General features: G+C 39.6%; 5 protein-coding genes and 1 long non-coding RNA gene across 10 annotated transcripts; 3 read left to right on the forward strand and 3 right to left on the reverse strand.

The window, feature by feature from the left end:
• Positions 1 to 12817: 12817 nt before the first annotated feature.
• Positions 12818 to 37579, reverse strand: LOC126182296 (eukaryotic translation initiation factor 3 subunit G-1-like). Its single transcript, XM_049924838.1, has 2 exons — positions 37428 to 37579; positions 12818 to 13995 (listed from the first exon to the last, which is right to left on the reverse strand). Exon 2 carries the CDS (start codon positions 13972 to 13974, stop codon positions 13141 to 13143), a length of 834 nt encoding a protein of 277 aa, XP_049780795.1. The 5' UTR covers positions 13975 to 13995; positions 37428 to 37579; the 3' UTR covers positions 12818 to 13140.
• Positions 37580 to 37776: 197 nt separating this feature from the next.
• LOC126182260 (calcium homeostasis endoplasmic reticulum protein) lies at positions 37777 to 344257 on the forward strand. 3 transcript variants are annotated; one of them, XM_049924835.1, is made up of 17 exons: positions 37777 to 37959; positions 38222 to 38392; positions 54891 to 55324; positions 86494 to 86726; positions 89252 to 89326; positions 133824 to 133935; positions 183018 to 183233; positions 197401 to 197488; positions 221388 to 221561; positions 230508 to 230656; positions 243781 to 243914; positions 252240 to 252425; positions 281969 to 282214; positions 303033 to 303155; positions 321483 to 321627; positions 336926 to 337072; positions 344013 to 344257. In XM_049924835.1, exons 1-16 carry the CDS (start codon positions 37935 to 37937, stop codon positions 337052 to 337054), a joined length of 2640 nt encoding a protein of 879 aa, XP_049780792.1. In that variant the 5' UTR covers positions 37777 to 37934; the 3' UTR covers positions 337055 to 337072; positions 344013 to 344257. The 3 variants fall into 3 exon arrangements, with proteins under 3 accessions (XP_049780792.1, XP_049780793.1, XP_049780794.1); XM_049924836.1 differs by having other exon boundaries at positions 252255 to 252425; XM_049924837.1 differs by lacking the exon at positions 38222 to 38392.
• A 33216-nt stretch (positions 344258 to 377473) lies between these two features.
• LOC126089603 (uncharacterized) lies at positions 377474 to 378400 on the forward strand. Its single transcript, XM_049906927.1, has one exon. It carries the CDS (start codon positions 377474 to 377476, stop codon positions 378398 to 378400), a length of 927 nt encoding a protein of 308 aa, XP_049762884.1.
• Positions 378401 to 379174: 774 nt separating this feature from the next.
• On the reverse strand, positions 379175 to 395168 carry LOC126161948 (uncharacterized). Its single transcript, XR_007534977.1, has 3 exons — positions 394886 to 395168; positions 391748 to 391826; positions 379175 to 379948 (listed from the first exon to the last, which is right to left on the reverse strand). It is a non-coding gene; the product is annotated as an uncharacterized LOC126161948 (long non-coding RNA).
• An 18207-nt stretch (positions 395169 to 413375) lies between these two features.
• LOC126182350 (DNA repair protein RAD51 homolog 4-like) lies at positions 413376 to 524314 on the reverse strand. Its single transcript, XM_049924842.1, has 5 exons — positions 523942 to 524314; positions 449044 to 449162; positions 448745 to 448955; positions 437807 to 437993; positions 413376 to 414154 (listed from the first exon to the last, which is right to left on the reverse strand). Exons 1-5 carry the CDS (start codon positions 524083 to 524085, stop codon positions 413823 to 413825), a joined length of 993 nt encoding a protein of 330 aa, XP_049780799.1. The 5' UTR covers positions 524086 to 524314; the 3' UTR covers positions 413376 to 413822.
• Positions 524315 to 524497: 183 nt separating this feature from the next.
• Positions 524498 to 950337, forward strand: LOC126182312 (helicase domino). 3 transcript variants are annotated; one of them, XM_049924839.1, is made up of 45 exons: positions 524498 to 524629; positions 525005 to 525195; positions 552720 to 553404; positions 565660 to 565904; positions 572531 to 572716; positions 582366 to 582506; positions 592294 to 592507; positions 606423 to 606625; positions 613348 to 613491; positions 629084 to 629243; positions 640234 to 640343; positions 651974 to 652069; positions 663928 to 664105; positions 666676 to 666813; positions 668381 to 668555; positions 671883 to 672069; positions 672260 to 672396; positions 684642 to 684828; positions 691386 to 691689; positions 691831 to 691914; positions 700400 to 700639; positions 703138 to 703556; positions 707334 to 707632; positions 713613 to 713815; positions 731552 to 731721; positions 743567 to 743763; positions 749418 to 749532; positions 749710 to 749826; positions 753489 to 753713; positions 756860 to 757084; positions 778368 to 778403; positions 782030 to 782201; positions 800618 to 800862; positions 800988 to 801124; positions 831977 to 832355; positions 839413 to 839790; positions 845470 to 845626; positions 850127 to 850341; positions 858402 to 858593; positions 872594 to 872839; positions 884211 to 884345; positions 900149 to 900292; positions 909072 to 909236; positions 936882 to 937055; positions 949102 to 950337. In XM_049924839.1, the coding sequence occupies exons 2-45, from the start codon at positions 525016 to 525018 to the stop codon at positions 949108 to 949110; spliced, it is 8748 nt and encodes a 2915-aa protein (XP_049780796.1). In that variant the 5' UTR covers positions 524498 to 524629; positions 525005 to 525015; the 3' UTR covers positions 949111 to 950337. The 3 variants fall into 3 exon arrangements, with proteins under 3 accessions (XP_049780796.1, XP_049780798.1, XP_049780797.1); XM_049924841.1 differs by lacking the exon at positions 524498 to 524629 and having other exon boundaries at positions 524872 to 525195; positions 909072 to 909140; XM_049924840.1 differs by lacking the exon at positions 524498 to 524629 and having other exon boundaries at positions 524872 to 525195; positions 858405 to 858593.
• The last annotated feature ends 68463 nt before the right edge of the window (positions 950338 to 1018800 follow it).

A 1018800-nucleotide genomic window follows, 5' to 3' on the forward strand; every position in this document is an offset into this window, starting at 1 on the left:
AAAATAATGGGAAAGTGCTGCACAGGATTATTCAGTAATTAATCCTTAAAACTATGTCAAATTTCAGGTTGTTAGCTTTTATAGTTCCTGAGAAAAGGTACATTATAGCTCAAAAAAGGCCTTTTATGGCAGTTTGCATTTAAAGTGTGTGTTTCAAGTTTTGAAAATATTGCTGTCTCTCTAGTGACTAATGCTGTCCATATTCATACTCTGTATTCTCTTCCTCATCTTCCTGGGGTAATATCTTCCTTTGCCTAGCCCACTTTTGTATTTTTTCTTCTGCTCCTTGAGATTTGCCCAGTAGTACCTTCATCAATGCTTCCGAGTATCTTCAGTGTGAATGCAACTGGGTGGATCTCTCTCTCTCTCTCTCTCTCTCTCTCTCTCTCTCTCTCTCTCTCTCTCTCACACACACACACACACAGACACACACACACACACACACACACACACACACACACACACACACACAAATAAAAAAAAATAAAAAATCCGAACTAATTGGGACTAGACCTCTTGTTCGGATTAGCCAGAATTACAGTGACAAGTTTCTAGAATGAAGTATATCAAGCAGATAAGTAGGTACACCATGGCAACAAGTGTGTGTGTGTGTGTGTGTGTGTGTGTGTGTGTGTGTGTGTGTGTGGGAACAAGAGTGTGTGTGTGTGTGTGGGAACAAGTGTGTGTGTGTGTGTGTGTGTGTGTGTGTGTGTGTGTGTGTGTGTGAACAATGGCTGACTTTCACTCCCTGCCCTTGTTGTTGTGCACTGTTGAGACATTTGTCGTGTCCGCCGCTCGTGGTCTCGCGGTAGCGTTCTCGCTTCCCGAGCACGGGGTCCCGGGTTCGATTCCCGGCGGGGTCAGGGATTTTCACCTGCCTCGAGATGACTGGGTGTTTGTGTTGTCCTCATCATTTCATCATCATCCAGGAAAGTGGCGAAATTGGACTGAGCAAAGGTTGAGAAATTGTACGGGCGCTGATAACCACGCAGTTGAGCGCCCCACAAACCAAACATCATCATCATCATCATCATCATCATCATCATCATCATCATCATCATCATCATCGTGTGAGGTCAGTGCACTGCCAGTTGGCTTGCAAAGCACTTTGTTACATTAGTTATCGATTGCTGGCACGCGTAACAGTTGGATTGTATTCGTTCAGGTGTAGTGGTGTACGTATTTTCATCATGAGTAAATGAGAACATACAACGTTAACTCTCAAAGAAAAACTGATGCTTTGGAGTGGATAGAAAATGGTGAGAAAGTATCTAAACTGGCAACAGAACTGGGTGTAGCTTGAACAGTCCTGTTCAATGTCTTCGGGAAAAACACTCGAAATTCGGCACTTTGAAAGAGTCCCAGTACGATAAAGATCTTTTCTTCCAGTTTATGCAGGAAAGAGAAAGGGGAATTCCTTTGAGTGGAGCACTGGTTCAGGAGAAGGCTGTGTACCTGAACAAATTAATGAATAGTGATGAGTATGGGTTGGTTGGACAGATTCAAAAAACGTCATGGAATGAGTCAGCTAACAATTCCTGGAGAGAAGTTTTCTTCTGACCATGATGCAACGAAGGAATACTTGGGAGAGTTTGAAAAAATGATAAGAGAAGGAAAGTATTCTCCCCAACAAATGTATAATGCTGACGAGACTGGCCTTAATTTTAGGGCATTGCCAACAAAAAGCCTGGCATCAAAAGCAGAAGACCATGCTCCTGGTTTTAAAATGTGCAAAGATCGTGTGACTTAGTGTGCAACAATGCTGCTGGTAATCACAAGCTGCCTTTAATGTTGATTGGCAAATCTGCTAGGCCCAGAGCTTTTAAAAACTGCAACATGGAGTCCCTTCCTGTATATTATTGCAACCAGAAAAAAACATGGATGGATGACAAGCTGTTCAAAGAATGGTTTCACAGTCAGTTTGATCCCTCTGAGTTTTCTACAGAAAACCATTGATCTCCCCGTGCAATTCTTTTGATTGATAACGCACCATCTCACTGCAGAACTGAGGAATTATCTGATGGAGAAATTGTGGCGAACTTTTTGCCGCTGAATGTTACAGCCGATAGACCAGGGCGTACTGCAAACATTAAAACTGATTTAGAGAAAACAATTTTTAAGAGTGTTGATCCAAGATGATAGCATTCCTTTAGTGGACAAAATAAAAAAAAGACCAATGTAAAGGAGAATGATTATTGGGTCGCTGAGGCATGGCAGATTATTTCAGAAAATACTCTGAGAAAATCGTGGAGAAAACTGTGGACACCTCTTGAATTTCAGGACAACCTAGTTGAAAATGAAGAGGAAAATCTACTATAAATGATACAGACAATCCCTGGATGTGAAGAAGCTAGTGAAGGAGACGTAGATGAGTGGATGGCAGCAGATGGGGCATGTGTGGAGAACCTTACTGACGCTGATTTAATTGCTGCTGTGACTCAAGACCAGGAAGAAGTGGACTGCTGTGATGCAAGTGACAATCAGCCTGAAAGCGACAAAGAAGAGCTGGAGCCACACAATGATGCAGCAGAAGCCTTTGGCCTTGTGCTACGTTATTTGGAGCAACAGCCCACCACTACACCTGCTGATTTGATGTTTATAAGATGATGGAGCAACTATGCATCGTATAACAGAACATCTTCATTATGCCAAAACACAATGACTGAGTTCTTGTCATCTAAAAAGTAGGGATAAAATTTTTGCTGTATTTTAGGAAGTTTCACGGCAATTAAAATAGTGTGTATGTACAGCAGTTTATTGCACAGTTTTCCATACTTAGACTAACATTTTTCACATTCGGATTACTGGGACACGTGTGTGTGTGTGTGTGTGTGTGTGTGTGTGTGTGTGTGTGTGTGTGCGCGTGACACAGAGAGAGAGAGAGAGAGAGAGAGAGAGAGAGAGAGAGAGAGAGATATCCTCCTCCACTGCTTGCACAATTTCCTCTTGCCTGCTCCGAACCTCCTGATGCAGGATATCTGCAGCGGGCAAAATGATGAACACACAGGGATGCACATCTCACATATGTGAATTAATTTTTAATAATTTTTTATGACAGTTTTAATGTACGGTTGAGATACACATTTTTTTAATAATGATGGTATGACGGATCCAAGCATACACCCACACACTACCCACTTATAGAAACAAACAGGTGAAGGTACAGGAATTACTAAATTGAAGAGCGTATTTATTATTATTTTTTTTCAGGGAGATTTATCAAAACAATATCCTTGCAACAAAACAACTTTTTAATTTACCTTCGCCATTGAGTACATCCCATTCAGTTTACATATAGCTTACATGTTGAATAGTGTTGGGGGGACTAGAAAAGTGATATATACTGGAAATCCTTATACATTCTGGCTGGTAATTGTTCAGGTATTGGAGTTATGGGTATGTTTACATTTTGCAATCTTCAAATGTCACTGGTATCTGCTGTGGGACTCTCGACAATTTGTGAATCGATACCAACAGGTTGTTAATTACGTGCGCATTTTGAGATACGGTAATATTTTCTTCTAGAAGATGTCAGCTTTTAGATTAATGTTTACTTTGTTCACGATTTCATTTCCTTTTTTCTGAATGGCCTTTTCTACTACATCTGTGTATAACTTACAATCTGTTACGAACTTCTCTGCAATGGTGTTACCTTTACCTAAAGTACCTGCTTCAGCTTGACTAATGATATCACTCAGATTTTCATTAATCTCTCTCCCCTCCTTAGCACATGCTAAGTCAACTTCTAATGTTGCTACCCTTAAAAGTCCTCTACAGCTAGAGGTATGTCTTCATAGTCTTTATTTAATTTGTTAATGACAGTGGTTACCTTTTTTACTGTCAAAACCAACTGGTTTTGTGTGGCTTCAACGTTTGTGTTGGCATCTGATTTTCTTTATCTGTTCGACTAGATTGGGATGGTCATTAAAACAATCTACCTTCTGTTTTACCTCTGTAATGTTACTGTTGACTTAAGAAAGTACTTCATGCTTTATCTGTGTTTTCATATCATTCAATTTTTTGTCTATTTCAGTGTGAAAATTTTTGGCTAAGTCATCGAATTTCTGCGAGACTGTCTCGCAAATCCTTCAATACTTGGTTTCATTCTTGTTTCATTGTATTTAGATCTTGTGTAACAGTGTTTTATTGCTGTTTTACCATGTTCATAGCTTGTATCAAATCACTGAAATTGGTATTTATATTGTGTTTCATATCATCAAATTTCACATTTATGTTAGATAGTAGCTGCCATAGCAGTGCTCCAGTTGTACTACTGTGGTTGGTATCTGCTGTACTGCCCAAGTTAATGTTTGTGTTGTGACCAAGTGGTGTTTGTAACTTGTTGTCAAGATTCATATTTAGATTGCTCTTCGACGTTTCATTCATGAGCGGTATGTCGCTCTGGGAGATGCATGACACTGTCTAATAAACTGTAAACATTGTGTCATCAAGGTTATTCTGTTGTGGGGCGTCGCTATCATTTGTTACTCCTGTGACACTCAGGTCTACTTTGGCAGTAGGCATGCATGGCACCTGAACTTCAATTGTTCGATCTCACATGGCGTGTAGTGAACGCAAGGACTTTCCCTTCCAGCTGCGGTTTGTGAGTGTGAAAGGCTGGGGGGTAATTCTCTGTTGCAGAGGCTCAAGCACAGTGCTCAGCAATCGTGTTTGCATCGGTAGATAACAAGCCATTTATGTTTACACCGAGAACACCTGTTGGGGTCTGGTACCCGAAAACACGTTTGATTTTTGCCCAGGCTTGAGAAGGTGATGTATGGCACCCAATGGTCGAGACATATCTCTCCCAACACTCCTGCTTCCATCATTTGATAAGTTGGTGAACATGGGCATGGAGCTGTTTAAAGGCTTTGGGGTGCTCCAGGAAAGGATGCCACTTATGCCGCTGTTGAGCTCGCTGATGCTCCTTAATTGCTTCAGCGACGACCAAGGTACCGACTTTCGCCAGGGGCACCCTTAAGAGCAAGGGATCATGTTTTCTGCCACAGAAACAATTGTTGTAGTCACCTGCTCAACTATGACATCGATGTTAATATGTGGGGAAGATTCCATGGTGACAGCAGAGGTGTGACAGTTTCCCAGTCCCCCTTGTTTAAATCCTATCTGGACAGGCGTCTGTTGGCCTGACACTGGGGCAGTGACAGGAAGATGGAGAAATGGTCAATACCACACAGGTCATTTGCTCTCCAGTGGACAGATGGGAGATCAACACCTGGATATGTGCCACGTGCCACACTGAAAAGTGTAGCGGCCCCAGTATTTAAGAGGCAGAGGTCGAACTGAGAAAGTAAAGTTTTGACATCTCTGCCTCGGCCAGTAAGCATGGTGCCACCCCTAAAGTAGGAAAGATTTTGGGAGTTGATTGATCAGTGCAGCCAATGCGTTCAGGGATACTGCACCATCTGGAGGAAGATATACGTTGCAGACAGTTATTTCCTGCATCGTCCTTATCCTCACAGCCACAGCTTCAAGAAGGGTTTGATGGAGCACAGGTTCACTACAGACTGAGTTTAGGACATAAACGCTAACTCCACTTGACACACTATTATAGTCGCTACGGTTCCTGTAGTATCCCACAGCCACAGAGGGCAGGTGTCCGCATTGCCAGCATCCAGGTTTCCTTGAGGGCAACACAGAAAGCAGGTGTAAAGCTTTACAGTTGCTGTAGCTCAGCCAGGCGGTGAAAAAAACCGCACCAATTCCACTGGAGGATGACATCATCATGAGACCAGGAAGGCATGGAACACACACCTGCTGCCACCGGCTTTTTGCTTGAGCAGTCTATATCCATTCCGTCTGAGGGTCCTGCGAGATCTAGGTCCTCAACGGATGCCAGAACCTCCAACTCATCCGCAGATGTGTAGGTTAGCAGTGGTGTAGGTGCCACCGCAGTTCCCTTAGTCTTCGGGACCTTGTTTTTCGATTTCTCTCACTGTTCCGTGGGTTTCCCTGGCTGGGAGGACTTTACTGATTCATTCTCTGGGACTGAGGATGAGCATGACGCCCTACGACCAGCTGCTTTTGGGCTCTTCAGCCACTGGCGGGTGCCACCTTCCACTAGCAGAAACCTGGGAATGGAGTGACTCAAGGGACCCCATCCTAGCGAGAGAATCTGAAGAAGACTTATGCTTCTCTGGCTCTGAAGTGGGGACTGATATCCCTGATGTTTGGGGGGGGGGGGGGGGGGGGGAAGAGATGTTGCTCCAGAAGTAGGTGGTGCAGGAGTAACAGGTAGGGACGTGTCCCCCACCTTCAAGAGGGCAGGTGTAGTCTTCTGGTTCTGAGAGGTGACAGGAATGCGAGGAACTGATGAGGCTACAACTGTTCTCGGTAGCAGCAGTACAAGAGGTGGTCGTAGCGACAGGATGGAGGTGCTCAAATTTCCTCTTAGCCTCAGTTTAGGTCAGTCTGTCCTGGGTCTTATATTCCAAGCTATTCCTCTCTCTCCGCAAAATCCTGCTGTCTGGTGAGCAAGGTGTATGATGCTCTCTTCAGTTGACACAGATGTGGGAGGCAGGGCACATGGAGAATTGGGATGTGATGGACGTCCACAATCTCGACATGTGACACTGGCAGTACAGTGGGACGACATATGGTCGAACTTCCAGCATTTAAAGCACCTCATCGGAAAGGGAGGTATGGCTTCATGTCACAGCGGGAGACCATCACCTTGACCTTCTCGGGCCATGTGTCACCCTTGAAGGGCAAGATGAAGGCACCGGTGGCAACCTGATTATACCTCAGACTCCAATGGACACGCCGGAGGAAGTAAACATCTCACCACTATAAATTGGCACATTGCTCATCGTCAGACTGCAAAAGAATGTCCCTGTGGAATGTAATACCCTGGACCATATTTAAGCTCTTATGGGGCGTGATACCAAACATCCCCCACTTGTCACAAGCAAGTAATGCCCGTGACTGGGCAGAGGATGCTGTTTTTATCAAGACTGACCCAAAGCGCATTTTCCACAACCCTCCACCTCCCAAAACTTGTCCCCCAAATGCTCCACAAAAATGAGGCTTCATGCACATGAAAAGATACCCCATCAACTCTAGTATATACAAGGTAGCAGGGCGAATAAGCTTCACTGCCATTCTTAGCCTGTCGTTCCTCCCATGGTGTGGCTAGGAAGGGGAACGATTTGAGATCATAGGTAGGTAGGTTGGTTTAAAACAGGGGGAAGGGACCAAACAGCTAGGTCATCGGACCCATGTTCCAAATAAAACAATGCCACAAGGGTGAGAATAAAACAAGCAAGACTGACAAAAGGAAATAGAGAGAAAGGAAAGATAACAAGAACTATGGAAAGGCAACAAACACCTAAATAGACAAAAGGGGAGAAGAAAACCAAAGAAACAGGTAGAAGAGATTAAAACGACAAAACAGATTACCATGGCTGGCTGATCATGAGAATAAAAAGGAGAAGGCACCCACTCTGCAACTCATTAAAACCTCCACCCTAAACGCACAAGGGTGAAGGACACAGAGGGACAAAGAACATGCACTAAAAGTTAGATCAAATGATGAAACCCACCCCTCACAAATACAACATAAAACTAAATCAGCCGATAAGGCGTTGTCAGATAAAATTAGCGGCAACGAGTCCGGTAACTGGAGATTTTGTCGCAGGGCTGTCAAAGTGGGACAGTGCACCAGAATACGGGCCACAGTCAACAGGGCACCGCATCGACACTGAGGGAGGTCCCTGCGAGAGGCCCGCGTGGATGACTGCCACACATTCGTAATCTCCTTCATGGCATGCAGTTTGTTCTGCAAACTGAGACTATGTCATTCAGACTCCCAAAGCCGGAAAACCTGGTGACCTAAAAACGAACACAGGTCAGTTATTGGAATGTCGATCTCCATAAGTAGTTTCCGTGTAGACTGTTTGGCCAGACTGTTAGCAAGTTCGTTGCCTGGGATTCCAATGTGTCCTGGGGTCCACACAAACACCACTGGATGACCGCACCATTCCAGGGCATAGATGGACTCCTGGACAGTCACTACCAAAGGACGATGAAGGTAGCACTGGTTGATAGCTTGTAGGCTGATCAATGAGTCAGTACACAGAAGAAACGACTCCCCAGGGCTTGAATGGATGTGCTCAAGAATAAGAGATATAGCCACCAGCTCGGCAGTGAAAACACTGCAGCCGTCGGGCAAGGGATGCTGTTCAATATGTCCCCCATGGACATACGTGAAGCCGATGTGACCATCAGCCATCGAGCCATCTGTGTAAATCGCTTCATGGCCTTGGTACATGTCAAGAATTGAGATGAAGTGACAGCGGAGAGCTTCGGGGTGAACAGAGGCCTTTGTGCCATGTGAAAGGACCACGTGAAGCTGTGGCCTAGGTGTACACCATGAAGATGTATGTGATTGAACCTTGAGTATAGGTGGTAAAGGCAAGGACTCCAGTTCAGATAGAAGGGATTGGACGCAAACTGCAATTATAAGACCTGACCTGGGCCACCAATGTGGGAGATGATCCGCGGTGGGTGGGAAAAAGAGATGGTAAATCGGATGCACAGGAGAACTACACGAACATGTGCAATGTAACTAGTGAGCAGTTATGCGTGCCTGACCAGCAATGGAGGAACTCCAGCCTCCACAAGAACGCTGGTCACCGGACTCATCCTAAAAGCTGCCATCACTAGTCGAACGCCACAGTGGTGCACTGGGTCGAGTAAACGTAATGCTGAGGGCACCGCCGAACCATAAACAACACTCACTTAGTCAAGGTGGGATTGAACAAGGGCTCTGTAGAGCTGCAGCAGTGTAGGACGAACGATACCCAAGTTGGTGTTACTCAGGCAGCAGAGGGCATTGAGGTACTGCCTGCACTTCCGCTTAAGCTAACGAAGGTGAGGAAGCCAAGTCAATCGGGCATCGAAAACCAGTCCTAGGAATCGCTATGTCTCCACTACAGTGAGTGGATCATCATTAAGGTGAATTTATGGTTCCGGATGAACAGTACGACACCAACGTAAGTGCAAAACACACGACTTTGCGGCCAAAAACTGGAAACTGAGGGCTAGAGCCAATGACTGCACTTGTGGATGGCTCCCTGTAGGTGCTGCTCAGTAACACCAGTACTGATGGAGCAGTACGAAATGCAGAAGTCGTCTGCATACAGAGAGGGTGAGACGGCCGGCCCTACAGCTGCTGCTACATCATTATGAGCCACTAAAAACAGAGATACATTCAATACGGAGCCCACCGGGACCCCATTCTCTTGGATATTGGGGGAACTATGAGAGGCGCCAACTTTGACACGGAAAGTATGGAGCGACAGGAAATTCTGGATAAAAATTGGGAGCGCGCCTCAGATACCCCACTCGTAATGTGGCAAGGATATGATGTTGCCAGGTGGTGTCATACACTTTTCGTAAATCAAAAAAGATGGCAACAAGATGCTGGCGTCTGTAAAAGGCTGTTCGGATGGCAGACTTTAGCGACACAAGATTATCAGTGGTAGAGCAACCCAGGCGGAAGCCGCCCTGGTGAGTAGGCCACATGACTCCAGGACCCAACCCAACCGCTGACACACCATACGTTCCAGCAGCTTACAAAGAATGTTGGTGAAGCTGATGGGCCGATAGCTATCTACATCAAGTGGGCTTTTGCCGGGTTTGAACACTGGTACGATGGTGCTCTCCCGCCACTGCGATGGGAAGACACCATCGTACCAGATCCGGTTGAAGATGATGAGGATGTGTCGCTTGTAGTCAGACGACAGATGTTTGATCATCTCACTGTGGATCCGATTGGGCCCAGGGGCTGTGTCAGGGCAATGTGCAAGGGCACTGAGAAGCTCCCACTCTGTAAATGTGGCATTATAGGGTTCACAATGGCATGTAGTGAACAAGAGGACTTTCTCTTCCATTCACCGTTTAAGAGTGCAAAAGGCTGGGGGTTAATTCTCAGATGCATAGGTGCGAGCATAGTGTTTGGCAATCGTCTTTGCGTCAGTAGATAACACGCTATTTATTTTAACACCAGGAACACCTGTTGGTGTCTGGTACCCAAAAACTCGTTTGATATTTGCCCAGGCTTAGGAAGGTGACATATGGCACCCAATGGTTGACACATACCTCTGCCAACACTCCTGTTTCCACCTTTTGATAAGCTGGCTAACGCAGGGACGGAGCCATTTAAAGGCTATGATGTGTTCCAGGGAAGGGTGCCACTTATGTAGCTGTAGAGCTCGCCGATGTCTCTCTCTCTCTGCCTCAGCCACTTCCGGCAACCTCCAAGGGACTGTCTTTTACCTGGGGCATCCTAAAGAACGAAGGATCACATTTTCTGCCATAGAAATGATCGTTTTAGTCACCTGCTCCAGGACCACATCAATGTTACTATGTAGGGGAGATTCAACGGTGACAGCAGAGGTTAAAGTTTCACAGTCCGCCTTGTTTAAAGCCCATCTGGACAGGTGTCTGTAGGCCTGACAACGAGGCAGTGACAGGAAGATGGGGAAGTGGTCACTACCACACAGATTGTCATGTGCTCTCCAGTGGATAGTTGGGAGAACGCCAGGACTGCAAATCGGGACATCAATGGCCAAATATGTGCCAATAGGCAGAGGTCGACTTGTGACAGTAAATTTTCAACATCTCTGCCTCAGCCAGTAACAACTGTGCCACCCCACAAGGGGTTATGAGTGTTAAGATCTCCCAGAAGTAGAAAAGATTTCGGGAGTTTATCAATCAGTGCAGGCAACGCGTTCAGGGGTACTGCACCATTTGATGGAAGGTTTATGTTGCAGACAGTTATTTCCTGCGTCGTCCTTATCCTGACAGCCACAGCTTCAAGAGGGGTTTGATGGGGCACAGGTTCACTGCATACTGAGTTCAGACATAGGCAAACTCCACCCGACACTCCTGTAATATGTTACAGCCACAGATAGCTTGGGGGTCCACATTGCCAGGAACCATGTTTCCTGGAGGGCATTGCAGAAAGCAGGTGTAAAGCTTAACAGTTGCTGTATCTCAGCCAGGTGGTGGAAGAAACCACCACAATTCCACTGAAAGATGATGTTATAGTGATGCTGGGAAGGCATGAAGAGGCAGGTTATGCCTCAGGGTCACCTGCTGCCTCCGAGTGAGTATTTGCAGCTATTTCTATGGTGGATGAGACATCAGTGAGATCCAGGTCTGCAGGGGATGCTAAGATCTCCAATGCATCCTCAGATAAAGAACTGATAGGGAGTGGTGGTGTTGGGGCCACCAGAGGGTCCTGTTTCTTAGCAGACTACTACTTAGTTTTCTTGCTCTCTTGCTTCTCCTTAGGGGCTTGCTAGGAAGATTTCTCCAAAGCAGCTTCAGGCATGGAGTAAGACCATGAAGCTCTTCAGTCCAGCAGTTTTTGGCCTCTTGAGCCACAGGCGAGTGTCCGCCGTGGCATTAGTGGAGACCTTGGGAGAGAGGGCCCAAAAGGACCCCTTCCGCATGAGATGATGCTGTTGCTTCTACGGCAGGGGGGAGGGACCAATGTCACCTGCATTTGGGGGGCCTTGCTCCGGAAGTATGTGCTTTGGCAGCAACGGAGGAATATTTGCCCCCTACCACCAAGGGGGCAGGTTTATTCTGGTGGCCCAGAGGTCCCACCGTTCGTGGCACAGAGTGAGGAACCACTGGCACTTGGGACGGCGATGGTGATGTGGCTTCAGCTTATGTCGACGTCAACCGAATGGCGTGTAATCTTTCAAACTTCTGTTTAGCGTTTGTGCAAGTCAACTGGTCCAGGGTCTTTTACTCCATAATTTTTCGCTCCTTTTGGAGTACTGGGCAGTCTGGCGAGCAGGGGGAATGGTGCTCTCCACAGCTGACACAAGTGGGAGGTGGCGCAGATGGAGTATCTGGGTGCAGTGGACGTCCGCAGTCTCGACATGTGGCGCAGGAAGTGAAGCGGGAAGACACGAGCCCTAATTTCCAGCACTTAAAGCACTGCATAGGGGGAGGGACGTATGGTTTAACGTCACAGCAGTAAACCATCGCCTTGACCTTTTCAGGCAATGAATCACCCTCAGAGGCCAAGATGAAGGCACCAGTAGCAACTCTGTTGTCTTTGGGTCCCCTGTACACGCGTCTGATGAAATGAACAACCCGCCAATCTAAGTTGGCGTGGAGCTCGTTGTCAGACTGCAAGAGGAGGTCATGATTGAAAGTAATCCCTTGGACCACGTTGAGGCTTTTACGGGAAGTGACGGAACAGGAATATCACCCAGCTTGTCACAGGCGAGTGACACTGGGATTGGGCTGGGGATGCTGTCAGAGGAAAACATGCCCAGGAAGGTGTCCTCGCCTGAGAGATGGGGATGAGCAGGACCGCAATGTCACAACAAGAAAGTGGGCTGAAGATCTCAATGCACAATGGACACCATGCACCACGTAAAGCGCCTTTCTCCAATTGGCTTGCTCTTCAGGTAAATTTTGAAAAATGGAGGTCAAACCCTACAGGGGACCATCACACACATAAAGGCCAAAAGGTGAGACACACTTTAGTCACCTCTTACAACAGGCAGGAATACCTCAGTCCTATTCTAATTCTAAGTCCTGAGCCCACCGGAGGAGGGGGAGGACCATGCTTTGTTTCCTGGCCATTAGAGGCAAAGCATAACTCTGATTTTACTGAAGGAACACTCCTGACTTGTTCAATAGCTTCATCAGTTTGCCACCTTACTCGATATTTCCCCTGTTCATGGGAATAATGTAGCCTTTGTCATCAAAAATGCTGAAATTCACTCCTGAGGAATGCCTAGAGATATATATAATAGGAAATTGCAGACTCTTTATATGTAAATTATTTATTTCAGTAAAGCAAGAAATTAACAATGGTTACAAATTATGCATATATGATATCTTAACCGGCCAACAAAAACTTCTCACAATGGCCCTACTGTGGACAATATTCATTATTACTACATAATAGTAAAAACTACTTCCACTGTTGTGCTACAAATAAATTTATTAACTATTTTGTTAGTACTTTAAAATGAATTTGACATTTCAGATTTCATACAATGTTGTTTGATGTTAATTATGTGACAAATCAAGCAGACATATGGCAAGGAAGCCTCGCACCAAAACCAGCAGTAAAATATATCTAAGATGTCAATTAGGATTAAGTGGCTTTGACCATTCTGCATTCAATATCAAATGATCATATCCATGCCCATTAAGAGATTTAATGGCCTTTTCAGCATCACTTCTGCTCTTGAAGTGTATGTAGGCAAAACCCTTGCACAAGTTTGTGTTCTTATCTTTTGCCAGATAGAGTTTTTGTATGGGACCAAACTGTTTAACCAAATCTTCCAAATCAACATCTGTAGTACTATCAGATAAGTTAGAAACTCTAATTGCAGCTTCATCACGTCCTCCACGGAGATCAAGTCGTTTTGCACCACCATCGCGAAAACCAGGAGCTACATATTTATTTCCTGGTTTCTTATCATCTGCTCCAATTCCTCCCAGACCTGGACCTTTATCAATAGACTTATCTAAATTTAGATTTGTTGTTCCATGTGGACACTTTGTTGTCCAATGGTCACCGGCACAGTTGCGGCATTTAACAGCCCCTTTGTCTTTAAGTTTCTCCAAAATATTTTCTTCTGGCTTATCTTCTTCCTTGCTTGATACAAACTGCATAATCACATCTTCAGCAACAGTTGTAGTAGCAGCATTGGGACCTGGCTTATCATTTTTGGATTCTCCAAATTTCTTCCAGGTTTTCCTCTGGGCAACTGACTTTGAAACTTTAATGCGTTCAATTTTGTAAGTGGTAATGACTTTCACTTTCCGATTATCTTCATCTACTTTGTAATCTGTGACAATTTTATAACCATTTTCAATCACTTCTGAAGTAGGTGGTAGGGCAGCAGATGATGCTGGTCCTTCTTCTTCAACATCATCAGCCCAACTGGATTTCACTTCTTCCAGAGCAGGCATTATTTAACTCTCGATGTACACCTAAAAACAACACATTATTTGAATAAGTGTTCAGTATGTAAAATGTACTTTATTTTATGTTGGCAGAAAAGCAGCAGATTTTATAAAGGTTATAAAACCTACCTCTACTATCATCTGGGATGGAGGGGGGGGGGGGGGAGGCTGAAGTTAGCTAATTCATAATACTGCACTCTTCATTAAATAAAGATTTACAAGCAAGCTAAATTTCATTTTATAAAGTCACAACTAACAAAACTAGTTTAATAAACTAATGGACATATGATATCTGACAAATATCAGATGTACCACGAGGCTGGACAACAGAAAGATGGAATAATGGACAGTATACAGCACCACCATATGCAAACCCTCTAATAATGCTTTCCAGATTGTCTCTGAAATCACTTATATAGATTAAGAACAGCAGAGGATGTACAACACTTCCCTGAAGAACCCTGGATATCACTCCTGTTTCACTCCACGACTTCCTGTCAATTACTGTGAATTGTGACATTTCTGGAAGGAAATCTTTAATCTAGTCACCCAACAGATGATACCACAGAGGCATGCAATTTGATTGTAAGCAGCTTGTGAGGAATGGTGTCAAATGTAGAAAGCTGGAATCAACTTGGAGAGCCCCTGTCTATAGCACTGATAATTTTGGGTGAACAAAGAGACACTGAGTTACACAAGAACCATATTTCTGAATGTGTTGGTTGTGTGCCAATAGATCATTTTCTTCAACATAATTCATGATGTCTGAACTCAGTATACATTCCATATTTCTTCTGCAAATCCACGCCAATGACATGGATCTGCAATTCAGTGGATTACTTCTATATCTTCTCTTATGTATTGGTGTGACCTGTATAACTTTCGAGTTTTTAGATATGATCCTTTATCGAGCAAGTGTCTGCGTACAACAGCTAAAAAAGGAGCTATTTCATACGCATATTCTGAAAGGAATCTAACTGGTATACAATTTGGACCAGGAGACCTGCCTTTACTAAGTGAGAAGTTCTTTTTACAAATATGGCACCTCTTCCAAATTACTTGTGTTGGCAGCTGTTTGAGTTTAATTCTGGAATATTTACTGCATCTTCTTTGGTGAAAACTTTGGGAAACTTTAGTAACTCCACTTTTGTGGCACTGCCAACAGTAATATTATCATTGCCATTGGGCATTCTGTCTTGCCACTGGCATACTTTAATAACACCTGAATCTCTTTGGATATTCTGGCAGGTTTAGAGAGTTATGTTGTGGAAATGACTAAATGCATCTCGCTTTGAAGTCAGTACCAAGTTCTGAGCATCTGGAAACTGTTGACTGTCAAGAGAGCACTGTGTAAGCCTTCAATGACCACAGTAGTAGAATAATGTCAAATTATCTTTCAGGAAACCCTAAGAAATTCTGGGTAAGTAAAGGCTGTTAGTGGCACCGAAGTTATTGCCCGGTCCCTAGCGAGTAAGAGACAAACTGAAATGGAGGGTAGCAAAGCAAAAGCTGAAATTTAATTCAGTTTTCAAATATTCCTTTACAAAGTAAAACCCATGAGAATTGCCCCAATTTAATCCTCGTATCACTGAAAAGATGAATGAAATGAGAAGCAGGTGAAATTGTTAAAACTGAACAAAGCTCCAGGGCCCAATGCAATCCCTATCAGATTCTATACTGAATTTCCAACGGAGTGAGCCCCTGTTCTAGCTATAATCTATTATAAAGTCCTCATAAAAACTGTGTCGAGTAGTTGGAAGGTCACACCTATCTACAAGAAGCATAGTAGGAGCAATCCACAAAACTACCATATCCTTCACACTGACTTGTCCTACAATTTTGGAACACATTCAGAGTTCGAACAAAATGAGATACCATGAAAAGAACAAACTGCTCCATGTCAACCAGCATGGACTCTGAAAACATCGATCACATGAAACCCAACTCACATTTTTTCTCCTTTTATGACATACTGAAAGCTTTGGATCAAGGCAGGGAGATAGCTGCAGTATTTCTTCTTGATTTCCAAAAAGCATTTCACTCAGTACCACACCTACACTTATTGTCATATGTACGATCACAAAGGGTATTGAGCGAAATTTGTGAATGGATTGGGCCTTTTTTATTGTTTTTTTTTAGGAAGGATGCAGCAAGTTATCTTGGATGGAGACTCGCCAACACATGTAGAAGTAACTTTTGGTGTGCTTCAGAGAAGTGTGTTGGTACCCTTGCTGTCCATGTTGTACATTAATAACCTTGCAGACAATATTAATAGTAACTTCAGGCTTTTTGCAGATGATGCAGTTATCTGTAATGACATACTGTCTGAAAGCAGCAGTATAAAAGTTCAAATAGATCTTGCTAAGATTTAAAAGTGGTGTAAAAATTGGCATCTTGCTTTAAATGTTCAAAACTGCAAAATTGTAGACTTCATAAAATGAAAAAAAAAGTATCCTATGACTAGAAAATCAATGAGTCATAGCTGGAATCAGCCAACTCATGCAAATTCATGGGTCTAACATTTTGTACGGATAAGAAATGGAATGATCACATGGACTCGGTTGTGAATAAAGCAGGTGGCAGACTGGTTTATTGGTAGAATACTGTGGAAATGCAGTCAGTCTACAAACGAGACAGCTTACAAATCACTCATGCGATCTTTAACGTATACAGAAAAGGGTAGCACGAATGGTCACAGGAGTATCTGACCCTTGGGAGAGTGTCACACAGATGCTGAAAAAACTGAACTGCAGACTCAAACATAGATGTAAACTCTCTCGAGAAACTCTACTAACAAAGTTTCAAGAACAGGCTTTCAATGACAACTAAGAATATACTACAATCCCTACGTATTTGCTCGCATAGGGATTGTGAAGACAAGATTAGAATTATTACAGCGCATACAGAGGCATTCAGTTATTCTTTCCATGCTCCATATGTGAGCGGAATGGGAATAAACCCTTATAACTGGTACAATGGGATTGCTTGATTAACAGAGAGTTTGGGACCAGATGGCAAGGTCATCCGTCCAGTGATTCCAAAGGGGGTTACATAACAAAGAATCTGGTAAAAGTGAATGGATTCAGCCACAGGAGTCAAATTATAAACAAATGAACATTAAACACACACAGTATAAGCATAAAACGTGAGATCAGATCTACAAACTGGAAAAAAGGGGGGAGGGGGAGGGCAGTCATGGGGTCACAGACCATGAAGACTGGAAAAGGAGTCCCAATCACGACCAACCCGCCCCTGCTCCAAGACGAAAAGAGAACCTTCTATCTGGAAATAAAAACTTTCACGGAGGAAACCGAGGATCAGGTCTACCATCTGTGGATTGTCAGCTAATATTAAATTTAAGGAAGCAGGAAGACTATACTCAGCATGAATGGGAGAAAGAAGAGGATATGCCACCAATATGCGAGATATTGTCATTCTGGTGCCACAACCACATTGTGGGGGTGGGTCGTTACATAGGAGGAAACAATGGGTGAGCTGGGTATGGCCAATGAGTAAACAACATAAAACAGTGGACTACTCCTGAGAGGGGCGGAAGGAAGTGCCCCAAACTGCAGTAGACTCCTTGATTGTGCGGAGTTTATTACTATGAGCAGTAGCACTCCAGATGGCATTCCACAGTTGGGCAAAGAGAGATTTGATGTAGATCCACATATCCACAGCTGGAATTGTGAAAGGAAAAGAGGGTAAGTATCTGCTCCCCTAGCCAAATGGTCAGCCAATTCATTCCCTGGGATTCCCACACGACTCGGGACCCAGAAAAAGACGACTGAACAGATGGCATACTCGAGGGCAGAGAGGAGGTCATGGATGGCAGACCAAGGGGTGACGAGAGTAGCATCGATTGATAGCCTGAAGGCTGCTCATGGAGTCTGAACAAATTAAAACACTATGGAGAGAGGCCTGAGAAACAAACAGGATGGCCCAGTAAATAGCTAGAAGCTCTGCTGTAAATACACTACATGATCCTGGCAACAAATGGTGCTCGAAGCTGGTAGGAGATGTGAAAGCGTGTCCCACCTTATCAGTAGTCTTAGAACCATTAGTGTAAAGGATGGTGACACCCTGGAACTCTGAAAGGATGGCACCTACAAGACGCCGGTAACCCACAAGAGCAACAGAGACCTTAGGACCCTGGAAGAGAGCGGTCCTAATCTGTGGTCTAGGCACCATCCGAGGGGGGCTACAGGAGGAAAGACACGAGGCGCAGTCCAGTGAGTGTAGATGGAGATCCCGGCAGACGGTAGTGAGGCGCATGCCAACTGGCAATCCCATCCGTGGGCAGGTGTTAGAAGGGAAACATCCCTAACAGGCGAAGAGCAGGGTACACAGAATGGTTAGGGAATTGGCAAAAGACGACTGCGTAAGAAACAAGGAGTTGGCTCCGTCGGATGTGTAGAGGGGGAATCCCTGTGCTTCTGTGAGGAGACTATCAACAGGACTAGTGCAAAAGGCACCAAAGCCAGACGCACCCCACAATGATGGACAGGGTCGAGGAGTTTCAACAAAGTGGAAGGAGCTGATGAGCCATAAACCTGACTACCATAATCGAGTCTGGACAAAACCAGAGCACGGTAAAGATGGAGAAGAATGGAACGGTCTGCATCCCAAGATGTATGGGCCAGGAGGCAGGGAGCATTGAGCTTCCGCATACATGTAGTCTTTAGGTGATGAATGTGGGGCAGCCACGTCAGCTTGTTCTCAAAAATAAGGCCCAAGAAATGGGGCTGTGTTCAACATAAAGGAGCTGGTTGCCTGAATAAATTTCTGGATCAGGGTGTACTGTGGGTCGACGACAAAAATGCGTAACTCGTGTTTTGGAGCAGGAAAACTGGAAGCCATGGGTGGTGGCCCACATAGAGGCTCGTCGGATGGCACCTTGGAGCTGGCGCTCAGCAGATGCCATTGAGTGGGAGCAGCACAAAACACAAAAATCTGTTAACATAAACACCAGGGTAACCAGAGGCTCAACAGAGGTCACAAACCCATTTATGGCAATGAGGAAGAGCGTGACACTTAGAGATTATGATGATGATGATGATGATGATGATGATGATGATGATGATGATGTTGTTTGGTTTGTGGGGCGCTCAACTGCGTGGTTATCAGCGCCCGTACAATTACCCAATCTTTGCTCAGTCCAATTTCGCCACTTTCCTGGATGATGATGAAATGATGAGGACAACACAAACACCCAGTCATCTCGAGGCAGGGAAAATCCCTGACCACGCCGGGAATCGAACCCGGGACCCCGTGCTCGGGAAGCGAGAACGCTACCGCGCGACCACGAGCGGCGGACTGCGTGACACTTAGCATAGAACCCTGTGGGATACCATTCTCCTGAATCTGAGGGGTGCTGAGTGAAGTGTCAACTCTAACCCAGAAGAGTCAGTAAGATAAAAACTCACTGATAAGAATCTGAAGGGGACCACTGGGGCCCCAGCCATGGAGAGTAACTAAAATATGATGGCGCCAAGCCATGTCGTACACCTTATGTAGGTCAAATAACACTGCAGCAAGGCGCCGGTGGCGAGTAAAAGCCTGTTGGATGGCTCATTCCAATCGGAGTAAATGGTCAGTTGGAGATTGCCCTGCCAGGAAGCCACACTGGTATGGTGACGAAAGGCCCAGAGATTCGAGTACCCAACAAAATCTGGAGTTGACCATCCTTTCAAGCAGTTTACAAAGCACATTTGTAAGGCTAATGGGGCAGTAACTGTCGAGAGACATTGCGATTTTCCTGGGCTTAAGGGCAGGGATAACTAAACTGTCTTACCATTGTGACGGTAAAGCACCCGTGAGCCAGATGTGACTGAAGACCCCGAGGAGCTGTTGCCTCTGGGGAATGTCCAAGTGTTGAATCATCTGATTGTCAATGGAGTCTGGCCCTGTGGCTGTGTCTCGTGAAGAGCTAAGAGCCTGCACCAATTCCCATTCTGTGAAAGGACATTGTAGGGCTGAAAGTGGTGCAGGATGAAATGGAGGGGGGTCTGTTCAACTCTGTGTTTCTGCTGGAGAAAAGCAGGAGCACAGGAAGCGGATGACGATGCCATCACAAAGTGTGTCGCAAGGTGTTCTGCAAGCACCAATGGATCAGTGCACAGAGCTCATTGTATGTTCAGACACTGGACAGTTGACTGTTGCTGGCAGCCCAGAACACTATGGACCATTGACCAAACCTGCGATAAAGAGGCACATGTCTCCAAGGAGGAAACATAGCACTCCCAGCATTCCTTTTTATTCCACTTAATAATGTAACGAGCCTTATCATGAAGATGCTTAAAAGTGAGGAGGTTGGTCTGGGAGAGATGTCACAAACTGCTGCAGCGCCCATTGGCAGTCCTGGACAGCGACTGCGATGTCCTTGGTCCACCAAAGTACCGGCCGATGATGAGGGGGCCCTGTGGATAGGAGGACAGCAGTGCAAGCAGCATGAAGAAGAGCGGCAGAGATGCCTTCCACAACTACATCATCAATTGAATTTGAGAGCGAGGTGTCAAAGCGGACAGCAGACATGTATAAAGGCCAACTGGCCTTGTGGAATGCCCAACGTGGGGGACTGTCTTCCTGGTGGCAGCAGGGGAACGATGGTGTCACTGGGAAGTGGTCACTGTCACAAAGGTCATCATGGGATGACCAACGTAGCAAAGCCACGAGGGCAGGGGAAAAGATTGAGAGATCGATAGCAGAGAAAGTGCCATGAGCGGCACTGAACGGTTTAGGGGAACCATCATTGAGGAGACACAAATCAAAGTCCGTGATAAGTTGGTCGATTAGAACACCCCCAGCCGTTGATGTAATACTCCCCCACAGTGGATGGTGGGCATTGAAATCCCCAAGGAGGAGAAACTGGGCGGGAGTTGCTCAAGTAAGGTAGACAGTGCAAATGGTGAGTGCTGGAGTCATTTGCACTCTAACCGCTATCACTTCCAAGGCAATACGTAGGGGGCTCCAGTCACTAAGGACATTGGAGCGAACCAAAGTGCAGACCCCCACCAGATGCTATCCCAGAGCCAGCACGGTTCCGACAGAGTGCCCGATAACCACGTAAAGTGGGTGAGTGGTCGTCACAGAAATGCGTTTCTTGGAGAACAAGACAGAATGCAGAATAAGAGGAGACAAGATGTTACATTTCCGGTAGGTGACAATAGTAGCCGCTGCAGTTCCACCGGATGATCGTGTGGTGCGAGTCCAAGGTAGGCTTGAACAAGCCGAGGAGGTCAGGTCACTTGGTCAGTAGTAGTCACCAACAAGGATGGGTGACATCCACAAATAAGATGTCAGACTCTGGTTGCGAGAGGGGAGTTGGCACCTCCAGGGGCACCAGAGATGCCTTCTCTTGGGATTTATGTATCATCTTCTTCTTCTCTTTCTGAGAAGGACACAGGGGGAGTACAGGCGTCTGCAAGAACGGGAACCGAAAGAGAGCAGGTGACCTTGGGGCCCACAGGAGGTGCACCTTGTGGCCGACTAGTGGTAACAGTCTTTTTGCCTGAGAGACGCTGGCGAGAGGGTTCCCGGGAGGGAGCCCGATCACCGGCAGATGCCGAAGAAGGGTGGGGTGGGGGGGGGGGGGGGCGGCACTTCTTTGGCTGGGGTGGGGGCAACTCCCTGACAGAAGGTCGTGGGATGGCATGGGAGGTGGAGGGGAGAGAGGGGCGGGGCTGGGGTAAGGACGAGGGGGGGGGGAGGAGGAGGAGGAGGAGGAGGAGGAAATAAAGGCAAAAGTTGAAGATAGTGACACCTGATGGAGTGTCTCATACTTTTGGTGAGTCTCAGTGTAAGACGGACGATCCAGGGACTTATATTCTTGTATCTTCTTTTCCCTCATGCACGCTGGGCAATCCGGTGAGTGAGGGGAGTGGTAGTCAGCACAATTAACACACACAGGCGGCGGAACACAAGGGGTTCCCTCATGGACAGGGTGGCCACAGTCACAAAAAAAATGTCTGCCATACAGCAGGAAAACATAGGCCCAAAACGAAAGCACTGCATAGGTGGAGTGATTTACAGCTTCACGTCACATCTGTAGCACATAACCTTTACCTCCTCTGGGAGGGTATCCCGCTTGAAAGCCAGGATGAAGGCGCCAGTACCTGTGCGGTTGTCTTTGCGACCCTTCTGCACATGTCGAACAAAATGAACATCACGCTGCTCCAGATTAGCCCGGAGTTCCTCATCAGTTTGCAGGGTGAGGTCCCTATGAAAAATGACTCACTGGATCATATTCAGAGATTGATGAGGAGGGAGACACTGGGACATTGCCAAGACAATCACAGGCATGAAGAGCTGCGGACTGGTTGATAGTTCCCATGAAAAACAATGGCTTTGTGGCGGTGAATGTGTCCACATCCGTCCTAGTACAGACGAGGTAACAGGGAAAAGGTTTTAGCCCAAGACAGCGAGCCTGGCCCTCCTCCCAAGGGGTAGCCAGGGAAGAGAAGGCTGCCGGGTCATACGAGACAGCATTTAAGGATCCTTCACCATTGAAGAGGTGGCCATGTGAGAAAGGACAGATTTTTGTAGCTTGATATGCTTTATGCGCCAGGCATCCGCCCTGATACCACCCACTCTGATCAGGGGCTCTCCCCATGGGCACCGCCCAGCCACAGCAACGGCCGTCTGGCACGGCAGCTGTTGCCGGGAGTTCTGATGTTCCAAGAAGACAAGCAACCACTTCTTGGCATACATGGGGCAGGAATAGCTCAAGTATCAGTAGTGTGATCCCTGTGTTGTCAGGGGGCTCAGACACATGGATACATAACAGTCCCACCACGCGGTCTGGTTACACATGCTGGTGACCTAGCACGGCGGAAGGGGGCCACAGTGGGGAAGGGAGAGGAATCCACACCGTAAATGCTAGGGAGGAAGTTCTTCCCCATATGGCTCACACTAAAAACAGGATATTTTGAAGTGGAGGCCAAATCTCAAGTGGGGACCGAAATGCCAAAAGGGAGAAAGAACCGGAAAAAGGAACAAAATTGCAACCAATACAGGAAATCAGAGAATAGCCAGGTCGACATAAAACAGAACACAGAGAGAGGAGAAGGAGGTGGCAACGGAGAAGGAGCAGGGATAGGGAGGGAGGGCTCAGGAAGAAGGAAAATCAGTGAGGGAATGAATGAGCTGCAATAGCTTGGGGCCCGTGTGCACCATGCACGAACTCTCAAAAGAACTGTGAGCCCCCTGGGGGATGGCACTATGGGACTTGCCCTCTGCCAAGCACTTCACTGTGGTTTACAGAGAATAGATGTAGATCCCTTAGGTACTGTGTTCTTTTAATCTGATACACTTCGCACTGATGCTTTTGTATCAATGTCGTGATAAACCTTGTGTAGTGTGGGGGATACATTCCATCCATTAACTGCCATCAACACTATTTATTTGGTCAGTTTGTACATACACTGACGGGGAGAAAAAATAATTGCAACACCAAGGAGATGTGCAACACAAACAAAAGTTGGTAGGTGTTTCTACATCTGGATGGTGATGTCTGTTAAAATTTTGCACCAATCTCTTAAGAGCGGCACTATTAGTGCTGCTATGAGACTGCATATCAAGTTTGTTATAAATACATGCTGTAACAGTTCTGGGCATTAGTTACTTTTGAAACCAGACAGGGTAAGTTGAAATTATTAAAGAATGTCTTGAAGGCGACAAAGATGCCTTCATCAATGTCTCACTGACTGGATTAGTAATTTACTAAAGCTACAAGAAGCCGGAAGTTCCTTCTGCCATATTGCAAAAAGACTTGGCAGGAATGTAGCAACTGTACATGACTGACTGCAGTGGTGGTCATGAGACTGTATGATCGCAAGATGACCAGGCTCAGGACAGCAAAGGGGCATTACCAAGAGGATGTTTAGCGTATGGTTCTAGCATGCTGTACTGCATCTGCAGCAGCAATTTGAGCACCACAGCGGTACAACGAACTGTTACAAATCATTTACCTCAAGGAGAGCTCCAAGCCAGAAGCATGCATTCCACTGGTCCCAAACTACCCCCATTTGCAACTTCAGTGGTGTCAATCGAAGGATGGACATATGGCAGCAGGAGCACTCTCCTCATTATCCCACACATTACAACTGCAAATTTGTCAATCTGGCTTTTTTTTCTGGGGGGCGGGAGGGGGGGGGGGGGCGGCACTAACAGTGAGGTCACCGGTCCCATGACCTACGATGGCAGAAATCAAGGAAGGAACAATACAAACAGCACAGTCCAGTATAGAGGAAGGGATAATGAGCAAACAAAGAGTGAAAATGAACTTCAGGGCAGCAGAAAGAGTAAAGAGCAAGAGTGGGGTGGGTAGAAATGGGCAGAACAGGGGTGTCCCAGAAACACTATGCGCAGTGCGTTACCAGGATTCCCGTGGACCTGTCCCGACACCCATATCATACCATTATTATGATACAATGTGGATAACACCAAGGGAAAAAGACAAAAGAAAAGGGAGAAAAATCAACAGACCACATGAAATGAAGGGAAAAGGTGGGGAGAATCTGATAGCTGTGGAAGCAAGTTCAAGGCCTTTAATTCCAGAGGAAAATTCAAGGTGTTAAACCTTAGAGCACAAATAACTTTCAGGAAGAAAACTGAGGATAGACGTAAACATGCGATGGTCATCTGCCAACACATGAGACAAGGAAGGTGGGAGCAGACATTTAGTGCTAAGGGCAAAACACAAAGGCAGTCCAGCAAAATATAGATCACTGTGAGGGGAGCCCCACATCTACAAAGGAGGGCCGGCTTATTGTGGAGTAAAAAACCATGGGTCAACCAGGTATGGGCAATATGAAGATGGCAGAGGATGGTAGATTACCACTGGGAAATGCAGAGGGAAGAACGCTGCGGTGGGAGTCTCCTTGATTGTATGAAGCAAAAAGGGATTTGATGTAAAGCCACAAATCCAACTCCAGAGTGGACATGGAGAACAAGGGGTGGGTGGACAACCACCCCCCCCCCCCCCCGCCCACTAACCGCAGGGTGATATGCAACGTTCATTACCTGGGATACCTACATGGTCAGGAACCCAAATGAAATCAACCAAACAAGCAGCATCACCAAGATGCTGGAGAAGGTTTTGGATGGCAGAGACTAAGGGGTGGCAGGAAAAACTCCGACCGATAGCCTGAAGGCCATTCACTGAGTCCGTACATAACAAAACTGGGATTAGTGAGGGCAGTCTAATGAATCAGAGGGCCCGATGATGGCCATCAATTCCACGATAACCCCCCACCCACATGTGGCAGGCAGGGGATGGTGTTCTGTGCCAACAGATCACTTTTAGGCATATCTCATATGATCAGAGGATTTAGAGCAATTGGTGTAAAACAGAATTGCATTGTCAAACTGCCATAAGAACATACAGAACAAACAACGGAAAATGACTGCAGCAGTGGAGGTTTTTGGAACCTGGAAGAGAGCCATCCCAATCCAGGGCTGGGGAACTAACAAAGGGGGGTTGGTACTGTAAGTGCCAGATAGTATGACACAGGCCTTTTGACTGGCCAACAACTTGAGAGCAACAGGATAAGACACTTTTTCCTTCACCCAGATCTCCTGGACAGCCCACTCATGGAGATACATGGGACACACTCGGGATGATGAGGCATGGTCACTATTACAATTGATACAGCAGGGAGGAGGAGGCAGGCGATCACCCTCGTGAGCATCCCTATGACAAGTATAACATTTGCCCTGTTACGACAAGACATTCGGAGTGGCTGTAATGTTGACAATGGTAACAGCACTTCACGTTTAGAATGTACAGTCAGACCATGATCATTTCACAGCCTGCTTTGATCTTTGATGGACGCACTACTCTATCAAATGTGAGGAAATGACTACATGTAGGCACTAAGGTTGCATCAAGCTTTTTCTTTACCCAATGGACTGCAGTGATACCCTGCTTGGAGAGGAGAGTTTGGATTTTGCCCTCAGTCAGAACCATCGAGCTGCCTAGTATAAATAACACCAGGTGAAGAATTCAATGTTTTGATGGGCCTCGACACAAATAGGATAGCTGTGGAGGAGATAAGCTGTAACAGTTGTTGGGCTCGAAAATCACACACTGGTCATCAAAAATAAAGTCTCGTTAAGTAGGCCTAAATGAGAGCAAGATTTCACAGACCCAACAACTGCATCAACATCTTTGTTAACAATAAATGGGTTAACCACAGCAAAGAACTGACCACCTTCCATACATTATACTGCAAGGACCTGTGGCGCAACTGCAACAGTGAGTCTAACCTCATGCTGCTTACATTCAGTAGACATGGACTGACATGTAGAGTGGCTCATGGTGTAAAAATCACCCGATTGCTAGCATCTCTGATTATGTGGTGCTCCTTCCAACCCTCTTCCCCCCCCCCCCCTCAAGTTCACATTTCCTGATCTTCGGACAGATGGAACAACTGACAATTTGTGAAGGAGACAGCTCAGGCAATCACCCATGCCTGGACCTAGCCTGTACCTGGGGGTAGGTGCGAACCCTACCTGTCAACCCAGGGATGGGAATTACACGTTACCCAGTCACCTGTTATGCGTAAGGTGCATGGGCCCCCTTCGGGTTTAGTTTTGTTTGGTTTAAGAGTGGGCAAGAGACCAAACTGCTTGGTCTTTGGTCCCTTGTTCCGAATAAAACAATGTCACAAGGGGGAGAATAAAACAAACGAGATGTACAACACAAAAAGGAAAGAAAGGAAAAACCACAAGAACAAAGGAAAGGTAACAATCAATAGAAGGAGCAAAAGAGGACAAAAAAACAGATGCAAAAAATAGAAGAGTGTAAAACAAGAAAGCAGACTACCGTGGCTAGCCAACCACGAGAATAAAAAGGAGAAGCCAATAAGAGGAGGTCATAGCCACAGGATGGAGGCACTCAAATTCCCTCTTAGCCTCAGTGTAGGGTCTTATATTCCATGATTTTTCTTTCTTGCTGTAAAATCCTGCAGTCTGGCGAGCAGGGCAAAAGGTGCTCTCCATAGTTCACACAGATGAGAGGCAGGGCACTTTGAGTATTGGCGTGTGAAGAATGTCCACAATCTTGACATGTGACGCTGGAAGTACAGCGGGACGACACATGGCCGAACTTCCATCACAAAGCACCACACTGGGGGAGGGATATATGGCTTGGCATCACAGCAGTAGACCATCACCTTGACCTATTCGGACAATGTGTCACCCTCGAAGGCCAAGATGAAGGCACCGGCGGCAACCTGATTATTCCTCGGAGTCATATGGATGCACTGGACAAAATGAACACCTTGGCGCTCTAAGTTAGCACGCAGCTCATCTCATCATGAGACTGCAAAAGATGGTCCCTGTGGAATATAATACCCTGGACCATATTTAAGCTCTTATGAGGTGTGATGGTAACGGAAACATCCCCCAGTGTATCACAAGCGAGTAATATGCCAGTGACTGGGCAGAGGATGCCATTTTTATCAATACTGACCCTGACTGCATTTTGGACAAGCTCTCCACCTCCCCAAATTTGTCCCCTAAATGCTCAATACGTATCTGAGGCTTCATTGAAACAAATGAGTCCCCATCAGCTCTCGTACATACGAGATATCGGGGCAAATAATCTTCACTGCCTTTCTTAGCCTGGTGTTCCTCCCAGGGTATGGCCAGGGAGGAGAATGATTTAGGGTCATACTTCATTGTGTTGTAGTGAGACTAACACTTAAGACTGCTGGTGTGTTATCACCAGCAAATGATCATGTGGTATGCTTCATTGTACATCATCCACCCTGATCCCACCCACTCTGACCAGGGGCCCTCCCCACCGTCACCACTCAACCGCAGCTAGGCCACCTGGCCACCTGGCAGTATGGCAATTGCCAGGAGTCCCGATGGCCCAAGGTGACGGGCATCTACTCCTTGGCATATGCAGGGAGTTAACAGCGCAGGCATCAGCAGAGCCATCCCTGTGTGGTCAGGGGGCTACAACCAACAGGGTACATGGCGGCCCCACCACAATGGACGGGCTACCATACTGGATGTCAGATGCAACCAAGCAAACAGGTTCATTACCATCGTCAGCGCAGAAAACGATACTGCACAGTGGATGGAGGAAAATGTGCACAGGAGGGTGACCTCACCCAACAGCTGGAGAATGAGCAAAAGTGCAGATCCATGTCGACAAAGGATGTGACAGGTCTCGGCGCATGATGGACATGGCGCACCATGTAAGGCTCTCTACCCCAACTGGCTTGCTCTTCGGGAAAATTTGGAAAAACGGAGGTCAAACTCAACAGGGGACCATCACATAAAGGCCAAAATGTGTGAGACTCCTTTTAGTTACCTCTTATGACAGGCAGGAATACCTCGGGCCTATTCTAAACCCCAGACCTGCAGGGTGTGACCCCCTTAAGGAGGGAGGAAGAAGAAACAAAGAGGAAGCCCCAACACTGAAGTGGAGGAAGGATAGGAGAAAAAAAGTGGAAGGGCTGTTCTGATGTCAGGCTACTGGAACTTCAGAACACACTGGCAATAATTCCCCAAAGAATAGGGAAAAAGAACAGGAGGAGGATAGACATGCAGCACGGAAAGGAAAACTGTGCTACAAAGGCTGCAGCCCCTTAGCAGCCAAGCACGAACTCACCAAAGAGTGGTGCGCCCGGGGGTGGGGGGTTGTTTCCAGACCACAGTGATGAACATTGGTAACAACCTCAAGCTACATGACAGAAGCCAGCACTAGTTGGAGCTGTGAGAGAAGGTATTCCAGTGCAGCTCAAACCCAAACACAACATTCACAGCCCCTATCCATGCTAAAAAAGTATAAATATGCACAACACAAACAAGAAGTTAAAGATTAAACTACAGAAGCATGAAGAGAAAGTTCAATTGTAACACATTTTCATTTAGAAGCTTGTGGTATACTGATCAAACAAATGATCTGGATGCCAGGTGCTGCTGTAATGGAGATAGGCACTTGGGATAGATGACATTCCTGTAGAATTATTGAGAGCTTTGGAAGAACATGTCATGACCAAACTATTCCATCTGGTATGCAAGGTACAACAGGCAAAATACATCAGACTTCAAGAAGAATTTAATAATTTAAATTCCAAAGAACACAAGTGCTGACTGTTGTTGACTAAAAGTTTAAAGGAACATTCTGAGCAATTAAGGAATTGTCCATTTAGTAACGGAAAGAACACTTTACTATGTTGAACAAATTTGCGTTTATAAAAGTTGCAGTAGTTATGGAGATCCGCCAAGGTTTGCATATGATATACTATGCAGAGAGCTGCATCAAACCAATCTTCACACAAAAAAATAAATTAACAGTTTCACTTATCAAAGGAAATTACTTTCAGACCATATTACTGCCATAGCAATAATTAAAAAGTAATGTGTTCCCACATGTGAGGACATCAAACGTGAAATTTCAATTTAAACAATGGAAACTCCGGGTTGGAACATGAACAATATAAGGAAATGGATCGATTGCTACTCACCATAAAGATGACACATTGTGCCTCTGCAACTCTGGAGATAGTTGTTCTCACTATTAAAATTTGTCATGTAGTGCAATAATTGATTTTACTTATTTATTCATGAAGCAATCACCTTACAATGACAAAGGATTTGTGATCATAACACAATGAAAATAAATAGCTTAGATAAACACAAATACAGAATATGTAAGGATGGTTTTAGAAGGGTATAACATATGGTAAACCATGGCTTCCACAAGAAACCATCCAGGCATTTGCCTGAAATGATTAAGAAAACCATAAAACACTAATTATGAACCCAGACAGAACAAACTCCATTCCACTGAATGAGGCCAATATTGCAACAATTACACTATCTCTCTCAGTTGGTACCTACTGTACAACACACTTGATTAAAGACAATTTGCACAAGGTAACTCATAAAAAGGAGTTTTGTGCTGTTTCTGTGCATATCTCTACACTATCACTGCACACCATAAGGGCATCCAGTGGTGAATCCTGGGCCAAAAACATGTTAGTATGTCCCTAGTTCTCCCTTCAGTCTGTCCACAAAACTGACTAGGCCCATAAGCATGCTACTTCGCCCCAAGCACATCTCCATGTCTTCCCTTAAGTCTGTACTTAAGACTTCTCAAAAATAATCCAATCATAGCAAACTCCACCATAACTGTCCCACTTTACGTAAATGTTATATCGCCAATGTGTTTCACCATTGCTTATGTATTGCCTTGAGACAGAAAAATGAGGAGAATCGCACAAGGAAAATTTTGAACAGTTGAGAAAGCTGTGGAATGGTCCACGCTAGAGTTTAAAAAGAGGGGAGTGGGGGCAAGTGATGTGATCTCATGAGTATCAGTGACACCTTGGAAAGGGCAGTTGGTTGGCAAGGTTACCAGAAGCAAAGTTGGAAAAATCTAGTGCTAGTATGGAGTCTCTCAAACCAAGAGCTAAAGAAACATCCACAGGAATTGCTTACACATCATTAAATGGTGGTTGTGGTGATGATGGAAACTACCCAAGTGAAATGTTTCAGAAGTGATTGAATTATTAAATGGTTCAAATGGCTCTGAGCACTATGGGACTTAACATCTTTGAATTATTAAACGGATCTCTTGGCAAGGACTGCTCTGGAGGATACAGTCAAATTAAAAGATAAATATGACTTTTTATGGGTTGGACTGCGGAACATTAGATCACTTAATCAGCTCACAGGTTAGGAAACTTTAAAAGCAAAATAGATTGAAGTTATATAAAAGGAACTGGTGAATTATCGTGACAGGAAGAACAGGATATCTGCTCAGGTGATTACAACTTAAACATAAAATTAAATAGGGATAACAAGAAAAATGCTGGTGAACAACACCAAGATAAATAAAAATCCACAACTCACCACATTAGTTCAAGCAAACACGCCTATTAACTCTGCAGATGAGAATAAAAGATGATGGGACAAAAAATATTCAGTATGTTTAGGGAGAAAAAAGTTTGTCATGTTATAACATTACAGGTCAGGACTGATCTATGAAGTCTTTAATATCTTATTTGTATATGTCAGTTGGTAGGGAGAAATTGAGATTTCGGGCATTTCTTTATATAGTTTTGCGTGTCCGGACACTATGCAAAGCTGTCATATAGTTGCATGCGATTTGCAATCTGTTATGTTTTATTTTCTGATAATAAATAATATTTTTTCTGATTAGCATTAAAATATAATGACGATAAATGTTTGAGGTCATTTGGAATAATATTTTAATAACTGTGTAGATGATGGGACGCCATTCTTTTACTCTTTGGAAAAAAAGTGTTAATTGTGCGTTTAAGTATGGTCAGTGTCGGGATCAGTGATTATGATTCGAGAAATAACTGATTTGACGAAGTTCAATTGTACACAAGCGCATGGGGCGAATTATGACCTTGGAATTAATTGTAGATGTATGCAGGTCAATTTCGTGACAGGCTAGTATGCGTCGTCAGTGTGTCACAGTATCAAGACAGCTTTCGCGCCGCTGATGGTTTGCCTTAAACTTGCAAGAATTTACACGAATTCTTAATTATCGCAAAAGGGTAGAATATTTGATGGTTATGCCACTGTTGATGGGTCATTGTGGAGGATGTAAGTTTGGATAGAAAGATAAATTTCAAAATCCAATATAAATCCTGTTGATCAAGGTAGCCTAGCAACCCAAAAGCTCATATGTGGTAACCAGCAGAAACAGTGTACTATTTTTCATGCACACATTTACACTCTACATCGAGGTGCGAATGATTTGTGGGTGCGAAATGAACATTAGAAAGCATTTGACTGAATAAAAGGCAAGATATAAAGAAGTTTATTTGTATATTTTGTTATTTCATGAACAGAGTCTTACGTATTATTAATATTGTGACAGACCGGTCGTAAGTGCTCTGTTGTAAGTGCTCTCATTACAAGTCGAGTTTTGGGCCTGATTAAGAGTAGCTGGTTCTTAGAGTCTGAAAGATTAAGTGAAGAATAAAATCACACTTAAATAATGCTGCATCGAAACCCATTATCTTTATACTATATTAAGCTAGTTATCCTGGAATCAGGTGGTATCATGGCCATGTAGTTGTGTGTTGTCAACAACAAATAGGTAAACACAAACAAACATTTCTCATGCTCTGATATCGACGAAGGAAAGAAGAGACGACAATGACGACATACACATATACATATACAAACGGTATATGTGGTGCCTTACAATACAACATGCCAACGTCACGGTATAATAGGACATGCAATCAATGCTGGGAAGATGAAAACAGTATGACAACATGGACTGCACGAAAGACTGAAAGAGGAGGCCACTTCACTTCATAGACTTTTGAAGAGTCTAATTCGGTCACTGCAGACACTAGATTAGATGCTAAAAAGAAAGAGTGTGTGTGTATTTTTTGGCAGAGGGTCAATACTTTGTGTTCCACTATCATAGCCTCTTATCTTGTTCCATTCACAAATGGGGCATAGCAATGGCAACTGACTCACTTCCCAAGATGTATGTGGAGGGAAGAGATGTACTACAATTAATAAAACATTCCAGGCTATTATGCCGTGGTCGAATGGATTTCACTTTACAACCCAATATTTCATCCCATCTGCGGAGGACATTTTCAACACGAACTGTAGCTTTGTTGAACGTCCGATTCACACCCAACCGATGAAGACATACTGTTGTTCTTAAGAAAATCCATATCACTTCTGTTAACACTGACTGGTGAAGAACCGAGACTTATGAGAAATACTTAATCAGTCACATGAGGTTTTGAAAGTCACTTCTTTCGTGGAAGACTTACATTTCCTTAGGATTCCTGCAATGAATTTGTGTGGCATCTGCTTACCCTACAACTAGTTTTTCTTGTTTCTCCACATAAGACAACAGATATTCTACTGTTGCTAATGCTTCCACTGATCACAAATTGTGTACTCTAACAATGTCACTGGAATGTTATGTCAATCTGCCTATTTAAGTATAATACAACTGATAGTTTTGCTCCACGCATCTATCCTCTACAGATCTTCCAGGAAATTTCTACAGCATTCTTCTGCTGAGACTTTCCTACCCACCAATACCACTGGAGGCAAATCTGGTCTTTTAAGATTTAAGAATATGGCACCTTTAATCTGCTTCCTACCATAGTTTCTGTTAAGGCTATATAAGTATGTAGCATATGGTATCAACATCTCAATTTTCTTTTAGGCAAAATCACACACTTGCGCCAAGGATCTCATATGTCAAGATGAATTTGAAACCACAAATGTTCCACTGTAATACTTAAGTCATTTTATCAGTGACATTTAAAAGGCAAAGTCCAGTGAAGGAGGCTAGAACAGAGTAAACTTGATAAGCTAAACAGTTCTCATACGCAGTTGCCCTAGTCCAAAGTTTCTGAATTTATCAGGTTGTTTCAGACTAGTTTTCTGCACATTTCAGCTTTTTGAGGTACAATTGTCCATTTGTGGTGCTTTCACTGCTGGGGATATTCAAATGTGTTTTACTTCAACGGATTGGTGGACATATCGTTTCTGTGCCCCACGTTTCTCATGTGGGTTTCCTGGAAGAAACTACAGGTTTAGAGGCAAATTCACCTTAGGACTTGCACATCTACAACAATTTATTTCAGCTAAGACTGCCATCATGTGAGAGACAGGCTTACAAAATGAAGCCAAAATCAGTGATTGCATTTATTAGGTTCTGGACAAGAAATCCACCTCTTTACATGGACTTCTTGTTCAAACATTATTTAAAAACTTTTCTTCCTCCTTATATGGTTACAAAGCAAACAACACACTCAGGCTATGATCACATCTGCCATTTTCCCAGCAGAATTCCATCTGGAGAAAACATGGCAGAAATTTCAGCAAGAGTTCTGGTCACACAGAGCAGGAAAAAAAGGGTCAACAGAAGCGTCCGATCCCACGCATTGGCTTTGACCCGTGACGTAAGGGTGTTGTCGTGTGTGACGTCATGACGGCGCGGAGTTTTGTTTGTGAGTGTGGCGTGTTTGTAGATGTCGGCGTGTTGTGGTTTGTTGTGCTCTCTGGTGGTATGTTCAGGGTTTTAGTTTGTGTGGTGTAATGGACTCAGTTTGCTTTTGCTCATTATCCAGAACTGTTCGAGTGTCGGCTGTGTTTGTAGTGGAATTCGTTTCAGTGAGTTTTAACGATGCTGTGTGAAGGTTAATTTAGTGTTGTGCGCTGCACATCGTGTGGTAATTTTAGTAAAATTTATCGGTTGTTATTTTTGTTCAGGAATGGATATGACGGATAAAATTAACAGTGCACAGGTCAAGGGAAGTGTTCGATCCCAATGTGTAGCTGTGTATGTTGGTATTGGTATCGGGAGATGTTTTTGAGCTATATAGGCCAAGGGAAGTGTTTGATCCTAATTTATGGGATCGGGAGCTGTTGTTGAGCTATATAGGTCAAGGGAAGTGTCCGATTCCAGATGATAAGTGGTATTTGGGGAGTTTTGTGATGTCTGTTTTTTTCGTCATCTTGTGTGGTTTTGTATGGGAGTGGGTGTCTAAATTTGTTTATATTTAGTTTGCCCCCACCCAAAAACACCCCATTTCCCGCACTTGTCCCGTTAGTGTCATTAGGCATTTTGTGGAAATTGTGTGTGTTTGTTTTTCGATGTATTTTGTATGTGTACGTAACGACTTTATATGCGCTATATTAGAATCGTGGTTTATGGTCGTTTCCACCATATTTGTGACGTCATGGGTCAAAGCAGACGGGCGGGATCGGACGCTTCCGTATTTCCGGAAAAAATGCCACGCATTGGCAGTGAGGCTTCCAGGTACACACACTGGAGAACCAATTTATTGTAAACAGCATTGACCAGTGTGTCATTACACAACAGTTCAGTTCTTGCATTAAATTTATTACTCACTCATTGTCAGAGTCAAAGCCAGCAGAGGAAATTGTTAAACCACCCTGTACTAGGTGACAGGGCAGACGAGGTGAAGTTCTTTCGACATCGGGAACTGAAGGCATATGCCAATACCATTCAAAGTATTATCGAATGTGTCAACTGATTTACTATAAAACTGATATTTCTGGGGGGGGGGGGGGGGGGGGGGGAATAATACAATGCTCAGGCACTGTTTACTCTGATTGTTCAAGTACTGTGGTACATGGCAATCCCTGTTTCAGATACACTGATGTGGTAAGCTGTGGCCACGAAGTAGATTTGAATTTGTTCGAAGCAACTGACTTGGGGAAAAAACTTTACACACAGACATTAAATTTGTCTCAATCAAAATCCTTTGTAAACTGGCCTACCCATACTTTCTTCATTTGCACTTGTGGCTAACAAGTCCTTTTCCCTATGTGAACACAAAAAGGAGGAAGTGAGAATGTTACCAATTTCTTGTTTCATCATGGATAACACTGTGTGATAAAAGGATGCCCCAAATTCAAAGGAATAATCCTAACATTTGGCTGGATGGTGCTGGGGACTAACTTGAATCTGTGGCCAAAGAGGTAGCTGAACCCTGCTCGTCCCAAATTAGAAATAATTTAAAGACTTATTATTCATTGTATCTAGGCTATCACTTTGTATGTGCTTACCACAAAAAAACAATTACATAAAAAATTTGAAAAATTTCAAAGGTAATGTATAGTTCATTACAATCCAGCGTCATAATGCAGGCACATAGTAGACAGCCAGTAAGGGCCAAAAAAGGACTTAAAAAGCAAGTGTGTTACTAACCACACTGTTTACAATCATGGTTAACTTGCAGGGCAATAAAAGTGGCATATAAGACAATAAAATGAACATGTACACATATTTCCACATCATCTGGTGAAAAATTAATGAAACAACCACAGTCACTGAATAAGGAAGAAAAATTAAGTGGTATTTGTGACAGTCCAAGAAAAACAACAAGCCTATAGTATTACACAACATTGTTTGAGACAGTTATAACTTTTGAAAAGTGAATACTGCTTTAACAATGGGTACAAATGAGAGAGAGAGAGAGAGAGAGAGAGAGAGAGAGAGAGAGAGAGAGAGAGACTGACTTACAGATATTTACCACGAAAGATTTTTCATTTCCACATTTTGAAAGTATTGTAACCCAAGTCTCATTAGTAACTGCAAAACTGATGCAAGCAGTAATTAGTTCATCATGGGTGAAGTGATCCAATATGGAAGACCATTTTCAATTTAAATACAATGTACCTAAAGAAAATAAATAAAAGTTTCAGTTGCATCTGTAACATTGTGATCACACTAGAACCGTGTTCACAAGGGCCATTTTCTTGGAAGCTGGAATTGTTTGAGGGGGGGGAAAAAAATCATGAAGATTTGCAAGCTTTTGTTGCTGAAGTAAGTGAGCTAGGATACTTCAACTTCGTCATGACATTTTTGTCTAGTAGACAGAAAGATCTTAATCTTCACCCAGCTGATAAGCTGCACGTGACTATAACTATGCGAACAGATCAAAGAATCTATATTACAAATCTAAACCAACTGACCGAATGAAACATATGAAATGATCCAGATGGTTTCATTCTTCATTATAATTACTGTGATCACAGTTCCGAGACATTTCTTCAATTATAAAATATAGTAAATTTAGTAGCTTCAGAGGCTGATAAAATAGTGAGTATAGTGGTGGGAAGCTTCATAATGCAAAAATTTTCTCACACGCGAGTACTCAACGCACTACCAAATTATCATGTTGGCGGTGCTTTCCACTAACTAATGGGAAAATTTGTTGAAACAAAATTTAGTTAGTGTGCCTGTTTCCAGGCATTGTTTCCTGATCGGTAGACCTACGGTTACTTAAGAACAAGTATTTGTAAGAAAGGCAAGTTCCGGGATCTTAGTTCTACGTATTTTCTAATTCTGAAGAGGGTGGGCATTGGAGAAATGAGTTTAGTATCTACGCAAAGAAAATGATGGATTATAAACTTTTAATTCATGCAGGTTCTTTGGTTAAGTACTATAAAATTTCAACATATCAGAAGTTGGTCGAGCTGAGATCCCACATCACTTGACACGGAATGATCCAATTGCTAGACTTACACGCACAGTAAAACACGCACAGTAAAATGAATGAAAATTACAAGCAGCAATACGGCAGACTTCAAACAATTTTTTGGGTAGACGACATGGGTATACACGGTGCTATAAGTGCTTGTCCATATGCTTTGTAGAATTCAAATCGAGGTAAACTGATAGTCATTTCAGTGGTTACGCTGGATCAAACTAATCTTCGTAAACGCCACGTTTTCTTAAAGTACGACAGCTGTCTACTTGTTAGTTTCCAAGTGTAACTGAGGTTCAATAAAAAAAGGGACAAAAACCTTTTTCAAAGACGAAGTATAATATCTCACTGCAGAAATCCACACAATGGTGCGGTGCTTGTACGTCAACAGATATGCCCCTATAACTATAACGAATTATGTCAACGTCAAAAAAAACATTCATGTAACATAAATATTACCTTCTGGCAAACGTTGTATAGCACTCACGGATGCAAAACTGATGATGAGACACGATTTAATATACAATATGGATTGAAGCCAATCACATTCACCTTCGTTGAAATGCTCGCACGTCTGAAATTCTCTATAGTCTATACACCGTAGTCAAAGATTACAGAACGAGCAGAGACGTAGTATTTCATTGAGCTACCGCCTATGGCTAACACTGGAGATAACCGGTTGTCACGTTTAAATTAATAGGAGAAATAGTGATAATTCAAAGAGACTGTATGCGATAAAGTATATTGAAGAAACAGAATATTTTGAAAATCGAATATAGGAGAGCGATAGTTGAAAATGTTTATTGTGTGATATTATCTTTGGAAAGAAGCTAACTGATCGTAGGAAAGAAGATGTTTTTGAAAGAGTGTGTTTGATAGCGTACTGTGTTATTGTGAAGTTTATATTTTGAGAAATAAACCTGTTTACGTGGAGCGATTGATTTTTGTCATTAGTTTGTTCGAAAAATGGAACTTCCGAAACCACCACAAGGTAGGGACGCTTAGCAGATCAACAAACATCTGAAGCGGCACTGTACCTACTTGCAAATACGGCAAACGTGATTCGGTAATGGTATTGTAACTCAAAGCGTTTGGCATTAGAGTATGGAGCGTACACTTAAGGATTTATACCAACATTGGTAGTAAATGTTGGTGCTCCCTAAATTTGTACCAATAGCAGGAAAAAATAAGACTTGTGTTGTGTAGCTAACCTCGTTAACATTTATTTATTGACTTTTTCATTTCTGTTTTAGAAATTGAGCAACGGAATATAATTGATAAACTAGCACAGTTTGTAGCACGAAATGGACCGGAGTTCGAGCAAATGACAAAGAACAAACAGAAAGGCAACCCTAAATTTGCATTTCTTTTTGGAGGAGAGCACTTTAATTATTACCAATATAAAGTCACAACAGAACAAGCTAGTAAGTACATGTCGTTTTGGAAGCTGCAAAATATTTAACCCCACTATTAGAAAAAGACAAATACATACACCATTTCAAACTGAATATTAGTTATTTCATTCTTTTCGCAAGTATTATTTTGAAAGTGGTTTTCCCATGTTAGATTTCACTGGTTCCTTAAGGCCCTCGTTTTCTGTACAGCGGCATATTTTCATGCACACAGCTTATCTTGGGACAGTTTGAAAATTGTGGATTGGCGCTTAAATTTAGCAGTTGATTGATGTGTGTGTGCATTAATACCTATTCGCTCACAACCTTTGATTGATTTTTGTTGTACGGAATTTTGTGTCTAGTGAAAATCTGTGATGAACTCCCTCTTACAGATGTATCACACCATCTAATGGTTCCGCATAAATATCCATTCATAGTGACAGTTTGTACTTGAGAAACGTGCTTGATTTTCTGCATTTCGATGGATTCTTACATAAATTGAAAGATTTGATGACAGATTGATCCACAGAAAAGCCCTAGGTTTGAATTGTGTAGGAAGGTGACATTTTGGTTGTGAGCTGATGAAGTCAATGAATATGAATATGTAATAAAGGTTCTGGTAACAGATTGATCTTTAGTGTCATCCAGTGTCTACATTTTCTCCATATTTTACACCTTTCATTACAAATGTTTTAAACTGTTAGTTAAATTCAGAAAACCTCTATCGTGTGGTACATATCAATCTGTGATGGACATTTTGGTGTGTATTATGTACACATATCTTTCATCAACTATGGAAAATTAGGGGGTTGGGGAGGGGAGTGGCAGCAAAGGGGCCTCTACCTAAAGATTTAACATGAACTCAGTCTGCAGTCAGTAAGTCTCTGAAAATTATCAGTTATATTGTAAATGCTGTTGGTTATTGGATGTGTCCTGTTCCACTCTTCTAATTTGACCTGTGACATAATGGTGGCAGTATGTGTAACATCATTGTGGCATGGTGTTAGTGACATGGTTTGTGTTTGTAGATGTCATGTAGTAACATTTTGTGGTGTGCTCTTTGGATGTCACTGTACTCTGATTATAATCATTGAATGAACTTTTGTTCAGAGGATTGTGTTTTGTCATAAGTGAGTTATGGTTATATATATATAGTGTTGTATATGTTCTATGGAATGAAATGTAACAGTGCTTTGTTTTGTGGTTAGTGTTACTGTGATAATATTTGGTGATTGAGTCAATGTGGAACCTTGTTCGAGAGAGATGGGTTGCCCTTGAGCCAGATTGTTTTGCTGACCTTTTATTTTTTGTAGTCGGTCCTCTTTAAGTTTTTGTGCATGAGACTGGAGTATGAGAAGTGTGTTTCATTGCAGGGGAATGTGTTCAGCGTATATTAAGTTCAGGAGGAGTTGGGCACTGGAGGGGGGGACTGGGTTGATAGAGGAAATTGACAGGTCTCAGTTTGGTAAGAGGATGTTTGGGATGGGTAGCTCGTGAGTTGGTTTGTGGGTGTAGGGGGCTATTATGTTGGGTGGTGGGTATGCAAATTGTGTTTTGTGTGGACATACTAAGAGGGAACTTGTGGGACTGATTGAAGAATACATCGAGGAGGAGAGTACAATGACACCAGATGCATTTTTGTCTTACATGGTTCTTGGCAATAGGAGGTATGGTGGTTAACCATAGTATTCAGTTAAAGGATTAAGACACAGGGTCTTGCACAACTAATGTAGAGGGTGAAACTCCTGGCAGATTAAAACTGTGTGCTGGACCAAGACTCAAACTCGTGGGCAAGTGCTCTACCTCTTCTCGTAAGAGCTCATGGAAAGTTTGGAAGATAGGAGACGAGTACTGGCAGATTAAAACTGTGTGCCGGACCAAGACTCGAATTCGGGATCCTTGTCTTTCATGGACAAGTGCTGTACGTCTTCTCATGAGAGCTTGTGGTAAATTTGGATGGTAGGAGACGAGTACTGGCAGAATTGAAGCTGTGGGGACAGGTCATGTGTCATGTTTGGGTAGTTCATAAGGCAAACGTCCCGAGTTTGAGTCTCTGTCCGGCACACAGTTTTAATCTGCCAGGAAGTTTCATATCAGCGCACATTCCACTGCAAAGTGGTTGTTTCATTCTACTATAGAGGGTTTTAGGGGAGGGGGCATTAAATTTGTGATAGGGAGGGGAAGAGGCACTCTGCCAATTTGCAATCTCGTTTAGATGAGTATTGCGGGCAGAGTGTGTCCCAGAGAATTTTTTTCTTTTAATGGGGCATGTTTTGTGGGGGTGGGTTATTTTTTTAATTGCCTTTTGTTTAGGAGTGGTATAGGGTGAGTTGGTGTTGGTTTAAGGCTGGGAAGCTGGGGCTCTAGGGTGTTCTTGGAATATTTATTTAGTGTGTGTGTGTGTGGGGGGGGGGGGCATAGGTGTATTTTTCGATGGCTTTAGTTGGTAAGTAATTTTTTGTTTTATTTTGAGGCATTTTTTATGTTGTGTTTGTTTTGGGTTCATTATTTGTGTTTTAATCAGTCTAGTGAATCTTGGAGTTTGGGTTTTTGATTAATGAATGAGGTTTTGGTATCATTGGTTGCATTTGAGCTATATGGGTGTATATATTATTCATACAAATTAAGTTAACACTCAGCACAGTGGCTGATGGGAATGGCTATAAATGGGAAATGCCTTTACAGTTGCTCCCACGAGCCACTGCACTGAGTGTGGACGTAGTTTGCACCTATAGTATGTAGACTGAAGTGACGAATGATGATTTCTACCGAAGCCAGGATTCGACAATGAGGCTTCTGATGTTCGTTAATGACTTCTGCCGGAATATATACATCATAGAGTTTTCAGATTTGAAAACTTATCTGGAACTGTGTAGTTTCATTCGAGCTGTATAGGTCATGTGAAATCTGCAGTACTGGGATTTTTTACTTGCGTTTGCGTTCTAGGTATCGGGTGTTCTGTTTGTGCCATATGGGTACAGTGAAATTCACAATAAACTACTTTGGAGTTCCATGTGTTGGTTTTTTGCTAGTAATGGCTTTGTTTGAGCTATGTGGGTTAAGTTTAATTTGCAGTACCTCGTTTTGTAGTTGCAGTTAATGTTTTCAGTATAAAGGGCCTTGTCTGAATGTATAGATCAAGCGAAATCTGCTAGTTCTGTGGTCTTTAATGTCTGTTGCATTATGTCATATTTTGCGAATTTTTCCAGTTTGATTTTGTGGATAATCTGTGTTTTCAGGTGGTGCTATTTTCCTATTACTATATTTTTCAATTGTACTCGCCCTAAACCCCGTACTTCCCTTGGTTGTCCCAATAGTTTTATTATTTTGCTTGAGTGATATGTTATGCGTGTGCTGTTATGAATGCCATATTGAATATGCTGGAAGTAGGGATGTCTGCCATGTTGTTGATGTCATGGGTCAAAGGACATGGGTGGAATTGGACGCTTCAGTTATACCAGTGTTAATGTTGTAATGTGTAAGTGACCTGCTGCTGAGAAATATCAAGAGTAATTTCAGTTTGTACAAAATATTTATCAAAATTCTCTCTTAGATTGAATGTGTTGCTGTTACTATTTTATTTTTGAACTTATTGAAATGTGTTGGCAACATAATTCCCTTGTATGAGCTTAAATCCTTCTTTGAGACCATAAGTTTGGCACAATATAGGAGATTGTCTGAGACTACATCAAATAAATCGGTACACTGATGATTAAAATCGGAATGACAATTATAGATTCTGGTAACATCAGTGCCCAAGAACATTTAAAGTCCGTGGACAGCAGGTGAGCTGTTATTGTTATGCTCTTTTCTGTCTAACGTGGACAATGAAATTCAATTAGGAAGTGTAGAATAACCGTGTAACTGTGTGGAAGTGCTCCGTCTTACTAAAAGGTGAAGTTGTTGTGCTCCTCTTTGTGTTACAGGGAACATTCATAATGTAGAGTTTCCTTGTATAGAAACTGTCCACTTGTTGCTCATATAAGTAATGTCTCTAAATCTCTGTGTCTACCGGTAAATGAATGTTCAGCACAGTACTATATTGTGTGTAGTTGAGGGTTAGAAAACACTTTGGAATCATGCCTATGATACATGGATTTGTGTAAATTCTGTAGTCAGCATGTTCATAATTTCTAATAGTTAACACTATGGATGAAAAATTCGCTTCATTGAAAGGGCAGAAAAATAAATTATTTTCACACATGATGCTATGCTGTGTGTGGCAAAAGAAGAGCCTTGACATCTAGCATCACTGATGCCAACTTTCAGCTGTGAAATGCAAAAGACTGTTGGTGGTGTTGAAGCTACGTAACTGAAAACGATAGTCGCGGAGTTGCGGAGACACTCAGGGATTGCTACACAGGTCTTTGGCAAAACTGCATTATATGATTCGTTATGATAGACATGTAAAGCAGACGTGCCAAACCTACGGTAATTGTCTGGGCTCTTTCTTTTGTTTTATAGTTGGTGCTTGGCTTTTCCATTGTTGCTCCAGAATGAAAGTTTCAGTTATCAGTATGCAAAATTGAGACAAATGACAGAATAAAACTGCATGATGGGGCATAGTTTGCTCACATGTAAGAACAGAAAACAATAATACAGGAAGGATAGATTGCTACTCAAGTGTATAGAGGAAGTGTTGAATTGCAGACAGGCATAATGAAAATATTGATATAATATTAAATCTATTAGATGGAGTCTTTCTCTTGCAGTAGAGACCCTCACAGTTGCACAACTCCAACAAACGCGGCCAATGCCTTTGGGTGCTAGAGTCCGACATAGGTAAGAGTACATAGTGACATACTCCCCAACTGTTTTTACATTTTCCATAGTTTTTGTGTGTGACATAAAAACATAATATGCACCACAATTCTCGCCAGAGATTTAACTTCTATTTAAGACAGCTTTTCTAAATTTGTATTTCCATTATAGTTTTTATACGCAATAGTACTTCAAAATTGCACTAGTTTAGAAAACAATTTATACTACAGATCAGTCTCCCGCAACCATTATTTTGCATTCACATTCTTTGGCTTAGTGCTCATTTACACATTCCATAAAGCATACACTAAAATGAAGGGGAAAAGTTGTGTATGGTTAGATGGGCCACAAGGTGCATGTCAGTACTGTACACACAGAAACAAGCTATCATTGTGTCAAATGCTAGCAGGAAATCAACAATTCTTGCTTTCTCTGTGGCTGCTGAGTAACATGAAAGTAAATGTGTCATTGTAGGTGTAAAAAGAGGATAAGCAGACTGGAGAAGAGGGAAGCTTGACACTTAATCAAATATTATTTCCTTTAGAGGATGGACACTCATTTAAAATGAAATGAGAAGGAGGTAGGATTATTATGGATTCCTACTGGATCTTGTGCAATAGAAATGAATGCAGCAGTACATTGTCATTAGCACAACAGTTACTTCTTCCGAGGCGTTACTGGCTGCTATAATATTCCACAGCTGGTGAATTGAAGTCTGTCAAAAACCCAGACTTACGATATGTAAGTGTCCTTACTGTCAACACCATTTGTCTTTGATGTCTGTGTGACACGCAGTTCTCAGCAGTATTCTGAACACAGTTTTCTTTCTTTTTTTTGTCCTCTACTGTTGTCTGTGGCCTATACCCTTTTTAACATAAAGTATGTTATGTTCAGTGCTGTAGCGTGTTTCTTACTGTTATTATAATCGTTACTTCTGCTGTCAAAAAGATGTAATATTGTCCAATTAAAATATGTTCTTTGCACCAACTTGTCATTTATACCTTCTTTCTTCTTGAAATCACTTTGTCAGCATGCTGTAGTAGGAGGTGCGAAGTTCACAGCACACTTCTATCAGCAGCATTTGTGTAACATACAACTTTCATGCATGGATACAGTTAGTTAGGTAGTTTCATGTTTCCATGGATCATTTTGCCCGATAAATTTTGGTGGTGTGGAATAACTCATTTTTCATTCACATTGCAAATTAATTTGAAAATTTGGCTACATGCTGACCATACAGATGTGCATCAGTAATTACTGCCCACCACCTTTCACGCATTAGAGTAATAGAAATTCTACGGAGTAGGGGGAGTTGTCAAGGAGGAACTTTTTCCGTTCATTTTCAAATTTTCTTTGCTGTCAGTCAGACATTTTATAACACTGGCTTAGTGATCAAAAATTTTTGTTACAGCGTTTTTCACCTCGTTTTTTCTAAAGACAACACAGAGTAATGAATGTCTTTTCTTCCTTCTGGCATTCTAATTATGTACATCATTGTTTCTTTTGAACTGTGGTGGATTATTTACAACTAACTTCTTTAGGATGTAAACATATTGTGAAGCAGTAATCTGAATGCCAACTTCGTAAAAAGATGCCTATAAGATGATTATGAGTGAGCACCACATATTATTCTTACAGCATGTTTTTGAACAATGACTACTTTCTTTCTTAAAGTTGGGTTACTCCAGAACATTATTGAATGAAATTTTTCAAAAATGTCAGTTTACTGATTTGTCTCTCTCCAAGATTTGCAATGATTATAAATTTAAAAGTGTCTGAACTAAGTTGTTTTAAGCATTCCAAAATGTGCTTTTTCCTTTTTAAATTCTCTTCAATATAGACATTTAAGAATTTTGAAGTTACCACCCTATTTATTACTTCCTCACCAGATGTTACACTTATCATTGGTGTAGTACCCCTAGATACACAGAACTATATATATTGTGTCTTTTTAAAATTGAGGCTGAAACCATTTGTAAAAAATTGTTAACTCTATTTACCATTTCTTCTGCTTCTGTTTGTATGCTTTGATTGATTACAATAGTAGTGTCATCTGCAAAAAAGATAACATAATTTGCTTGTTGCATATTAAATGGGAGACTGTTTGCATATGAGCGCTGCCCCCCCCCCCCCCCCCCAAAAAAAAAAAAAAAAAGGACTGGAGTAGAAATAATCACGAAACAACTGTGCAGACGGCATCAGTGTGTAGATGAACGTGTAAGTGTTGTGTTGTGTTTCTCTGTCCGTTGGCGTATTCTGCTTGTGAAGTCATTATGACAACTTTAAAGAACAAAGAGTGTGTGTGAAATTTCGTTTCCTGCTTAAAAAATCGATAATGGAGAATCACAAGGGCTTAAAGAGGCTTTTCAGGAGCATGCTATGTGTCACACACACAAGTTTTTGCCTGATTTGGGTGCTTTTGACAAGGTGAGATGAGTGTTGCAGACTACCGCATTCTAAATGCCCTGCGACATTGCAGAACAAGGAAAACATTGAAAACCTCACCAAAAAAATCAACGAGGATCATTGTTTCACAGTCAACCAAATTTCAGTAGAGACAGGCGTGAGTTGGAGCTCTTGCCAGCGGATTTTGAATGAGGATTTGTACATGCGACATAATGTCACTAAATTTGTTCCACACCTTCCCACAAAGAAGGAAAAAACCATGCTCATGAATGTGTGCTAGGATTTGAAAACAGAGATTGAAAGGGATCCAAACTTTTGAACGTAGTCATTACAAGTGATGACAGTTGCTGTTCCAGAACCAGAAACCAAGCAATGCCAAGCCAATGGATTGCCAACTCACCCAGACACTCCCCCCACCCCCCACCCCCACCAAAAAAAAAAGAAAAGAAAAAGGGGGGGGGCAAGTGAGGGCGAATGTGAAGAAGATGATCATTGCATTTTTTGGTAGTATTGGCCTAAAATACTAGAAAACTTCACCTGCAGCTGTTGCGAATTCAATAAGTAATTTTAAATTTATTTAATTTATCCTAAAATGAAAGTAGGAAAGATTTGAAAATTTCTGCACTTATGTAAAATTTCCTGCAGAATTCAAATATTGTACAAGATTTGTTGTAATCACATTATAAAGTGCCATTTGAGTGTTTAAAATAGAATTATTACATTTCTTTGAAATGTGCGCATCTTAAATTACATGTTACTGTGTGCGGACTATAGTTACAGTGTCCCATTATTCTGGCTGGTATCATTGGAAAGAGAAGAAAATTGCCTTTAAAACAGACTTTAAAAAATCTTTGGGAAAATGACAGTGAAAACTACTCTAGTAATAATAAAAAGCAATATTTAGGTCATATTAACAAATTATTCCATTTTTACACGCAGAAACAAAAATTTTTTCAAGATAATACCCACATTTACATGTGCAGGTATAGAAATTTATTCAGCTGATTATCTAAAACCACAGTTTAGAGTACAAAATGTCATTGGATAGATAAAAAAACCTACTCACTAAGCGACAGCAGGAGAACACGTACATAAAAAAATACAAAGTATTCTAAAAAATTAGTTAGCTACAAATTACTCCAGTCCTCATTTGTCAATTTTTTTCACCCTACTGAAAATTGATATTGCTCACCTGTCATTGTTGTTGATCGTTCTACCGTACATACTATATTTTGAAATGGGATCTGAGAAATACACACATCAAAAAAAGGTTTGCATCACCTCATTTCCGAGAGTTCCGGATTGCTATACATACCAATACCTCTAATATACAGTAGCACGTCGTCTTGCATTGATGCATTCCTGTATTTGTCATGGCATACTGGACTGTTGGTCCAGATTGTTCCACTCCTCAGTGGTGTTTCAGCATGGATCCCTCAGACTGGTTGGTAGTTCACGTTGCCCATAAACAGCTCTTCTCAGTCTATCCCAGGCATGTTCGATAGGGTTCATGTCTTGAGAACATGCTGGCCACTCTAGTCGAGCGATGTTGTTATCCTGTAGGAAGTCATTCACAAGACGTACACGATAGTGGCGCGAATTGCCATTCGTGAAGACGAATCCCTCGCAATATGTTGCCAATATGGTTGCACTATCGGTTGGAGGATGTCATTCATGTATCATACAGCCATTACGGCGTCTTCCATGACCGCCAGCGGCATACTTCGGCCCCACATAATGCCACCCCAAAACAGCAGGGAACCTTCACCTTGCTGCACCCACTGAACAGTGTGTCTAAGGCATTAAGCCTGACTGGGTTGCCTCCAAACACGTCACTGACGATTGTCTGCTTGAAGGCGTGTGCGACAATCATCTGTGATGAGAATGTAATGCCAATCCTGAGCGGTCCATTCGGCATGTTGGTGGGCCCATCTGTACCGCGCTGCATGCTGTCGTGGTTGCAAAGATGGACCTTGCCGTGGACATCGGGAGTGAAGGTGCGCATCATGCAGCCTATTGTGCACAGTTTTGAGTCGTAACGTGTGGCTGCACGAAAAACAGGAATTGCTGTCAGGATTCCTCTGAGCCATAATCCGTAGGTAGTGGCCATCCACTGCAGTAGTATCTCTTGGGCGGCCTGAGGGAGGCATGTCATTGACAGTTCCTATCTCTCTCTATTTCCTCCATGTCCGAACAACATCACTTTGGTTCACTCCTAGACGCCTGGACACATCCCTTGTTGAGAGCCCTTTCTGGCACAAAGTAACAATGTGGACGCGATCGAACTGCAATATTGACCATCTAGGCATGGTTGAACTACAGAGAACACAAGCCTGTATCTCCTTCCTGGTGGAATGACTGGAACTGATTTGCTGTTGGACCCCCTCTGTCTAATAGACGCTGCTTGTGCATGGTTGTTTACATCTTTAGGCAGGTTTAGTGACATTTCTGAACAGTCAAAGGGACTGTGTCTGTGATATAGTATCCACAGTCAACATCTGTCTTCAGGAGTTCTGGGAACCGGGGTGATGCAAAACTTTTTTTTCTGTGTGTATAACTTTTTTTTCTGTGTGTATAACCCTATCTGGCCAGCAAAAAGACACTGTTGGATCTGCTGGATGCATAAATCTAATGCTCTTGTCTCCCTGATCTAAATTTGTAATTTCAATAAGACCAATACATGAATTAGAATCATATTTACAGCAAACAAATGAATTAACTTTGAAGGACTCTGCACTATGTGTTTGCACATCAAAACAATTAAATTGCATAGAATAGTTGCTGCATTGTTAACTCTTTTTGCAGCCAGAGTATTAGTTCATAAAGGTACAAATTGGTAGAGATTTCTGGTGCATGCCTCAGTTTTTGATTTTATTAATTACTGTCGCAGATTAGTTCATGTAGAATTTACTTCTTTTTCTTTTAATTTCAAAAAATGGATATTAGAAAATTTTTCTCTGGAAAACTCGAGCTTTTTTTAGGATCAAAAATTTGCTCCTTATATGGCGTCTGTCAATTTGCCTCTGTCACCATCAATTTCATGCAGCCCCCAAGACCATCACAAAGTGATTTTCCGTGGCTTGTTGCAAAGAAAGAACACATGGCAGTGATTCAAAAATCAATCTCATGATCATTAAAAAGATTTTGCAATTTTTGTATTTATTGCTGCACCCATCCGTGAAGTACCCTATTTGATTAACAACATGACAGTGATACTTAACTGACTCTACAATTTTGGACTGAATGTTATAGACAAAAGCAGCATCATGATTTAAATAATCAGAAATGTAACAATACTTGCATCAGGATTTTTATAGTATATAACAGCAGGATGCAAGTGCATGACATATGAGTTCAGTGAGATTTTGTGATGCATCTCGTAGTATAAGATCATAATTTTCAGTGGAAGCCATTAATACTACTACCTCATTTTCATTCATTTTATTTTATTCTCTCTTTCAAAAATGCAGCTTGACTTTTTGCCATATAACTATGTGGAACTAAAGTTTCTAGTTTAGTTACTAAAATATCAGTAAATTCATAAAATGGTAGGATCGTATCAATAAGCTGAGTTCTGTCAACTGATGTCCACTAATAGAAAATTTTTCGTCGTCTTCCTCAAATTGAAATTTAGTTTCAGTGTAATCTGTTGAATTTCTTGAAGGAGGACATTTCTCACAAATTCTTAACATGCAATCCCAGTTTTCTTTACTATAAACAATTTTTTCTGTAAAAGAATTTACTTCATCTTTCGTATTTAAATTTAGACCTCATAAAAGCAAATCAACTTTCTGGTGTATGGTGCATACACAAACAGCATGTCTTCCTGATGAATCAGCAAGTACCCACCATTTAGTATGCATTTCACAAAATTTTGAATATCTCAATTTAATGTTAGGATGAATTTGCTTCAATGCTGCATATAGCTCATATAAATTACTAATTATTAAAAGTTTCTGAGCATGATCATTTCTTACAAGTAATACAGTTTCAACAGGTAACTGTCTTCTTTGTTTTGGGTCCAGTAGTGAGCAGATTTCTTTTGCATTATGATTGTCCCTAGATTCATGTATCGTTCTTTGTGACACACCAAAGGTTCCTTGAATTTTTTTCTCTTTTCGCAATTCAGGAGCATACAGATCTTTTCCTGCCTACTGACAATTGGTAAATTTTCTTTCATTAATTCAACCAGTCTGTCTAAATCATTAGCCTTTTGTTTTTTGTCATGTTTAGTCACTATACTTTCAGACTCAGAACTGCTGTCTTTGCATGATTTTTTTCTCGTACATTTCTTTCATAAATTTTACCTAGCTGCCTTTATTTTTCATTTCCAATAACTTTCTTTCTGGTGTGGAGGTAGAGAATGCATTTGCACTGGTAAGTCGTCTATACCTATTAAACTTGCATTAAGTTTATCCAGTTCCTCTGTATCTTCTGCTGCTTTGCCATCCGCCCAATCTTCATTGGATATAGTCTTCACTTTGCTGTCACTTTACAGACTGCTGTCTTCATTTGTCTTCTTTTGATCTGCACCTGAAATCTCACTTATGGCTTGCTTATGGCATGTTGAACGCATTTTCTGTCGTGGGATGACAGTGGGCCTAACATGTAATATCTCATGGAACTGCTCAGCAAGATCAAGTGAAACAACTCGCAAATCCTGCTTTATTGTTTTTTTGTGTTTTTTGAATGGATTGCAACAATGCACATGAGCATAACTTTCATCTGATTCAGGTACTCAATTTTTCGGTGTTTGCAAACATTCCTCAAATTATCGTGTTGCTCAATTCCTGTTTGCCAAGCAGCTGTTCTTTCTGTAAATCAGTAAATGTGGTAGCTGCGTTGTTCATTACAACATGTGAACAGATAGTCTAAAGGCACTCTGCTTGTAGGAAAGAAAGTACCAATGCTGCATGGTGGGTGATTTGTGAAATCTACAGGTCTACTTACCAAACTCCTCCACTCAAGTTAATTTTTTTACAAGGGATTTATTTCTCCTGTAAAATGCTTAACAGTGCATTAATCATGCTGCTTTATAAGTATTCAGTTTTAACTTACCAATGTAATTAAAGTATAATGTTCAGATTGTGGACAAACCACAATAGCTACAATTTCTCTTGGCAGCCATTTTGAAAGAGGCATAATAAGCAATGACACATGGTGTGGGAGAGAAATTTGAGAAGTTTTCTGTGATGCACTGATATTTTTTGTAATTTGCCATTTTTAGCTCTACCATAGGCCTAGCTGTCATTTCCCCAAAGACTTTTTAGTCTGATTTAAAGGAAAATTTCTCCTCTTTCCAGTTATACTAGCCATAATATTGAGACACTGTAACTGCAGTCCGTACACAGAATTTGTAGTTTAAGTTGTGAACATAATATTTCTATTTTCAAGGCTCAAATGACCTTTCACAATGTTATTACAACCTGATACAATACTTGAATTGTGCAGAAAAATTTATATAACTATGAAAAATCTCAACTCTTTCATACTTCAATTTTAGGATAAAACTACTTACTGAATTCACAAGCACTGTGAATGATTTTTATTTTTTTTAGGCTGAAGATCAGGTTGTTATCGTTGTGGAATGGCTAAAGATAGAGGCCTGAAATTTTAAACCAGTCATTATATATATAAACCAACCATGTGTACCAAATTTCATGAAAATCTGAGTTGGTGGATTGTGTGCCGTGATTCAGTTGGTATGGAATGACTCAAAAGGCATTCTCAGTAGGGCAACTCTTCTGAAGCCCGAATGGTGATTTGCTGAGGATATTATTGTTGCTAAGGTGAGATTCTATTCTAGAATACACCACCTTCTCAAAGATTTTGGAAAACATCAACAGTGAAACAGGTTGGAAGCTAATGACATCTTACTTTGATTTAGTGATGCATTACGATAAGACCAGAGTTATTATATGGGAACCGATCTTTAATACTCTATTGGAAGCAGCATTGAAACCAGGTGAGCTTTTATGCAACATGTAGGAGCAAGGTTGTGTGGCGAGTTTAGGCAGTCTGTAAACTTGACAGACTCTTGCACTCTAAAAGAAGTGTGTAAATGGGCTCTTAGACAACACTCAGCAAGGTTATCATATTTCAGCCTTGCCTGCTCTTTGGGTTATGCTACAGACCAGTCTGTCACCTCAATCAAGATTTCAGAGGGGCAGGGGAAGGCAGGTGCAGATTGGCACCATCACCTATTCAACCAAAATTCTAATGTTATAGGGAAGTTTAACATTGTTGCTTTCTTCACACTGTTTCCTTTGATCAGTGTGGCACTTGGAGAAATTCTATGCCGAACTCTCTCTTTACAGGCTCTGTTAGGCAAGAGATGTATTATGAAGAGTTTCAGATATGAATAGTTGTAAATAAAAATTTCATTAAAAATCTCCCCAATTTTCAGTAAATATAGCACTGCAGCTTCGATTATTTCAATGTCTTGTGTGAAATAAATCAATAAATGTTCCAAAACTGATCATGAGTGGAAAAAATTCATTAATTTCCAGTCACGTAAAATTATTTTTCAACGATCTCACATCCATCTTCAGTACTCTTTTTCACTCGTACGTTTATGAAGAGTACATGATTACTCGTGGGTATGGCCTTAGGGAATCCCTCTTGAAGTCCCCCTCCCCCTCCACTCCGCCCTCTCTCCACTACCCTCACCACTTCCTCCGCCATTTTCTTCCATTGGAGTAGAGATGTGCACGTTATCTGTGGAGGTCGCTTTTACTCTAGACTTCACACAGTATTTACCTGTACACTCGATAAGTCACCCTACAATATATGATGGAGAGTTCTTCGGGTGATATTGAGAACATTGTTCTAATTTTTAAAGAAATATATTTATAGACCTCACATTTTGATTTTGAGGTTGCCACTTCTTAACAGCACATAAAAGTACTGTCACCAAGAGCAGTGAGTGCTATTTGCACAGTCCAAGCTGACATTCGGCGCATTGATTAATGGGAGGCACTGTAATTGGCAAATTCTTTCATGGCCCCTCATATCAGCCACGGCACTGACTGTTGACTTGGGCTGTGTGAGCAGTATTTTATGTTGCAATGTTATAATTTATAGGGAGTAAACTGTACCTATCTGCTCCAATGTGTACAGTCCTAGTTTGTTTAAAGGTGTATGATTCATTCGTCTGCTATGCCAACATATTTAGATATAATAAATAAAAAACTTAAATGTGCTAAACCCTGAGGGAATTAGGATGATCATTGGGGCCTGTATAATTAGCCTTTTTCTCAACATCTGGGTTGAAGCTGGTGAGCCACCACTTAACGTCAGGTGGTAGCCTCTCATTGGGGAAAACCCATGAAATACTGTACGTATAACAAACATTTCATACCGCACTGTTCATTTTCACTTGTGAAAGGATCTTTTGTTTTTTAGAACTAACAATGGGAGCAAGTGGGGGGGGGGGGGGGTATTATTATTAAAATTTTCATTGTTTGTTTATTTTCAACCAAATTTGTCTCATAGCGTCTGAGCACTCGAGATGTGGTTATCATGTAGCTAAACAAACTACAGTAAGATATTTTAAGATGTTTTTCAAGCATACATAAGTGAACCACATGTTTAGAGAAAAACATCTTATGTGGGCAGCAAATTTTTTTGCCATAGTGTCTGTTTCTGTAAAAAGTAACTTAAATAATTATCTACATAAAAATGTTCCATTTATTATAAAAAGAAGTAAATGCAATATTATAATTAAAATTAATTTGACTAATGCATGTGAGGGGGTTAGAGACATGAGTGTTAAATGTTTTTAAAAAATGTAATGAAGTGTCACTGTTTCAGATTCTATGTGATTAAACTGACAGTTAATATAATCAGAGTATTCAATATTTTCTCCTTAAAACAGATCCTGACATTTTTTTGAGGGTGCAGGCTCTGATTTGTTCTATATTTTTAGCCAAAAGTGAGACGGACGTTGAGTGCTGTCTGTTGATTGTATGCTCAGATTATAATTTACAAACGTAAGAGGAATCTATGAAGAAAATGTCAACATTTGTACCCTTCCAGTATCACCAGTGATATTACACATTATATCTTGGGAATGTAGCTCTTCCCTTTCTCCCCTTCAGAACTAGCATACGTATGTCCACATAAGTGATGTTCATTTTGCAGAGTAGATACAGTAAGAGAACTTTATTCAGATGTCAGAGTAAAAATACTTTTTACCATGTATATGAGACTCCTCTGCTTCCTGGCTCTGAGTCAGCAAATCCTGCGAGACTGTGAGTGAATTATTTTTTCTGTGATTCATACTAATTTCTGCATTGGAAGACTACTGAATGGCCATTATGAAGATTGCTGAATGCTTTATTTAATTTTTATGTACTGTGATTGAATTCTTCGTGCTCAAGTGATTGCTGAAACCATTTCTGGTCCATTGTTGACTCTACCCAGCTTTATTCCTTGAAAAAGAAAGCATTAATCCACAGAGAGGGCCGAAAAATAGGAAATAGGAAAATCTTATGGAAAGACTGCAATGGAAAGCAAATCTTACATATCCTGCACTACTCCTCTCCCTGTCTGTCTCTATGTAGGGTGCAGTATCCTCTATATACTCCCCAATAAAAAGGATCAGAACAAGCATGTGCACTGTATTTAATTGACTTTGATTGACCTACTTTTAAGATTACAGAATTACTACCAGTGTTTCAACAAAAACATTTGGTGTTATGACCATTGATTTTCTTAATGCAATGGCTTCATTCATATTCATGTTGGTTAATACTGTTCGCCCTACAAGCTGCACTGTAGATTGTTTGCTTTGGTATTTCAATTTTTGGTATCAACTGCTTTGAACTCAGATTTATTTATTATGTGTGAGGCCGTGTATCATTGCCTGAACTATTTCAGATAAAGTTGTATGGTGTGGGAAGCGACTGTTGGCTCTGCGACTGAGGCTTATGTTGTCACGTGTCAGGATGATATTGATTCACTTTAATGACATTTCATTACACATATATACTGTTTTGCAATGCAACAGTATTATGAAAAGGAAAGTTGCTACTCACCAAATAGCGGAGATGCTGAGTCGCAGATAGGCACACAAAAAGACTGTCACAAATAAGATTGTGACCAGCAAGGCCTTTGTCAAAAATAGATCTCTCTCTCTCTCTCTCTCTCACACACACACACACACACACACACACACACACACACACACACACACACACACTAAATCACACAATCAGATGCAACTTGCTCAAACATGACTGCAGTCTCTGGCAACTGAAGCCAGTTGCTACAGCCATATGTGTGTGAGTTGCATCAAAATAAAGTAATGTGTATCTGATTTGGGACATTTGTATGCTCAAGAACTACTTTTTCTTTGCAGTTTTGAAACAGAAAGCTGCTAGAGGTGACAGCAACATTATCCCAGGAGGTGGTATGAATGTTTCGCAGCAACAGCAGCAGCAACAACAGCAGCAGCAGCAACAACAACAACAACAACAACAGGCACCACCTCCTCAGGCACAGCAGCAACAACAGCCCCAGCAAGTTCTAATGCCTGCTTCCACGGTTATTGCTGGCGGAGGGAACCCCCTTTCGCTGGCAGCTGCCACTCAGTGGCTTGTTGTGGCACAACAGCAGCAGCAGCAGCAACAACAGCAGCAGCAACAGCAGCAGCAGCAGCCATCACAGCAGACACAGCAGCAACAGCAACAACAAACACCAGCAACCATAACACTTGATGCATTATCTCTTCAACAGAACCAGTTACAAGAACAGATTGTCCAGAGTGAGCAAAATTTAGCTGCACAGCATACTGTAAGTACATTGTTCACTGAAACATGTAACTTCCTCTGTAATATGGCAGTATATTTTGCAACTGTTCTCCACACAGCGCTCTCACAGAACTGTTTCTTTAGTTCCTTTTGTAGTCACTTTCTGTAAGACAATTTCACATCCATGTCAATAGAACGGAAGATTTTTCAGAGTGATGGAAGACAAGAGTTTGTGCAGAGTCCCTTATCCTATCATCAGATTTCTCCCCTTATAATTCCCCTGTACATCAGTTACCATATGTTGAAATCAATATATTCCAGCTGCTGGAGAACAATTTTAGAGAATAATGAATGTGTATCATTGATGCACGTAAAGTTCTGGTTGAAAATTACTAAGTATTTAGGAATAAAGGAGACCACTGACCAAAAGGCACAAGTGCTGCTTCTTCGATAGGCACATATTTGTCTCCCTACATTGTGTTAGCTGGCAGTTGTCTGAGCAAAATGTAGGGAGACAAGTGTGTGTGTGTGTGTGTGTGTGTGTGTGTGTGTGTGTGTGTGTGTGAATCTGCATGCATGTTTTTCCTGCAGCTAGAAAAAAGAAATGCATCCCAAAAGCCAGTCAAGCTCCATACGTTTTGTTTGTGTGCCTGTCGAAGATGCAGCACTTCTGCGGCCTTCCAGTGAGTCGTCTGCTTTATTCCTGAAAGTTAATCATTCTTTTGTAAGCACTTTTCATTTTTATGTTCAGCACTCCTTTCTGGAAGGTGAATGTGTAACAGATTTTTCTTTTCTGTTTGAAATTGTAGACAAATGCTTGCCAGCTGATGTACATTCTGCTGTTAGGGTGGGTTGAATAGGGGCGAGGATACATGATTGTAAAGGTACTGTGTTATACAGTATTGAAGTAGATCTGTTGAAAACTGTTGTCGCAACTTATGTGTTGAAATAAAATATTTATCTACAGCAGTGACACACTTTAACCTCTACCACGTAATACCCTCTAATTTCTAATGATTAGTTATCAGTAGAATGCGGATTTTAGGTAAAAACCTGTTTTGTTCCTGAGTTCCTATTTGCATAAAAATTTGTACTTATGCGTTTCATGACTATTTACATTTAGTAGCGTTAATTCTATAGGACCTAAAAAAGCCTATTTCGATGTTAGTGCCTATTTTTGCCTATTTCGGCTTTAATATACTAAAAAGTGCCTATTTCATCATATAAGACAGTGGCTCCAAGTTTTTCCACACTATACGACAGATGGAAAAAAATATTTTCTGCCCAGCGTGCAGCAAGGTGGCTAGTTGATATGCGCTCATGCTTCGTATTTGCCTAAAATTTTGGTCTTTTTTTATTTTTTTATATTGCTATCCCTGTTAATACCAGATACTCCTTATAGGTGTTTTATTATTCATATGTAAAAAATAGATCACGGATCTTTAGGTTAAAACCTATTTTTTTTCCTAAGCCCAAATTTGCATATAAGTTGGTACTTATGCGTTTCATGACTAACTAAACTGAATACCGTTAGTTCTATAGGACCTAAAATTGCGTATTTCGACGTTGACGCCTAATTTTGCCTATTTCGTTAATCTGACATAGAGTTCTTCTGTTTTCAAAGATTAGAAAAAGGAGTAAACTTAGGGCTTTACGTCTCGTCGAAGGCTAAGGTCATTAGAGACTGTTTACAATTCCTTTGCTTGCCTTACTACCAACAGCGCTCGGCACGGTTGAATGGTCGTCCATCCAAGTACGCGCCGAGCGCAACAGTGCTTAACTTCGGTGAGCGAATGGGAACCCGTCAAAGATTTGAGTTACACATTAGAATCGAACGTGGGAGTACTAAATGTTATATTTGAAAATATTTCGTTCGTAGGATTCTGGCCAGCTGTGTATTTTCGCAAAGAAACGGTTTCATAGGCCTTAAGCTGAGCACGGATTAAAAAATAACAATGTTAATCGTAGATGCCCTCTATAGATAAATTACTGCCCTTCGCGCATATTCTAGGCTGCTGTCTACAGGCAGTCCTATCAAACTACTCTGTTTCGTGAAAGGTATTATACGTGAATTTTCCGGTTCGAAAAATAATTTGCCAGTAGTGAGATGTTTTCATCTGAAGCACCGGCAGATTCCATTCGCTTGTTCAGAAGGGGTGGCCATCTGTCAGGTGCCATATGTCCAGCAACGAGTACGGTACTTCCCCTACCGCTCCCATGCACCACAGTAAAAGGAAAAAAAAAAAAGAACTGGTCATCGTTCACTTTTTCCCAGCGAAAACAAATCAGTACATTGTGTAGCGACCGACATGTTAAGTGTTACTGACGTTCTAAGTGCAAAATAAATCCTAGTTTCTGTGTGAGAATACTACGCCATGCCGAAAACAGCTAGTTCAAAGTCTACTCATATAAGGCAGTGGCTGCAAGATTTTCCGCATTATACAACAGATGGGAAAATTATTTTCTGCCAAGCATGCAACAAGGAGGTTAGTTGATGTTTACTTGGACTTCTTATTTTCCTGTCACTTAGGATTCTTTTTTAACGCTATCCTTTAGTAATACGAAATACTCTTTATATGCGATTCTAAACTGAATTTCCATTTTCTCTCGTATTAGGTTTAGAGTGTTAAGAAATCTTACTTAACTCAGCATGCAGATGGAATCGCACATACAGCTAATGTTGAACGAAAGTCAAAATTGAAGCAAACACTTTTAACCAATAAATCTGGTTAATCCTCCGAAAAAAACTAGTTCTGCAGGGATTTGTGTCATGCACTTGTGGCAGCAAACATCCCCTTTCGGAACTAGAAAATCCTATTTTCAGAGGTTTTCTTGATAAGTACTGCCATCAGTCTATTCCTGCAGAGTCAACTTTACATAAGAATTATGTGGATTCGGCTTATAATGCTGCATTGCACAGAATCTGAGAAGATGTTGGAGAATCTTGTATATGGATTTCTGTGGATGAAACTACTGACAGTCTTGGCCGTTACATTGCAAACCTGATTATTGGCAAGCTAGATCCAGATGCTCCATCCAGGGCTCATTTGATTTACTCAAAACATCTTGCAAAAACTAACCAACAAACAATAGCACAGTTTGTGAACAATGGGCTTAAGGTGCTATACCCAAACGGAGTGGATGAGAATAAGGTGCTTATGGCCGTCTCTGATGCTGCTGAATATATGATAGCAGCGTTTCAATTATTAAAAGTATTCTACCCATTGATATTGCACATAACTTGTGTAGCACATGGGATCAACCGCACAGCAGAGCAAGTGAGGCTACAATTTCCTAAAGTAAATAAAGTAATATCTATGTTGAAGAAAATTTTTGTTAAGGCACCATCAAGAATACGGGCATTCAGAGAACAGCTTCCAGATGTCCCATTGCCGTCAGAGCCTGTTGTCACCCGCTGGGGCACGTGGCTGATAGCAGCAGAATACTATAGTACGCATCTCTCAGCTGTCCAGAAGGTGGTTGAAAATATACCGGAGGATGCTGCGTCCGTAACTGCAGCAATGGAGCTACTCAAAGGTTCTTCTTTAAAATGGGACTTATCTTGGCAAGAATAATTTCACAATTAGAAGGCTCAGGGAGACCTATCTACGACAATATTTCTTTGCTTGAAGAAGTCAAAATGAAAATTAATGAAGCGCCAGGTGAGGTAGGGGAAAAAGTATGGGCAAAAATGCAAACAGTTTTGCAGAAGAACACTGGCCTGAAGGAGTTATGTGCAGCTGCCGACATACTTAGTGGAAAATCCAGCACTCCTGACTGCAGCATTCCTGTCCAACATGTGCCGAAAATGAAGTACGCCCCTGTCACATTTGTTGATGTAGAACATTCTTTTTCAGCGTATAAATTGATTCTGACTGACAAGCGCCACAGTTTTTCACTAGAAAACCTAGAAAAGATTTTGGTTATTTATTGAGAAGCCAACTATGCCCAGAATTTGTGAAACTACGAATGCATTAATTAAACCATTGCCACATCTTTTTTACAGAGATCTTTATCTTGCAGGAACTCAAAAATTATTGGAGTTATGTTCAACATTAATATTGTAGATTGCTGTGCTCTGTATCGGTGTAAATATTCATTCTCCTTATTTTAATGACTAATAAGATGTTCATACTGTCAGCACCGTGTATTTTAAGTTATTTTTATTTTTTCTGCCTCATTTTTGTTAGAGCCTATTTTAGGTTTTATATAGCCTAAATGAACTACTGAAGGAGCCTATTTTAGGTGCCTAAAACACACTTTTTTACAACCTAAAAATCAGTGGTCTAGTTATCAGACTGGACACTTGTACTCACTAACCAACCAAGTAACAGACAACATTATGCAGTAGAATCAAAATCTTCGTGTTGGGCAACACTGTGACGATGAGATCTTTTGCAGTTCTGCTCTCATAAATAATTACTTAAATAAGAGATTAGAAGCTAATTTTAGAAGGAGTATCAACAGTTATGAAAAGGATGGATCGCTACTCACCATAAAGAGGACACATTGAGTTGCAGACAGGCACAGTGAAGAGACTGTTGCACACTGAGCTTTCAGCTGAAGCCCTTTTCAGGAAAGAAAGGAAAACACATGCATGTTCCCACACAGACATGTGCATGTGCCTGCTTGTGTGAATGTCTTTTCATTGTGCATGTGTGCAGCTCAATGTGCCCTCTTTGCAATTAGTAGCAATCTATCTTTTTCATAATTGCTGTTACACATGTAATTACATTAGTGTAAGTGTTAGTGTCATGTCAAAATAAGGTAAAATTGTGTAAAAAGTATATTTTCTTATTGTGCCTCCAACCATAATTTTAGACCTACATTTACACATGAGAATTGTATCAGAATAGTAACTTAAATTTCCTTGTAATTTGTTTCAGTGCATCTAGCATCAAAATCAACTAACTGTGTGAGATAAGTGTAGAAGTTGCCTAAGATCAATTAAACCAAGAGTGTTCTGTGAATCTTACAGGCTATTGTTTCATCAGGGTGGAAGCAGTGGGGAGAGAATGGGGTGACCAGTGGGACTCTCCTGTAGAATTGTAGCTTATGCCAGAAATACTGGAAAATCAATGAACAGGAGGTGAAGATATGTGGCTTTCAGTCAGAGTTAAAAAGTGTAAAATTTTAATATGACAGCTGTATGGGGAAAGGGTGTTAGGGAAAGGTGGCAAGCAGAGAGCAAATGAGAAAATTCTGTTACCAAATTTGAAATTCAGTTAAGCAGTCGATTTTGCTTGTTACCAGAACTGGAGAAGGAAGAGCATTGTACAGATGTAGAGAAATGAAAGGTGCAGTGGAACAATACTCAGGAACTTAGATTGGTTGGGTGAAACACAGAAAGAGTTCTGCTGCTAGGTAGCAGACATGGGAGGGCTGTAGGCCACCAGCTACAGGATAAATTTGATGCAGAGCACCAGATCACGAGTTTTCAATAACCAAGTGTGAGTCTTAGGCAGGTAATGGAAAACTCAAGACAAATTTGTAAGGATTTCAACAAAGATAATTAGTTGTTAGTAGTTGAGGGAGGTGGAAACAGTCTGGCTAAAAATGTAAAATACAGGCTAGTGGTAGCCTGGACAAAATAGGGACAGCTACTTAGCTCACAAATGTTGGTTTTGTCTGTGGCACCGTGACTAGCCCTGAGTTAACTGTGCTGTGAAGCAAGTAAACATGGAGATGAGGGGGTTACATTAGATGGATGCAAGGTCTCATATTGGTGCTGTTCCAGTAGCTGTTAGAAGAAGATGGGGAATACAGGGTGATTATAATTAAAGTTAAACTTTCGAACCACTGTAGAAAAAACACCACTGGTCAGAATGATGTCAAATTGCAATGGAATATTATCGGAGAAGGGGGAAAACATATGGCAGAAGAAAAATAAATAGTTACAAAATGTAACAATAGATGGTGGTGTACGTGTCATAATTTAATAGTGGTCGACTACAAATGACAAATGAATCATACAACAATGCCTAAGGTGTATGTTTGATGTTAAACGAACTGTACTACTCAGTGTGCATGGGTGTACAGGTGTGATACTGTTATTTACGTAAGCCCATCCACCATGGGAAGGTCATATCACATTGGATGGGAAAAATTGGTTTTTAATTGTCCTGAGGCCAAAAACTGCATAAAATGCGTCACTCACATCGGTTTTTAATTGTCCTGAGGCCAAAAACCACATAAAAACCATCAATCATGTCGGTTTTTAATTGTCATGAGACCAAAAACTGCTTAAAAAGAATCAATCGGATTATTAATTTCCATGTGACTGGTGCCAAGCATGTTCAATATGCTGTCCATCATTTTCTGCAACAAGGTGAAATCGAGAAACAGCATGTTCCACAACTGATCGAAGTTTTTCCGGGTCACATTCAGAATGTGTTGCGCAATGCGTGCCTTCACTGCAGCTAAGTTTGCAGTTGGTACACTGAACACATCATCTTTCAGGTAGCCCCACAGCTAGAAGTCACATGGATAAAGATCAGGTGATTGGGACGGCCAGGCTCTAGAGAAATGGCAGCTGATAATTCTAGCATTTCCAGTATGGCGCTTCAACAGCTGTTTAACTGGATCTGCGGAGGCAAGCCATCTTGCCTAAAAATGATCCCATCCACACATCAACACTGTGGGAGAGCTGGAATGATGTGGCTGCGCAAAAGACACTCATAGCACTTACCGTTGACGGTACAGGTAACAGGACTAGAAGCACGTGTCTCTTTGAAAAAATATGGCTGTATGATAAATGATGTCGCAAACCTGCCCAACACAGTCATTTTTCAGGATGAAGTGGCACTGGTTGACTTGCATGTGGATTTTCCATTGCCCATATTCAACAATTTTGTGTATTGACATATCCTGTCAGATGGAAGTGGGCTTCATCTGTCCACAAAATCTTCCACGGCCAATCGTTGCCCACTTCCATGCGAGCAAGAAATTCTCTTGCTGGCAGGTCAACAGGGTGCAACTCATGCACAGGGGTAATTTTGAATGGATAGCAAAGAAGGATGTTTCGTAGGATTTTACGCACCATGCTCTTTGGTATGTCCAATGTTCGGGCAATTCTCCATTCACTACATGTTTGCACACCACCATTCATCTCCTCCTGCATTTCTGTGGCCACTGCTTCCACTGACATTGAATAAATTTGTTTCCTCCCTCTACCAGGTTGCACACCAGAAGAACCTGTCTTCGATTTTCCAAATCATTTTCTTCAGACCCTTGGCAATCATCGGACCGTCGCCTTTTTTCAAACCCCTCATTGTCAGGACCTTCTGCAGAGCGTGCACAGTCGTCATTCTTGTAATACAGCTTTACAAGCAGAGCGTGATTATGCATTCAGAGTCATGACAAATGTCGCAGACCTGAAAGGAGGAAAAGTCGTGTACCCGACATGTTTATACCAACTTCAGTGGGTCATGTGCATGTCAGATGTTTTCATTTACGTATTCTGACACATACAGTGCCATCTATTGATCAATTTTCACACTATTTTTTTTATTCTGCCATACGTTTTCCTCCTCTTCCAATAACATTCCGTTGCAGTATGACGCCATTCTGACCAGTGGTGTTATTTCTATAGTGTTTTGAAAGTTTAGTTTTAATTGTAATCACCCTGCACTTCTCATGGTCTACATCTGAATATCAGTGGTAAGGACAAGTTAGCAGAAAACATAAGGGAGCCCACCAGCACACAATGACAAATACCTGTGGTTGGGGTAGGTGAGACACACATAGGTCAAATTAAAATCTCAGACTGATAGCGTAAGGAAAATTAAATTGGCCAAAACTCCCAGTTCATTTCATGATAATAGAGCAAAAGCCGACATCAACTTGCTTCATCAAAATATTAGGAGGGGAAAAATACAATAAATGAATTGTTAATTTGTTTGCAACATCTTAGTAGTTGGAAAGAAATTGATGCCTTCTGTCTGTCTGAACACAATAAAAGAAATAAAAGCCCAAGGGGAGGAATTTAAAAAGTTAAATGGCTTGTCTAATAGTATTACAGCCCAAGGGACAAGCATTGTCAGATTTAAAAAGACAAGGGGAGGAGGTAGCTACAGAAGTAGTCAGTATCTCTAATATAGAAGAGTCCTTATTAAATTTACATAAGGAGTTGCAGATTACAATTGTAAAACAGTGTGATTTAGTCAGGAAAGAGGTTCAAGAACAGTTTAAAGATGTAAACAATAAGAAGCTACAAATAGAGGAATTGTGTAATCATGAATTAGAAAGTGTACATAATCAAAACTCAGCTACACAAGGCTGAGTAAAGGCTTTAGTACGAAGTAGAGATTTTGGTGAAGTAATTGGTGCCCCAGATGCTTTCATTAGTCTGGAGGAGCACCTACAAGAATTAGTTGAACAAAAGGCACAAGAGAAAGTTGAATCCGCTGGTGCTACAACTAATTCTTTGGGCCATACTGTTGAACATTAGATAGTATACGATGATTGTAAATCTAACAAGGAACAAAGTCGGTGTGAGGTCACAAGTTCAATCTTTAGTAAGGCTCATTTGAATATGTTGTGTTAATAATTATGACAGGAAAACAATTAGCTTCTAATGACTCACCATGTGCATCAGGAGGATGACAGAAAATCAATGTCTGGGAGGTGCAAAGATCCACACTGTGGGATGTATGTATTGCACTTCACAAAATGGACATTGTTGACATTAAAGAAATTTTTGAAACAAACCATTTACATGTACCATAAGTACCACATGAAAATTAGCGTGGCACAGTGATCACAAAGGTTTGCATCATCAAGATAAAAGGCGAACTCCTTGGGAGTTACAAACTCTGCAGTACATTGAGCTAGGTATCCACTCTTAAGCAATGTGTACAGAATCATATTGGTGTAATGGGGTAATGAGAACTGATGGAATGTGATGCAATGCAACTGCCATTTTACCACTCTTGCTTGCTGTGGTGTAAATAATGCTTGCTGTCCTTGCAAGATCACGCACATGAGAAAAAGATCATATGGGGAAGAGCATCTCCAACTCCTTGCAGCACAATAAATAACTTTCCAGACAAATTACCATGCAGATTAACAGTCAGCATAATTGTGTGGGGATGAGTTAAAAGATTGATGTTAATTGATATTGGATACAACTCTCTTGGTTCCTACCTGCAATTTCCAGGGTTCTTTTCATATGCATTTTATTTTCAAATCCTGATTGGTCAGAGTTGAAAACAAATTCCTTACAAATGATAGGATAAGTTTGTTTATCTCATCTATAAATTTTCAGGGCAATTCTGGAGTTCGATATGCATCTTCAAGTTGATACTTTGTTTGAAATTTCGTTATTTTACGTCTTCCAATGCTGTATTGCTGTTTGAAATTATGCAACCATCTCCTGCTTACTTTGAAATCACTGTAATCTGTGTTGTGCACAAGATTTTTGCATAATTAGTTAGGTGACTATCATGCACACTTTGTAAACTGTATTGAGGTTCCTTGAAATGTGCAAACTCTAGTTTCTGAAACAAATGTCCGTTATCCTCCCTTGAATATCTGTAGTTTTTCTTGTGTACTACTTGGTCATATTGCTGTTGAAATCTGTTTACAATTTTTTTATTTTATTTTATCTATTTATTTTCTTTTTAGTATGCTGTGAATGATTTTCCATGTGCATAATTATGTTTAGTACCTGCTCCGTGGACAACAATTGTCCTTTACTATGTTTCACTGGAGATGAGAGATTTGTGGCTCCCTGACTGACAAGGATGATAGACTACGTGGCTCGACATCTCTTTCAATATCACTTTCACTTGTTAAGAATGTATCATCATCGAGGTACTCCTGAAGTACATTTTCCACACAATCAAGTGTATATGACACCACATGTTCCACTGACTCATCATCTGGAAATACTAACATTTCATCTGCCACTCCTCTCCCACTCTGAAAAAACCCTTGGTTTCCTTTCTGACAAAATATCAACTTTGGTAACCATTGTTGCAGATATAATGCAATGTTTGCTTTGTTTACTTTTGCCATTGCTCTGCTTTATATGAACACCACTGGCACTGTAGGGCTGTAGTGATTTACTCATTGCCTGTGCGGTTCAGCTACACTCCATAGCCTCGTGCTGTGCTCACTGTTGGACATCATCAGTACTGCCTCGTGTTGCCATTAGCAGTCAGTGTTGTGATTGTGTGGTAGACAGTACGTTGGGTGTCAAGTGCCGTAAACATCGTTGGTGTTTTGTGACTTGGACCCAAGGGGTTCTGTGTAAGTATGTTAAATATTTACCTTGTAAAGAATATGATGGTGACAATGATTTGATCTTTGAGAGCAGTGTATGTAAATAAAACATGAGCACAGCTGATGACACTAATACAATTTCTTATGTTAAGGGCCTTTGTGACAATTATGTGAGCATTAAGGACAATCGTAATGAAGTCTTTAAGTCCTAGATATTTAGTATGTAAGATACCAGGCCAAGTTTTGGCCTTGAAGGGAATAAAAATTGGTGGTAGTGGACAGTACAGTGTGTCACACTCACTACGTTTTGTAGATTCACCAGTTAAAAGAACATTGTTTATTAGAGAGGCTGATAGAAAAAATTTATGATGAATTTTCTCTCCTGATCCGGGAGGAGATTGTAAGTTTTAGGGCAGAGAACATTTGGAAGCAGTAGGGACGCAATGTCGCTGATGACCTGGTACTAGACTGTATGTTGTATTTACTTACTTCAGGAGAGTTGTATAAACGTTTTCTTAATGTTAAGCTAGGTTTATTACCAGTTGCCTGATGCAATATAGCAGTCTCAGATGATTCCTGAGTTCCAAATTATTTTGAATGAACTAACTCATATATCTCCAGGTTTGTCACCAGTAGAAATTATGAATAATGGTTTCGTTGATGAACCACCATTTAAGTTATTTAAATGGCCACCTTCAACAAAAATACTTTGAAAAAGTGATTACATTTGTGTTCCAGGTTGACAGTTTAGTTAAAGATTATAATCCTAGTTCTATCTTGCTGAAGGAAACAAACAATCTTTTTCCATGTCTTAGGGAAGTCTTCTAGATACTGGGCCTTCCTCCTCCAAAAGCAGTATACTCAGCAGATTTGGAGATAGATCAGGAAAAGGGATTATACAACATTGACATATTAAAGAAATTCAGACCCCCAGGAGAACTTGTGAGCTTTGCAGATTCGACAGGTTATCGATCATTTGGTGTCAGAGTTAACTGTTTTACTAGTACCCATTTAGTTTTCTCCAAAGCAATTTATCTTCCACTGTCATAGACCAACATTGCAGTTGCCTTTTTTTCCCCAAATCCCATTCTTGATTTTTCATTTTCTTACTTCTCTGACAGGAGTACCTATTCTATTATCCCTCTTTCCACATTCATATGTCTCTGTCGCTGAAACCCTTCTTTTCCGCAGACCACATAGTGGTAATCACGATCAACTAATGTATGGTAGCATGGGACAGTGACACACTTATGGCGACAAAAGAAAACACAGTTAATTGATGCAGACAGTATGTTTGGTGGCCATACAAACGTTAGTCACATCACAAAAACAGAGAGTGGATGGGAATAGGAATAACTGAAGGCAGTTATGACATGCTAACATGTAAGTAAAAGAAAAGAAGTAATTTGGCAAGCAAATTATCTTGCCGATATAGCCAAGCCTTTAATTATCTGTAGTGAAAGCGTGCTATGAATTGTTTAACAATTGATGCAACGGAAGTGATATGGAAGGCTCAAATTCTCTTAATGCAAAGTAGAGTGATTGGTTAGCTATTCAGTTGATGTGTCTTGTCTTATATGAACTAGATTGATTAAACAGACATTAAGAGCAAACTTAGAGAAGTATTTTCAATAGAAGTTGACAGGCTACCCGTTAATATATAATGAGTTCTTGTTTGAAAGGATGATGTAAAGATAGGCTCAGAGGCTGTGCATATGGTTGAGGAATTAGAGTGGGGTATACCAATTTTTATGTAGGCATTGGAAGAGAAAGATAGGTGAACCCAAGGAAGGGAAGGTCTGTTCCTTGGTCAAGTGAATCCATGTATGGAATGACAAGAACCATTTTTATGTATATAGGGATTAAAAATGCAGCCTCAACAACAAAATACAATAAGATATTTATACAATATCTTCCCATAGAAGAAGGTGTAAGTGCAGCTCTTACAGAGGTAGGAAGCTGGACAGTGATGGTTAGTCACACAATTGAAGCGTTCTCCAAAACAGTTAAAGGCTGAAAGACTTTCCTGGGCATTGATGATTCTATGAACTGACGTTTCCACTCTTAGTTGACTTACCCTAGATCTGAGATTTGAAATTGTGTAAAGTCGAATTGTAACTCATTATAGTAAAGATGGACCCAAACAAGTTTTGTCTCAATAAATTTGAGAAACATATGTGGTTGTGACCAGTGAATTAAAAGAAATCATAAATGTAATGATAGGCTGAGTAAACAAGGCAAGTATCTCTCATGTTCTGATCTACAGAAATGAAACAATGTACATGTAATATTATTACATGATTGTACAAAGGCAAGTCTCGTACACAAGAGAAATGAAAAGCGAAAGGGGAAAAACTGTTCGCCAGTTGATATTTTTAATGAGCGACAGTATCATGAATCGGGCATACACTCCTAACTTCAATGATGTTAAGTGTGAAAGAATCCTATTATAAAGACACTCTTATCTTTTAACTAAGCAACCTGAATTATGTAGTATATACATTTTCACTAATGGAAATGGAAAAGGGAAGAGGTAAGTTCTTGTAAAGTCCAAGATAAGGGAAAGAGATGGTGAGAAATGATGAGTCGATACATAAGTTACAAAGCAAAGGAATCGTGAAGGTGATGGAGATTTTGGAATATATATCATTAAGTAAGGAGCACTGTACAGGATAATGGTCAAGTTTATCATGGGCAGATAAATATTCTCTAATTATAAAGTATCAACAGAAATGAAATATATTTAAACATGTTTTGGTTGTTTTAAGAGGTATAAAGGGGTTTAGTCTTAAGGGACATTAAGGACTGACAATAATAATAAGAAAATCAATATGTAGTCAGCAAATATGTGGTTGATCTCTTATTTAATAAATTGGATGCTGAAAGTACTTTAGGTTGTTCAAGTAATACAAAGAAGTGTGCCACATCATCTGCGTGGGGAGAAACTACAATGATAGTCCTGCAGGGTTCAATCGTTGGCCCACTACCTTTTTTGCTTTATATTAATTATCTGCCATTTCATTTGAATCAGGAGGCAGAATTAGTCCTGTTTGGAGATGATACAAGCATTATTGTGAAGCCGAACAAAGGAACATCAACAGAGAAAATAGTAAATGAGGCTTTTGTGAAAGTTAGTGAATGGTTTTGCACAAATGGGCTAGCTTTATACTTAAATATGTAGTTCACTCAGTTTTGTTCTTTGGAAAATATCTCACATCCTTTTAATTGTGTGCACCAACCAGAAATAATAAACAGGATAGCAACTCGTAAGTTCTAAGCTGTATGTATTGTGGTTCAGCTACTTTTGTCATAAGAATTACTACCAACTTTAGGGATGTAGAAGTCAGTACATTAACATATGTTCACAGCTTGTGGTTTAGTGGCTAGCATCACTGTGGACTGGGTATTTGTGTTGTCTTAGTAATTTCATCTCATCTTCATTGATGCGCAAGTTGCTGAAATTGCATCACATATAAATATTTGCAACAGCTGGCCAAATAGCACAACAGGATCTCCTGGCCAGTAATGCCACACAATCATTTCATTTCAATTAACATATTTTGCATATTTTCATCCATTGATGTCTTGTAGGCTAATATTTTGGAGTCACTCATTGCTAAGGCAAAAAGTGTTCATTGCACAAAAACAGATACTTGGAATTATTCGTGGAATTTACACACATACATCTCTTTCAAATAAGCAGCTGGGAATATTAAACACAGCCTCACGCTACATTTATTCGGTTAAGAAATTTCTTGTCAGCTGTCCATCTAAGTTTAGGTTAACAGAGATAATCACCAGTACAACACTAGAAGGACAAAAATTACATGCATTACTCTTTCATAAGTGTAACTTTGACACAGAAAGGGGTGAAATATACAGCTATGAAACTCTGAAAATGTAAACATGGAAATAAGATGCCTGAAAGATCTCAGAAGTGTTTTCAAATATAGATAAAAAAGCCTTTTCAAAAACAACTCATATACCATACAGGAATTCTCGAGTAGAGGTAATCAGTCACTAAGAAAAACAGAAGAGTAAACCTGTAAATGTCCAGCATGCTGCTATATAAATGTTGTTTTTTATTTTTTCTTTAGTTGAACCACGAAACCGGGTGATTTCAGACTCAAGGGGGATTCTAGACAGCATGGTTTATTTGCTCCTCCATGCTCCATAGCAACAAATTGCCACTCATTTTCAATTCTGCACACCATTTATTTTAAACACAAGACTGTATTCTGAACAACAGTCTCATTGTGAAAAGTTCAAGCAGTACTGTCAAATTGAAATGTTCTGTTGTTGCAACTGATGAGAAAATATGATAACTGCAGTTGTCAATGAGCTAAGTAGCCTATGGCATTGAAACAATTCCTGTACAGGTTTTTCGAGTTTTTGTGTAAAGTTATAAATTAACGATGGTTTTACAAAACTGTGTACTATGTGGGGTGATTTCGATCAATGCTAAGAATGTATAAAAGCAGGAAAGGTCCTAAAGTATGGTATAATTACGATCTGGAACTAAGATAAAGCTGTTCGTGATATTCACTGTGGCACTCTATTGATTTGTATGGTGTACCTAGTACAACCCTATAAAATAAAGTGTGGGAAATTTACCCAAAAAATTGGGAAGACAACCAGTACTAAATGAGGAAGAAAAAAAAAATTTGAAGTGAAGTTCTTGAGGGCTGCACATTTGGGATTTCCATTCACTAAATTGGATATTGGATATTTAGCAAAAGGTTACCTTCATGGATCTGGCCAAAAACTGAAGAAATTTTCGAATAATTTAACAGATGAATGGGTGCATTTATTCCTCAAGCAGCATTCAGAAGATCTCTTCATTTTCTTAAGCTAGAATGCTAAGAAAACTCACACAGAAGGCAACAAAGAGACAATTTAGATATATTTCTCCAATATAAAGCCAACGCTGGAAAATCTCTTACCTAGCAACATAATCAACTTTGACAAAACCAACATGACAAATGATACGGGCAAGCAGGAGACACTTACAAAACAAAGGAGTAATCATGCTGATGACGTGACAGATTCATCGAAATCTAGTGTCTCGATAATGTTGGCAGCAAGTGCCATTGGTAAACTGCTTCTTCCAAATGTCCTTTATAAATCTGAGCATTTGTGGGACATGTGGCAAGAAGGTGGCCGGCAAGGAACCTGTTTCAATATAGATAAGAACAGATGGACTGATCTACTGATATTTGAAGACTGGTTCTTTACAATCACTTTGCTCTATTTGAAGAAGCAAAATGGGTCAACAGTGATGATCAGGGACAGCTTATCCAATACGTGTCTTTACGTGTTATTGAAGAGTGTGAGCAGAACAATATTTCGTTCACTTTCCTTCCCCGAGTAGCCCCCTTCTCCTCCAAATGCTGGATGTAAGTTTCTTCAGACCAATGAAAGCAGAGTGGCGAGGTGTATTAACTGAGAGGTGGAAGTACATTCGCAGGTCCATTTCCAAGGATGCTTTCCCATCTCTCCTGAAGCAGACACTGTCTAGGATTTCAGCAAGCATTTCATAAAACAGACCTAATCCCATTTGATCCATATCAGTCTTAAGGAAATTGCCTGATAATAAGGAGGGCTGGCAAAGCAACGCAGCAACATATCAGTTAGGGCCCATGACTTACAGGAAAATGAAAACAGTGTGGAAAGAAGTGATGGGTCTTCTAATGGCAGTGAAAGTGGAAACAACCTTTCATCCAATGAAGCTTTATTGCTGGAAGAAGTGGCTTTTCTTGTTACAAACTATAAATACACATCCAAAAACAAGGAGCATACACAGCAGTAGAGGGAAGTGTGTTTGCACTCATGTGGGTACAGTAGAAAAGTGTGTATATTTCCTATTGTCCCAGATGAAGACACAATACAAAAAGACTGAGATCCATGAGTACTTCCTATACCAGTTGAGAAGAGAGGGATGTTTATTTTTGAGAAGATATGCTTTATACTTGTTGGCCATTGTAACTTCATGGACAATGTTTGAAGCATTTGCAACTCGGGTGTGAATGCTCAGTAAGAAAACTGATTTTGATCTTTCAGTAGAATCTCTTTGTTTTGTTTTTATTTTTAATATTTTGATTTGGAACTTTTAAAATTTGCAGTTTAATTCATCCAAAAATAAAAAAAAATTATCTGCAGTATATAAAATTCATTATTTCCATCCATATTACTTATTTTTAATTGTCAACAACCTTAAAATGTGTTAAAAGTCACTAAAATTAAATAGAAATAATGTAGAATTTAAAAAAATAGTCAACTTTCGTCCGATTTCTGCTCATATACTTTGAAGTTTCTAACAGAGATTTAAAAAACACACAAGTCCGAGATCACGCCAATCCATGGGTTGATTTCAGACTTTTTGTTTGTCTGTCTTAGTATAATATAGGTACACACAGATAGGATATTTTATTTGTTACACATATACCCTATTATTATGTAACAAACATTGTAATCTAACAAAACCTGTAGAAGTTAGGTTGAAAATAACCACCAAACAGTCCGAAATCACACCATGATTGTAAGTACTCTATATTTCTTTTCTTGTCATATTCAACATGGTAACATTTATCATGAATTTTATCTTTGTGATGAGTAACTAACTATACATAAATGTAATCTTCCGTCATCATAAAACCAAAACATCTGAAACAATACATAAAAGTTTTCATGGACAAGGATGTATGACACGAACAACAACAACTTATATATTCTTGCATAATTCACACTCCCGCACACACGGCACTTAAAAAAATCCCATCATCAATCCATAAAAATTAAAAAGCGTTGTTAGTAACAGTAGTGCAGTGCTTTTATTACAGTCGCTATCTAAATAGCCCCTTGGTGTAATGCAGCATATAATTCAGTTCTTGTTAATTTGGCTGAATAAAATAATTTCTTTTTACCTAATACAGAATTTAACTATTTTTCAGGACAGAGGAATTATTTTGCTCTAGGCAAAGTGATTTTCACAAACACACCGTTAAGTTTTTGACATGTGCAGGGTTCCCGTTGTGAAAGAGTAGTTTTTGTAGAAGTTTGGCTTTTCTCTTGAATGATGATCGTTGGTTATAACTTGAGCTTGTCATTAAGCTTGATGGTTGATAAAGCTCGGCTTTGTCTTCAGATTCCGCAATTGCTGGAGGTATATAGAGTTTAGCATAAATGTAATTTCATAAATAAATATGACACTTTTCCAGTTAATGTGATGAGCATTCTTTCTCTCAGCTTTAAAAAAAAAAAAAAAAAAAAACTCTTCATCTTCACATTTTTTTCAGAAGAAACATTACCAATAATCAGTCAGTCTCAGTGTAAATGTCAAAATTGACAACTTGAGATACAACAACAGAATGCTCATAAATTTGACAGATAACGTCTCGTCTTAAGTTTTCAGCAGAATCTGCAGCATTGTCATGATGCACTCTTTAATCAATGGCGTGCCCTATTTCTCCATGCTGGGGCACTGAAGCACAGACTAACTCAGTGTCCAGTAGGTACCACAACATGTGTATATGCTGCAATCACCGTTCCAGCTTGAAGGCGTGTGGCATCAATCTGTATCAGTTGACACGGAAAAAAGTCACAAAACTTTCAAACTATTTTTGTCTCTATTTAGCTACTAAAAGTGGTTTCAGGTATCACAGTCATCATGCGTCAGTTAGGTAAACATTACACCACATCTGGTAATTCATATAGTACTCAGATTTCAGTGGAAATGATGCGAGTGGACATGTTCACAAGGAAAATATAGTCCCAATCATGTAGACGGTCCAGAGTTGACTTATTACCAGGAATTTGCAGTAATGAAACTGTGTGGTCCATGCTGCTGAACACTTGATTATGAATGTATTCCACTCATCTCCATCTAGCAGGATCTGTTTCTCAGACCATTGAGCAGTTTCACATGGCCATCACATTATTTTGTCCATGCCAAGCTTTGGCTCGCTCAGGATGAGTTCTATCACAATGTCTCGATCATCACAATCCTGCTTTACTGCTCAGTGTCTTGTGTCAAACAATGGAAAGTCCAGGCTGGATTGTAACAATATTATCGAAAGGATAATTGTTATTCACCATATAGCTGATATGCTGAGTCACAGATAGGCACGATATAAAGACTGTCACGCAATAAGCTTTCGGCCAACACACTCACACGTGATCACAGCCTCTGGCAGCTGATACCAGTCTGGCTTCAGCTGCCAGAGACTGTTGTGTGTGTGTGTGTGTGTGCGCGCGCGCGCGCGCTTGCGTGCATGCGTATGTTGTCTATATTTGATGAAGGCCTTCTTGGCCAATAGCTTATTGTCGGACAATTCTTGTTGTCCCTATCAGTGTCTTGTGTCTAACTGTTTGTTGTGCAGCACATTAACAATTACTTTTTCAGATCAATAGTATTTAACCACTTCTACAAATATTAGACATTCGTTTGTAGACCTTATTACAGTAAATTGGCATTTATAAAATTAATACTAACAGTTTTATTTTCTGCAACTAACTATTAAAGGGCATAATTAGTATCACTTCTGGTGGGAGGGGGTTTACCTTCATAGTCTCAGATGTTATTGAATTTAGCATATGTTAAAATTCAGGAGTAAAAAACATGTATTTTTTTGTTTTCTCCGAAAAAATTCTGCCCCGAGATACAGGCCTCCAAAGGTGACACTGCGAATGACATTTTGAAGACGCGAATTTTGGTTTTTTATTTATGCTGTATCTCTGTAATATTTCTAGATATGTTGTTAGAGTTTTTTATATTTGAAAGATAATTGCTTTATGATTAAAATGGTATCCTCCATTTGAACATATCTGTCAGAGTTCTTTTACTGCTGCCTTTTGAATTTTTTTATAATTTACAGAAAATTTTTTTTTTCAATAACGCCAATCCATAAAAGTTGGATTTTTTTTCTGTTGATTACTACCATTTAGTAATATATTCTCTGTCTGGGAGAGCTTCCTCTTTTAAGTTGGTCAAGTTTTATTTTAAAAAATCATTTTTTTAACGTTCAAGGGTAATGTATGTCTTCACTGAAGTTGTTTCTTACTAATTTCTTTGTTACAGTTTTTTTTTTATATAGTCTTTGTTGCAGTTATTTCTTATCACTTTCTTTGTTGCAGATGTTCCTTACACTTTGTTTTAGTTTCTTGTCGGTTTCTTTGTTGTGGTTGTTCATTGCAGGTTTCTGTATTGTAGTTGTTCAGTGCTAATTTGTTTACTGAAGAGGCTTCTAAGAAATCTGAGGTCATACAGTGAGTTCTGTGTTTTCGTGAGGAATTTGCCTTTTGACACAGTTGCAGTGTGTTTTGTGAAAAGGACTATTTGAAATGCCATCTGACTTTGGCCACAGTAGAGTGAAATGTGCTGACTATTTGCATATGTAAGATATATAAGACAAACAAAAAAACAGACTTTGTTCAGGTTGGGAATAAGTGTTCTCATTTGAAGACTCTGTTTCAAAGTGAAGATGTTTCCAGTGATGACCTTTTGTGTTCTAAATGTTTTGACAGAATAACAACAATGATAGTATCTGAAGAAGGTGAAGCCTCCCATGGTGCAGATGATGCAGATTTTGCATCAATAGAGGAAGAATTAAATACCCTGAATCAGTCAGCTACAGAGGTAGGTGTTAGTCCTGTTAAGAAACTGGTCAGTGAAGTCGAGTCATAAGCTCTATGCATCAAGAAAGTGCAGAGAAAGTACTAAAGCTATGGATGAATACACCGCAGCAAAACTGACCACACCCTTCAAAGCAGAAATTCCATCTTCAGAAGAAAATGAACCTAACAAGGGAACCTCCCCATCGCACCCCCCTCAGATTCAGTTATAAGTTGGCACAGTGGATAGGCCTTGAGAAACTGAACACATATCAATTGAGAAAACTGGAAGAAGTTGTATGGAACTATGAAAAAAATTAATAAAATATACAAACTGAGTAGTCCATGTGCAACATAGGCAACATTCAGGAGAATCTGAGCTCAGCAGCGTCGTGGTCCCGTGGTTAGCGTGAGTAGCTGCGGAGCGAGAGGTCCTTGGTTCAAGTCTTCCCCCGACTGAACATTTTACTTTCTTTATTTTCGCAAAGTTATGATCTGTCCGTTCGTTCATTGACGTCTCTGTTCACTGTAATAAGTTTAGTGTCTGTGTTTTCTGACCGCACCGCAAAACCGTGCGATTAGTAGACGAAAGGACATGCCTCTCCAATGGGAACCGAAAACATTTGATCGCAAAGTCATAGGTCAACCGATTCCTCCACAGGAAAACACGTCTGATATATTCTATACGACACTGGTGACGGCATGTGCGTCACATGACAGGAATATGTTGTCGGCCCACCTAACTTGTACACTTAGCGAATGGGTAAAAAGATTCTTCTACCTTGCCCGATTTAGGTTTTCTTGTGGATGTGATAATCACTCCCAAAAAAAGTGATGAAAACATAAGAGTTTGTCACATAAACAGAAAATAAAAAATTAAACTTTTCACTCGAGGGAAGACTTGAACCTAGGACCTCTCGTTCCGTAGCTGCTCTCGCTAATCATGGGACCACGGCGCTCCTTGACTCCCAGTCTCCTTGATGTTGCCTATCTTAAAATGGACTACGTAGTTTGTATGTTTTATTAATTTTTTTCATAGTTCCACACAACTCTTCCTGTTTTGTCGATTGATCTGTGTTCAGTTTTTCAAGGCCTATCTACTGTGCCAACTTATAACTAAATCTGAGGGGGGTGCAATGGGGAGGTTCCCTTGTAAGTAGTCTTGTACCTCTTGCCAGGAATTTTTCACAAATATCACTTCAGCTGTTGAATATTGTGAATCCTACAGTGAAAAGGTGCAAGTTTTAACTATTATTCCAGACACATTTTCAAAGAAAACAATTTTGAACTATGTTTCATCAGTATCACAGTAGGGCCTACATAGTAGACAAATCAAGAAATGTGAGGTCTGTAAAAGTAGTCTTTGGAAGACCGGATTCCTATTATGGTCATCTTATAGAAGCAGCTCAAGTTCGGATAGTGCAGTCATCTTATCAGGAAGATAAATGGGATTGTTCTCACTAGAGTGCCAACAAAAAATACACTATAACTGTAACAGGTCAAAAACTTGTGGAAGTGAAGAGATACATGACTCTCAGTATTAAATAAATTTTTGCAATTTATAAGAGCAACTATATAACTTCACCTATTGGAAGATGAAAACTTCATGCACTAAGACGTAAGTGGGTTGTTCCACACCCACCTAGAGATGTCTTTTTATGTGTGTACTGTGCGAATTTTGAACTTTGTGTGGTAACTTCGAATAACTTAATTGAGCACGTGACTTATGACACCTTGGTTGGGCGTGTGAAGTCATCAGTAGTCTGTTACGTCAAGTGGGAGACTTGTTTGTTTCAAGAATGTGGTGACTGCCCTGGAAAGGGAGGACTGTCTTTACAGACACTTGGCCTGGAAGGCGTAGCAGATAACTCTGCAGGAATTACATATGTGATGTGGGAGGAAAATAAACTAATTAAGAAAACTGTTGCCTTTGACAGTTTCATTGATGAACTTGGTAAATGGTCAATGAAAGCAGTAATACACCAGCATCTGAAGAAATTGCAACAAGATACTGGAGAAGTGAAAGGGTGTGTACATGCTGAAGAACTATGTTTAATGCTTCACGTGATTTTTCTGAGAACTACTCAGTAGTTCTCCCACAAGAAGTACAAGGGTATCATTGGAGTAATGACCAAGTTTATATTTTTACAGGGTTGACATATTTTCAAAACAAGACCACAAATGTTGCAGTTATGAGTGATGACACAGGACATGACTCAGCACATGCTTTGCTAGCAATGTGCAAAATTCTTGAACTGCAAACAGGAGCAGAGAAATGATCATTATTTCTGATGGTGCTCCTAGTCATTTTAAAAATTCTTACCAGCTGTTTGAATTGAGTAAGTCGCTTGTGCCAACTGACTGGGTATACAATGCTACTGGTCACGGGAAGGGGCCTTGTGATGGTGTAGGCGGCCTGCTGAAGCACCAGGCTACAAAACATAATCTTTCCAGACCAAGTACAGCTGCTGCAATTCAGAATACTGAGGATTTTATGAGAGTTGTGAAATCATACACACCCACAGCCCTCATTTTTCTGTCCATAGAGGAAATCGAAGTATTCCATGAGCAGGAAAATGAAGAATGGTCCAAACAAACTACTCCTGTGAAAGGAGTTGTTGTTGTTGTTGTTGTTGTTGCAGCAGCAGCTTTATTCATCCGTAGATCTCTTTACAAGGATATAGGACATGTCAAAGTATTTACAAGTTTAGACCAATTTAAAATAAGTTAATTCGTTACACATATATTTACAGACTTCTAGTTAGAGACACTCATTAGATTTACTCCTGGTATACAATACTTTTTTTACAAGTAACTTAATGCCACACTGTTCACTCATATGTTACACGCACACCTGGTGATCTCTGGGCCATTTTCTGTACCGCAACTTCCCATTTGCTATCCTGAAAAACTGAGTAAGCATCCCTCCATAATGAGTGAGATGTTGAGCTCAGAAAGAGGAAGAGGTGTTAGTATTGTGCTATGCATAGCTTGGGGATAAGTATTTCTAGAAAGGAAAAAAAAAAACAACATAAAGTGAAGGTGTTATGTGGAATGTTGGATGTTTTATAATCATTATTATTTTTCTTTCTTTCTTTTCTCAGACGTTATGTCTGGTCAAAAATGTAAAGTGATGCGGACCTTGATCAAGCGTGACTTCCTTTTAACTGTACGGTATATGTTATATTGCATTTAGGAACTTTTGGGTGATTGAACATGTATCAATAATTACGGATTTCTGTAGTTGTATATATAAGTTTGGATGTAGCTGTATTGCATTGATGTACTGGTGGATATTGTGTGGTATGACTCCTGTAGTTGGTAGTATAATTGGTATAATGTCAACTTTATCTGATGCCACATGTCCTTGACTTCCTCAGCCAGTTGGATGTATTTTTCAATTTTTTCTCCTGTTTTCTTTTGTATATTTGTTGTATTGAGTATGGATATTTCGATTAGTTGTGTTAATTTCTTCTTTTTATTGGTGAGTATGATGTCAGGCTTGTTATGTGGTGTTGTTTTATCTGTTATAATGGTTCTGTTCCAGTATAATTTGTATTCATAATTCTCCAGTACATTTTTTGGTGCGTACTTGTATGTGGGAACATGTTGTTTTATAAGTTTATGTTGTAAGGCAAGCTGTTGATGTATTATTTTTGCTACATTGTCATGTCTTCTGGGGTATTCTGTATTTGCTAGTATTGTACATCCACTTGTGATGTGATCTACTGTTTCTATTTGTTGTTTGCAAAGTCTGCATTTATCTGTTGTGGTATTGGGATCTTTAATAATATGCTTGCTGTAATATCTGGTGTTTATTGTTTGATCCTGTATTGCAATGATGAATCCTTCCGTCTCACTGTATATGTTGCCTTTTCGTAGCCATGTGTTGGATGCGTCTTGATCGATGTGTGGCTGTGTTAGATGATACGGGTGCTTGCCATGTAGTTTTTTCTTTTTCCAATTTACTTTCTTCGTATCTGTTGATGTTATGTGATCTAGAGGGTTGTAGAAGTGGTTATGAAATTGCAGTGGTGTAGCCGATGTATTTATATGAGTGATTGCTTTGTGTATTTTGCTAGTTTCTGCTCGTTCTAGAAAGAATTTTCTTAAATTGTCTACCTGTCCATAATGTAGGTTTTTTATGTCGATAAATCCCCTTCCTCCTTCCTTTCTGCTTAATGTGAATCTTTCTGTTGCTGAATGTAAATCACACTAAAAGGGGGGTTAGCCCTATCAGTGGTTTGTTCTTTTCATCGCCTTTTACGACTGGCAGAACATACCGGAGGCCTATTCTTTTCCCGGGCCTCCACAGAGTTTATTATTATTATTATTATTATTATTATTATTTATTTGTATAATATTTTTTTATCAAATCCCTACTCTGTATTATCTAAGTAATCCTTCAATGTATAAAATTTATTGCATAACTGGTACTTTTTAGGTGCCTTTTTAAATTAGTGTATTTTTGCAATTTTTTAAATTTCTTTTGGTAATTTATTGTACAGTTTTATTCCTTGGTAGAAAATGATGTTTTGAGTTTTATTTTTATTTTTTCTTGGTAAATGTAAGTTGAGTCTATCTCTTGTTACATGGTCATGGACAGAGCTGTTTGTGCAGTAATTACCAATGTTATTTTTGATGTTTACAACTGACAGGTAAATGTATTCACATGGAGCAGTTAAAATCCCCAGTGTTTTGAACAGATCTTTATAGTGAACTCGACTAGTATTTTTGGTTATTATTCTTATGGCTCTTTTCTAGAGTTTGAAAATTGTGTTCATATTTTGTGCATTTGTTCCCCAAAAAAGAACGCCATAGCCAAGAATTGAGCGTACATACGAATAATATGTAACTAAAAGACACTGCATGTTACACACTGATGATAGGATTCTAAGGGCATAACATGCTGAGACATTCTGTTTGCAAGTACCTTCCAGTGTTCACACCACTTCAACTGAGAATCAGTATTCATTCCTAGAAATTTTGTATTTGTTACACAGTCTATAGAGGTGCCATCTACATTTAATTTAACATTGTCATTTTTCCTCTTCAAACTGAAATTCATGGCATTAGTTTTCTTTATGTTCAGTGTCACTTTATTGCTTATTGACCAATCATAAACTTCCTTGAGAGTTTCATTTGCTTTCTCGGCAAGGAGTTCTCTTGTTTTCTCAGTGACTGTAATATTGCTGTCATCAGCAAAGAGAATTTTTTCACCATGAGTAATACTACTGGGAAAGTCATTGATGTATATCAGGAGTAGTATTGGTCCCAATGCGCTACCTTGCGGAACCCCTATATTAATGTATTTTGGTTCTGATAAGTGTTTAACTGATTGCTTAGATCTATTTTAAGTATATGTTATCTCTACTCTTTGTACCCTATCAGCTAGCAAGAAAGAAGAAATTTCTTTCGTTTGGCGAACACCTCAGAAACAGCAGGATCGTATTCAGATTCACAACTTGGGAAGGGGGATGTTAGTGGCGTGTGTGTATGACTGTGACTGGTAGATTGCAGAGATTATAGACACCAGTTGTGAGTTAACCAAAATTGTAGTGAACTTTATGCTACCACATGGGCCAGCTGCTGGATATAGGTTTCCAGCTGAAGGACAGCACCAGTGTGATGTGTGATCAGTGCTCACTTCCTGTTCACAATGTTTGGAAGAATGTAAGTGCTCCCTTTTCTATTGGTTCAACAGGAAGGCATCGCTTTACATCAAAGGAAGATACTGAAGCAGTGGAATACATTTTTAGTTAATTGACTGGCTAATTTCAGTTCAAAACAGAGTGCACAGAAGTTGCATAAATTGAAACCTTGAAGTCTCTGGACCCTTCACACACATTTAAAATGCTTCAAAAATGAGTCTCTTAATCATAATTCAAAACTAAAATTATGTTTAATAAGGCTAGGTTTTGATTTTTATGAACCTGTTATATGGTAATGTGGTGATAAAACAGGTTTTATGTATGGCAAAAATTTCAATTGTTTATAAAACCTGTTCAACCTAAAAGTGGAAGCTCTCTTTTTCAGGGAATGTAGAACTATATGGTAGTAATTAACAGAAAAAAATCAAAATTTTATGGATAGCATTTTTGAAAAAAAAAAGCTTTTTCCATAAATTATAAAAAAATTCAGAATGCTATAGTAAAAGAACTTTGACAGATAAGTCCAAATGGAGGTTTTTTTTGTAATCATAAAGCAATTATCCTTCAAATTAAAAAAAAAATGTAAAACTGTTCCAGAGCTACAGCCTTTTAAAATTTTTCCAAAATTCGCATCTTCAAAATGGTATGTGCATTGTCATCTTTGCAGGGCTGTATCTTGGGGCAGAAATTTTTTTGGAGGAAGCAAAGAAATACTTCTTCCTTACTTAGTCATTCATTTTAACATACGCTAAGTTCAATAACATCCAAGACTATGAAGGTAAGACTTTTTCTTAGCCTGCCTGAATTGATATAGAGTATGCCAAACAAAGAAAGTGATATTGTTCATGAAAGAAAATGATATACTGTTAAGAGCCTACTTTCTATGGATTTCGGTTCAAACATTATAATTTGGTACTATGAGAATCAACCATTTAAGACTATCAGACAACTTGATTGTTTTATCACCCTATGCTAATCTCTTCTGTTTTTGTTTACCTGTGTATGTGTTCCATAGTGTTCTTTCATGAGAAAATTATGGTGTATCTAATTTGGACCCAGGTCAGACTGTATAGGAAATCAACAGCTTCCTTCCTGTACAAACAGATTAATTTAACCTATTGCTAAATTACTGTATTCCTGTTGTCTGCATAATTGAAAACCACTGTTTAAATAATGTCAGTTACTTGAAATATTATTTGAATTGTAAATGCAAATGAGGTAGTTTCCACTGACACAGAAAACAAGAATTTGATAGCCAAATGAAGGGGATAAACCGAAGCAGATGTAATGCCCAAAGAATGTCAGCTTTGTCTTTGGTAATCAAGTTAAAGCTCCAAAAGAAGTCAGATTAGAGTAGGAGAGTAAAATATTGTGACTAAAGTTGGTATCCTTTCGATAAAAATATTTGTAACCAATGAAATTTTGTCTTTGTGATCGTGGTACATGTTTCCAAATAGTGTAATCAGATGCCAGCTTGATCTACTGAATGATTTTCTTTCAATGGCTTTTTAAAGTAATTGTTGTCCGTATATTTCATCTGATTCGCAAGCTGTAGTAGTGTGCCGTCATAAAATTCTCTGGATTGTTTATTGGCAACATAATTTCATGCAGGGTTGACCAAGTTTGAAGAGGAGTCTGCTTTTTCATTTCAAATGTTAATAAACGGACTGCAAAATTCAACATGGCTGTAATTATCATGAAGAGAATCCATAAAAAAAAAGACTTCTCAAAACTGCAACTTCAGATGAGAACTTGGGGAAGTACCCATCTGATGGAAGATGTATGAATTAGCTGGCACTTCTGTCATATCAGAAGATGAGATGGCATACTTTATTTACTGGAATTATTAACTGTGGGATTGCTTCATGTAAGGCGGATAACCATTTATTAAATGCTGAGCAAAATAAAATGGAAATTATTTTCTCAGGATTTTTATACCATTTAAAAAAATCTTCCCTGATATTCTAATTTTTTATTCCATCTTTCCTTTTACAATCTTTGGTACCCTTAAAAAATTTCCTTCTAGCACTTTGAATATGTCTTCCTTTCATGCGAAGATGTTCTGGGTTGTTGGGGCACATCACATTCCTCTTCAGACTTCATCAGTGCTTGACACTTTGGTCCTTCTGTTGGGACCATCTTAAAGATTCTACTGGTGGCCCTGGATGGCTGAGCACTTGAGGAATACCGAGTCACATTCAGTTAGAAAAGACTATCTTCCTGTACTTTTGTAAACAAGTGGAATTAATGGGTAAAAATCATTGGGCTGTCATTGTAGGACTGTTATCATTGGGTAAATACTGAAAGCAGATATTGAAAGAGAGAGGGAATCCAAAATATTATCATAGTTGTGCTGCCTTGTTTGCTTCACAGAAGGTGTTTGTGTTCATCATTTGCCACGTCTGAGTGTTTACTTCCTTAATAGAAGGTAGCTCCAAAGATGGAAGCCTGTAGCCATCATCTTTTCTGAAATTCCTCTTATTCTTCAATATTTCAACTGCTTACAGACTATCTTTTTATAAATATTACTCTTTCTAGCTAGTGCTTGTATGCTCTTAAAATCCTTAATTTGACTACATTCTTCACGGTGGTCTGCTACTGCTTATTTTACATTTTGTCTTAAACATGTGTGGCATTCATGCTCTTCAATGCATTTTCTTGTTGTCCTTCCAGTTTCACCCATAGATTCCTTGTCATAACCACATGTCACTTCATACATCCTTTTAGTGTGGATTTGGCCAGGCAATCTGTTGCAGCCTTCTATTTTTTGTTGGCTGGAAAATGTAGTCCTTCTAACATTCTTCCAAATGATCCTACCGAAGAGGACATTTATTCTAGTAACTAGTGGTAATCTTACAGAATGTGCAGGAGATTCCTCATTCTTCTTGTTTGCCTAATTATTACTACTACTGCTACTACTACTACTACTACTACTACTACTACTACTGTTTCATTTTAGGGCTCTATTTATGGAAAGATTATCATAGCCATTAGATAATAATGTTTCCTTCAGGAAAGCCAACTCTAATCACAAGGTCAAACTTTCACAGATATGGAATATTTATGGAAGGGAAGTCCAGGAAACAGATAAAATATCTAAGAATGAATGGAATTTCAATACAGATGATGGCTACGGGCTTCCATTTTCATGGTTATGGTTATCTGGTATCGAGCAAGTAAAAAACCAGCCACAGTAAGCAAGGAACAACTTCAAAGAAACATTTGAGATGGCACAATAACAAAAAGTATTTTGTATTCTGTGATGTCTCTGTTGAAAATATGATAAATTTACAGCAGTTCTCAAAATGAAATTTTCACACTGCAGCAGAGTATGCGCTGATATGAAACTTCCTCGCAGATTAAAACTGTGTGCCCGACCGAGACTCCAACTCGGGACCAATGCCTTTTGCGGGCAAGTGCTCTACCGTTAATTTCATTCTGGAAACATCACGCAGGCTGTGGCTAAGCCATGTCTCTGCAATATCTTTTCTTACAGGAGTGCTAGTTCTGCAGGGTCCGCAGGAGAGCTTCTGTGTAATTTGGAAGGTAGAAGACGAGGTACTGGCAGAATTGAAGCTGTGAGGACAGGTTGAGAGTTCTGCTCGGGTAGCTCAGGTGGTAGAGCACTTGCCCGCAAAAGGCAAAGGTCCCGAGTTTGAGTCTCAGTCCGGCATACAGTTTTAATCTGCCAGGAAGTTAAAATAGTTCTAGCTGTTGTACAGTGCACCTGTCCATCAAAACTAGGGAAAGCCTGTTAAAATAACTTTGTGACACTCTACGAAGTTTCTCTGAATTCTGGCTCTTGTAGTTAGACGTAAACCGCATATTAACACTCCCAGTGCAACATATGAAATCATGGTGCACTAGAATTTGCTTCAAACGTTTGGTCATGCCACGTGATCTTACTTTTTCACAGGTCACCTGTGCGGTGTCAAAAAGCTGACAGTACGTATTGTTCAACATTTACTACTAACTAGAAATTAGACTTTTCTTATAATTTTCACAGGTAAGTAAATAAAATAAGCGGAAGACATACTTTTTACACATTGTAATAAAATTTACAGTTAACTTCCTGTTCACATACAATATTTTCATTTGTTTCTAAAGTTGATTTTGATTTCTTTGCTAGAACCAGCGTACCTCTCTCCTCTATAAAATATCCTTCAGCCCATCGTTGTCTTGCATAAAGTCAAAAAAGCCACTTCCAAAATTAATTCTCTCTGGTTCAACTGCTGCTGTCTGCTTATGATTCCTATTAAATCCTCACCACATCGTCACATTTTTCATAGAGCACACTTGTCTTCTCTAGTAAAATCATCTTTCGACCAGCCATGCCCACACAGTTACGTATCGAAGAAAATAATAATGCGGTCTCTTGTTTATAATATTAAGATAATATTAGTATATTCATTCAGTGGCAGCCAGAAGATTTTTATCCAGTAACTCTACTTATTCGAAAAAGTGGGGAAAAATAACCTTTTGTTAGGTTGGTACATAAGTTCGTAGCATTTTTGTTTTGCATGTTGGTACTCTGATTGCTATCAGTTTATTTATTGACTGTCATTTTTGTAGTTCACTGTTGCTGTTTGAGTTTACGTATTGTCATTATGTCAAAAGGAGGTAGTGAATGGAGCTCTGGTCACTAGAAAATGGTGTGTCAAGGGGAGAAATCAGAACATTTCTGACAAAATTCTTGTGTTTGAGTTCAATAGAGGGGTGACAGCAGCGGAGCCAGCCAGGAACGAGTGCACCATGTACGTGGGGATAAAGTCGTTGCACAGAGCATAACAAGAAAATGGTTAATTCTTGTTTTAAGGAGGATCATTTTGACATTAGTGACTCTCCCTGTTCATGAAGACCTCCGAGGTCTGGATGTTGAGATGAAATGGTAGTATAAGTAATAGTATCACACAAGTTGTCCATAGAACCCATGAAATACCATCAGGTTGTCATCCTCCATCCCTTCTGCCTCCTCTTTGTGCTCAGTAAAGATGAGAGCCATAGACTTTTGGGGCTTTTATTAAGTGTTTGGTTGATTCTGTTTATGGAAAGAGGCACCACAGTCAGTTTTACAGTTACAGTGAGGAGTTAAAAAAATAATTGACATGTTGAGTTACAGAGTTCACTATCTGAAAATTTGAGTAGTTAGCAAGTTTGAAATGAGTATTGTTTGTTTATTTCACAAACAACCACAATTTGTTTACCAGTGATTACTACCTCTTCCCCAATGTGAAAAAATGGCATTCATTGCAGGGCTTTAAATGCAGTGGGTAGCTTTGGGATTCCATCAAATCATGGGTAAGGTTTCTGGACACAGAGATGTAATGTGCATGTATACAGAAGCTAGTTCACAACTGCTATACATGCCTTAATGTTGCATGATATTATGTTGAGAAGAAACTTAAGCTTATAACTTTAAAATATGTATAAGAAAGTTTGTTATATGTCCTATTGTTATCTTAATAACCACATGAAATTTATTTTCTTTAATGCTGTTATGTCTATCACACTTTCCAAAATACCAGCATAATTCAGTCATTACTCAGTATAGTGTAGTCTTTCAGGTATGACCATTAATTATTTCCAGTGAGTATGGGGCAGTATGGAGAATCTCGTATTTAATTGAATTTTCCTTTCTAGAAGCTATCTTATGGCCTATAGTTTTTAGATACATTTTTTGTCCTTAACATGCCATGCAGGTGATGTTTTATTCAGTATTTCTTTGCAGGTTCTAATGCAACAGCAACAGGGGCAGATTGAAGAAGCTTTACGAAAGGCACAACATGATTCACTGAACCAGGCAGCTGCAGAGGCCAATATCAACTTCTCTGAATTGGATGCAGTCCTTCAGCCTATTATTGACTCTTGCACCAAAGATTCAATTTCTTCGGGAAAAGGGTGGATTCTTCAGCACTCATCTCCCCATTCGGACCATGTACTCGCACAGTACTTGCTAAAGAAGTGAGTGGCAATGTACACTGTTGCTAGTTAGCTGCAAAATATAAATTATATGCCACATTTCAATAGGAGTTCTCTCTCTAGAGGTGGAGGTCAAGTGAAAGAGATGGCTTGTGAAAGAAAACATAATGTATGGAACTGAATGAATGATAAGTGCAAACACATTAGTGCAAATTTGGAGATTTTTAGAGCTGTGTGATTTTGGGCCTTTGTAACAGTTTGAGGAACAAACATGCAATTTTTGTTTTAATCCACTGCAGAAATTGCAACCTTCTGTGACTATTAAGGGGGCTGAGGAATCACCATTATCATATTGAGTTGGTATTAGATAAGGGATTAAAACGGAAGAATTTCTGTTTCATATCCCTACAAAGTGCTGCATTCAGGTATTTCTATGAGTTGAATGATTCCAGTCGTGACTTGTTGGTGCTGTATTCATAGAGTACTGTGTATTTTTGTTTATGTGAAGTGCATAATTTTAAATTTCTGAACATTTGAAGCAAGTTGCCTATTGTTACACCCCTTTGAAATCTTACAAGGTTCAGCTCAATAATTGTGCAACTTTTCTCAGCGAGTACTTCTTTACAGATAACTGTATCATCTGCAAAAAGCCTGAGTTTACTATTAATATCATCTGCAAGGTCTTTTATTAAAAACATGATAAAGTAAGGGTCCCAATGCACTTCCTAAGGACACAGTTGCAGTTACTTCTATATCCCTCGATGACTGTCTATCTCAGATAACACAATGTGTCTTCCCTACCAAGAAATCCTCAAGTCAGACACAAATTTCACTTTATACCCATTTGACAGTACTGTTGACAATAATTATAGGTGCTCTATGGAGGCGAATGCTTTTTGGAAATTGTGGAATACTGTCTGCTTAGATGTATGGCTTTTTGGGTGTCGTTTGAGAAAAGTGTAAGTTGAGTATTACATGATCGATATTTTCGGAATCCCTGCTGATAAGCATGGTGGAGGTCATTCTGTTCGAGGTACCTAATTATCTTTGAGCTCAAAATATATTCTAGGATTCTACAGCAGATGAATATCAAGTATACTGGATGGTAGATTTATGGATCACTTCTGCTACTTTTATTATAGATGAGTATGACCTCTGCTTTCTTCCAACTACTGGATACAGAGTTTTGTTCAAAGGATGCACGGTTGGTTAAAAGAGGGGCTAATTCAGTCACGTAATTGGTATAGAATCTATAAAGAGACCATTGGGACCTAGAGCTTGTTCAGTTTTTGCTGTGTCTGCTGTTTCTCATCACCACTGACACTAAAATCCATATTGCTCAATTTTGCAGTAGTGGAACAATTAAATTGGGGCCATAACACTAGATTTGCATCGGTAAAGGAACATTTGCAAATGCAGTTAAACACTTATGTTTTTGTTTTGCTACCCTCAATTTCAGTCCCTGTCTCATCTCTTGAGTGTCTGGGCACTATCTTTGGAGCCACTCATCCATTAACAGCCTTTAAATATGTAGATAGCTGGAAATTTAGACCTCAGTACACACACACACACACACACACACACACACACACACACACACAAATCATGCACACACACCGATCTCCCCCCCCCCCCCCCCCACACACACACACTTAATATATATGATACATTGTCTTTTATCAAAAAGTCAGTAACCTTGAAAGATGATAACAGGTTGTATAGTGGATATGCTGATAAAACCAGTGCACTGAATATGGTCAGTTTGTGTATACAAGAACAAAATAGAGGGCAAATGTGTTTTCTAACCTTTCTCACAGGGGAAGGAGCACATAAGAATAGCAGGACTTTTTAAATAAGGATAAAACTCGAACTAGTTTAAATTTGCCTAGTGTTAACTGTAAGGTGACAAATTATTATACATTTGACAATTGATTGTCATCATTTCAGCTCTAGATAAACCCTGGCCTAGACCTTTCATGTATTACAGACTTCAACATTATATATAGCCATGTGGGTCCTGAAAGTTTTCTAATGTTGTCTACACATCTTCTATAAGATCATAGTCCCAGTCATTTCTTATCTTTTTGAATTCAGCAGAGGACTTCCAACAACCACCCATTTTTTACTATGTTTTCTGCTCATCTCCATTTCGTTTTCAGCACCTTTATAGTTGTGTCTTCCATTCAATTTTTTTTTAATTTTCCTATCTGTCTTACTATTTCTCAAAATGTGTCTCTCCATTGCTCACTTAGTAACCTTTAGTTTTGGAATGGTTTTATCATTAAAAGTGCATGTCTCACAGTCATAGATTCAAAATTGCCAATATACTCTGATTGTAGATTTTCTGTTTCAGTACACTGTGATATTCAGTTTGAAAACTACATTTGGTTTACCAAACCCTCTCCAAGCCAATTTTACTCTTCCTTTTTTTCCCCACCTATCCTTTTTCAGCGAATAGTGTTTTGCAGATTATGTTTGACCATTTGCATTCTTGCACACTCAAAATAATTTATACTTTAGAAAGTAATGAATTTAAAGTGATTGAAATGTCTTTCTGTTGTTTCCAGAGTTATAAATCCTGCAGCTCAGTTCACTCAGAAACTACACATTATTTACTTAGTTAATGATGTGCTTCATCATTGGTGAGTATCTACTGTAAGATATTGTTACACTTGCTAATATCTAAATGTACTATATAAAACGTTATGTTTGTGTTGAATATGAGGGACATAATTTACTGCAAAAGATGGTTTATACTTCTAGAAAATGTGAATTTATATTATGCTTCCAAGTCACACAGGCTTGCATCCCCTTTGTTGCTAACAGCAAACTTTTAATTTCAAATGTTGTTCTCATATAATTTTGTCTTAGTTTATAACATATTTATACAGGGTGTAAATGTCAATTGTTTACAATTTACTACGTTGACCTAAATTACAGCTCATGCATGCTGCCTGAGATTTTCATTACCCTCTGCTCGCTTATTCCACCACCTATTTTGTTGACATTGTTAATTTAAACTGTCCTGAGAGGCTAATGAAAAAAAGACTTACGTTAACATCATGCAAAAACTAATTACGTTTACAGTTGAGTCTAAATTGATATTCGTACCTTATGAGCACAGTAGTTTTGTTGTAAAAAGGCCAGACAAACAAAGCGATTTAATTGTTAAATTTATGGTGTTATAATTTACAACATTTTGAGGTAAAATTTACACAAATATAAATTCTGCATTTAGTAAATGCAATAAGAAGAGGTTTTTAATATTCAAAGATCATTTATCCAAAGTCTTGCATGTGTGCATGTGCTGTAACTTAGGTGGCTTTTGTAGGCCAATTTGGAGCTGTTTCCTGGCTTACTATGCCACAAGTGTCCTGTGTCACTGTTGTATGTTGTAAACAGCTATTGCTTACACCCTCTCTACTGGGTTACTGGTTGCTTAGCTTTTGGAGAACATCCTTCTTTAAGTGTGTGTGTGTGTGTGTGTGTGTGTGTGTGTGTGTGTGTGAGAGAGCGAGAGAGAGAGAGAGAGAGAGAGAGAGAGAGAGTGAGCACACACATGCTTGTGTGAACTTGCTTATGTGGGAGTAGAACTCTCTCCGCAAGCTAAGTAATCGATTGTCATATTTAAGGGTAGTTGGAATGCCGTATCCCAACAATGTTAAATTTAGTGACTTGGCTACCGTGTATTTCAGGAACCACTGTAGCCATTGACATGAAATTTTTACAGGACATTAAATGGTATGTTCTGAGACTACTGAAGCACAATAATTGCATTTCAGCCACTGCTTTTGGAAATACAATTTTTTAAGTACACGGTTAAAATTTTGTGTACGGTACCCTAAATAATTTTAATTATACATAACATTATGTTCTTCTTTTAGTTCAGTACACTCAGGATATGTATGTTATTACTCCCTGAAAATTTGAATACTCTACTCGAAGTGGTTTCTGAGATTTACGGAAAAATGCAACAGAAAATGTAAATTTTCAGGAATGGTTTCTAAAGTTTCAAAAGATTGTAACACACTTAATATATGCTTAATTTTTTATTTGTAGTCACTCGGAATCAACCTGCACCATACTGTATATTATTCTCTTGAACTGTTCCCAAGTTGTTTCTTCTTTCTGGACACCTTAGTGGCCAACTATGCTGATTTGATTACCCTGCTTTATCAATGTGAACCTTGTCCAGCCGTTCAAGTTCTCAGATGCAGTTTGCTCCCGGATTAATTCCCATATACTGTAGCACTTTCACCCTACCAATGTTACCATCATTAAAAGCAATAACAGCATCACTGACCTCCCACTTTAGTGCCTTCATTCCAACAAAGACATTTTATAGTAGGCGAGTCCATATAAGATTATTGAATGACTCCTTGGGATTTTGAGTCTGACCATACAGACACTTCTTCAGCAATTCAGGATTTGCCAGGTCTCTGTAAATAGGTTTTATGATATCCATGACTGCTGCTGATATGTAATGTTTATGGCTGTATGAACTGTTTGAGTACTGGGCATTGCAGTAATTGCACCATGAATCAGGTCCAGGAGGGCAAAGGTGGTGTACTGGTTTTTCATCAGTTGACTGTCTGTGGAAGGAGGTAGCCCATACTGCCTGCTGCATTTTCAACAAATTGTCAGTATTATTTCTAATGTCCATCCCATAATACTGCTGTAGTTCATCAATCATTTTGTCTGTCAGCCTGTCTCTTATGGTTTTACCATAAGAAAGTTTATTGTCTCTCATACTTTGTTTCAGCTTCCTCAACCTGGTGCCCATCCTCTCTTGGACAGTACCAACAAATTCCAGTTTTGTGATATCTTCCCACCATAAGGCTGAGTGGCTACTACACTGTTATATGCTTTTGAGTCTCCATCTCCTAAGAACTTAGTGTAACACACTCCCCTTTTGTTCACAGATCAACTAAAAATTTCAGTAACTGCAGAGACCTCCATACCACCACTTGTACCTTCATGATTTCTGTCACAGATATGGCCTTCTTCATTTTCTGATTTACAATTATAACAATGTTTGGTTAAAATCTGGAAATCTATTACCTTTCCAGTATCCACACTGGTCACTGTACCAATAGAATTCTTAGAACTGTAGCTATGCTTCTGCCAAGTGCCATCAAAAGCTACTGGTATATCAGTCATACCATCATTTATTTCAACAGCTTCATTTGCAGCACCCTTCATTGTCTCACATGCAACAGATTTCACAGCAGCTCCAATAAATCCTGCATACTTCTCGATTTTACAAGGTGGGTGTGGCATATTCATCACAGCACACATTGTTTCTGCTGCAGTGTGTCCTTGCCAATAGCTCTCAATCCATAAAACCACCTAATATTTACTTCAAAATAATTATTTTTACACTTACCAGAATTTCAAAATGTATGAGTATATCGACAACTGGCACAATCAGTAATAAGTTTCCTGGCTAGTCCATTTGATACCTCACTATCTTCATGTAAACTAACAGCCCCTCCACAAATTTTACATCACACACATTCACCTAACACTCTTATTAGGATGTGTAAATCTATCAGAATGTAATGTAACCAACCATTTACATCACTTATGTTTTGAGAAAACTGTTTATCACAAGATTTTATTTTAATCTTCGAAGCACTAATGGTTTTTTCTCTAGATACTAACAAGTTTGCCTGTATTTCATTGTAACTTCACACGCCACATGTCGAACACAATGTTTCCCTTTATTCAAAAACCTGTTACTATAAAACCCACGTTTCTTAAAAACACTTCGTTTTGGCGTCATTTTTTTACATTTTGAGAGATTTGACAATTTATTCGTCACTTTTCCGGAAAAAACATTAGCACTTTGACAAACAACACGTGTTTATACTATGAAACGATACGATACTGTTTTTGACAGTGCTAGCAGTACAAACACATAATTTAACCTTTATTATACAGCAATCCACAGCCTTGTATATAAAAAATTACCGATTTCATTAGGTCTTGAAGTAATACACACAAAAATTTTAATGTTTTCAACTGGTGTAGATTATATTTAAAAAAATAAATAAATAAAGTACTTCCCATGTGAGTTTATAAGTGAAATATATATCATTTTATTCAAAAAATTGCAAATTTTATAATGAGATAAAAATCCGAAAATGTGAAAAAAAATTTTTTTTTCTGTTCTAACTCCCCTTAAATGTCTTTTCCCTGCACACTGTCTCTTTTTGTTTTTGAGAGCTGTGACCTATTCTCATGCAGATGTTGTTCGCCAGATTGAATTTTATGTTATCATGGAGGATAATTTGAAGTTCATGTTATTATTCATTTATAAATTGTAGCTATGTCACCATGCACTTTGCGTTAGAGACTCTGCAGTAGTACAAAATACTTGCCAGCTTAAGTTAATCCCCATTCATTAACTGTTGTCTTGCAATATGATGAGTGACTATGTCAGAAAATGTCCCTACACTGACAATTTCACCTGCAGTTACAGGGTCCCCAAAAAAACTGGACTGAGGTGTGAGACTGCGGTCTTCATATCACATTACTTGGAGGCACAAACATATCCTGTAGTTTAGATCCTTAGTTGGTGGAGAGTGATTGTTTACACTTGGGTCATGTTTGTCGAAATTCACACACTGCTCTAGTCACATACTTTGCTCTTCACACAATATCTGGTGGTTGTGACTACAGTGTGTAGGTCATGGGAATTAATGAGTATGTCACGGTATGTTCCATATTTGTGTCTGCTTCAGCAGTGTCGTATTCCATATAAAGACTTTCTTCGAGAAGCTTTGTAAAAAGTGCTGTTGCTGTCTCTAACTGTTGGCTGTACTTGAAAATGCCCGAGTAGCACACTGTGTCTTTCATTTAGTGGTTTATAAAAATAAACTAGTTGTATGTATCTTATTTTTCATCAAAGATAATTTTGTGATAGTATGTACAATCAAGGCTATTTTGCTCTTACTCATTGTCTAAGCTATCCACAATCACAACAAATGAAGATAATTGTTACTTGTAACTTCCCACTTATTTATTTTAGATCCATTCAACAAGATATGTGAATTACTGTCAACAACTTTTCAGTTTTGCTTTACACTGTTATTTTGAGCTCACTCTCTTCATAAGTGCTCAAGTTGTGTATTCTGTTTCTGTTTTTATGGATGTTTTCTTTGCCGTCTTCCTAGTTGAAAACAGTCAAATTTTGTTACTTGTCTTCTTATTTTTGATGATGGTGTTTACAGATATTTAAGATGTCTTATTTGATACTTGTTTTGTGTATGTTCATATTTTCAGTTTGGATACTACACAGTGCCCTTTATAAACCATTTATACAAGTGGTGGTAGATTTAATTTCTATACACGTAATTGCTGAAGCAATATTTGAGTTACACTATGCTAACTTTATGTAGTTTAATTCAGGAAATTATTCCTTTTACAAAGGACTATAGCTTCAATTCTTCCAAATTTTAAGTTGCTAAGTGACTATGTGACTGAAATTTTAAGGATTCTCATTATAAATGGAACACCCAAGAGGCAAGATCTCATCAGAGTAGACGTAGGTAGTCAACAGTAACATTGGCACTATCCTCACCTTTAACAACACCTTAGAGCCTCCTCTAATAATCATTGTGCCCATAGAGGCCAGATGTGTGTCCTGGATAGCACAACACTGCCACCACTATCGTATGGTGGTCCTGTAATGTAATTGTTCACCAGAAGTACTGGAAGCTGATGTATCCTGCATAACCATCACTGTTTTGAAACTGGTAACATGAGTAAGCAGACCATGTTCCTCAGCCAACCATTGTTGGTAACTGGTGGTTTCAGTTCCACAGAGGCACGTAAACAGATTGTCAGCCACAAAATAATAGGAGACTTGAACAGATTGTCCACTACAAACCCGGCATCAGGCTCATGGACGCCTGCCGAGATGAGCCTTAAATAAGGCGGACTGAGAAACTTTCACCTCTGCTGTCACCATTGAATCTCCTCCACGCGGGAACATCGATGTGAAGATTGAGCATTTGACTACAACAATCGTTTTTGCAGCAGAAAACAGAGTCCTTCGCTCTTTAGGGGGCTCCCGGTGAAAGGCAGTCCCTCTGTGGTCGCTGGAAGTTGCAGTAGCAATTAAGGAGCTTCGGCGAGCTCTACAGCGGCATAAGTGGCACCCTTTCCTGGAGCAACTCATAGCCTTTAAACAGCTCCATGCTTGTGTTTGCCAACTTGTCAAATGACAGAAGCAGGAGTGTTGAGGGAGATACGTCTCGACCATTGGGTTCCATATGTCACCTTCCCAAGTCTGGGCAAGGATCAAACGTTTTTTCGTGTACCAGAACCCAAAAGGTGTTCCCGGTGTTAACATAAATAGCGTGTTATCTACAGACGCAACTGCGATTGCCGAGCACTTTGAGCACTATGCTCGAGCCTCTTCATCAGAGAATTATCCTCCAGCTTTTCACACTCCCAAATGGTGGCTGGAAGGCAAAGTCTGCTTGTTCATTACATGATACAGTGAATCCTATAACGCCCCATTTATGGAGTGGGAGGTTCTTAGTGCCCTCGCACATTGCCCCTACACTGCCCCTGGGCCAGATTGGATCCACAGTCAGATGATTAAACATCTCTCATCTGACTACAAGCGACATCTCCCCGTCATCTTCAACCGGATCTGGTGCGATAGCATCTTTCCATCGCATTTACAGGATAGCACCATCATTCCGGTGCTCAAACCTGGTAAAAACCCGTTTCATGTTGATAGCTATCGGCCCAACAGCCTCACCAACATTCTTTGTAAGCTGCTGGAACATATGGTGTGTCAGCGGTTGGATTGGGTCGGGTCCTGGAGTCACGTGGCCTACTGGCTCCATGTCAGGGCGGCTTCCGTCAGGGTCACTCTACCACTGATAATCTTGTGTCCCTCGAGTCTGCCATCCAAACAGACTTTTCCAGAGGCCAACACCTGGTTACCGTCCTTTTTGATTTATGAAAAGCATATGATGACCTGGCAACATCATATCCTTGCCACATCATACAAGTGGGGTCTCCGAGGCCCGCTCCCGATTTTTATCCTGTCTTCGTACTTTCCATGTCCATTTTGGTGCCTCCCATGGTTCCCCCCAATATCCAGGAGAATGAGGTTCCCTAGGGCTCTGTATTGAATGTATCTCTATTTTTAGTGGCTCTTAACGGTCTAGCAGCAGCTGTAAGGCCATCCGTCTCACCCTTTCTGTATGCAGATGACTTCTGCATTTCGTACTGCTCCACCAGTGCTGGTGTTACTGAGCGGCACCTACAGGGAGCCATCCACAAGGCGCAGTCATGGGCTCTAGCCCATGGTTTCCAATTTTCGGCCGCAAAGTCATGTTTTACGTACTTACGTTGGTGTCGTACTGTTCATGCGGAACCAGAACTTTACCTAAATGACAATCCACTCAATATAGTCGAAGTGCTGGCAGCACCTCAATGCCCTCCACTGCCTGAGCAACACCAACTGGAGTGCAAATCACTCTACACTGCTGAAGCTCTACGGAGCCCTTGTTCAATCCCACTTTGTCTATGGGAGTGTGGTTTATAGTTCGGTGGCACCCTCAGCGTTGCGTTTACTTGACCCAGTGCACCACTGTGGCATCGCCTAGCGACAGGAGCTTTTAGGACGAGTCCGGTGACCAATGTCCTGGTGGAGGCCGAAGTCCTTCCAGTGCAGGTTAGGCATGCACAACTGCTGGCCAGTTACGTTGCACATGTTCATAGTTCTCCTGCGCATGCGAATTACCATCTCTTTTTCCCACTCACTGCGGTTCATCTCCCGCATCGGCGGCCCAAGTCAGGGCTTCCAATTGCAGTTTGTGTACGATCCCTTCTTTCTGAAGTGGAATCCTTGCCTTTTTCCACCTATACTTGAGGTCCATTCACATACACATTCATGGTGTACACCTAGGCCACGGCTTCGCCTGGACCTTCCACATGGCCCTAAGGACTCAGTTAACCCCCGCAGCTCTCTGCTGCCACTTGCTCTCAATTCTTGACAGGCACCGAGGCCATGAAGTGGTTTACACCAACAGCTCGATGGCTGATGATCACATCGGCTTTGCGTATGTCCATGGAGGACATATTGAGCAGCATTTCTTGCCCGATGGCTGCAGTGGTTTCACTGCCGAGCTAGTGGCTATATCTCGTGCTCTTGAGCACATCTGTTCATGCCCTGGTGAGTCGTTTCTTCTGTGTACTGACTCCTTGAGCAGCCTACAAGCTATCGACCTGTGCTACCCTCGTCATCCTTTGGTGGCGACCATCAGGAGTCCATTTAGTTTCTGGAACGGCCCAGTCGTTCAGTGGTGTTTGTCTGGAACCCCGGTCACGTCGTAATCCCAGGCAACAAACTTGTTGACAGGCTGGCCAAACAGGCTACGTGGAAACCGCTTATGGGGATTAGCTTCTCTGCAACTGACCTGTGTTCAGCACTACGCTGCAAGGTTTTGCGTCTTTGGGAGACAGAATGGCATAACCTCAGTACGCACAACAAACTGCATGCCATTAAGGAGACTACAAATGTGTGGAAGACCTCCACGGGGGCCTCACGCAGAGACTCTGTGGTTCTCTGTTGGCTCTGCATTGGCCACGCGTGGGTGGTACAAGGCTACCTCCTGCGCCGTGATGAGCCATCTCAGTGTCAGTGTGGTGCTCGGCTGACGGTGGCCCATATCTTGGTGAGCTGTCCTATTTTTGCTTCCCTGCAATGGACCTTCAGTTACCGAACTCGTTGCCATTAATTTTAGCTGACACCACCTCAACAGCTAATTTATTTTTATGTTTTATACATGACAGTGGGTTTTATTATTCTATTGAAGTTTTAGTGTATGTCCTTTGTCCCTTTGTGTTCTCCACTCTAATGCTTTTAGGCTGGTGTTTTAGTGTGTCGCAGAGTGGCTTTCTTTTCCATTTTATTCTCGAGCTTGACCAGCCACGGTCATCTGCTCTCTTGTTTTTACCCCTTCTACCTGTTTCTTGCTTCTCTCTGTGGTTTTCTTTTCCTGTTTTGTCCATAGTAGGATTTGTTGTCCTTCTGTCATTCATCTGGTTCTTCCATTCTCCTGTTATTGTGCTGTATGTCTCTTTCATTTCTTCTTTCCCTTGTTTAGTTATTTTACCGGGAACAAGGGACCTATGACCTTGCAGTTTGGTCTCTTCCACCCCTCCTTTACAACAATCAACCACTACAAACTTACATTTGCATATAAATGCTTCTGTGGGTGTAGTATTATTCTAAGCTTATCCTCATAATCCCTATGTGAGCTATACGTAGGGCATTCTAGTGTATCCCTAGAGTAAGCATTTAAAGCCGGTTCTTGAAACTTTGTTTATAGACTTTCTTGGTATGGTTTATGTCTGTCTTCAAGAGTCTGCCATTTCGGTTCTTAGACTTTCTTGGAATAGTTAGACTTTCTTGGAATAGTTAGACTTTCTTGGAATAGTTCATGTCTGTCATCAAGAGTCTGCCAGTTTGGTTTCTTCAGTGTCTCTGTGACACTCCCCCATGGATTAAACAAACCTGTGACCATTTGTGCTGCCCTTCTCTTATATATTCAATATCCCCTGTTAGATAAGGGTCCCCCACACCTGAGCAATATACTAGAACCTGTTGCATGAGGAGGCAAACTCTTCTGTAAACTGGCAGCATTTCCCCAGAAATCTACCAATAAACTGAAGTCTACCACCTGCTTTAGCCACGATTGAACCTATGTGATAATTCCTTTTCCTATCCCTACAAAGTGATACACCCAGTGATTTGAATGTCTATGTCCTCTGTACTTTACAATGTGACCTTGGTGCGCTCATCACAATGCTTTTTCAGACCAGTAAAGGTGGACATTGTCTTCAGAAAATGAGTGTGTGTTTATCTAGAAGAAATGTCTTCAGAAATTGTTTCTGTGCAGTTCTGTTAAAGTGTAACTTTATCTGCTTGCATACCAGAGCCCTTTAAATCCTTGATAATAATTTTGTGCTGCGTTCGCTGAAACTAAAAATGTAAAGTCCAGAATGGAATAAGAGCAGTATTATCAAAAGGATATATCAACGAAAATTATCCGTTTTTGAAAATAAAATATAATTTAATAGAAAAAAATATACTCACCAAGTTGTGAGAAGAGAACTCTCATATAAATGTATAGACGTTAGCAGGCTTTTGGAATGAGTGTCTCCTTCTTCTGCCAGAAGTTTTGAAGTTGTCCAGAACCGCGGGCTAGGGAAGACTTAATGGACGGGATGAGAAGGAAAGGCCGATTGATGGGGTCTTCACCATATGAAATATGAAAATCTGAGAGCTTAAAGATGGAAGATAGGGCAATAGCAATACTGAGGTTACTGAAACAACATTCAGCATGAAGAGCGGAAATCTAAGTGCATTGTGTGCATTAGAGGGGGGCAGGGAAAAATAGACAGGTCAGAAAATCAAACATATAGAAAACTGAAAGAGAGTGAATAAATGAATATGGAAACCAAAGAAATCAGTGTAAATTAAGGCCAGGAGGATGGAAAGGACCAAGGATGTGCTGTAATGTCAGTTCCCACCTGCAGAGGTCCGAGAACGTGCTTTCTGGGGGATAAATACAGATGGCACCTGTAGTGAAACATGTAACAAGACTATGACTGTCATGTTGCAGAGAATGCATACCAGCTCCATAAGTGATAAAAAATCTACTAGCAAAGGGAGAGCCACATGTGAAACGACACATATTGTACCAGCTGTTATGTAAACACCATTCACCTTTTTACATTTTCACAACTACCACCAAATTATCATTCAGGATGAATGGACATTGGGTGTATATGGGCAGCATGCAGTAACCTGTTGCAGAGCGTGCTGCACATGACAGTTATGACCTTAATGCCTGTTTCACCACACATGCTACCTGGATTCTTCCCCCAGACACCAGTTTCTCTGAACTCAGCAAGCAGGAATTGGCATTGCAACATGTCCTTGATTCTCGCCACCAACCTGGCTTTCATTAACACTAATTTCTTCAGACTTAGTATTCCTTTCTTCTCTTCCTTTAAGTCTCCAATATCTTCTATTTTCTGACCTGTCTATTTCCCCCCCCCCCCCCCCCCCCCCACCCCACCCCCACCCCTTTTCTACCACATACAAAGCATGTAACTTTCTGCTCTGATTAACTCATGCACAATTTTTTGTCAGAAATCTCTGTATTGCTATTATTCTATTTTCCACCTTTAAGCACTCAGGTTTTCAAATCTATCTGGTGCAGTCCCCAACAACCAGTCTTTCCTTGTCATACTGTGTGGTAAATCTCCCCTGACCAGGGGGATCTGGGCGACTTTTCTGAACTCTCACCACTTTCTAAACCTAACCAGTCCTTTTCCTTCACTCCTCTTCCTTCCCCTTCGGACCATCTGCCAGAAGTAGCCATCTGCTCCAAAAGCATGCAGATTTCTGTATAATTATATATGTATTCTCCTGCCACTGTTTGGTGAGACGATGTTTTGTCTGTCCAGTATCAAAAGGATAGATTGGTGTGCACCACATAGGGGGGGGGGGGGGGGGGGGGGGCTAAGTCACAGATAGGCACAATGAAAACACTGCTAAACATTTAAGCTTTCCAACAAAAAATTCTTTCTGTGGAAATAGAAAATGGACACACATTCGCACGAGCACAACTCACACCTACATGGCGACTCTCTCTGAGTCGGGCCACAGAGGCCGGAGACAGGGGCCATGTGTGTATGCAAGTTGTGTTTGTGTGGTTTTTATTTCTGAAGAAGGACTTTTTAGTCCAAAATCTGCGTCAGAACGCCTCCTCCATGTGGAGAGTAACAATCTATCCTTTTCATAATATTGAAATTAAAATTGTGTTTGTTCCATTATTGTTATGCATGTTTATATTTATCTGTGATATTAATTGGAGAACTTGTCAGGTATCACTTGTTAAACATGAGCTTCTGATTACCGTGCTATTGGTCAGCCATTAAACTCTATTACAATTTTTTTTGCCTTTAATGAATGCTGTTTGGCTTTTTAACAATATCACAATTCTGCCGGCAACTGAATTAGTTTTGGAATACAAGTAAGATATGCAGTACTGATTGTGAGTGTTGTATACATCTATATAAATAAAAATATAATTTTCTTTTTTCTTTCCTCCCAAAATCATGTATTCCGAAAATTCTTGACCAATTGCTTTGAAATTTTGGCATTTATGTATTTTGAGATATTTTGTAACAACATTTTGCTGTTATTAAATTGATTAAAAAATTATGTATTATATATATAATGGGTGTTCAAAAAGAAACAAGCTGGAGTCATAATTACAGAAACCAGTACCTGTATGTTAGAAGTGTTGACCCTGGCTGTTGAGACACTTGTCCCACTGTGACACAAGGCAGTGAATGGCTGTCTCATAAATTTCCCGGGTCTGCGATGTTAACCAGTGCCGCACATACAGCTGGACGTCGTCATCCGATGTGAATCGTTTGCCCCTCAGAGACTCTTTAAGGGGACCAAAAATGGCGTAACCACAGGGAGAGAGGTCCGGACTGTATGGAGGGCAGCCAAGAACCTTTTATTTGAATTTCTGCAAGAGCGCCGTGACTGTGTTGGCTGTATGAGGCATTGCATTGTCATGGAGCAGAATGACCCCATGGTTGAGATTGCCTGGTCATTTTGATTTGATCGCTTGGCGAAGGGTGGTCAAGGTCTGTGAGTAATGCTGGGCATTCACTGTTGTCCTGTGCTACATGAAGTGAATCAGATGATTACACCATTTTTGGTCCCTTTAAAAAGGCTCTAAGGGGCAAACGATTCACCTTGGATGATGACGTCCAGCTGTACGTGAGGAACTGGTTAATATCGCAGCCCCGGGAATTTTATGAGACAGCCATTCACTGTCTTGTGTCACAGTGGGACAAGTGTCTCAACAGCCAAGGTCAATACTTCTAACATACGGTTACTGGTTTCTGTAATTAGACCTCCAGCTTGTTTCTTTTTGAAAGCCCCTTGTATTAAGAGATTAGGTACGTAAAAATACATTCCAACGCAATAGTGTGACAAAATTTCAAAGCATTTGGTTTTTCGCAGATTGCTTTGAAATTTTGACACAACATTGCATTTGAATACTCATGTGTTTTTATATACCTATTGGAATGCTATATGGTATACATGTGATAAAAGGGAAAACGTAAATGTAGATGTTGGTTTGTTAAAAATCATTACTCTCTGAAAGTTTGTGACCTATTGCTTTGAAATTTTGACACAGTGAGGAATTCCAGTACAGATGTGTTATTAGGTACTTATTTTTTAACAAATGTATATTTTAATAGATATAACATATAAATATATATTTCTGATACTTCAAATTTTTCTATGTTACTGTAATAAATATTTAGACACATATAGCAAACACACACACACACACACACACACACACACACACACACACACACACACACACACACACACACAAAATAGTGAGATGTTAGCTAATACGCTGACAGGAAAGTTGTATTCATGGCTTATTGGTTTATGATTAGAATACTGATACAGAATCTGAATTTGCAGTAACAATAAACAAAGCTCAAGGTCAGAGAGAGGGGGAAGAGAAGATGGACAGAGGGGTGGGAGGAAAGGGACGTAGAAAATGGAAAGGAGGGCGTGGACAGAGAGGGGGGGCCAGGAGGAGATGGGCAGAAAGGGGGTGGAGGAGAAGACGGATAGAAAAAGAAGGGAGGAGGTGATGGACTGGGAGAGGAGGAGACAGAGAGAGGGGGAAAGGCAAGGAGACAGGTAAAGAAAGGGAGAGGGAGAGATTGACATAAGACAGGACAGAGAAGGAGTTTTGGACGTATGTCCTAATTCCCATACATATTACAAACATGTGCTTTCTCTTTTCTTTCTTTCACATTTAATCAGACTGAGCCTTGTTAATTTATAAAGAAGAATAAGCTGTATAGTCAGTTACTCTCACTGATGCTTTTTTGGTCACAATGAATTTTAGAAAATGGTCTCCATTCTTACTAGATGTAGTCGCATCTAAGTCTTGCTTTAGCTACATCAGTTTGGCAAAATTCAAAAACATTGAACATATTCCAGAATGAGATTTTCACTCTGCAGCAGAGTGTGCACTGATATGAAACTTCCTGGCAGATTAAAACTGTGTGCCCGACCGAGACTCGAACTCGGGACCTTTGCCTTCCGCGGGCAAGTGCTCTAAAGTGCTGTAAAGTTTGGAAGGTAGGAGACGAGGTACTGGCAGAAGTAAAGCTGTGAGTACCGGCCGTGAGTCGTGCTTCGGTAGCTCAGGTGGTAGAGCACTTGCCTGCGGAAGGCAAAGGTCCCGCGTTCGAGTCTCGGTCGGGCACACAGTTTTTATCTGCCAGGAAGTTTCATTGAACATATTCTTTACAAGGCATGACAAGTTCTTATGTGTGCTATGGCGATAACAGTTTTCTTAATATCTGGCATTTGATTTGTTATTTGCTGGTTGAGTTCTATTGAAATAACACTAAAAATGTTGGAATCATTTTTACTGAGGAAACTATGTCCAAAAATATTGTGTGTGCACCAATTTCAAAAGTCACATATCTTAACATTATTGCTTTATATTAATTGTGTTTTATAACTTTACGTGTAAGTGTATGGCCTCATGTTCCTACCTGAGTGAGGTAATGCAGTAGATAAGGTACTGGACTCATATTCAAGAGGTGTTGGTTTCAAATTTCTGCTAGATTTCATTTTCCCGTATTAGCCTTAAATCACTTCAGACAAATGTCGAGGTGATTCCTTGCACTAGACAAAAGCTAATGAACTTGCTATCAACAGTGTATTAAAAATGTAACCACTCTTCATTCACTGTATCAAAGACTTAGTCTTTTCAGCATTTTTGAAGTAAAGTCTTGTGCAGCTGTCTTTTCTGAAACAGTGCAAAACCAAATGAAATGAAAGACGTAAGAGTGTCCTCTTACTGGATGAAACAGACAGTGGCACAACAAAGGTTGATGAAACACTAGCTTGTGGAATTTAGGTTTATAAGGGAGAGATTTGGGCAAAATGAAATGATATGTGAATGAAATGGGAGATTCACCTAGGACCACTGTTCGAAAATTTGTATGTGTGTGACAGAGAAAAATTGTATGAGATGTATAATAAGGCAAGGTTTCTAAACTGCCAGCTTAAAGCTGGCAGATTGGACAGTCAGCCATTCAGAGATAGGTGAAGGATGGAATGGAATAGATAAATCAAAAGTGTGCAACAGTAGAGAAGGGAAATGTTATCTAATAGCATGCGAGAAGAAGTCACAGAAAAGAAGCAAGACAAGGTGCAAATTGTGTAAAGCAAATGAAAATTTAATTTTAGTTTGAAGAAAGAGGATGTGATGGCAAAAACAAAGGACTTAGATGAAAAGGCTCTAGCCATTGATTACGGTACATTAGTGTGGCCACGTGAACAGTAGGAATCAAGTAGTGTCATAGAATAAATTCCTTTGACCAATAAACTGAGGTACTCCTGCTCATGTGGTGATGTAGATGCATGATAATGATTGCTGTATTACAGAACATTGTCTACAAGAAGGCTTTGTGTCGTACTAGTTTAAGCATGTTGCCTCTATCCAGCCTCAGCTTCAGTATTTATCGACTGTAAAGTGACCCCCCTTTTTTTTGAAGCAGCTCCTTGGGAAATGTTTATTTTAAACATATTCTGACTATTAAAATTTACAAACTGTTTTATTGGTATACAGCATCGTACAATCTCTCTCAAAAGGTTAATATATCCTATTGCAAACAGTTGTGATGTTTTCTTACATAGTTTATGTGACAATGATGTGCAAGTAGTTTTCTGTCAAACAAAAAGTCACTGAGTTAGTGTTATTCTGCTTCTTAACATGAGTCTCACTCTCTCCATCATTGTCAAACACCAAGTCATACTAGCTTCGAATTCTGCAATGCATGCATTTGGTAAATTCTTCTTTACCTTCAGCACCTTCAGTGGATAATTTCTCGAGTAATTAGGAAGCCTTAATTGTTTCTCCCTTGCACATTTTGTACAATCTGTTGCTCCTAATTTGATCTCCTGAAAGTCTGTCATGCAGAACTGGCAATTTCTAATTTAGTCTCCATCTAACACCAAATACGAACATTCGCTTCTGTGACATCAAAATTTTTCTGTGGCTGACGTATTTGTCTCTAGAAAATCAGCAACTATATTGATATTTAAAGCAATTCTCATTTATGCTTCAGTCTCAGCTGCACATTTTTAATTACATGACATGTTTCAATCTCTCTGAATTGTCTTCAAATCTGAAACAAAACTACTTTGTTTTAGATCTATAAAGATGATCCAGAGAGATTAAAACATGTTGTGTAATTAAAAATACACAACATAGACTGAAGAATAAATGAGAATTTTTTAAGAATCAAATTTTCTCCCTGGTGCACAGTTGTTTGTGGTCCTTGCTTCATGAACAACTGTTAACTAAAAAACGATATTGCGTGGTCTGTGTGCACATAGATCGACATTTTTCATGGCTGTGATTTGCATTCATTATGAATTGCTGGAATTTACTGTTCTTACAACCCTGAGCAACCTGAATAACAGCAATATATTATCCTCTCGGCTCCCTAATACTGAACCCACTTTGGGTTAGCAGTTCATCTCATCATTTGTTGCCAACCTTGAGAATTAACACGCCTGTTGTGCAAAAACTGCTTTTGTACCATTGTCAAACCTTGTCTTTCAGTGTTGTGTTGCATTTAGAGTGTTCTGTGTGGACATACTTATATTAGAGTTGATTTGTCTCCTGTAGCAATGTATATTATTGTGGAGTATTTTTCGATTTGTGGTCAGTTCAGTTGCGCCTTTAAATTCAGGTGAACTGAAGTTTAGACATGCTAGATATTCATAAAAAAAACAAGGTATGTGGAATGCCTTCCCATAGTTGCCAGTATGATGAAATTTTCTGCACTGTCATCACTACCCTCCTCACATTTAGCCAAACTGTTGTCACAGCACCCTGTCCCACCTCTCTGAAATTATCAAATTAAGTCTGTGTGTGATCTCAGCTACCAAAGTGTCAACTGCGAATGTAAGACAGTCCTTATGTAAATCTAAAACACAATATATAGCCTTGACTTGATAATGGAAGCTTTATTTGCAAATGTAAGACAACCCTGTCCATCTCACATTTTTGAAAAATAAATTTGGGGAAAAAAACATTGTGTAATAGTCTGGTAAATATGGTAGGTAGTCGTCATGCTGACATTGAATATTGAAATGTGATTTTACATCTGCTGTTACAAGATGTTGATTGCTTCACATACAGCTCTCCCTTTGTTGAATTTGACCTTCTGGTTGTTGCCCCTGGAGCAGTTATTGACTGAAAATTTTAGGAAATAAATTTTGTAACCATAGATTCCACAAATATGTGAAATATGTGGCAAGTAAGTGAGCATAGGATGGACATAGGGCATTAGCAAGATGTTACAAAGATTGGAAAGATGAAATAGAACTGGTACAAGAAATATAATGTGAAAATAAAGGAACTCCATTTTGTCCCTACTTTACATTGCTGCTGACTCTTCTTGCTTCTCCTAGCACCATTGTCATATATAAGAAATTGCTTCACAGCAGATCATATTTTCCCCTGCCCCTCTTGCCTCTTTAGATTCTGATCTCTCTCCCTGTCGGTAGTTCATGTCCCTACCTCTCCCTCAAATCAGCCACTGTCATACCACTTGTTCACATTTATTTATTCCTTGTCTTTGAATTACAATCCCCCCCTCCCCGTGAACATACGTTTTCATTTTCTTTTTTTTATATGTGGCTTTTCAACTCTGCACTGTGAAAGACTGATTTTGGTATTTTCTATGCTCCGGCTTTTGTAAATGCATGTATCAACTAACAAGTAAATTTCCACAAGTTACTTACAGAAGCTACTTCTGCAAATTTCTTTGATATTGGAAACACCCCTGCATCAAGTCGACTTTCAAGTTTTGCCAACTTCCGCAGGCTAGGGGGAACAGTTTTTTGCATCTTGCTGCAAGTACTTACCAGTTGTTACAAGTTTTTCTCAGACTTAAAGAAGTTTTGATCTTCAGCACTAGTACAAAAATATCAGTGTTCAAAAGAACTTGGAAACTTGAAAAATGTGTAATTGGCAACCGTCAGTTGAGGGAGTGTGAAATGAATTTACAAATTGCATTGTTTCACCAGAAGGGGACTAGAATGGCAGCACAGACATCTAAATTTTATCGGTTTTTTAATGTTACCGTAAACATAAATGTATTACATTTGTAATAAAAGTAACAAATATCCTTTGCAAAAAAAGTGATTAAAATGTGATCTCTTGGTAGTATAGCTTGCCACATTTTTGTATTCTGTTTTTGGATATTTGATTGTTCAGTAGACTAGTGATGTTCAAAACTTGCACATGACATTCTCAGAAAATTTTTAATCAAGCCAAGTCTTCCAATTTTAGGCGATTGGAAAGTGTTTTGTGATAACTTAAATATGCATGCCTCTCTATCGACTTTTTTATTCAGACATTTCTCTTTTCCTAACTTTTTGGTTTATGTCACAATTTTTCTTCAGTAATAATAATATAACACTGTTAAGGGCTGCTGTGTTTTTTGAGCATCATGCCATAGACTGCCACTTGTTTTTGTCTATCTCACAGTGCGACTCTAGTCAAAACACTTCTATTAGTACTTGCAGCAAATTCCTGAAATTAACTTGCCCAAGTGACGTGTGAAAGTAAATTTATGCAAATTTTTGTACTATTGCAAACATCTCAGTAAGTGGTTGCAGAAGTTGCAGCTAGTGAACACACACCTTTTCATCAGAAAGCAAAACAATGAGTAGGTATTTGTAAAACTGTTTCATCCATTGTGTAAAAGTGTCTCCAATAACATCTAGTGCCAAAATCTGTAATGTATGTTTCACTTCGATCTCCCCCGAATTGAATAATTATTGCAACATTTTGCAGATTTTCTTCTGTTTTTGAGGTTAATGGACGTCCTTGATGTTGCTCGTCTTCTGCCGACTCACTTCCACTTTTAAATCAGATAGATACATACCCGGCAGAACAGTTCATAATGTGAAGGAACCTCCATGGAATACAGTCACTATGAAGAAACTTCTGAAGAAACAGTGATTACATAATAGGTGTAAAACAAAGCATAAGGCTATAGATAGAGAGATGCTGAATGAAATGTGTTTGACTCTCAAGAGAGCAATGCATGATGCCTTCAATAACTACTGTAGCAGAATATTGGCAAATGGTGTTTCACAGAACCCAAGGAAATTCTGAACCTGTATAGAGGCTGTTAGTGGCACCAAAGTTTGTGTCCAGTCCCTAGTGAATGAGATAGAAACTGAAATTGAGGGTAGCAAAGCAAAAGGTGAAATGATTAATTCCATTTTCAACTGCTACTTTACAAAGGAATACCCAGGAAAACTGCCCCAATTTAATCCTTGTACCACTGAAAAATGAATGAAATGAGTATTAGTGTTAGTGGTGTTGAGAAACAGTTGAAATTGTTAAAATTGAACAAAACTCAATGGCCCGATGCAGTCCTTGTCAGGTTCTACTGAATTTGCAAATGAGTTAGCCCCTCTTATAACTATAATTTGTTGTAGATCTCTCGAGCAAAAGAATTTGCCCATTTCTTGGAAAAAATCCCAGGTAACTCACGTCAACAAGAAGTGTAGTAGAACTGATGCACGAAACTACTGTCCAGTATCCTTGATATTGATTTTTTGTATAATCTTATAACATATTCTGAGTACAAATATAATGAGGTGTCTTGAACAGACTAATCTCTTCCATGTCAACCTGCATGGATCCTGAATATATCGATCATGTGAAACCCATACTTGTTTTGTAAATAAAACTACCTTTTCGTGGTGAACTGAATTTATTTTTCCCAGACGTGCTTCGCCTTTTTCTTACTCTAAGGCATCTTCAGTGGGATCTAGAACAATACAGTTTTGTTATTTTCGAACAGTTCACATCACATTTTTTTGTGTAAGTAAGTAATTACTTCCAGCTTTTTGGCATCTGCGTTTCATCTGGTCTGGAGGTTGCTCTACCACTTTATTTCCGAAACATAAGCAATTTTGTAATTGGAAGTTTTTCTTTCACACTGTTTACTGTGTTTCTCTTTGTTTTTCGTGGTGCACTATTGTTCTTTCGTCACTACTTCTAACTATTTGTTCGAACACTGATTTTAACAACGTAAATAGTGTGACTTCATTGTGTTTTCCTCCTGTTTGGTTTGTTTACCTATTTGTTGCCAACCTAACAAAGTATATGTTGAAAACTAACATCTATTCATGATGTTTATATCTGTGTGTGTGTGTGTGTGTGGGGGGGGGGGGGGGGGGGGTGTTTGAGTTTTGAGTTATAGAGTGTTGGATATGAATGTAACAGCTGTTAAAGAGTTAGAGTGAAATTGAAAGCTTTAGTGATCAGCTGATTTCAATTTTGATTTAAATGTTCTCTGCAGGGGTTCATGAACAAATGAGTGAAAAGGTGTTGGGTGGTATTATTATTATTATTATTATTATTATTATTATTATTAGCATCATCATCCACTTTTGGAGTGTTATTCCACGAGGGTTGACTGAAAAGTAATGCCTCCACCTTCGTAACTCTTCAGTATTTGGCAGCATTGGTATGCGACAGGTACTGGCTTGTTCCATATCCTCTTCTCTACAGCTCCAGTTGGTGGGAAGCCATAGCATTGAACGGTTCATATGTTACAGTGTAAAGTTTGGAACCCTGCACAGACGGTCGGTCAATGCAATTTAAACAATGTGTAGCCATTGAATTCTTGACAGCAGAAGGTATCACCCCAAAGGAGATTCATCAGAGAATGAAAGCAGGTTATGGAGATTGTGTTGATGGGAGTACTGTGCATCATTGGGCAAGTAAGTTTAAAGATGTTGAAGCGGGAACATCTGACCTGCGTGACAAACAAGAGAGTTGGGCGTCCTGTGATAGCAACCACTGAGTTTCATAAGCAAAATGTTGACAGATTGATTCAGGACAATCGTCGTATCACTCAGAGAGAAATTGCAAGCACAATTGGCATTTCACAAGAACATGTGGGTCACATTATTGCTTTGCTTGGCTATTGGAAGATCTGTGCACGGTGGGTACCCCCGGATGCTGACTCCTGAATTAAAAGCGCACAGACTTGAAATTTGCCAGGAACTCCTCTCGCATTACAAGAATGAAGATGAGGCCTTTCTCCATTAAATTGTGACAGGAGACGAAATGTGGGTACATCGTTACAACCCGGAGATGAAATGTCAGTCTATGGAATATCGATACAAAGACTCGCCCAGAAAAAGAAATTCAAGATGCAGCCCTCAGCTGGAAAAACCGTGGTCAGAATATTCTGGGACGCAGATGGTGTTATCCATGTTGATTTCCTTGGTCATGGAACAACAATAAATTCAGTGTGTTACATCACAACACTGCGAACTCTGAAATTATGGCTAACAAACCGAAAGGAAAAGGGAAACGTTTTCCTGCAGCATGACAGTGCCAAACTACTCGTTTTCCTGCAGCATGACAGTGCCAAACTACTCACTTCACGTGCCAATAGAGCAGAACTTTAGAGACTGAATCTCACCACCATACAGCATCCTCCAAACAGTCCAGATTTAGCACCATCTGACTTCCGTCTGTTCCCGATAATGAAAGATGATCTTCAGGGACATCATTATGCTTCTGATGAAGATGTTGAGACTGTGGTTGGGGAAACAGTGTGTCGACTTCTTCCGTGACGGCTTGAGAAAACTTGTTCATCGTTGGCAGAAATGTATCCAATTGGCTGGTGGTTATGTGGAAAAGTGAATATTGGTAATTTCTAAGGATTATTTCTGCATTTCATTTATTAAAATATTCCCATCCAAACCCAATTAACAAAGGTGGAGGCATTACTTTTCATTTGACCCTCATATTATGTATGTGTATTAGTGTAAACAGTGACTGGTTTGGCATGTGTACTTGGCCATTCAACAGGTTTTCCTATCTGCTTTGGATTTCTGTATGTGGTAATTTTCTTGCAGGGTTAGGAGGTGTTTTTTATTGTTGATTCTTATTATTGTCATGTCTTCCTCTCTAGTGCTTGGTTTGTGATTGTGTTCTCTTAGGTGTTCTGCAGATGTGGAGTGGTTTGTCCATTACTTCCAGGCTCTCATGTGTTCTTTGTATCTGACATCAAATGTTCTACCACTCAAACAAATTTGTTAAATGAAAAATAACTTGCCTTTTTCTCACATGACATACTGAAAGCTTTGGATCAAGGTAGGCAGGTAGATACAGCATTCTTTGATTTCTGAAAAGCATTTGACTCAGTACCACACCTATGCTTATTATCAAAAGTACAATCATTTGTGGTATCAAGTGAAACTTGCGACTCGTTTGAGTACTTTTGGTAGGTGAATACAGCCTATTATCTTGGGTGGAGAGTCATTAACACATGTAGAAGTATCTTTGGTTGTGCTCCGGTGTAGTGTGTTGTATATTAATGACCTTGCAGACAATGTTAATAGCAGCATATGGCTTTTTGCAGAGGATGCAGTTATCTACTATGAAATACTATCTAAAAGAAGGTACATAAACATTCAGCAGAACAGACACATAAAAGACGGTTGTAATTGGCAAGCTTCTAGGCAGAAGGGTTGAAGGAGAAGGAAGCAGGGTGACGGAAAAAGACTGGAGAGGTCTAGGAAAAGGGGTAGATTTCGGGAAAGTCACCAAAAACTGCGGCTCAGGGGAGACTTCCCATACGGGGTGAGAAGGAAAGACTGATTGTTGGGGACTGCATAGGTCAAGATTTTAAAACCTGAGAGCCTAAAAATAGAAGACAGGGTAATATGCAGGACAGAGATTACTACTAAAACGTCGTGGACAAGTTAATAAAAGTGAAAAGTTAAGTGCATAAAAGTAGAAGACAGGGTAATATGCAAGACAGAGATTACTACTAAAACATCGTTGAAAAGTTAATAAGAGTAAAAAACTAAGTGCATTGTACATAACAGAGATGGGAAGGGGGCGATGAAAAATAGATGGGAAAGACAATGAAAGATGTAGAAAACTAAAACAGAGTGAAGCAAAGAGTAGTTACAGTGAAGAAACACTATGGCAGAAGAAATTAACGCAAATTAAGCCCAGGTGGGTGGCAAGAACAAAGAACATGTTGTAGGGCTATTTCCCACCTACAAAGTTCTGAGAAACTGGTGTCTGGGGGAAGAATGCAGATGGCGCATGTGGTGAAGCAGATGCTGAGGTCACGAATGTCATGTTGTAGAGCATGCTCTGCAACAGGATATTGCGAATTGCCAGAATGCACCCTCTGCCTATGCCCGTCCATCCTAATTGGTAATTTGGTGGTAGTCATGCCGAAGTAGAAGGCCAAACAGTGTTCACATAATAGTTGGCATATGACGTGTCGTTTTGCAGGTGGCTCTCCCTTTGATAGTATATGTTTTGCCAGTTACAGGGCAGTTAGAAGTGGTTGTAGGAGGATACATAGGGCAAGTCTTGCAGTGGGGACAGTCACAGGGATAGGAGCCATAGGCTAGGGTTATCGGTACAGAAGGGGCATAGGGTCTGACAAGAATATTGTGGATATTAGGAGGGCAACGGAAAGCTATTCTAGGTGTGTTGGGCAAAATTTCACACAGAATGGATCTCATTTCAGAGCATGCTGGAAGTCGTGGCTCTGTCGAAGAAGCTGATTAACACATTCTAGAGCAAGATAATACTAAGTCACGAATGGTGTGCTCCAAAGCTGTTTCGTGGAGGGATCAGCAGTGCCAGGATTGGATGTGATGGTCCAGGAAATCAGCTTTTTAACTAGGTTGGTGCAGTAATTATGTGCAGTGAAGGCTGAGGTGAGAATGGTGGTGTATTGCTGTAAAGAGTCTGCATCCAATCAAATACGGTTGGCACAGATGCCAAGGCTGTATGGGAGGGAGTGTTTGACATGGAAAGGATGGCAGTGGTCAAAATGTAAGTATCTTGTTTGTTGGTATTTTTGATGTGGATGGAAGTGTGTAGCTGGCCTGAGGTGAGGACAAGATCAACATTAAAGAAAATGCCATGGGAATTGGAATAGAACCATGTGAAATTTAAATGGGGAATATATTGGGAGATTCCAGGAATTTTAGCAGGTCGGTGTCGCCATGAGTCCATGTGGTAAAGATGTCATCAATGTATCTAAACCAAATCAGGGGCTGAAGAGTTATGGATCCCAGGAAAGCCCCCCTCCAAGCAGCCCATGAAAAGGTTGGCATAGGAAGAAGCCATCCTCGTTCCCATGGCCGTACACCTGATCTGTTTGTATGTCTGCCTCTCAAAAGTGAAGTAGTTGCTGGTAAGCATAAAGTTGATTAAGATGAGTGGGAAGGATGTCATAGGTTTGGAATCTGGTGGGTGGTGACTTAGGAAATGTTTAGCAGCAGACAAAATATGTAGATGGCGGATGTTGGTGTAAAGGGAGGTGGCATCAATGGTGACAAGAAAGGTGTGTGGTGAGAGTGAGACAGGCACAGATTTCAGACGATATAGGAAATGATTGGTATTTTCGATGTAGGAGGAGAGCTTTTGTACTATGGGTTGCAGGTATTGATCAACTAAGGCAGATACACGTTTGGTGGGTGTTTCGAAGCCAGCAACTATAGGATGGCCAGGATGATTGGGTTTGTAGATCTTAGGAAGAAGGTAAAAGACGGGGCTGCATGGTTTGGGTAGGATGAGAAGGTCTATGGATTGAGGTGTTAATCCAAGTGAGGGGCCTGAGGTTTTAGGAGGGACTGCAGGTCAGTTTGAATCACAGGGATGGGATCTTGATAGCTGATGCTGTGACCATCCCCACTGCAAGACTTACCCTATGCACCCTCCTACCACCACCTATAACTGCCTTGCAACTGGCAAAACATATACTATTAAAGGGAGAGATACCTGCAAAACAACATGTCATACCAACTATTATGTGAACACTGTTTGGCCTTCTACATCAGCATGACTACCACCAAATTATCAATTACGATGAATGGGCATAGGCAGAGGGTGCATTCTGGCAACTTGCAATATCCTGTTACAGAGCATGCACCACAACATGACATTCATGACCTCAGCACCTGCTTCACCACACGCGTCATCTGCATTCTTCCCCCAGACTCCAGTTTCTCACAACTTCGTAGGTGGGAACTAGCCCTACAACATGTTCTTTGTTCTTGCCACCCACTTGGCCTTAATTTACATTAATTTCTTCTGTCACAGCATTTCATCACTGTAACTACTCTTTGCTTCACTCTGTTTTAGTTTTCTACATCTTTCAAATTCTTTCCCATCTATTTTTCATAACCCCCTTCCCACCTCTGTTATGTACAATGCACTTAGCTTATCACTCTTATTAAGTCTGCAGCTCATGGTCTCGCGGTCACTTTCTTGCTTTCCGAGCACGGGGTCCCGGGTTCGATTTCCGGTGGGGTCAGGGATTTTCATCTACCTCCAAGTGACTGGGTGTTGGTGTTGTCCTCATCATTTCATCATCATGCATGAAAGTGGTGAGATTGGACTGAGCAAAGGTTGGGAATTTGTACAGGCGCTGATAACAATGCAGTTGAGTGCCCCACAAACCAATCATCATCATCATCATCATCATCATCATCACCATCACCATCACCACCATCACCACTCTTATTAACCCATGCATGACGTTTAAGCAGTAATCTCTGTCTGCATATTACCCTGTTTTCTACTTTTATGCTCTCAGGTTTTCAAATCTTATCCGATGCAGTCCCCAACAATCAGTCTTTCCTTCTCATCCCTTATGGTAAGTCTCCCCTGACCTTCAGTTTTGGATGACTTTCCTGAAATCTACCCACTTTCCTATGCCTCTCCAGTCCTTTTCCTTCACCCTTCTTCCTTCTCTTTCAACCCATCTGTCTGAAGGAGGAGCCACTGGCTCCGAAAGCTAGCCAGTTATGTGCGTGTTCTGCCTGTGCTTCGTGAGTAGATTTTTTATCTATCCAATTAAATAATTTTGTCAGTAACTGATTGTTTTCGTTGTTACGTATAAATATTCAGTAAGATCTTGATAGGACTTCAAAGTCATTCAAAGATTGGCAACTCACTTTAAATGTCAGAAATGTAAAATTGTGCACTTCACAAAACAAAGAAACATAATATCCTGTGACTATAATATCAGTGAGTCACTCTTGGAATTGGCCATCTCATACTAATACCTGGGTATAACACCTTGTAGGGATATGATGTGGTATGGTTACATAGGCTCAGTTGTGGGCGAAGCAAATGGTAGACTTTGGTTTATTGGTAGAATACTTCAGAAGTATGGTCAGCCTACAAAAGAGATTGCTTACAAATCACTAGTGCGACCAATTCTAGAATATTACTCAAGTGTGTGGGACGCAAATAGGACTAAATCATCACAGTTTTGCGTAATCCATGGGAGAGTGTAACAGAGATATTGAAGGAACTGAACTATAAGACTCTTGAAGATAGATGTAAACTATCCCACAAAAGACTATTAACAAATTTTCAAGGACCGGCTTTAAATGATGACTCTAAGAATGCACAACAATCCCTTATGCATCACTCACATAGCAATCTTGATGACAAGATTAGAATAATTACTGCATGCACAGAGGCATTCAAACAATCATTCTTTCCATGCCCCATAAAATGGAATGGGAAGAAACCATGCTAACTGGTACAGTGTGTCTGCTGAGCATCTTGTGGTGGTTTGCAGAGTGTAGATTTAGATGCAAATGTAGATGTAAACAGCCTTCGGATCACAGCATTGTCACTGTACATCAATTTCAACATTTCATGAGTTTCTTTGGCACTTTTCTGTAACTCGAAACAGAACTTAGTGTTCATGAATTGTTCAAAATCCTCTATATCCAACAGACTTAATAAGCACAATCTCACTCTAGTGTCTCTGGATGCTGACTGACAAGTCTGAAACTGTTTCAACTTGATACTTATTGTCTCAACAGATCAGGCTGTCAGACAAATTCACCCGTTGGTTGTAGTAACAGCAGTTGCTGCTAAAAAAATTTGTTCACCATGTTTTCTAATCACACCTCATATGTTGAATAAGGGGGTGCAGCAGGAAGAATGTCATACTGTGGAAAGATTTATTCTCAAAATACGGATAAGAGTAGTTCAGGAATAAACAGGAAGATTTTGCAAAAAGGGGACAAATGCAAGAAATGATCCCTGACAGGATAAGGAGCAAATAAGGTCATACGCATATGTGGCCAGAAATACATTCTAAGAGAGATACTCCCACCTGAAAGTGGAGATAGATTTTAATGTGTATGTTTCAGTGACTGAAAGCACATGTGAGAACACACCGGGCAGGTGTGAATGTGCTGACTGTACTAGTGTTTTAGCTCCACATACAAGGGTAGTGACCTGAAGTATTATCATGTAGTAGCCACATTACCCTTCGTACTACGAGTATTAAAGGCCCATCTTCCTGCAGGGGAGGCAGGTCACCTGGAGGAAGTGCGTGTATGTCTCATGTGTGAGGCATTGTGGAAGTATGACTTGACCCATGAGTCACTTGCCAACTTGTGCTGATGAGTCACTGCCACTGTACCGTGGGGATTTTCCAAAGCCCACAGTTGGTACTGTGAATGTTGGCGATAACACCCTTCATTTGGTAGCTTCGTCTTTGAATAGGACGGACAACAGAAATCCCGGCACTATGGCAACCTGTGCAACAAACTAGTGACAAAATTTTTACTGTGGAGCCAAGTCTGTAGGTAACACAGGCTGCACATGTAAGTGATGTGCCCGGTAGTGGCAGTTGTCATGGAGAATGGCTTTCCTCCTGCTGGCAGACCATCTGCGTGACGCCGGTATCACAGCCACTGCCAAAGATCTTTTTTGTCCACCTTTGAGTGGCTCTACCTCTTTAAGAATGCATTTCTGGCTGTATGTCTGACTGACCTTTGTTTGCTCCATATTCTTGCTGGGATTGTTTCCTGCAGTTTGTCTCCATTTATCAAAATCACTCTGTATTACTATATCATTCATACATATCATGTAATGGCTATGCCGCAAATATATTAGGGCCTCTTGAAGTGAGGTATACTGGTAATCTGTCAATTTATAGACCATTTTAAGAAGTGGAATAGGGAAGACATATATTGTGCTGTGTGGAATGTAAAAGTAAGTGTAGGCCTCAGTTTGATTTTGCATCAAATAATACAAAAGTTTTTCAAGACATGTATCTCAAGTTGCTATATTTGATAACTTAGCACTACTTCAATGATAAAAAATTTCCTTGAGCATGTCATTATCACTAAAATCAGTTTTTTATGTATGTGTGATTACTGTTACCGTCACAGGAAGTTCTATACACTTTGCCTTTGAAGAAGTGACAGTATATCACTACTTGCAGTATAGCTTCCAGACTAGCAGTACTCTTCAGACAGCATTGAAACCCTTTCTGACCCCTCCCAACACCTCCCCCCCCCCACCCACTCACCCCCCCTCTCAATTGCCCCCCCCCCCTCCACACACAGAGAGAGAGAGAGAGAGAGAACTACAGTTCAGTTACGAAGCAGAAACACACTTGTGCTTTACACAACTTCTCCAAGTACTCTCCTTAAAACCACAGGTACTGGTTCATCTTGTCAAAGCAGTTATGTAGGTCTTCCCTACAGCATTGTAAGCAGTCCTCTGGTGCCAAGTCAGAAGAACATTTTAGTATGAAATTCTAGTTGGAAATCTCTCTAACAAATATTGTTATAATTACAACATTTTGTTAAAAAGCCTCACATTAACACTGTACATCATTTGAGTAGTAGTCGTCTCCTGCCCCACCTTTTCACCCCACACAGAGTAAATTGCTTGAAACAGTAAATAAGCCTGGGAAAATTTCGGCATTGTATTTCACATTAACAACATGCTACAGAATAAACAGATACTAATAAATACAGCAAATATTACTATCAAATGCATGGTGTCTCCTGTTCTTTCAGATGGGAAGTAAATTTGGGTTGGATGAGAAATACGGGGCTATTACAAATGATTGAAGCGATATCATAAGTTCACTGTAGCTCCATTCATTGACATATGGTCACAACACACTACAGATACGTAGAAAAACTCATAAAGTTTTGTTTGGCTGAAGCCGCACTTCAGGTTTCTGCCGTCAGAGTGCTCGAGAGCGCAGTGAGACAAAATAGCGACATAAGCCAAGAAAGCGTATGTCGTGCTTGAAATGCACTCACATCAGTCAGTCATAACAGTGCAACGACACTTCAGGACGAAGTTCAACAAAGATCCACCAACTGCTAACTCCATTCGCCGATGGTATGCGCAATTTAAAGCTTCTGGATGCCCCTGTAAGGGGAAATCAACGGGTCGGCTTGCAGTGAGCGAAGAAACGGTTGAACGCATGCGGGCAAGTTTCACGCGTAGCCCGCGGAAAATTGGCTCATGCCACAACTGGAGACCGACAGCGCCGACTTTATCTTTCAACAGAATGGTGCTCCACCGCACTTCCATCATGATGTTCGGCATTTCTTAAACAGGAGATTGGAAAACCGATGGATCGGTCGTGGTGGAGATCATGATCAGCAATTCATGTCATGGCCTCCACGCTCTCCCGACTTAACCCCATGCGATTTCTTTCTGTGGGGTTATGTGAAAGATTCAGTGTTTAAACCTCCTCTACCAAGAAACGTGCCAGAACTGCGAGCTCACATCAACGATGCTTTCGAACTCATTGATGGGGACATGCTGCGCCGAGTGTGGGAGGAACTTGATTATCGGCTTGATGTCTGCTGAATCACTAAAGGGTCACATATCGAACATTTGTGAATGCCTAAAAAAACTTTTTGAATTTTTGTACGTGTGTGCAAAGCATTTTGAAAATATCTCAAATAATAAAGTTATTGTAGAGTTGTGAAATCGCTTCAATCATTTGTAATAACCCTGTATGTTTGGATAGTGGTTATAAAGTGGAAAATCCCAGATTCGAGCTCCAGTCTGGTGCGAGTTCTTCACTCGTCACCATTGAATTATTTCAGTGCCCCAAGTGGCTGATGTTGGTACTTCTCTTTCATCAGATACAGCTAAGGTATAATATATGTCACTCGTGCACATGGATCATACCTGTAACAGGAGTACCTTAAAGGGGTTGGGGAAATTTTTATAACTCGGACAAAAATATACTTCCTATTAGCATAATCTTATTGCAAGGATACTGCCCTGGATTATAGTACAAATATTGAATGTAGATTTTTTAATGTGAAAATAATTTAGAGTAGTTTACATTTTTCTGTGTAGAGGAATCATTGAAAAAACAATGTGAATGAAAATTCATTGGTTTATTAATATTTTATGTGTTTGTATACTAGCTTAACAATCTGTATCAGTACACATTGTTTTGTTGGACATGCACCACAATCGTCAGGGATCTGCAACCAAATTCCATTTGATTGATGTGACATTGTAGTTATGGAAAATAATTGTTTTCTGAGAGTTTGTGTACAATTTTTATGAAAAAATGGATATTTGTCATTTTCTGAAAATACCTTATCAACATACTCTCTTTCAAGTTATAGGTACTGGTTCACCTGGTTAAAGCATTTTGTGACAATCTTCAGGAGTGCATTGTAATTAGAAATACATATTTCTGATATCACTCAAACTGCTGCTCATCAAGGGTTTCTTTCACTTCTTAGAAGGGATGGAAATCATTTGAGGATGTAAGGCAGAAGTGTAACTTAGAAGAAACCTCTTTAAATGACAGAAAATACTTGTATCAAATGGTATTGATGTTGCACATTTTTAGAGAGGCTCATCAATTTTGCCTCAGTTCTTTGGACAGTTTTGTGCCTGGAATGAAGTGGTCAGCTCACATTTCAACCACATTAAAAATCAGTAGGAGTTGTTGAAAGTGCTACGATTGTTAATTATTTCATATAAAATGAGGTACTCTTTATTTTTGCACCTTTAAATTACAGTACAGTATCACGTGGTGCAGTGTTTTGACAGTTTCTTCAGTGTATTATGTGGATAGTGAAAACAAAACTAGCGTCAGTGTGGCAGCTCGCACGCACACGCGCGCACACACACACACACACACACACACACACACACACACACACAAGACAGACAGATTCGAAGTTGTTAGCTTTCAGAATGAGGGTGCCTTCTTCTTGCAGAAAAGGAAAGGGTTTGTGCATGAGAGATTGATAACGCTTATGATTAAAGTCACACACAAAACCACACCCAAGAGAAATATACTGAGCTCCATGAGAAAGATAAACAGTTGGAATTGGATGAGATTTGAAAATCTGGTCCGGTAGATGTTACAGAGCATGTGGTCGACAAGTCACAAAAGAGCTGAAATACATCAGAAACAAGCTAAAAAGAGGGAATAAATGAAAGAAAAATGGTAGCAAAGGAGAAAAAAATAAATGAAAAGGTAAGACAAAAAATAGAAATGATAAAAGAAAGAAAGAGAAAATTACTGTAAATTGAGACAAAGTAGGCAACAAATACTGAGCATAATTTGTACAATAAATAAGCAGCTGCTAGGGCCCTTATTCACAACTTGGTGGCTGTTATATTGACGTAAAAGGCTGAAGGTAATTTTAGGAAGGTTTTGATGTGGTCAAGTAATTGAATATGCAATCAGAATGTTATATAATAATTATAACTCTTAGTCTTCATCACAAGGATGACAATGATCCTCACAATATGTTTCTTATAATCAGGAAGTGGAATGAGTGATCTATATTTAACTTAAAAAAACTTTTTATAGCCAAGATTGCAATAATTAATTCTATTACTGATAACTGGTTTTGCCAGTTGAAACTGTTATTTTCTAATCTTCAAAAAAGTTTTGATTATGAATGAGTTTATCATAATGATGATGTAGTGATAAACTCAATGTGATAAACTCATTATGGAACACAATTTATAACCAAAAAATTTTTGAAAATTAAAAGATGACAGTTCCAACTGTCAAAACTGCCTGTCAATAATAAATATTAATCAGTGTGATCTTGATTATAAAAAGATGTTTCAGGTTTCAATTGGTTACTATAACCTTCAAATCACTAAAAAAAAGCAAAAACATAATACATGGAATGTTTCCCTCTATTATTATCAAAAACATAATATCTTAGATTGTCACAATATAGAAAAATAATTTGAATTGAACACTAAAGATACAGAAATATCATATCTACAGTATTGTAATTACTGTAGGAAGATGATATAAGCATTATATACAGGTGAAGACTGTTTTGCCTGCCTCTGTGCTACACATTAAAAAGTGGAAAGATTTTAAGCCACTAAGGGAAAAAGAAGCAAACACTGTAACACCAAACAAAGATACGAAAGGCAAATTTAGTCTTTGTACTGTTACATATTACACATACTAGCAGTAAAAATAACTGAAGGACGCACTGAACTTAAGTGTTCATAAATTATACATAATAAGAAGGATGCGTTCCACAGGTCTTACTGCAGAGGCAGTCAAACGGATGAGAACAAGGCAAGGCATGGTCCAGTATGGCCATGGTATGCGATTAGGATCCTGTAATCCTTTTCTGGTTTTGAGATGATCTCTGCAATCTCAAAGTTTGTTGAGTTGACCTAGGATATTTATTTATGAACTAGATTTGTGGGGCGATTCCAGGCAGAGGTGAAACTGGTGGTGTATTTCTGTAAGCAGACAGTATCTGAGCAAACACGTTTGTGCTGAAGCCAAGGCTGATGGAAAGAGACAATTTCACATGGAAAGCGCGGTAACTGTCAAAGCGTAAGTACTGCTCCATGTTGGTCGATTTGATGCGTGCTGAAGTGTTAAAATGGTCTTCATTTATGTGGAATCCATCATCAAGGAAAATAGCAAAAGATTTGTAAAAGGACCATTTGAAATTTACGTTTTAAAATAGTTGCAGAGCTTCTAAGACTCCTACCATCTCCTCACAGTCACCTACACGAAACAGTCATACATTAGACAAAACTATCACATTTTGCATAAGAAATATATTCAGTGGGTGAAAATAAAGAACGCCTTCCCAGTTTAGGTAGGTGAATCACTGAATATTTTTTCACCCACCAGAGCCACAAAACATATTATTTTGGGGAGGTGATGATTTGTAGCCTCTAGAAGTTTTTGGAAAATCATGCTTTCAGCACATCTGTATCTTTATTAAACTACCAGTTTTTGTCAGAAACAGGCCATCCTTAGCTATAATGTGACTCATTTATCAGATGCATGACATATCATAACTATTAACAAGTGCCATGCCACAAATCATCGTATTTAATCCAGCTGTGATGCTGGCGTACGTACAATGCACAGTAAGTCGTGACTGAAGATCGCATGCCTCTCCAGTCTTGCAGTGTTTTTCTCCATTGTCAGCTGTGTGCTGTATGTATCCCAGCATTATAGTTGGGTATTACATGTTGGATTATGGTATAATACTTGTCAATAATTGTGATTTGTCATACATCTGATTAACAATATCACGTTATACCAGAGGATGGACTGTTTCTGATAGAAACAGGTTGTTTAATAAAGTGGTAATGTAACTGTGTGCAAATAACGATTTTCCGAAAATGCCATAAAACATTGACATTTTAGTCTCACCCTGGACCTATATGGTACGAATGTCATCATTTACTGAAACCCGCTAGTGATAGAAGGTCCATGACTTTCAAGAAAGCCCCATCCAATTGCCTGATGAAAAGGCAGGAGCCATCTCAGCTCCCATGACAATACCCTATCATATTAGAAATGCAGGCAAAGCATGTACATAATTTACAAATTTATGTAGTAGATCACTTACATCGGAGTCTACAAGAAGTCTGAGGGGTTTCCAGGGCTCGAATTCTATAGCACCTTTCAACAATATGTCAGACAGTCTGTCTTGGAAAGCTACAGGTGCACTTCACATTGCTTGTTGTTCCCATCTGTATAATAAGACACTGCATTTCCCATAGTTAGATCCTGTTAAGTGTCCTACTGAGCAGATCAAGTTTCCCTGATTTATTGTTGTCTTGGAGAAAGCTATGAAGCTGTGATGGACTATTATTATATACTTTTCTTGCGTCCAAGCTTCGCGGAGGTTGAAGTTTGCTATCTATTCTAAGTGGGAATGTGTGGAGTGAAGTCTGTTGGATCGTATAGCAAGTATGTCTTTATGGATAGGCAGCTGTTGATTGTTGCAAATTTTCGTTTATTCCCTCAGAGGATATTCTTTCTTCTCAAGTTAGATGGTGGAAAGCGGCTCAGAGCAGGTAACTAGAATACTGAAGTGGACTTACTTCTACTAGTAATAATGCGCATTGTTTGATGTAGTCGCCCGTGTAACAGTTTTGTGTGGCTGCTCTTTATCCAGGCAGGCAGCAGTGTTCTGCCAGTAAGTAGAAAAAGCCAACGGCAGATAATTGTAAGGTTGAAGCTACAGAACCCCATGTTATACCCCATATTTTTTGCAGAATATTATTTCTTGACCTCTATTTAGCTGTAGTCTTTGTTACATGCTGTTTAAATGACAGCATTCTGTCAAATATAATGCTAAATTAGTGGGTATTTGTTATGGGCTAGGTGATTACTTCAGAGTATATGTCCGGTTTGTGATTGGCCAGGATATTACTCTGATGAAAGCATGTGGATTCAGTTTTTTAGGGTTCGGTGGAAGTCGTCGTGTAAGAAAAAGTTGCCCCATTATACTTTTTTCTTTTGTAAATATATCATCAGTGACCCCAATTTGTTTGTGCAGTGTTGCTCACACCTAGTTATCAGAATAGCCAAACTCCCTGGACTGTGCATCTGACATTAGTGTAAAGGTTCACTGAGATGTGCACCTGTCTTTGAACTGTACAAAACAAGTTCTGTATGTCCACATGCCTTAGATTTCAGGGATGTATGAACACATCATTTATGTAAACAGTTGCAAGAAACCGTCTGAAATACTGAAGCTGTGCAGTTTGACTGGCATATGATCATTAACTTTCTGTGTGGATTTAGCATTTATCTTTTTTCCCTCTTTATATGGAAAGATTAAGGGTAGCTTGTGATATTTGATGCTGCATACCAAAACTTAAGTGTATTTGCAGTAGATGTATCGTTTTCTATCCTATCACCAGTGTGAGATACTTGCAAAATGAATGTAATGTTGGTTGCAGCTTGAAACATGTGAGTGAAGTATACATTTGGCAAGACAACAGAACTAAACAAGTAAACTAAATGATCAAACTAAAGAGTACCTGCAATTAGTTGTACACCATTTGACGATAGAACAAGTACAAGAAGGCACAGTTGTAGTTAATCACATGATTGAATTTATCTATGATCTCAGTTTTTTGTTATTATCCCAGAAATCTGGCTCAGTCTCAGGAAGCAAATTCAAATTACCAGAGCAGTGGATCTTTTGGCCGATGATGGGGGGGGGGGGGGGATGAGTGCTTAAGAAACAGCTGCAGTAGAAACTGTAAAAGTAATATTTGGCATTTTATGTCCTGAAAGTGATTCATCGAATTTTCTTCTAATTGCACGAGTAGTAGTGTTGTGTAATGCCTAGGATATCTAGAGGAAATCAGAACTGAATATATGTCCCATCTACCCATGCACTTCTCTCTCACTAAGTAAATGAATCTGCTCATGGGTCTGTAATTTCAGAGCTCAGTATTGTTAAATTGTGCTGCATGCTTATACTTCATACAGCATATTATCTACATTTAGCCATTTGTGAGTACGTTCTCTTCACGAAGATGTTAAAATCACAACAGAGAGATCATAGTCAAGATAAAAATAAACGTATGTTTTGTAGAGGTCAGATTTTTGTGGAGTTTTGTTGGAACACACTTATTGAACTAAAAGGAAAGTGTCTTTACAAATAATTGGATTTTAATAAGAATAACATTTTTAAGTTATTTGATGTCATTGACCCATAAAATTTCTTGCTGTAGGAATGAAATTAGGATGGTACAATATTAATCAAATGGTTAAATGAATCATGCAGGCTTCATATTCCAAGAGGAGAAACTCATTTATTACAATCTGAGAGTTGACTTTTGGTGAGACTGATAAATGTGAATGAGACAGTGGGAACAAACAAAACAAAGATGAGGGAGTGTCAAGAGTAATTGCTTTGCAAAACCAAAATTGAATAGATAGAAAGAAATGAAGTAATTAAGGAAGTCCCAAAATTTGATGGGTACAGAACATGGGATGTTACTAGAATGGTTGAAAAACAGTAGGGAGTAGGGAACAGAATTGAAGTGTTTGGTGCAGTGCAGTAGACTGTAAGATAGCCAGTCTTGAGCACAGAGCTTGTTTGGTGTTGCCAGGTATCAGTGTTACTTTTGTCACAAACAATGGTTTTGCTGCTGCTCTAATTAAACTTCCTGAAAGTGGTCAGTTCAGTGATATGCTGTCACTTAATAAGTCAGTTCAGTGATATGCTGTCACTTAATAAACAGAATGCAGCTGCAAGACATATCAGTTGATATGGAATTGTTCTGAGAACTTTATGAGATTTGCTATGTGGTATATTAACAATGATGAGGTATATTAACCATGATGAATAGCAATTAGCTGATGCAGAATACTTGACATTAGAGAAGAGTGATTGGCATTTTTTATGGTGTAGTTTCACATGGATGGCAGTGATCTGTGGCAGTTTGCAGTTGTAAGGAAGTCACTCAGATAAATAGATTGTTTTTAGTAGGACTGCAGCTTGAAAGAGTTAATTTATATTATAATGGAATATATGTTAGTGCTAGAAAGTGAATTTTCAAGTCACAGAATCAGAAATATCACTGCCAATAGCAATGTGTAATAATATAATCAAACAGATGCATTTGAAAGTTGAGTGTGTAGCATATTGTGGTACTGGGAAAACACAACTGATTTATGAAAGTGTTCTCAAACAGTTGGTACAGTCTGTCCTAGAGTACTGCTAGGTGTGTGCCATCTGAATGCAGTAGAGTGATAAGGTGATTTAGCTGTCTGTTGAGCAGGTTGGCTTGACTTACCATTTGTTTATTCTCTTGGCATTATAGAGCTGCAGAAAAGATCTAAATTATCAACTTTCATTGAGAAATAATAGAATATGCTTCAGTTCCTTGTGTCTTGCATATAGTCATTTCAAAGAGAAAATTAGATTAATAGAGATATATATGTGAAGGTCTTAATAATTTGTCTTGTCCTGGTGTTTTCACTATGCCTATGTACAGTTCAAAGTCACAATGTCATCAGATCTTCTGTTATTATGTAAGAACCTCAATTGCAATGTCAAAATGCCAGAAAGATGTACCAGTGAATTTTGTTGATTTCTTCTGTGTACAACATCACAGTGAAGTAACCTTCAAGTGTTCAATATTTTGAATGCCAAAATTTAACAAATATGTCCAAAAAGTGGTGATTTTTTATAAGTGGAAAAATTGCTAGGCTGGTGCCAAATATAAATGTAAAAATTTATTGTGAACACAACTATGTATTTGTTAGTTGACCACAATATTATTGCATTTGAGAATGAGGTTACTTCGATCGACTTGTGTGTTTTCCTGTGCAATTGAATGCCAGTAGAATGTGCTCTGCTGCTGTAAAGACCCGACAACTTGCTCATGAAGCTCTCTGGACTCCCATAGCATGCACAACGGTTGAAAAAACAGATAGGTTTTTGTTGCTTTAACTTTGCCACGTGTTTCCGATAACTGCCTTGGGAGGGCAAGTGCTGTAATATCGCAATTTGGTAACATAAAAGCCACTAAAACTAAAAACTCTGCCTGAACAGGCTGTGAAGATCCAACGGTACCAATGGGCTGCCATGTCATCCTCAGCCCACAGGCATCACTGGACACTGATATGGAGGGACATGTGGTCAGCATACCACTCTCATGGCCGTTTTGTCAGTTTACAAGACTGAATACAAAAGTCAGTGTATAGGAATTGTGACACATAAAACTCCTGAAATACATTCTAGAAAACTGTAACCTAATTCACTTATTGAGGAAACTCGTGAAACAAAATAACTTTAATTTTAAACTATATTTGTAATCACTCAGCAGACATTAAAACATAAAGCAGGAACAGTTTATATTTCTAAATTGTTAATTAGATTGTGATTTGTTGCAGTATCTATTTCATTGAGGATTTTGACTAATATATGATCCAGCTTCGTTACAATTTCTTCCTCACATCCTACCACTAATGTGCGTGTTTCTATGATTACTGGAGGAGTGTTCTTCTATGATATCAAGAGCCATTAATAAGATGTTTTTCTCCTGCTGAAGTTGTTAGGCAAATTATCTAAAACATTTTGTACAGCTTAAAAAATTGTGGCAAATTGTAGGATTTTTGAAGATTAGTTGTAAACTAAGTCTTTTAATTACTACATAGTTTAGTTTTCTGGCTGGGGATATTTTCAGTATTTTCTTTTTACTTCATAGGCCCCACTATAATATTTAACATGTATCTGTCATTACATTGTTACATTCCACCCTGGATTTTCCATTGTTTAATGCATATCTATTATGCATATCACTAGATAATGTAATAAAATAATGCGGCATTACCCGTTCATTTGTACTATTTTATTTTTGATGTGTTGATTACACATTTTTTACTCTAATTGTGCTTCATTCTTATGCCTACTTGCAGACTTGATCTATTCAGTTCTCTCGTTAGAACCATTTGATGAACTTTTGCGTTTTGGGGAGTTGAAGACAACTGTCGTATAGGCACAAAAGAAATAAACAATATGTAAAAATTACTTCAGTGCTTTGAGGTAAACTAAACAGTGTTTTCAAAATTAAACTTCCAGTGTGTCTGAAATGTAACATGTACAACCACTGTGTATTACTATTTTTTATGGCAGTTAGACATGGACTTAATACAAAGACAATTCGAAACCGAGGGTTACTCATAGTATCATGGGGAGAGGTATATTGTGAATCAGGAGAGGTGAAAACAAATAAATGGACCGTGGGGCAGACTGCAGTGTAATTATGACCTTAACCAAAATATAAGGGGCAATCAGAAAGTTTCCATTCAAAGGCAGTACAGTCGAGAATTGTATGGCAAAATCACTTTCAGCATTGAGGCAATCATCCCACCAACGTACCACATTGAACATACTCATTTGGAAAAACATTGTACCCTGCTGCGTGTGAAGACCATAACAGCTTGTTTCACATCCTCGTCCGATAGGAATCATCAACCCTTCAGTTCCTCGGGGAGAGATCAGGACTATAGTACGGGTGCCTGAGTGTCTCCCACTTGAGTTGGCATCATCTGTAATGGGTGAGGCTGGCCTCCCAGATCTAGCGGCATCCTGTGTCAAATCGCAACCAGCACGGAACTTGGCACAACATTCCACAATGGTGGTTTTTGACAGGCGTGTTACCCCATACACAATCTTCCTTCTCTGCTGAATGTCTACCAGTGTTTGTCCTTCAGTAGGCAAAGAAACAATAACAGCATGTTAGTCCTATTTGGATGCATTTGGCAGTTAATTGCTGTAGTTGATGTTTCCACATTTACCGCATGCACATTGGAAGGACAAGAATGCCACACTGATCCCTTGCCTACACATTGGTACTTACACCAGAGTTGTACTATGTTGCATATACACTGCTGCAACACCCTCAAACGCAAAGTTTTTGATCACCTCGTACAATAATTGTTGGTGGGAATTTTAGCCCGGTCAGTGAGTGGCACGTGGACTAAAGAAATTATTTGCTAGGTTCCATGAGAAAAGATATACCACCGTTACAACTTTATGGAAGGTGTAAGCTTGTTGGTAGAAAACTTGTAGTAACAGTGTCAATGCATGTAATTGAAGAACATAATGCACATCAAAATCTAAATGAGGCCTGTATCTATTAGTGAATGTCAAATGATTAGTGATAGTGATCAGCCACTAATCATCTAATCTGTGAAATTTCTATTTCTTGAAGAAATGATAAAGATTCTCTCACCGGAAATAAATTTTATAATAACAGTATTGATAAACTTAGAAAGGGGATCATTGTGTTTTCCAAATATCTCTTTTTTTGTGTTAAAAACTCATTTCTACCTCTTGGAACTTAACTGCCACCACATTATCAATAAATTGAAATTTTATCCCTCTTTTACGTAGGTGCAGTTCCCTTTCCTCAATGTGCTTTCCAAACTCTGCAGAATCTGATGCTGTTTGTATGTTTAACATCAATAGTAAATGAGACATCACAAAAACTTCACCTTGCAACTGTTCCATTACTCTGAATTCTGTCACCACTGAACTTTTTAACTGTGTGCAACATTCTTATTGGGCTCATATTATGTTTTGGCTTCTTTAATGGAGACAACAAAGAAAAATTATACAAAATACAGGAGTCATACAGAGGAAGAGCTGCACATGCCAACCCCAGTGATGTACTATCATCACAATTTGCACCTTAGCTACCAAATTCTTAATTAGCAGCAATTGTGACACTTGGTGTTCATAATTTGCCTCGTCGCTGCCAACCCTAGTTCTTTGGGTAAGCAGCAAGTCCGCATCAGTGTCTGCTAACCTTATGACTAAACGTTACTGCTCAGCAGTGCCATCAGAGTACTGTTGTTGAACAACTTTTTTGTTTCCTTGTTCTCAGTTTTGAGTATTTTGTGCAATAATTGGTCAATATCTACATCCTCTTCTCACAGCATCTGTCACCATGCAATCATGAAACTGGACAGTTTTATCCTCCCCATGTGAAAGTACCAAAGGAAGGGTGCACAGGTAATCTACCTACAACTATATCTACAACTATATTGTGCATATCGCCGTGAAGTGCATGGCAGAGGGTATGTCCCTTTGTACCAGTTATTAGGGTTTTTCCCTGTTGCATTCATGTGTGGAGCATAGGAAGAATGATTGTTTACACCTCTCCATGTGCGCTGTAATTAATGTAATCTTGTCCTCATGATCCCTACAGGAGTGATGTGTAAGAGGTTGTAGTATCTTCATAGGGATGTAATTTAAAACCTGTTCTTGAAATTTTGTGAGTAGTCTTTCTGAGGATAGTTAACTTCAGTCTTCAAGAGTTTGCCAGTTCAATTTCTTTGGCACCTCTGTAGTACTATCCTATGGATCAAACAGATGTATGACCACTCATGCTGTCCTTCTAATGCACATGCAGTATCGCCTGTTAATCCTGTATGATGCAGGTTCCTTGCACTTTTGCAGTATTCTAGAATAGGTCATACGAGTGTTTTGTAAGCAATCTCCATTGTAGACTGTCTGCATTTCCCCAGTATTTTACCTGTAAACTGAAGTTCATCACCTGCTTTACCCATGATGCCTGAGCCTTTGAGCAAAAAGTCTGCTGAATCCATTTCATGTCCCTACAAAGTGTTACACTAAGTTACTTGTATGAATTAACTGATTTCTCCTGTGACTCATTGGTATTACAGTCATAGAATACTATTTATTAAGTAATGGAATTTGTATAGGATTAAAAGGTTGAATTCCTATTGGAGGTCATAATATTCCAAGGTTTTATTGTTTTGTGAAGTGCACAGTTTTATATTTCTGAACATTTAAAACAAGTTGCCAAACTTTGCACCACTTTTAAATTTTATCAAGATCTGAGTGAATATTTTTGCAGCGTCTTTTAGACAGTACTTCATTATAGATAACTGCAAAAAGTCCTTCCTACAAAAAAAAAATCCACAGTCCATTCACAAATTTCACTTGATCCCCATAGGATAGTACTTTTGGTAATAAGCGTAGATTTGGTGCTGAGTCAAATCCATTTAGGAAATCAATAAGTACTACATCCGTCTCACTGCCTTGATCCAAATCTTTTAGTATGTCATATGAAACAAGTGAGAGTTGGGTTTCACTTGATGGATGGTTTTGGAATTCATTCTGATTGGCAAAAAGATCACTCTTATCGAGCTATCTCATTTTGTTTGAGCTCAGAATATGTTCTAAAATTCTAGAACAAGTTGATGTGAAGGCTGTTGGATGGTAGTTTTGTGGATCACATGTACTATCCTTCTTGTAAGTGGGTGTGATTTGTGATTTCCTCCAGCTACTGCGCACAGTTTTTTGTTTGGGAGATCTGTGATAGATAATAGTTTGAAGAGGGGCTAACTTGGCCACAAATTCCGTATAGAATCTGATAGGGATTCTGTCCGGCCCTGGAGCTTTGTTCAATTTTAATGATTTAGCTGTTTCTCAACACTACTGACACTAACACTTATTTCACCCATCTTTTCAGTGGTAAGTGGATTGCATTGGAGCTATTTTCCTGGTTTTCTTTGTGAAGGAATATTTGAAAATGCACATGAGGCATTTCAGCTTTTGCTTTGGTTTGCACCCTCATGTGTTATCTCTGAGTAACTGGATGCTATCTTCGGTGCTACTAACAGCCTTTACAAGTGCCCAGAATTTCTTTGGGTTTTGTGAAAGATCATTTGATAGTATTCTGCTATTGCTCTCTTAATTTCCTTCCATCTCATTTTGTTCAAAGACAAACAAAGAGACAGTTTTGTCAAGATATATGAGAATAAGTTGTCACAGTTGCTAGTCTGGGTGCTTATTTTTTGTGAATCCCGTTTCAGATTTTGTCCAGAGTAATAGTTCTGTACTTGTAGTTCAGCATCAGCGATGCTTCACCCAATCTTTTTGTTATTTTTCTTTTTGTGCTTTGCAGATAGTCTGACACATTTATTCACCTATTATCTTCTAATCAACAAATAGCAGAAACTGTACACTCTGTTTCACAATACACTCGATGCTTTGGTGTGTCCAATATAGAATGGCAGCTTTTGCTTGTACAAAAATAGTGTGAGCATAGTATGTCAGTGGTGGTGATAATACACTATAGCTTTTGGAGGATGAAATGAGGAGAGTGAACAAGAAGAAACTCTTTCTGTATGAAATGATAAAAATGGAAGTATTGAAGAAGAAAATGATGATAGTGCACTTGCAGTTGGATATAAAATTTACATATAAATCAAAATATTATTATTGAATGTAATGAACAATAGATGTGATGACCTTTGTATGCCTTAATAACTTAAAACTGCCAGATCATAAGGAACAATTTACTAACCTACTTTCTGCCCAAAATAAATGAAGCAGAGGATACGCATTTGGCAGAAAATTGTATTGTAAAGTATTAAAAGTGCACAGTACCTAAAATATGCAGCTCTGATAATCATTCTTCAATATTGCATCCACACATGGAATGAGATTATTGCATTGAGCTGTGTTCCTTTGCTAAATGTATTGCATATGAAATTGCAGAGAATGACCTTTAGTCATGGGTGCTGCAACTTCTTTGATTATTTGTGAAAAAATTGGGAGAAGAGGAAAGATCGTAAAGTTTCCTAACTAACAGAAATGCAAGTAGAGCAGGAAAACTGAAAACAGAGATCAGTTTTGTATGTCATATTCTGCTGCTTGGCTTCAGTTTTTTGCACCATGCCCATAGTGTGTTCCTAAAGTGTTTTCTTCTAAGAAACTGAGAAAGTCACTTCTAATTATGAAAGCATTTGATTTATTGCACTACTTGTGTTAAAGCTGTGAGCCACAGCATAGCTTTGCAGGAGTCTGCTGTGTAAATTACTTTTTATGTCAATATAGTTTTATGTTTTTATTTCTGGTAATTTTTGTGTGTTATACTTTCGAGTAACGGTGGAAAAATGGGTCAGTTGTCCACATACTTATTCTTAGCTGCAACTGTTTGGTCACCACAGTGAAACTGAATACTGTGGCAGTTGTGAGATGGTGCTGTGTGCTAAGATACTGTTTTACATCCAGGAAGAGTGGGGTTAAGTTCACTAAATTATTTAAGGTGAAAATTGGTATTGTTTCTTCATGAATGATGTAATTGACCTACTTCCTCATACTTGTCCAATCAGAGTTTATAGTCTCTCCACCTCCTCCTCTCAATAATTTCATTGCCAACAAAACCATGTACTCCTCTTTTCCTTCAATCTGGGTGACTTGTGGATTAGTTGTCTGTGTTCAAACTGCATAGTATGTTATGTAACATTAGTGGGAAGACGTGGTGCCTATTTTGTTCTTGAATGTTTAACAGTAATTTAGGGACTTAAAATGAGATTGCATTAGCACTATATTCTCCTTGATTGGTTCACATTTTGTAATACTTTTTGTTGTACATGAGCTATGGAATATACAATACTATCAGTGTTGTGCCATGAGACAGCAGCATACTTCAGTACCAAATTAGCCGCAATGTCAGGCATGTTACTTCCCAACTCCAATATTTTTGGTATCTTTGGCAGATTTGGCATGGGAAATAGAGAACAAAGGTACTGATATACAAAATTGAAAGCGTTCATAAAAATCTTCAAATACTGAACTCCTGTATTTACAACAAATAATGGATTTTTTTGCTTAGTTTACAGTAATAATATGTCGCGAGTTAAATTTGCTCTTCCTGCATATCTCTGTGTAGGAGATACTGATACAGATACATGTTTCAACCAGTCGTTAATCTGATCTGGAGAAGCTAAATCTTGTAGAATTCTGCCAAGAGGCATTCAGGACAAAAAAGAAACTATATAAATGTTGTATTAAGGATAGATGTACAAAATGTTGAAACCTTATGCATTACTTTGATATGGACAGATATTTCATAGCAGAAAGCCTTTGTATATTCAGGTTCTCTGCAGTTTTTATTGTTTCCAAGAGACTTTTCAACAGATGTTAATGACTTATGCAGTTTATGTTGAAAGAGTTCAATCTGAAGTTACATACTGTTTTAGCTTTTGATGTAACGTACCATCTGATTTTAAAGAATTATATGCTTTGATTTTCTGTTCATAGCGTAATGCTTTCATCTTAAGAATAGGAGTGTGATTAGTATGTCACCATAGTATTCTTCAGAATTTTTAGCAGAAGTTTTAAAAGGACCCTGTTATCGTTCTTGTAGTTTGTATAACCACGACTACTGTGGAATTTAATCACAGCTGGTCCAACAGAATCAAATATTATGTCCTTTTCTGCATTGCTCCATTTAGAATTTGTACTATACTAGAGCTCTTGTAACTCCAACTTTATAGAGGTGTAAGCTGAATTTTAAATGATATTTTTTTGTAATACAGTGCACGAAAGAATGCTGAAAACTTGAAAAAAGCAATGGAAAGTGTTGTGGTACCCATGTTTTGCAATACAGCTATTGGCATCACAGAGGACCAGCAAAACAAATTAAATAAGGTAATGTTCTTAATTGCTATGAATTATGGAGTTCCTGAAATTCCCTGACAGCGTAGTGTCATCTCTCATGCTGGATTAATTTATCGTTTCTGTCTTTTTATTTTGCATTCCAGAAGTGTCACTTGAAATAAGTGTGTGGGTTTGTCATTGCACTTACACAATAATACCTTTTCAGTATACGAGTAGGATAAAATCGTCTCTTACAAAGTGTTTTACTTTGTAGGGCCATTCTTTCACTTTTGTCATCCCAAGCTGTGATTTCTAGAAGATATTGAACATTAATGGGACACATGTTAGTGAAATTTTGGGACATAATGTCACTTTCTGTTTGTACTTAGGGATTTGTCAGCTGGAGAAAGTAGTTGTCATATCTAATTTTAGAGTTATGTGTTGATGCACAGGAATTTGGAAGCAAAAGTTCATGAGTATCCTCTGTTCCATTTCATGTTACAGCTATGCATGAAAGAAATTTAACTACCTTACTCATTTCACTTTGTAGTGTTTTCTTGCTCAGTTCTTGTGTTTCTTTGTTTATTAGGCTTTAAATTGACATAACACATGCAATTATGTCTTAATTTGTGAGCCCAGCAAAAAAATTCCATTCTAAGATTTTTTCTTTTACGATGTTACTATTTGCGTTAATCAACTCTCAGTTGTCAGGTTCAGGCCACCACTACAGTGCTGCATTGTGGTTTCTTATTTTTCAAAAGTGCCATATCTCATGGTAAATTTTTTGAGTTTTGTGTTTCCGGTAATATTTGGTGTGTCAATAGATCTCAAAATTACATTATTCAAAAATGGTTCAAATGGCTCTAAACACTGGGACTTAACATCTGAGGTCATAAGTCCCCTAGGCGTACACCCGCTTAAACCTAACTAACCTAAGGACAGCACACACAGCCCTGCCCGAGGCAGGATTCGAACCTGTGACCATAGCAGCAGTGCGGTTCCAGACTGAAGCACTTAGAACCACTCGGCCACAGCAGCCGGCAATTACATAATTGTTTACCATATCCACACATCTTTTTGATACAGTGTGTGGAATGGTGTTACTCCATAAATAACAAAGCAGGCAAAGTAGTGTTGGAAGCAACAGTTATACTGGGATATGTTAAACTGTTGGAACTGGTTACAATGTAACAGGACAACTAACGTACAGATCTTTCCCCATGAATGTCTCCAGAACTAATAATCTACAACACTTTCAGGGGTGGTGATGGCGATCATTGTGGACTAAAGGAATCAGACACATAAACACACAGGGTTTTTTGAATCTTGAGTCCTCATCTCTGTGATGAACTAAAAACATCATAAATCTTATTGCAATTGATTTTTGGTCTTAACAGTGCACCTGAAATAAAATTTTTGGCAGTCATACCAGTACATCGTCTCAAAACATGCAGTGCTGTAGGAGAACGTAAACTGATGAGCAAATTCAAGTTTGGTAGCTGTTGTAAATTGTTGAAATTGCTGATTATCGGTAAACAGCAATGTGTCATTGGCTGTATGTGCTTGCTTTTAGTACATGTCTCACTCTGAACTTTAAAAAATAATATATTACTCCACTGTCTCAATGAGATACAGCAATAAAATCTCCCAGTCTTCCAGCTGTGTCATGCAGTTACACACTCACCTCCTACTTTCAGCTAATTGCTCCCGGGCCATTGTCAAATTGTAACTGACTGCCGTGTGGCTGCTAGACTCATCCTTAACTAGCTTTGTTACCTGCTGTGAAGTTGCTGGTGCACAATTCACTGCTGTTTAAGGCAATGTTTTGTTTTCATACCATGCCTACTGTAACATCACAATGCCCAAGTTTTGTGCTGCACTCAGCTGCAAATTGCTGTTTTTATTGATGGTGTTAGTAGATATGTGATCTCTACAGGTCCTTTAATTAATTTATTTGAGAAACAAACAGATATTGCAAGCATTTTAGCAAGTGTCATCAAGCAGGATCATCAAGCAGAACAACATCAAAGAGAAGAATAAAAAAAGCTTGCATTTTTGGCATTATGTGGTTCAGTGACAGGGGAAGTTATCTATTTCCTGAAGAGACATAACATCTACTCAGTTTTCAGTTAAAATACTTCAACTCATGAGACCTGTGAAAGACAATGCAGGGCTCAGAACTTCTTGTGTTTACAAAATACAGTGCAATTGCAGTATTAATTTCAGTGGGCCGTGTGTATGATAGAACAATGTCGGGTTGAACACAAGAGGTGTCTTTGACTGTGATATGAAGAGAAATTGGAGATAGCTGAAAATGGGGTAGAAATTGAATTTAAAATTTCTTCCAACAACATTTTTGTCATCACACAGACTAATGGTTCCTGGGGTGGTATCATAATTGAAATAGCTTTAAGGATCAAAATTGCTAATGATATTATGAATAAATATCATGGTTTGCAGCACAACATGGAAGCCAAGCATTGTGAGGTTAAAGCAGGTGCTGCAGACACAGAACTAAAACATTGCTTCACGCAGTTATGAACTGAACACAAATAACATCACAGTACATGCCGCAGCTACATAAGGATGAGATCAGCAACCATATGGTAGTCAGTTACCAGTAGACAGTGCATGAGGTGCAATCAGCTGAAAGCTCATGGACATATAATTACTTCATGTGGCCCAAGGCCTGAGAGTATTTTATTAAAAATAATAATTTGACAAATATGTTAGATATTACTGATAGAATGTGTTACATGTAGTGATACATAACAATATATATTGACATTCCACTTATTTTTGTTGATGTTCCATTTATTTTTGTTGATAATTGTTTACATACCACTCACATCATTGACGAATAATGAACTGTTTGTTTGTCTTTGGTGCTGCTGGTACGTCCTCACAATAATTGTAACCATAGGTGGTATATAAACATATTACCATTCTCTGTGGATTCAGTCCCATTGTTTGTGTCCTTTATCCTCTCCAAAGTGTTTTCACTGTGGTTTCTATCTATCATTATCACCTGTTCATCCCCCATTGCCTGTTTTTTTAATATGTAACATGCCACTATCTGTGCTTTTGATTGGATGAGTTCTTTATTATTATATAGCTATTCTCTAGCTCTGCTGACCCTTCCTGTCTCTTTCCTATATGCCTTCCACATTTTCAGTATCTGCTCCAATCGAAACCAAAACTCAGCAAAATTGAACCATGTTGAACCATAGAGAGAATCCCCCCTCCCCTGCACCCTCTCCTTTCGTTTCCTCTCCTCTCCCTCCCCTTCTACTTCTCCCTGTCTCCCCCTCTCCCCCACCCCCTCTCCCCCCTCTGCCCTCCCCCTCTCCCCACCCCCTCTCCCCTCCCCCTCTCTCATCCCCCCTCTCTCATTACCCCTCTCCCTCCTCCCCCTCTGTCTACCCTCTCTATCTCTTGCCTCCCTGTGTTGTGTGTGTGTGTGTGTGTGTGTGTGTGTGTGTGTGTGTGTGTGTGTGTGTGTGTTATGCAGCTTTGGAAGTTGAAAAATAGTGCTCAACATGTCTTTTATGTGGCCATCTACTGCCCAACACGTTTTGTATACTAATTGGTATTCATTCGTCATAGTACTTTTCTAGTTACTTTATTCATGCTGAAACAGTTATTTTTTTGTTGTAGCTGTGTATACTTGTGTAAGCTATATACAATAAAATGTCCTTGTCTAGTCATCCAAATTTAGGTTTCCTGTGATTTCTCTACATTGCTCCAGGCAAATGGTAGATTGGTTTCTTAGAAAAGGGCCTGGCGATTTCCTTCCCCAGCCTTTCATAACCTGAGCTCATGCTGCATTTCTAATGATGGTGCTGTTGATAGGACTTTAATCTTCTTACTTTTCAGTTAAAATATTGATCCTGTTGTGTTAGTGTATCAGTTAAAGACAGTAATACTTCAGTTATGTTGTAAACTAATCAGTGTTCAATACAGAGTACTAGCACAAAGCACCTCCTTCCATACTCAACTGTATTGCATATTCGTACATGATTAGCATTTATTAGGTACAAAATGCAGTTTATTAACCAAAGACTGAAATTACAGTTCAACAGGCACTCTCAAAATACAAATTCTATGGACAAAACGAACACACAGGGCATTTTATGTGTTGAAGTATATGCACAGACATAGTATATTTTCCTATTATTTCTTGATTTGGGACATCATTTGTTCAGTGATATCTTTAACATGCAGTGATGTTCATGGGCTGTTTTTCTTCTCAAGCATTGATTTTATATTTTTGTACAGATTCAAACTTGGACGCTGCTGTATGATTTTGAGAGGTAGGTGGTGTCTCATGTACAAGTAAGATTTGTTTCCCAGTAGGCTGTTCATGGATTGTGCATAAGAACAGAAGTTGCATTTACATCTCTGTGCTTTTTATTCTTCTGTAATTTTACTGTTTTGTATGTGTTACGTAGTAACATGGATAGGTTAAAGTTAGATATAGTGGGAATTAGTGAAGCTATGTAGCATGAGGAACAAGACTTCTGGTCAGGTGAATACAGGGTTATAAATACAAAATCAAATGGGGATAATGTAAGAGTAGGTTTAACAATGAATAAAAAAAATAGGAATGCGGGTAAGCTATTACGAACAGCACAGTGAACGGATTATTGTAGCCAAGATAGACACAAAGCCTACGCCTACCACAGTAGTACAAGTTTATATGCCAAGTAGCTCTGCAGATGATGAAGAGATTGAAGAAATGTATGATGAGATAAAATAAATTATTCAGATAGTGAAGGGAGACAAAAATTGAATTGTCGTGGAGGACTGGAATTCGATAGTAGGAAAGGAAGAGAAGGAAAAGTAGTTGGTGAATATGGAATGGGGGTAAGGAATGTCAGAGGAAGCCACCTGCTAGAATTTTCCACATAGAATAATTTAATCATAACTAACACTTAGTTTAAGAATCATGAAAGAAGGTTGTATACATGGAAGAGGCCTGGAGATACTGGAAGGTTTCAGATAGATTATGTAATGGTAAGACATATATTTAGGAACCAAGTTTTAAATTGTAAGACATTTCTAGGGGCAGATATGGACTGTGGCCACAATCTATTGGTTATGAACTGTAAATTAAAACTGAAGAAACTGCGAAAAGATGGGAATTTAGGAAGATGGGGCCTGGATAAACTGAAAGAACCAGAAGTTGTAGATTGTTTCAGAGAGAGCATTAGGGAACAATTGACAAGAATAGGGGAAAGAAATGTAGTAGAAGAAGAATGGGTAGCTTTAAGAGATGGAATAGTGAAGACAGCCTCAAGATCAGGTAGGTAAAAATATGAGGGCTTGTAGAAATCCTTGGGTAACAGAAGAGATACTGAATTTAATTGATGAAAGGACATAATATAAAAATGCAGTAAATTAAGCAGGTAAAAAGGAATACAAAAGTCTCAAAATGAGATTGACAGGAAGTGTAAAATGGCTAAGCAGGGTTGGTTAGAGGACAGATGTAAGGATGTAGAGGCATTTATCACTAGGGTAAGATAAATACTGCCTCCAGGAAATTTAAGGATACCTATTGAGAAAAGAGAACCACTTGTATGAATATCAAGAGCTCAGATGGAAAACCTGTTCCAGGCAAAGAAGGGAAAGCAGAAAAGTAGAAGGATTATACAGAGGGTCTATACAAGGGCGATGTACTTGAGGGCAATATTATGGAAATGGAAAGAGACATAGATGAAGATGAAGTGAAAGACCTAATTCGAAACAGGGCACCGGGAGTAGACAACATTCCATTAGAACTACTGATAACCTTGGGAGAGCCACCCCTGACAAAACTCTACCATCTGGTGAGCAAGATGTGTGAGACAGGCGAAATACCCTCAGACTTCAAGAAGAATGTAATAATTCCAATCCCTAAGAAAGCAGGTATTGACAGGTGTGAAAATTACCGAACTATCGGTTTAATAAGTCATGGCTGCAAAGTACTAACACAAATTCTTTACAGACAAATGAAAAAAACTGGTAGAAGCTGACCTCGGGGAAGGCCAGTTTGGATTCCGTAGAAATGTTGGAACATGTGAGGCAATACTGACCCTATGAATTATCTTAGAAGATAGTATAAGGAAAGGCAAACCTATGCTTCTAGCATTTGTAGACTTAGAGAAAGCTTTTGACAATGTTGACTGGAATACTCTCTTCCAAATTCTGAAGGTAATTTACAATTTGTACAGAAACCAGATGGCAGTTATAAGTGTCATAAGGGCATGAAAGGGAAGCAATGGTTGGGAAGGGAGTGAGACAGGGTTGTAACCTATCCCCGATGTTGTTCAATCTGTATATTGAGCAGGCAGTGAAGGAAACAAAAGAAGAATTCGGAGTAAGAATTAAAATCCATGGAGAAGAAATAAAAACTTTGAGGTTTGCCGATGACACTGTAATTCTGTCAGAGACATCAAAGGACCTGGAAGAGTAGTTGAACGGATTGGACAGTGTCTTGAAAGGAGAATATAGGATGAACAAAAGCAAAACAAGAATAATGGAATGTCGTTGAATTAAATCAGGTGATGCTGAGGGAATTAGATAAAGAAATGAGACACTTAAAGTAGTAAATGAGTTTTCCTATTTGGGAAGTAATTGATGATGGTCGAAGTAGAGAGGATGTAAAATGTAGACTGGAAATAGCAAGGAAAGCATTTCTGAAGAAGAGAATTTTGTTAACATCGAGTATAGATTTAAGTGTCAAGAAGCCTTTTCTGAAAGTATTTGTAGGAGTGTAGCCTTGTATGGAAGTGAAACATGGGTAAGGTAATGGTATTTTATTACTGACAGCATGTTTCATTATTCTGCTGATGGTATCTATTATAATTGTTTTTGAGCCCTTGCTCAGCATATTTATACCCAAATATAACATTTTTCAAAGAGCCCACCAAGGTATTCGATAAATCAGTTACGTAGGTCAGGAACAAGAGTGGGCCAAGTACCGATCTATTTGAGATTCCACACTTAATATGTCCCCACTCCAATTATAGTTTTCTTCTTACAGTATCATTTGCCAGTGTGACCTCCTATTTTTTTGAGATATGACTGCATCTATGCGAGAAGAATGGCTTTAACACCATAATGTTTTAGTTTCCATAGTAGAGTTTTGTGAACTCCACAAGTGAAGGTCATGGCGAGGCCATAGAAAATATCAACATGGTTATTTTTCTTATTTAGCTCTATCGGAAAAAGTTGTTCTTCTTCCAAAAGTTTAAGCCTGGTCTTTGCCACCTCAGCTTCCTCTCTTCAATAGTACTCTTCATCTCCATGTATGAGGGTTGCACCAAAAGTAAGGTTCCCATATTTTTTACAAATAGAAAACATTGTTTATTGTTATTTTGGCTAAATCTGGGCTGTACGGGGGATGGTGCATAAAAGTCCACCCAAATTTCTTCAAAAACTCTTGCATTTGACGAGTGACATGCGGTCAAGCATTGTCATGAAGAAGCACTACTCCCTCCTTCAGTTGTCCTCCCTGGCGATTCTCGATTGCTCGCCAGAATTTGGTCAATGTTTCACAATATCTGTCTGAGTTTATTGTCATCCCAGGTTGCATGAAATCAATGAGGAACACCCCCTTCTGATCACAAAACATAGTCGTCATAACCCTTCCTGCTGACTGCGTTTGTTAGAATTTCTTTGGTGGCTGTGAACCGGAGAGACGCCATTGACGATATTGTTGTTTTGTTTTGAGGGTGTAATGAAACACCCACGTTTCATCTCCTGTGATGATAGAGTCCAACAACTTCTCCTTGTTGCCTACCCCCTCACATTGTTGAAGAAACTTGCGAACACAGTCACGGCATTGCTCCATGTGTCCGTTAAGTCAGCATCTGGGGGACCCAGTGAGCACACACCTTGCGATAACTCGTTTCTGTTAAAGTTCTTTCAATTGTGCTGTGGGAAGCTTCAGGAATGCATTCAACAAGTTCACAGACAGTGACCCTCCAATCTTTGGGCAGCTCACTGTTGATCTTCTAGATAATCGCATCCGAAACCGACCTCCTTCCACTCCGTTCTTCATTGTGAACTTCTGTGCGACCCTCAGCAAAAGCCCTGCACCATTTGTGGACATGCTGAACAGACATGCACTCTTCACCACAAACCTCAGTCAGTTATCCATAAATCGCCATTGGTGGTAACTTCCTTGCATGGAGAAACCAGATTACTGCTCGAACCTCGCACTTGGCGGGAGCAGTGACCAATACTTCCATCTCTGATAGCTGCCAAGCCAACACTGAGTGACATAGCGAATTGCGGACGGTCATCCTTTCATTTTATTTCCTAGGATTCTTTGAAAATGTTTTGTAGAAGAACACCATGTCTGATTAAGTGTCCAGTGCATTTTGCTTTGTGTTGATCTATAATTTTCAGTAGTTTTTTTCTTCCCTCCTATTTCCTGCAGAGCCCTCTCATTCATTTTTATGGCAGTCCAGCTAGTTTTTGTAATTCACCTCCAGAATGACAATGCTGCAGCTTCAAGATGGGTTTTCTCTTGCTTTACTAATGTGTGGGTTTCATACCTGTATGTCAACACACTCCACATATGGGTTTCTACAAGTCTTTTCTCAGAGTGGAAGCTGTTGTGCTTGTTCAATAGAAGGTTCCTCTTATTTTGGAAGGCACTCTTGCCAGTGTTATTCTTCTCTTGATTTCCTTGAGGCATCTGTTGGTTTTCTCTGCAGTGCTACAGAGATGGTTTAACTTGGTTACTTCCTCATGTTCCACAGTGCCTATTTTGATGTAATTCTTACCTCCACCACCTATTCTTGGCATAACCATGACTTTTGTCTTATTGGGATTTAATTTTATTATCTCTTTATTTAAGACAATGAGCATTTTATTTAGTTCTTTCTGTGAGTTTGCCACTATTGCATCATCATCCGACAAATGTGATGCAGTGAATTTGAACACCATTAATTTTGATTCCACTCAGGCTTTCTTACTGTTGTTGCCTCCTCAGTGAACATTGTAAGTAAATAAGGTAAATATGGTCCACTACCCCCTCCCTGTCATACTCCCCTTCAGATTTTTGCTTCTTTCATGTCACTATTAATATTGAGTTCAGTATTTGACTTCCATATAACTGCAAAATTAATTGCTTGTCCTTACAGTCAAGTTCTACTTCACACATTTGCATGAAATAGTAACTTCCAATCAACATCATCTGATGCTCTTTATAGGTCAATAAATGCTCAGAATTTGACTTACTGCTAATATTGCTGTGGTCGTTACTTTCATTGTTCTAGAGTGAAATTGGTCTTTGCCTAAGTTTCAATCTATTTTCTTTTGTATCCTCTCTTTGCCTATTAACTGTTAACAAGTATTTATTGCTAACAAAAATGCATTAACCAAACATGGAAAGGAGGGTGATGTGTCTATAATTGATCATTTGTGTATCCCCACTTCCATAAATGGCTCTTATCTCCATATACTTCAGTAGTTTGGGGAAAAAAACCGCTTTAACTCATCAATTGATTACAAAGAGAATTCTATGGAAGTTATCAAGTTAGCACAGGCTTTTACTGCTTTAGTTGAAATAATATCAGAGCAGAAGAATTACTCCTTTTCAGTGACCTAATAATTTTATCGATCTCTTTTAAAGTTGATTTGGCAAAACACTTGTGTACTGGTGGAGTATTTTATCCCTTCTAAGGTTCCTGCAACATAAATATAATATATGTGCTTCCTGTGGGCCATTTTTCCTATGCTTTCAGCAATTAATAGGGACAATTCATTGTATTTGGTGCCCAGTAAACTAAATTTTCACATGTGCCTGGCTGCTAAAGTCATCAGGAAGTTGAATTATTCGTCCTGCTTAGTTGATTTGTTTCATACCTAATAATACTCCAAATTACAATTAATGTGTTCTTGAAGTTTTAATTTTTTGTGCATAATGCTCGGTTTCCACTTTCCTGATGACACAGTGAAAAATTTTGCAGTGTTGTTTGTAGTGCGTCTCTAAATCTTGGTTAAAACTAGTCCTGAGCATTGATCGAAAAGTTGTCTCTTCCAGACACAGGATAATTTTATCTCAAAAGCTAGCCATGTCTTGACTTGCACTGTGGTTATCCTGACCTGTAGTAAAGAAAAGCTGGATTGACAGTGTTGTAAAAATATTTTTGGGAAACATTAAATTTTTCATCTACTGCATAGCCTTGACAAACTTATTCTCACACTTAATCCAATAAATTTTCCCTAAATAATATGAGTGAGTTTGTATTTATAATTCTTGGGAGAACATGATTATGGAGGTGCTTTATTGCTGCCATTTGACCACCAATATCAGACTAACCATTTATTATGAGGCTCACAACTATTTGATGAAAGACAGTCGAATTTAGAAATAAATTATCATTGCTGTTGTGTTATGCCATCATACTTTTGTTGGAATGTTACTGTGGGGCACAAACGGAAGTTGTACATCAATAACTCTGGGTTCCCTTAATAAGTACTATCTGAGATTAAATAAATGCTCAGTTATTTTATTGAAGTCATATTAGTACTCTCCAATTGCCTGCCTTCTTGCAAGGGGTATGTATGCTGTCACAGCTGCCAACTTGTGTGTTTCCAAGTCTGTTATTAAAGCACTGCAATCAAGAGTGTTACAGTAAGCATAGATTTAGGCCGGTAATTTTATTTCACTTCTGTGTGTGTGTAGCTGTTCTTCTCTTATGTATTACGGCTACAGTAATGTGATGTCAAATTGTATCTAACTCGGTGCATCTTTTCAATTTCTGTAAATTCTAAAAGTTGATTTGTTTAACAATAGTTCATGTGGAGGCATACCTTTAGACTTTACAGATTTCTGTAATGATGACAGAAGCTCATGTTTTTCATTTAAAAGGCTGCTTATGTTTTAATGAAAAAAATCCAAATTTATTTCAGTTGCTACCTTCATGCTGTACAAGGTGCTGTTTGTTATTTCTCTTTGTTGTCACTCAACTGCTCTGTCTTATGTAAACAGTTATCACAAAAAAGGGAAGTGAAAATATTGACAGTCATAGGGGTTGGACAGACACTGCTCTAATTATATTAAATGCTGTGGGAGTTTAGTCTTCAGAGGTATTCAGATGTGGACCTTTTGTGTGGTATGTTCCTGTGAGGGGCCAATGCACCAGTGATACACATGAATAATTGCCTCACACTTTCAGCAACTCCTGAAGCTCTACATTTGCATACTTCGCATAATCCATCTTCTAGGGCTTTTCATGTTGCCAAAAGAGTGACGCAGTCTTCACATTAGTGTGAGGAGTGCTCTTAGCTATGTGCCTGATGTCGTCCTCAATTGTGTAGGTATGGTTACAGCTATGAATGGTCTAGCTGTGGATTTACCTAAAACATCGCCTCTCACTACTTTCTTTACTGCTTTCAGAAGGCACGACTGTAGATTATGTTTGAGTTTGGTCCAGCACTGGCTGTGCACTCTCTCTTTTGCCCCTCATATTGCTGGTACTCTCTGTTATCCTTTTTCATTCACTCAGGACGCCTTTCTGTGATACTGCTGCTCCTGTTTTTAACTGTCTCTAATTCACTTGCTTGCCACACACACACACACACACACACTTTTGTAGCATATGTTTTATCCATTGTCTCACAGATATAATTAAATTTGCACTCAGTTCCTTTCATAATCACTTATGCCTTAGCAGTTCATAGCTCTTGATACTTCACTTAAATGTTGTGAGGACTTTTAAGATGCTGAACAACATGGATCCCCACACCATCTCACAACTTCTTTATTCATGATTGTGTCATCTGCCTATTACCTTTTCATGCCTCTTACAACCCCAATGAATTATGTAACAACAAAAACAATCCATTTTTGACAAAATAATTTAATTGTATAGGTAAAAAATCTATTCACCAAGCGTTGGCAGAACACACAAAAAGAGGGTTGTAATTACGCAAGTTTTCGGAGCCAGTAGCTCCTTCTTCAGGGAGAAGGGTTGAAGAGGAATGAAGGGGGGGGGGGGGAGGAAAAGAACTGGAGAGGTCTAGGAAAAGGGGTAGATTTTGGGAAGCTCACCCAGAACTGCAGGTCAGGGTAGACTGACCACACGGGACAAGAAGGAAAGACTGATTGTTGGGGACTGCATCGGATGAGATTTGAAAACCGGAGAACTTAAAGGTGGAAGACAGGATAATATGCAAGTCAGAGATTACTGCTTAAACATAATGCATGAGCTAATAAGAGTGAAAAGCTACTGCTTAAACATAGTGCATGAGTTAATAAGAGTGAAAAGCTAAGTACATAATGTAGGCGGTGCAGAACAGAGGTGGAAGGGTGCCGGTGAAAAATAGAAGGGTAAGACAATTAAATATGTAGAAAACTAAAACGGGGTGAGGAAAAGAGTAGTTACTGTGAATAAATGCTGAGACAGAAGAAGTTAATTAAATTAAGGCCAGGTGGATGGCGAGATCCAAGGACATGTTGTAGTGCTAGTTCCCACCTGCGGAGTTCTGAGAAACTGTTGTCTGGGGGAAGAATCCAGATGGTGCGTGTGGTGAAACAGGCACTGAGGTCACAATTGTCATGTTATAGAGCGTGCTCTGCAACAGGATATTGCATGTTGCCAGTATACACCCTCTGCCTGTACCCATTCATCCTAATTGATAGTTTGGTGGTAGTCATGCCAATGTAAATGGCCAAACAGTGTTTACATTACAGCTTTTACATCGGCATTACTATCACCAAATTATCAATTAGGATCAATGGGCATAGGGAAATGGTGTATACTGGCAACACACAGTATCCTGTTGCAGGACATGCTTTACAACATGGCAATCATGACCTCGGTGCCTGTTTCACGACATGCACCATTTGGATTCTTCTGCCAGACACCAGTTTTCACTGCCCCTTCCTACCTTTGTTACGTACAATGCAGTTGGCTATGCACTCTTATTAACTCTTGCATGATGTTTAAGCTGTAATCTCTGTCTTGCATATTACTCTGTCTTCCATCTTTAAGCTCTGAGGTTTTCAAATCTTGTCCGATGCAGTCCCCAACAATCAGTCTTCACTTCTCATCCCGTGCAGTAAGTCTACCCTGCCCCGCAGTTCTGGGTGAGCTTCCCAAAATCTACTCCTTTTCCCATTCCTCTCCAGTCCTTTTCCTTCACCCCTCTTCCTTCCCCTTCAACCCTTCTGCCTGAAGGAGCCACTGACTCCAAAAGCTTGTCTAATTACAGGCCTCTTTTATGTGTGTTCTGCCATCGCTTGGTGAATTGATTTTTGATGTCTCAAATTAAATTATTTTGCCAATAAATTATGTGTTTTACAGCACATTTAAATTCTAGTCATAGGAGCTCTACATTCTCTGTCCTTGCAAGCAGTGTTCTCATCCAACTGCAGAGATATTTTCACTTTTTTTTGCAAACAAATCGAGATGTTTTGGTTGCTTTTCTTTTTTACCCTGTCTTTCCAGTGCAACTAATCTATAATACTAGAACTGGCTGTTGATCAGTGTTTCTTTGTTTCTTTCTGTCCAGTAATAGAGGACATAATACTGCAGATTCGGTGGAAGTTTGACTGTTATCTGTTCACTTGAAAATACTTAATTCATACTTTGCAATCATGTGTAACCAGACACCACTTCAGAAAAATGTTCATACATTCAGATTTCATTTATGCCTTCTATGAAACATGTTTGAGTGGCTTTCAATTATTTTCCACCACTCTTACCTTCATTCTCTACCAGTATCTTCTCAGTAACATTTTTGTTCTGCTCTTCTATGTAGGATCTATACTTATTCACCAAATCATTCTCAGTGTTCTGTAAACCTCTTTAATTGCACACCCAAGTCTATATTTAATTCTATTTATTGCATTCTCTATTTCTGTTCCTAATTTGGTAGGTCAGTTTTCCTTTTTTGTAATTCTTTTCAGCATTTTTTATTGATTTGTTGTCATGGATTCTTAATAAATGCCCATAAAGTTGTTGCCTTCTTTTCTTTATCAGTGCTACAACTCCTGTTTTCTGGTACACATTTCATGTTAAGGCACAAGATATTTCAGACCATTTTTCTCTTTTTCTGATTTCCTGTAGACGGCTCTTTCCAATCATGTTCAGTGTTTCCATTTGATGCATGCCTGAAAATTGTATCAATTTATTTTTAATTTAGACCCATCCAACAAATTTTTCTGATTATTTTATAAGCGATGTCCGTTTTCCTGAGATGCTCTTTAGTCTTAATTTTCTCCTGTCCATTCTCTTGTATTATTTCTCCTAGGTAGTTGAATCTTTAAACTGTCTTCATTTCCGCATTACCCATCTCCAGTGGGCATGGGACATCTTTGATATTGATCATAAACTCAATCTTACTGCATGTGATTTGTAGGGGTTGTGGGAAGAAAGTGGGGACACATGAGAGAGTATTTTATATTATTGCATGTTACGTGTGTGATGAAATTAAAAAACAAAAACATAAATACAATAAGACAAAGCAATTTATGTTGGAGACAGCATTTTCTAGTGCTACAAATGGAACTAATTGTCACCAGAATGTGGTTCATTTGAAAACACAGATTAAGTGATCAGGTTCATCCATATGAAACTGAGGATTAGCACTTTCTTTCAGCTGTAACTTTGCTCATCTGTTAGTCTACACTTGGAAGCTGCTCTGGCATTGAGTGTGGACGGTTCTTTCTGTTGTGAAAGTATCTGATGGACGTAAGTCAGATAATGTACATCACACTGCAATAATGAATATTCATTTCCTTCCTGTGTGTTTATAACCCGTGCCAATGTTTGATGCCAATGCCCTAGCCTTGTGAATACTGTTGGCTGCTTTCCCTTTGCCTTTACAGCAAAGGGAAGTGGGGGTGGTGATGTGTATTACCTGGTCACAAGGCTTTATGTCAGTGTCCTGAATTAAATTCCAAATCTCTGCGCAGCATGTCATGAAGTGGGCACATTTGACACTGTTGATGGAGATCCGTCTGTCGAATGGGCACATTAATTTCAGTAGCTCCCATAGTGTTATTCAAGAGGATCAGGCTGTGTGCTGACAGCAGGTTTAACCCCCCGCCCTGGCTCTCCCTGTCTCTCTCCCAACCCCCATCGCTCATCATCACCATCTGATACAAACACACCACCACGCACACAATCTTATAAAATTATACGTCACAAAGAAGAGGCGCCAGTGTAAGCTAAGGGTAGGGAAGACATTTCCAAATAGATGGCTGAACTTACCCTTCAAGGTCTCCTAGCCAACCATGCCATATGACTTCACTTTCTTTACTACTTGATGATCAGCATTGTTACAAGCAATAATTTCAGCATATAGGTGGGCAGTTACATTCCAAGACACTATAAGGTACAGTTTGCAAGTGGCAGCTTGATACATAGATTCACGCTATTTAGAGAAGAAATGCTCTTTTTTTTTCATAGCCTTGTCATTTACCTTTGAGACCATCTTGTTTCTGAGGCTCATTTGGGTACTGGGAGTAGTCTGTGTTCTCTGAGAGTTGGTTACCAGCCATCTGCTCAACCCCCTTGTAGGAGGACCAGGATTTTCTTTCGGGGTTATCTCCCTTAGCCGATGTGTTCCGGTTATTTAAAGGTGCTGGAAATAAGTTTGCCTTTCATCCTCTCCCATTGGCTTTGTAGTCTGTAGCCACTGTGTGTCATACATTGTCTAGGGATCTCACGACTCATGCCTTCTAGGATGTGGGAGCAGGGTCTGTTGGCAGAGCTGCAGTGAAATCCTGGAGGTCTGATTCATTTCTCAAATTTCAGTGGACATTTCCCAGAGTTTTGTTTCTGCAAACAGGTATCGGCAGCCTGAGCAGACTCCGAGGTCCTTTGCCAACCTTTGATTGTTGGAGAATAGAAAGGAGAACTGCAAATCTTTAGCCTCAATGATAAAATTTGAGATTACAGAAGAAAATGGAACAAACATCTACAGAGAATGGAGAGTGAGAGACTTCCCTTAAAGGCGAGACATTATAAGTGCCATGGGAGAAGAGACAGAGGAAGGCTCTGACAGAGATGGGTACCGTAACAGGCAATTCCTGCTGAATACCTGAAGAGAAGATGAAGATGAATGCTCATTTTTGGTGATTAAAGCACCACTTTGATAATTGAACACAAACCAAGTTACTGACAGCAATACATACATGGCCTGGTTGATTACAAGATGTTAACAAAATAATTGATACCCGCTGACTGACTAATAGTGACACAGGAACATTTACAGTTCAGCTGTTGGGCACTGACTCACATAAAGTAACTGTATATTTTGACAGCTAACCAAGGGCTGATTGACAGTGACACAGAAATGTTGATCATTTGACTATGGGCGCTAACTGACTTGGAGAAGTTTACATTTTGATTGCTGACCATGAACCATCTCAATAATTCTCCATCATGCATACTTATAGTTATGCATGAGATTAAAAATCAAAAGTCAAGTCTGTAGGGACAGAAAAAAATGCAAAATTTTATGTACTGTTTTATGAAAATGATTTCTACTTATGTGGGTTTCCACAAAGCCCACCAAAAAGTTTCTAGAAGATGAAATTTTCCAAATTGAGTAATTAACAAACTAATAAATTATTCTAGTGAAAGTAGGCATTTTTGGGATCAGGAAAATCTAGGCTCAAAACTGTGCTACTGACTTTTGAAAATAATTGTTATTTAAGATTCAAACATCCTGGAATATGAAAATTCTGAATATGAATATATTTTGAAAAAGAAATTTTTGGAAAAAGTTAAATATCTGTTGAAAAGAGAATGAGGGCTTTTAAATGAACAATATCAGTTTAGAAACAAACTGCTGGTTGCTCACTGAAAATTTCACCTCTGCGTTTTTTGTATGGATCTGATATCAACATTTTTTTAAATAAAGTATTTCCAGATGAACTGAATGTACTATTATCATTAGTAGTCCAAAAACTATAATAATAAAGTTCAATGAAAGAAAGAATGGATAGGGAATAAGCTATTTTGTGTAATTATGTACAATTGCTACTTTAAAAAAAATCAAGATTTACAATGGCCAGGAGTGGATGGACACTATGGTGAGTGGTAGAACTGGGTTTTCAGTGTCAGAAGGTACTAGTTAGTTCAGCACACCAGGCAGGGTAGCAATGGAGCAACATGTAGTTATTTGGGTGCAGTCCAGTGTATCACGGACAAATCATCAATTAAACATTATTTCATTGCTGATCATACAACAACAGCCTTAGTGATGCTCCTGTAGATGACATGTGCAGAGATGCTGAAGCAAGCAAGTGGCCTGCAGTCTCTGGTTAGCTCTCAGTGTCACATGCCAAGAGAAACGATGATGCTGGCAACTCACCCAGAGCACTAACATGAGGTGTGTTCAGCACCCTAGGCTGCCTGTGCACTGACTGGACGCAGCTTCACAGTTCAGGATAGGACATGCTGTAATGTGGAGAATCCTACCACAGACTCTGTGAGGAAGACAGTTCTGGGCAATAGTGCCTGCTCTTGCAAGCGGAGGAAGATGGTGACAGATGCCCACACGGGCAAAGGTGACCAAATGGCTGCCTGACTCTAGTCTTGAAGAGGACCCTCCCAGGTAAGAGGCTGACTGTGACTAGAAGTAGAGCCAGAGATGGCTCACAGGTTTGATGGCACAACATTCACAACATCGGACTCAGAGCCAGCAGTACACCTGCAGTTAGTGAAGGCCAAGCCTCGAGTGGCAGCTTGTAGGTTCATGTTAGTTTATAGATGGGCATAGACCTCCTCTTGTGGCTGACTGACCGCATCTATTTATCAAAGAATAAGGGTATTTATATGGGCTAGGGGCATACTTGTTTTGCCATGGCATTTGTTCTCATCATGTAAACTCAGACAGATCCCACGACTTGGACATGAGGCATTCAGGTTACAAACACTACAGAGGCTCTGACTTTCAGCTTTATCAATGGTATTGCAACTCTGCTCACATGTCTGCCCTGGAGATGTGGTAATTGCCCGGTGTCGTAGTGTCTGTTCTTGTTGTGTCGGCAGGCAACACTCATGTACAACATCTGTTTGACCTCGGCCTGACCCACTTCCATGGCATCTTCTATTAGCTGTGGCGGAGTCATTACTTTATAGTATAGTTGGGACAGTGCACAAGTCCCTTTTTCAGTAGATTCAGCCTCCACATGTCGGCTCATGGTAATTCTGCAAAGACTTGATGTACATCCTACAAATTGATAATTGTGTACAGTACATTCAGCTTTTTCTTTTCAGGAGTTAGCTTAAACCACAAGTTACACTGGATGTGTTCTTAGCCTAAATAACACACCCATGATTAGGCCACTGGTGTTTCTCCTTTCTACATGTAACCGGATTCTTTATTCTTGACTCATTCCCTAATAAGTACTTAAAAATAAATTGATTTACTCAATAAATTACTCATGTTTACCAGGCAGTATCTACACCAAATTACACTTAACTATTCCTTACTGACCATGTGTAATCCAGTCTTGTGTAGCCATATGTTCTCTAAACTTCCTTAATTTTTTTACCCATAAACATTACTCATTTGACCCAAATTGCAACAAATTAAAATTTACATTGGAAACCTCTTTTCCTCTTCACAAATTGTCTTTTCGCAGCAAATTGTTGTATTCAATTGATCTCTTACATTTGGCATTTCTTCCTGTCTGTCCAGCGGCTTCTTCACTTGCTGATATGGTACAGCTCTCAGAACTTTGCATACACTACAAAAGTTTCCTATGTTTTCTTGAAACCACACCCCTAAGAGTGTGCACAGGTAGTTCCACTTAATGCTCTCACTGTGTTGCTAATCACACACTGAATTCTGCTGGCAAAGTTAAGATTCCTTGCAGCTTGCAGTACTACAGTACACAAATTGGGTCTTATTGATTTCGCCTGCTGTTTAATTGGTTGGTCGTGCATGACAGACAAATGCTACAGCTTATCAATGCTGACAGTTTCCCCTATCTGAAAGAGTGGTCTGTGCTTCCACTCCTGTTTTACTGTAAGCTATATGCATGCTTCAGTAATTACCATCAGATCCATTGGTGAAATGGTATACCTTTGAAAGAAAGGTGTGAGGATTGTTGAAATCTATTAATTCCAAGCAGATCTTGGGACATTGGGACATCAACAGAATATAGGAGTGCCACAAGAGGAAGGGAAAGGGAGATTACACTGCCATTTGGTTTTTGTGCGAGACACTCCTCTGAGGGAGACAGCTCCAGGGAAATGTAAGAACATATTTAAAAAGTAGAACTGAGTTATATACCAGCAGAGTTATAGTTCTATCGTATAGTGATGATTGCATCATAGATGATACTGAAGTTAATATATCAATGAAAATAATCAGTTTTTGAAAATATAAATATAATTGGATAGATTAAAAAAATCTATACTCATCAAGTGGCAGTAGAAGAAAACTTGTAAAGGTTAAGCTACTGTGCACCGCCTCCTGGTAGAAGCCTTGAAGCGGAAGGAAAAGGACTGGTGAGGTTTTGGAAGTGGGGAGAATTTGGAAAAGCCACCAAGAGACAAGGCCAGGGGAGACTTACTAGATCTACATCTACATCCATACTCCGCAAGCCACCTGACGGTATGTGGCGGAGGGTACCCTGAGTACCTCTATCGGTTCTCCCTTCTATTCCAGTCTCGTATTGTTTGTGGGAAGAAGGATTGTCGGTATGCTTCTGTGTGGGCTCTAATCTCTCTGATTTTATCCTCATGGTCTCTTCGCGAGATATATGTAGGAGGGAGCAATATATTGCTTGACTCTTCGGTGAAGGTATGTTTTCGAAACTTCAACAAAAGCCCGTACCGAGCTACTGAGCGTCTCTCCTGCAGAGTCTTCCACTGGAGTTTATCTATCATCTCCGTAACGCTTTCGCGATTACTAAATGATCCTGTAACGAAGCGTGCTGCTCTCCATTGGATCTTCTCTATCTCTTCTATCAACCCTATCTGGTACGGATCCCACACTGCTGAGCAGTATTCAAGCAGTGGGCGAACAAGCATACTGTAACCTACTTCCTTTGTTTTCAGATTGCATTTCCTTAGGATTCTTCCAATGAATCTCAGTCTGGCATCTGCTTTACCGACGATCAACTTTATATGATCATTCCATTTTAAATCACTCCTAATGCGTACTCCCAGATAATTTATGGAATTAACTGCTTCCAGTTGCTGACCTGCTATTTTGTAGATAAATGATAAGGGATCTAGCTTTCTGTGTATTCGCAGCACACTACACTTGTGTACATTGAGATTCAATTGCCATTCCCTGCACCATGCATCAATTCGCTGCCAATCCTCCTGCATTTCAGTACAATTTTCCATTGTTACAACCTCTCAATACACCACAGCATCATCTGCAAAAAGCCTCAGTGAACTTCCGGTGTCATTCACAAGGTCATTTATGTATATTGTGAATAGCAACGGTCCTATGACACTCCCCTGCGGCACACCTGAAATCACTCTTACTTCGAAAGACTTCTCTCCATTGAGAATGATATGCTGCATTCTGTTATCTAGGAACTCTTCAATCCAATCACACAATTGGTCTGATAGTCCATATGCTCTTACATTGTTCATTAAATGACTGTGGGGAACTGTATCGAACGCCTTGCGGAAGTCAAGAAACATGGCATCTACCTGTGAACCCGTGTCTATGGCCCTCTGAGCCTCGTGGACGAATAGCGCGAGCTGGGTTTCACACGACTGTCTTTTTCGAAACCCATGCTGATTCCTACAGAGTAGATTTCTACTCTCCAGAAAAGACATTATACTCGAACATAATGTGTGTTCCAAAATTCTACAACTGATCGACGTTAGAGATATAGGTCTATAGTTCTCACATCTGTTCGACGTCCCTTCTTGAAAACGGGGATGACCTGTGCCCTTTTCCAATCCTTTGGTACGCTACGCTTTTCGAGAGACGTACGGTACACCGCTGCAAGAAGGGGGGCAAGTTCCTTCACATACTCTGTGTAAAATCGAACTGGTATCCCATCAGGTCCAGCGGCCTTTCCTCTTTTGAGCGATTTTAATTGTTTCTCTATCCCTCTGTCGTCTATTTCAATATCTACCATTTTGTCATCTGTACGACAATCTAGAGAAGGAACTACAGTGCAGTCTTCCTCTGTGAAACAGCTTTGGAAAAACACATTTAGTATTTTGGCCTTTAGTCTGTCATCCTCTGTTTCAGTACCATTTTGGTCACAGAGTGTCTGGACATTTTGTTTTGATCCACCTTCTGCTTTGACATAAGACCAAAATTTCTTAGGATTTTCTGCCAAGTCAGTACATAGAACTTTACTTTCGAATTCATTGAATGCCTCTCGCATAGCCCTCCTCACACTACATTTCACATCGCGTAATTTTTGTTTGTCTGCAAGGCTTTGGCTATGTTTATATTTGCTGTGAAGTTCCCTTTGCTTCTGCAGCAGTTTTCTAACTCGGTTGTTGTACCACGGTGGCTCTTTTCCATCTCTTATGATCTTGCTTGGCACATACTCGTCTAACGCATATTGTACGATGGTTTTGAACTTTGTCCACTGATCCTCAACACTATCTGTGCTTGAGACAAAACTTTTGTCTTGAGCCCTCAGGTACTGTGTAATCTGCTTTTTGTCATCACTTTTGGTAAACAGAAAAATCTTCCCACCTTTTTTAATATTTCTATTTACAGCTGAAATCATTGATGCCGTAACCGCTTTATGATCACTGATTCCCTGTTCTGCATTAACTGTTTCAAATAGTTCGGGTCTGTTTGTCATCAGAAGGTCTAATATGTTATCGCCACGATTCGGTTCTCTGTTTAACTGCTCAAGGTAGTTTTCAGATAAAGCACTTAAAAAAAAAAATGAGAAGGAAAGACTGGTTATTGGAAATTGCACCAGACGAGATTTGAAAAACCTGACAGCTTCAAGGTAGAGGCTAGGGTAGTAAGCAATATAGTGATTGTTGACAAAGAGTTAATAACAGGTGAAAGCTAAGTGCATTGCATATGATAGAGGTGGAGGGTGGGGAAAATGCATAGATCAGAAAACAAAAGATGTAGAAAACCAAAAGCAGCGATGAGAGGAATAGTTACTGAGAAGAAATGCTTGAGACCAAAGAAAATAATGCAAGTTAAATCGGGTGGGTTACAAGAACAAATGACTTATAAGGCCAGTTCTCACCCGCAGAGTTCTGAGAAACTGATGTTTGGGGGAAAACCCAGATGGCATATGTGGTGAAAGCGGCTCTAAGGTCATGACTTTCATGTAGTAGGGTCAATCCATATGAAGTTGTCCAGTTATGGTTGCTTGACCATTTTTTAAATATTTTAATTTTTTTATATGTGATTGCCCTATATTTGAGAAGTTCAAAACAATTTATTAAAATATTTTATCTTGCACCTTTACTGGATCGCGGCCATTTTTATTTGTTGGCGCGCGACGATTTTTCAGTCTGGAGACATTAGTGAAAATTTGAATATCTCTGCACTGGGTTAAGTTACAACATTACAATTGACATGATTGTTTTTAGAAAAGTGCCCTCTACAAAATTGTCTATTACACAAACTACCCAAATTCAAAAATAACCAGTCAAAATGACCTCCAAAGTCTGGTATCCAAATTTTCAAAAATCCACTTTTTAGGCCCAAAAATAACAAACAAGGAGTGATTTATGAGAGTCAATTTTTCCTATAGTTAGATATCATACACTACTAGCCTCATATAGAGCAAGAACACTTACAAATGTTTCCTTAATTTTTTATGAATTTTTGAAATTTGAAAATTTTCATTTTTTGTAAAGTTTGGGGTTAGTTATCTCAGGTAGGACTGAATATAAAAATATGATTTTTGCATAGTTTGTACACCTATATGATAGTACTGTAAAAATTTCAACATTGATATGTGTCTGTAAACAAAGATATGAATTTTGGAAAATGAGGAGATAATTCACATTACTCTACAACTGATCTTATGGCTGTTGCCTATTTAAATGGTTTATTATTTCATTGTAATAAAATTTAATTGTGACATATATTTAGTTAACACTATCACCCAATATTCATTTAGTTTATTTGTTTTTAGTAATGCAATATTAAACAGTAGGGGCTAGCCCGCATCTCGTGGTCGTGCGGTAGCGTTCTCGCTTCCCTCGCCCGGGTTCGATTCCCGGCGGTGTCAGGGATTTTCTCTGCCTCGTGATGGCTGGGTGTTGTGTGTTGTCCTTAGGTTAGTTAGGTTTAAGTAGTTCTAAGTTCTAGGGGACTGATGACCATAGATGTTAAGTCCCATGGTGCTCAGAGCCATTTGAACCAATAGGTGCTATTGCTTTTGTTCTCTGGTAATAAAAATGCCCTTTTACATTTAGGTTTATTGTCAATATTGAAGTACATTATTGCTGGGTGTGACTTTGTAGAAGTACATTATTGGTGGGTGTGGCATTGTTGTAGTCAGTCTGTTCTGAAACCTCTGTTAGAGTGGGTGTACATACTTTATCGAGAATGTAGAATGTGTTATGTGCTTTGTTCTGTGTGTAATTTGTAATTAATTTTGAGAGATTAACTGGAATGCAATAATATGGATGAACAGTGCTATGTTGGACATTTAGCATAGCAAGTGAAGTGTGTCACAAAACAGTTTATGGTTCAGTTTCAAAAAACTTGAAAAATGTCAATGACTTTGATGAAGCTAGACAAACTTTATTTAAATTTCAAGTAAGTTCTTCTGTAACAGCAGTGTGTGAGTATCATGAGAAGAAATATATTCTGAAGTACAACCACATATTTGGAAGAAAGTGCTGTGATGCACTTAAAAAGTTCATAAAAAGCCTATTACTAAAGGTTTGAGGGAGATAAAACTTGAACATTTGTACTTCTTATGTGAGAGTGAAACAGCTTCCCAAGTGAAACATAATGTGATTCCTGGAAATTCCCTGTGCCCAAATTGTTACTCAAAAATATTTGTTGTGAATCCGGAACCAGAATCGTGTAACCTTGTTAATGGCATTTATAGTCCTAATGAGGAAGCTGTTAGCATATTGGAGTTTGCTTGTTCTAAGTTAGACGTATCTCCTGCTTCGAAAATAATAAAATTAAGTTGCAGAAAAAGAAAAGCAGCTATTGAAAATAAGGTAGGCCTACAACAGGTTTCAGACAACGTTAGAAAGGACTTGGAATCGTGCTTTAATAATACATATACCAACATTATTTCTAAAGAAGAAGAAAACTTACCACCAGCATCATCTGACACTGAATATTTGAGCTTAATAGAGAAATTAAAAATTAAATGTTCAGTGACATCTAAAGAGGAAAAAGTTGAGATTTTAAGTTTGCTCCCTGACTCATGGTCAAGAGAAAAAATAGTTTATGAATTCAACATTTCTCATCATTTAAACTAACCCAAAAATTAGTAAAAAAGCAAGGCATTCTTCCAGTTTTAGGAAAGAAGAAAGGAGTAGGTATAAGTGAAGAAACAATTAAAAAGATGCAGCATTTTTTTGAAGATGATGAAAACAGTAGAATGTGCCTAGGTTGCAAGGATAGCAAAAGAGTTGCTATAAATGGAGTTAAAGTAACAATGTAGAAATGACTAGCACTGTCAAATTTAAATGAACTTTATGTAGCTTTCAAAAATTCTCATACTGAATGCAAAATTGGAAAGTCAAAATTTTGTGACCTCTGCCCTAAGTGGTGTATTTTGGCTGAATCCTCAGAGACACACTCCTTATGTGTTTGTTTATATCATCAAAATGTCAAACTGATGATTGCGGGTACAAAACTCAGTGATATTAATTACAAAGAGTTACTAGATTTAATCGTCTGTGACACTAACAGTTATGCCTGCATGATGATTTTGTGCAATAAATGCCCTCGTAAGGAAACCGTTATTGAATTGTTTCATGAATATGATGAATAAATGCCAGAAAGTATTACCTTCAAACAGTGGGTCACAACTGACAGGGAGAAATGATAACAGTGGTTAAGTCTCGGGAAGAGTACTTGGAATCTTTAATTGATAACTTACAAAAACTCAAAAGTCACCACTATGTTTCTAAAATCCAAAGTAAGTTTTTGAAGGACAAAAAGGCACAACTTCATGAAACTGAATGCATAATGCTAGCTGATTTTGCATAAAATTTACATTTGTGGTTCAGGATGCAATACAAGGGTACCACTGGGTCAATGACCAGGCAACTGTGCATCCATTTATTCTCTACTTTAAAAAATGAGAAAGATGAAGTTAACAGTTCTTCAATTTGCATTCTAGGTGACTACTTGGAGCACAACACTTTGGTTGTACATCTGTTTCAAAAGTATGTAATAAATTAAGTAAGAGAAAATTTTTGCGAGGTTGAGAAGCTGATATACTTTTCAGATGGAAGTGGTAGTCAATATAAGAATAAAAAGAATTTTTCAAATCTGTGCAACCACATAGTATACTTTGGACTTGAGGCTTAATGGCACTTGTTGCATCTTGCCATGGTAAAATTGCATGTGATGGAGTAGGAAGCACAACAAAATGTGAAGTAAGTAAAGCCAGCCTACAAAGACCAACTAAAGACCAAATTCTCACAGTACAGGACATGTCTTTTGCAAGGATAATATTAGAGGCATTACCTATTTTCTGATCACGAAAGAAGTGGTTCTACATATGAAAACAAAACTTCAAACCAAATTTGAAAACTGTATAGCAATAAAAGAAACAAGGCATTTCCACAAATTCCTTGGTTTTGCAGAAAACTTAATTTGATGCTATGTAACATCAGAAACCAAAATTTATGAGGATCATTGTGTCAGTAAAATTACATCTCTGTCTTAACCGTAGAATGACATAGTGACCTGTGTATGATGGACAGTGGTGGTTTGCAGAGGTTGAAAGAGTAAGTTTGGAAAACAATGACATTTTTGTGCATTTTTTACCACCCTGCTGGCATAAGAACATCATTCAAGAAATCTACTAGTCACAAGGTTTGGATACCAATGAAAAATGTTTTAAGGAAACTTTCAGTGCTTGAAAGTACCACAGCAACTGGGAGGTCTTAGTCTATATCACAGAAGCTGTCTGAAGAAATAGGTGTTCTTAACATTCACCACCAAGTTTAGGAACAGTCGCATCTCGAAGTATGTTCATTGAAAATATTTGTTTTAAGTGTGTCAAAATAATTTAAATGTTAATTTCAGTGATGTTTCCATTCTTTGTATATAATTCAGTACCTTACTTCAGTAATAATTGATTATATCGCACCAATATCACGCATGAATAGGCAACAGCATAAGATCAGTTGTAGAGTAATGCGAATTATCTCCTCATTTTCAAAAATTCATGTTTTTGTTTACAGTCAGATATCAATGTTGAAATTTTTACAGTACGTTGCTATCATATAGTTGTACAAAGTATGCAAAAATCATGTTTTTATATTCAGTCCCACCTGTGATAACTAAGCACAAACTTAACAAAAATGATAATTTTCAAATTTCAAAAATTAATAAAAAAAAATAAGGAAACATTTGTAAGTGTTCTTGCTCTATATTAGGCTAGTAGTGTATGATATCTAACTATAGGAAAAAATAGACTCTCATAAATCACTCTTTGTTTTCCATTTTTGGGCCTAAAAAGTGGATTTTTGAAAATTTGGATACCAAACTTTGGAGGTCATTTTTGACTGGTTATTTTTGAATTTAGGGTATTTTGTGTAATAGACAGTGTTGTAGAGGACGCTTTTCTAAAAACAATCATGTCAGTTGCAATGTTGTAAGTTAACCCAGTGCAGAGATATTCATATTTTTGCTAACGTCTCTAAACTGAAACATTGTTGCGCACCTACAAATAAAAATGGCCGCCATTCAGTAAATGAGAAAGTTAAATTTTTTTAAAAACTGTTAACTTCTCAAATATAGGGTAATCACATATAAAAAAATTAAAATATTTAAAAATGGTCAAGCAACCAACTTAATTTTATTGGACCACTTCAGTTGGATTGACCCAATAGTGTGTTCTCTGCAACAGGACATTGGTGTTGCTAGTATAAACTGTCCATCTATGTCTATTTACCCTAACTGACAAGTTGATGGTAGTCTTACCAATGTAAAAGGCCAAACAGTGTTTACATAACAGTTGGTACATGATGTGTAATTTCACTGGTGGATCTCTCTTTGATAGTATATGTTTTGCAATTTACGGACCTGGTATAGGTGGTGGAAGCAGGTTGCATAGGGCAAATCTTACAGTGGGAACGGTCACAGGGGTAGGAGCCACAGAGGACGGAAATGGGTACAGAAGGAGCATAGGGTCTGACCAGGATATTGGGGTGAGGGTCAGGGGAAGGGCGAAATGCTATTGTAGGTGTGGTGAGCAATGTGCCGGACAGAACACACCTCAGGGCATGATTTTAGCAAGTCATAGCTTTATCGAAGTAGCTTATTAATACATTGAAGACCAGAATGATATGAGTGACAAGAGGTGTACTCCTAAGCTATATTTGGAAGTATCAGCATTATCTGGATTGGGTGTGGTGGCTGAGGAAATCTGCTTTTGGACTAGGCTGGTGGGATATTATGTCCAGTAAATGCTGATATGAGAATGGTGGTGAACTGCTGTAAACAGTCTGCACCAGAACAAATATGTTTGCCACGAATGCTGAGGATGTATGGGAGGGAATGTTTGAAATGGAAAGGACAGCAACTGTCAGAAAGTATGTTGTTCGTTAGTAGCTTTAATGTGAATGAAAGTTATAACTGATGCTCAGTAAGGGTGAGGCCAACATCAAGAAAAGTAGCATGGTATTTGGAAGAGATCCATGTGAAATTTATTTGGGGGAGTGTAGTTAGAGATTCCAATAATTTGGTCAGTCTCACCATGGTAAAGATGTCATCAGTGTATCTTGACCAAATCAGTGGTTGAAGACATATGGATCTTGGGAAGTCCTTTTCATGGGTCGCTTGGAGGGCTCTGTCCCAGGATCCTTAAGCCTTCAGCCACTGGTTTGGTTTACATACATTGATGACACCTTTGCCAATGGATTCATGGTGAAGCTGACCTGTTAAAATTCTTGGACTTTAAATATATTCTCCCAATTAAATTCCACACGATTCTTTTCTAGATACCATTCCACTTTCTTAATGTTGACTTCATCCTTATCGAGGGTCAACTACACACTTCTGTTCATACGAGGGAAATCCCAAAAGTAAGGTCTCCTATTTTTTTATAAGTACATAGAACTGTTTATTTCTACAGTGGTTTACATCAGTTTACAGCTTGAACATTTAGCTATTTTTCAACATAATCACAATTTCTGTCGATGCAGTTTTGTAGACGGTGTGGCTGTTTTTGTATGCCCATGTCATACCAGCTCACCGCCTTGCTGTTCAGAAAGTTATGAACCTCTTCTTTCACCTCGTCGTCAGAGCTGAATCGCTTTCCGGCCAAATGTTCTTTTAACCCAGGAAACAGGTGGTAGTCACTGGGTGCCAAGTCAGAACTATAGGGTGGGTGGGTAATTATGTTCCACTGAAACTGTTGCAGGAGAGCAACTGTTTGCTGAGCGATGTGTGGGCGAGCGTTGTCATGGAGAGGGTGTACGCCCTTGCTCAGTGTTCCTCTTCTCTGGTTCTGAATTGCCCATTTGAGTTTTTTCAGAGTCTCACAGTACCTGTCAGCATTAATTATGGTCCCAGTGGGCATAAAGTAGACCAACAATACCCCTTTCCGATCCCAAAAAATGGTTGTCATGACATTACCGGCAGACTGTGTTCGTTTGGATTTCCGCGGCTTTGGCGAAGAAGGAAGTCGCTACTGGTGTGATTGTTGCTTGGTCTCAGGTGTAAAGTGGTATGCCCAGGTTTCGTCACCCATGACAATTGAGCCCAGTAAGTTGTCCTGTTTGGCTGCAAGGCGGTGAAGAAATGCGCAGGAAGCATCAACTTGTTGCTGCATGTGATCCTCAGTCAGCATGCGCGGCATCCTTCTTGCGCACACCTTCCGGTAGTTCAATGTTTCCGCCTAAATTCTGTGAGTGGTGCTTTGTGAAACCTCAGGAACCAATGTGCAGAGATCATACAGGGTGATCTGCTGATCTTCATGCATGCATTGCTCAACCTTCAACACTGTCTCCTCAAAAATTGACGGTCTCCCACTCCTTTGGTCATCATGAATTTCGGTCCGACCAGCTGCAAACTCTCTACACCACTTACGAATATTTTTGACATCCATGCACGACTCACCTTACACTTCTGTCAATTGACAATGGATTTCAATTGGCGCAGTGCCCTTTGCATTCAAAAACCGAATCACTGCATGCAATTCGCACTTGGCGGTAACATCCAATGGGAGCTTCATTCTCAACGGCTGCCAAGCCAAGACTGAGCGCCTCAGTGCAGCGTGCGCATGTTTACACACAGTGTGTGAAGCACTCTTCATAACAGTGTGACCAACTGCCACACAAACAGAGTTCTGTACTTATAAAAAAATAGGAGACCTTACTTTTGGGATTACTCTCATATTAAACCTACTAACAAACAACAATACTTACATTCTCACAGTTGCCGTCCTTTCTATGTCAAACGTTCCCTCCCGTACAGCCTTGGCGTTCAAGGCACACATAGTTGTTCTGATACATACTCAGTGCAGCAATACACCAGCATTTTCACCTCAGCAGTTACTGGACATTATTACCCCATCAGTCTAGTTCAAAAACAGGTATCCTTGACCATCACATCCAATCCAGGTACTGCTGACCTCTATAGCTTTTCGCCGCCCCCCCCCCCCCCCCCCTCCACTCCTCCAATCTCCACAGTATCCTGGTCTAACCCTGCTCTATCCATTTCCTTACTCTGTGGCTCCTACCCCTGTGACCGTACCCACTGTAAGATTTGCCCTATGCAGTCTGCTACCACCATCCATACAAGCCCTGTAACTTACAAAACATGTACTATCAAGGAGAGAGCCACCTGTTAAATGAAACGTTGTGTAGCAGCTGTTATGTAAACACTGTGTGGCCTTTTACATTGGTATGACTACCAAGAACTTACCAGTTAGGACGAATAGACATAGATGGAAGGTTTATACTGTCAACGCACAATGTCCTGTTGTCCAGCACACTTTATTACATGACAGTCCATAACCATGATGTTGCTTTCGACACATACACCATCTGGGTTCTTCCCCCGGACACCAGTTTCTCAGAACTCTGCAGGTGGAAATTGCCCTTATATGTCATTTGTTCTTACCACCTACTACCTTTAATTTACATTATTTTCTTTGGTCTCAGTATTTCTTCTCAGTAACTATTCCTTTCTTCACCGCTTTTAGTTTTCTACTTTTGTTTCATGATCTATGTATTTTCCTCCCTCCACCTCTACCATATACAATGCACTTAGCTTTCTGAACTTAGTAACTCTTTGTCCATAATCTCTGTATTGCTTATTACCCTATCTTCCACCTTGAAGCTGTTGTTAACACTTTGTCAGTAATCTCTGTATTGGTTATTATCCTGTCTTTCACCTTTCAACTGTCAGGTTTTTTGAATGTCATCTGATGCAGTTCCCAACTATCACTCATTCCTTTTCACTCCATCCAGTGGGTCTCAGATGACCCATAGCTCTGGACGACATTTCTAAACTCTCTCAATTTCCCAAACCTTGCTACAACTTTCAGTCCAGTTTTGCAGTACATAAGGAGATGGTGTTTAGTGGTTGGGAAACAATTTACGTTATAAAAGTCAGTTTGTGACTGCTTCAATCGAAAGTTTTTGCTGGAAACTAGACAGTGAATGTCTGAGACCTGCACTCATTGTGCCTGAAGAAGAAACCTATGCAAGCTGTCATAACATATTTTAAACAGACAATTTTAACTTAGCTGCAAACTCAAAAACCTGAATATCGTTGATTTGTCAATAAATCTTGAGATAAATAACATATAAATGTCAAGGCTGTAATGCTATAGTAACACCCGGCCCCCTGTGTGTGTCATCCAAGAAGTCTAGATGGAGATGCTCTCTTTTATTTCAGTTCACAACTCCTCCAACTATTATTACATGCAAGAAATTTAATGGATATAATTTGCTGTGGGATTTTGTACTCCAAGATTCTGCATATCTTGTTAATTGGTATATGTGCAGCAGTATGTGTACCTAATATGTTCCTAATATCCGCACAAAATACAGTAATCGGATTTTCCAGTGCTCATACCTTAGGTTCTATTGGTGATAAAAAAGGTAGGGTCAAGTGTTTTAGATAGCTCTTGGGCTGGGGATCATTTGCATACCCAACATAATAGATTGTCTTAGTGCCACTATCCTTCATACACTACAGCATCAAAATATGAATATTACACACTTGCTTCTGCTTAGGCAAGTGGAGCAAATTGGTTGGTTCTTTTTACATTTGATGTGGCCCGCAGTGGTCTTGATGGGATATGTTGAAGCATCTTTAATTCATGGGCAGTTCCTCAGAAAACTGCCAAAAAAGTCCTCCCCCCCCCCCATATTGTCAACCATTGACCAAAACTCAGCCAAGGATTCCAAGACAGCTATGCACAACAAATGGCTGAAGTTTTTTCGATATAGTCCTAAAAGCCCGATCTCGAACAATCTTGAAAATTTTCGTGATATATTTATTTGTTTGCCAGATACAGAGGTTCAAAGTTGTGCTACTTGTACTCCTAAAATCAGGTATGAAGCAAAATCTGCCATTGAAGATGGTTTAAGACTGAAACCAGTAGCAGAATAAATATCATTATCACAGACAGCACAGTGTAATGTATTTTCTAAAATTCGTACATGCTGTTGACTAACACCTAAACAAGATGTTCAAATAGTAAATAGTCAAATAACATATAAAATTTGCAACAACTTCATGAAAATGCATGTAGGATTTTTTCATGATATTATCTCTCAAATGTCATATAAATAAAACACTGAGAGCAGTGATGCAAAAAATAAAGATTAAAAAAAAAGTGTTACCAGAATTCAAACCATCGCCTCCTCCATGACCCACTTGCCATGCACGAACGCTAACCACATGACTACAATGAATTCTTACACTCAGCCCCATTGCACAGATACATGTTTTACATAATAGATGCATAAAACTTCTCTTGCGATTTTTCCGGAATTGTCTGAGTGGTGCACCTTACTACTTTCACATTCTGTTGTTTTAATGGCCTACTAAAAGTGTACAAAGTTTGAAGTAAATCTGTGATCCCAATGTCATGGCCTCCCCTTGTAAGTCATGAGAGGAATCTTCATTTATATCCCAACTGTGGAGATGTAGGGGATAGTAGGTGACTGTCAAACAAGGTGTGGGAGATTTGTTTCTGGACAAGTTTGGGAAGGTAATTTCGGTCTGTAAAGGCCTCAGCGAGACCCTTGGCATATTTGGGGAGGATCTGCCCATTACTACAGTATGATGACCATGGGTGTCTTGGCTGTGTGGAAGGGACTTCTTGATGTGAAACGAGTGGCAGCTGTCAAAGTGGAGGTATTGTTGCTGATAGGTAGATATGGTGTGGACAGAGCTACTGATGTAGCCTTCCTTGAGGTGGAGGTTGGCATTACTGAAGTAGACTGTTCAGGCTGAAGAAGACCACGTCATGTGACTGGGGGAGAAGGTGTTGAAGTTGTGGAGAAATGTGAAATCATCAAGATGTCATCAGTGGTTCTGAACCAGGTAAGGGGTGGTCATGAAGGATTCCTCTAGATGGTTCTTGAACCTTGAACAGGTAAGGATAGGATGGTGTCATATGGGTGCCCATTGCTGTACCACAGACGTGTTTGTAGGTGATGCCTTCGAATGAGAAATACGTGGGTAATCCCAAAAGTAAGCTCTCCTATTTTTTATAAGTATATAGACCTGTTTATTTCTACAATGGTTTATATCTGTTTACAGCGTGAAGATTTAGCTATTTTTCGACAATCACAATTTCTGTCGATGCATTTTTGTAAGCGCTGTGGCAGTTTTTGTATGCCGATGTCATACCAGCTCACTGCCATGCTGTTTAGAAAGTTGTGAACCTCTTCTTTCACCTTGTCGTCGGAGCTGAATCGCTTTCCAGCCAAATGTTCTTTTAACCTAGGGAACAGGTGATAGTCACCGAGTGCCAGGGACAGGACTATAGGGTGGATGAGTGATTATATTCTACTGAAACTGTTGGAGGAGAGCAACAGTTTGCTGAGCAATGTGTGGGCGAACGTTGTCATGGAGAATGTGCACGCGTTTGTTCAACATTCCTCTTCTCCGGTTCTGAATTGCCCGTTTGAGTTTCTTCAGAGTCTCACAGTACCTGTCAGCATTAATTGTGGTCCCAGTGGGCATAAAGTAGACCAACAATACCTCTTTGTGATCCCAAAAAACGGTTGATATGACTTTACGGCAGACTGTGTTTGTTTGAATTTCCGCGGCTTTGGCGAAGAAGGATTCCGCCACTGGAATGATCGTTGCTTGGTCTCAGGTGTAAAGTAGTATGCCCAGGTTTCGTCACCCATGACAATTGACTCCAGAAAGTTGTCCTGTGCGGGAAGCATCAACTCGTTGCTGCATGTGGTCCTCAGTCAGCATGCATGGCACCCTTCTTGCGCACACCTTCCGGTAGTTCAGTGTTTCCGTTAAAATTCTGTGAGCAGTGCTTCGGGAAACCTCAGGAACTAACGTGCAGAGATCATCCAGGGTGACCCGCCGATCTTCATGCATGGTTTGCTCAACCTTCAACACTGTCTCCTCAGAAATTGATGGTTTCCTGCGCCTTTATTTGTCGTGAATTTCATCCCGACCAGCTGCAAACTCTCTACACCAATTACGAACATTTTTGACATCCATGCATGACTCACCATACACTTCCGTCTTTTGGCGATGGATGTCAATTGGCGCAGTGCCCTTTGCATTCAAAAACCGAATAACTGCATGCAATTCACACTTGGCGGTAACATCCAATGGGAGATCCAGTCTCAATGGCTGCCAAGCCTCAGTGTGGTGTGCGCTTGTTTACACACAGTGCATGAAGCACTCTTCATAACAGTGTGACCAACTGCCACACAAACAGAGTTCTGTACTTATAGGAAAACTTACTTTTGGGATTACCCTCATAATTATGGGTGAGAATATTGTTGGTTATGTTGGCCAGGAAGAAAGTTGTAGATTTGGAGTGAGTCAATAGCCGCAAGGCCATGGGATGTTAATGCATAGGGAAGAGGTATCAACAGTGACGATCTGGGCACTGTGTTGTAAGGAACAGGAACTGTGGAGAATGTGGTAGGTGTATTTTATTTAGGAGGATAGGTTACAGGTAATAGGCAGAAGGTATTGGTCCATGAGAGCAGAGATTCTCTCGATGTGGGCACAGTAACTAGCCCAAAGGGGTATTCTGGGTGGTTGGGTTTAAGGACTTCAGGAAGCATGTAGAAGGTAGAGGAGGGCAGGTAGTGGTAGGTTGAGTAGAGAGACTCAGGGGAGAGGTTCCATGATGGACCTGAGGATAGGAGGAGGGATGAGATCCTATTTCAGGAATTGGGTCACTGTGGCAGGGCTAGTAGGTGGACGTATCTGATAGCTGTTGAAGTTCTTCCATCTTTTAATCTCTGCTGTTTATAACCATTGTGTTAGAGACTTTGTCAGCAAGTAGCAATATTATGTCGGGATCAGTTGTAGATTGTAGTTTGCAATTTTTTCTGTGGATGTGAGGTTGTTATTCCATCCTTTAGTTTCCATTGTTTCACTGAATATACATTTATATCTACTTAGATACTCTGCAAATCACACTTAAGTGCCTGGCAGAGGGTTCAGCGAACCACCATCTTAGTGATTCTCTGTTGTTACAGTCCCAAATAGTACATGGAAAAAAACGAACACCTATATCTTTTCGTGCGAGCTCTGATTTTCCTTATTTTATTATGACTGTTGTTTCTCCATATGTAGGTCGGCATCAACAAAATATTTTCGCATTTGAAGGTGTAAGTTCGTGATATAAACACAGCTAGCTGCCCCTATTTACTTATGATATATTTGTTTACTTCCATAAACCAGTTTTGGCACCTCTTCAGGCTCATTTTCAAATGGGGCATGCAGAAGTTACACATCTATTGTCATAGCACGATGCTGAGTACTTGGTCTTTGGCAAGGCGATATAAATCATTTTAATGTAGTGCCACGAGTGATAGTTATATGGCAAGTTGTATTGACAAATGAATCACTCTATGTAGTGTGGCAGTATAGGTGGTGATGTATTATTGATTCATTTTTCAACTCAACTTGCTAAATAACAATCATTCATGATGATATATTAATGAGTTTCCTTTCTTCTTGTCACAGAGCCAGTACCCAACATCACACTATAAAAATAAGTATATAACTACTGGAAGCACTAACTGAAGGCTCTAAAACCAATTTATGGTAATAAACAAATATATTGTAAATGACTGGTTGCACTTACCTGTGTTTCTGTTTAATTAATATACAGCCACATGTTCTAAATGATTCTTAATTGATAAGCATACCTCATTGGTTTGGCTTTTGTCTAATCCAGCCTTTGGAGAAGTAATTATTAAACATGTCAGGGTTATTGTGTGTATGAAATTTGGCAAACTATTTGCTAGATTACGTTCATTTTGTGGTTTTTGTCTTATTAGCATTGTAACAGTATTTGAATTTATTGGTAGGCTCATTGACCAGTAATGTTTCAGTCTCTTTGTTGACATCACCAATTTAGAGTACTACACTCCTGGAAATGGAAAAAAGAACACATTGACACCGGTGTGTCAGACCCACCATACTTGCTCCGGACACTGCGAGAGGGCTGTACAAGCAATGATCACACGCACGGCACAGCGGACACACCAGGAACCGCGGTGTTGGCCGTCGAATGGCGCTAGCTGCGCAGCATTTGTGCACCGCCGCCGTCAGTGTCAGCCAGTTTGCCGTGGCATACGGAGCTCCATCGCAGTCTTTAACACTGGTAGCATGCCGCGACAGCGTGGACGTGAACCGTATGTGCAGTTGACGGACTTTGAGCGAGGGCGTATAGTGGGCAAGCGGGAGGCCGGGTGGACGTACCGCCGAATTGCTCAACACGTGGGGCGTGAGGTCTCCACAGTACATCGATGTTGTCGCCAGTGGTCGGCGGAAGGTGCACGTGCCCGTCGACCTGGGACCGGACCGCAGCGACGCACGGATGCACGCCAAGACCGTAGGATCCTACGCAGTGCCGTAGGGGACCGCACCGCCACTTCCCAGCAAATTAGGGACACTGTTGCTCCTGGGGTATCGGCGAGGACCATTCGCAACCGTCTCCATGAAGCTGGGCTACGGTCCCGCACACCGTTAGGGCGTCTTCCGCTCACGCCCCAACATCGTGCAGCCCGCCTCCAGTGGTGTCGCGACAGGCGTGAATGGAGGGACGAATGGAGACGTGTCGTCTTCAGCGATGAGAGTCGCTTCTGCCTTGGTGCCAATGATGGTCGTATGCGTGTTTGGCGCCGTGCAGGTGAGCGCCACAATCAGGACTGCATACGACCGAGGCACACAGGGCCAACACCCGGCATCATGGTGTGGGGAGCGATCTCCTACACTGGCCGTACACCACTGGTGATCGTCGAGGGGACACTGAATAGTGCACGGTACATCCAAACCGTCATCGAACCCATCGTTCTACCATTCCTAGACCGGCAAGGGAACTTGCTGTTCCAACAGGACAATGCACGTTCGCATGTATCCCGTGCCACCCAACGTGCTCTAGAAGGTGTAAGTCAACTACCCTGGCCAGCAAGATCTCCGGATCTGTCCCCCATTGAGCATGTTTGGGACTGGATGAAGCGTCGTCTCACGCGGTCTGCACGTCCAGCACGAACGCTGGTCCAACTGAGGCGCCAGGTGGAAATGGCATGGCTAGCCATTCCACAGGATTACATCCAGCATCTCTACGATCGTCTCCATGGGAGAATAGCAGCCTGCATTGCTGCGAAAGGTGGATATACACTGTACTAGTGCCGACATTGTGCATGCTCTGTTGCCTGTGTCTATGTGCCTGTGGTTCTGTCAGTGTGATCATGTGATGTATCTGACCCCAGGAATGTGTCAATAAAGTTTCCCCTTCCTGGGACAACGAATTCACGGTGTTCTTATTTCAATTTCCAGGAGTGTATTATTCTTTTATTATTTTATTGTTCATTGTGTTGACAAATAAGTTTCATATATATTTTGCTAGGCTACATAGTTATTTATGAGTACTGTAGTATTTTTAACCTCAGATTATGATAATGGAATTGATTTTGTTAAACAATCTACTTTCTTTATTTACCATTATGCAACTATGTGATTTATTCATGCTGCTGTCATTCAGTGTGTAAACATCAATATGTACTACTGACTAGTTAATCTGTGGGTTGCAGATGCCCCCTTTTGTTATTCTTGCTACCACACTATGACTACTTTTTACAGCCGCATTTGTATTTTAACTTTCTCTAGAACTGGCACAAATGAAGTAATAAAAGTTATTTTTATTAGTGGTTGCAGCTATTGCCTCCATTATAAGTATTATTTCTGTCATTTGCAATGCCACCCTTCATACTCACTCATAATCTGAATTTGTGGCATTATACAAGATGAAACATCTAGGATGTTGTTTTCTGGAAGTGTTAGTTGGGCATGTTTCATGCCAGGATTGGACTGCTAAGCCATCCTGGGTATCTCCATACCTGAACTGTGACACAGTAATAACAATGCAGGAGAAAAATGAAAACTGGAGTACAAGTATCACTCGAAAAAGTTGGGAATTAACAGTGGTACAAAGCAATACTATGGATAGATTTACTGATGAAGAATTGGCTGATGTGCACCTCACATATGGGTTCACTTAATGCAGTAGAAGAGCAGCATGATGACAGTATGCTGAGCTGTTTCTGTACTGACGGCAGCCAAGGCACACTAGTTTTGTATATGTCTGAGGGTTGTTGCATGACTTTTTGTTGTACATTTTGGTTATTGCATGTTATAAGCTTTTTCACTGTTGTGAAGGTATTTTTACTGAAACGAGGGTGACTGTTGTAACTAACTGAATAAATCATATTTATATTACTCTGTATGAGCCCCTGGAGACTCTTGATCCCTTATACCAAAATACTCAGAAGATAACCCTGAACAACATCTGAAAGTTTGTCAGTGGAGTTCTTGTGTACCATTTATAAAATTCATGTATCTATGATTTGTTAACAGGTTGTGAAGTAAGACTACCATTATTTATAATGCATATCACTGCTGTGACACAGCATCAGTTATTTCTAAGGGTGTGTATATTACCACTGTTTAGAAATTTAAGTTCAAACTAGCTTAGCGCTCGCTGTGTTGCTTGCATAGACTGTATGACCTGCTGAGATTTTTTTTTTTATTTTTTTTATTTAATCGAATTTTTATGTTGTTCACAAATTGCAACACCTTCCAAGCTTTTCATGCTAATTACGGCCCTATAAGCATGGTCTTTCGCAAATGTACTTCTAACCAAAAAGCGATTCTGGTAGCTGGAGTCCAAAGCTTTTGTTAACCATGTCTTTTGTGTTCTTGTGGAGATACTTCCACAGCATCATCCATGCGATAACAAATATTTCTTTACATCTAACCAACAAGTGAAATACTTGCTTTCATAAATTTGCTTTAAATTTTTTTATATGTAACAAAATATTTTCTTAAAAATCTTTGACCCTTATTGCACTCCCTTAGGGGTTGAATCTCCAGAAACACTGCAACACACATTTTTTTTTTATTGCTAACAGAGAAGACAAATACCAATTGTCATAGATGTAGCCTAAAAAATTGATTAGTAGTTTTTTAGTAATTATTTATTTCCAAAAAAAGTTTCACACACTATTTTACGCTTAATGGTGAATTTCCAAAAATGCCGAAATATGTATTTTTCATTTTAGACTTGTTGTTGATGTTGTTGTTGCTGTTGCTGTTGCTGTTGTGGTCTTCAGTCCTGAGACTGGTTGATGCAGCTCTCCATGCTACTCTATCCTGTGCAAGCCTCTTCATCTCCCAGTACCTACTGCAACCTACATCGTTCTGAATCTGCTTAGTGTATTCATCTCTTGGTCTCCCTCCACGCCGCCCTCCAATACTAATTGGTGATCCCTTGATGCCTCAGAACATGTCCTACCTATCGATCCCTTCTAGTCATTTCAGACTAAGAAACCAAAAACCAGTTTTGTAGGTCTAGCTACAAAATTCCCTTAATAGAGACATACTTTCGGAAAGCCTTTCATCCCCTTACAAGTGGAATTTCAGACAATCTATTCTTAAATGGTGCCTTCAGTAGAAGATTCATACCCTCTCCAAATTTCAAGTTTCTACCCGTAGCAGTTTGGGCTGACCGATGGTGAGTCAGTGAATCAGTCTGACCATATTTCACTCCCTTAGGTGTTTCCAAAAACAGTGAAACATGTATTTTTTTCATCTCTAACTAAGAAGCCGAACACCAATTTTCAAAGATTTAGCTTTAAAAATGTTTTCACAATGAAATATTTTCATAAAATGTTTCACCGCCTTGTTCACCCCCTTAGGTTTGAAATTCCAGAAATAATGACATGCATATGTTTTATTTCTAGCAGAGCAGCCAAATACAAATTTTCATAGATGTAGCTTCAAAAATGCTTGCACAATGAAATATTCCTATAAAATCTTCCATTCCCCATTTCACCCCCAAAAGCTTTAAAAATGCTTCAATAATAAGATATTTTCATAATAAATATCATCCCCTATTTCTCCCCCTTAGGGGTTCAATTTCCAAAAACGCTGAAACATTTTTTATTTGGAGGAGGAGGAGGAGGAGGAGGGAGGAGGTTAGTGTTTAACGTCCTGTCGACAACGAGGTCATTAGAGACGGAGTGCATGCTCGGGTTAGGGAAGGATGGGAAAGGAAATCGGCCGTGCCCTTTCAAAGGAACCGTCCCAGCATTTGCCTGAAACGATTTAAGGAAATCACGGAAAACCTAAATCAGGATGGCTGGAGACGGGATTGAACCGTCGTCCTCCCGAATGCGAGTCCAGTGTGCTAATCACTGCGCCATTTTTGTACTTGTAACGAAGAAGTCAAATACCAGTGTTCATAGATGTGGCTTAAAAATACTTTAGTTGTTCATTAATAACGATATACTTTTAAAAAAGAGAGAGAGAGGGAGAGGAGGAGGAGGAGAAGAAGAAGAAGAAGAAGAAGAAGAAGCAGCTTTCATGCACTACTTCATTCCCATACTGTTAAATTTCCAAAAATGCTGAAACGTGTATTTCTTTATTTTGACCAATAAACCAAATACCAGTTTCCACAGGTCTAGCTTCAAAATTGTCTTAATAATGACATTTTTCCAAAAAAAACTTTCATCCTCTATTTTATGCCCTTAGGGTTGGAATTTCGCAAAATCTTTCCTTGCATGACACCTACAGTGTAATATCCACACCTTCTGGTTTTGTGTTGTAGCAGTTTAGGCTATATGATGATGAGTCAGTCAGTCAATCAGGACATAGTCTTTTATATATGGAAATTGTTTGAGTCTTCCCTTTATTTATGTCTTCCTGATACATGCTTGATAATGGCATAAACACTGAAATTGCAATAGCAAAAATAAAACAGTAAATTTATTTGTCTTGCACAAATTAATATGATATAAGTAGATGTATGCAGTTGTTATAATCTTAAACCTCAGCTGCTGCATAAATGAAAGAAATCCTGAAACCTTATTTCTTCTCAAAATTGTGGAATAGTTGTGTTTGATGAATGTAATTTACGCAGCACATACCACAGTGAAATAAGATGACAACAATAACAACTTGCCATACATTAAGAACTGTGTCTATAACTTTTAATAAACAGAATTTCTTTTCTTTTTACATTACATCAGAATTTGTATGCTCAGCAAGCATGCAGTATGCATTTGAAATGTCCATCTTGTTGATGTACCATGTCTTTGAGACAAATTGTGGTGTTTCTCACCACGCTATGACACAAGTCTTCTGTTGTTCCATGGAAAATTGTTGTGGTAATTGCTTGCAGTTGCATTAGATTACATGGTTTGTTGCAGTAGACTGTCTTCTTCAAAAATGTCCCACATGAGAAATAATCACAGTGACTAATACCCAGGCTGTGTGGCAGCCATATTATACCACCCTGAAAATATTCTGGATTTCAATGGGACATCACACAGTGTTTGAAATGCCCGTTTCAGAAATCTAGAATTATGTTTGCTGTGGGAGGATGAAATCCCTCTTGCATGAACCATTGTATCTCCATTGGTAACCCTGTTGCATTAAGTTCTGGAAGAAAATTATCCTGCAATATGTCCATGTAGCGTGCATTATTAACTGTGCTATTGAAAAAGATTGGTGCAGTGATTCCGTGGCTGGCAATGACACACCATATACTCACTTTTTCTCCACCATTTTCAATTTTGTGTACAGCAAAGGGAGCTTCTCATGCAAGAAATCTGATATTCCCTCTTGCTGCTGCCATTCAGGTGAATGTATACCTCATTAGAGAGCCATGTGCTATGAATCATTTCATCATTACCAAAAGTGAAAGCTGCAATTTATAATCGCCGTTCCATGTCATTTTCTGTCAGCATGTACAATTTTGTTATTTTCTATGGGAATAATTTCATGTCAACGTGAAGTATTCTCTGAAAAGAACAAGAAGATATGTCCAGTTTGCCTGAAGCTCACCTCATGGATTTCCTAGGACTTCCTTTCAAAGTCACTCTTAGAGCCTGAGTATTCTGTGGAGTATGGATTGTGTTGGCATGAGGTCACTTGTGCTTTAAAGTACTGCTATCAGTTTCAAATTTTGTGGTTAGTCTATACACTCTCTAGTCTGCAGGGGGCCCACCTCATATAAGAATGAACATGAAACATCACTGAGTGTCTGCTACACTCATTGTTTCCACATAAAACAACAGTCTTTACTTTCATTTTTAATGTCAACCAGCCATTGTTCATCATTTTACCAAACTAAAGCAGTGGCAACACACATGATTTATATTGACAAATCCTGTCTACTTGTGAGCCATGCACAAACTATGGCTACTTGTCACAACATTTCAACATTTGCCAACCTGCAAATAAAATATTTATTAGGAAATGTCAGAGTATGACATTTCATGTGCCACCCTGTACAATGCACTAATAACCAATATCCGTGCCAGAATTATTTCATGGTAGCAAATATGATCAATTTAGATGTGTTCCATAGTGATTTTATCAATTCAGTTTTGTCTGGTATTAACATATTCTTAGTGTCGATGTTCTTGGTGCAAGTCTCTGATTCAGTTTTGTTTTCTAAACTGATTGATTCCTTATTATCAGTTAGCTTGATAGAACTTGATTTGAGAGCTGGAGACATTTCTCTTATGAATTTTTGCGTCCATTAAGTATTTTGGAACCCTGAGGTCAATGCCATGTATTTTTCTTCCCTTTTAGAAGGACTATTCCTGGCCTCTTGCTGCTGTTCCTTGGGACTGCACCACCACTTGCCTTATAAAAATCAAGTTTAAGTTGCATTTGTTTTTGTTTCTGTTTCATATGGAATAGAATTCTCTTTGCTGCTTGGCATTGAGTGTCCCAGGGTTATTACAAAAAGTACGTGTCACATCATGCGCTAAATTATTATCTGCTCAGAGCTTTTTAGATTGATTACTCGTTAAAAAATTAATGAGAATATATGAAAAGTACACCTTTTTGTATCATTAATATAAATGTGGATTCCACCTTTCCGATTCAGTGAACTGGAATTTTATCTTCATATTATTTAGTCTAAGGTATCCAATGACTTATGAAATATAGCTAGCAAATATTCTCAAAAAAATTTACTCATATTCCAGTAAAGTTACTGATAAATTGAATTTCTAAAATTGAAAACAATCTGAACAGTTGACAAAATCCTAGCTGATACCAACAAAAAATGGCAGATTAAGATCCTTCGAAGCGGAGAAACAAGTCTGTTACACTAGCTCTGCCATATAAAAACACTACTTTGACTTTGATGGCATATATAACGTTTTGCTTGCTAAAAAAATTCATTTCTGATGAATATAAGGGATTTATTGCATTAGTTCCATGATTTATATTTTCTAATGGTGGCTGACCCAACAGAAGATGAATAAAATATGTTTTGGAAGCAACATTTTTTGGGACAGTTGGGTAAAGGGTAAGACAACTAGATGACTGAGGAAATATCCCAAACCCACCCTCAGATTGCCTGGTAGAATCAACTTTTAATAGCCTAGGAGTGAATCAAACTAGCCCCTGTCAATTCAGTTTTATCACCTTGTTGTGCAGCCATGCCAGTTAAACTGTATAATTTATAACTCTATGACTGTATGTGGCATTGTGTTTGCATCCCATAGAATTTGAGAAGGTCCCAATTCCTGGAGAGGAACCCAAGGACTCTCAACTTTGAAATTTCACACTACCGCCTGCTGCCCCCTCCCTTTCCTTCTTCTATTGCAGAAATAGTTTTTTCTTTCTACAGTATAGCACAGTCATGTTCTTCAGATTCTGTAACACTAGCTGTGCCATGTAAAGCTGAATGAATAATCAGTAAGCTATCACTGGGCTTCTCGGTACACAGATACACAGTAAATTACTGTTTTGAGGTCTTTGTGCAGCAAAGGGAGGTGGTGTCCTTGTTGAGGATATGTCTTGGCTTAGTGCATAAATTCATAACTTTTTTTCATAAGTCTAATAAGTACAACAGATACACACAACAGAGACTTAAGTCATCAAAAAAGTATACTCCACTTTTTACAACAGTCTGTCACTGCTGGGGTAACTTTGTGATTCCCAAGCCGTAGAAATCATGGTTTTGAGTTGAAAAACACGATGAGTCATGTTCAGGGTGCATTTTCTTCTGGAAAAGGTGGTCCTTGAAAGTTGTTCCATAGAGAGCAAAAAAGGTGAAATCTGAGGGTGCGAGGTTAGATGAATAAGGTGGATGCAGAATTGCTTCCCATCTAACCTCCTGCACAGTGTTTTTTGTCAGTCTAGCAGAATGCAGATGGGCGTTATTGTGGAGTAGCATCACTTCCTGTTTATTGTTCTCGGATTGCATCTGCAAGATGTCTCAGTTGTTGACAGTAAATGTCAGCAGCGATGGTTACATCTCAGAGAAGCAGTTCATAGTACATCACACAGTTGCTGTCCCATCAGATGTGTGACATTATCTTTTGCGGGTGCACGCTGGTCTATGCACAGCGTTGCTGCTTTGTTTAGTCTCAACCATTCCTGTCTTTTCCTTATGTTAGCGTAAAGACACCATGTCTTATCACCAGTAATGATACAAGACAGGAATGGTCAGTGTTGTTCATGATCCAATTGGTGATGAGGAGGTAGGGATACACATGTAACCACCCACTGATTTTTGTGATTTTGGCTTTTGAGTTTGCAGTACCGATACTCTAGATTTTTGAACCTTCCACATTGCATGCAAATGTCACACAATGGTAGAATGATCACAGTTCATCACATTTGCGAATTATCGGATACACTGATGTGGGTCATTGTGGATTAATGCATTTTTTATGATCTTCATTAAACCCTGAAGGTCTTCCTGAAAGGGGAGAGTCCTTAAAACAAGAAAACCATTTTGTTGCCATACTCTGTCCAATGGCATTATCCCCCATTTAAACAATCTTCATCAAACGCTTAAGGTCTTCCTGAACAGAAGGAGTTGCTAGTGTTAAAAGAATCGTCCTTAAAATGAGAAAACCATTTTCTTGCCAAACTATGCCCAGTGGCATTATCCCAGGAAAGATTCAGACATTTCTAGCTGCCTATGCTGCTGTCACCCCTCGGTTGAGCTCAGACGGACGAATATGTTGGAAATATTTTGATTTCTCCACTTACCACTCTGTTTTCTAGCATCCACAGCTCCACCCACCATCTTCAAATGACAAAATGGCAATATGTTAACTCAGATAGCAACAGTGAACTACAAATAAAAAATGACAATTGATAAATAAACCCATAGCAATCAGAAAAACAATATACAAAACAAAATTGCTATGAACTTATACACGAACCTAATATATATTAGGTGCTTCAGATGGGGTACAAACCTTCAAGAGAAAGAGAGTACACCTAGGTGATGGAAAATCACATAGCAAAGCATGGCTGGGAGCACTTTCCTGGTGGGCAAAGCACAAGGAAAGAATGACATGAGCAGGGTGAGAAACATGTTTATTATGCTTAGTTCTGGCGTATGGTTTCAGAATGATGCGGCCCTCTCACATTACAGTCTTGATGTGTATTACCACTTGATGTCAGCAACACTGGAGCTACCAGAGTGGTTGGGTTCATTGGCTTGTAAGATCACCAACCATCACTTTCCTTGATTACTTCCTCTGAGGTTATGTGAGGACACTGATGTATGAAACCTTCATTAACAATGCTGACAAGCTTGTTGCACACATTGTGGCAGGGGAAATTAGAAAATTAGATCTTTAGTGTGCCGGAAATGTGAGGCATCCCTCACTGTCTGGGGTTGTAATTTCAGATGCCTTCTTTGAGGACTGTCATTGGCTGTTTTTGTTCTTATTTGTTGGTTTCTGCAGTACTAAACATAAGAAAGATGTTTACTCCTCTTGTTTGTGTCCTTCCTTTCTTGTATTTTGGGTTGTCACTGCCACTCCAGGAAAACATATCCAACCATGCATTGCTATCTGATTTTCCAGTGTCCATGTCTTCTGAAAAAATTGTAACTGCTGTGCTGGAACACATTTGTGTGTGTGTGTGTGTGTGTGTGTGTGTGTCTGTAATCCCCAATGGTGTGATTGAAGGGACCAATGTGAAAAATGCATATAGAGAAGGCATAGGGAGGAGGGAAGGCCAATAGAAGAGGTGATAGGAGTATGAGAACAAACACCCCCAAATAAGATTCATGTGTGCACAGGGGGTGCGGAGGGGGGGGGGGGTTGCACGTTCAGGGGAGGTTGCACGTTCAGGGAAATGAATATAATTTAGGAAACGGAGCTGGTGTTCAGCACCTTGTTTGTTTGTGCCACCAAACAAAGTCATCCTTGCACAAAATTACAACTGAAGTTGTTAAGCTGGCATGGTGAACTTGTGTTGCCTAATGTGTGGAGGGTTGCAGATGCACAAATGTATCTCAAGTGCATATTTGTGTCAGCTAGTTGCAGATTTTGAATATTGCATGTTATGTGGCTGGGACATCCATTTCCAGAATTTGGAAGAGGACAAAGATGGTAATGTCATGTAAGAATATTGTAGGTATTGTTAACTGCTGTGGTGGGGTATTGTTAACTGCTGTGGTGGATTTGGTCCTATGTGCTAACTCTGATGAGTAAGAAATACATGAATAACAAAAGTGTCACTGCCCAACAAGATATCAGATTATAATGTGGGAACTGCAAGAGTCTGACAAGGTGGGCAGTTTTCCCTGTATTCTCCTGGCAATGTCACAGATCTTCCTTGTTATTGGTACCAGTATAACACTAGCAGTGAGCAGGAATGGTGGCATACCGCTTATTTTTAGGGTTTTAAAATGTGTGATAAATTTACAATCCTACCAGGTTTGAGGCTTGTAGTGTATGTAGTAAGTACAGTTTCCACATAGGGGAAAAATAACAACAACAACATTAATAATAATAATAATAATAATATTAATAATAATAATAATAATAATAATTATTATTATTATTAAATTTTATGGACATATAACTAAAGTTTATAGAAATGTGTGGACTGAAGCCTCAGTTCAAAAATGCCGCATCGTGTTTAATTGCAAAGGAATGAATAATATTCTTAATGAGCAACAGTCAGCCTGACTGTCAGTTACGACTGGTAAACTCTAATCAAGTACTGAGGGAAAAATTGAACAGGATAAATGTTTCACTAGTGAAGTATTGAGCTTGTGGTTTCCTGAAATTATGTTGTTAGTTCTTTATCAAACTGTTAGTGGTGATTTGGATTATAGAAAAGTATGTGCCAGGTGGTTTCCTCGACTTTTGAGAGATGAACAGAAAAAACAGTGAAAGGGAGCTGCATTGACTTTTCTCACAAGATGTGACAAAGACGGTGAAGAGTTTTGAACCACTTTGTTACAAGTGGTAAGAGATGAGTTTTCCACAAAAGTCCAGAATCAAAGCACCAATCAGTGAAATTGAGTCACTCATGGTCTCAAAATCTGAGCCCCAAGAATGTTATGGCCACAATGTTTTTGGGATTGAAAGGGTGTCCTGCTCACTGACATTAAGCTCGGAGGAGAGACCATAAATGTGTTGCCAAAAGATTTGCTTCAGCTTTTTATGTGGGAAGGTTTTGAATATTCACCTTATAGCTCAGCTGCTTAGCCCCAAATTGTTACCATCTTTTTCCCAAATTAAACAACTTTTTGGTTGGACATCCCTATAGAAATGACAACAAACTGAAAGTGACTAGCTCAACAACTTATAGGCAACTATGTATTGAGAGGGCATAGGAGAGCAGGAGTGCTGCAATAAATATTTAAATTTGAGTGGAGACAGCATAGAAAAACAGGTAAGATGTTAAAATATAAGGTAAGTTTTCTTTCATTATGTAATGTACAAAAATGAATATTTGTTTGTTTATTTTCTGTGCATTTTTGTACCATTCATCTGATTATGATGAAACTTTGATGAGTTGTGTGCACTCACATGAAGATTACAGAGAGGGTAAGAACCAACTACCACACACAGGGGTGGGGGTGAAAAGACTTAACTCAGAAACATCTGAAGCAATTTCAATCAAATGTTGTTTGTGTGTGTGTGTGTGTGTGTGTGTGTGTGTGTGTGTGTGTATGTGCACGTGCGTGTTTATATATGACTCACAATTTGTATAAAAATAATATGCTGGTAATTTACCTCAACCAACCCTGAGTGCTGGGTTTGAGAAGACATGGCGTAAGATGTTCAATAACGACTGATATTGGTATCAAATCAATAGTTTTTGAGGTTGTTGAGTTATTGGTCTCAAGAAATTTCAAAAACAATTGGCACATATGTGACTTTTAATAGCACAGTGACAGTGTTTACTGTGACAGTAAGACATCCTAGCTCCCATGTGGCAGAGGGTTTGGGGTGAAAAGGCATGACATGAAAGTATAACTCAGTTACACCTGGAGCAATTTCAAACAAATTTGGTATATCATGACTCATCATTTGTATAAAAATGCCCTGGTGGTGTTTCTATCGTGTAATTACTTGACTTAGAATACTTTAAAATTATATTGTGTCAGTCACGTTATGATCATGAGCAATACAGCGAGGCAAAAGTTTTTCAATGCGTTTTGGGGCCAAAGATCATGTCCCACAACTCAGTGATACAGAAACATTTAACATCCTCTCTAGAGTCACACGGTAAAGCGGCGGAGAATCAGACAGGTGTCAGTGACATCTTTTTTATTGGATAGCATTATTTTATTTCTTGTCTGGCAGGATTTTAAAACAACAATGTAAGAAAAATCTACAATGTTGGAAAAGACAGATTGCTACTGTAAGGACAGATTGATAATGTAAGAAAAAGATAATTGCTGCTTACCATAAAGATGACACATTAGGTAGCAGACAGGCACAACTAAAAGACACACATTGCACATAGTAAGTGTCTTTTAGTTGTACTTATCTGCAACTAAATGTATCATCCGTACAGTAAGTAGCAATCTGTCTTTTTCCTACATTTGTTGATATTCCAACTGAGAGTTTCCATTGTTTCAGTTTTCATTGAAATCTTGGAAACTGATGTTAATATTCAAATCATTTTAATAAAGTAAATGCCAGGATAACATTGAAATTAATTCTCAGGGCAAAATTTTCTAGTCCCTGAAATTAGTTTCTGCCACTTCCGTTTGGTTTGTGTGTTCTTTATTGCAAGTTTGACCGAATGTTAATAGACTGCCAGCATTTGATTTTAGAAGCTCTGTTGTTAATATTCAACATATGTACAGTTGGCACCTTTGTTTCACACATTTGGTTCATTTCTCTTCTATCAATTTTTGTGAATGAATTCTTTTAGCATCACAACTTTTTACATATATAAGGGAGGCCTGGCCGAAGCTGCTGCTGTAGTTGTTTATTAATGTTTTATTTAACAAGCATTTTTTCACTCTTTACAATGTCCCTTTCTTCAGTAACAATTCTAATTCATCTTTTTTTTTAATACAGTTGTTAAACCTGTGGGAGTCCAAGAATAACTATTTTGACTCTTCAGTTGTGGAGAAGTTACGAAACCCATCACGTTCTTGGTCTGAATATCAAGCAGCACTCATTACACAGCATGCTGCTGTCATTACCCCAATAATGGCTGCAACAAAACAGACCTATGAAGGTTACCAAGCACAGCACCAGGCATTTGTTCAGCATGCTTTACAGCAGATACAGGTATTGTTGGAATATCGTATTTTCGCACTATTGGCTGTTTAAATTAAATGATAAATTTGTTATTGTTAGTCATTAAGGTATTGTAACTTTTGTACTCCATGTGACTTTCTCGAACTGAGAAAAGTACAAGACAAGACGGTGAGCCAGATCTAGAACCAGTGTCAGTTTTAACAGCCGTTGCTCTGGTACACTGCCTCTCCTGAGTGGGGTTTTCACATTGTTTTCCAGAGATTAGCCTAGAGGTACTTTTCGTTCCAGTTGATCCATAGTGATGCAGTCCTCTGGGTTGTGGAATATGTCAGAAAACAAGAATACACAATAAATATTTATAATGATCACATTACTGCACAAAATTTGTGCAGAAGTTAGATTGTGCCCAATATTCACGTTTATGTGATATCACTATTAATATGCAAGCATCAGCTGGTTTTGCTTTGAAATTGATCACTGGAGTAGAAGGAGTTGGTCACCAATAAAATCTTTAGACTCTTCTCAAACTGAACTTTGTTATTAAACTTGTTTATGGCTGCTGGCATTTTATTGGTAATGTGTATTGCTGAAGAGTGGACATCTTTCTGGACCAAAGTAAGTGACTTTAAATCCTTGTGGAAGCTAGTTCTGTTTCTAGATTAATTCTATGAACTCAGCCATTGGTTTGGGAGGGAAAAAATGTATGTATGTTTTTAATGACAAATTTCACTAAGCAATCAATATATTGGGAAGCAGTAGTCAGTATCCTCAGTTCCTTAAACAGTCCTCTGCGGGATGTTCTTGAGTTGACACCACAAATAATTTGAATTGCATGGTTTTGGGCTTGGAAAATTTTAGCTTGGTTTGATGAGTTACCCCAGAAAATAATCCTGTATGATGTTATGAAATGAAAGTAAGCGTAAGTGTGCTAGCTCCTAATTTTTATATCATCTAGGTCTTACTACACTCGTGTAGCAGATAGAGATTTGTTTAGGCACTTCAGCAGTTCTGTGGTATGCTCCTCCCAGTTAAATTTATTATCAAGCTGTAATCCCAAGAATTTAACATTTTGAACTTCTTCTATCTACTTGTCATCATATAGCAGGAAACCTTTTATGAGTTCCGTACTGCATATATTATATTCTCTCTCTCTCTCTCTCTCTCTCTCTCTCTCTCTCTTTCTTTCTCTTTCTCTTTTTCTTTCTTTAAAAAGGTTTAGTTACAGAGAATGGACTTGGAACCATTTATTAATGTCCATGAAAATTTCATTAGCCAACCTTTCTAAGACTATACTTGATTTACTATTTATTACAACATTTTTATCATCTGCAAACAAAACAAACTTGGCATCTGGTAGTGTTACTGATAAAAGGTCATTGATATACACAAGGAAAAGTAATAGTCCTAAGATGGAACCTTGGAGGACACGTGTTACTGGTTCCTAGTTGAATGATACCTGATAGCTTAATGCACATCTATTTCCTATTGACTCACTTTGTTTTCTGTCAGAGAGACAGGATTTGAACCATTTTGCAGCATTTCCTGTTATATTGTACTATTCTGATTATTGAAAAGGTCATTGTGATTTACGTAGTCAAATGTGTCGGACAGACCACAACATGTACCAATAACGTATTGCCTAATGAATGGAGTACATTGGAACCCTTTGAATTTCGAATTGTGATGTGAATAATATTTTATTTATAGTCAGATGGTTAAGTTGAGGACTGTTTATTATCTTTTCTATATTTTTTGAGAATGTGGGCAAAAGTGAAATTGGATGGAAGTTTGATGGTATATATTTATCTTGTTTCTTACACAAAAGTTTAACTTTAGTGTACTTCAACCATTCAGGAAATGTGCCACTGATAAAAGATTGATTTCACAATAACTTCAGAGGTCACTAAACTCAGAGGCACACTGTTTAATCAACTTAGTTGATATATTATCTGAGCCACAAGAATTTCTTGATTTTAACGATTTTATGGTGGACATTACTTCTGCTGGTGTTGTGAGGGCCATATACATATTATTGTCCTTATTTCTAATGGCTGGTCTTAGTTATTCCATTGCAGCATCTACTGAACCTGACAACCTCATCTTTTCACAAACATTTATGAAGTGCTTATTGTAAATTTCAGCAACACTACACACACCTGTTATCCATAGGTTCTACCAGTCCCTTTCTTCACTTTATCCCATGTTGTCTGTATTTTGTTACCTAATGTGACTATCCTTTTCGGATAATGCATTTGTTTTGATGTCCGTATTACTTTCTTCAATATTTTGTGGTACGTAAGTGTTGTATTTCTCATTCATGCTATGAGCATTGTACACATCACTCCAATTCATGTCTTTGAGGAGTTTCCTAAAACAATCAATTTTTAGCTTACTAACTACCCTCTTGAACTGAGGTTTAGTAGGTTTTATATCCTGATCAGTATTAACATTTAGCAAGAGGAACTGCACATCATGGTCCAAGATGCTACTTATTATTGGTTTTATAATATAATTTTGTTCATTAGAAATTTCTGTAAAGATATTATCAATAGCCATGTTCGAACTCTTAGTTTTTCTAGTTGGAAAGTTAACATTATGAATTAAGTTGAATGACAATGCTACTGACTGCAAGTTCTTACTGGAAGGGTTTCTGAGAAAATCTACATTAAAATCACAAGCAACCACTAATTCTTTCTTTTTTGTTGTCAGATAGGCCAGTAGAGCTTCAAAGTGATTTATAAACTGATAAAAATTACCTGCTGATAATTGATATACACTCACTGTTATGAATGATTTATTGTGAAATTCTACTTCTGTTGCACATGCTTCCCTATGCTGCTCTAGGCAAAATTTATGAATGTCTGTGCTATTAAATTTATGACAATTCCTTATGCGTGTGGCAACTCCTCCATCCACCATTTCCACTCTGCAAAAGTGAGAAACCAATCTAAATCCTTGCAACACTTAACACATCTATACAGTTGGTCACTTGATGTTCAGAGAGGCAGATTATGATTATATCAAATGGGTTGGCTAACTCTAATTCATCAGTGTAGATAAGTAATTCATTAATTTTATTTCTTAGCCTCGAATATTGTGATGCACTCGAGATAGTTGGCATTTCATATTGACTGAGATAAAACTGGGTTGAAAGAAAGTTTCTGCTGATTTGTGAAAATTTGAAGCAACAGCTGTGTTTGCTGATACATCGTGCCAGAATTATGCTGTTTAGTTTATTTCTCAAACTGAAGGTTCATTTCAATCCTGATCTTTCGTAGGACTTGACTTGTTTCTGTCCTTTTTATCCTAAAAAAGCTGCTGCTCCAAGGCCTGTAGCCACTGGTGTTTTACCACTATGGCAGTGCCTCCCTACCTTAAATTATCTGTATTAGCCCAGCCAGTTTACCCTTCCCTTTCCTGTTGAGGTGTGTGCCATACCTAATATAATCCCACCTACTGAGGAAATCAACAGGAATCACACCAATATGTGACCCCCACATCCGACCCAAGCAGTCGTTCTGACTCCAAATTAACTTTCCTGACAGAAGAGTCCAAATGATGTCAGAGACACAAACTCCACTCTATTATGTCTTGATGCTGATGCAATCCTTATTAGTGTATATTTTGCACTCTATATTGTACCTATAACACAGTGAACCTACATCCTTTGTCACATGACAGAGCCCAGCATTAGGTTTAAAAAGATTGGTGACCTGGTTCTCTGATCCTTAGTCATCATGCAAAAGCTGGCCTACACTTCTGGCATGAGAACTACCTAACAACAGAACTTTCTTTCTATTTGCTGACTTCCCTACATTCTTACTCAGTTTTTAACTGGAAGTTTGTTCTGCACTGCGTACGTATAACTTCTGCATGAAGCTCATCAGTTTCTAACTGAAGCAACAGGTCATACTTATTTTTAACATTCACCATAAAGCTGTCTAACCCTGTTCATTCTCTTACCTGTTGCCACTTCCCACTCCACTTTACCATTCTCCCTCCTTAACATGCCCAGATCTTTCCTAGCCCAATCTAACCCCACCAGAAAGGCAGCAATTTTCCTTTCCTGTTCCACTTCCTTCCAATCTCTAGTACTTATCCTACAGAACCACTGATGAGTCTGATTCACTTCCCTAATTCCCATGCCACCACAGCCATCCCAGTGGAAAAAACTTACTGCATCATCACACCAAGCCCCAGAGCTAACAATTCTGTGGCAAGTCAGGCACTTTTCGCTTATGGCAAAAATAATACTTTGGTGAGGATAAATCAATTAAATTATAAGAAAACACGAAAACACATTTATGAAAATTATGTCTACTGGCAACTGTGTATAAAAAAAGCTACCATGTGCAAAGTTTGTAGATCCACAAAATTAAATTTATGCTGAGCTGCACAAAAAAGAATTAAAGCAGTAAAGGGATATGCTGTACTTAACTGGCCAGAAAGAAAAAAAAAAGTGCAATTAAATGAGAGTCTTTAAGTTTATTAGTCCAAAATGTAAAACAGAAGTAAAACTGTAACCGTACTTCATGATCTTCTCGTGTTTTCTACAAAAATACATAAAGAAAAGTGAAACCGTTAAAGGCAAGCTTGAAAAACACACTAACAGACGTATTTAATTAGTTATCAGTATAAAACTAAGTTTTATTTCGGTCTAAATCTCTTATCTATATGAGAGCACAAAACACCGTGTCTCATATGGCGCAGCTCTACCAGACTAGTCCCTCATCTCCACCTGTAAAACTCAGTGTCCATACAATTAAAACACCAAACCTTTTGATTGAATATAAATTGATGTACATACAGTTGTAAATAAGTTATTTTAATTATTAATTATTTGCTATTAGCTGCTTGTTGGTCTTTATTTTACCAGACTAGTTTCAGGCATTGGTCATTATCAGCAGTGTCCGTGTTACACAAAAACATGTATTTCTTATATGTTACTTACAGTTTTTGTTGTTGTTATGGTCTTCAGTCTGAAGACTGGTTTGATGCAGCTCTCCACTGTAAGCCTCTTCCTCTCCAAATAACTACTGCAACCTACATCCTTCTGAATCTGCTTACTGAATTCATCTCTCGGTCTCGCTCTCAGATTTTAACCCCCACAATTCTTTCCAGTACTAAACTGGTGACATGTTGATGTTTCTTAATGTGTCCTATCAACCGATCCCTTTTAGGCAAGTTGTACCTCAGTTTTCTTGTCTCCCAAGTTCTCTTCAGTACTTCCTTATTAGGTACATGTTCTAGATATCTAATCGTGAGCATTTTTCAATAAAATCACAAAGCAAAAGCTTCTATTCTCTTTGTGGCTGAAATGTTTTTTTGTTCATGTTTACCTTCCATACATTGCTACACTCCAAACAAATGCTTTTAGAAAAGACTTTCTAGCACTTTAATCCATATTCATTGTTAACAAACTTCTCTTCTTCAGAAGTGCTTTCCTTGCCATTACCAGTCTACATTTTATATCCTCTCTTCTTTGAGTGTCACCAGTTACTCTGCTGCCCAAATAACAAAACACATGTACTACTTCAAGTGTCCTGTTTCCTAATCTGATTTCCTCAGCATCATTGGATTGTATTTGACTACATTCCATTATCCTAGTTGTGCATTTGTTATCGTTCATCTTATATTTTCCGTACAAGACACTGTCCACTCCATTCAACTGCTCTTCCAAGTGCTTTACTGTCTCTGACAGAGTTGCAGTGTCATGAGCAAACCTCAAAGTTTTTATTTCTTCTCCCTGAACTTTAATTTCTTCGCCAATATTTTCATTGGTTTTGTTTACTGCTTGCTCAGTGTAAAGATTGAATAACATCGGGGACAGGCTACAACCCCATCCCAAGAGTATCCCAGTCAGCATTGTCAAAAGCTTACAGTGTATGTATATAGCAGTGTTTTATGCAAATGTGATTTTTCAACTCATTGTAATGTGACTTACTTTATAGTAATGTTCTCCAGCACATGTTGGTGTCAAAATTTCATAATATTCGTGTAATAATATGATTATTTGATTTATATATGCATATTGTAATCAGCATAAGGATTTTTACATGAAAATATGTCTCATTGTCATTGGCAGTTGCTATACAGATGAGGATTATCTTTTGTTGTACATCATGAAATGCATACAGGTTGGAGAAATATTGTGTCATGAAATTTTAATCCTGGATAGCTGATGCCAGTAGGAATCAAAATTATTAGTGTTGTGTAAGTCGCCAACACACCATTTTTAAACTCCGGAAAATTGGCGCCACACGCTCCAATTGGCCATGGGATTGCCCTGTTGCCGGATGCTCTGGAAAACGTGTGACTGCGAATGCTTTGCGTGTTGGAGATCGCAATGTATCCAAGGCAGCTCGCATGCTTGGTGGTATTCGACACTTGTGCATATCGCATTAGGGCAGTGACGGGGCGAGGCATGTTTGTACAAGGGGTGTTCGAAAAGTCCATGCAGAAAAAAAACTACTTACGTGTTTGGGGTAAACCTATATTTTTCGACATAGTCTCCTTTTCGACTTATACACTTCGTCCAACACTGTTCTAATTTTTTGATCCCTTCTGAATGTAGGAATTGTCCAAGTTGAAGAGTTTTTAGCAAACAGAACACAGCATGTTGTTCTCAATGGAGAGACGTCTACAGACATTAAAGTAACCTTTGGCGCGCCACAGGGGAGTGTTATGGGACCATTGCTTTTCACAATATATATAAATGAGTTAGTAGATAGTGTCGGAAGTTCCATGCGGCTTTTCGCAGATGATGCTGTTGTATATAGAGAAGTTGCAGCATTTGAAAATTGCAGCGAAATGCAGGAAGATCTGCAGCGGATAGGCACTTGGTGTAGGGAGTGGCAACTGACCCTTAACATAGATAAATGTAATGTATTGCAAATACATAGAAAGAAGGATCCTTTATTGTATGATTATATGATAGCGGAACAAACACTGGTAAAAGTTACTTCTGTAAAATATCTGGGAGTGTGCGTGCGGAACAATTTGAAGTGGAATGATCACATAAAATTAATTGTTGATAAGGCGTGTACCAGGTTGAATTTAATTGGGAGAGTCCTTAGAAAATGTAGTCCACCTACAAAGGAGGTGGCTTACAAAACACTAGTTCGACCTATACTTGAGTATTGCTCATCAGTGTGGGATCCGTACCAGATCGGGTTGACGGAGGAGATAGAGAAGATCCAAAGAAGAGCGGTGCGTTTCGTCACAGGGTTATTTGGTAACCGTGATAGCGTTACGGAGATGTTTAGCAAACTCAAGTGGCAGACTCTGCAAGAGAGCCGCTCGCATCGCGGTGTAGCTTGCTCGCCAGGTTTCGAGAGGGTGCGTTTCTGGATGAGGTATCGAATATATTGCTTCCCCCTACTTATACCTCCAGAGGAGATCACGAATGTAAAATTAGAGAGATTCGAGCGCGCATGGAGGCTTTCTGGCAGTCGTTCTTCCCGCGAACCATACACGACTGAAACAGGAAAGGGAGATAATGACAGTGGCACGTAAAGTGCCCTCCACCACACACTGTGGGGTGGCTTGCGGAGTATAAATGTGGATGTAGATGTACAAAATAACTATTAGTTAATGCAATCACCTCCTTGTTTGAATAAAATCTTTGTCCCGCCAGCCATTTCTTCAAATTGGGGAACAAATAGTAGTTCGAGGGAGCCAAGTCTGGAGAATAGGGGGGATGTGAAATGAGTTGGAATCCTATTTCCATTAATTTTGCGACCTCAACTGTTGAGGTGTGTGCTGGTGCATTGTCGTGATGGAAAAGGACATTTTTGCGGTCCAATCGCCGGTGTTTTTCTTGCAGCTCGGTTTTCAAATGGTTCAATAATAATGAATAATATTCACCTGTAATAGTTTTACCCTTTTCCAGATAGTCGATGAGTATTATCCCTTGCGAATCCCAAAAGACAGTCGCTATAGCCTTTCCAGCGAAAGGAATGGTCTTCGTCTTTTTTGGTGCAGATTCTCCCTTGGGAACCCATTTATTTGGTCTTGGGAGTATAGTAATGTATCCATGTTTAATCCGCAGTGATGAAACGACGCTTAAAAAGTCCTGCAGATTCTTCCTGAACAGCTGCAAACCATCCTTGCAACACTTCACACAATTCCGTTTTTGCTCAAGCATGAGCAATCGCGGAACCCATCGTGCGGATAGCTTTCTCATGTCCAAATGTTTATGCAAAATATTATGTACCCACTCATTTGAGATGCCCACAGCACTAGCAATCTCGTGCACCTTAGCTCTTCTGTCATCCATCACCATATCATGGATTTTATCAGTGATATCTGGAGTTGTAACCTCCACAGGGCATCCAGAATGTTGAGCATCATTTGTGTCCATATGGCCACTACGAAAATTTGGAAACCACTGTTCTAATCGAAGGTGCAGAGTCACTGTAATTTTTATCAAGCTTCTCTTTAGTCTCCTGAGGTGTTTTGCGTTTCATAAAGTAATGTTTAATCACCGCACAAAATTCTTTTTCGGCCATTTTTTGACAATCACTCGACATCCTTGATTCACACGAATGCCAAACACAAAGAAATAGACCAATATGGCTGAAACTTGGTTTGCGTTCTTTCCAAAGATGCTGCTAACTGAACATGACCTCAATACACGCCAGTGGTGCCATCTCTTGGACTTTGCACGGACTTTTCAGACACCCCTCGTATGTGTGAACTGACAACCATAGCACTGCCCATCAACCAACGAATGGCAGCAGGACAATCTCACAGCCACTTGGAGCACATGGTGCCAAGTTTCCGTAGTTTAAAAATGGTGCGTTGTCATCCTACACAACATTAATAATTTTGGTTCCTACTGGCATGAACAATCTGGGGTTAAAATTTTCTGACACCATTTTTCACCACCTTGTATAATGCTACTTCTAGTTTGTATTATTTCTGTTAGCAGAACGTAGAAATTTGTTGTCATTAAAGAATACTAGCAAAATTTTTGACCTTTTTTTTTTTTAAATTAGTCTGTCCTTATAAAATAATGTTAGGATCTGTCATGGACATACGCTAAAAAACATTACTATAAGACAGTTCACATTACAATTAATTGAAAAGTCACATATCCATAAAACAACTGCATACACTGTAAGTAATGTATTATACAAAATAACTGTCTTCTTGTGTTATACAAATACTGCTGGTGATGTGCAATGCCCGAAACTAGTTGGGAAAATAAACTACCAACAAGCAACTTATGCCAAACAATTTTGTGATTATTATGATTTACATATAATCTCTATAAGCTACAGAGCACGACATGGACAAGACATTCATACATACAGTTGATGCTCACAAGTTTTCATGTCCTCTTATATCAAATACTGATCTAGTGACAGAAATAAAATTCTGATGGCCAGTTGCCAGTCATCTGCAGATACTCAAATTAGGATGAATGCCAGTAAAGAGGGTTTTGGACCTCCTCATTAGTTACGTGATCTGCCTAGTTAATTTTCAGCATTCTTCTGTAGCACTACCATTCAAAAACTTATATTGCCTTCTTCTCTGAACTGTTTGTCCCCGACATTTCGCTTCCCTGCAAGGCTTCTTTCCAGGCAGATACCTTCAGAAAAGACTTCCTAATACTTCAGTTTATATTTGATGTTTAGCAAATTCACCATTTTCAGAAACACTTTTCTTGCTTTATTCAGTCGGAATTATATGTCCTCTCATCTTCACCCATCATCAGTTATTTTGCTGCTCAAATGGCAAAACTCATCTTCTACTTTTAGTATCTCATTTTGTATCTAATTGTCTCAGCACTGTCTTGACAGTTCCATTATCCTTGTTTAACTTCTGTTGATGTTCACCCTATAACCTCTCTTCAGGATACTACCCATTCCATTCCTCTGCTACACCCAGTCCATTGCTGTCTCTGACAGAATTACAGCGCCATTGGCAAGTTTTTATTTCTTCTCCCCAAACTTTAATTTGCAATTCAAATTTCTTCTTGGTTCCTACACAGCTTGCTCAGTGTACACATTGAATGTTATTGGGGATACTACCCTGTCTCACTCCCTTTTCAAGCTCTACTTCCCTTTCATGTCCTTTGAGTCTTGCAACTGCAGTCTGGTTTCTGTACAAATTGCAAATAACATTTCACTTCCTGTGTTTTATATTTTCTGCCTTCAGAATTTCAGAGAGTTTAGGGTTGCCTTTTGTTAACCTACCTTCTAGGATAAGTTGTAGAGTCATCCTTGAGGTAGGCCTCTTCCAGTTTTTCCATTGTTCTGTAAGTAATATGTGCCAGTATTGCGCATCCATGACTTATTAAACTGATAGCTTGACAATATTCACACCTGCAAGCACTTTTACATATGGACTTCAAATCTATGGCAGTTACGCCATTACCTACTGTGGTTATGCTGAACTCTTGTTAGGGATTTCCCCCCACACTACTGGGTGCATCATGCTATGGATATTACAAAAGAATTATTTTTATTTACCTTGACAGTTCCCAAGGTCAAAATTAGGTAATTGCCAATAATTGAAAAAGTGTATATTCAGAATAAAAGAACAGGCTATGCAAGTATACAACTGCCTCCACCTTTTTAGTTAATAATTCCAAAATCTGGGAATAATTTTACACTTTTAAATGTATCTATTGATATTACTGGCCTTGTAATTTTATGGTTTTCTCAAGTGAATTTTCTTTGTGGTAAAATACGAACAATAAACATTTAAGTTACTGGACACTAAGTTGATCTTCATTAGATGGTTGTTAACAGAAATGTAAACAAGACAACTGTTATTGAAGGGCTCTAATGTACCGATGGAGTATGTAGAGAAGTGATGTAATGTTAAATGTTTAATTAAAGTTCACTCTCCATTACAACCAAAAAGTTCAAAGCAATGAAATGGTTACTTCCTCTCATTTCTGTAGCACAATGATAGAAAAAGATGGCATACTCTTACAGGTACTGCACAGAACATGAAGTTTGTTAGTAAAAAAAATTTTATGATTTTACTTTTGCTCTTATAACATGTTGTATTCTTTAACTGAGCATTTCTTAATTGCGTGCAGAACACATACAAAAGTCAGAGAAGGTATAAGAGGTGTAGACAGGCAGCTCATTAACCAGTTATTGCAATTTTGTCATCGCTCTTTTGGGTGAACTGCTTGGGCAACTGTATAATGAGACAAATGTTCATTGTTCACTGACAGCAAAAAGGTGCAGTTGCTGAAAATCACAAAAGTGTATCTATTATACTGAAGTGAAGAAAGCTCACGAAGTATCAATAACATCCTGCCTTTAATACGTCCTACACTTCAGTTATTAAAAAGGCAGTGCCAAAAGTTTATGCAGCTACTCAAACACAGAGAACACTAGTGTTGATAATTCTGCTTGCAAGTGAACTTGCAATATGGTACTTTTCCAAAGGTTCCCATATGTCCGATCAGACATAGAAGATAAGGCAAACATGTATTATCCAAAAGAGAAACATTGTGTGATGACTCAAAATATTGGGTTAGTGTGTAAGTTTGCAGTGTTTTTCCACAATTTTGATAAACACAACAGTTCCACATAACAGAGTCATTATTCATCAATAATATATTTTCCTTCGCTCTTTACAACAGTCTGCTAACACGGGGGTAACTTTTTGATTCTGCAAATGTAGAAATCAAGTGGTTTTCAGTCAAAGAATTCATCGAGCCATGTTAGGGGTGCGTTTTCATCTAGATAGGAAGTTCCTTGAAAGTTGTTCCATAGAGAGCAGAAAAGGTGAAAATCTAAGAGAACGAGGTCAGGTGAATCAGATGAGTGTTAATCACTGCCCAACCCAACTCCAGTAAAGTGTTTTATCAGTCTATCAGAATGCAGGCAGGCACTATCGTGGAGTAGTATCATTTCATGCAGTCTTCCTCTTCATTATTTGTTGATTATCTGCATATTAAAACAGGTGACACCATTCTGTTGAGAGGTTATATTTTCCATAGGAAAAGTGGGTCTCAGTAGGGAGAGGAAGTGTCATATGAGTATTTGTCGAAGAAGAAAACCACTCCACTCTTCTTCCCCTAGATACTGCTTCTGTAGAATATGCACCAAACAGGGTAGCAGTATGTTCCCATTACGTGCCCTCAAACAAAGAGATACACACTTAATCACTCAACCATCTAATCACACATTTCCCTTTACCATTCGTCTTTTTGTCGGGACTTCAAGTCACGTAATGTGCTTTGGGCTCTCATTATGACTTGCTCCATTGGCAGAGCTGTTGACAGAATTGCGCAAAGGGAAATGTTATGCCTTCTGAATGTAGGACAGTGAACACACTTCAGCAGTTCTACAGAGGTCATCCCATGTTGTTAATATTCCAGTATGGTCCCCAGCCCTTCTTGAGATTGCTCAGTGGGAAGTGACGGTCAGTTTTTCACTCAGGTGGTCACTATCCAATGTGTATACATGTAGCAGATTAGGCAGTGTTAGAATGCTGTTCAGCCAGCTGGTCGTTTTTTCATTCAAGAATGATTATGAATGTGAGGCACTGAGCTGATGTTGCATCTATTCCACAGTTTTCTGATCACCTGCCATTGACAAAGTGAATAGTGCAGTTCTGCGATCAGGTATGCAGCATTTCAAGGTCGACAAACTGTTGTGGGCCTCACAACTTTCAGATAATGAAGGCAAAAGCCAATTGTGTAATGGGGAGAGCAAATGAAGATCCTATAAAGGGTTTATGAGCTCAGTTAAGCATACCATGAACCACTAATTTCATAAACTCCATTGGAATGTTGCCAGTATCTTTCACAAAAGGCAGTCTGCACCGAGCAGTGGCAGAAGAACACACGCACAAAAATGTTTAACTTTTACAAGCTTTCAGAGCCAGTGGCTCCTCCTCCTGGCAGGAAGCGCCAAAAGCTTGTAAAAGTTAATTTTGTGTGTGTGTGTTTGTGTGTGTGTGTGTGTGTGTTTTCTCCTGCTACTGCTTGGTGAGTAGATTTTTTACCTATCCATTTACATTAATTGTCAATAGTTTGATTATTTTCATTGTTTTAGACTAGGAAATATAAATTTTTGGAATTACACAGTCTTAATTATTTGCTGAAGCCAGGGATAACTGCACATCTCCATGTAGGTATTGTAGTGTCACTCTTACAAGCTGTGCAGGAAAGACCCTACTGTACATGGAGAACCGCCTATTAACTTGAGTTAAGGAACGAAGAAGCTCTTCAGTTGCTTCCAGTATGGATTCATGACATATTCAACTCCTGATAACCTGATCTGTCTGGAGGTCAAAATACAAGTCTTTCTTATGCAAACAGTACCTGGTTGGAGGTTTGTTCGACATATTGAAAGCTGCTGCTACTACTTGGAAATACATCATCTTCAGACAGTTCAGTGAACTGAATTCCAGTGACAACTACCGATCTTTTTACAATTCTTTTTGTACAATGTTTCCTTTATACACTGGATTATGCATGTCCTATCTGATCGTTTTGGAATAGAGAAAGATGTCTCCCAAGGGTCCTTATTAAATATAACCAAATTTGCAGTAGCTGTTATGCAAGTTCCATTCAGTATTGGCTTTTTGTGGACGATTTTGCTATATTATTTCCTCTTCCACTATAATGATAAGACATTTCCAGCTTCTTCTGATGATTAGTAGATTGGGCAAAATAAGCTGTGGTTACAAACTTTCTCCATAAAAAAGTGTGTAATTTTCACTGTCTTGTGTTGCTTCCAGTCCACCTGAACTGAAAATAAGGAGTGCTGTTTTCAGTTTCGAGAATTTGTGTAGGTATCGGGGCCTAAGTTTTGAAGTGAATTTGCCTGGCTATGACACTTGATACATCTGAAAACAAAAGACAACCAGATAAAGAACATCTTAAATTGCCACAGATAATTGATGGGGAAAAGGGTAGAGGGGCTAGCTTGAGAGTGTCTGTTGTAGTTCTACAAGGCTTGTGTGTATTCCAGCTGGATTATGGACAGTCAGTATATAATCCACTTCAGCAGTTGTTTCTGAATACGGTTGATGCTGTGCATTAATGAGGAAATCGGAGAGCAAAAGAAAATTTTAAGACCAGCATTATTCCCAGCTTTTGTGCTGAGGATTGCCCCTCATCACAGGACAACTTGTGTGTATATGTTCAAGCAAGCTTGATAATTATTAATACATTAACAAGGTTGTCTAGAGTTTATTTGTCTAATAATATTTTCAGGCACTAGAGCAACAGAAGCAAACCCTTGAACAGCAGCAGCAGGTTGCAGCTGTGGTTGCAAGTGCAGCAGTACAGTCAGTCACCAATGGTATGTAGTGTGGTGTGATGTCAGTCTTATCAGTGTAGTTAAAATCAAATTGTACTACTTCAGTATTATTATGATTCTAGTTTTAGTGTACGCACTAACTGTTAAATGTAAAACAAAATGTTTGTATATGTTGTCGTAGTTCTGTCACCAGTAACGTGTGTTTCTCCATCCAGATAGTTTATTTCCCATTGGTGTCTTTGTGGTATGATGTTTTAAGTGGAAAATTCTAACTCCTCATTAATTACCAGTTTGAATTATGTACGAAGGCTGCCTGAAAACTTCTTGTCCTTGCCCAGAGATCAAGGCACCACTCGTGTAATTTTTTTCACGTTGCCTTGGTACACACATTAGTAGATGCCACATAAAATTGCAAGTCAGTCCAGGCAGCAGTCATCAGTAGGCAATCATTTGAAGCAGTTGTAGTGTGCGTGACATTGGAGACAGGAAATCAAGTATTGTACAGTGATTAAATTCTCTGTAAAATAAGATTTAATGCCATACAAACTTCATTTACTAATTTTAAATGTGTATGACACCTCTTCACTTTCATTTTCCACCATGAAGAAAATGGGCGGCCAATTTTAAACTTGACCATGAATGCATCCAAGGTTATCCATTTAATGTACAGCTAAAAAGTGTGAGCACACCGGAAATCATTGAAGAAATGCATTACATGATTTTGGAAAATTGGATACAAAGATGCATAAAATTTGCAAATGCTGTATGGATATCAAAGGTATGTGTTGCAATGTCTTGCACCAGAATTGACATAAGAAAGCTTTGTTCGAGATTGGTGCCACGTGAGCTTACTGCCGATCACAAAAACATTTGCGTGACACTTTCCAATAAGTGCTTGGTGCATTTTAGGGAAAATAGAAGTGATTTTTTTCATCGATCTGTGACAGTGGATGCAATATTTGATTCACCACTACACACCCAAATCCAAACAGTAATCTATATAGTATACAGAAGCTGATTCTTCAGCTCGAAAGAAGTCGAGGAAAGATAATGGTATTGATGTTTTGAGATGCAAAATGAATTTTGCTGACTGACTATATAGAAAAAGATGAAACTGTAACTGGAGAGCACTATCTCAACTTCTAACAAAACTGGAGGCAAGCATTTGTGAAAACTGACGTTGCTTAAAGAAGGAAAAAAACATCTTTCATCAGGACAATGCACCTGCCCACAAAAATGACTTGGCAGTGGGAAAATTGAACGATTTGCACTATGAAGTGCTGGAACACCCACCCTAGATTTGGCTCCCTCGGACTTCCATTTACTCTCAAAACTTAAGAAATTCATTGCTGGTCAGCACTTTTGTCAAATCAAGAAGCCACTGAGGCTGTAGATGGGTTCTTTGCAGCACTTCAGGGGGAGTCCTCTAGAGAGTGGATAATGACATTGGAACACAGCTGGCTGAAATTTATTTGTATTAGAGAAGATTGTGTTGAAAAATAAGACTTCTTTGAAAGCAGAAATCATCATTTTCGGTATCAGATCAAGAACTTTTCAGACAGCCCTTGTACATTAGTCTCTCCTTCATCAGTATTCCCAACCAGATTTCTTTCACATATGCTATTAGCGAGTTCTTAATTTTGCACCAGATGCATGTCTTCAAACAAGATGGTCAATACATTGCTGCTAAAACTTGCCCCATTCTTTGACAGTAGCCATCCTGAGGTCATCCGATCTGTAATGAGAATTCCTGTGACATCATGCTGCTAAGTTTCAGTCCCAAGCATGCTCAATCAGATTCATGGTGGGAGTACTGCAGTTGATTCCTGCATCCTGGAGGAACGTGTTCATGGACTAAGGATGATGTGCTAATGCCTTATAGACTTGAAAGATAAACATGTCATCAAATATTAACTTTAGGGTTGGATAATAGGTTGGAGGGTCCTGTTCCAGTACTGCACAGCTTTCAAATTAGAATTGATAGTCATGAGAAAGAAACAGTATCTATGCGTGATGGGAACTCAACTCATAATGACCTCTCTCTCTCCAGAATCTTTGGGACTGCATGTTTGAAATGCACTATGATACCTGGCCATCTCTACCTTCTTCTGTGATGATTATCAGGTTTCAGAAAAATCCTGCTCTAATCAGTGAAGAGAACCCTATACATTAATCCTGCTTCCATTCCAGGTGTTCCCATGTCCACATTCTACTCGCAACACAATTCTGCACAGATTGATCTGTTTTCATAACTGCTGCCTAGGGACCAAATTTATTACGTGGAATGGCTGCAAGCTGTCCAGATCAATATATCTCATCAAGACCGTAGTATTCAGTACTGTTCTATCCTCCTGAGGGTACCTATGAATCATAATTGGAGATAGTGGACATCAGCTGGGATTTGTGGCTGCAAACAACCACTACAAGATAAATCTTCAAAGTTTGTGTCTCATGATGTCTGTTGAGTGTTTGAAGGGTGTCACTCTGAAGTATGCCAGTCCTGCCGGCATACGAGATATCGATAATTATTCTTGTCACGAAGTGATCCATTGAGATACATGGCAGTGTGTACACAAGTTCTGTTGTCACATTTATGATTGACAATGGAGTGTAACAATATGAGAGAAGGAAAGTTGCTACTCACCATATAGCTGAGATGCTGAGCTGCGATAGGCACAATAAAAAGATTCACACAATCATAGCTTTCGGCCATTAAGGCCTGTGTCAGCAGTAGACACACAAACTCACGGAAGTGCAACTTGCACACACATCTGCAGCCTCAGAGAGCTGAAATTACACTGCGAGCAGCAACACCAGTGCATGATGGGAGTGGCGACTGGGTTGGGGTAAGGAGGAGGCTGGGGCGGGGAGGGGGAGGGAGTGGCGGACAGTAAAGTGTTGCAGTTTAGACGGAGGGTAGGAGAGAAGGGAGGAGGGAGTAAGTAGCGGAAAGGAGAGAAATAAAAATAAAAGAAATTAAAAGACTGGGTGTGGTGGTGAAATGATGGCTGTGTAGTGCTGGAATGGAAACAGGGAGGAGGCTCGATAGGTGAGGACAGTGACTAATGAAGGTTGAGGCCAGGAGGGTTACGGGAACGTAGGATGTATTGCAGGGAAAGTTCCCACCTGCGCAATTCAGAAAAGCTGGTGTTGGTGGGAAGGATCCATATGGCACAGGATGTGTAGCAGTCATTGAGGGGTATCATGTTTGGCAGCATGTTCAGCTACAGGGTGGTCCACTTGTTTTTTGGCCACAGTTTGTCGATGGCCATTCATGCAGACAGACAGCTTGTTGGTTGTCATGCCTACATAAAGTGTAGCAGAGTGGTTGCAGCTTAGCTTGTAGATCACATGACTAGTTTCACAGGTAGCCTTGCCTTTGACGTGATACGTAATATTAGTGACCGGACTGGAGTAGGTGATGGTAGGAGGATGTATGGGACAGGTCATGCATCTAGGTCTATTACAGGGGTATGAGCCATGAGGTAAGGAATTTGGGACAGGGGTTATGTGAGGATGGACTAGTATATTGTGTACATTTGGTGGACAGTGGAATACCATGGTAGGAGGGGTGGGAAGGATAGTGGGTAGGACATTTCTCATTTGAGGGCACAATGAGAGTTAATTGAAACCCTGGTGGAGAATGTAATTCAGTTGCTCCAGTCCCGGATGGTACTGAGTTATGACGGGAATGCTCCTCTGTGGCCGGACTGTGGGACTTTGGGAGGTAGTGGGAGACTGGAAAGATAAGGCACAGGAGATTTGTTTTTGTACAAGGATGGGAGGATAATTATGGTCAGTGAAGGCTTCAGTGAGACCCTCGGTATATTTAGAGAGGGACTGCTCATCACTGCAGATGCGATGACCACGGGTGGCTACGCTGTATGGAAGGGACTTCGTGGTATGAAATGGGTGGCAGCTGTCGAAGTGGAGGTATTGCTGGTGGGTAGTAGGATTGATATGGATGGAGGTACTGATGTAGCCATTTCTGAGGCGGAGGTCAACATCTAGGCAGGTGGCTTGTTGGGTTGAGTAGGACCAGGTGAAGCAAATGGGGGAGAAGTTGTTGAGGTTCTGGAGGAATGTGAATAAGGTGTCCTCACCTTCAATCCAGATAGCAAAGATGTCATCAATGAATCTGAACCAGGTGAGGGGTTTGGGATTCTGGGTTTTTAGGAAGGATTACTCTAGATGGCCCATGAATAGGTTAGCATAGGATGGTGCCATGCGGGTGCCCATAGCCGTACTGTGGATTTGTTTGTAGGTAATGCCTTCAAAGGAGAAGTCACTGGATGCTTTTGTAGACCCCCTGCCTCAGTAACAATAAGGGTGGAACATTTCTACAGCAGCAAATCAGAGAACTGACTCATGAAAATGACGTATTAGATCTCCTGGTCACCACTAGGCCAGAACTTGACGACTCAGCATAGAACAGGGAATTGGTGATCATAAGACCATTACAGCATCACTGAAAACAGCTAGAAACATGAGTATGATAAAGGTGGGAAGATATTTTGGCTTAAGAAGAATGACAAGAAACAAATTTCTGATTACCTGAGTCGTCAGCATGAAAATTTCATCTCCAGCCCTGACAGTGTTGAGCATCAATGGACAATGTTCAAGAATATTGTACACTATGCTTTAGACAGGTGTGTATTGAGCAAAGCTCTGAGGGTCAGGAAAGACCCGCCATGGTACAAAGCTGCTTACAACGCAAGGAGTGCTTCACTGCTAATTTAAATGTAGGCAAATCCTTACAGATGAAATAAAACCTGAATGAAGCCAAAATTAACTTGACGACTCAGCATAGAACAGGGAATTGGTGATCATAAGACCATTACAGCATCACTGAAAACAGCTAGAAACATGAGTATGATAAAGGTGGGAAGATATTTCGGCTTAAGAAGAATGACAAGAAACAAATTTCTGATTACCTGAGTCGTCAGCATGAAAATTTCATCTCCAGCCCTGACAGTGTTGAGCTTCAATGGACAATGTTCAAGAATATTGTACACTATGCTTTAGACAGGTGTGTATTGAGCAAAGCTCTGAGGGTCAGGAAAGACCCGCCATGGTACAAAGCTGCTTACAACGCAAGGAGTGCTTCACTGCTAATTTAAATGTAGGCAAATCCTTACAGATGAAATAAAACCTGAATGAAGCCAAAATTAGCATTACTGTCATGTGTGAAGCTTTCAATGACTTTAAAAGTTAATTCTATTTACTGATTTGACAGAAAATCCGAAGAAGTTTTAGTCTTGCTAAATCAGTAAAGCTGATCAGAGCCATCAATCCAGACACTATGTGACAATAATGACATTGTAAGGGTGGATGGCACAGAGAAGGTTGAAAACTAAAAGTTGTTTTCAAAACTGTATTTCCTTCTTTAAATCATCACATGAACATCAAAATGACAAATATCGAAAGTAAGTGGCTGTGGGCTAGAAAAGCAACTGAAATTGCTCAGCGCAAGAAAGGCCATCGAAACTTGCAGGATACCAACAAGATTTACATAGAGTATGCAAAAGAACCTGCTCCTTTCCTGGTAGCAGTGCACCATAGATCATTAGAAGAGGAAAGCATTCATAATACAGGGTGTACATAAAGTCTGGGAACACTTTCAATTGTTTATTGCACAAGAACTAAACATTGTACAAATGCCTTATGTACAGCATTTTGAAGAGAAACGCTGAAAGTTTTTTTTTACAAACATACAATATGCAAACCATGAGTGACCCGGCAAATGTCAAAACGGTAATCAAATTGTTGCCATACCCATCCCAGCATGGCATCGTCAACTGTGGCAGTCCCTTCTCGTACTCTCTCCTGGAGCTCTGCTACATCACATGGTAGCAGCAGTACATACACTAGATCTTCAATGTGTCCCCACAGAAAAAAGTAGCACAGAGTAGATCTGTTGGTTGGGGAGGCCATTTCATGAAACAGCTGTCCGCTTCTGTAGCACGGCCGATCCATCGATGCGGCAGCTCCATGTTCAGGTACCCACAAACTTCACGATGAAAGTTGGGTGGGGCCCCATCCTGCTGAAAGATGAACGGAGAGTCCAATCGCATTTGAGGTATCAGCCATTGCTGCGGCATGTCCAAGTAGGAATATCCAGTGAAAGAGCTCTCAGTGAAGAAGAATGGCCTGTACAGTTTTTGACGTGACAAGGCACAAAAAATCATTTACCTTTTTGGGAATCACTCTCAAATTTAACACATTCGTATGGATACTTTGTACCCCAGATTCGACAATTATGCCTCTTCACTTTCCCATTAGTGTGAAAAATGGCTTCGTCGTTAAAAATCAAGTGATCAGCAATGCTATCCCCATCCTCATTCAGTTGTTGCAACTGCGAACAAAACTCAAAACACTTGTCTTTGTCGCCATCATTGAGCTTCTGCACTATTTGAATGGTTTCATAGACAGCTTCTGTCGCAGGACTTTCCACAGTCCCATTGGAGCCATTTCGAGTTCACGAGATGCGTGACGCACCAATTTCTTTGGACTCCTTTTGAATGTCTCTTGGATGCGCTCCACATTCACTTCACTCACACTGAGACATCCGCTTCTCTTTGCTGGGCACAAGCAACCTGTCGTAACAAATTTGTTGTGCCAGTGGTAAATGGCCTTCCTTGTTGGTGGCTTCTTACTGTACTTTGTACTAAACATCCATTGAATAGCTGTAGCACACTTGTTTTTGTCAAACTCCACCACACAGAAAGCTCGCTCCGCACCTGAACTCTGCAGCTATCGCTGACTATCAACAAATTACCAAACTACGCTGTGGCGGTTTACATGAGAAAAAACTTTCGGGGTTTCTCTTCAAAATAACATATGTTTGATATCTGTACAGTGTTTGGTTCTTGTACAGTAAATAATTGAAAGTGTTCCCGGACTATGTACACCCTGTATTTGGAAAAACGTGTAGGTCATTCCAGTTTTCAAGAAAGGTCGTCGAACAGACGTACAGAATTTTGGAATGTGTTTTATGCTACGTATTATGTTTTTGGAGACTGAAAATCTGCTATGTAGGAATTAACAAGAGTTCAATAAACAATGATCGTATCACACCCGGCTTGCTCTGTTTGTTCGCAAGACCCAGGTAATAATAGGTATTGGTGCTCGCATTGATACGGTGTAGCTTGACTTCTGGAAGACATTCATCGCAGTTCAGCACTGCCACATAATGAAGAAAATTAGTGTATGTAATGTCAGACCAGCTGGATGATAGTATTGAAGACTTCCTAGCAAGCAGAACACAGCATGTCATTCTGAATGGAGAGAAATCTGCAGAAGCAAAAGTAAGTTAGGGGATACCCCAATGGAGAGTTATGGGACTGTTTACTTTTCACAATACGTATAAATGACCTAGTGGATTGTGTCAGGAATTTCATGAGGCTTTTTCTGGGTGATACTGCTGTGTTCAGAAAAGTCTCATCATTAGAAAGTTCGGAAATGCAGGAAGGACCTGAAGAGGATCAATGGTCGGCGCAGGGATTGTCAGTTGACCCTCAGCATGAACAAATATAACACATAGTACATAAATAGGCAGAAATGCCAGTTATTGTATGATTCACAATTGCAGAACAGTCGTTGGAAGCAGTCGCATCCACAAAATATCTGGAGTATGCATACAGAGTGAGTTAATGTAGAATGACCACATAAAATTAATTGCAAGTAAGCCAGGTGCCCGAATAAGAATGGAAAAATTGCCAGGAAATATAAACCATCCACTATAGACTTGCCTTAGAAAACCCACATTTGACTCCGCAGTCTGGGATCCATATCATAGGATTGGCAGACGAAACAGAGAATATTCAGAGAAGAATAGTGTGTTTCATTACAATTTCAGTTAGTACTAACCATGAAAGTGTCATGGAGATGCTCAGCCAACTCCATTGGCACACACTGTGAAAGATCACAGTGTGATATACTGTTAAAACGCCAAGAGCACTAGTTCCTACCATGCAGGATTAGCTGAGCAGTCTAAGTTGCTGCAGTCATGGACTGTGCGACTGGTCCCGGCGGAGGTTCGAGTCCTCCCTCGGGCATGGGTGTGTGTATGTTTGTCCGTAGGATAATTTAGGTTAAGTAGTGCTTAGGGATTGATGACCTTAGCAGCTAAGTCCCATAAGATTTAACACACATTTAAATTTGAACTAGTTCCTAGCAGGGTTGACCAATATATTGCTTCCCCCTATGTCCTCCCATGCTCAAAAGTATCTGAAGATCCAAATTGCGCTTTGCATGATTTGCGTGGAGCCCACATAACGTAATTGCCATGTGGGTCCTCTAATCTTGTTCTGGTACAGTCATTTGACTGTACAAAATCGTTACCATTAGTGACGACTAGAAAATACTGCTCTGTATGATGATAACTCCAGATATAAATTAATACTATGATACTACAGTCATCAGGAAATACCTGAGACAGTTCTTAGCACTTATAAAATCAAATTTGTTACAAGAAGTGACATTTGTAATGTTTTACAATTCTCACTGGTGTTGACACAAATAGTGACTGTAATTCTAACACATCAAACAGTGGAAAATCCAGGATGGAATGAAACAGTTTTACGAAAAGGAAAGTTGCAAGTCACCATATAGTAGAGATGCAGAGTCACAGATAGGCACAACAAAAAGGCTTTCGTCCACTAAGGCCTTCGTCAACAGTCAACAATACATGACACACACACACACACACACACACACACACACACACACTCAAACGTGACTCACATACATGACTGCCTTCTCAGGCAACTGAAACCACACTGTGAGCAGCAGCACCAGTGTGTGATGGGAGTGATGACTGGGTATGGGTAAGTAGGAGATTTTTTGGGGGGGGGGGGGATAGTATGGTAGGGTTGGCTGGTTAGATGGTGGGCAGGGGAGAGGGGGTGGGAGGGGAAATAGTGGAAAAGGAGAGAAGTAACCAGACTGGGTGTGATGGTGGAATGACAGTTGTGTAGTGCTTCAGTTGAAACAGGGAAGGGGCTGCATGGGTAAGGACAGTGATTAATGGAGGTTGAGGCCAGGGGGGTTACAGGAATGTAGGATGTATTGCAGGGAAAGTTCCCACCTGTGCAATTCAGAAAAGCTGATGTTGATGGGAAGGATCCATATGGCACATGCTGTGAAGCAGTCCTTAAAATGAAGGATGTCATGTTTGGGAGTGTGCTCAGCTACAGGGTGGTCCACTTGTATCTTGGCCACAGTTCGTCAGTGGACTTTCATGCAGACAGACAGCTTGTTGGTCGTCATGCCCACATAGAATGCAGCACAGTCGTTGCAACTTAGCTTGTAGATCACATAACTGATTTCACAGGTAGCCTTGCCTTTGATGGGATAGGTGATAATTGTGACTGGGCTTTAGTAGGTGATGGTGGGAGGATGTAGGGGACAGGTGTTGCATCTGGTCTATTACAGGAATATGAGCCACAAGGTAAGGGGTTTGAAGCAGGGGCTGTGTAAGGATGGACGAGTATATTGTGTATGTTCAGCGATGGCAGAATACTACTGTCAGAGGGGTGGGAAGGATAGTGGGCAGGACATATAAAGCCTGTTAACCACCAGTAATACCTCCACTTTGACAGCTGCCACCCGTTCCATACCAAGAAGTCCCTTCCATACAGCCTAGCCACCTGTGGCCATCACTTCTCCTCCCTCTCAAAATATACCGGGGCTCTCACTGAACTCTTCACAGACTGTAATTATACCTTCCAACCTTCTACAAAAACAAATCTTCCATGCCTTATCTTTCCAGTCTCCCACCATCTTCCAGTGTCCCGCCGTCCAGCCACAGAGGAGCATCCCCCTCATAACTCAGTACCACCCAGGACTGCAGCAACTGAATTACATTCTCTGCCAGAGTTTTGACTACCTCTCGTCGTGCCCTGAATTGAGAAATGGCCTTCCCACTATCCTTCCCACAGTAGTATTCCGCAGTACACCAAACCTACACAATATACTCGTCCATCCTTACACAACTCCTTACCTCATGGCTCATGTCCCTGTCATGGACCTAGAAGCACAACCTGCCCCATACATCCTCCCACCACCACCTACTCCAGTCTGGTCACAGACATCACCTATCCCATCAAAAGCAGGGCTACCTATGAAACCGGTCATGTGATCTACAAGCTAAGCAGCAACCACTGAGCTGTACTCTATGTGGGCAAGCCAACCAAAAAGCTGTCCACCCGCATGAATGGCCACTGATAACCGGGGCCAAAAACAAGTGGACCAGCCTGTTACTGAGAACACTGCCAAACTTGACATCCTTCATTTCAGTGACTGCTTCACAGCCTGTGCCATATGAATCCTTCTCACCAATGCCAGCTTTTCTGAATTGCATAGGTCGGAACTTCTCCTGCAATCCACCCTACGTTCCTGTACCTCCTGGCCTCAACCTTCGTAAGTCACAGTCCTCACCCATCCAGCCCCTTCCCTGTTCCCATTCCAGCACTACTCAGTCGTCATTCCACCATCACATCTAGTCTGTTTACTTTTCTCTTTTTCGACTTTTACCCCCCACCCCTCTCTCCCCTGCTTACCATCTAACCAGCAGAACTTTACTTTCCGCCACCCTTACCATACTATCCCTCCCCCTCCCTGCCCAGTCGCCACTCCCATCATGCACTAGTGCTGCTGCTTGCAGTGTGGCTTCAGTTGCCAGAGACTGCAGTCATCTGTGTGTGTGTGTGTGTGTGTGTGTGTGTGGTGTTGTTGTTGTTGTTGTTGTCGTCGTCGTCTATATTTGACAAAGGCCTTGCTGACTGAAAGCCTTATTTGTGAATTTGTGACAGTATTTTTGTTGTGCCTATTGCCTATCTGTGGCCCAGCATCTCCGCTATATGGTAAGTAACAACTTTTATTTTCATAATATTCTAACACATCAGTAAGTTTTGAAATCTTTTCCCCTAATATATTTTCAACCAGCTATTAACCATCATTCACGTGATTAAAATCGTCAAGTGCTGTATGAAAACCTCACTGTCGACAGTGAGTCACTAGTAATTTCAACATCTTCATGATGGCACATTGATCTGTGTGCAGTTCAAAAACCACTCATTGTACTAGTTACCTAACATAGAGTGACATTATAAATGAAAGTTATTAATGAACAGGTAGCCATGCATTTATTTCTCATTTAAATGATATGATGAACTGTTTTGTTCTGGATGTGGATTGAGGTCCAATATTAACCAAGCAAAATATTCATGCCTGACCAAGATTCACTCACAGAACTGATCTTCATTGCTGACTAGCTCTAAAAAGATGTGATATAATACATTTTATAACCTGCCAGTAACAGCAAAACCTCGGCAAAACGTTTCCATTATGAGCTCGTGGCTGCCCATCCTGATAAGAACAATTTCTGCCCCATCATCCTAAGTCCACCTTACACTACCCAGCGTCAGCCCAGGTGATTGTGATGGATCATGCCTATGATCTGCAGTGGATGTTTATAACCTCACATTGACAAACATCAGATTACTTAAAATAGTTTCACCTTCAGCATGAAATATTTTCTATAAACAGTGTGTACACCAAGCAGTAAGAACAATGTTGTAACCAGTATCCTCGCAGCATATTACGTGAGGAATACTAAGTATGTAATGCACTACTATGGGCAAAATGTGCCAGGAAGGAGGATGTTGGTGCAAAGGTTTGTGGCAGTTTGGTAGAAGTGGGAAGGTAGGAAGCTTGAATATCTGTGCTGTGTAGGGGGTGAGTGTTATCGAAGAAATGAAGTTGAATAACAGGTTTTTCATGTCAGGTGGATGGTTTTAACATGAATTATTTGCCACAGTCAGCAAGCAGAACCGCTGTAGCTCCGTCACATAAGAATTGACATTTTAGGCTCTTGTGAGATTAGAACCTAAAACCATCAAAAATTCAGTTGTGGTTGGTGATATCATTTCCACTGACATAGGGATGTACTGTAGCGTTCGCTTCTCCCTTATAGTGCTAGTGAAGGCTTTGAGGGATAATTTGCAATGAAAATGACATTAGTTCCTCGACTTGAAACTTGCATTTGATCATTAGATGACAAACAGTAAGTGAGAATTGTTCGTAATGTAGACAATATCAAGGAAATTTAGCAGGATAATTCTGTGTCCCTCCAGGAAGTATCTCGTCTATGTTCCCAGACTTAATCTACAATGTTTGCTAAGTCCCAATCATTATTGTAGCAGGATGGAATACATGTCCAAAGCCCATGAGCGTTTTGAGCAGGCTAGCAATCCAGGAGTAAAGTTTCTGTTTCAAAGTTGCAGTGTAAGCATCTCTCACATTGACAAATACTTGAAATATGAAAGGTGTAAGCAAGTGGTTGTAATTCATCAGAAACAACATATTTAATTGTTTGTTCTTTTCTTTTCTTCCCTATGCTTTCATCTGTTCACTATGTTTCTTCTTTCTGTTTTCAGACCATTTTGAACCAGGCTACTCTATGTTGGAATCCTTCCATTTTAAATACTTTTTCCCAAAAGGCTTCTCTGTTGTTTACATCTTCTGTTTTTACATTGTTTCTTTCCAAATCCTATTTGACTTCATTGAGCCAGTTTGTTGTGGACTTCTTACCCCCACAGATATTTTAAAATCTTATTAGTTAATCTGCTGTCTTTTGTTCCAAATAAATGTTCAAAATACATGAGTCTTCTTTTTCTCATTACGTTTTTCTGTATTTTGGTATATTTCCGCATTACTTCGTAATTTCCGACCTTCTGCTGTGTTTTGTGGTCATAATATTTCCATTACAATTTGCCTTTCTAATACTTCTAATCTATCTAAATTATAGGTCAATGCCAGACATTCATTTTTGTATTGACATTCTGCCTTCACTACTGTGTTGTAATGCCTTATTTTTGCATTTTTCTAAGCTAATGAAAATATCTTGCAAGTATTTCACAATTTTCAGTATTGCTTAACCCAGTTTTGCCATTTTCATTTTTGAAACAGGCTTTTGGTATTATTTTTTGCATAGTTTTTGTCTGTTTCCAAAAGTTTCTTCCCCTCAAAGGCTCGTTTTGTATTTTTGATTAACCTGGCTGTTTCCTTTCTTTGTAGTTTAAATTGATCTTAATCTTGAATTTTCTATGAACATTTCCATTTTTGTCATTTCTTAGCCCCCTCTGCTATGGCTTCTTTGCAGATTCCATTCCAGATTATTTTGCTTTTATTTTCTTATTGGCCCAAAAGTTTTCTGTGCAGCATTATTAATTGCTGAGGATATTTCCTGCCATTTGCAATGTTTAACCACTTTAATTTCATCTTTATGGTTTTTAATTGATACTTTTGTTATAATAAGCCCTTCTGTATTAAATATTATTAACCTTTGTGACTTTCTTCATTTATTATTAGGCAGAAGTTTGACTTTAATTTTAGAGATGTAATACACCCTGCCACTGGTGTCATAGGTGGAAGAGGAAGTCTGATTTACTTCCCAATTGGAGAGCCTAGTGCAGTGAACCACAAACAGAAATTAAAATTTCGGACTAACAATCTGATCTTATCTTGGATTTCAGTTCCTTACTTTGTAGGTAAGGAATTGCAGCATGGAAAGACTGCAAAATGGATTCACTACGCAAAGTGAAAACCCGAGAGAGAAACCCACCGTTGCATCTGCAATGCATTGGGACCAAGGGTTTTGTGGAGTCCCAACAACTGCAATCGAAAGGTTGAATTGGAGCAACCTTGAAATCCTTCTAAAATGAAATTCAAAAAGAAATATTTGTAATTTAAATTCTCTAATTAAGACTGGTAAACAAAAAGAACTGGAAATACTTTCAGACAGAAACAAAATTCAAATTTGAAGCAATTCAAGAAACAAGTTTCCTAGATGAAAATGTAGTAAACAGTTGTAACTTCAGAATCTTCGAAGGCAAACCAGCAATGAAAATTAGATGCCATTACTGCATACAGCTTTCTATGTTCATATAAGCATAATAGGAAATAGCAGAATTTAAATCCACCTCAGAGAGAATATCTTTCCTATCATTAAATGGAAAAACAAGATACATGACTTGTTAATTTCCATGCACCAATAAGTGAAGAAAATGGAAAAATCCACAAAAAAAGAAAATTCTGGGATCTTTTAGAAACAGAAATATCCAAAATTCCAAAGAAAAACACCATATTACTATTAGGCTACTTCAGTGTAGAAATAAGCAGAGAAGAAAAATTAAGAAATGTAGTTGGACAATACTCAGCTCATAGAAGAACCAATGTAAATGGTATGAGGCTAATCAATTTGCGTCAGAGCTCTCACCAGAAACTAATGTCAACCTTCTTTACGAAACTCCCAAGAAAAGCTAAAACATGGATATCTCCCAATCGAATGTTAAGAGAATTTCAGTTAGAACACGTGGCTATTCCGCAAAAAAAAAGTACAATGGAAATAAATCATTATTTACATGAAAAATCATATTTGTGAGGTAAAAGTTCTCTCTATGCAGGCTGTGTTGAATAGTATAATTTACAGTACTGTATTTACTTGCTTCACACTGAACAGCACTGGCAGGACTAACAGGCAGAATCCTGACATTGCAGTAGTGGGACCACAATGGCCTACACACCACGACTTTGTCGACACTGGAGACTGCGACCTCAAGCTTCCAAAATAAGTCTCCAACAGAGACCAAGGGACTGTGAGAACATTAGTTGGTGTCTCTGTATTTGAGCAACTGCAAATTTTTCAGTAGAAATTGAGCAGATCAATAATATCTGCAACTTTTTTTTACTGGTTTTGGACGTGCCTAACACTTCAGGAATTGAAATCAAGGAGTTTTGTTTACCTGCCTTTGACAAGGCTTCTGTACAACATCTCTCATGAAAGCTAAAACAGGGAAATATCGTCACATAACAGAGCATTAATTTGCATTCAGAATCATAATTTACAAGAAATCCACGGTCGAATATCGGAGGGGAATATTGGGGTTGCACAGTAATGTGATAAACTGTTACTGTTATCACCTCCACAATGAAGTGGCATTCTGTTCTGGAAGATATTAAATTGTCTACAGAAAGCTATGAGCATATGGCATACTGCTGTGATTAACAAGCATGAGTGTCATAAAGTCACGCAAAAAACCTGTAACCAGTATGTGTATACTGAAAATTAGCTTCTCACCACTTTATTTGGTTGCTGACAATGACAGGCCACTTGTCAAAAATTTATTTGTTTATGTGTTACGGGCAATGTCCACCACCAGAACGTCATATAAAAGGGCTTAATACACAGTTCTGCGCCACATGATTTCTCACTTAACTTTGGTGCTCAGTTAAGATTGAAGTAGCTTGACACGAACCTATGGTTTTTGATCAAAACCACCTAGACCATTTAATAAGATGGACATTCAATAATTAAAGAGACATACTGATGTAATAAAAAAATTGTGCATTTTTACAAACTGAAACTTTTACTGCTCCTCAACATAATCTCCACCAATATAGATACTCTTCTCCCGACAATGAACTTGTTTTTATATACTTGATGCAAAGATTTCTTTTTCTTGCTGCCTGCGTCACTTTTCCACAAGTCATCGTCTTTTGGACTTTGGTTCAGAATGGTGAATCGTAGTTTCGTCAAATGCTAGAATCTTGTTTAGAAAAGGGTCACACTTCCTTCCATAGCATTCTTTTAAGTCTATAAGCTTTGAGTCTTGATTACTTGTGTTGTTGCATTAACTCTTTCCGGGCCCGTCTTTCACTTCTTTTGCTGTTCTTGAGCCTATTACTGATAATAGGGTGAACTGTGCCTACATCTATTGGAATTGTTTTTGCTATAAGTCCAACCATAATGTGTCAGTCTTCATGAATAATGTCATCATTGTGGGTATTAAGCGAAGCAGTTAACACTTCTACCTACCAGCCAGGACACTGCATGTCAGTCACTGAGGTTCAACTGCTCGTGAACTGTTCTGCCCACTTACAATAACTTCAGAGATTCATTCAGCTTTCACCATAATATAAAAGTACTCGAGAATAGATTTTAGCCAGTTTTTCACCTTCTGAAAGCAAAATAGCGGTTACAATGTTGTTTAACTAATGTGGAAAGTTTAAGCATCCAAGACATCATTAATTACAATATTGAGTTATAAACAAGACAGTTTTTATCTGTCAGCTGTTAACTCTTCCCAGTGATGGAAATCGAAAGTCATGACATTATTTAAACTTGGCTTCATCCTCGACACTAACAATTACTCCCTGATAATTCTCGTGAATATTCTGATAACTTACAGACTACAACAAAAATAAAATAATGACAGCAATCCAATCATATCTTGTGATTCAACTCCATACTTTGTACATAATACAGTTTCAATTGCAATATGTGAAGTCCCCAAAATGAATGCACTACCCGAGGTGGTAACTCAAGAGAGAAATCCACCATTGCATCATGCAGTGCATTGGGACCAAGGGTTCTGAAAGTCCCAACAACTGCAATCAGAAGGTTGAATCGGAGCAACCTTGGAATCCTTTTAAAATAAAATTCAAAAAGAAGTTCTTTACAGGCATTTTAAATGTAAATTCTCTTATCAAGATGGGTAAACAAAAGGAGCTAGAAATACTATTACAAAAAAACATAATTCAGATTTTAGGCGGCTCAAGAAACAAGGTTCCTAGATGAAAATGTAGTAGATACATGTAACTACAGAATATTCAAAGGGAAACCAGCAATCAAAATTATGAATCAGATGCCATTACTGGGTACAGCTTTCTATGTTCATAAAAGTATAATAGGAAGTGTAACAGAATTTAAATCCACCTCAGAGAGAATATCTTTCCTATCAGTTAATGGTGGAATTGTGAATTTGATTCTGATCATTCCCTGCTTAAAATTAAAGTCAAACTCCTACCTAGTAAAGAACGAAGAAAGTCACAAAGGTTAATACAGACAGACGTATTATAACAAAAGAATCAATTAAAAACTATAAAGACGAAATTAAAGTGGCTACACATGGGAAATGGCACGAAACACCCTAAGCAATTAATAATACTGCACAGAAAACTTTTGGGTAATAAAAAATAAAAGTAAAATAAGGTGAAATGAGATATGCAAGGAAGCCATAGAAGATAAGGCTAAAAAATGGGGAAAAATGGGAAGGCTCAAAGAAAATTGAAGATTGTAATCAGTTTAAACAACAAAGAAAGGAAACAGCCAGGTTAATCAGAAATACCAAACGAGCATCTGAAAGGGAGAAAGTTTTGGAAATAGACAAAAACTTTGTAAAACAAATAATTTAAGAACAAATTGAAGGGGTTCCAAACTCCAAATGTCTGTTTCAAAAATCAAAATGGTAAAATTGTGAAATACTAACAAGATATTTTCATCAGCTTCTAAAGCAGGGCTTCACAACATATGTGCTCGCAGAGCAAGCTGTGAGCAGCAAGGCGCGAGCACAGAGCAGTGCGAGCACGCTACCCCCACTACCAGACCAGAGCGGAGAGCGGGAAGAGTCACGTGGGGCACACAACAGCTGCCGCCAGTCAAGTTAAATCCGCGGCCACCTGCAGGGATATCACTCACGAATTATTACTGTGACAAATGAAACAAAGGAGAATGTACACGTGCCACATAATTTTATTAGATTAGTGTATGCCTCTACATTCGTATTAATTTGTGAACTGTTGCACAATAAAAGGTGTCACTGAAGTGTGGGATTCTCTGTTATCTTGTACTTTTTGCCCTTTACAATTGCGTCTATGTTCGGAGTAATTGTTCTTGTGCATCGTAGGCGCAGCGTGCAGTTTAAATTTCGATCAGACAATGCGTTTCTCAGGCGCGTCTTGTTACATTTCATTGCAGATAACAGTTATTCACAAACATACATGGAACCGAACATTGATATTATTGTAGCCGCCAGTTTGTGCAAATGAGGAAATCTATCCTGAGGGAAGTGTCTGTAAAATTCCAAAATGTTTTTCTTGTTCTGAAATTTGTCTCTGTATTCTCTGTCACACTGCAGGTCAATAATTTCTAGTTGCAGCTCAGGACGAATCTGTTCAATATTCGCTGAATATAGAGAGGAGAACAGATCAGAATCACTGTCTAGTGCTGTCAGATCTTGAAAGCGTTGATCAAATTCTTCCTTAAGGGCAACTAAACTATGTGAATAACGTTCATAGACTTTGTGAACATCTTGCATGGATGATAATTTAGGAAAATGAGCTAGATTTCCTGTTTCCAGTTGACTCACCCAAAGTGTCAATTTCATTTTAAAAGCTCGTATTCCATCTATGAAATGAGTAATTAGCAGATCTTTACCTTGTAGTGAAATGTTCAAAGCATTCAGATGGCTAGTTAAATCTGCTAAGAACGCGAGATCACATTTCCATGAAGGCTCTTTCAATTCAGGAACACACATGTTATTTATTTCGATGAACATATTTATCTCACTAAGCCAGCGGACCTCGCTGTAATAAGGCAGGCTACCATACTGGATTTCTACATCCTCAAGAAAGCTTTTAAATTGTCTGTGTTGTAGCCCATGCTTCCTTATATAATTGGTTGTACGAACAACGCTCATCACATTTTTTAGAGTGATACTCTTTGCACATAAGTTTTCCTGGTGGATCACACAGTGAACGCCCCTTATTTCATTAGGCACTGTCAGTTTTTGCATTTTCTCCTTCAACAGCGCAACGAAACCTAATTTTTTCCCTGTCATCGCTGGTGCACCGTCTGTAGACACTGAAACTAAAGAATTACACGACAATCCTATATTTTCAACACTTTCTTCAACACTACTTAAAATATCACCTCTGGTTGTAGTGTTCTTCATGGCTACTACATCGAGGAGCTCCTTCCTCACCTGAAGATCTCTATTAACATCTCTAATAAATATGGAAAGCTGCGCTGTTCCAGTGATATCAACACTTTCGTCCAGAGCTAGAGAATACACCATAAAATCTTTATAGATATTTGCAAGCTGGCTCTGGACGTCGTCTGCCATGTCCTGTATGCGATGCATAATGGTCATGTCAGATAATGGCACAATCCGAAACTGTTCAACTTGAGATGGACACAAATGTTCTGCTGCAACTACCAAACATCTTTTATTAAATCGCCATCAGTGAAGGGGCGCTGGGATTTTGCTAAAAACAAAGCAATTTTGTAGCTCACTCTGAGAGCTGCCTCAGTTGATTTTTCTTCGTCATCCAGATCTTCTTTGGATAGCTTCCTTTTAAGTTTAATAACTTCCTGTGCACGATCTGGTCCATCACATTTTCCACTTCCGTAGTCTTTTGCGTGGTACGACACATAATGTCGCTGCAAATTAAATTTCCTAAAAGAATTCAGCGTTTTGTGACACTAAACATTTTGCAACACCATCTTTTTCTGTAAACAGATACAATTCCTCCCAATGGGGGTTGAACTGCGAAAGCATGGTTGGGGTTACACAACGGCGACTTGACATGATTCTTAACCAGCGAAGTGACTGTTAGAGCGGATCGTAGTACTTTTAATGTTACACAGTCGGCGCGAATTCAATAGGCACGCTGCGGTCCTATTCATACGTGCGCGCGCATTTCCCCTCCCTCCCTACTCCGTGACCTTGCACCTGCTCGCGAGCACGTGCCTGAGCAGACGCGAGTACTCGCGCTCACAACCGGCCAGTTGTTAAGCCCTGTTCTAAAGTGTCCTGAACAGGGTCATAAACCGAAATTCTAATATATTAATGAAAATTTGGAAGAAGATTTACCTCTAAATAGTGAAGAAATTGAAGAAGCAACTAAAACCCTCAAAAACAACAAAGATTGTGGAGAAGATTCTATTACAGGAACTTTTGAAGTTGTCCTTGCCAAATATAGCACGTGAGCTAAATTTACGGTTTGAAGAAATCTGTAAAACAGAAAAAATCCCAGAGGAATGGAAGGTTGTCTTGATATGTCCACTCCACAGAAAAGGTAATAAACAGGTTGTAAACAACTGCAGAGGAATCTCTTTACTGCCAGTGGCATATAAAGTATTTTCCAAGATTTTATCAAGCAGAACAGAAACAACATTAGACAGACATTTAGGTAATATCAAGGTGGTTTTAGGAAGTGGAGGTCATGATCAGAACAAATATTTAATCTGAAGTCAGTAATTGCGACAAATTGCTTAATTCAAAGGAAATTGTAGTTACAATTGTGGATTTCAGGAAGGCTTTTTATACTGTTGACAGTGGAATTATAGATAACATAATTTAAGAATTTTGTGTAAAGTCTAAACTGGTAAAACTAATCCATGAAACACTTACAGATACTGTTTGCAAAGTAAAATATATGGGAGAAATTTCACAGCCTTTCAGAACAAAAACAGGTGTACAACAAAGTGATGGTCTATCCCAAATTCTTTTTAATATTATATCAGGGATAATTGTAAGAATTTGGAATGAGAAGCTTATTGAACTTTACATCTTGCATGAGAGGTTAGGAAGAGGAAGCAAGAAGATCTACTTCAAATGTCTTGCATTTGCAGATGATTTTCCTATACTTTCTAAAAATATGGCATCGCCTATAGCACAAATAAATCTCCTGGAAGAAATAGCCAGTGGAACTGGCTTAAAAATTTCTGAAAAAAAAAAGCTCCAAAATTCTTCAAAACAAATATTCACCATATAAGAGGGTAAAAAAATTCAGATATCTTGGGGGGAGAATCAAAGAAAATGCTCTGCAATAGAGGAAAGGGTGCATAAAATGGGGAGAGCATATGGTTTCACTAAAGACCTCTACAATAGAAAGTGCCTATGCAAAAATGCCTAAATAAGGCATTACAAAATAGTAGCGAAATACAGAATACCTATCTGAAAGTGAACACCTGCTATTAAGCTATAATTTAGATATATTAGGATCTCCTGTGATGTTTTTTAAAAAAATAAAAAATATTCATTCACTTTTGAGTGCGCAGCATTGCAGCGGCATTACACAACAGTAGCAAAATACAGAATACCTATCTGAAAGTGAACACCTGCTATTAAGCTATAATTTAGATAGATTAGGCCCGGCCTCAGATGGGGTTGGATAAATCTGTGACCTGGTTGGAGTAGGAAGTACTGGGTGTGCGTGGACTCGTAGGTCTGGCCCCTGGGTCTCTCACAGGGATATGATCCCTGTGGCGACAGGTTGCAGCGGGAGTGAGAGTGGGATGGACTACTCTGTTGTGTAAGTAGGGTGGGTGATGAAACACCTCTTTAGGAGGAGTGACAAGGGTCTTGGGTACAATGTCCTCCATTTCAGAGCATGGTGATAGATAATCAAAGCCATGATGAAGGATATAGTTCAGTTGTTCAAGTCCAGGGTGCTGTTGAATGTTAATGGGGGTGCACCTTTGTAGTTGATTCTTGGGGGTGGTGGGACGATTGTGGGTATTTCAAGGTATGGTGTGGGAAATTTGTTTATGGACTTGGTTTGTGGGGAGGGTGGGTTGGGTTGTGCCTGTCTTTGAAGGCCTTTGTAAGACCTTCAGCATACTGGGCAAGGCAGTTCTTGTCACTGCAGATACATCGTCCACTGATGGCTGGGCTGTAAGGAAGGGATTTTTGGTGCAGAAGGAATGGTAACAGTCAAATTGCCACAGCTTGCCACAAGGATGAAAGACCACTGCCAAACTAGTAACAAGAGTAAAGTTGACCACCCAGTGGCACAACATGTACCTGAGTACAGCATGCTCATTTTCAATGGCTGCTTCACAATCCAGCCCATCTCGATCCTTCCCCCCACCACCAGCTTTTCTGAACTACACAGATGAGAGTTACCCTTGCAATACATCCTTTGCTCCCATAATCATTTTTGCCTCAATCTCCGATAATGCACTGTCTCCACACCTTCCACCCATCACTTTCCCCTTCCCCCTGACTTACCGTAGCCTTCCAATTCATGTCCCCGTGTCAACTTCACCATGTGACACTCCTCACTAGCTTCAGCACCTGTGCACCACATGCCCAGCCAATGAACCTGCCACCCCTCCCTCCTGCATTCCTAGGCAGCAATCCAGGTGCCTCTCTCTGAGCCAGTAGCCATATACCCTCAACCCCTATTCCTGCCTGTCTCTCTCTCTCTCTCCCTTTGCCATCTCAATAGACAGAACCTTTGCCCAACCTAATCCACCTGTCGAACTGCAGCATTGGCATTGTGCGTCCAGCTGGCACCATGTAGGGGCATAGCCATGTGTATGTGTGCTTGTTTTTACTGTAGCTCGATAGAGGATTTACTCCAAAAGCTTGCAAGTTTTCTTTCTTTTTTTTTGTGTGTGTGTGTGTGTGTGTGTGTGCGCCTTTTGATGACTTTTTGTTGAATGGTCTTCTTTACTCGTAAAATATTTATGTTCCACCAAACCTGTCCTGCTGTAACTAATGGTCACTGAATGGCCAGTGTTGCAAGACAGTTGTGAGAGAAAAATGCTTTCATCTTATGATATTATTGGTTGATTCTTGGGAAACATTTTGCTTCTCCACAAGTAGGACAACAGCCTGGCAGATATTAGAATATCAACAATACATCTTTCATTGACCCACAGGACATGTTCATTATGATTCATGTCCAAGAAGAATACTTCCCATGCACTAAGTGACCTACCATAGTGTGTTATCAAACAGCTAACTCCATAGGGACAAATTCAGTTGTCCATACAAGTGAAAGAATCACTAACAGCATCATTTATAGCACAGTAAAACTTCATAGAAGCTTGTCTACATACTTTTCGCTCAAAAAAAAAACCTTGAGCATGTGTATACATTTGCTTCATTCTGCATTGGTGCGGCTGCTCAATATTAATTTGTTTCTTACAGACATTTGGGGTCAGTTTTCAGGCTCACAACAAAATTGCAATTCATTAGGGCACATATGTGCACATAAACACACGCGCGCACTCCTCTGACCAGTGGCTTCAGACTATAATGTGTGTAGTTAACGGAATATCCATCAGTGCTTTTTGTGGCTAGAAGACCACCTTCATTAACATGACAGGATTTTCATTTTGTGTCCTGTTGCTTTTTAATAATGCTGATTGAACTTGAGATTTATTCTGCCATCCATGCCATTGGTTTTGAGCAAGAGAGGACAATCATTTGTCACCCTGGACGATTGTGGAGGACTTTGTTTGATCTGTGTCAAATACCTGTTGTTGATTGGAAGTGGTATCACATTCATAAAATTACATTTTGTGGCACACTCAATTCACTAATTTATGCTATGACTGACCAAAATAGTCACTACAAACAGCTAGATCCTGTTCCTAACACCTATGCTCATATTTAAGCAGCAAAAACAAGTGACAAAATACTTGTAAAAATGTCCTACTTGTCAGTCACGTGTCTGGGTTGACATGTACGAACAAGCAGGATGGCCACAATCATTTCCTGTAGCCCTGAGTAGTAATTCTTTTCGCTATCACAAACACAGCTTTCTTCTTTCTGTCATGCTCCCATTGATTCCTTTTGGACTCTGTTGCTGATTTGAATACTCCCCCCCCCCCCCCCCCCCCCCCAACTTCGCTACCATCTATAATCTACATAACTTTTTTTGTTTTCTTTTTTCCCCCACTAGCATTTTTTTTCTTCTGTTTGTTGTTTCTATGTCCTATGCCTGGAATTATGGAAGGACTGTTCTTCTTTCCTTCACCCATAAATCCTCCCCCCCCCCCCCCCCCACCAAAAAAAAAAAAAAAAAAAAAAAAAAAAAAAAAAAAAAAATCCCCAACCCATAAACATTGCTCAATTTTCCGTCCCTCCTACTTAAGGACCAATTTCCAAGAGCATAAGGCTCTTTTCCCTGTTCATATAGTTGTCAGCCTTGCTGCAGTTGCATATTCTGGCTCACCCTGTTTGGTCTTCCATATTTAACTTTTTATATTGAAAGTTGTTAGATAACTTACTCACCTGACCACATGTTCACCTTACTTTTTGATGGTTCTTGTATTAACAGACAATGTTACTGTTCACAGAACATCAACAGTTAGCTGCAGCCCAGAGTGTTCAGTCACACATCCCGGTTCTAGCAGCAACACAGCAACCGCCTCCACCACCTCCACCACACCAACAGAATGAAGCTGGTCCTCCTCCTGAAATTAATTTCAGTCAGCCACCACCAGGCTACCCTCCTGTTAATTTTCCACCAGGTGAGTGCTCTTCTTTAAGTTGTACAGAAATTGTGAATAAAATTGTTGACAACGTTTTCTAATATGCTGTTACCTGGAAATTGTACACTCACAGATGAATCATATCTGGTTATTTGTGTTTGTAATATTGTACAATGTATCATGTACTACAACTAAATTTTCCATCATATTGGTTATGATAGAGAGTACTGGTAACAGTTACTTTTTGCCCATATCATTCCATTCACAGATGCTATGCATATAAATGACAACCTTACCACTTATCTATGTGCTCTGATTCCTCCACTTTTATTGGTGTAGTTGTTTTACGAGTTTTGTTTATAGGAAAGGATGTATGTTGAAATCCTCTTTGCCGAAACATATTTGGAATTTTAAATTCTAATATCGTTCTTGTAGAGGCTCCCATAGGAACTTCTTGAACATCTGCTTAATTTTCATGTGTATTAGATAAAATCTACAGCCATTTGCATTGCTATTCTGTGAACTGCTTAAATTTCTTCAGTCATTCTGACTTGTGAAGGGTTTCAGGTGGGTATTGTTCCAATATTGAATGCATAACAAAACCTTCCAGTGAACTGTAATCTGGCACCTGCTTTCTGACTGTGAGATTTATCCATTCTTTTCTCTCTCTCTCTCTCTCTCTCTCTCTCTCTCTCTCTGTCCTACTGGCACAATGGCTAAGACATTGCACTTACATTCAAGATGAAAGTTCCCAATGGACATGCAGGTTTGGGTTATCTGTATTTTCTGCAGTTTTGATGGTATCATGCGAATTCATGTTGAATATTTTTTTCACAAATAATTCATGTGTCTTGTATCCTCATCCTCCAGAGATGTTCATTCAAGGTGATAATTTTTTGAAGCATGTTATTGTGAATTCACAGCCTATATTGTCACAGAAAATCAAGTTATGTGTAGCTAGTATACTCAAATCATCTATTAAATGCTATAGGAGTCGACACCAGTGTGTTTGTTCTGCTTTGAGATTTTGGGCTTTTTCAGATACACACTATCTGTGATTGCATTTTGTTTCTGGCTTTTACAGAGGTCCTTTCATTTTTGTAATGAAATATGTGCTTGTTACTTTTCTAATAAAAGATTGCTGGTGTATCATCTTATTACAACACGAATGATTACTTCACCCCACCTGCTGCAGGCTAGAAATGGAAGAAGATTAGTGGCGAACAGTTCCAACCTTCTACGGAGTGAGGGCTTTCAACACCGTTGATAGTAATTCTCCCATAAGCTCGGCAGTCTCTCTAATGGGGGGGGGGGGGGGGGGATAATAAGTCTGGCACCTGCTTTCATTCTTCCCTTCTCTTTTGTAATCATCAACCACACAAAAATGACAATAAATTCTATATGCACTCATCACAGTCACACTTCAGGCACAAATTTAACACAATAAGAAAAAGTCTTAAGTGAAATAAAAATAACACTGTTAGATATGGCTGAGATATTGAGTGGTCAGCGGACTCATGAACAAAACTGAAATCTTTGCAGAGGTATCAGATAATGTGTGGATAATTGTCATTTATGTAACAAGTTCCTGCTTTTATGTTTTGTCGACCTGGAGACAAAACCATAAGCTGTTGATGTAAAACTTACGTTTACTGGAATTTTCCGGATTTTCACTTAAACTTAGCGCTTCTCAAGCTATGGCACCCAACATGGTTGCATTTGTTGCCTGTATGTTAGTGCTGGTCCTGCATCTGGCTTTCTCTGAATAGGCCATGCCCGATTTTCCTAATCTTAGCTAGTGCACCATGCATAATTACTTGATCAAGACAGGACATTGAAAACTACATTCCTTTCTTCATTTTAAATTGTTATGACAAACAAGCTATTTGAATGTTTTCACAGATCTATTGCAAGGTTGGTTTGCTTTGGCCTGTGTGTGTGTGTGTGTGTGTGTGTGTGTGTGTGTGTGTGTGTGTGAGGTGACTACGTTCACCTTTAATACATAAACTTGTCAACAGCATACAATTCAAAGCAACAGAGTGGTTTTCATATAATTGTTGCCTCCAAATCCAGAAGTTTTGAGAGAGGAACTCATAAACCTCAACTAATCCCTTCATATTGAAGCACATATATGTTGCACACTTCAAAAGCTGTCTGACATGAACAGTATTGATGTGCAGTTATGCAACTTAGCTGTACACCATACTCAACAATAGAGTGCCTTGTGTCCTCCTTGAATTTTAAGTGATGCGCAGCTGCTTGAATAATCTTTGGTAAACAGTGACCAGCATTGGTGTAATCCTCTGTTATGTGTAGATTGATTGCATTTTCCTTTAACTTGTAAGAGTGATTTTACTCCTATATTTTCCTTCTATAAATCAGTTGAGGAGAGGAATGTCTGTTATCTCTCCATAAGAATTACTGCCTTTCTTTTGCTGTCACTTGACTGTGCACCTGTTTTTGTACCTGTCACTGGGCAGAAAGTACATGTTGTTCCTTAATGAAGCATGGCATCAAACCATACAGTTTTTTGATAATTCTCCTTAGATTTGTTGATGGCTTCTTACACTGATGGAAAAGAAATCGCAACACCTAAAAATAATTAATGTAGAATAATGAAATTTTGGGCATACATTTTCCTTGGTATCATATTTAAGGAATTAACATAGCAAGATCACAGGTTAATGTAAGTGCAAGATAAGATATTGAAAATGTGAAATGATGGACATTAATAACTGGTGTAAATGCCAGAATGTTGAATGCAAATGTGCATACATTGTGTTGTACAGGTGATGGCTGTCAGTTTGTGGGACGGAGTTCTATGCCTGTTGGACTTGGTTGGTCAATACAGGGAAGCTTAACACTATTTGTGGATGATGCTGGAGTTATTGTCTAATGATGTTCCGTATATGCTCGACTGGAGAGAGATCTGGTGATCGAGCAGGCTAAGGCAACATTTCGACACTGTAGAGCACATTGAGTTACAACATTGGTATGTGGGTGAGCTTATCCCATTGGAGAACACCCCCTGGAATGCTCTTCATGAATGGCAGCACAACACATCAGATCAATAGATTGACATACAGATTTGCAATCAGAGTGTATGGGATAACCATGAGAGTGCTCCTGCTGTCATATGAAATCACACCCCAGACCATAACTCCAGGTATACGTCCAGTGTATCTAGTACGCAGACAAGTCAGTTGAAGACCCTCAACTGACCTCCTTCAAACTAACACACGGCCATCACTGTCACTGAGACAGAACCAGCTTTCATCATAAAACACAACAGACCTGCACCCTACCGTCCATTGAGCTCTCACTGGACACTACTGAAGTCGCAGATGTTGGTAGTTGGGTGGTCAGTGGAATACATGCTACAGGGCATCTGGCTTGGAGCTGTCCTTGAACTAACCAACTTGTAAAAGTTCATTGTGTCACTGTGGTGCCAACTGCTGCTCAAATTGCTGGTGCAGATGCAGTATGATGTGCCAGAGCCAAATGCTGAATACGATGGTCTTGTCTCTCAGTAGTGCCACATGGCTGGCCTGAGCCTGGTCTTCTTGGAAACATACATTCTCATGATACTGCTGCCAGCAGTCATGTACATTGGCTACGTTCCTGCCAAGCCTTTCTGAAATATTGCAGAAGGGACACCCAGCTTCTCGTAACCCTATTACACAACCTCGTTCAAACTCTGTTAGGTGTTGATAATGCCATCTTTGTCATCTTAAAGGCATTCTTGACCAACATCAACTCACACATCCAATCTCAAAAGTAACTAATGTTCATGACTGTTACAGCATGTGTTTAAAGCAAACCTGATTTGCATTCCCATAGTGCCACTATTAGTGGCACTCCTATGCAACTGGCACAAAATCGGAATAGACATCATCTTCTAGATGTAGAAATATGCCTACCAACTTTCGTTTATGTTGCACGTCTCCTTCTTGGTTCTGTTGTTTTTTTCCCCATCAGTGTATATAGCGTCTTCTGTGGTCACTTTGATTTCGTGTAATTTCTACCTGTCCACAATTTTAAATTTCTTATTAACTGTGTAAAAATACAGTTAATTTGGTGAGAGAGGGGTATGATGATAACACCGTGATCAACAGCTCCTGTCGAAAGTTTTTACTTTCACACAGGCATCCTGCAGGACATGATGTAGGTCTCTCGTAGTACGACAATGTCGATGACGATGCGGCAGTTGTCTTCTTGAAGATTATTCCCGTCCATCCAAAAATTTGACCTAATGGTTCATGATGCACATAGTGGGGAACAGGTGTGCTTAAAACTCGTAGAAATAAAATACTTTTCTTCCATGAGCTATCCACTTTTTATTTGTTAGGCATATATGGAAATAGATACGTCCCTAGACCATGGCAAATTAGAACAGAAGAACTATTTTACAAGCATTAAAATAAAATTTTAAGCCATAGCATTTTTAACATTCCACTGGAGCCTGTATGAACTAACACTTTTTTTCCCCTTATACAGATAGGCCTTATACTTACCTACTCATAACCTATTCTATATATCCTCTTGCTTTCTTACAGCCCTTCCAATATCAGTAAATTCACTCATTTATCTTGGTTTATGCATATTCAGCTGCATCAATGGAAAATTCAGTTGAGAATGCAAATATATGCAAGACAGGAAGTGGGGAGGGAGGCAGACAAAACTGAGAAAAATAAAGGTATAATGAAAAAAGAGAAGTAGGGCGTATTAACAGAGATTAAATTCAGGAAGATGTCGGGTGCAAGGATGGGTTGAAGCCAAGTTCCCATCTCTGACTTTCAGAGCAACTAGTATCGCATGGGAGGGTCCAAGTAGCCCTTGTGATGCAGCAGGCATTGGGGGCATGAGTCATCTGGTAAAGCATTTTGGAAGCTAGGTACAGAATCTCCCTAAGGTAGGGAGCTCTTTTCTGTCAATTCACATGCTCAGCCAGTTTACTGGTGCTCCTGCCCACATAAAATGCTGTGCAGTGGACATAATTTAGTTGATAAACAACTTGTGTGGTTTCATGAGATGCTCTGCATACGATATTGCACAATTTACCAATGATGAGTGTAGAATAAATAGTAAATGGTGCAGATTTATCAGTGGGGACAGTTAGAGGGTTAGGAAACTAGGGGTAGGTATAATGGTTTGAGAATGTCATATGGTTTGACTAGGATGTTATGGAGCCTAGGCGTGTGATGGGAGCTGACGTTAGGTGATGTTAATAGGACATCGGGGAGGGAGGATCTCATTTTAGGGCTTGACTTGACCATTGAGTGCTTCTGAGATTTTTGTAAGTGAGAACTGACTCAGAAGAAGATACTGCTGGGGAGATGAGATTGTGAATAACATGTGTGGGGTAGTTATGGAAGGTGAAAGTCTGGGAGAGTTTGTTGGTGTAAGTGCTGAAGGATTCACTAATGGAGCAGGTATATATATTGTGGATGCCTATGCTATATGGAAGAGAGCAGTTGATGTGGAGGGGTTGATAGCATTCAGAATGTGGTATTGTTGCATATTGCTTGGTTTTATACGGACTGAGCTTTGGTTGTGGACTTCAGTGAGGTGGAGGTCAGTGTAAAGGAAGGTGGCTTTGGTTGTGGGTTAGGTTGTTTGGGGAAGGAGACCAGACAGCGAGGTCATCAGATAAGGGAACGACAGGGAAGGAAGCCGGCCATGCCCTTTCAAAGGAGCCATCTCGGCATTTGCCTGGAGTGATTTAGGGAAATCACGGAAAATCTAAATCAGGATGGCTGGACGCAGGATTGAACCGTCATCCTCTCAAATGCGAGTCCAGTGTCCTAGCCACTGCGCCACCTCACTCAGTTGCTTTGGTTTTCGAAAGGTTCCTGGGAAAAGGAATTAATTTGTTGCAGATAATGTAGCAGTTCCTCTCAATTTGAGTCGAGATCACAAAGATGTCACTGATAAATATGTATTGAGTCGGGATCCCCAGCTTCTGGGTCTTGAGAAATGCCTCTGCCATGCAGCCCATGAAAAAATTGACATAGGATGGGCTGTCCTAGTTCCCACAGCAGCCCCCCTGATTTTTTGGAGGTCTGGTCCTCAAAAGTGAAGTAGTTATGGGTAAGGATGAAGTTGGCTGGTGTTACCAAACTGGTGGGTCCCTTCGTTCTGGGGTCTCAGTGACCTGCCTTTCCTTCTTAACTTTTCCCCTCTGTTCCTCCAGTTTCTTTGAAAAAGGAATTAATAACTCCATATGCATAGATAATGTCATCACTTTTATTTTTGTGTTTGTCTGTTGGCAGCACAAAACATTTCACCACCTGGAAGTTAGTACTGGCCAGAATTTCTGTTTTAAACGCGTTCATTTTCAAGCTGTAAAGTGTGTGGATATGAAAACCATTCACCATCTGTATAACAAATTGCAGTATTTGGCTACTGTAGTAAAAGTGTTGTTAAAAATGTTAGCCACTCACAAATTATAGTTGCATTGGAAATTGTTGCAATAGTTGTGTGTTTATTAAGCATAATCTAAGAGGACTGTGTGAGATGTTGCAGCTGAGCCTCAGTCACTGCTGTCTAGTACATACTGAGTCTAGTGTCTGTTGAATGACACAGTTTTCTGTAACAGCCCTTCAACACTAGGCAAACTTGAAGAAAGAATTGACTGTCCAGGCAAGTATGTCAGTTTCGGATGACATATTCAAAAGCTGTTTACTAATTTCATTATTTATTTGCATCATCTCAGTGCTGAACATGATACACATTTAGAATTGCTTTTGATGTGAGTGCAACAGCTGTGTTTGCAGCTTATTATAACTTTTTCTTTGATTCCAAGTGTTAAGGACAGTTTCCATTGTCACTTTCAGCACCATTTAATGTTTGTTGTGAAACTTCTTTATTAGATTTTTGCAGTATATAATAATTGTGGCTCAACAGCAGGGTGCATCTTTCAATTGAATGGCAATGTTCACAATAGAGAGACCACTTGTAATCTTCTTGTCCCCAAGCTATTTAACTTCAAAATGATACAGCTTTTCATGGAAAACTTTGTGCATCCAGCATGTGAAATATTATTTTCTTTCTTGTAAGTGCTAATACTTTTCAGTGAGGCTCAGAAGTTCTTAATTTCAATCTCACTTTTTACTTTGATGTAACAACACCCTTTCACATAATCTGCACCATTGAATCTACCTGTAAATAATACAAGAGCTACACCATGGTATTTACTACATGTGTCCCATCAGCAGTGCACAGTGCATATTGTTTTCGACAAGGATTAACTACTGCTTTATACAACACATGGAGAAGCATGCAGAGTGTGAGTTTATAAGATTCAAAGCATTAAAAAGTTGAACATCAAACACAACAAAGATAAAGTGAAAAACAGCAACAGCACCATTGAAGAATTTCCAGTAACACTCAATATAATTTCTCCAAACAGTAACTATTTTTCCTTGTGAAGGGAGAGAAGAAATGTCTTGTAAACTTTGGTAAGGTCATAAAAGAAAGCCACTCGTGATCTAAGGAAGGGAACTGAAATGAAATAAAATAAATATTAGCAGTGGAATGTTGTAGACAAGATTATAAAAACCTGAGATTAGAATGAAGATATGGCAGTGGGGAGCCATAGTTAAAAGCAAAGTATTGTGAAAGAACAGAAAGCATATACAGTGGATAATAGAAGTGGCAATAGGTAAAATAATACGAAGTGTGACTTAAAATGTAAGAGAATAACATAACGTGAAAACACATGATGGGATTTATTTATTTTGTGTGCTCAGGACATGAAATTATTACATTACTGGTAGAGGATTAATAACATACAGAGGTTAATTACATACAAAGCATTCATTTTAGAAAATTCAATAAAGACAGAAAGTAACAACAATAAAAATACAAGGATTTATTTGCTCAACAAGAATTCATGAAATACAGACAGGAAGGTAAAAAGATAGCAAGATAGTTCTCTTTCTTGTCCTGTGGAGAGCCCAATATTCAGTGGTTGTGGCTGCTGCTTTATTAGCTGCAGCAAGATCACCGGTAGCACAGGTTTTCTGTCAGTTCCTGCAGATTAGCAGATGTTGTTGGTCCTGTAGATTGCCACACAGGCTGAAGCTCTATTGCCTGATGATGATTTTGCATCATGACACGCCAGTTCTCTGTCTGCTCAGTGCCTTCCATGTCCCATAATGCAAGTGTGAGCCTCGGGCTGGTTCCTGTTTAACATTAATTTGGTGCAACTCAGGCAGAGAGTACTTCTTGGTGAGTTCTAGGAGATTTGCTGTTGCTGTAGTTGTCTGGATAAAGCTCCTTCTTGATCTGAGTCTCGGTTGTTGAGGCTCATATCCAAACAAGGGATGTTGGGATCAGCTTCCCGTTTCTTCTTTTCCAGTTCTGCAGCTGCTTTCCTGTGAATGCTTGGTGGTGCTATGCCCTTTAATAACAAGATGGGAGAAAAGGAGTATGATGAAAGAAAAATTATTAAAATAGAGATAAAACTACTGGAAAGGCGGAACTATGGTACTATGATAGGCAGGTGACTTGTGTAGTGAAGCTGACAATATTTACCCTTTGTTCTGCAGAGTGATGTTATGTGATACCATTATATTCTTTGTGTAATCCATTCATCTTACTAAGATCGATTTGGTTGCCAATGACATGTAGATAATTTAAAACCTGGCATCTTTTGTAAAACACCTGTATTTTGGATTGTTATTAAAGACTCACAAGTGTTACATATCCTCTAGATGCACAGTCTGTTCTTCCAGCATAAGATAGATACTTCATAATTAGGGTTGAGAGGAACCGGTGTGGCTCTTTCACAATCCTAATTGCTAATAATGTCATAGATCTGCCAGGCAGGAATGTTCTCAAGTGCAAAGAAAATTACTTAGTATGCTGGATCAGAGTTTTATAAATGTGCTTATAAGCTCAGAGACTTTAACAATATAGCTAAGTTTTATGCAGTATTTTCTTCATTAAAATTTACTTTTGAAACATTTAATCTGTTTTCAGGAGTGGAATTACCGGATCTCAGTAAGCCGCCTCCAGGATTTCCTTTACCTGCAGTGACCACCCCTGTTCCTGAAGTCTTGTTGGATGAGTTAATGCCAAGTGTTCCGTATTTTGAATTGCCCGCTGGACTCATGGTACCTCTAATCAAGGTGAAGTACCATTTAAACAAACAATTGAAACTCCAGGTTGGAATATCAGCAATGTTAGGAAATGGATAGATTGCCTCTCACCATAAAGCTGACTCGTTGAACTGCAGACAGGCCACAAAAAAGAACGTTACACATTGTAGCTTTCAGCCAAAGCCTTCTTCAGCAAATAAAACACACACACATTCACATAAGCAGGCACACCTCATGCGCGAAACTTTTACCACTGACAGCTCAAACCAGAGCTGCTGCTGGTAGTGGTCATGTTTGAATGAGGTATGCTTGCTTCTGTGAACGTATTTGTATTTTCTTTGCTGAAGAAGGATTTGACATTTAACAGTCTTTTCGTTTTGCCTGTCTACAACTCAACAGGTCATCTTTACAGTGAATGTAAGTCTATTCTGTTCCTAACACTGTTGAAATACCATTTATATGATTTTGGTTTTATGCATTGTTGAATGTTTTTATTTTGTAAGTTTCCATATGCAGTATGTAACATCAAACTTGGTGTTGTGGTGTTTGAAATAAGATACATGATGCCAACTTTGGCTATTTGGCATTTACAGAAAACTGAAAATGTCTAACATATAACTGAATCAGCTTTGTTTTACAGCAGAGTCTTTATGTGCGACCAGCATAAACACCAGTTAATAACTACCTATGACTTACTAGTAGCCAAGGCAAAACAGTTTCGTGTAACAGACTCCTGATTCTGTAGGATGTTTCCTTATATTGCAAGGATGCCTTTAAACAAATAAGAATTTCTATAGTAAACTAGAACAAATCTTTGTTTTATCCTACCTGACCAGGCATACAGTGGATAAATTGGGGGGTGAAAGAGTGATGAGTGAAAAGTGTAATTGGCACACTTTGTCACGTTTCAACACCTACCTGTGGAAGTACCTGCAGTCGGTAGCTGTGCACACACTCTTATTCGGTACTTGAAAACCTATGTGACAGGATTCTGTGTCCAATGAAATGAAAAGTCAAACAGTTGCTTTATAGTTTCACATGGAAAATTCTTCCTATTTTTATTTATGTCGCTGATTTCCTATAAACAATGACCAGTTGTCACATTGTTTAAATGTTTCTAACAGGTAAGGAAAACAGACTTTTGCTAATTACAAAAAAAAACATTAAATGTTATGTTCTCTGCTACTCATTACACTAGTGGCGTTAACAAATACCTACTAATAGAAACAATAGCTGTTCATTAACAACCAATCTAAGCATTTCTGAAGTACATTCCCAGTACACAAAATATTAGTAATTTTCCCACCCCATACAGTGGCCATAAAATGTGCATGTACTTAAAGTGTTTTACTTGCATTCTAACAGATACTGCTCACAACCTGCAAATGAATTCACATGGTATTGGTTATGCAACATTATACTGCAATGTAACGGTTGCTGAAACTGATGTAAATAAACACAAATACTTTTCTGTAACAGAAATGTGGTGCCAAAGGAATAACAAACCTAATCCAATGATACGATCAATTCAGTGCTAGACTGGGAAAGCAAAGCTCAGACTCAACTCATATTGACTGAAATTAAGTCAAAAGCTAAGACTGAATGTAGAGTAATTTAGACTCAAAGCAGACTGAGTCAAATGGTGTGATCTATGGCCCTGTAAAGATTCGCACTGGAATATTAAGTAATTTTGGTTATCGATTTACAGTTTGAAAATCGCACAGGTTAAAAAATTCATTCCTAACAGGCAGTTCAAACTGTGCTCAAGTTTGATGTGAGAAATATTGGCTGTGAGCAGTAGCTATTAAAATGTACAGAACCAAACTATGTATACACACGGGGTTTCACTGGATTACCAGTATAGCACCCATATTGAATGATGAAATTTAGTTATTGAAAATTACATAATTCTTAATTAGTGAAGATTGTCACATAATATGGGTGTCATTGAATGCAGAAACTTCAGATTAACAAAAGTACATGAATAAATTGTGGAATGTTACAGTAATTTGGTCGTAATCTCTTCTGGAAGTTTTGGCTGGTTGAATATTTAATTAACAATATCAGATAAACTAATTAAGTCTGGGCAGGTTAATTACATTTCTAAAATTAGGGAAATTACACTTTGTAAGGAATGGAGTATTTCCTTTAGATTAATGTAATAGCTCATGGTGTTTTTGTTGATAGGTGGAGGTAAAAAATTTTATAATTACAGTAACTTTTGAACTACTGCATTTTTTCGAATGAAAGAGGACAGCAATCAGTCGCCCTTTTCTTGCAGGATTTATTCAGTAGATCTATATTTTGGCTAGTGCCTAGCCATTGTCAGTGCACCATTTCGTAGTATCAGTGCATACTCTAGTAGGTCAGCCCCCTGTTGTTCAGGCGTCTGTCACAGTTCTTTCAAGGCTACGTGAAAGAATTGTGACAAACTCTCGAACAACATACTAGAACATGCATTGATACTATGAAATGGTGCATTGATAATGGCTAGGCACTAACTGAAATCTAGATTTGCAGAATACAACATGCAAGAAAAGGATGACTGATTGCTGCGCTCTATCATTTGAAAGTCATATCACAATCATTGAGTGCACCCACATTCCTAATGGAAGGTAACCTACTGCATTTTTAGTTAAACTAATTATTAACGATACAATCAGAACAGTAAATAGCACGATCTGAATAATAGGGTTTTTATGGGGATTTCTGTTCATGCAAAACTGACATTTTATATAACACGTACTCACTATTGTCAGATTACCATGGATATTTGAATAAGAATATTAGGGAAAAAACTTATAAATTATGGTTGTAGATAAAGGAGAATGGTCTGGACCAATCCTGCTTTGTTACAACTTGCATTCTAAATAAACTGCAAGTCATGTTCAGAAAGTAAATGTATCGTGATCATGATGGGTTGCAGTTTTTATTTTTTGAGTGTTTGCAGGACTGAGTGGCCGAGGGGGATCCCCCAAAGCAGAGCGATCACTGCTGCAACATGGTAGTATGCAAACTCACATTATAGTATCTAGTTGTGTGAAACACGTTGTTAAGAAATCCCACCAAGTGCAAGCCACATTTTGTGATCCGCTTCCTACTTGCAAAAGGAATAACAAATATCAGAATTTTTTTGCAAATCAAAATGGTGTATGACGAAGGTGTTATGAGCAGAACCAGTGTGTTTAAGTGATTTGTGAAGTTTACTGAAGGCAGAACAAACATTAATGACAAAAAGAGGAGTGGAAGACCTACCATTCCGACTGATGAGTTGGTGCAAAAAATCAAGGAAACTGCTTGTGAAGACCACTGATCGATAGTGGATGAAATTTCTGTGATGTTTCCACAACTCTCCTAAACTCTCTTAAAGGAGACATTTACAGACACATGGGAGAACAGAAACTGTGCACAAGATGAGTCACAAAACAGCTGACAGAATAGCACAAGACAAATCAGATCAAAATCATCAGCAATTTTCGTGAGCAACTTGAATTGGAATGTGAGGATTTTCTGGGCTCTGTTGTGACAAGATGAAACAAGGGTGGCTCATTACACGCCTGAGGCAAAAAGACAGTCATCACAGTGGTGTCACACCAATTCCACAAGTGCCAAAAAATTCAAAACCACAATTTTGGACAAAAAATATCATAGCCTCAATGTTTTGGGACCAAAAAGACATCACTTTGTTTGAATTTCTACCTCAAGGGTACACCATCAATGCAGAACGACATTATGAGATGCTAAAAAAAACTCAAAATGAGCATTCAAAACAAAAGGAGGGGAATGTTGATGAGAGGAGGGTGCTTGTTGCATGACAATGCCCATCCTCACACAGCCTTAGCCACCAATGCAATCTTAGAATCATTTGGTTGGGATGTTTTGAACCACCCTCTGTATTGCCCTGATTTGGCATCTTCAGATCATCATCTTTTCATGTCACTGAAGGAACACGCCAGTGGAATTTAGTTTTCAGCAGGTGCGAAAACAGGTGCTAGTGGATCAACAATATGCTGCATTTTTTTTTTTAAATACACTTTTTTTTAGGAAAAAATATAAAAATCTAGCATACTTATTTTCTATACATACCTCATATTTTAACAAATTATAATCTGATCGAATAGGCCTCAGAAGGCCTGTTGGTACCAGCCATCTGCCATGTCATCCTCAGCCAATAGTCATTATCGGATGCAGATGTGGAGGGGCATGTGGTCAGCACACAGCTTTCGTAGCCATTCTCAGTTTTTGTGACCTGAGCCACTACTTCTCGAGCAAGTAGCTCCTCAGTTGGTCTCACAAGGGCTGTGTGCACCCCGCTTGCCATGATGCTTGCCAGACCTGGACAGTCCTGTACCCAAGTGCTAGCCAAACCCAGCAGCACCTAACTTTGGTGATCGGATGGGAACCAGTGTTACAACTGCGGCAAGGCTGTTGGCATTTTAACTGATTACTATAACTTAATTTTTAGAGTGAAAAGAATGTACGTAGTACACAGAGTAATTACTAGTTTATAATATCCAATCACACACTTGGGTCAAATTCCTGTCTTCATAGTTTAGAGATACAGAAACTGATAGGAAGCATGTATATCCTTCATAAGATAAAGCAAACATTTAAGTCCAAGTTATTTTGTTGGAGGGCATACTTCATGACTGTGTGTGTTTGAGCTATCAGTTCAGACAGACTATTGTTTCTGTTGTGTATTGGCTGAAAGAGCAATACCAAGAATAAATGAACTATGAACTTTATTTACACTCATAATAATAATAATAATAATAATAATAATAATAATAATAATAACAGTTATTCAGGCATGACTCCACAGTACTAGCTTCCAGTCGACAATGCAGTGACAATAGTTTTTACAATGGTGACACCAGTGTGGCTGTATCACTTGAGACCGGTAGCGCTCGAGAACAATCCGGAAGGTGTGGTGGAAGCTTAGAGCTGGTTGGAGAGTGCGTGGCTGCTGAAAACAATGTGGAGAGTTGAGCTCCATCGGATGAGCTGCAGACACAGCCGATATAATCCCGGAGTAAAGGTGAGTTGCACACTGGCGACCCAGAGGGGTGGTGGGTGCGACCAACATCTAGCCCTTTGTGGATAACCTAGGAGGGGACATGGAGTGCAGATTCTAATAGGGCTTGAAGTGAAGGACCGCTGGGGTACAGGGAGGTCCAATAGATTGTCTGCCAGATGCTTTCGGTGCTGGGCCTGAAGTGACTCATTGTGAAACTGCTGCAGAGTGGCCAGGCTGTGTCCTTTATACCTTTATAGCCATTTGATGGAAGAATACGATGAAAATCAGCAGCCATGTCACCAGTAGAAGAAGAAATGCAGTTAACAACAAAAGAGTGCACTTATTTTGTTACCATTAATGTTTTCCTGCCTCTACCTCGGTGGCGTTTCCAGTGGCCAGAGAGGCAGCAGCTCACAGTATATGCCTGTGTTGCTTGCAGTTGGGTCTGGACCAGTCCCGCTTCAGGTGGAGACAATATCCAACCCCCTTAAGGTGAGGTGCTAAAGCCACCTTGAAGATAAAGTGGATGTCTCTGGGAGGAGATGCCCTGGGACCAGTGAGCCAGCAGCGGCAAATGTTGGTGGTCATTGGAGGTGATGCTAAACCAATGGTGGGTGCCTGAGATGTTTCAGTGCCAGCAAGGCACCCTGTGTGTAACTGATATGACCTACACGTAAGGCCACAACGGTCTGAGACCTGAAAAACAACAGACAGGCAGGGTCATCGTTCACAAAGGCATACCGGCTACTGGGAGGTGGTGAGGGTGACAAGACTGGGTGTGAGCCAGTTAACTGTGTCTGTGGCTGAAGGAGGCCTTGCCAGTGTTAGAGAGGCTGGCTGCAGTGCAAAGTGTGGCAGGGGCTAGAGACTCAGCAAAACCCATAAGTGGCAGCAGAAGACATGGCATCTACACTGCTGCCTGACCTGACATCAGTTCAGTGACGGGCAGCTGCAAAGGTGCCTGTGGGACATCAGCCAACTTGGCTGGAAGGCGATGAGCAGTGGGACATCATGGGCGTGCCAGTGCTCTCGGCTGGCTGGAGATGGGATGGCAGCATGACTGACAATCCCAGCTGGAAGCCATGGACCAGTGGGTTGTCAGCAGGGGACCGACAGGCTCGTGATGTGCTTCTGTTATGTCAGCAGCGTGCTGATTGGCTTGGTTGGGAGCGTGGCAGTGGTGTTGCTTGTGATGGTGAGTACATTGCGGGTTAGCTTCTGTAGAATGTTGTTTTTCCATTGCATATGCTGTAGTAGCAGCAACTGTCCAATATGGTCAGAGACAGTGAGGCCATACTGAAATGAGACACACGTCTATGGCAAGAGAAAAAAGGTCAGCAACCATTGCAGGTAGTCCCAGATATGTCAAGCTACTATCAACGAGCATGGAATGTATGAAAAAGTCTAAGAGTCACAGATAGGATGAAATCCACACCTCGTCTCCAACTTTTGTGTTACGGCCAAGAGGGGCATGCCAGTTAATGTGTCCCAGGTAGCTAGAATAATGGACTTTCTTTTCACTCGGACATGAATCCACACTCTAACGTTTCACTGACAGAGCTCTTCCATTCATGATGCCTGTGCAGCCATATCGCTAGGGCATTGCAGAAACTGAGAACGATTCAGGAGAGAGGACTTGGCAAGGTGAAAGGTAATAGCTGCAAGGGGATAGCATGCTTGTTGTGGATGATGTGGAGAGTTGATCTCCATTGGATGGATTATGGATGCAACCGTTGTAATATGGGATCAACAGTGAGTTGCACATTGATGGCCTGGGTATCGCCGACATTGTATTCTGCATGGAGAACTTGGACCAGACATTGAGTGAGGACCCAAACACAGCTCGGAGTGAATGACTGTGCTGTGCTAGAGGTAGTTCCGATTGAGGACTGGCAGATGCAGTTTGCCCGAAGCAACTCCCAATGTGAAACTTATGCAGAGTGGCTAAATGATGTCCTTTATAGCTGTCCAGTGGAAGAATACTGCTGTGACAATGGCCTGGTGTGTGACCTGTGGGAGAAGAATCAGTGCCCACAGTGGCAGTGCTTATTAGTGGAACCTCTCATGCTGCTAGCAGCAAAGCTGGCACTATATGTTTCCATGGCGGCTGCAGGGGATGCCGTTGGCAACAACGCAGGTGCTTATTTTATTGCCATATTTTTTTCCTGCATCTCCCTCAATGGTGTTCCAATGGCCAAAGAGGTGATACTTGCATGTATTGCTTGGATATGGATTCAAGATGGATGCAAAGGGATCCATTCATTATTACTAATACTTGAGAGTTTGTCATGCCAGATTAAGAACACTTCAGCTAATGTAAGAGTTCAGTCATCTGCCCCATTTATGTAATAGGTGTGCACCTGTGCTTGGATTGGGGTAGATTTTATGATCATTTATGTAATAGGTGTGCTAAGACTGGAGTAGATTTTATGCTGTCTACACCAGGCAGATAGAAAATTGTTGCAGAGGTTGGTGGGGTGATGAAATGTTGCTCAGAGGTGAGTGGGGAGAGTAGTGGTTAGTGTGGGTCTCATATTGTGGTGAGGGAGTCGTATATGTTTTATGGTAAGAGTTAAGAAAGTGATAACCAGGAGAGGTTTAAAGTTAATGCATACAAGGTCAGAATAGCATTGTGTGGCAAGAGGTACTGTCTTTTGTTGTTTTCGAGATTAGTCAGTTCTTCTTGACTGAGATGCATGAAAAATATAGTTGAGAATCAGATTGGTAGGGCAGTGGTGAGCTGTGAAGACAGTACTATGACTAGCTGTATAATTTTTATAGCAAATATCAGAATTTATAACTTTGTCATATATAAGTGGGAAGATTGTTATATGGAAAGGATGGAAAGAGCCGAAGTTCAAGTACTCTTATGTTTTTTGGGATATTGACTCACACTTGTGTATGAAATTGGGCATTTATGAGATAGAGTTTAACTTTTCAGAAGGTGATAGGAGATTCTTGAAAAGACTTTTATAATTTGTTGTCTGGAAATATATCAAGTATTTTATTAAATTCAGAATTGGGTGTACCATGGTTCTATATATTGAAAGTATTGGTTTTTTATAGAATCAGATAGTGCCCTTGATGGTCCTGAAGTCCAGCTAAAATCACTGTGTGTGACCAATGATGCAGTTGCTGTAATAAAAACAGTCCCCTTCCAATGATACATCGTAGATTTGTTCATGAACCTGTCCTTCGAAATTAAAATTCTATCATTAGGAGCTGTTTTCATAACTGCCCATAACTAAGAAAAGTGCCTTTGGCTATTACTGAGTCCAATACATTATGTTGTGCACCATAAAAATAATGTAGAAAAAGAACGGCTTTTTCCAATGAAATCAACTTGATTAGAGACTTTCTCAACTGGTGAAAGCAGACAATCCTGATGCCACCCCAGCTCCTTCTGACCAGAAACAGATCATACATAACACAGTAGTTACCATTGTCTTTCCCTTATTTCAATTTGGAAAAGATCCTGGTGAACAATATCTTACTCAAGACCTTTAAAGTTAGTTAGCAAATTCTTAAGGCTTTTGTATGCAGATAATGCATTATAGGTACATTTTTTTGGTCGTAAGAAGTCCAGTAACACAAAATGGGGAAGTAATATTCTTGGATAGCTCCACCAATGGGGCTTCCATGGACAGATGATTTCTTCAAATATGAGGTCAGTGATAAAAATGTATCAGGTTGGCCCAAGGAAGAGAATGATGTCTCTCAAGAAGCAGTTTTGAGTACTGCGATGTTCATCATAGCTGTTAATGTTACAGTATTTATAGTGTAATCATCAAATAGTGCTCATCCACATAAATGAATGCTATTTCCTGTTCTTACTTCAACATTTCAATAATTAGCCTTGAGCAGCCGCTGGTGAAGTATCAGTGCAGCAGCAGTGCAGTAGCGAGTCACATATTTAGCTTTCAAATTTGTTTTGTAGTTTGGTTCTTAATTTCTTTCTGAGTGTTTGTGCGCTTGCATGTTTAATTGCATAAAATCCTTGCGTATTCTCGTATTTGAGAGGAGTAATATTGCTTATTGATAGCCGTAGAGTATAAATTCGCGGAGTCGTTAGACATTAGCAGTAGGATGGATAGGGTGTGTGCGTGCTGTGTTCGGGCGCAGGAGGAACTGACTGCGGTTCGCAAGCAGCTGAGCGTGCTGTTGGCCACACTCAGCCGCCTTCAGGCTGCTGCCTCGAGGTGCAGTGACGGCTGAGGGTCTGCGCGCATCTCTTGAGACACCCCAGGTGTCGCTTGCTGCGTCCGCTGACTCAGCCGCCGAGGCACCTTCTAGTGTACCCGGTTCGTTGGGGCCGCCCTCACCTCAGGGTGAGTGGCAGAGTGCAATGCATTCGCGTCGCTCAAGACGGAGGGCCAATGTGGAGGCTGGCCCCGCCCGTTCATCCTGTCAGTGGGCAGGTGGCCGCTCCTTCAGCAGGGCCGGAGCAGGCACACGGGGGCAAAGGCTTGCTGGTTATTGGGAGCTCCCAACGTTAGGTGGGTGATGGAGCCCCTTAGGGAAATAGCGTACAGGGCTGGAAAGAAATCCAACATGCACTCGATTTGTCTGCCAGGGGGCCTCATCCAGGATGTGGAGGCGGCCTTGCCTGCGACTGTCGAGCTTACGGAGTGCAGCCATCTGCAAGTAGTTGCTCACGTCGACACCAGTGATGCCTGTCGCTTGGGTTCTGAGGCGATCCTCAGTTCGTACAGGCGGCTGGCGGATTTGGTGAAGACCGCTGGTCTTGCAAGCGGGGTGCAAGCAGAGCTCTCTATTTGCAGCATCGTTCCCAGAGTGGATCGGGGTCCTTTGGTTTGGAGCCGAGTGGAGGGTCTCAGCCAGAGGCTTCGTCGGCTCTGTGATGGTCTTTGCTGCAAGATTTCTAGACTTGCGCTATTGGGTGGGGAATTGTAGGACGCCTCTAGATAGGTCAGGGGTGCGCTACACAAAGGAAGCGGCTACTCGGGTAGCAGAGTACTTGGATTGTACACATGGGGGTTCTTTAGGCTAGGCAGTAGTGTGAGGTGTCCTGATGAACACTCACCAGTCGACATGCAGGCAGAGAAATCAGGACGTGCTCAGTGTAAAGACACTTCAGCTATCAAGATATTAGCAGTAAATTTTCAGAGTGTTCGGCATAAAGTTCCTGAATTTACTGCCCTCCAGGAAGCATGTGGCATGAAAATTATTCTCAGGACTGAGACCTGGCCTCGCCCTGAGGTAGGAAGTTCTGAAATATTTAGTGAGGGTTGGAACGTGTATCAGAAAGACAGATTAGACACCGTAGGAGGTGGTGTCTTCATTGCAGTTGACAAAAATATTGTGTCTGCTGAGGTTGAAGTAGAGTGTGATTGTGAAGTTATCTGGACACGTTTAACAGGACTAGGGGAAATAAAGTTAATTGTGGGGTGTTATATAGCCCAGGCTATATGAAGGTCGAACATTCCAGGTACCAACTCAAAGATCAGTTTTCAACTTTTTAACCATTCATTTTCCAAGATCCATGCTATGTCATCATCTATTAATTCGTCTGGCTTCTGCTCTTTGGGTTTTTGTAACTTTATTTTTTTTTACAGGAAGAAGATGTTAGCCTCAAGCCCAACCCCCAACCTGAGGACCAGGATTTGTATTAGGTTTACTCTCCTTGCGAAGCAGGCTTCACTACACCTCTAGAGTCCTCCTTCCCTTATGTTGTGTGGGAGACACTTTGTCTGGCTCCTCGGACAAGACCAATTCAGCTTGAGTGACCCTTCCAGTGGCTATGCTACAGCCGGCACAGCTCTCGGCTTCACGGAAGCACGCGAGCCCTCCTGCCCAGCACTGGAGGTGCCTACTACAAGGCAGTGTCCCCTGGGAGGGCTTATTGAACATCTACCCATAAAAAATTGCATTATCTAATGACCAAGTGGTACAAAGCTATTCACATAAAGCATCTTAATGACACGTAACGTTCATAGGGATGGAGACGAGTTCCAAACCCGATTAATTTAGACACCTGTAAATATTTAACATTTACTTGACCACTAAAAGTATAGTTTCCAGATTTTTTTTGCAGACTATTATTTTGCAACAGCACTGCAAATTTATGAGAGTTTTCATTGATGGACCTTAACCATGAGGCCTTTGTTTTCTGTGATTCTGTCCATGAGAGTTGTTTACTGAATGAATGAACTCACTGTCTACAATGCAGAGGTTCATATGGTCTTCAGGAAGCAGTTGAGCAGATGGGATGTACTCAAGCTCAAAATTCGTCATCAGCTCAGACTCCCTCAGTGAACTTCAAGCTATACAGTTTGTGTGCTCAGAACTCCCTTCTTCACTTAAAGAATAGGGAAAAGGAGGTGATATTCTTATGGGTATCAGAACAAGGAGGCCCTCATAATACCTGTTGTAACAGTGTGTGCCATCCCTCTACACGCAGTTTCATTGCTGATGAGGTAAAGGGACAGGGCCATGCATCAATGTCAGTATAAGCAATTGAAAGTGAACATTACTTTTTTCCCTCCCAAAGGCAACATAACAAGAACTGCCACCCAAATAAAAATCTCATTTATTTTCTATTCAACACTTCATCCATTAAAAGCTGTGCAATCCTTAATTACTCTTAATATACCTTTGGATGGGACACAACCTTCTGAAGTAAAGATCAAATAATCCTACAGCAAGCGTGCTTTCCAGTTCAGTTTTTGTATGTACCATATTTTAGAGTTTACATTTGACTAAGCATCGAATGTTTCCTAACATTGAGATGGAAAGGAACACAGTTTTTATTTTGACATCTCAGATTTTTTGTGCACTCCATTTTTATGTGCTCTCCCCTAAAATATTATATCAAAACCAAAAGTTATTTCAGAAAATTGTAAAATTACAGGAAAGAATGACTGGCCAACTTTTATCTGTCTGTCAGCAGTACTTCAGATTTTTCCTCCTCAAGGTAGATCATAGCTGGCCTTTCTGTCTCTTTATTTTATACTTCGCAAATTTATAAATTTTTAAGGCTCTTTTTGATAAATTTTTGTTGTATGACGAAGTATTAACTCCATTAATGAGGTAATGGCTGCACTGCTGTAACCCCACCCCCTCTCCCACAAACATAGACAACAACAAAGTAGGAATCATTATTGTTTGGTATAAAATTGATTACGATGAAATGGAAGTATAGCATTGGCTTGCTGTAAGGTGAATGCTAGGTGAGAGAACATTTTAACAGGAAACAGATTGGTACGTATAGAATATTAATGGAGGAAATGATGAAATTGAACTGTATGAGTGCGACAGGAACATATTTCGGGCATGACCAATGTCTTTAACATATAAATCAAACTTTATGAGTATGGCTTACAGATGGTGACCAATCAAAAGTCCATAGAGATTTCATATGTGAGTGTGTGAGAGAGCGCTTGTTGAGGTTTTCAGACAATTTGGCATGTCACGGTGGCAGTTATTGTAAATGGTCATTTCATTAGAAACCTCTACAAAATCTGTAAATGAATAATTATACCTTCAGTAAAAAATTTCGTAATTAATTTACAGGTGCATTTGGTGCATCAACTTAAATGTAATCTTAGAACATGCGATACTTCCACTAAGGTTTTATTTTTCTAATAAAAAAATGAATTTACATCTAAGAACATCAAACATTCCACATGTATATGTGCACTGTGACTGATTATGACACCTTTCAAGGATCCTTAACTATTGTAGACCAACAATGTGATTCTGTGGGAAGCAGAAACTTTTTAAATGATCTGCAATAATTTGTAGCCGTATGTTGTAAATTCAACGTGAAGTATAATCCAGAATGTATTCATTCATGCCATACTTTCAGAAGTATAAATGTGGCTAGCTTTTTGGTACAAATAACTATCTGATGAATCTTAGAACAGCTAAAATAAAAAATTGTGTGTATATTTTGTCGAAGAAATACACATAACAGTAGGTATAGATTTTTATATAAGATTAACCTGACCTAATTCGATGACTTATTCCACAGTTATATTAAAATAATAAACAAATATTTAGGAAAATTTTGGTTTTTCTCTCAGTTATTGACATTGTTTCACAATTTGAGCAAAACCTGGATACAACATTTTTTGATTACACAATCCATCTAATTTTTCTTCTTGTTTTTTATCAGCTGGAAGATGGTGACTACAAGCCACTGGACCCAGAAAAAATAAGACTTCCACCCCCTGCCCCTCCAAGTGAAAGACTACTTGCTGCTGTAGAAGCATTTTATGCTCCACCTTGCCATGACAGACCACGTGACAGGTAAATACCATTGGACTCTTTACATAGTGACAGCTATCGCATTTATATTGTCAAGCAATTTAATCTCAGATCATACAGGTCAAGAGTGACTTGTGTCACATCATTATTCCAAAGTTTTCTGGAAAAAAAAGTGTTTTGAAGTTCCACAAGTCACCTCTCAGAACTGAAATATTTTTATTTTCTAATGATTTGTTAAAAGATTATAGATCTCTCTAAATGAGAGTATTTGTGAAAATGGCATAATGAAAGGGAAAATTATAAAAAAAGAAACTACAAGCAATAGAGACCTGAAATTATTTTTTATAAAATCTTTGTTCACAGTACTATCAGACACGTTTGACACATATATACTTTTGGGCATTTTTTCATCTTTAACTTGGAAAAATAAACTATGAACATTCGTAACTTTTAGCAAATTTAAAAATTATTTTTTGAAAATATGAATAGTCACAGGATGTTAACTTTCTTGAGAAATGATGAGGTGGAAAGACTACTGTCAGCTATGACATTAATGCCTGAATTTTTTTGATTTTTTATAAATATTTGCTCTAAAACCCCCATCCTGAAATTCTAGAAACTGCATGGTGTGTTAGTTGGTAATTGTACTTATGGAAGGTACAATCAGAGTGGGCAATATTTTGCAGTGCAGAATTTGAGAAATTTTTATGTTAGACCTAGCTACTTTCAAGGTCAACAAATCCTGGACACTTAAAAATTTAAATTGACTACTAATGTTCAGTGCATGTAATGCAAAAATTGTATATCTTGCTCAAAATGATTATTTTACAGCATTGTAAGTGAGTAGGAAAACAGTTGTTCATTTTTTTTAAGCATTTTATAAAACAAATAGATATTTTCTATAGCTTTGTGTATGCATTTTTCTGTTTCTGATAAATATTATTCACAAATTGAAATTGCCCATCAATGTTTCAGATTTTATTCTATTCTGTTGAAATTATTTCTACAAGATATGAAAACTTCTTATTTTATTGGAGCTTATGGGCATTTGAAAATTTGGATTCAATGTGTTCTTTTAAATTTTACAGTGGTATGTCCTGAGCATAACACATTTCCTTGTAACCAATTATGTACCTGACAGCAATGTGTTGTGTTCTGTTTGAGAGGAAAACAGACAAATTTATTTTCTCAGTGACCTATTTTTCATTTTCCATAAGTATAATCCGTTATGATTTCTGTTCGTGGGTGGTTCCCCCCAATCCAGAGGGGGGGGGGGGGGTGACAGCCACACAAACACGTTGGTCTTAATGCACTTCATATAATTCCAGAATGTACCATTGTTCTGACAGACATACACTTCTTTCATTTGGAAGAAGTCTACGCTTTTTTTACCTTTGACGTACACACTCTTTATAGGCGGAGCAACCAAGTGTCAGTGCCAGATTGCTATATCCAGAACCAACATGTGCACATCTCATAATGCTAGTGATTTTTATCAACCCAATCACATAAATGGTGTTCTTGCTATTGATTGCATCAGTGATTTATGAGTACAGTGTTGACACATGAACTGTTGAAGCTCCAGTACACTAGGGCCTGCACTAAACAAAACAAAATACAAGACGTAAAAATAATTTGAGGGACAGAATAAGAACATTTAACACTTCTTCAAACTAGAACAGCCACAACAGGACTGACAACACAAGGGACGTGAGGTCAGTTCTGCAAATTTATAACTGTAGCAAAAGACCATATAAAGAAGGTGAACTGGCGTAGAAAACAGATAAAACTGTGTAGTGAAGAGAAAGTAATAAAGACTTTCCCTTCTTTTCAGCATACTAGTAATTTTTAAAATAATTGTGGGATTTGTTTGGATAATTGAACCTTGTTGATGTGCTTTATAAAAGCTCTCAGTTAAGTTAGACTCCCACTTCTGTTCCAGTAAAATAACTCTGATGAATAATTAATCTTTCACTTCTGTTCCAGTAAAATAACTCTGTTGAATAATTAATCTTATCAAATGGTCTCATCTCTGTAGGGTGTTGGTTGTTCTATTAATGCTTTAAATAATGAAAGGAGTAAAGGTAACAATTCATTGTCTAAGTGAAGCACTGAGTCGTCAGTAGGCACATAAACAAGAATTGAGAATGTTACTGAGTTTTTGGAAAAGACTTACTTCATAACTAACAGAATACACACACACACACACACACACACACACACACACACACACACAGTGGTCAGCAAGACAGAATGTCAATCCTAAGTGCCCGGGTTCGATTCCTGGCTGGGTCGGTGATTTTCTCCGCTCAGGGACTGGGTTTTGTGTTGTCCTAATCATCATCATTTCATCTCCATCAATGTGCAAGTCACTGAAGTGGCGTCAAATCGAAAGACTTGCACCCAGCGAATGGTCTACCCGATGGGAGGCCCTAGTCACACGACATTTTCATTTTACCAACTACATTGGACTTGCACTACAGTTTGACTGGATAAGCACATCATTGTAGGCTGGGACACTGTAACCATGCCTGTGTGTGTGTGTGTGTGTGTGTGTGTGTGTGTGTGTATTCTGTATCAAAGGAAAATTTAATTGAAAAATCTAATAATTGATGACACAGAATTACTGATCTGTACTTACCTTGAGGCAGCAAAATGTATAATACTGGTGATAAACATATATAAAAGTGATAGCCTACTTAGCTATCGGGGAGGAGTGAGCTACACAGGTAAGTTGGGGAAGGTTACACCAGGATGAGAGGGAATCACCTCTAGTGAGGACAGGGGTAGGCTTGTCTCATGGGCTGTATCTGTGTGGAAGACCTAGGTGCGAGACCTGTTCTTTGTGCCCACCCACCACATCCAGCTCCACTCCCATCACAGGCACATTTTACCCACCAATGGGCAGGACCACATGTGAAAGCAGTCATGTCATACACCATCTCTGCTGCATATTCTGTACTGTCAGTCTGTTATGTAGATGGCAGTTGTCTGTACAACACATCCATCAATCCCACAGTCCTCCACTAGCCCTGTATCACCTCCACCCCTTTCCCTATGCTTCTCACTTGATTCCAATAAGCTTCACCCACAGTGTTTTCCTTATGGTCCCCATCTTGCTCTGTTCTATCGCTGACTTCTTCATTGTGTTGTATGCCACATGAGATTTCCCTTGCCTGATCTGAAGCATGTGTGTATCTCTTCCCCTTTACAACCCCTCTCTCTCCTAGTTCTTTGTGACATTTCCCTCCACTCATCATTTGTCCTCACCACCTTTTTTTCTCTCACACTCCAGGTGGCTAAACCTCTCACCCAGGCGAGTTGCAGTGTCAGGAGAGTACAGTGTAACCATGTGTGTTGTTTGTTAGCTGTGAAGAGAGGTGTAGCCCATAAGCTTATCAACTTTTTAATGCTTTTGTCTATCAGCTGCTCAGTGCCTCAACTTCATTGGTAGTTGCTTCCATGGTTGTTTCAGAAGTTCTAATGTTGTGTGACATATATATGTGAACTTCCCACTTCTCTTATATAAGTCAACTTACTTGGTGCACACAGCCGATCTTCTTCTCTGGATAGCCGGCTTCTGGAAACTCTATAAACTTCTTCTCTGAAGAATGATGCTAGTTACAGGAACCTTAAATACTGTCTCTCTACTTGCGAAATAATTTGGTACTTGAAGAATACTTTTCAACAATTATCGATATATTTGAGCTTCATAAAGAACAAAATTCACACTTCGCACATAAACATTAGTCTTCTTGTAAGTCACTCGCATCGTCTCACATTAGAAAGAGATTTAAGTACATTTAGCAAAGAGTTGGCTTAGCAACCATAACACTATTACAAACAAATAGTAAAATACGTCTTGCCTCCAGCAAACCCAAGATAAGAGTTTATTCACAATTCCGAATCTCAGTTGTTCTTTAGTCACTAACAGTAGTCACAATTATAAACAGCACAGAATAACACAGAAGTTCCTTGGTTCTTCCGTGTGCTTTCACTACGACTTCCATGGATCGCTCGACAAGTACTTCTCAGTGCCGTTCAGCCACCGCGTCGACCTTATGCTCGCAACTGATTTCACACTTGCACGCACAGACACGTGACACGCAGTAGGTAGGGTTCCTTTCTCCCACTCACATCTAAAATATCCTGTGTTCAAGACAGTGGAAGGCCGAGTGGTTCTAGAATTTATGTGGAAATTCTCGAAGCACTACAAAGTCGTCAATCATTCAGTGTTTGTCACTATAGTACATACATCTGTCAGAATAATTTAAGGAGGAGTGCTGTGTGTCATTATTACATATAATCAGCCAGCACACTATATCCTCTCTCTCTCTCTCTCTCTCTCTCTCTCTCTCTCCCCCCCCTCCCACCCTCTCTCTCCCTCCCTCCCTCCCTCTCCCTCTCTCCCCCTCTTCCATCCGTCTCTCCCCCTCTCACCCTGTCTCCCACCCCTCCTCCTCTCCCCCCCTGTGTGTGTGTGTGGGGGGGGGGGGGGGCGGCATGCGCGCACTCATCCACATCTTATATAAGTGATCAGGAAACCACATGTTTGAGAGTTTATTTTTTAGTATTTTGCTCTATTTTTGTATTAATTTTTAAATAGTTGTTTTTAATGCAAAGTCTGTGGCAGCTGTTTCAGTTTTTTGGTGCAATGAACATGATTTTGTGCTAGACATATGAAAAACAGATAAGGTTTTCGTGAATTATGTTTAAGAGCGCAAATAACCATGTTGTTGAGTGCTGAAAACAAAACCATGTTATAAATTGAGATAAGAACCTCAACAAGCTCTTTGGATTTATGTACAAGGAGGTGCCCAAAAAAAGCTGGAATAACATTGCCACAGGTGGAGCTTGTGTAGTACGCATTTCTGCCGCTAGGCATTTATAGCACAACTCATTGCCAGTTTAGTGCCACCTGTATTGTCGACCAGGCTTGTTCTGTTCATCTGCTGTGATTATTTTTGCGAGCACTGTTTGCTCTTGTTTTGTTTTTTATTATGGCCAGCTGAAGTGAACAATGCACAGTTGTGAAATTTTGTTTTCTGCTCAGTAAAAATGTAGGTGAAATTGTTTTAATGTTGAAAACAGCTTACAAAGATGATGTGGTGGGAAAAGCTCAAGTGTATGAGTGGTTTGCTTGATTTAAAAATGACAACATGTTGATTGATGACAAACCTCGTTCTGGACATCCATCAACTGCCTGAATCAAAGAAAATATTGAAATATTTCAAGAGGTTGTGCTCACAGACCATCAACAGACAATTGATCATTTATCAAAGATTAGTGGGTTATTTTGGAGCTCTGTCGAGCAAATTTTAACAGAAGATTTGGGGATGAAAAGGGTTGCTGCCTAGTTTGTTCCTCGAGTTCTGACTGACAATCGAATGAAATGTTGATTTGGAACATGTCATGCTTTGAAGCATAAGCTTGAAACTGATCCAGATTTTCTGTCAAAGGTCATTACTGGTGATGAGTCATGGTGCTATTGTTACAATGCAGAAACAAAGCAACAGTCAAGCCAGTGGAAGACATCATCATCACCCCATCTAAAAAAATATCGTCAAGTCAAACCAAACATAACAATACTGATTTACTTTTTTGATGCCAAGGGCATACTTCTTTCAGAGTTTGCTCCCCCAGGTCAGAATGTCAATGAAGCCTTTTATTTGGAAGTTTTAAGAGGATTGTTCAATAGTGTTCGTCAGAAAAGACCCGGTTTTTGGCGGGCAGGAGACTGGTTCTTCCATCATGACAATGCACCTGCACACACAGCCATCTCTGTTAGACAGTTTTTGGTTCAAAATGGTGTGGTTCCACTGCCTTACGCACCTTACTTGCCACACCTGGACATTGGACTTGCATTCGGGAGGATGGCTGTTCAATCCCGCATCCGACTATCCTGATTTAGGTTTTCCGTGATTTCCCTAAATCGCTCCAGGCAAATGCTGAGATGGTTCCTTTCTTTAGGGCTTGGCTGACTTCCTTCCCCAGTCTTCCCTAATCAGATGAGACCAATGACCTTGCTGTCTGGTCTCCTCTCCAAAACAACCCAACCCAACCCAACCCAACCCTGGCCTGTCTACGTGTGACTTTTTCTTATTTACATGCATGAAAGGACACTGATTTGACAGCGATGAAGAAGTCAAGGAAAAAAACTAGGTACAAGCTGTCAGCCATTTCTAAAGATGATTACAAAAAATGTTTCGAACAGAGGAAGCACTGTTGGGACAAATGTATTAGTTGTAGTGGGGAGTATTTTGAAGCGGATAAGGTTGTTTTGTAAACAATAAAAAAAAAATTTTAATTTCCCCCCCCCCCCCCCCCCCCCCCATGTATAGACAATGTTTGAATTACAAATGAATTTGTACTTTACTGAATACTATAAATAATGAAGCATTGGATGGTTTATTACTGTGATCACTCTTGAAACATCCTAATATTTTCATTATTTTCATTGATTGATTACTTCAAATCCTGATTCTTAGTATCTACATTTACATACATACATCTAAAAACAAAGATGATGTGACTTACCAAACGAAAGCGCTGGCAGGTTGATAGACACACAAACATACACACAAAATTCAAGCGTTCGCAACCAACAGTTGCTTCATCAGGAAAGAGGGAAGGAGAAGGAAAGACAAAAGCATGTGGGTTTTAAGGGAGAGGGTAAGGAGTCATTCCAATCCCGGGAGCGGAAAGACTTACCTTAGGGGGAAAAAAGGACAGGTATATACTCGCATACACACACATATCCATCCACACATACACAGGCACACACACAAAATTCAAGCTTTCGCAACCAAGGGTTGCTTCATCAGGAAAGAGGGAAGGAGAAATGTGTGCTTGTGTCTGTGTATGTGCAGATGGATATGTGTGTGTATGCGAGTGTATACCTGTCCTTTTTTCCCCCCCTAAGGTAAGACTTTCCGCTCCCGGGATTGGAATGACTTCTTACCCTCTCCCTTAAAACCCACATCCTTTCGTCTTTCCTTCTCCTTCCCTCTTTCCTGATGAAGCAACCGTTGGTTGCGAAAGCTTGAATTTTGTGTGTATGTTTGGGTTTGTTTGTGTGTCTATCAACCTGCCAGCGCTTTCGTTTGGTAAGTCACATCATCTTTGTTTTTAGATATATTTTTCCCACGTGGAATGATTCTCTCTATTATATTCTTTACATACATACATGCATACATACATACTCCGCAATCCACCATACGGTGTGTGGTGGAGGGTACCTCATACCACAATGAGCATCTTCTCTCCCTGTTCCACTCCCAAACAGAACGAGGGAAAAATGACTGCCTGTATGCTCTGTACGAGCCCTAATCTCACTTATCTTATCTTTGTGGTCTTTCCGCGAAATATAAGTTGGCGGCAGTAAAATTGTACTGCAGTCAGCCTCAAATGCTGGTTCTCTAAATTTCCTCAGTAGCGATTCACAAAAAGAACACCTCCTTTCCTCCAGAGACACCCACCCGAGTTCCTGAAGCAGTTCCGTAACACTCGCGTGATGATCAAACCTACCAGTAACAAATATAGCAGCCCGCCTCTGAATTGCTTCTATGTCCTCCCTCAATCTGACCTGATAGGAATCTCAAACGCTTGAGCAGTACTCAAGAATAGGTCGTATTAGTGTTTTATAAACGGTCCCCTCTACAGATGAGCCTAATCTTCCCAAAATTTTACCAATGAACCGAAGACGACTATCTGCCTTATGATGATTGTATATATGTTATTGTTTGGTAAGCTAAACTTTTGTGAACTTGAAACTTCTGCACATGCTGTTGTTCACATAGTAGCATCCAACACGGTGACTAGGAACCTTCAAACAATTACTGCATTGGAGAAATCTCAAACAGTATTACCCAGAGAACCCAGTTTCTTATATTAGGAAGGAGAGAAATAGAGAGAATGAAAAGCACATGCTGTTATTGCAAAGATAACAATGCATTTCCCTCTAATGACATAAGGAAAAAATACCCTAAGAATGAAGATATGTTGTACATGATAAGTTTCAAAATTCCAGGAATTTAATAAATAAATATGTTTTTAGAGACTAAGATAAAATTTCTATACGTCCTTTGTCTTTGACATAATTGAAAGCTAAAATAATACTGGAATAAAGGATGCAAGAGTGTGTATTATTAAGTCATTTACAAAGCAATATATACGAAAATATACAAAATTATGCTTGCAATTAATGTATGTGAATCCTTAATAACTCATAAAGCTCTAGCTTTCTGACTACTACATATTTTCATGTTGAAATTAATCTGATTTCGATAATATAGATTCATGTGCATGACTTTTTATATTCCTGTACTGAATACTTTTATGTGCTTGTGAAATGCTAACTCTATTCAGACGGATTATTGACAGCGAAGGCTGGGAGAAACTCGGACTTTATGAATATTATCGAGCCAAGAATGCAGCCCGAAAGAAAAAGGAGGAAGAGATTCAAGGTGGTCTGCGGGAACGTTCCAAATCACCCTCTCCTGTGATAAGCCGGAAGTCAAAGAGCAGATCTCCACCAAAGAAGAGATACCGCAGGTATTATGTTCACTTATTCAGTTATGAACTTTATAAGCTATTTAATGTTGTTTGCCTGTACTAGTCATATGTGTTGAATGTAATTATTATTTATTTACCTTAAATTGCTTATTTATCAACTTACAACTTGACATTTTTCATGTAGAAATCGTTGTCAAAGGGGAGAGAAGCAAAAAGTAAGAGGGAGAAATCCCATGGCTGGCTGAGATTTGTATATTAGAGCTTTCTATATGTAGTCTTGACATTTACCTGCTCTAAACATTTGGTCATCATACATTAGTGTGAAAAATTGTTATGTCATCAGTGTGATAGCAGGAAAGAGAAATACTGGAAAGGTTTAAAATCAAGGAAAAAAACCAGGAAAGAGGGGGAAAAAAAAAAAGATTTATTGAAAGTGTAATAGGATGTCGATAAGAAAGGACGGGTAAGCAACAAATCTAAATTAAAATCACTGTCATTACATTATTGTTGTTTTTGATTATCCTGATACAAATCCTATACTATGAACAGAGGGACATGATTGAATATATACTTGTAAATAGAATTTATGTAAGTTGTTCAAAATAAATTAATTGCAACATGTATATATCTTTGTGTGCAAGTAGAATGTTGCATGCTATACGCATCCGAAATGAGCTACCTGAAAGGGTGTATTTTACCTCTTCTCTGATAAGCTACGTTTTGCTCCCACATTAATATATTCTATCATGTATTTGTGTGATATGCTTTGTGTGATATGCTTTGTGTGATTCAATGGCTGTCCCTGTAATTTGTCTCTTTTATTGCTTCAATGATTAGATACTATTTCCTTCTACAGAAAAAAAATGTGTGTAGCAGGCAAAATTTTATGCATTATTTTAATTATGTAAATACTATAAGGAAAGATCTGGCAGAATATAAATAATTTTGGAGTAGTGTATACCACTCACGAAATAGCAGAAATGTTAAGTCATCGGCAGGCAAACACAAAAGAGAAATAAAACTTGCCAGCTTTGACAATAAATCCTTTGACAATCTAGGACACACACACACATGCATGCAATTTTGTGTGTGTGTTATTTGAAAATAATGACAACAGAAAGTATAATATCCTTCCAGGAAAGACGTATGATGTGAGTTAGTGAGCAGTTTCCCCCTCTTGAGGATCCAAAATTTCTTGCTCACTCAACAAACGTAACATATTTGTATCAGAATTACATCACACTGTGGAACCTAACAAGTACACATACAAAGTTACGTCAATGAGATCACAGCAGCTCATCCATTCACAACAGCAGCTGTTATGTTTGCTAATGTTTCTTTCGAAATAGTCCTAGAAACTGACCAAAGTCGGCATCACCAGTTGAGGGACATATAGCAAGATGCCCAAACATTGTTCTCACATGAAATAAGTGCAGCTTTTGAGCAATAGGTGCTCGTGCATCGAGAAAATTGCAACCCTAATTATACTTGGGTGCAGCCTTTTTAACACAAAGTTGTGGCCCAAGCTATCCTCGGGCATGCTGTCCAAATGTTAAGGATGTGGAACAAGTCAAAGTACTGTCAAATAGGGTAAAGTTGATCACTGTGGTGAAGTTGACCAAAAAATAAAAATAAATGTTTTATGTTAAACAACAAAACATTGGTGATGGAAGTGCTTTTATTTTAGTTATCATATTCACTACAAAAGTTCTTAATTTGTGGCCGTGGCTAAATGTACACTGCTAAGAGCCTTGGCTGAATGTTCAACTTTTTCAGGAGTGATTTTTAAACTTTTTTAATGAGCAAAACATTAATTCAGCGACTGGCATAAAACAATTCACATGTCTAGGTCTTATGTATGTCATGTAACCTAATGAATGCAGCAACAGTGTGACACATTGGCTACAGCAACAGTTGTTGGTAACAGTCTGGTGGTGGAATAAGGAAGTCATTGTTGCAGGTACTTGTACGTTAATGTGTGAATTTGTCATGTAGGTCGCGCTTTTTTTTTTTTTTTTTTTTTTTTTCCATACTGCTGTAAGTATTGTCAGTGTGAAAATTCCACACGTATACAAATGCTGATCAGGTAATTGAAGAAATGTAACCTGGAAGTTTTACAACTGGATCTTACAGAAGTTTTATATAACGGAAAAGTAAGCATTAACAAGGCTTGCCAAGTGTATGAAATTCCCAAAGGAACCCTTATAGACAAGAGTCAAGGTTGTCATGATAAAACAAAGTTGTCAGTCAGTTTTTAGTCGTAATGAAGAGTGCATGTTTCATCAGAATTGCAGGAGGCAAATTTGTGATCACAATTTTTTTCCCCTTAAACTTTCATTGTATGTTACTCTGTTATTAGTATTCAAATTTAAATATTATGACAACTTTAAGCAGATAATTGGCCTGGTGCAGTACAGCCAAGCATAGAGTAGGGGGGGGGGGGGGGGGGGGGGGACCGTTTGCAGTAGGTACTTATTCGGACATACCACTGTACTTAGTTAATTACATGTTCCATAGATCATTGGAATGATTCTTGTTATCGAAATGATGTGGAAATAGTCATTGTAGATAATATGTCTGCATCAAACCAGTCTCAGGACTGAAGACCACAACAACAACAGATAAGATGTATACATGAATAGTGTTAACATTAATGAACACTTTTTTTTTATTTTTAGTCCTACTTGAGCAACTAATCTCTCTCTCTCTCTCTCTCTCTCTCTCTCTCTCTCTCTCTCTCTCTCTCACTCTTACTGGCTACTAGTTTTGAAGTAGAAATTCATCAATGGGATAGAAGGAATTGTCCAGGAGAAATGATTTTAAATTAGGTTTAAAACTTGCTTCACTACTGTCAGACTTATAATATTACTGGGAAAAATTATCAAAAAATTTTGTTGCTGCATATTGACTCCTTTCTGAGGCACTGACAGCTTTAATAAAGGATAATAAAGGTCATTTGTCTCTCTAGTGTTGTAGATACGTATATCACTCTTCTTCTCAAACTGTGATGTATTATCTACGATGATATGTAAATATGTGTATTATGTTTGTTGACATGAAAAATGCTGAGTTGCTCTGTGGTTGAGAGTGCATTTACATTGTAGGTCCACCTGTAACTGGCTGGGTTAGTCAGTTCAAATGTCAAAGCAAGGCAGTGGTATAAGACCTCCAATAGGACTATGCCTAGTTGAAACCAACCTTCAGGCATATGACAGCTTTACCTTAGCTATTACTCTACTTATTAGAGTAGGAGTCAAATAGTATGCAGTACACACAAAATATGAGACTGTTAATGATACATATATCATTGGTTCTTTTCAGAATCTCTTTACTGATGTAGAAAAGTTTCCACTTTCTCCATCATGACTCTCCTCAAATAAAATTTTTGCAGCAGTAGATCCAAGAAGGAAGAATTATGGCTGCTCTTGGAACTGCAGCATCCACTTGTTTTCTGCTTCTGGGAAACAAAATTGCATCCTTGTGACCACTTTGACTTTTTGTATTTCTTTCCAGTCCGCTTTGACCCCGTCTGAGGACAGTATTCCATTTTATGGGGAAATCATGCTGCTCATCCGAGATGATGTTCATAGTCAGACCATCTCACTCAGTACACAGCTGTGAGCTGTTGTAGTCTGCATTTTCCTTCCTTGCTTCACGTTTTCTCATTTTAATCTCTAAATGTCTACATCCCTCTGCCATTCGGTCTCACCAGGGCAGACTATCTATTTGGTTAGCTACCTCACTCCTTTCTGCTGCCCAGTGACTTTAATGCACACCATCCCCTTTGGGACTCTTCCAGAACCTGTCCAAAAGGTGCCATGTTGGCTGATCTTCTCATTCAGCTTGACCTTATATGCCATAACACTGGATCACCCACATTCTTTTCAGACTCCAAGCACGCCTATTCCCATTTGGACCTCTTGCTCTGCACTGCCCAGCTTGACTGTCCTCTCACGTGGTCCATTCTCCCTGACCTGTACTCGAGCAACCATTTCCCGTGTGCTATCCATTTGCTGACTCCTACCCCACCTTTGTGTAATCCCACTTCACAGATTTATAAGGCCAACTGGAGGCTTTGCTCCTCCCTGGGACCTTCGGTGAATGACATTCCCCCAGTGGTAATGTCCAGGTAGAACACCTTAAAAGTGTTATCCTTACCACCGCAGAACGTTCCATTCCTCACACTTCATCCTTACCCCTCTGTGTCCTGGTTCCTTTGTGGACTGGGGCATGCTTTGACATAACTTACATGTGGAGACATGCTCTCCGTGCTTTTAACCCTCATCCTTCGATGGCAAACTGTGTTCATTATAAAAAGTTGTGTGCACAGTGTCGTCACATTCTTCGGGATAGCAAAAAAGCTAGCTGGATTTCATTTACTAGTTCTTTTATCAGTTCCACTCCCTCTTCCTTCATGTGGACCAGCCTCCGACGCCTCTCTTGGACCGAGGTCCATTCCCCAACTTGCTGCCTGACCATAGCAAAAAATGTTATTGTGGAATCTGTGATCTCCAGCACCTCAGGCCAATATTTTGCAGAGATTTCGAGCTCCACCCATTGTCACCCTGTCTGCCTCCATCGTAAACGAGTGGAGGCAGCTCAGGTGATACCCTTCTCCTCTCAGAACTGTGAATGTTACAATGCTGCCTTTACTATGAGGGAACTAAATCAACCTCTCACTTCATCCTGATCTTCTATCCCAGGCCGGATAACATTCACATTCAGATGTTGCAGCCCCTTTCTCTTGTGGGCTAGCACTTTCTTCTTCATATTTACAATCACATCTGGGCAGATGGCACATTTCCCAAGTGCTGGCATGAAGGCACTATCATACACATACCTAAACCTAGTAAGGACAAACACCTTCCTTCTAGCTGCCACCCCATTTCTCTCACCAGCTGTGTTTGCAAGGTGATGGAATGTATGATTCATGCCAGTCTGGTGGCTGGCTAAAGTCTTGCAATATGCTAATCATGCCACAATGTTGATTTCAAGTGTGCCATTCTGCAATTGACCATGACAACCCATGTCATGAACGGCTTTCTGTGGAAATTCCATACTGTGGCCATGGTTTTTGATTTGGAGAAAACTTACGACACCTGCTCTGTGCTCTCTACGCATGGGGTTTCCGAAACCACCTAACCTGTTTACTTCAGGAATTTTAAAAGACAAGATTTTCAGTATACGTGTGGGTTCTGCCTTTTTAGACACTTTTATCCAGGAAAACAGCTGCCTTTTCGTCGCCGAATTTGCGATCTATTGCAGTTTTCCATGGACTTGACTTTTTGAGTGGCATCTTCAGCAATGTCTCAATCATCATTACTTGTATAGAGTCAACACTGGCTTTCAATTTCCCACTGACAAAACTGTGTGTATGAATCTTTGGTTGATCAGTGGGTTTCTCCCACCGTCTTTATGTCTTGGGCGTGTCACTCTTCCATTCGCTAAAACTATAAAACTCTGGGGCTCACTCTTGGTAGAAAACTTTCTTGGTCCTCCCATGTGTTTACCTGGCCACCCGCTGTACCCAGTCCATCAGTGTCCTACGAGTCCTAAGCGGTACTCCGTGGAGAGAAGATCGGTCCACCCTCCTCCAGTTTTACCGATTCCTGGTCCATTCGAAACAAGAATATTGGTGTTTCATTTATGCATCTGCACGTCCATGCATCCTATGTCATCTAAATACAATCCAACATCATGGAATCCATTTGGCGACTGGCACCTTTTACACTAGCCCGGGTGTAGTCCCTGTGCAGAAGCTACCGAACTACCAATGCCATACCGAGGGTGATGTTCTCCTCAGCAAATACGCATACTGTTTGTCTGCCATGCCCAGTCACCCATGCTATACCCCCTTCTTCGATGACTCCTTTGTCCGCCAGTATGAGACGCGTCCTCCTCCTCTGCTACTTCCTTGAGTTCACTTTCGGCTATTGCTCCGGCAGCTTAACTTCACGCTACCTGCCATTTTACTGATGGAAGTAAACCATTCACCACCCTGGCTCGTGTGGTGGCCTGTTTTGACGTTGGACTTTGTTTGCTTCCTAAGGAAACTACACTGGTCGCTCTTGGACTGATTGCGGTGTTGAGTATGCCTTAGTCATTGGTACAATTTTTGGTATCAGCTTCCGGAACACTGCTCAGTATTTACAGCAGAGCTCTTCGTCTTGTATCAGGCCACGCAGTACAGCCACGACACAAGCTTTTCAGTTGTATTATCTGCTCTGATTTTCTCAGTGCCCTTCAGAGCCTTGTGTGCTGTACACAGTCCATCACTTAGTGCAATGGGTCCAAGAAAGCTTCTACTTGCTCATTCTTTAGAGAGCCACTGTGATGTTCATGTGGTTCCTGGTGACTTCGATCTGACGGGAAACTAGGTTGCTGACTCTTCTGCCAAGGCTGCAGTCCTACCTCAACTCGCTAATTCTTTCGTTCCTTCCAGTGATCTCTGTGATACTGTCTATGAGCAAGTAGTGTCACTTTGGCATGGTCTTCTCTTCATAGAAATAAGCTCCAGAGAATTAAACCTCTCCCAGCGGCTTGGCCAACCTCCTCTTAGCCCTCTCAGCGCAAGATCGTTTTAGCTAGGTTGCGTATTGGGCACTGTTGTTTAGCCATCACCATTTTTTAGCCATCACCATTTTTTAAGTGATGATCCCTACCACTTCTTACTCATTGTCATCAACCTTTGAAAGTTCACCATTTCCTGACCAAATGCCCTTTTTTTAACCACTTATGTTGTAATGTATGGTTGCTGTCTGAGTTATCGGCTATTTTAGTGAATGACGTGCTGACTGTCAACCGCGGTTTACTTTTTATCTGTCATAGCAATATGGCGAAGGATATTTAATCTTTAGTTCGGGACCTCCATTGTCTCTACAGCGTATATTCTGGACCTTTCTCCAAGAGGAAGGCCTTTTTCTTAGCTCCCTTTCTTTCTGTCCATTAGGCTTAACGCATAGTCACTTTTATCTTCTTTTTCGTATTAATGTTCTGAGTATCTGACGTGGGTGCATATGACCTCAGCTGTTTTTGTGCCCTAGAAGAAAACAAACAAATGTACCTATATACAACTATCCTTTCCCTTTCCCACTCCCTCCAGGTTGCTGCTTGCATCCAACATGATAGTTGCATTCTGGACTCAGATGCTGGTGTTGGTGGCCATGTGTGCATGAGGTGTGCTTGCTTGTGTGTATGAGTAGTGTGTGTTTCTCTTTGCTGATGAACCTGTGGCCAAAAGCTTATGTAAGTGTCTCATAATTGTTCCTATCTGCAACTTAACATGTCTTCTTTACAGTAAGTAGCAATGTATCTTTTCCTACATTGTTGATACTCCTGTCTGGAGTTTCCAGTGTTTGATTTTGCCAAATGGCTTTCCTTCCATCCCACAACCCTGTGAAGTTTTCCTTTCTTAAGCTTCTCTGTAACATTACTCTTTTCAGTGTCCATTCTTCTTATATTTATTCACTGCCTTTCAAACGGCATCTTCTTCCGAGCCACACTGTATCAACGATTGCCCGTGTACAGCACAGACTTCGTGACCATGTGGATTATTGATGCAGAATCTGATACTCGCAAATTTTTCCTCTTTCCTATTAACCCCACCTCATCCCTCATCCGGACATACTTTAGCATTCTATTTTCCCACTGCCCCGTGACACATGAACTTTTGATCCTCAACCTAACCCATCCCCTGCCCACCCCTCTTACCTTATCTTCAAAACACACTCACTCACGCACTCCCATACGCCGTCATTTCTTTTCTCCCAGGTTTCTGTATCAGGGTATAAATGACCCACGAGATCCGGGAAAACCCTGGAATTTTTTCATCCAGGAGAAACACGGAATTTTTTAGAATTCCGGGAATTTTTCATTGTTTTTGTTTTCAGTTAAATTTTGTAATTTTGACTGGTAAGATCCGATACTCTGACAAAGGATATCACTGTATCTCACTACTGCAGAATAATACTGCAGCCATAAAGCATGAACGAGAGAAAAACAAAAATAAAACTTAAATTGCAAAGGAAATGCACCATATACAGCAACAAAACACAGTGCTCATACAAGTGTCTGCCAACAGCAAAATGTGTCAAAGGAAGACTAGGCAATGTTCTGTAACAAATTGCCTCCGATGAGTGTGACGTCACAACTGTTTACATTAGATTCATTTTAGCAGTTATGAGCGAGGTGATGTGCATGGCGCAGTTGAGTAGTACCTTCTCCCGCTTCTGGCTACATAAATGTAGCTGTTGGCTGTGTAAGCAGTCGCAGCAAGCAGCTAGATGCTACTGGGATAAATTTTACTGGAGTGCCCAACTGCCAGATTCTTGCATGCGCAGCAGGCCCAGATCTAGGAGGGGGGTGGGGGGCAAATTCATACTCTTGAGGGAAGAAACCTTGTTTCACAAAGAGACTAGCATCCAGCACACGTTAGTCTATCAATTATTCATATGACTTTGAAACGCATCCCTAACGGTTTTTGAACATTTTTGAACACATTCTAAGTTGATTTCTGAATGAATCGTAAGTTGATTTGTGAATGTGTGCATAGTGTACATGATGTCCTCTGTCAGGGGAATCCTTGTCGCTTGTAGGAACAAACTTTCCTACAAACAAAAAGGGCTATACGAGCTGAGTGGAGTAAGGCTGAATGGATGAATGCCAACCACTGTCTGATTGTGTGGTTGATTAGGTTTGCGAATGATAGTGGTGTTATAATTACTAGCTAAATCCATAGATTCAGACTATATGAGTGGAAATAAACGAATAAAAGGTAAGAAGGATTATGTATTACCTTCTCGGTGTATCCAAGAAAATGAAATTTTGCCAGAAAATTTTTGGCCAGATCGCTATACTGGTAAGGGCCAGTTGTACAGTACCCAGCTAGCATCCTCTTTAAGTTCTATTCTGGAAGAAGCGCGGAAAATGCGTTGTACGAACTTGTAGCAATGCAGGATAACTAAAACAGTGATTCTGGCAGAGTTAGTGGAGTAAACCTGTGAATAAGCTTTGACATTGGCAGGAATAGTTACAGAATTAGTGATAACAAGACTGTTTATTAGAGCAAGGAAGGAGAAGAAACGGCGACATCACACAAATTATGGAACAATATGATGATTCCAAGTTTGTATAAAAATTTCGTACTACTGCTTTTCGATCTCATACTTGAGAAACTGGAGCGTATGAATGAAGCGTGAAACTATTTCCTAATGTAAAGCTTTTTGCTTGTAGTAGGCCTAATAGGCATTTGATATTAGTACTTTGTGAATTATATTCTGTCGTTAGAAAAAGGACCGTTTGTGCCAAAACAGTCTCGTTTATTACATTTGTATTACAATTGTTGCAGTATTAGAAAGGTCTATTTTGTTTTATCTAGCAGACAGTGACAAAATAGACGTAATCAGATCGGGAAACCACATCAGTCTTGGGTCCTATTTGCATTAACAGCTTTTTCAGTATTAGACAACGACATTTCGACTTTTCATGTAGCAAAACATTTGATGAACTTCGATGAGATAATAGATTCTTTCACAGAAAGGAAAGCACGCCATGTAAAGCTGTAGCAAGATTAGAGAGAGAAAAATTCTAGGAGCTAAGGATTGAAGAAATGTGTATTGCCTTGCTTGCCTCATGTCTTTACTGGGTTTATGTATCCTAGATTTAATTTTATGTCACACAAAGCAGCAAGTTGTTAGTTGATAGGGAATAATGAGTGCAAATTTTCTGAAGGAGTTCTTATTAAAAAAAAGAAAAAGAGGGACAGGATGTCATATCGGCCGATTGTAAACAGGAGAGGCACCACAGGACATTTTAATTTCCACTGTCCTGAATATGGTTTGATGGCATCATTACAACATATACACATTCCAATTCCACAGAGTGCAGTACAGTGATGTGCGATAGAAGAATGCTGTGTGAGGAGGCGAGGCACTGCCCTTTGGCACACTTTTGACCAAATAACATGTCTTACATTTCCTCGAACACATATATTTTATGCATGAGACTCTTCAGAAAGATGTGCTCTACAAAATGAACATATTTTTGAAATTCGATTTTTAAAAAATTTTGACGTCCTATCTCAAACACTCGAGGGAGGAGTGGGGTATTGCCCCGGTTCGGAAATATCGTAGATCCGCGGCTGATGCGCAAAGCAGTCCGAGATACAGTGGGGAAGTGGGTAGTCTCCACATGACCCGTGTTTACATTTAGTGATTTTGCTGTTTCCTCTTCGTTTACTGCTCTCATGTCAAATGAAAACAAAACAGATTTCTGCGGCCGGGAACTATCAAGTGAGTTAAAATACATTCACATAATTACGGAAGGCTAAAATATGTTATTAGTTGCAGATTTTATTTTATTTCCACCTTTCTGACAGTCAAGCACTAATTGCCTCGCAGAACAATGAAGTTATTTTTGTCGGTTTGCTAAAGAAATTTTCTTTTATTAATCTTTTATACTGAGGCAGACAATATAAATGAAATGAAGTGTTTAATTCCACACACTGTTCACTGCATTTCAAGTGCACGTTTTCAACTTCTAGCACGTATGGCATTATGCCATAATAAAGAACCAAACATGAGATAACCCAGTACTGGTACGCCAAGAAAATTTACATCCTGAAAACCACATTGAAAAGCTTAATATCAGGTCGTGGCCTACTTAACTGGAAATCTGGACATACGAATGTGCACTTTAAATGTGCACATTTTAGTATGGGTCACGAAATTCCGATGCTCTTGGAGTATCCTATGATGTCTTGTTTCTTTTATGACATAATGTACGATCTTTTAATGTTTTACTCGTACAGAACATACGGGCTCCCTACAACACAGTAGCTGCGTAAGCGCGGTGACGCCTGTCATCTGGCGCTCTCTGGCAACTGCAGAAATGAACCTATTTTTAACAGGTCATGGGAAAATACTCCAAATGGTGGTTTGAAAAGCGTTACCATCAAAGTACTATTCTGGCAGCTACAACGGAGCTATGTGCGATAATGTATGATAAATTTCTTAAATCACAGAGCGTTTGACTCTCATTTAAAAATCAACTCTTTGATGACAAGCCATTTAGATGAGTTTCGAAGCCAGAAGATCTAACATTTCTGTCGTTATTAAAATTTTACTGGTACATTTATGTGATATATCTAAGAAAGCTTATACACGCATAAAAGACCAACATTGTATGTGAAAGCTTTGTGTTTCCTGTAGCTACACTATGTATATTAATTTAAAACATTAACTTTTTCTGTTTGTGTGTTCGCGCTACTTAATAGTGATGTTGCTATTGGCTGACTACATCACATGACCTAAGCTCTTAATATTCGCTGTCATTGGCTGCAAGATCACGTGTCATAAGCTATGACTGGCTTACAAAAGTGCATCGCAATCTCAATTTCAATGCTTCGGAAAGTAACATGCAGTGTTTGGCGGAATTCGAATTTATACTTTCGTAATACAAAAATATGCAGCGTACATGTTGCTGCACATCAAAGAGCTTTCCAAACCCCTTTTTTTCCCTGTGTTTAGTTTTCTGAAGTGCCGGGAAATTGTACTCCCATGTATAAAACCATAATCATTCAAAGAACTTATAAGTAATATAGGTCCGAGATATAATGTGCTGTCAGTTAAGAGGGAAAAAGTATGTTTACACCCAGGAGAAAGTGTATTTTTAACCGGGAAATCCGGGAATTTTTTTTCCTTGTCCACGTATACACCCTGTGTATGTTTTAACATATTTGTGCATATTTTTATATGGTTTCTTGCATTGTTGCATGTTTTGTGTATTTGTGCCTATTTTCACATATCTGTGCATGTTTCTGTGTGTATTTTGAATATTTTTCACACTTTTTTAAACTTACTTAGCTCCTCTCATAACCATCAACACCTATTTGCCCCATTTATGCATCATTCCTGTTTCCTTTACACCATTTCCTGCCACAATGGACCTCTGCTCCATCTTTCTGTACCAGTTCAGAAAAGTTTACCTTTCCCTGGCTAACACCCATTCTCACATCCTGCTTCTCAGATGCTGCCTAAACCATGGAATCCTCCCAAATAGCCTAACCAAAAAGATTCCTTTCTCTGGATATATTTACCGAGCGAGGTGGCGCAGTGGTTAGCACACTGGACTCGCATTCGGGAGGACGACGGTTCAATCCCGTCTCCGGCCATCCTGATTAGGTTTTCCGTGATTTCCCTAAATCACTTCAGGCAAATGCCGGGATGGTTCCTTTGAAAGGGCACGGCCGATTTCCTTCCCCATCCTTCCCTCACCCGAGCTTGCGCTTCGTCTCTAATGACCTCGTTGTCGACGGGACGTTAAACACTAATATCCTACCTCCTCCTCCTCCTCCTCCTCCTCCTCTGGATATCACTTTTCCTTTCACATTGACCTACACCTTTTCCAATTCTGTCAATCCCTGGCTATCGCAAACCTAGTACTGCAAAAACATATGTCCATGCCACAGGCATCCCAGAACCACCTCCCCTACCTCCACAAGATACTCCTGTGCAATCCCCACTCCATACATCACATCTCTGTAATTGAATCCCTTACTCTCCAGCACCAGGAGGAGCATTCCAGACACCACCTCTGTAAGTTATCCAACTTACTGAAATCCTTCTGCCACTTTGGGGCAGCGCTATCCAGCCCCTATCCTACCCATAGCATTCCAGCACATCCATGCCTCACAGCATCTACATCCTCCGTAGCTGACCTTTTTAACTTCGCACGTTCCCCAAGACTCCCCACCAACTCTCAACCAAATCCAAATCCAGAGCCAAAACATTTGCATAATACTGTTGTTGACTTTTCCACCAAAACCCTCAGTTGATTGTCTGACACTTCCACCTTGCCAGAGTGATCCCATCCCAGAAGTCCAACAAAAACTCCAATCCCCGCTTAAGGTCTTAGGTCCTTCCCAGAAAATCCCCCCCCCCCCCCCCCCCCGCTCCTGAATCCATTTCCCTTCCCTCCTCACTACTATGATACACCCACCTTCTACATGCTCCCTAAAATCCACAAATCCAACAATCTTTCATAGCCCATTATGGCTGGTTGTTGTGCCCCATGGAAGGAATTTCGGCCCTCATTGACCAGTGCCTCCAACCAGTTGCTGTAATCTTCTCTCCCACATGAAAGAAACCGACTTCCTTCATTGACTCTCCAGCATCCCCACCCCTTCACCTCCTGAATCTTTACTTGTCACTGTTGACGCCACATCCCTATACATCAACATTCCTCATGCCTATGGTCTTACTGCTGTTCAACACTACCTTTCTCAATGTCCTTCAGACTCCAACAAACTACTCCATTCCTCATACACCTTACTACCTTTATCATATCCCACAACTACTTCTCCTTTGAAGGAAAGGTATACAAAGAAATCAGCGGCACAGCCATGGGCACTTGCCGGGCACCTCTTATGCCAGTCTTTTTATGGACTATCTACAGGAACGTTCCTAGCCTCCAAAAGGTCAAACCCTAGTCTGGTTCAGATTCATTGATAATACCTTTCATGATCTGGACTCAAGGCCAAGACACCCTATCTCCATTCCTTAACAACCTCAATATTTCTCTCCCATCTGCTTTGTGTGATCTTCCTCAACACAGTGTGCCACCTTCCTAGAAGTTGTTCTCCTCCTCCGTAATGGTTCCACCCGTGCCTTTGTCCACACTAAACCCACCAACCCCCAACAGTTCCTGCATTTAGACATCTGTCATCTCTTTCATACCAAAAAATCCCTCCCATGCAGCCTGGCCTCCCATGAATGCTGTATGTGACAAGAACTCCCTTGCTAAGCATGCTGAGGGTCACACCAAGCCTTCACAGACAGGCACTATCCCCAGACCTTGTCTGCAAACAGATGCCTCATGCCATTTGGTCTCACACTTCCAATGCTCCCACCATCCCCAAGAAACAGCCACAAAGAAGTGTCCCCTTTATCATCCAGTACCACCCCAGGCTGGAACAACTGAACTACATCCTTCATCAAGACTTTGATTACCTATCATGATGTTCCTCTGGCCAGAGTTGACCTGCAGTATTCTTGTCTGTGGTAAGAGATAACTAAAAGGAGTATCCTATCTTTTGGACTAATGAGTTATGACCCCCTTTTTGGGTTTGACCTCCACTTTCCAAATTCTACAGAAGTGTGGGCCATTTGGGGAAGGACGCCTTACGTGTTGCATCTTGTATCCATCATACCCTGAGAGCTTGTGTACCTACTATTTTAATGGAAATGTAATTGCGTCCATTATCCACCTTTTTGGCCAAGGAAGTCTTACGGGGTCCATACTTTACATCCATTGTGCACTGTCATCTCCTGCACCCACGATAATAATGTATCTTTTTGTGCCCAATATCCACAATATCCAGTGCGGTAGCCAATCTGTCATGGGGGGGGGGGGGGGGGGGTCATCATATACCCTCTTGGTTGTAGTCCCCTGACAACACAGGAATCACACTACTGATGCCTGAACTACAAACACCACACGTATGCCTAGGAGTAGATGCCCATCTTCTTGGGGTATCAGGATTCCCGGCAATGGCCATCGCACTGTGGCCTTTGCTCTGACTAGGTGGTGCCCATGGGAATAGCTCCAGATTGGAGTGGGTAGCATCAGGGCAGATGATCTGCAATGAAACGTATAAAGTTGTCCGATGCTGGTGGTCAAAAGGCTCCAGCAAACTCTAAGAGAGGTAAGGTGCAATATAATGCCGAGAGGTATGATCACAAATTGTTCCCTTCCCTGGCTACACAATGAAAGGAACATAGGAGAGGCATACTCTCGTAAATACTTAGTTTGTGCAAGGTAAGATGAGGAATCCTTTATGATGACAAAGCCTCTGTTTTTCATTGAGAACTTAAGAGGACAAGTTTGGGGAAGAAGTGGGAATATCCAAACTGCAGAATGTGTCAGTCCTGATAAAAACAGCATCCCCTGCCCAGTCGCGTGCATTGCTCATCTGTGCCAAGTTGGGTGATGTCCTGGTCTCCATCACGCCCAAAACGAGTATAGATGTGGTCCAAGGGTTTACGCTCCATAGAAGATCTCGCCTTGCAGTCCGATGACGAATTGCATGCCAACCTACAGCGACAAGGTGTTCACTTCATCAGGCGTGTGTGTTTAAGAGACCTAAAGACCACAGAATTGCTACCCATGCCCTTATCTTGGCCTTTTAGGATGATTCGTTGCCTGAAAAGGTCAAGGTAATGGTCTAATGGTGTGATGTTAAACCCTATGTTCCTCCCCTATGCAGTGCTTCAAATGCTGGAAATTTGGGCACATGTCCATTCAATATAACACCAGCCCCTATACATCGGGAATGCTAGTGCCTGTCTCACACAAACATTCCTTATGCCCCTCCCATTTGTGTCATCTGCAGAGAGCACCATTCTCCCTGTTCGCCGGACTGCACCATTTATCAGAAAGAGAGGAAGATAATAGAATATAAGACCCTGGATAGGCTGACATTCACAGAGGCAGAAAAGAAATACGACTGTCTTAACCCTGTACAAGTGACATCCTCATATGCTATGGCTACGATGACATTTTCCTCTATGAAAATAGCATCCCCATCAGCTATGCGTCTTAAAATGAGCCCCCAGGGCTGCCAGACTATGGCTGCCCCCCTGATAGTTGGGGGCACTCCTCCTCCCTCTGTTACTATAACATCTATTTCAGGGCACCGTCCCCCCCCCCCCCCCCCCCTCCCAAGCCATTGGAGACATTGGTCCCCACTCTGTGGCCAGAGAACAACGGCCTCCTCTAGCTCCTCTCACAAGGAAGGGGTCCCTCGGACACTACCTTCCAAGGGTTCTGCTGCTGTGAAGCCGGATCACCAGCCAGTGGCTTCATGATCATCGTAGGTTCCTGAGAAAACTCGAACTGCCCACAGCCAGAGAGAAACCAAAAGAGAAGTGAGAGGACAGGAAGAAGAAGAACGTAAAGAAGAAAGAGCCCCAGCGGCCACCACACTACCATTTCCTGCAAGTTGCCATTCTGAGGATGAGTTGGAGATCTTAGTGCCCACCGAGGACCTAGACCTCACTGGAGCCTCCGAACCAATTTACCTAGAGACCACAAGCCCTCAGTAGGTGATTGCATGTAACCCTGAGGCGTATATTGCCTCTGTCTTGCCAGAATGTTACGCCCAGCCCTATCCCCTTGCCACAAGGATCATATCCCTGTGTAAGACCCAGGTGCAAGACCTGTCCAATATACCCACCCAGCACTTCCTATTCCAGTCCTGTCACAGGTTTCTCCTAACGCATCGGGGGTCGGGCCACCTGTGAATGCAGCCATGTCATTAACCTGTTCTGCTGCAATCATTACATAGCTTTTTATAATGGTATCACTACCAACCAGCCCTCCACCAGGATGAATGGCCACGGCCAACCTATGGCCAAGAGCAAAGTGGACCACCTTGTGGCACAACATGCAGCTGAACATATTGATTTCAATGGCTTCTTCATTAACCAAGCCACCCAGATCCTCCCATCCACCACAAGCTTTTCTGAACTGCGCAGATGTATGTTATCCTTAAAATAAGTTCTCCACTCCTGTAATTATTCCGCCTCGAACCTACGGTAACGTACTGTCCCCACACCCTTCACCCAACAGTTTCTATCAATCCAGTCTGTCATATCATCTCCTTCCCATTCTAGTCTCCCACAATCTTTGTTTCCTTCCCTCTGCCAAAGCACCCGCCCATGTTTGCCCGCTCCTCTCCTTCTTCGTTCCTTTTTTCCCCACCTCCCTGCTGCACAATTTCCTGACATTGCATATGTTGGCATTGTAGTCCCCAACCAGTCCACCAGACAGTGTTTCTCTCTCTCCCCATCTGTACACTACCACCCCTTCCCCTTCCCCATCCCCTCCAGATTGCTACATGCATCCCACGTGTTAGTTGCATTCCTGCCCAAGATGCTGGAGTTGTGCATGACCTGTGTCCGTATTTGTGTCTTTGAATGGTGTGTTTCTCTTTTGCTGATGAAGGCTGTGTGCGAAAGCCTTATGTAAGTGTCTTCTTAATTTCCTGTATTCAAGTAATCTTCATCTGTTTTATGATTGGTTGATTTTATGTGCTGGGAATTTTCCGATTTTTTCCCGTGCTTTCTTTCTTTACTTATCTGTGCATATGATTTTGACATGAGCTTGTATAATTTGAAATGTTATTTCTTCTGGTGTTTCCAGTGATGTGTGCTTTGCTTAGTCTGTATGCTTTATTTTCACAATTCCGGGTTGTTTACAGGATTTACATACGTTAAATGGGGGTTAGTATCTCTTTCTTGACTGCAAAAGAAGTGTGTTTTTTGGGACTTGTTTGACTGTTTTATTTCTGGAAAAAAAAAATGCTTGTAGTTCCCAAAATCCATTGCCTCTTCGTAAGTCAGTCTTGGTTTTTGGAATGTCAGTATCTATATTTTTTGTTCATTTAGAGTCTGTTGTAGTTCATACAACTTCCTTGCTTATAAGAGAATATGTTAGGCTGGTGCATAAGTTCATAGCATTTTTCCACATGTTGTGTGGACACAACTGATACACATGAGAGGCTTTACTCATGAATAATATAATCTTTTCTCACTATTTGCAATATTCTACCAATGCTGTGGCAACTTTTTGATTCCGCGACTGTAGAAATGACGTGATTTTGACACGCAGAACTCGTCGAACAATCATCAGAGCATGTTTTCATCCAGAAAGGAAGTTGGCTGAAGATTATTCGATAAAAAATAGAAAAGGTGAAAATCTGAGGGTGTAAGATTAAGTGAATAAGGTAGACATGGAATAACTTCCCAACCCAACTCCTGTATAGCATCTTTTTGTCAATCTAGCAGAATGTTGGCAGGTGTTACTGCAGAATAGCATAATTTCATGCATTCTTCGTGGTTATTGTTCTTGGACTGAATCTGCAAGACATCTCAGTTGTCGACAATAAACGTAAGAAGTGGTGGTTACACTGGGAAGCAGTTTGTAGTACACTACGTCATTGTTCCACCAGATGCATAAAATACATAAAATTATCTTTTGTGGATGCACGCACGTCTTTGTATGGGGTTGCTGCTTTGTTTGGGCTGAACCATTTCTTTCTTTTCCATATGTTAGCATAAAGACACCATTTCTCATCAGCAGTAGATGTTGTTCATGGGCCATTTGTTGATGAACAAGCAAAGATGCAGATATGGTCATATTTTTGTGATTTTGTCTTAGAGCATGCGGTACACATACACCTGTTCTTTGAACCTTTCCCATTGCATGCAAATGTCGCACAATGATGGCGTGATCGCAGTTCATCACATTTGCCAGTTCTCGAATACACTGACATGAATCATTGTGGATTAACGCGTTTAAACGATCATCATCAAACCCCACAGTTCCTCCTGAATTTGGTGAGTTACTAATGTCAAAACAATTCTTGTTAAAATGAGAAATCCATTTTCTTGCCATGCTCGTGGTATTATCCCTATACAAGACACAAATGCTTCTGACTACCTCAGCAACTCAAACAGAAGAATATGTTGGAAATGTTCTGATTTATGTACTTGGCACTCCATTTTGTAGCATCTACAGCTCCACTCACTATTTCCAAATGATGATATAAAACTCTTAATTGATAAATAAACCATAGCCACCAGAATACCGACATGCAAAGCAAAGACACTATGACCTTAGTCATCAACTTAATATATGGTGTGCTGAAAAAAAGATTTGGGTGAAGTTGGCCAGACATTTCTGTTTGTGTTGCAGTCCATATGCCCCAGAAACCAATTGTCTTTACTTTAATAATAGCAAAACATATTAGCACATTATTGAAATTTTTTATTCCTGAATAATGGGTGCCTTTTTTTGAGCTATTGTAAGTGCTTTCAAATCTTTACGCAGATTGTTCTTATTCTTGGTATTGGTCTTGGGAACTGAGATGTAGGTTGAAAAATGGATGTAGTACTTTCAACTGTTCTCAGTAGGGATCATGTGAACTGAAAAGTAGTAGTTAATTTACCCTGTACTTTGAGCAAATGTATATATGATGTAATTTCATTGTCATATTCACGATAAAAGAAATTTTAATTGAACACTTTAAGACATGGAAAATTTTAGCTTCCCTTGGAGAGTTGTCCCAAAATATGATACTGTATGATATAATGAAACAAAAATGTCTAAAGAATTCCATCTTCTTATGTTTCCTCTTCTGACAAGTTTGGATTCCAAATAGTTATTTGTTTAGGCTTTGTAGCAGCTTGGTAGTATGCTCTCCAAGCTAGTATTTATTGTCAAAGTATTTGAATAAAACAAACTGATGGAAGATCAGTAATGTCCACAAGAAAACACTATAGCCACATGACTGAAACTTGGAGACACCATGTTTAATTGTTTCCCAATCAGATGATAACTGAATGCTTAATTCATGGGTCGTGAAGTTTATACCCATTGCTTACTGTAAATCAGATTCCAGAATTACATTTGATAATATAGTATTCTGTACATCATATAATAGTCTATAAATAATAGATAATATACTATGCTACTTTGGAAGGGCTCCTGTGTTGTGTGAACTAAATGTGGAAATTATGAGAGCAGCATAAGAGGTGGGTGCGCAATGATTGCATACAGTTGTGAGAGCCATATGAAAGGAAATGATGGCTCCAGAAGACTAGAAGAGGGCAATAATTGTACTTACATTCATGATAGGAAATTGAAACGAGTGTTACCCTGTGTGTTACTGTGCAAAAATCTGAGAGATGAATCTGGAGAACAGTGGAAAAGCAGCTGAAAGAAGAACAGTATGGCATCAGGCCAGGAACATTCACAGTAAATCTGATATATACTGTGAGACAACTGCAGTAACACCACCATGAGTATGGAAAGGTATGCGTACGGTCTTCTTGTATTTGAAGAAGTTATATGACACTGTATTCAGAAGTAAAGTATGGAAGGCACTAAGAAGGAAAGAGAGAGAGAGGAAATGACACTGAGGATAAAATGGTAGTACCAGGGAAGTGTAAGTTGTGTGAGAGAAGAGAGAGAACAGTATGACTGACACAGGGGGATGGTCTGAAATAAGGAACTTTTCATCATGGTGTTGGATGATATGATGACTCAAGTGGCAGGAGAGATTGGATACAGGATGACTGTGATGATAGTTGCTGGTTACGTGAAATTAGATGCTTGGGAAGAAGTTGTGCGATAATACGGCATAAAATTTAATGGAAAGAAGTGTGAGGTACTGCTCACAGAACATAAAAGGATGCACTACAGCAAACATGACTGGGTTGGGTACAGCTGAAAGCTGTGGAAAATTTCAAGTAGCTGGGGAGACAACACAGGAAAATGGAAGTAATTACCAAGAGGTAAGTGAATGGGCAAGCTAAGCTTACTCTTTATGACAAGTGTAAGTGGTGTGTTACGGTAAAAAGAAGTCCTCCATAAAAAAGTAAGGTGGTGGTTACCAAACATATTATAGACCAGTTTTGTTTTACACCATTGAAACCTGGGTCATGAAGGAGAAGGAAAAAGGAAGAAGTGAGCAAGGGATACAAAGTTCTTGAGAAGTCAGATAGGTGTAACAAAAATGGAAAAGTTAAAAAATGAAATGGTCAAGGAAACAACACGAGGCATCCATACAAGAAAAGATTGGAGAAAGAGAGTGTAGGAAATGAGAATGTGTAGAAGATAAACAATATGAAAATGGACAGTAGGTCAAGGGGAAGGCCAGGGGACAAGTGGCTAGTGGATGAAAGCACCTGGAAGATGGGAGAGCCATGGGCCAGAGGAGTGTCAGAGAAGTGGTAGGAAGGCCGGAGAAGGTAGTGAGGCTTGTGTTCCAAGCAGAGTCTGCCATTGGTGGGAAACAGTGTTGTGTAGCTGTAATTGTCAGAGGGTTGAAGGAGTCTGTCCAGGAGATTTGTTTGTAAAATGAATCGGAAGTGGCCCCCACCACCTAGCAGTACCCATGCCTTTATTGAATGTCTCAATCCGTTATTATGTAAAGGGTGTGACTTTTTTGAGCCCCAAGCACAATATTAGATCATATTTCTCTGATATCCTACTGACACCAATTGCTGTTGCCTTGTATTGCCCTCCTAATTTCTGCAGCATCCTTGACAACTCATATACATTCCAGTGCCACTATCTCTATCCCAAGATTCATTCTTCTGCAATAGTTCCCACTATAAATGTGTCCCATGCGTGCATCCATCCATCCATCCATCCATCCATCCATCACCATTTACTGTATTCCTGCTACTGCTAAGGCCTACAGCGTCAAAGACATACTGACATAAGACAATTCATTTTGTTTACCAAATAATGTGTGTTCACTGTAACGGTTTTTATATGGAAATGACTACCACTGAATTGAAATGTCTTGGAAAAGCCAGTTATCAGTTGCTGAGTGTTCTCTACAGCTGCCCCAATTGCCTGCTATGCCACATTTGGATGCTCCCATACAGTACACGGTACTAGTTTCTCTGAATTCCATTCTTTAAATGTGTCTTTACTTCTCATTTTGTCACTTCTGTCATCCCTGTACTGAATATGCCACAGTGATTAACAGTGTACAATCTTTGATGTCCGTCCTCTCTCTGAAACTTCTACTTCATCCTTGTGTATCTCATCCTTACAACAGGTTGATCCTTCTCAAATTAGGATGTGACTTACATGCCGTATCTTTCCATCCTTCACCAATCAATCACACTTTCCATCCTGAAGATTCAATAGACAAGTTCTAGAAGCTGGGAGTAGTATATACTACTTCAAGTTTTGCTACTGGCATTATTAGAAAATTTGTCTTCTGAAAGCGGGAGGACGGCGGTTCAATCCCGTCTCCAGCCATCCTGATTTAGGTTTTCCGTGATTTCCCTAAATCGTTTCAGGCAAATGCCGGGATGTTTCCTTTGAAAGGGCACGGCCGATTTCCTTCCCAATCCTTCCCTAACCCGAGCATGCGCTCCGTCTCTAATGACCCGTTGTCGACGGGACGTTAAACACTACCCACCACCACCACCATCTTCTGAAAGTATGGATTGTGACACAGTCCATATGTTAATCATATTAAATATGAAAATAAAACTCAAAAGGAAATTAAATAGAAGCAGAGTGAAATTATTAGACACCACACAAGAAATCTGACTAAAGAAAATATAAAAGAATACTTCATAAAAAAAATAGAAAGTAACCTAACAAAAATCAGACTGGCCAGTAGCAAACAACAATATGTTGAAAGCAAATGGAAACACCTTAAGAACAGTATTCAAGAAATAAATTCTTAAGTTGTAGGAAAAAGAAAAGACTTAACAAAATTTGATTTAACAGAAAGTGCCAAGAAAAAGTGCTGGAGAGAATAAATTCAAGGGAATTGTGGTTTTAAGAAAGGAACAGTGTGACACTGCAGGAAAGATGCTATAAAATCTGTCAGGAAACACAGTGAACCCCAAGATAAAAGGAAAGTGAATCAACATGATATGAGACGCGGAGGATGATTTAAGCATCATAGGGCAAGGTAGATGTATCAAAATATTTTTAAAACATATTTTGGTAAATTAACTAAAAGGGAACAATTTGTAAATGCTCAGCATAGGAAAATACTGACAAACAAGAGTTATATACAGAAGTGATGGAAAACATACTTTTCACAACTACTCAACTGCAGTTATCTACTTTAAATTTGAAGAATCTGATACAGTTGATATACAAGTCAGCACCCCATCAGCAAACAAAATACAATACGCAATAATGAAATTGAAGAGTAAGAAGAATTGTTGTGAAGACCAGATGTACTACTAGATTTCACTTATAAAATCCTATCAATTTGCCTATTAAACATGCTGATCCCAGTAACTGAAAAACTAAGTAGGGAATACAAATGTAATTTCTGCATGAAGGTATCCGCAGTAGATCATTTATTCACTTTAGGACAAATAACTCAGAACAGGTGGGGATTTGATGTAGTTGCCCACATATAATTTCTGTATTTCAGGAAGGCCTATGATACCTTACATCGACACACACTTTTGAATATAATGAGGAAATTGGAAATATCCTCAAAGTTAATCAGATTAGTTAAAATGTGTATAGGTGTATTCTGGACTGAGATGAGGGATACCATTTCACCTGTTTTATGTAACCTTGTTTGAGAAAAGATCATTAGAGACTCCAGTAAAACTAATCCACAAGGGAAGCGACTGCAGATGATGGGGCATTAATAACAAGTTTCAAATTAGAATTAATCAGAATGAGGCAAAATTACTAAAAAATCTCTGAGAAAACAGGGGTGTGTGGCAATGAAGGAAGATGAATACCTGATCATAAGTAGGGAAATCAGAAGTAATGCACTTTCAGCTGTGGATGGATTCAGTTTCAAGACTGTTGACTATTAGAGAGCCTTTTTAGTAATAATGGTAGAATGGGTATAGAAATAGATGCCCATCTAGCAACAGCGAACAAAGAACTTTTTATTTTCATCAAAGTTCTAAAGGAAAAAATCACTTGGTACTAACTTCGAATGGTGCTTTTAACAATCAACTACTATACCCATTAAATTATGCAGAAATGAAGCATTAAATTTTGGGAAGAAAGGTAAAGAAAAACTATTAATATCCCAAAGGAAAACATTAAGGAAAATTTTTGAATCTGTGTACGATGAAAATAATGTGGAACAGAAGGTAAGGGGGAAAAAAGAGCGCTCTTCAAACACTATGACGTCATTGAAGCACTAAAGAAGAGAAGATTGAACTCGACGGACCATATATCAAGAACAATGGCGATGGAGAATGCACTACCTACATTTTTTAAAACGATAGATGGAATGACAAGAAGAGGATGGCTAAGAGTTAGGTGGTGAGATAACATCTGGGAAGATACAACTAGGATGAACATCAACACCAAATGGACAAATAGCTCACCTGACAGAGACAAATGGAAGAGCTCATAGAGCAGGCATGTGGTCGATAAGGCCCTTGCCACATATAAAGTAAAATAGTAAAAGTAGAAAACTTAGCTACTGGCTAGCCATTATATTCTATTTCCTTCTAATGTTAACCTTCCTCAATTAAATTTTCCCCTTGATACTGTCACCGTTCCTTGTGTGGTACCATTTTGTTCCTGAGGTTTCTCTGTAACAATATAATCAATAACTATCTTAAAGCATATAGCGAAGGTAGCTGAAAAGTTTTATGTAGCACTTAAAGTTAATAGCGATCTTAATGCATGCAAAAATGTTTACTAGATGAGTTTAAAAAAATTATAATGAACTCACCAGCACCTACAGATTTTTATAATAATTATATTCAGTGTACTTCCAACTATTTGTGTGTGTATTATCTGTTTTGCAAATTGTTCATGCATCTAAAAAAGAAAAAGGATTTGCAATATTTTTCTACAGCAAACAGCAATAAACAACCATCTGCATGACAATAAGTGTCATTTCCATTGTTTAAACAACTGGTGCATGGCAACAGAGTACAATTTTTGTTGTTTTCAGCCAGCCTGTTCCATGTAAATTGAAAACAAACTTGGTTTTCTGGTGTTAATTGTAGTGTAAGTGAAGTAAGTTAAAAGAAATTTGTAGAAGAGATGATGGAGAAACAAAGGAAACATCTGATGACATCAAAACAAAAATTAGAATTAATTGAAAGATTTGAGAAGGGGGGAACTGCTGCAGAACTATGTGCTGAATATAATATTATAAGACAAGCTGCTTCCCCCCATGAACCACGGTCCTTGCCGTTGGTGGGGAGGCTTGCGTGCCTCAACGATACAGATAGCCGTACCATAGGTGCAACCACAATGGAGGGGTATCTGTAGAGAGGCCAGACAAACATGTGGTTCCTGAAGAGGGGCAGCAGCCTTTTCAGTAGTTGCAGGGGCAACAGTTTGGATGATTGACTGATCTGGCCTTGTAACATTAACCAAAATGGCCTTGCTGTTGTGGTACTGCGAACGGCTGAAAGCAAGGGGAAACTACAGCCATAATTTTTCCCGAGGGCATGCAGCTTTACTGTATGGTTAAATGATGATGGCGTCCTCTTGGGTAAAATATTCCAGAGGTAAAATAGTCCCCCATTCGGATCTCCGGGCAGGGTCTACTCAAGAGGATGTCGTTATCAGGAGAAAGAAAACTGGCGTTCTACGGATCGGAGCGTGGAATGTCAGATCTCTTAATCGCGCAGGTAGGTTAGAAAATTTAAAAAGGAAAATGGATAGGTTAAAGTTAGATATAGTGGGAATTAGTGAAGTTCGGTGGCAGGAGGAACAAGACTTCTGGTCAGGCGAATACAGGGTTATAAATACAAAATCAAATAGGGGTAATGCAGGAGTAGGTTTAATAATGAATAAAAAAATAGGAATGCGGGTAAGCTACTACAAACAGCATAGTGAACATATTATAGTGGCCAAGATAGACACGAAGCCCATGCCTACTACAGTAGTACAAGTTTATATGCCAACTAGCTCTGCAGATGATGAAGAAATTGAAGAAATGTATGATGAGATAAAAGAAACTATTCAAGTAGTGAAGGGAGACGAAAATTTAATAGCCATGGGTGACTGGAATTCGACAGTAGGAAAAGGGAGAGAAGGAAACATAGTAGGTGAATATGGATTGGGGCTAAGAAATGAAAGAGGAAGCCGTCTGTTAGAATATTGCATGGAGCATAACTTAATCATAGCTAACATTTGGTTCAGGAATCATAAAAGAAGATTGTATACATGGAAGAATCCTGGAGATACTAAAAGGTATCAGATAGATTATATAATGCTAACACAGAGATTTAGGAACCAGGTTTTAAATTGTAAGACATTTCCAGGGGCAGATGTGGACTCTGACCACAATCCATTGGCTATGAACTGTAGATTAAAACTGAAGAAATTGCAAAAAGGTGGGAATTTAAGGAGATGGGACCTGGATAAACTGACTAAACCAGAGGTTGTACAGTGTTTCAGGGACAGCATAAGGGAACAATTGACAGGAATGGGGGAAAGAAATACAGTAGAAGACGAATGGGTAGTTCTGAGGGATGAAGAAGTGAAGGCAGCAGAGGATCAAGTAGGTAAAAAGACGAGTGCTAGTACAAATCCTTGGGTAACAGAAGAAATATTGAATTTAATTGATGAAAGGAGAAAATATAAAAATGCATTAAATGAAGCAGGCAAAAAGGAATACAAACGTCTCAAAAATGAGATCGACAGGAAGTGCAAATTGGCTAAGCAGGCATGGCTAGAGGACAAATGTAAGTATGCGGAGGCTTATCTCACTGGGGGTAAGATAGATACAGCCTACAGGAAAATTAAAGAGACCTTTGGAGAAAAGAGAACCACTTGTATGAATATCAAGAGCTCAGATGGAAACACAGTTCTAAGCAAAGAAGGGAAAGCAGAAAGGTGGAAGGAGAGGGTCGATACAAGGGCGATGTAGTTGAGGACAATATTATGGAAATGGAAGAGGATGTAGATGAAGATAAAATGGAAGATATGATACTGCGTGAAGAGTTTGCCAGAGCACTGAAAGACCTGAGTCGAAACAAGGCCCCGGGAGTAGACAACATTCCATTAGAACTACTGACGGCCGTGGGAGAGCCAGTCCTAACAAAACTCTACCATCTGGTGAGCAAGATGTATGAGACAGGCGAAATACCCTCAGACTTCAAAAAGAATATAATAATTCCAATCCCAAAGAAAGCAGGTGCTGACAGATGTGAAAATTACCGAACTATTAGTTTAATAAGTCACAGCTGCAAAATACTAACACGAATTATTTACAGACGAATGGAAAAACTGTTAGAAGCCGACCTCGGGGAAGATCAGTTTGGATTCCGTAGAAATTTCAGAACACGTGAGGCAATACTAACCTTACGACTTATCTTAGAAGAAAGATTAAGGAAAGGCAAACCTACGTTTCTAGCATTTGTAGACTTAGAGAAAGCGTTTGACAATGTTGACTGGAATACTCTCTTTCAAATTCTAAAGGTGGCAGGGGTAAAATACAGGGAGCGAAAGACTATTTACAATTTGTACAGAAAGCAGATGGCAGTTATAAGAGTCGAGGGGCATGAAATGGAAGCAGTGGTTGGGAAGGGACTGAGACAGGGTTGTAGCCGCTCCCCAATGTTATTCAATCTGTACATTGAGCAAGCAGTAAAGGAAACAAAAGAAAAATTTGGAGTAGGTATTAAAATCCAGGGAGAAGAAATAAAAACTTTGAGGTTCGCCGATGACATTGTAATTCTGTCAGAGACAGCAAAGGACTTGGAAGAGCAGTTGAATGGAATGGACAGTGTCTTGAAAGGAGGATATAAGATGAACATCAACAAAAGCAAAACGAGGATAATGGAATGTAGTCAAATTAAGTCGGGTGATGATGAGGGAATTAGATTAGGAAATGAGGCACTTAAAGTAGTAAAGGATTTTTGCTATTTGGGGAGCAAAATAACTGATGATGGTCGAAGTAGAGAGGATATAAAATGTAGACTGGTAATGGCAAGGAAAGCATTTCTGAAGAAGAAAAATTTTGTTAACATCGAGTATAGATTGAAGTGTCAGGAAGTCATTTCTGAAAGTATTTGTATGGAGTGTAGCAATGTATGGAAGTGAAACATGGACAATAAATAGTTTGGACAAGAAGAGAATAGAAGCTTTCGAAATGTGGTGCTACAGAAGAATGTTGAAGATTAGGTGGGTAGATCACGTAACTAATGAGGAGGTATTGAATAGGATTGGGGAGAAGAGAAGTTTGTGGCACAACTTGACTAGAAGAAGAGATTGGTTGGTAGGACATGTCCTGAGGCATCAAGGGATCACAAATTTAGTATTGGAGGGCAGCGTGGAGGGTAAAAATCATAGAGGGAGACCAAGAGATGAATACACTAAGCAGATTCAGAAGGATGTAGGTTGCAGTAGGTACTGGGAGATGAAGGAGCTTGCACAGGATAGATTAGCATGGAGAGCTGCATCAAACCATTCTCAGGACTGAAGACCACAACAACAACAACAAGACAAGCTGTTCAGGAGATTAACAAGAATAAGCTGAAAATACAGGATTTTGTCATAAAATCTGATTCTAGTTGTGGACCATCTGCACGAAAAAGCATGATTCTATTCTTTCGCAATGGCTTAGCCAAAAACGAGCAGATGGTGTCATTGTTTCAGGCACGGTGTGTGCCAGTAAAGGTAGTTTTGTTTATGAAACCATAGGGCTAGAGAGAAAATTCATTACTTTATCTGGATGGCTAACAGATTCAGTGTTATGGGATTCGCAAACTCACTTTCCAAAGTGGTCTGATGATTCCTTCCAGGAAGAATTTCTCTGTAACTGCAAAGTTACTCTGTAACTGCAATATATGATCTGAAGATGGGCAGCTAGCCTGCAACTGCAGAGTTACTATGTAACTGCAATATATGATCTGAAGATGGGCAGCTAGCCTGAAACCGGTCATTGAAAATAAAAATTTGCGATCAAAGACTGAAATGCCATATTTTTATTTAAAGAACAATCACGGCAATCCCATTAAGACAATCATGTCTAGTTTTGGTAACGTTTTTACCTCCTAACATGCCTGCCATTGTACAACCAGTGGACCAGGGCATAATTTTTTGTCGGTAAAACAGCGCTACTGGGCTGGTCTGCTGAAAATGCAAGTTAATAAGGATGATTTGGTGGCTTTGTGAAAGAAGTTGACAATCCTGGATGGTTTCTGATACTTGGCAGGAAGTCAAGCCACGTACACCAGTTTGATAGTGGAGGAAAATTGTTCCAGATATAGAAGAAAGTGATTTTATAGGTTTCAATGTTGAAGAAATAACAACTGACAGATAATGAATCTGGCAATGGATTTAAGTAGTTTTGAAGTTGTCAGTGAAGAAAAGAATGAGTGGCTGAAGATCAAACATAGAAGAAGCCCATGAATGATAAAATGGGGATGAAGACAGTGACCTTGTCAGTAATTGTACCACACTGCAATGTGTTGATACTATTCCATATTATATGGGCCAGAGGGGATTTCGGTACAATGACATTGATGCTGCAAGGAAAATTCGAAAAGTTGTGCAAAAATGTCAACTCCTCTCAGAAGCAGACCAACATACAGAATGATATAAACAGGCCTACAGTACCTACGCACAGAACTAGTATATACTTTTGAACAAAGGATACATGTTTGAAATTATCTCAATTAGCCATGTTTTCCATTTATTCGAGTGTCTTCTCCTCCACATTACATTGCAAAATTTTTTGCAGGTGCTCACTACATAGTTAATATTAAAAGGATTTGTTATGCAAGTATGTTTATATTGAACAAGTTTGTAGATGCTGCTAGAAGTTGTTTTGTAATTTATAGCAATTTCTTGTAAATATGGAAATTCATCGTTTCCCCATATCTGCACTATTAAAATGAGATGGTAAACATTCTGCAAAGCCTAAAATTGTGTAGCAAGAGTGACTTGCTACTCAGAAAGTAAATTACGTTAACTGGATTAGACAAGTGAATAAGTACTTCAGTAATTTTACACATTATTCCTTGAATATTCTTATATTATTTCTGTCACTAATTTAAGGAAATTACTAATATCAATGCTCTTTCCATTAGCAAATCGCGAAGTCGCAGCCGCTCAAAAACTCGTTCACATTCAAGATCGAGGTCGAGAACACCACCAACTTCAAATTCATTTAGTGCAATTGGCAACATCAGTGAAAACAATTCTTGGTCAAGTGTGAATGCTGCATCAACTCCTGTAACAAACAGCTCTGTCAACAATTCAAACAGTACGCCTGTGAACAACAGTGAAAGGCGATCACCTAGAAGACAGCCAAGGTCTTTCAAGGCCAGATCAAGGTAACTGGGTGTTATTATTGTGGATTGTAAAGTGTTCCTGAGTGACTTAGTTACAGTCATGAATTGCTTCACCCCCAAAATGGAAATCACACGAGGACATACAGAGACATTTTTATATATTGTTTAAATGATTTTTAATTTTAGCTGTGTATATATTCCTGAGGGGAAAGAATTAAATAACAGTACCTGCATTGCAAGCAGTTTTTTTGCACCTTTCCTGTGATATCCATAAAAATAATAGTACTCTTAACTAGTAAATACAGCTACAGATAAGAGGGACATAATCACATATGTCTATATGATTAATTATTTCATCCGTGGAACTATAAAACCAAATCACATTCTGGATCAGTGCAGTACAATTAAAAGAAAGAGATTGAAGTATAGAATTGTAAACTTGGGTTTAATTGCTTGTATGGTCAGTGTACAGTAATGTGACATCATTAGTGGATGGAATGATACAGATGTATAACACCAAAGGAAGTACACATGAACTCAAATTTGATAAGTTAGCCCAATTTCATAATATTATGGTAATTCAGGTATATGTAACTACCTCATATTAAGTGTTGAACCTTCACAAGATATTCATGAACTTTGTAACTTGGAAACCAGACAATCCTAAAATATAACGAAATTTTGACAACTTTTTAGCATGCAGTTTTGTGAACAATCTGATAGTTTAATCCATCTATATTTCTTATTGCACCAGATTATTTCATGTTAAATATTCATGATGCTCTGCAATTTTCTCCCTGGCTGAAGAAAATAATGTTAAAGGAGCAGCATTTTTCAGAGATTTTGTTTGAAATCCAGGAAATATTTTATAAAAATATTTAATGTTTAAAAATAACATTTAGAGGTTCTGGTTTAGGATACAAGTGAAAGACACAGTTCAAGGTCATACCTATGTTGAAGGTAGTGAGCATTCAGAAGAAATTGATGAACCAATTTATTCCCAGTATTGATCAGCACTTAAAAATTTATGTGAAAAATTAATATAAAAACCAAAAGCTAGTGTATGTATCTATTTTCTGACTGATATTTGCATCACAGAAGTTATTTGAAGATGAATGACGTGTAACTGCAAGTGAATGAAAAGCATTTGAGTGAGGTCATGCTTGTGTAGTACAATGAACTTTGAAGGAGGAAGTTGAGTAAGATGCAAATTGAAACAAGCAAACTCCCATATTAATTTATAATTTTATCTGTTAAATAAAAAACCTGGTAAATACACCTCATCAGTAATATTTCACTCATGGCACTCCATTGATTAAGATGAATGCAAGCTTTTGATGATTTCCATCACCACCATCATCAGATTTAAAATTAGTTCTTTACTTCTTGAGAGTAATGGATAGGGATGTCATCAAAAGGTAAGATTTTTCAACCAAGTTGATGGCATTGAGTGCCTGAGAAAATATTAACCATCAAGTCATTGGAGAAAAATGGAAGGTTAAATTATCACCCTTTGATATTTATATTAAATATAATTGATTTGGTCAATGAAGAAAAAACATTTTTGTAACCATTTCACAAAATCAGGTGTTAATGGATGTGACCACATTGCTGTGAAGTTTCATTATGAATTTACTGTTTTGTCACACACCTGCGCATTGAAATTTTTTTGATGGTACCAAATTCTGAGTGAGTGAAGAAGAGTACACACATTTGTTTTAAAATGACTCTCTTTTTGTTGGCACAGGTTCGAATTATTGAAGAACTTCTGATTTATCATTCTTAATATGTAAAACTCCTTATTTTCTAACAAAATAACTGACTAAAGTAATTTATTTATGAGACATGAACAGTGTTGTCCTTCCAAGCTTACAATTAAGGACAGATAACATTAAAGAAGGCTTTGCAGGTATGAGGGCACTATTGGCTTACTGTCATTAATATTACTCCACATAGTGTTAATCTGGCTCCATTAAGTATAAAGCAACTGGTGATACTAGAACATTGCATTGAAATTTCTCTGTTTCTGAGAAAGTAAATACATTTTCTGCGTAGAAGCTGTTAAATTTTGAAGCTGAGTTTACTAACGTAATCATTCCTTTTTGTCAAATTTCATCTTTATCTTATGCTTACTGGTATATCTATTGCTAAATAATATAAATTTGTTAGTTATTGGCTACCTCACAACAAATTAACTAATTTTAAATTTCAGTGGATGACACACACTTTTCATGCTTTTCATTTTGACTAACAAAGAGTGTAAACAGAAGGAAATATAAAAGGCACAAAAACTGTAAGTCGTGGTACATTATGGAAGTACTCTGTGACCCAAAGACCATTCACAACTTCAATTACTGATAGAAATTTTGTCATAGGGAATGTTTGTTTGCATTGCTATTGTTGTGATATTCAGACGACTGCTTTGACGCAACTCTCATCACTAGTGTATCATGTGCATGCCTCTTCATCTCTGCATTGCATAACTACTTCAACCTGTTTTCATTTTAAGCTGCTGACCGTATCAAGTCTTGGTCTGTCTCTACCGCTTTCACCCTCCCCATGTTGTCACACTGATGATTCCGTCATGCCGCATGATGTATTCTATCAACCAATACCGTCCTATCAATCAGTCCCTTCTTTTAGTCACACTGTGCCATACATACCTTTCTCTCCCAGTTTGATTCAGCACCTACTCCTTGCACATCTCATTGTTTGTTAGATCGATATTATTCTATTGAAAAGTGTTTCACGTTAGAGCAGTATCTAATTACAAATTTGGCAACAATATATATTTACCCATCAGGAAAGGCTGAAATGTCCAAAATTTTAAATTATTGTCTGTTGCTTCTTTTGCACTCTTCCTGGGACTGTCTGCCTCTTAACAATGTACTAAGTGTTATTTCTTCCATTGTTTTGCAATATGTTATGAATTTACTGTCTTCATAGATTGCTCTTCCTCATCTGGGACACTAAATTCTTGATTGCAATTTCTGGGGCAGCATTTTTCTCTCTTTCAGACAGTTCTGGTTAGTTCGTTTGTACACTTCATGAACATATAACTGTATACTTTCCACACACATGTACTGTATCTGTACTTTTGTTAACATGAACTGACTTGTATATTCTATGCTTAAAGTGAGCGAGTGATGTCCTTTCATGCAGAAGGACGTGTTCATTTATGAGAAGTTACCATTTTCATCCTCGTCCTTTGGAAAACTGTTCAGTCCATATTGTTATTAATCTCTTAGCTTACAAATGTATAGCTTAAGATCACGACAATGTTTGGAAAATGTTGATCAACACAACTTTGGCATTGTACTAATAGGATTTTGATGAGGGATTTTTTTCTCTGCTGTCACAATATTTTCACATTTTGTTCCTTTGTACACGATCATAAATTTAAGAAAAGAAATATAATCTCAATTTTTTCACCTAGTAACTCCCAACCTTTACCTGACAGCAAATATTAAATATGGCTTAGTCTTGGCTCTTAGTATACTGTTGTAAAATTTAAGCTCTTGATCTGTGATGTGACACTTCCCATTCATGGCAACAGGCCCACAGAGCCTAAACACATAATATAGCTCAAAAATTTCAGGGTTACAGTGGCACCTGAGCTTCACAGGCACTCTATAAATGAGTCCACATGATACAAACATGTCCTCCTTTCTTTTGTGCGTTCATTCATTTGTTCATTCTTCCATTCTTTGATCCATTCATGCATCATATGCTGCACATCCCATCAAGGAGGAGAACATTCAGAAATGTAGAGATGTGGAACAAGTAAAAATACAAGCAAATTGCAGAAACTTTGTCCATTGTAACACTCATTAGTTAGAATTTAACTGTGCACAAGATTGTTGCCATATAAGTTAACTAGTGTGCAGATGGGGACACAGTACAAAATATGCCACATAAACATGGCATGGTATAAGGTGATAAGAAAACAGACTGACCAGAATACCATTCATTTGACCTAGATATGGTACCATATCTCAGAAACTATATGACTTAAAATTTTGCTTCTGCATGGATCCACAGCCTCCAAATATGTTACAAATGAAAATACACGCCATTGTAGGCTGCATATTAATGTTCTTTATTTAATTTGTGTGATTAACTGATTTTGACATTGCATCATTTTCAAGCACCTGAAATTTAAATACACCAATTGTGGATTAAAATAATATTTTCTGCATATCTCACTATTTAAATATAAAACATTACACAGATTGCATTATTTGTGTAACAGCTCTATTTATATGCATGAAGTCAACTTATCTGCCTCACATTTTACATTGTGCAAATGTTGGATTCATCGTACACATACATAGTTACATGTCATAATCCGTAGACAAAAACATAGACAGAATCCAAATTGTAATTCTACAGCATCCCATGTCACATAATAGTACCTGTAACTACTAGTACTGTAGCCTGACAACTACAATAGCTGTTATAATGTTGTCAAAGATATGCTTAAGCCAACATCACAGAACTAATGATACAAGAGGTACATTAAATTTGTCACTGGCTTATCAGATTTAACTAACGTATTGTATTCTATGTAATCATTAATCAGTGATGGGAGACTACATAATGTCATACAAACAAACATTAAATATGTTTTCTTTAGTACATAGTTCCGCACTGTCGCCTGATAAACAAAGTAAGAGTCTACGGAATATCAGAGCAGCTGTGTGGCTGGATTGAAGAGTTTTTAGCAAACAGAACACAGTGTGTTGTTATCAATGGAGAGACATCTACAGACGTTAAGGTAACCTCTGGCGTGCCACAGGGGAGTGTTATGAGACCATTGCTTTTCACAATATATATAAATGACCTAGTAGATAGTGTCGGAAGTTCCATGCGGCTTTTCGTGGATGATGATGATGTAGTATACAGAGAAGTTGCATCATTAGAAAATTGTAGCGAAATGCAGGAAGATCTGCAGCGGATAGGCACTTGGTGCAGGGAGTGGCAACTGACCCTTAACATAGATAAATGTAATGTATTGCAAATACATAGAAAGAAGATTCCTTTATTGTATGATTATATGATAGCGGAACAAACACTGGCAGCAGTTACATCTGTAAAATATCTGGGAGTATGCGTGCGGAATGATTTGAAGTGGAATGATCACATAAAATTAATTGTTGGTAAGGCGGGTACCAAGTTGAGATTCATTGGGAGAGTCCTTAGAAAATGTAGTCCATCAACAAAGGAGGTGGCTTACAAAACACTCGTTCGACCTATACTTGAGTATTGCTCATCAGTGTGGGATCCGTACCAGGTCGGGTTGACGGAGGAGATAGAGAAGATCCAAAGAAGAGTGGCGCGTTTCGTCACAGGGTTATTTCGTAACCGTGATAGCGTTATGGAGATGTTTAGCAAACTCAAGTGGCAGACTCTGCAAGAGAGGCGCTCGCATCGCGGTGTAGCTTGCTCGCCAGGTTACGAGAGGGTGCATTTCTGGATGAGGTATCGAATATATTGCTTCCCCCTACTTATACCTCCTGAGGAGATCACGAATGTAAAATTAGAGAGATTCGAGCGCACACGGAAGCTTTCAGACAGTTGTTCTTCCCACAAACCATACGCGACTGGAACAGAAAAGGGAGGTAATGACAGTGGCACGTAAAGTGCCCTCTGCCACACACCGTTGGGTGGCTTGCGGAGTATAAATGTAGATGTAGATGTAGAAAAGCTAGAATATATGGTTACCATCCATTTTTCTTTGAATAATTTGATGTGATACCAAGTAATTTGCTTAAAATAAGAGGAAATACTTGGCCTTGAGAGGAATGTTTTCGTGTCTCAGTGAGTGCATTAGTGCATTCCGCAGTGAATGTTGATTGTGTGTTACTGCTGGCATATTTTTGTTTCTCTTTTATCATCATCTAATTTGGTACCTATGATCGCTGTTTATATACCTTTTGATGAAATAGAAGACGGAAGTAGAGGTACTTACTTGTTGTTATAGAATGTCCTTTGTGAGAAGAATCTCCTTATTCTTTGTGGATAATATAATTTCAGATTTATTATAACTTCAGCCATGTACTAAATGTGAAACTGTCACATGTTTTGATGTATATCAGGCTAGTTTGTTAAATAAAATGTAGCTGCCATTCTTTTACTACAAGTAATAAATGGTAAAAGTGTCAGCTAATGCCGACATAATAATGTATGGGATTTTTAATCTTAAAGTATTTTATGAAATTTGTATTTATTTGACGAATGGCTTTTGTAGTACTGTGTTAAGTGTCAATAGGTTTGCTTGTACGTCCATACATTTGTAAAGTCTAGAGTGCCAGTTATTAATATAATGCACATCTTCAAATATTTTATGAAGCTTGTATTTATTTTATGAATTACTTTCAATGTACTGTAGAAAATACTTTTAATACATTTGTTTGTATGTCCTCGCATAATCTTCAGTCACTGATAGGTGATTACTTAGTATACAATATGTTAGTTAAAGGTAATATGCCAGCAATAAATGTAATGTATCTCTTGCATGTTGCTATTGATAGTTCTGCAATGTTGACTGTAAGCATATCTTTGACAACATTATAAAAGTTGTTTGTAGTTGTCAAGCTGCAAAACTTGTAGCTGTAGCTACTTTTATATGACATGTATCAGCATTATGATTTGGTTTCTATGCACATTTATTTATGGATTATGACATGTAGTCATATATGTATAAGGTGACTACAATATTTAAACAGTGTGAAACATGGTGTACATTAGTTGATGTCATTCATTTAAGTAGAGCTATCACAGTATAATGTGATTATTTTAATGTGATTTTCGTAATGGTATATTTCCATATCAGCTGCTTGGAAATAACACAGTGTCAAAATTAGGTAACTGCACAAATTAAATAATGAACATGAATATACATCGTAAACAGACATATGACTGTCAATAATAATAATGTCGTGTGACAAGAGCCTCCCATCGGGTAGACCGTTTGCCTGGTGCAAGTCTTTCCATTTGACGCCGCTTTCATGCTTAGGTATTACTGTGGAAGTTCACTAAGGTACCAGAAGGGTCATGACACTGGTCATCACATGTCTGAATTGTGAATGCAATGTGGTACTCTCAGTTTCTGGAGGAGCACCTTGATTATGTAATTTGAGTGAAATATTCTGGTTCACTGTACAGTTTTGATTGTCCTGCTTGGTATTTACGAGGGTCACTCCAAAAGAAATGCACACTATTTTTGTAAAAATACAGTTTTAGTCTGCATGTGTGAAAGTTTTACAGTGTGTAGATATATCCTTCACTCTTGTTTTCAAACTTAGTTCAACCTATTCCTGTGAGTGGCGCCATCACAGCATGTCTTCAAGATGGCTGCTACACTTGACATTCGTCAGAAGCAATGTGCTGTTATAGAATTCCTGTGCTGTGAAAACGAGACAGTTGAAAAAGGTGTATGGAGATGCTGCTGTTGATCGCAGTACAGTTAGTCGGTGGGCAAGCAGGTTACATGATGAAAGCGGGCATGGCAATATTGAGGATTATCCTCGCAACGGCAGGCCTCATACTGTACACACGCCAAACAATGTGCAGAGAGTTAACGAATTGGTGACAGACGCATCACAGTGAACGAATTGTCACGCTACATTGGGATAGGGGAAAGAAGTGTTTGCAGAATACTGAAAGTGTTGGCGTTAAAAAAGGTTTGTGCCAGGTGAGTTCTCAGGATGTTGACAGTGGCTCACAAAGAAACAAGAAAAACAGTATGCAGCGAACTTTTGGAACAGTACGAGACTGGTGGAGATGAATTTCTTGGAAGAATTGTGACAGGTGATGAAACATGGCTCCATCATTTTTCACCAGAGACAAAGAGGCAACCAATGGAGTGGCATCATGCAAATTCACCCAAGAAAAAAAAATTCAAAACCTCACCTTCTGCTGGAAAAGTTATGGCTGTGGTGTTTTTCGATTCCGAAGGATTCTTGCTTGTGGACATCATGCCAAGTGGAACCACCATAAATTCTGGTGCATATGTGATGACACTGAAGAAACTTCAAGCTCGACTAAGTCGTGTTTGACCACATCGGCAAAAGCAGGATGTTTTTCTGTTGCAAGGCAATGCACGGCCACATGTCAGTCAAAAAACCATGGAAGCAATCACAAAACTCAGATGGACAACACTGAAACACCCACCTTACAGTCCTGACCTGGCTTCATGTGACTATCATGTCTTTGAGAAACTGAAAGACTCACTTCGTGGAACAAGGTTTGAAGATGATGACTCCCTCGTGCATGCTGCCAAACAGTGGCTCCAACAGGTTGGTCCAGAATTTTACCTTGCGGGTATACAGGTGCTGGTTCCAAGATTGAGTAAGTTAGTTGAGAGGGATGGAAATTATGTGGAGAAATGAAAATTTTGTTCCAAAAGGATGTATCTACACACTGTATAACTTTCCAAAATGTAGAATAAAATATGGATTTAAAAAGAAAAAATTGTGTGCATTTCCTTTGGAGTGACCCTCGTACTTACCTTTTTGCCCGCTCGTTTGTGTGGCTCACAAACTGATGGAATTTTTTCTGGTTGAAACCACTGCACTTATGAGTTGGGTGTCTTTTAACTGTTTCTGCTTCGTGTTGGTGATTGTGTGTTTAATACTCAGCAAAGTGAAGTGGTAGTCTCCCCCCTGTGGCAGCACTGTTGTGTGTATGTCCAAGAAGTAAGGAGGGGGAAGTAGTACTGGCATACTCCTCTGAATCTAATTTTCCTAACCCAATCAAATATCAGTTTCTGAGTGTCACTTGTCTGACACAAATAAATTATATAAATCTGGCGTTCTGATTTAGTTAACTCTGAAGAGACATTATCAGCGCCTTGTCCCTTCTTTTAATTTTGAAGTGCCCACTGGTGATCATTATTGTAAACACATTTTGGATACTTACAATAGCTAGAAATATTCCAAATGTGTAACATTTTAAGTAATCAACAAAAAATAAGTAATGTGACGTGATGTGTTACAGCATAAAATTTTTAGTGTTATTGAGAGCAGTAGCTTAGTGTAGGGATTTAAATACAATAGAACCCCATTAATCTGTCCTCTATGGAACCGGGAGTATGATCGAAACGCAAAACATGTCTGATTACCAGAGGAACACTTTTATTGACCCATAACATCACAATACATTACGGTACATCTTTGATTTTCAACTGGAAATACTGTCTGATATATTCTTCCATGTCAAAACAGTAACAAAACAAAAAGAAAATGTCAACACACTAAAAAAACTTACACGAAAGTGTAATTTACAGTAGTGTCCGAACTGTGAAATACATCTTTATAATATGGTACAAAATTGTTTTTGTGAGTGACAGTGTAACAACTGTATATACCTTATTACAGTACTGCATTAACAAACAACTGACCCATTCTGTGCAACAAAAGTTCTTGTAGGGAGCATTTTGTCATTTAAGTGACACTCATGAATGTTACACAGTTGATCAGGGAACAGCATAAACTCATTAGTTAAGTTTTCAAATTTTGGAATAAATTCCTTGGCATCTGTTTCACCACCAGACAGCTTCTCACTAGACTTAATTACATTTTGAATGTCTTGGCATTTTTTCCAACTTTACAGCCAGCTTTCACCAGTAAACTTTTCATTTTCATTGGCTCCATCTAATTTTTATGATTGGTCCAAATGAAGGAGTTCTTTGTCTTCTCTCCTGCTAAAAGCATTGTCTGGAATTTCACTTTTAGGGTTCTTCTTGTGTATTGTATATTTTTAGTTTTTTCTTCTTATCAGTTGTCATTGTGTGACTTTCAAAAATTTTCCCAATTTTTCACCAATCTTTAACAATTTTTTACTTCAACACCAAGCTAACTTTGAATGTTTTGAAGAGACTCATTTTCTCTAACCTTACAAGTACATTCAGTTTCTCCATTAATGACAGTGTCACATGTTTACGTTTAGTTGATGCCATAATTTACACACTTTAATATGTAAGAAGAACAGTGTCACTAATTTATGAAACATGTGTGCACAATAATAATTATTTCTTGAGTTAGATACTAAAACTATTCGAAGTAACACACGTATCATCAGTCAACTGCCTGTTGATCCATATCACAGACAAGTCCAAACAATCACTGAAAATGGAATGGTCGGACTAAGTGCGAAGTTGGACCATCCGAGGTCAGATTAACAAGGTTCTACCATACATTTGTGACTAGCAAGGGATTATGGATTTGATTCCTTTCAGGTGTTAACACACTTTTGTTTTTAAATCTTTCAGAATGGCCTCTATTCATTATTAGTTATTCAGTTATTTTATTTAGTTTTTGTAATCTTTAGCCATTCCATTTTAATCATCGTATTATCTTTTTTATTTGACAACCACCTTATAGATGTTTTATTCTAAATCCAGTCACAAACAACAAATGTTTATTAATGAGGTTATTAATTTCAGTCAGTGATGACCATTTCAGGCCTTTAAATCAACATACAACTTGATAGACTGTGTTCCCAAATTCTGCAAAATAAAAAATGGTTCAAATGGCTCTGAGCACTATGGGACTTAACATATGAGGTCATCAGCCCCCTAGAACTTAGAACTACTTAAATCTAACTAACCTAAGGACATCACACACATCCATGCCCGAGGCAGGATTCGAACCTGCGACCGTAGCAGTCGCGCGGTTCCAGACTGAATTCTGCAAAATACAGAAATCACTAGAAGCAAATATGACAGCATTTCTGTACCTTAATAAATGCAGTGTATTACACAAATTGTATTTTCTGAAATTTGGAAACATTGTACATCATGCTAACTGTGTTGCTCATTTTAGATTTGAGTCTGGTTATCGTTGTCTGAAATTAATAAACATTTGTGATCTGAGACTGGATTTATAATAATCTAAATAATTTCCTGGTCACCGGAGAACCTTACTTTGACGATGTCACAATTCGTGAACGTATAGATAGTTTCTAAAAGTCAGTCCCACTTGTCTCTTTGTGAGTTACAGGATGGTTTTCCCCAGCAAATTATTGTGGACGAGACCGTATGCAATAAGAGAAAGTGTGTATAATAATTTACAAATTAGCCTACTGCAAAGGACATTACAGTTGTAGCCACTTAATTTTGTTTTGTTAATTCAGAAAATATTTCAGGATTGATTATGATGCTTCATTCTTCCGTAAAAACTTAATTTAATATGCCCTTCTGTCCTCTCATTCACATATAACAAAAGTGTATGTTTGTTGGAATTCAAGTCCCATTGACAGATTCATTTTTCCAGGAGTTTCCTTGCTAGCCTTGAAGTTCAGTTCTGCGAGACAAAAACTGTTTTTGTGATCATACTCAGCTTTAACATTTTGGCTGCACACTGTACCACCTACTCCACTGGCACGATAAATCCATTCTCTTTCTCATCATCAGTAAATTTAATTACGTTAATTGCAAGTCCTCCTGCCTGTCTGCAAAGACATTTCCCGCACTCACCTTCCCTGCTCACTCTGTGATGTAACAGCATGAACTAATTTAACTTGAGTATGACTGTACAGTGGTTCTTCCTACATCCACATCACCATTTCAGCTTGCCAGGTAATAGAGTATGTGTGTTTTTTTTTTTTTTTTTTTTTTTTTTCGTCATCGGCGGTGGTGGTGGTGGTGGTGGTGGCGGCGGCGGCAGCAGCAACGGTAACAACGACAACTTGTTCTTTAGCATAGAAACTCTAATACTGTTGGGATCAATGCCACTCATAATACAAATATAAATAAATAAATTATTATGATAGAGGATGAAATCAGTCAGTAGAGGAGGAATAGTGAAGAATCAAATAAACAGTGGTGGAAGCAGCAAAGGAAGTGTGTGTAAGAATCAGTGATAAGAATAGGTGGAGAGTAACCCTCTGGTGGAATGACAGAGTAAAGCAAATCAATTCATATATGGTTTCAAGAGAAAACAGAGGAAGCAAGAAATGAATACACTGAGAAGAATGAGGTGGCTGTGGGAGTGGTAGCAGGCGAGAAGGAGAAATTACTGAAAGAATGGGCAAAAATTGTGTTAGAAGACAGTGAGGGGAGTACAAAGGTCCTCAGTGGAACATCAGAATGAATAAAGAAGGAACAGAAATTGAGAAAATACAGGAAATCAAGGAGATGTCAAAGAAACATTCTGAAGAGTTACTAAACCCCCATAGATATATGGTAAGAGGAAAATGAGGAGCCTGGGCATGTGGAGAATGCTAAGCTGGATCTAACCTGGACAGAAGTAGAGGAAGTGATAAAGACCACAAAAAGAGGAAAAGCACCTGGACTGGACGAGAGGTCGATGCGAAGATTGTGAGGGCAGATGGTATTGGTGGAGTATAGTGTCTCTGTCAGGTCATGAGAGCAATATCAAAAGAAAAAAAAAGATGCCTGAAGACTGGAAAAAGAGAATTGTAGTGCCAGTTTTTAAGAAGATTGTGGGAAACTGTGACAAAATTTTAGGGGTGTTACTTTGATATGTCATGCTACCTAGATATTTGAGATCTTGGAAAAGAGGGTATGGAAAACAGTAGGAGCTGCCATAGAGTGGAGCAATATGGATTTAGAGCACGAAGGACAACAATCGATTTAATTTTTAGCATAAGGCAGTGCAAGGAGAGACTTGGTGAGTATGATAAGTATTTAGTAATGGTGTTCCTGGACATGTAGAATGCGTAAAAGAAGCAAGGTCTGGATAACCCCCCAGAAAGGGGGAATTGGAAGGCTGATTCGAGAAGAATAAAAGAAATGTATTGAGAAATGTGAAACTTGTTAGATCAGAAAAAGAGCTGCATGGATAGAGTGCACTATCCTCACCATTTTTTCCTCGCCATTATGGATGGGATAATGGCAGAAGTGGCAGCATGAAAGGGAGATGGAAATGTGAAAGCAATGGTGTTTGCCAAAGATTTAATGATGCAGAGAAGAGGAGGAGAAGAGACAAAATACACTGATTAGCCAAAATATTATGACCACAGCCCACCGCAACATTGGCTGCCACCTGGTGGCATTGCGGGCACATGACACTCTAAAAAAAGTATGTTAGTGGAGCAGACACAGGAAGGAGATCACCTTAGCGAAGATATGGGCTGCAAATGGGGAGACGCATTGAGATAAGCAACTGTAACAAAGGACAGATTATTATTACGCAGAGCCTGTGAACAAGTATCTTGAAAACGAAGCTGGTCAAACATTCACGTGCTACAGTCATGAGCAACCATGGAAAGAGGTAGAAGAACAGTGAAACTACCACTAGGCACTAAATGGTTGGATGTCTACAACTCTTCACAGATCGTGGGGTTCAGAAGCTTATCTGCTCATTAAAGGAGGATAGATGGTGATTTCTAGCATCTCTGCAAAAAGAGCACAATGCTGGTGCTTGCGGAAATGTATCGGAGCACACTGTTCATCATACATTGTTGAACATGGAGCTCCACAGCAGACTGCCCCTACGTGTTCATATGTTGACCCAGTGACATCGTCAATTATGATTGCAGTGGGCTCGGGACTATCGGTATTCAACCATCAATCAATGCAAATGTGTCGGCTATTTGAGTGAATCACAATTTCGCCTTACTACGTTGCTGGTCGTCTCCAAAACGCTGTCATTGAAGTTAACAGCAGCTCGAAATGTTCAGTGCACCACAGATACCAGCTTGTGGGAGCTGTATTACGCTACAGGAGACTTTCTCCTGCACTTGTGTGGGACCTGTGGTAATAATTGAAGACTTGCTGACAGTTGCAACCCACCTGCATCCCTTCACGTTTGATGCCTTCCCTGATGGCCATGTCATCTTTCAGCAGTATAGTTGTCCATGTGTTGGAGGCAGAACCATCCTACAGTGGTTTGAGGAGAATTTTAGTGAACTCAAATTGACATCTTGGTGACCAAATTTGCATGATGTAAATCCTGTGGAACCCATTGGGCCACTATCGGGTGCCACCACCATGTATGCAAATCAGTGGCTCCTTATTTACGTGAATTACATGACCTGTGCTTAGACATCTAATGCCTTACCTCGACAAACCTACCAACAAATTGTCATATTCGTGATGCGTAGAATCAGTGATGTATTTCATCCCAAAGATGGAAAGACAAGCTATTAACAAGGTGTTCATAATATGAAACTTCCTGGCAGATTAAAACTGTGTGCCGGACCAAGACCGAGACTCCGCTGCTGAGTGAAAATCTCATTCTGGTCATAATATTTTGGCTCATTATTGCATATGGGAAGATGTAATACAACATTATAGATTGAAATTTAATGCAACGAATTGTGAAATTATTGTGACAATGAGGAATAAGATGACGGGAGCAATAGAGAGCAAGTAGTGAAAAAGTAGAAAGTTTCAGGAGCATAAAAGAAAACACATGGAGGAATGATAAGAAGATTAGTGAAAAGGGAAGGCAAGCACAGGGGTTCCAGCAGAGTGTAAGAAGTATGGAGCAAGGATGTTCCACCAAAAATCAAGCAAATGCTATACAGCAATACCAAGCATATAACACTTCAGTACTAAAAAATGTGTCAGAAAGGTAGATAGTGAATAAAAGGCAGTTGAGCTGGACACAGGCTTGCGAGATGAAATTTCAGAGTAGCGGGGTAAGACTAGAATGGATAGAGTAAGGAATGAGACAGTGAGAGAAATAGTGGAAGAGTAGCTCATGCAAAAGTTTAAGGTGGTATGAGCATTTTAAAGGACTGGAAGTTGGCAGGATAATAAGACAGACTCGTGAAATAATGGCAAGAGACAGATGGATCACTGCAGTTAACAAATGTGTGAATAAGGGAGGAGAAGACCAGGACAGAGGGAGAGAAATGTCGAAGGAGAGGAAGGGATGGAGATGCTTGTGTTCCAAGTAGACCCAGCCAGCTTGGTGGTGGAGGTGGTGGTGGACTATGAAACCCATCGCAACAATACGTAAGTCATAGTGTTGCAGACGTTTGAACTGTGGTGATTGGAAGGCCTTTAGCACCCATATTATTTTCTAGCCTCTTGTTACGTGGCTACAATTTGATTATAAAAAGAATTACTGCACAGCAAATGATATTGAACAAGGAAGTGCAACTTGAAATAATAAAATGTCTTGCACACACTATAACTGAGAGGATTCACTTTTGGTCCATTTAATGTCAATATACATTTCATAATTTGTACAGTGTGTTAGGTGCTACAGTGCTCGTGTTTGGGTTTCATGTTCATGATTTTTGCTATTCATCTTTGCATAATAAATTCTTGAATGACAGTTGTTGCAACTTAATAATTTTGTTTTATTGTAGCTCTGTTATCTACCAGTACTACCATCTTGTCAATATGATGTCTTGATTATATTATTATGCCTTGCCTCAGTTCCTGCTGACTTCTTGTATGGAAAAATTGGTCATGAGTAATTACTATAATGGCAGTCCTGCCTGCCAGTATACAAATGTACAAGGGTACAGAATCAACTCATTATAAGGTGCATTCAATAAAACTTTGTTGTGGTAAACATGATTGTCTGTAATCATTTTCAGCACTTATGAATGCAGTAAAAGTGATGTATATCTCAGCATTTTAGAAGATGCCTGGATATTCTTCATTATGAAAATTTCTCCCCACAGCCTGAAATACTTTTCAGCTTACAAGAGTAATTAACTATGACATTGAAGTTATTAATCAGAAATGTGTTCATTCGTGAAATATCTTCCTCCGAATACAGTACAATCAGACACACATCCGTCATCCCGTTGCATGGAATGAAATAATTTCATTAAAAAAAAAAAGTCAGACTTAAGCATGTAATATTGTTGAAATGAAAGTACTTGAAAATTGTGATCTGTACTAACATAGATGCACTTCTTTGAATGTCATCATCCTTACCTAGCTTACATTGTCAAGGCAATATAAAAAAATTAACCAACTTTACATGTTTTTGGTTAGTAATACAGTAGGATAAATAGAAACAATGTACCTGCAAAACGCATCTCAGCTCTCACTGATCTGTTTACTTGTCTGACACAACCAATAAAAATATGTATTAAAAAAAAAAGTCGTTGGTATTTGACAAGAAACAATTTAGGGGGAGGAAAACTTGTTAGTCACGCAGCTGAAGAGAGCCTTGGAGGCACCAAAATGTCATTGTGCTTCAGAAAGTTTTATTTTTTTCCCCCAGATTGGCTGGTATCATATGAGAATGGATTGTGTTATTTTGATTGTTTGTGTGAACACAAGGAGAAATAGTATCTGGAAATTTGGATGCTGTGAATGGAGAACTTTTCATTAGGTATTGAATGAAGAAGGAAATAATTTATTGGAACTGACAAAGACAAAAAGAAAAGCCATTTCATAAGAAATGGCACAAAGAGGCATTTATTATGCAGTGTGCATATTACAGTCCTCCATCACAACTATATTTTCGTCTCTCTTAACTATCTGAATAATTTCTTTTATCTCATCATATATTTCTTCCATCTCTTCATCATCTGCAGAGCTAGTTGGCATATAAACTTGTACTACTTGATAGGCATCGGCTTCATGTCAATCTTGCCTATGATAATGCATTCACTATGTTGTTCATAGTAGCTGACCTTTATTCCTATTTTCTTATATTTTCTTATTCATTATTAAACCTACTCCAGCATTCCCTGTGTTTGCTATTGTATTTAAAACCCTTTATTTAACTGACCAGAAGTCCTGTTCCTCTTGCCAACGAACTTCACTAATTGACAACACATCTAACTTTAACCTACCCATTTCCGTTTTTAAATTTTCTAGCTATATGCCCAATTAAGGGATGTAACATTCCCCGCTCCAGTTGTAGACCGCCAGTTTTGTTTCTCCTGGTGCTGATATCCTGCTGACAAGGGAAACTCCCCATTACAGCCCCCTCAGATTTAGTGGTGAAATGGCCCAGCGGAAAACCGAACACAGATCAACCATGAAAACTGGAAGAACAGGTACTGAACCACGGAAAAAATAAGCAAAATAGAATCGGTGAACTGACCAAGCTTAAGATGTGCAACATCGAGCACATTGCAAAAATCATGACGTCCTTGTTGTGTGGTCACAGTGTTGAACTGCCAGGTGGGAGATCCATGTTCAAATCTCCCTTGTGCTCCATTTTCTTTTTTCCATAAAATTATAAACTTTCCATCCTGTCACAGACGTGTCCGTTCTCTTGGCAATTGTCATACTGTACATTGGTTATAGAATATGAGTCATGTGGTAAGAACATATTACTGTTACAAGTTGATGTGATAAATAGTGAGAGCTGGCGAGGTGTCATAGACCTCTCACAGAAATGAAAACAACAAAGAATTGTATGTGAACATAGCATCTTTGAAGAATCCAACCAGAGGCCTTACAATTACAAGATAAAAACACTATGTGTTTTTTGTATGTAACTGTGTTTATGATCTTCAAAAGCAAATTTTTAATGTGTTTTTGAGAAGTGTATTGTACTTCATCTAGAAATAGATGTCTGGGCTCTGACCTTCAGATCCTGTAAGTTTGAAGAAAATATAGCTTAAAGAGAATGTGGTGGAAAGATCATTTTACCTGCAGGTGTGAAAAAATATAGGTGTTAATTCCAAAAAAGAGAAACAATACAGAAATTTTACAATGTAGTGATATGATTAATTATGTTTATATTCTTCCTTCATTACTGTAAACATAAAGGAGTGAAATGAAAATTTAAAACAGTTGTTTCACTGACCTTTGACAGTCAGTGTGTCCTACTGACTGCTAAGCTGTCCAGACATGATTCACAATCTACCATCACAGTTTCAATTCTAAGAGTAGCTCTCTACTGCCTTTGAAACTTTGGAGGAACACTTCTGGGTACCTTGCTAGACTAGTAATTCTAGAAGAAATTTTATAACAATGAAATATCATGGTCATAACTTACAGGTTGTTTCCAGAAAGAATGTTTCACTCTTCTGTAGTGTGTCCACTGTTATGAGACTTTTTGACAGATTAAAACTGTGCCAGACGGAGACTCAAAAATGGACCAGATTTGAGTCTCGAGTCTGGCACAAAGTTTTCATCTGTCACAAATTCTCACAACAGTTCACACATCACTGCGGAGGGGAAGATTCTTCAGGGCACCTAAAACTTGTAATACAAATGAGCCATCAAATAAACTATAACATTTATCTAAAACATATTTTTTTTAGTTCAAACACTAATGCAAGTGTGAAAGACAGCAGTATTTTAATTATTTTTATAAGTTGTGCGGGTTTTTGAAATTTGTGTGTAAGAGGACAAGATCCATTAATGCAAGTGTGATCACATTGTTCGGCAGGATGCCAGAAACTTTTTTTAAAGTGGTCAGATAATTTGAGTTAAATATTATAAGATGATGTTTTGAGTGATATGGTAAATAATTCTAGCATCAACATGATGAATTGTTGTAAGCTTGTAATGGAGGATGAGAAAATGGAATGAATTTGATTTCAGTTTCTGTTCTTCAGACCAAAATTTTCATTCATTGTTAACATGACATTTCTTTGACGTCTACTGTCTTCCATTACTAATGTAAAATGTAGGACAGAGTGTTAGTGAATATCACACACACACACACACACACACACACACACACACACACAAAGCTGAGTAGACTCCTAAAATTTTAAGTTCTGATATTTTTCTCATGACAAAGCCTATGTATAGCTCCAAGCTACACTCTTAATCACTTGTGAAAATCCATCCACCGGTTTTGGAGGTTAGTGTTTTCAAACGGATAGACATGATAGCTATGAAATAATGCCTATATGATGCTTGAAGCTGCGCCCAAGTTATGTCGGAAAACTCCTTGAAAATTCATCTAGTAGTTTTGGTGATTAGTGTGTTCAGACAGCAGACGTGACGGTTTTAGATAGAACTTTAAATCACAGTATCTTTTTCACAAGATCCAGTTTTGATGAAATAAAGCCTGTATGTTGCCCCAAGCTACACTAAAATTACCCATGAAAACCCAGTGAAAATTGGTCTAGTATTTTCAGAGATTAGTGTGTTCAAACAGACAGGCAAGCACAACAGTTTTACAGTATTGATATTAGTGTGTGTGTCAAATGACATAATTGGGATTTCACCTCTTGGAAGTACATTTTGGCCAGCCATTTTGTTTCCTTGTAGTTTTTAGGTCATACGAACGTGGTAACTACTACGTATAAAACTGCTAACATAAAAAAAAGTTTATGAGAATACAAGAAGGATCTGTCTACCATTTCACACTGAATGAAACTATTGTTGTATGTCATTCATTCTTATGCAGCACTCATTGCCAATCTCCATTGTCTGGAGAACCAAATAACTCGACGTTTAATGACATAGTTCACTGTTGTGTAGTTATTATAACACAGCACTACATGATGTGATGTTCTGTTGATGTGGTGGCGTACTTGTGGGAGATGTTTTATTATTGCTTTTATGATTGTAATTATTATCATCCTCATTGTTGTCATTGCCATCATCATATTCTTCTTCTTTTTGAAGAATGTACCATTACACAGTAAAAATCATGGTCATGTAGTATGAAGTCCAGGTAAGAGAACTCGTCTATGAACAACTGACCTTGCATTTTTCTTTCATTATAACATAGAATTTTAAGACATATTAATGCACCCTGAAGTCATATACTCAAAATGTCTTATGTTATCAATATATTTACGCGTTATTCCCTAGTACTTGTTGCGTCAGTTGTAGTGTGCATTACATGAAATTTTTGGTTGATATTTATTAGTTTCATACTTAGTTGGAATCTCTCACTGTAATGTGGAATGTTTCAGTGAAGATTTTTTTTCCTTTTTGAATATGTAAGTACATATTAACAACAGTCTTGATTCTTTGTTATTTTGAAGTAGTAATTAATCATAAAACTGGCTGTTTTAATTCATCCAACTGCATGTGAAACAACAGAACACCATGACAGCATGAAAGCAGAAAGTTAAGAACAGGGAAGAAAGAGAAAATCCTTTCATACGTCTCACAATTCTTCTTCTCGTAGAATGATAAAATTGTCTTGCCTTGGAGTGTATGGTGAAAATGTGTGATAATGGTAAATTGTGTTTTGTTTGAGCCACAAGAATACACAGGAATGAGATACAGCTAATTAACATATTTTCATTTAGTGTTTACTTTTGGGCAGTAGTACATAAGTCCTCCCCATTGCTCCTTTCTTCAGAGATGCTTGTCATGCCAAACTGTGATTCAGCCACAGTGAATTTTGGAGTAACTACAGAAATTTTATGTCATATTTATACTTTAAATCAGTTTAAATTGCGACAGCATGGAAAGTCTTTCATGGTCAGTTTCTGTGTGGTGCGCAGCTGCTGGCAACCAAAGGGATGTACTATATAGGCCTCTTACATGAACACTGAAAGTTCCATTTTTCGAAGCAGCTTGAGAGCTACAACATGGCCTACAGTAGGAAACCATGCGTACCTCTTTCTGAAGCAATCTCATCTGTGTTCTGTAGCATTTATTAAGAGGAAAGACACACTAGATAATGCATCCAATTTAAAATGAAAACACAATTTTTAAAAAAGTATTTATGCTAACAGTATTTGAAACAAGACTGTATAATGAGAGACAAATTTTTTTTCCTTTTTTTTTTTTTTCTTTCTTTCAACAATACTCCTGTTTTGTCGTTTGGTAAGTAGATGATTCCCTTCTGTCTCAGATATTGAGAAGATACTGTATCTAAAAAATGTGTAATCCTGCATTGCAACAGTGTTTTAAAATTCAATGCTATCACTACTTTCACAACAAATCATGTCTGTATACCCTATGCGTGAAATTATTCTCCCTTACTCTGTTCCCTTATCTGTATATCTTTAAGTGTTTTTGGTTTTCTCTTTAATGAATTGTCAGATCGAGATCACATTCACGATCGAGATCCAGGTCAAGATCCCGGTCCGGCTCGCGAAGTCCTGACAGCCGAGATAATCGCAAGGAAAGGAGCCCAGATAGGAGTCCGACACCACCATCATTCCTGTAAGTAGAGATCATCTATTGACAGAGTGTAAGAATTTTGAACTGATTTAATGCAGACAAACTTTTCTTTTGATATTAGTTAATCTTTTGAAAAGTTAGTGGACTTCATAGTTTATTGAAAGTTATTACACAGCGAGTTACACTGCATATGGAACAGTGCATGGAGGGAGAGAGCTTATTTCTCTCATATTTCCTGCATTGTAGCAGGAGTACCATCTCATCAACAAGTGTGTAGCAGAAAAAAAAAAATAAAAATAAAAAAATAGTGTATATTCTGCTGAGTGTATGTTTGTATTCTAAGGTTTTCTAGTGTTTTTTTCAGTTCTAAGAAGCTTTTTCATCCTTTTTGCATATACCAATACCCTGTGAACCATTCTACATTGCATGATGACCATTAATAGTCACTTGCCTTCGTGTTCTATTTGTATGTCAAGTGAGAAATTTGTGCAGTAACTGACATTATTTCATAAAATTACATTTATGTATTCAATCACCATTCCAAGAATCCAATTATTTATCACTGATTCTGTAATTTGATTCTGTGGGATATTTTTTCCCTCTGGTGTACGCAGTTATCTTGTATTTATCAACATCAGACAGAGACTGTCACGCAGAGCACCAAATATTAATACTGTGTATGTCATTTTGGATGCTTGTCATATATTCTGTTATAGTTACTTCATTCATTAAGAACTGTGTTTTGAAAACTGCTTCTGTTTAACTGAATGAAAGTATTACAAGAACCGTATCAGTCAAAAGTTTCATTTTTATTTTATCTGCTACATGTTTTGACAGGTACACTATCTTCACGTGGTGAACCTTCCCTCCTTACCAACATACATGCGATTATGAGTTGTGTATAAGGGAACTGTGACAAAAAAATGTTGCTCAGTTCTATAATCCTCCTGTCATCAGCCTCCACAAACCCTTTCTCGTCTCTCAACTCTCACCATGCCCCTCCTTCCACCTCTCTCATTATAAGCTCTCCTCTCTACAATTTCCCTCTTCCTCCGCTCTTTCTCACCCATCCCTTATCCTACCCATACCATTCTTCCACATCACTATGTGCCATACACATCTTACTCCTTTGTGCACAAAGTTATGCTCACCAGTGCCACTTTCCTATACTGTCTCCTTGCTGCCTCTCCATCCAAATTATCAGACATAGCTAGATTATACAGTCATCTCGACACAATATTCAGCAGTCCGTCTGGCCTCTTGTGTTCAGATGAGAGTACTGTTTGCCAACTCTTACCACAACCTATTTCTGTTGTGAACGTTGTCCCTTTTATACAACACAGGGAACAAAAACTGCCTGCACCAAAAATCGTTGCTGCCACCCCATAACATAAAGCAAGGGTACAGTGCCCGAGTCGTGAAATCTGGTAGAAATGATGAATTGTTACTTAGTATGTGCCTCTGCTCATCAAGTCAAAGATAATAATATCAGATAAAACAGATTCCGTATTTTATTTAAAGGATAGCCCTTCTCTCTGTTTATAACATTATCTGTCCTTAAGACACAGTCCCAATAATGAGACACAATGTCTCTCTCATAAATTAATCCATGTCCCTTGGTTAGACAGTGCTGTAACACCACAGATTTCTCAATTTGTAGTAATTGTGTTTGGTGATGGTACTCCACACATGTGTCATGAATGATACAATCAGCTAGCCAATATACTTTTACTGCAGTGGCAAGGGACTCTAAACATAGTGGACTTTTTGAGCCAAAGAGAGCTCTAATCTTGGTTGGCAGAAAAAACACACTCTCATGTTGTATTTTTTTTTTAAATATTTCCTGTTGCTGAAGATGCCCTACCATCATGTGAAAGGAATGTGGAAGGAAAACAACCAGTGTACGTGTGTTTTTTGTTGGTTCCAGTGGTGATCCAAACTCCTAAGCATGGCAGATCCATTTATTATTGTGTCCATTCTGCACAGACATGAGGCAAGTTTTCATGTCAAGGTGTCCACAACTAAGATGGCATAAACCCTCCTTGCTGACATCCTCAGAAGCCCAGTGCCTTGATATTATGAATAACAACTCGTTGCTTGTAAATACTGGTCAGTATGTGTTGCTCTTCAATAAAGTGCAGTCAAATGAAAACAAGAAAAACTGCACAGTGCGGAAAGAAGAAACAGCATGAACATTCACTGCTGTGTCATTTGACTCTTAAGTTGCGCTCAACGTGCATGGTCGAACTTCACTGTGGAGGCTGGGAAAGAGGAACAGCGAGGTGTAGTGCAGTTTTTGGCTTTGGAAGGAGACTTGGGAAGAAAAATTTGTACCTGATTCTCTGTTGTGCATGACCATCACAGTATGTCTTGTTTACACGTATTTGTGTGGTATAAATGATTTTAAGGTCAGGCTTCATTACACCATCTGTTATTGCTGTGATGGATACTGCCATTAGAAGTGACTGATGGCGGATGATGGAAGACATTAGTTTCGTGGTAGGCATGAATCACAGTACTGCTCATACCATTATTACAGAGCATTAGAAAAACTGGAAAATCAATGCACAGTGAGTTCCCCAAAGCATGGTGGAGAAGCAGAAGTTGAACAGAATGTCAATATCACTGCTGCCATTGGAGTGGTACCACAGCGAAGAATATTTTTCATATTCCATGTTGTTACGTGAGATGGAACATGGTGTCATCATTTTGAGCGAGATAGCAACCCTAGGATGAGAGCATATTGATTCATTCCCTCTTAACAAAATCCAAAGCCATGCACACTGGCCATGGGAAAGTTAGAATGTTGACGAAAAGCATCATTCTGTTGCCGCACAGAGTAGCCATGTAGTTTGAGGCGCCATGTCACGGATTGCGGGCCCATCCTGCCGGAGGTTCGAGTCCTCCCTCAGGCATGGATGTGTGTGTTGTTCTTAGCATATGTTAGTTTAAGTAGAGTGTAACTCTAGGGACCGTGACCTGAGCAGTTTGGTCCCTTAGGAATTCACACACACATCATTCTGTTGCAGGATAATGCCCATTCACATGTTGTCAAAGTTGTTTTGATAATGCTGCAGAGCTTACACTGGGAAGCCCTTACACATCATTCACATCGTCCCAATCTCTCCCTATGTGATTTCTATATTTTTGAATCTCTTAAGAAAGATATTCATGACCATTGATTTGCTTTGGATGACGAGGTGCTCATCTGGGAACAACCATAGTGCTGTAGGCAACCACGTACATTTTTCCATTAAGGCATTTATCATTCTGTCTCGAGAGTGAGATAAATGTATTAACAGCTAAACAGCTATGGTCACTACTTTCGAAATAATAAACAGTTTATCCAGTTCATAACAGGGTTGTTACAGCAACCCTTCAGATCTGGGAGTTAGAATAGGCCCGAGGTACTCCTGCTGTCATTGAGAGGCAACTAAAAGGAGTCTCAAACTTTTTGGCCTTTCTATGATGGTCCCCTTTAGGATTTGACCTCCATTCTCCAAAACTTTTCCAAAGAGCAAGCCAATTGGGGAAGGGCGCCTTACATGGTGCATCGTGTCCATTGTGCACTGAGATCTTTAGCATACTTTATCATCGTGGTTTTGCAGTTCTGCTCATTCCATGGCAGATGACATGCCATGAAACAAATGACGTCGTCTCTTGTTGGTAGTCAACCACCAGCAGTCTCTAAGCGTTTGAGGTGTCAATTTAATGCAAATAAGTATGATCCAAATCGTTTCCCTCCCTGGCCGCACCATGGGAGGAATGCCAGGCTAAAGGTGGAAATGAATCTTATTCGCCCCAGTACCTCATATGTACGAGAGTTGATGGGGAATCATTCATGTTGATGAAGCCTCAGGTTTTTGGGGAGCATTTAGAGGTCAAGTTTGGGGAGGTGGAGGGATTGTCCAAAATGTGATCTGGGTCAGTCTTAATAAAAACAGCATCCTCTGCCCAATCACAGGCATTACTCGCCTGTGACGAGCTTGGAGATGTTTCTGTTTCCATCACATCCCTTACGAGTTTAAATATGGGCCAGGGTATTATATTTCACAAGGACCTCATTTTGCAGTCAGATGATGAGCTATACACCAACTTAGACTGATGAGGTGTTCATTTCGTCCAGCGCGTCCATAGTGGTCCAAAAGATAATCAGGTGGCCACTGGTCCCTTCATCTTGGCCTTTGAGGGTAATACATTACCCAAGAAGGTCAAGGTGATGGTATACTGCTGTGATGTAAAGCCATATATCCCTCCCCCAATGCAGTGCTTTAAGTGGTGGAAGTTTGGGCATATGTCTCCCGCTGTATTTCCAGCATCATATGTCACAATTGTGGACGTCCATCACATCCCAATACTCAGTGTGCTCCGCCTCCCATCTGTGTCAACTGCGGTGAGCAACATTCCCCTTGCTCACTGGACTGCAGGATTCTACAGAAAGAAAGAAAAAAAAATCATGGAATACAAGACCCTGGACTGACTGACCTACACTGAGGCTAAGAGGAAATTTAAAAAGCTAAATCCTATGCGCACAACATCCTCTTATGCCGCCACTAGAACAACGGTTCCAGCCCCTCAGTTCCGCCATTTATTGTTGGCCCCAGAGCCGCAAGACTACACCTGCCCCCTTCAGACACAATGGATATAGAATGTACAGGTACTCAGTCAATGGCAGCAAGTGACCTCGGGGCATAAATTGCTTCCTTTATTGCTTCATGCCTATCCAGCCTCATGACAGCGTCATCCTCCAGAGGAATTGCGGCGGTTTCTTTCACCACCTGGCTGAGCTACAACAACTGTTAAGCTTCACACATGCTTTCTGCATTGCCCTCCAGAAAACCTGGTTCGTGGCAATGCGGACCCCTGCCCTTCATGGCTATAAGGGAAGTTACAAACACCGTAGCAAATATAATTAGAGTGTCAGGTGGAGTTTGCGTTTATGTCCTGCACTCGGTATGTATCAAACCTGTGTCCCTTCAAATTCCTCTTGAAGCTGTGGCTGTCAGGATAAGGACAGCACAGGAAATAACTATCTGCAACGTATTCCTACTTTTGGGAGATTTTAACGCCCATAGCCCCTTGTGAGGTGGCACTATGCTTACTGGCCGAGGTAGAGATGTCGAACATTTACTGTCTCAACCCGACCTCTGCCTCTGAAATACTGGGGCCCCCACACATTTCATTGTGGCTCATGGTACTTACTTGGCCATTGATTTATCACTTTGCAGCCCTGGACTTTTCCTATCTGCCCACTGGAGAGCGCACGATGACTTGTGCGGTGGTTACCACTTCCCCATCTTCCTATCACTCCCCCAGTGTCATTCCCCTGGACGCCTACCCAAATGGACTTTAGACAAAGCAGACTGGGAAGCTTTCACCTCTGCTGTCACCATTGAATCTCCCTCACACAGTAACATCGACGTGGTGATTGAGCGAGTCACCAGAACAATCATTTCTGCAGCGTAAAGCGCTTGGATACCAGACACCATCAGGTGTCCATGGCATTAACATCAGTGGAGTGTTATCTACCAATCCAAACACAATTGCCGAGCACTTTGCTGCGCACTATGCTCAGGCCTCTGCATCGGAGAATTGCCCTCCAGCTTTTCATTCCTTAAAATGGCGGATGGAAGGGAAACTTCTCTCATTCACTATGTGCCACAGTGAACCCTATATTGCTCCATTTACTGAATGGTAGTTCCTCAGTGCTCTTGCACATTGATCCAATACAGCTCCTGGGCCAGATAGGATCCATGCTCAGATGATTAAACATCTCTCTTCAGACTACCAGTGACATGTCCTCATCATCTTCAACTGCATTTGGAGCGATGGCATATTTCCAATGCAATAGCAGGAGAGTGTCATTGTTCCAGTGCTCAGACCTGTTAAAAATGTGCTAGATGTGGGTAGCTATCTGCCCATCAGCCTCACCAATGTTCTTTGCAAGCTGCTAGGAAGTATGGTGAGTCAGCGTTTGTGTTGGCTCCTGGAGTCACGGGGCCTACTGGCTCAATGCCAGCCGGTTTCTGCCAGGGCCGCTCTACCACTGATAATCTAGTGCCCCTCAAGTCTGCCATCTGAACAGACTTCTCCCAATACCAACACCTGGTCGCCATCTTTTTTGATTTAAGAAAAGAATACAACACAACCCCCGACACCATATCCTTGCTGCTTTATACGAGTGGGGTCTCTGGGGCCCACTCTCAATTTTTATTCAAAACTTCCTCTCACTCCATACTTTCCATGTTCAAGTTGGTGCCTCCCATAGTTTCCCCCATATCCAGGAGAATGGGGTTCCATAGGGCTCAGTATTGAGTGTGTCTTTAGTTTTAGTGGCCATTACAGTCTAACTGCAGCTGTGGGGCTGTCCGTCTCACCTTCTCTGTTTGCAGAAGACTTGCGTTTTGTACAGCTGCTCCAGTATTGGCATTGCTGAGCGGCACCTACAGGGAGCCATTCCCAATGCGCAGTAACCCACGGCTTCCAGGTTTTAAGCCGTGAAGTCATGTGTCATACACTTCTGTCGGTGACCTACTGTTCGTCCAGAACCAGAACTTTACCTTGAAGATGATCCACTCACTGTGACTTCTGTCGGTGACCTACTGTTCGTCCAGAACCAGAACTTTACCTTGAAGATGATCCACTCACTGTGGTAGAGACTATCGATTTTTAGGACTGATTTTTGACGCCTGATTGACTTGGTTTCCTCATCTTCGTCAGCTTAATCTTAAGTGCTGGCAGCACCTCAATGCCCTCCTCTGTCTGAGCAACACCAGCTGGGGTGCAGATTGCTCTACACTGCTGCAGCTCTACAAAGCCCTTGTTCAATCCTGCCTTGACTGTGGGAGTCTGGTTTATGGTTTGTCGGCAACCTCAGCATTGTGGTTACTAGACCCCAGTGCACCACTGTGGGATTCAACTAGCAGTGGGAACTTTTAGCACGAGTCTGGTGATCAGCCTACTGGTGGAGGCCAGGGTCCCTCTGTTGCAAATCAGGCACTGACAGCTGCTCGCTAATTACATCGTGCACATTCGTAGCTCTCCTGAGCATCCAAATTACCATCTCCTTTTCCCCAAGGTGGTTCTTCTCCCACATCAACAGCCCAAGTCAGATAATACGATCGCAGTTTGCATCCGATCTCTTCTGTGTGAACTGGAGTCCTTACCTTTACCACCTCCACTCCAGGCCCATTCACATACACCTCCATGATATATACCTAGGCTGCAGCTTCATATGGACCTATCGCATGGCCTTAATGACTCAGTTGCTCCCAAGCTCTCCGCTGTCACTTCCTCTTGATTCTTGATGCATCTCGGGCTCTGAAGTAGTGTACACCGATGACTCAATGGCTGATGGTCACGTTGACTTTGCCTCTGCTCACAGAGGATGTACTGAACATCGCTCATTGCCCGATGGCCATGTCTCGTGCTCTTGAGTATATCTGTTCTTGCTCTGGTGAGTCATTTCTTGTGTGTAGTGACTCCTTTAGCAGCTTACAAGCTATCAATCAGTGCTACTTGTGCCATCCTATGGTAGAGACCATCCAGGAGTCTGTCTGTGCCCTGGAACGATCTGGTTATTCAGTGTTGTTTGTCTGGACCCCAGAACACATCGGAATCCCAGGCAAAGAACTTGCTGTCAGGCTGGCCAAACAGGCCACGCAGAAACCGTTTCTGGAGATCAGCATTTCTGAAACTGACCTGCATTCGGTATTATGCTGGAAGGTTTTTCGACTATAGGATACAGAATGGCATAACCTCAGTATGAACAATAGACTGCGTACCATAAATGAGAAGACGAATGTGTGGAAGTCCTCCATGCAGGCTTGTCACAAGGACTCTGTGTTTCTCTGCCAGCTCCACATCGGCCTGGCTTGGGTGACCCATGGCTATCTCCGGTGGCTTAAAGACTCACCTCAGTATCAGTGTGGCAGCTGGTTGATGGTGGCCCACATTCTGTTGCACTGACCCACTTTGGCCGCCCTGCGACGAAATCTTCCGTTACTGGACTCGTTACCATTAATTTTAGCTGACAACGCCTCATCGGCTGATTTAGTTTAACATTTTATACGTAAGGGGGGGGGGGGGGGTATTGCTCTATCTAAGTTTTAGCGCACGTCCTTTGACACTCCTGTGTTCTCTACCCTAGTGATTTTAAGCTGGAGATTTTAATGTGTTGCAGAGTGGCTGCCTTATCCTTTTTTCGTCTCTTGATCAGCCAGCCACGGTCATCTACTCTCTTGTTTTAATCCCTTCTTCCTGTTTCTTGTGTGTCTCTGTAGTTTTTTCATCGTATTTTGTCCATTGCAGTTTTTGTTGCCCTTCTGTCATTCTTGGGCTTTTTCTTTTCTCCTGGTTTTGGGCAGTAAGTCTTGTTTGCTTCATTATTTCCCTCGTGGACTTATTTTATAGGAACAAGGGACTGATGAGCCAGCAGTTTGGTCCCTTCCACCCTTTCAACCAACAAACCCACCAACCAGCAACCACTATGCTTGAGATGAAGAAACAATCTGTCTTGGTTGCAGTATCAAATTTTTTTATTATAATGGAATGTAGTCGAATTAAGTCGGGTGATGCTGAGGGAATTAGATTAGGAAATGAGACACTTAAAGTAGTAAAGGATTTTTGGGGAGCAAAATAACTGATGATGGTCGAAGTAGAGAGGATATAAAATGTAGACTGGCAATGGCAAGGAAAGTGTTTCTGAAGAAGAAAAATTTGTTAACATTGAGCATAGATTTAAGTGTCAGGAAGTCATTTCTGAAAGTATTTGTATGGAGTGTAGCCATGTTTGGAAGTGAAACATGGACGGTAAATAGTTTGGGCAAGAAAAGAATAGAAGCTTTCGAAATGTGGTGCTACAGAAGAATGCTGAAGATTAGATGGGTAGATCATATAACTAATGAGGAAGTATTGAATAGGATTGGGGAGAAGAGAAGTTTGTGGCACAACTTGACCAGAAGAAGGGATCGGTTGGTAGGACATGTTCTGAGGCATCAAGGAATCACCAATTTAATATTGGAGGGCAGCGTGGAGGGTAAAAATCGTAGGAGGAGACCAAGAGATGAATACACTAAGCAGATTCAGAAGGATGTAGGTTGCAGTAGGTACTGGGAGATGAAGGAGCTTGCACAGGATAGAGTAGCGTGGAGAGCTGCATCAAACCAGTCTCAGGACTGAAGACCACAACAACAACAACATTTCTCAATGTCACATTTCTCCTTTTTTTAGGCACCTTCGGATTGGTCTATGGCAGAAGTACAAAATTTCGTAATAGTGGCATGACCCCATTTAGTGAGACTGGATTACCAGAAAAGATTGAACAACCTACTGATATTTGGTAGCAGTGGGTAAATGGGATACAGTGCATAAAATATCCGTGCAAATTATTAGCCCTTGTCAGAGGCGTCCTATAAAAATAGAATAAAAACGAAGATGACCGAAACATATTTTTTAAAAAAAATATGTAACCTGCTTTGCTCCTAAATTGACAACCCACATAGAAAAAAGTGAAAAACAGCAGATTACCTTATTGTTACAGCATGTGGCGCAGCCCAAAGCAAATTAAATGGGATCAGGCCTCATAAACATGCCGGTGGTGTAGTGCATATTCTGGTTGCACATGTCACACTGGAGATGAAAACATACAAGGTCCCTATGACTAGTGCACACAGCTCTCAACAGATGGCATCTGCAGGCTGTGAGCTATGGTAGTTTTCATTTGCTAAATCTTGTCAGTTATTATAGATGACTGGTGTTGTAAAAATTGCTGATAAAATGTTTACATTAATCACCAGAATAACCAGGGCAAATAAAAATAAAAACATTGCAAAATTCAAAAATCCTCCACCATGCACAAAAAGGAAAAACACACAACAGCCTGGAAGAAATGGGATTAGCTAAGCACATTGGGAAAACATTCAGGAGGCTCCTAAACAATCAGCTGGCTGGAGGGAACCCGGTGTATCTCCACACTATGAGATCATCGTTCAATGTTAATTGCTGAGCCCTGGATGCTATATTATTGAATTGTGCCACCTACTACATCCTTGGGTAACAGAAGAAATATTGAATTTAATTGATGAAAGGAGAAAATACAAAAATGCAGTAAATGAAGCAGGCAAAAAGGAATACAGACGTCTCAAAAATGATATCGACAGGAAGTGCAAAATGGCTAAGCAGGGATGGCTAGAGGACAAATGTAAGGATGTAGAGGCTTGTCTCACTAGAGGTAAGATAGATAATGCCTACAGGAAAATTAAAGAGACCTTTGGAGAGAAGAGAACCACTTGTGTGAATATCAAGAGCTCAGATGGCAACCCAGTTCTAAGCAAAGAAGGGAAGGCAGAAAGGTGGAAGGAGTATATAGAGGGTTTATACAAGGGCGATGTACTTGAGGACAATATTATGGAAATGGAAGAGGATGTAGATGAAGACGAAATGGGAGATAAGATACTGCGTGAAGAGTTTGACAGAGCACTGAAAGAGCTGAGTCGAAACAAGGCCCCGGGAGTAGACAACATTCCATTTGAACTACTGATGGCCTCGGGAGAGCCAGTCATGACAAAACTCTACCATCTGGTGAGCACGATGTATGAGACAGGCGAAATACCCTCAGACTTCAAGAAGAATATCATAATTCCAATCCCAAAGAAAGCAGGTGTTGACAGATGTGAAAATTACCGAACTATCGGTTTAATAAGTCACAGCTGCAAAACACTAACGCGAATTCTTTACAGACGAATGGAAAAACTGGTAGAAGCCGACCTCGGGGAAGATCAGTTTGGATTCCGTAGAAATATTGGAACACGTGAGGCAATACTGACCTTACGACTTATCTTGGAAGAAAGATTAAGAAAAGGCAAACCTACGTTTCTAGCATTTGTAGACTTAGAGAAAGCTTTTGACAATGTTAACTGGAATACTCTCTTTCAAATTCTAAAGGTGGCAGGGGTAAAATACAGGGAGCGAAAGGCTATTTACAGTTTGTACAGAAACCAGATGGCAGTTATAAGAGTCGAGGGGCATGAAAGGGAAGCAGTGGTTGGGAAAGGAGTAAGACAGGGTTGTAGCCTCTCCCCGATGTTATTCAATCTGTATATTGAGCAAACAGTAAAGGAAACAAAAGAAAAATTCGGAGTAGGTATTAAAATTCATGGAGAAGAAGTAAAAACTTTGAGGTTCGCCGATGACATTGTAATTCTGTCAGAGACAGCAAAGGACTTGGAAGAGCAGTTGAACGGAATGGACAGTGTCTTGAAAGGAGGATATAAGATGAACATCAACAAAAGCAAAACGAGGATAATGGAATGTAGTCAAATTAAGTCGGGTGATGCTGAGGGAATTAGATTAGGAAATGAGACACTTAAAGTAGTAAAGGATTTTTGCTATTTGGGGAGCAAAATAACTGATGATGGTCGAAGTAGAGAGGATATAAAATGTAGACTGGCAATGGCAAGGAAAGCGTTTCTCAAGAAAAGGAATTTGTTAACATCGAGTATAGATTTAAGTGTCAGGAAGTCGTTTCTGAAAGTATTTGTATGGAGTGTAGCCATGTATGGAAGTGAAACATGGACGATAACTAGTTTGGACAAGAAGAGAATAGAAGCTTTCGAAATGTGGTGCTACAGAAGAATGCTGAAGATTAGATGGGTAGATCACGTAACTAATGAGGAGGTATTGAACAGGATTGGGGAGAAGAGAAGTTTGTGGCACAACTTGACTAGAAGAAGGGATCGGTTGGTAGGACATGTTTTGAGGCACCAAGGGATCACAAATTTAGCATTGGAGGGCAGTGTGGAGGGTAAAAATCATAGAGGGAGACCAAGAGATGAATACAATAAGCAGATTCAGAAGGATGTAGGTTGCAGTAGATACTGGGAGATGAAGAAGCTTGCACAGGATAGAGTAGCATGGAGAGCTGCATCAAACCAGTCTCAGGACTGAAGACCACAACAACAACAACTACATTATTCAAAGGTTATCCTTTTAAATTTCTAATTTTTAAAGTTTACAGATTTTTATTTATGGTTTTTACACTCACTGGGTGTTTTGCATTATGCACATTGTGACATGTAGCTGCAGTTGGCACTCTTGTGCTGACATAGCTTTACATTTTGTAACAAGGAGGCCATTATAGTTTGAGGTATGAATTTTTTTTTAAGTTCATTGATTCCTACTATGCACCTTGTAACAAACAGCTGCCATTGGCACCCTTGTGCTAATGTAAATGTTTTTAACAAGAAGGTTCATTATTGTCTGGAAGGGCAATTTTTAAGATTGATTTTTGCTATCAGCTTTTATACCGTGGGACCTCTGTGTTTTATATAGGATGCCATATTGTTAACACTGGCAGTTTTTAACGTTGATGTGACTGTATTATATTTAATGTTTTTATTTGCATTTATCACCATCCCTCTGAAGTGTATTTTATGACTTAAGTACCACACTTGCTTGGCATCCAGACGTAGCACTGACATTGTTAGTCAGTAGTGATATGGTACAGTCTCATGCATCAGGGGGAGGGGCGTAATTCTGGTTTAAGGGAGATTCGCATATGCACAATGTAATTGGCTGTAATACTACATGGGACAGTCGAAATTGGTATCCAAAACTTGTCTATGTACTTTTACGTTTTAATATTATGAACAGGAAAGTTGCTACTCACCATATAGTGGAGATGCTGAGTCGCAGATAGCCACAACAAAAATATTGTCGTAAATAACCCCCCCCCCCCTATCTGTGACAATTTTCCGTTTCTTAATATTGTTCCAGTCCATCCTGTATTTTCCATTGTTTGATTTACTTTTATGTTTTCTCATTGCAACAATGTATTTTTTTTATATACATTAGTTTTTAATTTTCACTCACCATGATTATTCTGGCTATTACTGTAAGCATTTTATCACCAGTTTTTAGAACACCAGTCATCAAGAATAACTGTCCTGGTTTGTGGCAAGATTTAGCAACAGAACGCTATTGCCTGCAGGTGCCATTTGCCGAGAGCTGCATGTACTAGTTGTGTGCGCCTTATACGTTGTCATATCCAGCGTGATGTGTGCAACCAGTATATCGCTACAAATCTGGCATGTTCACTATGTAAAGCATTACTGCTTGACTTTTCTTATTTCTACTGTAGGTTCTCAGCTTAGGGACAAAACAGGTTACATATTTTTTTCAAAATACCTCTTAGTCATCTTTTATTTTATTCAGTTTTATAGGATACAGCACAGTGCTTTTAAAGCTTTGACAAGAGGCTACCTGCTGGGACTTTTTATGCGTGATATCCCAAGTATCCATCATACCAAATATCAGTAAGTTGTTTAATATTTCTTGGTAGTCCAGTCTCACTAAATGCAGTCATGCCACTATTATGAAATTTTGTATTTCCTCTGTAGGCCAGTCTGAAGATAATAAATAAAAGTGACAATATTATGAGGAGGAAAGTTGCCATTCGCCATATAGCGGAGACACTGAGTCGCAGATAGGCACAACAAAAACAGTTTCACACTTAACCCTTTCGGCCAATGGCCTTTGTCAACAATATATATATATATATATATATATATACACACACACACACACACACACACACACACACACACACACACACACACATATATTCAAATGCAACTCACACACATGACTGCAGTGTCAGGCAACTGAAACAACACTGCAGCAGCACCAGTGCATGATGGCAGTGGCGACCGGGTGGGGGTAAGGAAGGAGAAGGCTGCGGCGGGGAGGGGATGTATAGTAAGGTGGTGGTGTGGGACTCTGAAGCACTGCTGGGGAGCGTGCAGGGGCTGGTAGGGGGACAGATAGTATGGTGGGTTTGGTGGACAGTGAAATGCTGCAGGTTAGGCGGAGGACAGGGGAGAGGTGGGAAGGGGGGGGGGGGGAGTAGTGGAAAAGGATAGAAAAAGAGAGAGAAAAATAATAAAAATGAAAATACTGGGTGCGGTTGTGGAGTGACAGCTGTGTAGTGCTGGAATGGGAGCAAGGAAGGAGCTGGATGGGTGAGGACAGTGAGTAATGAAGGTTGAGGCCAGGAGGGTTACTGGAACATAGGTTGTATTGCAGAGAAAGTTACCACCTGCACAATTCAGAAAAGCTGGTGTTGGCGAGAAGGATCCATACGGCACAAGCTCTGAAGCAGTCATTGAAATGAAGGATATCATGTTTGGCAGCGTATTCGGCAACAGGATGGTCCACTTGTTTCTTGGCCACAGTTTGTCAGTGGTCATTTATGTGAACAGACAGCTTGTTGGTTGTCATGCCTACATAGAATGCAGTGCAGTGGTTGCAGCATAGCTTGTAGACAACATGACTGGCTTCTCAGGTAGCCCTGCCTTTGATGGGACAGGTGGTGATCATGACCGGGCTGCAGTAGGTGGTGGTGGGAGGATGTTTGGGACAGGTCTTGCATCTAGGTCTATTACAGGGGTATGAGCCACGAGGTAAGGGATTGGGAGCAGGGGTTGTGTAAGGATGGACGAGTATATTGTGTAGGTTTGGTGGACGGCGGAATACCACGGTGGGAGGGGTGGGAAGGATAGTGGAGGGGACATTTCTCATTTCAGGGCAAGATGAGAGGTAGTTAGACCCAGGCAGAGAATGTAATTCAGTTGCTCCAGTCCTGGGTGGTACTGAGTTACAAGGGGGAATGCTCTGCTGTGGCCGGACGGTGAGACTTTGGGAGGTGGTGGTAGACTGGAAGGATAAGGCACAGGAGATTTGTTTTTGTATGACGTTGGGAGGGTAATTATGGTCAGTGAAGGCTTCAGTGAGACCCTCGATATGTTTCGAGAGAGACTGTTCGTCACTGCAGAAGCAATGACCACAGGTGCCTAGGCTGTACGAAAGGGACTTCTTGGTATGGAATGAGTGGCAGCTGTCGAAATGGAGGTATTGCTGGTGGTTAGTAGGTTTGATATGGACAGGGGGTACTCATGTAGCCATCTTCAAGGTGGAGGTCAACATTTAGGAAGGTGGCTTGTTGGGTTGAGGAGGACCAGGTGAAGCAAGTGGGGGAGAAGTTGTTGAGGTTCTGGAGGAATGTGAATAGGGTGTCCTCACCTTCAATCCAGGTAGCAAAGATGTCATCAGGAATCTGAACTAGGTGAGGGGTTTAGGGTTCTGGAATTTTAGGATGGCCCATGAATAGGTTGGCATAGGATGGTGCCACACAGGTGCCCATAGCCGTACTGTGGATTTGTTTGTAGGTAATGCCTTCAAAGGAGAAGTATTTGTGGGTGAGGATATAGTTAGTCATGATGACTAGGAAGGAGGTTGTTGGTTTGGAGTCCGTTGGGCATTAGGAAAGGTAGTGTTCCATGGCAGTAAGGCCATGGGCATTAGGAATGTTAGTGGACAGAGAGGTGGCATCAATAGCGACGAGCAGGGCACCATGTGGTAAAGGGTATCTTGTATATAAGAGGATACCTTGTGGGTAATAGGTTGAAGGTGTTGATCTATGAGGCACAGTAACTGGCCACAATGGGGCTTCCTGGGTGGTTAGGTTTATGGACTTTAGGAAGCACATAGAAGGTAGGAGTGCAGGGAGTGGTAGGGGTGAGTAGAGAGATGGACACTGGGGAGCAGTTCTGGGATGGGCCTAAGGATTTGAGTAATGACTGGAGATCATGCTGGATTACTGGAATGGTGCAAGGTTTGTAGGTGGAAGTATCTGACAACTGGTGGAGTCCTTCTGCCAGTTAATCCTTGCGGTTCAGAACAACAGTGGTGGAGCCTTTGTCTGCAGGTAGGATAATAAGGTCGGGATCAATTTTTAGATGGTTGGACTGTGGTTCTTTCTGCAAATGTAAAGTTACTCTGCATGTTGAGGAATTTGGGGAATGATGGTGAGGTTTGAGGTTAAGAAATTCTAGAAAGTTAACAGGGGGTGGTTTGGTGGCTGTGGGGGTGGATCACGGTTGGATGGAGGAGTGAACTGAGTTAGGCAAGGTTCAGTATTGGTCTTCGGTTGAGTCTGATTGGTGGATTTGGTGGAAAAAAAGTGTTTCCACTGTAGGGACCGGGGAAGGAGAGAAGGTCTTTAACAAGTCCAAGATGATTGAATTTGGGAGTGGGGCAAAAGGTGAGGCCTTTGGAAAGGACTGATATTCCTGTAGGGCTAAGGCTTCTGGAGGAAAGGTTCATAAGAGTGTTGCAGGTCTGTTTAGGTTCTGGATTCTGTGTGGTGGTCGGAGGGAATTTTTGAAGGTGGGATAAGTGTAGTAGGTCTGCGAGACAGGGTTTATCATCTATGAGGGGGTGTGGGGGAGGTTTGGAGCTTGTTGTAGAGGTGGTGGACATTGGAACTCCAAGGCAGGAGCAGGAAGTGAGCAGGATGGAGAGCTTTTTGAGGTGGCGTTGTGCATGTTGCTCAAGTTCCTGCAGGGCAAGAGTTTGAATGTGTGTTATGGGTTCCAGGAATTTAAGATTGCATAGCAGGAGAATCTTGCAGATGGAGTGAAGGTACTACAAGGAGGTTTGGGCTTGGTCGATGTGGTTTTGCAGGACTGTGTTGGTGAGAGTAAGGATTGGCAGAATTTGAACAGGTGGAGGTTATTGTGGAAGGAGAGGTGGCAGCCAGAGATGGGTAATTTGATGGTAAGGCCATTAGGGGGGATTCAATGAGGAAGCAACAATGCAGGAACAGTATGTGGGACTGGTATCTGGTGAGTCTGAAATGAGTCATTGGGAAATAATTGAAAAATTTAATACTGCAGCCAAGACTGCTTTTTTCTTTATATAAACAGTTTACTTACTTTTTTCCATCTGTCTCATTTTCATTTGACTGCTGTTTATATAAACATTGTGACCCAGAGGCCCATCATCCTTTCCAGAAAGGGAAGCTTTCCATCTCTTCTGCCCACCATTGTAAACTTGATGCTGGGTGAAGGCAATTAAAGTGATCAAAGAAATGGTTGTGGGCATTCAATAAAAGATCAAGTCAGTGTCAACACACAGTGGCAAATTTTCTACTTCTAGATCATATAGGCACATCCACAAGACTACTCTGTAATTCACAATTAAGTGCCTGGCAGAGGGTTCAGTGAACCACTTCATCATTTCCATGTCTGGTTTTTCTCTAATTAAGATGAAGAGCCACGTGGGGTAGCCGCATGGTCGAGGGGCACCTTACCACAGTTTGCACGGCGCCTCCCGTCGGAGGTTCAAGTCCACCCTTGGGCATGGATGTGTGTGTTGTCCTTAGTGTAAATTAGTTTAAGTTAGATTAAGTAGTATGTAAGCCTAGGGACTGATGACCTCAGCATTTTGGTCCTATAGGAACTTACCACTACCACTTCGATCAAGAGCTCTTCAAGAGGAACCCAGGTAAAAAGGCACACTACATCAAAACTTATAGCTAAATTGAGGACCCAAGACATAAACACTTCAAACACTTGATAAATACCATTGACTTGGTAATAATATGGGGTTCACATTTTTCAATGTGAGGACTACAAATAGGCGCCTAGATACTTAGCCAAGTTGTAAATGGGCTCACCCAAATTACTCACTTTACACTGCAGTGTTAACCATTTTTTGTGAATTTTTGGCAAACTGTATAATCTCAACAGAATGGCAGCACATCTTCTGATAACAAGCTGTTTTTCAGAAATGAAAGTGTCTCAAGTTTTTTTCTTTTTCAGTCTCATTTATGTGTCTGTTGACTTCCTGATGCCTATCTTTACCCCTTCTGTTACTTGTATTCTACTCTGAACTTCTCATTACCATATAAAAAAGCTAACAGACTCATTTAGTTAACCGAGCGAGGTGGCGCAGTGGTTAGACACTGGACTCGCTTTCAGGAGGACGACACTTCAATCTGGCCATCCGGATTTGGGTTTTCCGTGATTTCCCTAAATCGCTCCAGGCAAATGCCGGGATGGTTCCTTTCAAAGGGCACGACCAACTTCCTTCCCCGCCCTTCCCTAATCCGATGAGACCGATGACCTCGCTGTCTGGTCTCCTTCCCCAAAACAACCAACCAACCAACCAACTCATTTAGTTCATTTATATAGTTTTGTATTCCCTCATAAAGGTTTGTTTGCATTTCATAGCAGGCAAGTGTTAAACAAATGTAATAATTGGAGACAGCTTCTAACATAGTGGTTCATGATGAAAAAATTGGTTGAATTTTACTTTGTGAGCAGTATTTTGAGTGTAGTCTACTGTTGTTGCATACCAGCTCTAAAATAACTTTATAACTTCTTTGACGCTATTGATGTACTATCACTTTTGTTGGTTGCGTTTAATGATTTAACTGTAGAGTGATCTTAAGTTAGTCTTACAATTTTTGTTTCATTGTATGGACTTACATATTTAAATTAACATTATATAATCAATATTTTTCTTTAGCGGTTCAACATATTCGAAAACAGAAGCTCAGCGTCAGCTGGACGAAAGTAACAAAGGACATCAAATGTTACGTAAAATGGGTTGGAGTGGAGCGGGCTTGGGTGTCAAAGAACAAGGCATTGAACAACCTATTTCAGGTGGTGAGGTAAGACCTCTCTCTCTCTCTCTCTCTCTCCCTCTCTCTCTCTCTCTCTCTCTCTGTGTGTGTGTGTGTGTGTGTGTGTGTGTGTGTGTGTGTGTTTCTCATTATGTCAGACATTAGTGTTTTTGGTAAACATATTGTAGCTTCTTCATATTATGTGTGTGTTGATACTGTATTACATGTTTAAAGGCAAATTCAGTTGTACACTGGAGGTCTCATAAAGTAACAAATTAAAATTAACTTTGTCATGTAAAAAGTTAGTGTTAGACTGCATATTGAGAGGTCCAGTGTTCAGTCCACAGTCAGGCCTAGGACGTTTTCTGTTACATATAGCTGCAATATTATTTTAATGTGAAAAATAAGAAATTTTACCATGATTCAGAGTCCACACTAAACTGTAATCCCCTTGTAAATGACTGCGTTAATTAGTTCAGTGGTAAGGGAGAGGTCAGCTCATACCACCTATAGCAGAATTGTGCGTAGTAAACCTATGTGGTGTTCAGTCTAACCTTTGGGTTTAAATCTGTTTAAATACATGGTCATACAGAGAATTTTTCCAAAAATGGTAGGTAGGAAAAAGGAACCTGCCAAGAAGAGAGAATTTACTCATCCTCCTTACCCATTTAAAGCAAGGGGTGCGCTGACCTGGCCACCTACTCCAGAGAGCACCGAAGGCTGAATGTACAATCTGTCACTAAGCTAATTATTAATTTGTACTGAAAGCTGTGATATTACTAATTGTATTTTACATTTAAACATTGTCAACAGACCTGTTATACATGGGTGACGTGCTTTTAAACACTTACGACTCATTTGCTCAGTTGGGTCCTCCTTTTAAGTTGAATTGAAATTAGTGACATTGTCAAAAAATTTTAAAAGCTAAAGCTTAGAAAGTAGGCTTTAAATATCTTTGTTATTTTAAAAATTGAATGACTAATTGTTTGTGTTAGATTCTGCACACTAGGTTTTTTATGTAAACTATAAAACAAAATTACTATCTCAATAAATTTTAAATACTGGTGCCGGATTAGCTGGTTAATGTAACTTCAATGTCACCTTGGGCAGCAAGGTAGTGCGCTTATTCCTGTATGATGTAGACTAGGGCAGTCTCTGGTTTCAAATTACTTCTTGTACACAGCAAATAAGACACAAAGGAATGAGACATTAGCTTCTATTGGACATTGTATATCAATGAGGCAAGTTGAAAATTTGTGCTGGTCTAGGATTCAAACACAGGTCTCCTGCTTACTAGGTTGATGCACTTACCACTGCACCATCCAGACATGGTAGACACCACAACCACATCAACTACCCTAGCACGCCTCCCATCAGACCCAAATTCTCAACTTATACCACACACTATTGATTAGCACTCCAGCTCATTAGCCTCATTACTCGTGGCATCTCACCAATTCCCATAAGGTTTCAGGGTTGGTGTGCATCCACATTGAAGGGATCATTGGCCATCTTCACATCAATTATCTGTATTTAGTGTCTATTCTTTCAGACATGCCCAGAAGAATAGACACAATTTTGATCCTTCAGCCACTATCAATCAAGACGCAATGGAATTAAAGGTGTTACTGCCAGTGGACATTGATATACTGAGCTCGGACTCTTAGTGGAATCGAAGAGATGTTGAGAATAATGAGGCTAATGAACAGGGGCACTAATCAGTAGTGTGTAGTATAAGTTGAGAATTTGGGTCTGCCAGGAGACATGCTAGGGTAGTCATGTGGTTGCAGTGACCACTGTGTCCGGAAGGTGCAGTAGTCAGTGTATCTGCCTAGTAAGCAGGAGACCTGGGTTGTAATATAGATCTGGCACCAATTTTTGGCCTGCCTCATTGATATAAATCAATGCCCAATGGCACCTAATGTCTTTAATTCCTTTATGTCTTGATGATTCGTAGTGGCTGCACGATCAAAATGTTTTCTGCTATTTCAAGCATGTCCAAAAGAACGGACACCACGTATACACTTGAAATAAGTGACTGATTGTAAATGACATTTCTTTGTTGTGTCAGTATTTAATTTTTAGTATCTCATAAGTGTCTTATGCATTTTAGAACCATATGTTATTGCGTTACCATGGCTTATGTTCAGCTATTTGGCAACACAATAATTTGTCTGTGGGCAATCTTCAGCCCAGCAGCCATGTCCATATGCCATAACACTGATTGAAAGTTTGTCAACACGATTTGTACAGATAAACCCAGTAAATTGTGTAAACACACTTTCTGCAGGCTTAAGTATCCGCTGTTAACCTACCGGGTAGAAATTTGTAAGTATGCGTGTGGCGTGAGTCAGAATTGTGCTCGAGCAAAATCTTGAAGTTTGTGTTCTGTACTTCTGCAATACTGACATCTAATTTAACATGCATGACATTAGTTGCACTCTGCTCATGTGTAAGTTTGTAAGCATCATAAAAATTATTTTGGACAAACTCAATAGCACCTGTGATTTATTGTGAGTATGAAGACACTGCAGTTTGAATGATGAACAAATGTGCATATTTAGTGAAGAAGAAAAAAACTGGCTTTGGGAGCACCTAAACAGTTATAAATCATTAAACAAAAAACATACAGACATTCTCATATCAAAGAAATCAATCTGCCTGGAAATATTAACAATTTCCATTATAAACAAAATTATTAACAATTTCCATTATAAACAAAATGCTCACTAATCACATGTAATTGCACAGTAGTTGAAACAGTATCCAGGATTGTTGTAGCCTCAGAAATGGTTTTTCATGATAATATGCTTTGCTCTGTTTGACCCACTTTACACTTCCTCATGACTAGCATTTTCCCATCAAAATTGTTAAGGCTTTCGTGGCCACTTGTTGAAAAACTGCCTATTGGCTTCTGTCTCGGGTTCTTCGGCCGACGTTCATCTAATGATTTTTCAGATGATGGAGGGTGAAGCTTTGACAATGCCAGCCACTCGTGCTGGCGAAACGTCTGAAAAATCATTAGATGAACGTCGGCCGAAGAACCCGAGACAGAAGCCAAAAGGCAGTTTGTCATTTTCCCATCAGTTGGTACTTGCTTCTGCACAATGTCTATTTTATTAAGAGATCTCTTTCTCATCTCTCTTGGAACTTCCATTGGAATAAGTAGTCTCTTAACTATTTTTATTCAGTTTTCGTAAAGCATAATTTTACTCCCCAAGTATATGTGTGTAGCTAATGCAGCCTGAAAATTAGTGTGTCTGTTACATGGAAGAACAGTTTTTAGGCCAGCTGTCCATGTTTAGTTCACATAAATAATATGACAGTGCCTGGTCCTGCCTATAAGTCCCATAAATACACAAATTATTTTTGACAGATGGCAATGGTTTGTAGATAATTTGTTGATGTGAATTCATCACTTGTATCATTTTATTGTGAAATTCCATGGAAATTTAACCAACCTCTTGTCTGTTCTTCCATTTTCTGAGCGGTATGCTTTGCTTGTAGCAAAAATTGTATTTCCTTTGCCCATTTTTGCAGATACAACTTTTTTAGAAGTGTTCCTTCCATTTAACCATACTGTCTAAGTGCCATGTCTTTTTTTAATATTCAATAATATTTTAACTAGTACAGAGCTATTGTAATAATTACCTGTGTCATTATGATGTCTAACAGATAGCTTCTTTTGTAAAAAGTGTAGAAAGACCTTTTCAACATGGGACTTTCCATTCATATCATCAAACATCCCTGTGTACACAGTGCACTTATTTATAAAAGCATTCAGATTTTTCAAAATGTACATTTTAGTGTCATATTTAGGCCTTTTGTTTTGAATATAGAGTCTTAAATGGCAATCTACCCCTCCAAAGAATTAGTGATTTAGGTCTCTTCCTGCATAATGCACTAGGTACATTCTGTTTTTAAATAATTTAGTTTAGGTCATATTTTGTATAACTGAATATCTGGCTTTGCATGTCGTAGCTCTGAATTATTATCAAACTGTAATGAATGTAAGATGATCTTATCTCTGTCATTGTTCATACTCACCACTATTACTCTTTTTTGAAACAGAGTATCTTTCTTCCAGTAGTCTTGTAATCAGATATATTTCACTTTACAGGTACATAATGTAATACCCAAGAATATAAATATTTTGTCAATACTAAGAGGTTTCCAGCTACAAATCCTAGACCCATTCTTTGCATTATCGCTCAGAAATATATTCACAATTTTGTTTGTTTCATCAGCTAGATACTGGAATATGTCATCTGTAAATCATAGCCTAAAGAAGTCCATTGGTGTATTGCTAGTAACACTGAATAAGTAAACATTCTCATTTTGTAAACTGATTATACTGCATGTCGTGTGCTTCAACATACCAAGTCTTGCCTGATTCATTAATTTCTGCCATGTGGCTTCCATATATATGTTCCCATATATATTTAAAAATTGTGAAGCATTGCCAGTTTTGCTAGTAGATAGTAAAATCTAAGACAAATGTAGTCACACTTGCACTGAGCTTGAATGTTGTTGTCCCAAATATACTTCATTCAAGTAGAATAAATTCCCAAAATATGATACCCTTTTAATACGAATGAAATTCCCTATGGAATGCCATACAAATTTTGCCAACAATGTTCCTAATTTTGAATAATCTGTGTACCAGGTAGTAGTGGAACTGTCACGGAAGTAAAACATTTTAAAAAATAAAACCAAATTATCTTAGGACTAAGTACAGTCACGTCTGCAACACAAAACATTGTAGCACAACATATTAACATGTCAACAGAAATAAAAGTTTCTAGACTTCAAACCTCATCTATTACATTGTTCATTGTTTAACATCCCATTCTTAATTACTGGTCTTCTCTACTGACATTGATCAGATTAACCTTTCGATTTGAAATGTCTGTTATTGAAGTTTACAATGATGATAACCCTAGTTTTTTAACTATTCACAAACCAAGGTGGCACGATAGTTCGCCCACTGAGGTTTTATTTGGGAGAAGCAGGAGAAAAAATCCTGCCCAGCCATCTAGGCTTGAGTTTCCTACAGTTTCCTTAAATTAGTTGAGGTGAATGCTTTGCTAAAACACAGCTAATTTCTTTCACCGCCTGTGCCGAATCCAAACCTGTGCTCTCTCTTTAATGGCCTCAATATCAACAAGATATTAAATGATAATTTTTTCTTTCTGGCCATTCCACCTATGCAGTAGCACCTTTAATGTAAGTAATATAATCATGAGAAATGTGAGATGTGGAAGTGTAGTTTAACTATATTTTAGTACTGCTATTTGGGCTGTAAAATAACTGAGGATGTCTGATGTAAAGTGTATATAAAATATGGACTGGCAGTGGCAAGGAAAGCCTTTCTGAAGAAGAGAAATTTGTTAATATAAAATATATTTTTAAATGTTAGGGAGTCCTTTCTGAAGGTATTCGTCTGGAGTGTAATCTTGTATGGAAGTACAATATGGGTGATAAAACAGATCAGGTAAGAAGAGAATAGAAAATTTTTAAATTTGTTGCTACAGGAGAATCCTGAAGATTAGATTTGTAGAGTGTGTAACTAATGAGGAGGTACTGAAAACAATTAGGTAGATAAGAAATTTGTAGCACAAATTGACTTAATGAAGGAATCAGTTGATAGGACACATTCTAAGGCAAGAGCTCACCAATTTACTATTGATGGGAAAGAAGGGGGGGGTTAAAATCCTAGAGAGAGACTGAGAGGTGAATACAGTAAGCAAATTCAGAAGGATGCAGGTTGCTAGCACAAGATAGAGTTGCTTGGAGAACTGCGTCAAATCAGTCTTCAGACTGAAGATCACAATGACAACAATAATTGGGGGAACCAACCACAGAATGACTGAGGTTCCTGAACAGATCTTCATTCATAATGTGAAATGTTGTCAGACACAGGTTGTATAAAAATAAGAGCCAACATATGTCACTTAATTTCATTCCATAATGCCATTTAAGATTACTTATTTGGGTAGCTGATTAAGCTGGCTAAAGTTACACGGATCCAAAAGTACGTAAAGCTGCATCCACACCTGGACGCACCACGTCACGCATCACCGTGTGGTGCAGATCAGCACAGAACTGTGCAGAATGGAGCAGAGTGTTTGTAGGTGCTCAGCAATGTTCCAGTGTGCTTGCACATGTGTCAGTAACAATGGAAAATGAGAAACTCTGTCCAAACAGAGCCTGGTACAAACACTTCATTTCCTTTGCTGTACCGATGTAGTGTAGAACTTGTTTATTTTCGCTCAGTGCAGCGTGTTTTGACATCCACTTGTGCCCTGCTGCACTGCACCAAATTTCTTTCCATGGTTTTGCATGGCCGGTGTGGACACAGCTTATTTGTGGTGTGAACAAAAACCTTTTCAAGGAACTGGGGATTCTAACTATTGTTTCCAATATATTTGTATATTGTCATAATTATCTATTTTTCAAACTAAAAGTTCAGGTCATGGAACAAGTACCAGAAATAGGAGTAATCTTCTTAAAGTCAGATATTTTATTGTAGAAACGTGTCCATTATTCAGGCACAACTTGCCAGCAGCCGTAAAATGTTCAAATACAAATAAATTTCAGTTTGATATGATCCTAAAGCACTTTTTGTAGCCATCTCTTTTTATTCCATTGACAAACTTCGTAGTTAACGGGACTGATATTGTATGTAAAGTTAGACAGAAAAGTAATGCACACAGGCATGTAGGGCACGAGCAAAAACAATTAGGAAGATAGGGCAAAAAGTACTGTACATTAAAGCACACTTCTTAAGTTTCAAAAGCCGTGCGGTCTGAGGTACGTTGTCACACTCTGTGCAGCTGACCGCATCAGAGGTTCGAGTCTTCCCACGGGCATGGGTGTGTGTGATTCTTCTTCTTCCGTGTCCGGATGCACCAATTATATCTTCCCTTCCCAGTAATTAACAATGTAGATTGCTTTGTCATTGACTTTCAAAATATCATCTTTAGTGCATGTTATAGACATATCTGGGCAGATCAGTAGGTGGTCCAAGTTCTGTATTGCTCCGCATTCACACCTATCGCTATCACTGTAACCCCATTTAAATAGGTTTGATTTGCACCCAGTTACTCCAGTGCGCAGCCGGTTTAATGACCTCCAAATTGTAAAAGGTAGTTGAAATCCTGCAGATCCCTCCTCAAGTAGTTCCATTGTGGAGTGTGGCACCATTTCTTCCCAGAGAGATAGCCGCCTTGCGACGGGCTTGGTGGTGAGCTCTTCAGTAGTTTCAATGAAACTCCTGCGGGATTTCAGCCGGACACATTGTTTTCGGTGCATATGCATCGGGTGTCGAGGATCATTCTTTTGTTTTGATCTTTCGATCTCGGCAGCTACTTGTCTGCGGATAGTGGGTGGTGCTATACCTATGATGGGGTAAATGATATCTGTGGGAGTTGGTTTGAGGCATCCTGTGGCAATACGTACAGTTTCGTTTACGGCGACGTCAACTTGCTTAGTGTGAGCAGAGTTCCTCCAAACTGGCGCCGCATATTCCGCTGCGGAGATACTCAGCACCAGACCCTTGGTGCGCAAAACATGTGGTTGAGCTCCCCACGATGAACCTGTTAGCTTCCACAGTATGTTGTTCTGGCACTGACCTTTTTTTTTAGTGTTGTGACAGTGCTGCTTAAAAGTAAGTGCTCTGTCCAATGTTACTCCCAGGTATTTTGGGCTGTTTGTATGTTTCAGCTCTTCCCCTTGCCACATGACTCGGAGTTTCTGTTTGGCTTGTTTGTTTCTAAGATGGAAGGCGGATACTTGAGATTTACTAGGGTTTGGTTTGAGATTATTGCCGTCGTAATAGGTAGCAAGTTCTGTTAAGGCTCCTGTGAGATTCTCCTCCACTTGTTCAAAGGTTTTATCCTGTGTGGCCACTGCTGCATCATCAGCATATATGAACATTCGTGTCTGATGGCTGATGGGAAGATCATTGGTATAGATGTTAAATAATATTGGAGCCAAGACACTGCCCTGTGCAAGTCCATTTTTCTGTGTCCTCCATCAGCTGTTTTTAGATTGTAAGGTTACATAGTAGCATCTGTTCTGTAGCATACATTGCACGAACATAGAAAGGGTGTAGTCCTTAGTGACATTATACACTTTCTGGGTAAGCAACTTATGGTTAACTGTGTCATATGCAGCACTGAGATCCAGGAATGCGACCCCAGTTACTTCTCCCCTCTGATAGCCGTCTTCAATGTACTGTGTGAGATTAAGGATTTGGCCACAGCATGATTTTCCTGGTCAGAATCCAGCTTGTTCGTTAATGAGGGCTTTGTCCACATAATCAGCTATGCGTTTGAGGATCATTCGCTCCAGCATTTTAAATAAATGACAAAGCAGTGAGACAGGCCGGAAATTTTTGGCTTCAGCTGGGTCTTTCCCTGGTTTTAGTAACGCAATAACCCGAGCTTTCCTCCACAGTTTAGGAATTTGCATTGTTGTTATACAGTTATTCATTAGCTCTAGGATCCATGCTTGTACTCCCGGTCCAAAATGTTTAATTTGCTCAGATCTCAGATCGTCAAGGCCAGCGGCCTTATTGTTTTTCAAATCTTTGATGGCATCTTGTAGCTCCTGAATGAAGAACGGGTGAGCTAGGAAGCTAATCTGCTCGTTCAATTTTCTTTTAATTTTGACATTCCTGATCTTCCTTTTAGTTTTTCCGTTCGTGAGTAGTTGTTGAGCTATCTGATCAGGTGTAACTTCACTGTAAGTTGGTTGTGGTTCTGTTGGGTCGTTGTTGAGACTTTTGACCAGTTTCCATGCCTTCCTATTGCTGTGCTTCATGTCCGTCTCTTGTAGGAGGTTACACCACTTTGCCTTTCTCGCTTCGGAGATACCAGACATCAGTACCTCACCTGCCTGGATCGTTTCCTCTGAGAAGGGGTACTTATTGTACAGTTCTTCATACTTTTTCAGAGCTTCCTTGTTGCTACCATTGAGTCCAGCGATATACTGAGTGTGGCACCCTGTTGTCCTTAGCGTAAGTTAGTTTAAGTTAGATTAAGTAGGGTGTAGGCTTAGGGACTGATGACCTCATCAGTTTGGTCCTATAAGACCTTACAACAAATTTCATCAAGACTAACACATTTCTCCCATTGTGTACGAAGTGGGTCCCCCCCCCCCCCCCCCCTGCCCCCCTACTCCATCACTGAAAAGTGCTTCTGACTTTACTTGAATCCATGACTTGACAGCTGCCTTCTCTTCATCACCCAAGGTGTAATGATTACCTTTGGGGTCTCTTGAGTAGAAGAAGGAAAAAAAATCACAAGGTGCAAGATCGGGGGAGTAAGGAAGGTGTGGAATTGGTTCAAACTTCAGGTTTTACAGAGCCTCTTCAGTTCCATGTAAGGGGTGTGGATGAGCATTATTACATTGAAAGATTATTGGCACCAGGCTGCCTGTAACATGATAAACCCAGTGTTGGACATGGTTCCAAGTCTCCATATACCAACAAGAATGTACTATTGCCTCTTGTACCAGATAATCAGTCACATTGACTCTGTGAGCATCCTAAAACATAGTCAAAAGAATTCTTTTTGTGGATGGTTGTGTTTTGAACTTACTTGCATGAGGAGATTGTTCACTAATGAAGCCAACAGATTTATTGGATATTAAAATATGGTTCACACTACGTTTTCGAGTGATTCGCTGGTTATTTTTAACCAAGTTGTTAAAGAGTTTGTAATGCTTATTATCTGGCAGTGGTCGAATGTTGGCTATGTGTTTCATTGCCAGTCATGCCTTTTCCAGGCTCACAAACATGAAATTTTATCACTCGTCAATTTACAGTAGACCAATCAATAGCATTTTCACTATAAGCAGCCTTTAAACAATTATGAGTCTCACAAGGAGTGAGTTTTTCAGCAGTTAAAAATTTGTTAACAGCACGCTGTTTTAACTCACATTGGCATAGCACTAGAACTTCTGCTACTGAAAATAAACTGGATGAATGCAACACATTCAAGCTTCAGCTGTATCTAGAGGGGAAACCCTACCTCCCATATGCCACCTGGCACATTTCTCAAGGTCATTTAGCTCATGTTCTGCAAAAATGTGTGCATTACTTTTCAGCTTACCCTCATATTATTAATAATATCAAATAACATGAGATGTTATGTAAAATAGACTTCTGTTCACATTTAGTGCAGTAATGCGAACAATGTAAGTAAGTGTTGTACACTGATTTTCTGCTTGACGATGGATTCCAACATCCATAAAGAGCATTTCACTTAAATTTTGTGGAAGTTGTTGTTGTTGTTGTTGTTGTTACTATTACTATCTTATTCATCATCTATTCTTACCTGATGTGTCATACATTCTAGAGAATCTCCATACCATGGATATCTGAAACAAAAAGTATATCTAATCTAATCATAGGTATAGTCTATTGTAAAGCACATTCTTCTTTTCCTGCATTACATGCCCTCACTTCGGGTTTGATGGGATCCATTGAGTTGGAGGATAAATATGTGCCTGCTTCGTTTTTAAGGAAAGCCACATACTCATTTCAATGAAGGCCTTGATTTAGTGGCAGCCAGGAAAAAGTTCACTGATATTCCATAACATTATAACTCAACTATCCTCTGCATTTTGTTCATAAGATTAATGAATGGACAATGCTTGCATGTGAGAAGTCAGTTATCTTTAACCCGTCACTGAATATTTTGATTGAATTTGGCCACTGCATTTGCACGGTAGTTGTGAATGAAACTATTAGCTGAGGAAAAGGAATTTTGATGTGATGTTTAACTAGCAGACTATGTATCAAGGAAGTGGTCCTATTGAGCAATGGTTCCTATTCAGTGGGAATAGAGAAATGATTGATGGTGTGAAGAAGCATCTTTAGGTTTATTGATTTCTGTCCAGCTGCAAGTTCAAAAGTTTGAAGTCTTTGCAACATAAATTTATCTGTCAGGAGTTGGCACCATATATGAAGACATAGTTCTGCAGCTTCCAAGACAGAGCACTGGTCGATGTTGAAGGCACCACCCCAGTGCAGATATAGTAATACTATAGTCTGTCTGATTTGGTGAGCGCTAATTTGATACCACTGCAGTAAAACATGGCACCATAACACAACTGAAGAAGCAGAAGTGATCAGTGCAAGGTGAGTATTGTTGCAGCATGGGTACCTCACCAAGTATGAGCAATATTCATCATTTGTTCTAAGCCTTGATGAAAATTTCTGATAATATCATTAGTTGTAGATTAATCCCAGGAAGTGGACAGCCATGGTTTCTGATGTGTGGTTTCTCCAGTTTCACCTACAGAGAAATGTGGTGTACACATTTTCAAGTAAAACGGCACTTCTTTAGATTTCTAACCATAAGGCACTATTACAGCATGATCTACACTATTGATAAAGTGTTACTTCCTACTTTTCTTAATGTTGTGACAGATGTTGGTAAGTAAAACAATTCATTAGTCGATCCGTGGAATTTTCGTAGGTTAATTTTTCAGAGTACTTGCAAAATGTTTGTCGGTCACAGTATTTCTTATGTTGAAAGAGTCCTGCAAATCAGTGCCCCTTTAACAGTGGATCAGCTCTTCTCAGTGAACTGTTTCTCCTTTTGCATTGAAAGGTGCTGAAAGAGCTTTCTGCTGTTTGATATATCCATTGTAATAACACACCAAGATAGTATAAACTCAATGTATTGTCTATGATATACAATTCTAGGTGAGAGCAGATCGACTACATTTACATATATTTTAGTCGGACAAGAATACATATGTTTATTGGAGTCCATTAAGACACTAACAATATGTACAAAGCTATTTCAACATCATTTGTTCACTGGCGGGCATTTCTTTGACACATGGAGATCACATTCTCCCTGTGTCCTACACCTGCAGCACCACAGAGCAGATGACTTCACCCAGCTGGTAGAAATGCTCATTTGAGCCCACATCACTGAGAGTGCAAGATCAGTATAACTCCGATCTGCACAGACCATAAAGCACCCCCCAAAAGTGGAGTAATTGTCCTCTTATTTACTACCTGAACTCAAAGATATCCTTCATAAGTCAGTGGAGAGTACGGAAGTGGGACATCTCATTCCCAGAATGGCACATCCTGCATCACTGACCAGTATAATCACAGCACCATGAAGACTGCATGCAACAAATTCAAATTGCTACGAAGTGTACTACATGCTTGGATATGCAAATGATTAGCATTGCATCACAAACACACAAAGTAGGTAAGAGTAATACCATCTATGTTCTGAATTGAAGGAAACATTATGCCTTGGATTTCTCTTTCAGAAACAACATTTAAATGTCATTTGTTTGTGAGAATAAGCACTTACACCTCATGTAAGAAGGAGAAACATCCACCAGAATGTTTTGCTGATGGATTCAAGAGGGTCATACACGACACCATTTAGGATCTCAGTGGTCCCACACAACTAAGTACCCAAGAGGACATACATATATAATTTATTCAGCTGTGTGGGATCATAGAGCTGTGTCACGTACTTTGAGTCAGGAAATACATTTTTTTGCAATGAGATAAGTATCCACGTAGACAGTGCGAAGGCATCTGAAATATCATGGGCTGTCAGCATAGTGACCATTGTAGTGGCTTCCCGTGGCACAGCAGCTGAGAATGGCGCACCAACAGTGCTGCGCCTGTCAACAACTCTGGACACATTGTCTTTTCTGATGAGTCTAGGTTAGGATTTCTGTACAACGCCATGATAGACATATCCATGTGTAGAGGCTCTGGAGAGAAAGAACTGTGGCGTACTGCAGCCACCACCATCATAGCCCAGCACCTGCCATACACAACACAATCACCTCTGGTTCACATAGCTGGTATTTGGGCATCAGGTGTTACATTTATAACTTCTTAAGCTGGTAGCAGTGCCCTACCTTTGAGGTGCCCGTGATGTCATCTTTCAATGAGATAAAAGAAGACATACGACCCGCATGCAGTATTAACGTATCTTGATACAGTATGTGTTTGACTGTTGCCCTGACCTGCACATTCTCCAGATTTCTCACCTCGAAAACATCTGTTTGTGGGTTGCCAAGAGACAGTCATGCCACCATTTGTGAGCTGCTATGGTTGATGAACGCGGGCATAGAACTGAAGCAGCATGGAATGACATACCTGTATCTGCCATGCAGCATGGAATGACGTACCTGTATCTGTCATCTGAGCTCACTTCAACTCGGTGTCCAGACAGGTTAGAACCACTGTTGCTGCCAGATGTGGCTGCTCTGTGTACTAAATATCATATCCTGAGGCCACATATCACCTATAGATTTAATCAGGTATTCTTCCTGCTACATTGTATATGCACAGTAAGTCAAATTTTGTTATTTTTCAATCCTTTCTTGTGCTGCAGTTTTAATGGCCAGCAATGTAGTTTGTAGTTTATGGTAGGTATCCTGAAGAAACGTAACTATTGAGCAATAGAGAGGTGGATGAGACTAGAAGAAGTAGAATCCACTAGTTTCTTAGGTATTACCGTGGGTAACTAGCTGAATGGGAAACAACAAATTAATTCTGTCTGTAAGAAACTCAGCTCCATCATATTTATAATGAGGCAGCTGGCACAGAATGAAAACAAACAGCTTCTCTGCACAGTATACCCTGGACTCTTTGAACCGTATCTAAGGCATGGAGTGGTAGTGAGGAGAAATTCAAACATACAAGAAATAAAAAGGGCACTCACATTTCTTTTTTTAAAAAAAATGGGGGGGAATCAGAATCATATTAAGAAGAAAGACTTCTGAAACATTCAGAAACAGCTTCAAAAGACTAGGTATCTTAACTTTTTCCTGCTTGTACATATATAAAACTATACCATATGTCACAAAAGATAGTGTAGAGTGTACTACAAATGCTAGTGCACACACCCACAACACACAGAGGAAGAATGGCATATGAAGCTTACCTCACTGACTGACAGTGCTGGAAAAAGGACCTGACTACAGAGGTACCAAATTACTAAGAAGTTTGCCTAAAAACTGTGTGACAGTGTACACGACACTAAATTTTCAAAGAACCTAAAAGACTACCCAGTGGAAAATGAATTTTACAGTGTTGATGAGTACTGTTCACATTAAATTTGTAAGTATTGTTAATTATAATCAATCATGTTAGAATGGTTAGGAAGGATGTGATAATGAAGGTTTTTGTATTTTTGACATGTCCTATGTTACATGTACATTCACATTACACCATGTAATCCTACAGGATCAAATAAAGTTAAGTTCAATTCAATATATTATCTGCACATTCCATTAATTTAACAGTTAGTATTAGAGATTTTTCAAAATCAGTAGTATGTATTGTATCCATATTGGGATAAGGAAATGATCTTCGAGGTAGGCCTTGTAGTATTCTGCATTGCCAATCATCTCACAGGTCAAACAAATCTATGCCCCCAAAGGTGTGAAGTAGCCTGCAGATACCTTGATTAATGTGCCTGGAATTCTAAGTGAGACAATTTTGGCCATTATTATTTGGACTTTTACATAATCATGCACAGGTGATACATAAGGAGGACTACTGTGAAGAAGCTCCGCTAGACATACACAGTTGTTAATATTGCACAGACATGGCTTCTAGTTGAAGACTCTGAGGTGGAGCCACCCCAGAAGGTGAATTAAAATATATCTTTTAGTAATGTAGTACAAAATTTCGAATATTTTCCACTTGAATTTAAATAATGGCAAACTACTTGTTTAAACATTTGATATCAATCAATGTTTTTCAAACAGGTAATAGCTTGAAACTTCCTGGCAGATAAAAACTGTGTGCTAGACTGAAACTCGAACTCAGGACCTTTGCCTTTCACGGGCTAGTTCTGTACCAACTGAGTTACCCAAGCACGACTCACGCCCCATCCCCACAGCTTTAATACCGCCAGTACCTCGTCTCCTACCTTCCAAACTTCACAGAAGCTCTCCAGGAAGTTTCATATCAGCGCACACTCTGCTGTAGAGTGAAAATTTCATTCTAGGTAATAGCTTGTCTTGAGGTTGCACCTTGAAATGCCAGTTATCTCTGTGTATTGGCATGTACACTAGTTGGGTTTTCCTAGCCATTTCAAAACAGTGAACAGTTATCTCATTGTAATATAAGGGAAACTTGTCAATCGCATGCATTGTAAATGACGAGTGCAACACTAACAACAGGTCAATAGAGCACCTTAAAATACATATTCTCATAAAGTCAATTCTAGGCCTCAAAACCAGAATGAAAGTATTGATATTTCTAAATTATTGTGGAAGTAACTGAAATTGTTATACTTCACAGCTGTAATGCATAAATGGATGTCATTCATTCCAGGTTCGAGATCGAGTGGATATGTATAAAGGAGTGGGCATTAACCTCAATGACCCGTATGAAAATTTCCGTAAAAGTAAGGGACAAGCGTTTATCAACCGTATGAAAGCAAGGGCCGAGGAAAGGTTATAGTGCTGATATGCAGACTTGGTAAGAACATTATGTTTTATATCGTTGCCCATTTTATTTTTGTATTTTATTTGTCTTGCAACTGAATGATGTTACACAAATTGCATTGCTATTGCTGTTGTGGTAGTGGTCTTCAGTGCAAACACAGCTTTGATGCAGCTCTCCACGCTATTCTGTGCTGTGTGTAAAGCCTCTTCACTTCTGCATAACTACTGCAACCTACATCCATTTGAAACTGCTTACTGTAGTCAAACCTTTGTCTCCCTGTATAATTTTTACCCTCACACCTCTGTTGCCAAATTACTGATTCCCTCATGCCTCAGGATGTACGTTCTATTGCCGAGTCAGCTTCAGATGATTTCCTTAAGGGTGCGAGTGTTGTTGCCAGCTTTCAACTGCAACGTACAAACAACTGCATGTGAAACAGTGGTCTTCTAATAGAGCTGTGGCAGCACTGAGGCATTGCCATAGAGATATTTACAAAATCACATTACATGACTGGTTGAGGTAGACACGGGAAGCAGCTGTGCTGAGCTCACTGCAGCTGTCTGGAATGTTCTTACACAGCCTCAACTGCAGCAAGTGGATCCCTTCCTTCAGCTACCTTGTGTTATAAATTTCTTTTGTCTCTGATTTGATTCAGTAATATTTTCATTTATTATTATTCAATCTACCCATATAATCATCAGTCCTCTTCTGTAGCACCACACCTCAAAACCTTCTGTTCTCTTGTCTGTACTGTTTATCATCCACATTTCACTTCTATAGGGTGATTTTTTTTTTTTTTTTAACTGCGTACGTACTCTAGGGACAGATCGAATAGAGGATACAGAACAAAAAAGGTCTAATAAACTTATGTTCAGAAATGCATAGTTTCTGTGCTAAAGACCATTTATTCAATCGTGCATTATTACAGAAATTGCAGTCAAATACACGCTGTACCATGCAGCCACAGTTACAGCATGTGCTGAAAATAGTTTCCATGTCTCTCGATGCATGCGTGTACATGCCTTAGCATATTCTGTCTCTCACGTTCACATCAGCCAGGCTGCATCTAAACAGTGTCAAAGGCAGCATGACTATCCTGATAGAGTGTCTCCACATCTGGAATCAGCTCTACATAGATGATATTTTGTTATGGCCCCGTAACAAGAAATCACACTGGTTGATATCCAGTGAGCGAGGAGGCCATGCAACTGGACCCCCTCATCTGATCTATCAACAGGGAAGACACGATTAGGATGTGTCCGGACATTGACAGTGAAGTGTTCTGGAGCAAAGTCATGTAGCAGCCACGTAACCCTTTGAATTATCAGTGGCATTTCTTCCAGCAGGATACACAAAGTCACATGCAAGAAAAGCTTATAATTCCGGCCTGTTAGGTGATGCGAAAGGAAGACTGGTCCCAAAATATGGTCACCCATTATCCCAGCCCCCACGTTCGGGCTGCACCGATGTTGATGATTTTCTGTCACCATACCGTGTGGGTTCTGTATACTATCCCACATATGAATGTTACGAAAGTTTGGGGAGGGGGGGGGGGGGGGGGGCTCATCTGTGAATAGGATGGGTGACAAAAATCCCAGAATCATGGTTGCCTGGTGAAGAAACATGTGACAAAACTGCTCCCGATGTGGAAAGTCTGTTTCTAGTAAGTCCTGCACACACTGTAAGTAATAAGGCTAGTAACAATTGTCATGGAGAATGTTCCACACGGTCGTCTGCCTTACCCTGTACTGGCGGGCCAACTGCCTGGTACTGACATGGTGGTCATCTTTCACAGTGTTAATCACATTTTCCTCCAAGTCTGGTGTCTGAATGTTTCGGGTACATCCTTCATGATTTCCTGCTTCCTGAAATGACCCTGTCTCAGGCAAATGGTGAAACACTGTTGCAAAAATTGAAAGCTGTGGTTGTCGGTGAAGACACGTCTTCTTATACAACCTTGCTGCTTGCTGCCTGTTGCCATTTGCCATTCTGTAACTAAACACCATGTTGACAAGCTCTCAATGTGAATATGGAACTATTGTGTACAACACTGTATCACATCCACTACAAGATGAGTCAACAAGAGAAGTGAATCGGAGACACAATTAACAATTACTATGGCAGGAAAGGGCATGATGTATGAGGAACAGTACCACACTCTAGCAGGAAACCATGCATACTGTAACTGTGGTTGCGTGGTACAGCGGGTATTAGACTGCATTCTCTGTAACAATGCATGACTAAAGAAATGGCCTGTAGCATGGAAACATACATTTCTGGACATAAAGTTCTTTAGACCTTTTTTGTTCTGTATCCTCTTGTTGATCAATCCCTAGAGTTTGTACACTGTGGAAAAAATGGCCCTGTATATAAGGCTACACTCAGGATAGATATTTTTGCAAAAGACTTGTTAACACTTACATTTTTATTTGAAGTCAAAAAATTTCTTTTTTTTTTTTTTTGAAAACACTTTTCTTGTAATTGCCAGCCTGCACCTTACTACCCTTTCTGCTTCATCCACTGTCAGTTAATTTTCTGCCTCGCAGCAAAACTCGTCTACTACTTTTGGTGTCTCATTTTTTAATCTTATTCTCTTGGAAACATCTGATTTAGTTCCCCTACATTCCATTACCCATGTTTTACTTTTGTTGAAATTCATATTATAACCTCATTTCAACTGATCTTCCAATTATTTGCTGTCCAGTTTCATTGGAAAACCTCAAACTTCATATTCCTGGTTATGTCTTATTGCCAGCAGAAACATTGCTTATGTGGATGTAGATATTCTGACCATAACTGCTGTATGACTGTTGATTTTTTCCACAGTGGCAGCTGCCAGAGTGGTTGGCACATTGTAGGAACTGCATGTAACATCTCTTATATATGAATGGCCAAGTGGAATTACAGTTTTTCTTGACAGTACATCTTTGTGTTAGGTCCAGTTGGTGACCTTGATAGAGCATCTGTGTTTTCATGTTTGGTAGCAGTTCTAACTGTGTGTCATAATTAAAAGAACTCAAGATATTACCCACATCTGTTATCATTTGACCACGTTTTCTGTAACTCAAAAGAAATTAATAATGGTTGATGATCTGTGACAAGATGAAACTTATAAATGTTGTTAACAGTTGCTAAGACTTCTTTCTCAATTTTTACTTTACACGAGCTGCATTTAGTGTTTTTGATTTATATGTGATGGGCCATTCAAATCCATTGGGAATCTTAAGAGGCAATTAGTTCCCATGCCACACAGTAATGTGTCTGTCACCAGCACCAAACATTCTCTTTGTATGTGGTTCTTATTGATTTGAATCTGACCTTTAGTATCAAGAGCATTGTTTTGCAATATCATGTCCAAGGAACATTATACCTTTCTTTTTCTGTTGCTTAAGAGCAAGAAGCCTGCTAAGTATTTGGTGTGAACTTGTAATAGTAATACACTTTTTACCAAAAAATGTTGCACTTCCTTCAAATTGCACCACTGTGAATTTTCTCTCTGGCTGTTAGCTAGTCATTTGTTAGTTTCATCCATCGTTACAGATGTTACCAAAATATTTTGTATTTTCATGGACTGAACAGGATGTGTAAATTTTTTGGGATTCATCCCGAATAAGCATCTACAGTATCAGATTTTGAGAAACGTTAGCCTCCCACTCTTTACAAGTTATGACTAACAAACTTCTCCAGTGACACAGGTTGAAGCAATCCTCCTCCCCCACCCCACCCCACCCTCTCTCTCTCTCTCTCTCTCTCTCTCTCTCTCTCTCTCTCTCTCTCTCTCTCTCTCTCTCTCTCATCCTGACTCCTTTAAAATAGCATTTTGTAAGCGCAGCTGCTTTGTAGCATGAGTGGCGTACTTGTAGCATGAGTGGCGTACTTGTTCACACAGACAATCCTGAAAAGTTGAATCATAATTGATCCAGATCATGAAACCGTACTGAACTGATATCAAAGCTGTGTGCTGAATGGCGGATCCAGAAGTCATATATGCTCCAAACCAAATATGCTTTTCCACAAAAGGACACCTGTTTGCCCAGTGTAACGGTGGGGAGCTTAACCACCTGATTTAGAACGGAATTTGGGACACCTGTGGTCTACAGATCAACAAATTACATTCAAGGTTATGCATAAAAAACTGAACAACATTTTTGTGGTTGATAGTCAGCCTTCATGACTATCATTCTGTTTATGGCTACAGGAACATTAGAAAAGAAGATGTCAAATGTGGCTTATAATAATGTATATAGCTAAGGACCTGAAAAATTTGTGTCTTGCAATAAATGTGCCTATAGATGTGAATTCTGCCTCAGATTGCAGTAATGCAAAATTGCCTAGTAGACACTATTTCATAGTGATTTGTATCTAGATGAACTATTTTATCAGATATAGTTTGAAATCTTTATTTTCCACATATAAATTCCAAAAAAGTAACCAATTTTCAATTCCTGATTTTGCACATCATCTGGCGAAACACAATTTGGAAAACTAATATATGAATGTGATTGCTAAATTAAAAGTGCATAAAAGAAATGACATATCAATGTACTTGGTGTTCAGCTGCCATGTCAGTTGTGGGCAATAGAATGGTCTGTATTAGATACACATAGAGAAATGCAATGTTGGACTCGGCTGGGAGACCTAGCATCTTGGAACAAAGATATATGCACATTTGTCTGCTGGCTAAATTTCAAAAGTTGGTATGATGCAGACACTTCCATAACAATTTTAAGTGGTGGTTGTTTTGAACTGTATCAAACACCAATAGTGGTCAGCCCTGAATTATCTCATGTGCAATACTGCCAACCTCAGCATGCAATTGCATGGAGGCCTTTACTGAATGCTTTGAGTTGTGTATTGCTCATTGTTTCTTTGCTAATTTTGAAAAGAGCGAAAAGTGAATGATATGCTATCAGAAATATACTTACGCGCAAATTTTGAGCGTAATCCAGAAATGAAAGCCTTTATCCTGAGCAAGATATTCATCGGGTTACAGAACACAGTAATGCTCACTAAAAATCAATTGGCATGCTCCAGTGCCCAAACTTTTAGTTAGAAAGAAATTGTGTAATGGAAGATACACACCAAACAATTTGACACAGACAGGCTTTATGGTCTTCAAAATGTTGCATCTCATTTCTCTGTATCTCTTGGCATTAACAGTACTTCCCCAACTGCCAACTTGGGAGTGAAGCTCCTCATGTCCATATAGCATGATGCATGCCAAAACCAGGACACCACCAATGTCACCAAACTAGTCTCTTTCGTGGTGTTCCTGTTGAATCAGTGATGTGAGTAATTCTGCAAACTAAGGAGGAATTCTTCTATGAAGAATGCATTATTCCACTTGTTTATGCTCAAATCTCAATTTTGTTGGCTTCACAATAAATGGATATGCCACTGCAGTGCTCTGGGTGGCCAAAAAATAGTTCATCTGCGAACTATGATGATATTATGAAAAGGATAGATTGCTACTCACCATATAGAGAAGATGCTGAGTCGCAGACAGGAACTATGAAAAAACTGTTATACATTTAAGCTTTTGGCCAAAAGGCCTTCTTCTCAAGTAGAAAAGACACACACACATTCATACGAACACAACTCTCACACACATGCCTGCTCCATCTGGCCACTGAGGCCAGGCTCAGTGGCCAGAGAGAGTAACCATGTGTGTGTGACTTGTGCTTACATGAATGTGTGCGTCTTTTCTACTTACGGAGAAGAGTTTCCGGCCAAAAGCTTAAATGTATAGCAGTCCTTTTATAGTGCCTGTCTGAGTCTCTCATCTCTTCTATATGGTGAGTAAGAATCTATTCTTTTCATAATATTATTATTATTCCATCCTGGATTTTCCATTGTTTGATTTCATCTGGAAACTGCGACTCTTTAGGCTGTCATACACTCTCAAGACAATTTTATTGCAAGCATGAAGCTAATGCTAAAAATCGGTCCAATGGTCATTGGCATAACAAGGGTATGGCAGCCAGTGTGGAGTTTCGTGACAAGCAAAAATTGGTGGAAAGGCAGAAAGAAATGGGAAGATAGGGTGTTTAATCAGGATGGAGAAGAATAAGAAAACGTCTGTCTCCCTATTAAAGAGATGTTGTACTTTCACTTGTTATGGCTTTGCGTAGGTTGTCAGAGAAACAGTGAAGGAGGATGGCAGTGTGACTTTGGGCTATGTTTTTTATGATTTGAAGTGTATCATATAAAACAGAATTTCTGAAATGCAATCTTTTATTTCTTTGTAAAGTCTTGTTTATTTCAATGAATAAGTAAACAGGATGATCAACCATGAGGTCTGAGGGATGGGGGAGAAGGTACACCAAACTGTAGCAACGACTGGTTGCAGGAAAAAATACATAATTATATTACTTTAAGGCAGTGTTTTTGTTTTTATGACTTACTAAAGGCATCTTACGTTGTATGTTCCTGTCTTGTTAATAGATCATATATTTGTGTCATATTCAGTATATCAGTATGAAGACTGTCTATGTCTACTGCTTCAAAATATACAAAACTGTAAATCAGGGTCCAGATTGTGTCTGTGTGGCACTGTGTCTGAAACCTTATGGAGACGTGACACCCAGTTCATAATGACTATACACATACAGCTAAGATATTGCAAGCCAAATGCACTGATTTCATTGCAAACAGGGAGTGTTCCTTTTTTACAGTGACTGCTCACCATTTTTCTACTTACTTTCGTCATTTCACAGTTATGCTTAATTTTGCTACGGTGATGTAGTGATTGTAGCTGTGCATACCATCTGAAATGATTTTGCGCATTATGTGGTATATACTGTCGTGTGTGTGCGGGGGAGGAGGGGGGGTGTCTTTTAGTCTGAACTTCTGTCATAAATACAGTGTCAAGCATGTAATACTATTTTTCATACTTTGCTTCATTTTTAGTCCATCTCAATCAAATATTTTGACTGTGTGAATGTAATCCTTTTTTTCTTTTTTTTTATTACAGGGAGTGATGAGACTAATGCATGTAAAATATAAATATATGAGACAAATGGGATAATCATCGTAAGAGAGAGAGAGATCACTTTCTGCAACTGCTGTGCTACTGTGTATCTATAGTTTAAGATGTGAACTAAATCAAATGTACATTTGATGTGACTGTTCTACAGCTGAAAAGTTTGCATTTTTAAATGTGTGTTCAAAGTCTTTGAACATTCGTCATCTCTTCTTAAATATATGACTTAAAACAAATCCTGATTTTACTTTTCTCTGTGCATAAATGTGCTAAGAATAAATTTAAATAATTTTTATTTATCCATAGAGACTGTTTATAATAATAATAATTATTATTATTATTATTATTATTATCGTTATCGTCATCATCATCATCTTTTTAGGGTGTAGTATTATGCCATTCATACAAGAAAACATCAGTCAACAGTAATAAGGTGGCAAGTGATTATGGTAAAGAATTTATGATGTCAACTTTTTCAAGAACTATCTAATTTACACTAACTCCCTACTGATGAGTGATTGTCCTTCATTTTGACTAGGCCAGAATAAGAGGATAAGATGTGTGTGACATTTATGACACAGCATAAGATGTGACGATTGGAGAAGATTTCAAAACTAGAGTGCCATGGTGACACTGCAGAAACTAATACTAGATAACGTAGAGAGCTGAAGTGCATATAGAAAATACAATTAATTTTTACAACAAGCTACACAGTTGTGGTTCCCTGTCCAAGCAATTGCAGGCAAGGGTACAGGGTGGTTCAGGCATTCACAGAACATGTGCCATAGTACTGTCCAGCAGGTAACTTGTATTAGCCATGCTTGCACTCATGAGGCAGTGTTGAAATAGTCTGAATTAGGGAAGTCGTTCCTTTCTCACCAATTCAAGACATCTTGTATGGTATGTTCAACAGTCCTGATGGTGTAAAGGGAACTCTGATGATAAAATATTACATAAGAACATTTATAAGGAAACAGTCTATTTCCATGTTAATAGAAACATGAGTTAATTTTGTTTTTCTTTTATTCTGTGAATATATATATTAGTTTTCTTTTATGGCAGGTTACCTGTATGGAGTGCTGACGTCGTTTTTTCTACTGTTGTAACTTGCTGTTTGCACTACAGGTAGTGGTGGTCTGTATACACCCACATACTGATCATTTATGGCAAGCTATACTGAACCCCGTGAGTTCACCATCTTGAACAATGATGGTGGGAAATAGTGAAGTTCATAGTCAACCCAATAAACTGTAGGGCTCCAGGGAGTCAACAAAATGTGTATATAAATAATAGAATTGGAGGGGACCAGCTACTTGCCCCCCCCCCCCCCCCCCCCCCCCCCACTGTTTGCATAATTGCACTTGATATGAAATAGCATCCCTAAAGGGCAGTGTAAGTTATGGGTACCCTCTGTTACACCAGAATCAGTATTCTGGGCAAGCCAGTCCATTTCAAGAATGTTATTGTCCACAAACTATTGCTCCAGAGATGCTGCTTTATGACAGGGGGCCATGCTGCTATAAGTGAATGTCATCTCTGAACTGTTCCTCCAGTGTATGCAGTAGAGAATGCTGATAAATGTGTTCACATCCTTCTGTATTTAGTGTTTTGTTAAGTGCAATAAGGGTACCATGCTCTAACCATGGAAAATGCTTCTACACCGTAACACCACTTCACTGTTTGCACTACGTGTGAGGCAGGCAAAATTCTCTCCAAGCATTTGCCACATCAAAACCTTTTCATTGGATTGCTGAGGGTATAGCATGATTCGTCTCTCTGAACAGTTGTGTCCAGCCATCCACTATCCAACAGCATAACTCGTTACATCACCTCAAGTGTCAGCACTGACTACAGAAACATGTGGCTTACAAGGAGCTGCTTCACTGTTGAAACCCAATATTTTCAACTCCCTATACACAGACATTGTGCTGGCTGGACTGCTGGTGCACTTTGGAACTCACGAACTATTCCTTCTGATCATTTCCTGCAATTTCTTACAAACATTCTTCGTAGTGTTTGACAATCCTTGCCTCTCAGTACGTGAGTATGCCTTATTTTGGTTTAGCTGTGATTGTATCTTCACATTCACATCACCAACAGTCCTCTTCACAGCTTTAGGGGGAGTTGAAGTGCCCCTGAATTGGAGTGTTACTCTTGTGGATCATGATGGATTTGTTGTTCACATGACCTCCAATGAGACACTGAGCTCTTCTGACCAAACCATTCTGCTGTTACTGTTTCTTTACTGACAACACATCTCACTGCCTGTCAAGTCTGCCTCATGTAACATCTGGTGGTCAATTCCACATTTCATAGGAGTGTCTGTATACTTTTGATCAGACACTGTAGGTTCAAAATGTTGCTATATTTGAACCTCCATCATTGTTTATAAAGCTTTCTGTCATATTTATTTGGATAGACTACTTAATTACACTGCCCAAGAAACAAAATCTGCACCACAATACTGGTCTTTTCATGTCTTATTTCACAGTTACACTCCAGGCAGTCTAAATGACAGCTAATTTGCTTGGCTGAATCAATCAGATGTGACACTGATTTTTCTTGCACTTCTTCCCCACACATGTCATACTGTTATGGAACTGACCTACATCTGGTGTTTTGAGATGCAGACAGTCTTAACATTACAGAGCAGTCTTTTTGAAAGTTATTGTTCTTTCTTGGTCCTGAAGTCTTCCACTTGCATTGTCGATTTGTCACAATGTCTGCTTGATTTGTTAATATGATTATTAATTCCCTTACGACACTTCTTCTAGGTGTTTTAGTTCTGCAGCAAATTTGTGCTTATCTGACTCTTATGTACACTACTGGACATTAAAATTACTACACCAAGAAGAAATGCAGATGATAAATGGGTATTCATTGGACAAATATATTGTACTAGAAGTGACATGTGATTACATTTTCACGCAATTTGGGTGCATAGATCCTGAGAAATCAGTACCCAGAACAACCACCTCTGGCCATAATAATGGCCTTGATGGGCCTGGGCATTGAGTCAAACAGAGCTTGGATGGCGTGTACAGGTACAGCTGCCCATGCAGCTTCAACACGATACCACAGTTCATCAAGAGTAGTGACTGGCATATTGTGATGAGCCAGTTGCTCGGCCACCATTGACAAGACGTTTTCAATTGGTGAGAGATCTGGAGACTGTGCTGGCCAGGGTAGCAGTCAAACATTTTCTGTATCCAGAAAGGCCCATACAGGACCTGCAAAATGCGGTCGTGCATTATCCTGCGGAAATGTAGGGTTTCGCAGGGATCGAATGAAGGGTAGAGCCATGGGTCGTAACACATCTGAAATGTAACGTCCACTGTTCAAAGTGCCATCAATGCGAACAAGAGGTGACCGCGACGTGTAAGCAATGGCACCCCATACCATCATGCCGGGTGATACGCCAGTATGGCGATGACGAATACATGCTTCCAATGTGTGTTCACCATGATGTCACCAAACATGGATGCGACCATCATGATGCTGTAAACAGAACCTGGATTCATCCGAAAAAATGACGTTTTGCCATTCGTGCACCTATGTTGGTCATTGAGTACACCATCGCAGGCACTCCTGTCTGTGATGCAGCGTCAAGGGTAACCGCAGCCATGGTCTCCGAGCTGATAGTCCATGCCGCTGCAAACGTCGTCGAACTGTTCGTGCAGATGCTTGTGGTCTCGCAAACGTCCCCATCTGTTGACTCAGGGATCGAGACATGGCTGCACGATCCGTTACAGCCATGCGATTAAGATGCCTGTCATCTCGACTGCTAGTGATATGAGGCCATTGGGATCCAGCACGGCGTTCCGTATTACCCACCTGAACTCACCGATTCCATACTCTGCTAACAGTCATTGGATCTCGACCAACGCGAGCAGCAGTGTCGCGATACGATAAACCGCAATCGCGATAGTGTACAATCCAACCTTTATCAAAGTTGGAAACGTGATGGTACACATTTCTCCTCCTTACACGAGGCATCACAACAACGTTTCACCATGCAACGCCGGTCAACTGCTGTTTGTGTATGAGAAATCAGTTGGAAACTTCCCTCATGTCAGCACGTTGTAGGTGTCGCCACCGGCGCCAACTATGTGTGAATGCTCTGAAAAACTATTTCAGCATCTTCTTCCTATCGGTTAAATTTCGCATCTGTAGCACGTCATCTTCGTGGTGTAGCAATTTTAATGACCAGTAGTGTATATATTTGATTAGTTATTTATGTCCTAGAGTTCCTGAAGTATATACAAAGAATTTAGTTATTTATGTTCTTGAATTGCTGAAGTATAGAGAGAAGAAACAACTTTTTCTTCATTAAGAAACACTATCCCCCAAAACTGATAACTTTTTAACAGTATACTACATTAATTGAAGATTTTGCTTTTCTAATCATGCTGGATGTAGGATGCAGATTTCTTTTCCTACATTGCGAAGCCAACCACATTTGTGGAAAAATCAGGTACACAAAAACCTGATGTACTACTTGATGACTGTATACATATTATCTGCCTCTTGATTCAAACAAAATGTATGAGAACTAATATTGCATGCACTAAACCATATATTCCCAAAATAATGTACAGAGAGAGAGAGAGAGAGAGAGAGAGTGAGTTTGACAGCTCACTGAAGGAACTTAATTAGACTGGTGCTGAAGAGCAATATACCATCTTCTTATTAATATTCTCTCTCTCTCTCTCTCTCTCTCTCTCTCTCTCTCTCTCTCTGAATTTTTTAGCAACAAATATTGACTCCCATTATACAGTGCTGTGATGTACACATTGGAGTGCTACAGATAATTTGCTGAAGGTCTCAACTGGTGATATTCTATCCATAAAAAAATTAATGTTTCATCACTGAAATTATAAATAGCTGTTTCAGTACTATACTCCTTCTCAAAATATGAATACAATCTATGATCAGTTTAATAACCCAATATTTCATACTTGAGATAACTTTCCTTTACTAATTGAGTTGACTTTGGAACTCTGCAATCCTATGCAAGAAGATTACATCAAGAGCCAAATTATGGTGGACCTAAGTTTCACTGTATAAATTTTCTTTTAAGCTCTATTGAAATGACATATTTCAGCAGAACAGACATATCATTTATAAATGTGATATCACACGAGATAGCAAATGATTCTGTGAGTTGGTGTTCTCCAACCAGTCTATAATTACACACTTTTACCTAAGTCAGGAAGAGTTACAAACTACAAAAAGTCTTCATCTGGTCTTATTCTGTGGTGAAGTTGCATGCTCACTATCCATTCAGTGCGTGCGTACACACACACACACACACACACACACACACACACACACACACACAGGGGGGGGGGGGGGGGGGGGCACCATAATTTTCCACCCATCGCATCCAGTGTCCTCAGTTCTATGTTGGATGTATTTCAATCATCGTATATGGTTTTCACATCCTACAGCTCTCTGTAGCACCATGGAAGTTATTCCCTGATATTTTAATGCATCTACTTCATCCTGTCCCTTCTTCTTGTCAGTGTTTTCCATATGTCCCTATCTTTGTCTGTTCTGTGGAGAATCTCCTCATTCCTTAACAGTCCACCTAATCTTCATCATCTTTCTGCTGCACCACTACATCCATGAGTCATTACCATACAATTTTGTGCTCCAAACATATATTCTCAGAAATTCCTTCCTCAGATTAAGGCCAGTGTTCAATACTAACAGATTTGTCTTGGCCAGCAATGTCCCCTTTGCCCCTGCTAATCTGTTTGCTTCATCTGATGTGTTATTTTGCTTTCAATTTAGCAGAATGCCTTAACATTGTCTACTTTTTGATGTTAAGTGTATCACTAATCTCATTTTTGCTACTTCTCATTACTTTCGTATTTCTTTCTGTTTTTCTCAATCTGTAGTGTGTACTCAATAGACTGTCCATCCCATTAATCACACTGTGTAATTCTCCTTCACTATCGCTGAAGATAGCAAAGTTGTCAGTGAATCTTATCATTGATATCCTTTCCCTCAGAATTTTAATCCTGATCTTGAAACTTTCGTGTCTAAGTGGCAATGAAATGGAAACAAGACAGAGGGAAAAAAGGTAACCAAACTGTTCCTTATTTGAAAATAAATCACCATAACCATTAATACATCTCACTGTGAGACAAGACAGTCAGTGACTTCATAGAAAAATGTGCAGTTGCCTAAGAAAGCATGATTTCACTCCAGCATGCACCTCTTCATCCAAAGCAAATAACCAGCCACAAATGTCTTTCTTCAGGGCTCCAAACATATGGAATCACATGGGGAGAGATCAGGACCATATGGAGGGGTGGGGGCTGGCCCACTTATTGCCAAGATGGTTTTAAATACACTACAGAAGTTTCACTGTGAAGCCAATCTCTCCCCATGCGATTTCCACATTTTGGAGACCTGAAAAAAGCTATCCGTATATATTGATTTGCTTCGGATGAAGAGGTGGGTGCCAGAGTACAGTCATGGTTCCGTAGACAACAGAAAACATTTTTGTATGAAGGCATTGACCATCTTGTCTCACAGTGGGATAAATGTCTATGGTGATTACTTTAGAAATAAGTAACAGTTAACTTTTTTTTCTACCTGTCTTGTTTCCATTTGACAGGCCCATATACCACTGTCATTGTTTCTTCGCTGTATAAAATCAACTACGGTAGAGTAAGTATGGTGTGCGCATATGTGGAGACAGTGTTTGCGCAGCAATCAGCAACATAGTGTAACTAAGGCGGAATAAGGGGAACCAGCCCGCATTTGCTGAGGGAGATGGAAAACTGCCTTAAAAACATTCCAAAAGCTGGAAAGCACGCCGGACCTCGACACTAATCTGCCAGGCAGATTCGTGCCAGGGACAACTACACCTTCCCGCTCAGAAGGCAGCATGGTAGACTGCGCAGGCAACAATAGGGGTGATAGACTACATCCATTTCTTCCACCCTTTTGCACCGAGCACTTTGTTCTTGGTCTTCCAGTCTTACTGATCCCTCTCAGTTCTTGTACATATTGTATATTATCTGTCTTTCCCTATGGCTTACTCCTATTTTTCACCTGTTAATGTGATTGTGCAACAGTTCTTGCACTTCACTGCCTGCTGTCTTTGGGGTTGTGTGAATGATATTTTTATGAAAATCTGGTGGTATGTCTCCATACTCATAGAGTCTGTATACCAACTTGAATAGTTGCTTGATTGCCACTGCCCCACATCACTTCCAAAATTCTGAAGGAACCCCGAACCCCTTCTGCCATATTTGATCACAGGTCTTCCAAAACTCTGCTAAATTCTGTTTCTATTGCTAGATCACCCTGCATCTTCCATATTGGGTCCCCTTTCTTCCTCAATTACATTTTCAGACAAATCTTCCTCCTGTTGTTGACACCCTTGCTTTTAACGTTGCCATAGATTGTTTTAACTGTAGAATCTGCTGAATTAATTCTTTTGACAACCATTTCTTTTGATTTCTCTTCATTTTTCCTAGAACCATTTCACCTCGGTTTCAGTGCATCACCCATTTATTCACAGTAGAAGGAAAAAGAGAGATTGCTACTCACCGTACAGACAACACGTTGAGTTGCAGTTATGTATAATGAAAATACATTTGCAATTTAGCCTTTACCCAAAGCCTCCTTCAGAAAATGAAATACACACATTCAATCACACATGCAAGCGCACACACACACATGACTGCCATTTGTGGTAGCTTGGGCTGGTAGTCATGTTCGGGGGGGGGGGGGGGGGGGGGGGGGGACACCACCTTGAACTACTAGAGACCGGCTGTTCGTAATTACAGGACGTTTATGTTCTATAGAAATGATTAACATTTCAGTCACCTTGGTTCAGCATGTTTTCTGTTCCTGGTAGACACAGGGTCCCACCATGGGCCCTGATAACTAGTTCCATGCGTGATAGTATCGATGTGTATGAGGTGCAAATGGCGTCCTGTGGTATGGCCATCCATGCTTCATTCACATGGTTCCAATGTTCATCTGTGGTGGTTGGCATTGGTCGCAGCGGTGCACCCATCATTTCACCATGTCCCACACATTTTCGATTGGCGACATGTCTGGTGATCTGCCAGACCAGGGCAAAAGGCTGACATCCTGTGACACCAAAGGCATGGGTTCATGCAGCAGCATGTAGTTGTACATTGCCTTGCTGATAAATGGTGTCTGGGGTGCTGTACAGAAAGAGTATGGCCACAGGTCACAGGATGTTATTCACATAGGACACAGTGCCCTGGACATCCACCAACTGTGATTTGTGGTTTGTGTTAGATTGTTGGTCAGTTTTGGAATAGCCATGCTGGGAGGCAGCCCAATAGCTAACACAGAGTACGAATCAGCATGAAATTTGTGTAATGGGAGATAATTACTACTTGCAGTACTAGAATTACAGCATGGATTCTTACGAAACTAAATTGGTGCCATGTAGTGTAAGAAAAATACAAGGCAACGTACAAATACTACAGTCACAAAAATGAATAGTGTATACAGGATAATTTTTCCTACTCTGTCCGTGGAGACTTTTAGAATGTCTGATTTTGCAGCAAACTTGGTACTTAACAAAAAGTCAATTGTTTGATTATTACAGATATATATTTAATAGAAGTTGTGACGAAGCAAGCGGAGATAATTTTACTTTCCCTCTTGTTTTGCCATCTGCCACCTTAAATTTGTTTTTTCAGTTTTACCTAATTACCATTAACATACATGAGTGTAATCTGCATTTTCATGAAAGAAAGGTTGGCCCTCAGTTTTAAAAAATATAACACCAGATCTAATTAGTGCTTAATTTTATATATGTAATTTATTTTCTAACTTTTTCCGACTATTCCTAGTTAGTATCTTTTGTTATAGGGTGAAATCAGAAATTATTTCGTAAATTGAATTCTATTGTTGACACACAAACAAATTTGAATTATGTACTAAGTATAAACATTTGGAGGAACAACTAATAGTATTCTTAAAGGATTTATTTGGCTGTATTCGAAAACATATTGGCAAAGCCAGCCCTTAATCAATTCCAAAGTAATTAACAGTTTTGTCAACAGTATTGTTTGCATAATGATATGTGTTAATTTCATGATTTAAACAAATAATTCAGCCTAACTCTTGTAGTAGAAGAAACTGTTAAAAAGACAGAATTTTTCGATGTATTCAGTTAATTTAATGAGTTAAGTTTTAGTTGTTATTTCTGTAAATATAACTCTGAACAATGTGTAGTTTCAGCACCTATTATTGTGAGAATATATAAGGGCCCGATTTTTTATCCCGGGTCAGTCAGTCCATAGCCGAGTTTCAAATGAGGAACCTGTGTTGGTTAGAACAACAACAATGCATCAACTTAACAGTGAAATAATAAGTGTTACACCAATAGGCCGTGTGTTAAAACAATGATAGTGTCTGCTCCATACTTACCTTCCTATTCTTCAAGAATTGTGAACTTTGTGGTTAGGTTTTTACTGTTCATAAATGTTCAACAATAAACTACTGTAGCAGTATGTGGATGTTCGCCTGCTACCTATTAATGAGGCTTATTGAAAGTTAAGTAATGGTGTACAGGCCATATTATTGTGAAAAGTGAAAGAAAACAACTGTGTAACACAAATGTGCACCTGTCGGCTTCATCTTTTACAGTAGGCAGTACTGCACGTCTACCCCTATTTTTTCAGCCAGTACGTCGACACTGAGGAAATCAACTAAGAAATAAAGAAAGAAGACAAACCGTCACAAAGTCACTATTAGATTGCACTGATATCATCATGCAGTCTATCCACTAAATCTTGATAATTAGCATGTATATATTTTAAGATGTCTTGCTGGGTGGAAGAACTTATTGCCTCTTCCTATGACTGCAGGAAGGCAAAAGTCATGCTTATGAACGAATCTTGGAATATTTTGGCTTAATAAATAAAAATATTTTGCGGCTATAATGATTTGTAATATATATTTTTTTTTCTTGCGTTTTTATACACACATAGCATTTACTACACACATTGTTGATGCATGAGTAAAAATTACATGTCCTACTCAGAGAGATCTTAAACATAAGTACTCTGAAGTGAGATTGAAACAAAAGTTGTTAAAAAATTGAATATTCTCTGGACATCACTCTTCTGTTACAAAGTTAATTTTAAAAGCCTATCTTTGCCATCTTCTGCGGCAATGTACAGATTTCGTATTACTAACAAGGAAAAGAAAACGTTCATACAAATTAATAAGGAGAAAAAATAAAAAGATATGATAATGGGATCTAGTTGTTTAGGTATTACACAGTTGCCTTCCATTGTACACTGACAATGTATAGAGGTGTACAGTGTTACGTAGCATCATATGATTAATTGGTTGCTATCTATTACCGATGTGGGGGGAGGGGGAGTCAAAGCCCTTTATTTCTTGGGCTTTTAGATAGACTTATGTCATGTTAAGTAGATCTGTCAGCTTTGCTTATTATATCTACATATACTAATACAGGTATTAAAAGGAAAACATGTTATAAAAAAGGGTACAAATATCAAATACTATGCATATTCAACAACACTTGGCTTAGTCATGTCTCTTTCATTATTGCACCCATGGCAAGTAGTTGGTGGCCTGGCCCTGGGACTTTAATGGTTGCATACTCACTGAATACTTTTAACTCGTGCATGTCCATTTCACATGGAGTGAAACAGCAAAGTCGTCGTATGTTGCACAGTGGATTCCTCCAGAAATATTTGTTTATTTCTTGAAAACAGTGTGTCTGCTTGTGGTAATTTCGATGCTTTGACAGAAGATCTCCAATTTTATGGCCCAGGACCCATTGTTTATGTGTTGTAACGTGTTTATTCAGCAGTGAGAAAATCCGCCTATCAGCACTCGCCAGTAAGGTAAGTTCCTTATAAAACACTTCTCTATTTATTCAGAGTTGAGTGCAGTTTAGTAAAAAATTTTGTAGGTTTGCACATGCATATTTTTGAAAACAAAAAAAAAATCACTTTTACTCAGGTTCCTTGCCTAGCTGCCATCCAACTCTATTAATCCTTATTTTGCATAAAGTGTCTGGTTTCGTATGCTGTTACTATTTAAACAAATCATTATTTACATAGTTACAATTTTAATACATTCATATATATTACATATTATTGCCAACATTCCACTAACACTTACTTCATACTGAGTTTCATTTCCGGGAATAGTTAAAAATACTACATTAGCTTTGATTATTTTCATAAACAGTCATATCAGTTTAGTTTGTAAATAATAGATTCATTTACATTCATATTATAGAATAAACATGTGTAACCTCAGTTACATCAATCATCCTTATATACATTTATACATCCCTATTTTTGGGTATCATAAATCTTTACATAAGAAACATTATACATAATTCCTTTCATATTGTTCATGGAAGCTTGTTATTTATTTATGGAGCAGGTGGAAAGCATCGGCATCTATTTAAAATACAATATGCGCTGCTTGCCTAACTATGCTTAGCATCACCTCTATGAATGAAGGAAGGAATCTACGAGTGGCGTTTGAAAAGTCCATGCAAAAATAAAAACTGCTTATGTGTTCGGGGTAAACCTTTTTTTATTTTTCGACATAGTCTCCTCTTAGACTAATACACTTCATCCAACGCTGTTCTAATTTATGGTCCATTCTGAAAAATAGGAATTGTCCAAGTCTGCAAAATAACTATTAGCTGCTGCAATCACCTCCTCGTTTGAATAAAATCTTTGTCCCGCCAGCCATTTCTTCAAATTGGGACACAAATAACAGTCCAAGGGAGCCAAGTCTGGAGAATAGGGGGGAGGGGGGAAGGATGTGAAATGAGTTGGAATCCTATTTACATTAATTTTGCAACCACAACTGCTGAGGTGTGTGCTGGTGCATTGTCGTAATGGAAAAGGACATTTTTGCGGTCCAATCACCAGTGTTTTTCTTGCAGTTCGGTTTTAAAATGATCCATTAACAATGAATAATATGCACCTGTAATACTTTTACCCTGTTCCAGATAGTCGATGAGGATAATCCCTTGCGAATCCCAAAAGACAGTCGCCATAACCTTTCCAGCCAAAGGAATGGTCTTCACCTTTTTTGGTACAGATTCTCCCTCGGTAACCGATTGTTTAGATTGTTGTTTGGTCTCAGGATTATAGTAATGTATCCGTGTTTCATCCACAGTGACGAAATAATGCTTGAAGTCCTGTGGATTCTTCCTGAACAGTTGCAAACCATCCTTGCAACACTTCACACGATTCCGTTTTTGGTCAAGCGTGAGCAATAGCGGAACCCATCTTGCAGATAGCTTCCTCATGTCCAAATGTTTATGCAAAATATTATTTGTCTTCTGTCATCCATTACCATATCATGGATTTTTTCAATGATTTCTGGAGTCGTAACCTCCACAGGGCATCCAGAATGTTCAGCAGCACTTGTGCTTGTATGGCCACTCCGAAAATTTTGAAACCCCTTATAAACTATTCTAATCGAAGGTGCACAGCCGCTGTAATGTTTACCTTTAGTCTCCTGAGGCGTTTTGCCTTTCATAAAGTAATGTTTAATCACCACACGAAATTCTTTTTCATCCATTTTTTGATAATCACTCGACTTCCTTGATTCACACAAATGCCAAAAACAAAGAAATAGACCAATATGGCTGAAACTTGGTGTGCGTTCTTTCCAAAAATTCTACTAACTAAACATGACCTCGATACCATCTCTCGGACTTTGCACAGACTTTTCAAACGTCCCTTGTATTTGACTACAGGCGCATCGGATTACTAAGGAGAGGATACATAACTCGTATATCATGTTACAAGAAGACTATCACTCAGAATTATTCACGGTAGATTCTTGTTATGTTCCCACTTCATGAAATAGGCATTTTTTACTCCAGACAATGTGTAGTTTAACTATTCATGATGTGTTTAATTCCCATAAATGTCGTTGTTTATAATGATCACGGACATACACACACACAGGTACCATGCCACTCTCAAAGCTTATCGTCTCTTCTTCCACACCATGTTGATGCACTGGTCATTGAAAAGAAAAAACTTAAACCTAAATGTGTAATAGCTCAGTAGCCACTGATTCAGTCTTTCTTTTACGTCAGTATACAGCTGTTTTATTTGCCTGTTCTGTCCGGCACATCACCAGCTTCACTTAACTTTACCCTGTAAAGAGAAGTATCCACAAAATTCTATAAAGTGTGAGATATTTATGCTCCTCATCTGTATATCCTGCTTTAATCTTAGCTGTCATTGTTCATGTCCTTAAATGTATCTTACACATTCATTTTCTGTACATATATGTATATAGTAGGTTAACATTATTATTTTATGTAGATATTACTCGTAGTCCCTTGTACATTTCCTTAATTCTTTCTTCCTATTATTTTATGTAGATATTACTCGTAGTCCCTTGTACATTTCCTTAATTCTTTCTTCTTGCGATTCTTAAAAATATGAGTGTGGGCGAGTTGCATTTAATTATGTTAGCTGGCAGTCATTTAACATGTCAGCTATCTCATAATTAAACTTCCTGTGGCTGTATTTACACGCGCACAAGTGTGAGTCATTGCTTTCACCTCGTCTGCTGACGTAGCTCACCGTTGCGATTACACCAAAGCGTGTATCACGAGTTCTGCTCTGCTTTGCTTTGCTGCTTCTCGCATCAAGTGAAGCGCTGTATCATTTAATATCTCTCTGTTTCACTTACCTGCTACTTTATATATCAAAATACAAGTAAAATCTCTTATATCTAAACATGCTTCCTTAACACTAGCATTCAAAAGAAAACAGAAATAAAATTACTATTGCGTACACTATGTACAGTCAATTTCAGTAAAAATACTTGTCAAAAATGTTTATTCCATAAATGCCTTTAAGTCCTTGTCGGGGTAGAGACTAGAGATATGCAAAACTGTTCTTTTCAGAGATTGGATCAGAACTGTTCACTCCCTGAAATGAATTAGCTCTTTTTCATGACTCACCACTCATTTACAATAGAAAATAAATTGAAGGCACATTGCCCTTTAAACTTGGTTTATTCCAGTACTATACCTGTATTTTGATCTTATTTGATCCTATTTTGAAGTAACACAGATAATGAGTAAGAATTTTGTATTGTTTATTGAAATTTCCACGATATGACAAAGTTTTTGATTATTGATTTATTTTGTACTATCGTGGTTTTTTGGGTGATCGGAAAATGTTGTAACTTGAGATTTACATTAACAATATATTTGGCTATAATGTATTAAAATTTCATTAACCTCATACAAATACATCGCAAGCCATATATTTTTAAAGTGAACGTTTCCTTCCGAAGACACCTAAAATCGCAAAATCCGTACCAGAATAAGAAAAAAAATATATAAATTTGACTGTAAAACGAAAGTGCTGCATATAGCCTTACGCAGAATAAAACAAGGAAAATATTGGTGTATCACATTTTGCTATACGTTTATCGGTTCGCTCGTAATTAAAGCGTAAATTCGAGTGTCCATAATAAAAATCCTATAGTAAGAGGAGTCATCAGGAACCTAATCTAATCAGTTTAAACAAATAAAAATAAAATAAAAACAATTGATGTATACATAACATAATAATGTGAATATAATAGAGGGAAACATTCCACGTGGGATAGCGGTATTACTACGAAGAACAATATCCAGTGGGGACGAACTCTGATGCAGAGGCGCTGAGTCGAGCAGGTCGAGCCGCGAGCTGTATTACTGCGTGAGCTGAGACCGCAGAGACCAGAGTGACACCTGAGTCACTTTGCTCAACGCTCTGGCTAGAGTCGAGACGGTGGGGTGAGGGTTGAGCGGGCGAGTTCCGAGGGTGGGGGGAGCGGTGAACTCACCCGCTCCGAGACAAATCGTCCGTTCCCTTGCGAGCAGGTTTTTGCAAGTAGTTCCTATGTTATCCGCTAGGTGGCTCTCTGTCCTGTTGCTCGCATCAAATGCCCAGAGGGCAGGACGTGCGACTGAAACGATCGCCGACAGAGTGCGATGCGAAGTTCAGCTGCGCCAGATACTGCACACGGCAGACGACGCACAGAGACGGCACGGCATATGTGAAACACAAAATCCAATGGGGCACTGCACAATGCAGGCAGCCAAGGTAGAAGCAGGGCAGAGGCCGGCGCTGGCTGTGTTGTGTGGCGTGCACTGTGCTCTGACCAGCAGAGGCGCTGCTGATATGCTCCGTCTCTCTCTCTCTCTCTCTCTCTCTCTCTCTCTCTCTCTCTCTCTCTCTCTCGTGGGAAACGTTTGGAGCTACCGTTCTTTTTTTCTGAATCACTGATTGTTCACTCCTTTGTAAGATTCAACTCTATGAATTAGTTCAAGAGCGGATCCCCCATCTCTAGTAGAGACCTTTGTCTCGACCTGTCCTCTCGTAGATCAGTCTATAAGCTTCAGGATATGCGATTTTGGAAATTATATAGGGTCCTGTAAAAGTAATTGCCACTTTTTGTTTAACTTCCCTATTTTTGTTGTCTTAGGATGGTTCGTAACAGAATTCATTGGCCTTCACTAAACTTTGTAAAATACTTCAGTTTCTGATTGTAGATTTTCTTCTTATATTCAGCCCTGTTTTCCAGTGTGATGACTGCTTGTTTAGTTTTCTCCTCTAATGTCATTTCCACTGCCGGTATTTTTGATAGGAGTGACTCCCATTCATCCTTTTGTCTCGTGTAAAACACTTATTCATTTGGTGTGAAACCAGTGGAAGAATTTGTAAGATTGTTAATGACCTGCATGAAAAGTGTGACACATTCTATCCATTTTGTGTGTGTGCACGGTGTGTATATTCTTATGAACCATTAAATTCCTTGAATACTCTTTCTATGGGCAATGTCTTGGAGTGGAATCTTGATACTAAGATGTGTTTTATGTCCTAAATTGCTTCCATTTCTTTGCAATAAAATATCAGGCACTATCATTAAGTATCACTTGTGGCTTTCCTATGCTCCTCAAGTAATCTTCTTTGATACTTTTCTTGATGGACGTTGCTGTTGCACTACGTACAGTGCACATCTTAGTATGCTTTGTAAAAACATCATATAGTGCTACAACATATCTTACTCCACCCTTTCCTCTTGGATAGGGGCCAGCCACATCCAGAGACACTGAATCTACAGGGTGTATACGGCCCGGGACAACCGGGAGATCCGGGAAAAAACCGGGATTTTTTTCATCCGGGAGAAAACCGGGAAAAACCCGGGAATTTTTTAGAATTCCGGGAATTTTTCGTTGTTTTAGTTTTCAGTTAAATTTTTGTAATTTTGACTGGTAAGAACCGATACTCTAACAAAGGATATTACTGTATCCCGCTACTGCAGAATAATACTACAGCATTAAAACATGAACGAGAGAAAAAAAACGAAAATAAAACGTAAATTGCAAAGGAAAGGCGCCATATAAAAGAAGACAGTGCACGTACAAGCGTCTGCCAACAGCAAAATGTGTCATAGGCTTTAGGAAGACTATGCAATGCTTCATAACAACAATTGCCTCCGATGAGCGTGAAGTCACAACTGTTTACATTAGATTCTTCTCCCGCTGCTGGCTACAGAAATGTGGCTGTTGGCTGTGTAAGCGGCAGTAGCAGCAACCAGCCACATGGGGTACCCGGAAAAATATTAGTGGCGCGTCCATGCTGCTATATTCACGCGTGCGCTGCAGGCCCGGATCTGGGAGGGGCAAACCGGGGTATCTGAACCGGTCGGAAATTTCGGAGGCACGTGGCAAATTCATATTCTTGAGGAAAAACAACCTTGTTTCACAAAGCGCCTAGCATCCAGTGCACATCGGTCTATCGATTATTCATCTAATTTTGAAACGCACCCCTGCTGGTTTTTGGACAACACCTTCTAAGTTGATTTCTGAATGAATTACAAGTTGATTTTGGAATGCGTGCATAGTGTACGTGATGTCTCTGCCAGCGGGAATCCTCGTCGAATCTAGAGATGAACTTTACTGCAGACAAAACGGGACGGGGCGATAGAGCTGAGCGGAATAAAGCCGAACCGGTGAATGCCAGCTGCTGCTTGTTCATGTGGTTGATTCGGTTTGCAAATGTTTAGCGTTGTTATAATTACTATCGAAATCCATACATTCAGACTACCAGAGTGGAAATAAACGACTAACAGGTAAGAAAGATCATGTATTATCTTCTTGGTGTATCCAAGAAAGTGAAATTCTGACAGAAAATAGTTGGCCAGATCGCTACATTAGACAGGGCCAGTTCTAGTCTCCAGCTAGCAGCTGCTTAAGTTCCATTCTGGGAGTTGCGCGGAAAACGCGTTGTACGGCCACGCCTGACCAGAAAATAATCGCTGGATAATGAAACCGGTGATTGTGGCAGGGTTAGTAAAGTTAACCGGAGAATGAATTTTGACAGTGATAGGAATAGTTACAGAATTAGTGATAAGATTGTTTATTAGAACGAGGAAGGAGAAGAAACGGGGACATCACACAAATTATGGAAGAATATGATGATTCCAAATTTATACTACTTTTCGGTCTAGTGCATAACAAACTATTTCCTAACATGAAGCTTTTTGACTGTAGTAGACCAAATAGTATTTCGTATTGGTACTTCGTGAATTATATTGTCGTACTATAAAAATTATCATTATTGCCAAAACAGTCTAGCTTATTTGGTGTGTGTTAAAATTGCTGTAATATTAGAAAGGCCTATTTTGTTTTATCCAGCATACAGTGACAAAATAGACGTAATCAGATCGAGAAACCACACCAGTGGGTACTATTTATATTAACAGCTTTTTCAGTATTAGACGACGACATTTCGATTTTTCGTGTAGCAAAGCGTTTGACGAACTTTGATAAGGTAATAGTTCTTTCACAGAAAGGAAAGCTGTAGCAAGTTTAAAGAGAAAAATCGCTAGGACCTAAGGATTGAAGAAATGTGTACTGTCTTGCCTGTCTCTTGTCTTTACTGGTTTTAGGTATCCTATATTTAATTTTATGTCACACAGAAAAGCAGGTTATTAGCTAATAGGCAATAGAGAGCCCAGATTTTCTGAAGAGTTCTTGTTCTGCCGGTTACAAATAATCCCATCCAGTATTAATTGCGATTCTTTTTTTTAAAAAAAAAAAAAAAAAAAGAAAAGAAAAAGAGGGGCAGGATGTCATACCGGCCGACTGGGAGCAGGAGAGGCACTACAGGACATTTTAATTTCCACTGTCCTTAAATAGTTTTATGGCGTCCATTACAAAATGTACACGTTTCAATTCCTCAGAGCGAAATACAGTGACGTGCGATAGAAGAATGCTGTGTGAAGAGCGTGGCACTGCACTTCGGCACACGTAAGACCAAATAACATGTCTTACATTTCCTCAATACTTATTGTTTTATGTATCAGACTATTCAGAAAGATGTGCGCTAAAAAATGAAATTATTTTTGAAAAGTCTTTTTTTTTTTAAGTTTTAACGTTCTGATGTGCAGAACAATCTGAGTTATAGTTGGGGGTGGGGGGTTTATGTCGGTATTAAAAATTTTACTGGCGTATTTGTGTGATGTATGTTAAAGTGTAACATGCGCTAAACAGATTAACATTATATGTGAAAACTTAGTTTCTCTTGTAACTTTAAATCTTAGTGACAAATACTGTGTGCGAAAGCTTTTCTTTTCTTGTAGCAACACTACGTATATTAACTTAAACCATTCTCTTTTCCTGTTGGTGGAATTCGAATATATACTTTCGTAATACGAAAATATGCAGCGTACATGTTGCTGCGCGTCAAAGATCTTTCCGAGACGCGTTTTTTCCCCTGAGTTTCTTTTTCTAAAGTGCCGAGAATTTCTACGCTGCTGTATAAAACTATATCCATTCAAAGGGTTGATAAATATAACAGTTCAGACGGAAAGTATACTGTTACTTAACACGGAAAAACTGTATTTTCACCCGGGAGAAAATGTATTTTTAACCGGGAGATCCGGGAAAAATCCGGGAATTTTTTTTCCTTGTCCATGTATACACCCTGATCTAGAGGTTTGTTAGTTAAAATCACCTTCTGACACACTATACATTTTCGTAGTACTTGAAGTACTCGTCATCTCAAATTTGGAAAATCGCCATGTTTGCCTATCTTCTCTGTACATTTACTTACCCCTTAGTGTCCCTACACTTCATGGGTGTACACTATGAATTCCGCAATGTACTTCTCAGAAAGACAAACACACCATTGTTCTGAATCAGGATGTTTGCGATGGAATAAAACACCTTTATATTCCTGTACCACATATTTACCTGTTCGCTGCCTGTGTTAGTTTTTGTTTAAGCTTGCTCCAGTCCTGTTGTTGCATGATTTTCATTTGTTTACAAATGATTGCAGTATTTTACTTTGCATAAGAAAAGTTCTTACCTCAGAGTCCTGTTCCAAAAATTCACCAAAGTCATCTAGATCTTGAAGTAACCACGATAGAGCAACTACTCAAATTTTTCAAATGCCCAGACTACTGCCAAACTTTCTAATTCTGGTACAGAGTATGATGTTTCTGCCTCATTTAATGTGCGGCTAGCTAAACTAATTACCTTTGGCACTATCCTACCGTCTTCCTGTCTCATCTGGAACAGACATGCCCCCAGACCCTGCGAGGAGGCGACTGCACAGACAGAAGTTCTCCATATCGGGGTGGCTAAGTATATTTGCATTTATTAATGCCTTTTTCTTCTTCTTCTTCTTCTTCTTCTTCTGCTGCTGCTGCTGCTACTGCTGCTACTTATTCATTAATGGATGTTGGCTACTCCATGTTGCAGCTTTCTTCTGTGAACTACAGTATGTAATAGCTGGTCTACACTTCGAGGTCCTGTCCACTGCTTTATATTGTCCAACCAGGATGTTCTTCTTCACCTTTGTCTTCTTTTTCCTTCAATCTTCCCTTCTATTATTAACTGCAAAAGCATATATTTGGTGTTCCATATGTCCTAGGTATGCAATTTTTCTTCTTTTAAGCACTGTCAACATATCTTGCTGCTTGTTCGTACATTCCAGTACTTTGGTGCTGGTTATTCTTGCAGTCCACATTATTCTATGCATTCTGTGATAAGTACACATTTCAAAAGCCTCTAACTTCTTCGTTGTTGTCATATTTAGTGCCCATCAATGCCTCTTTAATATTATTGAAATCCTTTTGGCCCTTGTCATCCCGCAGCCATGGTTTCTTTTTGGGTAATAAATTAAGCAGGGCATCACTGTTCATCAGTTGTTTGGGTATGAACTTAGGGAAAAATAACACTAATCCTAAATAAGCTTTAGGTGTTTCTTGCTCCTAGGTGCAGGACAATTGCGTATGGTGTGTGTGTGTGTGTGTGTGTGTGTGTGTGTGTGTGTGTGTGTGTGTGTGTTGGGGCTTACGGGCGCTCAACGTCGAAGTCATCAGTACCCTGACACACATTAAAAGAAACGAATGTGGACAAATTTAGTAAAATGGAAGCATACTTGCCAAGAAAGTGGGAAAAAATGCAAAATGCTGTATAAGAAAATAAAACGTAAGGAAAATGAGAAAGGAGCATCAAGGATGCCACAGGAAATTGTCACTGGCTGGCCATTTATGTAAAATATTGGTGAGCCAGTCATCCTGTGAACAAATTAAGACTCTCTCAATAAAATCTTGTTAAAAACATTGGACAAGTCACAGAACTTTAAAACTTTAACCACATTTGTTTGAGTATTTCCTAAAGGAGATGGCAGATGTGCTGGCAAGCAAGCCACAGCTTGCTGGTCAGAAGATAAAACATGGCACACAGTGACCTGGACGCCACAAGTACCATACATTGGAGGGTCCTCTCGCTGGAGCAGGAAGCCATGTGTCATAGGACTGTGGCCTATCCGAAGCCCCACTACGGGGCTGGAAAGAAGTACACCACAAATACGTCGTGGGCTTGACTAAACGGAGCTTATTGTCAGTCATTTCCAGCCATTCATCCTCCCACCGACGCATGACTCGTGAGCTCAATAGCGAGGTGAGTGCGTGCTGGGGGATGGCACACTGAAATAATAGCAGATTGAGACACGCCTCCTTGGCTGCGAGATCTGCCCTTTCATTCCCACCACTGCCGACGTGGCCAGCTGCTGTGGCTTAGCAGTTCTAGGCACTTCAGTCAAGAACCACGCTGCTGCTACGGTCGCAGGTTCAAATCTTGCCTTGAGGATGGATGTGTGTGATGTCCTTACGTTAGTTAGGTTTAAGTAGTTCTAAGTCTAGGAGACTGATGACCTCAGATGTTAAGTCCCATAGTGCTAGAGCCATTTGAACTATTTGAATGCCGACGTGCCCTGGAACCCAGCAGACAACCACCTTCTTCCCCAGTCGTCGTAGTTGGAGGAGGGCATCCTGGATGTTCTGGACTATTTTATCTGCTGGATACAAATGTTGCATTGAGTTACAGGCACTTAGTGAATCGGAACAGACAAGAAATTTAGGACATGAAGAGCATCTCAATCTGCTCCAGTGCCCGCAAGATCGCAGATAATTATGCATTAAAGACAGTAAATGCTTGAGGCAGTCAGACCTTGATGACATGAGCTGGAAAAACAACAGAGCAACCAACAGAATCCTCCTGTTTTGAGCAACCAACAGAATCCTCCTGTTTTGACCCATCCGTAAAAACAGCTACATAGTTGTGGTGCTCAGATAAAATGGCAGAAAATGTTGCATTAAAAATGGTGGCAGGAGTAAAATCTCTCTTGTACCGCACCAAATCTAAAATCACTCTGGGCCTCTCCTGTAACCAGGGTGGCAGGCGGTTAAAACCCTGGATTTGGGGCTGTATGGGTTCCACGCCGAGGGTCTCCAGCACACATTGCACACAGATCCCTAACGGCATCATGGCTCATGGACGGTTAGAATAAAGGTGCTCCAGAGGCGGACGAGCAACAGTATGGTGAGCGGGTAAGATTAGAGCTGCAAGAAATTTACAAGCCTGGCACACCAACAGAAGCTGCCGCCGGTTGGTAAGTGACGGTTCTCCCGCCTCAGCACAGAGACTGGGAATGGGACTAGTCCAATAAGCACCCATGGCCAGTCGAATGCCCGCATGGTGGACAGCATGTATGTACTGTGTCGCATATGGTTGACATTCTTGTTGTGTTGTAACAGTAGTATTTACGGGATGGTTTCCAAAGATGGGTTGAGGTGTTTGTTTATCTGCTGCTTTACGTTGCCATGGCGTCTCTTCATAAATCAGGTCAGTGTAATCCAAAACTGTCGAAAAGTACTCAGTGTCGTGTTCTGGTGTGGTTACTAACTTTTCCTTTACGTGTGGCAGAAGTCAGCTCTTTAATACATCCACATGTGATTTGGGATTGGTCCAATATCTGGTCTTACTTAAATACTTTATAAAATAGCCATGCAAGCTTCCATGCTTGCTATTAAATGGAGCCGGATTAAAGTCATAGTGGTATCGTCATAGTTCGTCTGTGTATTGTGCTGTCATTTGTTACATCTGTGAGACTTACGATTAATGTCGGCTTTCTGTTAGCTGCGCGGTTGGCACTTCATTTTCATTTATTTGTTCGTGCAAATCTATGGGTAATTTTTGGTCAGCCATTTTGATGTTGCTAGCAATTACCAAAAATCAATAGAAACATTCTTAAGTTAATAAATCTACACCTGAAACCTGCAATTTCCTGTGAAATCACATTTCAATAAATTCCTGTCAATTTGTCGAAAAGTATTACGACACAAATGATTGAAATTTTTGTAATGATTTACGCTGTACTGATGAATCAAAGTTTGGTATTCAAAATATCCACGGGTATGCTGCCGGTCTATAGTGTCCAACGGACACAATATTTCGGCGATCAAACATGTCGCCATCATCAGGTGAACTGACGGACTGAGCTCCTGTGAACGTACCGGCACGGAGATCCGTACGCTATGGCTGCTCAGAGGGAACTGGGTTCGGTCGCGGCGGCGGCCGATTTAAATACCCTCCGCCCGCAGCGCGCTCCCTCCGCCGTCCGCGCCCAGCGCCACGGTCGCGCGGTGGAACAGCTTGCGACGGCGTCTGAGATGACGTCGGTGTGATGGCTCTGTCCGCCGTGGTCGTCACAACTATACGTCTGCTCGATTTACTCTTGATTAACCCGATCGCTGGTTCCCAAGCCTTGCTAAGATTATAGCCACAGTCCCGGTTTATGAGGTCGTCATTGGTGCGAATTTCGATGGCCTCTCTAACAACGCTGTCCCAGTATCTCGACGTCTGTACCAGAATCCTCGTGCGGTCATACTCCATGGCGTGATTTTCCGACAAACAATGTTCAGCGACCGCCGACTTGCTCGGATACATCAGTCGAGTGTGCCTCTGGTGTTCACGGCATCGATCCTCGACGGTACGCATCGTCTGACCAATATACGACTTGCCACATTGACACGGAATCTGGAACACGCCGGCCTTCCTCAAACCGAGGTCATCTTTGGCGCTCCCCACCAGTGCACGAGTTTTATTTGGAGGACAAAACACAGTTCCGACCCGGTGTTTCTTCAGAATGCGGGCGATTTTCCCCGAGAGTGCGCCTGTGTATGGAATAAATGCAGTGCCTACCTCCTCCCTCGTGACTTCATCCATCTCAACAGGTTGTGCTGCAGTGGTTGGGCGGAGAGCACGTTGAATCTGCCACTCTGAGTACCCATTTTTTCGAAATACAGTTCTCAGATGTTCCAATTCCTGGGGTAGACTCTCTGCGTCAGAGATAGTGCGCGCCCTATGTACTAGAGTTTTAAGTACCCCATTCCTCTGTGAAGGGTGGTGGCAGCTGTCTGCATGCAAATACAGATCAGTGTGCGTAGCCTTCCGATACACCCCATGACCTAGGGTGCCGTCAGCCCTTCTCTTGACCAAGACGTCAAGGAAAGGTAATTTACCCTCCGTTTCAGTCTCCATAGTGAATTTGATGTTGGGGTGTATGGAGTTTAGATGTGTAAGGAAGTCAAGGAGTTTATCCATACCATGTGGCCAGATGACGAACGTGTCGTCCACGTAACGGAAAAAGCAAGTAGGTTTCCATACGGATGACGACAGGGCTTCCTCCTCGAAGTTCTCCATGTACAAATTCGCTACCACCGGTGAGAGTGGGCTACCCATGGCGACTCCCTCCGTTTGTTCGTAGTATTCTCTATTAAAAAGAAAATACGTGGAAGTCAAGACATGCCTAAAAAGTTCAGTGGTCAGCAGATCTGGAGAAATTGCCACTGCGTCTTTAGACCGTTTTCGTCAGACGAGAGGTTAGTTTCTAAGTGTTTCGATGGACTTAATTACTTAAGTGAGCTCGTTCTTGCAAATGTGAAATATACCCCATTAAGTGGCTTTCATTACAGCAAATATTAGCAATCTACTCTGTCAATTATATTGCTTGTAATTAGTGACAGCAAAAATTGTTTAATAATCCTTGTGATTTTGCAGACACAGTTCTGGTTGCTGTACGTATCTATCCACATCAAGTCTGTTGGGAGGGACTCGTGAAGATTCAAGAGAGCTCTTAGAGGATTTGCAGTTTAAAAGTGACATTATTGCGAAATAAGTGTGCAGATGAGTGATTAAACTGTGTTTTATTGAAGTTGTTGTGCGATTTTAAAGGAATAATAAATGTTAAATATAGTGAGCGAACAATGAAAATCTCATTTTCCACATGTTAAGTCGTCCTATACCCGTAATTTTCCGCCACATATTTGTTGGTAAACACTTGTTGGAGAGTGACATGCCGCCCCCCCCTCTTTCTCCACAATCTTGGTGTGACACTAACCTGTAACATATCCCGAAGTCTACAATATGCATTTTGAGGCTGTTGATACGAAAGTGGGAAGTACAGATCTTACAGTTAAATCAGGAATAGCTTAAGTGAATTTCTTGAAAGTAACACAGAAAAAGCTTACTTATATAGGTGGTAGTAGTGTCGGCAAAAAGTTCTTGTGTGTGAAGTTGCCATGTAGAACACCAGGTGTAAAACTTTTCTCCCGAGTCTTGAACAGTGTCGGAACAAAAGTGAGGCATTCATATGACACAATAATACTGTTTTTATTTCACTACACTTATACAGGTGTCTGAGTTCTACTGTGTTAACATTGCAAAGTCCTGTAGGCATGTGGAGTATTAACCAAAACTGTCATATTGGAAGCAGAATTAAACACATTTGTTATGTTACTTGATATTTTCAGGAGATAAAGGCAATATTGCTTCTTATTAATATAATACATTCAGAGTTGCAGCTGTGTTTGACCAACCATAACTGATGCTGAATGTGCATGTCGTCATATAATATGAAGGGCTTATTTCAATAGTGGTACAAGTCCATTACCTCCACTTTTCTGTCTATAATGCTTCTGAAATTAATGATCCAAACAAACATAAATAAAGGTTCATCTCTAGCAAGAAGCCATATGCTTGAATATTTCTGGTATCTCAACTGCAGATTTTTCAGCACTCATTTAACTTTACGACTCTGTATCTCAAAATGAACAAAAGTGGACTTGTACCACTATTGAAATAAGCCCTTCATATTCAGTATTATGCACACAGTCACACACAGCACGTCGATCTCGTGAGGCACAAGGCTCTCGTAACGAAGTACGTACGTCGGTCAACAGATGGCACTAGGAAAAGAATGTTAACTGCGCTTTTTAGTTGCTACTTGCGACTCTTAGTTGCGATTTGTCACAGAAATCGCAGTTTGACTCGGTAGCGAATAGCATAGTATGAACTTTGTTCAAAAGATGGCACTGCTAACTGCGCTTTGTAGTTGATACTTGCGACTGTTAGTTGCGACTTGTCACGGAAATCGCAGTTAGACTCGATGGCGTGTCGCAGAGATGAGCGTAGTACGAACTTTGCTCAACAGATGGCACTGCTAACTGCGCTTTTTAGTTGCTACTTGCGACTCTTAGTTGCGACTTGTCACGGAAATCGCAGTTAGACTCAATGGCGTGTCGCAGAGATGAGCGTAGTACGAACTTTGGCCAACAGATGGCACTGTTAACTGCGCTTTTTAGTTGCTACTTGCGACTTCTAGCCGCGATTTGTCACTGAAATCGCAGAAAGCAGTACGGAATTCGGCTCACGGCGTTGAATGTGAAATGCTACTTGCGACTGCTAACTGTGACTGAAATCGCAGTTAGATTTTGTAAAGTTGTTATTGTGATATCTGTGACTTCTCAATCACTGTGATTTCTAACAGATACGCGATTTCCTGCCCACCACTACTGTATCCCGCTACTGCAGAATAATACTGCAGCAATAAAATATGAAAGAGGAAAAAAACGAAAATAAAACTAAGTTGCACCATATACAGCAACAAAACAAAGTGCTCACACAAGAGTCTGCCAACAGCAAAATTTCAACGACTTTAGGAAGACAATGCAATGCTTCATAACAACAAATTGCCTCCGATGAGCGTGAGGTCACAACTGTTTACATTACATTCGTTTGAGCAGTTGCGAGCGAGTCCATGCGCAGTTGAGTAGCGTATGAGTAGTACCTTAGTACCTTCTCCAGCTTCTAGCTACAGAAGTGTGGCAGTTAGCTGTATAAGCATTAGCCGCAAGCAGCCAGATCGAGGCTGCCCGGAAAAAAATTTACTGTCGCGCCCAAGCTGTCACATTCACAATTTCTGTTGGGGGCAGGGAAGACCTTGTTTCAAAAAGCGCCTAGCATCCAGCGCACGTCAGTCTATTGATTATTCATATAATTTTGAAACGCATCCCTGTTGAATAACAGGTAACAAAGATTACGTATTATCTTCTCGGTGTAACCAAGATAATGATATTTTGGCACAAAATTTTTTGCCAGAACGTAACACTGGTAAGGACCAGTTGTACAGTCTTTGGCTCGCAGCCACTAAAGTTCTATTCTGGGAGTAGCACGGAAAACACGTTGTACGAACACGTAATAATGCCCAACCCTAGAATACACGCGGGATAATTAAAGGGAAGAACTTGGGCAACAGAAGAAATATTGAATTTAATTGATGGAAGGAGAAAATATAAAAATGCAGAAAATGAAACAGGCAAAAAGGAATACAAACGTCTCAAAAATGAGATCGACAGGAAGTGCAAAATGGCTAAGCAGGGATGGCTAGAGGACAAATGTAAGGATGTAGAGGCTTATCTCCCTAGGCGTAAGATAGATACTGCCTACAGGAAAATTAAAGAGACCTTTGGAGAACAGAGAACCACTTGTATGAATATCAAGGGCTCAAATGGAAACACTGTTCTAATAAAGAAGGAAAAGCAGAAAGGTGGATGGAGTACATAGAGAGTCTACACAAGGGCGATGTTCCTGAGGACAAAATTATGGAAATGGAAGATGATGTAGATGAAGATGAAATGGGAGATACGATACTGCGCAAAGAGTCTGACAGAGCACTGAAAGACCTGAGTCGAAACAAGACCCCGGGAGTAGACAACATTCCATTAGAACTACTGGCGGCCTTGGGAGAGCCAGGCCTGACAAAACTCTGCCATCTGGTGAACAAGATATATGTGACAGGCGAAATACCCTCAGACTTCAAGAAGAATATAGTAATTCTAATCCCAAAGAAAGCAGGTGTTGACAGATGTGAAAATTACTGAACAATCAGTTTAATAAGTCACAGCTGCAAAATACTAACACGAATTCTTTACAGACGAATGGAAAAACTGGTAGAAGCCAACCTCGGGGAAGATCAGTTTGGATTCCATAGAAATATTGAAACACATGAGGCAATACTGACCTTACGACTTATCGTAGAAGAAAGATTAAGGAAAGGCAAACCTACCTTTCTAGCATTTTTAGACTTAGAGAAAGCTTTTGACAATGTTGACTGGAATACTCTCTTTCAAATTCTAAAGGTGGCAGGGGTAAAATACAGGGAGCGAAAGGCTATTTACAATTTGTACAGAAACCAGATGGCAGTTATAATAGTCAAGGGGCATGAAAGGGAAGCAGTGGTTGGGAAGGGAGTGAGACAGTGTTGTAGCCTCTCCCCGGTGTTATTCAATCTGTATATTAAGCAAGCAGTAAAGGAAACAAAATAAAAATTTGGAGTAGGTATTAAAATCCATGGAGAAGAAATAAAAACTATGAGGTTCGCCGATGACATTGTAATTCTGTCAGAGACAGCAAAGGACTTGGAAGAGCAGTTGAAGGGAATGGATGGTGTCTTGAAGGGAGGATATAAGATGAACATCAACAAAAGCTAAACGAGGATAATGGAATGTAGTCGAATTAAGTTGGGTGATGTTGAGGGAATAAGATTAGGAAATGAGACACTTACAGTAGTAAAGGAGTTTTCCTATCGAAGTAGAGAAGATATAAAATGTGGACTGGCAATGGCAAGGAAAGCATTTCCGAAGAAGAGAATTTTGTTGACATCGAGTATAGATTTAAGTGTCAGGAAGGTGTTTCTGAAAGTATTAGTATGGAGTGTAGCCATGTATGGAAGTGAAACATGGACGATAAATAGTTTGCACAAGAAGAGAATAGAAGCTTTCGAAATGTGGTGCTACAGAAGAATGCTGAAGATTAGATGGGTAGATCACATACCTAATGATGAAGTATTGAACAGAATTGGGGAGAAGAGGAGTTTGTGGGCCGGCCGTGGTGGCCGTGCGGTTCTAGGCGCTCCAGTCCGGAGCTGCGCTGCTGCTACGGTCGCAGGTTCGAATCCTGCCTCGGGCATGGGTGTGTGTGATGTCCTTAGGTTAGTTAGGTTTAAGTAGTTCTAAGTTCTAGGGGACTAATGACCACAGCAGTTGAGTCCCATAGTGCTCAGAGCCATTTGAACCATTTTGGAGTTTGTGGCACAACTTGACTAGAAGAAGGGACCGGTTAGTAGGACATGTTCTGAGGCATCAAGGGATCACAAATTTAGCATTGTGGGCAGTGTGGAGGAAGAAAATCGTAGAGAGAGACCAAGAGATGAATACACTAAGCAGATTCAGAAGGATGTAGGTTGCAGTAGGTACTGGGAGATGAAGAAGCTTGCACAGGATAGAGTAGCATGGAGAGCTGCATCAAACCAGTCTCAGGACAACAACAACAACTACTAAACCGGTGATTGTGGCAGGTTTAGTCAAGTTAACCGGAGAATAAGTTTTAACCCTGGCAGGAATAGTTACAGAATTAGTGATGACAAGATTGTTTGTTAGAACGAGGAAGGAGAAGAAGAAACGGGGATATCAAACACATTATGGAAGAATATGACGATTCCAAATTTATATAAAAAATTTGTATTACTACTTTTCAACCTCATGCTTCAGAAGCTAGAGCGTATGAATGAAATATGAAAGTATTTCCTAACACGAAACTTAAGCATTTGATATTGGTAATTCGTGATTGTATTCTGTCGTGTTATAAAAATGACCATTTGTGCCAAAACAGTGGCGGTGTGTTACAATTGCTGCAATATTAGGCAGACATATTTCATGTTATCTAGCAGACAGTGACAGAATACACGTAATCAGATCGACGAAGCACAGTAGTCTTGGGTACTATTCATAGGTATTAACAGCGTTTTCTGTATTAGACAACGGTATTTGGTTTTTTCATGTAGCAAAACCTTTAACGAACTTTGATGAGCTAATGAATTCTTTCCCAAAAGGAAAGCACGCTATGTAAAGCTGTACTAAGGTTAGTGAGAAAAGCAATGCTAGGACTTAAAGATTGAAGAAATGTGAACTGTCTTGCTTGTCTATTGTCTGTATTGGTTTTATGTATCCTATATTTAATTTTATGTCACACAAAACATCAAGTTATTAGCTAATAGGCAATAAAAAGTGCAAATTTTGTGAAGAGTTCCTGTTCTCTCGGTTACAAATAACCCCATTCAGTATTTATTTTGAGTTTTTTTTAACCCTGTCACTGCGCATTTACTCTCAGCGGCTCCCGCCCTGTGCGCGTTATTCTCACCCGGTGCTTATATATACAACTGTGGCAGTCTACCGTTATTATTGAGATAAAAATGAGACGCAAAATCCAGTATTGTCGGTGTAAATCGTTTCCTTTTTTAAAATCTTTGTTCATAAAGTCTTATTTTGTTCAAAAAAGGTACTTTATTAGGAGAAAAAAATACAAACATATTACATTAGTAATACTTCAAAGTGTGACATCTCTCAAAACAAAAATTCAAACATAAAGGAACATTACATTTTACACAAATGTATCTTGTGTCACTTCGTTTATCACGTTTTGCACATACAATACACCTTCTCTGGGCGGCCTTCTTCTTTGAAGTTCCTGGGTTTAGCGAGATAAAGTGGTGCTCGGTTAGGATAAGGGGTTGTCACCTTCAGCCGATCTCCTTCCACGACGTCCCTATGTTTGCGGTTGGTGGTGAATCTCTAGGATCTCCTTGATAAGTTTCTGTTGAAAATCAGATACTGAAACATTTCGTCCCGTTTGAGTTTTATATAATGCATGTGCATTGAGCAGAGACAGATCCAACCAAATGAATAAATACTTTTGTATACCATTTTACAGTTTTTCGTACACATTCTACTGAACTTAGCATCATGTCGCTCCTGTCGACGGCCCTCATATTTTCAGTGTAGCTAACGATGCAAGCTGGTTTTGTTTTTGGTTCATTCGTGGTCCTATCAATTTTGTCAGTCTCTGTAATTTCGCTTGTATGAAGAGTTGAAAGCATCCTCACTTCCCGCTTGTCCTGCCACTTCAGAGCAAGAAGTTTATCTGTGGACATAAACTTGATCTCGCCTCTTCTAAGTTTTTTTGATAAAGCAGACATGCCTTTGCGGTTTGTTCTCACAGTTCCACAGGCATTAGTCACTCTGTTATGCAAATAAGAAAATAACGTTGGGCTAGTGTACCAATTGTCAACATATAATGTGTGACCTTTACCAAGGTAACGTTCAAGTAAAGTGAGAACAATGTTACCAGGTATTCCAACATTTACAACAAAGTCAGTTTCTTTTTCTACGTCTGTTGCTGCTCCCACATAAATAATAAAGTCAAGAATATAGCCAGTTTTACAATCACACAACACAAAAAATTTTACACCAAATCTGTGGCGTTTGGAAGGAATGTACTGCTTGAAGAAGACACGACCTTTGAAGAGAACTAAACTTTCGTCAATGCACAAATTTTTAAAAGGATAGAAAGCACCTGGAAATATTTTTCTTAAGTGAGCCACAATTCGACGTAATTTCCAGATTTTGTCATCTCCAGGCTCCTTACTGTTATCAGCAAAATGTAACATTCTAAGTAACATAAGATATCTATCTCTCGGCATGATTTTCGCGAACATTGGAGTAGACAGTAACTGATCATTGGTCCAATAACTGTTTATTTCATTTTTTCTCACTTGAGCCATCAGAAAATTTACAGCAAGGACACAGTAAACTTCGTCACTGTTCGTGTTTTTCCAACGTCGCAGTCTTGATTTTTCACTGGCATCGTTGCAAAGGTGTTCATAATATAAATTACATTGCTCAGCTCTGTAGCTCACAATTTCTTGGCTAAAAAAAACTTTGAGAGCAGTCATACACAGTACATAAATAATCTAAATTGACGATTTTGCAGCCGGAGCCACTGTTATCGAAATTATACACTTTAGGGTCCAGATCAGAGTCGTTCCATCTAAAATCAACTGTTTTGTGTCTCTTAGGAGATTTTTCAGGCATACGCTCAGGCTCTTCCTCGGAATCGGAGAAAGAATCGACGATAACATCAAAATCTGGATATGCATTTACTGGTTCAACGTTTGTTGGTTCACAAATATTTTTTATATTTGTGGTGACAGATTTATCTCCCAGCTCGTCGTCATTATCTGTCCACCCATAATCAGCTGGATTGGGCATGATGATGTCCTCGTTGTCACTTTGGTTTAGAATACTCAGCTGCTCATCGTCTGTAAACGGATCGTCATTTTATTCGGTAACGCGGAAACGGCCGCACACAAACTAGATAATATAGCGATACGAATGAACTCAGCAGAAAGAGAATTGAGCATTCAATAGTCGTTCAGGTATTTCCTAGTATTCCAACAATTAAACTGCATACTTGCGCAACAATTACCTCCGACTCGCTGGCCCGATTTTCGGCGTTATACGTAACTATACGACTGTAGCAGGGAACCGCTGTAAGTATTTTTATAGCAAATAGCATATATACGTCTGGAGCACTGAAACGATTAGCGTATATTGACGTCTGGAGCAGTGAAAGGGTTAAACAGGGGCAGGTTGTCAAACCAGCCGACTGGGAGCAGGAGAGCACCACTGTCCTGAATACAGTTTGATGGCACCCATTACAAAATGTTACACGTTTGAGTTCCACGGAACGAAATACGGTGACGTGCGATAGAAGAATGCTGTGTGACGAGGTGTGGCACTGCACTTTGGCACATTTAAGACCAAACGCCTACGTTTTACGTATCAGACTCTTCAGAAAGATGTGCGCTACAAAATTGTCATATTTTTGAAAAGTCGATTTTTAAAATTTTTGGCGTCCTAGCTCAAACGTTCGAGGGAGGAGGGCCGCCACTATGTAGTATTGCCCCGGTTCGGAAACATAGTAGATCCGGGGCTGATCCACAGAGCAGTATTAAGTTGTAATGGGAAGGTGGGTAGCCTCACGTGACCCGTGTTTACGTTTAGTGAGTTTGCTGTTTCCTTTTCGTTTATTGCTCTCACATCAAATGAAAACAACACGGATTTCTGTGGCTGGGAGCTATCAAGTCAATTAAAATACATTTATATAATTACGGAAGGCTAAAATACGTTATTAGTTTCAGATTTTATTTTGTCCCCTTTCTGACAGTCAAGAATTAATCGCCCTGTAGAACAATGAAGTTATTTTTGTCGATTTGCTAAAGAAATTCGGCTTTGATTAATCTTTTCCGCTGAGGCAGCCAATTTATTTGAAACGGAGCATTTAATTCCACACTATTGGCTAGTTTCAACTGTTCGCTGCATTTCAAGTGCACGTTTTCATCATCTAGCACGCATGGCATTATGCCATAATAAAGAACCAAACATGAGATAATACAGTACTGGTACTCCAAGAAAATTTACATCCGAATCTGAACATACGAATGTGCACTTTCAGCCGAATTATGCATTTTAGTATGGTGCACGAAATTCCGTGCTCTTGGAGTATCCTCTAATGTCTTGTTTCTTTTATGGCATTATGTAAGATCTTTTAATGTTTCAGAGCGATAGCGCACTAGTGCAACCACGGCCAAACTTGCGGCTGGTCGGGTACGGCCAATTTTACATGGGAGTGCACCGGGCAACGCGCACGTAGCCGACTGCGGCCAGTGTCGGGTCTTGCGACCATCCTCAGGCCAGCCGGCCGCTGCGGCCAAAGTTACATGCAGCTCAATGGGGCAACATGCATGTTAGGTTGCCAGTGTGCGACCATTCCCGCTCAGGCTGCGGAGGTGAGCTGATCGCTGCATGTTAAGCGCTCGCTCCCCAGCATGTATGGACCACGCGGAAAGGGAGGCAAAGCCGCCGCCCTGCTGCAATTGCTGGGCCTCGTGCTCGGCGCATCAGAAGACGGGGAACGCAAGGAGACGGCGGAGCGGAAGGAGCAGTGCTATCGCTGCCAAAAACTTGGCCGTGTTGCCAAGTATTGTCGTAATCCAGTGGCGTGCCTTCGGTGTGCGCAAGCACACGATTCGCGCCACTGCGCGAAGAAAGATGCCATACGCTGCTGCGCCAATTGTGGCGGCGCTCATGCGGCGAATTACCGCGGCTGCAGCTACATCAAGAACTGGAGTCGCGGTGATAAAGCTAGACGGAGACACGAGACCATCAAGAAGGCGGATACAGCCGAGGCCGTTGCGTCCTCGCCACCCCCCGCCTTTGGCGGATCCGTGGTGGCCGATGACATGGCTGTCCCACCGGACGCAGTCAGCGAGGCGTGCGCCAGGGTCCGCGCCGCCGCCGATGAAGAAATAGCTACCCTCAAAGCCGCAATGGCGGAAGAGAGGGCAACACTACAAGCCGAACTAGCCGAGGCTCGACAGCTGATGCACAGTCTCCGTGATACACTGGCCAGCCAGCCCCACCCAGCACGGAAGAAGGATGCTGACACGCAGACTGCCGCCCCCAGCCACGAGGGTGGAAACACAAGACGCAGCCGCACAGACAATCGTCGCGGCGAAGAACAAGGCAACCCAAGTCGTCATGGAGGAGGCCCCTTGCCCTCTCTCCAAGACGCAGCTGCAGAAGATAGTGTCCATTCATTTGGACACTCTCAGGTCCTACAACGCCCGCCCTCCTCTCACGCCTGTCGAGTGGGAAGTTCTCGTTGCCTCAATAGAACAAGCCGAGAACGCAAGCCAAGAACAAGGGGCGAGGACCGCCGAAGACGCCAACTGGGAGGATGTGACAGATCCTAAAGTGTCACAAGCAGACACATATAAGAAGAAGAAGAAGGATAAGAAGAAGTACCCTGACACTAGGAGGACTTAAAAGACTCCCCTCCTTACCGCGCCCGACACCCATCATCATCGCCATCATCAAATATTCGTCCTGTCAGTCGCTGATGGCAGTCCCAGGCGTCGACAGGGCCAGTCAAGTAAAGGCCCCTAGCCGACGCATAACTGTTATTTACGTGACCTACCGCCTGTCCCTGACCGGCAATCATTACTACCCACTACGCATTACTGTCCCAGTTATTCCTAAACGTCCCAGCAAACTTCAACCCACCTAAGTGGAGTAAATGTCTAACGACAACAAACTCCTCCTTACCATTCTCAAGTAGAGGAATTCAAGTGCGAAGCAGCAGCAGTGTGCGACCGGCCGTCGATGACGTTCTAGCTGTGCGGATTTTTTACGTTTCAGTATTCGTGTGTGTGTGTGTGTGTGTGTGTGTGTGTGTGTGTGTGTGTGTGTGTGTGTGTCTGTGTATGTATGCAAAAATATCTCTCAAACGTAATGGATTTCGACACAGAGAAATTTAGTATAGAAATTAGGGAGAGGCCTTCTTTGTGGGACTTGTCATCTGAAGAATACGCTGATAGGAACCTGAAGAAGAGAATGTGGGAGGAAGTGACCATGATGTTCGGCGGAAGTGAATGTGAAACATTGCAGAAACAAAACATGCTGTGTAAATTCTTTTACATTTATTTGTATTTAATTAACACAACATATACACATAATTGTCATGGCAGAGCGCCTTCATGTGCAAAGTAATCGGCAAAAACATTTCTGTAGTATGAATTGGATCTGTGCCTGAATATTGGTTGTGGAGTATCCTCATGAATTCGAGGATATCCATACAATGTATCAATTGTACACCATCTCTGTTTCGTACGAAGTTGTGTAGAATACAACATGCCTTTACAATGTCTATAGCGAAATCAACGTCTACATTCAGAGGCCTGTGAAAGATCCTCCACTTATTTGCCATTATCCCGAAAGTGCACTCTGAAGGTCTTGCTTGACAATGACGATAATTAAATACTTTTTTTCATATCAACTCGGAGACCAGCCTATGGACACAGAATGCTGTGCGACTGAGAATGTCCAAGTTATTAGACAGTATTCGCTTATAGAACACTGACTGTTGAAATATTGTTGAGTCAGCACATTTACCATACGATCCAACATCCATAGCGACAAATTTGTAGTTTGCATCACTAACAGCCATTAATACAATAGAGAAATATTTCTTATAGTTAAAAAACATTGATGTACTGTTTGCTGGTTTCACCATTCTCACATGCTTTCCATCAACAGCACCGAGACAGTTTGGGAAATTGGCCTTAGTTTCAAAATCTTTTACTATTTGTAACCAATCATTTTTGGTAGGTTCTGACAAACATTCATCTTTAAAGGTAATCCAGATTGATGAACATACTCTTCTTACAATTTCTCTGATTGTTGTTACTCCAAGTCGAAAGGTATGGTGCAAATCAACAAACGAATTTCCAGTTGCTAGTTATCTGAAAGGGAGAAATTAGTAAATCAGTTCACACTTCTGGGAAACAGGTCACATTTCAAGCAACCTTTTCCTGAACGTAATTTCGTGAAACATTTTGCTAAGATAATCTAATAAGCAGAATTATTGTAATTTAAAAAAAAAAATTAACTTATGGTATGTGGAAACTCGTTAACATATCACTGCTTGCAGTTTCAGTTTACAAACAATGGACTTTATTCGAAGTTAAAATAATGTTTCATTATTACAGGTATGCAATTACAGAAGAAATGGCGCAATATCAAAGACTCAAACAACCGAGAGAAGAGGAGATTAAGTGGTAAAAGTGGTTCTGCCACTGCAAGGAAGACACAATATTTGTATTTCAATTTGCTGTCATTCTTAAATATCACCAGTCCACCCTCCCATACGCACAGCAGCGTATCGCGTGAACACGTTGAAAATCAGGCCTCACAAGAAAGTGAAACAGCAAGTGGACCGTACACAGCTAGGGTGCTAGGCAAGAAAAGGAAGCCACAAGATGAAATTGGTAGAGAATTAATCAATGTGCTGCAAAAATCTGCAGAAGCCAGACAGCAACTAGACGCACAAATGATAGACTCTTTATGTTATCTTTTGTCCCCGATTTTAAGAAAATACCGCAGCACTTGAAGTTGTTGGTAAAATGACGTATCTTAAGTATTATCGAAGCAGCTCAATGTAAACCTAGTTATCCAACCACATCCAGCCATGAACACCACCGACAGAACTTATTTCAGCCTACACAATCATCAGTATATTTCTCACAACGTCATCCTTTAGTTACATCGCTACCTTGTGAAGCAGAAGGATATTATCAGCAAAGCTACCCTGCACAACCTGCTTGTTGTTGTTCTTCTTCACTAGACAACACAGCGAAGTCTCCACAAGAATCCATCAATGATGGCAGTATTTACAATAATGCTACGTCACCTTTACTCAGTTGTTTCATGAATGATGAAGTCAATATTACTAAGTGAAGTGAAATTAAATTTTTTATTATTTTCAAAAAATAACTTTTAATAAAACTTACCTTAAGGTAACTAGCAGTTTCTCTTCATTTCCTATGCATAGCTGCATTGTTGTGTTTGTACCCCTTATACTGTCACCAATTTTCTTTAACAATTCGTAAAAAGTTTTTGTTGAGTTTCTAGTGAAATTGAAGAATTTATCTTCGTGTTCGCTAAGTTCACAAAAAAAGTAACAAACATTCCGTTTGTAGAGCGGGATTGCAACATAGGATGTACCCAATATGGCTTCTTCTTTCGTTTTTTCTCACGATTCCAGAGGTACACAGCCGTAGCTGTCTCCGTGACGTCCATCGTGCCACTGCCGTGCGGCCAGTCGACTGCCAGCCGTGCCGGCCAGCCGCAGTCTTGGTCCAACGTAGAGGTGGGCCAAACGGTTATTCTGGAGTAACCGTTACCACATTTCCAGTTATTCTTTGATAACCGTTATTAATAACTGCCAAATTATTTTTCGCTAGCGAATACCGAATACTCCGACAGTTAAATAACGACATAGTTGGAATCCATTAGTTAAGTAATCAGTATAACAGCGAGTAGTGTGAAATAGCAGGAATGTCGTATGAATCGTGTCATAACCTTAGCTTATTAACTCCGGGTACATTTTAGTTGATGTTAGAACGATTATTAGTGTTTCATATTATATGTTTGTAGGTTATCGGTCCCTATTAGAAATATTATCTTCGCAGCTGCGACAGAAAGTACGCGGATCTTCGCCAAAGCACTGTTTAAGTAAAATGTTAACAACGTGCGTTTTTAAGTATGAAGTAATATGTAAACTGAGTACTGTAGGTTAAATTCGAAGCTTAATTTCTTGTGCTGCTCACATAATAGAATAAAGTGTACAGCCTTGTAATACAACAAAAAATATACGTAATGTGACAGATTCGTTTACTCCTATGCTGTAAAAGCTAGACCTATTGGGGAAAGTGTGCGTACGCTAATCCAAGTTTTATGTCAGATTTGGAAACTGCTCGATTTCTCCAGCAACAGCATGTTTATAACATATGAAGACATGCAGATCGAAAAGGTTGACAGTGTTACATTTCTGGGACTACAACTCGATAATAAATTCAGTTGGGAAGGGCATACCACATTTTTTCATTCTATTATTTCATAAGGGAGCATATTCTGTGGTAACTTATCAAACGTAGCAAAAGTTTTTCGCATGTAAAAGCGTGTAATAAAAATCGTTTGTGGTATCAATTCAAGAACATCATGTAGGAACCTGTTCAAGGAACTTTGTATTCTAACCACTGCTTCCTAGTATATTTATTCCTTAATGAAATTTGTTACAAGTATTTCCAACCAATAGCTTAATACATAATATCAGTACTAGAAATGGGAACAGCAATCTACATAAAGACCTAAAATCACTTACCTTGGTCCAAAAGGGGTCCAATATTCAGGAACATGCATTTTCAATAAACTGTCAGCAACCATTAAAAACTTGGTTTCATATAAAGCACGGTTTACAGTGTGTTTGAAAGACTATTTGATACAGAAGTGTCTGATTCCACCGGTCATCAATATGCCGGAAATGGCTATTTTAAGTGTGTCTATGACGTCACTACATACACATGGCAACAAACACGAAGATACATATAAATAATACAATAACATTTCCCACCAAAAATACAATCAAACCAACGGGACAACTGCGGGAAGTTGGGGGTTTTACGGTGAGGACAAGTTAGTAAAAAAAACACACCATGATCCCAAAACACAAAATGATGAATTACTTTTGAATGCATTACGGGAACAGCAGTGATCAATGTCTTGTAAATAATTACTATTAAAAACAGTCTTGATCACGATTTATTTAACAAGGTGACCGGTTTCGACCACTACTGTGGTCATCTTCAGACCATTGAGTAGGAACCTCTTTCTGTTGGAGAACCAACAGAAAGAGGTTCCTACTCAATGGTCTGAAGATGACCACAGTAGTGGTCGAAACCGGTCACCTTGTTAAATAAATCGTGATCAAGACTGTTTTTAATAGTAATTATTTACAAAATGATGAACAAAAAGAAAAAAAATACAGCATTCTGCTACACCAACAAAAATCTGCCGGAATCGGACACTTCCCTTGAACAATATAGGTCAACTATAGGTGACCATACCAAAACACCAATACCCACAACTAAAAGTACGAAAATTGGAATCGGACATTTCCCTTGACCTACATAGGTCAACCTCAGATGACGATACTAAAACATCAACGCACACAACCATGAAAATGGGAATCGGTCATTTCCGGTGACCTATATAGGTCCACCATAGCCACTGATGCCAAAAAACCAACACCTACAACTGCGAAAAATAAACCCACAATCCCAAAAGTCCACAAATCAATCATCCCTACATAAATTAAATCACATTCAATACTTCATAAATACACAAAACATCACAGCTAGAAAAAAAAATTAATTACCACCAGCAAATTCTGGCACTGCAATCTAGATCGACAGGCCCCCCCCCCCTCCCACACACACACACAAAAACCAACTCATAAACACCGTGCCGTAATGACATTCACACTCACAACACCTTTATGTCGAAGCAGACGGGTGGAATCAGACGCTTCCATTGACCCCTCCTTCTACTCTGTAGATGAATATCGTAACAGAGACTGATAGACCAGCTTAGGTAAAAATTCTGCTATATTTCAGTTTTGACAGCACTTGGTTGCAACAGTCAAGATCGGGTATTCTGTGTACGATAAATTGCACTTGGTTGCAACAGTCAAGATCGGGTATTCTGTGTACGATAAATTTATTAAAAGTATGTAACTGTGTTTTATTCTGTCAGTGTACCAATTCTGTAAATATTAGCAGTTACTGTGATATATTCACATATTTTGACAATCACCTGACAAATGATGAGGATAATAATTATTATATTCCACTGTATTATGTTATACTTTCTGACATGTTATTTGTCATTCGCGATGGCCAGCGGCTATTTCCGAAGAAGTACGTAAATATTTGTTCGCTCCAGTAACTATCGTCTCTGTAATATCACCGGGGTCTAAGACTGGAGTCACTGTATCAGGAACACAGACACACAATTATTCCATTACCCTTACCAACTTCCAGGTTACTTGTAATGGTAGTCTGATAACTGCCAGAGATCGAGAACTGTGAGCCAATAACGATAACTGCCAGAGGAAAATACCGATCTCGGACAGTTATTTCCATAGTCGGTCGAATTCCTTATGGTACCTCTCTTTATACAACCCGTCCGAGCTAAATTGACATATGAGGCGGTGGCTTAGGGGAACGACCGTACTTGTTAATGCCTGTACTGCAGCTCCTATCAGCCACCGCTCGGACATTAACCTTATTTAATTGTTTGTGCTAAAAGTAACGAAGCGCACGATATAGTACACAGTTCTTATTAACAGATGGCGCAGTCTCACAGTTATTCCCATGGCCTATAGAACGCCTTCCAAATGGTCTACCCTCTCCTTAGTTCCTAGCCAGATCTCCGATGAGTTGACGGGAAAGCGTAGTACGATCTTAGGTCAACAGATGGCGCGAGGCACTGTTGACATTAGACAGTTATTGAAATAACTGCCTGTATCAGAGGAACGGTTATCGCAGTAACCGTTACTTTTCAGTAACCGGTTATTTCTATCAGTTACATTATTTTTTGCCACCTCTAGTCCAACGCCACCTAGGCGGCGCAGCAGCTGCGGCCACGGCCAGCCGTTGGTCGTGACTCGTGGCCACACTAGTGCGCTATCGCTCTTACACGTTCGAACATACGGGCTTCCTGCATAGCTGCGCAAGCGCGGTGACGCTTGTTATCTGGCGCTCTGCGACAACTGCTGAAACGAACATATTTCTAAGTGGTCGCGGGAAAATATTGTTGAAAACCGTTACTTTCAAAGTAAATTTCCTTTTACGCAAGATGAACTATGTGTGAGACTGTACGATAAATTTCTTAAATCACAGAGCGTTTGACTGTCATTTAGAAATCAGCTCTTTGAGTATGATGATTTAGAATAATTTCGAGCCCAGATCTGACATTTATGTTGTTCTTAAAAATTTTGCTGGCACATTGGTGTGATGTATCTTAAAGTATAACACGTGCAAAAAGGGCCAACATTATATGTGAAAGCTTTTCTTTTCTTGTGGCAACACAACGTAGATAAATTTAAACCATTAACTTTTCTTATTTGTGTGTTCACGCTACTTAAGTGAAGTTGCTAATGGCTAACTACACACATGTCCTATGTTCTGAATATTTGTTGTTATCGGCTGGCGAGGTCACGTGACGTGAGCTATGACTGGCTTACAAAAGCGCATCGCAATCTCGATTTCAGTGCTTCGGAAAGTAACGTGTGGTGTTTGGTGGAATTCGAATTTATACTTTCGTAATACGAAAATACAGTGTAGGTGTTGCTGCACGTCAGACATCTTACCAAAACGTATTTTGTTACCTGAGTTTCTTTTGCTAAAGTGCTGGGAAACTCTACGCTGGTGTATAAAACCGTAACCATTCAAAAGACTGATAACTTTTACAGTTCCGAGGAAAAGTATATCCTCACTTTACACGGAAAAAGTTTATTTTCACCTGGGAGGAAGTGTACTTTTAACCGGCGGGAACTTCGGGGTATTTTTTTTTCCTCTTCCACGTATACACCCTGATGTGTGTACTCTCAAGTGAGACTGAAACAAAAGTTGTTAAAAAAATGAATATTCTCCTGACATTACTCTTCTGTCACAAAGATAATTTTAAAAGCCTATCTTTGCCATCTTCTGCAGCAATGTACAAATTTCTTATTACTAATGAGGAAAAGAAAACAAATATACAATTAATAAGGAGAAAAAATAAATAGGTATGATACTGGGAGCTAGTTGTTTAGGTATTTCACAGATTGTACCCAGTACCACTCCAGGCCGTAAGGCAGTTAGTTGGCACTGTGTGTATTGTGCGAATGCAGTCACTGTGCTGCTGCTCCCTATTTGTGGCAAACCAACATGTGACCATCATTTTCAAACGAACAGAACCTGAATTCATCCAAAAACACCATCTCCTGCCGTTCCTGTCCCCAGTGATGTTCCTTCACTATTGCTGTCTAGCATGCTTCTGCACATTTGACAAAGGTAGGTGGAGTAGTGGATGATGACTTGTATGTAACCCATGTCCTAATAAACAGTGATGGACTATCACCCATGATGTGTAAGATGTGTTACACTGTTTCACAGTAGCGCCAGAGCCGAGGAGAACTCAGATCTGTTCTGCAGTGCCATTTATATGCGGTGTCGATGTTCTTCGGGGGATGTCCTGGGTGGTACGACCTGACCCATTTGATCACATTCTGTGGCCTTCTGTAAACCACTCTGCACACACCTGTTGCACAGCCAAAACACTGTTCCACGTCAGCAGCAATTTTCCGTATGGATGCATCACATTCTCTCATGCCCATAATGCGCCCTCTTTCAGACTCAGCTCTGACATGTGTCTGGGAGGCGTTCTGTATGTCCACTCAGATCTCACTGATCCATTACCTACTAATGTGCATGTCCTGTGAATATGAACGTCTTATCTCTAGTCATTCAAGGTGTTCTTTTTTCCTGAACATGACTATTTCATTCATGAATGACCTATATGTTGTTGGATGCCTAAGTTGTCATGAAAATTTTTGTACTTCCCTCCTTTGTCCATCAACTAAATTATTTCTTCTGTTATTCAAAGTTTCTTCACAGTTACCTTCCTTGTACTTGTAGTTGTCCGTCTAACTACTGTGATTGCCCATTTTAGAGATTGTCATTGCTCTTCAACTGAACCGCTTACTGCGGTTTCACTATCGCAATACTTACAGCCTCAGATAACTTCAAACACACATCATCATTCTTCAGTACTTCAGTATCCCATCTCTTTGCACACTGATTCTTCCAGAGGAATCCCTTACATGTCGTCATACAATTCATCATTGCCAAGTTGTGTGCTGGGTCTATACCTTCTCCTGGGATGCCTTACAGTAGAATATCTGATTCCAGAATCTCTGTCCGATTATGGTGTAATCCATCTGGAATCTTCCTGTATCTCAAGGCCTTTTCCAAATATACCTCCTTCGTCATGTGATTTTTGATCAGTGTGTTTGTTAGTACTGGTTGTAATTTATTCCCGACTTCAATTAGTCTTTCTCAGCCCTCATTTGTACTACCAAGTTTATATTCTCCGTAACTTTTTCCTATATTCCTTCCCTGACCACCTTGTTCTAACCCCCATGGCTATTAGATTTTCATTTCTCTTTATGTACTGAATCACCCATTCAGTATCCTCATATATTTTCACTCTCTCTTCATCTTCTGCTTGTGATATTGGCATGTGTATCTGAACTATCATTGTTGGCGTTGGTTTGCCATTGATGATGATGATAACACTCCTATCACTGAACTTCTCAGTGTAACTCACTTTTTGTCCTATCTTCCTATTTATAATGAATCCTACTCCTGTTATACAATTTTCTGCTGCTGTTGAAATTATCCTATATTCATTTGAGCAGAAGTCCTTATCTTTTCTCCATTGTCCTTATCAATTTTTCCAATTGCTTCATTAACACCCGACTATATGTAGGTTTCGCCTTTGCATTCTCCTTTTCAGATTCTTTAGCTTCCCTAAAATGTTCAGGCTTCTGACAATCCACATTCTGAATCATAGAATGTTACCCTTTCATTGGTTACTCTATCTTCTTCTCATGGTTTCCTCCCTTCTGGCAGTCCCCTCCCAAAGATCGTAATGGTGAACAAATCTGGAATCTTTTGGCAGTTTTGTTACAACTATGAGGGGTAGGCAAGCAACTGTTTTGTTGTGAGTGAAATGAGCAAATTTTGAAAATTATCATAAGAACTGTGTTGCAAGAACTGTTATAAAATGATTTATGTATTCATACTATCACATTTCAACAAATTAAATTCTCGATTGCAAGGACATAGCAGGCTATTCTCAAAGGGGAGGTGGGGGCAATTTGTTAAAGAGGACCTTAAAAAGGCTCATGCCTTGCATTTTATGCTGAAAATACACGTATTCATTTATAACTTTATGTTTATAATTTGCTTTTGGGAGGCCCATAAAAATTGTATTTAGTCTATCAAATTGAGCACAAAAATCATTTCTAAGAATCTTAAAGTTGGGTTAAATAACTTATAAAGTTGAACAGGTTCATATCTCTCTTGACAATGGCTAAATTTACACCTTATCTGAAACCAAGTCATAATTTCTTCAGCACATCAAAGCATCTCAAGTTCCTCAATTCAGTCTCAAATTTTACTGAAGTATCTTTCATTTCATTAAAATTCTTAATTTCCTTAAGTCACCAAAACTTTTTAAAATTATTATTTCAATGGTCAACTTGAAATTATAGTAGCCAAATTTATTTATAAAAGAAAAAAAAACTGCATAAATATTATGAGCTACAATTTTGGGATCTTTACATTGATTAACCCAGTTACTTCAATTAGGCTTCTAATGTTTGCTGCAACCTCGTAAATGAGTTTGTATTTATTTATGATAATATGGTCATACAACCTTTGATGCCAATAATGTCCACTATGATGTACGACATACGTCTTCGTTTAAATAACATTTATTTTCAAATACATCAGAGTTGTGAGTTGGACTCACTGTTCCAAGAATATTGCAAAGAAGACATTTCACAGTAGAACATTTTTCTTGCAGTAAAACTGAAGACATGATACTGTATATCACTGTTCCGCAAGTGAGTCATATTTATGCACAGGTACATAACACAAAATTACCATCGCTAGCAGCATTCCAAAGTAAAAGTGGCTCTTAGTGCTGGGACTCCCCGAAAAGATGTTTGGCTCGCCTTCGATGCAGCTCTTTTCATTTAAGCAGAGAGGTTGCATCTTTAATTAAATTGAAATCTGTCGGAAAAGAAAGGAATTCAGAAGGAACTGGCTATGACCTATACTAAGGGACCAACCCTGGCTTTTACCTAAATTAAAAATGGGATATCACAGAAAAGTATTTTTGGATTCAGTTATTATAGTACTACAAGAGTGTAAACAGATTTTGAATGATTGCGAGGGGGGGGGGGGGGGGGGCTGCAGGGTGCAGTTGTACCAGACGAATTTGAGCAGTGCACTGAAAAAATATTTTAGAAATGAACTAACTGTAAAATGTGCTATCATCACACACTCCTTCCACTCTCCAAGAATTGAGTGTTGCTCGGGTGACCAGATATTTTGCCACTTGGGCTACTAATGATGGAATTTTGAGCAAATTTTTTAAAGAAAAATTTTGTTGATCATCGAGATTTTTGGGCGATACAGGAAGTCAGAGACTATTTTTATGCACTGATTTTTAATTTAGTGTTACTTGTAATGATATTTAACATTCTGCTGCATTGTCAAATACTGAAATATTGCCACATCAAAGTTCTACCCATCTCCAAATAATGCCTCAAGTGCCAACATTAAACTGCTATGGATAGATAATTAGGCTATTATAGTAGCATGTACATATTTTTAAGTAATCACGATGTTAGCAGACGAATGATTATCGGTTTTCCTATACTTCCTTGTGACAAAATTTACCCATAATTAGAAAGCATCAGTACAGCATGCATCACCAAAGCAATAAATGACAGCACTTGCATTAAATAAAATGCAAATACGAACTGAACTCAAGTAAGGCCAACAATCTAGAATAAGGTTGGTTTAGATAAAGTAGGGGAAGGCGATAGTGCTATAGCTATAGTGATGGTTTACATCTGTCGAACGCCTTTTTCAATGCCAATAGTGAATTCTCTTTTCCATTGTAAGACTGAAAATCAAAATTTAAGCGATGATAAAAAATTTTTGTTCAATGGCAGTACAGTCCAGTATTGATAAGCCACTCAGGCAAAATTGCCACGAGTATTGAGGCAATCATCCCACCGATACATCAGGCTGAAGTCTCTTGTTTGGTAGAACACCTTGTACTGTTGCATAAAGATGTCTGTAAATGTCTGCTGCACATCCTCATACAGTGGGAATCATCGACCCTTCAAAGCCTTTTTTAAGGGATTGAAGGTGTGGTATGTAACTTCTATGTTATGACATTTGCTGTTTGGGAATGTGTGTTTTCATGAAGTGGCAGAACCCTTTGTCACACTATTCCATAATAATGCTTTTCAACAGACATTCTGCCCCATATATATTCTTCATTCTCCGACGGATGTCTACCACTGTTTGTTCTTTGGCAGCCAAGCAAAGAATAACAGCACACTGGTCGTGTTTGGGCGCATGTGTTAGTAATGTCCGCATTTACTGTATGCATGTAACAAAGACATGAATGCCACACTAAGCCCTTGCCCACATGTCTGTGCTTGTACATCTGCATCAGACTCGCACTACATTTGCACATTTATGCTGCACCAATGCTCTCGAATGGACGCTTTTAGATCTCCCCCTTTTATCTTTCAATTTGAATGTATGGCAGCTTGGTCTCGTGTTATTTCATTTAGGTGATTGGGAGATTCAGACCACCCCTTAGGCTACATCCTTGCCAATTGAAATGTAAGATATTTGCAGTGTGATTTAAAAACCTACTATGATTTTTATTACATATTAGCCCCTTTGTAAGAGTTACATCTGCAACTATTTAACTGCAATACAAATGGAAAGTTATCCAAAAAACTAATGAAATGTAACCATTTTTGGTGTGATTACTTCCTTGAACATCTCATGTGTGAGGAGCAGGGAGGAGGGGGGAGTTAGGCAGCCAGTGATATGGATTCCTGTGCTATGTCCTCTTGCCACAGTCACAGCTGCTTATGCTTGTTCACTGACTAGACAGGCTGTTGTAAACACACATAATCTTCTTTCTACCTGCAACAGTTGTTTTCAAAACTGATATGGAAGATACATGAGATACTTATCGTGTGATCCTGAAAATTATTTTAAAAATGTAAATTGGTAATAAAATGTACAAAATATACAGAGTAATTTTTGATGTGTACAGAAATTTCCATCGTGGAAAGTACAGACAATTTGCATGGTGAAATTTTCTCTTGAAATTGTAATATGCGTACCAGCCTAGTAAATAAAACTTTTTGCCGTATGCCAAAATGATAAGTAAGTTTTTTCGGACTGATATCAAGAAAGTGGCTGCAGCTGTAATAGGTAGACAAGAAAGGGTGTTTTATAAATTAGAAAACGGCATTCAGCTTTTTCCTTTCATTTCCCCTTCAGTATTTCAGTCTACATTTACACACAGAAATATCTTTCACCAGTGTATTACATGTTCAAAACTCTTGTAGAAGTGCAGGCTTCAAACCTAAACAGGAACTGAAATAAAAAGGATGAATATTTCATTCTAATTCATCAGACAGCTCTTTTTGTGTGTTCGTGTATTCAAGCTGCAGTGGTTTCTCACATTTAGCCCTTCAGACTTAATATTTTGGCATAAATAGTAATTTTTATGCCTAACTCTTCACGAAAAAACAAAAGAGATATTTTAGATTAGAAATTAACTGTACTTTCCACAGGTAAAGTTTCACAACACACTGAAAAGTCACCCAGTGTATTACTAAGGCACTGTTAAATCTGAAATGTGACAGTCACAGGAGTCATATATTTTTTGACAGTTTCATACAAAATTGTACCAGAGTAAGGACTGATGTCAGCATACTATCAGTGTAATCAAACTGCTCCAAGTGGATTTAATGAGGTTTAAAAATCCCCATTAATTCCCTACAAAATGCTTAGCACAGATGAAAAAATGTAACAATCGAGACTTACTTGTCATTGGAATTAAATGCTATTTTCTTCTCAGGGTGTCCAAAATGTAGCTACCAATTGCAGACATTTTGTGGTGAGACTGGAACAATCATAACAAAAAGATCATGTGATCATGAAATGAAAGGAAAGAGTGGCATGTAAAAAAGTTAAAACTTTTTTCACTTTTTCCAGGTTTTGTTGGTAGAACCACAACATTACCTCCAATGAACAATGACCTGCATACTCACAGGCTAAAGTTCTTGGACAATACTTGCACACAAACATATAATAACAGAGTGTATACGGGTACAAGGAAAAAAAAATCCCAGATTATTCCCGGATTTCTCCCGGATATTCCGTTTAAAAAATATGCTTTTTCCCGGGCGAAAATACACTTTTTCTGTGCTAAGTGACAGTAGGTTTTCCGTAGATTTTTCCCTCGGAACTGTAAAACTTATCAATCCTTTGAATGGTTAACGTTTTATACAATTGCGCAGAACTTCCCGGAAAAAAAAAGAAAAGGCGGGGCAGAGAAGTTTTGGAAAGACCTTTGATTTGCAGCAACATATACGCTGCATATTTTCGTATTACGAAAGTATAAATTCGAATTGCACCAAACACAGCGCGTTGGTTTCCGGAGCGTTGAAACCGAGATTGGGATGTCCTTTTGTAAGCGAGTCACATCTCAAGCCACGACTTCTCGCCAGCCGATGACAGCAGCTATTCAGAGCATAGGACACGTGTTAAGCCCGGTCCACACGCAACGATCTGTCTGCGCAGACATTGGCGCAGATGTCTGTACATGCAAAAGATCGCTGCAAATGTGGTGTGTTCACACGACACAAACCCCAATCTACTACTCGCCCGCCATCTGTCGGTGTAGAAAAGAAATATCCGTGGCAAGCGACTACGCTCCCCGTAATCGTCAAAAATTTAATTCAGTTATTTTGAAATATAGAAATGGAGGAAGTTCTGTTGTGGTCTGCGTTCGCAACTTGTGTTGCTAAAAACATTCAGACCAACTGCAGGAAACAGAGAAGGCGGTCAAAATGGTGTAGACAGTGGTTGCTAAAGCGAAAGCCGTTTTCTCACCTACATTTACTGCGAGAGTTGCAGGGCGAACCTGTTTTGTTTTACATTACCCCGTGTTCCATTTCCTGGCACATTGACACTCCAATTTCATCTTCAATTGTACCCCCTCTTGGTCTTGGCGTTTCTTGATCACTAAGAAAGCCAAGCAGATCAAAATACCATAACGTTGGCTGGTATACTTGATCTACTCTTACACCAGATCTTCTAGATTTCTGAACTTTGGATAACTCTTTTCGGCAAACAGTTCGCTGACAGACTTAATTTACTTAGCTTGCCTTCATGAACTCATCCTTCAGGACAGCGTAAATAGCTTCACATGTGTTGGGTATTATTTTACTCAACGCTTGTTTCGATATCGCAGTTGAAAATTCCAAATCCTTGTAGCTCCTTCCTGTTGCTAGGAATCTTAATGTTACCGCCAGCCGTTCATGATGAGAAATTGCCCTTCTCATACAAGTATTTTTTTCTCATAATATGAGGGGTTACAAGCTTTAAGAGATAATTATAAGTTTCGACATCCATCCGCAAATAATTTCGCCAGTTCGCAACGACTTTTTTTTATTACCGTTTATCTGTCTGCCGAGGTGTCAACTGCCCGCAATTTTTCAATTAGAGCATTGTATGCTGCTGTCTTTCTGTCTCGGTCACTATATTCTTTACTTTTAATCTTCCACAAACATGGGTGGTTTCTATATATTTCAATGAATTCACTTACAAACTGTCGAGAACACTGACATTTTAATGTCCTATGCGCACGAATACAAACACTAGACTGAGCAAACAGCTGTTTCGCGCCAGATTTGCGGCGATCTCCTGTCCACACGCTGCAACTTGTCTGCGCAGATGTGGTTTGAACCCACAGATTTGAGAGGTTTCGCTCAAACCTCCAACTCCAACTTCCAGGTTTGCACACACCTCAGGTTGGTGCAAATCTTCTGTCCACACGCAACGATCTGTCTGCGCAGATGTGATGTGCGCAGACAGATCGTTGCGTGTGGACGGGCCTTTATAGTCAGCCAATAGCAAAATCACTGGTTATAACGCGAACACGTAAGAGGAAAAGTTAACGGTTTATGTTAAGGTACACAGTACCGTATATCTACAAGAAAAGCTAAGCTTTCACATATAATTTTGGTCTCTAAGATTAACATGCTACAACAGAAGCTAAGTTTTCACATGTAATATTGATTTTTTTTTTGCATGTGTTACATTTTAAGATACATCACACAAATGTGCCAGTCAATTTAAAATTCTGACATAAATGTCTCGGCTCGAAATTCTTGTAAGTGGCTGGTCCTCAAACTGTTCAGTTACGAACGCTCTGTGATTTAGATATCCATCCATCTTTCTCACACGTAACATAATTCAGAAATTTACTTTGAAAGTAACGTTTTTCTAACCACCGTTCGCAATACTATCTAGAGACCGTTAGAAATAGGTTCGATTTACCAGTTGCCAGAGAGCGCCAGAAAAACAGGCATTATTGTGCGTGTGCAACTGTATTGGTGTAGGAAGCCCGCATGTTCGTGTGTATAAAGTACTAACAGAGCTTACATTACACCATAAAAGAAACAGGTCATCAGAGGGTACTCCAAAGAGCATCGGAATTTCGTAAACTATACTAAAATGCATAATTCGGCTTGAGTGCAAATTGGCTTTTTCCAGATTCACAATGAAGTAGGTCCCATCTGATATTAAGCTTTTCAGTGTGGTTTTTGGGATGTAAATTTTCTTGGAGTACCAGTACTCTGCGATCTCATTTTTGGTTCTTTATTATGGCATAATGCCATGTATGGCAGAAGATGATAACGTGCACTTGAAATTCAGCGAACAGTTGGAGCTAGGCAATACTGTAGAATGAAACACTTCGTTTCAAATAAAATGACTGCCTCAGCGGAAAGATTAATAAAGCCAAATTTCTTTAGCAAACTTGCAAAATTAACTTCACTGTTCTGCAAGGCGATTAATGTTTGACTGCTACAAACTTGGAAATAAAATAAAATCAGAAAACTGAAATTAATAATATGATTTTGCCCTCCGTATTTATGTGAATGTATTTTAATTCACCTGATATCCGTTTTGTTTTCATTTGATATGGGAGCTGTACACGAAGAGAAGCAGCGAAATCACTTAACGTAAACACGGGTCGCGTGGAGGTTAACCCCCTCCCCACTACAACTCTGTGCAAGAGTGAATCTGGCAGCTAGGGTGCGGGAGAAAATTTTTTCTCGTTTGTATCTGGCTGCTTGCTGCTACTACCGATACAGCTAACAGCCAAACTTCAAGTAGCGGGAAGCGGGAGAAGGTACTGCTTATACGCGAGTCAAATGCGCATGCGCAACAGACCGCTGGCAATTGGTCTAACGGACCTATGTGAACAGTTGTGACGTCATGCTCATAGCAAGCAGTTTATTGTTACGAAGAATTGCAGTCTGCGCTCTACGGCCTTTGACATATTTTTGCTATTTGCAGTCGCTTGTGCGTGCACGGTGTTTTGTTGTTGTAAATTGCACATTTCCTTTGCCACTGAAGTTTAATTTTTTTCCCCTCTCCTTTATATTTTCTTGCTGCAGTATCATTCTCCAGTAGCAGGATACAATAACATTCTTTGCTAGAGAATCAATTCTGCAGTCAAAATTACAAATATTTAACTGAAAGCTAAAACAATGAAAAATTCCCAGAATTCCGAAAAATGCCCGGGTTTTTCCCGGTTTTCTCCCGGATGAAAAAATTCCCGGGTTTTTCCCGGATTTCCCGGTTGTCCCGGGTCGTAGACACCCTGAATAAGGATAATATTGAACCAGCCAGACCAGTCACAAGTTTTATAATCATTGAACTGTAAGTGCAGGAATAAAATAAAAATCAAGAATTGACACTCTGTTTATAGCAACAGAGTTGATTTTTCAGTCTATTCCTTTTCATTACAGCATTCACTTAATACTTGGATCATTTCTATAATTACACTGTGGTGCACTGTATGACCAGCATTCACATATTAACTGCATTCATGGATGTATATACCTTCCTTGTAAGCACAAAGTTAAAAATGTGTTTAGTACTTTTTCAGGAACATCCAATTAAAATTTCATATGTAGGTTTCATGTGATGTTAAGTATGTATAATAAAAAATCATCCCTTGCTTTGACATGAAACAACATCCCATTTTTGTGAGAGTCAACTTCAGACTCATGATAATGCTTTCCCAAGTACTGTCATCTGTTTTGCACACTAAGCAGGAAGGGCTGTACAAGCAATTGTTAAAAACTGTTCTGCATGCAGCAACTTCAATAGCTTTTTTAAAAAAATATGTACAGTTTATCTTAGCAGCTAACATTTTGATATTGCATTCCTTTCGGTGGATGCTTTCTGCGTAAAAATTTCAGTACAGGTTTTGACATGTGAGACTGGACCATACACTTGTTAGTCAAATATATGCATTATTTGTGTTCCTACCATAAATTCATTTTTAATATTAATTCTACAGCTTATCATAAACAGGCAGTTGAAGTGGAAGCTGGTCACCTGTGATACTGGAGATACTGTTTTACTTACACTTACACTTCAAGGGTAGAAACTGGATTTGGTAGTAAGAATTTATACAGACGCACCATTTGTCTTTTAGATGACAAGCTATTTCTCTTAATAGCTGCTTCTGATAAGCAACTTAGTAGGCTTGATATAAAAATGCCTTCCATTTAGTAGGTAACACAGAAGTGTCCATATCTCATGAGGATTAAATAAGCTGAGCAGAAGATTACATTTAACTATGTGAATATGGGCTGCACATATGTAATGCTGGAAATAAAAACAAATCTATGCGAGTTTGAGCAATGACAAAAATTAAATATTATTTTGCAAAAGCAAGATTTCTAAAATAAAAACAGGAACAGCAGGAACAATAACACTGTCAATTTCATTGAAAGTATAAATAAGCTTGGAGGTCCAAGTGTTTTTGGCATGTTGAGGAAGACAGTAAAATCTCTTGTAATATTTAGTAATAAATTCAGCTGAAAAGAAATTTACTGTCCTACAAGTTGAAAATCGACAAAAATGGCTGTAATAAGTACTATCAAAAATATCTAAAATTATAATCTGTTCTGTGATTGAATGGAAAGTAAGATGAGTAAAAGAAAAAATTATACCAAAGAGTCATGGAAAAGTTAACTACACCCATTGAAGTACCGCACAGATGTCATTATGTCTTAATTAATGTAAAGCTACCATAACTCCTGTTAGTTCAAAGTGGAGATTGTTTGTTGCAGAATTCAATATATAAAATTATTGAGAAGGAAAGTATTCACAGAAGTACAACAGGCCTTAAGTTTAAGGATTGGAGCAATTTGTAATATTATTAAAACTGCTATTGAACCAGAAACAAAATGTTTACTAAAGTATTTATGAGCACAAAATACTGAACAGGGAATTATAAATACAAAATGAAAAAAGCCAACTAAAATTAAAAAAAAAAAAACTTTTTTTACTTTGATAGCTGATCTTTATAGATTTTTATGAGCTGAATCCAAATCTAGCCTTAGTTTTTTTGTATCATCCATAGTTTTTATCATATAGTATGAAAATCCTATGCTATATGCTAAATGTGGAAATTAATGAAACGCTTTGTTACAGCATAAGCATGGTTTGTATTTACAGTAAGCTACTTAAAACAATGATATGTGTTAATAAAGGTTTCACTTGTCAGCTGGAATTGGTTTGTATTTTCTTTCTCTTTTTTTCCTTGAAGCTTCTTGTGTAGCTTTTTCTATGATGAGTCGCTTGCTGAACCTCTCGGTGAAGTGACCAACAATAGTCCCCCATTTTCCAGCGGCCTTGGTAGTGTTTTTCCATCACTTTAATGTCTTGGTGAAAGTGGTCTCCTTGCTCCTCACTAACATCTCACACATTGTCTGGGAAGTAATCAAGGTGAATGCTCAAAAAGTGAACTATCAGACTCATTTAACATCCTAAAGTTTTAAACTTCTTTAAACATTGTAGCTGTAATAGAAACATATTCTGGGTCTTTTTCATGTCCTAAGAACTTTGGAATGACATGCTTAAATGATAACCATGCTTCTTTCTCATTTAAGATCATTGTGGATTCAAAGTTAACATCAAACATCAATTTTATAATGTCAGGTCCGACAAAGATGCCTTCTTTTAGTTTAGCTTCTGAAAGGTGTGGAAACTTTTGGCAAAGATGCTTAAAACATGGTCCATCTTTAGGCAAAGCCTTTACAAACTGTTTCATTAGGCCTAACTTTATATGTAGAGGTGGTAGGAGTACGTTTTTTTGGATCTACAGTGTTTTTGTGTAGAATGTTCTTCTCACCAGGGTTTAAAGACTACCTCACAGACAAGTTCTTTCTGCACCAGTGTTGATCCCTAACCCTACTGCCCCATTCACACAAGATACATGGAAATTAGGTAAAGCCACCTTGCTGACCAAGGAGCACGCATGTTACTTTTAGATTGCATGTTACTTTTAGATCGCTACATATCATCCAACCACGAGCAGAGTAGCCTATTTTATTTAGCACTATTTCAAGGTTTTCATAGCTTTCTTTCATATCTACAGAATGTCCAACAGGTATAGATGCATACATGTTACCATTGTGTGATAAAACAGCCTTTAAACTAGTTTTGGATGAATCAATAAACAGCCTCCAGTCTTCCTTTTTGTATTCAACACCAAACTCATTCATCAGAGCGGGAATGTCTGAGCACTACACTAAATCACCTTTTTGTTGGAAAAAACTTGGACAATTGCTGCTCTCTCTTTCTATACATGTATACGCTGGTTCCAAATGCCAGTAAGTTCTTTTTTCTTTTAATCTACAGCCAAGCAATTCAGATTTTTCTTTTGTTAAGCCCAGATCTGTAACCAAATCATTAAGCTCGGTCTGAGCAAACAATTTGGGCTCTAGACTTTCTGTATTACAATGGAATTCATCATCATCTGACTCCTGTGAATCAGATTGTACATTATAAAATATTTCTGTTGGAATAGAATTTAAATCATCTGGTGGTTCAGGAACCAGCATATCTACACCATGCCCTACTGGTCGGATGTTGGACGGAAGGTTAGGGTAGATTATTACCTTCTTGTTTATCGTATTATGACTAGTAATATCAACACTGCAAAAGTAGCAATCATCTGAATGATTTCTTGGCTCCCTCCGTATCATAGGAACAGCAAATCTAAATGCTTTTTTCTCCTTTTTGTACCATTTTCTCAGATCTTCAACACACACATAACATACCTTATGCAGCACCCAAGATTGACCTTGTACACCAAGTTTAGATCTAAAGTATGATAGATAGACCTTTTTCGCAAAGTCTGTAATGTTTCTTTGGTGTTTTTTAATCACAGATTCACTACAAATATAACAAAAACTGTGAGCAGTTTTTACAACCACGATTAAACATCGTACTGAGCACATGTACAGGAAACGGGAAAGCGAGGTTAGGTCGACAGTAAAAAAAACACCAGCTGTTAACACAAAATTAGAATCTACCTTTTTTTGTCAGCAAATATTTTTCAGCAGTGCTACCAATGTCATGTACATTCATTACATCTCCTTTTTAAATTATTTTAACTATATAAAAACTGTTAAATTCTTTAAAAAATCGGTTAGTTTAATAAATTTAACTGTAAAATGTGAAGAAATGGTGTGTAATACAGTTTTTTAAGAATCATATTTGGATTTTCCACCCTAAATAACATGAGATTAAGGTTCTGCAAAAAATGTTTTTTCATCGTTGGCCTGCACTATATGTCACATATTTACTCTATGGGAATGGGATCAGTAAAGGGGATATAGGAAACTTAATTCCCATATATGTTGTAGCTTGTATATATTTACACTTTACACTGCGTCCGTACAGAATGAAGTATAACAAAGAACTGACTAAAGTAAAGTTAAGATAGAGGTTCAACAGAGCACTTAGAGTTCACAGATATTAAGTTTCGTGGTCGATACGAACTATCGATGCCATTACCCCCCCCCCCCCCCCACAACCCTCGATGCCAAACCCCCACCCCACACACACACACCCCACACACACACACAGTACAGAGTACTACAGATACAGATGTCCAAGGGTGAGGGCACATGGCCACCATGGCTGGCTGAGACGGCGGCCGGCCCGGGAATAAGCAGGCGGGGCAGGCGTTGGCGTGGTGGGGGCATGTGTGGCCCTTAAGTGGATCGAGCCATCCACAGAAATGAAAGTACGTAGAGATGCTCGGTCACACTCATGCCGGAGTGTGAGGTTGTGCGCAATGTTGACGTGTAAGAGACCGTCCGATGGTGGGACCTCGGTATCTGTCAATAGAATGAGGACTCGGTCGTCGAACGTCACTATAGAAACGTCATTCACTCGGTGCGGCAGCACGCTGCAGGAGAAACTGATAGTAGGTGTTTGTGTCTCCGACATTGGAACTGAGGGTGGGAAACCTGCACAGGGTGAAACAGAAGGTGAGGTCGGGAAACCAGCGAATGATGGCGAACAGTCTTTGGTGGAAGACGTGTGCGGTGAGGTTGATGGGAGCACATAATCATTCTCGATCAAGGATGGATCATCTGCAGTGTCTGACTGCAGCGCTGTGAGACCATCAGAGTTGATGAAAGCTGGTTTCAGGTGATGCCAAGAAACTGTCTGTGTGAGGTCTTTAATCATGATATCAAAAGTCGTGTCCCCCGCCGCAGGACCTTGTTGGGGCCAGCCTCTTGGGTGGTGAGTGACTGATGGGCGGGTGCAAACGCGTTTGTTGAAAATGTGTGCACATCCAGCTAATGAAATATGGTGACGGCAAAGAATAAGTTCCCCCGGTAGGACCGCATTCTCGCCAAACACAAATTTGGATATAGTCCCCTGCAGGTCAGGTTTACAAGTCAAGCCTAGACCAAGTAGCACCCATTGGAGACCTTCTGACCAGAGATAATCATGGCATCGAAGGGCCATCTTGTGTGTGCGGTGCCATCTCTCCACCAACCCATTGCTTTGTGGGTGGTAGGCAGTAGTGTGTATTTTTATAATACTGCAGATATTGCAGAGGATGGTGAAAAGGGAGGATTCAAACTGTTGAACTTGATCGGTAGTGATAGTAGTCGGGCTCCCGAAACGAGCAATCCACGAGCCAATGAAAGCCTTGGCTACCATCTCGGCAGTGATGTTAGGGAGAGGGACAGCTTCGACCCACCGAGACAAACAGTCGATAGTTGATAAGATATATCTATGGCCCTCTGAAGGAGGAAGAGGCCCGATCAGATCAATATGTACGTGACGGAATCATCCTGCGGGAAAGTCAAACTTGCCCAGAGGCAGAGAGGTGTGGCGGCTGATCTTGTTGCACTGGCAAGCAATACAGATGCGTGCCCAGGTTTGACAGCCCTGGCAAGAGACGTGTGGTGGCTCAAATGCCCAGGTGGGCTAGGTTATGCAGGACATCGAAAACCTGTCAGTGCAGTCCGGGTGGAAGCAAAGGGCGTAGGGTGCCGGTCGAAGAATCACACCACACCTTGTCGGAAACGTCTAGAAATTTAGCCTTTGTGAAAACAAGTGATGTTTGTGGGTCGTGTAGGAGAGCCTAAGAATCTTCGTCAGAAGCTTGGAGGGAGGCCAGATTGGAAAGATCAACAATGCAGGAAACAGCACTGATCCACGTGTTGCCCTTCGTTGTTGCAACACTGCCCCCACCGCGATGTCACTGGCATCTGGAGTGATGAATAACTCAGCCGAGGGGTCAGGGTGGGCGAGAGTCACAGCATGAGCTAAAGAAGTCTTCAGAGCTTTGAAGGCCTCTAGCATTGGAGCAGTCCAAGAAACAGGTTTGATACCCGAAGTTTGTTTGCCTGATAGAGCGTCCATAAGGGATGCCCGAACAGCACTGGTGGAAGACAGATGGCGACAATAGTAATTCATGGTGCCAAGGAAACGGAGTAGCTCTTTGTAAGTAGCTAGGGGTGGCAGAGACATGATAGCCTGCACAGGAGATTTGGGAGGCTGTATTCTGTCAGCAGAGACGGTGTAACCTAGGAAGGAGACTGATGTCTGGCGCAACTGAAACTTGTTTTTGTTGACCTCGACACCATTGGAGTTCAAGGTCTGGAGGACTGTAGACAGATGATTTTCATATTCCTCCACTGAGCTGCTGAAAATGAGAATGTTGTCCAGATAAGCAAACAAAACTCGAATTGTCACAAGATAGAGTCAATGAAAAGTTGCCATGTTTGCGCCGCATTCTTTAGGCCGAATGACATGAAGTGATATTGGAATAAATCAAGTGGCATGATAATAGTGTCTTCCGGCGCCACGGGAATCTGGTGGGAGGTGCGTTTACAGTCAATAACACTGAAAATTGTGGCACCCGATAACATATGAGTGAAGTCATTGATGTTTGGTACTGGGTAATTGTTTATGACGGTACGAGCGTTTAAGCGTCTGTAATAGCTGCACATTTGAAAAGATCTGTTGTGTTTGGGGACGAGGTGGATTGGTGAAGATCAGTTGCTGTCTGACAGGTGCAGAATACCTGCCGCCAAAAGTTCATTAATCTGCTGCTGGGCCGTGTGCAATTTGATAGGGTTGAGGCGTCGGACCTTATGCCTAATAGGAGGGCCAGCAGTGATAACTATCTTGTGTGTCATTCCATCAGTGACGGAAGAAACTGAGAATTGCAGACGAGATTGGTTAATGTCCTGGCACCCAGTCTTTGGACGTGTAGGGCACGAGTGGGGAAAAGTAGCACAAAAGTCACATGTCTCTTACGGGAGCGCGGCGTGCGCTTATGTGGAGGGGGTGGGTGCGCGTGCAGTGCCAAGCGAAGGGGAACGGGCGGCGACTGTCCAATGTTAACCTGGCACTGAACAACTGGCGTGGGCGAGAGCATGTGGGACCACAATGGCCACTGGGACATGTGGCCGGTGAGTGAGAGAGGGGGAATGTTTATCAACATGCGCAGTAGCTGTCCGAGAGGTGGGCGTGGTCGCAACGTGCGCGCGACTGTCATTAGCAGCACTGTTTGAAACACATGGCACTGGATAAGGCGAGCATGACGGGGGGGTTGGAACGTCACATGCAAGTAACCTGGTGAGAGTTCGAGCTAGGCTCAGCCGAGCAATCTTATTTAGGTGGCGGCGCGGTGGACTGCAGTTGCAGAAGTGAGGTACGGGCCCCCGACGAGTTCGCTGTAAGTGGATGCGATGCATTGTTTCAGCTGCTTGTTGTCCTGGCGCAGTTGTGTCGCCAAGTGATACTCTGACAGTAGGTTGGTAACGCAGGTCACAATGTTGCCCGTGAGGGCGGAGCACTCGCATGTATCATATGTTGCGGTGGAAACAGAGCGTTGGACATAGGTGCAGGTGCACGGTATGTGTGTGTTCGTAGGATGGTGGGGCACTGAACCCTGTACGATGTTCGGAGATAGTTTGTAATGAAACAAAAATCTATACCGAGGATCGGTCATTGATGTCGGCAATGTAGAATGCCCACGGAAAACGTAGAGAAGGAAATGGGGTCACTGTAACCTTTACTGAGCCTGAGGAAGGTAACGTCGATGCGTTAACAGCTTGTAGAAGTGACTTCGTCTGTTAAGAAGCAGGTGGAGCCATTGAGGTAGCTATGATCGACACGTCAGCACCAGTGTCAAACAGAAAAGCTAGACCTGACGCAATGTCAATCACATAGAGATGACCACTTGACTGGGCAGACGAGTGAACTGAGTGTAATGTAAGAGGACGCCTGTTAGGTTCCCCGCAGGAATCGGTGTCTCTTCGTTCCTGCAGTCGGTGTTTGGGTGTTGGCTTGGCAACTTGCACTTCTTGGTGTCATCGCCGAACACGTTGTGGTACCAGCAGAAAGGGTGAGCAGGGGGAGGAGGAAGTGGAGACTGTGACAGCGGGGGCTGCTTGTCCTCGTTGATTTGTTCCAGTAAATAGACCAGTACGTAAGGTGCATGGGTGATCCTGGAGTGCTCGGACAGCGGAGAGAGTGAGCCGATGCTGCCAGGAGAAGTAGACGAGGTGACGGTGAAGCAAGCCCTGCCTCTGCCAGTTGTAGGTCAGTATGTGGGGGCAGCTGTGCTGATGAACGGTGTGGAATGAACTGGCTGATGTTGCCGTAACAGCGAATACAACTGGTCAGCGATGCGTAGGTGGGAGCCAATGGACTCGAACGAGTGAGGCAACAGATGGATCTGTAGATCAGTAGGTAGTTTGGCAGAACACACAGCCCATAGCATGGCGTCAGGCATGGTATGCTCGTTCACAAGCAATTGAAGGTGGCTCCAGAGTTGTGAGGGGGTGTGTTCCCTCAAGTGCTGCTCATAGAGAATTTTGATTATTAACTCTTGTGGCGAGCAGGCAAGTTGTTCCGTTATAGTCTTCTTTGCAAACTCGTATTTTGTTGCAGGCGGTGGCAAAAGGAGCAGGTCACAAATCAAATCCTATTGGTCATGGAGTGTGTGACGAGACAGAGAAACTTTGAGTAGTCATCAGACATATGATGTAACTCTAACAGATGTTCGACAAGTGCGAACCACGATACTGGGTTGTTCTCATATAAGGGCGGTAGCTTCAGCAGGCAGCCAGGAAGGGGTGATGGATGGCGGCTTCGGTGTCTCCTGGGGTAGCGGCTTAACTGAGGTTAAGTCAGAGGCCGGCATGGTAGACCCAGATTTAAACTAGGTGAGTGAATCCGTAGTAGTGGCAGCTGGCACAGTTGACCGTGTGTCACAAAAACATGACATGGCAGGCACAGATGGTACTGTGGAAATGGGTGGATGGACGGCACACGAGGGGGGCCCAGAAACTGGACCATGAGTGATGAGTGCTGGATGGAAACGACCCATTTCCGGAACAGGGCGAGAGACTGGTGCAGCAGACACAGACGGTGCTGTGGGAGTGGCAGGTGGTTGAGCGACCGGAAATGGGGACCCCTGTAAGTGGAGGGGGGGGGGGGGGGGCTGGTGGTTTGAGAATGCCAGCCGCGTGGAAACTGTCAGATGCATAACATGCCTGTGATGCATGTGGCGGGCCACTGAGGTGAGGTAAGGGGTCCATGTTACGCAAAACACTGAATTGTGCATGTAAATTAGACACAACTGGAAACCACATGCGTGGAACGGATCCGGAACGGTTTGTAGTAAAGGCGGCATTGCACATGGCTTGACAGTAACTGATGTAGCATGCTGGCGGGTGGATAAACATGTGTTCAAAAGGAGATCACTTTGTTCTGATTAGAAGAGACACAATTCGAAATATTTTTTAGTTCACATTTCACTGTCGGATGGGCATAATCTGGCGACATGAAGCCTGAGTCCATTGTTTGCTCTAATGGCGTAGTTGTTGACCGTTGAAAATTAATTAGGTTAGCACACGGCGCTGATTGAGAGTGCGAATCACTGTGCGTAAATGATGAATACACTGTTGGTGAAGAAACGACAAAACTCAGTGAGCGGAGTTCTGCTTCTACATCTTTGAACAAGGCATTGTTCGGCATGGTCATTGCGTAGTGCATATAACCTGTTGCATAAACACCGGCGCGGAAGATGTGAAACATGAACAAACTGCGGGGTCACAACTATGGGAACGGGAATTGGTAATCAGGATATAGAAAACTTAATTCCCACATATGTCGTAGCTCATATATATTTACACTTTACACTGCATCCGTACAGAACAAAGAACTGACTAAAGCAAAGTTAAGATGGATGTTCGACAGAGCACTTAAAGTTCACAGATATTAAGTTTCATGGTCGATACGAACTATCGACGCCACAACTCCGTAGTGGATTCACACAACCGTGAAAATTGCAACAAGTTAAAAGAGTGTTTCACAGCAGGACAAATGGTGACTGTCAAGCAGTGTGCAACGAAGTGCAACATCTAACATCGCTTTATGAGTGTCTAAGGAGTTTCAAAAACATAGAGAGGAACGAGTGGCAAGTTTTCTAAGTACAATGGTTGTACTGCCTGCTAAATGGTCATATCTGTATTTTAGTCACGCTACAGCTTACTATTTTAAATTGTCGCAAATGTTCAAAAGAATTACTGCTTCGAAGATTGCTCATAATGTGTCATCTTGACTCTCCTTTGTAGATTTCAACTACAGTACTTCATTGTTGTTGGATATGCTTATCTATTTCTAAAGTTTGAAAGCAAAAGATAATGATCAAAATAAATTTAGCAACTGAAGCCATCACCCAAAGAGTTCTTTATGATCACACCTGGAATCATTTGCAGTAGGGCTAATCTATATTTATTTAAAAAACAATGACCTACTCTGTATGCCTACTACTTTTTTTTAATATTTATTCAGCAATCTGTAACCATCACTGTTACAAGATTTGTTATGCCATATTCATTTCAGGATATAATCAGAGTAAAGGGCCACACATTCGTCTGAGTAGGCTATTTTTGCAATGACCATCTGCACATCGGTTTGCAATTGTCAATTTTCATTTACACTTTCCACCCACAATGTAATGTCAGCACCTGAAAAGAATGCACTTTAATGTGGCTGTGAATTCATGTGGTCTTGACATGATAGATGCACTGTTCTAAAAATATTTTCATAAAAGCATCTAAATGGCAACTGACTTGAAGAGTTTTGAGCGATGTAAATATACTAAATTGTCTCGTGTCTACAGAGCACTGATTCTTCTGAAACAATTGGTTAAATTCTCCATTTTGTGTACGTAGTATCTGTAAATGCTGTATTGATAATTTAGTAATGCTGGTGCTGTAGGCAACTACTGAAATGTCTTTTTTTTTTTCATTTTTTTTCCATTACAATACATGTTTCATTTTATTCAGTTGAAACACCATCAATAGTAAGATTTTCTCATAGGTTTCTTGATTTTAATGTAGATATAAGGTCTGCATTAAGTTTGAACTAGAATTTTCCCTTGGCAGAGGAGCAGTTAATGAAAAATGAAAGAAGTTCTGAGACCATAATCAGTGAACAATGACACACAACAAGGTTGACGGTCAAGTCTATGAAAATAAAATGAAATGATTGTATGGCATTGTTGGCTGGAAGGTCCCAGTCAGGTCTGGCTGCCAAGTGCAAGTCTTATTTCAGTCGGCGCCACATTGGGCGAGTTGCGGCCAACGATGATGATGGGGACAACACAACATCCCGTCCACGGGTGGAGAATATCTCCAACCTGGCCGGGAATCGAACCCGGGCCCAGTGCATGGGAGGCAAGTACGTTACCACCCAGCTAAGCAGGCGGACAGTCAAGTCTGTTGGTAATGTAATATTTTTCGGATGGCCAATGGCACAGACACAGGCAACCACAGGGGCAGAAGGGCGTGAGGAAAAGAACTGTTTCCCCTCACACATATTCTTCTCACTTGCTACTGCAGTGTTTGCACATTTCTGACTCAGGAGTCCATGACCAAATTAAGTAAATTTGCTGATAAGATAAGATAATTATTTTTCTAGTGTTATCATTTTGAAAGCCTAAAAAAAAAGATAACAGGGGAAAAGACCGACAAGAGAGTGGCTTCTAAACTGTGTAATGCTTTGGTATTTTAATCTTTAGAAGAGCTAAAAATTGAAAAACAGAACTGGTTTTAACTACATAAGAATGGACAAAGAGAAGGTCTTTGTTTTGTTGCAGTATGTTACACTATTTATGAGGAGAAATACAGATCTTCTCATTACAGTGAAGTGCTTGTAAAAGACTTATACTAACATTACAGTATTTGGCAAATGGCTGAAGCTATGCAGATCTGGAATTTTCTACTGTGATATCACCTTCATTGTTGAGCCACGTAATTCATGAAACATGTATTGTATTGTATTTTTTATTGGTCCTGTTGTCTACATAGCAGCTTATGCATAAGACATTGGACAAGTCAAGTTATAAATATACACCCTGAAAGTCATTTCAAGGCATACATATTTAAGGTTACAATAATACACTTTACACGTAAGTATTTATATAACACATTTCATAAATTTAAATATTCTTCAATGGAGTAAAAGCAGTAATGCTGTAAATATGACTTTAGAGATTTTCCAAATATATTGACCTCAGTGATAGCTTTTATGTTTTCAGGAAGTTTGTTGTAAAGCTTAACTCCCATGTGAAAATTACCTTTTTAGCACAGTGCTGTGCTGATTTTGAGTCATATGTAAGTTTCTGTTTTGTCCGGTAAAGTGATCATGTATATTACAGTTTTTTTGCAGTCTCCAGTCCTTGCCTATTACATTTAATTTAAAGAACAAAAGGGTTTCCATAATGTACACACATGGTAATGGAGGAATACCAGATTTCTTGAACAGGAGTTTACAAGAGTCTCTAGGCTTGCACCCAAACAAGATTCTAATGGCCCTTTTTTGTAGTTTAAAAGTGCTATTAGCTGTTTTAGAGTTTCCCCAGAAGGTGACCCCATATCTAAGACGAGAATGAAAGTATGCATGATATGCATTCAATACTGTTTTCTCACTACAGCGTGATTTTAATGAACAAAGAAGGTAACATGTTTTGGTCAGTTCTGCATTGAGATATTCAATATGCTTATTCCATCTGATGTTACTCTGCAGCCATATGTGGAATACTAAAACACAAATACCTAAAGGTGAGAATTGAAGTTTAGTTATTTATTGTATTAGGCTTCAAAATAATACACTCTTGTTATATAGCTATGCTTCTTTATTCTTATGTGTAATGAGGACATATTCATTTATACAGGGTGGGGCAGCATTCATAGTAGGATATTAAAAACACACCATCATGCAGTATCTGTAATTTATTTATTACCTCTTATGTCAATTAATAGTGAAAGGTATGCCATTTACTAATGTGTAAGTGATTGTCCATTGTGTGGATTACTTTCTGAACATGACTCCTGTCAAATGATGCCCCCTCTGCACAACACATTCATTTAGGTGGCATTGCAAGCTTTCCATATCTCGGGGTAACGTATTCCTTCGGGCATTGCCAACAGCAGTTCTGATGCGATCCTTCAACTCTGGAATGGTGGCACAACATGTTCAGAACACTTCTTGCTTCAGGTAGCCCCAAAGGAAAAAGTCTGCACATGAAAGGTCAGGTGAGTGAGGCGGCCAGGAAATGTCACCAAAACAGGAAATTACTCTACCGGGAAATGTCTGTCGCAAGAAATCCATGCAAATTCTAGCTGCATGCAAGGTCTTGTTGTCTGTATTGTTGAAACCATAATTGTTCCACATCCACATCAACCGTACCTAATTGGCGAATAACGAAGTCTTGCAACATCTATAGGTAGTGTTCACTGGTGACAGTTACAGCCACACTGCTGTCATCCTCAAAGAAGTAAGGGCCAATAACCCCAAAGGAAGCAACTCCACACTACACTGTGATATGAGAACTGTGCAAGGGCTTGATGTGCAGTTCATGTGGGTTTATATCTCTCCAATAACGATTATTCTGTTTATTCACTGAACCACATAACTCAAAATGAGCTTCATTTTACATCAGGATGGTGTGCAACATTTGTGGATTTTAGCAAATGAGATCACGGATGGTTAAACAGAATGTTTCGCGTGAAAACCAATCATGAGGCCTAATTTCCTGAACAATCTGCAGCTTAAATGGATGAAAGTGGAGATCTTCGTGCAATATTATCCTGAATGAGCTATCGGACATATACACAGTTGGCGCATGATACAAGCAGATCTTTTTGGGCTACGCAATAGTGCAGCACGAACATTTTTTATGGTTTCTGGTGTCCGCACACTTCTTTCACTTCTTCCCGGTTTGCCATTGCAAACAGAACCTTTAGATCGAAATGCACGTACCCACCTCACAATGGTCCATCCATCTGGAACTTTCCCATGACAACCTAAGTTGAAATGTTGCTGAAATATATGCTGGGTAGCAATAATAGAGTCATTATTCTTCAAAAAACTTTCAACAGCAAAGGCACGATGCTGTGCACTCCACCGCTCCATAACACTGTCACACTCGAAATGTCAGCTCATTAGTACATGAATGCGGCACGAGCTGGCATGCATTCCTGCAGTATGTCATTGTACTACGCAAGTCAAATTATGCTATGAATGCTGCCGCACCCTGTACAAGGCAGTAGGATATAATGTGAAATTATAGCAACACGTTTTATACATATACCTATACATACAATGTTGTAATAATAATAATTATAATAATAATCCAAAGGAGTTTTGACGAAAATGACATTGACCCTATGTTGTTAATTAATATATGCTGTTGTCATTTGGACTGAAACTTTGTAAAAAGTGAGTTACTAAGTTATTTTGAGATCCAGTAGCTGCTAATTGTTCACAACTTATCAACTCAAACTGATTAGTCCCTTGAGATGACTGCATGTGGAACCTAGATTGCCAAGAATTAATCTGGTCTTCCAATACTGTTAGCCTAGGGTACCTAGTGAGATTGTTGAGCTGGGCCTTGAACAGAATGTTACCTATAAACTTCTTTGCAGTGAATCTGTACACCTTAGTATATGTCTCACCAGCTGCATCAGTAAAATCTTCTTTTTCTATTTCATTCAGTTAACAGGAGACTTTTTTTTAAATTGGTCCCTTGATAAACCTCCTGAAAGAAACACAATATGATGTCGATGGAATGCTAATGAACAAGGAAGCTGATGCTTCTCCGAATGCACTGTAGTCTTCTTAGTCTAATTCCAGTTTATTCAGTTCATCCTCATTTGCATCTGCATTATAAGATGAGGATATGGCACATCCTGTGTCATAGAAATAGATTATTACAGTGTAGGTCTACTCTTAAATAAAATAATGAAGGAGGAAACTTCACAATCAGGCCCTGAAGCCCACACAATAATCGACTGGCTGCTCATCATTATCGGGCATTCATCCCTGGATGATGATGATGATGATGATGACAATATTTGATTGGTGGTGCGCTCAACTGTATGGTTATCAGTGCCCTTACAAATTCCCAATTTTTTCACTGTCCAGTCTCACCACTTGATGATGAAATTTTGAGGACAACATCGCCATGACCTGGCCGGGAATCAAACCTAGGACCTCGCAATCCAGAGGTAGCAATGTTAGCCACTAAACCATGAGCTGCACAGAATGTGGTATGGAGGCACATGGGGTCAGCACATGGCTCTCCCGGCCTCTGTTAATGTGGACCACAGGTCCAGTCCTCCCACCAGGGAAAAAATCCATGGCAGTACCAGAAATCAAACCCATGGCCCCCACATGAGGGACTGTCATTGACCACTTGGTACGAGGACAGACAAATAAAATAATATAAAGTGAAATTTAAAAATGCTAAAGCAAAATAAACTGAAATAAAATAAAAATTAAACAGATGTAGGCTATAGTTAGAACAGGGATGCATTTACCAACAGTGTAATATATAGATTCCCGTAGTTATAAATCTATGGAATATCCTAATGTGAATTTTGTGTTACTTTTGACTGAAGACAAATTGGGCAGGAATTTGAAGAAAAATGGAAATTCCAGAATACATAGGAGGCTGCAGATGGATAGCATATAAGGATAACTCCTCCAGCAGATAATAACTAAGAAGGTTACCACAGTTTAGTTTAATTTGGTATAGTTAACACCACCTATGAATTTATTTTGCTTTAGTTTGGAGTGAACAGCCACATATCTAATTGTGTTGTCCTTGAGTACACACAAGTTTTACAGAAGGCTGGAGTGTAATAAGCTCAATATTCCAAAATTTGAAATAAGTGAGGGCTCAAAGAGCTGTGGAAAATGCCTTAGAATTTTATCTGCCAGATTCAGAATTTTCCATGCTCCTATTGCCTTGAAAGCAGAAAACATAGTTAATGTTGTGTATTGCATAATTCCTTTGAAGAAATGGTGGTTCTGCTGACATTTCACAGATCTGGAAGCTCCTGGCACCAAGCAAAGTCATGCAGCAGGATTACGAATAGGGCACAATAGGAAATGTTTTTCAGAATCGACATTTGTTTCCAATTTCATATATATAGCACTGACTGATTTAAATTCTGTTATGAACAGGTTGTGGAATGGGATGTATTTAAGATAACATATATTGGTACAGGTTTGACTTAACACAACATTAATTATAAAATTGGATTTTTGTTGTAGAGCTATATTTGTACTTAACCACGGTAGTGAGCTACACCTACAAACACTAGAGTCACTGTGTGTTGTGACGGTTTGTCCATATGTGACATAGACGGCCATAACAATTCTTGAGTTCGTGGGAAGGATAGCAAATCATAATACCTCAATACTGAAATGTGTACATCATCACTTCCAGATCCTGAGTGCGTTGACTGCTAAACGTTCTTCACTTCCCTTCTGTATGTGCTCCGATGGTTGTTAATTTTCTTTAAAACCATTTCACGATCCACATTATGTTCGAAATACTGACATTTGGAAACTAATTTCTCATAGTATAAACCTTTTTACTGTGGGGACTATAGTCTTTGCTCTTAATTTTCCATACACTTGGCAATGATTTATGCAGTTCTACGAACACAATCATAAATTCACATGTGTAATGATGTAAATCCTGTGAAGATTACTGCTAGCTTTACTTCAAGGCAAAACAAAGAATGGTGCCACTGGGCAAAAATATGCATAGCATTTACATGCTCAGACTTGCACAGATTTGTCTGAACACAGACTGCAACACAAATTTTTCAGTCAGTGATTCACTGATATGCAACAATTTGTCAGTCAAACACTGCTCAGGTCAGCCGATGAAAATACCTGAGTGTGTAAACAGCATTTTGGACATTACAGTGGAAGTAGAACTACCATCAACAAGAATGAGGGTATGTGTTGAGTGACAATCACATGAAGTATTCCTCTTAAAAGTATTCAGCATTACTATTTCATTTCTTATTCCTTCTAAAAGCGAATCAGCTTAGATGATAATTATGTGCTCAGCACTCTGGAAATTTACCTTTATAACTTCTCACAATAGTTTCCTACAAGTTGTATCCTCCAGTGTGTTCCCTCAAACTACCTGGTGAAGGCTCTACAATGTGTTTCCTTACGTAATTTGTTCATGAATGCTTTGTAAGAAAAAGTGAAATGATGGCTATAGATGCTTGATTTGCTTTTGGGAAAACAAACAAATGATAAGAGTTCATACCTGGTTATCAGATGGAAGCAGGAGTGTTTGGACTTGGGATGGGTCAAGAATATGCGCATTCACGTTGACCTTTGAGCAAATAATCTGTCAATCCTGCACAGGCTGTTTTTCTTGGAATATTTTGAAAACCTCAGAAATGCATATTGAGTGGGCCAATCTGCTGTTACAAGTCTGATTTTCTTAGAGTGTGTAACAACAAAAGTGAAAATCATTCTTTCAACACATTCCTTGCATTTCCCATTGTTGATGTGATTACCATTTCTGCACTGGTTAACACTGATGTAGCCATGTTTTGTCATAATTTATGATCTTGAATATCAAAATATCAGAATTAAATTTACCAAACATCTGCTGACTTGTAGTCTTTCTTTTCCTGTATAAAACAGCATTAACTACCAATTTTTAATGAGGGTGTCTTCTCAAAGTATGGAAGTTTCATTACACAAAAAATTAAATACAAAACTGTTCACATTTTATTGTAAGCTATTCACTTCCCTCAACTTTATATCTAACCACTGTATAACAATATATAATGCTACAAATGTACTATTTCAGCATTATTACAATTTCCCTGAGTTTCTTAATGCAAACTTATAAATTATGGAACATACTGCAAAGAATACTAATACAGAACACTGGGAATCAAACAGTTCTTCTGTAATATAGTACCAGTATTTTATCAATACACCTGTTATTTGAGGAATGAGAATTTTGTACAATAATAAATCACCAGAGATTGCACTTAAAACTTACCCATATATGAAAAATGAATTAGCATGGCATAAAAGATATTTAGCACAGGAGAAAAGTGTTGCATGCTTAAAATGTGAAATATTTCACATTTGTCAATAACTGCATGACAAGATCAATTACTTTTCTCAAAAGATATAACAGCACTCATAGACTATCTCTCCCATTTAGATTCACTTTACAACTTCTTCCTAGTGGTATACTGGCACTTTTTGTAACTGTTATTTGAGCTTCTTGGTTGCACGGCCTCTTTTCCACAAGAAGTCTTGTATTTGGTAGATGTAACCAATACTTTCCAAGAGCAGGTTTCACATTAGAATAATTCTTTGTTTCCTCACAAGCATTCTTAATTTTCCCTTCTGAAAGCAGTCCATCTGCCTCAAAATATTGTGTAGCAAGATTTACTACAAGGAATGCAATATGGTGCTCCTGAGCCAGATGTCTTATGAGATTACTTAGATGGTTCATCTGTGGTAAACCTGAAAAGAGTTAAGAAAACAAAATGACAAATTACATGCATGCTTTCTATAAACTGAAGTGACCCATGGTGAGGTAAGAAAATGCTCAGCTCTTTTGTGCTACTTAAAATGTCTAATTACACATGATTCTTCATAGCTTAGCTCTACAAACGATAAGTTAAAAAAGGGACTTTCTTCCACTAGCAAATCATCCTCCTCCTTATACCTTGCAGCTTTTCTGTTTCAAATGAAAACTTATTTAGCTGAACACAATAGTCTGCATGTTCCCTTTTCTCATTTTAGCTCGAAAAAAATTAAAATATGGCAAAAGATTGTTACGGATCAGTCAAAAGTTATACAAGAGAAGTAGTTTTGTCATTGATTAAAAAATTTCTGATGAGTGACGGGAAGGGCCAGTTTAAAGCCCAGACGACTGCTTGGGGCACCAATCTGGGAGGGGAGCCAGAAATGCCCAAGTGCAATATTTGTTCACAGGGTGTATCATAATTAGTACCAAAAATCAACCAATTTCCATGCTCACTAGATTTAGATTCATTTATAAAGGTCTTGCACAGCAGCTTATGTGTAAGGCAGTGTGCGTAATGTGAGTGGGGGGGGGGGGGGGGGGGGGAGCAGCGCAAATGACATGTCGCTTGTGGAGAGTGGAAGAAGCCCAAAGGATATGTCACTTTGTCACTTGTGTAGAACAATGGACACACCAAGTGATATGTCACTTGGTGATGGCACTCTTAGACCATCCTTTTGTATATGCACAATAAAAAAACACATCTTCCTGTATACAGAATGCTCCATTTGTCACCCAGTACCACTTTGGACTGGAATAAATGAACCACAGCCTTCGTCAGGGCTTTGGTCATCATGCCCTAGAATTAGGGACATCCTATCTAAGATCCTTGCCACCCCTCCTAAAGAGGAGTTCAGTCACCCACCTAACCTCAACAAATCTCAGTATCCCTTAGCCACTCTCAGCCCTTGCCACAGGGATCATATCCCTGTGGAAGACTCTGGTGCAAAATCTGTCCAATCCATTCACCTAACACTTCCTGTTCCATTCCTGTCATAGGGTCATCCTGCCCCATCAGAGCTAAATGTGTAACAGTCTATTTGTTGTGCCCATCTTCAGCTCAACATGTCACCTTTATGATGAACAGCAATCTACCCTTTTCCTAATATTGTTGAAGTGAAACATAGATGATTAACAGTACAGACATGAATAGAACAGGTTTTGAGATACACTATAGAAGATTACATGGGTAGAGTGAGTAACTATTGAAAAGTTTTGGATCAGATCAGGGAGAAAATTGATTTATGGTGGAACTTGACTAAAAGAAGGGATCAGTTGATAGTTAGGGGAAGTGCGGAGGGCAGTTAGGTAAAGAGGAAAGAGGGAGACCAAGGCTAGATTATAGTAAGCAGTTTCAACTGGCTGTATGGTTCAATAGTTACACAGATATGAAAAGACTTGTACAAGAGAAACTAGTGTGGAGAGCAGTGTCAAGCAACTCTTGGAAATGAAGGCCACAAAAACTGCAACCTTTCAACATCTGCATATCACCACATCAGTGTGAAGCAGTGACGTACAACTTCAGATTAATAAGTTCAAATTCGGTTGATGAAAGAATTTAATTATTGGATCTATATGAGCGATAAAGGGATGATGTCAAATATTTTATATCTACATGTTGCTCATCCCACTGACCAAGATTTACTATCTAGTTGAAGTCAAAATTTAGTGATCTGTCTGTATGATATTTTTTGGGAACAGTATGGGCTATGTTCTGTAACCAGCTTTTATGCTCCCTCATTACTCCAGCCCCTTGTTCACCCGCAACAGCATGGACTATTTTCACATGTACTCACATCTTTGCCAAGATAGCATCAGAATTCAGATTTTGGTTATCTACATGGGTATAAACACTGTGGCAATATCTAGAGGAAGTGTAAACACAGACTCAAGCTTTCAAGGTGACTAATTCTGTAATATTATAAGACAGTATTTTGTCTGCATGCTAAAAGCAAATTATGTGGAAAGTCCAAGAAATACTAGTTCAAAAAAGTAAAAACTAATATTTACTTCAAGAAGGGCATCTTAGAATCAATTTTATTCTGTCAATATTTGATCTTATGTTTGTGATCTAAGAGTTTCAAGGTTTATACTATTATGCAGCTAACTGTAGCCTTCAGTTCCACCAATCACAGTGAAAATATGTTTACATTCTGAGTGCCTCTCCTGTCCTATACAATACGACAATTTTGTGTCTGAAATGGTCACCATTTTCTCCTAAAGCACTACTCCTAGCTCATGCAGCATGTTGTCTTAATGATAACAAATTGCTGTTTTGCTGACTGCTCTCGCATTGTCATAATAATGACTTATGTTGATAATAAAGATGATTTGCTCAGTATCACACCTTAACTGAGAAAAAGTTACGAATATTTGAGTGATGTAGTTAGAAATTATCATGTGTGTTTAGTAGGACAACTCGGACCACTTTTGAAAGTCATGACAATCACAGAGTTGACAAACATTTCTCCAGAAGCAGAAATAAAGCCATAGACAGCTCTCAAAGTCTCGCACTTGCTCTCCTAGCTGAAGCCTGTTCAAGCCAGCCCTCAATCATTCTGGTCTACAACACCCCTACCAAATACATAATTGAGCTTTATTATGATTATGACGTGCTTCAGTTCACTACCTGATAAGATTATATGAATGAGTGTAACATTGTATACAACTAGTACTTTCTTATGAGCAAAATAGACTATGTGTTTTATGATTGTATTATTCTACATTTATGTGCACGGTTATATAATTAAGGTACACAGGGTGATTTTTCCCAACGTGTACAAACACTAGGGGCTGATCAATCCATTGACCAAGGAAGACATGACTGAGATGTGTCCGGATGTTAACAACGAAGTGGGCTGGAGCACCATCATGTAGCAGCCACATAAACCTTCGAACTGTCAATGGCACTTCTTCCAGCAGGTGAGACGAAGACATCCACAAGAAACACCGACAGTTCCAGCCTGTTAGACAACTTGAAAGGAAGACTGGTCCCAAAATACGGGCAACAATTATCATGGCCCACACATTCCAGCTGCACAGATGCTAATGATTTGCTGTCACAATACCATGGGGGTTCCGCATACTATCCCACAGATGACTGTTATGAAAGTTGAAGATACCATTCAGTGTAAAGGTGGTCTCATGTGTGAATAGGATGGATGACACAAATCCCAGAATTGTGGTCGCTTAATGAAGAAATCAGTGACGAAACTGCTACTGGCATGGGAAGTCTGTTGCTAGTAAGCCCTGCACATGCTGTAAGTGATAAGGGTAGTAAAAACTGTCATGGAGAATGTTCCACACAGTCATCTCCCTCACCCTGTAAAGGCAGAACAACTACCTGGTACTGACACAGTGGTTGCCTTCCACAGTTTTAATCACATTTTCCTCCAACCGTGGTGTCAGAACATTTCAGGTACGTCCTTCCTGATTTCCTGTTTTCTGAAATGACCCTGTCTCAGACAAATGGCGATATAATGTTGCAAACATTAAATCCTGTGGTTTTTGTTGGAGGGGATGGGTTTCCTGATACAACCTTGCTGTCCGGTGCCCACTGCCATTTGCCTTTCCCTAAGTAAACACCAAGTCGGCGTGCTCTAGATTCGAATACAGAACAGTTGTATGCAACACTGTATTACATACACTATATGGTGAGTCAAACAATGGAAAATCCAGGATGGAATGTAACAATACCAGAGAAGAAAATCTGCTACTCACCATGTAGTGGAGATGCTGAGTAGCGATAGGCAAAACAAAAAGATTCACACAATTAAAGCTTTCGGCCATTAAGGCCTTTGTCAGCAGTACACACACACACACTCACGTAAACGCAACCTGCACACACGTCTGCAGTCTCAAAGAGCTGAAACCACACTGCAAACAGCAACACCAGTGCATGATGGGAGTGGCGACTGGGTGGGGGTAAGGAGGAGGCTGGGGCGGGGAGGGGGAGGGATAGTATGGTGGGAGTGGTGGACAATGATGTGTTGCAGTTTAGATGGAGGGCAGGAGAGGAGGTGCAGAGGGGGGAGGGGGTAAGTAGCGGAAAGGAGTGAAATAAAATGAAATAAAAAGAAATTAAAAGACTGGGTGTGGCGGTAAAATGATGGCTGTGTAGTGCTGGAATGGGAAGAGGGAGTGAGTTGGATGGGTGAGGACAGAGACTAACGAAGGTTGAGGCCAGGAGGGTTACGGGAACATAGGATGTATTGCAGGGAAAGTTCCCGCCCACGCAGTTCAGAAAAGCTGGAGTTGGTGGGAAGGATGCATATGGCACAGGCTGTGAAGCAGTCATTGAGAGGAGGGATATCATGTTTGTCAGCGTGTTCAGCAACAGGGTGGACCACTCGTTTTTAGGCCACAGTTTGTCGGTGGCCGTTCATGCGGACAGACAGCTTGATGGTTGTCATGCCTACATAGAATTCAGCACAGAGGTTGCAGCTTAGCTAGTAAATCACATGACTGGTTTCACAAGTATCCCTGCCTTTGATGGGATAGGTGATGTTGGTGACCGGACTGGAGTAGGTGGTGGTAGGAGGATGTACGGGACAGGTCTTGCATCTAGGTCTATTACAGGGATATGAGCCATAAGGTAAGGGATTGGGAGCAAGGGTTGTGTAAGGATGGACGAGTATATTGTGTAGGTTCGGTGGACAGCGGAATACCACGGTAGGAGGGGTGGGAAGGATAGTGGGCAGGACAAGGTGAGTCAGCAAGAGAAGTGAATCAGATGCAACATTACTAATTACTATGGCAGGAGAGGGTGATAGGGCATGAGATATGATGAACGGTACCACCCTGTAGAAGGAAACCATGCATACTGTAACTGTGGCTGCATGGTACAGTGCATATTAGACCGCAGTCTCTGTAACAATGTATGATTGAATAAATGGTCTCTAGCATGGAAACCATGCATTTCTGGATATAAGTTCATTAGACCTTTTTTGTTCATTTAAGTTCATTAGGCATTTTTTGTTCCATATCCTCTTATCAGTCAATCCCTAGAATTTTTACATGGTGGAAAAAAATCACCTTGTACAACTGTCTCAAAAAAATTCAAAGATGAAAATTCTCACATCAAACTTTTACACTGAGCCTACCGATGGTATGGATAGTTCAGGTATTGACAAGTATTATACAACATCAAGAAGTAGCCAACAACCACCCTTCCACCATTTGTTTTAATGGTTTGCTGAGTGGAGTATTGTGTGTAGTCAGGCTAGTTTTTGACAAGTGAGTTGCAGCCAGGGAGAAATTTGGAAAAATGTATGATACTGTTTAAAAAAAATTCATGGAGAATAAGCTAATTGTAAAAAGTAAACCACAATGTTTCATACGCAGTAGATAAATTATAATCAAACAATCATCTTAGTAAAATAAAAATAAAATTTTAATCCACTGGATTTTGACACAGTAAAAGCAGCTTTTAAAAATCTGTCTTGCTATCCTTCCAGTAAAATCTTAATGAAATCCTATCCTTGGTTAACATTTTGTGAAGTGTAAAATACATGTGAATAAAGTGCATTGCATATTCATCAGAATAACTAATGATCAGTAAAATTCAGAACAGATAAAGTAGGACTGCAATTGAACTGATTATTAAATTAATTGTAGCTTCTGCAACCCAAGTAAAGATCCTCATTTCAGATTTAAATCAGGCAATGTTACTTTATTAAACACAGTTATATGCAGAATAGTAGTAATTATCACAACAGTGAATTGGGTAGTCATTACAGTACCATTTTCAGCATTTTGAGTCACATTATTCAAATTTAATTTGACTGAGAATCTTATAGTCATTAAGCACAGCAGGTAGTCACCTCAGTTAAGATGTGGTTTCTCTTAACAAGGACAAGTGAATCTTGTGAGCCAGAAGCTGCAGTTTACAAGCTGACTGGAATGCATTAGTTTGTATAATGTCACAGAGTGCCTTGCCAACGTTTGTCAGTTGTTCTGCTGATAGGAGAATTTCCTATGATGTGATGGAAACTATGTTGGTGGTGACAGAGAAAATTACAGTTTCTAGAGCTTTAGGCAGGGCACAGTACATCAATGAGTAATTCTACTAGGGCCAGAGTGGGCTCAACTAGGGCAAAGGTCCATGGTTGTGGCAAGATGTGAAGTAAAATTGTAGTTGTGGACTGATGAAAACAACCTGAAGTCAAAAAATTTCAAGGGTAGCTATAAAATTGAGGACTCTTAGCACAGAGGTGGTGCTGTATGTGGTGATTAATTTTGGTACTGTAACAGTTTCTCAAGACAGCAGTCTTGAACTCATAAAGATCAGCCAAACTATGTTTCAAGTGTGGAAAAACTGCGTGATATTTGACTTATGTTCCCATCACAGGTGTGGAATTGCACTATCACTTTCAGGCTCCTGAAGACCAGTGTTGTGGGGTAACACAAGATATGTGGCAGTTTTTAGTTGTGATAGCTGACTGGAATTTGTAATTTTCAAAGAAGACTATATGGAGACTTAGCAGAAGCTGGTGTTATGAATCAAATCAAGCAAAAAGGAGAGGTATTGGTCATATAAACAGACTTTGTGAGGCTTGTTAAGGCGAGAATAAAAAATACTATTTTCATCCAAATTTTTGTGTTTGACTTTCTGTGCTGTTGGCGTTGGCTGAGATTTACAGTGACACAGAATGATGCTAGCAGGGGAGAATGGTAATGGTGTATGTTTCCAGTTCAGTGGTCAGATTTTGGATCTTCATGGAATGCAAAAAAAATGAGAGTTGATACCAAAGGTAGTATAGAAATGGTAACATTTTTATCCTTGTCTAATGAGTCTAGGAGAGGCTGGCAATCCTTATCTAAATTATTTTAATAATACTCAAGTGATGATCTGTGTCTGACAATAAATGTATCACTCATCAGTAGTGGCATAGTTGCATCACACTGTGAGATTACATGCTCCATCATGTAGGAAATGACAGCAACAGATGGTTGTTATTGCAATGAAAAGAGAGAAACTTCACCACAATAAATCTTTAAAAATATTCAAAAAGACCAGCAATGACGTGCACCTCACAGATGAGACTATTAAAATGCCGTGGATCAACAACCGAAGCATTTGGAACAAATTCCAAGTGTTGAAAGATGATGTAAAATGTAGGGAAGATCACATCCCACAAGGTACAAAAAGCTGGCTAAAATCCAAAATGACAGCAGCAAGATTTTTGGGGTAACTCTTAGTGTACATAAAAAGGCCAGGCTAATGGGAAATGGAGGTAGTGTATCTGTTGCAGTACACAGTACATCAAAAATCCACTGAGACTGAAATTGAAGCTGCATGTGAGTGCATCTGGACAATACTTGGTTTCAAGGGTGAGCACAAACTCATAACCGCATATTTCTGTTGACCCTAAAATGTGTGCCCTGTCATAGCAAAAACCTTTAGAAAAAAATCTCAGCTTCCTTGCACATACATTTACCAATCATGTAGTCATCACTAGAGGAGACATTAGTGATTCAACAATTAAATTGAAAAATGGCAAGAAATTTATTTGCAATTGTGAATAAGATCAGACTCCAGCTGGACAATGTACTCGTGACACTAAAAATTTGTGCCAGACCAAGACATGCGTGCATGGCTGAAGGACACTGCAACATACATTGTAAAAATACCGGCACTGCAATATAGTGGAGAAATTTCAGTTTTGTAAGTGATGGGTGTGACAAGGCATCCTGTGAAACAATACTATTTACAATTTTAAAGCAATTGTAGGCCTGCAGCTGGTTATCATTTATTACACCCTTAGATATTTTGACTGGAAACCTCACATAAGCCATTTAAGATTGATGAAGGCAGCTCTTGTCTTGCAATTTATTAGTGTACTCTGGCTGTGTTAAGATTGTGACGACAGACTCACCACACTATCCGTTAGAAGGATCATCACTCGTGGAACTCAGCTGTCCTCAGAGATGCCGCTCACTGTCCTCTAACATCTTTGTTTAGCAAATTGTGGAAATGATGGGGTTTCAAGCATTAGCCAATTGATACCCACTATCATGACTCATTATATTTCCTGGCAATCATATTTCCAAAGATTCTTTAATAACAGAGTCCTAAAAAATGTTTCTATCCTCAAAATTATTGTTTTACCACACTCCATCAGATGTCCAGAGGAGCTACAAGATTCAGGAATAGCAAACTTGGTGTGCTGCAAAAAGCAACTGCAGCATTGATACACTCCTGGAAATGGAAAAAAGAACACATTGACACCGGTGTGTCAGACCCACCATACTTGCTCCGGACACTGCGAGAGGGCTGTACAAGCAATGATCACACGCACGGCACAGCGGACACACCAGGAACCGTGGTGTTGGCCGTCGAATGGCGCTAGCTGCGCAGCATTTGTGCACCGCCGCCGTCAGTGTCAGCCAGTTTGCCGTGGCATACGGAGCTCCATCGCAGTCTTTAACACTGGTAGCATGCCGCGACAGCGTGGACGTGAACCGTATGTGCAGTTGACGGACTTTGAGCGAGGGCGTATAGTGGGCATGCGGGAGGCCGGGTGGACGTACCGCCAAATTGCTCAACACGTGGGGCATGAGGTCTCCACAGTACATCGATGTTGTCGCCAGTGGTCGGCAGAAGGTGCACGTGCCCGTCGACCTGGGACCGGACCACAGCGACGCACGGATGCACGCCAAGACCGTAGGATCCTACGCAGTGCCGTAGGGGACCGCACCGCCACTTCCCAGCAAATTAGGGACACTGTTGCTCCTGGGGTATCGGCGAGGACCATTCGCAACCGTCTCCATGAAGCTGGGCTACGGTCCCGCACACCGTTAGGCCGTCTTCCGCTCACGCCCCAACATCGTGCAGCCCGCCTCCAGTGGTGTCGCGACAGGCGTGAATGAAGGGACGAATGGAGACGTGTTGTCTTCAGCGATGAGAGTCGCTTCTGCCTTGGTGCCAATGATGGTCGTATGCGTGTTTGGCGCCGTGCAGGTGAGCGCCACAATCAGGACTGCATACGACCGAGGCACACAGGGCCAACACCCGGCATCATGGTGTGGGGAGCAATCTCCTACACTGGCCGTACACCACTGGTGATCGTCGAGGGGACACTGAATAGTGCACGGTACATCCAAACCGTCATCGAACCCATCGTTCTACCATTCCTAGACCGGCAAGGGAACTTGCTGTTCCAACAGGACAATGCACGTCCGCATGTATCCCGTGCCACCCAACGTGCTCTAGAAGGTGTAAGTCAACTACCCTGGCCAGCAAGATCTCCGGATCTGTCCCCCATTGAGCATGTTTGGGACTGGATGAAGCGTCGTCTCACGCGGTCTGCACGTCCAGCACGAACGCTGGTCCAACTGAGGCGCCAGGTGGAAATGGCATGGCAAGCCGTTCCACAGGACTACATCCAGCATCTCTACGATCGTCTCCATGGGAGAATAGCAGCCTGCATTGCTGCGAAAGGTGGATATACACTGTACTAGTGCCGACATTGTGCATGCTCTGTTGCCTGTGTCTATGTGCCTGTGGTTCTGTCAGTGTGATCATGTGATGTATCTGACCCCAGGAATGTGTCAATAAAGTTTCCCCTTCCTGGGACAACGAATTCACGGTGTTCTTATTTCAATTTCCAGGAGTGTATTTGGTGCAGCATGCCTCCATGGTGCACATTATCTGGTCTATGTAATCCATAACACACTGACACGGAATTTGTAAATTCCAGCCTACCACAATAATAAGTAATCGTGCACTATTCCCAAAAGGTCTGCAGTATTAGATAGTGTGTGGAAAACCAGTTTAATCTAAAACTTGTGGATTCCAGTTGTCTTGAAAGAAATATTGCCAAAAAAAGGAAGAAAACTAGGAATTTTGCTGGCATGATCTCCTCTGTATCTACATCCTGGTTTTTGGCTCTTAAAAGTGCATGGCATGTTTCCCTTCTTATTCTTCTGCAGTGCCCAAAGGAAGGTATCAACTGAATTTTGCACCTACATGAAAAGCACAGCCTTTGTAAATTTGGTGAGCATGCTGAAGAAACTTAACAACACTTGCCTTTGGATGCTGCAGAAAAAATAAGAAGAGAAACCCGTCATGCGCTTTCGAAAACTCCTCCTCCAGGCAGCAACCGAACCTCTGCAGAAAGGGCCACACTACACAGTCTTCATGAGCATCCAGCCATAATGGTACTTAAGTCGGTTGTTGTTGTTATGGTCTTCCGTCCTGAGACTGGTTTGATGCAGCTCTCCACGCTACTCTATCCTGTGCAAGCTCCTTCATCTCCCAGTACCTACTGCAACCTACATCCTTCTGAATCTGCTTAGTGTATTCATCTCTTGGTCTCCCCCTACGATTTTTACCCTCCACGCTGCCCTCCAATATTAAATTGGTGATCCCTTGATGCCTCAGAACATGTCCTACCAAGCGATTGCTTCTTCTGGTCAAGTTGTGCCACAAACTTCTCTTCTCCCCAATCCTATTCAATACTTCCTCATTAGTTATATGATCTACCAATCTAATCTTCAGCATTCTTCTGTAGCACCACATTTCCAAAGCTTCTATTCTTTTCTTGCCCAAACTATTTACCGTCCATGTTTCACTTCCATACATGGCTACACTCCATACAAATACTTTCAGAAATGACTTCCTGACACTAAAATCTATACTCGATGTTAACAAATTTCTCTTCTTCAGAAACGCTTTCCTTGCCATTGCCAGTCTACATTTTATATCCTCTCTACTTCGACCATCATCAGTTATTTTGCTCCCCAAATAGCAAAAATCCTTTACTACTTTAAGTGTCTCATTTCCTAATCTAATTCCCTCAGCATCACCCAACTTAATTCGACTACATTCCATTATCCTCGTTTTGCTTTTGTTGATGTTCATCTTATATCCTTTCAAGACACTATCCATTCCGTTCAACTGCTCTTCCAAGTCCTTTGCTGTCTCTGACAGAATTACAATGTCATCGGCGAACCTCAAAGCTTTTATTTCTTCTCCATGCATTTAACAGTTTGCAACAAATGGTGACAACTTAATGCTTGTAAATACGAGTAGGCATGAGTGGGCTCATTATAAACTGAATCCCACTGAGAGCCATCATTTATCTATCCAACCAAAATGTCCAAGGCAGAGCGTCCTTTCTCTATTTCGTTTGTGAATTGAATGTTCTTTTGACTGGTGCTGAAGTGGTGTAAAAACTCTGTCACTTTATCTTCTTCATGAGGCCACTCTGTGAAAGTATCGTCCACACACCTACAAAATGCAGGTGGTTTAAAGGTCACTGATAACAGTGCTCTCGTCTCAAAATCTTCCATAAAAAGCACTATGCAATCTACTCAAAAAAATTCTTCATGAAGATAAAAGAAGTTGAAGAGACAGTATTCCAGAACAAAGCAATAATGTCCACCTGAAATTATTACCACCTAGTGCCAAAGACTCTGCAGAGGGACCTTTATAAAAAGTGATACTGCATCAAAGCTACGTAAACAGTCTGAACTTCTTAAATAAAGAGACCTCAATTTATTATTATCAGTCAAGTCTAATATATGATGTGATTACTTGCTTAGTAATAGTCTCAGAAGAAAGAAATATGCATGATTAAATTGTATGTAGGAACACCAATGTTGCTTACTGTTGGTCGTAAATGTAGATTATCTTTACATATTTTAGGAAGACCATACAGACTGGGCGTTACACAGTCATGTGATCTAAACCTCTTGATGGTCTCTTGAGGTAATAAGGAAGAAATCAAGAATGTAGAAGTTCTCTATTGCACATGTCCCGTATGGTCATAATCAATCTTCTTATACACAGAATCACTTAATAGACCATGCACCTTATCCACATACAGACTACAAGGTTGCAGTACTGTTGAATTACCTTTGTTAGACTTAACCACTCCCCCCATGAACCATGGACCTTGCCGTTGGTGGGGAGGCTTGCGTGCCTCAGCGATACAGATAGCCGTACCGTAGGTGCAACCACAACGGAGGGGTATCTGTTGAGAGGCCAGACAAACATGTGGTTCCTGAAGAGGGGCAGCAGCCTTTTCAGTAGTTGCAGGGGCAACAGTCTGGATGATTGACTGATAACGGCTGAAAGCAAGGGGAAACTACAGCCATAATTTTTCCCGAGGGCATGCAGCTTCACTGTATGATTAAATGATGATGGCGTCCTCTTGGGTAAAATATTCCAGAAGTAAAATAGTCCCCCATTCGGATCTCCGGGCAGGGACTACTCAAGAGGATGTCGTTATCAGGAGAAAGAAAACTGGCGTTCTACGGATCGGAGTGTGGAATGTCAGATCCCTTAATTGGGCAGGTAGGTTAGAAAATTTAAAAAGGGAAATGGATAGGTTAAAGTTAGATATAGTGGGAATTAGTGAAGTTCGGTGGCAGGAGGAACAAGACTTCTGGTCAGGTGACTACAGGGTTATAAACACAAAATTAGATAGGGGTAATGCAGGAGTAGGTTTAATAATGAATAGGAAAATAGGAATGCGGGTAAGCTACTACAAACAGCATCATGAATGCATTATTGTGGCCAAGATAGATACGAAGCCCACACCTACTACAGTAGTACAAGTTTATATGCCAACTAGCTCTGCAGATGACGAAGAAATTGAAGAAATGTATGATGAAATAAAAGAAATGATTCAGATAGTGAAAGGTGACGAAAATTTAATAGTCATGGGTGACTGGAGTTCAGTAGTAGGAAAAGGGAGAGAAGGAAACATAGTAGGTGAATATGGACTGGGGCTAAGAAATGAAAGAGGAAGCTGCCTGGTAGAATTTTGCACAGAGCACAACTTAATCATAGCTAACACTTGCTTCAAGAATCATAAAAGAAGGCTGTATACATGGAAGAAGCCTGGAGATACTGACAGGTTTCAGATAGATTATATAATGGCAAGACAGAGATTTAGGAACCAGGTTTTAAATTGTAAGACATTTCCGGGGGCAGATGTGGACTCTGACCACAATCTATTGGTTATGAACTGTAGATTAAAACTGAAGAAACTGCAAAAAGGTGGGAATTTAAGGAGATGGGACCTGGATAAACTGAAAGAACCAGAGGTTGTAGAGTGTTTCAGGGAGAGCATAAGGGAACAATTGACAGGAATGGGGGAAAGAAATACAGTAGAAGAAGAATGGGTAGGCTTTGAGGGATGAAGTAGTGAAGGCAGCAGAGGATCAAGTAGGTAAAAAGACGAGGGCTAGTAGAAATCCTTGGATAACAGAAGAAATATTGAATATAATTGATGAAAGGAGAAAATATAAAAATGCAGTAAATGAAGCAGGCAAAAAGGAATACAGACATCTCAAAAATGAGATCGACAGGAAGTGCAAAATGGCTAAGCAGGGATGGCTAGAGGACAAATGTATGGATGTAGAGGCTTATCTCACTAGGGGTAAGATAGATACTGCCTACAGGAAAATTAAAGAGACCTTTGGAGATAAGAGAACCACTTGTATGAACATCAAGAGCTCAGATGGAAACCCAGTTCTAAGCAAAGAGGGGAAAGCAGAAAGGCGGAAGGAGTATATAGAGGGTATATACAAGGGTGATGTTCTTGAGGACAATATTATGGAAATGGAAGAGGATGTAGATAAAGATGAAATGGGAGATATGATACTGCGTGAAGAGTTTGACAGAGCACTAAAGACCTAAGTCAAAACAAGGCCCCGGGAGTAGACAACATTCCATTAGAACTACTGATAGCCTTGGGAGAGCCAGTCTACCATCTGGTGAGTAAGATGTATGAGACAGGCGAAATACCCTCAGACTTCAAGAAGAATATAATAATTCCAATCCCAAAGAAAGCAGGTGTCAACAGGTGTGAAAATTACCAAACTATCAGTTTAGTATGTCACAGCTGCAAAATACTAACGCGAATTCTTTACAGGCAAATGGAAAAACTGATAGAAGCCGACCTCGGGGAAGATCAGTTTGGATTCCGTAGAAATATTGGAACACGTGAGGAAATACTGACCCTACGACTTATCTTAGAAGAAAGATTAAGGAAAGGCAAACCTACGTTTCAAGCATTTGTAGACTTAGAGAAAGCTTTTGACAATGCTGATTGGAATACTCTCTTTCAAATTCTGAAGGTGGCAGGGGGTAAAATACAGGGAGCGAAAGACTATTTACAATTTGTACAGAAACCAGATGGCAGTTATAAGAGACGAGGGGTATGAAAGGGAAGCAGTGGTTGGGAAGGGAGTGAGACTGGGTTGTAGCCTATCCCCGAAGTTATTCAATTTGTATGTTGAGCAAGCAGTAAAAGAAACAAAAGAAAAATTCAGAGTAGGAATTAAAATCCATGGAGAAGAAATTAAAACTTTGAGATTGTTAAGGCTTTTGTGGTCACTTGTTGACAAACTGCCTATTGGCTCCTGTCTTGGGTTCTTCAGCCAACGTTCATCTAATGATCACACGTAATACGAATCAATTAATCAAGGAATCTTCTCTGCCGGCGGACATACAGAGAAGCCTGCACAACACAGAAGCCCTACCCCCTCAGCTGTATGGATTACCCAAGATCCATAAGAACAACATTCCACTGAGACCGAATGTTAGCGCTCCTGGCTCACCGACGTATAAACTGACAAAACACTTGGCCTCTCTGCTCCAGCCACACGTGGGGAAGACTGACACATACATAAAGGACTCAGGACATTTCACTGAGAAGCTGAAGAAACTGAAACTTGCACCAAATGATATCCTTGTCAGCTTTGATGTTGTTTCGTTATTTATGAAAGTGCCACACAGTGACGCTCTGGAGCACATCGGTTCCATTTTCCCATAAGACATCGAAAAGCTCCTCCATGCATGTCTCACTATGAGCTAATTCACATGGAATGGTGATTTCTACAAACAGCTGGAAGGTGTCGCCATGGGTAGTCCTCTTAGTACAGTGGTGGCCAACTTCTTCATGGAACAATTTGAAGCACAGGCACTGGACTTGGCGACTTGCAAACCTAAGGTGTGGTACAGGTATGTCGATGATACTTTCGTGGTGCAGAGCCATGGTGCAGAGCCATGGTGAATAACAGCTCGGTGACTTCCTAAGACACTTGAACAACCTCCATGCCAACATAACATTTATCATGGAAGTAGAAAAGGACAAGAATCTGCCATTTATAGATGTGCTGGTCACAAGGATGACGAAAACCTGGGACACAGCATGTATCAAAAACCGACACACACGGACTGATACCGGCACAAACTATCAAACCACCACCCGAGTCATAAAAGAGGCATGATTAATATGCTCGTAAGGAGAGCAGGGCGAATATGTGAGCCGCAGCACCTTAGACGAGAAATGCAACACCTGGAAAGTGTTCTGAGGAGCAATGGGTACTCCACAAATTATATTAGAAGTGTAACAGAGCCAAACACTCAGCGAAGTAAGGAACCAGAAAAAGAAATGTTGGGTATGGCCTTTCTGCCATACATTCCCAGAGTGATGGACAGAATCGGCCGTATATTGCGCAAACATGGCATAAAGATGATTTTTAAACCGACAAAGAAGATCAGCGAAGGAGAAAAGGGACCTACTTGCAATGTCGGGAATATCCCGTATACCATGCACATGCGGAAAAGTTTATGTTGGAATGACTGGACGATCAATTAACACCAGGATCAAAGAGCATAAGTGACATTGAAGGTTGGGGCAGGTGGAAAAATAGGCCGTGGCAGAGCACACACTGCGTGAGACTGACCACGTAATAAAATTCGCCGACACTGAAGTTCTGGCTGTAGAGAAGCACTAGCACATGCTTGTTCAGAGAAGCTGTAGAAGTACAAAAACATGAGAACAGTTTCAACAAGAAAGAGGAAAGCCTTAAGGTAAATGGATCCTGGCTTTCCGTACTACAGCAAACGACTGTTGCAGGTAGCAAGAGGAGAACAGCACCAGAAATGACCACAGAGCAGCCCTTGAACGTTGGCGCGCCAGGTACATATAGTCTGTGGCCGCAAGCTCGGCTCCAGTTCACCACCGGCAATGGAGGATGAAGCTTTGACAATGCCAGCCACTCGTGCTGGTGAAACATCAGTAAAATCATCAGATGAATGTTGGCTGAAGAACCTGAGACAGGAGCCAATAGGCAGTTTGTAAAACTTTGAGATTCACCAATGACATTGTAATACTGTCAGAGACAGCAAAGGACCTGGAAGAGCAGCTGAACAGAATGGACAGTGTCATGAAAGGAGGATATAAGATGAACATCAACAAAAGCAAAACGACGATAATGGAATGTAGTCGAATTAAATCAGGTGATGCTGAGGGTATTAGATTAGGAAATGAGATGCTTAAAGTAGTAAATGAGTTTTGCTATTTGGGGAGCAAAATAACTAATGATGGTCGAAGTAGAGAGGATATAAAATGTAGACTGGCAATGGCAAGGAAAGCATTTCTGAAGAATAGAAATTGGTTAAGATCGAGTATAGATTTAAGTGTCAGGAAGTCTTTTCTGAAAGTATTTGTATGGAGTGTAGCCATGTATGGAAGTGAAATGTGAATGACAAATAGTTTAGACAAAAAGAGAATAGAAGCTTTCGATATGTGGTGCTACAGAAGGATGCTGAAGATTAGATGGGTAGATCACGTAACTAATGAGGAAGTATTGAATAGGATTAGGGAGAAGAGAAGTTTGTGGCACAACTTGACCAGAAGAAGGAATCGCTTGGTAGGACACATTCCAAGGCATCAAGGGATCACCAATTTAGTATTGGATGGCAGCGCAGAGGGTAAAAATCGTAGAGGGAGACCAAGAGATGAATACACTAAACAGATTCAGAAGGATGTAGGTTGCAGTAGGTACTGGGAGATGAAGAAGCTTGCACAGGATAGAGTAGCATAGAGAGCTGCATCAAACCAGTCTCTGGACTGAAGACAACAACAACAACATCCAGCATGTTAAGAGGGTACTGTCAATTAAAGACAACAAATAGGAAGTTGATGGTGCCAAAATCCTTAGGTTTTCTTCCTTTGTTAGTAATAATTTTTTCAATATGTCAGAATCCTACAGAAACCTTTGGTTGAACTGATTTCTGTCCACTGTCTACTATTGTGGACCTTCTGGTATAATGAAGAATGATATGTTTTCGTGGAAGACTGGAATTTATAAAATACCATGCCTTTGTAGTATGGCTTACATAGGCCAGACAATGTGCAATGTGCAAGAACTTTGCACTGAACATCAACAAAACACTTGCCTTTTGCAGTCAACCAAGTCTGCTATTGCTGAACAGTGTAGCTCCACCAGCCATTCAATAGAGTATGATAAAACAATAATTTTGGCCACAGCAACATCTTTTTAGAACTCCATTATTAAAGACTCTGTGGAATATGCTCGGCAGAAAATCTGATGAACTGTGACAGCAGATACAAGTTGGACAATGCATGGAACCCCATCATTCCTACAATTTGCTCTAAAAGAAGACATCAGAGTATGCTGATGGCTACTGGGAGTGCCAACAGTGAGACAGGTCAGTTCTGCAATTCCAAAAGTGATGGCACTGCCTGCTACGTCATGTGGTCAGTTTGTCACCATACTCTTAATGCATGGGAGTAATACATTCAGTGTGCTAATAATCTGCATGATGGGTGAAGTCTTCATCAGTGTTCACTGGCTCACCTGATGATGATCGGCAGGTACAAATTTGAAATAATGTGTAGTGCAACAAATGAGGATCTGCTGCAAGCCCAAAGCTTCTTCAAACATTCAACCTGCTGGTAATTTTTTTTTTTTAAATTCACAATACTAAATGTTTTCCCTAAAAGTTACTTATGGCAGATAGTTTGGAAGCCCACCCGTTAATATTTGATCTATTAGAAACAAATAGATCCTACTTCTTTGATGGCGTTCACCCTGGAACAGGCATCAGTGACAAGAGGCAGTTTTAGCCAGAATGATTACCAAAACCCAATGAACAAGATAAAGAGGCAGCAGTGTCATAACTCATTGAAGAAATTGATACATTTAACTCTTGGCACAAGCCTGTAGAGGAACAAAGATTCAAGGTTGCAAAAATACTTAATCAAGCAAATGATAGATATGTGCCTAGTAGAACATTTCATGGTGGCAAGGGCCAGCATCACTCAAAGCCTTGAATGATCTCCACAACAGAATATTATCGAAAGAGTTCTCACAAAATCCAAAGAAATTCTGGTCATACACAGAGCTGTCTGTACTGTCCAGACAATTATGTTTGATGAATGAACTGAACTTTAGAGTAGGAATGCAAAAGCAGAAATACTGAACTTGGTTTTCTAATGATCCTTTGCAGTGGGAAAACTCAGAGCACTGCTCCAATTTAATTTTCGCACCACTGCACAAATGACTGATATAGATATTAGTGTTAGTGGTGATGAGAAGCAGCCGAAATCACTAGAATGTCTGAAGCTCCAAGGACTGACAGAATCTCTTTAAGAATCTACACAGACTTTTCTGCTAACATAGACCCTCTTTTAACCATAATCAATTGTAGACTATTCAAACAAAAAAAGGGGGACCCAGTAAAAAAAGAAATCACATTTCACACATGTCTACAAGAATGGTATCCACAAAACTACCACCCACTATTACGGATTACTGACATCCACTGTTGAAGAATCTCAAAACATGGGCCATGGCATTTAGGCACTGAAATACACCTTGTCTTCTGAAAAGCATTTAATTCAGTACCATACTGATGCCTATGAACGGAAGTGTGGTTACATAGCACATCAAACAAAGTGAATGTATTTCGGATTTCCTAGTAGAAAAGATGCAGCATGTTATCTCCACTGGAGAATCATCGACAAGTGTAGAAATAACTTCAGGAATGCCCCAAGGAAGTGGGTTGGGGCCTTTGTTGTTCATACTGTATATCAATAATTGCACTTGTGGTCTACCGGTAGCATCTTTGATTAGTACTCAAAACATCATTGGTCCCAGGTTCAAAACCTGACACCACTTAAATTTTTATAAATAATCAGCCTTGGTGGCCGAAGACTTCCAGTGTAAGAAGTCTGTCAATGGCCTTGTTAAAGAGGATGGAGGAGTGGACAGAGGTCTATGGCAGTCTCTTGTCCTTGGAGTAGGAAACCGCCCCTAAAGGCGGAAGAATCAGCAATAATTAATGGCATGAGGATGCAGAAGGTAATGGAAACCACTGCATTAAAGACACATAACATATATACACAGGACATGTGACCCATAATTGACAAAGTGTCATGGTGGTCTCTCCATTGGCAAAAGATTCTGAAATAGTGCCCAAAAGATTCTGGAATAGCCCCCCATTCCGATCCCTGGGAGTGGACTGCTGATGGGGAAGTGACCATAAGAAAAAAATTGAATAGCTAACAAAAGAATAATGTTCTACAAATTAATTATGTCAATTTCTGGATTCATTTATAAAATGATAATGTAAATTAATAGAAATTCATATGCCAAGCAAATTTATAAGCCCTTTGGAAGTTTGTTAGTACCGCAGAGTGAGGGAGTAGTGGACATGCCTCTGATGTGATCAGATGTGTGTTTATTTTTTGGAAGAACAATGTAATTTTCTGCTTTGTTGATGTGGAAATCGTAAAGACAGTGTGATACAGAAAAATGTGAGAGAATAAAATTCTTAGCGTAAAACAAAAAAATACAAGGCTCACTTCAAATGTATTATGTCAATTGGAACCAAGAGAACCTATAGTGTTAAAAATTTCAGCTTCAAGAACCAGTCCCTAGACAAAGAACTGAAGCCAACTACAAGAAAAGATTATAAGTAAAATTTTTATTGTAAATCTTACTCCTCTTGAAGCTTATTAATAGAGTTAACCATAAAGACAGCGACATTCGACAAATGATGTGAGGGACGGTTAGATTACAGTGTGTAGAATGTATGAGTCTGGCATCATACCATCTGACTTTCAGGAGAATATCTTCCATACAATTCTGAAGATAGCAAGAGCTGACAGGTGCGAGAATTATCGCACAACCAGTTTAACAGCTCATGCATCCAAGTTGCTGACAAGAAAATTATACAGAAGAATGGAAAAGTAAATTGAGGATGTGTTACACGATGATCAGTTTGGCTTTAGAAAAGGTAAAGGCACCAGAGAGGCAATTCTGATGTTGCAGTTGATAATGGCAGCAAGACTACAGAAAAATCAAGACACTTTCATAGAATCTGTTGACCTGGAAAAAGTGTTTGACAATGTAAAATGGTGCAAGATATTCAATATTCAGAGAAAAATATGGGTAAGCTATACGGAGAGACGTGTAATACACAATATGTGCAAGAGCCAAGAGGAAGTAATAAGAGTGGATGACCAAGAAAGAAATGTTCAGATTAAAAAGGGTGTAGGACAAGTATGTAGTCTTTTGCCCCTACTGTTCAAACTGTACATCAAAGAAGGAATGATGGAAATAAAATAAAGATTCAGGAGTGGGGTTAAAATTCAAGGTGAAAGGATACCAACGATACAGTTCACTGATGACTTTGCTATCCTGAGTGAAAGTGAAGAAGAATTACATGATCTGTTGAATGGAATGACCAGTCTAATGAGAACAGAATATGGATTGACAGTAAATTGAAGAAAGATGAAAGTAATGAGAAGTAGCAGAAATAAGAACAGCGAGAAACTTAACATTAGGATTTATGGCTACGAAGTAGGTAAAGTTATGAAATTCTGCTACCTAGGCAGCAAAATAAAGAATGATGGACAGAGCAAGGAGGACATCAAAAGCAGACTAGCAGTGGCAAAAAGGGCATTCCTGGCCACAAGAAGTCTACTAGTGTCAAATATAGGCCTTAATTTGAGAATGTACGTTTGGAGCACAGCATTGTATGCCAGTGAAACATTGACTGTGGGAAAACCAGAACAGAAAAGCACTGAAGCATTTGAGATATGGTGCTACAGATTAATGTTGAAAATTATGTGGACTGATATGGTAAGGAATCAGGAGGTTCTGTGCAGAATCAAAGAGGAAAGGAATATGTGGAAAACTCTGACACGGAGGAGGGACAGGGTGATAGGACACTTGTTAAGAGGGAAACAGTAGAGGACAAAAGCCATAGAGGAAGACAGATACTGGAATACAACCAGCAATTAATTGAAGACACCAGTTGTAAGTGCTACTCTGAGATGAAGAGGTTGGCACAGGATCAGGAGACTGATGACCCAAAAAGAAATAAATAAATCTGCAAATTCAATCAGATCTTGAAAAGATATCAAAGTGGAGAAAAGATTACCAGCTTGCTTTAAATGTCCAGAAATTTAAAAATGTGTACACTCAACAAAATGCAGAAAAGTGGTGTCCTATGACTTTGACATTAATGTGTCATAACTCACACAAATACTTGGGTGTAAAAATTTGAGCGATTTGAAATGGAGTGATCACACAGACTCAGTTTTAGATTCATTGGAAAGATAATGAGGAATACACTAAGTTAACAAAAAAGATTGTTTAAAGGCTCTTGTGTGACCCATTCAAGAATGTTGCTCAAATGTGTGAAACATGACTAATAGGGGGATTAAATTTATACAAATAAGGGCAACAGGTGTGTTTGACTCAAAAGAGGGCATCAGAGGGATGCTGAAATGCCTAAACTGGCAGATTTTTGAAGACAGGTGCAAATTTTTCCATAAAAGCTTACTTTCAAAGTTCCAAGAACCTCAATTAAGTGAGGAACCTAGGAACATAGTAACAGCCTCTTATGTTATCATTCCCATAGGGACACAAACACAAGATTATAATGTAGTATAAGCAGGGCTGAGCCCCTGCACATTTGGCATTCGGCCACCTCACTCACAGATGTGCTTTGCGGGCCAAATATGGCTCCTGCTTTACCTCAGGAGGTTGTTTATCAACAGAAGATTCAGTGGGCTGTTTGCTGCCACACTTCTTGCAGCTGCTAGAGCATCTGGGAGCACAAGATGCACCAATACACAGCATAAAGGGCACGGCAAACAGTGCTGAAGTTGCTGGCACCTATTTGCGTCAAGTGTCCAGAGACTGTATTCCTCCACTGATGGCTCAGCTTTTCGACAGAAGTTCACACTCTGTGCCACAGACTAACCACTAGCCATCTCAAGTATATGCTATGGACCACAATGTCTGCCGCTGGCACTGGCACTGCTGCTGCTGCTGCTCCCATCAGACAAAGTCATCTCACCCCTCCGCTGTGATAATTCTGTACCAGCACCTGTGTCTCAATAGTCCACAAGCACACAGCCTCATGGCACAGAGCTGCTGATCATCCACAGTACCTCCCAACACATCACAACTTCTGACAATCGTGGACTCTGTCATAGTCGACAATGGCTGCACATCATCAAGATGCGCTTTTCTGTTGTACTCAAGTTTGGAATTTTGTCCTCTAAAACTGTACTGAGTTTATTTCAAGTTTAATAAACAAAGAGTTGTTATTGCAGCATGTAAATTTATCATTACCAATCACACCACTTGGCTGGGGCTATACAATAGCTTGCTCAGAGGCATTTAAGGAATCATTGTTCCTGCACTCAATATGTGCATGGAACAGGAAGACCCTTAACATATGGTACTATCGGAAGTACTCTCAGACCATGCACTCACAATGGTTTGCACAATACAGATGCAGGTGTAAATAAAGATTTTATTTGGGTTTTGTTCACCATTTTGGGACAAACCAATAAGGGAAAATATTACTACCTGAGATAGATAATCATAACTCTTGCAAAGATATCTTCAAAGATCATGGAATTCCTTTGTTAAATGTTCAGTACATTGTTTCTGATTTGTACTGGGGGAAATAATGAATGTCAGTTTCGCACTGAATGTGAAATCTGTATTTGAATGGATATGACTTTAACAAGCTACTAGAAATGTGCAACAATAAATTGGAAAGTTTTGGAAATTGAAAGAAGAATTAAAAACCTCTCTCATTAGTCATTTCTTTGACATATTATCTGCTTATCTAAATAAAAAAATCAGTGCTGTCATGTAAATATTAAGCAAGTAGCAGCTATTTATTATGACTGGGAAATGAGATTTTTTCAGAAAAGATGCTCTTATACTATTGGGGCTTTAACTTTAGTCCATGTTAACACAAACAAAAAATAGGACTTTAGTGGGACTTAATGTGGCATAATGCCTGCTGCTTTTATTTATTAATGTATTTCTTAAGTCAGTCCACGTACCTGACAGTTATCCCTCATGACAGAATATACAAAATCAGAGAATATCTCAACTTCTGCAGATCATATAACACTCTTAGAAGCACAGAAAGGGATTGTTTTCCCTCTTGCTGACAACCCTCATACACCAGTTTGGCTCTAAAGCTTGACTGAATCTAATGATCAACTACTGAAGCATTAATAAGATTGCAATTTCACAGAAGAAGTTTTATTTCAAGCATGCAACAACAGTATAAGATTATCAAATGAGAGCTCAGTAAAACGAACAAAAACCTGTTCTCCTAGTTTTGCTAGGAAGGATACCCAACATAATACACAAGCACATTCACAGCTTAACCTTCACATACTGTCCATTAAAATTAAAACCACAGTGAATGTTTCAAAAAAATGTTGTTGAAATAATAGAAAAGCTAATTAATTGATAATATATTAATTTTCTCTCACCATCATTATGGCCTTCTCCATAAAAATTAAAAAACAGTGGTGGTAATGAATCAATAATAACAAGACGAATGCTGTAGTCTCCCCTCATTTCCTGGAGGTCTTCTTTCCATTTGTGGAAGAACGAAAAAAGCTGATAAATATTTCTAACATTTACCACTTTTACTTTGTTCATTATATTGCCAATTTCCTGAAAGAAGTAAAACAAATAAAAATACTAATTTAATTACTGTGGACTATTTATGTACATTGTGACATACAATTTTAATTAACACAGGTAAACACACATTAAACACAAAATTATAAGTGATGAAATTACCCACTTGTTGGAATAACATATTTCTTTATCAGGTTACCTTCCATTAGGAAAGTGGATGCACTCAGTGGCTGTTATGTAATTTATAAATGATAGAGCGCAGCAATCAGTCGTCCTTTCTTTTTTTTTTTCCTCTCTTTCTTCTTTTCACAAAACCAGATTTCGGCTAGTGCCTAGCCATTATCAATGCACTATTTTTTAATCTCGATGCATGCTAGGTCCCTGTTGTTCGGGTGTTAATCACAGGTCTTTGAATACTAGTATTCCAAGAACTGTGATGCCCGAACAACAGGGAACTAACATGTATCGAGATTAAAAAATAGTACACTGATAATGGCTAGACATTAGCTATAATCTGGATTAGAAAAAAAAGGGGGAGGGGGTGACTGATTGCTGTGTTCTATCATTTACAAACATATTTCTTTAGTTTCTGAATTCCTCAATTCCTTTCTGATAACCACAGTAAAGGGTGGCTATTGTTGCAAGAAGCAATCCATAATGATCTGGAGCTTGTGAAAACATGAAAGCACCATCATTTGAATAGCAGAAATTAGTTGACATGTGCACTTTATTGCCACATTAGCAATTTAGTCAGCTCATTGCATGTAGCCAGGCAGAGTGAAATTTAGTGTGTCACTGAAGAAATTAGGGTTTATGGAATCCACTTTACTTTTCTTGAAAATTCAACAAAGGAAAATTTCATTCATTTTCAATTGCTCTCTTTAATGACTGCAAAAACAGTTTATGGCACAACTTAACAATTGCAAAACATAATATTTTGCTTCTCTGCTATGCCACGGAGCTCTATAATGCACTGACAATCTTACAACAGTTTCAAATACACATCCCACTGTCAGTTTGAACTATAATACAAGGCCATTCATGCACAAAGTGCTCATGACCTTCCAGTCCAGAAATTTTCTGTGTCAAAACAAATGTAAAGTCAGTAGTCTGCATGGACAGAAATCAGAATACAAGCCTTACACCATTCCTAAAATCCGTATATTTGGGAGGCAGATGGTTTCCAAAACAGCAGTAAGTCAGCTCCACATCAGGCATTCATCAGCCAGTGATACTTGTCCGGATCCAATGAAATGGCTGAAAGGTTTCAACTGAGTTACTAAATAGAACAGGTGGGATGATGTGACGTGTTTGGCAAATGTGTACTTTTACTTTGATGGCACAGCCCAGTAGTGTTTCAAGAACAATGAAGAGTAGCTCAGTTGCTGGTACAAATACCAGGCTGAACTGAAGAAAGTGTTTGACATCTTTCAGCAGCAGGCTCAATTTGTAGCAGAACCAATAAATAACAGGGCCCAATAACATGGGGAAACAACACAGTCAAACATATGTAATGCTTTGGCCCTATGCCACATGATAAATCTGAGTATGATAGAAGCCAACAAACTCTCAAACTTCATGACAACCTAGACTTCTTGAAAGGAGCAAAGTATTTCTCAGCACCTGCTTTGACACCTTAAATGGATGTCATGCCTTTGCTACTGGATTACAATGTCATTTTTCTGAACACATTTGATGAACATTTAAGCTGCCTGACGATCATGTTGAAGTGTGTTCTGGCTGCACATCTCTGCCTGAATTCAAAAAAGTGCTTCTTCGTTGCCCAAGAAATATGGCTATGGAGTTTGTCCTGATCCAGAGAAAATACAAGCAGTCAACTCCTCCACATACTCATGATGTGAGAAGTTTTCTTGGACTGTGCTTGTACTACCAGCAATTCATAAGGGACTTCTGTACCAAGGCACATCCTTGCAAGAACTACTGCAGAGAAATACCAAATATTCCTGGAATGAGGGACAAAGAAAGATCTAGGAATGGATAGGACTGCAGAAGTGTACAATAAAAGAGTCAAAAGTTTGCAAAGTATTCCTTACTTAGAGTTATGCTGCAGTTCATTTTATCTTAGGACAGAGAGAAAAGGAAGGAATGTTTCCAGAATGGAGAATGAATTATAGGGAAGGGGAGGTAAAAGAATATGGTTTCATAGATGTTGAAAGGAATGATAGAGGACAGTAAAGAAAGCAGAAACTAAACGAGAACGTATAGTTTCAATAGAAACTGCTAAATTTGTTTATAACATTTTGGGAAGATGGAGTAGAAGGGCAACTGAAGTGATAATATAAGAGAGGTGAGAGAATGAGAGAAAGAATGGAGGACAAATTAACAACGAATAAATATAAGATGAAATGGTGTGCATAATTTTTGGAAGGTGAAGTGTGTGTTAATAGATGGAGGGTAAGAGAGAGACGTATTTGAAATAACACAAAATTCTTTTAAAGTGTCCATCTAAACAGATTACTTTGTAAGTATCTAGAGAGGGTATAAATTAAATAAAAACAGAATATTTAACAAACTGCATATTCAAAAGAAAGTAAAAGTAACTTCAATTAAAAAGGGAAACTCAAAGGAAAACTATCTCAAATTTTATCTGATCTGTTGCCAAGTGATCTTTCACTGCCTCTCAATGAGGAAAACTGAAGAAAAAGATGATGTAACAAAATGTTGTAACGACTCTAATATTTTATCCAGAATCCCACATTATTTTGTACTTCTCTCATGTGTCTTAGCATAGAATCTATAAGTCATCATACGTAATGGCCTGAAGAAGCAACTTCCTCCCAGGATTCAAGAATGCAGTTCCAAAGAGCATCAGCTGTAGCTGGTTGGTTTCAGGGCCAGTTCCTCATTAATGTTCTGGTGACCTTAGCGCAATTGTTTTCCATAGTGTTCATACCAGCAGCCCATGGCAGTCAGCCCATGACATTGATGCAATCATGGAGAGCTGCTGCTGAACGAATACAGACTTGTGAATGGGAGAACGGTGCTCTTGCACTGTGAAATCTCCTTCTCTGTACAGCATTTGAATTGTTGGAAGCATCACATTTTCCAATATGTGAGCGCACTGCTCGCTGTCAAGTTTTCCTTTTATTCTGTGAAGAATTCTTGCTCCTCTTGCTGAAATCCATCCCCAGCAGGAAACTGATAGCCGCCCACTTCTCATCATGGTTACACATTGCATCAATGGCGATTCCCTTGTTGTTTCTAAGGGTAAGGATTTGTCGCACGGATTCATGGTTCATCTGCAGTTCATCTGCTATCACGCGCACAGTTAATCAATGGTTGTTCTTGATTAATGTCCTCACTTTCTCAATGTTTTCGTCACTGATGGTGGTCCCTGGTTGTCCGCTACAGGGATTGTCAGAACCACATTCCCAGCCTCCTCGAAAATGAATGAACCACTCATACACACACTTCATGGGCAGTGCTTGATCCCCATAAACACATACCAGCATTGCATGCCTTTCTTTCGGTGTCTTACCAAGATTAACACAAAATTTTGAATTGATCCTTTGCTCATTCATTGTCCTGTTCTCAGTTCAGAACCAATGCACTAAACAAGCACTTCATCCAACAGGTCTAATGCGGAACACACACGACGCTCAACTGAACTATGGCGGAGCAGGTTGTCAATACCGGCCGCTATGCAGGTGCAGCATTGACTCCCCAGTGTTGCCCAATCAATCGTTCTGACTTCATTCATTGAACTTTATTGTCAAGAGGTTGTATATTAGAAATAGCAAAAGGTCCACATCACTTTACTTGCGGAATCACACTCATCACTTCATTTCACTATGTGATGTCCTGTCAGTTATTACGAACTGTGACCTTTTAGACAGGAAATTACAAAGCCAATCTGTAAGTGAGACATAGTAGTCCATAGCAAAGTATTGTGATAGGAAGCCGCTAATGATGAATAATATCAAAAGCATTTTTAAAATACAGAGTCAATTTGAGAGTCTGTGTACACAATACATTGTGCAAATAAAGTGCCAGCTGTCTCTCACAAGAGTGATGCTTTCCAAATCCATGCTGCTTTGATGTCTATAGTTAATAAATTTCAGAGCATTTCATAATACTGGAACAAAGTATTTGTTCATGTGTCCTGCTACATGTCGATTTCAATGAAATGGATCTGAAATTCAGTGGATTATGTTTATTTTCTTCAATATGTATTGCAGTGGTCTGTGCAACTTTCCATTCTTCTCCATTACCATAAATACTAGACTACTCCTTGTTGATGCAAAAGATGTGCTCCTAAATTGTTAGCCCACTCAAGAAAGACTTGTCTGGAAACACAACTGTCCTGCTATGTCTATGATAGGGTCACAACATATTGGAACATGTCTGGTGACACTGTGATAGTTTTGTTACTTTCTGGAATGACAGAGAATTATCTTGCAAGATTCACTTGATATATTTGCGGTATACCAATAAAAAATTCTTAATAAATTCTGCTTTAATGTGTCATCGACTTAGCCAATAAATGTTTACAGACTGGAGATTATTTTCTCACAGTAGTTACAACTAATCTCATTGTCTAGACTGCAAATTGTCTGTACCAACCATAACAAGGGCAAGGAGGAGGTGATGAATGCTGCAGCTGTTGCTCCAAGCACTGTAAAGAGGCAGAGGCACTAGCCCTCAGTTCCAAACTGGTGCAAGAGTAACATTTTACCTCCTCTGTAACAATGCTCTGAATGACACGTTTGGGGAATGAAGACCTCAGATGTTAAGTCTCACAGTGCTCAGAGCCCAATGACACCTTTAGAAATTTTGTCATCATAATACGTCTCACTATGATCAGTAACCAGTAGATCTAGAGGTAAGAAACATAAAATACTGTGGAACTGCTACTAAAAATACACAAACGTGTCAATGAAATAATATCACTTAATACTCTGTTAACTGTATTTCTTTTAGCAACTACTTTCATAGTCATATTGTCATATTTTCATTGTCCGGTAAAGATACTTGAATATGACAAAAGAATTCATGTTTAATTAAGATAGCCATTTATTGTATGGTACTATGTAGAGATGCCAGTTGTATTGTTGTAGTGCATATTAACAGAATTTCTTGTTAAGTTATTGAACACAATAGACACAAATATCAGAGAAATTGTCATCAATATAGTCCACCTCGTTATCAAAAACTGTGATAATGTGCAGGTAGTTTTTTGATCCCATGCATGTAACAGCTTGCTGATTCTGAGTTAAGCCACATGTAAAGTGCAATTTCCAAAACAAATGAAAACCAACTTTCTTGGTGATTGGTTGATAATGAGTGAGGAAGGTAAACACAGGCAGGTACCAGATTGGAAGACTTAAGGTAGGTGTGTTTGCCAACCCAGCCCCTATGTGCTGGCTCCTACATCACATTAGTTGCTCTGTGACTGTGAGGCATCTCATTTGTTGGCAACAAATGTCAACTCCGAGGGACACATCACTGTGAAGCAGTTCTTAACACAAAAAACCTTCTTTGGGCCACCAGATGTATATCAAGAACAATACATTTTGTTTTTAAACGCACCAATTTTCCAGGCACTCGAAATTCCTGCATTGCCTCATAAAGTTTGGCCCAGATTATTGTGCCATATGCAGATTTAAAGTCAATGAAAAATGTTGCACGCCAAAACTGCATACATTGGTCTTTTCTACTATTTGTCGGAGAGTAAATATCTGATTTACAGTTGACTTTCCTAGTCTGAACCCACATTGGTAGCTTCCAATAATGTATTCCGCTATACGTGAAAGTCTACCAAACAAGATATTTGACAGTACTTTATATATAATATTTAAGAAGCTCAACTGAACTTGTGCGAATGCACACGCTATGCCCCAACTCGTTCAGGACTTGGTAGAATAATCTGCCACAAGTAATGAGTGTGATGGGCAAACATCTAGTAGGCGCACTATGAATGTAGTGGTGTGGACACGTTGGGAATGTGGGTCTCACGGGGAGCGTGCAAGGGATAAGTCCCTGCAGGATACAGCATCTGCAATGTAAGCAGGAGATCCTAGGTTCGAGTCCCGGTCGGGGCACACATTTTCGACATGTTCCCAGCGATGTACATCGATGCCTGTTTGCAGCCAGGGTGTCGATTTAATTATCATTTCATTCTAGAGAAACTGCACGGTCATCAATGGTATCTGTTCTTTCTGGAACAGATACTACCTTCATATATAACATTCAAGAGACCTTTCGCAAACATGTGTCTGCAAGATTTTTCTATTACTTGCTGGTTAAAAAATGAACGAAACTGTCTTTGACCTTCTGTCACACTGCTGCTCTTAGCAGACTGACAGAATATGGATTAAAAATGAAAGGAAAAGCATGGGATTGATATCATGGTTTTGCACTCGCACTGCATGACATTGACTACTAGAACATGAGTAGGTTATTCACAACAAAAGCTCAAGTGGAAGTCACAAGTTCTCATACCTTGTGCTGTGTATCTCATTATGACAAAAACATGATGCTAACACACTTGAAGTTCAGTGGTTGGATGGACTGAGGCTAGCTTGGAATGACTAAGGTGTGGGTTCGATTTCCGTTGGGGGGTACCAGTTTTAACAGCCACAATCATACCTTCTTCACCTCCAGTAATGCCAAGGACTATGCCGTGATTCCAAAACAACATTAAACATGTCCATTCGCTACTGACTGGAACAGAATTGGATCAGTTTTGGCTGTCAGAGGCCGAAGCAACGGCTTGCAGAAACTCTGACTCTAATATGCTTTCTTATACTAGTAATGTTATTTTATTTCACAAACCAGTTGTTCAAATGGCTCTGAGCACTATGCGACTTAACTTCTGGGGTCATCAGTCACCTAGAACTTAGAACTAAATAAACCTAACTAACCTAAGGACATCACACACATCCATGCCCAAGGCAGGATTGGAACCTGCGACTGTAGCGGTCACTCAGTTCCAAACTGTAGCGCCTAAAACTGCACAGCCACTCCAGCCGGCCACAAACCAGTCATCATGTAAAATCACAGGACCTTCACTTCTTATTTTAAGTGACATTGAGATTTTAAAAATATTGGCACTGGACTGGTATTCGAACGCCAATTCCAATTTCTCTCCCGATTTGAAACCTTCGGGATCATACTGGGAATCTTATTCTTTGTTTCCTCATAGTGCCAAATTCGTCCAGGTCTCTGTGTGGTGTGATCCTAACTACTTGTGAAAGAGAATTTTATAGTTGACACCTCTTCGGTTGGGGACAACAACATCGATATGCACAGGGCTGGAGTCTCAGACTGTACAGAACTATTTGTTGCATCACCTCTAGCCAAACATGTGCATATCTTGCTACTGGTGAAGAAACAAAAAAATATTTCATGTCTATTCATAGGTATAAGACAATAATTAAAGGTGCCCGGTTTGAATCCCTGCCAGCAAAAATCATTTGTATTGTCATTTCAGGTTCTGCTATCAGACAGTTGGTGAACATATTTAGTATCTGACATTTGATTGTGCACAATTCATATAGGTACTGAGTTCTACTCCATATCCATCATCATAACTTTACTTCATGACACTTCACACTTGTGTATTGCACTTTATTACATAACTTTTGTGATTACTTCTCAGGGCCAATATAAGCTTCATGGGGATCCCGCTGCAGTGCTAAACATATTGTCATTTATTTCCAGGTTTGGATATTCGGCCTTGCAAACTGATACTGGTGAACACTTCAATATTTTACTTGTCTTCATGCCTAGTCGAGTCTCAATCAGACGCGCAAGCTTTGTCTGGTTTACAGTGGGTTCAAACTTCGAACATGAACCACTACTCATCATGTCATCTAATGAGTGTGACAAGACTTCTGAAGTGTCACTTATTGTAATGAAGTTTAATTTACAAGAATTAGAGTCTGCTTCACCTCTAACAGTGTGTATTCTAGTATTTGTTGTATTGCACTATTAGTTTACATATTTGATTGATGGCTACAAAGAGCTGTGTTCTCTAATGGTCTCTTGTGGTAACCATTGTGAATAGTCAAACAACTGTACCCCAGTTTGACACTTAGAGGACGTGCAACACAGCTACATTATGATGGTTGCATTCAGCAGTACCTTTATTTTATTTTTTTTGCTATCAACTGTACGTTGCTGAAATTATTTATATGACCCTTGGAATAAACAAGTTAACCAACCATGAAGGTGCAACAAAAATGTACCATCCTTTCAGGGAAATATACCAGACTCATCAAACCACCCTTCTGGACAGTTGTTTTTCTCTTGCTCTATTTGTGAGTGGAAAAGGAAAGAAAATTAATAGTAGTGGAACAGTGTATTGTCTGCCACATACCGTTTGGTGGCTTGCAGAATATGTATGTAGATGTAGATCTTACCTTATGGAATTATCTTCTGGGACATTGCACATAAAGTAACATTAAAGCTATTAATGAAAGCACTCTGATTCCACAAAATTGGAGTAGATGAGTAACAACAGTTTCCTTGAGTTACTATGCTAAAACACAGAAATTTAAATTGTAATCAAGTGGGAACTGAGCAATGATTCTTCAAACATTATATTAAGAATTCTGTCCCTACGTCAGGTTTCACTGAAGTATACCTGTTAGAATGGTCATTAACATTCATGCAATATTTGGATTTACTGGCAAACTCTTGGAATCTATCAACAAAAAACTGAAAGTGATTGGCATATTTTGTGACCTAACAAAAGCATTTGACTGTGTATATTACCAAATTCTTTTCCAAAAAGCTGCACATCTCGGTATAAGTGGTGCAGCAGGGAAATGGCTCAACTCATATTTGTCAAACAGGAAACAAAAAGTTGTAGTAGATAGTCAAGATGGTGTTCCAGTATCTTCAGAATGGGGTACCATCACATGTGGAGTGCTGCAGGGCTCAGTTCTGGGCCCACTACTTTTTATTATATTTATAAATGATCTTTCTCTCTCTACAGAATATTGTAGATTCACCATTTTCGCGGATGACACTACACTACTTATTGATAATTCAGTAGATAAACTTGAGGAAACGGCAAATAAGGTTTTAAATGAAATGGTGAACTGGTTCAACATTAATGGCCTTATTTTAAATTACTGTAAAACAAACTACATTCAGTTCCACAAAACATCCAAAGATGAGGAAATATTTGTAAAGATAGGTGAGCAGACAATAACCAGGGTAGATTCCTCAAAATACCTAGGCTTGCATATTGATAGCAAACTGAATTGGTCAAACCACATCGTGGATCTGTGCAAAAGACTAAGTTCAGCAACATACGCATTGCGCATTGTTTCTTCTTATAGAAATATGGAAACCATGAAGTCAGCGTATTATGGTTACTTTCATGCAATTATGGCATTTGGAATTATATTTTGGGGAAATCAGCAACTGGCTAAAAAAGTACTGTGTGTACAAAAAAGAGCCATAAGGATCATGTGTGGAGTCCATCCTAGAGCCACATGCAGGAATCTTTTTAAGAAGCTTGAAATACTTACATACACTGCGCAATATATATTCTCGTTGATGTGCTTCATAAGGAAAGAAAAATCCATCTTTAAGCTGAATAGTCTATCACAGTCACAATACTAGAAGGAAACATGATATCCACTATGAACAGCCAAATCTAAGTATGGTGCAGAAAGGAGTCCATTTCAGTGGCTGTAAGATTTTTAATGCCCTCCCTTCAAGAATTAAGTGTTCGGTAGATGATGATGTCTTGTTTAAAAAAACCTTAAGGCAGTTCCTATTGCAAGGATCATTTTATACATTAGAAGAGTTCCTGAACTACAGTGTTTAACATTTCTTGTATTGTAAATTGCAAATGTATGCCCAAATTTGTATTTGTAATACCAAATATTTTTATTGTAAACATATATTTTGCAATATTTATTTCTCTGTAACACTTATTATTTTGTAATCTTTATCTATCTCTAAAATGTATTTTTGTAGTGGGACCTAAGTTACTGTTTACTGTTTTTTGTTTTGTAATCTCTATCTATCTCTAAAATGTATTTTTTTGTAGTGGGACCTAAGTTACTGTTTACTGTTTTTGTTTTGTTTTATGTATTACCATAAATTCTGGCCGAAAGCTTGTAAAATTGACACGTTCCATATCCTGTGTCACAACATGGATCACCGGAACAAAAGATAAATAAATAAATAAATAAATATGGGTCTCTCGGTTAACTGCCACTTTAACTTGCAGGCCAAAACCCCTTTTTACTCTGACACACTGAAGATATTTTCATAATTCAATGAACTGTATGAAAATTCTTGTATCACTAATAACTACATTAAAGCCTTTCAAATAAAACAAAGCTATCTTAGCTCAGAAGATGGTTTCAGCAGCACACGCCTTTACTAGCTAGACATGGTCTTGTTTTATGGGGTATGCCCTCATCTTCCTCCAACCTTAAAACTGATTTATTCAGTCAGTTGTAAGGGAATCTACAGTTAAACATTGACTCTGAATCACCATGAAACTTAATGTTTTTCACATAAACAAATCATTGGCAGAGGTGAAAGAAGTGGCAATGGACAGAAAATAATACCTGTCTGACAGAAATGAGTTCCAGACCTTTGGATACATAGCCTGACACCCACTTAGCCACTAAACCATACACCTATGAAACATGGTAAATACAGTTACTGTAATTTGAACAGGACAAGTCTTACTAAGGAAATGTGTCAGAAATACACTATCAGAGTAATGGTATAGAGTGTTAATTACTCATACTCAAACTGAAAATAAGTTAGTAATGAACACACAACAATACCTCATCATCAAGGCATCTGGCATCCAATATTGACTGCATTCTTTCCCCTGAGAAAGACAAATTTGAATCAATGTAATATATACTTTGTTTCAAATTTGATGTTACATGTGCTGTTGTTGCAAGACAAATTTGGGTTTTCCCTGTACCAGAAAGACCACACAACTCATATATGTTTCCTGTAAGCAAGCCACCTTCCAATATTGTGTCAATGCTGCAAAATTTCAATAATATGAGTGAGCAATATTCTAACAGGTATTGATATTTATTCTGTACAAACAGAGGTAGCTTTGTTACCATACCTTTTAATGCCTGTCTGTATAAGTGCTGAATTTGCTACTAAATCATTGTACATGCTGATTCCTTTATGAGGAAATGCTGAGTAATCAGTTATAAGAGAGCTGCGAATCTGTATCACATCCTGGAAAAACATATATAATCAAAAGTTTCAAATATGTATTGCAATATCTATGTAAGTCTTTGTTAGACATCTATGCAAGATAAGATAGTAACATGAACTATGCTGAATGAGATTATGTTCTTTCTCGTATCTTAACAGACACATGTATGACACTTCATGCAGCAAAAATTGGTAGCTAAGTAATAAATAATTCCAACCACAGAAGAGATGAGTCGAAAATAATCAAGAGTTTTAGCTTTATACAGTACTGAAATATCCAACTACAGTTATTGCTGAAAATAAAAGTGTATTTGACTTGTTATCGATAATGGAAATTCCTGGTTGAATCAGTACATAAAATAAGGAAGAGGAAACCACTCACCTGGAGCACAGAAACATTTGATAGTAAAAACAAAATTTGCACTAGCTCTTTTTCTAGAAAAAGTATACACAGTTACACACATAACCAAATAAGTCACCAAAAAGCACACTCCTGTGGCCATGGCAAGACTCTGTGACAGCGTAATTGACTCGTCCAAAATCTGAAATATGTCTAGCATTTTATTCATTATGTCTGCCTGTACCTCAAAGTCTCCTCTGTTTTGTGGGTGGCAATCTACCCTTTCCATGTTGTTGTTATTCCATCCTAGACATTCCACTGTTTTGTTCCTATGTCTGTATTCCACAAAGCATTTATATTAATATACATGAAACTGTGTCTGTATTCCACAAAGCAGTTATATTAATATACATGAAACTGTCAATACAAAATTCAGTAGAAAAAACCTAATGAATTTAAGGGATATAAAATGTAGACTGGCTGTGGCAAGGAAAGCATTTCTGAAGAAGAGAAATTTTTTAACATCGAATACAGATTTAAGTGTCAGGAAGTCTTTTCTGAAAGTATTTGTATGGAGTGTAGCCATGTGTGGAAGTGAAACATGGACAATAAACAGCGCAGACAAGAAGAGAGTAGAAGGTTTTGAAATGTGGTGCTACAGAAGAATGCTGAAAATTAGATGGGTAGATCACGTAACTAATAAGGAGGTACTGAATAGAATTGGAGAGAAGAGGAATTGTGTCACAACCAGACAAAAGGAAGGGATTGGTTGGTAGAAAACATTCTAAGGCATCAAGTGATCACCAATTTAGTACTGGAGGGAAGCATGGATGGTAAAAGTCATAGAGGGAGACCAAGAGATGAATATACTAAGCAGATTCAGAAGGATGTAGGCTGCTGTAGTTACTCCGAAATGAAGAAGCTTGCACAGGATAGAGTAGCACAGAGAGCTGCATCAAACCAATCTCTGGACTGAAGACCACAAAACACCATGAATTTGAGACAGAAATGAATAGTATAGTACTGCTGATAGAAAAATATAAAAGTAAAAGGGGAGGCTCTGTCTGTCTTTTGGAAGTAATAGTTCATTTGTCAGGTGGGAGAGAGGGAGAGGTTGGGGGAGGTTAAAAAAGTAGGGCAGCTCACTCAGACTCCAGTATGAGAGAGACTCACAAGCAGTGAGGAAAAGGGCACACAAACCACTTCATTCTTATTACGGGCGGGTCTGCCTCATACTGGGGTCTGAGTGACCTACCCTAAGTTTTTAACCTCCTCCAATCTCTCCCTCTCTCCCACCTGAAAAATGAACTATTGCCTTTGACATACCAGTAGAGTATATGTTTCACCTTATATGTATCTATCAGTAGTACTACACTTTTTGCACTCTGAAGATAGTACTGACTACTGATTATCAATACAGTCACTCAACAACAAATATTCATATGAACCAGAAATAGTTTGATTATGTCATATAAGCAATTCTGCACATTTTCATCAATTCCCATCAAGTGAAACTTCTTCCAGTAGCTTAAAAACAGATGTTTTCTCGAAGATATTTTTTTAACCATTTATAATATGCTTCAAACCAACATTTTAAAATCATTACTGTAAAAAAAAAAAAAAAACCAATCTACATTGATCTACTAAGCAGGGCTTGGAATCACTTATTGGAGCACCAAATACTTGTATTTTCTTAGATTTGTAAAAGGCATTTTGTCTAGTTGATCACAATATCAAACAATGGAAAATCCAGAATGGAATGTAACAATATTATGAAAAGGATGGTGAGAAGCAACCATCCCTTTCATAATATTGTTACTTGTGATCACAATATGAAGATGTTAGAAGCACCGAATTATTAGAAGTACCTGGATTAATAGATATGGGCTTTCCTCAGAGCCAAGTGGTAGAGGAAGGTATTAAGGGCAGATGAGATTAAGCATTTATACATTAGTGTGATCTTTGTTAACAGGAACCTTCATTTGTTTCAAACCTGCAAGTCACTTAACAACTGCAATGCATGTTCCACTGCCAAAAATGCACCTTCTGAGCTAAAGATTTTCCAGGAATCCAGTTGGGGTTAAAAGTATGGGCAGTGTAGCCTACAATAACTTACCCCTAATTTCGTGTAAATACTAGTAGAATGTTCTATAATGGGAGGGAAGCTCCATGGTAGTTGCTGTAAGAGAAACTTCTACACAAACAAAGATTACTGCATAATAGGTGTAAAACAAAACACAAGGCTATAGATAGAGAGATGCTGAATGAAACATGTTAGGCTGTCAGGAGAGCAATGCATGATGCCTTTAATGACTACCACAGCAGAATATTGTCAAATGACATTTCACAAAATTCGCATGTAAAAGTTGTTAGTGGCACCAAAGTCAGTGTCCAGTCCCTAGTGAATAAGCCAAGAACTGAAATTGAGGGCAGCAGCAAAGCAAAACCTGAAATGCTTAAATCCATTTTCAAATGCTCCTTTACAAAGGAAAACCCAGGAGAATTACCCCAATTTAATCCTCGTACCACTGAAAAGATGAATGAAATAAGTATTAGTGTCAGTGGTGTTGAGAAACAGCTGAAATCGTTAAAATTAAACAAAGCTTCAGGGCCTGATGGAATCCCTGTCAGATTCTGTATTAAATTTGTGGCCGAGTTAGCCCCTCTTCTAACTATAATCTATCATAGATGCCTTAAACAAAAAATTGTGCCCAGTGCTTGGAAAGAGGCACGGGACACATCCATTTACAAGAAGGGCAGTAGATCCACAAAATTACCATCCCATATACTTGACATCGATTTGCTGTAGAGTCTTACTTAGAATATACTGGGATCAAACATAATGAGGTATCTTGAATAGAATGACCTTCTCAATGCCAGCCAGCATGGATTTTGAAAACATTGAGCATGTGGAAACCCAACCTGAACTTTTCTCATATGACATCCTGAAAGCTTTGAGTCAAGGCAGTTACCAAAAGTATGATTACATGGCGTAGCAAGTAAAATTTGTGAGTGGGTTGAGGATTTCATATGGAGGACGCAGCAAGTTATCTAGGATGGAGAGTCATCAACACATGTAGAAGTAATTTCAGATGCTCCAAGGAAGTGTAAGGGACCCTTGCTGTTCATGTTTTATATGAGGCGTGTTTTTTAAGTAAGTACCGTATTGAAATAAAAAAAAGACGTGCTAAGAAATCTCAATAATTTTATTTTTACATGAAAGCCTGTACCTTAATCTACTTTTCTACATAATTTTCGTCAATATTGAGGCACTTGCCATAACATTGTACCAGTTTTTGAATACCCTCTTCATAGAAGTCTGCCACCTGACTTGTTAACCACTGCATCACACTGTTTTGACTTCGTCTTGAAAACACTGACTGCCCAGGTGTTTCTTCAAGTGCAGGAACAGATGGTAGTCACTGGGCGCAAGATCGGGGCCGTACGGAGGATGATCTAGAGCTTCCCATCGAAAAGATGTGATGAGACCTTTGGTCTGATTCACCACATGCAGACGGTCATTGTCTTGCAGCAAAACGATGCCCTTGCTCAACTTCCATGGACTGTTGCTTTGATTCTGGTGTGACGTAGGCCACCCATGTTTCATCGCCCATAACAATTTGGCTTAAGAAATCATCACCATTGTTGTGGTACCGCTCAAGGAAAGTCAATGCACTGTCTAAACACTTGGTTTTGTGCACATCCGTCAACATTTTCGGTACCCAACGAGCGCAGATTTTCGGTAATTCAAGTGCTCGGTCACAAAGCCATACAAAACACTATGAGTAACATTAAAAAGAGTCATCCCGCAAGGAGGAAATCATAAAGCGTCTGTTTTCTCTCACCTTATTGTCCACTTCCTGCACTAAACTTTCATTAACGATCGAAGGACGCCCACTCCGTTGTTCATCATGCCCATTTGTGCGACCATCTTTAAATGCTCTCATCCACTTTCTCACCATTCCATCACTCATAATGTTTTCTCCGTAAACTGCTCAGATCTCACGATGAATATCGATCGCTTTTAGGTCTTTAGCACTAAGAAATCTTATAATAGCCCTTACTTCACAGTCGGCAGGACTCCCGATTATTGGAGGCATCTTAAACACTCAGTACACAATGTAAACAAGGAAGAATCAGACTGTAATGGCATCAGTGTGCAGATTAAGGTACAGGCTTTCATGTAAAAATAAAATTATTGAGATATCTTAGCACATCTTTTTTTAATTTCAAAACTGTACTTACTTAAAGAACATGCCTCATATTAATTACCTTGCAGACAATATTAACAGTAAAATCGGGCTTTTTGCAGATGATGCAGTTATCTATAATGAAGTACAATCTGAAAGAAGCTGCATAAATATTAAGTCAGATGTTGATAAGATTTCAAAGTGGTGCAGACGTAGGAAACTTGCTCTATATGTACAGAAATGTAGTATTTTACACTTCACATAATGAAAAAATGTAGTATACTATAACATCAATGAGCCACTGTTGGAATTGGCCATCTCACACAAACACGTGGTCTTAGCACTTTGTAAGGGATATGGAATGGGCTCCCCCATGAACCGTGGGCCTTGCTGTTGGTGAGGAGGCTTGTGTGCCTCAGCAATACAGATAGCCGTGCAGTAGGTGCAACCACAGCAGAGGGGTATCTATTGAGAGGCCAGACATACGTATGGCTCCTAAAGAGAGGCAGCAGCCTATTCAGTAGTTGCAGGGGCAGTAGTCTGGATGATAGACTGATCTAGCCTTGTAACAGTAACCAAAACGGCCTTGCTGTGCTGGTACTGTGAACGGCTGAAAGCAAGGGGAAACAACAGTCGTAATTTTTCCCAAGGGCATGCAGTTCTACAGTATGGTTAAAATGATGAAGGTGTCCTCTTGGGTAAAATATTTTGGAGGTAAAATAGGCCCCCATTCAGATCTCTGGACAGGGACTACTCAGGAGAACATCATTATCAGGCAAATGGTGTTCTATGGATCAGAGAGTGGAATGTCAGATCCCTTAATCGGGCAAGTAGGTTAGAAAATTTAAAAAGAGAAATGGACAGGTTAAAGTTAGATATAGTACGAATTAGTGAAGTTTGATGGAAGGAGGAACAAGACTTCTGGTCAGGTGACTAGAAAATTATATATAAAAAATCAAGTATGGGTAACGCAAGAGTAGGTTTAATAACAAATAAAAAAATGGAGCGCAGCTAAGCCACTATGAACAGCATAGTGAATGCATTAATGTAGCCAAGATAGCACGAAGTCCTTGTCTACCACAGTAGTACGAAATTTATATGCCAACCAGCTCTGCAGATGATGAAGAGATTGAAGAAATATGATGCGATAAAAGAAATTAAGGGAAGGGAGATGAAAATTTAGTAGTCATGGTGGACTGGAATTTGATAGTAGGAAAAGGAAGAGAAGGAAAAGTAGTAGGTGAATACGGAATGGGAGTAAGGAATGAAAGAGGAAGTCACCTGGTAGAATTTTGCACAGAACATAACTTAATCATAACTAACTGGTTTAAGAATTATGAAAGAAGGTTGTACATGAGGAAGAGGCCGGGGGACACTGGAAGGTTTCAGATGCATTATATAATGTAACACAGAGATTTAGCAACCAGGTTTTAAGGAGGAGATTAGCGTTTAACATCCCGTCAACAATGAGGTCATTAGAGACGGAGCACAAGCTCAGATTATGGAAGGATGGGGGAATGAAATCGGTTGTGCCCTTTCAAAGGAACCATCCCTGAAGTGATTTAGGGAACTCACAGAAAACCGAAATCTGAATGACCGGACGCAGGTTTGAACTGTCGTCGTCCTGAATGTGAGTCCAGTGTGCTAACCACTGTGCCATCTTGCTCAGTGGGTTTTAAATTGTAAGAAAATTCCACGGGCAGATGTGGACTCTGACCACAATTTATTGGTTATGAACTGTAGGCTAAAACTGAAGAAACTGCAAAAACATGGGAATTTAAGAAGATGGGACCTGGATAAACTGAAATTACCAGAGGTTATAGAGAGATTCAGGGAAAGCATTATGGAATGATTGACAAGAATGGGAGAAAGAAATACAGTAGAAGAAGAATGGGTAGCTTTGAGACATGAAATAGTGAAGGCAGAAGAGGATCAAGTAGGTAAAAAGATGAGGGCTAGTAGAAATCCTTGGGTAACAGAAGAGAGACTGAATTTAATTGATGAAAGGAGATAATATAAAAATGCAGTAAATGAAGCAGGCAAAAACGAGTACAAACGTCTCAAAAATGAGATTGTAGCAAGTGCAAAATGGCTAAGCAGGGATGGCTAGAGGATAAATGTAAGGGTGCAAAGGTATATATTCCTAGAGGTAAGATAGATACTGCTTTCTGGAAAATTAACGACACCTTTGGAGAAAAAAGAACCACCTATATCAATATCAAGAGCTCAGAAGGAAAACCTACTACATTTACCTCGCCCTCAAAAACTCCCTCCCATCACCACACAGTATCCAGAACATAAACAGAGCTGAAACAGTCATGAACCTTTCCTCTAAAAGCCCTAGTCCTGCAGAAGTATCTGTCCTTTTCAATGGTCTCACCTTTTGCCCCACTCCCAAATTCAATCATGCAGGACTTGTTAAAGACCTTCTCTCCTTTTCTCAGTCCCTACAGTGGTAACACTTTCTGACCACCAAACCTAACAATCAGACTCAACTGAATACCAATGTCAAACCCTATCTGACTCAGTTCACTCCTCCATACAACTGTGATCCACCCCATGCCCACAAATCAAACCCTTTTAACTTTCCAGAATTTCGTAACATTGAAATTCACCATCATTCCTCGAATCCCTCAACATGCAAACCAACCTTACATCCACAGGAAAACTGCCACCAACCAGCTAAAAACTGATCCTGCCCTTGTATTCCCACCTGTTGACAAAGGCTCCACCACTGTTGTTTTGAACCACAAGGATTACCTGGCAGAAGGACACCCACCTACAAACTCTGCCACTTTGACCCCATTCCACAAATCCAGCAGGATCTCTAGTCTCTCCTCAAATCCTTAGGTCCATTCCAGAACCTTTCTCCAGAGTCAGTCTGTCTCCTCACCCCTACCACTCCCCGCACTCCTACCTTCTACATGCTTCCTAAAGACCATACACATAATCACCCAGAATTCCCTGTGTGGCCAGTCACTGAGCCCCCACTGAATCTCTGCTTTTGTAGACCAACAGTAAACCTGTTACCCACAACCTACCCCCCTACACAAAAGATACCAACCATTTCCTCTACTGACTCTCCACAGTTCCTGTTCATTTAGCACATTGTGCCCTGCTCGTCACTATGATGCCACCCCCCTTTACACTAATATCCCTAATTCCCATGGCCTTACTGCTATTGAACACTATGTTTCCCAACATGCGACAGATTCCAAACCAACAACCTCCTTCCTGGTCACCATGACCAACTATATCCTGACCCACAATTACTTCTTCTTTAAAGACATTACCTAGACACAAATCCAGGGTATGGCTATGGGCACCCGCATGGCAACATCCTATGCTAACCTATTCATAAGCCATCTAGAGGAATTCTTCCTAAATACCCAGAATTCCAGACTGCTCACCTGGTTCAGATTCACTGATGACACCATGGTGATCTGGATCAAGGGTGAGTACACCCTATCTACATTCCTTCAGAACCTCAACATCTTCTTCCCGATTCACTTTACCTGCTCCTACCCAACTCAATAAGCCACTTTCCTCAATGTTGACTTTCAACTCAAAGAGGGCTACATCAGTACCTCTGTCCATATCCAACATAATAACCACCAGCAATACATCCACTCAACAGCTGCCACCCATTCTGTACCGAGTCTGGCCACCCATGGCCATCACATCTGTAGTGATGACCAGTTCCTCCCAAGATATACGGAAGGTCTCGCCAAGATCTTCACAGACTGAAATTACCCTCTCAACCTTGTACAAAAGCAGATCTCCTGTGCCTTATCTTTCCAGTCACCCACCATATACCAGGGTCCACCATACGGCCAGAGAGGAACATTCCACTCGTGACTCAGTGTTATCCAGGTCTGGAGCAACTGAATTACATTCTCTACCAGGCTTTCGACTACCTCATGTCGTGCCCTAAAATGAGAAATATCCTACCTGCTATCCTTCTCACAGTGGTATTCTGCCGCCCACCTAAACCATACAACATTCTCATCCATCCCTACACAATAACTGCTCCCAGCCCCTTGCCTCAAGGCTAATATCCCTGTAATAGACCTAGATGGAAGACCTGTCCCATACATCCTCCCACCACCAGCTACTCCAGTCTGCTCACAAAAGTAACCTATTCCATCAAAGGCTGGGTTACCTGTGAAACCTGTCATGTGATCTACAAGCTATGCTGCAACCACTGTGGTGCATTCTACGTGGGCTTGACAACCAACAAGTGTCTGCGTAAATGGCCAGCGACAAAGTGTGGCCATGAAAAAGCTAGACAACCCATTGCTGAGCACACCACCCAATACAACGTTCTTCATTTCAGTGACTGCTTCGCAGCCTGTGTCATCTGGATCCTTCCTACCAACACCAGCTTTTCTGAACTGCTCAGGTGGGAACTCTCCGTGTGTGTGTGTGTGTGTGTGTGTGTGTGTGTGTGTGTGTCCATTTTTGACAAAGGCCTTGTTGGAGAAAAGCTCACTTTCCGACAGCCTTTTCATTGTACCTACCTGCGACTCAATATCTCAACTATAAGGTGAGTAGCAACTATCCTTTTGATTATATTGTTCCAAACTAAAGTTCTAGGTATATAGCTTAAAGGAAGTAAGAAAATATAACTTGCACTCTTATGTGATAGTTCTTGTAACAAACCTCTAAAAAGCTTGATAAGCACAGTGTGTCCTAAACCAGAATAGAAGCAGATCCACAGTAATATTTTACACATACTTCCATTCATTCTTATGTATGGATTAACCATCTACAGAAGCTCAACCAGTAAACTTTATGACTGACAAGACCATTTGTCGCATGAGGAATTTAGAAGCAAGGAAAGACTTTAATAAGTTAAAAACAATCATTGTTTAATAACTGAAAATGTTGCTGTTGTGATCTTCAGTCCTAATGACCACTTCATGCAGCTCTCCATTCTCCAGGCATTGTTAGCCACCACACACAGGAAATGTGTGCTTCATGATTTTTGCCACTTTAGTGGGACAAACTGACACAACATTATTCATATTTAGCACACTATAGGCATCATGAAATCTGCCCGTTGTAAAATTTGTGCATTTACATGTATCTCTGTAAATGAAGGTATTTTTGGAAGTTGATAAGTATTGTGCATAACATATTTCAAGTATTGTGCATAACATATTTCACAGTAAATCAACAGTTGTGTATTCTACAAATGGCAGAAGGAATATCTGGTTTAGAAATTCATTTCCATTTAATTGCAGTATAGCTATTTACAAAATTAATGCATTATCTCTACCTTTTCTTTTTATTCATAGACCAGTTCAGTCTAAGGAAGTGTTTATAAGTGTACGATTATGACATAAATCCATCAACAAAATTGCACAGCTGGCAGTATGGATCAAAATAAGAGAGAAAGTCTAGTAAACATCGGCTCTAAAATGAATACCTTGAAGCTATGAGCACTTATTCATCTACGATATTGTGAAACAAATTTATTCTACTGCAAGCTCTTTGCTTTTCATATTTTAGGAGGTGGTAGTATGGACCAAAACAAGGAAAAACTGTCTACTAAAAAAGGGCTCTAATATGGAAGAGGAGGAGGAGGAGGAGGAGGAGGAGGAGGAGGAGCTTAGTGTTTAATGTCCTGTTGACAACGAGGTCAATAGAGATGAAGCACAAGCTCGGATTATGGAAGGATGGAGAAGGAAATTGGTCATGCCCTTTCACGGGATCCATCCTGGCATTTGCCTTAAACAATTTAGGGAAATGATGGAAAACCTACATCTGAATGGCCAGATGCGGGTTTGAACAGTTGTCCTCCCGAATGAGAGTCCACTGTGCTACCTTGCTAGTTTTCTAGAATGCATACCTTAAAAGCTATGAGCACCTGTTTAGTAGAAGAGATGTGTTGCACAGTATTGAAGATGGACATGTGCTCATAACTCTTAGGTATGCATTTTAGAGCCAAGTTTTATATCAATTTTTTCATACTTTGGTCCTTATTACCATCTCTGCAAGTCTGCACGAGGAGTTCTGGTTACTCTGTATAGCTCTTACGAAGTCTGTTGCTGTCGCATAATAGTGTACTCTGCACCTATTATAGCTGCCATTGCATGTTACATTTAGTTATCCCTTGCAATAGCAGTTTATATTGTCTGCATTTATCATATATTTCCACTAAGTTTTCAGTTTGTTGTGTTAATGGTCATAATTTTAAAAAAATTAGGCTCAGAATTCTAGGAGTCAGTAAATTTTATCCTTAATTTCTTCCTTGTTATAATACAAATTACTCTGTTCAGTGTTAATCAGTTCTTAAAGGTAAACTGTAATTCTTATAGCATAACAGATCCAGAAATTAAAAAGGAATTAACAAGCTTGTATCAGAATTATTTCAGTAGGTAGAATGTAAAATAATTTAGAAGTAAAGGAGACTGCTCACCAAATAGCAGAAGCATTGAGTGGTTGACAAGTACACTCAAGAGAGAGAGAGAGAAAACTTGCTGGCTTTTGGAATTAATCCTTTCTCTAGTTAGATTAGAAAATAGACACACAAAATGCTTGCATGCATGTGCTCTTACATAAGCTGGCTGGACACACAATTCTGTGATTAAGTTCAGCAAGGGGATGAATAAGATTGGGGTTGTGTTGGGTGGAGGAGGTAGAGGGAGAGAGAGGTGGGAGACAGGCAAAAAGGATGGGAGTGAGTAACTAGCAGCTCAGAGAGAGGCAGCCAGTTTGCTGTATAGGAATGTGAGTGGGACAGGTAACAGGCATGCATGCTAGGCATGAGATCCACAGGTGTTGCAGTGGGTTGGGAATGATGCACAATGAAGATGTCAACAAGGCGTGAATTGGAAGGGGTTGATAGAACATAGGAAGGGGAAACTGTTGGGTTGCAGGGACACTGGATTAAAGGAGATCAAGATCAGGAGGGTTATGGGAACAAGGGATGTGTTGCAAGAATAAATTCCATTTGCGTAGTTCAGAAAAGGTAGTGGTGGAGTGAAGGATCCAGATGGCCTGGGCTGTAAAGAAGCCATTGAAATTGAGCTTGTTGTGCTCATTTGCATGGCGTGACACCGGTTTTTGGCCACAGTTTGGTAGTGGCCATTCATTCTGGTGGACAGCTAGTAGGTCATCATACTGACCTAAAAAGTCATGCAGTTACTGTAGCAGAGTTGGTATAAGACATGGCTGCTTTCATGAGTGGTCCTTCCTCTGATGGAATAGAATAAGTCTGCAGACTGAAATAGGAAGTGCTGACTGGGGGGATTGGGTAGGTCTTGCACCTTGGTTTTCCACAGGCATATTAGCCCTGAAGGCAAGGGGTTGGGAGTGGGAGTGGTGTAGGGATGGACTAGGATGTTGTTGATATCGGTTGTATGATGGAACACCATTTTTGGAGGGGTAGGATGGATCTTGGGTAGGATATCCTTCATTTCAGGGCATGATGATAGGTAATCAAAATCCTGCTGAAGGATATGGTTCAGTTGCTTCAATCTAAGGAGAGACTGGGCGAAAGGAATGTTATCCTTTGTAGCTCATTCTTGGGGTTTGTGGGAGGGTTAGGGTGTGCGAGGATAAGGGACAGAAAATCTGTTTGGAGGTGGGGGGATAGTGCATATCTGTGAAGACCCTTCTAAGACCTTCACAATATTGGACAATTGAGTTCTTGGTACTGCTGATATGCTGCCCATAGGTGGCAAGGTTGTATTGGAGGTATTCTTTGACATGGAAGAGATGACAGCTGTTGAACTGCAGGTACTGTTGGTGGTTGGTGGGTTTAATACGGACAGAGGTGTACATGGAGCCATCAGAGGTGGAGGTCAATGTCCAGGATGGTAGCACATTGGTTTGAGGAAGACCAGGTGAAATGGTATTCTGTTGCCCACCCAACTTACACAACTTTCTAGTTGATACCTATGCCACTCCCACCTCCTTGCCCCAGGAATCATAGCCTAGTGGGACACACAGGTGCAGGACCTGCCCAGTTCACCTATCCAGGACTCCTTACTGCAGTCTGATCACAGGCTCACCCTACCCCATCACAAGTAGGGCCATCTGTGAAAGCAACCATCTTATACACCAACTCTGCTGCAATCACCACACAGCTTTTTATGAATGGCCATCACCAAACTGTGGCCGAAAAGCAGATGAGCATAACATGCTCATTTTCAATGGCCACTTCACAAACCTGAGTTATCTGGATCCTTCCCCCCATTCCCCGCTTTTCTCAACTCCGCAAGTGGGAGTTATCCTTGCAAAAAATCCTTCAGTCCTGTAATCCTCCTGGCATCAATTTCCATTAACCTACTGCCCCCATAGCCTCTACCAAACAGTTTCCCCTTCCTCTGTCCTATCACCCACTCCCAGTTCACACATCCACATCATCTTCATCATGTGTCAATCCACACCAGCTCCGGCATCAGTGCATCACATGCCTAGCTCATACACCTGTCACCCTTCCCCCTCTCACTCCTAGCCAGCAGACTGGCTGCTTCCCTCTGAGCTGTTAGTTGCCCACTCCCAATGCCTCTCCTGCCCCTGCCCCTCTCTCCTCCACTCTGACAACATCCCAATCTTATCCCTTCCCTTGCTGAACTGCAATCAAGGTATTGTGCATCCGTGTGTGTGTTCGTACTCTAGCTCAAAAAAGGATTGATTCTGAAAGCTAGTAAATTTTCTTTCTCCTTTATGTGTGCCTATTGACAACTCAAACACCTCCGATATTTGGTGAATGGTCTCCTTTAGCCCTAAATTATCTATTTAATTACCATTATGCAAAACACTGCTCCAGCCTTTTGCAATCGACCTGTAAATGCTGCTCTCAGACACATGATGAGTTAGTTGCTACTCGTAAGCAGTTTTAAATTGCTGTAACTGCTCTTAAACAATTAGAAGCAGCTGTGAATGGGTACACTGGGAGGGCTACCAAGAGGGTTATAGCAGAGATACTGAAGGTACCTGTACTGGAAGTAAAAGAGCTATCACCACTCATCTACTTGACCGTTCATGGAATGCCAGTGATTGGTACGGGGTCCAGGGAAAACTCAAGATGTTACACCAATCCCCCTAATTAACAAGTCTGAGGTGCTGTCTCATGTTGAAATTGATCCAGCAAAACATACTTCATTTGCTGGAAAGGCTGCTGTGTCCTGTATCAGGTGGAAGGAAGTGCAAAAATGTAGAGGCCTGTTAAAGTTGGCATCTCAATGTAGGGTGAATGCAGTATGGTGTTACATGTAACTCTGGAAGAATGACATGTAATGCAGCATTTACTTTTCTGACAAATAATGCTTGTGAATCATAAAATGGTACAATGGATTATAATACAGGAGAGTATGACTACTGTGTAAATTAATTAATTATTTTTCGTGTGGCAAGTCATGTCAAGGGCAAAACATCTTCAAAATGAAACTGTGTTCAAAATAACTTTGCAAAAGGAAGTACTCATGTGAACATGTTCTGTGTGTTGCTGGCCCACATTATAGTAGTACATTGGTCCAGGAATAAACGTCAGAAACGAACAATGATTATATGAACTTTGGAAGATGTATGAAGACTGTGTTGTACTTTCATTCTGTTTTTGAACCAGAAGACTGTGTTGTACTTTCATTCTGATTTTGAACCACAATGTTGAAATAATGTTCTTAGTTCTGCAATAAAGCTGGAAGTATTTGTAATGGAAAGATTCTTGCACTGAACTGGCAGAATACATAATGAGTGGTGGCACATTTATTTAAGAAAAATAGATATTGCTCAAAATCATTGTCTTCCGGCATATACTCCAGACTCAGAAGCAGAAATTTGAGTCTTTTGTATAAACAGCCTATGAAACAATTATAATAATGTTTTTAGTAGTCAATACTTGAACTAGAAACTAAACTTTGAAAATAACCAATGAGACAAGTACAAAAGCTATCCACTAGAGAAATGGCATGAAGGGATGTGGAATATCACTTTGTGCATTCAGTGTGTATGTCAGGGTGGGAAAAACCAGGTAACTGCTATTTTTAAGCCAATTTGAGAACTCAGTGATGTCACCTGTGATAGGCTTTATGGAAAATATCTTAGTAAAGAAGATAATCTAGTAATTTTTTGAAGTGCCATGAACACTTTGCACCATAATCTTAAATACGCAATTGAATATGACATCAGGAATGCTGCTCATACTAATGTGAAGTTGTGTCACTCTTCGAATGATATGACAATCCGAGGATGAATCATTCCATCAAATGTGTCAATGTAAAGCTATGGGCATCACTAAACAGTGTGGGTGGGTCACACATGGATGTGACGAATCCATCCACCACAAATGATCACACCCCATGTCCATGGTTTGCATATGAATGTTTCCCATAAGAGATTACTTGTACAACTAATTTCCAGAGCACTGTTTGTCCTATCCAGTGATTTCAAATATTTTACTAGGTATTTTTAGGGTAAACTGTTTTGAAAGACACAGTTGCTGAGTAACTAGTGACACAGCTGAAACCGACAGTGATGTAACAAAAAATGTCAGCCTGGAAATCAAAATGGGCAACAATCGTAATACATTTTGACTTTTCCACTGAAAAATAAGCAGCTTGTTTACACAAGAAATAAAATGAAAAACCTAAAGGAATTTCTACAGATGTTCTTTGCATAACAGAATATGATTTGGAATTTTGGAAATTTAATGGATTTGCCTAGATCAATAGAAGTTTCTATCACATTACTATAAATGTAATATAAAGTAAGGGAGAGTGGCTGTATAAACAAAACATGAAATAAAGTCCAAGGCCACAGACATAAAAGAGTGCTTCATTTAACAGCTCTTCGAGATCCACCATTTTTGATAGCGGTTATAGTAGTGTATAAACCCCAACAGCAAATGTTTTAAATTTCACTGAGCAATTAGAGAAGCTTAGTAGAAATAATAGTGAAGGGCATAAGGAGATTTCTATATTGATTTCATTGCAGATAGTTCTCATCAAGAGCACTTAGAGTTACTCATGTCCAGCTTCGGTTTGGTTCCCATAATATAATTCCCAATAAGAATAGAAGGGCATAATGCAACATGAAGGATACAAAGTAGATGAGTAATTTAAGTCTTTCTCAAAAATATTCTTACAATGTTATGAGTCCAATTTTCCTTTCCAACACAACAGGTACAATTACAGTGTAAGCCAAGAGAAAGCCTGTCTAACATTAAGGATCAATGCAGAGAGAGCATTTTATTTAATTTGGAGGACTAGATCTAATCAAGAGTTTAAGGTGCAATTGAAGCAACACTACGAAATTCTTCACCATGTCTCCAGAAAAGCAAAAACAATACACTATGCACAAAAAATACAGAAGTCCAAGAACACAGCAAAAAGGAAATTAGGTGCATTATTAAGCATGAAGCAAACAAAATTGGTAGGGCAAATGATATTCAACTCTCAGATAAAAGTAGCAGCAAGAAAGATGATCTAATATTCATGTAACTGACACTACACTGAATAATTCTTCTTAACAGTAGCTGAAAACACAGTAGAAAAGTTGGAGCATTGGTGGCAGAAATATTAAATTTACTTAAATGGGCATTACATACACCACCAGACAACAGTTTTGTGAAATCAAATATTCAAAAAAATCAAAAACATCATTAGGTTACAGTACCCAGAAGCAGTAACTCTTGTGAGAATGGTGGTGTTTCAACCAGACTACTGAAATCTCGTGCTGACTTGATAGCCCCTCACCTCTTGAGTTTCCATCATCTGACATGTCAAGCTGTATTTACTGATAGAATGAAATATGCAGTAACAATACTCAGTTAACAAAAGTAGAGGTACATGACCCCTGATTGTGTGCTTCCTGATGTTCAGCTTATTTTTGGGTGCTGCAGATTATATTGTTATGTGTACTTGCTGCCCCGACTCCAACCAGACTGTGGACTACTGTTAGTCACCCACCACTTATAGCCGAGTCCTACTCCCTCTATTTATCAAAACATGTAACATCCTCTTGCACATTGAAAGTATTTTAGGAAAGTAGCTTACAACCGAATATTGAATTACCTGTCTGTCAACAACCTTTTGATGACTTACTCATCTTTTCTAGTATAAAGAACACAGGAAGAAATGTATGCCCCCACTAACACAGTTCTGGTAGAACTTAATGAGAGAAATAACCCAGAATGAAATTTTCACTCTCCAGTGGAGTGTGCGCTGATATGAAACTTCCTGCCAGATTAAAACTGTGTACCGACCGAGACTCGAACTCGGGACCTTTGCCTTTCGTGGGCAAGTGCTCTACCATCTGAGCTACCCAAGCATGACTCATGTCCCGTCCCCACAGCTTCAAAGTTTCATATCAGTGCACACTCCGCTGCAGAGTGAAAATTTCATTCTGGATACATCCCCCGTGCTGTGACTAAGCCATGTCTCCGCAATATCCTTTCTTCCAGAAGTGCTATTCCTGCAAGATTCGCAGGAGAGCTTCTGTGAAGTTGGGAAGGTAGGAGAAGAGGTACTGGCAGAATTGAAGCTATGAGGATGGGGTGTGAGTCTTGCTTAGGTAGCTCAGATAGTAGAGCACTTGCCCGTGTACGAGTTCGAGTCTCAGTCAAGTACACAGTTTTAATCTCCAGGAAGTTTCAAGAAATTACCCAGTTCATAATTTATGTGATCTTGGAATATTCTTTCCATGTTATTCTACTGAGAATAAGATATGACATTAAACTGAAGTGATGGAGTCATATTGTGTTGTTGTTGTGATCGTCAGTCCAGAGACTGGTTTGATGCAGCTCTCCATGCTACTCTATCCCGTGCAAGCTTCTTCATCTCCCAGTAGGTACTGCAGCCTACATCCTTCTGAATCTGCTTAGTGTATTCATCTCTTGGTCTCCCTCTATGATTTTTACCCTCCACGCTGCCTTCCAATACTAAATTGGTGGTCCCTTGATGCCTCAGAACAAGTCCTACCAACCGGTCCCTTCTTCTAGTCCAGTTGTGCCTCGAATTCCTCTTCTCCCCAATTCTATTCAGTACCTCCTTATTAGTTACGTCATCAACCCATCTAATCTTCAGCATTCTCCTGTAGCACCGCATTTCGAAATCTTCTATTCTCTTCTTGTCCAAACTATTTATCGTCCATGTTTCACTTCCATACAAGGCTACACTCCATACAAATAATTTCAGAAAAGACTTCCTGACACTTAAATCTATACTCAATGTTAACAAATTTCTCATCTTCAGAAATGCTCTCCTTGCCATAGCCAGTCTCCGTTTTGTATCCTCTCTACTTCGACCATCATCAGGTATTTTGTTCCCCAAATAGTAAAACTCGCCTACTACTTTAAGTGTCTCATTTCCTACCCCTTTTTCCCTCAGCATTACCTGACTTCATTCTACTACATTCCATTATCCTTGTGTTGCTTTTGTTGATGTATTCATCTCTTGGTCTCCCTCTACGATTTTTACCCTCCACGCTGCCTCCCAATACTAAATTGGTGATCCCTTGATTCCTCAGAACAAGTCCTACCAACCGGTCCCTTTTTCTAGTCCAGTTTTGTGTCCTCCTTTTGAGACACTTTCAACTCATTTTCAACTGCTCTTCCAGGTCCTTTGCTGTCTCTGACAGAATTACAATGTCATCAGCAAACCTCAAAGATTTTATTTATGCTCTATGGATTTTAATTCTTATTCCAAATTTTTCTTTTGTTTCCTTTACTGCTTGCTCAATATAGAGCTTGAATAACATCGGGGATAGGCTACAACCCTGTCTCACTCCCTTCCCAACCACTGCTTCCCTTTCATACCCCTCATCTCTTATAACTGCCATCTGGTTTCTGTACAAATTGTAAATAGCTTTTTGCTCCCTGTATTTTACCCCTGCCACCTTTAGAATTTGAAAGAGAGTATTCCAGTCAACATTGTCAAAAGCTTTCTCTAAGTCTACAAATGCTAGAAACGTAGGTTTGCCTTTCCTTAATCTATCTTCTAAGATAAGTTATATGGTCAGTATTGCCTCGTGTGTTCCAACATTTCTACGGAATCCAAATTGATCTTCCCCAAGGTCGGCTTCTACCAGTTTTTCAATTCGTCTGTAAAGAATTTGTGTTAGTATTTTTCAGCCGCGACTTATTAAACTAATAGTTCGGTAATTTTCACCTATGAACACCTGCTTTCTTTGGGATTGGAATTATCATATTCTTCTTGAAGTCTGAGGGCATTTCACCCGTCTCATACATCTTGTTCACCAGACGTGATTTTGTCAGGGCTCTCTCAAGGCTACCAGTAGTTCTAATGGAATGTTGTCTACTCCCTGGCCTTGTTTCAATTTGGGTCTTTCAGTGCCCTGTCAAATTCTTCGTGCAGTATCGTATCTCTCATTTCAACTTCATCTGCTTCCTCTTCCTTTTCCATAATATTACACTCAAGTATGTCACCCTTGTATGGACCCTCTATATATTCCTTCCACCTTTCTGCTTTTCCTTCTTTGCTTATAACTGGTTTTCCTTCTGAGCTCTTGATACTGATACAGGTGGTTCTTTTTTCTCCAAAGGTCTCTTTAATTTTCCAGTAGGCAGTACTTATCTTATCCCTAGCGATATATACCTTTGCACCCTTACATTTGTCCTCTAGCCACCCCTGCTTAGCCATTTTGCACTTGCTATCAATCTCATTTATGAGACTTTTGTACTCGGTTTTGACTGCTTCATTTACTGCATTTTTATATTATCTCCTTTCATCAATTAAATTCAGTATCTCTTCTGCTATCCAAGGATTTCTACTAGCCCTCGTCTTCTTACCTACTTGATCCTCTGCCACCTTCACTATTTTGTCTCTCAAAGCTACCCATTCTTCTTCTGCTGTAATTCTTTCCCCTGTTCTTGTCAATCACTCTCTAATGCTCTCTCTGAAACTCTCTACAATCTCTGGTTCTTGCAGTTTACCCAGGTCCCATCTCCTTAAATTCCCATGTTTTTGCAGTTTCTTTAGTTTTAGTCTACAGTTCATAACCAGTAAATTGTGGTCAGAGTCCACACATGCCCCTGGAAAAGTCTTACAATGTAAAACTTGGATCCTAAATCTCTTTCTAACCATTATACAATCTGTCTGAAACCTTCCAGTGTCTCCAGGGCCCTTCCACACATACATCCTTCTATCATGATTCTTAAACCAAGTATTAGCTAAGATTAAGTTGTGCTCGGTGCAAAATTCTACCAGGTGGCTTCCTCTTTCATTTCCTACACCCGTTCCATATTCACCTACTACATTCCCTTCTCTCCCTTTTCCTACTATTGAATTCCAATCTCCTGTGACTATTAAATTTTCATCTCCCTTCACTATCTGAATAATTTCTTTTATCTCATCATACATTTCTTCAATCTCTTTGTCATTTGTGGAGCTAGTTGGCATATCTATTTGTACTACAGTGGTAGGCGTGGGCTTTGTGTCTGTCTTGGCTACAATGATGCTTTCACTATGCTGTTCATAGTAGTTTACCCATGCTCCCATTTTTTTATTCATTATTAAGCCTACTGCTGCATTACCCCTATTTGATTTTGTATTTATAACCCTGTATTCACCTGACCAGAAGTCTTTTTCCTCGTGCCATCGAACTTCTCTAATTCCCACTATATCTAACTTTAACCTATCCATTTCCATTTTTAATTTTCTAACCTATCTGCCCAATCAAGGGGTCCGACATTCTGTGCTCTAATCCGTAGAATGCCAGTTTTTTTCTCCTAATAACCATGTCCTCCTAAGTAGTCCCTACCTGGTGATCCGAATGGGGAATATTTTACCCAAGAGGTCACCATCATCATTTAATCATACAGTAACGCTGTGTGCCCTCGGAAAAATTATGGCTGTAGCTTCCCCTCGCTTTCAGCCATTCGCAGTACCAGCACAGCAAGGCTGTTTTGGTTAATGTTACAAGGCCAGATTAGTCAATCATACAGATCATTGCCCCTGCAACTACTGAAAAGGCTGCTGCCCCTCTTCAGGAACCACACATTTGTACGACCTCTCAACAGATACCCCTCCGTTGTGGTTGCACCTACTGTACGGCTATCTGTATCACTGAGGCACGCAAGTGTCTCCACAAACGGCAAGGTCCATGGTTCATGAGGGGAGTCATATTATAAAAACAGAAAGTTTACATTAACAAATAATACCATGAGAAAAAACTAAATTTGTAGTATATATATATTGGCCACGACATCTTGGTAGATGATTGTTGCAGTGTCTGTGTGTTTATGGGTTGCATTTTTTCATATTACTTGTCAAGCCAATGGCAGCACGGCATCTCTTGCCGCAATTGTCACAAGTGTATCTGGCTTCTGAGGCAGTAGCAGTGGTAGCATTGCGAAGCTTTTTCTGCCTTAATCTGTCTAACAAGCCTTCATCATGCTTTGACATTCCAGATGATATATCATCACGCCACTCTGGTCACATGCTAGCCCATGCCTCCCATCTGCTTGTGTCGATTCCAAAGCTCTCCATATCTCGTTTACAGGAGTCCTTGAACCTCAATACAGGACGTCCTACAGGTCTTTTGGGTATAGAGATCTCTCCAAGCACCACCTAACATGGTACTCTGTCACGATCCATATGGTGGATGTGTCCCAGCCAGCGGAGTCGTCTCTGCTTCAAGATAACTGAAATACTTTTGCAGTTAGTTTTAGATAGCACTGCTTCGTTGGTCACTCGGTCCTTTCAAGTTACTCCGAGGATGGATCTCAGGCGCCGCATGTGGAAAGAATTAAGGCGACGTTCTTGTTTGGCATAGGTAGTCCATGTTTCCGATGCATACAAAAGATGCTGAGGATGCAAGTTTGATATAGAAGAATTTGGTGGTCCAAGAGAGTTTGTTGTTTTTCCAAAAACATGTAGAGAGTTTGCCAAAAGTTGTCGCAGCTCTTCCAATGCGAGCATCAATTTCCTTGTCAACAGACATGTTTGATTCTATAGTAGATCCAAGATAGCAGAAGTTATCTATGACTTGCAGAGTAGTGCCATCTAGTGTGATATTCGGCTTTGTGTTAGCATCCTGAACCATAATTACGGTCTTACTGCTGTTTACACTCATCGAGAATAGGTGGCATGCGTGACTAAATCTTGATACTAGCTCTTGCAGCTCTTCTGCGGAGTTCACAACAATTGCAGCATCATCAGCATACAGGAGTTCATGAGCGACTATCTCTTAGTGCTTTGTCTTACTCTTCAGAAGACTGACATTGGAAAGCCTTCCATCTTTCCTAGTATGCAGATGTACTCCAACATTGCAATTCTCGAAAGCCACTTGGAGCAGACCTGAGAGGAAAATTCCAAAAAGTGTAGGTGCCAACACACTGCCTTGTCTTACGCCACAGTTCATACTGAATGGTTTAGATGTACTGCCATTGAAGATTACAGAGCCACGCATATTGACATGAAAATATCTTATTAAAGACAGCAAAGCTGGAGGACATCCAATTTTTTCCAATATGCTGTTGAGTCCCTCCCTACTGACGGTGTCAAAGGCTTTGTTGAGGTCAACAAAAGCCAAATATAATGGCACTCTGCATTCGCGGCACTTCTCTTGTAGTTGGTGCAAAGTGAATATTATGTCACTTGCGGATCTGCCAGTTCGAAATCCACACTGTGACTCAGAGTAGATCCGAGCAGCCAAGGTTTCCAGTCTCTTTAGGATTATCCTTGCATATGCCTTTCCAGCAATGCTCACGAGAGATATTCCTCTATAGTTGCTACAATTACCTCTGTCACCTTTTCCCTTATAGATTGTTACTATATTTGCATCTCGCATGTCTTGAGGTACTGTGCCTTCTTCCCAGCACTGCAGTAGGATTTGATACAATATCGGCAAAACGCAGTCAAGTTTGATGATTTCTGCTGGTAAGTTATCACGACCTGTACTCTTGCCTAGCTTTAGACTTTTAAGTTCGAGTTTTAATTCGTCAACAGTGAGAGGATCATGAAGCTCAGATGTAACTGGGTAAGTTGGTAAAGTAGCCAAAGCTTCTGAAGAAATGTTGACCTCTTCTGAGTATAGTTTAGCATAGTGCTGCACCCATCTATCTAGCTGCTGGTTTTTATTGTTGATTGGGTCTCCATTTAGATCTTTTATCGCAGCGAACTTCCTGTTTGTTGGTCCAATGGCCTTTTTGATGCCTTGATACATGCCACTATAATCTCCTTTGTCTTGGCAGATCTGAATAGTTTTACAAAGGTTGGTCCAATATCTATTTGCGCAATGGCGAGAAACTCGTTGCAGATCTGCTTTGCAGGCCTTGTGTTCAGCTATTGCTCGTTGGTCTTTAGGATTATTCATAACCTGTATATGAGCATTACGTTTCTTGTCTATATATGAACGCAACTCACTTTCACATTCAGTAAACCAGTCACTTTGAGACCTACCCTGCTTCCCAAATGTTCCGATAGCTGTCTGCATAATATTTTCTTTAGCTAGATGCCACATATTTTCGGCACTCTGTGCAGTTATAAATTGCTCAGGATTCAGTTTCATCTCAATTTCTTCACTGAACTTTTTGTACAGTGCATCATCTTGAATGGCTTTGTTGTTGATCTTCACTCTTCGACAAATGCTCTCAGCTGCGTGAATCTTTTTTGATGTGAACCGTGATTTGGTCATAACTAAAGAGTGATCAGTATCACAGTCAGCACTGTTATATATGCAGGAATTAAGGGCATGACGTAGGTTGCTTCTTCTGGTTACGATGAAGTCGAGCTGATGCCAAAGGCCTGAACGTGGATGTTTCCATGTTACTTCATGCACGTCTCTGTTCTGGAAGTAAGTGTTAGTGATGCAGAGAGAAAGAGAGGTGCAAAGTTCCAGCAGTCGCTGACTGTTCTCATTCATATTTCCAATGCCGTATGGGCCAATGCAGTCAGTCCAGTTGTTCCGTTTATTCCCAACCCTGGCATTAAAGTCTCCCAGTAACAGGAGTTTATCTGATCCATGAACATTCTCCAGGCATTTCTGCAGGTCTTCATAGAACATGTCTTTGACTTCACGTGGTGATTTCATAGTGGGAGCATACGCAGAGATTAATGTGACGGGGCCTGATGTTGTCTTTAATCTCAAAGTTGTTAATCGTTCAGACATAGATTTTGGTTGTTCACAGCAGCTGAGAAGACTGTTTCGCACTGCAAAGCCAACTCTGTGTTCATGTCTTTCTCCAATTTCTCTCGCTTTCCAAAAAAGGTGTAATTATCTTCACGCGGGCTGCCTTCCCCAGAGAGACGAGTTTCCTGTAATGCAGCCACATCAACGCAAAGATGCAGGAGTTATCTGTCAATTATGGCTGTTCTTATGACTATATGGGCAGCATCTGTAGGAGTGTCATATCCGGGTAACATAGTTCTGACATTCCAGGTGGCAAATTGTGTTATTGAATAGTTGGTTTTGCTCATATGAGCTACTTTATTGTTGTTTTTTCCAGGTGCCACAGTAACCCACCTTGTATCAAGCACTGCGAGATGCTTGCTGCTCCATACACCCATAGAAGCGCAAGGTGGGGGACGGACTGGTACCTTACTGGCTGGGGGCTGCCCAGCTTGAGGTGGGCGATAACCAGTCAGTTAGCCGCAATGGGCTATCCCACTGACGAGAGTCACCTCTGGCGTCTGCACTTACGTCCCTCAGCGCAGGGCTTAAAACCGGTAACTGCGACTCCCTGTGTTGTTATCCGCACCTTTGCAGTTGCAGGCGGAGTGTCCTCTCCACAGGCACTGCATCGCCTGAGTCGTATTTAAAAGCCACAAATTTGCCCAGCGTTCATAGCTTTCTCTCGATCCAAACAACTGTTTCCACAGGAGTGATGGGTCACTACGTGTGGAGTTGAGTGGGTTGCAGGAGTTGCCAATTTGTCAGGTTGAACCCTACTGTCGCCTACGGTACTCTGGATCTGTTGCCCCATCCGCCAAGCATATGCACCGTACCAGAGATCTCCTCCTCCACCGCAGCTACCGTTGGGGACTTCACTCACAACCTTGGGCTAGGGTCCTGCACCAAATCCCGCAGAACTGGGGTGAGAGAGATAGGAAACTGAAAGACACCCCTCAGGCCTCAAAACCTAATACCAGTTGTAGTTGGTAAACATTACATATGCTGACCCACAAAGTTCAGTGTTTGACTTGTTGCAGACCTTTTTCTTCTTCTTCTTCTTCTTTTACTTTGTGTTAATTCTGTCTATGTGTTAATTCCAACTAATATGGAGTCATGTTGTCAAGTGTTGGCCAATATGTTTCTTTAATTTTGTGGCCAGATGCCCTCCCTATTGCCACAGTCATCAGTTGCCTCAGGGAAGGAAGATGTGTGTCACTTGTCTGTGAATTGAGTAGACTTTGTTCTGTGTCAGTTCATAGTTCAACAATTCATGTTTTATGTAAGGAACAGTCAAATGAGAATGAAACAGATAGAAAAAAAGGAAGTAAACTGTTTATTATTTCAAAATTAATAGAGACGACTGTTAATACATTTATACCACTGTGAGACAAGACAGTCACTGCTTTCGCAGAAAAATGTCTGCTGTTGCCTCTGGAACCATTGTACCCAGTTGTGTACCACTTTGTCCAAAGTGAATCAAATGTTTTTCTTCGGGGTGCCAAAAATATGGAAATAGCATGGGGAGTGATCGGTACTGTTTTGAGGGCGTGTAAGGGCTTCCAAGCGAAACTTCTACAGTGTACTCAAAATGACCTTGGCACATGAGGACCTGCCCATACATTTAGAGTACACTGCATAAATTTTCCCTCTATATAGTCCCAACCTCTCCCCATGTAATTTCTATATTTCTGGAGCCCTGAAGAAAGACATTTATGGCTGTTGATTTGATTTGGAAAAAAGAGGAAGTGGGATAAATGCATTAACAGTTATGGTGATTATTTTCTAAATGATAAACAATTTACCTACTTTTTTTCCATCTGTCTCACCTTCATTTGACTGCCCCTTATATTTTCTGAGGTGGAAATTGCGGACAAGACCAGAATTTGCCTAAACAGGTGAAGGAAATCACCTAGAAACAACACTCAGGCTGGCAGGTGCACCAGACGTGGTCATGAATCTGCCACATTGATTCCATCCTGGTCTGGCTTGCCTCCCGTCTCACAAACTAGGATTCTGTGCATTACGCTCTATAAGTACATTGGTTTGCTACTGTGCTTGATCTATATCAATGATTTATCAAAGACACTGAAAGACTATTCAAAAAATGTTCCATATGCTGTTGACACAAGTATACAGATTAAGGACCCAAAACCATCCATACTAAATGCAGCAAGAAGAATAATTTAACAGGCTTACAGTGAGTTCACAGCAAGTAGTTTTGCTCATAACCTAAGAAAAATTTGTATTACTTAATGTCAAACAAATAAAAATGATTTACAGGTACAAGATGTAGATGACAATAGGCACACACAAAATGGAGGAGGAGGAGGAGATTAATGTTTAACATCCCGTCAACCACTAGGTCATTAGAAACGGAGCACAAGCTCAGATTAGGGAGGGATGCGGAAGAAAATTGGCCATGCCCTTTCAAAGGAACCATCCTGGCATTTGGCCTGAAGCAGTTAACGGGAATCATGGAAAATGTAAATCAGGATTTCAGCTGTTGTCCTTCCAAATTGCAAAATGAATCTCCATGTATGAACTTCCAGTTGGACAACAGAGATGGTTTATAAATTAACTCAAATGCTCAGTTCTGCCTGTTTCGCCCCTATCTGTTTCAATGCGTTTACCAGAGATGTGTTGGCAGTATATTTTGCATATTTAACCTCATACTTCCCTCTGGCAAAATTTTCTGGTGAAATGCACCTACAGTTCAGAAAGTATTTATTCTACAGAACTGTGCAGTAAGAGTATTTTGTAAAGTTGCTACATGAATATCTTGCAGAAGGCTTATCAAAGGGCTTCGGATTCACACTCTCACATACAAATGCATTTACTCTCCAATGCCATTTATGCTTAATAGTAAGAGAGAATTTAGGATGAACTGTAAAATTCATAATGATAATGCTAGAAGTATGAATAATTTGCATATAGACTATGGGTCCCTGTCTAGGGTTTGTAATGAATTTTGTGTTCAGGTGCAAGATTCTATGGGGGGATTCACAGCAGACTTTAGGCAGAAACTAGAAATCCCACATACTCAAAAACAAAATAAAAGAGTACCTTATTTAGTCATTCTTTGCATAGTTTATCAGAATGTTAGTACTTCAGTTGTAAGTTCCGGTTCATGTTAATGTTCATATTATACAGGTTTTTGACTTTCCCATTATATACCTATCTGACAAGTGTTCTCTTGAATCAGTCCAGTTATATAAATGCTTAGTATGAAGCAAGGGTGCCCATACCGGGGGTCAAGGGGGGCCATGGCCCCCCTTCCCCAGATTTCACTGAAAGGAAAAAAAATGTACTGTGGCCAGGTGTTTTTCTTTCAAGAAAATGATTTGGAAGATGGTTTTCAACAGGGTTGGAGATGGAACTTTTTTATGGCTACTTAGAAGTCACCATTCATTTCCTAGGTTACTAAAAATACTCCATTCCCCCCAGGTCCAGGCCACCACTAAAAACTATTGTGTGGGTGCCCTTGGTATGAATTAGCAGATGAAAATCAGCACCTAAAAAGTGTAAGAAGATGCGCAAGTTAGTAATTTGTGTCATCAAAAGATCTCCCTGAGATATTGTTGTTGTTGTCGTCTTCAGTCCTGAGACTGGTTTGATGCAGCTCTCCATGCTACTCTATCCTGTGCAAGCTTCTTCATCTCCCAGTACCTACTGCAACCTACATCCTTCTGAATCTGCTTAGTGTATTCATCTCTTGGTCTCCCCCTACGATTTTTACCCTCCACGCTGCCTTCCAATACTAAATTGGTGATCCCTTGATGCCTCAGAACATGTCCTACCAACCGATCCCTTCTTCTGGTCAAGTTGTGCCACAAACTTCTCTTCTCCCCAATCCTATTCAATACTTCCTCATTAGTTATGTGATCTACCCATCTAATCTTCAGAATTCTTCTGTAGCACCACATTTCAAAAGCTTCTATTCTCTTCTTGTCCAAACTATTTACCGTCCATGTTTCACTTCCATACATGGCTACACTCCATACAAATACTTTCAGAAATGACTTCCTGACACTTAAACCTATACTCGATGTTAACAAATTTCTCTTCTTCAGAAACGCTTTCCTTGCCATTGCCAGTCTACATTTTATATCCTCTCTACTTCGACCATCATCAGTTATTTTGCTCCCCAAATACAAAACTCCTTTACTACTTTAAGTGTCTCATTTCCTAATCTAATTCCCTCAGCATCACCCGACTTAATTTGACTACATTCCATTATCCTCGTTTTGCTTTTGTTGATGTTCATCTTATATCCTCCCTTCAAGACACCATCCATTCCGTTCAACTGCTCTTCCAAGTCCTTTGCTGTCTCTGACAGAATTACAATGTCATCGGCGAACCTCAAAGTTTTTATTTCTTCTCCATGGGTTTTAATACCTACTCCAAATTTTTCTTTTGTTTCCTTTACTGCTTGCTTAATATACAGATTGAATAACATTGGGGAGAGGCTACAACCCTGTCTCACGCCCTTCCCAACCGCTGCTTCCCTCTCATGCCCCTCGACTCTTATAACTGCCATCTGGTTTCTGTACAAATTGTAAATGGCCTTTCGCTCCCTGTATTTTACCCCTGCCACCTTTAGAATTTGAAAGAGGATATTCCAGTCAACATTGTCAAAAGCTTTCTCTAAGTCTACAAATGCTAGAAACGTAGGTTTGCCTTTCCTTAATCTTTCTTCTAAGATAAGTCGTAAGGTCAGTATTGCCTCACGTGTTCCAGTATTTCTACGGAATCCAAACTGATCTTCCCCAAGGTCGGCTTCTACCAGTTTTTCCATTCGTCTGTAAAGAATTCGTGTTAGTATTTTGCAGCTGTGGCTTATTAAACTGATTGTTCGGTAATTTTCACATCTGTCAACACCTGCTTTCTTTGGGATTGGAATTATTATATTCTTCTTGAAGTCTGAGGGTATTTCGCCTGTTTCATACATCTTGCTCACCAGATGGTAGAGTTTTGTCAGGACTGGCTCTCCCAAGGCCGTCAGTAGTTCCAATGGAATGTTGTCTACTCCGGGGGCCTTGTTTCGACTCAGGTCTTTCAGTGCTCTGTCAAACTCTTCACGCAGTATCGTATCTCCCATTTCATCTTCATCTACATCCTCTTCCATTTCCATAATATTGTCCTCAAGTTCATCGCCCTTGTATAGACCCTCTATATACTCCTTCCACCTTTCTGCTTTCCCTTCTTTGCTTAGAACTGGGTTTACATCTGAGCTCTTGATGTTAATACAAGTGGTTCTCTTATCTCCAAAGGTCTCTTTAATTTTCCTGTAGGCAGTATCTATCTTACCCCTAGCGAGATAAGCCTCTACATCCTTACATTTGTCCTCTAGCCATCCCTGCTTAGCCATTCTGCACTCCCTGAGATATCAAAGCTGAAATTCCAAATATTCCAGAACCATTTTTCATATGTGAGAGTAAGTTTTACTCTAGCAGTTTTCACGAGATTACAAGAAATTTTAACTTCGATTTACTGTTTAATTAACAAGTCTGTAAATTATAAGGTCTTGCTGTCTCTGGAACTTCCTTTGTTACTATCTTCCATCACAATTCTGGCCTATGCTGTGTTTTTGAGCAATAACCTCAAGTATATGAGAAAACCTTGCAAAAATATACTTCAAATTGTTGTTAATGGAATTTGTATCAATTAACTTTGGCAGTAGTGAAGCATTATGTTTCAAACTGGATGCTCTTCACACTATTATCATTGTTAAAATGAAGCATGACACTGCAAGAATGTCTATGTTGCACTGAAATTAGAACAAAAGAAGCAAAGTGTAAACATTCAGTTCTGATGTACAGATCATGTTTGTTCAAATAAGTATCTGTATTTGTATTTCCTATAAAACTAACAAAAACACTTTTGCTTTTTTGTGAATGATGAATTCACAGCTTTGTGACAAATTCTCATGTGCACATTACACTCTCACTCTTAGGCAATGGGGAATGAACCTGGAGCCCAAGAATACATTGAAAATAACAAAGGTTCCTAAGATTGGCAAATGTGCCAAGGTAGCCTCAGTCACACTACAAACATTACAACAATTCAATGCTTTTCTTCCTCTTTCTTTACATGATTCCATAAGCATTTCAAAGTATATTCACAAAATGTTTCAGGACATTTCTTTGCATCAACAGACATTTCAACTCACCCTAGAGCAACTCAAAATTCCCTCACTCATTCAGATTTCCCCAAGTTTTCCCTTACTTCCCAGTGAATCCAATTTCCCTATGAATCATAACTTTAACAAAGATTTTGTAACCCTGAAAAACTGAGGATTGTTTCAAAGTAGCTGATTTTCATCCTCCCACTATCACCTACTCCAGGTCAGTAACAAGCACCACCTATCCCTTTGCTGTGTTCTAAGTGTGGATAACAAGCAACTAGCTGTCTGTCCGCACAAATGGCCACCAACAAGCTGTGGCCAAGAAACAGCTGAGCCACCAGTTGCTGAGCACGATGATTCTTCACTTAAATGACTGCTTCGCAGCCTGTGCCATCTGGATCCTTCATACCAACAACAGATTTAATGAATTGCACAGGAGGGAACTCTCATTGATACATATCCTATGTTCCTGTAAAGCCCCTGGCCCCAGCCTTCATTAATCACTGTCCTTCACCTAACCTTCCCCTTCCCTGTTCTCACTTCAGTACCACACAGCCTTCTATTCCTCCAATGCACCCACAGTCTTTTTACTTCTCTCCTTTTCCACCCCCCCCCCCTCACTCAGCCCCCTTCCCACCCCAGCCTCCAACTTAACCCCACTAACCAGATTGCTTCTTCCATTATGCACAATTGCTCGTAGTCTCACCTTGGTGACCACAGACAGTCGTCATGTGTGTATCTACTTCAGGAGGCGGCTTTTTGGCTGACAGCTTACTGTCACTTTTTGCTGTGACTGTCTGTGACTCAACACCTCCACTCCACTATACGGTGAGTACCAACCTATACTCTTCTGGAGATATATCATAGGACACAAAAACAACTATAATGGATTTTCATTAATCAAATGTACAGTTGTGGGATAACAGCACTCCCGGAACATGGAGAAGCTAATAATGTATAGCCTGTTCACTTCTAAATGTAGGGATGTCCAAGGTACCTATTGCCTAAATTAAATGAGACAGTCCTTTCTCTCATTAACAGTTCCAGCTCAAACACTCCTTTCATGTCTTCCTGACTGCCTTTTCTCATTTTAACACTAAAAATTTCTCATGCCGACAGGGGTATATGTTCAGTATCTCGACAAGTTGTAAAAGTCTTTGCTATCTTCATACAATTTATCAACCTCTTGATCAGCTGTGTTGGTTATTTGTAAAACACACGCATACTCTTCGTGATCAGTCTCAACATCATTACCAGTTTCACATTTACATATATAAAAACACACCATACATAATATTGGAAATCTTCATTCTGGGTTGTAGATTTGTGTGCAAAAAACATTTTAATTTTACAGGAGCTGTCCAGTCAGGGTATGGGATAAAATCTATTACATGACTGATTAAGTGTTCTCATATAATGGTTCCAACTACGTTCCTGTGACTTCTGTCTTAATTTGCCTACTTCCACAGCATTCTTTAGTACGAAATTATAATCTAAGGAAAAACGCTATCTAAGTTGGAGAGATTCTCGATTCAGAAAAGACCTGTAAGAGCAATGAAATATACTCAACAAACAGATTCTATGAAGTCACTCTTTGAAATGTCTTCAATCCTCCCATTTCACAGTATTTATATATCAAAGGCTTGCAAATATATGAGAAAGAATGTAAAAGACACAAATAAAAACTTGAATACACATAAAAATAATACAAGGCTGAAGTAGAAATTCCAAATGTGTTCAATAAAACCTTCAGATTTCAAGCTTCCATTACAAACTGAGCTGTATACAAATTTATGATAGTTTACAATGAACAGTGAGGAAGTCAACTCATACACCAATTAATCATCAGAAATGGGCACAGAACAGATTCCAAAAATTAGTAACATAAGCACTTATATAAAATTACAGCCGATGTGATGGAGTAGTTTTCAAAAATCAATTAAGTTTTTTCCAAGAATGAACTGTTACATTTACATAACAGGGCTACTGATCAATGACATCACACTTAAATTATCTGTTCGACTTTCAAAACATCTTCCACTGATTATTGCTCAGGTGAACATGGAGAGCACTGTTAAAAGCTCTAGGTTTTTAGATAATGGATGATGTGATTCCATTGGATGCAGAGAACTCAAGTTTCTGATCACTTTTTCTGGGGGTTCTATACATACAACATATATTACTTAAGCTCCCTAAAAGAACAAGGCCATACTTTGAATTACAAATGCAAAGCTATATAATTTATTTGTTAACAATGTAGAGAAAGACAGATCCCTATTTACCACAAAGATGACGTGAAGTTGCAGAAGGCATAATTAAAAGACACTTACATATAGGTTTCGGCCACAGTCTTCATCAGTAAATGAGGGACACACACCATTCACACAAACAAGCAAGGACACCTTGTGTATGTGAATGGTGTGTCTATCTCTCTCTTTTTACTGATGAGCTGTGGCCAAAAGCTGTATGTAAGTGTCTTTCAATTGTGTCTGTCTGCAACTTGACGTGTCTTCTTTGCAGTAATTAGCAATCTGTCTTTTGCTACATTGTTGATATTCCTACCTGGAGTTTCCAATGTTTAATTTACTTGTTTCACAAGCAAGATTGAAAACCTTGCTAGTCATATTGCAATTTAAATTATTACCTTATTTAATCCTAGGAATTTGACATTCTACTTGCGCTATGTCCTCATTTTTATGGTTGGTTTTAAGTTCTTGACATTTTGATTCTTGAGTCTGAAATTGTGCAGTATGGTAGTTTTGAGTTGTTGGGAGTCAGTCTGGGTGAGTTGAGATACCCACAGAAATGATCAAAACAGTGTGTGGAATAATAGCAACTCCCCTGACTAAAATATTCAATGAGTCTTTCGTGCAGGGATTCTTTCCCGATGTTTAGAAGTATGCCGAAATCAGATCTCTGGTTCCAGAAAAGGTCGAGGGAAGACGTGGGGAACTATCAGCCTATTTCTATTCTTCCAGTCATGTTAGAGAAAGTAGCTGGAAACCAGATCAAAAACTTTATTGTAAAAAATGATATTATTATAATTAACCAATTTGGATTTCAACCTGGAAAAAACACTCTGGGTGCAGTGAATAACTTTATTGAAAAGATAGGCCAATCATTGGTTCAGAGGAGTAAAGTTGTAGGTATCTTCTGTGATCTCACAAAAGCATCTGACTTTGGGACCCGTGACTTGCTTACCTACAAATTAGACAAATATGGGATTACGGACAACGCTCTAAATTGGCTAACATCATATGTTCACTCCCCATCAGTTCTGTTTGCAGATGATACTTCTGTTTTAACTGAAGATGACGATGCAGAAAAAATTTCGAGACCCACTGTAAGCACACTACCTTAGAAAACTGGTTCCAGGTAAATGGGTTGAAACTGAACATTGCAAAAACCCATATGGTACATTTCAAAACCAAACACTCAAAATTTGTGGAACTTAAAATACAACATAACAATCTACCTATGAAAGAAGTTGACACGGTCAAATTCCTGGGATTAAATGTGGACAAAAACTGAAGTTGGAATATACATGCTGACTTCCTATCAAATTAACTAAGCAGTTTTGCATTTGCAGTGCAAATAACAGCAAATTTCACTGACTTGAGTACACGAAAAACTACTTATGGTAGTTATTTTGAATCTGTAACTAGCTATGGTATAATTTTCTGGGGAAGTTCAAGTAGTGTATCTTGTATACTGAAACTGGAATAAAAATTGCCCGATACATTGGTACTGCGCAGCAAACAGAGTCTTGTTGCCATTATTTCGGAAACAACAAAGCCTAAATGTTCCCTCCCTATACATTTACGAAATTATAATCTTTCTACACAGCAGACAAAAATTATTTGAGGAGAATCATTTTAACCATATAAATAACACAAGAAATAAAAACAGTTTTATGTTACCCACACACCAGCTGAAATTATATGCACAGTGTCCACACTATATGGGTATGACAGTATATAACTAATTAATGGGCAAAAACATATTTAATATGAAACCAGAAATTTTAAAAATGAGGCTACAGCAGATTCTGTGGGAGAAATGCTACTATTCAATAGAAGAATTCATAGAGGATGAAATGATAATTTGAGGTATATATAACAAAACTGTATTGTTATTATGATGCTGTTTGTTAACATCAACTGTTCTCTGTTTATGGTGAAATTTTACCACAATTTGATGTGTCTCCTGTACCTGAATCAAATGGTTTAGATTGTGTACGTTGTGAGACAAATAAAACACAATTCACAAAAAAATCTGTTTCACTGAAACTATGTTACTAATCCATCATGTAGATTAATGATGCAGTCAGGAATTTTTTTTCAAGCAGATGTGTAATCTGCAAACAGAACTGATGGCGAGCTAAAATTGATGGGCAAATCGCTGACAAAGAACAGAAAGAGAAAAGGTCTCAAGAGCCTTCAAGGACACCTTGTATGACTATTCTCCATTTTGTAGTATAATTTGCTGCATTTGAGAAATTACCCTTTATCATCTGTTAAATAGGTATGGAATAAGCCGCTGTAGCACACTTGTTTATTTGCTTGTTAAAATTGTCATTTTCTGTTGCAAAAAACAAACTTATGCTATATACACTGTTTTACAGAGCGACTTTACAACTTGAAATATAAATGCCTACATTGGAGGGTAAAAATCGTAGGGGGAGACCAAGAGATGAATACACTAAGCAGATTCAGAAGGATGTAGGTTGCAGTAGGTACTGGGAGATGAAGAAGCTTGCACAGGGTAGAGTAGCATGGAGAGCTGCATCAAACCAGTCTCAGGACTGAAGACAACAACAACATTGCTATAGTGTGTGAAGATCAGAAATTATCGTTTTTGTGTTGCAAAAACAAACTTATCACATATACACTGTTTTACAAAGGGAGATCGCAAATTGAAATCTTATACTGAATAACAGCTTTCCTCTATTAATAAATGCTTGAATTTATTCTTTAAGGTGTTTAAATTGGCTGTCTTGGAGGTCAGATGGAAGTCTGTTACAAAAGATGGTGCCTACTGTATGTGAACTATGGTCTGCAGATTGGCAAGGTGTGATTTACAGAGTCAAAGGCCTTTGTGAGCTCACATAACATTCCTGTCACTTAATAATTATCGTCTAGTGAGATGCTACTCTTGTTATTAACACATTTACTTATGACGTCTGCAGAATTTTTCCTTCCTGGAGCGTAAGTTGGTTCTGGTTACATTAAAATATGGGTTCCGGTTAGCATCTGCTATATTCAAAGCAGCAGAGAGATAGGATGCTACTCAATGTCTATTGTCCAAAAATTTCTGAATTTTGTGAGATGGCAGCTATTTTTTCATTCCCTCTGTTTAAAAAAAAAACCCTAAGGAACTTTTTAACTCACTGCTTCTATTTCAAATGTCAAAATATTTAGATCATGTGAAACTTGAGATACTAAACTGTAAAAAGAGGCAAAAATTAATTTATTTTAGTTTTTACAATATTATTTTTAAAATTTATATGCTTTGTATAACCTTAAAAAGTGTGTGTGTGTTTGTGTGTGTGTGTGTGTGTGTGTGTGTGTGTGCGCAAGCGTGTGGGGGGGGGGGGGGGGGGGGATGTTAGAGGAGTGGGCCGCAAGTGCATGCGCACACACGCACAATACTTTATCACACAATATGTAAAGATTCTTGAGTCGAATAAAAAAATAAAGTAAGTACCATACAGCAAAATATTACTCGAAAGACAACTTTTTCCAGGGTCATTTCAGCATGTTTCTGTAACCCAATTACCCACGGTATATACGTGAAGACTTCCATCCCCTGCAATGGATCTGCCTGCTTGCATGCCACAAACAAACTTTGTATTATATTTCAAATGTCCTGTATGTGACAAAATGTTTAGTCTGCTCCCAATTACCAATATATTCATTAGGTGCTTCAGGAGTGCCACACATGTTGAGCCCTCATTGAAAGTGGAACTCATAAGGCTCCTTATACTTTTAAAACTATTAAGTGTGTTCTTATTTGGAGTATGGGTAGAGGAATTATTGTTTTACGGCATCATGGAAGATTCTGGACTGCTCGCTTTCCTAATGCAGTGACAATTTTAACCAAAATAATGTAATACAGTGGCAGTAAAACAGCAGTTTTCTACAGTTCTATTCTTGTACTCAACCAGACAATACCATGCACAACTGACAGCAAAAGGATTCAGACTGTTGCTGCATATTGTACTAGTTAAGTTCAGTTACAGGGAGAAGCCTAAAAAGCAGTATGTCTGCACACACCTGAATTTGTTCTTCCCATGGATAACATTTCTCTTTCTTTTGCATGTAACTGGACAGGAGTTTCATCACTTTTACCTTTTGGTGGAATGATAGTTAATAGTAAATTGCCAATGTTACCACTGACTTGACTGAATTTGTGAAACTAGTTCCAATATAAGGACACAGACCAAGGTCAAAAATAGTTATGAAATAATACATCACAACATACAGTTCCTTTGTAATGGGAATGGTCTTGTATATTTTTGTTGATGTAAATGTGTCACTACAGTGGAGTGATGATGTCAAAGTTTGACTGATATCTTCTGAACACACACTAGTTGTGGCTAAGTACTTTCCTGTATTCTAGAATTGCTGGAACAGGAGCCAATTTGGACTTGCATTATAAAAGAAAAACAAACAAAAACTCAAAACATCATTATCTGCCAAGGAACAAAAGTGTATAATAAATTAGACAAGCAGATGAAAAATAATACTAAAAGAAATCTATTTAAAAAGGCAGCTTCATAAGAAATGCACACTTTGCAATTTAAGATTACTGAGAGGATTCAGAGTTGGGGTAATAACAAACTGGGACAAATACAACATCCTGTCATAGTACAATAATAACCACAATGTAATGCTTTCACAAGCAAAAGTGCCAAGATCTACAGTGCACGATGGTAATGTCTTATAATTCTCTTGAGGTCAACATCTCCCTCATCAGGGGGATGCTGACTCAGTTTTCCAGACACTCTGAAGGAAGAGCAAGGAAATCTGCATGTTTGTAGTTGTGGAGACACCAGTGGGTGGCCATAGTGTGTGCAGTGGTAAACATGTTTCTGTTATAAGATATTTGGTGCAAACTGCATATGTTCCCAAGCGAATATTGTACTGTAGATAATAACCAAATGAGACAGTTGCAGTTGTTACGACACTGACTTCAGATTTTGAAAGGTGGGTTTTCCTGTGTCCAGGAATCCTGATTGAGATTTTCTAAAGGCTTTTCTAAATCATTTATGACAAAGGCCAGAATGGTTCCTTCAGCAAGGCCATGGCTGACCATCTGGTCTAACCACTAGCAAACCATGACAAGTCATAATGACTGTGATGATGATGATGACATAGACTAGTGTGTTAAGGGATTACACTGCCTGACCATCAGTTCCTCCAGTCACAAAGTGCTTTGATAGCAATAATGGTGCAGAAAGTGAAAAGTCAGTGACTTTCCACCTATCTGACAGCCAAGTTAATGAACAAATTGAAACAGGCAGTGTTGGAGAACCTGAGCATATAGGGTGTTACTCTAGGAATTATTATTGTAGACTTGGAGAAGGTGACTTAGTTAAGGGGGAGGAGGGGGGTGTGTGTTTATTTTGGGTGTCAAAGGCGGTGGTGGTAATATATTGCTAACCCATGGAATCATAGTCAGTAACAATTTCACGAGTTGAGGATTTCAGGGTAAGGAGGACAACAATGTGGAGATCCTCCTGTGCTGAGACTGTAAGGAGAGGCACAATCCTAATGCCATCTGTGATGTACCACAGCCCAGGTCATTAAATATTATGATAATAGCCACTTTCAGAAGTGGGGATGTGTTCAGATTCAGCATCTTACTCAGATTGGCCAAGAATGTGCATATACAAGAATGACCACTATCAGGTTGGCATCACATTTACACTGGTGCGGGTAGTCACATAACAACACAAAAAGGTACCTGATGTGGCCAAAATATAATCTGCATATTGTCATTGACACTTGCAACCAAGTTGTATGGAAGTCTTCACAGTGAAATTAATCATGCTCCACTGAAGTATGGGAGCTACTTAGCAGTGAGGTTTCTCCTTCCCCCATTTCCCTTCTATAAATTACAAAACCCAATCTGAAAAGGAAAAAATGAAGACTTGATGGGTCATTCAGGCAGATCTCACTATACATCACAGTACTGTTCTCCTCTGACGTCACAGATGTCTTAATGTCTGCCTGATTTGACTTTTATTTTCCAGACATTTTGTTTTCATTTATGTTCAATTATTCTCTTCCTGATTTGATGGGTCCAACTTAGGATGCACTGCACTGTTTCTCAAGTTTTTCCCTTCGAGTGATGTTCCCATTTCATGTTTCACGGAGATGTGACGTGAGCAATGGGCTCAATTGCAGCTCTAACTCTACAATTAAATTTGCACAAGCACCTGTGTAAAACAGTCATTTCATTTACCAACACTACTACGGGCCTTATGAGGCATAACCATTAACCAGTCATGTATAGGAATAAAAGAGAACAGCCAAATTGCTGCCACAGCGAAACTGACCAACAAATGGCAGAACAGGCCACTGACCACAAAAGCTTAACTTCACGCCAGATGCCAGATGTAACCCCCCCCCCCCCCCCCCAAACCTCTCCTCTTCCTTTCTCTCATACTATCTTCACTTCTTCGATCCTGCAATTCTTCTGACCTCTATCTCCATAAATTATTGTCCTGCACCAACCTTCACCCTTTCCTCATGCATCCCACTACACTCCACTACTCTCCTTCCATGCTGTTCACTTTACAGTCTCCTCCTTGCTCTGTCCTATAGTCCTCTCCCCACCTCTCAACCCACTCCTCTACTTCACAGTGTGTCACAAGCAACCTGCTTGCATCGTGACAGTCTCACCGGTGCTACATTCCTACCCTGTTCCTTTGGTGTCTTTCCCTACCACTTGTAAGCCTCCTATGCCTTCACCCCTTCCTTCTCCTCCTCCTCTCACCCACTCCACGTGCACACGTGTGTGTGTGTGTGTGTGTGTGTGTGTGTGTGTGTGGTGTGTGTGTGTGTGTTTCACATATACAGTGAGTGGTCCTTTGATTATTTGAGACCGTAGTTATAAATTTGGTGCAGTACTAGTGATCTTTTAATGAAGATAACATTACTACACCCATACCGAAAACTAATCCTGGAAGGTGCAGGAAAACTGTTACTTGTACATATTCTGGAAAATATATTTTTTTCTGTTAACAGCAAGATCTTTTGAGAAACAGAATTAGCTCTATTACGAATATAATAATGGGTGGCTTTGCTCATGAGCTTCTTGAAGGAACCAGTGCAGCAAAATCTTGCCTTGATAGTCAGCTGAGGAGGGAGAAGTATGTCTCACCATTACCATATAATAATAAGCATTATAGTTAAAACACAATGTCCCAAATATGTTTTCACAGAGTACTCAACATGAGTAAAATACATAAAATTTCCTTTTTTGCACCTAAATACATTTATAGTGCTGATTGGTTGGTTGGTTGTTTTGGGAGAGGGGATCAAACGGCAAGGTCATCAGCCTAGAGTGCTGATATATTATACCTATTTGTAGGCCTAAACAAATAAATCAATAATAAATGAAAAGCATCAGTTTGCTTTTGTTCTACAATATTACTTTTATTGTGTTAACCAGTTTTCGGCCTACAAGGCCATCTTCAGACATGTCTGAAGATGGCCTTGTACACCGAAAACTGGTTAACACAATAAAATATTGTAGAACAAAAGCAAACTGGTGCTTTTCATTTATTGTAATGTTGATCTACCAAGAACCGATGGTAGGTTTTGTTAAAATAAATCAAATTGTGATTGAAACCAATTAACCAGACAGCAAGTAATACATTATGAACGAAAGTCATGAGAATTCTTTCAACATACCAGACGATCACATTGCTTATTTATTTGATTATTCATTAAATTTCATTCACAAAACACATTACACAGAACAAATATCTTTAAAGAAAGACAAAGGAAACATAAAAGCACAACAACAACAACAGAAATACTAATCATTTATTTTTCTTATCATCAGTCTTGGATTGTGATAACAACTGACAACAATGACACTTTTTCACTTGCTTCTTTATTACATTTCACTAATTACACTCTTTCTAAATGGCAAATATCTTTACAGAAAGACAAAGATGACATTAGAGCACAACAACAATTATATTACTCATTTGTCTCATTGACAATTTCGGACTGTGGTGCATATCAGAAATTTTACGACAGTCAGAGCAAAAAGTTTCAATGTGGATTAGCTTTTAACACATTTTGCAACAATATTTTGTCAGTCTTCTCTTTACTGTGCAGAACTACGCCTTTTCCTCTTGTTCCTAGTTCCTTTTTCTTTGTTTGTCTTCTGCTGCTTCTTCACATGTCCACCTACAATGTTCTATCTTAAGTTGAAGATCTCTGGGAATTCCTGAGATATCCAAGTTTCTTCGAACTAAGTGAGGCAAAACTAATGCATGAGATAGTTGTGTCAGGAATTATTTTCTTCTGATACAACTCTCATTGTTGCCACACTGTACAAGGCAATCAACTTGTACATATTGTTGACTCTATCTTTAGTGCTATTACACATTGTTACAATGGATGGCTTTTGTTTATCTCCAGTTTCAGCATATACTGAATTATCTTCATGCTAATATGATGCCAGGATTATACACTTCCCCTTTTTAGAAACACAGAAAACTAGAGTGCAGCCTTTTTTGGAGCCAAAAAGGAAACTTTAGACAGCCCTTCCTCCACTGGTAACAAACACCAGAGGAATTTGATGCTTGTTTTTCTTCATTCTCTCAACAAAAGACAACATTTTGCTTCCTAATTCTCCTATCAAGCCAATACTGGTAAGCAAGTTGTCTGTTGTCCCATCCTGACCTAATTGATAAATTGTTTCACACACTCACATAATATCATCCAAATTTTTATTGTTTCCATGGTATAATAATGTTTCTGGTTTCCATATGATACAGGTAAAATACGTTGGAGTTCACAACAAGAGCACATGCCTTAATTCCATATTTGTTTGATATGCTGGGTGCTCATATATATTGGCAAAAATCCTTCCAGTTTCTCATCTACTGTAACATTTTCTCTGAGGTTATAGGATTTCTGTTCACACATAGAAAATTTTTCCTGAATAGCTTTTATCTTCTTTAATAGTTTCCTTTCATCACGATTCACCCGATTATTAAATTTAAGGCACCACATAACGAACCTGAAACACTTTATGTTCATTAAGGGGCAAAATTTTTCAATCCTGTCCCCATCAGCCCAGCACCCTCCGCCCCCCCCCCCCCCTCTCCCCCGATCCTCAATAACATCTTCCAGTTTTACATCTTGCTAGTGGTGGATACAGAAAAACCTCAAGGAGGGGGCGCTAAAGATATCTGAGCTACCTTTTCTCTTACCGTAATAAAAAATAATCAAGTCACATGCAGAGTTTAAGAAAGTTTTATTTAAACTGATTATACATATATACAAGACAATGCCATCTTATGATATAAAAAAGTTACAATTGTGGTTCTCTTCCTTAAATGATGAATTCTATGTGGATACTCTTACTGGCAAATTGGTTAATTACATTGTCAATAAGACAATCAATGTCAGTGTGTGTGTTCAACAAAGCTAAGCCATTAAGTCGATCCTCCTCCATTGTCGACCTCAGCCATGTCTTTGTACACCGCAATGTTGAAAAACTTCTTTCTACTGTAGCGACAGATGCAGGTAGACAAGCAAATAGTTTGTACAGCATGTGCAAAGTAGGATAGTCAGATCTAGGACAAACAGACTAAGCTTGCGTAACAGAATCATGATGATTAAGGGCGTTTATGCTTGTTTGCTTGTATTGAAGAATCTCTCCAATTAGTCTCTTTTTACTTACAAAGAGTGATTATTCTTCAAAGAACAGTAGTTCAGTTAAGCACTGATTCAATTTATGTGCCAGATCATTACTGTAATGCTTCAGTAGTTGTGAGGGCAAAAGTATGTTGAATTTTAAATGATAAATATTTCCTTCAGCAAGACATTCACTCATGTCAGTGGTAACATGGTCCAGTGTTGGAATAAAAACAGTTCTTTTCCAATATGTCATAGCATCATCATTATGATCACAGTTTTCCCTATGTCTTTGTCTCACTGTAAGATGAACACTCATCTCCACGTCTAACTCTTCCACAACTGCCTTCACCTCTTCAACGATATGAGCAAATTGGCTATCAGCATTAGCTCTCATGCCGTCATACACCTTGAGCGTCGAATCTAATTTTGCCCAGCTAGGGTATTGTAAGATTTCGCTGACTGGATATGTTATGCTCATAATGTCACTCAGTGTAAACAGAGTGGTGATAAACTCGCAATTAGAGACAGCTCGAAGGAGAATATTGGCTTTGGCAGCCATTGTTCTATCCCTCCAACATCGTATTTCTTTAAGAAATCAGCTGTGAATTGAATAATTGAATAACAGCATCATGTTGCACAACCTATCTTGTTTGACAATGTGATTGCAGTTAGTGTTTTAGGTGACTCTTCAATTATGTGAACCACATGCTAGACGCTGTAAAGAACAATACTACTACTTCAATAGTACCAAGTGAGTTTCTCACACTTGTAACTTTGCAACTGTGAGAGACAACGAGGTTGAGCTGATGACTTCGACACACTGCTACTTCCAAATTGATAGCTTTTTTAAATTATTATTATTTTTATTGTAGCTACAGCTCCTTTCAATTCTGACATATTAACTGAGCAATCATCACAGCCTATACCCGCACAGTTCTCCAGTGACAGAAAAAGGTTTTCCATTCTCCTTAGAATCGTAGTACCTAATAGTTGACAAGTAATGCTACGCTCTTCATCTTTCTCTTGAGGTTCATCATCAACGTTTCCGCTACAGTCACTGTCTTTATGGATGTCAAAAACCCAAAAATCTTTCGTGTAATTTACCATCACCATATCTTGCAGCTAAACTCAGTTGGGTGATGTGCGCTATGTCCATAGTCTCATAGAAGATTATGCTGTAATAATGAGAATCTTTGATTTCCTCCAGTATTCTCAATAACATCCCTGTTTCACAGCATGAAATAAGTTTGTTACACATTGTTTTACTTACGTAAGTGGCAGTCACTTTAGTGGTCTCAAGGTGATGTTTTAGTTGCATGTCTCCAGCGTCAAATCTAAATCTTACAAGAGCTATGAAGTTTCCCTTGTTACTCACTATACTTTCACAATCATTTTCGATTTCTGATAGACTCCAAAAATTTCTCTTTTCATGATATATAATTGTTTTTATTATAGGGACAAGATGGTCTCGTTTTCCCTAATGCTTTCCATTCTCTGTCCTGACAACTGATTTACAACCTGAAGTTCACGGCTGTCTTGTGTCGCCAAATATAATTTTGCATCCGTTGATGCTCAATGTGGTACTTGGCTGAGATTAGGTCTCAAGGTCACCACCATCTTTACCAGTAAGTCTGGCAAACTTAGTTAATGGTTCAGTCATAAGTTTCTTGATGATAATGGATTTCTTTCCTCCAACCATTTTATTACTCACAAAAATTGAACAGTTAATGCAAAGAAGTCCCTTTTTAACTTGTGAGAACACCAGCCATGGATACTGTTCAAAGTGATTATCGTGCACTTGTCTGCGTTCAACCCGTCCCCTCTTGTTGTGTTCAGACGTAGGAAAGATATAACTTTTTTCAGGTTTCCTTGGAGCTGTGAGAAGCTTGTGTTATATCATCACTAATATTTCCCGACACTAATATATCCAAATAACTGCCAATACCTGTGGGATTAAATGAATCAGTCGATGAACTATGATGTGGAAATTTCGACAAAGTGCTGGGCTCTATCTGTACATCTGGTGGTGTTTTTGCAGCTGAATGGTGACTAGATCTTCAGATGTTTCTACTTTTGTTTTTCTTATTACATAATGATCCATTTTATTATATTGTTATGACATAGGTAAATTAGATGCCAATTATTCTTGAATAAACACTTTATTCACACTGAAAAATGCAACACTAGTACACTTAGCACTAAAACCCACACCATCACACTCCACGTATTTCTAATATCACTAAGCACAACGCTGACTGAAGTCCGTGGTAATAGCCAATAATCGCAGTTGTTCACTTTTTATGACTTCCAAGTTATGGCAACGATTTTAGCTTTCAAACTGACTACCTGGCAGCGACTCTGTTTCCCTTATATACATGGCTTGGTTGTTTCGAGGACATTCGCTGCCAGAATGGAGTGTGGGCCAATATCTTCTGTGAAGGCGACAAGCCAGTATGTACCTTACGACATATAACATAAGGGCGAGTTTCCAATGATGACGTAATCCGGCAATTTGTGTGTGGAACTTTACTTGTCGATTCTATTTCTTTCTAGCGCATTAGATAGATGGCCTATATAGTAACAACGTGTTTTTAGGAATCTTCTCGAAAGTCACTATTGCCAGAGATACACACATCAATAGTTTCCCATACCTAACTCGTAATACGAGAAAGGTATGGGAAACTATTGTTATGTTATTAGTAAAAATATTGTTATGAGTTTCTTATTCATTCTTCAGTCTTAATATTTCTGCTTCTGATTGTAAACTAGCGTCCTATAAGGCGAATAGTTCTTATTTATAACATTACATATCGAAGGTTCTCCGTACAAGAAAACAGAAGAATATTCTCAACTTTTCTCGAACAAGTGCCAGACAGAATAACATATCGAGATCAGTAGAATGTCCATGACTTTTCTCGTAGGTATGTGTTAGCTATCTATGTGCCAGAGAGAAATATATAAAATCCAATGACGCGGATGCACGTGCTACATAGGAAAATACAACTACTCAATAACGCGATTCCGTCGAATTGACTGATGAAAGAAATGAACGAAAAGCGTGTGGCTGACTGGCGGGGGCGGCACGGGTGGCAATGTGAGTGACCCCACAAGGAGAGAGTGCGCAGCCCCCATATGTATCCGCCATTGCATCTCACTCACATTGAAATGAAACTTTGATACTCTCAGAGTACTGATTTGTATACAAAACTACAAAAGACAAAATGTTGTCATCTATAAGACAATTTTAGCATTCGAAATGCATTGTCACTGCTTTTGCCACTCGTATAGGTCCGGTTAACTTTTGAACATTATTGTAGGCCCCAAAATGTACTCTCCATGATGGTGGAACTTTATTCTATTTTGTCTCTTTATTGCTGCCAATATAGTAAAGGTCATTTTACTCAAGTACTTCTTTCATCATCTTCACTGTTGTCTGTCTCTGCTTCTGAACATTCCTGCAGAGCTTCAAATATGTCATCACAATCTGTGTTCACTTCATCTTCAAAATCCTCCTGAACTTCATTATTATTCTCTTTGAACAAAATCTTTAGGATTTCTTAAACATGATTTGGGTCAAGGAGGTTACAGGCTTATGTCCTACTGTAGCCTACCACGATCAAGCATATCACAACTACAATCATAAGAGCACACGCAGACAGGCTAGTGGCACTGGCATTATAGTATCATCCAAGTCTGACGGCAACATCTCTGAAGTGCAAATATATGACGATCGCCTGATGAATATTCTGTATAACACAGATGGCAGAAAAATCCACTTTTTCAGTGCCTACACTCCACAAACTGGGCAAGCAACTTCCATCAAGGACACCTCTTGGAGAATGCTTGATGCAAAGTCTGCTGAAGTGCCCCCAGAAGATTACATCATCATCGCTGGTGATCTGAATGGGTGCATACGGTGCAGAAAGGAAGAACATACTGCTCACAGTGGGCATAGATTCGGAGAAAAGAATGACAATGGTCAGCGTATCCTCAATTTCTTAGAATCTCATAACCTGACAATTGTGCAAATCAAATCTAATCACTCATTACAGCAGCACTTATGCCACACAGATCAACTATATCCTCAAGAGACGACATGATCTCTAAGGTGTGCTTGATGCAAAGGTCACCTCCTATGAAACAATTGCGACACAACACTGTCCATTGATCTGCAAGCTACGAATCAAGTTGCTAACAAACAAGCATGTAGATTGCACAGGACCTGCAAGAATCAAACGGTGGAAATTCGAGGATAAGGAAGCTGATGACATAGCCCGAATTACTATGCCATCAGTTACCACAGTTGAAGAAAGCTGGGAGAAACTGAAAGAATCTGCTCACGAAGCTGCACACGCAACTCTTGGGACAACAAAACCAGGAAAATGGAGGATTGATAGAGATACGTGCCTTTGGAATGACACCGTCAAAGACGCAGTACACACGAAGAAACTATTGTATCACGAGTTTCCTGCCGATAAAACACCAGAGTGACAGAATGCACATAGAACAGCCTGAAGAGATGCAAAACAGGTTATAGCAGCAACCAAATCCTCATGTTATGCTTATCTATAAGCAAAACTTGACACACGTGAAGGAGAGCGGGACTTATATCGACTCGCTGAAGCAAGACATCGCAATTTGGAAGATGTTAATTGGTTCCACGGAGTCAATGATGAGACCGGTAGTTTGCTGTTTGAGTGGAAGAAGGTCAGAGAACAATGGCGCAGCTACTTCAAGATCTCAACAGAAATGTTCCCTAATTCTCCAATACCCACCAGCCATGCTGTTGAAGGGCCTGCAAGAGAAACTGCAGTCAAAGAGGTCAAGACTGCTTTGAGGAAAATGAAGTCTGGGAAAGCCACCAGCCCAGATGAAATTCCAGCAGAGTTATGGTGTTCCCATCATTGAAAGGCAGCCGAATGGTTAACGGAATTCTTCAACAAGTTCATTGATGAGGAACAAACACCAACTGATTGGCAACGGAGCACCTCTGTGCCTATCTTTAAGAAGAACCCTGCTGAGTGCACCAACTACCGTCCAATTCAACTCCTCTACATCTACATTTATACTCCGCAAGCCACCCAACGGTGTGTGGGGGAGGGCACTTTACGTGCCACTGTCATTACCTCCCTTTCCTGTTCCAGTCGCGTATCGTTCGCGGGAAGAATGACTGCCAGAAAGCCTTCATGTGCGCTTGAATCTCTCTAATTTTACATTCGTATTCTCCTCGGGAAGTATAAGTAGGGGGAAGCAATATATTCAATACCTCATCCAAAAACGCACCCTCTCAAAACCTGGACAGCAAGCTACACCGCGATGCAGAGCGGCACTCTTGCAGAGTCTGACACTTGAGTTTGCTAAACATCTCCGTAATACTATCACGCTTACCAAATAACCCTGTGACGAAATGCGCCACTCTTCTTTGGATCTTCTCTGTCTCCTCTGTCAACCTGACCTGGTACGGATCCCACACTGATGAGCAATACTCAAATATAGGTCGAACGAGTGTTTTGCAAGCCACCTCCTTTGTTGATGGACTACATTTTCTAAGGACTCTCTCAATGAATCTCAACCTGGCGTCTGCCTTACCAACAATTAATTTTATATGATCATTCCACTTCAAATCATTCTGTACGCATACTCCCAGATGTTTTACAGAAGTAACTGCTACCAGTGTTTGTTCCACTATCATATAATCATACAATAAAGGATCCTTCTTCCTATGTATTCGCAATACATTACATTTGTCTATGTTAAGAGTCAGTTGCCACTCCCTGCACCAAGTGCCTATCTGCTGCAGATCTTCCTGCATTTCGCTGTAATTTTCTAATGCTGCAACTTCTCTGTATACTACAGCATCATCCGCAAAAAGCTGCATGGAACTTCCGACATGCCACGTCATGAAAATCTTTGCGCGTGTTCTGGACCAAAGGATCCATGAGATCATACAGGTTTCCAGAAACCAAGCTGGATTTGTGAAGACTGCAGCACAACTGACACAATTCATGCTGCAAGACTATTAGTCGAGAAACATCATGAGAAAGCCAAGCCACTGCATCTAGCATTCCTGGATCTCGAAAAGGCCTTTGATTGGATGCCACACAGTCTCATTTGGCTAGCACTTCAAAAGCATGATGTGCCAGTGCAGCTTATTAACTGGGTGCAGTTACTTTATGCTCAGCCAAGAAGTTATGTCCGTACAACCTCAGGGCTATCCAAGGACTTCTCCGTCATAGTCGGCGTCCATCAAGGTTCTGCATTATCACCACTTCTGTTCATTCTCATAATGGACACCATGACAGCTGATCTGCACCAGCCATTACCATGGACCCTACTTTATGCTGACGATGTGATGCTGGTAGAAGAAAACAAGCTTGATTGGCAGAGCCAAACTAAAAAATGGAGTGACTAGTTGGTGCAACACGGTTTGTACCTTAATTTGAAGAAAACCGATTACACGACATCAGACAGACATAAAATGGGAACCATCATGATTAATGGTCAAGATCTGACTCGTGTGAGTAAGATTAAGTACCTTGGTTGACGGCCAACTCACCGAAGAGGTCGACACCAGAACTCAGGCAGCCTAGATGAAGTGGCGAACAACAACCGCAGTCACTTGCAACTGCAGGATGAAAGATAATTTAAAATAAAAAAATCTATCGCACTGTCATCCGACCAGTCGCCTGGTATGGTTGTGAATGCTGGCTATCTACAGATGAGACAGAATGTTGCCTAAGTGTAATGGAAATGAAGATATTAAGTTGGACAGCAGGCCTCACTAAGTTAGATCATATTTCCAATGACAGCGTTAGGAAACAGTTTGGTGTTGCACCAATCCAAGACAGGATGTATGGGAGTTGTCTCTGATGGTTTGGCCATGTTTTACGGGCCGCCAGTGATGACTCTATTGCCAAGGCAGGTTACATACTTGAAGTCATCGGCACAAGACCGAAAGGACGACCTAAGCAACGTTGGGCTGATGTGATTTACAAAGAACTTAAACGGGTTAACATCCATCCAAATGCAGACCATGATAGAATGAAATGGAGGCATCAGACCCATGTAGTGGACCCCGTAGGCAAGAGGAACAAATGCTGAAGGAAAAGAAGAAGAAGAAGATTTAGTCACTTTTACATGAAACACAACCATAAACAGAATAAGTAATGATGTTATCATGCCATCTTGAGCAATGATTCCATTTATAGTCAGCAATAACTTCACTCACTCATTGTGGTGAAGAAAATCCGTGTTGCTGCCACAGGACTTTCTCCAAAGACAGCATTCGATTTTTTAATTTCTTACTGACTAGGGAAAACTGGGAAAGCATTTCCATTCAAAATTCAGAAGAATGTTGATAGCATCGATTGTAAAATGTAAATTTTCACAGCCAAAAACATCACAATTAATAACATGTTACAGGCTCTTATACTGTGGTCGAATGGATTTCATCTTAAAACCCAACATTTTGTCCCTATACGCAGAACACATTTTCAAGTGGTATCATAGCATTGCTGAATGTCCAATTTGCACCTTGGCTCACTACTGACTACAGCAAAACTCCACCTCTGTGCAGTGGTGTGACGTCACATTTTAAACACGCAAGTGCAACTCGCCGTTGTCAACTGCTGTCGTCTGCTGTTGATATCATCCCATGGTTGAAGACAGGTACATACCTTCTTCAGCACCGGAATCCAAATTTCATTCAATTTCGTCCCCTCCTCCTTCCTATTGAAACTGCTGGGGTGTTTTGCAATCTCTATGGCCTCTCTGTATAGCCTTCCATGGCATCTGCTTATGACTGCCAGTACTTGAACCCTATCAAAACGAATTTGGTTGTCTACTGGCTGTAAAGCATGTTCCGCAACAACTGACCTGTCAGTCTCCCCTCTTCTGCAATTGACCGTGTGCTCTTTGAGTCTTTTTTGACAGTTCTTTTTATAGTATCCACGTACACATCCCACAAACACACAGAATCCTATAAATTCCAGCTTTTTCCAGCACTTGGTGAATATCCTTGGCTGATTTTAGATGATCTTGTATCTTCCGTGTGGGTGGGTACAGTACCACGATGTTCCCCTTTTTCAAGACTTTTCCTATGTGATCAGTCAAGTCCTTAACGAATGGCAGGAAAACTTTCAATTTCAGAGTTGCTTGTGCATTGCTACCTTTTCTATGTGATGGTCTTAACACTTTTTTCACTTCAGCAAACGAATAACCATTCTTGAGCAATGCATTGGTGAGATGTTTTAATTCCACATGTAGCAGCTGTGGTTCGCAGATTTTTCTTGTTCTTTCCATCAATGCTTTTATGACGCCTCGGTTTTGTTGTGGGTGGTGGTTCAAATCCTGATGTAGTAATAATCTGTGTGTGTGTGTGTGGGGGGGGGGGGGATTTTGGCAAACAGTGTGGCCCAAGCTACCATTTTCTTTCTTCAAAACTAGCATATCAAAAAAATATACGAATCCGGTCAGCCCCCATACGGTCATAATAATATTGTCAAGAACTTGGCATTTGAATAGGTGGGTGAACCAGTATCATTCTCTATAGGCCTTAGAGGAACATGTTCCTTGTGCACCTTTGGCAATCCATAAGTCTTGGTGCTATTGCAATTGAATTGAACAGACTTTTCTGAACGCTCTGTTCAATAGAGGACTTCTTTACCAACTGTGTAACAGCTCTAAGAACTTTGTCAGTGGTGTCTCTACTTAGTTTCCTATAGGTTTGCAGATTTAATTTGTCATTAATGTTACAATAATAGTTGGTCACATACCTAACAACAGTTGCATTTCCTTGACTGGGGTGAGAATGATAACACTATCATTCTCATTCAGATATTTCATGGCGTTCCTCTCACCCACAGTTAAATTACTTTTTGGAAGCTTTGTGCAAGACAATACTCTTACAGCTCCTATACAAATTTCTTCAGCTGTAACCTTGTCCATGTTACAAATGCCTGCTTGTTCAATGGCTGTTATTTCTTCCGTGGACACAACTCGAGGACTAATGACAAAATTTCCATCTTCGGCAAGCACAGATCTCTCATCGTCAGATATGTATATAAAATAGAGTATATGTATATAAAATTGAGTGCCAAATAGGAGGAACAAAGTTAGAATAGGTGGACGGTTTCAACTACTTAGGATGCATATTCTCACAGGATGGCAACATAGTGAAAGAACTGGAAGCTAGGTGTAGCAAAGCTAATGCAGTGAGTGCTCAGCTGCGATCTACTCTCTTCTGCAAGAAGGAAGTCAGTACCAAGACTAAGTTATCTGTGCACCGTTCAATCTTGCGACCAACTTTGTTATATGGGAGCGAAAGCTGGGTGGATTCAGGGTACCTTATCAATAAGGTTGAGGTAACGGATATGAAAGTAGCTAGAATGATTGCAGGTACTAGTAGATGGGAACAATGGCAGGAGAGTGTCCACAATGAGGAAATCAAAGAAAAACTGGGAGTGAACTCTATAGATGTAGCAGTCAGGGCGAACAGGCTTAGATGGTGGGGTCATGTTAAACGCATGGGAGAAGCAAGGTTACCCAAGAGACTCGTGGGTTCAGCAGTAGAGGGTAGGAGGAGTCGGTGCAGACCAAGGAGAAGGTACCTGGATTCGGTTAAGAATGATTTTGAAGTAATAGGCTTAACATCAGAAGAGGCAACAATGTTAGCATGGAATAGGGGATCATGGAGGAATTTTATAAAGGGGACTATGCTCCAGACTGAACGCTGAAAGGCATAATCAGTCTTAAATGATGATGATGATTACCAAAACCTCCGACACTATAACCATGACTGTCTTCTTCAAAAATTGACTAGCTATGGTTTTTAAGAAAAATCTCTTAGTTGGTTGTCATCATAGTTGGCAAACAGAAAACAAAGAGTACTTGTTAATAACAGTGGCAAGCAATTACTTTGTGATTGGAAACACAATTAGATGTCCCACAAGGCTCAATATTAGGGTCACTACTATTTTTGTATTACATCAATGATATGCCGTGCCAGGTTAAGTCGGATATTATCCTTTATGCAGATGATTCAACAGTGATAGCCTGCTGTAAAACACGCGAAGACAGAATCTGCTGTAGTAAGCCAACACTTGGGAAAGCAGAAGCATGGGTAAAAAATAATTTGAAATTAAACTTTGAAAAAACAGAAATTTTCATTTCACAACAAAACAATCAGCACAATTTAGAAGTGAAATTATCTATATGGACAAAAAATTGGACACTGGAAGGTGTGTCAAATTCCTTGGTGTGTTAACAAACAAAAATATGTAGTGATCACATAGAAAGCATTCTTAGCTGACTGAAGAGTCTTGTATCTGCCGTGAATGTTTTATCTAGTATCACTAATTTATTAATTAAAAAACTGTATATTATGCATATTTTGTTTCAGTAGTGAAGTATAGCATAATTTTCTGGGGGGGGGGGGGTCTGAGAAAACTAATCTCCTCAAAGCCTTTAGACTATAAAAGAAAATCATCAGAGCCATGGTACAAGCTAAAAAGAATCAACATTGCAAACTTCTATTTGAGATTCTCATTTTCACAAAGAGAAACCCACAACTTTTTGAGGATAACTGCTTTCTGTATCAGTATGTGACTAGATGTAGGGCAAGTTACATGCTACCTAATGACAGACTCAAACTATATGAAAAACTCCACACTAAATGGGCATGAAATCTGTAAACAAAGTCTGTAAGGGGTAAAATACTGAAGGAGACTTGGAAAAATATGTTAAAAGTAAATGCTTCTATAGTGTAGAAGATTTCTTGAATGATGACCATGAAATACAGTATCTCTCTAAAAAGTAACACCACTTATAATAACCATAAATTTTTCTTAAAAATGATTACCAAGTAAAGTAATACATATGTATTGTCACCTTAGGTTAGTTTATTAGTCCGTATGTTCGTCTTACAATTGAAAAGTTACCCCTGTCACAATCTTTGATTGCACAAGGCATGTTATCTGATGATAAAAGTTTGATTTGATTTGATTTCATTTCATTTAGACAAAATAACTTCACTGAGCTAGTGTTTGTATGGTGAAGTTATTTTCAATTTATTAAGTGAGTACTTATTTTCAGTTGTTAAGAAAGCTTTTATGTAAAATACGTTTCTACAAACACTAGCTGTAATGTGGTCAATTGGCAAGTGTGATGTTTTCAGTGACGTATGTAGAGTTGGTAGGAAAGGAATTGGACTGATAAATGTGGCACCTTTCTGCGGTCTCTCAGTCACAGCATATTGTAAAGTCTTATAATTATGTTGTAGTCATTTAGTGGTGAATTAATCAATGACCAGGAAGCTACTCTGCATTTCCCGCGCTGTTAGATGTGTTACTGGTGGACTGCTTAAATCTCTTCCATTCAGCAATTGCTGGCTCTTCTGGATTGGGCTGTTCTGGGTGGAGCCATTTGCTACATGTCCACATTATATCTTGCTCGGTGGGTGTCAACATGTCTAATGGAAAAGGACAAATCATATTCCAATCTAGAACAGTAATCTGTTGTAATACATACTGCCTGTCTTATGTTGAAATATCTTAAACACCATAGCACCTAGATGACCTACTTCTGTTGCAGAGGGAGCCAATTTAAGTGTCTGGGCCTCTTTGGATGTCAGAAGAGATGAGGCTGTGTTGAATCATTTGATATCCATCATGCTGTGAAAATTATTCCAGCCACTGAATGTGTAGACACTGGAATCAACATTGTCGAATACATATTGCCAACATTTTTCACTTGGAACAGGACCTAGAGGGTTGATAGCTCTGGCTGTGGAACTTTTTTGTGAAATAGCTTACTTAATAACAATTGCAAATAAATATTCACTAAATAAGCTATAAATAAGTCCAGTATAGACACACTAGCTCGGTGAATTTATTTTGTCCATTCACAAGAGAGAACTAGATAGGAATGCTGGTGAGGTATAATCTGTCTGTAACTGAAAACTGAGTAGGATTCATGACGGGGTAGTCACATTTCCGGGAAGAATGCTATGCCTAAGAATCAATTTACCTTTAGCAGTGTAGAACGATATGCAGAGATTTGCTTAGAATGTGTCCATTTGTAATTCTTGTGTTAGTATTATTAATAACTCATATTTGTTTTCTATGTAATGTTACTACACTTTGTTGGGAATAAACATCCAGGGCACATCTACAACTGTGTCACCAGTGATTTGTAAGGTGGGCAGTGGCAGGGTCAGTATAGCTTTGTGATACACCCTTTAGTGACTGTTTGTGACAGTGGTGTAGAGAGAGTGTGGAATAGCCTATTTGCTCTTCATTTTGCATGCCTATAAAGGAGGGAACCGGCAACCGAATGTCCATCTGGCTGCCATCCAGCACCCAACCCCCCCCCCCCCCCCCCCCCCAATTCCATACACACCCAGATCACAAGTTCTCCCTTAATATGGTTCTACCGTTCTTAGGTGTGGTACATATTGAATGTTTGTTCTTAAATCACTTTAATTAACAATAAAAATTAAGTTTGTACCATTAAAATACTACTTTTAACAGTCTTTGCTTCTTTCATCCTCTGCAAAGTGGAAAAAATTAGTTCTAGAGAAAAAATTATAGCACCTTTTTTGTAGAGAATTTAATGTAGTTTAATTTTACAGTGGGCAACATTTTTGCTAAAAGTTATGATTTTTGAGATATTCAAGAAAACATAAAAAGTACCTACCCCCATAGTTACACTTATCGGTAAGCATTTTTAGCAATTACATGAATTTTTTCCCAAATTTTGCCTCATTGTCTGGACTAAGGCAAAGCACACAGAAAATGAATACCAATTCACTGTCTGGTGCACCGGACAGACAACAGAACATCTTCGGATGATTCTAGTGAGAATGGACAACAGACGGGGTGCCTAGAACTGTCCACTAATGGGGAAGGCAGTCAGAATAAATAATGGACCCATTCACACTACTAGCTACGGCATAATCACCTATGGTAAGCCAACATACACCCACAAGCGACAACATCAGCAAGCACCTACAAATCAGCAACACTGACTGCATATGCCAGCTGCTATTAAGGCCGACCAACAGGTTACAGCAGGGGAACCAACAAGCTCACATACTAACGCATAAACATACTGCAAACACTACTGTACACTGTGAATCCAATATATGACATATCGAACTCTAAAAATTGATGAACCTTACTGTTACAGGTATGCTAACACTGACCAAGAAGCCAACAACGGCCATCCAGCTGCAGCAACTGAGTAACAACACTGCACAATGTCAACGGTATCTGCCTGCATGATATCCACCACTAACAAAGCCTTCCTTTGCATGACCTGTCACAGGGAGCAAGAAAACCGCTACTGTTCTTACAACCAAATCCAACTATCGCAGAGGTCTTTTTCCATTCACTATTTCTTGGGACTTTTTTTCCCTCTGCCCTTCAAACCGCTACCCTTCGTTCAACTTTTGACCCAATCTATTACACGTATTAATGGTTAGTCATAACCAGACATACACAAACATCGCAGTACCCACATCCTGCAAGACCTCACTTAGTGAAAACTAATCAACATGCAGAGGTGGCAGTAGACCTTTTGTGTTGGCCATCATGCCTGTGTGGACCAGAAGGGCTCCACCCTATAGGAAAACACTCAACCAGCAGTTTTAGGTAACACTTCAAAATATTGTGCACAGACAACACCGATATCCAGGAGAACAACCAACATCTCAAAATGTCAAAAGCAGCCTGAAGAATACATCATCATTACTGCTGGTAGCTAACAAAAGTTCCTTAAAGCCCAAGTACTTGTAAGACAGCCTCAGCTGTCTACACAAAAAACTAGTGAAGCAACTGATATTGTGAAGCAGCCTAGCTCTATCAACAGAGAGGATGGCTCAAGGCATTCGGCGTCCTTGTTGCCAGTAGTTGTGAGTGGTACCTTGTGAACAGTCACACCACACAGTGCTGCAATCTTCCAAAAAGAGGGGGGAAGGGACCAAACTACAAGAGCATCGGTCCCTTGTTCCTAATAAAACAATGCCACAAGTGTGATGATAAAACAGATGAGACATATAACACAAAACAGGAAGAAAGAAAAAACCACAATAATGAAGGAAAGGCAACGAACACTAAAAGGAACAAAAGAGGACAAGAAAACAACAGAGAGATGCTAGAAACAGAAGAGAGTAAAACAAGAAAGCAGATTAAAGTGGCTGGCTGACCATGAGAATAAAAAGGAAAAGCCAGCCACTCTACAACACATTAAAAAGGTAGGGAGCTGGGAAAGTTGAAAGTCTGCTGAAGAACAGCTAAAATTGGGCAGTCCAGCATGAGGTGGATGACTGTCATTTGGGAGCCACAGTAACACAGAGGTGGGCCCTCACGACGGAGTACGTAACCATGCATTAGCCATATATGGCCAGCAGAGGACAACTGATTCCCTGCGAGAGCACCACATGGAAGACTTCCACACATTCGTTGTCTCCTTAATGACATGCAGTTTGTTGTGCGTACTGTTATGCCATTCCATCTCCCAAAGCCTGAAAACCTTGCAGCGTAAGACATAAAAGCCTGAAAACCTTGCAGCGTAAGACATAATGCAGGTCAGATTCAGAGATGCCCATCTCCAGAAGCGTTTTCCATATTGCCTGTTTGGCCAGCCTGTGGGCAAGTTCATTGCCCGGGATTCCGACATGTCCTGGGGTCCACACGAACAACACTGAATGACGAGATCATTCCAGGGACTCCTGGATAGACGCTACCAGAGATATGGCCGCCAGCTCTGCAGTGAAAACACTGCAGCCATCTGGCAAGGAGTGCTGTTCAATATTTCCTCCATTAACATAAGCAAAGCCTATGTGACCATCAGCCATCAAGCCTTCGGTGTAAACCACGTCAGGGCCCTGGAACAAGTCAAGAATCGAGAGGAAGTGACAGCGGAGAGCAGCGGGGTTAACGGAGTCCTTAGGGCCATGCAAAAGGCCCAGACGAAGCTGCAGCGGAGGCGTACACCACCGAGGCATACGTGAATGGACCACAAGCAGAGGTGGTAAAGGGAAGGACTCCAGTTCTGAGAGAAGGGACAGCATGCAAACCGCAATCGTTAGACCTGACCTGGGCCACCGATGCGGGAGATGCACCACCGCAACTGGAAAAGGAGACGGTAATTCAGATGCTCAGGAGAACTACGAATGTGTGCAGCGTAACTAGGCGAGCAGTTGTGCACATCTGATCTGTAATGGAGGGACCCCGGCCTCCACCAGTAGGCTGGTCACCGGACTTGTCCTAAAAGCTCCAGTCGCTAGTCAAACCCCACAGTGGTGCACAGAGTCGAGTAAACGCAACGCTGAGGGGCACTGCCGAACCATAAACCACACTCCCATAGTCAGTTCGGGATTGGACAAGGCTCTGCAGAGCTGCAGCAGTGTAGAGCTATCTGCACCCCAATTGATGTTGCTCAGGCAACAGAGGGCACTAAGGTGCTGCCAGCACTTCCACTTAAGCTGATGAAGGTCAGGAAACCACATCAATTGAGCGTTGAAAACCAGTGCTAAGAATCGATATGTCTCCACTGCAGTGAGTGGATCATCATGAAGGTAAAGTTCTGGGTCTGGATGAATGGTACGACGCTGACAGAAGTGCACGACACGACTTCACGGCTGAAAACTGGAAGCTGTGGGCTAGAGCCCATGACTGCACCTTGTGGATGTCTCCCTGTAGGCGCTGCTAAGCAATACCAGTACTGGAGCAGCAATATGAAATGCAGAAGTCGTCTGCATACAGAGAAGGTGAGACAGAGGGCCTGACAGCTGCTGCTAGACTGTTAATGGCCACTAAAAATAGAGAGACACTCAATACAGAGCCCTGTGGGCCTCCATTCTCCTGGATATGGATGGAACTATGGAGGCATCAACTTGGACATGCAAACTACGAAGCGACAGAAGTTTTGGATAAAAACTGGGAGTGGGCCTGGAGACCCCACTCACAATTTGGCAAGGATATGATGTTGCCAGGTCGTGTCATATGCTTTACGTAAGTCAAAAAAGACAGCAAGCAGGTGTTGGCATCTGGAAAAGGCTGTTCAGATGGCATACTCGAGGGACACAAGATTATCAATGGTAGAGTGACCCTGGCAGAAGCCGCCCTCACATGGGGCCAGTAGGCCAACAGACTCCAAGACCCAAATCCAACCGCCAACACACCATACGCTCCAGCAGCTTACAAAGAATGTTGGTGAGGCTGATGGGTCGATAGCTATTCGCATCAAGCAGGTTTTTACAGGGTTTGAGCACCGGAATGGTGTGCTCTCCCGCCATTGTGATGGAAAGATGCCATCGCACCAGATCTGGTTGAAGATGACAAGGATATGTTGCTTGTAGTCAAATGAGAGACGTTTAATCATCTGGCTGTGGGTCCGATCCCAGCCCAAGAGCTGTCGGGGCAATCTGCAAAGGCACTGAGGAGCTCCCACTCTGTAAATGGCGCATTATAGGATTCACTGTGGCGTGTAGTGAATGAGAGGACTTTCCCTTCCAGCCGCCATTTGAGGAGTGTGAAAGGCTGGGGGATAATTCTCCGATGCAGAGGCTTGAGCAAAGTGCTCGGCAATCGCGTTTGTGTGGTAGATAACACACCATTTATGGTAACAATTGCTGGGGTCTGGTAACCAAAAAGACGTTTGATCTTTGCCCAGACTTGGGAAGGTGACTTATGGTACCCAATGGTCGAGACGTATCTCTCCTCTCCCAACACTCCTGCTTCCATCATTTGATAAGTTGGCGAACACGGGCATGGAGCCGTTTAAAGGTTATGAGGTGCTCCGGGGAAGGGTGCCGCTTATGCCACTGTAGAGCTCACTGACGCTCCTTAATTGCTTCAGCAACTTCCAGCGACCACCAAGGGACTGCCTTATGCGGGGGACACCCTAAAGAGCGAGGGATCACGTTTTCTGCTGCAGAAACAATTGTTGTAGTCACCTGCTCAATCATAACATCAATGTTACTGTGTGGGGGAGATTCAACAGTAACAGCAGAGGTGAAAGTTTCCCAGTCCGCCTTGTTTAAAGCCCATCTGGGCAGGTGACCGTGGGCCTGATGCTGAGGTAGTGACAGGACGATGGGAAATGGTCACTAGCACACAGGTCGTCATGTATTCTCCAGTGGATAGATGGGAGAAGTCCTGGACTGCAAATTGATAATCAGTGGCTGAGTAACTGCCATGAGCCACACTGAAATGTGTGGCAGCCCCAGTATTTAAGAGGCTGAGGTTGAACTGAGACAGTAAAGTTTCGACATCTCTGCCTTGGCCAGTAAGCACGGTGCCACCCCACAGGGGGCTATGGGTATTAAAATCTCCCAAAAGTAGGAAAGGTTTAGGGAGTTGATCAACCAGTGCAGCTAATACATTCAGGGGTACTGCACCATCTGGAGGAAGATACACATTGCAGACAATTATTTTCTGTGTTGTCCTTATTCTGACAGCCACAGCTTCAAGAGGGGTTTGAAGGGGCACACTGTCACTACAGGCTGAGTTTAGGACATAAACGCAAACTCCACCTGACACTCGATTATAGTCACTACGGTACATGTAATGTCCCTTATAGTCACGGAGGGCAGGGGTACGCACTGCCGGGAACCAGGTTTCCTGGAGGGCAATGCAGATAGCAGGTGTAAAGCTTAACAGTTGCCATAGCTCAGCCAGGTGGTAGAGAAAACCACCGCAATTCCACTGGAGGGATGAAGTTATCGTGACACTGAGAAGGCATGGAACATTCAATGAGGCAGTTTACACCTTAGAATCACCGCTACCACTGGCTTTTTGCCTGAGCAGTCTATATCCATTGTGTCTGAGAGTCTAGCGAGATCTAGGTCCTCAGTGGATGCCAGAATCTTCATCCCTCAAACACAGAGCTTGTAGGTAGCAGTGATGTGGATGCCACCGCAATTTCCTTGGTCTAGGGGTCTTCTTTTGGATTTCTCTCCACTGCTCCTTGGGTTTCCCTGGCTGGGGGGACTTCACTGGCTCAGTCTCCGGGACTGAGGATGAGCGTGAATCCATATGATAAGCCGCCTTTGAGCTCTTAAGCCACTGGTGAATGTCATCTTTCCCACAAGCAGAAACCTGGGAAGGGAATGACCACAGGGACCTCTTCCTAGCAAGAGAAGTCGAAGAAGAGTTACTCTTCTCTGGCTTAGAAGTGGGGATGGATGTCGCCGATGGGCCGATGGTTGGGGTGGGGGGGGGGGGGGGGGGGGGGGGGGTGTTGCTCCCGAAGCAGATGGTGAGGGAAATGCCCCCCACCATCAAGGGGGCAGGGCGTCCAGAACTGTTGTACCAGCAGCTTAAGATGATGTCATATGTACAGGATGCAGGCGTTCAAATTTTCTCTTAGCCTCAGTGTAGGTCAGTCGGTCCAGGGTCTTGTACTCCATGATTTTCCTTTCATTCTGGAGAATCCTGCAGTCTGGTGGGCAAGGCAAATTGTGCTCTCTGCAGCTGATACAGATGGGAGGCGGGGCACACGGATTATTGGGATGTGATGGGCGTCCACAATCTTGACATGTGACTCTGGAAGTACAGCGGGACGACATATGGCCAAACTTCCAGCACTTAAAGCACCGCATCGGGGGGGGAGGGATATAGGTCTTTGCATCACAGCGGTAGACCATCACCTTGACCTTCTCGGGCAATGTATCACCCTTGAAGACCAAGATGAAGGCACCAGTGGCAACCTGATTATCCCTCGAACCCCGGAGGACACGCCAGACAAAATGAACACCTTGACGCTCTAAGTTGGCGTGCAGCTCATCGTCAGACTGCAAAAGAAGGTCCCTGTGAAATATGATACCCTGGACCATATTTAAGTTCTTATGGGGCATGATGGTTATAGAAACATCCCCCAGTTTGTCACAAACGAGTAGCGCCCGTGACTGGGCAGAGAATGCTGTTTTGATCAAGACTAACCCAGATCTCATTTTGGACAATCCCTCCACCTCCCCAATCTTGTCCTCTAAATGCTCAACAAAATACTGAGGCTTCATCATCATGAAAGATTCCCTCTGGAACGTGGTACCAGGGCAAATAAGATCTGCTGCCATCCTTAGCCTGATGTTCCACCCATGGTGTGGCCAGGGAGGGTAACGATTTGGGATCGTACTTCTGTGCGTTGAATTGAACTTGTGAATGCTTAGTGACTGCTGGTGTTTCACCACCAGCAAGAGATGATGGATTACGCTTCGTGTGTCATCCGCCCTGATGCCACCCACTCCGACCAGGGGCCCTCCCCACAGGTGCCACCCAGTTGCAGCAAAGGCCACCTGGCAGGATGGCCATTGCCAGGAGCCCCGATGCCCCAGGAATGGGCATCTACCCCTTCGCATACGTGGGGAGTTAACGGCACAGGCATCAGCAGAGGGCTAGAGCCAACAGGGTATATGGTAACCCCACCACAACGGACTGGCTACCGTGCTGGGTATCAGGTGCAAAGATGTCCATGGTCATCATCAACACAGAAAGCGACACCCAGGAAGGTGTCCTCACCTAAGAGATGGAGAATGAGCGCGACTGAAATGCAATGACGAGAAAGTGGGCTAAAGATCTCAATGCACGATGGACACGATGCACCATGTAATGCACCCATCCTCAATTGGCTCGCTCTTCGGGAAAATTTTGAAGAATGGAGGTCAAACCCTACAGAGGACCATCACATAAAGGCCGAATCGTGTGAAACTCCTTTTAGTTGCCTCTTACGACAGGCAAGAATACCTCGGACCTATTCTTACTCCCACTAGGGGGAGGGGGGGAGGGGGGTGGGGGCTTTAAAGTGCTCCAGATGGTGCAGAACTGGTGACAGGCAGTCATGTGTCCCTACTCTGCTGACGCAAGACTGTACTATGAAGTGATGTGTTCAAGCACCAGTCAGTTGTATGGAATTACTACAGTAAGATGGGTCAACTTGGAGATATGACAGAATAATAGAAAGGAGCTACGGTGTTTGGAATGACCCATGACCACACTGTGAAACAAAGTTGCCCAATTTGTTGGTGTTGATGCATCAATGTGGACTATGCAACGTGTCTACGAGTATGGTATACCACTCACAGCCGTGAACATGATGTGACACAGTGGTTATAAAAACACCCTAACTGATAGGGACTGGAAGACAAATGTTACACACTGCCAATGACAGTCTGTTTCAAACCTGACAGGAATTCCTGCTGTAAGTAAATGCAGTTTCATCTCAACCGCTTCTGGGCAAACATGGTAAAGGAAACTGAATGCAATGAACATGAAGTCAGGTACCTCGGAAAAAGCCACTGCTCACAATGGCGTATCAGGCTGTATATCTGCAATAGGCCAAACAACACAGAAACTGGACATTAGTTAATGAGGCATTTAGTGTGGTCCAGTGAATCACGCAAGGCATCAAGTGCCTTCACAACCCAAAGAGGCATTTGACTCACAGTGTGTGAAGGGTGTAGTTCATTTTTCAAACAGCTTAGGGAAATTCAGCCAGGTAATATTAACAGCGACTGCCGATATTTCGGCGGGAGCACCCCCCCCCCCCCCATTTTCAAGGCAAACTGCAAGGGACAGGCACTGTACAGGCAAATTTAAAACCTCGGTTCTTGGACTAATGCAGAAAAAATAACACACACACTGAACACTAGTGCCACCCAAGATGACCAAAGTCAAAGATATCCATAGTGAGACTACGAACTAGCAGGTGGGGTAACATTGACTCCATCCCTCTGTTTTTTTGACAAGGGAGAGAGAAGGATTCCAAACATAGTTTAAACAAAAACTTTGGTCATCTTTAGTGGCACTAGTGTTCAGTGTGTGTGTGTGTGTGTGTGTGTCTCATCTTTCCTGCATTAGGCCAAAAACTGAGGTTTTAAATTTTTTGCCTGTACATCGACTGTCCGTTGCAGTTTGCCTCAAAAATGGCGGGGTGTACTCCCGCTGAAATATCAGTGGTTGCTGTTAATATTACCTGGCTGAATTCCCGTAAGTTGTTTCAAAATTGTATATGCCAGGAGAAACTCAGGTCTCACGGTGTAGTTTATTGATTAATTGCTCTACTTTTTAATGGTTCAGTATTACCATATAGCACAAATTGTACAAGAGCTATTGAACAAATCAAAATGAGCATACAATTACATTTACTATCTGCAAAAGAGAATGAGGAAACAGTAATATATAACATCAGCAAACTAAGGAGGCAAATTAAAATTACATATGTATTCTTACAGTTGGAGTTCATCAGCAATTGTTTAAGGGACATTTATTTCTGCATATTCAGAAATTCTTTTACAGAATAGATACATTGCTTTATTAGAAATGCCTTTAAGTTTTGTTTTCAGTATGGGATATGTGGTGGCAATTTTTATTTCCTCTGGTATCTGATTGCGTAGTAAGACATCAATGTTAACCATGATCCTCTGATAGGGTGATGTTCTGGAATATATTTGATAACCCTCTGTACAGTAGTAGTTGCATACATTCTAGATCTGCAACAATGGGTGAATAAACATCGAACATTCAGAACACCTAGCTAAGTAAAGTGAAGCTTACAGGGTTCCATTTCTTTAAGGCTAAAAATTATTCATAGAGCTCTTTTCTGCATTGTAAAAACATTTAAGCTAAGTGTCTGCAGAAAATGATACCTTAATAAAGCATTGAGTGGAACTGTGCTAGTATTGATATAGAGACGATGAATGAAACATGTTTGACTGTCAAGAGACCATTGTGTGAAACCTCTCGTGGCTACCATTGCAGAATACTGTCAAATGATCTTTCACAAAACCCAAAGCAATTCTGGTCGTATGTAAATGCTGTTAGTGGCTCCAAGCTTAGTGTCCAGTCCCTAGCGAATGAAACAGAAACCAAAATTGAAAGCAAAGTTAAGAGCTGAAATGCTTAATACTGTTTCCAAGTCTTCCTCTGCAAAAGAAAACCAAGGAGAACTGCTCCAGTTTAATCCTTGTGCCACTGAAAATATGAGTGAAATAAGTATTGGTGGTGTTGAGAAACTGTTTAAATGGTTAAAATTGAACAAAGCTCTACAACCCTATGGAATCCTTGTCAGTTTCTGTACTGAATTAGCAATCGAGTTAGTCCCTCTTTTAACTATAATCTATCAGACCCCTCGAACAAAAAACTGTGTCCAGTTCTTGGGAAAAAAGCACAGGTCACACCTGTCTACAAGAAGGTACTAGAATATCCTTGTTTTGATTTACTACAAAATCTCACAACATATTCTGTCTGCACACTCAAATTTCCCTGATCTGAACCCAACTGAAAACATCTGTGGCACTATCAGTTGTTAGCTCACTGCCCCCAAATCACTAACCCATAATTTACAGCAAATGTGTGACCCGTGTGTAGACACTTGATGCTACATAAATCCCAGATGTACCAAGGACTTGTGGAATCTGTGCAACACAGAATTGCTGCTCTACTGCACTCTAAAGGTTGACCAACACGCTGTTTAAACAGGTTGCCATAATGTTTTGGTGCTGTAGTGTATGTGCTGGCTCAGGGTTGCTTAAACAAGCATAACAAAAGGGGTTGAAAAAGTTTCCCCAGCGGCTATTTCTTCCCAAGTGTTTTGCCTCAGCATTGATTCACCTTCTCCATGTATAGACCATCTTCTCATAGAAATAGCCAAGACTGCTGACTACCAGTTCCCAAATCCCACTATTGTATTTAACAGCAACAGCTGCAGCATGCACAAAATTTGTGGTAATCGAAGATCAGTAGTGCTGACCAGTCTGCAGCTCTGGAACTGTGGATTCACAAGATACAAAACCAGTTACGTTACTTGAGGCAATTTTACTTCTATTTATAGCAAGTAGTTTATAGAAGGTATGCATGTTATGCATTTCTCACACTGACTACCATAATAAAGAAAATAATAAATTTTTGACAATATAATGTAATCCAACTACATTATATTTCTCACGATGAGGCATACAAATAAGAATTACAAGGGCAATATATCAATAAATTATATGATGTATGATAGTAAACTAACTCTGTTTTCAAGTTTGCTAACAACTATAATTAACATCAAAAAGTTTTAGGAAACTAGTAATTTTTACCCCAAGTTTTTGGGTTGCCTTCTCTAACACAAATCTTATTTTGTGTATCTGCTTCAACTCTTATATGGAATTAGCAAATTTTTAGCTCAACAGATTAATGGCACAATCCAAAATCCAGCCCCACTGTGAATGCTGTTCTCAAACACGAGATGAGCTGGTTGCCATTCATATGTAGCTAGAAAATTGGCCTGACTACTGTCAAACAATTGGCAGCTGCTGCGAATCGGTGTGCTGGAAGAGGTCCCGAGAGTCGTGCACCTGTTCCAGAGTTGCGTCAGAACTATCCTCCCCTGTGTATCCCTGTCTCCTCTGCAGAAAGTACAGATCTGCCATTACCCATCCACTTGCCTGCGAGTGGTGTGTCAGTGGTAGAATTAGCATCCCGTACAGGGTGACAGGGACCAGGAAGGACTCAAGGTGTTGCACCGAAACACCCCCCCCCCCCAATCAACAAGTCACTAAAACTGAAACTCTCAGCTACTGGGAGTCACTTCACCCGTTTTGAGGAAACTTGTTTTGTCCAGTGTCAAGAGGGAGCAAATGCAAAAGGGTAGGGGGGTCTACTAATTGTTGGCAATTCAAACATACGATGAACGACGGTACTCCTCAGAGAAATGACAGCAAGGGACGGAAAGGACACCAGGTGCACTCAGTGTTTATGCCTGGGAAACTCATTCAATATGCTGAAGAGGCTATTCTCACAGCCACTGAGGGAACAAGGTGAAATCAACTGTAGATTGTGGCACATGCTGGAACAAATGATGCCTGTCGTCTGGGTCACTCTCGGGTCATTCCAGTGACCAGCAGAGAAGGTTGAGAAGACCAGGCTTGCACATGGAATTGCAACGAAGCTCACAATTTGCAGTACTGTCTGCAGAACTGATTGTGGTCCTTTGGTTCTGAGTTGAGTGGAAGGACTGAACCAGATACTTTGAAGGTTCTGTGACTAGCTATGCTATGACTTCCTGCACTTGCGCCATGGGGTTGAGATTTGTAGTGTCCCCCTGAATAGGTCAGGGGTTCACTACACAACACAGGCTGCTACTCAGTTAGCTGCCTGTATGTGGGGTACACACAAGGTTTTTTTTAGATTAGGTGACTCTCCATCCAATCCAGATAATGATAGCTGTAGGAAGCCCAGAAGTACCAGTGTAAGATCTAAGATCATACAAATGCCTCCCACAGGTGAGAGTATGAAAATCATAATGGTAATCTGCTGAAACTTTTGCAAGAAAGTGCCAGAGTTTGAAATGCTCATGAAAAGCAGTCAAGCTCACATAGTACTAGGTACAGAAAGCTGGCTGAAACATGAAATTGATTGTAGTGAGATAGTTGGGAAAAATTTAAGTGTACATCTAAAGGACTGGCAAATGGAAAATGAAGGTGGTGTATTTGTCCGCAACAGACAAGAAACTAAAATCCACCAAGATATAAATTGAAGCTGCATGTGAGATTATTTAGGCAAGATTCAGTATCAAGGGGTGGGCATAAAATGTTGATTGGATCCTTTGATCGCCCATCAAACTCATCTTATGATGTAACCGAAAACTTTAGAGAAAGCCTCAATTCACTCAAATGTAAGATCCCCAGTCCCACTGTAATCATCAGTGGATACTTTAATCATCCACCAACCAACTTCAAAAATTACAGTTTTGTTAGTGATAGGTGTGATATGACATTGTGTGAAACAATACTAAATACCTTCCCTGAAAACTACCTAGAGCAAATAGTTAGGAACGCCATTCATGATGGAAACATATTGGATCTAATGGCAACAGACAAACTCGGCCTCTCTGAGAAAGTCCACATCGAAACTGGTATCAGTGAACATGATGCGGTGGTGGCAACAATAATTACCAAAGTACAAAGGACAACTAAACCAAGCAGAAAGATATATTTCTGTAAACTAGATAAAAATCAGTAGTGTCATTTCTCAATGAGGCACTTTAAATTTTCAGCACAGGGCAGGAACATTTAGAGGAACTATGGCTCAAGTTTAAAAGAATAGTTCACCATGCACTGGATAAATATGTACCCAATAGAACAGTCCATAATGGGAGAGAACCTCTATGGTATAGTCACTGTATAGAAACAGAGATTACTGAATAATAGGTGTAAAACACAAAGCATAGAGCTACAGACAGAGAGATGCTGAACGAAACATGTTTGGCTGTCAAGAGAGCAATGCGTGATGCCTTCATAACTTCCGTAGCAAAATACTGTCATGTGATCTTTCACAGAACCCAAAGATGTTCTGGTCGTATGTAAAGGCTGTCAGTGGCAACAAAGCAAAGATGTTCTGGTCATATGTGGTTAGTGGCACCAAAGTTAAGTGTACAGTCTCTAATGAATGAGACAGGAACTGAAATTGAGGTTAGCAAAGCAAAAGCTCAGATGCTTAACTCTCATTTTCAAATGATCCTTTACAAAGGAAAACCCAAGAGAAATACCCCAATTTAATCCTCATACCACTGGAAAGATTAACGAAGTAAGTATTAGTGGTGTTGAGAAACAGCTGAAATCATTAAAACTGAACAAAACGCCACTATAGGCCGTTGTTGGTAGTTGCCAGAGGCGAACAAGAGCTGTGGATTTGTATATCCGCAAATGGACGTGCAACTGTGGAGCAACTGACTGCCTAGACGAACTGAGTAGCTACTAACAGTGTCTACTCAGTGAGCATTCAGCGAACACTGTTGTATATTGCATCCGCAGCTCGCGCTTGGTTCACGCACCCATGCTGACCGCTGTTCATCAGTGATGAAGGCTGGAATTTGCACACCGACACCACAACTGGACGTCCACGTTTGATGCTGTATCAGGCAAATGGCTGTTGCTATCAACAACCCTGCAACAACTGTCAGAAGGGTCCAGACCAGAGGAGGGAATGTTATGGTCTGGAGAATGCTTTTGTGGCATTCTCTGGGAGATTTCATCATTCTGGAAGGCACACTGGATCAACAAAATTATGCATCTATCCTTGGGAAACATGTCCACCCCTACACGCTGTTTTTTTCTTCCTTGACATGATGGCATCTACCAACACAAAAACGCAACATGTCACAACTCGCAGTGGTGCATGGTTAGAAGAGCACAAGGATGAGCTTACCATATTCCCTTGGCCACCAAAATCCCTGGATTTAAACCCAATTGAGAATCTGTGAGACCACCTCAACTAGTTGTTAACGCAATGGATCCTCAAACCTTGTGCAGTTGACGACGGCACTGGAGTCGGCTTGGCTCCACATCTCTGTCAGTTCCTTCCAGAAACTTACAGGCTCACTTCCAGCACATTTGCATTGCAAAAGGGGATTATGCAGGTTTTCAATAGGTGGAGACATTAATGTGACCGGACTACTCACTAACTGTATAGACCATCCAGTTACTTTTTAATTCCGATGGAAGTTATTTCTACTTCTACCATCTTCATTTTTTATGTACTAGCTGAATGAAACTGTAGTCTATGTTTGTATGAAACGTCTCTCAGAATCGAAATTGGCAGCTCCAGACAGCAATTTGCTGTTAGTTGTTTCAGAAGCAGTTTGGAAACAAACATCTGAATCACACTTTTAAATGTGTCAACTAGTTTCATATGTTATGCCACTTTAGATTTTGTCTTAGCATGATTGAGAAATTAGTGCTCTAGAATTTATGGGAAAGTTTTCAACATAGCTCTGTTTATAGTTCTCAGAAATATTTCAAGTAAAGATACCTACTGGTGCCTAAACTCTGACATTTGAAGGATCTTGGAAGAAGAAGGTACCCAGAGCCATACTTTGCAGCCAAGAGGTCCTCATTTTATGAACTATAGCAACATTGTGAAATGGACAGATGGAAACAATTGATTACAGAACCTAAGAACAGGTTATACTTTCCAGCCAGTTATTGACATTGACAAAGTTCACAAACTGTACTGAGAAGTAAAACTGGTTATTTTATTAAAGTATCTTAATCACTTTAAAAAAATACAGTTTTCCTTTGAAGGATAAAACATACAAGTCAAATCAGAAAGATGCATCGAAACAGATCACAACAAATTACGGTGAGATTAAGAAAGTTCACAACTTCAAGTGCCTCAGGGAGATGAAGCAGGCAACAGGGAAAGAAACATACGAACAGAGAAATCAAAACAAAACTAGAGCCTTCTGGAAGACTGGAAACATCTTCAACAAATCCCGTACATCACATAACATAAAAGTGACACATTGCAACATTGTCATCAAGCCCAAAGCATTACATCTATCAGAAATGTTGGTCACAGAGCACAAAGGTACCTTGGGCCTAATAAGACAGGATAATGATACAGACTGCGGAGTAAACAAGAGACCAAACAGATATATCTGTTTAGAATCTTGCTTAACGAGCAGCTCCCATAAACACACAATCCGCTTAATGAGCAAAACAAACTGTAAAAAAATGACTCGCTTTGTGTTTAGTACATACTACAGTATGGGTTTAGCATTCCTCCTGCTACCATCTTAGTGCAGCTTGTGGTCTCAACATTTTTCTAAACTTATGTTCACACATTGTTTTCTTGTGTGTAAATTTTAATAGCCTTCGTAGAAATGTACCCGAAGATAAAGCTGTAAGAAGACAATCACAAGAGAAAGAAAATGACCTCAGAAATGAAACGTAAAAATTACTGAAAAATGCGAACGTGGTGTGAGCATTGCTGATTTAGCACACACATACAATCGATCTATATCAACTATTTGCACTATCCTCAAGAACAAAATAAGGAGATAGATGCTTCAAAGAGAGTGACAAGGGCATCTAAACAACAGTTTCATATTCTGGACGATATTGAAAGATTGCTCCTTATATGGAGAAATGAAAAGCAATTGCGAGGTGACACTATTAATGAGATCATCATTTGGAGAAGGTGGGGATGATTTTTGCCAACCTCGTTGAGAAGATGCCAGGATCATCAGCTGCCAAAGAAATGTTTAAAGGAAGCCATGGATGGTTTGCGAAGTTTAAGAGAAGAACCACCATCTACAGCATCGTGAGGCACAGAGAAGCAGCCAGCTCTGATACAAAGGCGGCAGAGAACTTCATCAGCAATTTCAAGATGCTCATAGATTCTGCAGGTTATTTGACACAACAGGTTTTTAATTATGACAAGATGGGTCTAATCTGGAAAAATGATAACGAAGCATACCTTAATAACAGCAGAGGAGAATGCACTGCCCAGTTACAAGCCAATGAAAGACTGTCTTATACTGCTATTTTGTACCAGCGCAAGCAGCAATTTGAATATTAAACTGCTGCTTGTTTACCATTCAGAAACTCCAGGAGCCTTCAAGAAGTATAAAGTCCAGAAGAGCAGGTTAAATGTGATGTGGAGGTCCAACAAGAAGGCTTGAGTGATCTTTATTTGTGATTGAATCAATGAAGTGTTTGGTCCTTTAGTGAAAAAATATTTGCTTGAGATGAATCTGCCACTCCAGGCCTACAGGACCTCCTCCTTGAAGAGTTTCAATACATCAATATCCAATTTTTCCTCTCAACACCATTCTGTTGCTCCAGCCTAAGGACCAGCAGACTATTTCTAACTTTAAGAAGCTCTACACTAAAGCCCTCTTCGAGCACTGCTTTGAGTTGACTGAAGCTACCAATCTCACCCTCAGAGAGAGTTTTGGAAATATCACTTAAACATAATTGCCAGCACAAAGATGACTGAAAAGGCATGGGAAAGTGTTACCAAGATAACTCTCACTTCTGCTTGGAAGAAGTTTTCGCCAGAGAGCATTGTTGAATATGACTGAGGCTTTTGATTCAGTACCTTTGGAGCATGTAGTCAACAAGATTGACCCTCTGGCCAAGAGCATGGGACCAGAAGTAGATAACAATGATATCGATGAGATTGTGGAAGTTCACAACAACCAAGAAATGACCATCAAACAGCTTATGGAGTTGCAGTGTGTTTTATAGCAGGAAGATGGGGAGAAGAATTCTTAAGAAGAAGAGGAGGAGGAGGAGGAGGAGGATATGGTAATCTTCTATCCTTTCGTCTTTCCCTCTCCTTCCCTCTTTCCTGATGAGGCAACCGTTGGTTGTGAAAGCTTGAATTTTGTGTGTCTATCGACCTGCCAGCGCTGTTGTTTGGTAAGTCTCATCATCTTTCTTTTTAGATATATTTTTCCCACGTGGAATGTTTCCCTCTATTATATTCAAAGTATATAGTTTAATATGTATAACTTTCTTTGGATAAATGGCATGAATAAGATGACAATTTTAGCACTTTTTCTTCATGGAACGCAACACTGTATTTTACATTAATTTATATGAGATAAACTGTTTTGCATAAAAAGTGTTTTGCACTATGAGTAAGATTCTGGAATGAATTATACTCGCCATGCGAAGTTCCACTGTATAAAATAGTACATGACATGATGAAACATCAACTGAAATGTTATGGGCATATGAAAAAGGATGCCACACTCAACAAACTAAACAGATCTTGTAGTACACAGAAAGCATTTATAACATAACCTGGATCAATGAAGGTGCAGATCAGGAGCATGTAGAAGAACTATGGCTCAGCTTTAAAATAATAGTTGACCACACTCTGGATAGATATGTACCCAGTAAAACAGTTCATAATAGGAGGGAACCTCTATAATATACAGTCACTGTAAAGAAACTTCTGGAGAAACACACATTACATAATAGATGTAAAACAAAGTGTAGGGCTACAGATAGAAAGATGTTGAATGAAACACATTTGGCTATCAAGAGAGCAAACAATTTGTGATGCCTTCAATGACTACCATAACATAATATTGCCAAATGACAGTTCACAAAATCTAGTAATGAGACAGGAACTGAAATTGAGGGTAGCAAAGCACAAGCTGAATGCTTAACTCCATTTTCAAATGTTCCTTTACAAAGGAAAACCCAGCAGAATTGCCCCAACTTAATCCTCGTACCACTGAAAAGATGAATGAAATAAGTATTAGAGTCAAAGGTGCTGGGAAACAGCTGAAATCATTAAAACTAAACATAGCTCCAGGCTTCGATAGAATCCCTGTCAGATTCTACACTTAATTTGCAGCTGAGTTAGCCCCTCTTCTAACTATAATCTACTGTAGATCCCTCAAACAAAAAAGTTCTTTGAAAAAGACACAGGTACACCCATCTACAACAAGGGTAGTAGAAGTGATCCATAAATTACCATTAAATATTCGTGACATAAATTTGTTGTAGACTCTTAGAAAATATTCTAAGCTCAAATACAAGGAGATATCTTGAACAGAATGACCTCCTCAATGCCAACCAGCATGGATTTTGAAAACATCGATCATGTGAAGCCCAACCTGCGCTTTTCTGACTTGACATACTGAAAGCTTTGGATCAAGGCAACCAGGTAGATTCAGCGTTTCTTGATTTCTGAAAAGTATTTGACTCAGTGCTGCACCTATCCTTATTGTCAACACTATGATCATAAGGGGGTACCAAGTGAAATTTGTGACTGGATTGAGGACTTCTCGCTAGGGAGGACACAATGTGTTATCTTGGATGGAAAGTCATTGTCAGATGTAGAAGTAACTTCGGGTACGCCCCAGGGAAGTGCATTCAGATCTTTGCTGTTCATGTTGTGTATTAACAAACTTGCAGGCAAAATCAATAGCAAAATCAGGTTTTTTGCAGATGATAGTTATCTATAATGAAGTACTATCTGAAAGAAGCAGCATAAATATTCAGTCAGATCTTGATAAGATTTCAGTGTGGTGCAGAGACTGGCAACTTGCCCCAAATGTTAAGAAAGATAAAATTTTGCACTTCATAAAATGAAAAACCATAGTATTCTACGACTATAATATCAGAGTTACTGTTGGAATCGGCCAAGTCATGCAAATACCTGGATGAAACATTTTGTAGGCAAATGAAATTGAATGATCTCAGGTAGGTTCAGTCATGTGTAAAGCAGGTGGTAGATTTCGGTTTATGGCTAGAATACTGGGGAAGTGTAATCAGTCTACAAAAAGGATTGCTTACAAATTACTTGTGCAATCAATCCTATAAGATTGCTCAAGTGTGTGGGACCAGTACCAGATAGAACTAAAAGGGAATACTGACCATATACAGAGAAGGAATACTGACCATATAAAGAGAAGGACCATGAATGATCGGAGTATGTCACAGAGATACTGAATGAACTGAACTACATAACACTCACTCAGACGGGAATTGTGAGGATAAGAACAGAATAATTATTGCAATCCTAGAGGCAGTCAAAGGGTTATTCTTACTGTGCTCTAAACGTGAATGAAACAGGAAGAAACCCTAGTAACTGGTACAATGGGACATAACCTCTGCTACGCAGCCAACAGTGGCTTGGAGAGTATAGCCGTAGACGTAGGGCGAGACACCTGAATGATGGTGTCATAACAAACTCAGATATACAAGGCAGACAAATATTCACTCACAAAATAATGAAGTGAAAATTCAGCCAAGAGGTCAAGAAATTCAAGACCAGAACAACTTTGTCGGCTGACAGCAAGAAAATCCATAATGAGAAGATGAAAGAAGCTGGCACATTTAGTGCCCTATATGTGTATAATAATAATAATAATAATAATAATAATAATAATGATAGTTTAATAAGAAGTCAGATGCATTTTTATGTACCTGTTGCCCAACAAACAGTGTTCTAGGTGATGAAATTCTCTTCAGATTCAGCACTGTCAAGCGCTCTGAGCCGAGTACTCCCACATGACAGTCACGACCCAACACTGACTGATAGGCAATCAGCTAAAAGCTTGTAGATTTTTAACCCCTTGACGAGGGTAGAAGCTCAAGAAAATTTTATCAGATTAGATTAGATTAGATTAGATTTACTTTCATTCCAATTGATCCGTAGTGAGGAGGTCCTCCAGGATGTGGAACATGTCAGAAAAACAACAATACATGACAAATATTTACAACTAAAACAAATAAGATAATGTACCATTCCACAGGTCCCAAGTGGAATGATCGTCATTTTTTAATGAACACTAAGAGTCATTTTACAAATACTAATGCACTGAATTTAAAATAAAGTTTTTTATTTATTTATAAGGTAATAAACATGTAATACAACTACTGTAATACTTATTTACAATGAACACATTACTGCACTGAAATGGTGCAGAAGTTAGATTATACTTACACACAACACACACACACACACACACACACACACACACACACACACACACACACACACACACACACACACACACACACACACACACACACACACAAATTTTCAGTGAACACATTACTGCACTGAAATTGTGCAGAAGTTATGTTGTACTTATATACAAATCAGTTGGTTTTACTAAGAAATTCATCAATGGAGTAGAAGGAGTTGGCCACCAATAAATCCTTTAGGCTTCTCTTAAACTGAATTTCATTGGTTGTTAAGCTTTTTATGGCTGCTGGCAAGTTATTGAAAATGTGTGCTCCTGAATAATACACACCTTTTTGTACAAGACTAAGTGACTTTAAATCCTTGTGAAGATTATTCTTATTTCTAGTATTGATTCCATGAATTGAGCTGTTGGTTTGAAAAAGTGATATATTTTTAATGACAAATTTCATTAAGGAAATCAGTATATATCGTTGTGAAATTGTGCATTCATACGTAGTATTCTAAGTGAATTGTTATCTCCTTATAATCACTGCATAAATATTACACTGACACTACAGAACTACTTATTGCAAAACCTTTCAACATAGAAGAAAAACAGCAATGAAATCAAATCCACACCCCCAAAAGTGAAGCAATGATTATACCTATAAAAATGATCTCTGCAGAATAGCTTCAGAAGCCATTTGGTATAATGGAATAAACTGTTGCAGATATAATCCTTCTAACATATGTTAACCTAAAAATTAAAGAAGAACCTGCACAGGCACTGTAAAATAATGGAATATGGTAGTTTTTCTGGCAATATTGCTATTCTTGTATATAGACACTTGTACATGCAAATCTCTCATCTGACACAGTGTGAAATCATTTAGCCTTGCAGTATAAGACAAAAAACACAAAATCTCGATTTTTTAGAATCTTATTAAGAAAATGGTTAAGTACCCCACCTTAAAACTTATTTTCAGAAGAGCAGCCAAATATTCCGGTTCTTGCTCGAGGAATGCAAGTACAGTACATATTTTCCTTTGATTTAATGTTTTTAATATGCTATCAGTTAATAAATGTGATAACCGCTTGTTTAATCTCGGCATTACAATAAATGCATACAAAAATACAAGTCCTACTTCATTCAATTCTTTGAGGTTCTTTAACAATTCTTCAGTTGTTATGCATATATATACATTTCTCTATAGTACCGCAAAACGAACGATATTCAGTGACACAAGAAATATCTAAACATATTCGTTTCCTTCACCAGTTTACATTAACCGCGGACAATTTTAATGTTGTTCTGTCAAAGTTCCCACTTCGCAGTACTTCCTTTTCAACAATTGGCACTCCCGTCGAGTTTACACAGAAGACAAGCGTCTACGGCTGCGCCCCTAGTGAATAAATGGTGAACCAAAAAACCCAGAGTAGTATGTTGCTGTTAGCAGAATTTGTCGCCATGTTGAGAGCGGGCGTTGCGTATTTGGATTAAAATGTTTGAAATGACCATTAAATCCTTAGCAATACCTGCTGTTCTCGGCTCAGGTCGTGAAACTAAAACACTAATTTAATATTACTAAGCGAAAATATGCAATACTTCGTGGACGATGTGTACAATAAGCAACAAAACATAGTGCTAACATAATGGTGAGTTAAAGGGGGAAGGAAGCAAATACCAATATGGCGGTTAGACGGACTCGATTTCTCTTTGTGTTCACGGAAATATCTAAAAATCGAAAAAGCGCTTGCAACTAAATCTCACTGTATTGTTAGATCACTAAAATTATTTAATGAAATTTAGGCAGTCAGTTTATTAATTTAATTTCATTTTACAGTATTTAATACATCATGGTTGTATTACCACGATATTAGGTTATGTGAATGTTTTTATAAATTAACAAAACAACAAATGCTTTGTGGCAGTGGTGTTTACAAATACTCCAGTGTTTTTCTCTTATATAATGAATTTAACATGAATTGTGTGTTGTGTGCACTTTGTTGTAACACACCTTGGACAACCAGGAAACTGGAAGATGAGTGATCATCAAGGTGGGGTGGGACCACAACCGCCCTCGCACTCACTTAATGTGGGACCCGGACAAACAGTGAGATTACAACAAGTTTTAACTACGGGAACGACACAGAATTTGAATGTGTTATCGTCGAGGGGCCAGCAGTTCGTCATCACCTCACAAGTCCCAGGATTGACACAGGTAATTAGTGCTGATATGAGTGAACACTGTTTGTATACAGTGTACCGCATTATTGCCAAATAAGGTTTCTGCAATTTCCCAAGTCTGATGTGTTGACGGAGGACATTTAAACGACTGCAAACATTTTTTATCTTAAGCTGGAATCAAGCCGAAAAGTTACAAAAGCCGGTAACGAAGTGAATCTAAATGGTTTTCAGTTTCAGAGCACTGAGCATTTATTAAAGTATCAGCATCTGTAAATAGTATACTTGAGTGACTTACGTTCCAGTGAATATCTAAAAAAAATTCAAGTTGTATCACGCAGCAATGCTGCTTGAAATAGTTTTGACTGATGATAGACTTAGGAGTCTTTTGTGTATGTTGGAAATGTAAACAAAGTTTTTGAGCGTCAAGATAAATAGCACCAAAGAGAATTTTTGTTCCACTTATTTATGCTGGAAACTGGCAGATACAGAGAATAGCAACATGGTAACACATTACACGATTTATTTCGTTTTTATGTGCTGCTATTTTGTGTGTTTTGGAAAACGACGGTAGCGCACACAAAAAGACGGAACTAATTATTGTTTTTGTTTTGTGATGAAGTGTGTTGTGAAGAAGAAATGAAAACTTGTTGCATTGCAAATCACTGGACACACACACACACACACACACACACACACACACAAGACAAATGGAAACAGATAACTTGTTACATATTAATATTTATTTTTATGGTTAGTTAGAATGCTTACTGCTGTTTAGAGGTGCATATATTTTGCGCTTGTTACACTACAAAAGAACTTTGTTAAATGTGCTTTAGAAAATCTATAACGGAGTGCTGGGAGCGCTTTCATCATACCTTTTGTCAAAGTTATAGTTAGTGTGGTTCTGGCACCTACAAAAGATATTTTACAGAAATTTTAAAGTGTAATATGGGCCTTAATGGACTACCCATACATGACATTTTAAATCCAGCTACTCCGTTCACTTGTTTAGGCACACAGAGTGAACAAATAAGTATGCCATGAACTACTACATTTCTTTCATACTGAGGAAAGACCATAATTGTGTAATGTTGTGCATTTTTCTACACTTTCCTACATTGCTGCGAGAACTTAATTTTAAATAGCTTATGCTAAAACTGTTGAAATATCTTGCAACTGTCTCAGTTATATGCAAACTGTTATTTAAACATGCAGTACATTTGGAAAATGGGCAGTAGTGCATAAAATTGTTGGTACACTTTCATGTTGCCCGAGCATATATAGTGTGCTAGGCAATTATTGACTAACAGTATGTTATATCTATCACTTTTTTTATGCATCTGTGCCGCCTTCAGCATGTCGATGGTCAGTTTATTCTTGCATATGCCACTGAATGAGCTTGTGCAATGCAGTAACACTCTTGTACACTGTAGAAAGTTAAATGTTGGCTAAATTAGAACAAATATCCTAGTTCTTTGTTCAGGAAGCTATGAGAATTTATTTTCCATTGATATCTATTGACTACAGTGGAAGCATATTTTTGGCTGGGAGATAACAATTTCATTGAGTTGCCAAAGATAACCAATGTTAATGAGAAATAAATGTTCTTACAAAGTATTTGTGTACCCCAGTGTCAACGTTTGCTTAACATTTAATGGACTTTTTACTATAAAAGCTAAAACTTGTGACTTAAGAAAAGCTGTATTACATTATAGACAAATCTCTGACAAGTATTTTGGTGTGTGTGTGTGTGTGTGTGTGTGTGTGTGTGTGTGTGTGTGTGTGTGTGTGTGTGTGTGTGTGTGTGTGTGTGTGTGTGCGCGCGCGCGTGCGCGCGTGTGGGGGGGGGGTGTGCATGTGTGTGCACATGCCCGTATGTGCGCCTTGCAAATTTGTGACAAATAAATGTTGTTTAGCTGATACATTGTTTGATAATCAATTTCCCGATCTGTAGAAAGTATGTATGCGTAGATAGAAAGAGCTTCCCAGATGGACAGGGGTTGGACAAAAATATGGGCACACCCACGAGAAATGCATACTTGAATGTAAATGCAGTTGCTAGCCAGCCCTACAGGTTCTGCTGTTATATTTGACCGTGAACAGCACCTGTACCATGGCCTCAATACATTGCAAGTGTCAGTCATAATCAGAATAGTGTTCTGTGTAGTTTTGAGTACATTGTGTTAGGGTTAAATGAATTCTGACATTGACAAATGGTTGATGTAACCAAGCGAGCCGAAGTGTTTCTAGAGGAACGTTATCAAAGATTTGTACTGCATACAAGGAAAACAGAAAAACATCGTCCATTGAGTTGCAAAATGGGTGAAAATGCGCATTGAGTGATCATGACGAGCGGTCATTGAAGATGTTTGTGACGAAAAATAAGGGGACAACAGCTAAAAAGTAACTTCCAAACTGAATTTCACATTTGCGAACACTGTCAACAGCAAAATTAAACATATGGGGCTCCGTAAACAGGGAATTACAAGACAAGCTGGAATTCTGAAACCACTCATCAGTGATGCAAATGCTTCTAACAGGAAAACTCGGTGCCAAAGCCATACAGCCTGGGCTATGTAGTGATGGAAGAAAGTCATTTGGTTGGGTGAGTCTTGTTTCACACTTTTTTCAACTTCTGGCTGAGTTTGTCCCCCAAGAATGAAACATGTCAGGGGTTTGGTGATGATTTAGGCATCCATATTTTGGTATTCCATGGGTTTCACAGTTGCCGTGAAGGTTGCATTACTACCAAGGATTATGTGGCCATTTTGGTTGATCAGGTCCATTCCACAGTACAGTGTTTGTTCTGCAATGCTGATACTTTGTTCAAAGGTAACAGGTCTCCTCTTCACAAAGCTTACATTGTCCAGGACTGGTTTTGTGATCACAAAGATGAATTGTGTCATCTCTCGTATCTGGCAGTTACCACATTTCAATATTATCGAGCCTTTGTGGTCTACTTTGTAGGAGGGGGGGTGAGCATGATCTGTCACTTGCAGTGCAGTATTATTACCTGAACTATTTTGCTGTAAGGTGATATAAGATATCCTTGAAAACAATACAAAACCTGTATTTATCCACTCCGAGATGATTGAAAGCTGTTTGAAGTGCCAGTGGGTTTCATGCACCTTATTAGGCACAGTAATGTGTTGTGCTTATGGTGCTTCCATATTTTTGTCCAAGGCCTGTACTTGTTATTTAAGATGCCTGAAGAAGTACAGTGTGATACTGCTGTTCACATTATGTATGTGTACTTGCACAAAATATTAACTTTGAATAGATTATTCTGTTGTGCATGAACATACATTATCAAAAATCTAAGAAGATCCACACAATACAAGAATATGGTTTATATGCTTATGATAACAATCACATGATGAATATTGAATATTTTGTTCAGAAAGCTATTGTGGAAAGAGGGACTCATAATTATTTTTAGATATTTCTAATAGCAGACAAGTTTTGAGAGGTTAACTTAGGAAATCACAGTACCCTTATTTTTGTGCCATGGCAGCAATGAATTATTAGCAATTTATTTAAAATTATCTATGACATGCAGTAGATTGGCACAGCTGTCTTACCTCCACTAGGAGACGTACCTTGTCTACTATTAGTGACACAGTAATTGCTCTGAAGCAGAGAAACTGCAGAACTCACAGGCAAGCTACCAAAGACAGAGATAAAAATAAGGCAATAACACCTCCTAACTTATTTGGAATTGATTGTTAATTGTGTAGACCAAATGAATCGTCAGACTAAACTACATGCAGTAACTAGTCAAAGTTGTCACAGACTGAAGCTTATAGTACCAGAACAGAAATCTATAAGAGTAAATCAAATAATAAGTCCAGAATGAATTAGAGCTTTTGAGATTCACTACACAGCAATGCCAAATATTGAGATACAATGACTATTTAAAGCAGCTTGCCAGTGGCTATGCTCTTTGAGCACTGGCTTGGTTTAGTTTGTACCAACCTTTCCCTGTACTGCTTGCTAGTGCCTCGTGTGGGCAGGATTGAAAGACATCAGTTTATATGCTGCTAACATCTCTGCTTCCTGAGGATGAATCAATATTACTATCATAAGAAACTGCAGCACCTCCCCCCTCCACCACTCTACCCTTTAATTCGCTAGAACCTACAGAGTACACAAGGAGGTTGGGTCTAAAGTGCGCTTATGGTATGCATGACTCTTGCCTTGCAATCCAGTTTTGGCAATTTGTTGACATTCATCGTAGGCAGTTGGTTGTTAGAATATTGTAGCCAGTGAGATTTGCTGAATCTGATGAATACTTTTGGTGAAAAATGAGAATTGATTACATTTGTTCTTGATATAGTTGTTCCAGAACTGGTTACTGCGATTTTTGAGGTTGGTCACTGATATTTGTATTTATTTAGTTAATGTTAAAAGTTGTACTGACATTGGTACACATGGTGGTTTTAAAGGTAGCACCAACCAAAGGTGATGTACATGTGACTGACCTGGCTGTTCTGCTGGTTGTCAGGGTCTATTTGTGTTCATGTATCATGATCTGGGTCCTAGGATTGACAGAGCACGAAGACAGGATTCCATCTCCATTGGAATCCATCATTGCTAGCTTGCAAAAGGATCACACGTCATAATATCACTTCGTAAATGGGATTGTGAGGGTGGTTGTGAGGAGTGTGTTGGCCTACACAAGTGGGACCATTTGTTGTTCTGGTGTCCCTCATGTGTCTGTCCCTGTGTGACTGGGAAATGAACACAGTTTATGATGCATTAGGTCAACCGAAGCGTCCAATCCCACCTGTCGACTTTGACCCGTGACGTAAGGCTGTTATGGTGTGTGACGTCATGACGGCGCGGAGTTTGATTTGCGAGTGTGGCGTGTTTGTAGGTGTCGTTGTGTTGCTGTTTGTGGTGCCCTCTGGTGGTCTATTTAGGGGTTTCCTGTTGTGTGGTGTATTGGGTTCAGTTTGGTGTTACTGCTTCTTCTGGCTAGTCCTCGTTTTAACTGGTGTGGAGCAGAATTGGTTTCAGTGAGTTAAAGATTTAGTGTTTTTGTGTGAAAGTTATTGAGGTGGTGTTCGCTGTAGGTCGTGTGTTAATTTGAGTAAATTACTTTGTTGCTGCTCTTGTTAGGTATGGATATGACGAATAAAATTAATACTGTGCACTTGCATGCTATGATGGGCGTGACTCCGTTGGAGTTAATAAAATTTCTGCAGCTGTTTGGGTTGTTGGCGGAGGTAAAGTGCACTGTTTGTGGGCATGAAATGACGTTGGCAAAAGTTCTGGCGTCTCGGACCAGGGATGGTTATATGTGGCGGTGCCGTAGGAATTACCTATGGCACTCCGTACGTCGCGGTTCCTGGTTCGAGAAGTCTAGGTCGGGCATGTATGAGTTTCTGTTCTTGACATATTACTTTTGTTATAAAACCTCTCACAGTTTTTGCGTGCATGAAATTGGCACAAGTGAGAGGAGTGTGCTTTGAATGGTTTTCGTTTTGTCATGAAGTATGTCCCGAGTTTATTAAGTACAGGTGTAAGTTGGGTGGGTCTGGGGTTGTGGTGGTGGTGGTGGATGACTCTCAGTTTGGGAAAAGGAAGTATGAGAGGGGTAAGTCTGTGGTTGGTCTCTCGGTGTGGGTGTTCGAAATGTGTTTTTAGTGTTGTGGAGGGGTGGTCTAAGAGGGAATTAGTGTGGTTAATTGAGGAGTTTATAGAACCGGGTTCTACTGTAGTTTCTGATGCTTTTTCTTCTTATAGGGAGTTAGGTAAGAGGGGGTACAATCATTTAGTAGTGAACCATAGTTTAGACTTTAAATATTATGAGACGGGGGCTTGTACGAATACCATAGACGGGATGTGGGGGGCCGTTAAGTCAGTTCTTGGGAGGGGGAAGAGGCACTCTTCTAGCCTTCAGTCTCATTTAGATGAGTACTGTTGGCGGAAGAGTGACCCTGAGGCTATTGTTTTTTTTTAGAAAGGGCTATCAGTAAGATGTACAGGTCGATGGTGGTCAGTTAGGGTGGTTTGTGTGGGTGGGTGGCTGCGACTGGGAGTGGGGAGGGGGGGGTTTAGTTGTTCGTAGTGTTTGTGAGGGGGGGGGGGGAGTGTGTTGGTTTGTTATTTAGTTGTGGAGGATCTATTTTGTTGCAGTTTTTGTTGGGTTGTAGTGTGTGATTGAGATTTTTTTAATTGTGTGTTTGTTTCTTGTTTATGGGTATTTTATTTTGGAGTGAGGGGGGAGGTTTGGTTGGGGTGTGGGTGGGTTGGGTCTTTCTTTTGGTTGTGTATTTTTTGTTGGTGTGTGGGTGGGTGGGAGGAGGTGTGTGTGTGTGTGTGTGTGTGTGTGTGTGTGTGTGTGTGTGTGACTGGGTGTTTGCATGTGTGTGATTATGGTTGCCGGTCTAGGTTGTGGCGCCAGAACTTTGTTGTGGTAAGTTTTTCTTTTTCTTGTTTTTAGTGTATTTGTTGTGGATGGTGGGGTGGTTCTGAGTTGTGTGGTTTGTTGTATTGGTAATTTGGTATTGTATGTTGGTTTGTAGGTACATAGTTGAAGGGAAGTTTTAGATTCCAATTTGTGGCCGTACCTGTGGGTTTTTTGGCATTGGAAATCGCTGTTGACCTATGTGGGTGAAGGGAACTGTTTGATCCCAATGGGTGGTTGTGGCTGTGGGTGTTCTGGTATTGGGAGTTGCTGTTGAGCTATATAGGTCAAAGGAAGTGTTCGATTCCAATTTATGGGATTGGGAGCTGATGTTGAGCTATATAGGTCAAGGGAAGTGTGCGATTCCAGAGGATATTGTGTTTAGTGGAATTTGGGGAGTTTTGTGTGACTCACCCCCCCCCCCCCCCCCCCCCCCGCCCCCGCCCCCGGTTGACCCAATGTGTCATAGACTGTGTTCATTTCCCAGTCACTCAGGGACAGACACATGAGGGACACCAGAACAACAAATGGTCCCACTTGTGTAGGCCAACCCAGTCTCCACAACCACCTTCACAATCCCATTTACCCAAAGATATTATGATGTGTGATCCTTTCGCAAGCTAGCAGTGTGTCTAAATTTGTTTATATTTACTTTGTCCCCACCCAAAAACCCCCAATTTCCCAAACTTGTCCCGTTAGTTTCATTAGGTTTTTTGTGGAACGTGTGTGAGTGTTGGGTTTTCAATGTATTTTTGTGTTTGTTGTCATGTTCCGTAGTGACATCATAGGCACCATATTGGAGTCGCCGTGTGTGGTCGTTTCCACCATGTTTGTGACGTCATGGGTCAAAGCGCACTACTTCTGTATTCCTGTGACAGAAATTGAATAATATCCTGGGTCCCTTTTGGGTCAGTCTCTGTAAAGGAAACATTAGACAGTGCTACTGGTGTGACATATGATGAGTATATACCCCTCCTGCTTGTTAGTATCTGCTTTCAGTCCCTACTTTTCATTGTAAGATAAATCGTAGTACTCCACGACTCTGTTTGACATGCGGCCCATTAAGCTACTTTGGTGGACATAGCTGTCTTGTTAAGTGCTTTGCGTATTGCTCTGGAGAAGAGAAACAGCTATAATTGTTGTCTATGATGTTAAAGAGTCTCCTTGCTCAAAGTAATCGATTGTCCACCCCAAACTTCCTGTAACATAGCTCCAAAGAGTGTTCTAAGGGAACTTTTAAAAATGGAATTACTTCATCAAAACTAATAAATCAAATGATTGGAGTCCAGTGGCTTATAAAGTTATTCTGTCCAGATGTGTTGAAGAGTCCAAAACTGCTGTGATTGACACTAGTAATATATGGACCTAGGACCACTGGTTTCAATTGCCATAGCTAAACATTGTCATAGCATGAGACATTGTGTGATGTATGAGGAGACCAGGATTGTATTAAAAGTATTTTCCTTCTAGGATTGCATTGTAGAGGATGCAAATATCTTCGTTAGGGTTTCGGGATTCACACGGAAAATAACCTGGAGCCCTGTACATTCTGTGATCAGGTCTCAAAGAACAACACAATACTTCAAAAATGTGGTCTCATCACAGCACTACCAGGGACATAGCTAGCAGCCAAAACCACAAGGACTTTCATCAGCAGCACTTATTTTTAAGACTTGCTTCAGTCTATGACAATGTGAAGGTTTTCAGCAGTTATCTTGATGAAAAAGTGTGAATATTTCACTACATTGTCTGGTGGTAGATTTGAAAAGTGTAGTTTCACCAGTTGTATGGAGAACAACTTAAGTGTTACACACTAATTGTACGCAGTTTGCTGTGAACAGTAGCCCCATTGATATTATGACTCTGCCAACACGCTGGCCTTGTTCACACTATATCAGTAGCCATGTTTGACGATGCCAATGGCAAATTTGTTTCAGATCCCTTGACAATATCACTCTGGCTTTACTACATTAGCATATGTTTTAAGCTTAAGATGGTCTTAGAAGTTTTGCATTTTAAAAAAGTCATTCACCCAAGTGGATCGTACAGAAATAACATCATTTGACTATTGTACAGACTCTCATGTCTAGGGAATGGAAATACTCATCCTTGGCACTGAAAAGCCATTGAAAGAGTTGAAAATAAGTAAGTTGCCAGGCCTGGATGGAATCCCAATTCAGCTTTACAGTGTGTGCTCTTTGACATTACCTACTTATCTTGCATTTACCATTAATATGTTGTCCAATGCAAAGCCCCAAGTAATTGGAATAAAGTGCTGATGTAACAGAGGTAAAATTTTGAAAAAGCATTGCTCATGTGAAACTCAGCTTGCCCTTTTCTCACACAGTATCTTTTGAACCATAAATGAAGGCCAATAGGCAGATTCCATATTCCTAGATTTCTGGAAAACTTTCAATACAGTGTCCCACTATAGGCTGTCATCGAAGACCCGAGTGTATGAAAAAACATTGCCAGATATGTGAACAGCTCAATGACCTTGTATGTAATAAAACCCAGTATGTTGTCCTAAATGGCGAGTGTTCATCAGAGAAAGGCATTGTCAGAAGTGTCACAGGGAAGGTTGATAGGACCACTCTTTCACTCTGTATACATAGACAGCCTGATGGTTAAGGTGAGCAGCAGTCTCTGATTGTTCGCTCTGTATGGGGAAGTGTTTTCATTGAGTGACTGTAGGAGGATACAAGATGACTTAGACAAAATTTCTGGCAGGTTTGTTGAAAGGCAACTTGCTCTAAATGTTGAAAAATGTAAGTCAATACAGATGAATAGAAAAAACAATCCTATAGAGCTGCTGCTGCATGATATCATTTCTAAATTTTATCAGTTCTGCGGAACACAACTAACTGAAAATATTTTGGGTGTAGTTGACTTCACCATCAGTGCTGCACAGTGTGTTGTAAAGCTGTTTTACTGTATTACAGTAATCTCCATGCCCTCACCAGTAATCCACATCTACATACAATACCACAAGCTACCGTGTGATACATGGCGGAGGTTACCTTGTATCACTACTGATCATTCCCTTTCCTGTTCCACTTGCATATAGAAAGCAGGAAAAATGACTGCCTATATGTGTCTGTATGAGCCTTAATTTCTCTTATCTTCATGGTCCATACTTGAAATGTACGATGACGACAGCAGAATCATTTTGCACTCAACATTAAATGCCAATTCTCTAAATTTTTCTCAATAATGTTTCATGAAAATAACATAATTTTCCATCCAGGGATTCCCATTTGAGTTCATGAAATATCTCAGTAAGACTCGCGTGTTGATCGAACCTGCTGGTAACAATTCTAGCAACTTGCTTTGATGTCTTCCTTTAATCTGACCAGTGGGTACCCCAAACACTTGAGCATTACTCGAGTTGGCCATTTGCCTTCCCTACTACCATCCTTAAGTGCCTGCTAATTTCATATCACTTTGCGGTGTTACTTCTAGATATGTAATCAATATGTTGTGCCAACCACCACACTACGAATACTGTATTTGGACATTATGGGATTGTTCTTCCTTTATATCTGTGTTAACTTACATTTTTCTAAATTTAGAGCAAGTGTTATTCCTCGCACCAACTAAATTTTGTCCAAGTCATCATGTATACTCTGTCAGCGACTACACCTTCCCATACACCATAGAGTCATCAGCAAACTGTTGCAAAGTGTTGCTGTCCATCAGATCATTTGTGTTTATGGAGAATGAGATAGTACCTATCACACTTCCCCAGGACACTCCTGATGATACTCCTGTCTCTGATAAACACTCGCTGTCCAAGACAACGTACTGGATTGTATTACTTAAGAAGTCTTCAAGCCACTTGCATATCTGGAAACCTATTCCATAGGCTTGTAACTTTGCTAACAGTTTGCATTGGGGCACTGTGTCAAATGCTTTCAGAAATGAAGGAATATGGAATCTGTCTGTTGCTCATCATCCATGGTTCACAGGATATCATGCAAGGAAAGGGCAAGGTGAGTTTTGTGTGAGCTATGTTTTGCACATTAATGTTGATTTGTGGACTGAAGATTTTCCATCTCAGTGAAAAGTTTGAGAACATGTTCAACAATTAAGCAGCTCATTGGTGTTGAGGATATTGGTCTGTAATTTTACATGTCCGTCCTACCTTTCTTATATACGGAAGTCACCTGCAATTTTTTTCCAATCACTTGGGAAATTGCACAGGGTGAGAGATTCACAATAAATGCGAACTAAGTTTAGGGGCCAGGGCCTTAGAGCACTCTCTGTAGTACTGAATTGGGATTCCACCTGGACTTCGCAACTTATTTTTTTTTTCAACTCTTTCAGTTGCTTGTCCACGCCAGGATGCCCATTACTATGTCCTCCAAATGGGACTCTGTGTGATGATCAAATGGTGGTTGTTTGTACAATCCTCCTGTGTGAATGACTTCTTAAATGCAAAATTTAATACTTCCGCTTTCCTTTTGCTGTCTTCTATTACCACACCAGATTGGTCCTTTAGTGACTACACTACTGGCCATTAAAATTGCTACACCACGAAGATGACATGCTACAGATGCAAAATTTAACTGACAGGAAGAAGATGCTGTGATATGCAAATGATTAGCTTTTCAGAGCAGTCACACAAGGGTGGCACCAGTGGCGACACCTACAATGTGCTGACATGAGGAAAGTTTCCAACCGATTTCTCATACACAAACAGCAGTTGACCAGCGTTGCCTGGTGAAGTGTTGTTGTGATGCCTTGTATAAGGAGGAGAAATGCGTACCATCACATTTCCGACTTTGATAAAGGTCAGATTGTAGCCTATTGCGATTGCGGTTTACCGTATCGCGACATTGCTGCTCGCGTTGGTCGAGATCAAATGACTGTTAGCAGAATATGGAATCAGTGGGTTCAGGAGGGTAATACGGAATGCCGTGCTGGATCCAAATGGCCTCGCATCACTAGCAGTCGAGATGACAGGCATCTTATCCGCATGGCTGTAACGGATCGTGCAGCCACGTCTCGATCCCTGAGTCAACAGATGGGGACGTTTCAAGAAAACAACCATCTGCATGAACAGTTCGACGACGTTTGCAGCAGCATGGACTATCAGCTCGGAGACGATGGCTGCGGTTACCCTTGACACTGCGTCACAGACAGGAGTGCCTGCGATGGTCTACTCAATGACAAACCTGGGTGCACGAATGGCAAAATGTCATTTTTTCGGATGAATCCATGTTCTGTTTACAGCATCATGATGGTCGCATCCGTGGTTGGTGACATCGCGGTGAACACATATTGGAAGCGTGTATTCGTCATTACTATACTGGCGTATCACCCGGCGTGATGGTATGGGGTGCCATTGGTTACACGTCTCGGTCACCTCTTGTTCGCATTGACGGCGCTTTGAACAGTGGACATTACATTTCAGATGTGTTACGACCTGTTGCTCTACCCTTCATTCGATCCCTGCGAAACCGTACATTTTAGCAGGATAATGCACGACCGCATATTGCAGGTCCTGTACGGGCCTTTCTGGATACAGAAAATGTTCAACTGCTGCCCTGGCCAGCACATTCTCCAGATCTCTCAGCAATTGAAAACGTCTGGTCAATGGTGGCCGAGCAACTGGCTCGTCACAATACACCAGTCACTACTCTTGATGAACTGCAATATCGGGTTGAAGCTGCATGGGCAGCTGTACCTGTACACGCCAGGCGTATTAAGGCCGTTATTATGGCCAGAGGTGGTTGTTCTGGGTACTGATTTCTCAGGATCTATGCACTCAAATTGCATGAAAATGTAATCACATGTCAGTTCTAGTATAATATATTTGTCCAATGAATACCCATTTATCAGCTGCACTCCTTCTTGGTGTGGCAATTTTAATGGCCAGTAGTGTATATATAATCCTTTTACTCACCTTTTATGTAGGAGCAGAATTTTTTTGTTTTCAGAGTTTTGGTAAGGTATGATGGTGATAGTTGTAACCTTCATGCATCAGTCATTTTATGGACATATGATTTTGTACTAATTTTGCCTATTGTCATTTGCGTGTTCCTTTTTCAACCGAGAGTGCAACGTTCTCTGCTTCCTTACCAATTTATGAATTTTGTTATTAGACCATGATAAGTTTTTATTGTCTGTAAGCACTTAACTTGGCACCTGTTTCTCCAGAGTGTGATTTACAATCTTTTTAATCTGCCCATAAATCCTCTATGTCCATCATACTGGAACTAAATAATGTCCATTCATTTTCTAAGTGGGATACTAACAACTGCTCATCTGCTCTTTCTAGCAAAACTACTGTCCTAGCCTTCTTGACAGTTTTATCAACTTTTGTATCCATCGTCGCTGTGATGACATCATGATCACTTATTCCTGTCTCTATACTGACACAGGCAATAAGATTGGGCCTGTTTGGAGCTACAAGGTTAAAATATTTGCATTGTGTGTGGGCCATTGAAGTTGCTGTTCAAGACAGCTTTCAGAAAATGTTTTTGAAAGTACATCAGTAGTCCAAAATGAATTGTCTACAAGTTTGTCCAAATTCTCTGTTACCCAGTTCCCTACCATATTGTGCTCCTAGATATAACTATTAGGTTTGATCATGCAAATTCCACAATTGAGAAGTGTCAATTGCGTGACAACAAAAACACAATTTGGTAAACTTTCTCTGAAGCAATGACATCAAGCGGGTAATATGTGTGTTTTTACTAGCTCACATGTAGATGAATAGAGCCTCTTCCTTGAAGCTGTCATTACAGTGAATACTTCTCCTTTGTAGTTGTTTCACATGTTTTTATTTTATATTATGCTGCAGTGATGTTTTCTGCTGGTAAAAGGAGCATTGGCTATGACAGTTATTGAATTTCTGCAACATGTTGGAACACACTTCAGTTTAACCACTTCTTTTTAAATTTTTTGAATGCATCTATCCATACTTGTAATCTTGATAGTTGTTAGCTGCAACATCAGTTAGGATTTGCAGACCAAATGACCTGACACTTAGAATAATAATTTTGTGGTTTAGCTTCTCATCATATTTTGAATTTTTGCAAGATTATTACTTATTTACAAGTAGGTAAGATTCACAACAGTTGCTAAAAGTGCTGATTTTGGAGTGTCAAATTATGGGCCAGGAAAAAACAAACATTAAACACATTTTTTTAGCATCTACATTGACTTGATACAATTATTCACTTTTTGATGGAAGACGATAAAGACAACACACACTATGTTTGTATTGAAGAAATTGGGTGGGATGCTGGGGAACTGTATGAACTAGCAGCCTGCTCACATTTATAGGCTATCTAAGTTTTCAAGCTACAAGTTGACAGTCCCCCACACAGAGTGATGTAAAGTCTTCTCGATTGAGATGGTGTCCTGGTTTCTGGTCCTAAGAGCCTCACATGCAAGTCTCAAGCTGTCAAGATGGTATCCACCAGAAGAGGTGTTCAGAGAAAGTGATTTGTCACATATCCATACCAAAGCAAGTAGAGATCAGTGAACATAACCAAAATTCAAAGCTGTACAAAAAGGTGTAAAGATTGGCAACTTCTGTTTATTTCCGAAATGTACAATTGTGCATGTCACAAAAATGTAAATATCAGTTACCATTGGAATCACTCAACTCATACAAAATCCTGGGTGTTATGGTTTGTGGTAGTATGACGTAGAGTGGTCTTTTACACTAAATGTAGGTAAAGCAGATGATAGACTTCAATTCATTGATAGTACACGGCGAAAATACATTCTACAAACGAGGTGACTTACTAAAAACTTGTGTGTCACATCCTAGAACAATGTTCAAGTGTGTGGGATGTAGCAAATAAGACTAAGACGGGATGTTGAAAGTATACAAACAAGGGGAGCACAAACAGTCTCATTTTTATTTAACTCATGGAGAGTGTCACATAAATGCCGAGAAACCTGAACTGGCAGTGGCTTGTAGATAGATCCTATAATAAGCAAGCTTCCAGAACATAAAGAAATTGGCATAATCCATATAACTTCAGGCAGCGGATTACCTTCATAGTCTCAGATGTTATTGAATTTAGCATATGTTAAAATTCAGGGGTAAATAAGAAGCACATATTTTTTTGTTTCCTCCAGAAAATTTCCTGCCTCAAGATACAGGCCTCCAAACATGACACTGCAGACATCATTTTGAAGATGTTAATTTTGGAAGAATTTTTGAAATGCTGTATCTCTAACAGTTCTAGATATTTTGTTAGTTTTTTTATTTGAAAGATAATTGCTTTATTATTATAATGGTATCCTCTGTTTGGACACACCTGTTAAAGTTCTTTTACTGTCGCCTTTTGAATTTTTTTTTATAATATACAGAAATTTTTTTCCGAATATGCCAATCCAGAAAAGCTAGATTTTTTTCCTGTTGATTAGTACCATGTAGTACTGTATTCTCTTTAACGGAGAGCTTCCACTTTTAAGTTGGTGTATATATATATATATATATATATATAGTTATAATAGAAGGAAACATTCCACGAAGGAAAAATATATCTAAAAACAAAGTAGATGTGACTTACCAAATGAAAGTGCTGGCAGGTCGACAGACACACATACGAACACAAACATACACACAAAATTCAAGCTTTCGCAACAAACTGTTGCCTCATCAGGAAAGAGGGAAGGAGAGGGAAAGACGAAAGGATGTGGGTTTTAAGGGAGAGGGTAAGGAGTCATTCCAGTCCCGGGAGCGGAAAGACTTACCTTAGGGGGAAAAAAGGACGGGTATACACTCGCACACACACACATATCCATCCACACATATACAGACACAAGCAGACATATTTAAAGACAAAGAGTTTGGGCAGAGATGTCAGTCGAGGCAGAAGTGCTGAGGCAAAGACGTTGTTGAATGACAGGTGAGGTATGAGTGGCGGCAACTTGAAATTAGCGGAGATTGAGGCCTGGTGGATAACGGGATGAGAGGATATATTGAAGAGCAAGTTCCCATCTCCGGAGTTCGGATAGGTTGGTGTTAGTAGGAAGTATCCAGATAACCCGGACGGTGTAACACTGCGCCAAGATGTGCTGGTCGTGCACCAAGGCATGTTTAGCCACAGGGTGATCCTCATTACCAACAAACACTGTCTGCCTGTGTCCATTCATGCGAATGGACAGTTTGTTGCTGGTCATTCCCACATAGAACGCATCACAGTGCAGGCAGGTCAGTTGGTAGATCACGTGGGTGCTTTCACACGTGGCTCTGCCTTTGATTGTGTACACCTTCCGGGTTACAGGACTGGAGTAGGTGGTGGTGGGAGGGTGCATGGGACAGGTTTTACACCGGGGGCGGTTACAAGGGTAGGAGCCAGAGGGTAGGGAAGGTGGTTTGGGGATTTCATAGGGATGAACTAAGAGGTTACGAAGGTTGGGTGGACGGCGGAAAGACACTCTTGGTGGAGTGGGGAGGATTTCATGAAGGATGGATCTCATTTCAGGGCAGGATTTGAGGAAGTCGTATCCCTGCTGGAGAGCCACATTCAGAATCTGATCCAGTCCCGGAAAGTATCCTGTCACAAGTGGGGCACTTTTGTGGTTCTTCTGTGGGAGGTTCTGGGTTTGAGAGGATGAGGAAGTGGCTCTGGTTATTTGCTTCTGTACCAGGTCGGGAGGGTAGTTGCGGGATGCGAAAGCTGTTGTCAGGTTGTTGGTGTAATGCTTCAGGGATTCCGGACTGGAGCAAATTCGTTTGCCACGAAGACCTAGGCTGTAGGGAAGGGACCGTTTGATGTGGAATGGGTGGCAGCTGTCGTAATGGAGGTACTGTTGCTTGTTGGTGGGTTTGATGTGGACGGACGTGTGAAGCTGGCCATTGGACAGGTGAAGGTCAACATCAAGGAAAGTGGCATGGGATTTGGAGTAGGACCAGGTGAATCTGATGGAACCAAAGGAGTTGAGGTTGGAGAGGAAATTCTGGAGTTCTTCTTCACTGTGAGTCCAGATCATGAAGATGTCATCAATAAATCTGTACCAAACTTTGGGTTGGCAGGCCTGGGTAACCAAGAAGGCTTCCTCTAAGCGACCCATGAATAGGTTGGCGTACGAGGGGGCCATCCTGGTACCCATGGCTGTTCCCTTTAATTGTTGGTATGTCTGGTTTTCAAAAGTGAAGAAGTTGTGGGTCAGGATGAAGCTGGCTAAGGTAATGAGGAAAGAGGTTTTAGGTAGGGTGGCAGGTGATCGGCGTGAAAGGAAGTGCTCCATCGCAGCGAGGCCCTGGACGTGCGGGATATTTGTGTATAAGGAAGTGGCATCAATGGTTACAAGGATGGTTTCTGGGGGTAACGGATTGGGTAAGGATTCCAGGCGTTCCAGAAAGTGGTTGGTGTCTTTGATGAAGGATGGGAGACTGCATGTAATGGGTTGAAGGTGTTGGTCTACGTAGGCAGAGATACGTTCTGTGGGGGCTTGGTAACCAGCTACAATGGGGCGGCCGGGATGATTGGGTTTGTGAATTTTAGGAAGAAGGTAGAAGGTAGGGGTGCGGGGTGTCGGTGGGGTCAGGAGGTTGATGGAGTCAGGTGAAAGGTTTTGTAGGGGGCCTAAGGTTCTGAGGATTCCTTGAAGCTCTGCCTGGACATCAGGAATGGGATTACCTTGGCAAACTTTGTATGTGGTGTTGTCTGAAAGCTGACGCAGTCCCTCAGCCACATACTCCCGACGATCAAGTACCACGGTCGTGGAACCCTTGTCCGCCGGAAGAATGACGATGGACCGGTCAGCCTTCAGATCACGGATAGCCTGGGCTTCAGCAGTGGTGATGTTGGGAGTAGGATTAAGGTTTTTTTGGAAGGATTGAGAGGCAAGGCTGGAAGTCAGAAATTCCTGGAAGGTTTGGAGAGGGTGATTTTGAGGAAGAGGGGGTGGGTCCCGCTGTGACGGAGGACGGAACTGTTCCAGGCAGGGTTCAATTTGGATAGTGTCTTGGGGAGTTGGATCATTAGGGGTAGGATCATTTTTCTTCGTGGCAAAGTGATACTTCCAGCAGAGAGTACGAGTGTAGGACAGTAAATCTTTGACGAGGGCTGTTTGGTTGAATCTGGGAGTGGGGCTGAAGGTGAGGCCTTTGGATAGGACAGAGGTTTCAGATTGGGAGAGAGGTTTGGAGGAAAGGTTAACTACTGAATTAGGGTGGAATTTTGAGGTTTTGGAGGGAGTGGAGCTGGAAGTGGGAGATTGAGTAGATGGGAGAGACTGGGTTTGTGTGCAATGAGAGGTGGTTGAGGTTTGCTGGAAAGGTTGTGAAGGGTGAGTGAGTTGCCTTTCCGGAGGTGGGAAACCAGGAGATTGGATAGTTTTTTGAGGTGAAGGGTGGCATGCTCTTCTAATTGGCGGTTGGCCTGTAGGAGGATGCTCTGAATAGCCGGTGTGGATGTGGGAGAGGAAAGATTGAGGACTTTTATTAAGGATAGGAGTTGACGGGTGTGTTCGTTGGCTGAGTTGATGTGTAGGTGAAGGATTAGGTGGGTGAGGGCAATGGATTGTTCAGTTTGGAACTGGTATAGGGACTGATGGAAAGAAGGGTTGCAGCCAGAGATGGGAACTTTAAGTGTGAGGCCTTTGGGGGTTATGCCAAATGTCAGACAAGCCTGAGAAAATAAAATATGCGAGCGTAATCTGGCTAGGGTGAAGGCATGTTTGCGGAGGGAATGTAATCAACACAATCTGGCACCACAACACCCTAATTCAGTAGTTAACCTTTCCTCCAAACCTCTCTCCCAATCTGAAACCTCTGTCCTATCCAAAGGCCTCACCTTCAGCCCCACTCCCAGATTCAACCAAACAGCCCTCGTCAAAGATTTACTGTCCTACACTCGTACTCTCTGCTGGAAGTATCACTTTGCCACGAAGAAAAATGATCCTACCCCTAATGATCCAACTCCCCAAGACACTATCCAAATTGAACCCTGCCTGGAACAGTTCCGTCCTCCGTCACAGCGGGACCCACCCCCTCTTCCTCAAAATCACCCTCTCCAAACCTTCCAGGAATTTCTGACTTCCAGCCTTGCCTCTCAATCCTTCCAAAAAAACCTTAATCCTACTCCCAACATCACCACTGCTGAAGCCCAGGCTATCCGTGATCTGAAGGCTGACCGGTCCATCGTCATTCTTCCGGCGGACAAGGGTTCCACGACCGTGGTACTTGATCGTCGGGAGTATGTGGCTGAGGGACTGCGTCAGCTTTCAGACAACACCACATACAAAGTTTGCCAAGGTAATCCCATTCCTGATGTCCAGGCAGAGCTTCAAGGAATCCTCAGAACCTTAGGCCCCCTACAAAACCTTTCACCTGACTCCATCAACCTCCTGACCCCACCGACACCCCGCACCCCTACCTTCTACCTTCTTCCTAAAATTCACAAACCCAATCATCCCGGCCGCCCCATTGTAGCTGGTTACCAAGCCCCCACAGAACGTATCTCTGCCTACGTAGACCAACACCTTCAACCCATTACATGCAGTCTCCCATCCTTCATCAAAGACACCAACCACTTTCTGGAACGCCTGGAATCCTTACCCAATCCGTTACCCCCAGAAACCATCCTTGTAACCATTGATGCCACTTCCTTATACACAAATATCCCGCACGTCCAGGGCCTCGCTGCGATGGAGCACTTCCTTTCACGCCGATCACCTGCCACCCTACCTAAAACCTCTTTCCTCATTACCTTAGCCAGCTTCATCCTGACCCACAACTTCTTCACTTTTGAAAACCAGACATACCAACAATTAAAGGGAACAGCCATGGGTACCAGGATGGCCCCCTCGTACGCCAACCTATTCATGGGTCGCTTAGAGGAAGCCTTCTTGGTTACCCAGGCCTGCCAACCCAAAGTTTGGTACAGATTTATTGATGACATCTTCATGATCTGGACTCACAGTGAAGAAGAACTCCAGAATTTCCTCTCCAACCTCAACTCCTTTGGTTCCATCAGATTCACCTGGTCCTACTCCAAATCCCATGCCACTTTCCTTGATGTTGACCTTCACCTGTCCAATGGCCAGCTTCACACGTCCGTCCACATCAAACCCACCAACAAGCAACAGTACCTCCATTACGACAGCTGCCACCCATTCCACATCAAACGGTCCCTTCCCTACAGCCTAGGTCTTCGTGGCAAACGAATTTGCTCCAGTCCGGAATCCCTGAAGCATTACACCAACAACCTGACAACAGCTTTCGCATCCCGCAACTACCCTCCCGACCTGGTACAGAAGCAAATAACCAGAGCCACTTCCTCATCCTCTCAAACCCAGAACCTCCCACAGAAGAACCACAAAAGTGCCCCACTTGTGACAGGATACTTTCCGGGACTGGATCAGATTCTGAATGTGGCTCTCCAGCAGGGATACGACTTCCTCAAATCCTGCCCTGAAATGAGATCCATCCTTCATGAAATCCTCCCCACTCCACCAAGAGTGTCTTTCCGCCGTCCACCCAACCTTCGTAACCTCTTAGTTCATCCCTATGAAATCCCCAAACCACCTTCCCTACCCTCTGGCTCCTACCCTTGTAACCGCCCCCGGTGTAAAACCTGTCCCATGCACCCTCCCACCACCACCTACTCCAGTCCTGTAACCCGGAAGGTGTACACAATCAAAGGCAGAGCCACGTGTGAAAGCACCCACGTGATCTACCAACTGACCTGCCTGCACTGTGATGCGTTCTATGTGGGAATGACCAGCAACAAACTGTCCATTCGCATGAATGGACACAGGCAGACAGTGTTTGTTGGTAATGAGGATCACCCTGTGGCTAAACATGCCTTGGTGCACGACCAGCACATCTTGGCGCAGTGTTACACCGTCCGGGTTATCTGGATACTTCCTACTAACACCAACCTATCCGAACTCCGGAGATGGGAACTTGCTCTTCAATATATCCTCTCATCCCGTTATCCACCAGGCCTCAATCTCCGCTAATTTCAAGTTGCCGCCACTCATACCTCACCTGTCATTCAACAACGTCTTTGCCTCAGCACTTCTGCCTCGACTGACATCTCTGCCCAAACTCTTTGTCTTTAAATATGTCTGCTTGTGTCTGTATATGTGTGGATGGATATGTGTGTGTGTGCGAGTGTATACCCGTCCTTTTTTCCCCCTAAGGTAAGTCTTTCCGCTCCCGGGACTGGAATGACTCCTTACCCTCTCCCTTAAAACCCACATCCTTTCGTCTTTCCCTCTCCTTCCCTCTTTCCTGATGAGGCAACAGTTTGTTGCGAAAGCTTGAATTTTGTGTGTATGTTTGTGTTCGTATGTGTGTCTGTCGACCTGCCAGCACTTTCATTTGGTAAGTCACATCTACTTTGTTTTTAGATATATATATATATATATATATATATATTGAAAATGTCTGCTTGTGTCTGTGTATATGAGGATGGATATGTGTGTGTGTGCGAGTGTATACCTGTCCTTTTTTCCCTCCTTTTTTCCCCCTAAGGTGAGTCTTTCCGCTCCCGGGATTGGAATGACTCCTTACCCTCTCCCTTAAAACCCAAATCCTTTTGTCTTTCCCTCTCCTTCCCTCTTTCCTGACGAGGCAACCATTGGTTGCGAAAGCTAGATTTTGTGTGTATGTTTGTGTTTGTCTGTGTGTCTATCGACCTGCCAGCGCTTTTGTTTGGTAAGTCTCATCATCTTTCTTTTTAAATATATATATATATATATATATATATATATATATATATATATATATATAAATAGAGGGAAACGTTCCACGTGGGAAAAATATATTTAAAAAGAAAGATGATGAGACTTACCAAACAAAAGCGCTGGCAGGTCGATAGACACACAAACATACACACAAAATCTAGCTTTCGCAACCAATGGTTGCCTCGTCAGGAAAGAGGGAAGGAGAGGGAAAGACAAAAGGATTTGGGTTTTAAGGGATTTTAAGGGAGAGGGTAAGGAGTCATTCCAATCCCGGGAGCGGAAAGACTTACCTTAGGGGGAAAAAAGGACAGGTATACACTCGCACACACACACATATCCATCCTCATATAAACAGACACAAGCACTCTTTGCCTTTACAAATGTCTGCTTGTGTCTGTGTATATGAGGATGGATATGTGTGTGTGTGCGAGTGTATACCTGTCCTTTTTTCCCCCTAAGGTAAGTCTTTCCGCTCCCGGGATTGGAATGACTCCTTACCCTCTCCCTTAAAACCCAAATCCTTTTGTCTTTCCCTCTCCTTCCCTCTTTCCTGACGAGGCAACCATTGGTTGCGAAAGCTAGATTTTGTGTGTATGTTTGTGTTTGTTTGTGTGTCTTATCGACCTGCCAGCGCTTTTGTTTGGTAAGTCTCATCATCTTTCTTTTTAAAAAATATATATATATATATATTTCTTACCACTTTCTTTGTTGCAGTTATTTCGTTCCACTTTCTTTGTTGCAGTTATTTCGTTCCACTTTCTTTGTTGCAGTTATTTCTTTTCACTTTCATTGTTACAGATATTTCTTATACTTTGTTGTAGTTTCTTGTCAGTTTCTTTGTAATGGTTGTTCATTGTAGGTTTCTGTATTGTAGTTATTCAGTGCTAATTTGTTTACTGAATAGGCTTCTAAGAAATCTGAGACCATTTAGTGAGTTTTGTGTTTTCATGAAGAATTTGCCAGTTGACACAGTTGTAGTGTGTTTTGTGAAAAGGACTGTTTGAAATGTCTTTTTACTGGGGCCACAGGAGAGTGAAGTGTGCTGACCGTTTGCATATCCATAAAAGAGTGATATAGAAATACAAAGAAGAGAATTTGTTCAGGTTGGGAACAAGTGCTCTCATTTGAAGACTCTGTTTCAAGGAGAAGATGTTTCCAGTGATGACTTTTGTGTTCTAAATATTTTGACAGAATAACAACAGTGGTAGTATCTGAACAAGGTGACGCCTCCCAGGGTGCAGATGATGCAGATTTTGCATCAATAGAGGAAGAATTAAATACCCTGAATCAGTCAACTACAGAGGTAGGTGTTAGTCCTGTTAAGAAACAGTGGTCAGTGAAGTTGAATCATAAGATCTATGCATGAAGAAAGCGCAGAGAAATTTGAATACACTACAGCAAAACTGGCCACACTCTTCAAAGTAGAAATTCCACCTTCAGAAGAAAATGAACCTAAGCACTCCTGCACCTCTTGCCAGGAGTTTTTCACAAATATCAATTCAGCTGTTGAATATTTTGCATCCTACTGTCAAAAGGTGCTAGTTTTAACTATTATTCCAGAGACATTTTCAAAGAAAACAATTTTGAACCGTATTCCATCAGTATCAAAGTACATAGTAGACAAATAAAGAAATGTGAGGTCTGTAAAAGGAGTCTTTGGAAGACCAGATCCCTATTATGGTCATCCTGTAGAATCGGCTCAAGTTCAAATAGTGCAGTCATTTTATCTGGAAGATAATTGTGACTGTTCTCGCCAGAGTGACAAAAAAGACACTATAACTGTAACAGTTGAAGGTCAAAAAGTTGTGGAAGTGAAGAGGTACATGACCCGCAGTGTTAAAGAAAATTTTGCAATTTATAAGAGTAACTATATAGCTTCACATATTGGAAGATCAAAACTTTATGCACTATTACCTAAGTGGGTAGTTCCACGCCCATCTAGAGATGTCTGTTTATGTGCGTACTGTGCGAATTTTGAACTTTGTGTGGTAAATTTTAAGAACTTAGTGGAACACATGACATATGACACTGATTGGGCATGTGAAGTCATTAGTAGTCTATGACATAAAGCGAGACACTTGCTTATTTCAAGAATGTGGTGACTACCATGGAAAGGGAGGACTGTATTTACAGAAACTTGAAGAACTATGGTTAGTGCTTCACTGTGATTTTGCTGAGAACTGGTCTATAGTTCTCCCACAAGAAGTACAAGGGCATCATTGAAGTAATGACCAGGTTTCAATTTTTATATGAGTGACATATAGCAATGCGTAAACAACTGCAAACAGGGGCAGAGATAATCATCTTTATTTTTGTTGGTGCTCCTAGTCATTTTAAAAATTCTTACCAGATGTTTGAGTTGAATAAGTCACTTGTGCCAACTGACTGGGTAAACAGTGCTACTGGTCATGGGAAGGGGCCTTGTGATGGTGTAGGAGGCCTGCTGGAGAACCATGCTACAAAACATAATCTTTCCAGACAAAATACAGCTGCGATTCAGAATGCTGAGGATTTTACAAGAGTCATGAAATCTTACACATCCACAGCCCTCATTCTTCTGTCCAAAGGGAAAATCGAATTATTCCATGAGCATGAAAAAGAAGAATGGTCCAAACAAAATTCTCCTCTGAAAGGAATTCAGAAGACACATTTTTGGACTCAAAGTGAACTGATATTGCACGCACTTTAAAGAGCATGAAAGAAGAAATTTTGTTCGTTCAGCCAACAACAAAGTAACAGCAGGATAATATTCAGCTTCACAACCTGAGAAGGGGTATGTGTGTGCGTGTATGTATGACTGTGACTGATGTATTGCAGAGATTGTAGACACCAGTTGTGTGTTAAACGGAATTGTATTTAACTTTATGCTACCACATGGCCAGGTGCTGGATATAGGTTTCAGCTGAAGGACAGCAACAATGTCATCAGTGCTCACCTCCTGTTCACAATGTTTGGAACATTGTAAGTGCTCCAGTTCCTATTGGTTCAACAGGAAGGCATCACTCTTATGTCATAGGAAGGTACTGAAGCAGTGGAACACATTTTTAATTCATTGACTGGCTAATTTCAGTACAGAAGAGGGTGCACAGAAGTTGTATAAACTGAAACCTTTAAGTCTTTGGACCTTTCACATACATTTTTGAACCATTGAAAAATGAGTCTCTTACACATATTTAAAAACTAAAATTATGTTAAATATGGCTAGGTTTTGATTTTTATGAACCTGTTATGTGACAATGTGGTAATAAAACAGGTTTTATGTATGGCAAAAATTTCAGTTGTTTATAAAACCTGTTCAACCTAAAAGTGGAAGCTCTCCTTTTCAGGAAATGTAGAACCATGCAGTACTAATCAACAGAAAAAAATCAAAATTTTATTGATTGACATTTTGAAAAAAAAGTCCGTAAATTATTAAAAAAAAATTAGAACACCATTATAAAATAACTTTCACAGATAACTCCAAATGGAGGATTTATTTGTAATCATAAAGCAATTGTCTTTCAAATAAAAAAGCCAACAAAATATCTAGAACTGTTCACATCTTCAAACTGGTATGTTCATTGTCATCTTTGAAGGGCTGTATCTAGGAGAAGAAATTTTTCTGGAGAAAACAAAATAATACATGTTCCTTACTTAGTCCTTCATTTTAACATACGCTAAATTCAATAACATCCAAGACTATGAAGGGAAGATTTTTTCCTAGCCTGCCTGAATTGATATGGACTATGCCAACTGTATTAGATGTTGAATTTAGTAATAGGTTACAGCGGCCTACATATTGCTCTCATTGATATTGTGAATTCCGGTACAAGATTAATTATAACATGCAAAGATGTACCGAAGCAACCACTGTCTCTGCCATCCATGCATGATTGGAACAGTAAGAAACCCTAAATACATGGTACATGGGAACAATTGTTTGCAGAGTAGAGGGCAGGACTGTTTATTGTACTGAGAGAACCTCTGTCATACCCAACACATAAAGCTATTTGCACTCTGCAACAGAATGTGTGCTGATTTGAAACTATCTGGCAGACTAAATATGTGTGCTGGGCAGGGACTCAAACCTGGGTCCGCGGTAGAGTATTTGCCTGCAAGAGGTAAACGTCCCAGGACTGAGTCCTGCTTTGACTCACAAGTTTATCTGCCAAGACATTTCAAATTAGTACACACTCTACTGCAAAATGAAATTTCATCATGCCTCTGAGCAGACACACTAACTGCAGGCAGACTGTGACTCTCTTGACTACTGGTACTGTTAATCAGATTATTCGTCAGGATTCACTGCAAGATGCCTTACATATGTCTTGTTACAAAGTAAGGAACCCTGGAATGTTGTTCGCAACCTTTCCCATTGTTGGAAGGAGCCACCAGTAAGCTGCGTGCATCACTGTGGTACGTACATTTTAACTGAATAATGAATTCGACATGTTGACATACTCTACCCACTGTAAGTTTAACTGTGTTAATACAGAAAACAAAGGAAGAAATTGGATAAGTGTGAGTAGGACTCGTGCCCTGAGGGTTTCATACAAACATAATTACATATATAGATAGTAGTAATAATAATAATAATAATAATAATAATAATAATAATAAAACAGGAGAAAAAATTGAAAAATACATCCAACTGGCTGAGGAAGTCAAGGACATGTGGCATCAGGATAAAGTTGACATTATACCAATTATACTATCAACTACAGGAGTCATACCACACAATATCCACCAGTACATCAATGCAATACAGCTACATCCAAACTTATATATACAATTACAGAAATCCATAATTATTGATACATGTTCAATTACCCAAAAGTTCCCAAATGCAATATAATATATACCGTACAGTTAAAAGGAAGTGACGCTTGATCAAGGTCCGCGTCACTTTCCATTTTTAACCAGACTTAACGTCTGAGAAATTAAAGAAATAATAATAATAATAATAAAATTTCATGTGTCTCAATGGCCTGGTGCAAATCTTCTCATTGGACAAAACTTTGACAACTTGTGGGCCCATAACACATCCCAGCTATCCAATCAGGGAAAGAGGACATACAGTTAAAGATGAAATCTGTATCATATCATTCTGGCGACTTCTCACATCGTTGAACAGAGAATGCTGAAAATTTAATGTGTATTAAGTAAGCAATTCTGTATTAGTGATACACATAATCTTGTGCATATCTGGATTACTTAATGGCTAAAATGGTCATCCAGTTACAGTTGTTGGATGCCTATCTAAAAACTTCTGGGGACAACAACTATTTAATTTTCATTATTTCATATAGCTAGCTACTGACCGAATTTAAAAATTTAAAATGCTGTTGTAATCAACTAGTCAAGCGGTATGTTAAAGGTCTTACACAATAAGTCTAAACCCCCACTAACACTCACACAATAATGAAAGGAAAAAAGTGTATCACTTACCACTTTTTTTCTGTTCACGCAGTAAAAAGATGTTTACATTTATTACTTCTTTACATCTGACTCTATATCCAACACATTTTGCAGACAGTAAATGGATATATCACTGAATGGACGTACAAAATTATATCATTGTGCAACACATAGTAGAGAAGATAGGGTGTCGTATACACAGCTGAATGTAAAACCAGCTTTTCTTAAAATACCGTGCAAGTTACCCAGACTGTACTCATCCAGTATTAGATAATGATAACACTTTGCGCTATATTTAATGCACTAACTCATTTGTAAAGCAGTTGAACAATGGAAAATCCAGGATGAAATGCAACAATATTATGAATAGAGTAGTTGCTATTCACCATATAGCGGAGATGCTGAGTCGCAGATAGGCACAACAAAAAGACTGTCACAGAATGAGCTTTCGGCCAGCAAGACCTTTGTTGGAAAAAGACAGCGCGCGCACACACACACGCACACACACACACACACACACACACACACACACACACAAAAAGTGAATGCAGCTCTCTCACACGACAACACACTGTGTGTGTGTGTGTGTGTGTGTTTTTTCCTTTTTTTGACAAAGGCCTCATTTTATGACGGTCTTTTTTGTTGTGCCTATCTGCGACTCAGCATCTCCACTATATGGTGAGTGGCAATTATCCTTTTCGTCATCTGTAAAGTAACTGGATGTTGGAAGATGTTTTATACATATAGATTCAGTTCTTCATAGAATTAGGGTTGGGGGATTACTTCTAATCACTAGAAATGTAAGAGTGCTTCATCATAGATGCTAGCAGATTGAGGAATTAGTCCATTTTGAAATCTAAAATGTTCATTATATAAAATTTTATAAGTTTATTATAATCCACTAATTAGTTGCATGAGCAGAGTTGGTAAGCATCTCCCCTGTGGGTATGCACTACAGCATATTCGAGCAATTAGTTTAAAAATAAAAATGAAAAATAGCTTGCGAAAATTATGCTCACATCTCTCTCTCCATTTTTGGCATTTGTATTTCATAATTTTAATGGACGCTGATTTTTCAGGTGATACCCACAATTGCGACCAGTAATGCTACAATTCAGCAAGGAGGAACAACTCGGATAATAAATATTGCCCCATCTAGGAGACTGAGTGTATTGGGAGTGCCTCAAGGACATGCTGGAAGCCTACAACTTACGTCAAACAATGCAAATGGCAGTGAACTTCCTGGAAGAGGAACTGTGTCCTTGGTTGCCATTGGTCAACCAACTATGGCAACGGTTTCATCAGCACATCCCACCCTTGTCAGTTCTTTGTCATCACCACCGAGACAACGAGCAACGACACCAGCGGGACGTCCGGGTGTTCAGCAGGCTGCAGTGCCGCGGAAGAGGGCCAGACTGTCTGACCTTCAGGAACGCCCTCCTCCAAATGAGGAAGTTGCAGCCATGCGCCATAGTGTTCAGGAACAAAAGACAATACGCATGCGTGAACTGTGTGAACAGTATGCGGAGCATGCTGCTGAGGCCTTTTTTCTACAGGCTGGAGGCAACATGATGGACTATCACATATGGCGTAAAAAGCCATCCACTCCACAGTTCCTACATTTCCTTCGTACTCACCGCCTCGATCCAGACGATGATGATGAAGACCTCACACAGCAACTGTCTGCTACTGTAGCAAATGCTGCACAGAATGCAGATTTGAAAGTGCCTTCGTCTGTTTCATCTTCACCAAGTCCAGTGCAAGGTAATATCCTAATTGAACTGCATGTGTTAACACTTAAATAGAGTACTGGATCCAGATAACATTTCTTCTTGATGTTGTAAAAGTGGTGTTGTTAACTGCCATAAAAATGTGGATTTTCAGAAAATATAATTATTGTGAACAACATCCATAATTCTGACTCTGTTATTTGTATCATCCTTGTATAGATTGGAATATTCTAGAGTAGCTTACAATTTATTAGAAAAGGACTTTGCCATTTGAAACATGTCAAGATTTATTCACTTTGAAAGTGATGTATCTAATTATACTGAACTAGCAACCTGCCTCAGCTTTGCACAGGATGCACTTATACCGCAGAAAAATTAGAAAAAAAAGAGAAACTGCAAATAAGGGAAGCAAATTATAATTTTTGAAACGTCGGGAAATACTCATACGCAGTAAGAAACATAGAAGTTGTCATGTGTGGCCCCCCCCCGCCCCCCCCCCCCCCCCCCCCGGAGAAAAGGTCAATTATTTTCAGTTTTTAAAAATTAGGTCAATTTCTTGCATTTTTCATTTTTAAAATTTTTGCACAAAATGGTTCATATTCAGAAGATAACTGTAATTTCAAAAATATTCCTCATAAAAGTCTACACCTAAAAGTCAGATGAACTGTTTTAAACTGTTTTAGAGATATAACAGTTGGAATAGTATTCTGTCAATGCATATTTTTTGCAGGTTTCATGATTTTTTTTTAAAAAAACAAGATTAGATGCCCAACAATGAAAATGGCAAGTCCCTATTCACTCATCATTCTCGTAACACTGTTGTTATGGTATTTCCCTAAATATTTCCAGTGTCCTTGATGTTATGTCATAAACTTGTTTAGGACGTGTGGGGCAGTTCAGTTTTTTGTGGTGTGTAGTGTTTCTTCTTACTGTCTTTCCTGTGGACTGTAAAAAGAATAATACTGGTCCCTACGCTTGTTTTATTTGCGGTACATCTATTTTGGAAGGAGAGACATAAAAAATGATGGAGGGTCACTTTGATACTTGCAGAATGCAAGGATAAGGCCCACACTCTTCTAAAAATGTTGGAGTGATTGAAACTATGTCAACATAATGTAAAGAAACTAATTAACCACAAAGCTACACATGCAGATGATAGAAGTTTAAGATCGTTTTTGTCTTATATTTTCAGTTTCAAAAATGATTAATATGTGCTGAAAAATGTGACTTAGAGGCTTGGGAAAAAGCCCTCTTGTGGAATGTTTGAAGTTCGTTCTTTAACTTTGGAACACACACTGCCTGAGAAAGCACAGGTACACAAAGACAATTTTGGTATAAAGGTTACCAAATGCATCAACAGTGTTTTGTGTTTAGTAGCTGCAGAAGTCCATTATCATCAAGATTGCTATGCTGAATTAGTACTGACTCCTCCCCTGTTCGAAAAAGTGGCTGCTTTCATTATACCAGCTCTGATGCTGCTTTTCAAGAAGTATGAAATTTTGTAGATTCTCACTGTACAGTTTACTGCAGTAAGCCAATGAATGTCCCCCTACGGGTGGGAGTTAGAATAGGCCCATTGTATTCCTGCTTGTTGTAAGTGGCAACTAAAAGAAGTCTCCTACTTTTCAGCCTTCAGTATTATGGTCCCCTTTAGAGTTAGACCTCAACACTTCCAAATTTTTCAAAAGTGCAGGCCATTTGGGGAAGGACACCTTACGTGGTGTGTCATATAGACCTTCTGCACCTATTTATTTCATGTCTCTGCAACTCCACTGATAATCTAGCTACTTGGGTGAAGACACCTCATGGGGTATATAATTTACTTCTGTTGTCTGCTGTCCTCTTATTGCCCCCATGACAATATTACATTTATTTGAACCCAATATCTATCACGGTAGCCAGTCTGTTGCGGAGGGGCCGACTTTTCCCCTTTTGGTAGTAGCCCCCTGACAACATAGGAATATCACACTGCTGATGCCTGAGCTGCAACTTTCCCACGTATGCCAAGGAGTACCGTATTTACTTGAATCTAAGCCACACTTTTTTTCCAGTTTTTGTAATCCAAAAAACCGCCTGTGGCTTAGAATCGAGTGCAGAGTACGCGGAAGTTCTGCAAAATGTTGGTAGGTGCTGCCACAACTAACTTCTGCCGTCGATTATATAGTGCTACACAAGCATGCTTTGCAGGCACAAAGATAAATACTGGCGCCAAAACCTCTGCGTCAGTAAATAAATAAATAATTAAAAAAAAAAAAAAAAAAAAAACGGGGTGGAAGACGAGGTTTTTTCTCCACCCCGAGTTTCGACCACTGCATTTCCTACATTAGTCAATGAAGTAAATACAAATTCCGTATTGTAAATCTTCGAATGTAGCAGCATTTCAATGAACAACAAAAATCCTACTGGCAAGACTGTTTGGAATGTTAGTCAATATGGCCAACTCTATGTTCTGAATTTTTTCCTACCTGTGAGAAGAGATGGTTGCTAGTAGGAACTTTTATGAATTGTGAATCACATGCAGTACTCTTCACCATAAGAATAATGTGAATATAAACATTTAGCCATGTATTCTTTCGTGTTTGCTGCTGTCTCATTTAAATCCTGTCTGCCTGATAAACTATGAAACTAGAGTGAGACAACAGCAAACGCGGAAGGATATTTATATCCTTATTTCATGTTTATATTCGTATTATTCTTATGCCTAATAGTGATACAGTCAGAATTGAAGCACAGCAATTTACTAGATTTTTAAATCTAAGATGACTCTAATTTCTGTACAGATTGTAATGTACTAAAGAGGCGCTATACTCTCATTCAGAACATCTTCTATCATCTGCAGTCTATTATTTGGTTCTTGTTGATCATTATCAAAGAAAGCAGCAGTGTAAGTAACAACAAATAGCAGTCTCTTACCATTGTTTCACTAATGAGACGATTCCTCTCTCTCTCTCTCTCTCTCTCTCTCTCTCTCTCTCTCTCTCTCTTTTTTTTTAATAGTAAGCGGCAGTAGTGTGCACAAAAGCAAGCCATGCCGTGAGCGGCGACAGGCCGTAAACACCCATTATCAGAATGCGAAAACAATGCATGACGCAGTACAGTAATGCATTTTCAGCTTAGAGTGACGTAAACACCTATAACAAAGAGAACGGCACTTATCAGATCAAAGAAAAATAAGTTATCAATTCAAACCAGACGAAGCACGTGGAAATGGAAGGGTACCCGTATAAATACGGACGGAGCGCCTGACTCAGCAATGGCTACCTGGTAAAGCTTAACTGCTAAGCTTACGACTCGAACCAAACTACTGTAGCTGTCATTCATTTGGCCTAAATTGTGTCTTATATTGCAATGGACCAACTTTGTTTTGATTTGGAGGTGCGGCCTAAAACTTTTCTTTCCCCTTGAATTTCGAGTCTCAAATTTCAGGTGCGGCTTAGATTCGGGAATTTTTTTTTTCCTTGATTTCGAGTCTCATTTTTCAGGTGCGGCTTAGATTCGAGTGCGGCTTAGATTTGAGTAAATACGGTAGATGCCTTTCTACCTGGGACATCAGAACTACCAGCAATGGCCATCCTGCCAGGTTGCCTTTGCTGAGTCGGGGTGCTGCCCGTGGGGAGAGCCCTAGGTTGGAGTGGTGGCATTAGGGTGGATAATCCACAATGAAGCGGACCAAGACAACTTTTGCTGGTGACCAAATGTCCCCCAGCAGTCTCTAAGAAAGTGAAGGTAGACTAAGAGCCAACTCGCATGACCCCAAATCATTCCTCTCCCTAACTATGCTATGGGAGGAAAGGTGTGCAGCGAAAAAATAGCAATATTCACCTCGGTATTTGGTATGCATCAGAACCGATGGGGATCTTTCCTGGTTACAAAGCCTCTATTTTTAGTAGACAATCTAGAGGATAAGTTTGGGGAAGTGACAGTGCTGTCCAAAATGTGCAATGGATCTGTCCTCATTCAGGCAGCATACCCAGCCCAGTCACAATCTTTGCTTGCCTGTGACAAGCTGGATGATATTCCCATTTCCGTCGTTCCCCATAAAAGCCTAAACTTGGCCCAAGGGATTATTTTCCATTGAAACCTCCTGTTGCAGTCTGATGACGATTTATGTGCCAATTTGGCAATTTAGAACGAAGAGGTGTTCACCTTGTGCAGCACATTTATAGGGGACCTAAAGATAATAGGATTATTACCAGTGCCTTCATTTTGGCCTCTGTGGGTGATTCGTTACCTGAAAAGGTCATGGTGATGATATACCAATACGACATAGAACCATACATGCCCCTCCACCCCTCTCTTAGTGGTGCTTTAAATGCTGGAAATTCGGGCACATGTCTTTGCATTGCAATTCCAGCACCACATGTAGAGACTGCGGACGTCTACTGCATCCGAATACTCCATGTGATCCTCCTCTCTCCTGTGTCAACTGTAGAGAGCACCACACTCTCCCTGCTTTGTGGAGTGCACAGTACTCTGAAAGGAGAGGAAAATTACGGAATGCAAGACCCTTGAAAAGCTGACTTACTGAGAGGCTAAACAGAAATATGAAGGGTTGAACCCCATTTGATTGCTATCATCCTGTCATCTTAATACTATGACATCGCCCTCGCTGGCAATGGTAGTCTCCTCGGCTAAGCCTATAATGGGCCCTCAGGGCAGCCCAACTGCATCCCCCTCTTGGTGATTGGGGCACCTCTTCCATTGATAACTGCTGCCCCCCTCAAATGCCATGGCAATCGGTTCCGATCCCCTTATCCACTAGCCGGAAAAGCAACAGCCTCCACTGGCTCTCACAGTGAAGGGTCCGTTGGATCTCTACCTTCCAACATCTCCTTCCATGCAAAAGTGTATACCAGCCAGTGCCTGAAGGAGCTAAAAGCTGCTGGTTGAAGAGCTTCACAGTCTTCATCTGTACCTGAAGTTACATTGGAGAAGCCCTCCCAACAAGCCACTTAAGACCAGTGAGGGGGCAAGCTGACCAAGACGAAGACTATAAGGAAACGAGAGACTCCAGTGGCCCCCACACGTACCCTCCCTATCAGCTTCACGTTTGAGGATGAGGTGGAGATTTTAGCATTCCCTGAGGACCAAGGTCTCATTGACACCTCAGCTGTAATGGAAATGGTGGATAAAAGTACTCAACTGGTGGCGGTAGGTGACCATGAGGCCTGAACTGCCTCCTTGGTCCCTTCAAGCCTTCCCCCACAACAGTGGAATTGCAGCTGTTTCTTCCACCACCAGACAAAGCTGTAACAACTCTTAAGCATTACACCTGCTTTCTGCATTGCCCTTCACAAAATCTGGTTTCCAGCAATGCGGGTCCCCGCCCTTTGTGGTTATCGGGAATATTACAAAAACACGAAATAACTATAACAGGGTGTCCGGTGGAATATGTGTATATATATGTCCTTACCTCCGTATATGGCAAACCTATGCCCCTTCAAATACTTTTGAAGCTGTAGCTGTCAGGGTGAGGACAATGCAGGAAATTGCCATCTGCCTTCCTCCAGATGATGACATTCCACATGTCTTGGTTGCACTAGTTTCTCAACTCCCCCCACGTTTCCTGCTTTTGGGTGATTTAAACACCCATAAAGCTTGGTGGGGTGGAACCAAGATTACTGGCTGTGGTAAAGCTGTAGAGATTCTATTAACTCAACTCTACTTTTGCCTCCTAAGTGCAAGTGCTCCCCACTCACTTCAGTGTGGTGCGTGGCACATACTCGGCGATTGATCGCACTGTTTGCAGTCCTGGCCTTCTACCATCTATCCACAGGTGAGCTCACGATGACTTGTGGTAGTGACCACTTTCCGCTCTTACTGTACCTCCCCCGGCATCACTTACCTGGATGCTTGCCCAGATGGGCTCTTACCAAGGTTGACTGGGATGCTTTCACCTCTGCTACCACCATTGGATCTCCATTGGGTGGCAACATTGATGTGGTGACTCAGAACACTACTAGTACCATTGTTTCTGCAGCTGAATTGGCAATCCCTTGTTTCTCAAGTTGCCCCTGGCAGAAGACAGTGCCTTGGTGCTCACCAGGAATCGCAGCAGCCCTCCAACGTTTTAAATGGCATCCATCCCTGGACCCGTGCCCGAGTCCATCAGCTAATCAAATGACGGAAGCAGGAGTATTGGGAACGATATGTCTCCACCATTGGAACACTAACCTCTCCGTCCCAGGTTTGGACTAAGATCAGGTGTCATTATGGATATTGGACACATGTAGGTATAACTGTGATTTCCATGAATGGAGCTATCTACACCGACCCAGACGCAATTGCAGAGCGTTTTGCTGGGTATTATTCACAAACTTCTGTGTCTGAGAATTACCAACCTGCCTTTCATACCCTAAAACAGCGAGTGGAACGACAATACTTGTGTGTTACTGCACACCACCGTGAGTTATATAATGCTCTATTCAGTGAGTGTGAATTTTTCAATGCTTGTGGACACTGTCCCAAAGTAACTCGTGGGCCAGACCGTATCCATCCCCAAATGCTTAAATGTTTAAAAACATCTATCAGAGGATTACCAATACCACCTCCCTGTCATCTTCAACCACATCTGGAGCGATGGCAAATTTTCATCACAATGGCAAGAATGTATCATGGTTCCAGTGCTAAAACTTGATAAGAACCCACTACATATAGATATCATCCTGTTAGTCTCACCAATGTTCTGTGCCTGCTGCATGCCAGCAGTTGTGTGCCTTGAGCCTCAGGGCCTTCTGACTCCATCTCAGGGTGCCTTTTGCCAAGGTCACTCCATCACTGACAACTTGATATACCTGGAGTCTGACATCCAAAAACTCCTTGTCCTGCTATCTTCATCTTATTGCCGTCTTTTTTGACCTGACGAAAGCCTAGACACCACCTGGTGGCATCGCATCCTCGCCACATTGCATGAGTGGGGTCTCTGGGGCCCACTCCCGATTTTTATACAGAACTTTTTATCGCTCTGCAACTTCAGAGTTTGAGTCAGTGCTTTACACAGGAGCCCCCATATTTGAGAGAATGGGGTCTCTGAGGGCTCTGTACTGAGAGCCCCTCTCTTTTTAGTGGCCATTAAAGGCCTCACAGCAGCTGCGGGGTTGTCAGTATTACCATTTTTGTGTGCTGACGACTTTCACATTTCCTTTTGCTCCTCTACAGTTGGTGTGGCTGAACGTCGCCTACAGGGAACCATACAAAAGGTGCATTAATGGGCCCTAACCACGGCTTTCAGTTTTCCGCCGTCAAGACTTACATCATGAAATTTTGTCGCCATTGTACAGTTCACCCTCACCCACAGCTTTATCTTGTGACAATATCATTAATGTTGTGGACTCTTATTGCTTTTTAAGTCTGGTTTTCGACACCTACTTAACTTACACCATTATGGAATACGACTTGTGATGGGACCTTTTTGAACAAGCCCAGTGGACAGCATGATCATAGAAGATGGGGTTCCTCCATTGCGGATCAGACAACAACAACTGCTTGCCAATTCTACCGTGCACCTTCTAAGCTTGCTTCAATATCGAAATTACTGTCTCCTTTTCCCTAACATGGCAAACCATCTGCAACAGTGGCCTAGATCAGGGATTACAATTGCCGCCTCTGTCCAGTTCCTTTTTACTGAACTCGAGTCTTTCCCTTTACCACCTCTCCTCTGGGTCCACTCACATATACCTCCAAGGTGTATACTTCAACCACAGCAGTCTTCCGCCACCTATTTCTCTCTTTTCTTGACATGTCCCAGGGTAGAGGAAATTTTCACTGATGGTTGATGGTCATATTGGATTCACTTCTGCTCATGGAGGGCATAATGAACAGTGCTCCTTGCCAGATGGCTGCAGAGTTTTCACTGCAGAGTTAGTTGCCATCCCTTGCACTCTTGAGCATACCCATTACAGCACCTTAAGCGACTCCTTGAGCGCCTTACAAGCTCTCGACCAGATCTATTCTCACCATTCTTTGGTAATGGCTACCAAACAATCTGTTTATGTCCTCAAACAATGTGGACAGGCAGTGGTTTTCATATGGCCCCCGGGACATGTAAAAATCCTGGGAAATGAACTTGCCGATAGGCTGGCCAAAGATGCTATTCATAAACAGAGTCTGGAGATTGGCACAACAGAAAGTAATCTCCTATTGGTCTGACATGGTAAAGTTTTGGGCTATGGAATGTGGAATGGTGCTCCCTGACTTTGCCAAATAGGTTACTTATGTAAAGGAGATGACGAATGTGTCATTCTACATGAGAGCCTATCACAATGACTCCATTGTCCTTTGCCGGCTCTGCATCAGTTATACTTGGCTGACTCACTATCAACTGCTGTGTCGATGAGGGCCCTTCCCATTGTTGCTGTGGTTCACTTTTGACAGTGGTCCACACTCAGTCTAAGAGTGGCCTTCTCTCCCAGGCCTTCATCCTACCTGTGTTTTAACCTGCCTCGCTCCCTGTCGTGCTGCCTCTTCGAATTAGTGTTCATCTTTTCACCATCTGTGTTTCTCGTGCTTTCTGCCTTTAGGCTGGGGATTTTAGTGTGTTCTAGTGTGGCTGCAAACTGTTCAACCAGTGGTACAATGGATGCGCTATCAATAAAAAAGATAAGTGTACGAAAAAAGTGGAAATAGCTGAAGACATTAACCATGAAGACAGAAGAATGACTCCTTACAGAATTGTCAAATATCCAGAAATCACAGACTTTACTGAGAGTGCTGGTGTTATGGTTCCTGAAACTATACAAGAAATTGTGTAGGGTGTGTTTGTGTCAAAGAAGAAAGGTAGTGAACAATCCCATGTGAGAAAATGTACAGCAATATTCCACATGATTGTCTGCTAAGAGCCTTGATTTATTCATCTCCCCGTTGCAGCTTGGTCTTGCAGTGTACTTGTTTCATAAAATGAGATCAAAAAACATTGTTGAAATTGTCTCAAATATGGATTTCTGCTCTTTCTAGAGTAGTATGGCTTTTGAGGCTTCTGCTGTTCAGTTCTAGAAACCAGGTATTTCTCATGATTTGTTCTCAAACAATGACAGGTAAAAGTACATTTCATGTTATGGGTGGAATCAGGTGTATGACTGTTGGAAGCACTGCAAAAAATCAGAAAGTAAGAAAACTCTCTCATCTACAACTGTAATAAAACATCAAGTGCCCAAAATATTATAAGGAGTGATCAAAAAATTGCTGTTTGAGGGCATTGTTGCAGCCTATATGCGTTGTGGCACAACTCCAATGTGGGTATGTAAGTACTGTGGATGAGTGTGGTATTCATGTCTTTCAACATGCATGTAGTAAATGCGGAAACATGAACTATGCGACCAACTTGCTGTTATTCTTTTCGTGGGTGCTGTAGGACAAACACCAGTAGACATTCACATAGGAGAAGGAAGAATGTGTATGGGGCAGCACGTCTGTTGAATACCATACCTGAGAAAACTGCGACATGGGATGCTGCTGCTTCACGATAATGTATGTCCCCGTATTGCAAATGTTGTAATGCAGATTTTATGCTAACTCAAGTGGGAGACACCTGAGCACCCACCCTATATTCCTGACGTCTCCCCATGTGGATATCACACCTTCACTCTCTTAAAAAGGGCCTTGAATGGTCGATGATTCTTGTTGGACAAGGATGTGCACCAGGCTGTTAAGGACTTTTTCACACAGCAGGGCACAGTGTTTTAGCAAATTGGTGTCTTCAACCTGGTGCATCAGTGGGATGATTGCCTCAGTGCTCACATAGATTTTGCCAGATTGGCATACCGATTCTGGACTGTACACCTGCGAACAGATACTTCTTTATTACCCTCTTATACTATGCTATCGTTCTGAAGGCAGGATAGAGTTGGAATTGAAAAAATTGTTCTGTGGAATTCCAACTCGGAAGGAAATTCATTAAAGTGACAGTGCCTTGCAATCATGATTTTGCTTGGATGATGGGGAAGTTCTTTACAGCAACCTTCTAGTCCTTCTTGGCAGAGTTTTACGGAGAAAATTACAGCTGGTGAACCTAAATTGCAGGATTAGCATTTCTCTTCAACAACAATCCACCCATAGACTGTAACACCATATTAACTGTTTTATCTTATGCCATCACGGAGATTAGGTGAATTGTACAACAAACCATTTTTGTGCCAGTTGACTGACCAACTCTACATGAAAGCTAAAGATATATTTGCTGTGGAAACTAACAGAGAGAATGACCTATTTTCTGATATAGTTATGCGATTAAAAGGCATTCATTCAATTGATAATATCTTTTCTAGGAGCAAGAGGCTTTTTAATGAAAGACAGCAGAGTCTCAATTATTGGAGAATATGCTGCTGCTTCTGTTCCCCACATACTTATTGCCATGCATACCCAAGGACAGTTCAGGCTAACTACACAGTATTATGTGCTCCTTCCACCATCAGAGTGGAAGAAATTCCAGTGATGGGGGAAGAGGAGCAACATTTTAAAGATTGTCTTTCTAACTTGAGGTGAAAATACTCCAGCCTTCAGCAGTGTGGAAAAAGATCAAGTGATAGAAAAGCTAATGAATCAATCTGTTGACACAATGGATGATATTAAGCTAAGCAAAGAGGGAAATCTTCACATTTGCGCATATAGTATTGCAAGACACTTCATGCAGGTTGAGTGCAAGGGAACTACATATACTTATACATTGTGTGAGAGCTATGCTCCCCATCTTCCATACAACTGTACATTTTCCTTATGCTAAGACATGCAAGTTGTTGACTTGGAAAAGCTGAAAGAAATCATGGACCCATGGAATGAAATTTTCACTCTGCAGGGGAGTGTGCGATGATATGAAACTTCCTGATGGATTAAAACTGTGTGCCAGACCGAGACTTGAACTCCGGACCTTTGCCTTTCGTGGGAAAGTGCTCTACCAACTGAGCTACCCCAGCATGACTCACGCCCGATCCTCACAGCTTTACTTCCACCAGGTGGAAGGTAGTAGACGAGGTATTAGCGGAAGTAAAGCTTGAGGATGGGTTGTGAGTCGTGCTTGGGTAGCTCAGTTGGTAGAGCACTTGTCCGCAAAAGGCAAAGGTCCCGAGTTCAAGTCTCGGTCCAGAATGCAGTTTTAATCTGCCAGGAAGTTTCATGAACCCATGGAGTCTAATTAATTCATCAATGACAGCTTTCTCACAGTTTGAGGCTCTGGTAAGTATTGGTACAAAGTGTAGACCACTGTGGTGATCGGACAGGTCTAATGAAGAACTTGAAGTTTTGGGGGGTGTTCCACATGGATGACGTTTCAGTGACAGTGTGTTAAACAGATGGATTTGTGGAATGCCAGTAGACGATCACATATCTGAAGCAATGGAACAGTTCTGCAATGTACATTCTGTCTCCAGTTTTCAACCTGTTGAATTGAGAAGTGGTCAGATAGAAATTGATGAGAAAATTCACAAAACATTTCACCCATGGCTACAACAACATGCCTGTGACCTCCTTTTAGCAAAATTTCACCAGAAGTATTTTTTTGTCATAATGGGTGTCTTCTAGAAGCGATTTTTTGTAAAAATCGGAAGAAAAGGTAGAAAAAAAATTGAATTGGGGTTGTGGTGGATGATGCTCACCCAGTAGGTAAGGGAACTTTTATGCCTGATACTACTACATCCACTGTGAGTATTTTCCGAAAGTTCGAAAACTTTATAAATTATTTCACCCATTTTCCTAATTTACTTTGGGTATAAGTATGTATGACTGGATAACTTGTCAGGTGTAACAGTTGTAAATTATTTTCACAAATCTTCCTTATAAATCAATCTATTAGTGAGAACCGTATCAAAATCCCTACAGTAATTCACACACAGGCAGGAAAACGTGGCTTGGGACTTAAATTTACGTTGTGCAGATGTATTGCACAAAGGTGTTAGGGGACTGTATTGTACATGTATACTATTTCTGTGAAGAGAATTTTGAGTGAAATTCAGAATCAGAATTTTATTATCTCATTAGTTACATACATAAAGCATTGAATTAATGTACAGAAGACTCATCAGTATACATAATGCAACTGAAATATATACAGGTTGATTGATACACTTGAAATGATTTTACATCAAATGTTAGTAATATGAAGATAGTAAAATTTCCTTAAAAATGAAATGAAGAGAGATTTGATACAATAATGATTAGAACTTCTCATACAGATTAAAAGAAGCTAAGGACTTCTGTAACTGGTTACTTTCTACTTTTAATTTTTAATGGTTGTGTTCTGACTGATTATTATTATTACATTTTATACAGTATTAATTCCATGGAAATTGTGACTTTACAGTTAGCACGCCATTTGTTACAAATGACACAACCACCGCTACAACTGGAACAAACTCTGTGAGTAGTAGTATGCGCTTATCATCACAGACTACAGCAGAGAGAAGCTTACCTCCAAGTTCTGTTGTGAAGCACAAAACATCTACTGTAAATGTGGCACCTCGATTTCATGCACGGCAACATTCTATCTCTGCTCTTTATGATAATTCAATTGGAAGCCAGGAACAAATAGCTGAAAAGGCAAAACAGGTATGCATAATATAAACTATATTCTTTCTTATGTGTGATGTTATTCCATTGTAGGAAATATGCTACCCTATGGGGAAATTGAACACACAATTTTTAGTCTTATTTCATTGGTACATATTTTTATTCTGGAGAAGTGTACCAATACTAGTGATCAGAGTTAGATTATTGAAAGAATGAATTCATGAGAGCAAGTCATAAAACATACGCACTACATATGTTCTGATTTAATACAACAGTACAAAATTTATGATGACATTTTGCAACCTAATCAACTTGCTTTTCAGTGTAGTTGGTCCACTGTTGCACAGCCTTTCCAATTCCTTCAGAAAAAAAGGAAGTAAATTGACAGGCTCCTAAAACATCTCTAAATGGACCAAAAAAATGGAAATCTGACTGGACGATATGAATACCGTATTCAGGATGTTCCATGATGTTGAAATTCATATTCTGAAAAGTGTGGGCAGTAATGTGCGTGGGCATGCTTCGTTGGGCAAGGAAAGAAAACCATTTGACAGTAAACCTCAACAATTGTCTAAAATTGCAGGCTTTGGCTTGTAAAGCAAATCACTGTAACATTTACTGTTGGCCCTTTTTCCCGGTAGTATTCCTTAATTGGTCCTTGCACATTAAGTTGTTTTGGGATGCATTGGTCGCAGATATTACTAAAGCTGAGCCAGTTATGATCATGTATGCAGAACCCAGACTAGTTTGCATTTGGCTTGCCACTTCATCAACAGTCACTCATTGGTTATTCAAAGTAAGGTCAGAGACTTGCACAATGTTGCCATCAGTAGTGGATGGTCCTGCTCTTTCTTCATTGTTTGCACTTGTTTGGCTGCTTTTGAATTGATCAATACATTGGTAAAGATTCTAATAATATCCATCTGAACACTGAAGGTGATAATATTGAGAGAATTGTTATAAAACCTTCAGCTTACAATCACTAACATTAGGAATATAACCCTCAGCAAAGAGTTTTGGGGGTTGAGCGTCCATCATCTAGCTGTCAAAGTTAATCCTACACAGACATGAACTTCAAAAATGCCCCAAGTCCCAAGTTTCAAAACAATTGAAATTATGTGAACATTAAGTCCTCAACCACAGATCTTCCATAGTTGCCCAGTCTAAAAGTCTCTTCATGCTCCTTACATCTTGTCGAAAATTTTGTACCAGTTTTTCCTATATATTTCACTTCATGCCGTGAGTGCTGTATTTGATAAACATCGGCCTGTTCAGATTTACTTATACTTTTGCCAACTTCATACTTTAAACTATATCCTATTAAATCTGCTGCTGGGAATGCCAGCTGGATGTTGCATGGTTAAAAATTTTCGCCAGTTTCTTATCCTTGCTGTTCCATCTTCCCATTTCTTCTGGCCCCTACGGGTAATCTTCACATCATATCCGTTATTTACTTTTATCTGTGAATAAAGATTAATTCATGTAACCTATCTGCTGCACTCATTGGAACACTATTTACTGTTCACCAAGCTTCTAAATGCTACTTCCTTATAGAGTGGCAAGACTGGTTGGAAATCACATGTGTTGCAGTTCAGTTAATGAGGATTCTGAAGGTGTGCAATTTGTCTTGCTTCATTTATCTCAGGGTCCAAGAATGAAACACGGCCATTATTTTAGAGGTCTGCAGTGAAATTTTTTTTTTGGAACCCATTAAATTTACAAACTCCCGTTAAATTTACAAACTATTTTATAAGTGTTTTCTTCAGTTCCACCTATGAGGAGTGAAATGTTGTCTATGTAGTGCATGTAATATGTTACCTGTTTCACTAACTTCTGTGATACTGCGGGATTTGGGGGGGGGGGTCTGCTTTATGCCCACCTTTTGTAAGTATTTTAATCTGATCACTTACTTTTAAAAAACTGAAAAAAGCTTCATTGTTTTTAATGGATTCTTTTACCAGATTCCATATATGTCTCGAATTTTTCAGTTAAACTTAACGCAAAAAATTAAGTCTCAATAGCAGATGTCGCTTTCCCCAGTGAATGTTGTATTCATTATTTCCAGGTTCAGGGTCATACTTGTACATCAACATTCCTTTAAAAAATAAGTCAACAGTAAACTTCAACAACAATGAACGATTTTTTTGTGTGTAAAGTCAGTTGTACATATTATTGAAAATCTGTTGACATTGCTAATAGTGTGCAAAAAGGTACTTTCAGGTTCTAGATCATACTTGTACACTAATAACTCTTTAAAAAACTATGGTGTTAATATAATTCAACAACCTTTTTTTTTATAGTGTGTGATGGAAAATGCCTTGGTATTGCTATAGTTAAAGGATCATCAGATTTTAAATTTCTTCAAGATTATTAGTGAAAATATCTGCCATTGTGCCTAAAATACTTGAACCCATAGCTAGCCCATTTTGCGAATGTAAAATTTGTTACTAAACGAAAAACTTTCAAATCAGTGGCAAACCACATCAGCTTGGTGAATTCAAACATTTCCTATCTCGATACCTTTTTATGCTTGAGAAGATTATTTTCAATTATCTCAATCATATTATCCACTGGAATCTTAGCATACAAGTTTTTAATGTCCAGGGAGACTAGTCTGAAGGATTCAGTTCTGGCTTATCTATAATTTTGTTAATCAGGGCCGTACTGTTCCTTTCAGAATTGCTGTTACCAGCCATTTAATTGTCCCTAGGGAAATGGTTGAGTAGATTTGTCAATTTATAAGCAGAACTCCTGTGTCTAGTCACTGATTTTAACTATTTTCATTTAATAACAAATATTACATCCAGGAAAATGGACTAGTTATGGATTCAAGTATGCTGGGCACAATGGCGGATATTTTTATTAAGAATCTGCAAGATAGTTGTGTTTTTTCAATCTGATGATCCTTTAATAGAAAGGATAACATAATACAAATAGTATGCAGACAACATGGAGTTGCTCATAGGTCAAATTGAAGATGAGTAGTAATCAGTTCCGCTTTAGAGCTAAAAAATAATGGTGATATTTCATTCTTGGTCCTTGAGGTAATGAGGCAAGACAAATCACATGCCTTCAAGATCTTCAGAAAGTTAACTGCAATAGATGTTGTGATTCCCAGGCAGGATGACACCTTCCTATGCCAACATTTTCGTGGGTTGCTTGAAGGGAGCTTCAGTCAGATCCATAAGCCTTCAGCCTGTGATTTTGTTTAGTTACATTGATGATATCTTTGCCACATGGACTCATAGTGAGGCTGACATCTTAAAATTTTTGGTATTTCTTTAACATATTCCCCAAATTAAATTTCACCTAGTCTTATTCCTAATCCCATGCTACTCTCCTTGACATTCACCTCATTTTCAAAGGGTCGACTACATAGTCCATTCACATTAAAGCTTCTGAAAAACAAGAGTACTTACATTTTGACAGTAGTCTTCCTTTCCATGTCAAACATTCCCTGCCATACAGCCTTGACATATTTGCTCAGATGCAGACTCTTTATAACAATACATCACCATTCTCCCCTCGTCCTTCACTCGATGCGTTTGTCCTACCAGCCTAGTTCAAAAGCAGATTTCCTGGGCATCACACCAATCCTAGTATTGCTGATGCCTTCAGAAAACAGCTTAGGAGTACAATTGTCACTCAGTATTATCTGGGTCTTGTATGTATTAATCAGCTACTTCAACAAGGCTACGACTTCCTAAAGTCGTAACCTGAACTGAGGTCCATCCATTTCCCTACCCTATATCTCCTGCTCCTGTAACCATCCCCACTGTAAGACTTGCCCTCTGCTCACTTCTACTAATACCTATACCAGCCTTGTAACTGGCGAAAGGGAGAGCCACCACATGAAACAACCCGTATAGTGTACCAGCTGTTATGTGAACAAAGTTCTGCCTGCTACAGTTGTATGACTATCACCAAGTTATCAGTTAGGATGAATGGACATAGACAGAGAATGAGTACTACTAATACACAATATCCTGTTGCAGAGCATGCTCTGCAACGTGATAGTTGTTAACTCAGTGCCTAGTTCACCACATGTGCCATCAGAATTTTCCCTCAGACACAAGTTTCTCAGAAATCCGCAGGTTGGGACTGGTGTTACAACATGTCCTCAGTTCTCACTACCTGCCTGGCCTTAATTTACGGTCTTGGCGGTTCTTCTCAGTAACTGTTCCTTTTTTCATTCCCTTTTAGTTTTCTGTATCTTCTATTTTTTGACTTGTCTATTTTTCCCTGCCCCTCACATCCAGCACATATAATGCATTTAGCATTTTATTCTTATCACCTCATGTACGATGTTTTATCAGTAATCTCTGTCTTTCTTAGTACCCCATCTTCCACCCTTAAGCTCTCAGATTTTCAAATCTTTTCTGGTGCAGTCCACAACAATCAGTCTTTTATTCTCATACCATCTGACAAGTCTGCCCTGACCTGTGGTTCTTAATGTCTTTTCCAAACTCTCCCCATTTCCTAAACCTTGCCCATCCTTTCCTTTCATCTGTCTTCCTTATCCTTCAACCTTTGTGGCAGGAGGAGGGGCCACTGGCTTCGAAATCTTGCATATTTCTTTAACCCTTTATGTGTTTTCTCCTGTCGCCACCTGGTGAGAAGACTTTTTGTATCTAATTATATTATATTTTCAAAAATTGGTGATTTTTGTTTGTAAAATATGTTTTGAGTTTCAAAAATATTTGGTAAATGCCTTCATTAATAGCATATTATATGAGGGCTGTTCAATAAAGAATGATCATAAATTTTTATGGCCATAATTTCTTGCACTAGAATTTATTCTGTTAGTTTAATGTGTAGCAAACATGCCATACTAGTTTCATTGTTGGCACTTCTGGTTCCCATTTGTGAGAAGCGGGCAAACTGAGATACTTCAAATATACTGCTTAGAAATTCTGCTTTTATCTAAACAGATCTTCAGCTGCAGCCAATTGTAAGGAAGCCTATGGAGAGTCTGTTACACACTGCAGCACAGCTTGAGGATGCTTCAAATTTTTTTGAAGAGGGGAGGTAGTCAATTTCAAAGGAAGGTGTATCTGGCACTCTAGTTGCTGCTCTTAGAAAAGAAAGCACCAAAATGCTGCTGTCATTGTGAGAGAGGATCAATGAATTGCCTGAAAAACACTCCCTGAAATATTGAAAATATTGCATGCCACCCACAAATTGGTGACAGAAAAGTTACACATCTACACTCCGACATAATTGTTATAAGGAGTGTGATCATAATATAACTTAAATGTTTATTTAACACTATAATAGTGAAGCCATAGTCACAGTACATAAATTTTTTTCTTTAAAAAAAGGAGTTACATTACCGGTTTCAATGAACTACGTCGTCATTTTCAAATGTAAAACACCAGTTGGAGAATATATAATGGGAATTGTGGCCATACATCTGGCAACGATTATGACAAATAGAGACCAGGCGTACAATTGTTTTGTCACAACAGGACACATTGCAAGAATTCTTGGCAATTTTTACTCAGGTGTAGTTTTTGTCTATTCTACATTAGGATATGGAATGAACAGTTGGGCAAGCATGGGCATAAATTGTAGTGACTTGGTTATGCCACCATTGTCTCAGTTGAGTGGTCTCCTTATTTCTCGTAATTGTTGTGAGATGTATGGTCATGATTCCCATTGTATATTCTTCAATTGATGTTTTTCATTTGAAAATGACAATGTACTTTGTTGAAACCAGTAATGTAACCCCCCCTTTTTTTTTTAAGGAAAAAAATATGTACTGTGACTATGGCTTCACTATTACAGTGTCAAATAATGATAAGAAGTTGTACACGAGCCTTGTTTGTGAGTGGTAGGTTCCAAGGCTGCTGATTCCCAAGCAAAAGGACATACGTGTGCAGGTGTGTATACAGTTGAAGTTAATGTTAGAGGAAGATCCAGAGTTTCTTTCAAAGGTAATCATTTCTGATGAAACTTGGCTACATGATTTTGAATCTGTAAACAAACAGCAAGGCTCAGTGTGGAAACCTCCCCGCCCCCCCCCTCCCCAATTGACAAAAGTAGTTGGCTCTGTTGTTTTTATATGAATGGAATGTTTTATTGACATGTTGTATCAGCACACACATCAATAGCTGAACGGTATTACAGGAATGTCCTGAAAACTTTGCAAATTTGTAACAGTTGCAAAAAGACCATATATCCATGAAACAGGCTGGATACTGTACCACAACGATGCATAGCTGCATATTGCAAATTTTGCTATGGAATATTTTGAAAAGTCAATGTGAAGTGCATCCTTCACCCTTCATATAGTCCAGATTTAGTCCCAAGTGACTTTTCTATTCCATAACCTAAAGAAAACACCTTCTTTGGAGGCATTTTCAATCATCAGAAGCAGAAGTGAAGGTTATGGAGGCAGTTCTGAAGGACCTTTAAAAACTGGTTTCCAGCATGTATTTGCAGAATGATAGAAGTGCTGGAATAAGTGCATCACATCGAAAGGAGACTATTTTGAAAAGGATCATCAAAATTATAAGGATGAGTGAAGGTATGTTATCAAAAAGAAAGAGAAAAGAATTATGATCATTTTTTACTGAACAGCCCATTTATATACAAACAGTTCATTGTTTTCTTCCACTGTGTTAGAGAGAATGTGATTTCTAAAACAAAATATCATTTTAAAGGAAGCATATGTCATGCAGAGGATACTAGAACTGCAGAAAGAAGGTCTGTGGTCAGAAAAACGTCTTCCAAAAGTTCAGGAGCCACCGCGAGCAAAAGCACATTGGGACTATTTAATAGAAGAGATGGTGTGGTTAGCCGCTGATTTTGCCCAAGAAAGGAAGTGGAAAAAAGCTGCAGCTAAAAAGGTATATTTTACATTGTAAATAATTAATAAATATTTTGTTAGCTGGTTGGCAAGATGCATGTAAATTGTGTATTTTTTCGTGACATTGTAATGTATCAGAGTAAAATAATAGACAGTTGTAGCATTAGTTTTCAATTCTTAGCCATCAGCTATAATCTAGAAAAGTCGCAGTGTTACATTTTACATGTTTAATTATGATCCCAGAAGAAAAATTCATTCCCAATTGCATAGAAAGGTTTGAAATCAAGTCTGTTCAATGGAACAGGTTAAAAATACTTTTCACACTTGAATGTAAATACATAAAGCTGCAACCAGTCACCATTTTGAATAGTTATTTATTATTCCATGAACCGGTTTTCGAACCTTTTCAGGTTCTTCTTCAGGTGGTTTTCTGGACGTTACATCACTATTTCAACAATTATGCTGGGCGCTGAGAAGATGGGACATGCTTTTAAAGTATCACCATGACTATTGTCTATCTGTTGACATGAATGCAAAATTTAGTTTTGTGCTTACTGCAACATTGTGGGCAGCTTTTCACCCTTTCCTGTTATTGTATGAGAGTTGATGGAGCTTTTATGGAAACACCAAAATTCAAAGTAATGTTAAAAGTAAATAATAAATTAGATCAAAATCGGAATTACCTGTACAAGTATTGCATAGGTACTTGCTAAACAGTAATACGTGCAAGAAAGATAAATGAAGCCTGGTGTTGAAGAAGGGTAGTCTTGGCAGGATCCAACAGACAGGTGCCAATGAAAAGGAGACAGAAACAAGTTCTTTCAGGGCTGGTTGTTTCTTCATGCAGCAAGAGAGATGATAAGCGTTGGAGGAAAAGAAAACAACAGTTTGAGGATTAGGCAGCCAAGCCATTTAGGATACGTTCTTTTTTGTATACAGTACCAACTGATTTTTCTGTCAAAACCTGTTCTGTCGTCACAATATTCCCCTTGTATTGGATGAAGAAACGTAATGTGTGTCAAATTTTGTTTGTTTATATTAGACTTTTCCCACCTCTTAAGTAGAATTTTTGTTTTTAATATTTGACTACAGTTAATTTTTTAGATTATTTACTTCATAAGTATTTAATACATTTATTTTATTTGTTGTTTTATTCAGCCTGATCGGTTAAGGGCTGCAGGTCCTCTCTTACTTATGACCAGGAATTAAAACTATTAAAAAATCTTGCAAAACATGCTCAATTACTGTATGATTCAGTTATGTAGATCTGAGATATTATTATGAGAATAACTATAACTCAACAAAGCCAATCATAGATCTCCTCTTATTGGAAACTAACTGGGTCACATGAGGAAGTACAGCCGAGTACCAGTTTTGACTATTGTGGATTATCATCTCACGGTACAGAAATTGGTCATGGAGTGTGGGCAGTGATTTGCTGTTATTGTTAAATTTATTGACTGTCAGAAGGAAACAGGAGGGACAGTGCTAATGGAAAAGATGACAGAATACAAGCAAAGTGTTAAAAGTAGAGTAAATCAGTGGTGTGCCATTTTTTTTGAGGAGGCGTGTTACGTGGAGCTGATTGGAATCCCAATATCTGCCCAGAGAAGAGGACTCAGAATGCACAAAATAAGTATCGCATTGCCTATGTAGGTAAACAGGTTAAAATCAGGAAAGCTCACTTTCTGGCCCTAGTTGGGTCAATAGCGCCTTGCCAGCTGATTGTCATTCTCCTACCACTGGTTTTCGTTCTCTTACCACTGGTTTCATCAGACGTGGCATGGAGGAACATGTGGTCAGCACACTGCTCTTGTGGCATTGTTTGGTTTCTTAACTTTGGAATGGCTACTAGCTGATTGAGTAGCTCCTCAGTTGACCTTGCAAGGCTGCGTGCACCCTGTACCACTCCTGGCAGTATAAGGAATCAAACCTGGGTCCCCTGCATCCCAGTGCATTGACCTCTCATTGACAGAGGCAGGAGGATGAATGAGTTATTAGACATTAATTTCTGCAATTTTATGAACAATACAAACAAATAACAGTGTTGTAAAAACTTCCCAGTTTTTATAACACAGAATTTGGCTTAGATAAAGTCGTCTTGTAAACTTAGCTACATAGGTGCAAAAAGGCATACTGTGTTAGTTTTTTTACAAAAAGAAAAGGGGAGAGAGAGAGAGAGAGAGGGGGGGGGGGGACATCAGAATGAGAGAGAGAGAGAGAGAGAGAGAGAGAGGGGCATCAGAATTAAATAGACCAGTGCATTATTTAGATGTAGCCTGGTTTGATATACTTTACATTGTGAACAAGTGCCATCACAATGGTACGAGGTGTGACTATAAAATAAAGCGACTACTGCTGTAAAATATTTTATTTCAAAAACATACATATTTAGTTATTCTCACCCTCAGTATACTCCCCTACTCTATCCACTCCATACGAACTTTCCATTGATGGAAACAGTGCTTTAAGTGTTCCTCTGTGAGCTCATTGATGATGCATGTCACTTTTTCAACGGACTGAAATCTTGTTCCCATTTAATACAGAGTTCATCTTTGGGAATAGACAGAACTCACATGATGTTAGGTCAGGCAGATAAGAAGAATGGTCCAACACTGGGACGCTGTACTTCGTTTACTAGAAACCTCTTAACAGACAATGTGGTGTGAGTCAGTGTGTTTCCTTTATGCAGAACACACAGCTTGTCTTCCAAAAATCTGCCCCCCCCCCCCTCCCCGCATAGTAGAACTGTTGATCATAGATAGACCTTCAGGAATTCTGTGAAGAGGGAGAATGCCATGAATATCAAGGGGGGAAAATCATCATTGCTTTGGAACTTAATTTGCAGTCTGTTAAGTTGGGGCCCTTCCAGTGCATGGATTGGCATGTAGTTTCTGGGTCGTAAGTGAAACACCAAGATTCATCACATGTTATCACATTGTCCAAGAAATTAGAATCATTTTCAACGGTGTTTTAAGTGTTGATACAAACATTATCACGAGTTTCCATTTTGTCGATCATGAGAATTTTCGTGTTCTTTGTCAATTCCCATTGTTTCAGCAATCAATTGAATACTCAACTGATGGTCAGCTCAAATCAGATTACCTACTTTTTCAATTATTTCATCCGTTTTTGATGTTGGAAGGGCATCCCGGGCATGCGTCATTTTCAGTGTCGTCTCAGCCATCCTGGAAATGCTCAAAAACTTGTATGCATGATGAATGGTATTTGGCATACACTTCTTTTAGCGAAAGATAGGTTTCAGTAGAAGTTTTCCCAAGTTTATTGTGAAACTACAATTCATTACTCTATTATTACACGTATCACTTTTTCCGGCAAAACAAAACAGCTCTTACACAAATTAAGGTCATGGCCACATTGATTTGTCTGCAGACAACAGATATCCCACATTCAACTAAGAAGGCTTCACGCTTCACAGCTACTAGTCATTCATCTTTGGTGCTCTGTGACATCATCAGTCCCTTTATTTTATAGCTATATCGTACAGTATGCAAAGAGTATTGTCAAACAAAACTGCTATTCATTGTTTGATTGTATTGTTATGCTGGACATTGGTGTCAAACTTTTAGTGTGCATGTGCTCCACTTGTAAAAATACTATAGACGGAGAAAGAGTTAATGGCCTCTCACTGCACAGCTCACAAGAAGTACTGCAGTATCAACTAAAGTGCATAGACAGCAGCTACATTATGGGCAGCTGCAATAGCTGAATTATAACCTGCTTCGCTACTATCAGATTCATAGTGCGCTATAAACCGTTTCATGATAAATAAATTTAAGTGTGCCTAATATGAATGAGATTCATGTTACAGAATGGAATGTGCATTTAATCTTTCCCAGGCTTAATGATATGAAGAAAAACAAGTGATACAGATTCTCACACTGCAGAAAGGGTTATATAATAAACTGCACCTTAGAGAACAGATTAGACCTTCTGTTGCCTCTTACGTTATTAACAAGATCAAATCTGAAATATCTACAGCAGGATGAACAGCATTTTATGCTATATTATTTTGCAGTCAAACAAGGGAGATAAGTAAACTAAAATTTCCATTACAAACCAGATTATGCTCTGAAGTACTTTCTACTGCACAGACAGCTTGACAGAAAAGTAAGTGCTGTAAATTACAAAATAAATGTACATTCCATTCACATACCTTTTTACTCAGATGTTTCACTGTTGCTGCCTTTGGAACGTGAGTCTCTTGGCTGCGGGTGCCAGATTGACAGTTAACGAAGCCATTATTTCATCTTTTTACAACCTTGTTCTGGTAATCTTCATGCATTTTGTCGGTGTAATGTATGCAAGCTTCTCAACCAGCAATGGTGATATTGTCTGTTGCTTTATGGATTGATTTTTCAGTATCAGATACTTTAAACATAGTATTTTTGTTTGCCACATATCTCTTCACTTCTGCCCACACCAGTTCTGTGGGATTATGAGGGCATTGATAAGGATGTAGTTGTATTGCCCTGTGACCACATTGCAGAGCAGTGGAATCAGTTTTGTGTTTTTTAATGCTGCCTTTTGAAATCTTAATGAGCTACAACAACTCTGATCTTGTTCATATTTCAATATGTTGTATATTATTGCTTCACAGCCATGAAAGAATATCACTTTTTCTTGCATTTGTAGTGCGAGGCTCACAGAGCCTGGATGCAAATAAGGCAACAGCCAATTCCTAGACAATTCTCTGAATGTTTTCTTTTCATAGTGGTAGACAGAGTATGTTTTTGATTTTGATTGGAATACAAGTTTACTTTCAGCCACAAAATCGGTAACAGCAGAACTAGCATGACATATTATAAGACACCCTCCTTTTCCCACTTTAACTCTTAAGCCTCCTTGTCCCTCTGTTGTTTGGCAAATAAAATTTCAAATGTGCTTTTGATTTGCCCAAATCTCATACGGATAATACACAGTTGACATTCCTTTTGATCTGACTTTGTGCATCATCCTAGCAACAGCAATATCGCAATGCTCCATTAAAAGTTTATGTCCATCATTAGATTATACATATTTAATTCCAGGTGCCAAGCAGAGCACGCATGTAACAGAATCCCATGCATTTTTGGCATCTCTTCAAGTGCTTACCAATTCGTTGTTACAACCTTATGTACATACATGGATAAATTTTCTGGTTGTAGATTCTAATTACAAAATAAATCACATTTATTACAAATTTAGCACAATATTTTATTTAAATTTCAATACATATTTAGTGAAAAAAGAAATCTGTGTAGATTTTTAACTACAGTTAACAATAATTTATCCTTGTATAATACAGTTCAAAACACACTGGGATGCATAGTAAAACTGTACAGTTATGGCACCGCCATACTGTCTCTGTTCTAGAAGACTTTCCACTGGATAGTTTTGCTTTCTCTGTGAAACTTAGCACACACTTGTGGGATGCACCTTTTCTGTGGAAGGAATTTGGTCAGCAAAATGGCTTCCCAGGAATCTGTTGCTACACATATTTTGGGGAGTAGCAATATTTTGATGTATATCTCCTTTCTTCGGAAATTCCTCACCTAATTGCAGAAGCAGTTTGCCAAATGGCAGTCTTTTTCCAGCCTGTTTCTACTTTTTTAGTAGAAAATGAAACCATTCATCACGACCATTAGAAAAAGGTGGAAAAATAGTTTCTTCCAACATTTCATTTGTCATCTTTTGAAAAGATATTAAGACGTGAGTTGGACGTTCCTCTTTACACCTGTCTTGTTGAGATTGTAGGGTAGAATGGCATTGGGTTTGATCTTGTGTGTCATCTCAGATTTGCTATGAATCTCTACTTGTTTTTGTCATCTTGTGAAGAGCTGACAAGTATAGAACATATCTAGTGTCCATCCAGTTCTGACATAACAGATATATCTTCCTCATAAATGTACAGTCAACTTTCCTTAGCTTTTTGTTGACTACACCTTGTATAGAAAGTCCTCTACAGTTCAGCACGCATGTTCCCACAATCATTGTCTTATTCTTCCACAGAAAATTAAAAACAGCTTGTGAACTGTTAATATCTGTCCTTGTAAATGGTATGTCCCTTGTTGAGGTAGCAGGATAGAAGTATCTGAAAAAGAGCTGTGACTGAATGTCTTCCTGCCCTTTACCCATGTAAACTTCAGTGCATAAAGCATATCCTGTCTTTGAATCACGTAAGGTAAAGCTTGATACCATATTTGTCAGGCTTGTTTTTTATATAGACATGGAAAAAAAAATCTTCGTCCGTATCCCCACGCATCTTCATCAGTGGTAAGGTTTTGTTCATAAGAAAACAATCCTGGAAACTGAGAAAGCAAGTGATTCAAGAAATGTCTGGTTTTACGTGTAGGATCATGATCAGCCTCATTTTTTGGACTGTGTAAGGCATTGCCATTTACATGCAAATGGGAGAGAACTGCAAAGAATGGTGTGGAAACAAAGTTATCTGTAGATCTCTAATCATGCAATCCTTTTTTCTTTACTTGACACATGGATTATGACAACAAAAACAAATACATTTCATGAAGTTTTACCCCAGTTCATGTGCTACACTTGCTTGTGGGTTTCATGTTGTTGCATCTTCTCATTTTATTTGCAATGCTTTTCACATGCTTGTTAGTTTCTGCCTTGATGTGCTTTATTGTTGTTTCAGGGAAACAAATTTTTTAAAAAATATCAAAAAGAACTGCAGCTGTCATTCACTTCTGTAACATATCCACTCTCTCCTTTGAACTCTGGCAATGATGGTTGCTTGTCTGATGTCATCCATCCTATGTCTGCTCCTGAAAATTTTTCAACTCTAGAATGACTTTTCTTCCATGGTGGCTCTAAACTACATTTGAAGAAGTATCTTGATTAGTAGGAAGTATATTATGCCTTGTTGGAAGTGAAATTTCGTTTGAAAACAGAATGGAAATGTAGCCTACATAGCAGATTTCTCAAGCCAGAAAATGTAGAACAATGGAACAGTAATGCTGAAATAAAGTTGTTTTTGGAAGCAGAATGAATGTATTCACTTTCAAAAATGCCCCAGAATCTTCAAATGGTTTATTCAAAAGCTTCTCAATCTCAGTATTGATCAAAAACTTTGACATATTTACCGGAAATCGCATTGATAGCACAATGAGAAATTTTTGAAAGCTACAGCACCAAGTGTCAGGGTAGTGGTTTTTAACAAGTGAGGATTGTACTTGAGAATGGTGAAATTTTCAGAAATATCTACGAGATGGCAGCACTATGCAGAGTTCACAGCCTGTCAGATGTGAATAGAACCTGTGAACACAATGAGATCATTGCTAACAGAGGAAGATGAGTGGAGCTTGGGCTTGGGATGCTCGCAGCATGCTTTCGACACGAGCTGTACTCGGGCTTGGATGTCAGAGTGTTAAATCCAACATTCTTTGCAGTGATCTTGCACTTCCTTCAAACCAAGTAGCTTCACGCTTAACAGTGAGCAATTTCACTGTCTTGGGGAACTCGCCTCTTTCATAAAATTTGAAAACCTTTTGACATAAGACTTGTTGATAGTAGTCATTGATGCTGGTTGATTGGTTTATTTGGAGGAGGGGACCAAACAGTGAGGTTGTCGGTCCCATCGGATTAGGTAAGGATGGGGAAAGAAGTTAGCCATTTCCTTCCAAAGGAACCGTCCCGGCATTTGCGTGAAGCGATTTATGGAAATCATGGAAAATATAAATCAGTATGGCCACATACAGGTTTGAACAAACCACGTCCTCCCAATCGTGAGTCCAGTGTGCTAACCACTGTGCCACATCGCTTGGTATGTTGATTCTTGTTACCTGATTTGGCACACTGTCTCTCTTTCCAAGAGACAGAAACTCCACATTTCCAGTTGCCTGTTGAGACAGTTTGGCTCCTGTACATTTTGCCTGCAATTCATACATCAACATTGCCACAAATTTATGTCTTCCTATTTTCTGCCATGTCATGCTGCACTTTTTAATCCTGAAAGAATTCTTAAGAGCTGGGGGCATGCTATCAATTTTATTAACTCTCTCTGTCAGCCCTGGTAAAATTAATAGTTGCTTCTTTTCCTTACATTCGTTAGAACTGACTCATTTAGAAAGGCAAAACATTATCTTTTGAAATGCAACGACACAATTTCAGAGACTTTACTGGTGTCTTACTGATATGATTTCGTGTGTATAGATTGAAGCAGTGAGTGAAAATTTGTACCAAGATTGAGAATCGAACTGTCTCTCCTGCTTACTAGGCAGGTGCATTAGCCACTAAGCCACCTTGTCACAGAGCTCACAGCTCGTGATCTAGTGGCTAGCAGTGCTGCCTCTGGATCACGGGGTCCCGGGTTTGATTCCCGGCCAGGTTGGGATTTTCCCTGCCCAGGGACTGGGTGTTTGTGCTGTTATCATCATCATCATCATCATCATTTGTGACAGTGGCTAGATTGGCTTGTGTACAAAAAATTAGGCTGTGTAAAAACTGGGACTTTGTATGGGCACTGATGACCACACAGTTCAGTGCCCAACGAACCAATCATCATCAGCAGTTCACACAACTGCACGGATTAAATGACACACCATCCTCCTTGATCCACATTCTCACTGCCACCCCAGTCTACTTTAAATTCCCCCTAAGACAGGAACAGAATCATACCTCTATGAGACCAGTCTCTAAAATTGGATCATTTCATTTGCACCTGGGTTTCAGGATGGATCCCCCATTTGCATTTGATGTTGACACACTTTTCCAGGACAAGGAGAGCCTCGGCAATTTTGTTTGTGTGTAAGAGGGAATTTAATGCAGACTGGGGCTGCTTTCATAATTTGGTTTGAGGAGGGAGGCTTGCCAGTGTAATCCATGCAGTTGTGTGAACCGCTTAACCAAGGTGGCTTAGTGGCTAATGCACCTGCCTAGTAAGCAAGAGACCCGAGTTCGATTCCCAGCCTTAATACAAATTTTTACTTGCCGCTTCATCTATATACATAAAATTATCTTTTGATTTTGTTAAAAATTTGCTTGTAAACTCATTGTGATTCCTATTTCCCATAGCTAAAAAGGGGTAACAAGGGCATTTGCATCGTAATGATAAAGAAGAGGTTAGGAAGATTTTTGTTAATAATGCAGTAATATTCCCATTTTATGCGGAATGTAGAGGGATGTCCACATGATTCTTCGGTTTCTGTGTGTTACAGCATACACACATTCCTTAAAAAAGGCCCTGCAAGATTCAGGTATTGTGCTTAGAAAACTAATGATCCCTATTTCTAGGTAAGATAAGGTTGTGCTTAATGCAGCTTCTACAGAAATTGTGTGTGGCAGTAATACTTTGCTGTGTGGAAACCAGCTATGGATATTCATGTAAGAAAACAAAATATGTCTGTGACTGTTCCTGGAATAGTAAAATACATACACTTTCTGAGGTGGCTTATTGAGTCAGTCAGTTAGTCTAAAAATAATGAATAGATTCCTACCAAAAATGGGACAAAGCAAGCACGCATAAAATACATGCCATTTCTATGCTGTTGAAAGTATGTAATGCCGGCACCTGTCGGAGAAAAGAAAAGGCATGCGGATGCACATTATGGTAGCAAGTAAATGTGTTTCTTATTTTGAGAATGTAATTATGTATGTTGTGTAAGAAGTGTACTGAGATGCCCCTATAGTAATATGGGCTTATTTTAATAATATTTCAATTCTTTCAGTGTGCCAGAAATGTGCAGAAGTATTTCCAGGAGAAGGAAGCTCAAGCTCAGAAAGCAGAAAAGATTCAAGAACTTAGGTTAAAGAAAATTGCTGGTTTTATGGCAAAAGAAGTAAAAACATTTTGGGCAAATGTTGAGAAGGTATGTGAATAGAATCATTCCAATCTTTTGTTTCAGGCTGTTGGTATTTTGTTTAGAGCAAAATTAACTTTACTGGATAACCTATTATTGTGTGAAACACAACCGGTTCGGTAATTTACTAAAAAATTGAGATGTAGCAAAATCAGATTCATCATTAGCAGTAGTTTCTAGTCACTGGCTAGATCTGTTTTGCACATAAGCCTTTCTCTTTTGCTCTATCCTATTACTAACACTCTGCCACAATTCTGCTCCAGTCTTCTCCTCTTCTCAGAACACTCTCGCCCATTCCCTTCCTCCATCTCTCCCTTGGTCTTCCTCTTGTTCTTTTCCATGGAGCCTCAAGTCATGTATCTTTGTCTATCATGTGTTATTCTCTTTATGAGCCTGCACCACTTAAGCCTTCTTGATTCTGTTTGCTGCTAAGGATACAGGGATTCCTGTGGGGCTGACACAGCTACCTTATCAATCACACGGCACCCACATTTCCCATTCTACTGTATATACTTTCCCTTACTTTTTTTCGTTGCCCGTCCCCCAGCGAGCAAGAACGTGACTTTTTATTTCGAATTTACATTTTCAGGGTGTATACGACCCGGGACAAGCGGGAAATCCGGGGAAAAACCCGGGAATTTTTTCATCCGGGAGAAAACCGGGAAAAACCCTGGAATTTTTCGGAATTCCGGGAATTTTTCATTGCTTTAGTTTTCAGTTAAATTTTTGTAATTTTGACTGCAGAATTGATTCTCTAGCAAAGAATGTTATTGTTTCCTGCTACTGGAGAACGATACTGCAGCAATATAATATGAACGAGAAGGACAAAAATAAATCTTTAGTGCCAAAGGAAAAGTGCAATTTACAACAACAGAACACCGTGCACGCACAAGCGTGTGCAAATAGCAAAAATATGTCAAAGGCCGTAGGGCGCAGACTGTAATTCTTCGTAACAATAAACTGCTTGCTATGAGCATGACGTCACAACTGTTCACATTAGGTTCGTTTGACCAGTTGCCAGCGGTCTGTTGCGCATGCGCATTTGATCGCGTATAAGCAGTACCTTCTCCCGTCTCCCGCTACTTGAAGTTTGGCTGTTACCTGTATCGGTAGTAGCAGCAAGCAGCAAGATGCAAACGAGAAAAATTTTTCTCGCGTGCCATAGCTGCCAGATTCGCGCTTTCACAGAGTTGTAGTGGTGAAGGGGTTAGTCTCCACGTGACCCGTGTTTACGTTAAGTGATTTCGCTGCTTATCTTCGTGTACAGCTCTCACGTCAAATGAAAACAAAACGGATTTCTGTGGCCGGGAGCTATAAACTGAATTAAAATACATTCACATAATTACGGAGGGCAAAAATATATTATTAATTTCAATTTTCTGATTTTATTTTATTTCCAAGTTAGGAGCAGTCAAGCATTAATCACCTTGCAGAACAATGAAGTTATTTTTTCAAGTTTACTAAAGAAATTTGGCTTTATTAATCTTTCCGCTGAAGAAATCATTTTATTTGAAACGAAGTGTTTTATTCTACAGTATTGGCTAGTTCCAACTGTTCGCTGAATTTCAAGTGCAATTTCAAGTGCACGTTATCATCTTCTGCCATGTATGGCATTATGCCATAATAAAGAACCAAAAATGAGGTCGTAGAGTACTGGTACTCCAAGAAAATTTTCATCCCAAAAACCACACTGAAAAGCTTAATATCAGATGGGACCTACTTCATTGTGAATCTGGAAAAAGCCAATTTGCACTTCAAGCCGAACTATGCATTTTAGTATGGTTCATGAAATCCCAACACTCTTTGGAGTATGCTCTGATGCCCTGTTTCTTTTATGGTGTAATGTAAGCTCTCTTAGTGCTCTATACACACGAACATGCGGGCTTCCTACACCACTGCAGTTGCACACGCACAATAATGCCTGTTTTCTGGCGCTCTCTGGCAACGGGTATATTGAACCTATTTCTAACAGTCTCCGGATACTACTGCGAACGGTGGTTAGAAAAGCGTTACTTTCAAAGTAAATTTCTTTTTACGCAAGATGAAATAAGTTACGTGTGAGAAAGTGGGATGGATATCTAAATCATAGAGCGTTCGAAACTGAACAGTTTGAGAACCAGCCACTTACAAGAATTTCGAGCCGACACATTTATGTCATAATTTTAAATTTACTGGCACAGTTGTGTGATGTATCTTAAAGTATAACACACGTAAAAGAGATCAATATTACATGTGAAAGCTTAACTTCTGATGTAGCGTGTTAATATTAGAGACCAATATAATATGTGAAAGCTTAGCTTCTCTTGTAGATATACGGTACTGTGTACATTAATGTAAACCGTTAACTTTTCCTCTTGTGTGTTCGCGCTATATAACCAGTGATCTTGCTATTGGCTGACTATAACACGTGTCCTATGCTCTGAATAGCTGCTGTCATCGGCTGGCGAGACCTCGTGGCTTGAGATACGACTCGCTTATAAAAGGACATCGCAACCTCGGTTTCAACGCTCTGTGTTTGGTGCAATTCGAATTTATACTTTCGTAATGCGAAAATATGCAGCGTATATGTTGATGCAAATCAAAGGTCCTTCCAAAACTTCTCTCATTTTTTTAATTAAAAGTCTCTCCATACTTGTCTCCCCCGTCATTTCTTTTTTTCTCGGAAGTTCTACGCGATTGTATAAAACGTTAACCATTCAAACGATTGATAAGTTTTGCAGTTCCGAGGGAAAATCTATTGAAAACCTACTGTCACTTAACACGGAAAAAGTGTATATTCGCCCGGGAAAAAGCATACTTTTTAAACGTGATATCCGGGAGAAATCCGGGAATAATCCGGGAATTTTTTTTCCTTGTCCCCGTATACACCCTGATTTTAATGTTGACGTGCTTTTTTCATTGTGATTGTCTATCAAAACTCCATATTACATTTGGAAAAGCCTATGTGAGATCAGTCAGAGGCCTGTTCATTCTAAAAATCAGTTTTCACGGGGAAGGTAAAAATACAAAATACTCTGTAGAGGACAACAATCAGTGACTATTAAATAACAGAAACAACAGTCCATAGTCATTAGATGTTATTCATTGTTGTATCACACAGATTTCACATTTTTTAGTATATAATTCTTTTAGTGTGTAGTTTGTATTGTCTGTAGCAACGTCGGGCATCAGCCAAAACAGATGTCAGTTAATCAGCTGATTGGCCGGTGCATGTCAACAGGGTTCACGCACTGACCACCAGGTGTGCCGTGAGACACTTTCTTCATGCTGCAGTGCACGCTCCATGAATTTAATAATTTGCTTTGACTATTTTAGTATTCCTGCTACTGTTACGGTTTTACTCATTAATTACCAAAAAAACTGGTAATATTCGTTGCACTGGAAATGTTTCATAATGTTTTTCTTGCTGTTATGTGAGCTTAAATAAACTTTTCGTCCAAATAAAGTGTTGAACAGAATTATACGTCGCGCGTATCTTATTCTCGGTGCAGACAAGAACAAGATAACGAGATCGCAAGTACAACACATACAACTTGCGACATGTCCTTTAACCCTCTCTCTCTCTCTCTCTCTCTCTCTCTCTCTCTCTCTCTCTCCTCAAGTCACCAATTTACTGAACATTGCATAGTGTGATGTTTGAATATTAATTTCATGTGTTTGGCATATGGGTGTTAGGAATTTATCACATTTGTGTGTGATGTTTTTATTACCTTTAGCATATAAATTTTTAATAATCTCTTTTTAACTGGAATGTGATTGTCTGGACCCTGTCATATTATACTTACATAAAAACTCTGTGATTGATATTTCAGTGAGTTGAGTACTATGAGTTACTCACCAACCAAACATAGTTCTCATTAGAGGTGCATGTGCTAGCTGTATTGTCTCTTCTGTTGGTACATGCAGAGCCTTTTCAACTGTGATGTGCTGCATGCATGTAACCCTGCTCTCTGGCACTGCAGTCTGTCAATCACAAAGTCATTGTATTTGAGCTATAACTATAACAGATTTGTCAAAGTTCTTAATTCTGGCTCATATTCTTTGTCATACCATTATATTTTAAGATTAAGCATAAATTATGTTGATTGTTATGTTTGATGCTCATGTTTAAAAAATATGTTTGCAGGTATTCATTACATAGGTATTAATTATTTATGGCACTCAGGTATCTCATATGCTCTGCCCTCAACCATCAGAGATTGGTGTAACTCCCTTTGTTTTATTATAATAGTTACATTCATTTAATGAATGACCAGAAAGTGGCATATAGTAAACATTTTTGTTATTTCTTCTGCATTGTTTGGTTGCAGAAAAAGTGTGAGTTTTCGCTTTAGAGTTTCCCTATTCATGGCTACCTTATTGGTAGTATTGTCTCAGTGCATTTTGAAGTGTAAGAGAAAGCATGAAGACTTCATTTATTTATTGAAATCAGTGATACTGGAGCAAAATTATTAATTTTATCCCTGCCACAATCACACTTCATTTTCTACATTTTCTCTTATTTTATTCTCCACAGCAGCAAATATCAAAATTGAAACTGTTTTCTTTGGTTAGTATATTGTCATTTACTAGCAGATGTAAGAGGCAATCAAATGAAAATGAGACAGGTGAAAAAAAGTTGTGTGCCTCACTACATCCTAAGCAAGTTGACGACCGTGAATGTCTTTCTTCAGGGCTCCAGAAATATGGAAAATGCATGGGGAGATGTCGGGACTGTATGGAGCATCTGCAATGATGTCCCGGTGAAACTTCTGCAGCATAGTTGAAACAACATTGGCAACGTGTGGGCAGACATTATCCTGCAACAGAATAATATCTTTGATGGAATAGGATATGCTTGTGACTGGAGTGGGTTAGGTGATAGTAGGAAGACGTGTGGGACAGGTCTTGCACCAAGGTCTATTGCAGGGATATGAGCTATGAGTAGGAACCGGAAAATATAGCATTTATTTTTGGCAAAATTCGCATCAATTCTTTGCAAAGTTTGCATCTATTTTTGTCGAAATTCGTTTCTATTTTCTTTATAAATGATTGGATGCATAAATTTAAATGGTTGTCATGCAACATGAATGAAGACAAACAAATTATTAGTTCTTTGAAATTGTCTGTTAAAAAAAGTGCTGGTAGGTAAATTTTTGACTGGAATGTTTGCTTTTCCAAAAACTTCAACACCCTTTCCTTCCGAAATGGCCTTTGTTTTCTTCATTTGGCTGTATTTAAGCTTTCCAAAATTGTTGCTCTGTTGAAAAGCAGCAGCATTTTCCTGCCATTGAAGTGAATGCATCTGCGATAGAAGGTGTTTCTGTACATTATTTGTCTTTTCTCGCGCAATTTCAAGATGAAAATATCTGCAGACTTCTAACTTCGATCTTTCATGGACATTCATAGATCTGCGATCCATGCTTTGACAGTGCTACAGACAGAACTGACAAGGCACTTACCGTAATAGTAGAACTGAGCATACGGCAACTTGATTTTAACATTATGGGAAGAATTTCAGCACACTAGGCTATTGTAGCAGATGGCCGCGAACATAAACAGATGAGAATTTTGACCTCCACAGGGGAAGGAGCAATGCGGGGAAACAAACTCCACCTCCATTTCACTGGGCAGCAGCGTACAGCATATTTGATACATTTTCACAGGGATCACCAATCTCTACTGGTGTTGGAAGGGTCGTAATCAAAATCCGTGATGGAATGGGATTAGTCGCTTCACTATTGCAGATTAAGGGGAAAAAAACAAGCAATGCACAACATAAAGCATTCGGGGACAGTTACCGCGCAATTGTTTGTTGAAGTCAACTGACTATTGTTAATGACGTAGTTCAGGCCCAACCTCATTAACGAGATAGTTCAGGCCCAACCTCTAGCAGTATTTGATGCAACTATAGTTCAAAACATTCTCCACCTAATTGCTGAGTTAAAATTGTCTGCATTATACTATCTTTTGAGCTTTAGGCAACAAACAAACATGTGCATGTCTTTCTCATAAAATGCCATGTCAATGGTAAAGTACTATGTTGCATTAAGCGATGTGTATCTTAAACAGACCATTTAGCCATTCACAACTGGCACAGCACTAAATCATTGAGCGCATTGATACATTGTTGCATTTGTACACTTTATTTTGCAAGTAGTTTGTGCACATTGTCTTTCCAAATTGGGCTTCAGCAGATGACATACAATGCCAGTAACTGCCTACATTTTTGATACTGTATGCAGAAAATTAAGTTGTTTCAAACTATATCCAATGATAGCTGATTTTGATAAAATTTCTTTGAAACAGTATCTAATTAGCACTTTGGTGGTTTTGCATTTTGAGGCAGAATTCGCATGTATTTCGCATTTATCGCAGAATTCAAATTTCAACTGACAAATTGTCTGTCCTCCTGAATGCCCCCTGACTAACTGTGGCCAAGAGAGCTGGACCACTCAGTTGCTGAACATGCTGTCCAATACACTGTGCTTCACGTCATTGACACCCTCACCGCCTGCACCATCTGGATCCTACATACCAACACTAGCCTTTCTGAACTGCGCAGGTGGGAACTCTCTCTGCAATATATCCTATGTTCCCATAACCTCCCCTCTCGGCCCCAACCTTCACTAGTCCCTGTCCTTCACCTACCTATTCCATTCCCTGCTCTCATTCCAGCACTGTATAGCCTTCTGTTCCACCAACGCACCCACAAGTTTTTCCCCTACTCTGCTTCTCTCCTTTTCTGGTCCGCCACATCAGATTGCTTCCCCCATCAGGTGCATTTGCTCTGTACATGTTTATATGTTTTCTACTTTGGAAGAAGGTCTTTTGGGTGCAAACTTAAACGTACTGCACTGTTTTTATTGTGCCTGTCTGTGACCTCTCCTCTGTACGGTGAGTAGCAGTCTATCATTCTCTCTCTCTCTCTCTCTCTCTCTCTCTCTCTCACACACACACACACACACACACACACACGGGGGAGGGGGGAAGGAGAAATGATGTTTTCCGTGTTTGCTATTACCCTTCTTGCCTCAGCAAGAATAATTGTTTCACCAGAATAGTTGTTTCATGCTATTGTGTATTTTTCAGAAGTGTTGTATAAATGAAGGAAGTGTTGTAGCCACATTTTGTTGTTTCCAGTTGTGTATACTGATTTTCGGCATTTATGTCTTGTCTTCTACTGCTACTATAATTTATATTTCGTATGTTTCAGATGCTGTTTTCTCTTTCCATTTAGCATTCACATTCCAATTTCTTCTCTAGATTACTAGCTGTGTACATTGTTTGTTGTCATCATCTTGTTCCTCCTTAATCTGGCATCAGGCTGGGTTGGGACATTTATGGTAGTTTTCAGTTGTGCTCTGGTTGTGCCTCTTGCCCTGAAACTTGGCTTCCATCATTCATTTTGGTGTTCTTCCATCTTTCACATTCTTTCACATACTCTTCTCAGTTCTATCATTCAACTTTTTTTTTCTCCTTTTTCCCTCCTGAAATTTTCATTTCTTACTTTGTCTCACCTTATTTTTCCCTAACATCCTTAAGAATTTGATTTCAGTGGCCTATGTCAATATTGGGTGTAATGTACACCCTGTACAGCACTTCCTTACACTTCATTGACTTCTCCCTTCCCCAGACTCAGCCCCTCACACACTGGTAAAGCACATTGCTTTGATGTACTCTTTTTTTCTAAATTCTACCCGCCATCATTGCATTCTGCATTGTGCCACTTCCTAAGTATTTAAAGTTGTCCGCAGTTTCAATTTCCAGTCCTTTAATATTAGTTTGTCCTTTCCTGCCTGTGTCCCCTTAGATTAACAGCATAGCATTACTTTTCATCACATTTCATTTCATGCCATGTTGCTCAGTTTTTTCGTTTAGTATGTATAGTTGTTCTTGTACTTCATTACTGCTGGTTCCCCACAACACAGCATCATTAGCAGATAGCAGTAACTTCATCTCCCGTTTTCAATGACCTTCTTTTGTCTCTTTCACAATTTCATCCATGAAATTTTAGTGAGCTAGATGGTAAGGTGTTGAAGTTTAATACAAACCTCAATACTTCAAACAATTTCTGTAAATATTCAAAAACTCAGTATGTGGCAACAGCATAACCTTTTTGGTTTACAGTACATGTCTGCATAGGAAATAATTACTATCAGAATGAATTCAATTAAAAATAACTCTAACCAAAGCAATTATTAAACTCACTATTGAAAACTTTAAGCTATTTGAATAAATTCTTCAAACAGTTAAGACTTGTAAAACTCAGTGAAGATGCAAGAACTTTAAGACAATAACATTCAATGTTTAAAAGAAGTTCTTTAAAGAAAATAAAATACAAGGATTCTCTGTTGTATAAAATGAAGACTCCAATGTACCACCTTTGTTTACTGTATCATATACCAAAGCCTTTATGTAACTGGTTATTTTATCAAGACTTTTACAATATAATAAATAAGCTGCCTGTAACACAAAAACGTTTATACACGTAAAATAAAATAAACTACCCTAACTTCAAGATCCAAAAGTACTTTTACGCAACAGCCACAGCTGAATGAGCCACTGACTTTAAAGTATTTTACTTGAAATAATTTTCCATTGGTTGAAGAAATTTCTAGGCCAGAAACTAAGAAATACTGATTAACTGTTACTATAACTTCATTGTAACAGTGTTTGCCTGTCACTCGGGTGAGAATTACACAGCAATCTTTGATAAGTGGCAACACTTCCCTATGTTCAAGGCAGCAGAAAACATATTACTTGATGTACATGTTATTTTAAAAACAGTTTTGATTTCTTTGCGCTCTTGGTGAACACTTAATAACCACCACACGACAGATTGGAAATTGGTGGGATATAGACTGGTAGGCTCCATAGACAATGCAGATAACTTCTTGAAAGAACTTAGTAAAGCCAAATGCTCACCATTCTAACACCAATGCAGTCTGCTTGAGGTAAGCTGGTCATATACCACCACAGTGTGTCTGAGTGCAGTTTTGAACATACAGCCCAAATGTTGTGCGGTTCTCACAATGCCCCCCCCCCCCCCCCCCCCCCCCCCACCTACCTGAGGCATATAGCTGTATAGGTGAATCTGACTGCTATACCCCTGGGTAGCAACCCTCCCGAAGGATTCACACCTCTTGACAGGAGATTGAGCCTTGTTGCTTTCCACCGGTTATCAAATGCAGTCCACACTGTACTGTTGTCTTACGCACCATGCCAATCCCTGAAACCCAGCTGAGCGTTCTTGCCGAAAACACTGTGCTCACACTGCTTGCAGACAAAGCACTACCACTTGTCACTACTCTAAGTGCATTGTCACCAGAGAGCTCTAGATGTGCATGCATACCTCTACATCCACTCATCTTCTGCCTGCCCTCTGCTGACAACCACTGAAGATGCCACCTATTGACCAGAAGCAAAGACCACTTACTCGCCACAAGCTTGATTGGTGCTGCAGCTCAATCCATCACCATTGTATATAATAATGGCAACACCACACTTTCTTGTCTGAACCCCATAACACTCCTAAAGTTTCCAACTTGGAACTGAATTGCAGTTAATGGTAATATAGAGAGGATGGGGGGAGGGGGGAGGGAGGTTTGGTCTCTTTGTCAGTCCCTAGATTATAAAGGAATATGCTTTGGAATTTTCCTTTTGAACTTAGGAAACTGCCTTCTACTTTCACTGCCTGGAAGTGAAAGTAAATACTTGCCTTTCTGTCTTCTGTGCTATAAAAATTACATGTCTTGTAATAGCTGTTGAGATCTTGTATATTTTTAATTTGTTTTAATTTTACTATTTATTACAGTTAGTTGAATATAAACAGCAAACAAGGTTAGAAGAGAAAAGAAAAAAGGCATTAGATCAACACCTAAGTTTTATTGTTGATCAGACTGAAAAATATTCCAACTGGTTGGCAGAAAGCATGAACAAAGGTGGTGATAGTACAAACGTAAGTGTTCCTGCATCAGTAGCTTCATCTCGTTTGTCATCACCATCGAGGAGAACAACTGTGTCTGATGGTGAGTACCACATTTAAAAAAAGAGACTAGGCTTATTTATATCATTGGCTAAGCTATGACTAATCAGGTTATCTGTGAAGTAAATGACTATTGTATCTCTGAACTTCTAATGCTTCATATTAGTTCAGAGTTTACTGAGACATTGTTAAAACTGCTTATTTGGGTTAATCTACATGTTGGTTTCTTCTTCATTCAAACAGCAGATGCTAGCATCCAGATTAATTTCTGATTTTGCTTATTTCACATTATTACTTCCAGTAAGTTAACTGCATGGTAAAATTTTTCTAAATTATGTAACCATACCTCTGTCTTGAAAATGCTTTCTTCCTAATGGGTTTGTCAGCTGCCACCATTGTGAGAAAACAGCATCTGTTTTTCCCTGAAGTGTTATTTCCTTATCTCTCATTCTTTGTCATTAGTATTCTAAATGTGTGTTCTTAAGGTCTTTGAAATTAAGTATTTGTGGTACTGCTACAGATCTCAAATTCAAGTAATTTAAGTCATAGAGAAACTGAAATTTTCCCCGTGTACAAAACTATGAAGTTGTTACATTCTTCTTCTTCTTCCCAAAACGTTTCTGCTTATGCATGATATTCACAAAGCCTCTTCCAGTCTTCTCTTTTTCCCACAATCCATTGTAGTCCTCTTAGATTGACATCATCTTTCACCTGTGGTTTCCATCTTGTTCGTGGTCTTCTAATTGGTCTTCTTTCAGATTCTAGCCATTCCAGATCTCTTCGTGACAGACTTTCTACTTCCATTCTTTTAATACAGCCAAATTATTTCAGACTATTTTTCTCCGTTTTTTCTTTTACAGTATTGATTTTGTACATATTTTGTATTGTTTCATTTCTTATCCTGTCCCTTCTTGTCTTACCCAGGATTCCTTGTAGAAAGCACATTTCTGTTACTTGCATTCCTCTCAGATCTTTCCTTGTCACAATATTTTTGGTTTAAAGTTAATTTGTATAAAATTAGCAAAACATATTTCCACTGCTAGTTGCACAACTGATCTAATTGGTCATTTCTTCTGTCACATTATCTTATTTTTTCACATTGTAGAATTAAGTCAAGTAATTCTGTGTCATTAAAACTGATTTATTCTTCCAACATGCTTTCATTGTGAATAACTGAATTAAAATTCATCATGTATTTTGAATGATATTCTGTATTTATTTGTTACTGCACTGCCGATCAGTGACCGTGGTATTACTCTGTGGTTAACTTTTGCAGTAGTGCTATATAAAAAAGAAGCTTCGGTCACTGCTATTGCTATATTGCAATGGTGTTTGAAATTTCTTTACACAGATTTTGTATCACATAGCTTATAATTTGAAAGATGTGGATTTGATTTATCAAAGTGTATTTTATTTAATTGTATCTCTGAAATGATTCAGACACTGCTGTGATTGTTCACCAGTTGGCAACACAGTGAGCAAAAAGTGCAGTATAGTATGTTCTGTTTTTTCGTGTGAGGGGGGTCCAATCCGACACGGATGCAGTTCGGCATTGAGCTAATAGAAATCTAACAGAAAGTGTGGTGGATCAGCATCTTGCAAAATGAAGTCTCCAACGTCTTGCTGTGATTTTGGCACAGGTCATTGCTGCCGTATGTCCAGGTACACCAAACCATTAACAGTTTTCTTTCTTAGGAAAAGTGGTCTACAAACTTTGAAGGGGACACGGAACAGAAGGTGATTTACATCTTCATCTACACGGATACTCTGCAAATCACATTTATGTGCCTGGCAGAGGATTCATCGAACCACCTTCACAGTTCTCCGTTATTCCAGTCTCGTACAGCGCGTGGAAAAAATGAACACCTATATCTTTCTGTGCGAGCTCTGATTTCCGTTATTTTATTATGGTGATCATTTCTCCCTATGTATGTTGGCGCCAACAAAATATTTTCGCATTCAGATGAGAAAGTTGGTGATTGAAATTTCATTAGAAGATCCCACCGCAATGAAAAAAGCCTTTATTTTAATGAAGCCACCACAAATCCAATATCATTTCAATGACACTCTCTCCCCTATTTCACGATAAAACCAAACATGCTGCCCTTCTTTGAACTTTTTCTATGTCCTCCATCAGTCCTATTTGGTAAGGATCCCACACCGTGCAGTAGTATTCTAAGAGGATGGACAAGTGTAATGTAGGCAGTCTCTTTAGTGGACCTGTTACATTTTCTAAGTGTCCTGCCAATAACATACCTTGTTTGGCTGACCTCACACATTCTGTTGTATAGTGCTAATTGCCAATTTTTGCACCACACAGATATCTTTTCTAAATCATTTTGCAATTTGTTTTGATCTTCTGATGACTTTACTAGCGACAGCGACATCTGCAAACAACCTAATACGGCTGCTCAGAATGTCTCCCAAATCGATTCTGTATATAAGAAACAGCGAAGGACCTATAACTCAACCTTGGGGAACGCCAGAAATGACTTCTGTTTTACTCAATGCCTTTCTGTCAGTTACTACATATACTATGACTTCTCTGACAGGAATCACGAATCCAGTCACATAAGCGAGACTATATTCCATACGCACCCAATTTAATTACAAGCCACTTTTGTGGTACGGTCTCAAAAGCATTCTGGAAATCTATAAATACAGAATCAGTTTGGAATCCCTTGTCAAGAGCACTCAACACTTCTTGCAAGTAAAGAGCTAGATGTTTTTCACAAGAATGATGTTTTCTAAGTCCTTGTTGACTGTGTGTCAATAGACCATTTCCTTCGAGGTAATTCATAATGTTTGAACACAATATATGTTCCAAAATCCTGCTGCATATCGATGTTAATGATATTGGCCTGTAATTTAGTGGGTTACTCCTACTACCTTTTTGAATATTGGTGTGACCTGTGCAACTTTCCAGTCTTTTGGGTACGGATCTTTCATCAAGCAAACGGTTGTATATGATTATTAAATATGGAGCTATAGTATGAGATGCTCTGAAAGGAACCTAACTGTTATACAATCTGTACCAGAGGACTTGCTTTTCTTAAGTGATTTAAGCTACTTCAGTCCTCCGAGGGTATCTACTTTTATGTTACTCATATTGGCAGCTGTTCTTGATTCAAAACCTGGAATATTTACTTTGTCTTCTTAGTTGAATCAAGAAAGGGTTTCACAATCTGTTGTGGATGTTCTGTGCCCACCTTTCCAGATATGTGAAATGTGGCTTCATCACTGAAATATTATTTCTGTGAAAAACCATCTTCCTCCAATATTTACTGCAAGTCATTACAAAAATTAGGACTAATTTCATTGTCCCAAGTAGTCCATGTTAGTAACAACTGCAGCTGGTATGGTTTTACAAACAGACTTTTGCATAGAATGCGCCAGACAGTTGACTTGCGTCCAATAGTAAAAAATAACTAGAGAGTAAACAAAGAATCTTAAATTTCCTCCAGAAGTCTGCAAATTAAAGAAAAATATGAAAGTCCTGTATGTGCTATTCAGAGATACTTCCTAATACAATATAAAAACAACAGAAAAACTTACAGGAAATCTCTGATGCTTCTAAGAGCACACTGTTACACTGAAGAGATAAGTGAATCCAATAATGTTAGTAAAACGCCTTGGAATTTAGTAAACAAAGAATATGAAAATAAAGAGAATCGAGATGTTGTAATATAGCACTAGTAGAAAATGGAATGTTGGTGAGTGAGCCAAACATTGTGTGAGGCTTTCAGATGTATGAAGAAGAAATTGAACCAACACTAAAAATAAACTCAGTCAAAATGAGTAATTCATTTTCCATTAGGAGTGTAACAGAATATGAGATAACAAAAATAATCTCAAAACTCATAGTACAAACATCTAGTGACTGGGATGACATATCATCTACATTACTTAGAGAATGCAAAAACGAAATAATAAAACCAATAACACATTGAATAAACAGCTCAATTGGCTAAATGCCCTTTTCTGAACTTTTAAACCTTCTGAGATACGACCAATGTATAGAAAGAAAGCAACCACTGACATAAATAATTACAGGCCAATTTCATTGTCTTCAGCACTTGGCAAGTTTCGTGGAAGAATAATTCTAGAAAAAGGAAATCTTTTTTTCTGTAAATACATCTTATTAAACATCTCGCAGCACAGGTTCTGAAAAGACAGATTCAAAATACACTAGACTCTAGCTAAACCGGCCATTCCTCTCACATATGGGTGCTGGATTAGTGAAAGTGCCGGGTTGTTAGAATGTCTAAAATTTAGTTTAAACACAGGGATTGTACTTTATCAAATTAAAAGATACATTCATTTTTACAGAAAACTTAGTCCTTGGGTGTGTATGTGCATATTAGTATCAATCGACATTCATAATGAAGCATGTCCCAAAGTTATAGTTGTCACCATGATGATATGCAATGGTAGTATGCTTTATCACAAAGTGGCTTTACAAGCATTTCATAGGTCCTTCCATGTTTCTGATAGCTGCATAATGTATTCCAGGAAGACGTCTCCAGCTTCAGCACCAACAGTTTGAGATATCCTCATGTTGTCTGCTCCTATGTCCTCTTCTTCATCAGTTTCATTGTAATTTCCCTGTGAGTTTACGATAACTTCTTTTCTGCTGAAGTTTGGTCATAAGTAGTGCTCGTCCAACACTGTTGCCAGAAACAATGGTTTTATGTGAAGAACCTCAGTTCAGTTTATAACTAATTTCGAGCTTCTGCTTGAGGTCAAGCATAACGTGTTTCCCTTTAGAAGTCATGATAATGATCCATAAGGAAAGCAATAATTTCAGAGTGTACAGGAATGTTGACCATTATGATTAACTAGCAACATTGTGGCGGACAAAATTTCATTATTGTAGGTGTCATTTCAAGTTGAACGACTAGAAGCTGTAAGTGTATTGGATTGCTTAGAGGCCAGACTACTGAGGGTCATATTGGCGAGAGTTTAGTGTAAAAGCAGTGATAACTTTTTTCCACAAACTGCTAAATGGACTGGATAAAGGTAACAGTCATAGGGGCCTTTCTGGATTTGCCTAAGGCCTTTGATTCTTAAATCATTCAGTACTATTACCCAAATTAGAAACTTAGTGCCTAATAGGAGTAGCACTGAACTTCTTAAGTTCTTATCTCTGAGATAAAAGTTAACTAAACCGTGTTACAAGAATGAAAGTAAAATTCTAACAGTAAAATGACCATACAAAAGTATCAACTGTGGTGCCCAACAGGGAGGGAAGTGTTCTTCTGTTGTTTATTGTATACATTACCGACATAACACAGCCACAAAACTCGCAAGTTACCGAACTATGCTGACGATACATCATTTATTAGCTGGGACATACTAATCAGCTAGCATTACAAAGCAATAAAGAGAACTCTGAACTGATCACAGAACACCTAACAATGAATAAATGTACATTGAATAAGACAAGACTGTTGAAACGGAGTTCTTTCTGCATCATAACCAACCTTGTACTTAATCACTGTCTTACATCCGATAAACATAAGTTTTTAGGCATTGTGATGGATGAGCATTGTACGTGGATGGATTGTATCAGCTATATCTGTAAAAAGATTAGCGGCAGTATTTACTTACTAAAACATCTCTCAAATATAATAAATACTCCTGTCCTTAAACAAGTGTACTATGGATTAATTCACTTGCATTTGCAATATGCAGTTGAAATTTGTGGTGTGGCACCCACAGTCTACATGGATAGGATATTCAGGCTTCAAAAGAGCAGTGAAGATAATTGTCAATTTAAGTAAAAGACAATCCTTTAGGGACTACTTCAAAAATTATAATTTATTAACTGTATTCATTGTATATTCTTAAGACTTTTCTCTTTCTAAAAGAAAATGATGAACTGCATGTAATGAATAGGTAATTCATAATTACAATACAGGAATCAGATGTGATTGTTGTGGGGTACTGACTAATAAGAGAGCTACAGACCACAGTCCACTTCAAGGACAGTTCTAAAATAGTGTGTCAAATAAAAACGTGTGTGTCTAAAGTCACTATCCACTTGAGTAGTGATTGAAAAATCAATTTTATTGTGAAGTTTTACCCATGTTGTGCTGCCCTTCTACATGAACGCCATCTACGCTACATACTCCATCTTTTAGTAGTGGAACAAAATGTAGACCTTAACATTTCGACCGTAATGTGGCATGCTGCTTCCCTAATACGAATCCGTGGATCAGGCAGACCATTCACTTTGGTAGTGTACATTTTGGACTTGATTTATGCTCATACCAAAAAGGCTGAAGGGGTAAGGTCCAGACAAGGGGCAGTCCACAGCCAAGTTGACCCTCTGCCTATCCACCTCCCTGGAAAGGTTCTGTTCAGGTAATCACAGATGATGTGTGCAAAATTTGGAGGTGCACCTTCTTGCTGAAACAAAACTATATCTGCCTATCCACCTCCCTGGAAAGGTTCTGTTCAGGTAATCACAGATGATGTGTGCAAAATGTGGTGGTGCATCATCTTGCTTAGACAAAACTGTATCCTGTACACAATCATCCTGAAGCTGCAGTTTGAGAAACAGTTCTAACATTTCAAGGTAGCTGTTACCTGTTATTGGCCTCCAGCAAAGAAAAATGGGCTGTACAGTTTTGCTTTTGTCATACCCAACCAAACATTGACCTTTGTTGTACCATGTTCCCACTCCAGTAGCTCATGTGATTCTTCGTATGCCCATATTCGGCTGTTTTGTCTGTACACTTTCCCAAAAACATCGACGACAGATGAAACCCTCGTCCTCAAGATAATGCATAAACTGTATATGATAAGGATGTTTTCGTAGAGTGAAAACAGGATTTTCCACTCTGTGTTGTGATGGACATTCAATTCCCTACATAGGTGTCGAGTTGATGCCTTCGGACTCTTGGCAATTGGAACCTGATGCACTAGTTCTGCCGATACGCGTGGTCATCCGTGACGTGCCTCATCATACACATTGCCAGTACGATTAAATTTGTTCACAAGCAGACACACGTATTCTTGATGGGGCTGGTTTGTGGAATTTATGGGTAAATTCTGCTCTGGTGTCTTCGTATGACAATCCGTGTAGCCATGCACAAACAATGGCAACCCATTCTATGCAAAAGGTACCAGTATCTGCAGAGAGGAAAAAACATGGGAATGGGAATGATTAGTGACTTTAGAGACACCCTGTGTAAAACAGGTCCCTGGAATTCCTTTTAACATTTTCGCTGCTACAACTGTACTCCCTGCGTTCCGTGTTGAAGGTGGCATTTGTTGTGGCTGTACAGCTAGCCATAAGCTAGTGCCTATGTTGAAAGACCCGGAGGTAAAATAGTCCCCCATTCGGATCTCCGGGCGGGGACTACTCAAGAGGATGTCGTTATCAGGAGAAAGAAAACTGGCGTTCTACGGATTGGAGTGTGGAATGTCAGATCCCTTAATCGGGCAGGTAGGTTAGAAAATATAAAAAGGGAAATGGATAGGTTAAAGTTAGATATAGTGGGAATTAGTGAAGTTCAGTGGCAGGAGGAACAAGACTTCTGGTCAGGTGACTACAGGGTTATAAACACAAAATCAAATAGGGGTAATGCAGGAGTAGGTTTAATAATGAATAGGAAAATAGGAATGCGGGTAAGCTACTACAAACAGCATAGTGAATGCATTATTGTAGCCAAGATAGATCGAAGCCCACGCCTACCACAGTAGTACAAGTTTGTATGCCTACTAGCTCTGCAGATGACGTAGAAATTGAAGAAATGTATGATGAAATAAAAGAAATTATTCAGATAGTGAAGGGAGATGAAAATTTAATAGTCATGGGTGACTGGAATTCATCAGTAGGAAAAGGGAGAGAAGGAAACATAGTAGGTGAATATGGATTGGGGGTAAGAAATGAAAGAGGAAGCCGCCTGGTGGAATTTTGCACAGAGCACAACCTAATCATAGCTAAAACTTGGTTCAAGAATCATAAAAGGAGATTGTATACATGGAAGAAGCCTGGAGATACTGACAGGTTTCAGATAGATTATATAATGGTAAGACAGAGATTTAGGAACCAGGTTTTAAATTGTAAGACATTCCCAGGGGCAGCTGTGGACACTGACCACAATCTATTGGTTATGAACTGTAGATTAAAACTGAAGAAACTGCAAAAAGGTGGAAATTTAAGGAGATGGGCCTGGATAAACTGACTAAACCAGAGATTGTACAGAGTTTCAGGGAGAGCATAAGGGAACAATTGGCAAGAATGGGGGAAAGAAATACAGTAGAAGAAGAATGGGTAGCTTTGAGGGATGAAGTGGTGAAGGCAGCAGAGGATCAAGTAGGTAAAAAGACGAGGGCTAGTAGAAATCCTTGGGTAACAGAAGTAATATTGAATTTAATTGATGGAAGGAGAAAATATAAAAATGCAGTAAATGAAGCAGGCAAAACGCAATACAAACACCTCAAAAATGAGATTGACAGTAAGCGCAAAATGGCTAAGCAGGGATGGCTAGAGGACAGATGTAAGGATGTAGAGGCTTATCTCACTAGGGGTAAGATAGATACTGCCTACAGGAAAATTAAAGAGACCTTTGGAGAAAAGAGAACCACTTGTATGAATGTCAAGAGCTCAGATGGAAACCAAGTTCTAAGCAAAGAAGGGAAGGCAGAAAGGTGGAAGGAGTATATAGAGGGTCTGTACAAGGGCGACGTACTTTAGGACAATATTATGGAAATGGAAGAGGGTGTAGATGAAGATGAATTGGGAGATATGATACTGCATGAAGAGTTTGACAGAGCACTGAAAGACCTGAGTCGAAACAAGGCCCCGGGAGTACACAACATTCCATTAGAACTACTGACAGCCTTGGGAGAGCCAGTCCTGACAAAACTCTACCATCTGGTGAGCAAGATGTATGAGACAGGCGAAATACCCTCAGACTTCAAGAAGAATATAATAATTCCAATCCCAAAGAAAGCAGGTGTTGACAGATGTGAAAATTACCGAACTGTCAGTTTAATAAGTCACGGCTGCAAAATACTAACACGAATTCTTTACAGACGAATGGAAAAACTGGTAGAAGCCAACCTCGGGGAAGATCAGTTTGGATTCCGTAGAAATGTTGGAACACGTGAGGCAATACTGACCCTATGACTTATCTTAGAAAATAGATTAAGGAAAGGTAAACCTACGTTCCTAGCATTTATAAACTTAGAGAAAGATTTTGACAATGTTGACTGGAATACTCTCCTTGAAATTCTAAAGGTGGCAGGGGTAAAATACAGGGAGCGAAAAGCTATTTACAATTTGTACAGAAACCAGATGGCAGTTACGAGAGACGAGGGGTATGAAAGGGAAGCAGTGGTTGGGAAGGGAGTGAGACAGGGTTGTAGCCTCTCCCCGATGTTATTCAATCTTTATATTGAGCAAGCAGTGAAGGAAACAAAAGAAAAATTTGGAGTAGGTATTAAAATCCATGGAGAAGAAATAAAAACTTTAAGGTTCATCGATGACATTGTAATTCTGTCAGAGACAGCAAAGGACTTGGAAGAGCAGTTGAATGGAATGGACAGTGTCTTGAAAGGAGGATATAAGATGAACATCAACAAAAGCAAAACAAGGATAATGGAATGTAGTCGAATTAAGTCGGGTGATGCTGAGGGAATTAAATTAGGAAATGAGGCACTTAAAGTAGTAAAGGAGTTTTGCTATTTGGGGAGCAAAACAACTGATGATGGTCGAAGTAGAGAGGATATAAGATGTAGACTGGCAATGGCAAGGAAAGCATTTCTGAAGAAGAGAAATATGTTAACATCGAGTATGGGTTTAAGTGTCAGGAAGTCGTTTGTAAAAGTATTTGTATGGAGCGTAGCCATGTATGGAAGTGAAACATGGACGATAAATAGTTTGGACAAGAAGAGAATAGAAGCTTTCGAAATGTGGTGCTACAGAAGAATGCTGAAGATTAGATGGGTAGGTCACATAACTAATGAGGAAGTATTGAATAGGATTGGGGAGAAGAGAAGTTTGTGGCACAACTTGATTAGAAGAAGGGATCGGTTGGTAGGACTTGTTCTGAGGCATCAAGGGATCACCAGTTTAGTATTGGACAGCAGCATGGAGGGTAAAAATTGTAGAGGGAGACCAAGAGATGAATACACTAAGCAGATTCAGAAGGATGTAGGTTGCAGTATGTACTGGGAGATGAAGGAGCTTGCACAGGATAGAGTAGCATGGAGAGCTGCATCAAACCAGTCTCAGGACTGAAGACCACAACAACAACAACAACAACAACAACATGCTGAAAGACAGTGTTCTGGTCAATGTGAAATACTTATCATCTGTTATTTTGAAAACTATTGAGTGAAAAAAAATTGTTTTTTGCAGTCTGATACCTACACCTGATAAAGAACTGAAATTTTTCATTATTAGTCATATTTACTATGCTGTATCAAATTAGGTAAAACATTGCTTGCAGTTTTAAAGAGTTTGCAGAGGTAGAAATGCATTGTGTAAACTTTGCGTATGGTTGATTCTTGCTCGTTGATTGCAGCGAATGGAATGTAGGGATGATTTTGAAATTTCAATTAAAATTGAGGGCAGAATGATATTTCATTTTCAAGTAATTTGGTTTCATATCTGACAGGCAGTTGTGCGCAACACATCCAATTCTGTCCATGGTGACTTGCTGGCTTATCATGTAATTTCAAGAAAATTATTAGTTGAAAAAATTTGATTTCTGCATTTCTTGTGTTTTGATATGTCCTCCAATCAAGGACTGAATTTCTTTTGTGTTGTATGCCATAGTTTCTGTGCAGCATCAAATTAACTAAAACATTGCGCAAAATTTTAAGATTTTGCAGGTGTAAAAGTGCAGTGTGTAAACTTTGTGTATGTTTGATTTTTGCTCACACATTGCAGTGAATTAAATGTTGATAAGATAACAAAATCTTATATAAAATTGAGAGCAGAACAATATCTCATTTTGTTCTCGAGTTATAGCATTTTATATCCTACGCACAGCCATGCGCAATAAGCCCATTTGTGTCCTTGCGCATTACAAAATGTGGCCATAACAATCAACGTATTTCATAAACAGTTCACGATATAGAAATGAGGTTTTTTTTTTTGCAAATGGTAGCAGGCAATGAGGCACATCTGTTGCATGATAAATAATCAGAACTGTTTCATTCACTGAAATATGGCAGTAACTTGTCCGCAGTAGTGACAGGTCGGCAGCTCAGAACACATGCAGATGTCCATAGCTCTGTAGGAGAACCCAAGCGGTGCCTGTGTACAAAGCCACAGCACCTAGAGAAAGGCATAGTGGGTCATGTATACATGTCTACAGCAGCAAAAGTGTTAAAAGGCAAATTGAAAAAGTATGTTTAAATGCGAACATTTTAGGTTAGGATTTATCATAAATGTTATTGACATTAAATGAAACAACAAGTTTACTGTTACCAGTCATTGTTTATTTATCTCCACTACATGTGTGTGTGTGTGGGTGTTTTTTGGGAGGGGGGTCGGGGGAGGGGGTGGGGGGGGGGGGGCGGTGCGGGAGGAACTTGTTGCACTGTCTAGTGGAGAAATGTTGTACAGGGTGAGGCAGCTAAGTCATAACACCCCTTGTATCTCCCCAACCATAATAGATACAAAGATGCCATTTGGACAGTGAGTTGCAGGGCCAGGGGCTACTTGAATACGTGACATTTCATGTTTGTGCTATTTTTTATTACAGAGATGTGAGGCCATCTTTGCTTTGTTTAAATGGAACCCTATGTTAAATTTTAGTGTAACATGATGGTCTTAAAAAGACGGTTTCAAATATGTGTATATCATAATATTTAGGTGAATAGTTTTTTGAGACACTGATAAGTTCTCATATGGTGTTCGTCCTTCGAAGTGGCATTGTCCAATGTGACCTTTCCTGTTGACCACTGAGGAACTTAACAGGGAAAGTGTTGTTTTCCTGCTTCTCGATAATGCCGCAAGGTGACACATGAGGTAGCTGGAGAGAAGGGTATAAATGTGCTGCTGGGGTAATGAGACATTACATTTCTGTCACAGTTTCTTGGAGCAGACATATACACCAACGAAGAAAAGTTAGATATGCTTCTAGTGTATGGTGAAAGCAGAAGAAATACTGTTAGAGCAATAAAGCGATATGGAGAGCTGTATCCTGATTATGAGCGACCTACGCGCCAGCTTCTTGCACTATTTGCAAGAAACTACTTGAATCGGGATCATGGAATGCCATACAGAGGACAAGGCAGAAAACTGCAACTGGCGAGGTAGATGAAGAGGGCATTCTAGCATTGGCGCATAACGACCCTACTGTTTCATCGCGACTTATCACTTCAGGATGTGGTATAAGTAAAAGAAGTGTTCTACGCATATTGCACCGGCATAGATTTCACCCATTTCACCTCTCATTACATCAAGCACTCTCCGGTGTGGATTTCTAACGGCACCAGGAATTTTGCTGGTTTGCTCTGCAGCGCCTAAAAGATGATTCAACATTTTTTCAACGGGTGCTTTTTACTGATGACGCGACTTCCACCAACCCCGGTAATGTGAATTTGCATCATATGCATTACTTGTCAATAGGGAACCCTAATTGGCTTTGACAGGTACAGCATCAACAACCGTGGAGTATTAAAGTGTGGTGCGGCATCATCGGAAAAGTCATTGTGGGGCCGTACGTCATTCCCAGTATACTAAATGGCAATAACTATACACAGTTCCTGCGAAACGTTCTGCCCACTTTGCTGGAAGAGTTACCACTAACTACACGTCCGTGCATGTGGTTCCAACATGACGGCTGTCCTACTCACTATTCCCATGTGGCTACAGAGCTGTTAAATGAAAAGTTCCTGGATTGTTGGATAGGACGATGTGCTGAAGTGAAGTGGCCAGCCCTGTCTCCTGATTTGACCCCTCTTGATTTTTTTCTGTCGGGAGCAATCAAACATAAAGTGTGTGCTCAAATACCAACTACACCAGACGATATGAAGCAATGTATCATTGAAGCATGTGCTGATATCTCGTTGACACCCTCACAGCTGTTCACCAATCATTCGAATGGCAACTACAAATGTGCATTGCAGCAGAGAGGAAGCATTTTGAGCACATTCTTCAGTAAAGTTTTGTATCTTGTACACTATGTATTTTGCATCTTTGTGTGTACTTGCTTCGTATTGTGATCAATAGTAAATATTTTCAAATAAAAAACAAATATGTACGAAATAATTTTGACGAGTAAGGGCCTCCTCATTTACATTTGTATTTCTGGTACTTAAAATGTATTAACATCTTGTAGTATTTTAATACTGTATGTTGTCTACTATTTTGGTATCACAGTTGTCAAATAACTGTATAATAGTTGTGCGACATCATCAGTTAATTTTTGCGCAAAATATCGCTGTATGTATTACTATTGTCGTGTAAATGGGCGTGTTTGTGTAAGGACGGACTTGCGACATTTACTGTGTACTCTACACAACAGGAAAGGTCGTATTGGACAATGCCACTCAAAGGGCGAACATGATACGAAAACATATATGTCTCAAAAGATATCTGTCTAAATATTATGATATATACATATTTGAAACAGTCTTTTTAAGCCCATCATGTTACCGTAAAATTTAACATAGGGTTCCATTTAAAAAAAAACAAAGATGGCCTCATATCTCTGTAATAAAAAATAGCACAAACATGAAATGTGATGTATTCAAGTAGCCCCTGTCCCTGTAACTCACTGTCCAAACGGTATCTTTGTATCTATTACGGTTGGGTAGATACAAGGGGTGTTATGACTTGCCTTCCTCACCCTGTATATGTGTTACATGTATGACATGGTATTTTTGTAAATGTACAAAAACTGACAATGTCCAAGACTGTAAAGTTTATGGACAAATAAGGTTATTATTATTATTATTATTATTATTATTATTATTATTCTTTGCAGATGAATTTCAACCAAACCAGAGTTCCACAGATGATGAGGAAACTATTGCAAAGGCCGAAGAAGATACTGAAACTCAAAATCATTCAGAAGAAATTGAGATGTTGAAAAGAGAATCAGAAATACCATTAGAAGATCTCCTTAAAGAGCTCCCAGAAGATTACCTCCAGAGCAGAGACACCAATAGTAATGAAGAATTTAAGAAGGCGCGTTTATTATATCTGATAAAATTCCTGTTTATTTGTCATCATATGCACATCTTTAACTGTATGGAAAAGCTGTTATTGTCCTCCTATTTCAACAGTACAACTTTCATAACTAATTAGAGGAAAGGATATGTGTTACCACTGAAAAGAAGTTGATTAAAATTTGTTTTACAGTGTGAGAGTGTGCCATGATTACTAGACTATAAGATGACCCTGAATATAAATAATCCTCCATTTTTTGATGAGGTTTCTTTAGAAATTTTTGTCTTGAATATATTCTGACTAATGAAAAATTATTAGTGATACAACGTATCTTAAGATCTGCGTAAAAAGTTAACATTATCTGCCGTAAACAGTCAAGTTTCGTGAGATAGATTAAATAGTGCATGTATGCAACTAGTTTTTCATCAAAGGCCACATGAAGTAGCTGAGCTACTTTGTTCTGCATCATAATGTTAGCCCTGCCCTCTTCATCATCGACGTGCTCCAACTTGCACTTGCTTTGAGTTCTGTAACACAAGCAGCTGTAAAATTCCTCTTCATCTTCTGTAGCTTCATTCAAATAATTTCTCGAATAATTGGGAAGTCTAAATTGCATTATTCTCCCATATACTGAACATTGTGCTGCTCCGGTTCATGAAACTTTCCTTGATCTGCCGAAAGTCAAATTTTCTTCCTACTGCATTGTTATTTGTGGCCTCTGCTTCATGAATAACTGTTAACTTAAAATTAGAGTCATATCGCGTGCATGAACCAGTTGTCAACTGCAATCTTGTAGATCCATGTTTCTCAAGCAAGGGCTGTGATTTGCATCCATAATCAGTTCATATACGTTACTTTTCTTACACAGAATTAAGTTATCTAAATAACAACAATCTGTTATTTTCTCTGCTCCCTAGTCCTAAATCTGCAGAAATTGATCCACTTCAGGTTAACAGTGTGATGCTACATTTATTGCCAAATCTTAAAATTAACAGTGCTGCTTCGTGCTATGTTTCGAGTGTTCTGTGAAGTCATACCTGTGTAAGAATTACTTTGTCTCCTGTAGAAATACATAGGCTTACTGATGCTGAGTATTTATCCATTTGTCGATTCAGTTCCAAGTACATTTAGATTTAAGCAAACTGCAGTTTACACTTGGCAGATATTTTAAAAAGGGGAGGGGGGGGGGGGATGAGACGTTGTGCAGGATGCATTTTCATGGTTGGAAACACAACTAAATTTGATGCCCTCTTACCTCGACCCTCCCACATTCAGCTAAGCTGCTGCCACCACACTTCATTCCACCCTTCTGAAATCATCAAATTATATCTGTGCAGGGCTGCAGCTACCAAAGCTTCATCTACAAATGTGCAGTGACCCCTTGTTTACTTTTTCTACAATTCCAAGATGACCCTATATTTTTATAGTGATGAATTCAGGGAAAAGACTCATCTTACAGTGGAGTAAATGTGGTATTGTACAAGGTATTCTTTAGCAAAAATTTTGATGGCTTCTATAATGTTCCAGCCGTTTTTCGTGAAATTAAATCTCTGCTGTAATCTTTTCATAGTGCATAAGTATTTAACAAAAATTGTCACTTTTTCGGTTTCCTCCTCTTTGTTTTCCCTCTACATCAGACACCTCAGCTGGTACATGACGACACCTGACTTGAACCCTAAGATAAATCCATTTACCACAGTAACATTTGTTTAATTTACTATCTCATATTGACAAGGAGTGTCAGTTCTGTCTTGGTTATTCAGTGAAGTTCATAATTTTTTACTTGTGAAGAGCAAAGGATGTTCCTATTCTATAGTTAAAATGTTATTACTCACTGTAGGAATTTTCATACATTTGCATTTAAATCATTACTGTTTGACTATGGCACTGCATTTGAAAGTTTTGTGAAGGTGATGCATGCAAATGCTTCAAAGTTTAAGCGCTGGCATGTAGATAGACACACAAACAAACACAAACATACACACAAAATTCAAGCTTTCGCAACCAACGGTTGCTTCATCAGGAAAGAGGGAAGGAGAGGGAAAGACGAAAGGATGTGGGTTTTAAGGGAGAGGGTAAGGAGACATTCCAATCCCAGGAGCGGAAAGACTTACCTTAGGGGGAAAAAAGGACAGGTATACACTCGCGCACAGACACATATCCATCCGCACATACACAGACACAAGCAGACATTTTTTGTCTGCTTGTTTGCTTTTTTACTTTGATCTCAAGTATCAATTAACTTGATAGTGTGGGGGCTGGTCTATTGTCCTTTTGAATTCTGTCTGTCTTTAAATTTTCCTGCAGCCTTCAGTTTGACTCTGAATTCAGAATAGGATTGTAGTCAAGTGACACAGTTACAATGGAGAATATTCATATTAACCAGGAACACTGGCATTTTAGACACATAGAAATCAAATTAATTTTGAATTGGAGTAGGGACTAAGAAAAGAAAAGAAGAATTAATTGTATGTAGATATAAGAGAACTGTAAACTTAGGCAAACAGCATTGTACCTAAATATTAGAAAATTGAGGTACAAAGGAAGGAGAAAAAATGAAAATATTAGTAAGTAGCAGCCACATAATCTCAAACCACCTCTTTCTCCCCAGTTATGTCACAAGGAACTGCTATTGGCTGTTGCACAAAGTTATACTAATCCTTCCTTAGCTTGCCTTTAAATCAGTTCATAAGAGTAGGAGAGAAGAGAGACATACTTCAAAAATACATGTCTCAGCTTTTGCATGTACATAGGAAAAGTGTTTGGGTGATGCAGAATTTGCTATAAAACTTTTTTTTATTTATAATGACATTGTCGGAAGGAAATACTAAAATTTCAGGCTGCTTCTTATTAACCCTCTCTATGTTCTGTGTTGAGAGAGGCTTTGTTGTCTTACTGCTTGCCTACTGTTAGCACATGTGCTGGAGGGTGGCATTCCAGCTGCTGTGAAATAATTTAAGAAACATTTGATAATTTTACAGTAAGGTATCTTCACTTGATAAACGATTGAATTTATTTTCATTATTCATCATACTTATTGTGCTGCATCCAATTAATTAAATCATTACACAATATTTTAAAAAGTTTGCGGAGGCAAAAACACTGCGTATGAAGTGTAGATAAGATATTGAAATTTTGTTTAAAATTGAGAGCAGAATGATATCTCATTTTTTATTGAGTTATTTGTTTTTATATCCGGCAGACAGTCCACAATGTGCCAATTTCCTTCTTTGCACACTGGGAATCGTGTGATCATAACAGTCATATTGTTTCATAAACAATTCAAGATATCAAAATGAGGTTTTTTGTAACTGATAGCACACAGTGAGGCACACTTGTTGTACAATAAATACTCAAAACTTTTTTGGTTCACTGAGATATGGAAATAACTTACCCACAGCAGTGAGAGGGTCGGCATTTAAACACATCAATAACACTTAAGGGAATCCCAACGTCTGAGTTTAAAAATATCCTCTACACCAGGGGAGTGGCGGAACATGAAGAGTTAATTCATAGCAGCTAAAGGGTTAACACCACACATCAGTTGAGTAAATGCTTTGATGTAAGGCAGGGATGGCTAAGACCTCTGAATGCATTTGGAGCTCTTGGCACATGTATGGACCTCTTCTCACCTGACTGCACACTTCCCCCACTACCAAGTCAAGCTGTCTGAGGGCGATGATGGGGAAAGTGTGAAAGTATTAAATTATTGTGTTAGACGGCAGTGCAGTCAAGCAATTTCTTGCAGTGCGATGTGGTTTCGTATTATACTGTTTTATGAAATTAGAAAATCTGAAGCTCTATACAACTCATAACAAAGAGTAATATTATATTGTTACTGACTTCTGCTATGAGAGAGAACACCTTCAAAAATAAAGCTGATTTGCAACTGCATTATATCAGTAATGTTGGGTGCATTGTGTTGTTCCCTGTAAAGTTCTTACAAACTTTAATCTTAGGTATAGAAAGACAAGCAAAACACAGTCTCCGTAGCACACCTTAGCAAAGGAATAAATGTTTCTTTCACATGTAGCTAGAATCAGATTTAATTATGTACAATTACTCTACTGACACTGCAATGACTACATTTCTCAACAATATAGGTCACAAATGAGAAAGATGTTCATTATTATTTAACAATTTTTAGTTCGCTGAAGATATAATAAAATTCATATGTCACAAAATGTCGGCACACGGACAGTTTCATTGTTTTGTATCACTCAGGTTGCCACATAGTCGTGAATTATTTACTTTAATATTCGAAAATAAAACCTTTCACACACATGTTAACTGAAACATAGATATCACATTTGCAGCCTCACAATGGGAATATAACGTAAAAAGTTGCAACTAAGAGTATTGGAATTGCTACATATACACAAATTTCTGTTGAAAATAAGGCATAACAACTTTTTAAGCCTGCCAGGTACAAATTATTCAACCAGTCTGTATATACTTCTTTCATAGTTATCAACGTACATTGTCTTCTGTTGCTTCTGTTCCACATGCTTTAATTTAAATTGCGTATACAGGGTGTCAGTTTATGTTTGAAGAGCTCTTTGTGCATGCGCAACAAATTGGAGTAGAGTGGGGGGGATACATTCTTTGCTTGCTTGACCTTCAGTAGTTCAGTCGATATGGAGCACTTCTTGTGAGTGGACCACAAATTCTGTGTGCAAGAATTTTACAAAAACAGTGATTTGGTGACTATATCATGGAGGAAATTTTGCAGTAATGTGGATTGCATAATGTAAATAATGTTCAGAGTGTTACCTTTATCTGGAAATGGAACAAAACATTTGAGGAGACTGGTTCAACAGTGACCAAAACAAAATCTGGGTAACCAAGAACAGGCAAATCATTGGAGAGTGTAAATCGGTGTGTTCTTTTCGGTCCTAACCTCTTGATTCTTAAGCATGCAACTTCTTTAAATGTGCTTAATTATCACTGCATCGAATTCTGCAAAAAGACTGTAAATTGGAGGAAGAATTAAGTCCTCAGGATGCCAGACATAGGTTGCATTTTGTTAATGATGTGGCTGAGTGCCCTTCATTTAAAATGTCTTGTTCACAGACGTACACATTTTTACCTCAACGGTCACATCAGTAAGCAAAATTGCCGCTACTGGAGTGCAGCAAATCCCAAACAGAAGCATGAGAAACCTCTTCATTCAAGAAAAGTTAATGTATGGGCTGTGACATTGGCTTGAGGGATAATTGGCCTGTACTTTTTCGAGGATGAGAGAGGTCGTGCAGTTACAGTGAATCCAGAGCATTGTGTGCCGATGTTGATGTTAAATGATGGTGCCTGAATTGCAAAACTTTCCTGGTTATAACCAAAGAACATGGTGTCATCAAGATGGAGCCACAGCACACATAACCAATGCATCTGTTTTTCGAGTTCATAAAATTTTCCATGGCAAATTGATCTCCAGGAGGAATGACGTAAATTGGCCTTGACACACTCGAGATTTGAATCTCAGGGATGTTTTCGTATGAGGATATGTCAAATCTAAACTGTATGTCAATAATCAGACTTCTCTGGAGCACTTGAAAGAAAATGTCCATAGTGAAGTGGCAGCCACCCCCATGTCTACATGTTGAGCAGTCGTGCAAAATTTTGCTCACCGTTTACATGAGTGCCGTAGGCATGCTGGATTGCATTTAAATGACATTATTTTTAAGAAGTAAATTCCTAAACTGTATATTTCAAAAATAAATAAAGATTTTGTCGATAGATTTGAAGCTAATTTTATTTCAATACGACAAATATAAACTTTTTTTGAGACACTCCGTAGAATTCCCCCTTTTGATACTTTATAATGTGTGTATCTTGCCAGTGTTTTATGTTTATCAAACGCTAAGAGGAAAGTGGAAAGATAAGAACTGTGAGAAACACAGGACATCAATAAGGAGACAGTGGCATCAGTCTCTAAGAAGACAAAAATGTTCAGTCCAGACGGTTGATAGGAATGCAGTATATGCTTTTGAAGCAACTTGTCCAATTACAGTATCATTTCCCTGCTACCTACATTCAGGGTACTAAAGACAATGCTCGCTTACAACAAACTCCCACTATGTAAATATAGCATTATAAAATCTTTACCCAAGATGGAATATTTGTTATGCTGCCGATCTCATTTTGAGAGTGGTGATATCAAAGGAACTGTGTGATTTGGAAATTGAGTAATTATGCTGTGCAATGAAAATTGTTAGGACTTAATTGTTTATGAATTATCTAAATGCAACAATTCTGTTAGAGCGACTTTAAAACTTTTTTGATAGCTGACTGAAAGTGTATTGAACCCTTAAGGCTTTCCCAATGTAGTAAATGTTGCTGAGGCTCAAGAGAGTTTTACTGTCTAGTGTTGCTTAAATTCACTGTAATTAATGGTGCTATTTTGTGAAACATGTCAGCATGCACTTTACCCAACACTAACGTAAACTTTAAATATTCTGCTGTCACCTTGGAAGCTTCTCCCTTCCTCCCTCCTTCCCTCCCTACCTCTTGACCTCTTCCTGCCTCTTTCTCCACTCCTTTATCCCAACCAATCCTTCCTCTTCCTCCCTTTTCACTTCTTCCTTCCCTTCCTCCATCCCTCTCACCATGTAATAAGAAATTTAGTATTTATGAGCCACTCAACACTTTTGAAAAACTTCTTCTGCTTTGACCTAAATTTTTAAATAAGAAGTATTGCAGTTACACAAAGACAGGACCGTTAATCTGGTTTTCTTTTATAGGATGAAACAGATTCTGAAAAAGCAGATGATGATGAATTCATTATTGAATCAGATAAAGAATCAACGGATGATGAAGAGACAATTCAAGAACAAGAAGCGACTGAAGGAAATGTTGACCATAAAAAAGAGTTAGCTGAATTACAAGTAAGCCTGTATTTCATTACAATGATGGTATGACATTTTATCCCACTTTCATTTCCCAAAGCCTGCAGTTATAAAGGAAGTATAGTGACAGTGCATCTGATGTGGTAGCTCAGTATATTATAAACTGTGTTCATACAAGCACCTAAGTTGTGTTTGAAAGTATGTATTGGAATGTGTACTTTAAACAGTTACCTCCTCATCTAACATAATGTACATAGTTTACGTTTCAGACAAGGCAGATAGCAAAGTTGATATAACCTCTCATATTCCTTCAAAAACTATAGTCTGTTATACCATTTAGTTTTACAATGATGTGATGTGATTATCTGTTTAAAAGACTCTCATTTTAATTCTCTCCCAGGGGCAAGTAACATGAAGACAAACACTCATTTTATCGTAATTTATTCATTTATTTGTTGGCCTATTGTATCACTTAGAGACTCTGCCTCTAAAAATGACTGACAAGGGAATCTCCCCATTGCACCCCCCTCAGATTTAGTTATAAGTTGGCATAGTGGATAGGCCTTGAAAAATGGAACACAGATCAATCGAGTAAACAGGAAGAAGTTGTGTGGAACTATGAAAAAAATAAGCAAAATATACAAACTGAGTAGTCCATGTGCCAGATAGGCAACATCAAGGACAATCTGAGCTAAGGAGTGCCGTGCTCCCGTGGTTAGCGTGAGCGGCTGCGGAAACGAGAAGTCCTTGGTTCAAGTCCTCCCTTGAGTGAAAAGTTTACTTTTTTTATCTTTGCAAAGTTATGATCTGTCCGTTCGTTCATTGACGTCTCTATTCACTGTAATAAGTTTAGTGTCTGTGTTTTGCGACCGCACCACAAAACAGTGCGATTAGTAGACGAAAGGACGTGCCTCTCCAATGGGAACTGAAAACATTTGATCACAAGGTCATAGGTCAACCAATTCCTCCACAGGAAAAAACGTCTGATGTATTCTATATGACACTGGTGACGGCATGTGCGTAACATAACAGGCTATGTTGTTGACCCACCTAACTTGTACACTTGGTGAATGGGTAAAAAGATTCTTCTACCTTGCCCGATTTAGGTTTTCTAGTGGATGAGATAATCACTCCCAAAAAAGTGATGAAAACATAACAGATGGACAGATAATAATTACCTGAAAATAAAAAATTAAACTTTTCACTCGAGGGAAGACTTGAACCAAGGACCTCTCGTTCCGCAGCTGCCCACGCTGACCACGGCGCTCCTTAGCTTATGCTCTCCTTGATGTTGCCTATGTCGAGCATGGACTACTCAGTTTGTATATTTTGCTTATTTTTTTCATAGTTCCACACAACTTCTTCCTGTTTTCTCGATTGATCTGTGTTCCGTTTTTCAAGGCCTATCCACTGTGCCAACTTATAACTAAATCTGAAGGGGGTGCGATGGGGAGGTTCCCTTGTGAGTCTAAAAACTGCTAACAAATTTAAGATGATGAGCACTAGTTGTAATAGTAAGCATTGCCTAAATAGATCAACATGTGAGAGAAAAAGTGTAAATTTTGAGAATTTATACTTCATTAGAGTTTAGACTCAAAGACTTTAGTCATTGGCTTTCCACAACCCCTTATTAATTTGACAAACATGTCTGATAATGTATATTAATATAATCTTTTTCTTCCTCCTCCTCCTCCTCAGCGTTTGTCCTGCTTACTGGCAGGGTCCGCTAATGTATATTAATTTAATAATAGAGGTGACACAATCAAGTGGCATTATGGCCTCACTAACCTATAATTTAATCATTGCTAATACTTGGTTTAAAAACCGTAAAAGAGAGTCATAGTCATAGAAAACAGTTGAAGACACTGGAAGGTACAGATAAATTATACACTGAAGCACTAAAGAAGCTGGTATAGGCATCCTATTCAAATGCAGGGATATGTTAACAGACAGAATATGGTGTTGCAGTCGGCATCGCCTGTATAAGACGACAAGTGTCTGGCGCAGTTGTTAGATCAGCTACTGCTGCTACAATGGAAATTTGTCAAGGTTTAAGTGAGTTTGAATGTGGTGTTTTAGTCAGCGCACGAGTGATGGGACACAGCTTTTCTGAGGTAGCGATGAATTGGGGATTTTCCCATACGGCCATTTCACAAGTGTACCATGAATATCAGGAATCCATGACACACAAAATCTCCGGCATCGCTGTCGCCAGAAAAAGATTCTGCAAGAATGTGGCAACTGAAGAGAATTGTTCAATGTGATGGAACTGCAATCCTTTCTGAAATTGCTGCAGATTTCAACGCTGGGCCATCAACAAGTGTCAGTGTGCGAACCATTCAATGAAACATCATCGATATGGGCTTTTGGAGCTGAACGCCCCCTCCTGTACCCTCGATGACTGCATGACACAAAGCTTTACACCTTATTTGGACCCATCAACACCAACACTGGACTGTTGATGACTGGAAACATATTGCCTAGTCAGACAAGTCTCGTTTCAAATTGTATCAAGCGGATGGATATGTATCGGTATGGAGACAGCCTCATGAACCCATGGACTCCACATGTTAGCAGGGGTTTGTTCAAGCTGGTGGAGGCTATGTAATGGTGTGGGGCATGTGAAGTTGAAGTGATATGGGACCCCTGATACATCTAGATACGACTCTTGACAGGTGACACATGTGTAAATGTTCTGTCTGATGACCTCCATCCATTCATGTCCATTGTGCATTCCAATGGACTTGGGCAATTCCAGTCAGACAATGCAACACCCCACACATCCAGAATTGCTATAGAGTGGATCTAGGAACACTATTCTGAATTTAAATACTTCGCTGGCCACCAAACTCCCCAGACATGAACATTATTGAGTATATCTGGGATGCCTTGTAACGTGCTGTTCAGAAGAGATCTCCACCCACTCGTTCTCTTACAGCTTTATGGACAACCCTGCAAGATTCACCCTGTCAATTCCCTACAGCACTACTTTAGACATTATTCGAGTCCATGTTGTGGCACATCTGCGTGCTCGGGGGGGGGGGGGGGGGGGGGGGGGGCTACACGATATTAGGGAGCTGTACCAATTTCTTTTACTCTTCAGTATATAATGGTAAGACGTTGATTTCAAAACATGGTAAGACAATGATTTCAGAACCAGATTTCCAGAGGCAGATGTGGATTCAGTTCATAATTTATTGGTAGGGACCTGAAAAATTCACCTTTCACAATAAATGCTATTTCTGCCTCAAAATGAAAAAAAAAATGTAATAGAGACTGTTCATAGCAAATTGTATCCAGGTGAACTATTTTACATGAGGTAGCTTGAACGAGCTTTATTTTCTGCATGTAAATATCAAAAAAGTAACCAATTTTCCATTATTGATATTGCACATCGCCTGGTTAAGCCCCGTGAGTAAAGATAATGTGCGTAAGAAAGTGTTTATCAAATGAAAAGTGCATGTACACAACAATGTATCAGTGCACTTGATGCTCAGGTGCCTTGACACCTGTGGGCAGTTGAATGGCCTGTATAAAATACATGTTGCAAAATTCAATGTAGTACCCACCTATGGGACCTATCATCTTAGAACAAAGAAAAGCATGTGCTTGTTTGTCTGCTACAGCTCAGACGTTTATATAATGTGGACAGTTTTAGTGTGCCAGTTTTAGGCAATGGGTTTTTTGAGCTGTAGTTGTGTCAGACACTGCTAGATGTCAGGTGTGAACTACCATGGTTTACAGTACTGCACCAACCTCAACAGGTAGTTGTGTGGTAGCTGTTCCCAAATGCTTTATGCTGTACACTGCCTGTTGCTTTCTTTTCTTGTTTTGAAATTAGTGAAAAGACTTAAAATTGGTCCATCACTGGTTTCGATTAAGACTCTCATTACACCAGAAGCTGTCAGCAATCCCAGTAACATTATGTCAGTTCTATTTTTACAGAAGATAGGTGTGAGAGGGAGGCAGAGCTTGTTTTCATGCACCATTCTTCTCCTTATGACACTCAAAATTTTAGTGTGCTTACTGTTGTGACTGATTCCCACTTAATAGTGTGTGCATTCTGCACTACAGTGACTGAAAAACAAAGCCAGTCAACTATATTTCGACTGCATTTAAATTCTTCCCATAATATGCGAATAGCTATTTTCAGTTCTACTTCTATGTTAAGTACCTGGTGTGTTGTCAAGTATGTGTCACAAAAGGTCAAATTAATATTTTCACATTTTTAATCGTCAGATTGTGAGGGGAAAAGAGGTAGAATGTCCAGAAAGACCTTAAACTGGAGACATTACTAGTTCACTGATGAGAAAATGTGCTTCTCAACAGAAAGGTGATTTGTTGAAAGCTTAAATACAGCCCAAATAAGGAAAAAAGGCCATTTCGGAAAGAAAGAACTGTTGAAAATTTTTCTAAAACAGAAATTCCAGTCAAAAAGTTCCCCAATCAGTACTTTTTTAACAGTAGCTTTCAAAGCAATAAGGCTTGTCTTCACTCATGTAGCATAACATTTTAAATTTGTATGTCAAATTTTGCACAAAATACAGGTTAAATGTTTCCAAGGGAAGCATACTGCAGCAATCGACTGACTGGAAAAAGGAGAAGGAATATGGTAGGAAATGAATGGATAGCTTTGAGAGATGAGATACAGGAATCAGCGGAGGATCAAATAGGCAAAAAGACTCTGCCTAGTAGAAATACTTGGATAACATGCACCTTATTAAATCTGACTGACAAAAGGAGAAAGTGTAAAAAGGTAGAAAATCAAAAAGGAAAAAGGAAATAAAGAAGTCTGAAAAAAAAAAAAACGAAATTGATGTGAAATCCAAAGTAGGAAAGAAGGATTGGCTGGATGAGAAAGGCAAGGTTATAGAAGCATACATGATTAGTGGAAACATAGATGCTGCCAATAGAAAAATTGTGAAAGTTTACACCAAAAAATTATATGTTTAGGGAAAAAATCATAACTTTTTTCCAGTTGTTATTTTAAAGTGATTGTAGAGCAATAGTCACAAAACTTGGGAGAACATGTGATAAAAACACCACATTTATGTACTCAACAGTTCCTGAGAAAACTGGGGTATTTATATAGCCAATTTAACATTGTACGACTCCCCTTAATTTTGATCCCCACCTCAGTAGTTTCTCGAACTTGGTCTATAGCTTCCTGGGTGTAAGCATTGAATATAAGAGGAGAGAGAGCACATCCTTGCCTTACCCCTTTTCTAATATTTACTTCTTGTTCATGGTGACAGTTCCTAATCACTGCCACCTCATTCTTATAGAAACTGAGTATCAAACGGATGTCTTTGCACTTTATTCCAATTTTCCTCAGCACTCTGAACATCTCTTGCCAGATAACGTTATCAAATGCCTTTTCCATGTCTACAAAGGCAATATAAGTTGGTTTATTTTTCTGTAATTGCTTTTCAATAATGAGTCTCAGTGCCAGAATCGCCTCTCTTGTTCTCAATCCCCTTCTGAAACCAAACTGATCTTCACTCAGCATATCGTCCACCTTCTCTTCAGAACTGTTTTTATGAGAATTTTTTATGCATGTGATATTAGACTTAGCGTTTGGTACTGTTTGCATTTTGTAGCTGCTGCCTTCTTTGTTATAGGAACATTGATACATTTCTGGAAGTCTGTCGGTATCTCTCCTGTGTTATAGATGGACCTAATAAGTTTAAGCAGCATCATTTACATGCTGTCACCAGCATTCTTTATTAGTTCTCCAGGGATGTCATCAATACTCGTTGCTTTGTTGCCCCGTGGTTCTTTTAGAGCTCTGTCAAATTCTTCTTGCTGAATGCCATCTCCCTTGTCATCTTCATCTACTTGCTCTTCTCTTCCTATTACTTCCTCTGAAAGAGGTGTTCCGGCATAGTTCTAGTTCCCATTTAATTTTCACTGGCTTCTTCTTCAAACGTTTGAATCTCAATGAACTTTTCATTAGGACCAGGTTATGATCACTGCCTATGTCTGCAGATGGATAGCTCCTGCAATCTTTTATCTGGTTCCTAAAATGTGCTTTCACTAGAATGTAATCAATCTGTTGTCTCCTCAGGTCTCCAGAGGCCGCCCATGTGTATCTTCTTTGTTTGTGATGTTGGAAAAGTGTGTTCGCAACAACTAGTAGGTTTCTCGAGCAGAACTCGACAAGTCAGTCTCCTCTTTCATTTCTTCTTCCAAGTCCATATTTGCCAAAAATTCCTTCCTCCAGTTCTTCACCCACAATCGCGTTCAGTCCCCCATTGCAATCAGGTTTTCATCTCCCTTAACATTTCTCATCACATTACTTATTTCTTCATATATTTTGTCAATGACTACATCTTCTTCTTTGGGTACTGGCATGTATATTTGTATTATCACAGTGTCCTTTGGTTTAGTTTCAAGTCTGACTAGTATTGTTCGAGAGCTATATTGCACATATCCCTTGACACATGAGCAATAGATTTTCCTCAATTATTCCAACTCCTCCCATTCCTGGTCTATCTTGGTAAGTTCCAGTGAGAATGACTCTGTATTCTCCAGACCAGAAATCACCTGGTTGGGGCCATCTCATCTCCGATATGCCTAGGATATCGATTTCCAGTCGTTCCATTTCAAGTTTTACATTTTCTAGCTTGCTACACTGAAGCAGTGTTATCACATTCCAAGTGGCTACGTTAAAATTGGGATTCTTTTCCTTCACGTTGTCTATATCTTTTGCAGTCCCCACCCGGAGATCCGATTGGGGGACTATTTTATTTCCAGAAAATTTTACAGAAGATACTGACATGGTTTACTTCTGATGCTTGGGATAACCATAGTTCTTTAATATGGTGGTTTCCTGTTGCCTTCCACATCCTATGTCGTTGACCATTAGCTGGTTCTTCCACCTTTGGAAATGATTTCTCATTTCCAGGGCAACAGGGTGCCCTGTCCAGCAAATGCTGGGGTGATGACTTATCTCGGTCATCCCTCGGTCCCTGTCTACTTTAGCCATCACATGAAGTGAAGTGACGTTGCCCACTCTCTACTGCGTGGAGGTGTAGATCAGGAGTTTCCCTTCATCGGGTCTAGGACCTTAACGGCATTTTGTAGTCCCCTCCAGTACTTTAGAGAGGAATATAACAAGGATAAAATACAGGGAGAAAAAGCTTATCTACAATTTGTACAGAAATCAGATCACAGTTGTTGAGAACTGCGGGTCACGAAAGCAAGTGATGATTGAGAAAGGAATGAGACAGGGTTGTAGCCTACCCCAATGTAATTCAATCAGTATGTTGAGCAAGGAATAAAGGAAGCCGCGAAGAAATATGGAAATGGAATGCAGGTTCAGAGAGAAGAAATAAGAACTTTGAGGTTTGCTGCTGATATTGTAATTCTGTCAGAGACAGCAAATGATTTCGAAGAGCAGTTGAATGGAATATATAGTTGCTTGAAAAGAGATTTTAAGGAGGACACCAATTAAAGTGAAACAAGATAATGGAATGTAGTCAAACTAAATTAGGTGATGCTGAGGGAATTAGATTAAGAAATGAGAAAGTAAACTTTTGTCAGTGAATTTTGTTATTTGGGTAGCAAAATAACTAATGATGGCTGAATATACAACATGTGCTGGCAGTAACAAGGAAAGTATTTCTGAAAAAGGAGAAATTTGTTAACAAATAATATAAATTTTAGTGTCCAGAAGTCTTTTGTGATAGTATTTGTTTGGAGTGGTACCTTATACTGAAGTGAAGTGAAATGTGGATGATAAACAGTTCATTTATAAAGAGAATAGAAGTTTTGAATTTTGCTGCTTCAGGAGAATGCTGGAAGTTACACTGTTAGATTTAGTAACTAATGGACAGATATAGAATCAAATTGCAGAGAATAAAAATTTATGCCACATCTTGACCAAAAGAAGTGGGCATATCCTGAGCTGTCAAAGAATATTCAGTATGGGAATGGAAGACTGTAAGGGGGGGGGGGGGGGGTGTATTGTATGAAGAGACCAAGACTTGCCTATAGTAAGCAGGTTCAGATGGTTTAGATTGCAGTAATTATTTAGAAATGAAGAGACTTGCACAGAGTAGATTACTGTGGAGATCTGCATCAAACAAGTCTTCAGACTGATGACAACAACAACAACCACCACCACCACCACCATTGCTACTGACAGTACGATATTTCAGATTCCTTCAGTTATTTTCCTAATTTCAGAGGTTGATACATTTGGAACCAAACTTTCATTTAGCAGCATAATGTGTGCTGAAATGAATGTACCAGCATTTTTAAACTGTCAAGCCAGTACTCTTCATGGCTGGACTTGGTGGCACCACCCCTCATTCTTTTCAAAATTCAATTTGCCTCCTAGCATTTTAGTACAAACTTTTAGGTATCTTCACATCCAAATAATCCCCACTATTGTTTTTCTCAGTTTCATTGCCTCAGAATAATAATGTGAACAAGGAGATGTGTATTTTCCTCTCTCCTTTCTAAGTTGCCAATTCTTTAACACTTATGAAAGTAGTTACCTCTTTTTCCTTATTTGGAAGTAAAATTGTTCTTACTGTGTGGCCTATGGATTTAAGTAACTGCAGATATTAACACAAGCTTCTTCACTGTTTGAATCCTGTCTGGCAGACATTTGTAGTCTTTCACATTTAGATGAATCAGTTATACAGTCGTATCAATGTGTAACTTATTCATATGAATCTATGGTACTTTCTCTTTGCAGTAAGCTTTCAGATATACATGTTGTCAGACATCCTTATAGATTCAAGTTGACACAGCAACACGATGAAGTTTGAACAGTTACCAGTATTGAGAGTCACAATTACTTCATTACGGAAGTGCAGAAACTATCTTTCATCTGCTCAGTTTGTTGATTTGCTGAGAATAGTCAGTTTGCTTATGATTCAAGAAATAACACTGAAACCTATTTACTTTTTATTTAGTTATTTATCAAAAGCTATTGTCCATTTGTGCTCCAGCAATGTCAAAACAGAAAAAAACGAGCTCAACTCAAATTATATTTATTCATACTACATAATTTATACAACAGGAACAGGTCAGGGGAGGGGGGGGGGGGGGGAGAGAAAAAAAAAACACTCTTATTTAATGTCACTGCCACCTTGGCAGTAGTGCACTTGTCTCTAATCACCCTGCCAACTAAAATGTTGCCCTCCCCCAAAAGACGTGATTTCAGTTTTAGTCAGTTAGTCTGATATTCAGATACTTTTATTGTTGCTATTGAATTCTTTACAGACGAATGGAAAAACTGATAGAAGCCGACCTCGGGGAAGGTCAGTTTGGATTCCGTAGAAATGTTGGAAGAACACATGAGGTAATACTGATCCTGCAACTTATCTTAGAAGAAAGATTAAGGAAAGGCAAATCTACATTTCTAGCATTTGTAGACTTAGAGAAAGCTTTTGACAATGTTGACTGGAATACCCTCTTTCAAATTCTAAAGGTGGCAGGGGTAAAATACAGGGACCGAAAGGCTATTTACAATTTGTACAGAAAGCAGATGGCAGTTATAAGAGTTGAGGGACATGAAAGGGATGCAGTGGTTGGGAAGGGAGTGAGACAGGGTTGTAGCCTCTCTCTGATGCTATTCAATCTGTATATTGAGCAAGCAGTAAAGGTAACAAAAGAAAAGTTCATAGTAGGTATTAAAATCCATGGAGAAGAAATAAAAACTTTGAGGTTCGCCGTTGACATTGTAATTCTGTCAGAGACAGCAAAGCACTTGTAAGAGCATTTGAATGGAATGGACAGTGTCTTGAAAGGAGGGTATAAGATGAACATCAACAAAAGCAAAATGAGGATAATGGAAAGTAGTCGAATTAAATCATGTGATGCTGAGGGAATTGGATTAGGAAATAAGACACTTAAATTAGTAAAGGAGTTTTTCTATTTGGGGTGCAAAATAACTGATGATGGTCGAAGTAGAGAGGATATAAAATGTAGACTGGCAATGGCAAGGAAAGTGTTTCTGAAGAAGAAAAATTTGTTAACATCTAGTATAGATTTAAATGTCAAGAAGTCGTTTCTGAAAGTATTTGTATGGATTGTAACCATGTATGGAAGTGAAACGTGGACGATAAATAGTCTAGACAAGAAGAGAATAGAAGCTTTCGAAATGTGGTTCTACAGAAGAATGCTGAAGATTAGATGGGTAGATCGCATAACTAATGAGGAGTTATTGAATAGAATTGGGGAGAAGAGGAGCTTGTGGCACAACTTGACTAGTAGAAGGGATCGGTTGGTAGACTAGTAGAAGGGATCGGTTGGTAGGACGTGTTCTGAGACATGGAGGGATCACCAATTTAGTACTGGAGGGCAGCTTGGAGGGTAAAAATTGTAGAGGGAGACCAAGAGATGAATACACTAAGCAGATTCAGAAGGATGTAGGCTGCAGTAGGTACTGGGAGATGAAGCAGCTTGCACAGGATAGAGTAGCATGAAGAGCTGCATCAAACCAGTCTCAGGACTGAAGACCACAACAACAACAATTTGAATAATCTTTAACACAGCTTGAGATTTTAGTGATACTTGAGAAAGCTGAAAATGTGTAATTAGCAAATCACTGCATTTACTGACACATGAAGTTAGCAAAGTCGAGTAAAATGTTTGAATTGTTTCATATTCGAAATGGTCACAGCATGTGATAGCATTACAGATACTAGTGGCTTGACCGATTTTTCATACTGTATTCATCTTATCTCCAAACATACAAACAATAAGAGAGTACAAATACAGCCCTTCAACAATTTTTTTTCCACTCCTCAGTAGTTGTTCTCATCCCAGGTGGAAGGACTGCATCCTTATCTTGTCTCCTGGAGTTTGTGTGTACTCTCCTTTTCTCCATTCTTATTAATTTTTGCCTTTGTTCCTTTACAGTCAAAACTAACACATTCAAGGTACATATAAACAGTGTTGGGAATTTTGTAATTTTGTGGGTAGTATTAGTCTGATGTGCACGATTTTTCATTCTTGTATTGGTAAACTTGTGCGGAATGTTTCAGTACAGTGGCAATCATATTGGATGTTTAATCTGCTGTCAGTTGTCAAGAACGTTCCATGTGTTTCCTTATGAATGGTGATAATGATTTGTTACAGAAATAGATCAGGGAATTTGCATTTAATTTTGCCGAGACAATGGAATAAAATGTAGCAAAATTTAATAAATGTTGAATATTGCTTTTGGTTAGTCTGCTGTGAGTAAAACAGGAATTTGTGAGTGGTATGAGGAATGAGGAATCTATCCTTTGGTTACATTGTTGATATCCCTACCTGCAGTTCCCTTTGTTTGATTTAGTTGAAGATGACGAGGATTCTGCCCCAGCACATCAACTACTGATGAAAATATGGAAAAAGTGAAAGAAATAATTACGAATGGGCACTGGATCACAATCAGAGAAATTGCTAACAATGATGGCAGATCAGTTGAGTCGTGACACAAAATCTTTTTGCATATGAAATGTATGATAGCAAAAGTTGTATCAAAGATGTTGAATTTTGAGCAAAAACTGTGGCGAATGCTAGTTGCTCAGGAGTCACGATGATGCAGAACTACTGAAATGTGTCGTAACAGGTGATGAAACATGGGTGTTTGGATGTGACATAAAAACTAAGACTCAGTCATCCCAGAGGAGGTTTCTGGAATGTCAAGACCAAAGTGTGTTCGAATTTGAATGTTATGCTCACCGTTTTCTTCAATTGTAATGGGATAGTGCATCACGATTTCTTGCCAAAAGGTCAAACAATCAGTAAGGAGTACTACCTACAAGTTCAAGGTTGTTTGCAGGAATCAGCCTGAAAAAATGCTAGGATTTGCAGCATCTTAATTCATGGCTTTTGCACCACAATAATGCACCTAATCACACTTCAATTCTTGTCCCTGAATTTTTTTTGTAAGAAACAACGCTGTAATGATGCCCCAGCCTCCGTATTCTCCAGATATGACCCCATGTGACATTTTTTCTGTTTCCAGAAATGAAGAGAACTGTAAAGGACCGTTGTTTTATGAGCATAGATGAGGATAAGATGAGACTGCAGCTGTTTGCTCCAGTCGTAGTTTGCTTTCTTCCATTCTTACCCGCAGTAGGGATTGTCAGTCTGGGGTAATTCCCCAGGAGCTAAATGTGTTTTCAGATGGCAGAAGAAGACAATCAGGTGTTTTGAAGGATTATGTCTGAGGGAGTCCTGCAGAAACCACTTTAAATGTCTCGGCATAATGACAATACTTAGCCTATATATGTTTGATGTATGCCAGAGAAGATCTGAAAAAATTTGACTTGAGATTTGAGGTGCATGTACACAACACCAGAAATAGTCACTTCTTGGATTTGCCTTCCTCAAGACTTGCCATAGTCCATAATATCTATAAATAATTTAGTATAACATTTTTCAATAAGTTACCATATTCAGCTCATACGGTGCTGCTAAATAAATATAAGAGCATAGGAAAGGGGAAAGAGAAAGGCAGAGGGGGAGAGCGGGAAGAGTGTCCCATGCACTATTCACGAGTGGAACAGGGTTGGAGGTATTAAATAGTGGTACCGAAAGTATCCTCCACCACACGCCAGTAGGTGGCTTGCGAGGTATGATGTAGATGTAGATGAATTGAAACAATTGTATGTAATGTCAGTAGCAGCAAGCAATGTGTGAGACATGTATGTAAACTACTTGTGTCAGAATTAAATGACGCAATGTAGAAAAGCAACTGGAGTCACTCAACAGAGGAAAGTCCACTGGACCTGACGGGATACCAATTCGATTCTACACAGAGTACGCGAAAGAACTTGCCCCCCTTCTAACAGCCGTGTACCGCAAGTCTCTAGAGGAACGGAAGGTTCCAAATGATTGGAAAAGAGCACAGGTAGTCCCAGTCTTCAAGAAGGATCGTCGAGCAGATGCGCAAAACTATAGACGTATATCTTTGACGTCGATCTGTTGTAGAATTTTAGAACATGTTTTTTGCTCGAGTATCATGTCATTTTTGGAAACCCAGAATCTACTATGTAGGAATCAATGTGGATTCCGGAAACAGCGATCGTGTGAGACCCAACTCGCTTTATTTGTTCATGAGACCCAGAAAATATTAGATACAGGCTCCCAGGTAGATGCTATTTTTCTTGACTTCCGGAAGGCGTTCGATACAGTTCCACACTGTCGCCTGATAAACAAAGTAAGAGCCTACGGAATATCAGACCAGCTGCGTGACTGGATTGAAGAGTTTTTAGCAAACAGAACACAGCATGTTGTTATCAATGGATAGACGTCTACAGATGTTAAAGTAACCTCTGGCGTGCCACAGGGGAGTGTTAGGGGACCTTTGCTTTTCACAATACAGGGCTATTACAAATGATTGAAGCGATTTCATAAATTCACTTTAGCTCCATTCATTGACACGACATACAACAGATACGTAGAAAAACTCATAAAGTTTTGTTCGGCTGAAGCCGCACTTCAGGTTTCTGCCGTCAGAGCGCTCGAGAGCGCAGTGAGACAAAATGGCAACAGGAGCCGAGAAAGCGTATGTCGTGCTTGAAATGCACTCACATCAGTCAGTCATAACAGTGCAACGACACTTCAGGATGAAGTTCAACAAAGATCCACCAACTGCTAACTCCATTCGGCGATGGTATGCGCAGTTTAAAGCTTCTGGATGCCTCTGTAAGGGGAAATCAACGGGTTGGCCTGCAGGGAGCAAAGAAACAGTTGAACGTGTGCGGGCAAGTTTCACGCGTAGCCCGCGGAAAATTGGCTCATGCCACAACTGAAGACCGACAGCGCCGACTTCATCTTTCAACAGGATGGTGCTCCACCGCACTTCCATCATGATGTTCGGAATTTCTTAAACAGGAGATTGGAAAACCGATGGATCGGTCGTGGTGGAGATCATGATCAGCAATTCATGTCATGGCCTCCACGCTCTCCCGACTTAACCCCATGTGATTTCTTTCTGTGGGGTTATGTGAAAGATTCAGTGTTTAAACCTCCTCTACCAAGAAATGTGCCAGAACTGCGAGCTCGCATCAACGATGCTTTCGAACTCATTGATGGGGACATGCTGCACCAAGTGTGGGAGGAACTTGATTATCGGCTTGATGTCTGGCGAATCACTAAAGGGGCACATATCGAACATTTGTGAATGCCTAAAAAAAACTTTTTGAGTTTTTGTATGTGTGTGCAAAGGTAATGACAGTGGCACGTAAAGTGCCCTCTGCCACACACCGTTGGGTGGCTTGCGGAGTATAAATGTAGATGTAGATGTAGATGTAGAATAAAAATATGTACTTGCCGCCAATATTAAGCTTCATTGCTGTTTCACTTCACATATTCCTTCCAATCAACCTATTTTTCTACTGAGAAGGACTAGATTGCCAAATTTCGGGTTCTTCTTGTAGTGCTGTGATAATTTCTTCAAAGGACATGGCTCGCTTCTTGCTGCATGCTTGAGAAACACAAAGTGGTTTGTGTTGCACTCGCATGCTGCTGTCTGCTGTTACTGTCAGTTACCTGTATCTCCCAAAACACTTGCCACTAGGTCTCGTCAGTGTCAAATAGGTTTGTGTTGCATGCTGTGGAGCAAACAGCATTAAGTGCTGCCCACACTGCTCCACTCAGGCCTTGGTCTAAGTGCATATTCCTATACTCATAAATTTACACTTGTGGGATTATACAAATGTACATTTGTATTTTAATATGTAATTGCTTTGTAGTAAACACAAATGAGAACAGCATAAAGTATTTGTCAGTGCTTTAAAATAACATTACTGACATATGTATACAAACATATAGTCTCATATTGCACAAACATAGTCCCATAGTGTCAAATTAATCTGGGTAGGACAAGGTTTTGTGTCATATGACTTTTTCATGTTTATGTATGTGTGCTGCTGCAAAAGTAATGTTATTTTAAACTGGCAACAAATATAGAATGTTGTTCTTGCTCGTGTTTACTATAACAGTGGTTCTTATTAAAATTACAGATGTATATTTGTATACAACCACATGGGGTCATCATCGTCATGTTGAACAATTTCCAGCCCCAGGCAGGCTCTGTTTGGAACATAAACTTTGCCTAGTCCTCTTTTCCCAGCATCTTCCAGTGTTCATTGTGCTCCAGTCCTTGCTTCTTTTTTCAACACACTGCTCCACACCTTTCAGCCATTTGCCCCTTTGCCTCCCTCATGGTCATTTCCTGTGCACCTCAATTTCATGTAACTTCTTGGGAATTCTCTTGTTTTCCAATCTCTTTAAGTGCTCATACCACACACATGGTGTGATGGCGTAAATTTACAAGCATGAAATATGCACTTGAAAATGGCAAACAACTGAAGTCAGCTGTTCATGGTGATTTTATAACAGCCAGGATGGCAAATGAAATCGTACTTCCATAAATTTATGGCTGCTGCATGCAAACTGAAAAACTAGATTTTCTTACAGACTTTTCTAAAAAAAGAAAATCTGAAATTAGCGTTGGTATATTTTCTCATTTTTTCCCTTCCTTCCTATCCATCTATAACCTTCATTTGTTTATGGCTTTTGTAACTCATAGGTTTACATATGTGTTACCATGCAGTTTATATGTGATTCTGTGTCTTACATTTCTATTGCTTAACTTGTCACTGTGTTCTCAAAACAGGCAGAGAGTGAATTGAGCATTGAAGATCTCCTGGCCAAATACAAAGGTTCACTGTCAGCGGATGATACTGTGGAAACGGAAGTTAATGAAATGTCAGAAGTAGACACAGAAGAAGATGATGAAGATGACAACGATGATGTCGACAATGATGACGACAATGGTAGGTTTCTGTTTATGTGATAGTGGTAATTTCACTAAGGGAGAATGATGTTTATTCTTTCGAAGTGTTATTATTAAGATGATTATTATTAAGCACAATGGATTCACATTTCACACAGAAAAGAGCAGCCAATAGAAACGTGTCACATGTTGCATTGATGGCAGTCTGTAGATATGTTTTATCATGACTATGAATTCAGTTTATTACAGTTATTTTAAAATCCAGATATTCGAGGATGAAAGTTAGTTTGGGGTGGCTGTATAGATATGTACAAGAGCTTGGGCTGAAAAATACAGAGTCCACCAGAAAAATGTATACACACTTTAAGGAACAAAAAGTACTACATATGTGTTTATTTTACATTTAATAATTGATCACACATGTTGTACAACCTCCAGTTTAGCACACGGTTACTTTAAATGTTCATCGTTCCCGGCTATACACATAACAGAATGACGAGCAGTCACTGCAACTACGTCAGTCAGTGTTACAGTGGAGATTGCTGCATATGTCACTGTAATCTCCTGGCGAAGCTCCTCCAGAATGCATGGCTTACATTGATAGACGTTATCTTTCACAATTGCCCACAAATAAAACTCTATAGGTGGCGATTGTGGAGGGAACTCAATGGGCCCTCTTCGTCCAATCCAGTGCCCTGGAAAATTGTCATCCAGAAAAGCTCGTACAGCTAGGTGGTAGTGTGGTGGCTCCCCATCCCTTTGGTTGAAGACCTCTTCATCAGCTCAATAAAGGCACATATACCTGGCAAAATTGATGTGCATAACATTTCCAGGTACACTTCTGCATTGACATTAGCATCAAAGAAAAAGGGTCCTACTAAGCCCTTAGATGACAGTCCACACCACACATGAACCCTTGGTAGATTGACTGCTTTATCCACATAAACATGTGAATTTTCCGGTGCCCAGTACACACTGTTACACCAATTGATTGTTCCATTACATATAAATTGTTCCTTGTCATTCCACACTACCTTTGTCACAAATTGTTTGGCGCCAGTTACCATTTTCTGATACCATTCGCAAAATTGCATTCAGCGATCAGGATCGTCGTCTTTAATCACGAGCAGTAATTGTGGAATGTAAACTTTCCACTTTGCAGCTTTTAGAGTTCTTTGTGCACTTGTACTGCTAACCCCCACTTCACGTGCACATTGTGTAGCAGGCTTCTGTGGAGAAGTAACAAACGTTTCAAACACAAGAGCTGACGAAGCAGGACTTGTAGCTGTACACAGTCTTCCTGATATTCCTTTGTGAATGTCATAAATTGTTCCTGCAATTCAAATTTGGCAATGGTGCATTTAATTGTTAGGCAGGTTGGCGGTTCTGTTTCAAACTCCAGCCTCTACTGACATTGCACTTTAACGGCGTTATCAAACTTGAGAAACCACTTCACAAACAATTTTCGTTACTCAAATGTCAATCTTACTCCAGCCATCTTCTCAATACTGAGATGAAATTTCTAACATCTGTTTAGCCAAAGACCATACTACAACACACTCATAACTCAAATCGAACAACAATATCAGTATCTCGATAGAGCCTGACAAAGAGTGTATACATTTTTCTGGTGAACTCTGTAGAATTCAGAAGCTAGCAACAACTCTGTGGTGTTACATACATCACTGCACTATGTGGCAATCAGTTATAGATGAGTTGTTGTCATTCTTTATTTTTGATGTCATTATAACAATTTGGTAGACATCTTCCTTTACAAAATAAAGTTCTCTTTTTATAATAATGGAAAATCCTTGAATGGAACAGTACATAAAATAGGAAGAGGCAACCACTCGCCTGTAACAGACTGATGTGGGCACGGGTTAGTGGAGGTTGAGGCCAGGGTTATTGCAAGTGTGTGGGCTATGCTTGGGAGACAATCCCTGCTTGTGTAGTTACGAGAAACTCATGCTGCAAGGGACCATCCAGATGTTGAAGCACTTGAATTGTGGGGCGCAATACATGAATGGTCAAGTTTGCGGTTTGCCACAGCTTAGTATTGGCCAGTCATGCAAGTAGACGGTTGGTTACTTGTGCCCACAAAATGCTGCACAGTAATTGCAGCATAGCTGATGTATAACATGCCTGCTGTCACACGTGCTCCTGTGGCTCGTCTGCGGAAAAGGTGGTGGGTGGAAATGTGGGGCAAGTCTTGCACCAGGGCCGAGCACAAGGGAATGACCCATGGGCTGCCAGGTAGTGAGCATTATTGGAATAGGAATGAACAAAGATATTCTGTAAGTTGGATGGGTGGCAGTTGGTGTATTTCAACAACTCAAGCTTTCCACTGCAGATGTGAAGTCCACAGGTAAGGAAAAGACTTTTTGACATGGAATGGCTGATAGCCATAAAAGTGGAGGTACCAATGATGGTTGGTGCAATTTATATGAACAGACATATTTAAAGGAACCATCTGAGATATTGGAATTGAAATCTAGAAAGGTGGATTGTTGTGTTGGAAGGACAAGGCAAAGCAGATTTGGGAGTAGGTTTTCTAACCACTCTCCAACCATAATCTTCCAACCCTTCCAAATATTCATTCCCTGGTAATCTTTCCCGAATTCGTCACTTGCACCTGACCTTATCTTCCTTTCCTAAATCCCTCCCTAGTGAGTCCAGTGTAGCTCCTATGGAACACACAGCTATCTGTAACCTGAAAACCAATCCAGATCTTATCATCCTTCCCACGGACAAAGACTTCATCACAGCGCTCATGAATTGAAGAGTATGTGGCCCAAGGTGTCCACCAACTGTGCAATACCTCTCCATACAGATTTTACAATCATGATCCTGATACCATCCCACAAGGCTGGGAACAATGCTCACACAGAACAAACATCTTCCTTTTTTTCACCAAAACCTGAAAACTGTTATCCGCAACCTCCCATCATACATTCAAGACACTGCTCACTTCCTTCTCCCCACCCCGCAGTTTGCATCCTTGTTGGTTCGGTGTCCTTGTACGTCAACATCTCCCATACCCATGGTCTTGTGGCCATAGAACAGTATCTTTCCTAATGTCCTTCTGGTACGAAACCTACCATCTCTTTCCAAATCCTCCTAGTCAGCAACATCCTGACCCACGATTCTTTCATTTTTGGAGGTCAATTATATATGTAAAGCTTTGTTACTGCAGTCCAGTCACAAGCATTTATTTCCCAGTCAATGGCATGGGCATGTGTGAAAACAGTTGTGCAATATATCAGCTGTGCTGCAATGACTGTGCAACATTCTATTTGGGCATGTTAGGTAACAAAATGTGTACTCACATGAATGGCTACAGCCAAAACTGTGACAGACTGTAGACTTGAACATTTGGTTGCCAAACATGCTGCACACCAAACACTAATGACGTTGACAGCTGCTTCATTATGTGGGCTATTTTGATGGTCCCTTCCAGCACAAGTTTCTATGATTTCCATCTCTCTCCATTTCTCTCTCTCCTCTCCCAACTCCCTTGTCATCTTCACCTTCACCTTCACCTTCTCTCCATTCCTCTCTTCCCTCCCCAACTGCCTCCCTTTTATGTCTAATATGTTTAACCCCCCCCCCCCCCCCCCCGAACTCCTTTCATTTTGTTATTCAGCTGCTGAATGAGCTGTTGAAAGATCCCACTACCCCCTACTTGCCTCCTGAATCTTTTCCTCCTTCCCCCCCCCCCCCCCCCCCACCTTCCCATCTCCATCAGGCCAGGAAACTGCTTTCAGTAGTTGATAATTAATAATCAGTTGTACTCTGGTTGTGGGAATGTGCCTTTGTGTTTGTACTTTTAATACAACTACCTTTTAATAGTCTTTTTATGCCTCGATGATGTTTTATTGTAGTTGTTATTATCCTTAGTGGGTACATTTGTACTTTCTGATATGAAATTTTGTTTGAAAAATGAATAACAACAGATTTGACTTACAACATGCACTCTGTCTTTCATTTAGAGACCTTCACTTTTCATTAGCAGTTAAACTATGATTTGTCCAGCAGACAAAGTGAATGCAAAGGTGCTGATACACACTGATGGCTACCATCATAAAACTAGTACACTGCTACAGTACCCAGCCTAAGGGAAGCTCAAGAAGGATCCAACCTTGACAGTCACCAGGAAAACAGTGCATGTGTTGCAGAGCTTATATCTGCCAAAGGCAGTGAAGAAGCAGCGACAGCATACCTTTATGTATTGCCCAAAATCTATAAGGAAGGAGTGCCTCTGCAGCCAATACCAGACACCATTAATTCACACAATTATCGACTGGCGAAATATGTGGTGACATTTTTGAAACCCCTTGTGGGACACTGTTGTTTTCATGTTACGAATCAACAGATTTTGTGAAGTACTTAAGGACATGCGACTATAAAGAGACGACATAACTATAAAAAGATGAATTGCTTGTGAATTTCAGTGTTACATCAACATTCTCAAAAGTATCTCTGCAAGCCTCCTCAGTGCTGCTGTCTTGACACTTGCAGCCACAAATAGTTAAACTTTTTGAAGGTACACTGACAACCATCTCTTTAAATTGCAACTGGGGGTTGTACGAACAGATGTATGGAGTGGCCATGGCCTCCTCACTGGCACCAAGGGTCACAAATATCTACATGGAACTCTTTGAGGAAGTGGCCCTTCAAATGGCTCATCAGAAACCCAATAGTTCTACCACAATGTTGACAATACTTTTGTGGTAAGGGAGGATGACACATAGGTAGTGGATGAGTTCCTGAACCACCTTAATAGCATCCATCAAAACAGTGGTTTCACTGTAGAAATAAAGGAGACTGGCTGTCTTCCTTTCTTGGACATGCTAATAAAGGAGGTGGCAGACTGCACACTTGGTCATTCATCAGATAGAAAGAAAACCACAGAGACCTGTATCTGTATGCAAAGAGCTGCCACCGTCGAGTACAGTGGCAGACAGTGCTGACCATATTGGTACATAGGGTGCATGTCATCAGTGATAAAGAAAGCCTCCCAGCTGAACTACCACAGCTAAAGAAGGTGTTCCTCAAAAATGAGTACAGCGAACTTCATATTAGTATGACATTCAAAGAGAGAAAAGATGCAGCAAACCAGGAATAGGAAGGAGGAGACGAGAGACTTGCTTTCCCTATGTACTCCGGTCCTTGTAATGTTATGTGAGCCTCACTGCCCTTTCTTTTTAACTAATTTGTGCCTGAAGTGAAGTGAAGCGTGGCTGGACAGTAGGAGGCTCTTTGGCGCACAATCCCCGCAACAGTAGTAGTTGTGAATCTTTGAGTGTGGACTCAAAAGACAATTGATTTATTTAAAAAAAGGACTGTTAATCTGTATCTTGTGCAAAGAGGACGTGTTGCTAGGCCATCGCTCAGAATGTTTTGTTACATTTAATGAAAATTGCTATTTCAGTGATAAAACCAAGTAAAGTATGTGTAATAATTGCCAAACATTTATGTATACAAATTTTCTGTAAGTGAAGAACAGAAATATCTTGTTTTTTGGAAAAAGGAGAGGAACTTCATTGTCTATCAATTGACAGAACTGTAAGTGTACAAAGTTCACTAAAATACAGGAAAGGAAATGCATTATCTACAGTTTTCATTCAATAAGTAACAACCTCTCATAATTTCTTAATTGCAGTAATTGGATTATGTTCTTGTATAATAGTATGGTGCTGAACTCCACTGACCAATTTTGATGCAGCAGGGCGTGTAGTTTGAAGGACGTTTGTGTGCCAAGCAATCTCCTTTTCTCACAAAAAAAAAAAAAAAAAAAAAAACAGATTGCTGTTTGAGCTTGCTTACTTACTTACAACAGTGGTCCCTTAGGTATGAAAAGCTATGAAAACTTGGGCTCAGACCTATCCACAATATGGCCAAGTAACTAACAGAGTCGTATTTTAAACCTTAAAGAACAATAACTTTCTCCAAATTATAATACATCACCAACTGGTGCCGAAGCTGATCATTCAAGGAGGCAGCAACCAAAATTCAGGTACCAGTTAAGACTAAAAGTAAAAATCTCAATCAAAAATCAATCTCTCTCTTTCTCTCTCCAAACACATTTATAAATACGCATATTATTAAGATAAAAGTCATTTTATAACCACTCTGAGCTAAATTTGTGAGGCTACTTGAAAAATCCGGCATAAAAACTGTCTTCCAACAACTACTGAAGATAAAATGGTGGCTTGGTTTTGTGAAACACACATTAAAATTGAATGTACCTGGAATTTACAGTTTTGTCTGCAAATGTGGCCAGCAATAAGTTGGACAAATGCTGTCCCATATTTCGAAACTCTGTGGGGAATGTGTCAAGCATGTGTGACTGGGACATACAGAGAAATTAGCAATAGCAGAGCACAGCATTGAGGAAGATCACACCTTTGAATTTCAGAGCATCAGGATTTTACACTGACTCTTGGAGCTGCATCATAAAGGCATCCATTGAAATAGGGATTCACGTGAATCTGGTCTACAAGTACGAAGGAAACCAACTGAGTGCAGCACAGAATCCTGCATTAAGAGGCAGTGCAAAGAGAGCAGGCCCAGGACTTTCGCGGAATGCTGAGGCAGGAATGTGAACACGCACCTGTTACACTCATCTCAACAATCTTACCCACTTCCCCGCCTTTGTGCCAGCCAGTATCCAGCCATCTGTATCCAGATGTAGGGGGTACTCTGCTCACACTCTGAAACATTTCAGTGCTTTAACACTACCATCCGGCTGGAAACTTGAGACCTTTTCATCAGCCTATATGCTGGGAGATTCCATTTCACACAAGCAGTTAAAATGTTTGTGAGACACTATGTAATGACAATCACAGTAACAAGTTTGTTTCTCATTTTTAAACTGAATTTATCCAAACGTTGAACTCTTGATATAAATTTCAAACCTCAGAAATGAGGAAATTGGAAGCTGGAAGTTCATCGATGACTTATTATTAGTAGATGGTATTATTAACCTATTGTACAGTATTTTTCTTTCGAGTTTGCCTTCTTAATTGCCATTGAAAACTTTTAACACTGTAGTATTTGTAATTTGTGAAAGTAGGAAACTGTTAGGTGCATTGGCTGTACATATTTGTGCTTACCTCTTGCTGTTCTTTTCCTTGTCAGTCTTACTGTATAGCTGAATATGAGGTACACTAGCTTGTGAAATATGGAGGTCAGTCAGATCAGTAAAGCACTTGCGTGCAAAAGGTGGAGGTCCTGAGTCTGAGTCTCGGTCTAGCACATAGTTTTAATGTGCAAGGAAGTCTCATATCAGTGCACACTTTGCTGCAGAATGAAAGTTTCATTCTGAACTTTCTGCCTTCATAAAACATAAAAAATGCCAAAGTTAAAAGGTACACAAGTCCTTATGACATTACATTACTGCAGTGAGTTGAAACAATAAAAAATTTTGCTCATTATCTTAAATACAATTTTTTAAAGTTAAAGTCAACCAACAACTTTTTGTTGTTGTTGTTGTGGTCTTCTGTCCTGAGACTTGTTTGATGCAGCTCTCCAAGCTATTCTATCCTGTGCAAGCGTCTTCATCTCCCAGTACCTACTGCAGCCTACATCCTTCTGAATCTGCTTAGTGTATTCATCTCTTGGTCTCCCCCTATGATTTCTACCCTCCACGCTACCCTCCAATACTAAATTGGTGATTCCTCCATGTCTCAGAACATGTCCTAGCAACTGATCCCTTCTTCTAGTCAAGTTGTGTCAGAAGCTCCTCTTCTCCCCAATTCTATTCAATACCTCCTCATTAGTTATGTGATCTACCCATCTAATCTTCAGCATTCTTCTGTAGCACCACATTTCGAAAGCTTCTATTCTCTTCTTGTCTAAGATATTTATCGTCCACGTTTCACTCCCATACATGGCTACACTCCATACAAACACTTTCAAAAACGACTTCCTGACATTTAAATCTATACTCGATGTTAACAAATTTTTCTTCTTCAGAAACACTTTCCTTGCCATTGCCAGTCTACATTTTATATCTTCTCTACTTCGACCATCATCAGTTATTTTGCTCCCCAAATAGAAAAACTCCTTTACTACTTTAAGTGTCTCATTTCCTAATCTAATTCCCTCATCACCACCCGACTTAATTCGACTACTTTCCATTATCCTCGTTTTGCTTTTGTTGATGTTCATCTTATATCCTCCTTTAAAGACACTGTCCATTCCGTTCAACTGCTCTTGCAAGTCCTTTGCTGTCTCTGACAAAATTACAATGTCATCGGCGAACCTCAAAGTTTTTATTTCTTCTCCATGGATTTTAATACCAACTCCGAACTTTTCTTTTGTTTTCTTTATTGCTTGCTCAATATACAGATTGAATAACATCGGGGATAGGCTACAACCCTGTCTCACTCCCTTCCCAACCACTGCTTCCCTTTCATACCCCTCGTCTCTCGTAACTGCCATCTGGTTTCTGTACAAATTGTAAATAGCTTTTCGCTCCCTGTATTTTACCCCTGCCACCTTTAGAATTTGAAAGAGGGTATTCCAGTCAACATTGTCAAAAGCTTTCTCTAAGTCTACAAATGCTAGAAACGTAGGTTTGCCTTTCCTTAATCTTTCTTCTAAGATAAGTCGTAGGGTCAGTATTGCCTCATGTGTTCCAACATTTCTACAGAATCCAAACTGATCTTCCCCGAGGTCGGCTTCTATCAGTTTTTCCATTCGTCTGTAAAGAATTCGCGTTAGTATTTTGCAGCTGTGACTTATTAAACTGATAGTTCGGTAATTTTCACGTCTGTCAACACCTGCTTTCGTTGGGATTGGGATTATTATATTCTTCTTGAAGTCTGAGGGTATTTCTCCTGTCTCATACATCTTGCTCACCAGATGGTAGAGTTTTGTCAGGACTGGCTCTCCCAAGGCTGTCAGTAGTTCTAATGAAATGTTGTCTAATCCCGGGGCCTTGTTTCGACTCAGGTCTTTCAGTGCTCTGTCAAACTCTTCACGCAATATCATATCTCCCATTTCATCTTCATCTACATCCTCTTCCATTTCCATAAAATTGTCCTCAAGTACATCACCCTTGTATAGACCCTCTATATACTCCTTCCACCTTTCTGCTTTCCCTTCTTTGCTTAGAACTGGGTTTCCATCAAAGCTCTTGATGTTCATGCAAGTGGTTCTCCTTTCTCCAAAGGTCTCTTTAATTTTCCTGTAGGCAGTATCTATCTTACCCCTAGTGAGATAAGCCTCTACATCCTTACATTTGCCCTCTAGCCATCCCTGCTTAGCCATTTTGCACTTCCTGTCGATCTCATTTTTGAGACGTTTGTATTCCTTTTTGCCTGTAAGTCAAACATACTATTTTTGGATCAATGGGTAAATTCACTGGAGAAAATTATAAAACTGGTGTTGTTGTTATTGTTTAGATGTCCAGTCCAAAAACTGGCTTGATGCAGCTTCCCATATTTGTATTTCTTGAGCAAACATCTCCATCTCTGCATAACTGCAACAACCTACATCTGCTCCAACTTTTTAAGTGTCCAAAATCTTTAATTTGTGCCAATCTGAAACTTTTGTCCTGATTGTAAAACTGGAAGTTAGGATATATTTTCACAGCAGGGGGAAAAAAATGTTGTGTTGTTGCAAATCACATGGTGTAAAATAAGAAAATAAGAGGACAGCCACCACACATTGTGTTACATACATGACATATTTTAGTGAAAAGTGATATTGTAAAACTATGAATGCAGAATTGCTGGCCAATGCTTACCTTTAGGAGGTAAAATTTTTAGTATTACCAGTGAAGGGGGAGTATCAGAGATGTCCATGTTATCTAGCCCGACATGATAAATAGCTCACCCCCTACCTGGGTTCCAGTGCACAGCCAGACATGTTGATAAAATTATAAAAATGTCCTCATTATGAAACCGATTAAAATTCTGTCTGGAGCAGATGTAGGTTGTTGCAGTTACGCAGAGATGGAGATGTTTGCTCAAGAAATACAAATATGGGAAGCTGCATCAAACCAGTTTTTGGACTGGAGACCTGAGCAATAACAACAACACCAGTTTTATAATTTTCTCAAGTGAATTTACCCAGTGATCCAAAAAATATTATGTTTGACTTACGCTAAAAAAACTTAATTTCATCTTGGAAGCATTTGTGGAATAAAAATGCAATTTAGTGAAGAAATAGGTGTCCATTGAGAATGATGCAACTACATGAAACATTGTGACATAAAAACAACAACAAAATAATTGTGTTTTGCATTGGTGGACCTACACCAAGATATTTTAATTGCATCAGCTCTTTTACGTGTAAGCAATGTCATGTCTGACAGTTTTGGTGCCAATTGTCTTTCCCAGTTCAACTTGTAGGATTCATTTTCTAGCTGTATTCTATACAGTAGTTTAACTGCTAAAATAAGGTTTTAGAATTAAAAATAAAAATAGTAGTGGAAATGTCATAGCAAAAAGAGATTTTCTGGGAAAACAGTATGTGGCTTATGTTGTAGCAAAATATTTTTGGGTTAAATCAGATAAATTAAATCTCATTTTTAAAAGAAACCGTGCGATTTAGAATTATATTTAGCAGTTATAATTTCGTTGGAAATTTCTCCCTTGTATGATATATTTATGGGGCCTTTTGTGTGAAAACTTACAGCTCTTATACCAGTACATCATATGAAATTTGCTCAAGGTTGCAGTAGTGTAGTATTATGGTGAGCCTCAATAGAGCTTGTGGGCTTTTCATGCTTTGAGACTTGGATGTATTGTTGGAGCTGGAAAACATGTTTCTTGTATTGCTTTGTTTTAATTTTCATTATTTTTGATAGTGTTGTGATAACTGGTAACATTATAGAACTATTTTTCAAATATTTTTGAAATGTAACATTCATAGCATCAGTTGTTTTTTGCCTCTTTAAAATTCGGGTTTTTGCATGCTTAAACCTTACAACTCATTCCAGTCATGCATCAGTGAATATAATGTTCACACAACAATGAATTTTAAAATTTTAAGACCACTCTCTCTTTACTTGTGATTAGGTGAGGAGAGTCAGTCGGAGGACGAAGCTGCAGCCAGCAGTAGTGAAGAAGGAACTGAGATTGGTTTGAAGACATTGCTGGATGAAGAGGCAGAAATGAAAGATGAGAAGGTGATGTTTTCCTTCAATTAAGAAAAAATGGTGGGAGAGGGATGCCACAAATTTAAATGTTAAAATATAAATTGTTGCAATGATAGCAGTGAAATTTGCTCTTTAGTAGTGTATGTGCTATGACAAACATTTGAGACAAGTTAAAACTTTATATTATGATGGAACTTGAATGTAGAGCCCTTGCTTTTTAAAGACAGTGCGCACTGCCAATTTCTCAACCCATGTGTTCCAACTTACTTGTCCACTCTGTGCTTTGTTTGCTGCCAAAATTCTCTTACCGGTTATACTTTATGAAGAATCTGAGTAACATTAATCTTCAGTACGCTACTGATCCGTAACCAAACCAGACATTCTGCTTGTGAACTCAGTGTTTTATGCCTGCTTGTTGCTGTCGGGATCTCCCTTAGTTGGTTACCTTTATGGCATTCATGAGTTCCATCTTTTCAAATGTAATAGAATTAGAATTATTGTTGTAAGAGTCATTATGAGGTTCAGTTAGCCTGGTCCCTACTTTGAGCTGGATATACAGAGACCATTTAACTTCTAGCCGTATAATTTCATAAGCACATTGCAATCATTCCACAACTTAATTTTCAAACTATACTCAGAGCAGAACAACAAAGTGATTGATATCTAATGGTTTAAAAAAGTTCTATCATAGTAAAAATCAACCTGAGACTGAGGCAGCAATACCTCCCGTTTAGTTTGCCATTGCCGTATTGCTCTGTGGATGTCAATTACGACTGGTAACAAGACTGTCGCATTACTATGGCTGTGAAAGTGGTATGATGATTATTGTCATCCTGGCTTCCGATACACTGCATCCATCCGTCACATGGTACATGCACATAAATAAAACATAAATCCAAACAGTAGATTATCCAATACGTTAAGAAAATAGATTTATTATAGTGGCGAACATCATTCGTTGGTTTCAAAAATGCTTGTGCAATACATCACTTAATCAAAGTGATATGTTACACTACATCATGTGACCATTTAATTCCTGCTATGGTAGAGCTACCACTTTGCCTTGCCAAGTAATACATATCCCTAAATATCAATAGTCCAGTCTGAATTATCCGACAACAGCTTGGGAGCATCTGACAAGCCTGAGACAAGTAATTTTTTTAATTTCCATGTGCTATACACAGTTGTCTTTTCCACAAAAATAAATGTGGCAATGTCTGCTGTTGTATCCTCTGGCCTATGGTACAGTGAAACTGTTTATAAATGCTCTCTTGTTTGTTATTCAGGACTCTTGAAATTGTAGTTGCATATAGTTCTTGCAGTTGTGACCCAGTGTCTCTGGAGTTTGTTTACTCATGCAACACAGTGTGCGGCTGACATTTAAAAAATAAATCATTAACTCTTCAAGTTAGAGACTAAAATAATTATGAAATGTCCTGAGCTGGTTTCAGTTTGCACCCTGCTGTAATTTTAGAATCCTGAATAACTTCAAAAAACAACAGTAAGTATTGAAATGAAGGTGAAAGTTTGTATGATATCTACATAAAACCCTCAGAACATAGTATGTTATGAACTGTCCATGAACACTGCCTTCTAAAATTTATTCTATTAATTTATTTTGCCTCATTAATGGACATTTTGTGCCAAATGAATTTATGTAGTCATTTTTGACATGTATGTAGTAAACTGATATGCTGACTTGAGGGTTTGGCACTTCATGAAAGCTTTATTGGTTATTATTAATGTACTGCACTGTTGACCAATCATCCAGTCATTACCTATCAAATATGAAATTCTTGTTCCCTTCTCACCTCGCATCGTTGCTTTTTGTGGCCTGTTAAATCTCCCTTGTGTCTCTGTAACCATCACAGACTGCAGTAAGTGTCACAGTAGGCAATGGTCTAGGATTTTGAAATAATACCCATTATGCGGCATACACATCAACAAACATTTCTCATCCTGTAGTTGACATTTACAAAGTCTTTTGTGTGTGCCTGTTGAAGTATTATATTGCTGACTCAATGTTAACCATCTAGTACAATGGTTAGCGAACGGTGGCTCACTAGCCACCTGCAGCTCTTCGCCACCTTGAGTGTGGGATTTCCACAGAGTACCATGTGTGGGAGTACATGTACAGTGCAGCTGAATTTTTGTGCTCCCTGCACAAAAGTCGGTCTTCAGCCTGGGTGAGTGGAGAGTCTATTTTGAAGATAAAGATGTGTCATTAAATGGGTATTTAGGTGAGGTTGTTACACACCCTTGGAACTCAAACCACATGCACTAACTGCCACCTGCGATGCTGTCACTACTTGTGACCATGTCTTCAAAGCAGGGGTGGATAATGCTTCCAGGTCAGGTGCATTATATCATTTTTAACGTGGTGAATGTCATTCAAAATGAAGCAGTGGAAAGAATATCTGTCCTACAGAAGAGCGTGGAACTGTTTGTTTTAGAAGAAGGTATTTCATCTAAAAACATATCATCTGTTTTTGATCAGGGTTTTGAAAGAGAAACTTTAATTTCCTTTTCAAACCTGTTGAAATATCATCAAGAAAATAACACTGATATTGACATTTGCTATTTCAGAACAAGTTATTTCGACATGAGGGAAGCTTTTCTCAACAGGTTTCATAAATTCGTAAACAGGATGACCTTATAATTTGTTAGAAAAAAACCTCTTACTGCTACTGTAGTATGATTAAATTACTCTATCTTTAACACTGATAATAGCAGTTTGAAACACAATTGCTGGATTTAAAAAAAGAAAAATATATTGTGGAGTTCGAAATCAGAACATCTTTGTGCTGTTATAAAAATGTTGGAGAAAAACGAATGTGAACTTAATTCACAGCACAAGCAGTCTGCTTTGAAAGACCTGGAGAAGAGAGACATGTTAATGTTTTAACACTTAGAATAGTATTCCTGACTTACAGAATCAGCTGAAAAAACTAGTGTCTGCTATTCTTTACTTAATCAGGTCGTCATATTTTCATGTGAATTATCATTTTCAAACATGAACCTTATCGAGAATAAATTGAGAAGTCGTCTTATTAAAGAGCACCTGGAATTGTGCCAAAAATTAGAAACGGTATCATTCAATCTTGACTTACCAAAGTTTCCAAGGAGATGCAAGGCCATTGTTCTCACTAGTGTTTGTCAGTCACCTTTATAATTTAATTTTATGATGCCTTGTAATTTAACTGCATCAGTAAATAATATCATTATTAAGGATGATATCAAATTTTATTTAATGTACCTACAGTTTAACACTTTGAGTCTCAGCCATATATGCAAATCTACTACCCTAGTGCCAGTCCATTTTTGCAGTCTGTCTTTCAGAGCCAGCCATTTTTACAGTATTTTGTCCCTTCAGCACAGATTCAGAAATAATCATAAATATGATTTTCTCAGGCAGGAATAAAGCTTATTAATTCCTCTTCAAATACAAGTCACTTATGGTGCCCTGCTTTGTAAACTTTTCATCACCCCAATCAAAACCAAAGGAACTGTTTTCAGATAAGAAAAAAAATTGTTTTTCCATGTTACAGACTCATGGCAGAGTTTATGTATTTGTGTACAGAGATCATGAATGTTAAATTTCTGCAAATGAACTTTTATTTGGAGTACCGTATTTACTCGAATCTAAGCCGCACTTTTTTTCTGGTTTTTGTAATCCAAAAAACCGCCTGCGGCTTAGAATCAAGTGCAAAGTAAGCAGAAGTTCTGAAAAATGTTGGTAGGTGCCGCCACAACTAACTTCTGCTGTTGAATATGTGTAGCGCTACACAGACATGCTTTGCAAGCACAAAGATAAATACTGGCGCCAAAACCTATGCGTCAGTAAATAAATTAAAAAAAGGTGGAAGACGAGCTTTTTTTCTCCGCCCCGAGTTTCGACCACTGCATTTTCATACATTATCCAACGAAGTAAATACAAATTCCGTATTGTTCATCTTCGAATGTAACAGCATTTCAATGGGCTACGAAAATCCGACTGGCAAGACTGGGATGTTTGTCAATATGGCCAACTCTACATTCTGAATTTTTTCCTACCTATGAGAAGAGATGGTTGCTAATAGGAACTTTTATGAATTGTGAATCACATGCAGTATTCTCTTCACCATAAGATTAATACGAATATAAACACTTTGCCATGTATTCTTTCGTGTTTACTGCTATGTCATTTAAATCCTGTCTGCCTAATAAACTACGAAACTAGTGTGCGACAACAGCAAACGCGGAAGAATATACAGACCATGTCATGTTTATATTCATATTATTCTTATGCCAAATAGTGATACAGTCAGAAATGAAGCACGGCACTTGACTAGATTTTTAAATCTAGGATGACTCTAATTTCTGTGCAGAATGTAATGTACTAAAGAGGCGTCTGCAAAGATTTTCAAACGGAGAAAAATTTTCGCTAAACTCTCGTTCAGAACATCATCTGTCATACGCAGTCTATTATTTGGTTCTTGTTGATCATTATCAAAGAAAGCAGCAGTGTAACTAACAACAAATAGCAGTCTCTTGCCATTGTTTCGCTAATGTGACGATTCTTCTTTCTCTCTCTTGCGGCGGTAGCGCGCACACAAAAGCAAGCCATGCCGCGAGCGGCGATAGGCCATAAACACTCATTATCAGAATGCGACAAACAATGCAGGACGCAGTACAGTAATGCATTTTCAGCTTGGAGTGACGTAAACACCTATAACAAAGAGAACGGCACTTATCAGATCAAAGAAAAATAAGCAATCAATTCAAACCAGACAAAGCGCGTGAAAAAGGAAGGGTACCTGTATAAATGCGGACGGAGCGCCTGACGCATAGCAATGGCTACCTGGTAAAGCTTAACTGCTAAGCTTACGACTCGAACCAAACTACTGTAGCTGTATCGTCATTCATTCGACCTAAATTGTGTCTCATATTACAATGGACCAATTTTGTTTCGATTTGAAGGTGCGGCCTAAAACTTTTCTCTCCCCTTGAATTTCGAGTCTCAAATTTCAGGTGCGGCTTAGATTCGGGAAAATTTTTTTTCCTTGATTTCAAGTCTCATTTTTCAGGTGCGGCTTAGATTCGAGTGTGGCTTAGATTCGAGTTAATACAGTAGTTCTTTTTTAATGGTATAACTGTAAACAGGGTTGCACACAAAACCCACTTTGTGTACCACACATTGGAATGAAGCATCCTTCCTTCTGGTGACTCCTCCTCCTTTCCTGACCCTCTCTGACACAGTCCCCAAGTTTTCTGTGCATTCTACTTCCCTGATGGAATGGATATTGTGTTCAATAAATGCCTCTCATCCAGTCATGAAAGTTCAGCACCACTTGAAATAGGCTGACTGTCAGTAGCACATGCTGGTGATAAGTTTTTGCAGACAGCATAAATGAACTGGCTCTTCTTCTCCCCCCCCCCCCCCCCCCCCCCCCCCACACACACACACACACACACACACACACACACACACACACACACACACACACACTTGTAAAGCACACGGACATTTGAAATTGCCATCAGGATAAGGCGGAATGACAGCTTTCTCTACCACTTGACTGAACAATGATCAAATATCCCGTAAGGCACTATATGAGCACTGCTGTTGGTGTTTTTTTTCCCCTCTTCTGTCTGCCTCTGTGTCTTGTGATAGTAGCATGCCTCTTTTGTCTTTCCATCTTAAGGCTAAAATTTTTCCCTTACAGTGGTAAATAATGTCATTTCACTGGAGAAAAGCACTAGACGAAGCTGATGACATTCCTCTCCTGCTTTTTTTGACATTGTCAACAAAATCACTACATATATCTTCAGGAGCCGTTGCCAGCACTACACTTATGAAGTATCAATCAGTGTATAGCATGGTGACCCTTACCTGTTAAATTATCAAGCTGTCTCAACACCACATTGTTCACAAAATTGCATATACAGTTTTATGCCATGGCTTCTGTGGCATACATTGCTGGAAACTCAGGTGCCATTTGGAAATATTCCTTCATCAGTTGATAATATTACCACTAAATGGAGACATCCCTTATGAATTGTAATATCACCAATCAGTTGATATCATCCATTTTTGCACCACTGTCTTATGTCTTACACTGACTGCAGTTTGAATGTGGATCAAACCCTGGATCACCTTTAGCTTTCATTTGATTGTTTTCATTCAAATGAAAGATTGAAAGTATTAGAAGGAATCTGTTTCTACTAATTTTGTTCAGACAGAAACTGCATGACACAAGTGTATTTGTGCTCCATTGATCTGCTAGTCGAGGCCACTCACTGAAACTTATTTGCAAACTGATGGCAGTAAATTTCCTAATGTCATCCAGGGTAACTGTCTCCATGCTGCTAGCCTGCTTCTTGACAGTAATCGATTCAGGCATCACTTCTGTATTATTTGTTACCTGGCATACACGTCGATCAGCCAGAACATTATACCACTGATCTATTATCAATAGCAGTGTCACCTGGCGAGGAATGATTGCTAGTCAAATAGAGAGGTGGTGCATGTAGTATTAGTGAGCGTGCTGTCTATATGTAGGATAGGGAAGGCACATGATCTATCTGAGTTTGACTGAGGGCAGATTGTGATGGCCTGGTTGGACGCTTGGTAAGAGCATTTTGGAAACTGCACAAGGTGTTGGGTGTTTGAGGAGTGCTGTGGCAAGTTTTATCAGCATGTGGTGAAAACACATCCTGACGTCATGGGGTTGGGTGGCCACCCCTCGTTGCAGATGTCGGGCAGACTGATAAAACAGGACAGATGGCAAACTGGCAGAACTAACATCAAACTTTAATGATGAGCACAGAGTACAAGCGTGTCTGAACACGCAGTGACCAAACACTCCTAACGATGGCCCTCCACAGCCGACAACCTATGCATGTACCAATGTTAACACCACAACATCAGCACCTACAACTGAAATGGGCACGTGACCATTGGCACTGGATGTTGGTGCAGTGGCAGAGCGTTGCGTAGTCTGATGAATCCCGATACCTTCTTCATATGCCGATGGGAGAGAGTGAATCCAACATCTTCCTGGGGAACAGCTCTTTGCCACTTGTACTGCAGCATGGAAACAAGCTGGCGGTGACTCCATTATGCTGTGGGGAACATTGACGTGGGCATCTACGGGTCCAGTGGAGATTGTATAAGGCACGATGATGGCCATGGAGTATTGTACACTGGATGATGGCAAAGGAGTATGTACACTGGTTGCAGACCACGTACACTTCTTCGTGGTGATCATGTTTCCTGATGGTAGTGACATTTTTCAGAAAGGTGATGTGTCATGTCACAAGGCCAAGAGTGTGATGGAATGGTTTGAGGAACAGAGTGATGGGTTCCAGTTGATGTGCTGGCTCCCTAACTCGCCAGATCTGAACCCAATTGAATGCTTCTCGGACGTGATTGAACGTGGTGTGAGATGTTGCTCCTCCTCCCTGGAATTTACACAAATTAAGTGACTTGTGTGTTCAGATGTGATGCCAACTCCCTCCAGCAACCTACCTGGGCTCCATGCTTCCATACCACGATGTATGACCACTGTTATCTGTGCCAAAGGTGGACATACCAGCTGTTAGGTAGGTGGTCATAATGTTCTGGCTGATCAGTGTAGGTTTGTTTGCTCTTTCAGTTGAGCAAGTAACTCATTGTCCAGAAAACCCTACCACTTTTAAAGTTTTTTTCGGTACTTATATTTCCACTCGCACCAGTATAAATTGGAGTAGTATTTGGGACATCATCTGTGTCATCCCATTCGTCATTTACCTGCACTGACTGTCTTGTAAATTTTCTTTTGCTTCCGCTTGACATCTGTGAATGCTTCAGAAATTCTGAGGGTCCTGCAGCAGCAACTGGCATCATGCTTTTACTGCCAGTGCTCTATTCGGAAATAATATGTATATGTTGAAAGAATATGAACAACATTTAGCGTAAGTGTAAAGAAATAAGAAAAGAAAATATCACAATAAATTATTTCATCTGAGAAGTTGTGCAAGAAATGTGTGTGAAAAGTATAGAAAATTACAACAAAATTACCTGATCCTGATTCAGCGTAAGTGGGATCTTCATCCATACCATGGTCATGGAAAATACCGCTCAGATTATGTTTCGATTCTTCAAGAATGCAGAGAATCACACCACCACTCACTGGGCTATCACTTGACATGTTGATTCAAATAAGAAGATGCTTATACTGGTGTCTCACAGTCGACTGCCACATAACGATTGTTTTGCAAAGCCGAAAGCTATATTTATGCACATCCAAGTGGCAGAAATGCATACTGAAAGTGTTTGTCTCCCTTCTGAGAACTGCTGGACCTGTGGTATTACATGTAGGAACTAGGACTTGATTGAGGAGGGTCAGCTGCAATATTATGAGCGTGGCAGTTTTCATGAAGGGACAGCAAATGTAATATTAAAGGTGCGGCCTTCTTCACACCATTGACTGCAACGTAATATTATGAGGATGGCGCACTAAGTGTTAAGTGAAACATGAAACCTTACTTAAAATTTGTAGAGTTAATTTTGGGGATCGTCATGGAGTGAAAGAAGATGTAGTGTTTGGTATTGAGAAAGGAGTGTTAAAATGCTTTGGACAAATAGAGAGGATGAACAAAAGAATATAGACGAAACAAGTACACAAGACGAGTGTGGATGGGAGAGCTGCAAGGGGTTTACCTCAGTAAACTTACCTGTCAGGTTAAGGATGTTTTTAACAAAACCAGGGTGTATACGACCCGGGACAACCGGGAAATCCGGGAAAAACCCGGGAATTTTTTCATCCGGGAGAAAACCGGGAAAAACCCGGGAATTTTTCGGAATTACGGGAATTTTTCATTGCTTTAGTTTTCAGTTAAATTTTCGTAATTTTTACTGCAGAATTGATTCTCTAGCAAAGAATGTTATTGTTTCCTGCTACTGGAGAACGATACTGCAGCAATATAGTATGAACGAGAAGGAAAAAAATAAATCTTTAGTGGCAAACGAAAAGTGCAATTTACAACAACAAAACACCGTGCACGCACAAGCGTGTGCAAATAGCAAAAATATGTCAAAGGCCGTAGGGCACAGACTGTAATTCTTCGTAACAATAAACTGATTGCTATGAGCATGACGTCACAACTGTTCACATTAGGTTCGTTTGACCAGTTGCCAGCGGTCTGTTGCGCATGCGCATTTGATCGCGTATAAGCAGTACCTTCTCCCGTCTCCCGCAACTTGAAGTTTGGCTGTTACCTGTATCGGTAGTAGCAGCAAGCAGCCAGATGCAAACGAGAAAATTTTTTCTCGCGTGCCATAGCTGCCAGATTCGCGCTTTCACAGAGTTGTAGTGGTGAAGGGGTTAGTCTCCACGTAACCCGTGTTTACATTAAGTGATTTCGCTGCTTCTCTTCGTGTACAGCTCTCACGTCAAATGAAAACAAAACGGATTTCTGTGGCCGGGAGCTATCAACTGAATTAAAATACATTCACATAATTACGGAGGGCAAAAATATATTATTAATTTCAATTTTTCTGATTTTATTTTATTTCCAAGATAGGAGCAGTCAAGCATTAATCGCCTTGCAGAACAATGAAGTTATTTTTGCAAGTTTACTAAAGAAATTTGGCTTTATTAATCTTTCCGCTGAAGAAATCATTTTATTTGAAACAAAGTGTTTTATTCTACAGTATTGGCTAGTTCCAACTGTTCGCTGAATTTCAAGTGCAGTTTCAAGTGCACGTTATCATCTTCTGCCATGTATGGCATTATGCCACAATAAAGAACCAAAAATGAGATCGTAGAGTACTGGTACTCCAAGAAAATTTACATCCCAAAAACCACACTGAAAAACTTAATATCAGATGGGACCTACTTCATTGTGAATCTGGAAAAAGCCAATTTGCACTTCAAGCCGAACTATGCATTTTAGTATGGTTCACGAAATTCCAATGCTCTTTGGAGTATCCTCTGATGCCCTGTTTCTTTTATGGTGTAATGTAAGCTCTCTTAGTGCTCTATGCACATGAACATGCGGGCTTCCTACACCACTGCAGTTGCACACGCACAATAATGCCTGTTTTCTGGCGCTCTCTGGCATCGGGTATATTGAACCTATTCCTAACAGTCTCCGGATAGTACTGTGAACGGTGGTTAGAAAAGCGTTACTTTCAAAGTAAATTTCTTTTTATGCAAGATGAAATAAGTTACGTGTGAGAAAGTGGGATGGATATCTAAATCATAGAGCGTTCGAAACTGAACAGTTTGAGAACCAGCCACTTATAAGAATTTCGAGCCGAGACATTTATGTCATAATTTTAAATTTACTGGCACAGTTGTGTGATGTATCTTAAAGTATAACACACGCAAAAGAGATCAATATTACATGTGAAAGCTTAACTTCTGTTGTAGCGTGTTAATCTTAGAGACCAATATAATATGTCAAAGCTTAGCTTCTCTTGTAGATATACGGTACTGTGTACATTAATGTAAACCGTTAACCTTTCCTCTTGTGTGTTCGCGCTATGTAACCAGTGATCTTGCTATTGGCTGACTATAACACGTGTCCTATGCTCTGAATAGCTGCTGTCATCGGCTGGCGAGACCTCGTGGCTTGAGATACGACTCGCTTACAAAAGGACATCGCAACCTCGGTTTCAACGCTCTGGAAACTAACGCGCTGTGTTTGGTGCAATTCGAATTTATACTTTCGTAATGCGAAAATATGCAGCGTATATGTTGCTGCAAATCAAAGGTCCTTCCAAAACTTCTCTCATTTTTTTAATTAAAAGTCTCTCCATACTTGTCTCCCCCGTCTTTTCTTTTTTTCTCGGAAGTTCTACGCGATTGTATAAAACGTTAACCATTCAAAGGATTGATAAGTTTTGCAGTTCCGAGGGAAAGTCTACTGAAAACTTACTGTCACTTAACACAGAAAAAGTGTATATTCGCCCAGGAAAAAGCATATTTTTTAAACGGGATATCCGGGAATAATCCGGGAATTTTTTTTCCTTGTCCCCGTATACACCCTGAAAACCAGCCTTGGTGTACCCTAATAAGTTACTAACAATTTACCTACCAATATAATTTAAGTTTCTAAAACTGCTGGCTCTCATAACAAATTTCAGTTTTTGTACTGTTGATATTTGTCTCTGTTGATTAAGAGTTTGCCAATCAGTGATTGAGTAGATACCTAATTTATGAATTAAACACCCTGCTAACTTATAACCAATTCTCCTGTTACATTACAGTACACTTAAGAAACACACAGGAATGCATGAGAGAGATTCCTGTGCCTAGTAATTAACTTTTTAGTAGAACCTATACAATTGCAGTGTTACCAAGTGAACTGTCAGTGACTGGCAGTTTGTTATAACATTTAACTGATTTCAGAAATGTGATTAGTTTCCTCATTTTAATTAGTTTCCATGAGATCATCCAGGACTTTCACTTTCAGACTGAGGTATAGATCTATGGTATGATTAGAGATAAAACTGATTCACTTTGTTACATGACTGTGAAACATTTTTATTGTAATTTTTTAATACTTGAGAAGAGTCATTGTAGTGAAGGAATTATTTAAACATGTTTTACTACAAGTATGATCTTAGAATTGCTTTAGCAGTAGAAATTTTTTGTTATATTTGTTTATTTATTTATTTATTTATTGTACAGATTGTAGATAACGAGACTGCGGGTAAAGAAATCAACGATGTTGCAGCACTGGCAGAGAGTATTCAGCCCAAAGGAAACACATTGTCATCTACAAGTGTATGTAAAAATATATTTAAAATGTGGCGATTTATAAAGTGAAATATAAATTTTAATAAATTTTACATTTAAGATGGTTCCATATTTTACACCATTATTTAGCATCATTTATTTCTGTGTAAAAAAAAAGCTGTAATTTGTGGTGAGGCCTTAACTGTTTCATGTTTATGGGTATGACAACAGATATGTTTGATGGTAGATTGCCCCTTATACCTGAAAATGTTCACAAAAATTCAACCTTGTTACTGGCATAAGTAAAGGTCTGTCTTGTATTGTGAAGCTTTGCATATAATTTTTGCAAGGTTTGCTATCAGCCTTTACTTCAGCTGTTCAAAATTTAAAGAGAGATAGATATCATACAGATTAAGTGTTCTAGAAACTGACATCTAGGATCATACCACTTCAAGTTTGTTCTGTTTATGCTTGAATTATCACTTATGCAGGTATATAACGTATGCAGGTATATAACATATTTGAACGTTCCATAATGAACCTTCAACAATGAAACAAACACACAACTTATTCATTTACTGGGTGACAGCAGAAATAAATAAAAATGAATATAAAAAGTGTTAGTTTCAGAACTATAAATGGGATTGGGGAGGGAATGGGATGGGTGTGTGAAATGATGGTAGCAACGTAAAATGAGGATAGGTGGCTGATACCTACCACACGCTGTAGAGGAGGTGCCCATCTATGGAACTCTTCTTGTTCTGATGTTTGGAGAAAGAACCGAAGTGTTGAAGTACAAAATAAGGTCATTTTTACTGTGTTGTAGTGAAGGTTGTCTGTATTAGTGAAACAAAATACTTCGTGTTCTGTTACAGGATACGTTGTTTTGTCAGTATAGACAATAAGATTGGCTGTGTTAATGAACCAAAATATCTCAAGCTCTGTTACAAGGTATTTTGTTTTGGTAGTACAGACAATCCTCACTGACAGTATTGTGGTTGTAATACTGACTGAAATGCAATGTGTCGGGAGGCTGTGGGGAAGAGAAAGGGAGAGGGGAAACAGGGAGTGGAAAAGAGAAGAGCAGAGAAGGGAAAAGAGTGATGGGGGCACTAGCAGAGAGCAGCACACAATGAGAGTGAGTGGAGGTGAATTATAATGAAGTGAGAGGACAGAGGTGGTGGAACAGGTGGCTGGAGGATGAGGCTGGCATGATATCGGGAATGGTGAATGTGGTTTAAGAAACTCCCACCTGCACAGCTCAGAAAACTGTTGATGGAAGTGGGGAGGATGCAGATGGCCTGGGTTGTGAAACAAGCCATTGAAGTCAAGCATGTTATACACAGGTGCATGTCATGCTTCAAAATAGTCCACTTTGCTTTTGGCCACAGTTTATCAGTGGCCATTGTCCTTGTGGACATCTGGTTGGTTATCACACCAATATAAAAAGCTGAGTAATGATTGCTCCAGATCTGGTATATAACATAGTTGCTCTCACAGGTGCCCCAGCCTTCGATGGGGTAGGATAAGCCCATGACAGGACTGGAATAGGAAGTGGTGGATTGGGCAAGTCTTGCCCCCATGTCTTCCACAGGGATACAATCTCTGTGGCAAGGGATTGGAATTGGGAGTGTCATGTGAATGGACTAGAATATTGTGGAGGTTGTAGGAAGAATTTTGGTTAGGATGTCCTTAGTTTCAGGGCATGATGGTACATAATCAAAGCTCAGAGGAAAGCATGTGGTTCAGTTGTTCCATTCTAGGGTGGTATTGCATGATGAAGGCAGTCAGTGTTTCTTGGTGGTAGTGGGAGGATGGGGGTCTGTGGGGATGTGGCAAGGAACATCTGTTTGTTTACTGGGTCTGAGGGATAGTGTCTATCTGTGTGACATTCAGCATGCTGGACAAGGGAGCCCCTGTGGAAGACAGACACATCACATCCAATTCCAGTCCTGTCACAGGCCTACCAAGGCCAGGCCACCTGTGAGAGCAGACATGTTGTGTACCAACTCTGCCAGAATCATTGCTCAGCTTTTTATATTACTATGACAACCAACCAGCTGTCCACAAGGATGAATGGCCACTGCCAGACTGTCAACGAAAGGGAAGTGGTCCACCCTGTGGCACAATTTGCAGCTGTACATAAGTTGCTAGGTTTCAAGGGCTGCTGTACAGTGCTTTACCACCAGGGCCATCTCGACCCTCCCCTCCAACACCATCTTTCCAGAATTGTACAGACGGGAGTTATCTGTACAAGACATTCACCACACCTGAAATCACCCCAGTCTCAACCTACAGTAACCTGTTGTCCTCCACATCCTCCACCCAACTTTTACCTACCCCTTTGTCCTGTCACCTTATTACAATTCGCCTTCCCCTCAGTCTCGCAGTGTGCTGCTCTTTGCCAGTGCACCCATCAGTATTTTCCCCTTCTCTGCTCTTCTCCTTTCTTTTCCGCCAACCCTCACCCCCCTCCCTTCCCCACAGCCTCCTGAAGTGGCCACTGACAACCCTGTCCTGCCAACTCAAGTCCCTGCAAGTTCTGCCAGGCAGAGCCAATTTCTCTTCCACCACTCTTACCCTGCTATACTTCCCCCTCCCACCCTCTCCACGTTGGTGCTCCCTTTTGATGCATTTCTGTTGGTCTTGTCCGAGTGGCCGGAGGTAACAGTCGTCTGTGTGGAGATGTGTTTGCTTCTGAGACTATATCTGCATTTTTCTTTTCTGAAAAAGGCTTTGGTTGAGAGTTGTATATAATTTTATTTTCATTGTGCCTGTCTGTAACTGAACACGCCATCTTTACAGTTAGTAGCACTGTCCTTTTCATAATAATGTTAATATTCTGACCTAAACTTTCTGTTGTTCAGTTCATGTATCTGGTATATATTATGGAAAATCCAGGATGGAATAAAGGTAGTATTATGAAAAGGATCAATTGCTACTCACAATGTAGTGGAGATGTTGAGTCGTAGACTGGCACAACAAAAAGGGTAAAAAGACTGCTAAACAAGTGAACTTTCAGCCAACAGCTCTTCTTCTAAAGTAGACAAAACACAGATATTCATGTAAGTACAAAACACACACACACACACACACACACACACACACACACACACACACACACACACGACTGCTGTCTCTGGCCACCAAAGCTGGGTTTTAGCCTCTGTGACGAGAGACAGTAGTCATTGTGTGTGTGTGTGTGTGTGTGTGTGTGTGTTTTTTCTCTGCTTAAGAAGGCCTTTTGGTCAAAAGATCATTTGTTTAGCACTCGTTTTGTTGTTCCTACCTACAAATCAGTAACTCCACCATATGGTGAGTAACAGCCTATTCTTTCCATAATATTGGTATATATTATGGTTTGTCTCACAGGTGTCTGTGTGTTTGATGGAAGTAGGTGGCACCAGATGTTGTTGTTGTTGTTGTTGTGGTCTTCAGTCCTGAGACTGGTTTGATGCAGCTCTCCATGCTACTCTATCCTGTGCAAGCTTCTTCATCTCCCAGTATCTACTGCAACCTACATCCTTCTGAATCTGCTTAGTGTATTCATCTCTTGGTCTCCCTCTACGATTTTTCCCCTCCACACTGCCCTCCAATGCTAAATTTGTGATCCCTTGATGCCTCAAAACATGTCCTACCAACCGATCCCTTCTTCTAGTCAAGTTGTGCCACAAACTTCTCTTCTCCCCAATCCTATTCAATACTTCCTCATTAGTTACGTGATCTACCCACCTTATCTTCAGCATTCTTCTGTAGCACCACATTTCGAAAGCTTCTATTCTCTTCTTGTCCAAACTAGTTATCGTCCATGTTTCACTTCCATACATGGCTACACTCCATACAAATATTTTCAGAAACGACTTCCTGACACTTACATCTATACTCGATGTTAACAAATTCCTCTTCTTGAGAAACGCTTTCCTTGCCATTGCCAGTCTACATTTTATATCCTCTCTACTTCGACCATCATCGGTTATTTTACTCCCTAAATAGCAAAACTCCTTTACTACTTTAAGTGTCTCATTTCCTAATCTAATTCCCTCAGCATCACCCGACTTAATTTGACTACATTCCATTATCCTCGTTTTGCTTTTGTTGATGTTCATCTTATATCCTCCTTTCAAGACACTGTCCATTCCGTTCAACTGCTCTTCCAAGTCCTTTGCTGTCTCTGACAGAATTACAATGTCATCGGCGAACCTCAAAGTTTTTACTTCTTCTCCATGAATTTTAATACCTACTCCGAATTTTTCTTTTGTTTCCTTTACTGCTTGCTCAATATACAGATTGAATAACATCGGGGAGAGGCTACAACCCTGTCTTACTCCTTTCCCAACCACTGCTTCCCTTTCATGCCCCTCGACTCTTATAACTGCCATCTGGTTTCTGTACAAACTGTAAATAGCCTTTCGCTCCCTGTATTTTACCCCTGCCACCTTCAGAATTTGAAAGAGAGTATTCCAGTTAACATTGTCAAAAGCTTTCTCTAAGTCTACAAATGCTAGAAACGTAGGTTTGCCTTTTCTTAATCTTTCTTCCAAGATAAGTCGTAAGGTCAGTATTGCCTCACGTGTTCCAACATTTCTACGGAATCCAAACTGATCTTCCCCGAGGTCGGCTTCTACCAGTTTTTCCATTCGTCTGTAAAGAATTCGCGTTAGTATTTTGCAGCTGTGACTTATTAAACTGATAGTTCGGTAATTTTCACATCTGCTTTCTTTGGGATTGGAATTATTATATTCTTCTTGAAGTCTGAGGGTATTTCGCCTGTCTCATACATCGTGCTCACCAGATGGTAGAGTTTTGTCATGACTGGCTCTCCCGAGGCCATCAGTAGTTCAAATGGAATGTTGTCTACTCCCGGGGCCTTGTTTCGACTCAGGTCTTTCAGTGCTCTGTCAAACTCTTCACGCAGTATCTTATCTCCCATTTCGTCTTCATCTACATCCTCTTCCATTTCCATAATATTGTCCTCAAGTACATCGCCCTTGTATAAACCCTCTATATACTCCTTCCACCTTTCTGCCTTCCCTTCTTTGCTTAGAACTGGGTTGCCATCTGAGCTCTTGATATTCATACAAGTGGTTCTCTTCTCTCCAAAGGTCTCTTTAATTTTCCTGTAGGCAGTATCTATCTTACCCCTAGTGAGACAAGCCTCTACATCCTTACATTTGTCCTCTAACCATCCCTGCTTAGCCATTTTGCACTTCCTGTCGATATCATTTTTGAGACGTCTGTATTCCTTTTTGCCTGCTTCATTTACTGCATTTTTGTATTTTCTCCTTTCATCAATTAAATTCAATATTTCTACTGTTACCCAAGGATTTCTATTAGCCCTCGTCTTTTTACCTACTTGATCCTCTGCTGCCTTCACTACTTCATCTCTCAGAGCTACCCATTCTTCTTCTACTGTATTTCTTTCCCCCATTCCTGTCAATTGTTCCCTTATGCTCTCCCTGAAACTCTCTACAACCTCTGGTTCTTTCAGTTTATCCAGGTCCCATCTCCTTAAATTCCCACCTTTTTGCAGTTTCTTCAGTTTCAATCTGCAGTTCATAACCAATAGATTGTGGTCAGAATCCACATCTGCCCCAGGAAATGTCTTACAATTTAAAACCTGGTTCCTAAATCTCTGTCTTACCATTATATAATCTATCTGATACCTACTAGTATCTCCAGGACTCTTCCACGTATACAACCTTCTTTTATGATTCTTGAACCAAGTGTTGGCTATGATTAAGTTATACTCTGTGCAAAATTCTACAAGGCGGCTTCCTCTTTCATTCCTTCCCCCCAATCCATATTCACCTACTATGTTTCCTTCTCTCCCTTTTCCTACTGACGAATTCCAGTCACCCATGACTATTAAATTTTCGTCTCCTTTCACTACCTGAATAATTTCTTTTATCTCGTCATACATTTCATCTATTTCTTCATCATCTGCAGAGGTAGTTGGCATATAAACTTGTACTACTGTAGTAGGCATGGGCTTTGTGTCTATCTTGGCCACAATAATGCGTTCACTATGCTGTTTGTAGTAGCTAACCCGCACTCCTATTTTTTTATTCATTATTAAACCTACTCCTGCATTACCCCTATTTGATTTTGTATTTATAACCCTGTAATCACCTGACCAAAAGTCTTGTTCCTCCTGCCACCGAACTTCACTAATTCCCACTATATCTAACTTTAACCTATCCATTTCCCTTTTTAAATTTTCTAACCTACCTGCCCGATTAAGGGATCTGACATTCCACGCTCCGATCTGTAGAACGCCAGTTTTCTTTCTCCTGATAACGACGTCCTCCTGAGTAGTCCCCGCCCGGAGATCCGAATGGGGGACTATTTTACCTCCGGAATATTTTACCCAAGAGGACGCCATCATCATTTAATCATACAGTAGAGCTGCATGTCCTCGGGAAAAATTACGGCTGTAGTTTCCCCTTGCTTTCAGCCGTTCGCAGTACCAGCACAGCAAGGCCGTTTTGGTTAATGTTACAAGGCCAGATCAGTCAATCATCCAGACTGTTGCCCCTGCAACTACTGAAAAGGCTGCTGCCCCTCTTCAGGAACCACATGTTTGTCTGGCCTCTCAACAGATACCCATCCGTTGTGGTTGCACCTACGGCACGGCCATCTGTATCGCTGAGGCACGCAAGCCTCCCCACCAGCGGCAAGGTCCATGGTTCATGGGGGGGGGGGGGGGGTGTATGTATTGTTATAGTAAGTACTGTGTACTGATGTTGGGATGCCTTCACCAAATTATATAGTGGGAGGAATTTACAAGGATATGAATGATATGGCAAGAATACAGATTTTGGAGAACTTTGTATTTTGACAAGGCTGATGTGTGAAAACCATAAGCTATAGTGGGTGGCTTGGTGGGCAGGCTGATGTGCAAAAACCTAAAGATACAGTGGGTGGCTTTGGGGGCATAATGTTCAGCGTGAACACCATTTCAAGGTTTGGTTTCAGAAGACGTTCAAAGAATTTCGTATTGTGTGACTGAAGGTACACTAAATTCATGATTTAGGGGTAGTCAGCCTACTTTCGCAATAAGTGAAGTTCACACTATCTTTCCTCCTCATAGTTTTATTTTGGGGGTCATCATTCACAAAAAAAATCTCTCAATTTTTTATTTTATAATTACTTGCAGAAAATAAATTGATTTTTCATTTCCACCCAGTGTACATGGTATCGTGTTTTCTCAGGCAGCCATATGTGTACAATATTACAACAGTAGCTATAATTGTCATCGTTAGTCCATCATTTTGCATTGGAATAACTTGGTCTGTTGTCATAATAGTGAACTTGTGTACTTGATGTTGTGGCATGGGTGTTTGCTGGAGAATTTTTTGTTTATGTAAATAGTGTTGGTATGAGGGCAATTACTATTAAAAAGGTTCTTGTTAGATTTGTACCATTAATGTTGTTATGTTAGGATTTTGTGTAAGCACTGGGGTTGTTCTGTGTATCACTTATGTTGCACCTTCTGTGTGATTCTTTTGTTGTTCTTTGTGGAATCATGAGAGGCTTATTTCCGTTATTGTTCAGAGGTTAAAGAATAAAACCATATTTGAGTTACTTGGATTGGTTTCATGTATAACTTGGTTACTGCACAATTGGCGATGAGGATGGGATCAATCCTGTAGTAACCACGTAATACATGAAAACAATCCAAGTAACCCAAACATGACCTTATTCATTAACCTCTGAATAGTAAGGGAAATAAGCCTTGCATGACTCCACACTTAACAAGACAAAAGAATCGCACAGTAGGTACAACATAATCAACACTCAAAGCAACTGATGTGAGCATTACAGACTAAAAGAACATAGTGAGAGTGGGTAAGCACTGCACCATGCATATACAGGGTGATTCATGAAGATATGCAAATATTTTAATATGTTATTCTACAACTAAAACTAAAAAAAGTTCATACAAACATAGGTCCACAAATGTTTAGTTATGGAGTTACGGCTAATAAAAGTTTCTGCCTGAAATTTAGCAACTTAGTAATATGAAGCCATTACAAAACTGTACGAGGTTAAAGTAAAGCACGATTTCCATTTATTTTGTTTTTATTGGTTCAGTGAATCTAATAAAGCATGTCCCAGACATGTATCTGCAGTAATTTTCCAGAACATCCAGAGAAGCGAACATTATTGTACAAGTAAGTTTGTTTACTTTCCATTAAGAATGTAGAAAGGTTTATGTCGTTGTTGGCAGCCTTTAGTGAGTTGTTTTAGTTGTTTCCTAACCTTGAAATGAGTAAGTTTTCTGTACTCTTTTTTTTTTTCCCCTCCTCGTTTAACATAAATTCACATGTGCTGTGGTATTAATAAAAGCAGATTATCTGACACATTCATACAGTTTCAGTTAACGTTATTACCATCATTTTTCCAATATTAAATTCTTTATGACTTTTGTTGAAAACTTTGCGCAGTTGTCTGGAATTTGAAAAACAGATCGGGCCAAATTGTTAATAAAATAGGAATTTTACAAAATTACTTCTTTGCTTAAAAATTTTATGAAATTACTTCTTTGCTTCTCTGGATATTCTGGAAAACTACTGCAGATACATATCTGGGACATGTTTTATTAGATTCATCAGACCAATAACAACAAAATAAATGGAAATCGTGCTTTACTGTAACCTCATACAGTTTTGCGGTGGCTTCGTATTGCTAAGTTGCTAAATTTCAGGCAAAATCTTTTATTAGCCTTAACTCCGTAACCAAACATTTGCGGACCTGTGTTTATTTGAACTTTTTTCTTTGGTTTTACTTGTAGAATAACATATTAAAATATTTGCACGTCTTCGTGAATCACCCTGTATCGGTGCGAGTTGCTGGTAAACACCACAGCAGAGACCGTGCTGTTTACACACTTCCTACAGGTGCCCTCTTGTGGCCTGGATGCCTCAATACAGTTGGTGATTGATTTAAGTACACATATGTAGCAACACTACATTTGGTGTACTCGTACACACTAGTAGCAGGAGAGGCAACATATCTTCATTACGTGATAAAATCCAGATTGCTGCTGTAGTAATTTGAGATTTATTTATTGTAATGGATCCATTTCAGCTAGATTGACCTCTTCATACCATCTATAAAAGTTACGTAACAGTATTTATTTCATTATAGTGTTAGTTAACATATTTTTGGGTATACAAATTTGATAGATACGTCCGTGTGTCATCAGACTTCACTGTTACTCTGTATTGTTATTGCAGTAAGTATAGGACTCTTATGCTGTAAGCTGTTCTGTGGTTTGCTCCTGTTGTTAATGGTCCCTTCTTGTAATTTTTTTATAATTTGACGTTTTATTGCAAGATTTGACAGTTGTTACAGATGACAGAAGATGCTATATGGTTAAAGTTATGACTGTGTGTTGATATTATCATTTCATGCTGTATGTATGGTGATTGCAATCAATGTGTCTATGGATAGATGTCAGTGTCTGTCTGTCTGTCTGTCTATCACCTTTGGTTAGGCAGTCAGTCAGAATTTTATACAAAGTATTTATGTTTTAAATCCATTTGTTCATTCAGAATGTCATCAGAGTGTTATATTATGTGTATGTAGATTTTCCTCTCTTCAAGTATGTTCGTTGCTAAACCTTTAGATAATGTGTGTAAAATTTTTATTGCTGCATGGTGATTATCTTCTTTAAGTGGATGAAGACTGCAGAATTATTTTCACCAAATTTTGTATACTTTCAATATCTTATGCTAAAGATGCACCCTGTCCATCCTAGGTAAAATTTATTGCAATCCTGGCATTAGATTTTGCTTATGCGTGTGTTTGTGTATCTTGGTTACCATGTTTCTTCTGAGTGAACTCTATGCTGGATATTGTTGCTGGTTTCATACATGAATTGGATACTTGCATTCTTCACTAGTGTGTTTAATTTGTTTGATGTTGTAGGTATGTATGTTGGGTTATTTTATGTCCTTTTGAATTTTTGGTTGCATTGCTTTGTCGGGGTTCAAACCATTCATTGTGCTATGTATCAAGTTCTTTGTGTATGGAAGTTTGGTTAGTAGTAGATTTTGTACTCTGTTGATCATGGCTTGGAAGTATGCGTGCTTGTGTGCGACCTGAATTAGTATGTATTATGATGTCAGTTGCTGCATGCTTTCTATAAATTTTAAACATGTATGAGTTTTTGTTGTTACTGACAATGAGATCCAGGAAATCAATTTAATTGTTCCAGAAGGCAATTACAATCACACAGAAAAATCTCTCACGGTACGGTATATAAAAATTGTGATTGAGAATACAAGAAATAACAGACCTACTCATTTTAAGTAAAACACAAAAGTATTTTGAATTCAATAATAATACATACTCCCAATTAGAAGGAGCAGCAGTAGCTTGCAGTGTTGCCAGCACCTTACCAGACATCTTCTTGAATGCATTAGCAGGAGAATTCTTTTGCACCGTAATTTTAGATATGTGGATGACATGCTTGCCCTTATAAATGGAGATGAACTTGACATCCAACACGTACGTCAAGCACTAAATAAACTACATCATAAAATGCACTTCACTGTGGGAAAAGAAATGAACAAATCAATTAATTTCTTGGACTTCACAGTCACTAACAATAAAAATTCGCTCATTTTCAAAATTCTTGGAAAATCAGAATACAGAATCTATTACCATACAAAAAGAGTGGATACATTACAATATATAGCACAACAAAATTATTTCAACTCGGACATAGTAGTGCAGATACATGAAACAAAAGCTACACCTACAAAAACAAAAGGACATAAAATTGTCAAAAGAAATGCCAAAAAGACTAAACAAACATACACATCTGTAACATATTTATGTACAGTATTAAAAAATTAGCAGACTAATCAGGAACACAACTATCCAGTTTGCCTATAGAACCAACAAGATTATCTGGTGTAGACTTTGCTCTGTAAAAGCAAAATTACCAATGTACAAAACTGAATGTCAGGATTGCAATAAATTTTACATAGGGTGGACAGGCCACAGCTTCAGTGTAAGATATTGAGAGCAAGTGAGATTTAGTTAAAAAATCCATCTACATTCTTCAGCCACTTAAGAACTACTACTACACTGCTGAACGTATGGAGTTAGTAATGAAAATTTAGCACATACTACCTAAAGCTGTAATAATGAATGTACTTGAAGAGATGGAAATGTAAATAAATGGATTTAAAACATAAACATTTCATACAAAATTTTATTGAATTCCTAAACAAAGATAATGGATGGGACAGACTGATTACAAAACAATACACACTGCCCAAAATGATAACATCAACACACCATAGCAGCTGTAACCATACAGCATCTTTGGCCAATTGTTAGTCTGTCAAATCTGACAATAAAAAGTCAAATTATAAAAAAATTAAGAGAAAGGAACATTAACAACTGGAGCAAACCACAAAACAATTTATAGCACTTTGTAATACAATACTGATGATGTATGGATGTAAATGACAAATTTGTGCATCCAAAAACATGATTAACCAACACTATAATAAAATATAAATGTTTTGTAACTTTGGCAGAAGGTACAAAGATAGCTCTCTAGCCAAAATGGGCCCATCACAATAAATACATCATTAAACTACTATAGTAGCAATCTGAATTTTACCACTTAATGTCTCTGAGAGATAACTTTGAGAGATAACTTTTACAATGCGGGGCTCATGTGGATTGTAAAAAGTGTGTTAATTAATTTTATAAGTATCTTCATTTGTGTGTTTTCTTTGATGAAAAACGTGATTGTTGTATGTGGGTTATTGGTGAAGTGGTTTTCACTGACTTAAATTGAGGTTACGGGCTTTTATGTAAAATTTATGGGGGATATGTAGGCAAATATACACACATTATGCTAATGTAATGATATTTTCTAGGTTGTGACACCCATACCATTCCTCCTGAAGCATTCCTTAAGAGAGTATCAGCATATTGGATTGGATTGGCTTGTTACAATGTTTGATCGTAAACTGAATGGCATTCTGGCTGATGAAATGGGTTTGGGCAAAACAATCCAAACAATTTCTTTGCTCGCTCATTTAGCATGTGAGAAAGGTAAGCAAACTATTTCACAGTGTGTGTGTGTGTGTGTGTGTGTGTGAGAGAGAGAGAGAGAGAGAGAGATCTGATTTGTCCTACATAACTGATCACACACACACACACACACACAAACTGTGTGTTACAGATTAACAATGAAGCTCTCCATAGGGTTGTAGAGGATACTGAGACATGAAATTTGTTATAATTTCAAAGTGATATGTCCGGAGACCTTTTAAAATTGCCTTTAGTTGTGTCATATACTCATTGTTGAGTTATTTTACCTGCTACACTTAGTTGTTAAACAAAACTTAAAGGATAAAATATTTTTAATGTTAACCAGGTTTTCTATGGATTTAGAAGTAGTGTGTAACATTATTATTATTATTATTAGTGAATACCACAGTCTTAGTCAGTCACATAAATTCATCAGTTGCCAGTATAAAACAAAATATGGATCCCTAATGTCTGCATAAAGATAGCCTGCTGTAAATCCATTAGAATTAGTGATGTCATAAGTTTGGATGGACAGTAGCCAATTAGTTGACTGTGTACTGATTCATTTCAGCACATAAAATTGCATTTTGTCAGTAAGACTCACTGTGTCAGAATCGAAAGCAGCTGCTCATGTAGGAGTGATAACATGAAATGGCAATAGCAGAACACCAAGTGGTATCACATTTTGCAAAGCAGATGAGGAAGAGCCCTGAAAATGGAATGACAAAATTGCAGACTGTTTACCAGTTAGTATAATATAAAAAACTTAATGTGGTAGTGTGATCAGTAGATCGACATTCTGTTAACAAGTCGAAAATTCAAGGTTCAGTTTGTAGAGGATACATGTCCTAATTCTGCTACTGAAACCAATTTTTTCCAGAGTGAATTTACCAGAGATCAAAAGTTACAGTAGTCTCTCTCTCTCTCTCTCTCTCTCTCTCTCTCTCTCTCTCTCTCTCTCTCTCTCTCTCCCCCCCTCCCTCCCTCTCCCCCTCCCCCTCTCCCCCCTCCCCCCCTCTCTATCCCCCCTCTCTCTCCCCCTCTCTATGCCCCCTCTCCCGCCCCTCTCTCTCTCTCTAATATTCCCCCTCCCAAACTTATTTCAATAATATCTTGTGAAATAATTTTGTAGTAAATATTAAACCTTACTGGTCCTCTAAATAAATAATAGAGCCATATTTCAGTGGCCAGTTTGAACAAGTTACTATATATTTGCAACCCAGAAAGTTTTCTCTAAGATTAACTTGTCGCTGGACTCCTTACAAGGACATTTAAACAATGACTACTATCTATATGTATACGTAGATCCTTTACCTCTCATATTCATGGAAGCAGACATAGCACATATTTGTAAGAAAGAAGCATAAGTTGGCTTTTTTTTTTATTTTGCAGTAAGCAAGTTATAGATTTTAAATTGTTAAGTTATCAATAATTTGAAAGTATTAACTTTGGTAATCTTCATCCATTTGAACCTTCTCGCACAGTCTAGCCTTGGTCTCCCTCTACAAATACCCTCCGCCCCCTTCCCCCACCACCCTATCCTCCAGATGCCCCTCCATTATCAAATTGACATTTCATTAAAAGATTCAGAATATGACCCATCTACATATATACTCCAATAGCTACCAAGCAGTGTGAGGTGACTGATGACCTCAGAAGTTAAGTCGCATAGTGCTCAGAGCCATTTGAACCATTAGAGCCAAGCAGTGTGTAGCAGAGGGCACAATTCGTGCCAAAGTCAATTCCCCCCCCCCCCCCCCCTTCCCCCCCTGTTCCGCTCGCGGATCCCACGAGGGGAAAACAACTGTCTGAATGCTTCAGTACAAGCTCTAATTTCCCTTATCTTTGCATGATGATCATTGTGTGATTTGAAAGTTGGTGGTAATAATATATGCTCTACATCCTTGGTGAAGATCGGATTTCGGAATTTAGCGAGCACCCCCTTCCATTTAACACCTTGTCTGTCTGTAAGTGTATCCCACTTCAAACTTTCTGAGAGATTTGTAACGCTCTCATGATGACTTGCCCGTTACTTGTGTAGTCTGATGATTCCATATGAGATCATTTCGAATAGTTGCACCCAGATACTTGACGGACGTTATCGCTTCCAAAGACTGGGCATTTATTTTGTACTCGTACGTTAATGGGGATGTTGTTATATGCAGTACGTAACACTTACTAATGTTGAGAGATAACTGCCAGTCATGACACCACGCATTTATTTTCTGCAAATCCTCATTGATTTATTCACAACTTTCGTGTGATACTACTTTCCTGTAGACTACAGCATCATCGGCAAACGATCTAATGTCACTGTCAATACCTATCAGTCAGTTCCTTCTTTTAGTCAAGGTTTTCTATAAATTTCATTTTCTTAAATACCATTCATTAACTTCTCATTAGTTACCTGATATACTTATGCAGTCTTCAATATTTTCATGTAGCACAGCAGTTCTTAAAGAATATTAAATTTTTGGTAATGTGTTGTATATCATTTATGAGGGTAGGTAGCTTAATGTAACTACACCATTATGGCAGTGTGTGAAATATATTGTATTAAAAAATTAACAAGATTTCATTTAACTTTCCAGGTAATTGGGGTCCACATCTCATTATAGTTCCTACATCTGTGATGTTAAATTGGGAAATGGAATTCAAGAAATGGTGCCCAGCTTTCAAAATACTCACATATTATGGATCTCAGAAGGAAAGGAAACAGAAGCGTACAGGTAAAAGTGTAAGATTTATTTTTAAGGTAGCCTGAATGAAGTGAAGTGCTTCATGAGAGTCTTTAAAAGAAAAATTACTTGTGCATTTTGTCTAGACTGTAAAGAATTGAGGTCTGCTTTTTAACAGTGACATTACTTGGTTCTCAAATACTTGTTCTTGCAAGTATGGAAATTTCTTATATTTAATGAATTTACAATTTCCATCTTACACTATCTCTGAGTGACTGTCTCATTGATAAAGATGTACAACTGATCAAATCATCTTAAGAAGTTAAAATAACTAAGTTGTTTGAAAAAATCATTTAAAAATTCATAAATATGTTCTTTTTATGTAAAGAAGTTGCAAACAGGTTAATAGTCTCTCTCTCTCTCTCTCTCTCTCTCTGTGTGCGGAGGGGGGGGGGGGGGGGCGCAAACCTGCATATGTAACAGCTTACTTATACTACAGAGAGGCCCATAAAAATGTACACTTCTTTGATAGTCAATATTAATGGAACAAAATGACATACCATTACTATTGCATAGGGGTAAGGTTATTGTATTTGTTCATAGTGACCCACATTAGCGACCAAACAATGTCAATGCCGCTGAACTGTTGACCGAACTACATCTGTCAATGTTGCTGGTGTAATAACTGCACAGTATGCCTAGATGATTCCTCGTAGCTCGTCCAGTGTAGCTTGCTTCTGTTGATGAACTTCATTTTTCAAGGTTCCCCATAGGTAAAAGTGAAGAGTCTGGAGACTGTGGTGGGTCCATCAGCTCCTCTTTCTACCTATCCATTGTCCAGGTAGATTTTCATATGCAGCCTTTAGAATTCATCGTATGCTCCATTGGCATACACACCATTTTCAAATGCACCCTGCTTCACAGATTTTTGAAGTGACCTAGTAAAATGTAGCAACATAGCAGCACTGGAAACTGGACATGTTGATGTTTTTGGTTGGCCAGACCTTTCCTTATGCACTTCCTTAACAGTATCATCAGTTTCAAATTTATCGCAAGTACAATAAATTGTTGTACATGTTGGTGGCTGAGTCAAACACATTTCGCAATTGACGTTGAAGCTACATCATGTTTTCGTACTTCCAGTACCACTTCGGCACAGCCTTGCATTGTTCAAATGACAGTCTTATTTCATTCTTCACTACGCTGTTATCTGCTGGAAAACATACACAAAAATCTGTTGAGAAAATGGACTATGCTACCACAAAAAATTGCAATGATGTCATTTTATTCCAGAGATGTGAACTATCAAAGAGTGTCTACATTTTCTTCTACCCCTCCGTATTTGAGCATACCTCTCAGTCCAACTCATGTCTCATTGAAAGTGGCTGTGAAAACTATATACCCTGATGTTTTTTAAGTGGCCTACGAAAGAATAACACTAAGTTTTTTTATTACAGAAGATGATGTAGTAAAATCAGATTTTGAATAATTAACTGTAAAAGCCTACTGGTTCTTGAGAATTAGTTATTGCTGTGAGAATATAATATTTTACAGAAGTTACCTTTTGTTACAGATCATGTATTTTGGTCATATTTAAAATTTTCATTTGAATTTTCAGGATGGACAAAACCCAATGCGTTTCATGTGTGTATAACCTCCTATAAACTGGTAATTCAGGACCACCAGAGCTTTAGAAGGAAGAAGTGGAAGTATCTTATATTGGATGAAGCTCAAAATATAAAAAACTTTAAATCTCAAAGATGGCAACTTCTGTTAAATTTTCAGACTCAGAGGTAACTATTTTGCAATATTCGTATTTTAATACTTCCATAATAATCTGATGGAATTGCAAAGTGTTAGACGATGAAGCTCAAAACTGATATTTATTTATCAAACTTTCTGCAGGTATTCATGACATAACAGGTATGGGATGATTAAACTCTCATTTTATTCAGAAGTTATGTTTACCTCCAACATTAGTATGAGATGTGATACCACAGGCAGGAATATATTTTTGTGTTGTGGTATGGAAGCAAACTGTATCTGAAAGTATCTTGAGAAGTTTCTCGTTGTGCTCAAATCACATGCTGTGTCAGTTGTCATCGTTTGGTGGCCATGATACTATATGTCTTGACGTTCCGTTCCAGCGATGACCTTTGGATGTAAAATTAGGGGATCTGACAGGTCAGTCAAGGATCCTTACACTCCTCAGGACATTTGTGTTGAGAACCGCTGTGTAGGGTTCATGCTGGAATATTTCATTCGGTACGCTAGTCATGAAGGTTACAAAGTCTGGGTTTATTATTCGTGAACATTCAGTTCTCCTCCATAAATTACCAATCATTCTTGGTGTCATATCCAGTAGGTCCTGCATCTTGCTTCATGGAGTCGGAGAGGTATGGGCCTCTAGAACCAACGCTTTCTGTGATCTTTCACCAGGTCATCTATGTATATATTGCTATTAACCTGATCACCATAAAAAAAGAGCAAGACTCATTGCTGAATGCGACAGTGTGCCAGTCAGTGTCTCAGTTGCTCTGGTTCTACACTGTACAAGCCTCTGTTGTGTGTGGCATGTTGTCAGCACTAAACAATGTGTGGCAGCTCGAGATCTCAAACTGGTCTTCCAGTAATCTTTTTCCCAGCCCATAACTTCAGCTGTTGTAGTCTATATTTTTGTCAGGGCCGATTGTGAACAACCCTGCAGTATTTTTAAGGTTTAGTTCCACACACTGTTGTCTGGAGTTCATCTTATCTTCAGTATGATATCCGTTGGTATGATATTCCCATGCCCCTTATGCCAATGATTTTATCTATATCAGAGCCCAGAACATGGCTATAATATTACCTGTAAGCCCCATCTCCTCCTCCTCGTAGGGCAGCTAGCCCATACCTGTGTTCTATGTATTCTGTGAAAGAAGTAATGACGTATCATCATTTGGATCCCCAATTCCTCCACCGAGCGAGGTGGCGCAGTGGTTAGACACTGGACTCGCATTCGGAAGGACGACGGTTCAAGCCCGCGTCCGGCCATCCTGATTTAGGTTTTCCGTGATTTCCCTAAATTACTCCAGGTAAATGCCGGGATGGTTCCTCTGAAAGGGCACGGCCGACTTCCGTCCCCATCCTTCCCTAATCTGATGAGACCGATGACCACGCTGTCTGGTCTCCTTCCCCAAACCAACCAACCAACCAATTCCTCCTGGTGTCGTGAGAGTTGTGCTTGAATCATGTGATAGACTAAATCAATCTCTTTACTCATTCCAAAATAAGAAAATGAAGTAACGAGCTACCCATAACACAAAATTAAATGGCATTAAGCATTTGGTAACGCCTATCACGCAATTGCTTGCTGAGGTTGGCAGGGATGAAAATGACAGTCCTGGTCTGACTTGTACTAGTGTCTTATGCAGCCATAGTTCAAAACAGCCCACATCTAAAATTGTAGTGCTACAGCTTTGCACGGTTTCACACACAGTCTTTAACTTGCAGACAATCATACATTGCTTTGTCGTAAGATGATAGGTCACATGGCTGATTCCTGTGTTGTTATTTGCGGCACATGTTTTGGGACTGTTCAGCTGCATGCTGTTTGATGTGGAATCAGAGCGCTCTGATAAGTTGTTGTATTTATGCATAGGTGCACTCTCTATTTTGCAGTCTGCTCTTACACACAGTTGCTTTCCAAAAAGGGCTTTACCAGTTGTTGTGGAATAACAGTAACTGAAAATTGATTACTTTTTTATACTTATATGCAGAAACTATTACTGTTTTAAACTATCTGTGCAAAATAGTACAGCCGCATACAGTTCACTACGGAATAGCATTTATTACGTAAATTTGAATTCTGTGGCAGAATTTGCGTCGCATACCCATGAGCTGCATGTACATGTCCTCTGGACATGCTGTGTTGTGATCTCTACTGAAAAGCTTCAGTAATGTTAGCCACAGACCAACAGCTATCACCTATACACGTTGTCCTTCATCTGTAGGAATGACTTCCCGCACTGAAAACATGTTTGCTTAAGTATAATATTTTAATTAACATATCCCACATGTGTGGAAATAGTGAAGTATCCATTTGGTATCATTTGATCAAGGTGTTCATGATGTGGCACTTTCCATTTCCGACAGTGTTTTGTTTCTGGAGTAAGTAGCGAGTAGGTAACATAAATAGATGTAAGTTTGAGCTATGTTACAATATATTTGTATATCATAATAAGCAGTAATTAACAGCGAAGAAGCTCCAGTATCTGTTATTCTATACCTTTTGCATCTATTGGTTGTCATTTCCCTACCCCAGCCCCTCTTACTAAAGTGTAAATCAGAATGGGACAAGAGAACAGTTTTGGAAAAGCAGAGGAATTTAGATAAAAGTTCTTTTAACCAGTGCTCAAAGGGACATACTATGTACTTGAAAGGAAAAGGATGTTAAAAGAAGTGACTGAGTACACTGCTTCAACAACTGGCCATTCTGGTTTTAACTCTAATACATTTTCGATGTAATGGAGTCAAATTGGGGAATTGGTTTTATCACAGTGTATGTCCATCAATCTTTCTAGACAGAAGTTTTGCCTTCAAAATGCAGTAGAATTGTGTTTTCTACTAAATAGGAACATATAGACAAACTATATTAATACAGCTGGTGGAAAATATCCAAAATTATTGAAAAATTTCCTTGTTTTCAAGAGAAAACATTGACACAGAAGCTTTAAGGTCACCGTATACTCCTATTCAAGATAGACAGGAAATAAATAACAATCCTGTCTTCATTGGTTCATTCCTCAGGTGCATCTGATAATATTTCCAACCAACCAGGATTCAGCTGAATTTTTGATGATTAATTTATGTCCCTCACACACATCCTCATTTAGAATCAGGAATATATCAGGTTAATTCAAATGAAACGTGGTCAGTGTGTCTGCTTTGCCTTACACTTAAGTTGGCACCACATAACTGCGGGTATGGTGACGCCGTGTATATAGACTAATACATATATGACTGTATCTTCTATCACTACTGTGTTTAGTTAACTATCTTAATATTACACATTCAGTTTGCTATGTATGTATTGTGTATTTCACCCTTTTGTTATTGTTCAACAAAATATTATTTTATAGGCGCCTTCTCTTGACTGGAACCCCACTGCAGAATAATTTGATGGAGCTTTGGTCTCTTATGCACTTTTTAATGCCAAATGTTTTCCAGTCACATCGGGAATTTAAGGAATGGTTCTCTAATCCTGTAACAGGAATGATAGAAGGCAATTCAGAGTATAATGAAAGTATCATCAAGCGATTACATAAGGTAAGTTTTCTGGTTGTGTGTATAATTTTTTTGCTATCAGCTAATATGATGGGAAATTTGTAATGTCATAAGGAAAGGGGAAACACTTTGTAACTTTGCTCAGTATTTAAAAAGATTCACACCTAAATAGGCTTTACAGATGTGTAAATTTTATAACTTGCATAAAATGTCCTTTTTTTCTTTTCTGTAGGTGCTGAGGCCATTTTTGTTGAGGCGTTTGAAGATTGAAGTGGAGAAGCAGTTACCAAAGAAGTATGAGCATGTAGTTATGTGCCGGCTCTCCAAAAGACAGCGCTTCTTGTATGATGATTTTATGTCTAGAGCAAAGTAAGTCTTATTAGTAAAATGTGTTAGTTCACACAAATAAGAAAGGTAAAATAGGAAAGGCAAAGACTCACCTTTAGCTGACTGACGTATGGTGCATAGAAACATCCAACAGAAATAGTATTACACAAACTTTCGAGCTCATGCATTCTGTAGCAAAAGTACACACTTCCACACACACACACGGCCACAAATATTCCAAAATCCATGTATCTGTGGCCTCATCTTTCACCAGTTTATATATTATTCCATTCAGGAATTTCCATCATTGTTAAGAAAGATGAATGTTTGGTGCTATTGGTGCAACATTCTGCTATTCAAAGTTTTTACTTGTTCCTGAAAAGTACATCTTTACATATTAAGTGTACAATCAGAACATACATAAAAGGCAGTATTCACCTAGATATTAAAGGTCTTTATGGCCATCTCCCGGTAATCACACCAATACTGATTTCTTTGTTGGGCAGTTGCTGTTTGATACACTACAGAGAACCAATGTGCCTCTGAGTGAAATAGTCACTGATGCCCTCTAACATAAAGAGAAGGTATGGCACTCCAATAGTGAAAGCTGACAGAAATGATGAATCACTGTTGAGACTTGTTTTTTAATTTAGATGAAACAGTGTGCCACTTTTTACTTGAAAGATAGCATGTATCTCTATGTATAATATGATGTATCGTGACAGGAGGCAATTCTTGTGAGATTAAACTAACAAGTTCTCACGTGAAGATGGCAGCCAGATGGACTGCTGACATTGTGTCAAGATGACAGAATGATCTTGCTGTGGCCCAACAAGAATATAATTAACCAAAGTTACACTTCAAAACTTAAGATGTCTGTCATTTCATTTTATTCTAATAAAAAAAAGGCATGTAAATATGTCACATACAGAATAATGTTAAGGTGAGACCTAATAGGTGTGTGTATGTGTGTGTTTTCTAATTCAGAATAAGGCCTTTTGGTCAAAAGCTTACAAGTATAGCATACTTTTTGTTGTGCCTGTCTGCAATTCTACATCTCTTTTATATGAAGAGTAGCAATTCATTTCATTATAAACTTTGTTTACCTTTCTTGCCAGTTATAGAGTCCATGCAGAATACTGTGGCTGGTAGATTCATAGAAGGTAGGGCACTCATGGGGAGAGTGGTAGTGGTGGGGGTTGCAGCAAGGTGCTGTAGGGGAAATGCCGAGTGCTGGAGGGGAAGCGCCGTTTTAAACTGAAGCCTACACTCACATTTTTTGTAAATGTTAGATGGAGTGCCTCCACACCCAAATCTATATGGTGACCATTCAAAAAGCTCTACTGCCACCCTTGCTTTGGTTATCATCTAAAAATAATTCTCCTGAAAATGTGGCGGTTTATTGTCACCTTTTTGCTTGGTTTGTTAACCATTTGTAACTTTCAGAGTAGTGTCACAATTTTGAGTAAAATGTGCACATTTCTGTTGTTGCCATGTTAAAATTTGCTGCTTTTGCCAAAACACAGCAGAGTTTACACAGTATCACCTCACTAACATGTTGTGCAGATGCAGTTGCGAGAGAATTCTGAAACAGTGGTTTATTAAGTGTTGAATTGAGGAAAAGTTAGATCAGTAGCTTATGAAAAAGCACATCCTCGTTAAAAAAATACATGTGTAATGTCTTCAATTATGTTGTTCCAAAACTCATACAATTTCTCATTTCACCATCTATCAATGGTGTTTAAAAGTTACAGTCTTTCATTGAAAAAGTCAGTAGTTAGTGGAATATCATGGTAGATAATGAAGTTTTGCATAATAATCATATGGCAAAATACTCCCCTCTTTGCATCTATCATTTGCTGAAATCTCATTTTGATACCTCAATCCATTTATGAAATACAAGGAATGTTGTGGATATTTCAGTCTGGCTTTATTGCCGATGCGACATGATCCTAAATGAGTGTGCTATGTCAGATTAATTTTCATGAGATTGGTAACAGATAAAGACCTCCACCCAAGTCTAAAGAAAAATTCAATATGTTAGCTAAATTTCATCTGCGGCAACATATTACCTAATATGCATCAAACACACAATCATAGCGACCCCTATTTTTCATTGCAAACTTCTTTGAATTTTGCGCTGTGTTGTACTTTCATGTAAATGTCACAATAACTATGCCCATTAATGAAATGGTGGGCACATCATAACCTGGGGTGTAAAGCTACAATTAAAGCAAAAATGATTTTTTTTACTATACAGGGTGTTACAAAAAGGTATGGCCAAACTTTCAGGAAACATTCCTCATACACAAAGAAAGAAAATATGTTATGTGGACATGTGTCCGGAAACGCTTACTTTCCATGTTAGAGCTCATTTTATTACTTCTCTTCAAATTACATTAATCATGGAATGGAAACACACAGCAACAGAACGTACCAGCGTGACTTCAAACACTTTGTTACAGGAAATGTTCAAAATGTCCTTCGTTAGCGAGGAAACATGCATCCACCCTCTGTCGCATGGAATCCTAGATGTGCTGATGCAGCCCTGGAGAATGGCTTATTGTATCACAACCATCCACAATACGAGCACGAAGAGTCTCTACATTTGGTACCGGGGTTGCGTAGACAAGAGCTTTCAAATGCCCCCATAAATGAAAGTCAAGAGGGTTGAGGTCAGGAGAGCGTGGAGGCCATGGAATTGGTCTGCCTCTACCAATCCATCGGTCACCGAATCTGTTGTTGAGAAGCGTACGTACACTTCGACTGAAATGTGCAGGAGCTCCATCGTGCATGAACCACATGTCGTGTTGTACTTGTAAAGGCACATGTTCTAGCAGCACAGGTAGAGTATCCCATATGAAATCATGATAACGTGCTCCATTGGGCGTAGGTGGAAGAACATGGGGCCCAATCAAGACATCACCAACAATGAGTGCCCAAACATTCACAGAAAATCTGTATTGATGACGTGATTGCACAATTGCATGCAGATTCTCGTCAGCCCACATATGTTGATTGTGAAAATTTACAATTTGATCACTTTGGAATGAAGCTTCATCCGTAAAGAGAACATTTGCACTGAAATGAGGATTGACACATTGTTGGATGAACCATTCGCAGAAGTGTACCCGTGGAGGCCAGTCAGCTGCAGATAGTGCCTGTACACGCTGTACATGGAACGGAAACACTGTTTCTCCCATAGCAGTCTCCATACAGTGACGTGGTCAATGTTACCTTGTACAGCAGCAACTTCTCTGACGCTGACATTAGGGTTATCGTCAACTGCACGAAGAATTTCCTCGTCCATTGCAGGTGTCCTTGTCATTCTAGGTCTTCCCCAGTCGTGAGTCATAGGCTGGAATGTTCCGTGCTCCCTAAGACGGCGATCAATTGCTTCGAACGTCTTCCTGTCGGGACACCTTCGTTCTGGAAATCTGTCTCAATACAAACGTACTGCGCCACAGCTATTGCCCCATGCTAATCCATACATCAAATGGTCACCTGCCAACTCCGCATTTGTAAACTTTGCACTGACTGCAAAACCACGTTCGTGAAGAACACTAACCTGTTGATGCTACGTACTGATGTGCTTGATGCTAGTACTGTAGAGCAATGAGTCGCATGTCAACACAAGCACTGAAGTCAACATTACCTTCCTTCAATTGGGCCAACTGGTGATGAATCGAGGAAGTACAGTACATACTGACGAAACTAAAATGAGCTCTAACATGGAAATTAAAGTGTTTCTGGACACATGTCCACATAACATCTTTTCTTTATTTGTGTGTGAGGAATGTTTCCTGAAAGTTTGGCTGTACCTTTTTGTAACACCCTGTATATTGTCTATAAAATTATTTGAGAAAAATTGTAGGGCATGCGCCTTGATTCTGTCATCACTGACCACCCAAAAGTTGGATGACAGTGTTGGCCTCCCCTTCTGAACAAATGAGTGAACTCGCCCAACGCTTTGAACGAAAACGTGTCACTGCACATCAGGCACCATATCCTCGGTGGACTCTACCATTTCCCATAAACCATATCGTCTGCTCTCAGAATACATGTTTTCCACCTCATGGACAGTTTTCTGTGGAAATTATTTCCCACGATAGGCAGTTTGTATAAGTCTGTGAAAATTTTTGGTACTCTTTCCTGATCATAGATCGTGGTTCACTTCAGAATTTAATCCAATATGCACTGCAGGAACAGTACATTTATGTCATCGTGGCTTGATTGATGTCAGTGGTGCACACAGTTACAGATCAGTGTTGAGAAGAATGTATCTGTAGCATCAGGGGACCGAATTGATGCCGATGGGAGAAATAGACCAGAATGCATTTTCACTCTACAGTGAAGTTTGCGTTCATTTGAAAGTTCCTGGCAGATTAAAACTATGTGCTGAATCAGGAATCTAACCTGGAACCATTGCTGTGCTCTATTGACTGAGCTTCCCAGATATGACTGACAATGTGCTCTCACAGCTTTACTTTCAGCATTATGTCTTTCCTACTGTCGAAACTTCGCAGAAGTTCTCCTGCGTACCTAGCATGACTATCATTCTTGGAAGAACAGATACTGTGGGGAATGAATTTTCATTCTGTAGTGGAGTGTTTGCTGACTTTCTGGCAGATTACACAGGCAAGGGTTCTGTGTTCGAGTCCTGGTGTACCACACAGTTTTAATCTGCCAGGAAGTTCAAAGAGAAATAGAACTTTTCAATGTATTTCATGCTCATCAACAAAAACATTAGCATTGTAGTCAGTATGGTATTGCTTCCAAGTATACAGTAAAACCCTGTTGCAACACACCTGCATTTGAGGAATTCCTGGTGTTGAATAATATTTATATTGGTCTCAGTGAATTTGCCATAAGAAAAATGTGACTGAAATTCAATTTTAAGAAAAGGTGCACTTTGAAGGAATAAATATTGAACAGTTTGCAAACTGAACCCCAGTTATGACAAACATTTTTGAATGAGTTGCATTACTGCTGATAGAGAAAAGCCAGTAATTCACAACCAATTCCCATTAGTCTGTAGTTTTTAGCCAGTAATTTTAAACAGGTGCCGATTTCCGAATGTTGATCACAGCATATGACATTCCAGAAAATGTAAGCATTACGTCCAATGACGCACATAGGTCACATTGTTTTGTTTATCAAAGTGGTGAATTCTACTCCGTGAAAGTTTTGTGCAGTTAAAGCCTGCTAAAGTAGAAATCTTATGATTCAGCAGAAGCTGACAATTATCTTTCACGTTGAATACAATTGGAAAGTTAAATTCTCCTACATGGCAAACAAAAAAGGGCAGACATTCCTAAATGCTGTAACTAATGCCCCTTCAACATTAGAAAGGGAGGACATTTGTGCTTCATCACTGGAACAGAAGAAGAATTACAATTGGTTGGGTAGTAGCACTGTACTGCTTTTTCAATTCATATCAAAAAGCAGACTGGAAGCTGTTTAATTTCTTTACTACAGCTTCAGGAGTCACTTGGGCCATGGACGGTTTCAGTCTTTTTATTAAAACTTGCTTACATATATATTTCTCTTACACCATTGGAATATGAAATACGTTCTATATCCCAGTGGTTCAGGAAGATTGCAGAAGTCTTCATTAAAATTCGAAAACACATAATTTTTTCCATGGAGATAACAGTGGCAACAGGTTGAGTTTCAGGTGACAGGTGATTATAGAAACTGTTCAGTTACCAGAGGGATCTGTGGGGTACGTTGTCACTAAATACTAGTCTCTGGTGCAGGTGAACTGCGTATCTGAAATACACAGTTATCTCAGGTAATCATACATTTTATCGCTCAGAAATGACGTCACTCATGATAAACTGTGCAGCTAAACGGGAGGTGTGGAGCCGTTTGAGGTGTTAGAAACCATCCTATTACTAATAAAATGGCTTCATGAACTGAGAAGTGGAAACATTCTAATAGATGGAAATTTCTTAATAGAGAAGTTTCAGTGCACTGCCCGAAGCTCGAGGTTTGATTTCAGTGCATCAAATACCTTTCAGGATTGTCTACGGGGTGTGGGGCTGAACCTGTAATACCAACATTTGGAAAATGGATATTTTTCCATGGCTGATAACAAATGTTAGCCAAGAAACATGTTCAATGCATATGAAACTGCAGCTTCTATAATTTATTTCTCTCAAAAACATAGGCCTATTCTGTTGAGGGAAAAATGTCAGAGAGGCAAAAATAAAAAGCAGCACTGTTGTATATTAATAGTGACAGAGGTGAAAAAGTGCTGCCATCAGTAGTTTTAAAATTTTAAACTCCCAAGTGGATGACTGCCGAAATTTGTACGAAGTTTTTTAGGAAGTTAGATGCCAAGATGAATGCAGCAGGAAGTCAGGAACATTGATGTGTTGCTTCCTACTGACTGTACAAGTTGCCTGCAGCCTCTAAACCTGGGTATAATTCACCTTGTGAAAGCTAAATACAGATTGTCTGTTGTGCAGAGGTCAGTTTCATTCCTAGAAAGAAAGGACCCAGTGAGACTGAATTATGGGCTATGTACATGTTTATTGCTGCCTGGAATGCTGTAATCCAAGAAGAATATTCCAGAAAGTGTAACATTTCAGGGAGGCATGCTTTTTTTTTACTTGTGGGAAATGTAAGTGGCTCGGTGATGCTTTTATTAAGAACCGAGCAGAGCTGGTTAGATGTAGGGAAGAGGAGACAAGATAAGGAGGATTCAATTTAATGAAGTTTTGCTGCAACTGATAGAAAATTTTTTCCCTCATTCATTGCAGACGTTTTCTTTCTAGCAAATATCAACCATCTAGAGAGACAGTTCTTGTTACTAGGTTAAACTGGTGAGAAAAAGCTAGCTACAGTTTTCAGTTCTTCTTCCTCCCCTCCCCTTTCCTTTCTAGAGATAAAGGATGATATTTAAGGGTGGGCGCATTTACATGTCAGTATGGTGAAGCCTCTATTTTACACTTTAGTGTGATCCAATGCAAACACAAAATCGAGGAAAATGCAGAACCGAGGAAAACATTAAAACCCCCTAAATATGAGCAAACACATGTGTAATTGGCATAATCCTCTCCAATACATTATATAAAATCTGTGTAAGTGAAGGAAATTAAATGTGCAATTTTTATACAGTAATTTGCGGTCATGAGTTTCATCAGTTCTTAAAACCTCACAGAAAGGAAAAACTCGTCAAAAATTTGAAATTGATGTCTAGGTACAAGGTAATCAAGCTATTTTCTTACATGCTACGACCACAGATTATACATCAAAACGTGTTTTTGAGAGATCTTTCATGTGTGCTCAACCAATAACAGACAAAAATTTTTGAACGTAATGAATTAAACTGAAAACTGTGAATAACACTGAAAGGTATCAAAATATAACATGGAGGGGTGTGTGTTTTCCTTCTGTAGCCAATAGCAGTGCAGCATACTCTGGTGACACGAGCACAGTGACCTACAGTGTAATGCTTGTAAACTTTTCTTTGTTCATTGTGCTGAGCAGTCGAAACGGGGCAGTATTGCGAATGCATGCTGTTTGCAATTCGAAGCCATCATTTGTGGTAGTGTAGACACAGCAGGTTTCATAAGAGCATGTATATACACACAAGTTTTCCTTCACATGTGGTACCTATTTATACCAGTGAATATGAAATAAAGTTAAGCCTGCTTGATTTCAGTGTTTCTCTGTCCCAGCAATCTGTTACATTAATAACAATCTCTCTACCAACACAATGCAAAAAAGCACCATTGAGGAGTGTAACAAGGATGAACTAACTGTTCACTAAACACGTCCTGTTAATTGTGGTGCCGCACATTGCAAATGGCATAGCACATGTTGGCTGCAGTCAGTAGAGGCACAATACATACTGATTTCTTCAACAGACTCTGAGCAGAACTACTGAAAATAAAATTAGTGCATAGTAGTGAAGGGTGTGCGAAGTATAACTATGTAAATTAAACCCAAGTGGATGCCACTGTCACTCCATTTGCTATATACCGTTCACATCATCATGTCTTACAGCTACTGGCTGCAAGTGGAAAACAAACGTCTGAGATGTTACAAACATCCGAGATGTTGCTATCTGACAGTTTTCACCATACTTCACAGTTTTCAGTTTATTTCACCATATAGGCTATAAATTTTTGCTATTTTTAAGGTGAATGAGAAATGAAAGAACCCTCAAAACTGAGTGTATTAAGGTACAATTTATGGCAGTAGTGTGTTGGGAAATGACTCATTTACCTCGTACATCTTTAGCAAAAGTAATAGTCTTTTAAGTTATGTACCATAGCAGGTGTAATAGATAATCAACCAGTTGCAATAAATGGTGGTTTTCAAATAACCTTTACCATGGTTTTAACGGATTTAAATCTGTCTTCCTCAGAAGGATGACAGGCTTCACATTAGCAATCAGGGAGACAAGCTTGGCAGTCTAAACAGCCAACAAGCTTATTGGTTCTTCAGACCACCAAGCGTACTTGTTGATCGGTGTGTTTGCCTCAGGATTTGTTTTCCTGGTATCTATGCTTTCTACTCTTCCTCAGTCGGCATGTAGCTATTAACATGGTCTGTTATTTTAAGAGATTGGTTTTACTGATGTGACAAGTTCTTGTTTCTAGAGGCTTAAGTTTTACACATGGACATACAGACCATTGCCGACACATGTCACATTAGTCGACTAAAACAATTTTTGAATGAAACAATTTTGTCATCATTTTGGATACTGCCTTTACATCAAGACACCAGTAGGTGATATTATGTGTAGCTTTAAAATAAATGCCTTTGTAATCAATGAAAAGTTTTTGGCACCATATGTTTTGGGATTTATTAGGGCCAAATCGTGAAGTCATATGCATCTTGTGCGGGTTAAGAACCTCAAAATTCTGGTTATGGGTCATTTAGTTAGCTTATTGGAGCTAACTGTCTATTAAAGGCGAACCACGGACCACCATGTAAAGGAAAAAAAAAAAAGTGATTCATTATATTATGTATTACAGAGTATATGTTACATATTATGAAATTCATTTGGAACAGCCATTTGAATGTTGAAATTGCTGATTTGATATTGTGTAAGGCTGTTTCAAATACTTTGTCATTTGTAGCTACTAATTAAAAATGTTGAGTAAATCTTACTGTTTAACAAACTTCTTGCCTTAAATTTATGGTTGATGGAGGTGGAAGAAAATGATTATTCATAAGCTATAATTAATAGAAAAACCTAAAAAAAATCTGTGTATATCAATGATAGATGCCATGCATTATGTTGCTAAAGCATAGTAGGATGTCATTTCTATAACTGTGAATTTTTTTCTGAAGCAAGGACTTACATTCTTAGAAGAAAAAAAACAGCATTGCATAGAACAAAGGATGTGTTTGTAAATAAAAAGTAGGCTATCTGGCAGTGAAAAATCCAGGATAGTATGTTAATATCTTTGTGAAGATAAATGACTGTTGATATGAAACCACATCTTGGTTCTTAACAAGGAAAATTGCGAAACAGCCATGTGATTTGTTTTTATTTTGACAAGTAGTTTCAACCATTCAGTATGCTATTCTCAGGACCCATATGCACTTCATGTACAAGTACTGTTCCAAAAATAGTGGAACACCCGTTATTTCGTGCCGATGGTGTGTTGGAGTGAAATGCACATCCCTGTATTTAACGCGTAATTGCTGGAAGTGTCATTGTTGTACATCTGTTAGTTATTGTTTAGTGCTGTGTTGAGTAAAACATTGTGTTGCACAGTTTGCGAATTTCACTAACACCAAGGAATATATTAATAAAAAAAAATGGTTCAAATGGCTCTGAGGACTATGGGACTTAACATTGGAGGTCATCAGTCCCCTAGAACTGCGAATTTCGAGATGGCAGAGTCAGAGGAGAAACACGTCTGCATTAAATTTTGTGCAAAACTCAAGAAAACCTTTACAGGGGCACACCAAGTGATGCAGGAAGCAGGCAGTGATGAGTGCTTAAGCCATACTCTCAATGCTACGAATGATTCACATGGTTTGATAATGGCCTAATGGAAGTAAAAGATGACCCTCATTCAGGACACCCGTCAACGAAACTCGTGTCAGGAACAGCAACGAAATTGTGCGTGCCAATAGAAGGCTGCCTATCTGAGAGATTGCAGAAGAATGTAACATTTCAGTTGGTTTATGAAATCCTGGCACATCATCGTGGAATGCATCGTGTCAACACCAAGATGGTCCCATGGCTCATGAGTCAATACGAGAAAGACCTTTGCCTTGCAATCTACTTTTGGATTGTGCAAATGAGAATGAAATGTTTCTCAATTAACTGGTGATGAGATCTGGGTCTATGGTTATGATGTAGAGACATTGAAAGGACGAAGATTTGCAACAATCTTTCTTTCTTGTGCTTGTGCCATTTTTCCAGTGGATACGCAGGGTCGGCATGGTTAATCGGATGTGGCAATGTTAGTGGCCGGATGCCCTTCCTGCTGCCACCCCGTACCCCCCGGGAAGGGATTAGTGTACCCCAACTGTCTGCGACTAGTGTAATCCATGGAATAGTGCGAAAGTGTTCAGATGTCTGCGAGCCGTGGAACTGAGGTGGGACGTGGGGACTAGCCCGGTATTCACCTAGGGGGATGTGGAAAACCGCCTAAAACCACATCCAGGCTCGCCGGCACTGGGCGGATTCGATCCGGGGCTGGCGCACCTAACCGAGCCCAGGAAGCTCGGCTAACCTGACGGGTCAAAGATTTGCAACAATAGACGATATAAAAGAAAATTCGCAGACAGCACTTCGTGCCGTTGAGCAAAAGGTGTACCAAGACTGCTTCTGGAAGTGGAAAAAAACATTGTTGGAGTAGTGTAGCAACTGTGGAGGAGAGTATTTTGAAGGAGACCATACACAACAAGTAAAAGATTAGTGTAGAAAAATTTTACAGGCAAAGTTCCAAAATTTTTTTTGCCAGACCTCGTATAGACATTCAGACGTATCGATATTGATTTACTGGAGCCATCAGTATCTGGATGCTGTAAAGTCGTATTTCTAGTGCTTCCTTTTAAGACTTGACAACAAGCAGTTGTTGTCAAGTCTTATAAGGAAGTACTGAAAAAAACAAATTCATGTCATTCAGATACTGATGGCTCTAATATGCATGTATTGATACGTTTGAATGTCTGCACATGAAGTGCATATGGGACCCAAAGATGGCATATGCCGAAACTTCTTGTAAAAAAAAAAAAACTGCGTTTCAAATCGTGCAGCTGTTTTGTGGTTTTCCTTTTTAAATATTTGACTAGCCACTGTCCCGCTTCTGCAGTGGATCAGCAGAGACATCTTGGTATTGTGTTACTGCCAGCAAGTGACAAGACTTTGTTACAAAGCTCAGCTGCTAATCACCCACTTAAGACAACAGTGTGTTGCTCTTCCCCATTCATATTGATATTTAAAGCTGATCTACAATGGGCATACTTTTCTCATTTAACAGATATAGTAATTTTAGTTGTTTATGTCATTGGTACCAATTGTAAAGTATGTTCTATCTAATTACAAGGTGCTCAAGAAAAATTAAATGCGTTGTAAGGAGTATTGTGATAGTGTGTTGCTGTATAAATTAGGAAGAAAGTTCAGCAACCGAACACTATCGTGAAACATGTTGCGAGTGTTCAGAAGAGTTCTAGGTACTTGATTGTATTACAAACTGTGGTGATGTATGTAAGTGAAAATGAAGAAATAGGAACAAGAAATGGGAATGTTATCTTCAAAAATAGTTTTGTAGTCTCATTCATTATAAATTGTTAAGAGTTTATAGACAATATTACTCTAATTAATGTTTATTGTGTTTACGATGCCCTAGTATCATTTTTTTTCACCCATATTTTTTGTTGTGTTCCCTCAAAATAAAAAAAAAAAGTTTACTGTTAAAGTGCCCATCACTGTACTCTTCTCTCATTTATCTTGTGACAGACTATTTCACTTTTTTGCTAATTCCATCTACTTTATATTTCTTACTTGCTTGTATCTTTGGCTACTTCTCTAGCTTTCGATGCTTTTCTTCAATTACAGTGTCCCTTCACATGGGATCGTTTCCTTCTGATTTTTAGATGCCTACTTTTCCATAGCTTATGACTGTAGTGATTTGGTGACTTAGATAAAGAACTGGAATTGTACTATGCAGGAAGTAACCCTATTATTTTTTAAATCACATTCAAAATTTAAAAAAAAAAACTTTTTGGATAAGAGAGAATGTTATATATAAATAAATTTATAATTTTTGTCATGTTGTTATATATATGTCTTTGATCGTTTTTAGAACCAGGGAAACACTTGCAAGTGGAAATCTCCTGAGTGTGATCAATGTGCTGATGCAACTGCGCAAAGTGTGCAATCATCCAAACCTGTTTGAAGCGAGACCTACAATATCACCTTTTCAGATGGAAGGCCTCACGTATACAACTGCATCTTTAGTTTATAGTGCTCTGGACTATGATCCATTTAAGGTAAAATTGAGATTTTTAACTTAAGATTACATATGCACTTAAACTTACACAACCTAAATGAATAACCCAAATGTTGATTGTTAGATAAACTAGAACCATTTTCCTGTGGAGTTAGACACCATAGTGAACACAACATTGCAAACAGCAATTTTTTCATTCGTGGGAAGCTTCTTAATAATTTCCTCTGAATTTGTGTACAGGGAGTTACACTTTGAAATGTTTGCATGAGAACCTAGTGCCCCGCCTCCTCGCCTTCTCCTTCAATCGCCCCTCTCATCTCTTCATCAGGCCTGCAACTTTGTTTTCATGTCTTGTCTTCCTTCAATCTATGGCCCCTATACGTGCAGTATTATACATCTACATGGATACTCTGCAAATCACATTTAAGTGCCTGGCAGAGGATTCATTGAACCACCTGCACAATTCTCTATTATTACAATCTTATGTAGCACGCGGAAAGAACGAACACCTATATCTTTCCGTACAAGCTCTGATTTCCCTTATTTTATCACAGTGATCGTTTCTCCCTATGTAGGTCAGTGTCAACAAAATATTTTCGCATTTGGAACAGAAAGTTTGTGATTGGAATTTCGTGAGAAGATTCCATTGCAATGAAGAAGTCTTTGTGTTAATAATGTCCAGCTCAAATCCTGTATCATTTCAGTGACACTCTCTCTCCCATATTTTGCGATAATATAAAATGTGCTGCCCTTCCTTGAACTTTTTCGATGTACTCCATCAATCCTATCTGGTAAGGATCCCACACTGCGCATCAGTATTCTAATAGAGGACAGACAAGTGTGGGGTAGGCAGTCTCCTTAGTAGAGCTGTAACATTTTCTAAGTGTCCTGCCAGTAAAACCAGTCTTTGGTTAGTCTTCACCACAACATTTTCTATGTGTTCCTTCCAATTTAAGTTGTTCATAATTGTAATTTCTGGGTATTTAGTTGAATTTACAGCCTTTAGATTTGACTGATTTATCATATAACCGAAGTTTAACAAATTCCTTTTAGCACTCATGTGGACGACCTCACACTTTTCGTTATTTAGGGTCAACTGCCACTTTTTGCACCAATCCGATATTTCTTCTAAATCATTTTGCAGTTTGTTTTGATCTTCTGATGACATTATTAGTCGATAAACAACAGCGTCATCTGCAAACAACCGAAGACGGCTGCTCAGATTGTCACCTGAATCATTTATATAGATACCAAATTATCTATTATTTTCAAATTTCCACAGCAACCATGTTTTCTTATTAGCTATAATTCTTACCATTCAGTTCATTGTTCTTTTTGATTCCAATGTTAAATGATTTACTGCAGTGCCCCACCTCTCTGATTTACCATAATCCTATGTTGTTCATTTATCAGCAGAGCTCTTTTGTGCTCAAAGCAATATCTGTACTTAAACCTTTCACTACCTACATAGGAACTGCATTCAATTTCGTGTACAAATTCTTGTAGTATCCGTATTGGTTTATTCTCTGCCTATTTTTCAGCTTTTCCTCTAAGGTGCCATTTTTAATTCTCAAATCATTGCTACTAGTTTTCCAGTTCTTTTGTTTTGGACCAAAAACATCCATCACATTCTTCCTGTGAACATTATTTTAGAGTATTTGGATGTTCCATTACAGATGTCTATTTGTCTCTTTATCTATGGGTGTTAGAGGGTTGTCTGAAATTGATCCTTTCAACTTCTATTTACTTCTGTTTTCTCTCTCAGTACTGAACTGTATTTTTAATGTAGTTATTCATTCCTTGCTGCTGCTCTCTTTCTCCTGTATTGTTGTACATTAGACCCCCAGTGTCACAAATTTTCTGCTAATGTCACCTGGTCGCATCTTCTCTGGCACTCAGAAAATGGTTGCTGACTCGAGGCATGATGCTTCGGGATGGTAGTTCCACAACTGTTCAGTAGTGAGGAAATTTGATAAGTTTATTTTGTCAGTCTTAATTACTTGAATATACAATTTTGGCTGCAGCGGTTAATGGTTTTGGGCTGACATGTCCATTCTCAAACTACACACCTTGTCATTAAATGCAACTAGCCATACAACTTGGTACCAGAAAGGACAAATAGCTTCTGAACAGAAAGTCAAACTGTGGTCAACAAGTATTCCCATTGATCAGTTTGCCTGTGTATCTACAGTTGCACCTGGGAAAAAAAAATCAAATGTTCTCAAAAAATTGTGCTTCAGCCTGTAAATTGAATTGAAAATACGAGTGTAACAATTGACAATTGAGAAACTTTTTCTACTGTAGCAAAAAAGAATATTCACTTTATTCATAAAATATGAAATGCAATTTCATAGAAATAAAACAGAAAAAATTACAACCAAAAATTTTTATAGCATATCTCTCTCTCTCTCTCTCTCTCTCTCTCTCTCTCCCCCCTCCCTCCCTCCCTCCCTCCTCCCCTTTCCATCCCCCCCCATTAAAATTCCTACTTCCAAAAAATTCGGAATCACCCAATTCGTCACACAAAGGGCGTATACGCCCCGGGGCAACGGAAATTTCGGGATCAAAACAGGAATTTTTTCATCCAGGAAAACACGTGAATTTTTTAGAATTCTGGGAATTTTTCATTGTTTTTGTTTTCAGTTAAATTTTTGTTGTTTTTACTTGTAAAAACTAACGCTGTAACAAATAATTTTACTTTAGCCTGCTACTGCAGAATAATTCTGCAGCAATAAAACATAAATGAAGAAAAACAACAAAACTTAAGTTGCAAAGGAAATCGCCATTTACAACAACAAAACACAGTGCACACACAAGCGCCTGCCAACAGCAAAATATGTCAAAGGCTTTAGGACGAAGACTGTACAATATTTCATAACAACAACCATTTCCGTAGAGCGTGACGTCACAAAGGTTTACATCAGGTTCATTTGAGCAGTTACCAGCAGGCTCATGCACATGCACAGTTGAGTTGCATATGGGCAGTGCCTTGCTTCTGGCTGCTTGATGTGCAGCTATTAGCCATATCGGCAGTGGCAACAAGCAGCCAGGTGCTACCCGAAAAAAAATTTTTTATGCGCCCAAGGTGCCAGATCAGCGTATGCACAGAGCAGTGAGAGTTGTGGGGAGGGGGTAATCTCCATGTGACCTGTGTTTACGTTTAGTGATTTTGCTGTTTCCTATTTGTTCATAACTCTCATGTCAAATGAAAACAATGGATTTTTGTGCTGGGAGCTATCAAGTGAATTAAAATACATTCACTTAATTGTGGAAGGCTAAAATAAGTTATTAGTTGCAGCTTTCATATTTTACTTTATTTCCAGGTTTTTGACGGTAAGGCATTAATTGCCTTGCATAACAGTGAAGTTATTTTTATCGATTTTATAAAGAAACATGGCTTTTATTAACCTCCTCTGCAGAGGCAGTCAGTTTATTTGAAGTGCTATTGGGTAGTGTCAAATGTTTGCTGAATTTCAAGTGCATGTTTTTATCCTCTGGCACGCTTGGCATTAAGCCATAATAGAAAACCAAACATAAAATAATATAGTACTGGTAGTCCAAGCAGCAAATTTGCATCCCGAAAACCATACTGAAAAGCTTAATATCAGGTTGGGGCCTACTTCTTTGTGGATCCGGACATAACGAATGTGCACTTTAAAGCCGAATTATGCACTTTAGTATGTTTGTGAAATTCTGATGTTCTTGGTGTATCCTCTGATGTCCTGTTTCATTCGAGATGTAATGTAAGCTCTCTTAATGTTATATACGTATGAACATATGGACTTCCTACGTCGTCATAGCTGCGCGAGCACAGTAACGCAATTTTCTAGTGCGCTATGGCAACTGCTGAAATGAACTCTAACAGGTTATGGGAAAATGAAGGATCCAGTTCGTGTTGTTCAGTAGCCCACAGGCGAACTCCAACCGGCGATCAGGGTCATCCTCGTTAAGTCGATATTGCATCTGCAGCTTGTAAGGATGCCACCGCCCTCGGTAGCTGAGTGGTCAGCGTGATGGAATGTCAATCCTAAGGGCCCGGGTTCGATTCCCGGCTGAGTCGGAGATTTTTTTCCACTCAGGGACTGGGTGTTGTGTTGTCCTAATCATCATCATTTCATCCTCATCGACGCGCAAGTCACCGAAGTGACGTCAAATCGAAAGACTTGCACCAGGCGAACGGTCTACCCGACGGGAAGCCCTAGCCACACGACATTGTATTGTACTGGCGTGCAATATCCGGACAACGAGGTTTGGCTTATTCCACATGCTAGGGCCACATGACGGGTACTTTGTTTAGGACTTTTCACAAACGACACAACAAACGCAGTTGCAGTTTCCTCACTGGTGGCAGTCCTTGGTCGCCCACTACGTGCCCTATCGTGAACAGAGCCCATCTCCCGGAATTTGGTGATCACGTGAGCCATCATGCTGTGCGATAACGGTTTTCTGTCTGGGTGCTGTCTGTTGTAGTCAGCTGCTATTGTTCGGCAGCTGCGTTCCTGTGATATAAGGATGATTTCAATCTTCTGTTCACATGTCAGACCCTTTTTAGATTACCTGGAACAAAGAGAGACATGAGTCGGTATCAAGGTAACTTTGAACATTAATAACTTCTAAACTGCACAAGATAGACAAAAACAAATTACACCACTCAGTTCCAGAGCTCAAGCGAGTGTTATTTGATGTGTCATACACCCCCCCTTACCATTAAAAAAAAAAAAACTTGACTTGAATCCAAAATGACGGATTTCAAGATGGCGGCCATGAATGACATTCACTCCAAAAGTTGCGGCCTCACATCAAACCTATGTTCCCATCATCACATTTCAATTCTCCCGTTAATCTTTGAAGGTGTCCAAGGACTTTTGACTTGCCCTGTATTAGGAAAAGGATAGTTGCTACTCACCATGTAGTGTATATGCTGTGTCACAGATAGGCATAACAAAAAGACTGCCAGAAAAAGCTTTTGGCCAAAACAACACACACACACACTCACTTACACACATATATCCGCGCACACACAACCGCAGTCTCTGGCTTCTGTAACCTCAGCAGCCAGAGAGTGTGGTTGTGTGTATGTGTGTGTGTGTCGCAGGTTTGCACGCGCACGGGTGTGGTATCTGTAACTTCTGCAGCCAGAGACTGTGTGTGTGTGTGTGTGTGTGTGTGTGTGTGTGTGTGTTTTTCTACGTCCAACAAAGGCCTTGTTGGCTGAAAGCTCATTTTCTGCCAGTCTTTTTGTTGTGCCTGTCTGCGACTTGGCATCTCTGCGATACAGTGAGTAACAACTATCCTTTCATGATATTGTTACATTCCATCCTGATTTTCCATTGTTGGATGTATAATGAAAAGAAATTTAGTCCTTTATTGAGCAACGGTATCACTCTGTAAGGTGTGCAAAAATTAAATTTTTTCAGTGAATATCTTTTTGAAATCAGATGAAAAGTATTACGTAGTGGCTGGATGGCCATCTGTAAGCACAGGTAGTAGCATTTGGCAAGGAGTGCAACATCAGAGCTGTGTCCAGTGAGGAATGGAAAGAGCACATCTTTAGTAGCAAAAGGTTGGACGTACACTCCCTCTCTGTTTTATATTATTATTATTATTTTCTCTTTTTCTTAATCCGCCTTTACTTCTCACAATCTACTCATCACCTCTGGACTGAACTGCCTGCCTGTACCATCTTTCACCTCCTACTCTCTCTCTCTCTCTGTGGTAGCCCCCCCCCCCATCTTTTTCACCCCTTGTCCTTTCAGTATGTGGGTCCCCCTAATCCAGTGTCCCGAGTGACCTGTCAACTTAGTCCTCTCTCCTCCTTATGAATAAAGTATTAGTTCTTAATGCTATGATGTCTTACTATATTTGCACATTACAGTGTACCTGAAAATATCTTAATCAGTGGCAAGCTTTTTATTTTCTGTAAAAGACGTTTCAGTGGTTATACAGTTGTCATCATCATCATCATCATCATCATCATCATCATGTGGAGACTGCATTTAATTAAATGTAAATTAAAAATTTTACTGTTAATTTTCATTCATAGTAACAGCCACAGTCTTCACAACTAACTTCATAATGAATAAAAGGGTTACCATGTATTGAATATTACAGAATAGTTTCATATAATTTTGTAGAAATGAACAATAGCTTGGCATACATTTTGTTAGTAATGTACAACTATTTTTCCTCTTTTTCTTTAACTCTCGATTTTTCATCATCTTGTATGTAAATATGCTGTTTAATGTTGCAGCATATACATCTTGTTGCCTTTTGGTAGAGTTTGAATACTATCAGGTGCCAGTTTTGTATTGTGTAAATTAATATCTGGCTGGAGTGGCCGAGCGGTTCTAGGTGCTACAGTCTGGAACCGCGCGACCGCTACAGTCGCACATTCGAATCCTGCCTCGGGCATGGACGTGTGTGGTGATGTTAGGTTAGTTAGGTTTAAGTAGCTCTAAGTTCTAGGGGACTGATGACCTCAGAAGTTTAGTCCCATAGTGCTCAGAGCCATTTTTTGTGTAAATTAATATTTTTGACCTTATGTTTAGATAATTTTTGCAAAGGTACACAAATGTAAGATTTGTTCTTACTTTACAGCATGTTGACTTGTTTTACCTCAACTTGTTGTTGCTGGATTTGGAACTTTGCTTAACTGCATTTGTTGCACATCGAATTAAGAAGTATCAGGCACCAAAGAAGCTAATTGAAGAAATTGATACCAAACCAGATCCTGCACCTCGTTGCCCTGCTGGTAAAATAAAAATTCATGTTCGTCTGTCCACATCACAGCAGCAGCAACCCCCTTCTGCTTTATTTAACAAAGCCATATCAAATATCCCCATTGCAAGAGTTGGAACGTCACCTTCGATTGTTGCTGTTAGTCCACAGGTTTCTGGTCAAGGTAGTGTGCACTTTATTGTATAACTCTGGTAATATTTATTTTTGTCAGATCATGGAATGGTGCTTTAGTTACACAGATTAAGTGCTTCACATTTATTTCAGTTACATGTGTTAATTTATTTTGTCATTGCTTGCTTTCCAGGCATTACTTTACGAGTACCATCAACAGGAACTTCATCTCAGGCATATGCAATTCAGTTAGTGAATCAAGAAGGAACCATGAAAGGTGAATTTCAGCTAACATTTGTTATGATTCCCATCTAATGATAAGAGAAGACTTATATCGGTCCTCTTTAGTTTTATATGCATGAAATAATGAAAAAGAAAGCAACTTGTATCCACATCACATTCATAGTAGCCTTATTTTATTTTTATTTTATTTTATTTGAGATACATATTCCTTGGATCCAGTATGTCATGATTAAGCATGGATGTCATGTTGTATACGACCTGGGACAACCGGGAGATCCGGGAAAAACCCGGGAATTTTTTCATCCTGGAGAAAACCGAGAAAAACCCGGTAATTTTTTAGAATTCCGGGAATTTTTCGTTGTTTTAGTTTTCAGTTAAATTTTTGTAAATTTGACTGGTAAGAACCAATACTCAACAAAGGATATTACTGTATCCCACTACTGCAGAATAATACTGCAGCCCAAAAGATCAGAGATTTATGTCAGTATTAAAAATTTTACTGGCATATTTGTGTGATGCATCTTACAGTGTAACATGAGCTAAACAGATCAACATTATATGTGAAAGCTTTGCTTCTCTTGTAGCTTATTAATCTTCGAGACAAACATGCGGAAGCTTTGCTTTCCTTGTAGCAACACTGTGTGTATTAACTTAAACCATCGACTTTTCCTGTTGGCAGAATTCGAATTTATACTTTTGTAATACGATAATATGCAGCATCAAAGATTTTTCCATCAAAAAACTTAAGCCTAACACATACATACACATAAATAAATCCCTTATATACCCCTCAAAACACAATTTATATGCATACCTTGTACTGATTTTTGACTTGATACCTTTCACCAAATAATTGAGTCCTCTGACCTCCTCTCACCCAAATGTATGTCTAAACTATCTCTTTATAACTGCACAGACGTTGTGCCGAAAAAAATCCTTATGCGACGAACAACAAACAAGCGACAATAAATCCTGTTTGATCCACCTCGCAATTTCATACTCGTCCCAAAATTATCCATTAAATGCCTCTTTTGCCCCAATTTTTTTCTTCTTCTTCTTCTTCTTCTTCTTCTTCTTCTTCTAGACCTCTCGCTATCTTAAACTTCTCTTGAGTCCACAAATGAGGCAATAATGATCATGATGTTCTGCCTTACCATCGCCAATCAGCTACAGTAAAATCACATTCCTCCTTAAGATACCATTCTGTCCAAATTTCACTTTCTATATTATGTCAAACTCACTGTGTTCTCCCTTAAAATTATCAACATTAGTGGCTACAACATGATTATCATAAAATAAAGCATTACTTTTTACTTCCACGTCATTATAAACACCTTCACAAACAGCACTTTCAGCAACCGCTGATACATCATACAACTCACTACATAAAACCTCATTTACCTTCGTCGACAAATCACCAATTTAAGAACCGCTCATAGTTTCACCATCCTCTGCCATTACATCACATAAATTATAGTTATAGCATCATGCAATTTTAGAATAAACAGTACCATTAAATTCCGCTGTATTTTGATTTAAACCTGAGCATAATACCTTTTCCTCTCCTACACGCTCCTGCGTCTTATAAATTGCAGATTGCACATCAAATTCAGATCCACATTCATTCTCAAACAAACATTCAAGATCCACAGATCCATCCAGAATTTTGGGTTCACCTCCATTAGTAGACAGATATGCACAGATTTCTTCCTTTGAAGTATCAATACCAGAAGCTTCAAATTTCGTAACTTCAGCACATAAAATTTCATTACTACCTGCCTTCAAAAATAATTCACCAATATACACACACAAATTCATCAACAGCATTGTGTCCCTCCTTCCCTAATATGCATACCATTGACTTGCTCAATGTTTGCTTGTCGACATTTGCTTGCACCTTCCATTGTCTTCTCTGTCAGCACTATCACGCCTTTCTTGTTGTCAGTGTTAATAATATTAATGATGTTAACAGCAAATTGTTGCAGCTTCCTCTGATAGGTATTTCCCTTGGTAAAAAACCTTCCATAGCCAAGTTCCCATAAATTCATCTTCATTTTTGACAGTCAGTTTTGATTGATATCATAGTTATCTTCTGGTCTTCAAAAAATATTTGTTTCAAAACGTGTTCATTGTTAGAACCTCTGACAGTATGGTAATTATGAACATTATACAGTTGTATCTGTTGAACCAGGTTGTCAAAAATAAAGACAAATTTGTGTGATCTTGTATAGTGAAGGTTTTTTAACAAATAAAACATAATCATTCCTTCTAATTTCTCAACATGAGAAAATGCAGTCTAAAGTATTTTCAGTGATATTTTTTGTGTTCAGTTTGCGTGCTCGCACTGTGAGGTAAAAATGCACGCTGCTGTAAGTGGAATTAGTTCCCACTATGATTGGTAATCTATTTGCCTCACCAATGCATGCAACAGATGTCAATGCATACACAGTTGGACACTACAGTAAACGATATGATGTGATGATGGTTTCGATTTTTTACAGTCAAAAAATTTGCTGCTGGTCATCATGATGTTTGCTCCTTCATCTTGCAAACAACCGTTTTCAGGGAATGATTCCTATTTTTAAGTGTTTTTTTTTTTAAATACATTACGATGAATTGAAAAAACTTCACTGTCACGCAAACCACTGCTGATCTATATCTACATAAATAAACCACAAGCCACCATATGGTGCCTGCTTGAGGGTACCTTGTACCATTACTAGTCATTTCCTTTCTTGTTCCACTCGAAGACAGTGTGAGGGAAAAATGACTATATGCCTCCATATGAGTCTTTGCAGACCTTATGTAAAATGAATGTATGTTGGCAGTAGAATCTTTTGTAGCCAGTAGGAAACGACAGTTCTCAATAGTGTATTGCAGAAAAAAAAGTTATCTTCATTTCAGGAATTCCCTTTTGTGTTCACAAAGCATCACTGTAATAGATATGTTGGTTGAAACTGCTGTTCATAAATGTAGCAGCATGTCCCTGAAATTCTTCAGTGTTGTCCTGTAATCTGACCTGGTGATGATCACAAGGTCTTGAACAGTACTCAAGGATGGGTTACACCAGTGTTTGATATGCAGTTTCCTTTGAAAATGAGCTACACTTTCCTACAATTCTACCAATAAACCGAAGTCGACCATTTGCCTTCCCTATTACCATCCTTACATGCTCATTCCTTTTCACATTGCTTTCCAACATTATGGTTATATTTAATTGACTTGACTCTGAAGAACATCATACCAGCAATACTGTATTTGAACATTATGGGATTGTTTTTCATACTCAACTGCATTAACTTACATTTTTCTACCATTCATCAAACCAAACGCCCGCATCTCGTGGTCGTGCAGTAGCGTTCTCGCTTCCCACGCCCGGGTTCCCGGGTTCGATTCCCGGCGGGGTCAGGGATTTTCTCTGCCTCGTGATGGCTGGGTGTTGTGTGCTGTCCTTAGGTTAGTTAGGTTTCAGTAGTTCTAAGTTCTAGGGGACTGATGACCATAGATGTTAAGTCCCATAGTGCTCCGAGCCATCAAACCAAACAGGAATTGTGACGATCTTATCCCATGTATTACAGCATCATCAGCAAACAGTTGCAGATTGCTGCTCACACTGTGTGTCAAATCATTAATATATATTGAGAATGAGAGTGGTCCTGTCACATATCCATGGGACACACATGATGATACCCCTGTCTGTGATGAACACTCACCACCGACAGCAAAGTACTGGGCTCTGTTACTTAAGATGTCTTCTCACAGTGTCAGTAGAGCAAGAAACATCAATTATGGTAAATGATTGTGTATTACAGTGAAATTTCCAGAAATACACTGCAATTCATGCAGATTTAATTGATTCACATTTAACTCATTATGATGTCGTAATCTGGAAAAGGGGAATTATCTCATAAACAATATCACCCACTACATACACTGACAGAAAAAAATCCCAACACCAAAAAATAATCAGTGGAGGGTAAACAAATTTCGAGAACCATTTGTCTACATAACATAAACTGATGGAAACAAATTTCCAATATCCAGAAGGAGTTGTGAAAGGTAAACAAAAGTTAGTAGGCATGTTTCTACATCTGAAAGATGACATTTATTCAAATTTCATGCCAGTCACATAAGAGTGGCACAGCAGCTCCACTATGAGGATGCAAATTGAGTATGCTTTAAATATGTGCTGTAACAGGCATGAGCATTAGTTACCTTTGAGATTGGACTTTGTGAGTTAACATTAGCCAAGAATTCCTTTAAGACGACAAAGATACCATTAACAGCAGCTCGCTGGGTTTGAACGAGGTCCTGTAACAGGACTGTAAGGAGCTGAACATTCCTTCCGCAATACTGCAGAAAGACTTGGCAAGAATGTAGTCACTGTACATAATTGCTGGCATGGTGTCCACAGAAAGGTACTGTCACAAAAAGACCGGACTCGGCCAAATGGCATTATCAAGAGGGAAGACTGTTGTGTTCGGCATATGGCTGTGGTGTATCGTACTCCGTCTGCAGTGGCAGTTTGAGAAGCTGCAGTTGACATCCCAGTGACACAATGAATTGTTAAAAATCAGTTACTTCAGTTACAGCTTCAAGCCAGACACTTCGCAGCATCTGATCCCAAACCACCGCCATTTGCATCTCCAGTGGTGCCAAGTGAAAGATCATTGGAGGGTGGAGCGGAGGGGTGTTGTGTTTTCTGATGAAAGCCAGTCCTGCCTCAATGCCAGTGGCAGCCATGTGTTGGTTAGGAGGAGGCCAGCTGAGCACTAGCAACCAAACTCTCCACAGCCTAGACAACTGGAGTTCTGGTCTGTGGTGAAATTTCATATGACAGCAGGAGTACTTTTGTGGTTATCCCACACACCCTGACTGCTGATTTGTATGTCAGTGTTTATTTGACCTGTTGTGCTACCATTCATGAACAGCACTTCATGGTGCACTCTCCAACAGGATATCACTTGCCCATGTACAACTATTGTAACCCAACATGCTCTACAAAGGCTCAACATGTTGCCTTGGCCTGCTTGATCACCAGATCTGTCTCCAGTTGAGCAAGTTATGAACATCATTGGATGACAACTCCAGCATCATCCACAAACAGCGTTAACCACCGTTCCTGTATTGACTGACCAAGTGCAACAGGCATTCAACTCAGTCCCACAAACTGACATCTGGCACCTATGTGACACTGCACATTCGCATGCTTGCATTCAGCATTCTGTTGGTTACAGTGGTTATTAATGTAACAGCACTTCACATTTGCAATGACTTTTCTTGCACTTACATTAATCTGTGATCTTGCAACATTAATAATGTAAATATGTCACCTAGACAAATGTATTCTCTAAATTTCATTACTCTACATAATTATTTCTAGGTACAGGTATTCTTTTTCTATCAGTGTATCTAAGTGATTAACTTAACAAGGTCACAGATTAATGTAAGTACGAAAAAAGCTATTGAAAATGTGAAATGCTGGTACATTAAAACCAGTATAACAACCAGAATTTTGAATGCAAGCATGTGAATGTGCATGCATTGTGTCATACAGGTGTCAGATGTCAGTTTGTGGGATGGAGTTTCATGCCTGTTGCTCATTTTCGGTCTGTACAGGGACAATTAATGCTGGTTGTGCATGGTGCTGGAGTTGTTGTCCAATGATGTTCTATACACATGTGACTGCAGACAAATCTTGTGATCAGACAGGTGAACATAACATGTCAAAGCTTTGTAGAGAATGTTGGGTTACAGCAGCAGTTTGTGAGTGAACGTTATCCTATTGGAAAATACCATACGGAATACTGTTCATGAAAGGCAGCACAACAGGTCGAATCACCAGACTGATATACAGATTTGCGGTCAGGATGCATGGGGTAACCAGTGTGAGTGCTTCTGCTGTCATATGCAATCACACACCACACAATAAGTCCACATGTAGGTACAGTTTGTCTAGGATACAGACAGGTTGGTTACAGGCACTCACCTGGCCTGCTCCTAATCAACTCACGGCCATCATTGGCACCGCGGCAGAACAGGCTTTCAGCAGAAAACACAACAATGGGCCTCCAATCCCCCATTCAATGAGTTATTGCATGACAAAACTGAAGTAAGAAACAGCAGTGACAGTTCGTTGTTTCACTATGATGCCAACTGCTACAATTACAAGTTTCTGTGACTGTTTTATAATGTGTAAAATAAAAAGAATGTGACAAGTTTGCAAGTTTAGGCTTTAAGTTAATATTCATGATATTAAATCAGGTGACGTGCCACCTGCCAGCACACAAATTTGCTCAAAATTGCTACGTAAATCCTTGTAAGCTAATTGTTCCACTATATATTTAGATTTTTTCTGTGGAATAAAAATATTGGCTGTTTGGATATTCTTGACATGCTATCTGCATTGTGGTAAGAAAGACTCGTGTTTAAATCTACACTCTGGTACATTTGATAGCTGAATTTCACAGTCTGATGATGACAGTGCAGCTCTTTATTACAGCGATACAGTTTCAAAGCGGTCAACTTGAACACCACATTGCTTTAATAGTGCCTACTGGAGGTGACATGACCTTATCTTCTTCCAGCCTTTGAACTGACTTACTTAGCCAATTATAGGGAACATGCAGTTTTACATGGACTCCAAACCATGGGGCAACATTGCCTGACAAGTGATGAATAAAAATCCTAGGACTAACCAGGGATTGAAACATAGGTTGTTAGATCTGTAGTCTGATATTTTTATCTCATAGCCACTGAGCCACACCGTGATTTAAAGTGGAGACCATCTACTTAGATTGCCGTCATGGCCAAAAGATTAGCATCACTGTCTTCATTGCAGAAAGACCCAGGTTCGATTCCCAATACCTCCTCAGAGTTTTTCTGGGATAGGAGATCTGGTGCAGCACCAGTCAGCCCTTCTGAAGCCAAATGAAGAGATGATTGAATAAATACACAATGGCATCAGCAGGATTCATCTACTATCAATAACAAATGAAGGGATTGGCAACATCAGTCACATGTTCCGTGATTGTAGATTGCTCCTCCTGCTGCATTGAAAGCAGCAGTTGGCCAGTCAGAACAAGCCTAAGACCTAATCCAGGAGTGGAGTTTATGTTACCATCTATTTATCAGTGAAAAAGATAGAATGGAGCCATAAATTGACTAAAAAAACTATCTGTCAACCAAAAGAACTGATTGTGAATTATTGTCATTTAATCTATTAGCATTTTACTATAACCTGTTCAAAAATAAGAGATACACACACAAATGTCTGGTCATGATAAAATGTCATATTATTACTTTTTTAATGAAATTTTTCGAATATGAGATTAGCTAAAAAGTAGTTTTCCACAGGGACAGATAGAGATACTTATTAAATGCGAAAATGTCTTACATGCGGGTTTTTTTTTATTGGGATTTTCATGTGGCTTTCTTTTTCTTTTCTCTCTCTCTCTCTCTCTCTCTCTCTCTCTCTCTCTCTCTCACCCCCCCCCCCCCCCCTCTACTTTCGTTTATCCTCGATCCTCTGTACTCCAAACAGTAACAGTTGTATCTGTAAATTTCTGTCCAGTTGCTTTTTGCTTCTGTTCCAGTAAATGATAAAATGAAGCCGTTCTTCTCACTGAAATATAGTGTACTATGTTTAATTCTCCTCAATTACAAATTATATCTCATTGGGTATTGATTATGGAAAGTATTGGAGGACTAGTACTTAAGTGATATGTGCTTGTAATTTTCTTTTTTTGTTCTCCCTCACTTCACATCGGATTATCGTATTTTTTCCTATCCTATTCCTCCTTAATTCTTGGTTGCACTATTAATTCATTTCTTTTTTTCTTAGTCCATCGTTACTCCTCACTTGTGCTCCTTATCACTGGTCTAAATGCTCACCTGTACTATCTTTGTCCTCCTACTCTCTCTGTTGCCTCTACCTTTATCTTTGTCTCCCTTTGTCCTTCCAACAGATGGATCCCTTTCATCCTGTATTCTGAGTGATCTGACATTGCTTTTAAACTTCACCAACCTATCCGTCTCTCCTTTGCAATGAAGGCATTGTTAGTTCTGAAAGCTAGGATAGGGCTGTGTACTAAATAGTTCACATATTGAAGGGACATATTGGTCAGCAATTTTGTATCATAATTTTATAGTTTCCTTGAGTAGATTTTCATCTTGAAATTTTTGTCATTCAGAGTTTAAAGATGTAGAAAATTTATGTTCCTATAAATGCCTCTTCCACTGTCGTTTCTTTGTGTTATTCAGAGTAACTTCTCTAGAAAGAATTTTTATAGACTTTAGTTCATTGTTGTCTTGGACAGTTATCGTACTCCAGAAATAGTACACTCATTATGTATACATTAAGGTTCACTCTGTAGTGAAGCAGGCTTGTAAAATATTTCTTTGCCATTTATTCTGAAAATGTTGGATTAGGATGATAAAGGTGTGTTTTCTTATGCACTTAAATTCTATGTTTATCATCATTATGTGCCAGATGCTCATTCATGAAAACTGTTTACCAGCTGTTCCAGTCACTGCAGCGCAAAACCAACACCACCAACAGCAGCATCAAATAGTATTGCAACCAAATTCCATACAAGTTCAACAGTCAAAACCAGTAGATGGTATACAGAAGATACCAGTATCAGCAGGATTTGCACAGATAGTTCAGTCATCTGGTGGTAGGCACATCTTGCTTACATCATCTGCACAAATTGTTCAGCCTTTATCAGCCAGCCAGACGGTCCAAGCAAACTCAACTGGTAATATATTAAGATACTTCTAAATTTTATTCTTATTTCACTATTATATCACATGTTTGTGGACCCATGCAGTGCAGTGAATGAGATGTGTGTGTGTGTGTGTGTGTGTGTGTGTGTGTGTGTGTGTGTGTGTGTGTGGACACACGCACACACACACACAAACACAGAGGTAGCAAGTAACAATAATCAGAAATGCACAACTTTGTGGTGTATGGTATTCCGGTTACAGTGGATTTATTTATCAATTGTCATTTTTTAATTTATAGTTCATTGTTGCTGTTCGAGTTTATATTGTCATTTTGTGATAGTGAGTGGAGCTGTGGATGCTAGACAATGGAGTGCCACTTGGAAAAATCAGAACATTTCCATCATATGCTTCAATAGAGGCTTGACAGCAGCAGAGGCTGGCAGAAACATGTGTGCCATTTACGGGGATAATGCCATTGGACAGAACACGGCTTGAAAATGGTTTTCTATTTATATGGAGGCTCATTTTGACATTAGTGACTCTCCACATTCAGGAGGACCTTTGAGGTTTAGTGAAGATCTTTTAAAGGCATTAATGCGTAATGATCCACATCAGTATAGTTAAGAACTGGCAGTGTGATTATTCCAGCATCGTGCAACATTTGCTTGCCCAATACATCATTGCATCCAGTAAGTGGGATGCACTTTATGGTTATTGTTCACATTCAGTCTTTCATGTCAGAGATGCCTACATGCCTTCGAGAAAACGGTTATATAGTTCCCTGAAGAAAGTGTCCACAGTAACATTTGAGTAGTAGCCCACACTTGAGGTAGTTAAGAGTTAATATGGTTCATGGGTTGTTGTTGTTGTTGTTGTCATTGTTGTGTGTGTGGTGTTTTCTAACAATTCTCAGTTTTCTCCAGCATCTGGAGGACAAGACTCTTGATGGAACACAAGTAACTCCCAGTCACATAGCCACAACTTTTTAATAATTTTTGGGGTCGTCAAAAAGTTTATTAAAATATTGTTCCTTCTTTCTTTTTTTCATTGCATTATTTCATTATTTATTTCCCAATTCTTTATTATTAAGTTCACATTTTGTAGTTCAGTTATGAGGGGACAATTCCAATGTTGTAACCAGTAAACCAGTAGATGTGTTTAGCACAGGCTATTGACTTGTAATGTGGGTATAAATAAAAGCTGTGAAGGACCCTTGCACATATGAAGCAGAAAGTTACTGATCATTGGTGTCTTGGAAAAACAACACTATAACAGCCAGCAATCAACCAACCACAGTCCTCCTTGAGCACCAGGTGCATTCTGTGCTCCCAGTTTTTTACCTACAAGAAGATTCTTGCAAACATGTTCCCTTAGATACCTCCAAGTACATAGGGGACAAGATAGTTCTTCAACACTGTGTGTCTTTTTGGTGCTTACAAGATTCATTTAGAAGTATTATATGCCATTTTTTAAATATTTATTTAATTTTGCTAATTCTCACTCTGTCTGTGACCATGTGGCTACCAAACTTGATGCATTGGTAATTTAGATCATGATTTGTAGCAACCCACATTTTCAGTGATAACTCAGTATGTAAAACACATCTTCATACTTTCTGTTTCCTCAGAACAACACAAGAAATTATGAAGGAGAATTGTTGACTATATTTGACAATCTATTTGGCAACACTACACACACATGATGCTGTCTCCAACAATTACTGTTTGAAGTCTGGAATTTATGGGAAGGAAAAAAAAGAAAGCTTTTGAAGTTAGGCTTTGTTGGAAAGTAGCATGGTTTTCTTGTTATGGCTTATATACATGTATGTTACGTGTGTTTCTATGAAAGAGAAATTGCTACTCACCATGCAGTGGAGATGCAGAGTCGCAGATAGGCACAACAAAAAGACACTCACAATTAAAGCTTTCGGCCATAGGGCCTTCAGCAACAATAGTCCACATGAGTATCGTGTGTGTGTGTGTGTGTGTGTGTGTGTGTGTGTGTGTGTGTGTGTGTGTGTGTGTGTGTCGTTTACTGTTTACTATGGCAGAAAGCTTTAATTGTGAAGTCTTTTTGTTGTGCGTATCTGCGACTCAGAATTTTTGTTGTGTGGTGAGAGGCAACTTTCCTTTCATAGTATTGTTGCATTCCATCCTGGATTTTCCACTGTTTGATTTTTACATGTTGATAGTCATATTTTTACATCTTTTGCTGCAAATCTAAATGTATGTTATTGTTGATATTTTCAATTTTCCTTCTATGAATTTATATGAATTGCATAAGATTCTCCTTTCTTTTTACTGCATTGACTTTGGCCTAGGGCCAAGATCAGAAAAATAAAAAGTGTCAGCCATTGTTGAATATGAGTTAATTATGTATCAAAAGCCATGACTATTTTTTTGCAGGGTGTGCTTGCATGCATACTGTTATGAAATTGCTATTGCCAAAACTGGTGTTTACATGCAAATATTTATATATTTTTTCTTTTGTTAATTGTATTGTGAAACTAATTCACTAATAATGCTTACAGGTGTATTACCAAATGGGCAAAGAGTAACAGTTCTTTCAAAATCAGTGAATAGTTCATCTGTTTCAAGTTCATCAGTGAATAGGATTGTTACATCTAGCACATCGGCAAGACCTGTGATGAGAGTGCCTCCCTTAAATGTGAACACTGTTGTACATTCCAATCATAGCTCAGCCAATAGTGTAGTGATCACTGGAACAACTACTCTTACAACTACTACCACATCTACTTCCACAAAAACTAGTGCAGTGTTGACTCAGCCCGTATTGGCAGCACTTGTGCAACAGACGAGAAATAATGTCACCTCGAAGTCATTAATTACACTGACAGGAGGTAATATGGATCTGGATGGTGTCAAGTCTTTGGTGCCCACAAATCATAAACAAGAGACAGATGCAAGCAAGGATTCTGTGTTTTATTTGGTAAGTATTTTAAGCTAAAACGTTTAATTGCTTTACAGCATGAAAAATACTAGTTGTGCTGTATTTGAAAAAGATGAATATGGAAATTATTAAATATTTACATTCAAACATTAATATTCAGTGGGTATGAGAATGCTATAACACCTCTGAAGGGGAAATTTCTTCACTAAAAACAAGTCATGTTATGAGGTGATATTGCGCAAATTTTTGTCAAAATTAGTCACACCCACTAATTATTTGGAAATATGGCCTGATAAAAGGTATTTTTAACATGCCAGCAGTTATCTCAAGCACTTGCAGTAATTTATTTATGAGACCTTGCAGAAGAAGAATACTGTCACAATTTGTTGTCACTTAATACTGCAATTATATTAAAAACTGGGTTGAATCATTTGTTGTTGAATGTTTGTTTGAAGATTTTTCTGTTATGGAGAACCCAAGACCACACACATTTTTTGTTAGTCAATTCCTGTAAATTTTGGAGTCATATTTGAATTTTTGCGTCTTTCAGAGGTGAACTGTGACACTACACAACATGATCCCAATTAAGATTTTATTTGATTTGTATTTTTAATGTGTACGCTGCCAGTGTGTAAAAAAGTGATTCAGAAGATCCCTTATTGTTGAAAACAAAAATTTCATTGTGGCATACTGGGTATAAAAAAATAACTCCAGAAATGCTTTGTTGTTCTGATTCATTGTTAAATTAAATACTCTATAATCAACATGAGAAATGTGTCTGCAATAATGGATTCAGAATCACATGTATTATAAATATTCTATGCTATTATGATATGTGGTCAGATGGATTTCTTGTTGAAACATACCATTTCATCCCCATTTGTGGAGGACATCTTCTCAGAGATCTAATACACATTATTGCTCACTAGTGAATGAAGTCAGGATGTGCATCAGACCTACAAAGAAGCTACAACCCTCCTTGAAGATGTTCATTACAGACAGGGATGAAACATCAAGTTTCAGTAAAAAATTCACCTGACCACAGCTTAATACTCAGGAATATTTTAATAAGTGTGACATTTCCAGTTGTGGAAGTTTATATTTCACAATTAGAAAGACAATAACAAATTAGTTCACTTACTACCTTATTTACAATGACATACTCATTCCCTACAGTATTTATAGATAATAATCAGACAGCAATTGTAATGCACTATGTCATTAATACAACTCACGTATGTTGCGTTGCTTTTATCACTGTTAGTAAAATATGAAAGAAAATTGAACTTGTGTTTATATATTGGTAATACTGTTTACAAATAATTTCTTTATCTATTTATTTGAGAAAGCTTCTATCACAAACATTATTGTTGCCTACCTGAATCATTAAGATATTAAATTTTTCCACATACTCATGAACACTGGATACAAAATGTCAGCTCCCACTCTACTCAAAAGAGAGGGGTGCAGGATAGAAATTTTGCAGCTATTTTGGGCTGGGTCCCAGTGGCCAAAAGAAATCGTATTGATTCACCTTCTACAGCTTCTGCCCAAAATTTCATCAGTAAGCTGCACCGTTTTGTTCTGGCTCCTGTAACAGTGTGCTACCGTACGGTGGCACACAGATTTCACTGTGTACGAGGACTGCAGATACATAAATGCAAGCAAACTGTCAGTTATGGTACTTTACATTGTTTCTACCAAGATGGTAATTAAAATGTTGACTATGCCTTCTGAGAGCTGACTAATCCTTTCTGTGAGAGTCTGTTAAAATTTTAGAGGTAGCGTCTTAAACTTGAAGTTGCATAACTTTTTACTGTTATCTGTTAAAGTTGTAGAACTTGTGTTGTTCAGTTGAAAAATTTTAATTATTCCTTGTCTGCTCATTTACATTGTGCTCTGCTCATTTACATCATGCTCATATTCTTTATTCACATGTGATGGAGAGTTGCATTTAAGCAGTAGTAAATTATTTGAATTTGTCGTTTCAAAAAAAGTCATGAGTCAGAAAAGTGCAGTTTTACAGGAGAAGGCACAAACTTCCTACACCATAAACAATCTGAGAATTGAAAACTAAACTTACTGGCAGATTAAAACTGCGTGCCGGACCGAGACTCGAACTCGGGACCTTCACCTTTCACGGGCAAGTGCTCTACCAACTGAGCTACCCAAGCATGACTCGCGCCCCGTCCTCAGTTTTACTTCCGCCAGTACCTCGTCTCCTACCTTCCAAACTTTACAGAAGCTCTCCTGGGAAGCATGCAGGACTAGCACTCCTGAAAGAAAGGATATTGCGAAGACATGGCTTAGCCACAGCCTAGGGGATGTTTCTGGAATCTGAGAATTTATTGTTATTTCAATGCCAATAGTTGTCGAATCTTCAAGGACCATGTAGCATTGTGCATTTTCATTTTTAATTTATAGTTTTGCATAAAAGTGGTGCAGCCTCGAGACCACATGAGAAGAAACACAGATGCCAACAAACTGTAAATAATTACTTATTTATGTTAAAAAAAATGGATCCCACTGAAGATGCCTTAGAGTAAGAAAAGTGCAAAATGTGTGTGGGGAAAAATGAAGTACAGTTGCAGCAAGAAAAGGCAATTTTATTTACAAAACAAATGATTCTGGACAATTTCTCTATCTTGGGTGCAGCTGCTGCTTGTATCTACAACATCTTTATGGCAACATCTCTTCTTGGCTCTATTGACAGCTATTATTTTTGCCTACAGTAATTTGCACTTCACAGTTGAAAGTTGTCATTTTTTAAAACATCTCATTGTTTATGATGCCATATCTCGTAAACTGTATGCATACAATGACATACTTCTTTAGGTACATTCAGTGGCATACGTGGATACTGTCTCCGAAATATGTTGCGAATAGAGTCAGTGGCAAAGAAATAATAAATTTAAACATCATTCATGATGCAGCCGTTTTTCACAAATCTCAGTGTTTGTAATGTTATATCTCCTGAACTTGGGTTTTTACCCCAAAGCGTTTGTTGCCTGACAGTAAGAGACATGTGTACCAAGTTCAGTTGAAATTGGTCCAGTGGTTTAAGAGGAGATGTGAAATATACATACACACACAAACACATATATACATCCCTTTTTATAATACATTTGGATTATCGGTTATCAATAAAGTAATAATATTACAACCTAAGGCAGTGTTCTTTTGTCCTTATTGACTCATGGATTACTGTTGACCCTGCAGGTTATATCAGCTTTTTTGAAATTATGTGGATATGATTTCTAGCAATATTACATCTGAGCTCTGCAGATAAAAAACTAACATTTCAGTTTATACTATATCTTCAACTTAAATTACTGTAATTTCTCCCATATCACCTTTATTGCCTATTCATTGTTTTTCCCTCATTTCTCACATTTTGATGCTCCTTTCAATTAAATTTCATATTTTACCATACACTACTGTCCTTTCCCTGTCAACAACACGACCATTACTCTTCTAGCCCACTGTTTTTTTTTCAGTCACTTTTTTCTTGCTTTATTTAAACTTTTCAGGTATGGTTTTAATGCATTTTGTTTTCACTCTTCTTATATGAATTTGTATTTTTGTTTGATTTAATTCTTGTCTATGTAATGGGGATTTTGGTTTCCTGTGAATTTTCTAATTTTAAGCAGTTGTTAAAAATGACTCATCTGTGCATAAACTTTTGATAAAGAAATGGTGATAAATTTCTAATAATCTGAATGCAAATAATATGGATAAAATTGAAATGTGAAGTTTCCAACAATATTGTTTTTGTGGTTGATATTTCATTTCTTTGAATTGTGTGTATTGTTTTAGCCGGAACTGAATAAAAAGCGACATATGAAACGGAGAGAAAAGCTTTGTACGATTAATATGGTCAATCAGAGGCGATGTGCTGCTTGTCCAATCTATGGGTCTGACTTAGTTGAAGCAGTTAGAATTGTCGATCAGCAGTGTACGTCACGTGGATGGAAGAGCAGTGGTTATGTTCATTGCCAACATGCACATAGGCAATGTAACAGACCAGAAGTTTACTGGAACACTACTGAAGCATTAAAGGCTGTGATTCATACAAATACTTCGTATGTTGAAGAACTGAAAGATGCATTTTCAAGGTTAGTTTGTCTTTCTTTTGAAAATTATTTCATGTAAAATTACATTATTGATGTGTAGCCTCATCCAAATCCCATGGGGCAATCAAGTTGAATGCTAGTGACACAGTAAAACTTCATATAGTGGTAATACAAACCACTCACAAGTATGCAGAAAAGACACTATAAAACTGTTATTGTTTTGGACATTTCTTACATTCCAGTAACACATGGCACATGACTTATATTAAACTGCTCTAAAATTCTTTTTGAGAAATACAGCTAATAGCTTCACAAGAACCATTTTTACGTTTCATAGCAGATTTGCTTTTAAACTGTATCGAAACTAGTTGACTTTTTGAACGAATCATGTAATGACACTTTTATGATTATCATGAAATACTATTACGCAATTTCAGTTTTTCTGCTGAGACACAGTTGTCACTGGTGTTTCAGATAATGCTAGATATCATAGCTTAAAGCATCACTTGGCCTCAAAAATTATTTTCGGTATTGGCTTTGAGGTGGTAAACATAGAGGTACTCACTTTTATTTCACAGAAAAATAAGCAATTCTTAGAGCTACAGTAGCAAGTTTACTTGCACTGCTTTTCACATTTTTGAATTTACAGGGTGGACTGTTTTAGTGTCTATTAACACCAACATTTACTTTATAAATATCCCTGTCTTTTCACTTTTTAGTTTTTCTAGTAACTCAGCAAGATCATTATCAAAATAATTGCTAGTGAATTCTGGACTTGCAGCCAACCAAGTAAATAAATCCCTCACAGTTGAAAAGAAAAACAGAGGTTAATTTCACCTTAGGAGAAGTTTTCTTTAACTATATGTGAACAATATACCCACAGTATTTCAATACATCTCTTACTGTTTTCCCTCCTAGCTAACTATTGCAGTATCCTTGACAGTGGAGCAACTGATGGTGGTTGTTTTTAAGTTTAATCAAGTGTAATTTTGATTACTGCCTTTTCCGCTGTTGCACCTCTGGCTTTCAAAATTTTTTCAGTTTTTTCTCCTCTTTGATGTCATCTGTGTCATGTCTCTTCGTTTGAGAGTGTTGTGGTCATCAACTATGAAACTTTGGCATCCTTCCGTGATGTTGGTTCCTCCTTGTAAACTGTTTACATTTGTAAATTTGATTTGCCTTAGTTTAGTGTAGCTATTCCATCACAGAAGCATCCTGAAGGTGTACGACATTTCTGGACATTGCCATAAACTTTGTCAAACAGGAAGCACCAATTCTCTTTAATGATTTGATTCATGCATTACACTTGTGGTAGTTGAAGACTTGCCCAGTCTCAGAGTTATTGTTGATTGCATGTTAAGTATCATTTCCAAACACAGACTGCAGTCATGAAACCTTCACTAATTGCACCAATGAGCATTTAACATCTTTCACCTGTAATACTGAATGATCTCTCATTGTTCCAAAAAACATTTGACTCAGTATTAGATCAAAGCATATTAACAAAATTACAGTCATATGGGGTATGAAATAAAATTTGTGACTGGATTGAGGATTTATTTTGTAGAGAGGATGCACCATGTTACCTAGGGTGAAGAGCCATTAACAGATGAAGTAATTGTGGTCATACCTTGGCCTTGCTGTTCATCTTGTTAGGGATGATGCAGTTACATAAATGAAGTACTATTTGGAAAAAAAAAGGCCGCACAAATATTCAAATGGATCTTAATAAGATTTCAAAGTAAAGCAGAGATTGGCAACCTGTTTCAAATGTTAAGAAATTGACAATTGTGCTCTTCACAAAATCCTATGAGTACAATATCAAGAATTCACATATGGAATCAAATCAACTCATTCAGATACCTAGATATAACAGCCTGGAAGGATGTTAAATAGGATAAATGAAGCGCAATCATAGATAAATCTAATGGCAGTCTTTGATTTGTTGGTAGGATACTGGGAAGGTACAGTTGGTCTAGAATAGAGATTGCTTGTATAACTTAGATTGTTACTCAAATGTATGAGACTCATAGTGGTTATTGAATGTGTTCAAAGAAAGGCAGTTGTGAGTGCTCACAAGTTCATTTGACCCATAGGAGAGTGTCACAGAAATGCTGAAAAACCTACGTTCACAGACACTTGCAGATTAGACACCAACTATACCGTGAAATTCTCCTTACAAAGTTTCAAAAACCTGTATTAAATGGGGAATCTAGGAATATGCTGTTATTTATTAGGCGTCACTCCCACATGTATCAAGAAGACGAGATTAGACTTAACATCAGGGCACACAGAAGCATTTAAGCTTCTACTCATCCTATGCTCCATACATGAATGCAATGGGAAGAAACCATAATGTATGGTACACTTTGGCATGCTGTTCATAATTATTTGCGGAGTGTAGATATAGGTAGCAGGAGTCTCAGTTTGTCAATTTTCACAGATTATTATACTAGGAAAACTTTTGTCATAGCAAACACAGTGAATGAATTACCAAGTTTCTCAAATTCCTACTTGACCTTATGTGCAAACATTATTTATTTTTAGAAAGGACCCCTGTATGGTACTGCCATCCAGCTACATTATATTCCATTCTTTTCAAATTGTCTTTATGAATTTCAGTATTCTGCAACAAAACTTAACCACTTCATAATGTGTCTGTTAAATGTTGTTATCTATAGATGCCTTCATGAAAAGAAAGTCATCTGTATGAGTAAGTAAATTTTCAAAATAGTTTTTTTTTATCTGACTCATTAAAAACCAAGTGATAATCATGTAATGATGGAGTTTCTTTGGTGAATGTAGACTGGGCCAAGTGGAGGTTCTGGCCAGATAGTTACATGTCTGAAGGATGTGTGTGGATAATGTAGTCTGCTGCGCAGCTATGGTCGCTTGTGTGGAATCCTCTATTACAAATATATTTCCAGATCATCAGATTTATGCAAAATATAAACCTCTTTTATTGATCAGCATCTGCATCTATATACACAAGCCACTGTGTGGTGTGTGACAGACAGTACCCTGTAACACTTATTAGTTGATTTCTTTCCTGTTCCATTCCCAGACAGAATGAGGGAAAAATGACACACTATATGCCTCCATATGAGCACTGATTTCTCATATCTTATCTTTGTGGTCCTTAAGTGAAAAATATATTGGTGGCAGTAGGATTGTTCTGCAGTCAGCTTCAAATTCTAGTTCTCTAATTCTCTGTAGTGTTCTTCGAAGAGAACATCACCTTCCCACCATGGATTCCCTCCATAACACTTGCATGTTGTTCGAACATACCAGTAACAAATGTAGCAGGCAACTTCTGAATTGCTTTAATTTCATTCTTTAATCTGACGTGGTGGAAATCTCAAACAGTCAAGCAGTACTCGAGAATAGGTCACACTAGAGTCCTATATGTGGTCTCCTTTACAGATGAACCACACTTTCTGAAAATTCTTGCAATAAACCGAAGTTGACCACTTCTCTACCATAATCCTCACTTGCTCGTGACATTTCATGTTGCTTAGCAATGCTATCCCCAGATATCTAAATGGCGTGACTGTGTCAAGGAGGACACTGCTAATGCTATATCCAAACATAATGTGTTTATTTTGGTTTATTTTTTTGTACTCGTCCACATTAACTTATATTTTCTATGTTTAGAGCCAACTGCCATTTATCAAACCAACTAGAAATTATGTCTATGTCATATTGTGCCATTCTATAGTCACTCATCTTCAACACCTTTGTTTACACCTCAGCATCGTCAGCAAACAGTAGCAAATTACTGGTCATCCAGTCTGCCAGATCATTTATGTATACAGAAAATAATAGCGGTCCTATCGCACTATCCCAGCCACTCCTGGTGATGACCCTTGTCTCCGATAAACACCCACCATCGAGGTTCTATTATTTAAGAAGTCCTTGAGCCACACATATCGGGGAACCTATTCTGTATGCTCAAACCTGTATTAACAATCTGCAGTCTGGTACCGTCTCAAATGCTTTTCAGAAATCTAGGAATATAGAAACTGCCAATTGCCCTTCATCCGTAGTTCATAGTATATCATGTGGGAAAAGGGCAAGCTGTATTTCATGTAAACAGTGCTTTATAAAACAGTGGTGATTCGTGGACATAAGCTTTTCAGTGTCTAGTAAATTTATAACATTCGAACTTGGGACATATTCCAGAATTCTGCAGCAAACCGATATTAAGGATACTGGTCTGTAATTTTGCAGGTCTGTTCCTTTACCCATCTCATATACTGGAGTCACCTACACTTTTTCCCTGTCAGTTGGGACTTTGCACTGTGTGAGAGATTACCAATAAATGCAAGCTAAGGGGCAAATGTCACAGAGTACTCTTTGTAAAACAGAGTTGAGATTCTGTCCCGACATGGTTACTGGTTCTTTTTTCAACACTTTCAGTTGGTTCTCTATGCCAGAGATGCTATTACTGTGTCACACATGACTCTGTGCCATGGTCAAATGATGGTACATTTGTGTTATTCTCCTGCATGAATTATTATTTAAACATGGAATTTAATTTTGCTTTTGTTGTGTATCTTCGGCTGTCACACCAGACTGGTCAATGAGTGACTGGATGGAACTGTTAGACTCACTTAGCAGTTTTATGTAGGACCCGAATTTTCTTGTGTTTTCTGCTAGATCTGTTGCTAAGATGTGAAGATAGATGGTAGTTGTTCTGTGTGTCGTGCGCAGATCTTTTCACTCATGCACAAATCTCTACTAATCTTTGCCTGTTCACTTGCCAATTCTTTTTTGAACCGAGACTGCAACAGTCTTTGCTTTCTCAGCAGTTTTGAATTTCTTTGCTAAACCACTGTGGGTCTTTTCCGTTGTCAGTGCACTTACTAGGCACATACTTGTCCAGAGCATGATTTACAATCTGTATAAAGTTTACCCATAATTCCTCTTGTCCATCATGCCGGTCCTAAATGATTGCAGTTCATTGTCCAAGTTAGGTGCTAACAGCTGCTTATCTGTGCTTTGTAGCAGAAACAATCCTAGACTTCTTGACCGATTTATTAACTTTAATAACCTCAGTAGATTTGATGACATCATGATCTCTAATTCCTGTGTCCTATATTGGCGCTGTTGATGAAGTCCGGCCTCGTTGTAACTATGAGGTCTAAGATATTTCCATTACATGTGGGCTACTGAACTAGCTGCTCAAGACAGACATTTGTCTTAATTTGTTATTGAGTTACTCTTTTTGAAGATCATGTCTGTTCAGTGTAGTCACTGTATTTTGTGCCATAATTCTGTTTGATATGTTGCTAGAACTCTTTGTTATGTCTGCTAAGTTTCTTTGGTCCTTTTCCAAACTGAACATTGCTGTTGCCAGTTATACCTGTATTATGGCTAATTTTTAAATTATTGTTTCTTATGAGAGAGCTTGCCCACCCTGTTCATTTGGTTTTAAAATTAATAATGTTCTTCGATTGTTATTACTAACAAGAGATTTGTTGCCAAGTGACCCTTTTTATTAATTTAAATCCCATCCCAATTTTTCCATTGAACCATTCTAAACTAAGATAGTAGTTACATACAGAAATATTTGTGCATTCTATATTACCTTATGTCAGTTCTTATGTAGTTACCTCACCAACAAATAAATTATTTTCCGTATAATTTGTTTCCATCTTGCAGGACTTCTGCTTCCCTTCACATCTATTCCCCCTCCCCCCACTTGGCATTCCAGGTTACATTACATGCCTCTGTGACTCTCAGTATGTGTTTGAAGATCTGACACAGATCTGTTAAACTTTCCCAGAACATTTTTATGCTAGCAAATAATACCTAACATGTTATGTATTTCTCTCTGGGCTGAACAAAAAAATTAAAAATAAATGAAAATCCTTAGTACTTCTGTATTGCAAAGCGTTGCTATACCCTCACTCCTGGGATGTCAGTTCTAAATATAAGACAAAAGGATTTATGTTAGTGCTTGTCTTATCCTGGAAATGTATTTAATTGCCATTTTTCTTATGAAGAATTTTTTTTGCAGGTTCCTGTTGTTTGTGCCAGCAGTGGCAGCACCTCAGCCAAAATTTCATGTCTCTCACCCCCCACCTTCACGATTGTGGGAAGACAGAAGATTTACAGCTGAACTTCAACGGGAGTTGTCACCTCGTTGTGCATTGTTGTATCCTGTAGTGAGCGCAATGGCAACCCAGTTTCCTGATCCCAGGCTTATTCAGTATGATTGTGGTGAGTAATAATGAAGTATCAGCTGTCTTTTTCCTATATTACTTAGCTGCTCGGGTAATATCTTCATTGATTTAATGTAATACCCTCCCATTATGTTGGTCTTAAGATGAAGTTAATGCACAATTTCTCAGCAACTGCAACTGTTATTTTCAGCACATTAAAATACTTTCATTAAATAGTTTGAAGCTAGCCGTAGGCGGTAATTTTATCAGTCTTCACCACTTAGCTTACTGCTAGTTTTATTTCCTTGCCTCAGAACTACAGATATTTTTTTTAATAATTGTGTGTTACTACATGAAATAAGTTAAAGTCCTGAGCATTACTTCATAAGAGTAGCAGAATATGTGCTTCAAGTCTGTAACCTCCCTATTACACTAAATTTACAAAGTCTTTACAAATCTTCATTGGGGAGGGAATATGTGATGCATTCACTTAATTTGGTGTGGCAGTCATACTACAGGTGCTAGGTACAGTATAGCAAAATCATGAAAAAAGAACTGTATGTGTGATTAATTTATCCAGTCATGACACAAACTTGTATAAGACTCAGAACTAGCAAAATTTATTTTGCGATGTGGGCCTCTACACTAACAATAATCAATATGTGATATTAATGTTAACCTGTAATTAACATAAAATAAGGGAAAGGCAACTCCCTACCTATAGAGAACTGATGTGTGGCGACATGTACCAGGCTTCTGTAGATAAGTTGTTGCCCTTCCCCAAAAGGTCCCTCCTCAAAATTAGGAATCAGTGGGAAAAAAATTGTATGCAGAACACCGTGAGCTACATACTTAACACCCCCACCCCCCATTTTGACTGGTTTGATGCCTTAAGCTGTCTACTGTTTATTCCTGCATTGTGCTAGTCTTTTCACCTCAATATCCTCTATAATCAGTTGTGCATACTCTAGTCTTGGTCCTCCTCTGCTGCTTTTCCCCTCAGCAGTTCCTTCCAACACATATATAAAAACAGTTTCCCTTTTTCAGTTGTGTACAATGTCATCAAAATTCACTTTAGGGGATTTAGAGAAATAAAAACAACTTATATGTGATGTAATTCTTCAGTCCTTCCCAGCAGTCTGTTGACATTCTGATGTGTCGGGTATTCTGCCACATAAAGCATCGTGAATGGGAATTCTGCCGCATATGAGCATTGTTCATGCATGATATTTGACAGTGTTACTTGTTATCTTCATTGTATGCTACCTTACACTCATTGTCGAGTAGAATGGGTCTAGTATTTATAGCTATGGGCTTCCCCCTCCATGGTTGACTCCAGGCATTTTGTCTACATTCTGTTCCCTCTAGCAGCATCCTTAGGCATTACCTCTTCAATCTGGTGTGCCTGCCCACACGCTAGTGTTTCATTTTTGGTCCACTGCAGTTCCAGGTGTTCCCTCTTCGGTCTGGTATGCCAGGCCGAGCACTATTATTTCGTCTTTGGAGCAGTGCACCTGTCTGCACGGCAGCATTCCGTTATCAGTCCAGTTCAGTTCTATGTGGATGATAACCTTCTTGATCTGGCTTCATGATAGGGAGAGATTCAGTGAGTTTCTGAAACATCTAAATACATGCCACCCAAATATTAAGTTCATCTTGAAACTGGAAAAGGATGGCCAGTTGCCATTTCTGGATGTACGTGTCAAAAGGAGAGCTGACGGGTTGTTCGGCCACTGTGTGTACCTACACTTGCTGATTTATATCTGCAAGCCTGGTACTGTCACCACCATGCACATGAGAATGGAGTTCTGCTGACATTGGTTCACAGGACACCCACCTTGTCAGACAAAGATAGTTCAGCAGCAGAAATAGAGCATTTACAATCAGTTTTCTGCAAGAATGGATACATGGCCAAACGGATTTGGAAGGCCCTTCAACCAGCCAGTCCATCACATGATCCAGAAGAAGAGCAAGATGAGGCATAGACTGTGATATACCTGCCCTACGCAGGATCTGTTTCTGCCAAAATCATTAGGTTTCTCAAGAAGCGTAACAGCAAATGTGTGTTTGCTCTACCTTCCAAAATAAGAGGAGTATTGGGAAATGTGGAATGTGACTCGGGGCTATGAAAACCAGGAGTTTATAACAAACCCCACCGTTGTGGCATTTGTACACTGGACAAAGAACTAGAACTGTAGAAAACCAGTCCAAGGAACATCAGACACACCCAACTAAGCAGGCAACTATGTCAGCCATTGCTGAGCACTGTATGGAACTCGGTCATCCAATGAAATATGATGAAATGAAGCTACTGGCACAGACCCCCAGATACTGGGATCTTACAAGAGTGTCTCTATGGAATATAGTGCCCCAAAGCAGGGTTGAGCGGCTACGAGCTAGGATGGTGGGAGCAGGTGATGGAGGTGAGGGGCAATACCAGCACGCTCCAGAGAAAGGCAGCTGTAAATGTGACAAGTCCTTTATTAATGTATTTACGCTGCTTGATACAACTCTCGGTGGCCGGCTGGCCACTGTATTCCACTGGACTGGCTGTCTGCATGCCCTGTGTTGCTGAGGCGGATACTCCACTAAGTATTGATGAGCTGTTATGTAAGCTGGCCGTGTGGTCCCCGCACCAGTGGAATGTATTCGACAATGACACATTTGCTACAGCCCTGGATGACGTCCGGCTGTGTCATGGCAGGGGATGCGTTCTGTGCCAAAACTCCTGTCCTGCGATGGTTGACGATGGCTGGTGTATATGGGGTGCAACCCTGGGCAGGAGTTGGCCGTCCTGCTAGAGCTATCCTGGGATGGCCAACTGCCCTGTGGCATGAAGTCCAGTGAGAGATCTAATCCTTATAGCTGTTGCCCTGACATGGCCTAAAACTGATGACTTTTAGTGACAGGTCCGTCTGGCATCCTCTTCCAACACAGGCCCATCGTAGGGCTGCAAGACTAATTCCATTGCAAAAATGTACAGTGCTCATAGTCAGCAGTAGTGTGCTTGTGGTACATATGTGGCACCACCAGTCACGTACCCTGACACATCACTGCCACTGTCGGTGTGGAATTCTGTCTTGCTCCTTGCTACACTAGTCTGTGCAGCATCACTGAGTTCGCTGCTTCAGCAAAATAACCTGCCTTGCAACATTTTGTTGTTGTTGTTGTTGTGGTGGTCTTCAGTCCAGAGACTGGTTTGATGCAGCTCTCCATGCTACTCTGCAGCTCTATCCTGTGCAAGCTTCATCTCCCAGTACCTACCGCAACCTACATCCTTCTGAATCTGCTTAGTGTATTCATCTCTTGGTCTCCCTCTAATATTTTTACCCTCCATGCTGCCCTCCATTACTAAATTAGACCATGTCCTACCAACTGATCCCTTCTTCTAGTCAAGTTATGCCACAAACTTCTCTTCTCCCCAATTCTATTCAGTACCTCCTCATTAGTTATGTGATCTACCCATCTAATCTTCAGCATTCCTCTGTAGCACCACATTTCGAAAGTTTCTATTCTCTTCTTGTCCAAACTATTTATTGCCCCTGTTTCACTTCCATACATGGCTACACTCCACACAAATACTTCCAGAAATTCCTTCCTGACACTTAAGTCTATACTCAATGTTAACAAATTTCTCTTCTTCAGAAACGCTTTCCTTGCCATTGCCAGTCTACATTTTGTATCCTCTCTACTTTGACCATCATCAGTTATTTTGCTCACCAAACAGCTGAACTCCTTTACTACTTTAAGTGTCTCATTTCCTAATCTTAATTCTATCAGCATCACTCAATTTAATTTGACTACATTCCACTATCCTCGTTTTGCTTTTGTTGACGTTCATCTTATATCCTCCTTTCAAGACACTGTCCATGCCGTTCAACTGCACTTCCAGGTCGTTTACTGTCTCTGATAGAATTACAATGTCATCGGCAGACCTCAAAGTTTTTATTTCTTCTCCATGGATTTTAATACCTACTCCGAATTTTTCTTTTGTTTCTTTTACAGCTTGCTCAATATACAGATCGAAGAACATTGGGGATAGGCTACAACCCTGTCTCACTCCCTTCCCAACCACTGTTTCCCTTTCATGCCCTTCAACTCTTACAAATGCCATCTGGTTTTCTGTACAAACTGTAAATAGCCTATCACTTCCTGTATTTTACCCCTGCCACCCCCCATGAACCATGGACCTTGCCGTTGGTGGGGAGGCTTGCGTGCCTCAGCGATACAGATAGCCGTACCGTAGGTACAACCACAACGGAGGGGTATCTGTTGAGAGGCCAGACAAACGTGTGGTTCCTGAAGAGGGGCAGCAGCCTTTTCAGTAGTTGCAAGGGCAACAGTCTGGATGATTGACTGATCTGGCCTTGTAACAATAACCAAAACGGCCTTGCTGTGCTGGTACTGCGAACGGCTGAAAGCAAGGGGAAACTACGGCCGTAATTTTTCCCGAGGGCATGCAGCTTTACTGTATGATTAAATGATGATGGCGTCCTCTTGGGTAAAATATTCCGGAGGTAAAATAGTCCCCCATTCGGATCTCCGGGCAGGGACTACTCAAGAGGATGTCGTTATCAGGAGAAAGAAAACTGGCGTCCTACGGATCGGAGCGTGGAATGTCAGATCCCTTAATCGGGCAGGTAGGTTAGAAAATTTAAAAAGGGAAATGGATAGATTAAAGTTAGATATAGTGGGAATTAATGAAGTTCGGTGGCAGGAGGAACAAGACTTCCGGTCAGGTGACTACAGGGTTATAAACACAAAGTCAAATAGGGGTAATGCAGGAGTAGGTTTAATAATGAATAGGAAAATAGGAATGCGGGTAAGCTACTACAAACAGCATAGTGAACACATTATTGTGGCCAAGGTAGATACGAAGCCCACACCTACTACAGTAGTACAAGTTTATATGCCAACTAGCTCTGCAGATGACGAAGAAATTGAAGAAATGTGTGATGAAATAAAAGAAATTATTCAGATAGTGAAGGGAGACGAAAATTTAATGGTCATGGGTGACTGGAATTCGAGTGTAGGAAAAGGGAGAGAAGGAAACGTAGTAGGTGAATATGGAATGGGAGTAAGGAATGAAAGAGGAAGCTGCCTGGTAGAATTTTGCACAGAGCACAACTTAATCATAGCTAACACTTGGTTTAAGAATCATGATAGAAGGTTGTATACATGGAAGAACCCTGGAGATACTAAAAGGTATCAGATAGATTATATAATGGTAAGACAGAGATTTAGGAACCAGGTTTTAAATTGTAAGACATTTCCAGGGGCAGATGTGGACTCTGACCACAATCTATTGGTTATGACCTGTAGATTAAAACTGAAGAAACTGCAAAAAAGTGGGAATTTAAGGAGATGGGACCTGGATAAACTGAAAGAACCAGAGGTTGTAGAGTGTTTCAGGGAGAGCATAAGGGAACAATTGACAGGAATGGGGGAAAGAAATACAGTAGAAGAAGAATGGGTAGCTTTGAGGGATGAAGTAGTGAAGGCAGCAGAGGATCAAGTAGGTAAAAAGAAGAGGGCTAGTAGAAATCCTTGGGTAACAGAAGAAATATTGAATTTAATTGATGAAAGGAGAAACTATAAAAATGCAGTAAGTGAAGCAGGCAAAAAGGAATACAAACGTCTCAAAAATGAGATCAACAGGAAGTGCAAAATGGCTAAGCAGGCATGGCTAGAGGACAAATGTAAGGATGTAAAGGCTTATCTCACTAGGGGTAAGATAGATACTGCCTACAGGAAAATTAAAGAGACCTTTGGAGATAAGAGAACCACTTGTATGAACATCAAGAGCTCAGATGGAAACCCAGTTCTAAGCAAAGAAGGGAAAGCAGAAAGGTGGAAGGAGGATATAGAGGGTCTATACAAGGGCGATGTACTTGAGGACAATATTATGGAAATGGAAGAGGATGTAGATGAAGATGAAATGGGAGATACGATACTGCGTGAAGAGTTTGACAGAGCACTGAAAGACCTGAGTCGAAACAAGGCCCCCGGAGTAGACAACATTCCATTGGAACTACTGACGGCCTTGGGAGAGCCAGTCCTGACAAAACTCTACCATCTGGTGAGCAAGATGTATGAAACAGGCGAAATACCCTCAGACTTCAAGAAGAATATAATAATTCCAATCCCAAAGAAAGCAGATGTGGGCAGATGTGAAAATTACCGAACAATCAGTTTAATAAGCCACAGCTGCAAAATACTAACACCAATTCTTTACAGACGAATGGAAAAACTAGTAGAAGCCGACCTCGGGGAAGATCAGTTTGGATTCCGTAGAAATACTGGAACACGTGAGGCAATACTGACCCTACGACTTATCTTAGAAGAAAGATTAAGGAAAGGCAAACCTACGTTTCTAGCATTTGTAGACTTAGAGAAAGCTTTTGACAATGTTGACTGGAATATTCTCTTTCAAATTCTAAAGGTGGCAGGGGTAAAATACAGGGAGCGAAAGGCTATTTACAATTTGTATAGAAGCCAGATGGCAGTTATAAGAGCCGAGGGGCATGAAAGGGAAGCAGTGGTTGGGAAGGGAGTAAGACAGGGTTGTAGCCTCTCCCCGATGCTAATCAATCTGTATATTGAGCAAGCAGTAAAGGAAACAAAAGAAAAATTCGGAGTAGGTATTAAAATCCATGGAGAAGGAATAAAAACGTTAAGGTTCGCCGATGACATTGTAATTCTGTCAGAGACAGCAAAGGACTTGGAAGAGCAGTTGAACGGAATGGATGGTGTCTTGAAGGGAGGATATAAGATGAACATCAACAAAAGCAAAACGAGGATAATGGAATGTAGTCGAATTAAGTCGGGTGATGTTGAGGGTATTAGATTAGGAAATGAGACACTTAAAGTAGTAAAGGAGTTTTGCTATTTGGGGAGCAAAATAACTGATGATGGTCGAAGTAGAGAGGATATAAAATGTAGACTGGCAATGGCAAGGAAAGCGTTTCTGAAGAAGAGAAATTTGTTAACATCGAGTATAGATTTAAGTGTCAGGAAGTCATTTCTGAAAGTATTTGTATGGAGTGTAGCCATGTATGGAAGTGAAACATGGACGGTAAATAGTTTGGACAAGAAGAGAATAGAAGCTTTCGAAATGTGGTGCTACAGAAGAATGCTGAAGATTAGATGGGTAGATCACATAACTAATGAGGAAGTATTGAATAGGATTGGGGAGAAGAGAAGTTTGTGGCACAACTTGACCAGAAGAAGGGATCGGTTGGTAGGACATGTTCTGAGGCATCAAGGGATCACCAATTTAGTATTGGAGGGCAGCGTGGAGGGTAAAAATCGTAGGGGGAGACCAAGAGATGAATACACTAAGCAGATTCAGAAGGATGTAGGTTGCAGTAGGTACTGGGAGATGAAGAAGCTTGCACAGGATAGAGTAGCATGGAGAGCTGCATCAAACCAGTCTCAGGACTGAAGACCACAACAACAACAACTGTCATAATTTGAAAGACAGTATTCCAGTCAACATTGTCAAAAGCTTTCTCTAAGTCTACAAATACTAGAAACGTAGGTTTGCCTTTCCTTAATCTTTCTTCTAAGATAAGTCGTAGGGTCAGTATTGCCTCACGTGTTCCAACATTTCTACGGAATCCAAAGTGATCTTCCCTGATGACCTTCTACCAGTTTTTCCATTTGTCTGTAAGGAATTCACATTAGTATTTTGCAGCTGTGACTTATTTAAACTGATAGTTCGGTAATTTTCACTTCTGTCAACACCTGCTTTCTTTGGGATTGGAATTATTATATTCTTCTTGAAGTCTGAGGGTATTTCACCTGTCTCATACATCTTGCTCACCAGGTGGTAGAGTTTTGTCAGGGCTGGCTCTCCAAAGGCTGTCAGTAGTTCTAATGAAATGTTGTCTACTCCCGGGGCCTTGTTTCGACTTAGGTCATTCAGTGCTGTGTCAAAGTCTTCACGCAGTATCATATCTCCCATTTCATCTCGATTTACATCCTCTTCCATTTCCATAATATTGTCCTCAAGTGCATCGCCCTTGTATAGACCCTCTATATACTCCTTCCACCTTTCTGCTTTTCCTTCTTTGCTTAGAACTGGGTTTCCATCTGAGCTCTTGATATTCATACAAGTGGTTCTCTTTTCTCCAAAGGTCTCTTTAATTTTCCTGGGCCGGCCGGTGTGGCCGTGCTGCTATAGGCGCTTCAGTCTGGAACCACGTGACCGCTGCGGTCGCAGGTTCAAATCATGCCCCGAGCATGGGTGTGTGTGATGTCCTTAGGTTAGTTAGGTTTAAGTAGTTCTAAGTTCTAGGGGACTGATGACCACAGATGTTAAGTCCCATAGTGCTCAGAGCCATTTGAACCATTTTTAATTTTCCTGTAGGCAGTATCTATCTTACCTGTAGTGAGATATGCCTCTAAATCCTTACATTTGTCATGTAGCCATCCCTGCTTGTTTGTATTCCTTTTTGCCTGCTTCATTTACTGCAGTTTTATATTATCTCCTTTCATCAATTAAACTCAATATATCTTCTGTTACCCAAGGATTTCTCCTAGCCCTTGTCTTTTTACTTACTTGATCCTCTGCTGCCTTAACTATTTCATCCCTGAAAGCTACCCATTCTTCTTCTACTGTATTTCTTTCCCGCGTTCCTGTCAGTCGTTCCCTAATGCTCTCCCTGAAACACTCTACAACCCCTAGCTCCGCAGATGACGAAGAAATTGATGAAATGTATGATGAGATAAAAGAAATTATTCAGACAGTGAAGGGAGACAAAAATTTAAGTCATGGGTGACTGGAATTCGATAGTAGGAAAAGGAAGAGAAGGAAAACGCAGTAGGTGAATATGGAATGGGGGTAAGAAATGAAAGAGGAAGCCACGTGGTAGAATTTTGCACAGAGCATCATAACTTAATTGCAGCTAGCACTTGTTTCAAGAATCATGAAAGAAGGTTTTATACATATGGAAGAGGCCTGGAGATACTGGAAGGTTTCAGATAGGTTATGTAATGGTAAGACACAGATTTAGGAACCAGGTTTTAAATTGTAAGACATTCCCAGGGGCAGATGTGGACTCTGACCACAATCTATTGGTTATGATCTGTAGATTAAAACTGAAGAAACTGCAAAAACGTGGGAATTTAAGGAAATGGGACCTGGATAAACTGACAGAACCAGAGGTTGCTGAGAGTTTATATGCCAGCTAGCTCCGCAGATGATGAAGAGATTGATGACATGTGTGATGAGATTAAAGAAATTAACCTTGTTGAATTATTACAGTGGCAACATCCTGCACTCGCCTGCCATCAGTGCTACTGCTGTTCATCACTCATGGTCACACTAATATACCAACATATGTTACACTAACTCCCTCTATGAACAAGACTTGGTCCCTTGGGTTAACTCAATATCAGTTTCATATCTCTCTACATGTTGGTACAAAATACAGAGAAAATTTATAACCAAAACAACTAGTGACTTGCCCACACGTCCTTGATACTACATCCAATCTGACTTGTAATGCTACTTACTTATTAGTCTATTTAACATACTTGTTTTGTGTTCTGGCAGTTTAATCTTCACAGCTTGCCCCATTGCTTCCTTTTCCCAAACTTATGTCCTCTCTGCACCCAAACTACTCTCTCTCTCTCTCTCTCTCTCTCTCTCTCTCTCTCTCTCTCATGCTGTAGGGATCCATCCTACTGGAATCTGGGCTATTGGAGGTTTATGCTGACAATTACAGGGTGGCGCACGAAATGTGTTAAGAAAAAGGGTCCAATAAGTCAGTGACTGGAAATTGCTGCCCACGCCGTAATCCTTGGAGCATAATGTTGTCGTTCATGAAGCACTTGTGGGTCTTCAGTGGCCCAAAAGCGTACATTTTGTTTGTTAACCACACCGTCTAAATGAAAATGCTTCTCGTCTGAAAACCAAACGTTGTTGAGAGTTTCTTCTCTATCCTCCGCCCACTGAGCAAACAGTAGTCTCTGCTGCTTGTGTTTTTCAGTGAGCTTCTGTGCACAGGTCATCTTGTATGGGTACATATGGAGGTCACTTTTAAGAATGCATTGAACGGAGCGTCTGGATATTCCCAGTTGCACTGCTGCCTTTCTACACGATTTCCCGGGACTTCTCTGTACAGCAACTCGTACCGCTTCAATATTCTCCGGCGAACAAACAGGCTTAGGCTGAGGTCGCTTTGCTTCCAACACTGTTCCTACCTGTACAAATTTATCGTACAACCTGTGGATGGTCTTCTTGCAAGAGACCCATCGTGTGTTGAACTGTTGTCGAAAATGTTCTGAGTCACAACAAGGCTTTTCATTTCTTAAAAAAGTAACACAATTGCCGATCATTGCTGTGTCGTCAGTCTTCCATTGTGAGCTGTTGCTGCTTACTAGTCTCCTAGCGGCAGTATCGTGAATTACACGTCATTTCGTAACTCATTTGTTTTTCCAAGCTCTGCTGGTACTGCTGTAGAGATCCCAGCTAGATATCTTATGTGCGTCGTAAATTGTGAAAGAAACAATTGGTAACACATTTCGTGCACCACCCTGTAGCTCTCAACCTCATAAGCTGAGAAGAATAAAAGCTACATACAGCAGAGTTAGAGCCAATGTGGCACTCGGTGTAGCGGAACTCTAAATCATGTTACACTTTGTTGTCCTTCGGAACTATGGTACATGCTGCAATAACTGCTTGGCTCAAATGCGCCCTTCCTGTATGACAGTGAATTGATACAGGGAATGGATTAGGTCAGGTTATGTACTTTGAGACAGAAATGTTATATTCGGTGCTGGCAGTGACCCCATAAGTGGAGTAAATCCAGTGAAAACCTGTTTGCTGGCAATGCAGTCTGGATTCTGCAAAGCCGTTGGACAATCTAGACCCCCCGTCTAGCTAAGAAGAAATGTACTGCGCATCTGCTCTTGCTGGTTTGTATTACCCTGGTCAGATACACTGTAACCTCCTTTTTACAATGTTGTAACTCCTCGTCCATAATTACTACATGTCTGCTACCATCTTCCGAAATTAATAATACTTCGCAGGAAGTTTTCAAGAACTAACCACTTCACTGGACATACATGAATGGTGTAACACATGTAAACTGTGCTTGTCGTCCTGTTACTGGGAATCGAATTAGAATATATAATCGCGCTCAGTCGGTTTTCAGTTCTACTGATCCTATGCAGTAGCGGAAGGGTAGGTTTTGTATGCTGGATTCCATAGTGGCAGTGCGGTCCATGCTTTCTGTAACCCAGACACAATTCAATGTTGCTATGACTTCTATTTCTTCCATTCTCACCCCTGATGTATCACAAACAGAGGGCAGGGACAAATATCACCCTTCCTCCCTCCTCAAAAGGCTTTTGCTACTAGCAAGCCTATTCACAAACAACAAACTACAATCCTGTGCATGCGGTACTTTTGACACAGGCTCAACCACATCTTTCTGTCTCTTCCTCTGATTCCTTCTCCTCATGTTCTTCACTGACTCCATCCTTGAAACTCCAGAAATTGACTGTGGGCAATCTCAAAAATGTCGTAGATGCTCAACATGTACACTATTGTTGTCCATGACGGCAACTAAAGCTTCACACTGACTGGTGAAGTAGTCTCCACCACCTGCTAGTATCCTTAAAATGCATTGTGATGAACTTCTTCATCTCCTCTTTCAGCTTGCAAACTGGATGATATCACCAATTTCCTACTTTATACTGCAGTAAAGTTACCATATATCTTACTGATTCCTCCTCCTTCTCTAAGGTCTTTGTATTCGGCTTCTGTGCTCATTTCCATGTGCACATTTGCAATCAACTTAGCTTTACTTTCTTTATCTCTTTGGAAGGTTGCGGCATTTTCCGACCGTACACCTCCTCGAATTTGTGCTCTCTTTTTGAATAATATGCTAACACGACACCTCTTATATGAGCATCCCAGTCACAGTGTAACTTAACATTTTCCCAATTGTTCTATTTACCAGTTCCTTTCTACCATTGGCCTGTTTATGAAGAGGACTAGTTCTTGACTTCTCCACATGCAGTAATAAACACATTGAGTGAGGTGGCACAATGGTTAGCACACTGGACTCGCATTCAGGAGGACAACAGTTCAAAGATGTGTCCGGCCATCCTGATTTAGGTTTTCCATGATTTTTCTAAATCGCTTCAGACAAATGCCAGGATGGTTCCTTTGAAAGGGCATGACTGACTTCGTTTCCCATTCTTCTCTAATCTGATGGGACTGATGACCTTGCTGTTTGGCCCCTCCCCCAAATCAACCACCAAATCAACCAGTAATAGACACAGCTCCTTCAGTAAGTCTGACGAAATTTGATATTCCAATGCCTGTGTTATTCTGATTACAATGCAAAGTTCCTTTGAACACGCATGCATGTCCAAACGAACAGACACTGCGATGACTACAACCATTATGAAATACATTAAATGAATTCGCAGTTGCAAATAAGGACAACCACCAGCTGTAGAATGTAATCACAACAATGAAAATTTGTGCTGGACCGCGACCCAGACTCGGATTTTCTGCTTATCACGAGTGGTCGCCATATCATTTGGCAATATCATATTTATCTGCCGATACCAGGCAAGAGACTTTCAAGTACAACACCTGACCTATATGGGAATATACATAATGGATGTACGAGAACAGGTTGTAGACACATAGTTGACGATATATGGGAGTTTGGGTCTGGCCGCGAGTCGTGCACAGAAAGCCAAATGGTAAGGCGACCGCTCGCGATAAGCAGAAAATGCTAACCATTACTTGTGTGACTGGCTGCCTGCTAGTTCAGCGTAGCAACCATCTCCACATACCAAGAAAAGTGATCTACTATTGTTAATATGAATTAATTTCCTGCTGAAGTATGACTGAATACATCAATCACAAGCATTTCAAATGGTTATGATGTTCCTGATAGCCTCTGCAACAGTAGTCCCTTACGATTCAAGTCAGCTCACTGTACAAACTGTACACAATTCCTTGCGTAGTTATCCACATCCACCACTATCTCTCAGCTATGCTCTGGTTTCCTGCTGCGCACTCTCCATGACCAGACAAGAACTTCACTGGCAGTACTACCTGTGGCCCTAGCCTTGTTTCCTTGCACAACTGTCTGTGACGTGCTAAACTGTGATTGCTTCTAGTAATGTTTACAATCACTATCGGCCCTCTGCACTTCCTACCGCTCTGCAAGAACATGACCGAGATCTTTCAACACTGCTGCCTCCTTGCTTAAACCATCAGTATTCCTGTGCTTCTTCCCTGGCTTGTGTACTATTTTGTAGCCGAACTCCCTTTGTCCATCTTGTCAGCCTGCAGATGCATCCATCAGTCTCAATAACCACTTCAAAATAGTGTGATCAGTCATTACTCGAAATTTATTCCTTTAAATGTTACATCTAAAATACGTGACACCATAACTGAGTCCTAACATCTCCTGCTCTGCTGTTGAATAGTTCTTCTCTGGTGAATTCAGTTGTCTCAACATGTCTGTTACAGGATGCTCTTCATTATTAATCTCCCGGCGTAAAGCACATCCCAAAGCGTTATTACATGTGTCTCACAAAAGGATAAATTTCTTCTGAAAGTCTAGAAATGCCAGAACCAGGCTGAATGTTAAAACTCTCGTCAGTTCTTCAAATACGTCCTGACACTCCTCAGTCCATACGAATTTCACGTCATTCCTCATTTTGTTGCATAACAGTCCATCACATTTGCTAAATAGCAATTGTGTCCTGTACTGTTTACAGTCACTTTTGGCGCTCTGTGCTGCCTGCAACTTCTCAAGACAGTCAGTCAGAATTTTAACCACTGCTACGTGCTGTTTAATGTATCTGCATCCCCGTGCTTCGTCCCTTATCTGTGTACTGTTTCGTAGTTGAATTTGCTAATTCTCAGGGCCCATCTTGCCAGCCTACTAGATGGGTCCTTGAGTTCCAGTAACCACTTCAAACTAGTGTGGTCAGTCTCTACTCAAAATTTTTTCCCATAAAGACAACATCTAAAATACGTGACACTGTAAATGAGGCTCAACATCTCTTTCTGTATCAGTGATTAGTTCTCAGTTGCATTACGCTGCAGTATGCCCTTCACCATTAATCTCACAGTTTAAAACAAATCCCAAAGCTTGATGCATCACATTAAAGGTAAACTCCTCCTGAAAGTCTGGAAGTACTAGAACTGGGCTGGATGTCAAAACTTCCTTTAATTCTTCAAATGCAGCTTGACATTCTTCTGTCCATATGAATTTTCCTCCTTCCCGTAGCAACTGCATGAGTGGTTGTACTATGTCAGCAAGCCCTTCACCAAATTTTCTGTAGTAATTTGAGATTTCCAAAAAATGTCACATTTCCTTGGGCACTGGGGACTCTCATACAGCTTGTAGTAGCCTCAGGTCTGTCCTCACTCCATTTTTACTGCTTGTGGTTCACACTTTTCTTGTTTAATTCATCCTCATCTGTAATGTCTAAACCTGCTATCAACATGTCCTGCCTTAATTTCACTTTGTAGACACCAAAATTAAGATTTGACTCCACATTTACCCAAAGTGACTTCCCAGTACCACGTGGCACACAGTCGTACAAATCAATTGTTACTTCAGTTGCATGCAGTTCGACTGGTTTGTCCAATATGAAATTTTACCACAATGTACCCCACGTAAGCTATAGCGTGCCTAATTCCATTGCTTTGACCCACTAAGGCTCTATTGGCACACCGGACTGAAGTGGGAATGTGGAACAAAATTTTTAGCAGAAGTGAAGTCCACATGGAATACTTGGAACTGAAACAAACTGAAAAGGAATGCCAAGCACATGGACAGGTGCACCAGACCAAAGGGGAATGCCAAAGGATGCTGCTAGTGGGAGCGGACTGCAGACTGAATGCCAGGATCTGACTACAGAGTTGGAAGGCCATAGGTACAAATACTAGACCCGTTACATTTGACAAACAGTTTTAGGTAGTATCCGGTGCCAATCACGAGTCATGTTCTCGAAATATTGTGCATTAACGATGCTGATACCTGGCAGAAAACCTGGAAAATAATGTTTTAAGCAGTAAAAGTTACATATAAGACCCCCCACCCCCTTACATTTTCACACTTTATGTGTGACATATGTAGATTATAGGCATCAAAATACTTGTTAGGGCTTGTTTATTATCTAGTAAAAACTACTGATGTAACTGTCATTCATTACATAAATAATAAAACACTACACCAGTTATGTATTTTTTCATTCTTAGCAAGACACATTATGAGACTTTATTCTTGTTGTTGAGTGAAAATATTTACGTAAGTATTTTGTATGGTGTTTGCATATCAGTTGTTCTACATTTCTTGCACTGTAATCACCTTTTCGAGTTTATCAGGTACCGTGACTCCTCAGTTATACAGAAAACCACACGCACAAACTATCACTCACACAGTTTGTTTGTGAAACATCACAAAAAATATTTACAAAAATATTTGGTCTTGACAACAAGAATAAATTATCAAAATAGGTCTTACTAAGCAACAAAGAAATTCATAACTGGTGCTTTGTTTAAACAAAAAATATTTGAGCAACACAAAGTGAGCAAAGTTGTCAGCTAGCACTACCCATGACCAAACAACACACTAAATATGGTTTGAAGAACACAAAGGTGTTAGGAAGAGTGCAATATTTCATGAGTGCAATAGTATTGAGCATGTGGATGTGAGATAGAGAGATTGCACAGTAATACTGAGAACATCAAAAACTTTTGAAATATTTTGCACTGCCCGGAAATATTGTGCCATGTGTGGGCAGTAATGTGCAATATCCTTGACAGTCTCTGGCCTGCTGTAATCTTTGGACATGTTTGTGTTCTCAGTTTAATGTTCTTGTCAACTTCGCTGACTGCGAGAAATTTGAAATGAGCGCACAGTAAGGAGAGCGAGCATTTTTTATTAGAATGCATAGAGCTGTATAAAGCCACCACGCTGGGTAGTAATTGGCAGCGGCTGTACGTAAAGTATGAATTGGTCCCACTTTACCCATTTACTAGTTCAGATCTTCTGAGTAGTGTGCCCTTTGTCAACATTTGTAAACACTACTTGATGACCAGCATCATTTTACATCAATCACACAGCTCTTTTCCCACAAACATTTTTTTTCATCAAGTGTAAATCACAGGAAAACTATAAACATGTTAACGCACGACTGGTTGTAAATTAACATTGTGGTTTCAGGAAATTTAATGGGAATGTTAAAAATTGCTGTAAACAGGAGGTAAACATTTATTGTGTGAATGTAAAAGCTGCATTATACTGTACTTAACTATAAGTGGATGTCTTTTGTCACTGCGTGTCTGGAAATTAAATCATAAGTAAAAATGTTATGAAAAGAAAAGTTGCTACTCACCATATAGGGGAGATGTTGAGTCGCAGATAGGCACAACAAAAAGACTTTCAGAAAATGAGCTTTCGGCAAACACACAACACACATGCACCCACACAAACCCAATAATCCACACCTGCATGCGTGCAAACCTGCAACACGCACATGACCGCAGTCTCTGGCTTCTGTGATCCTTGCCTGAGACTGCGGTCATGTGTGTGAGTTGCGTTTGTGTGCGTGTGCGTGTGTGTGTGTGTGTGTGTGTGTGTGTGTGTGTATGTAATTTTGATGAAGGCCTTGCTGGCCAAAATCTATATTTCTGACAGTCTTTTTGTTGTGCCTGTCTGCAACTTAGCATCTGCGCTGTATAGTGAGTAGCAACTTTCCTTTTCACAATATTGTTACATACCATCCTGGGTATTCCATTGTTTGATTAAAACTAAAAACATATAATAGAGCCAATGACCAAGACATGGGCACAAGAACGAGAGTGAACTTTCTTGAACCTTCCTGAATGAGAAAATCATTAGCCTTCATTTTCTTCCAATGTCCCATTCACTTTATTTTTCTCATTTGTGTACTTTTTTCCCCAGTCTTTGTATGTGCTCGCGCCCATTCCAACACGTCACGTCCAACAATGTTTGTTATTAGTATAAAAGGAAACAGAAAGTAAATAAATATGAAACCGAACTGCTGGTTGTTATTTACAGACAAAATGTTTAATACTACCTATAGACTCATATAAGGGTAAAAGTGATGATATTACCCTAGCTTATGGAACTACTATTCCTTCCTCAGGCAGGAGAGAGAGACCCCATGTGCATCCCTCTCATTTAGGGGTCTGAGTGATCCGCCTGTATTCCTTTTTCCTCCCAGAGGAGAGAATTATGGCAAATTATGCCACAATCTCAATTAATGCCTTAATGAATTATTGAAGTATGTCAGCTTTTGCATAAAATTCGAGCCTAGAAAAGTATAATGCCAAAGGACTGAATCTAACAAGCACAGAGGTAAAATCTGCCATGGAACATGTTTCTGGTCACGAACTTTAATGTTAATAGTCTTTGAAGTTAAATAGTTTCACAGAAATTGAAATAAGTTACTGGAAAGTCGTATTGTAGTAAAAAATTCAAAAATTCTTATCTTTTATAAACAAGATTTCAGTAAAAGTAGGTGCATCGTTGGAATCAGCAAATTGAAAATAGTGCCTTGATTAATGAATCCACAGCTACCACATTCATATTACTTAGAACATGTATGTAGATTTAAAAGTAAGTAAAGAGAAAAAAATAATTATTAACAGGGGTGCAATAAGAACAGATGGAAAGAAGACAGCTTGCTCTGATTCAGCATAATATATTTTCAGCTTTGGTTACAACGCACTTTATAAATACCAAACTTAATGTGTGTCAAATGTTTTTATTTACAGGCAAACTGCAGGTTCTTGATAAGCTGCTTAGGCATTTGAAAACAGAACATCACCGAGTCCTGATTTTCACCCAGATGACAAAGATGTTGGACGTTCTTGAAGCATTTCTTAATTATCATGGGCACATATATTTAAGATTAGATGGGACAACAAGAGTTGATCAGAGACAGGTATGCAGAGCTGTAGATTTGTTTTACTTTGACCTTACGTAAAAGTCAATAACAGATACACAGAATTAGTATCATAATGGCACCAAGAATTCACACATTTTGAAAACACTTCTTGGGCAAATTGTGGTACACAATATACTCTTTCCACATTATTTTTATTTCCTTCTACTTTTTATATACCTGTCATATACCTGAGATCAAGAGATACAGGTTTCATACCAAATGTAGTTCCTATGTATTGGTACATAAAAATTTTGAATAAAATGTGCAATTATAAAGCCAAATTTGTTTTTTGATGTACTCTGGCATGAAAAAACTAACATTTGATCACTGTGGTATTAAGTTTTGCTGCTATTTTTCCTCAGTTTTGCAGGCCTTTGCAACAATAAGAAAATGATTAAATTATCTATGATTTACTGTATTTGTAGAAAGATCAGAGAATTCTCTAAATTTTGCTAGTGTTCATAAAAATTTCCCATGCTTATGGCATTTAAAAGTTACTAACTATTTTTCTGAACACTTTTGTTCTAAGATGCAGCTGTACTTTTGCTGAAAAACTTTTCTTCTTGTGCCATATTTTAAACTATTGACAATATTATAAATTTTTTAGTATAATACCGTATATATGTAAATAATCTGCCCATGTTTTTCCCCAAATTTAAGTACGAAAAACTGGGGTGCATGAAGTAATTGAAGAAAGATTGGCACTGCCACTCCTGTAACAATAGATTCTTTTCTAGCATCGATGCGGCCTCATTCTGTGATGCGTCAATAGCATATTAGAAGTGAAATATTAATCATATGTTAACTTGTTAATTATAGCTACAAGTTCTTGTCATCGCTCGTACACAGCAGAGAACATTGGAAACTGTGCAGTAAGAAGAAAGTACGATGTGAGTGTAGGTTGTATTCGCGACTGAAAAAAACAAATTGCAGCAAGATTCAAACGGTAATTGCCGGACATTTTGTGGCCAAAAATTGAAGCATATGGACCTTGAATAAAGGCTCTGTGATTATGTAGTTGAGAAGCGACAACATGGATGCGTGGTGACTAATGAAATATACCAACTCAAATCATTCCTTGAAATGGATTTGGGTTCCATTGCTCAATGCCACCCAGCGATTGCGCAGAAAAGTAGTCAATTACACACTGAAATGTATTCTTATTCACTTCTTAATAAAATAAAAAATATATATTTTCAAATCAAACATTCTTCACCCAAACTCTTCAATATATCTTCCTTATTGTAGCCCACTTTATCCTCACAATCATCTTCTACACCATCTTCTGGAAAAACATGACTGTCTTTAACCCTTTAACTACTTGCGACATATATGTCCATAATAACCTTGCGCTCACTCAGTAGTAACAATATACGTATGTGGCTCAAGTGAATAGCACCTGGAGTACAAATGTCACGTACATACATTTTAGTGTTTTAACACAACATTAAGACATGTCTTGACCTGCAGTACTTCATAAAGTTTTAGCTCTGTTAAGTACATTAACATTGCTCATTTATTCCAGAACTACCTTTATTAGTTGTGTTTCACTCCTTTTGGTGGGATATCAGTGTAGAGGCATTTTACAAAGCAGTTCAAAGAGGTGGAAATGTGGATTATCAAATGCAGAAGTAGAAGGGTTACTTATGGATAGTGACAGTGAGGGGGAATTTAATTTTTTGTTGTCTTGGACTGAGGATACTGTGGCTGTTATCGATTCTGGCCATTCAGTATCTCAGGACCAATAAAATCATTCTTCACATTTCCTGCATCTGTCCTTTATGAGTGAAACTGATGGACAAAAAAAGAGGATGATAACAGAGAAGTTTCCATAGGCAAAGTACGGAAATGACCAGCACAGTTGCAACTTGTGGGTGGCACACCCTACTGCAAAAAGCAAATACACAGCTGGCTCAATCTCAGCAGTGATAGGATAAATATTATTAAATAATTCACAGACAATTTTCTTATCATGCAAATCACAAGTCTGCACAAAAGAAGTAAGCTTCTCCAAATGCCTACAAAAAGAATGAAATACATCCACTTTCCCAGTTTCCTCACATCATCTAGGGCCTAAGACTTCAACTATGTTCTATAATGAGAAAACCAGAGAAGTAGGAACTGTAACTACATGTAAATGTACAAAGAGAAATATTGGGAAAGCAAGTCTGTAAAATAATGGATAGTGGATTTCCAGGCAGCTGAAACACACCCATATTTTTATGAATTGCAGTCCCAAAGTGTTAATAATAATTCACCTATACAACACTACTTCCTGTGGATATCAAAGAGCTTTGAAGCATCCAATTTTATCATAGCTGAAAATATTGTAAATATTGTCCCAATTTAATCATAAAACTGTGGTTCTATATCTTACTTGCTATCTTGGGCTAAGAAACCAAATTAAATATTTGTGGGAATTAATTATATAAATTTGTAGCAAATAATTTAGTTTGAATAATGTGTGTTCCCGTGGAAAAACGGTATTTTAAGGAAGAGCTATGACTGGAAAGCCCTATAACCACGGATGCTGCATCAACAGTGGGAAGCAAACGTTATCTAAATGTGCCATTAGCCGTGCCAGAGCCTTTGCGAGCAGAAATATTCTGCCCAACTAGTCTAGAAGCAAATTTCCTATATCATTTCTTCCTGTGACAACAGATCTGATACTACTGTGAGCCGGTTAGTACCAGTACTCTGTTTACCATCCAATATCACCCAGGCTGTGAAAAACTGAAATCACATCTTTTACCAGCATTGTGATTACCTCTCACCATTCTCTGAATGAAGTATGTCTTACCACAGTTTCCAACCTCATTATTCAAAGCAGGATTTAATTGTCCATATAATGTATAATGTACAGGGTGTACGTAAAGTCTGGGAACACTTTCAATTATTTATTGCACAAGAATCAAATGTTGTACAGATATCATACATATATCATTTTGACGAGAAACCCTGAAAGCCCCCCCCCCCCCCCCCCCCCCCCCATCCCTCGTGTATACTGCCACAGCGTAGTTTGGTAATGTGCCGATAGTGCTAGTCGCAAATATGGCCGTGCTACAGAAGGGGACAGCTGTTTCATGAAATGGCCTCCCCGATCACCATATCTCACCCTGAGTGACTTTTTTCTGTGGGGCCACATTAAAGATCTGGTGTATGTACCACCTCTACCACATGTAGCAGAGCTCTGGGAGAGAGAATGCGGGAAGCAACTGCCACAGTCGACAATGCCATACAGGAATGGGTATGGCAAAAATTCGATTACCGTATTGACGCCTGCCAGGTCACTCGTGGTTCGCATATCGAATGCTTGTAAAAAAAGCTTTCAGAGTTTCTCTTCAAAATGCAATATGTATGACATTGGTACAATGTTTAGTTCTTGTGCAATAAATAATTGAAAGTGTCCTGCAACCCGAAGGTCATTACCCTGTGCGCAGCTCAGATGCATGACTTGTCTTTAGTTGATTTTACGTGAGCAACTTTCTTGTTCAAACTGATGGTTGTGTGGCACATGTCAGAGTGTAAATCAGCCACTGACCATGTCACGGGTGAGTCGATAATTTCAATTACCAATTGAATGTCCTGAACATGGAATTATAAAATTCTGAATATGCCAAAGACTGTACATGTGCAGTAACAGCTCACTGTGGCATCATCTACTAATGCCAAAAGTTAACTAATTCTCACTGTTCCCTACTCATATTACAATAAAGAATTTTGTGCTTCTGTGTCTACTTAATCTTTATTTGTTTTTGCGACCCTTTGCAAAGGTTGCACAACGACTTCATAGTTTCCCTACAAATGATCTTCCACAAGAGAGAGCAAATATCTGAAATTAAGCAGTTATTTAGGTTTTATAGCAATTGGACAAAAGGAAATACCTACACTGTGTGTAAGTAAGAACGTAAATAGATGAAAAACTTTTTTAATTATAATTGTTTCAACTACGATAAAGTCAGCCTTATTGAAAAAAATGTTTTGGATGTTGTTTGTAACTTAGGAAGGAAACAAGATGCAAAGAATGAAGCAAAAAGATACTATGTGCTGCCTTATAACTATTGTTTGGGCAGCTCTTTTTCCTATTCTTTCATTTCTCATTAGTGTGGGGAATTTACCGTACAATCTTATCAGAAACATCCACTACGAATTTGGATCTGGTCATTAATTAATAAACTCCTCTATCATTGCTAGTTTATGAATTGTGCTACTATATTCAGAATTTTCTTGAAGATGGGTAGTTCCTCACAACCTTACTCTCACTGCAGACAACACTTGGAAACACACAATTATGACATGGGCTTGTAAATGTAAATGACCATATATGACAAGTGGGACTTAGTACAAAATATAAACACTCGGGGCACTGCTTGCCTCAAGTAGGTGACTGGGAAAAGAAATTCACTTGTATAAAAGGGGCTTTATACACCCACCCATCACCTTTTACTGTGGTCTGCTTCCAGGCCCCAGGCATATCCTATCACACAATAGGTACATTTACCAATCTCTTCCGACAACTGTATCGTTATATTCATCTTTCTCCTCCTGTCATTTTCCACATTGCTCCTCCCCTGTTGAAAACTTGTACTTACTTTTCTCTCTAAACACCCCCCCCCCCTCTCTCTCTCTCTCTCTCTCTCTCTCTCTCTCTCTCTCTCTCCAGCCTCTCCTTCAGTGCATATCTCATATCTTGCCCCGTCTCAGTTCTCACACTTATTTCCTTTCCACTTGCATCTCTTGATGTGCATTATGTTGTGACGTGTGTATGGGGGGGGGGGGGGGTGAGCTTAATCCAGAAAAAAGGAGTAGCTAAAAACTGATAATGTCTTAATGCTCTTATGTATGTAATCGCCACAAATCAGTCAGTTTTATGTGACTGACTCCCATTTTTTTCTCATTATCTCTATACATTCTCATCATTTATTACCTTCCTGGCAGTTTCTCCTTCGTCTTCTTCTCATTCCTGGTAAAAGATCTATAGTGGCAAAAGCTTGTCCTTTTACTCTTCATCAAATTGTATGATTTGCAATTTTGCAAGAATAGTTGAGTAATTGAGGTGCTGAGTTGTCAACAGGCATATAAACAAGAGTGAGAGTTTTGCTAGCTATTGAATGAATCCTTAGACTATGCATACACCTGCACGTCTAAATTGTCTTGGCTTACTACATTGTACCAGTAATGGAATAGCATACAAGCTTGAAGTGTTCTTTAGAGCACACAGAGGTGGACTTGCACATTTCCATCTACACAAAGCTACAAGGCCTTGTGCGCCCTCAACGTGACTGGTTAGGATTTTCCAGTATTGTCTAACTACTTAATTATCTCACTCCTTTATTCAGGGAGGAGGAGGGACAAAACCTGTCTGCAGTTGAGAAACAAACTTTCGATTAACAATGTAGGGAAAAATAGATTGCTACCTGACATAAAGATTACTTGCCATGTTGCAGACAGGCACAATTAAAAGATGTGTACACATAAGCTTTTGGCCACGTTCTATGCCAGAAAAAGAGAAAACACACCATTCATTCACACAAGCAAACACAAATCACACACACATGACTGCCAACTCTGGCAGCTTGGGCCAGACTCTACATTTTCCCACCATCTGTTTCTGTTTGAATATAATTATATACAATATTTTTAATTTTTGCTCCATGGGATGAAGACTGTTTCACACTATCCCATTCTTCTCAAGACTGTCACTTCAGCTAAATTATTGGAGATGCCTGTTTAAGTAAAAGATGGTGTTGTGGTTGAACTGGATCAAGTGAGTGTAGAAAATTCATTGTAATCTACTATATCAGTACACGAGGTAACATAGCAAGTATGTGATTATGGAAGTAATCATTATAGCGGCAAGACTAGCCCACTTTGCAGTCATTTTGCAAGGATGGCCCTCTCCACAATCATGTCAGATTGTAATAGTTTTGGAAAAACAGTAAGATATACAGCATCTCTCAGCTCTGCAATGGCTCTCTCTGTATTACAGAAAATGGATTGTGGTTATAGCCTTCTACAAGGCTCGAATGGAGTCTACCATCTCCAGTGATGAGGAGGTTACCAGAGAAAATATGAGCACTCATTCCCGAGGTGCACTCGCATGTTATCTTTCACATGTCTTGCACATTTTAAATATGTTTCACTTTGAGATGACAGAGTTGACAAAAGTTCAACAGAGAAATCCCAGAGCTCCTCCCAACATGTTATCATTTCCTCTTGTGTCTCTCAACCTGCTGTTAAGAATGTCAAGAGATTTCTACTGAAATGCGATGCATTCATTTCATGCAGTTCATTTGAGTTTTCATGCAGTCCATTTGTGTGCCTGTGCTAATCCATGTGCTTATGTTGCAGGAAGGATTTTCCTGCCTGATAATTTCAAGTTGTAATTGATAATAAGACTGGACCATGTCCTCCTCTTCTATTAACATTGACACAATTCCTGAAAAGTAGATGTCAAGACCAACGTCTTCCTGTGCTCTGATTTCAGCCATAATCTACCCAACTCTTGTGGTGTTCCAACACTTTTACTGGGAAAGCAGGCCATAAGTACATACAGTTTGATTGAAATTGCTCTAGGGTTTTCTGAGTTGCGCTCTCATGTCACCCGCTTCCCTTTCTCTACACTTATCCCATCTCTAGGAATGCTAGGATTGTCATACTCTGTACGAACAGACTTCAGAAGAGCCAATGGCACCGACCGACCGATGAGTCATTCTCAGCCAGTAGGTGTCTTTGGTTGTGGATATGGAGACGCATGTGGTCAGCATGCGGCTTTCCCAGCTATTGTCAGTTTTCAAGATCGAAGCTGCTACATCTGTCAAGTAGCTCCTCAGTTGGCCTCATAATGGCCGAGTGCACACTGCTTGCCAACGGCATTCAGCAGACCCAGGTGGTCACCCATCCAAGTGCTAGCCAAGCCTTACAATGCTTAACTTTGTGATCTGACGGGAACCGATATTACCACTGAGGCAAGGCTGTTGGTGCTACAGTTGCAGTAGATGTGCCAAAATACCACTTAACATAATGCCTTACATTGTAAATGTTGGTTTTTAACCAGCATATTATTTGTAGGTTTTCCAGTATCTTCTTAATCTATCCTCATCACCATATAAATAATCTGTGGGCTCGATCAAATCTTCTCGTGACCCTGACACACAACACCACTTGTGCATCAACCTATTTGTAATGAAGTCAGCGTTAACTTGGTGGTATTGTGTATACTTCAGAACTCTTTATTCCTTCAGTGTGTAGATGAATGAAAATACTCATAAAGTAAGTGTTTTGTGCCTATATTATTGTACATCTGATGTGTATAATAGAATGAGGCATAGTATACGTGAATTACTTTCAATTTTCTTTCATGCCCTGCCGTGCAGTTTTACTTTTAATTCTGCTAGCAGTGATTGGAGACTGAACAACGAAGTATTGGTAATCCTTGTATTGGATGGTTTTATGGGCTGGGAAAGATATTTAACTTCATCTGCATGCTTTCAAATAATGCATTATACCGACTTTGTAGTTGACATGTGCATTTCAGTGATTAATTCTTCTCGTGTTATCAACCGAGTGGTGGCGTCGTCTTGTCACAACGTTTTGATGGGTTTTGTACCCGTCATCTTCTGGCATCTTCGCCAGAAGATGACGGGTATGAAACTCATTGAAACATTCCAACAAGACGATGCCTCCACTCGGCTGATAACCTGAGAAGAATTCATCAGTGGAGTACGCTGAGAAAGACTGCAATTGTATATATGTGTTTCAGGTTGGTAGCTTATCTGTTTAACAAGTGAAGAATGAGAAGTACGAGGCGTCAGGCATATGACACGAGCCAATCTCAGCACAATTCTTGCTTCTGGTTGTGACGTCAAAGCTCTTGTGGTGCCAGCTTTGTTTTGTGTTTACGTGAACAACATGCATTTTGATTGTTTTCTACTGTGTGCTTGCGTCGTTCTGTGTTTTAGAAAATTCTGACTTGTGAAAAATGCCACAGAAAATACTTTATTCACTTAGTGCTAATCCTTTGTGTCGAGGTGTGCTGCTAAACAGCCAGGTTGGAGTTGTTACGGAAAACTGAAGAGTTTTATGAGCATTAGCTCATCAATGGACAGCCATCAGTTTCTGCCAATTTATTAATGGAATGCACATCAAAAATTCTTGGAGTTAGTGCAAGAACAGGAATAAACAGTCGAGTGTTGCTGTAGAAGTTGAGAGATTAGACAAGATGTAATGATTCCAAGGCTTCTGGATCAGATAATGTATTTTTAGCGACTCCTGGAAAGAAGAAAAAGCAGTCTCACCAACTTAGATTGTTTCCAGACTGATGCACTTCTTCAGAGACGTACTTATGCTTACTACAGCAGGAAAGAGTATCCTACCATAGCAAAGTTGCTGATGTCATTAAAAGAAAATGAACTTTTCAAATTACTAAAAATTATGCTGAAAGTATGAACTCCTATTAGAAAGCACTAGACGGACACTATTACAGGGTGTATACGACCCCGGACAGCCGGGAGATCCGGCAAAGACCCAGGAATTTTTTCATCCGGGAGAAAACCGGGAAAAACGCGGGAATTGTTTAGAATTCTGGGAATTTTTCTTTGTTTTAGTTGTCAGTTAAATTTTTGTGATTTTGACTGGTAAGAACCAATTCTCTAACAAAGGATGTTACTGTATCCTGCAACTGCAGAATAATACTGCAGCAACAAAACATGAACGGGAGGGAGAAAAAAAAAGAAAATAATACTTGCAATGCTTCATAACAACAGATTGCCTCCGATGAGCTTGTCGTGACAACTGTTTAAATTAAATTCGTTTGAGAAGTTGTGGGCGTGCTCTTGCGCATGCGCAGTTGAGTTGCATATGAGTACCTTCTCCCACTTCTGGTTACAGAAGTGTGGCTGGGCACCACTACTTTAATATTGCCCCGGATCGGAAATAATAGTAAACCTGAGGCTGAAGCACAGAGCAGTCTTGAGTTGTGGTGGGGAGGTGGGCCATCTCCACGTGACCTATGTTTACGTCCAGTGATTATGTTGTTTCCTCTTCATTTGTTGCTCTCACATTAAATGATAACAAATTGGATTTTTGTGGCCGGGAGCTATCAAATGAATTAAAATACGTTTGCATAATTACGGAAGGCCAAAATATGTTATTAGTTTTCAGATATTATTTCCAACTTTCTGACAGTCAGGCGTTAATCGCCTTGCGGAACAATGAAGTTATTTCTGCTGGTTTTCTAAAGAGATTTGACTTTCATTAACCTGTTCTGCTGAGGCAGTCAATTTATTTGAAATGAAGTATTTAATTTCATACTATTGGCTAGTTTCAACTGTTCGCTGCATTTCAAGTGCACATATGGCATTATGCCCTAATAAAGAACCAAACATGAAATAATACAGTACTGGTACTCCAAGAAAGTTTACATAGGAGTGTGCATTTTAAGCCGATTTATGCATTTTAGTATGGTTCGTGAAATTCCGCCGCTTTTGAAGTATCATCTGATGTCTTGTTTCTTTTATGACATAATGTAAGATCTTTTAATGTTTTACACGCACCAACGTATATATGGGCTTCCTGCGTCATTGTAGCTGCGCAAGCGCGGTGACGCCTCTTATCTGGTGCTCTCTTCCAACTGCTGAAACAAACCCATTTCTAACAAGTCGCGGGAAAATATTACGAATGGTGGTTTGAAAAGCATTACATTCAAAGCAAATTTCCTTTTGCACAAGAGAACTACGTGCAAGAATGTACGATGAATTTCTTAAATCACAAAGCGTTTGACTATGATTTAAAAATAAACTCTTGGAGGACGATGATTTAGAAGAATTTCGAGCCCAGAAGATCAGACATTTACGTCGTTATTAAAAATTTTACTGGCACATTTGTGTGTTGTATCTTAAAGTGTAACACGCACAAGAAAGATCAACATTATATGTGAATGCTACGTTTATTAATTTAAACCATTAACTTTTCTTATTTGTGTGTTCGCACTACTTAAGAGTGATCTTGCTATTGGGTGACTATATCACGTGTCCTATGCTGTCATCAGCTGGCGAGATCATGTGACATGAGCTATGACTGGTTTACTAAAGCCCATCATAATCTCGATTTCAATTATTCGGAAAGTGACATGCATTGTTTGGCAGAATTAGAATTTATACCTTCGTAATTCGAAAATATGCAGCGTACATCTTGCTGCATATCTAACGTCTTTCAAAGACAGGTGATTACCTTAAACACATAGATGACACACCTATTAAAACCGTTTTATGTCCCCACAACAATTGTAATGGGCAATGCTCCATATCTTTCAGTAATACTGAACAAAGCCTCAACCACAGATAACTGCAAAGAAGTTAATTGTGCAGTGGCTACACACACAACATGTTGCCACAGATATGAGCATGACAAAGCTTCTGTTATATTCACTTGTTAAATAAAATGAGCCTATGATAATTACATATGTAGTAGACGAAATCACGGGGGATCAGTATTGTACTGTAATAAGGCTGCCACCGTATCACTGCAGTTTCAACCCCATCGAGTTAGTGTGGAGTGATGTGAAGACATACATAAGGAACAATAATAAGACCTTTACAGTAACATAGGTGAAGCTCCTGTAACTGTGGGTGTAGTCTTATGGACGAAAAATGTCAAGCACATTGAAAACTTATTCGAGCGGCACAGACAATGAAAGGTATCATTAGTGACTATGAACAGGTAATGATTTCGTCTTGGTGATGATGACGATGAATATGGTTTTGGCGCTGATGCCGGCAACAGTGACAATGGGGAGCTAGGTATAATTGCACCGTTGTCGCTGTAAATTGGTGAATGAAAAGCTATGGATATAGGTTACTTATAGCATCACTGTCATAATAAAACTTAGAACAAGAAGTTACTGTCTTTTTAAACTATGTACCATATTGTTTTCAAGATATCAGTCATCATCAAATACTTATTTCCTGTATTTCTTTGCTCTGATATTGAAAATGTGTGCTTTGTTATGTCTACAGTATTATGCGATTGTTTATTTGCTGTCATTGTGGTAGCAACTCAGAAATGATTGCTCAATAGCTTACATTTACAAGGTGGAATGGAAATCCATATCATCTGGCATGTGTATAGAGGCTGATGTTGCAACATTGCTATTGCAGTATAGCCAATCTAACTTGGCATAACGTGAACTGTCAAGTGCAATGTGTCGCCAGTGCAAGTATAGTAGTCCTATATAAGTAGGCTGCATCCCTCTCGCCTTGAATGTCACTGCCTTAAATGAACAGTATTTATACTTTTGTAGCTAGAAACCTGTGCATAATCCATAGCCATAATTAATCTTTGGAAAGTAACAATGGAACCAATGGACTGCCATGAAACTGAGACCCACACCATCACACAGCTATCTCCAAGTTTTAAGTGTAAAAAGTAACCAGCTGAGCACATGCAGTACACAGGTGTGGAGACTCAGCACCTGTTTTTACAAAGCAGATAGTATTTTTCACATTTGCTCATGTCAGTGCACATTGTATGATTCTCAGCAATGTTCATTTTAGCCATGCAAATGCATCCTTGATGATGATGATGATGATGATGATGATTATGATGACAAGTTTGAAACTTTCTGGCTGGCCACAAGTGTTCAGCTCTTAGATGCCATGCCAAACTGACGACAGAAAAAGTTGTACTAGATGCTGTTTGAGCTTTTTCTGACAATCCTCTTGAAAGTTTAACTTCGCTTACCCCAGTGTTTTAGTTTCACTCTTTTGTGCAGCCATGATTATTTATTGTGTTTATTTCAAATGTAACATTAAAAAAATTGTTCACATATTCTTTTTTTTTTCAGCTTTTGATGGAACGTTTCAATGCTGATAGGCGCATATTTTGCTTTATATTATCTACCCGCTCTGGTGGTATTGGCGTAAACCTAACTGGAGCAGATACTGTAATATTTTACGACAGTGACTGGAATCCAACAATGGATGCCCAAGCACAAGATCGCTGTCACAGAATTGGCCAGACAAGAGATGTACACATTTACAGGTAATTTAAGCACCGTAATATTCAGTATTCCATTCGAAAAACATGTAAACTTATGTGACACTTTTTATCATTTTGTTTTCTTATTATTCTAGCATATTAAGTTCACCATTGTTCTAGTCTGTTAAGTTCACTAATCTTTGCTGAGTTAGAAAGAGAGTTGTTGTTTAGAAGTGATTTCTTTGGCAGTGAACAGAATTTGTGTGTTAATTATGGCTGTTGTAATTAAAGTCATTTGCATGTTATTAGACTCCTCATGATTCTATATGCTGGGGTGAATTATACTTTAGTAGCAGTACTTTGTGACGAAGAATCATGTCAGAATAATACGAAAATGTACAGCAATAATTGAAACTCGTGGATGGAGCAGTACATGAAAAGGGAAAGTCAACCACTCTCCTATAGCAAACCAGTGTGTGGAGCATTCACACTAGCTTTCAAACACTAGCTCCTTTTCTTGCATAAGTGGGCGCATTCACCCCCCCCCCCCCCCCCCCCCCCACACACACACAGCCAAACATAATATGCAGTTAACTTAACAGCTATCTCTTAGTTACATTAAACTCAGTATTGGTAATCAGTTGTGCCATGGCAATGGGAGTGTTTGTTTACGTGTCTATGCTGATCCACCTTCACTGCAGAGTGGGTGATGGGTGGTAAAATGTACGTGTCGCTTGAGACAGAGGGCCAATATGGATGCTGGCCATCTGAATTCGCCTATTTGCCATGTGAGTTAATAGGTAATTAGATGGCTTAATAAATAATTAGATGGCTTAGCTATGATGGTTCCCCTCATAGTCCACTGTTGGCTGAAATATTTATGGATCATTTTGAACAAAATTTTCCAAAAACAGAACCTTTGAGTGTGCAAATATCAAATACTGGTTTAGATATGTAGATGACGTCCTGTGTATGTGGACTGGTACTTCTAGACAACTCAATATATTTTTGAAAAACCTGAACAGTCAACATAAAAACATTCAGTTCACAATTGAGATTGGCAACAAATCCATAATCTCACCATTGACAGTACACACACACACACACACACACACACACACACACACACACACACAAAACTTCAAAATGTATAGAAAAACAACGACTACAGGCACAGTAATACCTTCTTGCTCACAACACCCCATAGCTCACAAACATGCAGCTTTCCAGTCAATAGTACACCATCTCATACCTACCCGTATGTCCAGAGATGATTTTGAAGCAGAGTTAGATACAGTAAAATTTATTGCCACAGCCAATGGCAACAGCCAGTTCTTATTGGCCACATCCTGCACAGGAAACAAAAATGGAAAATTATACTCCTCCTCTATGCCCCACGTGCTTCCCCATCCACTGTCTGCAAGAAATGGTGTACACTACCATTTCTAGGTGAGGTATCACAGATTGTTGCCAAAGCACTGAAAGCTTGCAAGTATAGGCTTTCCTACTATGTTGAGAACATGACAGCCCAGTGTGTTTTTAATAGCAAAGATAAAACCCAGTTATTATCCAACAGTGGGGTACACAAAATCACCTGTTCTGATTGTGACAAATTTTACATTGGTCAGTCAGGCAGAGACATAGCAACTAGGCTGGCTGAACATGAATGCAGCTGGAGGTTACAGAATTCTGACTCCTCATTTGCTGAGCACGTACTGTGTGAGGGTGACAACTACCAGCCAGTGCCCCATGTACGAGGGTCACTCCAAAAGAAATGCACACTATTTTTTTTAAAATCCATCTTTTATTCTACATGTTTGAAAGTTTTACTGTGTGTAGATACATCCTTTAGGAACAAAATTTTCATTTCTCCACATAATTTCCATCTCTCTCAACTGCCTTACGCCATCTTGGAACCAGCACCTGTATACCCACTCTGTAAAATTGTGCTCCAACCTGTTGGAGCCACTGTTTGGCAGCATGCACAAGGGAGTCATCATCTTTAAACCTTGCTCCACGAAGAGAGTCTTTGAGTTTCCCAAAGAGATGATAGTCACATGGATCCAGGTCAGGACTGTAAGGCGGGTGTTTCAGTGTTGTCCATCCGAGTTTTGTGATTGCTTCCATGGTTTTTTGACTGACATGTGGCCGTGCATTGTTGTGCAACAGCAAAACATCCTACATTTGCCGATTTGGTCAAACACGATGAGTCGAGCTTGAAGTTTCTTCAGTGTCGTAACATATGCATCAGAATTTATGGTGGTTCCACTTGGCATGATGTCCACAAGCAGGAGTCCTTCGGAATCGAAAAACACCGTAGCCATGACTTTTCCAGCAGAAGGTGTGGTTTTGAATTCTTTTTTCTTGGGTGAATTTGCATGATGCCACTTCATTGATTGCCTCTTAATCTCTGGTGAATAATGATGGAGCCATGTTTCATCACCTGTCACAATTCTTCCAAGAAATTCATCTCCACCATTCTCATACTGTTTCAAAAGTTCGCTGCATACCGTTTTTCTTGTTTCTTTGTGAACCACTCATACTGTTTCAAAAGTTCGCTGCATACCGTTTTTCTTGTTTCTTTGTGAGCCACTGTCAACATCCTGGGAACCTACTTGGCACAAACCTTTTTTAACGCCAACACTTTCAGTATTCTGCAAACAGTTACTTCCCCTATCCCAACATAGCATGACAGTTTGTTCACTGTGATGCGTCTGTCAGCAGTCACCAATTCGTTAACACTCTGCACATTGTCTGGAGTGTGTGCAGTACGTGGCCTGCCGCTGTGAGGACAATCCTCAATATTGCCGTGCCCGCTTTCATCACGTAACCTGCTTGCCCACCGACTAACTGTGCTGCGATCGACAGTAGCATCTCCATACATCTTTTTCAACCTGTTGTGGATGTTTCCCATTGTCTTGTTTTCACAGCACAGGAATTCTATGACAGCACATTGCTTCTGACGAACGTCAAGTGTAGCAGCCATCTTGAAGACATGTTGTGATGGCACCACTCACGGGAACAGGTTGAATTAAGTTTGAAAACAAGCGGGAAGGTTGTATCTACACACCGTAAAACTTCCATACATGCAGAATAAAAACTGTATTTTTACAAAACTAGTGTGCATTTCTTTTGGAGTGACCCTCTTACTTCCCTTAGCAAAGAAAGGCCATAAATTCAACCTGCTGGAAGCCCTGGAAATTAAAAAACATCTTGCTCACAGCCTGGATCTAATCCTAAATGATCCCACACAGTTCAACACTTCCCCTCTCCTAAACTTTATATAATCATCTCTGTTATTTACTACTTCCCACACTGTCTGTTCCTACATATTCCCATTTTCCTGTATTCATTAAGTTCTTTTGTTTTATCAAAGTTGCCTATGTATTTCATATAGACTGTAGTTTCAGGCTTTCTTTTAACTGGTACTTGTATTACTGTCCATGTTTAACACCTCTTTAGTTGTCTCATCAAAGATCATTCATATTTTATTTGTTCATTTATTTAATGCAAACTGTTACATAGCCGCTGTTCTGAATATGATGTTAATGCTAAAATGCAGTACCACCACTCTCTCAAAGATTGCATTTACTGTATGTTCCCTCAAGCGCCTCCATTTCCTTGCATTTATTTATTTCTGTTTATCTTATTGATTTTCTTAAGTTCCTTATGTATTTTGTAGTTACATTAATAATTGTTTCTTCTTTTAATTGGTTTGTGTATCACTCTCCATGTTTTGTACCTCTTGATGTAGCCTTGTCAAGTACTAATTTTATATTATTTTATTATTTTTGTTTATTAATAGAAACTGTTATGAAGGCATGCTGTTCCTATTTTGTGTTATAGTTTTTCCTGTCTTCTCCATTTTTATTTATTTGGTGTTCAATTTTTTGCTTTTTCATTGCATTACCACCACACTGTCAGAAATGTTACTTAACTCTGTATGTTTCTGCTTCAGTTTAGACGTGTTACTTCTCTTCCAATGTTGTTAGCAAACATTGTAACTTCTTTGGTAACAATACTCAGCAAATGTCTGAAGATGGCCTCGTAAGCTGAAAACCGGTTAAAACAATAAAAGTAATATTGTAGAACAAAAGCAGACTGGTGCTTTTCATTTATTATACTGTTGTTTGACCATCGCACAGAGTTCTATGGGGACAACATAGTAAGAAGCATCCCTGGTGTAGATAATCAACTGAAAGAGTCAAAAACAAAGAAGTCACCAGGGGTTGACGGAATCCCAGTTCAATTTTACACAGAGTTCTCTAAGGCATTGGCCCCTTAGCTAGCAGTTATTGTGAATTTATCTCTCTCGCCAAGGGCAAAGTCCCAAGTGACTGAAAAAAAGCGCAGGTGACTCCTGTATATAAAAAGGGTAAAAGAACGGACCGACAAAATTACAAACCAATATTCTTAATGTCAGTTTGCTGCAGAATTCTTGAAAATATTTTGAGTTCAAATATAATAAATTTCCTAGAGACCGAAAAGCTTATGTCCACAAATCTGCACGGTTTTAGAAAGCATTGTTCATGTGAAACTCAACTTTCCCTTTTCATACATGATACACTGTGAACTATCTATGAGGGACAATTGGGAGGCTCCATATTCCTAAATTTATGAAAAGCATTTGACACTGTAGCCCATTGCAGACTGTTAATGAAGGTACGAGCATATGGAATAGGTTCCCAAGTATGTGAGCTGCTCAAAGACTTCTTTAGTAACAGAACCCAGTATGCTGTTTTCATGTCAAATGTTCATGAGAGACAAGGTTATTGTCAATAGTGCCCCAAGGAAGTGTAATAGGACCACTGATATTTTCTGTACACATAAATGATTTGGCAGACAGGGTGGGCAGCAGTCTGCAGTTGTTTACTGATGATACTGTGTTGTATGGGAAGGTGTCGAAGCTGAATGACTGTAGGAGGATACAAGTTGACTTGTGCAAAATTTCTAGTTGGTGTGATGAATGGCAGCTGACTTTAATGTGGAAAAATGTAAGTAATGTGGATGAGTAAGAAAAGCAAACCTATAATGTTAGGATACAGCGTTAGTAGTGTCCTGTTTGACACAGCCGTGCCATTTAAATATCTGGGTGTAGTATTGCAAAGCAGTATGAAATGAAACAAGTATGTCAGGATTATGGTAGGGAAGGTGAGTGGTTGACTTGGGTTTATTGCGAGAATTTTCAGAGGAGACCACATATAGGACTCTAAGTCAGTTCTTGAGTACTGCTTGGGTGTTCAGTAGTTGGATTAAAGGAAGATGTTGAAGCAATTAAGAGGTGGGCTGCTAGATTTGTTACCGGTAGATTTGAACAACGGAGAAGTGTTACAGAGGTGCTCAAATGGGAACTCCTGGAGGGAAGTTGACACACTTCTTGAGGAACACTATAGAGATAATGTAGATAACTGGCATTTGGAGCTGACTGCAGAAAGATTCTACTGCTGGCAACATACATTTCGTATAAGGACAATGGAGCCAAGATATGAGGAATTAGGGCTCGTACGGCAACTTACTGACTTGTTTTTCGCTCATTCTATTTGCAAGTGGAACAGGAAGATAAATGAGTATTGGTGCTACAGGGTACCCACCACCATGCATTGTACAGTGGCTTGCATAGTATGTATGTAGATGCAGATATAAATCTAGTTTTTACAGATTCCTTCTTTGATTTACATGTTTTGATAGTAGTAACCATTGTAATTACTAATTTCCAGGCTCGTTAGTGAAATGACTGTTGAAGAAAATATTCTGAAGAAGGCTAATCAGAAACGATTGTTGGGAGATCTTGCAATTGAAGGAGGAAACTTCACAACAGCATATTTCAAAAAAGTAGGTGACCAATATGTACAGTGTATTAGTCATTCAGCTGATTATTACATATCAATGTGTGACTAATTCATTTATCTTTCACTCTGTGTAGTTTGAATGGTTTCCTAAATGAGTTGATTTTTAAATTATATTTCCCGTTTTAATTGTGTGTAATATATTGATATTGTTTGTTTCCAGTCAACAATCCAGGATCTCTTTAATATTGATATCAATGAAGATGACCCATCAAGAAGAATGGCTGAAATTTTGGAAAAGGATAATGAAAAAGAGAAAAAGTCTAAGGATGAATCTCAGGTATGCTATACCTGTTGCAAGATAATAAATAACTGTTCAGTTCACCATGTAAATTAAATGTGTGTATTGTGCCTTGAGGAAGGTTAAGCTGAATGGCCTCAGATTTGCCACTTACTAATATGCAAACGAAAGTGGAGTGTTTTGAGGAATTGAACATTTATAACAGAGGTACAGTGTCTGTATCTTAGTTACATGGCAATACCCTTCAGATATACAGGCAAGTCCTAATGACTTTGTAATGTGGTCCCTGCTTAAGATACATCACCTTTTTAGGGAAGGGCTCAACTTTGATTTTGTGATATCAGTATTTCTGAGAATTCTATTTTCTGGTAACTGTGATTTTTAGTTGTGATTTGTCACAGTTTAAAACCACAATTTATGAATTCACAACTTGCATCCCTCTGGAACATTAAAATGTGGTTTCTGCTATCACTGTAGATGTTAACACTATGATTAGGGCACAAGCAGCAACTAACAGGCACTAGTAAGTGCATTTACTAACTGATATTTCTGGTCAGTTGAGCTGTGTTAATGCGATGAAAATGGTATGTTCTCCCACATAAAGTGTGCTAACTGAGTATTTCAAGAGAGTGTCATTGAAGTCATTATGTGATCTGAAAGAGATGATAAATAATTGTGAAACATACTGTGAATGAATAATGAGAATTCCATTATCCCCTTATTCAGGCTGTCCCATACCCAAAATTTTTTGACAAGCAGTTACTGACAAACACTTAAGAAAGTATTTTAAAGTTGACATGCAAGTGAGAAGTGTGGGAGGTACAGGTCTTCCAGTTAAAAGCTGACACCAGGAATAGTTAAAGTGCAGTTTTTTGAATGTACACTCAGAAGTTTACCTGTGTATTGTGGAGCTGAAACAATATGTATTTTGTGAGTAAACTATGTTAAAAATTTGGTAAAAGTTACATAGTGGACTCCACTTCCATTTTTCATGGTTTCTGTAAGAACTGATCCACAATTCTAGTAAATGGGAAGGTGTTTCCTTCAAAAGAAAAAAAAAAGTGAAATATTTCTCTGATTCTGCCAAAATGTAACTAGTGCTTGATGTTTTTGTATGGTTATGACAGCATAGCATTTTAAAAAAGAAAAGAGAAGAAAACAATCATTTTGCCATATTGTTTCTTAAGTGGGTGGTGATATGATTCCCTATTGACCTCTAATTTAGAGTAATATGTTTTCTTTTAATGGATTTTTAATTGACGTGATAGTATGAGGAAAGACAGATACCATGTACAGTGGAGTCGTGTGTTGGTACATCCTCATTACTACACTTTCCTACATAGTAAATTCCTTTTTGGAAGTCCCAGTCTCAGTTGCAATATACACAGGTTAAAATCATTCGTTTATACTTGCTCTCTCCTCGTTTATCGTTTTCAAATTGGGTTGTACAAGTACTGTTTGGCTGCTGCAGTATTTGTTGCCAACAATTTCAGGTATTGTGGGAACAGGATGTTTGTGGCCTTCTGGTTAGGAAAAGTGCAGGGAGACTGTGCTGTTCAGTGCTGGCAACTTTGCATGTCATACAAATCATTTGCTACCGTAGAAATGACACAGAGAAATAGTTTGTATAGGTTGGCAGTAGCTCCGATCACTTCTGATTTCTGTAGCAGTGGAACAATAAATCAACTACTTACTAGTGTGTAACTCAGTCATGTGTGTTCTTTGTTAGTGTTTAGCATTTGACTATCTCTCTCTCTGTCTCTCTCTCTTTCAAATAGTGTAGTGATACGTCGTGGACAAAAAGACAGTGTGACAAGATAAGAAAACTGGAACATTAATCAGAAAGTGGACAAAAATTCCTTCATTAAGCATGTTGATATTGCATGAAAACTGAATGTTTCTCCATCAACATTAACATTAAATACAGTAATGTGCAAATGAAAAATAATAGGAGCAGCATGTTTGGAAGAAGTAAGTGACAAACAAAAATAAGTGCATGACAGTCACTTTCCGGAACTGGAAAAGGTGCTATTGAAGTAGATAAAACAAGCTCATGCCATGAATGTTTCAATGGGTGGTACTGTGATTCGCACTGAAGCAATATATTTGGCACCAAAGTTGAGACACTCAAATTTCAAAACATCCAATAGTGGATCAAAAGATCCAAGAACTGAAATAATTTAACATATTAATGTGTTCAGGGTGACGCTGGAAGTGTCACACTGTTCAGTCATGGATAAATACTTTTCCGTCATACAAAAATACTGTCCCAGTGATGTTTATAGTGCAGCTGAAACAGGCTTATTTGTTCAACTTCTGTCTAATGAAGCTCTTGAGTTCAGAGGAGAGAAATGCCACAGCACAAAATTTAGTAAAGATAGGCTAATTGTTTTATTATTTTGTAATGAAAAGTTGATGCCACTAATAACTGGAAAGGTAAAGAGTCCACAAGGCTTAAAAATGTGCAGACATTTCTATGTAAGTATAAATCTAATTTGAAAACATGGGTAACGACAACTATATTTGGACAAGTCTTGTGTGCAAGTTTGGGTGCTAGAAATAGAAATTTTGTTTATTGGTCGGTGTGAAGTATATCCCCAAAGACACATCGTATCAGTGTAATATAAATTTTTCTTCCCATCTGTATAAGCCACATTCAGCCACTCAACCAAGGCAGTATACATTGCCTGAAACAAAAATACAGGCACAGGCTGGACTGTCTTCGTACTGCAGTGAGAAAGGTAACAATCTTAGATGCTGTACATTTTGTAAGAAGTGCGTGGAATTCTGTGCATAAAATCTGAAACTGCTTGAAGAAGGCTGCTTTCATCGGATGGTACTTATGGAAGACATCACACCAGAAAAAGAAGTAATTGCAGCTGAGCAATGGCTGCAAAAATGGGGAAGGAAGGAAACACACAGTACCTTAGCATCACTGCATTTGTTGACAGTGACGAAGGTGTTGCCATCTGATAGTTCATTGCAGTTAATGAAGTCTTACACAACAAATGGCAGAGATACAAGAAGAAAGTGAAAATGAGAATGAACCAGAATCTTTGCCACTTCCTACACATCCATAATGATTCCATTCTTCAAATTTATCAAGGGTGTGGTGCCCCTCTAGAACTCAAAAAATTACATGTCTGACGTATTTTATTTAGCCAATTTCACCTTATTTAACACATTTTTGCTTCTTTCATACTAATGTGTAATTTTGAGAGTTTATGGGTGCTATATTCTGAACATGTTCTTGAAAAGGCACATTTTGAATTACAATTTATTTAGATTGCATGTCAGGCAGAGTGGCATTAAAAGATTGCATATTGCCAAATCCCAAAATTTGGTACCCTTAATTCTGAATTACCACCAACAAAAAAATCAAATTATCACCAAATGATGTAATTTTCAGTAGTACTTTTTCCCACTTATGACCTTCAAAATGTGTGGTCCCTTCAAAAATGTTTTTGGGAGATTTGCCATAAAAACAACATCGGGTCACCCATAGACATTTGAGCAAGAAGGTGATGGGTGTAGTTCAGCCTCAGACTTGCATCATTTGTCAGACACTCACAGTGGCTATTTATCTACTTCATGTACTGTATTTCCTAACACTGTTGTCTATATTTTATCCATAACTTAGCATTTTATATAAATATATTTTAACATAAATGGTCATTACAGGTATGTTCTTTCTTTTACAGGCACCCACTGAAGAAAAGGCTGCTTTAGGTGCTCTAGAATCAGCTTTGGCTGCTGCAGAAGATGAATCTGATGTCCTTGCTGCAAGAACTGCCACAGCTGAGGCAGCTGCTGATCTTGCAGAATTTGATGAGTCTATTCCACTAGAGGAAGCGGAAGGAAATGCAGCTTCAGGAGAACAGGAAATTAGCAAGGCAGAACAAGAAGTCAGACAGTTAGAACAACAGGTAAATGTGCAACCAGAAAGGTTCACAGCGTTTCTGGACATTCATACTTACTACTTTTTGTACTCCATTTTATACATTGGATGCCACATACTTGCAGTAAAATAGGAAATTCCCAGACTGTCTGCCCTGAATTCATTTTCTTCCTCACCCGCACAACACTCCGCACATCCACCTTAAACCTTTAAACCTAACAATCCTGGATGCCCCATTGCCGTTTGTTATTGTGCCCTGACTGAATGAATTTCAGCCCTCATTGACCAATACCTACAACCAGTTGCCCAAAATCTAGCCTTCCACATCAGAGATACAAACTGCTTCCTCCTCTTACTCTCCGTCATCTCCACACTTGTACCTCCTGGATCCCTCCTCATCATTATTGACATCACTTCTGTTAACGCCAATATGCCTCATGCCCATGGTCTTGGCCACTATTGAACACAACCTCTCCCAATGTCCTTTAGGCTCCAAACCTACTACCTCATTCCTCATACACCGTCCTGACTTTTTCCAAAACTCTAAACACCTCATCTGTGTCAGGTTCATTGATGATTTCTTCATGATCTGGATGTAGGACCAAGACACACTATTGTCATTCCTTCACAACCGTAACAAATTCTCTCCCATCCGCTTCACTTGATCTACTTCAAAACAGCATGCCACCTTCCTGGACATTAAGCTTCTCCTCTCCCATGGCTCCATCCACGCCTGTGTCCATATGAAACCCACCAACCACCAACAGTACTTGCATTTTGATAGCTGCCCCTGCTCCTCCCCAAATAGGCCCTCCCATACAGCATAGCCACCCAGGATGGCATAACTGCTGTGACAAGAATGGCCTTGCCCGGTATGCTGAAGGTCTCATAAAAGCCTTCACAGACAGGCACTATTCCCAGACCTAGTCTGCAAATAGATTTTTCATGCCATATCCCCACACACCCCCAGTTGTCCAAACACCCCAAGAACCAGTTACAGATGAGTACTGCCTTTGTCACCCATTCCATCCTGGACTGGAACAGCTGAACCACATCATTTGTCAGGGCTTTGATTATCTATCATTATGCCCTGATGTGAGGAACATCCTACTCAAGATCCTTCCCACCCCTCTTAAAGTAGTGTTCCGTACACAACACCTTGCCGCAGGGATCATCCTTGTGTAAGACCCAGATGCGAGGCCTGCACAATCCACCCACCACACACTTCCTGTTCCATCCCTGACACAGGCTTATTGTACCCAATCAGTGGCTGGGCCATGTGTGAAAACAGCCAAGTCATATACCTACTATACTGCAATCATTGCACAGCTTTTGATATTGGTAGGACTCCCAACTAGCTGTCGACCTGGATTAACAGCCACTGCCAAACTGTGGCCAAGAGCAAAGTGGCCATCTTGTGGCACAGCATGCAGCTGAGCATAACAGGCTTGGTTTCAATGGCTGCTTCACTACCTGAGCTATCAAGATCCTCCCCTCCACCAGTAGCTTTCTGAACTGCACAGATGGGAGTTATCCTTACAACACATTCTCCCCTCCTGGTACTATGTAATTATCTCAGCCTTGACCTATGGTAACCTACTGTTACCACATCCTCCATCCTACAGTTTCCACCCCCTCTGTCCTATCACCTCCTCCCAGTTAATGTCTCCTCATCCTCAGCATGTTTCACTCTCTGCTAACACATCCACTAATCTTTTCCCCATCTCCGTTCCTCTCTTTTCCCATTCCCCACCACCCATCCCCTTACTCTCCCACATCCTCCTGATGGTGGACTTGCTAGCCTTGTTATGCTGCCATCTAGTCCCAGTATGCTCCACCAGACAGTACACTTCTCTCCCCCACCCATACCCAGATATCCCTCCCCTTCCCACCACCACTCCAGATTGCTGCTTTCGTTCAGTTCGAGAGTTTCATTCTGGCCGCAGTGGCCGGTGGTAGCAGTTTGTGTGTGTGTGTTTGTGTGTGTGTGTGTGTGTGTGTGTGTGTGTGTGTTTTCTTTTTCTTTTCTGAAGAAGGGTTTGGCCAAAAGCTCAATGTGTTACAGTCCGTTTGCTGTGCCTGTCTGCAATTTAATGTGTTGTCTTTACAGCAAGTAGCAACGTATCCTTTTCATTATATTGTTCATATTCCAATCTGGACTTTCCATTGGTCTAACAAAAATCTTTGTCATAACCGTCTCAAATCTGTAATATGTAATGTATGATGTGTTAGCTTCCTCTTTATTTATTTGTAAACCCATATATATGGTGGAACAAATTATTTGTTTCTAATTGAGAATGATATAATTTTTTCCACTATTAGAGTGTCTGAATTTTGTGTGTGTTTCATGAATTTCCTCATATTAATACATGTGTTAACTGTGTCCACAGCTAATTCCATATCAAAATTTAACTTAAACCTTATGTGATACTGTTTCTGATGTAATATAATGTGATTCTTCTAAGCAAAATTGGTTAGTGATAAAAGACTGGACTGATGATGAGAATGATAACATTTTCAGTTCAGGTGCAAGTGTTCTAGTTTAAAATTCTTAATCAGGGCACATGTACTTTCCTGAAAATGCTTCTGTTAAAGTAATTACTTTGTAATAAAAATAAATTAAAGGATAAGAGAAGTGGAGAAAAGAAAGGAAAATGAATGAATAAATTTCTATTTATGACAGCTGGGCAACAAACGTTTATCACTATCCTCATGGTGACATTGATAGAAGTTACATCATGAATTAATTTTTATGTATTTATTTTTTCCAAAATGTGACACAATATCATAGTCATTATATAAGTATTAAAAAAAAGTACAAATTCCTTTAACTTTTGTGATTTTCAGGAAATTAGCTACCCTTACTTTTACTCTCATCAGGCTTCATTTGTTTAACCGTTCTTTGAAATCACTGTCCTCGTCACATTGTTAACTGATGTTAGTAGCACCATAACTCTTTCCATTATAATGAGAATGACTGTTATATCATTGCATTTTTGAATAGTAATAACCAATCTTTATGTATGATAGTGATAGTGTAACTAGTGCCCAATTTTAAGCTATCTTAATGTATTAGTGTACAACAGGGCTTAATTATGTTAGCTATTTAGTTTTTCTCTTACACATTTCATTACATTTGTAACAATATTAAAGTAACTCATAAATAATTTTCAGCTTACTCCTGTGGAACGCTATGCAATGAGATTTGTTGAGGAGACTGAAGCAGCATGGTCAGCAGAGCAATTGGCAGCAGCTGAGGCAGAAATTGAACAACAAAAGCGGGAATGGGAACTTGGAAGACTCCAGGCATTGAAGGAGGAAGAAGAGCGATGTGCACACCTTACTGAAGATGAAGAAGAACAACCACTCACATTTTCACGTGTGGCTGCTCATAACCAGGTTAATAACACAAGTTCTCACACAACAAAATTCAGAGGCAGTGGCTTAATGCGTGGGCGGAGGGGTAGGGGGGGCCGTATGTCTAGTCAGACGACTCGCGTGCGAAGTCGAGGTGGTGCAAGCCATTCTACAGACAGTGAAAGTGAGGTCACAATGGGATCTGAGACTACAACCTCATTTGCAGACCCTGACGGTTCAAGTGGTTCAGGTAGTGAAAATTCTGATCTGGAAGTGAAACATGTTGCAAAATCGTATGCCAACAATCATCGTGTTTCAAATAATGAAAGTCCTAGGACTCGTTCTAGGGGATCTGTTAGCATTAATCTTTGGACTTTAGATGTGAGTCCTATCTTACCAGGAGTTAAACCTGTAGGTGGTGTTCCTGGTCAGAATGGTATTGCATCAAAACGGGGTAGGAAAAGAGCATCTTTTGGACCACATAGCATTATTCGTGGAGGCCGTAACTCGGGCCCTGGCAGGCCACCTGCAGCACATAACCAAATAAATAGTGGACAAAATGTGCCTCTCAGTGCATCATCGCCAATTACCCCCTATGCAAATCCAAATCTTGTGATAAGGACGCGGCGTGCCTCAACCACGCCTTCAAATATGCCTGCCCCCACTAGTCTTAATTCACTTACAGCCAATGAATCTATAAATGCAGTACTGTCTCGGAAAGGAATAAGACAAGGGCGTATTCCACGCAGATCTGAAAACAGTGTTGATGGAAATGGTCCTGTGACCTGAGTTACATGCAACACTCCAATAAAAAAATTAAAAGATATATATTTTAAGCTGCCTGGAGGCACTTTAATAATTTGGCAAGAGCTGTGTGACTTGGAGCCTTAGTGGCTCAGTCTATCTTGCAAGTAACACATAGTTTCTTTGTAATTTGTACATACATTTCCAGAGCTCTTTTAGTCTTATATAGTTTTTTATATTTTAATTTCAGGCAGTGAATCAATTTGTATGTTTGCGATGAAATGGCACAACCTGTTTGAAACATGTTTGTGGTCTGATTGCAAGTTCATATTTAAGATGTCATGTTATGTAATTGTGTTTATACGTGCAATGTACAAATGGACTGTGAGAAGTAGTATGGTGCCATGTGGTAAAAACATGTGCTTCATATGAGAACTATAATTGTGACATGTTGTCACTTGTATTGAAGAAAGTGTAAAAGATTAGTGTGAAGAAAGGAAATAAATTAAATTTTCTTTCCTTGCTATTTCCTGTGTTTTACTTATTTCCTGGTACGTTTCCAAGTGGATACAAAGGTTGAGCTTGTTTTGGTGTCAAAAAATTGCTCGATGTGCTTGTTTGTATTGTGAAGTCTGTCAAAATTAGTTTGGTATGGCACAGGCCTGTCATTGAGTAGGCAAATTTTGAAGAGTAATCTTACTTAACATGTTGCAGTGATAGGCCCTGTTTCATGCAGACTGAAATGGCCCTATTTTTATTTATTTACTGTGGCACCAAAACTCTGCCTTTGCCATTCCAAACTTGGAGATGATCCAAGATATAAGCATGCACAGCGAGCAAGGAGAGGAAAGTGTGGTAGCTCTTCAATGAAGCCATTTAGTTGCTTGAATTAAAACAATCAGATTGTCAATTCTCACATAACACATCAGAAAACATTGGGTGAAGATTGAGTGAGTGTTTTAGTAATGACATGTAATGCAGTACTGCCATTTTGCCAAATAATATATTTTGTTTCATAGCCCGTTTTGTGTAAGTCAGGCTTCATTCGTACCATGTTTTGTGAGACCAGTGGCATTTATCATCAGGTTTTATTTTAATTACATTGAAACACAATATTAGAGACTCATGTCCTGATGTTGCACCTTGTAGTTACAGATTAATTAATAACACACATTTTGAGACAGTACCACGCATTACATGTTAACTGAACTATTAATTCTCTGGGAAGTTGGTCAAGTTCTTTTTCAGTAATCTTTCATAAGTTTGCATATTTCTTTATTGGATTTTTGAAGTGATAGAAGGGAAACCAGGCTGTATACTTAAGAGTTGAATGATTCATAATGCCATATATAACTTGTCAAATGTATACTTAGAGCTGAATGATTCGTAGTGCCATATATAACTTGTCAAAAAAGAAACAGTCTGAGCTTCCATTTTATGAACATGAATAAACAATTCAATTGAGCCTGATAGACAGATCAATAAAACACCAGTAGTCTGTTCATAAATCTACTTTGTCAGATATATGTTTTAAAAAATCGTAAAGTTCTTTATCACATACTGATAGCTGGTAGCAGAAAAATATGGCACAGGGCAACAAGGAGCAGAAAATGGGAAGCATATATATACTGAAATGGACTTAGACTAAATGAATGGTCATGTTGCTGCTAGTGGAGTGGGAGTGTCGCATTTTTATAAAAATCCGTTTGTATACTGTCAGTTACATGACGCTAAGATCTTTACATGTATTGGGAAGAAATTTTTGGTTTTGTAGTACACAAAATTAAATTCAAAGTTTAGGTCTTGAGTCATGCAGTGAAAGTTTTGTAATTTGGTAATTGCTTTAGCTTCTATACTGTGTACAGAATTACATTACATTGGACAAAATTGATTGTTTTCATTGTTAGTTTTATAAAGTGCTAGTTTTCTATGATAAAGATATGGCCTCAACAAAAATTACTGTGGAGTGAAAAGCTGTCATCTTCGAACTGTTTGGACACTCAGGTTCGCACAAACAGTAGCAAAGATCTAGATCAAAAAATGGATGAATTTGGAATTACACGTGACACCATCCATTGCACATTGAAAAATAAGACCAGACTGTAAATAAGAGTAAACTACTTATAAGCTCAAGATGTTACTCCAGAGCATGCCACATAAGAAATGGAACATGTGACAAGAGTTAGAAGTAGAACCAGTTGAATGTAGAATAATTAAATACAGCAATACCTTGTATTAAATCATACAGAGGATGGTTAACCAAGACTTAAATTGCTTTAGCATACAAACTGGCAGATAGAAAAAAATGTAGGAAAAATCTAAGATGATGTGGGTAGGTACCGCATTTACTTGGGTATAAAACGACCCCCTTTTTCTAAGGTGCTCCTTGAGAAACACGTAATTTTAACATATTCCAGCTAATGAAAATTACAAACTTATACTGACTTGAGATATCTGTTTACAAAGTTAATATTACACTTATCCTGAAATTAGGCCGTTTATTCATTGTCTACATTTTAATATACAGTAAGTAATAAAATAAACAAAAATAAATTGTTTACATTAATTTTTATATTTACTGCCTTCTTTGTGTGCTTAGCCTGTCATCTGCAGTATCACTATTTTCAACCATCATCATTGTCATCCTAAAGGGACAGCTGTAAAGCTTGTATCTTCGTCGCCACAAATATTTTGTTATTTCTTCACAATATGTTCTGCTTTCTGAGGCTATGGCTACGGTGGGACACATCGTATTTCGCTTCTGGACTGCCGTGGGAATTTTACAATGTCTGTTCCTTCCTAAAATATTGTCTGCCTGTTGCTCTCTCATTGATGCCAAATTCCGTTGCGAACTGTGTGTACCATGACTATTATTGTCAATATATTTTGGTTAAATGGCAGCATTGATCATAAATATTGAAATCCTTTATTTTACTGATTGATTTCAGTCACTGTATGACTATCTTCAGTTCATTGGCTGTGTAGAACCAGCAGCCAACCGTCATACAGCACGGTGGGCTTTGACAATATAGTTGAACGAAATACAGAATTACGCCACTTGTCCCAGGGTCTAGACTTTTAGCAAAACTGTATGCTGTTGTTGAGTATTTGTCCAATTTTGAAGTCATTTCGATTCCTAGTACAAATAGACTCTGGCACAAACTGCAGTTTAAACATGGTAGACATTCATAAAAAGCCAAAGTATGTAGTATAGTTTCCCATGGTTAACAACATGATGAAACGTATTGGCTACTCACCACTTCCCAATCCGCAGTCATTGTAGTTCTCAGCCAAACTGGTGTCACTGCCCCCTTTCAACCCTTCCATAGTTCTGTGCTTGAGCAAAAGTGAAACATGGATGGCAGTATCTTTAAAGTACAGGTCATATATAACTACAGCAATTAATACATAAATAAAAGATTGCAGTCATGATTCAGTGCAATTCTGGAACTTCTGCTTGTCCTGCGATCTACTGATCTCTGTTGATATTATCTCCACAAAGGGTTTTTCGGCTGTAATTTGTTCTTGTGATACCAATTAGAGTCAATTTAATATGATATATTTTGTTTGTTAGACATCTAGTTGTAGATTAATTTTCTTTCTCATTTCACCTTAATGTCACCATCTTGCTCTACAGCTGGTGATGTTTTATTATAATGCGCAAACAGCGACTGAATTTATCATTTTCAACCCACTTGTTAAATCATTACAGTTTCTCATAACCAAATAGAATATTGATTTGCGTTCAGAATCAAATAATGGTTTTTGAAGGACAAGATTTTTGCCTTTGAATATTACCTTTATTTCAAAAGCAGCATAAATGTACGGTATATATAAGATATCCATGCATGCATGCATGAGAACTTTTTTTGCAAACCTGTTCAAATACAGCAAAAGTTTGTAAGTTGACAGAATTTAATGCTGTTTCCTCCTGTGTTTCACAAAATTGTGAACTTTTAAGCAGAGCATTATATTGTTGTAGTGACTAGTTCACAGTTTCTTGCGTAAGCCCTAGTGCTGCAAGTCAAATGTCAGTTGTTTGTTCAAACATAGTCAATACTGTATTGAGTGCTTTGGCATATTGGGAAATCTCAAACCCATTCAAATGAAAGTATGTTTACTAAGCCCTACCCTTTGGAATTCTTCAAAATAAATTTGATAAACCTCAATAGCGAAACTCCCATTTGTATAAATGTAAGACGACCCCTATATCAGTCTGTTAAACAATATAAAATCATTGGCCTGAGCAGCAATAGTTAAATCTGCAAGTATAAAACAACCCATATTTTTCAAATAACAAATTTTGGAAAAAAAGTCATCATATAACTGGATATACACTCCTGGAAATTGGAATAAGAACACCGTGAATTCATTGTCCCAGGAAGGGGAAACTTTATTGACACATTCCTGGGGTCAGATACATCACATGATCACACTGACAGAACCACAGGCACATAGACACAGGCAACAGAGCATGCACAATGTCGGCACTAGTACAGTGTATATCCACCCTTCGCAGCAATGCAGGCTGCTATTCTCCCATGGAGACGATCGTAGAGATGCTGGATGTAGTCCTGTGGAACGGCTTGCCATGCCATTTCCACCTGGCGCCTCAGTTGGACCAGCGTTCGTGCTGGACGTGCAGACCGCGTGAGACGACGCTTCATCCAGTCCCAAACATGCTCAATGGGGGACAGATCCGGAGATCTTGCTGGCCAGGGTAGTTGACTTACACCTTCTAGAGCACGTTGGGTGGCACGGGATACATGCGGACGTGCATTGTCCTGTTGGAACAGCAAGTTCCCTTGCCGGTCTAGGAATGGTAGAACGATGGGTTCGATGACGGTTTGGATGTACCGTGCACTATTCAGTGTCCCCTCGACGATCACCAGTGGTGTACAGCCAGTGTAGAAGATCGCTCCCCACACCATGATGCCGGGTGTTGGCCCTGTGTGCCTCGGTCGTATGCAGTCCTGATTGTGGCATTCACCTGCACGGCGCCAAACACGCATACGACCATCATTGGCACCAAGGCAGAAGCGACTCTCATCGCTGAAGACGACACGTCTCCATTCGTCCCTCCATTCACGCCTGTCGCGACACCACTGGAGGCGGGCTGCACGATGTTAGGGCATGAGCGGAAGACGGCCTAACGGTGTGCGGGACCGTAGCCCAGCTTCATGGAGACGGTTGCGAATGGTCCTTGCCGATACCCCAGGAGCAACAGTGTCCCTAATTTGATGGGAAGTGGCGGTGCGGTCCCCTACGGCACTGCGTAGGATCCTACGGTCTTGGCGTGCATCCGTGCGTCGCTGCGGTCCGGTCCCAGGTCGATGGGCACATGCACCTTCCGCCGACCACTGGCGACAACATCGATGTACTGTGGAGACCTCACGCCCCACGTGTTGAGCAATTCGGCGGTACGTCCACCCGGCCTCCCGCATGCCCACTATACGCCCTCGCTCAAAGTCCGTCAACTGCACATACGGTTCACGTCCACGCTGTCGCAGCATGCTACCAGTGTTAAAGACTGCGATGGAGCTCCGTATGCCACGGCAAACTGTCTGACACTGACGGCGGCGGTGCACGAATGCTGCGCAGCTAGCTCCATTCGACGGCCAACACCGCGGTTCCTGGTGTGTCCGCTGTGCCGTGCGTGTGATCATTGCTTGTACAGCCCTCTCGCAGTGTCCGGAGCAAGTATGGTGGGTCTGACACACCGGTGTCAATGTGTTCTTTTTTCCATTTCCAGGAGTGTATATGATAACTGGAGAGTGTGAAACAGTCTTAAAGCCTAATCCATTTAGTGATGTGCAGAAGAAGAAGAAGGCAATGACATTAGGTTTTGTAAACTAATTGATTCATTCACACAAGATGTTTCATCAGTCACCCCTTATGGAGAGCCTTCAGGGACATAGACTAGTCAAGTTATTCATTAACAGACTGAAGTAGCCACTGCATGCTACTTCTGCAAAGTACTCCGACAGCTGGTTACAACTAACGCTACCTACATATAGTAGCTACTCCTAGGACACTTCATTGTGGAAAGAGTGTAAGTAACAGCTCATTAAGTAGTGGAGAGGGTAACGGAAACCTAAACTAGATTGAAACTGTTACTAAACTTTAACATAATGTCTTTCAGCAGAAGTAAGAGACTAAAAAGCCGGCCGGAGTGGCCATGCGGTTCTGGGCCCTACAGTCTGGAACCACGTGACCGCTACGGTCGCAGGTTCGAATCCTGCTTCGGGCATGGATGTGTGTGATGTCCTTAGGTTAGTTAGGTTTAAGTAGTTCTAAGTTCTAGGGGACTTATGACCTCAGCAGTTGAGTCCCATAGTGCTCAGAGCCATTTGGAGAGACTAAAAGAACACGTGCACAACTAAACTGACCTGACTCTGCAGCGTGCCCAAGTTGCAGCAGTGGAACAATGTATGTATGAATGTGTGTGTGTGTGTGTGTGTGTGTGTGTGTGTGTGTGTGTGTGTGTGTGTGTGTGTGCACTGGAAAAGGGGGGGGGGGGGGGAGTGTGTGTTTGCAGGTGGTGCAAGAATGCCTCAGTTATAATGATGAGTGGTTGCCTTTCATTTGGAATGCACACAGCACTTCTTCATTATCATATTAAATTAAGAGGATATGTATATTAGGAGAAAAGTAGTCACATTGGAAAAAATCACTGCTATTTTCTCTTATACTACCGAGCTGCTGTTTTATCTGTTACTTCATACTAAGCATTTGTGTCATTTCACTGATTACCAAGAACGCTATCAGCAGTCTATTAATAGAAGTTAAAACTTGTTATTAGGAACATTACTATTAATCAGGATCCATATTCCCAAATCAAAATAGTCCAATAAATTATGGCAATATTTGATAGATAGAGAGATAGATAGATATCCAGCGATCATAGGCCCTGCAGACCACGCACCCCTTCCACAAACTGCCTCCATTCCTTCCTGTTTAGTGCCCGGTTCCTCCAGGTGTCTTCAATCCTCAGGGATGATAGGTCCTTCATTGGGTCATCCATCCAACACTGCCTTGGTTGTTCAATGGAGTGCCTGGTGTTTGATTTCCCCTCTAGTGCCTTCTTCACCTGTCTTCCATCTGGCATATGGGTTACATGGCCCATCCACTGTATTCTTTTGCTATTTATCAACTGTAGGATAGTTGGTTGTCACATCAGAAGGTAGATTTCCTCGTTTTTCTTCCTCCTCCATTCTCTGTTATTTAAAACTGGTCCCCATATCTTCCTCATTACTCTTCTTTCAAATATTAATAGTTTTTCCTTTTCTCGCTTAGTCATGCTCCATGTTTCTGAACTGTACATTACTGCTGGGCACATCACTGTGTTGTAGATTTTCATCTTAGTATTCCCTGAGATCGATTTAGAGCCAAGTGTCGCTCTGAGGGAATGCGTGCTTTCATTCCCACTGCTATTCTTACCTTGATGTCCATTTTTATGTTGTTGTCTCTGGTAAACCAAGATCCCAAGTATTTGAACTGGTGTACTCTCTTGAACCTCTTGCCATCTATCTCAAGAAATTCTTCCTGCTCTTGTCTTCTTCCTAATTGCACGAACTCTGTTTTGTCTTGATTCACTTTGAGCCCTACCTACTGTGTATAATGGTCCATTTTCTGGTACATTCCTTTCAACTCGTGCTTTTATTCACTTAGTAGTACTATGTCGTCTGCATATGCGAGACAATTGAATTTACCGTCCATCTGTACTCCAGCCCACTCCTGTTGCCTATACTCTTATTACTTTCTCTAAGATGACATTGAACAGAACACATGAGAGAGCATCCCCTTGTCTGAGTCCTGTCTCAATCTCAAATCTGATGTGGCTCCTCGGAAACGTACTGCTGCCTTTGACCCTTCCATACATGCTTGCACAGGCTGGCAATATTTGATAAGGTACTTTTTTAATGTGGTATCTGAAGATTTCCAGTTTATGCCAGATGTGCGTTGGGAACCCATTAAAGACTTCTGCGACAGAATATAAGACTCTATTTTGAACACTAAACAGGCATACATAATCTGCAAGGTGCATTCAGAAAGAAATGAGCTAGAGGCTGTAAAATGGAAATCACTGGAAGGATCCTAATGTTATTGCCTCCAGAAGGAGGAGTTGTGCTCCCTGCGAGATTGATAAGGTCTCGAAATTGCTGGTTGAGGGACACGAGCACACACCTACATGACAACAGAGCAAATGCAAGCACACATCGGCCGACCCCCGTATTCAGTCGTGTTGAAAACAGAGAACTGGAGACTCCAAAAGAGATGCAAAGGAATATAGTCATTTCTTGAAGCGAATGGAGAGTAGAGAACAGAAGTTCATCAGACAGTGGCACAATTGTATGGAGAGCAGTACATGTCCATTGCAAGGACCAAGGTGTCGCACAAGCAGTTTAGGGTAGAATGGATGTCAACCAGTGATGCATGGTATGGAACACCACACTGCATTGCCGATGCCTTTGTCCAGAAGGTGGAAATCCTCATTATTCGAGACCAGCATGTTACAGAATCGACCATTGCCACAGAAGTCAGTGTGAGCATTGGGAATCTTTGTGCCATCATTAAAGACAGATGAAAACTGTACAGTGTGGGCCCAGTAGATACCTCACAGTTTTCAACCAGTACAGGAAGCATGTCGAATGGGACACACTAATATCTGCAGTGCTCTGTTGAGAGAAGGAATGTGTTCCTGTCACAAGTGGTCGCTGGGGGTGTGACACGGTGTCATCATGTAAGCATGTTCAGTCACCACCATCCAAAAATCCAATTTCATCCACATAGGTGTAGGAAAATTATGCTCAACTTCTTTGGCTGAAAGGCCCTCCTCCTTATCAACTTCCTGCAGCGTGGGACAACAGTAATTGTGCAGTGGTACTTACAAACCTTGATCGGCCTTCACAAAGTGATTATTGAAACAACCACAGCTGCTCTGCTGCTGGGTCATTCTGCTCGCAACACGATTCAAGGCCTCATACCTGCAAACACAGTTGAGGAGCTCATGCAGACATTCAAATGGTAGTTCGTCAGCCTCCCCAAATACAATTTGGCCTTGTTTCCTTGCAATTATGCCATTTCTGGTGGGCCAAAGAATGCTCTGAGAGGCAAACAATTCACCTTGGACAAGGACATCAAGCAGTATGTTTAGAAATCATTCAGAATGCAGCCCCAGAAATTTTACAACACAACCATTGACAGTCTTTTTGTCACAGTGGGGAAGGCGCCTCAACAGTGCTGGGCAGTACTTTTAAAATACTAGTGTAGGTTTCTGGTTACAAGACTGTGGCTTGTGTGTGGATTTCTTTTTCTATATGACTCCCACGCAGTGAAAATAATTTTTCTCTCTATGATTATATTTCTGAATTTTATAGCTTATCCTGAAATCACTTGTATTAATAATCATACATGCTATTGGGGGCTAAGTGTATTGGCAAGTGAGTGAGAGGATACCAAGCTCTCTAAAGAGCCTTCCAACAGATTTTTGGTTATTAACACTTATATAATATTCTTATTACACACTGATGTAGAATAAATACTTTTTTACCGAAACAACGTTGCCTGAGAAGATTAAGCAATAGAACAGAACGGACACAAAAAGGCCTCAAGAGGTGACGTAATGGAACCACTGCTTCCCTAGGGGGTGCTCTTTTTTTATTTTTTTTATTTTTATTTTTTTGTACTTCCAATCCCCATTGAACATGATCTCTCACCCTTGACACAAGTTTTGATTTGGTATATGCTGTGGCACCACCAGGAACCATTCAGAACCATTCGATGATATTTGAACGTGGTACTTTGCAAATAAGGATGTTTATGCTTTTTCATTCCACCTCCACCCTCCTGTGGCTTGTGTTCAACGGGGTGTAACATTGACATGCACATCAGTGGAATGGCAAAGGGTCCCTCTAAGAACCTCCCTACCCAAGTTCAGCAACAGCCTTGGTGCCACTGGACATTTAAAAAATGTCCCTGCACGAGCATATTCATTTACTGACTCTTACCAGTAAGTGGGACAGGCAACCTGCTTCACACTAGCACCTGTTGGCCACATGCGAAATCAGAGGGGTGCTGAAGAAGTTGTCTGTCTGACTGCCACGTAAGAGATTGGTAGATGGATGTTTCGGTATAGAAACATTTTAAAGTGCCCAATGAAAGTGCACAGGTAACACATATAGTGTTGCTGAACTGGGGGTCTTAGAGGGACCCTTTGCTGAATACACGTGCCACAGAATGGCACGAAAAAGATTGCAGCAAACACCCTTTTTTTGTTTCAGGTCATATTGAAATGTCATCGAGTGGTTGTGGTTCCACCCTGTATACCAAAACAAAACTTGTGTCACACTACACTCTGAAGGGGTGAGACGTTCAGTGAGATTGGAGTTCCATGGTGTCCTTAGAAAAGTGTTGAATCACCTTGGGGTTTGTTACAGTCAACTTTACACTGCAAACTGTCATTTTTGAGTGAAAAATGCATGAAAATGAACACCCCAATGGGAATGGGTGGTTTCACTGATGTCCTGTATCCCACCTCCTGAGGCCTTTTTGTGTCTGTTCTGAGTGGTGATGTGTCTGAAATGTTTTCCTTGTCCATCCATAAGAAACCTGCACGATTTCAACACAAGACCTCACGATTCTGATCTCTGTCGCAGAGGCATCAAACAGTGGAGTGAAATGTGGGTAAGAGGGGACTGACAGCCTCCTCATCATGTGACATATCCGCAGTGCATTGTGCAGAATTGTTGTGAACTTTGGTGCCAATGTGACATCATCAAACCATCGTACATCTCACATGAACTTCTGAACTCTGGCATTTTTTTGCATGTGGTGACACCATGGCCTTTTTTTGCATGTGTTGACACCATGCTGTTTGAAGTATCACTGCGTCCAGGGATGACATCACAGGGCACCATGCTTTGCACAATTACAAAGGAAGGTTATAGGCACCTTTGAGACAAATTTCATACTTCTGGGTCACAATGGGACACAATTTTAGTGTTTTCAAAATACTGACTCTTTAAGTGTGTTGTGCAGTGTAGTAGAATCACCAGAAGGCATCACAGTTTTGGATGAGTCTTCAATTCACATTCAATCAGAATCAGATTATGAAATTTGTAACCATTGTAAGACTTTCTTTGTCATCAAATTTTTGTCTACCCATTATTTTCTCAGGTAATTCATTCTTTTTCATATTGTGCCTGCAAGTTCATACTCATCTTCTTCTTTTCTGTCTTGTCCACTGATGGCTTAAGAAACCTAACCAGATTTCAATTATATTTATACATTTTTCCCTCCTTACTACATAAGCTTTCCTATACTGTAATATTTGCTGCAGATTACATAATTGTGTTCAGATGGTATCAGACGTTTTGACTGCTTAGATTTCTAGCTGATGAAAGTTATAAATGTGCTGATATCTTGTAATTTTTAGAGCCTTGTTGTTTTGCAGTTTGAGGGTCTTAAGCGTAACAGTGCCTGAGTGTTTTTAATTGAGGAAAACTTCAATAGGCTCTTCAGTATTTCTTTTTGGGTAATGTATATTTCATAAATGAGTAATGTTGTCAAGTCTGTCTGATCCCTATGATACTAGAGAGTCATTGAAGACACTTGTACCTTACCAGCCATTCCCATTGTTGTATGGAAAGAGCAACTGTTAGTAAGCCTCTGCATAAGCTTTTTTTTTTTTTTTTAAACTAGTATTGCCAAACTTGTCATTATTAGAGACCTTGTAGGGGAGGATCCATTTTGGAATGTCCCGTTTGTGCACTTATCAAATAATTTTCTTGTAATGTCTTCCATTGCAATTTATGAAGTATTTCTGTGTTCTTATCATGCTGACAAAGCAAACCTTTGATAAATCATACAGATCATCTTTGAATCTCTTGTATTTCCCTTACATCAGACAAAATTGGTGAGAGCCCCAGATTGAAGAACAATACTCATTATTATTAATGATCTTAATACACTTAGAGTTGTACCAGGTGATGTTGCTTTTACTTTGTACAAATATCTTCCCATTGAAAAAAAAATTATTTGGTTTTGTTTATTACGAAGTTTTTACTTCAGTCACATATATAGCCTTACATTCTGTCTGCATATTTTGTGTTTGTTAGGCAGCAGGATGACAGGCTTTCCAGAAATCAGGAAACATTGCTGTGATTGACAAACAAACATGTAATTATGTCAATAACCTGGATGTATTTTCGTCATACTTTCTTAACAGTGTTTTGTGGACACACATGGTATTACAGTGAATTAAATACAAATGAGATGAGGAATTAAAATAAGAGTATAAAGTTTCTAGAGGACTGTACAAGAGTTGAAACATCAGACTACTAAAGATATTAGTGGAGACAAGTTACTTACAGTGGCGTATAGCCTTTTTGTATTGACTTATTAAAAACTTTTAATTTAGAAGAGTAGTAATGCTGTTCACATTAAATGCAAGAAGCCTACACCAATTAATTTAATTAATCATGAGTTTCAAGTTTATTTTACTGGGCAGTTACAAATGACTAAGCTGCACAAAAAATACTGGATAAATTTTGAGACATGACTTCAGGCATATAGCCTTAAAGAGATCCACTGGGACCCACGTATGCAAGAAATTATACTTACACATACTCTTTGAACCACTGCGCACAATGCTTGGCAGACGATATTTCATAATAATATTAGTTCTTGTGTATGTGGAGTATATTTAGCAATAATATGATGTACAGTACCATTGTTTTCTGTACAATATGATAAAAGTGAATCTCTGCCTGCCTCCACATACATCATAATCAGTCTTACCGTGTATTCAGGGTATTTTTGCAAAATGTGCTTAAGGACAATAGAATAGGTCTACAGATTGCCTGAGATATTGATGATCTATATTTACCTAACAGTATTTTGCAAGCTGAATATCAATTTCCTTGCAACTGTTTTCATGTAATTTTCCTGCAAATCTCAATAGCACTTTCATATGAAGTAAAACAACCAGCTACTTCTTCAAAAATATTTTTGTAAAGTCGCTCAATATCTTCAAGTCCGAGATAGTGAAGATTACAAACACTCAAGGGAGGCCACACATGTCTACCAACAGGCATATCCCATCCATGCAGTTGATTTTGCTAATACGTATGTTCCACTTCACAGTTAATTGCTTTATATTTAATCAATGTGACAGAACTCAAGAAGTTTATCACTATTGTAATGTGATATGGACATATAATCGAAAGACCATTCAAAACTGAGGGTTGCTCGGTGAGCATAAGAGAGGTAAATATTGAGCATTAATAGGTTGGACAGAAAAACCAATAAATGGATCAGGAAACAAACTGGAGTGAAAACTGTGATTATGTCTATAATGAAAATGAATAGGTGGCAGGTGAGGAATTTAGTCAATTGAATAGATGATATGCAATGGCTAGCATACTGGACTCGCATTCAGGAGGAAAATGGTTCAATCCCGCGTCCAGCTATCCTGATTTAGGTTTTCTGCGATTTCCCTAAATTGCTCCAGGCAAATGCTGCGATGGTTCCTTTGGAAGGGCACGGCCGACTTCTTTCCCTAATCTGATGAGACTGATGACCTCGCTGTCTGGTCTCCCCCCCCCCCCCCAAAAAAAAAAAAAAAAAAAAAAAAAAAAAAAAAAAAAAAAAAAAAAAAAAAAAAACAACCCAGCCCAATAGATGATAGATGTACCAAGAAAGTTCATAGCTAATTTCCACAACATGAGGAAAGAATGACACACCTAATGGAAACTGGACATTATAAAACATTCCTGGAGCAATGTGGATGTGTATAACAGAAATCTTGAATGCTTGGAGTTGTCAACAGGAGGCCTTTATCCAGCAGTGGATGTCGGATAATCACCTAACATTTATCCATTTGTAAGGTGAGCTACCATCTGCTGTACCAAATGGAAACTTTGTGTGGGTTTCTCAGCTACAATACTTTGCTGTAAACTATATTGTTGCCAGTGAATAAGGATTGTGTCATTCTGGCATGATATATCATTATATAACCAAGAAGATGAATGATCCTATCGTACTTCTTTGGACCATCTCTTGACTAAGTTTAGCCTCTTTTAAAACCCACAACACCCAGTTCAGTATAGAACAGTGCAGAACTTGTTAGTAGTAACTAGATGGAGTAGTTAATTCTTGCTAGCGAAGTTATGTTATTTAGTACTTATGCTTATGTTAAACATTTGTCATCAGGAAGCAGAAGTTAGCTTTCAAGCTAAAAATGTGGTGCACTGCTGCATATATGACAATATTGTGTGTCATAACTTTGAGATTGAGATGAAGTTTTAGCTTTCTGAGCAAATAACTGGGTTTTAAGCTGTGTCAGAATAAAGAAAGAAAGGGAAATGTCAAGAAAGATGACGTTGACTGTAGAAAGATGAAGTTGCCATAACCACATATCAAAATGTACTGGAATGAAGTTATTCATTCTGAAAGCTAAAGGTAGCATTGTGTTCTTCATATCATTATGTCCTGCAGTTTTGGAAAATTGAATTATTTCATCTGCCAGTTTTATTTGTATTGAACATCAGATGTTACAGATATTACAATAACAAAATTGTAGGAGTTAAACCATCAAGAAAAACACTCCACCATATCTGCCTCTTGTTCCCTGCCCACCTTGTATTTACGCTTTGTACCTACAGCAGTTCACTAAAATTAGGTTTTGCACTGAATATCTAAAATGAGAGATATTGGATAATGTTCTCACTGGTGTAATTATGCCACCACCTGTCTATGCATTACAAAGTCCATCTAACAGCATTCATATATAGATTTCATGCAGATAATTGTACGTGATAGGAATTACACTAATTCGAAAAAATATCTAAGTTTTCTTCCAAAGTTTGATATCTGTGGAGACCTGAAAACCTGCCTCATTCATTGTGAATTTAAATTGTCTGGAGCCTTAACAGTATGCAGTTAGTTGTGGAAGTACATCATCACTATATTCCTTCTGCAGTATTTGTAAACATGGCAAAAGATAAAAACTACATACTGATCACAACAAACTGTCCCTATTTAGAATGCAAGCACAGTTTACTCATCACATTTTGTTCTGACCCTTCACCTGATGCTTCATTAGATATTGTTGGCTGTTTACTACCAAGCTCATTTGATCATTCTTTCAAATAAATGTTACTCTCTGCAGTTCATGTGTTGCACAGGAAGTAAAACTGATAAATTCATACTATTTATGGCAAATGCTGGAAAAGATAGATTGCCACTTTCCATAAAAAGGTCATGTCATGTTGCAGACAGGCACTATTAAAAGACACTCACACATAGCTTTTGGCCACAGGCTTCGTCAGTACAAATGACACAAACATACACGCGCAGACACAAGCACAAAAGCAAGCACACCTCACGCATGCACAACCGCAACTCCAGCATCTCGGCCCAGAATGCAACATCATGTGGGATGCAAGTAGCGATCTGGAGGGGGGTGGGGAAGGAGAAGGGATAGTAGTGTGCAGGTGGGGAGAGAGACAAACATTGCCTGGAGGAGTGTGCAGGGACTAAACTGCCAACAGGTCCAGTGTCAAGAAGTTGCGTGGCAGGGAGGTGGGGAAAAAGGAGCAAAAAAGTAGAGGACTGGGGGAAGATGGACAGATGCATTAGCAGAGGGATGCAAATATACAGGGTGGAAGATGAGAATGGGGAGGAGATAATAGGACAGAGGGGGGCAGAAACTGTTGGATAGAGGGTGTGGGGACAGTCCCTCTGTCCTATTATCTCCTCCCCATTCTCATCTCCCAACTTGTTTGTTTGCAGTCCTCTGCTAACGCAACCACTGATCTTTCCTCGGTCCTCCCCTTTTTCTGTCCCCCCCCCCCCCCTCCCCACCCTGCCTCACAACTTCCTGACGCTGCGCCTGTTGGCAGTCTAGTCCTTGTACGCTCCACCAGACAATGTTTTTCTCTCTCCCCACCCGTACACTTCTCTGTCTTCTCCTTCTCCAATCCCTCCAGATTGCTGCTTGCATTCCACATGATGTTGCATTTCAAACCGAAATGCTGGAGTTGGTGGTCGTGTGTGCCTGAGCTGTGCTTGCTTTTTTTTGTGTGTGTGTTCCTATGGCTGATAGTACACTCGCTACAGGCAACAGTTTTTTAAAGACAGAAGCAGGCTGTGTTGCCCCATGGTATCTTGTTTCACAGTTGTCATCCTGTTCCTTCACCAATACACACATCAAAAAAAGTTTTGCATCACCCCGCTTCCCAGAACTCCTGAAGACAGACATTGACTGAGGATATTGTATCACAGACACAGTCCCTTTGACTGTTCAGAGATGTCACTAAACTCGCCCAAAGATGTAAACAACCATGCTTGAGCAGCGCCTATTAGATGGAGGGGGTCCGACAGCTGATCAGTTTGTCATTCCGCCAAGGAGGAGATACATGGCTCATGTTGTCTGTAGTTCAACCATGCCTAGACAGTCAATATCATGGTTTGATTGTGTCCGCATTGTTACTTTATGCCAGGAAGGGCTCTCAACAAGGGAAGTGTTCAGGAGTCTAAGAGTGAACCAAAGCAATGTTGTTTGGACATGGAGGAGATACAGAGAGACAGGAACTGTTGATGACATGCCTCGATCAGGCTACCCAAGGGCTACTATTGCAATGGGTGACAGCTACCTATGGATTATGGCTTGGAGGAAAACTGACAGCAATGCTACCATGTTGAATAATGCTTTTTGTGCAGCCACAGGACTTCGTGTTACGACTCAAACTGTGCGCAGTAGGCTGCATGATGGACAACTTCACTCCCGATATCCATGGTGAGGTCCATCTTTGCAACCAGGACACCATGCAGCATGGTATAGATGGGCCCAACAACATGCTGAATGGACTGCTCAGGATTGGCATCGCATTCTCTTCACCTATGAGTGTTGCATATGCCTACAACTAGACAATCGTCGGAGACGTGTTTTGAGGCAACCTGGTCAGGCTGAAGGCCTTAGACACACTGTCCACCAAATGCAGCAAGGTGGAGGTTTCCTGATGTTTTGGGGTGGCATTATGTTGGGCCACCATATGCTACTGGTGTTCATAGAAAGCGCCGTAATGGCTGACAATACGTAAATGCCATCCTCTGACTGATATTGCAGCCATATCAGCAGCATATTGGTGAGGCATTCATCTTGATACGTGACCCACCAACCACTTTGAGGGATCTACCGAATCGCCGTTGAGGAGTGGGACAATCTGGAACAACAGTGCCTTGATGAACTTGTGGATAGTATGCCATGACAAACACAGGTATGCATCAATGCAAGAGGACGTGCTACTTGCTATTAGAGGTATCGATGTGTACAGCAATCTGGACCACCACCTCCAAAGGTCTCGCTGTATGGTGGTACAACATGCAATGTGTGGTTTTTCATGAGCAATAAAAAGGGCAGAAATGATGTTTATGTTGATCTCTATTCCAGTTTTCTGTACAGGTTCTGGAACTCTCAGAACCCAGGTGATGCAAAACTTTTTTATGTGTGTATTAGCTGTTGAGATTTAACAACAAATCATCTATGATTTATTTGTTTATGGTTTTTGGTTCAGGTCTTTAAATTATTTGTTACTAATCCAAAACTTTTAATTGATTTATTATTGGATATCTATATTTGTACAGATCATACGTGACTTTTCCCTCAGCCAAAACTTTATGTATATGGAAAAATCCAAATCACATTTTACACAAATTTCCCCTCATAAGTCACCCAGCCAAGGTAGTTTGGCTTGGTTTTACAAAAGAAGGCAATTTATACAATCTCCAATAGATCTGTAAGTAATTAACCTCTGTAGCATTCAAACCAACAAGGCGAATGACCTTGTTTCTATATAGAATGTATTGCAAGACTAAGTAAACTTTCTGCAAAGGCTTAAACTGCAAAAATGAATAATTAAGTGAGCTTGATTGCAAAACAGGAGAAGAAAAAAGACAAGAAAGAAAACGAGAATATAAAGAAAGCAAATAGAGAAAAAGTAATACTTGTGCATAAATCAAACAATGGAAAATCCAGGATGGAATGTAACAGATTATGAAAAAGAAAGTTGCTACTCACCATATAGCGGAGATGCTGAGTTGCAGATACGTACAACAAAAAGATTGTCACAAATAAAGCTTTCAGCCAGTAAGGCCTTCGTCAGAACTAGACCACACACACACACACACACACAACTGCAGCTCAGACAACTGAAACCTTACTGGCCAAAAGCTTTATTTGTGACAGGCCTTTTGTTGTGCCTACCTGCAACTCAATATCTCTGCTATATGGTGAATAGCAACATTCCTTTTCATAGTATTACTACTTGTGCATAGGGTCATCTATTTTTGTAGCCATACATCTGTGGTAATAGTATAAATTGTGAAACTGTTTTCTTATTTTTTTGTAGGGAATTATGTAATCCTGTATGAGATCTCATCATAAGCCTTCATTTTATTTTTACCTGTAAGCTGAAGATGTTTCCTGTTTTAGAAATTTGTAAGTTCTACACTATTGCAATATTGGTTTTTGGGGTTAAATTCACCACTGATCTGCATCATGTGTGTCATGCCCCACCACCCCCACAAAAAAAGACTATGTCAAAAGTTTTAAAAACATATATTGTTATTATGGAAATTATGAGCATAAGTTACTTGTACTACTGTTCCATCCAATAATTCTTTTGTGTGTGTAAATCATCATGACAAAAATTGAAACTAACAACGTTTTTAGCATTTCCATGTGCTCCACAACTGTTTGAAAAGATATAAGTGAAAGTGTGGTATATTTAAAATTAATGATGTCATAATAATATTGTTGTCTCAAGACTGTATAACTAACCACGTTACAATTATTGTTTGGGTTTATGTTTCAACATATTTGAATTTGCACATTCTATAAGAAAGAGGCTAAAAACAGCTTTCTAATAAAGGTCCAACATAGTTGCAATGGATGGGGCAGCCAAGTCAAGTGCACATTTACATTCCTAGTCTGCAAAAGCTGAAATACAGGAAACTGCAGAGGTTGTTGGTATAGCTTGGATTTTAGCATAGGATGGATGATAGCATAACTTTGATGCATCATGGACTACTTACAGAGCATATTTATAAACATCTAGATTCCATCTGGATACAATTACAAATTTGTGGAGTAGCTTTAAAGAAATTATCAATAATGAGGCAGCAGATGTTCAGGAAACTGAGCTTATAAGTGTTTATTGCTCAATGAGCATGTTTTCTTTTGAATTTTTTAGCTAGGCATAATTTCTATTTCTTTTCCAAAAATGTTCATAAAATATCCTTCATTCATTTTATGAAGTAGTATTAGTTTGTTTTCTATATTGTGCACTGTGTTTCTCTTGTATGAACTGAGATGCAAAAGTGGAGTTATTTCATAAGTTCATTCTTTCTAGTTCCATGTGTTCTTTGTAGTGTGTTTTAAAGTTTCTTCTTGCTTGTCCAATGTAGCTGGCTGTGCAATCAGAATAGTCAATTTTATGTATGCCACTGTTATGGTATAAGTTTTGTATTATATTAATATCATGCATAAAAAGACTTAATAGTGAAGTTGAGATTTATATGTAATGTTTTTTTGAGAAGTTTAGTGAGTTTATATGAGACTTGACCATAGAAAGGAAACAATATAAATTGATTTTTATGTAGCAACTTGTTTTAAGCTAGTTGATTCCTTGTTGATTTTGCTTACTATTATGCCCATAAGAAATATTTATTTTTAATTTTTTTTTTAATTTTGGAAATGGTAGAAACAGATTAATTATGGAGTAACCTTCAGAATGTAGAAAAATATGATTCAATATCTATGAGGGATGCAGATCAGAACATTATCAGAATGTTGTTATGTTCCACAAAAACATGATTCCATGAATCCTTCAATTTTTCTCCAAGACTTGATTGTCGATCATCTGACTTAACATGTAGTGGGTATATTGTGAACACCTTCACTGCTAGTCTTTAGACAACCCATATTTTGAGGAAAGTATCTTATCACTAGAGTCACAATTTCTTTTTTAATATTTCTACTCTTGCTATCAAAAACATACACTCAGTTAACAATCATTGTTAACACTTAACAATTAGACAGACTTGTTGGCCAGTATACTTACCATCAGGAGTAAATGTCGTACTGCCAACTGACACCAAAAAAGTAGATACACTATCGTAGCTCTTGTAACTGATAATTCCTTCCTCAACAGTGAGAGAGGAATAGATTTGGGGCAAAATTGAAAAACAAAGACAGGTCATTCAGACCCCAAGATCAGAAGGATCTGCTTAGTGTTGTCACATACAACTTTCATATTTTGTGGGAAGAAAAAACATGTTACACTGAAATCAGGGAGGCTCATGGCAGTAACAGAGGTTTTTAGATCACTAGTGAAAGTTCTCTCTCAGAAATTAGTTTTAACATAAACTTTGTTTAACCTCAGGAGCCTCTCTCCTAAAAATGGTGAATGTGTATCCAATGGTAGATACTTGTACTTAAATCAAAAGTTTACTACTTTTTGAAAGATGATTATATTTTTTTAATTTTTTCCTCTTATGTCTTTTGTAATCATTACAGGTCATGGGTTCCACACAGCTGAAAGAACAGTTAATGGTAAGTAGCGATTGTAACTTCCTTGCATTGGATGTAATCATTTTTGGATTATGTGGTGAACATTTTGAATTTCAATTTTGTTACATAAAATTGTCGATATGAAACTAAAACTATGAAGAAAATTCTTAAAAATTATTGTCAATTCTAAATTAGGTTACAACAAATTCTTGGTTGTTCCGAGGAAGGATGTTGCTTTTTGGCAATGAACAACAAGTAGACAAAGAGTTGGCAATGTTTATGTAATGAAATGTGGCAATAAGCTTTTTAATGTCTCACAGTCTTCGACTGTTTTCTGCACATTTCAAATTTGGAACATTAAATTGTTACAGGTCCGTTCTTGCAAGCACTTGAAGATCTTGCAAACCGTCAGGTCTGTTTAGTGTTAATGGGAGTTGCTTTCTGTGCCCAAATTGGTTTCTTAAAATTTAAGGGGAATCCAAATGAGTGTTTCTGTGACTTTGTTTTACCTGTTTTACTGTTTTTCTTATTATTTGATAATTTTGTGCACATTAGCAAGGTTGTTTTCCTTAATATATTGCTTAAAAATACAGAAGGAATATATTTCCATTTTTATTGACATGTGTATACCTAATTAAGATTCAGTTATTTAAATAAGTGACAAATCTATTAAACATTGAACTTTGCAAAGAATTAACACTTGTTGGCTGGAGTCTGTCTTACCAAATATATTATTCTAGCTAAAAAATATGACTGCTGAAAATTATGTTATTTAAAAAATGAGCATTAAAAATAATAAAAAATGAACATTAAAAATAATGAAATTCAAGTTTCATAACAGTTTCAAGAGTGGTGGTTTTGTTGCTATAATTTCATAAAATTGGAACGAAATTTGTTTCCTATATGCAGAACTTAGTACCTTGCGAAGAACCCCCTGAAGCAGAAGGTGTGCCCTTGCTATTTTCCAGTCCTTGAAATGATTTACCCAGCATTTATGTACTGTTAGTGCAAAGGAATCCAATCAATCAGAAAAATATACTTCACAAATGAAGAGCTTTTGTGTGCTGTTGTAAGTGACTCAAAATCTTTTAGCAAGCTCTCGTATACTTCCCATTATCTAGTATGGAATATCTTCAGTCAAATGGGTATTTTATTCAGGGTTATTGCTTTAAAAATTCCCTATCACGTTGTGCCGCATTTGTATGTGGTCATCGAGATGAATGGGGATTTAAGAAAGACCGATATTTAGGTTTTTCTGTTTTTCATCTTCCAACATTATTCAGAGGTTTAAAACAATTAACCATTACCCACTGTTCGCAGCTCCCTGACATACCGTAAAAATGTGTAATGGACATCTACTCTGCAGGTCACACTAAAGTTCCTAGCAGAGGGTTCTTTGGGCCATCTTCAAACTATTTCACCGTTCCACTCTCTAACAGTGTATGGAAAAAATGAACACTAAAATCTTTTTTGTATGCGCTCTGATTTCTCTTATTTCATTACAGTGATCATTCCTCCGTGTGTAGTTTAGTGACAAAAATATTTTTGCATTCAGAGGAACAAGTTGGTGACTGAAATTTTGTGAAAAGATCCCTGTGCAACAAACGATGACTTTGTTTTAATGATTGCCTCTCCAATTTGCTTTTCATATCCACGACACTCTCTCTCCTATTTCATGAATACAAAACAGGTTGCCCTTCTAGGGACTTTTTTGATGTAAGGTCCCCATACCACAAGGCAAGCAGAGGATGGATAAGGCTAGTGTAGGCAATAGTGGATTTGTTACAGCTTTTGTGTCTTCTGCCAATAAAATTCAGTCTTTAGTTTGCGTTCCCCACAACATTATCTATATGACTGTTCCAATTTAAGTTGTTTGTAATTGTAATTACTGAATATTTGGTTGAATTGACACCCTTCAGATTTGTGTGATTTATTGTGTAACAAAACATTAATGGATTTCTTTTCGTATCCATGTGGATGACTTCACACTTCTCCTTATTCAGAGACAACTGATACTTTTCGCACCATACAGAGAAGTGTCCAAGTCATTTTGCAATTGGTTTGATCTCCTGACGCCTGCATTAGATGGTACATTATGGCATCATCTGAAAAAAATCTAAGAAGGCTGCTCAGATTATCTCCTAAATCATATGTGTAAATTGTAATGTAACTGGATAGATAAAAAAACCTATCCACTAAGCAGTGGCAGGAGAACACTCTTATAAAAAGGTATTAGTGTTTGCTAGATTTCTGAGCTAGTGCCTCAAAGGGCTGGCGAGGTTTAGGAAAAGGGGTAGAATTCGGAAAAGTCACCCAAAACCCAGGTTCAGGAGAGACTTATTGGATGGGATGAGAAGGAAAGTAAGTCTCCCCTGACCATGAATTCTGGGTGACTTTTCCAAATTCTACCCCTTTTCCTAAACTTCAAAATTTCATTTCCTTCACCCCTCTTCTTTCCCCTTCAGCCCTTCTGCCTGAAGAAAGAGCCTAAGGCTTGCATATTTAATACCTTTTATATGTGTGTTCTCCTGCCAAGTGGTGAGTAGATTTTTTTTATATACAGCTACATTATATTTTCAAAAATTTATTATTTTTGTTGATGTATATACCGGTAGATTAGGAACAGCAGAGGACATATAACACTTCCTTGGGAAATGCCAGATGTCACTTCTGTTTTACTCTATGATTTTCCGTCAGTTACTACATACTGTGACCTTAATGAGAGGAAAACACGAGTCCAGTTCCCCCAACTGAAATGGTACCCCATAAACACACAATTTGATTAGAAGTCTCTTGTGAGGAATGATGTCAAAAGACTTACGGAAATATAGAAATAGTGGAATCAATCTGAGATCCCCTGTTGATAGCAGTTGTTGCATCATACGAATAAAGAGACAGTTGAATCTGTGTTGACAGTGTGTCAATAGCCATTTGCTCTCATAATGTTCAAACACAATATATGTTCCAAAATACTACCGCAAATCAACATCAGTGAAATAAGTCTGTAATTCATCGGATTACTCCTATTTCCTTTCCTTTGTATTGGTGTAACCTGTGCAACTTTTCATTTTTTTTGGTATAGATCTTCCATCGAGTGAGTGGTTGTATGCGGCAGCTGGGAAAGGGGCTGTAGTATCATCATAGTCTGAAAGAAACACAATGTCATCTGACAACCCATTTACCTCAAGATAGGCATCTGCTTGTTTACCTTATGCTTGCTATATGAATACATAGTTGACCAGGTTACTAGCATCTTCAGCAACTCCCATAAGGGAATTTATGACTGATACTATATTGTAAATGGCCTATAACATCTATAGATCATTGTTCCTGTCAGATTCCTTTAAAAGAGCTTTATAGAAAAACCACCAATCAATAATATCTTCCTTTTGTCTTTCAGATACTACAGTAAGGCTTCAAAACTCTCCCCAGCTACCCAGTAGTGACCTGTACAGTGTAACAACATCAAGAATTATGCTGTATTAGTTCAAAAGTGCATGCTTCTAGATCCCGATATATACACAATTTATGATTTCGAAATTTTTGAATTTATATTCAGTATTTGGTCTATTGTCTTGTTATTCGACGGACTTTTTTTCCAGTAGATTAAGTTGTAATGGACTGATATTTTCCATGTTGTATGTCTAAAGGCTGTGATACATTTTCAGATGTGGTGTCCACCAACTCCACCACAAGATGAAAATGATGTTTATATAGATCACTCTCTTGGTTTTCTGTATGAACAAACAATAATGTCTGAATCTCAGCTACCTGCAGTTTATGTAAAGAAGGACTTCAAGCGATATAGACTTGACATTTCTCCTGGATCAGACAGAGATGGTATGTTTGTAACCTTTTTGTTTGTAATTACAGCTATTAAATAGAAGTCGGCTCTGTTTATTATGAATGTGTACTTGTCCCCCCCCCCCCCCCTACCCCCGGAAGCCACATCCAGTTTTCCAATAGTATATTGTATTTGCATACAGTGTTCCTTATTTTGTGTCATTTGCCTGGTGAAAAGAGCAGATATATTATTTTATGAGAAGGAAAGTCGCTACTCACCATGTAACGGAGATGCTGAGTTGCAGATAGACACTCTCAATTAAAGCTCAATAACATATGCTGTAATCCATTTCCTCTTGTTTTTGGGTTTAATTTTTCCAACTATCTTTTTTGCTGCTTTGTATATACCAGATTTAATTTGATACCAGTTTTCATTTACTCCACCATTTGAAAATACTTTGCTCATGAAATTTTACTATGGAAACTGAAATCACAGGCTATCAGTGACACTTGTGTTCTGAGATGTTTATATTTTTCCACCTCCGTGTTGCAAATGTTTTGAGTGGAATGCCCAGTCGATGCGCTGTTGTTTTCACATCAATTCTACCAACATTTAGAGTTGTTTAGTTCTCTGGGTTTTGTAAAATCCCTGGATTCATATCTCGTTGCTGTGCAGCCTATGAAAAGGATTGTGGAAGACTCCCAAATAAATTCCAAAATACAGTGCAGTTTTAATACCAATATATTTCCAGGACTCTGGTGTCCGAGCCTGGTGAACTGTACCGGTTACATCACATGTACCCAAAGTTGACATCAAACGACACAGAGTTCACAACAATCAACAAACGAGTGAACCTACAATACATTTGCTCGCAACCCTAGCCAAAAAACGAGAGCCCCAAGGTGCCTGTGTGACCTCTATTTATACTTTTGTTAACAATTACCTACAATGAAAATTACAATTTTATGTAAAATCACAATTAAAAGTTAAACCGAATATGAGCTACACATTGCTAAAAATTTACAATCTCAGTGCTGAACAAGATGAACCTATTTTCAACTTAGTTACGAGTTAATATAACATTTTCTGACCAATTATGTTACAGGTAACAATTACATTTCTAAATTTGTTTATAACAAATCAACTAGTGCCTGGATTTTAGTGCTAACATATATCAGAGATTCAATTAACATGCTTTATTTATATGTTCTATTTAATTTGCTGTAGTAATTTTGTACTGATAGGTTTACTGGTACCTCCTGACCATGTGCTCTATTTCTTTCGATTAGTTACAGTATTAATTTTACATTTATATTGTGTTTCTCACATAAGAACAATGTTAAATGCTTTTGGCACATTCAAAATGCACACGGTGGCTTTTACGCGTATGGTTTAAGCAAAGCATCGTTTTCGAATTATATGTATACTGAAATAGTGGTTACTTTTGTATGTAATTTGGAAACAGGTCACTTTACAATTGGACAATTAGGACTGGTGTTTATCTTTAATGCTTTCCGAGGGGTTCTGATAGGTAGCAATGAGATACAGTAATATTTCAGGTCTTACGCCCAAAACTTTGATTAATTTTCAATTGTCTGAGGATATCTTTAATTACGTGATCACACTCTGAATAGTGATAGGTTGTATGTTCCTCTTCATCATAAAACACAGTATTCAATGTAATTTCTTTATTATTAATCAGCCTCATAATTGTTGTTTTCCTTTGGTAAACTGCAGGTTCTTTCTGTTTTGTGACAAAAAATGAAGACTGAATTATACAGTATTACAATATTTAGTCTCTTGTGATACTTGAATAAAACCATGGATATTCTCTTTTACATGTTAAATCCATCATCACATCAGCTCAGAGTTACTCTTAAGAGTCATAATAGCTTCCAGCACTAAATAGTTTTCTTTTTATTTTCTTTCAATACTTCTTTAATTATAAAAACTTCAAAATGCAAATAATGGCATTAACTCCCCAGAAATGGTTTTTCTTTTCAGTAAATAAGGCTGTAAGTATTAACCAGTGAATATTTTCTTTCTGTGTATGTTCACTGTTTTAACTGGAGTTATTGACAGCGCTCATAGATCACATATAAATAAACTTCATGTGTTCTCTGATGAGTTCCTAATGCGCACTGAACAAATTTTAACTCAAAATATGTGACAATATTCTCCTTTCAGTTTTTCTAGTTCTTAACAATTGAAAAGAATACAAAGTTTTTGTGTAATTTGAGTACAATGAATGTAGAGGTCTACAATACTGGAAAACCAGATTTTCTTGCAATTGCAACAGTCATTTAAATTGCAATGGTGGCTGGCTCAGCATATATGCCTATTACTTTTAAAATACTGTCTCCAGAATGTTGTGTTGTTCGTGTGCATGATACGAAACAAAAATAAATACACGAATATTAAATATTAGTTACAGATTAAAAAATGTAACGCACAGAGTCAAATTAAATATGTGTTTATTATAACACTTTAATATATTTTGCATGTCATTGCGTCTCCATGTCTGTGATTGCTTAAGGGAGAAGAACAGCTGTGTTAAAGTCTCAACACTTTATAGGAAAGTTCCACTTGTCAAACCCTCATAGCACCCAGACCCTGCCAAGCTGATCTTTTTAATTTACCACACCCTCCAAAATTCCTTTCCCACAGCTCAAAATTCAGAACCCAAACAAACCTAAAACACTGTTGTTAATCTTTCCACCAAAAACCTCAGTCCTACAGAAGTTTCAGTCCTGTCCAAAAGGCCTCACTTGCAGCATAACACCAGAGATTAACCATGCTGGACTTGTAAAAGGCCTACTCTCCTCACTGTTCCTTCATTGGAAACTCTTCTTTGCCCTCAGTCCCTCCTACCAAGTCAACCTATCCCAATACTGAACATTGCCTCTCCCAATCATACTACTATCCAAATGTGACCCTCACCCTCTCCTACCTTACCACCCCTACCACCCCTTGCTTATCTTCCAGGAATCCCTTACCTCTGACTTGGTCTCACCATTCTTTCCCAGGTCCCCACCTAAGAACACTAACCTTTCAGCAGAAGAAAACGGCCATACACAAACTTAAAACAGATTTTTATCTAATAAACCCCCTGTAGACAAAGGCTCTACCACTGTCATGGCAAGTCACAGTGATTACCTGGCAGAAGACCTCTACCAAGTGTCTAATTCCTCCACCTACAAGCTCTGGCATAGTGAGTCCATCCCAGAAGTCCACGATAACCTTCAAACCCTATTGAAATCCATAGGACCCTCCCAGAACCACTTACTGGAATCTATTTCCCTCCTGAGCACAGCACCATCCCACACACCAACTTTCTGCACAAAGTCCACAAACCCAACAATCCTGGACACCTCATTGTAGCTGGTTATTGTGCTTGCAATGAAAGAATTTCTGCTCTTATTACCGTTGTCCAAAACCAGGCCTCCCACCTCAAAGATACTAAACACTAACCACTTCCTTTACCTATTCTCCACCATTCCTCCTGAATCCCTTCTCATCACTGTTGAGACCACCTCCCTACACATGGAAATGATGGCATTTCCAGCAAAATACTAAAAGCTTGTTCTCAACAGATAAGTAAGATTCTCAGCCACCTGTGTAATAGCTCTTTGGAACAGGGCATTTTCCCTGATAGACTGAAATTTGCTATTGTTGTACCTTTGCATAAAAAGGGGTTAGATCTGATGTCAACAATTACCGTCCAATCTCCCTTGTAACAGCTTTATCCAAAATTTTTGAGAAAGTAATGTATTCAAGAGTAGCTTCACATATCTGTAAAAATGAATTACTAACAAAATGTCAGTTTGGTTTCCAGAAAGGTTTTTCAACAGAAAATGCCATATATGCTTTCACCAATCAAATTTTGAATGATCTGAATAACCGAACACCACCCATTGGGATTTTTTGTGATCTCTCAAAGGCTTTTGATTGTGTAAATCATGAAATTCTGCTAGACAAGCTCAAGTATTGTGGCATGAGTGGGACAGTGGACAAATGGTTTAATTCGTACCTAACTGGAAGATTGCAGAAAGTTGAAATAAGCAGTTCTCATAATATGCAAAGATCAGCACATTCCTCAAACTGTGGAACTATCAAGAATGGGGTTCCACAAGGGTCAGTCTTGGGCCCTTTGTTGTTGTTAATATATATTAATGACTTGCCATTCTATATTCATGAAGAGGCAAAGTTAGTTATCTTTGCTGATGATACAAGTATAGTGATCACACCTGACAAACAAGAATTAACTGATGAAATTGTCAATAATGTCTTTCAGAAAATTACTAAGTGGTTCCTTGTAAACGGACTCTCACTGAATTTTGATAAGACACAGTACATACAGTTCCATATAGTAAATGGTATGATGCCATTAATAAATATAGACCTTAATCAGAAGCATATAGCTAAAGTAGAATATTCAAAATTTTTAGGTGTGTCCATTGATGAGAGATTAAATTGGAAGAAACACATTGATGATCTGCTGAATTGTTTGAGTTCAGCTACTTATACAGTAAGGGTCATTGCAAATTTTGGTGATAAATATCTTAGTAAATTAGCTTACTACACCTATTTTCACTCATTGCTTGCATGTTGTTGTTGTTGTGGTCTTCAGTCCTGAGACTGGTTTGATGCAGCTCTCCATGCTACTCTATCCCGTGCAAACTTCTTCATCTCCCAGTACCTACTGCAACCTACATCCTTCTGAATCTGCTTAGTGTATTCATCCCTTGGTCTCCCTCTACGATTTTTACCCTCCACGCTGTCCTCCAATACTAAATTGGTGATCCCTTGATGCCTCAGAACATGTCCTACCAACCGATCCCTTCTTTTGGTCAAGTTGTGCCACAAACTTCTCTTCTCCCCAATCCTGTTCAATACTTCCTCATTAGTTATGTGATCTACCCATCTAATCTTCAGCATTCTTCTGTAGCACCACATTTCGAAAGCTTCTATTCTCTTCTTGTCCAAACTATTTATCATCCATGTTTCACTTCCATACATGGCTACACTCCATACAAATACTTTCAGAAATGACTTCTTGACACTTAAGTATATACTCGATGTTAACAAATTTCTCTTCTTCAGAAACACTTTCCTTGCCATTGCCAGTCTACATTTTATATCCTCTCTACTTCGACCATCATCAGTTATTTTGCTCCCCAAATAGCAAAACTCCTTTACTACTTTAAGTGTCTCATTTCCTAATCTAATTCCCTCAGCATCACCCGACTTAATTTGACTACATTCCATTATCCTCGTTTTGTTTTTGTTGATGTTCATCTTATATCATCCTTTCAAGACTCTATCCATTCCGTTCAACTGCTCTTCCAAGTCCTTTGCTGTATCTGACAGAATTACAATGTCATCGGCAAACCTCAAAGTTTTTATTTCTTCTCCATGGATTTTAATACCTACTCCGAATTTTTCTTTTGTTTCCTTTACTGCTTGCTCAATATACAGATTGAATAACATCAGGGAGAGGCTACAACCCTGTCTTACTCCCTTCCCAACAACTGCTTCCCTTTCATGTCACTTGACTCTTATAACTGCCATCTGGTTTCTGTACAAATTGTAAATAGCCTTTCGCTTGCATATGGCATCATATTTTGGGGTAATTCATCACTGAGGAATAAAGTATTTATTGCACAAAAGCGTGTAATCAGAATAATAGCTGGAGTCCACCCAAGATCATCCTGCGGACATTTATTTAAGGATCTAGGGATATTCACAGTAGCTTCTCAGTATATATACTCTCTTATGAAATTTGGTATTAACAACCAAACTCATTTCAAAAGTAATAGCAGTGTGCATAACTACAATACTAGGAGAAAGAATGATCTTCACTATTCAAGATTAAATCTAACTTTGGCACAGAAAGGGGTGAATTATACTGCCACTAAAGTCTCTGGTCACTTACAAAAAGTATCAAAAGTCTGACAGATAACCAACAAGTATTTAAGAAGAAATTAAAAGAATTTCTGAATGACAACTCCTTCTACTCCATACAGGAAAGGGCTCTACTGCTACTGCTCTCCAGTACTGTCTGCTCCTGAATTTGAACACATCTTTATATTTTTGATTTGATAAATTTCATCTGGATTTTATGTAAATATATTTCAGTAATGGAAATTCCAGGATGGGAAGAGGAAAATAAAGATGAAGAAAGGCAGTTACTCACCTCTACTTGATTGACACCTGTTACAGTGACTTGACTAGTTTTCAGGCTGCCACTCTTTTTTTGAGTGAAAGTACAACTGTCACACACACACACAACCACAAATACAACCAAGCTGGTTGATTTGGATCCTCTCTCGTCTGAACAGTGTAGGTGGGAACTGCCAAAATACCTTGCATTATTGCAATGCCCTTGACCTAAATCTCTAGTCATCCATATCTCACTCTCGTTTCCTTAACCTCCATAACTATTTTTTTTCTTTAAATTGTTGCCGGGTCAGATGTATGGCGAATGGCGGGGAAATGGTAGCAAGGGACAGGAAAGGACACCAGGTGCACTCAGTGTGTATGCTTGGGGGCCTCTTTCAACATGTTGGAAGAGGCTGTTCCAGCATTCATTGAGGGAACAGTGTGCAACCAGCTGTAGACTGTGGCACATATTGGAACAAATTATGCCTGTCATACGTAAATCATTCCAGCAACTGGCAGAGAAAGTTGAGAAGACCAGCCTTGTGCATGGAGTTTCAATGAAGCTCGCAATTTTTAGCATTGTCTCCAGAACTATTTGTGGCTCTTTGGTTCTGAGTTGAGTGGAAGGACGGAACCAGAGTCTTCGAAGGTTCTGTGAGAAGCTAGACTGTGAGTTCCTGGACTTGCTTCATAGGGTTGAGAACTGTTGGGTCACCCTAAAAAGGTCAATTGTGCGCTACATGTCGGAGACTGCTACTCAGGTAGCTGACTGTGTGTGGGGTGCACACAGGGGTTTTATAGATTCAGCGACTCTCCATCTAATCCATGTATCGATAGCTGTAGCAAACCCAGAATTGTCAGTGTAAGAAAGAAAGAAATGCCTTTCATATGTGGCAGTATTAAAATCCTAATGGTTAACAGCCGAAGCATTCACAACAAAGTGCCAGAGTTTGTAGTGCACTTGAAAAACAGTGAAGCTCACATAATACTATGTACAGGAAGCTGGTTGAAACCTGAAATTGATAGCAGTGAGATTTTTGAGGAAAATTTAAATGTATATCAAAAGGCTAGGCAAATGGGAATTGAAGGTGGTGTATTTGTCACAGTAGACAAGAATCTCAAATCACCCCAATATAAAAATTGAAACTGCATGTGAAATTGTTTGGGCAAGACTCAGTATCAGTGATGTCTGTAAAATGACAATTGGATCCTTCTGTCACCTGCCAGTCTCGTTTCCTGATGCATGTGAAAACTTTAGAGAATACCTCAGTTCAGTTGCCTGTAAGTTCCCCAATCGTACTGTAATCATTCGCAGAGACTTTAACCATCTAACAATCATAGTGGAAATTACAGTTTTGTTAGTGGTGTTCGTTATAAGACATCCTGTGAAACGCTACTAAATGCCTTCTCTGGAAACAACCTAGAACATATAATTACGAACCCCACTCTTTATTGAAAATACGCACGCATAGCCCTCCTTACGCTAACTTTGATATCGTTTAGCTTCTGTTTGTCTGAGAGGTACTGGCTGCGTTTAAACTTGGAGTGAAGCTCTCTTTGCTTTCGCAGTAGTTTCCTAACTTTGTCGTTGTACCACGGTGGGTTTTTCCCGTCCCTCACAGTTTTACTCGGCACGTACTTGTCTAAAACGCATTTTATGATTGCCTTGAACTTTTTCCATAAACACTCAACATTGTCAGTGTCGGAACAGAAATTTTCATTTTGATCTGTTAGGTAGTCTGAAATCTGCCTTCTATTACTCTTGCTAAACAGATAAACCTTCCTCCCTTTTTTTATATTCCTATTATCTTCCATATTCAGGGATGCTGCAACGGCCTTATGATCACTGATTCCCTGTTCTGCGCATACAGAGTCGAAAAGTTCGGGTCTGTTTGTTATCAGTAGGTCCAGGATGTTATCTCCACGAGTCGGTTCTCTGTTTAATTGCTTGAGGTAATTTTCGGATAGTGCACTCAGTATAATGTCACTCGATGCTCTGTTCCTACCACCGGTCCTAAACATCTGAGTGTCCCAGTCTATATCTGGTAAATTGAAATCTCCACCTAAGACTATAACGTGCTGAGAAAATTTATGTGAAATGTATTCCAAATTTTCTCTCAGTTGTTCTGCCACTAATGCTGCTGAGTCGGGAGCTTGGTAAAAGGAGCCAATTATTAACCTAGCTCGGTTGTTGAGTGTAACCTCCACCCATAATAATTCACAGGAACTATCCACTTCTACTTCACTACAGGATAAACTACTATTAACAGCGACGAACACGCCACCACTGGTTGCATGCAATCTATCCTTTCTAAACACCGTCTGTGCCTTTGTAAAATTTTCGGCAGAATTTATCTTTGGCTTCAGCCAGCTTTCTATACCTATAACGATTTCAGCTTCGGTGCTTTCTACCAGCACTTGAAGTTCCATTACTTTACCAATGCAGCTTCGACAGTTTACAATTACAATACCGATTGCTGCTTGGTCCCCGCATGTCCTGACTTTGCCCCGCACCCTTCCCAGTGAATAAGACGAACTGAAATTACGAAAAGCAAAGCAACAGTTGAAATGCTTAACCCCATTTTCAAATGTTCTTTTACAAAGGAAAATCCAAGAGTACTCCCCAGTTTAATCCTCGTATCATTGAAAAGATGAATGAAATAAGTATTACTGACATTGGTAAAATTGAACAAAGATCGGTAAAATTGAACAAAGATCCAGGGCTGTCTAATATCCTTGACATCAGTTTGTTGTACAATCTTGGAACACCGTCTGAGGTTAAACATAACGAGGTATCTTGAAGAGTATGACCACCTCTATGCCAACCAGCATGAATTCCAAAACCATTGATCATATGAAACCCAACTTGCACTTTTTTCACTAGACTGACTAAAAGCTTTGGATCAAGACAGTCAGGTAGATGCAGTATGTCTTTATTTCCAAAAAGCATTTGACTCAATGCCACACTTACGCTTACTATCAAAAGTACAATTATGTGGGGTATCAAGTGAAATTTATGACTGGATTGAGGACTTTGGCAGTGTGTTAGGCGTAAACTGTTCTGAGAAAGTCTATAAACAACGTTTCAAGAATCAGCTTTAGATGATCACTCTAGGAATATACTAGAACCTCCACATATCACTCACATAGGAATCGTAGTACAAGATTAGAATAATTACAGCACTGACCAGAGGCATTCAAACATATAATTCTTCCTGTGCTCCATTTATGAATGGAATAGGAATAAACCTTAATAACTGATACAGTAGGGTGTACACTCTGTCATGCACTTCATGGTGGTCTGCAGAGTATAGATGTGGATGTAGATAAAAAATCATCTCTCTTGTTTTGAAAGCTACATATTTTTTTCAAAGTATATGGCTCCCCGCTCTGTGTCAGTTGTATTCAATGACATTCAATTTTATGTTTACAACACATTAAAATTGTTTCTTCTTCTTCTTTTCCTCTGAGTACTGCTGGGATCAATATGAACCCAATATAAATTTGTTTTTGTTTCTTCAGCATAATATTTATGAAAATATAGTCATTACTGTTGCACTGAACCTCTGTAATGTCCTTTTTTATGTTAGTATCTTTTGTAGTTCATTAAAATAGTTCCAATATATTATGCATAAATTAATTGGGATCCGCATGATCCCAGTGGTACTCAGTGAGACAAAAAAATTCTGGTAATAGGAGGCTTAACATAAGCAACAATATTCTGTAAGTGAACTCTGTGCTGGGCACCTATCATAAGCCAACCAGATTGCAATTGGCTCAATACTATCAGTGATCAATTGATCATGCTGAATGTAGAGTTCAGCACTATATGAATTTGAGTAAGAGAGACCAAATATGTTACAGCAAAAAGTTACTTAGGTTTTGCAATACCTAGACAAAAAAAGTCCTACACTGTGCGTAGATAAATTGATGAAAATTATTTTTTTTTTTTTTTTTTTTTTTTTTTTTTTTTTTTTTTCCCCCAATTAAGGTGGTTTCAACTGTGAAAAAGTCAGCCCTGTTGTCACTTGAAAGAAGACAAGACACAAAGGTTAAACAAAGAGGAGCTGTGTATCATAAATATTGTTTGATGTGTTTGTTTGTATGTGTTTTCTCCAGGAAAAAATATAATGTTGTAATTTCCAAATGTTTGGACAGCCCTTTTCCTGTTCTTTCAGTTCTCACAGATGTAGAGAATACACCAAACATCTTTTTCAAGAACATTCACTGCGAATTTGGATTTTTTCATTAAGTAACAAACTCAACCATCATTGTTGGTTGTTTAATGATGTTACGGCATTCCAACATTTTGTAAGATTGAGTGTTCCTCATAATCTCACTTCCATAACTTGATACTGTCAGAAAACATGCAATTGTGGTGAATTGGTACACACAAACAACTACTCATTACAAGCAAGCATGAATACAAAAGTAATTTGATAGGGCGCTGACTCTCGTATGACACTTTGGTAATTGAAACAGAAAAGACACTTCTGTGAAAAGAGCTTCGATACCTACTTGAGGAGATACAAATCTAATATATTGCAGACACAATTGAGTATGATGGTGCAATGTTTAGGACTCTGGACTCACATTTGAAAGTAGAGGATTTCAAATGCAGAGTGTACATAAAGTCCAGAAACACTTTCAATTATTTATTGCACAAGAACTATACGTTGTACAGATGTCATACATATTGCATTTTGAAGAGAAACTCTGAAAGTTATTTTCAAACATTTGATATGTGAACCACGAGTGACACAGCAAATGTCAATACAGTAATCGAATTCTTGCCATACCCGTCCCGGCATGGCATCGTCGACTACGGCAGTCTCGTCCCGTATTCTCTCCTGGAGCTCTGCTATGTCACGTGGTAGAGGCGGTACACACGCCAGATCTTTAATGTGTCCCCACAGAAAAAAGTCGCACGGAGTGAGATTTGGTGATCGGGGAGGCCATTTCACGAAACAGCTGCCCCATTCTGTAGCACGGCCGATCCATCGATGCGGCAGCTCCATGTTCAGGTACCCACGAATTTCACGATGAAAATGGGGTGGAGCCCCATCCTGCTGAAAGATGAATGGAGGGTCCTGCATTGAGGCATCAGCCATTGCTGTAATATGGCAAGGTAGGAATATCCAGTGACAGTGCTCTCGGCGAAGAAGAATTCACTTCGCTCACACAGAGATGTCCGCTTCTCTTTGCCGGGCACAAGCAACCCATCATAACGAATTTGTTGTGCCAGTGGTAAATGGCCTTCCTTGTTGGTGGCTTCTTACCGTACTTGTTTCTAAACACCTGTTGAACAGCTGTAGCACACTTGTTTTTGTCAGACTCCAACACACAGGAAGCTTGCTCCATACCTGAACTTGCCATGTTTGCCATTAGTGCTGACTATCAGCAAATTACCGAACTACGCTGTGGTGGTATACATGAAAAAGAACTTCCAGGGTTTCTCTTCAGAATTACATATGTATGATATCTGTATAGTGTTTGATTCTTGTGCAATAAATAATTGAAAGTGTTCCCAGACTGTATGTACACCCTGTATGTATCTGGTCATCTTTTATTGGATACCACAACCACAAATTTATTACGAGACATTTCTACTTCTACCTTGGCTGTTATACAGCCACTGTCAGTGGCAGTCAAATAAAAACAAGACACGTAGAACAAAAATTCAGTAAACTGTGCATTATTTCAAAAATAATCACCATTATTGTTAATACATTTATCCCACTGTGAGACGAGATGGTCAGTGCCTTCATGCAAAATTATGTGTCACTGCCAACGGAACCATGATTGTACCCAGGCAGGCATGTCTTTGCCCAAAGCAAATTGATGGACACAAATGTCTTACTTCAGGGTTCCAAAAATATGGAAATCATATGGGAGAAACTCGGACTGTATGAAGAATGTGTAAGAGCTTCCCAGCAAAATTTCTGCAGTGTACTTGAAAAGTGAGTGGGACCTTATGTAGCTAAGGTTGTTTTCAAGTATGCTGCATAGGTTTCTTTAGGACTTCCTTACACATGCTCCATACAGTACCGATAGCTCCCAGTGCAGTTTCCAAATTTTTGGAGCCCTGAAGAAAGACACTCGTGGCTGTCAGTTTGCTTCGGATGAAGAGGTACACACCTAAGTACAATCAAGGTTCTGCAGGCAACTGTAAACATTTTTCCATGAAGGCATTGACTGTCTTGTCTCACAGTGGGATAAATGTGTTAACAGTTCTGGTGGTTATGTTTGAAATAATGAACAGTTTATTTACTTTTTTCCAGATTTCTCATTTTCATTTGACTACCCCTTATACTGGGAGGTCAGAAATAGTCTGAAAAGCTAGGAAGGGTGTTGCAGTGTAGATTGTGCTGCAAAATAACTGTTCAGAAAAAAATTCTATACACTGTGCTGTTTTGAAGTTAATTAACATGGAAGTTAGCCAAACAAGCAATTGTGCACACAAATTCAAGTGGCTTGTAAGAGACAGATTTATAGATTTCTGGAAAACATTTGACATGGTGTCCCATTGCAGACTTTAAAAAAGGGACAAGCATACGGAATAGGTTCACATATATGCAGATGTGCGAGTGGCTTGAAGACTTCTTAAATTATAGAACCCAGTATGTTATTCACGTCAGTGAATGCTCATCAGAGACAATGGTATCATCAGGGGAGCCCCAGCGAAGTGTGATAGGATCACTGTTATTCTCAGTATACATAAATGATTTGGCAGACAGGCGGGCAGCAATTTGCGATTGTTTGCTTATGATACTGCAGTGTACTGTTAGGTGTTGAAGTTGAGTGACTGTAGGAGAATACAAGATGACTTAGACAAAATTTCTTGTTGGTGTGATGAAAGGCAGCTAGCTCTAAGTGTAGAAAAATGTAAGCTAATGTGGATGAGTTGGAAAGACAAACCCGCAATGTTTGGATGCAGCGTTAGTATTGTTCTGCTTGACATATAGTCACATCATTTAAATATTTGGGCATAACACTGCAAAGCAATATGAAATGGAATGAGCATATGAGGATTGTGGTGGGAAAGGTGAATAATTGTCTTCAGTTAATTGGGAGAATTCTAGGAAAGTGTGTTTCATCATAAAGGAGACCACATGCAGATCACTAGTCCAACCTATTCTTGAGTACTGCTCGAGTACTGGGGATCCATATCAGGTCCGATTAAAGGAAAACATCAAAGCAATTCAGAGGTGGGCTGATAGGTTTGAAGCTGGTAGGTTCAAACAACACGAAAGTGTTTCGGAGATACTTCAGGAACACAAATGTGAATCACTGGAGGGAAGACCATTCTTTTTGAGGAACACTAATGAGAAAATTTAGAGAACTGTCAGAATGATTCTGTTGTCATGAACATATATTGCACATAAGGACCACGAAGATAAGATATGAGCAGTTAGGGCTCATTCAGAGGCATACAGTCACTCATATTTCCCTCAGTCTGTTAGCAAGTGGAGCAGGAAAGTAAATGAATAGTAGTTGTACAGGATACCCTCCACCACGCACTGTAAGATGGATTGCAGTTTATCAATGTAAATGTGCCCAAATGTGTACTTTGGTTTCCTAAAACCGAACAAGAGAGTGATACAAAAATGGGATACGGGGCGGTATTGGGGACTGAACCCAAGCCAAAGGTTGAGCTGTCTTGGGCACTATTATCTATGCTCTGAGTACAACCGACACGAATTGTATCTGGCCAGCCACTTGAATTTGCGTGCATGACATCCTGAATGGCTAACTTTTATGCTAATTAACTCAGAAATGACACAAGAAACCGAATTTTTTTCTTAACAATTATATCTCAGCGCAACCTACCCTGAACAATTATATCTCAGTGCAACCTACCCTGTAATACCCTTACATGTGTTTCAGACTGTTGCTTACCACCCTGTATATCATGTGACTGTCTGATTTCAGTAATGTACTGTTTTCACATACTACTCCTAATATTGTAATTTTGCACTGTCTCATTGTGTGAGTGAATACAGATGTGTTTCTGTCATTTAAAATACGACCAGTGCTATTGTAGACTTGCACAAGAACAATATCCCAACTTGTCAACAATTCAAAATAACATTACTGTTATGCTTACTTACATGTAAAAACAAGAACCCATACTATATCATGCAGTAAATTGCTCTACATGAGCTTTTTCAGCACTCAAATTTAAAACTTTCACAAGTGTGACAAAGCTGTTAGTGTCATATAAAAACACACACTTAATTGTAGACTTTCTGGGCAGTTATTTGCTACACTTGTACCACTCTGTATCATGAAGTCCTTTGTTGATATTCTATAAATCCCTTATGTTAAGTAATTCTGTCTGTTTGTTGAATGTATTATCCCACTCTCTTTTAGCATGCATTTATATTTTCATTTCCATGACTACATCCATTATTCTTTCTTTCTTTCTGGTACATAGGTAACAAGACTAACCAGACTCATTGTAATTGTAAGTCAAGCGGATAATTGAAAATCCGGATAGCTGAATGTTTAATGAAAAGCGATTTTCATATTATCAAGTCCAGAAAGTTAACCTATGTCATCCACATATGGTTATCTTTTGGTTATATTGTCATATGGTTATCTTTCTGGGGTTAACAAATTAAACTTATTAAAATAAAAAAATTAGTGTTTATTAAGAGATTAGACACATTTTCATATGTATGTTCATATTTTCTTAAAATTACTAAAATACTATAATCATACTCGTGAAATACTTAACAAAACTCACATAGGACAGTTGCTGTAATTTTATTTTCTTTAAAATAATTGATAATTGTCACTTGATGTAGATAGTTTTTTCTCTTTTTATTGCTGCTGCATCACGAATTCATTTTAATTTCAGTAAAGTGACGGTGTCACACACTGTTCGTTTTTCGACCATTTGAAGCTGTTTCCAGGACTTGAAATGCTTCCGCATGATATGGTCCTGCATCATTTTCTGCATCTATATTTTCTTCTTTTTCGTCTGCATGCATTTGCTGCTGTTAATTCACATGCAATATATTTACAACAGTATCATTATCTGACATGATCTAAAACAACTTGATCATTACTCTCACAAGTGAGCCACTCTTTCATATCATCGGCATCAGATTCCTGGCATATTTCTATGTTTGTCATTTATATCCTCCAAAACTGAATCATACGTATTGGTTATTGAATTTTCATGCTCCTGTTACAGTATTCTGTTCTAAGTTTTGTTCAAAGTCTTTCTTTCAATCAAATTCCATTCATCTGCAGGGTGTTACAAAAAGGTACGGCCAAACTTTCAGGAAACATTCCTCACACACAAAGAAAGAAAATATGTTATGTGGACATGTGTCTGGAAACGCTTACTTTCCATGTTAGAGCCCATTTTATTACTTCTCTTCAAATCACATTAATCATGGAATGGAAACACACAGCAACAGAACATACCAGCATGACTTCAAACACTTTGTTACAGGAAATGTTCAAAATGTCCTCCGTTAGCGAGGATACATGCATCCACCCTCCATCGCATGGAATCCCTGATGCGCTGATGCAGCGCTGGAGAATGGCGTATTGTACCACAGCCGTCCACAATACGAGCACGAAGAGTCTCTACATTTGGTACCGGGGTTGCGTAGACAAGAGCTTTCAAATGTCCCCATAAGAGGGTTGAGGTCAGGAGAGTGTGGAGGCCATGGAATTGGTCCGCCTCTACCAATCCATCGGTCACCGAATCTGTTGTTGAGAAGCATACGAACACTTCAACTGAAATGTGCAGGAGCTCCATCGTGCACGAACCACATGTTGTGTCGTACTTGTAAAGGCACATGTTCTAGCAGCACAGGTAGAGTATCCCATATGAAATCATGATAACGTGCTCCATTGAGCGTAGGTGGAAGAACATGGGGCCCAATCAAGACATTACCAACAATGTCTGCCCAAACGTTCACAGAAAATCTGTGTCGATGATGTGATTGCACAATTGCGTGCGGATTCTTGTCAGCCCACACATGTTGATTGTGAAAATTTACAATTTGATCATCAGAATCTAGGAAGTACAGTACATACTGACGAAACTAAAATGAGCTCTAACATGGAAATTAAGCGTTTCCGGACACATGTCCACATAACATCTTTTCTTTATTTGTGTGTGAGGAATGTTTCCTGAATGTTTGGACGTACCTTTTTGTAACACCCTGTATAACCATGTAACAATACTCTTTTAAATTAATTTGCTTGAAAAATGACAAAATGGATTCTACGTCATCAGCAGATAACAATATACATAAAAGTTCTTTTCTATAAAGTCATTTAAATGCTTCAGTAATGCTTTGATCCACTGATGGTAGCAAAGGTGTCACATTAGGATACCAAAACTTTACTGTAAACATTCTATTTTCTCTCTTAGTTCCACTGAGGGATAACTTGGCGCATTATCCAGTAGAAGTAGGGCTTTACCAATTTCTGTTTTGAATTTTTTTACTTGAGGGATAAAAGTATTGGGGTACATGCTCTGGCATCTCAATGCTGTGTTTTGTCATTGAGTGGTTGACAGTTGGTTCTTGTTGTGTGTCAACGTCAAGCAAGTTAAAAACAGTTGTGTTATCTTACCATTCCTCTACTGCCGATGGCTCTTCTTCTGCATTTGTGGTACCATCACTAGAAACCTCAATGCCCATAGTGCATGAACCATTTACACTATTATTGATTACACTATTATTCATTATTGTTGAAGCAGTTTTCATACACCTGGTGCAGTGTACTACCACAAGATGTCAGGCATAGACAGAGGTGGTAAGACATATTCCCAAAAGCTTTGGGATACCCCTAAGTTGGTGGTAAGTATGCTTCCCAAATACCACAAAAGACAGATTAATTTTGTGGTAAGTATACTTAATAAGCCCCTTCCGGAAACTACTTTGATGGTAACCATGCTTCCCAATAATCTTGTTTGGTGGGGTATAGACTTCCCACAGTACTGAAGGCTATATTTCATAACAAATAGAAACTGCAGCCAGTGCATCCTACTGCCACTCGCAGCCAGGAGCATACTGTAACACATATTCCCTTAAACGCCGTAAAGAAAAATATTTAGTGGGAAGTATATCCCCCACAGCCCACGAAAGGGTTAAGTTGGTGACGAATATGCAACTTTGTTCTCGGACAAGTCTGTTACAACAGTGGTTACACACTCAAATGACAGATGCACATTTGTATACACCCACAGAAGATGACAGCGAAAAATTACGATGATAGGGGCACCACTTGAAACTGGCACATCGCTGAAGCCGCTGGCCGTGTGGTGTACGTGACATTGATTGTATGACAGCCAAAGTCAAAAATGGAACTGTCTTTGAATACCAGAAGGGTTCACAAAACTATACCGTGGTCAATTTCTTTATCATCCTTTGTAATCCAGGCTTTTGTGATATCTCCAGTGATCTTAACATTGATGCGATTTTGTAGGCTAATCTTCCCTGGGAATGGAAGACATTAATGTGATTTTGTCTTCTCACAGTTATTAAGCAGGTTGGAATTAGAATTCACAAAATGTTGTTATTTTTAGTGTTACCTCATCAGTATGTATAGTGATGATGATGATGATGATGATTTGTTTGTGGGGCACTTAACTGCACGGTCTTCAGGGTCCATACAGATTCCCTGTTTATACACGGTCTAATTTATTCACAATCCAGTCTAGCCACTGTCACAAGTGATGATGAAATGATGAGGACAACACAAATGCCCAATCCTCGGGCAGAAAAAGAATCCCCAACCTGGCCGAGAATTGAACCCGCGACCCTATGATCCCGAGGCAGCAATGCTAGCCCCTACACCATGAGTATGTACAGTCAGTGAAATTATTGTTTCTATGAATTTAAATAATCTTTGTCATCCCTGTATTTCAATGAGGTTTTTTTAAACACACACTCCTTTGCATAATTAGATTCATTCTGAAACTAACCTCAAGGCAACAGCTAATCCATTCACCTCCATAACCATTCTCCCAGTAAGCTATTACAGCAAAGCATAACACAATAATCTTTGTGTAAATTGGAATATTAGGAGAGGAGTACTGGGCAGATGTAGACTGTGAAGTAGGAAATGAATTGTGCTGTTACAGCTGAGTGAGTATTGTTGCCAATGAAAGGCAAATCTTAGGTTTCAGATACCAAACTGTCGTGTGGTTTAACCAGTGATAAAGTTTCATTACTGTGGAGCTCTGGAGCAGAGTGGTAATTCCATTCTTCACTATTAAATTCTCTCTAGTGGGAAACTCACACAAGTCATCATGCCTGTCTAAACTTTTATTTTACAGCTCGGCGGCCGCATAAAATGCGGCACAGAGAAGATTCCGTGTACGCACCACGTTCTCTGTTTGATCGACCTTCTCCTGCTCTTCTGAAAATGCGAAGAGACATGAAATTACAGAAGTATCGTGGTGGCACAGTACGCCCCATGTTATCCATTTCCAGCCTCAAGCCAGCAGCTACTGTGAAGCAAATAGCTGAACCAGAGCATGTGCCAGAATGGCATATTCATGAGGAATGGGGTCTTTTACAGGTTTATTCTACTTCCATCTTATCCATTTCTTAAATTGTAACTTTAGTGAAATTATTAGTACTGTGTAAATTACAGCTGCAAAACATGTCCCTAATGTACATAACTACATTAATCTGTTATTTCAGGCTGTTCAGAGCTTCTTGCAATTACCGTTGAACTTGATGGTACTTTCACCAGCACATACACCAAATTGGGATATGGTATCAGATATTGTAAACAATGTTTCTTGTACATATCGGTCTCCAAAGCAGTGCCGAAATAGGTAAGTCATGTATATTCTTATTGAAATTATAGATGAAGTGTAAATAAAAAGGGCAAAATACCAACCAGCAGTTATTACAAGTATAGAGGAAAAGTGACCATACTTAACACATGCACGAATTGCAGTTATGTCAGCTTGAATATAGAGGAAGGAATAATATATTCAGAGCAAATATTCAGTCTCTGAATTATTATGAGCTGCAGTGATGAGGGAGGGTGCATGTGGTGTGGGGAGGAGGGGTTGGGAGGGGGGAGGGGATTGTAGATAAGTGGTGAAAAAGGAAGAACCAGTCGATCAGGAAATTACATTGTACTTTTTTTTTTTTTTGTGGACCACAAATTTTAAAATACTTAATATCTCGAAGTGTGTTAATTATGTGAATATTATTCTCTATAAATTATTGATGTTTACAAACTGTAGTTAAACTGCTGCTTATAGCTAGTATATAGCTCAGCCGAGAGGAAAGAAAAGTCATTCCCCACTCACCATTAATTTATCAGGAGCTTATTGATACCATCTTCCTCCTCACACCTGGAATTCCCAAGGAGTCCCCCCCCCCCCCCCCCCCCCTCCCCCCCAAGTTCGAGTAGCCACCCTGAAGTTGGAACTTCTTGAAGAGGAATAATCAGAGATACACAGATGCATAAGGTTATAAGACCATAAATGCTTGGACTGTGAGGACATAATATGAATTTTAACCAGAATGTATTTGACTCTTTCTATTTTTAAACATAATTTTCTTTTAATTAATCTCATTGTAGTTTACCTACTTTGCATCTGAAAAGTTTGGTGAACAGTCTCAGAAAATAAATGCATAAAAAATATATTTACTGGCCTTCAAAGTAATTACTGTTGTCTACAACACACTTCTATATAGGTTATAAAGGTGTTGCAAACTGTCACTAATCACTTCTTGCAGAACTATGTGAAACACTGAGCTTGTATGTTGTTGGATATCAACAATATCTGTAGGTTCAACTTTCTCACATGATGCAAAGTGACAACTTTCTCACATGATGCAAAGTGACTGTTCTACAGCACCCTCCTTATTCTTCCGATTTGGCACCTGTTTGTTGCCCCTCATTGAATGAGCCTTGAAAGGCTTATTCTTTGCAGATGTTGCACATGACCGAGGTGCTTCGAGTGATATCACAAGAAGTGTTTCCTATCAGTTTCTAACAGCTTTACAACTGATGTTGGGCATGTGGTGTCACTAATGGTTATTACTTTGAAAGCTAGTGAAGGTATTTTGATATTAACCTTTTATTTTCAGGTGGGCCTTGTAGATTCCATAACACTGTAAGAGAAATGCTTACCAGTGATCTTACGAGAAAATAAATTATTTTCCATCCCTGATATGTTTTTCAACATTCCAAATGCAGACACCATTCTTTATGTTTTGTGAGGAATTGTCATAATTTTGGGACTTTTCTTCTGCTTGTTCCTTCTCTCCTCATTACCGACATTTGTGTGTCTTCCTGAAACGCATCGATTCTGTGCTGATTCCCACACACACATGATTTGCGCCTGCTACTGCTTACATGCTAGGTGATCACCGCAGGAAGTCATAATTTTAACCAATCGATCCTTACTTTTGAGACTCTAAAAAACTAAACTCTCCTCAAACAGGCCATGAAGGCCCAAGGGTACCGACCAGCCGCTATGTCATCCTCAGCCCATAGGTGTCACTGGATGCAGTTATGGAGGGGTGTGTGGTCATCACACCACTCTCCTGGCCATATCTCAGTTTATGAGACTCACTACTTCTCAATCAGACAGCTCCTTAGTTTGCCTCACAAGGGCTTGGCACCCCACTTGCCAAAAGCGCTCCCCAGACAGGACGGTCACCCATGCAGGTGCTGATGCAGCCCAACAGTGCTTAACTTCAGTGATCTCACACTCCAGTGTTATCACTGTTGCGAAGCTATTGGCACTTTTGAGACTCAGCAATTTATATTTGGATGAACATCCTGTAAAATCTCTGTAAGTGCTCCAAGACAGTTACAAATGTGTACATCAGTAAGGTAGATTACACTGTTATAGAATATATACTGTTAAGTAACATGTTTACTGTGACTACTTCATTATTTACATCACTTTAGTTCCCTCTGTCATCCCTATGCTTGAATTGGTACTGGCCTCAAAGTATATATGTGGTTTGTATTACAGGGAGTGACAGAAGTCACTTTGCAATTCAGGGAAAATAAATATATGTATAAAAGTACACAGGTTGCCATATTACTGTAGCTTATTTGGAGCAAAAAGGAACTTGAGTAGCAATCTTGAATGTTGTTGCGCTTCTCAGTATTGTTCATGAACTTGACAATCATTTGAGGTGCAATACCAACAGCTTCTTCTTTTATCACTTTGTTAAGACCATCAGAGATAGGGAATATTGTTCGTGAGGAGGGACTTTTGTACAATGAAACTGTGCAATATCATCATAATAATTGAGGATTTTAACCAACTGTGGCTGTAAAAAGTTCTGTAACATTGCCAGTAACGATTACTGTTTACTGTAATACTGTTGTCTTGAAAGAAGTATGGATCCACCACACCAAAGTTAAAAATGCACACCACACTCACTTTGAGCCCATGAGCTGCTCGTTCCTAAAGGTTACCCTGAGACCAATATTGGAAGTTCTATTTGTTTACTGTGCACTATGCCCTATGCCAGTAAAATCTGTTATGCAGACATTAAAAAGGTCTTGACATAAATTTTCAAAATCATTTGTCTTCGTTTCTTTGTACAATCATCACTATTTTGTAGAAATACATTCTCAGGTCTCAGTAGAGACTTTTACACTCTCATTTCCATTTGATAATTGTTTAGAATGTCTTGAGGATTTGTGAATTAAAACCATGACAACTGCCACAATTTTCTTAACAGCGCCGTTGTTATGTGAGATCAGGCAGGATATCAGTTTCAATGCAGGAACTATTTGTGTAAAGTTTGATAACCAACAGTAAATTATTTTGTTACCAGGAACTCTTATCCCCAAAGTGAATGTGAAATGTACACATTGTTCCTATATTAGAGGCCACAAACATTCTACAGATCACACCATGATGTACACTGAAAATCACATGCACATTACCATTTGATGCAATCCTCACTACTGTAATTCCTCATCCTAAGCTTCTTTCGGAGTTGGAGTGGGACATGAGAAAAATAAGGGCAAAAAGTGTAGAAAATTTGAAGTGAAGGAGGGAGGTGACAGTGGGAGATGTTACAGCAAAAATTTTATCAATAGTAAGCTACCTACAGTAGAAGAATAAAGATATGTTAAGAAAGAAAATTGTTATATGTTAATCAGATATAAAGTGACTTATTGTGCTTGTAAAAAAATGCTCACTATTGGCAAAACAACTCGGTCATGTATGACGAGATGAAAGGGTTGCAGATAACACTGGTCTGCTGTCACATAATAAAATTTGTTTTATGCTCATGTACTGAGACCTTTTAGAAAAGAAAATGTTAATTTACTGAATATTTGATCAATTTTCTGATTGGATTGACAACTTCCTACTTCTCAACAAGAAGAAATTATCAAATGTAAAAGTAGCTTTGGCTCTCCCCCAAGTAAGTCTGTAAGGCTGTTACAGTTACTCACATATATAAACAACCTGCTGAATAATAATGCCAACATCATGAGGCTGTTTTCAGATAATGATGTGCGTACATAATTGTAGTAAAATGCAAAAAGCTCTCAGAGACTAGTGACAGCCGACCCTCGACGCAGACAAAAGTAACATATTGGATTATTCAGCTGCATTGTTACGATCTTCCACTGAATCTGAATAAACTGTAAAACATTAAAATGTGAGTGTATTTTTCCGGAGTGGTTTAGGGAGTAATGAACACTTGGAAGTAGTGGAGAAAGCAGATTCCAGAGGAAACATAATTTGTTTGTGAAGTAGGTAGCTAACAGCTCCTGAAACTAATTTAAGGTATTAATCATGGGTCTGAGAGTCTTACTATGTAATATAAATTGAGGATATGTAAAAGATTCACAAGAGAGCAGAACATTTTGTGGTAGAAAAACTTTTACCGAATGGTGCGACAGTTCGTCAGTGTATATAAACTGAAGGAGCATGCTTTGAGTGGAGATCAAAGTTTTAAGAAAATTACAATTTGACACAATTTTCTGAATTCCCTTCATCGATAAGACAGAGAAACCAATTTCTCGTTTTGTGTTTATTAGAGCGTTAATTAGATTCTGTTGTTTTTACTTTGTGATACTTGTCCAAAACCAGGTGATTCTTCATCAAAACTACATCCCATTACTTCTGTGTGTGTGTTTTTATCATCAGCACCTCAAAATGCAACAATAATTAGAGCAGTTCAATCTCATCTCTTCTATCACTACCTCGTCTTTGTCTCATAACCAGAACTTTTCTTCTCTCTCTCTCTCTCTCTCTCTCTCTCTCCACCCTCCCCCCTTCTCCCTTTTTCCCCCTCTCTAACTCCCTTACTCCCCCTCCCCCCTCTCTATCCCTCATTCCTCCTTCCCCTCCCTCCCCCTTTCCTTCCCTTCTTATTTCTGTCTGTTCCTTCAATTTTTACTTTTTATCACAACTCTGTTTGGATTGTTTGTGTTATTTACTGAATTATTTTCTGTCTCTTCTTGTCAATTTTTACTTTCTGAAATTGATATTTCCTTTTGACTCCATTATGTATACATGTGTGTATAATTTTATCTACAACAGTTTTCCCCCTTTTCCCCATGATACACATGCTATGCTTCATGTTTCTCATAATAAATATCTGTTAATTTCCAGTTTTTTCCCATTTTTGTTTGTGAGCAAGTACTTAGTATTTCCATTTCGCTATTGAGGTCTCACAGATGTACATATGTTACGTGTGGTCCATTAATTCTTGGTTACTTTTTCTGTGGTTTAATGCCTATGACATGATGCAATGCTGAAACATTTTATTAGAAATATGCTGTGGTTTTATTTAAAAATAATCCAAAATGAAATGACAACCACATGAAATAAAACAGCAACAGCCTGATAGATAGTTAGCAAAGCTAAAAAATGTGTCCGCTTTCATTCCTATCAATAAACTTGCCACTATCTGTAAATTACGTTCCCCCCCTCCTCTTACTTTTTTTTGTGAAGTAATTTAATATTAAATTTATACCATGGAAACTCCAAGTTGGAATATCAACAATATTATGAAAAGAGTAGACTGGTATTAAACATAAAGATGATATGTGGAATTGCAGACGGGCACAATGAAAGGGCTGTTAGACATTTAGATTTGGCCAACACCTTTTTCAGAAAAGTAAACACACACACATTCACACAAGCAAGCTCAACCCACATGACTGCTATTTCTTGCATTTCTGACTGGAATGCAGCTGTCATTTGGGATGAAAGTGGTAATCTGGAGTGGGGTGGAAAGGGAGTAGTATAGCAGGATCTGGATGGGCAGGGGGGGGGGGGGGGGGGAGAGAAAAGAGCACTGTTTGGTAGAGCATGCAGGAACCAGAAGGTGACATGACAAGACTGCCAGGTACAGCATTAGGAGGCTGTGGGGCAGGTAACAGGAAACACGGAAAGATTGGCAAGTGCGTAGGCAGAGGGCAGTATTCAAATGAGGGTGATAGGATGTAGGGGGCAAAGCTGCTGTGTGGAGGGTTCAACTTGTGATAACCTACTGTTCCCATGACCTGCCGTTCAACAGTTTCTGCCCCCTCTGTAGTACCACCTCATCCCTATTGCATCCCCTCTCTCTCATTGTGTGCCGCTGTCTGCCAATGCATCTTTCCATCTTCTCCCCTTCCCTGCTTCTCTCCATCTCTGCACCCCTATCACCTGGCAGTGTTGTTATGCCACCTTCAAGTGCATACATATTCCACCAGACAGTGCTCTTCTCCACATCTGTACTCTGCTTCTCCTTCCCTGCCCCCCTCCAGACTGCTGCTTTTGTCCCATGTGATACTTGCATTCCAGCTAGAGATAGCGGTCATGTGGGTAAGGTGTGCCTGCTTGTGTCAGTGTTTGTGTGTGTGTGTGTGTGTGTGTGTGTGTGTGTGTGTGTTTTGCTTTATGAAGAAAGCTTTGGCTGAAAGCTAAATGTGTAACAGTCTTTTCATTGTGCCTGTTTGCAACTCAACATGTTATCTTCATGGTGAGTAGTGATCTGTCCTTTTCCTAGTATGGTTAATATTAAATTTGTCAGTTACAATATTATTTAGGTACCAGATTCAAAGGCAGCAACAGTACTGTAATCACACATTAAAGGACAATAGTTATTATCACCTGTTTGCATAATTATTGGTCCACTGGTGCCTACCTTCTGCTTTAGAAAAGGGTTTATTGTAGTTGAAGTTTAATTTTGGATTAATTTATTTCTATGTAATGTATACTTTACTATTATTTGTTTTTGCATGGTTTAGAAGCTTTAACAATAGCCAATAAGGACTTCTAAAAATGTTATGTTCTTTACTATTGCATTTTCCTGACAATTAATGAAAATTTATATCTCAAAAAATGTCATGATTTTGTTTCCACTGAAAGCAGGATTACTGCAACCTGACTATGTTATAAATTATGTACCACCTAAGGAGTGAGTAAGAAGTAAAAAATGATAACACACAGAATAAATTTTGTGGGAAGAACAGTTTTATTTAATATTTCTGAAAAATTTAAAGGAATTATTGCTGATGGGTTACCATATTTTAATGAACATACAGCAGAGAACTAGAGAGACAAAAACTTCGTTGGTCGCTAGATTCTTAAGTAATAGGAATTAAGAAACAATTAAGGAATTAAGTAATAAACTGTTTAAATAACACCAGTCTACAGAATGTGAATATCACTGTCAAACTGACGCAACAGTATTGCAATAATTGTTGTTGGCACACTACATATACTGATGTATGCGTGTTCACTTTTTGGCTCTAAATATTGCAATCATACTATGGTCACTGGGTGTATGAATTGCAGAAGCCTTGTGTTGTCCACTTGGAAACAATATGTCCAGTTAGTGTTGATATTGCATTGTTAATACTTATTTTGTTTTGTTACTATTTAGGTTAATAGGACAGTGTGCATAATGATTTTTAAGATTAAACAGATGAATTTATCTCTGAATAAAACAGTTAAGCAGTGAACTGTTATCCAGGAATTCCAGAGAGACATTTAGAAACTGACTGCATATTGAATGAAGACAAGAATACAAATAAGAAAGTGAAGCATGACAGTCTTGTATTGTGTGAAGATTTACTGGGAGCCCAGTAATTACTATGTTAATGTGTGGCAATATGCAGTGATTGCTCGTATCGGCTGTGGTAATTTAACATCTTCAACATGCTCCACCAGCACTAAGAGTCTAAAATGTAGCAATCATCCACCGAGTAAAAATCTTCAGCAGTATCGGTCATTGAATCTACTGTGTGATAGCTGAATATGGTCACACAATTGGCACAGCAGTCTTATCTGAAATCTTCCCCATGAGCACCCATGCACTAGATGTGTGTGTGTGTCCTTCCCATAATATGCTGATCATTCATCTACAAAGTGGATCTACAATACTGCAACGAGTTGATAAAAAATGACAAATGCGAGGAAATCTGAGCGAGTTGTGACTTTTTTTGGACAACATAGTGGCACTTTGTGCCTAATCTTTAATAAGTATGCTACTGAATCACTATGATTTATATTTATTAGAAATGTTGTGCACTGATGTACCAAGCAACAGAACTACTGTGTGGTAGCTGGATATAGTCACAAGTCGACATAGAAGTCTCATCTTAAACCTTCCCTGTGAGTACCAGTATCTCTCAGCAGCGGCTCTTGAAGACTACTTGTGGGTGGCAGCTATCATAGTCAAAGAGGTGGTACTGATTTTGTCTTCAAATAAAGAGGGAGAATATGAGGAAATTGCATCTAGGGTGAGCTACAATTGTTTACTGACTTTCCAAGATAGCATTCTAGTAAGTAACCAAGTAAGAATGCAAATCTTAAAGTAAGTAATAGACACAACCTTGATCAAGTAATGCAAGAAAAATTGTAATTAATTGTCATTTAAGTAAGAAACAAGCAAGTAAATGACGAGTGGAAGAGACTACATGTCAAATTTTATTTCTGGGGAAGAAACAATGTCACATGAGACATACAAAAATGTGTATTGTCACCTGAAGTGCAGTAGAAAAAACAATGTGCATGTTGTCTATTGAAGTTAATTTAGTGTCAGTAGCTGATTTACTGGCATAAACATGGCAGTAGCTTGAGACTTGGAGCAATGTGTAATAGAATGAGAGAATACCTGGCAACATTATTTTTAATGAGGAATCACTGAGTAGCCCTACCAGGTAGCATTCAATGGAAGAAAGGGTAGCAAGAAATACAAGTAATTTTAGAATGTCAGTTTTGCTTTACAAGAATAACAATGTAAATGTTCTTGGGGAACTGCAGTGTCTAAAATGAGAAACTGATCAAGTGTAAATATTAAGAATGAGGAAAATCTGATGTTCATGTGTAAGCCACTAGTTTAGTTTAGTAGCTCATACAGTACCATAAGTGAAAAAAAGTTCCACGTTGTGCTTTAATAAAGGAGAAGAAAATTAAAAACCAATATTTCCAGACTTGTTCTTGTAGCAGTGTTCATATAGAGGAAAGACAAGATGGTAAAGATTGGGCGTGTAATGTTGTTGCTTCTGTTAGGAGATACTGTCTGGAATGTTTGGTGACAGGAATTTCAATGATACAAGTTTTTGTGGGACAATACAGGATAATTATAAGAAATGCCAAATCCATTAAAAGACACTGTGATTATGGTTTTTCCTTCATAGCAGTAAATGTTAGCCTCTACTATCAAGAAAGGCTATTGTCTGCAGTGCTTTTCATTATTATCTGAAAGCAAAATAATAATAAGTGTCAAAGAAGAATTATGTATTGAGGTAAATCTGAATATAAAACAAAAAATGAATTGATTCATTCTAAAATGCAGTGCATCACTGGCAAAAAGGAGGAAAAAAACATTAAAAAATTTTGAGGAGCAGTTATAATTGGTAAAATGATGATCCTAATCTAACTGAACTTCTAAACCAAACCATAGATCAACTACAAGCATCACAAGGTGTGAAACAATGGGCACTGATTTGATCATGAATTAATTGATTAATTTAATTTTAACTATTGGATGTATTACAGGCATTTACTGCTTGCATTATGCCATGACAATAGAGAAAATTGAAAATGTTATGGACATCCTTTTGCTTTTATGAATATTGACTGATAGGAAAGTAAGACCTAGTCAGTGACAAAAAGTGTGGTATAATCTCTACTGCTATTGCAGAATAAAGCAATGAACATTTGGTGCATTTATCTTCACCATCCAGAAATAATGTTATCAAAATACCATCACATTTTAAAAATTATAAGCTGCAATTCAGAAGCGTAAGATAAGAAAGTAAACAAGTAAAAATAAATGACAAGTAGTTTAAGCAAGAGTTGGTAAAGACAGAATGTAAAACTCCAGCTAAAGAGAGCAAATGAAATAGAGAACCTGGAAGATGACACAGAAATGTCTATACTAAGACAACAGGACCGCATCATATGAAAAGGAAAGAATAACATTGCCAAAGAGAATCGATAAACGAGTGAAAAGGATCTAAAGGGAGACGAAACTTACATACGTCTGAAAGGACATTGAAATAAGAGGGAAAAGCTAACATGCAGTAAAGAAGAAAGATTTTAAAATTATCAGTGATACATAGACGTGATTCATTGGCCTTTCTTTGAGATCAAATGAGGTTGATTTCTTATGTATGCCAAGGATGAAGTGTGCATGTCTCTCATGCTAATACTTGGAAGCCTTGGACACCTATATTGTCATTATATGTGAAATTTGTTCTTGTTTGTGAAATGGTGGTCTTTAACTATTTTATGGTGCAGTTCTGTTGTCTGAAATGTGGTAACCAACCAACCTTAAAATGCATGCTATGGTGTCATGTATTGATCTCTTTTTGTACACTGACATGTTAATCTGTAGTGATTAAAGTGTTGAGAAATGAATACCTATCAAATAACTGATGCGGACACCACCTTCGCAAACTGTTTTACTTACATAACTACAACAAAGAATGTGAAGAAGTTGAGGGAACAGTTGCAATAATACCCATCAGTACCAACAGCAAGAGGATAGTGTGGTTGTGTAACTCAGTGAACTAACTTTCATAAGTTTCATACATGCTACAAGACCAGTTGTGCAAAAAAGTTGTGGTTAAGAAACTATAAACGTGTGTAGTTTTCATAAAGCATGTTGCATATTTATTGATACCAGAATGGATGTTTGGATTACATTAATGTGCAGAAAATCATTTCAGATGAACAGCAAGCTGTTTCAACTGTTATGCATATTATAAGATAGTTGCATTTCAGTGTAACAAAGTTGATAGGTATTTTTCATCTCTATACAAAAAAAGAAGAGTTAGTTGATAAATTCCTTAAATAGTATTCCAAAATGTATATGATGATCAACAAATTAAGTTAAAAACACATAGCAAATTTTTGAAAAATGCAATTCAACTGCAGAAACAGAAGATAAAATGCTAAGAATTGCTTTAATCAAGTGTCACAGCATTCACAAGCACTGGATGTATTGATAGAACATTTGTCTAGAACTGCCAAGGACTGAATATTGTGCTAATTTTCATGTAATAATCACATGCAAAAAACTTCAAGATCTTGTATTTGACTGTCTATTACAACTATTTAGTATTCTGGACTAACTAATGCATTTAACTGGAAGCTAAAAGTATCATAAATTCAATAAATTTTCATGACAGAAAGCTGTTAAAAACGTGGGAGAACATTTTGTAAGCAATGTTACATTGCTTTTGAAAGAGGATGTGCTTAAAGTCATTTCAGTAAACTCTGAGGTCAATTTGACAATAAGTGGATATTCGTGATCACAGAGATATACCACAATGGCAGATTATACCTGTTGTATTATAGGTAGTACAATTATACATGCAAAATTACCAAACAGCAGGTGACAAATAAAGGAAAAAAGTGCAGAATGATGTGTACATTACCACAGATCAAATTGTGAAGCACAAAGAACACTATGTCAGCAGAAATACTACAGCTAGTAGTATTTACTACTGTGGTGTGAAGAAACAGCAATTGACCATAATATGTAGTACAAAGCGTCGTAACTCCACAACTGAGCAGTCTGAGAATTATCATTTCGTAATCATGGAGCAGGTGATTTGCATCAGGTTTCTTCATTGTGCTGTTGAAAGAAGGATGATAAAGTTTTATTGTGAATGAGCCTGTAGTGTTGATTATCAGTAAATTAATTTCTAACAATGAAACACAATTCAGAATAAGTCGTACATGCGTATGCAGGCCACTAAAATGTGTATTATGAATACCAGTGGACTTAATCATTATATATGTAACATGTGTTTAACAGTACATTAGGTTTCTTTTTCTTCTCTCATTTCAATCAATTTCTCAAGAATTATTTCATATTTTATAAATTTGAATTCTTTTTGAAACAAAATAGTCACACTTCCAATTTTTGTGTTAATGGAAGTTATTGAATGAGGATATAATTACTTACAGATGTCCTACATATATTAAAATACATGTATAAGTAAAAACAAAAAATAGAATTGATTTCATTGTCATGACACGGTAGATACTTAAATTCATAGATATGGCACTTACAGATAGTTTTATCAAGATAACTGAAATATTTAAATTGTAACAACATGTCAGACAGACACTGAATATCATCAATAATATTATAACAAGAAGTTAATGACATATCATTATATAGAAAATTCCTCTTCACATCTTTAAATTTGCTGCTGCAGTCATTGACAGTGAAACAGAGGCAGTTTAGAGATTGTGAGGATCTAACAAGCTGAAAATCCACACATACACTGAAGATTTATGTGACTATTCATATTTCATTTCAAAGTTTGGTTATGTTCTTCAGGTGTCATGATGATGATCATTCAAAATGGAATAATGAAGAGTCAGCCACCCTCCTTTAAAGCAGGCAATTATGTCCCTTTAAAGTGGGCAATTTATTTATTTATCTGTTTATTCATTCAAACAAATTTTTCCATAATTCTGCTGCTGACATCCTTATCATTAACTATCAACAGTTCTTTGTAGTTGGAAGGTGCATCAGCAGCAAGTGACCCAGGTCTCATACCACAGGCAGAGAAAGTCCACTTCTTCAGTGTAGAAACCTAACTTCTGAATGGTTATATTGAAGCACAGCACTCACACCCTCGTTCTGTTCAGTTCCTGCCACAGTAGGTAAGGGAGGTCATATCCAACAGTAGGCCCTTCTTTTGGAACCATGTCCAAGCTCTCTAGCTCAGTCTTCCATTCTTCCAGCTGATAGTTCTAATAAACATCTACTAGCATCTACTATGATCGACACAAGATGGAGGGAGATGGTTGGGGAAGTCTGCCTTCTGTCTTTGTCCTCCTCACACTTAATTCAATGTCTTTGTGCTTTGGAGTGGATGCAATCCCAGTAATGAGTTTTGCTTCAGTCCTGAAATTGATTTCAGGCATCCCATCAAATTTACATTGAGTTTTTTTACTATAGTGTCCACCTTCATCTCATGCACAGAAGTGCTCCATATTTGGAACAGCTTATTCTCTGGCAGAGACACACAGTACCACAACAGACATTTGCAGCAATCCTGGTCCAGCAATGCATTTCGCGACTGTCAGGGACAGAATTATGTTTTTCCTAGAGCAGACATTAGCATTGATGTTGATGCTACGCTGCTTGAATGTCGGAGTGTGATCCTAGATAACTGGATTATTCCACCCCACTTCTCCGTTAGAGAAATGGAAATTGCAAACCTGTCTTTGGAGTTAGTCTGATTGTACAGGGAGAAAAAATTCAGAGCTTGCATCAATTTATTTGTGATCTCTGTAAAGCTGGAGCCTCGAACTGCCATGATGTATTGTCAGTGGGTCATATATGAATTTCCTGATGTGATGCGGCACATGCTGACCATGTACACACTGTGGCTCACTAGCACCAAGACTCTTCCTAGTGGTAAATCATTGTTGTGTTTCCTCTACCTGTATTACTTTTAACTGGAGTCTGATATAGAATCTTCTGCTCTAAAGGACTACGCCAACTGAGGATGTTAGATAGTGATCCTCATCATATCGAACAGGTTAATTAGTAGCTTCCTGTGCTTTCGGCTGTTATGTTAGTGAAGGGTTCTCAAGTAATGTTCTTTCACACAAAACTGTCTTCATTATGTTTTTTCATGTTTAGGATCTGGCAAGTACATGATTTTCCAGGTCAGAAATCTGTTTCCTGATTATCTAATTTCTCTTCCAGAATATTTGTGATTCATTGGAGCATCTGTCCTTCATGGGGCTTAAAAGCATGCAAAGCAATAACACAGATTGGAAATGGTTTAGTTAATTTCATTCCTTTCTTTGTTTCTACAAAGTGACGACACTAATCCTTCTCCAAGCCTTTCGGGTGTGCAAGTAGGTAATGCACGTGTTCATCGTGTTTAGGAACCATTTCAGAGTTATTGGCAAAAGTTCTTAATTTGTGCAATTATAAAAAACATTTCATTAACACTAACCACTCTGTTTGATTTGATGTTAGAAATGGCCAGCTCAAATTCAGCCACAATGAATTTGCAGTTTAAAAGGGAAAAGGTATGTCCTGCAGCTTAGTAATCTTTTATCATACTTTAACTCTTAAATGAATCCATATTGAAACTGTGATTCGAAATAAATCTCCATTCTGCCATTACAGATGTGACTGTGGAAGATAGACAGCTGTGTAACTCACATTTAGTCCCACAATATCTGTCCAGTTATGAACTTATGGCCATAATAGCTCTGGCTGTTGGCTCTGTTTGGAGCTTCTATGATTTTTGTTAATGGAAGCTTGTATGCACATAGCCTTGGTTATTGATATAACCTTAATTAAGTATGGTAGCACTGTTCTCTTTGATTCTTGTAGGTAGGCCCTTTCTTTGGCTCATTGGAATGAATATTTTATTGCACAAGAAACTTGACACTGTTTTGAAACATACTAACAAATTGTAACAATAATGTGGAAATTCCTGGATTGAATAAAACATAAAACAAATGAAAGGCAAATACTCTCCTGCACTGGACTGATGTGTGGCGCACAGGCGCATGACAGAAAATGGTATTCATTAGCTTTTTTAGCTCTGGCTCTTTTTCGAGCAAAAGTACACACACGAGCATGCAGGCACCTGAATGTATGTTCCTGCAACTGTGACAAGACTGATTTTTCCAGACTGATTAATCAGTCATGCCATAGCCACCAGTCTCTCTCTCTCTCTCTCTCTCTCTCTCTCTCTCTCTCTCATACTTCCTAAACTCCATAGAGATATTTTGCTATACCATATTTGACTTCCACCTCCAAGGAAAAACAAAATGGCAGAGGAAATACTTTCTCAGAGTTTATGAGATCTCTTGCAGAATGAGTCTTTCACCTCTTCCATGGAATACACTGATGACAAAAGTCATGGGATACCTCATAATATTGTGTCGGACCTCTCTTTGCCCAGCATTGTGCGGCAACTAGATGTGGCACGGATTCGACAAGTTGTTGGAAGTTCCCTGCAGAAATATTGAGCTATGCTGCCTCTGTTTCTCGTTATGTCTCATAACTGTTTGATGGGATTCATGTTGGGCAATGTGGGTGGCCAAATCAGTTGCTGCAATTGTCCAGAATGTAAACACAGCCCACACCATTATGGAGCCACCACCAGTTTCACAGTGCCTTGTTGACATCTTGGGTCCATGGCGTTGTGGACTTTGCTCCACGCTTGAACCCTACCATCAGTTTTCACCAACTGAAATTGGGACTCATCTGACCAGGTCGTGGTTTTCCAGTTGTCTAGGGTCTAATCAGTATGGTCACAAGCCTCGGAAAGGCACTGCAGGAGATATTGTGCTGTTAGCAAAGGCACTTATGTTGGTCGTTTGCTGCTATAACCCATTAACGCCCAATTTCGCTGCACTGTCCTAACGGGTATGTTCATTGTATGACCTACATTGATTTCTGCAGCTATTTCACATAGTGTTGTCTGTTAGCACTGACAACTCTACGTAAACGCCACTGCTCTCGGTTCCTAAGTGAATGCTGTCAGCCACTGCATTGTTTGTGGTGAGAGTTAATGCCTGAATGTTGCCATTCTCAGCACAGTCTTGACACCATGCGTCTCTGAATATTGAATTCCCAAGCAATTTCCAGTATGGAATGTCCCATGCATCTAGCTCCAACAGCCAATTCACATTCATAGTCTCTTAATTCCCATTGTGTGGCTATAATCATTTCAGAAACTGTTTCACATTAATCACCTGAGTACAAATGACAGCTCTGGCAATGCACTGCCCTTTTATACCTTGTGTATGCAATCCTATCGCCATCTGTATATCTGCAAATTGCTATTCCATAACTTTTCTCACCTCAGTCTATATACTCTATTATGAAATACCCTGACATTAAAACTATATACTCTGGGCTGTGATTTGAACCTCAAGATCACCTTTCGTAGGTAACAGTCTCACTTACAGAGACTCCAAGTACACTTCATCACCCAGCCTGAAGTTTTAGTCTGATTTTAACCCCATTAAGAGCATTACCGCAAGAGCGCAGGTTGTGGTTCTAGTCCTGTGCTGGTACACAGTTGTCAGGGAAATTGAATGTCTGGTGCTTTAAACAAAACATTTGGAGGTAATATTCTGGTTTCATAAGATGTGGAAGAAAACAAGTATTATTACATTAAATTAGACTTCTTTGCATCTGCTTTCCATGGTAACATTTTAAGATAATTTTTCATCTTGTATCTTCTCAATTTTCTTCACAGCTGTATGCCCAAAATCATCTATATACTCACTCTAGTATGACACCTTTTAATTTTTTGACAAGTACCAAGGCAATGTTTGGTATGAGCCTGGTACACTACATGTACACTTTTGGTGGATTTGAAAAGGGAGCGTAGTGAGAAGAGGAAGCAATTCTCACCTCTCACAAGCTGTGTGGTGAGGAGGGAATAAGCTCCACCTTCTTTCGAGCAATGCAGATGCCGTACTTGTACTTTGTGGTTTATAGACTGTGTCTACAAAGACAGAAGTGACAACAAGGAGCTAATAAAGATTTGAATGTTTTGTTGAAGCCAAAATATATCAGTGGAATGAAACAGCATTCAACAGCAGTTACTACAGTGCTGCTGTCTACAGTATCATTTGATTGTCCAAGGTTGGCAGTCACCAGGCACAAAGCACTAATGCCCCAAATTTTTCCAACTACTGCAAATTTAAAACTAAGTAATGATGTCAAAATAAGTACACATAGTATGTGCTGTGTGGACTTAGATATTTACATTCCACTTGGATTATCATAATGACAAAAAAATTAGGTGATTAATCGGATGTGTCATGTGGCAACTGTGGCAGTCTTGGGAATATTGTATTTTTTTACCTACCCATGCACACTTAGATAAAACGTAGTGATGAATAGTATACAGCAAAAGATAGATTGCTACTCATCATAGAGATGACACATTGAGTTGCCAACAGGCACAACTAATAGACTCTTACATTCCAATCCAAGCTGCCAGAGGCGGCGTTCATTTGTGCGCAAGAAGTGTGCTTGCTTTTGTGAATGAATGTATTATGTGTTTCCTTTCCTCAAGAAGGCTTTGGCTGAAACCTAAATATGTAACAATTTTTTTGTTGTGCTTGTCTGCAATTCAACATGTCATCTTTACAGAAGTAGCAATCTATCCTTTTCCTTATATTGTTAATATTCCAACTCAAGAGTTTCCATTGTTTGACATAGAAATAAATCTTGCACCATGTAATCCATCATATCAGCTACTGTATAACAATTGATAAGCTTTACTACCTTAACAGCTGGCTGTTACCCCATTATTAATGTGGTATTAATGAAAGAGTTGAATAGCATTTCTGTGATTTTATGTATTTTGTTTTCTGTGTTGATCAAGTTGAGATAGTTTGGCTGAAGAATTCCCTTGAATCCAGCTCACACTTGTGTAGTAGTGCTCTTCTAGCTTCCTCATTGCGATATTCTTATCCTTCTCTGTTATGGTTGTGATCTTTTAGAGGGAATTACTTTGTCACAAGACTGTCAATACTTTTACAGAACAGACATGTTCATTCCTTTAAGGACCAGTGCACCAAACCTTTGTTGGTTTGTTACATGGTAGTGATTTTTAGCAGAAAGAAATTGTGAAACTTAACACTACAATTTTATGAAAGCCTTTAGATTTTCAGGTACTAGTTATAAATTAGAAGTTGTCATTCCCAATCAGAAATAAGGCCCTTCTCCCATCCTCTTGCAGAAATAAGGCCCTTCTCCCATCCTCTTGCAAATAAGGGAGAAACACTGACTGGCAATAAAAGAAATTACATATACACTGCCCAGAAAAAGGAATAATATCTTATTTGAGTGAAAATCTTGTTTTCTTTAGGACTCGGTCATATATACAGTGGTATAGTCTACACTGTTCACTGCTTTCAGTTTTTGTCAGCAAGGTGCTCATCTTGTTCAGTTCACTCTTTATATGATGCAGACTATGTGATTACACCGTGTAACACATCTTAACTTTTCATCTCCCTTCTGGATAAAATTATGATTTTTCACTTGTCATGGCTATGGAGATAAAGGATTTGAAAATCAGAATTTCCCATCACATACTGTTTTACAAAAGTAAGGGTTTTATTATTTATGAAAAGTACATAATTTTGAAACCTTGCAAAGACAAATGTTTCACCCAAGGTTAAGTTTAAAAGGTCTTGTCCTGGTGAAAATGTTCCCCATGTACATTGGTTGTATCCCCCAAGTTCTGAAGGAAGAAGTCAAGATAGTATTCAAGGAAATGTAACGTTGGTGACACATGACAGTTAATACATTGGAAATATCTTATCATGTTAATCACAACATCTTTATAGTCATCATAGTTGTGATTTTCGAGAAAGTACATATACACTGAGTTGAATGCATTCCATGCATCTTCTCCACTCTCACTTAACAAGTTGGTGAAATCTGTAGGTTGCAAAAATTTTTGTATTCCGGGAGCAATAAGTACTGGCTTTCTAACCTTTGCACTGCTGATATTGTGAAACTAAGTCTTCAGGTATGCAAAACCTTCCCCTTCTCTGTCCAATACTTTTTATCTTCATTAAGCCCATTTTAATATGCAGTGGAGGGAGATATACATCTTCAAGGCTTATTACGGGCTCTTACAACAAAATCATTTTACCTGCAGTGTAGGCATTTTGCTTAGGCCACTCTTTCTGTATGTAATATAATTCCTTGTTGCAACTGTCTCATTCACACAGAAGTAACCTGGTTGTATAGCAGTCAATAGCCCCTGTTACTTTCAGATCTGCACACATTTTCCAGTTATACATATCACAGTGTAAGTAATGGACCAAATCCTGCATTGGTTTTACAAATTTCTTATTTGTTAATCAAGTACACAAGTACAATGGCACCTAGCATAGCGAGCATAATTCATTCCAGAATTGTATCCGTAGAGCAAAACACTCATTAAGCGAAACAATCAATCCCACATAAATTAATGTGAAATATGATAATGCCCATTCATGCAGAAAAAGTAGTAAAGGTTTTGTCTTATTCATGCAATTTATTCCAATAAAATTATACATACAGCATTATTGTCAAATAAATTTGTACCTCACAAAGCCACTGCTTTATTGGGGTATGATTTTCAATGTACGATGCAACCAATTCCCATGCTTTCAGCATTTCTCTTAACTGCACCAGAAGATTGCTGCTTTGCTGTTATCGCCTCATCCTCCTCCTCCTCCTCCTCCTCTGAAGAACCCCTCTCCACAACTTTCTGCTGTGAAATACACTGCAACTTCATAAGCCCTTCGGTGGTCATTTCTCGGCTATGATCCTCCACAAGTTTATTGATATCAGTGTTGTCCACTTCTAATCCCATGCTCTCGGCCAAAGACACAATGCCATTCAGTACAGGCTCCACAAGTTCCGACTCAAAAGCCTCAGAGTCACATTCAACAACACTCTCTGGCCAAAGCTTCTTCCAAGGGGAAGTGAGAGTTCTCTTGGTAGCCCTTTCCCACACCTTTTTGATCACCCTGACGCAGGCAACGATGTTGAAGTGATAGTTCCAAAACTCTCTGGGACTAAGATTGGTAGCTTCAGTCAACTCAAAGCAATGCTTGAAGAATGTTTTAGTGTAGAGCTCCTTAAAGCTAGAAATAATCTGCTGGTTAATAGACTGGAATAATGGAGTAAAGTTGGGAGGCAGAAATTGGATTTTGATGAGTTGAAATTCCTCAAGGAGATCACTTCATTGATCCAATCACAAAAATGATCACGTGTCATCCAAGCCTTGTTGTTGGACCTCTACGTCATATTTAACGTGCACTTCGGATTTTACACTAGTTGAAGACCCCTTGAGTTTCTGAATGGTAAACAAGCAGCAGTTTAATTTTAAAATCACTGCTTGCATTGGCATGGAATAGCAGTGTGAGATGGTCTTCCATTGGCTTGTTACTGGGCATTGCAGTCTCCTCTGCTGTTGTAAAGGTATGCTTCAGCATCTTTCTCCAGAATAGACATATCTCATCACAATTAAAAACCTGTTGGGGCAGGTAACCCTCGGAATCTACGAGCATCTTGAAGTTGCTTGAAGTTCTTTGCTGCCTTTGTGTTGGATCTGGCTGATTTGCCATGCCTCCCAATGCTGTGGATGTCAGTTCTTCTCTTAAACTTTTCAAAACACCCATGGCTTCCCTTAGAAACGGCCGCTGATGATCCTGGCAGCTTCTTAATGTTGTTGTTGTTGTTGTTGTTGTTGTTGTTGTTGTGGTCTTCAGTCCTGAGACTGGTTTGATGCAGCTCTCCATGCTACTCTATCCTGTGCAAGCTTCTTCATCTCCCAGTACCTACTGCAACCTACATCCTTCTGAATCTGCTTAGTGTATTCATCTCTTGGTCTCCCCCTATGATTTTTACCCTCCACGCTGCCCTCCAGTACTAAATTGGTGATCCCTTGATGCCTCAGAACATGTCCTACCAACCGATCCCTTCTTCTGGTCAAGTTGTGCCACAAACTTCTCTTCTCCCCAATCCTATTCAATACTTCCTCATTAGTTATGTGATCTACCCATCTAATCTTCAGCATTCTTCTGTAGCACCACATTTCAAAAGCTTCTATTCTCTTCTTGTCCAAACTATTTACCGTCCATGTTTCACTTCCATACATGGCTACACTCCATACAAATACTTTCAGAAATGACTTCCTGACACTTAAATCTATACTCGATGTTAACAAATTTCTCTTCTTCAGAAACACTTTCCTTGCCATTGCCAGTCTACATTTTATATCCTCTCTACTTCGACCATCATCAGTTATTTTGCTCCCCAAATAGCAAAACTCCTTTACTACTTTAAGCGTCTCATTTCCTAATCTAATACCCTCAACATCACCCGACTTAATTCGACTACATTCCATTATCCTCGTTTTGCTTTTGTTGATGTTCATCTTATATCCTCCCTTCAAGACACCATCCATTCCGTTCAACTGCTATTCCAAGTCCTTTGCTGTCTCTGACAGAATTACAATGTCATCGGCGAACCTCAAAGTTTTTATTTCTTCTCCATGGATTTTAATACCTACTCCAAATTTTTCTTTTGAGGTTGGCAAAAATCATCATTGTCTTCTCTCAGACAATGATCTCCTTAACAGTGTCACCTCACAATTGCTTTTCATTTATCCTTGTAAGGAGCAAACTTTTGACATTGTCCAGAATACAAAACCATTGTTTAGATACTCTTGTCATGCATTTTGAAGCACCTATCTGCTTAACCTTGTCCTAGTTCTTGAGGGTAGTGCAAATAGTCAATGTAGACCAATTGTAAGTGCATGCTAAATCAGCAAGGCTCACACCATGTTCGTGTTTTTCATTGATTTTACATTTGATTTCAAAGGTCATTTTCTTTCTCTTATGGTCACCTGCTTGTGGCTTTATCTTTGGGGACATTTCCAAGAAGGTTATTAAAATTTGCACACAAAAAAAACTGTGTGAACACAAGTTTAGAAAAATGTGTGATCACATGCTGCACTAAGGTTAACAGAATGAGCGCTGAACACAGACTGAATGAGCGCTGAACCCAGGCTGAAGGAAAGGTGTTCATATTACTGAATGTTTCCCCCGCCAAGCATGAATGGCTGGTGATGTCACACTAAATCATCATCATCACTCGTTATGCAAAACATCACTCATTAAAGGAGTCACTTTTTCACAATTTGTTTTGCTTGTTATTTGAATTGCGCATTATGGGAAATGGTCATTAAGTGAGGTTCCACTATATCTGACTGAAATTATGGAGGAGGACTGCCCTTGAACTTGTTTTGAAGGAATCAATGAAGAGTCTCCATTCGTCAGAATTGTGGACATGACACAGTTCTCCGAACTAATGATTGGTGTCATATAATACACAAACTTTTGTAGGAAAAGACAGTGAGGTGGTTGATTGTGCTGGCAAATACTCCAAATCTGAACCCTGCTTTGCTGGTTGCTGCTGCTGTTGGACAGTATCTCTATACTGTATAACACATTCTTGGACTTTTTCAGCAAAGTTCGGGATAAAAATTTGAGATTTCAACGATTACCTGCATTGTCTCATTCAGTAGCAACTGACTGCTTAAACTGCTGCTGTGGTGTCTTTAAACTGACTGTTTAAACTGTTACTGTGGTGGCTTTATATAGCCCATACACAGCTTCTAATTGGTCAGTAATTATGCAGTGCTGTTACAGATAGCACACCTATGTCGTAAACATTGAAATGAATATCTCTGGGTCTTCTCTGCAAGGAGAGCTTGCTTATGTGCACTGCTAAGATTGTATCTGCTGCCATGGGTGACATTCTTCTCAAACATTCTTATTTCCACAGCCTCTTTAATCACAAATGTAGGAGTGTGCGACAGAACTTTTGTTTTGTCAAACAATATTTTTGTATCTGTTTGTGAGGCTATGCACAGCAATTGCAGATTTCTCCAGTCTTTGATTTGTAGCATGCCATTGATGTTGGCTCAGCTGTTGGAAACTGTATGGGCGGACTGACTGATGTAACTGCTACCACAATAACAAGGGAGGTTATAAATCCCAGGGATCCAGAGGCCAAGAATGTCCTTAACAGAGTGCAGCATCACCTTTACCTTCTTAGGAGGTCGGAAACTAGATCTTAAAGATTGTCTACCCAGGACTCTACCTATCTTGCTGGATGTAGTGCCGCAGAAAGGAAGGATTGAAATCAGTGGCTCATCATGTGAACGTTCAAGATTTTCACATTTCCTTTTCTTGGGGAACGCTGACTTCATACCACGTTACCCGTAGTCTCTCTTTCTACTTTAGATGCTAAGATGAAAATTAGTATGCTTTTGCTTGTGATACACAGAGTGGCCAAGCCGTCCGTATGACTTTGGTTGAACCAGAAACGGCAGCTTTCCCACTGTCTCTGTTTCGACACTGAACTGGATGTTTGAGTGCATACTGTTCATATGTTCATGGAAGTGCTTCAAGAGCTTCTATGCCATGTGGCCAGATCAAAAATGTGTTGTCAACGTAACAATAAAATAAAGATGGGCAAAGGGGACCCAAATTTAACGCATATTCCTCAAAATGTTCTGTAAAAAAATTGTTCACTATTGGAGACAAGGGAAAATCCATAGCCATTCCATCTGTCATTTAATAAAATGTACTGCCATGCAAGAAGCAGGTGATCTTCATAACGTGTCAGAACAACTTTATTGTTTCATGGGGAAAATGTAGTGCCAACAGTTTCGATGTGTCCTCCACAGGAACTTTTTTAAATAATGAGACCACATCCAGGCTGACTAAAATATTACTTGGTCCAACTCTATAATCTGTTTAATTTTCTCAACGAATATATGAATTTTTGTTGTGATGTTTGTAATGGTCAACTATCGAAGTCATCAGCTTAATTGCATATTTGGCCAGCCTGTAGGTAGTAGAATCAATAGTGCTAACAACTGGCTTCAGTGGAATACCTTCCTTGAGACCCTAGGTAATCTGTACAGCCTAGGAGGTCTAGGAGGTTGTGCTCTTAGATTCTTGATGATATCCTGCTGTATGACACGACCCATAGGTTATGTGATGTGAAGTCAGCATTCTGTAAGAAAAGGAAACATGAAAATGTTGAAGTACATGAATATGTTGAAGTTTAAATGGTGAGCCACTATTGAATTCCTTGCTTTCTGCAGTGCTACATCCGGCAAAATAGGTGGAGTCCGGGGAAGACAAGATACAAGATAAAGGAAATCCTACACCCTCTTGAGCACAGTCTCAGCCTCAGGATCCTGGGATTTATAACACCACTTGTGAGTGCAGAAGAAATTACCTGGGTCAGTCCATCCATAACATTTCCAACCACTGTGCAGAACATCAACAGCATATTGAAAATTGATAACTGGAGAAATCTGTAGTTTCTGAGCACAGCCTCACAAACAAACACAAGTCTATAGAAATAAGAATGTGCAAGAACAACTTCATCCGTGACAGCAGGTACAATCTTAGTGGTGTATTGCAGCAAGGTATTTGTTGCAATGTTTATACTACAATGGGAGTAGTGGCACCACCAACGCAAATGTCAACATCATCTGCAAGAACACTGCATAACTACTGACTAATCAGAAGCTGTCTGTGGGCTATATAAAGCCACCACAGGAGCAGTTTAGACAGTCGGTTGCTCCTGACAATGATGATCCTCAAAAGCTTGAGGTTTTACCCTGAACTGACATGGCAAGAAGACCAATAATGTTTGCGCCACACTTTGATCAAGGAAAAATAGCTGTCAGTGGCATGATCATCCTATTTGCATTACATATGTGTCACAACAAAAGTGAGGAGCAAAGGGCTTATCTTGGTCCACAACACTGCAGCCAAAATACAACTTGTATCTCATCTTAATTGCTTAAGTAAAATTATGCCTTGGCTTTTCACTATATATTCTCCAGATATGTATCAAAACGTATTGGGGTTATTTACACATTGTCTATTTTGTGTCATCTCGTTCACTGTAGGCTTGTACCATGGGAAGCAAAGAGAGGATGTTGTTTGGTAGCTGGTATCCTCTTTCTATAACACAACTGCACACATATATTAACAGAGTTCTTTATTCACAGAAATAAAGCTATTCAACTTGAGCTAGTTGTTGTGGTACAAGCTCTTCCATAATAGTCCACATTAGCCTCACTGCTAGTGAAGTACAAGTCCTGCTATGTACACCACCTGGTTGCTAGGTACTGAATGACTCTGAGCTAGAGGCTGAGCTAACTGCAACTGTGACTCGCATCGGACTGCGACTGATGACTCTGCTTGTTGACTCACTGGATGACTGACTGGGCCCTCCGGTCTGCGGCGGCGATATAAATACTAGCGGTTGAGAGGACGTTGGCAGCATGTTGCTTGCGAATATGTATTTGGCCTCTTTCCTGATAGGCACATTGCTTGTGCCTCCTATTGATCTTGTCACAACCTCTTTGCTGCCCAGAGTGATGGCACCAGCTTACGCCAGCACATTTCTCCCTCCCCGAAATGCTGCACCATTGGCTTGTAGTGAGGCTGCAAACGACAGTGGGGAGGAAGGTAAGACACTGGAAGTAGAAATGAGCATGGAGCTGGAGCTATAGCTGTGGAGGACATTTACTCCCGACTGTACCCCACCATCTGGTTTGCAAAGCAACAGCAGCATCCTCTGGAAAACTGCTGCTGGGGCACACGTCCAGGCGTGAAGGCGCGCGTCCTGGTGCGACGTGGGGTGGGGGGTGTCCAGGTCAATGGGGTCAGCGAGTGGCGACAGCGGGGCTGAGGGTGCATTGTCCATCTGCTTCTCCAGGGGTACCCTGGTAGCACCAGTGCGTGGCTGCAAAGACTGTGCAGTCCCGTGAGGCCGTGAGTCTGGTGGAAGAAAATCAGTAGAATCAAGGGGCAAATAACATGCACAAATTTGGTTCTGGTAGTGACACTGCAAACCATCGGGACCTGAAATCAAATACAAAGAAGAGCCAATGCATTCCTGGATTACACCTCTTTCCCAGCACCCACAGTTGCCATAAATCCTGAAAAGAACAAGATCGCGTGGCGCAAAATGATATTTGTGGACCGTTGGTGGCATCAGATGCTGCGGTGGGTGTAGCTAGTGTAGTAGCATCCAGTGGTGGCGGCCATGCAGAAGTTCTGCAGGTGATGGTCCATCTCGTGGATGAGAGCGACAGGAGGAAAGTGCATGTGAAACGTTCTGCTTCTCCGTTGGACTGAGGGCAAAACGGAGCACTTGTTAGATGATGAATGCCACTTCGTTCACAAAACTGTTCAAAAGCAATTGAAGTGAACTGTGGTCTGTTGTCCAAAATAATTACTTCTGGCAAATCTTCTATGCAAAATATTGAGGACGATGCTTGAAAGGTGCTACGTGATGTTGTAGAGTTCATAGGCACCGCGAATCAGAGCTAAAAGAGTCTACCATTACGAGCAAACGAGTGTTCAGAAATGGTTCTGCAGAGTCAATGTGCATTTGTTGCTATGGCGATTGAGTCTTAGGCCAAGCTGAGGTTGCCTGTGGTGGAGCGGATTGGTTTTCCACATCTGCACGACACTGTGACGTCATCTGTTCTATATGAGCATCCATACCCTGCCAAGTACAGTACCGTCTCACTAATTGTTTCATCGTCACACTAATTGTTTCGTGCTAACAATTCCCCAATGTCCTTAGTGGAGCAATCACAACACATCCTTTTGCAATACTTTGGGTATAAGCACACACGATTGTCCACTCTCATTTTGAACTAAAATCACACCCTGTTGAACTGAAAGGTTTTACTGACATACTTAATATTGGCACACAACAGAGTTCTGGATACTGTTCAATGAATGAGGCCAAGACGTTCAAATAAGTGATGAAGAAGAAGAAGAAGACAATTACTTGTCTTCATCTTCTTCTTCATTACTTATTTGAACGTTTTGGCCTCATTCATTGAACAGTATTGTGCATCAATTTAGTAACAAGATGCAACAGATGCATCAAAATCAGATTCTGGGCCAATCCGAAGGCTAGATAGTATGTTTGCATTGGCACGCTTTGCCATAGGTCTGTACACAATTACATACTGATACCGCAAAAGCAACAAAGCCCATTTTTGCAATTTTTGAGCAGTGCTTAAGAACCGGCTTTGACGGATGAAACAAGGACTGCAAAGACTTGTCACTAAATAGAACTCATGACCATACAAATAGTGATGGAATTTTGTCACACCTTTCACGATAGTGAGAGCTTCTTTTTCAATTTGAGAATAATTGCACTGAGTTTGAGTTAACAACATTGAGGCATAAACAATAGGTCTGCCGTGTGCACCAGTTCTGTGCAAAAGCACAGTGCGATGGAAGATGCGTCAAGTTGCAAGACTACAGGCTCGGCAGGATCAAAATGCATTAAACATGTGTGACTAAGCAAAGCATTTCTGAGAATGAGATTTTCACTCTGCAGCGGAGTGTGCGCTGCAGAGTGAAAATCTCATTCTGGAAACATCCCCCAGGCTGTGGCTAAGCCATGCCTCTGCAATATCCTTTCTTTCAGGAGAGCTTCTGTAAAGTTTGGAAGGTAGGAGACGAGGTACTGGCAGAAATAAAGCTGTGAGGATGGGACATGAGTCGTGCTTGGGTAGCTCAGATAGTAGAGCACTTGCCTGTGAAAGCCAAAGGTCCCGAGTTCAAGTCTCCATCTGGCACACAGTTTTAATCTGCCAGGAAGTTTCAAAGCATTTCTGAGTTTCTGATAGGCGTCTCGACAGTCTTTAGTCCACACAAAAGATACATTTTTGCAACGCAAGCAATGCAATGGAGCCACAATCTGAGGGGTGTTCAGTAAGAAACGAATGTAATATGTCATCTTGCCTAGTACTGACTACAGTTCAGACACATTGCAAGGAACAGGCAGATCATGGATTGCAAGTAAGTGAGATTGGAGGGGTGCACACCCTATCTGTTTATCACATGACCTAAGTACTGCAGTTCAAAGTCAAGCTTTTCAAGACAGTACTTGAGTACTGCTTCTGACAACACTTGAAAAAGAGTAACTGATAATTTGTTCCTCTGGTGTATGACCTCAGATGACAATATTGTCAAAGTATTTTGAACAAATAGGCACTTTTGTAGTCAGCTGTTCCAAATAATGTTGAAAAAATGCGCATGCGGAAGCACTGTCGAAGGGCAAACACAAATACTTGAACAGTCCTAAGTGTGTATCTAAAACAAACACTTTCTGTGATTCTTCATTCAATGGAATTTGCAAGTAGGCATCACACAAATCTATCTTAGAAAAGTAATGTCTTGCACAAAGCTTGTCCATGGGTTCCTCAGGACAAGGTAACAGATAAGTGTCAACTACTGTCTGTGGGTTGACTGTCAACACGAATGTGAACAGAAGGCTTAGGCAACAAAACAAGAGCACTTGCCCATTGACTAGTTTGAATGGGAGGAATTACACCATTACCTCGCAATTCTTTCAATTCACATTCACTGCATGTACCTGAGCCTGTTTTTTCTGAGAAACTGCTTTGACATGGTCTTGTCTTCCAAATGTGGAACATGCTGCATTATGTGATAGGCAATCTTGTCTTTTATGACAAGCAAAATATCTAGTGCAAGACTTAACTAAATTCACAGGCTTGTTTACATGTCTATGTGGCTGTCGGTGCGGCTATGTACACGCTCGTCATTGTGGCTGCTTGGGGTTGTCGTGAGCAAGGGGCGACTCAACCCGACAAATCAGGGTCTGGTCAAATGTACTGACCGCTATGGCACTCAAATCATATTGTTCTAAGATTTGCAATACTTGAGGAAGTGGTGGATCAGAGTACTTTAGGCTCTGTTTCCATATTCTACTACCTGGGACACTGAATGTCATTGCATCCCTAATCATTAAATCACTGTAAAACTTGCCACAATTACACATAAATTTACACTTCCTAGTCATCCCTGTTAATTCCATGTACCACAGACAGTACATCTTTTATCTGGCTGCAGCTACTTGAACTTGCCGGTCATAGTATTTGGTTAATTCAGTGATTACTTGGTCATAACTGAGTTCGTTGGGAGACGCAGTTGGGAATAGCTTTTGTACTAACCTAAACACTGGGGACCCCGCAGTCAAAAAAAGAGTATTGTAGCTTTACAGTACCTTCAACACGATTAACTTGACAGTGTGCTTGGAACTGTGTCAGGTATTCAAACCCTTCTTCTGTGTTGTTAAACTGCCTGAATGGCGGTATGCTGGTCAGCGGCACTTGTTGGGCTAGTCCCGTCTGTCTATTGGGCGGCTGATGCACCTTGTGCAGCCAGTAGTTGTTGAACCATAATTAGTAGGGCAGCAGTTTGTTGGGTCTGAAACTGAAAAGCTTGTGTTAGATCCATTACACTGGCCGTCTGCAGCTGAGGCATGGGGTAGACGGTAGAGGGGGCAGGGAGCCATGGTTTATGCAAGTATGTTATAGCAGAAACAGCAAGCAAAGCATCTGGAAAGAGAAATTTGATTAGTTCTGCAGCTCCCCTCCTGGAATACATGCAAGAACACAACGATTAGCAATGAAAAATGAACACCCCTACAAGGTAAAACACAAGAGAAGCAAGCAAAATCTGCACTGAATGATACTCGTTGCCAGTTTTTTTGTTGTCTCCTTGTCACTGCAGGTTTGTACCATGGGAAGCAAGGAAAGGATATTGGTTGGTGGCCAGTATCCTCTTTCTGTAACACAACTGCACACATATATTAACAGGGTTCTTTATTCATAAGAATAAAAAAGCTACTTAACTTAAGCTAGTTGTTGCGGTACAAGCTCTTCCATAATAGTCCACATTAGCCTCACTACTGGTGCAGTACAAGCCCTGCTATGTACACCACCTGGTCGCTAGGTACTGACTGACTTCAAGCTAGAGGCTGAGCTAACTGCAACTATACTCCCATTGGGCTGTGACTGATGACTCTACTTGTTGACTCACTCTGGTCCACAGCAGCAGTCTAAATACTAGCAGTCAAGAGGGCGTTGGCAGCACTTTGCTTGCGAGTCTCTATTTGGCCTCTCTCCTGATAGGTGTGTTGCTTGAGCCTACTATCGATCTTGTCGCAACCTCTTTGTTGCCCGGAGTGCTGGTGCCAGCTTATGCCAGCACAGACTAAGACGTTTTGTACATAATGTTCTGATAGAGTATACCCATATATCGTAATATGCACAACACACAGTATAATAATAACTACCAGTACAGAGTAGCACCAACACTCTTTCTGCAAAATTTCATGCAAACTTGCCAGGTGGCAGCACAAGACAGAATTTTGACTTCTGTTTAGTATAGCTAACACTAGATGTACAAATGCAGAGATCAAAATACACATAGAAAAGAACGTTTCCCTGTTGAGGTGAACTGAAGCTTATTCCCATAATAGGGGAAAATTGATACCCAAAAGAAACTGTATTTGATGGAGAAAAACTAAAGACAAATCTGAATTCAGTGTATGAAATTTAGTCATAATCACCTATTCTCATGTAGAGGCAAAAAATGTGTTCTGCAGTATAATCATCAAGATATTTTCCATGCCGTCGTAACACCCGTGACCTGTTTTCTGTAGCATTAAAAAATCCATTTGTATTTCATTATGTGGATTATATCGATAAAATAATAATATGTTTGTCTTAAAAGTTTTATTTTATTGCATGGCAGAACCCTAGAATTGTACATTGAACTGAATGCCATTAATAACTAGTGTATTTCAGTAAAGATCTGAAATGATGAACATCCCCCTCTTTTTTAGTTAAATATTTTTGTGAATAATGTGAAGACAGTTAAAAGTATCAAAGACCTCTTTGCGACATTACATCGCGTTGTGTGCGTTAAAAGTACTTCCAAAATTTTTGATTTAAAAGTAAGGAAAATTTCTTCTGGAAGAGTTCCTTACCCTCCTTAACAGCCCTTCATGCATCAAAAAATAAACTTGAATATTATTATTCTCCTTTTGTGAGCTGCAGTGCAGAGAGAAACTGCTCCAGAAATGTAACACAGAATTATGTTAGTTGTTTGCTTTTTCAAGTAGAATTATTTGATCCACATTTGATTTGCAAAACACATGATGGTAAACCTGTATCACTATTGGGTGGTGAGTGTCGCTGCATTACTGCGTAGCATTCGAAATTCATTTTCTTGAGGAATGATAAATTGAAGTATAGCAGTGTTTGTTAAATATTAGTAACTACTGTGCAGATGACTGCTGGCTTTGTACTGTTCACAGTGGCTAGATAGATCCACTTTCTGTCTAACGCAAAACTGGTGTCAGTTAGTCCGTAAGAAACTTGATATGTGACTATGTTGCCATCTTTGATAGTTACTGCACAAGTGGGAAACTGCTGTTTAATTCATGTAACTAATGAATATTTATCTTTAAAATCAGCCAGGAATTAGATTATTAATTCAGTGAATTCCATCAACTTCACTGCTCAAAACATCAACAAAGTGTTCTATACAGAATACCTAATCATTTGACTATCCATTTTTGTTCTTTTATTTAGGGACTTTTTCTGCAATGTTTCAAGAGTTCATACTTTAGTTTGTGTGTATGTATAAATTAAATTAAATACTTGTGAATTGGAAATTTTTATTAAAATCCTGAAAATTGTTATCACTGTACATCTAACAAATAGATGATATCATGAAGGAAACATCTCGATTTTTAGCACAGTTGATTCATAATTATTATTTCAGGTATGAAACAGTTATAGTACCAAGAGAAGAAGGCAAAGTTTTTTATGATACAAATCCAAAAAAGCAGAAGAAGACAAAAGGTGTTTATAAGCTTCCACCACAAACGAAGGCAGGCAGGCCATTAAGAACATCACAACTGTTTTTGCAAGATAACAACAGTTCATTCACCAGCATATATCTTCAGAGATTTGAAGTAATTAAAGAAATGGCCTGTAAAAGGAAACCAATTCAAAAGCCACAGATTACCCCTGGTGTGAAGAATCAGAGACCTCCTCCTATCTTCTTAGAAAATGGTATTGATTACGATGAACCGATAACACCTGGAGATGCAGCATCAAGAAGATTAGAAAGAATTGCCAGGGACAAAACAAAGACATTGGTATGGGCTCCTTCCTACTCAGTCATATTTTGTTTCTGCTGTGCTTTTGAATTCTTCAGAGTGAATTTGTGAAACATATATTGGCTAGTTTGAACTGTATCATAAATCTTCTACATATTTGAGGTGCAGCATCATATGAAGCTAAATAGATGAGCTGTCATTTATGATTTTCTTTGATATGCTTTGTCTATGTGTGAGAAGTTGGCATGTATTGCCAATGTGCCATAGGGTTTTTAGTCTTAAGTGAGAAATCTAAAATTTTATATAAAAGCTAGATTTGTAAACAAGTTATTAAAGTTGGTGACTTTTTAAGTACTTAAAGATTTTAAAATAGAATTTATATTCATTTCAGAACATGTGACTTTCTCTCATTACATTTAAATGCAGTCCATTGGTAGAGGTCTGCACAGATGCAGATGTCTGCATATATAACCACAGATATCCACAGTAATAACTATTTTGCAGGTATTTAAGTAAAAATTGCAATAATTACTTTCGGTTTAAGAGTAAATTGCAGTGGCTTGGCAAACCAGTGTGAGAACATTTCTCCTCAAAACCAACTTATAATTTGGCACCCCTCCCTCCCCCTCCATAATTTGGCACCCCCCCCCCCCCTCCTTTTTCCCCTCACCCAATTTCACCCTGTCATTTTTCGCTCCTAATTGTGATACATACTGTATACAAATCTTGCAGCACTTCTCTCATCTAGGCACTCCAAGTACACTGTGATAAGCCCTGCACAGCAATCTTACAGTTGTGGAGCCACTGGCGCCCCTCTAGCTTGGTGCCCCAAGTAGCAGCTGGTGTCACTTGGGCCCTAAACCGTCTTTATGTCCTGTACAAAGCAGATACGTTGTTGACGTCTGCTAGTGTTGAATGTGGCGCCGTGCCCTTCTTCTTGCTTTTCCACAGACGTACATGTTTGTCTCATTTCTATCACACCAGCAGCTGCCTTACATCTGAGTCATTCCTGTATTACTGTTAGTAAGTTACTCTTGCTTCACTTTTATCAACAGATCTCACTTATTTAGTTACTGAAAGCTGCAACAAAACTACCTGAGGACTTTTCCAGGCTATCCACCCATTGGAACCTTAGCTTAATGGACTGACTGCTGTTTGTGTATCACGTGCAACATAAATAATGTTTGACATAAAATCAGTGAATCTATCAATATTGCTCTTAATATATTTACTAGTACATGCAGTGTGTAGTACACTGAGAAATGTAATTCACTGTTATGGTAAACTAACATACATTTGATAAATGAAGCATTTGACTAACTTGAAATACACGGTGTGGCTACAAAATAATGTGACTATCACTGTAAAACATTTTATTGCAAGAACATGTTTATTAAATTACTGTCATCCTGAATATACTCTAACATTCCTTGTGAATTTTCCATTGATGGAAACAGTGCTGGAAATATTCCTCTGTGAGCTCCTTGATCATGCTTCTTACCATTTGTTCTTTCACTACTTCAATGGATGGAAATCTTGCTTCTTTTAATGCAGATTTTGGAGGATAAAAGTCATATTGTACTAGGTCATACAAATAAGCTAGGTGGTCCAACACTGGGATGCTGTACTTCACTAGAAACCTCTTAACAGACAATGTGTTATGAGCTGGCATGTTGTCTTCTAACAGAATCCATGACTTGTAATTTCACAATTCAGGTCTTTTATTATTATTATTATTATTATTATTATTACTATTATTATTTTCTTATGGAGTAAGAACCGAAGGTAGTAATATTGATTAATAGTTTGACCTTCAGGAACACAGTGAAGATACACAAATCCAAGAATATTAGGGGGGGAAAAATCATCGTTACTTTGAATCTTGATTTGCTCATTCGAGCTTTTTTTCTCTCTCAGGTAAATTGGGCCCTTCCAATGCATGGACTGGTGCTCATTTTGTGGATCATAAATGGAAAAAAAAGGTTCTTCATGTGTTATCACTCTTTCCAAGAAATTAGTGTCATTTTCAATGGTACTTGAAGCATCAGTGCAACCATTTTAACATACTTCCTTTTGTTCAATCGTGAGAATTTTTGACACCAGTTTCACACATACTTTCCTCCTGTTAAGTTGGTTATGTAAAATTTGCACTCTTTGTCAATTCCTATAGTTTTAACAATTGATCAAATACTCAACCAATGGTCACATTGTATCATGTTACCTACTTTTTCAATTTTTCATCTGTTTTTTATGTTGAAGGGTGTCCCAGGCGTGAGTCATCTTTGGCATATTCTTGGTCAGCTCGGAAATGCTTGAAGCACTCAGAAACTTGTGTACATGATAAACAATCTTTGCCATACAAGTCTTTTAGTAACAGATAGGTTTCAGTAGCATCTTTTCCAAGTTTCAGGGAAACTTCACAACAATTTGTTGCTCTATTGTTACACTTGTCATATTTCTAGCAGAAAAAATAAAAGCTCTTACACAAACTATGACCACAGCCACACTGATTTGTCTACAGATACCAGAGATGCTACTTTCGGCTAGAAGGCTCCACATTCATTTGTCATTCATCTTTGGCATACGCGGAATTACTCTGTGACAACAACAGTCCCATTATTTTATAGCCAAACCTTGTAGTATGCAGTAACTGAAGAGAATTTGTAACATGACTTCATGTGTCTTCTCAGTGTCATGGAAATGCTCTGCAGAAAATTTCGTAAAATCCATTTCATTAATTATGGCAAACATTTGCAACATAAGGAATGTATCAAAATTGTGACAGGACGTTTTGTATTGAAGTGCGAACATGATCAGCCTCTACAACCAGTGGATTGTAAATAATGAGGCTCAACTTTAGCACAGGCAGATTTAAGCCAACCTCAATCCTGTCATCACAGTCTGGTGTACTGAATGGGATAAATTGTATTTGAAAAACTAAAAATGGAGTCATGTGGTTGTGTAGATAAGGCACTGTTGGATGCAGTCTCATTTCTCTTTATCCAAGCAGACCTCTTACCCATTGGTGACAAGACCATGCTGACCAGATTCTTATTCAAGTGAAAAACATAGTCACCATCATCCAGATTTTAGGCTGATCTTTATTATAAAATTTATCTTATAACTCAAAGTTGTAGCTCACAGTTGTCTGTTGTCTTGGCTACGAAGAGGTGCTCATTCCAGTCATATTGTGTAGGAATTGTGTAAGGGTGAATACTCTGTGTTGTATCCATGTAGAGTGGGGGTTTCCTATTTTAAAGAAAATAAGAAGTTTTCACAAGGTCTTAAAATGATATTATGTTCCTCATCTGAGCAATAACTTAGTCATGATGTGGTGGAATAGTCTATGGGTACACTGCTAGTTGTTGGCTTCTAAAGGGCACAATATTACAGCAAATGATAACACTGCTGCCATCAACAAGTGCACACCTGAAGATGATGATGATAACAACAGAATGGATTGCAATTATATTGTGCCAGTTGTACACCAGAAACCAGAAGCAGACACACAAATTGTTTTGTTATGAAATAACTCAGGGAGAAACTAAAGAACCACAATCATATTTTTGTTATTTAACTCGTAGTCATCATGATGTCTCGACTTTTGATAATGTTTTGCATTGAAAACTTAAAGATGGGAAATAAAATTCCATTTCCTGTAGACATACAGGCACATTGCACAGTGTGCTTTTAGTGGAAGATGGTAGATGCTTCTAAATACCATGACATTGTTGGCTAACCTGTCCTGTAAGCCATAAAACTTAAAACAGTGAACTGAATAATTCACCCAAAAATGATTAGCCTCTTTGAAACCCAACAAAGTACAGTACAATAGTCTCCTTTGGCACTATCAATTGTGATATCAAGGTATGCTCCACACAAGACATTCTCAGCATTAGTACAGAAGCAACTGCAACAAGGAAGAGGATTCTGACTACAAGTTCACCAACAGTTACCTATTAACAGAATTCCATTGTAAAAGACACGCCATCACTAAATAAGTCAATATTAGTCATTCCTCATTTCGTGAGTATAACTGGCTGTTGTAACACCATAGGGATCAATGCCATGTTGAAGTGAAGCTACACTGATGACAGTAGAGTAGAAGTATGGTGTAAAGAAATATAGCTGTAAAGAAAGTTAGAAAAGTCGCGTAATAAGTGGAGAATTTAAAGAGACTTGGATCTCAATGAGAGTTGCCTGCTTTGAAAACGCAAGCACCTGGAGAAGCTTTGCCCTGAAACAAAGTAAATGCAGCCAAAAGTTGGAATATTAAGTGCTGAAAACTATGAAAAGCAGCTTCAACCACTAAAATACCTAACTAAAAATTATAACTTTTCCTTCTGTCATACATATTGATGTAAAAATGTGAAATAGGATTGATTTCAAAGTTAATATGCTTCATCACCCAGCACTTGTACATATACCAAGAAGCAATCAGATACATCATTTATGAATAACCAAGTTTAAAAAACTACCGTGGTTACACCATAACACACTACATATATATCACGGAAAGACATTGGTACACTATTAATGATAGCTATTCACAAACTAAAATAGGCTGTAAACACATACTGATCCATGTATGTTAAGTGAGTGAGATTTCCACTCTTGGCTTTGACAGTTGTGTTCCTTTGTAAAGCTTTTGTTTCTCAGCTTAAACGTTAGTCACATTTATGGTACTTGCCTAATGTTGGTTACATATGTTCGTGCACATTTCACATGTTTCAAAATAATACATTGCCCACTTCTTAGATGGGTATTGTGATATGATACTTTGATTCCATCATATGGGACCTTAATGTTTGGGTTTAGATGTTTCTGCCATTTCACTTTAGTACTATAATGAGAACTTACTATCAATTGTGTACTAGTATCTTTCCTTTAGGTCTGGATAACCTCTCTTTTGCATTTTAATAATTGTAAGGCACAGAAATGTTTGGTTGCCATGCCTTAATGACATAACTGATTGCTTGTTGTTACACTGGTCCATGATGAAGGGTATTAGCTTCAGAACTGATCACTTCTAATATTTTACATCAAACACACATATTTTTGCATCAGTAAATACAGTGAAGGACAAGTTTTTATTTTGTCTCTCACAAGTAAAAAAGAAGAATAAAAGGCTCAATGAGGAAAGATAAAAAAATAACATTGGCATTTAAAAGATTGGGAATGAGGTGGGATTCTACTTCAAACAATCATATAGTGAAGAAAATAGCTTGAATGAACTGCATGATACCAAAAAACAAGGAAAATGTTCAAAACATATTCTGGCATTCACACAAGTAAGAAATTCTCTAAAGAAAATTAGCACAAGAACTCAAGACAACAGCCACAAATTACGTGAATGCTTACTTGATCGAGGTAGCTGCAATGAAACGACTGAAGCAGTTGTTCACAGTGTCACAAATTCTGCACGAAAAAAAGAAACGCTAGAAACTGGACTCAAAGTTTAATAGTGCTCTTTATTTTGGAAAAGATGTAAACACTACATCTACTAATTTGAGAAACAGTTGCCCTTTTTTAAAAGAAATCGGCTTTGTCAGATTTGATATTCACTGTAAGAATTATAATTAATAAACAATAGGAGCAAGAACTCTTATCTTTATTTCCATTTATATTGGAAAGATGTGGGATATAAAATGTAGATGTGTATTTAAAATAGAAATGTGTCTCGTGTTAATTCATAACGTTGAGATACTATATGTACAGTTCTATAAGTGATATTCATAATGCTCAAGAAAATATGGTATGCAGCAAGGTAGCACAGTAACATTTTTATTCCTAATTGTAAGAGGTATGAAATGAAAAGGGTTAAGGGTCACAGTAACAACCCTTCATTTTAAAGCTTTTGTCATTACAGATGATGTGGTGATATAAATTGACAATAAAGTAAAGTACAGCATAAACTGAATGCCTAGTAAACAATGAATAATTCCATCTTTGAATTTAATTTATTGTAATTACTATTACAATATTTGCAAAAAATTAAAAACGTTTTGGTTTCAAGATGAGCCTGTTGGAAACTGTGTTATTTGCTTACAAACACCCTGTTTCAGAAGTAATTGGCAGTAGATCTTTTGCCCGCAGCTCGTGCATTGCTACCTCTGGATCACGGGGCCCTGGGTTTGATTCCCAGGCGGGTTGGGGATTTTCTGTGCTTGGGGACTGGGTGTTTGTATTGTCCTCATCATTTCATCATCATCATCATCATTCGTGACAGTGGTTGGATTGGACTGTGTAAAAATTTGGACTTTGTACGGGTGCTGATGACCACGCAGTTGAGTGCCCCACAAACCAAACATCATCAGTAGATCTTTCATATAGAAGGATGGCAAAATACAAGATACACTACCAAATCCAAGCATCAAATAAATAAAATTAAGATGATACAGACTTCTTGAATGTGAAGGCCTAAATAATTTGTGGAAGAAGTTAATATAAGAGTAAATGGCCTGGCCAAGAAATGGTGAGATTCAACACGACGTCATAGAACATGGATCTACAATGTATTAGGTCCTAAATGAAGATGCCCTCCTAAGAATAAAAAAGCAGAGACACCCTTTCATTGTACACAAGCAGCTTGAACTAGACCATAGCGATAATGCTAATAACAGTGGGTGGCTTTCTTTTTATATTCAACTATTTTCAGCCCGGGCTACTAACTGACTAACTGTGTGCTAACACCTTTTGCACTGATTGTATGCCTATACTGATTATCTCTGTGACAGTTGAAAGTGCAGTGGAACTCTGAAATACATTTGTCATGGATGCACTGAAAAGAACATGTCTGTCTTTTGGTTTCTGAAGTCCTACATTCAAATGCCAAAATGCTTCTTCGTGCGAGACTTACTCTCACTATTTCCTCTGATCTGTGTCAGTTATAAAGTGTATATGGGATATTAGGTTATCTGTAATGTATAACTGTTAATTATTTTATAATATCTAGTTACATTAATATAGCCCACATTATTGTGAAATAAGAGCTCAATGTAAGTGTCATTCGTATTGTGTGTATGGTTACACATGGCATTTATATACTAAATTATTTTGGAGGTAAGTAAAAAAGCTTCACTTGTAATTTCTTTAGGATCAGCAGGAAGAACAAAGGCGTCAGCAGCAGAGGGCACAGCAGCAGCTGTCACAGCAGCAGCAGCACCAGCAGCAACTGGTCCATCAGCTGCGTCAGCAGCTACAGGCTGCCGCAGCAGTAGCAGGCACAGTGCCTGTGCCTCCTGCAACGGCAGCTAGCTCTTTACCCACAGCAGTTGCCGCTACAGGGTCCACAGTCAATGGTATTTCCAGTTCTGCTGTAGCTCCCGTTATAGCTACAAGTAGTTCCCCGTCAGCTTCATCTTCACTGCCAATTGTTGTCACAACTGTAACGTCTGTCACAGCAGCAACTGTCGTTTCGTCTGTTGTCAACGCCATTCGTAATGCGAGAACAGTCACTGCTTCAGTATCGCAGGTATGTCATCTAACTCTGTGCAGATTATCGGAATGTAAACTTATCGAATGGGACGTATTTGCAAAAATATTACATTATTTTGTATAATAATGCATGTTATATTCTTCTCTGTACAAAAATGTCCTGCAGGTACTAGTTTTGTTACAGGATGCTTACAGCTACAGATCTTTTTTAAATTGTAATATGGTATTTGAAAGTGTAGGAATTGTGTGTTCGTTTTCAAGGTTTGGATCATACGAGATACATTTTCTGTTTATGAACCAGTACCTGTTATTTCGAAATAAAACCGAGAACTCAGTTGACTCGTACTGCTGTTCGGTGCCTTTCGAACGTCAAAAAATCTACTGCTTAAACTAAAATTTGACCCCACGTTACATATTCCATATCTTATTCTTCGTCTAAACTGAGTTAGTATGTTCATGTGTAGTGCTGTGCACTACAGTATTTTTCATTACGCATTTCACATGTTTTTTCTTGATAATGTACTGCACTATAAATTTGCAACAATAGTCCAATCGCTTGCTTGCCGTAACGTCTCACTTTCCCAGTGTAAGACATAAGGGCAGGGCAGGAGAGGAGCTGACCAGTACACCAAACACAGAGATATCTGTGTCTCTGTTTGTGAACAGTATATGTGTTTCTTTCCTTTGCTTCATCACTCACAATATGCCGCCAAAACAGAAATGAGCTCATAATGCTCTGATGGTAAAATAAAAGTGGCAAAATTTACATACGGTCAGTAGTGGAGAGAAGACTGAAACAAGGGTTGCAGAACATTTTCAGATCCCAAAGTCTGTTCATTTAGTGACAACAGTGAGCACGTGATTCCAGCTGAAGATGAGGTAGTGGAGGATTTTCACTGTTTAAATGCTTCCGAGACATGCACTTACAGCAGGCTCCATTGTCTGATCCTATGCTTTGAGAAAAGACTCATGAAATAGCTCACAAAAGGGAATTTCTGGGTCTGTGTGTCCCAAGGGCTATCACTTTTTCAGAAGAGGTACAACATCAGTGCCATCAGTGTCTGAGGGAGCACATAGAGTAAAACAAAGAAGACACCAATGAGTGGGCATGGGAACTTCAGTCATTTGTGTTACCCAAGAGACTTGTTTAATACAGACATTTTGTATAACTTGATGCCTGAAAAAACACTATGTGACAAGAGACAAAAACATCATGGAGGAAAATGCAGCAAGGAGAGACCGGCAGTGGTCTTGTGTTGTAATTCAGATGGTTCTGAGATGCAGAAACCATCAGTGATTGGAAAATACAAAAATCCACATTGATTTAGAAAGTTAACCCATATAATCTGCCATACCAATAAGAGAATAGCAATAAAGCTTGGATGACCAAATCTCAATTCTGTAGCCAGCTCTTGAAGTTTCAATAACAGATGGCGGCAAGGAAGATAAATATTCTGCTAACTTTGCACCACTGCTCAGCACATAAGTCCAGTGACTTGGAACTTCTGCTCATAGAAGTTGTCTTGTTACCAGCTAACTCCCCGAGCCGTCTGCAGCCCTTAGAGCAAGGAATAATCGCCTCAATGAAGCATAGTAACACATGCTGATTTGTTAAAGCTACCACCAATGCAGTCAAACTATAAGAAACAGTTCCAAATTAGAATGTACTGCAAGCTACCTGTAACAGATATGCTGCTTGGGATGAAGTTATAACACACTCCATAACTAACTGTTTTAAGAAGGCATGAACAGTAACTGACAGTATTAACAGTAACTGAAACTGAAGATGCAACTGGTGACCCAATATTTGAACTCACTCATAATGTGGATACAACTTTGGATTCTGATGCAACCTTTACGCAGGCTTACACCTGGTTGTGCTGTTTTGTATTATCAATATAAAAAAATGTATGCAGACAATTGCAAAATCTGTGCTGCTGAAGAATCAGTCGTCAGTTCTGTTGATGGTGCAGAAGAGAATGACAATGCTTTACTGTTGCCTTCTGTGGAGGAACATGAAGCTCAAAACTGCCCCCCACACTGAAATTGCTCTTCACGAGAGATTTTCTGCCACTTCTGATGTCTCCATGGCATTTGTGGCTGCTTTGAATGTGGTATGTTGAAAGAGTGCCATACATTACAACTAACAGTCCAGCAAACAACAATTAATGATGGCTTTTTTTCCTTCTTCTTCTTCTTCTTTCAAATTAATATATAGAAGTAAAAGAATAATGCTGTAAACTAAAACATGTGTTCTGATTAAAACTTAAGTGTCACAAAGAACCCTAACTTCATTAAACTAAATGGGCTATTCTTTGACCCCTTGAAATTTGGTTAAACAAGGCTCTACTGTATACTTGTACCAATGCTACATCCCCCGTCCCCCCTTTTCCATATTCTACGAAAGTAATACAGACTTGGATTTAAAACAAACATAAAAAGATAAAATTAACACAATTAAAAATAGTCATTTTACAGTTTCTGGATATAGGAGATCTTATCACCAGAAAGGAAAAGGGATAAAATGCACAAGAAAACGCTTATGTATGATGATGTGATTATGGAGAACAAGCTAAAAATGGTGCAAGTTTGCAAGTTACAACTGGAAGGTACATTTGATGAAGACTTACTAAGTTCAGTTGCCACTCTAGAACTATATTCACAAATCCAGGATACATTTTATAGTAAACATCTAGTAATTTGACCTAAGAACACAAATATGAATTAAATAAAAATGGAAGTTATCTTCATGAGCTATTTTCTTCCATAATATACAATGTATTACAAATGAAATGAAACAGTTTATGAGTACTTACAGCTCCTTTTAGAGTGCAAACTGAGAGGCAGAGAAACATGATGAAACAATCCAACACATTTGAACTTTCTAAAATAGCAAGGCATACACCTCACCATAATAATGTTTTTGGATTAAGAAACTCATAAAATAATGTTTTGGCATTCAGGAATTTCTTTATTGCAGCCAAATTATAGAGGTAAACTCCTCAGAGGTAATTGAAGTATGAAACTTGACACAAACTTCACAGAAGTTTTCTTGTGTACTCTTGCGGGACTAGTACTTCTGGAAGATAGGATACTGCATAGACATGGATTAGCCACCAACTAGGGGATTGTTTCCAGAATGAATTTTCACTCTCCAGAAGAGTGTGCACTTATTTGAAACTTCCTGGCAATAGAAACTGTTGGCAGGGACACGAACATGAGGTGGGCCTTTCATGAGCAGGTTTGAGTCCCAGTCAACACACTGTTTTAATCTGCCAGGAAGCTGCTTCATGGTGTTTTATGTGGAAATATCTGTGCAAACAATTAAATTTTGTGAATGAATGTAACTGAACCTAGAACAGCTCTCAAAAGTTTCACACATAGCACATATCACCCCCTTTATGCCAAAACAATGAATGTGCAGTATATACTAGTTTTGAGATACAGGTGTTGTTTCACAAGGTCATAAAAATCAGCTACACCAATTTAAGAAATTGATTTGCATCTGATCTATTGTTACCATATTTACAAATGTTAGTATATGAGACTCACAACTGTGACTCCCTCCCATTGAAGGAGGATGATGCATATTCATTGATCTGGAATAATGAAGGCATAATTAATTTTCTCATGTGTACTAAAAGTAAATCAAACACAAAATTGGAATTGGCATCAGACATATCAGACGCTATTGCTTCAAAATAAACAATAAAATCTACAAACTGAAGATTGTATCAACAGTAAAACTGTAAACAAACAATTTAAATCACAGAAACCTTTAATCTGCATCAGAGTCCGATTCGGTATTTGGTTTAAGCAATATGTCATGCACAGTTTCATCACTCAAGAAAGAGTGATAATATTCATGATGTATCCATGTAATCATCTGTTTCTCACACACAGTGAACAGATCTTTAAGTTTTGCTACTGCTTTCAGAAGTTTTTTGTGTACGCCTTGCGAACAGAAACATTTGATGAAGATCATCACTTTTCTTTTTGATGTTGCTTCACTAAAGACGACTATAAATTCTGTCTTATATACCACTGAAAGAAGTTTTTAGAGCCAGTGGTTCATTGTTATAGCAGAAGGGTTGATGGAGAAGGCAGAGGGATGAAGGAAAAGGTTAGAAAATTTTGAGAGTTTGGAAAAGTCTTCCAGAACACTGAAGATAGGGTAACAAACAAGACAGAGATTACCAACACATCATGCAGGGGTTAATAAAAGCAGAAAGCTAAGTACATTGTGTGTGGTAAAAGTGGGGACAGGGAAAAATATTACTGAGAAGAAATCCTAATGCCAAAGAAATTAACATACATTAATGCCAGATGGGCGGTGAGAACCAAGGACATGTTGTAACACCAGTTCCCATCTGTGGAGTTCTGAGTAACTGGTCTCCAGGTGAAGAATTCAGATGACACGAATGGTGAAACAGGCACTGAGATCATGATTGCATGTTACAAAGTATGCTCTTTAACAGGATATTGGATGTCGCCAGTACACCCTTTGTCTATGGCCATTTGTCCTAACTGATAGGTACACAATATGTTATTTGCGAGGTGCCTCTCCCATGTGGCAATTGCAGTTGATCCTCTTTTATTTTCTGTGTCATTCCACAAATAACAAATGTTGCCTCAGTTTTCCAAATTGTATGTGGTCAGATCAAATACTTCATGTTTTCTCAGGCAGAATATTTGGTTACAAACCCGCCCCCTGAATTGTTCAGTGTGGTTTGCAGACGGAAATCTACAGCCACAACACATAGGTCGTTTTGTGATAGCATTTTGTCTTCATCACATGTGTTTCCAGCCAGACCTCTTCTCTGCAAATACCTCATTAAGGTCTCTTAACAGAGAACCAAAATCTCAAATGTGGCATTACAAATTACACACTTTTTGCACTTTCCCTTGCTTTTCATCCTAAACTACCAAGGCTAGAAATTAGAAGAACACAAAAAATTAAACTCACTATTGCATAAAAGTTTTTGCACACATATGTGGTTTTGGCATAAAACAGGCATTAAGCACTTTATAAAGAACTTCAACAATAAAAGTGATTGACTAACTTTGATTTATTCTTTTGGGTACAATCAATATCTTGTCAGCTTTGCACAATGTATACGTATCATGTACTAAAATTCAAAGAATTTATATTTTTTTGGGTTCTGTGACATTTTAACCTAGTCAACTACTGAGAACTATCATGCTCTTGTTTATCTTCATCAGTACAATTCTGCACCAACATCATAGCTAACTGGCACAAAATATGACTGCACATTACATACTTGTACGTAGGAGAAAAGCACATGTTTCAGAGGAAAAGTGTGGTCAGAATACATAGGGTAGAGAGATAGGTGCCTAGTTTTCAGATTTTGCCCCCCCGCCCCCCCCCCCTCAACACTCAAGCATCCAATTCACACATCCAAGAAAAGCATACTGACTTAGATTGCGTACCAAAGTTAAGGAATGGAAAAAGGGGTAGTGTGTGGGAGTTTAACCAAAGACAGTTGATGCAAAGCACTAATATGCAGTTACATATCCCCAAACAGTTTAATTGTGGTTGTGATATGCAATCCATTAATTACTTATACATGTTTTATTTAGTGTTTTTTTTTTTTTGTGTTTAATGCCAAACCTGCTTTAATGTGCATCAGTGTTCAACCCATTAGTAATCAAACTTTTTATATCTGAATGTACCTGAAAAATGTTGGGATTTCAGGATGGTGCATCCGGCCAGGTGCGTACCGTAACCAGCTCCACACCCATTGTGTCAGTAGCTGGCCTCACACCTGCTCAGGTGCAAGCTGCAACTCAGCGACTTGTAGCACAGTCCTCTTCTGCAGCCACCTCATCTGCAACAGCTGTTGTTGCCAAAGGTTTGCAGACAACAGTTTTAGAATACATGCAAATTGTACAACTGTATTGCGGGACACTTCCATTCCCCTTGTGTTTTTGTCTGTAAGTTTGTACACTTCCAATTACACCACAATAAATTTGTTTTTATTGTCTGCATGTAATTACAAATAAGTTATAATTTTTGTTCTTTGGGACCCTGAAAAATATGTCCTCTAGTGACATGATTGTTATGAATATCAACCCACTACACTGCTTCTTAAATGGTTTTTATTTTATAAATCATTCACAATGAGCCCATTTTGGCATATTGCCATCATCAGGTGCTCTGTAAATACATAAGTAAGTGATGGTCTTAATATAATGGTCTGTAACTGTGATGAGAAAAGTTATAATACATTTGTTTGGTTTTTTACTTTACATGTTACTGTGATGTCCTGTCTTCTTTTAGAATTATTAGTTTCTCCTTAGATGTACGTTGGAGACATATCCGACTTTTAGTCAGTTTTGATATATGCTATTTTCCTCTTGACAGCTTGTATGACAGTGAACAGTGATATTGCATGTTTACATAGTGACCATTATTGATGTTTGGAAATTCAGTTCATATTTTTTATTTTTTGGTTTGGTTCTAATTATGTTTTTGCCTAGAATTTGTTTTATTTTCTTGCTTTATAATGTGAATAAAGTTTTCTGTGTACATTTTGTGCTTTAGGTCGGTTTGTTCAATCAGTAAATTTGTGGCATTGCTGTATGCATAAATGGGTAGTTCCCTCGCATCTGGTACAAAAATGGCCTCCCAGTGAATGGTCAATCAGTTCTGTACTCGCATTTGATATTGTCTGTTACTATCTTTGCTGTACTATGGACTGTTTGATAAAAACCTCACTTGGTACTTCATTCTTCTCTTTGGTCACATTTTGGATAGTGTCTCTTTTTGTTCTTGACCTGTTGACATCATTGTGGTGAAGATTATCTCTTTGTACCTCATTGTTGCATAGTTTGCTTTTTTTGGGCTCATCCTAGTCTGTGTCTCGTCCGCTGTCAGTCAGGTGTGTTATCTCGACTGCTGCTCGGTATGGTGTTCTCTTCAGCAGAGGGTCCTCCCACCTCGTGGCCAACCCCCAAGTTGCAGCAACATTGTCATTCGTTGTCATCTGACGTCAGGGGGGCCTTTCTCTTTTTGCACACAGTGTTTTTCTGCTCACCGCCAAGAAGCCTGTCAATGTCACTGGGGGTCCTGCACATGCTGTGGCAAAGAGTGACATCCTACTCGGTGCGTCAAAGACATGTAACCGTCTCCTATCATGCCCCCCTAGTGCACCAGGATATGGTACGTGCGCTACTGTCGGTAGTCCCTCCAGGTGACCCCTTTATGCTGAAATTGTTCCTCACACTTTGTATTTCTCACCAGGACATCCATTCCCAAGTGTAGACACTTTCTTAGTACTAGTACTAATAAGAAATATTAGAACACAAATTAGTGATATTAAAACTATCAATGTTTTTAAAGTTTGGTGCAGGTCCCATTAAAATTGTTTTTGAACACTATGCTTTGTTGATTTTAGGAGAATAATAATAAAATAAAATAAAAACTTAAGCACCCTAAAGAAGTTGTTCATATATTTTTTCCTGTTGCTTCATGGTCATGGCTTGGATCAACTGCTTCCTCAGCCTGGATCAACTGCTTCATTGCCTGCCATCTAGGCACGTATATTATACTGTTATACATCCCCATGTCTACTCGAGCTATCACCTCCTGATTCTACATGGCTTTCATGGCAGTCAGTATGGCTGATGTTATCGAACGATACTTTGGACCACAAAAGACTCGAACTGAGGCAATAAATCTAGTTTCTGTTTAGGTATTAATAATGACTGTGTGCATGCCTTGAAGCCTTGCAGTCAGTCTAAATCCTTTGCTTTGTAAATGTTACATACCATCTGTAAAGTATTTCACTTACACTGAAAATTTTTCTGTGCAAATAAGGATATCTTGATTATTTAATATATTATATTGGGTTTTTGGTTATTTAATTATTAATAGAAATAATTTTTTTGTTTTGTGTTGTCTTAGTATATTTTATAGAATTGATCTTTTATATTACAGTTTGTGGGTAATGTAAGTTTTTAATCAAAAATATTGGATTAAGTTTATTAAAGTAGGTTTAATTTGTTGTACCTCTCTTCATGTACAAATCTGGTCAGTCACTGCGGATGGTATGAAATCACTCTGATCTGTAAACCGAGGGGTAACGACAGTGTGGTCACATGTGTTTCCTCTTACAGCTACAGTTCTAAGAAGCTGTTTCCATCGTTATACAGTGTGGTCCCACAGTATTTCGTTGTCCTGTGAGTGTTTCCTCAGTATTGCAGTACTTGTGTTGCATAACTCCTCACCAGTAGAGAATGTATGAGTGTAGCTGGCATATCATATTCTATGCTTCTATAAAGGACAGCAAAAGTTGGAGTTTCAGTAGCACTAAATATGGATGGACATGTCACAGAAAGAAGTTGTATTCCTCCATGCCCACTAATGTGCTGACAGTCCAACTAGACAGCAGAGCCTCAGCTGTCGGCCCATGCTGATTGGATCATTTAATCAGATGGTTCTGACTACTACTTATATAGCATTTATATTCACTTGTGCGAGAAATTCAAGAATATTGCTCAAGTGTCTGGGACCCAAATAGGACTAACAGGGGATATCGAATGTATACAGAGGAGGACAGCACGAATGGTCACAAATTTATTTAACTGTGAGTGGGAAAGTGTAACAGAGATACTGAAGGAAATGAACTAGAAGACTTGAAGACAGACATTAACTATTCTGAGAAACAAAATTCCAATAACTGGCCTTAAATGTTATCTCTAGGAGTATACTACAATCCCTTATGTATCACTCACATAGGGGTCGCGAGGATAAGATTAGCATAATTACTGCACACAGAGAGGCATTTAGTCATTTTTCCCATGCATCATATGTGAATGGAATGTAAAGAAACCCTAATAACTGGAACAATTAGACATACTCTCTGCCATGCACCTCACGGAGGCTTGCAGAGTGTAGATGTAGATATTTATACTAATTTACCGGGTCTGTCAGAACATTAAATATAGATTTGGCAGTTCAATCTAATTCAGTCTGGTTCTTTAAATCTTATAAAAGTTAATGCCGTCGAAGAGCTACACAACTAGTAATAGGTGGAACAGGACCATCCACAAATTATGTTGGCCAGCTGTTAAGTTTTTATAAAAACAAATGAAAAAATTTGTTTTTCATAGAAATTAATTTCTTGTTTGTCAGAGGATTGACTGTAAAATTTTGTAGACTTTTGCATGCATTTGAGACAATTCTGGGAATACTTCTTTGCACTCTAACATTGGTATGAGCATTCAACAGCTTCTTGATATGATGAAAATTACTGTTCATGCATTTTTTCTTTGACGCAAAGAAACAAAATGTATCACTAGGTGATAAATCATTAAATTTTGACACTGAGGCAGTAATTTCATGTTCAATCTACTGTGTGGCATCTGGTATTGCTAGTATCAATTGCATTATCATATCTTTGTTTTTTTTTCTGGTTTCATTGACTACTTGTGTCAGATAAATTGTTGCACCATGTCACAATAACTGTTCTTCAATCATGTAATGCTGCAGCCACAATATGTCATATCTGACTGAAGAAAAGAATAGACATGTTCGTGGATATAATTCATGAACAAATGACTGTTGTCAATTGCATTTCATCTTGGAAGACACAAACAATTGCTGTGTAGTTTTTGACTGGTAGATACACATTTGGTCTCGAGTTACAATGTTGTGAATGAATCTCACATTTCCTCTGTCAAATTTTTTGAGATTTTCGTTACTCCAACTGATACAAGCCCATTTATGAGCTTTGGCAAAATGATGTGGAATATGTTGGGGACAGATCTTTTTCACTGCTAAATTTCATGTAGTATTGAATGTACTGCAGTGTCTGGTGAGCCTGAGGCAGTGTTTGGTGAGCCTGAGGATGCCTCTGTCTCACAATAACTTATATGTACTGATCATGTAACACACAGCATGAACATTTTTGGACAATGTTCACAAAATTTGTCATTAACATAGGTGCGACCATCATTTATGAAACTGATTGGTTGTCAAAAGCTGAACAAGTGATTTGTAATAACTTTTCCAGAATTCCTTACAGTAACATTAGGCATGGTCTATGCTTGCAGTATATATTCCAATCTAAATTTAAGATTTTCCTGTTATCAATTGCAGTTTCAGATTTTTGTTTCTAGTTCTATGTAGGCAGTACTGCCTTTAATATGTGAGACTAAATATTACTATAGTTTTTAGTGATCATATTTCAGAAATCAGAAATAAATTTAAATGCAGTAATTGAAGAGTGCTGAGAGATACACCTTTCTCTAGCTGAAGCAGTTTGTTCTACAAATGTTTCTAATTATTTTAGTATACTTACATTTAAACATGCATTTGAAGTAATTTCTTTTCATTGTTTTATGAACAGGTGTACCAACAGTAACGGGATCAACGACAAAGACAACAATAACCCAAGCACAGCTGCAACTGTACAGGCAACAGGCACTGTTGAGGCAGCAAAGAATTGCTACCCAACAGCTGAAAGTTCTGCAGGCACAAGCAGGGCAGAAAGTGTCAGTAGCTATGACTGCTGGAGGTGTGACCACAGTGCAAGTTTCACAAGCTCAGCAGCAAAGAGCACAGGTGAGACATTACAAACTAATAAATGTTCCTTGGTGTTAAAATCTATGAACAGTGTTGTTGTAGATTATGGTCTTGAAAACATTGTGATTAATTGGAGTTTAATTCCCTACTAACAGTGCATAAATTTAACTGTTTCAACTATCATTTATATTATCATCCCCAGCCGTTATCCTCTAAATTAAATAGCTCAGCGTTATTCATAAATGCTATTAGTGCCACTGAACTGCAAGGTCTATTAACAAATTTAGAACATTTTTCACTAACCCTCGACCTTAAAGCCTAACTTTTATCTTATTTCTGTTAACTGCTGAATCTTAAGTATTATCCATTTAAACCATTACATTCCTAAAACACCATAGACTAGATTTTCATTTTTTACATATCTATGGAAAGGTAACTGGCAGCAAATTGGACATGTTTGCAGATATAAATCTCAAGACTGTGGCTCTGAGCACTATGGGACTCAACATCTTAGGTCATAAGTCCCCTAGAACTTAGACCTACTTAAACCTAACTAACCTAAGGACATCACACACACCCATGCCCGAGGCAGGATTCGAACCTGCGACCGTAGCAGTCTCGCGGTTCCGGACTGCAGCGCCAGAACCGCTAGACCACCGCGGCCGGCATCTCAAGACTGGTACACATACACTATATGATGAAAAGTATCTGGACACCTGGCTGAAAATGACTTACAAGTTCATGGCGCTCCCCATCGGTAATGTGGAAATTCAGTATGGTGTTGGCCCACCCTTAGTCTTGATGACAGCATCCACTCTCACAGGCATATGTTCAGTCGGGTGCAGGAAGGTTTCTTATGGAATGACAGCCCATTCTTCACAGAGTGCTGCCCTGAGGAGAGGTATCGATGTCAGTCGGTGAGGTCCTCCACAAAGTTGGCGTTCCAAAACATCCAAAGTTGTTCTATAGGATTCAGGTCAGGATTCTGTGCAGGCCAGTCCATTACAGGGATGTTATTGTCTTGTAATCACTCCGCCACAGGCCGTGCATTATGAACAGGTGCTTGATCGTGTTGAAAGATGCAATTGCATCCCCCAATTTTCTCTTCAACAGTGGGAAGCAAGAAGGTGCTTAAAACATCAATGTAGGCCTATGCTGTGATAGTGCCAGGCAAAGCAACAAGGGGTGCAATCCCTGCCATGAAAAACACAACCACACCATAACACCACCGCCTCTTAATTTTACTGTTGTCACTACACATGCTGGCAGATGACGTTCACTGTGTATTCACCATACCCACACCCTGCCATTGAATCACCACATTGTGTACTGTGATTCATCACTCCAACATTTTTCCACTGTTCAATCGTCCAGTGCAAGCGAGGCGTCGTTTGACATTTATTGGCATGATGTGTGGCTTATAGCACCCGCTTGAAATCCAAGTTTTCTCACCTTCCGCCTAACTGTCATAGTACTTGCAGTGGATCCTGATGCAGTTTGAAATTTCTGTTGATGGTCTGGATAGATGTCTACCTATTACACAATGCCATCCTCTTCAACTGTCGGCGATCTCTGTCAGTCAAGAGACGAGGTCAGCTTGTATGCTTTTGTGCTGTACGTGTCCCTTCAAGTTTCCACTTCACTATCACATCAGAAGCAGTGGACTTACAGATGTTTAGGAGTGTGGAAATCTCGCATACAGGCGTGTGACACAAGTGACACCCAATCACCTGAGCACATTCAATGTCCGTGAGTTCTGCGGAGCGCCCCATTCTGCCCTCTCACGGTGTCCAATGCCTACTGAGGTCACTGATATGGAGTACCTGACAGTAGGTGGCAGCACAATGCACCTAATATGAAAAACATATGTTTTTGGGAGTGTCCAGATACTTTTGACCACATAGCATATTTAAGATGTGTTGATACTTGGAGCCCTCTGCTGCAGTAAATACAGATAGTAAGGAAGCACTCTGTTAAACTGTACTCGTCTGCTGGCTACAACAAAGAGCATAATTAAATGTCACTTGTGTCACATTGTTGTGCCCATGTATGCTTTTAGTTGTTGTCAACTGTGACCAGCAATTTTTCTGAAAAATGTATCATATTAATGAAGGACTTGTGTGCAAGTTATTTTTGTATCTTAAACTGTAGCCACACACACTGATCAGCCAGAACATTATGACCACCAACCTGTTCAGGTGATAGCATAGTCACTGTAACAAGGAATGACTGCTAGTCAGACACATGCACATGTAGTAGACCTGGAGGTGCAGCATTAGCATTTCAGGAACTGCACAACTGGTCAGGGGTTGGAGGAGTGGTGTGATGAGTGTCTTCAATGTGTGGTGAAACATGATGAGTGTGTTCAATATGTGGTGAAACCGAGGTGAAACTTTGTCAAAACAGGATAGGTGGCAAACTGTGGTGGAACTAACATCAGACTCTAATGCTGGGCAGAGTACACGTGTATCTGAACACACAGTGTACTGAACACTCCTAACAATGAGCCTCCGCAGCTCATGCTTGTGCCAATGTTAACACCACATCGGCAACTACAACTGAGATGGGCACGTGGCCATCGGCACTGGATGTTGTTGCAGTGGCAGAACATTGCACAGTCTGACAAATCCTGATAGCTTCTTCATCATGCCGGTGGGAGGGCAGGAATGTGTCTTCCTCCAGGGGAACAGCTGTTTGACATCTGCACTTCGGGTGGACACGCCAGCTATTACGTAGGTGATCATATTATGACCACTTGCTTAATAGCATATAAGTCTACCTTTGGAATGCAATACAGGAACAATTTTGAATAGCATGGATCTAACATGCCCTTGGTAGTTTCCCAGGGATATGTGGCACAAGATGTGTATGCACACATCGTGCACTTCCCATAAATTACGAGCCAGTGATTTGTGCATGCAGAGCCGGCACTCAATAGTGCCCCATATGAGTTCCATTGGGTGGTCAAGACGTCGACATAAGTTCACTGTCATGCTCCTCAAACAAGGCCGGAGTTTGCATGTCAGTATCACAGCTAGAAATCCACTGAGTGGTGACAGATGGCCATTTCAGATAAATCACATTTTATGCTCCAAGGACAGATGGCCTTTGGGGTGTACAGCACGAAATGTTTGAAAGCACACACTCTGTAACAATCTTCAGAAGGATCAGGCTGAAGGGTATTGCCTGAGTGATCTCGTAATTCTATCTCATAATTCTGGAAGCCACAGTTGACTGACACAAGTATGTCTATCCTTGGGGGCCATGTTCACTTCTACAAGCAGCTTGGTTTTCCTCAGCACAATGATATCTACCAGTAGGAAAATGCAACATGTCATATGGATCTCTGTGTATGTGCACAGTTGAAGAGCACCAGGGTGAATTTACCATACTCCACTGCAATGAAACTCCCCAGATTTAAGCTGTGGGAACACCTCAATCAGGCTGTTCATGCCGTGGTTCCTCAGCCAAGAAACCTAGCACGGCTGACCATAGCACTGGAGTCGGCACAGCTCCACATCTCTCTCAGTGCCTTCCAGAACCTCATTGACTCTCTTCCTGCACTTCTCGCTGCAGTCTGCAGTTCCAAAGCTGGTTATTCAGGCAGATGGTCACATTAATGGGACTGGACAACTTTTAAGCAAAACACTGTCATGTTTCAGCACATTTGTGCCATCATCAGTGGGTTTTCTTTATTCAAATCTTTGAAATGCGAACATGATTTAAGTGATAATGAATCTACGAAAATTAAGCCTAAAGACAGTCTGTTTATTGTCATTACCTTAATTTTACATTGTAGGATTATGCAGTACTCTGCACATTATCAGGTACTAATAGCTTGTCATCTGAAACTAAACGACGTTCATGTGAATTTGCTTGGTGAGTTAACACAGTGTAATTTTGAAATGCTTTTACTGCCAAATTTGAATTTTATTCTCTCTCTCTCTCTCTCTCTCTCTCTCTCTCTCCCCCCCCCCCCCCCTCCCTCCGGCTCTCTCTCTCTCTCTCTCTCTCTCTGTGTGTGTGTGTGTGTGTGTGTGTGTGTGTGTGTGTTTGTGTGTGTGTGTGTGTGTGTCTGTCTTGTAAACTATGTGCCTCTGCACAGAATAGTGCAGTTGTTTAGATGGTCAGCAATTGTGCTACGAGAGCTGTTACATTTTAGACCTGGGAAGTGTTCTGAATATCTTATTTTAAAGATTCTGCATGTTTGTTCTATGTACACTGACTGACAAGTGTTTCATGTAAGTTCACATATGCCTGCTATGTCAAATTTGTATGTGGATGTTTCCTGTGTTTTAGATTTTTCTGTGTTGTGCTGCCTGTCTTGAATTGTACTTGAAGTCACTGTTTCTTTAAAATATTACCCATTCTGTGAACTATTTTATTATTGTACGTGAGCATGTATAATTTTGTTTTGCATGTGGGTTGTTGCTCTGTTGTCTTACTTAAGCTCATTGTCTGTGTCTTGTGTTGTTCTGTGTTGTAGAAGGTCTTGTGTATATGTGGTGTGTTAATTCCTTTTCCATTTATATATTTGTTGGTTTAGTTTCTCTATCGTATGGGTATCATAACCATTTTCTACTGCTACTTTTTAGCTGCTATGTTTAGTTCAGTTGGATTGTGGATATTTTGTTTAATCTGTTTAGCATGAATCTGAAACTTGCTTGTTTGTGTGCCAGACAGAGGTTTGATTGATTGTGAATGGTGGGAATGGTGGTGGTGCTTGTGGTTGCCAGTTTCCTGAATATTGTGAAGTCAAGAATCAAACAGTGGACAACCTAGGATGGAATAATTAAATATTATGAAAAGGATTGATTGCCTCTCGCCATAGATGTTGAGTCACAGCAGACACAACAAAAAGACTGCTAAACAGATGATGAGCTTACATCCATCTGTTTATGTTCCTAATGTGAAGTGAATTTTTACATGCAAAATGTTTACTTCATTGTGTTGCTGTTTTACTTGTGTATGTCATTCCTTAATATAACAGAAATGAAAAAGTACACATACAAAAAGTATGTGCAAGAAAAACAGGAGAAACAAAGCAAAAATGGTATTAGAATCATAAACAGTCTAAGTACACCCAGAGAAAACAGTCATCACAAGCAAACATATAATTTCCATGAAAGGATCATCAATGTAACTAATATAAATCACACCAAACAAGAAAAAAGACTACTTGAAAGAGAAAAGACTACTTGAAAGAGACCAGAACACATTATTACCATGCACAAAATAATAGATCTCATAACAGAAACTGAACACATTGTGAAGGAACAAGAAAGACTCGTCTCGCCAAATTCCAATAACAAGAGAATTAGTAGTTGCAGTAATCACACAAAAAATTAGAACACACAAATCCACCATAATCTCCAATAATAGAGTAGCTAAAGAAATCACATCCTATAAACTAAAATAAAATCTAAAATAACACTCTGCCATACTACAAAGGCAATATAATGGTTATGAATGAATGAAAAGGTATACATAGATAAAGCAGTAGATTTCCTGAAGGACAACAATATTACCAAGTTGACTAGTCACCCAACTGCAACATAACAGAAGAACATTCACGAAACACTGAAAAACATCAAAAACATATTCATGATGGCCAGATAAAAACAATGACACTAAAAGATCCAAAAGCATTCATTTTAAATTCCGTGCTATGTGAACACAAACAAAATATTCCATTAATATCAGCCATTAACTTCAGAACATACACACACATTCCCAAAGGAAATATACATTTTTGGAAACAATAAGAACCTGGAAAACCCAAACATTTTAATACAATCAAGAACACAGAAAGTCTTATATCATCCGCTGCCTCATCAGTGTACACATGCCTTCCAATAGACGGAACAATCAACATCATCACGTAAGGACTAAAACGACAAGGCAACATACAAGACACACACATTGATAAAATAGCAAACCATACTTCAGACCATAACAGCACAACATGAAGGACTGCCAATGGGATCAGCGATTAATGACCTCTTAGCCAACACGTTCATGAACAGCTTAAAAATCTAGATACGAGTATAGGTACTCACCATATAGTGGAGATGTTGAATTACAGACAAATACAGCAAAAAGATTACTAAACATGCAAGCTTTCGACCAGAAGGCCTTCTTCTGAAATAGACAAAACACACACATTCACACAAACCCACCTCCCACAGCCAGACACAGTTGTGTGTGTGTGTGTGTGGTGTTTATTTTCATAATATTATCATTATTCCATCCTGGATTTTCCACTGCAAGAAAATATAAAGTTATACACTGGCACCATTATGGTGATGTTATAATATGCCTGATCAACTAATCACCTATACACTTAACAGCTACATAATGATATAAACAGTTACATGCAAAAATTCCCTTCACATTAGGAACAGAAACATACAACATATTAAATTCTCTCGATTCATTCGAAGAACAAACAACATTCATGACTTGACAGTATTCACAAAACCAACAACCACAAGCACCATCATTCGCAATCAATCAAATCACCCACTGCCACCACCAAACAAGCTTCAGAGTCATGCTCCATAGATTACACAGAACACCCATAATCCGACTGAACCACACACACAGGAGCTAAACAAAATAACACAAGTAGCAGTAGAAAAAGGTTATGATATTCATAAGATGGAGAAATCAAACCAACAAATATGTAAATGGAAAAGGAATTAACAAGCCACATATAAAGAAGATCTTTCACAAGACAAAACAACACATCACAACAGACAATGACTGTATGCAAGACACAACAGAGCAATGATCCACACCCAAAACAAAATGCTACATACTCACCTAGAATAATAAAATAGTTCCCAGAATAGGCAGCATTAAAAAAATGGAGACTTCAAGTAGAGGAAAGGACAGACAACACAGTGCAGAAAAATCTAAAACACAGGAAACACCACAGATAAATTCAACACATCAGACATACATTAACGTAACATGCAACACTTGCAAATCAAGACAAAAATACAGCAAAGTAAAAGAAATAACAGCCCCCATAGCACATTGCTGATCACCTAATATTCTGCGAGCAACACACAACTAAAATATAAACAATTTTTTTAAAAAAATACGAAATTCTGCTACAGCCTATATGATAAACTTGCAACAAAAGAAGACTTCCATGTACAGGAGCCATTGGCAGAAGGAAACCAGATTATGACCGATTACAGTGCTCTACGTAAAGGCAAACAAACAAAAAGTGTCTTTAGGCTTCATTTTTGTATATTAGTTATCACTTACTACATGTTCACATTTCACAGGTTTGAATAAAGGAAGCCCCTGATGATGGCACAAGGATGCTGGGACATGTTTTGGTCTATACGAAAAACAGTGTTTTGCATAATCTTATATCCAATATTTTTATCTGCAAACATGGCCAATATTTAGTCATAGTGTTTTGGCTCATTGATAAAATAATTTATGGCAATAATGATGAAGGATAATACAGTATGGATTTTTGTTAAGCAAATTGTTATTGATACTAGTTACTCGTATGCAGAGATAGACTGTTGTCAGACTGTATTAAACACTGCCTCACATTAAACTAGGTAAGACACTGATTACATGAAAGAATCTTCCATATCTTATCTACTATCTTTTCTCTTTCGCACTGTTTTCAAGAATTGTGAATATTTTTGCAATATTAATGGAAACTGCTAAAAAGGGTGTAATCAGTAAATGTTCATAGTGACATGTCATGTAAAAGAAATGCAAACTTTTTTTAGTGATATATGATGTAACAGAAATACAAATTGTTTTAGCTTAGTTAACACCTGGCAAAATCAAGTAAAATGAGTATGTCCAACAAAGTCAAGTACACTTACATCTAAAAGTTAATTGCAGATTCTAAGGAAGAAAGCATTACGTGATTAATATTTGATGATGACTATTGTTTGCTATTTGTATTTAGATTATTTAGTTTCTGAACCAGGCTTATTGTAAGAATTTAGTGTTATAGAACAAAACACTAATAATTTAAGTTATCCTCTTCTCTTAATATGATTGTTTTACTAGAACAGCTATGATTATTCCTTGAATATGAACTGTTTCTATGTTAAAAGCAGCTCATAAAACACCATGCTGCTGCTACTGCAGTTGCAGCAAGTGGGAAACAGACTGTTACACGAACTGTGCCGGATAGCGAAATGGCAGCCATGTTCAAACGCCAACAACTTATTGTACAGCAGCAGAAGGCACAACAAGTCCAAGTGTCCACACAGGGCAATCTGACACCTGCACACTTTCTGGCACAGGTTGGCATTCTGATATGTTTTTATTTTCACCATCCAACTTTTTGTTGCCTGAACAACGCATTTTGGGAATGGGATAATTTTTGAAAGATTCTATGTAAAATAAAAAAATAAAACTGATACAATCATACTACGTCAATTATTCATAAACTTGTAAATTAATAATTCTATAACAATGGATATAATTAAAAGTTTTAATTAAGACTATCCATAACTTGATGAAACTGTGTTCTTGAAGTTTCACCTGCTGATGAATTGCACAATTCGCTATACTTCGTTTTCTCATGCCGACAGGCATCAGTTTGTTTCTTATTACACACAAAATGATTTCAGATTAAAATTTTATATGTCTATTCAGTAGACCAATCTCAAATTAGTCCAGTGTGATATTCAATATAATGATATGTAAAATATTACCAAGGATAGCAAAATATAAAGACTAACCAGTGCTACTGAGTAATGTGGTAGCAAACAGGCAGTGCGGCCTGTGCTGGCATTCGAGATGGGAAACATTGGGTACAGAGTATGTACCAAACAAACGTTGACTAATCTTTCACAAGTCTTCTTCATACAGGCACCTCAACCCTCAATTTGTCACACAAATTTGGCCAGTAATAGGTATTAAGATCTCCTCTGCCACTAAGAAGAGGTCTTAAAATGTGTTACACCTAAGCAGAAAATGTCACCTTCATTTGATCTCTCAGTGTGTGTTAGAGCCATGGAGGTGAATTGCTATAGAGCCTGATACAGCATCACTGTAACATGGTTCTTTAAAATGGCGTAGTGTTTCAGTTCTGTATGCCCGATGTATTCCAGCCGGATATTGGCCCATACAACTCCATGCTGTTTGTATTCCACTGTCATGCAGCAGCATTGCCCTGTTGCTGCTGGAACACTGGTTTTTGCTTTCCAGTGCCCCTAGTAGTAGATATTGTTAAACCAATTATGATAACAGACTAATTTGTGCCTGCTTTATTGAAAAGACAAATAAATTTCACTTAAAAATTCTTTGTAACAAGAAATAAACTAACAAACATTTTCTGTCAACACTGGACACTGAATGAAATGTGATGTTTTGACTGTTGCAATCTACATATAGTGAAAATGAAATTTTAAATATTTGCTGAACACCAGACAACATGTGCCCAACACCTCTTAGAAGAGATGCCTGATACATCCGTATGGCATGAACTTGACAGATTCTAAGGATTCACAAATTCAAGAAAATTGCTTTTTATAAAGAAGAAATATTCAACTGTTCTGAAATATTACTTGATTTTATTTGTCAGATACAAGCAGATGGAAATTTCCAGCTCAAATTACAACTAGTTAGTAATATAAGCATGACTGAACTGTTCCAAGGCTATTGGCAGAATGCTCCTTTACTTCATTTTACACTCTTGGATCATCCTTGACCACTGTCATGGAACTTCATCATGGAGGGTCTCCATGGTGTGATGCACAGCAGTGTAGACTCTGTGGCCACTTGCAATGAATTGGTTGCATCATAAGACAGCCTTTCTCCACCGTACAAAGCCCCAAGAACATCTCAACAAAAAATCCAAACACAACACACCAATAAGTGGTCCAATTCTCTGACCAGCCCTGGTAATGTAACTTAAACTTTATTGCCTACTAACTATCAATGATCTCTCAATTATATCCTATTATGGGGCAGATCTGTTATGAACTCCCAAATTATTAATTTGCATCTTTGTACCCTTCATATCTGCTGACTCTATAATTGAGTAATCATGGCAAAGACAGCCTTTCTCCACCGTACAAAGCCCCAAGAACATCTCAACAAAAAATCCAAACACAACACACCAATAAGTGGTCCAATTCTCTGACCAGCCCTGGTAATGTAACTTAAACTTTATTGCCTACTAACTATCAATGATCTCTCAATTATATCCTATTATGGGGCAGATCTGTTATGAACTCCCAAATTATTAATTTGCATCTTTGTACCCTTCATATCTGCTGACTCTATAATTGAGTAATCATGGCAAATTTTGAGTAAATTATTGTAATTACTATCCTGGCAGGGTTGCCACCACATGGTGACACTGTTTCTTTGATAAAAGAATGGCAATATTGACACAATGTCTCAAACCTGATGTCATGAGACACAAATATTGCACAAGAAGACTTGTGGCAGCCAACCAAGAGGCGACCACATTAGTAACTAAACTTATAGTAATAACAAAATTTAGCAACAACATAACAAGTGATAAAAAGTAAAAGACATGAACTCACAAATATTGTGTGGGTACATTGATGCCAGTGATAGTGTTGTAGTGTCAGCAACTGTAACATTACGAGTTAGGCTTACAACAACTGTACATGTGGAGTAAGATGAATTACTTGTATGAACATTTGAGTCAGAGTTGACCAGAAGAATATAATTTGTTGCCGGGCAAATAAACAAAAAGGCAAACCATTGACACGAACTATCGAGAAGAGTTTATTCAAGATTAATTTACATGATAAAACTGAGAAATTTTTGAGATGATTATTGTCATAACAACACATACTGTAACTGCAGTATTCAGGATGAATAAGATCAAACAAAACTGACTATTATGAATTTGCATAATCACAGCTATAAAATGGAATTATAGCAGCAATGATTGACAACATTTATCGAGGGTTGTACCTCAGCAGTGAGTCATAACAAGAAAGCAGCCGAGCCAGTAGCAGTAGCCCACCTCTTCACCAGTGGTAGTATAGCAAAATGTGGAAGTAATGGCACACCTCTACGGTGAGATGCTGACAGACGATATAGCAGCAGTCCATCACACCACCACCAAAGAATAGGCATACATGACAGCAGCAATGACCACTGACAATATTAAATTATCCAGTGGGTAGCCGAATGTTTTACAGTGAGAAGTAGCAGACTTTATTGTGAGTGCTTATAGTGTGTCACATACAGTACTGGCAGTAACAATCCATGAAAATCATTAATTGTTTCCGATTTATTGCACAAAGGAATATCAGTTGCCATATTTAAGTGATAAGTGATAAATAATTTTTGAATAATATATTTTATATTTAGTTAAGCGTGCAAGGATGTAGCCAGGATTCTGTCAAGGGGGGACACCTCTGATTTGTTAAAGATGCCTTTAAATATTTTTCGTTTATTCTAGAGACACATTTATTTATTTATTTTTAATTTTTTGTACATAATTCGCTTTTGGAAGGCCTTCATACAAATAATATTAGTTCTATAAAATTAAGCAAGGAAAATCTTTTCTCAAAAAAGCATAATATATACTCTCAACAGCATGTAAGAAATACCCTGACAATATGATAACTTCACTCTATTGCCAAATAAATTATAATTCTAATATAATATATTGCCTCTTTGCAATCAAAACACAGCTCAGTCTTCTAATATAAAGTTCACTATCATTTCCTTGAATCCCGGAAGTGGTTTGCTAATGGGTGCAGTTGCCCATGCAGGTCGTATAAAATTTCAATCATTTTAAACAAATCAGTATCATTTGTGCCATGTCACTGGCAGGCTCAGAGTTTTCTAGTGCATATTTTGACCTTAAAAGAAGTAAATTCATGCATATTGGGTATTTTTATTTTTTGTACTTAATGACATATTTTACACTTTAATCCTACATATTAATCACCTTTTTCTAACTTTAGTGCATAATATTATGATGATGTGCATAATAACACATTTTCTCATTTTTGCTCCATAAAATACGGAATTTCTGTAAAGAACGAAAAACCTGACAATAATCTCAATGTTTTCATCAAGCAGATATAATTATAATCTCATTACTTAGGAGTTCTGTATTATGGCAAACTGTTAAGAAGAAGTCATCCGCTAATCTGTTTTCAAGATCAATTTACACCCTTCTTTCAACTGGAATTGAGCTGAGGAAGTGACTAGGAATGAACAAGCGTGAATTTTTCGGGACACAGGATTATTAAATGACAGGACTGTTGGAATAAACAGATCTGTTATTTTTGTGTTTGAAAGAGAAACTAGAACAATTTTTTTCTGGAGAAAATGCAAAGGATCTGTAGCCATTCAACTTAACATTTTCCCTAATTTCCTCATTTCTTACAATAAGAGACTAGCCCAGGCATCTACCTAAATTGAAAATGGGAAACCACAGAAATCCAATTTCAAGATTGCCGGCAGATGGATTCGAGCCACCTCACTTTCCGAATCCAGAGATTGCTAGCTCAGTGCCTTCACAGAGCTTCCCTTGTGGTGGAAAATTTGGGAAAACTTACTGTTGTACAGTGTTTGAAAATAAATTAAAATGCATCACAAATAAAAGAAGGAATTCTGATATTTTATGTTTTTTTTAATTTAATTATGCATTTCTGATCATTTGATATTGCATGAACACACGCATATTTTAGGTTAAATTGTGCATGCCATTCTTGGCTTCAGTTATTCTAGTATTACAAGAGCATAAATAGATTTTGGGTGAAATATGTGGAGGAGGGGTTGCAGGATACAGTTGATTCGGACGAATTCAGGTGGCCCACTGGGGGGGTGGGGGGGTGGGGGGGGGACATTTAAAACGTACTGTTGAAAGTGCTGTCATGTGCCCTTTCCACAACCCCCCCCCCCCCCCCCAGCCTAGGTAACCAGTGGCAATATTTTTCTATTTGGGCTACTAATTATGGAATTTTAAGCACATTTTAAAAGAAATGCAACCACCAACTTCTGGGTGATATTTGTGTTGATCACTGTGATTTTTGGGTGTCACAGACAAATCCAAGTTAATTGTTTATGCACTGATTTTAATATAATGCTATTTGCAATTATGTTTACCGTTCCACAGTCTTATGTAATAATGAAAAATTATAGCCCTAAAGTCCTACCAGTCCCCAAATAACGAGTCTAGTGATAACATTAAACAGTTGTAGATAGGTAACTGTACTTTTACAGTAATGCATACATATTTTTAACTTATTGCAATGTTACTGACTGAATCAAAATCAATTTTCTCTTCCTTCGTGTACCAAATGTATCAAAAATTAGAAGATTTCATAATGGCACACAGCACTAAAACAGTAAAGGCAAATTCAACTGAAAGTAAGAACTGAGCTCAAGTAAGGCTAACAATGTACAGTAGTTGGTCTCGGCTAAAGAAGCGATGCACGATTATAGGTAACGGACAAAATCAAACAATGAAAACTCCAGGTAGGAATTTCAACAATGTAGGAAATGACAGATTGTTACTTCCCATGAAGAAGACACATCAGGTTGCAGACAGGCACAAGTAAAAGACCCTTACATAAAGCTTTTGGCCACAGCCTTCATCAGTCACACACACACACACACACACACACACACACACACACACACACACAAGCACACACAATCACCAACTCCAGCCTCTCTGCCCAAGATGCTGGAATTGGCGGTTGTGTGTACATGAAGTGTGCTTGCTTGTGCTGTGTGTGTGTGTGTGTGTGTGTGTGTGTGTGTGTGTGTGTGTGTGTGTGTGTGTGTGTGTGTTTTCACTGATGAAGACTATGGCTAAAAGCTTTATGTAAGTGTGTATTCATTGTGCCTGTCTGCAACCTGATGTGTCTTCTTTATGGTAAGTAACAATATCTCATTTCGTACATTGTTAACAGACTAAATCAGATAGATGACAGATTCACCGAAATAAACATTACAGTCAACCACAATGATGAAGCAGTGTTCTAAATTTGCTGGGGGGGGGGGGGGGGGTTGATAGACTAGCAGACTAGACCAAGTAAGCAATGTAACATATTGTTTCACTTCCCCACTAAATGGTAAGATAGACAGCAACATTGGAAGAACTGAGTGTAATAGGGATTTATTAGCTAATCTTTTAATATCTTCTGTTACTGCAATAAATTTATTGTTTTCCATTGTTACTGAAAATTTACCATCAATTGTAACTGCTGATACATTACTAACATCTGTTGCTACTAATAAGTTACTGCCTGTTGTTGCTAATGATAGGTTACTATCTTGCACTACTGCTACACAAGCTGAGGTACAAACCTCATTGCATAATGATGAAGAAGAACTCTCATTGCATAATGATGAAGATAAGAGTTCTTTTATGCAGTATTCACATAGTAGTACTTACTTACACTTTGAATATATTAGGCATGAGATCAGCGTACAATTGGAGAATTTATATTTTGACCAAAATAAGCCTGTGATTTCAATGAAGAAACATTATTACTTTAAAATTACATTTAGTTTCTTACTTTCCTTGGGCCTTGTCCCACCTCACATGGGATCGGCCGTGTTGTTATGGATTTGGCGATGTTAGTGTCAGAGGGTGGCCGGATGCCCTTCCTGCCGCCACCCCCACCCCCCGGTATGTAAGTAGTGTACCCCAGCTGTCTGCGTCTAGTGTAAGCTATGAAACAGTGCAAACGTTTTCAAATGTCCGTGGGTCATGTAACCGAGGCGGAGCGTGGGGTTCGGCCAGTATTCACCTAGCGGGATAAAGAAACCACCTAAAAACCACATCCAGGCTGGCCAGTGTACCGGTCCTCATTGTTAAGCTGCTGGGCGGATTCGATCCAGGGCCAGCGCGCCTACATGGGTCCAGGAAGCAGTGCAGTGAGAACCTACAGAAAATGTCATAAGGAGAAACCAGTTACTTCAAGCATATATGTTATTCTATACACAATAATGCCAAAAGCTCTTTGGCATTTTGGGGCTGTGAATCATGTTGGTCCACCGCCTATAGGGCAGGGTGACTAGGAGAGGGGGGTGTTGACAGGCATTCTTGTTGTGGTTGGATGCTGGCCGAAGTTAGTTATATTATAGCTGATGAAGAAAAGCTAGAAGCTGTGTAGTGATATCTGCACTAAGGGACCACTATTTTAGGAATATAGGAAAGACCAAATAACTTGCTTTTAAATGTGGGCACACAGTTTACCAACTATCAGTTTAGGGAGTTCGTAGCATGGGAAAATGACAGTGAGTAAGAATACATAAACTTGTTATGAGTTACAAATTTTATTCAAAGATTGATACATTTTTATACAGACTGTGGTAGACAGCGTAATTTTGCTATAATGGCTGCAATAAGTTAGTCACAAATTATCATAATCGTGATTACAGGGGCAGCAGATGTGAGGTGCAGAGATGTGAATTAATCATTCAGTAGTTCTGTGAAACACCTGCCCCCATAACAGCTGATACAACTGAGAAATCATTGCTAGCCGATAGGCAATCAAGTTTAAGTTATGTTGTTATTGTTAGTCAGAGTATTAAACTGATTTTGGGTTCATTGTATTTGCATTTTTTGTTAGAACTGCTCCTGGGGTGTCGTGCATTGGAGAAAGACCATCTATGCTGAAACCGATTCATCACAACTAGGCACAGTGTCTACAGTGCTATGTGTCGCACCATGGAGCCCCTCCATGATGAAATCCCAAGATGGTAGTAAAATGAAAGTGTAAAAATGAAGTAAAGGAGAATTCTGCCAATAGACTTGGAACAGATCGGTCACGCTTTATATTACTAATGAGTCATAACTTGAATTGTGAATTCTAATCTGCTTGCAATCTGGCAAATAAAATCAGATAATATTCCAGAAGAGTTGAATAGTTCTTCTCTGTGCAAAGCAATTTTCAGAAAGAACTTCTGGAATCAGTTGGGAGTTCTGCCAGCTGAACATAAAAGTGTGCATCAAGATGTCTTTGCCAGATGTGGGACCCTAGAATAATACAAAATTAAAGAGCTTTGCAGAAGTGTAATAGCTTCAATTCTACAGAGGGGGAGCAAGATCATGACTTCTTCAGATAATTTTCCCAAATTTTCCACCACAAGGGTAGCTCTGTGAAGGCACTGAGCTAGCAATCTCTGGATTCGGAAAGTGATAAATCTACCATTGTAAAACATTATTAAAAAATTAGAAATCATTTCAGAGAACTTTATATGTGAAATCTTTCATAATTTTAGATATGAAACCAGCTATTGTTTTCAGTACACCGTCAGAAATTGTTTTTGTGGCTTTGCCAGCATTAGAGAAATGTGTAAGCTCATATCTAGTTCAACTTTGTTGTAAGTATCAAGAACCTGTGGGATCAAAGAAGAAAAAGTGTCACAGTAAGCAATATGTTTACTGACATGATACTTGAGTGCGAGTAATGGCCTATCAAACCCTTAACCTTGTTTTTTGTTTAATTTCATTATTATTATTTTAAAAAAGTCCTTTATGTTTAACCTCTTTCTTCTGCAGTGAAAGTGCTACATTCACACATGTGGTTCACAATCTAATATCACTCCCATATTGATACCTTTTCGCTATTTATATCAGTTTGGCATATAAAGCATTGTTATTATTCTCCAACAGCTAAGAAGAAATAATCAATTTATGTTGTTTTATTAAACTGCATCTCCTGTAATGTGAATTTCTACTTCTGTTACATGCTTGCCAAGTTTCAGTCACCAAAGAGTAAACTAGCAACCAATGGCAATTGCCATGTTAGTAACACCCGTTTCCTCATTCACTCACTTGTTGCACTTGTGACCAGCTCTTCCACTTATAATGAATGCTCACCCTGGGAAAGTAATGCAAAATGTGCAGCTCTAGTCTAAGCACTAAACAATTGCTAAATTATTGTGACTGAAATGCTTTAATTTTAATTGTACAATTTGCTCACACTAAGCGAAAGGAAATGTGGAATCAGTAAACAAACTTAAGTCACAGCTGCAGCTGCACCTCCATTGTGCTTGCAAACATGCTCTTGTTGTCGTCTTCTCATCCATAAAGTAGAGACAGCTATACAGTTCCGACAGCTAGAAGTCTTGATTTCTACTTTAACTGATTATATTCACAATATCTGAAAATGTGCTTAGTGAAAATAAGCACTGGGCTAGCCATTCTGTCTCTCTCTAATTTTAACAATTTTATTAATTGGTTTTTCCATTTCATACAATTAATTTTTACAAAATCTGTAGACTTGTAATTTTCATATGTGGACATTGGGCCTCCCATAATATAGTATTTTAAAGCTAATATCATCAGAAAGCTGTTGAAAATAAATATTTAATTTTAAGAACTGAAACAGTCTTTGCCTCTACCAAGGAAAGAAGGAAAGCTGCAGAAGATAGTGATAACAGGAAAAAAAGCTGCTGGGATTTGCTGGGTGGATTACAAACAATGGAATAGTTAAGGACAGTCCCTCAAGACTGATAGATGGCCACATAAACAAGAAACTTTACATAGTAGTTCAGCTTGCGAAATTGTGTTCTTCAAAGTGCTCATTGTTCTGGTCTTGTGGTCTGACTATAGTGAACAGTTATAAACAAGAAACAGATGAGTGGAGACACTAGGAGCAGAAGAGATAGAAGAGAAAGAGAGCAGGAATATTATGTAAGAGGAACAATAATGGATTATCCAAAACATTGTGTCAGAGATGTGGACAGTATATTTTCCCTCGAGAAGGGAACACCCCTCTTCCCCAATTTAGCTGTTTATTTGGTCACACTGACACAGATAAGATGTTTAAGTTGTAGCCTTCCTTCCTACCCCAATTTCATAAAGAACCCGGCTGGCAGTATTACAGCCCTCTTCTGATACACATATATAAGTGTGTCTTTTGACTGTTCTGTCTAGCCCGTTCTCAAATCTGCAGTCTGAGAGAAAGCAAGGTGTTTCCAAAAGATTGATTGTATTTATTTACTTTTTTCATGAGGTCATCAAATCAATTTATTTTTCATACTTCACACATAATGTTAGAACAGTAATTATACTTTGGAAGTATAATTTGCATAATTGAATTGGGTAGAAAAAAATTTATAGCACTGCTTGGATGAAAGAAGGAATTGGTTGATAGGACACATCTGGAGACATCAGGAAATTACCTTCTGGTAATGGGGGGATGTCTGGGACTTAAAAATTGTAGTGAGAAAGCAAGATCTGACTGTAGAAACCAGGTTCAAATTGATGTAGGTGCCAGTAGTTATGCAGCGACGAAGATGCTTGCTCAGGATAGCCTAGTGTGGAGAGTTGCACATAAAAGTAGTCTTCAGGTTGAAAGCCATAACAACAAAACAATTGGCGCAGCTTATATCTACTTTGTATGTTGTTACATTTTTTTCCCAATATTGCAGTTCATGTGTTATGCTTCCGATGATTCATAACATCATCAACATGATAACTCACATCAGAATTCTCACTTAAACTTTTTGAAAGAAAATACACATTTGCCAATAAAAAAATTAATTTTGTGTTTAAATAATTCCCCTTGCATGCTCTTAACGATTTTGACAGATTATTAAACCAAATCAAACCAATGCTAAGTGGAACTGCTATTTTTAGTTTTGTCTTTTGCTGAAAGTAGTTTTTCCGCCTGGTGTTGTGATCATATGCATCACTAATTTGTTTCATTTTTTGGACCAGAAAAAATGTAATATTAAAAGGTATAATGAATGAAAATGTATGTCCACTGCACAGTCTCATAAATAAATCCCATAATAAAGGAAATTCCCATAATATATAATTTTTGTGTTGGAGACTATATTTAAAAGTTACCATTTTCCATTCCCAAGACTATATATGTAATTCACATTGGCGTGATGAGAACTGCCTGTTTTACATGTCAGTGACTGAGATTTACATGATCATGAAAGTTCACCATTAGTCACAAAAGATTCCCACTTTTTGTACTGTCTACCATAGAATGAGATTGAGGTATAATTTACATAGTTTATTATATGGCACTTAATGGGATTGCACTATGTTGTTAATATACACTCCTGGAAATTGAAATAAGAACACCGTGAATTCATTGTCCCAGGAAGGGGAAACTTTATTGACACATTCCTGGGGTCAGATACATCACATGATCACACTGACAGAACCACAGGCACATAGACACAGGCAACAGAGCATGCACAATGTCGGCACTAGTACAGTGTATATCCACCTTTCGCAGCAATGCAGGCTGCTATTCTCCCATGGAGACGATTGTAGAGATGCTGGATGTAGTCCTGTGGAACGGCTTGCCATGCCATTTCCACCTGGCGCCTCAGTTGGACCAGCGTTCGTGCTGGACGTGCAGACCGCGTGAGACGACGCTTCATCCAGTCCCAAACATGCTCAATGGGGGACAGATCCGGAGATCTTGCTGGCCAGGGTAGTTGACTTACACCTTCTAGAGCACGTTGGGTGGCACGGGATACATGCGGACGTGCATTGTCCTGTTGGAACAGCAAGTTCCCTTGCCGGTCTAGGAATGGTAGAACGATGGGTTCGATGACGGTTTGGATGTACCGTGCACTATTCAGTGTCCCCTCGACGATCACCAGTGGTGTACGGCCAGTGTAGGAGATCGCTCCCCACACCATGATGCCGGGTGTTGGCCCTGTGTGCCTCGGTCGTATGCAGTCCTGATTGTGGCACTCACCTGCACGGCGCCAAACACGCATACGACCATCATTGGCACCAAGGCAGAAGCGACTCTCATCACTGAAGACGACACGTCTCCATTCGTCCCTCCATTCACGCCTGTCGCGACACCACTGGAGGCGGGCTGCACGATGTTGGGGCGTGAGCGGAAGACGGCCTAACGGTGTGCGGGACCGTAGCCCAGCTTCATGGAGACGGTTGCGAATGGTCCTCGCCGATACCCCAGGAGCAACAGTGTCCCTAATTTGCTGGGAAGTGGCGGTGCGGTCCCCTACGGCACTGCGTAGGATCCTACGGTCTTGGCGTGCATCCGTGCGTCGCTGCGGTCCGGTCCCAGGTCGACGGGCACGTGCACCTTCCGCCGACCACTGGCGACAACATCGATGTACTGTGGAGACCTCACGCCCCACGTGTTGAGCAATTCGGCGGTACGTCCACCCGGCCTCCCGCATGCCCACTATACGCCCTCGCTCAAAGTCCGTCAACTGCACATACGGTTCACGTCCACGCTGTCGCGGCATGCTACCAGTGTTAAAGACTGCCACGGCAAACTGGCTGACACTGACGGCGGCGGTGCACAAATGCTGCGCAGCTAGCGCCATTCGACAGCCAACAGCGCGGTTCCTGGTGTGTCCGCTGTGCCGTGCGTGTGATCATTGCTTGTACAGCCCTCTCGCAGTGTCCGGAGCAAGTATGGTGGGTCTGACACACCGGTGTCAATGTGTTCTTTTTTCCATTTCCAGGAGTGTATTTGAGGAAGAGAAAATGATCAACTGTTGAGCTCTGAGGTACAACCTGTGTTACTGTTTCACTAGAGAGTTGAAAATTTATATTTTCATCTATTTTACATTTTATTTTTGTGATTCATTTATGATTCATCAGTAATGTCACTAAAAGACACATAACTGGAGATCACACTGTTGTACGCTTTCTGTTGTCAAACTAAGATTTGGTATACGAAGTCAAAAGCTTATCTGGCAGGGGTTCCATTAGGGCCTGGAGCTCTGTTCATTTTAATGATTTCAGTTGTTTCTTAACACCCCTGACATTAATACTTATTTCATTCGTGTTTTCAGTGGTACAAGGATGAAATTGGGCAATTCTCCTGTGGGTTTTATTTTGTATAGGAACATTTGAAAACAGAGTTGAGCATTTCAGCTTTGCATGTGATGAATGTTCCTGCACAAATTACTGCAGTAAGAGAGATTTGTTTCTGAAGTATCAAACATTTAGTTTACAATCTGTACCCTTCGTATTAGTTCCACAGGAGTCACATTTGTTTGAGATACAGTATTATCAGAATCATTAGAAATGATTTTCAGAGGCTCCAACTATATAGGTCTTGTTTGGCAGACCATGGTTCTGTGTTCCTTGCACTTCTTTTCAGCTTTACAGGGCAAGTATAGCTAATTTAATTTTTTGGCAGACCATTGTTTATGTGTTCCTTGCACTTCATTTCAGCTTTATGGGGCAGCTATACCTAATTAAATTTATCACATTTCTTTTAGTCTGAATTGTAATACCCTGTTTCTATATTAACATGTATCTATTGTGGCAAAGTATGTTGCATTGGCACATTTGCCATGACAACATTCATTTTATGCAGGTACAGTAAAAAGTTTCTAAAAACTTCGTAGCTATTGTTTTTATAGATGCCTATAATTAATGTGATCATCTTTTCTCAGGTGACTTGTTTTTGCATTTATATATTCTACCATTATGTTGAACATTATATCAGGTTGAATTATTATGAATACATAATACTTTGTGTATATATTTTCACAGATGGGCACAGAGAGGTCTTATTGTAGTTGATTTAATGTGCGAGTATTTTTGTACCTCTTGGTGTCAGAATGTTCTTACTTGAATTATCATAAGTTTTATTGTTTCATTTTGTTTCACCTGTGTTGATTGTTTTATCTAGTGTCAGGTATTTTTTTCATAGCTATATTACTGGAGCTACATTTACTTGTTGTAATTGATTGCACGTTTTGTTTGGCACAATGAGATTTCTGTGAAGTATAGCTATTAACAACTACACTTTCATGAATTGGGCACTGTATGTCTCTTTATTTATTTTCTAACTCTTGATATTTTGTCACAATTTCTTGATATTTAGAGTTGATTGTTATTATATTATTTCTTTCTTTTGTTGAGGCATGTTCCTTGTTTTGTTTTTCGTGGCACTAACAGTGCACTGTGGACAGATTCATCATTTAGGTATTTACAGTTTACACATACTTGTCATGATACCAACACTTACATCTGAAGCACAAATTAGTGCTCAAAAAATTCAGCAAGGTGATCACCATAACATTTTTGAAGGAATATGTCTTGACCAGAATTTCTATCCAACAAAAAGAATGTGTGAAATAGACTGCAAACTATGAATCTCTGGAAAGTAAATAATTTACATACCTTTAAAGCCCACTGTTCCCATTTTATTAATAATGAACCTATATTTATATACATTTGTGCATGTCAGAATAATAAGTAATAATAAAATTTAGAAAAATAATATGTAAGTGGCAGTAATCAGACACCGTTGAAAATTTCTGAAACACTGGAAAGAAATGAAGCAGATACAACAATGTTTCCATTTAGGTGCAGCAAGCAGGAACCTCAGGCCAAACGCAGGTTGCTACACTCGTTAAAGCTGTATCAGCAGCTGGTGGCAGTCAGCAAAGTGTCACTATCCCAGTCGCAGGGGTGACCATACCACAGGTTAAGGCACTGACACCAGGCACAATGAAAGCAACACCTCAACAGATGAGGCAACTTGCATTGCAGCAACAGCAGCTTCTGCAGCAGCGCAAGATGGCTGGCCAGAAAGTGGCACAGCTCACCCAGGTTTGTGCTTTTCAAACATTTCTAATAAAATAACCCGCAAAGATTTGCTTTTGATTCTTATTGATTCATACAAGAACATTTGATTCAAATAATTTAATACAAATCAACATACACTGAAGAGCCAAAGAAAGTGATACACCTGCCTAATATTGTGTAGGGCACCTGCAAGCATGCAGAAGTGCTGCAACGCGACATGACATGGACCCCACTAAATGTCTGAAGTAGTGCTGGAGGGAATTGGCACCATGAATCCTGCAGGGCTGTCCATAAATCTGTAAGCATGCGAAAAGCTTCTGAACAGCACATTGCAATGTGTCCCAGATCAATATGTTCATGTCTAGGGAGCCTGGTGGCCAGCTGAAGTGTTTAAACTCAGAAGTGTATCCCTGGAGCCACTCTATAGCAATTCTGGATGTATGGGGTGTTGCATTGTCCTGCTGGAACTGCTCAAGCCCATCGGAATGCACAATGGACGTGAATGGATGCAGGTGTTCAGACAGGATGCTTACGTACGTATTGGGGTGTATTTTTCCCTCTTCTCCTGCTGATGTATATTTTGTAGGGTTTGTGGTGGGTCTTATACCAGCATTAGCAGCGTCCCTGGCTGATATAACTGGGCAGTATTTTGCCTACCCTAATACACTGCCAGATGAAAGTAATATTACCTATATCCTCTCTTCCCAGAGTAGTTGTTCGGTGGTCCAGATCCTTCTGTGCCACCTCCCTGTCGATCCAACTGTGGTGAAGATTCCTGGAATGCTTCCGCTACTAAATTAAAAGCCACACTTCTCACAAACAGGGGTATATTTTGCCCAACATTTTCACTATTTCTTTTAACAACACAATAAACAATTTCTACGGTAATACCACCCTCTTGAGTACATTCAGAAACGTCTGTACAAGCGTACTTTAGAACCTGAGAGAGCAAACACAGATAAACAACTACTGCTGTTCAAATGTTCATTACACCCTTGTTGGTGCATCATTTACTCCATGGCTCTCGTTTTCAGGCACTTGCTGCACCATGGCCCAAATGACTCCCGGACGACCAGCAGTTGCAATACCATATTTACTGGTCCCCTTCTTGCTGGCTCCACCACTGCTCCACATCCACGGCATACAAGAAAGGAAAACCACAGTTTCCCTTTCCCACTACATTTATCCTTATTCAACTTACTCATGAGCATCTCTTGTCGACAGCTTCCCAATGGTGAGTTGGGATGTTTACAAATATCCCGAAACACTACAGTACCACTTGTCAGAGTCATATAAAGATATATCAGGGATCCCATCACTCCGACTGCACTCACACACCATTACAGAGCCTCCACCAGCTTGAACAGTCCCCTGCTTGCAGGGATTCATGAGGTTGTCTCCATACCCTTACACGTCCATCTGCTCTATACAATTTGAAACAAGGTCGCCCAAACAGACAAAATGTTTCCAATCATCAACAGGCCAATGTCAGTGTTGACAGACCCAGGAACAAGGCGTAAAGCTTTGTGTCGTGCAGTCATCAAGGATACACAAGTGGACCTTCAGATCCAAAAGCTCATATCAATGATGTTTCTCATGCTGACACTTGTTGATGGCCCAGCATTGAAATCTGCAGCAATTTGCGGAAGGATTGCACTTCTGTCACTTTGAACGATTGTCTTCAGTCATCGGTGGTCTCATTCTTACAGGATCTTTTTCTGGCAACAAGGATGTCAGAAGTTTGATGTTTTACCGGATTCCTGATATTCATGGTACACTCGTGAAATGGTTGTACGGGAAATCCTCCACTATGTCGGAGATGCTGTGTGCCGACTATAACACCACATTCAAACTCACTTAAATCTTGATTACCTGCCATTGTAGCAGCAATAACTGATCTAACAACTGTGCCAGACTCTTGGCTTATATAGGCATTGCCGACCACTGCATCGTATTCTGCCTGTTTACATATCTCTGTATTTGAATATGCATGCCTATACCAGTTTCTTTGACCCTTCAGTGTATAACAGACTTTGGTATTGTTTTCATTTATGACAATCATGTGCCACCACTTTTTAAAACCACTGAGTCCGTTTCTTGGTTGCCTGTGGATGAGAGAGAGTTCTTTTTTTTCTATTGTTTGTTAGTGTGAATTTAATATGATAACAGAAAGTCATGCACATAATTTAAACAAAGATTGAGAAGACAGACCACTTCACACCTTTAAAGTAAAGTGTTGTGCGTGTAAGACTAACTGCAAACTGCCCCCCCCCCCACACACACACCCATTGTTGTGTATTGCTAAAATCTGTCCATTTTTTGGTGTGAGTGGAAAAGTCAGTCATGTGTTTTAAACAAACCAAGCTCTTAAAATAAATTTACTAAACAATTCAAATTTATGGCTACCATAAATGAACATTTTTTATGATTGTCTGCTGATAATCTCTGTGGAAAACAAAATGTAATTACAACACAATTTAAAATTTACATATTCATTTGCTTAGAATAATAATGTGTACTTACAATTTATTTTGGGGTGAACAAAATAAAAAGCAATATGGTAAAGAACTAAGCAACTGAACTAAAAAAAAAAGAACTAGACATATGGAACCTTCCTGGTTTTTGCTGTGAAATCCCTTTCACACGACAATTGAATAATTTAAGTCTCTGTAAGCATGTGCTCAGTAGATATTAGATATTGTTACAAGTCCACTTAAATGAGTTTGGCTCATCGTTGATCTGAGCTATGTTTTTATCAATTTTAGCTTTGAGAATCTTCTCTCCCTCCTCGGAACTGTCACTGGAAGTGTTAAAAGGATTCTTAGAGGGTTAGAAGAATTCTTAGAGCAATGTTCACATTGGGGCAAAAATTGCCTCTCCCTATAAACTTCAAAGTCTCTCTTGGATCTGTTCCAGGTTTGTTACAGATGACCCAAAAAGATGTATTATTTAGTCCTGTGTGTCTTCTCCAAGATAATGATGACCTTGATTCTCCTCTTGCTTAGATCTATGCAGGTGTTCCACCTTCATCGAACTTTCCGAATGATTCTGAGAATTTTCAGAAGTTTCCATTGTCTTGTTGAAAGAGTGTATCTCTACTTTCTCTCAAAGGCAGACATTGCTGACCCAGGAAGTTAATTGCTGTTGTTAAATGCTGAACATTTTCCCAATGTAACCTTTAGTGATGGGTGTTGAAAGTTCGTGAATTTTTCAGTCCTTCAGAAAATATGATCCTCTTTTGGTGTGAGTTTCAATGATCAGTAACTTCCCATGACTTTTGAGATAAGAAGCAAAGTGCCGCCTGTCTGTCACTTGTACCATTCTTTGCAAGTTTTACTGTCAATAACGAAAAAGTTTTACAACAAAAGCAGAAGCCAGCATCCTTGCTCTTTGAGTACACCAAGCAATCTCTGTCTCCTTTTTCTCTATTCTTCAACTTCTTTAATGTGCTCAGGAGTCATTCGAATGCAATTGTTAATAATTTTATGGCCAATTTCTGGGATCTGAGTCAACCTAATTTCAGCTCTGCCTGATTTGCCATTCTCGGAACTTCCTTCATGAACTAGGTCTTCAGTCAACTGGAGGCCTGTTGAACATTTCATTGATGGCACAGTTTCAGCATTTCTGCTGTCTTCAGTGGACACAGGGCTGTTCTTGTCAGCTTTGTGATGATGTCTTGAAAATGAAGAATTAGCTACTGTAGGGACTAGTTTCTTAGGTCTGTGGGTCAGCATCCATCTTTGCCCTCTCGATGCTGCTACATTGTTCTCTCTTTGGCTTGAAATATTGTTGTAGTACATCCTTTTGCTTCTTATTGTCTTCTTCCTTAATCACCTGTCGTTTTCTATATTCACTACCAGACGCTCTTTTTATCCCATCGTCCATGTCTCGATCTAGCATGTAAAAAATGATTACGTGGAACAGACTGTTGATGTCAATTATTTTTTAACATTTTTCCTGTCTCTGTTATGCCCATTTCTTGAATTAAAAAAATAAAGAAAGGTGGGAAGGAGGTGTTCAAAATAAAGGAATGATTCTGTCACGGTCCTTGTGGAGTTGAAGAATCCTTTTATTGTCTTGCAGTTTATTGAGATTATTTCACATTTCATTGAACCCACAGAATTTTCTTTCCGAATTATAAATTAAGCCTTTGGAAACTTATGTAGGGTGGATTTCTGGCAGTTTTCACACATTATATTTTCTAGATTAAAATTCTGTAGACTCATATATTAATAAATCACATCAGAGTATATATCATGCATTATTAATGATGTAACATGCCAAGAATTGTACAAAGAGCAAGTTGAAGTACAGTCAACAAAATGAATAACTTACTGATACAACAATTTAAATAAAATTCTATTCAAATAATTAGGTTGTTCAGTCGGATTTTAGGATATTTTTTTGTTGAAAAAATACCTGCACACATGCAAGGGTCCATGTTTTTCAATCAAAATATTCTCGGTTGATTGGAAATAACCAAACCTAAGAAATAAATCACTGCTGGGGAGATTTTTAAGGTAATACCACAGAAATGGCTGGATCATTCAGCATCGTTCACAACACACTGATTTAGTATAACCTATATAAATAAAAATCAGTTGCCGTATGTGCGAAAGCTCTTCACATGAGAACGACTTGACCACTTTCGCGTTCTTGTTCTCAGGACAAGGTTTGTATGAAGAAATGTTTTGGAAAGTCTAGCAGAAAAAGTCAGAAATTAAATCAATTACCCCATGTGTGAAAAATCAGTTAAGAACAGCTCAACAAATTTGGTGGATTTTTGTGTTTGTTGTGTTCGTAATTGTCAGGAAAAGATATAAAGGGGAACCATTCTTGAAGTTCTTGATTTATTTACTACAAATTTTTGCACGGCACTGTAATGAACATTCTGAGAGACATAAACTATGTACTTTTGTGATTATATAGTATATACACATATATGTTATATATAAAGAGAAAACATAGTTATCACAAATCTAGAGAAGTTCTTGATTTATTTACTTCAAAGTTTTTCATGGTTCATTAGTGGGTCGCCCACGAGAGGGCACTACGGTCGTGAGAGGGCATTGTTATACAAGCACTTCGGACTGGACGGAGACAATTGCCATTCACACCATGGGAGTGTTGGGAGTAACATGCCTAGCTGCACGTAATGCAAAATGGCTTGACATGCATTTGATCTATGGCATGGCTATAGAGAAGCCTTGTGATTGTGTCATGCGAAATATCCAGATAGAAAGGTGTCATGCCACACATTATTCAACACCCTGCATCGCTAGTCACATGAAATCAGCTAAGCTGGATGCTGATTACCAATTGACAACATGGAAAGAACACGAGATATATCCTGTGCAACTGATATCCCACGACCCTGTGTCTGGTGCATTGTTCACCATGAAGGACTGCCCCCATTTCATTTCCAATGCATCCAGGCATTCCAAATGAGGTACTACAACAAGTACATGGGATTTTTGAGATGGTTTGTGCAGGAATCCGCAGATCAAAGCTTCACAGTGAATGTTCTCTTCAGAAATGAGGCTGCTTTTTCACTTGAGGGTGTGATGAACATTCGCAACCTGCATGCATGGGCAGATGTGAACCCACATGCTACATATATGCATGCCTCACAACACAATTTTACCTTTACCATGTGGGCTGGCAGCATCCGGACTGTTTAATTTGGTCATATACTGTCGCAAACCAACTTGCTGGTCCCACGTATCTCGTATTCCTGTTGAGAGGTTCTGCCGGACATGATGATTGATGTTCCTATGCCTATTCGTCACTGCATTTGATTTCAGCATGATGGAACCCCGTGCATTTCAACAGACAAGTGAGGACACAGTTGCAGGCAACCTCTCCCGGCTACTGGATTGGTCATGGTGCTCCAGTTGCATGGCCACCACGGTCACCCAATCTGCCCCCAATAAATTTTTCCCTTTGGGGAGCATCTGAAGGGCCTTGCGCATTAAACACCTGTTACATCACTGGTGGACTTGGTGGGCAGGATTGTTGTGGTAGCAGGATGTCTTTGAGATACACAACATATAAAGGGATGCCATTGTTACCAAAAAACAGATGTTACAGAGAAGGGTTGGGGGGGGGGGGTGAGATGTGCAGGGAGGGTAGAGAAGATGGGGTGAGAGAATGGGGAGGGCAAGGAATTTAGAGTATGTATGCAGTTCCCATGTATATTTAGCAATAATTGCAAGGCATTACCATGCTCCCTAGTAATTTCTTTAAAGTTAAAAATTACATGTTTATCAGTGAAATAATTTTGGAGGAATAACCACTTGATGTCACTCCAAAAAACTGTGTTCCTGTTTGACTGTACATGAAATAAAATTTGACTTCTGCCAATGAAATCAATTTAAGTCCCTCTTTCTAGATGTGCTTTTATGCAGTGGAACTTAGCCATTTCCTATCCTTCCCGTGGCCCCCCACTCCTCATACAACAGCGAAGCAAGTGTTACAGAAAAGTGCAGCCTGCTGAAACGGTTTTTTATCACTGTCTTCTGAACTCACTGTTTCAGATTTAGTGCTTAGCAGAGAGTATGTGATTTACAATACCATTTACAGAGAGATAATTTGTCATGACAGCAAGCAAATGGACTGATGTTCTTTTCATTTTTCATAACTTTCTCATATATAATTCTGAAATTAAGAATGCAATAGAACTGTGTGGGCACGCGCACAGAAGTACGTATGTGTAAGCTCACTTGAAAAAGAAAGGAAGTAGGTTAGGGATTAATGTCCTGTCAACAATGAGATCTTTAGAGAGAGAACACAAGCTTAGATTGGTTTGAGGATGGAAAGAAAATTGGCTGTACCATTTCAAAGGAACCATCCCTTCATATGTCTACAGCAATTCAGGGAAATCAAGGACAATCTAAATCTGTTTAGTCAGACAGGGACTTGAACTGTCATCCTCCCAAATGTGAATCTAGTATGCTAACCTGCACCACCTTGCTCGGTGATTGGAAAAGAATTTGTCTAAAGCAATTGGTCTGAACGCCAGCGAAGTTTTCAGGCTTGTTTATGGGCCTGCAAAGACTCAGTGCCTCTGCTGTTAATTTAAAAGGAACGTATAGTTCACGTGTCACACACGCCAGGGCCGGTGCAAGGCTCGTGCAAAACATGTGGCTGCAAGAGGCACCACATCTGCAGGATGACAAAGCAGTGGCAGGTTCGCTGTGCCTTTTGGACAGGGCAAGGGAGAGAAGGGAAGAGGGATATTGTGAGAACTCACCTCTTTTTTGTTTTGTTTCGAGGGTAGCCATGGTTGTGTTTATGTGGCTCCTGAGTATGAAAGCTATTTACACGCTGCACTGTGATCGCTCATTAAAAAGAACCGCCACTGAAAGTATGTCATCCTTGTCAAGTATTAGCTCTTTCGTGTTTCTTTACTCAATAAAGGATAACAAACTAGTTTTCATTGCCATATCGCTGCCTTTTCTTCCCATTATTTTCATTCTAGCTATTAGGTCAGCACATGCTTATTTACTGCCCTACCAATTTTTCAAATAACAGATCATGAAAAAACAAATTTTCCTTTCTACAACCTTGAAGAAGAAAAAGTCTAACTTATGAACAATGTGCATTCACAATACAAATGGTACTGTACATGAAAAATACTTACCTGTTGCATCAATGTAAATTGTGACATGCCTCTCTTTCTGTGGTTAGAAAAAGCAGTAGAAGTGCATCTGGTTAGTCTTGACTCCTTTGACCAACTGCCAAAACAAATTCTGTATTTTTCATTCAAAAAGGATGTGCAACAATAGCTACAATGGTTCTTACAAAAATAAAGATAGCAGCTGACAAAAATACACTCCTGGAAATGGAAAAAAGAACACATTGACACCGGTGTGTCAGACCCACCATACTTGCTCCGGACACTGCGAGAGGGCTGTACAAGCAATGATCACACGCACGGCACAGCGGACACACCAGGAACCGCGGTGTTGGCTGTCGAATGGCGCTAGCTGCACAGCATTTGTGCACCGCCGCCGTCAGTGTCAGCCAGTTTGCCGTGGCATACGGAACTCCATCGCAGTCTTTAACACTGGTAACATGCCGCGACAGCGTGGACGTGAACCGTATGTGCAGTTGACAGACTTTGAGCGAGGGCGTATAGTGGGCATCCGGGAGGCCGGGTGGACGTACCTCCGAATTGCTCAACACGTGGGGCGTGAGGTCTCCACAGTACATCGATGTTGTCGCCAGTGGTCGGCGGAAGGTGCACGTGCCCGTCGACCTGGGACCGGACCGCAGCGACGCACGGATGCACGCCAAGACCGTAGGATCCTACGCAGTGCCGTGGGGGACCGCACCGCCACTTCCCAGCAAATTAGGGACACTGTTGCTCCTGGGGTATCGGCGAGGACCATTCGCAACCGTCTCCATGAAGCTGGGCTACGGTCCCGCACACCGTTAGGCCGTCTTCCGCTCACGCCCCAACATCGTGCAGCCCGCCTCCAGTGGTGTCGCGACAGGCGTGAATGGAGGGACGAATGGAGACGTGTCGTCTTCAGCGATGAGAGTCGCTTCTGCCTTGGTGCCAATGATGGTCGTATGCGTGTTTGGCGCCGTGCAGGTGAGCGCCACAATCAGGACTGCATACGACCGAGGCACACAGGGCCAACACACGGCATCATGGTGTGGGGAGCGATCTCCTACACTGGCCGTACACCACTGGTGATCGTCGAGGGGACACTGAATAGTGCACGGTACATCCAAACCGTCATCGAACCCATCGTTCTACCATTCCTAGACCGGCAAGGGAACTTGCTGTTCCAACAGGACAATGCACGTCCGCATGTATCCCGTGCCACCCAACGTGCTCTAGAAGGTGTAAGTCAACTACCCTGGCCAGCAAGATCTCCGGATCTGTCCCCCATTGAGCATGTTTGGGACTGGATGAAGCGTCGTCTCACGCGGTCTGCACGTCCAGCACGAACGCTGGTCCAACTGAGGCGCCAGGTGGAAATGGCATGGCAAGCCGTTCCACAGGACTACATCCAGCATCTCTACGATCGTCTCCATGGGAGAATAGCAGCCTGCATTGCTGCGAAAGGTGGATATACACTGTACTAGTGCCGACATTGTGCATGCTCTGTTGCCTGTGTCTATGTGCCTGTGGTTCTGTCAGTGTGATCATGTGATGTATCTGACCCCAGGAATGTGTCAATAAATTTTCCCCTTCCTGGGACAATGAATTCACGATGTTCTTATTTCAATTTCCAGGAGTGTAGCTTTCATACTCAGGAGCCACATAAACACAACCGTGGCTACCCTCGAAACAAAACAAAAAAGAGGTGAGTTCTCACAATATCCCTCTTCCCTTCTCTTCCTTGCCTTGTCCAAAAGGCACAGCGAACCTGCCACTGCTTTGTCATCCTGCAGATGTGGTGCCTCTTGCAGCCACATGTGTTGCACGAGCCTTGCACCGGCCCTGGCGTGTGTGACACGTGAACTATACGTTCCTTTTAAATTAACAGCAGAGGCACTGAGTCTTTGCAGGCCCATAAACAAGCCTGAAAACTTCGCTGGCGTTCAGACCAATTGCTTTAGACAAATTCTTTTCCAAACACCGAGCAAGGTGGTGCAGGTTAGCATACTAGATTCACATTTGGGAGGATGACAGTTCAAGTCCCTGTCTGACTAAACAGATTTAGATTGTCCTTGATTTCCCTGACTTGCTGTAGACATATGAAGGGATGGTTCCTTTGAAATGGTACAGCCAATTTCCTTGCCATCCTCAAACCAATCTAAGCTTGTGTTCTCTCTCTAAAGATCTCATTGTTGACAGGACATTAATCCCTAATCTACTTCCTTTCTTTTTCAAGTGAGCTTACACATACGTACTTCTGTGCTCACGCCCACACAGTTCATTTGGGTGGATGGTTGGTGGTCATGCCCACACAGAATGCTGTGCAGAAATTGCAGCAGAGCTGTTATATGACTTGCACGCGTTCATTGGTGGCCCTGCTTCTGGTCAGATAGGATAAACCTGTAATTTCGACTGGACTAGGGTATGCTGGGTCGATGAATTGGACAGGTCTTGCACCTGATTTTTTAACAGGGATATGAGCCACGTGCAAGGGGGTGATAATGGGTGTGTCATAGAGATCTAAATCAGGATCTATACCCTGCAAGCCACCTTACGGTGTGTGGTGGAGGGTACTTAGTGTACCACTGTCACGTCCACCTTTTCCTGTTCGAGTCGTATGTAATTCGCAGGAAGAACAAGTGCTGGTAAGGGTAAGTCTCTGTGTGAGCTCAAATGTCTCTAATTTTATTCTGATGGTCTTTTCCTGAGGTATGCATAGGAGGTGGCAATATATTTGTTGACTCTTGTAGGAAACTTCAAGAGTAGACAGTACCATGATGCTGAACACCTCTCTTGTGGTGTCTGCCATTATAAATAATTTAGCACTCCTTGATGGTTTTGTACTTACTAAAGGAACTTATAACAAAATGTGCTGCTCTTTGAATCTTCTGTGTATCCTGTATCATTCCTATCTGCTGTGGATCCCATGCCGAAAGCAATATTCCATGACCCATAGCTTTGGCAGCATTTAAGAAACAGGATGTGGGACTGGATTTTAGCTAGGTGTAGGAGTCCTTTTTTGAACTGATACAGACAAAAGGCACACTTGGGTTGGGATGTCGCTAGGGAGGAGGAAAGGAATGTAAATGGTTTTATTAGTGATGGGTAAACACAGGGTAACAGTGAAGGTATAAAAAGCTGATGTTTGATGAGAGAGAAAACAAAGTAAAAAATGTGAAACAAGACACAGGAAATGGACAGATGAAAGCATTAGTCAGTTCTTAAAGGAACTATGGATAGAATTTGTGGGTTAGGGAAATGAAAACACAGAAAGAAGCTGTAGTGGGAACTTTAGGATTATTCTGTGATGCGAGGCTGCATTAGCAATCAACATCTGCAGAAAAATAAGTAACTGCCATAAAATGATGTGTAGAGGTGGGATGGATCCATTTGGAGTTGGAAGTGAAATGTAGGAATGCACTAGTTAAGTAATGTGTAACTGTGATACAGCAGACTGGGTGGAAGGTGGATTGTCAAAGCAGTCACAAGCAATGCTATAGGATGACCCAAAGGTGACATACGATTACACCGATCAGGCCTCGTAATGCACATGCTTAACAATGTTGAGAAAGAAAACATGTGGAAAGATATGCACTGAGTATAAGAACTTTCAATACTATTTATATGTTCCTTTTAGTTATTTATTGTTTTTCATAGACGCCAGTGGTATAATGCACCCATGGGCCATGATTTATTAATTTTATGTATTTGGCCAGCTGTCTCATTATGATGTTACTTCACTTCATAAGTAAATAGTTATTTTATGTTGTTCATGACCAGGTGGCCAATAAAGCTGGAGTACCGACACAGTTAATTGTACAGTCACAGAAAACTCTACCATCCACAATGACTGTGCAGCATATTCAGCAGGTCATAAAGCAAGTACAGCCACAGACAGTTCAACAATTCACACATGTAAGTGTGGTTTCCAGTATTTGTTCTTAAAATGTTTATATATTTCAGTTTCTATCAAATACTTATGCATCTTCATTTTTATCAGGAGTTATTGTATTTTTCCTGAAATGCTACATTGTCTGCTCTCCTAACTGTGACATCCATCATCCATATACTCCTAATCCGGTAATCCTGCTCCTTTTTTGAAAAAAGAAGAAGAAGGAAAAAACCACACACACACACACACACACACACACACACACACACACAGAGAGAGAGAGAGAGAGAGAGAGAGAGAGAGAGCGGGGTGGATCATAATCCTATAATAAATTTAAAATTATTGTGCTTCGCCTAATATTACACATTCACTGGCAGTATGTCAGTGAACATTATCCTCACAATACCATCTTCCCCCACTGAATTGTTTTCCCTGTAGAACTCCATTGTAGCTTTAGTGTGCTAAATTAGACTTTGTTGTTACATCACGTATTACACCCATTCCTTATCTCTCTCTCTCTCTCTCTCTCTCTCTCTCTCTCTCTCTCTCTCTCTAGGAAGGCACTCTTTTTACCTTGTACTTAATACAGCACAGTGGAAACATAAGCTAGGTCATGGAAATGTGAAATCTGTTTGGAAAAGTTTATAAAGTGCCCATTCAAAGTTCTTAATTTTTTTATTACTTACAGTTGCCTTTTCATGATTACAGTTTCCACATTAAACCAGTCATCCACTATAACTAGAAAATATTTCCGCTAGTTGCAGTATTTGTTGTGTTGAAATGAAATATTATGATGAGCTCTGCAACTTTTGTGTTACAGAGAGTAACGCATTTTGGAGAGGGAAAAGTTGACTTTCCATTCCTATTTTTATAATATCCTGGAATATTTCATCATAGGAGAGAATATTTTCTTGTGCAGTAACATGAAAAAAGAAATTATTGTTGCCCACTGTAGTGCCTCTTGCAGAGAGCTTTTTAAACATTTTGGCATACTGGCAACAGTCTCACAGCCCATTAAATCTCCTGCAAAGTAATTTTATCACCTACCAAGTAGTGTAAAGAACTTATAACACAAACTTGAATCATATCTGTTTGACAACTCCTGCTTCATAGAAGAATTTGTAACTGTATAATAATATGGTGTGTGTGTGAGAGAGAGAGAGAGAGAGAGAGTAAGTGAGAGAGAGAGAGAGAGAGAGAGAGAGAGAGAGAGAGAGGCTGTAAAACTGAGTCATTACATATCATAGCGATAGGTCACAATGATAACCCATGGAACATGTAAGTTGTAAATTAAAAATAAAACAGGTAGCAGACAGAAGTGATACTAACTGGACTAACTCCAGAACATTTTCCACACAAACATTATATCATTTATCCCAACCCTTTAGAGATTAATTTTTTCCTTGGGCATGTAAAAATCAATCTAAATCTAGTGGCCATGGCAGAAGGTTTGTATAATTGTATATCATATTTAAAGCAATACATAAAACTTCCTCTTCAAAAGAAGTAAATTTCTAAATTGAAACCAGTGTTAAATGATTTAATTAATAAAACAGCGCACCAGTTAGGTTTTTACATACATAGCGTGACTCCTACTACTACTCCTCGGCTCTACAGCCCTTGGAGGGCCTTGGCCTGCATCACAATATCCTGCCATTCTATCCGATCCATAGCTTTCCGGCTCCATCCTCTGACACCCGTCTTTTTCATGTCTTCTTCAATTCCGTCCATCCATCTCTTTCTGGGACATCCCTTCTGTTGTCTGCCTCCAGTCTTACCATTAAAAATCTTCTTACATGTTCCGTCTTCCTCTATTCTGACCATGTGTCCTGCCCATCGCAGTCTTCTTATTTTAATGGTAGTGGCAATGTCAGGTTCTTCAAAAAGTTGTTCTAATTCTGCATTTGTACGGATGCGCCAACCTTCTTGATCATATATTGGGCTGTATATTTTAGGCAGGACCTTTCTCTCCCAAATGCTAAGGATCCTTTCCTCATTTGCTGTCATTGTTCGTGTCACTGCACCATACATAACAACTGGTCTTATTATTGTTCTGTAAATGAGGATTTCAGACTTTCATGATAGAAGTGAGCTCCTAAGCATGGGTAGTGTGGCAAAGTAGCATCTGTTGCCTACTGCTGTTCTAGCTTTCACATCGCTGCAATGTCATTTGTCTCTGTGATAGTTGATCAGAGGTACTTGAAGTCTCTCACCCTTTCAAACTCCTTGTCAGCTAGTGAGATTTGGTAGGTTTCGCTGGTTGGTCATTGCCATATGTTTCGTCCATTTGACACTGACTACCAGGCCAAGTTCCCTTGTACCTCTCTCCAGTTGTTGATAAGCATCAGCCAGCACAGCGGTGTTTCGTACGAGTAATGCCACATTATCTGCGTAGGTCAGGTACTGCAGTGAACGATTAAAAATGGTCCCTCCTCTATTTATCTCTATCTGACTTATGACATTTTCTAGGCAAAGGTTGAATAGCAGTGAGGAGATATTGTCACCATGTCTCAGTCCCATCTTCACTTCCACTTCTCTGGAGATTTCACCCTGTATTTTTACTTTACAGTTGGTTTCACTGAGGGTCATCATAGTAAGTTTAACAAGCTTCTTAGGTATTCCTGCCTCTTCCATCACATTCTGCAGTGTCGTTGAGATGATATCATAGGCTTGTTTAAAATTGGTATAAAGCTGATGTGTGTTTATTTGATGTTCATAACATTTTTCAAGATGTATGCGTAATGTGAATATTTGGTCAGTTAATGATCTATTTCTTCTAAAACCACTCTGATAGTCTCCAATTCTCTCTTCCACATAGGGAGTAAGCCTTCTAGTTAGGATCTTGGAGAACACTTTATATGTAGTATTCAGCAGGGATATTCCTTGGTAATTCTGGCAGTTTAATTTATCTCCTTCTTTATGTATGGGGCATTATGTATTGCTTTCCACAATGCTTCCCCACCATATTTGAGAAGTTCCACCTGGATCTGATCTTCTCCAGGTGCCCTATTATTTTTAAGGTCTTAATGGCTTGTATCACTTCCTCCAGTGTGGGTTCTGGTGTTAAGACCTCTGGTCCATAATAAGTTATTTCCACCAGTTCTTCTTATTCTACTCCTTCTACTTTCGGGTTCAGTAACTCTTGGAAGTATTCTGCCCATCTGTCGAGTATTTTATTACTCTCCCCTATCAAATCCCCTTCTTTATTTCTACATATATTTTATTCTGGCTTGAAACCCAGCCTTTCCATCTTTATCTTTTAGTACATTTCACGTACTTGCTTCTCTTCTCCTAGCTGTTCAGTTTCTTCCAATTTTTTCTTTTCTAGTGTTCTTTTCTTCTTTCTGCAAACCCTCTTAGGTACACGGCGCTTCTCATTACATTCATTCAGATTCGCTGTAGTTCTTCTCTGAAATAATTGCATTCATGCTATGTTACGCTTCTCAGTTCTTCTCATAAATCTTCATCAAACCATTCTGCCTTCCTTTGAGCCCATACATGTCCCAAAATCTCTGCAGCTGCCTCGAGGATTGCAGTCTTACATTGTTTCCACATTATTTCTATATGTTCATTTGATGTGTCGGTATCGATCTTAATCCCCTCTTCTATTTTCGCCTGATATACCCGCTGTATTTCTTTTGACTTTAGTTTCTTAATGTCAAAACTTTTCTGTTTGTGGCCTTTTTGTTTACTCAATAGTGAGATCCTTTGCCTGTACTTAATTCTCACTAGATGATGTCTGAATTGCAGTGAGCTCTATGTTGGCTCATGTCTGATCTATGCCTCCTGTCAATCAATATATGCTCTATATGATTTCTAGTTTGTCCATCTGGTGACATTCATGTTTCTTTGTGTATATTTTTTTATTTCTTTGTGTATATTTTTGTGTGGAAACCATGTACTGCTGACAGTCATGTTTTTACTTATAGCAAAATCTACAACCCAAATTCCATTGTCATTTGTTACTTCTTGGAGGCTCTGTCTTCTAATAGTTGGCTGATAACCCTCTTCTTTTCCTATTTTTGTATTCAAGTCTCCTATTAAGATCTTAACATCGTCTTGAGAAGCCGGATCATACAACTGCTCTACTTTACTATAAACCTCATCCTTCTGTTGTTCATCTGCCTCCTCTGTGGGTGCGTGTACATTTGTAATCGTTAAGTTGAAAAATTTTCCCCTAAACCTCAATGTGGACATCCTTTCACTGATTGGTTCGAACAGATGTCGCATTACAGCAGTTCCAGTCCTTTAGTGACCACAAAACCTGAACCAAAGGTATTCATTCTCCCACCAGTATAGAAGATTGTGAAATTTACTGAGGCCAGTGTGTCACTTCCCTTCCACCTAATTTCCAAGAGAGCCAATAGTTTTATACCGTAGTTGTTTACTTGCGTAAGCAGCTGCCATAGAGCTCCAGCTTGGTATAGGCTCTGCACATTCCATGTTCCTATATACATATCTCTTATCCTATTTTTGTTTGCTGGAGTAGTCATCAAAATAACTGTCCAGTTTATTCCTTTGTTAGCATTCACAACAAGTGATTTTTACAGGGAAAGATTGTTAATCTTCCGCCCAACCATTTGAGGGGTAGCCTCTTACAGCTCGCAGGGTAGCCGGTTCCATTTTCAGGGTAACATCCTTAGCCTTTGTAGATCCCTCTACTGACTGCAAGGTAGCAGCTGATGGTTGGGGGCTCCTCTGCCTTTCTTCCAAGCCATTGACCCTCATACCTGCTGGTTTTGGTCCGCCCCATGTATTTTATTTCCCTGGTACCCTCCGTTTCTGGAGGACGTTCTCCTGTCTGCCCTTGGGGAGGCACCCAGTGGGGGACCAGCAACCCCACACGGGCAGGGTGTAATAATATGGTTTGTGTGTGTGTGCATGTGTGTGAGGGGGAGAGAGGGGGGGGGGGGGAGAGAGAGAGAGAGAGAGAGAGAGAGAGAGAGAGAGAGAGAGACCGTACAACTGAGTCATTACAACATATCATAGCGATAGGTCACAATAATGACCTATGGAACATGTAAGTGGCTAAATTAAACATAAACAGGTAGCAGACAGATGTGATACTAACTGGATGTGATACTAACTGGACTAACTCAAGAATATTTTCCACACTAGTCTTTCAAAATAGAATCTGAAACTATTGACTAGGTAATTCATTCAAAGGCTAAAGTTGACAGTCTGCACAATCATTCTACAGAAAGCATTGACGTAAGGTGTATTTTTATCAACTTGACTTTTGAAAAATGCCTTTTACTGCCAGTGACAGGTATAGGACAAGTTAGGAATATTTGTAAGCTTACAGAAGTATTGGGAAAAATGTCAATAACATTACTTTCTATTATGTAACTATTATGTGACTAATGAGCTTCATGGAGATCTTTCAGCGGAAACAATTGGTGCTAAGATCAACACTTAATCATTTGGTTCCTTCCCACTGATTTCATATTCATTACTACCAGTTGTCCGCCCCCCGAAACTGAGTGGTTAGTAATCCTCAGGACCTGGGTTTGATTCCCGGCTGGGTCAGAGAGTTTCTCCGCTCAGGGACTGGGTGTTGTGTTGTCCTAATCATCATCATTTCATCCCCATCGACACGCAAGTCGCCGAAGTGGCATCCAATCGAAAGACTTGCACCCGGCAAATGGTCTACTCAACGGGAGGCCCTAGTCACATGACATTTACATTTACTACCAGTTAACGTAGTGTCAAGAGCCACGCTAGCAGTTTTTAGTTTTCCACAATTCCGCATCTCCAGATCATGAATATTGTATAGAAAGCTGAAGCTCTTGTTTTGAGTGCCCACAAGCTCAAACCTATTTTTTAATAAACACATGGCTGTACAAGCTATAAGGTACCAAAAAAATTCATTTTAAGGCTAAACATTTTCAGCATATCATGTCCTGCATCACTCAGGTATTCAAGAAAAGACATTTTAATACCAAAGCTGCTGTTTATTATAACTGTCTGACTAGTGTCAACCTTTGCTATTTTTACAAGCCACATATTTGTTTTTAGGCTAGGGTGGTCGTGGACAGTTCTATTTATGTTGTCAAATTTAAATTATCTTGTATCTTCATTATCCAGCATGATGTAATCCACATGACAATACCATTGGTTACAAAATGGAGAATTTTTATTATTGGCTTACATTGTGTGTCGTGCTGAGAATTATTAAAATAAGAATGTGTTGTTGCAGTTATACATCTCTGTTTTCCACCCTGTGGAACTTTTATAAAAGTTTAGTGACTCATTAGAGTTATTCCACCTTCCTACTGAATAAAAATACAGACTTACACAAAAATCTATCCATATTGTGTGACATACCACAGCATAGCCGTCTCTAGAAAAATCAGGAAGTACTGACTTCTTGATTTTCTTGTTCTCACCCTTTTAAGTTGGGAGCTCGATATTAATTTTTCACCTGTTTGATAGGGTTATGACCTCCTTACCAATTTATTTAAAACTTTTAAAATTTCAGTTTATATTGCAGGAAGGACCAACTGGCTCACACATTGTTAAAGTACCAGCTGACTGACTATCACGTTTTGGAAAGATCTTTAATGTGCAGCGACATGTACACTGCATTTTTTCGTGTTACGGAGGTATATATAAAACAAGTCATAGCTCATGTCATGTGATCTCGCCAGCTGATGACAGCATAGGACACGTGATGTAGTCAAACAATAGCAAGATCACTCTTAAGTAGCGTAAACATACAAAAAGAAAAGTTAATGATTTAAATTAATATACATACTGTTGCTACAAGAAAAACAAATCTTTCACAAATAATATTGGTTACAAAGATTAATAAGCTGCAAGAGAAGCTAAGCTTCCACATATAATGCTGATCTTTTTGCACGTGTTACACTATAAGATACGTCACAAAAATGTGCCAGTAAAATATTTAATAACGACGTAAATGTCTGATCTTCTGGGCTCGAAATTCTTCTAGATGGTCGTCCTCAAAGAGTTGATTTTTAAATGAGAGTCAAACGCTCTGTGATTAAAGAAATTCATCGTACATTCTCGCACATAATTCATCTTGCGTAAAAGGAAATTTACTTTGAAAGTAATACTTTTCAAACCACCATTCGCAATATTTTCCCGTGACCTGTTAGACATTGGTTCGTTTCAGCAGTTGCCAGAGAGCCCCAGATAACAGGCGTCACTGCGCCTGTGCAGCTACGATGATGCAGGAAGCCCACATGTTCATATGTGTAAAACATTAAAAGATCTTGCATTATGTCATAAAAGAAACAAGACATCAAAGGATACTTCAAGAGCATCGAAATTTTGTGAACCATACTAAAATGCATAATTCGCCTTAAAGTGCACAATCGTATGTCCAGATTCGGGTGTTAATTTACTTGAGTACCAGTACTGCATTATCTCATGTTTGCTTCTTTACTGTGGCATAATGCCATACGAGCTATAAGATGGAAAACGTGCACTTGAAACGCAGCGAACAACTGAAACTATCCAACAGTGTGAAATTAAACACTTCGTTTCAAATAAATTGACTGCCTCATCACGAAAGACTAATAAAAGCCAAATTTCTTTAGCAAACTGACAAAAATAACTTCATTGTCCTGCAAGGCGATTAATGCTTAACTGTCAGAAAGGTGGAAATAAAACCTGAAACTAACAATAAATTTTAGCCTTCCGTAACTATGCGAACATATTTTAATTCATTTGGTAGCTCCCGGCCACAGAAATTCATTTTGTTTTCATTTCATGTGAGAGCAATAAACGAAGAGGAAACAGCAAAAATTACTAAACGTAAACACAGGTCACATGGAGACTACCCACCTCCCCACTACAACTCAGACTGCTCTGTGCATCAGCCCCAGATCTACAATATATCCGAACTGGGACAATACTAGATAGTGGCACCCAGCCACACTTTTGTAGCCAGAAGCGGGAGAAGGTACTACTCAGATGCGACTCAAATGCGCAAGAGCCCGCCCGCAACTGCTCAAATGAATCTAATGTAAAAACAGCTGTGACGTCATGCTCATCAGAGGCAATTTGTTGTTAGGAAGCACTGCACATTCTTCCTAAAGCTTTTGACACACTTTGGTTGGCAGAAGCTTGTATGATCACTGGGTTTTGTTGTTGTATATGGCGCATTTCCTTGGCGACTTAAGTTTTATTTTCGTTATTCTCTCTCTCGTTCATGTTTTGTTGCTGCAGTATTATTCTGCTGAAGTGGGATACAGTAATATCCTTCATTAGAGTATTGGTTCTTACCAGTCAAAATCACAAAACTAAACAATGAAAAATTCCCGGGTTTTTCCCGGATCTCCCGGGTCGTTTACACCCTGACTTTGCTACTTCTTGTGCCTCTCTTAGCTCAATATCCAAAGTGGCAACTCTTGTCGTTTGACTCTTAAACTGACCCTTGATGCTGACATTATGATCACTGACAATTGTAGATCTTGTCACTAGAACACTTCTTTTAAAATCGACATTGATTGCAGGAAAATTATAATAGATGGATTTTTACTATCATCATTTCATTTCTCCTCATCCTACACTCATGCTCATAAATTAAGGATAATTGCAGAATGTGCTGGCGCTAATAGGGCACATAGGGAACACACACAACACAGATCTGTAAGTCCACGGTATTGGTGATAAGTTGAGAAAACCATCCCGAAACACCTGTGCTACAAAATGCCACTGTTTGCTGCACATGTACCCCGACGTCAATATGGGATATGATCACCATGCACATGTACACAGGCCCCACAACGTGTTGGTATACTCTGGATCACTGGATCAGGTGGTCGAGGAACTGCTGAGGTATAGCCTCCCATTCTTGTACTAGTGCCTGTCGGAGTTTCTGAAATTTCCTAGGGGTTTGAAGACATGCAGCAATACGTCGACCGAGAGCATCCCAGACGTGCTCCATGGGGTTTAGGTCTGGAGAACAGACAGGCTACTCCATTTGCCTGATATCTTCTGTTTCAATGGGGTTTAGGTCTGGAGAACAGACAGGCTACTCCATTTGCCTGATATCTTCTGTTTCAATGTACTCCTTCATGATGGCAGCTAGGTGGGACTGTGCGTTATCATCCATCTGGAAGAAGGTGGCACCCACTGGTGCAAAATGACATCCCTATACACCTGACCTGTTACAGTTCCTCTGTCAAAGACATGCAGGGGTGTACGTGCACCAATCATAATCCCACACCACACCATCAAACCACGACCTCCATACAGGTCCCTTTCAAGGACATTAAGGGGTTGGTATCTGGTTCCTGGTTCACGCCAGATGAAAACCCGGCAAGAATCACTGTTCAGACTATACCTGGACTCGTCCGTGAACATAACCATTCCAATGACCATATACTGTGTTCCCGGCACCAGGCTTTACTGGCTCTCCTGTGACCAGGGGTCTGTGGAATGCACCTTGCTGGTCTCCGGGTGAATAAACCGTGTCTGTTCAGTCGTCTGTAGACTGTGTGTCTGGAGACAACTGTTACAATGGCTGTGGCAACACCCCGAGCAAGACTACCTGCAGTACTCGGCCGTCTCCAAGCACTGGTGGTGAGATATCGGTCTTCTTATGGTGTTGTACACTGTGGATGTCCCATACTGTATCACCTGGACACTTTTCCTGTCTGCTGGAATCATTGTCATAATCTTGAGATCACACTTTGTGGCACACGGAGGGCCCGTGCTACGACCTGCTGTGTTTGACCAGCCTACAGTCGCCCTAGTATTATACCCCTCATAACATCACAATATGTGTTTTTTGAGCCATTTCCTGCACACTGACACCATTAGCATGTCTGAAAGTGTCTGCACACTTACTCGCTGCACCGTACTCTGACATGCACCAAAGCACCTCTGCATATGTGAACTGCTGCCAGCGCTACCATGCGATGACCGCACGTCAAATGCACCTCATGATCATACCCCGAGGTGATTTAAACCCGCAAACCACCCATCAGAGCATTGTTTCACCATGTATCAGCATTATCCTTAATTTATGAGCATGAGTTTAGTTTACTAAAATAAGTTGTTTTGTGTCCACTGAACTTATGGTTTATAAAGGAAGTCCCTCGTAATAATGACAACAGATCTTGATGTTGTAATGTATACAAAAGCTCTCTTCAAAACCTAATTCTACAGAGTATTACAACAAAAATTTGCATTATCTTGAGTCCTGAACACAGCTACAATCCATATATGCTTTAACTGTTAGTGTGTGTGCTGTCAATAGCAACTCATCCTCTTTTTATTGTGTCTTTGTCCCTCACCTCCACAGGGTTGACATGGTTAATTAAGGATTTGGCAGGTTAGTTAAGGTGTGGCCAGATGTCCTTCCTATCGCCACACCTTACTCCCCTGGGGCCGAATGTGTGCACCCTTTACTGTCTGTGTTTAATAATATTCATGTGGAAGTGAGCAAAAGTTTTCTAAATGTTTGCAAATCGTGTATCTGAGACAAGACTTAGGTACGAGCTTGGTATTCACCTAGTTGGATGTGGAAAACCACCTGAAAACCACATTCAGGCTGGCTGGCACACTGACCCTTGTTGTCAGTCCACGAAGCAGATTCCATCCGGAGTGAGCATGTCATCACATCCTGGAAGCGGTGTATTAACATGATTGACTATTCAGACGAGTGCTTTCTATATCCACTGCTATACCTATCTGGTATGGGTTCCACACATTTCAGCAGTATTCTAGAAGGGTCACAAGAGTGTTTTGTAAGCAATCTGTAGACGGACTGCATTTTACCAGTATCCTACCAATGTACCAAACCTGCCACCTTCTTTATATTCGACTACGCCAATATGATCATACCATTACATATCCACAAAATGCTAAGCCCAAAAATTTGTACGAGTTGGCCGATTCTAATTGTTGCTCATGTACTCACAACATACTACATTTTTGTGGTTTGTAAAGTGTACAGTTTTACACTTTTGAACATTTAAAGCAAGTCGTCAATCACTGCATTACTTTGAAATCTTTTTAAAATCAGACTCAATTTTTGTGGAACTTTTTCAGACATTATATTATAGATAACTGCATCATCAGCAAAAAAAGTCTGAGATCATTAATGATATTGTTGACAAGATCATTTACAGAAATCATGAACAGCAAGGGTCCCAACATGCCTGAAGTTATTTCTACATCTGTCAATAAATTGCATACCTAAGCATGCACAATTCAGTCACAGATTTTGCACAATTGAGTCACAGATTTTGGTTGATGCCAAATATGATCATACTTTTTTTGATAAGCATCAGTGTGTGGTATTGAGTCAGATTTTATTTGTCAAGACGTACTGCATTTTCCTTATTGCTTGATCCACGTAAAAGTGTTGTGATAAATGTGTGAGTTGGGCTTCATATGGTTATATTTTCAGAATCCAAGCTGGGTAGTATAAAGAAGATCATTCATTTGAGGTGCTGCATTACGTTTGAGCTCAAAATATATTCTAAGATTGTGCAATAGATGAATGTGTTATTTGACAATGTTTCTGTGGATCACTTCTGCACCCTTTATTGTAGATGGATCTTACCTGTGCATTCTTCCAACAGCTAATCTCGGGGTTTTTTGAGAAATCTGTGGTATCTTATGACTTAGAAGACAGTCTGTTGAAAGTTCTCTATATGAATGGGTCCTTGCACATTGTTCAATTTCCTTTCTCAACCACTGTGTCAATAATACGTGTTATTATTTTTGCAGTAGCGTGAGAATTAAATTGGGGCACAGCACTCTTCTGTCTTCCGCTGCAAAGGAACATTCAAAGCTGCAGTTCAGGATTTCTGCATTTGCTTTGCTATGTTTAATTTGGGTTCCTCAGTCTTCCATAAGTGTCTGTACACTAACTTTGATGTCACTCGTGGCCTTTTGTATGACCAGAATATCTTTGGGTTTTGTGATAACATTCTGCTACAGTAGCCAGGAAAACTACATGTATTGTCCTTTCATTTAGTATTTCTTTTATCTATATCCCTGTGCTTTATGTTATTCCTATTGTGCAGCAGTCTCCGTTTCCTCAGAAGCTTATTAATGGAGACTGCACACCATAGAGTAAATACAGATAATATTCATTACATTACTCCTATTGTGCAGTAGTCACTTGCTTCCTAGGAAATTGTTAGTGGAGACTGCACACCACAGAGTAAATACAGATAATATTAATTTGTTTCTATTGTGTACTTGTCTAACTGGTTCTTGTACATCAGTAGCAATGACACTTGCTACATATCCCCTCCCCCCCCCCCCTCCACCACCACTACCGCTCTCTCTCTCTCTCTCTCTCTCTCTCTCTCTCTCTCTCTCTCTGTGTGTGTGTGTGTGTGTGTGTGTGTGTGTGTGTGTGTGTGTGTGTGTGTGTGTGTGCGCGCGCGCGCGTGTGTGTGTGTCTATTTTTCTTTTGATGTCGGAGACATTGGCACTTTTGTTGTTGTGAAAGACCTTTATACTCATTTCAAGCTAAAAAAAAAATGCATGACTGAATGGCACTATCCAAAAGCACTGAGCCAACTGTGGTGCACCACGGGTCATAGATAACAGGGCTGAATGACAGCTGTAGAGATGTGTATGGGTGCAAAAGTACTGGAGGCTGTCAGCTTTACCTTTCCAGTAACCACCTGCAGCTGCCTCATCCCCTGCCCCAGTGCTCTTACACTTGTTATTTGTTCACATCTTCCCCTCTTCATGGGATTGGATTATATGACAAAGAATGCTGGGGGCCCTTATCTACGTGACACTACTATCTACCTGGAGATGCTGCTTTAACACAGCGAAACTGGTCATTAGTAAATCTTTGCACAGTAGCTGTCTGCAGTTTATTCAAGTTCATTTTATCTCTTTTTCAAGGTCTATTTTGACCTTCATATTACGATGAGGAGAATTTAAATATTCCAGGAACTCTTGTAGCTTTTCAACTCCGTGTTGCTTCACCACAGATTTGTCACCTTTGTACCAACAGAAACACGTTAGCGGATTGTAGTACCTTTGTTTCAAAAGTGTCCAATTTATAGGTTTGCCACAACAGGTGAATGTGCCAATACCCATATCTTCCAAGGGACAATGAGTAGCATTGAGAAAGCCGCAGGATACAAGGAAACGGAAGGTTTGCCAACCAACAACAACATCATTTTCCTAGTGTCACAAGTGGACTACAATAAGAAGATTTTTGATCTTTTGAATGACATTTCATACAGACGGATAGATGTCAATCCTATGAATAAAACTGAGAGGGAGATGATGACTCTTCTCACTGAGTCAGGCTTCCCTAGTAACATTATTAAGGACTGTAAAACAAGTACTCAATGAAAGAATTCCTCCTGAGACCCATAATAATGTTGGCACACCATTGCGAACCCCTCATTTGCAACCCTGCAGACTTTGTACAGTACCTCAATCAACTGTCGTTTCCAGGATGAAGATATTCAGGTCAGTTTCAACATAGTCTCCATCTTTATGAGAGTTCCCCTCTCTTATTCCATGGAATTACTTGCAGAAGAGTTCAACATTTGTGTCACAGAATGTTTTAGGCATGTTCTGACATCTCCTTGTTTCCTGTTGACAGAAATTGTTATGAACAAACCAATGGCATGGCTATGGATAGTCCTTTATCACCTATCACGGCAAACCTGACATGAAGCAAAGGCACTAGAACACACCAGGTTGTAAGTAAATTGTTCCAATCAGTAGATGGATGACACATTTGTAGTATGTGCCACATGGAGTAGAAAATTTCGACAGTTCTTATAACATTTAAACTCTGTCCTTCGTAATATAAAACTCGTGATAAGAAACCGAAAAAGAGGGCCCACTATCTTACCTAGATGTGTTAGTTAAGAGAAGAATTGACAGATCCCTGAGTTGCACTGTATATAGAAAATCTTTGCACACTGACCTCTGTGTCCAGACCTCTAGCCATCATCTCTCACCACAAATTAATTTGGTGCTAATGACTCTGCTCAATAGAGTTCGAACACTTTGAGGCAAGAAGAGCCTTGCCAAAGAATTACAACTCCTATGAATAACGTTCTGAAGGAATAGTTATTCAGATCATAAAGTTGACTGGGTGATACAATCAGAATCATGACCACCTGAGAAAGAGGCTGAAACTGACAGTGAGGAAGAGAAGCCAAAAACTGCCGATCTATCATATGCTGGCCCAACAACAGGGACTATCAGCAGACTCCTACAGAAACAAGGCATCCAGTGTGTTTTGCTCCCTTCAACGAAGATAAGATTGTTTTAAAATCTTGAACATGGCTGTAAACAGCAAGTGTACAGCAAGAATCTTGGAAAGAATCTTCTGAAGAAGATAATTTTATGATTATCAATACTTAGGCCAATGATACTAATGAACTTGCAACTTCATTGTAACATCACAACTGGTTGTATGATCCTTTCCAAGTATTCATTGTAAAGTTAAAGACAATCTATGTCTTTGTAAGGTGTATATGTTGGGAAACTCAGAGAGAATTCGTTTTACGGAATATCAGTGCGAGCTCTGAGAAACAAAATAGCATCATTGGGCATAGCGGGCATCATAGGGAATTAAACTTGATTGTAAATAGCTGTGTGAGACCAACAGTAGTTCACAGTCTGGTTGGTGTCAAGGCAGCAAGTAAACTGGGGTAGCAGGGAACAAATGATTTATGGAGTGCAGTACTCTATAAAAACATAAGGTACAATGAAGTACAGGTCATGTGTAGCATTGATCACATTGACTGGAAAACTGTGATACAGGACACAGAATAGGCCCAACATTCTTCACGATCACTTAAATGATGCTGTTTCTTTGGGGGCTCACCAAAGCACACCAGGGAGCCAACCCAGGTGGTCTCTCTAAGTGGGCCTGTGAACTGTATGGACAAATGATATCTGAAATTGTGTGCATCATTAGTGAATATACATAACACACATAAGCAAATCTCACAACATCTGAAGAAGTTGTCTGGGACAGTCACAAAAACATTGTGCAGAAAATGGAAACAACAACTTGACAGAACATCCAGAAGCACACTATTAATCATTCATGCTGTGGGAATCTGGGAGATCATGATAAGTCTACATTTTATCAGTTTAAGTGCCCATTATAATAGAGTTGTATTATTCACATTGAACATGAATATTGTCTAATGTTTTATTACTATTTTGGAAACTAAACTGATGATTTTATTTCAGTACACTAATGATTTTTGTTTGTTTGTTTGTTTACTGGTTATACATTTTCAAGTTTTTGAGTTGTGGAAAACAGAACTGCCAACGACACCCCCCCCCCCCCACCCCCACCCCCACCCGAAAATTTGCAAAAGTGTTTTAGTCAACAATGACTTGTTCACCTTATTTTTTTTAGGAATAACTCTATAATGTTGTTTCATAAACTGCGTGATGTGTTAAGCTGGTCTCAGAATAGGAAAACCAAATTAGAATGATGCACACATCCCATCATATGAAACATTGGTTTGGCTAGTATAATTAGGTATTACTGGGCAAGCAATATCAGACTTTCGCAAAAAAGACATTTCTTCATTGGAGATAGGCCACATATTACCATTAAAAAAATGAGAAGGAAGTTACGTTTACTAGTCACCTACAAGTACAAAAAATCCTTCAGTCCTTCCTTTTGTGTGTCATCATCAATTTGGATTTTTACTTCCCATGACCTGCAGAATTTTCAATGTTTGTCTAGCACTATTCCACTAAAAATTGCAGATTTGTTTAAAAAGTCTAGTTCCATTTAATAAGTGTTAAATATGTTCTCAGAACTTTATTTCTGCCTGAAATATTGAAGATTTCTGTTGTAAAAATTATATGTTGTATTCTGCAGGCATCTGGAGCACAGACATTAGCCACCCAGGTGTCTGGAAGCCAAGTTTATTCCCTTGCAAAGGGTACACAAGTGTCCGGTGCTACATTGCACACACGTATGCTCCCTGTTGCAGGCAACCAGCAGACATTGAAGCAAATACAGGTGAATATTTGGTCACTAAATAAAATGAATGTGTTGTTCTTGAGTTGAATCATCTCTCTGAATTATACCCCATAAGTGTTGAATAATATTCAACAGATAAAAACCACATCTGCTTTATTCAAGTATGAAAGCTTCTAGGAAATATACATCTACATTCATACTCTGCAAGTCACCATATGGTGGGTGGTAAAGGGTACCTGGTACTGCATGCAAATGGAATGAGGGAAAAATGACTGTCTATAAGCTTCCATACGAGCCCTGATTTCTCATGTCTTGTATTCTTGGTCCTGCAAGATAAGGCGTGTGTTGGAGGCAGTAGGATTGTTCTGGAGTCTGTTACAAATTGCATTTCTCTAAACTTTCTTAATAGTGTTTCATGAAAATAATGTAATCTACCCTCCAGGGATTGCCATTTTAGTTCGCAGAAGATTTCCATAATACTCACATACTGATCGAATCTACCAGGTCTCTGAATGTGTTAATTTCATCCTAATTGGTGGTGATCTCAAACACTCAAGAGTGTTCAAGAGTGAATTGTACAAGTGTTCTGTACGCAGCCTCCTTTACAGATGAGCTACACTTTCTTGGAATTCTCCCAATTAACCGAAGTCAACAATTTGCTTTCCTTTTATCCAAACACCAGCTTTTCAGAATTGTGCAGGTGGGAACTCTCCATGTGGCATATCCCGTATTCTTGTACCTCCTGGCTTCAACTTTCATTAGTCATTGTCCTGCACCCACCTATCTCCTCCCCTGCCTCTACTCCACCACTGCACATGGCCCTCTATTCCACCAATGCACCCACGTCTTTTTTTACTTCTCTCCTTTTCCGCAGCACCCCAACCCCAGTGGGTTACTCTCCATCTAATCTCCAAACTGTACGTAGCTGCCCTATCCTCTCTCCATCTCATCCCTGTATGCTCCCACAAGCAGCACTTCACTGTGTCCCGCCCCTACCCTGCTATGCCTCCCCTTCCCCACCCTAACCAGAGGCTGTGGTCATATATATATATATATATATATATATATATGTGTGTGTGTGTGTGTGTGTGTGTGTGTGTGTGTGTGTGTACATGAATTTTTAAAACCAAAATTTAAAACATCGCCTATTCTTTTCCTGTTTTCTACTGCCACAACAGACAGGTCTTTGAGTGATTGAATAGAACCCTTCGACTGGCTTATCAGTTTTGCGTAGGAGATTTTTCTTTTGCCTATTGACAGCTCTGTGTTCTTTTTTGAACCAAGAATGCGTCAAGTTCCACATTTTGTTATTAAGATGGATGGAAAACATCCTTGATAGACTTACTCAGCACATTGCTCCAGAGTACGATTTGTAATCAGTTAAAACTTTGTGCAAAATTCATCTATGTATGTCATATGTCATATGGGAACTAAATGACATCCATTCATTGTTTAAGTAGGATGCTAACAACTGTTTATCTGCTTTGTCCAGCATAAAAACCCTCCTAGTATTCTTGATGGATTTATTAACTTTAACAAGCAATGTGACTATGACGACTCCATGATCACCAGTGTCTGCCCTTACACTGACACTGTCAGTAAGGTCAGGTCTATTGGTAACTACAAGGCTTAAAATATTTTAATGCATGTGGATTGTCACATGAGTTATTCAAGACAGTTAACAGAGAGAGCATTCAGAACTTCTTTGCAATATGACTGTTCATACCACCTCAACAAATCCATAAACATCCCAGTCTATACTCAGTAGATTAAAGTAACCAACTAATACTGCATTGCAAGGGTACTTCTGCCCTATGGAGCATAGACTTCCTTTGAATGATTCTGCAACTGTTACAGTGGAATCAAGTGGGTGGTAAAAATATCCAGTGATTAATTTGAGTTCAACTAGATCAGTGAAGAAATCTTGGCTTATAGAAGAAATACTTCAGTTGACCCTGAAAAGAATGAATTGCAAAAATGTTCAGGGAAAGACACGTAGAAATACAACAAATAGGAAGTTTGTGGAAGCCAGTGTGAAATGGTTGCAGAAAAAAGGGGAAGAAATAATAGGTAATTTTCTTTTGGAATTTTTAAAATCATTATATGAAGTGGTAACCCAATGATTATTCAAGTTAATGTGTAGAATGTTTGAGACTGGAGATATACCATCAGACTTTGGACAAATATCATCCACGCAATCCCGAAGATATCAAGGACAGATACATGTAAGAACTATCACACAATCAGCTTAACAGTTCATGCTTCCAAATTGCTGACAAGAGTAATATGCAGAAGAATGGAAAAGAAAACTGAGGATCTGTTAAATGATGATCAGTTTGGCTTTCGGAAAGGAAAAGATGTAGTGATTATAATCGAAGCAATATTTAAGTAAAATCAAGACACCCTCAAAGTGTTTGTTGACATAGAAACAGCATTTGTAGGGTGCAAGATTTTCAAAATTCTGAGAAAAATGGGATTCAGCCATAGGGAAAGGAGTGATAAGAATTACTGGACGTTTTGGATGAACAGCCTATTGAGTATAGAATATGGATTGAGAGTAAATCTTAGGAAAGATAAAAGTAATAAGAAGTAGGAAATTGAGATTAGCGATAAATTTAACATCAAAATTGGCAAGCATGAAGCAGACAAAATTAAGGGATTCTGCTACCTTGGAACCAAAATAACAATGATGGATGCAAGGAGGACACAAAAAAACAGAGTAGCAATGGCAAAGAAGGCATTCCTATACAAAAACAGGTCTACTAACATCAAACGTAGTAGCATCATGGGCTTTCCATTGTAAGTTTTAGTATCATATGAGGAAGAATTCTGAATTTCTGAGAATGTTCTTTTGGAGCACAGCATTGTATGGCAATAACTCATGGACTGTGGGAAAACTGGAAAAGAATAGAACAAAGCATTTGTGATATGAGGCTTTAGAAAATGTTGAAAATTAGGTGAACTGATATGATAAGGTACGAAGACGTTCCCCACAGAACCTGTGAAGAAAGGAACATATGGAAAACACTGACAGAAAGAAGGAACAGGATGGTAAGACAACTGTCAAGGTAACTTCCATGGTACTAGATTGGGATGTAGAGGATAAAAACTGTAGGGGAAGACAGATATTGGAATATCTGCAACAAATAATTGAAGACATTGTGTACAACTGCTACTCAGAGGGAGAGAAATTTGTGGTGAGTCACAAAAAAAGTAACAATTACTCATGTCCGGGAAACTTTGCAGTTGGACTCATTTTTGATCTCGAGTGACATATTTATGTCAACTGCAATGAACACTTCCCTTCTTATGATATCTAACCTGCCCTTGGATATACATTCCATGTCTTCTTAAATATTTCAGAGCTTTCTATTTTAAGTTTCATCCAGCTCTCCATTCTAAGAATATTTTGAGCACGACAGCTTTCCTACGAGGTGGTAAATTCAGGGACTTTATGAGTGCCTCAGCAATTTAATGTTGAAATCTTGACATTTGAAGCTGCCGATACAATATTGCAGTGCCTGTGTTATTATGATTATGATACAAAGTTCCTTTTGACATGCATGCACATCCAGAGGAATAGGCACTGTGTTTGACCTGTATGGGAATATACATAATGGATGTATGAGTACAGGTCGCAGATGCATGGTGGACGACATATGGAATTTTGGGTCTGGCTGTGGGTTGTGCATGGATAGCCAAATGGTAAGGTAGCAGTAAGCAGGAAATCTGGGTTCAAGTCCTGGTCCGGAACAAATTTTCATTTTCATCATTCCATTCTGCAGCTGATGGTAGTCCTTATTCGCAATCGTGAATTCATTTTATGGTTTCCTAATGGCTGTGGTCGCCACAGTGCCTTTTCCTTTGGATGTGCATGCTTGTTGAAAGGAACTTTGCATCGTAATCAGAATAACACAGGCACTGCAATATCGTATTTATCTTCTGATACCAGGCAAGCGACCTTCAAGTACAACGTCTATCCTGTATGGGAATACACATCATGGATGTTCAAATACAGGTTGTAGACACATGGTTGACGATGTGGAAGTTTGGGTCTGGCCGTGAGTCATGCACGGATAGCCAAATGGTAAGGTGACTGCTCGCGATAAGGGGGAAGTCCAGGTTCAAGTCCCAGTTCTGCAAAAATTTTTCATTGTTGTCATTTCATTCTACACCTGATGGTAGTCCGTATTCACAGGTGCGAATTCATTCGATGTGTTTCAAAGTTTCCATCATTAGTACGCAATCTGATCTTGCACTCTGCATATTGACTGGAAAATTTTTGTCAGGGGACCTCAAACTATAGATAACACTTCAAATGTACCCTGCTACCCAAGTAGCTGGTTTCTCTGTGTATTGCATCCCTGAAGTATGTATGGAAATCCTACAATTCTGTACCCCACAACATAGGTCCAGAAACCTGCAGGCAATACCATCAGAGACGTGATGGAGCCTCTGGTTGAGACATTCCTGGCTTCAAAACGAAGTATTCTAATGAACTCTGGGTAAATACTGCAAACTGTAAGTTCTGCTTGCTCCCCACATGCAGGACTAGCAGGCTTCACCACTTACGAAGCCACCAGTAGGAACAAAGGGTGGTTTAAGAATCCAAGCGACAGAAGTCACTGGTGCTGACACGAGCCAGAGCTCGAAAATGATTGCACCTTGCATCCTCAACAGCTTCGAACAGGGCTTCCTCGACATCTCAAATGAGTCTTGCTGGCAGACATACCAAGTACCCACAGTTCTCTTTCCAGCCACTGATGCTGGTTCCCTAAGAGAACCCATAATGCACCTAATATTGAAACTTCCAATAAACTATGCAACCCCCTGCCCCCTATATGCATGCCTGAACCCTGATGAAGGAGTGGCCATTTGTCCACTTGTAGAGTGAATGAATGAGACCAGATAGCCAGTTTCCACAGTTCACCCTCCAGCTCAATTGATCACCTTCAGCCTTTAGTGATGCAAACTGGTTAACTCACCCTGATATTAGCAGGGTGCCCTTCACAAATGGTGCGCCAAAAGTTGTCTCAGGAGGGCCTGTGGGTGAAGCAAGCAACATCCGAGTTGCACCATGTGGCACATCAGTTCCTCTGCCACTTAGTGATGGGAACAATCCAATGAAAACAATAGACTTATTCACTTGGTTTTTACATATCAGTAAAATTATTCATTCCATATTTTAAGTGAAACCAGTCCACAGAAGCATCTGAATGAAAGCAGTTGATTCAGTCAGTTGCCATTCTACATTTTGGTTGGATTATTTAAGCATTATTTTGAATGAAATCAGTCTGTGGGGGCAACTGAATGAAAACAGCTGATTCAGTCATTTGTAGTTTTATTTATCAGTTGGACTACTATTCATGCATTCTTTTGGATGAAATAAATCTGTGGGAGCAACTGAAATGAAAACAGTCAGTTCAGTCCACTGTAGTTTTGCATACTGACTGACTTATTCATTCTTTCTCTTCAAGGGAAGCCAGTGTATAGTTTCTCTGTTGGTCGAACTATGTATTTGTTCTTTCAGCTGAAACCACTCTTCAGTGTTTTGGTCAACTAACCTATCCACTCATTCTTCTTGAGTTATACCAGTCATTTCATCATTTAAAACTATGTAATGTACTGCTGTGGATTAAGTTCTTCTAGATGCAATACACAAGTAATTAAGCTGATGTATTGTTGAGGATACAAAATTGAGCATAAAAGTTCCCTTAGCAGTATATGAAGAACAAGGCACCTTTGCTAAATTTTAACTTCGAATTTCATTTTACTAAAAAGGTGTGATGATGTCCATTAATTCAAAATCATTTGAATCTAGCACTCAGACAGTTATTCAGCCATTTATTTGTGGATGGTAAATACGTTCTACTTTATTCACTTTGATACATATATTAATAATGGTTGCAAATCAATAAACCAATGATAGCATTTCTACAACTGTTCAACTTCACCATTGATGGTGTAGCAGTGGGTGGTTAAGTCCGTGTAAGAGTACACAGTGTGTCTGAAGAAATGGTAGAAGACCATGATGATATCGAAAATCCTGGTGTGTCCCTCTTGGTTGCAACCAGCTGTTCATTCAGAAGTAACAGGAATTTGATTTTCACATCTACTTTGTACCTATCGCAATCAGTATCATCAGTTGATTACTCCTAGAGTATTGTCATTTCACTAAGTTTTTCATTTCCAGCTTCAGCCTGTATCAGTAGGACACGAAAAAGAGAAACTCGAGGCAGCTGTGCACTGTAAGTAGCAAGCCATAGCACGCAGCAGTAGCATAGCGTCTGCCAAATAGCTGTCAACGTCGTCATGGACAATCTACATTATACCGCACATACTTTCTCAATAATTGAAAAAGGTATCGCTCTTCTTCCACTGTTAAGGATACACAGGGAGGAGTGATACATATTAACAACAATAAAAAAAAGAACTGCTATTGGTGTCTAATCAGTATCTTTTGCAACCTCTGGAATTGATTGATGAGAATTCCAAAAGTTTGAGAATTTTATTTGTATTGACACAATTTGAAAATAATATTTTTCTGAGGCATACTGAAACAAAAGACTCTGATGAGACGAGTGTTGGTTATTTTTGATACGGGCATTGAAGATATATGTTTACTTTTACCAACTCACTCCCTTCTCATCAACAGTATACCTTTTAGATCCTTTGACTCTGCAGTCTACGAATTGTAGATGGGTCTTACATTTCCTTCATTTTATCCCTTATAATTTCAGAACTGCAAAGAGGCTATTTCAGTTAACACTGTCAAAATCATTCCTAAATCTACAAATTCTATGAATGTAGATTTGCCTTTCTTGAATCTATCTTCTAATATTAATAGCAAAGTCAGTGCAGTCATGGTTGTTCCTACATTTCTCGAGAAACCAAATTGATAGCGTCTACCAATTATTCCATCCTTCTATGGATAATTTGTGTCAGGATTTTGCAGTCATGACATTTTAAACTGATGGTCTGATAATACAACTGTCTGGTCTTGCTTCTTTTAGTATTGGGGTTGTTATATTCTTTTTGAAGTCTGAGGACATTTCACCTGTCTGATGTAACCAACATACAGGGTGGAAGTCTTGTCATGGTTGTCTTAATCATGCTGAGAGAATGTTGTCTACTCCATGAGTGCTTTCTTATCTCCCCCCCCCCCCCCCCCCCCAAATATAGACCTTCCAGTGCTCTGTCAAATACTTCTTGCAGTATCATATCACCTCACCTCTTCCCTTTCCATTATACTGTCTTGTTTGTTTCATTTATGTAGTCCTTCTATGTAATTCTTCCACTTTTCAGTCTCCCTTCTTTGGTTAATATTGGCTCAGCATCTGAACTCTAAATTTAATACACCTGTTACTCCTTTCTCCAAAGTTTTTCTTTGTTTTTGTATTTACAACACCTATCCTTTCCTTAGTCATACATGCTTTTACAACTTTGCATTTCTCCTCTATTCCTTCCTGCTTAGCAAATTTGTATTTTCTCTCAGCCTCACTTTTTGAATAACTGTGTTTCATTTAGCCTGCTGAATTTTTATGTTTTCTTCTTTCATCAATTAAATTTAATATCTCATGTGTATTTCAAGGATTCCTTGTCTTTCTGTCTATTTTTTTCTGTGCTGCCTTCAATATTTCATTTCTCAAAGACACCCATTCATCTTGTATTATATTTTTTTCACCTGGTTCAGACTGTTATAGCCTAATGCTTCATTTAAAATTCTCAATGACCTTTGGTTGTTTCAACTTATCCGTACCCCATCTCCTTAATTTCTTACCTTTCTATAATTTCTTCACCTCTGATTTGCATTTCATAATGAATGAATTATTGCTTTAAGTCCACATATGGCAATGTATGATGATTTAAAGCTTGGCTTCTAAATCGCTATCATACCATTATAAAATTATCTGAAACTTTCTGATGTCTCCATGACACTTCCACATATACACTCATTTCATGATTAAATTGTGCTGTGCACAAAACTGTACTACTTTTCCCCAGTCCATGTTCTGTTGCCTTCCTTCTCTTCCTATCACAATTAAAATTTTGTCTCCTCTAAATGCACTGAATAATTTTATTTTATCTCATTGTACATGTTTTTCAGTCTCTTCATCTGTGGAGCCATAAGGCATATATACATGCATTACTATGTTGAGTCATGGGTTTTTGTCTTTGCAGTTCATAGTGATTTACCCCTATTTGGTGTAGTGTAGATATCCCCATACTCACCTTACCAGAAATCTTGCTCTTCCTGCTAATTCACTTTACTGATTCTTAGTGTATCCTACGATTCAGCTATTGTCTTTAAGGCATGCAAGTCACTTCACCACAGCAATGTCCTCCTTCAAACTGATTATACCAGCATATACTCTATAATTTTTTATGACTATGGATTTCTTGTTTGATAACAGCTTATGGTGCAATGAGCTGCTGAGAATACTCTCACCAAATTTTTAAAAATGTCTGTTACGTCATCAAGGATGCAAAATACTGTAGATTCTACTACTACTACTACTACTACTACTACTCGGTTCTGAAGCCCTTGGAGGGCCTTGGCCTGCATCACAATATCCTGCCATTCTATCCAGTCTATGGTTTCCATCTCCATCCTCTGACACCCAGCTTTTCTGTAGAGTCTAGAAGCCAAAAATTGAAGCCCTGACAATGGGTGATATTTGTATTGTACTCTGTGAGGTAATGTCTAAGTTTGCTGCACAAAACTCAGAGGTTTTGTGACATTGGAAGAGACAGTATTTATACTGTGATAGGATTTTTAATTCCCTGCATTTTTATCTTTTTCTTTTTGAAATTTCAGGTTGTGGCAGCACCAAATGTCCGGAGTTCAGTACCAAATGTTACTATTGACTCTTGTGGAAGGCCTCAAGTGAGTGTAGCTTCAACCTTGTCTTCTGCACTTGCTAATACCATAAAAGTGGCTCAGTCAGGATCAACTGTCCAACAACAGGCAATTTTATCTCAGGTAGCACCAGCATTTCTCAGCAAATAATTTGCAATGCCTTCGCTGTAGAGTTGTGTTTTTTCCTCACATTTATCCATAATATTATTAATGATAATAATGTGGTTTTTTCTGTCCTGAAATACTATACCCTATATTACCACTGTAATTTTATTGTTTGAGTACTTTCTCACTTTGGATACTATTACTTTTATTGAAAAATGGTGAGGTTAAATAATTAACATGAATCCTCTTCGATCTAAAAGGAAGTAGCAGGTCAGAACATTTGAGAGATATTAGAATGATGATGAAACTGCTAATTCTTTTTTATCAATGTACAGAGCTGAGGAGAGCAACTAAACATGTATACACATAGAAGAATTTTGGAAGAAATTTGTTGTGAGTAGGCTTTCCTAAGTGTAGTGGCTGACAATTGTGAAAATCGAAGAACCCAAAAACAACGTGGTTGCTAAGAATATTTTGACTATATTGTGCTCAGCTACAGCTGCCCCTTTCACATACAAATTAAGCTGTACTCCCTTTAACATGCAACATTTTGATGGTGGTTATCCTACCCAAAAACATACCTTTGCCCCTCACAGTGTTATTCTCTCTGCCCCTCCATCTTTGTTGGTGGTTATCCTACCCAAAACATACCTTTGCCCCTCACAGTGTTATTCTCGCTGCCCCTCCCATCTGTGCATTGTATTTATAGTGGCCCTACTCTCAATCCTGCTCCTTTGAGTCATTTGAGTGGATGACACGTGGAAGATCTGTCTCATACCCACCCACCATGCAACATACTAATAACATTAGAGGCCAATTTCTATCCAGTCAAAGGTATGGCTACATGTGAGAGAATCGATATCAGCCACCAGCTGTTATGCTATAGAATTTCACTACTCTAATTTTCTTGACTTATTTAGATTAATTTGAGACGTTTACGAGTGTGCATAATTCCTTGTGCATGATATACTAGTCACTTTGCTTTGAATCACATAGAAAGTGTGGTCTTGACTCAATAATTAGCAGCACATTACTCGTGCCCACATATTAGTGATACTATGTCATTAAAGTAGTGTCCCAGGCTTGTCAGCAACACACTATATTGGGATGGATCTCACGATACTTTGTACATGAGACATATGAAGTACTCTCAGACATGAAGAGTGTAATAATTCCAATTTCACGTGGCTGTTGTGGACAGAAAAGGACAGGACAGGACAATTTCAGAACCATCTGTTTTATAAGTACTGCTTGCAAAATATTAATGCACATTATTTACAGAAGAATGGAAATACTGATAGAAGTGAAATTCATATAAGATCAGTTTTGATTTTAGAATAAATGTAGGAGGGCAAAAACTGTAAAGGAAGTCAGAGACTGGAATACATACAGCAAATAATTGAGGATTAATGTTGTATGTGCTACTCTGAGATGAAAATGTTGGTACAGGAGAGGAATTTGCAGTGGGCCGCATCAAACCAGTCACAAGACTGATAACTCAAAAAAAAAAAAAAAAAAACACTTGGAACATACAAAGCAATACTGACACTAGGACTTAGGTAAACCTATGTTTATAGCATTTAGAGAAAATTTTCCTCATTGTTAACTGGAATACACTCTTTCTAATTCTCAAGATAGCAGAGATAAAATACAAGGGGCATGAAAGGCAAGCAGCAGTTGAGAAATATGTGAGACAGGGTTGTAGCCTATTGCCAACATTCAGTCTGTCTATTGAGCAAGCAATAATGGAAACCCAAAGAGACGTTTAGAAAGGGAATTAAAATTGGGAAAAAAAGAAACTTTGAGGGTTGTTAATGATATGGTAATTGTGTTAAAATCAACAAAGAACCCTGAAGTGCAGTTGAACAGACTGGGCAATGTCTTGAAAATTTGTATTAAGATTAATATAAGCAAGGTATGTGGTAAAATCAAATTATGCTGAAGGAATTAGATTAGGAATTGAGACACTAAATTAGTAGACTGACTTTGCTATTTTGGCAGCAAAGAAACTGACAATGGTCGAAGTGGAGAGAGTGTAAAACTCAGACTGGCAGTAACAAGAAAAGCATCTCTGAAAAGAGAAACTTCTTAAAGCCAAATTCAGATTTAAGTGTTGGAAATTCTTTATGCAGCCTGGTATGGAAGTGAAATGTGAATGATAAACAGTTCATACAAGAAGAGACTAGAAGATTTGAAATGTAGCACTTCAGAGGAATGCTGAAGATTACATTTGTAGATCAAATAACTGATGAGGAGGTGTTGAATTGAGTTGGGGAGGAAACAAATATGAGGCACAACTTGACTAAAAGAAGGTATTGATTGATAGAACAAGTTCTCAGGCATCCAGGAATTGTCAGTCTAGCAACGGAGGGAAGTGTGGCATTGTAAACATAGTATGGCATTGTAAACATAGTAGAGGGAGACCAAGCCTCGACTACAGTAAGCATGTTCAAATGAATGTAAGTTGCAATAGCTATGCAGAGAAGAAGGAGGTTTGTATATAGGCTAGCATGGGGAGTTGCATCAAACCAGACCAAAAACCACAAAAACAGCATGAAGATAGATTTTGTTGAGCTAAGCTTGGAGTCGACTGCCAACTAACTTGCGGAACTACGACAGTCATTCCCAGAAACTCGTCACAATTCTCTAGCAGATGAATTAGATGAATCTCACCTGGTTGCCAATCATCAAGTCAGACTGGGGAACAATCTTAGGAGATTAGCAATGAAAATTATGTAATCAATATGTTATCAAACAGAGCAATGAAAATTCAAAAAATGGGGAAGACAGGAATCTAAATGTGGACATGACCAGAGCTGACCCAGTAAAGTGCTTCCAAAGCTCAAGGGGCATGAAATGTGGAAGGAAAGGATAAGAACATAAGGAACTTCACCCTCTGGTTATCAGGAAGTTACCATATGGCTCAAAGTCACCATTAATAATTTATGTTGTTAACTTTTGCAATACTGGCAGGAGCAGAATTCAAATATATTTTAAATCAATCACTTGTGCCAACACGTTACTGAATGCAAGCAGCATAAAGCAGCAAAAATATTTAGACACCTACATTCATATGTGCCTGCTTCATAGTCATGGCGTCATCCAAAATATCAATAAAGTGTATGAGGGGTAGTAATGAAGTTTTAATTAACACCTCAATAAAATCGAGATATCGGGAAACGTTTCACCTCAAAAATTGTTCTGAAAATACTTGCCGCACAATGGTCTCTTCTTCCAAGGAAAGATGATAAAGTGTCAGGAGAAAATAGGAATGTGGCAAAATTTTATAGCCAGCATATGTGACTTGAGTCCTGAGCAGAATGAGCATGAGGATTGTCGTGAAGCAAAATTTGCCCCTCGTCCAGCTTCCCACGACAGTTTGTCTTGGCAGCCTCCCGTAACCTCTTTGGAGATTTTGGTACTATGCTTCTGTGATAGTGGGTCCAATACAAGCATAATATGTCAGTACCACGGCATGGCAATCACTGTAAATGCTCACCATCATCTTGCTCAATAACATTTGGGTATTTACTCCCCCTTTTACAGTGATGGTGAATGCACATTTCTAATTAGTCCAGTCACTGAAGGAAGTGGTAGAGGCAAGTCCAATAAACAACATACTAAAAATCCTGAGTGGTACGGTGTGAGAATGAGCTTTGGTGTGGGATGGAGGCGTTTAAAGGTAACATTTTATGTCTTTCTTTGATAGCTTGAAAACCAAAGATGTAGCAAAAATGTTCCCCAGCACAAAATTAAATTGCATTAAATTTCCCACAAAGCACGACATATTTTTCCCTAGGACCAACAGTTTCTGAGTTGCACTGTATCACAAAAACCAATTACAGGGCTCTTTCACAAAGTTACACCAACCCTTCTGCAGCTCACCTTACAAATCACTGGTGCTGTAGTGTTCAGACACACCCAGGTTAGTTTATTTTCCACAAAGTGCGTTAACACTACATGAAATACAGATACGAATTACTAATAATACTAAAGCCAGAAAAGCATCAGGACAGAATCTGTGTAAATCTTTGCTCACTATTCTGCACTGCTAGAGAGAAAATTGATCTAGAGAGAAAATTGATTCTGAGTCATCCTGTAGCTGTAGATCCTTCCAGTAAAGGTAGCTTCCTGCACCGTGATTGCTGTTGGCTGTTTAGTTTGCAGACGGACTATGCCTTCCCAGCATTTCCTTTCCATTTCTCTCACATGAGTACACAAAGTAACTTTACTGAGTTTGTGTTTATGTAGTGGAGTTATTTTCACTTTATTAAGTACCATATTTGCCATTATTAAGTGAGCTATTATGTAAATGAGATCCTGTAAACTATCTGCCACAGTGAAGAGCCTGTTTCAAGTGTAACTTGCTGGCAAAATGTATTCCACAATGCTGATTTCACTGTCTCCATTATCACCGGCTGAAATATTTTTCGCAGAATGAGTTGTATCAAATACGACACCCCAGCCTCAGATCTTCCAACACCTGAAGAGCCCAAAGGTTTCAATTGGCTCCCTCTATAACAGAAGTAGGTCACTTATGTGTTACTGAGCTTCAAACATTTCAACATATGTCAAGCAGTGCATTACAGCAGATTACTGTCTAGATCTGTCCATTCCGTCAGACATTGACACCCACTTTTCTAGACATACTGTGGAGGTGTGGTAAGTGGCTCCACCCATGCAGCCCACTCTACAAGTTTCCACAATTCCTGAATGCAGTCTAGCAGTAACACAGTTAATAGTGAAGCCTGACATTGTCAGGAAGGAGACAGCAGTCTTAACATAATTTTTTACTTACAAGTTTTTAATGCAAAAAACTTTCAATGCCTGAACCACAGAATTCATTATACGATTAAAGCATGGTGACTAGTTTTGGTTCCTGTCTACACCCTCCTTCAGATTTGCTGAAAGAAACTTTAAGACCAAAAATCTTGAAAAGCTTATACCTAAATCCAAGTAGTTTTAAAATTAACAAGGGACTGAAGTTAAAATTAAAAGGTAAGGAAATTGTGTTATATACCCATAGTTAACTGGCAACATGCCGTATGTAAAAGGTAAGTCCTATGTAAGTATCAATAATTCGAGAGAAAATGTTTCGCACGAGGTGGCACCCGTCACCGTCAGCTGTCACCTTATCTCGACGAATGTTTTTACTTTTCTCTGTAAAATTGTATGCCGAATGACAATATTTTAATTCCTGCTATTTATAGACTTACAAGTATTTGGGTACATACTTAGGTGTAAATTAAACACTGCCTTCATTTTTATTTGTCATTACTATATTCTTTTTTCTCCTGATAACGACATCCTCTTGAGTAGTCCCCGCCCGGAGATCCGAATGGGGAACAATTTTACCTCCGGAATGTTTTACCCAAGAGGACGCCATCATCATCATCGTTATCAGGAGAAAGAAAACTGGCATTCTACGGATCGGAGCGTGGAATGTCAGATCCCTTAATCGGGCAGGTAGGCTAGAAACTTTAAAAAGGGAAATGGATAGGTTAAAGTTAGATATAGTGGGAATTAGTGAAGTACGGTGGCAGAAGGAACAAGACTTCTGGCCAGGTGACTACAGGGTTATAAACACAAAATCAAATAGGGGTAATGCAGGAGTAGGTTTAATAATGAATAGGAAAATAGGAATGTGGGTAAGCTACTACAAACAGCATAGTGAACGCATTGTTGTAGCCAAGATAGATACGAAGCCCATGCCTACCACAGTAGTACGAGTTTATGAGCCAACTAACTTTGCAGATGACGAAGAAATTGAAGAAATGTATGATGAAATAAAAGAAAGTATTCAGATAGTGAAGGGAGACGAAAATTTAATAGTCATGGGTGACTGGAATTCGAGTGTAGGGAAAGGGAGAGGAGGAAACATAGTAGGTGAATATGGATTGTGGCTAAGAAATGAAAGAGGAAGCCGCCTGGTAGAATTTTGCACAGAGCACAACATAATCATAGCTAACACTTGGTTTAAGAATCATGAAAGAAGGTTGTATACATGGAAGAACCCTGGATATACTAAAAGGTATCAGATAGATTATATAATGGTAAGACAGAGATTTAGGAACCAGGTTTTAAATTGTAAGACATTTCCAGGGGCAGATGTGGACTCTGACCACAACCTATTGGTTATGAACTGTAGATTAAAACTGAAGAAACTACAAAAAGGTGGTAATTTAATGAGATGGGACCTGGATAAACTGACTAAACCAGAGGTTGTACAGAGTTTCAGGGAGAGCATAAGGGAACAATTGACAAGAATGGGATAAAGAAATACAGTAGAAGAAGAATGGGTAGCTTTGAGGGATGAAGTGGTGAAAGCAGCAGAGGATCAAGTAGGTAAAAATACGAGGCTAGTAGAAATCCTTGGGTAACAGAAGAGATATTGAATTTAATTGATGAAAGGAGAAAATATAAAAATGTAGTAAATGAAGCAGGCAAAAACGAATACAAACGTCTCAAAATGAGATCAACAGGAAGTGCAAAATGGCTAAGCAGGGATGGCTAGAGGACAAATGTAAAGATGTAGATGCTTATCTCACTAGGGGTAAGATAGATACTGCCTACAGGAAAATTAAAGAGACCTTTGGAGAAAAGAGAAGCATTTGTATGATTATCAAGAGCTCAGATGGAAACCCAGTTCTAACCAACGAAGGAAAAGCTGAAAGGTGGAAGGAGTATATAAAGGGTCTATACAAGGGCGATGTACTTGAGGACAATATTATGGAAATGGAAGAGGATGTAGATGAAGATGAATTGGGAGATATGATACTGCATGAAGAGTTTGACAGAGCACTGAAAGACCTGAGTCGAAACAAGGCCCCGGGAGTACACAACATTCCATTAGAACTACTGACAGCCTTGGGAGAGCCAGTCCTGACAAAACTCTACCATCTGGTGAGCAAGATGTATGAGACAGGCGAAATACCCTCAGACTTCAAGAAGAATATAATAATTCCAATCCCAAAGAAAGCAGGTGTGGGCAGATGTGAAAATTACCGAACTATTATTTTAATAAGTCACGGCTGCAAAATACTAACGCGAAGTCTTTAAAGACAAATGGAAAAACTAGTAGAAGCCGACCTCGGGGAAGATCAGTTTGGATTCCGTAGAAATATCGGAACACGTGAGGCAATACTGACCCTACGACTTATCTTAGAAGCTAGATTAAGGAAAGGCAAACCTACGTTCCTAGCATTTGTAGACTTAGAAAAAGCTTTTGACAACGTTGACTGGAATACTCTCTTTCAAATTCTGAAGGTGGCAGGGGTAAAATACAGGGAGTAAAAAGCTATTTACAATTTGTACAGAAACCAGATGGCAGTTATAAGAGTAGAGGGACATGAAAAGGAAGCAGTGGTTGGGAAGGGAGTGAGACAGGGTTGTAGCCTCTCCCCGATGTTATTCAATCTCTCTATTGAGCAAGCAGTGAAGGAAAGAAAAGAAAAATTCAGGTATTAAAATCCATGGAGAAGAAATAAAAACTTAGAGGTTTGTCGATGACATTGTAATTCTGTCAGAGACAGCAAAGGACTTGGAAGAGCAGTTGAAGGGAATGGATAGTGTCTTGAAAGGAGGATATAAGATGAACATCAACAAAAGCAAAACAAGGATAATGGAATGTAGTCAAATTAAGTTGGGTGATGCTGAGGGAATTAGATTAGGAAATGAGACACTTAAAGTAGTAAAGGAGTTTTGCTATTTGGGGAGCAAAATAACTGATGATGGTCGTAGCAGAGAGGATATAAAATGTAGCCTGGCAACGGCAAGGGAAGCATTTCTGAAGAAGAGAAATTTGTTAACATTGAGTATTGATTTAAGTGTCAGGTCATTTCTGAAAGTATTTGTATGGAGTGTAGCCATGTATGGAAGTGAAACATGGACGATAAATAGTTTGGACAAGAAGAGAATAGAAGCTTTCGAGAAGTGGTGCTACAGAAGAATGCTGAAGATTAGGTGGGTAGATCACATAACTAATGAGGAGGTACTGAATAGGATTGTGGAGAAGAGAAGTTTGTGGCACAACTTGACTACAAGAACGGATCGGTTGGTAGGACATGTTCTGAGGCATCAAGGGATTACCAGTTTAGTATTGGAGGGCAGCGTGGAGGGTAAAAATCGTAGAGATGAATACACAAGCAGATTCAGAAAGATGTAGGTTGCAGTAGGTACTGGGAGATGAAGATGCTTGCACAGGATAGAGTAGCATGGAGAGCTGCATCAAACCAGTCTCAGAACTGAAGACCATAACAACAACAACAACAACAACAACAACATGTTCTTTTTTATAAACTCTACACATAGGGTACAATTATTGTACCAATCGTTGTAAATGCAAGCGCACCCGTACCACCTGTCGCCCTTGTTGGGGTCGGCTACTCCTGTTAGGCGGCAGGAGGCCCTTGCATAATTCAGTTAGTTTTGGCGTTTTTTGCTAGGACTGTTAACCCTGTGGCATTTTACTTTTAATCTTCAACTTGCGCATATTTTATAGAGATAAATATTTTATACGTCACGATGGCTCACTCCTTTGTAAGCCAGGGTATGGTTGTTGTTGTTGTGGTCTTCAGTCCTGAGACTGGTTTGATGCAGCTCTCCATGCTACTCTATCCTGTGCAAGCTTCTTCATCTCCCAGTACCTACTGCAACCTACATCCTTCTGAATCTGCTTAGTGTATTCATCTCTTGGTCTCCCCCTACGATTTTTACCCTCCACGCTGCTGTCCAATACTAAACTGGTGATCCCTTGATGCCTCAGAACATGTCCTACCAACCGATCCCTTCTTCTGGTCAAGTTGTGCCACAAACTTCTCTTCTCACCAATCCTATTCAATACTTCCTCACTAGTTATGTGATCTACCCATCTAATCTTCAACATTCTTCTGTAGCACCACATTTCGAAAGCTTCTATTCTCTTCTTGTCCAAACTATTTACCGTCCATATTTCACTTCCATACATGGCTACACTCCATACAAATACTTTCAGAAATGACTTCCTGACACTTAAATCTATACTCGATGTTAACAAATTTCTCTTCTTCAGAAACGCTTTCCTTGCCATTGCGAGTCTACATTTTATATCCTCTCTACTTCGACCATCATCAGTTATTTTGCTCCCTAAATAGCAAAACTCCTTTACTACTTTAAGTGTCTCATTTCCTAATCTAATACCCTCAACATCACCCAACTTAATTTGACTACATTCCATTATCCTTGTTTTGCTTTTGTTGATGTTCATCTTATATCCTCCCTTCAAGACACCATCCATTCCGTTCAACTGCTCTTCCAAGTCCTTTGCTGTCTCTGACAGAATTACAATGTCATCGGCGAACCTTAACGTTTTTATTCCTTCTCCATGGATTTTAATACCTACTCCGAATTTTTCTTTTGTTTCCTTTACTGCTTGCTCAATAGAGAGATTGAATAACATCGGGGAGAGGCTACAACCCTGTCTCACTCCCTTCCCAACCACTGCTTCCCTTTCATGTCCCTCAACTCTTATAACTGCCATCTGGTTTCTGTACAAATTGTAAATAGCCTTTCGCTCCCTGTATTTTACCCCTGCCACCTTCAGAATTTGAAAGAGAGTATTCCAGTCAGCATTGTCAAAAGCTTTCTCTAAGTCTACAAATGCTAGAAACGTAGGTTTGCCTTTCCTTAATCGTTCTTCTAAGATAAGTCATAACATCAGTATTGCCTCACGTGTTCCAGTATTTCTACAGAATCCAAACTGATCTTCCCCGAGGTCGGCTTCTACTAGTTTTTCCATTTGTCTGTAAATAATTTGTGTTAGTATTTTGCAGCTGTGGCTTATTAAACCGATTGGTCGGTAATTTTCACATCTGTCAACACCTGCTTTCTTTGGGATTGGAATTATTATATTCTTCTTGAAGTCTGAGGGTATTTCGCCTGTTTCATGCATCTTAATCACCAGATGGTAGAGTTTTCTCAGGACTGGCTCTCCCAAGGCCGTCAGTAGTTCTAATGGAATGTTGTCTACTCTGGGGGCCTTGTTTCGACTCAGGTCTTTCAGTGCTCTGTCAAACTCTTCACGCAGAATCGTATCTCCCATTTCATCTTCATCTACATCCTCTTCCATTTCCATAATATTGTCCTCAAGTACATCGCCCTTGTATAGACCCTCTATATACTCCTTCCACCTTTCTGCTTTCCCCTCTTTGCTTAGAAATGGGTTTCCATCTGAGCTCTTGATATTTATACAAGTGGCTCTCTTTTCTCCAAAGGTCTCTTTAATTTTCCTGTAGGCAGTATCTATCTTACCCCTAGTGAGATAAGCCTCTACATCCTTACATTTGTCCTCTAGCCGTCCCTGCTTAGCCATTTTGCACTTCCTGTTGATCTCATTTTTGAGACGTTTGTATTCCTTTTTGCCTGCTTCATTTACTGCATTTTTATATTTTCTACTTTCATCAATTAAATTCAATATTTCTTCTGTTACCCAAGGATTTCTACTAGACGAGGGTCTTTTTACCTACTTGATCCTCTGCTGCCTTCACTACTTCATCCCTCAAAGCTACCCATTCTTCTTCTACTGTATTTATTTCCCCCATTCCTGTCAATTGTTCCCTTATGCTCTCCCTGAAACTCTGTACAACCTCTGGTGCTTTCAGTTTATCCAGGTCCCATCTCCTTAAATTCCCACCTTTTTGCAGTTTCTTCAGTTTTAATCTACAGGTCATAACCAATAGATTGTGGTCAGAGTCCACATCTGCCCCTGGAAATGTCTTACAATTTAAAACCTGGTTCCTAAATCTCTGTCTTACCATTATATAATCTATCTGATACCTTTTAGTATCTCAAGGGTTCTTCCATGTATACAACCTTCTATCATGATTCTTAAACCAAGTGTTAGCTATGATTAATTTGTGCTCTGTGCAAAATTCTACCAGGCGGCTTCCTCTTTCATTTCTTAGCCCCAATCCATATTCACCCACTACGTTTGCTTCTCTCCCTTTTCCTACACTCGAATTCCAGTCACCCATGACTATTAAATTTTCGTCTCCTTTCACTATCTGAATAATTTCTTTTATTTCATCATACATTTCTTCAATTTCTTCGTCATCTGCAGAGCTAGTTGGCATCTAAACTTGTACTACTGTAGTAGGTGTGGGCTTCGTATCTATCTTGGCCACAGTAATGCGTTCACTATGCTGTTTGTAGTAGCTTACCCGCATTCCTATTTTCCTATTCATTATTAAACCTACTCCTGCATTACCCCTATTTGACTTTGTGTTTATAACCCTGTAGTCACCTGACCAGAAGTCTTGTTCCTCCTGCCACCGAACTTCACTAATTCCCACTATATCTAACTTTAACCTATCCATTTCCCTTTTTAGATTTTCTAACCTACCTGCCCGATTAAGGGATCTGACATTCCACGCTCCGATCCGTAGAACGCCAGTTTTCTTTCTCCTGATAACAACGTCCTCTTGAGTAGTCCCCGCCCGGAGATCCGAATGGGGGACTATTTTACCTCCAGAATATTTTACCCAAGAGGACGCCATCATCATTTAATAATACAGTAAAGCTGCAAGTCCTCGGGAAAAATTACGGCCATAGTTTCCCCTTGCTTTCAGCCGTTCACAGTAGCAGCACAGCAAGGCCGTTTTGGTTATTGTTACAAGGCCAGATCAGTCAATCATCCAGACTGTTGCCCTTGCAACTACTGAAAAGGCTGCTGCCCCTCTTCAGGAACCACACGTTTGTCTGGCCTCTCAACAGATACCCCTCCATTGTGGTTGCACCTACTGTACGGCTATCTGTATCGCTGAGGCACGCAAGCCTCCCCACCAACAGCAAGGTCCATGGTTCATGGGGTATTTCTCTCTAATTCTATGACCGTTGATTGCAAAGCATCATTTATGAAATTACTCTGTGGTTCCTATTTTCACAGCTGCAGAACAGCTGACAATTCTTGTTATCCTTGCATATAATTTTATCTCTATAATTCCTTCTGTACACTTGCAAATAATGGCACATGACACAATTTTTAGTAATGCAACTGGCCTTTTATCCTTGTTTATTACCTGCATCCTTTGAGATTATGGTACGTTGCTCACATTTCTAGCACTACAAAGTAATTTGATGCTTTTTATCATTTGATAATTACTTAGGTTTTGTCTTTTATATATAGCACATTGCTAGTTAACTATACAAAACAACTTCCCTGCCTTGTAATTTTAATTTCATTCCCTTGTTAATTTTAAAATTAATTGGAATTAGGTATAAACTTTTTAAGCTTTTTGGTCTTAAATACAAGGTGTACAACTTTGCTTCCACTATTTGCTGACAGGTGGTGACGACAGTAGGTAGTGGTCGAAAGAAACAGATCGCAGATATCAGGCAGTCAGCTTGGACCTCAGTCAACATAACCCCATTCAAACATTAGTTGATTTGTGTCTGCATCATATAAAGTTGTTCTCAGTCCCATTGAATACCCTCAAGTACGTATGATAAGGACACTATTAGTGAAAGAACGTGACGTGAGTGGTTTAAACACTTCAAGAACGGTGATTTTAACACCGTAGACTGGCATAGTGGTGGAAGAGAGAATGTTTCCGAAGATGCAGAATAGGAGACATTGCTGAGTGAAGACTCACATCAAACTCAAGAAGAATCGGCACGATTAGTGGGAGTGACACAGCAAGCCATTTCAATACATCTCAAGGCTATGGGCATGATTCATAAAGAAGAAACTTGGGTCCTTTGTGAGCTGAAACCAAGAGACATTGAACGGCATTTGTGTGTTTGTGAACAGTTGCTACAGAGGCAAAAACGGAGGGGATTTCTGCATCACATTGTGACCGGAAACAAAAAATGGGTTCATTATGATAACCCTAAATGCAAAAAAATCATGGGGATATCCCGGCCATGCTTCCATGTCGACGGCCAAACCGAATATTCACAGCTCCAAGATCACTCTATATCAGAGGAAGCTACTGAAGCAATGGAACACGTTTTTAGTTCATTGACTGACTAATTTAAGTACAAAACAGGGTGCACAGAAGTTGTATAAATTGAAACCTTTAAGTTTTTGGACCTTTCACATACATTTTGGAGCCATTTAAAATGCTTGAAAAACGAGTCTGTTACTCATCTTTCAAAACTAAAATTATATTAAATAAGGCTAGGCTTTGATATTTATGAGCCTGTTATATAATAATGTGGTAATGAAACAGGGTTTATGTATGGCAAAAATTTCCGTTGTTTATACCTGTTCAACCTAAAAGTGAAAGCTCTCCTTTTCAGGGAATGTAGAACTATATGGTACTATTCAACAGAAAAAAATCAAAATTTTATGGATTGGCATTTTGAAAAAAAAAAAATCCATAAATTATAAAAAATGTTCAGAACCTTATAAATAAAAAAAAAAAAAAATATGTAGAACTGTTCCAGAGATACAGCATTTTAAAATTTATTCCAAAATTCCCATCTTCAAAATGGTATGCACAGTGTCATCTTTGGAAGGCTGTATCTTGGGGCAGAAATTTTTTTTGAGACACCAAAAAAATACATGTTCCTTACTTAGTCCTTCATTTTAATATGCTAAATTCAATAACATCCAAGACTGTGAAGGTAAGGTTTTTTTCCTGGCCTGGCTGAATTGATATGGACTGTTGTTGTTGTGGTCTTCAGTCCTGAGACTGGTTTGATGCAGCCCTCCATGCTACTCATCCTGCGCAAGCTTCTTCATCTCCCAGTACCTACTGCAACCTACATCCTTCTGAATCTGCTTAGTGTATTCATCTCTTGGTCTCCCTCTATGATTTTTACTCTCCATGCTGCCCTCCGATACTAAATTGGTGATCCCTTGATGCCTCAGAACATGTCCTACCAACCGATCCCTTCTTTTGGTCAAGTTGTGCCACAAACTTCTCTTCTCCCCAATCCTATTCAGTACCTCCTCATTAGTTATGTGATCTACCCATCTAATCTTCAGCATTCTTCTGTAGCACCACTTTTCGAAAGCTTCTATTCTCTTCTTGTCCAAACTATTTATCGTCCATGTTTCACTTCCATACATGGCTACACTCCATACAAATACTTTCAGAAATGACCTGACACTTAAATCAATACTCAATGTTAACAAATTTCTCTTCTTCAGAAATGCTTTCCTTGCCATTGCCAGGCTACATTTTATATCCTCTCTTCTTCGACCATCATCAGTTATTTTGCTCCCCAAATAGCAAAACTCCTTTACTACTTTAAGTGTCTCATTTCCTAATCTAATTCCCTCAGCATCACCCAACTTAATTTGACTACATTCCATTATCCTTGTTTTGCTTTTGTTGATGTTCATCTTATATCCTCCTTTCAAGACACTATCCATTCCATTCAACTGCTCTTCCAAGTCCTTTGCTGTCTCTGACAGATTTACAATGTCATCGACAAACCTCAAAGTTTTCATTTCTTCTCCATGGATTTTAATACCTGAATTTTTCTTTTCTTTCCTTCACTGCTTGCTCAATAGAGAGATTGAATAACATCGGGGAGAGGCTACAACCCTGTCTCACTCCCTTCCCAACCACTGCTTCACTTTCATGTCCCTCTACTCCTATAACTGCCATTTGGTTTCTGTACAAATTGTAAATAGCTTTTCACTCCCTGTATTTTACCCCTGCCACCTTCAGAATTTGAAAGAGAGTATTCCAGTCAACATTGTCAAAAGCTTTTTCTAAGTCTACAAATGCTAGGAACGTAGGTTTGCCTTTCCTTAATCTAGCTTCTAAGATAAGTCGTAGGGTCAGTATTGCCTCACGTGTTCCGATATTTCTACGGAATCCAAACTGATCTTCCCCGAGGTCGGCTTCTACTAGTTTGTCCATTTGTCTTTAAAGACTTCGCGTTAGTATTTTGCAGCCGTGACTTATTAAACTGATAGTTCGGTAATTTTCATATCTGTCAACAACTGCTTTCTTTGGGATTGGAATTATTATATTCTTCTTGAAGTCTGAGGGTATATCGCCTGTCTCATACATCTTGCTCACCAGATGGTAGAGTTTTGTCAGGACTGGCTCTCCCAAGGCTGTCAGTAGTTCTAATGGAATGTTGTGTACTCCCGGGGCCTTGTTTCGACTCAGGTCTTTCAGTGCTCTGTCAAACTCTTCATGCAGTATCATATCTCCCAATTCATCTTCATCTACATCCTCTTCCATTTCCATAATATTGTCCTCAAGTACATCGCCCTTGTATAGACCCTTTATATACTCCTTCCACCTTTCTGCTTTCTCTTCTTTGCTTAGAACTGGGTTTCCATCTGAGCTCTTGATATTCATACAAGTGGTTCTCTTTTCTCCAAAGGTCTCTTTAATTTTCCTGTAGGCAATATCTGTCTTACCCCTAGTGACATAAGCCTCTACTTCCTTACATTTGTCCTCTAGCCATCCTTGCTTAGCCACTTTGCACTTCCTGTTGATCTCATTTTGAGACGTTTGTATTCGTTTTTGCCTGCTTCATTTACTGCATTTTTATATTTTCTCCTTTCATCAATTAAATTCAATATCTCTTCTGTTACCCAAGGATTTCTACTAGCCCTCGTCTTTTTACCTACTTGATCCTCTGCTGCCTTCACTACTTCATCCCTCAAAGCTTCCCATTCTTCTTCTACTGTATTTCTTTATCCCATTCTTGTCAATTGTTCCCTTATGCTCTCCCTGAAACTCTGTACAACCTCTGGTGCTTTCAGTTTATCCAGGTCCCATCTCCTTAAATTCCCACCTTTTTGCAGTTTCTTCAGTTTAAATCTACAGTTCATAACCAATAGATTATGGTCAGAGTCCACATCTGCCTCTGGAAATGTCTTACAATTTAAAAACTGGTTCCTAAATCTCTGTCTTATAAAATCTATCTGATACCTTTTAGTATCTCCAGGGTTCTTCCACGTATACAGCCTACTTTCATGATTCTTGAACCAAGTGTTAGCTATGATTAAGTTATGCTCTGCCCAAAATTCTACCAGGCGGCTTCCTCTTTCATTTCTTAGCCCCAATCCATATTCACTTACTACGTTTCCTTCTCTTCCTTTTCCTACTGTCAGATTCAAGTCACCCATAACTATTAAATTTTCATCTCCCTTCACTACCTGAATAATTTCTTTTATCTCATCATACATTTCATCAATTTCTTCATCATCTGCAGAGCTAGTTGGCATATAAACTTGTACGACTGCAGTAGGCGTGGGCTTTGTGTCTATCTTGGCCACAGTAATGCGTTCACTATGCTGTTTGTAGTAGATTACCCATTTCCCTTTTTAAATTTTCTAACCTACCTGCCCGATTTAGGGATCTGACATTCCACGCTCCGATCCGTAGAACGCCAGTTTTCTTTCTCCTGATAATGACATCCTCTTGAGTAGTCCCTGCCCGGAGATCCGAATGAGGGACTATTTTACCTCCGGAATATTTTACCCAAGAGGACGCCATCATCATTTAACCATACAGTAAAGCTGCATGTCCTCGGGAAAAATTACGGCTGTAGTTTCCCCTTGCTTTCAGCCGTTTGCAGTACCAGCACAGCAAGGCCGTTTTGGTTAGTGTTACAAGGCCAGAAGTCAGTCATCCAGACTGTTGCCCCTGCGACTACTGAAAAGGCTGCTGCCTCTCTTCAGGAACCATACGTTTGTCTGGCCTCTCAACAGATACCCCTCCATTGTGGTTGCACCTACGGTACGGCTATCTGTATCGCTGAGGCACGCAAGCCTCCCCACCAATGGCAAGGTCCATGGTTCATGTGGGGGGGGGGGGGGGGGGTGATATGGGCTATGCCTATAATACGTAGACATCTATGTATATATTATACATCTACATACATACATACATACATACATACATACATACTCCACAAGCCACTATACCATGTATGGTGGAGGGTACCAGGTACCACTAGTAGTCATTTCCTTTCCTGTTACAAATGGAGCAAGGGGAAAAGCGACTGTCTATGCGCCTCTGTATCAGCCGTAATTCATCATATCTTGTCTTCATGGTTCTTGTGCGAAATGTATGATGGTGGCAGTAGTCTTTCTACATTCAGCTTCAAACACTTGTTCCCTAAATTTTCTTGATAGTGTTCCTCAAAAAGAATGTCGCCTTTCCTCCAGGATTCCCACTTGAGTTCCCAAAGTATCTCCATAATACATGCATGTTATTCGAACCTAGCCTAGGAAATCTAGGAGCTCACCTCTGAATTGCTTTGATGTCTTTCTGTACGAGGTGCATTCAAGTTCTAAGGCCTCCGATTTTTTTTTTTTTTTTTTTTTTCTAATTAACTACTCACCCGAAATCGATGAAACTGGCGTTACTTCTCAACGTAATCGCCCTGCAGACGTACACATTTTTCACAACGCTGACGCCATGATTCCATGGCAGCGGCAAAGGCTTCTTTGGGAGTCTGTTTTGACCACTGGAAAATCGCTGAGGCAATAGCAGCACGGCTGGTGAACGTGCGGCCACGGAGAGTGTCTTTCATTGTTGGAAAAAGCCAAAAGTTACTAGGAGCCAGGTGAGTAGGGAGCATGAGGAATCACTTCAAAGTGATCACGAAGAAACTGTTGCATAACGTTAGCTCGATGTGCGGGTGCTTTGTCTTGGTGAAACAGCGCACGCGCAGCCCTTCCCAGACGTTTTTGTTGCAGTGCAGGAATGAATTTGTTCTTCAAAACATTTTTGTAGGATGCACCTGTTACCGTAGTGCCCTTTGGAATGCAATGGATAAGGATTACGCCCTCGCTGTCCCAGAACATGGACACCATCATTTTTTCAGCACTGGCGGTTACACGAAACTTTTTGGTGGCGGTGAATCTGTGTGCTTCCATTGAGCTGACTGGCGCTTTGTTTCTGGATTGAAAAATGGCATCCACGTCTCATCCATTGTCACAACTGACGAAAAGGAAGTCCCATTCATGCTGTCGTTGCGCGTCAACATTGCTTGGCAACATGCCACACAGGCAGCCATGTGGTCGTCCGTCAGCATTCGTGGCACCCACCTGGATGACACTTTTTGCATTTTCAGGTCGTCATGCAGGATTGTGTGCACAGAACCCACAGAAATGCCAACTCTGGAGGCGATCTGTTCAACAGTCATTCGGCGATCCCCCAAAACAATTCTCTCCACTTTCTCGATCATGTCGTCAGACCGGCTTGTGCGAGCCCGAGGTTGTTTCGGTTTGCTGTCACACGATGTTCTGCCTTCATTAAACTGTCACACCCACGAACGCACTTTCAACACATCCATAACTCCATCACCACATGTCTCCTTCAACTGTCGATGAATTTAAATTGGTTTCACACCATGCAAATTCAGAAAACGAATGATTGCACACTGTTCAAGTAAGGAAAACGTCGCCATTGTAAGTATTTAAAACAGTTCTCATTCTCGCCGCTGGCGGTAAAATTCCATCTGCCGTACAGTGTTGCCATCTCCGGGACGTATTGACAATGAACGCGGCCTCATTTTAAAACAATGCGCATGTTTCTATCTCTTTCCAGTCGGGAGAAAAAAAAATCGGAGGCCTTAGAACTTGAATGCACCTCGTAATCTGACCTGGTGCAGATCCCCAACTTTTGAGCTGCACTCAAGAATAGGTCATACTAGTGTCCTATAAGCAGTCTCCTTTACAGGTGAACCATACTTTCCTAAAATTCTCCCAATTAACTGAAGTCAACCATTCGCCTCCCATACCACAATCTTCACATGCTTGTTCCATTTCATGTAGCTTTGCTACATTACACCCAGATATTTAAGTGATGGGTCTGTGTCAAGCAGGACACTACTAATGCTGTATCCGAACATTACAGGTTTGTTTTTCCTACTTATCTGCAGTAACATACATTTTTCTACATTGAGAGCTAGTTTTCATTCATCACACCAACTAGAAATTTTGTCTAAGCTATATATGAACACTCCCGTTTGAGGACAACATACTAGGCTCTATTACCTAAGAAGTCTCCAAGCCATTCACATATCTGGGGACTTATTCCATATTTTAACATGTTAGCAAAGATACACTCATATCCTTGTTAATAGTCAGCAGTGGGGCACCATGTCAAATGCTTTTTGGAAATGTAGAAATGGTGGTATCTGCTTGTTGCCCTACATCAATAGTTTGCAGTACATCATGTGAGAAAGGTCAAGCTGAGTTTCACATGAGCGATGCTTTCTAAAACTGTGCTTATTCGTGAATGTAAGCATTTTATTCTCTAGGAATTTTATTGTATTTGAACTAAGAAAATGTTCTAGCATTCAGTGATGTTGTCTGTAATTTTGAAGTTTTGTTCTTTTACTCTTTTTACATACAGGAGTCACCTGCCCTTTTTCCAGTTGCTTGAGATATTGCACTGGGCGAGATGTTAAAAATAAATCCGAGCTAAGTGAGGTGCCAGTTTGTTGGGGTACTCTTTCGAAAATCAAATTGGGATTCCATCTGGACCTAGTTACTTATTTGTTTTCAATTCTTTCAGTTGTTTCTCAATGCCAAGGGTGCCACAATGGCCATGTCCCTCCAAGATACTTGCCAAAGTTTAGATCACATTGTCATATTGCTGACCGGCTGCAGAAATGGGCTAACCGTATCACCCTGCAAATATTTACAGCAGCTTGATGTGCAGATGAAGCTGGGAGGCAATATGACATTAGTAACCTCAGTTGCTGGGCTAATCCAACACTTGCAGCTAACATCTCTTTTGAGACTGGAAGAAAAGTTGCCTCATACTAGGTGGGAACACACCCACCCCAATTCTCAACTTGTACTGAATGCTGATGTGCCGTCAAGTGGGTTACAATGTGATCTAGCATCATCCATCTGGCACTTGTCAGATTGGACAAAACACAGTAACACTGCATTAGAATCTCTGTCTGTCGAAACTACACCTTCAACACTGCCGAATACTCTGTTCTCATTTCTTAATGTTGACGCCAGTTCCCGGTGGATGAATTTCCGTCACAGGAACTTCTGCTGTGACAGCCACAGGATGGATATTAGAGATTCCTCCTCAAGATATTTGTGTGACTCAGTGTCAGAAAATGATATAAGTCAAGCACTGTTTTCATGTTAGTGGTACAGTAATATGCATGTACACTGGTGTGCGAAACTTAAGGATAAAAGTAAATTTTACACAATGTGTCTCGCCCAAGTAACAGACCTCAAAGAAACTTGGACCATAAGGAGAAAGAACAGTTACAGTATACTGCAGAAGGTAGCTGAGAGAAATACGCAATGAGACGAACAGAAATGATACTTTTATTCAAAGACAGTAATTGTACTCGAGTCACTGCAATTTACGACGGCCTCTGGACCTCGCCAACAGCGGGACGTGGTTCTTAATACGGTGCGTTATCACCACAGATGGCAAAGCGTGCTTGTGCTGGCCACAAGGTTGACAAGGTGGTGCTATGGTAAGGTGCTCCATTCCTCCACGAGCACGGTTGACAACTGCTGGATGGTCACTGATAAACTGGACGTGCTGCAGTACATCTCCCCAATGAATTCGATCAGTGCTCGAGGATTCAATTCAGGGGACTGGACAGCCCAGTCCATCCAGCAAATATTATTTCATTCCAGAAGCTCCTTCACCTGCACTGTCACCTGATGCATTGTCAGCTATAAAAATGAGGTCAGGGCCAAATGCACCTTAACACCTGAATCACCAAACTCCAGGCCAACCAAGGCAATCATGTTTGACGTTGTTTCTGGGTGTCATGTTTGACACTGTTTATGGGTGCATTACATGTTCCCACCTCTCGCCATTGTTGAACTTGATCATTTCGGAGAACAGAGTGTTGTGGTGTGAAGAGACATAATGTTGCACAGGCATACTGACCTCCAAATCTTTGAACGTGGTATGCTCACTCACTCGACATTATTGTGATACTCTACTCCTTCCTCATATGCATCTTCTCGGGTGTAAATTCAGTCCTGACTTCATTTATATGGATGACAATGGATGACTGCATCAAACAGCACAGGTGGAGGAGCTTTTGGAACAAGAGGATATTCGGCGAACGGACTGAGCTGCTATTCACCACTGAGCACTGATGGGATTCATTGGCGAGGTGAATTGCGGCATGTCTACGTGCAGGAATTTAACACCCTACCACAACACCACCTTACCAACCTCGTGGCCAGCATGAAAGCGCATCGCAAAGCGTGCATTACCATCCGTGGTTATCACAAACCCTACTAAAAACTGTGCCTCATCATTTGTAAGGTCCTGGGAACCACCATAATTTGCGGTGACTTATGTACAGCATTATCTTTGAATAAAAAGTGTCATTTCTGTTCATTTCAATGTATATTTCTTTCAGTTGCCTTCTGTACTATGTACTGTAGCAGTTCATTCTATGTATGGCCCAAGTTTCATCAAGCTACGTTACTTGGCAGACACACATTATGCAAAAGTTATTTTAGGCCTTACATTCTGCACACTAGTGTAACTTTGTACAAGAGGCTAGGCACCACTATCCTCACATTGTCAACACGCTAATATAAAATAATCCCTTACTTTTTAAGAGTCTGTAGTAACCTACAAACATAATTTATTATTAATATTAGTTGGCTGTAATTAATAGATGTACCAAGTGGTTATAATTAAAGTGCAGCTACTCACAGAGTTCCATTGTGGGCTGTAATTATTGTATGTCAGCAAAACATGCTAGATATACTAATACATCAATACAGAACCAATTTACACTGGAAAAAAGTTAATTCCAATTTTCGCCACCAGGTACAAATCTGGCCCATATAGGAATATTTCCATACCATACATAATGGATTAGGAACAGGAAGAGGGCAGAAAAGGCCAAACACATGTGAAAGGCATAATGTTGATTTTATTATTAACTGCTGCTTACACAAATAGTTCCATACAAGCACCGGAGATATCGACGAAATGCAGCATCCGTCAAACGACAAGATCAACAGTTGCTCACAGCGTTTCTGGTTGAATCTGAGCAACATGTTCGTGTATACTGGCTGTGTATTCATCGCACCGTGTAGTGTAAAATGTGCCCCGTCGCTCCATAGAATATTGCCTGGCCGTGTCATCAACTTTGATCTGTGCTAGAAATGGAAGAGCAAATTCAGAACGTTACTGTGGATCGTGAGGTTTCAGTTGCTGCGCCATCTGGATCTTGTATGAGTACCAGTATAAAATAGACCGCAAAAATTTTGGTATTGCTGACCATGGAATGGGTAATTCTCGAGACACTGCTTGAGCACTAGACTACCCAGGGCAAATATTGTATGGTCAGTTACAGCAACAGCTACAGCAACCTCATCAGTAACTTACACTGTGATACGATGTCTTCCTCTTCCAGGTGCTACACCAAGCTCATCCGTGTCTTTTAATTTCATTATCGTTATCTTTACACAATGTAATGACGTTGATCCTCTCCTCAAACCTTTCAGTCAGGGATACTCTCACAATGTAGCACCGCAATTGCTGCCATTCACGTAAAACATTTTCACTAGCAGTTCGCGGTCTCTCTTCTTGATAGCCACACCATTCATCCACATTATAGCTTGTCAAATGTCACACCATCATACAAACCATGTACAGCACCATATTTGCACATGGTAACTACAATTGGAACTAATTTTTTCCAGCATAAATCTTTTCCCAATTAATGCATATCTACCTAGTGTTGATGCCATACGGTAATTACTGCCCACATTGTACCTCTGTGAGTAGCTGCAATTTAATTATAACCACCCACTAGTACTAATGTATGGTAAGTACACCAGATATCAATAAAATAAACAGCTATCTACCCACTGTCAAGTGACCAACTGCAAACTTAAGCACCTACACCAGCTTCAATAACCTGTGCTATTTCATATTACTAGTTCCCCTGGCCTTAGTCAAGAGCTGTTCCCTACACCAGCTTCAATAACCTGTGCTATTTCATATTACTAGTTCCCCTGGCCTTAGTCAAGAGCTGTTCCTTCATAGTATATTCTGTTTATGCAAACTCCTGACGTAAACCTCTTCAAGTCCCTAACTTTGACTACCTCTTTCATACTTCCTTCTACTGCCCCTTTACCCAAATTCCCCTTGCCTGCCTCCTGTCGAACTCTCTTCTCTATAACCCTCCCAGTTTTCTTACTGTAAACAGTGTTAATCCAATTTTGCCACTTCCACCGAGAGCCATTTCTCTCCCTCTACTGCCGTAATAGTTCCCTACACCTTGTTGTCCCACACACATCTCCCTTCTTCCCCTACCCCTCATTGCTGACAGTCCTTTCTTTTTCCATACACCCGTGGCTTTGGACAGCCTTTCATAAACAGTAAGTGTTGTCCCAACTGGATCAACAGTTAGAAGAAGAATGATTTTTCCTTATCTGCTCTATGTGTCACCCTTCATTCATCATTGGTGAGTAACAGTTCCCCACTTCCACCCCTTCCCATTTCACTCTCTCAAATCCTTCAGTTTCCATTCTCATCATATTTTATTTCATGCTGTTCCATTGTAGTAAATGAATATACTACTACTACTACTAATAATAATAATAATAATAATATGTTGTGGTGCCAAAAGCTTAAACTGCCTAGGCACCATACCTTTCAGCCATAGAATGAGGATTGATTCCTTCATTTGCAACTTACATTAGGCTTGGTTTTCTTCTTTTATATTTTTTTATTTTTGTTTATTTAATTTTATTTTTACAATATTTCTTCCTGTACTAAAAATTCCTTACATTTCTTAATTTCTTGCCATTATGCTGATAATTCCTTGGTTTGAACTCCCACGTATACATCCTTTTTTTGAGCTGCAACATGCAAAATTGACTGTCCCATCCAAAAATATTTGAAAAGACTGAGGGTAAGAGGAAACTTCATAGAAGTAAGTTATCAATTGTGACTCTTCAAGCTTTCCCAGCAGATATGTTTTAAATTTACACATCTGGTACATATGTGAGTTTGACAAGTTATGTCTCAAGAGAGGTAGACTGTTAAGCAGCCTTGCATTTTTACTGAGATGCCACGACAAGCAAACCATTCCTATGTTTGCTAAATTTAAACATTATATAAATTCTGTGGCTGCCATTAGAATTAAACAATGGGCGAATGCAGCACTTGTGAGAGAAAGGGTGTGCTATACACGTCAGGAATTTTGTTTGCTGTCCAGACAGTTACTACCACTCCATCTGAAGATTTCACCGAACCTTTCAGCGGTATCCTGGAACTGGGTAGATAGCGCCACTTGCTCATTAGCTAGTTGGACTGAACTACAATCTAAGGTTCGTCAAATGACAAAATATGATTGACTCAAAGCCCGAATGCAAGAAGACATGCCAAGAAGACGTGCCTTGTTTAATCTCACAGAGAAGACTTTGACGATGCTGCAGTTTCAGTGCTAGGGAAGGGTCTGGATTTTGCACCTACACCATTCGCATCTGAGATGTGATTAGTGGAATAGAGCAGGCTGTTTCGAAACAGACATTATCTTACCTGATGACAAAGGAAATGCTACTGTGCTTCTCCCACGCACGGAATATTATAACAGGGTGCACAAACTGCTCGATGATTCTGCATACCGTAAATTAAAAAGTGACCTGACAGGTGGGATACTAAGAGAGACTCTGCAACTCAGGAAGAGCTCGATTCCAGGGCAAGTCACTAAAGGTTTGTGTCAACAGGCTGTAGTTCCTCCTGCACTCTATGGCCTACCCAGGATCCATAAGAATGGGGTGCCTCTCCATCCCATTGTTAAGTAACATAGAAGCACCTACTTATTTTGTTGACAAACATCTGACATCACTATTGGGATAACTCATAGGCAGGTGCGACTGTCATATTCAAAACTCTAAAGATTTTATAGGTTGCATGAAAACTCTTAGGTTGCAATCATCAGATCTCTTAGTAAGTTTAAATGTTGTGTCTTTATTTACAAAGGTGCTGTTTCACAGGACACTTTAGAGCTCATTAGTAACAACTTTGAGGAGGACATAGTGGCATTATTTAAAAATGTGCTTGCTCCAACATACTTCTTATTTCATGACCAATATTTTGAGCAAGTGGACAGTGTCACCATGGGAAGCCCTCTGTCTCCTGTGGTGGCCAATTATTTTATGGAGGACTTTGAAGAAAAAGCACAACATTCAGCTATTCTCAAACCCTCTTGTTTTCTGCAGTATGTGGATGATACATTTCTGGTGTGGCCACATGGACTTGATACTCTACCTTCATTTCTTCAGCATTTAAATTTGCGCCATCCAAATATAAGCTTTGCAGTGAAAGTGGAAAAAGATGGTACTTTACCCTTTTCTTGATGTTTTGGTATGTAGGAAAGCAGATGGAACCTTAAGACACAGCGGCTACTGAAGCCAACACATACAGATCTATATCTCCTGGCCACAAGCTGCCATCATCCTGTGCAAATGTAGTAGTACGTTACATATGTTAGTTCATAGGACATGGAGTATCTGATCCTGAAAGCCTGTCAAGTGAAATACAACATTTGAAGCAGTATTCTGACAAAATGGTTACTCTGAGAGACAGGTACGTCATGCATTCAGGCCCAAGTGAGTTCAGTCTAAGGAGCAAAATTAAAATACAAAGACACCCACCACTTTGGCATTTTTGCCATATTTTGGTGCCATGTCGTCAAGAATTGGAATAGTCCTCGGAAGATATGACATTAAGTGTGTTTTTCGACCGTCTGCAAAACTGAATAACTTTCAGTTAAGGATGCTTTTGTCCTGAGGAAATGTGGTGTGTACAAGATCCCTTCTCGATGTGGGGCAGCATATATAACCCAGACATGTTGCACAGTACAAGAATGATGCACTTAACATCAGCGTCATATACGCCTGTGTCAGCCGGTAAAGTCAGCTATTGCGGAACATAGTCCGAATAAAGGATATCACATGATTTATGAAAAGACAGAAGTCTTATCTCCAGCATCATCTTTTTGGGATTGCATCATTAAGAAAGCAATACACATCCAATAATCTCATCAGCAGGTATGCGGGATTCCAACTGAGCACAGCCTGGAACCCTGCATTGGCTGCTATTAAATCACGATGAGAAAATTAAGATTTTTTTTTATATAACAGACCTGTTATGGCTCTGGTCTATTATAGTTTTTTTAGTGAGTGACGTGTGGCCGCACTGTTAGTAAACATAGCATACAGCGCATGCACAGGAGGGCCGCTCTGCGATTTTCAGCAGAGGGTGTTTTAGTATGGCACCATACAGCATTGTGCAAGCGTGATTTCCGCACCTGCGCTGTCTTTGCGTGCATGTTCTATATGCAGGATGTCGATGTGCAGATACTGTTTGTTGTACCTAGCCATCAGCAAGGATGAACTACCTGAAGATGCCGCACAGTTGCTCTGAGGAAATATTGTGGAATTTGCACAATGTCATCCAACGGCAAACCTGTGAAGACATTTACAATTTATCAGTTCTTTCTTCTCACTCAAAGTCACATTCAGCATTGTCCCATGAAACAGAATTTGCAAATGATTTATTTGGTTTGGCATACAAGGGAAATAACGACCTCAGAATGACACTTTTTTTAAACAAGAAGAAAGAGAATAAAAGGTTTTACATTTTTTACACATGACCGCTACATTATTTGTAGTCATTGAATATGTTGTGACTAATGGAAATATTTAACAGACCAATGGATATTTTTAAGAAACCAGGACTCAAACCCAAATATGCTGCCTTTTGCAAGCACTTGCCTTAACCATTAGACTACCTAAAAATATTGTTTCTGGAGGCATGCTCAGATAAGCTGATGCTAAATGTAACTGCTTGCAAAAAGCAGAAAATCAGGGCTAAAATCCCAGTCAGTAACAAATTTTCATTAGTCACGACATAATCATTACATTGCAAATTCAGCATTCCTGGCCCACTGCCACTAATATCTTATTGTATCATTGCATCTATATTGGTGTCATTCCGGTCAACCATTCATTTCAGTGAATCTGATGTAACTGATCTGTTGTTATAAATGTTTGTTATAAGGAAGATGCCGTATTCATGACAAACCTAATTGCCTAACCAAAGAGAAAGAGAAAGCAATAGTCCCCATTCTCTTACACATGTTATTGAACTATAATCTACAGAGTAGTTAGTTTTCCTGTTCAAACTGTAAAATTGTCCTTCATGAATTATTTAATGGAACAAACTATTGACAGGTTATAGAGTAGTTTTTTCCCAGGGAACTGAGCTCCATGTTAACCTTTTAGTGTATTATGGCTTTTGGCCCCTTTCTTCCATTATTTACAAACTTCTATAAAATATGATAAAACCTTTGTAAATAAGGGATACATGTTAAAACTCTCACGAAGTGCCCAGTATGTGTCATGTGGTAAGACTGACTGTTTTCTTTTGGAATACAAGGTAGCCATATATTGTGATGCCACTAGGTCAACTGTGTTATTTAGAATTCCATTCTTCACTTTTTTGTTACTATTATTACATTTCCAGATTTTCACGGTCCGTATAGCAGGGCTTCAAAATGAAAAGCTGTTTCATGTCATTGTAATTTACCTTTATCAGCAAATCAGCTGCATCATATTCCACATTCTTAAAATAAGGATTTATTTTCATTTACTTTTAAGTGCAGCTGTACTAATTTTTGTGATAGTACAATTAATTTTATTCTTATTAACATTTTTGTGTTTTTTAGGTGAGTGCAGCATTACAAGGTCAAACAGTACCTGTAACAGTGCGCCAGACATCACAGAGCCCAGTTCGCATCCAGGCAGCAACCAGTGGCACTGCTCCACTAGTAGCAGTTGCTGTGCAGCCTGCGAGTCAGGTGACACACACACAAGCAGCACCTGGCTCATCAAACGATACGGTGAGGAATTTTTATTAGTGTACTTCCTCTAACCACGCTAGTATCTCCAAAAACCAAAAAAGCATTCTTTTGTGGAAGAAGGTTATATAGAAACTCAGATTACTGGTGGAGGAGACAAATAACAGAACAAGGACATATTCATTTACATTTTGTCTTCTCTGGGTCACTTTTCCTATACTGCTCCCTATTTCCTCTTTCTTTGTCTCCATTTTTTCCCTCATCAACTCATTTCTGTACTGTACGGTTCCCACCCTTGTGGCTCCCACATTGCGAACTCACAACGTCACAGACTGGAGTTTGTCTATGATGTGTGGTTAGTTTCTTCAAATATATTTTTGCCTATACTTATTTTCTACTTGTGGCCGATTGCTTTCTTATGGGATATTAACAGTAATTTACCCTCTAATCTCTAAAGTTTTTCATATTATATGTTATCACATTCAACAACAAACACTGTTTTGAGCAGTAAGTGAAAATAGTTTCCGTAGCGATGAAAGTTGTTCCATTATGAAAGTGAACTTCCATACAGCATCTGATGAAATGTTAACACTTGTTATAAGGTAGTACTTTTTATTTGATATATTTAATTATGTTCCTGCAAACAGTATTAGCTTTAAGTACTAATACATTGAAGGCGGAATCAGCAGATTATGATAAATAGCATGTATTGATAGAGTTAAATGTGGTGTGATACTGCAGTGGGCCCTCATCCCTCGTATGAACTGGAAAGTTGACAGACCTTGTCTGATGAAAGACGTATACATAGAAATGAATAAGCAAATATCATGGAACAAAATATAAGAAAATTTTGTCAAGTAACAATCACAGCTTCATTAAGATGTGCGGGATCTTCATTATAATAAATCAAAGTTTCTTACTGTGAACAAGTTGTGGTCTGTGCAAGGAAGGGGACAGGGTGGGAGAGGAAATTACTAGAGCATCCAATCAGTGTCTTCCCAGTACAAGAGACCATGCTTGAGTGAGTTAATACAGTAATTAAATGTGTAAAGGAAAGAATATGTTCACCATGTAGTGGAGATGCTGAGTTTTCAGCCAACAAGGACTTCATCGAAAACAGTCAATGCAAACACACACACACACACACACACACACACATGCACAGCGAGACTGCAGTCTCTGGCTATTGAAGCCACAGTCTGGCTTCAACGGCAAGAGACTGTGGCCATGTGTGTGTGAGTTGTGTTTGTGTGCGTGTGTGTGTGTGGGGGGGGGGGGGGGACGTGTGTGTGTGGGTGCGCGTGCGTACGTGCATGTGTACGTTGACTATTTGCGCCTATCTACAACTCAGCATATCTGCTACGTGGTAAGTAGCAACTATCCTTCTCACAATATTGTTACGTTCCATCCTGGATTGCCCATTGTTAGAGAAAACATTCAGTGATTTGACAATCTGATTGTTGCAGTTTATTAAGTGAAAAATGTTTTAAAACCTGTTTGTAAATCTGACCGAGCCACACTGTTCAATCCAACATTTGCTTGTAATATTGTTTCGCATAGTTGTTGTCGAAAGATATCAGCCATCACAGTGTTTTGTGATTTAATGGCAACAGTTAGCCCCATTCATAAGGAGGCTGTATGCTGCTCAAGCAGCCACAAAGAAGTTATGTTGTTAACACTGTTTACAATTGAGCATTGTATGTTATTGACCAATGATATGAGTAATTTTGTGGAAGATGAAGAGAAATAGAATACCTGCAAAAATGGCTAGTGATATGCTCACCTAACCACAGACTTCTGCACACTGAAGCAATTCCAGATAAAGGAGCAAATAATATAGTCTTATAATGAAAACAGCATATCAAAAACTAACTTAACCAAATGCTCCACACTTCTTAACTCTTCAAGTCAAAATAAGAATATTGTCACAATTTAGCTGTCTTTTGTGAAAGCAGTAGAACATTCAAGAATTGATCAATACGTTTATGAAAGTGATCACAGCTATTTACCATGTTATCATATTTTCATGTATTGTTAGGAATGTATGCTCAGAAGATGGAATGAAATGGTTGGAGGATATGGGAAATATTTTGAAGTTTTTACCCCGAGAATAGATCTGTAAATGTTGTCTTAAAAATATTGCATTTTTTTGTTAAAATGCAAACTGTTTTCAAATACAGCTTTCAAATCATATTTTCAGAAATAAATGATGATTAACAAACTCTTTCAAAAGCTGTAATACTTTTTTGTCTGCACACAGCTTTTTGTCTGCACGCAGTTCCCTCCTTTTCTATATAGTTTTATGAGAAGTTCTTAACTGTGTGTTACATCAAACCCTTCACCTGCCCTAGAACAGTTAACAATAAGTAATGCTAATGTGTTATCGAACACACATTCAAATGTGGGTTGTGTTTCTAATAACTCATACAAATCTAAAGAGAATAAAAGTTCTGTTACCATTTAGGATATCTCTCTCTCTCTCTCTCTCTCTCTCTCTCTCTCTCACACACACACACACTCCCTCTGTCTGTGCATGCTTCTTTTGTTTGTGTTTATATGTGTGTCTGGAAAGGGGTGGGGGGTGCCACCCTTTTAACAATTCACTTAACATTTTACCTGCAAATATTGTGGGTTCAGTGTAGAGCAACATTTCTCCAGAAAAATAAGTTATTCTAATGTTCTAATCTAATCTCAACCATTCTGCTTCATTGATCATGCCATGATTGTAGGAGTGTTGGGTGCCGGCACAACCAGCATAAATGAAATTGTGCTTAAGAATCTGCATGCATTGTGGTTTACTGCAATTAAGAGTCTGGAACTAGTTGTGAACTAAATGTTATTACTCTTCAGGACACAATTTCAATATGATTAAGTTTTTTAATCCGTAACATATATGCTTGTATCATTCATGAACAAAACAGATATTAGAAGTCTCTACCATATCTTCTGGAATCCATTTTCTGAGGTGGAACCCTGATGTGCATTCCGCTCGACAGTATCCCATTAAACATCAGGCCATTTCGTGTTATACGAGAGTTTAAAGCAACCATTAGCTTCCCATTGTTTCAGTGAAACTGAAACAAGCTTAATGATGATTCCACAGTGTTTTTATTTATTTTGCAATATACTATCATTTACACGCTCAAAAGCTTGTTTGATGGTACTGCAGTTTTTAAATCAGTATCATACAAGAAGGATTACATTCCCAGTCAACTGAAAAGCCATCCCTGCAACCAAGCTTTGAGTCTGTCAATAAATTAAGCTGAGAAAAATGGACAATTTTCTCCTGTAAGTTGCTTTTTCAAAACTCTTTGGGGGTTAATAATATCATCTTTTCCTCCTTCCTTGTGTCGATGCCTCAAGGCATAACCACTGAGTATTATATCCATCTGGAAATGACTTTCATGAAAACTTACATTGTGCAAGCAGTGAAGCACACGGATAATGAACATTGTACAGATCTTCATTATCCTATTTTATATCTTTTCATGATGATTACTTATTACCATAGCTACAACATTTGCCAGTCATGACTGGATAGACTGTGTCAGTCTTACAAGGTTATGATTATAATATAAGAACAAATTAGGATAAGTATTCTGACCGCCACCATCCTCTTGAATCCCAAAGTTGATTTATTAATTGTGAAGTAAGTTACTAATTTGGGTGGCTAGTCACATTTTCACAGCACTTGGCAGACTGAGCTAGTGACACTGCAGAGAGAAATAGATTCTTCTTCTTTGCTGTAAGTTGCATACATTTTCTGACCATCCCCACCCTCTTGTAGCCCAAAGTTGATTTATTAATTTTGAAGTAAGTTACTAATTTGGGTGGCTGCTCATATTTTCACAGCACTTGGCACACTAAGATAGTGACACACTGCAGAGAGAGAGAGAGAGATAGCAGTGGTAAATTTTGAATAATACACATCTTTTATTCTTCTTCTTTGTTGAAAGTTGAAGGCTCATAGTCCATTCTAAAGTGTAACTTTTTATACTGGTTTAGAGGATGTCTGGGTTCATTCTATTAAATAATATGAATGCTGGTGGACTTTCTGGTGTTGAACACTTATATTTTCAGTCATTCACAATATAAATCAATGTCATCCAGGATGCTAATACAACACACACAACTTGTACTCTATCCTCACACTTCCAACTCATACTACTAACTACTCGAAGACAAAGATTTACCTCTAAAAACGAGTAGCAAAGAAAATACTGTCATATATCGATCTATTTGTGCATAATCTTTGGAACATACATCTCATAAATAAAATACAAATAATTGTTTACCTTTTTAAGAAGTGCATAATCATCATTGTAATTACAATAAGTGTTTATATATGTTGACGTTCATACATTTTCGTACAGCTTTGTGCTAGTGGATTTCTGGGTTTGAGTCTTCAATTTTGACTTGAACATTTCATATGATCACCGAGTGAGGTGGCGCAGTGGTTAGACACTGGACTCGCATTCGGGAGGACGACGGTTCAATCCCGCGTCCGGCCATCCTGATTTAGGTTTTCTGTGATTTCCCTAAATCACTCCAGACCACTGCCGGGATGGTTCCTCTGAAAGAGTACGGTCGACTTCCTTCCCCATCCTTCCCTAATCTGATGAGACCGATGACCACGCTGTCTGATCTCCTTCCCCAAACAACCAACCAACCATTTCATATGATCCAAGATCTATTAGTTCATTTATCTCACCATAACCACTTTTGTTACAGTATGCATAATAATTCTAGAACAAATTAGTAAATACATCACAACAATTAATTACATACAGAGTGAGAAATTTTCAACAAGTACATGTTCACTTGATTTCAGATAGTAGTGCACTATTTAGGCAGTCCAATTTGTTGTCTCACTGTCATAGAACACATTGCAGAAACCACCTGCAAAACCCTAGTCTGTCTTTTTAGTCCTCCACAGGATTCAGGTTTTGGACAGGGTGGAAAGTAAATGGATGCTAGCTGTCATCCATCAAAACCACCCAGACTAACCGATGAGTTGTCAGAGGTGCTCCTTCGAAATGGAACAGTCTCTTCAAATACAGCATCCCGTGTTTGAAGTCTTCCAACATCACTATGATATCCCGCTAACGAACCTGTTTCGCCAAGTCACTGGTAAATTACTGTAAACGTTTGCGGGTGTGGGTGGCGACACAGAAACCATATCTCGTTGTCCTTCAAACGAATACTGTGTAGTCATGCTTACTGTATGACTAAATCACAGGTGGCGTGTGTGCTCCAAAGTGAAGCTTGTGTGTGAACATCTCTGACATGAGGCGGAGACAAACAGCCATGCAATATGGCCGCGCAGTTAGAGGTGCCATGCACAGATTGTGCGGCCCCTCCTGCCAGAGGTTCGAGGGCATGGTTTTTTTTGTGTGTGTGTGTGTGTGTGTGTGTGTGTGTGTGTGTGTGTGTGTAAGTTTAGGGACCAAAGACCTTAGCAAGTGAAGCTTGTGTGTGAACATCTCTGACATGAGGTGGAGACAAACAGCCATGCAAATGGCCGGGCAGTTAGAGGTGCCATGCACAGATTGTGCGGCCCCTCCTGCCAGAGGTTCGAGGGCATGGTTGTATGTGTGTGTGTGTGTGTGTGTGTGTGTGTGTGTGTGTGTGTAAGTCTAGGGACCAAAGACCTTAGCAGTTTGGTCCCTTAGGAATTCACACACATTTGAACATTTGGAGACAAACAGCAAGACCTATTCGACATGTGTGCGTACCACGTTGGGGCAGTGACAGGGCGAGGGACATTTATGTGTGTGAACCAACAACCATAGCACTGCCCGTCAACTGACGAACGGCAACAGTGCAATCCCATGCCAATCGGAGCACGTGGTGCCAAGTTTCCGGAGTTTAAAAATGGTGTGTCGTCAATCTACACAACATTAGTAATTTTGATTCCTACTGGCAGCTACCCAGGGTTAAAACTTCGTGACAATTTTTCTCCACCCTGTATTTAGGTACTATAATGAATTTCCAGTACACTAAAGTTCTCCATCATTTCCAATGCAGGTTTTATCATAGCAGAATTGCAAAATACATTACCATTTTAGACATTAAATAAATATCTTGTAATTCTACATAGTCAAATGTTAATTTAACAATGGGAAATCCAGTATGGAATACCTTACATATTACAAAAATGGGAATGTTAAACAGTAGGAACTTCAGGTAGGAATATAACCCAACAGTGGTTGGCACCACATTGTGCTGGTTATTGTGCACCCACTGTAAGAATTTTGGCCCTCATAGACCAATATCTCCACCCAATTGTGCATAATCTTGCCTCCCACATCAAAGACACCAACCCCTTCCTTCACTGACTCTCCATCATCCCCACCCCTTTACCTCCTGGATCCCTGCTTGTCACTGTTGACGCCACTTCCCATACAACAACATCTGTCATGCCCACATTCTTACCGCTATTGAACACTACCTGTCCCAATGTCGTTCAGACCCCAAACCCATTACCTCATTCCTCATACACCTTACTAACTTTATTCTAACCCACTACTTCTCTTGTGAAGGGAAAGTATATAAACAAATCTGGCACAGTTACGGGCACCCATATGACAACCTCGTGTACCAACCCTTTTATGGGCCATCTAGAGGAGACTTTCCTCTGGTCTGGTTCGGGTTCACTGATGATATCTTCATGATCTGGACTCAGAGCCAAGACATCCTATGTTTGTTCCTTCACAGCCTCTTCTCATGTGGTCCTTCTCAACCCACTTGCCGCCTTCCTAGATGTTGACCTCCTCCTCTCTGATAGCTCTATCCACACCTCTGTCCACATTAAACCCAACAACCACCAACAGTACCGGATTTTCGACAGCTACCATCCCTTTCTCAACAAAAAATCCCTCCTATACAGACTGGTCACCTGGGAACGGCGTTCTGCAGTGCCAAGAACTCCCTTGCTCAGAATGCCGAGTGTCTCATCCAGGCCTTCAAAGACAGGCAATATCTGCCAGACCTAGTTCACAAACTGATCTCCCATACCATTTCCCCTCTCACCCCCAATCTTCCCACTGCCCCCAAGAATCAGCCAAAAGGAGTGTCCCCTTCATCACCCAGTACTGAGGAACTGAACCACATCCTTCGTCAGGGCTATGATTACCTACCATCATGCCCTGAAATGAGGAAAATCCTACCACAGACACTTCCCACCCTTCTAAAGTGGTGTCCCATTGCCCACCCAAGCTCCACAACATTGTAGTCCATCCCTATGCCACTCCCAATCCCAAACCCTTGCCGTAAGGATCATATCTCTGTGGGAGACCCAGGTGCAAGACCCATCATTTCCTATTCCAGTCCTGTCACAGATTTATCCTACTCCATTAGAAGCTGGGATAGCTGTGAAAGCAGCCATGTCATGTACCAGCTCTGCTACAATCATTGCACAGCTTTTTATATTGATATGACTACCAACCAGCTGTCCACCAGGATGAATGGCCACTACCAAACTGTGGCCAAGAGCAAAGTAGACCACCCTGTGGCACAACACTCAGCTGAACATACTTCCTCATGACACTGCGACTGCTGGCATTCCGAGATGCTGGTGTTGGTGGTCATGTGTGACTGAGGTGTGCTTGCTTGTGTGTATGTTTCTATTTTGCTTATGAAGGCTGTGGCCGAAAACTTTATGTAAGTGTCTGCCTGTAACTTAACTTGTCTTCTTTTGAAACGTGAGAATATACGTATGCAGCTCGTCTTTTCAGTTTCTAATACACTATACCGTTATTTTTCAACCTGAACCTGGCTGAAGTATTTTTATCAATGAATCTGTCAATAGATGCATTCCTACATATCCATTTTCGTAATATGTAAGGTGTTTTGTTCTACTTCCGTGCCAGATGATGATTGTAACCAAAACTGGTAGTACAAGGAAAGCACCAAATACAGCTTTGTGCTATGAATTTTGTGAACAATAAGGAAGTCTGTTTTTACATTGTTGCCAAAATTGATTATTAAACAAAGAAAAAATACATCACTGTTCATTTTTACTACAGATTTATTAATGTCATCGATAAATTTGTATGTCATTATGTACTCAAAAGATGCATTTTTAAGGGACAAACTTATATGTATTTTTGATAGTCTAGCTCCAACAGCCTAATTTAAAATTTATTGGCATCTGATATTTAAGGTCTGCAGGCAACCAACAGATTACTCCACCTACAAAAATCTGAAATTCACATAAAGTATAGAACTAAACTTGTTAAAAATCTAATCTTACTGGTAATTTTAATTATGACCAGAGATAAGTTGATGTTTTTGAAACAGATGAAATGTTCTCAGCCAGAAAACAGTTTCAAACTTACCACATCCTATTTTAAAATCTGTTGAACTCATTCAAATATTCAAATTCCCATTGATTACGAAACTGCAGTTGACCTCTTTATATGTATGTTATTTTTCAACTTGAACCTGACTTGTATTTTTGTCACTTAATGTGCCTGCCACTTCTCAATTAGGAATCATTTCCTATGTTTCCATTTTTGTAATAGGAAAGGTATTTTTGTTTGAGTTTTGTACCGGATGGTGATGTCTTTTTTTATCAATAAATGTAGCTCGTTCATTTATCTGTGTGTTGCTCAAACTCTGTTTTTCACTTTATTTTTCATTTCAGAAGGAGCTTTTAGATGCAAATGTCATATACACTCTACAGTTATTATCTGAGGACAAATAGTATTAAAGGCATCATACATCCAACACACATTTTTCAGTGATAACATGATACATCCACACTAGTTGCATTTAAATTAGTAGGTATTTGGCAGCGAGCGGGCTGGACTGCTCCCACGATACACCAATGGGAGCCTGGCATTGTCCACTATGATTGTGTTGGCACTTCTGCGTAACAGAGCATTGTGCCTGCCACTTCTCAACTAGGAATCATCTCTGTATGCAAAAATTTCACCTATTTTAGGTGAAAATCCTAACTTAGGCCCAAATTAAACAGAATTTTCATATGCTCAGAAACACTATAGAAATTATGCCATATGTGAATTACAGAATTTTTTTTATGATTCTAGTAAGAGATGGAAAAATTATCCTTCAATTTGTTACAAATTTGAGGGAGGGGGAGGGGGGGGGGGTGGCATTTTCCTAAGCTTATAGACCCCAAACACCATGTGATGCAAAACTTTAGAAATATCATTTATCAAGCAAGGTATTTTGATAATCAATGAGAATAAAGCATATTTGAATGAATTCAACAATTTTCACAATATGAAATTGTAAACTGAAACTGTTTCCTGGCTGAGAAAATTTCACCTGTTTCAAATATCAACTTATCTCTGGTTCTAATTAAAATCAGCAGTAAGAACAGATTTTTGAAGTGTTTAGAGACACTAGGAAGATCCATACATCATGTGAATTTCAGATTTTTGTGAGATGAGGGGAGGGGGGGGGGGGGAGGAGTAATCAGCTGGTTACCTGCAGACAATACCTGTCACTGCCTCATCTGCATAAGACCTTAAATATGAGATGTGAATTAATTTTAAATTATGCTATAGAGGATAGATCATCAAAAACAAACAGAAAGGGTGTGCCATAAAGAACACAACTTTTGAGTGTATAATAACAAATTTATTCATTGAAAGTAAGTACTTTACATGTTTTGCAGTGTAATCTACCAGTGGTTATGTATTACGTATGAAATTATTCAAACGCCTTCCACGACTCTGCAGTGACACTGTCATTCTTTCAATGAAATTTTCCCTAACTTCTCAGCATATTTACATCTCTAGTTCTGAAATTATCTGATGAATTTCAAATACTCTCACAAGCAGAAATCATATAGTATCAAATTAACAAGATCTGGGTGACCAATACATGTCACTGATACAAAAAATCACCCAGCAAGGGAATGTCTCTCTTAGCCCAGCCAGGGAATGTCTCTCATAACAAGTAAATTGTGGCAATTGATGTGTGTCACAGATTGCACCATCTAGTTGAACTAAATGTCTTCAGTATTCACACTATGCAGTTCAGATCACAAAAACTCTCTTAACATATTCAGTAGTGTGCACCGCCTCCTGTTAATGCATTTTCGGCACCATCTTCCAAGAAGTACAGTCAAGTTTGGCCTCGGCCCAAATGCCAACAGCACACAGTCACTCCTTTCTGTACCCCAAATGCAATTTTGTTTGTTCATGAAGCCATTCAGAAAAACGAATATTTCATCAATGAACATTATTTTCTGGATGAAATTGCTGTCCATTCTTCATTTCACAAACACCCAATAGCAAATGCCCACCATTTTTTGTGGTTATTTTGCTTCAATTCTTGTGTCAGTTGAATTTTATAGGGCCAAAGGTGTAGATTTTCTTTCAGAATTCATTACGTCCTGGTTCTGGCAATATCTATTTACTGTGAACATCGGAGAACAGATTTCACCAGACTTACAGCAGCATTATCACTTACAGTGATGGTGCTTTCCACAGAACGACCAACAGGACACCCCAAGGGTTTAATGGCTGCAACCGAACTGTTTTTCTCAAATTTATCAATCAGTCGCATCACAGTCAACTTATTTGGTGCATTATGTTAACGAAACATTCCACGGAGTTTGCAAACAGTCTTTGCACAACACTGACCACATTTTAATAAGTTTTCACATACTGTCCATCACAAAATGCTGGATCAATAACCACAAAGAAATTGGATGAAAATAATGAAACGTTTAGTGCTGCCAGCTTACTAGCTCAGAAATGAAAGGCATTTCATAAGCTGTATTCTTCATAGGACACCCCTTATATACGTCCAGTGCTTGCCCTTCAATTTAACATTGCTTTGGACTTACATGTCAATCTTATCACACTTTTTATTCAAGTAACTCCTTACTTATATCAAAAACAAAGATTCCATGACTTTACCAAACAGGAAAGCGCTGGTAGATAGACACAATAAAAAAACACAAACACACACACAAAATTTCAAGCTTTCGCAACCGACGGTTGCTTCGTCAGGAAAGAGGGAAGGAGAGGGAAAGACGAAAGGATGTGGGTTTTAAGGGAGAGGGTAAGGAGTCATTCCAATCCCGGGAGCGGAAAGACTTGCCTTAGGGGCAAAAAAAGGACAGGTATACACTCGCACACATACACATATCCATCCACACATATCAGACACAAGCAGACAGTCTGCTTTATGTGTGGATGGATATGTGTGTGTGTATACCTGTCCTTTTTTCCCCCTAAGGCAAGTCTTTCCGCTCCCGGGATTGGAATGACTCCTTACCCTCTCCCTTAAAACCCACATCCTTTCGTCTTTCCCTCTCCTTCCCTCTTTCCTGATGAAGCAACCGTTGGTTGCGAAAGCTTGAAATTTTGTGTGTGTGTTTGTGTTTTTTTATTGTGTCTGTCTACCAGCGCTTTCCCGTTTGGTAGGTCATGGAATCTTTGTTTTTAATATATTTTTCCCATGTGGAATGTTTCTTTCTATTTTATTTAACTCCTTACTTAGTCATATAAGCATGGGTGAACATTGGGGGGTGCCCTCCTGTTATGTCGTTCTGCAGGTATAAGTCTGGTAAAATCAATTCTCCAATGTTCACAACAGCTGGATATTCCCAGAACCAGGATGCAATGAATTCTGAAAGAAAAGCTATATATTTACCGATAAACATCAATCAATCAAACAAATCTCTCTCCTGGAGAATTTTACATGTTTCCATGTCCAGCAAGATTGAGACCACAAACTTTTAAATCCATCTCTAATGAGCTCATTGTCTAAAGACTGTTAAACCCTACTCTTCTTTTCTTTCCTTCCTTTAACTTTGTAAATGACACTGACTATTTCCTAGTGAACCACATGTCTCAAGCAACCACACACTACTAGTGATCAATCAGTTTTCCTTTTTAAAGTTACAATCATAGCTCACAGGTTTACTGAAAATCTCCTTCCATCGCTCAGTAGCCCTTTATTTTTATCATCTTTTGAACTTACAATACTAACCTAAGAATTCACATTCCACTGTTATGCAGTTGTGAGGTCACACACACACACACACACACACACACACACACGGTGTTTTACACTGTATTCTAACATTATGCTTTTGTTCCAGGCTCAGTGAAATGTGGAAATGAATCAGAAAGAAGAGACTGTTGATATAAGTATCAATTTGTGCATAACATCAGTAATTTAATTTTTCAATAATTTGTTCCCTCCCATATCCAGTTTGTACGATGTGTATTTTAATACTGATGTTGGCTTATCGTTTTAGCCATAGCATTTAGTTGTAAAAGGTGTACCATAACGTAAATGTCGATGTCAAATTGTGCAATGAGTAAATCACAGTATAACACAACTGGATGTGTGTACCATTTCAGTTTACTGTGAGTCACAGGCCTACAGCATAAAGAAGTGTTCTGCTTAAACTGATTCACACATCTTATTTTCAAGGACAGACACTTTTCTGATGTTTGAAACTCAAACGGAAGAACTTGAATGTTCAGTGAGAGATTTGTACTTAAGAGAATTCTTGAAATAACCACCCATGAATCGTATTTAGTTCCAAGAAAAGTTTTTTCAGTAATATTAGTAATTATACAATTTACTTGTAATTCATGGACATCCTCACCTACCCTGCTTCAAGTATCATTTAAACTAGCATCCATCTGTAAACAACTTTTAGCGAAATGCCTACAGTGTTAAGTTTCAGTTCTTGGTAAATTTAAAAAAAAATATAATGAATGAAAACATATACATGTATGGAACTCCATGAAATATTTATGTACTGATGCATGCTGGCAAAGATTTTTTTCTTCATAATCTGTAGATGATTCTTCTTGTGTCAACAAATAGTGTTTAATGCACTACATACATGTTAGAGATAGGAAAAAATGGCTTCCTGAAGTTAACATTCACAGATGGACTAGTAATGTAGGTCTAAATAACCATTTCCTCTGTTTTTAATGTATTTCATAACTTTCATTTTGTATTGTATTTTCACTGTATTGCATACTGTATTATTTTAATCTTGTTTGTTACAATGCTTTTTAATGGTCACAGTTGTAACAATTTAGTATGATCTGTCCTTGAAAAGAATAGAATGTGGAGAAGAGAAAGATGATACATGCACATTTTAACAAACACAGTTTTAATAACAACAGACACTCCAGGCTAGGCACGTTTGTGAAACAAATAATTGTCATGTTTGTATGTGATAAAATAAATGTAACTGTCAAGTTTATATTTAAGTGAGTGTAACTAAATGGATGTCTGAAGACTGTCAGTGGAAGACTTGTTGTATCTTTCATAAAATCGTGTAAATTACAGTGATCTGAATTTGTACATAAAATGAGTTTGTATTTCTGTGAAGATCCAAATCCCATCTGTTTCTTTTCCTTTGTTCCTCCTCTATATAAGACCTTTTCAGGGGTGGTGGTGGGAGGGGAGAGGAAGGGGGAGGGTGAGATGAAATACCCATAACCTCTCCCTGTAATATAGACTGTGAGGCAACAATTATATTTATCTTGTCATCATGTGGTCACTGCACAAAAAGCCTACAGCCCAACCAACAAAAAAAATTAGGGGGAAGAAACATGGAGCCACAAAATTGTGTGTTGGTAGAAAGGAGTGCCATTAACAACGTACTAAAACTCCTGACCAATGAGGCATGAGCATTAGGGAGGGGGGCCACATCCAGAGGTCATTTTTTTATGTTTTTCTTGAATAACTCAAAAACAGCGACTTCTGTCAAGAATGTCTTCCAGTACCAAATCAAACTGCATTAAATATAGTGCAAAAAACCTCATTCATTTTTTCTCGAGGAATAATAGTTTCTGTGTTTCAGGGGTTGGAAAAATCTCAGTGTGTTCTAATAATATAAAATCAAGGTCTATCTTTAAGTGAAGTGGGTTAAAAACAAATATTAAACATGTGGGGGGGGGGGGGGGGGGGGGGTAAGGTAAAAGTACAAGGGAAGAAGACATGTCACCAGATTGTGGTCATGTGCTTCCCTCCTCATACTTCTGCAAACTGAAGAGTGAGGAGATGATTCCACACCTGTTCTACCCCATTACATCACAAGAAGCAACTACAGAGTGTTTCACAATGTTATACCAGCCCTCCTCATCATGCCTGATGAATCAATGGCAACACAGTACACAAATATGCCTGGGACAGTACATTTATTTTCCACAAATTGCATTAACACTACATGGAATGCAGATATATTTTTATAATAATACGAATGCAAGTAACACATATGGACAGAATTTATTTAAATAACTGCACACTGTTCTACACTGCTAGAGGGGAAATTGTTTCTCACTCAACCTGTTTGGCAGCTGTGCGATTCTTTCAGAAAAGACAACATCCCCCACCTCGAGCTGCTTTTGAGTTTGCATACAGGATTCTCTGCATTTCCTGTCCATTTCTCTGACATGAATAGGCAAAATAACTTCAGAGGGCATGTGTTTATATAGTGGAATTATTTTCAATTTATTAAATGAGTGCTTATTTGCAATTGTTAAGTGAGCTGTTATATAAAAATGCTCAACAGCTGGAGCTGTCAACTGCCTACTACACTGGAGTGCCTCTCCCAAGTGTAACATACAGTCAAAATGTATTCAACGTTGATGATGTGCTTTGATGTGAAACACATTCCTGTAAGCAATGGCTGAGTAGTGTTTAATTTTAAGTGTGATGTTGTCAGTGACCTAGGTAGTTTTGTTGCGAAAGGGATTGGAATGGTAAATGTAGCACCTTGCTGTCTTCTAACGTTGACAGTGTGTTGTGAAACAATGTAACTTGTATTGTAGTCATTTGGTGATTAATTAAAAAATGGTTGGAAAATTACTGCATTTCTTCACCATTAATTGTGTTGCTGGTAAACTACCTAAATCACTTCCATTGAGGAACTGCTGGCACTTGTAGAGTGGAGCCCCTTACCCACATCCACAGGATGTCTTCCAAAGTGAGCATGAATCTGTCTAATAGAATAGGACAGATCATGTTCAAGTCTGATCAGTAAGCTGCTGTAATGTATTGCTTGACTTGCTTCTGTTGCAAGGGAGAGAATTTAAATACTCGGTCCTCTTCAGATGTTATAAGAGCTGAGACTATATGCATTTGAGACACCTCATGCAGTGAAAAGTATTCCCTCCTGTGACAGTGGAGATAATGAAATCGTAATTGTTGAATACGATCCGACAACTTGTTACACTTGGGAGAGGCTCTTCAGTGTGGTAGGCAGCTGACAGCTCCAACTGTTGAGCTTTTTTACATAACAGCTCACCTAAGAACACCAAATATATACTCACTGAATAAACAAAAAGAGCTCAGTAAAGTTGTGTTTTATACCCATGTAAGAGAGCTGAACAAGAAATGGAGGGGAGATACAGTCTGTCTGTAAACTGAAAAGCAAGTAGTGCTCTTGGTGCAGGAGATATCTAGCCGAGAAAAAGACTATAGTTGCTGCACAGGATGACTAAAAACTAATTTCCCCTCTAGTAGTGTAGTACGGTGTGCGGAGATATGCATTGATTCTGTCCATATGCGTTTCTTGCATTAGCATCATTACTGACTCATATATTCTTTCCACATAGTATTAACATACTTCATGGAAACTACACACCCCTCTCATGCACGTCTGTGCACTGGCCAGTGATTCATAAGGCATGATACAGAGTGTCGTTATAACTTGGTGAAGCACCCTGTAGGTACTTCTTGTAATATAGCACTGTATATGAGTGGGGAATCACCTGCTCGCTCTTCAGTTTCCTGACATATGGAGGAGGAAAGTGCATGACCATAATCCAGCAACCTACCTTCCCTCACACTTCTACCAATCCCCCCCCCCTTCTAACCTGTCACACTCCCAGAACATAATTTATACTTTAATCTACTGCATTTTGATACAATACTCACATTGTTTCTGGTTTTTTTTTTTTTTTTTTTTTTTTTTACAATTCATTTAAAAGTAAACATTAGTTTAATACTGTTAAAACAATATTTTTAATAATCTGTGATTTTTCCATCACCTGCAACATGGAAACTATGAGTCCTGTAGAAAAAATGATAGGGTTTCTTTTTATTAAATTTAATGTAGTTTAATTTTTTTACTGGGAAACGTATTTGCTTGAAGCTACAATTTTCAAGTTATTCCAGAGGAACATAACAAAGTGACCTTAACATGCTAACCCCAACCCAGTGCTCACACCCTATCAGTCAGGATTTTTAGTACGTTGTTTGTGGCACTCCATGGTACCATCGTACAAAAAATTTGCAACAATGTAAATTTTTTTCCCCTAATCAACCTTTTTTAGCTTCGTTGACTGGGCTACTAACTCTACTGCAATAATGGTGGTCTGTAGAATATGCAGATTTGTTAGTAAGGGAACATGCTAGAACTTGTGTGGAGTGGATATTGTGCAGGCCAGTGGGAAGTTTTAAGTCAGTGATTCTAAGCCAAAAGTCTTAAATACAGGTCATTTCATTCCCTCTAGTTGAACCTTCTCCACAAGAAATTCACAGAAGATACGGTTAAGAATAAATCTGACTGTAACTTTCTACAAACAACAAATAAACCCTCAGCTGCATCATAAAAAAAAAGAAAATTTGTAATTGACAATACATTTACAAGACAGTGTATTCATCTGTTACACCATGGTGAAAAGTTTGTGGGGAGTGCAGGCATGACTACTAAAAATTTGCTACAGCTAGAGAACAGAACACATATGCAGAAAGTAACATGCATAGTTTATGTTTCATTTCAGAAAGGTATAAGCTAAACACAAGAAATGCTAATAGAGTGGGATAAATTGTGGAAATACAACATCTGAAATGGAGCTTCTATATATTATGAGTTAAAAAGAAAAGTCAGTCCATAATAGATACCTAAATTCATACTAATATGCCAAAAATTATCTTCTGAACCAAAATTTTTTAAATACCCATAATCTGTCTGTCCATGTCAATGTAAATTTTGCTATGTCCAAAGTACCAAATATGTCAAGCACTGTTCACAAAGATAACAACATGTGGATACTGTTCTTTTAAAACCCTTTTGATCATGACAATGGAGCAAATAATAGTGCCTATTCATGTCCAGTAAATGGAAACAATTAGACCAACTAAACAGAATGGAAGCATGTAATAGTACCAACAGCAGACTGAAAGTGGCCTGTTCTTTATTCCCATAGCTTGCACCACCATCACAAGTGGTTCTCTTCCCCATTCACATTCTCTGTCAAGTCTGTTTACTTGTCCATATTCAATCAGCTAATAACAGAAGCAGCAAAGAAACAAATACATCGTATATACTATATAGTTCAGGTGTCAAGTCATTGATAGGCTTTTAAACAAGACCGAATATATTGAAGTTTTCAGGCAATGCCCTTCTGCAGAGGTAAGCACTAAATATGCGAAGACACACATACACTTGAACAGCTATATTGTCCAGACTGACTACATTGTACAAACATTGCAGCCGGATTGAGTGATAAGGGTGAGGGGATAAAACAAATGAGGAGGGTTGATGGCTGGGAGGGAGAGGCATAGGATAAGAATGTAGTAAAAGAAAGATTGCTCTGGCATAGGCAGCAGAAGCTGCAAGTAATAAAAATTGATGGGGAGGGGTGAACTGAGAGGGGGAGATACAATGGATAAGAGAGGGACTTCGAGAGGAGTATGTGAATGGAGAATGAATGAAAAGGGGGTGGGCAGGGGTGAGAGGGGCACTGGTACAGGGGTGGACACCAGTATAAAACATAGGCCAGCGGAGATTGAGTTAAGGAGGATTGTAGGATAGAAGTGCATGTTGTAAAGATAATTCCCATCTACGGAGTGCAGAGAAACTGGTATTGGGCAGCAGGGAACCAATTGGTACAGGTTGTGAAGCAGCCACTGAACTTGAGTATTTTGTGTTACAACAGCATGTTCTATCATTGGGTAGCTGACTCTGAATTTTGGTCACAGTTAAGAAATGGCCATTTATTCAAGTGGATAACTGGCTGGTGATTATGCTTACTCAAAAGGCTATGAAAAGATTTTGAGTGGAGATGGTATACGATTATTTTTGTGGGTGACTCTGCCTCTCATGTAATAGGAGCAGTGGAAAAAAATGTCCGTACCGGAGCACAAAAAAGGCGCACATGCTCCTGTTTAAAGGATTGACTGAAAAGTGGGGCACCAGCTGCCTCACTCTACCTCTCTCAGCACCTTTAAAAATTTTGGTATGGAAACATATTCACGCTCTTCTTAACATTCAACTCACTCCCTCAAGCTCCTATAACTATAACTCGCTCACACCCACTAATCCACTGTTGTAATCACTCATAGCCATCCACTACCACTTGCCCATTCTCACTCACTCATTCAGCTCAACTCATTTTTTATTATACCTTTGTGTCTACACAACTGTCAGTCTCCCATCCCACAGTCTCCTTCACACTTCTACTAGCACTATTCTGTCACTGTCAACTAAGTTCCACTGCCAATGTGTCCCTCTGCTTCTCTCACACTGTCATTGTCTCCTTCATTCTTTCTATACCACAACTGCTGCCTACTACCTTCCAATATTTATTATTTTTCCATATCTTTCACACTCCCACTGTCTCCTTCTCTCTAGAATAAAACAGCACGGATATGTTCATATGCCAATTTTTCTGGGAAAATTTTTAAAGGTGCTAAGGAGAGTAGAATGAGGCAGCTGGTTCCCCACTTTTCATTCAGAGTCATTAAACAGGAGCATATTCACCTTTTTAGTGCTCCGATAGAGCATTTTTCCACTGGTTCCTTTTTTTTCCTGCTACAGCAGGGCATGTCACTCATATAAAAAGAACTTTGTAGGTCAACAAAATTTGGTAGTTTGCTTATGTGAAACTGAATAACACAAAACTAATTTCATACCTCAGACTCGATGTTACACAAATAAAATTTTTTGCCCTCACTGGGTTCCCAGAATAGTTCCAAAGATAATGTAGACACTTCACAGCATATTTCTCCTTGCTACATCACTTTATAAACTACGTTTTTGCCTCATACTGGATTTTGCATGTGTATTTTACATGTAGAAGTAGGGTAACATAGAACCTCTGTATCTCAGAATCAGGTAAAGATAGCAAGAAAATTTTCAAGGTTGTTCGAGAACAGAATATTAGGAATATATCATAAAAATTTCAGCTTTTTGCTGTACACAGCCATCTTGTAATCTGTGGCCTAGTTTTGGTACTCAAAAACCATGTTTTTGAAATGTTTCTCAATAACAGATAAAGATGTTTAAAAACGAGAGAAGGCACTTCCAGAAAAATGCCTAGAGAACATACCATTAAAATTTGAGCAATTTGCTGCACTCAGTTCTTTAGATATCCACTGCGAAGCAGTAGTGAAAAATGCTTTTTATGGATTTTCTCAGAAACCGCCTGTGGGCTAAATAGTACATCAATAAGCCCCTTAAAGCGTGCTGTAGGACACACCTAAAGCAAAAAGAACCAACCAGTTTGCTCCATTTGCCAAAGCTGGTGGAAGTATGTAATGTTCAAACTTTGATCCTGTACTGTAGGATAGTTACAGCAAGACAATCTTTCTGTTGGGTATACAAATGGTCCTTAGCCCAAGGGCTAAGCAAAACATTTGTCCCTACCACTCTATCACCAATAGAACCCAAGGTAAAGCTCCAAAAAAATCCCGTCTTTATGTGCAGCACTTTTGGAACATATTGTTAGTGCACGCTGTCACATGCATGTCAATATCTGTGTAGAGACTAGAGCAGGATGTACTGAGTAGGTACGTCGATAGTCTTGCACATAAGTCTTCCACACTTTAGTGCAAATGATATGGATAAAAGTTTCTACCTATGTAATCATCAGTTATATGGAGGCAAGTGTCAGGGAACTGGTAGCATGGTGACCAGGTGAATCGGATGAGAGAGGTGTTGATTCTGTGGAGGAATGAGGATAGTGTTTCTTGGTCTTGAGTCTGGATTACAAAGATATCAATGAGCCTGAACCACACAAGAGAGTTGGCTAAGAAGTTTTCAACCAGAAGACCCATAAAAAAGTAGACAGAGGAGGGTGTGGGTGCACGTGGCTATGCCTATGGACATACCTATGAATGCAACTGTGATCTGGAATTGGTAAGACATTGGAAGAGGTGGTGTTCATCAGCAGTCAAGCCATAGCTATGGAGTAGAGAGGTACCATCAACAGTGAAGAATAGATCCAGGAGGTAACAGGTGAAACTGGTAGAGAGATGGCGAAAAATTTGGTTTGTATTTTTGATATAAAAAGCTAGGCTGCAGGCACTTGGTTGGTTGGTCCCGTGATACTCCTTAAGAGCAAGTAATCATCAAGGTTTTGGGGGGGGGGGGGGGGTGTAGTAGTTGTGGCATTCAGGTGAAGACAAGACGGGTTTGGTGGGAAGTTCTAGGGTGGGTCTAAGGATTTTAATAGAGATTGAATGTTACATTGAAATTCTGGGTTGGGAACACTATGGCAGGTCTTGCAGACAGTTGGCAGATACCTTCCGTCAAATAACCACTATGGTTCATTCCAACAATTGTGGAGTTTTTGTCCACTGTTAGAATGACAAATTGGAGTCAGTCTGAAGATTGAGGACAGCTATTCTTTCCTCAGCTGAGAGGTTTGTGGGACAGGGAGGGGACCTAGGGAAGGAGAGTGAGGTCACGTCGATGTCAGCACTCCCTGGGTAAACAGAGAGGTGAGTCAGTGAGAGTGGAGAAGGTTCACAGCTGGGTGGAGGTATAAACAGGGTGACTCGATTTGCATTCAGGAAGATGGCAGTTCCAATCCCTGCCCAGCTATCCTGATTTAGTTTTACCATAGTTTCCCTAAATTATTCAAGACAAATGCCCTGATTGTTCCAAAGGACAGACCTGATTTCCACTCCATCCTTGTGCTCCCTCCCCAATGACCTTGCCAGGACATTAAAACCTGATCTTCCTACCTGTTTCTTAGTCAGCACTTCTTTCGACTGTAGTTTCTTGAGATTACTCGTGTTTTACAATGAACAGTGCCGCCTCTTCATGCAGTGCATCATTGCATTTGGTTAGTAACAATATTAAGAGAAGAAAAGTTGCTACTCACCATAGAGCAGAGATTCTGGGTCGCAGACAGGCACAACAAAAAGACTTTCACAATTAAAGCTTTCGGGCATTGGCCTTTGTCAACAACAACAACAACCACCACACACACACACACACACACACACACACACACACAAACACAGCTCACACACAACTGCAGTCTCAGCCAGCTGAAACTTGCATTTGATTACCTTTAGAACATTCTAACTTTGGCCCATCAGTGTCTTTCCATCTTTAGTTATCTTTAGATACTTTGAATCTTGCATCAAATATTTTTCAGCTTGTCAGCTGCAGTGCACTGCTTCCTTCATAGGTTTTTGTATAACCCATTGAAAGTAAAAACCGGAGCACCAAAAAAGGAGTGAGTAGTGGTTCTGCAGAAGCTTCCAACACCCCAGTCTAACGAATTTTACAAGCTGTTGAACCACAGCACAGTTTGCTACAAATAACTGGAGGAAAACTGGTGTCACTAATATTTCAAACTTTTCTAGATGTTTGAAGTTGCATGCTATTGGTCTGTGCTCTTTCTAAAATGTACGAGGGCAGTTCAATAAGTAATGCAACACATTTTTCTTTTCTCGGCCAATTTTGGTTGGAAAAAACCGGAAATTTCTTGTGGAATATTTTCAAACATTCCCGCTTCGTCTCGTACAGTTTCATTGACTTCCGACAGGTGGCAGCGCTGTACGGAGCTGTTAAAATGGCGTCTGTAACGGATGTGCATTGCAAACAACGAGCAGTGATCGAGTTTCTTTTGGCGGAAAACCAGGGCATCTCAGATATTCATAGGCGCTCGCAGAATGTCTACGGTGATCTGGCAGTGGACAAAAGCACGGTGAGTCGTTGGGCAAAGCGCGTGTCATCATCGCCGCAAGGTCAAGCCAGACTGTCTGATCTCCCGCGTGCGGGCCGGCCGTGCACAGCTGTGACTCCTGCAATGGCGGAGCGTGCGAACACACACTCGTTCGAGATGATCGACGGAGCACCATAAAACAACTCAGTGCTCAACTTGACATCTCTGTTAGTAGTGCTGTCACAATTGTTCACCAGTTGGGATATTCAAAGGTTTTTTACCGCTGGGTCCCTCGTTGTCTAACCGAACACCATAAAGAGCAAAGGAGAACCATCTGTGCGGAATTGCTTGCTCGTCATGTGGCTGAGGGTGACAATTTCTTGTCAAAGATTGTTACAGGCGATGAAACATGGGTTCATCACTTCGAACCTGAAACAAAACGGCAATCAATGGGGTGGCGCCACACCCACTCCCCTACCAAGAAAAAGTTTAAAGCCATACCCTCAGCCGGTAAAGTCATGGTTACAGTCTTCTGGGACGCTGAAGGGGTTATTCTGTTCGATGTCCTTCCCCATGGTCAAACGATCAACTCTGAAGTGTATTGTGCTACTCTTCAGAAATTGAAGAAATGACTTCAGCGTGTTCGTAGGCACAAAAATCTGAACGAACTTCTCCTTCTTCATGACAACGCAAGACCTCACACAAGTCTTAGCACCCGAGAGGAGCTCACAAAACTTCAGTGGACTGTTCTTCCTCATGCACCCTACAGCCCCGATCTCGCACCGTCGGATTTCCATATGTTTGGCCCAATGAAGGACGCAATCCGTGGGAGGCACTACGCAGATGATGAAGAAGTTATTGATGCAGTACGACGTTGGCTCCGACATCGACCAGTGGAATGGTACCGTGCAGGCATACAGGCCCTCATTTCAAGGTGGCGTAAGGCCGTAGCATTGAGTGGAGATTACGTTGAAAAATAGTGTTGTGTAGCTAAAAGACTGGGGAATAACCTGGTGTATTTCAATGCTGAATAAAACAACCCCTGTTTCAGAAAAAAAATGTGTTGCATTACTTATTGAACTGCCCTCGTATATATTGGAGACATGGCCTTGTCAAATGATCTTCAAAACCTATCTCATTTTTGCTGGATAAAAATCAATTTTTTGTCCTTTTTCCCGTTATTGTAGCAGTAAATGGTGTAGCTTTCACAAACAAACACAACTCGCACACCATGACTTGCAGTCTCTGGCATCTGAAGCCACACTGTGATATATGAGCTACACACAATCTCCTCTCCACATCAAGGCTACTTCATAGATATTAAAAGTAGTACGACAGTGCATCTTCCATTTCTGCAAAGTCTGAGATGTAGATCATGTAACCTGGGATGACTGCACTATACTGTTTGTTAACTGGCTGTATTCGCGTAGCATCACTAGTAAGTATGGAAGAAACAGGGTCGGTGCAAGCCAAGGACATAGGAATAAAGGTGAGATGGCATTGACTATCCTGAGCACAGACATCAGTTGAAGCCTTTCTGCCCTCTTGGTAAGTCTTAGAAATCTGTTTCTCTGTTAAAGTTCTATGTTGAACCTACACTCTCAGTATTAATGTATTGAACTGACAGTCAATTATGAGTATGTACTTTGAAACAGTTTACTTTCGTGGATGATTACCCATCATCAAACAGTTGAAAACTTATTTTTTTACTGCTAGTTCTCACTCATCCAGCATGGTCTACATTATGGCATACATGCTGAGCATTTTATTCCTGTTTTAAGTGAAATCAGAGAGCAGCAATATAATACAAACACTCACTAAGACTCACACCAACATGGCAGAGGCAAGCTTCACTTTTTCAGCATAAAAGCGTCTCCCTACATCCTAGCCTCCTTGGTGCAAGCACACAATCTTGTTTCGAAGTGTAAATAATCAGAAATAGTTCTAAAACATTATGTAAGTTAAGGACATGCATAATCATATTATCATGGAGAGCATCAGAAAGATAAACAAATGATTATTACACTTGAGGCATTTTTGTACTGCTCAAATAGTAAGTCTTGGAACTGAAGGAAATTCCCTTTTATTTCTCAACACTAAGAAATAGGACACTTTTTGCTTATTTTTGTTGAAGCTGCCTTGAATTGCAGATCACAATGAAACTCTGTGAATATATTCTCTGAAATAGTTTGCAGTCAACAGAGCAAAATTAGAAGAACAGTTTTACCTTTAATAGATAATGCAGCAATAGTGGACATGCTATACACTAGTCTTTCTAACTTATTTTTCAGAAAACCAACAGTACCTTCAGTTGAGTGTGTAACTGTTTTACAGAAGGTCATCGATCCCTCTTCTAGATTATTTGCATAAGACTGAGTTATGTGCTACTTGACTAGATATATTCTGGTGTCATGGGATCATATATTTGTTATGACATTTAATCTGAGCACCTTAGGGGAGTTCTGAAAGTTTCTACTAGACAAAGTTCATAAAACAGCAGGAAAAACACTGTATTGGTTGTTTAAAAGTCATCAATATTTGCAGATATTCTACTAATAAACACATTTGCCTTAATATCAATTTATTGTAGAATATTAGAACATATTCTGATCTTAAACATAATGAGGTATCTTGAACAGAATGACCTCCTCAATGCCAACCAGCACGGATTTTGAAAACATCAATCATGTGAAACCCAACTCGCACTTTTCTTACATGACATACTGAGAGCTTTGGATCAAGACACATCAGGCAGATTCTGTATTTCTTGATTTCCGAAAAGGTTTTACTCTGTACCACACCTATGCTTATTGTCAAAAGTACGATCATAAGGGGTATCAAGTGAAATTTGTGACTGGATTGAGAACTTTTTGATAGGGAAGGTGCAATGTGTTATCTTGAATAGGAAGCCAATGTCAAATACAGAAGTAACTTTGGGTGTGCCACAGGGAAGTGCTTTCAGAACCTTGCTCTTCATGTTGTATGTCAAAGACATTGCACACAATATTTATAGAAAAATGTGGCTTTTTGTAGATGATGCAGTTATCTATCATGAAGTAGTATCTGAAATAAGCTGCGTGAATATTCAGTAAGATCCTGATAACATTTCAAAGCAGTGCAGAGGTTGGCAACTTGCTTTAAATTTTCAGAAAAGTACAATTTTGCACTTACAAAATGAAAAAAAAAAAAAGAAAAAGAAAAAAAAAAAGCATTATATCCTATGACTGTGACATCAATGAGTCACTGCTGAATCAGTCAACTCATACAAATACCTGTGTGTAACACTTTGAAGGGATACTGAAATGAAAAGTTGTAGGTAAAGCAGATGGTAGACTTTGATTTATTGGTGGAATGCTGGGGAAGTGCAATCAATCTTCAAAGGAGACTGCTTATAAATCATTCATGCAACCAGTTCTAGAACATTGCTCAAGTTTGTGGGATCCATACCAGACAGGACTAACAGGCGGTATTGAATGTATACAGAGAAGGAGAGCACAAATGGTCACAGGTTTGCTTAATTCAAGGAAGAGTGTCACAGAGTTGCTGAAAAAACTGAACTGACAAACTCTTGAAGATAGACATGAACTATCCTGAGAAAGTCTATTAACAAAATTTTGAGAACTAGCTTTAAATGATTACTCTAGGAATATACCCCCTATGTACTATTCACATAGAGAGCATGAAGATTAATTAGAATAATTACTGCATGCACAGAGGCATTCAAACAATCATTCTTCCTGCACTACTTACATGAATGGAACGGGAAGAACTGCTGGTACAGTGGGACATACCCTCTGCCACGCTCCTCACAGTGGTTTGCAGAGTATAGATGTAGATGTAGAAATATGTTGATAAGAAAAAAAGTGATATAACTCATGACATGCCAGTGTTTTGGGTGCCGAATCGTCCACGATGGTCTTCAACTAATTGTCCACCTCCGTAGCCAGGTTGCTAGAGTGACTGAATGCCATACAAGTGGCCAAGGTTCAATCCCTGGCTAGGTCAAAGATTTTCTCCACTTGGGGTCTGCATGACAAATTATCTAGGAGATAGAAGGGCTGTCCCATGAGAACATGGACACAAACCTTAAAAATTAAAAATATTCTTATTACGAATCTGATTATCAGTTCTGTTAGCTGAAACACAATTTTTTTTTTTTCATTTTCACATTAAGAAGTGCTGGAACTGAACAAATGACACACATGCGGTAACAGAATGATGTAAACGGATTAACAGAATGACAACAATTTTATAACTGAATTTCACTGGCACTCCTTAATATGTTATAGGTCAAACACATTTATATGTTGGCTATACTGTAATTTTGTATGTTGGCTAAATTGTTAGTAAAAATTAGAGGGAAAGTGGGGAAGTCCCACAAATCAAGAATGTACTATTCAGAGAGAAGAAACTTGTGTTCAGGGAGTCTGAAGAGTAACTACTGAGAGGTGAGTTAATAAGCTTCTTTAATAAAGATTGCAATGAATGACTAAATGGCTGCATACTACGAGGTGCATTCAAGTTCTAAGGCCTCCGATTTTTTTTCTAATTAACTACTTACCCGAAATCGATGAAACTGGCGTTACTTCCCGACGTAATCGCCCTGCAGACGTACACATTTTTCACAACGCTGATGCCATGATTCCATGGCAGCGGCAAAGGCTTCTTTAGGAGTCTGTCTTGACCACTGGAAAATCGCTGAGGCAATAGCAGCACGGCTGGTGAATGTGTGGCCACGGAGAGTGTCTTTCATTGTTGGAAAAAGCCAAAAGTCACTAGGAGCCAGGTCAGGTGAGTAGGGAGCATGAGGAATCACTTCAAAGTTGTTATCACAAAGAAACTGTTGCGTAACGTTAGCTCGATGTGTGGGTGCGTTGTCTTGGTGAAACAGCACACGCACAGCCCTTCCCGGACGTTTTTGTTGCAGTGCAGGAAGGAATTTGTTCTTCAAAACATTTTCGTAGGATGCACCTGTTACCGTAGTGCCCTTTGGAACGCAATGAGTAAGGATTACGCCCTCGCTGTCCCAGAACATGGACACCATCATTTTTTCAGCACTGGCGGTTACCCGAAATTTTTTTGGTGGCGGTGAATCTGTGTGCTTCCATTGAGCTGACTGGCGCTTTGTTTCTGGATTGAAAAATGGCATCCACGTCTCATCCATTGTCACAACCGACGAAAAGAAAGTCCCATTCATGCTGTCGTTGCGCGTCAACATTGCTCAGCAACATGCCACACGGGCAGCCATGTGGTCATCCGTCAGCATTCGTGGCACCCACCTGGATGACACTTTTCACATTTTCAGGTCGTCATGCAGGATGACACTTTTCGCATTTTCAGGTCATCATGCAGGATTGTGTGCACAGAACCCACAGAAATGCCAACTCTGGAGGCGATCTGTTCAACAGTCATTCGGCGATCCCCCGAAACAATTCTCTCCACTTTCTCGATCATGTCGTCAGACCGGCTTGTGCGAGACCGAGGTTGTTTCGGTTTGTTGTCACACGATGTTCTGCCTTCATTAAACTGTCGCACCCATGAACGCACTTCGACACATCCATAACTCCATCACCACATGTCTCCTTCAACTGTTGATAAATTTCAATTGGTTTCACACCATGCAAATTCAGAAAACGGTTGATTGCACTGTTCAAGTAAGGAAAACGTCACCATTTTAAGTATTTAAAACAGTTCCCATTCTCGCCGCTGGCAGTAAAATTCCATCTGCCATACGGTGCTGCCATCTCTGGGACGTATTGACAATGAACGCGGCCTCATTTTAAAATAATGCGCATGTTTCTATCTCTTTCCAGTCCGGAGAAAAAAAATCGGAGGCCTTAGAACTTGAATGCACCTCGTACATGTAGAATGGAATTAATTATATTGATAAACAGTATTTCTTCTTCCATAACCTATGATTTTTCTGGGAAGCAATGGCAACACCAAATTATAAAAAACCTCAATATTGCCTATAGAAAAAGAAGTTACTGACTTCCTATCTATTGCAGCAGAATGTTGATATCTTCAAAGTTCACTATGCATGATGCCTAAATAATAGACATTTTTATGTATTGTGTTGTTAGAAGATCACTATATTGAAAAGATTTTTTTATTTAAAACAGACATTCACTTATTTCTAACAAATACACTGTTTCAACAATAATTCTCAAATAAGCTGTTTCAGTTTTACAATTGTTATCATGCCTCTCACATCATCTGAGAAAATGAGAGAATACTGGAAATGACTCAAGAAGAAAGGGTTAATTGATGAGATTAAGAAAAAGAACAGGGGAAAGCAAAAGGCTAAAATGGCACAGTTTAACTGCCGCTCAACTTAAGAAGTAAAGAGAAAAAGAAAAACTTAATCAAAGAAAATTCAGAAACAAAGTTAGAGGCAGCAGTGAAGGCAATCACGGTGATGCTTGCGTCATCTACACCAATAGTCCATATAAATCTCCAGCTACATTAAGGAAAGCATTAAACATGTGGAAACTTGTTTACCTACAAGTCCAAGAAAGGGCAAGAAAGTTGTCTTGGAATTAGCTGCTGCTCATGGAGTTTTAGTAAACAAACAACAGGTGAAAAATCAGCTTTTTCTGTTCGAGATGACATTTCACGGCGAACTGCTGGGATGAAAGATTATGTGATAATGAAGGATAAGGAAGGTAGGAAAACCACAGTCCAGAAGAGGTACATGATCATGACCTTGAAAGAAGCACGTGCTATATATCAAGAGGAATTCCCTGACATGCCAATAAAATTGTCCAAGTTCTGCACATTGAGACTAAAGTTTGTGTGCAGCTTACAGGATACACCGCACAACATGTGTCTGCCGCTACCACAAGAATATAAAGCTACTTTTGAAAGTTATAAACAAGGTTGTTCCTCAAGGAAAAACCACATTTTCTGACTTGATCAGCACAACAGTCTGCAATCGAGAGAAAGAAGTTTGCATGATGTCAAAATGTGAAAAGTGTGCAAATGAATCTTTGTACGATAAGTATTCTTTGGATGAGAGCTTAATGAAGAAGCCAATCAAATGGACCCAATGGCAAACAGTGAACCAGCAAATCACCCTAAAAGAGATTCATGGTACTGTTGGTCAGTCTCTTGATGCTCTTTCAAACACACTTCTCCAGTTCTTACAACATACATTACAAGACAACAATCAAATTTTTTTGAAAACAAAAATAAGAACAACATCTTGGTGCAAGTAGATTTTCCAGATTATACTGTCCAACTACAGAATGAAGTCCACAGTGCTCATTGGTCAAAACTATCTCTTGCATAACATTATATGTTTGGGAATCACAAAATGATGGATATTCTTGTGCTGTTTTTGGTGATGAACCTGATCATAATGAATATTCAGTGCCTGCTTTCCTGAATCAGATTGTAGATCACATTATAACCATGAACCCAGAGGCAGAATCTGTCACATTCATGAGTCATGGTGCAGCCAGTCAACTCAAGCAGCATTTCCTGTTTGCCAACTTGACATATTTCAGAGAATGCTATGGAATAAATATGTCATGGGACTTCTTTGCCACATCACATGGCAAAGGTGTTGTGGGTGAGATTGGTGGAACTGTAAAGTGTGCAGTCTGGAATATCTGCAAAGCTGAGACTGGTGCTGAGGACTTAGCAAAAATTGCATGTAAAAGATGTTGTGGCATAAACATTTTTTTTAAATTTCTGTCTTGCAAATTGAAGAGAATAATGAGGAATTAGATCAAATGTGGATGGGAATAGTTCCAATAGAGCAGACCAAACCCATCCATGCTGTTACACCTATCACTCCATATATTATTGAATACCAGCATTACTTGCTATCTCCCAAGAGATTTGTGCACAATTTCAAAAAGTGATATTCAGCCAAAGAAAATTTACAGGACCTGATCAATCATACGGCCTTGCATAAAGGGGATTTTGCTCTGGTTTCCTATGCAAAGAAACAGATCAAGATTTTTTGTGAGACAGGTGATTTATGTTGGAAATGGTTATGAAATTTCATTTCTTAGAAAGAAGGATGCCAATGGAAAGATATTTACATTTACCTCAAAGGAAGATAAATGTTGGGTAAAAAAAGATCAAACTGTAGAGAAACTAGCTGCGCCTACTGTAGATCGGAGGGATAAGTACCATTTTCCCTACCCAATCAGCAGTGCAGAATAAAACTGGTAATTTTCAAGTGAAAGTGTCATTACGTTACTATTAAGTGTCATCTTTCAAAACTAAAATTATGTTAAATAAGGCTAGGTTTTGTTTTCTATTAGCCTGTTATGTGATAATGTGGTAATAAAACAGGTTTTATGTATGGCAAAAATTTCAATTGTTTATAAAACCTGTTCAACATAAAAGTGGAAGCTCTCCATTTCAGGAAATGTAAAACTATGTGGTACTAATCAACAACAAAAATATCAAAATTTTATGGATTGGAATTTTTGAAAAAAAAATTATTTTCGTAAATTATAAAAAAGTTCAGAACACTATAGTAAAAGAACTTTGACAGATAAGCCCACATGGAGGAAAACCAGTGACAAAGTACCTAAAACTGTTCCAGACATACAACATTTTAAAATGTATTCCAAAATTTGCATCTTCAAAATGGTATGTGCAGTGTCATCTTTGGAAGGCTGTATCTCGAAGCAGAAATTTTTTGGGGGTAAACAAAATTCATTTTACCATATGCTAAATTCAACAACATCCGAGATTTGAAGATAAGATTTTTCCTAGCCTGCCTGAATTAATGTGGACTATGCCTAAAGCATCAATGATTTAGAAAGAATTTTGAAGATCTATTTATGAAAAATACATGTATTTCTTATTTGCTTTTGAAATTTAGTAATTCAGATACTTATTTACAAATTGTATAGTGTGGTGTTAAAATGACAGTGGGGTTCTAGTGTTTTCTGAATATGTGCCTTCAAGTTTTTCAACATCTGTGATCATTCCTAATCCCAGTACTCGAAAGCACTCTATGAATAAATTTTAAATCACTTTTCATCCGTAATTCACATGTATGCTGCCTTTTTGCTGTTAATCCCTTCCTTCCATGGCACACATCTATATGTAAACCCAAAAGTCATGCTTCTCAACTTCATTTGGTAACTATGTACATCCTCCAGAAACTTGACTCTTCATGGTGAAATTAATTTGCACCAATTATTTAGGGCACACAGAATGCTAACAAGGATTTTTTTTTCATGCCTCTGTATGTCACTAAGCATTTCATTTTCGATTCTAATATTCAATCTTTTATTTCTTTTCACTGACTTTAATGGCAAATTTTCCCAATTTCAAGCGCGGAAACGCAGTTAGGGGCTACGGAGGAGTCTCTATATTCCGAATCTTGATCTGCTGTTATGCGTCCATCCGCCACAAAATTTCTTTCTCTCCTATTTGAAATCTGGTATTTTTAAGGTAAAACACAGTTTACCAAAACAAACATTTCCGCCGTGGTCTGTGCTTACGTTCAAACTAAATTTCAACCATAAACTTCTTTCCTCTGAGCCCGGCACGGCACCACCTAACTTGTGCAGTTGGCGTCAGAGGTTCGGCTCACTGTACGTTAACTGCCGGCTAATCGTTTCTGGAGCCTGGTAAGTTGTAAAGCTGAAAGCCTACAGTCAATAAGTACGTGGATGTTTCGCGTCTTTCGTAAAACAGAAAACTATTGGCAGCCTGAAACAATATAGTGCATTTACGGAAACACAACGAATACTGTACTGTACTTACATTTTAGTTGTTGACTGTCGATGACCTCTGAAATCTAGTGCTGTCACGTTACGGGGAAAAAACGCCTTTTTGCGTATCGCGCATGATGTAGAAATCACCACAGATTTAATAAGTTCATAAAGTCTGTCAATGATGAATCACAAACGAACATATTGTATCTGTACCATAAAACACAAATTTTATGTCACTTGCACCGTCTCGAGGCTAAGTAAGCCCGTGTGAAAGTACGATATAGTCGCATGACACCAGCATTGTCGCGTCACATCACGAACAGAATACTGGATTGTTATTATATCGACGTTACCACTTTCGGCTATTTAAACTAGTTATTCCTTCATCATCAAAAATCGTTTTATTTATAATGTAGGATTGTGTTAATATCCAGCTGGGCGAATACAATCATATTGGGACATCAGTTGTCGCTGTTAAAGTTACCCTTCGATATCAGCTATTTTTGGGGGTTATTATTACTATGCAGTGCCGGTATGTATCAGGGTTTAGTACAGTGTCAAAATTGATAGTGCGATTTGTTATGCACTGTTCACTTTAAAGGCAAAATGCAATGAAAAGCCGAGTTTCCTAATGCATTGGAAGATGTCGCATACGGAGTAACCCTATTTGTGCGTAGTATAAGGTAAAAGTGAAACCGAGTGATGAAATACTTTGTGCGACGCGTTTTAGAAGAAATGGTATCACATTAAGTGTGTCGAAATGGATGGCGAAAGTTAAATTATGATACTTAACACGTTGTCTGCCGTCTCCTAGTGACGGATATTTCACCGCTAGTTAACTTGTGGAATTACGTATCTCATTGTAGCGTTTTGCTTTTTTATCATGGCGCCAACAATTCCTCTGGTACAAAGTTACACTGTCATGCAGGGCAACTTCAGACTAAACTTAAAAAACAAAGAATTTTTCCTCTATCTAATGCTCAAGTTAAATTTAGATCGATCCAGAATGAAATCTTTACTCTGCAAACCACCTTTTGATGTGTGGCAGAGGGTACGTCCAATTGTACCAGTTATTATGGATTCTTTCTGTTCCATTCACATATGGAGCGCGCGAAGAATGATTGATTGAATGCCTCTGTGCGTACAGTAATTATTCTAATCTTATCCTCACGATCCCTGTGTGAACGATGCGTAGTTCAATTCCTTCAGTATCTCTGTGAGACACTCCCACGGATTAAGCAAACCTGTGACATTCGTGCTGCCCTTCTCCGTACACTTTCAATATTCCCTGTTAGTCCGACCTGGTACGGGTCCTACACATTTGAGCAATATTTTAGGATGGGCTGCACGCATGATTTTTAAGCAATCTCTTTTGTAGACTGATAGTACTTCCCCAGTATTCTACCAACAGAAGTCCTACAAAGTGTTATGCCCAGGTAATTGTATGAGTCGGCTGATTCCAGCAGTGACTCACAGATATCATAGTCATAGGCTACTACCTTTTTAATTTTGTGAAGTGCAAAATATTATGTTTCTGAACACTTAGAGCAAGTTGCAAATCTATGCACCACTTTGAAATCTTATCAAGATATTACTGAATATTAATGCAGCTTCTTTCAGATAGTACTTCATCGTAAATAACTGCATCATCTGCAAAAGACATGATTTTACTGTTAATATGGTCTGCAAGGTCATTACTATACAACATGAACAGCGATGGTCCCAACATACTTTCCTGGGCAAACCCGAAGTTACTTCTATGTCGGACATTAACTTTCCATTTGAAATAATATGCTGTGTCCTCCCTAAAAAAAATTTTCAACCCAGTCGTAAATTTCACTTGATACCCATATGACCATACTTTTGACGATAAGCATGGGTGCCGTACTGAGTCAAATACTTTTCAGAAATCAAGAAACACTGCATCTATATGGTTGCCTCGATCCAAACATTTTAGTATGTCATGTGAGAGAAGTGTGGCTTGGGTTTCACATGATCCATGCTATTTTACATTGAGGAGATCATTCTGATCAAGATATCTCATTATGTTTGACCTCAGAATATGTTCTAAGATTCTGCAACAAACTGATGTCAAGAATATTGGGCGGTAGTTTTGCGGTTCACTTTTACTACCTTTCTTGTAGATGATTGTGACCTGTGCCTTTTTCCCAAGAACTGGGCAGAGCCTCTTTTTCTTTTTTTGTCTGGGGGATCTACGAAAGGTTATAGTTGGAAGAGGGACTAACTAAGCCGCAAATTCAGTATAGAATCTGACAGGAATTCCATTAGGGCCTGGAGCTTTGCTCAGTTTTAATGATTTCAGCTGTATCTCAACGCCACTGACACTAGTACTTATTTCATTCATCTTTTCAGTGGCACAAGGATTAAATTGGCTCAATTCTCATGGGTTATCCTTTGTAAAGGAACATTTTATTACAGAGTAAAGCACTTCAGATTTTGCTTCACTACCCTCAATTTTAGTTCTTGTCTCATTCGCTAGGGTCTGGACACTAACTTTAGTACCACTAAAGCCTTTACTTATGACCAGGATTTCTTGGGATTTGGTAGTCATTGAAGGCATCACACATTGCTATGTTGACAGCCAAATGCGTTTCATTCAGCATCTCTCTATCTATAGTCATACATTTTGTCTTACATGTGTGATGCAGTAATTTTTGTTTCTTTAGAAGTTCTTTACAGTGACAGTGTACCATGGAGGTTCCCTCCCATTATGAACTGTTCCACTTGGTACATATCTATCCAGTGCCTGGTCAATTATTCATCCAGTGCCTGGTCAATTATTCTTTTAAACTTGAGCAAGAGTTCCTCTACATATTATTAAGAAGTAAAAACAATGTTCAAATATCAGGGTATTTGTATCAAACTTAAATCACCGTCGCCAGATGCTCTCTTTCACAGCCGATGCAAATAAAGGACGATCACAAGCCAGAGAGCTTGTAGGAGGTCAGAAAGACATCTGGAATACTAACTGGATATCACAGAGGAAATAAAACAGTTTTATGTAAGTTTGCAGGCTTTTGTGGCCGTTGTCACTGAAGTTAAAATCTTCTGAACTGTTAGACCACATCAATTTTCTTGACAATCAACATTTCAACCACTCAAATGGCATCTTGTTCAAGATTTTGTGGTGTCCTATGTAGGCTGGGCACCGTCAGAGACCTGTGTTATCTTCCCTTACTAAGTTTTCCTGCTCTTGTGCTGGTGAAGTGGGATCATTGTGTAAAAATCTTGGGTTACCATTGGTGGGTCATCTAGAGAAGTTATTCCATGCTAATGCCAAAGAAAGGGGTTATTGGCTAAAACTCCTGAGGCTACCCTTGGTGGACCAATGTCAATGGTTAAAAAGGGATTTCTCCCCCACTTATGCTGGAGAAGAGTTATTGCTTAAAATTTCTCCTGCTGATGTTAGTGAGCCCATATCAGTGGCTAGAAACAAAACAGGCAGAGCATGAGAGGAGGGACATATGACCAAAATGCTGCTGTCACTTGTTCACTTCCTTCACGATGGAGAGCTGTGACACCAGAATCCTATAGCCATCCTTTTTATTGAAGTTATATACATTCTTAGAAATTTCAATTGCTTCTCGGACTTTTCTTGCATAAATGTTGTTTTCCTTAGCCAGCACATGTATGTTATTGACATCAATGTCAAGGCCACAGTTCTCATGAGTTTTCACTGTCTCTGATTTCTTACTTTTGTTTCAACTGTATATGACTCTTATGTTCCTTAATACATACTTTAATAGTCCTTCCTGCTTCATCCTTTGCTGCAGCCACACGTCATTTCATAGACCCTCACAGCATGGAGGCAAACAGGTGTACCTGTTTTCCGTCAGAAAAACTTTTACTTTTTTTTTGCATGCAAAAGCAGTTTGAATACCATTTTTCCATGGAATTCTGCTTATGCTGTCAGTGACCCCAGAAACAGCTATGACAGTTTGTCCATAGACAGGGCTATTAAGAAAATATTAAGTATCATAATATGAAGGACGAACTGCCTTACTGTTTGTTTCTGGGGTCACTGATCGCATAGGCAGAATTCTCAGGAAAAATGGTATTCTGACCACTTTCTTCAGGCAGAAAAAAGTAAAAGACTTTTTCCAATGGAAAACGGATGCACCTGATTACTTCCACACTGTCTATGAAATGACGTGTGGCTGTAACAAATTGTGTATAGGCGAAATGGAAAGGACTATTGAGGTACGGTATTAAGGATCATGAACATCACACGCAGTTGAAATAAAGTGTGAAAACAGCAATAGCAGAAGCTTGCGAGAACTGTGGCCTTGACATTAATTTCAATAACATACATGTGCTTTCTAAGGAAGCTAACATTTATAGAAGAAAAGTCCAAGAGCAATTGAAATTTCTAAGAATGCATATGATAATAATATTTTGGATAAACATGCCCCTTCTCATGCTCTGCCCATTCCACTTCTAGCCAATGATATGGGCCCACCAATAGCAGCTGGAGAAATTTTAACTAATAATCCCTTTCTAACCAATGATGTTGCCCCACCAATGGTAGCTGCAGGAGTTTTAACCAGTAATCTCTTTTTTCAGCTTTAGTGTGGTAAAACTTCTCTTACTGTTAAATGACAATAGCCCACTAATGGTAGCCCAAGATTTTTACCCAATAATCCAACTTCTCCAGCACAACTACCCTTTATTAGACGAGGTGAAACTGATCTCTGACAGTGCCCAATCTACAGAGGATACCAAAAGATCCCAGCACAGGGGTTGAAACATCACTTGTTTGAAGAAATATGACGCAGCCTACAACCCAGAAGATCTTAACTTCAATAAAACTGTTACTTTCAGCACAAAATAATGCAAGTAAGTAGACCAACAACTATATGAAACGAAAGTGGTAAGTTGTACAAAGACACCTTTACCATTAAAAAGTTGCCCTGGTTGACTGTCACATTGCACAATGTAATGGACAGTATTATTACCTGTCCAGGGACCACTTTAGTCATGAGGCTCTGCTGTGGCTACCAGTGGCCAAACAGTGTCAGGTGTGCAGTTCTTCTGTGGCCGCGTGTGGCTTCTTGGCAATCACTGTGTTAAACTAGTAGACATCATAGAGTGGGCTTCCAAGCCAATGAAGCAAGGTACTGGTACATGTAGTGGAGTGTGAATTCTCCGATCAAGTCAGGTTACTGTTAATGTATGAATGTACCCATATCAGTAGCAAACAGTAAGGAAACTGACAAGTGGAGATACAGTGATAAACAGTAACATAGATAACACAGTCACTACAGTGTTAAGGCTCAGTGAGAGTCCGGACTGCCCATGTGGGCAGATTGCCTTATGCACACCACGGTCGGCTATGGACACATCCCAGGCAGAACACACCAATCCAGGTGTCAACTGGCACTCCTTGCGAGTGAGTGAGCTGGTGTGCAGTAAACATTGTAGTGTTTCGAGAATTTTGGAGTAAATTGTAGAACCACTCGGCCTTCCACCATAGACTTCTATGTACATTCACATATTGGACTCGCTTGAGACTAGAGACTTTTAACTTACTTCATGTCTAGGCTGTGAACGAAGCAAGACACATGTATGATGTTCATAAATTATTTGGCTATCAAACCAGTGATATTTGAATACGTGTACATGAGTCTAATGTTTAAGGACTAAGTTAGCTTGCAGAAGTTGTTGTCTGTGGAAGTTGAAAATATAAAGTGATTGAACTGAAAAGTATTCTACGAGTACCCAAATTATTCAAGGATAGAGAAATAGTTTAATAAATTCCTTTCACTAGCTATAGTCTTCGGAGAAGAAGCTTTTGGGAGATCGACATAGTTGATTACCCAGAGAAGAGTATCGGCTACACACAACAGGCAAGTTAACTGACTTCATAGACATGTGAGCCTTGCAACCCAATACCTCACTGTCTCTTGTCATCCGAAAAACATTTGAACGTGGCGACCCAAGTGACAGGACCCAAAGAAAACGGGAATTTTAAGACAAAAACGGGGAGAAGATATTATGAGTTTCCATAGCAACCAGGCCTAACAGGATACAAGAACTGTTTCCAGTAATTGTATTTAGTCCAATAAACCAATGGAAGAAAGTCTTCGTCATCTGCGGAGCTAGTTGGCATATAAACTTCTACTACTGTGGTAGGCATGGGCTTCGTGTCTATCTTGGCCACAATAATGCGTTAACTATGCTGTTTGTAGTAGCTTACCCGCACTCCTGTCTTTTTATTCATTATTAAACGAATGGCGGCAGATAAGTACCTGCTGTACGGTCCACAGAGTTTCCGTGTACATGTAGAGAAGAACAAGAAAAGTTTATGTAGTATTCTGTGCTCTTTAGTATCTGTTTTGATTGTAAAAAGACTAATGAGCAATTGCATATAGTTGTCTATGTACATTCACATATTGGACTCGCTTGAGACTAGAGACTTTTAACTTACTTCATGTCTAGGCTGTGAACGTGTCTGTCTTGGCCACAATAATGCGTTCACTATGCTGTTTGTAGTAGCTTACCCGCACTCCTGTTTTTTTATTCATTATTAAACCTACTCCTGCATTACCCCTATTTGATTTTGTATTTATAACCCTGTATTCACCTGACCAGAAGTCTTGTTCCTCCTGCCACCGAACTTCACTAATTCCCACTATATCTAACTTCAACCTATCCATTTCCCTTTTTAAATTTTCTAACCTACCTGCCCGATTAAGGGATCTGGCATTCCACACTCCGACCTGTAGAACACCAGTTTTCTTTCTCCTGATAACACCATCCTCCTGAGTAGTCCCCGCCCTGAGATCCGAATGGGGGACTATTTTACCTCCTGAATATTTTACCCAAGAGGACGCCATCATCATTTAACCATACAGTAAAAGCTGCATGCCCTCGGGAAAAATTACGGCTGTAGTTTCCCCTTGCTTTCAGCCGTTCGCAGTACCAGCACAGCAAGGCTGTTTTGGTTAGTGTTACAAGGCCAGATCAGTCAATCATCCAGACTGTTGCCCCAGCAACTACTGAAAAGGCTGCTGCCCCTCTTCAGGAATCACACGTTTGTCTGGCCTCTCAACAGATACCCCTCTGTTGTGGTTGCACCTACAGTACGGCTATCTGTATTGCTGAAACATGCAAGCCTCTCACCAATGGCAAGGTCCATGGTTCATGAGGAGGCACATATAGTTAGGTCTTATTTTTGTCTAGCCAGCCAGTCTCTCATGCCACTCATGTATAGTTAGGTCTATTTTTGCCTGAGCTACTCTTTGAAAGTAATCTCTTATCCCGTTAGTCTACGCAAACCTGGGTGCAGATTAATAAACTGCAAAGAATGTTAGATTAATAGAAAATATAATTTTGTATGAATCATTACATAATTGTGATAATATGATACTAAATTTTACATATAAAGCAGAACGTTTTTTTTACCCTTTTATGAGATGTGATGTATAGGGGAGAGTTTATATTTGTTTTGGAAGGGGTGGGTAGTGTAAGTACAAGCGTGACTAACACTAAACACACACCACACCTTTCAGACAACACTTGCAGACAAGTGTGACTGGTTCTTCACCATTTGCTGTTCCATAGGGGTTGCTAAGATTTTTCTTCAGGACTTCAAAGGTGTAGGTGAGAATGTCTGTTCTGTAGGAGACGTTTAACATCATACCTCATCCAGCTTCTCACTCAAGTACCGGTGAAGTAGGGATCCTGGGGAATGGGGGTGGGAAGGTTTTCCTGTCTTTGGGGCTATCTTCTTTCTCTTCTTCAATCTTAACAACCATTTCTACTTTTTCCTTTCTTACTGCCCATCTGAGTACCGGTCTATCTTTCCCTCTTTCCATATGCATATACTTCTATCGCTGAAGTCCTTCTTATTTTCCATGGTCTCCAATAACCTGCAACTTATTTCATATAAGTAGGCAGAAGAATCAGGCTACACAAACACACTTCTGCATACACACACCATAACACGAAGACACAAACAATGAAAGTCCAGATTAAAAGGATGTGAGAACCGTCAAGTGTTGTAGGGGGAAAGAACATGCACATAAAGAAATTGCACTTATGGTTGTTCAATCGCCTAGGTACTTGAAAAAAAGCTATCATGTTGATAAGGAGCATAACTAATGAGTATAAGTCAGGGAGGAACTAATTGTGATAATTATCCAGGAATGTCAGTCTAACAAATATTCTGATGACTTGTAGGATAGTGGGACTCTTATAACCCAAGTAAGCATATTATATATTGAACAGTGTATGTATGCATGAAATGCTGGAAACGTAGAACTTGATAAGTAAAGGAGGACTCTAGGGTATAAAAGAGAAGTATGAAAAAGCGAGCATGAGGGGTGAAGTAGGTTTTAGTTTTACCAGATAATATTTAGTTATAGTGTGCCTAAAGATGTATACTAGGGCAGTGAACCATGAGGCCTATTCAAGATGGATAAGAGGGACGCACCCAGCATGTATTGGATGAAAAGGACAGATAGGCAGACCTAAGAAAGGCTGACCTATACTGTGTGGACAGGGGCACCAAGAAGGGGATTGACCTATACCATAGGAATATAGGAATTAAAAAAGGGGCGCACTTACCAAAACAGGAGAAAGGGTACTCATAGGATCAACTCGTATGTGAGGGATGGGTACTGTTTCTAGAGGAGAATGGACAGTATCATGACAAAAGTCACAAAATTTTGTACATATTATTCTGGTTGCATTATTATGTTTTATGAGTGTCAATAGGAACACTTTCATTTTGCCCAGAGTTCCTCCAGACTATAAAAAGTTTATAAATAATAAGACCATTGCGTACTAAAGAAGTAGTGCAAAGAATTGGAATAAAGAATAAAGTACTCAAATGTCATGAACACCAGGAGTTTGTGATTGGAAATTGAGACAGAGTCCTAACGAATCCTAACTAATGGGAAAACTTACCAGTTCATGATGGAATATTGGGGGTTGATGTCAAAATAGAGTGAGATAAAATTAAAATAAATTAAAGATTAGCTAAAATTTATTCTAAATGAGTACAAAGATCTATGTTGGAATGTATATTGTTAGAATTGTATGTGATATAAATTTACATAATGATTGTACAAAATATCGCGAGTTCAATTTAAGGGGGAGAATATGTAGTGCTTCAAGAATTTCAGAGTAAATTCTGGAACCACTCAGCCTTCCACTGTTTCGAACACCCAGTATTTTAGAGGTGAATGGGAGAAACAAATATGCCCTACTGCACATCACCTATTTGTATGTGCAGGTCAAAAAACAGTTACAAGAAAAAGATGGACCCGGCAGTCGAACAGCAGCAGACAAGTACCTGCTGTATGGTCCCCAGAGTTTCCGTGTACAGATAGAGAAGAACAAGAAAAGTTTATGTAGTATGCTCTTTAGTGTCTGCGTTGATTTTAAAAAGACTAATGAACAATTGAATATAGATTTCTATGTATATTCACGTATTGGACTCGCTTGAGACTAGAGACTTTTAACTTACATCATGTCTAGGTTGTGAATGAAGCAAGACACAAGTATGATGTTCATAAATTATTTGGTTAGCAAACTAATGATATTTGAATATGTGTAAATGAGTCTAATGTTTAAGGACTAAGTTAGCTTGCAGAAGTTGTTGTGTGTGGAAGTTGAAAATATAAGCCGGCCAGAGTGGCCGAGCAGTTCTAGGCGCTACAGTCTGGAACCGCGCAACCGCTACGGTCACAGGTTCGAATCCTGCCTCGGGCATGGATGTGTGTGATGTCCTTAGGTTAGTTAGGTTTAAGTAGTTCTAAGTTCTAGGGGACTGATGACCTCAGAAGTTAAATCCCATAGTGCTCAGAGCCATTTTAACCATTTTTTGAAATTATGAAGTGATTGAACTGAAAAGTATTCTACAAGTATCCAAATTATTTCAAGGATAGAGAAGAAGCTTTTGGGAGATCAACATAGCTGATTACCCAGAGAAGAGTGTTGGCTACACACAACGGTCAAGTTAACTGACTTGAGAGCCGGCTGGCGTGGCCCATCGGTTCTAGGCGCTACAGTCTGGAACCGCACGACCTTGCAGGTTGAAATCCTGCCTCGGGCATGGATGCGTGTGATGTCCTTAGGTTAGTTAGGTTTAAGCAGTTCTAAGTTCTAGGGGACTGATAACCTCAGAAGTTAAGTCCCATAGTGCTCAGAGCCATTTGAACCATTTAAATGACTTGAGAGATGTGTGAGCCTTGCAACCCAATACCACTCCGTCTCTTGTCGTCCAAAAATATTAGAACGTGAGTAACAGCTCTGATGACCATCAATGGTTACTTTTATTAGCACTCACTTCCAGGAAGCGAAGAAAGTGGTTGTATGAAAGTAACACTAAACGACAAGATTATGGTCAATTTCACTTTCTTTGCAAGGAACTGTGATCTTGTGAAGACTGTTTCTTCAGTTATTTTTGAATGTCTCATGAACAATATGAAATGTTACACAAGCTCATTCAACCAAAAATTTGCAAAATTGAAATGATCTGGAGGAAGCCAATAATGTCATAGGCTAGTTAGTAAGTCAGTTAGTTTCATGTTCTATGTATCATGTAGCATGGTAAATCGTAATGATATGGAATGGATCATTTTACATTCATAGCGCAAATTAATTTCTAAACATGACTACATGTTGAACATATGAAAGTGAAAAAAATGCAGGTATGTGTTAGGAATTCCTACCCATCTCCATTTACACATTACAATAACAGAAATTACTCTATGGAATAGAAGGAGTTGTCAAGGAGGAATTTTATCAGTTTGTTTCCAAATTTTACATTGCTGTCTGTCAGACAGTTTATATCACTAGATAAGTGATCAAAAATTTTTGTTTCAGCACTGTGCACCCTATTTTGTGCTAAAGACAATGTCATTTTTTTCCTTCTGGTATTGTAATTATGTACATTATTGTTTCTTTTGAACTGTAGTGGATTATTTACAACAAACTTCATGAGTGAATAAATATACTTTGAAATAGTAGTCATAACGCCCAATGCCTTAAACAGATGTCTACAAGATGATCATGGGTGAGCACCACATATTATTCTTACAGCATTTCTTTCAGTAATAAAGACTTTCTGTCTTAAAGATGAGTTAACCCACATCATCATTCTATATGCATTGTTGAATGAAAATATATCAACTTACTGATTTGTCTCTTCCCCACATTTGCAGTGAATTTAAGTGCAAATGTGGCTGAACTAATTGTTTTAGGAGTTCCAAAATGTGCTTTTTGCAGTTTAAATTCTCACCAATTTGGACACTTAAGGATTTTGAAGTTTCCACCCTATTTATTATTTCCTTGCCACGTGTTTCACTTACCATTGAGTTATTACCGCTAGATGTGGAGAACTGAATACGTTGTCTCTTTTTAAAATGGAGGGTGAGACCATTCGCAGAAAACAAGTCAGTGATACTTCTGAGAACATTGTTTACCACTTCTTCTGTATTTAAGTTTGGATTGATCACAATACTAATGTCATCTGCAAAGAGAACTAATTCTGTTTGTTGTATGTTAGAAGGAAGGTCATTTACACATATGAAGAATAATAGTGGACCTAAGATTGAGTCTTGAGGAGCCCCGTACCTGATATCTCCTTAGACAGAATTATGTCCCTAAACTGTAATGATTGAATTACTAAGTACAACTTGCTGCATTCTGTTGATTAGCTATGGCATTATCCATTGGTTGGTTATACCATTAATCCTAGAAAAGTTCAGTTTATTTAGGAGAATACTGTGATTCACACAGTTAAATGCCTTATATAGGTTACAGGAAACATCAACTGGTGCTGTTTTATTCTTTATTGCTTGCAAAATTTGTTGAGTGAACATGTAAATGGCATTCGTAGTAGAGCAACTCCTCCGATACCCAAACTGCAATTTGCTGAGAATGTTATTGTTACTAAGGTGAGATACTATTCTAGAATACATCACCTCCTCTAAGAATTTGGAAAATGATGTCAACATGAAACAGGTCAGTAGTTATTGATGTCTCTCTTATAACTTTTCTTAAAGAGGGGTTTAATAATATCATATTTCAGTCTCTGTAGAAAAATGCCTTGGGTAGTGATGCACTATATTTCATATTATTATATCGGATGTATTGTCGGTTTGTTTGAGGTATGCACATTATTTATGGTGTTAATAGATTTTTCCTTCGCTGCTTGATAGAACATTATTTATGATAGACATCATTTACTTTATTCTATTATTTACCATGACTATATATTGTCAGTGTTGTGTACAAACAAATGTGAGCATAATTTCTGCCTTCTCATAAATATCTTTTACAGAAGAAAAGTCACTGGAAGATTCCCTTAGTTCCAGAATAGTAATGGTGATTTCATTTGATGATTCATTATCAGCACCACATTGTGGCATCACCAAGATGTGTAATGTAGGGACCGCAGGGGATAGTTGCAATGGTGTTTCATCATTTAATACAGCAAGTTCAGCCTTTCCAAACAAGTGTGCAAGTTTTATTTTAGTTTGTGTTCAAGCAAGGAATGTCTTGAATGAGTGTGCATAACGCAAAAATAAATTTTCTATATTGTCGAACTCACAGTTCTCTCTCCTTTACAATACTTGGCATGAAGATAATTTATGACTGCAGTTACATCATCATTTTTTTTTTTTTCATTTTGGCTTTTTCACTGGAGGAGCTGATATTGCAGATTCATTTAAAGCTGCTTCTTCTCAGTCCCCATCATCAGCCATTCATTCCACTGACTCTTCAACATTTGATAATGTAAGATGGGATGACAGTGTGTCAGAAAGGAACTCCAAATGACTTGCCCATGGCCAGTTCTGATACTTCTTGGCTGAATCCATGCCTTTCATAACGAATTTTAGGTAGTCGCAGTAGGAGTCTCTAGGTTCTTCCGTTTTGCTTGTAGAGCCTCACCTGTCGATTGGACAACACACAAATCACTTATTTCATTTATTACTAAGATATAGTATAGTACATTTTGTTCCATATATTTGACTACTGGTAACTCACAGCACACCATTGCTTTTTCATCCTGCATGGAAAGAACAACTGTTTCTGTCATAAACAAATGTGTGTGCCAAGAACTGTTCAACATTTTACAATCATCGTATTTACCTGAATCGTTGGAAATGTGTACAAAATTGAGATGGGCTTTGTGGAATGATGGCCATTTCATAAATGCATTGGCAGCATAGATGGGAAGCATTTGAGAATAAAGTGCCCTAAAAACTGTGGATAAAAATATTTTTTGTCACAGGAACTTTTTCAATTGTCCTGCTTGCAATTGTTGATCATGATTACAATTTCATGTTTGTTGACATGGGTAGCTATGGCAGACACTCTGACTACATAGTTTTTTAAAACAGTGTTTTTCCAAAAATTCATACAAGGCAAATGTATTATGCCTTTCAAACCATTGCCAGCAACAAACATGCTCGTCCCTCGTGTGGGATAAATCGTGTTCGGGGCAATCGATTTCTCCTCTGCTCCGATTCTCATAGTGCCTTACAATCATTTCAGAATCTGTACCCAACTGAGGAGATGGTTCAGCTAATATATGACCAATTGTACTTGCTCCAACGGTGGGGTAAGGATGTGTCCTTCTGCTGGGTGCCTGGTCATGTGAGAATATGGGGCAATGAACAGGCCGATCGAGCTGCCAAGGAAGCCTGCAGAGAGCAGGATGTGATCCAGTGTCCTATTCCCTTACAGTCTGTCATTTCTGCACTCCACAAGAAGTGCATAGATTTGTGGGAGGAAGAATGGCTGGCAGTGACGGCCAATAAACTGCGGTTGGTGAAGTCAACAACTCGGCCGTGACGTTCCTCCTGCTGGTTGCTCAGGCAGAAAGAAGTGCCCCTCATGCATCTTTGGATTGGGCACTGTCCTCTCAAACATTGCTTTCTATTACGGCAAGAGGATCCACCATTTTGTAATGCTTGTGGTATGCACATCTCTGTCTGCCACATACATAGCGGGGTGTATACGACCCGGGACAACTGGGAGATCCGAGAAAAACCTGGGAATTTTTCCATCCAGGAGAAAACCGGAAAAAAAACCGGGAATTTTTTAGAATTCAGGGAATTTATCATTGTTTTAGTTTTCCGTTAAATTTTTGTAACGTTGGGTGGTAAGAACCAATACTCTGAGAAAGAATATTACTGTATCTCACTACTGCAGAATAATACTGCAGCAATAAAACATGAATGAGAGAAAGAAAGACGAAAATAAAACTTAAGTCACAAGGGAAATGCACCATATACAAGAACAAAACACAGTGCTCATACAAGCGTCTGCCAGCAGCAAAATGTGTCAGAGGCTTTAGCAAGACTGCAATGTTTTATAACAACAAATTGCCTCCACTGAGCGTGATGTCACAACTGTTTACATTAGATTCGTATGAGTGGTTGCAAGCGAGCTTATGCGCATGTGGAGTTGAGTCGTGTATGAGTAGTACCTTCTCCGCTTCTGGCTACAGAAGGGTGGCAGTTAGCTGTATAAGCAATAGCAACAAGCAGCCAGATGCCATCCGGCAAAATTTTACTGATGCACCTAAGCTGCCAGATCCACGTATGCGTAACAAGCCCGGAACTAGGGGGCGGGTACAAACCGGGGTATCTGTGCAGGTGGCAGTTTTGGCGTGGGTGGGTGGGGGGTGGGGAGGGCAAATTCATATTTTTCTTCAGAAGCTAGAGAATGTGAATGAAATGTGAAACTATTTTCTAACATCAAACTTTTTGCATGTAGTAGGCCTAATAGGCATTTGATATTGGTACTTCGTTCATTATATTCTGTCGTGTTGTTATAAAAATGACCATTTGTGCCAAAACAGTCCCATTTATTTGGTGTGTGTTACAATTGCTGCAATATTAGGCCAGCCTATTTCGTTTTATCTAGCAGACAGTGGCAAAATACACGTAAACAGATCGAGAAACCACACCAGTCTTGGGTACTACTTGTATTAACAGCTTTTCTAGAATTAGAAAATGACATTTCGTTTTTTCATGTAGCAAAATGTTGACGAACTTTGATGAGGTAATAGATTCTTTTCCAGAAAGGAAAGTATGCCTGTGGCAAGATTAGAGAGAGAAAAAAAAGCAAGAACTTGAGGATTCAAGAAATGTGTACCATCTTGCTTGTCTCATGTCTTTACTTGTTTTGTGTATCCTATATTTAATTTTATGTCACACAAAACAACATGTTATTAGCTAATAGGCAGTAAAGACTGCAAATTTTCTTAAAGAGTTCTTGTTCTGCCGGTTACAGATAATCCTATCCAGTGTTAATTGCGAGATTTTTTTAAAGAGGGGCAGGATGTCAAACCGGCTGACTAGTAGCAGGAGAGGCACCACAGGACATTTTAATTTTCACTGGCCTGAATATAGTTTGATGGCACCCATTACAAAATATCATACGTATGAATTCCACAGAGAGACGTGCAATGGAAGAATGCTGTGTGAAGAGGCGTGGCACTGCTCTTCGGCAAACAGACCAAATAACATGTCTTACATTCCCTCAAACATATATGTTTTATCTATCGGACTCTTCAGAGAGATGTGTGCTACAAAATGAAGATATTTTTGAAAAGTCGATTTTTAAAATTTTTTGCCTTCTACCTCAAACGCTCGAGGGAGGGGGAGCGCCACTATCAAATATTGCCCCAGTTCGGAAATATCGTAGATCCGGACCTGACACACAGAGCAGCCTGAGTTGTAGTGGAGAGGTGGTAGTCTCCACATGACTCGTGTTTACTTTTAAGTGATTTTGCTGTTTCCTCTTCGTTAATTGCTCTCACATCAAATGGAAACAAAGTGGATTTCTGTGGCCGGGAGCTAATAAGTGAATTAAAATACGCTCACATAATTACAGAAGGATAAAATATGTTATTAGTTTCAGATTTTATTTTGTTTCCACCTTTCTGACAATCAAGCGTTAATCGCCGTGCAGAAAAAATGATTCAAATGGCTCTGAGCACTATGGGACTTAACTCCTGAGGTCATCAGTCCCCGAGAACTTAAAACTACTTAAACCTAACTAACTCAAGAATGTCACACACCTCCATGCCCGAGGCAGGATTCAAACCTGCAACTGTAGCTGTTGCGCAGTTGTAGACTGTAGCGCCTAGAACCGCTCGGCCACCCCGGCCGGCCCTTTCAGAACAATGAAGTTATTTTTGTCAGAAAGAAACATACAGTGTTTGGTGGAATTCAAATTATACTTTCCTAATGCGAAAATATGCAGTGTACATGTTGTTGCACATCAGACATCTTTCCAAAATGTCTTTTTTCCCCGAGTTTCGTTTTCTAGAGTGTCGGGAAATTCTACGCCGGTGTATAAAACCACAACCATTGAAAGGACTGATAAGTTTTACAGTTCCGAGGAAAAGTATACTGTTACTTAACATGGAAAAGTGTATTTTCATCTGGGAGAAAGTATATTTTTAACCGGGAAATCTGGGAAAAATCCGGGAATTTTTTTCCTCGTCCACGTGTACACCCTGAACAAACTGCATTTTATACCATGATGCAAGGGCAGAAGCACAAGTTGATGGGGATCTGCCCTGTGTCTTAGCTAACGGTGAGACATGTGAGTCTAGGGTTTTAAAGTTTTGTGATGTGTCTAGACGCTGGCCTAAACTTTTAGGCTGGAGGTTTTAGTGTATTGCAGAGTGGCTGGCTCTTCCCTTTTTTTCTTTGCAGTCAGCCAGCCACTTCCATCTGCTATATTGTTTTAGCTCCCTCTACCACTTTCTTCCTGGGTTGTCCATGTTTTACTTCTGGCGGCATGCTTCATCCCACGCTTTGGTGTGGGTAGGCACATATTTTTCCAAGCTTTTTTCCTGTGTCTTACGTTCTGTTTTATCTTATTGTTCTGAGTCGTTTCTTGACACCCGTCTCAATCTGTTACTGAACGGGCGCTGAAGACCTTGCTGTCATGTGCCCTTAAAAACCTCTCCATCCATCATGTGTGGGTGGTGATGAAGGTTTTTGTGGCAAATCTAGCATTGATCATGTGATACAGCATGAGGAAACTCTTTGACCAATGCTATGGCTCTGCTGCAGGACAGTCTTTGAGTTAGTGTATTCTGGTTTTCTGTGGTGTACACGTGTTCTTTGATGTATCTCACCTAGCAATGAAGTGTAGATCCACAGTATTCATGAGCACCATTATTTAACTTTGAGCGTCCTCAGCTATGTCTACTCTACATTGGTGACCCCACATCAGATGTCTTTATTAGCTGCGGATTATTCTATGTTCTGTGACTCATCTTGCTTGCAAAAACTATGGAGCCACCTCACAACCTTTGTGCTGGAGACAAGAAAATTCAAGACAGTGATTTATATGGTGTTCAGTCCAGTGCTTTGCATCAACAGTCAGAACCCTTGCCATGGGTTTAACATGTAAGTGACATTTTCTAGGACAGTTCCTGTGTTGTCAACAATGAACCATATGAACCTGAACAATGTGTACCAATTACTGATCTGCTTGAGTTTAGTGATGATGCAACTCATTCGCATACCAGCAAGACACTTTTCAGCAAACTGTCATTGACAGACATGGAATAATGTTGATCGACTGTGTCAAGCCTACCACATCACATACAATTATGCCACATTCACTAGCATTACCAAGTGGATTCCACTCGGTCGAGCCATGCCCGAATACTTTACCAGGATTTCCTTCCACATCCTGGCAAACACAAGAAATTTCACCTGCCTTCTATCCAGATATGGTGCCACAGGCATACCAAAATTTTGACTCGTTACACAAGCTGTCACCTTCCCAGCCAAAAAAATCTGCTATGTGGTTCACTATTTCAAGTGCATTCTCCATAATAATGGGATTCATGATGACAGCTCTATGTTCATCACATTACTGTGCCACATTGTCGAGAATGATGACCTAGTTAGTGACATTATTTTGTCACCCCCAGCTACCAACAAATATGATATGGCAAAGATAACCATTATCCAGCATCTCGCCTGAATACTGGAACAATTGTTGCGTCAGGTTGTTTCTAATGAAGGCTTAGACACGAAGACACCTTTGCAACTCTGGAGGCAACTGTGAGCACTCATCAACTCAACACTCATTTCAGATCACACCCAATGGACACTGAAGACCATAAAGTTACCTCCCCAGTTGCAGTTAACAATGACCTTGCATGAAAATGAGCCATTAAAGATGAAATTAATTATGCAGGATAGACTTGTAGCCCTGTTACAACAGCAACAATGTGTTAATTCACCAGCCAACAATTACCAGCCCTGCCTTATTCAGGAATCATGCCGCAATGTGTGGCAGCAGGCAGCTGAATGATTCTGAGCACACACGGATGCTGTGGAGGATGACGTCACCTGCACCTGTTCTGGCTGTAACCCCAACCAGCAAATAAATACATGGCTGGCTAACAATGACACACCACCCATCGACAAGAAGACACGACCACACCTATGTCGGTTTCGTGGCCATTTCGGCGATCAAGCACGTAATCATGTGGCGACTTGCGAGCACCCACATGAGATAAATGATCAATATCACTGCACAAATTCAAGCCGCCTACTGCTTCATCAAGTGAGGCAATCTCATTGCACACCATCCTCCTATGGTAGGACTCTACATCTTGTATCAGGCATATATCCACTATTTCCTCATTTTCACTGGGTCTGAGGTGAGCATCACCCCACACAGACTACCAGAAAAACTTTACCTCCATTTCAATTCCATGCAGTGAATGATTCACACATTGCAGTTGATGTAAACACATCTTGAACCTTGGACTTTCACATAGATGGCATATTCTCTTGGTAGTTTTTCATCCTTGACATCAGTGACTCAGTATTTTGGGCTGACTCTCTGAGAAATTTCCATCTCTCCCCCCAAAGTGCCAGTGGAACTCTTCTATATCACAGCAGCGGACGTTCTGTGACTGGAATCACTGGTGCCCCACCTTTCCTCATGCAAGCACTGACATTGACCCCAGCACACATACTATAAACACTATCAACAGATTCTGTGAGACTGCATGTTGTCAACATTGGGATTGCAACAAATTGCTCAGCAATACTTCAACATACAGGAGAAAATGCTTTGTCTTTGCAAAAAGGATCACACTATATACGACAAAGTTGTGCATCTACAGACAAGCTCACCGCCACAAGTCTGTACTCAGAACAGCTCGCTCAAGAGCAGCCTCAAAGCAATTAGGCTTTCCATCGTTAAGTTGGTTATAGAGGAGTTATTGCAAGCTGGTAATTGTTAGATACAATAGATCTTAGGCCTTGCTCATTTGACTCATATCAAAGGATGGCACCTATAGACTGAGTGGTGACTATCAGGCTCTTAACTCCTGTATGATACTGGATGGTTATTCTGTGCTGAATATCCAAGACTTTGCACATTATTTTATTTCCTCAGCATTCAGTGTGTCAGATTGTAAGAAAGCATATTTTTAGATCCCTGTGAACACAGATTACATTCTGACGAGAGCTATTATCACCCCTTTTGGACTTTATCGTTCCTGTATCTGCTATACAGAGATAAAATCCAGCACAGACTTGGCAAAGATTCGTAGACAAATGCTCTTTTCAAATTTCCCTTCAACTATGCTTACTTCGATGATATTTTAGTCTTCTATGCTTCCCAAAGGTAACATGATGAGCATCACAAACTAGTTTTTGATGCTTCATGCAAACATGGGGTCATGATCAGTGATCATAAAAGTCATCTGAGACAATCTCAGGTAGCTTCCTCAGCCATTTGCTTTCCCATAGTGGAATACAGCCTACACCACAGTGTGTCAAACTGATTCTTTAACTACTGTGGCCACATACCTTTCATGAATTACACTGATTTCTCAGAATGATAAATTATTATTGTACACACACCAATTTCTCAACATGATAAACTTTTATTTTAAACATCTGCCTTATGCACTGTCATCCAGGTACTTCTTAGGAATGTGTTAACAGGCAAGCACAAATGGTTCAAATGGCTCTGAGCACTATGGGACTTAACAACTGAGGTCATCAGTCCCCTAGAACTTAGAACTACTTAAACCTAACTAACCTAAGGACATCACACACATCCATGCTCGAGGCAGGATTCAAACCTGCGACCGTAGCGGTCGCGTGGTTCCAGACTGAAGCACCTAGAACCGCTCGGCCACAACGGCCAGCCAGGCAAGCACACCTCAGGCAAAAAGTGTATTAACTGGACCCTGCAGATGCAAAAATCATTTGAAAAATTGAAGACTGCTGTTTTCAGGCTACAGAGCTGGCATACTCACCTGGCGATCAACTCTGATGTGAGCAATATTGCAGTGGGTGGTGTTCTCCAACAGTCAGTAGCTGGCATGCGACAGCCACTGCATACCTTTTCCAAAAATCTGACAGACTCCCAGTGTAAGTATTTGGTCTCTGACAAGGAACTGGTGATAGTATACAAAGCAGTATGATTTTTAAAGATGACTTTGAGGGCAGATCTGTGACAGTGTATATGAATCATTGCCACCTAGTGGATTCTATTCGCGGCCCAGTAAAAATATTGTTGCCCATGGTGCTTCCACCATTTGGACTACATCACACGACGTAACAACAGATGGTGAACATCTTCATGGTGTGAACAATGTTGTCACTGATTTCCTTTCACGGATCAATGATCTCTTAGTACATGTTGATATCAACAAATTTGCAACTGTGCAACTAAAGGATGCACAGTTACACAAACTCCTACATGAAAAGGTAACAATATTGTGCATTGAACACTGCATTGTACCTGGCTCTTCAAGACAAGTACTGTGTGATGTCTCACAAAGCTACCTTCATCCGCTACTACCAGTCGCTATGAGGCGAAACATTTTCGATAACTTACTCTCACTGTGGGAGCTGACATACAACAAAGCTTGTCACTGACCACTTCATATGACCAAATGTCAAGAAAGACCATAGATCTCAGCTCAAGCGTGTACTGCTTGCCAAGGCTCTAAAACAGGATGGCATGCACAATCACAACATGACTGTTGTTCTATCCCTAAGGACTGTTTTCAGTGAATCTGCTTAGACTTTGTTGGACCCTTCCTTGATTCAAATGGTTACTGATATATTTCTCAGTGATCAACAGAGTGACATTCTGGGTCAAGGCTATACAAATTTCTAACATCACTACCAAACTACTACTTAAGTTTTTTCAGTCTGTGGATTTCTCATTTTGGCTGACACACTGCAGTAACAATAGATCAAGGTAGACAATTCAAGTCAGTACATTTTACCGAACTCTGTCACGTATATCGTGTTCAGTTCTTCTGGACAACAGCTTATGGTCCACAAATTAATGGACTGGTAGACTGCTAGTTCTGCAGATTTTAAACAGCTCTCTTGCTTCATGGAAAGGAATTGATAGATGCCCTGTGTTGGGCTCTTTTGGGTGTACATTTGGCTTGTAAAGAGGATCTCCTCTTGTCTTGGGAGGAACTCTTATATAGAGAATCACTCACACTTTGTGTAGACTTCACAGTGCCCTCCCAACTGCCTACCGACAAAGAACTGCTGCATTTTGTTTGCAGAGTCATGTAACAGATTGCACATCTAAAGATGCCACACGCACAGTTGAAAGGTTCTCAGAAAATCTTCTTCCATAAATCTGTGCAGCACTTTCATCAAATTATACTGAGAGATAGTACTATCTGACCAGCATTACACCTGTTCTACTAAGGCTCACATAAGGTGATAAGATGGGGCAACAACACCTTTGCCATTTTTCTGCATGAGAAATTGACTACTGTTACAGTTAACAGACTTGGAGTCTGTTGGGTTGCCTGGGAATAGCATAAACCACATAGATGACACTCTGCACAAAGACCTGGATGACAACAAAATTATAGCCCGAGTTGACTTGAACCAGTTCCGACCTGAAGGTATCTCAGTCAAACTAATCTACAACATCCTTGTCATGCAAACACAACAATGTCAGCAATGTGTCCATGATAACACACTTCCAGGGATATTCTCTTGACAATACAGACTCTCATTGGATGTTGATCTGGATTCCATTATTTCCATGTTTTCAGCAGATGGAGGTTCTCATGGTCACAGCTGCTGAAAAACATGGTCAGCTCCAGCTTTCACCACTGGAACAGAAACATGCACTTTTTTGGCATCATCGCCTTCCTTACTTCAGCCTCTACCACTCAGCTACCGTGACCTCCAGTCCCATTCTGGACAACCTCACTGGCTACCATGTCACCTTGCATAATACTGTCTGTTTTGACAGCTACCAGTTGTGCACACTCCACCTACTCAACACAGCAAGAAAGAGTCCAACCATGTCCCTGTATAAGCAATGGTCATGTGCACAGGCACAAAGACAGGGTCTACCGCAGCAAGCCCCCCAAGCCATGCTCCACACTCCCAGGATAGGGGGCTATGTGGCAACGCAGCGGTGATTTGCATGATGCAGCATGAGGAAACTCTTCCGCTAATGCTGCAGCTCCACCTCGGGACAATCCTTGAACTAGTCTATTTTGGTCTTCTGTGGTATATGCACATTTTCTGATGTATCTCACCCAGCAGTAAAGTGCTGATTCACAGTATTCAGGATCTCCATTATTTAACATGGACCACCCTCACGTAGGTTTACTCTACAGGTTTAAATTACAAACATTGCAGAAGTGCTTTTTCCCCAAATCAGCATCCGTGGAGAGTCTTTCAAATGCAGTTTTAAATAAATGAATATGCAGGGCCCATCATGTGTTGGAAAATGTTCAAAAGTGGCGAGTCTTTTTAAGGCCTGTACACTTACAAGTCCATACAGCAGAATTGAGAGGAATAGCCTGACAACAGACCAGCTGAAACTTTGCAAACATGCAAAGGTTACAGGAAAGATTCTGCGGTTCTGCTTACGCTGTATGAGACCAATTTTTGACATTTTTTGTTAACATATGCTCATTTATTGTAAATCGTTTGTGTGCAGCTTAAATCATATTACATTGCTACCACTAGTTTGTACAAGCATATTATTGCTTCAACTGAACTGTATTTTTTAAACTGCATAGTCATCTGGCACTATATAGATGGCAACTATGCATTTTTTTTATAAATAAAGAAAATATCTGTTTGATTTAGAGCTGCACCTGTGTGCTTCCATGTTGTAGCCCTTTTTTATCATATTTTTATAATCAGTGTGTTGTGTATTGTACAAAAATTCATTTTCATGCAACAAGTCAGTCAGTTTTTCTGTTTCTTCCCGCCACCTTGCCAGCACTTGTACACTGTGGTCTCTGTAGAAAATCACAACATGCCAGCTACCCACTGTGGGCAAGGTTGGACTAGCATGGGCACCTGCATCCTGTTTGACTAAGCGTTTATGGTTAGAAAAAATGTGCTTGTCTGATGAGTAATTACCCTGAAAATCTCAGTGAGGTAGATAGTGAAAGTAGTGTGATAGGTAAGCTTTATCTAAAATCAGTGACTACATGAATTAAAAAAGTGAATTCTATCTATATCCGAATCCCGCTCCAGCTACTGCTGGGTCTGGGTGCTGACGAGTCCTCTCCATTTGGCTCGGTTCTCCCACCACTTTTCTTCCTCCACTTGCTGCCAGGTCACAACTCTCCTTTCAACAGATATTCTCACTCCCATTTTCCACCGTGTTCTTGGGCGCCCTCTAGGTCTTTTCCCATCCATCTTTAGTTCTTCCATAATTTTGGGGAGTCTCTGCCCATGCATCCTCTTAACATGCCCATACCATCTTAATCTCTTTCTTTCAATTTCTTCTCTCATACTTTTTTGTTTGAGGTCCTTTCTAATCTCTACATTCCTTACGCTGTCCATTCTTGTTTTTCCCTTAAATTTCATTTCCCCTGCTTGCAGTCTGCTCCAGTCCCTTTCTGTCATTGTCCATGTTTCTCCACCATAGGTGACAATAGGGATGTAATAATTCTTATACATAAGAAGTTTTGCTCTTTCTGAAACTTCATTGTTCCAAATTAGATGTTTTATTGTTTGGTAGAAATTGCCTTCCTTCTGTAACCTCCTATTAATTTCGTTAGTTATTCTTCCATCCCTAGATATTTCACTCCCTAAATAAGTGAAACTTTCTACCACTTTGAGGGGTTCTCCATTCAAGGTAATATAATATAATAAAAAGTGAATTAGGAACCAAAATTCAAGGTTATAGTGAATATTGAAACAAACTTGAAGATCCATAAGGTGGGGCATAGTGCGTGTAACATACAACACAATAAGAGAGAAGGTAAGTTGCTACTCACCATATAGCAGAGATGCTGAGCCGCAATAGGCACAATAAAAAGATTCACACAATCATAGCTTTCGGCCATTAAGGCCTTTGTCAGCAGGAGACATACATACACACACGCACGCACACACACACACACACACACACACTCATGCAAGTGCTACTTACACACACATCTCCAGTCTCAGAGAGCTGAAACTACACTCTGCTCTCTGAGACTGGAGATGTGTGTGTAAGTTGCACTTGTGTGAGTGTGTGTGTGTGCGTGTGTGTATGTGTGTTACTGCTGACAAAGGCCTTAATGGCAGAAAGCTATGATTGTGTGAATCTTTTTATTGTGCCTATCGTGGCTCAGCATCTCCGCTATATGGTGAGTAGCAAATTTCCTTCTCTCGTATTGTTACATTCCATCCTGGATTTTCCATTGTTTGATTTAACATACAACACAATAAGATACAGAAGAAAGTAATTTTATTGTTCAACAGTTCATAATAGCAAAGCACAATTGAAGACCACAGAGCACACTGACTATACACACAGAGCGAGATTGATTGTGAGCGGTATTACAGAATGTGGTATCACCACAGAGAGAGCCCTCCCTTCCCCCTTCCCCCCACCTGCCCCCCATTGTGGAGCACTAGGGGAGGGTGATCACCATGGGCCAATGATGGTGTGGTAAGGTGGCACCTGTGCAACAGTGCAATGGGGGGCGATATCTTGTGGGTATTGAGCAGGACGGCATCCAAGCTAGATGTGTCAGAGGTACTGTGGTCACCCTCCCATTTCAGAGCATCAGCATGGTAAACTTGTAATCTCGTGGATATATGGATGGGCACCAAGTCTAGCTGTAATGGAACTGTTGTGGAATACTGGTTTTTGGGGGCAATTCAACATGGTCAGTCGGCTGAGAGGTGACCTCATTATCCTCAATTGCGGTGGCGGAGGGGTGTGATGTTCTGGAGACAGTGATTGTGATCAAACCTTTGGGGAATGCTCATAATGTCATGGCTGCAGTGTCCACATTGCTGGGCAGTTCATAGAAATGTGTGAACGCCAATTAATGAAACCAGTTCCAGCACTGTGTTCGGAGTGGTGACCTTCAACAACCAGGAATTAGTTGAGCAGTTTGATGCTAAGGTCATTGAGTCAAGTTGTATTATAAAGTTGTTGATGGTCACGGTATGCAGCTGAGCTGCCGTGATGTGTGGTGGAGGTCAATGTGTCATTGGTCAATGGATCTTCGTGAAGTGTCCACATGAATTTTACTCAGTTGATAGATACTTTGCTGGGTCTTCCTTTCAACAGTATTTTGAATGTATATGTGCCATGTTTTAAAACTTTGTTTGGCTCTGGATAAAGAGGCTTCTAATGTCAGTTCATCCACCTGTCCTTATGTCTTTTGGGTATGATCAGATTCCAGTGCTCGTCTTCTACCATACAGTATATAAATTTGGACAAAGTGAAGAATGTGTAGCTGAATTGATTTCTGCTGAGCTTTTTGGTGTTGTTGAAGTTTTGGGTGATTTCTCCCAGGCTGATGCTGCTGCTGCTGCATCTTGTGCAAGTTTATAAAAATAGGTTCTGGGAAGACATTTAACATTTGTCTAGAAAAAAGAGCTTGAACATGATTTAATTTTCCACCAGATGGTTTACTTCCAAATTCTGATTACATTTTCACCACTGGTTACAATATTCACATGTTTTAGTGATGACAACGGTTTCTAGAGTGGCCCTCAAAACACATCCTACTCCTACCATCATTGACAACCAAGCACGTCATAGGCCTCAAGATGTCAAAGACCTCGTAAAACCTCCAGGTTCAGGCTGTAGTAGTTATTCTGGATTTTGTTCACAGTTTTCTGACACAGGTTAATGCTATCACAAAAACTAGAAAAACATGAAACTTACAGGTTGACAATAATGCTTACAGTAACTGTTGGTAATTATTTACAAGAATATGATGTTTATATTCTGTTGTAATGGTATACTCAATTTGACTTCGGTGTGTTTTCCACTCTGATTGTCAGAGAGGTGCTTTGCAGTTTTCTGTTTTTGTACAAATAGGTTACATCTGTTTTATGTTCCACATCAGGATTAACAAACAATAAAAGTGATTTTGGTGTGAACAGTTTTCCAAATCAATAACACTTTTTAATTCAAAATTATGATGCAATTTTCATATTTCAAATTTAGCTATTTCTATTTGGTTAGAAGTGACAAAAACTAGGAAGCATTTCAGTGTCTCTGTCTCCTAAGTTTTTGGGTGAGACATAACGTTCCAAAAGGTGATTTCATTAATAATTTAACAGTATAGCACACTTTGTAATTTTTGTCTTTTGGTTTGTTATTGAAATTAACATGACTATCTCTATGATGTCAGTGCTCAGAGGTTTGTTTGTATGTAATATGCATTTTCTTGATAACTGTGTGGTTGCAAATTTGGTTCTAAGTCTACATTGTAGATAATTGTCAATAAGCTATAAAATCCATCCTATATTTCTTCTCAACTGAACTTATACTGTGTCTACAAATGTTATCTGTTGAAATATTGTGTGAACAGTTTGAACAGATTGTAAAGATCAAACAGAAAGTTCTACTGTATCTACCGGTAACATGTCCATAATGTTACAGGCTGTAAGGTGGGCCAAATCATTTCACGAAGCATGACATGGCTGCAGTCCACAAGTGCTTTATGAATGAAAACTTTAATGGTACTGTGAGATTGTGGAGGTAGTATCTTGAGACTTACAATATGTTCTTTCACCCTGTTGATGGGGTGGAATGTTCAGTGGTTTCTGCCGACGGCACCTGTAGCACAAAGTTGGTGGCAACGATGTGCATCTTGCCATAGAGAATTTCAATGAGGGAGCTATGTGGGCTGTGTTTGCGAGTGGTGCATATGCCTAATAGCACCCATAGTAAAGCTCCTGTCCAGTGACTGCTGCAGCACATCAGGGGGCATTTAGTGTGTAATCTCTTCACTCTACAATGCTGTTGCTTTGAGGGTGGTAAGCTGCAGTTTGATAGCAATGAGTACCACAGAGGGTACATAGTTTACTGGAGAGGGCAGATTCAAATTTTCAACCTTTGTCATTGGTTATGGACACCTCCAATGTCAATAAAAGCTGTGGCTGTTGACTTTGCTGACATGTGTCAGAGAGGGATGGCCCCTACCAACCATGATATATAGTCAATGATTAAAAGGATGTTTTGGTAATCCTTGGATTCAGGGAGGGACCCCACCAGCTCAAGGTGCACATGTTGTAACAGAACTTTCAGTATTGTAAACTGTCCAAAGAGTGTTTGTGCATGGTGTCCTGCTTTGTATCCTTGATGAGCTATACACCTGCATGTCCTCTCCTTGCACCCTTTCTTGGTGTTTGGCCATATGAAATGATGTGTAGTGAAGCATTTCATCAGTCAATTGCTGGGATGTGACAACTTGTGCAGCTGGTTGAAGATGAACTTCCGAAATGGTTGAGACACAAAGGAGGAGTTGAGTTCCATGACATATCAAACAAGATCAGTCTTGTTGAGCCCAATATTGGACAATGTTCGAGTTTAAGATAAGTATTTGTATCACTGAGGATGTTTTGGAGCTGTTTGTTGGGCTGTTGAATCTCTGTAAAATTTATTGTAGCCGATCTGTGCAGGGATGATATTGATCTGATGGCTTAGCAATGAGATATTGAACAATGACATTGTCGACACCTTCAAGTGACTATGTCAGCTATAAATTGTGCAATGTAATCTAGGTGTTGGAAATGTATGGGGCACCCTTGCATTCAGTGCTATGGTTAAATGATTAAGTGGGTGTGTCAGGGTCATCGCACGAGAGAGAGACAGCCTCTGAGCTCACCGTTGGCTTTCTGCATATTGGAGTTCCACATTATCTTCCATTTACTTTTAGTGTGTTTTTCCTTTGAAGGCTTCTGTGAGTGGATCTTGAATAGTGACTGCCTGCAGGAGATTGCGCTAGTAGAAGTTGATCATCCCTAGAAACTTACATAATTTGTGGTAGCCTTGTCGGGTGGTAATTAGTGGATGGGTACCATTTATTATATTGTAGGGTGGATGCCTGTAGCACTGACAACATGATAGAGGAAAATAACCTCTGGCTATTGGAGGTGGCTTTTTTCACCATTAATTATTAAACAAGATACTGCCCAAAAACCGTTGCCAGATTTGGACAGCACTTTTTAGGCCATATGGTGTAAAAAGGTACTTGAATAGGTCAAAAGGTGTGATGATAGCTATCTTCTGCATTTCTTTCACACTCATTGGCATCTGATGATAAGCTCGTTTGCAGTCCAGGATGCTGAGGACTACCTTCAAGGTAGTGAGTAGCATCCTCTATATTCAAAATCGAGTAACTGTGAGAGGGGGCATGTGCATTAGGAGATCTGTAGTAACAATATTATTGTAAAGTACCACCATGCTTTGGTGCTAGTTTAATAGGCAGTTCCCATGAACTGACCAAAAGTCTGATCATTTCAGCTTTTAAAAGATCATTGACCACTACCTTGGCCATGTCTGTGTAAGACCACATGAACTGACCAAAAGTCTGATCATTTCAGCTTTTAAAAGATCATTGACCACTACCTTGGCCATGTCTGTGTAAGACCACAGGGGCCAACAGGGTGGGGATCTTGTGTCCCATTTCATTTGTGAAGTCACACTGAGTGAACAATGCTCAAGAAGAATTCATGGGTGCAGGATAAGAGCAGGGACCACTTGTGCAGGAGACGCATTACTAACGTTGTTGTTATGTGAAGGCTGTGTAGGTGATGGTGCATCCTCTGAGGCTTTTATAGGCACATCGGAAGTGTTTCTCACCTGAACAACAGAATCATTAACATGTAAGATTGGTCAAAAGTTTCTTAAGCAATGTTGTACTGTGGTGAGCTCTTCATGTTTTTTGAATTGCCAGTTGTACTGTTTCATCCTCCTGTTGGAGGTGTAGACACTCCAGGTGGGTTTCGAAGTAAAGAAACTGATTTTGTTGAGTTTTAGCGAATGAATTGACTCAGTAAAATAGATGACAATAATGGCTATCTGTTTGGGTGTGCTGCTGCTTGTCTGTGGAGGAGATGTAGTAAGGATCTCCCAGAGGGTGTGGAGAGTACTGGTTTGCTGACATCTGCTATTAGAAAGTTCTGTGTGACCATCATGACAAACACCCAGTCTAATATGCTGGGTCCAGAAGCATAAACAGTGATTGTCGAGTTTTTCGCTGTTGTCATGTGCTGTAGCAGGAAAGCTCAGAGTGCTACACTTATGTCAGAACTGGGATCAACTAAACAGTCTTGCTGTCTGAAATGAGACAGGATGCAGAGCCTGCATTATCCCACGTCTGAGAAATGTCTGGCTTGAGATGAGGCAGCTTGAATGATAATTGCAGTCCAGAGCATCTATTGTGCGCCATGCAGCTTTTTTGGGTGGTTGAAGGGCAGACACTGTTATGTGTGATTTCGCCGAATTATGTGTCACACCAACAGACATGCAGGGTGGCAATTCCCCCTCATTGGTGATCATGATGAGCTGCACTGAGATGGGAGTTTAGCTACGGTATGCACAATGTCCACAGCATGTGATCAGGCATCAATTTAAAATTGATTAATGTTTGTAACTGTCACCTTAGATGTAATGGAGTCTTGATTGTTAATTATTCATTGCGCATCACTTGTTGCAGTTGCTCTTCTGGTGTCTGGGAAATGTGTTGCAGAAGTGCTGATTTGACTGCAGGATATTTGTCATCCACCGGTAGTGCAAGGATGATGTTGCTTATCACGTCTGCATGTTCATCTGAGTGGCTCATTAGTGTGACAAATTTTGTAGCATCACTTGTGACATCTTGGGTAGTGAGCATGCTGTCCACTATGGTGAATCATACGGAGGGCTCAGTGTACGAAATGGTGATAGCTTGGGGTGAACACTAAGTCAGTTGGTGGTGGCCTCTGTGGATGATTGTTCCAATTGCCACAGAAGAATTGGAGCAGTAACATAGGCAAATGTCCCTTTTCCAAACATGGCACTGATGGGCAGGCTATGTGTCTGCCTTGGTGGCTGAGTCAGCACTAGGTCAAAAATTAGCTTACACTATGCAGAAGAGTCATCATTCACTACTGACAATCTTGGGTACAATCAGCCGGCTACTAGTGATTCAGACTGGGCCACTTGCAAAGTTAGAGCAGTGGCAAAGCCACACAATAAGTCAGTTATATGACATCATTGTTCAACATTGTTGACAATTGTTGATGCAGTGCACTGGTGAGTGTTACTGTCGCTTTGGAAAAAGACACTTTGTCAGAGAGTTGGTTTGCAAGGCACTGTGTTCTCTAGCACTGCAAATGTTTGCATAATTCATGAATTACAATGTCATGCAGTGGCAAGATTGCTGATGCATAGAATCCAGTTTAGTGTGTATTTGCTGTAACTCACAGTTGTTGTGAGTAACAGTGTAGGTCCATAAAGTGGGTTATGGCGTGGATAACATATGACATGATATGATGCAGAGGAATGTCGAGCTAGATCATTTATCAGCAGTATTACACAATATTGTGTCCTATCAAACATTACTGGGCACTGTGTACTGATTATAGTGCATCAAAGCTGCATCAAAGCCCCTATCAGATACAAAGTAGGTGATTCAGAATATGTACTACAAATTTTGAATAAAAATTTCAGCAGTGTTATCTTTGTTCAGATAATCTTTCCCCCAGTTTCAATTCTGAGAATTTTTGGAAGTTTGTGAGTGTTGTGAATAATGTATTTCATAGTAAGTTGTGAGATTCAGTTGTACATTATCCTAACTTAGGCAGAAATATATTTTCAGAAAATTGCTTTCCGCTATTGCAGTGTAGGTAGAAAAAACTGATACTTATAATAAAATTTTTCACTTTGTTCTGCTCATTAATTTCTTTCTTCTAAATTAGTGTGGAATTATATGATTGTGATGAAAGTTCGAGAAACAAAGTTGCCTTCAAGGAATCTGAAATTTTATCTCACACATTTCAACCATTATTGATAGACGCTTGCTTCAAAAGACTAAAACGAACATAAGGAAAATCCAGAATGGAATTTAGCTTTTGGCCAATATGGCTATGTCAAACATAGACAATACACACACACACACACACACACACACACACAGACACACACACACAGACACACACACACACACACACACACACACACACACACACACACACATCACTGCAGTCTCTGGCAACTGAAGCCACACTGCCACGACAACAAAAACTCATATACAAAGCGAGTTTACAGATTGTCTTGCACATATGTAGCTTGTGCAAGATCAAGATGAGAAGTATATTTTCCATAAGCTAATTCAACAGTCATTTTTCAGTGTCCATTGTAGCCATGACCTTTCCTCCTTCTCTCCTTTTCTTCTAAACACCTTCAAAGCCTGCTGCCAAGGAAAAAGCAGCCCTACACAGCAGGTGGAGATGCTCACTCGATGTCTCGCGTTGTAGAATGATGGTTCAAGCCCTTCACCCATCAATAAATATCATAATAATATCTTCTGCAGTGGGATGTCCCAGCACTTGCTTATTTTTAAATGTCAAGAACATCTTTCGTCACCACGGAAACTTCGAAGTGCGACACACGATACTGAAAATGTCATGTCACGCTTCACATGATACTACACAAACCACTGTCAGGAGTTTTGCAGCTCCAGATCTTAAAGGGAACTTGCAATCCTAGTAGCGTAATAGTCCCTGAAATGAAAACAGAATCTGAGAGATTAATTTAAATTTATTTGTTTAGTGTTCAAATAAAAGTTGCATCCGTCAGAAGACCGTTGCTCTCAGGTACGGGATGAGTTATCTGCTGTTCATAAGCAGTTGGAACTCGCTCTGACTGCCATCAAGCAATTGGAAGCTACTGTGAATGGATGTATTGGACAAACTACCTATAGTCATGCACGAGAGATACCACAGGTACCTCAAGTACATTCTTCTCTTGAGGATACTATCTCCTCTCTCTGATATGCAAGATCTATCACTTCTCAATAACCAGACCCAATATTTATTGTGGGGAAGTGGTGGGGCAAAAGAATCCCAGGCTCCCTTTTTTTAGGCCTGAGTGCTGGAGGACCTCTGCAAACCTACAGGATTGTTTTAAAAAATGTATATGCCTACGCAACTAGTAGTTAAATTAATGCAAGACACTGCAGAGAATAAAATATTATTATTACATATGTGCAAATGTTGTAATACTTATGAACACATTTTAATTTCCATCAGTTGATAGTTTTGCATACTGGCTCACCTGTGGTATTTGTTCTGACAAGCTTACACCATTTTTACTAGTTTCTGAGCCATGTCGGCTCGTATTGATTTCTCGTCTGGGCGACTTCCTTTGCTATGTTTCTCCTCTGGTCGTCCAGTGGCGCTGCCACCACGCCATAGCCAGTGGGAGGAATTTTCATGGTGGATGAGTCTCGTTTGGAGAGTGCTAGGAGGAAGCTGGGGCTCCAAGCTGAAGCAATTGGGACGATGGTTGGCTGATTGTGTGGGAAATGACCAAAGGCTCCATTTTTCAAGAGGCTGATGGCTATTGGTTTTCCATTGAAAGTATGTTGCCACAGCTGTCCATTGTGTTTCCATCTGTTGAAGTGACCGCTTGGTAACAACCTGTCAGTTGGCGATTTACTTGCAACCTTTTCCCTTGCCTGTGCTTTAATCAGGAATGACCATTGGTTGCTAGGTTAGTTGCACTAGTGGACAACGTTTATTGGGTCTTTTGGCCGCTTTTGGTTTCTGTGTGCTCCTGATTACTTGCAATGCATCTCTATTGCTGCACAGGGACAGGTCTTAGTATTATTTGAGTACCTTGTGGTATTGTTTTTTTGTGAAGGGGTCCAACTAATGGGAGTCGTGCTGGGATAGACAGGACAATTATTGAGCCTAGTTGTTAAACTCCTTTTTTTGATGGTGTTTTACACACACATTGGCCATCCAGTTGGATGTCCTTGAGCCCTAACTGCACAGGGAGACAGCTGTCATGTAGCAGATACTGTGGACTGTTGATAATGTGCTATACTGGTAAGGTACAGTATTTGTATCTAGTGAAATTTTTGAATGAGCAGTCAGTCTTAAAGTATTACTCTCTTGTTTAAATGTTTTCAGTATATATGAACATATTTTTTGAGTTCTGGGGACAAATAATAGTTTCACTGCATTTACCTTGGATTATTGTAATATATACAGGGTGAAGCGAAATTCGCACACTTGGGCTTCGCAGCGCGACTCCTCACATGCCAGCAATAAAAAAGTGTCTGTCACAAAATTTTGGCTGGCGAGTACATCTGGCAGAAAAAGGACATTAAAGAGTGGCAATCTGGCAACACTGTAACCACATGTATGGTGACTACCTCTGTCAGCACACATTGGTTGTATTTTGTAGTTGGTGCAGTGTATAAAGTTTTGGGTTAGCATGCAGGAGGTCGAGGGTTCAATCCTGGGTTGGGATGCATTTTTTTTATTTGCTAATTTCATTCCGACATTTTATTCTGTAACATACACCATTTCTTAGGTCACGCATATCATAAATTTACAACATTTTGTAATGCTGAACATAACAAATATGTGGTTAGACAAATAAGAAATAGACAGTTGAAACAAATGACTTGTCATAGGATTGAATAACTACAAAAACAATATCAGTTTCAAAATGCTAAAGATGACAGCACAGTACAATAACACAACATCTACTTGTCATTTACGAGGGTTGGAACTTAAATTGTGGCAACTGTTTATTCACAACTGATACAAAAAGAGTTACATGTTTGCACCTGTTACTGTCCTTCAAAGTAGTCACTGACATTGTGTAGAACCCATTGCTGGTGATGTGGAAGGCATATATACGATTAGCAGAGCCTGTTCTGTTGATGGTGCGAATGGAGCTGTCTAAGGTTATGGTGATTCTCGTGTATGACTGTGATGGTGTTATCCTAACGCGTTACATTCCTCCACAGCAGACCATCAATGCACAGTATTACTGTTCATTTTTGGAGCATCAGCTGCGGCCAGCTTTGCAAAATAAGTGGCGACACTTTCTGTGCAGCCCACCTATCATTTTGCTCGCCAATGCGCAGGTGCATACAGTGCAAGCAGTGGTTGCTCTGATCGCTCGATGGGACTGGGAAGTACTGTGTCATCCACCATACTCCACAGATTAAGTCCTTGTGACTGATTTGATTGTGAAGATGAAGGAACCACTTCATGGCATGCGCTTCAGAACTGTTCTAGAGATTCGACTGGCAGTAGACTGCTCCATTCACACTATCAACAGAACAGGCTCTGCTAACGGTATACTACACCTTCCACATCACTGGCAACGGGTTTTATACAACGCTGGTGACTACTTTGAAGGAAAGTAACAGCTGCAAACATGTAACTCTTTGTATTGGTTGTGAATAAATAGCTGCCACTATTTAAATCCCAACCCTTGTATGATACATGTAATATGATCGTTCAGACGTCGCACATTACCAACCAGTGACAATAATAATGTCCATATTAATAACCGCATGATCTTGACACTCTGCAGCAGAGTGTGTGCTCATATCAAACTTCCTGGTAGATTAAAACTGTGTGCCGGACCAAGACTCGAACTTGGGACATTTGACTTTCACAGGCACTTGCCTCCGCAATATCCTTTCTTCCAGGAGTGCTAGTTCTGAAAGGTTCGCAGAAGAGCTTCTGTGAAGATTGGAAGGTAGGAGATGAGGTACTGGCAGAATTGAAGCTGTGACGAAGGGTTGTGAGTCGTGCTTGGGTAGCTCAGATGGTAGAGCACTTGCCCGCGAAGGGCAAAGGTCCCGAGTTCGAGTCTTGGTCCGGCACACAGTTTTAAGTTTCATATCAGCGCACACTCCACTGCAGGGTGAAAATCTCATTCTGGATATGTAATCTTATTTAAGTGTTATTTCTATTTCTTTTTTAAAAAAGAAAAGGAAAAGAAAAAAGAAAAGAAAGGAAAAAGAATGAAAGAAGGAAGGAAAAGAGAGAGAGGAGGAACAAATTTGCAGAAGGTTCAAGTGGTGAATTATTCTTGTGTTTTATGTGGTTACTGTCTAGGTTTATCTAACACTAATATCAGTTGTCAGTTTTGCAGGCTGGGCTAGTTAGCCACATTCTATGCTGACCCAGCTCCTGGTTGTCTGAATGGCCAACCAACTTTTCTGATGTGCCTCACTAGCTGGTTGACTTGATGGCAGGAGAGAAAGCAGGCATTTTTCTGGGCAGAGGCCGGTACTAGGACCTCATTAGGACTGCTATTCTGTGTTGAGTTGTGGTTATGGGTCGTCTGTCACTTAAGTTGAGTTCTTATGCTCACTGCAATGCTCTGTCCCATGGATCTTTTTAATTTTCCGTTCCTCATTATATGTGCCCTCGCCTGCCTTCCCCTCCCAGAATCAAGCTTCACAATTGTGCAAATAGGAAGATTAGCCCTAGGACAATTACTAAATTTCACCAAGTTAATCTCTATTGCAAGTTTAGTTAAGTGCAGATATATATATATGTATTTCACACAGTGGAAAATCCAGGATGGAATGTAACAGTGTTATGAAAAGGAAAGTTGCTACTAACCATATAGCAGAGATGCTGAGTCGCAGATAGGCACAACAAAAAGACTCACAGATTAGCTTCGGGCAGCATGGCCTTGATCAAAAAATGACAACATACACATACACACAAACAAATGCAACTCTCTCTCTCTCTCTCTCTCTCTCTCTCACACACACACACACACACACACACACACACACACACACACACACACACAACTGCAGTCTCTGGCAACTGGAGCCACACTGTGAGTAGCAGTACCAGTGCATGATGGGAGTGATGACTGGATGGGGGTGAGGAGGAGGCTGCAGCAGGGAGTGGAGGGATAGTTGGGTGGTGGTGTGGGACGCTGAAGAGCTGCTGGGGAGTGTGCAGGGACAAGGTGGAGAGAGGGAGGGGCAGCTATGTGCAGTCGCGAGGTTGAAAGGAGGGCAGGGAGGATAGATTAGGAGAGAAGTAAAAACACTGGGTGTGATGATGGAATGAGGGCTGTGCAGCACTGGAATGGGAACAGGAAAGGGGTTGGATGGGTGACAACAATGACTAATTAAGGTTGAGGCCAGGAGGGTTATGGGAACATAGGATATTTGCAGCGAAAGTTCCCACCTGCGCAATTCAGAAAATCTGATGTTGGTGGGAAGGATCCATAAGGCACAGGCTGTGAAGCAGTCACTGAAATGAAGGATTTCACAGGTAGCCTTGTCTTTGATGGGGTAGATGAAGTTTGTGCCTGGACTGGAGTAGGTGATAGTGGGGGGATGTATGAGACAGGTCGTGCATCTTTAACTTTCCAGAATTTCTTAACCTTTAACCTTGCCTCACCATCATTCCCCAAATCCCTCAACATGCAAACTAACATTACATCCACAGAAAGAACCACAGTCATCCATCAAAACTGATCCTAACCTTATAATCCTACCTGAAGACAGAGGCTCCACCACAATTTTTTTGAACCACAAGGATTACCTGGCAGAAGGACTCCGCCAGCTGTCAGATACATCCACTTACAAACCTTGCCACAGTGACCCCATTCCAGGAATCCAGTAGACTCTCCAGTCACTTCTCAAATCCTTAAGTCCATTTGAGAACCTCTCCCTGGAGTCCATCTGTCTGCTCAACCCTACCCCTCCCCGCACTTCTACCATCTACATGCTTCCTAAAGTCCACATAAAGTCCACCCAGGACACCCCATTGTGGCCAGTTACTGTGCTCCCAATGTAAGAATCTCTGTTCTCATAGACCAACACCTCCAATCTATTACCCGGAACCTACCCTCTATATGAAGGTACCAACCATTTCCTCCACTGACTCTAGACAGTTCCTGCCAGTTTAGCACACAATGCCCTGCTAGTCACTGGTGATGCCACCTCCCTTTACATTAACATCGCTAATGCCCATGGCCTTACTGCTACTGAACACTACTTTTCTCAATACCCGATGGATTCCAAACCAGCAATCTCCTTCCTAATCGCCATGAGTAATTATACCCTGTCCCACAATTACTTCTCCTTTGAAGGCATTACCTACAAAAAGATAAGGGTATGGTTATGGCCACCCGCATGGCACCATCCTATGCCAACCTATTCAATGGGCCATCTAGGGGAATCCTTCCTAACACCAAGAATCCTAAACCCCTCACCTGGTTCAGATTCATTGACGACATTTTTGCAATCTGGATTGAGGGCAAGCGCATCCTATCCACATTCCTCCAGAATCTCGACAGCTTCTCCCCATTTGCTTCACCTGGTCCTACTCAACAGATTTTGACCTCCACCTCAAAGATGGCTACATCAGTTTCGCTGTCCATATCAAACAAACTAACCACCGACAGTACCTCCACTTCGACAGCTGCCACTCATCACATACAAAGAAGTCCCTTCCATGCAGCCTAGCCACGCATGGTCGTCTCACCGGCAGTGACAAGCGGTCCCTCTCAAAATATACAATGGGTCACACTGAAGCCTTCACAGACCGTAATTATCCTCCCAACCTTGTACAAAACCAAATCTCCTGTGTCTTATCTTTCCACTATCCCACCATCTCCCAAACCTTCATCATATGGCTGCAGAGGAGCATTCCCCTTGTAACTCAGTACCACCCAGGACTGGAGCAACTGAATTACATTCTCCGCCAGGATTTCAGCTACCTCTCTTCGTGCTCTGAATGAGAAATGTCCAACCCACTATCCTACCCACCCCTTCCATAGTTGTATTCTGCCATCCACCCAACCTAAACAATATACTCGTCCATGCCTACACAAACCCTGCTCCCAACCCCTTACCTCATGGGTCATACTGCTGTAATAGACCAAAAAGCAAGACCTGTCCCATACATCCTTTCACCACCATCTACTCCAGTCCGGCCAGAAATATCATCTGTCCCATCAAAGGTAAGGCTACCTGTGAAATGAGTCATGTGATCTGCAAGCTTAACTGCAACTATTGTGCTGCATTCTATGTGGGCATGACAGCCAACAAGCTGGTTGTCTCCATGAATGGCCACCTACAAACTGTGGCCAAGAAACAAGTGGACGACCATGTTACTGAGCATGCTGCCCAACATGACATCCTACATTTCAGTGACTGCTTCACAGCCTGTGCCATATGGATCCTACTCACCAACACCAGCTTTTCTGAACTGCGCAGATGGGAACTTTCCCAGCAATATATCCTACGTTCCCGTAACCCTCCTAGCCCCAACCTCCATTAGTCATTGTTGTCACCCATCCACCCCTGTCCTGTTCCCATTCCAGCACTACACAGCCTTCATTCCACCATCACACCCAGTGTTTTACTTCTCTTCTAATCTACCCTCCCTGACCTCCGTTTAACCTCCCGACTGCACATAGCTGCCCCACCCTCTTTGACCTTGTCCCTGCATGCTCCCCAGCAGCACTTGTGTCCCACATCCCCACCCTACTATCCCTCCCCCTCCCCATCGCAGCCTTCTCCGTACCCATACCCAGCCACCACTCCCATCATGCACTGGTGCTGCCATTCGCAGTGTGGCTCCAGTTGCCAGAGACTGCAGTTGTGTGTGTGTGTGTGTGTGTGTGAGTTGTGTTTGCTTGAGTGTATTTGTGTTTGTGTGTGTCTGTTGTCTATATATATATATTTTGAATTGTTGTCAATTTATAAAACTTTTAATCCCCTACAGGTCTGCTTCCTGTTTTTTTGTTTTTACATTTGTTGTATTTCTCGTAGCCACCACTTTGATCTAGTTGTTTTGAAGTGGGCATTTACGCAGTTAAACTTTTTTTTGGAATAATTGTAAAATATCTTGATCCATTTCTCTTGAAGTTTTTTTTTATTTTTATTTTTATTTTTATTTTTTTTAAAAGGGAGTATTTTTAAGCCATATAGGGCTCTGTATTGATCTTGACCTTGTTGTAATAGTTAAAAATTTGAACGCAATTTCTAAGCCTTCTGGCACTTGATGATTATTGATTTTGATCTTGTTGTAAATTTTTTAAGAGATCATTTTAAAGCAAATTCTATGCTTTCTTACACCCTGTGATTATTGATGTTGATCTAGTTGTAATTTTTTCAAAAAATAAATAGGATACATTTCAAAGCAAATTTTAAAGTCCTTCTGGCGCTCTGTGATTATTGGTTATTGTTAACAGGCTTTTCTCTTTATTCCAGTGTAAAGGAAAATTTCAAATGTTTTCACCAAATAAATCTAGATTTTGTCAACCACAAATGATGTTGAACCTGGGGTTTGGCCCATCCATGAATTCCTGCCACCACCAATGAAAGACCTTTTGAATGGTAGCTGCAGAGCAGGGTTGTTCCATTGTGTGAAAGGGGGGCAGTGAGGGAGGAGTTCGTCTTCCCCTTGTTTGACATCACTTGTGTTTTCGTAATTGAATTTTATTTCTGATTAAGATTTTTGTGTAATATTTGTTGTGGTTTTGTAGGAATGTATTACAAGAGATGGAGCCCAGAAACTGCCTTGGCCTGGCCTATTTTAAAAGGGACCAACTAGAATAGGAGCTTAAGTTACATTCACAACCAATATATGGTGGCATCGCTGAATTAGCAGCAAGGCTGCACATGACCTTGTACAGCCTGATTTGTGTTTCTTCTGACCTGATTGGCAAGGTAGGTGCAGTGCTTTCTACTTGTTCTAGTGTTCTCAGTGAGCTTAGTCGCAATATTCAATTTCTTGAAGGGGATCAGCTAACTCACAAGCAGTTAGTGAGAGTTCAGGCTCAACTTTTCATTGGAGGGGGACCATATCTCTGACTGAGGCATCTCCCTCTTACTAAAGAGCTAGACGACATGGTTAGTCAATCGTTTACTGACATGTGTGATGAGATTAGAAGGAGAGGCTAGTGGCACAGAGAGGGGTGGCGCCACCCAAGACTTGTCAGGTGAGCCAGTCCAGGATACTAACACTTATCTTCCTGGTACTTCGAGTGTAGAATCATTTGCTAAGTTGCCTAACCCAATTATGCATTTGTTTCGGGGTGTTTCCAATATAGCCACTGACCAACTGCACCAGGTTGAAGAGTTGTTATGGCTGATTGTCCATTTTGAGATTTGTGCTGATGCCTTGCAGGTTCCCCACTCAGTTACATTATGTTTATTATAGCCTTTGACCTGAGGTTCACTGAGTAGTGTACTTTCGGAAATACTAAAGGGGCACTCTAAGAGATCTGAGGAGTCACATAATACAGTTAAAGTTACCACGCCATGTCTGTAATGAATTAGATCATGACCATTATTGCTCAAATACACAGAGAGAGTGTGCACGACAGTTGCCACTTTAAATATGATGGTCACGGAACATGACAGGGTGCTCAACATTCTCCAGAGCATGAGACCAGTAGATCGGTCATAGGTTGCATTTGCCCAGAAGCCCATTAATTTTTCTAAATTAAATGAATTGGTGCCTTCCGTGGAGGCTTTGAGTTTCACAGGTGAGCAGCACAACCTGCAAAAGGGGTTGGAATCCGTATTCCAAGTGCAAGGCAGCAAACCCATCAGTTACCACTTAAACCTTCTGGTCATAAAGCATGTTTCCTGTGTGGAAAAGAGTGTCATCTGGTGTGTGACTGTCCAGTCCAGTGTGTGTTGAGACCTAATAGGTGACACCATATGCACCAAACGGAGACTAGTCAACGCTAACTAACCTCATAGCCGAAGCGCTCGTGTCTGCGACATCAATTGTTGTTCCTTGCCACATGATTCTGCTCAACTTAACCAGGAACCAGTTTGTGGCAGATCAGTTTCTTTGCTAGATTACCATTTGTATTTGGAATGTGGTGGGTTATGTTGAATGTCTCCTTTGTGTAGCGCTCTTCAGAGATGTTGAGCAGTTAATGGCCAATTATTGCCTCTCATAGGTGAGTGTGGGGGAAACTATCGATTTGTTATTTTTCATGGCCATTTAAACAGGCCATAATTAAGAATTAGACCATTCCCTTACTCCTTTTGACTTTATTCAGCAAACTGGGTTGGTGCTTGATTTTACCAGTAAGACCTTTTCCTTTAAGTTTTTTCCTTTGAAAAAAATTGCCCTTTGTTATTGTCATAGCAGTTGCACACTCAAACTACTTAACTCATTTCAATCTGAATTTATCATTAAACATCTTGATCAAGGTCAGGCTCACCAGCTGTTGAAGATCTGGGGAGGTTATCCTGAAGTCCCCACTAACCGGTTAGGCACAATGGACAAAAATCAAAATTTGTTTATCAGATGATGTCCCTTTGGGGCAAGCTCCAGTTGTTTGTCACCCGCCAAAATGTGGATATTGCAACAGAAAGTGAACCAAATGTTGAAGGATGTGGTTAACAGGCCTTCCACACCACTTTATGCATCGCCCTTTTTTCTCATTCCCAAGGGACAAGGCAAGGATTTTAGGCTGGCACTCAATTATAGGGCAGTTCTTTTGACCAGCATCTGTGTCATATTCAGGTGGTGTTATCGCAGCTTTGGGTAGCTGGGTTAATGGTTAAACAATCTAAAGTCAGTCTACCTAGATTTCAGATATCCTTCTTGGGGCATCTTTTTCAGAGGGCAGGATAAAGATTGACCAAGAGTGCATCTCCGCCTTGTGATGGTTTATTGGCATGGCTAATTATTTCCATAAATTTGTTCCAGATTTCGCCTTGCTCGCCACCCCTCTTAATAGTTTATGTGAAAAAGGGGAGGCCTTCATTTGGGAAGAGATACAGCAGAGACCTTTGAGGCCATAAAAACTACCTTGAGTAATCCTTCAGTCTTGGCTTTCGCAAACTTTCAAAAGGCCTTTCTCATCTAGACCAATGGATCCGATGCTGGTATTGTCAGTGTTCTGGGGAGGGCCGACCTGTCACCTACACTTATAGGAGCTTGACACTGGCTGAATTAAAATACTCTGTTTACAAGTGTGAGTCTTTGGCCATGCTCTTTGCACTCAAAAAATTTAAATTCTACCTCAAGCATAGACAGTTTGATGTCAAAACTGACAAACAGGCATTACTCTGGGTCCTTCCTCATCCCAGGAAAACTGGCAGAATTGCTAGGTGGGCTGTGTTCATAATCACGTTCCGCTCTCAGGTGTGGTGTATAAAAGGGGCTGACAACCAGGAGGCTGACGCACTTAACCGGACTGATGAGGAGGTAACTGAGTGTGACAAAGTGTCTGAGGAATTGGCTGGTGCCATCTTAATCAAGATGCTGGAGCTCTTTGCTGATCTTGGTGTTAAGCAGGACCAGGACCCCAAGCTGGGGACAATTCAAAAGCATCTGCTTGCTGGGGAGCAGGTGCCGGGATATCTGTTGATTAAGGGAATTTTGTGTAGTGAGGTTGAATTGTCCCATTCATTTTTTGTTATTTCCATGACTCCTTGCTTGGGGGCCATTTGGGGGTTAACAAGACCATCACTAACGTGAAACAATATGTAATTTGGCCATCATTGAGTATGCATGTCTGACAGTTAGTGAGGCAGTGCGAGCTATGTAATCTGGGAAAGCCTCACAACTCACCCAGGGGCCACTTTCAATCAGAGAGAAAACAACACTCTATGGACAGATTATTAATTGATTATGTGGGCCCCCTTCCTCAAAGTAAGGCAGTATATCATTACATCAGTGTTGTCACGGATGGCTTTTTGCGGTTCGGCTGACTTATTCCAATTAGGAGAGTTACAGCTGCAATTACTACCTACCATATTTCTAAGGTGTTTTCTATATTTGATCCACCTGGGGCCTTAGTGACAATACCCCAGCCTTTGTTTCAAAAGAATTTAAACAATTTTGTTTTCAGAATGCCATTACACATATTACAATGACACCCTTCTATCCCCAGGCCTCATTAGCCGAGGGTGTAAGTAAGAACCTTATGGCTGCTTTCATCATCTGTCATACTAAGACCCATACCAAGTGGGATGTCTTGCTCCCACAGATCAACCTTGCCTTTAATTCCGCCCAACATGAGGCTTTGAAAGCCACTTCTGCTCTAGTAATCTTTGCTTACTTGCGCTCAATTCTCCCTTGTCCTATTTGTGGAATATTATGACCTTTTGCCACAAAAGGTCACCACAGAGGCTATTCTGCTGAATTGGCACAGGGCTAGGCAAAATATCCATCTGAATTATGACTGACAAGCCAAGCGTTATAATCAGGAGAAGCAGCCTGCTCATGTGAAAGTTGGGGATCGAACTTTTGATTGTAATTTCAGCTCTGGGGCCAGTAGCGAAGTCGGTATTTCTAGAAAGCTAGGGCCACATTTTCTAGAACCTTATCAGGTTCTCTGAGTGCTTGGTCCTGTTAACAGTTTAATCCATAATCTAGCTAGCAGTAGGACCTTCCAAGTACACATCAGTCAGCTTAAACAAGCTCTGTGGAGTCCCTCTGTTCTGTCTCTTTTCTGTCAGGAATAAGCTGTGGGACGGGGGTTATCGTCTCAGTGGAGGTAGAGCAGCATTGGCTCATACTGATTTTCTTCCAGGCAACTTACTCTGCTTGCCTTCTCCGTCCAGCGACAATGCAGCTGCGTTGCTGCCAGTGGGCTTAACTTTTGCAGCGGGTGAGTCTCATTTGGACAGTGCTGGGTGGAAATTGCGCCTCCAAACTGAAGCAGTTGGTTGGCTGATCGTGCGGGAAGTGACTAAAGGCTCCATTCTGCGAGAGGCTGATGGCTATCGGTTTTCTGTCAAGAGTTTGTTGCCGCAGCCAACCATTGTGTTTCTGTCTGTTGAAGTGACCTTTTGGTAACAAGCTGTCAGTTGGCAATTCATTTGCGACCTTTTCTCATTCCTGTGATTTAATCAAGAATGACCATTGGTTGGTCGGTCAGTCCTCTCAGCAGATTACGTGTATTGGGTCTTTGGGGCTGCTTCTGGGCTCTGTGTGCCCCTGATTACTTGCAGTTTGTCCCTGTTGCTGCACAGTGACTGGTTTTGGTAATGTTTGAGTTGCTTGTGGTATGGTTTTTTGGTGGATCTGTGAAGGGATCCAATTAATAGGAGTCCTGCTGGTATAGACAGGGAAATTATTGTACCTAGTTGTTAAACTCCTTTTTTTTATTGTGTTTTAGAATTACTTTGACCATCCAGTAGGGTGTCCATTAGCAGAAGCCGCACAGGGAGACGACTGTCATGTAGAGAATACTGTGGACTGTTTTGTATCTAGTCAAATTTTTGAATGTGCACTGAGTCTTAAGGCTGTCTGAGTACTGGATCTGAAGAGACAACTTGTTGTAATTACCTGGAATTACCTTGGATTAATCTTGTGTTTAAATGTTACCCTGTTGTTTAAATGTTAGTCAGTATATTTGTATATATTTTCAGAGTTCTGGGGAAAGATAATAGTTTCATTGCAGTTATCTTTGATTATTTTGTGGGCTTAAGTGTTATAATCTTATTTAAGTGTTTGTCATTTTGTTTCTAAAGAAAGGGGAACAAATTTGCAGAAGATGCAAGGGTGAATTGTCCTTGTGTTTTATGTGTTTACTGTCTAGGACAATCTAATGCAAATGTCAGGTTATCAGTTTTGCAGGCTGGACTATTTAGCCACATTGTATGCCGACCCAGCTCCTGGTTGTCCGAATGGCCAACGAACTGTTTTGATGTACTTCATCAGCTGGCCGACTCGATGATGGGAGAGGAAGTGGGCATGGTTCTGGGTAGAGGCCAGTACTAGGACCTCATTAGGACTGCCATTCTGTGCCAAGTTGTGGTTGTGGATCATGTGTCACTTAAGTTTAGGTTTTATGCTTGGTGCGGTGCTCTGTCCCAGGGATCTTCTTAATTTTCTGTTCCTCATTAAATGTGCCCTTGCCTGCCTTCCTCTCCCAGATATGTGGAATCGCTGCCAATTATGAACTTTTAAGTCCCTACAGGCCTGCTTGCTGTCATTGCTTTTTGCATTTGTTGTATTCCTGGTAGCCACCACTGTGACTTAGTTGTCTTTACTCTCTTAAACTGTTTTGGAAGAATTGTGAAATATCTTGATCTATTTCTGTTAAAGGTTTTTTTTAATTTTTTAAGGGAGTATTTCGAAGCCTTTTGGGGCTCTGTATTGATCTTGACCTTGTTGTAATATTTAAAAATTTCAAGGCAATTTGTAAGCCTTCTGGCACTTGGTGATTATTTATTTTGATCTTGTTGTAAACTTTTTTTAAGAGAGAATTTTAAATGAAATTCTATGCCTTCTGGCACTGCTATTATTGATGCTGATCTTGTACTTTTTTTTTCACTCTGTGATTATTGGTTGTTGTTAACTGGCTTTTCTCTACATTTCATTGTAAAGGAAAGCTTTAAACATTTTCACAAAATAAATCTAGATGTTGTCAACTACAAGTTTTGTTGGACATGGGGCTTGGTCCTGCTGTGAATTCTGGCCACCGCCAATGAAAGACCATTTCAGTTTCATATGATAATAATAGAATTATTTAAAGCATATTCATTATTGAAAGAATTAAATGTCTTTAAACGATTTTTTTGTTGGGTAGCTTTTCGTTTACCCTCCAGATAAAAGTATTAAATAAAAAAAATTTAATTAACTAATGTCTACAACTTTTGTATTTGATACTTGCTTCTTTTCATTTCTCACCTTTTAGTGCACTAGACCAAAATTGTAGACAAAAATGTTTACATTTCAGTCATTTTAAAACAGTTTACACTTTCACTTTCATTTACTTGTAAAGGCATCTTGTCAGCTGAACTACTCCACCAGCCTCTACTATAAGCTGTTGTAAGGCCCAACAATCAAAAGTAATTTTGACAGACTGAGATCACAGCAATTAGTTTCCCAAATCAGTGCAAATGTCAACATGTAGGTGTTTGCATTGTTGTTTATTTTGTATTGTTGCTTGGCATTGCAGTATTTAGAAGTACTGTATCATTGCATTACACGGTTTTAAGAATTTTGTTGTAACGGAAAGGAATTATCCGAGTGGAAAAAAGTGTTACGATACTTTATCAGGTTATCAAAAATGAAAGTATAATGGTGAACAAGGAAATTCTGCAAGAAGGGGAACAAGAGACATTGTTACCTTTTGGGCCACTCACTAAATCAACAATGGTCAGGGAGTAAGAAGGATGTGGAGATGAAGTTGAGGATTTCTTAAATGATAGTGAACAGGATCAGGATTCTTAGAGACAAGTTAAGTCGTTAGTAAGACAGTTCCACGTGTAACTGATTAAGGGTGTTGTGGTATAGGTGCTTAAGAATGACCATCTTGAACAAAAATTATGGCAATTTTTCAAAAATTTTGTATATGTTGATATGCAAGAAAGACATTGTTTAAAATCATGTGGTACTGGCGGTGCAGAAATGGGAACACTTCGATCAAGAGAGAGGTGACAGTATAGGAGGCATTTGCATTGAGGTGGTGTGCACACAAAGAAGTTACGGTGGTAGTATTAGAGCAAGCAGCAGTGACAGTGACAAAATCATTCCATAAACTGAATATATTAACTGCTAGATCAATAGGGAATGATAAGCTTTTATATTTCAGGGGGGAAAAAATGCTTCAGCAATTTAGAGGTAGAAGATGCTTTCAGGTGAGGACCTGAGCAAACTCCGAAAAGGCTGGCATGGGCCCAAAAAAGTACTCAATCTTTTCCTTCAAATATGTGGGCACATTTTCAAAAATGGAGACTTTTCAGAACGGGTCGAGCTTATTCTAAGCAAAACAAAAGCAAAGATTGTGTTGCCTTGCTTGCCGCTTGTTTTTGCCAACACAGCTCTCTAAGTCTGATTTGGCTGTAGGCCATGGTCAAGGATTATCAAAAGTCTGGAAAAAGCTAAAACAAAAAGAGAGTGAAAATGAAAGCAGCACTGAACACAGAATGTTGTACTTCGAATGGAGCAAATTAGAAAATGCGTTAAATAGTAGTTCAGCCATAGAAAATCTTTTAGATCGAAACATAAGAAGTATTTCAGTGCGTAATCAAAGCAACTCCTTTCCTCGCTGAGAGAGGTTTAGCTTTGAGAGATAATTTAGTCAGAGATTGTCAAAATAGTAAATTTTTTGAGAGTCTTAGAGTTTTTGGTGAAGTTTCATCCAGTTATGAAAGAGCATTTAAGAAAAGTTGGAGCATCACAACAAGGAGGTAAACACATGATTCATTATTATCACAGGGTGTTGAGAACAAGTTTATTAAAATAGCTGGAGACTTAGTTTGCCCCACTATTTTAACAGAGGTAAAATGTAGTAAATACTTTTCTGTTATGGTAGGGCAACTCCCAATGAAGCCCAGACACAGTAAAATGTTTTTATGCTGCAATACATTGCCCTCAAAGAAGAAAATTAATACAGAATTAGAGAGCATTTTCTAGACTTTATTGCGATGAGATGAATTGAGAAAGTAATTGATCTTTTGCCACAACGTGTTTGTGCACATCTTAAAAAAATCGGGCAATTTCAGAAAGCAATTGGCTCATTGGCAGCAAACAAAAGCAAACATTGCACTGTTTTGCCTGCCAATTGTTTTTGAGATGCACAGATGTCTCTAAGTCCGATTTGGTTCTAGGCTATGGCTAGGGATTATCGAAAGGCCAGAAAAAGCTCAAACAAAAAGTAAATGAATGTAAAAGCAGCTGTTATGGGCAGGATTGCGACAACAGGAATTATATGTGTGGCCTCTATCATTAGCTGAAGCACATATGTTAAAAAAAATCCATTGTCAGTTTTTTTTCTCATTGCAGTGCTCATTCATTAAATCTTTGTGGCATCCATGCTGTGGGGAGTTGCTTAGATGTTGTCACTGTTTTGGAATTTTTTTGAATCCTTTTTTTAATTTTAATCCCCAGAGATGAATAGTTTTAAGAGAAAGTATTGGGCTATTCCTTCAAACACCATCAGAAATGAGACAGCCTGCACAGATAGATGACTAGCAACCATTTGATAAGCACTTTGCCAGAATCACAAAGGTACTGAACTTGCTTTTAGTTTTAATTTGACTGGTAACACACATAGATCTTAGGGGCATTCAAAATGATAACTTGATAAGAAACTCATCTAACAAAATGAGATCCACGTGGAGAGTAATAAAGAAAGAAACTTGTAGTTCAGCTCTAAAGAACAAGAATGTATCATTAACACTAGAAGGCTCAAAAGTCACAGACCAAAATTCAGTTGTGGAAAAATTCAATTAATACTTTACTTCACTAGCTGAAGACCTCATTCAAGTACATTGTCGAGGACCAGTCCCAAGTTTTTCCAGCAAGTCAGTGATCTCGACTGCTTCTGTGCATGTTTATGAAACAAACCCCAATGAAATTATAAGTAAAATTAAATCATTAAGCAATAAAATGTCACGTGGTCTTGATGACGTACCTGATTTCATATTAAAAGCATGTGCTCACCACATAGCCAACCCCTTAGCAAAAATTTTCAACCTCTCTTTAAAAACTGGTGTATTTCCAGATATTTTTAAAATAGCAAAAGTTTCACCACTGCTAAAAAAATGGTTCTTCTGAAAAAAATATCAAACTACCGACCTGTGTCACAGTTAAGTTCCTTCTCAAAAACTCTATAAAAACTCTTCTATGACAGGCTTTTAAGTTTCATAAATAAATATGCACCTCTTACAGTACAACAACATGGTTTTAGAAAGTCTAAATCAAAACAGAAAACAATTTTCGAATTCTTAGACTGCATTTTAAAATCCCTTGATCAACATAAATTAGCTGCAGGTATTTTTCTAGATCTATCAAAAGTCTTTGATGCCCTGGACCATAACATTCTGCTCGAAAAATTAGAAAGATGAGGAGTAAGAGGTGTAGCACATAGTTGGTTGTGTTCAGACCTAAAACACTTCAGTATGAGTTCAACAAAATGAATAAAACAAGAAAGAACTCCTTTCTTTCTAGCAAATTACCAATAAAAATATGGTGTACCGCAGGGCTCAATCTTAGGTCCACTACTCTTCTTGATTTATGTGGACGACTTAGTTGAATATATGAGTCCCACAAAACTATCCTGTTTACCAATGACACCGGCATATTGCTCGCTGGATCCAGTCCAGAAACTTTGCAGTCCACAGCAGAAAGTTCTATGAAAAGACTTTATGAGTGGTTCACAAAAAACAAGCTCATTATAAATACTGAAAAAACTGTGTGTGTTTATTTTCATTTAATTGCTCCAACTAATCAAATGTCTATTCAAGCACAATTAAAAAATGATCCCCTAGAAAATGAAAGCGTCACAAAATTTTTGGGTCTATGGGTTCAGCAAGACTTAAAGTGGGACACACATATAAATAACTTGTCTAGAAAACTATCATCTGTGTGTTATGGCCTAAGAATTTTAAAGGCTACAACAAGCAAAACAACAGTACTGCAGGCATACTATGCACAGTTCCACTCACTAGTCCGATATGGGATTGTTTTCTGGGGATACTCAACTCGCAGTGTAAAGGTTTTTAGAATGCAGAAAAGAGCTCTAAGAATAATTTGTGACCTTAAAAAGATGGAGTCCTGTAAATCTCATTTTACTGAGCTTGGTGTTCTAAATGTTCCAAGGTTATTCACTTATGAAACTATCTTGTTCAATAGGGACTACCTCCTGCAAACAGGCAAACTGCTACAGAACAAAAATGTACACAACTATAGTACCAGAGGGAAATCAAATACACATCATAAATATCACAGAACAACCACCTATCAGAGGAGCATAATTAACATTGATGTAATACTACACAATAAGATACCAGAGGGAATAAAAAATGCTACTCATCCAATATTTACAGCTAAACTAAAGGCATTTCTAATAAAGCACTGTTTCTATTCTGTCAGAGAATTTCTGAATACGTAACAAAATTAATTGTAATAGGTACCTATTTTTAATTTGCCTACTATTTTGTTAATACCATGTATTATTGTAACTTATCTTTGACCTGTTCAATATCAATTGTACAGTTTGTGCTGTATG

The sequence above is a fragment of the Schistocerca cancellata genome, chromosome 1 (genome assembly GCF_023864275.1).
Source record: "Schistocerca cancellata isolate TAMUIC-IGC-003103 chromosome 1, iqSchCanc2.1, whole genome shotgun sequence".
NCBI lineage: Eukaryota > Metazoa > Arthropoda > Insecta > Orthoptera > Acrididae > Schistocerca > Schistocerca cancellata.

Coding starts and splice junctions, on each gene's coding strand:
- LOC126182312 (XM_049924839.1), top strand. CDS start 525,016: ATGAGTGATCATCAAGGTGGGGTGGGACCACAACCGCCCTCGCACTCA. Junction 749,827..753,488: donor AGTCTAAGGATGAATCTCAG/GTATGCTATACC, acceptor TTTCTTTTACAG/GCACCCACTGAAGAAAAGGC. Junction 909,237..936,881: donor AACAGGCAATTTTATCTCAG/GTAGCACCAGCA, acceptor TGTGTTTTTTAG/GTGAGTGCAGCATTACAAGG.
- LOC126089603 (XM_049906927.1), top strand. CDS start 377,474: ATGTATGGACCACGCGGAAAGGGAGGCAAAGCCGCCGCCCTGCTGCAA.
- LOC126182296 (XM_049924838.1), bottom strand. CDS start 13,974: ATGCCTGCTCTGGAAGAAGTGAAATCCAGTTGGGCTGATGATGTTGAA.
- LOC126182260 (XM_049924835.1), top strand. CDS start 37,935: ATGGAACTTCCGAAACCACCACAAG. Junction 133,936..183,017: donor AGCAAAACAAATTAAATAAG/GTAATGTTCTTA, acceptor TTTTTAATACAG/TTGTTAAACCTGTGGGAGTC. Junction 183,234..197,400: donor ATGCTTTACAGCAGATACAG/GTATTGTTGGAA, acceptor TAATATTTTCAG/GCACTAGAGCAACAGAAGCA.
- LOC126182350 (XM_049924842.1), bottom strand. CDS start 524,085: ATGCCGAGATTAAACAAGCGGTTATCACATTTATTAACTGATAGCATA. Junction 437,994..448,744: donor CCAGATGCCTTGATGATGAG/GTATTGTTGTGT, acceptor TACTTCTTTCAG/GAAATTGGCAATATAATGAA. Junction 414,155..437,806: donor TGGAGAAGGCCATAATGATG/GTGAGAGAAAAT, acceptor AACTCTTTTCAG/GTTTACCACAGATGAACCAT.